Genomic DNA, 1,153,433 nt, shown 5'->3' with positions numbered 1-1,153,433 from the left:
CACTGATGATGTCATTCTTCCCAATTTGTCTTCACTTTTTTGCTTGTCTCATGCATATAGGGCTGCTTTGCTTTAGAACAAAACTGTATGAATGGAAATCTTTTGTTAAGGGTGAGAGAAAATCCCCTTTCGTGGAATCCAAGTTCTTAAGCCATCATTTACACATTCAATTACCCACCAAAGAAGCCGTGGAGGCTGTGGGTTCCTAAGTAGACGTCTGTGTTTTTGCCTGATAGGCTCTTGCCTTTCCATTTTATTCATGTATTCTTTGCCCTAAAGAAATCAAATACCTGAAAATTAGCCATGAATGCAGTGCATACCAGGGTCTTGTAAGAGATGTTTGTATGATGAATGGAAGAATTTACAAAACATCAGGAGAAAAAAGATGAAGGTTGGCTGAGGTCACTCAGGAAAGCAAATATGATTTGCCTGTTGGCTTTTTCTTAAAGGTTATTTGGCAGAAGTTGTAGGAATATGTGCATAATTGGTAGTTACAACAAGCTTAAGACACAGTGATTTTTAATAACACATCTATACAACTAAAACTATTTTCTATAACAAACGAACGCAAGTCATAATTGCTCTTGCTGAAATTTGTCATACAATTTTATAAAGTACGTTAGTAACCTTCGCAACAGCCTGGGAGGTGATAATTATTCTAACCATTTTTACAGTGAGGAAATGAGTTTTCGAGAGTCGTATGACTTACTTTAAGTTACCCAGCTAGGTAGTTGCAGAATCAAGCTTGTTTTGCCTATCTTAAGACTTTTCCTGTCATATGCATCACTTTTCTAGAAAGAAAACCACTAAAAATAGTAGAGAAGTTCTTTATTTTTATCAAGTTATAGTGGTTTAAACAATTGGCTTGGGAAAACTTTAAATGCAGTAATATATAATTTTTTTTTTACCATGTATCATTGATTTTTATCTTGAGATCTACTGACTAATTTTGAGAAAACCCAATGAGAATCCAGGTCAGAAGAAAGGTCTATACTTTTAAAAATATTAATTCACTGAGATATCCACTTAATTGAGGGAAAACACATAATGAAGTATGCCCAATCTTTTTCATTCCCATAATAAGCTATTATGATTTCTTAAAATAGAAGATAAATGTCTCCTAAATTGACTGTGTGGATAATGGTGTGTGTAATCGGGTGCCATCAGGGACCCAGGACAAGAATAAACGGTTTGATTTCCCAAGAAGAGAAGCGTTATTGTCTATGTCTAGTTCTGTCCATTTTTTCATGCTATAAACTTACTCGGCTGGTTAAGAGAGGCATTTCCAAGTTAACAGTCTTAAATCCTACATTAAGATTCCATATGGTAGCCACTTTGTCCACGCTGAGGATGAGCAGTGAGTCTTCGCAAGGATGAGCCCCATGGTGGGTACGACACCGAGGCCAAACACACAGGCTCCCTCTCCAAGTACTGGCTGCTTCCTGCATGTGTGGCTGAAGCCTGCTCTCTGTAAGTACAACACTTTTCAAATGAGGAAGTCCCTTGTTTTTCCTCCCAAGCTCACTTGTGTTTTGTTTTATGCTTCACCCATGGCACAGAAACCTGTGGGGCCTGGTTGCACCAGGCCTTCTTCATCCTTTGGCCCCCAGATACCAGCATGGTGCTCGGCATGAGGTTGGTACTCAAGCAATGTCCAACACCTGCTCATAAGTGAGCACATGTCTGCCACCTTCTTTCTCTCATCCTTCAAGTCCCATGTGTCCTCTCACAGACTTGTGGGGCTGCCAGTTCACCCCCCCAACTTTAGATCCTGTGCCACTTGGCCCCTCCCTTCCTCCTGACTTCAGGCTGTATTCCCTCTCACTTGAAGTCATCCATTCCATCGCATCTTTGAGCACCTACTGTTTACCAGGAAGCTTCTAGACACTAAAGATGTTCGAACAAATATGACTCACGGAGCTCACAATCTAGAGGGTTTCCTTTTTTCTTTTTTGCTTTTACAGATTTGAAATTTGTGAAAACAAAAGTGAAAGTGATGCATGCTCATTGTTCTGGAAATCTCATTCTAAAAGTATAGAAGATAAAATGTGATAGACTTCTATATTCTTCTAGACATTTTTCTAAGTATATGTGTGTATATGTAAACACACTGTATACATTATTTTGACATTTAACACCTTGCCCTTTAAATCTTAGATGTCTTTTCAGGTTGGTATATATAGATCCATCTATTTGAGTCTTTCTTTTACTGTGCAACATTTCAGTGCACTAGTGACTTAAAAATTAATATGTGCACAAAATAATTCATTAAAATGCATTATTTATTCATTCAACACATATTTATCAAATACTGTCACCATGCCAGGCATAGTTCTTGGTGCTGGAGATAAAGAAGTGAACAAGACAAAGTCCTTGTCTTTGTGGAGCTGACATTCTAGAAGAGACAGACAAACAATCAACAAACTGCTAACTACATAGTTTGTCAGATGGAGAAGAATTAATATAGGGAAAATGGAAAGGGAAGCCTGTGTGGTTACGATTTTTATAGTGTAGTCAGAGAGGACCCCTCTAGAGTTGGCACATTTGAGCAGAGACATAAAAGAAGTGAAGAAGTAAGTATACTAATCAGGGAAGGTTTGTCTAGACAATGAAGTGATGTGCTGGCAAATGACTAACAACCAGCTCTCTGGAAAAAAAAAAAAAAAGGCCTTGTCTGAAACATTTGTTGATTTCCATGATATAAACATTGCCTCCAAGGCTGATTTCTAGCCACCAACATAAGGTCACTGAATGTGCAGTAGGAAAGAGATGCTTATAATCTCTGTGAGTCAGATGGAGCAGGTGCAAGCTGGCTTGCACACACTGAGGCAGAGGGTATACTTAGTGTGGTACAGGGACAACCAGAAGGACCATATGGCCAGAGTGGACTGAGCAAGGGGGAGAGAAGTACAGGAATTAAAAAGGCAGCCCCAGGGTAAGTGAAAGACGCCAGTCACAAAAGGATAAACACTGTATGATTCCGCTTATGTGAGGTACCTAGAGAAGTTAGATTTGTAAAGCCGAAAGTAGAATGGTGGTTGTCAGGGGTTGCGGGAGGATGAGAAAGGAAGCTATTTAATGGGTCCAGAGTTTCATATTTGCAAGATGAAAAGTTCTGGAGATATTTTTCACAACAGCGTGAACATATGTAACACTACTGAACTGTGCATTTAAGAGTGATTAAGATGGTAAGTTTTGTGTTACGTGTTTTTTATCACAATTTTTTAAAAAGTCAGCCTGGGGCCAGGTCACAGAGGGCTCTGTAGGCCAGTGTTAAAACTTTTTATTTTCTCTCTCTCTGTAAAATGCAAAGACTTGGTAAGGTCTTGGGCAAAGAATGACTTGATCTGACTTGCATTTTTGAATTGTTGAGAAGAGACTGCAGGGGTCAAGGGCAGATGCCAGGGAACCAGCAGGAGGCTCTTGCAATAACCCAGGGACCTGGTGTGGGCAGCATGGCTCCCGTGTTACTGTGGAAAGGGCCAGCAGGGATGGGATTGTGGGTTAATTTTGGAGGAAGATGTGGGTGATCTGCTGGTGGATGGCACATGAGGTGGGAGAGAAAGAGAAGAGACAGGATGACTCCAAGGCTTTTGACCCCAGCAATAGGAAGGATAGTGATATCCTTTAATGGGGCTGTGAACGTTGCAGGAAGAACAGATTTACGGGGGAAAATCAGGAGTTTGGTTTTGGATGTTTTGAGTTCAAGACGCCCATTTTCCACGCAAATGGAGAGGATGAATGGCAATTGGAAATGCAAATCTGAAGTTCGGGGATGTCTGGGCTAGAGTTACAAACGTGGGAGTCATTGGCACACGAGGGACCTTCTCACCTAGGGAGTGAATACAGATAGAGGGGAGATGTCTGAAGACTGAGTGCTCCAAAGCTTGGAGGTCGAAAATGAAAGAGGAACCAGCAGAGGAGCCTGGGAAGGAGCAGTAGAGAGGAGGAGGAGAATGGAGAGGGGCCAGTTGAGCAGCAGGCAGGAGGAGAAAGCGGCTTCTGGAGGAGGAAGGATCAGCAGACAAGAATGCTGCTGATGACTCAAGTAGGATGAGGGTTGAGACGAGATCACGGAGCTTAGCAGCTGGAAGGTCACTGGTGACCTTGAGGAGAGCCTGAAGTGAAAATCCAATGGGAATGAATGCCAGAGGAAATGGGAGGTGGGGAATTGGACCTTACCATTGAGATATCTCTGGCTATGAATTTTGTTGTAAAGCAAAAACAGAGGATCAATGGTTGCAGGAGCTGACAGGTTGAGGAGTTTGATGACTTACATTCTCTTATTATAATTGCACTATATATATACAAACATGGAACAGGGTAGAAAATTCTCATGATGATAGCTCGTATCCAGCTCTAAAAATGAATCAAATGATTAATTAGGTGCAAACAAAATGACGGTACCAATAAAACTCACATCACAACAGTATTAGGAAAGATGATGTTGTTTGCCTGACACTGAATCATTGATGTTAGGTTTCCCAGTAGAAAGGCGCATTTTCATGTTTTTCATTTGCTTGTTGTCTAATTGATCTTTTAAATTTTTTTCCTCTGAGGCCAATGGGCCTTCCCCTCCCCCTTGCATACTGGAAATTACAGCATGTTTGAAGGCTGCTGGGAATGGTCCTGCAGACAGAGGAGCAACGGATCATTATTTATTTAGCCAACCCCATTCTAATCATGCATCAGCAAGCATCCCCATGAGACTCCACCTGATCTCCTGCTTCTCAATTTTTCCTTTCTCAGCTGCTGTCCATATTACCCTACCAGATTTCCCTTCCTAGAGCCTGGCTCTGTTATGTCACTGCTCTTTCTGCTTAAAGGGAATCAGCAGCCTCCCTTCTGACCAAGGCAAGTCTCATGTCTCAGTCGGCATTCACGGTACTGACCTCTCTGCTCCAAATCTATCCTTCCATGGAACGGGGCAGCATTTGTGAATGTGTCCCCAACTATCTTTTCATGTTTCAAAAACATGTATTTCTTTCTCCAAATCCCTGCCCTACTTACACTCGAGGGGCTGTCAGCTCCCCTGAATGTATGAAGGAACTGTACAAAGGGTACCTGATTGGGAAGAGAAGAGTGTTTTATGGAGATCATCACTCCTCCTAGGAAACAACGCAAAAGGCGTGCCTTCCAACAGGAGAAGCAGCTCCCTGGCACATTTTCCCTGCTGCGGAGTAAGGGCTCTGCTAAAATGGGATGAAGAGGTGACAGGGTTAGGTTCTAAGGTGCTAATAGCTCATTTTACAAATATGCATCCTTGCACACTTGCACAAATCACCAAGTGTTAGCTCCAACTCAGGCATTTCATAGAATAGGAAGCTATTCAGAAGTCACTTTTTTGTCTCTTGGATTGAGCATCTTAATTCCGAAAGAATCAATCGCCTAAAAATGAACTTTTAGAAATACTTCTTTTGGAAAGTCGATGTTATTTGGCGCGGTGGGGGAGCTTCCTGAATCTTACCTGGGGATAAATAAAGACAATCTACAGCTCTTTTAGTGTTTCATCTTTTCAGACTACAAGTTATCAAACACTTAAATATTGAAAGCCTCAAATTAACTTCAAGATAATACCAAAATGCACCCATGTCCTTTACCCTGATAAGAAGTGCAATGAATGATTTTAAATTAATGCCAACCCTACATGCTCTGAGTATGTTAAGGGAGCCCTGCAATTTGTATGCCTGGCTGAGCCTTTGCTTGTTCTTTCTGCAATTGAGGAGGATTGGTGCTCCTTAGACAATGCCAGTGACAACGTAGCGTTGTGATTTCCAAATGCCCAAACTCTGAGCAGGCGGCTGTGCTCTGGGCTGCCCAGCCCATCTGTGAAGCTGCCAGCTGCCTTTGAAGTCTCTTGTTGAGTAATCCCTAACATTTGTACTTCGTGTTGTACATTTCACAGTACAGACACAGATTCGGTCTGACTCGGTTCTCACAACCACCCTGGGATGTAGGCGGGGGATGGATTACTAATCATCTTTTCACAAGTCAGGAAACTGAGGCACAGAAAGGTGAAGCGGCTTACCAGAGCTGTGTGCTGTTTTGCCGAGTGGTTACTTTGGGGCTTGGGAACTTTTTGGAGGTCAGTTTGATGTTGTCTTTGAAAGTTAAAATAGGTGCAACCTTTTTGACCATGCAATTGTGATTCTTAGTTTTCACGCTATATATAATGACCGGGGAAGGTCTTCTGGAGTATTGTCAAGATGAAAAAAAGGCAAGTTGCAAATAAATAGATGTAGTATTTGCATAATAAAGAACCCTATGCATTCATAGGTGTAGCGATCTATGTTTGTAAATGTTTAATGAAAAGGTACACAGCAATAGTTAGCAGTGATTACATCTGGGGAGGAAAATAGAAGAAGCTGTTTCAGGGGAATATTTTTATTTTAATCGTTTCTACTAGCAGTAGATGTAGTAGCAGTGGCAGTAGCAGCACAGTGGGAATTTTTGGTTCCTTCATAGAGTAGATGTTGCAACATGAGATACATGGAGTGTAGAATAGCTGTGCTTTTTGCTACTCTAACATTCACTCGTGTTTCAAAAATGACCTTAAAGAAAGTCGGTACCTGGGTTCGGACATCCCCAAAGCATTTCATAAAGCTTTTAAAAACAAGCCCAGCAGAATGTCATACAGTATTGAGGCAGCCCTGACTTCTGTCTCAAGCACTTTCAGAGAGAAACATTCTCTTTGGACCTCATCACACTCTCGGCTCTGTTGCCACATATGCATGACATGTTTCTGCTGCTGAGACTTGTGGATTAAAGGGTGGCCGGGTGACGTCATTCTCGGCTACCCTGAAGATTTGTCAGAAGCATGTAAAAGATTTTCATAAAGAGTGTGTTATAGTGCCAAGAAACCAGCATTCCTTATCCCTTTCTTTAACTCTGGAGAAGGCTTTGACTGCATTACCCAACGAAAAGAGGTCCTCAACTTCCAAAGTGAGAAATAAATGTGTAAATGTTTCCCAGATGTGAGCTGGCTCACCAGGTGCAGGAGCTGCTAAGCATTTTAGAGCTCAGGTGAGTTTATTGGGCCATATTCTGTTACCTGTTGAGCTCATCTAGATTACAGGTTACTTCTTAATATTTCCTCGGAAAGAAGAACTGGACTCCAGCAGAATTGGCTTGACAACTGTGGAAATCATAATCCCTTGCCAGAGGGTCAGGTGAATGGCTGGGGCAGGGTTCTTTCTTTCATCTAGCAAGCCGGGCATGTGCTTGGAGCTGGTGTTATAGGATGTGAAGGGTAGGCTCCTGCTCGCTGGAGTCACTGTGTTTTTTTAACAGTTTTAACCTGAGACCCATAGATCTCGTGATTGGGACTTCAAAGGTCTGTGAAACTGCTAAAGCTTCTGACAGTAGTTTGTGTGTGTCTATGAGGGTGTGCAGAATTGCTTCAATCCCACTTACTCACCTGGTCACTAGTACTTATTAAGTACCTGTTATATGTCAAGAATTCTAGTCTGGCCAGGCATGGTGGCTCATGCCTATAAGCCCAGAACTTTGGAAGGCTGAGGCGGGCGGATTGTTGAGGCCAGGGGTTTGAGACCAGCCTGACCAACATGGCGAAGCCCCGTCTCTACTAAAAATACAAAAATTAGCTGGGCGTGGTGGCGCATGCTTCTAATCACAGCTACTTGGGAGGCGGAAGCATGAAAATCGCTTGAACCCAGGAGGCAGAGGTTGCAGTGAGCTGAGATCGTGCCACTGCAGTCCAGCCTGGGCAACAGAGGGAGACTCTATCTCAATGAAATAAAAATAAAATAGTTCTAGTCTGGAAATCATTGATAATAATTTGATAACTTTCCATTTTTTATGCTTCTTTCAGCATCTTTGTAGTTTGGCTGAATCTACTGACATACTTACGTAACAATGCAAGTGTTTAGCTTTTGTCCCCGTCACTCAAGCTGCTGTTGCAGTTTACACACGTATTTCTCATTTGTGAAGTTGAGGACCTCTGTTTTTTGGATAATGCAGTCAAAGCCTTCTCCAGGGTTAAAGAAAAAGAAAGGAAAGCTGGTTTCTTGGCACCACAACATGCTCTATATAAAAACTCTTCTATGTGCTTCTGACAATTGCCGAGTTGAATGAGCATCTGGACTGAAGACCCTCATGGAATCTGTTTCCCTGGCAGGAATTCTGCCTCCCTTTTAGAGCATGTTGAGAATCTCAGAATCTTAAAAGCAAAGCCACAATAACGTATCAGATTATTCATTAGGATCACCTGGAAAAGCCTTTCAACGACAACATAGATGTCTCGTTCAGTCCCTCAGAGACTTGGATTTAAGTCATCCCAGAAGTCTAGGCATCAATGTGTTCTAACAAGTTCCCCACGTGATTCTAAAGTGGAGATAGGAGGGAGAACTGTGAGCTGCGAAAGGCTGTAGCACCTCATGCAGGCGCTGAGCTGCTGAGTCATTCTGAGGTGGGAGCAGCATCAGGCTCATCCGCCCTATGGGATGCGAGTGGGGAGGGTCTCAGAGAGGACCTGGGAGGAGACCCTGTAGGGGGATGAACGCTGGGGACAGGAGAAAGTGTTGAACTTCCAATTGTAAGGGAAGGAAGTCTGTCCAGGTTGTGAAGAGCAGCGGCAGATCCCACAGGTAACAATGGGTGTTGCCTCCAGGTGTGTCCAAAGAGCCTGTCTTCCTGCTTCCTGGAGGTCCAAGTGAAACAGCTGCCTTGCTGGAGAGGAGAACTGGGTTTGCCATGCAGCTGGGAAGTGAGGACTGTGGCATGGATGGGTCAGTACAAGTCTGGAAATTGTGGGTGATGGCAAGAGATTGGAGACTTCCAGCAGCCATGCCAACCCAGGAACCTGTCATTAGTCTCCAGCTTGGTCATAATAAAAATAAAAAATAATTATGGTGAACAACTATCATAGCACATTAAGTGCTTGTATGGCAGCCACTATGTGAAATGATTTTCTTGCCTTATTTTATTTAAATATCAGTAAATAGTGTGGCTCTTTTTGACTTTACTTCAAAATCCTCACCCAATCTGTCAGCATCTCCCATCAGCTCTGCAGGTAGAATGCATTGCCCTTTGGACTATGCTGCCTTCCCTCCCTCATTGTTACTTTTGTCTTTTATTGAGACTTCTGCAGTGACCTCCTCACTGCTTTCCTCACTTCCACGCTCTTCCCCTTTCTCATGTTCCTATCTGTTCATTGCACAGCAGCCAAAGCCCATTTTGAAAATATATAATCCAATTGCATCATTCCTTGTTCAACTCCTGCACCCCAGAAGCTTCCCAACACACTCAGATTTACATGCAAACTTCTTACTTTGCATAGGAAGACCCACAGGATGCTGGCTTGCCCACCTCTGAGAACTCTCCTGCATGTTGCTTATGTGGCCTAGCCGTATTTGTCTACCTTCTCTTCCTGCCACAGGACCTTCGTGTTTGTCACTTCTGTTGCCTGAAATGCAGATCCTCATTCTTCCCTTTACCCATAGTCTCTCTTTGTTTCAGTACCTGTCTCATGTAAACATAAATATGTTTCACAGAGACTTTCCTGAACATGCAGCCAACCGCCTTCTTCACTCCATGATTCACTATCTCTTTACCGTGCCTTTTCATTCATCACTACCTAACATGAAGGTATGTATTTGCTCACTATCTGTCTTCCTCACTAGAATGTAAGCTCCAGGAAGACAGAGACTTTGTTATAACCCACACAGACTCTTTTCCCAGTCCCTAGTAAGTGTCTGATATAAAACATGGAAGAATCCATCCAGTAACCCTAAATGGGATAAACCATTGTCCCCATTTTATGGCTGGTTAGAGTAGCAGTTGTCTTGTGATTTGCAGTTGGCCAAATGTCATCATGTAATTTATCCCTCGCAGCTTCTCTGTGACGGAGGCAGGGCAGCTATTATGATTATTCTCTCAGCTTTACTGATAACAATGCTAAGCCCAGGGCTATTTCCAAGACTACACACATTTGTGGTATATGACGGAACCAGGACTGAAAGTACTATGCTCTTTTTCACACCATGCTGCTGACAGTTATTGGTTTGTTTTGGTTTGCTCGAGTTTCTTAGTAAAAGAGATCTTTGGAAAATTCATACTTATGAGAGGTTTACAAAGAAGATTTTGCTGACCCTTAGTGAGAAGCAGTTGGAATGGCCCCTGAGGGCTGTCACTGGCCTGGTGTCAACCAAGCACATCTTCTAATTGGAAAAGCAGCTGGAAGAGATACTGGGAGGTGAGAGGTAAATTTTTGGAGGCAGATGAGTGTTTAGGGGGTAGACAGTAGTGGCCCCTGGGTTCCTCATAACAACCCCCCTATTATTGATGTTACAGGCAGCAACTGTGGCCAGAGATGTATCTGTGATATCAGTGCTTTTTCACCAACTAATTGAGGAGTGAATAGGAGAGTATCAAGTTCACACATAATCAATAAAACCAACCAAGCAGTCATTCATATTAGTTCTTTAAGGGGAAAAATAATACCACTATCCCATTGTCTGCTTAAATCCTCAGCCCCTAGAATAAAGACCAACATCCTTTCTATAATCTAGAAGACACAGCATGTTCAGTTTCTGCATTTATGGCTCTGTTTGCATCTCCAGCCTTTAGGGAGACCAACTGCCCCTGTTTGCTGGAAATTGAGAGGTTTCCTGGGTCATGGGACTTTCTCTGCTAAAACTGGGACACTCCTGGGCAAACTGGGATGGTTGGTCACTCCAGTGTTCACTTTTCTGTCCTTTCTATTCATGTGGACCTTTCCTGATGTCTTGAATAGAATGAGAACTATTCTACGTCAGGGCTCTTGTACAGGATGCTCTTGTACAGGGCTCCGTGTGGAATGTTCCATTCTCTCCTTCACCTAACAAGCTCATGTTTAACCTTTAGGATTTATTGTAAATTTCACTTCTTTCTTGCCCTCTTTCCACTGTCTATGTTCTGAAATACTTCTTTGCAGGACTTTCAACTCCTGTGTGCCAGGATACTAAGTGAATGAATAAGTAAATGAATGGGTAAATAAATAAGCAGATTGATAGGGTTTTAGAGGTTTTTTTATAAAACAAGTATAACATACAGAAAAGTACGTCAGTACATACAGTGTACAGATCTGTGTATTTTCATAAGATGAACACACAGACTAAGAAGTAGCAAATTACCAGAACCCTGTCAACCCCATTAGGCCCTGTTTTAGTTATCGATTGCTGCATAACAAACCACCTCAAAACTCTGTGGCTTAAAACAAACACGGTTTATTTATTGTAATTCTTCTGTGGGTCAAGAATGTGGGCAGGTCTCAGTTGATCAGTTCTTCTGCCGTATCTAGTGTTGTTCGGGTAAATCAACCAGCTGCATTCAGTTAGCGGCTAATCTCCACTGCTATATACACCCAAGAAGGCTTTGTGCAGATGTCTGGTGCCTCAACCCTTCTCCATGTGGCCTTCCTTTCTCCTTGCAGGTCCTCATTATTCAGTGCACTAGCCTGAGCTTCATAACAGTATGCCAGCTATCTTCTCCATAGAGTGAGAAAGTGGAAGCTTCCAGGCTTCTGGCAGGCTCAGGATTGGCACAGTGTCCTCTCTGATGCATTCTATAGTCAGAGCAAGTCACAAAGTCAGCCCAGGGAAGAAGGTACCGTGTGTGTACAGGAAATGGGGGAGTGATGATGGCCGTCTTTGGAGCTGGCTTTTCACATGTCCCCATCCCATTACTGCATATTCACAATTATAACCATTGTCCTCATTTCAAGTGCCGTTGATTTGGTTTTCCTGTTTCAGAAATTTACAGATGCAATAATGTCGTATGTATCATATTAGTTATCTGTTGCTGTTTGACAAATTACTCCCTCAAACCTAGTAGTTTAATACAACATTTATTATCTCACAGTTTTTGAGGGTCAGGAATTCAGGAGCAGCTTAGCTGGACAGTTCTGGCTTGGGATCTTCCATAAGATTGCAGTCAAGATGTCCACCAGCACTGGAGTCATCTGAAGGCTTACCTGGGACTGGAAGAAATACTCTGAAAAGCTTAGCTCATATGGCTATTGGCTGGAGGCCTCAGTTCCTAGTTATGTGCACATCTCCCTAAGATTGCCGATAACATGGCAGCTGGCTGAGCTCAGCATGAACCAATTTGAGAGTGAGGAGAGGGATTTTCAGTGTCTTTTATGATCCAGTCTCCAATGTCTTGAATTGTCACTTGCACTTTCCTTCTATTTGCTAGTCCAGCCCACACTTAAGGGGAGAGGCTTAGGTACTACTTTTTGAAGGGTATGCCAAACAATTATGTGGACCTGAAACGACCACAGTATTTGTCTTGGTCCATTTTGTGCTACTGTATCAGAATACCTGAGACTGGATAATTTATACAGAACATAAATGTATTCTTTCATGGTTCTACTGTATGGGAAGTCCAAGATCAATGTGCCAGTAGGTTCAGCCTCTGGTTCCAAGATGGAACTTCATTGATGCATCCTCTAGGGAAGCTGTTCTCATATGGCAGAAGAGAGAGAGAGAGAGAGAGAGAGAGAGAGAGAGAATGTCAGCCCACTTCCACAAGCCCCTTTTATGGCAGCATCAATCCATTCACAAGGGTGGAGCCTCCATGACCTAAACAACTCCCATTAGGTCCCACCTCTCAATACTATTGCTTTGGGAATTAACTTTCTAACACATGAATTTTGGGGGACAAATTCAGACCACAGTAGTATTCTTGATTTTTCCTTCACTCAACATTACTTTTGCAAGATTCATGCATGTTGTTTTATTTAACTGTAGATTATTCACTTTTAATGTGGCAATGGATTACATTGTATGTATGTATCATAATTTACCTGTTATATTGTAGGTGGACATTTGGATTGTTAAACATTTGGGGCCATTGTGAAAAGTGCTGCTATGAATAATCTCATACTTATCTTTAGTAAAAATATATAGTCATCTCTTTTGAATATTTAATTTGGAATGAAGTTGGCAATCATACAATATAACAATTGCATATGTTCAGGTTTAAAAGATAGAGTCAAACACTTTTTCAAATTGATGGTAATGGTTTATGTTCCCATGAGCAGTGTATGAGTGTTCCAGTTGATCTATATTCATGATGTTGTTTGTCTTTTTTACTTTAGCCATTTCACTGGATGTGTATTCGTATACTATTGTGGTGTTAATTTGCCTTTCTCAATTAACAAGTGAAATGGACCACATTTCACATGCTTCTTAGCCATTTGGATATCTTTTGTGTGAAGTGCTTGTTCAAGGTGTTTGCCCATTTTTCAATTGGTTTTTTTTTCTTATTGATTTGTAGCCATTCTTTGCATATTCTGGAAATGAGTCTTTGCACAGATATGTGTATTGCATATACCTTCTCCCACTCTGTAGCTTGCATTCTCATTCTTTTAATAGTGTCTATTGATTTAACAGAAGTTTTACATTTTAATGCAGCCCAAATGAATCAGTCTTCTCATTGATTTTTAGAACTTTGTGTATAATTTTAAAATATATTTTTCTACCTCCAAATGTAAAAATATTATATGTTTTGTTCTGGAAGCTTTATCTTTAAAATCGATATATACAATCCATTGGAAAAAAAATTGTTTTTAAAGGCGGGAGACAAGGGTACACTCAATATTCTTCTTCTTTTTTGGCATATACATATCCAGCTGACCTCACACCATTTACTGAAAAGCTCTTTCTTTTCTCATTTCATAATAGCATCACAAATTAGGCCTCTCTATATATGTGGATCTGGTTCTGAACTATGTTCTTTTCCATAGGTCTATTTGCCTATCTTTGTGACAATACAATACTGTCTTAATTAATATAATTTTATAATATGATTAGTATCAGGGAACATAAGTCCCCCAACAGAGTTCTTCCCCTTTAGAATTTACTTTGGTTATTCTTGGCCATTTGCATTTCCATATATATTTTAGATTCAGCTTCTCTGTGTTCACAAAAGGTGTATTGGAATTTTGAGACTATCTTAAATATATGTCAATTTGGGACAGTTGACATATTTTCAATATTGAGATTTCCAGCTTATAAAGTTGATATATCTCTCCATATTTTTAGTTCTTATTTAATGTATATAAGTATGATTTTAAAATTTTAGTGTAGATATTTTTCGTAGTTTTCAAATACTCTTGGCATTCAAAGTCTTGTGATGTCCTTACAAATGGTAATTTTAAAAATCCCATTTTCTTTTTTTTTTTTTTTTTTTTGAGATGGAGTCTCGCTGTGTCACCCAGGCTGGAGTGCAGTGGCGCGATCTCTGCTCACCGCAAGCTCCGCCTCCCGGGTTTACGCCATTCTCCTGCCTCAGCCTCCGAGTAGCTGGGACTACAGGCGCCCGCCACCACGCCCGGCTAGTTTTTTGTATTTTTAGTAGAGACGGGGTTTCACCATGTTAGCCAGGATGGTCTCGATCTCCTGACTTCGTGATCCACCCGCCTCGGCCTCCCAAAGTACTGGGATTACAGGCTTGAGCCACCGCGCCCGGCCAAATCCCATTTTCTATTACTTTTTTCTCATACATGGAAATACAATTGATTTTTGTATATATACTTTATATCTAACTATATTGTGAAGTCCATTTTAATAGTTGGTATTGATTCATTTGTATATTCCCAATATGTGTATTTCTTCATTTCTAACTCTCATGCAGTTTTGTTTTTCTTGACTTATTTTACTAACCAGAAATTCTGGTATAAAGTTAATGAAATAACAATAGTGGGCACCTTTATCTTGTTTCTAAGCTCAAGGAAGAAATTTTAATAATTCATTATTAAATATGATGGTTTTTTTAGGGAATCTTTATAAGACTAAGAGTACCTCATATTACTAGTTTACTAATAATATTTTTCATAAATGAGTGTTGAATTTTCAAAACCTCTTAAAAACAGCTTGAGATATAATTTACATACCATACAACCATATGATTTATCTATTAAAAATTTTAAAAGTTAAAACATTATCATCAGTAAAATTCACTTTTTCTTTTGGTATACAGTCTTATGAATTTCAGCACATTTACAGATTAATGTAAAAACTACTATTGCAAATGGCAACAAAAGCCAAAACAGACAAATGGGATCTAATGAAACAAAGAGCTTCTGCACGGCAAAAGAAACTACCATCAGAGTGAACAGGCAACCTACGGAATGGGAGAAAGTTTTTGCAATCTACCCATCTGACAAACGGCTAATATCCGGAATCTACAAAGAACTTAAACAAATTTACAAGAAAAAAATAAACAAACCCATCAAAAAATGGGCAAAGGAGATGAACAGACACTTCTCAAAATAAGACATTTATTCAACCAACAGACTACATGAAAAAATGCTCATCATCACTGATCATCAGAGAAATGCAAATCAAAACCACAATTAGATACCATCTCATGCCAGTTAGAATGGTGATCATTAAAAAGTCAGGAAAGAACAGATGCTGGAGAGGTTGTGGAGAAATAGGAATGCTTTTACACCGTTGGTAGGAGTGTAAATTAGTTCAACTATTGTGGAAGACAGTGTGGCAATTCCTCAAGGATCTAGAACTAGAAATACCATTTGACCCAACAATCCCATTACTGGGTGTATACCCAAAGGATTATAAATCATGCTGCTGTAAAGACACATGCACATGTATGTTTATTACACACTATTCACAATAGCAAAGGCTTGGAACCAACCCAAATGTCCATCAATGATAGACTGGATTAAGAAAATATGGCACATATGCACCACAGAATACTATGCAGCCATAAAAAGGGATGAGTTAATGTCCTTTGCAGGGACATGGATGCAGCTGGAAACCATCATTCTCAGCAAACTATCACAAGGACAGAAAACCAAACACCACATGTTCTCACTCATAGGTGGGAATTGAACAATGAGAATACTTGGACACAGTGTAGGGAACATCACACACCGGGACCTGTCAGTGGGTGGGGGGCTAGGGGAGGGATAGCTTTAGGAGAAATACCTAATGTAAATGACGAGTTAATGGGTGCAGCAAACCACCACGGCACATGTATACCTACGTAATAAACCTGCATGTTGTGCACATGTACCCTAGAACTTATATATTTAAAAAAAAAAAAAAAAACTACTATTGCAATAAACATACAAAACAGTGCTAACACCTCAAAGACTCCTTTGTGTTATGTTTTTACAGTCACACATTTGCCCCAACTCCTAAACTCTGGGAACTGCTGGTCTGTTCTCCATAACCCTAGTTTTGTCTTTTAGAGAATGTTATATAATGGAATCATATGGTATATATATGTATCAAATTTTATCAGACACTTTTCTCTGCCTCTTTTTGGATATCATGTGATTTTTCTCCTTTATTCTGTAGTGACTACATTGTTATTTAATGTTAATTCAACCTAGCATCCTTGAATAAACTTTATGTAGTCCTATGACATATTATCATTTTTACATGTTTGAGATACACTTTGCTAATTTTTTAAGGTTTTTGAATCTAAATTTATGAAAGAGATTAGTGCTAAAATGTTCCTTTCCTGTAATATCTGTGTCAGATTTTGGTACAAAGGTAATGCTGGCCTCAATGAAATTTGGAAAGTTTTACCTCTTTTTCTATTCTTTGGAAGATTTTGTGAAAGATGTGTGTTTGTTACTCCTTGAATATTTGAAAACGTTCAGCAGTGAAGCCATCTGGGCCTGGGGTTTCTTTTTGGCGGAAAATGTTAATGGATTCAATTTCTTTACTACACAAAGAGGTATTCAGATTTATTATTTCTTCTTGTGACATATTAGGTAAGTTGTGTATTTCACGGAGTTTTCCAACTTTATCTAAATAATCAAATTTATTCATATAGCATGTTCATTATATTTTATCTTTTTATAACATTTTAATCTTCAATATTTATAGTTTGAGTTTTCTCTCCTTTTTGATATGTCATTTCAAGGAAACAATTATTGGCTATATTGACTTTTTAAAACATAAGTACATTGATATTTGTTCTTTTGCATTTTTTTTTTTCTAACTTTCTTTGTGTTTGACTTGCTGGGTTTACTTTTCTAGATTCTTTAGTTGAAATCTTATTTATTTTTAATAATTTGTCTTTCTCATACATGAAGTTAAGGCTAAAAATTTCCCTGTAACTATTGTTTTAGCTTCATCCCACAAGATTTTATCTGTTTTATCTGTATCATCATTTAGTTAAAAATATTTCATTTTATTTAGAGTTTCTCTTATGACTCATGGATTCTTTATTCTGAATGATTTCAATTTTTTGAGATGTGACAAGGCTTACTTTATAACCTAGAATATGGTCCATTTTGTTAAACATTTCTTCTATGTTTGAAAAAAATACCATCTGTATCTGAAGTTGTTGAGGACGGTGTTTCATATATGTCAATTCAGCCAAATTGGTTAATTTTGTTAGTCACATTTTATGAATTTATAGTATATTTTTTGGTCTTTTTTTCCCTCTGTAAACTATTGAGAGAATTGTGTTAAAATCTCCCACTATAATTTTGTATTTATCTACTTCTCTTTTAGTTTTGTATATATTTTTGCTTTATATGTTTTGAAGGTATGTTATTAGGTGTATATATATTTAGTACTGTGATAGTTATATCATTATGAAATGTCGCTCTTTATCTGCAGACTTCATGCCTTAAAATCTACTTTGATATTGTAGTATAACTACATTATCTGTCTTAGTTCATGCTATGCATAATACCTTAGACTGAGTAATCAATAGAAATTAATAGCTTACAGTTCAGAATTCTGGGAAATCCAAGACCAAGGCCCCAGCATATTTGGTGTCTGGTGATGCTTACTCTCTGTTTCAAAGATGGCATCTTTTTTTTCTGTCTCCTCACATGGCAGAGGGGGCAAACAATCTCACTCAGGCTTTGTCATAAGATTACTAATCCCATTCATGAAGGTGGAGCCCTCATAACCTGATTACTGCCCGAAGGCCCTATTCTTAATCCCATCATTTTGGAATTAGATTTCAACATGATTTCTGGAGGACACAAACATTCAGTCCATAGCACTATCTTTCTTCTGGTTATTATTTGCATCAATCTTTTTTCTTTTCTTTTTCTTTTTCTTTCAATCTCCTATGTGCTTAGATTTTGCATGTGACTCATGTAAGCAGCATAAAGTTATTTTAAAAAATTCAATTAGGCAATTTTGGTCTTTTGATTGACATACTTCATTTACATTGAATTTAATTATGGATATATTTGGGTTTCTATAATTTTATGTTTTAGAATAACATAAATATAACCCACCTATTTTATATTTCTTTTTCTCACATTTTTGGCTTCTTTTAGATCAACAAGTTACTTTTTATAATTTTATTTTTATTCTCTTCACTTGTTAATTGCACATTATTTTATTATTGTTTTAGTAGATAACCTAGAGATTACAACATGAATATTGTCTTATTCCAGCCTAAAATTAATTTTTACTTTCATCATTTCTCTAATAGTACTAGAACCTTAGAACATTTTAATTCCTCTTACTCCCTGCATCTTTTGCATTAGTGGGTCATGCAAAACTACAAATATATTTATTGTATACATATTAGAAAACCACAGGACATTAATTGTTTTGTACAAATCCATTTTCTCTTTCGCTCTCTTTTTTTTTTTTTTTTTTTTGAGACAGAGTGTCACTCACTCCATTACCCAGGCTGGAATGCAGTGGTGCAATCTTGGCTCACCTCAACCTCTGCCATCCTGGTTTAAGCAGTTGTTGTACCTCAGCCTCCTGACTAGCTGGAATTACAGGCGTACATCTATCACACCTGTCTAATTTTTGTATTTTCAGTAGTGATGGGGTTTCACCATGTTGGCCAGGCTGGTTTTGAACTCCTGGCCTCAAGTGATTCACCTGCCTCAGCCTCCCAAAGCCCTGGGATTACAGAGTCAATTGATTTTCAACTAATATTCTTTTATTGAATGTTAATTCAATAATTATATTATGAATTACAAATATAAATATAATTTGTATTGACATTTTCCACTAGACCTTACTTTTCATTGCAATTCCATGTTTCTTTCTGGGATAATTTTCCTTTGACCTGAAGAAATCTTTTAAGTATTTAAGTGAACTTTGCAGCTAATTTTCCCAGGTTTTATTGATATGAAAAAGTCTTTATTTCACTTTTATCTCTGAAGAATGTTTTCTCCTTGAGTTTAAAATTCTAGGTTAGCAGTATTTTCCTGAAGAACACTAAAGTTTTTTTTTCTATTGGCTCTAGTATTCATGTTTTCTGTGGACAAGTCAATTGTTAATTATTCTGTTGGTCTTTTGAAGGCAAATTGGTTTTCCTCCTCAACTGATTGTAAGATTTTCTCTATAGCTTTAATTTTCATTAATGTTACTGTGATACTTTGTTATGTTTTTCTTTATATTTCTGTAGAACATCTTGTATATGTCTGCTGACATCTTTTATCAGTTTTAGAAAATTCTCTGCCATTATTTGTTGAAATATTGCTTCTGTCCATTTTTTTTTCCCTCTCCTTTCAGACCACCAATTTCCATTCTTTTTTCCTTTCCATACTTCCGTTTGGATATTTTCTATTGATTTATCTTTCAGTGCAGGTCAACAGTCCTGTATTCTGCCATATTAAATCTGTGGTTAAATCCAACTAATGAGTTCCAAATTTTAAACATTATCTTATTATTTAAAGAACATGGCTGGCACTTTGGGAGACTGAGGTGAGGCTGGCAGTCAGGAGATTGAGACCATCCCTGCTAACACAGTAAAACCCTGTCTCTACTAAAAATACAAAAAAAAAAATTAGCTGGACGTGATGGCACGTGCCAGTAGTCCCAGTTAGTCAGGAGGCTGATGCAGGAGAATTGCTTGAACCTGGGGGGCAGAGGTTGCAGTGAACCAAGATTGCACCACTGCACTCCAGCCTGGGTGACAGAGCAAGACTCTGTCTCAAAAAAAAAAAAAAAAAAATCATTGATTTTTATTTTTTAGATTGTGGTTCTATGTTAAAATTGTTTATCTCATATCTGTTCATTTTTATTATAAAATTAATGTTATTAATTAACTATAATGTTAATCATAATTATTTTATACCATTTGCCAACTAATTTTAATATCTGGATCCTGTGGGTATGTTTGTATTGTTGAGGGCTTTTTCTCTTGGTTTTTAGTCATTTGGTTATTTCTTTTGGTATACCTAGTAATTACTGAATGTAGATACCCCAAATGGTTTTGTCCTCCTCTAGACAGGATTTAACTCTTCTCTGATGGGAATATAGAGCCATATCTGATTACTCCAATGCAATCAGTGAGTTGATGGTGGTTTGTAGTCCTAGTAGGCTGTGGTAAGGCTCAGTCTACTTTGATTAATCTCTGACTCTTCAAGATTTTTTTTTTAATTTCCTCTGAGATCCAATTAAATTTTGTAAGTCCCCTTTTCTTGGAAGGCCCAGAATGCAAACTTTTGTCTCATGAGACTGCATTTTTCAAGTTCCCACCTATACTTTTTAGCTTACATTTTGTGTAGCCCCAGAATTCAGCCATTGTTGAGAGGAAACAGGTCCATTTTCTTGAGTACTCCCAAATGTCCAACAGAACGCTGGGCTGGATTTTATATCCCTCTGTAGTGGCCTTTCATCTAGTTTTTCACTGAACTTTACGTAAGATTATTAGCCTCCTTTCTATACCCAGAACTGGAAGAGCTGCCAGAGTAACAGCAGCCAGTGGCAGCCAGCTTATTTCTCTAAAGTTCTTTCTTTCCTGGAATCTTAGCCCTCTAATTCCTTAGAAGCTCCCTACTGCTTCCAAATAGGTGATGTGATGGGCATGAGAATGAACCTCACAAACATCCAATTACTGGGAGCATAATTGATCAAGATTGCCAGTCGCCGGGTTCTGAAATCTATCACTGCCTTTGTGCCGAGGCCATACCTTCAATGGGTTTCTCTTAGTCAGTGACTGACGGTCCCAGGTCTATAAGGTCAACCCAGTTCTGGGAGACACAGGACTTCTCTACCAGCTGACTTAGATTTGGGGCCTCCCTGATGGTTTTGCCTGGACTTCCTTAGGCTGCACCATAGCCTAGGACATCTCCTCCTTTCCTATTCTCCTTCACTTGCCATTAGACTCTTGGATCATGCTCCAATGACTCTTCCTTTTACCAGCTGCCTTTGTCAGGCTGCCTCTGTTTTCTTTCACAAGGCATTTTCCCCAATAAAATCACTGAAGTACCATCGTATCTTGATGTCTGCTTCTTGGAGGATTTGCTTTAACATAGGCTACTTATGTGTTTTGTCAGCCATTGTAGCTGTTCTACATAGAAACCGCCAGCTACCTCAGCCCATTTGGATGCGAATGTCTCAATAAACTTTTGAATTATTAATCTATTCTTTTATTCCCAGTATTTTTTGACTCCCCTGTTAGTTTAGCCAAAATGCAAAGAAAATGGGGAGTCAATTTTCATCTTTTATTTCAAAAGTTGAGGTAAATATATAAGATAAATAGGATGCATGAAGAGGACCAAAAGGGCCAATTTTCTTGTTCTGGACAAGAAAAAGTCTTTCACTGGGCACTAGCTGGGGAGAATCAGAGGGAGAAACACAGAGTTTGATACTAGTGTGGAACGGTGAAGTGGGGCGTGTTCCTTGTCTTCCCTCCCCACCCTGAGCAGCTCGTAAGTACCACTGGAGTGAGAGGGGAGTGGGGATGATGCAGCCACCAGAGAAGCCTGAGTCGCACTGCTTTGCTGGGCCCAGGGAAGCAGCAAAGCCCTAGTCCCCCATCTATGAATGGTGCAGGGGCCGGAGGGTAGATGGGGTGCAGTGGCTGGAGGGTAGATGGGGTACAGTGTGAGTCTAGGCAGAGTAGATCTGAGAATGCCCCACAGGGATTCATTTGTGAAGCCCCAGAGCACTGGAAAAAAATCCCCCAAACCTCTGGAGTCCCTGAAAGATTAAGTTGCCAGATAAAACCCAGGGTGTCCTGTATTCTTTTTTGTTAAGTCTGGCAAACCTGCTGAGAGAGGGATGGAGATGGAGATGGAGATGGCTACTGATTGAAGAGTCCTGGAGGCTGGGGTGAGAAGGCATCACGTTGACCGTGTTGAATCTTACTGGCAGCCCAGATGCCCCTGAGGATGTCTCATCAATGCCAGCAGAAATCAATGCCAATGATCGGTGACTAGAGGCAATGAGGACACCATAAAAGTTGTCAGTAGGACAAATGACATCAAGGACCCCTCCCCTCCCTCCTTCTTTGCTTGACCCAATATAAACCCTCCTCCCTGAATTTAGATGGTACTCTGAGGAGAAAGGGCAGGGAGGGGTCCTTGAATCAACTGGGCTTAACCTGAACTCTCTAAAGTTACATTCATGCCACTGGTGGATGGAGCTTAAGATAGAAATTAAGTTCAAGTAAGAAAGAATAAGTTATGTTTTCACATGCCTGCACTTCTGTTTTGAGAAATTGGCATCTGGAGTCTTGGGGATTATTTAATTTTTCATGAGAAGGATTATGGATTCTTCAGTAGATGATAATCTCTGTTAGGGTAAGGTCATCGTTATTGCCTCTCTACCTCCAGTTTGTAGCTCAGTGTCTGCACATGTGGGTGCTTTGTCTCTCCAAAATTTCTTCTATATTTATTTTGCTGCCTGTCTGTACCTGCTCCCTACTGAATGTGAGCTCCCCGAGGGCAGGAACCTGCTCTGCCTCCTGCTTAGCTAGACCTGTAGAACTTTGCCGATCTTTCTTTACCTACCAAGTCTGATCATTCCACATAGAGCATTAGAGCCAAAGCTTTGAACTGGAGTCACACATTTGGGCTCCATGTTTGCTCTGTAACCATCTTATCGTTGGAAAATCTTGTCCCCTCTTCAGAAGCCCTGGCTTTGTTCACCTCAGCAATTGTGGGTGGGGTGTTTCCTGTGTGCCAGGCAGTGCCTGGGTATGGGGAAAACAAAGAGGAGTCCATCTTTATCTCAAAAGGGCTTCCTCTCACCAGAAACCTGACAGGTCGGTGCCGACAAGACAGCACAGTAAACACTGTAACAGGATGTGTTCGTGCTACAGGAGGGAGCTGCCCGTTGTGCCAGGGAAAGCGAGGCAAGCTTCCTGGAGGAAAGCTATGTGACCTGGGCCTCGGTATTTGAGTAGAATTCCCCAGCTGCACTGGGGGGTGATGGGTGGGGGGGGGGGATGGAGAACCAGAGGAGGGAACAGCATGTGCCAGGCCACAGAAGCATGCTTGTTTTGGGAGCGGCGAGCAATTCAGAGCGACTGGAGCCTCTGGCTCAAGGATGGAGATCTAAGTTACCTAATATCCAGGGTGAATTTCTCATTTGTGTTTTGAAGTCTTAGATAAAGGTTCTTATCTTTCATTTCTTTCCCTAATTAAATAATTACAGCATTATTGCTGCTTTCTTTATTTTAACTCGATTGAAGCCTCTGTAGATTCATAATAATCTCAAAGTTTCTAAAGATAATTTATCTACCCTGTGCAGAGAGCATCCGTGTTGGGAAGCACTAGAGGTCAGGACCTGCCCTAGACAGGAAAGGCAGAAGTTGCCTGTGACCTTCGGAAGCTCTGTTAATGCTTTGAGGCCATGCGGATCCCAATGCACTGGAACAGTCGCTCATAATGGCGTCTCAGAGCTCCTGAGAGCAGCAAATGCTTCTGAGGGCAGCAGGAAGTCTCCAGGACGCTGGGAAATTCCTGTCTGATCTTAGAAGCAAGGCCCTTCACTCTGGCTCTCCATAACCCCTAGGTGAGGAGACAGGTTCGCCAGGACACACAAGGGGCTGGGGCCTAGCAGAGAGCTTGGAGAAGGGAAGCCCCATAGAGGACACAGCAGCTTCTAGGGCCAGGTCCTGCAGGACAGTGGAACGTTGGCCTTTCAGGGAAGCCTGCAGGTGATGGAGGGGAAGGCAAAGCCTTCATGGAGACCAGGGTTGCCTTCTGTGGGGGTGGGGTCAAGGGAGAGTGCCCACTTCATCCTCCTTTTCTCTTGCCCCCATCCCCTGCTTGCCCTGTGTACTGGGCACATGGGGCTGAACTCAGGCTGTCTGGGGTTGAGTCCCTGCTCTGCCACTCATGACCCACATAACTCTGAGAAAATCTTTGAACAGCCCTGAGCCTCAGTTTCCCTACCTGTAGAGTACAGATTGTATCTGAATGAGTCAGCAGCACTCCATCAGGATTTGAGTCCCTGTGCCATTTGTTCCTTTGAGAGGTTGCCCCTCTTCCTGTTTCTACCCTCTGTGCTCTAAAACAAGGGCACGGTGGGAAAATAAGAGCAGAGGTGCTGAGAAGATGAGAATGTTCTTCTGCCTTCTGCACATGCTTCTCAGACAGTTCTCCTCTGTTCGAAGACTGGCTGAGACTGGACAGCCAGTGAGAATGGACAGACCTCTTGTCCAGAAGATGTTTGCGCTCAGAGCTGTGCTCTGCTTGGTCCGAGCACACCAGGGACCCTGTTCCTTGACACTCCCCATCTGGCACTCTGTAGCCTCCAAATCTCCTGGAAGATGTTGAGGCTCTCGGGCCCCTGGGCCTCTACACCTGCCAAAGTCTCCCCACCTAATCCCCCCACAGCCTTTTCCACACCTCCTACCTGCATTTCCATGTCCCAGTCTGGTTAACTCCAATATTTCCTTTCCGTTTTTGATACCATTGCCTCCAGGAAGTCTTCTTGGCTGACACTTCCTCCCATATTCAAGTTATGAATCCCTTTTCTGTTGGCATGGGGGTATCTGGTCTTCCCTGCTGATGCTTTTAACACAGAGATCATCAGAATTGGCTCCTTTTTTGTTTCTCTCTTTAAATTGTAAGCTCTGGCCAGGAGAGTTTTTTTTTTTTCTTTTTTCTGTTTGTTTGTTTGTTTTGTTTTGTTTTGTTTTTTTGAGACGGAGTCTTACTCTTTTGCCCAGGGTGGAGTGCAGTGGCACCATCTCAGCTCACTGCAATTTCCACCTCACAGGTTCAAGCAATTCTCCTGCCTCAGCTTCCCGAGTAGGTGGGATTACAGGCATGCACCACCATGCTCAGCCAACTTTTGTATCTTTAGCAGAGACAGGGTTTCACCATGTTGACCAGGCTGGTCTTGAACTCCTGGCCTCAAGTGGTCCACCTCCTTGGCTTCCCAAAGTGCTGGGATTACAGGCGTGAGCAACCACGCCCAGCCATTTTTTCTTATTGTGGTAAAATACACATAACATAAATGTTACCACTTTAGTCATTTAAAAGTATACAGTTCAGCAGCACTGAGCACGTTCACAGTATTGTCCAACCATCACCTCTATATAGTTGCAGAACGTTCTCAGCACCCAAAACATAACCCTGTACTTCTTAGCAGTCACCCTCTCCCAACCCCCATAGTCTTCTCCCCAACCTCTGGCAATACCAATCTACTTTCTGTTTCAATGGATTTACCTGCTCTGAATATTATGTATACATGGAATCAGACAATATGAGGTCTTTGGTATCTGGCTTCTTTCACTTGGCTTGTTATGAAGCTTCATCCATGGTGCAGCCTGTGTCAGGACTTCATTCTTTTCTATGGCCAAAGAATATCCCATGATATGGCTGTGCCACCTTTGATTTATCTATTCTGTTGATGGGCATCTAGGCTGACTGTTGTGAATAATACAGCTATCAACATTCATGTACACGTTTTTATTTGCATACCTATTTTCAATTTTTTTGAGTATATACCTAGAAATTGAACTGCTGGGTCCCATGGTAATTCTTCCTATGTTTAACTTGCCAAGGAACCACCAAAATGTTTTCCGTGGCAGCTGCACCATTTTCCATTCCTACCAGCAATGTGTGCAGGTTCTGCTTTCTTCATATCCTTGTCAACACTTGTTATTTTCTTTTCTAACAAAAACAAAACGATAACCATCCTAATTGGCAGATGGGACTCATTTTTGTCTTCCCAGTTTTATTCCCAGGTTCCAGGACAGCATCTGGTGGGAAGTAGGAGCTCAGGAAGAACCTGCTTACAGGATGAATTCCCCCCACCTGGTCCAAGAGAGGTCACCTCCTGTTCCATCAGTTTCTGTGGGTGACACTGAGGAGGGTGGACTCCTTCTCTCCTTATCCCCACAGAGTTCCAAAAGCCCACTCTGGTTCCCATGGGCAGGGACTGTTCCTACCGTGTTCTACCTCCTGGGCGTCTTCTTCCCGTGTCACCTCCTGCTGTTGCCAAATGGCAGCGACCACATGGAATCTAAACCCGGGAAATGTTATTGGGTTTCCAACCTGCCTGCAGCCTTGGTAAGCTCTGACTCAAGGCACAACAAGAATTACAATCTGCTTTTAATTTTTTTCCACAATTCTCTTATTGCCACCCGTTGTCACTCTGGCTCTCTGGGTGCTTTTTATCCTCTTAAAATGCTGCTCACAAGAGGCAAGTCATTGCCTTCGAGGGCTGCTCTTTCATGTTAAATCATCCAAAAGCAGCTTGAATATTGATAGCCATTGTTGTAGAAGCCTAGAACAGGACACAGTTGGGTTTTTTTTTCATGCTTGTTTTGGAGACAGCCCTCCCTGGGAAGCCCTTACTTGGCAAACACGTGTCAGGCTCCTGCCCATGGTGCCTCCTCTTGGGATCAGGTCACAGACCCTGCATTGCACTGGTTCAGGTGTTTGCAAGCAACAGAAACTGACATCAGCTGGCGTGAAATAAAGGAATTTGCTAGGAGTGGGTGGGGCAGCACATGTAGGGATGGAAAGCTGAAAACCTTGAGCTCAGAGGGGGTGCTCTGCCCAGCTGGGAGCAGGAGTGAATGGTGGCCTCTGCAGGGCACCAGCCTGGGAGAAAGCAATGCCAGCTGGCTGAGTAGAAAGGCCGGGGGCTTTGGCTGGTGATCCCACCACCACTACACCCTGTGTTGGAGGGCTAAGTGCCAAAGGCCAAGTGTGGCTGCTGTTTCAGAAGAAGGGTAGCAGAGGCAGGCAAATAGGTAGGTGCACATGCTGTCTTCTGTGAATTTCAGGAGGGAGTCAGGATTCCTTGGCATTTAGGTCTCCGGAATGAATTCTGTTAAGATCCAGCAAGAAAGGATTTAAGGATCATGGTTCAGTGTTTCTCTAAATGTGCTCCATGGATGCACGTTGCATTGGAATCTCATGGGAAGCTTGTGGAAAATGCAGATTCCTGGGCCTCACCCCATTCCTTAGAATCAGAATCTCTGGGATGTTGGCGGAGGAGCTCAGAATCTGTATTTTAGCATATTTCCTCGGTGATCTGTCTGTGAAATGAGTTGTGGCCCCAGTTTGCCCTTCAAGCCTCTTAATTTCAAAGCAATGTGTTGGCTGCTCTCTGCTTCCATGAACTTCACATGCCAGGACTCTCCAAGTGTGTAGCAAACTACATCCAGTGATGAGGAGTGTTGAAGCCTGGAAGATGTATTGGGAAAGGAGAGGGTCTAAAAAGGGAAGAGGCACTTCTGCAAGCAATTGGGCAGGTCTTTATGGTGGCAAAAGCATTTCTCTCCATTGGTGGCAAAAGCTGGAATGTTTCATTTTTGGACTTTGGTAAAAATGGAGACTTGTTTAGTAGGCAATAAATAATAATGCATATCATTTATTGAGTGCTCAATCCTGGCATTTTATTCTGGCAACTCTGAAACATAGATGCTTCCTCCTGCCACCCCTGGGTTTATAGGGCAGGAAGCAAAGGCACAGGGACATCCAGGAACTTGCCCACAGCTGGCAGTGGCAGAGCTGGAGGGAGTCCAGGTGATCTGGTGTCAGGCCCACCTCCTGACGCCGTGCTGCCTCCAATTTGTTGACACAATTTTTACAGATGGTGAAAGATCTGCCAATGTGGGTACTGTGGGTGTGTTCTTGTGTTTTCGTTCAATTCCATTCCGTCCTATTAGGCCAGCATGCATCAGGAGTCTAGAAAGAGCCACGCATTGGGGAATACAAAGGGGATCAAGACACTGTCCTTGCCTTCAAAGAGTTGGTTCTGTGGAGAGCTACAGAAAAACCCATAATGCTGATAGAACAGTATAACACTTGGGTGCTCTCAGCCAGGGGCTCTTTCTGCATAGCCTGGAGTGGTGGGTGAAACAGGAAAGGAATCAAGGAGGGCTCCAAGGTGGAGGTAACCATCAACCTGGACCTTAATTGATGAATAGGTGATTAGCAGCTAGACAGATTAGAATAAGAGTGGGAAGGAAAAACTAGACATGGCAGGCCTAGTGGCCCAGTGGGCATTGAATGGGACAAGATGGAGAACAGTGGGGTAGCAAGGGAATCAGATATGGGGGAATGGCTGGAGATGAAGTGGGAAAGTTAGGCAAGTTACAAAAAGTCCTGGGTGCATTCCTACTCTTTGTTCATTATCTCGTGTATTATTTTCTATGACTGCTGTAACCGATTACCACAATTTAGTGGCTTAAGCAATACAATTTTATGATCTACCATTCTGGCTGTCAGAAGTCTGAGATGGGTTTCCTGGGGTGGAGATCAAGGTGTTGGCAGGGCGGAGTTCCTTCTGGAGGCTTGAGGGGAGAATCTCTTTTCCTGCATTAACCGGCTTCTAGAGGCTGCTGACTTCCTCGGCAGGGGGCCCCCTCTATCCTCTTCAATGCCACAACTTTGAGTTCCTTTTGGGTTGAGTCCTTTTCACATTGCCTCTCTCTGATTCTCTCTTCTACTTCTAAGGACCCTTAAGAGTACATTGGGCCACCGAAATAATGCAGGATAGTTTCCCTATTTTAAGTTCAGCTGATTAGTAACATTAATTCATCTGCAACTTCAGTTCCCCTTTGCCATGTCACATAGGATATCCACAGGTTCTGGGGATTAGGACATGAGCATCTTTGGGGGCCATCATTCTGCCCCTGCATCCTCTAATCACTGAAGGCTTTTAAAATATGGAGCAACAGAGTCAGATCAGAGTTTCTGAAAGATGATCTTGGGAGCAGGTTTACCAACAGAACCACAGAATTCCTTTTTCTGCCCCTCGTGGTAGACAAGACATCATTCATTTTTCTATATTCTTATTTTAATGTCACTTTATGACATTTATAGAGAAATGTGGAATGGCAAATTTAGAGGTTCACATTTTGATGTTTATTCAACTGTGTTTTCTCTACATTTTATTTATATCTTGCCTCAGCCCACAGAGAGTTTGATGTAACTTCCAAAAATGCAAGAAATGCATGATGCAGGAACAGTAGTTGAGGAAAACAAGAAAAGGGAAATTTTAAGTAGGAAAAAAAAATGAAGTTATAGAGGGCTAGTTCACTGCTAATGGAAGTGAGATTCATTAATGTGGTTCCAAACTTCCTAGCTCACAAAGCAAAGAGGGAAAAAGATAGTACGATAAATACAGGTGTACAGGTGAGTTGTTTAGGAGATGCCTAGCCTTTTCTATGGCTGACACCTGAGAGGAATTTCTGCTTCGGATGCTCACAAAGCAACAGTGTTGGCTGTTGCATACTTTGTCCTTGAAAGCAGCTCTACTGGAGACAGTAATGACCTTGTAAAAAGCCAGTCTCTCACAGTGTCCTTCAATGCTAGCAGATGACCCAATACCAAAGCACATTTCACTGAAAGATCCTACAAAGCGGGTGGGTGGAGTTGGGGGGTAGTGGAAATTTTGGTTATTTATTGCCCCAAACTTAGTGGCCTAGTACAACTAGCCCAATTTATGATCTCTCCCAATTCTGTGGGTTGGACTGGGCTCAGCCAGGCAGTGGCGAGGTGGTGTCATCCATGGGCTCAACTGGATGTGGAGCATGCAGCATGGCTCCCTCCCACGCTGCTATCAGCTGTGGGCTGGGGTTCCATGCCTCGATTCTCATCACACAGCAGCAGGGTTCCAAGAGGACCATCCTAAGGGTGACGGGACAGGCATAGCCTCTGAGGCTCAGCCTCAGAAATTATACATCACTTCCACTACATTCCATTGGTAGGAACACATTGTGGGGTTAGTCCAGATTCAAGAGAATGGTGAAATGGCATTGTTGTCTGGGGTAAATACCCCAGATTCATTGCCTCACGCCATGGAAAAGTAGGACGTGGACACACAAAGAGGGAGGCTCGGAGTGGAAGTTTAATAGGCAAAGAAGAGAAGAGCAGAGCTCTCTGTGGAAGAAAGGGGTCCCGGAAAAATGGGTTGCTGCTTCCATGGTGAAATACAGCGAGTTTTATAGATGAGCTTGAGGAAGAGGTGTCTGATTTACATAGGGCACGTAAGATTGGTTGGACCAGGTGTGCCATTTGCATAAGGCGCAAAAAATTGGTTAGAACTAGGTGTGTCATTTGCATAGTGTGCGAAAATCTGGCTACCCCACCCTAATCTTTTATTGTGCACTTGGATTCTCTACCTGCTGGTGCTATGTGGCCTGTTCCTTTACACTTGGTTACAAAGAAAAGGGAAGATGGAGCCTCCATGTTGAACACACCTGGCCCTCAGGTAGCCCTTTTCTATTGGCACGGCTGCCAGCATTCACCTGTGCGAGCTTCCAGCTTGCTTGTCTGTGTCTGCAGCTTGATTTTTCAGGCCGCTCTTCATTAGAAAAGAAATGATTTTGGGGACTGCTTTTCGTTAAAAAGGAAATTCCACCAAGGACTCTGTTGCCCTTAGTATCTGCCTAAATAATTACTTTATAGCTCCCGTATCAATGGGAAATTGACTCCACCTCTTGACAGGAGAAATAGAAAAAAATAGGTGGCTGCTGTTAATCCATCACAGGAGGCAGGACAATGGCCAGGTGTGCAGCTCCCTGACAAGCTGGCATGATCCAGGGGTGAAATTGGGAAAAGCTTGAGAACTGGATAGGAAGCCTTGGCGTATCTTTTCAGCAATCCCCATAAGCATCAGCCACGGCAAATGGTCCTCTTGATAGAGATCAGTGAGTGGAGAGGGCAAGGTTTGTTTCCCACCCAGGATATGGAGGATATTATTTTATATTGCAAATTAAGGGAAGAGTTGTATATTTCAAGAGCCAAGCTGAAGAAGAGTTTCCTTCTATCCTGTATTTTTGTTTTCTTCAGTAACGAATTTCAGTTTAGTGGGCAATAGGATGTTCCCAATCTAACAAAACTGGCTCTGGTTAATCATGGACTTGCCAAGCGATATCTGTGGTGGTTCTGCATGGGGTTAACTTGGCTAAATTGAAGTTATGCTTTTTAGACTCTTCCTTCTTGTATGGCCCCGAATGAAAGTTGGTGAAGAGATATCTGTGTGAGATCTGAAGGTTATAATGAGAAGTCTATCTCCCTGTTTTGATGTTTGACTGCTGACAGCTCTAAGCCTCGTTCCTCCCTCTTCTTTTTGATCCCCGGCTCCCCATAGCTGGACAAGCTGATGGAAAAGCCCACTTCTCTTTTCCTTTAGTGCTGGCAGGAGATTCAAACCATACAAGCCTTTGCCTGTACTAAGGAACCCTCTGCTGGTCCCACCCCCTAACCACATATAACCCCTGATCAGGAAAAGCGTTCCCCGATCTCTGAAGCCATGTCAGGCCTGCTGGGGAGGCGGGCCTGCTCCCCCCCAGAGAGCTCAATTATGTGAGTAATAAATTTTTTCATACCAGCTTGTTGTATGTGCATCATCAGTGTCCACAATGGAACCAAGCTTTGAGTGGGGGGGTCTGTCTGTCTGGGCAGGGAGCTGTGGCAGAGATGGAAATGAAGCTGCCAGTAGGACTCTGTGAAGACTGTTCTGGTTAGAGGCTGTGAGGTTCCAGCAGAGTTCAGCTGACTTCTGCCCTTCTCCGCTCTATATCAAGCTCTTGACCGGTGGCCCTACTGATGGACGCAAACTCAGTGCAAAGGCTGCAGCTTTCCGTGACCTTCTCTGCACACTCTGGAGTTTGTCTTAGAAGCTGGGGAATGACTCTTCTCTGATCTACTAACTTCCCCTCGGAACTTTACTTCTTCAGCTTTTCTCACAATTGTGTAAAGCCTCATCCTATAAATCCCTTAATCCAAAATACTCAAAGTTTTCTGCTCCTTTGATTAAACCTTGACTGATAAAATAACTCTTCAGGCATTACTTTTTTTTTTTTTTTTTTTTTTTTTTGAGACAGAGTCTCGCTCTGTCACCCAGGCTGGAGTGCAGCGGCACAATCTCGGCTCACTGCAACCTCCTCCTCCTGGGTTCAAGCAATTCTCCTGCCTCAACCTCCCAAGTAGCTGGGACTACAGGTGCCTGCCACCATGCCAGGCTGATTTTTGTATTTTTAGTAGAGATGGGGTTTCACCGTGTTGGAGAGACTGGTCTTGAATTCCTGACCTCAAATAATCCACTTGTCTTGGCCTCCCAAAGTGCTAGGATTACAGATGTGAGCCACCACACCCAGCCTCAGACACTACTTTTAAGATCGGCTACAGACGGCATCAGTGTGTGCTTGATGGAACTGAATTGGAGTCCAGAGAGGTAAAGTAAGAAGTCCTGGACCACATGGAGAACATTGGCCAGTAAACTCTAGGTCTCCTGACTCAGCTTTCTTCCACACAACACTGGGTGTCTTGTGGATGCCTCGTGTGTGCTGGGTGCTGTGGGAGGATTTATGTAGGATTCCAAAGGGAAGACACATTCTCTGATTTCAAAAAGCTCACCCCTCTGTTGCATTGTTGCCTGTGGTTAGTAGATTAAAATGACAACTATAACTGCACACATGCATGCACACCCACGTGCACACATAGACACCACTTCTCAGTTTACTAACATTTGTCACACCGAGTATCTCAGTATGTCACAGGCTAAGTGACCAGAGAATGGATAATTGTTATTATGGCAGACCAGGAAGTGGTACATTCTTATTCAGTGGGTTAATGTGCAGGGGTTTGGAAGGGAATGTTAGTGTGTGACCTGCCTTTAATTATTCACCTGGGCTTATGCACTGGGTGTATCATAACCAGTTAGTATTCTGTTCCCTAGATCACCCTGAGCAACCAGTCATGTGCGGGGTACCGTGTTTCACGGGTGGAAGTGAGCTTAGAGCAATGATCCCCAACCTTTTTGGTGCCAGGGACTGGTTTCATGGAAGACAGTTTTTCCATGGACTCGGGTCAGGTGGATGGTTTGGGGATGATTCAAATGCATTACATTTATTGTGTACTTTATTTCTATCATTATTACATTGTAATATATAACGAAATAATTCTACAACTCATCATAATCTAGAATCAGTGGAAACCCTGAGCTTGTTTTCCTGCAACTAGATGGTACCACCTCAAGGTGATGGGAGACAGTGACAGATCATCAGGCCTTAGATTCTCATAAGGAGAAGGCAGTCTAGATCCCCTGCCTGCTCAGTTCACAGTAGGGTTTGTGCTTCTATGAGAATCTAATGCCACTGCTGGTTTGACAGGAAGCAGAGTTCAGGTGGTAATGTGAGCCATGTGGAGTGACTGTAAATACAGATGAAGCTTTGTTCGCTTGCCCACCACTCACCTTCTGCTGTGCGGCCTGGTTCCTAATGGGCCACAGACTGGTAATGGTCCGTGGCCGGGGGGTTAGGGACTCGTGGCTTAGAGGATGAGACTGGCAGGCTGAATCATGTTTTCGAGGGAAGCTCTTGTTCCTTCCAGCGATGACAAGTTCTCTTGTAACTCTTTAGTTTGAATAATTTCAGACTTTAAAGTAGCAGAAAACAATACAAAAATTATCCAATATCTCCTTATCCAGATTCACCAATTGTTTACATTTTATTCTCATTTGATTTATCGTTACCTATCTATTGACAATATTTTTCTGAGCCATATGAAAGTAAGTTGGAGACATCACTCCCTTTTACCCCTAAATTCTTCAGTGTGTATTTTCTAAGAGCAAGACATTCTCTTACATCATTACAGTACTATTAACAAATTCAGGACATTTGCCATTGATAAAATACTACTATCTAAACCCTAGTCCATATTTATCACTCCTACAATGTCCTTTATAGTTTTTTTTCCCCAAGGCCTGGACCCAATTCTGGACCACTCTTGCATTCAGTTTTCATGTCTCTTTAGTCTCCCTTAATCTGAAGCTGTCTCTTGTCCTTTTTATCATTTCCTTGACCTTGGACATTTTAAAGTTATTTTTTGGACTTTCTCAGTGGAGGTTTGTTTGATGTTTTCCCACGTTCAGATTCAGATTCAGCAGTTTTAGCAGAAATACACAAGAAACAGTACTCTGTCTTTCACAGCACATAATATCAGAAGGCACGTGATATTTGTTTGTCTCAATACGTGCGACGTTAAGTTTGATCACTTGGCAAAGGTAGAATCTGCCAACTTTCTCTATGTAAACTTACCATTTTCCTTTGGAATTAACAGGCAATGTAAAGGGATGTGCCTTGAGATTATGTAAATATCATGTACCACCTCCAACTTTTATCCACTAGTTTTAGCACTCATTGATGATTTTCTAACTCTCCTAAGGCCTTTATATTTATTAGTTGGCATTTGGCAGAAGGGAAAACTTTTCTTTTTTTCCTTGCTTACTGTATGTATTCATCTACTTGTTTATGGACTCATGTATTCTTACTTTATTTGATTAGTTACTAACCATTACTAATATTATTTTTAGTGCTCAAATTGTCACAGACTTAGTCATTGAAAGCTTTGTGTGGCTCCTATGTTCTCTTGATATGTCCCTATCATTCTTTGAGCAATTTCTTGCTTTCTGGCACAATATGATGCCACAGTCTTATTTTATATTTTACTTGTCCCATCCGTGAGATCAGTCTAGGATTCTTTGTTCTTTTTAGTGGAGAATGGTATTTAGAAGCCAAAATCTAAACAGCAGATATGCTCACTGCTACTGGTGTGTCACTGATTCTAGATCTTCTCAGTGGACAAAGCTAAGAAATGCATGCATGCGTATACATAAACACACAAGTACATATACTTCAAGCACATATGTATGCCAATATGTTTATTTTTATAGTTATTCTGTGTATGTGTATACATGTATTTGTGTATAGACAAACACACATGTGTGCACACATACACAAAAACATGAAAATACATGCATATATGCATGAGTGCATAATGACTACTCCAATTCCAATCTAGCACCATGGGGTACATTCTGATTTTGTCCCTTTCCCTGTCTGTAACCTTTTTTCCAATGGTTAGATGCCTGGCACTGTGTGACCTCTGCCATCTTGTTCATCTCCTGGCTCTTTGCTAAATTTCGCAGCCTTATTATGTGTATGTTGAGTCCAGCTGTTGCTAAAGAACCAGAGGTGAGCTCCCACTTCCTCTCTCCTTGCATGTTCCCCACAATTTCCAATTGTCTTGGCAACCCCAAACTTCTTAGCCCTGCAGGATCATCAGTCTGGGTTTGGACTTCACTTCCCATACTGAACTCTGGAAATTGCTCCTAGAAAATGTGCAGCTTACCTGGTATGTTTCTTGTCTCTCATGGGTTACTCTCCTGCATTGCCTCTTGTCTACTGTCTCAAAACAGTTGCCACATACATATTGCTCAGTTTCATGGCTAGCTGTTATCTTAGTCTATAGCAAAACTGCTTATAAAATACTGTAAATGGCATGGCTTAAACAATATAAATTTATTTCTTGCAGCTCTGGAAGCTAGAAAGTCTAAGATCAAGATATTAGCAAGATAGGTTTTGTTTTTCAGCCTCTTTTCTTGACTTGTAGGTGGTGACCTCTTGTTTGTGTATGTGTGTGGAAGGGAGCAAGCCCTGTGGTATCTGTTCTTCTAAGGGCACTTATCCTATCCATCAGGGCCCCACCCTCATGAACTCATCTAATGCTAATCGTCTCCCAAAGGTCTCATCTCCAAATACCATCACATTGGCGATTAGGGCTTCAACCTATGAGTTTTGAGGTTGGGACACAAATGTTTAGTCCATAACAGCTATTTATAGCAAGGAGGTACATCTAACACCAGTTACTCTGTCATGGCTAGACTTGGTAGTCTCTGCTTAGTTTTTATTTTACTCCAAAACACTGTATTTAAATTGTAGTGTTGGCTGGGTGCGGTGGCTCACGACTGTAATCCCAGCACTTTGGGAGGCCAAGGTGGGTGGATCACAAGGTCAGGAGATCAAGGCCATCCTGGCTAACACGGTGAAACCCCGTCTCTACTAAACATACAAAAAAATTAGCTGGGCATGGTGGCAGGTGCCTGTAGTCCCAGCTACTTGGGAGGCTGAGGCAGGAGAATGGCATGAACTCAGGAGGCGGAGCTTGCAGTGAGCTAAGATTGCGCCAATACACTCCAGCCTGGGCAACAGAGTGAGACTGTGTCTCAAAAAAAAAAACCAAAAACAATAACAAAAAAAAACAGAGAAAAGTTGTGTTGGGTCCTTTGAGTTTCAGTCACATCTACAGCCTAGTAAAAGTGCTGGTGGGAAAGATATAACACAGCATAATTTGAGACTTCAAGGTAAGAGAAAAACCAATTTTGTATTCCAGAAAATAGAATAAACTCATTTCTTTTAGCATCTTGTTGAGCCTTCAGGCATTGATATTTATACATTTTATCAATTCGTGATATCGCTTGGAGAAGAACTTCATTAGCAATCCCAAATCATCTGTGGCCTTCTCATATGATGTGTTTGCGTGTATCTTGGACACTTAGATTTCTGTATTTGTATGTGTGTTTGCTATAGTTCATTTTTTTCTGATTTATAAAAATACTACATATCACTTTTTGCAAAATTTGCAAAATTTTATGAAAGACTAAAGAAGAAACTTAAATCATTGGTAATATCATTTAAAGCTAACTACTGATAGCCCTTTGAATTTCCTTATGTGTTTAAAACAAGCATGGCTTGCTTTCAAAAAAGTCGATTATTTTAACATCTCAATATACACATGTATTGTCGAAGATGAGAGTGGAAAGAACCTTGAAAGAGATCTCAGCCGGCAATTTTGTAGCTGGGTAAACTGAGGTTCAGCAAGCACACCTGGTCAGGAATGCCTAGATCTCTGCTTTATATCTGTATTTCACACATTGTGCCACTTCTGGAACACCTCTTCAATATTATTAGAGTCATAGATCACTAGTCCTTTTTCCTAATAAACGAGCATCTTACCACTAAAATTCAAACATTTGCCCTTGTGCTGCCCCCAGTGCTATTGCTATCAGTCACCTCACCTTGTGCGTGATGTTACTTTGTAACAATAGTAAGTACATTGCCCAATATACAGAGCAAGGCAATACACCAAGACACCGGGTTGCAGTAGAGAAAAAGGTTCAATCTGTGAACCCCGAATATCTGAGACCGTGTCAGTTAATTTGGAAAGTTTATGTTGCCAAGGTTGAGGACACACGCCCATGACACAGCCTCGGGAGGGCCTGACGACATGTGCCCAAGGTGGTCAGAACATAGTTTTGTTTATACATTTTAGGGAGACATGAGACATCCATCATCACATGTAAGATGAACATTGGTTCAGTCTGGAAAGGCGGGATAACTGGAAGTGGGGAAGGGGCTTCCAGGTCATAGGTAGCTAAGAGAGGCAGGGCTGCATTCTTTTGAGTTTCTGATTAGCCTCCCCAAAGGAGACAATCAGAAATACATTTATTTCAGTGTGAGAGGGGTGACTTTGAATAGAATAGGAGGCAGGTCTGCCCTAAGCAGTTCTCAGCTTGACTTTTCCCTTTAGCTTAGTGATTTTGGGACCATAAGATGTATTTTTCCCCCCCACAAATCATAGGACCACCAAACAAGGAGAGAGGAGGAAACCTCAAATCTGTCTCCTTGAGGAGGCATGTAAACCAGAGCGACTCCATCTTAAATAGGAGCTGGGTAAGATGAAGCCGAGGCGTGCTAGCCTGCATTCCCAGATGGTGAAGGCATTCTAAGTCACAGGATGAGACAGGAGGTCTGCACAAGATACAGGTCATAAAGACCTCGCTGATAAAACAGGTTGCAGCAAAGAAGCCTGCTAAAACCCACCAAAACCAAGATGGCGATGAGAGTGACCTCTGGTCATCCTCTGCTACCCTCCCCACCAAATGCCAAACATCAGGAAGTTACCCCATATCATCTAAAAGAGGAGGCATGAATTATCCACTCCTGGTTTAACATATCATCAAGAAATAATCATAAAAATGGACAACCAACAGCCCTCGGGGCTGCTTTCTCTATGGAGTAGCTATTCTTTTATTCCTTTACTTTCCTAATAAACTTGCTTTTACTTTACTCTGTGGACTCGCCCTGAATTCTTTCTTGCGAGAGATCCAAGAGCTCTCTCTTGGGGTCTGGATCAGGACCCCTTTCCTGTAATACCTGGATCTCTCCCTGAGAGCAGTGGGTCTCAAAGTGAGGTTCCTGGACCAGCAGCACGAGAGGCATCAGAGAACTTTCAGAAATGCAACTTATGGCTGGGCGCGGTGGCTCACGCCTATAATCCCAGCACTTCGGGAGGCCCAGGTGGGTGGATCACCTGAGGTCGGGAGTTTGAGACTAGTCTGGCCAACACAGTGAAACCCTGTCTTTACTAAAAATACAAAAATTAGCCGAGCGTGGTGGTACATGCCTATAGTCCCAGCTACTCAGGAGGCTGAGGCAGGAGAATCGCTTGAATCCGGGAGGCAGAAGTTGCCGTGAGCCGAGATTGCACCACTGCACTCCAGCCTGAGTGACAGAGCAAGACTCTGTCTCAAAAAAAAAAAAAAAAGAAAAAAAGAGAAATGCAACTTATTAGGCTCCACCCTCACCTACAGAGTGGAAAACCTGGGGTGGACCAGCAGGCTGAGCTGTGGCCAGCCGGTCAGGGATTCTGATGCAAGCTATTGAGAACCAGGTCTTTGTTTTAGAGGTCCTGTTAGAATTGTTCAGGGGTGTGGCCTGAGCTTTGGTAGTTGCTGCTAAAGCTTTTCAGGTGATTCTAATGTGTAGCCCAGCCTGAGAATTATTGCTCTCGAGCCACCTGCAGCTTGCAGGGCTTGCATCTCCAGCAAACTGGCCTCCTGCAGGCTGCTCTTCATCTGAATAATGGCTTTTTCTATTGTTTATGGCAGATTTCTCTTCATCTTTCTAATCTGTATTATAAAAGAGTAGAAATGTAATTTCCCTGGTTAGCTTATATTTTACATGAAAAATGGCTAGTTTGAATCAGACAAAAGGGAAGATATCTTTCAAAGGGTAATGACCCCTGTTCAGTCAAGTTGCAGCTTTCTTTTTTTCATTGCAAGGAGAGTGAACAATTCATTTCTCCTAAATTGGTTTTCTTCAGGGTATCTCCCCCAACAAAGGAGCATGTGTATGAAAACAGCCTGGTGGGTGACATAGAAGCAGTCAGCCAGGTCTCGAGACCCTCCAGATCACTTTTTTCTCAGTATGATTGAGAATCAGGGCATTTGTACAGCTTTACGGGAGATTCAGAATTCAAAGAAGAAATTCTAGGGAGGCAGAGACTTCCAGCAATGTACCCACCATGTGTGAGGTGCAGCACCATTTTGCATCTGAAACATTTCACGACCTACTGGTTGGTCTAAGGCAGGCTTCCTCAGTGTCAGCACTATTGATGTGTGGGACTGGATATTATTTGTGGCGGGGGGCCATCCTGGGCATCGTAAGATATGAGCTGCATCCTGGCCTGTAGCCACCAGAGGCTACATTTGTGCCTCCCAGTTGTGACAACCATACATCCCTCCAGACATTGTCAAATGGGGGGCGGGGAAAAGGGGTGGCAAAATTGTCTCCAGTTGTAAACTGCTGGCCTCAGGTGACAGAGGTTGTGGCTGCACCAACTTGCTCTCACTGTCCCTGGATCAGTGGGCATCTGGACTGGATGTGGGCCTCCATGCTCCTCAGACACTGGGCATCTGGACTGGCTGTGGGCCTCCGTGCTGGGTGTGGAGTCAGGTGTCTTTAAGAACAGAAGCAGTGGGTCTGGGGATAGGGTGGGGTGGAGCATGCCTCTGGGAAGATCCTACCATAACTAAATACCACCCCAGCAGGTACAGTGGCCTGGCTGGCAAGTTTCTTGGCTTCTCTGGCCTCCTGCCTGCTGGGCCTGCTGGCTCTGCCCTCACAGCGGTCCCTAGGTTCTGGTTTCTAAACTCAATCTTGCTCCAACTCTGCATCCCTGCCTGTTTGACCTTGTATCTGGTCACAGCAGCTCCCCACTTTTGGCATCAGGGCTGGCAGCTCCTGGGCACTCTGCCCTGCTAAACCACTGGAACCAGGTGACCTCAGACTGTGAAGGACAGCCAGATCATCTCAACACACTGAGTGGACTTGGATCCTCAGGCTCCAGACGCTGCCTCTTGAGACAGCACTCTGGCGTTGCTAGTTGGAAAGTGTACTGGCAGCCCAGGGTTTGTTCCTGATCCTCGGATTTGTTCCTGTTTGTGTAGTACTAAAGTCATTGAAACTAGCTGACTGTAGTACAGTGATTTTTTAAATGTCTCCTTATCACATTTTTACATGTGTTTATTGCTTAGTTCCTGAGGGATGTATTTTTTCCCCTTTCATATAAATACTCTTTTTGAAGGGAGTTTCCTTTTATTAGACTCAGCAGTTTAATGGAATCAACTCTTCAGTGCTCGAAACTATTTCAAAAAGCATAAGCCTCTTTTGCCCCCATCTTTACCTTCCAGGCGACTCTGATTCTATTAGACCAAGAGCTGCCAGCTTCCAACAGTAAGTTCAGTGCACAGAGCATCCTTTCAATGGATCACATAGGTTATTTCATGGATGTCTGTTAGAGGAGGATCACATAGACTCTTTTGGATATTTTACATCTAGAAGAAAAAGCATTTCCCAGTAGGAATTTGTACCCATTATATGGTCTGGGGCTTCCCCACATCCTTCATCCTTACAGAAGTGAGGTGGCATCGGGTACAGCTGAAGCTCTGCTTTGAAAACCCCTGGTGGTTTTACCCTGGAGGATAAACAAGAGCCCCCACCATTCACATCCAAAATCTTTGGGGGAACCATAGCTCTATAGGATCAGATGTCTGTGAAGGTGGAATTCTGGCAAGGGTTTCCCAAAAGGTAACCATACCGACCTGTTGGAGAAGCTGGCTGGCACCTCCTCTTTCACCTTCTGGAGAGAGCAGCTCCTCGTGTCCTGCAGGAATAAAGTGAGCAAGGGGGAAGTGGGGTAGGTGGCCCTTCAAGATTTGTCTGTATGCTCTCTTTTCAGAAAGATTAGGACATTTGGATTAGAGCATTTGCAAGCTCTGTTTGCTTTTGGTAAGAGTGTTGTGGAAAGTCAGGGACCCTGAACAGAGGGACCGGCTGGAGCCGAGGCAGAAGAACATAAATTGTGAAGATTTCATGGACATTTATCAGTTCCCAAATTAATACTTTTATAATTTCTTATGCCTGTCTTTACTGCAATCTCTGAACATAAATTGTGAAGATTTCATGGACGTTTGTCACTTCCCTAATAATACTCTTATAATTTCTTATGCCTGTCTTTATACTCTCTTAATCCTGTTATCTTTGTAAGCTGAGAATGTACATCACCCCAGGACCACTGTTGTACAAATTGATTGTAGAACACGTGTGTTTGAACAATATGAAATCTGATTGTAAAATGTGTGGTGGTACAATTTGAAATCAGTGTACAGAACAGAATAACAGCAATTTTCAGGGAACAAGGGAAGATAACCACATGGTCTGACTGCCTGCAGGGTCAGGCAGAATAGACCCATATTTTTCTTCTTGCAGAAATCCTATAAACAGACATGCAAGTAGAAGGAATATCGCTGAATTATTTTCCCAGCAAGGAATAACCCTGGGGAAGGAATGCATTCCTGGGGGTAGGTCTATAGATGGCTGCTCTGGGAGTGTCTGTCTTATGCGGTTGAGATAAGGACTGAAATATGCCCTGGTCTCCTGCAGTGCCCTCAGGTTTACTAGGATTGAGAAATTCCAGCCTGGTAAATTCTAGTCAGACTGATTCTCTGCTCTCGAACCCTGTTTCCTGTTAAGATGTTTATCAAAACAATACGTGCACAGTGGGATATAGACCCTCATCAGTAATTCTAATTTTGCCTTTGCCTTGTGATCTTTATGGCTCTTTGAAGCATGTGATCCTTGTGACCTATTCCCTGTTCGTACACCCCCTCCCCTTTTAAAATCCCTAATAAAAACTTGCTGGTTTTGTGGCTTAGGGTTGTCATCACGGTCCTACCAACATGTGATGTCACCCCCAGAGACCCAGCTGTAAAATTTCTCTCTTTGTACTCTTCCTCTTTATTTCTCAGACCAGCTCACACTTAGTGAAAATAGAAAAGACCTACATTAAAATATTGGGGGCTGGTTTCTCCGATATAAGAGGATTTGACTTTTATTATTATTATTATTATTTGAATGCAGGTGAGAACCTAGGGCAAAGGCAGGCAAATAAATAGTATTGAGACCATTTCCTGTGGCCCCAAGGGGAAAAAAAAAAATAAAGTAAGAGGTTTTCCCTGCCTCCTTGTGTAGACTCAGGATGGCAACAGATTGAGTGATTTCCATGCCAGTTCTGGCTCACTGGCTGTTTATGCCTGGAAAAGTGATTGAGGATTCTGAGGCTGCATCCAGAGCCAGTAGAACCTAAGTCTTGACTGACTCAGAAGGGCTCCATGGGTCCTGAAAGGGAAGTGGTGGAGTACGGTGGGTGAGGTCAACACAGAAATAACCTCAGGACAAAACAAACAAAATGTGCTCAGAAGAAGACTAGCAGCATATCAGATGCTTGGGTGAGAAAGTTTTCTTTGAGTTTGGGGAATAAGGAAGAGCTTCATTTAGGATAAAACTTTATCTTTTACTTCCAATTTTTGTGTGAGTGGTTTGTGTTATGGCGTTAATGCATCTATAATCTTTAGTAATTTTGAATTTCCCAAACATACAATAATAGGCAGTTCTGTTTCTACCAGGCATCCATGTTTGAGAAGTCTAAAGGAAGATGTCATACAGTAAAGAAAGCACATGGCTTATTGGGCAGATCTGTGTCCAATGTGCCAGTTGGAAGAATGGCCAAGGGCTCAGTTAGTTCACACCTGTGTGGTCTACGTGTTGTTGTATTGGACTGATGACTCCATTGGCTCACTTGCAGAGCCTAGTACCTACCCCTGACCAGTGACTGCCTTTGCTCAGATTTAGTTTGCTTCTCTGGGTTCTGGGTTCTGGATCTTTTAAATTCATCTGCTGCTGTATTTCTGGGCACATTTCAAAGCTTCCTGGATGAATAAAAGTGCATTAAATGCAGCATTGCAGTGTTGCATCTGGTGCAAGTGATCTGTTTTCTTAGTGACATTCTCAAATCTATGAAATAATTTAAAATCATCTCCTAAATTCCTGGCAGGTATTAAACAGCTGTCTTTAAAACGAGTAGAAAGACATTGACACAGGATGGGAAAGTTCTTCTCTGAATTATTCCTCCTTTTGTTCTTCCTCAGGCTGGAAGTACAGGATTGATTAGCACAGCTCTATGTGGGCTGAACCCTGAGCCACCTCCCCAGCTGTGAAGTGGTACCCATCCCAAGGGTCTTGCCGGTGACTGGCTGGGCTCATCATGCAGATGCCTGGATAAGACCAGCTTCCCAGTGGTCCCTGACTACCTGGCTGTTAGCTGTGATGATGGCTAAATGCAGTTAATCAGATGGTCATAACATTATCAGCTTGTGAAATCCTTCCTTTCTCAGAGCTTCCAGTGTTTGCATCTTGTGTGTTTGGTTTTATTACACTTGGAATACCAACTGTATTTTAGCCAGCTATTAAACACAAATTATTTCTAAATAATCCTCGTAGCAAATAACTGTAAGATATATGTAGCAAAGTTATATGAATTGTTCTTTACAGTTTCCTAGCATGCATGTTAGAGTGAGTGTCTCAATTGATTCCTGTGGCTTGACGAAGACTCTCTCCTTGGCTAAACTTTGGTCAGGCTCTCTGATCCCTCCTTCTGATCAGGCCTTGAGTTTAGCCCCTGTCCTCTCCTTTACCTGCCCAGCTCAGCCTTAGCAAGGCTCTCACTACCCTTGATATCTGATCGAGTTTCTCATTCCCCAACTTTGAGATCTAAGTCCTTGGCCTGCCTTTAACAAGAATCCTGCTAGGTGAGTTTAGCAGGAACCCCCTGATCCTTGATATTCTTCTGAGCAATTTTCCATCCACTGAACCCTCTGCTCCCCCACCCTTTACCCTGCTCCTTGTCTGTCAAGCCCTTTTGTCCTTATATTTGAAGTTGAGCCCACTCTCTTCCCTATTCCATAGAGCTGACTTCTGTTGCAGTGGTCTTGAATAAAGTCTTCATTATCTTTTTGTCAAGTGTCAGAATAAATTTATCTTAAACAGGCTACTCTCTAAGGTAAATAAGGCAAACATTGCTCCTATTTTACTGAAAAAGAAACTGAGGCTTTCATTGTTCAGTTCCATAGAACAGATGACAGTGCTCAGACCTGATTTCAGTTCCATAGAACAGATGACAGTGCTCAGACCTGATTTCTGGTTGGTGGAGTCACTTTTAGCTTTGCAGACAACACAGTCTTCCCTTATTCCTTCAAGCCAGAAATCTGCATTTCCTTGCTTGAATTTACTCCACATGGCCAGGAAACTTGACTAGAGATGTGCAGGGGAAAGGGGCCAATCACAACAAGGGTGGTGAGGGCAGAGAAGGGGAGGAGAAGTATATATCTTTGACCTCTGGTCCCCCCAGTGACCAGGTTTTTCTGAGCTGCAGGTGAAGCCACGGCTCCTCAACCCACTTCTGCTTCTCCTCCTGGAAGTTATCCCTAGAATAGGATCCTTTACACCCAGACAGCTTCCACTTAGAATGAATAGAAAGGGTATCTCTCATTGCCTATGTGTCTTTGAGTAGTCTGCTTAACTCTTTTATATTTTGGTTTTCTCTTGTATTCAATATAGGAGGCAGCTAGCTCTAAGACTAATTCCAATTATAAAATTAGTGAGTCCAATATTGAAGACCACTTATTTTGGAAAAGGGAATAAAAGGTATAAGGAGGGGAGAGAAGCCAGTCACGAACAGAATTGAAATCAGGAGCCCAGCTCCCGGTGTCCTTGTTCTTTCCTCTCTACCCATCTGGATCAGCATCCTGTGGGCTAACCACAGATCTGACTCAGTACCACTGAGCTGCAGTTGGCCCTTCTAGAGCGTGAAGTCAGGAACGAAGAGTCTAAACATCAGCAAGAAGGTTGGCTCTCATGCTTGTGCTCTGCATAGCATTATGCATGTATATCCCATAGCCTAAAATGTACTTACCAATGAACAAAGCTAAGATCAAAAGGATGCTAACCGGATTACAGGTGAGGATGGGAGGTGGAGCAAGGAAGAATGCACCCCTGGATTCCATGTTTAGCTGAATCTCTTCCCTGTGTTCTGTTTACAGACGCTCGGGGTACTGTCTTCAATTCAACAAGAGAATCTTTGTTGCTGGCTTGCAACAGAATCTAATAGGCTTCTTTTCTTATTGTCTGGACCTCTTGGGCACTCTCCTGGGTCTTCTGTGGAAAACGTGTAAATCTTACAGCTGCCATCATCACAATCATTGTCATATTGCCTTGACTGTCTGTGCCATATGTACCCCGACAGAATGTGTGTCACTTGAAAGAGGGACATTGACAAAGCTCTGTCTTTGGATCCCTGGTGATCAGCCCCTGGGGCAGTGCTTTATGAAGAGCTGTTGAATGTGCTATTGAATTTCCTGAACAAAAGCCCTGGTCCTGGGTGGGAAGAGCACAGTTGGAATCCCAGCTCTCCTGCTGATGAGGTTTGTGGCCACAGTGTAGAAAGAGGAGGGCTGCATGGGTGCAGTGCCCCTACCAGCTGTGTGAGTGTGGTCTAGGAGCCTGACTTCTTTAAGACATAGCTTCTGTACCTGCCCCAGGACTCTCATGAGAATTGAAAGTGATTTTTTGCAATCGTTTTAATGTAACATCTCTTGTGAACCGATGGACTTTGATGGAGTGAGTTGCCCCAGTAGAGGTTTAGAGGGTGTGTTCTCCCAGGTCAGATGGACTTGAGTCCACGTCCTGGCTGTGCCTCTGCCCAGGTGGGTGACCTTGAGCACATCACTCCCTTTTCTGTGCCTCACTTTATCCTTTTATAGCATAGAGGGGAGTCATAGCATCAACCTGTGGGGTTGTCGTGAAGATGAAATGTGCTGGTCCTCTAGAACACTAAGCCCTCTACACTGTGCCTGGCCACTGGAACACCCAGTAAGTGTTAGACTGTTGTGCCTTTAAATTTATGTTCTGGGTACTTTTTTTGAAACTTCAGTCTGATTTTCTGTGTACCTCTCTTAGCAATGACAAGTCATTTTAAAACATTTTCCTAAAGTAGTTTTTCATTTTGTTTTGTTTTGTTTAGCAACTTAAAATAGCAAACATTTATTATCTTATAATTTCTTTGGGTCAAGAATCAGGGCACAGCTTAGTTTAGTCTAGTTTAGTTTAGTTTAGTTTTGTTTTTGAGACAGTCTCACTCTGTCACCTAGGCTGGAGTGCAGTGGCGTGATCTCAGCTCACTGTAAGCTCTGCCTCCTGGGTTCAAGCAATTCTCCTGTCTGCCTCCTGAGTAGCTGGAATTACAGGCATGCACCACCACACCTGGCTAATTTTTGTATTTTTAGTAGAGACAGGGTTTCATGATATCTCTGTTTTGGTACCAGTACCATGCTGTTTTTGTTACTGTAGCCTTGTAGTATAGTTTGAAGTCAGCTAGCATGATGCCTCCAGCTTTGGTTTTTTGGCTTAGAATTGTCTTGGCAATTCGGGCTCTCTTTTGGTTCCATATGAACTTTAAAGTAGTTTTTTCCAATTCTGTGAAGAAAGTCATTGGTAGCTTAATGGGGATGGCATTGAATCTATAAATTACCTTGGGAAGTATGGTCATTTTCACGATATTGATGTTTAGTAGAGACGGGTATGTAATCCTTCGGGTATATACTCATGGAGTTTGAGACCTCCTAACCTCAGGTGATTCACCTGCCTCCGTCTCCCAAAGTGCTGGGATTATAGGCGTGACCCACCACACCCAACCCTTAGTTGGGTTTTCTCTGGCTCAAATTATCCTTGAAGTTTTATTTATTTATTTATTTATTTCTTTATTTACTGGCATTTGAACTGCTGGTGATACTTATTACTTATTATTTTTATTTGTTTATTTTTCATTATACTTTAAGTTCTAGGTCATTATACTTTAAGTTCTAGGGTACATGTGCCCAACATGCAGGTTTGTTACATATGTATACATGTGCCATATTGGTGTGCTGCACCCATTAACTCGTCATTTACATTAGGTATATCTCCTGATGCTATCCCTCCCCCCTCCCCCAACCCCATGACAGGCCCCAGTGTGTGATGTTCCCCACCCTGTGTCCAAGTGTTCTCATTGTTCAATTCCCACCTTTGAGTGAGAACATACGGTGTTTGGTTTTCTGTTCTTGCGATAGTTTGCTGAGAATGATGGTTTCCAGCTGCATCCATGTCCCACACGAACTCATCCTTTTTTATGGCTGCATAGTATTCCATGGTGTATATGTGCCACATTTTCTTAATCCAGTCTGTCATTGATGGACATTTGGGTTGGTTCCAAGTCTTTGCTATTGTGAATAGTGCCACAATAAACATATGTGTGCATGTGTCTTTATAGTAGCATGATTTATAATACTTTGGGTATACACCCAGTAATGGGATGGCTGGGTCAAATGGTATTTCTAGTTCTAGATCCTTGAGGAATCACCACACTGTCTTCCACAATGGTTGAACTAGTTTACAATCCCACCAACAGTGTAAAAGTGTTCCTATTTCTCCACATCCTCTCCAGCACCTGTTGTTTCCTGACTTTTTAATGATCGCCATTCTCACTGGTGTGAGACGGTATCTTGTTGTGGTTTTGATTTGCATTTCTCTGATGACCAGTGATGATGAGCATTTTTTCATGTGTCTGTTGGCTGAATAAATGTCTTCTTTTGAGAAGTGTCTGTTCATATCCTTTGCCCACTTTTTAATGGGTTTGTTTGTTTTTTTCCTGTAAATTTGTTTGAGTTCTTTGTAGGTTCTGGATATTAGCCCTTTGTCAGATGAGTAGATTGCAAAAATTTTCTCCCATTCTGTAGGTTGTCTGTTCACTCTGATGGTAGTTTCTTTTGCTGTGCAGAAGCTCTTTAGTTTAATTAGATCCCATTAGTCAATTTTGGCTTTTGTTGTCATTGCTTTTGGTGTTTTAGACATGAAGTCCTTGCCCATGCCTATGTCCTGAATGGTATTGCCTAGGTTTTCTTCTAGGGTTTTTATGGTTTTAGGTGTAACATTTAAGTCTCTAATCCATCTTGAATTAAGTTTCATGTAAGGTGTAAGGAAGGGATCCAGTTTCAGCTTGCTACATCTGGCTAGCCAGTTTTCCCAGCACCATTTATAAAGTAGGGAATCTTTTCCCCATTTCTTGTTTTTGTCAGGTTTGTCAAAGATCAGATGGTTGTAGATGTGTGGTATTATTTCTGAGGGCTCTGTTCTGTTCCATCGGTGTATATCTCTGTTTTGGTACCAGTACCATGCTGTTTTGGTTACTGTAGCCTTGTAGTATAGTTTGAAGTCAGGTAGCGTGATGCCTCCAGCTTTGTTCTTTCAGCTTATGATTGTCTTGGCAATGCGGGCTCTTTTTTGGTTCCATATGAACTTTAAAGTAGTTTTTTCCAATTCTGTGAAGAAAGTCATTGGTAGCTTAATGGGGATGGCATTGAATCTATAAATTACCTTGGGCAGTATGGCCATTTTCATGATATTGATTCTTCCTATCCATGAGTGTGGAATATTCTTCCACTTATTTGTATCCTGTTTTATTTTGTTCAGCAGTGGTTTATAGTTCTCCTTGAAGAGGTCCTTCACATCCCTTGTAAGTTGGATTCCTAGGTATTTTATTCTCTTTGAAGCAGTTGTGAATGGGAGTTCACTCATGATTTGGCTCTCTGTTTGTCTGTTACTGTGTATAAGAATGCTTGTGATTTTTGCACATTGATTTTGTATCCTGAGACTTTGCTGAAGTTGCTTATCAGCTTAAGGAGATTTTGGGCTGACACGATGGGGTTTTCTAAATATACAATCATGTCATCTAAAAACAGGGACAATTTGACTTCCTCTTTTCCTAATTGAATACCCTTTATTTCTTTCTCCTGCCTGATTGCCCTGGCCAGAACTTCCAACACTGTGTTGAATAGGAGTGGTGAGAGAGGGCATCCCTGTCTTGTGCCAGTTTTCAAAGGGAATGCTTCCAGTTTTTGCCCATTCAGTATAATATTGGCTGTGGGTTTATCCTAAATAGCTCTTATTATTTTGAGATATGTTCCATCAATACCAAACTTATTGAGAGTTTTTAGCATGAAAGGCTGTTGAATTTTGTGAAAGGCCTTTTCTGCATCTATTGAGATAATCATGTGGTTTTTGTCTTTGTTTTCGTTTATGTGATGGATTACTTTACTGATTTGCATATGTTGAACCAGCCTTGCATCCCAGGGATGAAGCCCACTTGATCATGGTGGATAAGCTTTTTGATGTATTGCTGGATTCAGTTTGCCAGTATTTTTTTGAGGATTTTTGCATCGATGTTCATCAGGGATGTTAGTCTAAAATTCTCTTTTTTTATTGCGTCTCTGCTAAGCTTTGGTATCAGGATGATGTTGGCCTCATAAAATGAGTTAGGGAGGATTCCCTCTTTCTCTATTGATTGGAATAGTTTCAGAAGGAATGGTACCAGCTCTTCCTTGTACCTCTGATAGAATTTGACTGTGAATCCATCTGGTACTGGACTTTTTTTGGTTGGTAGGCTATTAATTATTGCCTCAATTTCAGAGCCTGTCATTGGTCTATTCAGGGATTTGTCATCTTCCTGGTTTAGTCTTGGAAGAGTGTATGTGTCCAGGAATTTATTCATTTCTTCTAGGTTTTCTAGTTTATTTGTATAGAGGTGTTTATAGTATTCTCTGATGGTAGTTTGTATTTCTGTGGGGTCGGTGGTGATATCACCAGGTGATACCTTTACCATTTTTTATTGCATCTATTTGATTCTTCTCTCTTTTCTTCTTTATTAGTCTTGCTAGCAGTCTATCAATTTTGTTGATCTTTTAAAAAAACTAGCTCCTGGATTCATTGATTTTTTTGAAGGGTTTTTTGTGTCTCTATCTCCTTCAGTTTTGCTCTGATCTTAGTTATTTCTTGCCTTCTGCTCACTTTTGAATGTGTTTGCTCTTGCTTCTCTAGTTCTTTTAATTGTGATGTTAGGGTGTCAATTTTAGATCTTTCCTGCTTTCTCTTGTGGGCATTTAGTGCTATAAATTTCTTCTACACACTGCTTTAAATGTGTCCCAGAGATTCTGGTATGTTGTATCTTTGTTCTCATTGGTTTCAAAGAACATCTTTATTTCTGCCTTCATTTTGTTATGTACCCAGTAGTCATTCAGGAGCAAGTTGTTCAGTTTCCATGTAGTTGAGTAGTTTTGAGTGAGTTTCTTAATCCTGAGTTCTAGTGTGATTGCACTGTGGTCTGAGAGACAGTTTGTTATAATTTCTGTTCTTTTACATTTGCTGAGAAGTGCTTTACTTCCAACTATGTGGTCAATTTTGGAATAAGCGCGATGTGGTGCTAAGAAGAGTGTATATTCTGTTGACTTGGGGTGGAGAGTTCTGTAGATGTCTATTAGGTCCACTTGGTGCAGAGCTGAGTTCAATTCCTGGATATGCTTGTTAACTTTCTGTCTCGTTGATCTGTCTAATATTGACAGTAGGGTGTTAAAATCTCCCATTATTATTATGTGGGAGTCTAAGTCTCTTTGTAAGTCTCTAAGGACTTGCTTTATGAATCTGGGTGCTCCTGTATTTGGTGCATATGTATTTAGGATAGTTAGCTCTTCTTGTTGAATTAATCCCTTTACCATTATGTAATGGCCTTCTTTGTCTTTTTTGACCTTTGTTGGTTTAAAGTCTGTTTTATCAGAGACTAGGATTGCAACCCCTATCTTTTTTTGTTTTCCATTTGCTTGGTAGATCTTCCTCCATTCCTTTATTTTGAGCCTATGTGTGTCTCTGCACGTGAGATGGGTCTCCTGAATACAGCACACTGATGGGTCTTGACTCTTTATCCAATTTGCCAATCTGTGTCTTTTAATTGGGTGATTTAGCCCATTTACATTTAAGGTTAATATTGTTATGTATGAATTTGATCCTGTCATTATGATGTTAGCTGGTTATTTTCTCCATTAGTTGATACAGTTTCTTCCTAGCCTCGACGGTCTTTACATTTTGGCATGTTTTTGCAGTGGCTGGTACCGGTTGTTCCTTTCCATGGTTAGTGCTTCCTTCAGGAGCTCTTGTAGGGCAGGCCTGGTGGTGACAAAATCTCTCAGCATTTGCTTGTCTGTAAAGGATTTTATTTCTCCTTCACTTATGAAACTTAGTTTGGCTGGATATGAAATTCTGGATTGAAAATTCTTTTCTTTAAGAATGTTGAATATTGGCCTCCACTCTCTTCTGGCTGGTAGAGTTTCTGCTGAGAGATCTGCTGTTAGTGTGATGGGCTTCCCTTTGTGGGTAACCCGACCTTTCTCTCTGGCTACCCTTAATATTTTTTCCTTCATTTCAACTTTGGTGAATCTGACAATTATGTGTCTTGGAGTTGCTTTTTTCAAAGAGTATCTTTGTGGTGTTCTCTGTATTTCCTGAATTTGAATGTTGGCCTGCCTTGCTAGGTTGGGGAAGTTCTCCTGGATAATATCCTGCAGAGTGTTTTCCAACTTGATTCCATTCTCCCCGTCACTTTCGGGTACCCCAATCAGACGTAGATTTGGTCTTTTCATATAGTCCCATATTTCTTGGAGGTTTTGTTCATTTCTTTTTACTTTTTTCTCTAAACTTCTCTTCTTGCTTCATTTCATTGATTTGATCTTCAATCACCCAACACCCTTTCTTCCAGTTGATCGAATCAGTTACTGAAGCTTGTGCATTTGTCACTTAGTTCTCGTGCCATGGTTTTCAGCTCCACCAGGTCATTTAAGGACTTCTCTGCATTGGCTATTCTAGTTAGCCATTCATCTAGTCTTTTTTCAAGGTTTTTAACTTCTTTGCGATGAGTTCGAGCTTCCTCCTTTAGCTCGCAGAAGTTTGATCAACTGAAGCCTTCTTCTCTCAACTCGTCAAAGTCATTCTCCATCCAGCTTTGTTCCATTGCTGGTGAGGAGCTGTGTTCCTTTGGGATGGTTCTTTATTGTTGTTGTTGTTGAGACAGAGTTTCCCTCTTGTCACCTAGACTGGAGTGCAATGGTGCAATCTTGGCTCACTGCAACCTCTGCCTCCCAGGTTCAAGTGATTCTCCTGCCTCAGCCTCCTAAGGACCTAGGGTTACAGGCATCTACCACTATACCCAGCTAATTTTTTGTATTTTTATAGAGATGGGGTTTCACCATGTTGGCCAGGCTGGTCTCAAACTCCTGACCTCAGGTGATCCATCTGCCTTGACCTCCCAAAGGGGTAGGATTACAGGCCTGAGCCACTGTGCCCAGCCGATGAAGTTCTTTTGTGGTGATTTATGAGATTTTGGTGCACCCATCACCCGAGCAGTATACCCTGTACCCTATTTGTAGTCTTTTTTCCCTTTCCCCCTCCCACTCTTCCCCCTAGGTCCTCAAAGTCCATTGTATCATTCTTATACCTTTGTGTCCTCATAGCTTAGCTCTCACATATCAGTAAGAACATATGGTGTTTGGTTTTCCATTCTTGAGTTACTTCACTAAGATTAATAGACTCCAGTCTCACCCAGGTTGCTGCAAATGCCGTTAATTCATTCCTTTTTATGGCTAAGTAGTATTCCATTGTATATATATATCACAGTTCCTTTATCTACTCATTAATTGATGGACATTTGGGTTGGTTCTATGATTTTGCAATTGCAAACTATGCTGCTATAAACATACGTGTGCAAGTTCCTTTTCTGTGTGACTTCTTTTCCTCAGGGTAGATACCCAGTGGTGGGATTTCTGGATCAAATAGTAGTTCTACTTTTAGTTCTTTAAGGAATCTCCACACTGTTTTCCATAGTGGCTGTACTGGTTTACATTCCCACCAGCAATGTAGAAATGTTCCCTGACCACTGCATTTACACCAATGTCTATTGTTTTTTGATATTTTTGATTATGGCCATTCTTGCAGGAGAAAGGTGGTATTGTATTGTGGTTTTGATTTGCATTTCCCTGATCACTAGTGATGTTGAGCATTTTTTCATATGTTTATTGGCCATTTGTATATCTTCTTTTGAGAACTGTCTATTCCTAAAATCATTTTTTAATGAAGAGTAATGCATATTCATTACAGAAAAGAAATGAAGAACAAGTTGCCTATAGTGCCACCCTAAGAACAGACCATTGTTATTATTTTAGCATATTCCATGTAAACAGCTTTCTCTGTGCGTACAAGTTTATATTTCATAATTTTCTATTTTCATTTAGACATTTCAGTTGTTTAAAAATATTCTAATTAGCACCTTTGACAGTTTAAAAAATGTATTTTCCTCATTTCACATTATTTCCTTCAGATCTTTCTTTATCAGGTTACTGGTGAATCCTTAGCTATGGATGATGAAGGCAGTTTTGTTCTGGGCCCTTTTGCATCCACGTTCATCTTCATGAGTTTTTCTACTGCTAATGTACTAATCAGGATCAGTCCATGCTGCTTGATTTCAGAATGCTTGCTTATTTTTTATATGCTAATTCCAGAGAGTTCTCAGTCTCTCCAAGTGGTTCCAAATTCATTCTTGAATCTATAAACATTTTCTAACTCAGATCTATAGGCATTATAAATGTATTCCTATTTTTCTAGCTCTACATATTCCATTTTAATACTTTAGCTATTGTGCAACTGTTGAAAATTTAGGAAGTGTGGTTTCCTTTTTGATAACACTTTCTTCAAGATAATTTCCTGCAACTTTCCTGGGAGGGGGAGAAATTGAATGTACCTCTTTGGTTTTTGAAGAAAGAATATCTCTGTTGGACTGGAAAATTCCTGGAAGATTCTCCCTAATTACTCAAAAGTTCCTTTATCTGTTTTCCCCCTTTTCTTCAGTTTTCCATTTTCCATTTCATCCTATGTAAAGTATATGTGGTAACAAATTCTTTGTTTTTGGGATTTGCTGCATTTGGGTGCTCAGTGTTTTATAAGTACTGTGGAACCTATAAGAGAAAATAGGGACATTTATTGAGCTCCTTCCTTGCATGCTTCTCAGCACTTCCCCGAGGTGTTTAAAATGCAATCTTTACCCTAGACTTCTAAGGTAGACATTATCCTTCCATTTTATTAATAAATAAACCTCACTGGTGTATGCAGAGGAAGAGTCTGGGTGGAGAACCCAGTTGGTTCTGATTCCTTGATGAGTTCTTGCTTTTTTGTCCGATTGACTCTTTAAACTATCCTTGGATTCCTTGAGCCAATGGGTTCCTCTCTTTGTCCAGCCTGGTTTAGGTGGGTTTCTGTCACTTGTAACCTGAGGAATTCTGATTAACATGTACTTGTTTAATCTTCCACTAGACTGTAAGCTTTTTGAGATTAGCTACTGGGTCCACACTTATTCTTTGATCCCTAGGAGAAGGAAGGGGAACATTTTTTTATTTAGACAGGGTCTCACTCTTTCACCCTGACTAGAGTGCAGTGGTGCAATCATGGCTCACTGCAGCTTCAACCTCCTGGGCTAAAGTGATCCTCTTTGTATTAGTCCATTTTCATGCTGAAGATAAAGACATATCCAAGACTGAGCAATTTACAAAAGAAAGAGATTTAATTGGACTTACAGTTTCACGTGGCTGGGAAGCCTCACAGTCATGGTGGAAGACAAGGAGGAGCAAGTCACATCATACTTGAGGGCAGCAGGCAAAAAATGAGAGATAACTTGTGCAGAGGAACTCCTTTTTTTAAACCATCAGATCTCGTGAGACTTATTTACTGTCATGAAAACAGCACAGGAAAGACTTGCCCCCATGATTCAGTTACCTCCCACTGGGTCCCTCCCACAACACGTAGGAATTCAAGATGAGATTTGGGTGGGGATACAGCCAAACCATATCACTCTTGCCTCAGCCTCCCGAGTAGTAGGGACCACAGGTGTACACCACCACATCTGAAATTTTTAAAATTTTTTTGTACAGATTGGGTCTTGCCATGTTGCTCAGGCTAGTCCTGAACTCCTGGGCTCAAACAATCCTCCTGCCTTGGCCTCCCAAAGTGCTAGGATTACAGGTGTGAACCACCATGGCTGGCCTGAAGGGAAACATTTTTCTGAAACAAAAATGAGAATAGATTAATTGCAAATTAAACAGAATATTTGATGTGAGGATTACCTTGTAAATATGGGCCATATGGTCCTTTCATATAAAGTTCCTTTGAACTTTAAAATTCTGTTAATTAGAACTAAGGCATGAGTGCACTAAGATTTGGAAATTCCCATCATGAGGACTTGGGCTTCTTCATAGAAGATAAATTGGCAGTGTGTCACTAAAGGCTTCTCCAGAGGCCATTCATGAACAGCTGGTAAATTAGAAAGAAAGAAAAAAAGAAGGCAGAGTGAGTAAAGCTGACTGCCTGGGAGAAGTTTCTAGTGTCAAGAAAGATGAGTGGATAAGAGGCCACTGGACGTTTGTGCTTCATTGTCTAAAGCGTCATCCAATGCATCACTGAATGCACACTAGCCAGTGTGACTGCCCAAGTAATGCAGGATTTATGAATAGAATAAAAGTGTATTTTTTGAATTCTAAATATAGTAAATGCAGGTGAGCTTGGGTAAGGTGCTCTGGCATCTTCCTCTGCCCTTTCATTGTTGCTGCCAAACCGCTTTTTTCTGCTCTCTCTGCTGCCCAGACTCAGATCACACCCATGCACATGGTTCTGTCTTGGTTGGCTCAAAATGACAAACTTCAGTCTGTATTTCCTTCCTGACTGGTCTCTCAGGGCTAATTGACTGAGTCTCCCTGTGTTTGAGAGACAAAGCTATTTTGATTACTAAGCCACTTTGAGAGAATTTGATTGGCTAAGCTTGAATTGAACTTTCACCCCTATCCAATTATCTCATAAAAAAGATCATGTGATTTAAGGGCCACTCCTGTGGAGAGGCAAATCGTCAGTTAGCTAGAACCTGCTTAAGAAAATATTGCCACAATTTAAACTTGGAGCTACCTTTACAAGTTAAAGAGATATATATATATATATGTGCATATATATATACACACACACACACTTTTTGAGACAAAGTCTCAGTTTGTCGCCCAGGCTGGAGTGCAGTGTCGCGATCTCAGCTTACTGCAACCTCTGCCTCCTGGGTTCAAGCAATTCTCTGCCTCAGCCTCCTGAGTAGCTGGGATTACAGGCACCAGCTGCTGCACCTGGCTAATTTTTGTATTTTTAGTAGAGATGGAGTTTCACCATGTTGGCCAGGCCGGTCTTGAACTCCTTACCTCATGATCCACCAGCCTCGACCTCCCAAAGTGCTGGGAATAGCCACCATGCCCGGCCACAAGTAATTAATATTTCTATAAGCATTATTAATTGTAGAAAATAACTTACTACCAGTTTGTTGAGGAAAGAAAAACATCCTTTTGTGCATTTCAGGCATGACCCAAACTGTAGTATTTTTGACTTACAGTGAGTTTTGCAGGAGACATCTGCTGTGCATGACCAGACAGCCTTCAGCTTCATGTTTAAGTCCTGTCTTGTCTGTAATGGCTTACAAGGCTGTCAGGTGGCAGTATTTTATGCAAATGATAACTCCCTGATACAAGGTTGTATATATTTTTAATTTAACACATGTGAATGTTCACATAATTCTTGAAAGAAATGAGGTGAAAGAGCAACAGCAAGATAAATGATACCAGGATATATGCACTGGAGAAGAATAAGCTGCGGTTAGTTCAGTGACTTTCTACATAGTAACTTGATTGATAGAACAAAAGTAGGACAAGACAAGAGAAAATAAAAATGGGGCTTAAGCCTATTAATTGGATTAAAGATCACAATGTTGGAAGCATCCTGTGAACACAATTGGCTGAGATATAAGAAAACATTAAAATGTTCCTTGTATCTACTAATAGAGAGACTGGTGAGATATAAAATGAGGCAACTATGGGAAATTGAATGAGAATAATAGAGATGCTTGAAATCATGGTGTTTGGTTCTTTCCTTTGCCCCAAGTAAATACACAGAGTTTCATTTCTCCCTCCCATTATTTGTCTCTTGTGATTGGGCTTGGGTTCATGTGTAGACAGAAGTGGTGTTGAAATCAGAAGGATGAATAATGACCAGAGTATAAAGGGTGGTTTATGTAAGCCTCATGGCAACCACAAAGCAAAAGCCTATAGTAGATACAAAAAAAGAGAAATGGTAAGGAATCAAAGGATACCACTGTAGAAAATTATTTAATCACAAAGGAAGACAGAAAGAGAGGAAGACAGAAACAAAGGATCTACAAAAAAACAGAAAAATATAAATAAAAAGGCAATAGTCTTTACCAATAATTATCTCAAATATAAGTGAATTAAATTTTCCAGTCAAAAGATATAGAGTGGCTGAATGGATAGGTTAAAAGAAAGACCCGATTATATGCTGCCTACAAGAGACTCACTTTCACTTCATTTTTAAGGATACTCATAGATTGGAAGTGAAGGGATGGAAAAAGATAACTCCGTTCAAATAGAAACCAAGAAAGATCAGGAGTAGCTATATTTATATTAGATAAAATAGACTTTAAGCAAAACATCATAAAAACAGACAAAGAAGGTCACTATACAGTAATAATGTCACTAATTCATCAAGAAGATATAACAATTGTATGTGTGTGTGTTTGTATGTGTTTGTATGTATGTACCTAATGGGAATGTATGTGTGTGTGTGTGTGTATATATATATATGCTCAAGAGCACCTAAATATATAAATCATATATTAATAGATCAGAAGGGACAGATAGACTATGATAATAATAGTACAGGACTTTAATACCCTATTTTCAAGAATGGACAGATCATTCAGAGAGAAAAATCAATAAGGAAACATTGGACTTTAATTACATTTTAAGCCAAATGGACCTAACAGACATATGCAGCATTATACCTAGCAGCATCAGAATACACATTCTTCTCAAGTACACACACAACACTTTTCAGGATAGATTATATGTTAGCCCAAGAAACAAGTCTTACCAAATTTAAGAAGATTGAAATCATATCAAATATCTTTTCTGACAACAATAGTATGAAATTAGAAATTAATAATGGGAGGAATTTTGGAAAATTTACAAATATATGGAAATTAAACAACATACTCCTGAACAACCAATGGATTAAAATAGAAATTAAAAATGAAATTTAAATATATCTTCAGACAAACAGAAAAGGAAACACAGCATACCAAAACTTATGAGATGCAGCAAAAGCAATTCTAACCAGGAAGGTTGTAGCAATGAAAACCTACATCAAAAAAGAAAGATCTCTAATAAACCAACCTAATGTTATACCTCAAGGAAGTAGGAAAAAAAATAAGCCCAAAGTGAGTAGAAGAAAGAAAGTAATAAAGATTAGAGCACAAATAAATAAAGAGACTAGACAAACAATAGAAAAGATCAATAAAACTAAGAATTAATGTTTTGAAAAGATAAATACAACACACAAAACTTGAGCTAGGCAAAGAAAAAAAGAGAGAAGACTCAAATAAAACCAGAAATGAAAGAGGAGACATTACAACTGATACCACAGAAACACAAAGAATCATAAGGTATTACTATAAACAGTTACATGCCAACAAATTGAATCACCTAAAATAAATGGATAAATTCCAAGAAACATACAACTTACCACGATGAATCACGAAGAAATAGAAAATCGGAGCAGAACAATAACAGGAAAAGGGATTGAATTAGTACTAAAAAGTCTCCCATCAAAGAAAATCCCATCAAAAGGACCTGATGGCTTTACTGCTGAATTCTACAAAACATTTAAGGAAAAACTGATGCCAGTCCTTCTGAAACTCTTCCAAAAAATTGAAGAAGAGAGAGTACTTACAAACTCATTTTGTGAGGTTAGCGTTACCCTGATGTCAAAGCCAGACAAGGATGCTACGAGAAAAAAATTTACAGGCCAATATCCCTGATGTACATGGCTGCAAAATTCCTAAACAAAATATTAGCAAACTGAATTCAATAGCACATTATAAGTATCATTCACCATGGTCAAGTGGGATTTATCCCTGAGATGTAAGTGAAACCACCTTTGCAAAAATTATAAACAAGGAAATTATGACAGTGAAAGAGATTAGAGCTAATAGACTCCATCTTGCTTCTAACCTTTAAGCTGTCCTTGTTCATTCCTGGGCATAGACAAAACTAACTTTGGGAAGAAATTCAGTTTATGGTTTGACTCTGAAACAAAATTGATAATAGCCCTTTTCTGAAAAGACTCCCTTCTTGCCTGGGGACCAGTCTGCCTTTGCAGCACTAATACATTAGCTACAAGATTAGAAATTATGGTTTATCAGAAAGCTAACACCCACTTAGTAAAATGGACACATGAAGCAGAAGTGGCTTTCCAGGCCCTAAAGAGGGCCCTAGCCCAAGCCCCAGTGTCAAGCTTGCCAACAAGGCAAGACTTTTCTTTATATGTCACAGAAAAAACAGGAATAGCTCTAGGAGTCCTTACACAGGTCCGAGGGACGAGCCTGCAACCCATGGCATACCTGAGTAAGGAAATTGATGTAGTGGCAAAGGGTTGGCCTCATTGTTTACGTGTAGTGGCAGCAGTAGCAGTCTTAGTATCTGAAGCAGTTAAAATAACACAGGGAAGAGATCTTACTGTGTGGACATCTCATGACGTGAACGGCATACTCACTGCTAAAGGAGACCTGTGGCTGTCAGACAACCGTTTACTTAAATATCAGGCTCTATTACTTGAAGGGCCAGTGCTGTGACTGCACACTTGTGCAACTCTTAACCCAGCCACATTGCTTCCAGACAATGGAGAAAAGATAAAACGTAACTGTCAACAGGTAATTGCTCAAACTTATGCCACTCAAGGGGAACTTTTAGAGGTTCCCTTGACTGATCCCAACCTCAACTTGTATACTGATGGAAGTTCCTTTGTAGGAAAAGGACTTCGAAAAGTGGGGTATGCAGTGGTCGGCGATAATGGAATACTTGAAAGTAATCCCCTCACTCCAGGAACTAGTGCTCAGTTGGCAAAACTAATAGACCTCACTCGGGCACTAGAATTAGGAGAGAAGGAAAAAGGGTAAATATATATACAGACTCTAAATATGCTTACCTAGTCCTCCACACCCCTGCAGCAATATGGAGAGAAAGGGAATTCCTAACTTCGGAGGGAACACCTATCAAACGTAAGGAAGCCACTGGGAGATTATTATTGGCTGTACAGAAACCTGAAGAGGTGGCAGTCTTACACTGCCAGAGTCACCAGAAAGGAAAGGAAAAGGAAATAGAAAGGAACCGCCAAGAGGATATTGAAGCCAAAAGAGCCGCAAGGCAGGACCCAACATTAAAATGCTTATAGAAGGACTCCTAGTATGTGGTATTCCCCTCCAGGACACCAAGCCCCAGTACTCAGAAGAAGAAATAGAAAGGGGAACCTCATGAAGACATAGTTTCCTTCCCTCAGGATGGCTAGCCACCGAAGAAGGAAAAATACTTTTGCCTACAGCTAACCGATGGAAATTACTTAAAACCCTTCACCGAACCTTTCACTTAGGCATTGACAGCACCCATCAAATGGCCAAATTATTATTTACTGGACCAGGCCTTTTCAAAACTATCAAGCAAATAGTCAGGGCCTGTGAAGTGTGCCAAAGAAATAATCCCCTGCACTGCAGGCCATGCATTTCAATCCCTGTATCTTTAACCTCCTTGTTAAGTTTGTCTCTTCCAGAATTGAAGCTGTAAAACTATAAATCGTTCTTCAAATGGAGCCCCAGATGCAGTCCATGACTAAGATCCACTGCGGATCCCCGGACCAGCCTGCTAGCCCATGCTCCGATGTTAATGACATCGAAGGCACCCCTCACAAGGAAATCTCAACTGCACGACCCCTGCTATGCCCCAATTCAGCAGGAAGCAGTTAGAGCAGGCGTCGGCCAACCTCCCCAACAGCACTTGGGTTTTCCTGTTGAGGGGGGAACTGAGAGACAGGACCAGCTGAATTTCCTAGGCTGACTAAGAATCCCTAAGCCTAGCTCGGAAGGTGACCGCTTCCATCTTTAAACACGGGTCTTGCAACTTAGCTCACACCCAACCAAAAAGATAGTAAGGAGAGCTCACTAAAATGCTAATTAGGCAACAACAGGAGGTAAAGAAATAGCCAATCATCTGTTGCCTGAGAGCACAGAGGGAGGGACAGTGATCAGGATATAAACACAGGTATTCGAGCCGAGCTGGAACGGCAACCCCCTTTGGGTCCCCTCCCTTTGTATGGGAGCTCTGTTTTCACTGTACTTCACTCTATTAAATATTGCAATTGCAAAAAAAAAAAAAAAGAAAGAAAGAAAGAAATTACAGTTTAGAGGTCATGCAGCCTCTGGCTCCTAAGATCAGTGCTTGAGATATTTTGCAGACCCTGCACTGGATAGATCAGTGGACACCACCCAGACCAGTAATCTGGCCCAACCAGTTCTGCCATCCCACCCAGGAACAGAAGAGAGTAAGAAAACCTCACTTTGACCCCCTATGATTCCATCTCCAACCTGACCAATCGGCCCTTCTTACTTCCCAAGCCCCTACCCACCAAATTATCTTTAAAAACTCTGATCCCCAAATGCTCAGGGAGACTGATTTGAGTAATAATAAAACTCCTGTCTCCTGCACAGCCGGCTCTGTGTTAATTACTCTTTCTTCATTGCAATTCCCCTGTCTTGATAAATCAGCTCTGTCTAGGCAGCAGGCAAGGTGAACCCATCGGGCATCTACATAAATACAGTTTAACATAGGGAAATCAATAAATGTGATACATCACATTAACAAAACAAAGGACAAAAACCAAACAATCATCTGAATAGATGCATAAAAAACACTTGATGAAATTTAACATCTTTTCATGATAAGAACTCTCAACAAATTAGGTATAAAAAGAAAGTGCCTCCACAAAATAAAGATAATATATGATAAACCCACAGCTAATGATATGGACAGGAGGCAGAGAAATACTAGGCAGAGAAGGGGAGGTCCCTGGTGAAGCCCCACCCTCAAGCCTGGACCTGCAGACCAAAGTGAGAAATAATGTTCCTGTTTTTCTGCCCAAATGTTGCCTTTTCCAAAACTACCCTGCCCCACCCTGCCCAGCCCCACATTCCTGTACCCATAAAATCCCCAGGCTCCACTGGGCAGTGGGCAGAGAGAAGCAGCTTGACTTCAGAGGGACAGCTTGATAGTGGGACTTCAGAGAAGAGTTCAGCTGGGGACGACTGAACTCCAGGAGACTACCTTCCCGCTCCATCCCCTTTCCAGCTCCCATCCCACTGAGAGCCACTTCCACTGCTCAATAAAATTCTCCACATTCACCACCCTTCAATTCATCTGTGTGACCTGATTTTTGCTGGATGCTGGACAAGAACTTGGATACCAAGAGGGTGAGTGCAAAAGGCTGTCACCTTGACCCTCCACTGAGCTGTTAAACACGTAAGCCATACAGTGTGCCAAAGCTAAAAAAGCACACTGTAACACACACCCTCTGGGGCTTTGAAGGTTGCAGTTATCCCCCAGATGCTGCCACAGGGACGCAAAGAGTTCTACTCCTGCTGGCACCCAGAAGCACTCATCCTGGCCCCTGCAGCTGCTCACCTGGATACTCCCCCTCTCGTGAGGGGTTGAGAGCTGTGGGCTGAGTAAATGAGCCAACCCCTTCGTGAGTCCCACAAAGGGGTCAAGGGAACTACATCGTTTCACTAACGTCATCCTAAATGGTGAAAATTTTTTTCACCATTGGAGAAAACCTTTTTCTCTAAGGTCAGGAACAAGACAAGGATGCCCGTTTTCACCACTTCTATTCAACATAGTACTGAAGTCCTAGCCAGAGCACTCAGGCATGAGAAAGAAACAAAAGGCATCCAAATAAGAAAGGAAGAAGTTAAATTGTTTCTGTTTGCAGATGAAATGATCTTAAATATAGAAAATCCTAAAGACTCTACCAAAACTGTTAGATTAATACGTTCTGTAAACTTGCAGGACACAAAAATCAACATACAAAAGTCAGTATTGTTTCTCTACACTACCAATGAACTGACCAAAAAAAAAAAATCAAGAAAATAATTTCATCTACAATAATTAACAAAAATACCCTCAAATCTCTAAGCTAAAAGGCAAAGTCAAGCTGGGAACTGCTTAGGGCAAACCTTCCTCTCATTCCATTCAAAGTCATCCCTCTGAGGCTCACCTGAGACAAATGCATATCTGATTGCTCCCTCTCCCCTACTGTTTATGTAAAAATGCAGATTCACTGAGCCAGACTAAATTGTGTATTCAGTGGAAGGCTGGCCAAGGACTCAGAAGAATGCAACCTTTTGTCTCTTATCTTCTTCTAACCTGGAAGCCCCCACTTCAAGTTGCTCTGCCTTACTGGACCGAACCAATGTACATCTTACACGTACTGATTGATGCCTCATGTCTCCCTAAAATGCATAGAAGCAAACTACACCCCCAACCACCTTGGGCTTCCTGAGGCTGTGTCACAGACGTATCCTCAGCCTTGGCAAAATAAACTTTCTAAATTGACTGAGACCTGTCTCAGACATTTTGTGTTCACAGAACTCACTGGCTTCTGAGAGAAAATGGAGAGCACAAGCAAACACATCACTCCATGCTCTGCTGAAAATAATTCCAGCCTGAGAGAAGTCCTTGGAGAGTTCCCTGGTCTATCAAAGCTAGCAAGAAAAAAAAAAACGGGACCCAAATCAAATAGCCAGTGCATAATTAGGATGCTTTTGGTGCAAATAATAAATTCAAACTGAATTCTAAAAGAGTTTGGGATTCATTTGCATGTGGAACTGGAATCCAGTTGTAAGGCAGACCTCAGGGATGCTTTGATTTGGCTGTTCCAAAATCAAGAACCTGATTGCCTTTTGTGTATTCACTCTGGCTTCCCTGCTGTCAGCTGTGTTCTCAGGAGAGGATGGCTGTGGAAGTTCTGGACTTCACAGATACTGAGCAAAGTATCTCCCAGATCAAGGAAGAGCATCTTCCTTGGAAGCCTCAGCAAATTCCCCTCCCTCCAAGGTGGGGCTGGACCTCATCCAAGGTAAAGGCTTGTCAGTGGCTGATGTGGGTCCCTGCTGAAGGACAGTGGAAAGGATGGTTGACAGCTACACTCGGCACTGTCCTGGAAAAGCGTGACCCAAGTTCCTTCTGAGTGGGGCTGTAGGAAGGTCCACCACAGTGAGGTGTCTAATGGCAGACTCTAATCCTGGTAGGGAAAGAGCCCATGCAGGCAAGACTGGCCCCAGGTAGTGGTGTTAGCCACAGTGGCTGTGCCAGGCTCAGCTGCCCGCAGTTCAGCAGGGTGACAAGCAGTCCCAGGAACAATGGCAAAAGGCTCCAAAAGAAGCCATGATCTTTTTTGAAGAAAGGGAAGGGGAGCTGGGAGCCAGTGCTGATGTGAAGTCCTGCGGTGGGCTGTTTCTAGACCCCTGCTTGGCCTTCCCAGTGCAGGGTTGGTGGCCTGGTGGACGACCGTCCCCAACTTCATTGCATATTTGTGGTCATTAGCACATCTTGGATGATGACACTCCCCAACCCGCCACCACCCTCCCCACGGTAAGGAGGAGCCGATTCCAATTCTGGGGGTATACCCTGGCCCTCCACGAAGCCCTATCCACCAGGACGGGGGCTCCACATTCCTTTCTATCACTCATCCCCACCAGAAAGGAACTGTTAGGGCACTCCTGATGATGGCCCATTTAGTTGTCTATAAAGTATGACTACCAGCCATTGTACTCATAAGTTCTATACAGATATTGTAAAAGATGAGATACAAGTAAGTATAAATAAAACTTGTAATATTTTCTTTCATCACTCCTGGGGACAACAGTGGTTGTGCAAGTGTCCAGACGAGCCTTGGGGACAACGGCCCAGAGCCACAAGACCTGGAGAGCCTTGAGATCAGGGACTGTGGTTTTTATTTACATATTCATTGTAAATTATTTGTATTGTGATAATATGCACATAACATACAATTTACTATTTTAACCATTTTTTTTATACTTTAAGTTCTAGGGTACATGTGCACAATGTGCAGGTTTGTTACATAGGTATACATGTGCCATGTTGGTGTGCTGCACCCATTAACTCGTCATTTACATTAGGTATATCTCCTAACGCTATCCCTCCCCCCTCCCCCCACCCCACAACAGGCCCCGGTGTGTGATGTTCCCCACCCTGTGTCCAAGTGTTCTCATTGTTCAATTCCCACCTATGAGTGAGAACATGCGGTGTTTGTATTTTAACCATTTTTAAGTGTACAGTTAGTGGCATTAAGTACATTCACGTTGTGGTGCAAACATCATCTCCAGGATTTTCCATCTTCCCAAATTGAGACCCTGTACCCATTAAACAATGACTCTCCATTTCCCCCTAGCCCCAGCTCTGGCAGCCCCCATTCTACTTTCTGTCTGTGTGCATTTGACTACTCTAGATACCTCATGTAAGTGGAATCCTACAGTATTTGTCCTTTTGTGTCTGGCTTATTTCACTAATGTCTTCAAGGTTTATCCATGTTGCAGCATGGGTCAGAATTTCCTTTCTTGTGAAGGCTAAATCCTGTTTCATTGTGTGTGTATGCCACATACACATTTATTTTGTTTATCCATTCAGCTATCAACAGACACTTCGGTCGCTTCCACCTTTCGGCTATTGTGGACAATACTGTGAACATGGTGTACAAATGTCGGTTCAAGTTCTTGCTTTCAGTTTTGGGGGACATATATGAGAAATGGAATTGCTGGATTATTTGGCAATTTCTTTTCTTTTTTTTTTGAGACAGTGTCTTGCTCTTTCACCAGGCTGGAGTGCAGTGGCGTGATCTTGGCTCACTGCAACTTCCGTCTCCCGGGTTCAAGCCATTCTCCTGCCTCAACCTCCCGAGTAGCTGGGATTACAGGCGCCCGCCACCATGCCCGGCTAATTTTTGTATTTTTAGGAGAGACAGGGTTTCACCATGTTGGGCAGGATGTTCTCGATCTCCTGACCTCATGATCCGCCTGCCCCGGCCTCCCAAACTGCTGGGATTACAGGTGTGAGCCACCGCGCCCGGCAGCAATTTCTATTTGTAAGTGACTGAGGAACTGCCGTGCTGTCTTCCACAGCAGAGGAAGCATTTTACCTTCCCAGCAGCAGTGCACAATCCGGGGTCATGTTGAAGTTCACCTTGCACATCTGGTGGCTAGAACTGTGCCTGGCATCTGGAGGGTGCTCAGAAAATGGCGCTGAAGTGAATACATGAGTGAGGAGGGGAGCTTCAGAAGGCTCTCTGAAGTTCCGATGGGGCCAGGGAGTGAACCATGCTGGTCTCTGCAGGGATAATGCAATGGCGTGGGCCGGAGAGTTAGGACGCGGATCAGCAGGAAGCTCCACTGAGCGCTTCCCTGGGGGCAGGGTGGGGGGTGTTGGGCACTAGACCTGGAATAATTTGTTTTCCAGCTAAGGTGCCAAAAGGGCTGCCCCCTTCTTCGGAGGACCCCAGCTATACCTTTTATAAAACTAGTTTAGCCCTTGCGAGTGGCCGACAGTATAGATTCTTCTTATCAAAAAAAAGAACAAACAAACCCTCAGACTTTCTCTTTTCATCCTTTTAAAAAGGGCACTTGGCTGGTCCGGCCCTGTATTCCTCATCTCATTTCAGTTCTCCTGCAGAAGGCTGTTTTCTTTGCTTAAAAAGAGGGCTGTCATCCTATTTGAATGCTCACTGCAGGGTGAGGAGCACAGAGAAGCCCTCAGCCAATGCAGACGGAGGATCTGGGAAAGAGAAGCTGGGACAAGAAAATGCCCTGGAAACCCGAGCAGGGCATGCTTTGTGATCAGCCCGGCAGGGAGGAGAAATGAATCTGAGGCCCAATTTCCCTGCATGATGGGCTGGCTTGGAACACAGGTCAGGCAGTGCAGCTGAGAATGAAGAGCTAGAACCCCGGGGGACACACGAGAGGGGAGGGAGCAGAGTCCTACAGTAAGGTGGCCTCACCACAAGCCCAGGGTGTCCAGGCACAGAAAGTGGGGAATGGGGATAGTGTGCACTCCTCACAGACACAGGACAGTCTTGTCCGGCAGGCCTCACACTCCTGGTCTGTTTGCAATGCTGCTGCAGTTTCTTTGTCCGCCTCAGTAAGTGGAGACCTCCCAGACAGCTGCCAGAGGGGCTGGGGAGGCCGGTCCACCAGGCAATCAAGAGCGGATCACTCACTTCAGCATCCTTCCTGGTTTCCGAGCAGGTCGTGAGATGAACTCAAATGCCGCACAGAAACAGAATCCTGCTCTGAGAGATGGGCACTTTGCTGAATTATATCCAAAGGGTTAAATAGAAGCCTATTGAACCAATGCAGGGAGAATCCAGTAAAGTTGGAGCGGTGATCAATTCAACCAACATTTCCTGCATCCTGCCTCCTGGCAGGATGGGGCTGGGGCAAAGGCTCAACATACTGGTACTTGTGAGCTATAGAGAAGGAGCAGGAGGGGGAGCTCACTGTGAAGGAGTCAGCTCCTTTGGCTTCTGCCTGCCTGCTAGAGCAAATGCAGCTTTGCCCTGCATTTAGCTGCCCGCTTTCCCTGTGTTTGAACACAATAGGAGATAGCCTTGTGCTCTTTTGGCATGTGTTAAAAAACCCCTCAGTGTTATTTCTGGCCTATATCCCCTTTGATGGTAGCTTGGAAGCAGAGGGGAGCCTATGGCATTGCATTCTCTATGACCTGCCTCCATGCCCCAGTGCCTGAGTGTTGGCCTTACTGGGGAAGGAGCTGACCCTCAGGACAGAAAGCAGGTGGACCATGCAGAGTTCCTGGGCCACTGAGTCACACCAGGTCCTCTAAATGCTACTTAACTCAGTGTTCCGTGATAAGGCTCATTCACGGACTCAGGCAGGATCCTTATACACAGGAACTGTTATTTATTCAGAAATGTGGATGGATTCATTTCTGTGAAACCACACTTAACAAATGTTTATTGAGATTCTATTATGAGCAAGGCATTCTATTATGAGGCAGCCACTTAGAAGGACCTGTGAAGATCCTGTTAGTCATTCCAAGAAAAGAGGAGGGCACCACCAAAGCCCCTGGGGAACTCAAATTCAAGGTCAGGGGTGGGACAGGCCACTCAATAGGGGTGACATGGTGGGAGACATCATGGGTGAGTTGAAATTGGGCTCAGCCCGACTTCCCCTTACAGCAGAGCCTGAGAAAAGCCTTGCAGCCGTAGTTGACTGGGAAATGTGTCCAGGAGGAGGAGTGAGTGAGGAACCAGGAGCATGAAGCTGGGAAACTGGAAAGACCAAAGCGAGGAGTGCTGAACCCCTGGGGTGACCAGTCCTCCCTCCAAGGGCCCCTCAGATGAGCCGTAGGAAGAACATCTCAGGTGTGTCCTCTGGGGATCCATCACACCCCCATCCCCCAGTGGCCAAAGTGGCCCCGCGGGCAGTGCTGCACAAAGCTGGCCAAAGCCTGAACAGAATGAGCCAGAGATGGGGAGGAGGAGATTGGATGGGGCCACAAGAGAAGTCCCATTCTGCATTGAAGGGCTAACCCAAACCCACTCATTTCCAAATATTGCTAAGGACATCTAATCCCTGCAGGCCCTTCTTTTGGGGCCATACCCACCCTGCTTCAGTACCCATATTCTTAATACCCTGGTAGAACCCTGTTGTTCATTCATGTTTTAGGTGGTGAAATGTGGGAAGGAAAGGAGAGATAGAGGGAGGGAGCAAGAGAAGGAGGGAGGCAGGAGCAAATATGGAACACCACAACCATCACACATGAAACCATGTCCTGCTCTCTGAAAGTTTTCATCCTGGGGTAAGAGGGAGACCAGAGAAAACCAGAATCAATCCATATGTCAGGGTAAGAAGTAACATGAAACCAGACTGAGCAGTGTAGGGGACTCACGGGGGGAACTTGGCCAGGAAAGGTCTTTGGGAAGATGACATCTGAGTTGGGAGCTGAGTGAAGGAGAGAGCCAAGCAGAGGTTCAGGGAAGGGAGACCAGGTAGGAGTGTGATTGGCAAGACCCAAGGGCAAGCTCAACACTCAATGTTTCTGGAATTATCTGGGTAAGCCCCTGCCCTCCAACTCTTCTGGAATGTTCCATGAGGACAGCATCATGCTGCCTCCTTCCTGCATAGTCCTATCTTATCCTGGTGCCTAGAATTTTGTAGTGCTTATTGAATGGGTGAATATGTGAACTTGCTCATCCTTGTGCCAGGCACAGTTCCTTGAATAGGTGTCCTGCTCTCCTGGGCATACCAAACCCAAAATGTGTGCATTTGCTGATTACATGCTAATGAGCTGGCTCTGTCTTTGAGGCTTTCTTTCCTGTTTTATTTGGGACTTTATAGGGTTGTGGATCTCAGAGGTCATGGGGAGGGGTCAGGGGGTTAATGGAAGAGGTTCTGCCCTTCAGTCTGAGCCCTGGCTCTATATTGACCAGCAGGCACACCACAGGAGCCTCACCTCCTCATCTGCAAAATGAGAATAATAATTGCATCTTCACACTAAACCAGGAAATGCACAGGAAAGATCTAGGAAAAGGGTGGAAAGTGAAGGAGAGGTGAGATGTGGCTATCAGAACTCCTGGGAGCCAACTAGTGCCTCTTAAACCCGCCTGCTCCACCCACTCATCTGGAGATTCTGATTCAGGGCCAGTGGGCCCTGGGAGTACAGCTTTTCAGAAGCATCTGGTGATTCTGTTGCATAGGTAGGTTTGGTAAACCTTGGTAAACCAGGTTTGACTACTCTGCTGAAGTCAAAGCTGATGGTCACCGTAGAGCCGACTCACCACCTCATCAGCTGGTCTCATTTCAGGGGGTGACTAATTCTTTCTGTCAAGGGCTAAATAGTAAATATTTCAGGCTTTGGAGGCCATACAGTCTGTGTTGTGACTATTCAACTCTGCCATCCTATGAAAGTGAGGGCACCATTGACATGTACACAAATGGCTATGGTCACGTGCCAATAAAACTTTATTGACAAAAATGGTCAGTGGGCCACATTCGGTCTGCAGGCCCCTGGTCTCATTCATTGCTAGACAGCTGGGGTTGGTAGAAAGTTCTTACTTATATTTATATGAAATGTTCCAAAAGGTAAATTATACTGGGCCTATTTCATTTTCAGAAAGCACATGGATTATTGGATATCTTTATGTATAGATTTGTTTGTATGTATATGTCTGTGTGTATGTGTATGTATATGTATATACACACGCGTGCATATATAAATATAAATATGTGTGTGTATGTGTGTGTACATATATATATATTTTAAACTTATGTTTAATTTTATTTCCCTTTGTCTTCCTTCTCACCTTCTATAACAGGGACTGTTAAGGACATAATCACTTAGGAGGAAGTGGTTTTATTTTATTTTATTTTTATTTATTTTACTTTATTTTATTTTATTTATTTATTTTTTGAGACGGAGTCTCGCTCTGCCGCCCAGGCTGGAGTGCAGTGGCGCGATCTCAGCTCACTGCAAGCTCCGCCTCCTGGGTTCACACCATTCTCCTGCCTCAGCCTCCCGAGTAGCTGGGACTACAGGCACCCGCCACCTCGCCCGGCTAGTTTTTTGTATTTTTTAGTAGAGACGGGGTTTCACTGTGTTAGCCAGGATGGTCTCGATCTCCTGACCTCATGATCCGCCCGTCTCGGCGTCCCAAAGTGCTGGGATTACAGGCTTGAGCCACTGCGCCCGGCCGGAAGTGGTTTTATAATAATACTTGGGGGCTGGGTGCGGTGGCTCATGCCTGTAATTCTAGCACTTTGGGAGGCTGAGATGGGCGGATCACGAGGTCAGAAGATTGAGACCACCCTGGCTAACTCGGTGAAACCCCGTCTCTACTAAAAATACAAAAAAAAAAAAAAAAAATAGCCGGGCGTGGTGGCGGGCACCTGTAGTCCCAGCTACACATGAGATTGAGGCAGGAGAATGGCGTGAACCCGGGGGGTGGAGCTTGCAGTGAGCCGAGATGGTACCACTGCACTCCAGCCTGGGCAACGGAGCAAGACTCCGTCTCAAAAAATAAATAAATAATAATAATAATAATAATAATACTTGGGAAATCAGGGCTCTGCTGACACCTGTTGTTGGTCTTGGTGTGTAGGGATGATCCAAGTAGCCACATGTGTCCCCCTGCCCCACCCCTCCCCACCACTAATGCTGAAGATAGTCTCAGGCTATCACCTTGGTATTAAGTAAGTGGAAAGCCCTGCCCTGACCAAGACAGTACTGCCTGGCATGGGCCATGCAGGGTCAGGTGGACGGGTGGGGCTATGCAGGCCGTTTTCTTTCATTCAGCACCAGGGAAGGAATCAGAGTGGCCTGGCCTCTGGGGCTTCCTCATGCAGGTGCCCACCTCACCACGCTGTGGGTGAGGGTCTGGTTGCTACTGAAGCAGTTGGTCCCCACCTACTGTCCCCGTGGGAGGGAGGGATCAGGTTTGGGTGAGTCCAGGAGGCGGGTGGTGGCTGCATTGTCTGCTGCTGTTAGGCCTGCTGTTTCCCTTGGGGCTTGGGTATTTTGCTGATAAATATTGTATTTCAGAAATTTGCTCAGCACAACTCATTGAAAAATTAATTCATCCAAGCAAAAAATACCTGGCTGAGAGTGACAGTGAATATGTTCGTGCCAAGCGAAGTGGAAAAAGTGGCATGTCCACCCTCAGGCCACAGCGATAGGCCCCCGTCCTTTGCTCCCACAGCTTGGCCTGCAGAAAGGAGTTGCCCTTTGTGCATTGACAGGAGAACACGTGGCTGTCTTTCAGGGAGGGCAGGGGCAGGTGCCAGGCACTCTAGGTTTTCCTTTTGGGTAAAATTGCCACAGGACACAAATAGCAAATTGCATTTGATGTTTTCTTAAAACTTCACCCATATCTTTGCCTCCACCTCCTGCTTGCAAACGTATATGGTTTAAAAGCAAACATCATTTCTAACGAAGTCATTGGTTTTCTTTATTCGAAGTCTGTTGAGACATTGGAAGGAAAATATGACAATACTATCTGTTATTTTCAAATAGCTTACTCTTCCCAATGAGTTTAAAGGAGGGATATGTGATTTATCCCTAACTGCAGTTGCTTTGGTTTTCAGTGGTGTTAGAAATGGCTTTGAATATTTAATTGAAGTAGTTGGCACAGAGCTGAACACCCTGGGGGTGCTCAATAAATGATTATTGATTGCTTGCAAAAGCGGGAAGAAAATGAATATTGTGGATAAATGTGACAATATTGGTTGTGCTTCTGTTCCAGTTTTCTCCGTGTTTTGCCCTTCCCTTTGGGTAGTTGGGAGGGAATATGAAATTGTCACCTGGTCCAAACATTGTATAAAGAAGAAGAAAAAAGTTTTCCATTTACAGAAAAGAAAAACAAATGCATATAGGATAATTGACACCTTTTATTTGCCATCCACCCACTGAACAACTATTTATGGGGCCCCTGTAACTTGGCCACGGAAAGGATTACTCCCCTTCCATCCTATCAATTTGTAGCTGGAAAATTTAACAAGGGAATGGAATTCATCAAGCAAACTTGCATCCTCTTCCTAATTTGATTAAAAGGTCCAGGATTCCTTAGTTGGCCATATTATTCTCAGTTCTTTTGTTTTATTCTAGCACCCTGGCGGGTGGGGACTAACAAGAGGAAAAATATATTGCATTGGTCCTGTGTTAGACAGCCCTGTAAATTTCACACATCTGTTTTAGAAGGATGATTGTCTGGATGCACTCGCAGCAAGCGTTGTGCCTTGGAGAAAGGAGAAAAACTTCAGCACCCACCTGATGAGTAAAGAGCCCATAAATAAAAATGTCATTTCTCCCGTAAGGGAAACTAAATTATGAATTCAGAAATTCATAGTCATCTGTTTTTATTGTTGCCTAATGCTTTTTAGATCTGCACAGGCCCTGCAGAAAATCAACTCTGAAAATTCTGCATAATTAGGATATCTTTCATAGTCCTAAATGCTAATCCCATTGGAGAACAGATTAAGAATTCACAGGCATGATTTTTGGCATCAGGTACCTGCAGTTTCTTTTCTTTTTGAATAATTCATTGTTTAAATACTTCAGTGCATATTATATACAGCCCTGCATATTGTCTCAGGGGCAAGGGAGAGGTAAGAGATTAATTTCCCATATATTTCAACACTAAACACATTCAAGACTCATTTATGTTGATTTGGTATCATCGGATTGCAATTGCTAACAATGTTACAGTTTTAGTTAGTCACCCCAGGGACCAATTTAGGGAAATTAAATAGGATATTCTGCAGGACATTAATAAGGTCAGAGATGTAACTTTTATAGTAGTTGACTGAGTTATTTGCTTTAAGAAAAAAACAGCAAAAGATTCAGGAAGTGATTTTCCATAAACAGTGCTGATTATTTGCAGTAAATATGGCTTCAGTTAGTGCTTTTCCATTCTCGACTGTGAATGCTTTATGACAAAATGTGTGAACAGAAAGTAGAAGGTGATGTCTTACAGCTGACTTTTGTCCATGCAATGCTAACCATGGGGGTTCAGCAGTAAAGCAGTCATCATTCAAGACTTAATGCCATACCCCTTCTCCCATGAAAGTTTCTTAGTGTCCTCACCACGTTGGTGCAGATGCCCTCATAGGAAACATTCCCTGTGCTTTGAGGAACTGCTAGTCAAGGCATCCGTCCCATTGCTGGACAGTGAACTCCCTTTCATCTCTATCACTGGTGCCTTGCACAGTGCCTGGCTCAGAAGCACTTCATCTCTGTTTGTTTAATAAATGAATGAATTTTCAAAGATTAACATAAACTCTGTGTTGGTTGCAAGTAACAGGACCTAAGTCAAACGACTTAAGCCTAAAGGGGAGAGTATTGTCAGGATACTATAGTCTCGTTGGTTCCACATGCAGAATGTGGGTCAGGTAGAACCCAGGGTTCCAGAACTATCCGCATGCTCCCATTTCTGGCCTCTGCCTCTCTCTGTGACAGCTGCTTGCCAGAAGTGCTTGTGGTGTTCCAGCCCACAGCCTCAGCTACCCACTCTTGCTCAGTTCCAGGTTGCGGGTTCTCCAGAACAGACTCTTTCTGACTGGCCTCCTGTGAGCCAGGTATTTCTCCAGGAGTCTTAGTCAGCTCAGGCTGCCATGACAAAATACCATAGACTGGGAGGCTTAAACAGCAGACATGTATTCTTTTGCAGTTTTGCAAGCTGGAAATCTGAGATCAAGGTGTCAGCAGGACTAGGTCCCCATGAGGCCTCTCCTTCTGACTTGCAATCAGCTACCTTCTCACTGTGTCCCCACATGGCCTCTCCTCTATGCTCAGGAGGAGGGGTGGAGGAGAGAGAGAGATCTCTGCTCCTCTTCTCATAAGGCCACTAGTCTTATCATGAGGGTCTACCCTCATGACCTAATTACTTTCCTAAGGCCCCATCATCAAACACCATCACATTAGGAGTTAGGGCTTCTTCATATGAATTTGAGGATACCCAAATATTTAGATCATAACAAATGGCTCTGATTGGCCCTATTTGGGCCAGGTACCCACATCTGGGTCAGTCAATGGCCAGTCAATGAGGTCAGAGGCATGGCCAGCTTCTATGGGCACCATATGGGAGGCTTTGGGGCGGATGTGGGGGAAGAGTTCCCAGAAGAGCGGGACTCTTGGCAAACCAAAAAGCCTTCAGTGTCCTTGGCAATATGCGTGAATGTGGTGGCATGGTGGTGCCTGATGCCACCATTCTTTCGTGACTGTAAATGTGACTGACTTTCTGTCCTTTGGGTGAGAACTAGCTCAGTTTGTGCTTATGTCTGGCACTTCTTCCTTCAGTTGTTTTTGCTGGCATCTAGCATTAAAAATCTACACATGTATAGTTTTAAAAATATATAGTTTATAAAACAGTTTCACATGCACCGACCACCTAATGCAATGTTCACAGCCGTCTGCTCCGGGGATGCTAACTCTATTCCCCATGTGAGGAGATCAAGGCTGGCCACCTGCCCCAGTTCTGCACAGCATTACATGGCAGAGGGAGTCTTGGAGATAGGGTCTTAGGATGGCCAGTTGAGTTCCAGCTTCTCCTTAACAATCTTCCTTCTTTAGTATTAACATGATGTGTCTGGCAATTTAGAGTCTTTGTCCTTTGAGAGTGATGACAGCTGGTGTCTGTCGAGCAGGTGCCCGGTGCCAGGCTCTGTCCCAAGCCCTTTACTAGTGCCAGCTGCTTCAGTCTCCACAGCAGCCCATCAAAGAAGGCACTATTGTTATCCTCTTAAATGGATGGGGAAGCTGAGGCAAGGGTAGTGTGCAGTTCGCCCAAGGTTGCAAGGCAAGCACTGTGAACATCAGCAGGAGCCACGTCTTCTTACTTGGAGGCTGTGCTTCAAGAGAGCACAGTGGCTGAACTGTGGAGGTTGTGGCCCTGCTGGATGTGAGGAGCAACAGTTCCGAGGGCAGATGGAAGGATATCAGCTCATTCTTCTGCACCCACCCCCACCTCAGTGACCCAGACAGGAAGGCCTGTCCAGGGAGGGTAGAGCTGCTCTCTGCTGAGCTGTGTCTGCACATGGTCAAAACTGACATACTCTAGAACCCAGGGGTGTCAGAGAAGCTAGGGGGCTTGTGGTTAAAGGGAACTTAAGCCAGAAGGGAGGAGGCTTGTCCACAATCACCTGCTAGTTTGTCTTAGGGTCTAGGTGCAAACCCATCTCCAATTGTCCATCCTGTGCTCTTTCCAGCCCTCTGACCTCTCAGTCAAGGTTCTCTCCCTCTGGGCCTCCATTTTCTCCTCCATATAATGAGGAATTGAATCTGACAATCCCAAGGCTTCTGTCCAGCCCTATTGACCAAGAATCCTGGAGAGCTGCCTAAGGCCACAGTGCTCCTTCCTCTTGTTGGCCATACTGGCCAGTTAAGATCCAGCCAGCAGCTGTGGTCAAAGGAGAGAGAAAAATTCACCCATAGCCTTAATGATCTTTGGAATCTCCATAATCACCACAGGCTGGCTCTGCTTGTGACAAGTGCTCGCACTAGCAGTCAGCCAATCGTCAGCAAACCTCTCCATGCTGGTCTCGGAGCAGCTGATGGCCAGTCCTGCTGGTCTCAGCATTGTCCGAGGCCCTTTAGTGTGTGTAGTGGTGGAAGAAAAGACTATTATTTGTTACCTGCCTCGCAGGGTCTGCTGGACAGGAGCAGATAGACACCAGTGGGAGCTGGTTTAAATGGTGCCTTTGGGGGCACAGGAATGACCTTCATAGCTGCCAAACATGCAAGCAGATCCCCTCTTTCCTTGATGTCCCTGTTCAATTTTAATGTTTTTATTGCTCAAATGTCTCCCGTGGCTTTCTTTATCACATTGCTTCCAAATCCAAGATGGTGCTCCATGGTGTAGCTCCCTGGGAGTTTCCAGCATGACTCTCAGGTTTGAGTCAGCCATGGATGTCTTCAGTTGGGTGCTGACATTCTCATTGACATCCTCGGGAGATCCCCAGGCAGACCTGGGCTGTGTTCTGTTTAAGAAACCGTGAACTCCACTTCACTGTGTGATCTCGAGCCAGCATTTAATCTCTGTAGGTCTTCTACTTTAACACTCAAATGAAAATGTTGGCCGAAATGATCTCTAAAGTCTTTTCTGTCTCCTCCTTCATTTCCGTTCCCATCTTCAATAGTTCCATTACCTCTGAAGGTGGAAGTTTAGCATTTTAGCCCCCAGGTCCTAGCCCCGCTGAGTGTGACATGCAAAGCTTCGATCTACTGCAGGAAGGCTCATGGCTCTGGGCTAGGACTGCAGCTCTGTTTTCAGGAAAGTTATCTGGGGGCCCTTCTTCCTTTAGCCTCCCCCATGGCTTTCAATGTGGGGCAGGTGAGTTAATTATTCAAGGAGGTGTCTCTGCCAAGAGAAAGTCACCTGTGGAGAAGAGTTCTGTGTCTGGACTTGGAGCACAGCCATGATGCTCTCACCCGCTTCCTCTTGGCGCACACCCTTGATCCAAGGCTTGCCATTTTCACTTCTAAATTACTAGGTTAATAGAAATGGCATCAAAACAAGAAATAAAATGAGGCATATACCATGGATCTGCAATTCTAATTGATTTGAAATTTAGAATCCGACAATTATTAGCACCACGTTAATCTCCACTATCATATGTGTAGCGAACACTGTGCAAAATAATTTGGGTAGAGAACGTGCAACTGTACTTTCAAAATGATGCCTAATGTGACTCTATTCCGTGCTGTTGTTGTCTCACTGTTTTGCTCACCAGAGTCTAACAATAACCCTGTGAGTGACAGACGGGGTATTTTCATTCCAGTTTTCCTCCTGGTAAACTGAGGCTCAGGGTGGTGAGGGAACTTCCCATGGTTGACCCAGGACCAGAGCCCCCTTCTAGGCGAGTGGACTCCACCCCCAAGCCCCCACGTGACACGCTGTTTTTCTGATGGCCTCTTACAGCCGTTGCTGCTTCTGTGCTGGGAGTTCTCTTTTTCGCTTGAATGTGTTTCTTCTTCAGGGCTGAGGACGCTCTTTGTATTGGTAGGCAGCCTGCACTTGTTCCTTTCAGTCCTGGCAAGTAAAAGCAGGAATTCTGAAAAGCAACGATGATTCCTCTTGGTTCCTTTGTATAGAGCCCTGTAAATAATTTATTTGGATTTGAGAGGATAGAGACTAGCAAACATATTGAATCTCTCAGTAACTGGGTGAATTCTGTGTTCAAAGTTTCAAGGCAGTGGAAAGAAAAATACTTCTTTGAAATCAGAGAAGACTTTGAGTGACCCGAGAGCTCAGGCGTGAGGCTGGAAACAGACCACAACAAGAAGTTTTTTTCTCTTTTGGCATGTAAAGGTCACCCTTGAGGTTCCCACATCCACATCCTTCACAAATGTAGCTGGGATATTGAGACGACTAGCTCTGGAGTTGGAAAACCCTGGGACAGGTCCGAGCTGGGGCACTGCCCAAGTCCCTCCTGTTGCACTCAATACCTGGGTTAAACAAAGAAAATTGTGTTTGCCAGTCTCGCTAGCTAAAGTCACAAGATTCCGAGTATCATGCGGCACTCTGGAATTCCTACAAAAACTCATCAGCAGGGGTATGCTGCCTGCTATGCAGAAACGGCCGTGCATCGGACTTTCCAGATAAAAACATTTAGTACAGAGTTGAAAAACCATGTGATGGTCATGGATTTTGTGAAGAGTAACTGGTTTCCCTCCCAGAGAAGAGCCAAAGTTTGTATCATCCATATGTGTCAAGGCTTGAAGATGGCTGAGCAGACAGCCAGCAGATATGAGGTACGGCTGAGCCTGGGTGGGTGAGTGGGTACACACTTGACTCCGAGAGAGATGGACTTGTTGCTCCTCAGACAGTTCAGGTGTTTTATCTGGTCTAACAAATTAATCATATGTGTTTGTAGACTTCCCTAAGGGATTTGGAAAAACCTTCTTCATTTCTGAATTTATTTTAGTTTTTGAAATATGGGGGAAGGAGAAAGCATATTGGATGAAGGTAATTTACGATGACACATGTCTGCATTTACAAACGTTTAATGGTGCTCCGAAGACTACTGAGTTGGGTAATTTGTATCCATGTTTAGAAACTACAGCATGTTTCTCTGAGTTAAATATTCTTAGCTCTGTATGTTTGCAATCACCTGTGTTTAAAAGCAAATTCCTGTTTGTTTCCTGTTGTGTTTTGCAGGAGAATATGTATGACATGTTTTCATTGAGTTAAAATAGGATGATTCAAGTTAGGCCAGTAAGAATGGTCTTTTATTTTTGAGAGCAAGCTCTAATTTTCAAGCAGAGACAACTTTGTAAAAAAAAAAAAAAAAAAAAAAAAAAAAAAAGAGAGAGAGAGAGAGAACTTTAGAGATTTAAAATGTCAAAGTGAGATAAACACCTTACTCTGAAACATATTTGTATTCTGCAACTAGTATCAGCCGCAAGCAGTAGTTATCTTTTCAGGAAGTAAACACGCATGAAATCTGATCGGCTCTTTATTGTACATGGAATAAATTATGAACGACATTGTAATTGACTCCCATATAGCTCATTTACCCATCTCTTTTGATAGATGTAACATGCAAATTGCTAATGCCTTATGAAAAGGTAACCTTTCTGAATATTGATGCTGTTATTAGGAAAGCCTTCCCATGAATACTGGCAAATACGCCAGGTCTTTTGTTCCCCAGACTGGGCAGAAGGAAGCCAGCACAGTGTGGAAGGAACAGGTTTTGCAAGGTTCAAGGCTAGCTTCTTCCAATTCCAGCCCTGGGAGTGTGAATTTCCTCGTTCACAACAGAGATGTAAAGGCCACAGAAATAATGGTGCTAATTAAATTCAGTAATAGTTGTTCATTACTCCATTGCCCAATCAACCAGAGCAAAAGGTGTGCAATTAGAATATAATTGAAAGAAATCAGAGATGTCATTATTCACAAGTAATTAATCAGATGGGGACAGAATTTTATCATTGCATAATTTTCATTGAGGTTATTTTCCAGTCCTCCAGAGAGAGAAAAACTTGTTGAATTACATTATCATGCGTCTTACAAAAGTGTTCATGGCTTCATTTTAAACCCTGTGCAGTGAACAGTAGATCTGGGATTCTCATTTTCTTCATATGTAAAACTTCACTTATTCCTAGAGCCACACTAAATAAAACAATGTGAAAAAAGTACATCTTTTTAGGAGGTTACAAAAAACTTCAAATATGTGACAGTCACAGCTACATTTTTTTCAGGGCCCAATGCCCTGCTACTATTGACAGCTAACAACTGAGCCACCAATGTTCAAATGAATGCCAGATCCAAGCCTCCACCCACAATCAGTCTGATGGGCTGGATGGGCCTCACTGTGTCCGACTCCAGAAGTTGTCCAGGAAGGGCCTGCCTCCTTGGCTCAAGGGCAGGCCAAGTTTGAAAACCATCAGATGGGATTTGCACCCCCTGTCCCTCTGAACTTCAGGCTCTGCTCTTGATTTTTGGTAGCAAACATTTCCGATTTTAAAATATTCCACATCCATTAAACTATTCTTCATGTTGTTCCCACCAGGACACCTCAGCATTATTTAGATTAGGAAATTTAGGAAGAAGGAAACTTCCTTACTCAATTTCCCAAGCTGTACTGATGAGAGACCCCAATTAGCAACTACTGGATTCTGCCTTTGGACTTGGCCCCATGACTCTTTCTCTTCTATCAGCTCCAAGGCCATCGACTAACCTGCCCCGGGTTTTGACCATAAAGTACTCAATGGGCTGACAAATGAGCAAGGTCTCTGGGATGAACTCTCAATGCACAAAGGTGCTAGGTTAAAGAAACTGACTGGTTATCTGGCAAAAGTGAGTTTTGGAGATTTTATTTCTGTAAAAACCTTATGGATTTCAAGTTCTTCCCATGAGGTCCTGCAAATCTGCTTGATTTTAGTGTAAAACCTACAGACTCAAATTTTTCCAAAACCATGGGCTTAGTCCTGAGCTGTCTTAATGATTGGAGAACCCACCTCTCACCTGCTGAACTCCAGCCCAGGGATGATCCAGCCACACGCATACCCTTACATAGACTTCCTTCTAATAGCAAGAAGGAGCAGAGCCTGCTGTGCTGAAAGTAACCAGGATTGGAAGCAGGTGATGGTGAGGGGTGCTGAAGGTCCCTGGGTTCATATTTTCAAAGCCTTGATGTCTGCACACTCAAAAAATGCCCCAAACTCTGAGAAATACAGTGTGTTAAGGGCATGTCTCCCCCTGCATATGTTTTTGATGAATTTCAGACATCAATGTAGCCATAACTGGAGGATGGGATGAGCCCATATTGAAGCTCTACCTTCTGTCGACATGGCAAGCAGGGACACTTTCTGAGACTCTATGCAGCAGAGCTTGAATGGTTTTGCCAACCTGGGAAGGGAGACCTCATAGAATTCAGTGATGTGCTCATATCTCCTAAGGTGTGAATGTAGTGGGCATCTCCTAATTGATTGTGGAGACCTTTCTGATGGTAGGTGTAGGCTGAGATGCATCAGCCAAGGCTCACCCATCTGTCCTCTGATAGGCGACAGTTTCTAATGCCTTTAATCGTTAGATGAACCAAAGAAAGATTATGTATTTGGAAATCACTATTTGGCCATGCCTCCCAATATTTTTCAAAATCTCCATCATCATTTCCATCTCCCTTTTCTATTCATTCTTTTAAAATTTTGGGTTTAGCCAGCTGGGCACAGTGGCTCACACCTGTAATCCCAGCACTTTGGGAGGCCAAGGTGGGCAGATCACGAGGTCAGGAGATCAAGATCATCCTGGCTAACACGGTGAAACCCCGTCTCTACTACAAATACAAAAAATTAGCCGGGCGTGGAGGTGGATGCCTGTAGTCCCAGCTACTCAGGAGGCTGGGGCAGGAGAATGGCATGAACCTGGGAGGCAGAGCTTGAAATGAGCTGAGATCGTGCCACTGCACTCCAACCAGGGCGACAGAGCAATACGCCATCTCAAAAACAAAACAAAACAAAACAAATTGTGTTTAGCCAGTAGTGCTCAATTCATAGTGAATTTTTTTTTTTTTTTTTTTTTGAGACTGAGTCTCACACTGTTGCCTGGGGTTGGAGTGCAGTGGCACGATCTTGGCTCACTGCAACCTCTGCCTCCCGGGTTCAAATGATTGTCCTGACTCAGCCTCCCAAGTACCTGGGATTACAGGCGCACGCCACCATGCCTGGCTAATTTTGTTGCATTTTTAGTAGAGACGGGGTTTCACCTTGTTGGTCAGGCTGGTCTTGAACTCCTGACCTCATGATCCACCTGCCTTGGCCTCCCAAAGTGCTGGGATTACAGGTGTGAGCCACCGTGCCCGGCCTCATAGTGAACTCTTTAAAGAACTGCATACGCCTCTGGCAAAGTCATGGCTGTTGTGACTCAGTGGGCCCAGGGCAGCGTGAAGGTATTGGCAATGACAAACAAGGAAGAACACTTACCAGGCGACTCCTTTCATCTCCCATGTCCCTCCTCATGTCTGCACTTTCCTCTACCTTCTCGAGCTGTTCTAAGGTCCTTGTCTGCTCATTTGATCAGCATCTGTTATTTCTGCATCATTTCTAGTGATTGATTTTCCTTCTGATTACAGGTCATGCTTCTTTGCACACTAGGTAATTTTTTTTTTTATTATACTTTATGTTCTAGGGTACATGTGCACAATGTGCAGGTTTGTTACATATGTATACATGTGCCATGTTGGTGTGCTGCACCCATTAACTCATCATTTACATTGGGTATATCTCTTAATGCTATCCCTCACCCCTTCCCCCGCCCCACAACAGGCCCCGGTGTGTGATTTCAGCTTCCTGTGTCCAGGTGTTTTCACTGTTCAGTTCCCACCTATAAGTGAGAACATGTGGTGTTTGGTTTTCTGTTCTTGCGATAGATTGCTGAGAATGATGGTTTCCAGCTGCATCCATGTCCCTACAAAGGACACGAACTCATCCTTTTTTATGGCTGCATAGTATTCCATGGTGTATATGTGCCACATTTTCTTAATCCAGTCTGTCATTGATGGACATTTGGGTTGGTTCCAAGTCTTTGCTATTGTGAATAGTGCCGTAGTAAACATATGTGTGCATGTGTCTCACTAGGTAATTTTAAAATTGAATTTTGGACACTGAATTTTACATTGTTTGGTGTTTGATTTTGTTACATTTAAGTTATTTGAAAACAGCTTGACCCTTTTGAGGCTTACTTTTTGGATTTGTTTGGGCTTGTTGAAATGTCCGTGGGGATATTTGGTAATGTCTGGAGACAGTTTGGTTGTGACAACCTTGGGGAAAGTGCTACTGGTGTCTAATGGGTAGAGGCCAGAGATGCTGCTAATATTCTACAATGCACAGGACAGTGCCACCTTCCACCCTGTAACAAAGAATTACCTGGCTGAAAATGTCCATGGTGTTGAGGCCGAGAAACCCTGATGTGGGCTAATTTAGTCCCAGTGTTACAACGTGACCCTCCTGAGGACTCTACCTGATGTCTCGTGTGTGACAAGGTGTTTGTACCTTGGCTGGCGGGAACCTAAATTGCTTCCAAGTAGGTCCTGAATGATGTGACCTACCACTTTCTGGAAGTTATTTTCTTGGTTTCAGGTATTTTTCTCTTGGGCAGGTGCAGATCAGTATTCAGGCAAAGACCTGGGAGGTCCCTTGCAGGCTGCTGGAACTCTCCTTTGCAGTTCTCCTCTTCCCAAATTCCAGCTACATCGGCCTCTCTAATTTCCTTCTCTACCTCCTCCACTCAGCAAAGACCCCAGGCTCAGCTGAGTTTCCCCTCCCAAGCTGCAACCTGGACATGGCCTCCAGGTGGGGACAATTGTAGGACTCACCTCTCAGGGGTCATAGTGCTACACTGCTTATTGTGCAATGTCTGGAAGTCATTGTTTCCTAGCTGTTGTCTGGTTACTCTGTCATGGCTGGAAGAAGAAGTCTCCCAGAGCGGTTTCAATATCCCACTATAGTTTGGAAACTTAGCTCTGGGCTTTGCTGAATGTTTTCAAGTGGTTGGAGTACACCGTTTGGTCTTGTAAAATAAAAGCACTCAAGTTTTAAGTATTTGGGCTTCAAGAGAATTTGATTCAGGAAAAAAAGAGGTCACTGAGACCAAACAGGAGGTAAAGCGAACATTTCCTTTCTTCTCACAGTTATCAAAAGGTGCAAAACAATTTTCCCTGTTTCCAGACCAAGTTGAAGAGCTTAGCCAGATCAAAGCCTTTGGAGTCTCACCTTTCCCCCTGAAGTCCTGGCCTCCAAGCATTATTTTTGCTGGGATGTGCTCATGGCTCTGACTGCAGTGAAGACTCTACCTCCAGCCTGAGGAGGGCTGAGAAAAGGCTGTTTAACAAAGGGCAATAAAGATTTTCATGAGCTCCGCCACTCCGCCAACAGGCTGGGAGCCCCTGCCTCATTCCTGTGCCTTGCCTGCTGTCTGGTGGGTGCTTGGGCTCCTCCTTGAAGCCTCAGCTCAGCCTCCACTGACAATGGCTGATGGCCTCCATTCAAACGCAGACATGAGAAGCCCAAGAACTGAGAGGGAAATGAAATGGCTGTGCTTGGGTCTCAATGCTGCCCTCTCACCATATTCTTCCAGCCCTCCCTGCACCTGGCAACTGGAGCTGCCTGTCACAGGGCAAGGTCCTAAAGAGGTGTGAGGAGTCAGAAGTCTGAAGTCGGTTTTGTTGCATCAGGAGGCAGATCTGGTGAGTGAGGTCTCCAATCTTGCTACAATGGACAGTATTTAACGAGAGGTCAAGTGTGAGTTGACCCATGGCATTGGAAGCTAAAGCTTGTAAGATCTATCTGACATCATTTTAGTCAATTTCCACCAGGGAATTGGGAACTTGTGGGGAGACCACATCCACATTTCAGCCAAACCGAGGGAGAGAAGAGACAGCAGATGAAAGGTGGTAGTGTGGTTAGGAGAAAGAGCACTGGGTTGAGACTGTCTGGGCTCTTGCCAGCTGAGTGATCTTGGCAATTTTCTTGTTCTCTTTGAGCCTAGTTTTCTCATCTGTGTTCATATGAACAATGATAATATCTGCCTTATAGGGTTGCTGGGGGCATTAAAAGAGATAACCTATATAAAGGGTTAAGTCTTGGGGCTAGCATGGAGGCTGTACCACATGAAAGTGACACAGAGCCGTGGCACCAAGACGTGGCCCCTGGGTGCAGGCCAATTGTAACCAGTGCTTTATGGGTGCTGCTGCTTTGTAAGCCGTCTTGTTTAAGTTGGGGCAAAACACTTCCCTTCCCTCCTTCCCCACACTCAAAATGTCAGGTCACAGGGACTTATGACCTTCTATATTCTTGGCTCAGGGTAACCCCATCCCCCAAGCAATTTAGAAATTAGTCATCAAATTGGCCAGGAGCTAAAATGCACAGTTTTCATTCAGAGCACGCCCACTCCTGGGACCAGCTGCAAATTCCATCACCAACAAGAGACTCTTGAGAGTGTGAGTTCATCCACACCTGACTCCCTCACGATAAAGCTAGGGTTAAGGCAGAAAGCATTAATGAGGCATTTTTGACATAAAATGGACCTCCCTAGGAACAAGGATCTAAATGAGGTTTTGCCATCTTATGGAAGATTGCATGGCCCCTGCACCTTAGTGTATTTTAGAATCCTTAGAACATTCTAAGAATTCAGACCCCTGGGTTCTGGGAGGGGTGGCTTCCAGAAATCTATGTTTTTAAATAGAGAACTTGGTGGTTCTGTTGCATTTCTGAAACCATGATCTGCAAGTTCTAGACCATTATTTTCCAACTGCATGAACCCCAAAGAAAGTCACAAAAAGGCCAGTGGAATTGTCCTTGTTAAGAAAACTAGTGTGTGGAAGGGCAGGGAGTGGGGGCAGATGTGAGTCAGAGAGGAGAGTGTGGAAGCCAGGACCACTGTGTGCAAGGAGAGCTGAGAGATGGAGATAGAACAAAAGAGGCCGGTGTCAGCTGATTCCTGAATTGCCTCATTGAAGCTCACAACAGCTGTGTGAGACACATGAGGCCTATTTTTCCAAAGAGAAAATTCTGTGAGGCCAGAGACATGGTGCAGGCTGCACAGTGACACAGTTAAGAGCGGCGGAAGGAGGATTCCATCTAGGTTACGTCTTCTTCTACAGATTGTACTTCTCACGTGGTGCTGGGGGAGGCAGCACATCTCCTGAGAACGACAGCTGGAACCCAGGGAGGTTCAGAGCTAACTACAGAGAAAGTCAACTACACCAGAATGAAGTGGTTAGGGGCAGTCATCGTGCCCCTCTAAACTGGGGGCCCTTTCTCTTTCCTTCTGATTGAGACATTTGTCCACCCACAGCTTTCTCACTGAGAACCTCCTTACAGCTCTGAGGACCACACGTGTTCTTACCACCCTCTGTAGTTGCCACCCTGGGTCCTCTTCCTCCTCTACTGGAGCAGATGGATTAAAGAGGAGACACTTGAGCTTGCTCTTGTAACAAATACATATTAAGGACCTACCTACCCTGTGACAGGAACTGTGGTAGGTGCTGGGGACATAGAGGTCAAAAAGGCTTATCATCTGATTGAGGAGGCACCCATCCCAGTGATGCCAGGCCAGGGTGTCTACACAGAGTTGTGGATCCAGAGAACTCAGCGAGACTGCACGGAGGAGACCTTTGGGCACATTCTTTACGGAAGAGTGGGCGGTTTCCAGGCGTGGCGGGACAGAGAGAGTATAGGCAATTGGGGAAGGGGAGGACATTTCAGGCAGAAGGAATGGCAATTTCTGGAAGGGGGCACGGGAAGGGAAAACCTAAGCAGAACCCAGTAGTCTCTCTCAGCTGAAGAGACACAGGGTGTGACTGTAATTTGCAAGGCACACTTCTTGAGAGGAAGGAGGTAGGCAAAAAAAAAAAAAAAAAAAAAAAAAAAAAAAAAGAATTCCAGAAGTTTGCATCGGGCCCTCTTGAGTCTGGCTGAAAATTAATCTGTGCTGTGTAGGGAGAAAGTCTCTATGACCAGACAGAAAACCGGCAAGGAAAGAACATCTTACTGGGGAGCTGTGAGATGAGCACTTCTCAGCACTACCTCAGAGCCATGTATCATTCAGGTCCCTCACCACCTGGAATGTAGAGACCACACTGAATACAGGAAAATCACATAGAGCCCCGAGGAGGGTCATGTCTTAGTAGTGTGGCTAAACTAGCCTCAGTAAAGGCTACCCTAGATCCATCCATAGTAATTTTAAAACCAGTTGTTGAAATAATCAAGCCATTCCTCAAGTGGTTTAGTTGGCAAACAAAGTTAAAACTTTTTTTTTTTTTTTTTTTTTTTTAACAAGACTGCAACACAATCCAGCAAGCAATAATATAAAATTTACAATGTCTGGCATCCAATCAAAATTACTAAACTTTCAAAGAATCCAGAGCATATGACTCATAACCAAGATAATGCTAGTTAGTAAAAACAGATTCATTAATGATGCAAATGAGAGAATTCACAAGCAATGATCTATTAAAAGGCTATTACAGATATTATAATTATATTGTTTTCCCTTTAAATTCAAGAATTTAAGAAAAGATATCACCGTAATGGGGCAAGAAATGGATTATTTTTTAAAAAAGAACTTGCTAAGAAAAAAATGACACTATCTAAAATGGAAATTTTACTGGATAGGATTAACAGCAGATTAGATGCTGCAGAAGAAAAGATCAATGAACTTTCCAAAATGAAGACAAGAGAGAAAAATTTAAAAAAAGAAGAGAGAGCCAGAGTGAGATTTGGAGAGGGAGACACGGCAAAAGAGAGAGCACAGTAAGATCTATCTGACATCATTTTGGTCAGTTTCCACCAGGGAACTGGGAACTTGTGGGGAAACCATATCCACATTTCAGTCAAACCAAACCAAGGGAGAGAAGAGATGGCAGATGAAAGGTGGTGGTGTGGTTAAGAGAACAAGCACTGGATTGAGACTGTCTGGGCTCTTGCTAGCTGAGTGACCTTGACAGTTTTCTTGTTCTCTTTGAGCCTAGTTTTCTCATCTGTGTTCATATGAACTATGATAATATCTGCCTTATAGGGTTGCTGGGGGCATTAAAAGAGATAACCTATATAGAGGATTGAGCCGTGGAATTGGCAAGGAGGTTGTTCCCCATGACAATGAGTTGTTGTTGTTGTCCAAGTTTCAACATACGTTTTCCCGCTGTCTCCACCTCTATCACAGAGCCATGGCAAAAAGATGTGGCCCTTGGGTGCAGGCAAATTGTAACTAGCACTTTATGGATGCTGCTCCTGTGACCTGGAGGATGATATCAAGAAGCCCAACACACATGTGATTAGATACACAGAAAGAATGGGCGGGGAGGAGTGAGGAGAAAAAAGATTTGAAGAAATAATGGCTAAAAGTTTTCCAAGTTAATGACATTTGTATCAAGCATATAATAGCAGAAGCCAGATTCTCAAGGTTGTCCCATGCCACATTAAGTGTTTCCAAAATGATGGTCCACAGGGTTGTCAGTAGGGGTTCTCCAGTCCAAGGGAAATGACCACCATGTACAAATTAACTGAAGCAGCTAGCTGCTGTACTTATGACTGAGATGATACCAATTTAGGGTAGGATCACATATTGTGTCTGTTATGATTGGCTATTAGTAAAACGAAAAAAATCTGGCAGACACAATCTGTATTTATTTTTTATTGTTGCCTAACTAATTATTACATATATAGCAGCTTAAAACAATGCCATTGATTATTTGTAGATCAGAAGTTCTGGTGTAGGTTAGATGGCTTCTCTGATTAGGATCTCTTCAGGTTGAATCACGGTGTCACTGAGACTGTGATCTCTGAGGCTCGGGGGTCCTCTTCTACGATCACTGGTTCTTGGCAGAATTCAGTTCCTTGTGGCTACAGGACTGAAGTCCCCATTTTCTTACAGGCTGTTAGCCAGAGATCATTCTCAGCTTTTAGAGGACTGCCTCAGGTCACTGTCTGAGGCTCTAGCTGTGGGCAGCTCACAATATGTTGTTTGTTTCTTCAAGGCCAGAAGGAGAATCTCTGCTACATTGACTCTCTCTGACTTCTATAAAAGGCTCATCTGATTAGGTCAGGTCCATCTTATATAATCTCCCTTTTGATTGACTCAATGTCAACTGATTAGTAACCTTAATTACATCTGTAAAACCCAACCCTTTTGCCGTATAATGTAACTTAATCATGGACGTGATTGCCCATCATATTCATAGGATCTTTTCACCATCAAAGAGAGGGGAACATATAGGGCATGTACACCAAGAGGAATCTTAAAAACCATCTGAGTATTTAGCCTGCCACATTCTATTTTAAATTTTTGCATCTGTGGAGTAAAGGAAATAGAAGGAGCCCTTGGGATTGAAAGCACATAGGTTGGAGTCTCTGGGAGCTCCATGAGGCAAAGTGCACATAATCTGCTCTAGCTCACCATGTGCCCCTGGCACAGGTCAGTTCTCAGTAGATATTTGTGGGATGAATTATGAATGAAGAAATGAATAACCAGAAGTGCATGCAGTATGTTTTAGATGAGCACCTGAGGCCAGAGTGAATGATGGTTGACTACTTAGTGCATGTAAGAGATCTTCCTTGATTCAATACTTACATTAGTCTCTATTACAGATTCACTCATTTTTCAGTGATCACAGACGGACAGACAGATGGACAAACAGGTAACAGCTCTAGTTTGTCCAAATGAAGCTAAAAATGAAGGTCACTTGTTTGAGCAATGTTTTCATTAATCCAATTCCAAAAAGTGAAATTATTTAACTTCCTCTCTGTGAGTCTAATTTATATCTCTTCTCCATCTAGAAAGGACTTTGAGACAGCCCTAAAAATGAGTATCTTGGAAAATATCCCAAATTTAGGAATAATAACATATTAGAAAAACAAACAGGGCTGAAGACAAATGGGAGAAATATTTTCTCAAAGTAAACAACGCATTGCTTGCTATTTTATGCAGGAAACCACCTCCCAGCAGAGTGGCCAGCAGCCAGGAGCAAGTACATTGGCAACCCAGGGCCTGTGTCAGGGCCCAGATGCCTCTGATTCAGTCCTCAATTTACAGAAAGTTCACAGATCCCCTTATTTTAGCTGCAGATGCACTCAACTTTTCACTGATGCTGTCTAGACACTGCCGGCTTCTCAGTGCGTGGCTCTAGGTTGGCTGCCTCATATTGCACTAGTTTTCAAGGCAACCTGTTTGGTGATGATGTTCTGGGTGAGCTGTGTGAAAGGGACTTGGCTACTGGATATGCAGAGAGGCTCAGAAGTGAATGGGAGATGCCGTGTGCTTACCTCCTCACCGCTGATTGGAAGTAGGAAAGCTCTGTAGTTCCCAGCGCATGCAGCCACTGTGCTAGCTGTCAGATATACAGGAAAAGCAACCGTGAAGACTCTGTGGAGCAGCTCCACAACCTGAACTCAGGTTCAGCCTCTGCAATCTGGAGGAAGCTTGCAAAATGAAAATCTGATCCCCTTGTTTTAAAACTAGGGAAAGGGCTAGGAGCAATGGCTCCCGCTTGTGATCCCAGCATTTTGGGAGGCTGAGGTGGGAGGATCATTTGAGCCCATTCAAGACCAGCCTGGGCAACAGAGTGAGACCCATTGCAATCAATCAATCAATCAATCAATCAATCCATGAAAACCAAGGAAAATTGTCAGCAATGGTACTAAAATATAAATCATTCTCAACCTATTCTGTAGTCTTTCTCTTGACTTTTTTACAGTGTTTTAAATTCGCTATTTATGTTGGTCTAAGTACAAATTAACATGTTATTATCACAAATTTTACTTTTCAGCTTTACATTGTGCAATGACAGTTTTAACACAAATTCAAAACCATGTAGCTCACAGGTAGACTCACCAAAATGACACAGTTCATGTTTTTTGTAGCTCATAGGTGCATATATGTATTTCATTCAAACCAGAATGATGGAAGTGCTGCAAACATCAACTCAACTGTTTGTAATTTCATTGCTTCATATAATTTTACCAGTACTCTCTGCCCTTTGGCCTGCTGATGACTGAAGAAAGACTATAAGGAAAGGAACTAGGGTTGCCCTGTCTTTCTCTTCCTTCTGTGTCATCATTTCAGCATATAAGTGGCTGGCTATACAGGGAAGTAGCATGAGTAAGAGAGATTTTGATAGGGCTACTGGTCACTCGTGTTTTTCAGAACATCATTGCCTTCTTTCTGCCTTTGAAGTCAATCTGGTTCCAATGGGAAGTGGGACCTCATGGCTGTTGGCATTTCAACGTCCTTGTTCTGGGACAGAATGCACTCACCTTGTATTCACTGTGTATCTTCCTGAACTCCCACACCCAGACTTTGTAGGTTCACCCAAAGTTTGTGAATGAGGATCACCTTATGTCAATGGGGTGGTGAGGGAGTGCACGTGCCTCCTCTGCCCCCAGCATGCCCCATGGTCCTGTTGGCTGTCACTTACAAAACACAAGTTCAAAGACAAAGTATTGGCAGCTGGGTGCAGGAGCTCACGCCTATAATCCTAGCACACTGGGAGGCCGAGGCAGGCAGATCACCTGAGGTCAGGAGTTCCTGATCAACATGGAGAAACCCTGTCTCTACTAAAAATACAAAAATTAGTTGGGCATGGTGGCACACACCTGTAATCCCAGCTACTCAGGAGGCTGAGGCAGGAGAATCATTTGAACCCAGGAGGCGGAGGTTGCGATGAACCGAGATGGGGCCATTGCACTCTAGCCTGGGCAACAAGAGCGAAACTCTGTCTCAAAAAAAAAAAAAAAAAAAAAAAGACAAAGTATTAAAATATTCAAGTTGGTGATACCAAAAGCACAGGTCCACAAAAGAAAAAAAATTGATCAATTGGACTTCATCCAAATTGAATATTGAGTGCATTAAAGGACACTCAATGGAGTGAAAAGGCAGCCCACCTTTGGATGAACTGTGAGGATGTGGTGCCAAATGAAATAACGCAACACACAGGGACAAACATTGTTGTACTCTGCTTTTGTGAAGAACCCGGAATTGTCAAATTCACAAAAACAAAATGTGAAATAGAGCTCCCAGGGGCTGGGAGGAGGAGGAATGGGGAATTATCATTTAATAGGTACAGAGATTCTGTTCAGGAGGATAAAAAAGTTCTGGAGATGGTTTGTGGTGATGGTAGTACAACATCGTGAAAGTGCTTAGTTGTGAACTTGAAAATGATTTAAATGGTTAATTTTATGTTGTGTATATTTTACCACAATTAAAAAAAAATTCGAAATAGTGACATTAAACTGAGCACGTGGCAATTCAGTGTACTGGCCCCTATGCAGATTCACAGGTCTCACACCCATGAAGCTGGCCCTGCACTTACCTGTGTTTACAGAACACGAAGTATGAATGCCTAGGACGGTTGTTAGTTGCAGGTTCTTTCGTTAGACAGTGAGATCCCTGAGGTCAGGGTGCATGTCCTATTTCCCGTACTAGTTATATGTTTGTTGAATTGAAATTCTAAGCTAAATGGAAGCTTATTCACAATATATTTGTTAAAAATCAGCCTTATTAAAACATAATTTACATACATGATTACTCATACGTTTTTGAAGCATACAGTTCATTTTGTTGTGACAAATGGATACAGTTGAACACCAGCACCAAATTGTGACATAGGCCATTTCCACAAGCCAAAAAGTCTCCTGTGCCCTTTGTACTCAATGCCTTTCCCAGCCCAGTCCCTGGCAGTCGCCCGTCTGCTCTCTATAGCTATAGTGTTGCCTGTTCTGAAATGTCTTGTAGCTGAAATCCTAAAGTACGTAGTATTGTATGGCCGTGATAAATTTCGGTTACAACTTCTAGCATCTTAATTAAAGAAATGATGTTCTACTGAGGTAGCAGAGGAGCAAGGGCTTGGCCTTGATCAGGTGAACTTGGATATGAATCCCGACTCTTCCATTCATTAACTCTTCAATTTTTCATGGACTCTCAGTTGCCTCAGTGTCAGTCGCCTCATATGTAAAATGGAGTTACCAAGAGTACCTTCCTCTTGTGCTGCTTTGAGGCTTGTAAGTTGTGTATGACAAGCACTTAGGGAAACCCTTGGCTCATAATAAGAGCCCAAAAAGTCATTGATCACATCATTATTGATGTTATTATTAATAACATTTCTTTGCCTTTAGAATGGGATTACAGTAGTGCCTTCCTTTGGGAGTTGCCATGGAGATTACATAATGCCTGTGAAGCATTTAGAATGGTGCCTGGCCCTTGGTAAGCACTCCATGGTGTGGCTGCTATGATTTTTCTGTTATAAAGCCATTAAGGACCAAATTTTGCTAGCGTTCAATAAGCAGAAGTTATCACTTCCCCTAATTCTGAGAAGGTGTGAAAGTCAGCCACAAAAAGCACTCCTTTTACATTACTTTCTGTCAGTCTGGGTGAAAAAAATCACAGAAATCAATCACCAGTGTAAAATATACCAAATCTGAAGGCCTTTCCCCCCCGCAGGCCCAGGACAGGCATGTCATCAAACAGGTGAGCCAGGGAGCTGGAAATGCCTTTGTTCTTCTTGCTTTTTGTTTTGTTTTGTTTTGTCTCTGTTGCTTTGAAAGAAGAAAGACAATTGAGTTAAAAGTTAAAGGGTCAAGTGGGCTATTGAATTCTCAGAATTTTCTGAGGTGTTCCAAAGTCAGAGTAACTTCAGTGTATTTGATTTCAAAGTATTTCCAACTGTTCAGGACTCTAATTGGTGGAAAGCAGGAAGTGGTGGTAAACAATTCCTGGAGAAAGACGTTTCCACATGGAATGAGAAATGGACTCAGTTCTAGAATCATCAGCTCACATTGTCAAGTACAGCTCATTCTATTGCGCTTTCCTTTATTGTAATTTGCAGATATCACGTACTTTACAAGTTGAAGGTTTGTGGCAGTTGTATTGGGCAAGTCTAGCTGTGCTGTTTTTCCAAAAGCACGTGCTCACTGGATGTCTCTGTGCCACATTGAAATTCTCTCAATATTTCAAACTTTTTCATTATTATATCTGTTATGGTCATCTGTGATCAATGATCTTTCATATTTTTTTTTTTTTGAGACAGTCTTGCTCTGTCGCCAGGCTGGAGTGCAGTGGCACGATCTCAGCCCACTGCAACCTCCGCCTCCCGGGTTCAAGCGATTCCCCTACCTCAGCCTCCCCAGTAGCTGGGACTACAGGCACGTGCCACCGTGCCCAGCTAATTTTTTGTATTTTAGTAGAGACGGGGTTTCACTGTGTTGGCCAGGATGGTCTCGATCTCCTGACCTCATGATCCACCCACCTCAGCCTCCCAAAGTGCTGGGATTACAGGCGTGAGCCACCGCGCCTGGGCTCATATTACTATTGTAATTGTCTTGAGGTGCCACAAATTGCGCACCCAGAAAAGATGCCAAACTTAATCAAGAAACTTCTCCAACAGCAATTTTTTCCCTCACCTCTCAAGTGCTACCTATTTCCTGAGCTACAAAAGTATGAAAATTAGGCTAATTAAGCCTACAATGGCCTCTGAGTGTAAAAGTGAAAGGAAGCGTTCACGTCTCTTGCTTTAAATCAAAAGCTAGAAATGATTATGCCTAGAAATGATTAGTGTAGAAATGATTAAGCTTAGTGAGGAAGACATGTCAACAGCCCAGTCAGGCTGAAAGCCGGGCCTCTTGCACCAAACAGTTAGTCAAGTTGTGGATGCAAAGGAAAAAAATTCTTGAAGGAAATTAAAAGTGCTACTCCAGTGAACACACAAATGATAAGAAAGTAAAACAGCTTTATTGCTGATATGGAGAAAGTTTGAGTGGTCTGGATAGAAGATCAATCCAGCCACAACATTCCCTTAAGCCAAAGCCTAATCCAGCCATAATTCTATGAAGGCTGAGAGAGGTGAGGAAGATACAGAAAAGAAGTGTGAAGCTAGCAGAGGTTGGTTTATGAGGTTTAAAGAAATAAGCTGTCTCTGTAATGTCAAAGTGCACAGTGAAGCAGCAAACGCTGATGTAGAAGCTGCTGCAAGTTATCCAAAAAATAACTGATGAAGTTGGATAAACAACAGATTTTCAATGGAGACTAAACAGCCTTCTACTGGAAGACGATGCCTTCTAGGACTTTCATAGTTAGGGAGGTAAAGTTAATGCCTGGCTTCACAGGACAGGCTGACTCTCTTATTAGGGATAATGAAGTTGGTGACTTAAGTTGAAGCCAATGCTCATTTCCCATTGTGAACATCCGAGGACCGTTAAGAATAATGCTGAACCTACTCTGTCTGTGCTCTATAAATGGAAGAACAAAGCCTGCATAACAGCAAAGCTATTTACAGCATAGTTTATTGACTGTTTTAAGCCCACTGTTAAGACCTGCTGCTTAGAAAAAAAAAAAAAAAAAGATTCCTTTCAAAATATTACTGTTCATTGACAATGTACCTGGTCACCCAAGAGCTCTAATGGAAATGTACAAGAAGATTAATGTTGTTTTCATGTTTAACACAGCATCCATTTTGCAGCCCATAGATCAAGAAGTAATTTCAACATTCAAGCCTTATTATTTCAGAAATACATTTCCTAAGGCTATAGCTGCCATAGAGAGTGATTCTGCTGATGAATCTGAGCAAAGCAAATTGATAACCTTCTGGAAAAGATTCACCATTCTAGATGCCATTAGGCACATTCATGATCCATGAAAGGAGGTCAAAATAGCACATTAGCAGGAGTTTGGAAGAAGTTGATTCCAACCCTCATGGATGACTTTGAGGGTTTCGAGACTTCAGTGGAGGAAGTAACTGAAGATGTTGTAGAAATAGCAAGACAGCTTGAATTAAAAGTGGAGCCTGAAGATGTGACTGAATTGCCGTAATCTCATGATAAAACTTTAATGGATGAGAAGTCACTTCTTATGAAGCAACAAAGAAAATTGTTTCTTGAGATGGAACTATTCCTGGTGAAGATTCTATGGACATTGTTGAAATGACAACAAAGGACTTAGAATATTCTATAAACTTGTTGATAGAGCAGTGGCGAGGTTTGAGGGGATTACCTCCAAAGTTGAAAGAAGTTCTACTGCAGGTGAAATGCCTCCAAACAACGTCACATGCTACAGAGAACTGTTTCGTGACAGGAAGAGTCAATTGATGCAGCAGACTTCATTGTTGTCTTATTTTAAGGAATTGCGACCGCCACTCCAGCCTTTAGCAACCACCACCCTGATCAGCTGGCAGCTGTCAACACCAAGGCAAGACCCTCTACCAGCAAAAAGATTGCAACTTGTTGAAGGCTCAGATGATTAGAATTTTTGTATTAGCAATAAGTATTTTAAAATTAAGGTATGTACATGTTTTTGACATAATACACCTTTAATAGAGTACAATATAGTGTAAACAACATTTCTATGTCCTGGGAAGCCAAAAAATTCATGTGGTTTGCTTTATTGTGATATCTGCTTTATTGTGGTGGTCTGCAACCGAACCCCCAATATCTCTGAGGTATGCCTATAAGGAGAAAATGTTACAAATGATAAGAAACATAATAGAACATGCTGAAAGGAATACTTAACGAATCCAGGGAAATCTACCTCTTTCATATACAAAATAGTTCAGCTAAATCTGACTTGGTAACTGGGTAATTAACATGCCTATATTTTAGCGTGGTTCTCTCTTCATGGCTGATGTTTGCATAGAAATCTCCAGCCAAGTGCTTCGTCCTTGCTGCTCTCACTTATACCTGCAAACACACAGGGAGCTGAAGTCACCTGGTGGGAAAATGAAGAGTGAACGCTCTGCAGACCACATCTCGTTAGACAGCCAGGGGAGGCTGTCTTCCTCCATGTGCCTCCAAGAGCAGAAATAGTAGGAATAATATATCCACTTTACATCCTGATTCATCTCATTTTCAAATCAGAACCCCACCAGCCACCACCTTGAAAACAAAAGTGAAGGAGAAACAAGGAGAGACAGATAGATTGAACTGCGGCATCCTCATTCAGATCCTATGCGGCATCCTCATTCAGATCCTAACAAGGGAACAATCCTACCATTTGCAATCAGATAAGGGATATTATCTCGGTAATAAAAGGCAATTGAGAATCTAAATGAAAAATCTAATGCTTTTCATGCTGATTTATTTTAGATTAGAAAAAGTTAAACCAGATGTAAACATGAAGAGATGAAGCATGAACAGGGAATCATGGTAGAGCGATATATCTCAGTTTTGTTATTATAGGTGCAGGGTTGCATTAACCAGAAAATACACTGTTGATCCATAAACTGATCTGACATTAATTATTGTTGCAGAAGAGTTCAGAAGATTGAATAAAAACATGCAACACTGGCAAAGATCAATCTTGCATCTAGATTAGCGGTAGAGAGTATATATCATACCATCCCCACTAGAGTCTGTGCTCACCAACAAATCAGCAGTCCAACCTGGAACCATCCATCACACGTGCTGTCTGCCCTCTAGTGGAACCTCCTACATCCCTTGGAGGAGACATTCAGATGCTGAAAAGAGATAGTCCTCTTTTCTTTGGACTCCAATAATGTCTATCTTTATCTTAAAGGGAAGATGCAGCCAAAAATCCACCTTTGGTCTTTGTCTCCTTGGGATCCAAGTAGACTTGGGATGTCTCCTCTGTTTTCTCTGCAAACCACGCACATGTCCAGAGAGGCAAAGTTAGTGGGGGAGGGTACTGGCAGCAGGGTTCTGTGTAGACCCTGGGAAGTCCTCAGCTGTTTTCTCCCCTCTCTTCTTTCCTGCTGTGTATAATGTTTCTGTCCCTGTTCTGCTTGCTTAATGCTGTACAAAGCTCAGAAGCCATCTCTACCTACCCCAACCACCCCTACATACACACACACACATGCACACACACACATGCACACACACACGTGCACGCACACACGTGCACGCACACACGTGCACGCACACACGTGCACACACACACATGCACACACACGTGCACGCACATACATTGCATTCTAGTTGGAGAAGGGAAGGCCTAAGCACTTGGTGTAGGAGTTAAAAATGCTGCTGAATCGTGGCTCTGGCATTTAGTACCTCTGTGACCAAGAGCAAATTACCTAATCTCTCCATACCTCAGTGTCCCTGTCTATTAAATGCAGGAGAATGTCTGCCGAATGGAGGTTGAGATAAATTAGGACTGGATGAGGGGGTATATGGAAAACCCTCACCCAGAAGCCGGTGATGAATATTCATCAAATGTCCACAGTACTGACTGACAATCCTCCATCCCAAACTTTTGGGATCAGATGTGATTCAACAATAAATTTTTTTTTGGATTTTAAAAAGATAATATTGTGCAACAACTCCATCAGGATCTGAGGGAGAACTCTGTAATTAAGCTTAATTAATAACATGTATGAATATTCACACTCAATGGAATAAATTAATATCATAAATAGCCTTAGGTTAGTTCAGGTAAGGTTTTGCTCTCAGAATAGTTTGCTACAAACCGAGGGAGAAAAACTCTCAGACTACAGAGCTTTATGCATGTTAGCATTGCAGATTAGGGTCTATGGATCCATGGTGAGTACTTGGATATCTCGAAGGGAGAGTCAGGAAACAACAAAAACAGTAAAATATTCACTCATTTGAGCCCAGCTATGATGGCAGGATTTGGGAGAACAAGTGAGAGAATGTAGGAGTTGCTTTGTAAAGCATTTAGTCTTACATATACGGAAGGTTCTACTATTATGGCACCTACAATGTTTAGTCAGAGCTCTTGGGAGCACTGCTTCTGGCTACGGATGGAATTCATGGATCAATGTGATGTTGATGTTACTATTGTCTTAGCAGATACCAGGCTTGACCACAGAATTTCTGCAGGGCAGGTCTGGCAGGGTTGTACCTGTGAAGTGGCCGGTGGTGTGGGGGGGTGGTGGAAGGAAGGCTGGACCAGGGTCAGGAGGGCTGGTGTAGGTGACAGAGCCACCATTTTCTTGTTCTTGGACACTTAGGTTTCTTATCCTTTCTGGGCCTGAGTTTTGTTATATATATATTTAAAAATCTCTGTGTCCTAGCCACCACCTTTCAGGGACTTCAGAGAGTTAAAATGAAGTCATGTGAGTATCAGAGCTTTGCAAGCTGGGGCATTCCACTCTATCAAGGAAAGTCATGATTTTCTTACGGTACTTGATCCTAATCTTACTTTTCTATTCCCTAGGACTGATTCTAATAGCATGGGTTCCAATTTGGGGTCCTTTACTCAATTACTAGGGGGGTGTGACTTTGGGCAAGTTACTTACCCTCTTTGTGCCTCACTTTCCGTAAAGTGGAAATAATAGTGATCATGCCTCTGTCACAGAGTTGTTAGAACGATCCTGTGAGGATTAATTGCCCTCATACAATGATAGCTCCTCACGTGATCCCAGGCTTAAATCAGGCCCATGAGTCACTGGGAACAGAGGTGAGAAATGGATCTTAAATCTTTCTCCCATTGTGTGGCTTTGGTAAACTGTTTCCATTCACTAAATAACACCCTAATGGCTTCAGAGACTTAAGGGAGACAGTCTTGAAAGGACTGAGTTAGGAGTCACTTAATGATCACTCATGAAATAGTGAAGGCTGATCAGGCTCCCCCTCAGAGTCGTAAACAGTAAAAATTGGAGTCAACCTTTGGTTTATTGGGGAAAATATTTCCACGTGTAGAAAGAGTGCCACATAAATCCCAGGCATTGCAGGCCAGAGGCCGGTGTCTCCTGTTAACTCCTAACCTTGATCAGGAACTCCGCCCTTTCCCTCCCTCTCCCCTCCCCTCCCCTGTTTTCCTCTTCCCCTGTGTCCCCACTCTCTCCCAAGCTCCCTCTCTACCTTTTCCCTTACTACTTCCTTCCTTCCATCTTTTCTCCTCTTCTTTCTTCTGCAAACATCCACTGCGTTTCTCATTAACACCCACCATGGTGCTGGACACCAGAGATATACAGGTAGGTCCTGCTCCCAGCAACCTCTAGGTCTCAAGGTGAGGCAGACCTGGTTGGGCGAGGAGGAATCCATTAGCAAGCGAGGCCAACAACTTTCTTCTCACTGGGGTTATGGTTGAGGGAAGATGCAGATGTCAGTTGTAGATTCACATGCATCAATGTGTATTTACAAACCGAGGCAAGTGCTCTGAAGGAAAAGGAATGCTTCTGCAGGAGCTTGTACATCAGAAACCTGACTTTGGTTTGAAGGTAATGTCAGGAGAGACAATCCTGTGGGCAGCTCATGTGAGCCGAGCTTCAGAAGGACCAGGGAGACGTGTTATGCAAATAGGACAACGCGTGCTAGGGCCCTGTGGTGGGTGAGCGTTTAACCAATCGAGGGGATGAGGGGAGCTCATAGAGTGTGTGGCAGGAGAGAGGTGCCCAGTGAGTGACGTCACAGAGATGAGCAGGGGCACCATCAGGGCCCTCGTCATACTTTACCCTAATGGCAATGGAAAGTGTTGCTCTTCTGCGTGAAAGGATTACAGTGAGAAACCAGCAGAAAGTAGAGACCATGGCAGGTCTTTCCAGGATGTTGTGATGGGGCTGAGACCCGGGGTCCAGCTGATGAAAGAAGTTCCTGAATCACCCCATTGTTGAAAATTCTTGAATCAATAGTGCCCACAGCCTGTGGAACATGGTTCTAGGCTTTGGAGAAACCAGGCATTTGCAGAAGGCTGTGAGTCTTAGTCAATTTGCCATCCATTGTGAATTGCTGAGTCGAGAGAGAGAGACAGAGAGAGAGAGAGAGAGAGAGATCATCTGTGATCCAAACTGAAGCACTTCAGTGTTTGTTACTTAATGGCAAGGCTGGGACTCTTGACTAACAATTGCATGGTGCATCAGGAGATTTTCAAGTGAAAATTAATTCTGTGTTGTCACATTCCAGGTTAATTAACTTGCTAGACTTGATAGAGTTACATTAAAAATATGCATAACAATCGTTCTTAAAAGAACCACACAAGACCACAACCCAGGAGAGAAGAAGCTTAAAATTTCCTCTATGCCAGTTTCTCTCTGCATCCCTCCACCTCCAAAACAGCCTCCAGATCTACCTGACTGGTGTGAAGCACTGGAGAGATAACTTGCTGCTTCTGACAGACTTAAGATTTAAATTATTTTCCAGCCGCATATACAATGTTGCAGCACTTTTATTTCCTTCCCTGAAAATTTTTATGCATTATCCAGTATTTCCTATGATGCATCTATGCTAAGTCTGAGAAAAGGATATATAGAAGTATAATGGCTATATAAGTATTGCCAGATATAGTCAAATAGCCAAATAATGATACTTAGTGTCTTAGTCTTCTTTGTGCTGCTATAACAGACCATCTGAGATTGTGTAATTTATAAAGAGCAGAAATTTGCTTCTCACAGTTCTGGAGGCTGGGCAGTCCAAGATCAAGGTACTTGCATCTGGTAAGAGCCTTCTTGCTTCTTCCTCCCTCCTTCCCTTCCTGTGCATTTTGAAATCCTCAAACACCTTCCTTTTATTCACTGGTAGAGGTAACCCAGGAGAAAATGGAAGTACATCCTCATTACGATCTGTAGTTGTTTCTTGGGAGAACGAAGAAATTCCAGGATGTTCCTGATTAAAAAAAAAAAAAAAAAAAAAAAAACCACCATGGCAGAAGAGCAGAAGAGAGCAAGCCCACTCCTCTAAGTCATTTTAAAAACAGCAGCATTGATTCATTCATGAGGCAGAGCCCTCATGACTTAAATACCTCCTGCTAGGCCCCACCCTCAACACTGTTGCATTGGGGATGAAGTTGCCAACACATGAATTTTGGGGGACACATTTAGACCACAACACTTAGTAACAACAACCACATTTGGAACACACGGGCTAAAAGCTAGCGTGTTGGGTCTAACTGGCCAGATCTGATTTCCTGGCTCCATCACATCCAGCTGGGTGACCTTGGCCTGTTACTAAACTGAAGCCTTAGCTTTCTGAGCTTTCACGGTGGAGCTAAAAGAAGCATACCTTTCTGAGAGTTGGGAGAATTCAATGAGAGGATATATGTAAAGCACTGAGCATACATAACCAGTATATGTGAAGTCTCAATAATTTTCAGCACTTATTACAATTAATAATCACATGACTGATAGGTGGTGGCTGAGTTGGGCCACAAGGAGGGGCAGAGATGGTAGCAAATAACTGTGAATCTCAGCTCAGGCTAGGTCCCTGTCCCACCCCATTCTTTCTCTTTCACTACGAGGTCGGGGGGAAGCCAGACTTCTCCTTGGGATGGAAGAATTGCTTGACTACAGATTCTCCACTGCAATCCCAGAAATGGTTGCCCAGATGCAGGGGGTAAGAAGGGGCCGATAATGGGAACTGAACACCAAAAAGTTTAACTCAGCTTCTGGACTGGGGCATGAACTGAGGCCCATGATGACAGCCCAGCTCGTGCTCTAGGAACGTGTTGCCCCTTCAAGTCATGCCAAGATGATGACAGGACCATCAGCACAGTTGCTCTCCAGCTTTGGGGCGAGGACACAGGATATTCCAAAGGACGATGGGGATAGGGCAAACCCAGTATGGAATGAGATAATCTGGAGTATCATTAAAGTTAGAAATCAGAGCCAAAAATCTCACCCACAGCAAACTGCTTTGAGAATAATATTACAAAAGAAATCTTTATCTTTTGGCAGAAAAAGTCAGCAAACAGTCATACCTGCAGACAACGGAATAGTTTCCTACACATTCTGCTTATTTTCACTGGGTCCTAAAGGCCTGAAATCGGATGGCTCATAGCTAATCAATTTACCAATATTTATTGAATGTCCAGCTTCAGCCCAGCACCCATTCAGCACTGTGATGGGCTAGAAGAGAAATATTAGATGTGGTTCCTTGATCTGCTAACAAAATCCACGGCAAAATCAACGTTGGCTGAATTTTTCTAGTTTCCCTTCCTCCCTCCCTCCCTTCCTGTGCATTTTGAAATCCTCAGAAACCTTTTTATTCATTGGTTTTATTCATTGATGGAGGTAACCCAGGAGAAAATGGAAGTACATCCTCATTACAATCTATAGCTGTTTCTTGGGAGAATTGAGAAATTCCAAGATGTTCCTGATTTTTTAAAATGTACATTATTAAAGATTATATATCTGGCAAATCAAAACATGAAATTGGGAAATGTTTCTGTTTGTTTTCTAGATCCACAGTCGACTCTTCTCATCCCCCAAAGATCATTCTGCCTGGGAAAGAAATGAAAGTCTTTCGAATGCAGGTAAACGACTGGGGTCTGCCCAGGCAGGGTTCCCTTTCAAGCCTTTATTCACTCTCTCTCTCTCTTTTATTTTTATTAATAATGGAATGTACTTTTAAGCCTAGTTTTCCCCCAAATGTGAGATGATAGCTCAGTGGCTCTGACAAGATTTGAAGCTGGTTTGAATGTCTAAACAGCCAGGCCTTGAGACTAAAGGATGTCACAGGGGCAGCAGTGGCTTCAGGGGCGCCTGTGGAACCTGAGCTCCTTGCAGAGTGCAGAGCATGTGGGTCAGGCCAGCATGCAGCAGGGCTCCCCCAGGGATGAGTAATGGGACAAATACGAATATTCTCAGAACAAAGTGGATGCAATTTAAATATAGGCAGGATATGTGCATTCATAAATCATTTTTATAAAGCTTCCATTCTCAGCCACTAAACTGTAAAAACACTAGGTGAGATGGTTACAGTTCATCACTTTTATTAAGTTTGTTAACATAAATGATGTGAAAACCAGCTCCCCTGCCCCACCCTTTGTGAGCGAAATCCTACGGATTTAGTCCAATGTTCTGATGGAACTATAATAAGACTACTGGGTTAATAGACTATTTCCATTCAGAGACTAGCAAAATTCAATTCTAAAAGAATGCTTTAATGTCACAATTTTATTTTTTAATCCTCATTTTAATTTTAATTTATAAATATGGCAGATGAGCCACTACAGATGAAAAGTGCATGTGATTATGTGTGTGTGTGTATGTGTGTGGATGTGGATATATATGCATGTATGTATACATGTACACACACAGAGATACATTTATGTCTTCTCTTCACCACCTGCCTATAGCAAAGATATCAGGAACCTGAATTCCTTTCCATAACTGACACAGTCAACCCAAGACAAAAACACTACTTGAAACAAGCTTTCATATTTAATCCTTTCTGGAAGTCCCGAAGCAGCATGGTTTACAGCTTGTTCTTTTTTTTTTTTTTTTTTTTGAAACAGGGTCTCATTCTGTCACCCAGGCTGGAGTGCAGTGGTGCTATCATGACTCACTACAGCTTTGAACTCCTGGGCTCAAGCGATCCTCCCACTTCAGCCTCCCAAGTAGCTGGGACTATGGGCACGCACCACCATGCCCAGCTATTTTTTTTTTTTTTTTTTTTTTGGTAGAGAGGGGATCTTGCCATGTTGCCTCACCTGGTCTCAAACTCCTGGGTTCAAGCGATCTGCTCACCTCAGCCTCCCAAAGTGTTGGGATTACTGGCATGAGCCACTGCACCCAACCTCCAGCTTTTTAGTAGTGACAGATACTTAGTTTGAACTTTTTGAAAACTGAGCCCAGAAATTGCCTGTAGTGAGAACACGAATCCATCTGCAGACACTTACTGTGGTCTGAACAGCAAAGGCAGGCTCCCAAAACATGTCTGGCTACTTGCATCCCACAGGGAGTTTGGGGACACTGAGAAGAGTGCCACGTTTTCCTCAGAGCACTCAGAGGTGGCTGTGACATCAATGAGACCTGGTGACTTAAATGTGGATGCCTTGGTCCTTTTTAGCTTAGGACTGGGCACTTCCACAGTGGATGCCTACTGGAGAGGGCCTGAGCACTTTAATGGCTTAGGAACCAATTCCATGCTGGCCCGAGGCTAGAGGTTAATGGTGCAGGCAGCAGGGAAATTGCTCAAGCAACCCTGGGTTGGGAGGGAGACAGAACTCTTGGCTTTGTATCCTTTTTTTAGTCTGCCAATATTGTCAAAGTGCGGATTACAGAAGGACACTTAAAGGCAGTCCTAAACCTTGAGTATATTCTAGTAGAAGGCAAGGAGTCAGACCTAAATGGGTTTCACGCTTCCCGGCAGGGCTGATTCTCCAAGGCACTCTCTCATGTTCTCTGTGTCTTCCCGCAAGGTTGTTTCCATCTGTTTAAGAGAAATTGCACTGGGCACTTGTTTAAAATGGTAAGACAGATTTTACTGGAGTTCTGCAGTGGAGGAGAGAGCCTTCAGCGCAGGACTAAGCTCAGCTCTGAGTACAGCAAGGGCAGCTGGAGGTTTACGGCCAAAAGGCAGAGCGAGGAACTCAGCTGATGGAAAATTACAAAGAGGAACTTAGTATCCAAGGTGGGGGAAGACGGACATGATTAGCCATCAAGGGTGGGGGGCATTCTGCCTAAAATGGCTTTGCAGAAACTCACTAATCCTGGGCTCAGAGCGATTCTCACTAACCCTAAAATTGGGCTTAACAGGCCAAGGGTGAGGCCTAGTCAAGAAGAGGGCCCAGAGGAGCCTGGCTGAGGTTTGGTCAAGGAGGGAGTCCAGTTGTACCTCTTCTACAAAAGGAGGGCTAAGCAGCCACCCGTGCCCTCTGGGCTCTCCATGGCTGGCCTTTCTCCCTCAGGAAAGCATAGGGAGTTTAGCTTAGGACTAAAGCCCTTGTTTCCATGCTCAACAGAAGGGCCTGGGACAAGGATGACGTCTTTCTTAGCCCTCTCAGTGGCTTTGGGAAACCCAGAGAGCAGAGTTTTAGGTCAAACTCTGGGTTTGGAGACCAGAAACCCACTATTGTAGACAAAGGGAAACTGTTGCAAGGAAACCAGTGAACTTCATGGGAGGATGAGGCACTGGGTTGCAGAAAGACAGGAACCAAGGTTGCTACTTGGGCCTTGGCAGCAAGAGCGTGCGGCCCCTTACCTGGAACTGCTGGGTCAGGCGCACCCTGACCCGATCATCAGTCAGGAGGCAAGGTCAGATATTAGATGCACAACTTCCAGAGACCCAGTCCTGGGGGTGATGGGCTAGTGGGGCAATGTTCTAGAAGGAATCCATGGGCCATGCATATGTCTCAAAAGGCATAAGTAGGCACATAGGATCTTCAGCTAGGGAGGGGCCACAGAGGTCCTTCTGTCCAGCTTCCTTGAGATGTCTGATGTTTTAAACCCCTCTTCATCATCCCCATGCAAGAATGTGGAAGCCCCTGTGGAGTGGCCTGGCCACACAGTAAACTCCAGGGACAGGGGACTCACTCTGTTTTAAGGTAGCCCGTGGCATGCTCACACAGCGGGGATTGTTAGAAAGATTTCAATGGCATCAAGCCAAAATAAATCAGCCTTCTTACCTATTTTTAATCTGTATTTATTAGGTAGGCAAAGAGGAACAATGAAATATTTTGAAGTTGCTGAAATACACTATCTGATCCAAGTGCTAGGAAGACAACTCTGTCGTGATATTCCAGGTGGCAGGTAATGTGGGTTTAGCTGGGGCAGTGGCTATGGTCGCTAGAACTTTTGGAGCCCTAGAAATTAGTCAAATTATTTGCATGCTGTTGGGATAAGGGGAAAGTTAAAGATGTTCCTGGACAGACAGTGCTGTCATTCATAGGGTAGGGAACTCAGGATCCAGGAGGTTTATGGGGTTAGCGGGGTGCTAGTGGGAGGATCCTGACTTTGTGGTGTTTGGAAACTCTATGTGTGAGAGGTCAGTATGGCCTCATCTGCTCCAGATGCCCAGGAAGCAGCTGGCAGTGTGGCGTAGAGATCAGGAGCCAGGTCAGGGTTGTGGGTCAGCGTTGTAGATCTTGATATCATCATGGTGTACACGAGGGTGGTATGACAAACCATGAGAATGGCTGAGATTACAGCGGGAGAGAAGATATGAGTTGGGAAGAGGATGGGACTGCAAAACCAGGAGGAACCACATGTGTGGGGTGGGAAGAGGAGCACTGTCCTGAAAACCACAGAGCAGACATCAGGGTTTTGTCTTTTCAATTGGGATATGTAGTGCCCACGTTGACCTTGCCATCAGTTAGCATTTTGTCTTTGGAACAGTTCTTCCACTTCCTCATTTCTTGGTTTGCTCTTAGACAAGGGTGCTTTTGGATGCTGTGATCTTTATGAAGCTGCTCTAAACTTCAGTGATGCGGGTGGTAGCCTCCAGCAGCAGCTCCATCAGTGGGCTATTTGTTCCAAACAGGCTGTATAGAGCCCAAGCAGGAAATCGGAACTGAATGTCGTCTCTGAATTTTCATTTTTGCATCCTTCATTTTCACAATGAAGCTATTCACTTTCTCAGTCACTGGAAATTCCAGGACTGGGAAGAGTGGGGAGTTGATTTCTTATAGTTAAACTGTCCTCCTGGCAGGGCCTTTAAAATCAGTTGGCTTGTGTAAAAGGCTAGTTTACTATGATTAATAGGATCTGAACACGAAAGGAGAAAACAAATGTAGGAAGGGTGACTGTTCTGTCCAAACTCACATCTGTTTTTAAAATCAGAGAGAGGTGGAAAGTCCCTTTCAAATTTCCATTCTGTGTGTTACAAAAATATTTTGTCACATTTCCCCATCACCATGCTACCTGTCTGCCGATGAGACTGCTTGGTCTATGGATTGACAATGATTGGAAGTCAGGTGTCTGGTTCAGCCATTTCTGGGGAAATCATTTAGGGGAAATGTAAATAGAGGGGGAAATGATGAAGGTCGTTTAGAACTTTTAATTACCAATTCACTTGGTTTAGGGAAAAAGGCAGGGCCAGAGGGCATGGAATTTTCTTCCTCCTGATCAATTTGACCTGACCTTTACAACTGGCGGTTTTTAAACTTTGATTGATGAGTCAGATAAAATAATTATATTTCACTTAAAACTTGAGGATGATTGTTCTTTTATTCCAGATTTTACAAAAGCAGTGATTTGATTCCTTCATAACAATAGTTTCTATTTCATTAGTACTGAATTAAACCATTAGTTGCCCCCCAATAAACCCCATACCCTTCGTCATGATTCAAGGAAGGTTTGTTCTAGGATCCCTTACAAACGCCCCAGAACCTGGTGTGAGTTACATGCATTTTCTTTTCCAGAAGAAGCCACTTGTAAATGATGTTTCTCTGGGAACGAGGTATAGGAGGGACACCACATTTATCTGTTTGCTTTCCCTGAAACACCTGGTTTTTAGGAAGCCTCTAATTGTTGGAATTTCAGTGTGTGGATTATCTTTTGATACAGAAACTATTTGATTGTACCTCACTCCATCTGCCTCCTTCTCATAGATTCCTCCCTGCCCATGGGAGAATCCATGTATTCAACAATTTATAAGAGTGTCTCCAATCAATGCAACTTCTCTGGTCAAAAATCACATCAGTCCCCAGAGGACAAAATGTAAACTCCTTGGCATAGCATTCAGTGCCTTTCCCCTTCAGAGTCTGATTTATCCTTCTGGGTTTTTCTCCAGGTCCATGGCCTTGCAAGCACCCTGCACCCAGCTCTTGACTGTCTCTCTCCTTGTCCAGAGACTCTTCTGTCTGAAAACCCTTCTATATGTTTCTGTTGATAAAACCCTTTCTTTTGACTGAAACTTGATTCAACCTGCCCCACCCCACCCCCGGTCTCTCAAGGGCCTTTTGTCCATTGCACAACCACAACCACAATCCTTTCACGTGACCTTGCTGACTCATCCTTTTTCCCTCCAGAACCGCGAGCTCTGAGTGTAGGGACCTTGTTTTACTCATCTCTGTGTTTCCAAGCTCAGGGATCAGCAGGGAGAAGTGGTTCAATAGATTGAATGGCATAATTTGTCTGAAGAAGCTATTGGAGCCATTTCTCCTTCAGAGGCTCTCACTTCACCCTCCCAGGCAAGCCAGAGCAGGGGGGGAATCAGCGTGTGAGTGACCGAGAACCCCACGGGGAAAACATCTGCCTTTCTGCTCTTCAAGATTTTTTCAAGTGCTTTGAGCAACAGGCTCCTGACCTGCTCCTCAGCTTCCCTTGTCGAGAGGGACAGAGGCTCCCCTAGAAGTGGCTTGGATGGGGTCTGCTTGGTGTTTTCTCCAGCTAGCATCCACCCTGCTGTGCACAGCGGCAGTGGAAAAAGGCAGCGCTGCTTTTCGGATCACTGGAGAATAAAACGCATTTACTCCTGCTTCCTGTGGAGGACATAAGGAGATGCATTTGAGTCTGTTGTGCCTGCTTGGGTAGGATGTTATTAGAGAGAAAGCAGACCAACCGGCCCTTGCCACTGGGGCTGCATGACACCTGGGTGCCCTCTTATGAAGAGCCGCTGTGCTCCTGTGCCATCCTCGACTCTGCTTCATGGCTCCCTGGGCCTTGACCCCCAATTTTGCTGCAATCACCCATAAATAGTGCAATAAGCAACTCTTTCCCCCGTATGTGTTTCTGCCTCTAATTTTGCCTTTGCCTATCACCTGGTAACATAATCTAATTTAAAAAATAATTGGTAAAATGCTGTACTATGAAAAGAGCTCAACTGCAGATTTTGCAGTCTATATAGCTTTGTGTCAGACAGAAATGCATCAGCCAGATTTTACAGCTTCCTTTCAAAGGCATGAATGCTCAGTTCCTGCCTCTTGTGTACCAAGGCAGTTGGCAAGAAGACTTCATCCAGATGTGAGGAAATCAGACATTGGGGTAGACATGTGGGGCACAGTCCAGGACGCCCCATGTCTCATTCTCAGAAGAGCGGAATGAGGAAACCTACCCATGATTTCATTGAATTCCCGTCTGAAGTGTTTGAACCCTTCCACCTCGCCATGCACGTCAGGGTGGGCACCTTTGGGCGTCGGTATCCTGATCTGAATAAAGACCTGAATCAGGTCTGAGAGACAGGCATCTGGCACTGGTTTTTCTTTTTGCTTGGAAGGAGCACCTCCTGGAGAAATATCGTTAAGAGACCTGAGTATGATGGCTGAGCAGCAACCCCGCACCATGCGCCACAGAGACGAGATTTTCCTGCAACCACAGAGCAGGATAAATGGCTTTGAGTTGGCAGCAGTTCCCAACTGGAGGGGTGCATCTGAATCTCCGATCAAGCCTAGAGCAGAAATAGGTCTCCAGGCCTCACCCAGGCCTGTAGCATCAGAGCCTACAGGTGTGGAGCCCAAGAAGTTATCATGAGCAGCCCTGTGAAAACCACCACTCAGGGTCTTTGGCGTTTGCTGGGTTTTTAAGAAATAAAGGTGTAATATTTGTCCATCCAAGTGATTGTCATTCCCGCATGTCTAAGAGTTACTCAGCGTAAAGTTATCCCATAGAAGGCTGTTTTAATGGCCTCCTCTTCACCCTGGTGGTGAGGGAGGGATTGCTGCTCTAGTGTGATGGAAATGCCCACACATGATACCCAGCACTGGGCAGTTGAGGTCAACAGCTGTTTATTGGTCCCATATGCTCATAGCTCCAGGGAGGAGGGCTCCGTGTGTCCTGCAGGGCTACATGAGGACTGCACTGAGGAACTGTGTGAACACATCGGGTCTGTGGGAGGCAGGCTTTGTAGTAAAAAGAGGGCGGGGTGACCTTGGGTTCCTATGATCCCGTGATAAGGAGGGCTGTTTGGCTGTGGGAGCTTATCTGAGGGAGCAGCATGGGAGAGGAATTATGACGGGCCATCCGAGGACCTCATCATTTTCCCCAGATGTCAAGGCACACGTCATACTGGACCTCAATGTTAGGCCTTTCACCAGGAGGGCCTGGCAGGGGGAGAGAGAAGATGTAGAGGAGTGGGCAGAATGAGACCTGCTGGGGCAGGAAGACAGGAAATTGAGACTTGGCTCCTAGTGGCTTGGTGAGAGGCACATGTGGACACCAGTCAGGCAGTGTCAGGGCTGCAGCAAGAGGACACAGAGTCCTCAGAGGAGGCACAGGTGGGTGACTGGGAATGTAGGATGGAGTGCAGTGGAAAGAGGTGGTGTCCAGGTCCCACACACATCCCTGGCTCATGACCAGCCCCATCCAGAGCTCCTGAGGTCCCAGGATCAAGCAGAGGAATCAGATCCAAGTCATGAACTCACTTCCCAGAGCAATGCAGAAATCTGAGCTCTAGACTAGGTCCAGGGAGGCCGGGAGGCCCAGTGAACCCTGACCTAGAGCCGGCCATTGCTCTGAACTCAGGAATGCTGCTCCATGTCAGCAACGGCACTGTCATTGTCAGCCACGCCGGAAACCTGGTCTTTCTGCCTTCCCTCACTCCAGTGTCCAGCCATGACCAAGGCCCTCTGATTTGCCGCCTCATCATCTTTGGGGCAAGCCTCTTCTCTCCGTCGCTGCCATACTGGCCTGGACTCCTCCATAGCCCAGCTGTGCCTCCCTCATTCTCATCTCCACCTACAGCCAGAACGACTTGCTTAGGCCACAATACCCCTGCTTAAGACCCTTCCATGCCTTCCAGTTGTTCTTGGAATAAGGAGCATTTTTATTGTGGTGCAAAAGGCCCCGAGGCCCTGGGCCCTGCACCCCGCACTCTGTCTCCTTCCCTTTCTGTCCCACCCTCTGCTGCCACGTGCCTCCTGCTTCGGGATCCCTGCCCGTGCTGGTGGATTCCATCCTGCTAAGTGGCCATGACCCTCACTGACCTGAGCTGTAGCCCCTTACCTGCATGTCCTCTGGAAGCCAGCCCGATGTCATGACCAATCGCTGGTGTCCACTGTTCTCTCCCCTACTGTGCCCGTTGCAGTCATGCTTTCAGGTTGATTTGGATTTGATGAATACTTGCTCCTCCATCCAAACTACAAGCTCCACAAGAGCAGAGGCCTGTCTGATTTTGCTTGCCAGTCTCAGTGCCGTGCCTAAGCACTCAATAACCCCCTGGTGGGAGAATGCGCTGGCTAATGGGAGGTAGGAGCTAAGTCTAGGATGAAGTCTGGGTGGGGCATGGAGACAGGGAATCAGGCCCATCTCCAAGGCAGACATCAATAGGACTTTGAGATGACACAGAGTACGTGTCCCCTCGTGTCTGCTTTCTACTCACCACTCTGAATCGATCTTCCCTCCTCCTGGCATCAGCATCCTCATCTTCCAGTGACTCCATCAGCCTCTCTCCTCCTGGTGTTGCCTGACTCCACAGCAAGAACCCTAACCTCTGCAGAAGTCCGCGTTGGGCTTATGCGTTATTTTTGGTGTGATTTTAGGCTCCTTTAAAGAAGGAGGTTTATTTGTTTTGACTTCCTTATTAATTGCTAGTTGTATATCAAGAGCACCCCCCAAGAGAAAAATAATACTTACAAATAATCACTGGAAGGCACACACTCCTTCCGAGGGCTGTGTACTATTGGGAAAACACTGAACAGAGAAGGCATGTTCCCAAACTTTGTGGTCCCCGCTGTGCGGAATGCTGCTTGTTTTGGTGAAATATTGTTAATAAGGCGTGGAGAGAATAGAGTTGGTTATGAGCTAAAGTGTTATTTATTTATTTTTTTTAGTGGCTTTTGCTCAGTTGACTATCTAGGAAAAGGATTTCTAAAAAAAAAAAAAAGCATATAAACAAATGCAACGTAAATTGAAAGCGACACAAGGATTTAAATGTATTTTTGAAGCTTGTTGTGTTATTTAATATAATGGTCATGTTAATATCCAGCTTCCCAGCAGAAAAGGAATATTTATCTGGCAGCTGAAATGTGGCAGAGCCGGAGGAGACAAGGACAGGCGGAGTGAAGCAACTGCCAAACAAAACACAATTATTTGTCCTCTCATTATACACCTATGACTTTTCATGGTTTATTTTATATCTCGGTAAAAATGTCAGAGTGTTGGCCATGAAATCATTATCATACAGCATCTTTTTCTGGAACGAATTACCTCCTAACCTGCTTGCTTCTCTCTTCTTTTTCAACAGTGGGTCTCTCTCTTTCTCTCTGTGTGTGATTGACTGCTGATAACTTGCCCTTAACTCCCCTTGGTGAAATGCGGTAGGCAGGAAGGCCCACGCCTGGCTGAGAAGAAACAGCTTGTAACACGTGTGAGAGGTCATTGTTATCAAAAACAGAAAATTAGAGCCAGTGACCCCTTTCCAGCTTCCAAGGGGTACAAGGATGTCACGTGTCCTGCTGCAAATTGTATTCCTGTGTTTGAGCAGAAGACAGGTAAGGTCTGGCTTCCTGTTCAAAGGTGTTATTGTTCTTAAAAGAACCCCGGCTTCATGTCACATGCCTACCTTGGGTACATGAGGAGACCTTATGATTATAAAACCTCCCAGAACCTTCTCCCTTTGGGCTGGTATTTGACAATGCCACCGTTTGACCTCTGTGCTGAGGGGAGAGCTCCTGAATAATGCTGTAAGAGATTCAGCTGTGAAGTGTCTGTGTCTCTCAAACTCCCTTGACCGTTTGGAGTGAGTACAGATCACAGAGGGCTAAGTTTCCCTAAAGCAGTTTATATTTTTAAATGGAAATCTTTCTGAAGAGAAAATCTTGTGGGAGGCCACGTTATAAACCAGATTAAAGCAGAGAAGCTGTGGCTGAAGGAGGGCGGTGAGCACCCCTGCCAGGTGCACAGTCTCCCCTGAGCAGTTAGAGACATCCCTTAGTGTGTCAAGCAGGATTTGAAAACGGCTGTCTGCAGGTCTGGGAGGGGAGTGCAGACCATTTGAGTGACATTGACCGATTTCTCATTGAATATTGAGATTGCACCTCGTTAATCTGGAGCCCCGTGGAAGGAGCAAGTTATCACTGTGGTGGTCCTTTTTAACCCAGAGACAGGCCCCGCTTCTTTATTGATCTGCACTCCAGTTCCTAAATCCTGAGCCCACTCTATTTTATAGCTCTTACAAATGTGATTATCTTGGTGCCCTTAAGCCACAGCTGATATTTTGGGCTCTTCGAGGCTGTAATGGTTCCGGGCCCCTCTCCTCCCCGCCCCCCATGCCTTGAATGGAGAAGTGGTGGTAGATGTGTGCCCTGGATTTTAACTGGAAGATGGGAAGAAGCAATAATCTGTAATAGGACAGTGCTTTACAATTTTCTTCCTTTTCCGGTATTAAATAGCTTTGCTTTAATGACGCTCAGCTTATAGCTTCTTTTAGATCCTCCATACCAGTGCTGGCAGGAGTCCAGCTACCAACTCATCTCTGAATGTGGCGTTCACTAATGCCTTGTGTGTGCTTAAACTTGATTTGTTCTTTTTATGAGACTTAGGAAACAATCTATGAGGGTGATTAAACATTGAGACAGGCAGCCTAGTGGGGGGGTTGGCCAAACCCTGTTCTTGGACAGCTTTGAAAACAGGCAACACTGGGGGTCAGGGACTTCCCTTCCAGAAAGCTGTACTGTGTGATGAAGTTTGGGAATGTGGATTCTTAGCTTGGGGTGCCCAGAGCATGGATTAAAATTTGTATCAAAGGATACTGCTCTTTCCTTAGGAGACAAGATTGAGAGTCAGTGTCTGGGTGAAAAATAGGAGGCTTTGGAGAACCCCAGCTCTTCCACAGTTCATGCTGTGACCATGAACAACTTAATTAATTTCTAAGACTCAGTTTTACAATTTGTAAGTGAAAATGGTAGTACCTACCTTGCATTGTTTTTTTGAGGAATAGTTGTAATAGACATAAGACAGTCATCATAATCTCTTTTTTATTATTGTGGTAAGAATACTTAACACGAGATCTACCCTCTTAGTAGATTTTTTTATGGTACAATGCACTATCGTTGACTCTAGGTGCAATGCTGTACAGCGGATCTCTAGAGCTGATTCATCTTACTGGACTGAAACTTTATGCTCATTGATTATTAAGTCCTTATGTTTCCCTGCCTCCCAGCTCTGGCGACCACCATTTGTTGATTCTATGAATTCTGCTCTTTTAGATACCTCATATCAGTGGAATAATATAGTATTGGTCCTTTTGTGTCTGGCTTTTTCACTTAGCATAATGTCTTCAAGGTTCATTCATGTTGTAATGGGATTTCCTTCTTTTTAAAAATTGAATAGTATTGTATTGAGCCTATACACCTCATTTTCTTTATCTATTCACCTATCGATGGACACTCAGGTTGATTCCATATCTTGGATACTGTGAATCATGCTACAATATACATGGGAGTGCTGATATTTGTTTGAGAATCTGATTTTAATCCTTTCGGATGTATGTCTAGAAGTGGGATTGCTGGATCACATGGTAGTTTTATTTTTAACTTTTAAAGGAAACTCCACATTGTTTTCCATAGTGGCTGCAACATTCTACATTCCCACCAACAGTGTGCAAAGGTTCCAATTCCTCTGCTTCTTTGCCAAAACTTATCTTTTGTTCTTTTTTGATAACAGTCATTCTGACAGGTGTGAAGTGATATCTCATTGTAGTTTTGATTAGAATTTCCCTGATGAGTAGTGACTAATTCTAATCATTAATTTTTAAATTAGCAGTGCGTGATATCAACCTCCCCACCTGCCAAAACATACAGATGCTTACAGGTGTGTCCGTGTAATTATTTTCTGTTCTGAAGCATTATGTTTCCTGCATGTTGGGGGAAGCAGAGAGGTTGGGAAGAGGGAAATACAGTGAGCACTGGGGTGGGTCTCACTCTGAGCCTGCCATCCCAGGAAGTCAGGCATCTCCCCACTTGCTAGTGACATGCACAGTTGGCCTCCATGCTCAGCCTGTCCCTGCACCTGGCTTCTTTATTCCCACAGCCTCATCCCACAGGAGGGGCTGCTCTTCTTCCAGCTTGCCACAGAGCCTCCTGCCCCAAATCTTTCTGGGCCAGGAGCCCTGCAATGGCCAGCTTTGTCCTTGGCCTTGGCTGTGTCCATCAGGCTGCCCCATTGGGTGGTCAGGCCTGTCTCCTGGCCTGTACTTCACAGCTGGTCAGCAGGGGTTGGTGACCTCACAGCTCCTGTGTGCTGCTCCACCTCAGACAGAAACTGCCAGGTGTTCTCCAAGACACCATGTGGCCCTGGAATGTCCTAGGCCTCCCCTTCCGCATCATTTCTTGCCCATCAGCAAAATTCCTGCCTCATGGGTCTTTGGGCAGTTGATGGAGGGAGGATGAAAAATGCCTGCAGAACCTGGACATCACCCCCTTCCAGGTAGTTTTATCACATGGTTGCCAGGGGTAGGGGGCATGTCTGGATTGTGGCAGCAGGTGCCATGTAGATCCAGAAGTGCCATTGTGTCAGAGGACCTGGCATGGGCTTGGTTAAGAACAGCCATGGAATTCAGGTATCTGTTGCCACAATGCCAATAAACAAAGTGTCTTCCAACTCAGTAGCTTATGCAACAACAACAAGCATTTCTTTAGGTCTCAGGGCTGCAGGTTGGCAGTTTTGGCGTTCTGCTCTCACTGGGCCCACTTGTGTATGGGGTCAGTGAGCTGTCAGTTGGGGTGATGGCTCTGCTCACTCAGGCTTATTTAAAAATGTTCACAAGGTGAAGGCCAGGGCCAAGCACAGAAAAGGAAATGCATAAGTTCACGTTCAAAGCAAAGCAAATATAATGGCACAACTCCGAATCTAGAGGTGGAAATATAGACCTTACCTCTTGATCAAAAGATCTAAAAGTTCATTGAAAAGAGCAGGGGCCCTGGGGAGGGGCCATAGAGAATTGGAGCCCTTATTGCCATGCTTCTACAAGGCAGCAGCAGGTGCATATTGTCTGGGACCAACTCCACACCCACCAATTCACTGGGCATTGAAAAGGATTTGTGCTATTTTCACAACCACTACATGAGAATGGGATAAATAAATATTCCCATTTGATAGATGAGAATACTGAGAGCTAGAAAAGTCCAGTAGCTTATGGGGTTTCTGAATTGCTCATGCCTAAGATGGAGGTCCTATTAGGCATGAGCCTAATAGGAGGTCCTATTTCTCCCCCCAGGACTGCAGTGGGGTTCAATGCTCTGGGGTGTGTTGAGTACCCAGAGAGGCAGTGCTGGATGCCTGCTGGCTTGGGAGCCTGAGGCCCAGCAAATGCCGGTGTCACACTCCTCGCTGCAGCCCCAGCACCCAACACAGCATTAGAACCCAATACACAGATGGGGACTGGATGTGTGGCAACATTAGAGGGTGGGGAACAGATTCTGGAACAGATTCTGAAACGTATCGTCACTTATGAACTATGAGACTTCTGGTTTCTGGGCAACATGGTGTCTCTTCGAGGTCATTCTTGGAAATTTCCTCATCTCTCCCATGATGAGTTTTGCCAGTTTCTTTGTGTTGGGATTCTAGGGCTGCTCCCCAAGGTCACTGTGTTCCAGCTCTACTGGGGCATCTGCAGCTACACACGTGAGGACAGCATCTGGTCCCCTGTATCAGTGTCTGACGCCTGCCCCGTCTGCTCTTACCACTCCTACCACGTAGTCCTTGGGCTGCAGAGGAAGGTCCACGTTGCGGTTCTTTCGTGACTGTCTCATTCTTTCTGTGCTGCTGCCTTTGCATCTGCTTGCTGGGTCTTGGTGTTTATGCTGCCTGTCCTCAATTTCATTTGCTGACTGTTCAAGTCCCTGCCCTGGGGGTTGGTGTCGGTGGTGTTCTGCAATCTCAGAGGCCAGGGAGCTACAGGGTGGGTAAATCAGAGGGGTGGTTCCCCTCTTACTGAATACTTCCTATGCACCAGGAGCTGTGCTGGCACTGAGCATGCAATGCTGAGCAAGATGTCAAGGGAACTTGCCCTCCTGAAATCTATGTTCTGGTGTTTCGGGAAAGACAAACATCAAGTGGACAAACAAGTAAAATCATTGCAACAAAGAGAGAGCAAAAACCAAGGGGTGCTCTGCTTCAGGTGGAGAGGATTGAATAGGAGTTTGCCATGCAAGCAACGGGGCAAGGGGCAGCTGTCTCCAGGAGAGGAAGCAGGATCTGCAAAGGTTTTGAGGAAGGAACGGGTCGAGTGTGTTCAAGGAGCCAAGAGAAAGCTCACTGTGGCTTGATCCTACCAAGAAATGGGGTGAGTAGTAGGAAAACAAGTTGGAGAGCTGGAAGGGAGGGCTGAGGTAACAGAGGCGAATTATCTGTTTGCTGCAGAAGCTGCTAACGGGTTCAAAAGGAGGGAGTTACAAGATTTGTTTTGCTTTGTGAGAAGACTGTTGTGCATGCTGGAACAGATTCTGTTCTAATACCTAGATAATCTGGTCAATCCTGTTTAAGAAATGTAAGACAAAATGACAAGTACAAAACTGCTGTGGCCCCTTGTAGAGGCTTGGAAGGGTGTACGTGCGAGTGAGTGTCCTCTGCTCCAAGCGGAATCTCCCTTGACGGTGTGAATGAAGGAGGGAAGGAGTGAATGCTGGAAACACACCAGAGGCCTGCAGCAGCTGTTCCAGTTAAAGAGGGTGATTCCTAGGGTGTTGGCCTCTGGGGTGTTGGAAATAGAGCCCCAGGCTTGGCTCAAGCATTGGATGTGGATGGTAAGGGAATGGAGGGTGGAAGATGATGTCACATTTCACTTCATCCTCTAAATAGATCCAAGAGCTACTGATTATTATTTTTAATAATAATAAATAACTGATTAATAAGTAACCTCTCCAAACCTGGCCTGCTGCTGGAGTACTTACTTGTTAGCCGTTGTCACCATGGTGCTTGTGGGGGCCTCGGAGCCACAGACAACCCTGGGTGATCACTCATGGTAATTGTTGACTTTAGACCAGACACACGGAGTGTCCATCAGACGGACTTGGCTTGAGTGAAGGTTCTGTCCTTTCAACCTTCCTCTTCATTGTCCCCACTCTGCGCTCTTCTCCCCATTCCCAACCCCACCATTACCAAGCCCAGGGCCCCTCTATGCTTCTCAGAACCCTGCCTGGGCCATCACATCAGCACAGTCACCTCTCCCTCCTCCTTCACCTATCTGAACCCCGACAAGCTCATCCACAGGGTGACTACACTGGGGCCATGCTGGGCCCTCTTCATCCAGCATCTGCAGGACTCAGCACAGAGTGGGGGTCCAGACAGGATTTGCTGAATGAAGGCCTTCAACATAAAGGCAGAGCAGCGTGTTGGTGAAGTATGAGGGCATCAGGGATTTAAGCTCTCCAGCTCCATTTTCTTGTTATTAAAGTGGGACAGTTATAGTCCCTGCATCACAGGGACATCAAGAAGATGAAATATGGTCCTGCCGGCACCATGCCTTGCATGCAGTGCACACACAGGCAGCTGCTATTTTTATTATCTATATTTTAAGAGGAAAGAAATATGAACAATGTCATATAGTTAATGCAGGATAAAACTCAGAGATATTTGCAAGCTAAAAGAGAAGTTGGTGAATGTAAAAGAAAAGCTTGTCTAGCAGTGAGGTTTACAGACGATCATTGGGGTCTGGAGACCCCTCCCTCCCACCACGCTCACCTTTCCTTGCAGCTGATATACAGCAAATCCTGCTCTGCCGGGTCCGTCTCTGGACAGTGCTTTGCAGGGCTAGTGGCTCCTGTCTTCACTGAATACCAAGTATGTGGGTTTAGTAATGGAAAGGGATGTTGTATCCACCTGGAATACAAAACATTCATGACCGTATTATTTATAAGCCTATTTTCTACAAATGGCTAGTCATCCCTGTGAGCGTCAGTTTTCCTGATTAGTTTAACTAAAATTTAAAATATATGGAATTTAAAGCTACTTTGAAAACTTTCCCCCTTTCAAGTCATTGCATAAAGAATAGATCCCTTCAGATGTCTGCATCTGTCGGGCAGCTGGTAGCTCCGTCTCCTGCTCTTGCTTTTAACACCTGCCATTTGTCTCTACACAGACCTTTCTTGGTAATTGAGATGTGTTGTGCATCAGGCAGGAGGCTTATCTGAGGGTGCCGAAGAGATGGTCTCTGGCCAGATGTTTCCCCTTCATTAGAATGTGTCCATCAGACATTGCTCACGAGAACTCTTTGCTAAGGAGTGTCTGCCTCTTTCATCCTATTAGCTAGGATAAGCTGGGCTTCTAGTTCTCTCACCAAAAAGATGGAATTAGCATTTAAGAAGCCGTCGACATAAAAGTTTGTACCCTTCACAATTAATGCAGGAAGAGGTCAATGATGGTAAATGAATGCTGTAGAAATCAGCCTTCATCGTTCGCGAACAGTTAGGGCCCTAACTGCCACATTTGAAGGCTGCTTCTGTCTTCCAATCCTGATGGGGACGTAATTGTATGGAACGCTGGCTTGTGTTTGGAATCCTAATTTGTGCATTGGCAGTGTCACAAGGAGTTCTATGAAGAGCCCTGATTCTTACAGAAGCACCATGCAGAGACCTCTTTAAAGGCCAGGGTGTGCCGCGGGGTACACCAAGTGTCTCCCGACACAGTGGTGGGCACCCACAAGAGCAGTGTGTTTGGAAGGTGCAAGCTGTCCCAGCCCAGCCGCTGCCCCTCTGTAATGGCTGGGATCTCCAGTTGCACTCCTGCCAGTGAGGAACATAGAGAGTGAGTAGTGGGCAGGCAACCCTGGCTTCCGCAGAAGCTGCAGGGACTAGATACAGGAGAGGCAGGCAAGCGAGTGGCTGGGGAGACGCCCAGGTCAGGACTGCTTACTGCCAAGTGTTCAGAACTGTCCACTCTGCAAAACCATCCCCAAATTACTTATTGAACTGTTCTCACTGCTGAGAGGCAGAGCCAGTAGAACTCGCCTTGCATCAGGGAGCCTGACCTCTGGCAAGATCAGCACACCTCCCCCTGGGCTCCACTCAGTGTTCCCAGTGACGGCCAGACCCCAAGCAGAGGGCTCATGGCGAGTCCTGGAGTTCTCCACAAATAAAGAAGCTGTGATACAGCGACAAACACAGCATCCAATCACCCAACTCCATCCTATTTTTTTCATCTTTTTGTCCATCCATCCATCCATCCATCCATCCATCCATCCACCCACCCACCCACCCGTTTACCCTTCCACCACTTCATAGACTCTTTGAGAATGGCCTTGACAATATATGAATAAGACATAGGCCTTGGCATTTTAAATTCACTCTAGCAAATGGACATTTGGAGATCCCAAGAATGTCAAAGCCAGAACTCTTGAGAGGCTGCCTTGTCTCATTTGTCCAATAAGAAGACTGAGCCACAGAACAGAGAAGTGGGCTGGAATCCAGGCCTCTTCCCTGCCAGTTGAAGGTGTTTTCACACGTTACATGGAGGAAACTAATTTCATAATAAAGACAAATGTATACTTTATAGATTGGGTATAATTCCATGCATTTTTTCAAGAGATACTTGCTCTTTCGAGATTAAAAGAACAAGCAAGTTTTCTCATATTCAGAGAAAGCTGGCACAGCATTTTGAGAAATCAAAAAGCACTATTCATCTTAACATGAAAACAAGTTCTGCTTTATAGCTAGGCACATAGGCGCACACCGATAGTCCCACCTACACACGAGGTCGAGTTGGGAGGATTGCTGGAACCCAGGATTTCAAGACCAACCTGGATACCATAGCAAGACTCTGCCTAAAAAAGACAAGGGAGGAGGATTCTGCTGAGTACCTGGGAGCTGGATTTTCTTTTTGCTGAGGGGACAAGAGAAAGGAAATTACAGTGCATAACTTTAGCCTATTAACTTCCTCCTTTTTACCTTTAACTGCCCCAAGGTAGAAATGAACTAACAGTGAGTATTCTAACCGCGAATCTCCCTTTTGCCCATGCTTCACCTCTTTTTTTTCTTTTTTCCTTTTAACCTTGGAGTTGTCAAACTTCTGGAATTCCGGCCATGATTTCCAGGCTAGAGGCAGGAACCCCATAGAGACAAGCAAGACTGTGTGCTCCTTTGCAGAGTTTCCCTGTAGGCCTCACTCCCGGTAAATTCAATTCCATACACCCATATGAACCACAGTGAAGATTATCCTCATCACTCATGAGACATGTTACAGTGGAACCGTTTCTTAGAAATGAAAATAACCAGTTATACTCACAGTTTAAGAAAAAGAGGCTGGGTGCGGTGGTTCGTGCCTGTAATACCAGCACTTTGAGAGGCCGAGGTGGGTGGATCACTTGAGGTCAAGAGTCTAGACCAGCCTGGCCAACATGGAGAAACCCCCTCTCTACTAAAAATACAAAAAATTAGCAGGGCGTGGTGGCACATGCCTGTAATCCCAGCTACTCTGGAGGCTGAGGTGGGAGAAGGGCTCCAACTCAGAAGGCGGAGGTTGCAGTGAGCCAAGATTGCACCACCACTGCGCTCCAGCCTGGGTGGAAGAGTGAGACTACGTCTCAAAAAAAAAAAAAAAAAAAAAAAGAGAGAGAGAGAAAGAAAGAAAGGAAAGGAAAAATTGAAACCAACGCTCCTATCTGGTCAACCTGGTTTCACTGAGCCTTCTTTGAATTTAGCAACATGGCCTTTGTCATGGCAGCCGAGGCAACTGCTGGATGGAATTGTCCTTGCAGACAGAGAAGAGTTGAGAAGTTTTGACAGCCCCAAGGACAGTCACACTTTCACTGAAAAACCAAGGTGAATGCTCCTGGCGAAGCAGTTGCAGCGTCAACTCTGTTTTCTTCATTGCCAGCACCGGCCTATCAGGAAACCTGCAGCCATGGCACCGACATAGCTCAGTGTATTGATCCCTGTGATTCAGTTTCTGCTCCAGGCACATTTTAGCACTTTTAACACATCAGCACAATAGTTCAAAGATCAATCATTATTTCTCCTTACTGATCCGTTTTAATTGTGATATCAAAGATGCAGTAATTCTTCCTTAAGTTGGAAGAACATATCTCAAGCCAGGGTACGGTTTTATTGTCATAGTAATGAGCCCTTCACACACGAGGCAAGGCACGTGGCTTTTCAGTTCTTGCACTGACCCCAAGCGTCCGGCACCTCTGAGCTTAACAGAAGTTTCTGTACTCAGCATTCACCAGCCAGGTGACCTCTTTCCCTCCCTCCTCATCCGGACAACTGTGGGTTCTGCGATGCAAATGGTCCCCACAGGACAATACAGATGCAAGTCACAATGAAGGAAGGACCCCTCCCTCTCTGTTCCAGGATGCTTCTGTCCTGAGGGTGTGGACAGGGCAGTGGGGGCAATGGCCAGCCTTCCCTGGGGCCTTCCATGATACCTGCCTTCTGTTCAGAAGAGAGGGGCTTATTTCCCAGGAAATTGACGGTGCCTGGAGCCTTCTCACTTTTTTTTTCTTTTTTTTTTGAGATGGAGTCTTGCTCTGTTGCCCAGGGTTGAGTGTAGCGGCACGATCTCAGCTACTGCAACCTCCGCCTCCTGGGTTCAAGCAATTCTCCTGCCTCAGCTTCCCAAGTAGCTGGGATTACAGGCATCTGCCGCCAAACCTGGCTATTTTTTTTTTTTTTTTTGTATTTTTGGTAGAGATGGGGTTTCACCATGTTGGCCAGGCTGGTTTCTAACTCCTGACTTCAAGTGATCAGCCCACCTTGGCCTCCTAAAGTGCTGGGATTACAGGCGTGAGCCACTGCGCCCAGCCCGCCTTCCCACATTTGTGAAGGAATTCTGCATTTTATGGAAGGTCTCCATCCACAGAATTGAAGATTGCAATAAAAATTCCAATGAATGATGTAAAGGAATAAGGTTGGATTTCAGCCCTCAAGCTAATTTCCATGTTCCCACCTATTCACTTCATTTTGAGGCCTTGATACCTTTAGAAAAATGAAAGAGTCATCCAAACATCATTAGCAAACTCAAAAAGAGCCTGCACTGCCTCCCCCAAAGCTCTACACTCAGAGTTTCTCCCGTCAGGATGCACTGGAGCCAACCAGACAGGAAAAGGGGGGCAGGAGTGCACCCTAAAAGAACCCTCAACTCTGGATGGAGTTTCCCAAAGGATGTTCCGCAGAATACAGTTAAGCAGGATGCTAAACACCTGCTATATTTTATAAAAGTGTCCTGTGGTCAAATCAGTTTGGAAAGGAACACTGTGGTGAGCTGTATTCTCTACTGAGGGGCCTCCTAGGGTCCTCACTATGCTAATGGACGTATTTCTGCAAGTTCTGCAATCCTGCTTGGCCTCTGTGTGATGAGTGTCTTGCAGGACAAGTGTCAAGTGGATAATGCTGAGGAAGTGCTGCTGAGGCTCAGGGGCTCCCAGGACATTTGTTGAAGGGGGTCCAGCGTGGGCCCTGAGGCTAGCAGGGGAAATGGCACATGAGTGTCTGCTTACGTACAATCGCTCTACTTCCAAGAAGGAAGACTGTGGGGGAGATGCTGGGGTCCCATCAGGCACTCTCTTCAGCGCCTCCAGCTCCCTGCATCAGCATGGCTGGAGGCCCCAGGCCTGATGCCTCCTATAACTGTGATTTAACAGGAGGTGATTTCACAATAGAGTTTAACATTGTAATAGACTGCCCGCTCTCTGAGGGCAAGGGCCAAGTGGGTATTTGTCCATCTTTGACTGCTGGGTTCATTTCCATTTTCTCCTAGCTTGCCACATTCTTTGTAGGCCTTAACCTGCTGCAGGCAACCTTGTGGGGAATAAATATGGATGCCTGTCTCCCACTGTGGGGACGAATGGGGCCCTTAGGCAGATTTTCTGCCAGACCTTTCCTTTCCCTGCTCTGTACACTCGGCAAAAATTCAAAAGATGATGCCTGTGGGTGCTCTTTCCTGGGACCTTGACCCTGGGATAAGTAACATAAGCAGGAAATAAAACAATCTCAGGTTATTTGACTCAAGGTTCTTATCCTGACTGTCCAGCTATGGAACCATTCCTAACTCTCTACTGTTTCGTTCCCAGGAGCCTACTTAGTTCCTGCTAAGTTCCAAGTCTGGTTCTTAGCCTTTTTAGCAATTTTGTGAGCTCCCCAAATCCCACTGGCTTAGGTTAGCTAGAGGCAGTTTCTGCTGAGAACTTCAAATGCAAAGCGACACACAAAAAGGGCCATGTTATACTATCTCGTCATCATCCTCTAATGCCAGCATTCACAAAACCTCAGTAGGATTCTCTCTCTCTTCTTTTTTTTTTTCCAGATGGAGTCTCATTCTGTTGCCCAAGCTGGAGTGCAGTGGCATAATCTCAGGTCACTGCAACCTCCACCTCCTGGGTTTCCCCATTAGCTGGGTCTATAGACGCCTGCCACCATGCCCAGCTAATTTTTGCATTTTTGGTAGAGACAGGGTTTCACCATATTGGCCAGGCTGGTCTCAAACTCCTGACCTCATGATCTGCCCGCCTCAGCCTCCCAAAGTGCTGGGATTACAGGCGTGAGCCACCGCGCCCAGCCCCAATTGGATTCTAATACCTGCTTGCTGAGTTGACCAGCAAAGTTCCTCATCTCTTTGTGTTATCAGGGTGGACCCCAAAACGCGATGGTGGAGTCATTCATTCCACAAATATTTATTAAATATTCACTCTGTTCTAGAAGCTAAGGGCTTCTAAGGGCTGGGACCATAGCCTTGAGCAAAGACCCTGTCATATGAAGTGCTCATTCTTTTTTTTTTTGAGATGGAGTCTCTGTCACCCAGGCTGGAGTGCAGTGGCGTGATCTCTGCTCCCTGCAACCTCTTCCTACTGGGTTCAAGCAATTCTCCTCCCTCAGCCTCCAGAGTAGCTGAGATTACAGGCGACCACCACCACGCCTGGCTAAATTTTGTATTTTTAGTAGAGACGGGATTTCACCATGTTGACCAGGCTGGTCTCAAATTCCTAACCTCAAATGATCCTCCCACTTTGGCCTCCCAAAGTGCTGGGATTACAGGCATGAGCCACTATGCCCAACCTCATGAAGCTCTCATTCTACTTGGGGAGACAGACAGATCAAGATAGAAATTGTCAGGTGTTGGTGAGCTCCGCAAAGGAAAATGAAATGATGTGAGTGACTACAAAGAAACAGGGTGTACTACCTTATTGAAGGTGGCCTCTCAGATAAAGTAGTGTTGAGAGACCTGAGGAATGGGAGGAAGTGAGATACACCGAAATTTGGAGAAGACAAAACCCTGAGGCCTGGACATGCATGGAGGGTTTGAGAACAGCTCGGAGCCCAGCCTGGAGCCAATGAACAAAAGGGATAGGGCCTCATGGGGGGGGTCCTGTAGCCTTTTAGCTTATGCTCAAGGTGAAGTCAGAAGCCCAAGAAAGGTTTTGAGCAGGGAAAGTCTTGCTCTGACTTGGGTTTTTAAAACACTCCTCGGAAGTCTGCAACGCCATGCAGCTGTGAGCTCATTCGACACTTCTTAGAGCTGCTGGCCAGGCAGGGTCGGGCCTGAGGTCTTGCCGGTGCCATTGTCTCTAACTTTTACATCTCCTGTGGAGGATGATTGCATCGAGACTTTTGAAATCAGATGTTATTCTTAATATTTCATGTGAGGCCTTCCAATATTGCTACTTAATTTGTAGCAATGAGGAGTCTGTGTGAAAATGTGTGCTTGCACATGTAAATTAAATAATTTTATGTCAAGTAGGTATCTGAAGGGTTGTTGAGGTTCTTTGCATAATAGGAGTGTGTGTGCCTTTCTGACTACAGCGTGGTTGATGCTGTCAGAGCCAGGGACTGCGGCTGCATAAAAAGGCATACTGGCTACGCCTGGTGAAAAATCTCCCTGTCATTCAGGCTTCAGGGGAATGGAGACTGCTAAGTAGTGGGCAGAGAGGGTGAGAAGCTAGAGTCATTGGGAAGGGTTTCATAGAGGAGGGGTCCTCAACCTCAGCACTATTGACATTTAAGGCCACAAACTTCTTTGTGATGGTAGGGATCCTGAGCACTGTAGGATATTAGCTGCACTGTGGCCTCTACCCATTAGCAGTAGTACCTCCTCCCTCTGGGGATAAAACCCAGAAATGTCTCTAGACATTGGCAATGAAACCCTGGAGGTTGTACATCACCTCTAGTTGAGAACCAGTGTCATCGAGTACCTAGGCTTGGAACCTGAGGCTTTTTTCTGGGTCACAGGGGAGAGAGACTTGAGTTCACCAGTGGGCAGGGGTGGTGAAGATTGGATAGTTGGGTCTGAGTCTCCTTTCTAAGTCTGACAATATTATTCATCAGCGGAGCTAGAGAAGGTTGGCGAAGGTGGAGTTTACTTCACTCATTTCAATTCACTCCACCATAAATCTTTGATTGCTACTATGTCCCAGGGACTGCGATAGATTCAGGAGTGAAGGGTGGGAGTCAGCATAAGAATGAACCAGACATGATCCCTGCAGACAGTTCTCACACTGTGTAGAAGCTGCTATGAAAAGGAACACATTCCGGGTTCTAGGAGAAAATAGTGTAGGACCCAACCAGTCCACGGGAGGGATAGGCCAGGATAATGCTTGCTAACCTGGGAATCTGAAGGTACTGGGGATAAGCCAGTTAGGGGGTGGTGTAGGGCAGGGGTGGTAGAAATGGTGGGGATTAGCATGTTCAAAGACCATGAAACAAGAGAGAGTGCAGTGTATTCAGTATTGCTGAAATGTAAAATAATCGTCAAGCATGAATAGCTGCGTGTTAATGAGTTAAAGCAAAGTCAGGGGAATTCTCTTTAAAGTTCCATATTTATACTACGTTCATCATATAGAGGAATTTTTATTAATATCAAGAATGAGTGGAACGGCCTCAGAAAAAACAATCCGTAAGATTGTCAGACTGAAATAACCAAATTGGGGATTCTTATTCATGGCAGATGCCACTAAAAATAAATATACCATATGTCATCATTATCATAATAAACAATCAACATTTATTAATTCTTTCCATGCACAAAGCACAGATGGTGGGAATATATGGGGAAGAATACTTGAAACAAACACAACTCCATCCACTCAGCAAAAATTGATTGAGCACACACTGCATGCCAATGACTTGCCAGCCACCAATGATCTGAAGAGAAATTCCACATTGTTCCTGACACGAAGGGTCACAAGGTCGAATAAAAAGCAAATAACGACTGTTTTTGTCAGTAAGTGTCATACAAATTGGTTAGAAAAATGTTAAGACCTTGTTGTATCAACGTACAAAGAATGAAAAAGGAGATGTAACTAGGAAACACTTTGAGAAATATCCATCCCCACTAAAGTGTAAAGTAATTCACAATTTATATGTAAAATCTACGTTTATCTGTTGAAGCTGAATGTTTCCAGTGGTTATGTAAAGTAGTAAAATCCACTGGGAAAACAGAATTCAACAGAGTCAAGACAACTGTACACTTGAAGATGTTCATAGCAGTGTTATCTATTCTAAGAAAAATCAAAAGCAGCCTAAAAGTTTAATAGCAGGGAAAAGATTATCTACATTTTGGTAATATGCTTCATAAAATATTACATTCATTTAAAACAGAAGTTTTAAAGAGGTTGCAATAATATAAAACATGCTATAATTCTTATGTCAAATTTAAAAGCAGTGGCAAACTATACATATGAAATAAAGACCAGCAGAAATACATAAAAATCCGTAATTGTTGAGCTAGTTGGAACTATAGATCATCCTCCCTTCCGTTTACTGAAATTTGTGAAGTTTTTTTATGGCTTCTGTAAATTTAAAACCAAACAAAATGAAAACAAATGAATAACAGTGCATCTTTCTAGCTTTTTTTTTTTCTAGCCCCCACTGACCAATAAGAATGATTCTGGATTTGCTGACATTTTTGTCCTCTCTCCCACCCTCCAAAGAGGGTCTTCTATTTTTTTCTGGCTTCTAAGATGGAAAATAAGAGAGTTGGGTAAAGGAGAAGGTGCCAAGAAATAATGTTCAAGAAATGCAAATAAAAGTTTCAAATTATTTTGAAATTCCTTTAGCATTAATGAATGATATTCTTTTAAACAAGACTGTGTCCTAAGGATGAATCACATGAGTGACAATTGACAATGTGAATTTTAATATTTGTAAAAATTGATTAATGCCGAAAAAGCCAGAGTAATCAAGACAGTGAGGAATTAGTTTAAGGACAGACTTGGGAGCCCAGCCACAGACTCGCAGGTGTAGTCATCCGGTGTGTGGCACAGGGGCCACAGCAATGACGCAGGGGGAAAAATGTTCCTGACTCAGTTGGAAATTTGTATAAAAGTTTGCTTCTAGATGGATTACTGACTTAAACGTAAAAGCTAAAACAATAAGGTTTTAGAAGATGGCATGTAAAAATATTTTCATGATTGTGGAATGGGAAAAACATAAGACACTATAAAGGAAAAGGTTGCTGAGTTGAACTGTTGTAAAATTTAATTAAAATTGAGGACTCTTGCTCATAAAAGACACCATGTAAAAAAATAAAAATGTGAGCCACAGAGTGTCAGAAGATAATTTATATCTGTGATATATGTTAGATAATAGATCATTGATTTATATAAAACAAAGGATTTGTATCTGACATCCAGAATATATCAGGAATTTCTAAAAATCAAAAAGAAAAAATGACCAGGTACAGTGGTTCACGCCTGTAATCTTAGCACTTTGGGATGCTGAGGTGGGTGGATCCCAGGAGTATGAGCCCAGCCTGGGCAACATGGCAAAACCCCATCTCTACAGAAAAAATATAAAGATTAGCAAGGCATGGTGATGTGTACCTGCAGTTCTAGCTGCTTAGAATGTTGAGCTGGGAGGGTCACTTGAGCCCAGGAGGTTGAGGCTGTAGTGAGCCACGATTGCACCACTGTGCTCCAACCTGGGTGACAGAGCAAGACTCTATCTCAAAAACAAAACATAAAAAGAAAAAAACAACCCAGTTTTTAAAAGTTCCCAACACTTGAACAGATTCTTAATTAAGGAGGATATCTGATGACTAACAAATTTATGAAAAGGTTCTCAAGATCATTAATCATGAAGGAAATGCAGATTAAAACTATGATGAGTTATCACCCAGCAGAAGGTAAGATGAAGTAGACATTGTCAAGAGTTGATAAAGATTTGAAGTTGACATGCTTATGCATTGCTTGAAGGAGGAAGAACTGGCACACCTACTTTGGAAAACTGTTGAGCAGTCAGTGCTAATGCTGAACTGATGCTCTATGCCAAGTGATTCAACCCCTGTATATATTCCCAACAGGAATGCGTGCCTATGTGTCCTGGAGGGCATGCATAAGACTATCCATGACAGTTATTCTGAATAGGCATTAATAGGAAACAACCCAAATGTCCATGGAAAGTGAAATGAATAAATGTATTGTTACAGTGAAAAGGAACAAAGCACTGCCACACACAGCAAGATAGTGTGCATGGTGTTATGTAAAGAAAATCAGCACGAAGAAGTGTAAGGATTATGGATAATGGCCATCGTACTTGCTAAGGATAATGCCTTCCAGTTCCATCCATGTCCCTGCAAAGGACATGATCTCATTTTTTTATGGCTGCATAGTATTCCATGGTGTATATGTACCACATTTTATTTATCCAGTCTACCATTTATGGGCATTTAGGTTGATTCCATGTCTTTGCTACTGTGAATAGTGGCTCCATGCTCTATGCTTTTGAAACTGTATGCTTTCCTTTATATACAGTTTGAAACAGGGAAAATGCAGCTCTGGTTTTGATTGAAGTCAGAATGATTAATTTGAGGATGGGAAAGAGGAGTGGAAGACACAAGAGAGTCTCATACTTTTTAAAAGTCAGCATGGTGATTTCCCAATGTGCTCACTTTGTACAAATTCCACGCTATCCCTTTGTGATTCGTTGTTTTTCTATGTATGAATCATACTTCAATAAAAGGAACTGAGGTTGTTTGACTTACAGGAGAAAAGACTGGAGTGCTTGCTTACTTTCTTTAAGCAAGTACAGAATTTTATTTAAAATAAGGGGGGAGAGGTTTAGCTTATTTCCAGGTAAGTGGGAGATCAAACAAGCATAAATTAAAGTAATAGAGAATTTGGCCAGGCAGAAAGAAGGACTTCTTGAGAATAAGGATGCTTCAAATAGAACAGTATGTGAGGAGGTGGGGGGCCCCTGTCTTAGAGTGTTCAGTAAGGACACAGTGTCCCACACCAATGGTTGAGTTTCCATGTCAATGTCAGGGGCAAAGCCAGAAAAAAATAGCATAGTTTTTTGACTCTAAGATGCACATTTTGTCACATTTGAACATCTCTGAAATCAAGATGCATCATGCGGGCCATAGCACTTGACAATTGATGGTAGTGTCTCTCTTTCTTAGGTCCAAAAAATAATGTGCATCAATATAAGATTGTAAGATCAAAAGGCACCTTCAATTTGATGAAATATGGTAATAAAATTCCTTTCAGCTTGCAGATTCTCTTCTGAGCCTCATGGTGAGGGAGGCTTATTCCCTTAGGAAGGCATTTTCTATCCCTCCTGAGGGTTTGTTCCACAAGAGGGTCAGAAGGGGCCTCGTCCATTATGGGCACTCAATAAATATTAAGCATCAGCCATGGCCCACAGCCAGCTCCGGATAAAATTTGGCATACGTTAACATTTATTGCTCATGGATCTTGTGACTGATGATCTCTCCCCCTCTCTCTCTCTCTGACTGTAAAATCTATTCTCATAATGGTAAACACGAGGTAGGACAGAGGGAGAGCCCATGGGAGATGCTTTTTTACTGTAGAGATAAACAGTGGGATGAGGTAGCAGATCAGCCTGGCAAATCTGATCTGAGAGAGGAGACCAGGACACAGACAAGGACGTGGGCTTTGGTTTCAGAGCTCCTTGCCCTAGCAAAGACCTTGGAAATTATTCCAGCAAATGAGACACAGTGGTGGAGAATGCTTCTCTTGCAGAGAATGGATTAAGGGGCACCTTGTGTCTGTGTGTGTCCACACCCAAAGACTGAACGTTCACCTGTGTTATGTACACCTGCTAAGAGGATTGGCTCTGTGTGGGAGAAGCTGAGGATCCCAAGCCATAATAGCTCAACCTAGTGGTTTGGAAGAATCCAAGCCAGTCATTATGAGCAGGAAGGCACAATATCCCTGTGCAGGTATTTAGGTCAGTGGTGTCATCTCGCTGTGGGACACATGACACGCTGTGGTGGTCATTCTTGCCAAAACTGCAAGCAGAACATTCTTTCCATTGGCCCCCTGGGGAAAAAACTGGAGATCAAGCACTGCTCTTATCACACTCTGGGTAGAGACCAAATTGGACCAAACTCCTGAAATGTTCTCCGTTGGGGTGGGATGTGGGTGGGTAGAGTAGTTTGGGAACGCTAAAGAAAAAGCAAAGAAAGTTCACCCTGCTACACAGAGAAATGTGTATAATTATTCCCGATGTGATTTTGCTCTATTTCTCTTTGGGTTATGAGAACCAGAAAGAATTTTGTCTAAGTAGGAATTAAGTCAGTTTCATTTCCTGACCACAAATGATGTCCAAGAGATTTAGCAGAAACACAGTCCGGGAATTTTCGTCTCCCATTGTCTTTCAGCTTAGAAGACATAGCCCTGGTTAGAAGGGGAGGTGTGGGAAGCAGGAAGGCAGGTCACACATCAATGTTGCAGACCTACTTTGCCAGGGCACTGAAGATCCAGAAAAGACTTACTGTTATTTTCCTTCCTGCCTGAGATTCAGTTAGGAGGAGACAAGCAAAGAGCAAAGATTAAAAGGTTGTGCTCTTCAAGTGGCATGAATTGCCACAAGTTTGGCTTTAATGGTGAACGGTCATTAATTAAGGAGATGGATTGTACAGACCGGAAAGATGAGGCTCAAATATCCAAAAGCCCTGCCTTGACCTCCAGTTAAGTTAGTGGACAAAGAGCCACCATGTTGCTGACCAAGCTGCTCATGTCACAAGGCTTTCCTCTGTGTCTGTGTCAGCATCTATTAGGCGTCTCTGACTCTCGAAATCTTCCCAAGGCCCAGCTCACATTCCACATCCTACTGAAACAAACAAGTGTCACCTGGAGCTATTTGGTAGCAAGGGTCTATGGTAGATTCAATGGGGTAGGGACAATCGTATTTTGAATGATTAATTGCTGTACTTCTTTCTTACCTTCTACCTTTATGCTCATCAAATCCTCCGGTGAGCCCTGAAAATCTTTCTCCTAGGACAGCTAGACGTGGCTCACCCGCTGCTTGTTGGAAGAGGGCCACTGCAGAGAGGGAAGCATAGGTGGTGGTACAGGCTTGATTATTATGTTCGATAAATACAAGGCAGATGGATGTGGAGGCACATTTGCAGAACTAGTTTATTCCACACCTAGAACAGATGAAAGACTCACACCCTCAGAATTAGGAAAGCCTACTCTGACAAGCAGTGTTGGGGTCTTGGGTGGTGGGGGGCCTGTGTATCTCTGGTCAATGGTCCAGCAGAAATGATGCTCATTTGTGCCTCAAGGCAGTTCTCAGCTCCACCTCTAGCCATTGCAGGGGACACATAGTTAATAGTACAAGCTGCTCACAAATCCCTTAGACCTTGGATACCAGTGAAGGTGGTGGTGGCCTGATGGGAAGGCTCCAATAAGTGGCCACATTGGAAACAGATGGAAACTGTTTGGGGAGTCCATGAAGCTACAACAGTGAGGGATCATAGGATACATACATAGCCTGATCTTGAGCCTGTTTGGACTTTCCTGTGTCTCTCTACTCCCATAATGCCTTTCCCCCTCTCTTATGGTGAGTGTGACCATGATCTGAGCATAGGCATTCTCTCTCCTAGTTGGGTAAAGATGGCATCTCTTACTCATTTTTGGTCCCTACAATGCCTTACACATCGTAGCTACTGAACAAAAGATGTTTGCTGAATAACAGAAAGAAAGCTTAAGGGGGTAAAACATAACCGTTTGATTAGAGAATAAAATATTAGAAAATTGAAAGTATGAGCTGAATGTGATCATTGTGTTAAGATTTTCTATTTTTATAGCCTTGCTTCAAAGGCATCTTTTTTCATAGACAATGGCTACAGAAGTCATATTATGAAATATTACTAACAAGTAAAATAACTTGGCCTAAGGTACCTATTCAGTGTTCTCTACATCCCATTCAACAGAAGAGATGTACTTTGTTGGTTTAGGGCATCCAAGACCTCACATCTGGGATAACTTGGGACAGATCTTTGTAGATGTGACCTCTGATGAATTGTGCCTCCCTATAGCCACACCCTTGGGTAGTTCCTCCCACCTGACCCTGGAGTGGGTCATGTGACTTGCTTTAGGCAAAAGGATCCTAACAAATATGAGGCAGGCAGAGGCTTGACAGGTTTGGTGAGATAGCGCACATCCTCTCTCATTTCTGGAAACCTTTGAGCCTCCATCTGAATAACCTCAGCCCAGCCTCTGTGGAGGATGAGAAAACACTGAGAGAGCTCCAGCATCCCAGCCGAGGACCCAGACATGGCAGCAAGGCCACCTGGAACCATCTAGCCTCAGTCAAGCCAGCCAGAACAGAAGCAGCAGCCAGCTAATGTACACAATCATGAGAAAAAATAAATATATGTCATTTCAGGGCACAGCGTCTTAAAGAAATTTGTTATGCTGTAAGTCCTAATTGATATACAACTGAACCCAACAGTGGCATAGAGGAAAGGGTATTTCTACTGCTATATTTCACGGATAATCTCCTATGTTATCCAGATATGTAAATTTATTGAACAGAAGCTAATACTCTGGGTCATGCCTTCTCAAGGGATGATGTCCTTTGGAGTCATCGAGCAACACCCCTCTCTATTCACTGCTATTCCTCGAGTTTGATGAACCTTCCCTGGTGGTGAAAGGCTGAGCTAAGCACAGCAGAAATACATGGAGGAGGATTTTCCCTGGATTGGGAACCACCTAAGCATGGTAGAACTGGTCTCCTCAACTAGATCCCCAGTGGCCCACGTCCACCCCCACATGGCACCTCAATCCACAGGCATGGGAAGGGCAGAGACCATCTGTGTAGCTTCAGGATTGAGCAGAAGGTGATACATGTTTCCATGGGCTTTTTAAAATACTTTTCTCTAACCCTGAATCCACTGAAGACTGTTCTTGACCTTGGAATAATCTAGAGTATTTATCACATTTTTCCCTTTGAATGTTTTTATTCTCTTAATGGTGACTGGACATCTTGATTCCTTTCTAACCCCGATGACCTTGAGTGAGTCATTTGATTTCCATGGTTTTCTCTGTAAAGTGAGGATAAGACTTTACTTCCTTGGGAAAGTGGGCAGGGGGAGTCCCAGGGGCTCAGTGCAATGACCTCTAAGGTTTCACTCAGCTCTCTCTGTCCCTGAAAGACCTCAGATTGTTCTCACCCTTGAACCTGCTTGGCAATATCATTAACTTTTCCTGATATCCTGTTGCTGTTTTGGGGACCTGCAACACAAGGAGATGAGATGTGTGATGAGGACATGTAACCCACCCATATTATCCATGATGAATGTAACAGACCTTTAAGGAAGGGGAATGGCGTCAGATTCATGGAACCTCAGTTTTCTGGCTTCCTTTGGAAGAGGGCTGGGTGGTCTATCCCCATTTCCTAAGCATGGGGTGAGGGTCAGGCCATCACAACCAGCCACTTCTTCCAGATTATCACATTTTCTGTTCAGATGTGAAACATTGAAAGCTTTGGCTCATGCGTAAGCCAGAGGATCAAATCCAGAGGGAAGGGTTTCCCTCGCCCTTCAATCTTTACTTGAAGGTCACATGCTTGTGAATTTCATTTATCCTAATTGAGAAGTTACTGGTTGCATCTTTAAAACAAGACCTGGCAAGCTCTTGTTTGTCTGCACTGATTGAAGGGGGATAAAGGCTCTTGGGAGGACTTGGCTTTTCAGTTTCTTCATATAGGTTTTCAGATTTGAATTGGTAATTGCACAGTTTTGCGTCAGTGGATTAAAATAGTCATCTCAGGCTGGGTGTGGTGGCTCGTGTCTGTAATCCCAGCACTTTGGGAGGCCCAGGCGGGAGGATTGCTTGAGGCCAGGAGTTTGAGACAAGCCTGGACAATATAGTGAGACCTTGTCTCTGCAGAAAAACAAACAAACAAACAAAAAGATTAGCTGGGTGTGGTGGCACATGTCTGTAGTCCCCACTGCTCAGGAGACTGAGGTGGGAGGATTGCTTGACTCCAGGAGGTCAAGCCTCCAGTGGGCCAAGATCACGCCACCGCACTCCAACCTAGGTGGAGAGAAGAGACGGAGGAGACCCTGTCTCAAAAAAACCAAAAACAACATAAAAATAAAAGAAAATGGTCACCTGTAGCTTTGGTCTTTGAATACCATTTAACTTGTGGCAAAATACAGTATTGTAATTTTAGAGATAAGTCTGGAGCCCTTTAATATGATATACAAATAGTAAGAGGTATTTGTATCCCTTTCAAGGTATAAATGAATATACTGCTTGAATATTAATAATAATTATATTCAAAGGTATGTAAAATCCAACATTTGGTATTCCTCACGAGACACCAGCCCCCAGAATTCAAGGCCAACTCTGCTTTAGTATGTAACACACTGTTGGAGCTGCGAGGGTGAGCACTTTTCCTGTAAATGACTTGCATAACATTTCTAACATGCTGGAAGCTGAAAAATATTAATTGACTGCTAATTATTAGTAGCACATACACAGCAACTTATTTTTTTAGAAACACGTAAATGCTGGCAATCCTTCACAGAAGAGTTTTCAGAAACAGACCATTTTAGCTATTTAATATTTCTCATCTGAGACACCAAGGTTTGGGTAGTTGGACCCCGAGGAGTGAAAATAATAGCTTAAATGTTCTTGAACTGATTGGAAAACACGATAGTCCACTTGAGAGAGCTTGAGGTCTAACTTTGTGCTTTTCTACATGAAAAAGATACCCTTTTATCTGACATCCCTAAGAATTCTCAACCTCTTCAGATGGCTGGCAAAATGGGCCATGGGTGATGGGGTACCTCAGTGGAGGGGGTCTGGAGACAAAGCCACTCTGAATAGCACGTCTGACAGGGTGGTGGCATGTAGGGCCTTTTCTCTTTCCCTGTTTCATGCCATCCAGTAGAACTTTCTACAATGACGGAAATATGTTAGATCTTCACTGTCCAATATGGTAGCCACTAGCTGCATGTGACTTTTGAGCACTTGATTTTTTTTTTTTTTCTTCTTTAAAACACAGTCTCACTCTGTCACCCAGGCTGGAGTGTGGTGGTGCGATCTCGGCTCACTGCAACCTCCACCTCCCAGGTTCAAGCAATTCTCCTGCCTCAGCCACCCAAGTAGCTGGGATTACAGGCGCGTCCCACCATGCGCAGCTAATTTTTGTGTTTTTAGTAGAGACGGGGTTTCACCATGTTGGCCAGGCTGGTCTTGAACTCCTGACCTCAAGTGATCCACCTGCCTCAGCCTTCCAAGGGGTTGGGATTACAGGCGTGAGCCACAGTGCCCGGCCGACCCTTGAGCCCTTGAAATGTGATTAATGTGATTGAACCACTGAATGTTGAATTTCATTTTAATTAATTTAAAATTTAAAATAAATTTGAAATTGAATAGTCACACATGGTTAGTGGTTACCATATTGGACAGGATAGGTCTAGAGCATGTAGGATTTGTGTCCTTGTGAATTTGTTTGTACTCTCTATGCAACACTTGGGACCTAACTACTGTGTACCCCTGGAGCCCAGAGAGAACCCCAGAAATGGTGAGAGGCTGAGGAAGCAGTTCGAGAGCCCCTTAAATCTGTGGCCACTGCAGTAAGGAGTTTAGATCACTGACTGAAGCCACCTGCAACAAAAATCCCCTCTTCTGGGAAATTGAAGAATGAGTGTGGAACCAAAATTTAAAAATAATCATAATAATATTTGATGACAAGAGTTTGAAGAAGTTAAAATCCTCATACACTGCTGGTGGAAACGTAAAATAGTGCAGCTGCTTTGGAAAATAATCTGGCAGCTCCTCCAAAGGTTAAATGTAGAATTACCATATGACCTGGCAATTCCATCCAAGAGAAACGAAAACATATGTTCACATAAAACTTGTACACAAATGTTCATAGCAGCATTATTCCTAATAGCCAAAAAGTGGAAACAGCTCAAATGTCCATCAACTGATAAACAGATCAATAAAATGTGGTCCATCTTTACAACAGAATATTATCCGGCATTAGAAAGGAATGAAGTACTGGCACATATCACTACACGGATGAACCTTCAATACGTTATGCTAAGGGAAGGAAAGAAGTCAGACACTAGGGACAATACGTTTTGTAACCCATTTATACGAAACAACCAGAATAGGGAAACCCATGGAGCCAGAAAGTAGATGAGTGGTGGCTTAGGGGAAGGTGGCTGAGGGGGATAGGGAGGGAGTGGCTGCCAGTGGGTACAGGATTTCTTTCTGGAGTGATGAAAATGTTCTAAAACTAGGTAGTAGTGATGGTTTAACAACTCCGTGAATATACTTAAAAACCATTGATTTATACACTTCAAATGGGTGAATTGTGTTGCATAACAAGTACATCTCAATCAAGTTATTATGTCAAAAAACATAAATAAAATTAAAGGACAAATAGAAAAAAAGAAAGGAAAATAGAATATAGAGACTTCCACCTCACCTCCAGTTGCAAGGAGTTGTGTCTGGGGAGTGTGGCGTGCAGGTGAGATTTTCAGACGGGGCTTCATTTGAGCTCTCCTCTCTGCTAACTTGTTATGTGTCTGGTTTTCAATTATTAACTCTGAGTGGGTGAAGGTTTGATGATAGCTATAGATAAAAATAATGACTAAGGGAGGCAATTAATTCCCATTCTAAAGTGTTTTGAAGCATTTGATTTAATATGTGGAGAGAATGATAGTGAATATTCATTTATCATTTATTCATCCAATGAATATTTAATAAATGCCTACTGTGTGCCCAGAATCCTTCCCAATCCTGGAGAATGGCAGAGTGCAGGAGAGAGGTGGTGTCTACCTTCCCAGAGGGTCATCTACATCTGAGGCGTTGGATCTATGGGAGTCCATTAGTTGGAGGACTGGAAGGAGACAGAGAACACACTCCCATTGGGTAATTTTAGGAGAGTTTGCAAACGGAACCATTTATGAGATGTGGGCAGGGAATAGTGCAGAGCCCTGGGGCTCCTGTCTGAGCCCGTTGCAGTCCTGCTGGAGGCGGAGAGGGGAGTCTAGGTTACAGAGGGTAGAGGGTCAGGAGGAGTTGTCTGTAGGAACTGGACTGAGCCAGCCCATAAAGGGCCCACCAGGCAGAGCCAGGGGATTTAAACACCCCAGCTGCCCTTCCTTCTATATCCTACTGTGGTCCCCTTGGGTGAACCCACCCAGAAGCCAGAGGCCAGGGAGCCCTGTGGACATGGTCCATGCAGGTCAGCCTGTGAAGGATGGAGTGGATCTGGAGAGGTGGAGAGGGGTCCACCAGAGAACAGGGGTCCAAGGGGAAAAGGATACACGGCTAACCCAGACCCTCATGATCCTGAGGGCCCCTGGAGGAGCTGACAAAGGGGTGATGTATTCTGCCTGGAGGCTCCTGGGAAGGCTCCAGGTACAGGTCCAAAGTGAGCGGCCCTAACAGGTCTGCCCAGGCAAGAAGAACAATTCTGGGGAGGTGCACATCCTCCTGATCCCATTACACTGGGAGTCAGATCACATCACACCCTTGCTCAGCATCTCCCATGCCTCACAGCTGTCTCAGAACAAACCCACAGTCCCCCTGCCCTCGCAGAGCCACATGGGCCATCACTGGCATCCCGTGCAGCATCTGGCTGGCTCCCTTGGCTCCTATTGTGTCACTCACAGGCTCCTTCTCCCTGCTCTAAGTCACTGCTCCTAAGGCCCTCCTCTCCCTCTTCTCCCACAATGCTCAGCCCCATCATGCACACTCGCCAGCTTACTTCATGTGCTTCACTGTGTGCTGCCCTTGGCGGAACCTGAGCACCGCAATTTGTCTGTTTTGCTTTGTTTCCCCAGTACCTATTGATAGCTAAGCACTGGCAATTAAATGCTTAACAAACAGGGACTGAGAAGCAGTGACAGCCAACATCATTGAGGACTTACTAGGGACCAGGTGCTGCATGAAATGATTCACATACTTTTTTTTTTTTTTTTTTTTTTGAGATGGAGTTTCACTCTTTCTCCCAGGCTGGAGTGCAGTGGCACCATCTCGGCTCACTGCAACCTCTGCCTCCTAGGTTCAAGCGATTCTCTTGCCTCAGTGTCCTGAGTAGCTGGGATTACAGACGCCCACCACCATGCCTGACTAATTTTTGTATTTTTAATAGAGACAGGGTTTCATCATGTTGGCCAGGCTGGTCTTAAACTCCTGACCTCAGGTGATCCACCCGCTTTGGCCTCCCAAAGTGCTGGGATTACAGGTGTAAGCCACCACGCCTGGCCTGATTCACATACCTTATTTCATATTACCTCTTTTTACAACTGGAGAAACTGAGGCAGGAAAGGATGAAATCTCTTGCCCAAGGCTATAAAGCTTGTAAGGGGCAGGGACAGAATATTTAAGCCAGTGGTTTTTTAAGTTTTAAAATTATTGGGGTCCCCAAAGAGCTTTTGTTTATGTAGGCTACTTCTACCTATATTTGCTGAACAACAAATTAAAACTGGGAAAAAATTAAAGTATTCGTTTGTTGACTCATTTAAAATAACAATAATAAATCCATTAAAGGTTTACATAAGATTATTTTTATTAAAAAATAACTGTAATTTTCAAACAAAAGAAGTATGAGAAGCCTGGCATCATTTTACATTTCTACACATCTCTGTGATGTCTGGATTAATGAAAACAGCTGGATTTCTTATCTGCTTCTGCATATAATCCATTGTGATATGCTGTCTGGATTGAAATATATGAAGAAAATCAGACATCACTCAGGTATATAGCTGGAAAAGGAGAAATAGTTGAATAGCTTTTTCAGATAATTGTGAATATTGTTCCTTGATACTACACCAAAACTTGATGAGTGGAATTTTCTTTTTTCAATTTTATTTTGTGGTTAAGGGCACATATGATAAAATGTAACATGTTAACCATTTTTAAGTGAACAGTTCAGTGATATTAAATGCATTCAGGCTAGTTGTGGTGGCTTAAGCCTGTAATTCCAGCACTTTGGGAGGCCAAGGCAGGAAGATCGTTTGAGTTCAGGAGTTTGAGACCAGCCTGAGCAGCATAGTGAAACCTCTTCTCTACAAAAAATGAACAAAATTACCCAGGCATGGTAGTAAGTGCCTGTAGTCCTAGCTATTTGGGAGGCTGAGATTGGAGGATCACTTGAGCCCAGGAGGTTGAGGCTGCAGTGAACCCTGATGGCACCACTGCACGCCAGCTTGGGCAACAGAGCAAGACCTTGTGTCCAAAAAAAAAAAAAAAGTAAAGAAATACATAAATAAGTTCATAATGTTGTGCAAACTTGATCACCATCCATCCCCAGAACTGAACTCGTTTCGTCTTGGAAAACTAAAACTCTACGTCCGTGAAAAAACAGTTCCCCATACCCTCTTTCCCCTGACCCCCGGCAACCACCATTCTACTTTCTATCTCTGTGATTTTCACTATTCTAAATACTTCATTTAAGTGGAATCATACAGTATTTGTCCTTTTGGGACTGGCTTATCTCATGTAACATAATAGACATGTCAAACTTTCTTAAAAGTTGTAAGATCAATATGAAACAGTCTGAGTAAACTCTTACTTTGTTACCTTAAAATTCATTGATTGATCTGACACATTGGATGGATCTTTTATCCATATATGATTTTGTAACCTCCTGCACTGGTTATTTGGAAAATATTGATTCTTTGAGTTATACAGATCTTCTCAATGTTGGCACATTTTATTTTACAATATGAAAAGAATTCATTGATAGTACCACTGAACTCGTCAGAAAAGTCTGTAATTATTGAGAATCTGTAAGGATAAAGGAGGCATGCAGAAGTTCTCAAAATTCTAATTTGACTTGAAAGTTCAAATTTGATCATTGATAACCCATATTATCACTTGTTTTCCTTAAAGTGACAGGCTCACTGTGTTCATCATGAAACAATGTCTGCCAAATACTCATGTCTGAGAACCCATAGTTTGTTAGTAATTCTTTCAATTAAAGTGGTGTTTCATGAAAACACCAGCTAGTTAGATTTGCAACTACAATGAGTAACAATTGCACAAATGATTTTCAACACAGCCAATGTATCACAGCTAGTGTGAGTTTCCCATTGTGTCACATAGGATATTAAAATGAAAAGTACTCAATGGTAGCTGTATAATAAAACACTTTGCCTGGCTGCATCAGGAACATTGTTGTCTCAGTGTACAAGTAATGCGGCGTTAAAGAGTGTGATGACTGATAGCAGAGTTGGGCACCCCTGCCTTCATTCATGTTACGGAGCCAGCTGCTTCACCCATCATGACTTCCACACCCATCTGTGCAAACGGTTAACTCCATGGAAAAGCCAAATCACAACTTGATAATATTACGGAAATAATTTTAGTGCTTAAGGATCATGGAAATCCCTATCTTTTGAGAATGACAGTTTTAAGAGACGCCTACTTCTAACAGTTTTCTCTTTAAGCCTTATGGGTCATTGCCATGACTCTTCTGATGGCTATTGTCTGATGTCATGAGGATCATCCGTTACATCTAATGACTGGTCTCTGGTTATGTTCCTGGTCTCCTGTAACTGAATGTGAAGTTTGGAAAATAAAATCCAGGAGTTACAGTGCTTCCCTCAGGTCCGGCAATGCAGAAATAATCCACAGCATTTGTACAAATAGTCCAAAATACCCCCAACAAAAGCAGCTACATTATGGAAATGATTGAACTTCATCCAATCAAGAGCCAAACCAGTCGTAGTTCTACTTTCATCCAGGGCCCCACTCCCCAATTCTAAAAGGATTCTGATGCTGCAAATCCTAATCCTAACAGAAAATCATCAGAGCTGCTCAAAGTTCCTCGGAGGTGGAACTCCAGGAGGTGGAATGCCTGGACCTTTTCTGTTTGTCCACAGTGAGCTCACAGTTTTGACTTTCCATGAAAGTCAACATTGGAGAGCCCACACCGGAATAACCTTGAGAAATGGCATAAATGATTTGTAGTGTCTTCTTTCTTACTCAAAGGGAAAGATAAATCAGGTGTTCACAGGTCATAGCCAACATGCAGTAGCCCAACAGCCCCTAGTAAGAACCAGAACTGACCAACAGCCGATGATGTCAGGGCAATGAGCCATAGTTGTTTTCTCCGCCATGTGTTTTGAAACCCAAATCGTTTATCATACTGATTATAACCTATAAGGGTGACATTATTCATCTCTTTAATATCATTTCACATCTCCAAGGACATAATCATTCTTTTAATTAATGCATCAATACTATTCCTGAGGGTATTCTGTCTTGGAAGTTGCTTCATGGACGGTGGGCAGAGCTCTTGAGAATGCCTGGGTTCCCAGGGTGCAGTGGGACAGTCTTCTCATGCTGTAGCATGAAACTACATTGCCTCTGAATTGCTGCTCTGTGGTTTAGCTATTTCTTCTATTTAATTTCAAGGCTACTAATTTGAATCTCAAAAGCGGTCTCCTTCAATTCACAGATGAAATTGTTAAATTTAAGGATCACATTTCAGTGAGACAGTCTTTTCTTTTTTTAGTGCTGCAATCAAATGTATGTATGTATGAATGTATGCATTTATTTATTTATTTATTATTTATTTATTTATTTATTTAGGATTTCCTTTGTATCTTCTAGCAGTTCCGTGTCGTGACACACCTTTTCCGGGTCTGGTTGTTCCTCCACTCTTGGGCTGTTGAGTTCCCTAATCTTATGCTCTAGTCATTGCTAGAGTCCGGATGGGTTCTGGAGGCAGCAATGCCACACCTGGCAGGCAGCCCGGCAGGCTCCATCTCTAAGAGTAGTTATCTTCACGGCACCAGCAGGACACATTGGAACCTCCTTTTCTCCTTGGCTACAAAGGCTGGATCCACATTCTCTGCAGGGCTAGGGACTGGGAGCTGTGGGGTTCAACCCATCTTTTCTCCTCTCCTGACGTCTTGCCAGGACCGCTTCCACAGGCTCTTCCCACACAGGGGCGCAGGGGTCTCCAAAGAGCAGGTATCCTGCAGGAGTAGTGGGACCTCTCCAGGGTCCTCCACAACAAGCCCCAGAGGGAAAAAAGTCTCCTTTTGCACCTGGCAGGGCTTTGGTCCCTGCCTGTTCCCCACAGGCCTACAGCTGTGCATCTCAGAGGAGAGTCCTGTGCTTGCACTGGGGTCGGGAGAGGGGAGCGCTGGAGTCGGAGAAATCCCTTTCTGCTTCCATCTTTCCTTTGGTTTGTGCACCAAAGCACACACTCCTCCGAGGGCATTTACGGTCATTCATATTCATGACTTGCTGGCCCAAATTCTGGCTCTACTTAGAATAAATATGAAGCCATTTTTCAGAATAAAGTTTTTATTTCTTAGTTGTAAGGTTAAAATGACCATTAAGTGATGAGTGTGACTGAAGACATGAAGCAATATTCATCTGAAAATCGAGTTCTTTGAATGTGTGCAATCCGTTTCATTATCATGTATCTTCTGCGGCTAGTTTTGGCTTTTTTTCCTGAGCTTTCCTGGGGTGGCACCGGATCAAAAGAGCACCGTGGAATGAAATGTCTACATTTTATGCAAGGACTACGTGACCAAATCCCAAGATCCATTAATGGAAAAATATGCATACCTCTCGTGCCCTATTATGAAAACGGGCCTTATCTTACCTGATTAAACTGTCAGCTTTTATTAAAATGGATCCATGTAGCTAAAGAAATTCAAGCTTGGTGGAACTTGCAGAGAAGTGTAGCTACATTGTTACCTCCGTGAAATCTGCGTCTCTTATCAGAATCTCAGCCTTTCTGACCCTTTGGATGTGGAGAGATGTGGTTCACTCTATGGCTCCTGAGGGGGAAAGAATCCCCAAATTAACTTTGCCGGGGGTCTGGCGAGAGGAGAAGACACCACGCCCACATCTGCATTTCTGTGTTTTAGAGATTATCTTTCCTGCCTTGAATAGCAGAGCTGAGCTTCTCCCTGAAGGCTGAGGACTTTTTGTTCAAGCAATTTCTCTCTACCTTTTCAAAAAGTGCATATATATGAGTGTATATTTTTTTTCTTTCAACTAAGGATCAAGTGTGAAAAAGAAAATGAGGAATCAAGATAGCCAAACAATTCAGGCAAAATAAATGACCTGCAGGCATTTTTTGGTGGTGGTTGTTGCTTTGTGAGGGCTCCTGGGTGATGCCCAGGTGGCGCCGATTTCCCCCAGGCTCGGTTTTACTCAGGGACTGAGAATGAGTCAGGCAGAATACCAGGCCAGACTGCCACCTGAGGACGGCCAAGAGGTCAGATGACTTCTCCAAATCTATGTTTCTGGATGGAGCCGGCCTTGCTGCAGGAGTCGACCCGTCAAGGTGTCAAGGTGGTTGGAAGGGAAGCCTCCAGGAAGGAACTGCACGCAGGAAAAGCCGTGATTTGGGTTCAGTGAACACAAGCATCCCTTCCACTCAAGCTTGTCCTACCGAATTTCAACTCCAGGCTTCGAGCTCAGCCACCTTTGACGAGCTTGAGTACCTCTTTGCAACCTTTGAGTTGAAGGGGAGGGCCTCCCAATTTGCAGTGAAGCAATCTTCAGTGTCAAGCCGGCCTCGATGGGCTCCTCCCTCTGCGTGTGGCTCCTCTCGTCACCCAGCAAATGCTTCCCCCATTCTAATGTTTGTGTTGATTCAACCACACCACGGTGAGGCCTCTTCCGCCTGGGAGGTACATACGCACCCGTTCGTAGACAGAGGTTCCGTACCACCTGAGGAGAACTGAGGGTGGCATGGAAGCCAGGAGCTGCTTTCAGCATCTTATGTGAATTATCACACTTCGCCTTCACACCCTGGGAGGCCAGCACGACTCTTAGGGCAACTATTGCAGATGAGGCAACTGAGGCGCAGACGGCTTCAGCCGCTCACCTAGGGTTACACGGCGAGCAATCGAGGCAGCCGGGGGTGAAACGCAGGTATATTGTTTTATCCATGACGTCGGATGACATGGATGATGATATGGTTTGTCTGTGTCCCCACCAAATCTCATCTCGAATTGTAGTTCCCAGAATCCCCATATGTCGTGGGAGTGACCGGATGGGAGGTCACTGAATCATGGGGGAGGTTACCCCCATGCTGCTCTTCTTGTGATAGTGAGTTCTCACAAGATCTGATGGTTTTATAAGGGGCTTTTCCCGCTTTTGCTCAGCACTTCTCCTTGATGCCGCCATGTGAAGAAGGACATGTTTGCTTGGACTTCTGCCTGATTGTAAGTTTCCTGAGGCCTCCCCAGCCCTAAGGGACTGTTAGTCAATTAAACCTCTTACTATAAAGTACCTAGTCTCAGGTATGTCTTTATTAGCAGCGTGAGAAGGGACTAATACAGATGACCTCCAGCTCCACCTGCAGACTGGAACTCTCCTCTGATGTCCAAATGCGACTCATGCAGGGCATCATCCCCTCCCACACCCCGCCTGTTCACTCCCTCTCTCCTCCCTCCTTCTCGCTGCTTCCCTCTGTCTCTCTGTCTCTCTCTCTGTTCTCCCCAACTCTGTCCCTCCCTCTGAGTTGCCAATCTGCAGGTGCTGCATTACCCATATTCTGATTTTTCAAAAACCGCGCTTTGGAATGTATTTCAACAAGAGGACGAATAGACGTGACCACGTTTCATCAAATCCAAGACCCACTGATTGTAAGGTTCTCCATTATTTTATGCAGAGCTCAGAAAGACAAAACAAAACAAAAACCCTGCCAATGACACTATGACACAACATCCCTTGTAAGACCCATCTTGCTTTTTGAGTGGTTAAATTGTCTCTACTATCAGGGCAAATGAGCTTACAGATCATATTCAAAGCACTCGGGTGGATATGGGCTCTGTCCAAGCCAGGAAAATGGCCCTGCTCTGAGTGTAAACAGGTGCTACTCCCACCTTCAAAGGGCTGTGAGCCCACAAGTGAATATTTAGGGGCAGAAGTTCCACAGCGGGACCACCCTGTTGAGATGGAGGCCAAGTCCTTTCACACCTAGGTCATCTGGCAGGGGTTCTTACCCTTGCTATATATAAGCAAGTACCTACCTCCCTGCGTGGGCATGAGATATGATATTCCAAGTAAGCTAGAGGCCCAGGTCAGAGCAACTACTGGCTAAACAGTAGCTTTCATTACTGTTATCATGATTTTACTCATAGCTGCTTATTTGTCAAGATGGGTGTTCAGTGCATCCAGCAACCCTATTGTAGCTCAAAGCCTAGGAAGACGTGATTAGGATTACAGTATAATACCTCTGCTTAGAGATGTGATTCATCAGAAGGGCTTGTCCTGAAATACCAGCAATTGAGAGGACAATTTTCCTGGAGCTGGATGGGTGGGCCTCATTGGGAGGGGCAGACTATGCTCTTAGGTCAGAGGGGCCAACTTTGAAGGGAACATTTACCTAGCAACGTGAAAGATGGCTGTTGGACTATCCCCTGCTTTTCCTAACGTAGGGTACTTGCACGCTGTTTGTTCATCTTTAGGATAGTTGCAGCATTTAGATCTGAGACTAGCTATAAATGAGAATGCGGTTAGGGTATAAGAACATCTTAGGGGGTTTTCCTACTCCCTGGCCGCAAGTGGACAAGCGCAGGCAGGCCACGTTCCCGGGCAATGACAGGCATGCTTCCCCCTCCACCAGCATCTAGGCCTCAGTGGCCTTGGTGGTATCCCCGCCATTCCTTAAGAGGGCCACTTGCTGGTTATTCTGGGTCCAGGAAAGAGAGTCTGTGTGGTAGGATCCTTGTCGCATGAAACATTAGCCAGCCTCTGCATTCTAGGGTATAACTAGAAAAATCACGTTATACTATTTAAATGTTTAAAAAGCTGTATCAATCAAATGAGATAATTGGTGTATATAAATGCACCAAAAGGACAAGAAACTAGAAATATTGCTTGTTTGAGGTCAAGTTCATATGAGATGCTTTGGGGAAAGTGAGGGTAAGTGAAACACAGTCCCTGTGTCACCTTGTAAAAAAAATAAATTTTACTGTGCATATTTGAGGTTTATAACATAATGTCGTGGGAGACACATAGATACTAAAATGGCTAGTATAGTTAAGTAAATTAACATATTTACCATATACCTGGTTACCTTTTTTGGGCAAGAGCAGTTACAATCTACTTATTTAATAACAATTTCAAATACATTTGCTTACCTGGAGTCCTCATGTTGTACATTTGATCTCTGGCCTTGTGCATCCCACACATCTGCTAGTTTGTATCCTTTAACCTACCTCTCCCCACCCCCAGCCCCTGCCCCTGGTGACCTGGGGGCTTTCTGCTCTATCTCTGTACATTTGACCTTTAAAAAGCTTGCACATCTAAGTGAGATAAGCAGTATTTTTCTTTCTGTGTGGGCTTTATTTCATCTAGCATGATGTCCTCCAAATCCGTCTGTGTTGTAGCAAATGACACAATATCCTTCTTTTTAAAGGCTGAATAATATTCCATTGTATACACAGTACAGATGCCATATTTTCTTGATCCATTCATCTGTCAATGGACACTTAGGCTGTTTCCATATCTTGGAATAGCTGTAAATAGCGCTGCCGGGGACGTGAGCGTGTGGATGTCTTTACAAGGTGGTGGTTTCATCTCCTTTTGGGTAAAATCCAGAAGAGGGATTCCTGGGTCCTCAATCTCCCTCAATTAAGGTAAGAAACTGCATTTAAACAGATGCCTGAGGAAACACACACACATACACATGCACACACACCCCCCTAAGAAACACACACACATACACACACATTCAGTCTTTTATGTGTAGCTGGGCCTGTAATACATCATATAAATTTTCTGGTTTGAGAACAGAGGGGGACTTAGGTATCTTCTGTTTACTTTTAAATTCAGAGCATTAATGAGACGGATTTTCCCAAGATGGGGTGAGGGGGTTTCTCATCCCTGCTCCGTGCCTCCTGACTCTCTGTAGGCGGTTGGCTTTTGCTCATTTGCATTTGATTGGCTTTGGTTGCCATGTGTGTGCCCGTGAGGTCCTCACCACATCCAGCTGTTGTTTCTCGTATCTCCTCCCTGTACATGGCAGGCACAGGTTTCTGCATACAACAGGGCTCAGTGACTGTTTTCATCCAATGGCCACAAGAGAAGATAATAACATTGCCTGGAGATTTTCCGTAGCATCTCCCAGGGACAGCCAAACCTGCACATCTTGGACAGTCTGCACTCCACATGTCAATGCTGGTGAGCTGGCCTCCTGCTGGCCCTCTGGACCATAAGGAAAGTCACCTGCCTGCACACAAATGCATGCACACATACATGCATGCACACACACGTGTACACACACACATGCACACACATGCATGCACACATGCACACACACATGTATGCACACACACACTGTGGAAACCTGCTTCTCATTAACTGAGCCCTCTCTGCTTTAATTGAAATAATTGGACTACAGTGGCCAATAAGAAAATCGTTGGGGGAAAAGATAGACATTTACATCTTAAAATTTAAGCACTTTCTGACTGATTAATTGGTGGAAAGCAAAAGATATTCTCTTGCTTCCTTTTTGTGTTTCACATCTATTACAGTTTATACTCTAGGAGTGAAAACACGCAGCGCTTTCCTGGATGGAAAAAGTAATCCAGTTATTACCCTACCAAACTATATTCTCTCTTTCCTCTTTTTAATGAAGTAGTTAGTGTTTGTTACATAATGAGAGAAAAAAGCACTTTAATTAATATTAACAATTGGAAGAGGATTAGTGCCCAAATCCCCTATTACCAGTTTTCTAATCCACCTTTAATTGTGTAGGCAGCTATCAGTGAAGCACCTAAAACTCTACAAAGCTTAGGGGCAGCCAGAGGGTGGGGGTCCACCCTCATATCTCTGAGGATACATAGGGCCCATCAGCCTCTGTCTTCTAATCCTTCCCAGTGGTCTGCCCTTCCATCAGTTGAATGGCTCTACGAGCTTGTCTTTAAGAGTGGAACCCAATGAGGCCTGGCATTCTTATCTCTGTAGTGCAGAGAGAGGTCCACTTTGTGTGCAGGGGAGACCTTGCCTGAAAAAGCCAAGATTGGGGAAATGTCAGACGGGCTGATGTTGAGGCCTGGTGTCTCCAACAGAAATATCCTCAGGTTTCTCTGTTATTGTCAACAAAATAGCTGTGAGAAGTTTGCCAACATGTATATGTGAAGATTTGTTTTGAATATAGAGCAAAGCTGAATTATAGATCATCAAGAATCATCTAAGCCTTCATTATTTAATTGGAAGGTAGGAAAGAAGGATGAAAAAAGAAAAGAAAAAAGCACAGTTGGCCTGACTCCCTAGTTTTCATCCATTCCTTTCCCCTCCTTACCCCAATGCCAAAGATGGGAATATTCCCTACTAAACTCATTAATTTCCTTCAGTTTTGACAGCCTGCTTAAATCAGCTTAGAAATGCCACCACTGAATAAGCTAACCCCTGAGTTGATGATTGCTTCCTTCCTAAAGAGCAGCTCACACAACAACTGCAAGTGAAACGGTGTACTCCAAGAGTAGCTTAATTACAGATCTGAGAGAGGAAGACACCAAAAATGTGTAAGAGCTGAAGAGACCACAGGCAAGGGGCGTGAAACCATATTGGTGCAATGGATGCTTAAATCATAACCTGTGGGATGGCATAGCTGGAAGGCAAGGCAGATTTTTTTCCAGACATCTATCTCCCGTGGATTTGGCATTCAAAGATATTAATTCTCATATGGGCATCATATAGGATGTTTAAAAAAAAGATACCAAGAGGATATTTGCTGTTTCTTTTTCTCTTCCACGAGAAGCATGCCAGACATGTAGGCAGCTATCAGTGAAGCACCTAAAACTCTATAAAGCTTACGGGCAGCCAGAGGGTGGCGGTCTGCCCTCACATCTCTGAGGATCACCTGAGTTCGTAACACATTGCATAGAAGGGCCAAAGGCTAGCTCTGCTAGACCTGTTACCCAGTCCTGCAGCTGATGGAGAAGGGCCAGGAGTGGATGGTGTGCAGCATCCTGTGTATGGGACCGGCTTTGCCACTGGTGGGCAGCAATGAGCAAGGACCACAAGCGAGGCTGTGGAGATCCCTAGGACAGTTTACAGAAGGGTGGGTCATGTTAGCCTTCTTCCTTTTCTGATATGCTTACCAGAGCAGCAGTTCAGAGGAATGCCATGGAAATAGGGTATCTGGATGCCCACGAGGCATTTGGCCAGGTCTTATGATATCCTTGTGGGGAGACTGGAAAAACATGGGCTAGGTATATTCACAGCTGGTAGAGTGAAAAGCACTGGTCCAAATCAACTTGGAAACGTGTAGGGGAGTCTCTTGTCCCTTAATGCACCTTATCTTGTTTCAACATTTGTAGCAATGGCTCAGATGACACACATAGACACTGATCACATTTGTGAGGAATTGCTTACGGCCTGAGTGACAGAATCTAAAATGAAGGGTGGAAACTAACAAAATAAAATTTAATAGGGGTGAGTAGAATAATTTCTCCAAATCTAGTCATTCATCAAATTCTTTTGTTGCGATCTCTTAAAGCTCTCCCACATGCACCCACTTCTATGCGTCGTCACCATCCTGACCCCAGCCATGATCAACCCTTGTTGGTCTCCCAGTTGGTCTCTCAGCTTCTACTTTTGTCCTTTTACAGTGTATTCTATTGCCGGCATCCAGTGTCTTTTTAAAATGCAAAGGTGATCGAGTTCATCTGCTGCATCAGTTTTTCTTGTCCTTGGAACAAATCCAGGCTCATTAGCATGATTCACAGGGCTGTGTGGCATTTGGTTCCAGCCTCCTCTCCACTTGCCCTGCCCCAACGACGCAGCTCCTCAAGCACACCATGTGCTATCTCGCCTCTAGACTGATGAACACATGTCCCCTCTGCCTGGAATAGCCGTTCATTCCTTTCTATTGCTGAGTACTACTCTCCATTACGTGGGGGTACCACCAATGTGATTCATGCAGTTATGAACATTCTCATACAAGTCTCTCTCTCTTTTTTTTTTTTTGAGATGCAATCTTGCTCTGTCACCCAGGCTGGAGTACAGTGGTGTGACCTTGGCTCCCTCCAAGCTCTGCCTCCCAGGTTCACGCCATTGTCCTGCCTCAGCTCCCCAAGTAGCTGGGACTACAGGCGCTCGCCACCACGCCCGTCTAATTTTTTGTATTTTTAGTAGAGTCGGGGTTTCACCATGTTAGCCAGGGTGGTCTCGATCTCCTGACCTTGTAATCCGCCTGCCTCGGCCTCCCAAAGTGCTGGGATTATAGGCGTCAGCCACCACACCCAGCCTCATACAAGTCTTTTTGTGGATATATGCTTTCATTTCTTTTTGGGTAGAAATCTGTAGGAGTGGGATTGCTGGGTTGTGTGTAAACATATGTTTGACCTTATAAGAAATTGCCAAACTGTGTTCCAAAGTGAACTGTATTACTTCACAGTCCCAACAGCAATGTACAAAAGTTGAGATTTTTCCATATTCTCAGCAACACTTGATATTGTCTGCATTTTTAGTATAAGCCATTGTAATAGGTGACTAATGATATCTCATTGTGGTTTTAATTTGCATTTCCTAGATGACTAAAGATGTTGAACATCTCTTTGTGTGCCTATTTGTCATTTGTATGTCTTTCTTTATGAAGTGTCTATTTAAATCTTTACCTCATTTCTCAAAATTGAGTTGTTTGTCATATTGAGTTATAAGAGGTATTTATATACAGACAGTCCCCAACTTATGATGGTTCAACTTGTGATTTTTCAACTTTATGATGGTTTGAAAGTGATACACATTCAATAGAAACTATACTTCAGGTACCCATACAACCATTCTGTTTCTCACTTTTACTACAGTTTTCAATAAATTATATGAGATATTCACCACTTTACTATAAAATAGGCTTTGTGTCAGATGATTCTTCACATCTGTAGGCTAATGTAAGAGTTCTGAGTACATTGAAAGTAGGCTAGGCTAAGCTTTGATGTTTGCTAGGTTGGGTGTATTAAATGCATTTTTGATTTAGAATATTTTCAACTTACAATAGGTTTGTCAGGATGTAACCCCATTGTAAGTGAAGAAGTGTATGTAACAGGTACAAGTCTATTGCTAGACATATTTAATGCAAGTATTTGCTTCTGGTCTGTAGCTTTTTTTTTTTTTTTAATGATGTCTTTCAAGGAGCAGAAGATTTTAATTTTGGCAGCGTCCAATTAGTTTTTCTTTTACTTTTTTTTGAGACAATGATTTGCTCTGTCACCCAGGCTGGAGTGCAGTGGAGCAATCACAGCTCACTGTAGCCTTGACCTCCAGGGCTCAAGAGCTCCTCCAACCTCAGCCTCCTGAGTAGCTGAGACTACAGGTGTGTACTACCATGCCTGGCTTTTTTTTTTTTTTTTTTTTTTTTTTTTTTTAAATAAGAGATAGGGTCTCTCTATGTCGCCCAGGCTGATTTTCTTTTTTCTTTCATAGTTAGTATTTTTGGCATTCTGACAGAGGAATTAGTGCCTACCCCAAGGTACAAAGATTTTCTCCTATGTTTTATTCTATAAGCTTTATAGTTGTAACTTGAACATTCAAGTCTATGACCCATTTCAAATTAATTTTCGTGTGTGGTGTGAGGTACAGGCTGAGGTTTATTCTTTTTCTAAATGTCACAGTCTCCTGAACTTGAGGACTCACAGGCACCCAAGATGAGGCACCTGGCTGGGATATGTATTGGGGTGTAGGGTACTGAGCTAGAGATGCGGACCCCAGCTCCTCCTCAACCCGTCAGGGGTCCTACACTGCTATATTTGCCTTTGTTGGTCTTTGGATAAAGTTTCCTCTGAATACAGGGTTTCACATCTAGCAATGTTAGAATCCAGTCTAGTCTCCGAGTCATAAGATGGGGGAGTTGAGTCCAGGGAAGGTTGTAGTTTTGCAGGTGAGTCCTTGCCAGAACTAGACCTGCAAGCCAGCTCTCCTCCTAGAGTACCACACCTTCCTCGGCCCCACCTCCACACAGCCTCTGGTGGACAGCTGCTGGAGATTCCACAAAATCCCTTATTTGCAATTTGCCTTTTCAGCATTTTAAACATTGAAAATGAGTAACACTTAAAACTAAATAATTTAGATCCTCTTTTTCTGATGCTGTCACTTGCAGAGGAGATGAAAGATGAGTTTGTCAGGAGGGGTGGCAGTCGTCCAAAGGCTCTGCAAGCACATTCTGCATCTCAGTGGAAAAGCCCAACCTATCAATCAATGTAGAGCAGAGGTCAGCTTCATGGGTATCAATTAGAATTTCTTTTCCCCACTTTCTGAAATGTGGTCTGACATCCTAATGATCTGCTTGGGTTTCCAAAGACTCTAGATTCTTGCAGACTAGCTAATAACTGTTAACTGCAAGCAGTTGCACAATGAGAGTTGGAATCCAGAGTTTGAGAACAAGGCCAAAGAGTTCTGGGAATCCTTAGGATGGGCTCTGAGATGGGAGAGTGCTATGGTGCCACTGTTTCCTGAACAATATTTCGCTTCTTTGAAAAACTTAAACTCTGTTTTAAAACCTTTTAAAGTACACAAATAGAACATGAATACATTCTCTTCTCAACCTGCTCTGATCCAGGTTCATCTCCCTTTCACCACTGAAACCATGCAGGTCAAGGTCATCAGTGCTGGCCAAGTGGTCATATCTCCACCTCACTAGGAACCATCATCTGAGACAGGGGATCATTTTCTTCTTCCTGAACCACTTTCTGCTCCAACCTTCAAGATCACCCAGTTACCCACTGTATTTTTTCCTCCTTTGTCTTTCTTGATGACCTCTCTTTCCCCAGGTTCTAAATGTTGATGTGGCCTAAGCTCCATCCTCTTATCTGCCTGCTTATTACTTTAGGTGACACCATCTTGCCCCTTAGTGTTAAGCTCCACATTCTCCACTTTCTTCATAGTTTCAGTCTGAACATTCTGCAATGTTCCACACCTGTCTATATAACTGCCCACCTGTGTCTCCTCTTGAATGGCAACTCAGAGTGATACCATTGTTGATTTTCCCTCCAAATCTTGCCCAAATTCTCTACCCCTCTTCAGTCTGACCAGTTTCAACAATAAAACCATCTTTCAAAAAGTTGCTCAGGATGTCACCCAAGGGTTATAATTGATCCTTCTCTTCTGCCACATCCCGCATTGAATTCATCTGTACATCCTGCCAAATCTTCCTTCAAAAGTGGATCCTGATAATGACCACTTTATAACATTTCTATGACTACTTCCCTTGTCAAACCGCATCACCCCTGCCTGGGCTGCTGGAATCCCCCTCACAGGTCTCCCTGCCTCTGCAGCAGTCAGAGTGGTCTCTCCTCCTCCACCTTCAAACTCTCCAGGGCCTTCCCATTTCACTGAGGACACAGTCCAGACGCATGAGCATGCCAATAAGTCTCGCACCTGCCTCTTGGTGCCCTTCTTTTTTCACCTCCTCTCTGTTCACTGCCTGCTGGCCGTATCCCTTGTCTTTCTCTTTTGAGCACAGCAAGCCCTTCCTGTCTCAGGGCCTCTGCCCTGGCTGATCCCTTTGCCTGGAATGCTCTTGCTTTGAATCTGCTGTAGTTCCATCCTCACTATCATCAGCTACTCAGAGAGGACCTCACCAGCTCCATGCACCATTCCTAATCATGTTACTCTCTAGTTCTATACATAGCATTGATTCATACCTGAAATACTTATTTTTATATTTATTTATTCAATCTTTCCATCTGAATACAGTCACCAGGAGTATGCTGCCTCACGGGCTGGTTCACCCTGGATGTAGCATCTAGAACAGAGGTTGGTGTAGGTGAATGTTCAGAAATAGTTACTGGCTGCTTCAGGTGAGCCACATAACTCAGGAGGATGTCCCCTGTCCACGCTCATCTTCCCAATCGAAACTCCCTCCCCAGAGATGATTATTGCTAACATTTTCATGTATTTCCTTCTAGTCCTTTCTCTGAGTATTTACATATATATCACACAATCACGTATGAGTGCACACACACATACACACACACACATGCTTTGTCTCCATTTTTGCTCCTTTTTTGTTTTCTTGGCAGATGAGATCTTTCTAGCCACACTGTCCTGCAGCTTACTCTTATCACTTAGGAACGTGCCTTGAGGGAATTTTTCAGTTCACTTCAGCACATAGAGATTGACTTCATTTTAGATAAAAAAAAAAAAAAAAAAAAAAAAAAAAAAAAGCATGGTCCTCTACAATTAGGTACCTATGTGATTATCAGGGGATACATGGGCTGTTTTCACTCCTGTGGGTCTAGAACTTCATGAGCAGTTCCCTCCCAGGGCTGATCCTGCTTCTAAGTGTTCATTTTCTCTTTCCCTTTTGGAGGCTCCTTTACACCATCTGCAGTCTTTCCTGCCCCTCCATGCAGGATTACGTCAGACGATATCCTGCCCGGAAGACCTAGGATACTGTTTGTGGAGCATAAATATGATACACCCTCACCCCCAGACTCCTCACCAAGCACAATGTTTGGAAACAACAACAACAAAACTTTTTAAAACTACAAGATAGCAGAGAACACAATGTATGGTAGGAAATAAACAATTTTCTTTTTTTTTTTTTTCTCATTGTTTTCCTTCAATTTTATTTTAAGTTCTGGGGCACATGTGCAGGTTTGTTACATAGGTAAACATGTGCCATGGTGGTTTGCTGCACAGATCAACCCATCTCCTAGGTATTAAGCCCAGCATCCATTAGCTATTCTTCCTGATGTTCTCCCTCCCCCATGCCTCTTTGACAGTCCCCAATGTGTGCTGTTCCCCATTCCATGTGTCCACGTGTCCATGTGTCCTCATCATTCAGCTCCCACTGAATAAGTGAGAACATGAGGTATTTGGCTTTCTGTTCCTGTGTTAGTTTGCTGAGGATAACGGCTTCCAGCTCCTTCCATGTCCCTGCAAAGGACATGATCTTGTTCCTTTTTATGGCTGCATATACACCATTCCATGGTGTATATGCACCACATTTTCTTTATGTAGTCTATCACTGATGGGCATTTGGGTTGATCCCATGTCTTGCTATTGTGGATAGTGCTGCCGTGTACATACGCATGCATGTATCTTTATAATAGAATGATTCATACTCCTTTGGGTATATACAAAGGAATGAGATTGCTGGGCCAAATGGTATTTCTACTTCCGGATCTTTGAGAAATCACCACATTGTTTTCCACAATGGTTGCATTGATTAACTTTGTCACCAACAGTGTAAAAGTGTTCCTCTTTCTCTGCAAACTTGCCAGCATCTGTTGTTTCCTGACTTCTTATTAAGAAGTGGCAATTATTAATCACCATTCTGACTGGCGTGACATGGTATCTCATTGTGGTTTTGATGTGCATTTCTCTAATGATCAGTGAAGTTGAGCTTTTTTTCATGTGTTTGTTGGCTGCATGAATGTCTTCTTTTGAGAAGTGTCTGTTCACATCCTTTGCCTACTTTTAATGGGGCTGTTTGTTTTTCTTTTTTTGTAAATACAAGTTCCTTGTAGACTCTGGATATTAGACCATTGTCAGATGGACAGATTGCAAAAATTTTCTCCCATTCTGTGCATTGTCTGTTTACTCTGTTGATAGTTTCTTTTGCTGTGCAGAAGTTCTTTAGTTTATTTAGATCCCATTTGTCAATGTTTGCTTTCATTGCAATTGCTGCCGGTGTTTTCACCATGAAATCTTTGCCGTTGTTTATGTCCTGAATGGTACAGCCTAGGTTTTCTTCTAGGGATTTTGTAATTTAGGGTTTTACATTTAAGTCTTTAATTTATCTTGGGTTAATTTTTGCATGAGTTGTAAGGAAGGGGTCCAGTTTCAATTTTCTGCATATGGCTAGCCAGTTCTCCCAGCACCATTTATTAAATAGGGAATCCTTTACCCATTGCTTGTTTTTGTCAGGGTTTTCAAAGATCAGATGGTTGTAGGTGTGTGATCTTATTCCTGAGTTTTCTATCCTGTTCCATTGGTCTATGTCTCTGTTTTTTTACCAGTACCATGGCGTTTGGGTTACTGTAGCCTTGTAGTATAGTTTGAAGTTGGGTAGTGTGATGCCTCCAGCTTTGTTGTTTTTGCTTAGGATTGTCTTGGCTATTCAGGCTCTTTTTTGGTTTCATATGAATTTTTAAATAGTTGTTTCTAATTCTGTGAAGAATGTCAATGGTAGTTTAATGAGCATAGCATTGAATCTATAAATTACTTTGGGCAGTATGGCTAATTTTTTTTTTTTTTTTCTTTTTTTGAGATGAAGTCTCACTCTGTCACCCAGGCTGGAGTGCAGTGGCATGATCTCAGCTCACTGCAAGCTCCACCTCCCAGGTTCATGCCATTCTCCTGCCTCAGCCTCCCGAGTAGCTGGGACTACAGGTGCCTGCCACCACGCCCTGCTAATTTCTTTTTGTATTTATGGTAGAGACAGTGCTTCACCGTGTTAGCCAGGATGGTCTCGATCTCCTGACCTCGCGATCCACCCACCTCGGCCTCCCAAAGTGCTGGGATTACAGGTGTGAGCCACTGTGCCCAGCAGCTATTTTCATGAGATTGACTCTCCCTATTCATGAGCATGGAATGTTTTTCCATTTGCTTGTGCCTTCTCTGATTTCCTTGAGCAGGGGTTTGTAGTTCTCCTTGAGGAGGTCCTTTATTCCCTTGTTAGTTGTATTCCTAGGTGTTTTATTCTCTTTTGGCAATTGTGAATGGGAGTTCATTCATGATTTGGCTCTCTGCTTGCCTGTTTTTGGTGTACAGGAATGCTAGCGATTTTTGCACATTGATTTTGTATCCTGAGACTTTGCTGAGGTTGCTTATCAGCTTAAAAAGCTTTTCTAGATGAGATCATATCATCTGCAAACAACGATAATTTGATTTCCTGTCTTCCTATGTAAATACTCTTTTTTTTTTCTCTTGCCTGATTTCACTGGTCAGAACTTCCAACACTATGTTGAATATGAGTGGTGAGAGAGGGCATCCTTGTCTTATGCTGGTTTTCAAGGGGAATGCTTCCAGCTTTTGCCCATTCAATGTGATATTGGCTGTGAGTTTGTCATATATGGCTCTTATTATTTTGAGGTATGTTCCTTCAATACTTAGTCTATTGAGAGTTTTTAACCTGAAGGGATGTTGAATTTTATTGAGGGCCTTTTTCTTGTCTATTGAGATAGTCATGTGATTTTTATCTTTAGATCCATTTATGTGATGAATTCCATTTATTGATTTCCATATGTTGAACCAACCTTTCATCCCAGAGATGACGTCAACTTGATCATGGTGGATAAGCTTTTTGATGTGCTACTGGATTTGGTTTGCCAGTATTTTATTTTATTGAGGATTTTCACAATGATGTTCCTCAGGGATATTGGCCCGAAGTTTTCTTTTTTTTGTTATATCTCTGCCAGGTTTTGGTATCAGGACGATGCTGGCTTCATAATATGACTTAGTAAGGGGTCCCTTCTTTTTAATTGGTTGGAATAGTTTCAGTAGAAATGGTACCGGCTCTTCTTTGTACCTCTGGTAGAATTTAGTGGTAAATCCATCTGGTCCTGGGCTGTTTTTTTGGTTGGTAGCCTATTGATTACAGCCTCAATTTCAGAAATAATTATTGGTCTATTCAGGTATTCAGTCTTTTCCTGGTTCAATCTTGGGAGGGTGTATGTGTCCAGGAATGTATCAATTTCTTCTAGATTTTCTGGTTTATGTGCATATAGATACTTACAGTATTCTCTGATGGTTATTTGTATTTCTATGGGGTCAGTGGTGATATTCCCCTTATCATTTCTGATTGTGACTATTTGATTCTTCTCTATTTTCTTTTTTATTATGGGGTTTGTTTACTTTTGGTTCTCTAGTTCTTTAAGTTGTAATATTAGGTTGTTGATTTGAGATCTTTCTATCTTTTTGGTGTAAGCATTTAGTGCTATAAATTTCCCTCTTAACACTGCTTTGCTGTGTCCGAGATTCTGATATGTTGTCTCTTTGTTCTCATTAGTTTCAAAGAATTTCTTGATTTCTGCCTTAATTTTAATATTTACCCAGGAGTCATTCAGGAGCACGCTGTTGAATTTCCACGTAGTTGTGTGGTTTTGAGTGAGATTCTTAATATTTAGTTCTAATTTTATTGTTCTGTGCTCTGAGAGACTGTTTATGATTTCAGTTCTTTTGCATTTGCTAAAAAGTGTTTTACTTCCAATTAAGTGATCAGTTTCAGAGTAAATGCCATGCAGCGATGAGAAGAATGTATATTCTGTTGTTTTGTTAATTCTGTAAATATCTATTAGGTCTGCTTGATCCAGAGCTGAGTTCAGGTCCTGAATATTTTTGCTAATTTTCTGTCTCGATGATCTGTCTAATATTGTCTGTGGGGTGTTAAAGTCTCCCTCTATTATTGTGTGGGAGTCTAAGTCTCTTTGTAGGTCTCTAAGAACTTGCTTTATGAATCTGGGTCCTCCTGTATTGGGTGCATATATATTTAGGATAGTTAGCTCTTCTTGTTGAACACTTTACCATTATGTAATGCCCTTCTTTGTCTTTTTTGATCTTTGTTGATCAAAAATGGATTGTAACCCCTGCTTTTTTCTGTTTTCCATTTGCTTGGTAAATTTTCCTCCATCCCTTTATTTTGAGCTTACGTGTGTTTTTGCAAGTGAGATAGGTTTTTTGAAGACAGCATAATGATGGGTTATGACTCTTTATCAGTCTTGTCATTCTATGTCTTTTAATTGGAGCATTTCACCCATTTACACTTAAGGTTAATATTGTTTTATGTGAATTTGATACTGTCAGCATGATGCTAGCTGGTTATTTTGCAGACTTGTTTATGTGGTTGCTTTATGTCACTGGTCTGTATACTTCAGTGTGCTTTTGTAGTGGCTGGTAATGGTTTTTCCTTTCCATATTTAGTGCTTCCTTCAGGAGCTCTTACAAGGCAGGCCTGATAATGATGAATTTCCTCAGCATTTGCTTGTCTGAAAAGTATCTTGTTTTTCCTTTGCTTATGAATCTCAGTTTGGCTGGATATGAAATTCTGGCTTGGAAATTCTTTACTTTAAGAATGTTGAATATTGACCCCCAATCTCTTCTGGCTTGTAGGGTTTCTGTTTACGGGTCCGCTGTTAGTCTAATGGGCTTTCCTTTGCAGGTGACCTGGCCTTTCTGTTGGGCTGCCTTTAACATTATTTCTTTCATTTGGACCTTGGAGAATCTGATGATTGTGTATCTTGGAGTTGATCTTCTCATGGAGTATCTTACCAGGATTGTCTGGATTTCCTGAATTAGAATGTTGGCCTGTCTTGCTGGCTTGGGGAATTTCTCCTGGATGATATCCTGAAGTATGTTTTCCAACTTGGTTCTGTTCTCCCCAGCTCTTTCAGGTACCCCAATCAGTCATAGGTTTGGTCTGTTTACACAATCCCATATTTCTCAGAGGTTTCGTTCATTCTTTTTCATTGTTTTTTCTCTATTCTTGTCTGCTTGTCTTATTTCCCAAAGATAGTCTTCCAGCTCTGAGAGTCTTTCCTCCACTTGGTCTATTCTGCTATTAATACTTGTGATTACATTGTGAATTTATTGTGTTGTGTTTTTCAGCTCCATCAGGTCAGTTACACTCCTCTCTAAACTGGCTGTTCTGGTTATCAGCTCCTGTATTGTTTTATCATGATTCTTAGCCTCTTTGCATTTGGGTTAGAACATGCTCCTTTAGCTCACTGAAATTCATCATTACTCACCTTCTGAAGCCTACTTCTGTCAATTCAGCCATCTCAGCTTCAGCCCAATTCCATGCCCTTGCTGGAGAGATGCTGCAGTCATTTGAAGGAGAAGAGGCACTGTGGCTTTTTGAATTTTCAGTGTTGTTGCACTGACTCTTTCTCATCTTTGTGGGCTTACATACCTTCCATCTTTGAGGCTGCTGACCTTAGAATGGAGTTTTTGTGGAGTCCTTTTTGTTAATGTTGTTGTTGTTGCTTTCTGGTTTTTTTTCTTTCTTTCTTTCTTTTAATAGTCAGACCACTCTTCTGTAGGGCTGCTGTGGTTTGTTGGGGGTACATTTCAGACCTTAGTTGCCTCTGTCCCTCCCACACCCAGAGGTATCACCAGTGAAGGTGGAGAAACAGCACAAATGGCAGCCTGCTCTTTCTTCTGGGAGCTCCTTCCTGGGGGCCACCGATCTGATGCCAGCCAGAACACTCCTGTAGGAGATTTCTGGAGACCTCTGTTGGGAGGTCTCACCCAGTCAGGAGGAATGGGATCAGGGACCTGCTTAAAGAGGCAGTCTGGCTGCCCCTTGGCAGTGTGGGTGCACCATGCTGGGGGAACCCTCCTCATCCAGACTGCCAGCAGTCTGGAAATACTGTCGTCTGAACCACAGAGACTGCAGTCACCCCTCTCCCTGCGGGCTCTGTCCCAGGGAGAGATCAGAGTTCTCTTCTGACTGCCTGGACTCCCAGAGCTGGTAGGCTAGAACAGCCAACTGCAACCACAGATATGGCAGCCACCCCTCCCCCTGGGAACTTGGTCCATCTCAGGCAGTCTCTAGCCTGCTGCTGCTGGCCCACTGGAATTCCAAGCCAGTGGGTTTTCACTTGTAGGGTGCCATAGGACTGGGGCCCGCAGAACAAGGCCACTTGCCTCTCTGGATTCAGCCCCCTTCCTAAGGGGATGCATGGATGGATCTCCTGCCTCGCCAGAATTCCTGGGGCTGCATAGCTCACAATTGTAATTCAACAAGGGCCTGGTTTTATTGGGTTCTGGAGGCACAGTGCCTGCCTACTTTTCAAAGATCTGCAAAATGGTTGAATACTTAAAAAGTCGTTTTGCTGGCTTCATAATGTGGAAATAAAAAGTGCAAATTAATATTACTAAATGTTTAATAAGTGTCTACAAAATATTACATTATGTCAACTAATCAACCACATCTCACCTCTAAGTCTCTAGCAGAGAATTGCTATGGGCTGAATGGTGCCACCTCAAATACATATATGGAGGGCGTAACCCTCAATGTGATGGCATTGGGAGATGGGGTCTTTGGGAGGTAACTAGGTTCAGATGAGATCACAAGGGTGAGGCCCTCAGGATGAGATTAGTATCCTTATGAAAACAGACACCAGAGAGTTTACTGGCCTCGCCTCTGCCATGTAAGGATCCAGTGAGAAGGCAGCCATTGGCAAGTCAGGAAGAAGGCCCTCACCAGAAACCAAGCATGTGGGCACCCTGACCTCAGACTTCCAGCCTCCAGAACTGTGAGAAATAAATTTCTCTTGTTAAAGGCAGCCAGTTTGTGGTATTTTGTTATGGCAGCCCAAGCTGACTGATACAGGAATTTTAATACATTTCATAGGATGTGGCAAGGTCAAAGATCTTTAAATGCCCCAGATCCCATGCATGCTTTAAAATATAAGTTATCCAGTAAAATAGAAGAATACCTGGGAATAGTGAAGCCTCTGGATGTCCCTGTTGTGATGTCATGGGGCTATGACTTCACCGATGGTCATAGATTAGTGGATTCCAGCATACACAAGTATGAAACCTCATAGCTAGCCCCTCTTTGGCTATTACAGTGGTGTGACTAAAAATGGATGATCACATCACTTATAGATGGTTTATTCCGACGCTATTCTATATTGGTCACCTCCTTTCCTGATAGAGAGAAGACCCTTGAGGGCCCTTTGCATTCCTGGCCTCTGAGAGCCCCATCATCTTGGACTATTTTCATCCACCGAGTCAGATCCCGAGGCTGGGAGTGCGGGGAGCAGTGGAGAGTCACAGAGGAGCAGCACCTGTGCTGGATGAGATTGAAGAGACTCCTCATTAAACCAAAGCTTTGATCTCCCTCTGGCTATTCCCCACTCCCGCTTTCACGCAGGAACTTAGGAAGTCTCCAGAGCCCCTCGCCCACCAAGTCCGACACTTCTTTCTCTTAACTTTTGGGGATTCAGGGACCTAATTAAGAAAATGTTCTCTAGGCATATTCTGAGCAGCTGTATGAAAGTTAAGACCGTCCAGAAAGAAAAGGATGTAAATGGCCATTTCGAAGGTGCCAGGCCAGCAATTACTGACCCGGTTTCCAATCTGTTATTTTGAGAACAGCCACATGAACCTTGAATGGACTCACGAAAGGGTGCCCCGTTTACTCAGAACGCGTGCCGGTTTTCCTTTGCCTGACCTCTGTGTCAGTGGCTGGGGGCCACCTCCGTCTTGGCGTTGCAAATGCTCTTTTGCTTAATTAAAGCCATGGGTTTCCAGGCCACAGCTGCTGGGGAGCCCCAGTGTGAGGCACGCTCAAGGCTCCGGTTACAAGACGGCATCCTCATATCTCTTTCTCCTTGAACAGATTTCCTGTGGCTCTTACTGGTTCACCTGATACTGGTCTGTGACGATTGCTTCTACACTGTAAACGTTCTAGTAGCACAACTGTTCCTGAATAATTAAGGCTGGCTATTAGGAAATACACTAAAGCCAAAGGCATAAAATTAGGACATGAAACAACTTAAAGTTTGTATTTACCATTTATCTTTTGAGAGGCTGGAAAGCAAATGAGTTGCCTTGGTTTTTATAGTAGAGTTAAGTCGCTTCTCTGTTCAGTAATCTTCAGTGATTCCCTGTTGCTTACAGTAGCAGGTCTTAAACTTGAGCACGTATCTGAATTCCCTGAAAGGTTTCTTATTCTGTGGGGCAGGGGCCAGGGTCGCTTGAGAATTTGCATTTCTGTGTAGTTCCCGGGTAATGATGCTGAAGTTGATGCTGTGGTCTGGGAACTCCACTTGGAGAATCAGTGATTTATAGCATAAGGCTCAAACACATTAACCTGGGACTGAAAGTGCTGTTTTCCGGCCCTAATTGGCCTTTCCAATTTGGTCTTCAATTCATAAATCCTTTGCTTTTGTCCAGTGGACTGCTGTCTATTCTTTACTCTTGCCTCATACATGCTGAATCTGACCTACCCTTCCTCACTCCCTACTCTGTTTCTTCCATTCATCCTTCTTTCCTTTATTTTTCCTTCCTTCCTCTCTTTCTCCTGCTCTCCCACCCTTCCTCTCTCTTTTTCTCTCTTTCTTTTCTGTCTGCTCTGTTTTCTTTCTTTTCCTCCTTTTCTTCTTCCTCCCACCCTTCCTTTCCTTCCTTCCTCCCTCCTTTCCTTCTTTCCATTTTCCCTCCTTCCATCCCTCTTTCCCTCCATTTCTTCCTTCTTTCCTTTCTTCTTTTCTTCCTTCCTTTCTTTTTTCCCTCTCTCTCCCTCCTGTCTCCCTCTCTCCCTTTCTTTCTCCCCTTTCCCCTCTTTCTTTCTCTCCTTTCTTTCTTTCTTCCTTTCTTTCTTCCTTCCTTCCTTTCTTTCTTTCTTTTCTTTCTTTCTTCTCCTTCTTTCCTTCCTTTTCCTCCTTTCCTCCCTCTCTTTCTGCCTTCTTTCCTAACTTCCTTCCATTTTTTTCCCACTTTCCTTCTAATTTTCTTCCAATGCCCAAATCCTACCTTTAAGGATTCAGACATTACCTTTATTCTTACTTTCGTTATCTTTGCCATGCACAGTTGAATTTCCCAGCAGGAATTCCTGTCTCCAGCATGGACCTCTCTATCCAACCTCTGTACTGCTGGGGAGGTGTCTCCCAGATCGAAATCTGGTATCATGGTAGCTCTCCTGCTTAGATTCGGCAGGGGCTGTGCATCGGCCACAGCTAACATTTGCCAACCTAGTGGGGGTAGTGCATGTGTGTGTGCCTGTGTGTACTTTTAGGGATGAGAAGGGAAAGAGAGGACTTGTCAAACACACCCAGGGAGCTCTACCAACACACACACGTCATATAGTGTCACTCAGAGGTCGAGGTGAATAGGTATCAGAATTGTGAGAAATTCTTAATAACTAATATTATAAAATTTTAAAGAGAGATAATATCTCAACCCACACCTCCAAGTTCCAGAAATCAGCTGCTCTCAGTGGGATTCTGAGAGGGGTTTGGGTCCCTTGGTCTCTTGTGCTGTTAGCACAGGGACATGGGCACACACAGGCAAAGGCCGTCTCCCCTGAATGGGAAGGCCAGGCTGGCTTCATTCGGTATTTCCCACATGCCAGGGCCTGCGTGTGCTCTGTTCACGCTCCCAGTCCCCACAGTACAGATGCAGATGCTTGCAGGGCCTGTTGAACAGCTCTATTAACTGGATAGATGGACAGGTAGACGGATGGATGGACAGATGGAAGGTGGACAGGTGGACAGACAGGCAGGTGGGCAGGTAGACGGATGGCTGGATGGACAGATGGAAGGTGGACAGACAGACAGGTAGACAGATGGACAAGTGGACAGGCAGATGGATGGGCAGGTGGAAAGGCAGATGGATGGATAGGCAGACAGGTAGACAGATGGAAAGGTAGACAGGTGAACAAGTAGACAGATGGACAGGTGGACCGATGGACAGGCAGACATGTCAATGCATCAGCTGTTGTTGCGGCTGCTGAGGGTTTCCCCTTCAGGTCAGAGCCCTCATATTTCTTCTGAGATAGAGTCTCACTCTGTCACCCAGGCTAGAGGGCGGTGGCACCATCACAGCTCCCTGCAGCCCTGATTTCCTGGGCTCAGGTGATTTTCTTACCTCAGCCTCCCTGGTAGTTCGGACTACAGGCATGTGTCACCATGCCCTGCTAATTTTTTTGTATTTTTTTAAGTAGAGATGAGGCCTCTCTACATCGCCAAGGCTGGTCTCAGGCTCCTGGGCTCAAGCAACCCGCCTGCTGTGGCCTCCCCAAGTGCTGGGATTACAGGCGTGAGCCACCGCGCCCAGCAAGAGCACTGAATTTTTATCCAGTTTTGTTCATCATTTCAGCTAGACCGTTTGGCACTGGGAATGTGAGCAGCTGGACAGCCTTCTGGGAAAGCATTACTAGAGGCCCCTGGACCTTGGAAGAGATGGAGAGCTAAGCAGAGAGACTTCGGACAGCTGTGGCAAGGTGGGGGGGCGGGGCAGAGCCAGCTTTGGCTGGCAGGTGCCACAATCCCAGACTCCTTCCAAATGATAAGAGAAGCCACTCACCATGCCAGGCTGAAGTCTGAGCAGAAAAATGCCAATAAATGATTATTTAAAAGAAAAAAATTGATAGTGTTCACTCTCATAAATATGAAACAGAATGAAAATTTAAGAATATAAATTCAGAGCTTTTATTTATTTTTATTTTTATTTTTATTTTTGAGACGGAGTCTCGCTCTGTCACCCGGGATGGAGTGCAGTGGCCGGATCTCAGCTCACTGCAAGCTCCGCCTCCCGGGTTTACGCCATTCTCCTGCCTCAGCCTCCCGAGTAGCTGGGACTACAGGTGCTCGCCACCTCGCCCGGCTAGTTTTTTGTATTTTTTTAGTAGAGACGGGGTTTCACCATGTTAGCCAGGATGGTCTCGATCTCCTGACCTTGTGATCCGCCCGCCTCGGCCTCCCAAAGTGCTGGGATTACAGGCTTGAGCCACCGCGCCCGGCAAATTCAGAGCTTTTAAACCTGAAATATAAAGTTGAATAAGGTATCTGTCAGACAAACTAGGATCTGTATTCAATATAAAATCCCCAACAGAGGAGGATGACTTTTGAGAATGAGAGATTTTTAGTTCTTCATATGAGAATTTGTAACCATTTTTTTTCTCCAAATGTTTCAGATAAAAAATTGTTACATTGAGATTTAATGAACAACTTTTGAGTTTTTCTTAAGCTACAGTAAATATGTGCACATACACACCAAAGTGTTTCCTGCAGTTTGTTTTGGCAAAGTGGCCTGTTGTTTCTATCTTTAAAGCAGTGTTTATTGACTGGAGGTGGTTTTGTCCCCCAGGCACATGTGACAAAAATATCTGGAGACATCTTTGGTTATCACAACTATGGAGTGAAGTTTACTGGTGTCTAGCGAGTAGAGGTTAGGAATGCTGCAAAACATCCTAAAATGCACAGCAGAGCCACCCCCCAACAACTAAGAATTATCCAGAACCAAATATCAATAGTACCAACCAAGTTTGAGAAACCCTCCTGCAGAACGACTTTGAACAATTTGCAGGAACAGTGTCTTGGTCTGTCATTGTGTGGCACCACCCATTTCTTCCTAAGAGCAGTGAAAAGTATATATTTTCAAGTTGTAAGTGGTTCAACACAACTTGTATTTCAAGGCTTTTGTCTGAGTCCTTGAGATTATTGGGGATAACATGGGATATTGCTTGCATGTCTGGATTGCATCATTTTTATGATGTTTGGAAAACTGAAAAAACATATCATCAGGAGAGGAAAATAAAGAGACCCAGATGGAAAGATGCATATCTCCTCATCCATTTTCGTATTTACATTGTTATATTTTTGTCTCCATCTCTCTCATACAAATCAAGGATCTTTGTCTCCCTTTTAACCACAGACGTTACAATGGGATCTGGAAACACCAACTCCTTCTCACTGTTCCCCAAGATCACAGCTGACATTTTTGCAGTGAAAGCTGGTGTCTCAGCAGGTTGCACATATGCACATCTACCCTCCTTGTTTTACACACTTCCATGCGGGCTTCCTAAGTGTCCTGAGGTTTCAATTGCGGAAAAGGATAAAAGAAACCATAGAGATCCATCAGGGAAGCAGAGTAAGAAGGCAACTGCACACTTCGAATCCAAAGCGGAGAAGATGTTGAGAAGGAGTTGGGGCAGGGGAGATGCATGCAATCCTATTCTTGAAAGGTGCCCTTAGCACACTCTCAGCACAGGTGTGTTGTACTCCCCATGGCTCTTTGTTACATACCACAAAGTCCCCTGCTGCTAGTTTGGGGGACTCATTAAGGACAACATTGGAGGGGCCATGGCAGCAGACTATAGGCTAACCCCAGGAACACGTCCCACAGCAGCTGCAGGGTGACCTAGGAGAGGAGCTGCTGTGGATGCCAGGAATATGCTGTTCCTGTCATGGTCAGGAAACCGCTCTGTCCCCTTGCTCCCTCCCAGGTGGGAGCCCACTACCCCTGCTAGCATCAGAAATTGTCACCGCAGCTGCCAAATGCTGAATCACATTGTCCTTCTGCAACTGAGATGCTGCCACCGTGCAGCAGTAAGGCGGCCCCAGGTCTCCTTCCATAGCTCCTGTCCTAATCAGTCCACGGGCGCCTGTCTGACTGGTGGCATCTGAGTCACATGTCTGCATTCTGGCAGCAAAGTCTGCTGGGAAGCATAGTTTTTTTTCTGTTCTTAGAGTGTAGGAATCACAACGTGGGGAATTTTCTAAATAGAGAGGTGTTCAGTATATTTTACAAGGCCACCTATGATACCTGTGTCTATGTTTAACACTGGCAAATGTGAAGTACGTTCAACTTGGCCCTGGATATCAGTTTCATGCCCGTAAGGAAGATGACCAACCTGCGGAAAGATGAAAGGCAAAGGTCTGTGCCCTAAGAAAGGAGAAGAGAGGAAACATGACTGACCTGAGGATGGAGGACTTGCGGAGTGCCCGGGACCATCTTCAGGGATGCAGATTGCGGCGTCCCTGAAGAAGGCATGATGATAGGACCAGCCAGCATGCAGTCCACGTCACCGGGCAGTTCTGGAACCCCTCTCTCCTGGCTATTCCAGATCAGTGATGTGTTCCTAGGAAAATGGCCATAGAGTCAGTCTGTCTGCTCTCCCCCAGTTCAACACTGCTGATCAAATACATTCTGGGGTTAAAATTCCCACTGTAATATGCCTTTTTCCTTCCAATTCCTTTGAGCTTTTTGGAACAAAATCACCTGCATGAATATCTCTGTTGGTCCCATTTTGCCTAGAGGCTACATAAGACAGAGGAATGAGAAAGCTGATCTAGCTAAGGTCCAAGCTAAGCAAACAGCAGGAGACACAGTGTGTGTTCCGGGATTTCCATTCTGCACGGCGGCTAGTCTAAGCGAGGTGTTGCTCAGACAAGCTGTGAGTGCCTTCTCTGGTTGCACACTTGTAGTTTTGCCTGATAAAGGTAAATCTATGCCTCCTGCAACAACTGTAAATGTCAGTCATGACTGTTGGAAAAACAGGGCCAAGAACACAGGGGAGAACTGACAATGCGGCTAGCTACTTATGGGTAGAGGGAGGGAGGATGGAAATGTGTCCAGAAAACACACATGCACAGACACACACTCAACACATGAACATACACACACATATATACACTCTTGCACACACACCAACACATACACACACACACACACACATGTTCACACACCACATATGCATGCACTCACACAAACAATACATACACACACACTTCTTGTTTGCGCAGTGGAGAAGCACAGGAAAGCATCTTGTCTTAATGTCTTTTTTTTTTTTTTTTTGAGTTGGAGTCTTGCTCTGTCACCCAGGCAGGAGTGCAGTGGCATGATCTCGGCTCACTGCAAGCCCCGCCTCCCAGGTTCACACCATTCTCCTGGCTTAGCCTCCCAAGTAGCTGGGATTACAGGTGCCCGTCACCACACCCTGCTAATTTTTTGTATTTTTAGTAGAGACAGGTTTTCACCATGTTAGCCAGGATGGTCTCGATCTCCCAACCTCATGATCCACCTGCCTCAGCCTCCCAAAGTGCTGGGATTACAGGCGTGAGCCACCGCACCCAGCCTCTTAATGTCTTTTAAAACTTTTCTGTGGTGAGAGAAACCAACTCAAATTAGCCATTGGGAAAATGGATTTGTTCGAAAAGATCAAGATCTCCTAAGATCCAAGAAGAGTTGACTATCCAAGTCTCAGAAGAGAGAGAGCCACGGCATGGCGTGAGCACAGCGGTGGGCATCCACATGCCCTCCTTCCCTCAGGTATTTTCCTTTACCAGACCCCATGCGCCTCTCACTAGGCAGTGTTTAGATCAGCTCTGGTCCCTGAGCAGAGAGTGGAGCAATTCCCAATGATCAGGGGTCTGCCCTTAGGAAATGCACCATGGCCCAGGAGAGGCGAGTTCTCATAGCACCAAGACCCACAGCTCACTGTGTGGGTGAAAATCAATCCCAGGTAGAATTCTGAGCACTGGAACCAGGCAGCCTTGTGTCCCATCAGCTTCATATAAAAGATGGTGATTTGGAACAAACACTATCCCACTCAGCGTCCTCATCTATGAAATGGGAATAATAACAATCCTTGCACCGTGGGGTTGTCCTGAGAATGAATATGGGTTAATGCATGAAAAGTACCTGCATCAAAGCCCGGCATTTAGTGCTCAGTAAGAATCAGCTCTTTTTTTTTTTTTTTTTCATTACTTTACAAACATATGTGAGATATTTTGCAGTAAAATTCAAGAAAGTGATGGTAGATTTCAGTAAGAGATCACCCCTGAAAAACTTCTGTTGTTTTTTTTCTTTTCTCTAGCCATGAATAATATACATGTTAAACTTTTCACAAGTTTCAAATGGTCTGTGAACAGAGTTCAACAAAATTTGTTCAGTGTAAACTGCACCAAGAAATACAGATTTGGCTGGGTGCAGTGGCTCATGCCTGTAAGCCCAGCACTTTGGGAGGCCAAGGTGGGTGGATCACTTGAGTTCAGGAGTTTGGGACCAGCATGGTCAACATGATGAAACCCCATCTCTACTAAAAATACAAAAATTAGCTGGGCATGGTGGTCGGTGCCTGTAATCCCAGCTGCTCGGGAGGTTGAGGCACAAGAATCACTTGAGCCTGAGAGGCAGAGGTTGCCGTGAGTCGAGTGAGACTCTGTCTCAAAAAAAAAAAAAAAAAAAAAAAAAAAAGAAGAAGAGGAAGAAGAAAGAAAGAGATATAGATTCATAAAATGCAAATCTTGCTGAAACACCTGTATATGAATGATTGATAAGGTTGACCTGGTGGCCCCTGCTTCTGTACAGGAAAGCACATGGAGTGTGCTGTTGCTACCCTGGCAAGTGACACTAAATGCCTACCCATAAGAGCAGAGTTGATAGGTGTTTTTTTTTTCTTTACTTTTAATTGGAGTACACTATCTATACAGAAAATGTACATTTTATAAGTGTACAGTCTCATGAATTTTCACAAAATAACTTCACCTATGTAATTGGGAACCAGACCAAGAAACAGAACATGAATTTCTCCCATGTCTTATTTTAGCCACTCCCTTCTGGGACTGGCATACTGGCCAGATTGTTGGCCTATTTTTGCATTTTGTGTCAATGGAAGCATGCAATATATGTTTTTTTGTGTTTGACCTCTTTCACACAACATTATATTCATGCAATTGTTGTGTTGTTATGTTCATTTATTCTCATTGTTGAGATAAATTTCTTTGTGCAAACATACAATTTAGTTACCCATTCTGGGCATTTGAATAATTTCTTCTTTGGGGCTATAATGAACACAACTGCAATGTATATTCTTATACATGTCTTTGGGTAAACATATGTAAGCATTTCTGTTGTATACATACCCAGGAGTGATCTGCTGGATCATAGGACATGCCAAATAATTTTACAGCATATTTCACTAATATTCACCACCAGCAGCACTACTTGAGAATTCTTGTTGCTCTATATCCTTGCTAACACTTGGCATTTTCCAACTGTTTCATTTTAGCCATTGTGATGGGTGTGTCGTGGTTTCTCATAGTTGTTTTATTTAGCTTTGCCCTAATGATGAACGTGGTTGGGCACATTTCCCTTTGCTTATAAGCTGTTAGAATATTTCCTTTTGTGAAAAGTCTAAGTTATTTTCTCACTTAAAATTGGGTTGTCTTTTTGTTACTAATTCACAAGAGTTCTTTATGTATTCTGGATACAAATTCTTTGTTAGATATATGTACTATAAATATCTTTCCCTTTGTATGAATTATATTTTCACTCTCGATGTCTTTTCATGAATAGTTCTTAATTTAATAAGGCCCAATTTATTAATGTTTTATGCATTATGAATAAAGCAATTATTTTCTGTTTATGATATTTTGGCCTACTAGAAAGTTGTGATGATGTTGCTGTTTAATTTTTCTTCTGAAAGCTTTATTTACTGATTGTTACCTTTTATACGGAGATACTATTAATCTGGAATTGTTTCTTGTGTATGATGAAAATAGGGGCCCAGATACATTTTTCTCTCATATGGATGTCTGTTCTACTCAATCCCTTTTGTTGAAAGACCATTCTTTCCTCATTACATTACAGTATTGCATTTGTCATAAATCAGGAGAGGCTCTGTTTCTGGACGCTCTTGATTTCTACTGGTTAGTTTGCCCGTTCTTTCATTAGTATTACGCTGTCTTAATTTTTGTAACTTTAGTATGAGTTGATACCTGGTAACGTAAGTCCTCCAGTTTTGTTCTTCAAGATTACGTGGAATTTCCAGGTGAATTTTAAAACCAGTTTGTCAATTTTGACAAAATATCCTGCTTGAATTTTTCTGGAATACTGCTGAATTTATGAATCAATTTGGGAAAGAATGAACATCTTTACAAAGTCAGGTCTTCTAATCCCTGAACACAGTATATTCCTCCATTTATTTGTGTTTTTCTATTTCAATAATTTTTAAAAAATTAGTCCAGAGGTCTTGCACAACTTTTGTAAGGTTTATTCCTAGGTTTTTGATTTCTAAATGTTATAAAAATAAGATTTATTTTGTTTTCTATTCATTTTTTGCTAGCAAATAGAAATACAATTAGATTTTGTGTCCTGGTCTTTTATATCAAGAAATCTTGCTAGTTTGACTTATCATTTTAAAATTTTTTCTTGTTAATTTTATCTTTTAATTGACCAATAATAATTGTACATATTCATGGGGTACATAGTAATGTTTTGATATATACAATGTGTAGGAATCAGAACAGGGTAATTAGCATATCCATCATCTCAAACATTTATCATTTCTTTGTATTGGGAACATTCAATATCCTCTCAGCTATTTAAAATGATATAACATATTACTGTTAACTATAGTCATCCTATCATGCTATAGAACACTAGGATTTATTCTTCCTATCTAGCTGTAATTTTGTATCCTTTAGCAAATATCTCCTTCTCTTTCCCCTACCTTTCTCAGCCTCTAGTCTCTGTTCTACTTTTTACTCATATGAAATCAACTTTTTTTTTTTAGCCTCCACACATGAATGAGAACATATGGTATTTAACTTTCTGTTCCTGGCTTATTTCACTTAACATAGTGTCCTTCAGTCCCATCTATGTTGCCACAAATGACAAAATTTTATTCTTTTTATGGCTGAATAGTATTCCATTGAAAACATATATACATATATATTCCATTTTCTTTATCCATTCATTCATTGTTGAATGCCCAGGTTGATTCCATATCTTGACTATGGTGAATAGTGCTGCAACAAACATGTGGGTGCAGATGTCTTTTCAATATACTTTTTTCCTTTCCTTTGGACAAATGCCCAGTAGTGGGATTGCTGAATCATAGAGTAGTTCTATTTGTAGTTTTCTGAGGAACCTCCATACCAGCAGTGCATGAAGAGCTTCCTTTTCTCTATATCCTCACCAGCATTTTTTATTATTTGTCTTTTTGATAGTAGCCATTTTAACTAAAGTGAGATGATGCCTCCTTCTGGTTTTGATTTGCATTTCCCTGATGATTAGTGATGTCAAAGTTTTTAAAATATCTTTCTTGGCCATTTTTTATGTCTCCTTTTGAGAGATGTTGGCTCAGATCATTTGCCCATTTTTAAATCAAATAGGTTTTTTTGCTGTTGGATTGTTTGAGTTCCTTGTGTATTCTGGTTATTAATCTCTTGTTGGATGAATAGTTTGCAAGTATTTTCTCCCATTCTGTAGGTTATCTTTTCACTCTGTTGGTTGTTTCCTTTGCTGTGCAAAAGCTTTTCAGTTTGCTATATAACCCCATTTATTTATTTTTGCTTTTGTTGCCTGTACCTTTGAAGTCTTATTCATTAAATCTTTTCCCATACCAACGTCCTGAAGCATTTTCTCTCTGTTTCTTTCTAGTTGTTTTATTGTTTGGGTTCTTACATTTAGGTATTTCATCTATTTTGAATTGAATTTTTTACAGGGTGAGAGGTTGGAACTTAGTTTCATTCTTCTGCATATAGTGACCCAGTTTTTCCAGCACTGTATATTGAAGAGATTATCCAATGAGTGTTCTTGGCACCTTTGTCAAAAATCAGTTGGCTAAAGATATGTAGATTAATTTCTGGGTTCTCTATTCTGTTTCATGGGTCTATGTATCAGTTTTTATGCCAGTACCATGCTGTTTGGGTTACTATAACTTTGTAGTATATTTTGAGGTATGATGGTCTGATACCTCCAGCCTTGTTCTTTTTGATCAGGATTGCTTTGGCTGGCTATTCAGAATCCTTTGTGGTTCTATACAAATTTTAGGATTTTTTTTTCAATTTCTGTGAAAAATGTCATTGGTATTTTGATAGGAATGTTATTGACTCTGTGAATAGCTGTGGGTAGTATTGTCATTTTAACAATATTAATTCTTCTGATCCGTGAGCATGGGGTGTCTTTCCATTTGTTTGTATCCTCTTCAGTTTATTTCATCAGTGTTTTGTAGTTTTCCTTGCAGAGGTCTTTCACTTCCTTGGTTAAATTTATTCCTAGGTATTTTATTTTATTTTTGGTAGCTATTACAAATGGGATTACCTTCTAGATTTCTTTTTTAGCTCAGTTCTAAGAGTTCTTAGGTAGAGTATTTAGGTTTTTCTGTATATAAGATCATACTGTGTTCAAACAGGGACAATTTGACTTCTTCTTTTCCAAGTTAAAGGCCCTTTATTTATTTTTCTTGCCTAATTGCCCTGGCTAGGACTTACTTCACCTATTCTAATAGTTTTTAGGTTCCCTTAGGTTTTCTACATGCATAATCATGTTATCTCTAAATAACAAAAATTTCATTTTTTCCTTTCTAATGCTTCTGTTTTTTTATTTCTTTTTCTTGTCTTACTAGGCCAGGCCATGCCTTGAGTAGCATGTTGAATAAAAGTGGTCGTAAGAGGCATTTTATCTTATCCCTGAAGCTCAGAGGGAAAGCTTTCAATATTTTACCATGAGAAATGAAATTTGTTGTTGATTATTTTCCCTCTCCCAAATACTAACCAGGCCTGATCGTGCTTAGTTTCTAAGATTAGGCACATGCAAAGTGATATGGCCATAGATTGCTGTGGATTTCCTTATACCCCTATCACATTAAGGAAGTTCCCTCCTGTTTTTAGTTTACTAAGACTTTATTTATTTATTTATTTATTTATTTACTTATTTATTTATTTATTTTGAGACGGAGTCTCGCTCTGCTGCCCAGGTTGGAGTGCAGTGGCTGGATCTCAGCTCACTGCAAGCTCCGTCTCCCAGGTTCACGCCATTCTCCTGCCTCAGTCTCCCGAGTAGCTGGGACTACAGGCGCCCACCACCTCGCCCGGCTAGTTTTTTGTATTTTTTAGTAGAGATGGGGTTTCACCGTGTTAGCCAGGATGGTCTCGATCTCCTGACCTCGTGATCCACCCGTCTCGGCCTCCCGAAGTGCTGGGATTACAGGCTTGAGCCACCGCGCCCGGCCGACTTTATTTTTAAAAAGTTCGTAAATGGGTACTGGAGATTATTAATTAATATTATTAGTTTTATATCTTTTAAGACATTTGTGTTATTAATGTTGTACAATGTGTATTAATGTTGTATATTGCATTGATTGATCTATTGTTAAGCCATCCTTGCATCCCTGCAATAAATCCCACTTGATTTTAATATATATTACTATTTTTACATATTACTTGCTTTGATTTGTTGATATTTAGTTTAATTTTTTTGCATTATGTTTGGAGACTGATCTCTAATTTTTCTGTCTTGTAAAATTATTTTCAGATTGCAATACTTTGTATTTTCTTCTTTATAGTGAGGTTAAACATATTTTCATGTTTAAGAAAATTCTAAATTTTTTTCTTCTGTGAACTTTCCATTTGTGTCCTTTGCCCATTTTTCCTTTGTTTTTCCTTCTTATCTATTTTAGAAACTCTTTACATATTAAGAAAATTTCTTTTGTCTCATGTATGAGTGCTCAATATATTTCTGCCAATTTCAAATTTATCTTTTGATTTGGTTTATGGAAAATATTTTTGTGACTATGCACAACGTTCAAATTTTTTATGTAGTCAATGATTTCAGTTTTTCATGACTTCTGTGTTTGAAGTCTTACATTGAAGGGTATCCTCACTCATAAAATTATTCCCCCTTTTACACTTCTATGGCTTTATTTCTTAATGTTTAAATATTTGACTACTAGAATTTGTTTTGGAGCAAAGAACATAGTACATTTTTGTTAGATGAAGTGAACTACCACAAACTTCTATTTGTGAAACTAAAAAGTAAGTCCCTCAGAGCAGGACTGGGCCTATTTTCAGTCTCTGATCCTCACCCCACCCTGCACGAGGTAGAATTTGAACAAAATAGTAGCCGCTGTTTATGCAGGGTTAAAAAAAGCAAAGTTAGAGCTCTTCCTCCACTTTTGAAATCCTTTCTGAGTTTCCTTATGCCAGACCTTGTGTTGGGTACTGAGGAGCAGTCAGGGAAACCGCAGAGCCCACTTGGCTGAACCTCAGGTTCTGTGAAGGTTGGGGACGCTCTCCATGGAGACATGCCATAAGTGAGGAGGTGTACGCAGCATTCAAGGCAGGGGCAAAGCACAGAAGTGTGGGGGCTGTGGAAGGCCCTGGGGATTTTGGGGGACCCCTCTGTGAATGTGTTACTGGATAGGGGTCCTAATCCAGACCCCGAGGAAGGGTTCATGGATCTTGTGCAAGAAAGAATTCATGGCGAGTCTGTAAAGTTAAGGGAGGAGACCACCCCTCATATTGTCTTATGCCCAATTTCTGCCTCCAAAGAAAAAAAGAAGTAAAAACTAAAAGGCAGAAATGAAACCCACAGGCTAACAGCCCGGCGCCACACCCTGGGCCTAGTAGTTAAAGATTGACCCTGACCTAATCGGTTATGTTATCTATAGATTACAGACATTGTATGGAAAAGCACTGTGAAAATCCCTGTCCTGTTCTGTTCCGTTCTAATTACCTGTGCAGGTGCATGCAGCCCCCAGTCATGTACTGGCTGCTTGCTCAATCGATCACCCCCTTAGAGTTGTAAGCCCTTTAAAGGGACAGGAACTGCTCACTCGGGGAGCTTGGTTTTTGGAGATATGAGTCTGCTGATGCTCTCAGCTGAATAAACCCCTTTCCTTCTACAATTTTGTGTCTGAGGGGTTCTTGTCTGTGGCTCATACTGCTACAAAGTGAAAGCAAGTTTATTAGAAAAGTAAAGGAAGGAAGAATGGCTACTCCATAGACAGAGTTGACTGTTTTTATGGTTATTTCTTGATGATGTGCTGAACAAGGGGTGGATTATTCATGCCTCCTTTTTTAAGACCATATAGGGCAACTTCCTGACATTGCCATGGCATTTGTAAACTGCCATGGCGCTGGTGGGAGTGTCAGAGGCATGTGAACCAGAGCAACACCATCTTGAATAGGAGCTGGGTAAAATGAGGCTGAAACCTACAGTGCTGCATTCCCAGATAGTTAAGGCGTTCTAAGTCACAGGATGAGATAGGAGGTCGGGACAAAATACAGGTCATGAAGACCTTGCTGATAAAACAGGTTGCAGTAAAGGAGCTGGCCAAAACCCACCAAAACCAAAATGGTGAGGAGAGTGACCTCTGGTTGTCCTCACGGCTACACTCCCACCAGCGTCATGACAGTTTACAAACGCCATGGCAATGTCAGGAAGTTACTCTATATGGTCTAAAAAGGGGAGGCATGAATAATCCACACTTCGTTTAGCATATCACCAAGAAATAACCATAAAAATGGGCAAATAGCAGCCCTGGGGCTGCTCTATCTATGGAGTAGCCATTCTTTTATTCTTTTACTTTCTTAATTAACTTGCTTTCACTTTGCACTATGGACTCACTCTGGATTCTTACTTGGGTGAGATGCAAAAACCCTCTCTTGGGGTCTGGATACAGGAAGGGTAGCAGCGAGGATGATCAGAGGTTACTCTCATCGCCATCTTGGTTTTGGTGGGTTTGGCAGGCTTCTTTACTGCAGACTGTTTTATCAGCGAGGTCTGTGTGACCTGTATCTTCTGTCGACCTCCTATCTCATCCTGTGACTAAGAATGCCTTCACCTCCTGGGAATGCAGCACAGCAGGTCGTAGCCTTGTTTTACCCAGCTTCTGTCCGAGATGGACTTGCTGTGGTTCAAATGCCTCTGACATATGTACTAAGCATAGATGCTGGACCAGGGCATCAGAAGGTCTTTTGAGGTTTTCGTTTTGCCACCACCTCTAGCAGGGACTTCCTCTGAGAGGACAGGGATTCCAGGTGCTGGGTGTCCTGCCAGGAAGTGTACAGGCCTGACTACCTGCACTGTGGGGTGTGATTGGTGCCCTTGAGGTTTGGTAGCCAGTGGCCTGAGGTCTTGGGTTTATTTATGCTTGGAGTCCCAGGTTCTGTTCCCTGACAATGTTATTTCCAGTCCTGGTGGTGAACTGTCACCTTGCTGAAGGGTGAGTGGGAAGGTCAACCCCAACGGGTGATCTACCCTCCCCCTCAACCTACCCAGTGTCCCAGGTCTCACTTGCTTATTCCCGGAGACACTTCTCCTTTCAAGCCAGGAGGAGAAATGAATGCCTCATTTGCGTCCTTTGAATGGAATGCTAATGATGGGCGGGGAGAGTGTATTCATTATTCACGTGCCGCCTCCTCCCTCTGCCTCCTTCCAGGGTGCAGGGATGCCTGGAGGCTTCCAGGTGGCAGAGCAACAGGTAATCAGCCTGTCCCCGTCTGCCCCGGCTGCTAGGAGTCTCTGCTGCAGGAGCAGCTCTGCTGCCCCAGGTTCCCGACTGCACTGCTCCTGGGTGACTTGGGCCACCGGGCTGAGGGCCAGTCCTCCTGAGACAAATCGTTGCCCTGGTGAGTCTCACCTGCCCCTTGGCCTGGACGAGGTTGTGGGAGCCCCCTGCCGGGTCAAGAATGAGTGATTCCTGTCTTTGAAAAGTGACTGCATTACCCTCACTTCTAAAAGAAGTCTCGGTGTTCCCAGAAGGACCTCGCGGGTCAGGAGCTGGGTGCATTGCTCTCACTGGCTGCATCTTCTCATTGCCTTCACGTTTCCAATTGCAGCTTCTTTAAAAGGAACTGGTGCCAAACCTAACATTTATTTCCATGGCAATTTCCTGCCGGCAAGCACATCTATTTAATGGAAGTAGATAAAGCTGTGGGCTGAGCACAGGTTTGTGAAAGGGATGGGATGGAAATGGCATTGGAGACTGCTGTCTGTGGAGACGCTGCAGCAGGGAGCATTGAGAAAATATGTTTCTGGGATCTTGATACGGGTTCTATTATGACTCAAATAGTTTCATTTTTCTTTCTTTTAAATGAGATCATATTATTTTGAAAGACTGGATTGGAAGTGTGAGAAATAACATATCTGTGGCCTAGTATCATAAAACGTAAGGGATACGTAGGGACCTCCGCAAAGAATGCAGAAACGGACTGGTAAGATGGGATTTGCTTCTCATAGAAGTGGTGGCATTCTTGTTTGGTTTCTCATTTATTTTCAGCAAAATACTTTCAGTGAGGCTAAGAAATAGTTGCCTTGAGAATGATTTCACAATGGCTCAAAAAACCCTTTCTGAGATTCCCACGAGATAACTCTCAGGAATTTCAGTGCATTATTCCAAAGTTTTCAAAAACTCCTGATGAACCCTGTAGGGTTTAAATTTTCCTAATTCAGTTTTAAAGTCACTCCTTTTATTGCTTAAAAATCATTGAGCATTACATTACGGTACCGTGAAGTAAAACTGTGCTAACTGGGTAATAATATATTAACTTCTTGGGGTTCGTGTAAATGCATTTCACTCCTGAAACACAGAGAAACACACTGGCTTGGTGGGAAGTGAAAGGAAGAAAGTGAGGCAGTGCATGAAGTCCACTGTGTGGCAGCGCTGTGGAAAATGCACATAACTCTTTACTGATTGACACAAACCTTAATGAAGTCCCTGCCCCAAGGAGTTTCTGAGTCGCAGGCATGAAGTATACTGTGCAGGGGAATCAAAGGAAGAGAGAGAGGGCAGCATAAACCAGGGGCTGCAATAACGTGGGAGAATATGATTAGCGCAGAGCTGGGCATGCAGTGTAACACCAGCACCCGCAGAGAATTTTTGCTTTATTTAATTTTTAAAGAGACATTTCTTTTAGATGCATGCTGTTGCCTCTGGTTCACAAGGATTACAATGAATCATTTAGTACAGCCACCATGGAATGCACTGGGTCACCAGTTAAAAAGAAACATTGTTTTGCTTTTCTTTTTTTTTTTTTTTTGAAGCCTGAAAGTGACACATGACCTGCTTTCTCCATAATTCAGAAACACTTTAGGAGATTTGGGGTCCCTTGTAAACTTGGTTACCCTGTGCCTTGGGTTGATTTTACTAGGGACAATCAGAAGAGCTATTTTCCAGGTTTTGGTTGGCTATTCTTTCATAACACTGAGAGCCATTAGCATAGATTGGCCATAGACACCCAACAGGTTATGCTAAGAGATAAGACTCCACACTTCCAGTAAATCCCGTCTTGTTCTTCCCCCAAGACACACCCTCTTTCTGCTCACCCTGGCTTCTGCTTCTAATTTTGTATTTTCACATCTCTTTACAAAAATGTATTGCCAAGATACTTACTTGGTTTACACCCTAACTGTGGCCTGCCTGGGTTTGATGTATGTGAGGATTATTTGTGGGTTCATATCAGACTGGAGAACCCTCAAAGGCAGATCTGGTCTCTCTTGGTCCCTCTCTGCTTAGCATGAAGTGTTGGGGTGAGTTGGGCCTTACAGGTTATAAGGAAGAGAGACTCACTCAAGCTCCTCCCCTAAAGACAGTTTATTGTAAGGATCTGTGCTGCAATAAAGGAGGCAGGAATCTCTTGGGGCCCCAGAAAGAGCTGCTTTTTTTTTTTTTGGTATCAAATGTGGGACTAAGAAGAGGTTCTCTTGGGACTCCAGAGCCCTCAGGAATCATAGACCAGTTCCTTCTCAAAGTGGCTACCCTGTGGCTACCCTCCCCTGGCAGCCATGCTTGGAATTAGAGGAGGTGTCCTTGGTTCCCTGAAACCCTGCACTACTGCTCCCAGACTCTGTTTCCCTCCCTTCTTGAAGAGCCCGACTTGCGTGCCCTCCTGCCAGCTGACGTCGCCCTGCACCCTGTCCTTGGGTTGCTGCCCCTGCTCTGGCCCCAGCCCTGCCCTCCAACCCAGCAGGGCTCTGGCGCCCATCTTCCTCTCCAGCCCTCCTCCTGCCAGCTCGGCCTCTTCCCCTGGCTGAGAAGGTGCCCTAACCTCCTTGTCTTCATTCCTCAACACTCCTGGAGATCCTCCTGCCTTCTCCTCAGGTGAACTTCTCTCCCGTTGCACCGGGAAATAGCACCATGAGCTGCGAGCCCCTTTGCTTTCCCACTCGGAGCCTCCTAAAACACCTCTGCCTGGCTGTCTTTTGCCTCTCTCTGGTGTAGGGAGAATGCTAAGATTCTGAACCCCTGGTGCAAGCCCTGCACAATCCCCATGCCTTAAGTGTGGGTAGAACCCGTGACTATGTGATAGAATATCAATTCCATGATTAGGTTACTTGTTATTTGAGGTTGAGTTGATGGAAAGAGATTATCAGGGTGTATCTGACTTCAGTGAGCCCATGAAAAGGTCCTGCCCTTCATGAGGTCAGGGATGTTCAGGGTGAGGAATTCTGTGCTGGCTTTGAAGACGGAGGGGCCATATGGTGAGGACCTGAGGGAGACCCCTAGGAGCAGACAGAGTTCTCTGGCCAGCAATGGCCAGTAAGGAAATGAGGACATTGGTCCTACAACCACAAGGAATTGAATTCTGCCAGCAACAGAAAGAACCGGGAGGAGGAGCCCAAGCTTCGGATGACAGCCAGCCCTGGCTAACGGCCTGATTCCAGCCTGGTGTGACTCTGGACACAGAGCCCGGTTGGGTCCGGCCTGACTTCTGAGCTAGGGACCTGTGAGATATAAACATGTGCTGTTCTGAGGGCTCCATTTGTGGGTTTTTTTTTTTTTTGTTAGATAGCGGCAGAAAACTACTGCCTTCTCCCTCTGGCTGTGGAGATTTGCCCACCTTCTAGGTGGCTTAAGCTTAGGAAGTGGCCTAAGCTTCCACTTTGCTTCTATCCCATGCCCTCTCCTTTTCCAGAAGTTTCCTCCTTCTCTTTTCCCCTGTTTCTTGTACAATAAACAATACCACTCGTTTCTACTCCTGGATTTTTCCATCAGTGCACAAACCTGCCCCATCTTACAAATATCTTTCCCCAGTCACTCATCCCTCTCAAGGTGCCACTCCAGGCCTCTGCTTCCCCCTTGGGAATACTTCTCAGAGGTGAGCACCATCCCCTATCCCTTGTCCCCCCTCTTCCACATGCTCCAGTCTGGCGTTCACTCTAGCAAGGTCCACAGTGACAACACCTCTCTCTCCCCACCCCGCTTGGTTTCCTAGCAGCACAGAATGCAGTCGCGTCTCGATCTTCTTCTGGCTCGAGGACACCCCTTTCTGTGGTTTCCTCCAGGTCACCTACCAGGGCTTCCGACTCTGCTTTGCTGATCTGCCTCCTTCAGCCAACCCAGCTGTGGGTTTGCTCCTCTCTGAGCAAATCTCCCGGGGGTGGGGGAAGAGGGTCTCATGCCTCCTGATACGGTTTGGATCTGTGTCCCTGCTCAAATCTCATGTCAAATTGTCATTGCCAGTGTTGGAGGAGGGGCCTGTTGGGAGGTGATTGGATCGTGGGGGTGGATTTCCCCTTTGCTGTTCTCATGATACTGAGTGAGTTCTCACGAGGTCTGCTTGTTTGAAACTGTGTAGCCCCCTTCCTCTTCATCCTTTTCCTCCTGCTCTGGCCAAGTGAAGACATGCCTGCTTCCCTTTCACCTTTCACTGTGATGGAAAGTTTCCTGAGGCTTTCCCAGCTATGCTACCCCAGCCTGCAGAACCATGAGCCAGTTAAACCTCTTTTCTTTACAATTTACCCAGTCTTATGTATTTCTTTATAGCAGTGCGAGAACAGACTAATACAATCCCCATGGCTGTAACTACTTCTTTATGACCAGGGCACCCAGGTGTGGCTCCCCCCAGGGTCCCCTCTGAGCTCCATGTTCACAGCCAATGGCCCACCCCAGTGCCACCTTTGGTGGGTAATATGCATCTCAGTCTGGGTGTATCTAAATGGAAATTTTCACTTCCTCCCATCTTGCACCCAAATGTTCTCCCTGGGCTTCTTGCCTCAGTAGGAAATCTAGAGGTCATTTTAAAGTCCCTCCCCAGCCTGTCTTCCCCACGTGTGCTCCATTGTTAAGTCCTGTGCGTCCTGCCTCCCAGGTGTATCCTCTTAACTGGTCTCTCTGCCTCCGCTCTTGCCCCTTCCTGGCCCATCCTCCACTCAGCAGCAAAAGTGCTTTTCCTAAAAGGTCAGCACCTGCAGTCCTCCATGCCACTGCCCCACAGGCACCAGCTCCAGTCTCACTGTTCTCTTTCTGGTTCTCAACCTCACCAACGTCCTTCCTGCTTCGAGGTGCCCGCCCAGGCTATTGCTCTGGCTTGGAATGCTGTTTGCCTTCTCTTTGCCGGTGGCTTCCTTCCTTCTCGCCTTTTGGGTGGCTCTTCAGGGAGCCTGGTCCCGTGCACTCCAGCAGCTCTGCCCCAGCATCCCTCATTGCAGCCCTGGTGTTTCCATTGTGGAACTCACTGAAACTGAAAGGTAATCCTTTATGTTTTTCTTTCTTGTTCCCTGAAGGCCTGTACTCTTCTTCTGGGTAAAGATTCAGTCCACTTTCTTCACTGTTTTATCTCCAGGACTCAGCACAGTGCCTGACACATAGTGGACCCTTGATGAATATTCACTTACTTTGAAAAATAATAAACAACATCAGGTGTTGGCTTGCTGTCTTTCAAGCATAGCTACTTCGGTTTGGTCCATTCTATAACCCCATCTGTAAGTATCATGATCATGAATGTTGAGAAGGGGAGGAGACCAAATTGGAATCAGGTGAAATAATTTACCCAAGGTTATCGTTGCATCAATGCCAGGCTTTCTGGCTGCAGAGCCTGCCTGTCAGTCCTACACCTGACTGGGCAATGAGCCTACTCACAGGACTATTGGGGAAAATTCGTAACTAATGACAATAGGGTAGCCTGAAAATACCCAGAGCTGCATACAGGGAAATGGTCTTCTTTGTGAATACGGAAATGATAAGGGGATGTGGAGGAGCGCTATTTGGGTTAACTGTCATGTCTTCAGTGGCCGGTAATATGCTGTTAGGTGCATTTGTTTGCATGTGCAGCGCAGCATCTGAGAGCTGGTTTCCTTGGCCTCAAAGCAGCAGGTGGAGGACGCTGCGACCAGCATCTGGAGCTTTGAGAGAGAAATGTGGCCACTGGGCCACATCAAAGGCTGATGAGACTCTGCTCCCCTCCTGGATGGAGAGGATGGCCAGGGGATGGCCTCTTTTCATCCCTTTGTTTTCTGTTTCCAATTTGTTCAAACAACAAGGAGCTTTGAAGTTCCTTAAGCTACCACAAGTGCAGAGCCTGGACCGCTGAGTGCGGAGAAGTTTCTCTTTTCACTGGAAACATGCCAGTTTTCCAGATGTTAATGGTGAAGGGCGTTTTTATTTGTTTTTGGTTTTTTTTTTTTTTTTTTTTTGAGACGGAGTCTCGCTCTGTCGCCCAGGCTGGAGTGCAGTGGCTGGATCTCAGCTCACTACAAGCTCCGCCTCCCGGGTTCACGCCATTCTCCTGCCTCAGTCTCCCAAGTAGCTGGGACTACAGGCGCCCGCCACCTCGCCCGGCTAGTTTTTTGTATTTTATAGTAGAGACGGAGTTTCACTGGGTTAGCCAGGATGGTCTCGATCTCATGACCTTGTGATCCACCCATATCGGCCTCCCAAAGTGCTGGGATTACAGGCTTGAGGCACCGCGCCCGGCCTGTGAAGGGTGTTTTTAAAAAGCAGAGCTTGGTGTTCCTACAAGTGCCTTGTTTGTAGGGAGGGTGACAGCAAATTGATGCACAAGTTTGTGTGTGTGTGTGTGTGTGTATATATATGTGTATATATGTGTGTGTATATGTATGTATGTGTATGTATATATGTATATATGTTTGTGTGTGTGTGTGTGTGTATATATATATATATATAGAGAGAGAGAGAGAGAGAGAGAGTCATATTCCTAAACTTGTAGTTGAGTCATGCAAAGAGGTCTTCATTTCTGTGTTTAATTGGATGCCTTTGGGAGGGTGGGGATGAGTGAAGGACACTCAGTACTCAGGCCCCACACATGTAGGAGGCAGAGCGAAGGAAGCCTGAAGCCAGTCGTGTGCCTGAGTGACTGTGGAGTAAGGCTGGCCACTTCCACGTGAGAGGGAGGAGGTTGCTACGGTTTCAATCTGGGAACTTCTCCAGGCTGCAAAAGGCAGGCCCATTCTTTGCTGTTGAAGGCAGGGTTCACACTGGGTGGGCGCCAGGACACAAACTCCATGGGACTCGGGCTACACGCTGCTTGGGTGAGACTCTGGCCTTCTCTGAGAGCCAGGCTGTTCGTTCCTTGAAAGTGTGCAGGCTTGGCTGTTGGTTTGTGTTTGCGATGGCAGGAGGATGGCACCCACAGTGGGACTTTGCTGGTGCTGCCTTTGGGAGCCAGGTTAGAGTCACCACTTCTAGCCCTCTTCTGTGCTCACCACAACCTGGTGGGCTGGGTCTCCATTCTTGATGTTCATCTGGATGGTTACGAAGCCCACAGAGACTCAAATGCTCAGCGTGGAGAGGAAAGTTGCTGCTGACGCTTTGGCGTAGGCTTTCCGGATTTCTTCCGACCCTCCAGATCTCCAGGGCCTGTGGTCTAGAGCCCTGTTCCTGGTCCGTGTCTCCCCAAGCACACAGATAGCAAGTGAGAGCCATTTGCAATGTCTGGAGACATTTGTGGTTTTCACAACTGGGGTGGGATGGGGACTACTGGCATCCAGTGGGTAGAGACCAGGGATGCTACTAACTTCCCACAAGGCACAGGACAGCCCTCATGCAGAGACTGCTCTGGCCCCAGGGGTCAGCAGTGCTGAGGTTGAGAATGTCTGTTCTCAGCTTCTGTGGTCATGGCCTTTACTCGTCTGGCCCTGCACAGGTCTGTGAGCCACTTGAAGGCAGCACCGCTGCGGCTGATCCTCGGTGGGTGTCGGTTAATGAGTGCAGGATGTCCGTCAGCTGCTGCCGCTGATTCCTCTGGCCTCAGGACCGAATAGTTTCACAGGGAGCAAATGAGCAAACTCTGGAGGCAGGATGCCACGGGCTGTGTTCCTATGTTTAGTGCTCACAGATTCCTCCGCTGAGCAGGCAGACAGGATATTTGCTCATCACCGTCACCTCTATCACAGCCATCAGTGTGGACTGGGCTCACGGCCACCAGCTGGTCCACACATTTTCACACAAATAGTCCCATTGAATCCTCACACCAACCCTCTAAGGATGTGACTGTGACTGTCCTTTTACTATAGATAGAAAAACAGGCTCCAGAGGTCACAGCCCTTCTTTCCCATGCTGCACCCCCAGTGAGCATGTGGCCATTTACAGCTCTGGTTAAACCCCGATCAAGCTAAGGCAGGTCTTGGCCTGGGCTGCCCAGGATCTATTTCACTGCACCTTGGGGGTAAAAGCTGGGGTCTCAAGGCCCATTCTGTCACAGGCCAGACGCAGTGTGAGGGTGGGGGTGGCAGGCGTGCGTCGGACGAGTGGCCCCTCTTTGGCCTCACGCTACTGCATTGCCAATGAACTCCCCTCCCGCGGCCCACGGCGGTTCAGTGGACATGCCCAGCATGTGCTGGTCAGTTTTGACAACAACCAGCTGGGCTGGGGGTGGGGAATTTTGCCCTGAGTTGTAGCATTTGCCGCTTTCTGTGGTATAAACACTCCCCCTGTGGCTGATTTCAAGTTGTCAATGTGACATCACGGGCGTGTGTGACGTCACTGCACAGCCGTGGAAAGCATTGTACGTGGCTGCCTCCTCCCAGCCCATGAGAGCGGGTGGCAGCACGCCACTGCCGGTGGCCGGGAGAAGTGAGTTCGGACTCCCTGCCCCTGAGAATCTTGGTCTCTGCACTGTGTGCGAGTGCAGCCTCCAGTTGGCAGATGCGGTTATGTGCATTTGGTACATTGTGAAAGAAGGGGCACGCCTGATGGTTTTACTGTCCTGGTTGGGGAGCTCTGGCAGGCTGTGCTCCCTGGATATTGCTGACTGTCAGGTGGGTTATAGGCCTCTTAGCAGCAGGCTATAGAAGAAGTGTCTGTAACCACACAATTGGTGCCCATTAAAAATGATTGTGCCTTCAGAATCCAGAATAGTCCTATCCCGGGGAAGGGGGAGGAGCCGCTCATTGAGCATCTGCAGATTGCCTTGTGCCTGTTGGACAGGTGGGACAATCTGCATATCAGCAAGGTCGCTTGGGCCACCCAGGGTGCCACAGGTAGCAATTAACGGATCCCGGATTTCCATCTGGCTTGTCTGGGACGGTTCTGTCTCATGCTATCTGCAGGAACGAGGGATTCTGTTAAGAGGAATGTCTCATGGCCTGTGTGGTTAGCAGGCCCCGTTGCTTCGGTGTTGGTGGGGGAACAATGCAGAGCATTGCTTGTGGATGTCCACTCTAGGCAGAGGCCCAGCCTTTGGACTCGGCTTCCGTGCAGTCTAAGGGAGCGCAGGGGGTGGCTAGGCAAATCCGATTGGATGTGGGAAGTTGGCAGATGTTAGCAGGGGTATGCAGCAATGAGATGAGGGCCGCCTTCTCCCTCCATCAGGGACCCTCTGGGCCATGCTCATAGAGGTTCTGGATAAACTAACGCCGGCAGGAAGCTGCTGGGCCTGCAGTGTCCTCTGGGCAGCCTGTCCCCGCTGGGGCAGAGGGGAGAGAAGGCAGTCAGCACTTCAGTGGCAGGGCGGCACCCAGGTGAGGTGCGGAAGCCGGAATGAACGCTTCATGTCCGGCCCAAGATCTTTCCTCAGTTTTCTAATTAGGAAGACCTTCCTGGTCACAGCTTTTATGTCTCTAATTCATCTCTCAGTGGGAGTTCTTTCTCACTTAACTTCCAAACTTAAACCTCTCCTCTCTCCCTGCGCTCCTATCTGGAGGTGTTGACGGGTGCTCAGCAGGCCGCCCCGGGCCCAGGGAGAGGGGCCTGCTCCCTCTGTGTCAGGCACGCATCTGCCCACTGTTTGCCTGTCCTCTCTGTTCCCTGATTCTCTCTGCTTGGAATGCAGTCATTGTTTCTGTGAGAGAGTCCCCTTGTTTAATTTGCAGCTGCAGTTCCGGGAGATGACATTTCTCAGTCACATCCAAGTCTCATTGCACTGCGGATATTCTGTGGCTCCTGTAGCAGGGAGAGTGAAAATCTGCTTTCATTTTTGTCATTGGGACCACCGAAATTCCACAGTCCTTCAACCCGATTCTGGGAGCAAATTTTAATGAATTCAGCAGAAACTTGTGTAGCAGTGATAAAATGTAATTGCCTACAATTTCACACCCACACTCTCCTCCGTGAGCTGCAGAATTTCAGCCAGCTTGCCGCTTTGCAATTTCATCTCCATGGAATCACTCTCTTCTAAGGTATTCAAGCCTCACGTGTGCTTGAATGAAATGTGTGGTGAATTTTCATCATGATACCAAGAGCAGAAGCAGTCAGCAGTGCCATTAAGATTAATTAGAGGTTGAGGGCCCACACTTCGGAAACAGCGGCAGGCTATGAATTATATTCTTGGTGTACTTTTTAAATATTCTTTCTTCCAGACTCTGATTTTTTTTCCAGCTGTTGTGGTGCCTCTGACTACACATGGGGACTTAATTGTTTGTCCACTCTGACCTCCTCTTCCAGAGCAGGTGGTAAAAACCAGTGACGGGAAGTGGAAGGATGCATGGTGCTTGTGTCTTAAATTACCTGCGAGAGTTTGGTTTCATCCAAACAGCTAGAGGGATGCACTCCCAACACAGGCTTTGTAGGGTGATAGATACTATCCGAGAAGATCAGGTTACCCGTTTCTGTAAGACCTCTGAGCTAAGAATGTTTTCTACATTTTAAAATGGATTAAAAGAAGCATAATCTTTTATGACATGCAAAAACTATACAAAATCCACATTTCAATGTCCAGAAATGAAATTCTATTGGAATGCATCCACGCCCATTGGTTGACATATTGTCCAGGGAAGGTCTCATGCCATGGCGCAGAGTTGAGTAGCAACAACAGAGATGGCATGGCCTGCAAAACCTGTGATATTGACTCTCTGGCCCTTTCAGAAGACGTTTGCTGACCTGTAGCACAGAGGAGCAGGTATCTCCATGGGGATGGCTTTGGTTCCTCTGCCATCACTAAAGAAGCACTGTGCTGGGGGTCTCTTAGTAGAGTTACGTTTTCGATGATGCCCATGGGGTCACTCTGGTTTGAGACCTATGCCCTTCAATGGCCCTGAAGCCCATTGTGAGTCAGGACTGGACACAGTGACGAGGCTTCCTGGCAGCAGGACGGGACTGCCCATTAAGATGAAGACTCAGGGCCTCCAACCATTGACTGTGTGCATCAGCAGCTTATTATTCACCATTTATCACCATGCCTCAAACCTTCAGCAAAGTGAGAAATAGTTTGCCAATGAAGTAAAGTGGAAAATTAATTTGGTTTTCTCCTATTGCAAGTGAATGCTGAAATTAAAAATTAAGCCTCCGATCACTGGTGTGTTTTCCTCTTAGGCTGAGTCTTACCCACTTACAAATCATTGAGGTTGCGGAGATTATTTCCTTCTGAAAGTAATTCTTGCTGGCCAATGGGAACTGTCTAGCGAGATTTGTTGGGGGGAACAATGGAGCGGTTGTATAGAAATATGATATTTATTGTTAAGAGCAGATATTATAAACTGAAAATGTACAACCTTCAGGCAGCCTAACTCCACATAAGCTGGCTCTTATGAGAAGAAAGGAAAAAGGCCTAGAACTTGAAACGGCCAAATATGCAGTTCTCCGCAGTGTCTAATTTCACATTATTTATCATTTATAATGTAATGCTGTATTTTCTCTGAAACTCTTGAGGGTCTAATTTCAGTAGAATTTCCAGCAAGTATTTTGAGCATGACTAGGAGCTGTTAGTAAACACTAGGAAAAAATATTCCTGACTTGCTTGCTGAAGGAGACCCTCTGAATTAAGCTGTTATATAAAATATCCTGACTTGGCCGGTTCTTATCGTGTAAGAACAAGGTGAGGTTTCTTGGTTGGCTGGTTTCTTGCTTGTTTTTTTAAATGATTAGGCTTCCGCTTAGAGATGGCAGAGATAATCCAACTTCTCTGGTACCCATCTTCAGATCAATTCCACCAGCACTGACCTGGAGCAACCAGGCGGAGGCAGAAGGTAGAAGGAGAGGAGGGAGGGTCAGGGGTTGGTGGGGATGCGTGGATCTGTAGCCTCCCTGAGGCAGGTGGCTTTTCCTGGCTGCCTTCAGTCCTGCTCTTAGTGACAATTCTGAATATCACTGCAAGAGATATTCACTGCTGCAAACACAGGACTTGCCCTTGTCAACTGAGAAATGACAGATGAGAGCAAATGTTATTGACAGAAGGGATATCAGGTGTCCATATAAAAGCAGAGCCATATGGGGCCCGTTGATGTAAGGAGAAACCCTTGTCTGGATTTTACTGCGTTAAGAATGGGTGCTCCTTATAACAGAGCATGCATGGAAACATGGAAATGTTGGAAACATTTTTATTGATTTAAAAATTTAAGGAAACAAAGAATAAGGAGTGACATTGAAAATGTTTAACAACTACAGGGCATAGTCATTGGCCGATGAGGATAAACGTGGTTGTAAACAACACATCCAGGTATATAGGAGAATATTGGCCAAATATCAGCTGGCATAGAATGGTTTTAGAAAATGTTCTCTATAAATTACTACATACAAGTATTTTTGGCACAAAGAGATGAACCTCAGTGATGTGGGAAAAGCCACATTCAGGATACCGGCTTCTCAATCATTCCAGTAATGAGATCATTGCCCTTTAGCATTTCTAATGGCGTGTGGCCCTCAGATTCCCCCAGGCAGCCTGATTCAGTCCATCTAGTATTTACCCAGCACTGCCAAGAGTGGGCACTGAGCTGGGCCCTGGGGATCCAAAGTACAAGGCATGGCCCTTGCTCTCTGGGAGCCCAACTCTGGGTGGGGAAGAAAAGAGACGCATTTCTAGTGGGTTAATTTGTGACCTTGGATTCTTAATCCATAGCAGTAGCATAGAAGTGTTCCAACAGTGTGAGTTTGACATGGAGCCACAAACGCAAGGGATGCTGAGGGCCACAGAGCAGGGAGCCCCACTCAGATGGGTAGAGGCTCAAGAAAGGCCTCCCAAGGCTGCTCAGCTCAGCTCAGCTGTGTCTTGAAGGACCCGTGGCTAACATTGTCCAGGCAAGGAAAGGCAGAGCGAGCACACGCAGAGGAAACCATGTGCAAGGTGAGGGAGTGCACAGCCAGCCTGTAGAATTTCAGCAGCTTGTTAGTGCTGAGGTCTTAGGAGATGAAGCTGGCCAGGTGGGGTCAGATCACAAGGAGAGTCTTGTATGTCATGCTTTGGGGTTTGGATTTCATCCTGAAGACAATGAGAAGTCACTGAAGGATTTCTAAAGTGGAGGGGAGGGGATTTGATCAGGTACAAGTTTCTGTTTTAAGAAAATCCTCTGGCAATGAGGCTGGAGGCTGATCTAGTTTCACTAGTAATGAAGCTGGCAAAGTCATAGACGTATGAGATAATGGTAACCTGGCCTGGGATATTAGTAGTTGGGATGAATGAAGGTGAGCTTGGACTAAGGCAAGACCAAAAGAAGGCTGGGCAAGTACAGCACCACAATATAGGCAAGAAAGGTGTTCCCCTGCTGTGAGGCCTGGAGAGTGAAGAGGATATTGCAGAGTCTGCGGGGCATTAGGAGGGGCTGCCAGCAGGACTGCATCATTGGCTGGGAGAGGAGTGGGGACTGGCGAATGCTTCCAGGTTCCTGACTCAACACCGTCACTCCCCAAGAATGAGAATGTAGGAGGAGTAGGGAGAAGGCATGTGGAAGATGTTTCTCCCTCGCCCCACTCACCTGATGGTCAAAGTAACACCAGCTCCATGGAGGCAATTTGGAAAGTGGAAAACAAAAAGGAGCAGAAAGAAGAGGACTACTCACATTACACAGGAGTGCAAAGGAACTTATTAGAGCTACAAGTGTTAACCTGGGTGAATCTCATTTAAAATATTGAGCAGAAGGAGAGAATTCCAGCAGGGTATGAACAGTACAGTATTATTTGTAAATGTTTCGCAACATGAAAACCATGTCACAGATTGCTAAAGAAATTGTGTATGTGTATCAAAGCACACCGAGGAAAGGACAGACCTCAAATCCCGGCAGTGTTTACCTGAGGAGGGGATGTTATGGGGGAAAGGTATAGGGGACTTTTGGTAACTTTTTTTTTTTTTTGAGATGGAGTCTCGCTCTGTTGCCCAGGCTGGAGCGCAGTGGCGCTATCTCGGCTCACTGCAAGCTCCGCCTCCCAGGTTCATGCCGTTCTCCTACCTCAGCCTCCTGAGTAGCTGGGACTACAGGTGCCCGCCACCACACGCAAATAATTTTTTGTATTTTTAGTAGAAACGGGGTTTCATCATGTTAGCCAGGATGGTCTAGATCTCCTGACCTCGTGATACACCGGCCTTGGCCTCCCAAAGTGCTGGGATTACAGGCGTGAGCCACCGTGCCTGGCCACATTTATTTCTTAATCTGAATGGTGAGTATGGACAATCTGTTATTTATTATACATCCATATGTCTTGACTATTTCATGACCTTAAAAAAGTCATCAGAGACTCATCACCTGAGACCGTCATTCTAACATATTTCCTATGAGGTTGGTGCAAAAGAAATCGTGGTTTTTGCCATTTTAAAAAAATTGATTAATTGCAAAAACCACGATTACTTTTGCACCAACCTAATAGAAACAACTTTCTTCTCCCCTCTTATCCAGAGCCTTCAGGGAGAAACCCCACAGCACTGCCTGCCCCTCAGGCTCCGGGTTTCTGCCTTCCCCACAGGTCACAGCTTGGAGTACACACCTCTGTTCACGGTGTTTGACCTTCCTGATGTCTACAGGAACTCTTTCCTGCCTCTTCTTTTCAGACACCACAAAACACATCAGAGAAATAGGGTGTCTGGGTGGCTGCTATGGATTAAGAATCCAAGGTCATGAATTAACCCTCAAGAAATGAACTTGAAGATCACCTTGTCCCTTAAAGGGTGGTTTGTTCTCCCGCGGGGACCTGGTCCCACAGCCAACAATACGCTGCTGGTGTATTGCACTCTGCTGGAATTCCACAGGCTGGTTCATAAATTGAATTTCATTTTCAGAACCAGGAGGAAATGAAGAAATAATTTCACATACCATACATTTATTGAAATTATATCAAAATAAGCAATGAAGGAAAATTTCTCTTGGTAATATAATTTCAAGGATCATTTCATGAGTTTGCAGCTAGAACAGCATCTGAAAATATCTGGGTTTGATAAGCACAGGGAGAAACCGACTGTGTTCTATTTAAACATGAAGGGAGAAGGGAGCGCCCTTTGCAGAGTCCCCACTCAGTTCTCCCATCCTCGCTTCTTGCATCCTTGTCCCTCTGTAGTACTCGCTGTTGACATTTTGCGATTGTGCATATCCCGATTTAGACACCATTTCTTTGTCTTGATAGAGGGCCTGAAATTATCGTTACAGGACCCAGCACTCAACCCCGGCCATTTTGGTCTCCACATTGGCGTAACTTGACCACATGCCAGACCACCAGCTAGTTTTGATACTATCAGAAAGTGGAGACTCATTTGTGATCTGATGCAGGCTAGGCTAGACGTTTTTCACCAATTTTGGTTAATGTGAGGTCAACTCATGTCACAAATTCACAGGTGTTCACCAAAATTGTATCATTTTATTTTAGGAGATTTATGGCAGGTTAAAGTGTGAAATGGACTCTGGCGTCATTTCTATTTCTATGAAGAAGCAACTTCTGACTAACCATTCATGTGGAGAGAGGGACTTCCATCTGCCAACTTCTATCAGCATTTCTATCTGATGCTGACTCCACTTGCATTGACCCAGGTGTAAATTTGGAGGATTCGAATAGCTTTTTTATTTATTTAATTTTTGTTTGTTTGTTTATTTATTTATTTATTTACTGAGATAGAGTCTCCCTCTGTTGCCCAGGCTAGAGTGCAGTGGTGTGATCTCGGCTCACTGCAACCTCCACCTCCCGGGTTCAAGTGATTCTCCTGCCTCAGCCTCCTGAGTAGCTGGGATTACAGGCACATGCCACCATTCCCAGCTAATTTTTGTATTTTTTTTGGTAGACACAGGGTTTCACCATGTTGGCCAGGCTAGTCTCAAACTCCTGACCTCAAGAGATTGCACCTGCCTTGGCCTCCCAAAGTGTTGGGAATACAGGCATGAATCACCTTGCTCGGCCTGATTGGCTTAAACAGTGTATGATGAGACATATAAATTAATATATCAATCTCTTTCCATTTCTTTTGTATCCAGGAGCTAGTACTTGGATACTGCTCTATTTTTTTTTTTTTCATTTCCTACTCCTCACCCCTCTGCCACCAAAGCCCCATCCATTTGACCCATACATTCAAGGTTATCCCAAAGTCAAGTTGTGAATTAGTAAGGAATAAAATGCTGGTAAGTCAGGTGGGGCCAACCATATCACCACCCCACCTTCCTTATTGAACTTGCTGATTGTAAGGGGGGTCCTGCTGATCAGGTGCAGACGCCACATCTCTGGAGAAGTTACTCCTTTTGTGTGGACCGCAATCACATTGTCTTCCCTGAATACAAGGGAAATTCAGGGGATATTTTCCAGGATTTTAAAAGACTCCTGAGGAAGGTGAGTGCCGTGAGATTAAAGCGAGCAGCAAGTGCTTCTGCAGTGCCCAGGTTGCTCGACGCACCTGATGATCAGCTGTCTTCTCTGCGTTTCTTTCCTTCTCTGTTTTGATGCTGGCTTGATTGTGCTGTACACTTTGCTATCTTGCCCAAGAATAATCAGCAGGAGTAGTCATTTTGAATAAAAGCATCTTTGACTTTCATACACATTTTCTGAGACCAAAGAAAAAAAGCAGAAGTCATTTTTAGCTTTAAAAATATTGTACTGCCTCTGCAGTGTTTCCAGAGAAAGTTGGTAGCAGGGAACGGAGTTGAAGAGGAATCTATCACTGTGATAGTAAAATTAACAAAAACAGTAGAGTGCTAACTTTTTGAGTGATTGCTACGCACTCTGCACCATGCTTAGTGGATTTTCGTTATGTTTAATGAGATAGCACATATGTGTGGCGAAATACACAAATGTGGCTTATAGCTTGATACATTTTACAAATGTGTATACTTCTATAATTACCACCCAAATCAAAATAGAATATATCCAGTAATTCAGAAGGCTCCTACCTTCTGAATTCCGAAGGCTTTCCTCATCCATAACTACTACCTCCAGCTGCCTCACCAAGGTAAGCACTATTCTGACTTCTACTGCAATTGATTACTTTTGCCCCTTGAACTTGATGGAAATGGTCATGTAATACATGGTCCGGGATCTGGCTTCTTTTGCTTGACATTATGTCTCAGATTCATCCATGTTCTAGTGTGTTTCTATGCCAAGTATTCTTTTTCATAGCTGCATAATATTCCATTGCATTAATATGTCACTATCTGTTCCACATTTGGGTTATATGTATTGTAAATATCCTTTCTCCATCTATGGCTTGATTTTTCATTCTCTTAATGGTTTCTTTTGATGAATATAAGTTCTTGATTTTTCTTAAGTATGATTTATCATTTTTTCTTTTAAAATCAGAACTTTTCTGTATCCTTTTAAAGAAATCTTTGTCCCAAGATCATGAAGATATTCTCCTATGTTTTCTTTTAGAAGCATTTTGGTTTGACCTTTCTTAGTTAGATTGTGTTTATGATGGGAAGCAGGGGTTGAGATTCATTATTTTCCCCCAGCAGATGTCTAATAGACCCAGAACGATTTGTTGAAAATATTTTCTTCCTCCAAGTGTATTGCAGTGGCATTCTGAGTGTTTTCCATGTTTTCCATTCATTAATTCTCATAACCCTAAGATATAGATATTGGTTTTATTCCCAATATACATGTGAGAAAACTGAGGCTCAGAGAGATGATGTAATTTATCCTGCCATGCAGAAAGAGCTCAAGGTCTTGCTACTTCATCCTCCGCCTTTGCGCATATGCGCGCAGGTCCTGCTGCAGCATTTCCTTTCTGCTGGGTAAATTATATGGCAAAGTGGGAAAGGAATGCCCACTGAGCCACACTGCAGGTGTGCAGGGCTGCAGGTGGTGGGATGGCATAGCATCTCGGGTGAGTGTCCTTTATAAGACAGCATCTCCTGGCAGGGCTCAGTCTGGTCTTTGCAGCAAGAACGCCTGGATGATGGACAACCTGTCCACTTCTTCTCTGTTTGGCAGGAGGCCTCTCTTGAATGCCCATTTCCATTGCAGCTGTGTTTCCTCAGGTCTTGTGGAGGGAGGTTCTCGACCAGTGTGGGGACTTCTGTTCTGCGACTGGATTTAACTAAGACAAATGCAAATTTGTGCTACAGTTTACTGCTACAATTAGTGCTACAATCAGTACCCTGAAGCACTTAAAGATAACAAAGGCAAACTGTTCTGTTCATTCCTTCAACAAATATTTATTGAGTGTATACTATGTGGTTCCATGTACGGGAAAAATGGCAGTGAACTAAACAGATGAGGACCCCTGCCCTCAAGAAACTGACATTCAAAGAAGAATCTTTTGTAGAGGCTTTTTCACACTGATGACCCTGGAGCTCTATCAATTAAAGATTACCTGAACTTCTTTGGGAGGCCGAGACGGGCGGATCACGAGGTCAGGAGATCGAGACCATCCTGGCTAACACAGTGAAACCCCGTCTCTACTAAAAAATACAAAAAACTAGCCGGGCGAGGTGGCGGCGCCTGTAGTCCCAGCTACTGGGGAGGCTGAGGCAGGAGAATGGCGTGAACCCGGGAGGCGGAGCTTGCAGTGAGCTGAGATCCGGCCACTGCACTCCAGCCTGGGCGACAGAGCGAGACTCCGTCTCAAAAAGAAATAAATTAAAAAAAAAAAAAAAAAAAAAGATTACCTGAACTTTACCAATCACTTCTTATCCCAAGCTTCTCCACCCCTACTGGCACTTTGACAACCTGGTTCTTCTAGGTACTAACCCTAGACAGTATCCTAGTTTCTTAACCATTCTACAGTAATTCCTGCTTTATCTCCAAAAACTGGAAAATGGGAGGAGTAACTTGAAATGCCCTGGAAAGGCAGCGGGTCCTATCTTGTTCTAGCAGATGAATTCAGTTGTAGGCTATGCTTTTCGTGGTTTTACCAAGAAACTGGCACGTAGCTGCTACTTCATTATTCTGCAGGCCTTTTGGAGATTATGTTCAGCAAGTGTACATGGCCCTTATCAATAAGGAAACTGATTTTTGATTTAATCCTGCAAACCACTGGTTTCTCTTCTGTGCCTTTCTCTTTGAGGCAATCTATAAAATGTGCTCAGATGCAGCCCGTGGTCTGAAACATAAGTATGGAGTAATTGCACCTGGCATAGGAATCTTACGCTACTTGGATCTGCTGAGATTCAGTAGGTTGCATTTGACAGAGTTGTTTTCATTCTTTTTATTAATCTTCAGTTTTTCTGCCTCAAATTTTTTCCCCCACCCATATAATGTTTAACCATTCAGGAATTCAATCCGACATGTGTTTCTGAGATATCTACTGCATGAAAGACTGTAAAGTATACTTGGGGAAAAGCAAATTAATAGGACCCAGTACATTGCTCAAGGACTTTCCAGTCTAGTGGGGGAGGAGCTCATATTCCATCGATTATTGCACCAGGCAGAGTGGACCAAGTCCACACAGAGGTGTTGGTAGTGGTAGAAACAGTTACCAGTTACTAAGCATTTATTATTTGCCAGTGCATTATTGCAAATGTTCTCTCTAATCTCAAGACAATCCTTCAAAGTAGATTGAATTATCCCTTGCTTAGAAAACTGAGGCTTAGAGGGGATGAATGTCCTCTTGAAGGTTTTACAGCTTGGATGTGAAAGTCAAGGACTTAAATCCAGGACCAACAGCTCTAAGGCTGGCTCTGCCTTGGAGTATTTGTGTATTTAGAACATTTACATTTAATGTAATGATTGATATGTTTGGGCTTAAGTCAACCATTGTATTTATTGTTTTCTCTTCCCTCTCCTTTCTTTCCTCACCCTGTTAACCTCAGAGGGAGAAAATACAGAGGAGAGGCAGATTAATCCTAGTTTAGAGAAAGGCAGTGGCATCGTAATTATTTTTAAACTTTTTAAATATGGTGACAATTATAGGTTCATGTGCAGTTTTAAGAAATAATACAGAAAGAAGTCAGGCGCAGTAGCTCATACCTGTAATCCCAGAATTTTGGGAGGCTGGAGCAGGCGAATCACCTGAGGTCAAGAGTTCAAGAACAGCCTGACCAACACAGTGAAACCCCCATTTCTACTAAAAATACAAAAATTAGCTGGGCATGGTGGCGCATGCTGGTAATCCCAGCTACTAGGGAGGCTGAGAAGGGAGGATTGCTTGAACCCATGAGGCGGAGGTTGCAGTGAGTTGAGATCATGTCACTGCACTCCAACCTGGGCAACAGAGTGAGACCCTGTCTCCAAAAAATTAGAAAGAATACAGAAATATTTCATATGCCCTTCATTCTATTTCCTCCTAATGGCAACATCTTAAAAACTACACAAAGGATACTGCCATTGATACACTCAAGACGGAATATTTCCATGATTACACGGTTCCCTCCTGTTGACTTTCTATAGTCACACTCACTTTCCTTCTGCACCTCCCTCTTCCTAACCTCTGGCAACCACTTGTCTATCCTCCTTTTCTATAATTTTGTCCTGTCAAGAATGCTGTCTAGGGGCCGGGTGCGGTGACTGACGCCTGTAATCCAGCACTTTCAGAGGCCGAGGCAGGCAGATCACCTGAGGTCAGGAGTTCGAGACCAGCCTGGTCAACATGGCAAAACCCTGTCTCTCTACTAAAAAATACAAAAATTAGCCAGGCATGGTGGCAGGTGCCCATAATCCCAGCTACTTGGGAGGCTGAGGCAGGAGAATTGCTTGAACCTGGGAGGCGGAGGTTACAGAGGCCGAGACTGCGCCACTGCACTCCAGCCTGGGCAACAGAGAGAGACTGTCTCAAAAAAAAGAATGCTTTATAGAATTATACAGCATGTATCCTTCTGGGATTGTCTTTTTGCACTCAGCGTTATTCTTTGGAGGTTCATTCAGGTTGCTGCATCTATAACTAGTCTATTTTTGTGGAGTGTCCCATGATATGGGTGCACCAGTTTGCTTAGCCATTCGTCCACTGAAGGACATCTGGGTTGTTCCTAATTTTTTTTTTTTTTTTTGGCTATTATGAATAAAGATGTAATAAACATTCAGATGCACGTTTTTTTGTGAGCACAACTCTTCATTTCTCTGGGAGAAGTATCTGTGAGTGAAATTGTTGAATCATAGAATAGTTACGTATTCAGTTCTTTAAGAAATTGCCAAATTATTTTCCAGAGCAGCTGTACCATTTTACATTCTCACCAGCAGTGTAAGAGTAATCCTGTTTTTCTGTGTCCTTGCCAGAATGTGGTGGTGTCACTGTTTTTTAATGCTAGCCATGCTGGTAGGTATGTGGTGGTGGTATCTCATTGTGGTATTAATTTGCATTTCCCTAATGGCTAATGAGGCTGGACATCTTTTCATATGCTTATTTGCCATCTGTGTTTCCTCTTCAGTGAAATGTATCTTTATGTCTTTTGTCCATTTTCCAATGCGGCTGTTTGTTTTTCTTACCGTTGAATTTTGAGAACTCTTCATATATTCTAGATAGCAGTCCTTTGTCAGCTATGTGGCTTGCAAATATTTTCTCTCACTCTGTGACTTGTCTTTTCGTCTTCTGAACAAGGTCTTTCACAGAGCAAAAGTTTTACACTTCGATTAAGTACAATTTGTCAACTTCTCCTTTTGTGGATCATTCTATTTGTGTTATGTCTAAGAATTCTTTGCCTCGCCTTAGATTCCGAAGATTTCCCTTAATCTTTCTTCTCTAAAATATTTATTATAGTTTTACATTCAAGTTTATCATCCCATTCGAGTTATTTTTATATAAGATGTGAGATTTAGGTCAAGGATTATTGTTTGGCCTTTGAGTGTCTACTTCTTTCCATTTGCTGAAAAGGCTAGCTTTCCTCCATTGAATTGCTTTTACACCTTTGTCAAAAATCACTTGATCCTATTTATGTGGATCTATTTCTGGATTTTCTGTTCTATTCTATTAATATTTGGGTCTGTCCCTCTGCCGGCGCCACAGTCTTAATTACGGAAGCTATATAATAAATTTTTCAATCAGGTAGAATGTTTTCTTCCACTTTGTTTATTATTTATTTATTTATTAGTAAAGATGGGGTCTTATGGCCGGGCGCAGTGGCTCATGCCTGTAATCCCAGCACTTTGGGAGGCTGAGGCGGGTGGATCATGAGGTCAGGAGATTGAGACCATCCTGGCCAACTTGGTGAAACCCCGTCTCTACTAAAAATACAAAAATTAGCTGGGTGTGGTGGTATGTGCCTGTAATCCCAGCTACTGGGGCTGTAGAGGCAGGAGAATCGCTTGAACCTGGGAGTTGGAGATTGCAGTGAGCCAAGATTGTGCCACTGCACTCCGGCCTGGTGACAGAGTGAGAGACTTTGTCAAAAAAAAAAAAAAAAAAAAATGGAGTCTTGCTATGTTTCCCAGGCTGGTCTCAATCTCCTGGCCCTTATTCTTCTGCCTCAGCATTCCAAAGTTCTGGGATTACAGGCATGAGTCACTGTGCCCGGCCCCACTTGTTTTCTTATGAAATTATTTTTGTTATTCTAGTTACGTTGAATTTCAATAGAAATTTTTAAAGCGTCTTGTCTGTATCTACAAAAAATCTTGAGATTTTGATAGGAATTGTGTTAAACCTACATATAGGTTTGCCTTTGGCTTTCAGGAGTTTAATTGTGATGTGTCTTGGTGTGGATTTTTTTTCTTCTGTTTATCATATTTGGTGTTCACTAAGCTTTTTAAATTTGTAGGTTTTGGTCTCTTCAAATTTCAAAAGTTTTTAGCCATTATTTCCTCAAGTACTTTTTCAGTGTAACCCTTCCCTCTTCTCCTCTGGGACTCCACTGACATACAGTTAGATCTTTTAGTCTCACAGGTTCTTAACGAGGCTCTGTTCAATTTTTTTTTTTTCCAGGCTATTTTCTCTCTGTTGTTCAGTTTGGGTGATTTCAATTGTTCGTCTTCTAACTCACTGATTCTTTCCTAAGTACCTTCCATTCTTCTGCTGAGCTTCTTTACTGAACTTTTTGTTTCATTAGTTTTAAAAATTCTAATATTTTCATTTGACCCTCTCACAGTTTCCATTTCTTTGGTGAGATTTTCTGTTTTATTTGATGAGGCTTTTTTATTTCATTTGTTTCAAGTGAGCTTATAATTGCTTGTTGAAGCATTTTTATCATGGCTGCTTTAATATCTCTCTCAGATAACTCCAATATGTCCTCTCAGTATCAGCATCTATTGTCTTTTTTTTTCACTCAGTTAAAGATGTTTCTGGTTCTTATTGTGATGAACGAATGATTTTCTTTTTGTTATTTTTGCTTTTTTTGTTGGTTGGAGATGGAGTCTCACTCTGTTGCACAGGCTGGAGTGCAGAGGCACGATCTCGGCTCACTGCAACCTCCACCTCCTGTGCCTCAGCCTCCTGAGTAGCTGGGATTACAGGTATGCACAACCATGCCTGGCTAATTTTTTGTAGTATTAGTAGAGATGGAGTTTTGCCATGTTGGGCAGGCTGGTTTGGAACTCCTGACATTAAGTGATCCACCCGCCTTGGCCTCCCAAAGTGCTGGGATTACAAGCGTGAGCCACCGCACCTGGCAGTGATGAATGATTTTTCAGTCAAAACCTGGACACTCTTGTTATAAAACTCTGGATCTTATTAAATCTTCTATTTCAATTGACTTTTTCTGACACTGCTATGCCTGGGAGTGCCACACTGTTACTGCCAGGTGGAGGTAAAAGTCCCGTTTCTCACTAGGCTTCAGTTGACGCCCAAGAGGGGAGAAATCCTCATTGCTGCTGGGCAGTGAGAAGAGCTCTGCTCCCCACTCAGCCTCCACCGACATCTCCCTGGGTAGGAGGGGGGGTTAAGAGTGCCTCCTTACTGCTTCCCACGTGGCTTCCCCTGAACTATGGTGGAGGTGGTCTTGTTATCACCGGTGGGTGGTAAGAGTCCAAAATCTCCACAAGGCCTCCTCTGGTACCATCCCGGTGAGGAGGGGAGGAGATACCTCCTTACTGCTGGGTGGGGGTGGCAGTCTAGGTTCCCCAAGTGATCTGAGCTGAGCCTGGGGGCGGGCAGGGGTGAGAATTCTGGCTCCCGCTCAGCCTGGCTTTCTCTGACTCCACCCTGCTAGTTAGGTTAGGGTGCTTCTTTATAGCCTCACAGATGTGGAGGCATGCTGGCCTTTGCTGGCGTGTGGGCGTGAGGGTACAGTTTTATTCTGTGGGGTTTGGCTGGAGTAGAGTGGTTTTTTCTAAAAGTTTTCTGTCTAGCTATGTCGTGTCTGTCTTGGTTTTTGTTTTAGCCTAGAGAGCAGGCTTTGCTTGGGGTTTTTTTGTCTTTGCGCCTTGATGTTTTCAGGTTGCTGGTTCCTGCAGCTTCAAGTCTGAGATGCACGAGACAAAAGAAAATCCGGGGAATTCATCACCACGTCATTTTTGGGTCTCGAGGTCCATAGCTAGTCTTCCTCCTCTCCACCTTTAAGAGTCTTGTTATGTTTGTTTTATACACAATAGATAGCTCTTATATATATTTTATATATAGCATCCAGAACAACATTAGTTGTATTTAGTGGAAGAAATAAGTCACTGCCCTCCCCAAGAAGAGCCACCGCCCCGACTTCCAACATCTAAACTGGGTTGTTAAAAGTTAAGAACCGATTAACTGGGAGAGAAGACGGGCAGGGGCATTCCATGCTGATGGTGTGAAAACAAGAGTTATATGCTCAGAAAAGTGCTGTACAGTGAGGATACCTCATTCTCATACTTGCCTTCAGGAATTCCAGTAAATGGGTTTGCCAAAGAGAAAAGGAGAGAGTTCCATTTAAACATGACAGGCTCCTACCTCTAGATTCTGCAACAACCTTGGAATGGTAGGCAATGGATAGAGTAAGCCTGAAATAGCCAACACATGTTGGTAAGAATAAGTGAATACTTCTAAAGGTTTTTTTTTTTTTTAATTAGTGACTAAAAAAACTAAAGGATTTATATCATTTACTGGGCCAGGCAGTGCAGGTCAGGATGCCTTCCTTAACATTATAAAACGGGAAGAACAAGGAATTAATTAAGGCTACAGGGACACATTGACCAAGAAGGGTTAGGATATTGGAAAACTAGTCGTGGCTTATACATTTTGTAGACTGAACTGTAGTTTATGGGAGATTTTTACTACACTCAATTTCACCTCCTTTCGCATGGGTCCCCAGGGTCAGAGACCTGGCTCCAGAGGATGAGGGAGATCAGAGGAGGGCTGGGTGTGATTAGGAAACAGATCGAACAAGGGTGTTAGGAGGGCATGGGATGAGGGGGGTGCCTTACGCATGACCTGCATGACTTTGGCTGAGCTGTAAGATGCTTATTTTCAGGCACAGGCTAACATTGCACCACATCTTTTAAATAATAGGTCAGCATTTATCTCTTCTGAAAGCAACAGTGGTGTTCAAAAATCATTTTGTCCACACCAAGGATGGGAAAATCTAGCCTAGGAATTGGCTTTAACATTTGTCACCCTACTGGTGTCAATCAATACGAAGGGGCATAATACTGAAAATCACCAGGCAATCAAAGTCCCCCCCACCCGTTTTGGTGGTACAAATGGGCAGGATCGACAGGGCAAGGCAGGGGCATTACACCATCAGGGAAGAACCGACTTCAGAGGACCTCTCCCAGGCCATGAATTATGCACTTATTCACTCACCTCACTTAAGAAAAATCAATTCTGCAGCATTGCCTGGTGGCTTCGTAGTTTCTTTCCTCTAAATCTATCTTCCTCTTTGTATTCATTTAACATAATCTTTCTAAAATCTCCACCAACACAGCAGAGATGCCGAATGTCACAAATTCTGTTAACTTTCCGTGGAAAGGAAAAAAAACTCTCATATGTGCTTTCTTGCTTGAGAATGTGTCTTACGGTTTATTTTTCTGGAGTGAGTTTTGTGGATAGCACTGTACAGTTACAGGTGTTATTTCACATGATGGCCCCCAGCAGGGGTAGTGGCCCATGAGCGCCTTGTGGAGGGGAGGATGGGCCAAGTCCTAGAGGTGGATGATTGACAGGCTGGGGATGGGAAACTACCTCCCATGGAATGCTGGGCTTGGTAGGACCTAAAGAGTGCAGCAGATTGTTCTCCTGTGATATTTACAGTCGTGGTCTATGAGCATGCAGTTTCACATCTGTAAGGACAAACGTATGTCAAAGAAGTCACCAACTGGGGCCCCAGGGCCAGGTCCATCTCAAAAAGTCTTTGGCCCCAAGGAGTTTCTGTCGTTTACTTTGAGTTACTTGACAATATTAAAGAATTGTAAGATTTCACATAAAAATTCAAGCATAGAGTTTCTCTTTAAAAACGAGAAGATCTGGCAACACCAGACCTGTGCTTTTGTCAGCTGAATTGAGAGGCACCCACCCCTGGAGCACGGAGCTCGCCAGCTTGCCCCAGTCCCACCCAGCCTCCTTCCACTTCTGCTGAAATGTCACCGTGACCCTGATATGTGGCTTAGGTGTGGTGATAGCTTTGAGGCTGGAGTCAGTAGCTCACCGAGGCCTTCGGGGGAGGTCACATTGATACCAGCCTTCTGAGTGTCCTTTACTGTTTTTGAGAAAGCATTTTCTTGAAAGTAATGGCACTGCTAATGAAAATTGATCTTTCTTTCCAATTTCCAGAGAAAATTGATCTTGATTTTCCAGAGAACAAACACAGGAAACTCTTAAGCATATGTGCTAATGGTAGAAAGCACAGGCATGGGGAAATGGAATGTGACCATCAGAGGCAAAAGCATATTAGCTGTTTGTCTCCACCATGAGCCGTTGGCCTGGTCTCAGGGAATGGGGTCACCTGCAACTTCCATGGTACCGAGTGGTGATGGGAAGTTCTGATACTCCATGTTAGCCTGTGCGTATGCTGCTGTAGTCTTCATCACCTGAATTATAGAAAAATTGTCCTGAATTACCTAACCCTCCTTTCCAAATGTCAACCCCTTGAGTGCCTAATATATCCCACACTTACTGTGTGCTTAAGATGTGCCAGACATAATGCTAAGCACTTTATCTGAATTAACTTCGTTGCATCCTCTCAATAACCTTTTGAGGCAGGAATGTTTCTCATCCCCATTTTTCAAATGAAAGAACAGAGGTGCACAGACAGTTAATGATTGACGGGCACGCAGAGCTGGCAGGCTTGAATATTTACAAATTTGTTGAACTGTATCTAAGCAGCATGGCACTTGAGTGATTTCATTTTATTACAGCCACTTTATGAAACTATATATATACTATACTATAAAGTAATATATTTATGCATTTGTATTGCTATATGGAATTCACACAAAACACATATATGTAATTCATGGGTGATTTAAGGAAATTTCAAGGGAAATTAGAGACCAATTGGTTGTTCACTTTCTCTGAGACTCTTAACAAAACCAACAACACACATTTGACAATTTTTAAAATTTCAAAATGTGTTTCATTTGTAACTAAACAAAACACCAGTGAACAGAATATATACATATATACACATATCTTGAGGCACATGTGGCATTGAATCCTATAAGTGAAATAGATGGGTCACAAGGTATGTACATTGTACATTTCAGTCGATACTGCCAAGTTTTCCTCTCCTAAATGTTCTACCAGTCTACATTTCAGCCAATAGTTTGGGAAGAACCCACCTTCCCACAACCTGATGCTGGATTTTTATAGGGGCGCGTGTGTGTATTTGACACACTAAGGAAAAGACAGAGCATCTCCTTGTTCCTTTTTTAATTGGGGTAAAATTCATATAATGCAAAATTAACTATTTTAAAGTGAACAGTTAAGTGGTATTTAGTGCATTCGCAATGCTATGCAACAAACACTTGTATCTAGTTCCCAAACCTTTTCTTAAAAACATTATTTCATTATTTATTTATTTTTTTTTGAGACAGAGTCTCGCTCTGTCACCCAGGCTGGAGTGCAGTGGCACGATCTTGGCTCACTGCAACTTCCACCTCCCATGTTTAAGCAATTCTCCTGCCTCAGCATCCCAAGTAACTGGGATTACAGGCGCCTGCTACTACACCCAGCTAATTTTTGTATTTTTAGTAGAGATGGGGTTTCACCATGTTGGCCAGGCTGGACTCGAACTCTTAACCTCAAGTGATGCACCTGCCTCGGCCTCCCAAAGTGCTGGGATTACAGATGTGAGCCACTGCACCCGGCCTAGTTCCCAAACCTCATACTCATTAAGCAGTCATTCCCTATTCCCCAGTCCCTATTTCCCCCAGTACTTACAAACTGCTAATTTGCTTTCCATCTCTGTAAATTTACCTACTCTGGACATTTCATATAAAGCAAATCGTACATGATATGCTCTTCCGTGTCTGGTTTCTTTCATGTGGCATAATGTTTTCAAGGTTCACCCATGTGTCATGGCTTCATGCCTTTTGTTGGAATAATGTTCCATTGAATGTATGTACAACAATTTATCCATTTATTTGTTGATGGACATTTGGGTTGATTCCACTTTTTGGCTATTGTAAGCAGTGCTGATATGAACATTTTGTGAAAGTATGTACCCCTGTTTTCAATTATTTGGGGTTTGTATGCACGATCATATGGTCATATGGTAATTCTTTGTTTCCTTGTTAGGGAACTGCCACAGCAGCTGCAGCATTTTACATTCCCACTGGCAGTAGATGAGACTTTCCATTGCTCTACATCCTCACCAACACTTGTTATTTTCTGTTTTGTTTTAATTATAGCCATTTTAGTGGGTTTGAAGTGGTATCTCATTACAGTTTTGATTTGTATTCTCTAATGACTAATAATGTGAAGCATGTCTACATGTGCTTGTTGGCCATTCATATATCTGTTTTGGGGAATGTCTGTTCTTTGCCCATATTTAAATTGGATTGCTTGTCTTTTGTTGTTGAGTTGTAAGAATTCTTTTTTTTTTTTTTTGAGACGGAGTCTCGCTCTGTCGCCCAGGCTGGAGTGCAGTGGCCGGATCTCAGCTCACTGCAAGCTCCGCCTCCCGGGTTCACGCCATTCTCCTGCCTCAGCCTCCCGAATAGCTGGGACTACAGGTGCTCGCCACCTCGCCCGGCTAGTTTTTTGTATTTTTTAGTAGAGACGGGGTTTCACCGTGTTCGCCAGGATGGTCTCGATCTCCTGACCTCATGATCAGCCCGTCTCGGCCTCCCAAAGTGCTGGGATTACAGGCGTGAGCCACCGCGCCCGGCCGAGTTGTAAGAATTCTTGATGTGTTCTGGATATCAAACCTTTATTTGATATATGATTTGCAAATATTTTCTCCCATTCTGTTGATTGTCTTTTCACTTTCTTGATCATGCCCTTTGATGTACATTGCTATTTTAACTTACTTTCTTTAAATATCATTTTAAATTTTATTTACCCAATTGTTAAAGAGCTCTAGCATCTTTTTAGTATATATTATCCCATTGTATTTATTTTCCAGTAACATCCATGTTCAAATCATTTACTCACTTTTCTAAAGTGTTTTCTTCTAATACAATCACAGGAGTTACTTTTATAGCCAGAATATTACTGTTTTCTTCCAGTCTGTTAGGCATCTTATAATTTTTTGTGTAATAACATTGTCATATAAAAATTACTTGTTATAGTCCAGCTCTTCATCTTTCATGGCTTCCAGATATTTTGTCTTCTTTAATAAGACTTCCAATAGTATCAAAATATCTTTCTATTATTTTTGAAAATTTCACTTTTTTATGCTTATACCTTAAAGGCATTTTAAATTTAGTTTGGTGTATGGCTTTAAATATGGACCATAACAGATTACGAATATTATACACAAATATTCCTTTTGATTTAAAATATTCCTTTCATAAACTAAATTCCCAAATATGCATGGATGTCTTACTCTGTTTTCTTCCATGGATCTATCCATCTCTTCCTGTGCTGAGACCACACTGTTTTACTTAATACTGCCATAGTGTAGGTTTTGATATGCAATATGTAAGTATTCCTCTCTCATTGTATGTTCTCACTAATTATCTTGGTTGTTCTTCTTTCTTCTTTCTTCTTTCTTCTTCTTCTTTTTCTTCTTCTTCTTCTTCTTCTTCTTCTTCTTCTTCTTCTTCTTCTTCTTCTTCTTCTTCTTCTTCTTCTTCTTCCTCTTCCTCTTCCTCTTCCTCTTCTTCTTCTTCTCTTCCTCCTCCTCCTCCTCCTCCTCCTCCTCCTTCTTCTTCTTCTTCTTCTTCTTCTTCTTCTTCTTCTTCTTCTTCTTCTTCTTCTTCTTCTTCTTCTTCTTCTTCCTCTTCCTCTTCTTCTTCTTCTTCCTCTTCTTCTTCTTCTTCTTCTCCTCCTCCTTCTCCTCCTCCTCCTCCTCCTTCTCCTCCTCCTTCTCCTCCTCCTTCTCCTCCTCCTCCTCCTCCTCCTCCTCCTTCTTCTTCTTCTTCTTCTTCTTCTTCTTCTTCTTCTTCTTCTTCTTCTTCTTCTTCTTCTTCTTCTTCTTCTTCTTCTTCTTCTTCTTCTTCTTCTCCTCCTCCTCCTCCTCCTCCTCCTCCTCCTCCTCCTTCTTCTTCTTTTTTTTTTTTTTTCTTCTTCTTCTTCTTCTTCTTCTTCTTCTTCTTCTTCTTCTTCTTTCTTCTTTCTTCTTTCTTCTTTCTTCTTTCTTCTTTCTTCTTTCTTCTTTCTTCTTAGACAAGGTCTCACTCTGTCACCCTGTCTCCCAGGTTGGAGTGCAGTGGCATGATCTCAGCCTCCCAGCCTCAAGTGATTCTTCCACCTTAGCTTCCCGAGTAGCTGGGACTGTAGACACGTGGCACTATGCTTAACTGACTTTTTAACTTTTTGTAGAAATGGGATCTCACTATGTTGCCCAGGCTGGTCTCAAACTCCTGGGCTCAAGTGATCCTTCTGTCTTGGCCTCCCAAAGTGCTGGGATTACAGGCACGAGCCACTGCACCACTAGCCTTTGGTTATTCTTATGAATTATCTCTTCCACTTCAATTTATAAATCAAATTATCAAGTTTTTGATTAAATATGGAATTTTATGAATTAACTTGGGCAGGTATGACTTTACAGTTTTTACTTTTTCATCTAGAAACATATTAAGCCTTCTCATTCATTAAGTTCTCCTTTTATTTCCTCCAGTATAATTTTATGATACTTTCGATATAGGTCTTGCAGATTTCATGTTCGATGTCTTCCTGCAGGCCTTATAATTTTGTTGCCGTTGTTAATTGTTTCTCCTGATATTTTCTAATTGATTATTGCTGCTCTTTATGGAAGTTATTTATTCTTGGAGGCTGCTTTGACTCTGGCTAAACTATTCAACACTCCTAGTAGTTGTAATTGCTTTTCAGTTTAAACCCTTGGATTTACAGGTAGATAATTGCATCGCCTGAAATAGTGATCTTCCATTCCAGCTTCCTGCCTCTTTCTTTGCAATCTTTCTGTGTTAGCAGCACCCGCAGTGAGCCTGGGAATGCTTGTCTGTTCCTAGCATCTGAAGTTTTATTATTTAGCATTTCATGGTTCATTACAATAAATTTCATTGTTTACATGAAATTAAAAAAATCACAAGTCATGCAACGTATTTGATAACTATTTGCCGGAAAAAGTTAATTTACAAACTTTTCCAAATATGTTAGTCTTAGAAGTTTGCCCATTTTATAGAAACCACAAAATAGGTATTATATTTCTTTTGCTTTATTAAAGTTTTTTCCCCCAGGTTTTAGAACTTGATCATCTCATTTATATCATATTTATGGAATGAATTTATTGCTATAGTAGTTTGGCGGAAGGTCTGTGTGAATAGAAGAATCACTAAAATGCATTTATTCATATGGCCTCATTTTAACTAGCATGGTATGTGGCAGTAGCTTCTTTGATATGAAAGCTTCACTCCTGCGGTGAAACACTACTGCAGAGACTCCCATTAACAATCAAGAATCCTTTCACACACATCCTCCCCCCATGTGTTTAGTTTTATAAACACAGTGACCTTGTTTGCAGTATAAATTCACCTTCACCTGTCTGTAATAATTTTAGACTCTCTCTGCTGTGGAACAGAACCCTAGCATGGATTCCACTCACAGCTGATTTGCTTTCCCTGCTAAATGGGCTAATTCAAATGGGTTCCTGTGCATTCCAAAAGTGAAAAATTCCTTCTGAAGTGCCCTGGTCTGCCACTGGGGTGGAAAGGTCCCTGCCTGCTGTCTTGCTCTGAGCTGGGACTGCGGGGACTGCGGGGGCTGCCTCCAGGCTCTTTCTCCCCATGGCCCTGCAGCTGGGGATGTTTAATCAACTTCAAAGCTAATTTTGTTCCAAGCCCAGCTTTCTGCAGCAGAAATCTCTTGCCCATCAGCCAAGGACCAGTTCCTGGCTCCAGCTCAGCTGGCATGCCTCACTTCAACATATTAAATATTTCATCGTGCCTTGGCGTTGGGGTTTCCCTGGCCTGGTTAGCAATTAGCTGTGCTTTTAGCTACTTTTGGAGGAAACCCCTCAGGATCAGGTGATGGGAGCTATATTTAGAATAAGCAGAAGTAGAATGGCATAGGGTTAAGCATGGGATTCCAAGGCATCCAACTTGGGTTTGAATTCTAGCTCCTTCACGTTGGAGCTGCAGGATGTCGCACAAGTTACTCACTCCTCTGAGCCACATATTCCCTCTGTGTTAAATATGGTTAATCAAACATGGATTTGCTGGAGGAGTTATAGGAGAAGGGGAAAGGATACACCTATTAACAATGCATGGCAAGTGGTAAACCTTTGTGTTAGTTTCATAGGACTGCCATAGCAAAGTACCATGCACTTGGTAGCTTAAGCAACAGGCATTTATTGATGCACAGTTCTGGAGGATAGGAGTCTGAGATCAAGATGTTCGTCCCTTCTGAGGGCCATGCAGAAGAATCTGTTCCATGTCTCTCTCCTAGTTTCTTGTGGTTTGCTGACAATCCTTGGTGACTGGTAAAAGCATCATTGATCTGGTTTGGCTGTGTCCCCACCCAAATCTCATCTTGAATTGTAGCTCCCATGATCCCTACATGTAGTGGGAGGTAATTGAATCATGAGGCGGGTCTTTCCCATGCTGTTCTCATGATAGTTAGTAAGTCTCATGAGATCTGATGGTTTTGTGAAAGGGAGTTCCCCTGAACACACTCTCTTGCCTGCCACCATTGGATGTGCCTTTCTCCTTTTTTGCCTTCCACCATGATTGTGAGGCCTCCTCAGCCATGTGGAACTGTGAGTCCATTAAACCTCTTTCCTTTGTAAATTACCCAGTCTTGGATATGCCTTTATGAGCAGTGTGAGAACTAATGCAATCACCCCAATCCCTGCCTTTGTTTTTACGTGGCTTTCTTCCAGTGTATGTCTGTTTCTAAATGTTTCCTTTTCTGTACAATAGTCAGATTGGGTTAGGGCCCACTCTAACGACCTCATTTTAACTTGATTATCCCTGTAACAATCGTCTTTCAAACAAGATCACATTCTGAGGTACTGGGGGTTAGGATTTCAACAGAGGAATTTTGAGGGGACACAATTCAACCCATAACAGCATTCAATAAATATTATCAATTAAAAATTTCCAGTAGTAAGTTGAAACCTGGGAATTACCTTCAGATGAAACAGCAGTATCTCTCCTGGGCTGTAGCATTTTTTGGGATCCAGAGAACTCTTTAGACAGGAAAGAGTATATTTCTGTCAAGCTGAGCTATAAGAGAACTCAAAAAAGTGGTGAGAAATCCAAGGATCCTAATCTTGGAGGAAAACAACCTTCGAAGCTCAGACCCGAGGCTTTTGCACTGGTCAAAGACCCAAGCGGGAAAGAGAGGCCTCCCCGGGTGGCTCTTTACTTTGGTAGCTGCAGGCAGTAGCTGTCTATTAAAGATGTTCCGTTTTCAGAAGATTCAGGTAACCAGCAGGAGTTTTGGGGGGCTAGGTTGCTAGGCAATAGCTTTCTCATTTTCTAGGAAGGCCATAAACTGTCTCATTCCACCTGTTCAAACATCTCTTTTTAGGTAAAGGCTACATTTAGAGAACTGAGGATAATTTAAAGCTTCTTTTTGCAGGAGGAAGGGGAATTTATATGTGTCATCAGTCACATAAACCCTCCTGTTGGAAATGACATGGTAGCCATTTCCTTTGTTGCTTCTGGGCTATTTTTCTTATTGAATCGTGTAAGGGCATCAGGGTGATTTGACTGCTGGGCCTTAGCAGGAGAAGGGGGAAGTTAAGGATCTGTGGACTGCAAAGTTTATGTGTGATATCAAGCCTGGCTCCTTTTTTACTTTCAAATTTCAAGTGCTAGTGATAAAAAAGCAATTACCTGTTATCTTTTGTTGGAAAAGAAGATAAGCACCAAACCCACTCACGGTCCTCTTTATTTTTACTTTCCCGTGTTTGTTTAATCTCAGGTGTTCCTACTGCAGGTTCCGCAGAGTTGGCAGGGTGGTGGTTGACTTACCCAATCCAGCCCTCGGAAGCTTCATGTTTTAGGGGAAGCACAAAGTCCACATGTTCAAGCAGCCGCGAGCCTCCTTGTCTGGCCAGGTCTCCCTCTGTGAGGTTTTCAGAGCTGCCTTTGAATGGGAGACATTTTTATCAGACTCGGGAGGGCCCCAAATGAATTCAAGAACAATTTTGTCTGTAGAAAGACAAATGCAGCTTTCCTCACTGGCTCGTGGAGGACAGTCTTGGTGTGGAGAGCACCAAAGCTAAAGCCTTCCCTTTCCTTGATGCCAGTGAAGCTTGGTGGGACAGCTTGGGTCTGGAGTCAGGCAGTCTGGGTCGAATTCCCCGTCTCTCAGCTGGTTGCTTAGCTGCTCTGACTCTGTGCTTCTCTTTCTTTAAAATGGGGATCTTTCCACCAAGGAACTAGGCAATCGTGAGGCCTGGGATGATCCATCTGAGGTCTTTACACAGATGGTAGGCAGTCAGGAAAGAAAAGTAGTCTTGCCGTTTCCTGAAATCGTGGACAGCGCCAAGCCCCAGCTAATTGCTGAGGAGGCAGTGTGGGGAGAGTCATTTGTGTTTTACTATGACGGGGAGATGTCTCCTTACCCTCCTCTGTGACCCACTGCCACCATCCTGATGGGCTCTTCCCCAAGTTCAAAGTAGTATCGAAAGCCCATATCCACGGGGGGCGCCTTGCATCCAACGGCAGAGCTGATTGTCCCAGTCTGAGGAGGCCCACTGTTCCCATGCAGTGCACCGTAGCCACAGAGGACCCCTGGGAGACCCCGTTTCTTCCACACCGGTGGAATAAAACTTTGGTGCACATCTAGATTCTGCTCCATCTGCCCCGTAATGATGGACTCTCTGCACTGATGTCAGACAGTTCTTGGAGAAGAGAAACCCTGAGCGGGGATTCCAGTGTTCACTCCTAGCGTGGCCTGAGCTGTAAGTGCAAGGGCAGCTCTGCTTCACAGGGGGTTTTATGGCTCATTGTTATCCATGCTGTGCTCTCTAATGAGAGTGTTCAGAAAGGAAAAACCCAGCTGGCTAAGGTGGAGGAGAGAGCTTTGCTGTCACCTGTGGAAGAAATGGCCATTTTTCTCCACATTTATTTCCACTGGGGAGATCTAAGAAATTTTTAGAAAATGAAAAAAATTACAATTTTGTGTGAATCTCTCTCTCTCTCTAAATGTACACGCACACACATGTATATATATATGTATGTGTGTGTATGTATGTGTATATATATGTATATATATGTATTTATCAGAATGCGTGCTACCAGGAGTTTACACTGTGAATACTTCTCTCACATCTCACAATATATTCAATGATCTGTTTTAAAATGTCCTGGGGTGATAATATGTGGCTCTTTCACGAGTGTGGTCTCAGATGCTCTGAGCAAACCACCTTGGTCTCAGCTCCTGAAGGGGTGAGGTGGGAAGTGGCCCACTGCTGCCAGGAGGAGGGCGCTAATGGAGTGAGTGTGACCTCCATGGAGGCCACCACCAGACACAAATGCAGGTGCCGAGCTCGCAGGTCCATTGAAAGGCAGCGCCATCTTCCCACTCTGCGGAAGCAAGAGATTCCAAAGCCACCACTTGTTCCCCATTTCTTCAGTTTGCTGAGGCTGTAGGGAAAGCAGAAGAAACAGGCAAACCCAGAGTCCATTTCCAGAATTCTGACATACTGCGTAGAGAAATGAAGGTGGCACAGACCCAGTGGTGATATCATCTTCACTTCCTTTGGAAATGGAAGAAGGATGTGGCAGAGCTTTTTCTGTAGACATCGTGGAAGTGGTGGATGTGCTTCTTGGATCTTGCTCAATGACACCAATGATACTCCCATGAAAGGAGAGACCAGGTCACCCAAACACTGCAGAAGCCTCTTTTGGGAAAAAAATCTTTCAGACAGATCCTAAGGACTAAGAGAATTGGAGAGAAAGATGTCCACTTACAACTCTAAGAGCAGAGGCACCATGAAAAATGGCAGGCATTGACACCAGAGAAACTGAAACGGCAGGGAAGAGATGACCAGAAATTCTTAAGTGGCAAATCCAGAGAAGTCGCTTGGACACAGAGCATAGGAGTTCTGAGGCCCACATTGGAAGCACAGAGTACGAGCAGCCAAGGAACCTGGGTTTGGCACAAGCAGGTACGCTCTGCATCCTCACTGTTGGAGGTGGGTTCTGCACCCTGGCTGTGTAATGCAGAGGGTTCTCAAGGGAAGCTGAACTCGTCAGGGCAAGATGAAATCCTCAGCCTGAGGGCACATGCAGGGCTGGCAGTTCCAAGGGAGGACAAAAGGACAGGGAAGAGCAGATTCCTCCCTCTCATAATGGATCTTCACATCTCCTCCTCGCTCTTCTCTATGTGTACAGCAGTACAGCAGTTTTGGAGGCTTTGTTCTAATGTGGCCCCATATCACACAGGGTTCCTGGTCTCAATGGCAAGGTGCCACCCGAACACTCTGGATTGGGTCCACTCCTGAAGATCCAGCATTTGTCATTCAGCCCAGTTCAGCAAACATTTAATTAGCTCTCATACCTACTGGCAGCTGCCACTTCTTAGCTTCTGCAATGTGCCAGGCACTTGTGCTAAGAGCTTTTCATGCATTAAACAATTCCCTAAAGTGAGTGTGACATGTATTCTCATTTCACAGACAGGGCACAGGCTCTGAGGGGTTAACTTGACTGAAATCAAACCTGGCCTCGGGTCCTTTTACCGTCTGAGCTCACATATCCTTGTTATTTCCCCATGTCCAGAATTAGGCAATGAGGACTCAAAGGTGGGGGCTCCTGTCCCCAAGAGGGCTACAGCCCATCCAGGGGAATGACCATGCAATCATCCAATTGCTACAATACAATGTGCCCTGAAAACAGGACTGGTTTGTTTTGTCCAGGGACAAAAAGTTCTGAAACAATTTGAGCTGGTTTTTGAATAAGACAGATTTCCTTGAGTTTAAATGGACTGGACTGACTTCTGTATTCAAGGAACTTAGGAATGCTCTCACCTTGATCTTAAGTTTTCAGGGCTAAAATATGTATGATATGGCTGGGAAGAGATTCAAGCACAAGCATATTATCTATGAAGCCAAGAGAGAAGCCCACACGTATACTATTGAAAGTCCCACTGGGTTGATGTGAGGCTTAATAATGCAGTAGCAAGCTTTTATTTTATTTTAGATTTTTGAAAACACTTGTTTTGTGCTCGCTCTTTATATGAGTCCAAACCTTACTTATCAGGGGTTCATTTGAGAGTGATGCCACTTTGATCAAGCTCCGTAAAACCCACTGGCCAAAGCTCAGAGACCATGAGGGAGCTGCCTTTCTGAGGTTTCTGGGGCCAAGAAACAGGGTAGGGAATGGGAGAAAGATGCAGTTGTGATGCCAGCCACTGGAATCAGGGCCTCAGACCCCAGCCTCTGTGGCCTCTTAGAGGGTCACATTTACAATGAGGAGACAGTTTACACTCTGAACATTTGAGAACACCCAAGAGGATCATCATAAAGTTACTCATTATCCACAGATAGAGCCATAGGTCAAGTTAGGGACATGGCAGGCTGAGATGCAATGAGATGGAAGAAAACCAGACAGCCCTGGCAGGCTGGAGGCATATCTGTAAAAGGCGGAGGTCCATCCTAACTCCAGAGCTAAGTTGTATATGACTGGGGAGTTCATTGCCCTGGATGTGGGGGGCAACTGCCTGAGTTTATACGTTATACACAGCTATCCAGAAACTAGCCAAATGTGTATGATTTCCAACCCAGTGAGGGTAGTTAAATATTCGGTAACTCCATTTTATATTGGGTTGGTTGTCTTTTTATTATTAAATTGTAGGGGTTCATTATATATTCTGGATATCTGTCCTTTGTCAGAAATATGGTTTGCAAATATTTTATCCCAGTCTGTGGCTTCCCTTTTTATTTTCTTAACAGTTTCTCCTTATGAGTAGAAGTTTTAAACTCTAATGCAGTCTAATTTACCTTCTTTTTCTTTTATAGTTGTTACTTTCTGGGTGCAAGAAAACTTTGCCTCCTCCTAGTTTACAAAGATATCCTGCTCTATTTTCTTCTAAAAGCCTTATAGTTTTAATGTTAGAGCTAGGTCTGTGATTTGTTCAAGTTAATTTTTGTGAATCATTTGAGGTAAGAGTTGAGGTATATTATTTTTCAGTGGAATATCCAGTTGTTCCAGCACCGTTCCTGGGATAAACTCTACTTGGTCAGGATAAATATACCTTGTTTATACATTGTTGAATTTTATTTCTGATCTTTTGTTAAGGCTTTTTGTGTCTTTGTCAGGGTTTCTCATCCTCAGAAATGTTGACACTTTGGGCCTGGCAATCCTTTGTCATGGGGCTGTCCCATGCATCCCCTGGGGTTTTGCAGCACCCCTGATTCCTTTAACATCTACCAACCAATGCCAGCTGCACTCTCCCACCAAGGATGACAACCATAAATGTCTCCAGACATAGCCAAATGTACCCTGGGCAGCAAAATCAACCCCAGCTGAGAGCTGTTGGTCTATGTTCATGAGACATATTTGATCTGTAATTTTCTTTTTTCTTTTCTTTTTTTATTTATTATTACTATTATTATTATTATTATTATTATTATTATTATTATTATTATTATTTTGAGATGGAGTCTCACTCTTTTGCCCAGGCTGGAGTGCAGTGATGTGATCTCAGCTTGGATCCTGCCTCCCGGGTTCAAGATATTCTCCTACCTCAGCCTCCTGAGTAGCTGGGATTACAGGCGCCCGCCACCACGCCCAACTAATTTTTGTATTTTTAGTAGAGACGGGGTTTCACCATGTTGGCCAGGCTGGTCTTGAACTCCTGGCCTCAAATGATCCACCTGTGTCAGCCTCCCAAAGTGCTGAGATTACAGGCGTGAGCCACTGTGCCCGGCCTAATCAGTAATTTTCATTCTTCCTTCCTCCCTCTCTCTGTTTTGCTTTTTTGGTTTTGTTTTTTGGTAATCTCTTTATCAGGTTTTGCAGTTTGGCTTTTGCTAGCCTCCTTTATTTTCTTATGTTTTATAGGGTTGGAATGTCTTCTTCCTGAAATGTTTGATAGAGTTCATTTTTCCCACATGTGCCTGCAGGCTGCCTTGGCTAGGTTTGGTTTCTTCCTTCTCATTCTATCCCTTTCATTTTCTTGTCTCCAGTGAAGCTACCTGGACCTGGCATATTCTTTATGGGAAGATTTTTGATAATGGGTCAATTCTTTAATAGATATAGGGGTCTTCATACTTTCTGTTTCATATTGTATCATTTTGGTAAGGTATTTTTTTCAAGCAATTTGTTTATTTTTTTCTAAGTTGAATTTATTCACATGAAAGTTATTCATAATATTCTCTTATTATCCTTTTCATGTCTATAGTCTCTGCAGTAATAACGTCTCTCTTATTCCTGACAATAGAAATTTCTGTGTGTTTTAAATTTTTTTCTAGACTGATTTGTGTTTTTTTTTTAGGAACTGCCTTTTAACTTTAAGTTTTTCTATCATTTCTGTTTTATTGATTATTTTCTGTTTCCACTCTTATTTTGGTTTGCTTTTTCTCATCCATGTTAATGTGCACACCTATACTTTATTCATTTTCACTGCTAGATAGTTGAATATTTCACTGTTTATAAATTCTCTTGTCAAAGACCATTTTTTGTTGTTTACAGGAGCTTTTTTTGACACCATTAAAAATCGATGCAATAAACAGTCTTATATATCCCAGTGCAAATGTACAAGAGGTTTTAAAATGTACATACTATATTTCATTTAGTTTAAGATGCATTTTTTTACATTTTAATATCTCTGAGACCAGAATATGTATTAAAATTAATGACATCTTAGAGTATAATTAGCAGCTTTTTATTCCTTGATGATACATTTTTAAATGGCACATCTTATAATCAATGAAGTGTTAGATTTTGATGAAATATTGTGAATAAGAGCAGAATTGCTAGGTGTTAGGTATTTGCATCTTTCTGTTGATGAGGTTGCTCTTCATAGTGATCATATTAGTTGTGCTCACTGATCATACGTGGGAGCCTCTATTGTCTGACATCCTCACCAGTATTTAATACCACTGATTTTTTGCCAATCTGGGTAGATGCGAAATGGTCTCTTATTGTCATTTTATTTTGCCTTTCTCTCTTTACTAATGAGGTGGAATATCTCTTCAGTTGCTTGGGGAAAATGTGATTCTACTGAGAAATGGCTATTTTGTCTTTGTCTATTTTTCCATTGGGCTGCTGGTCTTTCTCAAATTAATTTACGGGGGTTTTAAAATTAGTTTTAAATCACCATAATAACCCTTTATCTGTTATATGGGTTACAAATATCTTCTTCTAAATTGTGGCTCACCTCCTCTCTTTATGGAATCTTTTGATGATCAGCAATTATTACATTAAAAATAATTGAAATTATCAAACTTTTATTTAATAGTGTTTGTCTTTGGGAATATTCTAAAGATATCCTTTCCTATTCAGGATCATGAAAATATTAACTATTTTATCTTTAAAGAATGTTTTAAAGTTTTACCTTTTACATTTCAGTTTTTGGATTATCTGGAGTTGATTTGTAGGTATGGTAAGGAAAAGATGTCTAATTTTGGTTTTTAAAATAATGGTAGCTAATTGTCCCAGCATCATTTATTGTAGTTTGTAAAATGTTGTGTTTATTGTGTATATCCACTGACGGATAGTCTCACCTCATAATTTTTCACATCCATATATGTGAGCGTCTCTTTTTGGGTTCCTTATTCTTTCTTTTCCACTAGCCCATTTTTGTTTATTTCTGTAGCAATGACCTACCTTTCTTCTCGCCTTCATAATAAGTTTTGATATCTGATACGGCAGATCCCTGGCTACATCTACCTTTATAGATCTACTTTTCTCCAAATGGCAGTCATTGATACTGCTGTCTACTCAGATTTGACATATCCTTTCCCCTTTACACACAAAAAGAGGCTGCTGTTGTCTGGCTCACAGAGAACCCTGCAGTGAGCTGAGAATCAGCATTGCAGGCTGTGGGAATGTCCTCTAAGAAGGACCTGAGAGTCCAGCCTCAGGTCCAGATGGGATCAGGGTTGTTGAGCCCATTTTGCAGATGAGGAAACCAAGAGGAGGTAAGTGACTCGCTTGGCTCCCACTGCTGGGCTGTGATGGAGCTGGCCTTGAGCACGGTTCGGCTGAGCGTTGCCACTGCAGACTTGCTGACCTCTAAGTAGAACAGTGTTTCTCATGATCTCAGGACCTCATTTACTCAAATGAGTTTCACCACCACGCTTCAGAAGCGTTCTTTAGCCTAGGCTAGCAGTTTTCCTGTTAATCAGTCTCATGTTCAGCCCCACCCAGCCCTGTTGGACCAGTTTTTCAAGCATCAAGAGGTTCATTCCTTGCTCTTTCTTGCCACACACTCTTCTCATTTATTTCTTTTACACTTAAAAAATTATTTTTATGCTTGCAAAACTCCCCAAGATTAGTAAGTATATTTATTGGTACGTATGACCTCTCTCTTTGTCTAGATATCTGGAAATGCTAAATCTGGTGTTTGCTCCTTTTTTTCCGTTCCTGAGACCTGGTGGACCCGCAGTCTATGGCTTCTCAGGCACCTCTCCTTCCCCATCTCTCTCTACAAGCAGAAAGGAAGGAAAGGCCACACTTGGGGCCTGGCAGGAGAGCTGTAATTACTGAAGCTAATGCTTTGTCTCTCTGTAAAGTTCAAGTTCATTAGTGAAACTTCCTTTATCTTGTCTTCCTAGTTTCTGGTTTCTGATGAGCTGGTACTTATTTTGCAATCAACAGTAACAATGTTAAATTGTAATAGTAACTAGCATCATTAACGTTTTAAAGAAAGTTAACTACACGTAAGCTCCGTGAGGGCAGAGCCTTTTCTGGCTGTTTTGCTCATTGCTGTGACTTTGATGCCTAGACCAATGCCTGGCCCGTGGTCAATGCTGTATAAATATTTGCTGGATAAATAAAAACTAAATTGTATTACGTGCTTCCTACATGCCAGGCAGTGTGCTAAAGGCTTTCTATGTGTCTTCTTTCTTAGCTCTCATAATCTGATGAAATAGACATCACAATCCCTGCTTTGCAGATGGGGAAGCTGAGGTCTAGAGAAGTCAGGTGACTTCTAAGTCACAGATTTTATAAGTGACCAAGCTAGATTCAAACCCATGTCTGTGGGACTCCAAAGAACATTCTCTTAGCCCCCATGTCAGAAACGACAGAAATGTCTCTGACATTAAAGGTACATAGATACGAGATGCTGCCTTACGGAGTCTGAGAATCATCACTGCTTCTTTCACTCATTGGCAGGGGTAGGGAGGCATCACTAAGCATCTTTTCCCCAGAAATCCTAAGAAAAGACAAACAACCCAGTTATAAAATGAGCAAAGGATCTGGAAAGACATTTTTCCAAAGAAGAAATGTAAATGGCCAATAAGCACGTGAAACGATGCTCCATTATCATTAGCCATTAGGGAAATGGAAATCAAAACCATAATGAGATACCACTTCACACCCACTAGATTGGCCATAATCCAAAAGACGGACAATAACAACAGTGAGGAAGGCTGGGGAAAAGTGAAAGCCTCATACATCGCTAGTGGGAATGTAAAATGGTACACTTTGGGAAACAGTTTGGCAGTTCCTCAAATTTAAACGTGGTGTGATCGTACGACCCAGCAATTCCACTCCTAGGTATATATGAGAATAGAACACATATATCCACTCAAAAGCTTGTGCATGAATTTTCGCAGTAGTAGTATTATGACCCCAAAGTGGGAACAACTCAAATGTCCATCAGCTGTTGAAGAGATGCAACATATGTGGTCCACCTATGCCCTGGAATATTATTCAGCCTTAAGAAGCAAGGATGTCTTGATACGTGTTACAGCATAGATGAACCTTGAAAGCATTAAGATAAGCAGAAGAAGCCAGAAATAAAAGGCCACATATTATATGATGCAATTTATAGGATATGTCCAGAATGGATAAATCCAGAGAGAGACAGTAGATGGGTGGTTGCCAGGTGCTGGGGTGAAGGGATCATGATGAGTGCTACTAACAGGTATGGGACTTCTTTTGGGGATGATGAAAATGTTCTGGAATTTGGTGATGGTTGCACAACTTGGTGAATATACAAAAACCACTGAATTGTGCACTTTAAAAGGGTAAACTGTATGGTATGTAAATTATATCTCAATAAAGCTGTTATTAAAAAAATTAGTCTGCTGAGCGCAGTGACTCACACCTGTAATCCCAGCACTTTGGGAGGCCGAGGCGGGCAGACCACGAGGTCAGGAGATCGAGACCATCCTGGCTAACACGGTGAAACCCCTTCTCTACTAAAAATACAAAAAATTAGCCGGGCGTGGTGGTGGGTGCCTGTAGTCCCAGCTACTTGGGAAACTGAGGCAGGAGAATGGCGTGAACCTGGGAGGCGGAGCTTGCAGTGAGCCGAGATTGTGCCATTCCTGCCTGGGCAACAGAGCAAGATTCCGTCTCAAAAAAAAAAAAAGAAAAGTCAATTGCAGAGAGAGGAGAGATCATCTTAGCCCAGAAGGAAGGGCTGTGGTTAGGAGAGAATGGGACTAAAAGTCAGAGACCTGGGGCCTCTCTTAGACTTGACTGAGGGAGCCTGACTCTGCAACTTCTTAGCTGGGGCCTCTCTGGAGAGCCCTGCCCCTCTCTGGAGAGCCCTGGAGAGCAGAGCCCTGCCTCTGCTGCTTCTATATATATATATATATGTATATGTATATTTATATTTATATATTTGTATTTATTTATTTATTTTTGGTTGTGGCAGGTGTGGACAAGCTATTTAGGCAGCTTTGGATTCTTAGGTGCCTACCCATTTAAGAGGACAGTTTCCCTGTTCTTGCCTGAATTGAAGGTCTGCTACACAGCAGGGAATAACACGGGGAGTGCAGGGCTCCTCGCTCCATTAAACAGCAACAGCAAAAACAAAGAGCCAAAGAACTCGAAACAAAACCCACCCCAGGGAGAAGAACAACCTTGTTCTAATTGTCTGGCGTTGCTGATAAGCCATTGGAGAGTTCTGTAGCGAGGCCACTTTGGTTTTCTAAGTGGGGACACAGGATAATGGCAGTGGTGTGAGCATCTTGAGCCTGGGCTTTTCCTTTGATGCTGGGCTCTCGGACCGGGTCCAGTGACAGTGGCTCTCCAGACCCCCGGTGTGCAGTGTGTGGCTAATGGCTCTTATAATGAGAGATTTATGACTTGGGCTTTCAGATGCTGCCCCAACCTCATTTGTCCAGCTCACAGTGGAGCCTGTAATCATTTCTGCGGGTTCCAGCTCCGGGCTCCAGACATTCTGCTCCGGCCAATTCAGCCGAACAGATGAGAAACAAGAAGCCCCACAGTCCCACAAACAAGAGTCACGTTGCTGCTGGGGAAGGAGAGGAAACCCATCCCGACATCTTAGGAAAATGTTTTTGTGTCTTGTTTACGTAATGAATCTGTCTGTTAACGAAAGAACCTGAGCTGACAAATTCTTTGGTCTCACTGAAGTGTGTGGCTTTGCAGTGGGCTGAAGGCACCTCCAGGTCCTCTTTTGCAGGAAGTTTCAAAGACGTCCCATTTTTCTTCCTGGTGGGTTGCTTGTTCACCAGTCCTGAACTAAAAGCAAATAATTCATCCTTGCTCATCCTACAGAAAGTCGCCTGGCTAATGAGTCTGGTAATTGGGACCCTGTTGTAGCATGGATCTCTCTTAGGGGGAAGCTGGGGTGGCGGTTGGGGTGGCGGTTGGGGATGGTGTCTCTTTCTGGCCACTGTTGTCCACAGAAGCATCCCAATTTTCTGCCACCCACCTGCAAGGGCAGAAACAGTCTCCTCTGAAATCAAACCACACCGTGACTTTCAATACTATGTAATAACGATTCTTGTTCAGTGAGCTTGACAAAGGAGGGAGTACGTCGTGATGAAAATGATGGCGTTTTCCACTTAATGAGAGAAGCAAGCTAATGGAGACTGCCTCCCTCTCACATGCACTGTCTCTCAATGGCCCCCAGCTCTTGTAGGAGAAGCCCTCGTGGCAGAGCTAGACGGCACCCTAGGGGTCATACAGGTCCGTGCACTCCTTGCCTTGCAGATGAGGAAGCTGAGTCCAGAGGAGGGGCTGACATGGCTGAGTGGCCAGGTGGGATCTGGAGCCTAGTGTCCTTGCTGTCTGGACTCTTCTCAGCATATCATGCTGTGTCCTACTAAGGCTCCCCAAATGGGGACTAACTTGTCATCTTTCAACTTCTCCCAGTGCACCTTCTTGCTGCCTAAGCCCTGACTCTCTGCTTAGGTGAGGCTGTGCATTTCCTGGTCTTCCCAACAGAATTCCTGTCCCTGCTACCCAGGTCTCAGTTCTCCCTGATCTGGGCTGCCTCCCAGCTCTGGAATCTTTCTGAGAGGAGAGTGCCTCCTCTTCCTGTCACATTGATGTCCACATTGAAGATGTTTGAGTTACACAACAGAGACCACCTGTGTCTAACTGCTTATGTCCATCGAGGTCTGAAAACAAGACCCTCATTCTTATATCCTGCTCCCTCTGCTCATGTGGTCATGAAGGGAGGAAGGAATGTTTTTAAGGATGGTTTTAAGATTACTACCAAATTTATCTATCCATAGATCTATCTCCTTGCCACCCCCACCTACCGCTCAAAACAAGAACTAGTTTGTGCTAAGAAAATATTATAGAATAAGATCAAGAACTATAGAATGAAAGGCAAAATACAATTCTTAAGAAGGAATTGAAATCAGGGACTTGGATACACATTTGTACAACCATGTTCATTGCAGCATTATTTGCAATAGCTAAGTGGCGACTAGTGTCCACTGACAGATGTAGGGATATGGACATTGTAGGCTATACATTCAATAGCATATCATTTATCCTTAAAAAGGAAGGAAATTCTGACACATGCTATAACACGGATGAACCTTGAAGACATGCTAAGTGAAATAAGCCACACAAAGGCAAATACTGTATGATTGCATTTGTATAAGGTTCCTAGAGTAGGCAAATTTGTAGGAATAGACAGTAGAACAGTGGTTGTTAAGGGCTGAGGGAAGGTGGGAAGGGGGAGTTAGTGTTTAATGGGGAGAGAGTTTCCATTTTGCAGGTTAAAGAGTTCTGGAGATGGATGATGGTAACTCTTGCATGTTAGGAAAGTACTTAATACCACTGCACACTTAGAAATAATGAACATGGTACATTTTATGTGTATTTTACCACGAGTATCAAAACACGAGACAACTCATGAGAGAAAAGAAAATGGTCAGATCCACATTGCATGGAAAAATATCTCTTTATGTGTGTCATCTCCCCATTAGACTGTGAGTTCTTCCAAGGCAGGGATTCCTGTGTTCTCTGCATCGTTGCTATCTCAGCACCCAACTCAGGCCCTCAAACATGCTATTTTGTCCGTAAATGTTTGCGGCTCTGAGATACTGGCTTGATCACATCGATGTGGTACCCATGAGCGGGGTGCTTTCACGTGCATTATTGTATTTGGTTGTCATCATCTTCCTTGAGGCTGGTGCTCCTGCTCTGTCACTAGGAGATACCCACACTCCAGCCACAGGGAAAACGAAGCTGGAACATCCCACCCTGGCTGCCACGGGCCGGAGGACCGTGCTTCACACTCCACGGGTCTCAGATTCAGCTAGAGCCCAAGTGACTACAAAATTCAGCAGAATAGGATTTTACAACGTCTTCATTATAACCCATAATTTTCTGAGAGAGATGAAAATTATGTGTAAAACTGTGGCTAATAACACATTGTTTTTTGAGGGCCCGTTCTGTGACAGCACTGTGCTGAGCCCATGAAAACCTTTATTTGCCTCATTTAATGATTCCCAGCCCAACAAAGCCTATGCCAGCCTCTCTCTTACAGAGGAACAAACAGAGGCAAGGAGGTTACGTGGCTCATCCAAGGTTAGACAGCGTTAAAATGTGGTGGCACCAAGCGTCAACCTGGACCAGGCGTCAAAACTCAAGCAGCTCTACTTTTGCCTTCTCCTAATCATGTACAGTGATTATTCATATTGCAAACTCACAGCTTTAGTCTTACGGGAGGGGTGACACCTAGTAAGAGACATAAATGGAGCTCAACTTCCTCATCTGTAAAATGAGTAGTCATAGTGCCCTCCCCACAAGGTCATTTCTTCCATTAAAGGAGATAACACCTGACCAGTGTTTAGCAGGTGTGTGGCTCACGATTAATGTGCAATGCGTTTTAGCCATTATGATGTGACGGAGACCCTGACCAGACGCAAGGGGCTTGGGATTATCCAGTGAAATTTCCATTTGTCTTGTGTTTGTGAAACGACTTACAAAGCCACTGTGCATTTATATAATGACCCAGGCTTTATCCCAGAAAATAAAAACTGCTCGCCTTATAAAATGGTGTATTTCATTGGAAAGGCAGTAAGTTATGCAATTTCTCACATTTCCCCTTTACTTCGGCAGTGGGGAACTCACCCTGTCGTTGTGATTCGTCTGTGCCAGTGCTGTCTCTCTTTTTCTTTTTGTTTGTTTTTGAAATGGAGTTTTGTTCTTGTTGCCCAGGCCGGAGTGCAATGGCACGATCTTGGCTCACCGCAACCTCCGCCTCCCGGGTTCAAGCAATTCTCCTGTCTCAGCCTCCCAAGTAGCTGGGATTACAGGCATGCATCACCATGACTGACTAATTTTGTACTTTTAGTAGAAATGGGGTTTCTCCATGTTGGTCAGGCTGGTCTCGAACTTCTGGCCTTAGGTGATCTGCCCACCTCGGCCTCCACAAAGTGCTGGGATTACAGGCGTGAGCCACCGCACCCAGCTGCCAGTGCCAACTTTAGCCCAGGTTTTTGAGTTTGATTCAGTGACTTCTCCAGCTCATTATGTGCTTTTTTTTTTTTTTTTTTTTTAAATCAGTTTGTTTTACTGTTTTTAAACTGCATTATTAACTATAAGCTACCTCAAATTTGGTTGGGTATAAATTATAAAACAATGCTCATTATAATTTAGTGTCAGATATTTCATTAGATTGAAAACCAATCATTCTTATAAGAGCTTGCATGGTAAATTTTTATATTGCTCAATTTTCTATATAAACCGTTTGTAAAAAAAATTGGTAACAAGTAGACTAATCACCAGTGTGATGTTATCTGGATATATTTTAATACTAAGAAAACTTTTAAATAACTCTCATGCAAACTTGTTTTACTCGTCAAAGAAGCCTCAGATGTAAACATCAAAGAGATGATTGCTGCTAACAAGAAATGTCACAAGGTGGGCTTGTATGCCCCCTCCCATGGTTGCCCTGTAAACATTCCGGTGACTTCATCACACATAGAGCTTTGAGGTTCTTTGGCCGAGGCCGGAAGGTGGAAGCCTGACTCATTCGGAGCCTAGTTACAGAGGTAAACTGTGGCCATTTTTTTCTTTCATTTAGCCAAATGCGTCCTTGTCATTAAAAGACCTTTGAAACTGAGTAAAATGGCTTTGAAACCTCAGTAGAATATGCTCAAACTGTCTGGAGAAGGTACGTTCTAATTCTTTCCCACAGATATAACCGTTATTAAAATATAAAGTAATCTGTTCATTCTGTCCACACTGAGTGTCTTCTGGGCCCAGTACTGTGTGAGGCCCCAGGGGAAAGGAGATGAACCAGGTATCTCTAAAGACCTGGGCTAACTTGGGGAGATACTCAGGAACAGATCATTACACAACAGCATGAAAAGGATGCACGGTAGCGCCTGTCGGGGGTGCTGGTGTGGGCTGGCTGAATAGTGTTCTGAAAAGGATATGTTCCAGGTCTAACCCCTGATACCTGTGAATGTGACCTTATTGGGATAAGGGCCATTTGGATAAGGACCTTGGCAGACGTCATGGAGTTAAGATGAGGTCACGCTGGAGTAGGGTGGGCCTTACATCCAATGACTGGTGTCTTTATAAAGGAGAGAGTTTTGGACACACATCCAGGGAAGATGGCCATGTACAGGTGGAGGCAGAGATTAGAGAGGGGCTGTCCCAACCCAAGGGACACAGAGGATGCCAGCGACCATGGGACACTGGGAAGGGCAAGGAAGGGTCCTCCCCTAGGGCCTTCAGAGGGAACATGGTCCTGACACCTGGATTTCTGGCCTCCAGAACTGGGAGTCAGTAAATCCCTGTTGTATCCAGCTGTTCCCTTTGTGGTCACTTTTCACGGAAGTCCTGGGGACGAATGCAGGCTCCAGTCCAGCTTGGGGGCCATGTGGGGTAGCGGCGGATCGGGACGTCCTTCTAAGAGAAGCGATCTTGAGCCATGTCACCGGTGAGGAGTTAGGAGTTAGCCCAGTGGGGGAAAAGGGGAAGGCAGCACTCACAGTCATCAAGCCAGCCACCTGTGGGAAGCAGACTGGGTTTAAGGATTTCTAACCTGAGCTCCTTGAACTCCCAGGGTCCCTCTACATGTGTGCTTCGATTTTGTACCTTTTCTTGGGGAGAAACACGTCCCTTGCATTTGAGTTTTCGAAGGACCATGTGGCCTTCACAGTCACACACTGGCAATGTCAAGAAGGTTTGGCAGGACCGGCTGGGAGATAAGGCTGGTGGGGTCACCAGCTTGATTGTGACCTTGCTGACACCAGCAGGGCAGGGAGGTGAACTGATGCAATGGAGCAGAGCCTTTCTTTCAGGAGCAAACGGCCTTGGCCTTGGCTTTCAGTTGGATGTTGGAGGTGAGGAGGAGGGTGCGGAGTGGGCGCCTCTGTTTCCAGTGAGGGCAGCGGGAGGGTGAGGAGGATGTTGCCTCAGATGAAGTCAGGCCTTTGGTTTTTGCTCGGCCACTGGCCAAGGCGATGACATAGGAGGAAGAAGGGACGGAGAACCATGAAGGGGTCTGGTTGGTTTCCTTTTGCAAAAGCTGTTTGAGGCGACTTGGAGGCAGCTGGCTCTGAGGCGGTGCTCACGGAGGGGATCTGGCCTCTCCTTGGCTGGATTGGTCCCTCAGGTTTGCGAAGAGGGCACAAAGGCAGGACAGAGGAATGTCAAGGAGAGAACCCCCAAAAGAAAGTAAGATACAGTAGCCAAGAGGAAAAAGACGAGACGAGAAGTCGAAGACAGGAAGAATTCCCGGAGAAACTGGGTAGTCAATAGCATCGAATCACACCGAGATGATTAGCTGCATTTAAAGCTGAAAAGTGGTTCTCTCAGAGAAACATCTGTTTTAAAATATTAACAAGGAGTATTGTTAAAAGGATGGTGAAAATTCAGAATAAACCTTGACTTCCATAAGACTAGAAATAAGAGAAGGCATGTAAAAATCCAAGAAGTAAGAATTTGAGTGTCCCTTCCCTGCCTCTGACGCTAATGATGTAGGTAGGAGAGTAAGTGTAATTATTAAACAAACTGAAGGCCTCTGGGCATTTTCCATTTGCACATTTCTTGGGTGGATCAGTTCACGAGGCAATATGTGATGGTGCTTGTCTGCTACTTTTGCAGAGACAAGCCAAGCAGTATTGGGCAACAGATTGGAATTGGACATAACTTTTAACCATATTCTATGATTCAACCAATATTCTACTTGCTATTCTCCAAATAAGCTAGATTTTTCTGCTTTTATACTTTATCTTAAGCCATTCCTGCCTTTCTGTTTGACTGTGGCTTGGGCTGTGCCACGATCCCTCTCCACTCCGTTCACCTGTGTCTAAACCCAACCCTATCTGACAAGGCCATGTCAAGTGTCTCCTCCCTCCCACCAACTTTTCCTGGTTCCCTCTGCTGGAAGGGCTCTGTCTGTGGCTTATTAAGGCCAGGGATAGCAAAGCCGTGACTTTCTCTTACAGTTGCTGGAAAAAGAGAGCATACCTTTATCTCTCAGCTCAGGGCCCCACACGCCCTGAGCACTGCCTAAATTCCTGCTCAGTGGAATTCCGTTGCTGAAACACACACCACCCTCCAGGCAGGAAACCAGGATTCTCAAAGTGCTTGACTCAGGACCTCGTGGTATGTTCATTCATGGTGGTTGTAGCCTCTGGGAAGGTGCTCAAAGTGAGGAATGGTTTGGGATGTGTGGTTCAGGCTGATGGAGATAGCAGCAGATGCAATCCTTCCAATCATCTTAGGAGAGAAGAGCTCTTGGCACCTACTAGTGAACACACACATTCCCTGGGTACAGAGGGTCCGCGTCCTGGGTAGCAAACACAAGTGAGTCATAAACCAGCAATAACTTTGGGGGGCTAATTGGGCTGGTTTTTAATTACTTTCAAAATAAAAGCATGCTGGCTCTCATGACTTTTTTTTTTTTTTTTCTATGACAGTTTTGTTTGAAGTGAAACCATTGATGAAAAGCCTCATTGAGATTCCCATGCCCACAGACTAGGTGTGATTTTTCTAAAAGTCATGCAGTGGTTTTCGAATCAAGGCATTATGATTCTCTTCTGGGGCTTCAGACTCACCATCTGTAAAAGATGTCTTAAGTTGTCTTAGATCAACAAGCACTCCTGGATGTGGGCTGTGCCAAATGTCCGGGAATGCTTGCTAAAGCATAGGGCTGAACCTCCTCAAAGCTCCTCATTTGCTAGGTCTGCGGTCAGTAGGTGAGACACAAGAATGTGAGTTTCTAACAAGTGCCCCCATCGTATGGATGCTGCTGGTCTGGGGACCACATTTTGGGAGCCCTCGCTGTTGAGCAGCAATACAGGGAGGACCCTGTCTCGGGTAAGGTTTCTGAGGGGCAGAGCCTGAGGGCAGTGGGGTTGGGCTGTTCTTCAGGATAAGAACCACAGAAGAGTGAGGGAAACCTGATAAGGAAGGGGGAAGAGCCAAACAAGGATGTCAGGTGAAGTCAGGCCTTTGGTTTTTGCTCTGGAGCATAAAAGGCAGAGCTGTCCTGACCTTTGTACTCCTTTTTTTTTTTTTTTTTTTTGAGAGGGAGTGTCACTCTGTTGCCAGGCTGGAGTGCAATGACATGATCTCAGCTCACTGCAACCTCCACCTCGTGGGTTCAAGCAATTCTCCTGCTTCAGCCTCCCGAGTTGCTGGGACTACTGGTGTGCACCATCACGCCCAGCTAATTTTTGTGGTAGAGATGGGATTTCACCATGTTGGCCAGGAGGGTCTCCATCTCTTGACCTTATGATCCACCTGCCTCAGCCTCCCAAAGTGCTGGGATTACAGGAGTGAGCCATCTGCGCCTGGCCCCAACCTTTGTATTCCTAAGAGTCATCCTGGGCTGTGCTTCAACGTGGAGGGTCATTCTCAGAGCGAAGCTATGAGCCATTGTCAGTCACTCTCCCAACAGCTGAGGTATGTGGCAGTTCCCCAGCAAAGGGCAGGACTCAGACAGTCTCCACCACATATTCTAATTTCACAAATGGGGCATGGGAATCAATGAAGTTTAGTTAGAGACAAAGCCCTGTTTGGAGTGTATGCTGCTGTGTTCAGGGCCTGTACACCCTCTGCCCGTTTCTTTAACCAGGGCACTTTCTTGATGCGGTTACAACTTTACTATTTTTTCAGATGTCTACACACACTTTTTAAATGTTGCAGTCATGTGGTTCATAGGCTTTTTCCTTCTTTTGATAAACATAGCATTGTAAGCACTTTCTCATGTTGCTATATAGACTTTATATTCATTATTTTAAAGGCCCTACATTACATCCAATACATGTGCCTCCATCTCCTCAACTAGTCTGTAGTGGGCAGAATAATGTCCCCCCTCCCACAAAGATGTTCATGTCTTAATCCCTGAAACTTATAAATATGTTACCTTGGCCAAAGGGACTTGGCAAATGAGATTTAGTTAATAACCTGGAGACGGGGAGGGTAGCCTGGAATTTCCAGGTGGGCTCAATCTAATCCAAGGGTCCTTACAAGAGGGAGGAAGAAGGGTCAGAGTCAGATAAGGAGATGTGATATTGGAGGCAGAAGTTTGAGCGATGCAGGGCTGTGAGCCAAGGAATGCAGGTAGCCTCTACAAGCTGAAAAAGGCAAGGAAAAGAATCCTGCCCCAGAGCTTTCAGAAAGGAACCTAGCCCTGCCACCACCTTGATTTTAGCCCAGTGAGGCCAGGTTGGACTTCTGACCTCTAGAACTGGAGAATACCACATTGGTGTTGTGTAGGCCCTGAATTTGTGGTCAATTGTCATAGCAACCGCAGGCAGCTCATGCCCAGCCTTTGTGTATCTGATCATGGCAGTTCCTCCGCCTCCCTGCTGGAGACAAGGCATCTCCCCAAAGCTAGTGTTTGCTGCATGTTGTTATGTGCTGAACGTTGCACTAAGGGTAGTTATGTCATTTAATTGCTTATAGTAACCCTCTGAAGCAGATACCCTTATTGTCTTCATCTCATGGTGAGGAACCAAAGGATGCTGAGTAACTTGCTCAAAGCCACACTAGTAACCAGATCTGGGATTCAGGTGCTGGGACTCTGTGCTGTGATTCCAGCGACTTCCTGACCACTGATGCCACAGTGATAGCGACCAGTTGGGTCTTGGGGAGGGCTGCCTTGATCCTGCTCATTGCCAATCATAACTGGTGTCATTTATAAAACATTAATTCCACACTCCACCCTGCCCAAATGCTTTCCATTCAGTATCCTCAGTGCACTGATGGCAAGGCAGCATTTTTGCAGGAGGTGTTATTGCATGCATTTTATGAAAGAAGAAATTCAGAGAGGGTATACAGCCCATCTACTGTAGGTCGGCCTGGGGCCAAACCTGCAGGCCCAGACCTGTCTAGCCTCAGCCTGTGCTGACTCCAAAGTTCTTAACCACATGTGATGCCACATGACCAGAGTAGGATTTCTGTCTTCATCAGCTTTATTGTCAGTTCATCATGATGCATCAGCTCTGCACAGGAATCCAAAAGACCTTTCAGCTCTTATATTTGTGCTTCACAAAAAGTAATCTGTGCACATCATCTTGGATAACTGTCTCTGTCACTCAATAGCAGTCATAGATGGAGGCACAGCCCCACATCTGAATTAGAGCTGATGGCGCTCACTGTTACCCAAGGACAAGGTGAGACACAGCCAGGCTCTGGACAGGTCAATGGTGGCCCTTGAAATTCCCTCGAGCCATGTCCTGACCCTTCTGCAAATCTGCCAAACTTGAAAATATTAGTGCACATTATTTTCCTCATAAAACTCTTTAAGTTACAGCCATGCAGTGCTTCAGGATGGGGATATGTTCTGAGAAATGTGGTTGGGGGATTTTGTTGGTGTGCGAACCTTGTAGAATGTACAAACCTAGATGGTATAGCCTCCTACACACTTAGACCGTATGGTATGGCCTATTGTTCCCAGGCTAGAAACGTGTATAGTGTCCGACTGTGCTAAATACTGTAGGCAATTGTAACACAGTGGTAAGCGTTTGTATATCCAAACATATTTGAACATAAACAGGATACAGTAAAAATACAGGCTAAAAGGTAGAAAATGGGCTACCTGTGTAGGACAACTCCCGTGAATGGAGCTTGCAGGACTGGAAGTTGGTCTGGATGAGTGAGTGAGTGCGTGAGTGCGTGAGTGGTGAGTGAATGGGGAGGCCTAGGACAGTATTGTCTACTACTGTAGACTACGAGCATTGCACACTTAGGCTACACTACTTTTATTTAAACAAACAATTATACTACAACGTTCTGATGGCTACAGTGTCAGTAGGTGATAAGAATTTTTCAGCTCCATTATAATCTTATTGGACCACTGTCATATATGCAGTCCTTCACTGACTGAAAGGTTGTTGTGCAGTGCGTGACTGTATATCTAAAATGTTCATAAACCTTTTTGATGAGTTGATAAAGGCAGGACTCTAGTTTAGGGAGCTGCTTTCATAAATCTCTTCTTTCTCATCACCTGCACTAGCAGCTGGGGAGCCATTTATTACAGCCCCGTAGTGTAAGGCCGTGTAAGCCCTGGGTAGACTTTGTAGTACTGCTGGCTTGCATCTGAGGGAAAGCTTCTGCCCAGGACTCCGTGAGGCACTCAGGGCAGGTTTGGTGGATGAGGAATTCAGGCAGAGTAGCTCCATAGATATGTCCACTGTTATTAAGCTAGTGCTTGGGGGATCCAGGACTAGAATCCCGCTCCTCCAGTTCTCGGTCTGCTGCTCCGTCCAGCTGGACCTGACAATATTCTTAGCTATCTTTGTGGCAGACACTCACAGAGAGGCACAGGTGGGGGATTTTACGTAGAGTGTCTCATGATATGATCACTAAATTATCCTCAGAGGGTCTAAAACAGTGTTCATATCAGTTTCTGAGTCATCCATGACCCCTCCAATAATGGTTGCATGAAGAGGCTGAATGAAGGTCAGTTTTGTATTTCACTCATTCTTAGCTCTAGTGATGTTGGGAAATCTATAGATGTGAATCTCTCTTCTGCTGAGTATAAACTTGGGACGCTGGTGAATATGATAGGCCTAAAATTGTGTAATTGTGACTGAGTCTAAAGAACACAAACGATCGTATGGAAGAAATCTCGCAGCTGAATAAACTAATAATGAACCCAGAGAGGTTAAATGGATGGGATGGAATAAGAGAAATGTACAAGGTTTTGTCATGGTTAGACTATCCTGGATTTACTATTGGCTGATAGAATATGTGAGTAGGTGACATTAAATTTTACAGTAGAGTTATATATTCCATTTTATCCTTTTATCTACTAAAAAGTAGCAATATTATCTCCTTTTGCCTAGGATTACGGGACAACTACCACAGTACAAGCGATCAAATTGCCCTTAAAAATCTCCAGTCTGATGTCACAGAGGCGAAATCTGACTTCACCAAGGTAACATACATTTCTAACTTCTAGAATAGTCAGCAAAATGCACCCATCTATAAAACATAATCACTGGCCTACTTGTGATGTGATTGCGTTTTATTTTATTTAGTCAAAAATTGAATTAATGCGGCAAACAATCTAACCACGCTATAGATGTAATTATTCTTTTATCATCTTCAGCAACAATTTGTAAGCTTGCAGCATCTTAGAATACGGCAATTGCTCTCAATTTTAAACTAAAATTTATCTGCTGGAGAGAGAGATAGAAACAGAGGGAGAATGATGCCATACAGCATTTTGAAGATGCGAAAGAGATACTCTGAAATCTAACAAGCTGGTATAGGTTGTTAGAACTGCAAAAAGTGTCAGTGGTCTGAACAAGGAAGAAAATCAGAGGTCATATTTATGAGATGAAATATTTCAGATTGTAGGGAACAAAAGAGCTTGGTGCACAGTGGTTAATATTGTCAATGTATCATATACCAGGCTCTGACTAATCGACTGATTCAGTTAATCCTTCCCATAGCCCCATGAGACAGGTACTGCTCTTATATTAATACCTAAAAATGAGAAAACTACAGCTTCAGTAGGTGACTTGCCCCAAATCTCACAGCTCGTATAATCTGCCTGGCTCTGGAGCTTTTGTTCTGAGCTTGGTCTAAAGGACTGTCGTGGTGGAAGTCTCTTTTGAGTTAACAAGATTTACAGTATGGACTTTCTCACCTTAAAAAACTGTCCAAGATGTTACAGTTTACAAGGCTTCTGCTATCTGTCACAAATGGAGATTCTGCCACCAATTTTTGTAGTTCTAAGAGAGAGTGAAATTATAAGAATCACTCTCTCATAACAGATTAAAGTAACAAAGATGCCTGTTAAATTTTTTTTTACCCAAAATGCTTGTGTTAGGTGTTACTTTGATTTAGCTCTGTATTTAATAAAGCTCAATATTTCCTTCAGAGACTCGGGACTTGAAATCCCACAAGATGGAGAAAGGAAGTTATTTGGGGTCCTGAGATTTACTCATCAATATTTAAAGCCCTTTCTATGTGAAAGCACCAAGCTCACTGTCTCCAGATGTAAAGATGCATGGCTGTAATTAATTTGCTCCCTCAGAGCAGGAGTCAGAGCCCTGGGTTTGGGGAGGAAAATGGGTGGAAAGAGCAGTGGATCACTGAGAGCCGTCCTTAGGTGGAGATGCCAGTTAGGAGGAGAGAGATCGAGTCAGGGAAGGGCGTGGGGGCAATCCCGCTGAGCTCCACCGCTACTCTTTTTTAAGACAGATATCAACTGAGGATCTTTGTCACCTGTTTTTCACATTGAGCTGGCAAATTTCAGCATTTTCCTATTGATGTCATAAATTAATCAGAGTTTAGACACTAATGTTGATGCCCATGTTTGTGGCTATGTGGCTGCATCCCTGTAACACACACACACACACACACACACACACACACAGACAGACTTCTCTCTCTCTCTTTCCCCTTTCGCTCTCATGCTTGGTCATTATCTATGACTGAGTTCAATAACTCTGGAAATTATACCTTCTGACCACCTGCTCTGGCATCATCTGGATCATCTAATTTGGTCAGTAGGTGACTCAAATTTTCCTCCTAACTTGGAATGTTTAGAGCTCGCCCCTGGGCGTGCACTAGAAGGCTGCCATAAGATGATGAAACACGCCAGGGACTGCCCTGCTGCCCTGCGACTGTGGCTGCCGTAAGTCTCCGCCTCTCCTCCAGGGCCCCCACAAGATTGATCATTTTTCCTTCCAAAATGCATTCAAGCTGTAGCAATGATAGGAAGTCACCTTTTCTGCCAAATGATTATTTAAAAGGAGTAAATATAGAACAGAGTTCTCTTCTTTAAAAAATTTTTTTTAAATTTTCCTCTTAATAAAAGTAAAAGCAACCCCATGCAGAAATAGGAAAATACGGAAACAAATAAGAAAATATTTATCTGTACATTTTCCTCTATTTTCCCCATGCATTTTAACATAAGACTGTGATGTAATTTAACTTTTGTAGCTCTCTTGTATTATTCTCTTGTAATATCCCATCATAAGCAATTCCTCATGTCATTTAAATTATTTGTAATTTGTATTTTTAATTTCTGCAGAATATAAGATGCAGTTGTGCAGTCAGAATTTACTTACCCACTCCCCTTTAAAAAAAAAAAAAAGCAGTGATTCTTGGTGGTTGTGAGGGAATGGAGAAAAGGGACTGGGAAGTGAGTGTTTACTGGGTATAGAGTTTCAGTTTTACAAGACGAAAAGAGCTCTTGAAATGGATAGTGGTGATGGTTGTACAACATTATGAATGCATTTAATACCACTAAGTTGTACACTTAAAAATGGCTGAGATAGTAAATGTTATGTGTGTCTCACCACAATTTAAAAATTGGGGAAGAAATAGATTCTTTCTGGCTTTTCAATGCTCTATGTCACACTGCATTGAGTTCTTTGTTTTTAGTAACTGCCTGGAAAGGCAAAAGTTTCACGATGCAGAATGAGAAAAGATCAGATTTTTCCATTTGTCTTTAAACTGTCTTCCCCTGTTGCTACATAATTGAGCAAGCTCATACATTGGAAAATGCGCTTCCATTCAGGATGAAATGCCCCTAGGCTGACAGTGACCGTGGCTCCAGATCAACTCAAAGGAGGAAGGCAGGTTTGCAGCAAATGCGGAGAGGACTGCAGAGTCTTCTGTGGGAAGCTGCAGCCAAAGAATCTTCGGGCAAGTCCAGCACAGGTTGCAGAGCAGCAATGGGGAAAAATTCAGGTTTCAAGGTAGAGATGGGAGGAGAGGCTTACTCTTTGGAGAAATAAATTGCTACAGGAATGGAGGTATCGTCACTCCAGTGGCTTAAGAGCCGATTCCTCTGATCATCTGCTACTTGACTCTTTCTGGCTTCAATTTATGAAATTACGCCCTTCTTAGAAATACCTCAAGGCATAAATATAAAGTTAAAAACAGTCCGTAAAAGCATGAAACTGTGAAAACAGTTACCAGCACTACAAAATCATCTTTGAAACATTTAAGAGAAATCAATGTCTTAAAGCAGCATCTCTGGGAAAGAAAATGTGAAAAATGCGTTGTGTGGTGCTGGTCAGGAAATGGATGGTTCACCAAACCGAGACAAAACCCAGCCACGCATCTGACCTCTCTCCAACACGAACGTTCTACCGTAAATATGAGATGATTTTCATCCTCCTTTTAAATCAAATCTGATGTCAGTGAATTTTATTTTAGATGAAAGGAATCTCTTTGTAAAGACATGTTTAGTTAACCCAGTAGAAAGGAGGATGGAATGTCACCCGAAATAGCTTAATTTGAGAAGATATTTGGCATAAAGGAGGTAATTACTCTCTAGAGAAAATTTGCCCAGTTTTAAAAGTAGTTGGCTGATTTAGGAACATTAAATAACCCCCCATCTCATCCCCTTCTTGGTTTCCGAGACCCAGAAGAGGAATGCAACACAAAATGATGTGTTAGGGGCTGAATCGTGTCCCCCCAACCCCCACTAAATTTATATGTTGAAGTCCTATCCTCTGCTTTCTCAGAATGTGACTGCGTTGGGAGGTAGCATCTTTCAAAGAAGTGATTAAGGTTAAGTGAGGTCATTAGAGTGGGTCCTAATCCAATCTGACTGGTGTCCTTATAAGAAGAAAAGATTAGGACCCACACATGGGGGCAGAGGACAGAGGGAAGACCATGTGAAGATGCCGGAACAAGATGGCCGTCTACAAGCCAAGGAGCGGCCTCAGAAGAAACCAGCCCTGTGACACCTTGATCTCAGACTCCCAGCTCCTAGAACTGAGAAAAGCAGTTCAGTTGTTTAAGTCACGCAGTGTGTGGTACTTTGGTGCTATGGTAGCCCTGGCAAACTCACATAGATTTTTAAGAGGTTGGACCTTATCTTCAATCATTTAATGGGTCTCACTGAGAGCAGGGTTTAATACACAGAACTTCCCAAACAAGAGTGTCCTGTGTATTAAAGAGCAAAGAGTCATCCAGTGTTTCCTTTTCAATATCTCCCAGTTTGTTGTTTGGGGACTTTTGTCAAAGCTGAGACTACACACTGGGAAAATGCAGCACTTGGCACATAGTAGGTGCACAAATAAATACATGGAATGCACAGTTAAAGAGTTTGACCATGACTGTATGTTATGAATAATAGAATTGCACCTAAAAAATTACATGACTTCTACATTTCTATCAGCAAAATTTCAATGTATTGGATATACAATGAGTCATTTGTTTATGTAATTCAGGTAAACTCAAATGCATTCCATTGTAAAGTCCACTGAAATATGGTATCGCTTTGATGTGAACACCCCTCACTCCTCTGTAGGTTGGATTATGTCGGATATCCACTTGTTTCTGCTGGGTCATGGGAAGAGTACCGGAGAATTACATCACACATTGGTATCTTGAGAGGGCAAATCGATTTTTCTTTGGAACTGGGCATTCATCAGTATTTGTCCCTCAGGAGCAGTGTCACCTTGACATCCTGAGTGACTCCAGAGCTTCAGAAATAAGTTCAAGTTCATGCCGTTCATGATTGCTCTTCCCGCATCCATTCACATCTCATAGAGTCAAAACATCACGGTCACACTTGCCAGGCCCCACTTAATGAAACGGTGGCTAATTCCTTATCCCGTCCTCTGGGCTGCTAGGATCTTCTGGAGGGACGTACAGGCCTGCAGCCCCTCAGCACAGCCTGGGGGCATCCCTCAGTATGCACGGCCCTGGGCTCTGACTGTGGCTTCAGGGCTCAGTCCAGACGTGTAGCCAGCGTCAGGTATTTCCCATTCCTGTCGTTCCAGGGTGAGATGACATTCACTCATTCCCAGCAACACACCCCTTGTTGATGCCAAGCTCATGGGTGTCATGGTGTCCTGAGCCTGAAGAATAGGTACTGTCTTGATAGTGGAGACCACAGTACGGGGAAGCCTGGAGGACTCCCCCCAAGAATCACCCCTGTTTTCTCCTTGCTTAGCAGCTGTGACCGCCAAAGGCCCTGTCCAAGGTCCTGTAGCCAGTATGGGAGTCCCGGCTCACGCTAGACCCCAGCTGGCCTGAGTCCTAGGCTGGCATCCTTCCCACCATATCCATGCAGAAGAATCACCTGGGAGCTGGTGAAAGACACAAATTCTAGGCTTTATCCCATAGATCCTGAGCAACCTAGGTCCAAGGAGAGAGAGGTCTAGAAATCTACATTTTTAACATGTCCTCCCCATCAGCACACACACACACACATACATACACACACACACACACCATCTCTCTCTCTCTCTCTGTCTCTCACTCACTCACTCACTCTAGGTGGTTTCTATGCAGGCAGTCCCTGGCACAAACTTTGGGAAACATTGCCCTATAAAATAAGACCTACACTGCAGTTTCCAAAGTGGGTCTTTTTTTTTTTTTCTTCAAAGAGCAGTGTCAAAGGAGTTCCTACAGGGTATGATTGCACTCCTCGTAGGGTACACAAGAACAATTATGATCAGAACTAAATTTAACTAAAATGGAAGGGACTGTGTACCAAGTGAAATAGGCACCAGGTGCATTTCAGTTTTCTTGTATGTAAACTACATCCATAAAAAGTGGTACAAGTGGAAAGGATTCAGGGTGCCACAGAAGTGTTGGGGCTGCAGGCTGGAATCTCACTGGAAGCTCTAAGAACACTGATGCCTGGGCCTGCCTGCCCAGGAATTCCAATGTAATTGTCTGGGAATGAGGCCTGGGCATTAGGGTTTGGACAAGTTCCCAGGTGACTGATGAACCCTGGGCTGACAACTACTAGAGAGGAAGCCCCACTTGACAGGAGTTCCAGCAGAGCTAGCCTCAGGGAAGCAACGCATGATATGATCTGGAAGTGTGAAGCAGCCGTTGGGCTAAAAGAGAGGGCTGAATGTCCCCTTTCATGACTCGGTGCTACTGCATTGACCGTTTTTTGTTTTTTTTTTTTTTGGAAAAAAAGTAGCCAGGGATATTTTGATTTATTTTTAAATGAAGTAAATTTTAAAATGACTCTCCTGCCTATTTCTTCTTTGTTGCTCATCTCTGGGTATCTTTTGAATGTACAACTTCCTATGTATCTTTTTTTAAAAAAACCACATATAATGTGACGGAGATTGTCATGCAAAACAAGCCAACCGTCTTCTCATGCCTGACTCTGAGGATACAGAGCCCCTCAGGCAGCTACGATCACACACTGGCCCTCCTGCAGCCATGTGGACTTGCCATGCCAAATGTCCAGCTAGTGGGAAACATGCAGTTATTTGAGTCAGCAAACATTAGTCCTGCCCTGAAGAAAATAAAAATGCTACTGTGCTTGCTGTCACCTCTTGGAAGGAGCAAAGACCCTGCTTCCAACATACACAGGCCCTTCCTCTCCAAAATGTGTTGTCTTGAGAAGACCAGCAGCCTCACAACTTGTCTGTGTTTCTCAAAGTATGCGACCCAGATCACCTACATCAGAATCACTGGGATATCAGTTGAAATGCAAATGCCTGGGTGCCACCCACAACCTACAGAATCAGTCTCGGGGCCTGGGGAACCTGTACTTGTAACATCCCAGGCCATTCTCTGCATGTTGGGATTTGGGAGCTGCTGTGGCAATTGTTGGGCATCCAGTTATGTCCTCAGGCCCCCAAAGCAAAGATTATCTGCAAGCAGTGGGAGTTTAGTGGATACATACATCATTCCAGATCCTGTGCAGTTCTATGCAAGGATTCATTGTAAGCATGTACTGTAATGAATGTCTAAACGGAGGCCAGGACCCTGTTAGCCTTCACTAAGTGCTGGGGTGTAGTCCATTTTCCATGTTGTATTTTGTAGTGCTTCATACATAACCATAATAGAAACAAATGAGTACAGACCTGGTTAGATGCTTTGTTAAAAATCATAGCACACTCTTTTGGAATTTACATGAGCAATTTACCATTAGGACAATCTGCTGATTAGGAAAAATGAAACACCTTGGTCATTTAAAAATATTGGACAAAAACTCATGCAACCGATCATTGAAATGCAGCAAAGCTACCTGTGCCTTGGTCCAGTGTCCCCATCCCCCAATTCTGATAGGTGAAATCAACTGATTGCCATAGTGTTGGTCTGGGCAAACGTGGGCATTTGATTTTTTTTTTTTTTTTAAATGTGTGTGTGTGTGTGAGACAGAGTTTCGCTCTTGTTGCCCAGGCTGGAGTGCAGTGACGCAATCTCATCTCATCGCAACTTCCGCCTCCCGGGTTCAAGCGATTCTCCTGCCTCAGCCTCCTGAATAGCTGGGATTACAGGCATGTGCCACCACGCCCGGCTAAATTTGTATTTTAGTAGAGTTGGGGTTCTTCCATGTTGGTCAGGCTGGTCTCAAACTCCCAGCCTTAGGTGATCTGCCCGCCTCGGCCTCCCAAAGTGCTGGGATTACAGGCGTGAGCCACCATGCCTGTCTGGGCATTTGATTTCTATTGTTTTGCTCTCTGGACCTTGACTTCCATGATGCCAAGCAGCAGGGAGCAACTGAATTAGAGTCTAAACCGGCAAATGTGGAGGACTGCGGCAAATGTGGAGGACTGCGAAGGACCAAGGTAGGGAGAGGCCTCCTGGTAACCACCATTGCTGTTTCTTTTCAGGAGTGCTGACTTACCTCCCACATGAACCTGCGGCCCCAAATTCCAGCCCACCTCCAGAATTCTGTCTTTCCTCTCCATTGAGGATGCGAGCCTGTATTTGGGGGCTCCTGGGCTTGGTGGAGGTGGTTATCAGAATTAGATGATTCCCGTTGAGACATCATTAGATAAATTAAGAATAGATGCCCAGCAGAGAAAACCAATTCATGACTCAGGCCAATGTTTCCAGAACATGTAACTTGTCATAAACATCTAGTTTTCCTGCCTTTCCTGACATCTCTGAGCATCAGGTGTACAGTAAAAAGCCTTGGACAAGACATCTGAGTGTTATGAACCAAGTGCTCCAGCATCCTGGTGGCCCTTGAAAGAGAGTTTACTGTCTGTGTTTCAACAGACTGCTTGAATAATTGGAATCTTTTTCTACTTGCAGGAGACCCTGGCATCACAAAACACAAAAATGATTTCATCCTTAGTCATCTCCCAGATGATTGATGAGAATAAGCTGAGAGAAAACAGGGCCTCCTTGCCCCTGCCTTGTACGATTGGTCAGGCTCGTGCGCATCACACCAAGCAATCTCTGGCTAATCGCAGCGGAGTCAACATTCACAGGGCATTTGCGTTACTTCCGGGCAGATTAGGAATCCCAGCACCGTCAGATGAGCGAGGACCTGAGACAGAGCTGCCACCCAAAGAGAGCCACTGTGGGGGTCCCCGCAGAGGGTTTGCATCTATCACCATCACGGCCAGACGCGTGGGCCCCCCAGCCAGCGCCCTGCTGTGGGGGACTGTTGGGGACTCTCTGTGCCCCAAGTGCAGGGCTGAGGACACACTGTTCCAGGCGCCCCCAGCTCTGGCCAATGGCGCCCATCCAGCTCGGCATCAGAGATCTTTTGCCTGCACAGAGTTCTCCGGAAACAGCTCCGTGGTGCGGCTGAAGGTTCCCGAGGCCCACACAGGGTTGTGTGAGAGACGCAAGTACTGGGTCACCCATGTGGATGACAAAGGGACCAGTTTTTCTCCAGACACCCCACTGTCAGGAAAGAGCCCGCTGGTGTTCAGTTCCTGTGTCCACCTCAGGGTGTCTCAGCAGTGTCCAAATTCAATCTATTATGTAGACAAGTCTCTCTCCGTCCCCATTGAGCCACCTCAAGTTGCCGGCCCCAAAATGCACAGATCCGTCCTGTCGCTCAACCTCAGTTGTAGTTCCCACAGATTGACAGCAGATGGAGTAGATGGCCTAGTGAACAGGGAGCCAATAAGCGGAGCCCTGAAGCAGGAGCTCGTGGAGGGAGACCAGGACCTCGTAGGCCAGCGCTGGAACCCAGGTTTACAAGAAAGTCACTTGAAGGAAACCCCATCGTTGGGGCGGGTGCATTTGGGGACCGGCGCATGTCCTTGGAGTGGTTCTTTTCCATTGGAAAACACAGAATTGGCAAATGTGGGAGCTAACCAGGTCACTGTAAGAAAAGGGGAAAAGCATCATGCAACTCATTGTCATGCCAGCGGTCATGCCAACCAACTGTCCATTCACATTCCTGGCTGGAGTTACAGGGCAGGTGAGTGGTGCGTGCATCTGCAGGAGGGTGACCTGTGTAAATGTCCTAGCAAGGTGCTGTTGAGTGAGTTTCTTATACAAAACTTACTCTAAGAGCCATTTCTCAGTAGACTTGCAGTGATCTGCTCTGCACATAGTTGACAACTGATAGCTCAGCATCGATGTCTGATTGGATAGATTTTTTTAGTTGACACTTTTGTAGATTGTAAGAGGCCTTCTGTCTAATTCTTGTTCCCAATAGTTCCAGACCATATGTAATGAGAAGGAAATGATAGCCTCCAAAGGAAGTTAATTTACAACATGCCCAAACTGCTTTCCAAAAGAGGGTGAGAAGAATGAAATGCCATTCGCCCCCAGATGTTTCATCTCTCTCGCCAAACATCTGCGTATTTGGAAGTGTCCAGATTTCTGTACTTTTTGCTTTTCAAGTTAGCCTCATTGATATAAAAGCTAGACTGCAAAGCTTCATAATGGAGTGTGTATGTGTGAATGTGTGCATGTGAATGTGTATGTGTGTGCGTGTATAGTAATTATAGGACATTTTCTAAATTAGGCAAGTCAGGGATTCTCTGTGCCAAATAGTAGCAGCAGCAGCAATTTTCTGTCCCCCTGGTTGTGTCTTCTGGGGCATCTCGGCCAGGATTTGTTGCTGTTTCTGCCATTTCCAGGGTCGGGCAGAATTCCCAAGGTGGGCTGCCCTGAGGACTCTTTACCTTTCTTGGGAAATCAAAAGAGGAAAGCAGGCATTTTTTGGAGGAAAGAGGCCAGATTTCTTTCTTTCTGTGTGTAAACTTCTGATTTTCAACTTTTTACTTTCTACAAGAGGCTCTGGTTTATGAATTACTGAATTTCTATTTGGAAAAAGGTATTTAAAGATATTAGTATACAATTGAAAATGCAGAATGTGCATAATAATTTTACAGTACAACTTTGGTTCATTAAAGCTTTGTTAATAAAAATGACTAAAACATTTAAAGTTATAATGTGTATAGAAATGTTAAATGATGTAATTAATGTTAACAAGTATATATATATTTAATGCACAGAGATTTTTAAGGCAATTTTGATATGGCTTTCAGATTGATTAAACCATTGAAACGCATGTCTTACAGACTTATTACAAGAAGGACAACATAAGCAGCTACCAGTGTTCCAAAGATAAATCCCACTTTAGTATTTAAAGAGATTGCTCAAGCTAAGCACTTCATCTTCCTTATTGATGATTATTCCAGAAATATACCACTGCATTGTTGTGTGTTACCCCAGTTAAAGCACATTCTCATTTTTTAAACCACGTTTCATGGTGTGAAATAATAATTTGGATTTATAGTACTTTTCACCAGAGGCTCTCCACAAATAATAAGAGCCAGATCTCAAACACTCATCTCAGAGGAGGGCAACAAGAGTGTGGAAACTTCCCCCAACTTACTTTTTGGCTTTGGTGGTGCAGAGAAGATTTTTTATTGTGATTTTGTGAAATGACTACTCCTGTAAGGGATTATCTTAGGCAAGTAGTGTAAATTCATTCTACATCCTATGGGCCAACATTCCCCAGAAAAAGCACATATCCCAGAGATTCACGAGTGGCTTTAAGCCATGAGGCTTCATTCTACCATTTGAGGAAAGAGATAGTCACAGAGACTAGGGGAGACTTGAATACCTTTTTAATAATTTCAGTAGCTTTGGGGGTACAAGTGGTTTTTGGTTACATGGATGAATTATACAGTGGTGAATTCTGAGATTTTAGTGCACCCGTCACCCAAGTAGTGTATATTGCACCTGATGTGTTTTTTTTAAATCCCTAGGCCCACCTCTCACCCTCTCTTTTCTGAGTTTCTAAACCCATCATATCACTCTGTATGCCTTTGCATACTCATAGCTTAGCTGCCGCTTATAAGAACATACAGTTTTTGGCTTTCCATTCCTATGTTACTTCACTGAGAATAATAGCCTCCAGCTTTAACCAAGTTGCTGCATAAGACATGATTTCATTCCTTCTCATGGCTGAGTAGTAGTCCATGGTGTATATATACCACATTTGGAACACCTTTTTGTAGAGTTGCTGATCTGTTATTTCTAGCTCAGTGTATGTGGAGGAGTGACACTCTCTGAACTCCTCATCTGGGTAACTAGAGCAGCGGTTAGATTGGATGTTTTTCGAGATCCTATCAAGCTTCAAAAAATTTCAGCTCTATTTGCCTAAAGTGGACTCTGCAAAGAAAAGAGGCTCCATGTGATTCTGAGCCCTTCAGCCGCAAAGTCCAAAGCCACCGAGCCCTGGGGTGCACAGTGGGGCACTTGCCTCGGATGCCTACAAATGCACACCCTCACCTACACGTGTACCCCTGGCTGTGTGCTCCCTCACTCAGAAACTAATTTCCAGTGGACTCTATTTCTTCTCAGGTGACAAGAAAGCACATCTGTCCATGCTGTAGAATTCTGGCCTGAAATTTACCAGCACAGCTTATTGACTTTAATGACCACAGGCTGTCCTCACACAATGTGCACGATGTTTGGAGGGTGAGCTTGCTGATCTTCAGTTTCAACAATACCTTTTAGCCATAATGCAAGAGATTTCAGACTGCAGCAGTGCTCATTAAAACTCAGAGGAACTGTTTATATTTTCCTGTCTGGAACTGGAATCCTATCTGAGACATTCTTGACAGCCTCCTGTGGTTACACATGCTATTAGCAGTCTTCATACTTCATAGTTATTGAATCTGATTCTTTTTATCTGAAGGATTCCAAAATACCTCATGAGCAGGATCTTCTGTTGGCTGGCTTACTGACATTCAGCTGCTTGGTGGGTGCAGCCTGGGAGATTCTACAAACAGAGGCAAAGCAATTTTAGTTCTAGTCATTATGTCATTGGACAGAAAGTTCTACAAATTGTATTCATGATTGAGCCTCCAGGATATGCACCCAAAAGATAAGATTAGGAAAAATGAGACACAAGCACGTCATGCAATGCAAATAGCTGTGTCTACTGAGACATAGCATTCCAATAGACGTGTGGGCACCTGCTCTCGTCTCGGGCTGAAGGTTAAGGAATTGGTTCTCTCTTTGCTCATCTCCTCGGTCCCTGTATATTTTGTCTTTACATCTCTACTATTGGTAAGCATTCGGATAGCACCATGTAGGTGGGCATTGGACAAATCTTCGCATCTATCATAAAAAAATTTAATCCCCATTCTTGTCATCATCACCATCATCATCTTCATCATCATCATCTTACTCATAACCACAACATACGTTGTAGAAGTCCTAGGCGCCAGGCCCTGGGCTGCATCCATTATTTTGAGTCATTCAACCATCTGTAAAGAGTATCATTATCCTTATTTTTCAGACAACACAAATGAGGCTTGAAGAATAAATGATTTGCCCAAGTCCACGTGGCCAGTTGGTGCTAGAGCTGTGTACTAGTCTCCTGCTGTTCCCTTCTCAGTGACAGCCCCAGGCAGGGCAATTAAGACGGTGGTGACTCAGTGGCAGGCCCCACCTCCACTGCCACTATCAAAGGTGGTATCTGAAGGCTGCTGCTTGTGAACGTCTGGAGTAATACTAGTATTTGGTTGCCAGTTACCGCGGTAGACTATTAGGAGAGTGAACTGCAAGTTAATTTATGAAAAAATGTAATAAGCCATATTATTTGATACAGTTAAAATGTATTGGCTCAGAAATCCTCCTCAGCCTGAAATCCAGTTCTTTGTGGTGGTCTGTGAAATATACCATGTTAACCCAAATGGTTCCCAACTCACTGGATGTGCATGCCTGACTCACTATTGACTTAGACACATTTCTTCCTGCCAATTTTATTGTGCATCTGTGGCTTAAATCTGAAGCTTTTCTCCATTTCTGAGATATCCAAGTAGAGGGAGCAAAATCTTCCAATGACGGTAGATGCTACTGAAGAAAAGATTAGTGAATACACTGTCCACACCTCTTTGCGTTCACGTTCTATGGTGGACCCATGTTGCAACTCCTTCAGTCAGTGCACAGGCTTTGGTGGCATTGGTCTGAGATGTCCTCAGTGGAGTTTAGCATCACTAGTGAATAAAGATGTGGATGACTAGAAGGCAGAAATCCCTGCCAGGTCTCCAAATGAGCTCTGTGCCTACTCGCACTTAGATGGTATGGTACTGCCACATTGATAGCGGGAGAGGTTTATCTCACTTACACCACTCAAGGGAAGATAACAAACCATGCACACATAAACCAAGCCTACTTGGAGGAGAGAAGCCTGCATTAGACTCCCACTCTCATCCCATGAAGACTTTTTACTAGAGGAACCAGAAGATATTTTACAAATGTGATTTTTTTTTTCTTTAATGATCTATAATTGGGATCAGCAACCTTTTCTTTTTCCCTTTTTTTGTGAAGGGCCAGATTGGGAGAATGTGTGTTTGGCTTCACGGGCCGTATGGTTTCTGTAGCAACTACTCAACTAACAACTCAGTCTTCAGATACCACCTTTGATAGTGGCAGTGGAGATGAGGCCTGCCATTGAGTCACCACCACCTTAACTGCTACTCTGCCTGGGGCTGTCACTGAGAAGGGCACAGCAGGAGACAACTTGCTGTTGTAGTGCAAAATCAGCCATCAACAATGCATAAATACATAAGTGTGGCTGTTGCCAATAAAACTTTATTTACACTAACAAGAAGTGGGCCAGATTTGACCTGCAGTCTATAATTTACTGACTTCTGGTCTAGTATTCAACTAAATCCATCCCCTAAGGTAAACTTTACTCTGTTTCCCAGTATTGCATATTAGATTCTCTAGAAATCAGACTCTGAGGTGGAGATGAATGGTCAGGGTATTTACTGGGGAGTGTTCTGGGATACAACATCCAGGAAGTGAAGCAGGACTGGGCAGAGGGAGAAGGTGTTCTGTGGTGCAGTCATAAGCAAGGCCTCTGCCAGCCACTTAGGGAACTCTGAATCTAGGATAGGCCTTCAAGGTTATTCTGAGTTTCTGTAAGGGGACTGGGCCCTTATATTTCCCAGGAAGGTATGTGACCTTGGGTGAGGGAGCTCTCTTCAGTCAGCCAATTCCTATAGGGTGGATCGCCGAGGGCACTCTTCCTATAGGACTTCCAGCAGCTGGGGGAAGAAGCTCTTCTTTCCTGAAGGGAGATCTGAGCAGTATAATGCAGTGTCCATCACAGCTGGCCATTCTGCCATTCAGTCTGTGTTTTCCACTCTGTCATTCCATAATGCTCTAAAATAAGTCAAGGATCTTGCTAGGCTAGACCCGGGGCAGGGGATTGGTGGTGAGCGCTATAGGCCTTAGCACCTGTATGAGGAGGCTAGTGCATAATTCTACTCTCTCGCTCTTGATGTTTGTTCATTCAGCAAATATATATTGGACAATTGTCCAGGAGTGGGAGCAGTGACTTGGACAGGGTAGCAGTAGTGAAGGTATTGAAAAGTGGTCAGATTCTGGGGCTATGTGTTCAAGGTAAATCAATAAGGTTTGCCAATGGATTAGATGATGTGGCAGTCCCACGCTGACTCCAAGTGACTGCAGGTGTGCCTAACGCCCTCCTGGTTTTCTGGGGCTGCCTCTACCCTGCAGAGCTTCCCCACTTTTCTGCTGCTGGCTGGCGGACATTCACATCACAACTACACAGTTCCTCCTAATGAAGTGGGTACAGGGTTGAGAAGCAGGTAAACAATCTTACAATAGTCTTTTCTTACCTTTAGGGAAACCAGAAGAATTGAGCAGAATGAGTTTTTGTGTTTTGTTTCATTGTTAACAGCAAGATAAGCCAGAGAGTCTTAGAATCAGCTGATGAATAGACAAGAACTCAGCCCCCGGTATTTAGCAGCAGCTCTACGGCAGGCATGAGCAAACCACCGGGACTCCAAGTTCAGCCTGGTGCCTGTTTTTGTAAATAGTTGTATTGAGACAGAGCCATGCCAATTTATTTATGCATTGTTCTGTGGCTGCTTTCACACTGCAACAACAAAGTTGAATAGTTGGGACAGAGACCTTATGGCCCACAAAGCCTAACATTTTTACTGTCTGGGCCTTTTCTGAAGAAGTGTGTGACCCCCCTGCTCCAGGGCAGGCCCTCTGGGTGACTTTGGGCAGGTCCCTTGCCTGCAAGGTCTCTGTTTTTTTCATCTGTGGAATAAGAGAGGTGGACAAGATCATCTTGTGTTTTCTTCTTTCCTTGTTTGTTAATTTATACATTTTTTGGGCCTGTGGTTTTCTGCCACAGGAGCTGTCAGACAAGCCTGCTTCTCAGGTCGATTCTTAGAACATGGTGAAGGAGCAACGCTCAGAGTCAAAGGGAAGAGTTGTCGGCCTCCTTGTACTGTTTACTCTTTACCTTTTCTAACCAATACCATCCCGTCTCACTCTGACTCTCTTCCTGTCCCGTAAGAGCAGGTGCCCACTGCAGTTCGACCTTGGCCTCCAGCTTGCCTGCCACTTTTCCCATCAGCAGCAAGAACAGGTGCTCCTGTGCCACTCATTGTGACTCAGTGGGCATGGCCCTGGCACCTCCTGCCAGCACCCAGACAACCTCCTCTTGCTCACCTGACATTGATCGTGTCCGCTGTGGTACCAGACGCTGGGCTCTTCTCTGGTTCTGCGATGCTGACACATAACTCAGACCTGGTCTCCTTGCTAGGCAGGTAGCGGTCTTTTAATGTGATGCATTTGCTGTTTCGTAGAGGTCGTTGTTATACCTGCACACTGCACAGTCCTGGAGGGCAGGATTCAACTCTGAGTCTCTGGCATTGACCTCATCTTACCCGGTAGAGAGCCTGGGAGCAAAGCCTCATAGAGAACCATGGAGCAATGGCCTGCAGAGTGGGTGCCCTGGACCTGTGGGCTGGGTGGAGGATGGGTTTTGTTGATGACCCAAAAAGCCCAATCTTATGTCAGGGCCCCTTAAGTGCTTGATGTGTTTACTTCTTCAAACTACCTTTCCCCATCCCCATATTCAAAACCTCTCTGGCAAGGAAAGGGTGAGGAGCGATGAACGATTCACCGCCAAGAGGTAGGTTGTGAAAAAGAAAGTGAAACGAGAATCCCCACTTGGTTTGAAGTTGAAGTGGAGGGTGGCAGGGGAAATGTCTCAAAATATTGTTTCCCTTTAGGAACTCAGTAAGAATAATCAAGTATCGTCAAGGAACAACTTTATGATCCTTCATGTGGTCACATTTAATGTTAAAGAGGTGAAAATATGTAAGCAGTGTTGCAAAAATATTTTGAAGGTTTCTGAGAATGTTTTATTTATCTCTTGGTAAGTCTTGATGAGATTGTGTCATTTTCCTCATCATCGTAAACACCGTTTCCAGATCATTCCCAAGAGTCCATATGGTATCTAAAGGTTGGTCATGTCAGCCATCCCAGCTAGCTTCGTGGAGAGAATGGCTTTGTTTTTTCTTTTTTTCTGAGTAATTCTTCCATTTATATGAATAGGAGGTGTCCCTACAGTGTTTAGGAGAGAGTCATTATTAATGGGCCATTTACTCAAGTTTGCCAGGAATAGATTAAGAGAAATGGATTCAAAGCCTGAAGCAGGCTGACCAGGTAATGGGCTGATCTTTTAAATTAGGACACTGCAGAGCAGCCATTTACACATGAGTAACAGTGAGTAACAGGGTAACCTGGCAGAAGCACCACGGGCTTGGGAATGAGGCTCATCTGGGGCTCCATTTATACTCCGCCAGTTGCTTGCTTGTCCTTTACAAGATAATTTACGTAAAGAGTGCTGAGCACTTGGGCTCGTGGTGGGGACTCAAACCATTTTGTAATTATCATTAGTCTTCAGTATCATCCAAGCTGTTCACAGGAAGTCAATTTAGAAGGGATCTTGGAAAAAGGTAGGGGTAGTAGCATGATGAGTTCTGAAAGAAAAAGTATTCTAGATACAGATGACCCTGCAAAATAGAACAAAAAAAGTGAGAAATCGATGATGTGTTTAATTCCTTTGACTTGGTGAGTTTTTGCTCTTTTCTTATAATCTTAAAGCAAAGCTTTAAGATTTTCTGTAAAATGTGATTTTCTTTTCATCAATAATGGCTAACTTTGGCGAACAAGAAATAAATAAAGATGGTAGAGCCAGCCCATTAATTCTTCTTAAACTATGTTGTCAAAGTAGTTTGTTGTTAAATGCAGAAATATTTTTCATATTGCTATCAGATGTTCTTTTATTTCCCCTGCTAGGTCATAGCCCCATGAGGGCATTACTGCAAATAAAGTACTGCAGTCTATATTTGGAGCATTCTATTGACCTTAGGTGGTACAGGGGTTTTATCAGAGAGTATGAAAAAGATATTCTTAACCAGAGAGGTGCATCAGACATGGGTGGGTACTTTTCAAAACACACTCACTCCTGGCTTCAAGTGATCCACTCGTCTCGGCCTCCCAAAGTGCTGGGATTACAGGCGTGAGGCACTGCGCCCAACCAAAACACACTCATCCAATGCTGCAATGAACATGTCTCAGTCAGTACCTCCCTGGTTAAGAGCTCTGTTTGGGGGATAAATTAGGATTAAATTGGGACACTGCAGAGCAACCGTCTCTACATGAGTGACAGTGAGTGTCAGGGTAACCAAGCAGAAGCACCACGGGCTTGGGCATGAGGCCCATCTGAGAACATCTGATAGCATTATGAAAAATATCCCTGTATTTTACAACAAACTACTTTGACAACATAGTTTAAGCAGGTCCATTCTATAGTGTATCTTGATTCTCAGCTATTCATGGGTAATGGGGAGATTCTTCAAGGTTAAGGTCCCTGTGAGAGCCTGAGGGGCAGGTGCACAGGGCAGGTGTCCTCTATGCAGGGAACACAACCTTTGTCACTTAGGATTAGAAGCTGTTCCTCAAATGCCTACTCTTGCCTAATCTAATTCTTGAAATAAATGCCCTTGTAGGAACAGTGAAAGTCACAGACAGATGAGGAGTATATAAACCGGTCCATTAGATGGCTGTTGTCTATAGAATCAGAAGTTAAAGACAGAAGCTACAGAAATTCAGTTTTCCTTAATCATTTCCTCAGTTGAGTGAAACATTTGCATGCAAGGACCACATCATGGCAGTCAGTCCCTGGCAGAACTGCACTGGTTTTCTTTGGTGTGCTTTGTGCTTTGGTGTGGTGCCAGAGCCTGCGCTGAGCCTGTGTCTCATTCATGTTATTAAACAATGCTATTTATGTGTGCCCCACAGGAAAAAAAAAAAACTCAATTCTTTCTTTTTTCCAGAGTTGTGCATCCTCTGAACAACTCTAGGTTTTCTTTCTCAGAGCATTTGACCCATGGGGTAACAAACTGTGTGCTTCGTTGTGTGTTAAAATTCAGTGTCAACTTTGAGGCCCATCTCTTGCAAATATGTGAGCTCTCACGGTGATATTTGGTGTGCAGACCTCACTCCTGGCTTTGTCCTACTTTCCCCATTTATAAATATATAAGTTTGCTGAAATAAAGGGAAACTTATGTAGTTTTACTTAAAATCTACTCACTCTTCCAGTGTCTTTGGTGTATATTCAGCAGATGAACGACCCTGGTGTTTTAAGGAAATAGAGGCTTATCCGTTTTTGTATATGGATGGGTCATATTTAGGCATTTTTGATCAGATGGCCTCTGTAGATAGTGAACAAATGACTTTGAGTTTCTTTGACAACTTCTGCATCTTCATAAATATCCTTGGGCATGTAAGAGCACGTGGACCACTGCAGTTCAGAAATTACAGCCAAAAAAACTGTAAACAGTGGAGCATTAGACCTCAGGCAGCGGAGCTGGGGAGGGATGGTCCATTGAATGTCACAGTGTTGTGCATTTGGAAGATACAGCATGCTAGACGTCAGGGAGAATTTACGCTGATGTAATTCACTGTCAAAACCCTCATGAACTTCGTGGCCTCAAAGCCTACCGTGGCTATTGGCGCGGCTGGTAACTGGTTTCTTTCCAGGTCTAATATCATTCACTGAAATGTTGCTTAGAAAGGAATTTAAATGGAATCAGTTTCTTCTTCAATTCATTTGCTTTTCTAATGCTTCATTTTCTCTTATTGAAAAAACAACACTCGGCTGGGCATGGTTGCTCACTCCTGTAATCCCAGCACTTTGTGAGGCCGAGCTGGGTGGATCACCTGAGGTCAGAAGTTCGAGACCAGCCTGGACAACATGGCAAAACTCCATCTCTATTAAAAATACAAAAATTAGGTGTGGTGGTGGGCACCTGTAATCCCAGCTACTTGGGAGGCTTAGGCAGATGAATCGCACGAACCTGGGAGGCAGAGGTTGCAATGATGCCATTGCACTCTAGCCTAGGTGACACAGCGAGACTCTGTCTCAAAAAAAAAAAAAAAAGTAAAACATGTTTGTTATAATACTTAAAATATAAATAAGCAAAAAGAGGAAAGTAGAAAACCATAATCCTACTGCCCAGAGAGAACATCACGGTTAACATTTCAGTAAATCGTCCCAGACAGATTACTTGGAATCTCTCATAAATGCAACAAACTTCTTTTTCTTTGTTTTGTTTCATTTCCTTTTTTTTTTTTAAACAAAAAGGGGGATTATGTAAAATATATACTGTTTTCGAAGGCTTATTTTTCTCAACAATGGATTTTGAAGTTCCAATACCTGTTAAACAAACTTCCTATTAATCGTTTAATGGCTACCTGGGCTTCCATTGTATAGCTTTATTTAAACTGCTTTTTAAAAACCTTATTAAATAGGTTGTTTCCATTTTACATTTTTGTAGCAATGTGTTGATAAATTTCTTTAGAGAAAAATGTGAGCATTTTATGTGATTTTCTGAAGCCAGATTTCTAGAACTTCTGGTCAAAGAATAGACACAAATTTAAGACTTTTTAATCTAGATTTCCAAATAACACTCCAAGTGGCACTATCTGTACGTACATACCAGCTTCCTTAAACATGCACAGGTATTGGATATTGCCATTACAAAAAACTCCATGCCATTTTGATGTGTGAAAAATGATACTTATGATTTATTAATTTGCATCTTTTCAGAAAGATGTTGAAGATTCTCTCATGTGTTTGTTGTATATCTGTATTTCGTCTTTTGTAGGTCGCCTTTGTTTTCTTCAGAGTTCTCATATTTTGCATTTGTACTTCTGCTGAAAATGACCTTTTGTATTTTACTTTTTAATGTTGTCTATGGTAATTTTTAAAACTTTGAATTTTGAAATAATTTTGGATTAACAAGAGTTACAGAGATAGTAGAAAGCACTTCCATACATACATCCTTCACTGAGCTTCCCCTTACATTTACATCTTACAAAACCACAGTACATCTATCTGAGACAGAGTTTCTTGACCTGGGTGCTATCCACATTGTGGGCTGGATAAGTCTTCATCGTGGGCGGCAGTCCTTTGCACTGAAGGATGCTTGGCAACATCCCTGGCCTCTACCATTAGATGCTGGTAGTACCTCCCCTTCTCCCCCTAGTACACAACCAAAAGTGTCTCCTGGCACTGGCAAATGTTCCCCAGGAAGCAAAATTGGTCCCAGATGAGAACAACTGACATAAACTAAGGAATTAATATTGGTACACTACCATTATCTAAACTACAGACTTTATTCAGATTCTATCTGTTTTTCTACTGATGTCCTTTTTCTGTTCCAGGATCCGATCCAGGATGCCACCTTGCATGTAGGCATCATATCTGTTTCTGGTAATTTTTCACATTCAGATTTCTTCTTCGTCTTTTCCCCTTTGTCTTTTCACAGACAGGTTTAGAAAGGACTTCTGTAACCCGCATGCCTCTCTTGTACTTTTATTTAAGTCTGTAGTCCTTCTGGATATATTTCCTGTACAGTGTAAGTTTGGAATCTGCTTTTCCTAAATGGTTTGCCAGTTGTCCACAGACCACTGATGAGATAATTTGTTATTTTTCTGCTGGTTGGAAATTCCAATCACACATTTAATTCTGGTTTGTATCTTGTTTATACAAGGATTTCCCTGACTTATACAATTGTTTCCTTCCAGAAATTCTCACGCAACTTGAATATTGTGTGAATCACAAAAGCTCCTCTGTTTCCGTCTGTGGATTTGAAAGATGAGGAATCTTTCAGATGCTCCTAAGTGTAAATGGTTAGCATTTCATGTACCTCATTACTGCAGGGGTTTGGAAGTGAGAGAATCTGGCTGCCATCATACTTTCTCCAAATTTTAATTTTATATTTTAAAAAAGACCTGGTTCTGTACACTGTTGTTTGTTTTTTTTTTCCTTTTACATTGGCTATTTGGAGACATAATATACTTATGTTAAAGTGTACACATTTTATTTATATGCTTATGTAACTAACCACAATTAGATATAGATGATTTCTGTCACCTTAAAAAGGTTTAATCTTTTTGCGTTCAATCTTCCTTCACCCCCAGTCCTGGGAAACCACTGATCTTTCTGTCACTATTCTACGATCTATATAAATTGAAGCAAATTGAGCATACTCTTTTGTGTATGATTTCTTTCACTCAGGCTAATGCTTTTGAAATTCTTCCATGACATTGAATGAATCTTTAATTTCTATCAGCAGAGTTTTGTAGTTTTCATTATAGAGATCATTTATATATTTTGTAAAATTTATCCTTACCTATTTTATATTCTGAATGCTAGTATAAATGACTGATACAGATTTTTTAAAATTTCATTTCCAATATTTTTACTTATGGAGATACTTCTGTATAGGAACTGAATCCTGTGACTTTTGCTAGGTGCACTTAGTAGTGTTTTTATAGATTCCTTAGGATTTTCTACATAATATTTTTATACAGGAACAATTTTTTACATACTTTTTCCCATTTTGATGACTTCTATTTTATTCTTGCCTTATTGCTCTAGGTAAGGCTTTTCGTACAGTGTTGAGTAGAAATCATGGGAGAGAACATCCTCGCCTTTATCCTTTGTTAGCTGTGGGGATTTTCAAAAATAGAGATATATAGATTCTCTCTATATCTATTTAGAGAAAATTTACCAGGTTGAGGAAGTTTCCTTTTATGCCTAGTTTTTTCTTCTCTTTTTAAATTTTGATAAAATACACATAATATAAAATTTGTCATTTTAACAATATTTAAGTGTACAGCTCTGTGGCATTAAGCACATTCATATTGTTTTGCAACCATCATCACCATCCATCTCCAGAACTCGTTTCATCTTGTGAACTCCATACACCCATTAAACGCTATATACCCATTCCCTGGAAGCCACCACCCATATACCCATTAAACACTAACTCCCCATTCCCTGGAAGTCACGACCACTCTACTTACTGTCTGTGAATTTGACTGCTCTAGTGTCACATAAGTGAAATCATACAATATCTGTTCTTTTGTGACTAGCTTATTTTACTTAATGTCCTTAGGGTTCATTTATGCCTTTGCATGCGTTAGAATTTCCTTCCTGTTAAGGTTGATATTCTAATTGTATTTTAACTGTATGTGTATATTCTAGTTATGTGTGTGTATATATATATTTGTTATTAATGCGATGCACAAGGGATATGAATGTGCTTAATGCCACAGAACTGTACACTTAAATATTGTTAAAATGGTAAATTTTATATTATGTGTATTTTATCAAAATTTGAAAAGTGAAGAAAAAACGAGGCATAAGAGGAAACTTCCTCAACCTGGTAAATTCTCTCTAAATAGATATAGAGAGAATCTATATTTCTCTCTCACTCTATATAGACACACACACACACACACACACATATAAATATGTGGCATATATTCCCCTGTTTAGCCTCCAATTGTATGTAAGTGTCTGTATTAAGGGTCTAATATTCTATGTATGTATATACCACATTTTATTTACCCATTCATCTGTTGTTGGGCACTTGGGTTGCTACCACCTTTTGACTAGTATGAATAATGTTATTAATACGATGCACAAGGGATATGTAGGTACATCTTTAAGTCCCTGCTTTTGATTCTTTTGGGTATATGCTCCAATGTGGAATTACTGGATCATACGACAATTCTATTTTTGATATTTTGAAGAACTGTCATTCTGTTTGCCATAGTGGCTGCTCCATTTTGCATCCCCACCAGCAATGCACAAGGGTTCTAATTTCTCCACATCTTCACCAACACTTGTCGTGCTCTGTTTTTTCAATAATGTCCATCCTGATAGGTGGGAAGTGCTATCTCATTATGGTTTTGATTTGCAGTTTCCTAGTGACTTCCTAGTAATAACTGAACATCTTTCCATGTTTCTGTTGGCCATTTGTATATTTTCTTTGAAGCAACAATTATTCAAGTCCTTTGTCCATTTTTTATTCAGGTTGTTTGGGGTGTTTTTAATTGTTGTTTCTATTCCTACTCTGAGAGCTTTTTTATGCATTGGTGTTGAATACTGACAAGTGCTTTTTATGCACCTGTAGAATAATAATAGGATTTTTTTCTTCATTTTATAAATATGGGGAATTACATTGATTTTTTCATATGTTACATTAACTATTTCCAGGGTAACTATTTGGTCATGATCCATTATACTTTTAAAAAATAAATATATTGCTGGATTCTATTTGCTAATATTCTGGGGGATATTTTTATTTATGTTTGTGAGGAATATTGATATGTTGTTTTCTTTTTAAAAATGTTTTTGATTTTGGTGTCAGGAAAAAGGTTTATAAAATGAACTGGGAAGTGTTCTTTCCTTCTCTGTTTCTGAAGGAGATTTTAGAGGGTTGGTACTATTTCTTCCAAAAGTGTTTGGTAGAAACCACCCATGAAGTCCTCTTGGCCTGATGTTTTCTCTGTGGGAAAGGTTTTCATTATGAATTCAATTTCTTTATTTGCTGTATGACCAGTCAGGGTTTCTACTTCTTAAGTATTTTGGCAATTTGTGTCTTTCAAGGAATTTGCCATCTCATAAAAGTCTGGTTCTGCAGTCTTCTGTGTCTTTCAAGGGGTTTGACATTTTATCAAAGTCATTTAAATTATTGGCATAAAGTTGTGCATAGTGTTTTTCTGTTATCCTAAGATCTTCAGTGATGGCCTCTAATCTATTCCTGATAGTGGTAGTTTTGTCTTTTCTTTTGCCCTCATTAGTCCAGCTACAGGTTTGTCCATTTTATTGATTTTTTTCCCCAAATATCCAGGTTTTATTTTGATTTTCTCTATTGTTTGTCAATTTTCTTTTATATTTATTTCTGCTTTTAGCTTTCTTATTTCTATTTGTCTATTTATTTTGTCCTGCATTTGTTCCTCTTATTTTTTTTAGCTTCTTAAAAAGCTTAGATCAAATTCCTATATCAAATGTTCTCATATACTAATTTGAGCTATAATTTCCTTCTAATTTTGGTAGGTATTGTTTTCATTTTTGTTCATCTCAAAATATTTTCTGTATATACTCATAAATATTCCCTTTGTTTTAATTATGTCTTCATCATGAACTTTAATACATTAGGGTAAGATGCTGATTACTACATTTTTGCAAAACTTTGCTAGTTATTATATATTTGTAGAAAATTTAGAACATTTACGTTTATTTTGATAAGTAATATGTGTTGATTTATTTGTATCCTATTATTTAGGTTTTCTATTTGTCTTACCTCTTTTTCTTTTTATCTTTCCTCATATTGAATTATTTTTTTCTGATTCCACTTTTTGTCTGTGATAGTTGGGAGTTACACTGTTTATTTCTATTATTTTAGTGACCAGCTAAAAATTGTAACATGTGAACTCTTCAAGTCCAAAATTAAATCAATATTTTTACTTATCTCTGGAGCAATTTAGAATCTTAGAATACTTTACTTCTAATTATCCCCTCGAGCAGAGATACTACTGCTATTATATGTTTTAGTTGTATCTTGTTTTGTTTTTGATTCTTACAAATAGGATTTTCCTTTTATATTATACAATATTTAGATTTACCTTGTGTTTATCATTGCCTTTGCTTCTCTTTCCCTTATGCACGTAGATATTATCAATTTTTACCTTCCTAAAGTACTTATTTTACATGTTCCTTTCGGTGGCACATCAAAGTGGAGAGACTTTTGGTGGTAAATTGTTTCCGATGGCTTGGGAGAAAGTGGAAATCCTAAAAACATCTTTGTTTTACTGTATTCTTAAAAGAGAACTTTACAGGGTGTTAGTCTATGTTGACAATTATTTTCTATCAGTCCTTTGAAAATATCCTAGTGTCTTTCGCTTCCACTATTGCTATGGAGAAGGCAGCTATATGTCTAATTACTATACCTTCATACCTCTTTTGGCTGTTTTGGAGATCTTCCCTTTGTGCTTGGTGTTATACTTCATTATAATGTATTTAAATGTGGATTTCTTTTTGGTTCTTTTAATGATTTGTTATCCTTCATGAATCTGATGGTTTTTGTCTTTATTCTGGAAATTTCGCAGCCTTTTATTTCCTCTATTATCTTCTTCAGAATTCTGATTAGGTGTGTTTTATACTATCTCGTTCTTTTATTTTCTTTCTTTTTTGACAGATTTTCACTCTTGTTGCCCAAGCTGGAGCATAATGGCACATCTTGGCTCACTGCAACCTCTACCTCCCCAGTTCGAGTGATCCTCCTCCTCAGCCTCCCAAGTAGCTGGGATTACAGGCACCTGCCACCATGCCCAGCTACTTTTTTTGTATTTTTAGTAGAGATGGGGTTTCACCATGTTGGCCAGGCTGGTCCTGAACTCCTGACCTCAGGTGATCCATCCCCCTTGGCCTCCCAAAGTCCTGGGATTACAGCCATGAGCCACTGCAGCTGGCCTCGTTCTATTTTTCTTTCTCCTAACCTGTCTTTCCTATTTTTGATTTCTTGACTCTCTATGATGCTTTCATTAAATTTTTTAGATTAATATTCTACTTCACTAATTCTGGTTTCACTTGTATCTAAAGTCATCTGAGTTTTAACTTCAATTAGTGAATTTTTAATTTATAAAAGTGCTTTCTAGCTCTTTTGAAATCACTCTGGTAATCTTTATAGTCTCGTGCTCCTCATTCATAAATTAATTATTTTATACCTTTAAACATATTAGTTTATATCCTGTATTTTTAATTTCTAAGATGAAAATACAGGACATAAGCTAATATTTTTAATTTTTTTTTATCTGAGGCATACGTGTGTCTGATTCTGAAGTTTGGTGTCTCTACTGACTTTTGCTTAAGTTGTTTCTTATATTATTATGATTTCTGCTCCATATATGTTGTTACTATGATCCTGAGCTCATGTTTATTGGGACTTTATCTGTGAAAATTTTCTGGTGTTGAGAATAAGTTCCTTCAGATGGGGTCTCCATGCTTCTCTCAGCTGGGCTTACTTCTTGCTAAATTTCCAGCTTGTGGTTGTCCACAGTAAGCAGGTTGTGTGAACTTTTGGTCCCAAGTCTGAAAGGGGACTAGCTTATGATTATAAATTGAGCCTTTATACAGGGATTTCCAGTCTGACTTCCCACATTCTCATTTATTCTCAGGTCTCAGGTTTTGTCCCCTGTGTGACATGGCCACAGGGGATGTCACCATGGCCTGGCCAACATGGTGAAACCCCATCTCTACTAAAAATACAAAAAAAGTAGCTGGGCGTGGTGGCAGGTGCCTGTAATCCCAGCTACTTGGGAGGCTGAGAAGGAGGATCACTTGAACCTGGGAGGTAGAGGTTGCAGTGAGCAACCTCAAATGACAAATTAAATTCAAATTTAATTTGACATTAAATTTGACATTAAATTCAAAACTATAAAGGACCAAAAATCAGCAGTGGCCCCCAAGGCAGATGGGTTTGTTCTCCAGTTTTCTTCTTGGTCTCTGAAGTGTTTCCTTACATTCTTGCAAGCGGAACCATATATTTTAAAAATATGTCTTTATACTTATTTCCAAGTTTGTTTTTTTGTTTTTTTGGTTTTTTTTTTTTGAGATGGAGTCTCGCTCTGTCGCCCAGGCTGGAGTGCAGTGGTGGGATCTCAGCTCACTTCAAGCTCCGCCTCCCGGGTTCACGCCATTCTCCTGCCTCAGCCTCCCAAGTAACTGGGACTACAGGCACCCGCCACCACGCCCGGCTAATTTTCTGTTTTTTTTTTTTTTTTTTTTTTTTTTTTCAGTAGAGACAGGGTTTCACCGTGTTAGCCAGGATGGTCTCGATCTCCTGATCTCGTGATCCGCCTGCCTCAGTCTCCCAGAGTGCAGGGATTACAGGCGTGAGCCACCATGCCGAGCCATTTCCAAGTTTTTATTTGCTTCATAGCATAAGAATTTTTGTGATATCTAGTCCACCAAATGACAAAAAAAAAAAATTCCTAAATCTATTTTTCCCACTAGAATGTTAAGTTGGCCATCCATAAAAAAGTTAGGACATTTTTGCTCTTTTAAAAAAATTAAATTCAAAGTTTAATTGTCATCATTGCATTCTTAGTTTTTCTGTATAGTGATGGTATGCCTCTTCATTTAATAATGGACTTCATGAGTCCATTTATACAAGTGGACTTAAATGGGATGTCTTAGTCTGTTAATGCTGCTATAACAGTGCCATAGACATGGTGGCTTATAAACAACAGAAACTTATTACTCACAGTTCTGGAGGCTGGAAGTCTGAGATCCGAGTGCCAGCATGGTTGGGTTCTGGTAAGGGCCCTCTTCCTATTGCAGACTGTTAAGATTTTGTTGTGTCCTCATGTTGTGGAAGGTGAGCTAGCTAGCTCACTGGCTGCTTCTTATAAAGTCACTAAACCAATTTACGAGGGCTCCACCATATGACCTAATTACCTCCCAGAACCCTACCTCCTAATAATATCACACTGGGATAACAGCTTCACCGTATGAATTTGGTAGAAACAGGAACTTCAGTCCATTGTACGGTGTCTACTCTTGAAGATTGTTTTTTGCTCACATTGGTAGGCTTTTTCTAATATTGTCACAGTTTTTATCAAGCCATGAATTAGTGACCTGTTTTCCTTGCTATTAAAAGTTATTTTCAAACATATGAAATAGCTAATATTCAGATCATATAATGATATGAACTTTTCAACTGTATTTCTAATGTTGGGCATTTAGCTTGGTTCCTAGTTTTTCACCATTATAAATCTTCATATCTGTATGTGTAAAACTTTGACTATACCTCTGTTTATGTTCTCAAGCTATATTCCTGGAAGAGGAATTGTTAGGTAAATGACTTGAACATTTTTAAGGCTTTTGATTCTATATTACTAATTGCCTTAAAAAGTGTCATGGTAATATGCGCTGCCATTGGCAATGTAGGAGAGTTTCTGCCTCCCTTTAGTCTCTCCGGAATTAAGTAGATATATCTCTATACTTTACTAATTGGATAGGTGAAAAATATGTTATTTTAGTCTAATATCAACTCACAAATAAAGCAGGACTTTTTCATATATTGGCCATATATATTTCCTACTTAAGAAATGGTCTTAGTGTTAGGGTTTTTTTGGAGTCACTAGTGTAACTCTTTCACATCACTAGGGACCACAGTGGTTAACCTGTACGATTTGAGTCAGTGTACAGGGACCCCTAAATCCTTTTGAACTTGTGCTTTACATTTTTATTTTTCTAACTTTTTTTTTTGTTTTTAGAGAATTGGGGTAGTTGTGACAACTCAAAATAATGATGAATCTAAAGGGAATTGGCATATACATGAAGAGAACTGGGATGCAAAAATAACACAATTTAAAGTTTTATTAAGTATAGAAGGCATATTATAATACAGTGAAGAGAAGGATAACTTGCCCCAAGACACACACAGACAGGAGAGAGAAAGAGAAGAGAGAAGGTCTACCAGCAATGACATTTGCAAAATGAGTCAATGTCAGGTCTGTGTAATATCCAAAGCCTATGCTGGCCTACAGAGCAAGGTAGGGTCAGGGGCTTGCTTTTCAATGAGTGGGATGGGTAAGGACATCCCAGGATGGAAGCAACCCACAGTAGACACAGAAATGCACAGAGTCTTGGAGAATGACAAACAGAACCTGTTCTTGGATCACTGTGAACTTGATGGTTTGCAAATAGAATATGGTATTGGAAGTTTAGGACCCAGCATGTGAGGCTAAGATTTCAGGCCTCACTCTGGGGTCTCCGAAGGGTTGCTAAGCGAAATGACAATACCTGCATCTGGTTGGTATGAAATCTATGCTTATAGAGCTAATGCTGAAGTCTTATTCTGAAGATGCAGTCCTCCTTTTTAAGGATTACCTTATAAGAATACATCTTATCTCAAATCACAAACAAAAGGAATGCACGTATTTTCAGACAATGTTGACGAGGCTAAAATATCACCAGTCATTTCAAGCTCAGCTTGGTGCTTGCAAATGAGCTTTCTGCTTTTCTCCTGAGCATAGATCAAGTCAGCACACAAGGCATGGAGTCTAGGATTAGTAGAGAAAGGAGTGAGAAAGGATTTTTCACATGATGTAATTGGATGCGAATCTTTAATTACATTATAAAACTTAAAGCACAAAACTCAGAGTCTCTGCAGCTGAGTTGAATTAGTTTCTCAACCAAAAGAAATTAGCGTACAAGTCAAAAGACTATCTAAGACCAGAATACCAAGTGTGGAACAGTGTATTTCACTTAGGCTCTCCCTGCAAAGAAAGAAATGCTCTTGGTTTGCGTTTGGCGACTCCTTTTCTGTTCTTGCCTGGTTCAGAATCTGCCTTCCACAGGCTATCAACCCGGTGAGCTGTCTTGCTTTTGTACATATGATATAGCTAATACTCAGATCATATGACGACATGAACTTTTAGACTATATTCCTAATGTTGGGCATTTAGCTTGATTCCTGTTTTTTCATGGAGATGTAATTCACACTCTATAACTATCATGCACTGTGTTATTTTAGCCAGCAATATCTTCTAGAAGGCAATTTTATTCAGAAATGCATTGAAAATCTGAGTGTTGCATATTATTCAGCAAGAGTACCTAATGTCACAAATGCAGAGAACTTAAAGGTAAGGGGCCCCCAAGCCTCACTTGTTCCTTAACTCCTTTTCCAGCAGAGAAAATTTCCTGAAAGTTGGATTCTTTTTTCCTGCAAGGAAATGCACACCCCTCTTCTAACCTCAGAGACAGCCTGATCACCTTGTTTTCACTAATGACACACCAGAGCTTGGTATCTGGTCTGCATGGCCTGGGAATCTGATCCGCTGCTTCCTTCCTGAAAATTGTCCTCACGTGGCTGAGCTGGTGGTCATGTCAGAAATGGAAAATGTGTAATTTTAATCCAGGAAAAAGTCATAGGGGCTACTACTAGCTAGTTAGGGAGTAAATGATCTCAATGACAGTGCAATTGAGCTCTCAGCTTCTCCATTCCCACTCTCCTGCATACCTGGCTTTTGTCTAATTTCCTGCCCACCTGTGCTTCTGTGAAGGCAAGGTGCAGAGAGAGAAGGTGAAGTTGGAATTAGTCAAGTTTGCCACTTAGTTTATACAGGTTTCAGAGTGGAAAAGGACAGGCCTTGAGGGTCATGTGAAATGGTTCTGATGGAATCTGTACATTTGCATTGTTGCTTATGGCAATTGCTCACTAGGCTGTGCTGCACTCAACCCTGCATCCTGCCACCTGTCCCATTCAGCCAAGTAGATTCATAATATATGGGCAGAAAAGGAGTGATCCCTTTCCTCTCCCCTTATAAGAGTCAGGACTGATACCCCTATAACAAAAGACAGGTTATCAAGACAAAAGCATAGCATGTTTATTTCATCCTATTTTTACATGACACAGGAGTCTTGAAGATGAAGACTCAAAGCTTCATGGAAGTCATCTGATTTTATGCTTAGGATCAGCAAAGTAGAGACAAATGTAGAAATGTGATTGGACAAAAAAAAGTATGAGCCAAAGGTAATAGACTAGGGAAACCTAGCAAGGACTGTCTGTTCAGACCCTTCTTGGCTTCTCTTTTGTAGCATTTCTTCCTCCTAGGTATGGGGTAAGAACCCCTCTGGAATGAGGGTCTTCATTTCTTTTTGGTCAGCTGTTACACAGAAAAGTGGGAAGAAGATGAGAGTAATCGTTTTAGGCTCTATGGCTGGTCTTTGGGACAAGACGTTTTGGTTTGTGTGGCCCAACTTGGGGAGGAGGGATTCTAGTTTCTGTGACCTGCCCTGGGGGAGGCAGGGAGAGACAGGAGGGAAGAAGAAAGTCAGAAACTTGGCTTCTGAGGTCTTCATTTTAGGGTGGTGTTTTTTGAGCCCCAGCACTGGTACCTGCCAATATGGTGGCCCAGCTAGGGGAAGCCAGGCTTCCAACACCCTCCTGACATGGAGGGAATGGGGCACAAAAAACGAAGGGCCAGAGAATGCAGAAATGCCTGTGCCGTTGGGGATGGGGATTCTGTCTCAAAACAATTTTTCTTTCGGCTGAATGAAACCCATGAGGAGTCATCAGTTAAATGATGTGAGTCACTTGACATGAGCCATTGGTTAAATGATGATATAAGTCACTTGACAAATGTTTATTGAGTGCCATGTGTCATCTAGGTGTTGGGCACTGCAGTGAGCAAAGCAAGGTCCTTGCAGTCATGGAGCTTGCTATTCCATAGATGCAAATGGACAACAGATAGACGCTTCCAAGTGAGATATCTCAATGGTGATAAGAGTTTGTGTAGAGCACTAAAATCAGATGATGTGATTGGGTTGGCTACTCATTGGCTTCTTTAGATGAGTGGCCAGGGAAGGCTTCTCTGAGTGACATTTCAGTCAAGATCTGCAGATGATGGGAGGAGCCTGTCCTGTGACACTAGAGAGGACAAAGGAACAGCTGGCAAAAAGCCCCTGACATGGCACAAGAATGAAGCTGGCACATTCAAGGGACGAGACCAAGACCAGTGGGACTGCAGAGCAGAGGGGCAGAGAGGGGACACCTGGGCACATGGAGGTGAGCAAAGGCTAGATCACACCAGGAAGAGTTTGTGATTTATTTTAGGTGGGAGGAAAAGCCATCAGAGAGATCTAAGCTGATCTTTACCATAACCTGACCTACATTTTCTCAAGATCTCAGGTGAAGCAGGAAAGTCAACAAAGCAAGGGAGTCCACCAGGCGAGTGGTACAGGTGGGGATGGAGAGAGTATGGTTGGAGGGATGTTTCAGTTATGCAGAATTAGTGCTTGCAGATGGATTCCATGCAGAACATAGGGAAGCAGGGGTTGACGTAATGCCTAGATTTGGAGGTAAAGAAGTCATTGAACTAAGGGATGTGATGGTTAAGGTTAGCACAGGTCCTAATCGTTAACTGATCATTTTCAAATGCATGTGACAGTGGGCAGGCCACTGTATGTTCATCAGTCCCTGGGGACAACCTTCATCTCCAGGCAGAGACTGATGTGCCTGAAAGCTCCCAAGCACTGGGTCAAATGGTACATGGAGGTATGGCTGTGTTTAAAGATGCCTATAAATTCAAGCAATGGGAAAAGTGCCCCAAACCATGAAATGGTCCTACGTGGAAAGTTAGAATGTTAAAGCCAATAGAAGACTGAGCAAATTTTGCCAAATTAGAAATTGCTATACTTACATGAGACAAAGCAGAACAGAGCTTTATTTTCAGTCGCTTTTCAGTGACATTTTGAGTTTGGCCTACAGTGTTACTTGTATTTTGAGTGGTATTAACATTTTATCATGCTTTTCTCTTTACATGTAACTGTAAAAGTATGTTTATGTTTTTAAGTGTGATTTTATTATATCCAAGAGGCACCTTTTTATCTTAGCCATACATAATCACAAGTGAATAATAAAAGTCATTAGGAAAATAAAATTATCTTTTTAAAAATGTCCTTCCCAGTAAACTTTTCTGGAATACAGATCTTTTGAACCATAATGCAGTACTCCTCTAGCCAATAAAAACCTTTCAGTATCCTGGTCATCAAAGAAAAGATGGGATGTATTTTTCAAGGGATAAAAAGAACATTACTGTGTTCATGTAAGAAATCGAGCAGGATGTCACATTATCCCACATTGAAACCAATTTAATGACAAGTAACCAGTCTGCTATTATAATCGAGAAGGAACTGGATGTCTTGGGCAGTGAATCTCTCTGGTTCCACTTTGTTTATGTTCTTAAAATCCCAAATAGAAACAATACATATGTTTTCCTTCTCTGCATTTTATTTTTAGAAAATCTGGAAAATGAAATGCCTTCAGTTCAGCCACATGACTTCCATTAGTCTTAATGGGAGAAAGGCATCTTCATGGAGGAAAAGAATAACTCCCACGTGTATAAATAACAGCAGGCCTGCAACCATGGAGGGGGTGGGCCCTGCCCAAGTCAGACTCCCATTCAGGATGAGTTGGGATTGAACAATCAGGGTCTCCCAGGAGCTCAGCGCCCAGGGGCACCTTCTCTGGCCCACCTCTTCGCCCTCCGGATCTGGGCTGGGCAGGCTCTGCATGACTCACCAGAAATCCCATGCCATTTGGATTGAGCCCCGTTCTTACTGGATTCTCTTCCCCAACTCCAAAGTATACACCAGTGTGACCCTAAAGCTTGTCCCATTGACTGGTCTTTTCTGATAAATTTTTGCAATTGTAATTCATTTCAATTCAACCAGCATGAACCTGAGCCCCAGCTCCATGGGAAGCCATCAGGAGGACTGCCCACGTTGGAATGACGCACAGCCCTTTCCCTCAGTGCTTGCAGCCTTGTCGTGGAAGAGTCCAGACATTCTTATTCACTGGTTGGCCTCGGACAATTATGTTCTTTTACTCCTCACACCCTGGGGTAGAGCAGGAGTTCAGCACAAATCTCACTCTATGCTTCTCAGCCCCATTCCCCACCCTAGTGCAAATTTCAGTGTCCAGATGAATCTGACCAAGGTGTTTAAGGGCATCTTTGAAGGTGAGAAGAGTTAGAGTATGCTTGTTCCGGCAGGGAAGGGCACAGAGGGGCAAAGGCTGATGTCGCCCCACTTCATTCCTGTTTCTCATTTAAAGTTCACTGAGCGTCTCAGATCTCCTCCAGCTCCTGCAGGCAGCTCCATATCCTTCTCCCCTGCTCCCCAGGGGACACAACACATGAAGGGAGTTGGCACATTGAAAGGACAAGACCAAGGCCAGGGTGTTGGACAGGAGAACCTCCTCCCACAGTGCGCCTTGGTTTGTTCTAGCCAAAGGACAGCCCTTAGCTCACCCTACAAGATGGTCACACCCCTAACTCGCATTGATCTTCATCCGGCCTTCATCCAGTAACTGTGACAAAAAGGGCAGGAAACAGCCATCTTTGAGCACGGGGGTGAGACACGGGTCAAAGATTTAGCAAACTGGCTTCCTGCCTTTCTGTGTCATCTTGTGTGTATACATTTTTTCTTAAATTTAAAATAAAGAACAAAGTCTATGTCACTTACAGATCTTCTCTCTAAAGTTGTGCCTTAGCTATGGGCCATCCTAGGGTTGAGTCAATTATCACAAAGGCTCACGTCTGTGCACTGCATTGTTCTTGTTGTGTTTTCCGGTGGTCCTATTTCCCCCTCCTGGAGCAGGATGACAATCGGCCTGTGATGTAGATGAGGAACTTGAGACCAGATGGATGGAGTGACCTGTGCATCGTCACCCAGTTGATGGGTGGCAGAACCAGGTGGGAATAGGTCCCAGTTATTTATTCCAAGGATTCCAAGTTATTCCAAGGCCTTGTATTCCGAGTTACTTCCAATGCCTTCCGTCTTTCTCAAATGATGCCATGTCACAAACAAACCATCCTGAGAGATTTTATTCATGGTCTCGCTGGGGGACTCTGCCAGGGGCATGAGTCAACAGAGCTGGGCTTGGTGGGATTCTGAGCAGCTGATGACCCAACTCTCCAACAGATAGATGGGAACTTCACCATGATCAGATGCACCTGGGTGCTTTAAGAAATATAGCACGGGATGGGCATGCACGGTGGCTCACACCAGTAATCCCAGCACTTTGGGAGGCCGAGGCGGGAGGATCACAAGGTCAGGAGATGGAGACCATCCTGGCTAACACGGTGAGACCCCATCTCTACTAAAAATAGAAAAATTAGCCGGGAGTGGTGGCAGGCGCCTGTAGTCTTAGCTACTCAGGAGGCTGAGGCAGGAGGATGGCGTGAACCCAGGAGGCAGAGCTTGCAGTGAGCTGAGATCGCGCCACTGTACTCCAGCCTGGGTGACAGAGCCAGACTCTGTCTCAAAAATATATATATATATATATATATATATATATATATATATATATATGGCACAGGATTTACAGATATGTTTATGCCATTTCTGGTGAATCAACAGATGCAGAGATTGTATGTATGGCAGAGCTGCTGAGAAGTGACTCAACTGTATAAAAAACTGCTACTCCATGAGGAACTTTTTAAATCTATCACAAATAACCACTTTTAGAAACATTGCACATTTAGGCTTATGGAAATGGAGCAAAAATAGTACGAAGAGCTTCCTTGTACCCCGGCCCTGCTTCCCTAATGCTAACATGTAAGATGTTAACAATGACCATTCTTTTGTTTTTTTCTTAAACAAAGAAACAAGCACCAATGCAACCTAAAGACCAGCTGCCTGAAAACTCACTTTTTAAGGGGATCTGTACTTGCTCTAAAAAAGATTTCTCTAAAAGGTGTCAAGGCAAAACACAAAGGAGTGGGGCAGGTACTGGGCAGACCCAGAGGGTGTGAACCGTGGCAGGCTTGTCTTCCTAAGAGAAGCTTTGGGAAAATTTGACTGGGGTGTTCTGAGGCTTAAAAGCCCAATGAAAAGCAATCAAGTATCTTTTTTTTTTTTTTTTAAATGTTCTTTAAAAATGTTGAATATTCTGACCCAAAAAAGGGGAGAAGGTCTGGCGGAAAAATACATACATCCTACAATCATTCCGCATAATTCACTGCCAGTGGTGTGAGTTCATATAAAACAACACTCGGCCGTATTCACTGAGCTTAAAAATGTCAGAATTCTGCCTTCTCCACATTGCTCCAAAATGAGAATTTTTTTTTAAAAAAAAGTAAAATGGTGATACATTTATTTTCCAAAAGAAATCCCTCCCTTCTTAGGGTGTAAGGGAAATGCTTTTCCTAGGTACAAATATTCATGGTAGCTTTCAAGAAGTAGTTAAGCATATTTCTATTTTCTATACCTAAGTGGTCTCATGGGGCAAAGCCATAAACCAAATACATTTTGTTTCTTATGAATTACTCTCAGCGAAGAGAAATAAATAACTCAGGAAGTCCGCGTTAAATGGGAGTGATTAGAAAGTGGAGAATTTGTCTGGTGCCACACCACCTGTTTATTGCATTGAGAAAAGGTCGTCATTTGGGGAGGGACTCCGCAACAAAAGGACATTAAATGTCTAAGCTTCGCAGTCACAGAGACGGAGGCAGAGAAAACCAGCTGGGGTCAGTGTCGCCTTCCTTGCATCCTGCCTGCAGCCCGGCTTGCACTGACGCAGGCTCCTTTGGTCTCTTGATTTATTCTTAGTGACTATTTTCATGTGGCATGTGCTTCTCTTCAGAGGCCCTAGGGACTGTCTCCAATTCTGATTGTCAAAAATAGTTCTTCAAAGGGCACAGTGTTCTTAGAAGGCAATGCACACAGGGCCACGTGTTTCCAGCTGAGTTTGGGTTGACATGACTGAGGTTTGCAAAAAGTGTCTGAGAAAACCAGAGAGATGATGTCAGTGAGGCTAGGAAGCGCTTCCAGCGGCCCCAGGAGTGCTGAGAAGTGGAACTCGGGGCCTTTTCCACGGGAATCCTGCAGCCTTGGAATTCACTTCCTTTCCTGACATGGAATCCTCTAAGATATTTATATCTTCCCAAAATGGGGTTTCCAGATCTTGTAATGGAAATGAGGGTTTGAGGGGGCTGGAGGGAGGAACAGGACTGACCGGGAGAGGCAGGAAGTGGAGGTATTTTGGGCCAGGCAAGCCTGTCTCCGTCCTGTCCCCAGCCCACAAAGCACCAAAACCGTGGATCCCTTACGGTTGGTGTCCTGAGAACATGTTTGGACGTTGAATACATATCCCAAAAAAAAACACATATTAGAAAGGAGATTCTGTGATCAGAGCTCTCAACAGTAATATAAAACCTCTGATTTTATAACTTATCCGTAGGCCTAGTGTTTGGTCATATGTATTTCACATTTCAAATCGACTCTTCAATTTTGTTCATTTCCTTCACAACTCAGCATGAAATCAACCCATTTCTGGCTTCAGTCCCATGTCCATGAATTAAGGTTAAAGATTTGCTTCTTCCAGCACCTAATGATCTCCATCTTCAACTTAATTATAGTTATTACGTTTTGCCAACCATACTTATATGCCCATTTGCTACTCATTTTTATAAAGAGGGGAAAATGTAGTATATGTTCAAATTATTGCCAGGAAACAGCTGTCCAAACAAGAATGACGGCCATGCTAATGATGAAGGCGGCGTCCTGAGCAGGAGGCTGTGGTGAGTCGATGCGCCAGTGTTCAAAATCAATGCGTGGAAGTTGCTGTAGGCGGATGTCCTAAAATGTAGGAAAGTCAAGATTAGGAACATCAAGATCTGCTTGTGTGTGTGGACTATCCCGGGGCTTAAGCCTAAGCATGAAGATAATTGAGGGATGATTAAGGCCTTAATTTAGTCTCCATGAGCCCTCACTCACTGATCTAGCTGGGGTCCTCCCTAGACTGCCTGCAAGTTTTAGTCTCATTCAAGATGCTTTGTGGCTTGCTGCCTTTCGGCCTTCAAAATGGTTCTTTCCACCTCTCTTTGACCAGGCTCATTAGCTCAAAGACTCTCCAGGGCTCTGTCAGCCAGCTCCCACATGTTGGATATATTTGTTCAGTGATTTGAACTGCTCAGCACAGGTGACATTCACTGCTCAGTGATGGAGTCGGAATTGATTATCTGAAGGAGCCTGCCTGGTCTGCCCAAATGCAAATCAAAATGATGTCCATTCGTTCTATGGAAGGGCCATTATTCCCCACTGGCCTCACCCCTCATCCTTAGATCTCTAAGGCTTGCCCTTGGCTTACTTGCTGACAGAGGACAAAGCAAAGGAGCTGATGATGCTGGGGGAGGCCTGCAGGCCATTTCGTAAGCCCCATCAGAGTGGAATCCTCGTAGGGGAATTGCTGAATTGCAAGATATGTTCAGATGTGGCTTTGTCAGGCATTGCCAAAGTTCCCTTGTTTTACAAGCCACATTGAAAGTCTTTTTCTTTTAAAAGATAAGTTAAGTCCATTCACATTTATTGATATAGGCTGGGCGTGGTGGCTCACGCCTGTAATCCCAGCACTTTGGGAGGCCAAGACGGGCAGATCACAAGATCAGAAGATCTAGACCATCATGGCCAACACAGTGAAACCCCGTCTCTACTAAAAAAAAAAAAAATACAGAAAAAACCACAACACATTTATTGATATGACTGATGTTTGGTGTCAACACTATCATAATTTAATAATTATTTTTATTTTTTCATACTTGCTATATTTCTTTCCAAGATATGTATTCTTTGCTACATGTGAAATTACTATTTTCATATGTAATTTGAAATTACATATTTCGTTTATTTTGTTTTGGTATTTAAGAAGGTTTGTGTTTTGTTCTAGCAGATACATTTGTACTTATACTATTTTAAATTTCTGTAGTCCTTTTTCTGAGACTAATTGAAGGACAGGAAAGAAGAAAGCCAGGCTGACTGTAGGAGTCCTTAAATTGTTCGTTCTCATTCTTGTTCTCTTTCTGGGAACCTGATGGGATTGCATACCCGCCACCCTGACATTAATGGTTGATGTAGTCCTGAGTGATGTGACTCACCTGGAGTGAAGCCTTGATGGGCCAGTGCAATGATCCATTCCATCCACTCCTGTCAGCGCCCATAGTCAAGGAGGCAGATGGAGCCTCCTTGACGTTCCTGAATGACCGCGATAGACAGAGCCCCCCAGGCTTGCACGGGCCATATAACAGGTCTTGCTCCTCAGACGTGGACATGCATGTGAACCACTTGGGAACTGGTTACAATGCAGATTCGGATTCAGTGGTTCTGAGGTGAGGTCTCGGATCCCGTGTGTCTAGCAAGTTCCTGGGCATGGTCAATGCTACTGGTTTGTGTACCACCTTTTTAGTAGCAAGGCACTGCACCACCAAAATCTGCTTGCTTCTGTTCTTTGTTTCTTTGCTGCAATGAAACCTAACCATGTGGGTCTCAAAGTATGGTTCAAAGCAGTAGCATCAGCATCACTTGGGAGCTCAGAAATGAACATTTCTGGGGCTCACTTCTGATATACTAAACTGGAAACCCCAGAGTGGGCCCAGCAGTCTGAGTTTTAACAAATATGCCATGTGATTGTGCTCTATGCTACCATGAATCTATCTACTCTTATGCCTTGATAGATCAATTAGGACTTGTGTTTAACTCTGAGTAACTAGATACTCAAAAAGCAGTGGCTTAAAAATGTAAGAGTGTATCTATTGTAAAAAAAAAAAAAAAAAAAGATCCAGAGGTAGGTAGCTTGGGGAAGGGTATGGCTCTGACCCCTTCCTTTCTATTCCATTTTCCTTTAGGTGTGGCTCTCATTATTATGCTCATAAAGTAGTTGCCAGGACTCAAGCCATCACATCCACATCCATACTAAATACTGTGTGGACCATCTTCTCTCAAGACCTGCTCAGTTCTCCCAAAGGACTTTTTCCACTTATATTTCACTGACCAGAGCAGTGGCCTATGATGCCAAAATGTTTTTAACTAGGACCATTGCCATCTTGAACAAAATGGGGGGTTTTCTGAGTTAAAACAAAAAAAAGCAAAAATGGATATTAGTTAGGCAACCAGCTGTGCCTGGCAGCAGAGGTGCTGGGGACTTGAGGGCTCAGTGATTCTGAGTAAAAGGCATGAACAGAGTAGTATTCTGTGTTCTGGAAGAGTTAGTGGATGTAGTCAGTGAGTAAGAGGCTTTAATCTACAAGCTCAGAGGTGAAGCAGCTGTGGTTGTAGGAATGTGGGGCTGGCGTGGAAATGATGGCCATTGGATATAGGAGGCATGAGGGTGGGAATTTTGTTCTTTTCACTGTTGCATCCCAAGTGCCCTGTAACATTTCCTGGCACATAGTAGGTACTCAATAAATAGTTAAATTGAAGATAAAGAAGTCACAAAATTTATTTGAGGGAGCAGGAGAAACCCACGGAAAAACTTTGTTTCTTCCCTCCCTGGAATACTAAAAGCTCAGTACCCTCAGATGAGGGTAGTAGGTTAAAAATCTGACATGGAAGCCACCTCCTTTCTTCACTCATGCACACGCGCACACACGTGTGCGTGCGTACACTCATGCACATGCGCACACACAGACACACACACACGCATGCATGTGTGCACGTATGTGTCTGGTAGTTCTGGGATGACCATCTGGTCCTGAGCAGACATTTCACTCTGTGGCGACCTTGGTCAACATTCCTCTGTGCTGTTCCCTTCAACGCCTGGAAGATTACCTTGATTTTTTTTTCTTCCAATTTTTAACATGCAGCATTGTCTGCTTGGTAATTGTCAGAGTACCCAGGAAAGCAAGAGTGGGAGGAGACATGAAAGCTTGCTGAAGTTGCCAGGCACCACGAAAGGAGAACCATCCATAGCAAGGAGCCCAGCACCCCAGCTCCGCTCCCAAACAGGCATGTCTCAGTGAACCTGTGCTTTTAGATGTCAGTGGATATGAGTATGAGAGAGGGTGACCCAGGTGAGTGACAAGCTGTATCCAAAGTGGAAATGAAAGAAATGAAGGAAAAAACTCATATATTAATATACTAGAAATATGTCATAGCTCCCAGAGACAAATACTGTGAGCATTTTGGGAGTGTCAGATTGTCAGTATTTTAATTTTTAATACTTTTCTGTAGGTCAGATTTTCTTTACAGTGATCATTTATTGCTTTTATACTTTAGAAAAAGATGTTTTAAATGGAAATGTCTTAATGAAAGTAATGAAAGTAATTATTGAAATGTATGAAATAATTATTACTTCGAAGGGTCACTTTTGGAAACTTTAGCAATGAGTTTTAAGAAAAGCTTAAAGTTATTTTCCTGTGTGCTTCTGGAATCTGAGCCATGCTTTGGGGATAAAGGACTGTAGGGTAACTGATCTTCTGGGACTGTACTTCCTGAAAGGAAGGTAGAAAGATGTGATCTAATATTTAATTGGAACTTGTTTCTATTGATCATGATTCGCAATGTAGTCGAAGTAATCTTGTTATTAGGAAGCAGACAGGCATGAGTGTGTGCACGTGTGTGTGTGTATGTGTGTTTTATTTCTGCCTTCCAAATAGTTTTGTTATGTTTTAAGACTTCTGTTCATCAACCTGAAGATCTCTAGGTGTATGACATTATTGGAATAATCATAACTATCTAACAACAGAATAATAATGGATAACTAGAACTGGCTAGTTATCCAGTCCTTTCTAGAGATTCTTCGTGTGGATTGATACATATATTCCTGCTTTGCAACAACTGCATGTGAGTCTTTACTGCAAATGAGAGTTGCCTGCACAGTTGCCCACATGGTACCTTGAAACTTGACACTAGAACAATAACATTGAATATACTGGGTTTTTTTTCCTTTTTCTCTGAATACACAGAGTGCTTCTGATCACTGAATTTGCATAATAGTATCCTAACACCGTATTGACATCTTAACTATGGTTCTCCCTTCCTGACCATCTGCCCAAGCTCCCAGAAGAAGGAAGCCTCTTCTCATATATCACTACCTCTGTTTACAAGTCAGTCTGATTTCTTGGTCATCAGCCTCTCTGCCCCTGAGGTCTGCTGCTTGAGGGAGAAAAGGTTCTAATGGTTGACGTTTGTGGCAGAAGAAATCTGTTTACTGTCTAGAAAGGTATTTGTAGGAAGTCTGGTTTTCTGGCGAGGAAAGGCCCCCTCCATGTCTGCTTCGTCTAGCCCCACTGGTGTCCCTTCATCCCTGCGGGTAGATTTTCAGGTTGGCTGTCCTCCTTGGCATTCCCATTCCTGCTCTCTCCTTCTTCTTCCCAGTGGCGCCAGCTCCAGCTCTGCTTTTGCTGTGGATCATGTTTGTGGGTAACGCAGCTCACTGCTTCCGTCCTCTCTGCTGGGAGCTGTTTATCCCATTTGCTGTCTGCCTCCTCCTACCTTTTCTGACTCCCTTCCTGGGCTGCAATGCCACCACATAGAAATTGAACAGAAATGTGCTGAAACAATTATCGGTTGATTTTAGACAGAAGTCTGGACGCGGTGAAATACAGCGATACCAAATGGAGACCCGATCCCATAAGAGGAAATAAAGTTTTAACCTGCAGCCAAAAGTTGAAGCCTTAACCAAAAAAAAAAACAAAAAAACAAACAAAAAAAAAAAAAAAGGGAGAAAAAATATCTACCAGCCTTGTCCATGTAAAACGCTTGTTCTGTTCTGTTTTCTTTTCTTTTCTTTTTTTCTCTCTCTTTCTTTTCTTTTTCTTCTTCCTTTCTTTGCTTTTTTCCTTTCTGTATTTTTTTTTTTTTTTCGAGACAGAGTCTTGTTCTGTCACTCAGGCTGGAGTGAAGTGGTGCCATCACGACTCACTGCAGCCTCGAACTGCTGGGCTCAAGTGGTCCTCCCATCTCAGCCTCTAGAGTAGCTCGGACCACAGGCACATACCACCATGCTTGGCTAGTTGTTTTTTCTTTTTCTTTTTCTTTTTTTTTTTTTTTTAGTAGAGTTAGAGTCTTACTATGTTGCCCAGGCTGGGCTTGAACTCCTGTGCTCAAGCAGTCCTCCTGCCTCAGCCTCCCAATGTGCTGGGATTACATGTTTGAGCCACCACACTCAACCTCTTGTTTCTTAAAAGGCTACAAATTAACTTGACTTTATTTTATTTCATCTTCCATGTATTGTAATTGGAGGTGGTTTTAGGTTTTCTCTCTCCTTTAAAAGTAAAAGAATAAAGCAAACAACACTTGCTTGAAAAGCTGTGCGATTAGAGTACTCATTGTTACTGCCTCTTCCTTCCTCTTTCGTGGCCTCCATGTCCACGGAGGAGCATGCATCATGCAAAAGAATGCCTTGCCTGCTCCTCTGCAGCACGCAACATGCAGAAAAATGCCTTCTCCCTCCACTGCAGGACACCGCATGCAGAAGAATGCCTTCCCTCCTTCTCTGCAGCATGCAACCTGCAGAAGAATGCCTTTCCCGCCACTGCAGTATGCAACGTGCAAAAGAATGCCTCCCCCTGCAGTATGCAACATGGAGAATAACACCTTCCCCACCTCTGCAGCATGCAACGTGCAGAAGAATACCTCCCCCCCGCAGCACACAACATGCAACAGAATGCCTGCCTTCCCCTCTGCGGCAGCCTCTCACTTGCCAAAAGGACACAGCAAAAGAGTTCTCAACTCACCTGCAGGTGCCTATGCAGAGTGGGTGTTCGACAGACACCCAAGCCTGCCAACCTCTCTTAACTGGTTTCCAGTTAGATGCTGTAGTTTTGGGGCTGGCTGGAGGAGAACCCAGGTGAGAGGAAGAGGTGAGACGCTACGTATAAAATGCAGACCTGAGAGCTTTGCAAAGGTGTTGAGGGCAGAAGGCAGTCTGGGGCTGCTTGTGTTCATGGCAAAGAGCATTAGGGCTCGTAGGAGATGCTGAGGGCCACCCTGCAGTTGAGTTGAGAAATTGATGTTTATGTTGATGGCCCAGAGACAATGACACAAGCTTGGGTTACTGGAGCTCTTAAGACACAGTTGGTTGTAAGATGGCCCAGATTCTGCAGGGAGAAAACGTCACCGCCCGGAACATCAGCATATGGAGGAAATGTGTGGTTTACACTCAGGGAGGCCTGCTTTGTTCAGAAAGGTCTTTTTGGTTGAGTGGTTGGTTGAAGTCTGTTTTAAGAGGGCAGGAGGCTGCACAGAGCTGACTCAAAACCTCAGAGACAATCTTTCTCTTCCTGAATGAATGAATGTTCTAAAGAGCTAAGTTTCATCTTCAATACGAGAATACCTTTAACACAATTTAAACTAATCTGGATATAAAGGATTCTAATGCGAGTTCTGTATGTTATTTACCTGCCTTCGGCTATTAAAGTTCCCGGGGCAGCTGTACCCTCCTGGCTCGCGTGTCTGCTTTTCATAGTTTCTTGCTCTTCCTCTGAGATGTGACTGACAGTCTTGCTGTCATACTGGTTTCTCTCCTTAGCAACCACTCATGCTTTCTGGTTTTCTACTGTGAGCAAAATTGCCATGGTTATGAGAACTGTGTGCGTGTGGGGAGCCACTGGCTCAACAGGGGCTCGTATAAGAACATCAAAGATTTGTACAATATTTGGAGAGACACAATAAAGTATCTTTTTCTATCAGATTGGCTAATGGCAGCATTTTCTGGCCAATGGAGGTAAAATGTCCTGAAAAAGACCCACCTTTTTCTCATGTTGTCCTAAGGACCTGCATGGGCTGGCGGTGTCCCCACCTAGCCCAGATGCATGCCTCTTCTCGGCTGTTCTTGATGATGTGTCATTGAGGTCCTTGAAATTCCACCACCCCCAGTCCCTGCCCTGCATGGGTTTCCATAGGGCTCACATTTCACTGCAGGTGAACTTATCCCTAAGGCCTACAGTTGAACATGGTGAGGTCGGAAACAGAAAATCCAGACCAGCCTGCTCCCCTGATGCTACTCCTGCCTGCCAGCATGCCCGGACACATGCCAGCCCTGCCTGATGCCAACCGTGATCATCCCCTGGTGTCCAGGACTCATTCATCCCTTGCTACTTTCTTCCCCAGCATCATATCCTATAAACTCACATGAAAGCTATGGCCCAGCCAACCTGCTGAAGCCTCCTCTGGAAGCTTTTATCTAACAGATACAATGATGTCCTTACCTTAAAACAGCTAGCTTTTGCTGGACGTGGTGGCTCATGCCTGTAATTCCAGCACTTTAGGAGGCTGAGGTGGGGAGATCATGAGGTCAAGAGATCAAGACCATCCTGGCCAACATATTAAAACCCGTCTCCACTGAAAATACAAGAATTAGCTGGGCATGGCGGCGGGCACCTATAATCCCAGCTACTCAGGAGGCTGAGGCAGGAGAATTGCTTGAACCCAGAAGGCGGAAGTTGCAGTGAGCCGAGACTGTGCCACTTCAAGCTGGTGACAGAACGAGACTCTGTCTAAAAAAAAAAAAAAAAAAAAAAGCTAGCTTTGTGCTTGCTAGTCAGAATTTTGGTACAAAAACATATTGGTTAAGGGTAGCTATATAGGTGGGAAAATTAGAGACAAAAGGAATGTGGAGTAACCCACAGTTGAGGTGAGTGGTCCTGTCTCGTAGAATGTGGGTGGGTGCCATCCAAGAGCAGCTCAGATGTCTGAAGCCCCGGAAAAATTCCACTTCTTAATCTAGGAGGTAACTTTGTGGGTGCTCTGTTTAATATTTCTACATGGTAAACATAATGTATTTCGCAGTAAAAGTGAACTTGAGGAAGGCATAAATGGGTACCGCGTCATGACCCAAGGGGCTCTTCTATGAGTCAAGGATATGAGTTCAATAGAAGGAATTTACAACTGTTGGGCAGAATCCTTTGGTTGCTTTTTGTTCACTTCCTGCTGCATAGCTCAGTTCTGGGATAATCAAGTTTGTGAGATTGTTGCGCTGTGGCATGAGAAAAGGGGATATGGGGAATGTTTCTATTTAAAGGACAGTCATGATGGCCTAGCCCTCTCCATATGGCAGACTCAGGAGCGGGGCTTTGAACGCCCGTCCAGTGGATGGAAATGCCTGGGATAGGTGACTTCGTTGGCAGGCTGCTCTTGAGGTGGCCAAAGCCTGCGGTGGCCGTGGGTCCTCGCTGGGGTTATGCAGTTTGGAATGTTGGGCATGAACAGAGAACTCTCAGTCCCACCCACACGTGGAGTGCATGAGAGGAGAAGAGCACACGTGCCGCCTTGTCCTGCAAGGGTCCACCTGAGGGTGACTGCACAGTCGACGATTGTACATTTCAGAATGCACAAAATGAGACCTGATCAATCAGTTGTCAGAAAAGTCCTCTTTGGCTGCATATTTCTTTTCTGCAGTGCACTAACTACCTTCTACTTTCTCTGAGTTGGTTTAATTCTTTCAAGTCACAGCCTGAACATCTGACTTACATAAGCTCATTCACATAAAAAGTTACAGTAAACCAGAGATAGATGAATAGATAGATGATAGATAGATAGATTAAAATATTGATCGGTTGATCTTATAAATCTATAAATAAATAGTTAATTTAAAAAAATCTAACTCCAGGATGGATCCCTGTCACCTGGCAGATTGAGACTGCATCACTGATAACTAATTTGGTTTTTGATTCTGTCAGAGAGCTCCAACAAAAGAAGGTGGTGTATGACTATTTTTGGGCTTTTTCTGTCTGCAATCTTTTGTACTTAAACGGAACCAATGTTTTGAAATAAGAGTCTGGAAACGTTTTTCTGTACAGTTTAGCAAAGTCAACTTTACAATAGGTAGACAAACATCTCCAGATGACAAAGGCTGATAACAATTTCTTTCTTTTTGGTACTTTCTGTGTATCCAACACTGGGGCCTGCAGGCACTTTTGACCTACATTCTGTTTATTTGCATGTAAGAACATGGAAAGCTGGGTTTCCCCTCTTGGTGAATAAGAAAATTGATGGCTCTCAGGTGGCCTCACCTGTGCTGGATCCCACGGCCAGGAAGGTGCTTTGGGGGCCCTCTAGCCCTAGAGTCTTCGCTCTTCCCTCTGTACTACACAGCCTGGCCTTGCCCCACACAGCCTGCTTCCACTGGCTGGAGCAGTGGGGACTCCAGGACAGAGGGGGTGGAACAAATGACAGACTTCTGAGAAATTGATGAGAGAGGTTGGTAGTCATGAGCTCAATTCCTTTTTATATATAAGACGTTTGAGAAAACATAGCAAGAATATTCTTATAACTTTTATTATTCCAGGGATTCCCAATATGTTTTTTTCTGTCCCAACACACAGGAAGGCTAGGACGCATTCCCACTGGCAGCAATGGTGGGGCCATTTCTCTTGGGTGGCATCAGCATGGGGGGCTGACAACTTGGTGCAGTCCCTCCCTTATTTAAAAAGAATAACTCTTTAAAAAATGTATAGGGCATTCCAAAATAAAAGAGGTTTAAAAAAATCAGAGTACAAAATGGGTGGTGGAAAGAAAGCCTGTTTTCCACTCCCAATTCCTAGTGTTACATTGCCCTCTCCTGAGACAACAGTCTCCTGTCTGTTCTGTGTCCTTTGAGAGAGATCTGAGTCTAAAAGCATTTACTGGGGAAACACACTGTCCTGCATTTTGCTTTGTTCACTAGATAATGTATCTTACAGATTAACCCACATCCACACAAGAGCATCTGCCTCATTCTTTTTAACCGTTGCAGAGCATGGATGTACCATCATTTATTTAATTAGTCCCCATCAATGGACATAGGGTGGTTCCCAGGCTTTTGATAGTACAATGTGGGAACAAGTGACATGTTGTACACGTCTTTAAACCCACCACTTTATTAGAGCTATGCACATTGACTCGATAAATTGTTTCCTACCTCTGTATTTTCCATAGTACGTAACTCGGCACCAATGCTTCTGCAATAGTAATCATAACGAACATTTGTTCAAAGCTGATTGGGCATCAGGAACTGTGCTAAACACTCTATATAAATTACTATTTCATTATAACATTACCTCAATTTTCATGTTTGAGATTTATATAATATAGATATGTTGTTATATATAATATAATCATATAAATTATATAAAAGATATAATTTGTTATAGAAATAAACTTATTACAGAAACCTAAATAATATAATAATAAATAATTTAATATTAGTCCATTATATTATTGCCTCACCTCAATTTTATAGGTGAGGCTGGAAAGTTTAAATGTAGCAGAGGTGGGATTTGAACTCAGGTACTCTGGCCCCAGAATCAAGGTGCTAACTCACTCTATTGCTCACTGAAGATAATGTAATATGAGTTCCTAAGGACACCACCGAGCACAGTCTCTTTCAAGCCCAATCCAGGACAGCCCTGTATAGAGATGGAGCTCCTAACTGAACTTGCAGTACTGTACTCCCCCTCAAGTTTGTCCCAAGAAAAGCACCATGTGCGGTAGATGTCAGTACTTTAGATTGGATTCACAAGAGATTTTGAGCACAATTCTCATTTTATTTTTAGTACACACAAAAGTATTTTCTGGAAGCAGCAAGAGGCAGCAAGGAGAAGTATGCATGACTCTGTCTGCTCCTCCAGTGGAACAGCAGCCCACTAGACATTTCCTTCCCATTGGGGATAGCTCTCCAAGCGATGACTGTCTGTCTAGAGACCTTTCTGAACCCACAGAGGGACGACATCAAAGCTTTCTGAAACCCAGAATCCCTTTTCCTGGGTTTCTTTGCCCCTTACAAGATGTATGTGCATCTCAACAGGAAGACAGTGGTGTTCAGATAGAAAGCAAGTTCCCCAAAGGTAAGGAGCGAGGGTGGTGGGTGACATCATTCTGTCTTGACAGTCGATAAAAAGTTGTTGATTACCTACTTGGACCTTGTGCATACCGTCACTGTTCACCTGAGGAAGCCTCCCCTTCTCCAACTGGGAGAGCAGAGAGGGGACAAATTGTTGCCACGTAAGAACCTCCCAAGCACCCAGGAGGCAGCCCTATGTGGGTCAGGGATTTTCCAAGCCCACTGTGTGCAAGGCCAGTACCCACTGTGGCTGAGAGAAGACCACACCCAGGTGCACAGCAGACTCCCAGGCTCAGCTAAGGAAAGTTGGAGATGCAGGTGTGTGTGGCTGCTCTGAAGGCAGCAGGTCCGCTGGGTTGACTGTGCCCCGTGACTAACGAGCAGGGATAATGACTAAGGGGCGAGGCTCCCACAGGTGCCCAGCACTTAACAAGCATGAGACACTGGAACTCACGTGCCCAAAAGGTAGGTCCCAAACTCAGCCTCCCACAGAAGAAGAAACCAAGAATTAGGACACAGTCATCATTTCTCTGGGCGTCAAGTTGCTGACCACTACTGAATGGTGCAACAATGACATAGAAAGGACATAAGAGCACATTGGAAAAACGTCCTGTGGCACCTGGTTATGTCAGCAGGAAAATTTATATTTCCTGTCCCTCTAAAGATGTTCTCTAAGAACTACGGAAAAGGACAGAAAGATGTCAGCTTGGGTTGTAAAATTTAAATTGGTTATGGCAATTGATAAAAGTAATTTCACTTGGAACCCAAGTTAATCCCTAGCTTCTCATTCATTAATCGTTTAGAGAAGCATTTATTAAGCATCTACTGCATGCCAGACACTGTGCTTTATATCCCCTGCCCTCTAGGCTCTCAGTTGGTGCAGGAAACAGCAGCATAGTTCTGTCTGTGTGATGGGCCATGGGGAAGCCGAGGACAGCCCCTGACACTCCAAGGAGGGTCTGTGCAGAGGCACCTTTGCCAAGGAAGTGATTTGAGCAGGAACTTGAAAGTATATTTGACGTTTTCAAATCAGACCTGAGGGCAGAGGGAAAGGTACACACGAGACAAGGAGCTGGGACAGGAAGAACGTGGTTGATGTGGGGACCTGCAGAGGGTCGGGCCAGGACCCAAGGGTTGTGGGGGTAGCAGTGGCTGGCGTGAGTCTGCAGGGGTCACGTGCATCAGGTTGGAAGGCCTTTCTAAACTCACTTAGGAAGTCTGGATTGAAGGCAGAGCCAAGCCTTTGAAAAGGAAGAGACATAATTAGATTTGCTTGAGAGGAAACTACTGCCTCGTGTGCAATGTGGAGGACAGATGGGAGAGGAGCGCGGCTGGGGCCTGAGGCCCAGCCGACGAGGAGAGCGTGGAGTCACTGTGCAGGAGGGGCCGCGGCTGCAGAGATGCTCGGGATCCAGGGATGGGTCTTTGAGCAGTGAAAAGGTGGGAATGTTAGGGTTGGCCCTGGGGTTTCTGGTTCTGGTGCTGGGGAGAATGATGGAGAAGGAGGCGGAGAAATTGTGGCTTCCTCCCCTGTGTACAGGGTGAACTAGAAAACGTGCTCACAAGAAGACATGGAAGCAGTGTGGCAGAAGGCAAGCTTAACTCCACAGGAGGGGGTTGGGGCTAGTGTTAGGCCTGAAGGGGCAGCAGGAGACAGGCGGTGGGTGGGGCAGAGTGGTCACAGGGAAATTTTCCAGAAGGAACCAGAGCAAATGCTCAGAAAAATGAAAGAGCATGACTGGAAACCTAAGTGGTGTGCTGTTGTTAGAGACTCCAAAGCGACCGCTGCTGGTGGGATGCCCACCATGAACGGCCATGAAAAGTCCACTTGGCTTGGGCTTGTAGGTAACAGGAACTGTGGGTAGGTCTTGAGCAGAGGTTGGACAGCTGACCCAGGCAAGGGATGACCCAGGCATAAATGGTGAGTTGTAGTCGTTGTAATTGTGGAGATGCATCCTATGGACAGGTGAGCCTCCAGAAGGCCACCTCCACACTCGCCACAGAATGAGCTCCTTTTGGGCACCTAGCCTGGTGCTGTGGAGAGAAGGAGGGTGGATATGATATGGTCCAGCCCTCGAGGGAGTCCTCGCTGATGGGGTGAAAACATCATCTTCCAAACCCTCCCCTGGTTATAGATGCTGCTGAGTGAGCGACGTGTGTTCCCTGGGGTGACGTAGCAGAGGCAGGGATGGGTCCTGCCTTGGGAAGGGGAGAGAGGCTTTTGGAAGGTTTGGACTCAGCCTGGAGGTGGGAGTCCACTGGGCAGAGGAATCAAAGGGGCTTTGTGAAGATAGGCGAGCCTGTGGGTGAGGAGTGAGGGACAGGCTGCCATGCGTTTCAGAACCGGGGTGGTTTCAGGGCGCTGTGTTGAGGGGAAGATGCAGTGAGGCAAGCAGTGGGGCTCATATGGGAGGGGTGGACTAAGGACACAGTGAAGGATGTTGTGTTGCAGGCTGAGGCCCGTAAGTGCCCAGTGAATACTCATTAATCCCCAATCCATCAGAAACGGTCCTGCCTGAGATGCTGTTGGATCCATTCATGTTCGGACTTTTTCCACAAGGGAAAGTCAAAATGGCCCCAGGAAGAGCCCAAAACCAGCCTTGAGCGAGAAGTCATCCCAATTACTTATGCAAAGCCAGTGGTCGTCTCCAGCAAGTGCAGGGGAGGACTCTCTAATTGAATACCAGCGCTCTGTCCTTATATCATCAGTGTAGCAAGCACTGGGTAGATTAATACACTGTCCCAAAACAACCCAACTGTGATAATTGGACAGGACACACTTAATATGAAGCACTGAATAGAAAAGTTTCTTTTCATTTTGAGCAAAGCCATCCTAACCATCAGAAGCCTAGGGAATACCTCCCTGGCATAATTAGCCGGTCCTGAAGTCTGGCTGAATGCAAATGCTCTTCCTTGTGACCAGGGCGGCCGGGGGCTCTATGATGAGGCATGATCTTGTCAGCTTAACGAGGCCCATTAATAATCCACTGGCGTTTCTATTTTCAAAATTGTCTTCTGTGTCTAATGGTATTGAGGAGTCAGGCGAAAATCACTTGGTGCCCTCTAAATGGGATTCTAAATCTTCTCTCCTAGGAGATTACACGTGCTGTGACTTGGTTGTAAAAATAAAGGAATGTAAGAAGAGTGAGGACCCCACCACGCCTGAGCCCGCCACAGCAGCACCCTCGCCAGCACCCCCTGAGACAGCAGGGAGCCCTGGCCTGTCTGAAGACTGTTCTGAGCCTCAGCAAATGCCTACAAGATCCTTGACCTTGCAAGTAAGGCCTTCTGTGTGTCGTGGCTTGATTCCTGCCAAAGGGAGAGGTTTCCTAGGGAGTCCGTGAGCACACACTCCCTCACTTCCACCTCTGAGGCTGGAAACCTGATTTCACTTCATAGCAGCTATGTGACTGGGCAGGTCCCCTAAGCTTTCTGGGCTACTCTGTCACTGTTTGAATAATGGAGACAATGACACTGACTCCTCCAGGTTAGAATGAAGATCAAATACTATCAGTAGTGACAGTGACAGCGGCAGTGATGGATGCTCCAGCCTTCCACAGGTCACTTCCTAGGCATCAGTGCCTCCAATCCATGCAAGACTCCCAGGAGGTAGGAGCCTGTAGGAGCTCCAGATCTCAGTGTCTTCAGATGAGGACACTGAGCCTTTGAGAGGTGAAGTTGCCCAAGGTCACATGGTCGTGAATGGAAGGATAGGAAAGTTTTACTTTGGCATCTTTTCCCAATTGCTTTATAAAATGTAGTATGCACACATTTTATAAAGTTTAAAAATACAGAGAAATAAAATTAGGAGGGCAAACAACCTCAGAGAAAGTCTCTGCTAACTGTATTGCACAGCTAGCCACACCTTCTTGGAAGGCACTTAATAAGTTTGCAAACCTCCCTGCAGTTGCAGGTGTGGAGATGGCTCCACTGGCTGGCTCCTGTACCCAGGGGGCCTTGGTGGGACCTGGGTGAGGCATTCATGCTGCCCTCAAAGTCCCCAAGGACATTCTTGGTGGGGTGGGCAGCCGAGGCAGAAGCTACACGTAAGCCACCAGTCTGTTCCTAAGGGTTATCTCTTTAGGCATGGAACTCTCTTGAAGCTTCAGCACATCCAGTGACTTATACCTTGTGGTTCTCTGCTCCTGGTGGCTGGCATCATGTGGGGAGCTGGCTGAGAAGACTTCTTCCCTAGCATAGCTGCCAGGGACACATATGTGACACAGACTGAGCCCACACTTCTTCCCCCTGGGCACGCTGAACTCCCAGAGGAAGAGGAAGGGGGCAGCGGAACATTTTGGTCGTGGCAGCACGCCCAGCGAGCCTTTGCTGAGCGTATACATGCAGGACTCCTACTATGTGAGTGATGCATTGTTAATGAGACATGGCGCATGACTTCCTGGAGCTCACAGCCTAGCACCGAGGTAAATGTGTGACTCACTGTTGCTCAGGCCCATCGGAGAAGCACCATGCTCTGACTCAACAGGACATTTCAACAGGGATTCCTGGGGTAGATGGAACTTGAACCAATGGCTATGGGTGGTACTTCAGGCCGGGGACAACTTGAGCAGAGACACTCAGGAATAGTAAGTTAAGACCATAAAAAGCAGTGCAGGAAAAGAATGGGGTTCCCACAGATGGGTTGTTACCATGTGATCTACCAAACTACCATAAGCCTCAGTTTTTGCATCTGTCAAATGGAAAGAAATATGCCTGCCTTCGTGAACAGCTGTGGGACTCCACGAGGTGATGAATACACGTTGAGCACCTAGCCCAGTGTCTGGGACACAGCGGAATGGCAGTTAGTCTTGTTCAGGAGACCTGTGTGGGTGGCTTGGTGCATGGAGGTGGGAGTGGAGACACAGGGACCTCTGACATGGTTTGTGGAGCTCACAGAAACTTCTGCATAGGCAAAGGGTTCCTCCCAACTCTTTCTACCCAGGAGGAGGAGCTGTTTCCTTTTGCCGCAGTTGTGGTGCCTCCTGAAAGGGCGTGTTTTTCACACTGAGTGAATGATCTGTGTCTGTGCTTCTTGGGGCTTCCAAGTGCAACAGAAGCAAGTGACTCAGCACCTCCGTTCCCTCCACACCCATGTCTCTTTGGAATACAGAATGTAGGGCTCTTGGATTGTCTTTTGGGAACAAATGACTCAGCAGGGTAGAAAGAGGAACGGGCAGACGTTGCCTCTGCACTCCCGGCTTTGATGCCAGTTGCCGGTCAATCCTGCTGCAGCAGGGGTCTCAGCGCTGGCCAGGCCTGACCCCCAGGACCTGTGTTGTCAACATGCCTGTTACCCTCTTTACACAAGGATGTAGAAGAAAATTGTGACGTACTTTTGCACCGTGGCTTTTGGTCTCGAAATGTCATGCTTGCCATCAGCTTCTTGGCCACATCAGACAGATGTGTTGCCTTTGTGTGTCACTGCTCTTAAAAATGACATATTTTCTTTTCCTTGCATAGGAAGCACTGGAAGTTCGTAAGCCTCAGTTCATTTCTCGCTCACAAGAACGGCTGAAAAAGCTCGAACACATGGTCCAGCAGAGGAAAGCTCAGCGGAAGGAGGACCTGAGGCAGAAGCAGAGCGTCCTTCCCATCCGCACCAGCAAGAAGCAGTTCACGGTTCCCCATCCTCTGAGTGGTAAGCTGCAGGTGGCTTGTGGAGACTGGAAAAGACTGGAGCGGGGGGTTCCTGGAGCTGGAGGCTTCACTCAGGAGTGATGGTTCCAAGTGATGCCACTGACATATGCAGAACCTATTATGGCTCCAAGTGGCTGACCCTCAGCATCATAAAGCCTGTTCTTGGAGCCAGCCCATTTTGAGAGATCACATATGGGCATTGAGCTCAGCAGAAACAACTTGGGACACCAATTTACCATTACAGCTGGGACAGAAGCCACACCACTATAGCAGCCAGGGTAGCAAGTTCAAATTCTTGGCTCCTAATAGATATTTGCAAGAGATCCCCTTTGCCCTTTATAGATTGCAAAACAGATCTCGGGGTGAGAGGTTGACTCCAGCTTGTCTACATCAACATTCGTCATCTTGAAACCCCTTTCCTGCTGTGAGCTCAGAGGATGCATGGCCAGCTTCCCAGCACTGTGAGGCCAGTGTCACACTGACCCTGTGAGGGAGGGCACTTCCTTACTCACTGGAGAGGGAGTTATCAGGAACCTTCTTTGGGTGCCATGCTGGGAGCAAGACTGACCTCAGTCCCTACTTCATGGAGCTTATAAACAGACTATTAAACTAGCAAGCATAACAAAAAGAAATGAGGGTAAGGATGGGGGACATCAGAGCACATACTTAGTGACTGCCAACCCAAATCTTAAAATCTGGAGGCCTGGAGAAACCCCAGTTTTATTCCTTTGGATAGAGGAATGAGATCTTTCTTCCTAGGAAAATGTTTTGGCCCCTAGGAGGTGAAATCATGAGTATAACTCAGAATAAAAGTCTTTTGGGGAAATAACCGTATTCAATAAAGTGCAGCTTAGCAAACATTACCAAGATCTCATTCCGGGTGCCTGGGGGACTGAGGAAAAGGGTGTTGTAATAGAATTCCTGTGAACCTCCCCAGTCTATGGGCAGACTAAGTCTCCTTCCCTCCACCAGAACTCTGCTGGTGGAGCTGTCTAAAGACCTCGGGGAGGAATGAATTTGAATGCATCCTTCCCTGTGGCTAAATATTTGCCAAGACACCTGCTGCTCCCTCCGCATGACAATTTCTAGTATACTAACAAAAGGGGGTATGCAAAGAGCTCCCCATGGGAAAATGTGTCTCTAACCAGTGCTGTAAGTCTGTTGGCAGATATAGGTTCAATGGGGATACAGTTTCCAGGAGGCTGTTTCGTCTCTGGCCCAATAAAGAGAAAACTGGGTTCAGGCACAGACTTCTCAAGTTGCTGTGAGAATCAAAGCCAGCACCAGGAGACCTCTGGGGCCTTCAGTGCCTACACTGGCCCTGGGCAATGTTGGGTGTTGGTGCCCAGGCTGTGTGGGCCACTCAGCCTCGATAGTTCTGAAGATGCTACTTGAGAGCATGGTTAGGCTACCAAATTTGTGGTTAGCAAATATAGAATGACGCCACTTTAGAGCTCAAGACTCACGTACACACACAGAATGGCGCTGAGGGCTTCCTTTTCAGTCAGGTCCCTTCACTTTGTGTGGGAAGAAACAGAGACCCAGAGACCTTAGGCTACCTGTTTAGTGTGGTGCTGTGCTGGGCTTCTCTTCTCCTGGGCCAGCACCTCCCGGCTGTGCCATTCTACCGGCCACAAGTGGTCTGGGACACCACCATCCCAAGTGCCAGAGGCAATGTGGCCTTGGCCATCTGTACTGGTTTCCTAGGGCTGCTGTGAGAAATCACCAAACACAGGGCTTAAAAGAACAGGACCTGGCAGGGCCCAGTGGCTCAAGCCTGTAATCCCAGCAGTTTGGGAGGCCGAGGTGGGTGGATCCCTTGAGCCCAGGAGTTCAAGACCAGCCTGGCAACATGGAGAAACCCTGTCTCTACAAAACGTACAAAAATTGGCCAGGCATGAAGGTGCATGCCTGTAGTCCCAGCTACTTGGGAGGCTGAGGTGCGAGGATCACCTGAGCCTGGCTAGGTCATGGCTGCAGTGAGCCGTGATCGTACCACTTCACTCCAGCCTGGGCAACAGAGCACAAGACCCTGTCTCAGAAAAAGCAAAATACAAAAACAAACAAACAAACAAAAAACAAGCCCAGAAACATTTTCTTGCAATTCTGGAGGCCAGAAGTCAAAATCGAGGTTTCCACAGGGTTGGTTACTTTCTAGAGGCTCAGTGGGCAATGCTGTGTCCAGCCTCCCTCTCTGCTCCTGGCGGCTTCCTGCAGTCCTCAGTGTTCCTTGGTTTGTAGATACAGCACTACGGTCTCTGCCTCTGTCTCTACATGGCCGTCTTCCCTGCATCTGGGTCTCTATGTTCAAATTTCCTTTCCTCATAAAGATGACAGCCATTGGATTAGGGCTACCCTCATCCAGTCAGACCTCCTTTTAACTTGATTACCTCTGCAAAGACCCTATTTCTAAAGAAGTCACATTCAGAGTTATGGGGGATTAGGACTTAAACATATCTTTTTGTTGGGGAGACACCATTGTACTCATTATATCATCCAACTGGTGTTTGCCCAAAACAAATATCCTTACAAGTTCACATTCCTTTAAATGAAAATCTTAAAATTGTATATAATAAAAGGTAACCAGGCTCAGTTCAGAATGTTAACTAACTGAATACCTTTTACTCCCCAAATTCCAAGACAGTCCTGGCAACCAGCATGCTCTCAAAGTGGGACTTGGCCAACATGGGTTTTATGGCCACCCTGACCATCCCTGTGGTATTTATGTGTTGATGAGAGCTTTACTTTTGGGTTTGTTTGTGTTAGGTCAGTGAAATCAGACAACCTCTGAAACCAGAGCCTCATACAAGCTTGGGCAAGTGAGAAGAAATGTTTAAGGCCCTATTAAACAAGTCTGCAGTACACATCTTGTCTTCAGCCTGTCTGCTGGCAAGATGATAAAAGTAAAATGCAGATGTTTTTCTTACATGCTAAATTAGTTAATAAATCATATGCGTGAACGAGCTCTGGCTACAGCGTCAAGGCATCTGCTAAAAAGAAGACTCCTATTTGCTTTTGGTGCTGGGGTAGCTGCCTCTGATCGGGGCTTGTCAAGCAGTCTTGGCTCAGGAGCAGAACCTGAAAGGTTCAGGTGGGAGGAGCCTCGGCAGCTGACAATGCCAGAGAAGCCAGTCCCTGGACTTGCAGGGGATGACTATGGTGAGAACCAGGGAACCAGCTGAACTTTATGGTAGCTAGTGAATTCTGAGCACCTTTGAGGCCAGGGGAAGAGTGCTGCATGTGGGTGAGTGTTAATTAGGGTTAGGGCTCCTTGTTTGGAGGCAGGAAAATTTTCATGAACAACTGAGGACTCTAGAGGGACCAGGAAGTAGCACTGTCAAGGTCCTAGCTACAGTCCGTAGCCTGTCTTGACTATCTTGTCACCTGTAGTTTGAACTCTCGAAGCCAATAAATACGATGCATAAGTCTCTCTCCTCACCTGGGAGCTACCTGGGCCACCTTCCCATGGCTCTAGCAGTGACAGAAGGAACTTCTTTGTCCATCTCTTCAGCATACCTTGTTTGAGAACCCACACAGTGCTAGGCACAGTCCCTAGTCTGCCCACCTTGTGGGGAAGCAGGCGGGTGAAGAGGCAATGCTCATAGGATTCTCACAGTGCCATGAAAGGGGTTTTCTGAGGTTGTTGTGGAATCTCATAGATGGTAGCCTTGCTCCCACCCTGGGGAGGAAGGTTCCCGACGTGGGGGAGAACCATGCCAATGGGGCAGGGTGGGTGAAGAGGGGAATACACAGTGAAGAAAGGAGGCTGGGGATATGCAGTTTAGCTATGATTGGATGGTAAAATGGGGATGGGCGGGGAGGTGAAGGGGCCAAAGAGGAGCCCAAGGAAAGATGAACTGTAGATGTGGCTAAGTGTAACCTTATTCTGAGGTCAAAAGCAGGGCTGGGAACTAGTAGTGTAGCTTCAGGTATGACATGATGAGGGTGGGGCTTGGGCAGGGCAGTGGGATGAGGAAGGTGGTGGATGCCAGGGGTTCTCAGGTAGAGGGATCAGTGGAAGGTGGTGATTGTGAGATGTGGAGGACGGAGGCTGACACCCACGGACGCCAAGGGAAGGTGGCAGGAGAGCTGGCCTTTGCTTTCAAGTCTCTGACATTAGGAACACTCCAACCCAAGGGCCTCTCTCCTCCCCAAGTCAGGGCTCTACCTGTGCAATTCACCAGAGTTGCCTGGGAGCGATAAGCAAGGCTTCCCCATCATCACCACACAGCTCCTGGGGTCCCAAGTGGATTGGGTCGTGTTCAAAGGCTGGCCACAACCTGGGAATTAGTGTGTTCCAGAACTTGTCATTGCTCCGCCTTACAGGTGAATCCAGAGCAGGATAGGCTAAAAATAAGTGTGAAGCATCAGGCACAGCCCCTGCAGGTTATAGTGGGGACAGTGCCTGCAAGTATTAGGGGGTATAGTCCCCACAGGTGGGAGGAGTACAGCCCCTGCAGGTAGGGGACACAGCCTCTGCAGGCAGTAGGGGGCACAGGCCCTGCAGGCAGTAGTGAGTATAGCATCTGCAGGTCATAGGGCGCACAGCCCCTGCAGGCAGTAGGGGTACGGCTCCTATAGACAGTAGGGGTAAACCATAGCTTACAGGCAGTATGGGGTCAGCCTGTGCATAGGGGCACAGCCTTTGCAGATTGTAGAAGGTACAGCGCTTGTAGGTAGTCAAGGTACAACCTCTGCAGGTCACAGAACAGTCCCTGCAAGTTGTAGAGGGTATAGCCCCTGCAGGCAATAGGGGGTTCAGCATTTGTAGGGGGTACAGGCCCTGAAGGCAGTAGGGGTACAACTCCTACAGGTCATAGGGGTACAGTCTTTGCAAGTCATAGGGCTACATCTCCTGCAAGTCATATGGGTACAGCCCCTGCGGGTCATAGGGGTATATCCCCTGCAGGTAGTAGGGGGCAGAGCCACTGCAGGCAGTAAGGATACAGTCCCTGTGTTCATAGGGGGTACCATATCTGCAGATTGCAGGTGCTCAGTCACTGGCAGTCTTCACTATGCCCTGTTGACACAATTGTGCCTGTATCCTGTGCCCACTGGAGCTCATCAAACTGGCCCTGGCTATCTCCTTCCAGGCTTGGGGCCCAGCTTCAGAGCCTCCCTGGATTCCATCCCTCACCCCAAAACCCAGACCCCTCTCAGCCTGACTCTGCCCACTCTCACCCTTGCCAGTTGGTCTCACTTCTTGTCCTTCCTTCACTCCCAAAACATTCATGATCAGGGTTCCCAAACCACCGGAGAGAAGCCTCTGTCGCTCCTCCTCTCTGTGCTATAAAATCCCGCCTAACCTTGCAAGCGCCTCTCAAGTCCAGCCTTTTTATTCAACCCTTGCCCCCAGACCCTTTCCTGTGCTTCCTGTAATACCTGAGCTGGGCTCTGGCGGCTTTCATCTCTCAGCTGAGTGCTTTGCTATGAATTACTGTTGCTGCCTGTACTCACCGCAGTTAACTCAGCCTGAGAGTGCTCAAACTCAGCCCATATTGCCCCCTTCTATTCTCAGCTCATTTCCTCCTCTGAGGACACCTGTCAGGGTCCTCCTCCATGGCTCTCTCAGTTTGTCCCCTTAACTTTCGAATGTGTAGAAAACCCTTCAGGAACATCCCCTTCTTCCACAAAGCCTCCTGACTCCCATCCTGTCTTTCTGCCCTTCACTCCCTCTCCTCTCCTCTCACTCCCATTTGAACACTCTTGGCATCCTGGTATTCTTGCATCCCTCCAGATCACCTGCCTTCTTCCCTTCTTCACTTTGGCTTAAGGTTGTGTGGTTGCGTTGGAAAACCTTCTAGATTGTAAGAGCTGGTGGGCACACTCCACGCCAAATCGCTGCAAGAGGCCCTGCTGCATCTAACACAACAGACAGAATTCATCCGAATTGCATTATCCACACTTCCCAAGGTGAGCCAAGTCAGAGCCATTCAAATCATGCACCAGTAGAGGAATGGAATTCTCTGGAAGGCACGGCAGAATTCCTTCTCCAACAAATCTTCTTTCCCTGATGATTCTTGGTTGGAGCAAGTATTAAAATTAATTTGGACTCCTAGAGCATCTAGCCGAAGATACGACCCAGCAGATAGGAGACAGTGGTGGAAGGTATCTCAGTAATAAAGATTTGCTCGCTGAGCACAGGCCACACCATCCTTCCTGTTGCCTGGTTTGATCTCAAGGCTCTCATTCTCCATAAGGCCTTTAAATAAATATTTGGGGCTAGTTCTTCCGATATTACTCACAAGAGAATTTTTAAATGGGCTTATCAGATAAAAATAAATTTTTACTTTATCAGTTTACAAAGAAAACAGGAAGCATGAATTACTGAAAAGACTGTTTCCCCAATTCAAAGACATTCACTTGTACACTTTTATTATCGTCCTTCACAGACACTGTGAGGTTGTATGTTTTTATTAAGATGCTTGGGAAGAAAAGATCAATTTATGTCTATTGATTGGAAGTGGATTTAAAGGACAATTGTACTTATGGAAGTGGATTTAAAGGACAATTGTACTTACAATTAAAATAATGTAAGGTAAAAACACTGAGTTTCCGAATGATAAGGAAAATGACTTTATGAGGAGTTATATTTCCCAATTGCCTTGATTTTATTTTACAAGTGATTTCCCTTTATATTCCACAAAGCAGCTAAGTAATAAACCTTGCAGTGACACCATAGATATAAATCTACTTGGCAACTAGCATAAAGTTTATTAATAATCTACAAATCACCATATTTTATGGTTCTCTAAAAAATGCTGGGAAACCCTGGAATTGGAGCAAACGGTGAAGTTACACTATCAGACTTGTACTGGATGTAGCTGTTTTATGGTGAGGTTGTGATTCGAATCATTGTTAAAATTCCTTTAAATGAGCAGTTTAAACTTGTCATTAAAAAAACCACACGCCCACATTTTGTTTCAACTTTAAGATTTAATTGACAAGTAAAAGTTGTATGTATTTATGGTGAATGACACGACGTTTTGATATATATACATATTGTGAAATGATTAAATGAAGGTAACATATCCATCACCTTGCATACTTTTGGTGAGAACATTTAAGATCTATTAATACTACTCCCAGTAATTTTCACATATAAAAAAGCTTTATTATTAACTGTAGTCATCATGCTCTACAATAGGTATCCAGAATTTACTCCTGTTTAGTTGAAACTTTGTACCCTTTGACCAACATCTCCCAGATTCTCCCCTGCTAACGCCTAGTAACCAACATTCTGCTTCTATGAATTTGATATTTTTAGATTTCACATATAAGTAAGATCATACAGTATTTGTCTTTCTGTTCCTGGTTTATTTCACTTAGCATAATGTCCCCCAGGCTCATCTCTGGTGTTGCAGATGACAGGATTTCCCTCTTCTTTAATGCTGTATAGTATTCCATTGTGTGTGTGTGTATATCAATAGACTATGAGAAATTGTGTACATATACACACATATACGTATATATATGTATATGTATATATTGTGTACATATATATGTATATATTGTGTACATATACACACATATGTATATATACATATATGTATATGTATATATACACATACATGTATATATACACATACATATATATGTGATATATATGTACACACATATGGAGAGATATATATCTCTCTCTCTCTCAAAAGATCAATCAATAGGCATAAATTGATATTTTCTTCCCAAGCATCTTAAAAAAAAACAACACCTCACAGTGTCTGTGAAGGACAATAATTCACACACACACACATACACATACACTACATTTTCTTTATCCAAGAAAATGTTTCTTTGTTGACTTTCTGTCTTGATGACCTGTCTAATGCTGTCAGTGGAATATTGAAGTTCCCTACTATTATTGTGTTGCTGTCTATCTCATTTCTTAGGTCTATTAGTAATTGTTTTGTAAATTTGGGAGTTCCAGTGTTAGATGTATATATGTTTAGGATTGTGATATTTTCCTAAAATTGGATAAGGCCTTTTATCATCATGTAATATCCCTCTTTGTCTTTTTTAACTGCTGTTGCTTTAAAGTTTGTTTTGTCTGATGTAAGAATAGCTACTCCTGCTTGCTTTTGGTGTCCATTTGCATGAAATGCCTCTTTCTACCTCTTTACTTGAAGTTTATGTGAGTCTTATGTGTTAGGAGAGTTTCTTTAAGGCAGCAGATGGTTGGCTGGTGAATTCTTATCCATTCTATAGTTCCGTATATTTTAAGTGCAGCATTTAGGCCATTTACATTTAATATTAGTATTGAGATGGGAGGTACCATTTTATTCATCATGCTGTTTTTTGCCTATGTACCTTGCTTTTTGTTTTTTTTTGTTTTTGCTTTTTAAATTGTATTTTTGTTTTATAGATCCTGTGAGATTTATGCTTTAAAGAGGTTCTGTTTTGATGTGTTTCCAGGATTTGTTTCATGATTTAGAGCTCCTTTTAGAGTTCTTGTAGTGGTGGCTTGGTAGTGGCAAATTCATATGTAATGCTTAGTTTCACTGGATACAAAATTCTTGGCTGATAATTGTTTTATTTGAGGAGGCTAAAGAGAGGGCCCCAATCCCTTCTAGGCTGTAGGGTTTCTGCTGAGAAATCTGCTATTAATCTGATAAATTTCCCTTTATAGGTTACCTGGTGCCTTTGTCTTAGAGCTCTTAAGATTCTTTCCTTCATCTTAACTTCAGATAACCTGATGACAATGTGCCTAGGCTATGATCTTTTTGAGATGAATTTCCCAGGAGTTCTTTGTGCTTCTTGCACTTGGATGTCTAGGCCTCTAGCAAGGCCAGGGAAGTTTTCCTCGATTATTCCCCCAATATGTTTTCCAAACTTTTAGATTTCTCTTCTTCCTCAGGAATGCTGATTATTCTTAGTTTTAGTCGTTTAACATAATCCCAGACTTCTTGGAGGCTTTGTTTATATTTTTTTATTCTTATTTTTTTGTCTTTGTTGGGTTGGGTTAATTCAATGACCTTGTCTCCAAGCTCTGAATTTCTTTTTTCTACTTGTTCAATTCTATTGCTGAGACTTTCAGAGCATTTTGCATTTCTATAAGTGCGTTCACTGTTTCCTGGAGTGTTGATTGTTTTTCTTTATGCTGTGTATTTCCTTGAATATTTCTCCCTTCACTTCTTGTATCATTTTTTGGGTTTCCTTACATTGGGCTCCACCTTTCTCTGGTGCCTCCCTGATTAACCTAATAACTAACCTCCTGAATTCTTTTTCGGATAAATCAGGTATTTCTTCTTGTTTGGATCCATTGCTGGTGAGCTAGTGTGATTTTTGGGGGGTGTTAAAGAGCCTCATATGTTTTGTCATATTACCAGAGTTCCTTCTCATTTGGGTAGGCTCTGTCAGAGGGAAGGTCTAGGGCTGAAGTCTGTTGTTCAGATTTTTCTGTCCCACAGGGTGTTCCCTTGATGTAGCACTCTTCCCTTTTCCTATGGATGTGGCTTCCTGAGAACTGAGCTGCAGTGATTGTCTTCTCTCTTCTGGGTCCAACCACCCAGCCGGTCTACCAGGCTCTGGGCTGGTACTGGGGGTTGTCTGCACAGAGTCCTGTGATGTTAACCATATATGGATCTCTCAGCCATGGATACCAGCACCTGTTTCAGTGAAGGTGGCAGGGGAATGAAATGGACTCTGTGAGGGTTCTTAACTTTGGTGGTTTAATGCTCTATTTTTGTGCTGTTTGGCCTCCTGCTGGGAGGTGGCACTTTCTGGAGAGCATCAGCTGTGGTAGTATGGAGAGGAACCGGCAGTGGGCAGGGCCCTAGAACTCCCAAGAGTATGTGCCCTTTGTGTTCGACACCAGCGTGGGTAGGGAAGGACCATCAGTTTGGGGCAGAGCTAGATGTGTCTGAGCTCTGGCTCTTCTTTGGCAGGTCTTGCTGTGGCTGCTGTGGGGGATAGGGGGTGAGGTTCCCAGGTCAATGGAGTTACTTACCTAGGAGGATTATGGCTCCCTCTGCTGAGTCATGCAGGTTGTCAGGGAAGTGGGGGAAAGCCGGCAGTCACAGGTCTCCCCCAGCTCCCACGCAACCCAAACGGCTGGTTGCACTCCATAATAGCACCAAGTCTGTTTCCAGGCAGTAGGCAACCAGGGCTAAGAATGTGCCCCAAGCTACCTTTCTCCCAGCTGTGAAAGAAAAAGGCTTTAGTTCTTCCCCTACCTGTGGAGTCTGCATGCAAGATTCATACCCTCCCCTGAGTTCCGGCCAAGAGGCTTCTTGACTGGTTCAAATTGTTACAGAGTTCAGCTGGAGGTTTCCTTTGTCTTGTGGCATTTTCCCTGAACCTCTGGCTGCCCTCCCAAAGGATTCCTGTGATGCCTGGCAGGAATGGCCTGCTTGGGGACTCAGAGAGCTCCGAGGGCCTTTCCTGCTGCTTCCTCTACCCCTGTATTTTGCTCGGCCCTTCTTAAACTTCTGTAATGCAAAAGTGAGCTCTTTTGATGCTGTTCTATAAATCCATAAGCTTTCTTCATTCATTTTCGTTCTCTTTTCTTTGACCAGATATTTTTGAATAACCTATCTTTGAATTCACAGGCTCTTTCTTCTGCTTAATTTGTCTGTTAATGCCTTTTATTGCCTTTTTAAATTTCATTCATTATATCCTTCAGTTTCAGAATTTCTATCTGGTTCTTTTTAATTATTGCAATCTCTCTGTTAAACTTCTCATTTTATTCATGTATTGTTTTCCTGATGTCATTTTTTTTTTTCTGTGTTCTCTTATAGTTGGATGAGATTCCTTAAAACAGTTATTTTGAATTCTTTGTCAGATGATGCATAGAATTCCATTTCTTTGGGGTCAGTTACTGGACAATTATCACATTATTTTGTTGGCATTATGCTTGCTTGTTGTTGTTTTTCTGTTTCTTTTTGCCTTGCAATGATGTCTGCACATTTGATGGAGCAGTCACCTCTTCTAGGTTTTAAGTACTGGTTTCATTGGGGGGAAAAAAGTCATCCTTTTCAGGTGAGTGCAAGAACACTGGGTGGAGTGTGGCAGTTCTAGCTCTAGTGAGGGTGCAGTGGCATAGCTGTCAGCTGAGGTTAACAATTGCCAATATTGCAGATGTCTTCAGTGGCCAAGGCTGTGGTTGTCTACAGCAGCAGCAAGGGTTCTTAGGGCCTTCAATGGCAAAGGCTGCTGGGATCCTCCTGATAGCTTTTTCTACCACCAGGAATGTCATGGCCAAGGGGATTTCTCTTGAACTGGGTCTGGCTGTTAGGTGCACTCATGGTGATGTTGACACTGGTGTATGATGTATGGTACCAATGGAGTGGCCATGAAACCAGGGTCTGGGGCATGGGTACATATGGAGGGAACACAACTCCAGGGTCTGGGGCAGCAGTTGTATAGGTTCTCAGGCACTGGCACCCCCAATGCCATGTTGGTAATGGCACACACACATACTTTTAAGAGATGCCATGTGGCCTGATTGTGTATACCAGATATACACACACATACATCATACATATACACATGTATACATATACACACAGAGATTAAATTCTATGTAACAGGTACAAATAATTTTGAAAACTGAGAACTAGTTATAGCTGTTATATCCTATAGTTGATCTCATTTTTCTTCTTGGTTTCCTCTAGCCAAATACTAACCACAATGCATTCCAAAGGAGAAAAGGATCCTTCAGATTCCTTTGAAAAATATGTTATTTGTTGTATACTGTATTATTTTAGAAGTGTGTAGTGCTCAGTGTATGTTAAAAGCATTGATAAATCCTACAGAAAAAAAAGTGTTTTTTATGCTTAAATTTGTTTAATCCTATTTTTCCTAAATTATTTTTTGGACCTTGAAATGTTTTTATCTAATTCTCGATAGTCTGCTTTGGAAACATTACTTTAGGAATCTACAATGCTTTGCCAATGAAACTCCCACTGGAGTTTCAATTTGCCATTTTCCATAGAAATCTGGCACTGTGAGAAAGTGGTCTTATCCTCATTACCTGCATCCTTTATGTCGAGCAATTCCAGGAAGTGACGGCTGAGGGTCCTGGGGTTCCTCTGGGCAGTAGGGTTTGGTGCAGGTTTCCATCTGTGGCTAGCTTTGCCTCACTGGAAGCTCGCCTAACAATGCACCCTGCCTGGAGCTGTCTCTGTGTGTGTACCCCAGCATCTGTAACAATGCCACCATGCTGGTGCCCAGCACAAAGTCCTCTGGAAAAAGTGGAGTCAGTCACATTCCCATTAGAAAGTCTTCACAGATGTCACAATGTGAAATAACCACAGAAAACAAGATCAAGGGGGAAGTCTCATCCATACCAATTATATGAGAGAATAGCTGCAAGAAGCAATAAACTGCCAGAGAACTAACTGCATAACAAGGGCACAGGCTGGCCTTCCATAGCATTGCCTTCACATGCAGCTACTTCAGACTATGGCTTCAGGGACCCTGCAGCTGGGGCCCTGTTTGTTGCCATGGTATGGAGAGGTTCTGTAAACATTCAGAGTAGGGTTCCCAGATTTATCTAACGAAAATACAGGATGCCCAGTTAAAATTGCATTTCACATAAATAATGAAGCTTTTTTAGTATAAGTGTGTCCCAAATATTGTATGTCCCGTATTTATGCTAAAACATATTTGTTGTGGATCTGAAATGCAAATTTAACTGAGCAGTCTTTATTTTATCTGGCAATACTTCCTCAAAGCCTCCAAACCCATGTAGGGACTTGGCTTTTTTCCTTCTCACTCTTACTACATTCTACCAAGGTAACAGTGGTCCTCAAACCTAGGCAGGCTTCAGAATCACCCAGAAAACTGCTAAAGCCACAGACCACCGGCCTAGCCACGGAATTTCTGATTTCGATGGCCTGATATAGGGACCGAGTATTTGCATTTGTAACAAAGCTCCAGGTGATGTTGATGCAGCTGGTTCAGGGACTGGAAGGTAACTGGAAGCCACCCAGATGTTGACATTTATGTGAAAATACAATCCCTCCTTTGAGAATTTCAACCTTATATCTTTTGTGGAGAATAAAAATCCCACGGATTCCATCAGTACTAAACTCTCAGGTCTCTTGTCTACTTACTTTGAGAATAGAGGTACTTTACCTACCCACAAAACCCCTGTAAAGAGGAGAGAAGACTAGCTTGAGTGGGTTGCTATAACGATGAATCAAAACATGAATTTGGGGGATAGGTGCCCAGTAGAGAAAGGAACGCCGGGGGAATGGTGGTCGTTGGCATTGCCATTAGCTTCTTCATGGTTAATAGAGTACCTTCATATGGACCACTCCCAGCACAGTGGCTCATACCTATAATTACCAGCATTTTGGAAGGCTGAAGTGGGAGGACAGCTGAGGCCAGGAATTTAAGACCATCCTGGGCAACAAAGTGAGACCTCATGTCTACAAAATACAAAACAAAAATAACAACAACAACAACAATAACAAAAACCCTGTTATTTAGGGGAGGCTGAAGTGGGAGGATCGCTTGAGCCTGGGAGGTCGAGGCTGCAGTAAGCCATGATTGTGCCACTGCACTCCACCCTGGGCAACAGAGTGAGACCCTGGCTCAAAAAAGAAAAGTTTTTAAAAAATGATTGTGCTCCCACAATGGGTGCAGAGGAACCAAATCTTAGCATAAGTAGCTTGTCCCAAAGTACATAGCAAAGCAAAGGCCTAAGGTGACCCCAAGTTTTTAGACTTATACATGAGAAAGCTTTATCAGTTTATGGAGGCCCAGGCAAGCCAAAGATATCATCACATATATGTCATAAAAGTATGATGTTTAATTTTCTAATGCTCATTTTTTTTTTTTTTTTTTTTTTTTTTTGTAAAAAGAAACTGAATTTCCTGTTGTGTTTAGTGAGGTCATTAAGAATTTGAATCACTGAATCCTAGAGACTGGGTGTAGTTGCCCATCTTTCAGCTGATTTCCTTTCAACTTCAACAGTGTGCTCATTGCAGAAAATAGTCTGTATCACTTTGTTAGCCACTGCTGAGCTCCCCTGGGAGGAAATGCATGTGTTGGGCAACTGACAGGAGTGCTCCACTGGGATTCATGTTGTAAGTTTCTGGTCTTGGGTAAGAATCTGGTTAGTTTGAGAGTCTCTGATCCTGTCAACATTGGGGCAAACTGAATTTGCACAGGTAGAGCTTGTTGTTCTGTGGGTCTTTGGCACCACGGGCAACCTGAATTAGGAGGTGATATGTACCAGCCTTCCTTAGCAGTTCCTGTAGCTTTTATGGGGAACCCTTTGTCTATTACTGGATCTCTTGTGGAGTAACCAGTCCATTAAAAAAATGTTAAGCACTGGATATCTTTTGGCCATAGGAATGGAGTGCGAATGGGAAAAAGCAAGGATATTAGGGGCTGAGAAGAGACTTCCCTGTCCTCTAGGAGTTCATGTGCCACTTGCGGAGAGAGTTGGCCAGGCAGACAGCTGCAAACCACGTCTAGAATCATATAGGAGAAGACCCCTAGGGAGCCAGGAAGAGAAGGGGACTGAGGACAGTGCTCTTGGGTCCAAGAGGTAGAGCAACATGGCCTCAGGGAGTGCATCAAGATTCCATTTCTCTCCCAAAATGTTTTTAATAGACATGGTCGACTTGGGGGTCTGGGATCCTCCAGCTGGGGAAGCAAAGCTCTGGTCCTGGGCCTCATCTGCCATATTGCCTCAGGGGTCTCTCCTTGGAAGATCTGGGGAGGCTTGGGGCTGCCAGTGTTCATGGGAAGACATTCTCTTCACCACCTCCCCACCAAGGGTGCAGACCCTTTATCAAATCCATCCAGTAGCTCCACAGCACCCTATCTTTCCATGGAAGCTCCAAGATGGGACCCCATTCTGAGCTCAAACTCAAGGGTAAGTCTCTGTGTGCAAGAGAATGATCTACCCTTCCTTTACCAGGAAGCCCTGTACACCTTGCTTCTCAAACTGAGTATGCAGAAGGGAATCAATTTTTTTGGAGACTCTCTGGCTTATTTTTTATTTAATTTTATGTTCCTTCACCAGAAAGTTCTCAGAACCTATTGTCTTTCCAAATTGTTACATCAGCAGCTCTCTCACGTGTCTGGACAGTAATTGGCACATGGCATCACTTTCATACCATTACCAACCTCTGTGTGGCTTCCACTCACCTGACAGGGTTCGGAAACAAGCTGCCTGCCATGTGCACCTGTCGTTCAGCAGCAGGATTCCACAGAAGATTAGAAGTGATTTTAGAAACAGGATAATGTTTAGAAAATGAGAATCCAGCATAAGATTTTATCATGAGAGCACTTCAGAGCCAAACCACCTATGAGTCGTTAACTCACCTTCATATGGTGTCACCTGTGCTGTTTAATTTCTGGAGGGCTAATTTGGTCCAAGATAGACCACTCTCCTATTGCCTACATCAAGAAAATTAGAGGGTCCACCATGGTGAGTCGAACAGAAATTATGTACAAATTTAAACCCTGAGAACCTTGTATTTAAACCCTGAGAACCATGATGGAATTACTCTAACGGCCAGCGGCAGAGACCCAGTGGCTTTGAAATTGCATGATGCACAGCCTTGTGATCTTAGAATTTACAGTTGTTAGGGGTTCCCTTAAACACACCTATTTCCATTCTTTTGTGAAGGTCCAATCTTTAATACGAGATTCAGGGAGGTAGAGACTTGACATCTATACTCCAGGCTGGCTTGTGGACTCCCTGCTGATTTCTCTCCAACAGCTTTCTCCTGGTTTTGGTGTTTCTAAGATAGGGGAAGCAAATGTCTAAAACATCCTTCAAAGTGCTCGGGCTGACTTCAGAAAACAGGCTTCTGGAGGGCATTGTCCTAATAAATCGTGTGAACTTGATTATCATTTAGATTACCTCTTCAGTAGGGAAAATGAAGTTTGCAACCAGAGCTGTAGATAAGGGCTCTGCAGGCAGGAAAAACAGCCCAGCCCCACAAACAACCAATCATGCTGGTGGCAGGGTGATCTTTGCTGCCTTCTGGTGATACCGTCAACTGTCTGAATACTGAGGCCACTTGTCCTTGTGTATGTGTGTGTGCCTGTGTGTGCACACAGGTGATATGAGGATTACAATAAACACCCACATGTGTTTATAGAGATTAATGGGATGTCTGGGCTTTGACCTTACCAGAGTAGTTCTCAGAAGCACCCAAATCTTGGTACCTGGTTGTGTGCTGACTTTGACACAGGCAAGGGCTTGAGGAAGTCTGGCCTTACCAAATTAAATTAGCAACAGACACTGTAGTTTGGATCCAATAATGAGGCAGATGCAAGACTTTTTGGGGAAAAAAGTATTTTCCAGAAATATAGAAATGGGCAATTTACCTTAGTAATTTTATCGAGGGGAAAAGCCCTCCTCTATTTGAATAATTCGAGGTAAACACAACTGCAGTCTCTTCCCTCCATATCAGTGAATTAGAACACATGAAACTTCAAGGAAAATCTGTAAGAGACCCATAAGCAGGCTGAAAATGGTTCTCACCTGCCACTGTAATTTTATACAGGCAGAATTTCCATTAAGAGTAATTTCATAGATAAGATTTCTCTGTTTTTTTTTGTTTTTTTCAAACGAAGCTCATGCAGGATGGGTTTCCATTCCATGAAGTGAAATCCCTGTGGGTCATGCTGTACATGTCCTGAAGGCAATTGCGCCAGGCCGGGGAAGATGGCAGTGTGCAGGTAGCCATGGGAGTCTTCTGCCCTGCACAGGAAGAAACTGAGTTGTGGGACGAGGAGAGATGAATCAAGGATGACTTATCTCTTGCTGCAAGCAGGTCCATGTGGCCCTGGGCCATCATTTTACCCACCCGCACCCACCACAGGCTATTGGGGAACATCCCTCTCTACTTCATGACCTAGCTCAGCTGTCTCCTGTTATGGAGTCTTCCCAGATGCCCCTCTTCCCTGGTGGACCTGACCACTCCCATCTGAGGTCTCCCCTCACCCTGTGCAGACTTTGCTCTTGGCATCTAAAGGCCTTATTTACCTCATTCGCATCCTGGGCTCGGAGCTCTTAGTTTTATTTATCTTTGTGTCCCTATCGCTTAGCACCCAGGAGATAAAAACTTAACAATGGTCAAATGAATGGGTTGCTTAAACCCAAAGCCTAGGAGTCACCCTTGATTCATCTCTCCTGGCCCCTACAACTCAGTTTCTAACTGTATAGGGTAGAAGAGTCCCATGGCTACCTGCACGCTGCCATCTTTCCCCACCTGGCTGCAATTGCCTGACCTGTCTCACTGCTGCCATTTTTGCATCTCTGCGGTCATCTTTTAGCAATAAAAATCAGATCTCATGTTTAAAACTCCACACAGCTCTGCATCTCTCTTACTCTGGAGGCAAACTCCTTAACAGGCTTGCAAAGCTCCTTAAATAGGTTTGCAAAGCCCAGCATGGGTGGTTTTCAATTCTAGGGCATATTGGAGTCATCTGGAGATTTGGTTGAGATTCCAATGCCAACACACATGAATCTTTGCCAAATCCCCAGGAAGTTGTAAGGCATCACCTGGGTGGAGAACCAAAGTAATCTTAGCTCTCGCCTCTGCACACTCCCTCCCTGCACAGTCACAATGACCCACTTTCAGTTCCTGCTGCAGAAGCTCACTGTGCCCTTCTCCCAGGTCCTCCCACAGTTGACTCTTGTGGTCATTCAGGTCTTGGTTTAAAGATCTCCTCCCCTGTAGGGACTTCTTGCCTCTCCAGTGCCCCTTTGATAAATGGTGGCATTTCATTTTCACCAGAGCATTTGCCGGATACTTTAGTTGGTTTGTGACTTGTCCAGCTTCTCCTGAAACAAATGAAATCCCATGAAGGGAGGATCTTATCTGTTATTTTTGTTTCTGAGCATCCCCTACCAACATAACTGCTCGTTAAATGTAGAAGGAAGGAGAAAGGCATATCTAAGAAATGAATTTTGGATTGGTCTTGGGAAATGGAGGAGCGCTTGGTCAGGGCTCCCGAAACACAGTTTCTGCAACCACAAGCCACTTCCTCTCTCAACGTGCCCAAAGCTTCTCCAGTGAGTTGTGTTCCTTTGACTCAAGTGAGATTGGGAGCTGTTTGCAATGCGCTTGCCCTATTTCAAACCACTTCCTCACGCCTCTTTCCTCTAGGCTAGGAAAGACCCTGCTATTTATCAGATGAGCTTGGGAACCATTAGGAAAACTCCAAGTCAGCAGCAATCAACTTGCAAATACTTTCTGGGGGTGTGGGTTGAGGTCACCAGCAGGGGAAGCCCCCTTGGACACAGTCCTGCTTATTTTGCACCTAACATAGGCTGCTGGGCCCAGAATCAAAAGTTCTGCATGGCACAGCAGGCTGAGCTAAGTTGAGGAAACACAACACTGGAGGTGTCAGAGAGCTCACATTTGCTTTTGTTTCCTCTTGGGAATCAAACCAAAGCTTAATTGTGGTATCAGGTGTTCTAAAGAAACAAACTGAAAAAAAAAAAAAAAATCTCGCTTTCCAGAGTAGACCACATACAGTTGAACCAAGATGATCAAAATCTTACAAATGGTATTTGTAATGTTTTTAATCTCCTCAGGACACGGTCTGTCTACCCTGGCCTCACCCTACTCTTGAGTAGCCCATGAGGATTGCTAAGCTGGACTTGAATCTAATTCTTTGTACAAGGTTTCTTTTCCCTAAGTAGAATAAGTGACTGTCAAGAGTCACATATTTGCTTGCCCAAGGGCCTGACTGACTGAAGCTGACATTTCCTTTTTTCTTGGAAATGCCATTGGGATGTTTCTGCGACCCTTGGCTCCGACCTGGTGCTGCCTGGAGCAGGGACCACTGGGTACTGGGCGGTATCTTGGCCCATTGCAGTCTCCATGGTGATGTTATTTTCTCACTGCTTCTTCTTGCAAATTGCTCTAGGGAAAGCTGGGAGATTTCCTTGTCCTTAGAGGCCTCATACCTAGTGTAGGGATTTTTCTATGGGTGGGGTGACCTTGCACCCTGGCACTTCTCTCCAGAAGACCATGATTCTGTTGCTAAAAAGAAGCATTCAAAGTCATTGTTCTCCATAAAGTAAGTTAGGTGTTAACACTGTACTTCACACCCTTATTTAATTTGTCAAGATCAACTCTGTTTTTGGTCAGTTGTCAATACAGCCACTTAGTTGGAAATATTCTGATTTCTTTTTCTTGTTTCTCCTTTGAGTCTTGTCTTTGAAGTTAAGTGATGGTGCCATATTCTTTTTCATGTTTGAATAACCAGATGGGACAAGCTCAGCCACTGTGTTGTTTTCCATATTGTAAGTCAGTAGCCGTGTTGTGTTTCTCCAGAGAGGAAGAAATTTCTTAGGCTCCTTGGCTCTATCCCACCTTCTTAGATATTCCTAGAAAATTCTGTCTATTCTCAAGCCTGAGAAATATTTGGTTGCTCCACTGGATTGATGAGCAAAGGGACAGGCCCGGGTTGGAGGAGATGAATAGAAATAGACCCAGGACTTCACTGGGGATCACAGGAGGCCCACTCCAACTCTGATGCTTGGCAAGGGGCCAAGTTGCCTGTCTGCTTCTGCTGAATGAGCAGGTTGCTGCCCAGGTGTTTTAGGAAGCATGGCAGTTGCTCAAACACACCTCCATGCAACAAGCGCCCCAGGAGCATTTACATATGCGAGACCCTTTGTTAATCTACATGGCTGAGTGTCTCATGGAAATTTGAGTTATTGGAACAGGACTTTTTTTTTTTTTTTAACACACACCACTTTTAAGTGTGCCATCTATGAACATCATTATGATTAGTAATATGTACTTAGAATGAAAAAATCCCAGTCTCATAGTGATTTTTAGCTACTGTGTACTTTCTTAAAGGATACCGAGCATACATGATTATTATGTTGTGGTTCGTTACCTTTCCCCTCATTAGGAAGAGGACAAGGTGGTCTTCATCTTGCAGAGGCTGAGCAACCCTGAGACAGGGCTAAAGACAAGAGTGACACCTCCTTCTTGCAAAATGCCCTAGGGGTAGGTGGGGTATTTCCTTGTCCTTAGAGGCCTCACAGACCTAGTGTAGGGATTTTTCTATGGGTGGAATGACCTTGCACTCTGGCACTTTTCTCAGAAAACCATGACTCTGTTGCTAAAGGAAGTATTGGGGGAACCCGCCCCCAATATTTCAATGTAGGTTCTTTTATTTTCCATAAGTGTTGGCCAGCTGAGAAATTATAAAGAGAGGCATTTTACAGCTGGGCCTCCAGGGGTGACATCACATATCGGTAGGATTGTGATGCCCGCCGGAGTCTCAGACCAGCAAGTTTTCATTAAGGGTTTTAAAAGGGGAGGGGGTGTAAGAACAGGGAATAGGTACAAAGATCACATGCTTCAAAGGGCAAAAAGCAGAACTACTAATAAGGGTCTAACAAAGATCACATGCTCCTGAGGGAACAGGATAAAGGGTAAAAACAGAACCACTGATAAGGGTCTATGTTTAGTGGTGCACGTATTGTCTTGATAAACAGCTTAAACAACAGAAAACAGGGTTTGAGAGCAGAGAACCAATCTGACCACAAATTTACCAGGGCGGAGTTTTTCTCCACCCTAGTAAGCCTGAGGGTACTGCAGGAGACCAGGGCATATCTCAGTCCTTATCTCAACCACATAAGACAGACATTCCCAGAGCAGCCATTTATGGACCTCCCCCCAGGAATGCATTCCTTCCCCAGGGTATTAATATTAATATTCCTTGCTAGGAAAAGAATTTAGCGATATCTTCCCTACTTGGACGTCTGTTTATAGGCTCTCTGCAAGAAGAAAAATATGGCTATTTTTGCCCGACCCTGCAGGCCATCAGACCTTATGGTTGGCTTCCCTTGTTCCCTAAAAATCGCTGTTATTCTGTTCTTTTTCAAGGTGACCAGATTTCATATTGTTCAAACACACATATTTTACAATCATTTTGTACAGTTAACACAGTTATCACAGTGGTCCTGAGGTGACGTACATCCTCAGCTTACGAAGATAACAGGATTAAGAGATTAAAGACAGGCATAAGAAATTATAAAAGTATTATTTGGGAACTGATACATGTCCATGAAATCTTCACAATTTATGTTCCTCTGCCGTGGCTCTAGCCAGTCCCTCCGTTCGGGGTCCCTGACTTCCTGCAACAAGGAAGCATTCAAAGGTGTTGCTCTCCATAAAGTAGGTTAGATGCTAACATTGTACTTCATGTCCTTATTTAACTATTGTCAAGACCAACCCTGTTGTTGGCCATTGTCAATACAACCACTTATGGTGTATCAGTCTCTACTGAGTTCTGCTTAGACTCAGGATATGGATTAGAATAAGGATCAATTAACAGATTATGAACTAACCATAATGTTTCTCTAGAAATGTGCAAGATTCTACACCTTCTGACTTAATTCTCTTTCTATTTTTTCCAGATAACTTGTTCAAACCCAAAGAACGGTGCATTTCAGAGAAGGAGATGCATATGCGATCTAAGAGGTACCTAGCTATTGTATAGTGTTCAAAGAAGTTGGTGGGGCAAGTGGGGTGGTTTGAAGGCTTCAGGTGCTCTCCAATGGGACCACTGCTTGTAGGCCCATGTTTAAGGTCTGAGGTCTTTTTGGCTGCAGACCTGAAAAAACGGCTAAAATAAGTATGGTAGTTGAAGTGTGCTTTTGAATGTTAATGCTGCTCTTGGAAAAACCTTAGGAAAGTGATAGGTCTTGGATTCTGAACCAATCCAGTAATTGGTCTCTAAGAGATTCCCAGACTCTGAGCTGGAACTCCTGCACATTCGTATTGTCGCTCTGGGCAGGAGCTATTTGTCACTGCACCTTTGAAGGTAATTTTATGAGGGGGAGAGAAGCTATTTCTCCTAAGGGTCTGGACTGTAGCAGGGACTGAAGGAAAGGATCCAACCTTGGAGGCAGATGGCACATGGGAGCCAGTAGAGCCTCAGAGGGGCCACGAGCTAGGTTTCCTGGTGCTGTCTCCAGCAGACCTGGTGGCCACGCTGCAGGCACATCCTCCTCGTTCTGCTTGCCTGGTGCCTGTTCAAGACTCCCACTAATTCTCACCAATCTGGTGCACACAAAGGCTGCCATTCTTTCTGAGATCTGGCCTCTTAACCAAAATATAATAGGTCGGCAGCGTTGGCCAAGTTCATGCAAGTAAAATGTCATTAGTTTATAATAAAGTACCTAGTACAGGGAGGAATTATAATAATTAAATCAAATTGATAGCACACTTAAAGAAACCATTGAAATAGGAAGAATACTTTTCTCCCCACTTCAGGCATACAATTTCTGCTTTTACCATGATTATATTGTTTCCATGGTGATTAGGTAACTTTGATCATTTATTGGAAGGCTCTTTGTAAATAAGGAAGTGAAAACGAGGAAAAGGGAGACTGTCCCATTAAATACTTGATTCGTAGCATTCTAATTGGGGTTTTTAAAGGGCCACTGGGCTTTAAGACTTGCTATTTCAGAAGTGCAAAGTTGCATATGCCTCAGGCCAGAACCATTCCCTTTTCAATTTACAGAAAAATTTCAGCCAAATCCTCCCCTCCCAGTCCCCAAACCCTAAGCCACCATTATGGAGCCTTGCAAACTAAGCAATTAAAATAATAGATCTCAAAGTAGCATGAGTAGTCAGAGAGTATTGCCCTATCATTTTACTGAAGAGGAAACTGAGGCTCAAAGAGGACAACTGAGCTAGGTGACGTTTCACGTCGAGTTACTGGCTTCCCCCAGCTGGTCTCCTCTGGTGGACTTAGTAGCTGGCTTTACACTCTGCTCTGTGGATTATACTTTGGGTGGGCTCTGACTCTGGCTCACCCACAGAATCACCTGGAGCTTTCTTTTCTTTGTATTGTTTGCTATTAATTATATTGTTAAATTACATTTTTATTTTAAAAAATGCAAACAATGCAGATAAAGCTAAAGTCCCCTCATGACCAGCGGTTCCCCTCCCTGTTGCCAGCCCACTTTCCCTGTCCCAGTGTCAGCTCCTCAGACACCCACAGTGATAGCTCCTGTGTATCCTGTCAGGCCTTTCTCTTTGCCTTAAAGTAGACTTTTACTTGTGCATATATAGTCATGTGATTTTTAACCATGAAAGACTTTTACTTGTGCACATACAGTCATGTGATTTTTAACCATGAAAGACTTTTACTTGTGCACATACAGTCATGTGATTTTTAACCATGAAAGACTTTTACTTGTGCACATACAGTCATGTGATTTTTAACCATGAAAGACTTTTACTTGTGCACATACAGTCATGTGATTTTTAACCATGAAAGACTTTTACTTGTGCACATACAGTCATGTGATTTTTAACCATGAAAGACTTTTACTTGTGCACATACAGTCATGTGATTTTTAACCATGAAAGACTTTTACTTGTGCACATACAGTCATGTGATTTTTAACCATGAAAGACTTTTACTTGTGCACATACAGTCATGTGATTTTTAACCATGAAAGACTTTTACTTGTGCACATACAGTCATGTGATTTTTAACCATGAAAGACTTTTACTTGTGCATATATAGTCATGTGATTTTTAACCATGAATGGTATCCTACTACACACTGTCTCTTGGTAGCTTGTTTTTTCACTTTATGTCTGTGAACCCCTTCTGTGACGAATAGATTATTTTCCTTGTCGGTTTTGACTGTCTGCAGAGTCGTCCATTGCATAGATGGACCATGATTTATTTGGGAAGTTCTTTTAAGAAAATACTGAATCAGAAGTAACAGAGGTGGGACCTAGGAGCCTTTATTTTACACTTCCCAGATATATTAGTCAGGGATCCCCAGCGGGATAGAACTAATAGGATGTATGTATATAAAAGGGAGTTTAATAGGGAGAATTGACTCACACAGTCACAAGGCAAAGTCCCACAATATGCACGCTGGGGAAGAGAGAAGCCAGTAGTGGCTCAGTCCAAGTCCACAAGCCTCAAAACCAGAGAAACCAAAAGTGCAGGCTTCAGTCTGTGGCTGAAGGCCCAAGAGCCCCCTGGTGCAAGCCCAAGAGTCCAAAGACTGAAGAATCTGGAGTCTGATGTCCAAGGGTAGGAGGGGCCAGAGGAGGAGCATCTAGCATGGAAAAAGAAGGAAGCCAGAAGGCCCAGCAAGCAAGGTGATCCTGCCTTCTTCCTCCTGCTTTGTGCCAGCCACGCTGGCAGCTGATTAGATGGTGCCCACCCACACTGAATCTGGGTCTTCCTCTTCCAGTGCACCAACTCAAATGCCAATCTCCTCTGGCAACACCCTCACAGACACACCCAGAAAAAAGACTTTATCAACCATCCAGGCATCCTTCAATCCAATCAAGTTGACACCTAATATTAACCACTCTGCCAGGTGATTGAGATGGTCAGTATCAGAAAGATCAGTCTATATGGATCTGAGGAAATTCCCACTGCAGAGTTTTGAGACATCTTTACTTTCTAACTGACTCCTTAACAGTTTTCTCTCCTAGTCCTTCCTAGAATCACTCCTGAATGTGGCAATTATGTGTTCATTTTTTCATTCATTCATTCAACCCATGTTGATGCCTACAGAGTGCTAGGCATAAGCATTTCCAGGATCTCACGAGTAGCTTCATGCCATATTATGGTTGGGTGACAGGGTTGTGTAGAAAGAGTCAAACAGACCAAGGTTCGAATCCCAGCCCACCACAAGCCAGCCAAGGGACTGATACAAACCTCCTGATCTTACTGGGGCTTGGGTTTCTCATTTATATAACAGTGGGACACTATATGCCTCTTCCAACTGTAGTGAATATGACATGAAATAATTCATGTCAAGCAATTCAAGCCTAGTGTCCAATACCTAGGATGTCTTCTGCAAAGACAGTTGTCATCACTTCTCTACATTGTCCTTATTATTTTAATGGTGGAATATCTTCCCTATATCGTATCTGGCTTCCAAACACGAGAGAAAGATGTTTTAGCCGAGTGCCACATGTACAGCAATCCAAATGCTCAGGCTACAGGGACTCCACTGTGTCTGTGGATTATAATGAAATATTAATTGGCATCAGTCCATGAAGTTTCTGTTAGAAAGTAGGAAAGAAGTGTCCAGAGGAAGATCCCTTGGGCCCATAATTCAAAGTGCAATAGGTTGAGAGGTAAAAACACACACACTTATATGTTTTATTACAGTATTATAATTCCTGCTACTTCTATTTATTTGCTGTTCTTTCTCTAAGTCACAGGAAGGCAAATGTTGAGTGGTAAGAAGGTATTTGGAAACAAGTTTACAATCAGAATACTAAAGGAGTAGGTTTAGAATCCTTCATTTTATGATTAATTTGTTAATTATCATAGAGAATGGAGGGACAAAAACAATGACTCTAAATAAGCAACTGGCCCCTCCAGCTTTGCTACTGGTGGGACTCTGCCTGTTTCATTGACCCAGGTAGCACTGGACAAGGTGCCATCCCCTGCCATGCAGCGGGTTCTGGGTATGGTCAGGAAAGCCCTTCGTCCTGGCATCCTACAGTTGTGAGCTAGTCCATAAGCAGCAATCTTCTCTTTGAAATGTAAGAGCCTGCCGTCAGGGCAGGATGCAGCCCCACGGCGGGAGCGCGCTGTCAAGCTACCATTCCAAATGTGTTCTGAATCTGTTTCAGAATCTATAATAACTTGCCGGAAGTTAAAAAGAAAAAAGAAGAACAAAGGAAAAGGGTGATCTTACAAAGTAACAGACTCCGTGCCGAAGTCTTCAAAAAGGTAATGGCCTCGTCACCAGCAGGTGTGATGTGTGTGGCGCACAGATGCTGAATCTGAACTTGACATCTTTGTTTCCCTTTTCCTCTAGCAATTACTGGACCAGCTCCTTCAAAGGAATGCGGTCTAACCGCAGGCTGCCCTGCTGACCACACTACCTGGACCTGGGAGGACTTCAAATGCTGGATAAGCCATTAAACTTAGCAATATCTTCATGATGGGAAAACACTTATTTTACCTTTGATTTTTTTTTTTCCATAAAGGAAAACATCACTTCCTGAATTACTGACCCAAGCCAAACAGAAACAATAACACTTGAGGAAATAGGTCAACAATCTGTTGTGGGGAAACCACCTCCATGTAACCCACTAGATACAGTCCCCTTCACGTTTTTGCTTCTGAGTTGTACCTTTTGCTTCTGATTTCTTCTCCCCTGCTGTTTCCTGCCCATCAGAGAGGCCTTATACAAGCAAGTTTGCTTACATCCCTGGGGAATATTTTACATCAAACTTTTGGGATCCAAATCCGTCTCCTTTTAAATTTTAATACCAACACCTGCCAGTTATGCAAATGCCAAAATGTGGGTCATCATATAGTATATTTTTAAACTTTCTGAACACGTATGCCACCAATGCTAGAGGCTGACTTGGAAACCAGTGGGTGCAATGCCCGAGGCTGTGGAACAACCAGCCCATCTCTTTGTGACCTGAAGTAGTCAGAGTGGCCCTCAGTCACCCCGCCCCCAGCACCGTTCCTCACCAGGGGGAAAAGAATCCATTGCTATGGAAGCTCTGGTGTAACTTCAGTGTTTTCTGCAACACTCCTCCTGCCCCACCCCGTAAAAAAAGTCGTTTTGTTAAGAAATAGCCTAATGGTCCAGCTTTGCTGTCTGTTCTTCCAAATGTTTATAATACACATTATTTATAAATATGTGTGTTTGGGAAGCTAAGAACAAGCTAGTTTTTACAACACAAATGGAAATAAATGCAGTTATTATAAAAATTCAAGTATTTCTCTGTTATATATTCTGTTATGAAGTAGGTGGCCAGGATAGATAACATAAGGTATAAAATGCTGCCCAAGACCCAGCAGGCACTACTGACCTGCTCCACATCCTCTTCTGCCTCTGACCACCATGGAAGTCCTTGTGATTCTAGATGCTCCAGTGGATAATGTTGCCTCCTAGACAACTGGTAAGAGAAAAGCTGGTCAAACCATCGAGAGCAAGATTTAGGATCCTTCAGACTCTAAATCTTACTAGGATTCTCCCTGGGAATGAAACAAAAGGTTTGGGGATGAAGCAGGAGCTTGGTGATACCTCTGTCCCTTCCCTGAAGTTGTCACCCTTCCTTCCTCCCTCCTGCTGCTGTACATACTGTCCCCTCTTTCTGAAATGCCTTTCTTTTACACATCTGCTGCAAACTGTTGAAAACTCCACCCTGGGGTTCTCTCCTGACATGTGTCCTCTCTGCCTTGCCCTCCAGTATGAATCAGAGACCTCACATCAGCACACACTGAATCAGACTTGTGCTCTCCTGCCCACGCAAGGGTCTGACAACACTGTCAAGCACGGAAGCTGCCTGATTTCCAATCTTGGCGGCTGCTCCCTGGTCTGTGGCCTCTGGCAAGGGTGTCAGTCTGGGTCCAACTAGGAGAGAGAAACCACACAGTCATTTGAATGGAAAAGTTTAATATGTTTAATCATTAACCTTAATAGCAGATTAGAGTAGCAAAAGGTTGGCTAGTAAGTTGTAAAGATAGCCCTCAAGAATATAGTGGGTACAGCAAATACAAGGAGTCCTAGGAAGAGTGTTCCTCCTAGTCCTGGGCTGAGAGGGAACCACAGGGGCTCAGCAGGTGGTGGAGAAGTTTCTGTGGTGGTGTGCCAGTGGAACTTGGTGAAAATATACAAATCTCTCTGGAACTTGCCAGAGATCTGCCCTCTAGGATCCACAGGGAACCATCTCCTTGGAGACACTGCTACAGTACCACCTCAGGGAGGGGACTGGGGAAGCAGCTGGCCATGAGTGCTGCTGTCCACATGCCACCTGCAGGGCCTGGCGCTGGAGCTGGCTGGGCAAATACACTGCCTCTGGGAAGCAGCACCCTTTTCTCCTGCAGTTTCTCTCTAGCTCTCTCTACTGACAAAGCCTAACATAGTGTCAGCTGGCAAAGGGAAAATACTGAAAGGGCCCGGATCCATTTTAACAGAGCAGGCAAAAAGGGTGAATATGGAGTGAGAGAGAATATAATCAATATCTGGCACAGTGAGTTATTTAACCTTGCCTTTGTTTCCTTAACCACAAAATGCGGATAGTTATAGTGCTCCCTTCATAAGGTTGCTATGGGAATTGAATAAGCCAGTGAGTGTTGAATGCTTAGAAGTATGACTAGCCTAAAGCGAACACACCATGAGTGTTTCCTATTCTAAGTAGAGGTGGAAGTTAGGACTGTCTTGGGAAACCTAAGAGTACAGGGGCTGTGAGTTGGTCCTCCTGGAATCCCTCAGCTCTGTAGTGAGTGCTACACAAGACCATTGAACTCATGGGTGCTGGTACAGCCAAAACCTGCCAATATAAATAGGGTGCTTCATAAACTTCTTCCTTTTATGTTCTTCTCACACTCAGAAACCATTTCAGCAGGTGACAAGCTTGCCTTCAGGTTAATTTCTGTTTTCTTGAACTCATTAGACCTCTTCCAGGATGTTACACTGAATTTCTATTTATACTTTAAGTGATTTTTTAGAAAACATTTAAATCAAATCTATGATATTAGTTAAGGACAGTCTTTCCCAGATAAAGATCCTGCACATGGCTAGGTATGGTGGTTCATGCCTATAATCTCAGCACTTTGGGAGGCCAAGATGGAAAGATCTCTTGAGCCCAGGAGTTCAAGACCAGCCTGGCAACACGGTGAAACCCTGTCTCTACAAAAAATGCAAAAACTCATCAAGCTAATGTTTTAATTTTCTATAATCAGTCATTGAAACTCAGGGCCCAACCACTTCTAGACGGTTCTATGACGCTTTTTAGATTTGTGTTGGCTAACATTTAAAGAGAGAATGCTTAGATGGAGCCAACCTTCAAAAATGCCCACAAAGAGTCTCATCCCCTTTGCAAATCCAATGCCCAGCCTTAAAATCTAAAGGATAAACAAACATCAGCTTGAAAGGAAATGCCTCTGAGTCATGTATTTCTGAGAACAGGTCTTAACTAAGGTGGCTAGGATGGAGAATTAAGGTAGGAATACGTGATAGCTGGTGTGAGCTGGTCTTTCCTCTGGGCAGCAGGCTCAGGACAAGGCTGGAAACTAAGATTTGGGTTTCTGTTGAACTAATTTTTTTTTTTTTTTTTTGGCCTGTTGTTGTAACTGTCCTTCAATGCTGAGAAAGGAATTCAGAGAGCCAGTATTTCTTTTCTGTTATGAAAGATGTTAGCAGGAATATAATGTAATCATGTTATAATTCCTATGAAAGTAAAGCCCTGAAGAATCGTAACTGCTGTCCTTTATATTTCTCTCAGGAATTGGTTACCCATTTTTTGAATTCTGTTATTAAAATCAGACTTCAGGGAATACTTTGAGGTTTTGGAAAATTCTAAATAGAATTTACCATTGTAACTTCAATCATTAAATTCTGTTCTGGAATAGATTTATTTACGTCTGAGTGTGTTTCAGTTCTGGCCTAAAACAATTCTTCAGTGATACAGCTGGCAGCAAGGGGTAAAGATTGTTAGAGGACATTCATGAGCTTAGACCAAGCAACATCTGAAATAACTTGAGGTATCCAGGTGGTGACAGCACTGGACCATCTCACTGCGGTCTCCATGACTTCATGTCGAAGGAGCAATTCCTGTTTCGGCTGTTTTCTCTGCCAGCTGGTAGTGAAATAATGGAAAAACAATGGCCTTGGTTTTGTTAGTGTCTATTGCCAACCAAACTTCCTGGAAGTTTGCGGGCTCCCCGAGTGAGTCAGCAAATGCTTGCTTGGATGTAACAGGGCTCTTTGAAGAAACTGTTTCTGAAACAGCCAATTGTGGGAGAGCAGTTGAGACTTTGATGCCTGAGGTTCTCCCATTTCAACATTTGGTATAAAAATTGCAGGCAAGGGGCCTGGTCTCTGACTGCATCAAATGACCAACGGTCTGAGTATGAGGCACATCAGGGGCAGAATAAGCGAAGAGAAAGTGGGATGATGTGGCTGCCCAACAGGAGGTATCTGGCAGTTGGTGTGTGAGAGCTCTGGGTTCAGGAAATAACACAAGAAAAACGAACCCCTGTGGGTCTGTGTGAGTGTGTCCGCATGAGCATTAAAAGCGAAGGAAATAATCTGTTTGGTAATGAAAATGAGCCCATTAGCAGAGGGTTTTATGTTATAGAGTTCATTGTAGTTGTGCTTTTATCAATACTTGATAATTACCCATGAATGTCTAGCTCTAACAGAAACCTTTTGGAAGTGGCTGTCACTGGCTGAAGCAGCCCGCACCGGGACTGAATGGCTTTAGAAATCTCCCCAGCCTTCTCCTGAGTGTCCCACGCTGAGGGAACGTTTCCCCACTTAGGCAGGAGAGCAGGCTGCCTGGGAGACCCTTGAAATTCCATCAGATCCGCCCTTTCTGCCCACAGTCGCTGCTTGTTTGGGAGTGGGGGACTCCTTTACTCACACAGATGTTTCAGCCACATGGAATGGAGCCACGACTTTGGCATATCACTTCCAAAATTCAGGGATTTTTTTCAAGTCAGGTCAATTGCCTCAGGCACAGTTTTGATCCTGAGACCCCAAGAAACAGTCTGAGGTAATGGCCTGGAGTGTGTGTTGGGCAGGGGGGTTGAAATCTTCCATTTTTTATCCTTCTCTGAGAAAGTTTCCGCATACACATTCTGGATGCTGCCGTGACCTGCCAGGGTGCAGCCAGAAACAGGATGTCAACCTGTGGCTCTTCTCTCACATCTTTGCGCATCAGGAACTCGAAGAGCAGGGAGGGGAGGAAGAGACTGGACTTGCCTCTAGAATCTTAAAAAATGCCGGGTTATTCTTATCAAAGCTTAAAAGGAAAGAAAAAGCAGCTTATGATCTGAATTGCTGCTGAGAAAAAAAAATGAATTTCTTTAAATCATTTTTATTAAATAGCACCAAGAGTGAATGGCATAGGAAAAAGTGTCCTTTTGATGACTTTCAGAGCATTCTTCCTCTGTTTAAACATCTCTACTTTCCCGACATGCCTGAAACGGTACAACAGCTGTAACTGACATCAGGGAAAAGATATTACAACCGTCACCCGTGTTAACTCCATACGCCGGGTAATATCCTTTCATCAAAGCCAACGGGGCTGCCTGCTTTACCTGCCCAGTGATGTCAGTGAGAGGGAAATTATAAATCTTTTCACAGCTGCCAATTGATAAAGAAATAAAGCACACTTTTGTGTTATATCCACTATGGTTCCTCTTGGCTGATGTTATCACATGGGTACCAAAGAAATTAGTGATGACAGCACACTTAACGGGTACACGTTGCCAAATATGTGCTTAACATTAAAAGCTACTGAGTGCATAGACAGAGGTTTTGTGTTTGTTTTTGTTTAAAAATATACCCGAAGGCGAGTAAGGCCAGATTTAATTATTATATGCTGACATAATTAAAATGCCCGGTCTTGCTCTCTCAGCTGAAATGTTTATTAAATCAAAATGACAGAATAATTCAAAATATTTTCTGTTATTGGTTTTTGTTTTTTGTTTTTTTTCCAGTAGCATGTGACATTGTATTAACAAGGCTGAGCCTGGCTCTTTACAATGGAAAACAAATGTTTGTTCATGGATTAAACTGAGGTGTGTGGACACCAATATTTCTCAATAGCGGTTTTGATTCAGATGGATGATGCATATGTTTCCATTGAAGCATTTCTTCCTGATTAGGGTGTTTCAACCCTAAATCTCAATTAGCAGTTGATTAATATTCCCCCTCCTCCCATCCCCTCAACACAGGAGGTGTTTTCTGATTGGTTGGTGAACAACCTCTAAACAGGGACAAGAGCCTGAGCGGAAAACTCCTGAACCCGGAGAGTGCATTCTGAACATTTCTCAAAAGAATAGCTTACATTTGTTTCTTCTGAGTGCCAACCAAGCGACATTCACTTGTCATCTACTTTCTGTGTTCCCGCTGGGCCACAGCAGCTTTAACTCATGCAAATCAATTGTTGCCTCTGTATATCCCATTCCCGCCCTGGCCCTTTTAGGAGCTTCCACCCTACTGCTAAGTGGGGACACCAAGTTAGTATCTTGTCTCTTCTGTTCCTTTTGGAAGTGCTGTCACTGGCTAAAGCAGCCCGCATGTGGGACTGAATCACTTTGGAAACCCTCCCAGCCTTCTCTTGAAACAAAAAGAGTTCCATTTCATGTACAGGTCCCATCAGTTTGAAATGAAGCCCTGCCTAGGCTCACACTTGGCCTTTCCGAGTTCTGCCACCACCAGCTCCTTCCCAAGCTTGTGGCTAGCTTCATGATGGGGCTTCCTGGGGAGGGGATGAGCAGGACAGTCTCAGCTCTGTGTCCAGGGTCCTTGGGTAGCAATGGAACTGCTATGGACTGAATGTTTGTGTTTATATGTTGAAGCTCTAATCCCCAATGTAACTGTCTATATTTGGAGATGGAGCCTCTAATAAAGTAATTAAGTTAAATGAAGTCCTAGGGTGGGGCCCTGATCTGATGGAATTAGTGTCCTTATAAGAAAAGACTCCAGAGCCTTCTCTGTCTCTGCCTCTGCCTCTCCCTGAGAGCACACAAGGAAGAGGCCCTGTGAGCACACAGTGAGATGATAGCAGCCTACAAGTCAAGAGAAGAGACCTCAGAATGAAACCTACTCTTCCAGAACCTTGATCCTGGACATCTCAACCTCCAGAACTGTGAGAAATCCATTTCTGTTGTTTGAGCCACCCAGTTCGGGGTATTTTGTTATGGTACCCCAAGTTGACTAACAGGGGACCCTTGCTGTCCTCAGTGGTGACAGGGTCCCTTGCCCATTCTACTGGCATCTGCTACTCAAGTCTATAGCAGGGGAACTCTCAACTTGCTGACTGTGCTCCACCTTTGCACTCACAGGGACTATCTGTCCCCCTGAGGCTGGCCGTGGCTCCCATAGACCCAAGGCTCTGTGGTCTACTTTGCAGCCCTGGGCTGCAGGAGGGCTCTATTGATGCTGGCACAATTCTGGACAAGTTAGGCAACCAGTACCATCAGCTACCTTCCCCATTTGCCCCTGTGGTTTACAGGAGCTTCCTGACACCTTCCTGCATGCACCATGGAAGGGCATGGAAACCTGCTGAAGAACCAAGCTGGTGGAGGTGGATTTCTCCCCAGGTTATATCCTGAATTCTCTCTGCCCTGGGCAATATATTGGGCCTCTGGGACCTAGGCCCATAAGCATAGCTCTTGAAATGCTCATGGAACTCCAGAAAATTACTCCCCACTCCCCTACAAGGCCTGGTTTTTCAAGACAACTGTGTCATGAAAGATGTTAAGAGACTAGGTTTTAGGGCTCGATGGCCCCTTTTTTATTTTGTGAGATTTCTCCATTACTTTCTTTTCTAAGGGAAAAAGTCTCTGGCTAATGAACAGATGTTCCCTATGCATTTAAAACTCATACCCAATCCACACTGACTATTCTCAGGAGGGCCCTGGGAGCTAGGCAGCAGGCAGGCTCTGGACTGCCTTTTTTTTTATAGGGGCCAGAGGTGCGTGGGGGTTAGTAATCATTTTTAAAGTCAGATGCAATAAGAATATGATGATATCAGAATCACTATTTAAAGTCCCTTAAGTGTCATCTTGATGACAGACTAACATATCTCTTTACAGGTCAGCTCACCCAGACAGCTTCCTTCAGCTCTGAAACAGATCGATTGAGCACCAGATGAAGTTGGCATGGATGGGAGATGTGATGTACAAGAGGTATTTCCTTTAAAATATTAGACTCTTATTCAGCATGAGGAGAAGGCCACGCTTTGAGAAGCAAGGGAACCACACATAGATTTACATCTCCCATCTGGTTCTGCCTCCAGGGCAGAGGCTGTATTGGATTGTTGAGCAGTCATTCAACTGCTGGTGAAATTGTCCTCTCTATTCCTCCCCGAGCTCATCTCTGAATTAAGAGAAGCATGCACATGTGAAGCACTGCCCTTGAATAGTCCCCATTGTACGTGAGGAGCTGGAGTAAGCCAGAGAACACGTGTAACTCGCTCGGAGTATTTCATGTTGGTGGGTTGGGACTGAGCTTTGAACCACGTCTGTTTCCCTCCTGAACTCTGAGCTCTTATACTGACATCATGCTGCAGATGGTGTACATGTGTCTAAGAATGAAAGATACAGATTTTTCAGGTTTCACTAAAATGTTAAGTAATTTTACTGGCCCCAAAGAGCCTTAAATTTTAGAATAGGATCCCTCAAAGCTTTAGGAAAATAAAATTAGAAAATATTTGCCTTGGAAAATTGCATCCTTAACAAAATAAGGAAAAATTACATAGGGTTATCATGGTGTAGGTTTATTGTGATGTGGGAATCATGGAGGATGTGATGTTTCCACCAGACTGAAAGCACCCTGGGGGCAGGGGCTATACCATGCTTCTCTTCCCTAGAAACTGGTATCTCTGGTGTCAGGACATTCTCCTCACTCCAGTGTCACCAGCCATCGAGGCTTAGTTTTTCCCTTACATTGCCAGCTGTTTCTCACATTCTTCCCTCTGTGTCTCACTCCATCTAGAAAAGCAAACATTGCTTGCGTTCTCTCCCCAAAGTCAAAAGTAATGGGACAGGCAGACCCTCCTGAAATTCTAAGCAGAAATTACTCTACATTTGAATCAGATTCTAAGAGGTGAGAAAGGCTTCTTTATTTTCCCAACTTGTATTTTAAGTTCGGGGGTACACGCGCAGGGTGTGGAGGTTTGTTACATAGGTAAATGTGTGCCATGGTGGTTTGCTGCACAGATCATCCCATCATCTAGGTATTTTTGTCCGGCATCCATTAGCTATTCTTCCTGATGCTCTTCCTCCTCCCACCCCCAGGATGTGTTGTTCCCCCCATGTGTCCATGTGTTCTCATCATTCAGCTCCCACTTATAAGTGAGAATATGTGGTATTTGGTTTTCTGTCTCTGTGTTAGTGTGCTGAGGATAATGGCTTCCAGCTCCATCCACATCCCTGCAAAGGACACGATCTCATTCCTTTTTATGGCTGCATAGTATTCCATGGTGTATATGTACCAAATTTTCTTTATCCAGTCTATCAGTGATGGGCAGTTGGGTTGATTCCATGTCTTTGCTACTGTGAATAGTGCTATAATGAACATATGTGTGCACGTATCTTTATAATAGAATGATTTCTATTCCTTTGGGTGTATGCTCAGTAATGGGATTGCTGGGTCAAATGACATTTCTGCCTCCAGGTCTTTGAGGAATCACCACACCGTCTTCCACAATGGTTGAACTAATTTACACTCCCACCAACAGCGTAAAAGCGTTCCTTCTTCTCCACAATCTCGCCGGCATCTGTGGTTTAGTGACTTTTTAGTAATAGCCATTCTGACTGGTGTGAGATGGTATCTCATTGTGGTTTTGATGTGCATTTCTCTAATGATCAGTGATGTTGAGCACTTTTTCATGTTTGTTGACTGCATGTATGTCTTCTTTTGAGAAGTGTCTGTTCACATCTTTTGCCCACTTTTTAATGGGGTTGTTTTTATCTTGTAAAATTGTTTAAGTACCTTATAGATCCTGGATGTTAGACCTTTTTCAGATGGATAGGTGGCAAAAATCAGAAAGACTTCTTATATACACCTGTGGATCAGTGCTGGTCACATGCCCCAGGCCATGATTCTTCATCAGTGCTAAGGCGTTCTTCTAGTGGACATCTCAGCATTGACGTGTTCAGAGTTGTGAGGGACTTGGATGGTGATTAAGCAAAAGAGGATGTCCTGGCAGCAACAACCTGGGCCAGAAAGTGGAAACAGCCTCCTGAATTCTGAACTTCCCAGGTTACATTAATGGAGGTGCTTTACTCTTGATACGAAAAAAAAAAAAAAAAAGAAAAGAAACTGGACCAGGCAAGGTTTCAGCAAATACATGTCACAACTGCACTATGATACAAAGAAGCAAGTTTATTCCAACTTTATAACTTTCTCATCCTTCTATAGAACACATGCATTTCCCTAAACATATATATTATTAATAGCCCATAAAATATTAACTCCATCTAAAAATGCATTATTAACAACATAATGAGTGCAATACACACATCGGTTTTCTCTAGACACTTTATTTAGAAACCCCAAGCTCTTTTGTTTTTGATGTCAGTGAAAAGAGACAATTCTAGAAATGTTTATCTAGAAATTCTAGAAATGTTTATTTGTAATGATCAAGAAAGTTCATGATCTTGTAGTCAAGGAGTCAACACAGAATCAATAGTTTGGTTCAAAAAGTAAGATTTCAAATCAAAGATTGTTCCCCAAAGTTGAGAAAACACAGAGGTACTGTGAAGCGGCACATCTTTATAGATGCACTATGTGGTATTTTGTTTGGTTTTGTTTGTGGGCGCTTTTTCTAAAATGGGATTTAAAGTCCAGAGACCATAATTAGGCCCACCGCAAATGATATTATTGTTGTCTTTAATGTATGGCCTTCAAGACATCATAAGAAGGTTCACAGTGACAGTTTACTCATTCTGTGAGCTTGTGGACATGAGTTTCTGCTTTAAAACAATGCTCTGACTTTGCTCTTTGAAGACAAGCCCTGAAAAATCAGCTCTATGTATTTTCATAGATCATCAATATTAGAAGGTGCACATTGTAATTCAAGTCTCTGAAGAGGAAGAAGGAAGATGTTGACTTCAGTCTTCATTTAGTCCTGTTATGGGACTTCCAGACACTGGAAAAAGCTCATCCCTGCAGTCGGTTGGAGGATATTGTCCTGGAAGGGGCAGCTTTCACATATGGTTTGAATTCAATTAGCCAGCTCCTCTGAGAGCCACTAGAGTACCATTTAGGACATTGCTTCTTGAATTCTCATTTGCAGTCTTGCAAATAATTTTCAAAGGTCATTAGACCATAAGGAGTTTTCATTACCCTTCATTCATGTCAACAGCAAACACTTACTGATTGAGCGTCCACTTGGTGCCCTCTGCTAGGTGCTTCCAGGTACATCAAAAAAGGGATGCAGTACAAAACTAAAATGACTAGAAGCAGCAGCATATGGAAGGTAAAATCTTTTCAATAAGAGCAATTGAAGAAACGTTTCTACAAATGTTAAGCTGTAAGTCAAATGTTTTTAAAAAGAAAGAAAAGATTTGATTAGACAAAAATGAGAAATTGCTTGCTGTGGTCTGAATGTGTCCCCCCAAATTCATATGTTGAACCTTAATTGCCAATGTGAGAGTATTAGGAGGTAGGGCCTTTAGGAGGTGGTTAAGTCTCTGCCTTCATGAATGGGATTAGTGCCTTTATAAAAAATGTGCAAGGAAGCTGCTCATCCATTCCACCACATGAAGATGCATCCAAAGGTGCCATCTGTGAAGCAGAGAATGCCCTTCAAACTAGACATCAAACCTAAATTGGCCTTGATCTTGGGCTTTTTACCCTCCAGAACTGTGAGCAATAAATTTCTGTTTTTTATAAATTATCCCATCTAAGGTATGTTGTTACAGCAGCCCAAACATACTGAGGCACCCTTGAATGTCAAAACACACTGTAAACAAAATTTAAAAGGCAAATGGCAAAATGGGGTAAATATTTAAAACCATAAAGGGTAAGATCCTTTATGAAAGCATCATGTAGCTCAATAAAGGGAAAACAGTCCAACAGAAACATGGTTCTAGAACATAAGCCCTTCACAGAAGAAATGCAAATCACTGACGAACATACAAAATGCCAAGAATAACTAACATTCAAAGAAATACAATAAAAATAATGAAACATTTAAGCCTGTCAAATTTTCCTCTTCTTTTTCGTTCTTTTTTTTTCTTTTTCTTTTTTCTTTTTTAAGATTCAACGCCATTAGTGAAAGCACAGGAAACACTGTGGAGTTGGAGGTGTGGGTCATTGTCTGCCTGTTCATGCCCTGTTCTAGGTATTCTGTCCTCTTCCCAGGCTACCCTACCCACCCATTACTTCTCTGACCTACACTCACCATGGAGAGCAGCTCATCAGCAGGGGCCCGGAGTGTGGGGCCATACACTCTAGCAAAGCAAAGGCTCCCAGGAGCCAAGTGAAAGAACTCAGAGCCTTGCAGAGAAGCTACTCTCCCACTAACCGGAAGCTGGAGCAGAGGAGATGGCAGCAGAGACAACACACACAGACATAGCACCTGGCTCTGTAGGTGGGAAAGCCCAGACTGTGTTTCATCCAGTTGGAGGCACTGAGATCCCCCAACAAGCCTACAACGGACCCTGCATCTCACCTGAGCTGCTGTGAGCTGGGCTCTGTTTTTAGCCACTGACAGAGCCGTGCTCCTGCATTGCTAGGGGTACAGCGCATTGGTGGAACTTTTCCAGGGCACGTGGCAATTTGTATTAGGAGCTTTCAGTTGGGAGTTGTTTTTCAACCCAGCAATTCCCAGTAAGGGAATTTATCAAAGATATGACTAAAGATTCGTGTCCAGGGACAGTTACTGAAATGTTATTTTTTATTAGTGAAAAATTGGAAACAATTTAAAAGCCCCACAGGAAGGAAATTGTTTCTGTCCGTAAGATGGTATACAAAGGTCATGGTAACATATCCATGGTGTGGCCTTGCAAAGTCTGCTGCTGAAAAAGTGAAATAATATGAACCCTCAATTGGCAGAAAATGATGCTTTTATGCATAAAAAACACTGAGAGTGTATCATCTAAAATCTATTAATCTTTTATTTTGAAATAATATCACTTGTATAGGTAAGTTGCAAAAACAGTACAAGAAGTGCTCATGTGTCTTCACCTCAGCTCAACAATTGCTGACACTTCACAACATTTGATTTATTGTTCTCTCTCCATACATACATATTCACTCACATATAATTCTTATTACATGACTATCACAATTTTATACAATATATACATATACAATATGTATGTGAATTATATAACTTACATAGTTTTATATAATTTTATATATATTTGTGTGAACATGTATGTTATTCAAAATGTAACTATGCATGTTATTTAAAATCATATACATTATTTTTCTGAACCATTTGATGGTAAGTTGCAGAAATCATATGCTTTCACCCCTCAATAGTGACCTTCAAATGTTATTTATATTTTTTGCCTCTTTTGTTATTCTGTATTTCCCAAGTTTTCTATCTTTGTAATTAGATAAAAATAACAACATACGTTATCTCAAGAAGTAAATCACAACTGTTTACTTCTGAAATTCTTTAAGTAATTTAAAAATTACATCTAGACAATAAGTTGATATATTCGTTTGAAATAAACTTAGAAAAACATACGTTAAGCTTTAAAGAGGTACATTTCTTTTGAACAAATAATCCTTCTGGGACTCCATTCTAAGAAATTATTCTAAAATTGCAAAATGGCAAGATGAACAAAATGTGTTTATAGTATTCATTTAAGAGAAAAAAATGTCTAACAACAGAGAAATGGTTATGAAAACTAGCACATCCTTCTAAAGAAAAAGTGTTCATCCATTAAAATGGCACCTGTGGCCAGGTGCAGTGGCTCGTGCCTGTAATCCCAGCACTTCGGGAGGCCAAGGCAGGCGGATCGCTTGAGCCCAGGAGTTCAGGACCAGCCTGGCCAACATGGCAAAAACCCATCTCTACTAAAAATATAAAAATTAACCGAGCATGGTGGCAGACACCTGTAATCCCAGCTACTTGAGAGGCTGAGGCATGAGAATCACTTGAACCCAGGAGGCAGAGATTGCAGTGAACGGAGATGGTGCCACTGCACTCCAGTCTGGGTGACAGAGTGAGTGAGACTCTGTCTCAAAACAAACAAACAACAACAACAACAACAAAAAAAACAAACAGACAAACAGCACTTGTGAAGAACTCATTGCCACCAGGAAATACACACCTACACTATGGACACAGGCAGCCCTCACTGAGGGTTTGGGTGGGAGGGTGTGTGCACCACAGCGATCCTAAAAGCCTCAAGTAGATCCCTTGAGAAAGCCTCCCTGATCGTGAAGCCATCTGCTCTGTGGCCAGACTCATCTTTCCTGTCATGAACATCTGAGTCCACAGAGAGCTCTGGGGTCCCAAGCATCACCTGCTAGGGCCCCCCTCTAACAGGGGCAGTGAGCACAGAGGGACTCCTCAGGGGCCAAGCAAAGATCTTGCTTCTCCCCATTCCATGTCCAAGGCAGACCTCATGACCAATGGCAGTCTTCCTGACTACAATGCCCAGGTAAAGCCTCAGAATCATTCTGGACACAGCATTCCTGGAGGGAAGGAACCCATGAGATACATGTATGTGCTGCCTGGTCCAAGCCTGCAGGTAGAAGCGGAAGCTGGGGAAGTGGGGTCTCAGTAGAGGGCCTGCTGGCAGTGACTGAGAGCCATTAGCACCCTGATCATGGAGCCTCACCTCCAAAAAGGCCAATTTTCAGGAACAATGGTTACCGACCTGGAAAAAGCATTTATTTTTAAAATGTGCCATTGGTCATGGTTTCATTTTCATTTCACTGGAGACTTATGTAGCCTCATTGATTGCCCCAGGTTTCTTCTCAAGGCTGCTTTCATGACCTGAAAGATGCAGCACCCTTTGGGCGTGGGGCAGTAACTGTCTCCCAGAGTCCTGAGGAAAGGCAGGCCTCACCTCTGTGGAGTGCAAGTTCAGATATTTGTTAACATGTCCTGACACAGCCGTGACTTTGAAAGGTAGGGTGCTGTTTTTTACCAAGATCAGGACAGATGCTGGGATATAGGCTGAGGTCCAGGACAGATGCTGGGACGCAGGCTCTAACTCCTGATCAGGCCAAAGGGACCAAGCTGATTGCTCCCACAGAGCAGAAGCGGACTTGGTGACATGGCTCTGGTGGAGGCTGATCCAGGACATGATGGAATTGGGCAAATCTAATATGATGCATCCTATCTTACCAAAAAAAAAAAAAAATCATTTCTAAGGTGAATGCAACCATAATTGCTGCTTGAAGATACAATTATTTAAAATAGCAATATTCTCTATGCTGAATGCACAATTGCAGCATTACAATCCTCGGGGGTGTCTCTGTGAGTTCAGATAGGAAAGATTTAGAAACCACAAGCCTCTCCAGGATTTGCAGGACGGCCCTTTATGTCAGGCTGCTACATCCAAGGGGTGAGCTGGCAGAAGGCGAAAAGAGACACGATCCCCAGGAATAAACCTCCAAGTGCAAGTTTTAACTTAAAATCCTATTTCATTTATACCAAATGAGATCTGCAAGGAAGTGACATTTTAAAGGTTCCAGTCGTGCAGGAATAACAAAGACAACCATTATGTTGGAAAGAGCAGCTGCTCTTTGATGTTTTAAAGGGCAGAGACAGAGTGCCCAGGTGGAATTAGAGTTGGATTAAGAGGCGAGTTTAGGGAAGAGGCTGAAAGAAAGGGCTGTACAGTTTCAGACACAGATCTGCAGACAGCTTGGCCTGTAGAAATAGACAACCCACTCAGGCCCCAGAGAAAGGCAGGGCCACAGTCCGCTTCCCTGCTTAGGAAGATGCAACTGGGGTTGGGGGAGAGAAGGAGATGGATAAAGCGGGATTTGTTCAACCTGACTGATCCCCTCTAGTTTGCAGACAAGAGTAGAAATTACTGAATTGTTCCAGGAGATAATGTCTTTGAAATATTGTGAACAAAGAGAGACCCTGTTGATCTATCTTCTACTGGGGAAAGAGCAAAAAAAAAGTGACTCAGGTTAACTTTCTTGGCAAAGCTGGGACCTCTAAGAGAGCACTTGCAGAAGATCATTTGCCTGTCTTATCTGTGTCCCAGTAGACATAAATGAGCACCCCACCCAACCCCATCCGCTGCCCATTTAAGCAACTCCTTGGAGTTCAAGTTTTTAAAAGAAAATTCAGCTCAGAAAACACCCTGTGGGTCATGGTTTCAGAATGTGTAAGGTTGGCACATTGCACCTGACAGTATCTGTCCGTATGCCACGACTTCCTTATAAGTTGGTAACAATTGAAAGTTCTTATTCTGTGTCAGTAAGTTCCAGTTCTACAGGCAAAGATTAGAAGGATTTCCATTTTTCCAAAAGGCTCCCAGGTAATGACTATTTTGATGTTATTGTCATTGGAATGTGATGTTTCTTGTGTTGAAGCCTTGTTCTAGGAAAATCTGCTTTGTGCGTTTCTTTTCTGGAGTAGAGATTGCAGCTCTCTTTCAGAGGGAAGTTGTAAGTCATTTGTCAGAAAGGAATCCCCTGAAGGAAACAGTGACCAAACCCAGATAAGAGGATGGTCTTTAGGAGGGGGCTTACCAATCACGTTGGTGTGGAGGTAGTGAAGGTCGTCTGTGGTCTGACCCAGCTGCAGGCTTCTCCTCCTCCTCCTGGGCTCCTGCTCTTACCTAGGGTTGTGAACTGCTGCTGCGGGGACTGTGCTCTGGGCTTGTTCCTCTGTGTCTTGGTCCATACTATTCCTTCTACTGGGAAAGCCCTTCTAAGTGTCTTCGCCTGCTGAACAAGACCTCCTCTCCTCCAGGAAGGGATTCCTGACCCCATCACCAAGTTTCCACACCCATGTGACTTCTACAGAAACATTTCCAAGATCCGATTAAAAATACAATTTTAGAGACAGAAAAGGCAATATCTTGACCTGGGAAACTGCCAATATCTGTTCAGTACAAATTCAAAAAAATCAGCTATCAAAAGTATATACAGTGTGATTTCAACTGAGCTAAGGTAGCTAAATAGATAAAAATATATCTGAACTAAAATGTGATCATCCAGGGATAATAGAAGTATGGATGGCTTTTGCTTTGTTCTTTGTGCTTTTACATAGTTTCTGACAATTTTGTAATGAAGGCCAGGTGCAGTGGCTCATGCCTGTAATCTCAGCACTTGGGGATGCTGAGGAGGGCAGATTGCTTGAGCTCATAAGCTCAAGACCAGCCCGTGGAACATGGCAAATCCATGTCTCTACAAAAAGTACAAAAATTAGCCAGGTGTGCTGGTGTGCGCCTATAGCCCCAGCTACTCAGGAGGTTGAGGTGGGAGGACGGCTTGAGCCCGGGAGGTGGAAGTTGCAGTGAGCTGAGATTGCACCACTGCACTCCAGTCTAGGCGACAAAGCCCCAGATCTTGTCCCCCATCCCCACCAAAAATTTATAATGAACATTGCATTATATTTTTATTGTTGCTATCACAAACAAAACAACAGGCATTTGTAATTTTATACTTCTGCAGGTCAGAAGTCTGATGCAAGTGTCACTGGAAAAAATGCTGGTGTCACCAGGGCAGGGCTATGCTCCTTTTTGAGGGCTCTGGGAATGCACCTGCTCTTGAGCTCATGCGAGTGGTTGGCAGAATTCAGTTCTTGCGTCGTACATTCCCTTGAGGTTGCTGTTTCCTTGCTGGCTGTCAGTGGAGGGCCATTCACAGCTTCTAGATGCCACTCAGATACCTGGTCTTATGCCCCCTTTCTCCCTTGCCAAAGCCAGCAACAGTGAGTCAAGTGCCTCTGAAACCTCAAATCTCTCCTGCCTCATTGTCCCTCGAATCTCTCTGATGGAGTCTTTTGCCATCCTATTCTACTGGGTCATTGAGCCTGCTGGATAATCCCAGGCAATCCGTCTATTTTAAGGTCAGTTGATATTAGCAACCCTAATTCTCTTTTGCCTTGTAACTGACATATTCGCAGGCACACCATAAGATCTTAAGGTCAAAACCCTACCTACCACAAACATTCATTTTTAAATAATAATTTAAAAAGTCATTGAAAAAGAAGCCAATTTAAATAAAGGGAGGGGAGTGTCCGCCATATTTTGGCCTTTAACAAAATAAACAGTAGTCCTCTACAAATGGCTCACCACTTCTGTGAATGTCTTAATTTTCTAAGAAGCGTCTGGCTTCTTGGAACTCTCAAACACAATTCCAAATCCCTTGACAAAATTTTCTTCTATTTTTATTCTTTACAAATGAACTTCATTTTTCTGATTTCAAATGGCATGTTTGTTTGCCTGCATGGTCACAATTTCCCCATCCCTGTGTACACAGGCCTTTCGCACAGTGGCTTTGGGGTGTTTCCATTAAGAGGCAGAGTCTCGCCTCCACCCTCTCAAGCCTGGCATGGCACACAGATCATTTTGGCCAATGGACAGGAGCCTACATGATGCAGGCAGAGGTGTGAAAAGAGCATTCACCTTAGGACTTGCCCCTTCCTCCTCCTCTTTGGACCCCCAAGACCACCATAAAAGAGGCTTGGGCTGGCCCCTGGGAGAATGAGAGATGACATATCATAGAGATGCCAGTCCCAGCTCAGGTCCTTGGACCAACCAACCTGCCAAAGCTAGAAACGTGAGTGCTGCCACAACACGAGGGCATCTTGAGTTGGCCCAGCTGTCAGCTGACCTCAAGACCCACCACCTGGCCTAGACCCAAGGATCAGACCCAAGGATCCTTAGAATTGTGAGAAATAGCAAATGTTTTTTGTTTTAAGCCATTAAATTTTAGAGTAATCTGTTATACAGCCAAGGGTAGCAAACATATTTTAAGAAACACTCAAAAAAATTTTAATAAGAAAACAAAAGTCAGCCACAATTCCATCAACCCAAAATAACCAGTGTGAATATTCTGGTGTATTTTCTATGAATTTTTGTATTTAGTTACATAGCTAGAGAGAACGAGAGACACAATGATCAATAGAAGATGATGGAAACATAGAATTTCTATGACATTTTGTTGAATTCTTGCCTTTCCCCCCTCTAATAAGTTTGATTGTATGTCATTAATTATTTCTAGAAGTATGGCTTTCATTGACTTGGTAACATCTTTCAAACACTGTGATTTCCCTAATGGTTACTTTATTAAATAATGTCACCTGTATTAGCTCCTTTATGAATGTCTGTACGTATGAACTGAAGCCCTAAAAATATTCAGTCTAATTGACTTTAAATGAAACAAATTAATAAATCTTTACTGGCCATCTTATGTTGTTCAAATTTTTCTGAACAACTGACTAGAGCTTGGGTTTGGTTGGTCCAATTTGGCCCTGGACGCAGGAATGAGTTCTTGCTACCCTGGGCTTTCTGTGAAATGCATGCTTTCCTTGGTTCCAGGACCCGGCCAGAGTGAACAGGAACAGCAGCTGATCACCACCTCCGCTGCATGGAGCCCCATCTTGGGCAGTGGTTCTTTCTCTGTGTACCTGTATCCGCTTAGCCCCCAGTCTTGCTCACCATGGGCCCCAGACCTAGGTGGGCAGACAGGTGGGGCCGCCTCTTGCAGTGACCTCATCCTAGGCTGATGTCTAATTGGAAAGCCTGGGCTATCTGGAGAGAACAGGCCATTTCAACTGTAGCAGGCTACCTCATGTTTAGGTTTGTTCACATCTGAGTCCCAGGAGGAGCAGGGACTGCGAGTGTGACCTGTCACGCCACCGCTCATGTCAATTCCAAACAGCATGGTTCAAAAGCCACACACAAATCCACAGGGAGTCCAGCCCATTCTTTCAAGGCTCTAAATTGTAACACTCAGGAACTTGCACCCCGTTTTTTGGAGTCCTCCATTTCTAATTCTCTCCACCCCAATGTCCTCTGACCCCAAATAAAGCACCTGTTAACTCACCCCATTCCCCAGCACCCCAGCTCCCTCCCCACTGCCAACTTTGGCTGAAGTAACTGCAACCTATCGTCATGGGCTTCCAGCTTCACCTCTCTTGCTGGCCTTTCTCCCATCCTCCTCTGCCCATCCCTCCTCTCACAGCACAAAACCAGGAATGTTCCTGGCAGAAAAAAACTCTCCCCAGCAGGTTGGAGATACAAGGGCTCTCCATACAAGTATTTTTTTTTCCCTTGGGGGAGGGAGGGATGTAAGTATGAGAATGCTAACAACGCTTCCACAATAACTTTTTTCAGCCCAAGCTGACAACTGCTATCTTCACAAAAATTCCAAGGAGACATGTGGAAACAAGGCAGTCTGATTGGTGTCACGTATCACAGTTTGACGTCAGAGTGCAGCCCTGGCCATCTGGCCCTTCCAGGGTTTCCTGTGCACAGCTTTAGGAAGATGGGGCTGAGGTCTCTGTGAGCTGGGGGTGGGGGAAGGGGGAGGTTAAGGGCAGTTGTGCAAAAGCACACGTGAGACTGTCCTAGAGGCAACCGGGAAGTAATTGACTGAGTTTTTTGCCTTCATGTGGGCACAGGACCAGTATAGAAAATGCGGGAAAGGGGTCGGGTGTCATGGCTCACGCCTATAATCCCAGCACTTTGGGAGGCTGAGGTGAGTGGATCACTTGAGGCCAGGAGTTTGAGACCAGGCTGGCCAACATAGCGAAACCCCATCTTTACTAAAAATACAAAAATTAGCCAGGCGTGGTGGTGACCGCCTGTAATCCCAGCTACTCAGGAGGCTGAGGCACAAGAGTTGCTTGATCCTGTGAGGTGGAGGTTGCAGTAAGCCGAGATCTTAACACTGCACTCCAGCCTGGGTGACAGAGCGAGACTGTCTCTCCAAAAAAAAAAAAAAAAAAAAAAAGGAAAGAGTCAGATAAAGGCAGCAAAATACAGTAAGGAATGAAGTCTCATTCTCACCCCCAGGCTGCTGGTGTGACTTGAAGAAACTTGAAACTAGACTTACATTTGTCCCAGTTTCTTTCATCCTTTTCTCATAGCTCCACTTTGATAACACTCAATCTCTTATTCTTTCTTTTCATCCTGCAGCACCCTCTGCATATAGAAAAGCTCACAAGTTGCTCACAACCAGAGTTGCAGATGTCAGTCCGCTGGTTGAAATCATTTTGCGGAAGTTCAGTGAAAGCCAAATATTTGTCTGAAAGACACGCTTTTCAGTTTAATTGCTGGTGGTTACAATTATCTCCGCAGGCACTCAGGTTATTTTAACCTACCGGTGAATTCTCAATCCACCATTACACAAATGTCAACCCTTTCTGTGGACGTGTCTATTAGAGAAATTTAAAATAGCATCTCTGTGATCGTGCTTCATCTCTGTGGTCCGTGCTTCACTTGGACCATGAGGTCAGTGCTAAGAGTTCCTGGAGGCAGAGCCAGGGCCAGGGCCAGGGCCAGGCAGGCCCATTTGCATCCCATCAAGCCTCCACATGGAGAAGATTGCTGGTCTTGGCAAGTATTAAAAACGCAGAGTTTGTAAACGCTGTTTTCTGTGATCACGGCAATATGGTGGCTGAGGGGGAGAGGTGGACTTTTCAAAGCAGATTGGTGCGGTCTAAGCTAAGTGCCTATCACAGCGGCTTCCTCCTGGCTGCTGAGTCCTGCTCCTTTGCACCTCCAGGCCCCGTGCGAGTGAAGCCTTGGAGATGTAAAATATTTCCCAGTCCCAGAGAGTTCTCTGAATTTCAGGCAAAATAAATTATCCCTATGTGTTACAACTATGGAAATAGGTTCACATGATCCAAAGAATTTAAGTGTTTAGTAATAAATACCAGGTCCTACCCGGTAAGTAAGTAGGTTTTAAGCTCTTAAGAATATTGATTGATTAATTAATTGATCCAGTCATTAAAATATTGCTTAAGCCAGGCCCTGTGAATAAACACTGGAATCTTAAGAAGAACAAGACACTGCGTCTGGCCTGGGGGAATTCAGATCCTAATGAAGAGACACAAGCAGGAAACAAATGATTCTGCTCGGGGTGATAAGAGCTGTAGCAGAGACATGGAGAAACTGCTTTGAGAGCCACAGGAGGATTAATTCTGCAGGACCCAGGACATCTCTAAGGAGGTTTCCAAGACAGGGCGACCCCAGAATGGCTGAAACAGTGGCAATCCCGGCATCCCTGTGAACGTGAAGAAGCTAGGGCTTTCCCACGGTTCCAGTGGGAGTGACAATTGGTGTAACTGTGTCGGAGATTCTTTGTTGGAGACTGTGTTGGAGACTCAGTCACTCACTGAAAGTAAATATGTGCTGATCTCATGACCCAGCAATCCCACTCCTGGGTTTATACCCAAGATAAGGGTGTGCATATGTCTATAGAAGACCTTTATCAGAATGTTCATTGCAGGTTTCTTCATAACAGTTAAAAATCAGAAGCAACCCAAATCTCTATCAAATAGTAGGATAAATAAATAAATTCAGGTGTATTCATACAATGGAATATGCAGCAATGAAAAAGAATAAACTACCGCCACATGCAATAACATGCATGAATCTCACAGACGTAAAGATGAGTGAAGGAGGCCAGACACAAGGAACCACCCACTATGAGGTCAGCTGTGTCTGTGATGTTGGAAATTAGTGTAGTTGATAGCTATGGGGAGACGGTTTTGACAAGGGACACAAGGAGTGGAGATGCTGGAGTGTTCTATATCTTGATCAGTGTTGCAGTACAAGCATTGCAAACATGAGCAAAACTCATGAAGCCATATACTTAATATGCACGTACCTTACTGTACGTATGTGATAATACAATTTTTAAAAGTCAAAAAGCAGCTAACAAATACACAAACAGAATGCCATTACTTAATACTCTAGGACACCTAAAGGATCTCCAGCTTTGCAGGAATTATGAATAATCTGCTAGATAAAAAGGTTTTATTCTTCAATGTCTAGTGGGGAGGGGTAGAAAGAACACAAACCTGGACAGAGACTGACATGGGATTGACCCCACTCGTGGCACTGTGACCCTGGGAAATGCCTCTGAGACTTCACTTCCTGACTGTTTTAATTGGTGATAATAAAGCTTAAGCTATAAACACCTGGAATCGTCGAATATATCATCTCTGCACATAAAAATTGGATCAGTAACGGTCAAAGCAAATATATCCGTGTTTTCTATAGTGATATTCACATTTTAGGCACGAGAACCTATTTCAAACTTTTTTCCAATGAACTTTAAAAAATTTGTAATTATGAACATAATTTTTAAGGATATAGAAAAGCAGGGAGAACATTGAATAATGACTCTAATAAACCATCAATCCAATTGAACAGTTGTTAACATTTTGTTATAATTGATATACTATTTCTCTGAATTAGTCTTTTTTAAAAAATGATCTTATGGAAAGATTGAAACATTAAAGAGAGAGAGTAGTATGGTGAACTCTCATGTACCCAGCACCCAATCTCAATAATTATGAAGACCTATTTCCCCATCTCCTACCCTAGAATTATTTAGAAACAAATCTCAAATATGACATCATTACATGTACAAATATTTAAGTACATATGGTTAGGTCTCTTTTAAAACATAACCACAAGGCAACTATCATATCTTTAAAAAATTAACAATAGCTTAATAGTAAATACAAAGTCAATGTTCATATTTCTCCATTTCTCTCATAAAACATGTTTACAGGTTGCTCAAATCAGGAGCCCAATAAGGTTCAAATACTGCATGTTGCTGCTATTTTTCAAAATTCTTTTTGAACCTATAGGTCCCGCTTCTGAGTTTTCTTGCAGTTCATTGTTAAGGAACCCAGGTTGCTTGTCCTGTATATCAATGCTTCTCACATTTTAGCATGGAAAAGAACCCCCTGGTAAGTGTGTTAAAATGCAGATTCCTGGGGTCCAATCCCAGAGAGTCTGATTCAGTAGGTCTGGGCCAGGGCCTGAGAATTTGCATTTTTAACAAGCTCCCAAATGATGCTGATGCTGGTCTATAGATTCCTGTTGAATAGTGCCACTCATTTCCCACAGTGCAGATTTAGCTAGTTACACTCCTGAGGTGTCTTTGAATGTGCTTTTCTGCTCCTCGCATATTTTTAAGTCACCTTGGCTAGATTCATATGTAGGGTTGTGTACTTTCATCAGGAGGCTTCACCTCTGGCCAGTAAGTAGCCATCAATGATCATCCCTAGATCTTTTATTTCAGCAGAGGTTACAAAATGGTAATTCCTAAATCTATCGTTCCTTCTTCACATATTACCTGGCTTAATTCAACAAAAAGAGACTTTCTCTCAACAACTATTTGAATAAGGTAGAGTTTATACAGAAAATTCAGGATAAATGTTTGAATCTCTCTTTTTATTAACCCATTTTCAAAATAGTGACTTGGTTCCCTAGCCTCCTGAGCAATCAAAGACACATTTTGTTTGTTTGCCTGTTTTTTTTTTCTAATCCTGATGAATTCATGAATACAAACATATTTGGCGTGTTTCAATACATTAAGTTATTGTTTCTGTTCAAATTGTCCCATCTTTGACTAATGGGAACTTAGTAGCTCCTGGGTCCTTTTGATATGACTCTAGTGATCTTTGACAGCTTCCTTTCTTTGGACATGACAAGATATTATAGCTCACCTTATATATTTCCTGACTCAGACCCGGAGTCAGTCATATCTCCAAGGACCCCTGGTTGCATTTAAGGGGAAGTGGCAGACAGATCACAATCTAGGCACTAAAAGCATCATTATTAATGGATTGGTCATTGTTTCCAGACCATTTCAGTGCACAAAGCTAGAAAATAGGTTTTATTTTTCCAAAACAAAATATGTCATGAGTTTATACGAACACTTTCAATTAGAGTTTAAGGGGTATTTTACTTGATCCCATCAATCTTAAAACCCAGAAGAACGACTCTAACCCTATAGCTCACGAGTTTATACGAACACTTTCAATTAGAGTTTAAGGGATATTTTACTTGATCTCATCAATCTTAAAACCCAGAAGAACGACTCTAACCCTATAGCCAATAATAGGATTGTTAAAAACCACTAAAGTTGTTTTTTCTTTTTTATGTTCTTTTTGTTTTTAGGGTATGTCTCACTAAGGATGTACAATGAAATTAATGTTTTTAAGTCACATGAGATTGTCTCTTTCTTTGTGGACATGCCACAAATCAATATACAATTATGTTTATTCCATTTTGGTTTTGATGTTTAAGAACTAATTTTTTTAATATTTCAATTTGTTTCATAATTATGTAAAAATATTTATGCGGTTTCAAAATCAAATCTACAAACCGAAGCATATTTTGAGATATTTGACCTGTTCCTTTTCTCTCTGTCATATCTCTTCATCCCCTTACATAATTTAAATAAAATTTATGGTTTATATTTTCATTGAAAATCAATATATTAACAGTACATGTATAATGTTATACCCACACACATATATTTATATCACAACTTCCAGGATAAATGTTGTATTATATATACTTTCATTATATTACATACTATATTATATACACTTTTGCCCACTTAGCTTTTGAGACCATTTTATATTGTCAGTCATTTTTATACTGAATATATATATCCCATTCCATTCTTGGCGTTCATTAAGGAAATATATAAGGACAGTGCATTTGGTCGCACTTTTAAATAACTTTGTTAGTCCTAACTTTGTGTAATTGGAAAATGCTACTCCACGTGTCTATTCTGCCTACAATAAATAGTCCTTGGTGCAAATCTTGATTTGAATTGCCTGGATAATCAGGAACCACAAGATAACTACTATTTCTTCCCCCTTTTAAGTTTTGGAATAATTCTGGATTTACATAAAAGTTGCAAAGTCAGTACAGAGAGGTCTCCCATATCCCTTCATCCAGCCTCCTCTATTGTCAACATCTAAAATAACATAGTACATTTGTCAAAACTAAGAAACCAACATTAGTATATTGCTATTAACTAAACTCCAGACTTTATTCAGATTTCACTGTTTTTTTCACTAATGTTCTTTTCTGTTCCAGGAGTCAGTACGGGATACCACATCATATTCAGTATCTTTCCATTTTTAATTGACCTAAAATTTGATCAATGCTAAAGAGAACTCCCATTCTGTGGGCAGTAAATGACAGAAACCAAGTGGTTTACTAGTGGTAGGATAATCACAGGATTTAAGTACACTTTTGGGTAGAATTGACTTTTACAAGAGGCATTGTGGTTTATAGAAAAAAATGTAAACTCTAGAATTAGGCAGTCCTGTGTTTGAGTCCTAGTTTGGGACTTACTAGTTTTAAGGTTTTGATTATTTACTATCACTGAGCCTTCATTTTTCATCTGTGAAACTGAAATATACCTCACAGGGCAATAGAGAATTTAAAAAATAACGTATGTGAAGTGTTTGACTGTAATATGTGCTACTTCAATGATAATTGCCATTATCATAGCATTTTATCAGGCAGGCTTATAACCCGAGCTTGGGAGCTGGATGTCGGGTCATTTGCTAACCAGAACCCAACTCTCTCATAAAACAGATATGCAATTTTTATTCCTCCAGTTTACTATGGGGTTACAGCTCAGATATGCAACCTCTGATTAAAGTGACACTAAGCAGGAGGAGACTTTTCGAGAGCCATTTGCATCTAAATCTACCATGACTCATATAAAAATTGCCTGGTTTCTGTTTATAAAATGAGGCTTTCCACCAACATGTACTGACATTACCTTGCAGGTATTTTTACCAGAAAATAAGATCTAATATATTATACATATTAGTTTTGAACATATATATATTTATATTTAGTCTTGAAGTACTGTTGACACTTTTTAAAGTACTTTCTGATGAGTTAATTTTTTTTTTTTTTTTTTGGTGACAGAAAACAAATGCTCCTTTCTAGAAAATTACTCCAGCCTTGATTTCTGCATGTGTAAGTGTTCATGGGTGCCTAGGTATGTGTTTTAGTCTCTTCTTCTTTTGTAGGGATACAAAAGGCTTTTGTGTCACTTTCCGAAATAGAACTTGAAAGTAGGTCAGTAAGAGAGCTGTAAAATAGGTCAACTGCCATAAATCTAGGCAAATGAAGGAAATAGTGTTCAGCTCTAGAAAGATTTCATGTTTAGACCTCTGGTGCCGGTTCTGCTAAGGCCTAGAGGACCATTTGGGACACAGGGGTGACACCAGACACTCTACAGTACCATTGCTGCCTGCATTTTCTTTCTCCAGGGCAGAGATCACGGCTGCTGGTCATCAGGACCAAGTGGCAGATTTAAGCCTGATGTCATTAGGAAGCCCAGCATGAGGTTGAGGGCAACATTCTGCTTGGGGATGAATAAGCAGGATGCTTTCTCCCCTCCCTGGGTAGGTGAATAAGCACTGGTGTTGAATAATGTGATGTGAAACCACATTATTGGGTCATGCTTCTGGTATTTCAGTGCAGTGGAATTGGACATGGAATCCTATTCCACAACACCCCCCACCCAGAGTGATGCTGCAGTTCCCGCTCTGCTGCTGGAAAAGTGCCTAAAAGACTCAGGCTGCAGGAATGGCTTTTACCTGATTTAACAGTCTCCCCTTTAATGACAGTGTTGTGTCCTCATCACTGGGGGCCACTTTTCCATGCACGAGACTGTCTACATCTTACCCCCAACAGAGACAGCATTTTCCTGATGGTGCAGGATTTTGAGTTCCCACAACTTGATTTTGTAAGAATTCTTGGCACTCTACCAGATGTAAGGGGCTCTCTACTATATGAGATTGTAATTTTTGAAAAACCATCAAATCTGGTGTTGTGACCGAGGCTCTTCCATGTGACTTTCTGAGTTATTACCAACACACATTTCTGGTTTCAAGTTATTCTGACTCATGCTCATATTTATTTTTTCCATTGTTGGCAATATCTCCAACTAACCACAATCCTTATGTATTGTCTGATTACCAGAACAAAACACAGTTTGAGGTTATTTAGAGCCTTAAGAGTTTTATTTTGTTTCTATTAAATTTTAAAATAGTACCAGAAGTAATAGACTTAGTTTAAAATCAAAGATTTTCAAAAATAAAACATGTCCCAGTACAAAATGCTAACTCTGTGAAAATCAGTTCAAACTTGATTTGCAATGGTAATGAGCCTTAACTGGAATAATTAGGGAGGTTATTGGAAAAATAGTTTGCGAGAGAAATGAAATATTGTCCACTTATTGTCTTGAACCTCAGCAATAAATACACTTACATGGAATCCCTGTTCTTAAGCCTGGTTTGGGAAACTATATATAGAGAAAAATTCCTAAAGACCCAGATGGCAACATGGTCACACACTGGTTCATTTATCCACTTCACCAGAAATTCCTGTGCCTTCTCTGTCCCAGGCACTGGGCTAGCCATGGACAATAAGCGTGAGTAAGACAGGGTTACCTCCAAGGGGATTCCTGTCTCACAAGGCAGACAGGCTTGCACAGCAATAATTGCACCATCAAGCGTTAAGCCTCATGCTATCAGCAGATACACAGAACTGTGGAAGCACAAAACAAAATGTTCACTTTGCCTGAAGAGGTAGAGAAGGCATCACAGAGGAAATGGTGCCACTCTGGACCTTGAAGGATAGATCTGCTATGGAGTGGAGGAGGAGGGCATTGAGATAGTGGGAGAAGCACATGGAAAACCACGACGTGGTCAACATTTTGCAACAGTCAAGTGGTGCCATGTGACTAGAGGATGGTGCTGTGTCAGGTGGCAGGAAAGAGAGGAGGCTGGGAGTGTTGATTGTGGTCTGTATTAGTCCGTGCTCACGCTGCTAATAAAGACATACCCGAGACTGGGTAATTTATAAAGGAAAGAGGTTTAATAGACTCACAGTTCCACATGGCTGGGGAGACTTCACAGTCATGGTGGAAGTTGAACGAGGAACAAAGGCATGTCTTACATGGTGGCAGGCAAGAGAGTGTGTGCAGGGGAACTGCCTTTTATAAAACCATCAGATCTCATGGGACTTATTCTCTATCATGAGAACAGCAAGGGAAAAACCCACCCCCATGATTCAATTACCTCCCACTGCGTCCCTCCTACAACATGTGGGGATTATGGGAGCTACAATTCAATATGAGATTTGGGTGGGGACACAGCCAAACCATATCACAGCCAACCCCAGATTGCTCTATATGTCTCGTGAAGTAGATTTAATGTATTTCTGAAGGCAATCAGGACCCATGAAAGTTTTGTCAGATTTCCATTGTAAAAGTGCCTTTGCAGGAGCAGTGGCTAGAATGACAGCAAAACAAGCCTCAGGACCCTACACCTGTCTGAGGGGAGGCACCTGGGTTCTCTACCCTGGGGGATTGTGTGGAGAGGGCAGAGCCAGGGGGATATTTCCAAGGTGGCATGCACAGGACTTGATGCCCAGTCTGAAGGGCGTGGTTCAGGGAGAGAGAAAGGAAGGGGCCAAAGATGACTCGAGTTTTGGGCCAGCACTGGCAGGGAGAAGATGAAATGGAAGATCTTTGGAGTCAGACAGACCCAGCCTCCAATCCCAGTTGGACCACTTTTGAGTTTTGTGTTCATGGGCAAGCCACTTCTCAAAGACACCATTTCCTCTCAAAAGAGGAGGAGTAGTTAACTGTCTCAGTGAGGGCTGATGAGATCTTGCAGGCCTTGGACAGAGGGGCTGCAGGACAGGCCCTGTCATTATTATTTTAGGTAGGCTCAAAGCCATTCTCTGTATCACAAGACCAGGAGGTCTTTGAAGGCAAGATTTGTGTCTGTGTCCTTAATCTGTGGGGATGCTTCCTCAACTATTGGTTCTTTACTTTTCAGCCCAGCCTAGGACAAAGAAAGCTGGAACATTGTGAGTATGGCTTAGGGATATTAGGGGAAAGGAATGCTGGAGTTTCTATCCAGGAAGGCAGTGGGATAATTCCTTCACTCAGGAGTGTTGGGGGACTTGCAGCAGTGGGGTGCTGCTGGCTCAGGATCTGATGGAGATGAAAATTTTAAATGCTTGCTAACTGCTAAAAAATTAAAGCTGCATTAGAGGCCAGACCAGAACTTAGTGTAAGAGGAACAACAATTGATCCCAGGCCCTGGCACTTCTGACCGTTGTCTCGTCTGCCTGAGCTCATCGAGGAGTTAATTCCAGGGAGAACGGAGCCTTGGATAAAAGTGCTCACCAGGATGCAGAACTGAGAGAAACTGAAGCAGCAGGGAAAACTGAGATCTGAGAAGAGGACTGAAATAACTATGGTGAAGGAGGGGAACTGCACGTATCACAATCAGGGCTTGGGAGCGGATGGGTGCAGGGTCAGTCACCCTGCTCTCAGAGCAGCTGGCCTCCCCAGACCCAGAATCGCTTCTTCATCCTCAGAGTAGAAAGTAGGTCAGGCCTCCTAAAAGGAGTTAAAAGTCTCAGCTGCAGAGAGACCCCACTAGGCGCAATCAGCCAGCGCTCTGCCGCCCTTGGCTTCATGCAGACCCTTCTTGGAACTCTGTAGCCACATTTGGCCTCCACAGTTTAAGAGAAATCAAGAAACTGGAGAGGTGCCAAACGAGAGCAACAAACATGATTAGAAAGAGTGAGAATAGGACCCAAGGGGTACATTAAAGAAATTGGGGTTTATTTGCTTGAAACAGTAAAGAAAAAATGGGAACTATTTTCAAGTACATGAAGTAGGATCAGTGTCCAGTTATTTGCCAATTTTAAGGGCACAGAATAAGAGGCAAAGGGCCTAATTAGCCACAGGAGAGATCAGGTAAAGACGGAGTTTCAATAAGGCATGTAGGTCTTGGGATGGCTTTTCCTGTGTTATTTTAAAGTAGGTCTGGCCTCTCTGTCTCGGAAGAAACCTGCTGGAGATTAGATAGGAAGGCCAAGACTTGTCCCCAGAGTACCATAGAGTCCTCCCCCAGCCTTCATCAAGCCCAGCCCTCCTGGCTTCTGGGAGTCCATGCATCCTTGCAGGAACAGAAACCTGACACTCGAGTGGCCAGCCTGGGTGGTGGGGCAGCTTTGCTTCCTCTGGTGATTCTAAGAGCAGGAACAAGCATGACCTTTCATCACATCTTCTCTTTGATGCATTGAAGATACAGCCACCAGCAGAGCCCCAGGTTCTTTGGCAGCCAGTGAAAAATGTCTTACAACTTCTGGAAATGGTAGTCCAGATCAGATCCCTGTGTGACTGGCTAGCCGCGCAGTGCGGATACTCAGACAACCTTGTGAGTCTTCATGGCCTCAGCCAGTTTTGCTTTGGGTGCTGTGGCTTTGTATCTATCACCGCGAGTTCACTCACTCTGTTAACCATCCTTCACGGAAGGAATCAAGTCAAGATGTACAACCAAGCATGTGTGCCTGCCCATCCCTCCTGCCCTGAAGACATGGCACAAAAGACACATTTATCTACAGACAGGATAACTGTGCACTTTGTTTACAAATCAGGACTCTAGTGAGAGAGAAAAGGGCTGCTGTTGATAAGTACAATAGGACAAGTTTGAGATCCACGGCCACCCTATCAATACCCTGTTTTCAAAGCTGATAAACAAGAAGGGTGCCCTGCATATTGAAATTATCAAGATGTTCCAAAAACTAGAAAAATATATAGAAATGGAATGTTCACTTTATTAAATGCATAACAATTACTGCTGTGTAAAAAATTATTCCCCAAAGGGTCAAAACAACAAATATTCATTATCTCAGGGGGTTTCTGTGTGTCAGGAATTTGGGAGCAGCTTAGCTGAATGGTTCTGCCCTGGGGTCTCTCAAAAGGCTGCTGTCATTTGAAAATGACAGGCTGAATGATCCACTTCCAACACAGCTAACTCACATGGCAGGAAACCTCATTCCTCACCTCAGCTCTACTCCACTGGGCTGCTTGAGGCTCCTCACGACATGGCAGCTGGTTGCCTCCAGAGTGAGCAGCCTGAGTCAAGGAGCAAGCTGAAGTGCCTTTCACAATTTAGCCTCACAACTTACACACTGCTCACTTAGGTGGCGTTTTGTTAGAATGAGTCACACTGCTCACTTAGGCGGCGTTTTGTTAGAATGTGTCACTAGTTCATAATTGCAAAGATATGGAACCAATCCAAGTGCCCATTAACCAATGAGCGCATAAAGAAAATGTGGTGTATAGGCACTATGGAATACTACTCAGCCACAAAAAAGAATAAAATCATGTATTTTGCAGCAACTTGGATGGAGCTGGAGGCCATTATTCTAAGTAACTCAAGAATGGAAAACCATATGCCATATGTTCTTACTTATCAGTAGGAGCTAAGCTATAAGTGTGCAAAGGCATATCAAGTGGTATAATGAACTATGGAGACTCAGAAGGGGAAGGATGGAGGGACATCAGGGATAACATATACTACTCGGGTCCCAGGTGCACTAAAATCTCAGAATTCACCACCATATAATTCATCCATGTAACCAAAAACCACTTGTACCCCAAAAGTTATTGAAATAAAAAAAAAATGAGTCACTAAGCCCAACCCACATGAAAAGGGAAGAGGATTAAGCCCTATTTCTTAAATGAAGTATCCTCAAATGCTTGGTCATTCTTGTCATTCATGTTTGTTTTTGAGATTCCCGTTTGCCTTTCTCTGAGTGCTGCCTTTGCACTCAGCCTTGCCCGCGCTGATGGCGGGAGAGATAAACACCTGGGCCAGGAGGCTGTCTCAGCAGCTGCTGCTCCAGGAGGTTGTCTGTTTCTCTTAGTACTGTCAGTCACTTGGGGTACATAAAATGGAATCTGGGGGTGTGTAGGGAGGGGCATAATAAGTTCCCCATCACAATACAGTCACGAGTCACTGAATGACGTTATGGTCAATCACATAGTACGCACTTGAGCACTTGTAAGGATGCTCCCACAAAATTATAATGGCGCTTCCCTATCCAGGTGTACCATTTTAAAAAATCTTTTCCACTGTATTTTTACTGTACCTTTCTGCCTTTTTACTGTACCATTCCCTACAGTATTCAGTGGAGTCATGTGCCATACAGGTTTGTAGCCTGAGAGTAAGAGGTTATACCATAAAACCTAGATGTACAGTAGGCTGTGCCATCTAGATTTGTGAGTACACTCTGTAATGTTCACACAGTGACAAAACCGCCTCACGATGCCTTTCCTAGAATGTGTCTTTGTTAAGTATGACTGTCACTTGGTTGGAGAAGTTGAATGGTCAATGTGCAGGTGACATCGATGAATACAGATGGGGTGACCTTTCCTGTCTCTTGTGACACAGCGCATCCCTGAGTTCCCTGCCCCACGAGCATTCTTTCTTTGGCATTTAGACAGGCTACTCAAGTGCTGATTCTGTGCAATTATGAAAGCATCAGAGACAAGAGGGTTTAATCTGCCCAGAAGAGGTTCATTGGGGGCAGGTTTCTGAGGAGGTGAAGGCATGGATTCTTGAAGTGAGAGATCTAGGAAAAGAAAAATGGACTACATGTTATTAAAATAGACTCAGAGGAGCAGTTTTCATCTCCAAGAGATAGAATTAAAATTTCCAAGAATCTTAATCTTGGGGCAATCACATTTGTTTACGTTTGGAGTAAGCCTTGGGAACTGTGCTTGGAGAGATAAAAGCTGTTCTACAAGCCTCTGTCTGAAGTTCTGTCAATAGGTCACTCTGCAAGGAGGCTGGCTCTTCACTTACTGCAGAAATTAGGAGTGGCTGCCTGTAAATTCCTGGCTTAGGAAAGTTTGCCTCCATTTTTTATCTGCTTGTACTCAGAGCAGATTGAGCTTACATGAGCTTGGGTAAGAAATAAGTGCCCTGTTCATTGTGAATGCCCAGGCTGTTAAACAAAAATAGCACACAGGAAACAGTATTGCAAAGGTCAATTCTTCTAGAAAGGAAGGGACAACAAGCCATCTATCTGAAATTTTCATGTGCAGATCCTGGCCTCTGACCCCACACCATTACCTAACAATCCAGTATTGAATGAGATGTCGGCTTCCATTTCCTGTGAATGAGGAGGCAGAATTTCCATCCAAAGGCAGACCATCTGCCGGACGCAGGATTTGCTCTTTGCCTTAGCTGGCTGTTATTGATGTGTATGAAGGCTTTATGGAGACAGTGTCAACCCAGGCCCCTTGCTTCACAGAGATGGTGAATTACAGGGTTGAAATCCAGGGCTTGCAGCTAGGATTTTATTTCTCTTTACTTTTCCTCTGCAATGGCTGTTTTGTTTCATTCAGTCAAAAACAAATCAAGGACAGTCTTGGGGCACATTTAGTTCTTCAGAGGAAGCTTTGCAACTTCCAGGATTAAAAGAAATTGGACTTTTACAGCCAACAGTAACAATTGAATACTAAAGAGTGAAAATAAATTGATCATTAACAGAAGATGTATACAAGGCCCCCAGCCCAGCACACAGCACATATTAGGTCCATTGTGAATAAACCACTTAACCAGTCAGAAGGATCCAAGAGGCCAGTGACTGGGCTCATCTGCAAGCAAATCTGGCTCTTTGAGCTGGAAGAAAACAATTTTTAATTCTCCTACATCGAGGTGTCTGAAGTTCTATGGGTCACAAGTATCAGGATCACCTCAGCACTTGCTAAAAAACTGTCCTTCCCAGACCGTTCTAATGAGAATCTCCAGTGCAAACGCCAGAGGAATTGAATTCTTAACAGACATCCCAGGGATCAGGTAGGTTGGGAGACATTGCATTAGTTCACCTGGTGCTCACAACTACCTAGGAGGTTTGTATTTTACCTTCAATTAACAGCTGCTAAAACTGAAGTTTGGAACTCCGGCTTAAAGAAACAGGCTGTATCTTTAACAGGTCTGAGGATGGGCTCTGACCTACTTTGCTGTGTGGTGGTGGGAAAGCTACATCTCTATGCTGCAGTTTCCTCATCTGTATATTCAGGATTTTAAAAATGAAATAATGGAAGCGAAAGACTTTAGCACAATACTCCAATTATATGAGGTATGTAAGGAATTATGAAGCAGTAAATAGTCTGTTTTTGCGCTGCTGATACGGACATACACAAGACTGGGTAATTATACAGGAAAAACGTTTAATGGACTTACATTTCCACACAGCTAGGGCAGAATAAATGGAGGGGCAAGTCATGTCTTACATGGATGGCAGCAGGCAGAAAGTGTGAGAGAGCTTGCACAGGGGAGGTCCTCTTTTTAAAACCCTCAGATCTCGTGAGACGTGTTCACTACCATGAGAACAGCATGGGAAAGACCCCATGATTCAATTACCTCCCGCCAGGTCCCTCCCACAACACATGGGAATTCAAGATGAGATTTGGGTAGGGACACAGCCAAACCATATCAGTAAACAAGCCTAATTATTATTAAATAGGTTAAGTAACTAGCTCACACTGTCCAATAATGGTGATTTATCAGTTTGACCGATCAGAAAGAAAAGTCTTTGAAGGCAAGAGGCTTTCTCATTAGTTTCCCAAGTCCCTAACATAGTGTTGACCATGTTGATTGACTGAATGAACATAAGAAGTACACTGCAACGCTGGTTGGTAGTACGGTTAGATATGACACGGCTTGAACCAGGCCTGGTTTCCAGATCGGGTGCTGAGATATGGCGGCATTGGGAAGGGGGCTGGAGAGCCTGTGCCTCCCACTAAGGTTTTTTAAAAAGAAAGTCCTGCACCTTGTTGGAGGATCAACCTGGTGTTTGGGAACACTGCAAAACCTGCGGTGGGAGAGAACTCCCGAGAAAAGCTCCTCTGTAGTGGGAAGAGATGGTATGGAAGGCAGTTTCCTCAAATGCTGGATAATCGCCTCCTAGGAGTGGGTGCTCAGTTAGGAATCAGTGCGGAGTGGCAGGACCAGGATGGAATTTCTGCAGGTGGTCCTAGGTCTGAGCAGCACAGGAGAATCACCTGAGGCTTTGAAAACTATTGAGCTCCACGCATTGTGGGAAATTCTGAGTTAACTGGTCTCTGGGGGTGGCAATGTCTTTAACTCTTACTATTCTAATAAGTCCCCAAGGCTGGGAATCACCGTAACCCGCAGGGTAGGCATCAGTCATCCAAAAATGGCTCTCAAGGATGAGAAGGCACGGGCACCATTCTTTCATTGGTGTTTCTCCAAACACCCTGGGCTCCCCTGGCCCCACAGTCTGAAGAGTCTCATTCTGAAAGCGTAGGAGGCGCCCGGGAATCTTTTTAACAAGCCAACCCAGGTGCTTCTTACAATCAGGAAAGTTTGGGGAACGTTACTGTACACCCTTTTCTGGGTCCAGGTCATGGAAAAGAAACGTGAGCCAATCTATCTAACATAAAACCTAACACTGTTGATTAAAAGTAACGCCCAGGTGTCCTGTGCCTGAGAATCCAAGCTTGTTTCTCGGGCGCGAGATGCCTCTTTGGCGCTTAGGGCCAGGCGGGGTCGCGCGCCGGGCTGTGGGCCGCGGTGGAGACCTGACCCGCACTCCGAGGGTTCCCGGAGAGCCGGGGAGCAAGCAGCCGAGTCATCGTTTCCAGCTGCAGCCTGGAAAGCTGGACCGTGCCGCCGCGTGTGCTCTTGGCAGCCGGGCGCCCGGGGCCCTGCGGCCACATCATCCTGGGGCGGGGACGTGTGCGCTCCGGGCGCCCGGCCGCCACCGAGCCACGTCTATGCTGCCGGCGCTCGCGGCCAGGGAGGCGCCCTGCCCCGAGCCGCCCACCCCCGGGGATGAGCTAGCCGCGGCTCGGGGCGGGACCCTGGCGGGGGGACCCGAGCGGTCTCTAGGACCCGCGGGACGCCGCCGACGGGCGGGGGTGCGGGGGAGACAATAATTTGTTCGGCGGTAATGAGAACGGTGACTGCTGGCCGTGGATCCATTTCACAGGCCTGCCTTCTCTCACTAACGCTCTTCCTCGTCCCCGGGCCAACTCGGACAGTTTGCTCATTTATTGCAACGGTCAAGGCTGGCTTGTGCCAGAACGGCGCGCGCGCGCGCACGCACACACACGGGGGAAACTTTTTTAAAAATGAAAGGCTAGACGAGCTCAGCGGCGGCTCGGGCGCTGCGCGAGGGCTCCGGAGCTGACTCGCCGCGGCAGGAAATCCCTCCGGTCGCGACGCCCGGCCCCGGCTCGGCGCCCGCGTGGGATGGTGCAGCGCTCGCCGCCGGGCCCGAGAGCTGCTGCACGGAAGGCCGGCGACGATGGCAGCGCGCCCGCCGCCCGTGCCCCCCGCCCGCGCCCTCCTGCTCGCCCTGGCCGGGGCTCTGCTCGCGCCCCACGAGGCCCGAGGTAAGTCGCCGAACCCGGGCGGCTGGCTGCCCGCCCTGCTGGGGGCACCTCACGCTGCGCCCGGGCGCGCCGAGGTCCAGGGCTGCCCCGAGGGGCGACGCGCCCGGAGCCCCGGGGCTCGCGCTTCCAGCGCGGCGAGACCGACCCCCTCCCAGGTGTCAGTTCCCTGGGGAAGGGGGACACTTGGCCCGCAGCCCCGCAGGAGCCAGTACCTGCCCCGGAGGGCACAGCCTCCGGACCGTTCCTCCGTCCTCATCCTCTTGGGTGACATTTGTAGATGTCTCTGTATCTTGACATTTACACGTGTCGCTCGGGACGATGCGTGTCGGGTCCTCTTGCTGGCCCTATCCCGCAGTGAATACCCCCACCCCAGGCTCCGGGCCAGCCCCCCACCAGGTTTCCTTTCCAGCCCCCGCCTCCCCTGCTTACACACTTAGGGGGGCGCGCAGCGGTCCCGCAGGTGAGGCAGCCCCCTCCTCCGCAGGTGTGCCTGCTGCGCTAAACATTGGGCTCTGTTTTCATTAACTGACTCTCTTACCTACTTCTTTAGTTTCCTCCCTGCCCCTTTTCCTGGCTTCCAGGTCACTTCCTAGCTGTCAGTCGCGGGCAAACTTTAGCCGAATTCTCCTTCCTCCCTTCGCTCAGTTTCTCCGCCGTAAATAATCACCTACATCAACTTGGTGTACAAAGAGAACTTACTTAGTTTAACGTGCGCATCTCATGGTTGTTTTACAGACTTAGATTTTCCCGAGTTGTATCCCCTTAAAATCGGGCACCTGTGGATCCCGTTTGCACAGTGAGGACTCACTCAGCAGGTGCCTTTTTAAAAATCCGGGAGCTTCCCCGGGTCTCCGCCGCCGCCGCCTTCTTTCTGCCGCCTGGGGCGCTGTCGGTCCACCGATGAACGACTTGCCTTGGCCGCAAGCTCTAAATTTCTATGATTCTATATAACAGGCATTTATTTTTCAACAACTGGCCTCAATCACGAACCGTTACCACTTTATGATACGTTTTATTTTGCGATTGCCACTGCTGCCCTCCGCCCCCACCGCATCTACTGTAATGTGGTTAAAACCCAGTTCTTGTTAAAATCCACACTGCGAAGATCAATTTGGAGATTAACGATTAAATACAAAGATTGCACAAAGCAATGAGAAAGCCAAGAAAGAATACTGCTGAGGGTTTAAATAACTCTATGACCTGTAGTGAATTGTGCTTTGAAAGACTTTTAAACAAATTAGTCCTTTTGAATGTTTATTGAGAAAGAGCTTTTTAAAAAACGGAAAGTGTCTCAAAGTGTGCCTGACATGGTCTTTAACTTGGCACGTGCTTTGTACACAGAAGTCTACTGAGCAGGGGCAAAATTTTTTTTAGAAGAAAATGTTTATTAAATCCAGCTAATCATGGGAAATTATTTCTTGGGCATGTGTTTATTAAATCAATTAAAAATGTTTATTAAATCCAGCTAATCATGGGAAATTATTTCTTGGGCGTGTGTTTATTAAATCAGTTAAAAATGTTTATTAAATCCAGCTGATCATGGGAAATTGTTTCTTGGGTGTGTGTGTGGGACTTTTACTATTTTATGACTTCAACTTTGGTGGAGAGACTTTCCTTAAGAGAGATACGACCCAAAATAGAAAACCAGGGGGGCCTAAGCACTGTGAGTGGGTTACCTTTTGTGATATATTCCAGGATTCACTGCTTGTTTACCCTTAGATTCTCAGTATCAAGTGTTCAATCAATCAGTGCCTTAGATTATCAGTATCAAGTCTTCAATCAATCAGTGCCTTAGATTCTCAGTATCAAGTCTTCAATCAATCAGTGCCCCAAATCATACCACGGAGGCTGTTTAAAACTCCAAACATATAATGAAACATTGCTTTGCATTGGCAAGAGAAAAGGAGGAATTACTACCTGTTGAGACTGAGCATATTCTGAGTTTCTTCCTAGCCTTGTCTGTACCCTGAGCCCTGGCACAGTTGCCTACTTGGTACTTTCTGGGAGCAACTCAGCCTAACAAGTCCAAAACAGAGCCCTAGATCCCAGACTCTAGTTGCAAATCATTCCTTCCCCAGTCTTCCTGAACCCAGTAACAACCTCCTCTGCCTTCTCCAGATGCCTTGTGCTGACATGTAGGAAGGTCATCCCTGTGTCTCCCTTTTTACTCCGTAAGCCACCAACCTCCTAAGTATATTCCCATCTACCCACTTCCTTATGTCCCGAAGTGTGCCTTTCCCAGTCCAGGTCACCTTATAGGAAAAAATCTCTTCTGCAGAAGCCTCTTATTCCTCTTATCTAACAGGCCTACTGGCTTTTCACCTTATCCCTGCATGGTATATTCTCCTCCACAATACAGCCAAAGTTATTATTTTCAAACATGAGTTACAGCATTCAAGTTTCCTGTCTGAAACTCCCCAGTGGCTCTGTAGCACCCTTAGGAAAGAAAATCCAAACCTCAGCATGACCTAATTCCTGTTTTCCTTTCTGATCTCCTTTCTTACCATTCTCCCTTTGCTCACTCTACTCCAGACACACTGCCTTCTCTTCTTTTCAACTACCCAATATAGTAGTGCCATCTTTAAAAAGAATTCAATGTTTGCACTAAGAAGACTTTGCAAATACTTTTCACTGTTTTGCCATGCAGTGTTTTATGGCATTTCATCCCTCTTGTAACTTTTTGCTTTTCCTAGAGTTAATGATTGCCTTGTTTTGATTTTTGTTTGCCTTATTTTCTGTGCACCAAGCTGTGATATTGTGATATAATAAGAAATGTATATTTGGTCTCTGCCCCTGGTTCCTGGCACAGAACTCCTAAAATCCTTGGACTCTCTGGGGTATTAAGAGTGTCTTTTGTATGCTAATCAGCTTATTAAGGCATGATTAGAGTTGGGACTTTCAGTGCCACCCTTCTTGCAACCTCCAGGGACGGGGAGAGGGATTGAAGGTTGACTTGATCGCCAGTGGTACAATTAATCATGCCTATGTAATTAGGCCTCCATAAACCCCCAAAAGGACAAGGTTTGTAGAATTTCCAGATTGATGAGCAAATCAAAGTTCCTGAAGGGTGGTGCATCTAGAGAGGGCATAGAAGCTCTGCATCCCTTTCCACATTCTCTGTCCTTTGCATCTCTTCCAACTGCTGTTCATCTGTGTCCTTAATTACATCCTTCATTATATAATAAACTGGTGAATATAAGCAAGCATTTTCTGGGATTCTGTGAGCTCACCTAGCAAATTAACTGAACCTGAGAAGGGGGTTGTGGACCCCCAATTTATAGCTAGTTGGTCAGAATTATAGGTGTGACAACCTACTACTTGTGATTGGCATCTGACATGGGGGGGATGTTTTGTGGGACTGAGCCCTTAACCTGTGTGATCTGATGCTTTCTCCAGGTAGATAGAGTCAGAATAGAGTTCAATTGTAGGACTCCCAGTTGATCTCTACTGAAGAACTGGTGGTTGGTGGGGAGAGATTTCCACACATTTGGGTGACCAGAGGTGAAACATTTGGTACTGAGTGTGAGAGTAGGGAGAATACTTGGTTTTTGGTTTTTCTCATTCCTTACACAACCTCTATTTTACCTCCACACTTTCTAGGAGAACTATCAACCTCCTTTCAATATGATCCAACACCTCAGGTAGTCTAGCCATGATTGTTTTTTCTTGATGTCATCTTTCCTGGAGCCCTTCATCCTCCTTTTCCAATGTGACTGGGTTACTTTGTAGGCACACATTACAGCTGTCATCTCAGGACTGTCCTTATTACCAAGACACTAAGAATTCCTCTTGTATCCTTCCTGTGTTGAATCATCTATATTCTGAGCACTATACATTTTTCTTAGAGTTCATTCCTCATTTCTGTGGAGCACATTTTCCAGTAACTTCCTGAGGAAGGGTGTTGGGGAGATACAATTTTTTGTTTTGATAACTTGTGAATATGTCAGGGATGCTTTCAGCTGCAAACAACAACAAAAAAGTGACAGCAGCAATTTTTACAGGCTTGTGTTCTTTATAAGCAGTTACAAAATAAGTAGTTTGGTGGCTGGTGTAACTAGTGTGGCAGGTCAGTGATGTGATCCGTCACCCAAGCACTTTCTTTTATTTCTATCTGTGATACTTAGATGTTGACTTTTGCCTTTATGCTTACTTCCTCGTGGTCTTATGATAGCTGCTGTACCTCTTGGCATCCTATCTGCATTCCAGGCAGTAATGCAGCAGAAAGGACAAAAGGCAGAACCAGTCAAATCTATTTTCATCAGGAAAATAGTATTTCCATAAGCCTTTGTAGTAGATTTTGTCTTAGATATCATTGGCTAGACTGTGACACAGGGCCACTGCTAGCTTGTACAGAATACTAGAAAAGTAAATACTTTTAACTATATACATTGTGGCTTCAAACAAAACAGTTCTGTGAGTAAAAAAGAAGGTTGGAATGTGTCTCTGGCATACCTCGTATAAAATATATTGATAAACACACATTCATTCATTCCACCCTTGATTGCTAGTTTGTTTAGGTATAAAATTCCAAGAAAGAAATCATATTTTCTCAGTATTTTATAAGGCATTTCTTCATTGTCTCTGTGGCCATTACTGCTTGAGAAGTTGATGGTATTCTGCTTGTCAAACCTTTGAATGTAGTCTTTTTTCTTTTTGGAAGTGATTATCTTTTTTCTTTGTGACTAGTATTTTTGTGTTTTATGATTATGTGCTTTAGCAATGCTCTTATCAGTAATTGTTGGGAACTCAGTGGGCTCCTTCAGTTTGAATATTCATTTTGTCAAGTTTTAATATACTTTCTTATATTCGTTCTTCAATTATTTCTTCCTCACTGTTTTTACCACAGTTTTTCTGAAACTGCTATTAGCTGAATGTCCCAGCCTCCTGAAAACATCCTTTAATTTTCTTATCTATTTTTCATCCCTTTGCATTTGTTCTACTTTCTGGGACAGTTGTTTAATTTCATTTTCCAACCCTTCTATTTAAATTTTTTGGCCAGGCACAGTAGCTCATGTCTGTAATCCCTGCACTTTGAGAGGCTGAAGCAGGAGGATTGCTTGAGCCCAAGAGTTCAAGACCAGTCTGGGTAACATAGTGAGACTCCCCACCCCTGCCCGCATCTCAACAATAAATTTTTTAAAAATTAACTGGGCATGGTGTCATACACCTTTAGTTCCAGCTACTCAGGAGGCTGAGGTGGGAGGATCACTTGGGTCCAGGAGGTCAAAGCTGCAGTGAGCCGTGATCATGCTGTACTACTCCAGCCTCGGTAACAGAATGAGACCCTGTATCAAAATAAATAAATAATTTTAAATTTTATCCTACCACATTTAATTTCCAAGAGGTTTCTTGTGCTATGAATGTTCTTTTATTCTTATTGTAGTGTCCTCTTCTTTTTTGTAATGGATATAAGATTGCTATTAACTCTAAATGTGTTAGTCGTTACTTGTTAAACATTTTTTGTTCACCTAATTCTCACTGTTAGCTTTGAGATTCTTTCCCCCCTATTTGTTTAACATCTATCTGACTTTCTTCAAAGGTCTGATTTTTGGCTGTCTGTTGATATTTAATAATGGGACATTAAAGAGGTGATTAGAAATTCTGTGTACTTCCACAGATGGATTTACTGACTGGTGAACATTCATTTTGCTGAGAGACATCCACATATCACAGACTCTGTTTTTCTTAGGCTGGTCAATTTCCCCAAGGAAGAATCCTTCAGCTTCTTGCCAAGGCGATTTCAGTCTGGCAATTGAAGCCTGGCTCTAGGGCCTGTGAGCTTAACAGGGGAAAAAAAGATAGTGTTCCCATTAAGTATGCTTATATTGTTTAAACTTAATCCTTTTGTTTTCAGTTTAGCACTTTGCTACGCCCCCACCCCCCCCTTCACGATTCCTGGGAGTCCTTATGTTCAGAACTTCTCTACTTCAGTGTCTTCAGAAATACACCTCCTGTGTTGGTCAGAGTAGGGCAGGCAACACCTAACTGTGTTGGCTTTGCAAGGGATCTAGGGCTCTAGCTTCTCCTTATACAGCCTTTCAGCCTCAGCCTGTATTGGCCTTGGCCCATACAGTGCCCCCTGTTCCAGTGCCCAGTGCCCAGTGCCCCCCGTTCCCAAACCTTTCCAGGGTTCTGCTTATCCATCCCACCTTCTGATGGCTGCCCTCCTCTTCAGGTCATAAGTTCCCGTTCTCTCTTCCCTGCTAAATAGGTAACAACTTGTCCATCCCCTTTCCATCTTCCAAAGCTTTGCTGCTTTGTTTTTAAATTATTATTATTGTTATTTTTTTTTAGACAGGATCTTGCGTTGTCACACAGGCTGATGTGCAGTGGTGCAATTGGAGCTCACTGCAGCCTCAACCTTTTAGGTTCAAGTGATCCTCCTACCTCAGCCTCCCTAGTAGCTGGGACTCCAGGCACACACTACCATTCCCGACTAATTTGTTCTTAATTTTTAAATTTTTGGTCAAGCATGGTGGCTCACACCTGTAATCCCAGCACTTTGGGAGGCCGAGGCAGATGGATCAATTGAGGTCAGGAGTTCGAGTCCAGCCTGGTTAATGTGTTGAAATCCTATCTGTACTAAAGAAAAAAAATACAAAAATAAGCCAGGGGTGGTGGCAGGCACCTGTAATCCCAGCTACTCCAGAGGCTGAGGCAGGAGAATCACTTGAACCTGGGAGCCAGAGCCTACAGTGAGCTGAGATCATGCCACTGTACTCCAGCCTGGGTGACAGAGTGAGACTCTGTCTCAAAAATTTTTTAAAAAAAATATGTAATTTTAAAATTTTTATACAGATAGAATCTCACTCTATTGCCTCAGGCTGGTCTTGAACCCCTGGGCTCAAGCATCCTCCTGTCACAGCCTCCCCAAGTGTTGGAATTACAGGCATTGAACCATGGTACACAGCCTATTATTGCTATTATAATTATTCCCTTATTGTAGGGTTTTGGGCAGGGCACATAGATAAACACCTGTGACTCTGCCATGTACATTTAGAATTTAGCCAAGGCTTTGATTACCATGCTCTACATATAGATGTATTTTCTTTCTCTCACTTGTCATTTGGCACTTTCTACTCCTTCCTTGTGGAAACAAAAATTAAACTCATTTTTAAATGTTTCAAAACTTTCTTTTCAAAATCTATAAAAACTCGAAGTCAACATATACCTAATTAGATAAATGTTGCAGCTGTGGAAACTGTAACAAAATTTTTCTTAAGGAATGCAGCTACATCATTTAAAGAAGCTAAGCACATTCCTTCCTGGTGTAGATGATGCTGTAATGAACTCATTAGAGTTGCAGAAAAAAAAATTTGTATCAGAGTGTGTTTCAGAGGCCTCCTTAAGCTAAATTGTTTCTGCAGCGTCCATGATTTACAAAGACAGGTGTAGAATTTTCAGATGTTTCTTCTGTACCGAATGGCTAGCCCTACAGCCCTTTGGCTGTGTGCCCACAGGGAGCTATAGGAAGCAGCTCTGGAGTATGTCCATGCTCTTTAATTGTCAGGTCTCTGGGATGGAGAAGTGAAATTGATATAATCTAGACAATGTTTATGAAGGCAGTTGCTGTGAATTTTTCATAATTGTTTCTTTATATGTTTGGATTTTATTAAACCTAAAAGTGTCATACCATCACATTGTGACTTAAAAAGGAGTTTGTTGAGTGCGTCAGTGCCAGGAGCAGTACTCTGGTCTTTGCATGCACTATCTCATACAATTCTGGTGAAAGAATCTTGTTGGTCCTGTTAGTACTCTCATTCTACAGAAGAAGAAATGATAGCCTCAGATAGTGAGATCAGCGCTGTCAGGAGCAAGGCAGTCTAGTCTACCTCATGCTGGAGACTGGATCTTAACCTAGCTGTGGCAAACATTTCATAACCTATCTTTGCCATAACTATAGCAGTGAGATTGTAATTAGCTTGAATTTCAGCAGAATGGTAATGCAGTTCAAATAAACGTTATTTGCCAATTGAAATGTGCACATTAAATACTACACTTTCTTACAGGCTGCCATTTCAATCTTCATGCTTTCTCCAGCCCATTTTTCATCCTGTTTCTTTTGTGCTTTATTTAATGCTCAATATACCTTGCCTCCAGTTGATAGATGGGATGGAGAAGCCGAATAATTCAGCATCATGTTGTTATTTTTTATCCTTTAAGCTTTTATGTCATTCCAAGGCTACACTAAGAGCTCAGCTTCTTGGCAACTGTTTAAAAAATTGGACAGTTTCATTGGATTACATTTTCTGTCTGTTTACCTCCTCCAGGAAGCCTTGAACTGCTTAATCAGTTTAGATGATCCATTCTTAGAAATGGTGAAACACCTTGACATGTCTTCCCCTAGCAGGCGTGGTGAGCACTGGTCTGCAATTTGACCAAAAGATTCCTTGTATTATGTGTTGCCATGTTTGTAATTGAAGCCATGATAGGATGGAAGCATTTCTTGTGAGAGATAAGCTCATTTGAATCTGAACGGGATCTGAGAACTTAGTCTTACTTAAAAAAAAAAAATGGAAACATTGGCAGTATGTGAAGGATTGCCTAGATATATGACCAACTTTTTAAAATATACTTTTAAGTTTTGGGGTACATGGGCAGAGCGTTCAGTTTTGTTATGTAGGTATACAGGTGGCATGGTAGTTTGCTGCACCCATCAACCCGTCATCTACATTAGGTATTTCTCCTAATATTATCCCTCCCCTAGCCCTCCATCCCCCTGACAGGCCCCAGTGTGTGATGTTCCCCTCCCTATGTGCATGTGTTCTCATTGTTCAGCTCCCACTTATGGGTGAGAACATGCAGTGTTTGGTTTTCTGTTCTTGTGATAGTTTGCTGAGAATGATGGTTTCCAGCTTCATCCATGTCCCTGCAAAGGACGTGAACTCTTCCTTTTTTATGGCTGCATAGTATTCTGTGGTGTATAAGTGTCACATTTTCTTTATCCTGTCTGTTATTGATAGACATTTGGGTTGGTTCCAAGTCTTTGCTATTGTGAATAATGCCGGAATAAACATATGTGTACATGTGTCTTTATAGTAGAATGATTTATAATCCTTTGGGTATATACCCAGTAATGGGATGGCTGGGTCAAATGGTATTTCTAGGTCTAGATCCTTGAGAAATCGCCACACTGTCTTCCACAATGGTTGAACTAATTTACACTCCCACCAACAGTGTAAAAGCGCTCCTATTTTGGTTTTGTTTCCATCCTGGTTTTTTTATTGTTGTTGGTAGTGTTCTTCAGAGCCTGCATTAGGATTTAGAGTCTGCATTATACCTTAAAATGCAGCTGTTGTCTGCCTATGGAAAGGTACATTCCTAAAATTAAGCATACTAAGTAAAACTTTTAAACTAAAATCATTATTTCAGCCAATTTCAGTATGATTTGAGAAGATCATGTAAAAGATGATTGAAAAAGAAATCTGGCACCATCATTCATTTATTTCTAAAATATGACCATTTTAAATTGAAAAATGGACATAGAATAAGTTATACATGCATATATTTGCCAGCCAGATTCTACTATATATGCTTCAGAACTTTCAACATTTAAAGATGTAAAATGTTAAAGATATATTTATAGCCATCCTTTTTCTCCCCACCCATTCAGACTATTTTATCTCAGTTTTCCTTTTGCAGAGGCTGTACTCCTGTGAAGTTGGTAGGTCTGTGTGTATGTGTGTGTATACCTGATCAATACCTGATATTCTTTATGTATTTAACTATTAAATAAATGGTACCCTACTATATATGACAACCTTCTGCAACTTAAAAAAAAATATATATATATTTTAGACTTATTCATATATGTGCTTGGTTCATTCCTTTTAATTGAATGGCTGAATCATAATTTGTGTACTCCTCTGCCGATAATAAATCTGTTTTCCCCAACTTTTTGATATTGCGATGGTGCAAGGATCCTTGCTATCTTAGGTATGGGTGTAAGCTCTAGGGAACCTGTTACAAATGAATTACTGAGCTGTAGAGTACACGAATTTTTTACTGTAACATATTTTGTTAAGTTGCTTTCCAGATTGGTTGTACCAATTTATGTGCCTACTTACTGGAGAGCTCTGGTTACCTATGTGGTTGTCAATACTTGGTATTTTCAGGCTTTTTAAATGTTGCCAAGCTGGATGTTAAATATTTCATTGTTTTAACTGGCATTTTTCTCATTACTAAAGACTCTAAGATTCTTATGTGTTTATATGTTCTTTGTATTTCTTCTTTGAATTATTTGTATTTGTTTACTCATGTTTCTTTTTAAGTTTAGTTTAAGCAATCCTCCTCTCCTGAGCTCCGAAATAAATTTTGATACTTTCTTCTCAATTTAAAATTTTTTTGCTGTTCCCTTTTAGAATAACTGGAATTTAATTTTTATTTATTGTATGAGATCTATGTCTGTTTCCCCCCATCTGGAAAACCAATTGCTCTAGTAACATGTGTTGAATCCTTTCCACTTCTGATAACCAGCAAGCACACACAGATATGCTTCCGGGTTCTTTGTCCTACTGTTCTGTTTACCTCAGTTCCAGCCTCATACTGTTCTCAGCATCCTTTACTTCATGATAAGCCTTCAGTGTTTAGATTGGTTGGCGTGATGGTTAAGCTTGATTGGATTGAAGGATGCAAAGTATTGATCCTGGGTGTATCTGTGAGGGTGTTGTCAAAGGAGATTAACATTTGAGTCAGTGGACTGGGAAAGGCAGATCCACCCTTTGTCTGGATGGGCTCCATCTAATCAGCTGGCAGCATGGCCAGAATATAAATCAGGCAGAAAAATGTGAAAAGACTAGACTGACTTAGCCTCCCAGCCTACATTTTTCTCCCGTGCTGGATGCTTCTTTCCCTTGAACATCGGACTCCAAGCTCTTCAGCTTTGGGACTCAGACTGGCTTCCTTGCTCCTCAGCTTGTAGACAGCCTATTGTAGGACTTTGTGATCATGTGAGTTAATACTCCTTAATAAACTTCCCTTTATATCATCTCTATGAGTTCTGTCCCTCTAGAGAACCCTGACTAATACAGTTGGTATGTAGTGGTGCAGAAGGCAGACCCTGAAGCCAGCTTGCTGGAGTTTGCAGATCAGCTCTGCCACCTGGCTCCTGACATGTGATCTTGAGAAAGTAACAAACCAACCTGTGTGCCCAGACTTTCCTAGGTTTAGCACTGAAGATGACACATCACAGGAAACCTCTCAGTGCCAGGCAAATTGGGATCGTTGCTCACCTCAAACCTTGAACAAACTACATAATCTTTTTCTTTCCCCATTTCTTCTTGATGAAATGGTGATAATAATCGTATCTACCTCCACAGGGCCGTAGTGCAGGTGAAATGAAATAATACATATACAGTGCTTTGAGAAGTGCTCAGACCATGCTAAGCATTCAATAAAGTTTAACATCTCCTTTCCTTCTCCCCTCCTCTCCTTTAAAGTTATCTTGGCTATTCCTGAAACTTTAGTGTTTCATATGAACTTTAGAATCTTCTTGCTAAGTTTTGCAAAATACTGTATGGGGACTTGTAGGCTAATTTAGGGGAGAATTGACATCCTCATGACATCAAGGCTTCCCATCATGAATGTGGTGATTTCTCTATGTATTTGTTCCCTTTAATGCTATTCAATATGTTTTCAATAATATTCTCTTCAAGGTTCTTGCGCATCTTTGTAAGATATATTTCTAGATATCGTAAGTACCTAATAGATTTATTGTCACTTTAGATGGTATCACTATTTTTAAAAATATTTTAACTTTTTAATATGAAAAATTTTAAACATACACAGAAGTAGACAGACTGCAATCAATACCCATGTTTCTATCACTCAGTTTCAACAAGTGCCAGTTCACGGCTATTCTTGTTTTATCTGCGGAGTCATTTCCTTATTGAAAGTTCTAATTGATGTTTTCTTTTCAGTGTATATGAATGTTACTTATTTTTGTAGGTTGACTTTGAATTCAGAAATCTTGCTTAATTGTTTTTAATCCTGATGATTCAAATCATAGCTGGGTGCTTGCTCAATTTTTACTCTAATAGTTTGTCTGTAGATTGACTTCATAGAAATTCTAAGAGAGTAATCACCTGAAAGGGTAAGTTTTTTTTTTGCCTTTACAGTCCTTATGCATTCTACTGCTTTTATTTTTCTTCTTTCATTCGGTAGCATCTCCATTACAATGATGAACAAAAGGATTAGCCAGGCCCAGTGATTCATACCTGTAATCTCAGAACTTTGGGAGGCCGGGGGCGGGAGGGGAGGGGGAATTACTTGAGCCCAGAAATTTGAGACCAGCCTGAGCAACATAAGGATACCCCATTTCTACAAAAAAAAAAAAAAAAAAAAAAAATCGTATGTGTGGCACATGTAGTCCCAGCTACACGGGGAGGCTGAGGTGGGAGGATTGCTTGAGCCCAGGAGGTCGAGGTTGCAGGGAGCTTTTATCTTGCACTGCACTCCAGCCTGGGAGACACAGTGAGACCCTGTCTCAAAAAACAAGGAAAGAAAAACAACAAAAAAAAGTGATTGCTAGTCTCCTTGTTTTTTTTTTTTTTTTTTTTAACTTTAACAAAAATAACTAACTTTTGCTATCTTTATACATCTTTCTTTTCTTTCTTCTATTGCTGTAGGATTATTTACTCCTACTTTTTCCCAGTTCTATTAATTTAGAGATTACATATTCTCTTTCCACAGTTTCAGTAGTACCATTAAATTTTTAATATTTGCACTTCAGCAATGGAGTCTAAAGGTAGTCAATAACTTTGGCCTCCTCCCAAACAATTACAGGCTAACCATGCTTTAGTGCCCTTCACTGTGCCTCCTGTTTTTTTTTATTATTGTCTAGAATTTTAGTTCTGCCATTTTGAAACACATCTCTCAACAAAAAATGTAGTGGGGAAATACTAGGCTTTGTTCTATGCTGAGCAGTCCAGGCTTATGCTGATTTATCCAATGCAACCAGTTTTTTTTCTTTTTCTTTTCTTTCTTTTTTTTTTTTCCATGGTTTTTTGCAAACCACTTCCACTTCTGGATCCAGTTGCTTCTTATTGAAGTAGTCTTCCATCGAAGGTCTCTGAGTAGCAAATTCCCTATATTTGTTTGCCTGGAAAATGTTTTTTTTTTTTTTTTTCATGAATGTTTAGCTATGTATAGATAACCAAACCAAGGTTGGCAGTTGTTTTCTTTTATCAGATATTACCTGTTGTATCCTGGCCTCTCCTGTTGTTGTTAAGGAGTCTTTCATTTAAGGACTATGCCTTTGCACTAAACCTGCCTTTTTCTCTGGTTACTTTTAAGGTAGTTCTTTGGTGGTGGTGGAGTATGTGTGTATGTGTAGTTCTGTATTTTATTCATGTGTTTTTATATGGTTTCATATTAAATTTGTGTATTTCTGGCCTTGCTGTGCTTCTTGAATCTAATCAATTATTTTAAAAAAATTTAGTAAGCATCTCTTTAATTACTGCCTTGCCCTTTTTGCTTCATCACTTCCTTTGGAACTTTTGTTGTATGTAGTTGGGCCTTATAATTCAGTCATCCTGTTTTTAGCTTGTCTTCATCTCTTTATCACTCTTTGCTTTATATTCTGGGTGATGTCTACAAGTCTAAATTTCAGTTTACCAATTCTCTCTTGAGCTGTGTCTAAATGCTGTTTAAACTGTCTATTGACTTAACGTTTTTCAATATCTTTAATTTTTCACTCATGGAAGCTTTGTTTTGCTCTTTTTCAAACTTGCCAGATCTTTTTAAAATGTAATATTTTAAAATTATCTTTTGTTTTCTTTGTATTCCTACATGTCTTTAATAATTTGGGATTTATTTATTGTTATCCATTTCAGGTTATTTCAAGTTCTTAGGATGCTGATTCTGTATTACCGTGGATTATCTCTTCCAATGCCTTACAATTTTAAACTGTGAGTTCATTTTCAGCTTTTTTTCCCTCCACTGCTACCCACTTCATGTGAGCCCTATGTACCCTGGATTAGGAGAGTTCCTGTGGAGCAGAATCTGTTTACTCGTGACAGATGCCACAGGGATTTCCCTTGTCTAAGCCCAGTTATTGTGGGAATTTTACACCACATGGCTATTCTAATTTTGGTCTCCATACCCATGTGGCAAAGGCTTGAAGTTTCTGTTTCTCTTGCAAAACTCCCTAACCCTCACCAGATCTCTGGGGAGACATGTCACTTTGAAGTTTCCCTGTGGCATTTGGTAGAGGTTTTCTAGCCCTGATGACTTGGGAAGGGCGGCCTGTCTGGGCTTGGTTTTACTCAAGGATCTTAGCTAGAATTCTCTGACTCATGGTGTTCAAGATCATGCCTCCTGTTACTAAACTCATGGTTTCCAGGCTGAAGGCTTGTATCTGCCAGGCCTCTGGGATTCCATGACTTTGGCAGTGGGTGGATGCTCTGGCTAGGAATTCCTTCATTCCCTGATAATTTCCTTTCTCTTCTTTCTAGTTCAGTTATACAGGTTGTCACATTTTATTTAACATGTTTCTGTGTTTGTAGTAGAAAGGTTTTCTAGCTGTGTCAGCTCAGTCCACTGTGTTTTCAGAACTGGACATCTCCAATATTGATTCTTTGGTTCTTTTAGTCAACACATTTGTTTGCTGCCTATTGTAATCCCAGATTTATGCCAGGAACTGGGGATACAGTGTTAAGAAGAACAGACACCCTCATTTCATGGCCTCTAGAGTGAGTGGATCGTAAAAACGTACAGAAAATGAGTTGAACCCGCTTGGCAGCTTGATTCTCAACTTCCAGTACTCCAAACACTCAGTCAGAAAAGTCAGTCAGCTGCTTTCCTGCTGGCATGTTAGTCTTTGCCTTGGCAGCTGCCGGGGTGAGATGTGCTAATGATGGGGCCAAGCTGAGCTTTGGGGGTGAAGCCATCAGCTGTTCCCATCTCCCTCTGGCGGAGGCAAAATGAGAACAGCTGGGAAGCAAGGCCAACATACACTCCCAGAAGCCGCTGCTCTGCCAGCAGAGGTGTCAACAGAATTCCAGTCATGTGAGCCTTCCAGGAGTGTATAGTGAATTCATCCCATACTTAAACATTCTAGTATACAGAGAAGATTGTACAATGGAGTAAGCTGACAATGGAAATACTCATTTGTATATTTTTGTAACCTTCAGAATGAATGCTACAATTCCATATAGATTGGTTTCTCCACTGATTTATCTAGAAGAAAATCAGATGCCTGATTTGCCACTAGAATTTGGACATGTCAGATTTAGTCTATTCAATTCACTAAGCTTTACTTCCAGTTTCTTAGTAGGGAGAGTCTGCTCCTTGGAGCATAATTTATTCAGCTGCAATAGATGGTTCTCTTGAAACTTTTTTCTCACATATTTTAGTCTCTTTTCTCTGTTTTTCGTCTCTGCTCTCCTTTAAAAAGGTGCTTGTCATCCTTCTTTCTCTCTCAGCACTGCTGAAGACTAAGCCATTGGTTACAGAGGCTCAGTGAGGAAGCAATTTCAAAAGAGGGAGGCAGAAAGGGCTGTGATAGGATATGGTTTGAAAAGCTAAATCAAGACAACTGTTTTCAAGCACAAAAGCTCCTAGTAGAAGCGTCTGCTTCTCTTATGAACTTCAGTGACATAAAATAATGAGATTTCTTCAGCTTATCTCTCCTGATGTTACTTCCTTATGGATTTAGTGGGTCAAGAGTGCTGTGTATTCTGGCATTGTAGTTATAAAATTGACAGGTGGCTTGGATCATGGCCAGAATTCTGGACTTGGAGTGAGAAGTGGCTCTGAGTTCCGGCTTGGCCTCTTTATAGCTGTGTGACCTTGAGGAACCCACTAAATCTTTCTGAACTTAGTTTCTTTGTCAACAATGAACAAGGATGCAGCCTACCTCCCTGGATTGTGGTGAATATCAAATGAGGGAGATGTTGGGGGATGTGTTTTGTAATTTAAGGTCTTCTCTTTCGATGGTACAGGGGGACACATGGTACCACTGTTCATTTGTTCATTCAGTGGCTGAGGTTTGCCCTCATGCCTTGGACGGCACAAGTTCTCAGCATCCATGAGCCACCGTCCCCTCCTGCTCGTGGTAGATGAGTGTCCAAGTTAATCCCAAAGTTTGGCAGAGGGGGTGGCAGAGATTTGGGAGAGGAGGGCAGTTTCTATTCCTTTTTCTCCTACCTTAAATCTCATGTTTCCATCTTTGTTATTTATCAGTCTACCATCAGGGGCATCTCTGTTAACCAGGACTATTTGAGATTGCATTAATAATGTGAACTCTTTCAAATATCATTTACTTATAGCACACAAAATGGTCGTTAGTTTCCTTCTTCTCTGCTGTATGGGACACACTGTGCACTGGGCATAAAGGCTGCAGAGAATGAATGGTGGCAGATGCCCAGGCCAGGGGCATGAGTTTTCCTGGCCTTCAACTTCCACTGACTTCTTGAGAAAGAGGTGTGGGAGGGAGGATAAACGTAGAATGGCAAGGCAAATAAAATTTAACATGCCTCTCAGGGTATTGGGTTGGCATGAATAAGAATTGCTGTAGAAATAGGAACCTCACATTTGTGGATGAAGCAGACATATAAATTCTTGACTTATGTGTTAATTACCAGTTAGAGCATGTGATTGCAGCAGTGAAGCCCATTAAGCACTCTGCATCCTTGTGGCTCCAAACAATACAAATTTAGAACATCCAGAATCTGACAGAAATGTTCCACTCTAAGACCAAATATTGGTGGTGTTTTCCCAATTGACAGCAAAACATAAGTGACTGGAAATATCTCCCCCACACTACTAAGATTGTTCGTCTGAATCTTTCTGAAACTGTGGATTGCAGCTACCATATCTTCTGACTTGCACAGCAGCAAATGAATTTTCTAAAATGTTTACTCAGTCTTAGTTCAGCACATGATCAGACAACACCCAAGGGCTCCTGGTTGCAGGTTTATCTGTGTACCTGGAGAACAATCACATTTCTGAGTGGTAATTGCTCTTTCTTTATAGGATAGAATTGAGGAATTCCATAAGGGATTTTGCCTGTGTGGTTTCTGTGCTAGCACTGGTCCAAGGGCTTCTCATACATTCTCACCATGTCCTGGGAGGCAGGCACTATGACCACTCTTTCTTCCAAATAGGAAAGCCAAGGCTAGGACATTCAGCTTGTGCAGTTATGCAGCTACAAGGTAGCACAGCTGAGATTATGCACGTGAATTACTGCACAAATAGGGAATGTACTAGACATGGGACTTACACGAATAACAGTAATAGTGATGACACCGGCAGTTAACAAAGCATTCAGCAGACTCTGGACTAATCCCTTTACATGAATTATGTGGTTAAGATATCCTTATAGCCCTTAGAGGTATGAGCCATTATTATTTCCATTTTACAGATGAAGAAACTAAGGCATAGAGAACTCGTGATCTGCCTTAGCCTCTGCATCTTATAAGAGGCTGAGCCAGGATTGAAACAGGCAGTTGATTTCAGGGCCCACATACTAAACCACTGGACTGCCAAGCGAAGACCTATGATGTCCAGGAACTCTTCTGTACTCCAAACCATTTGCAGCTATCTCAGCTTGTGTTTATCTTGGGACATTGGGATTTGAGGAGAGAACCTTAGGAACACACTGAGATAGAACAATACTTGAATTTTTAGCTGTGTGAATCCAAGGAACTTGTCCTGTGGGCTCTGACCTGCAAGGACTGGCAGGAAAAACGGGACTGGAGACCCATTTGCAGGGCCTGGTATTTCTGACCTTTCATTTTCGCATCAAAGGAGCATGTGGGCTTACCAGCTAAAATGTATTCTTTTTGAAGGAGAAACTTACTGTTTAACAATTAAGTACACTATCTTCTGTTTTCTCTCCCAAATAAAATGCAGGACTGAACCTAATAACTTCTACCTATGATGGCTATAGAAAATACTTGTAAACATGATAAACACACATGCATGAGTGCATTCGTTATTTATTGCTGTATGACAAATTGCCACAACTTAGTGGCTTACAATCACACCCGTGTACAATCTCACAGCTTTTGTGGTTTATGAGTCTAGGCACAACTTATCTGGGTCCTCTAATTCAGCTTCTCTCACTGGTTTCAGTCGAGGTGTTAGCCAGGACTGGGTCTCACTCGAAGGCTCAACTGGGAAGGATCTGTTTTCAAGCTCACAGAACCATGGCAGAATTCAGTCCCTTGAGTTGCTGAACTGAAGGTCTCAGTTCCTAGCTGGCTCCCATTTTCCTAATCAGTATTCTCTCCAGTATAGAAGCTTGCTTCATCAAGGTCTGCAGACTGAGAAGGCAATAGAATCTGCAAACAATACAAAATCACAAGTTGTATAATCTAATCATGGTCCGTGAATATTGCTATAGTCTATTGGTTAAAAGCAAGTCACTAGGTTAAGAAACCTAGTGACTTGCTTTATTTTAACCCTACCAGGGTTACACATGGAAGTGAATACCAGAAGGCGGGGGCACTGGGAACCATCTCAACAGTCTACCACAGTGAGTTAATTAGATAGTCAGCATTGTAAATATCAGGAATGGCTTTGACAGGTGGAAGCTTCTGTTTTCAGAGGTGTCCACTCACTATGTACAGGTCTTGGAGCTGGCAGCAGCATCTGATTGGTAAGGTGGCTCGGTTTCTGCATTTTTGTTCCCTAGCTGTTTCATGTCCTTTTACTACAGCATCTTCATTACCTTTGCCTGACAGTTCTTTTCCCATTCTCACTCCAACACTTGGCTGAACTCCTCCTTGGCTTAGACTTCACTTCCTCACAGGCAGCTGGTTCTTGGACCTTCCCACCCAACCCCAGTCAAGGAAAGGTCCCCCTGCTAAATGTTCTCAAAATGCTATGTCTCCATCAGAGCACTTATCACATTCTAATCAACAGTTTGTCTTCTTGTTTAGAATTTAAGCTCTGTGGTGACAGACCACATCCATCTTATTCTCTGTTGGGTCCCCCATGCCTAGCACATCACAGCTGCTCAATAATTATTGGCATGATGAGTAAATAGTCCCACTTGATGTGCTGCTTTTTCATTTCAACAAATTTGATTCACTAAAGCTCTACTCTTAAATTTTTTGTGTTTGTACAACCTTTCATGTAAATGAATTTGCATATTTGGAAAGTCTTTTTGAAAAAAAGACCATGTGTCCAAATATTTGATATGGAAAAGGTAGTTAGTAAATATTAGTGATACAAAAGGAACATCTTTTGGAAATACTGTGATGCTGTTATGGATGCTGATTTTTATATTGGGTAGAAAATGTGAGGTGATAGTTTAATAAAAATCACAAGAGGTCTCTATTAATTTTAGCTTGTTCTTCTGATCTGCCTGAGAAATGTACAGATGTGAGGATGGGCATGAAGAACTCTATGCGTTTGCTTGGGTTTGGATATTCTATAGCTAGCATTTAGTGACCTGGTGATGATAAACTTAACTATATATTTACTTTTTTTCCTTTTTATTTTCTCTACCCTCATTTAAAACTTTTGAAGTGATTTTAACCTAAATGAGTCAAAATTCAATTGGGGAATGAAATGACTCCTTCTAAAACAGAGCTCACCTTCTGCAACTACAAAGGCAAATAAACCAACAAAAAACTTACATCAGGCTAATTTGCAAATCACAAGTTTTACTTTGTTTTATGCTGCTTTCTTACATTGAACTTGGTTATTTTATTTACATCCACAGTGGATAGTTTCAGTGGTTTGATGAAAATCATTTTTATATGCAAAAATTGGAAGACTTAACATGAAAAGTTGTTATTGATACTCATAGTAATTTTAAAAGTACATTTCTTAAAGTTGTACCGTATTTATTGTTACAATACAGTTTTCTTTTGGTGGTTTGCCTTCAGTCCTTTGTAAAAAAAAAAAAAAAAAAAAAAGAAGAAGAAAAAAAAGCACAAAATCTAACCTGGGATCATAAAACAGTGAATTAAGTTATCAAAGGAATAATGAAATTTATGTTTCTGAGGAGTTTTAATATAAATAACAACTGGATAGCCTGATTAGTTATAGTCCTGGGAATATGGACTACAAGACCTACTTAGGTTTTCACAAATTAGCATGCCCATTCATTTGTTGTTTATCCTATATTATATATACACATACACACACACATATACATATATGCACACGTTTATACACACACACATACACATGCACACATATACATTTATGTACATATAGAGAGGGATCTGGGTTTATTACCTAATATTTTAAGGATTTTATGTCTGTTTTTATAAGAGATAGTGCTATTTCTCTTGTTATATTATTGTCTGGTTTTGGTGTCAGGGTTATACTGGCCTCATAAGTTAAGGTTTTCTAACTTTCTGTATTTTGTGAAAAAGTTAATGTAAGATTGTTATTATTTCTCTCTTAAATGTCTAATAGAATTATTCAGTGTGGCCATCTGGGCCTGGAGGTTCAAAAAATATGTGCATGTCGTCTGAGTTAACAAACGTATTGGCATAACATTTTTCATAATATTTTATTATCACTTAATGCCTGTATTATCTGTAATGATGTACCCCTCTTTAATTCCTAAAATTGGTAAATTATGATTTTTTTCTCATTTTTTTTCATCCTGCTAGGAATTTAACAATTCTATCAGTGTTTGCAAACAACCAGCTTTGGTTTCAAAGATTTTCTCTTTTGCTATTTATTTTTTTAATTTTTGCTACTTATTATTGCTTTCCTTCTAGTTTGTCTTTGATTTTCTCTTTAGCTGCTTTTAGTTGATCCTTACTTTGAATATTAACATAACATTCTCAATTTCTAGTACAGCCATTTGGAAATATAAATATCCCTGGTACAGTACTCCTTTAGCTGAGTATTATAAATTTGTGTAGGTTATTTTTTCATTATCATTAGTTTAAAATATTTTAAAAATTTCTTTTGTAATTTTTTTCTGTGACTTGTAGCTTATTTAGAAATGTTTTTAAATTTCTGAATATTTGAGATGTTAAGATTTTTGTTATTAATTTCTAATGTTATTTTCTTATAATCAGATTGTTTTCTTTATTACTTTTATCTTTACATTTGTTAGAGACTTGTTTTATACTCTAGCTCATAGTCTTTATTGATGGATATTCCATGAATGGTTGAAAGGAATGTAAATTCTGCTGTTATTGTATAGGGTAATGTCCTGTAAATAGCATAGTTGATGGTGTTTACTTACTAATATTTTTTGTTTATTATTTCTATCAATTATTGGGAGAGGAGTAAAACCTTTAACTGAAGTGCCAATTTATCTATTTGTGCTTTCAGTTCTATCAGTTTTTTTGATGTATTTTGAAACTCTTTTTAGGTTTATATGCATCTAGGATTGTTATGTCTTCTTGATGAATTGACTTCTTTATCCTGATGAAATTTCCTCTTTATCTCTGGTAGTAATTTTTGTCCCACACTTTGACTGACTTTGACTAACATTGATATGGCCTTTGACTAACATTGATATGGCCACCTCAGCTTTCCTATGCTTAGTGTTTGTGTATATATGCACAGAGCATCTTTTTTCATTTAAAAAAATTTCAGTGTATCTATATTTATGCTCAAAGTGCATTCTTTTAAACAGTGTATATTCGCTTTGCATTTCAATGTTTTCTGAGAGTCACTACCTTTTAATTGAAATATTTAATCCAATTACATTTAATTATTCTTATGGAGAATTACGTTCATTTTCTTGCTATCTTTTACTATTTGCCCAGTATGGTTTTGGTTTTTTTTCCCTTCTTTTCCCGTTTTCTTTTGTACTGAGTAGTTTTAACATTTCCCTTTTTTAGCTGTAGTTCTTCATGTTGTTATTATATTTTAGTGCTTGCCATAGGGATTAGAATATGTATCTTTAACTTAGAGAGCTATAGAAAGGATCATGCATCCTGCTGTGACATCCAAAAAGGCTGCATAAAATTAATATGGAAGCAGTGTTTTCATACAGTAGTTCTATAGTTTTAGTTTTTGTATTTAAATTATTCATTCATCTATCATTTTTACATAAAAAGTGAAGATAGGAATCCATTCTCTTTTCAGATGACTACCCAGTTATAACCACTGCCTATTTTACTTCCATTGATTTGAAATACTACCTTGTTTGGTAGAGTTTTATACATATTTGTGTCAATTTTTCTCACTTTCATTCACTTATATTGATCTGTCTACTCTTGGACTCTATGCTTAATTATTGCTATTTGATAACTCTAACACCTGGTAGATCTAATATTCTTTTCAGAATATTCTTTCAGAATTTTTGTACCTTCTTGATTACTTTCCATATAAATAAACTTTAGAATCTAAAAGAAATCACAATAAATGTGAGCAGGATTGCACTTAAAAAGCAAGTGATATCAGAGAGGAGTAAGCACCTTTAACATTTGTGCTATGTGTTGTAATTGGTTTTCCAATGGCTATGCTGCTCCATATGGTTTGGCTGTGTCCCCACCCAAAACTCATCTTGAATTGTAGTTCCTATAACCCCCATGTGTTGTGGGAGGGACCTGGTGAGAGGTAATTGAATCATGGGGGCAGTTACCCCGATGCTATTCTTGTGATAGTGAATGAGTTCTCATGAGATCCGATGGTTTTATAAGGCGGCTTTTCCCCCTTGGCTCAGCACTTCTCCTTCCTGCCTCCCTGTGAAGAAGGTGCCTTTCTTCCCATTTGCCTTTTGCCATAATCGCAAGTTTCCTGAGGCCTTCCCAGCCACGTGAAACTGTGAGTCAAACCTCTTTTCTTTATAAATTACCCAGTCTTGGGCATTTCTTCATAGCAGCATGAGAACAGACTAATACACCCCTTTATGTTCTTCCTGGCCTGTGTCTCTGAAGCTTTTTAATTCCTAGCTAGTGGAATTATTGTTACCAATTATTATCATATTTTCTTTGCCAATTTTCTAGGTTAAAATATTCTAACTTGCATTTTAAATTTATTGTTGGGGTCTTAGTTGTCTATTAAACAACACCTTCCTTCCTCTGTTAGGTTCAGAAGTAAACGATGGCATAGGAAGCAGAATGTTAGAGAACAAACTATCTGTTATTAATAAACAGCTGATAGTAGAATTTGGCTTTAGGTCTTTGGCTGAGTAGGCTTATTACTGCTTTACTTCCAAATTTGAGAGTCACCAATTATACTGGATAATATTAAAATGTAGCATCTTGCCCAGTAGGGTCATATCCCTTAACATATGGCAGAGGGCAGACCAGAGTGAGTGTGCTGTAGACAGATCCAAGGTGACAGGGAGATCCCAGAAGAAATGAGCCACAAAATTCAGTTCCTTCTTTGAAACTCTTATATACATCACTATTCTTTACCTGGGGGAGTTAGGGCAAGGGAGAGAGGCCAGGAATATTAATCTAATGGAAATTCATGTACACTAAAACAAGGACAAAGGTAGCATGGTGATGGAGGAGTTGAGGGAAGGAGATTCTCTTTAAATTCTTCATAATGCAGTTTAATTCCCCCCCCCCCTTATTTTATCAACAATTTGTGATTCTTTTTTTAATTGTTAGTTCATATCCTTTGGTCACTTTGTTATTGAGGATTTGTCTTCCTTTAACTGATTTGCTAAGTGCTGTTTATATATGACAGCATTACCCTTTTGTGAGCCATAATTTGGAATGAACAGCATATCACTCATTTCTTACAAAGTATTTTTTAGGTGTTATTTTTCTGGTTGTTTTTCTTTTCTTGTCATTATAAATGGAGTCCAATTTTCAATTTTATTTTAGTAATGATATTTCTTGTATTGGTTTATGGTTTATATACACTCATTCTGGGACTAGCCTGTTTATTAAAATATCTTGCTGGTTTTAGTAGATGTTCAGTTGACTTTCTTGGGTTTCCTAGGTAACTAATCATATCACTTATAAATAATTTTTCTTTTCTAACATTTATTTCCCTGAATTGTTACTGCTTTATTGCAGTGTCTCAAACATAAAGAATTGCTATAAAAATGTATACAAATAGCAATAATTCCTCTTTTGTTTTGGTTTTTTAATGGAAGGCTCCTGATATTTCATCATTGATTTTAGTATTGACTGTTGATTTAAGATGTGAGTTTATGATTTTAAGAAAGAACCTATTTCTAGTTTTCAAATAGTTTTTTAAAAAAAAAAAAAAAACAGTGTCGGATATTGAATTTTATTAACTTTTTAAAGACATTTACAGAGGTACCATATTGTGTTTCTCTTTTTAAATCCTGTGACCTGATAAAAATATTAATTGACTTATTGATATAAATATTCATTCATGGATTTCCCCATATCAAAATATTCTTATATTTTTGGGATACATCCTGCTGTGTCAAGGCATATCATATTTTTAATATGCTGCTGAATTTAATCCCTTAGTGTTCTAAGATTGTTTGCATCTATATTAAGAAGGAAAGTGGTCTTAGTTCTCTATTTACACAAACTCAGTGGCCTTAAAACAGTAAAACACATCTTTAGCTCATGTGTCTGTGAGTCTGGGATTTAGGCTGGGCAGTTCTGGTCTCCGTTAGGCTTGCTGCCGTGTTTATGGGCTTGCTGAGTATAATGGAGTGACCAGGCTCTTCTCCATGTCTCTCCCATCTCCCTAGAAGGCTAGCCCAGCATGTTCTCATAGGGAAGGCAGAGGCATAAGAACAGACATGTCCTTAGACACAGCCCATTTCAAGCATCTGCTTTGGACCCACCTGCTAACATTCCATTGACCTGTCAGGGAGGCAAACTGGGGAGGTAGGTTCTACCTCTTCAGAAGAGGAGTGGAAAAGCCATATCCCACTCCCAGCCAAGGGATTCCTTGGGGCTCAGATAGAGGGATGGTAAAGTATTAGGGCAATTTTAGCAATCAGCTATAATCCTAAAGTTTCTTTTGTCCAGTCTTTTACTGTGTGTTTTTGGGACAGTAAAAATTATATGAAAATAATCTGTCATATATGGGGCTTTTAAAAACTCTCTCTTAAAATTATTTGGCCCCAACATCTTCATGGAACATAAATCTCGTACAGATTTTTGAACTTTTTACAGACATACTGGTTTTGCTATTTCTTGTTGAGCCAATTGCGATAACATCTTTTCCTAGAAAATTATTTATTGTCGCCATGTTTTCAGATTTATTAGTATAAAGAACATGTAATACTTGACTACAATTTAATTTTTGTAGCTATAATTATACTCATTTCTTTTTTTAAAACTTATTTTTATTATGAGTTGACAAATTATATGGGGCCTAAAGTGATATTATGATTTATGAATACAACATGGAATAATTAAATCAAGTGAATTAACATATCCATCACCTCAAATATGTAGCTTTTTTTGTGATGGGAGCATTTGCAGTTTATTTCCTTCACGAATTTGAAATGTACAACACCTGTTATTAGCTATATTCATGTCACTGTGCAATAGATCTCAAACAAACAAACAACCTTATTCCTCCTGTCTAACAGAAAGTTTGTACCCTTTAACCGTCATCTCCTCACTTCCCCCATCCCCAAACTTTTGGCAACCACCATTCTACTCTCTGTGTGAGTTCAATTGTTTTAGTTTCCACATGTAAATGAAAACACACAGTATTTGTCTGTCTGTGTCTGGCTTATTTCACTTAGTATGATCTCCAATTCCAAACATGTTGCAAATTACAGAGGTTTTTTCTTTTTAAAGACTGAATAGTATTCCATTTGTATATATACTACATTTTCTTTATTCATCTGTTGACAGACACTTGGGTTAATTCTATAACTTGACTATCATGAATATTGCTGCAATGAACATGGGAGTTAAGACATCTCTTTGACATACTGATTTCAAATCTTTTGGGTAAATACTGAAGAGTGGAATTGCTGGGTCATATAGTAATATTGCAGGGTCATATGGTAATATTATTTTGAGGAACCTCCACAGAGTTTTTCATAATCATACTAATTTACATTTCCACCAATAGTGTACAAATGTTTCCTTTTCTTCACATCCTCACCAACATTTGTTATCTTTTGCCTTTTTGATAATGGCCATTCTGACAGGTGTGAGATAGTATCTCATTGTGGTTTTATTGGCATTTCCATAATGATTATTTATGTTGGACTTTTTTCATATATCTATTGGTCATTTGGAGTATGTCTTATTTTGAGAAATGTCTAGTCTGGTACCTTGCCCATTTTAAAATCAGGCTAATAGTTTTCTTTCTACAGAATTGTTTGAATTCCTTATATATTTTGGATATTAACCCCTATTAGATGAATGGCTTGCAAATATTTTCTCCCAATGCATACATTGTCTTTTCATTCTGTTAATTTTTTTTCATTGTGCAAAAGCTTTTTAGTTTGATGTAATTCTATTTGTTTATTTTTGCTTTTATTGCCTCTGCTTTTGGGACAAATCTAAAAAAATCATTGCCTATAGACCAACATCATGTAGATTTTTTTTGTTTCCTTCTAGCAATCTAGTTTCAGATTTTATATTTAAATCTTTCTTCCAGTTTTAGTTGGCTTTTTTGTATATAGTGTGAGATAAGTGTCCAATTTCATTCATCTGCCTATGATTATCCAGTTTTTCCAACACCATTTATTGAAGAGACTGCACTTTTTCTATCATGTATCCTTGGCACCTTTGTCAAAAATCAATTGACTGTATATTTTTGGGTTCATTTCTGGGCTCTCTGTTCTATTCCATTGGTTGATGTGTCTATTTTTAGGCTTAGTACCATGCTGTTTTAGTTACTATCACTTTGTAGTATAGTTTGAAATTAGGTACTGTGTTGTGTTCAGCTTTGTTCTTTTTGCTGAGTACTGCTTTGGCGAGTCAGGGTTTTTTTGTGATTCCATATAAATTTTAGGATTGTTTTTTCTATTTCTACAAAAAATCACATTGGACTTTTGATAGAGATTGCATTGAATCTGTGGATTGCTTTGGGTAGGATGGCCATGTTAACAATACTAATTCTTTCAATCTGTGAACATGGACTATCTTTCCATTTATTTATGTTTTCTTCAGTTTATTTAACATTTTATAATTTTCAATATACAAGTTATTTAATTCCTTGCTTAAATTTATTTCTAATATTTTATTTAATTTTTATAGCTATTTTAAATGGGATTTGATAAGGTTTGGCTGTGTCCCCACCCAAATCTCATCTTGAATTCCCACCTGTTATGGGAGATAATTGAATCATGGGGGCAGGTCTTTCCCATGCTGTTCTGGTGATAGTGAACAAGTCTCATGAGATCTGATGCTTTTAAAAATGGGAGTTTCCCTGCACAACCTCTCTCTTTGCTTGCTGCCATCCATGTAAGACATGACTTGCTCCTCCTTGCCTTCTGCTGTGATTGTGAGACTTCCCTAGCCATGTGGAACTGTAAGTCCAAATTAAACCTCTTTCTTTTGTAAATTGTCTAGTCTTAGGTATGTCTTTATCAGCAGCATGAAAACAAACTGAGTAAATTGGTACCACTGGAGCGGCACTGCTGAAAAGATACCTGAAAATGTGGAAGCCACTTTGGAACTGGGCAACAGGCAGAGGTTGAAACAGTTCGGAGGGCTCAGAAGAAGAGAGGAAAATGTGGGAAAGTTTGAAATTTCCTAGAGACTTGTTGAATGGCTTTGACCAAAATGCTGATAGTGATATGGACAATGAAATCCAGACTGAGGTGGTCTCAGATGGAGATGAGGAACTTTTTGGGAACTGGAGTAAAGGTGACTTTTGTTACATTTTAGCAAAGAGACTGGTGGCATTTTGCCCCTGCCCTAGAGATTTGTGGAACTTTGAACTTGAGAGAGATGATTTAGGGTATCTGGAGGAAGAAATTTTTAAGCAGCATAGCATTCAAGAGGTGACTTGGGTGCTGTTAAAAGTATTCAGTTTTAAAAAGGAAGTAGAGCATAAAAGTTTGGAAAATTTGCAGACTGACAATGCAATAGATAAGAAAATCCCATTTTCTGAGGAGAAATTCAAGGCAGCTGCAGAAATTTGCATAAGTAATGAGGAGCCAAATGTTAATCCCAATACAATGGGGGAAAATGTCTGCAGGGCATGTCAAAGATCTACATGGCAGCCCTTCCCATCACAGGCCTGGAGACCTAGGAGGAAAAAAAATGGTTCCATTGGTCAGGCCCAGGGTCCCTGTGCTGTGTGCAGCCTAGGGACTTGGTACCCTGCATTCCAGCTGCTCTAGCCATGGCTAAAAGGTGCCAAGGTGTAGCTTGGGCTGTTGTTTCAGAGGGTGAAGCCGCAAGCCTTGGCAGCTTCCATGTGGTGTTGAGCCTATGGGTACATTGAAGTCAAGAATTGAGGTTTGGAAACCTCCAGTTAGATTTCAGAGGATGTATGGAAATGCCTGGATGCCCAGGCAGAAGTTTGCTGCAGGGGCGAGGCCTTCATGGAGAATCTCTGCTAGGGCAGCACAAAAGGGAAATGTGGGGTCACAGCCCCCATACAGAGTCCTTACTGGGGTACCACCTAGTGGAGCTGTGAGAAGAGGGCCACCCCGTCCTCCAGACCCTAGAATGGTAGATTCACTGACAACTTCAACTGTGTGCCTGAAAAAGCTGCAGACACTCAACACCAGCCTGTGAAAGCAGCCAGGAGGGAGCCTGTACCCTGCAAAATCACAGGAGTGGAGCTGCTCAAGACCATGGGAACCCACTTCTTGCATCAGAGTGAACTGGATGTGAGACATGGAGTCAGAGGAGATCATTTTGGAGCTTTAAGATTTGACTGCCTTGCTGGATTTTGAACTTGCAGGGGTCCTGTAGCCCCTTTGTTTTGGCCAATTTCTCCCATTTGGAATGGCTGTATTTACCCAATGCCTGTACCCCTATTGTATCTAGGAAGTAACTAACTTGCTTTTAATTTTACAGGCTCATAGTAACTAACTTGCTTTTGATTTTACTGGAAAAGACTTGCCTTGTCTCAGATGAGACTTTGGACTGTTGCCTTTTGAATTAATGCTGTAATGAGTTAAGACTTTGGGGGACTGTTGGGAAGGCATGATTGGTTTTGAAATGTGAGGACATGAGATTTGGGAGGAGCCAGGGGCAGAATAATAGGGTTTGGCTGTGTCCCCACCCAAATCTCGTCTTGAATTCCCATGTGTTGTGGAAGGAATCTGGTGGGAGGTAATTGAATCATGGGTGCAGGTCATTCCCGTGCTCTTCTGGTGGTAGTGAGTATGTCTCATGGGATATGATGGTTTTAAAAACAGGAGTTTCCCTGCACAGGCTATCTCTTTGCTTGCTGCCATCCATTTAAAACGTGACTTGCTCCTCCTTGCCTGCCACCATAATTGTGAGACTTCCTCAGCCATGTGGAACTGTAAGTACAATTAAACCTCCTTCCTTTGTAAATTGCCCAGTCTTGGGTGTCTTTATCAGCAGTGTGAAAATGGACTAATACAGGATTCTTCTCTCGATTTCTTTTTTGAAGAGTCTCTTTTTAGTGTGTAGAAATACTACTGATTTTTTGTGTGTGTTTATTCTGTATCCTGCGATTTTACTGAATTCGTTTATTCTAAATTCAAAAAGTTGTTTTAGAGACTCTTTAGAATTTTTTACATAAAGAAACATGTCATCAACAAACAGCAACAATTTTACTTCTTCCTTTCCTATCCTATTTGGGTGTCTTTTATCTCTTTCTCTTGCAAAATTGCTCTGGCACTATGTTGAATGGAAGTGGTGAGTGTGGGCATTCTTGTCTTGTTCCAGATCTTAGAGGAAAGGCTTTCAATTTTTTACCATTGAGTATGATGTTAGCTGTGGGCTTCATTGTGTTGAGGTACATTTCTTCTATGCCTAATTTGTTGAGAGTTTATCATAAAAGGATGTTGAATTCTGTCAAATGCTTTCTCTTCATCTAATGAGATGATCATATGGTTTTTGTCCTATGTTCTCTTAATGTGATGTATCACATTTATTGATTTGTCTGTGTTGAAACATCCTTACATCTCAGGGGTAAATCCCACTTGATCATGATAAATGATGCTGTTAATGTGTTTTTGAATTTGGTGTGTTAGGTTTTTGATAAGGATTTTTGCATGTATGTTTAACAAGGATATTGGTCCATGATTTTCTTTACTTTTGATGTGTTTGTCTGCCTTTGGCATCAGGGTAACGCTGGCATTTGGAAGTATTCTTTCCTCTTCAATTTTTTGGAAAAGTTTGGATTCATATTTGTTCTTCTTTAAATGTTTGTAGAATTCAGCAGTGAAGCTAATATGGTTTGGCTGTGTCCCTACCCAAATCTCATCTTGAAATGTAGTTCCCGTAATCCCCATGTGTCATGGGAGGGACCTGGTGGGAGGTAATTGAATCATGCAGGCAATTACTCCCATGCTACTATTCTTGTGATAGTGAGTGAGTTCTCACGCGATCTGATGGGTCTTTTTATAAGGTGCTTTTCCCCGTTTTGCTCAGTACTTCTCCTTGCTTCCCCTTCTGCCATGATCAGGGGCCTCCCCTGCCATACTGAACTGTGAGTCAGTTAAACTTCTTTGTTTTATAAGTTACCCATTGTTGGGTATGTTTTTATTAGCAGCGTGAGTATGGACTAATACAGAAACCATTAGGTTCTGGGCTTTTCTTTGATGGGAGACTTTTTGTTAAGCATTCAATCTCTGCTTAGCTTTTGTTTGTCTAGGAAGGTTTTCATTTCTCCCTTATTTCTGAAATACAGCATTGCTGGGTAAGGTATTCTCGGTAGACAGGGTATTTTTTTTCCCCCTCCCTCAGCACTTTGAATATATCATCCCACTCTCTCCTGGCCAGCAGGTTTTCTGCTGAATAATGCACTGATAGTCATATTGAGACTTCTTTGTATATAATGTATTTTTTATCTTTTGCTGCCCTCAGAATTTTTTGTTGGTGTTTAAGTTTTGATGGTTTGATTAATATGTGTTAGGTGGACTCCTCCTTGGGCTGAATTTGATTGGAAACCTCTATGCTTTCAGGACCTGGATGTTGGCATCTTTCCCCAGGTTAGGGAAGTTTTCAGCAGTTATATCTTTAAATATATTTTGTGGTCCCTTTTCTCTTTCTTCTTCTGAAATTTCTATTATGCAAAGGTTAGGTCATTTGATGGTATTCCATAATTCCCATTGGCTTCCTTCATTTTTTTTTTTCTTTCTGCTCCTCTGATTGGATAATTTTAAATTATCTACTTCAAACTCACCGATTCTTTTGCATCTTGCTCAAGCCTACTGTTGAAGCTTTCTAGAGCATTTTTAAAGTTTAGCCATTGTATTCTTTATCTCTAGTGTTTCTATTTGTTTTTTGATTGTTTCTGTTTCTTCGTCAAACTTTTATTCATGTATTGTTTCCAAATTTTATTTAATTTTTAATGTGTAATATTGTATAGTTTACAGAATTTCTTTAAGAGGATTATTCTGAATTCTTTGTCACTTTATAGATATCCATTTCTGTAGGGTTCATTTTTGCAGCTTTGCTAGTTTCTTTTGGTGTTGTCATGATTTCTGGATCTTTGTGATGCTATGTTCTTGCACTGGTTTTTGTGCATTTGGTGAGACAGTCACCTCTTTCGGATGTTACAGGTGCTCTTTGGCAGAAATACACTTTTACTATTTAGTTTAGCCTGTGATTCTGGATAGGCCAACTGGTAATGACCCCAGGCAGGCAGAGCTTGCTTTCTGTTATCTAGATGGCTGGAATGCTGCCTTTGCTTTGAGTTTGGGTAGAGCTAAGCTAGCTGGGCTCAGGTGTCAAGTGAGATCACTAACTGAACTTTGTAATTAGGCAGAACTACTGGCTGGTCATTGCAATTTACTCTGATTGGGCTGGGCTGCAGGGTGTATTCTTTGGCCAGGTGGTACTGTTACTTGAATTCTTCAGTTGTACAGGGTTGCAGGAGGTTCACTGGGGTCAGGTAGAGTCATTGCTCAGGAAGGTTGGGATGAGCTGGTGTTTTCAGTAGAAATGTATGCTTGAGGTTTGCTTCTTTGCCAAACCATGGCCTTAGGGTAGGCTTTGAGGTTAAGCTGAGTGCTGTTTGAAGTTTTGGGTGTTGCAGAACTAGCTTTTGCTCTTTACCAAAATGTGCAGTGGTGGGGAGCTCTCTCCCCAGGTGAAGCCTTCAAGTAGAGCCTAAGGCTGGGCCTGGAAGATGGCTGTTGGGATTCAAGCCAGGCAGAACTTTTCACCACTTGCGAGTGACCATCTTGGCTTTGCAGGTGTGCTGTGCTGTTTGCTGGTACCTCTCACTGGGGGCTGCCACTGGCAGATAGACAGAGATATCAGCAGTATCTGCTGTGGGCCCTCTCTGCTTGTTTTGTTTCTAACTGACTCCAGCTGGTCTCACCATGCTACCACCGCGAGCATTCTTTATGAAGTGAGACTGGGGTGATCTTCCTGGAAAGCATCTCAGAATGCTAGAGAAGCTAGATGTCTGCTTCTGGTTCTCCCTGCCCACTGCAGAAGCCATGGGCACTGAGGCATCCTTTCTGTGCGGCACCATGCTGAATGAAAGGATGAGGGGAGAAGCAGTGTGGTCAAAGTGAGACCATTTCTCTTACCCTTCCAATGCAGACTTCATTCGTTTCTGTAGTCTAGGCAGGCCTCTCAGGCTTATTCCCAAGTTTTGGGGTTTTGACCCACATGTTCTTGTCTGTAGATAATTGCTAGTTGAAATTTCAGTGGGTGATAGTAAAGCCTGGGGCCACCTGTTCCATTATGTTTGCCCACTTCTCTTTATTTACAATTTATCTTTGCACTTGTTTAGACTTGTCAGAGATTTAGGTATGTGTTTGGCCTGTCAGAAGAATTCAATCTTGGATTTATTAATCAACACTATTCCTTTCATTCATAGCTTTTAATTGAGTCATTTCTGGTTTTATTTCTTAACTCCTTTGTCTTAATTTTTATTGTTTTGACTTTTTGGCTGAATGCTTAGTTCATCTATGTTCATATTTCTTGATAACAAAAGCAGTTAAAGCTATACATTTTTTGTTAGTGGAGTTTTGGTTTCATTCCATATATTTTGATGTATAAATTCGTTCAACACAATTACAAAAATTTTTTACCTTTTAACTTTTTTTTTTTTGCTGTGGGGAATTGCTATTTGACAGTTGACATAAGAACTCTTGTGGGTCAGGTTTTCTGTGAACTACTATGAATTCCAAGATCACTGCAAGTTTTAATATAAATAGGTGAAAAGCTCCCATCTCCCTATTTTGCCTCCCCTCCAACATAAAATGAGTACAGATTTAGAATTTCATTGATTAAATACATCTTCTGAGTGTTCATTTTTCAAAAAAAACTTTAGCAGTGGTTACTCAAAGTCTTGCTGTAGTCAATTCTGCAGTATTCACTAGAAGACTTAGATTTTTATCAAAATTTATTTCCCCCTAAAGTCTATGTGGTAGAGCTTTCTTTTTCAATCACTAACCAGTTTATTCTTGGCATTAAACATTATCTTTTTCCATTAAAGCTCTAATTTTTTTTAAAAAGCTAATGATGAAAATTTTAGTTATAATTTAAATGTAATTTGCATGTACAGTTGTCAGTAAGGACTATGAAACATAAACAGTTGAGTAATTTTTGAGATGCAGCAGATCCTAGAAACTCACCCAATCCTGTGGTTGCCAACCTTTCTACGTCTCCCGCAGATGTTCATTGAGCGCCTACTGCATGCCAGATACCATGTGCAGTAACTTCTGAATCCTCTCATCCCCCTACTTCCAGAACATAGGACTATGAGTTACTTGCGAGCTGGAGCCAACTGCATTAAATTAAAATCATTGCAAAATATATTCTAGGGCTTTTACTCTAATAAAAATGACTCCTGGAACTGCAGTACCATATTCTTGGAACCCCAAGAAGCCAGGTGACAACCCATAAATTTATCATAATTTTTCAAATGAGGAAGGCAAGTCTGGAAGGCCAAGTGACTTGTCCAAAGATAGACACCAAACCAGTAAAGGAGCAGGATTTGATGGAGGGAGGATGAAGTATCAATGAAAAAATAAGTGTAAGTAAAGAAATGCAAATATCTTTTTCTTTAAAAAAAAAAAAAAGCTTGTTATCATTATAAAAAACATTTCAAATATGGCATCTCAAGTTTGAATTGGTTAACTTCCTTTAGGGATATGGAATTTTCTGTCAACATGATTCCCCTGGCCAGGATTAAGACGTGGTCTTATAGACTTGTGAAAGGGCATTATCCCTGGAAAATATGCTTTTCAAAATAAGGGCAGCTGGAAGCCTACAGTTGACTGTTTGTGCCAGAGCAGTCAATTGATTACAGCAGGGAGCTTTCCCTTCTTTTTAAGGACTGTGGAGAGTTCATTATGAAATCTTTTGAAAGATATATGAGGAGGAACAGGCTAGACCTGGATTCCATTAGCTTTGTCTATTCACAAATAGTGGTTAGTATTAGAAGAGTCATAAATCTCTTTTTTATTTTGCTATCAGAGATCTTCATATAACTCAACTCTTTAATAAACAGGTTGAGATACTCAGCAAACTGAATGGCAAAAATGAGAAACTCATGTAAACACAGCGTTTGCCTTGTTTATCATCGAGTGCCTATCTGTGCTTGTTGCTTTCTGAACCTTAAATGCTGTTACTGCAGACCCTAGCTTTGTGCCTAGTAGCCCGTGTCCCTTGGGAAACCTCCTTCACCACTGTCCTCTCGCTTCAGCTCTGGTTCCTTACTCCAGATACTGGAAGCCATTCTCCCTGGGAGCTCCACCATCTTGGTATGACACTGTTGCTTTCCCCACTTATACCGTAACATCGTTCAGATCTAGGCATGTGACCTTTGATTCTAACCTCAAGGAACTGGCCTAGCACATAGCTGGTGCTAAATAAAAGCTAGCTGGTTACATAATGATCTCATGAGGTTGTGAGCTCATTGATATCAGAGTTCAGGTCTCCACTCATAGGGTGTTACAGCCATTTAAGTATAGGGAGTGAGTGGCAATTCCCTTTGACTCTGTGGGCTGCATTTGGTATGCAGGAGATGCTCTGATGTTCCATGAATGGGAGGAAGGATGTTCTGGGGCAGTGGAGAGAAGCCTGCTTTGATCACAGTGAGGCTGCCCCCACAGCAAGAGCAGCCTTTGTGCTTTGACTTTAGGTGGTGGTCAGAGATGGTTGGTTCAAAGGCTGGGGTCTGTGAGACTGCTGGTCTACCAAATGGTCTGCATTGAAACCATTCCCTGGGAGCTCGTTTTGAATGTACGTTCTTATACCCCACCTTGAATCTGGATCACATCGCTGCCACAGTGGTGACACCCTATTGTTTATTCCTGTTGTTTATGGCAAGGTCCCCAGCCTCCAAGGCTTACTTCCCACCCACCCCTTCCCCTGCTCAGCAGAACGGGGTGAAGAAAACCTACTGCGACGTCTTTGTGCACTGGCGTGAGGTGACAGATGCAGGAAACACTTTGTAAACTGTCAAGTGCCTGGCAACTGAAAGACATCCGACATAAGACGGCCATTAGGTAATTACATGCATAGCAACGCTGACCAGCTGTGGTCCAAGCAGTTCATATAGTACCAAGTTTCCTAACTTGGTGTTATTTGAGAACTTACTTTTATGACTTTTTAATAAATGTATATCACCTGTGCTGTACACAGCTTTGCTTTTCTTAATATTTCTTAAACTTTAAGTCAGTATACACATTTTGCTTAAATTTGTTTAAGAAGGAAGTTGTACTTCAATATTATAAATAGGCCGGTATCACTTGGCATAAATACTATAAAGACAAATTGAAGGAAAACAAAACAATGTTATTAAAATGCAGCCAGACAATAGTGTCTGTTGGTGTCCCTGAGCCCCAAGACTTGTTCTCTTTGTGAACAGGGGCAGAGAGCCAGTGGCTGGGAGGTTTTAGGCATGGTATACCAAATGGACTTTTTCCTAATTAGAGGGCTTTGACAGGAAACTGAAAAGGGAATAATTTGTTCCCCGCTTGACCTTATGTTAAGTGTCAGCACCACCAAGGACACCTCCACCAAGCCCGCTAGGTGTGTCTGGTCCTTGGAGGGGTGCTGATGAGTGCTGGGTTCTGAGGCTCAAGGCCGGAGGTCTTCAGTGAAGGCCCTGAACAACTCAGTGAGTCTTTGTCTAAAGCAGAGGGGATGAGGCCAGAGTCCTATAGTGCCTCGAGAGTACTTTCTCAGTCCACTCCTCCTGTGTGTGTCCAAAGGCCGGGTGAGGGCTGAGTGCTGGAGTTGGGGGCTTTGGGGGCTCAGGGCCTCTCACTGGGGGTGGGGGTACAGGGAGAGCAATGCACAGTTGAAGGCATTGCCTTGTTGATGAGGAGGTTTGAGATTTGTTCCTGGATCCTGGATCCAAACCCATCAACCAGGGAGCATTTTCATGCAGGTCACTGGAGGGCTTCCGGACCTCCCGCTTCTCTATCACATCTATTCAACATGTTGATTTAGCTTGTGGGAGGTCCAAGGTGTGATGCTGAGGAATCCAAGGAGAAGAAGCAGCAGCCTCTCTCGCAAGGAGTCAGCTCCGCTCCTGTGTGGCCACGTAGTAAGCACAGGACATGCATGGGCTCTGTGTCAGGTGGGGAAATCCAGCAGCAGAGGACCAGAGCAGGAGGGACCGTTTCTTGCAGAAGGCTTCAGACAGGGATCCATTGTAGCTCAAGCATACAGGGTGGTGACCACCAGTGAGGCCAAGAACCGGCCTATCCAGTGGGAACCCTCTTGATTTGGATGGCACTGGCAGAAGACAGAGCTGCCAGAAGCCGGTCACAACTGGGCCACATCTGGTGAGGTCCGGACAGCTGCAGGAAAGCCACGACTGAAGGGGGACGTCGGGACAGAAGGGAAGGGTGGGATGGGGCACAGGTTGTCTGGTGCCAGCTTTGGGCTGAACAGGTGGGGTCTGGGCCTCCGGGCTGAGGGCACTGCCCATGGGCACCTCTGCCACAGCCTAGCTTTGCTTGAAATCCTGGCCATGGCCTGCTTTCCACACCCTGCTTCATTTCACTATGTAACCGATATGGGTACACTGCAGTGGGGAAACATGGCCCAGACTGATGGAAGACCGGCGTGAGCAAAGGTGCCGTGCAGGAGAGCCTGGACGGGGGAACAGGCAGGGCTCTGGAGGTCGGCAGCAGTTCAGGTCACAGGATACTCTGGATCTGAGGTGCCCATGGCAAGGCAGAGCGCCGGATGTGAGCCTGAGCTCAGCCCACTGCCAGAGGCATGCATTCTGGCCAGGTGCCCGGCCTCCAAGGCTCACTTCCCACCCACCCTATCTCCTGCTCAATAGAATGGGATGAATCAAACCTACTGTGGCGTTCTTGTGCACCGACGTGAGGTGACACATGTGGGAAGCACTTTGTAAACTGTCAAGTGCCTGGCAGCTGGAAGCCATCCAACACAAGACCGCCATTTACAGCAGACACAACTGCTCACACACGCAGGTCACTGCAGAAAATGCTCCAAGAGACAGATGGAGTCAGGCTGTGGAGCAGGAACCTCCTAGAATGATGGAGTTGACAGGGTCAAGTGAGTCTGGTTGTGGTGGCCATGCCCAGGCAACTGTCTCTGTCCCTGGGGCTGAAGTCCTCTCCCCTCTTCCTCCCTTTCTCAAAGTCAGCCTTGTAGAGAACTTGCTTTACTCGGGCTTGGCTGACTCTGTGTGTGGATGTGTATTTTCAAGAGGAGAGTTTCTCTCCATGTGGCTCTGATTTATGCTGATACTGTCAAGTTGAAAAATACAAATTGCTTGATTCCACAGAAAATCAATTTGACAATTTCTTTGCTCCCCACCCGGCCCTTGACATGCAAAGTAATCTTTAGGACACGCTGGAGAAGTCGGTGTGTGGACGCTGCTTTGTTTTAGTTGTTTCAATTTTTTTCCAGCTTCTTCTTGGGGACGGGGAGAGCATTGAAATATTTTTGAGAATATCATTGGCCGGCCAGTGACAAGTACCCTCAACTCTCTCTTCGATGGAAGCTGTGTCCATGTGCAATCACAGAGTTGGAGGAAAGACGAAAAGGAAACAAAGTCTACTATGTGGCTTCTTGGCTCTAAAGACAAATATCTGGATTTCAATCATATTCATTTTCCATCTAGAAATTTGTCGTATGGAGAAAACCCGTGCCTGAAGAGCAAGCCAGCATACCTGTGTGTTTCTGCACACGGAGAATTCCATTATGTGATCTTTTTCTGCTTAGCAGAGATAAATGTAATAGTATCTTCATTGTTGTAGATCTCATAGATCTGGTGTCCAAACGGTTTACCTAGATGGAGGAGATACGCAGATAGTTGAGCCTGTAAGGGACGTTGAAAGTTTATTAAAATAGGAGTTACTTCCCTTGATAATTTCATTCTCAATTGGACATTTAGAGGGAAATTTCCTCTTCATATAAGGAATTATGCAAATGTTTGGTTTATAGTAGATACATTTGGATTCCTATCTCTTATTTTATAACAATTGCATACTAAAACAGGCATCTCCGGCACCAGCCCCCTCATAAACTTAGCTTTCTTTAACATATTTTAAAAGCAAATAATTTTGGTATTGTGGTCTGCTACAGACATCATTTGTAGTTGAGCCAGGATATTATTTGAGAACTGCAAAGCTCTCTAGGTATTACCTCCTATATAAACCATGTGTTAGAAAGATATAAATTCAGTTTTGAAATATTTGTTAGACTGCTTTTGGCTTTCAGTTCGTGCCAAACATGTGCTTTGGTGACAGATGGAGTCATGTGGGCCCCTGAATGAAACACTTTATTGTGTATAGACTTTGTCTTCCAGCAGTTGGGTTGGAGAAGCTGGGAGATAAAGAGGATCCAATTGCTATGAGGTGTGTTCTCCAGTGAGCATAGGACCCTTTTCCCCCTCAAATATGTCACTAGGTTATTTGGTCTCAAATTCTGTGCCACAGAAAATAGTGCTGTACACTCTGAAGTTATCTAGAATAATTACATGTAAAGCATTCTCATGTTAACTTCAAATTTTGAAACTAGAACGTTTTTCCTAAGAATTTATTGAAACATATTGGCTTTGTGGGACTGTGAACCATTCAAGGAAGCCTGGACCTAGGGTTGCCAGATAAAACAGGACTCCCAGTTGAATCTGAATTTCAGATAAACAATGAATTTTTTCTTAGTGTAATTATATCCTCAGTATTGATTGCATGGGACGTATTTATCCTAAAGGATTATTCATTGTCTATCTGAAATTAGATTTAACTGGAAGTTCTATATTTTTATTTGCTAAATTTGATCATTCTACTTGGATCCCAATTTGTGGTTCACTCTCATAAACAGTGACTGTCAAAGAACATTCCTCAGTGATGAAGGCTCTGTGAGTTTGCAAGTCCACGTGGCACAGAGACGGAGGAAATCTCAGTCCAGTCCTTCTGCAGAATAAAAAGAGTGTTCTGTTAGAACAAAGCGGACATAGACCGCATCTACTGCACTTCGGACTGTGCTCGTTGAATACTTTTTTTCTCCCCATATGCCTTTGTTCTCTCTCATCTCCCCCTTTTGCATTTGTCCAATGTTGTATAGGCAGAACAGGGAGGTGAAGGGGTAACTCGGAAAGGCATTCTTGGACCCCTTCTCTTTTCCATACAAGAAACTTCCTCTCCCTTCCCCATCCTCCCACGTGAATGCCCAGATCCTACCCATTCAAAGCCTGATATCATCGGCATCCATGTTGTGAAGACGTCCTGCCTCAACTGCAATCAGGTTTCTAGCCCAACTCCGATTGCTCTTACAGGCACTATCCCTTTCTTTACCAGACTCTATGCTCCCTGTAGGCAGGATCTAGTCTAATTTAAGAAAACACCCAGGGAGGAGCCTCCAGGCTACTGACATTCAGAAGAGGTTTCTCTTTTTCTCTTCTCTCTGTAGGTAGCATGGTAGCTTCTAATTGAGCACTCAATGTACAGGTGCTAAGACAAAGGCTTTCCACAAATCCTCTCCTTTCTCAATTGCCTCAGGGGTTAAGCACCCTGTACTATGAAGGTCCCACCTTTGGTGAAAGGCAGAGCTCACTGGAAGTTGTTATTCTAGACTCCTATGGAAACCTGAAATGCTGTTGACTTTCAGCCTGTACATCCGTACCCCATTTCTGAGCAGCAGTAGAGAATTCGTCACTGGATGTGTGACTCCCAGCCTCCACTCTCAGGGCAGGATTCAGGGTGACCCAGAAGTGTGTTTTAGAAATAAACCTGTTTAATATTCTTAACACATAAAGTTTCAAATAAGAGAAAAATAGACTAATTAAAAATTGGCAATAAATATGAGCAAACAATCCCCAAATTAAGAAACAAAAATAACTGATGAAAATATGAGAAGGCTCAATTTCAGTGATAAGTAAATGCACATTAAAACAACAAAGAAATTTGTTTTCTTTATAAGTGGCCAAACAGTATTTGTAGGGCTTTCTCTTTATAATGATTGGCTATTGAGTTGTCAACTTGCCAGTGCCTGGTCATTGCTGAATGAAGGGAAACTAGTCACATTTCAGGTCCAGCGGAGAGGAGGAGGGAGCCCTGCCCATGCCCCAGCCCTCCACCCTCCCTCCAGCCCTCATCAGTGGATTTACCTTGTTGATTTATGGTGCTGCACTGTGCGATCAGACACCGAAAGGAGAAAAACTGGGCGCTTGACATATTAAGTGTTCATCTTGCAGAGAAATGAAAATCCATTTAGAACAATTAATGCATCATTAGCGTGGATTTTAAACCAAGGCAGTGTTCTCAGCCCACAAATGTTCTTGTTCTGATAAGAGACCTGCCAGCCAATACTGGATTGGGCCAGTTCTCTTGTCTGTGGGAATAGATCAGAGTCAAGGTGGGTATTCTTGAGAGGAAATTATTTAGAAGTTCCTAAAACGAACAGTTTTCTTTACTCTTCTCTATGTAAGATGAGGCAAGGATTTAAACAGTTAAGTACACTGCTTAGTTTCAAACACTGAGAACAACAACAACAAAATTCTAATTAGAATTATTTAAAATGTTCCTGGGTCAATCTATATGCCTAATAAATATCTGTCAAATTGAATAGAATTAAAAGTTCTTCAGGATGCTAATTCTAAATTGTAATAGTTTTGTTTATCCTGTTTGACTATTTAAATTAGGATTGCCCATTTGGGTCCTCCAAATTCAATGGCCAAAGTCAATGGCTAGAAAATCAAAGGTTGTAAAAATCATGTCAGCACCTACCTCTAGATAGCCACATTTTCTCCTTGGCTATTGGAACTTAGGCAGGTGTCCCCTAACTTTGTGATTCCAATCATCACAGCACTTGAAGTCCCACCTTATTCCCCATCTCACCCTGTTCCCCACCTGTATCCTGCCCAAGCCACAGAAGTCCCTGCATTTGGGTGTCTAGCAGGTGGGGAAAAGGGGAAATGAACATTCCTGCTGTCGGGCATGGGACACAGGATATGCCGCTTCTTGTTGTCTTTTGGAATTCAGGTTCTATTTTCCCATAAAAACGCATGAGGTTTCAGATATAGAAACTGTTACCCACATTGGAAGTCAAAGTGCATTTTTCTCATAAAGAAAATGAAATGTTCTAAATGGTGATATGAAAGTCAACTATATGAGTTAAAAGGCATTTAAGAGCTAGCCTTCAAAAACTAACCGAGTCTATAGAAAATACATTTCAAATTCAAATCATCAACTTGTGTCCACTGCCTTCTGGTGTGTAGCCACGTACGTGCTGGGGTTTAGCTTCCCCTCGGCTAATGTAGCAGGCATGGATCCTTAAACAGGAGGAAATATCAGGCTACCATGATGACAATTGCTATTATGGTCCCTTAGTTCTCTGTTCTTCTCTTAATTTGGCTTCTCAAGGAAGCTTTCCTGCTGGGTAGATAATGAACAAAATGTTTTAGACAAGGACTCTGGTTGACTTGGCAGTTCTTTCTCATTAAAAATAAGCAAATTGGAATTCTGGCTTATAAATAAGGCTCATGTGGATTTGGTTGTGTGCATCCACCTGCGAGGAACCAGACATTGCTGGGTGAGCTCAAAGTCAATCACCCATCAGAGTGTTCATGAGAACAAAGCCCTGGACCCCATCCCTGTCTCATCATGATCACAATGAGGCCATGGAAATTTTAATTTGTTTGATGATAATTCATTGCACAAATATTTGTCTGCACATGAAGATACAGCAATAAATTTGATAGACAAGGCCCCTATTTCTTGTTATTCCTATTTTTGATGGAGGGGTGGTAGAGACAGACAGAGGTAAATAAATAAAACACGATTTGATACTGATAGTTGCTGTAGGCAGCATAAAGGATGATGGGCCGGGAAGCAACTTGGGTTGAGAGGAAAAGTATTTACATAGGGAAGACTCTCTGAGGGGTAACATTTGAGCAGAGACTTGAATAACAAGGTTTGGGGGCGTGTGAAGGTTTGACAGTAGAGTATTCTATGCAGAGGGCACAACAAATGCAAAGGCCATGGCTGGGCGCAGTGGCTCACGCCTGTATTCTCAGCACTTTGAGAGGCCGAGGCAGGTGGAACATGAGGTCAGGAGTTCAAGACCAGCCTGGCCAAGATGGTGAAACTCTGTCTCTACTAAAAATACAAAAAAAAAATGAGCTGGGTATAGTGGGGGCACCTATAAACCCAGCTAGTTGGGACGCTGAGGCAGAGAATTGCTTGAACCCAGGAGGTGGAGCTTTCAGTGAGCTGAGATCGCACCACTGCACTCCAGCCTGGGCAACAGAGCGAGACTCCATCTCAAAAAATAAAAAAGACCATGAGGTAGGACATAGCTGGGCATTATTAAGGGGTCAGGAGGGTGGTCAGTATGGTGGCAGTAGAGAGAGCAAGATGGTGCTATCAGGACATGAGGTTTTCCAGAACTTAGGAAAGCATGTGAATTATACTTCAAGTGTTTCCTAACCAGCATGATTGTTTGTTTATCACACAGTAGGATTATGAGCACAGCATTCTGTAATGTGGCTGTGTGGGTCAGCCACCTGGCTTCATGATTTGTGTGATCCTGGGAAAGTTGCTTAACTTCTGTGCCTCAGTTCCATCATCTATGACATGGAGATAAATATCATAGGGTTGTTGTCAGGCTTAAACAAGGTAAGCTTATAAAAGATTAGAATGGGGCTTGCTTGCATAGCAGTTGTTCATTTAGCATTCATTATAATCAATAACTATTTCTTGATTATGTAATCTATGCTCAACACTCCGTGTTTGCCTTATGAATAGTTCTCATTCATCCATTCTTCAGGCTTTATACAATCCATTCTTAGGCAGAGTACGTGTCCATTATGGGTCACAGTTAGCCTGTTTAAAAGCCCTAGACTGGGGCTGGGCGCGGTGGTTCACACCTGTAATCCCAGCACTTTGGGAGGCCGAGGCGGGTGGATCACGAGGTCAAGAGATCGAGACCATCCTGGCCAACATGGTGAAACCCTGTCTCTACTAAAAATACAAAAATTCACTGGGTGTGGTGGCATGCACCTGTAGTCCCAGCTACTCAGGAGGCTGAAGCAGGAGAATCACTTGAACACAGGAGGCAGAGGTTGCAGTGAACTGAGATCGTGCTACTGCACTCCAGCCTGGGTGACAGAGCAAGACTCCATCTCAAAAGAAAAAAAAAAAAAAGCCCTAGAATGACTTCCCACTTCACTCAAATAAAATCTAATTTTCCTGCCTTGAAAGGCTTGCCACAGTCTGGGCCTTGCCTACCACCTCGACTTCTGCTCCTCCCTCTCTGCATCCCCTCTCTCACTCCATCTTAGCCATACTGACTGCCTGGCTGTTCCTGGAACCTACAAAGCACTCTACTGCCTTGGGGTTTTCACATTCATGTTCTCTTGATGAGACACCTGTTATAGATGTTTGCTCTTGTTAAATGTCCCTCCCCGTTAAGATTGGAAGGGGAGAACTTGCAGATGATGAGGCTATCTAGAAGTATTCAGTTAAGAACTGGGAGCATCTTTTAGAAGACAAAAGAACAAAAGCAAAGCACAAAACGCCCAACTGGAGTTTTACAGGAAGAGGACTCTGTCAAAGAAGTCAGTCATCCAGACACATGGCTTAATAAAGGGTGATGAATGTGGATGGGGTATTGACAAGACATGTATGATTGAAAATGTGTTGGTTTTTCGCTGGGGGGTGAAGATTAAAAACCTTTGATTTTTAAACACATTGAATGTGAGGTGGTGATGGTGATGAGACATTGAAATTAACATGTCCTGTAGATAAAATATAGACTGTGCTTGGGTGAAGTGGCCAGATGGGAAGAAAATATTGATTTGGGTAACATCAGCTTAAAAATTAATGAGTTCTCTGGGGAACAGTAAGGGTAGAGAGGGAAGATGGCCAAGAACTGAGACTTGGGGAATGTTCAAGTGGAGGAGGCAAGACCCGGGCAGAGGAGGGGAAGAAATCCAGAATCACAGAGTGCTGCCCAAGTTGGTGTGTATTTTGGCAGAAGGTGGTCACAGATACCCAGCGAAGCAGGAGGGATGTGAGAGAATGCCGTTACATGGAGCTGGGGCTTTAGTGTAGATGCAGAATGACTTGTTTTTCATTGTTGTTTAATTCCATTTAATAAGTTTGCAAGACTTAATGAAATATACAAGATTCCATTCTTCTTTTGCTGTCAAGATCCAAAAATTATTCCTAGGTTTTAATCATTAGTTTCATTTTCCCCTTACATCATTTCTTGCAAGGTAAACATTGAAGAATTCTGACCCTCTGCAAAAATGTTACAAAGTGATTGTATGTATTTGACATTGCAGAGGGCTTAGGTTTTGCCATTAATTCCACCATTTATATTATTGGGCAACTTTGAGAAAAACCTATACAGCTCTATAGTTTAGTCTCACAGTGTGTCAAACGGGATTAGTATCCCACTGACCAGTAACAGGGGTATAAAAATGTAAGTTACTGTTGTAAGCGACTTTGCTCCCCACAGCTGGGAGGCACCATAGGCATGAACAGTTATGTTTATGTGTAGTAGAGACAGCTCGTGCTTGGTGTATGAATCTATTTAGACATTTATGAGAAGCCGTAACTAGCTTTCTTTGAATTTCAGAATGACATATAAAACATCTTTTCCAAATTGTAATTGTTCCATAGCACTTGATTGCTTTTATTTCCAAATGGCTCTGTCCTCTAACACGCCCGAGGCTGTGTATCTGTGGTGCCAGGAGAACTGTTGTTTTGTCATCATGAGTCCAAATGATTTTTTTAAGTTTATTTTTTCATCATAAAAGTAATATGTGCCAATTATAGAAAAGCCAGAAATACATACAAGCATAAAGAAGAAAAATATAATGAATTCATAGCCCCAGCACTGAAAGAAAGCCAGCAAGAGCATTTTGGTGTGTTTCTTTCCAATGACGGATTAGGAAAAAACAAAAATAACAACCTAAACTAAACGATATCCATCTATGATGGTTAATATTAGGTGTCAGCTTGATTGGATGGAGGGTTGCCTACATGGTTGATAAAGTATTGTTTCTGGGTGTGTCTGTGAGGGTGTTGCCAGAGGAGACTGGCATTTGAGTTGGTGGCCTGGGAGAGGTAGACCCTTCCTTTCCCAGGATGGCTGGGCAGCCTCCCATCTGCTGCCAGCGCGGCTGGAACAAAGCAGGTGGAGGAAGGTAAGATGATCTGGCTTGCTGAGGCTTCTGATTTCCTTCTTTTTCTGTACCGGATGCTTCCTCCCACTCCTCCTGCCCTTGGACGTCAGACTCCAGGTTCTTTGGCCTTTGGACTCTGGGACTTGCACCAGTGACTTCAAAACAGGCAGAGGAAGGTGGGATAAGCTTGCTTGCTGAGCCTTCTGGCTCTCTTTCTTCTTCCTATTCCTCCTGCCCTGGGACATCAGACTTCAGGGACTGAAGACCTCAGACTCTGGGACTTATACCAGTGGCTTCCCAACCTTTGGCTGCACACTGAAGGCTGCACTGTCGGCTTCCCTGGTTTTGAGGCTTTCGGGCTTTGACAGAGCCACTACCAGCTTCTGTCTTTCCCAGCTTGCAGATGGCCTGTCCTGGGACTTCGCCTTGTAATTGTGTGAGCCAGTTCTTCCTAATAAACTCCCTGTTTTATATACACGTATTCTATTGGTTCTGGAAAACCTGACTAATACACCATGTACACGTTTGCATCCATGATCTCATTTGATCCTCTTGCCGGCCCTCTGTGGCAGATGGTGTTCCATAGTTCAGCTCCACTCATCAAGGATCTGAATCGCAAGGAATGTGAGTAACTTGCCCAGGATCATTGAGAGTGTGTGGTGGGTGCAGGACGTGTCTTCTGACTCAAAATACTATGCTGCTTCTCCTACATCTGCCTACATCTTCATAATTCAGCCTGCCAGCATGGTAGCTACAATCTTAGACTCTGAGAGAAGCTGTGTTCTGTCTTGACACGGTTTTATCAATGTGTTTATGCATGTGTCACTTGGTGTCACCTTCCCAAACCAAGTGTCAGTTTCTCCCTTTCACTTTTCTGCCATCCTGGACCCTTGTAGCCAATGATGCAAAAAATTTTAAGTTTTTATTTCAACTTGCTGTTTCTGTGTTTTCTAGAATATGCTGGAGTACTCAGAAGGCCCTTTCAGCTGCTTGAGAATCAATTATTTTCACATGCCTCCCTTTTCCTACTCCAGGAAACCCTGTCAGTGACAAGGTTTTAGCTTGCCTGCAGGTACTGCATCTTCTGTCTAAGCAAATAGCAATGTCGGAAGAGCAGTGAATGGTAAACATGCCAACTTTCTGGTATTCAGAGCCCCCAGTGATAACCAGTCATCCCTGAGCCTTTTGATATGTACTGAACTGCTCCAGAATGACATGATTATTCTTGCAAAATTCCGATTACATTTTAAAAGTTATTCTTAGTAGACTTCATTTTTAGAACGATTTTAGAGTGACAGAAAAATTGCAAAGCTAGAACAGATGGTTTCCAGACACTCCACATCCCATTTCCCCTATTCTTAACATCTTACCTTAGTATTGTACATTTGTTACAGTTAGTAAACCAATATTAGCATAGTTTAAATTAGGTTTATACTTTATTCATTGGTTCTTACTGAGTGCATTTTTTCTGTTGCTCAGTCCCATCCAGGATACCACATTACATTTAGTTGTCATGTCTCCTTAGGTTCATCTTATCTGTGACAGTACCTCAGACTGTCCTTTTTGTGATGATGTTGACAGTTTTGAAGATTACTGGTTGGTATATTTTAGAGTGTACCTCTTTGGGAATTTATCTCATGGTTAGACGGGGGCTGTGGATTTTGAAGGAGAAGATCACAGATGGAAGCGTCACTATCATCACATCACGTCAAGGGCCGTACCATCCACAGGACTTATCACTGTTGATGTTGACCTTGACCGTCTGGCTAAAGCAGGGTTTGTCAGGTTTCTCCATTATAAAGCAACTCTTTTCAGCTTAACTTTTGCCACTGGTTCTTTTGCGGATCCTTCACTTATGTTATTTTAAAATTGCATCACTAATTTACATGTAGGGAGCATGCAGCTAAAATGAAAGAACTACATCATTATTTGGTTAAGATGGAAAATGTGAATCTGAACCAAGGAAATCTTGCTGTTGTTTATCGGAGCATCACCAACATATTGCCCTGAGACAAGGAGTTGCTTAGTTCTGTAAGATTTTCTTTAGGTCTCGGATATTCAGGGGCTAAAAAAATTTGCTTAATCAGTTTCCGAAACCTTGTCCCTGGCTTCTTTGCAAATGGCCGCCTCAACTTTTTGCTTTCACTTAGATTTTTCAAAATAATGTTTATCTTAATTCTACTTTTTGCATCTCAGATTGATTCTCCATTTTAAAGTTCACGTAGGTGTTGATAATGGTTTCCCTTTCAAACCAGAACTCCAGGTGTGATATTTAAGTTTCTCTTGACTAATGATCTCATCAGAGTTTGTTTCCTCAATGGCCCACTGGGTGGCTTAGGACGATTCCCACTGGCACCCACTTACACACTGGCATTTTCAAACAATCAGTATGGAGTTGTGATTTTCACACCAATAGTGTGGTTTGGTTAAACGGACACGGCCTCAAAGTCTAGAAACTTGGATTCTGATATCTGAGACTGATTTCATGCATTAAGCTTTTCAAATCCCTTTACTATGTTGACGCATTTGAGCTTCCTTAACCTAATGAGAATCTTAGAGGAGAGAGTACAGTTTTCATTTTGTGGAGGGTAGAGCCTCAGATGTCAGACTTTGACAAATGGAAATAAATCAAGGAGTCAGGACCAGGGTTGGGTCTTGTGGCTCCAAGACATCTCCTCTTCACTGTATGTGTCTTCGAGCTACTGCATCAGTCTCCACCTCTTGTGAAATGAAGCTTGCGGGTGTGGGCATCAGGGTGGTGTGGACTTGGTTAGCCTTTCCTGTTTCCCTTCATAAGCTACCAAAGGAAGGTTGGCTAGAGCAAGGATGGGGCAGGACTCATGCAGGCAGCCAGCCTCTGGGTGACGTGAGGGGAAGATCTGGAGTCACTTTGAGAGGTTTCTTCTTTGCCTGGTTTCCCATAACCTTAAAAACTTTCATTGCAATCTTGACCAGCCTGAATCAGATCTGAAAATGACAAACTCAGACGAGGAGACAAGCAAAGCAGGCACACACTTCCCATGGGAAAGCACAGCTGATGATCACAGCAGATAACCATCAGAGACGAACAATCTAATATGTGTTTTTCCACTCTGAGGCTGAAGCAAACTGGCCATTTTATCAAAACTGCAAGCAGTGTGTCAGGTTACCCAGTGGCAAAAAACCTGGAACTTCCTGCCCAGTATAATCTGTCCACATTTCTTATTTAGGTAACTATGAGTTCTATTGATGCCCAAATATATATTATGAAAAATAAAATATATGCAAACTGTGTATTTTATAGGGTCATATTTTTTCCCCGGGTTTCTCGGGCTTGAATGTATCCATCATTCAGCTCCCGCGTTTATAATTTATCAATAAGATCACTCTATAAAATATATTCTGATGCCTCACAGCTGTGTATAATTTATTCTGTCTATCCGTGCAGTAGAAATAAAATTTTTATTTGCATCATCTAAAGGAAATACTAATGTATAAATACATAAGAAAAGCTCATAAGAAACGGTCTTCTGACTACAGATACTGCTGAGGGGATGTTGTGCAGCCAATTAAAAAGCTGAGAGATGGCTTCATTATCCATGTACATAGATAATAAATACTGTACTCAGCAAATAGTGCAGTTACTCAATTTCTCAAAAAGGTTGCACCACATTCTACAAGGCTGCCACAGCCTGCTTCTAAATTCTCCTTCGAATGTTTGGAAATAAAGCCTCTTCAAGGAAAACATATTTGCCAAAAAGGGCTCCTTTTGGATTAAGATACTGGAGTATGTAGGTGAAACAGGAAATGTTTCAGTGGTTGGAATATTTTGCCTTCAGGAAACTAAATAACTGTGTCTTTCTCAGCCACTAAGAGCCTTGGAAGAAACAGTCCAGAGGATGGAAGATGTTCTTTACAGTTGGTTTCTGTAGCCTCGCCCTGATTATCCAACAGGAGGCCCCACCAACACCTCCTGAACTTCCCCAAAGTCAAGATGTGGAGTTGCTGCCTCTCCTACAGCTCTCCCTGCAGGAGCACCTGCAAACGGTTCGACTAGAAGACCCGGATTTCACGCATTATCTCCTTCCTCCTCACACATGCAGCTTCTCAAGGAAAGTCTATTAAGTGCAAAGATGTTTCCTGCAGGCATCTGAGGCCTGGGAGAAAACTTTCCAGGTCTTTTGGAAGTGTGGCTGGAATACCCATGGAAACCATCCCATCCTCCCCATTGCTGAGGTTGGGTTGGGGGTGATACAGGATTCTAGTTTTAGAACTCTTTCTCTGCCCAATTTAACAGACCCTTGGCAATAGGATTGATTCGTGGTTACTCAATTTCACAATTCACTTGTGTTGGAAACTCAGCACTGCCAGGAGTACCTTATAATTAAATTGGTTTGTTTATGTGGAGGATATTTTAAAATGCTCGCGATCACTTTTTTGACAGTTTTAGCTGACTTTCCAAAGACTACACCGATGCCCATGGTAACTCACCGCGTGGTGTGGTTTTCGGCAGGTGAAGGGAAAGTTCAGATGGATCTCCCGTTTTCACTCCATAATTGCTAGCATTTTAAAGCTGCCTTAATCCAATTCCAATAACATGACAGCTGTCTTATAAGTTCAGTTAATTGCACTCTGTAGTCGGCCTCTGCAGGAGCTGTATAGCTGGATCAGAACTCACTTTGTTTCTTTGCATTCCAATGTGTGAATCCCGTGAGGTCCTGAGCAAGAGACCCAGGTCTTGGCAAAGCTTCGAGAAAGGTGCCGTTGAAACCGGTCCATGTGCCCCTCACACATCAGGTGATTTCCCTCGGGCTCACCACGCTCTGCCTCATTTTATGGAAAGGAAAGTCTTGCGCTCCCTCTGCTGCTGTCTGTCCTCGTGGCTATATGTGGAGCTGGAGGCTTCTCATTGTCAGTTCTCAGCTTATAAGCTCCCCATTCCTAACAAGAAAGGGGGACTTTCCTGACCTGTCCTTCAGAAGTACCATCCCCAGCCATTCTGCTGTCTCCCTGGTTTTCTTCTTAATTTTTCAAGTTTGAAATAATGTTTGATTTACAGGAAGGTTACGGTTTTAACAGAGTTGCTGTGGTCCTGCTGTTTCACACACTTGTTGCTCTCTGAACTGGTCTTGTTTTCATCGTTTCTCTCCCAGTACAAGAATGCAAGTCCTGAGGGTAGCTTTCTCTGCGTGCCCCTCTGAAATGCACAGGATGGAGAGAGAGGCAAGCCTTCTGGGATGAAGCTGTGCTCAGGAGATGAGGGTGTCAGTAGTATAGACAGAGGGAGCTGGCTCACTTTGGGGCTGCTGGCATGAAGAAGAAAGAATGGGCTTTTTTAACAGAAGGCATCAGGTCTAGAGTCACTGACAAGAGTGCCTGTCCCCAGGTAGAGAGTTGAATACTTGGTGAATGGTGAGTAAACGTGAGATGCAACTGGACCGCGGCCCGGCAGCTGATGTGCGGTAGAGCTGGTGCTGCTGCGGGGTGCGACTTCCTCCAAAGCCTGCGCTATTCTGCCTTTGAGCACATGGAAGGCATGGGCTTAAGTGACAGGAGGAGGGAGACACACTTACTCAAGATCTCCATGGTGCCAGTGGTTGCACCCCTGCAGCCAGGAGAAGGACTTCTGATGCCTCCCATTCAGAGAGTCGACTCTTCACCTCCAGGCAGCCCTCCACAGATGTCACAGATATTGCCATCAGAGCCAGCACCTCTGCTTGCTCCACCAGAACCCTTCTTGCTTGAATGCAAGTTCATCCCTGAAGACTCAGCCCATCCCCACACTGAAGATGACACGTCCTGGGCCCATAGTCCCCTCCCTCCTTCCTTCCCCATGCGGCCGAGGGGCGCAGCTCAGCCCTCTCCCATTGGCTGTGTTTCGGACTTTCAGTTCATTCCTGTTCCTTGTCCCCTTGGTCCTCAGCACCTGAGAGTTTTAAATGTTCTGTGACCAGCTTGAGAATTTCTCAGAGGCTGTTTCAGACAGTGACTACGCGAGTAGTAATCCTTTGGTAACCTGAATATAACTGCAGACTTCCACATTGAGCATGATAAAATGGTGTGGATTTAAAAGTATTTGGGGAACTGTAAAATGTCTAGGATTAAAATTTCAATACCATTTGTGCCCAATAAATGTGAACTCTTTAGTAACTTAAAACTGTGCTATTATGACTCAGGTCTGAAAATTATGAGTCCTGCTTGAAGAAATGGGAATAACATGTGAGGGAATCTGGTCCCATCCTTCACCTTGAGGGATATACTGTGGTCAAACCAAATAGCAGGAACATGACCTCATAGGAGAGCAAGCCCAGAGAAATTAGCGTATTTGTTGAGAAAGTGATACACCCTCCAGAAGAGAAAAATGTTATACTTTCCATTAGGATTGTTTATGGAAATGGGGCTAAATTGAACCTGTGTCGGTATATTAACTGGTTCAACAGACAGGACCCCAAGAAACAAGATCGTATAATAGTTTATTGAATGACTTGATTTTTTTTAAAACATAAACCGGTCTAGTCAGTCTGAACTGGAAAATTAATTTTGTCTATAGAATCACTTACTAAAGCATATAAAATTAGACTCCGTAAGTGCAGAGAGGAGAATTGGCATTATGTTTAACAGATTCGCTGGGACTTAAAAATAAATGGATTTAGTCTTAATACAGCTAAAGCCTTGTGACTTTTAATACAGAGCAGATCTTAAATAAGTATCAATTCATCATTTCAAAAAAGTCACTTTTGCATTTTTGTTGCTTGTCTAAGGACTGAATTATATATCTTGTCTATGATAATACCCCAGCACATGTTATAGGTCTTGAAGGAACAAATTAATTAACTTTTGTTTTCTTTAAGTTACAAAATTTTCATGGTTAGATTGACAGAGAATTCAGCAGTTTTAACACTTATCATGACTTAATGGGTTCTAGTGTTTCCCTGGGCTTATTTAACTTCCAAATATTTTCACTGTGTCATTTATGTAATAGGCTTCTGATGCCAAACTTTTCCTGACTAGGGTGAAATATGGGACTGTTTTCCTTTTGATTCAGGGGTGAGCTTATGGGACCAAGGAGGAGCTGATGAAGTTGTCAGTGTCTCTGTTTGGAGTGGAGGCCTCTGGATCCCAGAGAAGAGCTTTGACTCCAAGGTGAGTTCCTTTCCTTCTTCTCTCCGCTCTGAGACTGCCGAAGCTTTTAAATCACATTAGCTGCTTTGGTGTTCTTTCATTCAAGGGTTGCCTCTACTCACTTTAATGCTAACTCTGTCCTTATAGAATGGAAGCTTTATTCTTAAGAAGATGAAATGCAAACCAATTTTGATGTGACAGTGCTGATGAGGGATCCAACATTATTTGCATCTACTGAAAATTAGTTTTTGAACAAAAACCAGGGGTTACAATCCCAGATACACAACTTCCATGTTCAGTTTAACTGAATGAATGATGGGCATTTTTCTATATTTATGTCTATTTAATTAACATTGATTTCCTTGAATTGATTATTGCTAGAAATATATTTATGCAACTTAAAAACCCACTTGTCATGAGTTTTAATGCAGTCTAAACTTTGTTTACTTTGACATGTTTGATTTGAGCCTTTTATGATGTAAAAGAATAATATAAAATGATTGAAATAATAGTGATTAAATTTAATATCTTGGTGCATTTTATCTGCTAAACTGACATGACTTCCTTAAATTTCAGTGCTTGTAGAAACAGTTGGAAAGTGATAAAAATCTGTGGAAATATGAGCTCTTTGAAGAGATCATACAGATGGCTTGGTCCTTGTATTATATAGAACTATTTTTAGATCATTTTTCATAATAGAAAGCAGATTTTTTGAAGAGCAGTTGAGATTGTGAACATCCTCTGTCACTTTCTGGAATGGTTGCAGTGGGCCGCCTTTATGTGAGTAATGATAAGGTGATTTCCATCTAGGGAACTTACCTTGGAAACTGAGCTTTTAGAAAGATTGGTGGTTTGATTAAAAGACCCAAATGCCAAATGTGCACGTATTTCTAACATTGTTGTTTCATGGACATTGTTGCAAATTGAATATACAAGGTACAAGTCAAGTATAGTGGTGTTGATATTTTCTGGAAGGAAAACTTAAGATATTAAAGAAAATTCCATCATGCTATTGGTCAGCAAAATTAAAAACAACGTAATAGATACAGTAAAAGAGGAGTGGGCTTTCATTATTTAAAAAGTTGATTTAAAATATTTAGAGACATGAATAATAGAAAAACATGGAATATTCTAAAGGTTCTTGGATTATGGGAGCCATTATATAGACTTTCCTTGGGGGTAGAGTTGCCAGATTTAGCAAGTTAGAAGTACAGAATGCCTGATTAAATTTGGATTTCAAATAAACAATGTATTTAATTTTAGTGTAAATATGTCTCATGCAATATTTGGGACATACTTTCATTTTTAACCTATGTGTTGCTTATCTGAAATGCAAATTTAACTGGATGTGTCCTGTCTTGTGTCTGGCAACCTTCCTGGAGGGGATCAGAGGGACAAGCTCCTGAGGGCTATGGGCCTGCCCCTGGGGTGGACCAGTTCAGGTCTTCTCTGGTTTGTGACCCCCAGCTTCCTCCTTCCTACCCACCAGCCACCTGGGAGACATCACAAGGTGTGTTGGAGGAGGAACTGGCACATCTGCTGCTGGCCAAGCATACCACCTGATAATTGTGGATCACAAGCATCATCTTTTAGAAAACTAGGAAAAACCATGATTATTAGGTAGCTGTCCCAACTCTTCTGGGTTTCTGCCTCCAGAATGAGAGCCCTGTGGGTGACGGGCATGTGCCCACTGCACTAAAAGAATTCCAGGTGAGTGACATTATGTAGGGGCATGACGACCTAGGTGAGTTGGAGACAGCATTTTGTTGTAACACCAGTGGGCTCATCTCAACATATAGTTTATGGCATCAGTGTATGGCCGTAAAATTACACTATGTACTCATATTTGGTGGGTAACCCCGAAAGCTTGTGTGAGAAGTGGTGCATGTCAATGTCTGTTACGTGTGTGTACCTGTTTGCAGGAGTTCCCCATGGGGAGGACGTGTATACATGCCATGGGAATAGGCATTCTGGCCAAAGGTGTGTATGTGTGTGTCTGTCCTCATTATCAGTAAGTCAAGATTTTCATTTTGAACTGAATCATGCCGTGTATCTTCAGTATGCAAAGCATACTCACGTTAAGAATATTTTTTGCAGAACAACGGTGCCTGCTGTGCCTCAGAATATAGACTTTTAGATTGGCTTCTCGCTCCCTGCCTCTTTCTGTTTGGCCAGTTTTTAACCGAGCACCTATTATGTGCCAGGTGCTAGGCATGCAGCCAATGCAGAAGGCAGGCACACTTTCTGCCACCTGCAGCTTACATTACAGTAAGGGAAACATAATTAAATAAATTCACATTGTGATAAGTGTTAAGAAAAAAACAACAAAGTATTCTAGGGGCCAGGAGAGGAGGTGGATTGTGATAGGTTGGCCAGGAAAACCCTTTCTAAGAAGGAAAGGTAATTGTTTCAATAAGTTCTAAAGAACCAGCCATGAGACGAGCCAGTGTGTAAGAAGCTGGAGGTGCAGGGAGGAGGCAGGTGTGTCTAGAGCACGGAAAATAAGACAGACCTGGAGTGATGCGGGAGCAGCAGGGGCCAAGCCTCCCCACAGGGCTCCTCCCACGTGTGACCTCACTGTGGAAGGTAGTAGCCTGTAGGAAACAGACATTCCTCCTGAGATGATGACATGAACTGTGGCCTTCTTTCTCTGATAAATATTCTGTTTTTTTATGACTTACCAAATCGTAACATTAATTCTTTTGTGATTCTTTTTCCCCAGAGGTGACATGCAGTGTTCACAACCGTATAGCACGTTCCTTATTTATATAGAAATGCCTAGCTTTTAAATTTCTTCTTCTTATTTATTTATTTATTTTGGTAGAGATGAGGGAATCAGGGGGTAGAGGACAGGCCTCTTTTGTCACCTAAGCTGGTCTCAAACTCCTGGGCTCAAGCATCCTCCTGTCTCAATCTCCCAAAGTGCTGGGATTATAGGCGTGAAGCACTGTGCCCTGCCAGAAATCTCTAGCTCTTAAACATTTTATCAGATGGCCGTGACACGTCCAGTAAGCCAGAACTGGAAGTTTAGCCCGCAATTTCTGGCTGGGAATGCCATGGGAACCTAAAGACAGGGGGCCTCAAATTCCAAGTCACATCCTTTCTGGCTTTCTTCCAGACAGATTTCCACAATTGTTTTCCTAAAATGAAGATCTAACTCATCACGATTTTCCTTGAAAACCTCTGAGGTATTCCTCGCATCCACATCCTAGAGTGTGAAGACAAACTCTAGGCTTGGCATGAAAAGCACATTACTCTATGACCCAGAGGCACTCACCACGGCCCCACCCCATGGCCGGGGGCTCTGACTGTCCCTCCGCTCTCTCCTCATGTGCATTCTTCTTCATCCCATGGTGCCATAGCATGGGGCCACCCCTGTGACCTCAGGCAGCCTGGTCACCTGCCCCGCTGTGCTTTGTCCCAAAGCACTTTGGGCTAAAAAGCGGTAACAAGTTCCTGGGGGTTCAGTCACTCATGCCCAAATCTGGATTATGTGCCTGCCGTGCACCCGGTGCTGGAGCTGCGTCCCTGCCCCGAGGGTGGTCAGGAAAGGCCTCTCTGTGGAGGTGACATCTGAGGGTGACCTAAATGACATGACGGGTGAGCCTGCCATGTGGAGTTCTGGGGAAGAGCATCCAGGCCAAGGAAACCACGACAGAGGGAGCCAAAGAGGGAGCGCGGAGAGAGATGAGCAGGGCCCTGAGAAGGTAGAACAGCTATGGGAAGGTTCCTGGGGGCTTGGGGCAGGGCGTGCAAGTGAGTTTTAACAATGATCTGTGACAGCTGTGCACAGACTACAGCGTAGGGCCCTGAATGGAAACGAGGAGAGCCATGGGGAATCCAGTGCAACTGTCCAGGAAGGAGAGGGAGGCGTCCACACTGACCATGGAGAGCACGAGAAGCGACTGGACTGGAGACGTATTTTGAAGAGAAAGTTTGTTGGACTCGCCAGTGGATTCAAGGTGTTAAGGACAACTCCTGTGTTTTGGCCCTGGCTATGTAGGTGGCAGGAGCTTCCATCATATACACCCCCAGAGAGAAAGGACCCCCTGTCTAATTTGGTGTTCACCACGTCATTGACTTACTATGTATACTGGTTCTCAGCCTAGCTGCATTTTAGAATCACCCAGAAACTTTTACAAGTAACAGTGTTCAACCTCCAGTTGTTGAGATGGCTTAAATGGTCTTGGGGCGGGCCCACGCAGATTTCTTTCTTTCTTCTTCTTTTTTTTTTTTTTTTTTTTTTTTAAAAATACTCCCCGGTGATTTTAGTGAGCACCCAAGGCTTAGATCCACTTGGGGAAATTAATGTTGCATCCAATGCCAGAGTGCTAGTCAAGTCGATTGAGCTGATTTAGGTAAAATTACTGTCAAGTTTTCCCTCTCTTTCTCTCTGAATGGGATGTTAGAATGTCCTTTCCAAATCAAGAATCGAGCCATCACTGCCACTGAGAATTTAGTGGAAGGAGTAGAGGGACAGGAAAGGATGCCACCTCGTGTGTGTTGGAGAGCTTGCACTTTTGTTCGTTGGTTGTTGTCTATAATGTAGGGATAGGCTTATCTGCATTCCCTCCCTCTAAGGGTCATTGTGAGAATGAGATGAAACAGTGGCTGTAAAATACACTAGAAACTTAACACTACTACAGACATGTAAGGTGACGCTAAAAGTTTAAAGTGTCTTTAGGAACCAAACTCCAATTTCATGTCTTGAAAAAATTAACCGCGGAACCAGCGAAGACGTGTCAAAATGTGATTGATCGTGAGATGACCTCACTTGAGCTCAGCCTTTGAATACTCCAGGAAATGTCCAATTTCCAGCTTTCTTGAGTGAGAATGAAGTTATAGAAAGAGTATGCGAAATGGAAAATAGAAGGCAAACCCATTAGAACATGAAACTAAAGCTTCCCTTAGCATATGGCAGTTCTCAAATATCAAATAGCAACTAATTAAAATGACAGAGGCACATTCTACTCTATACATTTCCATGTGCCTTTTTTTTTACAGCTGAGAAAATGGAGCCCTGCTCTCCCCTCCAACAGCCATCCCCATTCTTTCCTTCACAACCAGACTTCCCAGAAAGGTGGTCCGCATTCACTGGTTTACCGCCCTGCAGTTCCCTCCCAACCCATGGTAGCAGCTCCCATTCCCAACATGTCATTGGAACGGCCTTTGCCAAGGTCAGAGATGGCTTCCTAGTTTCCAAAGCCAGCACACACCTTTCACTCTCTGTCTTACGTATCTTGACACCCATTCCCTCTCCTCCTCTGAAATCCTCTCTTCTTTGGGCTCCTGAGACCCCATTCTCTTGTTTCTTCTCGTATGTTTTTGTTCTTGCTTTTCATTCATTTTACTGGCTCTGTCCCTCACTCTTGGTCTCCTCTGAGTTTCTTTGTGGCCCCACTTCTGAAGAAGGGTCCCGCTGGTGATGTCCCTTTCAACTGTGACCTCATGGCCTACTTGTACCTGGGGGCTCGCATGAGTGGCAGTGGCAGTGAGAGCCACCACATGTGGAGTTCCCATTGTGTGAAACGCTGTGTCAGGTGTTACGAACGATAACTTCGGCTTTTGTCATCTAGCATGTGTTGACTTAAAATCCACACCTCTCATTCTGCTTTGACCCCTGAGATCTAATCCTCTGCTTCCAATCAATTATAGGTACCCCCAGCTGAAAGTTCCCAATTATGCAAATGTATTGTCCCCCACGGTAGACTCTGCCTCCCACTTAATTGTCCCTAGAAGATAGGGTTGTCATCTTCCTTCTCCCCTGAAATAGTAAGGTTTGAAACACTTCTTAACTCTCCTGGCCCAGTATCCTGACATGAGCTTTTTCTTTCTGCTCTCTACCCCTGCCTGCATTAGTCTTCCTCCATTCTATAAAAGGAGGCGGGGTGCTCTGTCTAAGGCACAGATAGAGCTTGTTCCCTTCCTGCTTTCCAGTCCTTTGGAAGTCCCAGATGACACCTGAATTCAAAGCCAGGCTTCTTAGCATGATGCCCATGGGACTGGGTAGCCTGGGCCATCTGGACTCTAGAGTCCCCACTCCTACATCTTAGCCATGAAGCTTGTCAGGGCAGCTAGTTGCCGAAATAGGCCATGTTCTTTACCACCATGCTTGCACTATGTTCTATCCCCATGTCCCCCTGACTCCCTCAGCCCTACTCATTCTTGAAGCACCACTTAAGCACTCATTCTTAAATGGCACCTTATCTTGTGAAACCCGTCCTGCACCCCTGGCCTCCTGGCCAAATTCTTCCTTCCCATACCTTTGTCTTTATAAGTTGTACACATCTCTGTGATATGCAATCACATCATGCACACATTTAATTCATGCAAATTCAGCCTTGCACATGGCAGAAACAGATGCTGCAAGATGCAACTTAAGTGACATAGGTGATCACATCCCCTTGGATCCCCAAGGAGCATGTGGGCATCTGCTGTTTTCTTGGTTCCTTCTGCCTCTCATGAGGCAAGCTTCTTACTTCCTAAGAGCAGTTCTAGTTCTTTCTGTTGGATATCATGAAATAGCACAACCCCTAAAATAAGCCACCTCAACTGTGCTCAACCCAATAAACAACGCCCCAGTGCTCTGTGGAGAAGAAATGCTGAACCTGTATAAAAGCATGAAAGCTGTGAGGCTTTCGAAGATTAATTTTGACTGTGCCTCAGGTACTACCTCTACCTTCTATATTGGCCTTCGACCCCAACCGTGCATGACTTGGGACTCAGCTCTCTGGCATGATCACACAGTACCATCATTATTGGTTTTTATCTCTGCGTCTGCCAACCAGCCTGTGCCCTCCCTCAGGGCAGCAGCCACAGCTCTGTGCCCTTCCACCTCGGTGCAGTACTTGGCACAGTGTGGAGTGATTGCAGGATGCTTGTTGACTGACTCTGAAACTTTATCTGTGCCTGGATCCTGAGCCTTGCCCATTTCTGTGAAGAGTTTGCAAACCACTCTGACTACCACAACTTTTTAGATGTTTCCTATCTCCTTTTGGCGACTCTGGGTCCTTTAAAATCATCTGGAGTCTGCGTCTAGCTGATAGAATGCTACCTTCTTCACTTTAGTGCTATGTGGTGTCTTACCTGGAACACCTCCCCCAGTGTGGCTCTGTGCCAGGAGCAGTGCTGTTACTCTACATGGGTGGGTTGACATAGCCAGACCTACAGAGAATGATTTTCCTCTTTATCTAAGGGATTATTCGGGTAATTGCAGGAGTTGCTCAGGCTAGACGATAGCACCTCCAGCTTGGCTGAGCAGGCTCAATAGTTAGCCTTCCGGACTTAGGAAGCATCTATTTTACATTAGCTTCCAAGCCAGCCAATGGTGTTTTCTCTTAAGAATGGAATGACTAAAATACCTACTGTGGAGTAGATCTCCTCATGGGACGTGCATAGTGGCTCATGGTTGGAACACTGTTTCCAGACTCTCTGGGTTCCTGGGTATGGTCTATCCCATCCAGCTTCTTACCTTCTGTGGGAACCCCAACCCCACCCTTGGCCTGACAATCCTCATGAAGCTGTATCTGCCACACGGGAGGCTGCTGGAGGCCCCAACTCCTGCACCAGGCCTCATATAACCCACCATTATGGGGAGAGGATTTGGAGAAGTAAAAGCTGGCACCCTTGTATCTTGGCTGGGAGCTCACCTGTTTCAAGAATCATTGCCATCCATGGTAGGAGAAGAACAGTGGATGTTGGGGCCTGCAGAAATGGATTTGGACTCCCTCTGCCTTGCTATGTGGCATTGGGCCTGTCGTTAGCCCTTGCTCAGCCTTTGTTTCCTTAGCTGTAAAGGAGATGGTGATGGTGACCTTGTGACCTGATGTTACGCCCTACACATGCTGGCTACTCAGCAAATGCCAGCCTCTCTCCTGTCCCTCACTGGGTCCTCCTATCACTACCCCAGGGCTGGATAAGCCTTTGCTGTGTGTGGGGGAGAGCACTGGCCTGGGAGTTCCTGGATATGTAGCAGCATCCCTGCCTCTACCCGACTGATGCCAGTGCCACCTTCTTCCACTCACAGATGTCTCCAGGCATTGCCACGTGGCCCCTAGGGTACAAAATTGCCACTGGTTGAGAACCACTGCACAGTGAGAAAAGATGAGGAAGGAAAGGAAGCTGGCAGTTACTGGGATCCCCCTCTTGGCCTTGGATGGAGCCAGACTGGGGTTCTGCAGATTTTTCTGGGAAAATCTGAACAGTAAATATGTTCAGCAACACAGGTCATAATGGTACTTGCTGCAGCGACTCAACTGGGTTGTTGTGTAAAAGCAGCCGTACATAATACGTAAATGAATGAGCATGGGTGTGTTCCAATAAAACTTACTGGACGTTGAAATTTGAATTTAGTATCATTTTCATGTGTCATGAAAAAATATTTTTAAACAATTTTAGAACATGAAACCAGTCTTAGCTTGCAGACTGAACCAAAACAGGCAGTGCATTGGCTTTGCCCAAGGGCCACAGTTTACAACCTCTGGGCTACATGTTCCGTAGATATCAGCTCACTGGATGCCCCCAGCAGCCCTGCAAGGTGGATGCTGTTGTGCACACTTGCAGATGAGGATGCTGAAGCTCCCCACTCCCCCAGCCCACCCTGAGGTAGACCGTTAAGCGAGAAGACTAGCATCTGGGCCAAGGCCTGTCAGATTTGAAATCCAGTATTCTTTGCATAGTGCTCTGCTACCTTTCAGAAAAATCTTTAACTTTCTTTCCCCTGGGCATCATATCAGGACTGCTTCATAAATCTTGACTCCAGACAGCTGAGGTCACGGTTCAGGGGGGCAGACGTGGTGAGCACTTGCCAGAGCTCCCTCCCTGCCCATCTTGCCTCCGAGGGAGATCTGGCTTTCTTCAACAAGATGTGATTGTTGCATCCCAGCTCCCTGCCAGGGTCTTTCCTGCTCACTCCTCCTTTTTGGCCAACACACAAAGAGGAGAAAGCAGGCCAAGGTATTGTACTTGTTTCAACTGTGTGCCTGGCCTAGGGAGCTCTCCTTCAACCAAGGAGGGGCTCTGCGTTTCCAACAACACTCACCACCCACCCGCTTTTTTCTTATGACCTCTTAGCAAGGCCTTAATATCAAACTTTTAAATTGTTTTTATTGAATCGAGTTGTCTTAGATTCTGTACCTTTTCCTTCCCCTACAAGCTTCTGTCATCATCATTAAACTGGGTCCTTTTGAAAAAAAAAATGATATTTTAAAATAACAAATTTGGATAATGCAGGAGATACCATGATTTACCTTCTTTAGACAGAAATTGTAAAATATATTTTTATAATCCTGAGTAATGCTTTTTGTTTGACCAACACGTAGGGCTTATAGTTGCTTGATATTAGGAGAGAAGGAGTTTGATGAATTCTGTTTTCAGTTGTACATTTGCCCAAGGACGTATAAATGCTGTCTCTGAGACCCGAGGTCAAGTTCCCAGGAAACAAGGATGAATGGGACCCAATCCTGCCCTTGAGAAGCTCACAGACTGTAAGAGATTTAAATAAGTACTTAGTCAGACATGTGGGATTTAAAAAAATAAACAACTTATTTTAAAACAGTTTTGGATTTATTGAAAAATTGCAAGGACACTACAGATAATTTTTATATACTGCATACCTTGGTTCCCCATTTCTCACAATTACCTCTGTGTAGTTCATTTGTGACAATTAATATTTTTTTCTTTTTAAGCCTGAAATTTTTTTAATAAGAGAGAGAACATTCTGGGTATTGAGGTCATTTGGAAGAACATATAACTTCCAGAAGGGATTAGGATTCTAAAATCTTACTTTAAACTGAAGAGCCTATCTTCCCGAGAGATTTAATGTGTATTAATGTTGCATTTTATAATTTCATGTCACAGGAAACCTGAGGAAGCCTTCTTCTATGTGTTTACTGTGGAATTTCTCTGAAGTTGCAACATATAATCAGTGAGGACTGTTCCTTAATAATTACTCAATAAGTAGTTGTGATGGCAATGAAGATGTTTTTGTTCAACCAAAATGTAAAGTTAAGATTTTTTAAAAATCCTCCTATTCTTTCCTTAAAAAGTGAGAAACATTTTTGTACCTATCCTGATAGTGCCTGCAACCACATATATAAAATCATATTAACACTTGACTACAGCACCCTTGTAGAATGTAACATATAGCTGCATAGAGAGCCCCTGTGGGAAGAATTTCCTTTTGGATGTATTTAACACACTCTTCATGCTCTTGTGTCTTGCATGTGTCCCTGAGAATGTGAGGAAGACATGCATTGTTCGTGGTGTACACTGCTGCTTTCACAGCATTTTTTATTACTACCTCCTAAAGAGAAAAATTAAATGAATTTAAATTTAATTTCTCCCTAACAAGAGAACTCAAACACTAAGGACTAAGATTTTATTGGGTTATGCTAAGCTCAGCTTTGGAGGGTAACAACCTTTGTAACATCTAAGAATTTTCATCACCTTCCTGGTACCAATTTTGCTCATCCCCATTGAGAATGCATGGTGGGCACCACACGTAAAAGGTCAAAAGGAAACACGTGTCTCCCGAGACTGCATGTGTTTAGACAAATCTGCCCACTGGAGATTTGGGGCAAGGAAGAATAAAAGTTGATTCCCACCCTTCCATCCTCCCAAGATTACTCTCGCTAGATCTTTAAAAATAAGCTTTTTATATAAGAACAATTTTTAATTTATAAAAAAAAATTGCAAAGATAGTGTGGTTCTCATGTACCTCACACCAAGTCTCCCCTGTTATTATATTTGTCACAATTAACAAGCCCATATCAATGGACTATTATGTGCTAATGTCCGTACCTTATTCCGATTTTCTTAGCTTTGACTCTGTGTTCTTTTTCTGACGGTTCATCTAGGACCCCACATCATGTTCAGTGTCGTGTCTCTGAAGGCTCCTCTGGGTTGTGGCTGTTTCTTGGGCCTTCCTTGTTCTTGATGACCTAGACGGTTTTGAGGAGTAGTGAGCAGGAGTGGCATAGACTTTCCCTCAGCTGGGATTTTCCAGCGTTTTTCTCATGATGGGACTGGACTTGTCTGTTGTGGGCAGCAGATCACAAAGGCAAATTCCCTGTCTTGTTACACCATGTCAAGGGGACATACTGTCCATATGTCTTATCTGTGGATGCTTCAGCACCTGGCTGAGGTTGTGTTTGTTAGGTTTCTCCACTTGTAAAGCTCCTTTTTCCCCTTCCCATGCTCTGTTGCCTGGAGGGAGGTCACTGTGCACATCCCACACTTGAGGAGTGGGTAGTTACGCTGCACCCCTGGAGGGGGAGGTAGCTGCATCCATTATTTGGAATTCTCATGCATGTGAGATTTGTCTGTGCTCCCTATTTATGTTTTTAATCATTTAACGACATTAATGTGGTCTCATGGTTATTGATATGGTTTGGCGGTGTCCCCACCCAAATCTCATTTTGAATTGTAATTCCCACAATCCCCCACATGTTGTGGGAGGGACCTGGTGGGAAGTAATTTAATTACAGAGGCGGGTCTTTCCCATGCTGTTCTCATGATAGTGAATAAGTCTCATGAGATCTGATGGTTTTTTAAAGGGGAGTTCCCCTGACCATGCTTTCTTGCCTGCCACCATGTAAGATGTGTCTTGCTTCCCTTTCGCCTTCTGCCATGATTGTGAAGCCTCCCCAGCCGTATGAACTGTGAGTCCATTAAATCTCTTTCCTTTAAAAATTACCCAGTATTGGGTCATCTTTATTAGCAACATGAGAATAGACTAATACAGATATTTATTTTATACTTTAGAATGTAATCCAATACTCTTATTTATTTTATTGCTCAAATTGTTCCTACTTTGGCCATTGAGAGTTCTTTTCATTGGTTCCTGTGTCTCTTTGACATACACCCATGTGTGCATGTGTGAAGGTGTGTGAGAGAGTGTGGGTGTATGAGTGTGTGAGTGTGAATGTTAGTGAGTTTGAATGTGTGTGAAAGTGTGTTAGAATGAGTGTGTGTGACAGAGTGTGACACTGAGAATGTGTGAGTGTGAATGTCACTGCATGAGTTTGAATGTATGTGAAAGTGTATCTGTGTGTTAGAATGTGTGTGTATTTGTGTATGACAGAGTGACTCTGGGAGTGTGTGGGTGTATGTGAGTGAGTGTGAATGTATGTGAGTTTGTGTGTGAAAGTATATGTGAGTGTGTGGGTGTATGTTAGTGTGTGAGTTTGAGTGTGTGAAAGTGTATGTGAATGTGTAAGAACGTGTCAGAGTGTGTGTGAGAGAGATGGTGTAACTGTGAGAGGTGTGTGTGTGTGTGTGTGTGTGTGTGTGTGTGTGTGTGTGTTCTAGCACTTCCTTCTTTTCTGGCACTGCAATCTGCACTGGGTTCACCTGGTATATTTCCTGTTCCTGTCCTAAAGTCAGCCATTTCTCCACAAGCCCTGATTCCTTGGAGAATGGTATTAGAGACTAGGTACTAGATAGGCTCACTGCTACTGGGCAGTCATTGCTTCTAGGCCCTCTCAGCTGACAGAGTGTGGGAAATACATGTGTATGTTTGCTGTGGGTAGATTATAAAGAAACAGATCTCAAATGCTAGATCATGGCTGAGACACACCCTACCTTTTCACATAATTAATTTAAAATGGAATAAAATTGGGAGGCTGAGGCAGGAGAATTGCTTGAACTCGGGAGGTGGAAGTTGCTGTGACCCAACATCATGCCACTGCACTCCAGTATAGGTGACAGAGCAAAACTCCATCTTGAAAAATAATAAAATAAAATAAAATGGTATAAAAGAAAATATGCCAGGAATTTGGCTCTTTATGGATGTACCTATAGACATAAATAAAATAGCTACGTTCAGTACGTTAAATCAGTTACTGAGAATCAAACCTAATCATTAGGCTCTTTTCCCTGGGGAAAAAAAAAGTTTCTTTAAAAAAATTAATTCCCAACTCTTCAGTATTTGACCTAGCTCTGGCATTTCACATTCCTTGCATTGATCCATGCCTCAAGGCTGCCTTTCTGCTAATTACTTGAAATTAAATTGACCTTTTTCTAAAGTTGGCACACAAAAAGGTTTCATTTGGGGGCATAACAATTGTCATATGCACTTTTTACTCAGCAAAGGTACTAAGGTCTTCTTTTTGCTTAAACCTACTAGTTTTCCAAGCATATTGTTTAAAGATTTGTCAAAATCCCAAACAGAGTTGGTGAGAGCACAGAGCTACTGAGATCCAGGGTTGTGGATTGGGTCTCTGTTAAGATGTCCTGTTTCCATGGGAGCCATTAGCTTGGCTGTGTTCCTCAGCATCACCTGGCAGGTCCCACCCCAAAGGTGTCTCAGGAAGGACTCCTCAGAAGGGCCATGGTGGATTCACCAATTGCAGAAACATCACAGGTACAGAACAGCACTTCCCATCATTGACAGACTCACAGCGATGTTTCTGTATATGTAGGCAACGTAGTTTGCATCCATGTTTCCCAAACTTCAGTCACCCAGGTCCCACCAGTGTGAATTTAATCTAATTATAAAAGCAATCACATCATTAATATTATAGCTTATCATATTAATAGCTTATACATGCTTGAAGTACTTACGGATTTTTTTTCTCAAACACATAAAACTGATTAAAATAAAGTGTGCTGTATACCTCTTAAAATGTATTTGTCTATCATGGGAGAACACATTATACCACTTGCAAAATGCTATTTTAGCTGTTGTGGACTTTTAACAATTTCTTTTTTTTTTTTTATTTTTTGAGATAGGGTCTCACTCTGTCACCAATGCTGGAGTACGGTGGCACAATCAGTGCACCATCACACCCGGCTAATTTTAAAAATTATTTTTTGTAGAGATAGGGTTTTGCCATGTTGCTGAGGCTGGTCTCAAACTCCTGAGCTCAAGCTATCCACCTGCCTCAGCCTCCCAAAGTGCTGAGATAACAATCATGAACCACTGTGCCCAACCAGTTTCTTTAATTTTTCCACCTTGAATACCTCACCAGGTGTATTTTTTCATCAATTTATATGTATAGCCATGTAAACTGAGCCCTGCACAACTTGGGGCTTAGAGTTGAGTGGCTCTAAACCTGCTCAGCTGCTGAGGGTGGAGGCCCTGTGTAGGATACTGTTGGGTGGAATTATCTCCATGAGTTTTGACTTAACACTTTTGAGAGGGAAGAAGTTACTGATTAGATATTACCCTGCTTTTCTGTTGAGTCCTTTCTGTATATTCATTTAATCAACACATATTTATCGAGAATCCTTCATGTGCCAGGCCCTGTGCTAAGTGATAAAGATACTTTGCCCTTTTAAAAATTGCATTAAAACTGGCCATTTCATTTCAGAGCTACTTTGCAACTTGCTCAAACAGAACTCTTGAAATGTTAACTCCTCCTGCAGTACAAACATAAAGAAGAGTTAAAAACCCACCAGGGGTAGAAAATTCTATCATATCTCCTTTGAAATCTATCTCCTTCTTTTATAGTTCAAAACAAGACCACGGGGGCATATAATCTCTGGTCGTGCCTATTCAGCTAATAGGAATGTGTTTGCATTGCCAAAAGTTATTGCTGGTTTTAGTGTTCCTTGACACAGGCAAATCTCCTAAGTGGACTTCGTGGGAATGCATCAGATCTCTGGGAGCTGTAGGACAGCCAGACACTAGCTGCCCATGTCTCTGTCTTTGCTTACAAGGAGCATTGGGAGTGGGCATTTGCTGTCCTGCGATTTCCATGTCTGGATCTGCTGTGGAAAAGTGAAGAGTCACAGATCTGCAGACACCCTTGCCTTGCAGTTTTAAGTAAAAAGAGAAGGGAGCTTTTTGAGGTTGATCTCCAGAATGGTCTCGGTGGAACTCCAGAGACTGAGTTTTCCAGCCTGCTGTTTCATTGGCAGGTACTGAGCCTCGTCTGGTTCAGTCTGGAAGTGTTTCTGGGAATGCAGCTGCCATGGGAAACGCCTGTGATGGGCAAAACACAAACTGGTCATCCTCCCAGCTCCAAGGATTAAACTAATATTCTGATTTTTGTGCCACATACTTCAGTTGCCCAGACAGGGTTAGAAGGAGCCTTCAGCTGGAAAGGACAGAAACAGTGTCCTTAAATCAAATACAAAAGATTGGATGCATTTTTGTTGGTTATAACAGACAGGAACACAGAGACGTTCTTTTGGCTCCAGCAGGCATTACGAGGAAAGAGCTGGCGAGCAGAGTTGGCAGGTGGGGAAATGAGTTGGAGAAGCTTTAAAGATCTTTTCCTATAAAATAAATGTCCAGAAGCTGTGGAAACGTACGTCTTTAGTTAAGTAAATACCCTCAAAGACAACACACGTACATTTTTCAGTGAAAGCTGACCAGCTACAACTGCCATGTTTTCAGATTCCAAGAATTTCAGCACACATAGAATTGGCCTCTCATGCTCATTAACCTCAGAGCAACTCCTTTCAAGAAGTTCCTGCAGCCATGACGGCAAATGAGTTTAACTGTTTCATTTTAAGTGCAATGACTTGGAGAGGCATGCTTACTGTTTCCTTGCCCTGCGTCTCAGGCTCAAATGAGAGGGAACGTTAATTACCTTACCAGTCCTAGCTTCTGTGCAAACTGGTGCTGAAACCCCCACTTCTCCCTTTCCTTCCATAGAAAGCCTCATAGCAGGGGTTTTGGATGAGGCTCTGTGTTGACTGTACTCTGAAAGGCAAATTGCAGTCCTCTGTTTATGTTTGCGAGTGACTATTAAGTACCTATTCCAGCTAGATTTGGGGTTGGGGTGAGGAGTTTTCAGATTAAATGAGGCCCTGAATGTCATGCTAGGGGCTTGACTTCAATTCTGAAGGCAATGGGGAGCCATTGAAGGTTTCTGAGTAGTCAAGCGACATTTTGGGGGTGTAATTTTAGAAGAGGTTTGAAAATAGAGTATTATTGAAAACTTTATATAAACAATGGACTCTCAGGCAAATCTTTTTTTCCTGAAAATGTCCGTGTTGTATCTCTTGATTGATTTGAGTGTGTCTCATTTATGAGTGGAGAGTGCTCCCAAAATTTGTCCCAAATTCAAAGCAGAACTTGTTAACGTGTGGCCCCATTGAGGTGATGTTCCAAAGGGCAGCCAGACCTTGGCCTGCAGCCCTAACCCTCCCTATGCCCTACTCTGTCTGCATTGAAACTCCCTTTGGAGCACCTCCCTCACACCATGTCCTCACCCCACAGCATCCCCAGCTGGTTTCCGCTCCACCCCACCTGGGACATCAGGTGTCCTCTCTAGCAATCAAGCTGGCTATTTTTCCCATGGCTGTGGGACTTGCATCCATGTCCTTCTCTCCAAGCTTGCTTCCTGCCCCACCCTCAGCTCCTCCAGCAGTACTCAGGCCACGCCGCTCCTGCCAACCAGCGCAGGTCAATGGTGATAGCCTCATCTTCCACACCTGGCTTCTCATCTTGTTCCTGACTTAGTTCCTCCTCTGGCTTTTGTCCAGGAGAGCCCTGGGAACCTCCTTGGGAATGCCTGTTCCTGACCTCCGTCCATGAGTGCCTACAGCACCCCATCTAGTTGCATGGTGGATGAGTCCCTTCTCATCTCTGCCTTAAAACCCCTTCCTTAGGGAAGGCTTCCTTCCTTCATTATTTCATTTAAACAGATGCCTACTCAGTTGGTTGCTATAATTATTCTTTGTGTCTTCCATGCTCTGCCTCACCATTTTCTTTATCTGTTTATATCCTCATTTAATGTCTGCCTTTCAGCCTTAACTCTCCATCCCATAAGGAGAGAGACTTATCTTTTTTATTCACCACTTTTTCCTAGAGTTCACCACAGAAGCTTCTGTGATGAATACCAGTGATATGTGTGTAGGTGGATAGATGGGTGGGTGGGAAGACAGACGGACAGATGGATGGATGGATGGATGGATGGATGGATGGATGGATGGACAGATGGATGGATGGGGCTCACACCTTGAAATAGATGGTGTTGATGAGGTGTATGTATTCTCTTGCACCCTTTTACGTGGTCACCTTATATGTCTGGCTATTCCTTTTAAGATCTTAAAATGTTCTTCTGTTTCCCAGGTGGGAGACTTTGACCCCATACTTTGCATTTTCAAAGTTGAATTCAAGGGCTTTGTGATAGCCAGCTTCCAAGGTGATCCTTGCCCTTCCAAGGCCCTCTCCTTTGTGAGGCAGGGTTGGTTTGGGTCACCAATAGAAGAAGGCAGAAGTGTGTGACCTTGAGGTTAAGTCATAAGAGACATGATACTTTTCACCTGGGTTTCCTGGCCCTCTCAACTGGTGGGAGAAGCCAGCTGCTGAGCCGCGAATATACTTAAACAACCCGGTGGAGATGCCGTGTGGAGAGCCGACAGCCAGTGCTGACTTGCCAGGCATGCTAGGGTGCCATCTTGCAGTGGGTCCTTTGATCCCAGCCAAGCTGCAGGCTCAGGTGGCGACTGCACCCCGAGAGACCCTCAGACTGGAGTCTTCCAGCCAAGCTGCTCTGCATTTCTGCTCCAAAGAAACTGTAAGGAAAGTAGCAACGTGTGCTGTTGTCTCTTCATCTGAACCACCATGGCTAATTTATGCAAGTAAGTAATAATGTCTTACTGAAAAGTAAAAGAAGAAACCTTAAAATCTGAAGACTTGGCCATAAATACCTGTTAGCTTTGGCGGTGTGGCTCACATATGTTCACGTGCGTACGTGGCTGCAATGAGAGGGCATCATTCCTGATTTGTCAGTGCCTAAGATGTGCTGGTGTCCACGGGTTTGATGGCACCATTGTCTAACAAGAGAAGAGAAGGCAGTTGCTTGTTGCTGAAGAAGGGCAAAGTCTACAACATAAGGAGTATTTAATAAAGCCAGCCACAATGTTGATGTCGTGTTTGGCTTAGTGTTTAGGTTTAATTACAACAAATTCAGATTTAGAACCTAAGAAGAGACTTCCGCCTATTTATGTTCTCCTCCTCCTTGAAGGCTCCCCACAGGCCTGCCTCCTCCCTGAAGCTTTCCCTGACCACCCAGACTCCGCTGACCACAGGGTGTCCACATCCCATTAACCACATAGTCAGGACCGTCCAGCCACACACAGCGTTTCTCCTTTTGTGTTTGGTTTGTTGAAGGGAGACAACTATCTAAATTAAGTCACATTCATCCAGAGGCACAGCTGGGTTCTCACTTCAGGACTTGCCATTCTGGAGCTCGCGGAGGACAGAACGCAGGTGTTGGAGAGAGGAGGAGCAGGTGTGCCTGGAAGGCCCTGCTCTTTGGTTCCCTCTGCACCTGTCTTGTGGCCCCCACTGGTGCTCTGCCATGGGTTTCTCACAGCCTCTCTCACATCGTCTCATTGCAGCTGTTGACAGAAAATGCAAACCTTGGCCTTGACGCTTACACTTCACTTCTGGTCACCAGATGTGGGGTTTTTTTTTGTTTTTTTGTTTTTTGTTTTTTTTTTCACACCAACCCATTCTCCAACTTTGGACACCAGTTGAGTGCCCTACATTTCAATTATGATGCTGACTACCTGGAGTTAGCACAGACCCCACAGGCAAAGGGTTCCATCCCACAAGATGCCCCACTTCAGATGCCAGTTGCAATCCCCAGGTGACCCACACTTCACTCGCACTTGGCTACAAGTGAAGGAGTCCCATGACCCCCTTGTCAGGCTTAATAATGTGCTGTAATGACTCTGGACTCATTTATTTACTTAGTCTTGCTACTTTATTATAAAATATATGGTAAAGGACACTGATGAGCAGGCAAATGAAGAGGTGCGTATAGAGCACGGTCTGGAGGATCCTGAGTGCGGGAGCTCCTGTCCCCGTGGAGTTGTGGTGCACCAGCCTCCTGGCACGTGGGTGTGTTCACCACTCCAAAAACTGAATCTCCTCTTTTCAGGATGTTTGTGGAGGCTTCATCACTTTGGCATTATCAATTTTTAACTCCAGCTCCAGCTTCTCTCCCCTCCCAAGAGGATGGGGGTGGGCTGGAAGTTCCCAGCTTCTAATTATGGCTCAGTCTTTCTGGTGACCAGCCCCCATCCAGGAGCTCACCAAGAGTCACCTTATTAGAACAAAAGACATTCTTGTCACCCAAGAAATTACAGGAGTTTTAGAAGTTCTGTTCCGGGAACAGGGGGCAGAGACCAGATACATGTTCCTTATGTCACAGAGGTCTCAACGGCTCTGCCAGTGCTGTGCCCTAAGCACTGTGCTACTTTTTTATAACTGTTTTTAGAGATTAGGTTTAGAGGGAATTATTTTCCTGTCCCAGGTTTCTCCTCCCACTCCAGCCCCAGTTATACTTCTGTATTTATTCAGCAAATATGGGTGGAAAGTGGCATTGCCAAATAAAATACAGGATGCCCGGTTAAATTTAAATTTCAGAAACACAATGAGGAGTCTTTGAGTATATCTCATGCAGCTTGTGTCCATGCAGGTGTGTGTGTGTGCGTTTGTGTGTATGTATAATGAGGAAGACCCATAACCCACTGAAAAGGTGGGTGGGAGATTTAGTATTAGCTCAGCTCAGAGGAGGCATCTTAGAGATTTTCTCTGCAACCACCCTTAATGAAGACTGGCATTCTCTAAAGGCAGGAACTTCTTTCCTACCCCTTAGGGTCCACCATGTCCCCTTGCACAATAAATGCTTAGCAAAAATGTATCATCCCTCTCATAGAGCACAATTTCATATTTTGGTCCTATTCTCATGGAACAGCTATGAGACTATGTTAATAATTTCCCTGTGCCTGTGCTACTCTGCATTACAACCTTCTTTTATTTACTGAGAAAGTTCTTTTGTACCTTCCCATTGATAACGAGACACATCCCACACAGTGATCTATACTTAAAAACAATATAATGGTATTTACATAATTTTGAGGGTTAGCACTCCAATTTCCATACTGTTACCTCTGCACCCGCCTGCCTTTCTGCCTCTGCCTCAGCCACCAGGCATCTCGGAGGTAGCTGACTGCTTTTCGTGGCTGCTTTGTACCATGGGTTTTGCCGTGTAACTATTGCAGCCTGGTTCTACCCTACCACTTGCTTGGAACATCTTTTGGCAAGCTCAGTAATGCTTTGGTAAATACCTTGCTTCTTTTACATTCTCTAGGGTCTTTAATTATTGGTATTTGTCGTTGGTGATTTCTTTCTCTTGCTCTCAACTGCTGCCCCTGGATTTCTTGGTCCCAGGTTTTGCCTTGTTCTCCTCCAACCCCTTTGACCACTCTACTAGCTTCTTTTCCACTCCTGTTCTCCACCTGCCTTCTAAATGTATGCAACTCCCAAGGTTCTGTCTTCTGTCTGCTTGTTTTTTACTGCATTGCCTCTCTGGACCCTTTCAGAATACTCCAAGATATCATCTATCACTTTTTTTTTTAAATACTTTTGAGACAGTCTTGCTCTGTCACCCAGGCTGGAGTGCAGTGGTGCAATCTTGTCTCAGCACATCCTCCACCTCCTGGGTTCAAGCGATTCTCCTGCCTCAGCCTCCTGAGCAGCTGGGATTACAGGCGCACGCCACTATGCCTGGCTAATTTTTGTATTTTCAGTAGAGATGGGGTTTCACCATGTTGACCCGGCTGGTCTTGAACTTCTGACCTCAAGTGATCTGCCCACCTCAACCTCCCAAAGTGCTGGGATTGCATGCATGAGCCACTGCATCCGGCCCATTTCATCTATCGCTTCTGTTAACATGACACAAAAACTTCACCTCCAGTTCTAATATTTTGCAAGGCTCAAGTCCATATTTACAACTGTCTTAAATCATCTCAATCTGGTTATTAAACTACTCTCTCTATCTGCTAGCCCACCCCCTAAAACTGCATTTCTCTGCTTCTCCAAAGCTTAGTGGCTTATTGATGTCCATATTTGCATTGTGACAGAGCCAACTCCCAAGAATGGATTTTCACTCAGTGTAATGCAATAGGAGCACTTTAATTTTATCTGCATTTTCTGGACCCGATGCACCATTCTAGCCCTTTTCTCTTGGAATGAAGTCTGGCTGAGAATGATGATCCATTAGTAAGAATTACCTAATAAATCAACTCTTGGTTATGAGTGGCAGAAAACTAAAGCCAGCTTATGTTAAATTAGAATTTGTTTTCTGTTTACAATACGCAGAAGTCCAGGGGTGTTTTCTCGCTTTAGATATGACAGACTCCAGGGACTCAACCAGTGTTCCCGAGACTGGAATTTATTCTTTCTGTTGTCTCTGCCCTCAGAGAGAGAGAGATGGCTGCTAACAGCTACAGTCTTGTCTCCCCTTCTCAGCAACCCCAGCTGCAAACATTGTCTTCCTCAATGATGTAAATAAAAGTCCTCAAATAGAGTCTCTGAGATCCCATTTAGGTCATGTGCCCCCATTTGAAATGATCAATGTAGTCAAAAAGTATAGAATACAGTGACCGGCCAAGCCTGGGCCATGTATCCACTCTTGGCACTGGGAGAAGGAAATAGTCCACCAAAATCACAAGGACTGGGTGGGAGAACCGTGGTTCCCCAAAATAACCCTGGGTTCTGGGATGGTATAAGAGAAGAATAGAAGGCAAGCAGGCAAAAATGGCAGATGTCTACTCAGTTGTATAAATTCGTCTCTCCACTCGTCCCAGAAGAGGCTTCATGACAGCTGACACATACATCATTCTTGGACTGGTAAGGGATAAGATCTGACCTTCAACAATGGATATGAATTAAAGGATCTCCAACACATCACAGCTGTTACTTGCAGTTGCTAACTATGAGATGATAATGCCTCTTATCTGAGATGAGATGTTCAGTTGTCTTCTACCACAAAGCACACCAGGCATCAACCAACTTGCAATGAATATTTTTAAACTTCTAAGATATAGTTTGAGGGCATTTCCTCAAATAGAAAATCAAAATTTGAAAAAATAGTCAAAACATCACTTACTCAAGATTTGAGTTAATTTTAAACAGTGGCTGTGTAAAAGTTTACTTTTAGACTGTTAACAATATTAAGTAAGTCTATAGTAAAAGCAATCTGCCTATGGTGATGTTTAAAGTGTTAATAGTGGGGAAAAAAAAAAGACGTGTTGAAAGTTTGCTTGACAAAGTAGTATAAATGTACATATAATTTCTGGCATTGTTTAGGAGGCTGAGGCACTGGGTGAGAAAGGCTGAGTGAGATCTTCCACAATCTGCTGGTAACTTGGGAGACAAGGTTCAGCTAGAGGAATGGGGCTTGCAACAAACACATAACTGGTCTCCCATGTCATGTTTCTTGCCCAAGTTGCATGGGCAAGAAAACTGAACAGTATGCTTCTAGTTTCCAAAAGATAGAACTTAACTTCTTCTGTAGTCTTTTGTAGTGTTTTGGGGCCAAAAAGACAGAGACTCCAGACCCTAAATTAAAAGCCTAGGATGGTCACCCTCAAGGAGGCATCCTTGAGGATGAGCCTTACTAAGGCTTGGACTGAGCCTTACTGAAAATGCAACCCAGTTCTGACCCAGCTCAATTCCTGGCAAGTGAGAGACTGATCACATCAGTCCAATTTTCCTACAGATGAAAGGCTGTACTCTCTCTGGTGGGAAAATCATCTGGATCCTTTATGGCACTGCCATACAGTGTCTAGCATAAAATACAAAGTAGCTAGACATGTTTTCAAAAGCAGGCATGAGGGCCAGGCATGCTGGCTCATGCAAGTAATTCCAGCATTTTAGGAGGCTGAGGCAGGCAGATCACTTGAGGTCAGAAGTTTGAGACCAACCTGGCTAACATGGTGAAACCCTGTATCTACAAAAATACAGAAATTCACTGGCCATCAGAGAAATGCAAATCAAAACCACAATGAGGTACCATCTCACACCAGTTAGAATGGCAATCATTAAGTCAGGAAACAACAGGTGCTGGAGAGGATGTGGAGAAATAGGAACACTTTTACACTGTTGGTGGGATTGTAAACTGGTTCAACCATTGTGGAAAACAGTATGGCGATTCCTCAAGGATCTAGAACTAGAAATACCATATGCCCCAGCCATCCTATTACTGGGTATATACCCAAAAGATTATAAATCAGGCTGCTGTAAAGACACATGCTCCTGTATGTTTATTGCGGCACTATTCACAATAGCAAAGACTTGGAATCAACTCAAATGTCTATCAGTGACAGACTGGATTAAGAAAATGTGGCATATATACACTATGGAATACTATGCAGCCATAAAAAAGGATGAGTTCGTGTGCTTTGTAGGTATATGGATGCAGCTGGAAACCATCATTCTCAGCAAACTATAGCAAGAACAGAAAACCAAACACTGTATGTTCTCACCCATAGGTGAGAATTGAACAATGAGATCACTTGGACTCTGGAAGGGGAACATCACACACCAGGGCCTATTATGGGGAAGGGGGAGGGGGAGGGATGGCATTGGGAGTAATACCTGATGTAAATGACGAGTTGATGGGTGCTGACGAGATGGGTGCAGCACACCAACATGGCACAAGTATACATATGTAACAAACCTGCACGTTGTGCACGTGTACCCTAGAACTTGAAGTATAATAAAAAAAAAAGAAGAAAGAAAGAAATTCCCCAGCCTGGCCAACATAGTGAAACCCCGTCTCTACTAAAATACAAAAATTAGCTGAGCATGGTGGCATGCACCTATAGTCCCAGCTACTCAGGAGGCTGAGGCAGGAGAATTGCTTGAACCTGGGAGGCGGGGTTGTGGTGAGCCAAGATCGCACCACTGCACTCCAGCCTGGGCAACAGAACAGAGTGAGACTCTGTCTCAAAAAACAAAAGAGAAAAGAAAAAAAATACAAAAATTAGCTGGATATGGTCATGAATGTCTGGAATCTCAGCTACTTGGGAGGCTGAGGCATGAGAATTGCTTGAACCCCAGAGGCAGAGGTTGCAATGAGTGGAGATTGTGCCATTGCACTCCAGCCTGGGTGACAGAGCGAGACTCCTTCTCAAAAAAACTAAAAAGGCAGGCAGTAAACTGTGACTGACAATCAAGAGAAAAAAAAAAACAGAGCCACCAATGATGTAAGTATTGAAATTAGCTGAGAAGGACTTGAAGCTAATTATGATTGGTATGGTAAAAAAAGCAAAAACAAGAAAACAATCTCTGAAATGGAGAAAAACATGCAGAATTTCAATAGTGACCTGGATTCTACAAATATGAATCAAATAGACATTCTATAACTGAATAATATAATCAATATCTAAAATTAAGTACTCACTGGGATGGAAACAGAAGTTGTTAGGAATAGTGAACTTGAAGAAAGATCAATAGACATGAAACACAATAGACATGAGTGGAAGCAACAGAACAGAGCACAGAAGCCACATGGAACACTGAAAAATGTAATTACACATAACTGGAATCCTATAAGGAAAGGAGTGAGAGAGACTGGGAAAGAAGCAATGTCTAAGGAGATAATGGCTGAGAATTTTTCAAAAGTTATGACTAATAGTTAATTCATAATTTCAAACTCATTTAGCCTCAATTAGAATAAATGCAAAGAAAACTTCATCTGAGCCCGTGGTAATCAAACTGTTGAAAGTCAAAGTCCAAGGGAAAATCTTTTAAACATTCAGAGGAAAGAAAGACTTTCAAAGGAGCAAAGTGAAGACTGGTGGTTGACATTTCAATAGAAACAGCCAGAAGAAAATGGAAAGATATCTTGGAAGGGCAAGATGTAAGAAAAACTGCTAATGCAGAATTCAAACTCAGAGAAAATACTCTTTCAAATGGAGGAAAAATAAAGATATTTAAAGACCAAAAGCAGGTGATAAAATTCATCTCTAACAGAATCAAACTGTAAGAATTATGAAAGGATGTCCTTCAGGTTGAAGGAAAATGATGCCAGATAGAAGTATAGAACTGCAGAAAGAGCATGAGAATATCATCAGGTTGGTAAATATAGCAGCATTAACTCTTTAAAAGAATAATGCAAGATATTTAGGGCTTTACAACATACGGATAAGTAAAATATGAGTAGCACAAAGGGAGGAACAAATAGAGCTCAACTATTATAATATTTTTGCTTGCTCTGAAAACAGTAAAGATACTAAGTTAATAATAAGTCTACAATCCTCATTTTGATCTCCCAAGTAGACACTGAAAGGATAACAATAAGATACAAGAAGCTGTTATGGAGAAGGATGGAATAATAAAAATATAAAATGTATTTAATATAAAATGCCATCAAATTTCTCAGAGCTAAAGGAGGAATTACGTACCCAGCGTAAAGAAACTAAAAATCTTGAAAAAAAAGTGGAAGAATTGATGGCTAGAGTAATTAATGCAGAGAAGGTCATAAACGAAATGAAAGAGATGAAAACCATGACACGAGAAATATGTGACAAATGCACAAGCTTCAGTAACCGACTCGATCAACTGGAAGAAAGAGTATCAGCGATTGAGGATCAAATGAATGAAATGAAGCGAGAAGAGAAACCAAAAGAAAAAAGAAGAAAAAGAAATGAACAAAGCCTGCAAGAAGTATGGGATTATGTAAAAAGACCAAATCTACGTCTGATTGGGGTGCCTGAAAGTGAGGGGGAAAATGGAACCAAGTTGAAAAACACTCTTCAGGATATCATCCAGGAGAACTTCCCCAACCTAGTAGGGCAGGCCAACATTCAAATCCAGGAAATACAGAGAACGCCACAAAGATACTCCTCGAGAAGAGCAACTCCAAGACACATAATTGCCAGATTCACCAAAGTTGAAATGAAGGAAAAAATCTTAAGGGCAGCCAGAGAGAAAGGTCGGGTTACCCACAAAGGGAAGCCCATCAGACTAACAGCAGATCTCTCGGCAGAAACTCTCCAAGCCAGAAGAGAGTGGGGGCCAATATTCAACATTCTTAAAGAAAAGAATTTTAAACCCAGAATTTCATATGCAGCCAAACTAAGTTTCATAAGTGAAGGAGAAATAAAATCCTTTACAGATAAGCAAATGCTTAGAGATTTTGTCACCACTAGGCCTGCCTTACAAGAGACCCTGAAGGAAGCACTAAACATGGAAAGGAACAACCGGTACCAGCCATTGCAAAAACATGCCAAAATGTAAAGACCATCGAGGCTAGGAAGAAACTGCATCAACTAACGAGCAAAATAACCACTTAATATCATAATGGCAGGATCAAGTTCACACATAACAATATTAACCTTAAATGTAAATGGACTAAATGCTCCAATTAAAAGACACAGACTGGCAAACTGGATAAAGAGTCAAGACCCATCAGTCTGCTGTATTCAGGAGACCCATCTCACACGCAGAGACATACATAGGCTCAAAATAAAGGGATGGAGGAAGATTTACCAAGCAAATGGAGAACAGAAAAAAGCGGGGGTTGCAATACTAGTCTCTGATAAAACAGACTTTAAACCATCAAAGATCAAAAGAGACAAAGAAGGCCATTACATAATGGTAAAGGGATCAATTCAACAGGAAGAGCTAACTATCCTAAATATATATGCACCCAATACAGGAGCACCCAGATTCATAAAGCAAGTCCTTAGAGACTTACAAAGAGACTTAGACTCCCATACAATAATAATGGGAGACTGCAACACTCCACTGTCAACATTAGACAGATCAACGAGACAGAAAGTTAACAAGGATATCCAGGAATTGAACTCATCTCTGCAGCAAGCAGACCTAATAGACATCTATAGAACTCTCCACCCCAAATCAACAGAATATACATTCTTCTCAGCACCACATCGTACTTACTCCAAAATTGACCACGTAATTGGAAGTAAATCACTCCTCAGCAAATGTACAAGAACAGAAATTATAACAAACTGTCTCTCAGACCACAGTGCAATCAAACTAGAACTCAGGACTAAGAAACTCAATCAAAACCGCTCAACTACATGGAAACTGAACAACCTGCTCCTGAATGACTACTGGGTACATAACGAAATGAAGGCAGAAATAAAGATGTTCTTTGAAACCAATGAGAACAAAGATACAACATACCAGAATCTCTGGGACACATTTAAAGCAGTGTGTAGAGGGAAATTTATAGCACTAAATGCCCACAAGAGAAAGCAGGAAAGATCTAAAATTGACACTCTAACATCGCAATTAAAAGAACTAGAGAAGCAAGAGCAAACACATTCGAAAGCTAGCAGAAGGCAAGAAATAACTAAGATCAGAGCAGAACTGAAGGAGATAGAGACACAAAAAACCCTCCAAAAAATCAATGAATCCAGGAGTTGGTTTTTTGAAAAGATCAACAAAATTGACAGACCACTAGCAAGACTAATAAAGAAGAAAAGAGAGAAGAATCAAATCGACGCAATTAAAAATGATAAAGGGGATATCACCACCGACCCCACAGAAATACAAACTACCATCAGAGAATACTATAAACACCTCTACGCAAATAAACTGGAAAATCTAGAAGAAATGGATAATTTCCTGGACACTTACACTCTTCCAAGACTAAATCAGGAAGAAGTTGAATCCCTGAATAGACCAATAGCAGGCTCTGAAATTGAGGCAATAATTAATAGCCTACCAACCAAAAAAAGTCCAGGACCAGATGGATTCACAGCTGAATTCTACCAGAGGTACAAGGAGGAGTTGGTACCATTCCTTCTGAAACTATTCCAATCAATAGAAAAAGAGGGAATCCTCCCTAACTCATTTTATGAGGCCAACATCATCCTGATACCAAAGCCTGGCAGAGACACAACTAAAAAAGAGAATTTTAGACCAATATCCCTGATGAACATCGATGCAAAAATCCTCAATAAAATACTGGCAAACCGGATTCAGCAACACCTCAAAAAGCTTATCCAACATGATCAAGTGGGCTTCATCCCTGGGATGCAAGGCTGGTTCAACATTCGCAAATCAATAAACATAATCCAGCATATAAACAGAACCAAAGACAAGAACCACATGATTATCTCAATAGATGCAGAAAAGGCTTTTGACAAAATTCAACAGCCCTTCATGCTAAAAATGCTCAATAAATTCGGTATTGATGGAACGTACCTCAAAATAATAAGAGCTATTTATGACAAACCCACAGCCAATATCATACTGAATGGGCAAAAACTGGAAAAATTCCCTTTGAAAACTGGCACAAGACAGGGATGCCCTCTCTCACCACTCCTATTCAACATAGTGTTGGAAGTTCTGGCTAGGGCAGTTAGGCAAGAGAAAGAAATCAAGGGTATTCAGTTAGGAAAAGAAGAAGTCAAATTGTCCCTGTTTGCAGATGACATGGTTGTATATTTAGAAAACCCCATTGTCTCAGCCCAAAATCTCCTTAAGCTGATAAGCAACTTCAGCAAAGTCTCAGGATACAAAATTAATGTGCAAAAATCACAAGCATTCTTATACACCAGTAACAGACAAACAGAGAGCCAAATCAGGAATGAACTTCCGTTCACAATTGCTTCAAAGAAAATAAAATACCTAGGAATCCAACTTACAAGGGATGTAAAGGACCTCTTCAATGAGAACTACAAACCACTGCTCAGTGAAATAAAAGAGGACACAAACAAATGGAAGAACATACCATGCTCATGGATAGGAAGAATCAATATCGTGAAAATGGCCATACTGCCCAAGGTAATTTATAGATTCAATGCCATCCCCATCAAGCTACCAATGAGTTTCTTCACAGAATTGGAAAAAACTGCTTTAAAGTTCATATGGAACCAAAAAAGAGCCCGCATCTCCAAGACAATCCTAAGTCAAAAGAACAAAGCTGGAGGCATCACGCTACCTGACTTCAAACTATACTACAAGGCTACAGTAACCAAAACAGCATGGTACTGGTACCAAAACAGAGATATAGACCAATGGAACAGAACAGAGTCCTCAGAAATAATACCACACATCTACAGCCATCTGATCTTTGACAAACCTGAGAGAAACAAGAAATGGGGAAAGGATTCCCTATTTAATAAATGGTGCTGGGAAAATTGGCTAGCCATAAGTAGAAAGCTGAAACTGGATCCTTTCCTTACTCCTTATACGAAAATTAATTCAAGATGGATTAGAGACTTAAATGTTAGACCTAATACCATAAAAATCCTAGAGGAAAACCTAGGTAGTACCATTCAGGACATAGGCATGGGCAAAGACTTCATGTCTAAAACACCAAAAGCAACAGCAGCAAAAGCCAAAATTGACAGATGGGATCTAATTAAACTAAAGAGCTTCTGCACAGCAAAAGAAACTACCATCAGAGTGAACAGGCAACCTACAGAATGGGAGAAAATTTTTGCAATCTACTCATCTGACAGAGGGCTAATATCCAGAACCTACAAAGAACTCAAACAAATTTACAAGAAAAAAACAAACAACCCCATCAAAAAGTGGGCAAAGGATATGAACAGACATTTCTCAAAAGAAGACATTCATACAGCCAACAGACACATGAAAAAATGCTCATCATCACTGGCCATCAGAGAAATGCAAATCAAAACCACAATGAGATACCATCTCACACCAGTTAGAATGGCGATCATTAAAAAGTCAGGAAACAACAGGTGCTGGAGAGGATGTGGAGAAATAGGAACACTTTTACACTGTTGGTGGGATTGTAAACTAGTTCAACCATTATGGAAAACAGTATGGCGATTCCTCAAGGATCTAGAACTAGATGTACCATATGCCCCAGCCATCCCATTACTGGGGATATACCCAAAGGATTATAAATTATGCTGCTATAAAGACACATGCACACGTATGTTTATTGCGGCACTATTCACAATAGCAAAGACTTGGAATCAACCCAAATGTCCATCAGTGACAGATTGGATTAAGAAAATGTGGCACATATACACCATGGAATACTATGCAGCCATAAAAAAGGATGAGTTTGTGTCCTTTGTAGGGACATGGATGCAGCTGGAAACCATCATTCTTAGCAAACTATCACAAGAACAGAAAACCAAACACCGCATGTTCTCACTCATAGGTGGGAACTGAACAATGAGATCACTTGGACTCAGGAAGGGGAACATCACACACCGGGGCCTATCATGGGGAGGGGGGAGGGGGGAGGGATTGCATTGGGAGTTATACCTGATGTAAATGACGAGTTGATGGGTGCAGCACACCAACATGGCACAAGTATACATATGTAACAAACCTGCACGTTATGCACATGTACCCTACAACTTAAAGTATAATAATAATAAATAAATTTAAAAAAAAGAACATAAAAAAATATATATATATATATAAAATGTATTTTTAAAAACAGAAAGGAAAAAGAAATAAAGTACTAACACTCAAGAAAATAAGTAGAAGGATGCCAGACTTGCAACTCAACACCGCAGGAATTATAGTAAAATTAAATGGAAAAATAAAAAAACAAGGATTATCAGATGGGGTTAAGAAACCAAACTCCCTGTATATGATTTACAAGAGACACTTTAAATGTGAATACATACAGAAATGAAGTGTGTATAAATATAGAACTTCTGACAGAAATCAAGTAAAAGGACAGAAAAATATATATGCCATGCAAACACACCAAAATAAAGCTCACCAGCTGTAACAATATTAAATATAGTCGATTTAAGACAGGAAGTTTGATGAGAAATAGATAGGCATATCTCATAATAAAAAAATCAGTCTAGTAACCTGGTCATAATTCTACTCAGTATCATTTTCCTTCAATCTGAAACACTTCCTTTAAGATTTTTTCAAAATATGTACCATAAAAATTTGTAGAACTAAAAAGAGAGAAAACCATATCACAGTGCAGAGTTTTTGTAAAAATAAACTTTGAAGTAAAACAATAAAAAGATAAAATACACATAAGTGGACAGTTTAATGAATTTTGACAACTATATACACCCACATAACCATCACCCAAATCAAGACATTAAATATTTCCCTCATCCCAAAAATATTTCTTTATAGTCAGTTCCTTTGTAGTGTTCCTTTTCAATCAGTCTCTCTTATCAACTCTGGCTTCAAGTAACCACAAATCTGTTTTATATCACTAAAGATTAGATTTCTCTCTTCTAGAACTCATATAAATGAAGTCACATGATTGTACTCTTTTGTGTCTGGCTCCTTTTAACATAATGCTTTTGCTTTTAACAATTTCATCTGTGTTGTTGGTATCAGTGGTCCATTTCTTGTTATTGCTTGAGTAGTAGCTCATTGTTGGATATCCCACAGTTTGCTCATACATTCCCCTGTTGATGGATATTTGGGTTGATTCAAGTTTTGAGCTATTAAGAATAAAGCTGTTATAATTAACTCTGTGTAAGTCACTGTGTAGAAATATATTTTTATTTCATTTGGGAACATACCCAGGAGTAGAATTCCTGTTTCAAGTGTTTAGCTTTCTAAGAAATTGTCAAATTGTCTCCCAAAGTCGACCATTTTACTTTCCCACCAGAAATATATATGTGTTCTATTGTTTCCGTCCTCACCAAGGTATACATTATACGTCAGTGGTGATTTATAATTTACACTTCGTATATTCAGTCTTCTTAACCTCAACCATTGTAATGGATGGGTATTGGTATCTCATTGTGGTTTTAGTTCACATTTCCCTGATATTTCATGAAGTCAACCATGTTTACATGGAACTTATAGGCCATTCAAATATATTTTTTGTTTTTGTAAATGTTCAGATTTTTTTGCCCATTTTTAAGTGGGTTATTTAAATTCTTGGGTGGTTAACAGTTCTTTATATATTCTGGGTAAGAGTCGATTTTGCAGCAAATATTTTCTTCAACACTGTGGCTTAACTTTGTATTTTCTTGATGGTGTGTTTTGATCAGCAGAATTTAAAAATTTTGAAGTCTAATTTATCAAATAGTATTTCATCTTCTATAATATATCATTTACTGCTCTTTCAGTTTTAATCTATATGCATTGTTATACTTACAGTGGGTTTCTTGCTCACAGCATGTAGTTAAGTCTTCCTTTTTCACTGCCTGTGACCATCTCTGCCTTTTATTTTGGAGTATTTAGATCATTTATCTTTAATGTAATTATTGATATCATTGGCTTTTTGGAAGTCATTGTTTTTTATTTTCTACTTTTCCATGTGGGTTTTTGTTTGTTTTTTCCCCCTCCCTCCCTCCCTCTCTTCCTTCTTTCCTTCCCTCCCTTCCTTCCTTCCTTCAGTTCCTTTTTGTTACCTGGTTTTGGAATTTTAAAAAATCAGTATTCTAGTTTTCTATATGTTTGTTTCTTAGCTCTTTGTCTCTATTGTATTAACTATTTATTTGTTAACTAATTTATTACTTTTGGGTGTTTGTGTGAGGCATAGCCTCTCTTAGAGTGTTTCATCCTAATCACAGAAGACAGAGAAATGATTGAGCATCTTTCTCAATTCTCCCAAGGATGATACATAAGTAATACCATTCTAAATGCATAGGAGAGACATTAATTCATCATATATAATGAATGTGTTAAGGTATTGCAGCTTAATCTCTGGAGGAGGTCTGATCGAGAAAGGCTGTGAAATTTATAGTATGGTTCTATAATGTATTCATAGTCTACTGTCAAATAATAGTATACCACAGTGGGAGAATTTAAAAATATCTTCAGTCTAGGATCTTTGCCCTTCTGTGAACCAGCCAATTTGGTGTATAATATGATGGTGTTCTCACAATTAGGAGAAACAAGGTGAGGTATCACCTTACAATGGATTTCAAACCCACCACAGGTAAAGTGGTTTTGCTATGCAGGGTTAATTTGTCTCAAAGCTGCTCTGTGACTAGGACAGCATTCAAGCATATTGCTTGTTTCCCTGTGCTCGGACCCTCTAAAGGTTGTGCAAAAATTATTTTCCTTTACCACATTCCCTGGTTTTGCACAAAGCATATCTCACTTCAAAAATGCCCAAGAGCCAGAAATAGGGTGATTTTCTTAATTGCCCTGAATGCTCTGTGTGAATCTTCTCCTCTTGGAAAGTAATTTAATGACCTGTCTTGGGAAATGGACTGGGATCCCTATACAGGCTATTACATTACTCTTTCTAATAGGATTTCTACAGCGATTTAACTATTCCCACTAATCACAAACAACCAATTTAATAAAAGGGAAAATGACAGTTTTGCTTAGAAAGCTGTACAAACATGTTTGCACTTTTCCAGCACAATGACAGCAGCAACAAAAACAGGTGTTGTTACATTGGTGATATACATAGGATAGTATGAACAACTGGAAATACCAAAAGGATTGAAAGCTCACAGTAATGAATGGGGATTTTATGCATGTAAAAAGGAATATCGATGCTTCCCAAAACAGCAATGGATCACATTGTACTTAAACAAACACTACTTTCAAATTGGTAAAAATGTTTAACACATCAAATATCAAAAATGATCAAATAAGCCCTCTCTCCCTTATTTTCCTCTGGGTGTCAGTGTCCTCCCAGGCACCCAGCTCCCCACTTTGCTCCATTCTTGACTTCTTTTTTGTGCTTAATGCCCAGCCTATTCCAAAACCATGCCACCTCTTCCTTTGTTCCCTTCTTATAAAAGTCACTTCTTTTCTGGTGTCACTGCCATTGTGCTCAACTAGTAGAAATTGGAAGTAGTAAAGTCTATACTGCATTATGCCTCAAAAATACACACAGTTAAGGCATTTATCATTCTGAAATGACACAATTTTTGTAATGGTATGTGTAGCCTATATCAAAAATCTTTTCCTTTCTTTCTAAATGTTATTTTTCAGGAGTGATTTATAATTTAGCATAATGAAACATCCTTACCACTGGTGGTTTCCTTTTTAAAAACAACTGAGTACAAACTGACTCTAGACGGGAGACAACTGTGCTTTTGTTTTAAACTTGTAAGATCACTTCAAGCTCTTCAGACGTCCTCCCCTTCCACCTTCCGGTAGCTTAGACCCCCACTCATTATCCTAAATGCCCTCATGAAAGGGATTAAATCTTCCCATCTATCTGTGTTCTTTCTTTTTCTTTCTTCTCGTCATCATTTCTGTTTTTACCGAAACACATTGATCACATTCAAAGTATCATATAATAAAAGACCAATTACTTTCTAAAAAGTGCTGACTTTCCATTTTTAGTCCAAGTGCCTTGAGATCACACACAAAAGGAACACAGATTAGAAGCACATCTGGGATCACAACAGGAACAAGTTAGTGAGGATTTAATCTGAACCTCCATCTCGTAGAAGGATAGTCCAAAGGCCGAAGGCTTAACTTGCAGAATTTGGCACAGAAACAGACTTAGTGAAGTAGAATGAACAGTTTGGATGGACAAAACCCTGGGGGTGGGGTTGGTGAGGTTTGAGGAACAAAGAGAGAAAGCCAAGAGATTATTTGATTTAAGCATCAGAATTGGATGACCCTGAGAATCCCTCTGGAGAACACACTAAAGACTGTTTCTCCAGAGAATGTCGAAATTTTAGATAAGACCAGGATGTTTTTGTATACGATTTGGACTTGAAATTTTTATTAAGTGGCTCAAGCTGTCCCACGGTCATGATACATGCTACCCATATATGTTCCATGAATTTGAAAAAGATTAAGTAATTAGGCCCCAGGCTCAGAGTATAAATTATGATTTAAGGAGGCAGAGTATTAACTACGCCTGGAAGTTAGGGAGGATGTAAGAGTATGTATAAAGGGCGAGGTCTGCAATCTGGATGGGAAGAGAGTAGACCAATGTGTTTTTGTCTTCTGAGTATTTCTCAGTGGACTCATAATGGTTGCTGCCTTTTTATTGCTTGGGATTAAATATAACCTTTGATGATCGTCCTCAAAGCTTCTTACCAGCTGGTCACATCCTGCAAGTCTTGACCTCCTATAAATACAACCTCCTTCTCCAAAAGTCCACTGATTCAGCTATGTCAGCCACCCCACCCCTTACCCCCATGTTCCTCATTTAGCCTAGAAATGTGGAGGTTCTTCTTTCCTTACTCTTCCTCCAAACAAGAACTGAAGACCTAACTCTCAGGAAATCTCCCAGGTTAAATGCACAGCCACCTATTTTCCAATGTGTCATCATTTGGGGACTGAATCAAACTATACTCACCCTGACATAGATTGAATGTGATTACATTTTGGCAAGTTTTCTTCCATTCAAAGGTGGTCTTAAAAAGAACATAACACATCTGTTTGCATATATAAATAAAATAACAAGGGTGGGAGCTATGTAAGCCAGTGTGTTGTTAGCACTTATAAGGTTATAGACCATCTGGTTAAATACAGCTATTCAAGAAGAAAAATTTAAACCAGGGTTTCTTAACAATGACACTGTTAATATTTGGACTGGGTTACTCTTTGCTGGGAGGGTACTGTCCTGTGCATTGTGTGATGTTTAGCAGCATCCCTGGACTCTACCCACTGCATGCCGGTAGCATCTTTCACCCTGTTGAGACAACCAAAAATGTCCCTAGACATTGCCACATGTTCGCTGGGGGGCAAAATTGCCCCACGTTGAAACCACAGATTTCGACCAACCTGTTTAAAGAGTTGCTTGTTTTGAATACTTGTTTTACATTAAGCAAATCAAACTGAAAAGACCTGAGGACAGAAAGCTCTGAGCTGCCTTAGAAGTTGGTCTTTTTCATCATAAAGTACTAGTGGGATCTTGTGGAATACTTGAGCAATGTTAATCTGTGGACACGGGAAGAGTTACGCACTCAACCTATGTAGACTCTTACATCAGGGTTTTACAGCTGACATTAATTTTTCTGTGCAGAATTGTATTCTCCAGTAAGGTCAGGTGTTTGTGTTTCCTATTAATTAAAAAAAGAAAAGTGAGGTCCTATGGTAATAAGTTCTGTGGTAAATAAAATTGGGCTATTATGTTAATAGCAGAGATAATGAAACAGTACTTTCATTTAAAAAAAGTCTTTTTAAAATGTGTTTTGGCCGTAAATTATCTACACACCCGTGATTGATTATTGCTGTATAGATACAATTTATCCTGCAAGTTGTTAAACAGTAATGCAGATATATGCAGAAGTTATTGCCAGGATTTAGGAGGATAACTCTTAGCTTGGAGGTACTGAATTTGGTAAGGGGAAGAAGGAAGGAGAGTGGTCTGGCTGCAGAGCCCCATGGATAGTATCAAAATTGGCCTCTTCCCCCCTGTTTATCACTGGGGGACCAGTGCCCAGGTCCTGTCAGGTGGGATGGGGTAAGGCAGGTGGAGCAAAGCAGTAGCCTCTTTCCTTCTTTCCTGGGCCACATTAGAGCTTTAGCTTTGACCCTGACCCCAGTTCTTGGCCAGGGCAAGAAGACAGTAGCTGTGTATGATTTGGGTAGCATCATTAAATGGTTGAAAGTTCCAATAGGATTCTTCTAACTGCGGAACCTTGCATGTTTGCATCTTAAGAAATAGAAGGTCACACGATCCATTTATTAACTCAAGATATTTTTATTCTACAAAGGTAAAAATAATAGGAAAGAAAGTGAAAAGGACTACTTTGAAGATGGTGAAGAGATTGACAGTGATATGAGGATGTCAGAGAAAAAAGCTGAGTGGGACCGGGCGAGGTGGCTCACGCCTATAATCCCAGCACTTTGGGAGGCCGAGGCAGGCAGATCAACTGAGGTCAGGAGTTCGAGACCAGCCTGCCCAACATGGCGAAACCCCGCCTCTGCTAAAAATACAAAAATTAGCTGAGCGTGGTGGTGGGCGCCTGTAATCCCAGGTACTCGGAAGGCTGAGGCAGGAGAATCGCTTCAACCCAGGAGACGAAGGTTGTAGTGAGCCAAGATTGCGCCACTGTATTCCAGCCTGGGCAACAGAGTGAGACAGTTGCAAGAAAAGAAAAGAAAAGAAAAGAAAAGGGAAGGGAAAGGGAAAGGGAGGAAAGGGAGGAAAGAAAAAAGCTGAATGGTAATAGCAATAAAATACTAGAGAGTAATATGGGTAGATTCAACATGAGCATTCATGTATGTGATTTTTTTAGGGAGGGGAGTCAAGATTGCTTAGTAAAAATTTCATGGCGAGGAAATTGATCCAGGGTTTGGCTCTGCCACGTAGGAGCCAGGTAACCTTGGGCAAGTTGCTGAACTTCTCTGAGTTTTCCTTCTTCGCCTGTAAAATGAGTGTCTTCATCTCTGTGGTCCCAGAACTCTGTACGGTGCCTTGCCCATAATAGATGCTCAACAGATTTGTTGAAAAAACGACTGAAAAGGATAAAATGAACATAGCCAGAAGAAATCTGGGCTATATCCCTAGTGACTGAAGTTCCAGGCAGGCATGCCGAGGCCTGGGGTCATGGAATCTTCTTCCATTTAAAAAATACGTTCCTGGAAATGAAGGCATTGAAAGTGGATATGTGCTGTGTTTAAACTGTTGTAAACTTATTCACTGGGTTCTGTTTACCTCCTCTCTTTCCCATTGTTGTACCATGCATTTAATATTCATTTAGAGGTTCCCACATGTTAACCTTTCCGCTTCATTCCTTCCTACAATCTCCAAGCAGCTGTCAAAAGTAATATTCCTCTCGCCTGAAGAAAAGCCCTTAGTATTTCTTTAATGCAATCTGCTGCTGCTGAATTCTCTCGATTTTTGCTTGTCTGAAAATATCTTTATTTCAGCTTTAATGTTAAGGATATTTCATTTTTTAAAGGATATTTCATTTTCAATTTTAATGACACAGAACTTTAGGTGACAGTTGTTTTCTTTAAACGATATAGTATATTCTTTTGTCTTCCGTGATGTCATTTGTCAATTATTATTGCTCTTTTTAACATACTGCATCTTTCTTTTCTTTGTCTCTGTTTTTCAGAAACTTTGCTATGATTCATCTAGGTGTGGCTTTTCTTTTTCATTTATAATACTTAGGATTCATGTTTTTAAAATAAAAGTAAGTGACTTGATATCTCTTCCTAATTTTGAAAAATTCTTATTTGCTCTTCAAATATTGCTTCTGCTGTTTTCTCTTACCTCCTTTGCTGGGTCTCTCATTACATATACCTTTCACCATGTCCCATATATCTCTGAAGCTTTTTTCTGAATTTTCCCACCTTTTATCTCTATGCTTTTGTCCTGCATATTTTCTTCAGACCGATTTTTCACTGTACAATTTCTTCCTTCAGCTGTGTTTAAAATGCCATTGAACCTACTCATTGAGTTGTATTTTCTAGTTTTTAGAATTTCCATGTGGCTCTAGTTCTCTGCTGAAATTTCTATTTTTCAATTTCTTGAACATTTGAAGCGTGGCATTTTAAATGTTAAATTCTGCTTCTGAGTTCCTTTAACTGCATCTCCTATAGGTCAGTTTTTATTGCCTATGGTTTTTTTCTTATATTTCAGTCTCATCTTCTCAGTGTTCACTTATGCCTGGTTATTTTTGGAGTGTCAGACATTGTATATGGGCAGCTTAAAGACAAATAGAGCCACTAGATGATGTCATCTGGTTGGTGCCTAAGCTAGGGGCACTTGTGATCAGCGACTGAACTGGTCTCAGTCTTTGTGAAGACTGATCTACTTCTCATTCACCCTCTCTCCTTGGGTATAGCATTTTGAGATCCCAACCCAAACCCTGGAATCAGGAGTTATCAATACTGCCTCTTCGCAGGCCCTTATCTCTTGGTTTTGTCTTCCTTGCCCTGTGAGTCTGTGGGAAGTTCTGGTGAGGTTTTTTGGCCTCTCAGCTGCCTCTCCTAATGGCTGTAGATTCCTTGAGTGGGACAGTTACCTCCCCATTCTGGGATCATACCTTCTGTTTTCTTCTCCATCTGGGTCATGGTCCCACAATACTTTATTACTTTGGAAATGCTACATTGCTTTCAAATATCATTTTTGTATATTTTCCCCAGCTTTTCTAGTTGTTTTTGGTGGGAAGTTAGGTCTAAATGACTCAAACTGTCATTACCAGAAGCAAAACCCCTCCATTTGTGTACCATCAGCTTAATGACTGCGGAATATCACATCATGAGGTTCCCATGTTGTTTTGTTGTTTTTCATTCCTGAGACAGGGCCTCGCTCCCTCACCCAGGCTGGAGTGCAGTGGCACATTTCTAGCTCACTGCAGCCTTAAACTCTTGAGCTCAAGTGATCCTCCTGACTTCAACCCCCTGAGTAGCCGAGACTATAGACACATGCCACCATGCCTGGCTAATATATATTTTTAAATTTCTTGTGGAGATGGGTTTTCACTATGTTGCCCAGCCTGGTCTCGAACTGCTGTCCTCAGGTGATCCTCCTGCCTTGGCCTCCCAACGTGCTGGGTCTCTAATTACATATACCTTTCACCATGTCCCATATATCTCTGAAGCTTTTTTCTGAATTTTCCAGCCTTTTATCTCTTTATGCTTTTGTCCTGAATATTTTCTTCAGACTGATTTTTCACTGTACAATTTCTTCCTTTAGCTGTGTTTAAAATGCTATTGAACCTACTCATTGAGTTGTATTTTCCAGTTTTTAGAATTTCCATGGGGCTCTAGTTCTCTGCTGAAATTTCTATTTTTCAATTTCTTGAACATTTGAAGCGTGGCATTTTAAATTTTATGGGTTTTTTTGTTTGTTTTTTGTTTTTTTTTTTTAACCATTCCCCTGATGTGGACATAGAAGAGGTGTTTTCCGACTTCACTGTGAATTATGCTAAATGTCTTTCTGCTTATATCTGTGCATACTTTTCTAGTTAGTTCCTTTAGATGATTTCTTAGAAGTGGAATTGTTGAATCAAAGCTATGCACATTTTAAAGGAGTAGGAAACCTGTTTCCAGACTGCCTTACGGAAAGTGGCACCAATTTACACTTTTACCAGCTGTGCATGGGAGCGCCCATTTCTTGACATCTCACCAACACCAGCATCTCATGCTTTAATAAGCCTAGCACAGCCCCGGGCGGCTACCAGCTTGGCTGAAGGACTCCCAGCTTTAAAAGTCCTCAATAGGTTGGAACTGTGTGTCAAAATTCATAGGATAAGTTGTTAGGTGAAATGAAAAGGGCTGCAGTTAAAACAAACAACCAACAAAAAACTAGCTAAGCAGATTCAGGATAGGGAAACCTGGTATAATAGCAGTTCATATTAAAAAGAATGAGGGGTCATTTTAGATGACAAGCAAACGCACTCCTGGACTGGATTTGTAGACCTTGAAGGTACAGATATGGAAACATGGGGTCTCAGTGAACGCTAAATTAGGTGGCTCATATCTGAAATACTCCAACCATGGTTACATTTTAAGAAGTCTGTGGCATGCTTCCAGAGCAGAATATAGAAAGAGGCTGGTCTGTAACCATGTGGCAGGGAAAGCAGCTGAGGGAACAGCGGTGTGTGTCCCTCACAAAAGATGTGTTTGGGGGAAGAAATGAATTTGCATGACTTTGAAAAGGTAGTTCTTCTCGACTACGTTTAAAAATATTTAAAAGCTGGGCATGGTGGCTCACACCTGTAATCCTAGTGCTTTGGGAGGCTGAACGGGGAGGATCGCTTGAAGCCAGAAGTTCAAGACCAGCCTGGGCAACATAGCAAGACCTTGTCTCTACTAAAAAATTAGTCAGGCATGGTGGCATGTCCCTGTAGTCCCAGCTACTCAGGAAACTGAGGTGGGAGGATTGCTTGAGCCCAGATGTTCAAGGTGGCAGTAAGCCATGATTGTACCACTATACTCCAGGCCTGGGCAATAGAACATCTCAAAATAAAAATAAGGAACAGGCAGTTACCTACCAAATATTTCATTTTAAAAATGTTTTGGTGCACATTTCCTGTTGGTCCCCACGCACAGGGATGGACATGAGCTGCTCTTCTCTCCATTTACTGCCCTTCATAGACTGTTCCTGCCAGAACTTGGAATTGGTTGTAGCAGAGGGCAGATGCCTGATTCCCTGATTTACCCATGGGGCTGTGTGTGTGTGTGTGTGTGTGTGTGTGTGTGTGTTTCTGTTGTTCAATACTTTATGACAGTGGTTCATTTTTAGCTTTGATCATCAGAGGAAGAAAGATGGGCTCGCCTTCTGTCTACTTTACATTTCATAATTTTGTTTTATTTTGTTTTTCTTTATTAACAGCTAGCAATAGGACCCCAAAAAGTCCAGGCATATTGGGGGCAAAAGAGTATGCATGGTTTTCATGGTGAAGGATAGAGTGCCTCAGAGTTATTGAGAAGGGATTTATTAACTTTTCTTATTCAGGTAACTATGATTGTCAGTTTGGATGAAATTCTCATGAGTGATTCTTTTTCTCACTTCCAATGGGAGAACAGAGATAAATGTGTGTGTGTGTGTGTGTGTGGTGGGGGGGGGGGTAAGATATTATGGTTTGCAACAAAATGAAAATTCAATTGTAAGAACAGTAGTGTTTTCCTGGATTGCAGGGCAAAAATATATTCTTAGACAAAAGGAGCAGAGGTATGACCAGTACAAATGGCAGTGTGATGTGATCCTTACTGTCAGTCACATGAAGTGCTTCTTATGTGCCATTCCTGTCCAAGTCATGATAGAAACTACGTCATTTAGTCCTCCCACCTGGCATATTACACTGTACTTACACTGGACTCAGAAAGGCTAACAATGACCAAAGCATCACACAGCTAGTAAGTGATGGAGCTAAGATTTGACCCCAGATCTATGTGATTCTAATTTTTGGGGGGAGAGGGAGAGGAGGTTATATTTTTTTTAAAAAAGAATTTTAGTTTCCTGTGAAGCTCTGATGGGTTTAATTGACCACTTCCTTTTATTTTCCACTGAGGCTGGATTTTCCATTTGTAAAGAATTAGAAAGGAAACCTTTCATTTATGCTTGATGATCATGTAACAGTTTTTGGACTTCCTTATTCCAGTGCAATTTTAGGTAAGAACCTGCCATATACTTGAGGAGAAGACACACAGACACACATACACGCGCACACACACAGGCACATCTACACACAATTTTGTGTATACAAAATATCTCCTAGCTAGTAATGCATCAGAAATATTTTCTGAACTATTTTTCTGAAATCATTACAAATAAAATATTTTTCTGTAGGAGTTCAGGAATCTCTGTGTGATATGATATCTCTAGAAAATAGTGGAATTTTGGTTCTTACTGGTTGTAAATAATGTTGGTCAGTTGTAAGTTATTCACACCCACGTGCTACGTCTGTTAGCTGTCTTGACTCTTCCTCTGTTTTCCTTTTTTTCAAGTCAACATTAGTTTTATAGTCCAAGTAAGTTGATTACCCAGTTTTTTATCATTTAAGTCAGGTCATTCTTAGGAATGGAGCAACCCTTTCCTCTTCCTAGCAGAACAGGGAGGAAACCTGAATAGCCGAGACTGTCGCGGGAGAAATCCTGCAGTTTCCACAGTGACCTCTTAAATGCTGTGACATTTTCACTCCTGTGGTTTGGTTTCGGATGGGACAATCCAGGAAGGCTGAAAATACGCTAAGGTTTTGCTGATCACACACTTGTGATCACTCTAGCCTCATCCTCAGCAAGGACTACATTTTCTATTTTGGTCTGAAATTCGTCTGTGTTAAGGGTGAATTTAAGTACTTTGCCAAAGAATCAACAGCCAAAATTCTATTATATTCATTTATTCCGTGTAATGATGACTTTGACTTTGTAGCAAAAATCGAGATTGACATCAGAGTGGACAGCCTGTAGTTAGCACAATGTCAGATTCTGCCCTGTAAGCATTTGATGAAGGCATGAGCACATTTTATGAGGCATTGATACAGTTAATTCAAAAAGGCATTGATTTCATACTTTCTATATACAAAGAAGTAATGCCTGAGGTACATTGATGGGTTTTCAAAGTTGGCTGAGGCCTCAAGAAACTTGAAGCCTAGTGACTGGGCAGTGTTTGTGAGTAAACAGAAATAACCACATTTCAGGTAAAATGTGGCAGTATAGTTAGAAGAACAGAGACTGGAGAGAAGAGCTCTTCCTGAGCCTTCGTGGAGAGTTTTAAAGGCCAGGGCATCTGAAGGGGACTTATGGAAGATGGGGAGTACTTTAGGAAATAGAAGGAAAGGCAAAAGAAGAAATGGGAGGCCGAGGTGGGCAGGTCACCTGAGGTCAGGAGTTCAAAACCATTTTGGCCAACATGGTGCAACCCTGTCTCTACTAAAAAACAACAAAAGTTGGCCGGGCGTGGTGACACACACCTGTAATCCCAGCTACTCTGGAGGCTGAGGCAGGAGAATCACTTGAACTTGGGAGGCGGAGGTTGCAGTGAGCCAAGATCGCACCACTGCACTCCAGTCTGAGTAAAGAGCGAGACTCCATCTCAAAAATAAATAAATAAATAAAAATAAATGGGGTGCTCATTCACTTGTTTCATGTGTATCCCACATCATCATCCTTTTGACTTGAGGCCAGGGATTGTGAACTCAATACCTGTAGGGGCCAGGCCAGGGATACAAACCAGTGTAGCTAGCCAGACATAAGATGACAGGTAAGGTTTGCCCCTTGGGCTCTGTATGTGCATCCCATAGGGCAGGTGCAGCTGGGAGAATTGGTGGCTTCTAGTTAGTTTTGGCCAACTGTTACCATGGAAGTAGAAACCCAGGGTTGCCATTTTTTTCCTGATATGTCTCCCCTCCCAGAATCTGCACATCCAGATTTGTCTGAGAATTCTCCTGACACTTAGATGTTAGCAACTTAATCAAATCGACAGCACTGGATGGCGCATACTTTGGGGCCATGCCAGTGACAGCTACAGGCTGAAGGAGCCTTGTGGGTTGCTGGCCTGTGAAATTTGGTCAGGCACATGATTCTGCAATGTGGTCCCCAGACCAGCAGCATCAGCATCACCTGGGAACTTGCTAGAAATGCAAATGCTTGGGCCCCACCCAGATCATCTGAATCGGAAGCTTGAGGTGGGCATGATGAGCTCTGTTGTAATAAGCACTCCGCGTGATTTTGATGCTTGCCCATGTTTGATATTTTTTATTTTTATTTTTTTTTTACTTTTCTAAATGGCTGGAGAAGAAAATCAAAAGAAGAATATTTCATAACACATAAAATGATGTGAAATTCAAATTTTGGTGTACATAAGTAAAGTTTGATTGGAACACAGCCACATTCATTCATGTGGTCTATGACTGCTTTTGCACTGCAGTGGTGGAGTTAAGTGGTCACGACAGGGACTGCATGGCTAACAAAGCTTAATGTATTTATTATCTGTTCCATTACAGAAAATGTGCATCAACCCTGCTCTAGAGCACTGGATGTGATGGAAGGGGAGGAGGCAGGTCAGGGAGTCTGGGATGCTCAGGAACCTTGGCTTTATACCCAACCTTGGCTTTATATATGAAGGGCAGAAGTATTATTTGAGCCCTGCATTAATAAAACAGCTCGGGGAACAAAGTGTAGGACTGGCTGATGAAAGAGTAGCCAGGGGAGAGCTGGAATGAGGGCCATGTGGCAGGAGTAGAGGGAATTGTGGAGATACTCCAGAGAAGGAATTGCAAAACTCAGTCACTAATTCAACATTGGAACCGAGAGGAAAAAGAGAGTCAGAAGAGGGTACCAGTGTGGGCCAAAAGGATGATGATGACAATAGGAAAAGGAAGGGGTCACAAGATGAGGAATGCACTTGGGGGAGATGGGAGAAATATGAAATGAGCTGGTGAGTTTTCAACACCATAGCCTTTGAGTTGCCAGGGAGAGATCTGCTGATTGTGGCTTGAGGGGCATTTGCAACGCTTGTGCTGGGCTCAAGAGAGCAGTCAGAGCTGGAGATTTGGAATCGAGCATCTTCTACATAGAGGACCAAGTTTTTCATAAGTATGCCTGGGCTTCATGACTGGCTGATTTTTCTAATGTTTTAACAGGAAAAAAAAAGCTGAACCCCAATTTTCATCAGCTAAGTATACAGATTGAGGATCTCTCTGTCCCAGAACCAGACTGGGTTGAGATGGAAAGTCATACCCGTAAAGGTTGCAAAGTCCTGCAAGCCTGGTGAAGTGATGGTCTGGTTCACCCGGTGGCTCCAAGGAGCCAAACAGCCAGATGACCCAGAGTCCTTCTCAAGTCCTTCATCTGCTTTTGCCTTGAGTCCTCAGTCCCAGAGCTGCATCCATCACCCCCGAGCCCTGGGATTTCTGGCTCCATCTCCCAACTCCAGTGGAGCTTCTCCTCCAGCCTCAGCGTCCACCTCTGTCCCATTCCTCCCATGCCATCTCCCTCCTGATGCTGAGGCTCTCGTGAATACCCCAAGATACAGCCAGGCAGGTAAGCAAAGGGAAGAGCAGGTGACAGTCTTACTTCAATTTTTGTATGCAGCCACGAAGTGAGAATTCTCTTTGCAGGATCTTTGTGAGGCTTACAGCGTGCGTTTTCATGGTGCAATTTGAATGTGTTTTATAAAAAGTTAGCAATTAGCTGTAATTCTGTTTGTAATAGAAAAACTTGTTTGCATTCGGCCTCACTTAGTACGTAGTGACTCGCGGTGCCTCTGTGATCGATAGCAGGATTACTCTTTAAAGGGCTTAGTATATTCTGCTGATGTTTATTTGAAAGACATTACAGTGATGCTTTATAAATGGCTTTTACTCAACATATGAATGGGGTATTTTTCTAGAAGACAGCTTGCATGCAAACAAACTAGCAACTTAAGCTAACTTCCCCTGACTGAAAGTTTTGAAATGGTGTTGTAGGAAAATGGTACATGAATGTTTCCAGATATCAAATTAGTTAGATAAATGAACTTTGAATGGGAAGCAAGCTTTCTGGTTAATAAACACAGTGCATGTTGTTCTACCACTGGCTGTGTCTTAGAAGGCACATAGGCCACTCCAAAACCAATGTTCTGTGCTTTTATAATATTTTAATATCCCTGGTTATATCAGTAAACGTATCTTAGAAAGTATTACCTTAAAACATTCTACACCAAAATGAGGTACATTCACATATTTTGTGCTGCATCTCACAGGTCTTCTAGTACCTTCTATCCCCTTCTATGATTGGTCATACACATATTACATAAGAGCCTCTTCCCATATAGAAGAAGGGTGAAAGCTAACCTGCTTTCAGCTATCAACCCAGGACTGGACCAGTGCCTGGCTCATAAATAGGCCCTCAGTTAATAAATGTATAATATTCCTTTTTGAAAATTTTTTAAAATGTTATTTATTATGCCCATTTTGATCTAACTATAAAAAGCATAAAAAGGGTGCAATTTGGGAAAATAGCAATCAATAATAAGTGAAATGGTATCTTGTCACTGTCATGCTGTGCAGTAGCAGTTTGATTTGTGATTGGATTTCTGTAATAAGCATGCATTTTCATTTTGTCATGCATGATGGTTTCCAAACAGCCTTTTTACCATTTGAATCTCATAGCGATCATCCTAATTATGTCAGTTGTCTAGTGCTGCTATAACAAATCACACCAGTTTAAGTGGCTTAAAATGACACCCATTTATTATCTCACAGTCACAATCTCAAGGTCAGAAACCCAGTGGGCATGGCTGGATTCTCTGCTTCAAATCTCACCAGGTTAAAATCAAAGTGTCCACAGGACTTCCTTCTTGGTAGAGGCTCTGGGGGAGAACCCATTTCCTGCTCCTTGATGCACTGGCGGAATTCACTTCTCTGTGGTTTTAGGAACATGCTTCCTATTTTCTTGCTGGTGGTTGAGGGCGGTTCCCAGCTTCTGGAGACACCAGGTTCCTTGGCTCATGGCTCGCTTACGTCACCTTCAGAGTAAGCATGGTGGGTCATGCCCTCTTGTCGCATCTTTCTGACCCCAGTCATGAAAGATTCTCTGCCTTCAGGAACCCTTGTGATTACATTGGGCCCATCTGAATAATCCATGGTGAAGTCCCTGTCCTTAACCTTAACTGCGTCTTCACAGTCCCCTTCACTGAGTAAGGTAACATATGTATACATTCCAAGGCTTAGCACATCTTAGGGGGCTGTCAATTCAATGACCACAATGATAGACAGGAAAAGTGTTGTTATCCCATTTTCCTAGTAAGAAAACTGAGGCCCAGCAGAGTTAAAAGACTGGCCCGCAGTCCATGGCCCACAGCTGCCATCTGACCATAGCCTTCTAGCCTGAGGCCCCTCCTACTGTAGCCTCTTAAATGGAAAAATGCTACATTTCCAAAATGAAATAGTTCTTTGTTGCTTAAAATCATTGTTCCTTTGCAGTCAAAAGAGGAGGAATTTCTGCATCTCCATAAACTTTCAACTAAAGATGCTCCTAGAAATTGATCAGGGTGCTCCAAGACCTCCTTCTGGGCGGTCTGAGGATGCTGAAATGAACTGGGTCTTGGAACCCAGCCTAGGCCTTCTTCCCATGACAAGCACACCTCCTCATCAGGCCTGCTTTCCAGTGCAGCTGGCATTGACACTGAATGTTGCAAGGGGCTGGTACCCATGGATGTGGATGCCAGGCACTTGGCACTGGGGCTGCCAGTGGTCCTTATGAGCCCAGGAGGTATGTGGCTGACAGGAAAGACTCATCCTGGCCTTGGCCTTCTGCCTCCCCGCCTTGGCATCTGATGGTCCTCAGCAGGCAGCCAGGTGCTGGCAGAGATGCCTGGAAGCAGGAGAGGGCACAGGGCAGCAGAGGTCCGAGGAGGTGGTCCCACAGCCTGGCGGGGGTTAGTGTCAGCTGGGGCCTGGTCAGAGGCTGACTTCAGCAACATGATGTCAACACACAGTCCAGCCCCTGGGCACCAAGTCACCACATGGTCCTGTCCCCAAGCCATTGTATCACCACATGGTCCTGTCCCCGGGCCACCGAGTCACCACATGGTCCTTTTCTCTAGCCATGATGTCACCACACAATCTTATTCCTGGGTCACCATGTCACTATATGTCACTATACCACACAATCTTATTCCTTGGGTCCCATCCCCAAGCCATCGTGTGACCATGTGGTCCTATCCTCAGGGCTACCATGTCATCATGCGGTCCTGTGTCCAGGCCATCGTGTCACCCTGTGGTCATGTCCTTAGGGGTAACTATATTACCCCATGATCCTTTCCCCTGGGCCACTATGTCACCACTTTCCTGTCCCAGGGCCACCATGTCACCATGTGGTCAGGTCCTTAGAGTCACTGTATCAGCACATAGTCCTGTCCCTGGGCCACTATGTCACCACACGGTCCTGTCCCTAAGGCCACCACGTCACTGCATGATCCTGTCCTAGGGGCCACCATGTCACCACATGCTCCTGTCCCTAGGGCCACCACGTCACCACACTGTTCTGTCCCTGAGGCCACCACATCACCACATGGTCCTATCTCCAGACCATCATGTCACCACACCCACCTCCACTCTTTACCTTGTATTTTGTATTGATTCAGATTTTATCAAAAGTCCTGCTGCTGCTGCTCCTCCTGCTGCTGCCGCCCCACCCTGTCTGTCCTATTTTGGATTTTTTTTATCACGGAGATCCAAAGAGACTGAGCAGGAGGATGTGGAATCCTCTCCGGGGAGCTGAGGGTGCTGGAGCCCAGCCTGGGAACATGGAGCCCAGCCCGGGAACATGGGGCCCAGCCCGGGAACATGGAGCCCAGCCTGGGAACATGCCTTCGTTGGTCGTTTGTATAGTCCCAAGTACAAATGTAAAAAATTCAGCTCACAGGCCAAGCCCTGCCTACTCTCCTCAGAAGAACAGAATGCAAGTCCATTTTCAAAGACCAGGGTTTCTCTGCTCCTTGTACAGGGATCCTTGTACAGCCACTTGTGTCCCACAGGCGACGTTGGCCTCCTAGGGTGAGACAAGCAGGCAGCCCACAGGTCAGAGGGCCCTCTGCTTGTGACAGTGTGTGACAGGCAAGGAGGGTCTGGAGGTCCCTGTTATACCTCCTTAGGGGACCTTTGTAGCTTTGGGGTCTCCTCTCCACCCTCCAGTTAGTGTTCCTCCTGCATCCCCGGCTCCTCCTGCCTGTACCCTTCATCCTACAGAGGCATCTCGGTGGCCCTGCTCCAGGTGTGGGGACTGTAACGTGGAGCACGCTGACAAATTCTTTGTCCTTGGGAAGTTTCTATTGTACCAAGGGAGATAGACTGTAAACAAGTAAAAGAAAACCAACAAATCATCACAAATGAGGAACTTTGCTAGGAAGAGACAGAACGGGGTGTGTGAGAACCAAGAGCCCCCTTAGGAGGCCACCAGGGCTTCTCTGAGGCGGTGATGTCCAGGCCAGCGCCTGGAGGTGAAGCCACACAGAGGGCCCAGGGAAGATGCTTTGGCAGAGAGTCAGCAGCCACAGGGACCCAGAAGCTTCGGGAGCAAGCGAGTGATGACCTCCAAGTGAGCTGCCAGGTGAGCAGATGCCAGAGCCTTTGCAGGCTGCAGTTTTGTTCTAAGTACATCAGGTCACCATTGAAGGGTTTTAAGAAAGGGCATCGCTAAGCTCGGGAATTCTGGAGGAAAGCTAGAGTGGATTTTCTCCAACCTCCCCTCTGTCGTGGATCAGGGTGACGGAGGGAGATGCTCAAATAAAAGCTGAATTTTAGCTGTGTTAAGTTTGAGAAATCCATGTCATCGTGTTTTCCAGGTTGCTTTCTGATAAGTCATGTTGTCACTTCCCTCTTCCAACCCAACCGTAAGCTCCAGAAAGAAACAGAGTAATGTCGTCTGCTTCAGAATTGGCCATTGTCCTCAGACAGATGCACGCGCCTGGTGGACTGTGTCATTCTATAGTGTTCAGATGCACAGAAGCAGACCAGAAGTATTTCAGTGAATAAATAAGGCTTTAAGATGCTCTGGCTATAGCTAAAGTAATCTAAAATGAAAATCTAAAATGTTTGCTACAAACTTGAGGATTAGCAATCATACCAGTAGCAATGGGACAAAGAACTTGAGCTAAGAGCATCACAAGGACCAAAGGTGATGTGATTGTGCCTTTTCCTGCAGGGAGGGAGAAGCGAACTGAAAAACTGAGACTCTATTATGCGACAGAAACACAGTGAGAAGATCCTGTGCTAAAAATAATCCAACATTCTAACACACAAACAACTTCCAACTGCATTATAACCTAAGGATAATACGTGCCATCCGCTACATTTTAACAGGTTGTTTGCTAAGGTTAATTATCCATCAGAATAATTGTCAATAACTCATGAATAAACATTATCATTATTTTTGTAATAACAAACAGGCCCCAATCCAGGGACACCCCATTATAATGCTGCAGTGCCTTAATTCCTGACTGTGTTATACTGCAGTTAATTCAATTTTGTCCTCCCTAAATTCCACAGTGCGCATATCTTCCAGGCTGTGGAACTAGCACACTAATATTAAAGTGGTAATCAAGATTGCCTCTAAATATTCATAGCAATAAATGACTCCCTCGTGCCCCATGAATGCCAGGGCTGCAGCCTGAAGCATTTATTTAGTGCCGGAGAGGGATCTAGTTATTTTAGAGTTCCCTTGAATGCAATATTTTAATTTTGTTGTTCTGCTTGAAAAATTAGATCCCTCTGAGCTTCCAGTATTGATGGTTGAGATGAATGACTTTGGCTCTGGCTGACCGTGGTCTTTGGAAGGATAACCTCAGAGTTGTGATGGGAGTGGACTTGGCCATTGACCCCGAATCTTACTTTTTGGATGGTAATTCCCACCTGCCCCCGCCAGACCTGCTGCCGTTCCACTGCCACATTAATTCACCCTCAGAATCAGGGCAGATTTTTCTAAGCTGTTGAAAATTTCTTATTCTCTAAAGAGAGAAAAATACCAAGGAGCTGATGCTGTACGACATCCCGTCATTCAGGGAAAATAATGAGCACCCTATAACCATGCAAAGCTACATTTATGGACTCCAGGTATTTTGTGTTCATCATGGGCAAAATGATTTAAAGTCAAGTTTGGATCAGCCTCCAATGGCACACATTAAAGAAGGGTAGCACAACATGGATAGCACCAAAAAAAAAGAAAAGGGATATCAATCTAATCAGCCAATCAATCAATCATCACTTTTTGCACATCTGTTTGTACGACCAGTTCACTGGGGTGCCCTGGCCAAGTGCATTGTGGGAAACTTCTGAGAGAACACAGGCACCTGAGGGCCCTAGAGGTGGGCCGCTGGGTCCTGACTGCACCCGTCTTTGCAGATTTGCCTGGGCTCGCCGTCTCAGGGGGAGTCTGCCAAAAAAGCCTTTCTGTGAGGAAGGCACATGCCTCCTGCGAGTGCATGTGCACTGAGGGTAGAGTGTCTGATAAGTTTTTCCCAATGACAAGGCTTCTCTCCTAGGAGGAAAGAGGGATTTGGGGTATATGCAGTATCAGTCTTGGGGTTTATCTCCCAGCCTTCATGCCCTAATGAGGGAACTTAGATCTCACTCCTGGATGGAATTAGGAGTGAAGTGTAAGTACAAATAGCAAGAGCTATTTCATGAAAAAATTCTATAATAAACTGGGACATCAGCCCAGGTCCTATAATACAGTTACACACAAAAGCACGTGTTCATGCACTTGCATGCATGCATACAGGTAAGTAGGGATATCAGTAAATGTCAGTGCCTTATGGTCTAAGAGGCAGTGCAGTAGATAAAAATAAATCGATTCACTTGAACTTTCAAACTCAAAAAGATATTTTCTTATGACTTTGGAGGAAACAGGAAGCTGTTGAACAATGCCATGACTTTTTTTGTCACCTTTGTTGAGGAGAACTTACCTCCAAATTGTAATGCTTCCCTTGCTGCAGAACCCTTTCCTTCTGTCCTGCCCAGCATCCCATAGGAAGTAGTCCCTTTCTCTCCGGAATGTCCATCCAGAGACCTGTGTCCAGTCTCTCAGTCTGTAACCCTTTCTTGGCCAACACCTACCAGCTCCTCTTACCTGCTGGCTCCCTCCCCTCCAGCCTGTATTCTCCCCTGGCCTTCGGCCACTCTCGGCCTGCACAGTCTCCAGTCTTGGGTCACACCCTTAGCCCTACCTACTTTTTCCAGTCTGCCATTGAGCCCCGAATGCTGCAGAAGACAGACAAGTGTGTATGGGTGAATAAGAAATAAAAAAAACCCCAATGAAGAGAGTAAGAGAGCATCCTTTCTCCAAGGAGGACAAATGAAAATGAACAAATAAAATTCACACCCAGAGATACAATGGTCACACTGCCAAACATGGAAGAGAAAAGGTCACAAAAGCAGCTGGAGAGAAGAGATGGGTCACCTGTCCAAGGAGGCTGAGGACTGACTTCTCAGCAACAAGAATGGAAACCAAGTCATCCGTGATGGTTCGAGCCTGTAGTCCCAGCTACTTGAGAGGCTGAGGCAGGAGGATTTCTTGAGGATAGGAGTTTGAGACCAGCCTGGGTAACATAGTGAGGCCTCATTTTTATTAAAAAGAGATAGAAACAGAAGACAGTGGAGCAATCCTAGGGTGCTGAGATAGTGGAGGTGAGAAGACTCACCTTGCCAAACATCAGGACTCAGAGTAAAGCTGTAGTAATTAACCCAGGGTGGCATTGGTGCATGGACAGACAATGAGACACATGGCATTAGCTCAGAAGTGGCTCTCTACATGCTGCTACAGATACAGGGGAAGGATAGGTTTTTTTTGTTTGTTTGTTGGTTGGTTGGTTGGTTGGCTTGAGATGGAGTCTTGCTCTATCACCCACGCTGGAATGCAGTGATGCGATCTCAGCTCACTGCAATCTCCGCCTCCCAGATTCAATTGATTCTCCTGCCTCAGCCTCCCGAGTAGCTGGGATTGCAGGAGCACACCACCATACCCAGCTAATTTTTGTATTTTTAGTGGAGACAGGGTTTCACCATATTGGCCAGTCTGGTCTCGAAGGCCGGACCTCAGGTGATCCCCCCAACATCGGCCTCCCAAAGTGCTGGGATTACAGGAATGAGCCACCGTGCCCAGTCAGGAAGGACTTTTAACAAATGGTGCTGGAACAGTTGGTTAATCACATTTTCTCTAAAGTAGAGTTGGACTCCTACTGTGTACTAGACACAAGAATCAAGTCTGGATGGGACTTAAATGTGAAAGGCAAAATTATGAAACATTTAGAAGATAACGCAGTCTGCTCTTTGATCTTGGAGTAGGGAAGGATTTCTCAAATGAGGCACAAAGACTTTAAACCATGAAGGATTTTATTAAAATTAAGGCATTCTGTTCATGAGAACACATTCAAGAGGATGAAAAGACAAAACTCAAACTGGGAGAAGGTATTTGTCACTCATTGAACAGAGAAAAGCGTCTACAGATTCCAAATGACAAGAGAAAGGGAGGAGGAAGAAAGCAGGAAATAAAATGGTCAGAAAACATGAGCAAGTATTTCACCGGAGAAGAAAATCAAATGTTCTGTAAACATAAGCAAAGGTGCTCTGTCTCGCTACTGAGGAGGGAGGGAGGCATAAAGGAAAACCCCGGTGAGCTGCAGTTGCACAGTCAGCAGCCTGGGGCTGCCTGCCTTTTTAAATTTTTGCCAGATATTCATGAGGCTATGGAATGAGGGAAACATTTATAACCCATTTGTACTTTGGAAAACAATTTAAAGATCCCTGGTAAAGTCAAACATGTGCAAACTACACCACCCAGAGTTTCCATCCCAGATTAGCCAGGGAAACTCATATCTGTCCAGCAAGGCAGGGGTCTTCAACCCCTGTAGCCTAGGAACCCAGCCACACAGCAGGAGGTGAGGTGAGCTGCAGGCGGAGAAGCTACATATGTATTTACAGCCGCTCCCCACCGCTCGCATCACTGCCTGAGCTCCGCCTCCCGTCAGATTAGCAGAGGCACTGGGTTCTCATAGGAACACAAACCCTATTGTGAACTGTGTATGTGAGGGATCTAGGTTGAGGGTTCCTTATGAGAATCTAATGCCTGATGATCTGTCACTGTCTTCCATCTCCCCCAAATGGAACCATCTCGTTGCAGAAAAATAATCTCAGGGCTCTCACTGATGCTACATTATAGTGAGTTGTGTTTCATTATATATTACAATGTAATGGCAATAGAAATAAAGTACACAGTAAGTAATAATAATGTGTTTGAATCATCCCGAAACCATCCCCCACCCCCAGCCCCAGTTCCCTGGAAAAATTGTCTTCCACAAAATTGGCCCCTGGTGCCAAAAATGTTGGCGACTGCTGTAGTAGGGGACATGTACACAAGAACATGCATAACAGCGTTGTAAGAGCAAAAAGAGGGGTGGACAGAAAGAACGCCAAAGTCCACCTGTAGGAGAAAGGACTTACACATTGTTTTTACAATAGAATACTATACAGCAATGAAAATATATGAACTACAGCTATAAACAACCATATGTATAAATCTAACAGATATGAGATTAAGTAAAAGAAACCAGTCCAGTCATAGAAAAATGGACAAAGTATGAGGCCATTTTTATAAGGTTCAAAACTGGGTAAAACTAAACAGTGTATTGCTTAGGAATATGTACATTAGAAATAAAACTGTAGAAGAAATCAAGATAATGATTAATAGAAACCTCAGCATAATGGTTACCTCTGATTGCGAATAAGGGAAATGTAATAATGAATTTAGCATGAGGAGGTGTATGAGATGAATTGCCTCTCCCTTCCCCCCAGCAAATTCCTATATTGATATCCTAATCCCAGCACCTTAGAATGTGACTGTATTTGGAGAAAGACCCTTTAAAAAGGCAATTAAAGTAAAATGAGGTCATATGTGTGGCCCCTAATCTGATATGGCTGGTGTCCTTATAAGAAGAGATCAGGACACAGACATACAAAAGGCCATCTGTGGACACAGTAAGAAGGCAACTGTCTCAAAGCTAAGGAAAGAGGCCTCAGAAGAAACCAAACCTGCCAATGCCTTCATCTTGGACATCTAGGTCCAAAGCTATAAGAAGATAAACTTCTGTTGTTTAAGCCACACGGTCTCTGGTACGACAGCCCCACCAAACTAGTACAGGAGGCTTCTGAGATTATAGAAATAGTCTCTTTTTCAGTTGGGTAGTAGGTGCCCTGGTGTTTATTTTACTGTTGTTTTCCAAATTGTACTTATACATTTTATATACTCTTGGATGTACTTTCCCACTTAAAAAAAAATAGAACAACAATTACTGCCAAAACATTTCTGGCCCGTTGATTAGCATTTAATTGATTTATTCAGCAAGTGCATTTCTTTAAGCATTCAATAAAAGACACAGTTCCATTAGAGTAATCAATATATCATTTTTAAGAAAAGGAATGCCATATGTTACCAGTACTACTCCATCATCTCCAATAGGTAACAATCAAAAGAAAATGGAATGAATACATGCTTTTAAGAAGTCTAAGGCAATTAGTGGTCTTAAATTAAAATAGCTGTCTGTTCTTCCTCTCTATTGATTTCTCCTTTACTAGTCATACCTCAACTAATGTACATAAAGATCTTCCCTGAAGGAAAATATATTCTTCTGCAAGATGTTGACACTGGACTCTCATAACACTTCTAGTACTTTATGTGGAATTACTACAAATGTTAATGCTTAAACTACCTCAATTCTTTGGGGGAAAAGGGATGTTGCAAATAATATATTTTTATTCACATATAAAATTGTCTGGATTTCCATTTAAGGTATGTGATCTGTGCATTGATATCTTAGGCAAAGACAATTTGTAACTACAGTAACTAAGTTATGTATATATACATACATATGAAACATGTAGTTATACACACACATGTATACATACGTATGGTGTTTGGGCACATTTTGACAGAATATTGAGAACGTATTTTGCTCTAATATTTTGTAAATATAATTAATAATCTTGTTTTTCACACATATAATTAATGAGTACATGTTGCAAACCCTGGAGAGAACATTATAGAAGCATTCATGGTTCAGCCCGGGTGTCAGCAAGTATAGGTAAATATGCAAGAGTCCCTGTGATGGACTCGAAAGCAAATACCTGTAAGGGCATAAGAACACTTTGACGGCCTACACTACAAAGAAATGGTGTATGTTTCTTGGCATGTAGGATCAAATAGTAAGATTAATTTCCAAATTTGAGTAAACACTCAGAAATGCATACAGTTCTTATAAACACCAGACAGTATCAAAATATATAAATTCGGTGTGTTTTTGTAGTCTTTTGCTAGAGTAAATCCATCAAAAACAAGGCCTGTGTAAACCCAGAAAACATACGTGAGAATTTCACATATCTGGAAATTCACCAATTTAACTCTTAAGTTTAAGTAACTACATAAAATAACGTCATCCTTCAATGAAAATTGAGAAAGAACCTCCTTGAAGCTCATAAGAAAAAACCCTTGGGTTTGTACCTATTTTTATCTCCTGAAGGCCCTGAAATTTAAAATAATCTATTCCTCAGGCAAGCAATTGGATGATGTAAGTTTTAGGTCTTTGTCACCGACTCAGAGCTGTCCAATAGAACATTCCATGATGATAGAAATGCTTTTATATCTGTGCTGTCCCACAGTGGTGGCCACCTGCCACACTGAGTTATTGATTCTTGAAATGTACCCAGTATGACTGTGAACTAATTTTTAAATTTCATTTCATTTTAATTAACTTAAATAGCCATACACAGCTAATGGCTACCATGGGAGACACAGAAAGACTACAAGAAGATGTGCAAAGGGCTGCCCTAAAAATAAAGCAAACGATGTTTCAGCCTTTCTGATTCTAACCCAGTTATATGGCCTTAGTTAAGGCATGTTTCGCCTTTTTTCCCAGAACTCACGTGACCTTCAGTTGTTGTGGGTTTTCTTTAAATTCTGTTTCATTTTAACTAACTATTTTCATGTTGGATATTTGGAACCCACAGACCATTTCATCTTAAAGTGTAGTGGCATGTGGTTAATTAAGTCATGGTATAGCTGAAACATTATACATACTGTGAAAAGATCTTTTGAGCTCTGGAGTTATAAGACCGACTTTCAAATATGAAATATTAGAAAACTATGTCTAAACTTCTCATTCTCTTAGCTTTTATACAAGCATAGTACTGAAATAACTGACAAAGCAAAGGCAGACAAAGTCAACATAACTGAAGGAAGCACTAATTGAATGTGGCGGTGATCATGTCTCAGCAAGACTGAGTCTCCACGTTCTGCACTCATGTGGTGCTGACCAGGAAAAATGAGGTCTCGTTGAGTTTGTGGTGCCTGTCTCCCTCCACTCTTGTCTTCTTTTTCTTTCTTTCTTTTTTTTTTTTTTTTTTTTTTTTTTTGAGACGAAGTTTCGCTCTTGTTGCCCAGGCTGGAGTGCGGTGGTGCGATCTTGGCTCACTACAACCTCCGCCTCCCAGGTTCAAGCGATTCTCCTGCTTCAACCTCCTGAGTAGCTGGGATTACAGGGGTGTGACACCGCATCAGGCTAATTTTTTGTATTTTTAGTAGAAATGGGGTTTCACCATATTGGCCATGCTGGTCTTGAACTTCTGACCTCAGGTGATCCACCCCCCCCCCCCATCGGCCTCCCAAAGGGCTGGGATTACAGGCTTGTTTTCTTTTTTTGAGACAGGGTCTCACTCTGTCACCCAGGCTGGAGTGCAGTAGCGTGACCATAGCTCACTGCAGCCCGAACTCCTGGGGTCAAGTGATCCTCTCGCCTCAGTCACCCAAGTAGCTAGGACCTCAGGCACAAACTACCACATCTGGCTAATATTCTGATTTTTTAAAATTTTTATTTTTTTGTAGAGACAGGGTCTCACTATGTTGCCCACCTAAGCTGGTCTCAAACTCCTGGACTCAAGCAATCCTCCAGTGTCTGGCCTTCACTGCTCTTTTTAAGCTGCAAGAAACCTTAGTTTATACGCTGTGTTGTGATGGCATTTGGCTCTTTCTTAGGTTGACCGCATCATTTATTCCCTCAATTGACTACTCCTGTGGGTCTTATTCAGATATTTGCAAGTCAAAGCCAAGTGTTTTTCAACTGACTTTTCTTGTTTATATTTCAGAATCATCCAGAAGTGCTGAATATTCAAATACAACTGGAAAGCAAAGAACTGATCATAAATCTGGAAAGAAATGAGTAAGTTAATTCTTGTTTATTGCTTGATATGAGAAAGTTAAGGCACCATGGACAGAAAAGTGCTCTGTGATTTATGCTGGGGTTTAGAAAACAAGAACGAGATGCATGGATTTGTAATCCGAATTTGGATTTGAGGCGAGAATTAACTTTAAAAAATTATCTAATGGAAAAATAATTTTATCACTCTGTAAAGGAACTTTATAACTCAACACTATTTTTTCATAGTTCTGATGTTGTATTTTTTTCAGAGCCTGATTGTTCAAAGATTTAACTTAAGCATCCCTGTACTGTTCAAATAACAGAGTTTCATAATTAATTGACTTCTGACAACTCCTGGATTGTATTAGGGGAAACAGCTTCAAACTGATAGAAATTATCTTCTCCCTGAGAAATACCAAGAGTTTATTTTATCTTTCAAAGCTTATCTCCAGTGGTTTGGACTATTTCTTTCATCTTCTTATTTTTTAAAATTGGTCCTTTTATGGAAAAATTATATAAATTTCCAGAAAGTGGCATTATGGCTTCTTCTGGGCCACTTGGATACGATTATATATTTTGTGTGCCTTGCTAGCAGAAAACTTTGTCTGCCTCCAACCATAAGTAAAACAACTCATTTTCTTATTCTTTATACCCTGGCTATCCCCACAGATTCCTCAGATTTAAAGGACTCCTTAATATTCTATTTCATTTGTACCATAAAAGAAGAACTTATTAGTTCTTCTAATAAGACAGAAGTCAATTTTCCAAGTTCTGCTTGGTCAAAATAGCAGTTTCTCTCTTCCAAAAGTACTGGTTCCTGTTCCTCACCCATCAGCAGGATGCTGATTTTTTCTGAAACAAGAGTAAATGAGTTCTGTCAGGGACGTGGAGTCCCAGAACCTGACTCAATATCGTCCTCTAAACAAGTCAGATCATTTACTTGTGTTGGTGCTTTGAGTTGAGCGTTTTAAGCAAGTCAGATGAAAGACACAGTCAATCAACAGCCAGCCCGAATGTTCAGTATCTAATGCCAAAATACATAAAAATGTATATAAAATCACACTACCTGCTCCCTGGGATCCGCAACCTGCCTCTTTGTATTTTTTTCTTATATGCTTACTGCTCACCATTAAATGGATCAGAAGCTTTGGAAACAAGAAATGAGGTGTTTTTAGCTTTTCTTGTGACTTGATCTTAAAATAGAGGTTCAGGCACATATATTATATAATCAGGAATCTGAAGAGAAAACTGTATATTGCTTTTGATCCATCTCCCTTAGCAAAGTACATATTTTCATACTCTATTTCTTTATATAAGAATATCGAGGGGCACACATTTTTGTACATTTTTAGGTATGGTTTTGAAAATATCTCAGTGGAAGAAGCTAGGCATTCCCTGAAAGATCAAAAGAATATAAGCCTTCTGGTGGTGATGCATTTTCTCCATAGGGTTCTGTGGTGGGCAGCTAGATTTAGGAGTGTTCTTTATTGCACCTGCTCCCATTGTTAGACTGTTGGAAGAAACGTGGTGCACAGTATGAGGGGAGGCTAATCCTGAATGTTTTATGGAGCATTACGACTGCAGGTAGAGAAGCAAAAATCGACCTCATAAAAACCATAAGTTGTTTTTACTATGAAAATAATATACATACCCAGTGAAGAAAACTGAACATTATAGGTGGGAAAGGAACAAATAACCCTAAATTTTTTTTAAAAAGTACTTTTACCACCAAACACAATCCTGTTTAAGATTCTGGTGAATTATATAGATGGGTTTTTTTTTCTTATAGATAAGCCTTTGCTGCTTTTCTTTCTTAGTTGATATCATAGTCTATATGCAATTTGATATCCTACTACTTCATTTAGCTTCATAATGGACATACATTTCCATAGAGAAATAATTTCTTAGAGCCCATCTGGTTCTCTGAGTTTGTAAAGTGACTTAATAGCCTTATCCACAGTTCCCTCTGAAAATGATTTACCTTCCATTACCGCAGATACTATAATACATGTTCACTGCTAGATAGTAGCTAATTTGTATAAGTATCATTTTAAAAGGTGACTTAATTTGCTGCCTTTCAATTCTGAGTCTTTCACGAGATAATCTCAAAATTATAAAAGTTGAAAACATAAAACTATCTCTTTTTAATTTATTCCTCTCTTTGCAACCTCACTGTCAGACTGCATTTTCAAAAATATATAGAAAATGTTTCATATGTTCCTGTGATATTCTATAATTTTAATTGTATTACTTGTACCAATTTTAGAAATTCCATTATATTAAAAGTAACATTTTCATAATAAGAGGGTGCCAATATTACTATTTTACCGATGCATTACCAAAAATACTTCAGTGTAACAATTTTTTTGCAAAAGGTTACATATCTATTCCGAATTTACTATACCTTGGATGCAATGAATACTAAAAACAAAAAAAAATCAAGCAGGCTGAAATGGTTGTGCACTACCAGCATGTAAGGCTGTTAGACGCCAAAGGCAATCAATCATTTAGTATATAATAGAATTTTTAATTTACTTAGCCATTGGCCCAATAGATTCAAGTCAGAGAGTTTTTACAAATGAAACTATAAGAAACCAGAGATAAAAACATAAGCAGAGGCCATTTACATGTTTAACAATGAGTACAATAAAGGCCCTGACCAATCAGGATGAACAGCCGACCAATCTGACCAATCAGAAGGCAGACTGGTCAGTACACCGCTCCAACACCTTCAGCCCTGGAGTCAGCCCTGTGCTTAAAGATGTTTTACCTAAAAGTACGTCAATAGGAGACTGATTCAATTATCAGCTATGAAACAGGATACCATACAACAGTTTTAAATGATGAGACTTTTATTATAAAAAAATTTATGGTATAATCAATGTAACTAGCATGTTCGAAAATAGTTGTTTCTGCTAGTGTTTATTTTTTAAAAATTAAAATAGTTTACATAGTATCCAATTTTTATTTTAAAATTATACACATGACATGTATCTCTGAGTAGGAAGATTATAGAAGATATTTACTTTCTTTATTGTATTAATGTTTCACAAAATAAAATATTTTAAAATTAGGAAAAAACATTTTTCTTTTGAAGGAAAAAAAAACCTATCTTAAAAACTTGATAATGGTTGAAAAGAAGAATGCTAACATATCTATTATTCCTAAAAAGAAAATGATAAAGGTTATTCTGAAAGGCTTCTGGAAGGCCTCTGGTGACTTTTAAAGAGCAAAAAAATACCTACTCATTGAATATTGGGTCTTTAAATATCCAGAAGTTTGCTGTAATTGGAAAACCTGCTTAGAAACCACAATCTAAATTAAAGCGGTCCTATTCCCTTAAATCTGTAGCTAATGCTGAGAGTCATCCAATTAACCCTACTCAAAATGCTTCTGTGGTAAACCGATTCTTCATGGCACAGGGCTGAATTTTTATTAAATAGTTTTTCAGGGAATCTCTTTTATTTGCCTTCTAACATCCCTAATTTATGAAAAGACCGGATGCTGTTCACTTAAAATCTGTATTTGTATAGCTGTAATTGAATGTTTAAAGAAACACAAAGCTTCCCCTGAGAAGCATTTTTCACAATATTGCTGTCTGCCTATGGACCTGCAGAAACTAGGTTGATAACTTTTCTAACTCTGCTAGATCCCCGTGGACTCTCAGGCCATCCCTTACACAGGTATTCGGTGAAACTATATCTTTGATCAAAATGTTTTATTGGACAGGCTGGCCAGCTTCAACATCAGTTTTTCCATTTTAGGATAATGAAGAGTGATGGTGGTAGATCACGTTCCCTGCATCTCTCAATCCCAGCATGCCTTCAAACTCTGTTCCCATCACTGATTGAAGGCAGTTGCCAGGGGAAGTCCATAGCCCTCTGAATTTAGGTTTGGGGTGTCTCTGGGATAGAATAACTTCAGCACTGACTTATTTTGTCTAAAACGATTCCAGACATCTCTTACGGGGCAACTTTAATTAGCATTCACTCTAAAACAATAACAGAAAGGGCATTTTAAAATGGCCAAACATGGGTATAAATATTTGGAAAGGCATTTATCTTAGATCATCTCTCAGAATATCATGATACAGAATGGAGAAATGTAACCAGTGTGGAGATGGCATTAGATGGTTTAGTTGGCTGAATCACCATCCAGAGGACATTAGGCCATTGTTCCCATTGACCCAACCCATGTTGAAGAGGGGGACTGAGGTTGCTGCCGATGGCCTTAGGGCTGTGCGCATGGCCTTGTCCTGGCCCACAGTTTCCTGGGCCATCGCGATGAAGACATAAAAGGTGCTCTGATCACATTTCCTGGCAGTGCAGAGCTGGGGGACATAACTGTGCTTGGCATGGCAAAATCTGGATTATGAGGATTTCAGCAGTTTGGATCAATGGGCCAAAACTAACAAGATGAGATTTAATGGGGATAAATGTAAAATCCTACACTTGGGTTAATAAAAAAATAAACGTTGCAAGTTCAGAAGGAAATTTGTTAGTAGTTCTCGTGAATGAGACCTGCATACTCAAAAGAAGCCCCTGGGGCAACGTGGCTGCTAAAAAGGTGACTGCTGCCTGAGCGTGTGGGGGTATACATGGTGGGTCCTAGACAGGGGAGGTCATCCCTCTGCTACACAGGGCGGGGCACAGTCAAAACCCTGCATCCTTCACTGTTCCAAGCCTGACATCAGAGAGCCACCTGCTGCTTTATTCTCATTTCCACCATTGGGTGTTCCTTTCCTTTCCTCCTCCACCAACCATGACATCCTTACAGTGAGGGGTAGGGTCTTAATATCCTCCCTGACCACCTCCCACACAGTGTGGCTCATCATAGGCACTCGATAAGCACTCCTCAAATGAGTGGAGAGCCTGGACAACCTGGACCAAGCCGGAAGTGAGTTCCCAGGAGGTCGAAGGTCACCTGGGTGGGGTGAGGAACAATTCAAGGAGAAAAGCTTCCAGAAAGGAACACATGATTTGGAGTTAGGAGCCCAGGCTTTGAAAGCAGCATTGCTCCCAACAGCAAGCTGCTGATGTTCTCTCCACTTCCTTCATGGCCTCAAGCGATCTTCCCACCTTGGTCTCCTTATCTGCAAAATGGAATAAGCATCTGTGTCCAGTCAGCACGGGAAGTTTAGAGCTCATGTTAATTTTGATGATCAGGTTTGAATGACTCAATAACATTTCTCTGTGGATCCAGCAATCTTAATTATTTTACCTAATTATATTATGTTTTGTTTCAGAGTTTCTAAATTAATGGAAATCAGGTTATGCCTACTCTTTACCTCTAAGTCTTGGTGATGGCCAAACATCTCAACGCTCACAAGACCTGGAACAGATGCGCCGCCCTGGTCCTTTGGGATCCAGCTGCTGTAGGGTTCTTACCTTTACAATCTTGACATGCCCAGGGATTGGACTTTTAAAATCTTTGAGTGTAGAGTGCAATTCCTTCTTTTTTCCTTCTCTTGTGGAAGAAGCCTAGACTGTTTCCCCCTTCCCTGCCCACCACCTTTTTTTTTTTTTTTTTTAAAAAAAAGAGAAGTTAAACTTATTTTCACTGTCCAAACATCAGTCAATATACTGGGCAGACCAGCGGAAGCCCTTGCCACAGCCTTGTTGTTGTACACACTGAACGTGAACAATTCCTTGGAGAAGGCATTTGGCTCCTTCAGGGTCACAGTTCCCTTTCCTGTGGTCTGTTCATAAAGACCAAATGGCGGACAGAGTTTTTCTTCACTGATTGTGCCTGTTCTGTCCAGTTTCTGTTAAGATAAGGACTGGCACATTAGATATTCTTTCATCAGTCATTAAAGCATTGAGCTCCACTTTAGATTCCAGGATCTGAGGACAATCTGCACAGTCCCCGAGAAAGTCAATCCCATTTATTGCTAGGAGATCGCTGTTCCAAACCCAGTGTGCCTGCTCACACCCCAGAAGATGAAAAGTTATAAAAGTCATGCCAGCAGTTGTCAGCTCTGCTGATGTCAGAGGTCGCGTTGGAGCCCCTTGGCCCAGTCCACCATCTCTGAGCATGTGAGGAAGAATAGTTTCATCCACATTGTCCCAACCCAAGAGAATATGTTTTCTGGATTTCTTATAGAGTCCTAGGAAGTGGAGCACACTGTGGAAGCCGTTGTAGATCCACTCACAGATGAAAGACATTATTAATGCTGACCATGGCCTGAGGGGTTCCTTTGGAGGCAGCATGTGGCCTGGACCCTCCCTCAGAGAACACAGACCAACAGCACCCGGACCAGCAGTGACTTGCTGGGTGGACATCACACCCCTTCCCTGCAGCCTGTCCTTAGGAATGGGGAGTTCTAAACTGCCTGGTGGTTCTAATTAGTGATTAAACAAATGTCAATGGAACCGTATCTCAGAAATTGTAGTTTCATGTTTCCAGCTCTCAGCTTCCCTTCTACTCTTCACAGATCTTTATTGGAATCTTTATTGCTATCTTATAATTATCCTTACTAAACATTAATAATTAATAAAGCTAATTAAGACAATGTACTTGCTCATGTCCCCCAAGATCAAAAGTTGTAAAAGTCATATCAACAGTTGTCAGCTCTTCTGATGTCAGAGGTCATGTTGGAAAGTGTTGGCCTAATCTGCCATCTTTAATGATTATCATCTGCCATCTTAATTATCTTTAATAATTAATCTTTGTTGATGTGTTAAATCACTTACTCTTTCACTTCTTCACCTGGTCATTTATTCACAAATATGTGTTTAATACCAGACAGTGTAATTGACCCTGGAGGGAGAGTAGTGAATAAGATAAACTTCTTGCCTTCTTAGAATTTAGTCAAGGAGCCCAACACTAAGCAGATCATTACAAAAACAGTAACTGGGTGACTGCAGTGCTCAGTGCTCAGGAGGGAAAGGTATGGGGCCAGCACCTGATCTGGGGAGGGAAGATATAGAATGAAGCAGCTTTTAAGCTGTGCACACACAGGGAAGAGCCCAGTCAAGGAGGGCAGGAGATAGAGAAAGAGCAGAAGTAAACGTCCAGCTTCTCAGATTCTAGAAGATCTTTGTACTGATGACCAAGAACGAGAGAGACAGAGGAAGCCAGGCCATACAGGGGTTTGTGTGCCCTGATAAGGATCTTGACTTTATTCCTAAATACAGTGGCACACCATGGAAGAAAAGGCCTGTAGGCAGAACAACGACATGATAAGATTCTGCTTTTCATTTGTTTGAGATAGGGTCTCACTCTGTCACCTAGGCTGGAGTGCAGTGGTGCAATCACGGCTCACTGCAGACTCAACTGCTCTGGTCTCAGGTGATCCTCCCACCTCAGCCTCCGTAGTAGTTGGGACTACAGGAATGCACTGCGATATCCAGCTAATTTTCCTATTTTTTGTAGAGACTGGGTTTCACCATGTTGCCAAGACCAGTCTTGAGCTCCTGGCCTCAAGCAGTATGCCCACCTCAGCCTCCCAAAGGCATGAGCTACTGCTCCCCACCAAAAATTCAGTCTTTTAAAGACCATCTGGCTGCCTGTGAACACTAGCTGGGAGGGTAGAGTGGGCGTGGTTAAGAGCTGCATATTGCTGCTGTCCAGGGAGAGCTGATGATGGCTTGAGCCAAGAGAGTATCGGTGGGAAGGAGTAAGTAGTTAAGAAATGTTAAGTAGGCAGAATGGACAGAATCTGATGAATGATGGAATATGTGGGATCATGGAAAGGAAGGCATACAATTCTTACCTGAGATGCTAGGAGAACAATGATGCCTTTGATCAGATAGAGAACCCTGGAAAAGGACCAAGAACTTGCCCTTTGAGCAGCGGCCAGAGACACAAAGATGTGGGTCATAGTAGGCATGGTCCTGAGAGTCTGGGAGGGGCTGAATATTGGGTTTCACAGAATTCAGTCTGGAGGTGCCCTGTGGAGGGCCCTTGTAGAACTGGGCGTGGCATTTTTGAAGGGGGGTGTTCATGGATGTTTGCAGCTGACCGGTGGCTGGCAGCTATGAGCTGGAGATCAGGAGCTGGCAGTGGGTGGAACATGGAGAGGCATCAGCTGTGGCCTTGACAGTATCCGAATAGCTGTCACAACCCAAGGCAATGTCAGTGCTCCACTGAATTCTAAGCTGGAGCCTAGTGGGTGAGCCTCTGGCCTCTAGGCTCACTCCCAGGCCGTATTCCATATCCTTCCTATAGTCTGTCTCCATGCAGTGGGTGTTCCTCACACATGGACTCCTGCCCTCCTTGAAGTCTAGAGCATTGCTTCAAGACTGCCAGCATGAGGACCACCTGGAGAGCTTGTTAAAAAGGGCAGTGCCTGGCCCCACTGCTATTGAACCAGAATCCCCAGCTATAGGGCCTGAGGGTCTCTATTTTTAACACATTCTGCTAGGAGTTATATTCACGCTTTACGTGGACAGCCACTAGCCACATGTGGCTATTTAAATTAAGCTTAATTTAAATAAAATTAAAATTTTAGTTCCTTGGTCAAACTAACCACAGTTCAAGTATTCAATAGCCACGTGTGGCTAGACGGACGTTTCCATCATCACAGAAAGTTCTGTTGGACAGCATCGGGGCCAGCAGGGAAATTCCAGTTCATTGGATCCTTCTGTGAGACTTTGGGGTATCTGTCATAGCTGATGCATCGCCCACAGGAATGTTCTTTCCTACAGGGAGTGACCACACCTCTTCAGCTTGCCTAATGCCTGCCGCGTAAAAAGGCCCATCTCGTGCCTTGGAGAATCAGGTGCTACCAGAGGGGTCATCTCTGCCCACTTTGATGAAAGGGTGATGGTGCAGTCGGAAATTCTCTAAGCATGACTATAGACTCAGGGAATTGACTCAAGCTTCATGCACTTCAGCAGTCTAACTAGACCAGACTCCTTCAGATTTAAGTTAAAATCTCTCAGCCTTAACATTTAAGTTCTTTTTAATTGAGCTAAATTTTCTTTCCTGAATAAGAGCTAAGTTCCCTTGAGCTTCTCCCCTCATGTTATTCTTTGAAATTGTACAGACGCTGAAAAAGGTCAGAACACCATTTTTAGAGCTTTTTGTTCCTCAACCCGAGTTAACTTGAAAGTGCCTAAACTGGTTAAGATCAACCTTTTTAAAACAGGCCTCTCTGGGTTGCGATTGGAGAGCGTGGTGTCCTTGAGTGAACTCTTTGAAGTTGGTAGAATGAGAAAGGGCATTTGAGATGGAGGTGGAGTTCCGCATTTCATTACATCCCCCGTGCTCCTTCCCTTCTGACTGCAGACTCAGGGTTTTCTGATGAAAATCCTGCTGTGGCCTTAAGCTCCTTTCCCCAACTCTGCATCCCAAAAGGACAATAATGGCTGTCCTGGCTCTTCCCAGGAGGTCTCTGGCATTGGAGAGGCCGATGCCATCTTAGTGGCTGTCGTTGCATCTTCCCTCTCCTGGTGCGTCCAGGATGGTTACGTGCAGACACTGTGCAGGCTGTGGTCGTTATGGCCCATCTCTTCTGGACTTTTTCTAGTTGTTGTGTCCTCAAAAGAAAGACCACGATGCTTTCATTGATTGCTTACGACAACGAAACTAACTCTCTGGAAAGCTTGAAAGTTTTGTTAGAGGCGTTTGAACCAGAGCAACTCCATCTTGAATAGGAGCTGGGTAAAATGAGGCTGAAACCTACTGGACTGCCTTCCTAGACAGTTAAGGCATTCTAAGTCACAGGATGAGATAGGATGTTGGCACAAAATACGGGTCATAAAGACCTTGCTGATAAAACAGCTTGCAGTAAAGAAGCCGGCTAAAACCCACCAAAACTAAAATGGTCACGAGAGTGACCCCTAGTCATCCTCACTGCTACACTCCCACCAGCGCCATGACAGTTTACAAATACCATGGCAACGTCAGGAAGTTACCCTATATGGTCTAAAAAGGGGAGGCATGAATACACCCCTTGTTTATCCTATCATCAACAAATAACCATAAAAATGGACAACCAGCGGTTCTCAGGGATGCTGTGTCTATGGGGTAGCCATTCTCTTTTTCATTTACTTTCTTAATAAATTTGCTTTTGCTTTGCACTGTGGACTCACCCTGAATTCTTTCTTGCACAAGATCCAAGAACCCCCTCTTGGGGTTTGGATCGGGAACTCTTTCCTGTAACTCTTTGACTTAATTTTGCTGAGTTCATAAATACAGATTCTGCTACATTCTTAGAGTATCATGCCCCAGGAAGCCAAAATCCTAGATTACTGTTTTCAGATGTGTTTACTTCAAACTCGTTATCTTGAGTGGAGTTGAGCCCTGTCTGTGATTGGCCATGTTTCATAACGTGCATGGGAAAACTTCAATTGATAGTAACAGCTCTGTTTTCTTGAGGCCTTCTTACTGGTTTCTCATACTGTTTTCAGAGTTTATTAGTGATGATAAAGAGCTGCAATATAACTCTATTTACCAATAGCTCATTTGTTGCATGCTGACAGTATGTGGCATGCCTTTATTCCTCATCACAGGTAATGTCATCATGAAAAAGCTGGACTTCGTCGGGGGCTTACAGAGATTTGTACACCCACCTTCATAGCAGCAACATTCACGATGGCCAAAAGGTGGGAACAGCCCTAGTGTTTGTCAACAGATGAGTCAGTACACAAAATGTGGCATACATAAAATGAAATTTTATTCAGCCCTGAAAAGGAATGACATTCTGACACATGCCATCACATGAACTTTGAAGACATTATGCTAAGTGAAATAAGTCAGACACAAAAGGACAAATATCATACGATTCTATTTACATGGGGTATACTTCAAATAGGCAAAATTCGAATAGGCAAAATCATAGAAACAGGAAGTAGAATGGTGGTTACCAGGGACTGGAGGGTTAGGGAGTGAGGAGTTTGGTGGGCAAAGATTCTGTTTGGGATTCTGAAAGAATTGTGGAGATGGATGGCAGTGATGGTTGCACAAAATCGTGAATGTGCTTAACGCCATTGAATTATGCAATTACCAATGGTTAAAATTATAAATTTTATATTATGTATATTTTGTCCCAGTTAAAAAACAAAGTTGGGCTCCTGGTATGTTTTTATCATCTAACAAAAGGTCTCCCTCCCTGTCCTCCTCCATGAAGGTACATAGTGTAGAGGAAGACGGTGGTAGTTTCTTCTAAATCCCCGCCCTACCGCCGCTCTTTTTGGTACCTCTAGGAGAATCACAATCCTCCAGCTCCATTTAGGCTAGGGGTCCCCAACACCCTCTCTGACGTGCTCTTCCCAACCCTTAGGAACTGGGCCACACAGCAGGGGAAGAGCATCTGATGAGTGAGTGAGGTTTCATCTGTATTTACGGCCGTTCCCCATCACTCAAATTACCGCCTGAGCTCTGCCTCCTGTCAGATCAGTGGCAGCGTTAGATTCTCATAGAAGCAAACCCTCTTGGGAACTGCACATGCGAGAGATCTAGGCTGCACGCTCCTTATGAGAATCTAATGCCTGATGATCTGTCACTGTCTCCCGTCATCCCCAGATGGGACTGTCTAGTTGCAGAAAAAGCAACTCAGGGCTCCCACTGATTCTACATGATGGTGAGTTGTATAATTATTTAATTATATATTACAATGTAATAATAATAGAAATAAAGTGCACAATAAATACAATGTGCTTGAATCATCCTGAAACTATCCCCACCCCCACCCCTAGTCCATGGAAACATTGTCTTCCATGAAACCGATCTCAGGTGCCAAAAAGTTTGGGGACCACTGATTGAGGTGACTGTTCTGAGCTAATGAATAAGGGTGTAACTGTGATTCCACTCACAAAACCCAATCTGACTTTCCTGGACTCTTTCTAGAGCTGCTTCCATATCCCTATCAGAGGAGATGATAGACAGTGTTAGGATCTAGATTTGGGTATCAGGCTGCTTGGAGACAAGCCACCTCAGCTCCTCTATTCTAAAATGGAGAGTAAGGCCTTCCTCCCAGGCTGATAGGAGAGCACAGTGATATGGTTTGGATCTGTGTCCCTCCAAATCTCCTGTTCAGTTGTAATCCCCAGTGTTGGAGGTGGAGCCTGGTGGGAAGCGATTGGATCTTGGAAGCGGTTTCTCATGTGTGGTTTAGCACCATCCCCCAGCACTGTTCTCGTGCTAGACCTCTCATGAGATCCGGTTGTTTAGAAGCATGTGGCACCTCCCACCTCTCTCTCTTCCTCTTGCTCTGGCCATGTGAGATGCTTGCTCCCACTTTGCCATCCACCATGATTGAAAGCTCCTTGAGGCCTCCCCAGAAGCCAAGCAGAAGCTGTCACGCTTCTTCTACAGTTTGCAGAACCGTGAGCCAATTAAACTTCTTATCTTCATAAATTACCCAGGCTCAGGCATTTCTTTGTAACACTGTGAGAACAGACTAATACATAAGGGATGTGGTATTCAGTGTGCTTGATACTGCACTGCCATTCACAGTGTGTGTGCTGCTCTGCTGCCATTGCTCTCCCATTATCTCCCTCCTCATCCTGGCCGCCTCTGTCTGTAGGAACAGGAATCACATGCTCAGGTCTCATCATCTCCCCTCCTGCAACCAGCTTCCCGTGACTGCCCCTATTCCGCTCTCCTCACCCATCTTTCTCTTCTTCCTTCACTGTGATAGTCAGACAGGTCAATCCCAGTACCCTGCCTCGTCTTACCCTGCACCTGCTGCTCTTGTCACCTGAGGGTTTGGATACCCCCATTTCCACTCGCCCTGGCATCAGCAATGGGAGAGCCCCCAAGTCACCTGTGTGCTATGGATGGAGGTGGGCCAGGAGGTGCAGTGCAATTCTGTAGGCCTGTGGAGCCCAGGGGCCACCTGTTTGGCTGGCCTGGCTACAGATTAGGTGAAGTGCATGCAACAGTTAATTGCTATGTACCCGTAGCCTGTGTGCAACAATTACCATGCAATTGTCGGACTCCCCTACCTCCAGGCATCACATCATTTCACCTGCAAATTCTGACATATGTATTGCTAAAAAAAAAAAAAAAAAAAGAATTATTTTTATCACACCTAAAAGATAATGATTTCTTAATACTATCAAATGCCCAGCCAGTATTCATGTTTCCCAGATTTTATATATGTCTCTTAATTTTTTTTCTTGGCAGTTGGATTGCTTGAACCAGGATATAAACACAGTCCCCACATTGTATTTGTCTGCTATATTTTTAATGTCTCTTTTAATATATAGGTTTCCTATCCTTCCTTTTAATTCTTGCAATTAAAATCTTGCAGTCCTGAAAAATGAAACCAGATTTTTACTCAGTAGAATTTTCCACACTCTCAATTTGCTGATTTCATCCTCTTGGTGCTGTCTAGCCTGTTCCTCTGGGCCCTGTGTTTTCTGTTTACTGGTAATTCAGTGTATGGGCTTGTACAGATTGAGGTACTGGTTTTAGGCAGGATGACATTGCAGGTGGTCCTTGTTCTTCTCTTGTGCCATGTCAGTAGTTCTGTGACCTCTGATTGTCTTGTGATGGCAGGTTGATCACTGAGTCTGGGGTCACTCTGGAGCTTCCATTAGAAAGCTCTGCCTGAGCCTTCAGCCACCGGGTTCAGTGGCCATTAACAATCAGTGCCTGCATCTGTTCTTTCTTTAGGTCTTGCAAAATTGCAGTATTCTATCATTCCTTCTTCTTTTATTAGCTGAAATGCTCCTATAGAGAAGAACTTTCCCTCATCAATTATTGGTTTCCCTGAGATATGAGATAAAAGGCAAGATAAATTTTTTTTAGAGACCACCTCTACTTATCACTCTGCCTTTGCCAATGGGTAGCCACTGTGTTCCCCAAATTTAGCATCTCACACTTGGTGGTATGCTGCATAGCTCCCTGTTGAGGGTCCACATTTGTAACAGGTTCTGTAGGGGTACCAACGTGCACCACAGCCTGTCCTGGAGTAGCTTCTTATATGCTGTAAACACTTCTTGATCCAAAAGCCTTGTATTTTCACATTGAACCATAAATTACCCATATAGATATAACACAAATCTTTTTATTTACAGTGCTGGATAAAAGGCTGACTTTGAAACTGCTCTACAGAGACCTAATTTTCTTGTTGTTTTTAAAGACAAAGGCATCCTCACATCTGGCATGGAGGCAGATGCTGGGGCGAGAACAGGAAAGCAGGAACTGGTTCTAGTGTTGCTAGTAGGAAAAGCAGGGGTGTGGATTGGAGTCTAGACATGGCCTGTCCCTTGGAGGGCTGTTTCCATTCCAATGGCATTGGCAAGTTTAAAAAATATTCATTTCATTCACAAGCAGGCTTAATCCCACTGAAGGAAAATTGCTGTAATTGGTAAAGACCAAAGCCAGAGAAGACACAGAGGCTAACCCTACTTGTTCAGGAACCCGTGAGAAAAACAGAATGGTGTGTTTATCTAAAAATGTTATAAAATACTCACTTCTTTCTTCTCAGTATGCTGGTGGATTTCACTGTGGGATGAGGTAGATTCAACATAAGGGGAGAACAAGGCTTTCTTTATTTTCTTTTATGATTTTCTTCCTTATGAAAAACATGTGGTCAGATAGAAGATGATACAAAACCAAGCCCCCAGCAGGAGGGTTATCTGGGGAGACGATTTATTTAGAGAAAGTTATTTTCACAGCCCTTCTAAGGCCACCTCTTCAGTTTCAACTGGCCTAGAGGATTTCGTTGGTCAGTTTCATGGTTTTCTTTGAAAATCTGACAGGCTCCAGTGGAGAAGCCGCCCGTGCTGTGTCCACAGCCGGCCAGCACCCATTAAGCAAATATCAGTGTCATAGAAGTCCCTTCAGAGTTGTGGGAAATGGTTTTTACATGTGGTTTTCATAAAACGAAAACAATTATTCATTAATATGCTCAGTAAAGTTTTGATAGTATTGTACATTCATATCAACAAAATATATAGAATGTGAGGCTGGTTAAATGAAAAACTGTAAAATGACATTAAAAACTTACTGAAAATACTAGCCCCTCAATTTAATAAATATATTTGAAATTCATTTAAATTTTGGAGCAAATTCATGATCTTACGAAATAGGGTAATGATTATGACTTGATAACATCACTTCTTATATTCTGTAAGTACTTCCTGATCCAAAAACCTTGTATTTTTATATTGGACCATAAATTACCTGTATAGATATTACATAAATCTCTTTTCATCTAGAAAATTATTTAAGACAATTGCTTTTTCCAAAGTAATTTTACATGTAGGAACTGAAATCATTGATGTAGAAGGAAATATGTTATTCAATCAGTTAATTAATTGGTTTTTACCCTATCATAGAAAAGATTCAAGGTTACTTACTGAAGGACACATAAATTAATTAATAAACTTTTCCAGATGTGTAAAATACCCCCTGCCCACCAACAAACTAACATGTCTGCATTTTACTGTCTTCGGAGCAGCAGTTCTAGTTCATATTGAATAGAAGTGATGAAGACCATTTGAGGCAGTATGATGCATGCCTGTTACTGCTTTACTTAAACAAACAAACAAAAAAACAGCAAAGAGGATTTAGTATGATATAGGGGAGAAGCATTGAGCCAAGGGAAAGGAAATATGAAATCTCTGGTATCTGTAAGCTCTGTGACTTTAGGCAAATTAATTAACCTCTCTGGTCCTGAGTTCTCTCATCTATAATCTGAAGTTAAGCCTTCTCAGCTTGGAGACTGGATCAGATGGTTTTCAGGGGCTCCATTTCCACTCTAAGATCTTCGGCCTCAGTAATTTTCTACATTCAAGTATGTCCTCGCTTTACCCAGAGGAATGCTTAAACTGATCCTACTGGCAGAAATCATACTTACAACACTAGATGAGGAATCATGTAGGGCATGTGGTATTCAAGCATCAAAACAAATTAAACAATTCCTACGAGAGCCAAGGTTTCTTATCTCATTGTATTTCAGTGAACCAGGAAACCCTGAGTGAGTGGCTCCTTCCACGTGATACTGAGTGCTGTTCCTTGGAAACCTGAGAATCCAGGCTGCATCTCAGTGCCCAGAGCAGTCTATTTTGTTGGGAGATTGAAATGTCTGAGATTCCTCATCTGGGGGAAGTGTGTGCTCAAGGGACACTCCTGGCCAACATGATGAAGCCAGCAGTACCCCACCTGTGGGATGGAGGCAGGGTGGGAAGTACCCTTGGCCTGAGGAGTGGGTGGCATTTGGTAAAAGCTAGATGGCCTTCATGATACACTTATACATAATGGCAACCCTGACCTCCTTAAAGGCTTTTAAAACAATTTGTAAAGCAGTTATGATAGAAGAAAGGCACTGGGAAGCCTCTGGGATTCTAGTTATGTCCTATTTTTTAAGCCAAGTGATGAGGGCATGGGTGTTGATTTTAGTGTTCGTTTTTCCATGTTCTTTTATGTGTTCGGTGTAGGTCACAAAAATAAAACATTATTTTTTGGTAGCAAAACCTGACAGATATTCTTGTCCAAAAAGGGTAATCGTACTGCTCTTTTTGAACACATTTGTTTTCTTCTTCCCCTCTGACCTCCTTGGCTAGGAATCCTGACTGATTTGCAGATTTACAGAGGACATTGTCATTGGAATGAGTTTAAGGAAAGTGGCCACTGTTTGTTGCCAAAGACAAAACTTGGCTAAATATTTTGATGAATCAGCATCTTTTTTTCCTATAATCATTGGCATTAATTCCTATAAGTGGAAATAGTGAAAACCAACACAAATACTATATAAAGAGTAGGATTTCTCAGAATGTCTTTGTAATTAAATTTGAATACTGATATGAATATATATAAATATATGTACATATTCTACATGTACTATATGTTATATGATATTACAAAATACAGGTCATTATGTTTAGAATGCAATGATTCATTTTATTAGGTTGAGCCAATAACAAATATGTTATGTTTAGAAAAATATGTTAGTTCAACCTATACTATTGATGACTCTTCAAAAATTCTACTGCAGTACAAATGTGGCTGATGCCCTAAAAATAATCTATAGGTTTTGATTTAGAAATAGAATTCCTTCCACCATTTAAATGTTGGGTATTAAAAATACTATCCTGGGAGGCTGAGGCAGGAGAATGACGTGAACCTGGGAGGCGGAGCTTGCAGTGAGCAGAGATCGTGCCACTGCACTCCAGCCTTGGTGACAGAGCGAGACTCCATATCAAAACAAAACCAAAAAACAAAAAAAAAACCTGTCCATCCTTGCTTATTAAGAGAGAAAAAGCCTTTTAATCTGGGGTGTGTTTTTGCCATTTTCATTTTTTACATTTGGATGTTGAAGTGCTTGATGCCATACTGCACATTCTGTACATCTATTCACATTGGTTCATTTGCTTATTCATTTGACAAACTGTGTTCCAGATATTGTATTGGGGTTTGGGACACAGAGATGAATAACACACAGCTCCTGCCCTTCCCAAGGCCTAAATCCACCACTGTTTTATACAGTAGCAAAGGATAGGCTTGTCTGAATTGATTTATAACAAATACTCACTATAGGGCATCACTGAACTAGATTGCCAATTAATAGGAAAATTAGATAGATAATATACTGCTCTTCCTCTCCCAATCTTTGCCATGTCTTTCCTCCCAAATAATTCAATAATTTTTGCTTTTTTAAAAGTATACTCTTAATTGCTAAGTGTATTCTCAATTTTTCGAAACAAGAACCAGATGAAATGCAGCCCGTTCATTGTTTCAATCTCCTGTCCTCAGATGAAGCTTTCTTGGTTCCCATATAGAATTTTTAAACATACCAGCATGTGTGTGTGTGTGCGTGTGTGCGCGCGTGCACAGTCATCCCTTGGTATCTGGAGGAGATTAGCTCCAGGACCCCCCACGGGTACCAAAATTCAAGGATGCTCACATGCCTAATATAAAATGGCATAGTATTTGCATATAACCTATGGACCTCCTCCTGTATACTTTAAATCATCTGTAGATTACTTATAATACCTAATACAATGTAAATGCTATGTAAATAGCTGTTATCCTGTATATTTTTAAATTTCTATCATTTTTATTGTTACATTATAATTTTTTGTTTTCTCCCCCAATTATTCTCAATCTGCAATTGGTTGAAACTGAGAGTAGGGAATCCCAGGATGCGGAGGGCCAATTGTATGGACATAAATATAAAGCTCAATATGTATGTCACATCATACAAGTATATTTTTTGGTGTAATCTATGGGTGGTCTGTTTCTGTCACAGTGCTTTGGGGTGGACATGATAGAGACGCATGTCATTAGGGTGGCACTGCCACGGCACACCCCTTCTGTCCTAAGATGGATGGTCTCTGGTTTTCAGTGGCAGCACTTCTCTGAAGTGCCATAGCTGTCATCACTCACCCTCTGTCCACTTTTCATGTTCCCTTCTTCACAGCCTGACAAGTTATCTGAACAATTAACTGGCCTTAAGGAAAGTTTCAACCTCTATATGTTCAGAATGAGGGATCTGCTTGCCTGTAAACATTTATTTTGCTTCCTATTTTTGTTTTTACCTTTTCCCCAGTCATCCAATTTTTCTAAATAAGAAGCAGATGAAAAGCAGCCCATTGGTTCCTCCAATCTCCTGTCCTCAGATGAAGGTTTCTGGGTTCCCATACAGAATTTTTAAGTGTTTGGGGCTGGCTCAACAGCTTTCCCTTTGGACCCTGTTGTAAACACTGACCACTTTTGATTTATGAGAATCCCAGCCAGGAACAGAGGGCAGCTTTTAAATTGCTAATTTGTATCCATGTTTGCCTGTGAGTATGCATAGTCTAGCAGGCAGCTTGGAGCACTGGCTCCTGGTCATTTGTCCTGTTGTCCCAGGACAGATCTGAAGATCTGAAGAACCAAGTGAAGACTACCTGGCACCAGCCATGGGTAGGTAGGTAATGTGTATGGTAATGTGTGTGGAAGAAATGCTGGGGCTCTTGTAGGCAGGTGGGACCCAGGTGTCACTTGAGGTGGTGGCTGACCTTGCAGGCAGTACTGTCACCTCTGGGAGATCATCCCAGCTTTGCACATCCACAAATCATTCTCCACGGAACTCAAGAGGTCTGACTCACAATGACCAAACTCACATGTGACAGACACCTAAACCAGACTCATCACTGTCATATATGCATCATTTCCCTATCACCATCCATGAGCTGACTTGATTTCCCTCAGTTTTCTTTAAAGAAAGAATTTCAGTGTTAGATGTTTGACCCAGCAAACCATACTGTGAGCTCTGGAACTTTTTTTAGGAGTGATCATCAGTTGGGTTGATTGCCCTGGTTTAGTTCTCAGAGGGTGACTTTATTCTCTCATGGGTGGAGAAGAGGTACTTTCTCTCTAACCCATGTGTGGATGATGAATGATAGCTCAAAGCCTTTGTAATAGAGAACAAAGGAAATCAGGACATCAAATTCCCATCTAAGTATCAAGTATTAGAATTGCATTTTCCCATTGTAAAATATTTTGCTATCTCAGACCAGATCAGGTGCCTGAGACCTTCTCAGTGAACAAAGAAATGAGTGGCCTTTATTTTTGTTAGTAAGAAAACATGTGATTATTCTTTTCAGTAAACAAACTTTGCAAAAATCTTGAAAAGAGACTTTTTTAAGCCACAAGGGCTAAAGCTCATACTGTAAGCTTATTATAACTTTACAGAGCTTGACTTTCCTCTCAAAGCTCCTTGAAGCTTTTTTAAGAAGGTTTTTTCTTCTGTATCACATTTACTTGGATATCTAAGGTTATTTATTTCACTAGATAAATTGAGAGCACTGGGCTGGGAATCTGATAATTCCAGGTGAAAGCTGCACTCTGCTGTGTGAATTTAGGAACTGAGCTGTCCAAGCCTCAGTTTGACATCTATTAGATGCAGACCACCAAGATCCTACTGTTGTTTTAGGAATTAAATGCAATAATCCATAAAACCATTTACTACAGAGTCTAAGGCATAGCAAATATCCCACAAAGGTTAGCTGGTGCTGCTGTTATAAATTCAACCATTATTTTTGAACTCCTGCTATATAACAAGCATGGAACAACACACTGGGGACACAGTAGGGAACAGGGGGAAACAGCCCTTGACCTCAAAGAGCTTGCAGACTAGTGGGACTGTGAGATGTCAAAGAGATGATCTTACAAATAATGGATTATGCTGTTATGTGCACTGGAAGTGCTTACGGGTGTGGGCAATGAGGGGAAGAGAGGTGTCTTGATGTGGCAGCCAGGGAAGGCCCCCAGGCTAGAAGCACCATCACCTGCGGGAGTCAGCCAGGTGCAGAGAGGAGGAAGAGTTTCCAGCCAAGCAAGTAGTATATGCAAAGGCCCAGGTGGATGAGGAGCTTGTGGCATGGAGGCTCTGGCCGAATGCCAGGGCATGGGTTGAAAGAGTAACCCAAAAGGGAGACCAAGGGGCTGCCGAAGACCAGACCAGATCTGGCCAGGTTTCAGACGCCACCCTGCACCAGGGGAAGCCCCTGAAAGTTGGTAAGTAGGGTATGGATGGAATGAAATTGGTGTTTTAAGAATGGCTTCCTGAATGAAACATAAAGTATCAAGAGCAGATGTTGGAGGCCACTGGGAGACCGTGACACCGGTGGGGCATGTGGGGCACGGAGGCAGTGGGGGTGAGTGAGGTGGAGGAATTTAAGAAATAATTAGGGAATAATCCTGAATCCTGAAACATTTAGATGCAGTTGAAAGTGATAGCCCAGAAAACTGTGAGATGACTCAGACTCTAATGAGGACAAAGACAGATTGTAAATAAAAATGTTTTTATAAGATGTGAGAGTGCAGAAAGCAATATCAATAAACTTATGCTTACATTATTTTAAATGGGTGCCTGAATTGGCCAATTAAATATTGTCAGTAGACAGTGGATTGTTCCCCACTGTGTCCCCAGCATATTGTTCAATGCTTGATATATAGCGGGAGGTAAAAATTGAATATAAATATAGGGACACAGATATAAGATGGCCAAAAAGTCCTTTTGGTATCTTCTCATTGTGAAAATTAAGAGGCCACTTCTATTTGAGGTTGCCAGATATAGTAGGTGCCTATCTTACTAGCTATTTTCAGACATGGGGCCTGTAAGGATACCACCCTTGTCCAGAAATCCATGACCTCTGGTGAGGAACTCACCTGCTTGTAAGTGCCTGGAGTCATTTGCGCTGCTGAGCCTTTCCTGAGCCCTTGGCAAGGCTGACTCTTTTTATAATTCTAACCTCTGCATTAATATACTCTTATCTTTATCTTTGTTCTTACCTCTATAAAATGAGGATGGTTATATTTCCTTGCCTATCTCCACAGTTGATGGATGAAAGTTATTTCATGAAGCGACTGCAGTATTTTATCTGCGATGTAAATTTTTATGTGATTGTGTGACAGGTCATATTTCCCCATTTTCCTTTATTGTTGTGGACAGAGTTTTATTTAAAGAGTCAAGACAATGTTTTTCTTTTAAATACAGCATAGAAATGCATGACCACTTTTGTGCACCTGAGAAAGTTAGTGAAAAGAATAGATTATCACATGCTTGAGAAGTTCCACTTTGTTCTAAGTTGTATTGAGTCAGAAAGAGTTACTTTGCTAAACTCAGTGAAACTCCTGCATTCTCTCAGCAGTGAAGAGGCCATCTCAATACAAACGGAACGTTTTGATCACAGAACAGAAGACAATGTGCACGTTTACTTACTTAGGTGTTTTGGTGAGGATTGAGCATACCTGGTGTCTGGGCTTTAGGACATCGTTGCCTGATATCGTTCCTTCCTGGTGCTGTCTTTGGAGAGTAACTATGTGTGTTGTTGTGTTTTGCAGAGCACATTTAGGGTTAGGAGGTTGCTGCCAAGTGAAAGAGAATCCAGGCTGGCAGTACACATACAGGTGGTATCAATGTTCAGGGAGGAAGGGGCTGAGAGTGGGCACTGCAGGCCTTGCACAGGATACAGAAGTGGGCTGGGGAGCCCCTAGGTGGCCAGTGGGTCACCTAAGAGTGGATGGCAAATGCTCTGCAAAACATGAAAAGCTGCAAAACCACAGAAATCCCGTCTTCGTCGTCATCATCATCATCATTATTATTATTATTATTATTCCTACCTCAAAGCTGCAGGAACAGTATTTCTTCAGAATAAATACACGAAATGGTACTTAAAGAACCAGACTTTGCAATGTTGGTGTTGATATAGAAGAGATTTCTGGATAAACCCACTATCTCGCCATCCTCTAGGGCTCCTACCTCATCTGTCTCTGTTGTTTTGAAGCCCTCCAGAGTGATTCAGGGAAATTTTTCTCCAGTTCCTCTGCTTTTTAGTTGGTATAATCTCTGCTTCTCTGCACTGGGCTATTGTCCAGATACATGAAGTGGATTCCTAAGTGGAAGTAGACGGAAGTGAGGATGTCTGCTGGAATGTAAGCTCCTGAAGGCCCCGGGGCTGAATCTCCAGCGCCCAGACCAGAGCCTGGCACACAGTGAGGGCTCAGGGTGGTAGAGCCTCTAACAGTGCAGAGAGAACAAAGGGACCTCAGAAATCACCATGTCCACGTCACCCATTTTACAGATGGAGACTGGAAGAGCAGGGAGGTTTAGATACTTGCCCAAGATCCTGTAGTTTCTGGTGGAGTCGAAAACTAAACCAAGGGGTCCAGGTCATAAACCAGAGTTGTTGTTTCCTAATACATTGGCCTTCTACTGTTACAAAGCCATAGGAGTCTGCCTTCATGCTTACCCATTCATTCACAAACTAATCATTCATTCATGCAATGTGATTGGTAGACCTTAGACCAACGGCTTTCGTTCTGCTTGGACATTAGAATCACCTGGAGCACAACCCAAAGTTGCCAGGTAGGACGGTGATTTGATTTACTTTTACCTGGACATCAGTATTTTTCTTAAGTGTCCCGGGTGAGCTGCAGAAGCAACAGGGTTGAGCACCACCTTGGCAGACTTGGCTGGTCCTAAGTACCAGCCGTGGTGGGCGAGTGAAGATATTCCCTTGGCTGGGTGGTAAGTGCCCTGACGAGATGCCCATGGGCACCCACCTTGTCCCCTGCACCGTTCCTGATGCAGAAGGCCCTTGGACAGCCTGCACTAGCTGGATCTGGGTCCAGTAGAGGTGAGGGAAGGGTAACACCGTAATGATCAGACGTATGCCTTGGCTGTCCGCTGCCTCTGTGCAGACATCTCTGAGACTAGCTGCAATGGGGCCAGTTAGCTTTGCCATCCCCCCTTCAGAGTGTCATTCTGTTGTCCTGGAGACAACCCTCATGGAGCCAGGTGCTTTGCTGGGGATTCAAAGAAAGGGAAGATGAAGCCTCATTGGGAGGGACCCTCCATGCACAGGAGGAAGTGTTTTGATATTAGTATAAAGTGAGGTTGTACTGACTACTTTGTTTAATGCTGGGATTAAAAAATCAGTTTTCCTGGAACCTTGCTGTTTGCTTTTTTAAAAAATTAATAGTATGGCCATGATTACATCATCAATGTTTAAAGTGCCTTATTGGACCCTCCTAGTCCCCCTGCCGTGAAGGGGCTGCATTCTAAGAGTGAGTGTGTGAGGTGGAGCCGCAGGGAGGAAGCTGGGACTGAATGCGAATGAGAGCTGGACTCGGGACACTGTCTGAGATCGCCACACACCTGAAGCTTCTTTTTGACATAAAAAGGAGCAATGTTTTACTTCCCAATGTAAGTCAAAACCTGAGTCTGTTCAGTTCTCAGGCCTCACAAACTTTCATTGAGTGTAGCACAAGGAAGACAGGAAGAAACCTGTATCCATCACCACCTGACATCGGTCTGAGTGCCACCTGGCCGGCGACACCACTGGGAGCTGGGACTTCTAGTGTGGAACCCACAGAGGATAGCATTGCGGGACAAGCCAGCAGATGGGCTCACGACAGGAACGCCCCAAAGCTGTCTGAGCTGACCCCACTTCTGGTGCAGGAAAGCTATACTCAGAGGGTGGCCCCTGTCCAAATGCCGCTGGGGGTTGGTGACTGGGGCAAGCTATGACCAAAATGTGAGACTTCTGTGCTTTGTAAAGGGGGACTGATGTCAGGGAAGAGAGATGGTGCCCTAATGGTTTTAATTACGGTTTACGTCAAGAGAGATGACATTTTAATGGTTCTAATGACAGTTTCAGGCTGTCAGTACACTCGCAAGTCCTATTATCTTGAAGCAATTTCTGAACATGTGAAGAAACCCCTACAAAACAGAGGGGCCTCCCCAGGGATGGCGACTGTTGCACAGTTCAGAAGAGGCCTGGGAGCATGTGAGCGGAACGGTCAGTGGCCTTCGTCCCCACCACGGTGGTGGCTCCATGGATGCTCTGTAGCATCCCAGAGAAGGAAGCAAAGAGGAACAGCAGTTCAGGAGGGCCAAGGAAAGGGCCTCCCACCTGGGCCAGGTGTGGAATTGACACTGAGTAACACACCTGTACAGGTGGACTCTGAGCAAAGGCGAGAGGAGAGGGCGGGATGAGGAGAGCATCTCCAGGGGAAGAGGCCAAGACCGCATCCTGAGAAGGAAGTTTTGTCAGTTGCTCTTGCTGGGGTGAAGCTGACCAGACCGCAGGTGCTCCCTGGAGCTAGTGACAATGCCGACAGCTGACATGGAGGGAGCACATGACTCATGCTTGGCATTTGCATCTGCATTATCTTGTTTATTCCTCACATCAGCCCTATAAGGTATGTGCCATTACTGTCCTTGTCTTCCAACCGAGGAAACTGAGGCACAGCCCTATCAAATGACTCCTGCCAGGTCACACAGCTGATAGGTGACGGTGCTGGCTGTGGACCCAGACAGGCTGCCTGCAGACCCCGAGCTTCAAACCTATTCTGATGGCAGAGAGCTGAACACACCTGTGGGGCCTCCCAAGGGAAGGGAAGGGATGAGCTGGGAAAATGAACAGTGCTGCCCAGGAGGGACCTGGGGAGGGGTAGCAGAGGGGCCATAGGGCCTTGGAGGAGGGCCACTGAATGGCTCTGACTGAACACAGCACTGGGCTGGGTGAGCCAGCTGAGACATCGCGCCCTGAAAGTGTGGCCCTCAGCATCCTGCTCTGTAATTGCTTAACTCCAGGTACGGGATGGGGCATGGCAGGCCTGCTGGTGAATAGAAACAGGGAGGGCTCTGGGCTCACCTCACTCATCCTTGAGGCTTCTCTCCTGGAGCCTGTGCCAGCTTAGGCCAGGCAAGAACCGCATCTCGTTCCCTGCTTATCCCAGGCTCTGCCCTGGTCCCTACAAGCCCTCCAGGAGGAAGAGTGGGACGGTATGAGGAGAAGAGCAGAAGCCCTCCCCCCGCCCCACTCACAAAGGTCTGCTCATGCAAAGCGAGTCCAGGAGCTGTCAGAGGAGCAGGGTTTTCTCGGGGGGGTGGATATTCCCCCTCTTAGCCCAAGCACTGCCATACAAGAAGCAGATGTCTTGTTCTAATCTTCAAGTGGGATGATTCGTGGACACTGCCATTAGCTAGTTTTCTTAACATGAAGAGACGGCTGCTTAGTGGCTATTTCTATGTGGGCTGAGCTCATTCAGTAGAGCAGCTTTCCCCCCTGGAGAACAAGAAAATGATAAGCGAGCATAAATCATGCTAAAAGGAACGACTCCTCATCATGAGTCATTAGGACACATGCCACATTGGCGAGCAGATGAAAAACCTTTGATGAAGACCAGTTGTAAAAGCACAAGCTAATGCTGGAGAAATGCATCATGGTGACTTGAAAGTGTAATGTATGCATGCTCTCGCTCTCGGTCTTAAAAAAAAATTGCAGTGCATGTCAAGAGTGGTCCAAAAGCATTTCCTGTGCTCGACCCTGCAGGGAGAGGTTCAGGGGAGGGTGGGTCTGGAAGGATACTTCAAATCAGTGAGTGCTAAGCGTAGTTTGGCACAGTCCTTCTGGAATGGCATCAGGAATGTGAACCACAGTCCTCAACAGGTATGTCCTGCTATGTGACAGTAGCTATAATAGAGCATCATTTCAGGGTTTCAAGAGCACACATCAGAGCATGGATGAACAATCATCCAGTGAAGTTCCAAAGACCATGAAGTCGCAAGTGCCACCTTCGTCCCTTCCTACAAGCAGTAGGAGGCAGTATGCCAGGGCTAAGGCACCAGCTCTGCATGCAGGCAACCTGCTCAGTGTCCCTGTTCTACCACTTCGTAGCTGTGTGACTGTGGTGGTGAATTTAGGTGTCAACTTGACTGGTTAAGGGACACCAAGAAAGCGGGTAAAGCATTATGTATGGAAGTATCCATGAGGAGGGTGTTTCTGGAAGAGATCAGCATTTGAATTGGTGAACTGAGTAAGAAAGATCCCCCCTCACACAATGTAGGCGGGCACCATCCAGTCAGTTGAGGCCCTGGATAGAACAAAACTACAGGAAAAGCGAATTCACTCACTTTCTCTTCTGGAACTGGGACACTCATCTCCTGCCCTTGGTTGGACATCAGAACTCCAGGTCTCCAGTCTTTAGACTCTGGCCTCCCAGGTCCTCAGACCTTTGACCTTAGACAGAGTTATATCATCAGCCCCCATGGTGTTCAGGCCTTTGGACTTGGACTGAGCTACGCCACCAACTTCCCTAGTTTTCCAGCTTTCAGACAGCATATCATAAGCCTTCTTATTCTTCATAACTGCATGAGCCAGTTCCCATAATAAATCTTCTCCCATCCATCCATCCATCCATCCCCTCCATCCCATCCATCCCATCCATCCCATCCATCGATCTAATCCATTCATCTAATCCATCCCATCCATCAATCCAATCCATCCATCTCATCCATCCCATCCATCCAGTCCATCCATCATCCATCCATCCCATTCATCCACCCATCCATCCTGTCCATCCATCCATCCCATCCATCCATCCATCCAATCTATCCATCCCACACAATCTATCCATCCATTTTTCCAGCCGTCCATCCATCCCATCCATCATCCATCCATCCCATCCATCCATCCATCCATCCATCCATATATCCATCCCATTCATCCATCCATCCATCCATCCCTTCTATCCATCCATCCCATCATCCCACCCATCCATCCTATCCATCCATCCCATCCATCCCATCTATCCTATCCATCCCATCCATTCATCCATCCATCCCATCTATCCATCCATCATCCCGTTCATCCATTCCATCCATCCTATCCATCCCATTCATCCATCCATCCTATCCATCCCATCCATCCATCCCATCCATTCATCTATCCATCTGTCCATCCATCCATTCTATCCATCCCATCATTCCATCCGTCCATCCATCTTATCCATCCCATCCATCCATCTCATCCCATCCATCCATCATCCCATCCATTCATCCATCTATCCTATCCATCCCATCCATTCATCCATCCATCCCATCTGTCTATCCTATCCATCCCATCCATCTATCCCATCCATTCATCCATCCATCCATCCATCCATCCATCCATCCATCCATCCAACCATCCATCCTATCCATCCCATCCATTCATCCCATCCATCCATCCATCTATCCTATTGGTTCTGTTTCTCTGGAGAATTTTGACCAAGACAGTGACCTTGGGCAAGTTCTTTAACTTCTTTAAGCCTGCTTCCTCATCTAAATAAAGAATAATATTCACACCACCCACTCTCTGGACAGGGTTCTCTGATTGCAGGCAAGACAAATGCACACTGCTGACTTCAGCAGAGACGAAATGTTTAGGTAGGAACTGGAGGAAAGCACAATGAACCAGGTCTCAGAAAGGTCGGGGACCAGGCCACTTGGGGATCTTGGAAAAAGAACCGATGGACATGCTCAGCGGGGTCTGCCAAGGACTGTCTTTGTGTCATCTGGTCATGTCCCTACCCCTTGGCCAGAGGAGACCAAGCCACTTTGATGTTAGCCAGTGAGAGAGGCAGAGTTTCTATTCCCGGAAGAAGGAAGCAAGAATGTTAGGGGGATTGATTAACATCATGTGTGTCAAGCTAGTACATCATAAAAGCTGAAAAATCAGCAGTTGTATATTAACAATTATAAATTGGAGTGACTTATAGCAGATCAATAATGTAAACTATTCCAAATAAAAAGCTAATGATGCATTCACATAAATGAGTGCAACTAAAATTAGAAATATGAATCAGATTGTTGGATTGTATCAGTGTCAATATCCTGGTTGTGAAATTACACTAGAAGCTTGCAAAATCTTTCCACTGGAGGAAACTGGGCAAGGTGAACAGAGATTTTCCCTGTATTATTTCTTAATAAACGTATATGAATCTACAATGGTCTCAACAAAAATTTCAGTTAGCAATGTAAAGCTAACAATGGCTTCAGAATCCCAAGAAGTGTTTTGTCTCCATTGCGGCTCATTGTTTTAATTCCCAAGCCACACACATAAAAAAAAAAAAAAACAGAAAAATGTTGTTTACATGTTAAGAGTCTTGATGAATAAAAAATTATTTTTAAATGCTTGAGAGAAACGTAAGATACAATAAAAGAGCAGGGCCAGATCAGAATATTCCCTTCTTAAAAATGCTCATTATTAGGCATATGGTAAGCTTGACTACACACACACACACACTCACTCACTCACACACTCCTGCCCTCCCAATAAACATGTGAACAAAATGTCAGCCTGGTTTGTCCCCAGTGGTTTATCTTAGAGAGCACTGTTTGTTCTCAAATCTTATCTTTAAATGTTAGTTTATTGAAGTAAAGGTGGGCCCCAGTGAGTGTCAGCGCTGGAGGGATATTTGTTGGGTTTATTGAGTCCTTGAGTCCCTGTTTATATATTCTGGGATTATGCTGGGGGAAGAAACCTCATGCAAGGACTTTGAAGGGCCTTGTGGTCAGTATGCCCTGGCTTGCAGCTTTCTGTGGTGGTCCCGGATGGGCTGGAGTATTGCTTTGGTGGAAGGGGAATCTAGCCATGCACCGGATTTTTGCTTACTCCTTTTTTTTTCCCCCTTTCTTTTTCTTCTAGCCAGTGTTTATCAGTGGCCTACTTACTGTGTATGAGTCCCTGTGCTGAGTAGTGAGGATCCTAAGACCCAGTTCTCCCTTTAAGAAATTTGCAGTTTGATAGAGGACCATGGTGTGTGCTCCAATAGTGAGCAGTCAGGGAAGTGGGTCTGTATGTCTTATGCATGTAACAAAGTGCAAGATGAACTCAAGAAAAGAAGAAAAGCAAATTCAGCCATGAATTCTAAATCAGAGTTCCTGCAATTTAAATTACATTGCTGGCAAGGGCTGCATGCTGGTGTAGGTTTTCTGAGGACTTTGGCTAACTCATAAGGCCTCTGCTTCCCCTCACAGACATAAATGCACTCCCCATCACCACCAACCCCCACCTAGACTGCCCTCTTTGTGGTCTAGAGGTAGTGGAGAGTAGAGTGTTTGCATTGGATTCTATTGGCCATTAGCTGTGTGGCTAGATTTTAGGAAGGGAAATTGATTACAGAATAAAAAATATCTTCCAGAGTTAATTAGAAAGAAAGGATGGGAACATTTTAGCCTAGAGGAGGCAAGACTTAGGAGAAACATAAGCTGTGTGGCCTCAGGCAGAGTACTTAATTTCTCTGTGCCTCAGTTTCCTCCAACTGTAAAGTAAGGATCATAATCTTACTCTATAGTTGGTTCTGGAAATGAAATAAGTAAATAATTGCAAAAGTCAGACACAGTGGCTCACGCCTGTGATCCCAGCACTTCAGGAGGCCGAGCTGGGCGGATCACTTGAGGTCAGGAGTTTGAGACCAGCCTGACCAACATCGTGAAACCCCATCTCTACTAAAAATTAGCTGGGTATGATGGCGCCTGTCTGTAGTCCCAGCTACTCGGGAGACTGAGGCAGGAAAATCACTTGAACCCAGGAGGTGGAGGTTGCAGTGAGCCAAGATCGCACCACTGCACTCCAGCCTGGGCGACAGAGACTCTGTCTCAAAAAATAAATAAATACCTGTGAGGCTCCTAAAACAATACCTAGCTCATGGTATGCATTCGATAATTGTCAAGAATACTGATACGTGTTTGCTTGTTGATGAACCTGTCAGATGGCAGAAACGTCTATTTGGCCACCAAGGATGAGAATAGACCAGTGAGAAGCCAAAGCAGCGCAATCGGCTCTAAAACAAAAGTCACGTTGCCTCGAGGGGTGGCAAGGCCTGTGTTTGGGAGGGCCCAGCCATGACTTAGTGGCAGTTGTGTGTCCTGGTCGAGAGTCAGAAGCCTAAGGAGAGACAAATATGGTTGTTCATTATGTGCCAGGCGCTGTGCTAAGTGCTCGCATGTCGGGGTCAGGGGCCTTGCAAGTTTTGTTCATTTCCGAGTTCATTTGTTTATTCTGAGTACCTAGACAAATTCCTGACATGTGAAGTCGGCATCACCCTGGAAAGAACATGTGAATTATGGCCTTTAATTCTTCCCACTACCCAGTGATGCATAGAGGGTATGACTGCCACACTCAATCGGCAGATGAGGACACTGAAGCCTAGGGAAGGAAGTTATATCACCCGAATAATTTCAGCGATGAGCTTTGCCACCAGCAGGTGCAGAGCCAGAGACTTGAACCCACATCTGATACCTTCTCCAGCAATCTTCCACCAGCACTGCTGCCTTTACTGCCCACAGACACCATTCTGATTCTCCAGTCTTTGGTTTGAAGAAATTACGAAGTTCAAAGAGCATCTCACTCGGTCACTGGATCGTGGAGCCACAGGATCCCAGGAGGCAGGCTTTATTTTTATTTCTTGGAGTTTTAGTGAGTGGCTTGACAGAGGAGGAGGTGAAGTTATGGCCACTGCGTGCTGACTGCATTATCTGTTTGTTGCCACCATGCTGATTTGAGAGGTATTTTTAGAGTCACACGTTCATTATTCATGGCTGACATTTTTACTATTACCAGAAACTAGATAACAGCGAAGAATTCCTGGTTGGTGACTTAGTCTCAAGATTGGCGCCAAGCCCTGTTTTAAATGATTCACTCTTTTCTTTGGCTGTGGAATGCCATTGGGTCCTTATGACTCAGGGCCAAAAAGCACATGAGTTTCTCAGGACTGAGCCGGGCGCTGGGATTGCCCATACGTCACAGATGGCAGGCTCTCTCCTAAACATCTAACAATAATTGTTGAGTGGACAAGGGTTTCCAAGTTCCTGCTACTACTGTGATACATGAGTGAAATTTGGTTAGTGGCTCTGTTGCCGGGAAGTTTTTCTTGTTGCTAGTTTTGTTGACATTGCACTTGAATGGAATCGAAACTATTTTGTCTAGGAAGAGGGTGAGAAGAGTTAATATTATACACAAACATTTTATATAGTGATATTTTCAAACTCTCTCCAAAGGCAGTAATGTTTAAATAAAGGAGGCATTTGATTCTCCTTAAATTTTTTAGCAATGGCCTTCATGTATTAGCAAAGTTGAATTGAGATAGATACACTAAGGTCAACACGGAAAGGATTTTCTTAGAAACCACTCTCAGATACTTTACAGGATAATTGGAATTATTTTCCAACAAGAAGTAATTTTATACAATTTTGAAACCTTTTTCATTTAAATAACAAGTGACATTTCTTCTTTGCTGTAGAGAAAGAAAAGTTTAAGGAGCTTTTGGGCTGAAACTATGGGTTTTGCTAGATGTAGATATAGAATCATGTTGTCTGCTAACAGGGATAGTTTGACTTCCGCTCTTCGTATTTGGATGCCCTTTATTACTTTCTCTAGCCTGACTGCCCTGCCCAGAACTTCCAACACTATGCTGAATAGGAATGGTGAGAGAGGGCATACTTGTCTTGTGCCAGTTTTCAAGGGGAATGCTTCCAGCTTTTGCCCATTCAGTATGATGCTGGCTGTGGGTTTGTCATAGATGGCCCTTCTTATTTTGAGGTATGTTCCTTCAATACCTAGTTTATTGAGAGTTTTTAACATGAGGGGATGTTGAATTTTATAAAAAGCCTTTTCTGCATCTTTTGAAATGATCATGTGGTTTTTGTCCTTAGTTCTGTTTATGTGATGGATCACATTTATTGTTTTGTGTGTGTTGAACCAACCTTACATCCCGGGGATGAAGCCTACTTGATCGTGGTAGGTTAGCTTTTTGATGTGCTGCTGGATTCTGTTTGCCAATATTTTCTTGAGGATTTTTGCATTGATGTTCATCAAGGATATTGGCCTGAAGTTTTCTTTTTTTGTTGTGTCTCTGCCGGGTTTTGGTATGTACTTCATGGATAGCTGGATATTCGCATTTACCTTGAGTTGTCTATGGCTATTTTCCTGGGGATAAAACTATAAAATCCAGGGCATTTTACAACAGATTCAAAATAAATTGGAGAGTCAAGTAATTACTCATAACTTTACATCCATATATCAATATCTCTATCTTTTCATCCTTCTCCCAGTTTCTGAGAAAGAGGGTTATCTTTTTATCCCCAAAGCCATTTGTTCACCTATATCTTAGGCCCTACTTATTCCTGGCTTTCTCCTCTAGAATGCAAGCATTTTGTGTCCCTCATTATTTTCTTTGTCTTTACCATTTTTCATAGGCCTTCCCTGTGTACTCCTTCCTTTCCACCTCTCAATATGCTTTCTGTCTCCACCATTTAAAAAAAAGTCCATCCAACTATTTTCTCTGTCTGTCTGTCTAGCTATCTGTCCATCCATCCATTCCCACCCAGTCAAATTTTTCCTTCATCTTGTAGCCAAACGGTACACACCTGTAGGGTGCTACCCTCTCACTTCTTCATCCATTCTGCTCTCCTGTCACCCCCCCTCTCCATGACCTTTTCTTTCAGAAAACCCAAAGACAGGGCCACTTTCTTGCCAAATCCAATGCTTTCTTCTCAATCTTCTTCCTCCTTGTCGTCTGACGCTGATGTTCATGATCCCCCTTGTGAAGCCCCCTGCCCTGACTCCCATGATAACTTTTTCCTGGTGCTCCCAACCTCTCCAATAGCAAATCCCCTTTACTGCCTTTCTTTCCTGCTTCTAAGTGTGGGTGGATGCCAGGGTGCCTGATCCTTGGCCCTAGGGCCTGGATTCTTTAGGCTTCCTCTGGGACCTATCTCCCACTCCCATCGATTCCAAAGGCAGTGCCTCTAGCCCTGACCTTCTGCCCACTGCCCAGTCCTTCAGGATGGTCCCCCTATCTTCTAAAGCCATCCTCTCCAAATGGGAGCTCCTGGTCTCCCCAGCGCCTCCGTAGTGGGCTGCAGTTCCCAATTGTGCGCATTCCCTTCTCGAGCTGGCAGGACTCTCTCCTTTCACGATCTAGGTTTAGTCTAAGTTCCATGTTCTTCAGCGTCTCTGGGGGATGTGTCCTTTCTCTTCCCTGCCTTGCTGCACATTTGCTTCAGGTCCCACCTGGATTATTTGTCTCCTCAATGACCTTTCAGAAACATCCTGCCACCAGTTTGTCTTACAGAGACAAGTGCCCTTTCCAAAGCACAGACTGGAACATGCCACTGTGATACTCACTCTCCCTTGAGGGTTCCCCGAGGCTGATGAAGGGGATGTCCTAGTGCTTTCAGGTGACACCTACATCTCTGTATCATGCCCCCGCCTTGCTGTTTGCATTTACTTCTGCTTACCATCTTCCTTCTCCTTGGTGCAAACCCCTCCCCTGATCATGTACCCTACTCCCCATCTTCAAACATGGCCAGATGTTGACATCTCCGTGTCTCTGTTCATCCTGTTCTCTTGTCTGGAATGTCACTGTCTCCTTTGCTTGGTGAATATCTACTCATTTGCTAATGTATAACTCCAATATCATCTTCTCTTAAAGCTTTTGCTGTTCAATTTCTAGTCCCCCCATTCCTGTCCCCACTCAAGTAGCATTTTCCTTCCTCTTTCATTCTGTACAACTTTACATCTCTCTTTATCATAGCATGTGCACTTTATTAGATCTATTAATAGGTCTGCTTATGCTAATGGAGCATGAGCTCCCTGATATATGAAATTTAGTGTCCTCTCTCTGTGTCCCCAGCACCACACCTGTGAATTAATAGCTGTCAGTATATACTGATTGAATTAAATTTTAAGTGACACTTTCCTGCTGAAGGAAGAGGATACAATCTTGTTAATTGGCATCTCTAGTCTAAACTTTCCACCATGTCTACCATGATCCCCCAACGGTCGGTCAGTCAGAGTTTTCTGGAAATGCCTAAGCCCATTCTCACATTTCTCATTCCTGAGCCCTCCCTTCTCTGCTGCTTCGGAGTCTGTCTCCCCTTTCTCACCATCTGTACCTTCTCCTCTCTTCAATGCAGGCTGTGGTTGCCTTCAAATACAGGCAGTGCACTGTGTGGTCATGGACCCAAGCATGAACCCTCAGCTGATTTTCCGTGTTTGTCTGATCTCTCAGGATTTTGTATGAGCCAGATGAAGGCAGAGGCTGGCTGTTCGTTTCCCTTGAGTACAACTCATGTTGGATTCATGCTTTGCCCATAGTTGTACATCAGAAACTTGATGAGTTGTTTAGATATCTTAGATTTCATTGCCAAGTATTCAAGACCATCAAACCCACAGTTTTATGGCTAAATCCATGTGCTCTAATCATCGAGTTGCCAAAACATGAGTAGGCAGTCTGGAAATGACTAGAATTTGAGAAACAGAAACCTTTTGCCCCCAGTCTGATCCAGTCGGTGCGATGTTGTCCCCCAGATTTGGATACAGATGCAAAGCTTTTCCAAACTGATTTACTCTAGAATTGTTAAAAGCGTATAGAGGACAGTCACTGAGGTTAAGCCTCACATTCCCCATTGTGCCATTCCATGACAATCAGAAGCCCTCCTACCTTTGAAAAATAGCTGTGGTCTAGTTCCATTGTGAAAGACATCAGAAGCTGCTTCCATTTGGCTGGTTCTCTAAAATGACTAGATACCTGCATACAAGCACCTACAAAGCAGGGTGTGCTGTCTCATTAGTATTCTACTCAGAAAGCAGCTATCTGCAAGAATACCACTTTTATCCCACCAAAAGAAGTCAATAAAAATGTTTTCACCCTGAAAGTGGAAAACACATCCCGTAAGTGTTTTAACATGGCCTGAATGACCTACATACACACACACACATACACACACACACACACACACACACACAGTTGCTCCCCACTGGTCTACACAGAAGATAATGTTAGTCCCTGCCTCCTGGGGAACTGGGAGAATTAAGTAAGACGCATGAGAAGGCCTGAGAACAGAGTAAGAGATCAGTAAAGGTTTGCTCTGGTTATAATTACACACTCAAAATTGATATCCATAGTTATTATCAATTGCACTTTTATGCTGCCTCAACATCCAAGAGTCAGACACAAGACATCTGGCAAGGGCTGCCTGTTGGCATCAGCAACTTGGGGCAGGAACCTCAGGCTAAGGGTCCCCTGCTGCCGGGGCGGCCTCTGTGCTGCCTGCTCAGCAGCTGCACGCCCAGGAACATGGTAACGCTGGCCTGCTCCCAGCAACATGATGCAGCCATCACAGCTGCTCTGCGCACACCGACAGGGTGAATGTGTCTACAGGGAAAAAGAAAAAGGATGAAGTCATTGCTGGTTCCGTACGGGTGGATGGGTGGCCACCCCTTGGGCTTGTATTCACATGTCTCTTGTGTCACAGCCTTGGCTAGATCATATCCTTTTCAGGGGACAGTTTTAATATGGAGAATGGAAGAAGGTTCTCTTATACGAGATCATAAAAGTCCACAGCCCTTGGTGATGTCAAAACCAGGCACTGGAAAGAGCCAGCATGAGCTCTTTCTCACGAAGTGAACCCAGAGCTGGGAGGCAGACCTGTGTCCACTTCCTTCTCTCCACATGTGGACATCTTGAAATCCTGAGGAGCCTGGGACCCTGGCCATGGCTTTGTTTGTTATTTGTGTCAGAAACTCAGAGAGAACACTTCTGTACCTATTCCAACTCAAATAAAGCACAATTGGGCTTCATTAAGAGGGTTTGCTTGGCCTGTGTCAGGGACGTTGTGGAGGACCCACTGTGGATGGGGCTGGAGGCGCCCACGCTCCGGGAAGCGCTGCCTTCGCACAATCTCGTGGAAGGGAAGTAACCCTCAGACACCACCTCCCTACTCCTGTCTTGGGCCAGAATTGCTTACATGTGCTTAATTTTCCATCATTTTGCCTTGATTTTGAAAGTCTTTGGGGAATTTCAGTGGAAAGTGAGCAAGCCTGTTTAGTGTTTACTGCTGAACCATAAATACGACTCTCTTCCCTGCTGGTAGAAAAGCCTTAGGAATAAACGACTGGTTTTACAAAATAGTAAGTTAGGGGTTCCTTAGAATGTCAAGGGGGTTTTAAAGTATGTTTTTACAACTTTACAGAGTCTGGGGAGAAAAGAGGCTGAAAACTAAAGTGTTAGGATCTGCTGCCAACTGGAAATCCATCACAAATGAAGATAAATCAGCCCTGAGCCTATAATATGGAACAATGGGAAAATATGATGAGAATTGTAAAAATTTGATTTGCATGCAACTTTTCAGAAACATGGCTTTGCAAGCATAAATTGAAACAAGCAGACTGACTCATATAACGGGGGGAAATCAGTCTAAGATTCCAAACATGTATGTCAGGGGATGATTATTAGATGGGTTTAAAAAAAAAAAAAAAACTCCGTTTCACAAAGTATACCCCACTAACTCTTTCTTTGCCATGGAGAATTCCAAATAACATTTATAAAATGGACTAACTACAAAGGTACTAATCTATAAAATATACTATCAAGACCCTGTAAAGTATCAATAGCACTATTAATAACACCTTATTTATTTATTTATTTATTTTGAGACGGAGTCGTGCTTTATCACCCAGGCTGGAGTGCAGTGGCACAAATCTCGGCTCACTGCAAGCTCTGCCTCCCGCCATTCTCCTGCTGCAGTGTCCTGAGTAACTGGGACCACACCCGGCTAATTTGTTTGTATTTTTAGTAGAGACAGGGTTTCACTGTGTTAGCCAGAATGGTCTCGATCTCCTGATCTCATGATCTGCCCGTCTTGGCCTCCCAAAGTGCTGGGATTACAGGCGTGAACCACTGCGCCCAGCCCAATAACACCATTTAAGTATCTGCTGCTTATATTTATCCCATGCACATGTCATTTCTAATACTTACAGTGATGTTCTTGTAAAAGTCTTGTCCCCATTTTTACATGAGGACACTGTGCAGAGCATTCACGTAGCTTGCCAGAGGCCACAAAGCTATTAAGTGGCAAATCAGGGTTCAGGCTCAGTTTCAGGCTCAGTTTGCCTTGGCCTTAAACACACCTGCTTTGTCATGGCCTTAACGTGTCTTATAAACAGAAAATTGAACATTGGCCCAATAGAGGCATAATGCTTGTTGGAAGGAAGAGACCTCGACCAGAGAGAAATTCTGCCCGTTTGAGCACAAGTCATGATTTCTGAGACTGAAGGAAACAATTTACTAGATGACATATTTTTTTAGAAGTCAGTTTTATCTTTCTGGTTACGATTCTTCTAATTGAGATGTAATTCATGTAACATAAAATTCACCATTTGAAAGGGTACAGTTTCAGTGGGTTCTGGTATATTCACGATGTTGTACAGCTGTCACCACTATCTAGTTTCAGAACGTTTCCATCCTCTCCAAAAACAACCCCCAAACCTGTTAAAGTCACTTCCTATTCTCCGTTTGCCCATCTCTCTGAATCTTCTGGCAAATGCTCACCTTTATGTCTCTATGGATTGGCCTCTTTTAGACATCTCATGTCAATGCAGTTATATAGTACATGTCCTCTTGTGTCAGCTCCTTTCACTTACAAGGTTTCCAGGTTCATCCATGTTGTTTGTAGCATGTACCAGAACTTCATGGCTTTTAATGGCTGGAAGACCATTCCATTAAGACAGTATGGACATGCCCCATTTTGTTTATCAGTTCATCTGTTACTGAATGACATTTCAATGACACTTTAGATTTTATTTCAAGGAGTTTGGTTTACACCATAGCAAGTTACAGAAGAAAGGTCTTTCGCTGTAGGATAGATACCTGATGGTGATACAACAAAAAGTGGAGCTCCCTGGGGGCTCTGCGTTGTCCTTGGCATGACCTGGCATCTCCTGACCATGACCTTCTAGGCTGGCGTGCCCTGCTATCGGCCTGCATCTCTGACCGTGGTCAGATCACTCATTCACTGAGTTCCAGCTGCTATTTCTTCAGTTCTCAAGCATGTCATCTCTTCTACTGCAGGATCACTTGTGTCCTGTTCTCTGCCTGGAAGTCTCTGCCTCCAGCTCCGGCCTGCCTGGTAGCTCCTTCTCGGCCTTCAGGTCTCAGCCCAGATACTGAGAGCACAACTGACCGCCTGTGTGAAACAGGCCTGCCTAACCCTCAGTCTTTCCTAGCATTTTCTTTCTTTCCCTTTAAACTGCATCTCCTCATTTATGATTCTGCACTTGTTGTGTGTTTACTCATTTTATGTAGGTCTCCCCCACTACCCTTAATGCCATTGACAGGAACCAGTTCTGCTCCTGTTACTTTGTCTCCAAGGCCCAGCCGAAGCACAGATTAGCACAGGTGCAACTTCTGTCACACTCTTAGGGGCTGATGCCCCCCAGAGCATTGCCTGTGCCGCAGTTGCCAGAGCTTAATGAGTGCTGTGGAATGAATACTTTAAAGGGTGTGCCTGTCTTGGTTGTATGGCTCCCCTTCAGCTGGTGAAGAGTCCTCAGCTATGCACACACTGAGTGGGAGGCAAGAACAGTGCTCAGCCAGGTCTCTGCCCTCGGGCTGGTCATCGCACAATGGACAGAGCACTTCATTGCTGAGCACTGCGTGCACCGATGGGCAGTATAGACGCATGCTACAGCAAGCCAGGAGGGAGCTGAGTCGACTCGGGGCAGAGCAGGGCAGATGTGCTGCCTGAGCTTGGCACAGAAGGATGGAGGAAGAGGGCAGGGGGCATGGCAGTAGACACCCAGTGATTGGGTGTAAGACCCCAGTTTGGAAGCCCCACCAACCAGAGCTCACCTAGGACCTACTATATGGATTCCACCTGCCCATCATGGGGCGAGATGCTGGCCTTCCTTTAGAAAGGGGCCAAATTTTGTTTTCCATCAGAAAATAATGAATACATGATCAGATAGTTCTGAATGAAGTGAATTGTTCTCTTTCAACCTTACAAGGTTTTGAGAGTCTAATATTAGGATTTGTGATCAAAAAGTTGCAAACGTGCATTATGTCATAACTCCTTAGATCCGACAGTGAAGGATTCTGTTGTAATTCTCCATCTTAAGTGACTTTTTTTTTCTCTCAGATGAAATAACGACCTAAATAAATATCGTGTGCTTTAATTTCTGAAAGGAAAATGTTACCCCATACCCATCTATTTTAGAATCGGATTTGTTCCCCTGTGAACAAAAGTTCTGAGCTGCACATTGGTGTAGACACCCCCAAGTACTCCAGAAAGTTGAGGGTTAAAAATCGAAGAATAGATTTTATAAATGTAGGACTGATGAAATTTTCAACAAAAAATCCACCATAATGTCCTATCTTATAGGCAAGGCTTTATCCACACGTGACTTCTTGATATTCTATGCTGTGGTTTCATCCAGTAGTACATTGGTTCTTATAGATACGTGAACACAATGAGGTTCTTTCTCCTATGTGATTTTTATTTCTGTAGTTTACATATCCCACCTGTTATCTAGAAAACACTGTTCAATTATATGTACATGTGGTGTTACTTGAATTAGTTCAGCATCAAAAGCTAATCTTTAACACTGGCATTATTGCTGGAAGTGGTTCTCCTTTACTGCCTGCTAAAAAACTTGTTGACATCATTTTTACTTCTTAATTTTGGTTTATTTCAGCTCCCAAGATGCCTACTTAGTCAATGTGATCAAACTCCTAGAACCTGAGGCCTAACTATTTTAGTCCCTGAAACCTTCTCTCTTTTATCTCTTTCTCTATGAATAATTCATTTGTCTGCATAGCCTCTGAAGCAAATCTTCTTTATAAAAAAGAAAGACAGGGAAAAATGTAGCAGAGCAGAATAAGTGCCCATGAAATCTCAGGTTTGCCCTCAGAAACAGGCTAAGATTTTGAGGGAGTTTCTGTTTCGTGTGACTTCTTAGCTGGCAGAGAACTATGGATTTATTTTATGAGCTGTTGCCTGAAGTAATGACATCGATATTTAGGCATAATACTGCACATGTTCTTGGTCTGGGTATTACATTCCATGTTCTTGTGTTAATTTCTAGAATAGTCTATATGTTCTTTGATGTATGACTTTTAAAAATAAATTTTATTGTGTATATTTGAAGTACACAACATGCAGTTTGGGGATGCATATAGATAGTAAAATGGTTACTACATGGGTTTAGAACTTAAACTCTCAGGATTTAATTAATTAATTAAATTTTGTTTGCCTGTTTGTTTGTTTGAGATGGAGTTTTGCTTTTGTCTGCCAGGCTGAGGCATGATCTCAGCTCACTGCAAGCTCCACCTCCTGGGTTCAAGCAATTCTCCTGCCTCAGTCTCTCAGTAGCTAGGATAACAGGTGTGCGTCACCACGCCTGGCTAATTTTTGCATTTTTAGTAGAGATGGGGTTTCACCATGTTGGCCAGGCTGGTCTTGAACTCCTCACCTCAGGTGATCCACCCACCTTGGCCTTACAACATGGTGGGATTACAGGCATGAACCACCATGGCGGGCCAGGATTTAATTTAAAATACGATTGTAGGAAGAGTTTTGAAGGACCTTATTTTACACAATGTATGTATTCCTAAAACGGCATGAACGTTGCACTTTTACAAATAAAACCATTTTGATGATCTTTGTTTAAAGGAATGCTTTAGATAATTATTTTGCATAGCTAACAAATGTTGTCCTTGCTTTGTTTTCTTCTGTACTATCGCAGGGCCAACAATTTCACCCATTCTCTTATCATTCATCCCTAAATTCAATAAACAGTGTGTCACTCCTGAGTTCAGTGCACTGTGCTGGGCACTGTTGAGAGTACAGAATGACACGCCTTGATCTTTATATCATCCTAGCTTGTCCCAAGCTCTTTACACCCCATCACTCTAAGGCTGGAGAGAGGATTTACATTAGAGTTCTTTCCAATGGGGGCCTCTGAAGCTGTGCAGTGCTTAACCTGGGCCATCACATGCATGGGTTGATTGTCAGCGTGTGATTAGGAATATTTTGCTACATACGTATGATTTTTATTTAGGTTCTACCTATGACCAAATATTATTTGAAGTGGCACATCCAAAATAATAAGGATCACAGCCCAGTATAAAGATGAAAACCAAGTAGAAAGAAAAAGGGAAGGAGGAGGACAAAAATATATTAAGATATTGTAGATAAGAAATGGTTCTAAAGCAAAACTTTTGCTGACGTGTTTCCAGTGAAGATATCTGGGATTTGCTTCAAAATAATTCAGTGAGAGGAAGGGAGAGAGGGTGCTGCCATAGATGAAATGAGGTTGGCCCCGAGTTAACGATAGTTGAATTGGGGTGATGGGTATAGGGGAGTCCCCTCTATTTTTCTGAGAATAATAGAATAGAATAATAGAAGTCCTCTCTATTTCCCTATTATTTGAAAATTTTCAAATTTATTTTAAATTGCCAGGCCAGCAAACACACAAAAGATTCCTGTAGAGTTCTCACAGCCAAGGCAAAGAATAAAATAAGGAGTTATGTATCTCATAGTCCAGAAAAGGGAACACAGCAGTTTTAAAGAAAATATCTGAATTAGATGTGTCATGAGGGTATTTATTTGAAGAGTGCTAGAAAACGTGTTAATTAACGCAGAAGCGTCTGGGGAAATGGGGCGAGGGGTTGTGGGCGAGGCTGGCCCAGGCAGGGAGGAGTGCTTTCTCACTGATGTTGTTTAGAATGGGCAATGCACGGTGATAATAAAATCCAGGCGGCTTCTGCTCAGCTCTGTATTGTTTTAGATTCTCTGCAGGCAATGCCATGCTGCCTGCCCATGCCCAGGGTGGACGGCTCCTGTCACCCCTTCCTCCTGGAGGCAGCCCTGCCTCTTGGCTTTGGGGGTGCTGCCCCCAGGAGTTTCTCCATCCTCAGAGATCTGTTGGTTCCTTCATGGGCTCCTTCCTGTGAGTGCTCCTTCCTGTGGGTGCTTCTTCCTGTGATGCTCCTTCCTGTGGGTGCTCCTTCCTGTGAGTGCTCCTTCCTGTGAGTGCTCCTTCCTATGGGTGTTCCTTCCTGTGAGTGCTCCTTCCTGCAGGTGCTCCTTCCTGTGAGTGCTCCTTCCTGTGAATGCTCCTTCAGGTCCCCCTGCGGTTCCCTACTCTCTTTCCTTTCCACACACTCCCATGCAGTATCCACATCTGTGGTCCAGGCTGTGATTTATCTGGAGTTCCATATCAGTCTGACAATTTCCAGAAACCACGCTGTCCATACTCAGCTGTCCCACACCCATCTGAGACTCAGCAAATCCCAGCCTGAGCTCACAGGTTTGCTCTCCTGCTCCCCACTTATCCTGGGGGCTTCCCCATCATAGGCCCTAGCATCTCCATCTGACCAGTGGCCCCAGCAGCCAGACACCCGAGAGTTGCAGGGTCTGCCCCAGCCTTTTCCCAGGGCACTAGGCCTGTTGATGCCACCTGGGCACAGCTCTGGATAACCTTGCATAACCTGCCTTTTCTTGTCTCTATGGCCACTCGCTGGGTTGAGCTCCAGCATCCCCTGACTTCTTTGCTCCAGAGTGAGGGCATTCCCTTCTAACTCACAAATGTGTTCTTCCTCCTTCCACACTGGCGGCCTGTCCTTTTCAGGTTGAAACCCAAAGCCCTGGCAGAGCCTCAGCACCTGCCTGAGATACCCTCTCTAGCCCAGTGCTGCCTCCCTGTCTGCCAGGCCCTGGACTGCCCTCACCTCTGCTCCCCTGGCCCCTTGGTCTGGCCAGGTCCTGCACAGCCCATGGTACAGCCACCCCCTCCTACGTGTGTTACCACAGAGACCCAGATCCCTGTGTCCCCCACACCCTGCTTCTTGCTTACCCAGCCAGTTGCCAGGGCCTACGATTTGACCCTTTTGTTCCTAACGCTGCCACTCTCCTTGAACTCGAACACTATTTTTCTTTGGAAACCAATGGTTTGTAAGCAGATTTGTAAACAATGGAACCCTTTCTTCCCTTGACATCTGGAGCAGAAAGTGGGAGGAGAGCAGAAAGGGACCAGGAGGCTAGAGAAGGAGACACGCATCCTGGCAGCATCTGCTGAGTGTGGCTGGGCTGGACGGTGTGCCACTGCTGCCTTTCCAACAGCCCCATGAGATAACTCAAGCCCGCCTCACAGATGCAGACACGCTCCTGCGGCAAGTTCAAGTCCCTCGAGGAAGGCCAGAAGGCCAGTGAGGGCAGAGCCAGGACTCACACCCAGGGGCCCGACTCAGAGCCCAGCGGTCCATGCTCCTCGGCTCTCATCACTCCCAGAGCCTCTTCCTGTCGTCCTCCAGCTGTGTCCTCTCTTGCTCTGGAGTGGCCACGTTTGTGTTTTTGTTGTGTTGCTGCCTCAAGGCAATGGAGCCTCCTGTGACACACCCAGGCCTGAGGTTCATCCTGTGACTAAGCCCACTCCCTCAAGGCCGTGGTCACCGGTCAGTCAGGCCAGGTCCATCCCTGGGGGGGTGGCTTCCTGAGGGTCACCTGAGGCGGATGCCACAGAGCAGCAGGTGCCTGGGCTCCCAGGGTGTCCCCAACCTGCAGTGGCCTGGCCTGGACTCAACGACCTGTGGGGAGGCTGGCCTTATATGCAATGTGGAGACGACCCTTTCCACCCCTTTGCCAGCTCCCCCGACTCTTCCACCTCCTCCTGTGTTCATCCAGTCCTAGTCCCTCGAGTGCCCCTTCGACCCTGAGATGGGGAACTGCTTGGCATCTCAGCCATCACTGGTAGCAGTTGGGCTTTCCTTGGTTATTGCCTGGTGTGAGTGTTGGCCTTATCCATCCTCCCTCCATTTGGAGTTATTCCTGTTTTCCAGATCACTGGCCCAGCACCATTCTTGCCTCTCCACCTCCTCACACAGATGGAAGGAAATACAAATCTGCACTTTCAAGGCTGAGCATCCACATAGGCGGACACCGTCAGGATGCCTGTGTGTTTCTGTTTCTCACCAGGCAAGTTCTGAGTTGGATACTACACCACGTCTCTCTTCATATCCTCCTCCATACCCAGCTCATTATTGGGCAGAGTAGGCACATGGGAATTAATAAAGGAGTCATCTTGTTGAACTATAAATGTTGTAACTGATCTGTTTTCTAAGCCTGTGTTTGGATATTAGATGCAGCGTTAATCTGCATTTGTATATTTGAGATTTGGCAACAGGAATCTAACTGGCTTTCAAACAAACAGTACTGAACTGCTTTATGCCTGCTTAAAGAATACTTATGAGTTTTTATTAACATATGCAATTTTAATTGTAACTGTTATTGCTTTTCTTATTATAAATGCAGCCCGTGGTAATTACATAAAAAATAAGCACAAGTAAGACGAGAAAAAAGATGACACAGAATCTCATTCCATTTTGGTACCCTTCCTTCTCATCTTTTTTCTTTGACATGCTTGAACTTCTGCCTGGTGGTTTTCTTTGTACAGGAGTGGTGTGCCTGCCCATGAGCTTGGGAATTTCTGTACTCCGCCTACTGTGTATTATCAGCCTCTTCATTACTTTCCTTGGGAGGTACAGCTACAGCCAGCTTATGCTATCTTTACTGTAAAATAGGTGCCTGGTTATTTTCCCATCATACACACGCAAAGATAACAATGATATATTGCCCCTTCTTTAATCTCTTCTCTTTTCCTTTATAGAACCTTAGGGGATACAAAATTATGTATACGAAGGATCATAAAATACCAAGTGCAATGTAAACACAGTTGCCACTTACTTCTTTATCTGTTATCGTAAATCAAAGACCGCTTCTACAGTAAGAGAAACGCATTTCCAATTCAGGTGGGACTCACCTTACAATATGTGAGCGGAGGGAGTCCCCTTGTTAGAAACATTTGGTTTACCCGTGTCCAATAATTGCAGAGCACTCCCATGAGTGCAGAAAGCTCCCACAAGATGGTTGAGGCTTCTGGAGAGCCAGACTCGATCCTTCTATCTCCTGCAAAATGTGTCTGTCTCCAGCCTCTCCCTCCTTCCCAGCTCCTGTGCAGCCCACGACATATACCAGTCTTAAAACTATGCCTCCTTTCCCCAGCCGCCTACCCAAACCACGTGGGCCCTGTGGTGCCTCTCTACGTTTCTCTCTCTTTCTCCACTCCTGGTCCCCGCTGGTTCTTATCCCCATCACTGCTACTTGTACAACCTCCTCCCCCAGCAGGACCTTGTCTGGAACTGACTTGATGTGGACTCCACTGTATCTGGCACAGTCCCTCAGGTTCTACTTCTTTAACACTCTCCTCACCTGGTTCTGTGACGAGGCTCTTCTAGCATCCTGTCTGTCACTCCTCAGGGGTCCTCTCCCACCTCTTCCGGACTGTTCCTCCTCCACTCAGGTCTGAAATGCTGGTGCCCTCTGGGTTCTGCCCTTGGCTGTTCTTCTCCTGCACATCCTGTGTCGTGAGGACCCATCCTTGAACTCCCACCTCTTCACTGATGAAGCCCAAGTGTACATCTTCCGCATACATCTGTCCCCAAAGCCCTGCCCCAGGCCCTTGAATTGACTGTGGTAGGGGATGCTCTTCTGCCTGGACGTCTTCCACGTGCACCCCAAATGCAGCAGAAACATACCGAGATGCCACATCTTTCCCCACCGACTCCCTACTGCCCCCTGTCCTTCCTTCCTCTGCCTCCATCAGTGACCTCACCTACCCACTCACTCCTCTTTGTCCTCATCCTGTGGAATTTATGTCCTAAATATTTTTAATATTCCTTATCTTCCTCCCTAGTCCTATCACTATTTGTCTAGTTCCAACACTCATCATTTTCACCTGGGCTACAGTCATAGCTGCCTGACTATATAATAGGCCATCTTCACAAGTCACTCGTTTTGCTGCACATGTGCCAGCTGAGGATGTGTTTATTGGATGTCTAAGAGAAAAAGACTGATGAAAGGTTGGTATCTGAGATGCTGGCCTGAGAAGATGAGGGGACAGTGCAGGAGTCAGTTGAGAAGGAGGAGAACAAAGAGAGAGCAGGTTGCCTGGCTCCATGTGAGGTTTTCTGGTGGTGCTGGTGAACATGTCACTTTCGTATTTTGCTGCTCTAAAAAAAAATCACTACAAACTTCATGGCTTCAAACAACATCGACTTGTTGCCATACCATTCTGGAGGTCAGAAGTCCAAAATCAGTCTCACCAGGATACAACCAAGGTGTGGATGGGGCTCTGTTCCTCTTGGAGGCTCTGGGGAAAATCCCATTTCTTTGACTTTTTTAGCTTCTAGAAGCTGCCTGCATACCCTGGTTCTTGACCTTGTCCTCCTTTTTCAAAGCCAGCAGTGTGGCATCTTCTAATTTCTCTCTCTGACTCTGACCCTCCTGGCTGCCTCTTATAAGGACCTTTGTGGTTACATTGCGCCTGCCCAGATCATCTCCTTCATCTCCAGCTCCTTCATGTAATGACATCAGCAAAGTCCTTTTGCTAAACGAAGTGATAGATTCACAGGTTCCAGGAATTAGGATGTGTATGTCTTTGGGGAGGCCAATATTCAGCCCATTACAGGAAACAATGGGATGAGGAACACTCATGTCCAGAGTTCCTTTCAGTCATATGAAGTTCGCAGTGTCTGCTGGACATTCAAGTAGAAATGTCAGAAAGGCCATTGATTATGTCTGGAATTCAGGGCTGAGAAAGAACAGTTGGGGATCAAAAGAATCTACACTGAGGCTAGACTGAGTCACCTAAAGAGGGAAGACATAGAAGACCAGTGGGTCAAGGACCAATCTCGTTCATCCCTTTGAATCTCCTCCACAGCCCAACACGCTGAGGCTGGGAAGAGGAGGAGGTGCCAGCAGAGAGCAGCCGCCCTGAGGCAGGAGGGAGTTCATGACCTAAGGCATTGCCAGGAGGAGAGAGTGGTGGGCTGACCTTGTGCTAATGTAGGGAGAATAAGATCAGGAAAATAACTGGTCCTTCCATGTGATCAGAGTGGGTAATGGGTGGCCTTGGTGACATCCCTGTTAGAGACAGGAGTCCTGTGCCAGGGCAAGGAGAGGATGAAAGGTAAGAAATGCAGCACATCACAACCACTCATGGGAGGGCAGTTGCTATGGATGGCGCAGTAGCTAGAATTAGGGACAGTGGCAGTTTTGCTTAAAAGATAGATATTATTAAGACATTTGTATGGTGTAAAGGACCCAGTAGTTTGGTTTGTGTTTTTTTCCCCTACTAATCTTCTATTTCGGTTGCCTTATTTCCTCCCTCCTAAGATTTCAAAGTTCCTAAGAAGACATCATTATTATAAAAACCCTGGAAAAAGGAAGCCAAATGTTCCAACACAAAGAAGAAAAAATATAGTAAATAAGTCTCTCACAAACTTTAAATAATCTTAGTGGACTATACTATTCTGGCAAACCTCGGCCTCTAGTAGATTGAAGAAACCATTTTTTAAACTAGAGCTATTAAAGTGCACGAATATATAGATTTACAGTGTATGGCAGGCAAAAGTCAACAGGGGACTCAGAAGATGCTTCCATTTACAGGAAAATGCAATGAAGAAGTCCCTTTAAGTTGATGTCTTACGTTCTTAATAAAATGTTTTTGGTTGCTAAAATTGAACTTATAACCTTCTAAAGTGCAAGCTTTTATAATTTACATAGGACACAATCCCCTTAGATTTAAGGCATGTCCTTGCTTAACATAAAAGTAAAGGGAAAAAACTAAGGGATAAGACTGCAATAGTTTATCTGTAAGTTAAAAATGTTTATTTTTAAAATATCCAAATCAAGGACAAAGAGCACATGATACAATGGAAAAAATATTGGCAGCATAAATACAGTGAATATATAACGAGCTTTTACAAATCAGGAAGCAAAAGACGTTCACACTGAATTTACAAAGGGCTTAAGACAGTCACAAAGAAAGTACAAATGACTAATGAATATGTGGGAAAACATTCCAATTGATTTATACTTAAATGAAAATTCAAATGAGGTCATATTTTTCATCTATCAGATTGGCAAAGCTTTTAAAAACTACAATTCAGTGTTGATGGGGTTTCAGGAAAGTGGGTGGATTCTTATACAGTTTGGAAGAGTGGAAATGGATACACCCTTTGGTAGAGCAGTTGAGAAATACATATTAAGAATATTAAACATACAGCATTCGACTCAGCAGTTTCACATCAGGGATTTATCCTCAGGAAAGTATGGTGTATCCCAAGGCATATGCAAAAGTATATTCATTGCAGTGTGGTCATGATAGGCATTCAAGATGTTATATTGAACATCAGCTAAGTGCCAGGAACAGTGTTAGGTGCAGGCAATATAAGGTGTGAGGGGTGGGTAGAAACAGATCCAGTCCCTGACCCCTTTACGAGTGTACCCTGCATCTGAGGTACAGATAAGTAATTTGGCCATAAGAGCCCAATGCCATGAGTGCTTTGGGGGCTGGAAGATCACACAGAAAAGGAACGTGCCCTGGGCTTGGTAAGACAGGAAAGGAGAGTACCACGAGAAGGCTTCCTGGAGGAAGTGGCAGCTCAGCTGAAATGGAGGGATCAGTAAGCATTAGCCACATATAAAGGGCAGGCAGGAATTGGCCAAGCCAAGGATGTGGACTGACACATTAAGGGCAAAACAGTGCTGGAGAAGCACAACCCGTTGGGCACCTGCATGTGGGATAATGGAGTGCGGCAGCAGCCAGGTCACGAGGGCCTTGAGAGTCTTCAATAGAAAGCACAGAAGCATGACATCAATAAGAGATTAACAATCATGCCTTTACTGGAATACGGAGCGTTTACTGGAATACGGGGCAAAGCTCCACCTGAACCCCAGGCATGAACAGAGCAAGAGGGGGCTCCCAAAGGAAAAGTGAGGTTTGCAACTGGAGGAAGGAGAAAGGGTGAGTGGAAGGTAGGGAAGGAAGCGGGAGAGATAAGGACAATAGGACGGGAGGGAGAGAGTGGGGGGAAAGAGGAAGAGAGGGGGAGAGGGAGAGGGGAAGGAAGAGAAAGAGGGAGAGAATGCACATGCATAGGGAAAGAATGGAAGGAAATAGATACATTCAATGCTAATTAATATTTTCTAGGGTGTTTTACTGGAGACTTGAAATTTCTTCTTTATAATGTTCTCAAGTTAATATATATAACTTTTTAAATTCTAAAAACAATTTTAAAAGACTCTTACAATTATGCAGCCATTAAAATGAATGAAAGTTTTCAAATGCATCAAACATAATTTATCCTCCGAACTGCCATGCCCAGACAAACCCAGAATTGGAATCGAACAGGACTGGAATTTGGTTCCTACAGGCTTTTTCTCAAAAGGCAAATTAAGAGCCTTCAGGCCAATTAATATATTTCTCCTCCTGGATTCCTCTCCCTCCACCGGAAGCCCCTGCCCGCCTCCTGGGAAGGGGAGGCGCTGAGGGCATCTGCACGTGTGATCACTTGAGTAAGGAAATCCCCTGGCTCCCTGAAAAAGTGTTTCCATTAGCGTGGTCATCTCAGGTTTTTCTGTTTTGTTTTGTTTTGTTCTTTTCCTGGCAAACGGGGGAACCACAAAAAGGTATTGGATTTTCTTTCTTTCCATACCAGTTGATTTTATATTGTCTGACAACCCTTGTACGCACTGCCAATAAGATTTTTTTTTTTCCTTAAAAGTAATCTATAATCCAGTAAATCACTGGATTTACATTTGGTTTGTTTTATACTTGCAAAGAAAACAGCCACTTTTATTTCAAGAAAAGAGGATTGAACATAGCAGAAGCTTCAGCTATGTGGGTGGGAGCCCTGGCCTATGTCTACTGCAGATCACGGTTTGGGGGCAGAAAGATGAATTTAAAGTCCACCCCTTCCTCCTGATAATCAGAACTTCAAAGCTCCAGGAGGAAGGACAAATATTTGCAACCATGTGTTTCATTTAGTAAGAAATTGTCTTATATTTCCAGAGTGTAAAAATACCCTACTAGAAACATGATTTCTAATTATCTGGTTTCATTCTAGTATGAAATAGACTTATGAGTAGGATGTTTCTTATTTAAGTATTTCAAAAAAACATATGTTTAAAAATACAACTAAACCTTCTTAGGGTTTTCTAAAAATTAAATCCTGAGCCCAACATTGTACATTTGAAGTTACTTTTTGAAAATCTGTTTCACTTCTGTTCTTTCCGCACCCAGTTCTTGGTCTCGTATGAAATGATCTCTTAGAATCATGCATTTAATAGAAGTTGAATGGCGAAAAAATATCTTAAAATGCACTTGATGGATCAAAAACTCTTACATGCCAAGTGTTAAGCCTCTGTTAATACCAATTATTTGTTGGCATATTGGGGGTCATGCTTATGACTTTGCCAACTTTCAGAAAATGTTGATTTGTTTTTGTCAGTGGGACTTGATTTTCATTCCAGAACCTAGGCAGTGTTGAGGGGTGCAGGCTTCCCTGTCAGGTGTCCTCTCTGCTTTCAAGTGAGGACTGGCAGTGTCTGAGGCCGTCCTTGGCTGCTTCTCCTTCTCCTGGCTTCTGGAAGCTTGTTTCCACCCAGACATACCCTGATTCAGGGGAATCATCACAGGAAGGTTCCCACTGTCTCCTCCCTAGGGACTCCAGGCTATGAATGGTATGAAGGGCATGGCTCTTGGTGAGGAGCTGCCAGCCCACCATCTCTGATGACTCAGCTCCCTCCTCACTGTCCTCTCCACTCCCAGCTGTCTCTCCACCTCACAAAAATAGGGCCATTTTTTTCTGCCTCTTTGTTTTCTTGGCCTAGTGAGGTTGTCAGAAGGATTGTTCAGTGGGGTCCCTGGGAAGGAAAAGGAGGGGAAAGAGAAAGGTGCTGGAGTACTCTCTCCAAAGCAGTCACTTTTTGCTGAGACACGGCGCCATCCTGAACGCCATCTTCTTTTCTGAGTCAGGGCTTCTCAAACATGAGCATGCCTGCAGAGCACTGGGGATAATACTGACATGCCGATTCTGAATCGGTGGGTCTCGTGGGGCCTGAGAATTTGTGTTTCTGACAAGCTCCTGGGTGACGTACCTGCTTCGGGCCCATGCTGTCATGAAAAGGCTGCTACTTGAATGCCAATGAGGTAGTCTATGTAGTAGGGGGCTTAACAAAGGGCCTGGCAGATAGTAAGCGCTTCCTAATGTGCGTGAAGATGATGATGAAGAGATAATGGTGATGGTGGCATAGTGAAGATGATGATGATAACAGCGGTGATGTGGTTATGATCACAGTGCTGATGGCAATGATGATGGTGATAACAGTGATGATGGTGATGACGATGATGGTAATGATGGTGATGGTGATGATGTAGTCATGGTGATAGTGGTGGGCATGATGGTGATGGTGCTGGTGTTAGTGATGATGGTGATGATGATAATGGTGATATGGTGATTATGATAATAGTGACAGTAGTGACAATGGTGATAATGATGGTGATGGTGGTAATGGTGGTGGTGATGTTGGTGGTAATGGTAATGGTGGTGGTGATGATGGTGATAACAATAGTGATGGTGGTGATGGGTCAAGTATTGATGGTAGTGATGGTGGCAATGCTGGTGGTAGCAGGAAACACTTATATTCATAGAAACGTTATTGTTGAATCTGCTGTAGGATAAGCAGTTATTTTCAGAGAACAAGCATCAAGGAGAACAGGGAGAAAAACAGGAATTGGTTCACTTGACCAGTATATGATATGTTCATATTTCCACCCAGAAATTTAGTGCAGTTTGCAAACCTGCCTTAGTTCTTCAGGCCATAAGCTCTGAGGCCGTAACTGAGTCAGTCATCATTATTCTGTGTCCTGGCACCTGGTAAAGAGCCTGGCACATAGTAATCCCTCAATAAATGTTGGCTTCTGTCCTCAATTACTGAACATTTACTACAAGCCAAGCTCTCTACATGCATTTTTCTCATTTAGCCTTCACAACAAACTTGAATGGGAGGTATAATTATTAACCTTAATTTGCAGGTATGAAAAACTAAGTCTTGCCTAAGGCCCCTCAGCTGGCTGGAGGCAGAGCCAGAATTCAGGCTCAGGCCCATCAGAGTTGACAGCCCAATCCCAGTCCTCTTGTAATGACATGTGGTTCTGGAGCAGCGCCACCACTGCATGCATGTCAGCCATGCCCATGTTTCCTTCACACCACTTGCCAACGCAGGGCTGCACATGCATCCCCTCCACACAGAAGCTCCTCACCAGGTGAGGCATGTGCCCACCAGCCACGCCCATGCCCACCCAGCTTCTCCTCTTATTCCTGCTGCTGAACTCATGCATTCTTTCCACATGGTTCTGATTCTCTCCTGGAGAGATTTGCTCAAGCTGACATCCACTGGCTGAAAGAACAGCACTCCCATCCTTCCTCACCTCCCCCTGCCTCCCCACCGCCCGCCACCACCCCCTTTCCCCAGGGATGATGCAGGGCGCCTGCTGGGCCATCACCTTTAACCCATGTGCCCAGAGCACCATCCTGGCATGCACAAGCGGTCTGTGCCAGGCATCTTAGGTCTGCAGCTGTTCCCCCGTAAGATGCCTGTCCCTGCTGCCCTTTGAGGGTACTCAAGTTGAACCCCAGATGCCCATTTCATGTTTGATAAACTTTGCTCCACACTCCCATTTCTGTTAAAGCTACGAAAGGCTTCGACTTTGTTCCATTTGGAAGGGAGGCTGGAGTTACCACTCTCCGGGCTCTTACATCCTGTTGTAACATCGTTGTAAGGGTTGTGTTGTGACTCCAGGAATTCCCAGTTGCAGTTCCAGGAAGGTCAGAGAGGAGCAATGTTCCCAGCCACAGTTCTGTGAGCTGTGGTTCAGACTAAAGTCTTTTGCTTATTTTGGTGATAAAAGCTGAACATGGTTTGTGCTGAAGTTCCAGCTGGTAATCGGAGTGCTTTCATGGCTTTGTGAAAGAGAATCCAGGCCCCTCTTGCCCTCATTTTGCAGCCTGAACACATGCTCCCTTTCCAGTCCCACGTGTGAAACATGAGCACATGCACACCTCCGCCCACTTATGCAGTTGGGCTCGTGGCTCAAAGAGACCGATTTTCCAAATGATCGGGCGGGATCACACTTGGATGATGGAAGTTCTGGTTCTGCCTCTACACTAATTGCTGTGCGATTCTGCACAGGTTTCTTTACTTCTCTGGGCGTGTTTCCTCACCTGCAAAATGGGAACACTTCACGAGGAAACTTTGCAGAGAGCATTCAGCTTTCAAACTCTGACTCCCCAAGTGTGTGGCATATTTTAAAATAACTCCTTTCTCATTATTTCCCTTTTACCTCCTCGCTTTGAATCTTGAGACACAACAGAAAACATACACATGGTGCTTTAGCAAAGGCAACCAGCTCCTGGCCACCCTTGCCAGGGATCAGGCAGAGGTGTATGTGGTACAAATGGTCAGGAATGTTTTTCATCCCTGAAAAAGCCTTCTCGCCCCTCTGCCACCAGGACAGCCTCCTCTGAAAGCAGTCGAAACAGTGGGCTCAGAGGACCCCACCCTATTCTGGGGGTGCCCCCTTTCTAAACAGCTGCTTCTCACTCCCAAACCTGACTCAGAGGTGACAGGAGCGGTGTCTGTGACTGACAACAAAAGCTGTTCATGTAGAGGGGGCGGGTGGCGGGACTGGCTTGGCCCTGATGCTTCCCTGATACCCGCCTTTCCCAAGTAATTGCTTCCTCGTCTCCTGCTGCCGCACTTGCGTGGGATCCTCCATGAAACAGCTGGCTAGGGCTGCAGAGTGCCTCCAGATATGCCCTTCTCCTGTGTCCCTTCCTGCTCACTTCTGGGTGGCAACAGACGTTTGACCTGACATTGTGACAATGGCTGGCTCTGTGGCAATCCAGGGCCAAGGTGAGCCAGGGAAGGCAGGAAGCAGAGGGCCTCTGGAGCTGGTATGTTGTGATCCAGGTGAAGTCACAGGCTAAAGACTGCAGTATTATGGGAAGATGCCCGTGGACCCTCCCTTCATGACAAGGGCCATGCACCGCCCCCACCACCACCCAGGCACCTCCCCAGCCCCCTCCCCCAGAGTCCATCCCCTAGAGCCTTCCAAGAGCCAGAAGAGCCACCGTCCATCCTTCCTGTGCTTGTTCCTCCCTCTCCTGCCGGGGAACCCACTTCTCCAGAAAGAGCCACCGTCCATCCTTCCTGTGCTTGTTCCTCCCTCTCCTGCTGGGGAACCCACTTCTCCAGAAAGGCCCAGGAGAAGAATCCAACAGCTGCAAGCTCCCACCTCCAGGAAGGCAAGACAGGGCCCTGGTGGAAGGAGATGCCCAGAGCTGGAGGTGTGTCCAGCTGGAGCTCTTCTTTCTCCTGGGACTCCCCTTGCCAGCATGGCCCCAGCCTGGAGCCTGTAGGACCTGTCTAAGAATGGAGGAGCTGAACATGGGGGTGGTTCTAACCCCGGAGACAGGGAAGGACAGGAGGAGGGGGCCTAAGTCAGGCCCTCTCTGGGCTCCCCTGAGGGCAGTCAGCTCCGTATCACACCAGAGACCTACCTGGAAGCTACCTTTCCCACATCTCTCCCCAGGCCCCCTCCCCAGGAGTCCAGGTGTCTGGGGCCCCACAGCCTTAGCTGGTGGGGGTCATGAGTTCCACTCTGAGAGGACAGGGCCGGGTTCAAATCCAAGAACCACCTTGTATGGGCTGTACTACCCTGGTCAGTCATCCAGCATCTCTTAGATAGCAGTTTCCTCATCTATAAGTCTAGGCACCAACCCCCAGGGATGCTGGGATGGCTCTAGCTGGTGTAGTACCAGGGTAGGAATATCAGCATTGGCCTCACATAAAGCACAGGTCCAGGCACCAAAGCAGTCATGCCCAACGCACAGCTTTCCCTTCCCTCCGGCAACTGGAGTGTTGCTGCTCAGGCTCAGCAATTGTGACCAAAGACCATGGAGAATTTTCTTTCATGCCACGGTGCTTCTGTCCGGCATGTGTCTGTCCCTGGGCCTGGCATCAGCCCGCCTCCTGCACCATGAAGTGGTGAGGAAGGGCCACGCGGGCTGCTTTTCTCGTAGTGTAGCGAGAAAAGTGCTGGGAGGTGCTGCTGAGGACATTCTCCCAGCATTGCTTGCTTATAATTCCTTCTCAAATTTGAGTTGTGGCCTTTTAAAAATTGTATATAGAACCCTATTAGGCTCTCAGCTCAAGCATTCAAGGGCATTTAAAATAGAAGGTTGTTCTTCATTTTCTTGTGTGTGTTATGTATGTCAAAGGCAGACAACAGAATAATTTCCTTGGAGAAATGGCACCCATCCGCAATCAGTGTTCATCTTCTTGGTGCTCAGAACCTCAGCTGATTTGAGAGAGCAGAAGAATGTGACAGGCAGAAGCTGAAATATGAGAAATACTTCTTTGAAATCAAATTTGAATCTATGTCAGAGCATTATACTTTAGACTTATTAAGGAAGCAAAAACAACTAGATTAAATTACACAAGTTTTTTTAGAATTAGGCTTATTATAAGCAAAATCTTCCCCAAATTGTATCCTAAGTAGAAGGACTTGTGAAAACTTATAGATTATAAGTTGATAGGAAAAATGACAGGCAAAATGAAGACTATTTTTTATGTTTGAATAAAGCATTTTCAGTAGATTTGGCAGAGCTGTGCTTTCTAAACCTCCAAGGAACGCGGGAACAATTAGTAAGTATCATGAATCCGCTGACATAGGCTGTTTTCCCTTGGCCCTGTGTGAAACGATGGAAAATTTTCTATTGCAAGTCTCATTTCCCAAGAAGTTGGAGTATGCATTGGATAAAGGCTGAGGTCTCTAAGGAGAGTCAGAAAGCAGCTTGGGATGAGAGAGTATATGGAGACACGAAGACTAGATGCTTTTTATCTACTGACTCTGAATCTATGAAAGTGTGAAATTGCAGATTCTCAGCAGCCTCTGCCATCACCAACCATTCCTGAAAATTGAAGTCACTACCATGATGCCTGTCTTCTTTACAGTTAGAAAACAACCCAGAAACGCAGGATGAGAGCCCCAAATGGAAGCTTTAGGCAACTTTCCGGATCAGCATGCTGATCGGAGCCAATAAAGGACCCCCAGTGAGTCTGTCGTAGACCAGCTGGCGTGCTCAGTTCTGGGGCCACCAGGAAGCCAGGGATGCCACTTTGCAAGAAGAAATGAAATCTGGTATGCCGAGCACTCACTGGGAGTCAGACACTGTGCCGGGCTCTTCCTCCAGCCACCCAGTGAGATAAGCACGAGCCTTGTCCCTGTTTTTCAGATGAGGAAACTGGCCCACAGAGAGGCTAACAGATTTTCCCAAAGAAACACAGTGAGGAATGGGGCCATGTTTTATGAACCTGCCAGTTCAATTTCATGTGAGACCTCAAAGGCGAATTGCCCTGAATGAGGTGCTTTTTTTAACAGAAGTAATGCCATGCTGCAGAGATGTTCAAACCCAGCGTCTTCTCTGCAAACAAAAGCTTTATGTGGAAACCCAGAATATGCCATGAGTAATCCTAGAGGTTAGCCACCTATGAGCAGTCCCTGTGACTGAGTACCTTCCAGAGAGGGACGGTGCCCACGGTTCCGTGTGATGCCTATGTTCGCATGTGACGTGTAGGCAGCAGCATAGTTCAAAGTGGGTCGAACTCAGCTGCTGAGGACCTCAGGAGACAGCCATCTGGAGAGGGGGACTTCTGATGGACAGCCAGTGAGTGGCCCAGAACGAGATGACCTCTTGTGACCTAACCTGGCACTCTGGTTCCGAGGGTCTATGACAGTTCGGTGGTTTAGAGGGAAGCATTGGGCACGTTTAATGAGTGACAGCTTTGGTTACTCTTTTAACATAGTAGAGTTTCATAGCGCCTGGTTCAGCCCTGTCGCTCTTTGGGGAGAATGAGAAGGTCTAGTCTCCTGAGAGAAGGAGGATTCCAGCTCCTTTGAATTTTAGACCTGCTTCTTGCCCCCTGTGACAGATTTCACACCTCTGTCTCCTCGGTGTTGGATGCGAACAATGAATGAGTAGCAACTTGCCAAATTCCTTTTCCTTAAGTAAGAGAGAAGACAGATGGCGAAGAGATTTTTAAGCATTTTAACCTTATCCACATGTTATAATATTATTTAAATAGTAGAAACTGGCACATATTAAAATCACCCACAAGTCAATAACCTGAGAATAATAATTGTTATTTTATCTTTTGTGTGCATGTTACATCCAAATGTCAACAGGACTTTTCCTCTTTTTCTTTTTTTTTTTTGTTTTTTGTTTTTTGTTTTTGTTTTTTTTTGAGACAGAGTCTTGCTCTGTCACCCAGGCTGGAGTGCAGTGGCGCAATCTCAGCTCACGGTAACCTCCACCTCCACCTCTTAGGTTCAAGTGATTCTGCTGCCTCAGCCTGCCGAGTAGCTGGGATTACAGGCATGTGCCACCATACCTGACTAATTTTTGTATTTTTAGTAGAGATGGGGTTTCAGCATATTGGCCAGGCTGGTCTCGAACTCCTGACCTCAAGTGACCTGCCTGCCTCAGCTTCCCAAAATGCTAGGATTACAAGTGTGAGCCACTGCACCCAGCCTCCTTCTCTTCTAAATCTGCCTCATACATTTCCTGTATTGCTCCATCATCTTCAAAACTGGAGTCTTCCATGCCTGAGAACCACCTGTCAAGCCCTCAGTGATGTGGAGAAGCTTTGTTTCATCCCCTAATGGGGTGGGATCAGAATGTGTTCTGGAAGCCTCTGGGCCTCCATGTGGCCTGCTGGAGATGCATGATTCCCTGCCCCAAGGCACTGATCCTAGGAACCCACAGGTGCCCCAGAGAAAGGGCCTGAAGTTGCTAAGAGGGACGCGGATGCTGCCAGATTTGCATCTGGGAGGAGCAGCTCCTAATATGTGACAATTATTCCTAGACTTTCCAACTGCTCGTGTTGGGTGAGATTTTCAAAGCCAATTATTTTATAAGCAAGGCATTCATAACTTTGGAATCCATCATTAGCATCGCAGAGAAGGGAGGACACTAAGGATTGCCGTATCTAGCAAATGCAAATACGGGATGCCCTTTGAAACTTGAGTTTCAGATTTAACAAAATCATTTTTATAAGTGTGTCCCAAATGGTATACAAGACATACTTAACAACAACAAAAAATCATTTTTGAATGAATTGATTTTGGGGTGAATTTTGATTTGTATTTCCTCATTTGAAATTCAAATTTAACTAGGCATCCTGTGTTTTATCCAGCTCTCCTCTCCAGGCAACACAAACATGACACAGTGTCCTCATTAAGGGTGAGGGCTGAGAAGCCCTGGGCCAGTTCCTTGCATTCCCTGACCTCTGTTTCCCAGCTATACACAGGACTGTAGTATTTGCACCTACCTCAGAAAGTGCTGTGTGGTGCTTGGCACCTCGTAAGTACTCAACAAATATTTACTGTCACTATTGTTTTCATGAATCAAGGACCCAGCTCTTCAGAGTTAACTAAGCCCTTGTCACATTTCACATTGCCATGCACAGACGCACACACGTGTCTCTGAAGAGTGGAGGCTCCCGAACGACTGACTGGCCCTGTGGGCATGCGTCATCCCTGAAGGAGACCTCTCAGCCTCCTCCTACACGGACTGAGTCTCTGCTGAGATTCAGAGTCATCCTAGTTGGTATGGCAAGGAGCTGCTTTATGACCACTGCAAATTCCAGAATTTTCCAGCTCCTGTCTCCCCGTTGGTTCCATCTCATTTCCAATTCCCAGTGGCCTTGTTTGGACAACTATGATTCAGGTAGATTCCCACTGATTGTCTAGTTCAATGAAGAAAACCCATTTCCTATTTTGCCTGCAAACTGACAATGTTTTTTACTTGCCCGGAATTGTCTGATAATAAGAGGAAAGTCTATCCAAAAAACAAATGTTTCTTTAAATAGGTGGCATTAATTAATGTATGCGTTAAATGGATGGTTTAACTAACAGCATCTAAATTTACTCATTGTCTCACAGAACCTAAACTTTGTGAGAAAAGTTGACTTCTAGACAATTGCAACATATCTATGTCAATGATAAACTATTATATTCAACTAAGGTTGTTCAACTATAAGGGTTTTCAACAGAAACCTTTGAGTTGTTAAAATAGTAACACTTACAATTGGATTTATGGACATTCCTTTTCTCTATAAAATGTGGACGTTTTATAGCTCTGTCAATCTTAAAGAAAAGAAAAAGGCCATTGGTATCTGTGTTGCAGATAGGTAAAGAGATTAATGCATGGCCTGATTAGCAAAGGTTCCCTGCTGGCCCACAGGGAGAAAAGGCATGGGGGCGGGCTGAGGTGATGTGTCTGCCACACCAGTGGTTCAATCTGAGCAGAGCCTCCTGAAGCAGGTCACCAGGACCTCTGTTGGAGGAGTTAAGGACGACTGCAACAGGCCCTCATCTCAGAGGTCACACGTCGTCAGGCATGACATCTGGGGTAATAAATCCTTTGGAGGTTGTAGCAATGGATTTTTGTTTTTGTTATTTTTCATTCCAAGAGCAAACCCCAAATAGCCTCAGCCACGTGAGCTGCACAGTTACAGAGAAAAGCACGGGACCTGTGAGGTTCTCCACGCCGGGCACCACATTCTGGCCCTGTTACCTACTACCTGCAATCTGTGTCTCATTTGCTTCACCTGTAAATTGAGGGGAACGTTACCTTGCAGGCCTGAGAGGCTTCAATGTGATGTCTGTAAAGCATCAGGCACGAGGCCAGGCATGATGCAGCTGTGCAGTTGATGGGAGGGAGGTGTTGGCATCAATATTTATCACAAATATCTAAATGACTCGCTTTTATCATAACCCTGGACATCTCTACAGATCCTAATTTGGCAGCTGCGATTCTTATCCTAATGCCACATGAGAACTGGGATGGAACAGTACATTCTGCCTCCGGAGGGTTTGTTTCTGGGGTTCACATTTGCGTCCAAACATTGGATGTCCTTTGAACCCGGATAATGCAAATATGAAGCCAGTGCTGTGGGATGAACGCGTGAGGCCCCGGCAAGGCAGCCCCATTGCCCGGCACCTTCGTGCTCCGCTTCCCGCGGCACCTATTCCAAGGCCCTTTCACAGAGAATGAAGGTTTTGCTGTCTGTTCTGCCTCGGGTACCTCACAGACCCAAGCACCTGCAGGGAGGAAGTACCAAGATGCCCTCAGCATGTCTGTTGTTGGCTGAGAGTCTGCCCAGAAAAGTCAGTGCATTGCAGTCAGTTCCAAGTCCAACTCTTCTATTCACCAGCTGTGTGACCTTGAACAAGCCTTGGTTTCCCCCTCTGTAAAATGGGCATAAGAATATCTAGCTTGGTGAGTTGATGTGGAGTTAGGTGAACAACATAGTTAGAAGGAATACATGTCCATGTTTACCTGTGATGGCCCAAGTTATGCCTATTGTCAGGGCATGTGTATTCATAGTGTCCCTTCTCACTCCAAATGTATCTCAGTGTGGATGATGGTTACCACACACACATTCAACAACTGTATTTTGCTTTTGTTGCTGATAATGATTAATGATTATAATCGTAATCATGTCACTGTTATTCCTAGCAGCTCAGTGTGACTGAAGTACATAGTACCAAAAAATCCTTATTTACATTATACTTTGATGTAATTTAAAGCTTCTTATATTTCCAACTAGAAAATATTGTAATTTTTTTTTTGAGAGATGGAGTCTTGCTCTGTCACCCAGGCTGGAGTGCAGTGACGCGATCTTGGCTCAGTACAACCTCTGTCTCCTGGGTTCAAGCAATTCTCCTGCCTCAACTTCCCAAGTAGCTGGGACTACAGGCATGTGCCACCACGCTCGGCTAATTTTCATATTTTTTAGTAGAGATGAGGTTTCACTATATGTTGACCAGGCTGGTCTCAAACTTCTGACCTCAGGTGATCCACCCGCCTTGGCCTCTCAAAGTGTTGGGATTACAGGCATGAACCACCGTGCCCGGCCAAAATATTATAATTTACATGGAGCAAAACTGTGTGGTGGCTCACGCCTGTAACCCCAGCACTTTGGGAGGACAAGGCAGGTGGATTACCTGAGGTCAGGGGTTCGAGACCAGCCTGACCAACATGGAGAAACCCTGTCTCTACTAAAAATACAGAATTAGCTGGGCATGGTGGTGCATTCCTGTAATCCCAGCTACTAAGGAGGCTGAAGCAGGAGAATCACTTGAACCCCAGAGGCGGAAGTTGCGGTGAGCCAAGATCGCGCCACTGTACTCCAGCCTGGTCAACAAGAGCAAAACTCTGTCTCAAAAAAAAAAAAAAAAAAGGTCCAAATGCACAGGCTTTTCCTGTTTTCCTGTGATAACTTCATAAATTTGAGGTATTTATTTTTCTTCCTTGTAGAAAGCTATGGGACTGATTATTTTTTCTCAGTAACCTTTGTTCTCTTCTGGGTAAACTTTAGTTCATCTTCTCAAAGATTGCAGTGTATTTAGGACATTCATTAGGTAATTAATGGTTAGCCTTTTATAGTTATTATTATAAAAGTGCATTCATCTTAATCAGTTTTCTTCATTGTAAAAAATATTCTTACTTTCATGGTTTTACTAATTAAACATTAATTAAACATTGTTTTATTAATGTACCAGGATTTGTTTGCTGACATCCCTGATTCTTGAGCTCAGAGTTGGAAAGATGAACACCAAGAAAACAGGAGAAACAGAAAAATATTCTCCTTAATTGTCACGTGGGATTTCAGGCAAAACCGCAGTGCATGGGAAGTTATAGGCAAAAGGCCTCAAGAACTGAAGATTCAGGGTGTGCATGTGGATGAGAAGCCCTTTGGGGGTACCTCATGGATCATCTTTCAAAATCTGGAATTTTCTGTTTGGCCCCAAGGTAATGTCCTCTGGCCTTCTGCCGGGGTCACCCTGGTGGCCTGGCTAAGTTCCAGGCAGGGAGGGAGGCCACCTCCCTGACCTGTGAAAACCCCTGGGCTTTTGATATACATTCAGCATTCCAAATGGTCAAAACCAGAGGCATCATTAATAAAGGATGTGTCGGAAGGAACATTTGAAGCAGTGTGATGCATTTCACATGACGGTCAGGAGAGAAGATTTATGATCCTGGAGGATAAGCCCTTTTCCTGGAGTTACTCAGACCTAACAGTTTCTTGAGACTGAAACAACAGATCTATCACAAGCTGTGATTTATGTAAAGGCTCTGATGGAATACATCTTGGCAGGGGCGAAATTGAGAGCTTTCGAGCTCTGTAACAGTTGGGAAACAAATGGCTAAGCCTCAGCAGGCTGACTTGTGCCTGCCTGGAGTTTGCTTTTTAATCTTTATGGGAATTCTTTGAACTTCGGAGTGGGCTTTGCTGTTGTAGGAAAGGCTGTAGCTCATCCTCATTGGCTGGGGCCAAGCTTTATCTTCCCAATTTCATTACAGTGTTTTGCACAAAGTAGTCACTTAAATACCGCTGGGATGGAGTGAGGATTAGGGCCCTTAGCAGGAAGACCTAAAACATGTCTACAGAAGGCACATCCGTGTGTGATTTAGGGAGTTTCACAATCTTCTCTGTGACCTCTCAGACTGTTTTAAAAGAAGCAAGCTGTGAGCAAAAGCTTTTTAACACCAAATGGCAAAGCAAGCCCTCGAAAGGGGAAAACAAAAGGCCACAATCAGATGACTTGGGCAAAAGGGGATCTTGCTGCCTCCCTGGGGTGGGTTCATGGCTATGACAATAATACAGATGTCTTCAAGGAATGCAAGCATAAAGCCTTTAGCCAGAAACCAAGGGCAACTCATGAGCTCTCACTAGTCAAAATATTGATGCATTCGCGAGTACCATGACCCTTGGCTAACACCCCTGATTTTTTGTGCTGTTTACACAAGTCCTTAAAGCTGTTGTGGTGCCGGGGGTGACAAATACACAATTTACTGTCACTGGTACATACTCTGCTTTTGAAAAATGGCTTAGTTTTCATCCCAGGCTTGAGGGTTGCATTTGAACTGAGTCTCTGTCTTCCTCATTGAGTTCTGCCCTCCCACCTTCCAATGGCCGTGCCTGCTCTCTTCTCCTGCACTTTTCCAATTTCTTCCTGGCCTCAGTTTACCTATCATGTATCGCTTTTTATATAAAGGTTTTCTAATGGCCTAGTCCTTGGTTAGCACACCTCCCTCACAGATTCCCACACAGAACCTAAGCCCTTGATTATTATGAGCTGTGATTTCAGGGGGCTCTGAGCTGAACTCCAAACTCCTCGAGGCGAAGGCCCTGTCCTGTGGCCTCCCCCAGATATTTAACATGGATTGAAACCCTGAGTTATGGAAGGGCAGCCAGAGCCAGGGAGAGGCCAGAGGAAAGAGGAACGCACCATGGGATTGTCCCTGCGCCGAGGACGTACCTCCGTCCCCCGCCACCCCCGTCGGTACTGCGAGTGAGGAGCGCTATCCTTCCTGTGCCAGAAAGGGAAAGGCCAACCAGGCCGTACAGCTAATACCTTCAGGAGCAGAACTGGTTTGGAGCCAGGTAACCCAGAACCACAGCTAAGTGCCCCTCACAGAAGTCACACATGTGAGCGGGAAGTGTGGGTATGGGGAGGCTGAACTGGACAGACGGGTGTGGTCACACAAGCTAGAGGACCTCCAAAGCCAGCCCCAGGGGCTTGGACCAGGTGCCGTGGGAAAATCGGTGTCAGAGAAGGCTTTGGGACAGGAAAATGGCCCAGCGAGGGACTGACTCTCCCAGGTGGATGGGAGCCGCCAAGGTGAGGGTAAGGGATGAGGCGTGGAGGCCTGGGAGGCGAGCAGCTGAGTGGCATTCTAATCCAGTCAGCAGGCATGAGAGGTGGGCTGGGCCGAGGGTCCCATTCCAGAAAGCTGCTATTCTAGAGTCAAAAATGGTCTGTGCATGGCCACCTGTGATTAACTAGGACTCCAAGCTGAGTCATAATGAACATCATAGATACTCTTCTCAAAAACATTGCTCTCATCAATGGCCCAATTTATTCATTTTCTAAAAATTTAGTGCTTTTTGCTATGTAACAAATGCAAACAGAAAATCACTGCAAAAGGGTATTGTCAATCAGTGAATCTTCCTCTGATCACCTACTCCCAGACCCTCCAGAATCTTTTAGAGGCAACCACTGCTTCCAGTCTCTCATATACATTTACAGAGACAGCCCATGCATGTTTTAACACAGCTGTGTTCTGCTATTGCTAATAATGATGGTGATGAGAATAGTAGCAAATATTTATATAATAGGTACTACTATATCAGGCACCATTCTAAGTGCTTTATAAATGTTATCTCAGAGGAGCACTTTGTAGCAACCCTACAAGGTAGAAACTCTTACCCTCCCCCACTTTACAGATAGAGAAACAGAGGGAGGGGAGGGACTTGGCTAACTCACGTGGCTAATGAAGGGTGGAGCCAGGATGTGACCACATAATCCTTGTCATTCTGCATCTGGTGTTCTGCGCATACGACCACGGACAATCATTCCTTAGTAACTGTATGCTTCTTCCTTCTTGTTTTAATGCCCACACAGAATGCCACGTATTCAACGAACCCTCATTCATCTAACCAGCTTCTTATTGATGCTTCTTATTGCATTTAGTGGTTTTTGAAGTGATTTATTGGGTCATGTTATAAAATTGTACTTTTGTAATCAGTATGTTGTTTTCTAAAGGGTGGTAGCAAAACTTTTGCTAAGCCTGGAATTCACCTCAGTTTGGAAAGCTGATTTCTAATAGAAGGAACTTGCTTTAATTTGCTTTCGCTATGTCTATGGAAGGACAAGGCAGCAGATGGTCCCTGCTTGAAGGGGTAAACCAAGCAAGAGTTCATTCTAGCATTTTGGCAGGGAAATTTTCAAGAACATTGTTAAGACACCTGCTTGGTGCTTCAGTCTGAATGCTTTTGGCATCTCTGGGAGCTTTTCAAAATATGTATTTTCACTCACAACAGTAATTAGTTTTAGTCATATGAAAATTTAAGGATAAGAATATTCAGTTTTGTGTTAGTGGGTAATTTAGCCTGTGCATATTTTTATACCCCAAAATTGTTCTGCAACCCTCATAGAGAAAGTGGTTTTGGGTGTATTCAGTGGGTGGCCTATTTATTTCAACAAGTTGGCAAATTCTAGCCTATCATTTCAAAGAGTTCCATTTGAAACAAATGTTTGATCAATTATTAGCTTCTTGTTTTCCTGCTTGTCTTGCTAAAACACTCAATTAAAAATTGTTCAACAGATTCCTTCTGGCACATAATCTGGGGATCATCTCTGAAATTTCTTAGGCTGAAATTAGATAAAACGAGTGTGTTCTACCTAAAGAACGAAGCGTATGCACATCACCTCATGGATGATCTAAATTTATGTTGTCAAGTGAAAACAGATAACCTATAGCATTTTATTGTTTATAAAATTCTGGTTTATGATGTTTTGCCAGAACACAAATGAGGTTACTATATTTAGTAGATCCTGCAGCTAAGCCCTCTCCTAAAATAATGGGTACATGCCTTCTACAAGTATTTATTGAGCACCTATTATCTGCTCAACACTGTGCTAGATACAACAGGAAAAAAATTGTGAACCCAGTGTGAATCTTGTAGAGCTCTTAGAAGGCTTTGAAGGGTGGGGGTGCACTTACTAAAGATCCCTCCCACAATTCTGTGAATGCAGTAAAAACCACCAAATTATATGCGTTCAAAGGCTGTGTTTTATGGTGTGTGAAGCATATCTCAATAATGCTGTATTAAAAAAAAAAAAAGTTACTCTGACTGCGTGAGAGAGAATGCACAAAAGGCAGGTGGTAGGACCAAGCTCAGGAGTCCAAACACATTCTTAAGCATTTAATCATAACAAGGAAGAAAAAGTCTTAGCTTACCATGATAGCAAATTTGAAGATAATCCATCTCTCCATAATCAAACTGCTCTTTTAATTAAATTCAGAAGAATTCAAATGCTCATGCTTAAGAGATACCTGTGTCAGTGGCTAAAGAGGATAAAATTAGATTACCAAGGCAAGACTTGAGAAACCAAGATAGCCCAGTTTTCTTCATATATGTAAGAATAGAATGGATTGACCCAAATAAAATAAAATATAAAATAAAGAGGAATGAAGAACTGCTGCTTAACTCTCCATCAAGTTTTATTTGCTTTTCAAGATAGTTACCAAAAGATAAACCAATGTTTAATCAAGATCAGTACATCTTAGTTTTTTCACAAAGCTGAGGGGCAGGATGCATTTAGAATATACGTTTTATTCCTTGGTTCAAGATAAAATCAGTAGAATTTAGTCACTTGGAAAATGACAGCATCATGATCATTATTAGAACAAATCATTCTTGTTTCAAAATTCTAATTAACCCCAGCTGTGTTGATTCAATATGGGCACCTTACTCAGGTTGAATTTTCACATCTATATATGAAACTTTTTTTGGAGTTTGTGAATGAGTATGCATAAAAGAGGAGAAAATCCTCATTTGGAAAGTGGGAGTCTGCCCGTGAATCTTAATCGCCAGTGCAGTACCTGGCATGGCAATGCACAGCCAGGCTGTTGAGCTGCACAGCACTCATGCCTGGGAGTGAACAAGACCCAAACTCACAACCTTTCCAGGCAATGATGAAACTCCAGGTAAGTCCTTATTCCCTCCCCATCACCCACATTCTTCCTCCTACTCTGGACTTCACAACTGCTCCAGTCTAAGCACATTATTTGGACAGATTTGTTTCACGTAACAGAAAACCCAACTCAAAATAAGCACAGAGGGTGTTTATCAGCTCATGTGGTCTCCCTCATTCTACTGTACTTTCCTCTGCATAGTTTTCATTATCTGTCTGGATCTGTCCACAGGAAGCAGAGATAACTATTGGCAGGTCCAGCATCACGTGGTCCAGGAGGCAGAGATGACTATTGATGGGTTCAGGATCACATGGTCCAGACGGCAGAGATGACTATTGGCAGGTCCAGGATCACATGGTTCAGGAAGCAGAGATGGCTGTTAGTGGGTTCAGAATCACATGATACTGGCGGGTCCAGGATCACATGATCCAGAAGGCAGAGATGGCTACTGACGGTCCAAGATCATATGGTTGAGGAGGCAGAGATGGCTACTGGCAGGTCCAGGATCACATGGTCCAGGAGGCAGAGATGACTACTGGCAGGTCCAGGATCCCATGGTTTTTATGTTCTTTCTCCTTTGAGAATATGTGAACTCTCTTTCCCAGTGTCCTTGGCAACCACTGAAAGAAGAACTTAAGTGAAGCACCCAGCTTTTGAGGACCAATTGCAGAGCCCGGGAGGGTGGGGCATGCCGCCTGGCTAGCTCCATTTGGCAAAGGAACAAACACACTTCAGGCAGGTTTTGATGCAGCCATTTGATATCTCAGTGATGGGTTCTGTACACCTGGACAGGGAGTGCCCTGAAGGGAAGCTCCACCTTCATTCTTTCTATGGCGTCACCTCCAGCCACCCGTGTGCACACCCTGTGGCTGTAAATGGCGACAGCGGCTGCTGTCCCTCACACTGTAATACCACAGCCCCAAACAGAGGAAGAGAGAGGAAGCTCCTTACACCACAGTGGCCCGAGTGGCACCAAGACCCCACCCTTGATGGAGTCAACTCCACCAAAGGACAAAGATTGAAAAAGGAAAAAGGCAATTATTCAAAGGAAAATATGGAGGATATTGGCAGAAAACAGGGACCAAAGTGCCATCTACCTGGAAACCACCCATAAATGCCCCTCATAACCTTTCTATGATTTCCCAGTCTGCCAGACTTCTCACAGCCTTGCCCCTGCCCTGTCAGCCTCCCTTAATGTCCAGAAAAGCCCCACCTCTGGGTCAACCCAGCCCTCTGCTCTCCTGCTCTGTCTCCTCCAGTGCAGGTTTCACTGGTGGAAGGAACCTTTCCCTAGACATATGGCTGAACCTCATCCAGGCCTCTCTGGAGACCTTCCTCGTGGGCCAGTTATCATCGTCCACATCCACGTTCATCTCCTCCACCACCTTCTTCACTGGACTTCTTTTATTCAACAGTCAGGAGGACTCACTCACATCCTGTCAGCCAGGAAGCCTTCCACGACATTCTCTCTGTGCCCCTTCCCCCACCCTACTTGTTCCTCCTTACTCTTTCCCATATAGCATCTGGCATGCTGTGTGATCACTGTCTCCTCCTGGACTGAACCTGCCAGAGCCAGGTGCTAGGTGACTCACACGGGGCTGATGTCCAGAGCAGGGAGGAAGAAATTGCTATAGGGGCTGTCTCTCTCAGGTTGAGATCTTGGGGAGGAGTAAATAAAATAACATTTATAAAATGACCAGCACAGCGCCTGGCACAGAGCAAAGCATTGGTCAGCAGGAGCTGCTGCTAGTCCAGTTTTGTCACGTGCTATTTCTGGAAGAATGAAATGGAGTTCATCAGTCAGAGATGAAGGGAAGGATCTTCCCCATAGAGGGTCAGCCCAGGAGGAGGGGAGCAGGCATGAATGTACCTGGCAGATGGGGAAAGATGGGAGATTCAGTCATCGAGTTGAATGTTGCATCCACAAAGTCCAAAAACCAAGCCTGAGAGTTAACGTAGTACCCGGAGGATCCCAAGATGTAATTATGTGAGTCTGCATTAATACAGTGATCAAGGAGAATAATTTACGCATGAGGAGTGATCGGTAGCAGACTATTCCCAGTGAAGTTGTGTGCTAGCTAGGATAATCAGCTATCTTTTGAGCTTTTCATGGGTCCAGACCTCTAAATCTATTGCGTCGTGTTCTGCTGTTGAACTTAGTGTTCATAGGCTTGGGAGTTATGGTAAAGGAAAAGTAAAGAACTTCTTGTTTTACAAAAGATTTTTCTTGGATCATCTATGGCTTAAAACCTGCATTCAGGATAACAATATAGGCCTTGTTTTGTCACCCTCTTTCTGAAAACTTTTTATATCTAAAAATAGCTGTTGACAGAATGCAGCTGAAATATTTGGATTATTTCGACCATCATGTGATCATTGCCTTAAACTCAACAGAGTTTGTAAAATCTGACTCCTGTGTTTATCACCATCAAACTATGACAAATCATGTTATGGTTATTAGGACAAATTCTAACAAATTCTGTGTGACAACAGGACACCCCAGTGATTTATTTTTCTCACCATCAATTATCCTTATAAATTCGAAAGAGTAATCTCTGCTTAAGACAGTTTTATCTTTCCTACCAAGACAAGAAAGGAACAGCACTATGGATCAGGTAATCGTTAGGCATTTTTATCAGTTTGAAACAATTTACATATCCAACAGAATTTTATAGAGGTGTCTAAAAAACTTATACCCAGGAATGCTACAATAATAAAGTTTTCAGAAGCTGCATTAGCTTTTTCCCCCTTTTCATCAAGGTGTGAACAGTCTACATTTTCTGGAAGTAGCCATAAGAAGCAAGTAGAAGATGAAAATATCCCTCCTACGTTGATAGGACTTTGGCTTGCTGCCAAAATTCCCAACAGTGGATTGACAACGTTCTTCTTTCCTTGAGATTTCTGATTTTCATTGCTCTCTTGCCGGTCTCAATTTTGACAGCAGAATAATGAGTAATAGAAAAGTTTCATTAATTCTGGAAAGAAATGTCCTGTCATTTGACAATTCTCAGAGAACATTCTTACGACAAGAAGTTGGCACATAACTGAGGAAGAAGCTCAATTTGTATAGGCTAGGGGATGTGATCACCAGAAAGATGTGGGCGGTAACAGGAAAAAAAAAAAACACTTTCTTTTTTTTCCTTTCTATCCTGCAGTGTAAGAGTTTCTGATGGGTGTGATTTAAAGAAGTGTACTCACTCCATTGGGCTTCATAGCATTTCCCTACAAGTATCAAATGATCATTTTAATCAGGTTACCTGATGGTTCTGTTTCTGCTCAGTCTTCCTGTGCTGTGAGTTTCCATTCTCTTCTACCTGAATTTTGGAGTGTAGATTCTATCCCCCGATGAGCATGTCATAGAATTCCTGATGGCCAGTCAGCTGCCACTGAAAAGTAAAGATAAATCCTACTTTTATTTTTCTTTACCTTTACTTCATTAAGAAATATATGTGTGGTGTGCCTATCCTGTGCCTCCCACATTTATTTGTGCTTGTGCACAATTGCATATGAATTTTCAAGAGCTCTGAAAGCCATCTGACCAACCAAGAACCAGTGTCTGATGAAGCTGGAACAGATTTCTTACCCTCAGCCCTATTGACTCTTGCAGAGGAGGGGATAACTCTTTGTTGTTGGGGGTTGCACTGGGCATTGCAGGATGTTTAGCAGCATCCCTGCCCTCTGCCTGCAGTCTGCTCCCCTGATTGTGACAACCAAAAGTATCTGCAGACGTTGCCAACGTCCCCTGGGTGGGGTGGGGCACAAAATCACCCCATGCCCCATTAGGAACCACTGATTTAAACTAAGGACCTTTTATGGTGGCTTCTTTAAATCTCCCAGGGAATTCTTTCTCAGCTGATAGAAGGATTTCCTTTATCAGAGCAGCATAAATCCCACATCAAGAAACACAGAGTTTGAAAACTGATATAATCCCCTACATAAAATCTAATTCTGTGAATAATAACTTTCTTTATTTAAAATGTAAATTATCAGAAAAAAATTACAGAAATCATTGAAATATGTTCCTTGCAAGGCTGGCTGCCTACTATTTTTTCCTTTTAGTGTTTTTCATATTGAAACATGTAAGAGTTTCTGTGTATTTTTGTAATCTTATCAACAATATATTCTGGAATTTAATCTCTAATTCCTGAGAGATGATGACAAGGAGATGAGTGGAACAAGAATCTGGAAGAATATTGGTGTTTGAGCAACCATTTAAATAAACAGCAGCTGTAATCTTCTTAGTATCAGTAAGTAATCTTGAATAATATAAACTTTGAAAGTTCTACAAAAATATTAGCCACAAAAGCAATTATATTTTAGTAACCAATTGCTATATGAGTCAGTATAATTGGAGCAGAAGCAATCATATTTTATATTGAGCTTATTAGTAACAGACAAGGTCCTGGGCAGAGTCCTCAATACCAATAGCATTTCGAAACTGAGAAAGTAACATTGGAATTGCACAGATGTATGTTGAGCACTCTTTGAGAATGTTCTCTTAAATGATCATTTTAGTGTGGTTTCACATAAAATATCAGACCTGAATTATAATAGCTTGTATAATTTGCACTATAGCATAGCTAAGATTATAAGAAAAGATCCCAATGCATGATCATTTCTTAGTGATGAAATCAGAAGTATGGCAACTCTACTAATATGTTGGGAGCCATTGCATTCTGCCAATGAGGCACAATAAACCTCTTTCCCTTTTCTGTGTCCTGTCTCCCCATTCCATTGTTTCCCCAAGCTTTCTCATCTAAGATCTCAGGGTGTTCATCTGAAGTGACTTCTAGTTTATGTTCTTTACCCTTGCTTTCTGTATTAGTCCGTTTTCACGCTGCTGATGAAGACATACCCAAGACTGGACAATTTACAAAAGAAATTTAATAGACTCACAGTTACACATGACTGGGGAGGCCACACAATCATGGCAGACGGTGAAAGGCACCGTCACATGGCAGCAGACAAGAGAAGAGAGAGCTTGTGCAGGGAAACTCCCCTTTAGAAAACCAGCAGATCTTGTGAGACTTATTCACTATCGGGAGAACAGCAAGGGAAAGACCTGTCCTCATGGTTCAGTTACCTCCCACTGACTTCCTGCCACAACACATGGGAATTCAGGGAGCTACAACTCAAGATGACATTTGGGTAGGGACACAGCCAAACCGTATCACTTTCCTTCCTCATTGCTTGCAGAGAATTGCAAAGCCGTCAGGAGAAAGAAGCCCCTCCTACTGCAACATACTTAGAACTCAGAGCATGATTCTTGCATGTTTCTTTCTGGAAATGTTAGTACTTGCCAGCCAGGTAATCTTATAATTGCCTAGTGTGGTCTTAGCAGATACAGATAAACATCCTGTAATAGAAAAAGATGTACTTTTTGAGTCAGCTGTGGTATGTTTGTCAATGTTTGATGTGAATACACATGTTCTAGAGGCAGCAGACTAGGGGTTTCTCTTTACTCATGGGATGTTATGATTAACTTAATTCCTTGCTTGAGTGCTAAGGAGTCACCTCTTTTATTTTGATGCTTGTGTTTGAAAATGTTTTCAAAATTGATTCATGTGTCTCCCTAGACTAAGCAGAATAGTGTCCCACCTGAGTATATTTTAATCGTCTATTGTTTTGGGATTTAGGATCTTGAAGCCTCTCAGAGTCAGAATTTCTGGTGTGTAGAGCAAGTACTTTTAGAAAGGGTCAGAAAGATGCATGTCCATATGCTAGTTCTTTGGACTAGTGATTTTGCCTTGCAGTTGTTTTCTTACAATGTGTTTCCCCTCAATAAAGAAGGTTTAACCACAACACAGCATCAGAGGGTTTGGAGGTCTAGTTATTTGGGTTCAGGTTAGACCCAGCTTTGCTATACACAAGATAATTTGTTTAGGTGCTAGAAAAAAATTAGACATTTTTCCAGACACATGAAGTCTAGCTAAGAAAGCCAGACAACAGCCTTCCCACCAAGATTTTTAGACTATGATGTGTTATTTTTTTATGTGGTTGGGTGTATGTACTAGTGTGCATTATTAGAATTTATTCAGATACCAGTGATGTTTTGTCTATAAAATAAATCATGTGACCAGACTATCTCAAATTTAAAAAGATATCAACTGAAAAACAATAAAAAGAAATATCTCCGGGATATACTGATCAGTCTTTCACAGACAGTAACATGTTATACATCGTCTGGAACTAAAGAGTCATGAAGTAATGGAAGGGCAGAGATACAAGAAGTCTGCAAAATTTGAGACAAGATTCTATATCTTAGCTTGGGTTTTGTCTTTACTTTTGGAAACTGCAATGAGTGTATATTTCAGACACCTGATGCTAAGCATTCCCTTGTCCTGTGGAAGCCTATCCCTTTCAGAAGGATGCTCTGCGTGACAGACAGATCAGGTTTAAGAAACATACAGATCCTGAGCTGGCGTGGGCTGAGCTGAGCTTCAAGAAATGGTAATAAGCCAGTGGATTTGGGAGATTTTTCATTTTAGGTTTTACAACTCTTGCTGACATTAAATTAAGACTTTTGCCATCTTATATAAAGTGTATTCCAGTGAGTCAGCTCTTCTAACTTAGGAGGAGTGAAGTTGTTTTTTTTTTTTAAAAAAAAAAGAAAGAAAGAAAGAAAAGGAAAACATACAGTCAAAATTATTTTGGTTGCAAGTGATAGAAAACCAACTCAGACTGCTAAAAGAAAAGGTAATGGGTTTTGCACCATATAACTGGGAAGCAAGCTACAACCTGCTTCAGGTGTGGCCTGATCCAGGGGCTCAGAATGTCATCATGGCTCTGGCTCTCTGGTTGTCTCTTGGTCAGATTCTCCTGCTATGCTGGATGACAAAAGCCATTGGCATCCACAGATCACACACTATTAGCTATAGAACTCCAGGGGAAAGGTACCATCTTTCCCAGGTACTTGCTGGAAAGATTTGAGGTGGTGTCCAGATGGCCTGGCTTCCTTCAGGTGCCTGTCCCCGAGCCAATCCACCTTGACCAAGAACCTGGGGTTACTCTTGGCAAATGTGGTTCTCATGCCCATTCTTGTGACTGTGGCTGGGTTCTAACCTACCTAAATCTACTTAGAATAGCACAGAATTGGGTAGTTGTGACAAAGACTGTGTGGCCTGGAAAGCCTATAATATTTGTGATCTGGCCTTTTACAGAAAAAATGTGCTACCCATTTGGTAGGTAAGATAAGCCCGTATATAGAGCCAACTTCATGAGTGTGCAATCTGAGTGGTCACACAAGACCCCATCCCTAGAAGGGCCCCATGGTTGGTTTAATGCTCTGCTATCACCGTCTTTACATTCTTAATAATTTATGAACAAAGGGCGCCACGTTTTCATTTGCATTCCCTTGAGTTGCTCATAGCCTAAGCCTTGAGGGATGAGAGGGATCTCCCAGAGGAAAAACGCCTTGAAGACAGGGTGTGAAGCGAGAATCTGCTTTCTGTTCGATGTAACAGAATACCCAACCCAGAGTGACTCGGCAATGAGAAGCTTACTGTCTCACGGACGCGGTCTCCCAGAGGTGGCACTGCTAGGTGAGGCTAATTCAGCAGCTGACAGCACCTGAATCCTGGGCCAGCCTTTCTGCAATTCTCTGAGCTTTCTCCTAGTCACAGGTGATGGAAAGCTGCAGTTCCAAGCATCACACCTTCACCCAACAATGTCTAATGGGGGGGAAGGGAAGCCATGTTTCCTGCCTTGCACTGCCCTTTTTGTTAGGGAAGAAAATGTTTCCAGAAAGTTTCCCAGCAGATCCATTGACTAGAGCTGGCTCCCAGGGTGGGGAGATTTCCATTTCTAGCCTCTGAAGTAGGAGGTGGCTTCTCCATGAGGAACCAGGGGCTGGAGATAGGAGCTGGGGGTCAGCAGCCAAGGCATTCGCAACTGGCAGCCTTGCATCGGCAGCTCCTACTGTGAATAATTTGTTGCAGAATTCCTTCAACTCCTGAGCGAACTCCTGGGGACATTGAAAAGATGACTTAGTTTGGTTCATACACACACACACACACACACACACACACAAAATCTGATTTGCTTGATTTCTCCAAGAATACATCTACTGCAGAGAGTGAAGTCCATCACCGACAGCTACACTCTCAACATAGAACTGGGCCATAGTGCAGTCTTTGTGGGTCACACCCTCGCATTGCCCAAAGTTATGAAAGTTACTTTTTTAAATAGTTCTGCTAAGCAGTTTCTGAAGAATTTGTGGGAGTAGGAAGGAAAATTGTACCTCAAAAGATATTTGATCAGATCCTGTCACATAAGCAGAGGGTATTTAGGGTATGTTTGTGAAACATGATTTCTTATCTAAAAATTGAACAGCTCTTCAGTAAAATGGTATTTGATGGTTTGGTAGAGTTTATGCCCAAATCATTTTTCTTCCTGACTTCTGTATTTCTGCGTATTTATGCTTCTATATTTATTCAAAAAGAACGTCTGAAATGTGTAAAACATAATTTTTCTTGGCTGAAGCACCTCCATTCCACACAGGAATTTCACTATACTTGCTTTTTATAAAATAAAACGTCTGTTGCAATATTTACCTTAAACATGATTTTAGTTACATCTGAACCAAGCTATTTCTTCTCCTTCAGACTGTAATTCTTTCTAATAGATGTTAGTAGGAAGGCATATGACATATTAATATGCATGTCAAATGAAGAATACTTTCTGGTTTCTTATAGGAAATTACTACTACAATCCCTATAGATTAAATACAATTTATGCTCTGATTAGTTATTAAGGTAAAAAAACTTTCAGTTTAGAAATAAAGGTTTTTCATGGTTTTTACCAAATTAAAAGCCTGACCATCGCTGTCTCCATACTTTGCTCTTCCTTCCTTACTCCTTCCCTGATGACAACTAGTTGAGCACCTGAACTTTCACAAAAGATGTCTAGTTAAAAGAGACTAGTATGAAAGTTTGTACACAATTTCCCCTGTATTCTACCATCGGCAATGATGTGAAAATTTTTAATTTTAATTTTTAATTGCAATGTGAAATAAAAAGTCTTGAATGGAGACATTTTTTCTTCCAGTGGTTTAAAGATCGAGTCTCACTTTGACCGTTGGAAAAATGTTAGAGCCGTTTCAGAGACACGTACATCTGTGAACCTGCAGTGATCTGGGGACTTTATACAACTTGAAGTCACTTGAGTTCTGTAGACACTCAGAGATGATGAGAATTCTGTTGACGCAAAACTTTTTTGCCTCTTGGCCCCGGCAAAATTGCACGTTGTGAGTAGTTTGTATTTTTAGTTGAAGGTTTTGCTTTGGAGTTCAACTGCAATTTTACTTTCGTTGTCGTCTTACATCTGTAATTTTGAGAGAAAGTTTTTAAAAATATCTTCAATCCGCTGCAGCAATTACTCTGACTGCAGAGTGACCTTTATTTTCTTCTGGTTGAAGAGAGAGAGAGAGAGAAGCAGTAGAGCATTTGGGGTTTTTCAAACCATCAGATTATAGGGTAGGACACCTCAAGATAAAAAAGCAAGATTTTCAGACTTCGTAATGTCATTGGATAGTCATTAAATTTATACAAAATTACAGTTCAGTGAACTTAAGGATAGGCTGAAAAAGGTAAAAGTGGTAATAATCAGAAAGGCTGAAATCTGGAATCAATTAACTGAAAACAAATTAACCAACAATTATGGTATGCCCTGTTTATTTTTCTAAAGATCTTGAAATAAAGCAAAAGTTTTCCACAGGTACTAATAGCTATAAACCCATGGGAATAAGTTTTGGAGTCGAATTTCCCCACATGGGGTGGATCTCCAGCCACAGTGGAAGAAGAGTCGACTGAGATGTTTGGAAGTTTTAATTGCCAAGGCATGAAGACAAGAGTGGATGGAAGTGGACAAGGAGGCCTGTTGCTGGTGCTGTACATTCTGTGCATTGCAGCTCCAGAGCCTTTCCACTGGACGAGCTCTGACCTTGCAAGGAGAAGGGCCGCCCACTCTTTCCCTGGATGTTCTTTATGTGAACAACAGCGTTGTTGAACTAGCCTGCTGCCTCCCTCTGGGGTAGGCCTCTCTGCTCAAGGTGGAAGGTCTTGCTCAGAGCCAGCACCTCTCTGCTTTTGTTTCTGTCTGGTCTTTGTTTCTATCAATGGGAGAACCTTGGCCCTCTGGGTTCTTACCACTTCCCTTTTTCTTTCTTCATTTCACCGTTGTATCTCCAGGTCTTCGATCCACTCTAAGAACGGCTTCTCAGCTCTGTTCCTTGTCACCACCACTCTCTCATCTGGTAACTACATCACGTCTTCCCTGTACATCGCCAGTTCCCCATCTCCCAGGGCTGCCGTAATGAAGCACCACAAACTGAGTGGCTTCAAACAACAGAAACTTGGTGTCTCACAGCTCTGGAAGGCAGAAATCCTAAATCCAGGACTTGTGACTGCTGGCAGGGCCACATTCCCTCCCAAGGCTCTGGGAGCTTGCCTCTTCCACCTTCTGGTGCTTGCCTGGAGTTCCCCAGTGTTTTTGGCTCGTAACAACATCACTCCAGTCTTTGCCTCCCTTGTCATTTGGCCTTTTTCCCTGTGTCTCTTCTTTATCTCTGTTTCATCTCATGGCCGCCTCCTCTCTGCGTGTCTGTGTTCAAATTTCCGTCGCCTTGTAAGGCCCACACTACTCCACTGTGACCTCAGCTTAGCTTGGTTATGTCTGCAAAGAACCTATTTTTAAATAAAGTCACCATCACAGGTGCCAGGAAGTAGGAGTTAAACCTATCTTTTTGGAAGACACACATCATGTTATCCTTTCTCACATGCTCCTGTTTTCTCACTCCATTGTTCAATAACCATTTTGCCTGTGGAAGAAATTCTGACTACTTTAGCCTGATGCTCATACTCTTTTCCAGCCTGGACAACCGCACCTTTCTAGGGTCACTGCCTATTACCTCCCATATGAGAACCTTATGCCCTGCCCAGACTGGTCTACTGTTTCTAGAACATTCCATCTGCATTTACAATATCTGTGTCTTTGCTTACAGCTTCTCTGTTGCTTTGATTTAACCACCACCACCCTGTCCCCATCACATACACAAAATCTAAGTCCTAGCAACTCTTCAAGGTCCATCTCAAACCACATCCTGGGCTCTTTCTCTAGAGTCTTGGAGACTCCAACCTATTGAGAATCCTCTCTCCATTGAACATTCTGAACCATTTAGAGCTTCTCATCTGGTGCTTTGTTGCTGCTGATGTAGCTCTTGCCATAAATAGCTAACGTTCCTGGAGAGTTCACTCGGCGCTGTAACTGAGCTCTTGGTACACATTATCTTATTGGCATCCCATGGCAGCTCCACAGTGTAGAAACCATTATATCGTGGTGTTGTGGATTAAGATGCTGAGGCTGAGGGAGGCAAATCCCTTGCCCAAGATCTCACCAAGTAGTGGGAGATGGAGCCAGGAGTCTTGCTGATTTTTCTGACTCCAAAATTCTGGTTCTTAACCTCCAAATGCTCCTGCTTTTGTTGGTGTTGGTTGCTATTCAATGTCATTTTCATATAGGATAAACTTCCTGAGCCTTGAGACCATACTTGAAGGCATCTGATCCTGTTTGGGGATCAATGTCATGGTTACTAACCTGTTGCTCCATTTTCAAAGACAAAATCCGTTGAGTTAACTGAAGACCTAGGAAGTCTGGAGTCCCTCCTGCTCCCTCCTGGTGCCCTCAGCCCATCCGGTCCCTGTGTGAGCTGCACTTCTTGCCAACCTTAACAGCTTGCATCTGTTCCACCTGGTTATGTGAAATACCAATTCATAGAATATTCTGATTAGTAGAACAGTGAATATTAAAGAGCGTCTCGTAGATGGTAATGGTCTGGTAACTAGTATCTAAGTCAGTGTCCTTCCTACTGTTGATGGACTATATACATAGATCATGGTGTGTGTAGAAGAGCCCATCGAGTGGCTGTATTTTGTGCCAGTGGGCATTTTGTTTTTATTAGTCAATCATTTGACCAGAAAGCATTGCTTTGATCAGATGCACACTGTCTGTTTGTTAATAGAACAAACCTTAATGCCTATCTCGTGGTCATGCACAATCTCAATTAGCTAGAGAGAGAGGGATGGGATGGCTTATTTTAAAAGAATGCATCCTTATTGTTTCATTATCAGGGAATATTACTGACATGTAGAAAAACTTTATATGCATTTCATTTGTAATTCTAAATGTTTATTTTTCTCTGATTTAGTAAAAAAAAAAAAAAAAAAAAAAAAAGTAACTCACTGAAGCCTAAAAATGAAATCTTGGTTTTGTTTAGATGTGTAAGATGGTCTGAGACACACTGTGGGAAGCAGCAGCAGCTTCCCACGGACAGGGTCACATGATGCCTGGGGCTGATGACACTTGATGAGCAGAGGTTTCTGGGAGCGTTTCTGCAGTAGAATCCCAACACATTAGCTGGAGGCCAGAAGGGGCTGTGAACCTGACCATACGGCTGAGTCATGGGTAGTCGTTGAAATTGTGCCTAAAATGACTCATGCACTGCAAGCAGATATGATTGTTGGTGTAACTTGAAATGAACACTGGCCATTTCAGTGGGCTTATCTCGATGGTGATTATCTCGATGGTGATTAGGTGGGTAATTTTTCAGCAGGGCTGTGTTGCCTCACCCTTCTGTCATTGTCCCAGTCTTTGAAATCACTTCGTCTTACACTTTACTGAATCATCTAGATAATTGTCCCAAACAAAACCTTCAGGTGGTTAGTCTAAACTTACTGGGGTCTTCAACCTGGCAAGGAGGTAGTTTTAAAGTGAGACTGAGGACTTGACTACATAACTTAAATTCCTTATTCCTAGGGCCGCAAAAGCACAAAGCTCACCATAAAAAGATACAGACTCCCTGAAAGAAATCTCTGGAATCTACAGACCTTCCGCTCAAGCCTACCTTCCTTACTCTTTGATATCAGATAGTGGTAATATAGTGGTAATAAAATGGGACATATTTTTGATATATTGGGAAAAGTCATTTCTTCCCCTCTTGAAAAATGTTCTCCTCTTTTCTCATCACAGCTGGGAGTTTTGAATATGAATAAAGTGCCAAGAATTTGGCAGTAACAGTATATTCATAAATACACATGAAATTTGGTGGGGTTTAAAGAAAAATAAAATGGAAAGAGCATATTGTCAGGTTTAAGCACAGACGTACCTTGAGATGAAAACTGAGTCTGTTTGCAATGGGTTGTTCATTTGCTTTGCGAGGCTGTGTGCCAAGCACTCGACCTCATACGGAGGTGCAGGCAGAGATCCCCGGCACCCACAGTTTAGTAGGAGTGGCAGGGGAGGTGCTGGATCTCTGTCTTCAGGCCCAGAAACAGAAGCGGCAGGATTCACGCGAGCTAGAGGTTACGCTTGCCCTGGTTGCACATTTTGCATCCACAAACCAGATAGCAAATATTGCACTGCAAAAGCTGGTGAAATGCAGAACATATGGCCCCTCCCAATGGCTCCAGGAGCTGCAGACAAATCCGGCATGTGGGTGATGAGACTTGCCGGGCCCTTCTGTTCTCTCTCCTGGTTGTGTAAATTCTGTCGTCTTACACTTCATTAGACCATAAAAAGGTGCACACCTTCCTGATAGTGCGACCTCCCCTCTGCCATGGCAGGGTTAAGATTCAGTCTTTGAAATGTGTCTGCTGATGCTGGAGAGCATGGGCATCTGCACCAGTGGCTCGCCCCTCTCCTGTCCTGCATCTGCGTCTCCCACGGGGGCTTGCCAGGGAGGGGCATGGACTCGAGGGAGGAGAGCAGGGCCCATTGTGGCTTTCCATCTTGACTGAACGACCCCCAACCCATGAGGAAATACCTGGTTTGCATCTTCATGCTTCTTAGGAAACAGTGATGTTAATTTGGAACATGTACCTTTGTGGAAATGAAGAACTGTACCTGCACATTGAAGCTCCAGTCCCTTCCCTACCCGATTCCTGCAGTTCATGGAGGTGATGTCACCCCACGCGTGGTGGAGACTTAGGCCTTCCATGTGCCACCCCCTGTCTGGGGCTTTCAGGCCCATGAAGAGTTTTCTTGCTTCTTCTCCACTCATAACCTCCCTCCCTTCCCAAAGATGTCCCTACCAGCATCGCTTCCCTCTGTCACTTGGCCACCTAATGTGTCTTCACTTTAGCCTCCAAATTCATTGACTATTTGTTGAGCACCATTGATATATAAATGCCAAATGCAGCTAGGCAGGCTTCTGCATACCAAACCCAGGGCTGTTTCTCAGGCTTACCTCTGTGTCCTCGGATGCTCAACCACGCAGCCTTCCTTAAATCAGAGTCATTTAGTTCCCAGCACTGAGAAATTCCCTGAGTCCCATTCTATGTTTGTGCTGCTCCTCTTCGGACTCCTGGCTTGGTTGTGCTTCCTCTGCAACCCCAGGAGGGAAGCACTCGACTGTCCTCTCCCGCAGGGTCACTCACAGTCTCGCTGTGGACCTCCTGTGCTGCATCGACAAAACCCTCAACTTGCCTCCCTTCTGCTCAAGCCTGGGGCATGTATCCTGAGCACGTTCTATGTTCTGGGCACCAAGCTCAGCCTCAGGGATTCAAAGACAGATCAGATGCGCTGGCTTCTTCCAGAGTTCACCACTGGACTTTGTCCAGAAGATGCCTTGTCACTCCCTGTAGGGCCCCTAGTCAGTGCCCTTTTCAACCAGCTCATCTTTGCTTCATCATCTCTAAGTCTTTACAAATAGCTCCTCAACTACCTGTGTCTTCCTCACCACCCCTGCCTCCACCTGGGTCCGTGTCTTCATCTCAGGTCTGGATTGCACAGCAGATTTCTACCTCTTTCTCTTCTTCCCATCTTAAAGCCACAGCAGCTCCCTCTTACCCAAGATGATGGGTCAAATTTGTCAGCCCAGCTTCCAAGGCCTCTACAGCCTTGCTCCCCTGCCCTATCTGGATTTTTCCTTTGTCCCCTAATCTCCCACTGAAGCCAAACGACATTCCCTGATTTTACCTGATTGACATTTTTGAAAAGTTAAAATCAAATTCCCCACTTTTTTTTATTTTACAAGAAGCAACAGATGCTCCTTACAGAAAATTACAGGAAGGGAGGAAATCTTTAAGTATTCATTATCTCACCTAACAGCAACTAACTGTAACTAATCAGGCAGTTACAATTAACTGTGACTTTTACTACACAAATTTATTTCTGAGTACATGTATTGATGTATTGTAGTTATTTGAGTGGATGAGTTATTTTCTATCAACTCCAGTTCTTATCCACTCTTGGATCCCACCTAGCATCCAACATAATTCTACAATATAGAAGGGGCCCAGTAGGTCATTGAGCCAATCAGAGTTGCTCAGTAAATATGTCTTCAATCAAATGTAGACAAATAAGTTATGTCAAAGCACAAACTTCAGAAAGTTAAAACCATGGCTGTCACATAAATCTATAGTGAGCATCTGCCAAACGTTTATGCAGGTGATTGATGAGGGAACCAGCAGGATGCCGAAGCAGGCTCAGGGAGAACAAGGAAGGTTGAGAGAAGCCTGCTAGCTCACATCCAGAACCGGCTCATGTCCTTCCGGGCGATGAAACCATCGCTTTAGCGGTTTGTCTTTTCTACTTGACAGATATCACTTACCATTTCTCAGTCTTCTGCAAGTTAACATCTAACTTTACAGAATCAGGTCGCTAATCAATAGCAAATAGTAAATCAACCCAAATAGCATCCCCTAGAGTAAGGGTCTACAAACGTTTTCTGTGAAGGGCCAGTTATTAAACATCTCAGACTGCAGACCGTGCAGTCTCTGTCACAGTTACCCCACTCTGTTGCCACAACGCAAGAGCTGCCATAAACAACATGGTAAGTGGCTGCATTCCTATAAAACTTTATGAGAAACAGGCCCCTGGATGTAGTCCACTACCCCGTCCCACTAAGAAACATTCTAGGCCAGCTTGTGAGACGGTGATCGGGTTTGACTTTGAAAGCAGACACAGTGATCTTTTCACCTTATTTCCAAGTTTTAGGTAACTTATCTTAACAGTTTCATGGACCCCTGTCTTTTAGATATCAGTTCCCAAGTTTATCATATAAATTGTATCATATAAATAGAGTAGTCAAAATTAAAAATAGTGTCTAAGAATTCAACAATATTTAAGATTGATACATAATGCAGATTTTTAAAATTGTATTTATTTTTATTGAAAAATTGAAAAATTATATGTATTATATAAATATTGTTTTGAAATGTGCATATATTGTTGAAGGGCTAAACTGGGTTAATTAACATATGTTGATGTTTTTGTTTTTTGGGTGGGGGATGGAGTTTTGCTCTTGTTGCCTAGGCTGGAGTGCAATGGTACGATCTCGGCTCACTGCAACCTCTGCCTCCCGAGTTCAAGCGATTCTCCTGTCTCAGCCTCCCGAGTAGCTGGGATTGCAAGCACATACCACCACGCCTGGCTAATTTTTGTATTTTTAGTAGAGATGGGGTTTCGCCATGTTGGCCAGGCTGATCTCGAACCCCTGATCTCAGGTGATCCACCCACCTCAGCCTCCCAAAGTGCTGGGATTACACGCATGAGCTACCGCACATGACCGACATAGGTATTATTTCACACATTTTTTGTGTGTGTGGTGAGAACGCTTCAAATCTGTTCTTTTAGCAGTTTTCCAGAATATGATACACTGGTCTTAACTGTAGTTATTATAATGCACAGTAGATCTTGAACTTATTCCTCCTAACCGAAAGTTTGTGTCCTTTGACCCACATCTCTCCACCCCCCGAGCCCCCCACCCCTGGTAAGCTCTGCTTTGGAGAGTTCAACTTTTTAAGATTCTACATATAAAGGAGAACAATATTTAAGGCTGATACATAATTAGTGCAGATGTTTTAATACTACAGTCATGCTACCTTAGCTTAAACTAACAAGGCTATCAAATTCTGCCTCACTGCCAGAGGCATTCAAGCGTTACCTGCCAGCAGAATTTGGGGGGCCACATGAGGTCTGATTATCCTGTTGAAACAAAGTTGTGAGGATGTTCCTAGCATTCTGTGTTACATAAGTATGTCAGCAGACATTATACACAAGGGTAGGATTGCAGGCAAATACAGAAACATTCACTGCAGACCCAGAACCAGGGTTGCACCTTTCTACTCTGAAACTCTGAGTGAGCAATTTTGCTTCAACAAAACCACATTATCCATTAGGCTGAATTAATATCCTTCAACTGAGTGGTCTTGGGTTGGTAATTTACTTTGTTTTTCATTTGTGAATTTGTTTTGATTGGCGTGTTATACACATACATTTATATTTCATTTCATTCTTGCATGCATTTAAATACTATTGGAATAAAAATATTGTAAGTCAACACCAGAGATCTCTGAGAGTTGGAGACTTTCTCTATGCCTGAGAAATGCTACATTAAATCACTTTTTATCTGTCACTGGCTCAGCCAGATTACCCAAGTCTGCTTCCCGATAAATGGTGAGGTGTACACTTCCCTTTGATTCCTTCCCTTTTATTTGTCTCAGAAAGCTTAAAGGATTCCTCTCTCGTCTTCACACAGATGGGCTGACAGTGTCCAGAAGCCTTTTTTTTTTTTTTTTTTTTTTCTGAGCATATGAACTTCTTATGTGGTGTCTGTGACTGCTGGCAAGGGACAGAAGCACCAACGATATTTAGTTGTTGGAAACTGAGCCACTCCAAAGTTTGATTTAACATTTACTTACATAACACGCTGTATTTAAAGTCTTACGTATATGTTTCATGATCTTCTTCTAATAAGCACCTAGAGTGTTTCTTGAATGGTCTTCTCTTCATCTCACAAATGTCACTTTTCCGGGGAGAGCATCACTGCTTCGAACGCATTTCAGGCTGTACAACAGCAATCCCTGTTTCCAAATCAATCCCTCAACTTTGCTTTCTCATGGCAGGCCTCTCTCACATGTTTATTTTATTTTATTTTGTGAGACGGAGTCTCACTTGGTTGCCCAGGCTGGAGTGCAATGGCACAATCTTAGCTCACTACAACCTCCGCCTCCCGAGTTCAAGAGATTCTCCTGCCTCGGCCTCCCGAGTAGCTGGGACTACAGGCGCCCGCCACCACATGCAGTTCAATTTTGTATTTTTAGTAGAGGTGGGATTTTGCCATGTTGGCCAGGCTGGTCTCGAACTCCTGACCTCAGGTGATCCACTTTTTTCAGCTTCCCAAAGTTCTGGGATTATAGGCGTGAGCCACCACACCCGGCCCTCTCTCATATGTTTAAAAGGTGTGATAATGCCATTGTTGTTGCTTTATCTTTTGAAAGAAAGAATCTACCCCTTCCCTGGGTTTCATAGCTGAGTTTTCTTTAAAGTGACCCGCTTAAACCACATGATAAATTAATCCAGTCAGCACATTTCTCTAATGCATTTGACCAGTGGCAGGAATCAAATAGATTTTTGTCCATCGTGGCCATCAGATTACAGTGACTTTGCAAATTAAGCAAAACCTTAACCGTCATATTGGTTACCTGAGTTCATTGTCTCCTAGAAATATTTATTTAGTCTTGCCTATTGTATATGGTTTGTCTTTTTTTTTTTTTTTTCCTTGAGATGGAGTCTCTGTCGCCTAGGCTGGAGTACAGTGGCACAATCTCGGCTCACTGCAACCTCTGCCTCCCAAGTTCAAGTGATCCTCCTGCCTCAGCCTCCTGAGTAGCTGGGACCACAGGCACATGACACCACACCCGGCTAATTTTTTGTATTTTTAGTAGAGACAGGGTTTCACTGTGTTAGCCAGGATGGTCTCAATCTCCTGACCTCATGATCCACCCGCCTTGGCCTCCCAAAGTGCTGGGATTACAGGCGTGAGCCACTGTGCCTGGCAGTTTGTATTTTAAAAAAAATTTTTTTTAAAGTCCGTTACAATGTCCCTTTGGCAAAGGCTGGCGACTGTCTCCCATTGGGGTAGGCCGAATGTTTCTGTCTCTTACAGAATTACGTGGTAGAAACCCACAGCTATAGACCAGTCAAGTTAAGGCCTTTTGAGGAGGACCAGATAGTCACATGCTGAAATGGGTCTTTGTCATATCTTTCAAAATTTCACTGGCCTCCATGCTTAAATTTGATCTTTTCAAATATTCTTTAACCACTTCAGAAGTTTTGTAATCAACTGGTGGTGAAGGACGTTTTCAAAATATTCCCAAAGGGGATCCCATCTACTGAAGTACAAATAGAGATTTAGAATTGTAAGTTAAGTATGTGCGATGGATGAACATAGACATCTTTGTGGTTGATTCCCATGTCACATTTCTCTTGGACTCCTGTTATTCTTCTTTCTCTGTAATAATGTGGCCATTGGCTGAAACAAGGAGTAACTAAAGCTGTATTTTATGAACAAGTCTGTGTTTGTCACTCCCATAGAACATAAGCCTCTGGGAGGTAAAGCTGATGTCCCTATGTCCCTTTGCACCCAGGACAGAGGTGCCTCCAGCAGACAGGGTGCTGAGTGTGTTTGTTGTTAGTAATAACTATAACTAAGGTGGTGGCTGTTGTTTACTATGTACCAGGCACTATTCTAAACACTTTTTATATGTATATTAACTCATGCAGTTCTCATAAGGACGACAAAAAGATTGTCCTCACTTTTAAAATGAAGAAAAGCAAGTCACAGAGAAGTTAAGCAACTTTCCCAAAGGCACACAGCTAGTGATATGGTTTGGATCTGTGTCTCCACCCAAATCTCATGTCAAATTGTAATCCCCAACTTGGAGGTGGAGCCTAGTGGGAGGTGATTGGATGGGGGGGCAGACTTCCCCCTGCTCTTGTGATAGTGAATAAGTGCTCATGAGATCTGGTTTAAAAGTGTGTAGTACCTCCCCCTTCTCTGTCTTCCTCCTTCTCCAGCCATGTGGGACATGCCTGCTTCCCCCTCACCTTCTGCCAGGGTTTTAAGTTTCCTGAAGCCTCCCAGCCATGCTTCCTGTACAGCCTGTAGAACCATGAGCCAATTAAACCTATTTTCTTTATAAATTACCCAGTCTCAGGTGTTTCTTTATAACAGTGTGAGAATGGACTAATAGAGCTAGTTATTAGTAGAGCCAAGATTTAAATTCGAGCTTGCTGGCTCCAGAGTTCCACCTTCTCAGACCCTGTGCTAAGCTGTTGTTCACAGCATTCAACATTGTTGAATTTTCTTTGTCAACTAACCCTGGAAGTCTTAAATTTTGTCCTAATCCTGTCCCCTATTCCCCCCACCTTAGTCTTCTCCATCACTCAAACAGAACATTAGGAATCCTTTGTGATGCCCCTCTTTCCTCACCCACCCCCTCTGATCCATCTCCTTCTATACACATCAATCTTGAATCTACCCAGCTCCTCCTTCCCAGTGACCCTGCACTGAACCAGTCCAAACCATCGCCTTTCATCTGGACTCGTGCGGTCACCTGCTAACTTCCTCCAGGCTTCCCCTCCTGCTGTTCACCCCCATCTATCCTCCACTCAGTGGCTGGAAGGATTAACACATAAGCTAAACAATGGTAATCCCAGTTTATAACCCCGTAAAGGTTCCTCAGAGGCTGGGCCCGGTGACTCATGCCTGTAATCCCAGAACTTTGAGAGACTGAGGCAGGCAGATCACTTGAGGGTAGTTCAATACCAGCCTGACTAACATGGCAAAACTCCATCTCTACTAAAAATACAAGAATTAGCTGGGCATGGTGGCAAGTGCCTGTAATCCCAGCTACTCAGAAGGCTGAGGCATGAGAATCGCTTGAACCCGGGAGGCGGAGGTTGCAGTGAGCCGAGATTGTGCTACTGCACTCCAGCCTGGGTGACAGAGCAAGATTCTGTCTGGAAAAAAAAAAAAAAAAGACAAAACTCCTCATGGTAGCCCAAACAAAACCCAAACTCTCCCAGACTCTTCACCCTGGCATTTGCCTGACCTGCCAACCTCTCCAGTGTTATCTTGTGCCTCCCACCTGCTGTGTGCTCTAACCCCACTATCTTATTTCTATTCCTGGGCTGCTCTGCTCTTTCCTGCCTCTGCCCTGTGTGGGAGCGTTCCTTCCCAAACCTGTCCACAAGGCCAGCACCTGCCAGCTTTGCTCTCAGCCTCCATAGCATCGCTTCAAAGAGGTCTGTTCCTCACCACCTTCTCATTTTCAATCTCCCATTAGTGTTTGTCTCTTTCATAGACAAAACAGCACAGGCTGTAATATACACTTTTCACATTGCGTCTGCTTCCCACCAGACTTTGAACTCCCAAAGGGCAGAAGCATACATGTGAATTTTGATGAAATCCCCAGCCTCCAGCACAGCTGGCTGGAGGCTTGACCGGCTTTTGCTAAATGAATGAATTGGGACCAGGTGTGGTGTCTCATGCCTGTAATCCCGGTACTTTGGGAAGCAGAGGCATGTGGACCATTTGAGGTCAGGAGTTTGAGACCAGCCTGGCCAACATAGTGAAACCCCGTCTCTACCCAAAACACAAAAGTTAGCTGGGCGTGGTGGCACATGCCTGTAATCGCAACTACAGAGCCTGGAGCCTGAGGCAGGAGAATTGCTTGAACCTGGAAGTGGAGGTTGCAGTGAGCTGAGATCGTGCCACTGCACTCCAGGCTGGGTGACAGAATGAGAGCCTGTCAAAAAATAAAAGAAAGTCAATTAGGCAGATGCAGAAGCAGGCACGCCACATGCCAGTCCCCTCTGCCCCAACCTGAGGAGGCTGGATACACGATGGGATGTCTCAGCAGGTGGGGAAGGCTGGCCCCGGTCCTTAGTGACTGCCTGGCATCAAGCCTGCACTAAGCACAGCCATTTGGAAGAGTGAGCTCAGGATCCCATTCACAGTGCTGGGTCTTCAGTGACCATCTCATGAAAAGAGACAAACGCCTGCAGGATTACGAAGTGAGTGGGGATGTGTGCCTGAGAGTGAAAGTAAGTGCGCCTGAGTGAAATAAGTGAAATAAGCTGCTGCACACACGGCCTAGGGAGCCCGAGGGTTGGGCATTACCGCAATGCCTTCTTCAGGAAGGTTCTGCAGGAGGCTCAACCTTGCAGAGCAGAGGCTGGACATATGAAAGGTCAAGCAGAGAGAAGGGAACCACTGAGGCAAGGGACAGCTTGCAGGACTTAAAGCATGGGCTCCACAGCAAGCCTGCCTGCAGGTAGATTCCAGTGCCTCTGAGTACCAGCTCTGTAGCCCAAGACAGGGAGCCCAACCTGTCCTCACTTTGTTGTCTATAAAGTGGGAATCACAACGGTATCTACCCATAGCTTATTTTGAGTCATAAACATGGCAATGAATGTTTAGCACATGCCTGGCATGTAGTCAGCACTCAAAAAACAGTCCTAAGAGTTGGTGGTATCCGTGGAGTAGAGCAGCTGTACTTGTGGCTACTGTTGTCATGATGATAAATGAGGATAGAACAAGGGACAAGGAACATGAGGAGTTGGAAGCTGACTCTGGCGTTTGAAGCCCTTCACATTCTGGCCCCAACTGGTCCTTCTGCCTCAGTCCTTCCCATACTTCCCACTGTATACCCCATGCTTCATCCCCACCGAACTCCCCATTCCTGGAATGCTCCATGCTCTTTCCTGCTTTGGTTTCTTTCCACGTGCTGTTCCCACTGTCTAAACACCTTGCTCAGTTTTCTATGCCTGGTGAGCCCTTCTCCTTCATCATGATCCTTCTCTATGCCACCTGGACCTTCCTTCATTCCTTAGGTCCAGGGCTCCTTCCTAAGTGCTCCCAAAGCTCTCATTGTATCTGTATTTGTCTCGCTACTCTAGGATGTGGGCTTCTTGAGAAAAGGGACCTTTGTGCAAGAGGGCTTACACTGCACCTGATGCTTAGAACATGTTCATGGATGGATGGGTGGTGAATGGATAGATGGATGGTGAATAGATGGATGATGAATGGATGGATGGATGGACGAGTGATGGACAGAGAGATGAATGAAAGGATGATGGATAGGCAACAAATGGATGAATGGATTATGGATGGATGAATGGATGGATGATTGATGGTTGGATGATGAATGGGTTGATGGGGGATGGATGGATTAAAGGATGATGGATAGATGGATTAAAGGATGATGGATAGATGGATGGATAAATGGATGAATAATGGATGATTGTAATAGTTAAAATGCAATTGAAAAAAATAGTTCCCAAAGGTAAGATGAGGGGATTAAAGGGCATACAAAGATATGTCATGGGATCAAATAAAAGAGAAATGATTCCACTCACAGAAGATGCCTGTGACTGATTAAGGTCCCTGAAATTAGGAAATAAGAATGTTATTTAACACTGAGCTGTAAGTTCACACACAAGCAAGGCCTTTGTTCATTTTCTTCCTTGTGCCCACCAAATGCATGAGGCATAGTAGGTTTAAAGTAACCCTGAAGGAAAAAATCAGATGGATAATTCTGCAGGTGCCCCATTCAGTGAGTTTGGAAGAGAAGGAATTTCGATGCACATTTTATGTGTGGGCAACAGAATTGGACCACACTTAATCTTAAAGTCTTTTTCAACAGTGATGTGGCCAAGAGAAGGAATTTCGATGGCACATCAACAGTGATGTGCCAAGGGCACACCCAGTGGTACACATGGAGTCTAGCAAAGGTCCACAGAAACTCAGGGGCTTTGCTTTGAGCTGTAAACTTGGATTCCACTTTGAGGCTTTGGACTCTGCTCTCAACATATTTTTGCCCTTATGAGCCAGACTTGTCAGAGGAAAGAAACTGACATGGGAACCTGAGTTGGAAGGAAGAGGACAGCAAACAGTGAGAACAAGCTACAGTGTCCAGAAGCTCTTTGCCACATAGGGCGGACTGGGTTGTCATTGCCCCTTCACAGCCTGGCTTTCCAGTGACCTCTCCCAGGAACCTGCACTTCCTCTTTGCAGATCCCTTAGCTGCCTGATTAGCCAGCACTCTGACCTAAATCAGACATGTGCTTCTTCCTTGGATGCTCATCTCACACTCCCAGTCATCTGCAGGAATGTCAGACTCAGGGGACAGCGTCATCTGGTACTCAGAGTAGGATGTGATGCTACGTGCACATTTACCCTGGACCTGGCGGAACATAAGGACGTCTTCAAAACTCCTTTCACTTTAGCTCATCAAATAATTCCAGCAAGATGTTAAAACCTCTGCACTGTGTCCAGCGTGCTGCGCCCTGTGTCCAGCGTGCTGTGCCTTGCATATTCCCACCTGGTGCCCTCTCTGTGCCCGCCCTGCAGCTCCGCCTCTTCCTTTAGACAGCCTCTGTGAAGTCACTTTGAAGTAGCCTAGGGTTGGATTGCCTTAACACCATCCTCTAGGGGCAGGAGCAATGTAGCCCCAGGGGTGGAGTATGTAGCCCCAGGGGTGGAGTTTGCAGCCAGGGCATCCCACAACACCGACCTGGGCTCCCACCTCATGATGACTCCAGACCTGAGCCTTCTGCCCACAGACATCAAACACAGCCACTTGCTGAGCACCCCGGCGCCTGTGTGTCAGCATTTTGATTTCCTTGGCTTTAAGAAGAAGCTAGAAGGAAGGTTGAAATTATTTACTGAAATGCCCCCAGCAGCAAAAAGCTGCTTAGTATTTTATTTGCAACATTAAATTTGTTTTTTGTTGTTGTTGTTGTTCCATTTGCTTCACAGCTGGGGAGAACTTAAAAAACAGAGGTAATAAGAACAATAAAAATCATGCAGAGATGACCAGAGTGGACAAGTCCTCAGAGGATGCCTGTCCTGTATTGTATCTGTATTTTAAGAAGTGTGAAAGTTTTCCTGATGTTGTAATTCCCACAATGCAGAGATTTTTATATATAAACAGCACCTAAACACTGGAGTGAACAAAGAAATTAGTTACTATGTCATTCATGTAATTAGCTTAAAACTGGGGCAGAGAGGAGCTGCAAGACAGTGAAAGGCACAGGGGAAGACCATGCAATTTGAATCCAAAGTTGGAGATTGATCTAGCTAGTGACTGTGTGTCCTCAGGAAAGCATATTTGCTCATGATGACTCAGTTTCCCCATCTATAAAACAAAGATGGTAGTGTCTGCTTCCCAGAGCTGTTTGAGAGATCACAGAAAAATAATATGGATGAAAGTGTTGATTGCTGTCCATCCTGCGGAAATGTCCATTTCACAAGAAACTTAAAAGTCATCTTCTGTCCATCCGCGATGCATTCTGCTCCTTCTGGCCCCAGCCACCTCTGTCGTTGGTCTTCTCTGCTCTTGATGACCTGCTTCTTGCCCCCTCCCTAAGGCTCCAGCCCCTTCCTGTTGTCTGCTGGTCCAGACACTGTGTTATTCCTGCCCCCATCTATGGCCCACTGACCCCACACTCAGCCAAATGCCACACAGAATGGCCTTTTCCATCTTCCCATTCATCTCCATATCCCTAGAACTACAAAATTGAGTGCAGAAATAAATGACTTTTGTTCAAGTGAATACAGTATGTTGGGCTGAACTTTTCTCTGGGACTCAGATGTTGCTCTGCTGTTTGAGGAGTTGGAGCGATAGCTCCAAGGGAAGCCAAAGCTCTTCCATTCAGATTACCGCCCAGCCAGACAGACCCAGACAGAAATTTTCCTTCAAGCAAGCACCACATTGCTCCACATTGCCATTCTCCAGCAATTGACTCTTCCTTCGTGGCTAAATGGTCCCCTCAAAGGTCACAGTCGCTAAGTATATTGATTGATAGGATTTTTCTGCCCCATGGGGATTGCAACATGGCGAGCCTAGTGACTGAACACTGTACACTGTCCAGTTAGAATAGCAGTCAGGGACTACACAGAGATGGGTTTCCTGAGGCATCCCCACCGGTGCCTACTAACGGGCACTCTTGCCACAGCCCTTGGGGACACAGGACAGGCACAGTGCCCCCTCTTACTGCTTTAACTCTCATTGGCCTGAGCGGTTGTCTTTCCAGGTAGACGTCAGTGACTTCTAGCAACAGCACAAGTCTAGACAGAACATTTAAACCAAATGTCATCAAACTTTGTAATTACAAGTGACGTTTTTGGTCATCTAGTTTGTTTCCCTGGCTAATCTTCAAATATTTTTGAAAACATTCCCTCAGGAGTTGATTCATACCTGGGGCCAGGGAAATGTGCTCTCATTTGAGACGGTCTGTTTCCTGAGACAGTCATGATGATGGTAAAATTATTGCTTGCACTGGGCTGCCCAGGCCGGTGTAGCTCCAGCCACTGTGCGTTGGTCTGCTCTTTCTCACTCAAATCATCTCTGTTTCTCTAATTGTTCCCCATGGGATGGTGTGTCTTATTTTCTGGCCATCCTAGATGTTGTCCCCCAAATGCACTGTTGCTTGTCAAACTCCATCTTTTGGGAAGCTTTTTTTGCTATAGTTTCCCCTTGTAATCTCACACATTAAGCATATAATAGACCACAATTGGCCCCATTATGTACTTTCTAAAAATTACTTTCCCTCTATCCAAAAAAAACAGATGTTAACCGAAATCAAGATATTCCAGCAACCCTTGACTCTTGCAAAGTGGGAGCATTGTATTCAGAAAGGGATGCTATCATTTGCCCCTCTAAGACTATCAGAGTCATTTCACTAAGACCATGGGGCATAGCCCTGCCTAGCAAAAAGAAATTCCACAAAAGAAAACTGAAGAGTAAGCTCAGACCCTTTTTATTTTACACCATTGTTAAAAAATGAAAATATATTTGAAAAATGCAATGCAATAGCAACATCTTTCTTTCTTCGTGGACATCAAAACGAAAGAATTTTGTGACTTAGAAGACAGATGAAGCAACAACCCCACAGCTTTTGTTACCCATAGAGGTAAGCCAGGACCCAGCCTTATACTACAAAATCTGGACCATGTGCAAGACGGTCCTGAAAGGATATATGGCCCCGAAAGAGAGAAAAAATAGACTCCAACCCATGCTTTCATGAGATGGGTAGATTTAATCCAATGAGATCGTGGTCAGGGTGCCATGTTGGCTTGGTCTCTAAATCCATCAGGATGTGCCCTTTCCACCCCAGTTTTCCCCATACAGGATGGTGATGGTCACTGAAGTCTTGATTCCAGTCCTCATGGAGCCCCGAAGAAATAAGGCAGGGCTCATGGTGTCCTCATACCCTTGTTGTACACTTGCAGAGGGAAGGGCAGGATTTGAACTCTGGTCCTCTCAGGTGGATCTTGTGTATGTTCTGCTCTTGTGTGCTGGGTTCATTTTTCCTGCAACATGTTTGTCAACAGACCGAGCACAAACACAAGAGACAGAACTGAAGCGTGGCAGCTGACGGAAAGGTCTTCAGGTTGTGAAGATGCCCAAATACTAAATTTTTGACAAAACCGTAAAAAATTGAACTTTAGCACTGAATCCCTTAATTCTAGTCTAGAAAATGTCATCTGCAATCTGCGAAATATGGTACAGCTTTTGCCACTTCATCATAAAAACTGGAGTACTTAAGTCTAAATAAATTGTATTTGGAAGACTAATGTACTAATGAAGGTTTAAGCATGAAATCCAAGCAGGATTAACAAGCTTTGCGCCATATTAAAAATTTGAGATCACTTTTATGTAACACTCAAGAGCTGGAGGCTTTCTGTCGAGCATTCTTTTGTTATGAAAAACAATAAAACCTGTGAGAGGTTAATTTGTTCATATTATCTAAAAGTTGCTGATATCACAAAACCAAATGTAATGGCACTGAAATATCACTTTGCATTTCACTTCTATCTGGTAGTTCAATTCTGCTACGCTCTGGATTGACACTGGGAAGACCCAGGGTACTGGAGGAGAAGAAGGCGTTGAATGCTTCTTGGAAGGGGCTGAAATATTTCTGCTTTCAATGCGACACAGTCTTGGTTCTGGTACACATTTGGTAGGACTAGGTCCAGATTCCTTGGCTCAGAATTATGATGTTAATAGATATTTCACACTCTTTTGAAGAAAATCAAGTAAAATATAAGGATCATAATAATGTAAGAAAAGAATATTAGATATTTCATTGTGTTACATAAGCATTTATTAAGTGTGGATTTGGGAAACGTGCCAAGTTTTTAGTGTTCATCACAGAATTCAGTAATAGATTCTTCTGCAGTTACACATAAATCGCCATTGACATCTCCGTGTTTGGATTTCAAAACCTTCTATAATTTACTCACATTTCCATCCATTCATGACACTGTCAGTGGGCGCCCACTGTGTGGCTCTAAGAGAAAAGATGTCATGGGTTCCTGTGGTTGTACTTTGGGGAAAATGAAGCCATGACTCTGAATTTGTCACTGTCGTTCTCAAAGCACTTAGGATAATGTGTGGGAACAGAGAAGACATCCAAAAAACATTTATGTGAATTAAGACATTTTTTTTAGAAGTATGGATGACATGTTCACTTATCAGCTGTGCCTTCAAAAAGCCTGCGCTTCACCACTTGCCCCACATGGCTGTTTCACCTGTTCTGCTTTTCCAGGATGGTGTGTAAATGGCATGGCAGGAGGTGAAGCTCACCTGTCTGCAGTAGCCATCCTGGGACTGGGCGAGGTGTTTTACAACGTGACACCCTGCTCACACACTGGTGGTGTTCTAGTGCAGCGGTCCCCAACCTTTCTGGCACCAGGGACCTGTTTTGTGGAAGACACTTTTTCCATGGAATGAGGTTGAGGGGGTGGTTTGGGGATGATTCAAGCTCGTTACGTTTATTGTGCACTTTATTTCTATTATTATTACATTGTAATACATAATGAAATAATTATACAACTCATAATATGTAGAATCAGTGGGAGCCCTGAGCTTGTTTTCCTGCAACTAGACAGTCCCATCTGGGGGTGATAGGAGGCAGTGACAGATCACCAGTCCTTAGATTCTTGTAAGGAACACGCAACCTAGATCCCTCTCAGGCACAGTTCACAGTTGGGTTTGAGCTCCTGTGAGAATCTCATGCTTCTGCTGATCTGACAGGAGGTGGAGCTCCAGCAGTAATGTAAGCAATGAGGAGTGGCTGTAAATACAGATGAAGCTTCACTCATCTCCTGCTGTGTGGCCCAGTTCCTAACAGGCCACGGACAGGTATCAGTCTGTGGCCCAGGGGTTGGGGACCCCTGTTCTAGTGGATTACACACTTGCATGCCAGGAGGCGGAAAGATTAACTCTTCTTATGTTAATGCAAATCCCCGTTTTCCTGAGAATTAGACTGGGGGTCATCCAGATAGAAGAGATGCTAGGGAAGCAAAACCCTCTGGTACACTCCTCAAACCCACCTCCACTGACCTCACGGATGCTTATTTCTGCCCCAGCATGGTCAATATTTGCTTTGAATCCCCTCAGCAACTTGCATGAAATCTGGGCTCTTCACATCCTGGCGCGGGCTCACTTGCTGTCACGCTCTCTCTCTCTCTCTCTCTCTCTCTCTCTCCCCCATGTGCCTGATAAGTCCTATACCTCCAGTGACATTTTAAACTTCCCCAAGGCAGAATCTGATATTTTCATGCTTTTACGTCTTTTGTCTACAAAGGATACTTTGAAAAGATCAAGAATTTAATAAACTTTCATTAAATAAGTGAACACATCCAGAAGAAAAATTTATAGTGGGTGTTTTTTGTTTTGTTTTGCTGGACAAATCTGGGTCCCTGGTTAAGGAAATTCCATTTGTACCAGACTATAAATGTGTTTTAAGTCCCTTAATGTTTTTTATTAGATGTCTTTAGGTCTTAGACGCTGCAAGTAAGTATGCTGTGCTGTGATAGAAATCTGACCATCAATATCAGACTTCTGATTGTACCACATACTCCCTCTACATGTTTGTGTTTTTGAAATATAATTCTGACAAGGCATGTCAAAGGAAACTTGCCAGCCACCAGGCAGAGGGGCACCTGGCAGCAGGGCTGCTGTTTTCTGGTATGCCACCCATCATTGGCTACTTCCTGGGATGCGCTGCCTTGCCAGTGCTGTGTGAGGGTGAAATGCTCTCTTTATTTGTTTCCCTAATCATGTGCTTTACATGTCTTCTGAAGGATTATATGTCCTCTGCTACCATCCAAGAGACAAAGACATTGTGTAGGCAGTGGACTGATGGTCACTGACCGGGCTATGCGATTAAAGACCACAGAAATCATGTAATCTCCCAGTGGATCTCAGCTCCTTCCACACCAGGAGGGGCTCTACAGCTATTCATCAGTCCAGAAGGACTGCCCCTGAAGGCCTGATCTTCTGACCGTCACCAGCTGGCTTGCTTCCAGAAGAGGTGGTATAATGCCAGTGAAGGCAAACACAAAGCTGCAATTTTAACCAACTGAGAACTGGAGGTGGAATCCCACAGCATGCCTGTCTTCTGCCTCTCTGAGACCTTCCTCTGAAGGTTGTTCTTTCATTCACTTGCCCCATTTGTCTTTCACTGCCCAACATGGCACCTGACACTTAGCAGGCTCATAATTAATGCTTCTTGAGTGGTTGGATGACTGAATGTGTGGATGGCTAGGTGGGTGGACAGATACATACACAGATACTATATTTACGAAATAGTAGTAATCACGAATTGAGTAGGACATGGTATCATGTAATATATATCAGTATAACTATAAAACTATCAAAATAATTATTGTAATTATTTTGAGGCATTCATAAAGCTATGATCAAAATCCCTGTGTAGGCTTGGCATGGTGACTCACGCCTGTAATCCCAGCACTTTGGGAAACGTAGGGGGTAGATCACTTGAGGTCAGGAATTCGAGATCAGCCTGGCCAACATGGTAAAACCCCATGAAAATACAAAAATTAGCTTAGCATGATGGTACGTGCCTGTAATCCCAGCTACTCAGGAGGCTGAGGCAGGAGAATCACTTGAACCCAGGAGACGGAGGTTGCAGTGAGCCAAGTTCATGCCACTGCACTCCAGCCTGGGCAACAGAGGAGACTGTGTCTCAAAAAAAAAAAAAAAAAAAAATCCGTATGTAGCACAAGCTGCTTTTATATCTGCTAGATTCTTTATTAGTATTTATGTTAATCAGCTAGTATAACATTGTCCATGAAATAGCATTGACTGTTGAAATTATCAGGCTAAAAGCAATATCTGAACTTTCCTCATTCAGACTTGTACTTCTTCCTCTTCTAGAATGTGTGTGGCTGATTGTTAAATAATGAAAGTGTATTAGTGTAATTGCGGTAACGATGGCCCTCTCTCCAGAAGCACAGTGCCACGGTGGGAAATGAAAATCAACAACATAACACATTTGCTCTTCATTAACTTCCTTTCTAAGAAGCTTCTTTGTACGTGATAAGGTTTTGTAACTGAAGAGGGAAAAGGATCGATAACTTCCAATGCAAAAGCAAATTAAAACTTCATAAATATTTATATGAGGAAAAGGAGGCACTTCTGCTGCTTGGTTAAATCCTTTTGGAACAGGTGCTAGACAGACAGACACTGGGGCTTCTCTCTTTTTTTAGAAAAAATAAAAGATGCATACTGTTGGAATTATCAAGCTTACCTTTTACGTTCAGGTTTCTCCTACTCTCTTCGTTTAACATTTCAGTGCTTTTTCATGAGCATAGCAATAAACGTTACATGCCACCCATGTACAGAGATCACACGAACACATGAGAGTGCCGAGTCAACCTCATGGCTCCTGAGGTCGGTTGCTGGAGGGCCCCTCCAGAATCACAGAGCCTGGCTCTCGAGCTCTTGAATGCGGAATACTTGGGAAGGTTTTCCTTAGCTGTTGCTTGGAACTTGACCTCTGTAGTCAGAAAGCTCAGATTCAAACCTTAATTCAGCTGGTTACTAAGTGGATGACCTTCAGGACGTTCTTGATCTGCATTCATCTTCATGTGTCAGTTTGGATATTAGTAGCACCTGGGGTTGTTGGAAGATTAAAAACTGCTTCATACAGTACCTGGGACATGGCCATCATCCCAAATAATTGCTGTTATTTCTGATGATATTGTCTGTATTGTATCAGTATTATATGGATGGGTATCATATGGATATTGTAGCCTAATAATAGTTTTCTTTGAAGAATAAGTTGGGTTTTTTTGCATTGGTTTATTGTAAAAATTGAGAAATACCTTCTTTGAAGGCAAACAAGAAGACTTAGGAGAAGCATCGGTGTGCGGTCATCACATCCAGGAAGCTTTCCTTAGCTCTCACTCCCGTCTCTATTCTGCCTGCCTAGTGGCAGCAGACTACTTCCTCTTTCAACCTTGCATGCCATGCATGCACTGCTATCCCAGCATCGATAACTATTTATTTATACTTATTTACCACTTGGTGACCGCCACGAGACCAGAAGGACCCTTGAGTACGTGAACCATGGTCTAACCCATGTTTGTTTCCCCAGTACTCCGCCTGGCATTTATAGGCACTCAGTGTTTATTGAATTAATTAACAAATTAATCCAAGATCACCTATATAATGTTGAACATAGTCAAAAGACAGGCAGGTAGTACCTGTGACTCAGTAACATTTTTTAGCATCCAAAAGGTATGACCCATTTTTCTTCACAAGGTCAAAACAGTTCTAAATTGCATGAACTTTCTCTCTAGAATTGACTTTGTTTTGTCGGAGTGGCCGTTACCACTCTTGGTGGAAGAAATAGAAATTTGGTTCTGACCAATCAGACCATCTCATTTTGAGCCCAATGTGTAAAGAAAGTGGTGCCGATTGATTGTATCCTGTGGGATGACTTGATTGCAAACACAAGAAGCCAGAATTGAAACAGACTGAAAGCACAGTTACCTGCAGTGGCTCTAATGCTAACTACAGAGGTGCCAGAGCAAACAGCAGAGGGGGAGAAGGAGCGGCTAACCTGCTTCACTTAACCAATATTTACGAAAACTTTGGGCACAGCTGATGGGGGATTCCCACACACTCCACTTTTGTTCATGAAATAAACTACACAGTCACATTGATAGGGACTGCTTGAGTGCATTTTTTCTTTTTCTTCTTCTTCTTCTTCTTTTTTTTTCTTTTTAGTTAAGAGTCTCTCTCTGTCGCCCAAGCTGGAGTGCAGTGGCATAATCTTGGCTCACTGCAACCTCCGCCTCCTGGGTTCAAGCAATTCTCCTGCCTCAGCCTCCCAAGTAGCTGGGATTACAGGCGTGCGCCACCACACCTGGCTAATTTTTGTATTTTTAATAGAGATGGGGTTTCACCACGTTGGCCAGGCTGGTCTTGAACCCCTGACCTCAGGTGAACCACCTGCCTTGGCCTCTCAAAGTGCTGGGATTACAGGCGTGAGCCACTGCGCCTGGCCTGCTTGGGTGGATTTTGACAGCTGTGTGTCATGTTTTTCAGTTCACATGCAATGGAGACATTTGCTCGTTTCCTTTTCTACAAAGTACCTTTTCTACAAAATGCTCTTGGAAGAAGCGTTTTGGTTTCATCTTTTTGTCTCCTTTGATTTTTTTTTCTCTCTGAAGCCTGTTTCTGTTGTGTTCTAGTACTTTCAGTCTCATAAAAGGGTAAGAAATAAACAATTATTTTTACAAGCATACAAAGAAATATATTGCTCTTTTATATGAAAGAGAGTTTGACAATTTGTATAACGTTTCAATTGCTACTTAGAAAACTATCTGAAAGATGTTTATCCAAAAAAAGGAAAAAGGTGTCCTCCAATGAGGACTAAGGTAAGCCAAAAAGGAAATATAAGTATTTCCCAATTTTCCTACATGTTTTATTGATTTGAGTTTAATGTGCAAAATTCTCTTTATAAAAAAATGTGACTTGATAGCAGAACACATGTGTAACAAACCAAATTCCTCTGGTAAGAAGCTTTGTAACTACGATGTGGGATTTTTTTTTTTTTTTTGACTGTTTGAGACCATGTTTATTCTCTACATAAGAGAATAGATCCCATTTCTGTAGAAAGGAGTTTTTAAATGACTGTGATGATTGACTTTGTCTAATGTAGATGCTAAGATCTTAACAGACTGCCATTTTCACATCAATGATCGCATAAATAAGACACAAAAACTTTCCCGGTTATTGTTTTAAAAAATTCCAAAAAATTAGGTTAGAGACTAACATTTGATTCAGAATTGAGGTTAATGAGCTAAGTTAAATGAGTGCTTGGAGATTGCTCGCTAATGAAGCGGAACAAAGATGCCAGAGGCTTGAGGGACACATTGCTTGCTCCAGCTACCTCCCTTCAAATGCAAAACCTCCCTTTCCTTTTGGCCAGAAGCCTGATAATGAAGAAGGACTTCAACTGCAGTTAATTCCCATTCTCGTTTGCAATGTAAGAAAGCAGGGGCAACTCTTGATTGTATTATTTAACTTTATCTTGAATTCACTGCATTGGATTCATTTGGGTTTTTTTGTTCATTTGCTGATTTGTATCTGCATTCTTCCCACATTCTTAAACCAAAATGTTGTTTACTTTTGTCTTTTAAATAACCAAAACCAAGCAAAACAAAATCGATTCCTATCATCATCACAAATCTTCAGTAGGAAACCTTGAAACAGATTCTGGAGTCAGACTGATTGAGGTCCCAGTCCGGGATCTCTGATGTATTAGCTGTGTGGTCTTAAGCCACGTAATCTCTTTGTGTCTCAGTTGTCTGTTCTGCAAAATGGTCAGATTCGTGAGACCTTCTAGGTCTTTTTACGTACTAAGTGAGAGAGTTGCTTATTAAATATTAGCATGACACATAGCAGGGGTTCAGTAAATGGTGGCCATCGTCGTTATTCTGTAATTATCAGTGTTCCACATCTCACTGGCATCAAATCTCCTGTTTCTCATCTCATTACTTTTTTTTTTTCCATTTACAATCCAATGTTATCTTCTGTTTTCCTCCTAGGTAAAGTAATTCTCCATTTTTCTTAGTCTTTTCTTGACAGCCTGGCCCCTCCTTTCATAAAAGGCTCTAATAGACATTTCCCATAGCACACCTGCAGCCATGTACAGCCATAAATGAACAATACCGAGTACGTTATGACCAGGAAACCTTTGTGTGTGTGTGTGTGTGTGTGTGCGCGTGCCGCGCGCGCACACAAACACATACTTTGGCACACTCCTGCTTAAAAAAATGACACAATGACAGATTCACTATGGCTGTATTCAAACAGGGCAGCTCTGTTTCAAATGAAGGGAGCCCTTTTCTGAAAGTTCAGAAGTCACAGTTGCCAATTTCTCTCTATGCTTTTTTTCTCTCTCAGGCTTTGGCAGTAAACCCTTAGAGGGAAGCTCCTGCAGTCCCCAGACATCACATGAAGAGTCACCTGCCATTTAACCACACATGTCTCCACGCTTTAGGAGACAATGAGAGATTCTGTTCAGAGCCGTTAGGAATTAAGTTTTTATTTGAATTTATTTTTATAAGGTCATTATTTTTAGGCTAAAAGATTATCATATTTTAGTTACACTGTTGCTTCCTGTGCCATTGAAACAAAACAATCGTATTACTCTATGACACACAAATAATATGGGATGTACTTGATTTCACTATTTACTTATTCCGAGCACAAGATAGGCTCTGCCCTAGATGAGAGATTCAGAGTTCTTGCAATGGCAGTGTCTTGCCATGTCTGGTTTTGTATTTCCTCTCCTCATCATGTGTCTTAAATTTCACCTAGTGTCTTTATTTAAAATGACAGTAAACTGTATTTCATATCACCTGTAAATGAATGCCCTCGGAGGCCTCATGATAATTAATCCCACCCTGAAGGATTCCAAAGCCAGGATTTGGAATCATGGCCTTGGCCAAGAGCAACGTGTACCCTCTTGGTGAGTTGTGAGTTCCTTGAAGGAAAGGCTGCAGGGCCAGAGAAGGCCTTGAACGCATGTTAATTCATGGTATGTTTTCCATCAGAGTCCCTGAGAATATTCTTTCCTTGGGATCATTCTGAAGTTGTTATGTGTGCTCAGTAACTTCCCAGAACTCAGTGCCTGGTCCGTTTTGTTTTATTAGCTGCCTGGTTCTCTGACCCCCTGAGGACCGCGGTGACCTGACTCTCTTGGAACAGTTCTTTCTCTGTGGTGTGCAGGGTGAGGGCGAGGCAGCCTTTCTTTATGCTGAGCTAGCACACCCAGAATGTTGATTTCTATCACACAGCTTCAGGGAGAGACCTTACGAGACCCATATTTCCAAAGAGGGGAACGGCAGATCCCACCTGCCTCTGGGGCTTAGATGCTGACTGGGCTGTCTTGCATGAGGCTTGAACCCCCAGGGAAGTCCAGAGTGGTAAGGGAGAGCCTTTCCCCTCCTTCCAAGAGCAGCTGGCAGGGCGGCCACTGGCTGGGCTTCTTTTGCAGTGTGCGGTGGGAGCCCCTGCCCTTCTGTGCAGTCCGATGGAACGAGCAAACTCTTTCCCAGCTCTCCGCAGCTCTTATGTGGCACCCGCATCGTATCACGTCCCTCTCTCGCCACTCGAATGAAACAACTAGGTTATGCTTCAGAACTCCTCGTACTGTTCCTCGATTGTTTTTGATGAGAGAAAAAAATGTAGGGCATGTATAGGCAGTTTCCAAAGCAAGTCATGTACACAGAAAAAGGAAAATCGACTCGATGCTGGTTTTTTTTGGCACTCACCACTGACTGTTTTAGAAACATATGTTTAGAATAAAACCTGTAGAAATCTCTTCTTGGTGTGCCAATGGTTTGCCTGTTTTGATTTTTATTTTCCGAGCAATTGTGATTGTTACGAGTAAATAATAATAATATTTTGTAAGGTTGCCCCCCCAGCAGGCAGGCCATCATGGAGGTGAGTTGCAACTCCTGGCACCTGGCTGTGTGGCCCAGTGGCCTCCGCATACACTGGTCTCCTGGTGCTGTGTGTGTCTCTCGGCGGCGTTCTTCGCTTATTTGTAAATGCTCCACCTCGTGTGTGCCGTGCCGTTCAGCTTGGCTGCAGGTCCCTGTGAAGCCATTGTTTCTGGCTATTCTCGCAGGATTGTGGCTCTGAAGGTGGTCCCAAGGAAATAGCAGACAAACTCAAAATTGTTTTAATAAAAAGGGGTGAGGACTGTGGTCTTCAAATATGTCATTATCATAGGAGATAAAAGCAGTGGAAATGTCTCATTCCAAGAGACTAGGGGTAGTGAGTATAAAGTAAAGGGCATGGGGAGATGGAATGCCTAAAACCATCTTGTGGTAGATGGTGGCACCACCCTGAACAGGGTAAAAAACATGCAACTGTATACCTTCAGTGGGCAAGTTGTCTGGTGCGGGAACCGTGTCTTAAAGTTGTTAATAAAAAGATAGGGGAAAATGGACATGACACCGTAATGCACGCCCTGGCCCTGGACTGAACTCAGCCCAGGAGGAGGAAAGACAGGCTGCAAAGCTCACAGCTGGGTCAGGGAGAGCCTTGGGTGTGGCTGAGAAGTGAGGGACTGCCTGGATGTGACATTTGCTGACTTGGATAGCCGGGCCATGATGCGTAGGAGAATATGTGCTTATGGGAAATATGCAGTGAAGTATTTGGTGGTTAAGGGCCATGTTGTATATCACTTATCCTCAGATGGTTTAGGAAAAACACTGTGTGTGTTTGTAAAGATTGGTGGGCGGGCAGTGGGGGGAATTGTAAAGATTGGTGGGCGGGCAGTGGGGGGAATTGTAAAGATTGGTGGGCGGGCAGTGGGGGGAATTGTAAAGATTGGTGGGCGGGCAGTGGGGGGAATTGTAAAGATTGGTGGGCGGGCAGTGGGGGGAATTGTAAAGATTGGTGGGTGGGCAGTGGTGGGAAAGGGTAGGAGGGGAACAACGCATAAAGCAAATGGAATAAAATATCGTCCCAGCTACACAGGAGGCCGAGGCAGGAGAATTGCTTGAACCCAGGAGGCAGAGGTTGCAGTGAGCCAAGATCGTGCCACTGTACTCCAGCCTGGTGACAGGGTGAGACTCCATGTCAAAGGAAAAAAAAAAAAAAAAAAAGATGAACAACAGATGAATCTGGATAAAAGATGTATAAGTGTATATATATGTTGTTTGTATGATTTTTATTTTTGCAATTTTTCTGCAAGTTTGAAATTATTTTCAAATATTAATGCTCTTTTTGTTTTGTTTTGTTTTTTAATGCACATTCCTGGTCCCCAGGCCCCTGCGATGCTGACTCCCTGGGCCTGAGGTGGTTCCCAACACCAAGGTCTCAGACCAGCCTGAGAAATTCTCTGGAGATGGGGCCCCTGGTCTCGGAGCCCCAGGCAGACTCTGCTATACTCCTCAGGAAGATTTTCCAAACCACAAAAGAGACTGAATTAGCATTGGGATTTTTCACACTTTTGTTCCTCCATTGACTTTAAAACTTGTACTCTGAAACTTAAAAAAAAAAAAAAAATCTATATTCAAAAGAAGAGAAAATAGTATATTAATCCCTCCGACATACCAGCAGTTCTCAACTGAGGGCGATTTTGCCCCACAGGGGACAGTTGGCCATGTCTGGGGACAGTTTTGGTTGGGAGAAGGTTACTGGCATCTCGGGGGTGGAGGCCAGGGATGCTGCTAAACACCCTCATTACACAGGACATCCCCCCAGCACAGAATCATCTGCACCGAATGTCAGCTGAGCTGAGGTTGACAGACCCAGATTCAGCCGGTGTTAAGATTTGCCGCATTTGCTGTTTCTGTGGTTCTCTCTTTTCTGACGTCACCTCTAACAGACTTCATGCCATTGTTCCTCTTAACCCTTCAATTTGTGTTTTTATTGTTATTATACTTTAGGTTCTGGGGTAAATGTGCAGAACGTGCAGGTTTGTTACATTGGTATACATGTGCCGTGGTGGTTTGCTGCACCCATCAACCCGTCATCTACATTAGGTATTCCTCCTAATGGTATCCCTCTCGTAGCTTCCCACCCCGCGAGAGACCCTGGTGTGTGATGTTCGCCTCCCTATGTCCATGTTTTCTCATTGTTCAACTCCCACTTATGAGTGAGAACGTGTGGTGTGGGTTTTCTCTTCTTGTGTTAGTTTGCTAAGAATGATGGTTTCTAGCTTCATCCATGTCCCTGCAAAGGACACGAACTCATCCTTTTTTATAACTGTGTAATATTCCATGGTGTATATGTGCCACATTTTCTTTACCCAGTCTATCATTGATGGGCATTTGGGTTGATTCCAAGTCTTTGCTATTGTGAACAGTGCTGCAGTAAACATACATGTGCACGTGTCTTTATAGTAGAATGATTTATAAGACTTTGGGTATATACCCAATAATGGGATTGCTGGGTCAAATAGCATTTCTGGTTCTAGATCCTTGAGGAATCACCACACTTTTCTTCTACAGTGGTGGAACTAATTTACACTCCCACCAATAGTGTAAAAGCATTTCTGTTTCTCCACATCCTCTCCATCATCTGTTGTTTCCTGACTTTTTAATGATCGCTGTTCTAACTGGCATGAGGTGGTATCTCATTGTGGTTTTGATTTGCATTTCTCTAATGACCAGTGATGATGAGCTTTTTTTGTATGTTTCTTGGCCACATACATGCCTTCTTTTGAGAAACGTCTATTCATATCCTTTGCCCACTTTTTGATGGGGTTGTTTTTTCTCGTGAATTTCAAAATAACACACAGTTCCATTGTTACACCCAACAAAATTAGTGATGACTCCCCAGGACCCTCTAATAACCAGAGTCTGAATTCAGTTCCAGGTCAAACAATGCTCTGACCCATCGAGAACTGAAATGCAATTGTTTAATTTTGGAAATCTCTGCCTTTATGGGAAAGATAAAGGCAGTAACTCCACATTTTATCTACTTTCTGGTTGGATCCATTGCCTCAGTCTTTGAGTGTACAGGAGTGCACTTAATACATAATTGTTTTCTGACCCCAAGAAGTGTTGATTAATTCAGTAAGTTTGGAGATCATAATAGTATTTTTTAAAATGAAACTCTTAGAAGGGATTACTGAGGCTGATCATTATAAATTACATTTTTTAGTCATTAAACTGGGCCTCCCTCCTCCTCAACATATTAGCTATTTTTTTCCCCAGACACATGGAAAGCTTTCAGCTTCTAATGAAGAACTCCTTTCTGGAGCATGTTTCTAGAATATGAGTTTAGCAGCACACATGATGTCATCCTAATTCCCAACTTTGCGTGCAAGATTGTTGTGTGAAAATGAAACCATAAATCCCATCTGAATTCTACTTGCTGGGTCCTTTATAGGAAGTATTCTTCTGTTTTCCTTTTCTAAAGAAACCACAACAGTGTCATCTGAGTAACAGATCAATGGCTGGGGAGCCAGAAATACTGGAAGCATGTTTGTCTTTTTTCTGGCCAAAGTCCATCCAGAGAAGTGAAGTAATGTTTTGGGCTGGGTGCATTGAGTAGGTATCTGGTTTTGTCCCATACACAAGACACCTTGGAGACTTAGCAGTGAACAAGCCACAAGGAAAAGGTTCTAACTCTTAGCCTAGTGCTGTAAGATTGCTTGTTGCCTAATGCCAGCAGCTTTTTAAAAATGCAGTCCAAGTAAGTAATACATTAGAATGCCTGGACAGCAAATGAACTCTAAAGATTTCATAAATGTAATGAATTACTGCTTCAATCAAATATGAACCAACTAACCACCCCTGCCACGGTTTTTAACTAATTTTACAATTTGAGACCATGATGCTTATTAAAGATCTCTATTTTTCATGACCCAGGGTAATATTTTGTCGTGTATTGCATTACTTAACTAAATCAACAAGGTAATTCGTAAGAATTACCCTGCCTAGCCTAAGAATAATGAAAGCAACATAAAACATTCCCAACCATTATTCTGACTAAACTATTTAAGTGCTTATGGAAAATTAGCTGTTAGAATTAGCCGAACTCTTTTGTAACCTTAGAGGCTGGAATTGAATAAGAAATTAAGGCACGGGGGAAAATGTCCATTTACCCTTGGAGAGTCCACATGGAGGAAGCAAATAGTTCAAAGGCCCAGCTGTAAGAATATTGATTGGTATGGTCTTTATCCTGGAGAGAGATCCATCGATGAATGGCCCACTGTCACTGGCATCTGTCCTTTGGTTCTTCTCTAGGGTTTTCGACAGCATTAGATCTTGATGCAAAACCCTCCCAGTTTTGTTTTGTTTAAGCCCAGTTGCTGATCAGATAGTAAATCAACTAAGCACCTGGAGAATCATTATTGGGAAACAGAAATATTCAGCATGGGTATTATAAGTACTTCTTGTTGTGGTTTCTTTAAAACAAAGAAAACAGAAGACTACTTCATATAAAGAACCCAGCAGCTAGAATTCAGATGGGATTAATGGTTTTATTTTACAATTTCATATTTTACAACCCTTCCTTGTCCCAGACGCGGTACTTTTCTAACAGCTCTGTGGCAGGCAGTGGTGTCTGCTTGGGGCTGGCACAACCCATGGCTTTTTTTGGATCCTCCTGACTCAGCCGGGGGGATCGGAGCAGACATACTCAGTGGGGCCTTCACAGGAAAGAGGGTGTGCTTTACCTGATTAGGCCTCTGTACGCCTGGGTTCACATACAGGGACCGCCCCACCCCCCGCCCTTTTGTTTTGTTTTGTTTTAAAGGTAAAGACGTCCATTTCAAAATCCAGGCACATTTCATGGTAGCCTCAGCAAGAGGACCTGACCCGCCCCATGGGCCAGTTTAGAACTTCAGAAAGTGAAGGTCCTTTTCCCCGCCCAAGATCCCTCCTGGTGTCTATCTTCTGGCAGCAATGGTATGGAAATTTGCAGAGCATGACCCTGTTTGAGCAAGCAGAGAGGAACAAATTTGATCTAACACACATTCTGTGAGTTTGGTTCAATGTAGGTCAATTTTTAGGAGAGTCCAGCTGGCCAGTCTGCAAGTCTGCCAGGGAGCTGGCTGGCTGGCTGGCTTCCGCCACGGCCAAGAAAATCCCCTTCTGCCCCAAAGCACCAGTTAATACAAGTTCTTCACCGAGCTGGGTGGGTGAAGGAAGCAGGGCTGAAATGCATCCGGCTTTCAGTGAAACCACTTACCAGGTCATCAGCCCTGAAATCTTGCAGGACCCCCTGCTTTGGGCCGGGTGGAAGACGCCCGTCTGCACCAGAAGACTCTTGGATACCGGCTGGTGTGAGGAGAGAACATGCACACCAGGTCGTTTTATTTTTAAAGTGTAAAGCTGTGTGTCCAAGGAGTCAAAGGTATTGGTTTAATGGTTCCAAATAAGTTGGCTAAACTTTTTTTTTAATTCCGGAAGTTAAGCAAATGCCATTTGAAGATGTATTTTGTAAAGTATATTTTCTATTCTACCTGATGAACTAAAAACCAGATATATTTTAGGTGGTAGAACTTCTAAGGATCAATGTGTCTCTTACCAGTCAGTGTTTTGTGGGTTTTGGTGATGTTGGTGGTTTTATTGATTTATTTATTTTTCGAGTGGAAAGAACTCCTCGTATCCTAAAATAGCAGCAAGTCAATAATGATTCTATTATGTATGAGTGCTTTTGCCATATTTTTCTCATTCTCAGTTATTGCATTCATTCTACAAGTGTTTATTGAGCATCTGCTAAGTTACAGACATTAGTGTAAGGGCTGGGGAGGGACCCAGATAGACTCTGCCCTAATGGGGGAAACATACCTCAAATGACAGAGCAAATAAATGAGAAATGGCACCATGCGCTCAAGGAACGGGGCAGGACGTTGCAAGAGCAGCTAACAAGGAGAACCCCAGTTAGGAAGGGGCAGGCAGGGAAGATTGCTGCAGATGCTGTCATTTTGGATGAGGGTTACTAAGAGTTGGCCAGGCAGAGAAAGTGGGAAGAATGTTCCAGACCAAGATAAGAAGGGTGGTAGACTTGGGAAACCAAAGCGAGGCAACAGAGCCTAAGTGGATGAATTGGGCAGGTAGAGGGGGTGGGCCTGGTCCACACTAAGGAATTTGTGTTTTGCTTTTTGGTTTTTGTTTTGTTTTGTTTTGTTTCCGAGACGGGGGTCTCACTCTGTGGCCAGGCTGAAGTGCAGTGGCATGATCTCGGCTCACTGCAACCTCTGCCTCTCGGGTTCAAGCAAATCTCCTCCCTTCACCTCCCGAGTAGCTGGGACTACAGGCACATGCCACCACGCCTGGCTAATTTTTGTATTTTTAGTAGAGATGGGGTTTCACCACGTTGGCCAGGCTGGTCTTGAACTCCTGACCTCAAGTGATCTGCCCACCTCAGCCTCCCACAGTGCTGGGATTACAGGCGTGAGCCACCACATCCAGCCCTGCACTAAGGAATTGGAATTCTACTCTGGGTTCTGTAAGAAGAGTGCACTGTTTTAAGCAGAGAAGTGACATGATCCGTTTTTGTTTTAAAAACTTCACGCTGACTGGTGTGTGAAAACGGACCTAAATGTTTCAAGAGTGAAAATAGGAGTCTGGCTGATCTATTATGGAAGGTTAGGGGAGGGGAAGTGGTGGCTGGGACTGGAGAAATGGTAGATGAGAAGAATAGAAGCCAGAGGGCTTATTAATAATAATAATTGCTTCCATTTACTGAGTACATAATGTGGGTTCAGTCTGTTTATCATCTATAGCATAGATTAACTTCCCGTATAGTGTCCCTGTGAGGTAGGAGCTATCATTCCCATTTTAGGTGAGGAAACGCCAGCGTGAGATCAGATTTCATGTTCAACGTCATAAAAGAAGAAAATGACAGAATGAGATTTGTTCTTAACCACTGTTGCTATACTGCTGCTAGAGATATATTTTCAAGGTAGATTGGTCTTCTTGTCCACATTTTATTACTGGGAAATGTATCAGCCAAACATTCTGCAGATACTGACTGAAAGCCTTTCGGAGCCAGGAACTGGCCTCGGAAGTGAGTAAGGAGGACCCCACCAGTTAGCCCAGCTGAAAAAGCGCCTCTCTCCACTTGAATCTTTTTGTACATGAGGTTCAGTTAATCAGTTAGGTAAATACATTCCTTAAAATAATCAACCAAGAATTTTCTGGGACTGGAGGAGAGAAAGGTATGCTTTTCTATCCAACATGCATATGACCAAAGGCTGGGTGTAAGATATGTTCGCATGTAACGACCCAAGCCCGTTGCCGCTGTAAGAGTGTGTGACCTTGAACACATTTCTTAACACTTCTGAGCCTCAATCCCTGTATCTATAAAATGGCCACATACCAACTCATAGTGTCATTATAAAGATGTAAAGAATCACCCATTATCACATGTCCTCCCACATCATAGACCATGTGGATGCTTAAGGAGCAGTGGCTAATAAATACCACTTGCAGTCCAGGACAAGAAGGGCAATTAGAAAATGAATTTGAGGTTCACTTTGCTTCTGGTCTGTAGATTATTTGCAGACAGTTGTGGCACTAATGAGTAAATATAAATGGGTTTGATTGTTCACTTGCATTATTGAATATTTCACACACCTTTACGCATGGAATAGTGTCAACTGATACACATAAAATGACTAAGGTGATTATTCTCCAGACTAGAGGCAAACAGAACGCCGATTTATACAGTTCCTCATTGTTACTTTTAGTTTTGATCCATGGCAATAAGTGGGAAATAGATTCACCCAACTCACTCCAAATTCTTTATCATCGCTTTGAAAGACAGAGATTGCTACATTCAGTATAGTTGTCCCTTGAAAGGAATATGGGCAGAAAAGGCAAAAGTCAGAGTAAGGAGAAACAGAAGTCATATAAGCATAGCAATAAGAGCTCTGAAGTCGAAACGCCTACACAGTGCTAGCTGTGTGACCCCGGCCAAGTCGCCTAACCTCTCTTTGCCTGCAGTGTCTCATGTACAAGTAAGTACCTGCCTGCCAAGATTGTTGTAAAAGTTAAATTTAAAAATACACATAAAGTGCCTTTGCTTAGGAGGAGCTCAAATGAACGTTAGTGACTGATGCTGCTTAGTGACTGATGCTATTGCTACTGTTAAAGCCAACTCTTGTTTTCTTAAAGGAAGAAGGAAAATTCTGAAGTTTAAGAGAAATGACTGTTTTACCTATGTTGGTAGAAACGTTTGAAGAATGCAACGTAAGCTGACCTACTATATCTACGCTTGCAATTGATTCTGAAAGAAGTGGGTGCAGGGCTTTACTGTCAGTGGAAGTAATTGTTTATTGGGTTTACAACTTTTCCCCTGTATCTGAAGCCCTATTTTATTTTATTTTTTTCTTAAAATTGTGTTACTGAAACTTGATAGCTCTCATACTAGGAAGGCAGTCATGACACATTAAAAACAGCCTGAGGCCAGGTACGGTGACTCATGCCTGTAAACCCAGCACTTTGGGAGGCGGAGGCAAGCGGATCACAAGGTCAAGAGATCAAGACCATCCTGGCCAACATGGTGAAACCCCATCTCTACTAAAAATACAAAAATTATCTGGGTGTGGTGGCACATGCCTGTAGTCTCAGCTACTCAGAAGGCTGAGGCAGGAGAATCATTTGAACCGGGCGGCAGAGGTTGCAGTGAGCTGAGATCTCATGCCACTGCACTCCAGCCTGGTGACAGAACAAGACTCCATCTCAAAAAAAAAAAAAAAAAAAAAAAGCCTGAAACGGTATGTAAGTCCTCATCCAGGACTTGAAAACTGTATCTGGTTATTAAAAAGGGGAGAAAACAGCCCAAAGCCTTAAGACTGAGTCTCATGCCAGCTGGAGAGCTGCGAAGGCAGGAGCCCATCAGTTTCCACCTGCTCGTACATTTCAGCCAGTTGACAAGTCAGTCCTCCTGTTCTTATAGAGGCCTCCACTGAGTCTGCAACAGTCCAAAGGGGTGAGCTCTTCGTTCATGAACAGATAGGCTCATCTGAACAGTCCCAAAAGACAATCATAACATCATGTCTCAGTGTGTCACATGATTTGACCCAAAACCCTGTGTATTTGTGAGTTATAATGGAAGCGGTATATATTAAGAAGTTATTTTGCAGGAAACTTTGTTGTCCCCTACAGCTTCCAAAATGCTGTATCAACAGTTTTATTTATTATAGTTTGTGAAACTAAATGAGAAAGAGCTGGGCAAGGAAGCTCTTTTTATTCCAGGGGAAAACAAAAGTTGTTTTGATCATTTTGAAAATTTTAGTAAAGGGAGAATAACAGAAGAAAAATGGAATGTGCGTGCTCCATTGTTCTTACAGATGTACAGTTTAAATAGTTAGGATCCCAAAATACTGAAATTATATCCAAAAATAAATCTGGATTTTGTAACAAAATTGAATTGTGTGTGAAGAGAAATAGCATGGCACCATTTTCAAGTGTCTCTTTCAACATGGAGGAAAAATTATTTCAGAAAAACACGGAATTTGATTTTTGCTGCTTTTTTTTCAGACCGTCAGAACCATACACTGATGCTGCTTCCTGGGAAGGCAGTGTTGACCAGTGGTTAGGAGCAGGTGGGCTTTGGAGCCAAATAAGAGTTGGGTTTAGTCTCCAGGGCTCAGCTGTGTGGCTTTGAACAAGTCACTTAACCTCTCTGAGTGCTTCCTCTTCCTTATCAGACAGGCAGTTACGGTCCTTACCCTGCAGAGTCTCTTTCAAGATAAAGTAAGGCAGTGCATATTAGAAGTGAATGCCCCCGGCTGGGCACGGTGGCTCACCCTTCTAATCCCAGCACTTAGGGAGGCTGAGACAGGTGTCAGGAGTTCAAGACCAGCCTGGCCAACACAGCGAAGCCCCATCTGTACTAAAACTACAGAAAATTAGCCAGGCATAGTGGTGTGTGCCTGTAATCCCAGGTACTCAGGAGACTGAGGCAGGAGAATTGCTTGAGCTTGGGAGGCGGATGTCGCAGTGAGCTGTGAGCCAGAATCGTACCACTCCACTCCAGCCTGGGTGACAGAGAGAGACTCAGTCTCAAAAAAAAACCCAAAACTTTTAAAAAAGTGAATGCCGCAAGGCCTACAACGTGCAGGCAAACAATGAACAGGGGCAGGAGGAAGGTGGCAAGATGATGAGGGCAAGGCATTGAGGGTGGTGACGGCGATGCTTGGCTTTAGTTCTCCAAGCCGAGAACCCAGACCATGAGTTATTTACCAGGCTGTGATACGTTTTACCATAAAAAAGAAGCATAAATATTTGCAAAGGCAAAGTTGAGATGTGAGAAATACCAGATGTCTTCGATTCTTCTTTTTCATTTTTCTCCTCTTATTTTATACCTCAGTATACTGGTTTCTGATCTTTTCATAAAATAGTCCAGAAAAGCCAATGATAGCAGCATAAAGACCCAGCCAGTCTAGAGTTTCTGCTGAAAACTAGAGTGAGTGTTTTCAGAGGATGCAGGGTCCGGTCTGGGTGCATACCGTTTGCCCTCCGGATCTTTTCTCTATATTTATTTAGCTCTGATTGAGGAATAGACAGTTTTCATTAAAGAACGTCATTTTAGTAACTTGGAGAATCCTGATCATGATTTTTAATTATGATCTTTATTGGATGCTATGTTTTGTTAAAGCTCTGGCCCTTAGTCTCACATATGAAAGTATTTGTAGCTGTATTTCCACATTCTAAAAAAAGAAATCCATTACCCAAATTTATGTATGGATGATTTTGTAATTTGCGGAATGATGACATGATAAAGTAAGTCTTCGGCAGAAAACTCAGTTGGATACTTTGTTTTAATACCAAATGGATCTACCAGGAGGAAGAAATCTCTGAAGCCTACATTGCCTGGCATGATTTAATTGCAAAGAGTATCTATACTGCCTGCTGGTGTTAACTGACAAACAAGAACTATCTTGTGATACTTTGGCATGGCATGAATATGCTGTACGGAATAATTAAACCCTCAAACAATATGTATGGTCTTCAAAGAAATAATAGGAAAAAGTTGACATGTCATCAATAAGTGTTTTCATATTCTAAGTAATTGATGCCAGTCTCTTACTTTTCGTTCCCGGTTGCCCTCATTTAAGCAGTTCTGAAATTGATAACGTGTTGTCAGCGTTGATCTGGAAGACCAGAGAACATTCAGAATTCTTGAAATAATGAAGGAATGAATGAGATTGTCCCCACCCCATATCCCCTGTGTGATCAGTGTAAGCAATTTGAAGCATATTTCTTTTATTTTTAATTGATCCAATTAGTTTTGACACATTCTATCCAGATCGGTTGCTTTTCTATGATAATATTCAGTTTCTCATTCATTTATTTACGAAGCCCTTCTTCTATGCTAGGCATTGTGCTGGGTTTAGAGGTGTTGTTTCTGCCTCTTAGCTCAACCCAATGTGGGAGGAAGACAAGTAAACAAGAAATAAGGCCGAATAGGGAAAGTCTTGTTTCAGAATCCTGGCAGAACACAAGAGAAAGGCTGATTCACTCCTGGAGTTGGGGAGTCTCTTTCAGCTCTCCCATGCTTTAGAGTGTACCATAGCATATGTCATCTTAATGAAATCCATCTCATTCAAACTGTGTGACTAAATTAGATAAGGGTAAAGTTAAAGTCAGGTAATTTCAATATTGATCTGAAAGCAATTTGGAGGTCATGCATGTTTTGATTCAATACTCAAATCATCTCAGAAATGCAAGAAATTTTATCAGGAAGAACTTTACCTGCATAGTAATATTTTCATGCAAATGCTAAATAACCATTTTCAGCCAGTATATCCGAAGATTTTGAAATCAGAAAATACAGTATTCAGCCAAAAAGGATGGGAGTCTACTTGTCCTCTCTAAATGAGGGTGGACACCGTATATCTCCAAACTGTAGATGCATGGGGTCATCTGCTCCCATAACATGTCCAAGGAAGAGAACAGCTCTCAGCACTGAGCATGGCCGGATTAGGACATTCTTGCACTGCTATGAAGAAATACCTGAGACTTGGTAATTTATAAAGAGAAAAGGTTTCATTGGCTCATGGTTCTGCAGGCTTTTCAGGAAGCATAGCATCGTTATCTGCTTAGCTTCTGCGGAAGCCTCAGGAAGCTTGCAATCATGGTGAAAGGTACAGTGGAAGCATGTACCTCAACTGAGGAAAGCAGGAGAAACTGAGAGGAAGGGGTGGGAGGAAGAGGTGCCACATGCTTTTAAATGACCCAATCTTGCAAGAACTCATTCTCACAAAGATAGCACCAAGCCATAAAGGATCCGCCCCCACAATCCAAACACCTCCTACCAGACCCCACCTCTAGCACTGGGGATTACAGTTCAGTGTGAGATTTGAGCGGGGACAAGTATCCAAACTATATCCATGGCTAAGACTGAACTCATGTCTCTTGTCTCATTTATGAGTCACCCATCTCTGTTGACATCACCGAAGAGTCCTCAGTCTGTCACGCAGTTCCTGATTCTGGGCCCCTCTGAATTTCCCATCCTGTCGTGTCCTGGCCTGGTGCTCTGTATGGACGCTCACACCAGCCTCTTTGCTAACCTTCCTGCAGCCTGTTTTTTTCTCTTTCCCCTCCAAGTCTCATCCGTGTGGCTGTCACTGCCTGTGGCTCTGAAGCTCATGTCTGCTGAAGTCCCTTCCGTGTTTGGTGGCTCCGCATGGCACAGGATAAAGTCAGCAGCATTGGGCAGCATGTAGGTTCTGTCCCCAGCCTGCCTGTCTCAGCAGCAGCGGGTCTCCCTGCCTCAGGCCCTGCACCCTGACCACGTGGCATCCACGTCATTTCGCCTCCCCTCTGCGCGTTGCCCGCTAGCATGCTGTTTCTGCACCCCCGTGCCTTTGAGGATGCAGTCCCCTCTCGCTGGAATGCTCTCCTCCCCATTTCCCATTCCTCTCTTCACCTTCCCCCGACCAGCCCAGCTCACTCTTCCCCATCTTTCCTGGCTCCTTTGGGCACCCCCTCCACAGGCTGACTTCTGGGTTGGAAGTCTTTCCTGGGGCTCCTGTGGTGCTTTGGGTATGTCTGTGTCATGGAGCCCTGACTACTCTGGGTCTGTGTCCTTCACCAGTGGGGCCTCCCGGAGCATCTTATTCCCATTGTGCAGCATGCTAGATATTGTTTAAATGAGAGAATATTTAGGTGTCACATGTCATCCCACAACAAATGGCAAATAGCAAAATCAACTCCTGGCACAGTTAAAATGCATTTTATTTCCTGGTATTGCGAGAAACAGAGTACCTTGTTAGATCAGCTAATCTAATAAGCAGAAAAAAAGAATGTTCTCATGAAATTCTGCATTCACCTTCTGTTTTCATTTGCTGACATAAGAGAGTCCATCTAATTGGATTTTCTCTTTGGGGAAATCTGCAGGCTCCAAGGCCATTGCTGTCACATTTCCAATACTGCCATTGTCCATCCACCCCCGCTTAGTTCTCTCCAGGGGCCTTTGACTCCTGGCCCCTTTTAAATTAGACACACATCTTAGAAAACCTCCATCCAGCGCCTTCTCGGTTTGATTCACACTCCCTGGCAAGTCATGGTGCTGGAGAAAGATGTGGGACGTGTATCACCCAGGAAGGAGCGGAGAGCCTGAAGCAAAAGGGGCAGTGCCTGCCTCATGCTTCTCAAATTCACTTATTCATTCATGTATTCATCTGCTCAACACATATGTATTCAGCACTTAGCACAGCATCTGCAACAAACACTCCGTCAATATTGCTTGACTAACCTGTAAGGTCTGCTAGTGCCACACAGCAGTTAAGAGCACAAGTTCTAAAGCAAAACCACCTGGACACTGTCGTGGATGGCATGACCTTGGGCAGGTCACTTGACCCTGCTGTGTCTTGGTTTCCTCTTTTAAATAGGGATAAAAAAATAGTATCCATGGGCCAGATAATATATGGATTAAATGAGATATCAGGGGCTCAGCACAGCACCTGGCCCAGTGTGAGTGTTTAGCAGCTATTAATGCTTCCAGCCAGGAGGAGGTGCACGCTCTCTGCAGGGCTGGAAGTGAGGGACACAGTGATGACCAAGGAGGCCTCCTGTGGCTCACATTCTTGAAGGCAGAGATAAACAAGTAAGGAGATGCGTAAACAAAATAGGAATACCAGACAGAAAACCAAAGGAGGACTGCGATGGGGGCTAATAGTGGTGATGGGGCCACTTTAGATAAGAGATCAGGAAAGGACCCTCTGGGGAGACAACACTGAAACCAAGAGCAGAAGGGTAAAAGGAGCTGGCTACATGAAAAGCCATGTAAAGAATGTTCCAGACACAGGGCACAGCAGGTGCCATGGCCCTCAGAGGGAGAGGGTCTGGAATATTCTAGAACCAACCAGAGACCAGTGTTGGCTAGAGTCGCATGAGCTAGAGGGAAAAAATTGAGTGTGGTGGGAGGGTAGGCTGCATGAGGTTGCACCTCAGAGGCCATGGGGAGGTGTTGGGATTTCATCCCAGGGCCAGCGGGAAGACACTACAGAGCTTTAGCAGGGAGGGCAGCATGATCTCCAAGCAGGACCTGAGGAAGTCAGAGCAGGCAGCAGGGGCACACAAAGCCCTGCAGGGTGGGTTCATTCCCAAGGGTGTGGAGCGCATGACACGTGGAGTCCTGGCTGCGGAAGCAGATTCCTGGAAGGGACAGCTGGGAAGGCGTTCGGATATCAGGTCACATTGCTTCCCTCCATCTCTCATTCAAACCCTGCATAGGAAACCAAGGAAGCTGCCTGCTTTTCCCAGCTCATAGCGCTGGGGCTGCTCCACAGAAAGCCCATCATCAGTTTGGGGCTTGTTTTTGGAGGGGGGTAGTTGGTGTTTATTTAGGTATTTAGCTATTTAAATGGACGCATCATTGCATGTTGTTGTTAGGCACACCGTGTTGTTTTGAAGGGGATGGTTGAATCTAGCTAATAAACTAATGTATTACCTCCCAGTTACCATTTGTGTGGTGAGTGCACGTAACATCCACTGTCTACATTTTGCGAGACTCTGTTGTACACTGAGCATGAACTCTTGCCGGCTTTCCTCCTGTTCCTGTCTTTCCCTTCCCCTTCCCCTTTCTTGCCTTCGAAATATCTTGAGAAGATATAATATACACAAGTGGTATGACTGCATCTTATCCATAAATCAAGATTTCTTTTCCAGACTGTATAAGAAAAACTCGAAAAGAAGCATATCATTTAGTGCCTCAGCAGCAGTGGGACATGGTCAGGGCTGTGAGCAGAAGCCCCTGTTCCACTCTCTTTCGACAAGAGAAAACATAACACAGGGCTTAAGAACTCTCCAGAGCTCCAAGCATGACGGTGGTGGTATTTCTGCTTAGCTCCGATGATACTTGGATGACGATGAGGAGCAGTGGGTAGTTTTAGGGCTTTGTATTGCTATTTTGAGTCACATTTCAAAACCTTCTAATTAATTTTACTGCTGTTTAACCCTAAAATTACTCTGTCCTCCAGTTGCTGAGAGTTGTCTATCGAAAGCTCGTTTTCTCTAATTCCCAGCTTTCCTGATGGATTTTCCATCTTCCTCATATGTAAAATGACTGTTCTCCTTGGCCATCTGTCCAAACCAGCTTTCAGTTAAGCCTGGTCAGAAGCCTTCGAATGATGTATCTTTGTTCTACAAATGTCTGCACCCGTCACTCCCCTTACTATTAGGTATTTATATACCTTGTTCATTCAAATAAGATTTCAACATTGTTAAGACCTGAATTGCTAAAATATTAATAAAATATGTGATAAATAGAAGTAAAAATACATAGTAAATAATATAAGCAATAATTAATATAACTTAATCTACATTAAATTCTTCCTTTCCTTTCTCTGTAATCTTGAAGCTGGTCAAGTGTGCACCTTTTTTAAGACTATAGACTATTGAGGCCACTCTGGGTTCTTGCTCAACAGAGAATAGGCTATGTGCATCCTTAGCTGCATCCTCCGTGCTCTGTGCATCCCCCCTGTGTATACCCCCTCCATGCTCTGTGCCTCCCCCCATGCTCTGTGCCTCCCCCCATGCTCTGTGCCTCCCCCCATGCTCTGTGCATCCCCCCAATGCTCTGTGCATCCCCCCAATGCTCTGTGCATCCCCCCATGCTCTGTGCCTCCCCCTGTGCTCTGTGCATCCCCCCTCCATGCTCTGTACATCCTCCCATGCTCTGTGCGTCCCCCCTCCATGCTCTGTACCTCCCCCCATGATCTGTGCATCCCCACATGCTCTGTGCCTCCCCCGATGCGCCGTGCATCCCCCCTCCATGCTGTGTGCATCCTCCAGTGCTCTGTGCCTCCTCCGTGCTCTGTGCATCCCCCCTCCATGCTCTGTGTCTCCCCCCATGCTCTGTGCATCCCCCCTCCATGCTCTGTGCCTCCCCCCATGCTCTGTGCATCCCTCCTCCATGCTCTGTGCCTCCCCCCGTGCTGCATGCATCCTCCCGTGCTGTGTGTATTTCCCCGTGCTCTGCACATTGTCCCATGTTGTGTGTATCCCTCTGTGCTCTGCATCCTTCTGCCTGTTCCTCTGCAGCTTCGCCCATGTCCCCTCTCCGCCCCATCCCTCCAGTTATTCCCCTCAAGTCCCATCTCTGGATTTCACGTCCTGCCTCTCTGCTTCCCTTTGGAACTGTGCTGTGGAAGATTGGTTCACCTTGCCTGTCCCCTTGACCTGGGCTCACCTGCTGCAGCTCCATTGTCAAGGTCGCCAGACTCCTCCACCCTCCTGGAGCTCTCTACCTGTGACCAAGGACCACCCCTTCTTCACACTCCTCTCTTCAGGGCTCTGTCACCTTCCCACTGCCTTGCCTGCTCTCCCTCCCCTCTTCCTCTCCTTTGCTCCTGACCGTGTGGCAGGGCTGGGGTGCCCTGTGAATAAGCCTGCCCAGGCAGCCCCTCTGGCAGCTCAGAGGAGGTGAGCTTAGAAGACAGGGGTTTGAGAGCCCAACGCTGCCAAGTAAAGCAACTTTCTCTGGCATGACATGTGCACTGCTGAGGGGAGTGAGGGGCAGCACTCGGGAGGCCCACGTGCCTTTGCCAGTGAGTGTGAGGGCCCGTCTGTGTTTTATGTTTTCCGCATACTCTCTCAAACACTCGCTGTTAAGTAGACTGCAGCAGAGACCTGCCATCAGGGTCTAACTGATTTAAGCCAGGCGTATCCTCAATATATTGCAATCCATGTAAAACAAGGAGCTGCCTCTCAGTTTTGAACTTGACTGGGAGGGGGTCTAAGGAACTCTGACTGTGTAACGAAAGTGCTTCTCATCTCTGACATTTGCATCATTCCCACTTCTTTTCCTTCCCTGCCATACTGATCAGGACTCTGGTTGCAAAACGCAGCTCCAGCCAGCGGAGGCAGAAGAGAGGGACTTAGGAGGAGGAGGAGAGGAGGAGCAGGCCCCGGGGCAGCAGATCCATCTCCCTCTCCCTGCCTTTTGTCCCTGCCTGAGGGTGACAGCTTTGTTCTCTCTGACCAGCATTCTCTTGAAGTAAGGGACCAGGGTGGAGGTGGTGGCCACATCCTCAGAGCCTTGAGAACAAAGAAAGACCTCCTCCCCGGACATGCCAGCTCAACGTGCTGTAGGGAAGCTTTGTGATGGGCTTAGCTTGGGTCACGTGTTCATCTCCAGAACAGGTGTGGAGGAACCACCCCCACAACCCCCACACAGAACCAAATGGTGTGAAGAGTGTTCTCTGAAGACAGGAGAGGGCAGGCAGCACCTTCACCATCCCCAAAGTTCAGTATTTAAAGCAACTCTTGACTCCCTGTTGTCCAGACACAGAAAACCCAGATTCTGTTTAGAGCCTTTCTGTGTCTTCCACCAGCGCAGCTCCCCAGACTCCAGGCCTTTCAGATCCTGACCTTGACATTATCTGCCTGGAGTTCCCCTCTCCTTCCACCCACTCCTGGGCCCGGCCGACTCCTGCTCCATCGTTAGGGCGGGGTAGTTGTTGGCTCCCTCTGCAAAGCCTTCCCCTGCAGGAGGCTCCACCCACAGCTCATCCATGCACCCGGAAGTGTTACTGCTGGAAGATGTCCAAGTTCTTGGTGTTTTGAACAAAGAATTGGACAAAATGCACAAACAAAACAAGGAAAGAATGAAGCAAACAAAAGCAGAGATTTATTGAAAATGAAATTACGCTCCACAGGGTGTGAGGGGGCCCAAGCATAGGTGCTCAAGAGCCCCGTTACAGAATTTTCTGGGGTTTAAATACCCTCTAGAGGTTTCCATTGGTTACTTGGTGTACACCCTATGTAAATGAAGGGGATGAGGTAAAGTTACAAAGTCATTTGATTGCTGTACTCCCTATGTAAATGGAGAGGATATTTCCTGTCATAGCTGAAGTGTTTCCATTTGACTTAGTTCTAGAAAGTCAGCATGAATCGACCTCATGTTCCCTGTCTCCAGACCCTGTTCTCCTGCCTCAGAAGGACTCTGTTTCTGTTCTGTGATCTCTCCCTTCACACTGGATTCTGTGTCACCCATCACCCTACCAGCTCGTGGTGTCATCAAGAGTGGGGCTGTTCCTACTTGTCTTTGTAGCCCAGCAGCTAGCACCTGGTAGCGGTTACACAAGAAATACTTCCTGTGGTTGCGTTGAGTGGGATAAAATAGTGCGTGTTATGTAAGACACTGGAAAATAATTTAAAACCTAAGTAACCCATGCTCTGCAATCTTTAATGAAGTTCTGGTAGACTGCATACAGTTTTATTAATAGTTAGAATAAACAGGCGGTTTCCTCCTCCTTTCAATTTATCTTAGAAATTCAATATTTCAGGGTGTGCAGAATCATTTTTCCTCACCTCATACATACATCGCTGCTTTTAACATTTCATTGCTGTTCTAATCTCTTCTGTGACATTTCAATATTGTCAGCCGGTTCTCTCACCTGCGGGGGAGCCAGCAGGGGCACTGCAGTGGATCAGAATGATTTTCCCAGTGGGAGGCTCAACCATTGATTCCAGTTGACGGAGCCTGTGACTTCCAGGCGGGAGGTTTTCCCAAATTAGATATCTGCCTGTACTATTTATGGAAGAGTATATGTGTGTACACACATGTGTGCATTTGCAAGTGTGTGCACCCAGGTGTGTGCATGAAGGAATGAAGTGGGAGGAAGGGAGAGAGGGAGGGTTGCACATTGAGTGTGTGGGCTATTGTTCCAAGGACGCATTATCTGACTCTGTTGTCTGAGTCTCCTCTGAATTCTCCCTGGAGAACCTAAACTGGGAAGGCCCTAATGGGAGCCTCCTTGGATTATCTGTTTAAAAAAAAAAAAAAAAAATGGAGGTCAAAATCTTGCTACCCTGTAGCCAAGACATTCACAGCAATGTATCAATGCGATTGTGCGCTCATCTTTCTGTGGTGTTTTTATTTTTCCACAGAGGTCTCATTGCCAGCAGTTTCACGGAAACCCACTATCTGCAAGATGGTACTGATGTCTCCCTCGCTCGAAATTACACGGTAATTCTGGCACGTTGGGATCACCATAATCTTACACCATTGGATCTGTGCTTAAACTTTGTAGCCATTTTGTTCGGAGCAAACTCACATGCCCAGATTCTTAGCTTAGGCCCCAAGAAGTGCTGGTGTGTCCCTTAGTGGTAGGCATTCCATTGTAACTCCAAAACACCAGCCTTGGCCAGGTATGTGCACAGACAGCCCTTGAGGGAATGGTTTTATGGCGGGGCTGACCTTGAAACCACCTTCCAAGGACTATGGATGCTCATTTGAGCAAATCCTTTTTAGAAAACCTAGCCAGTTAGAGATGGCTTGGAAGGCAGCCATGCCTGGACTGAACTTGGCTACATTAAATTCTGAGGCACCTTAAAGAACTTTAAAAGAAAACTGATTCTGCTTAACCTATTCTGAATGTATCCACAATGTGGATACGATTTTATACTGTGGGTGTTACTGTAACATGACATTTATCACCTCTCAGGCAGTGTTCCTGGTATTTGAACTTTTAGCTGTGTCCTGGACAAAATGCTCACTTTATTTGTTGCTTTAACAGATGTTTACTGTGTACTCGCTGTGATCTGTCCCACATGTGAATATGGGGTTTCAGAGAGAATAGGGCAGAGTCACTGCCCTCTGGGAAGGAGGAAAGTTACTTGTTTTAAAGAGCTGTGGGTATTTATTTGAAAAAGGATGAGCTAGAGGCAGGCTTTACCCTTATCCCTTATCATTGAAGCTTGTCAAATAGCCATTACTGTCTGCAGTGATTCCTCCCTTCTCTGCGTGACGCCAACACTTTTCTTTATCACTTGTTTGACACTTGGCACTTACAAGCTGATACCTGCAGCCTTCCAGGAACTTGGTGGAATGAGCTGCTATAGCTCTCCCAGCCCAAAGAAAACACGTGGAAACCCTGGATAAAATATAAACATTTAAGAATTTTTGCTAATGCCTGGTCAAGCTCAAAAGAAAGTCAGCAAATCCCCAAGAGGCAGAAACAAAGAGGGGATGTTGTTCCTGAGCCCTGGCTGGTGAGTTGGGGCTCACCGAAGGGCTATTCAAAGACCCAAAGGGCTATTCAAGACCCAGCAAGAGGGCCTGGTGCTTGGGTTTGGGAAAAGAGAAGTAACCGCCTACAACTGAGAGTCCCACAAAAGCCAGATCCCCAGGAGAGCTGCTTTCCTCTGTGAAAAAGAGACAAAAAGAACTCTTCCAATCCAGGGATGGGGGCTGGGAGGAAGAATTGTTTGCCAGGTGTCTTGGATTGAAAAAAGATTTCATAAAAAATGAAGACATTGAAACCCCAGTTAGTCTCATGTGTGGATGTTGGGAATAGTCTGGGCCTGTGTCCAAATTTTTAATACCAGCGTAGGAATGGAATTCCCAGTCAAGATATTGACCTCAAAACTGGTCCCACATCAGTGAAACTCCCATGGGCCCAGGCCTAAGCCAACCCAAAATAGTTCTGTAGGAATATTTCTATAACCCAGATAACATGAGATACCCTCATGGAAGAAAAAGTAATAAAAATATTAAAGATGAGCTCCAAATCAAAATTATAAGCCACACAATGCAAAAAGACATTGTACGCAAGCATCAGTAGACAAGAGAAACAAGAATTAGGACCTCTGAGAACATAAGAGATAATAGAAAAATCAAAGAAGAAAAATTAAAAGAATAGAATGGGTCTAATAGAAATTCCACAATGAAAACACATAGGCCGGGCGCGGTGGCTCAAGCCTGTAATCCCAGCACTTTGGGAGGCCGAGACGGGCGGATCACGAGGTCAGGAGATCGAGACCATGCTGGTTAACACGGTGAAACCCCGTCTCTACTAAAAAATACAAAAAATTAGCCGGGTGAGGTGGCGGGCGCCTGTAGTCCCAGCTACTCGGGAGGCTGAGGCAGGAGAATGGCATGAACCCGGGAGGCGGAGCTTGCAGTGAGCTGAGATCCGGCCACTGCACTCCAGCCTGGGTGACAGCGCGAGACTCCGTCTCAAAAAAAAAAAAAAAAAAAAAAAAAAAAACACATAAAATTTTAAAACACACACAGGAAGCAAGCCGTGTTTAATCAGAATGTGATGAGCCTGTCCCTGAATTGAGGAAAGACATGAGTCTTGAGAAAAATCCACCAAGTCAAGCAGGAGGAATAACTAAACTAAACACACTCCAAGACAGCTTATGATGAATATGCGGAACACCAAAGATGAACTCTTGAAACCACTTGAGGCAAAAGAGAGATTTGTACAAAATAATGACAACTAAACCAACAACAAACTTTTCATTAGTAACTATGCAATTAAAACTTGAGAATTAAGGGAAAATTATTGTCAGTCTCAATCCTATATTCATTAATTATTTTATAAGAATAAAAATGAAATAGACATGTTCATACAAAGATGAGAGAATTTACTACCCTCAGATTCCAATGAAGGTATCTACCAAAGGATAACTAACAAAGAATAGCTCAGTAGGAAGGAAATTGATCAGCAGCAGCAAGGACAGAAAGTCAGAGGCACTACTAAGCAAAATAATGCATGTGAATAAATTTAAATAAGCTTCTTAAAATGACTGTTACAACAGTGACCAAATTTGGGTGGTTTAAAACCAGATGAGCTAATAGATTTAAAATGGTTTAAGAATTTGTATTGTGCTAGAGAATAATAGACATGCTGATTAACTTTAGATTTTGATAAGAGCGTGTCCTGCAATTTTAAGTATAACTATTTAAAGAATAGAAAATCATGAAATAGTAAGATAAAAATGAGTCAACATATTAATCTCATTATATGTAAATAGATGGAATCTCTTTGTGAAAATGAAAACAGATAATCTGCATAGAATTTAAAATAAAATCCAGCTGCATCGTTTTTACAAGATTCACACCCAAAATATAAAATGGCTGTGAAAACAAAGAAAAGGAATGGAAAAAGATATTGTAGACAAATCTTAATCCAAAAAAAAAAAAAAAAAAAAAAGCTGCTGTAGTGGTAACATCAGAGAAGCTAGACCTTAAGGCAAAAATGACATGAATAGGGATAATAGGGTAATTCTGTAATGATAAAAGGAGCAATTTAGAAGGGTAGTAAAAGAATTTTGAAACTGTATATGCTAGCAAAATTGTCTCAAAATATATAAAACAATAAATGACAGAATCCAGGTATAACATTTAATCTAATTATATAGATTCATCTAGAACTAAGCTTTAGCCCAGCTCCTAATGAAAGGATTTCTTAAAATCTGAAACAAAACAAAAAACCATTAAAGATTAGACATTATTGACTAAAGCTTTTTTGGTTCCTAGAAGGTTACCAAAAAAACTTTCAATACAGACAACATGTTGCAATTTTTCCTCAAAAGAAAAGTCTCTAGATGTAAAGTTGATAAGCTTAATTTATAAAGCAAGTCACTGAAAATGTCTGGACACATTCACAGAGTGGGAGATTTAAATATACCTCTCTCAGAAATGAAGATTTTTTAAATGAGCAGAAATTAATGAAAAGAAAGACCCCCCCAAAAAAAAAACTCAAGAGAGAAGATAAATTAAACCAAAAGCTGGTGCTTTGAAAATATTCATAAAATGGACAAAACATTTACCAAATTAATCAAGAAAGAAAGAATTCCTAAGTAAATGATATTAAGAATGCAAAGAGGGATATAAGTATTGTTATTCAGAGATTTTTTAAATCACAAGAATGTTGTGAACAATACTAACCATTTTCTTAAAAATGTAAAATTGTTAACACTGGTTCAAGGCAAAAGAAGAAAATTTAAATATAACTATATGAAGAAATTAAATTTTTAATAGTATTTTTAATATTTACTTACAAAAATAAGATCAGACTCAAATGATTTAACCAGTGAGTTTTAGCTAACATATAAGAGACAAATAGTTCCTGAGAAAAAAAGAATAATTTCTTTAAAGGAGGGGGTGGAAGGAGCTACTAAAACAACAAAGAGGGCATGCACAGAATGAATCCTACAGACTAGTTTCAATTATGGACATAGTTGCAAAAATCCTAAGTAAACTTTACAAACCCTATCCAGTACATATTTTTAAAATACTTTCTGACCAAATTATACTTAACTGAAGAATGCAAGGATAGTTCAATATTAGTATATCTACTAAGGTAATTCAATCCATTAATATCTTCAGATTAAAAGTATTATAACTGATAGTATTTCTTCTATGATAACCTATACTGTTTCTTATAGAGACTATAATAGCTTTTGTGAGTGGGGAATGCTATCTATCCCTTTCCTACCCCCATAGAGCCTCACATAGCATCTTGCATATACTAGATTTTTAATAAAATTATCCATCTAGCATTGCATTGTCTTAGGTGATGCCATGTAAAATTGATTTCTTCATCTATTCACTCAGCAAACATTTATTCAGCACCTCCTGTTTGCAGACACTGTTAGGCTGTGGGGAGATAGGCTGACTAAAATATATTCCTCAGCATATAAATTCTACTGGAGAGGCACAGAGCATTTTAAAGACATTTAAAAAACATGTTTTAATATAATTACTATAATAGGAGAAGAGTACAAAATACCATTGTGGTATTTTAACTGTGGCTGATTTTAATTCTTTGGAGGCCATTTCACTAAGGAAGTAACATTAATCTGGGTCTTTAAAAGTGGGCAAAGAAGAACAGCATGATGGGGATGAAACCTTTCAATACTAAAGAGTTTCAACTTTACCTATTGAGAATTGGGAGCCATAGGAAGTTCTCATGCAGCAGAATGGCCTGTTCAGTTCAGAAAGGGTCTCTGACAACAGAATGGAAGAAAGATGGGTAGGAATATTGGTAGACAGAAGATGGGAAGATTTCTTATGGGTCCATTGTAGTTAGTGAAAATTTTGCCTACAGAAGTGGGCCTTGGAATGGTCAGCAACTGGCCAGAGTCAAGAGTGCTTGGGAAGTCAAAGGAGACAGGATCAAGGGATAGGGGGTAGCGGAGGTATCATCAGTGGGACTTTCCCTTCCACTTAAGCCGTTGGATGGGCAATTTGTTTCTCACTGGTACCATTAAGGAGCAATTGTTGGTTGGAAGGCAGAGGAGATGAGTCTTGGTTTGTCAGTGTTGTGTTTGTCATAGGACAGCCAAGTAAAGGTGTTCTGTAGGCAGATGGATATATAAGAACCTAGAGTACAGAGAAAGATGGAGTCCTAAAGTAAAGATCTGTGGATCAACCTCATAGGCAGGGTCATGAGTTCATATTTGACATTTTTGTTCTCTTTTACCCCACTAAGATCTCACTTAAAATATGTTTTCAGACTCAGCACTAAGGCTGTCTCCACAGTGTAAATTGTTATTTCAGAAAGAAACAGAAAAGAGAGATCTCAGAAATACCACAATAGGCTCCAGTTTTCCAAACGGCCACAATCTATGACGGTGAACAGTGCTTGTCTAATACGGACATCTCTAGAACGTGTAAAATATGCTTCCAAAGTTATTTGAATACTTTTGTACATTCTGTTTCAATCTCCCATACTACTTCTCTTTTTCTTAGGCATTTGTATTAGTCGGGGTTCTCTAGAGGGATAGAACTAATAGGATAGATGTATATATGAAGGGGAGTTTATTAAGGAGTACTGACTCACACGATCACAAGACAAGGCCTCACAATCGGCCATCTGCAGGCTGAGGAGTAAGGACGCCAGTCCAAATCCCAAAACCTCAAAAGTATGAAAGCCTATGGTGCAGCCTTCAGTCTGTGGCTGAAGGCCCAAGAGCCCCTGGCAAACCACTGGTGTAGGTCCAAGGGTCCAAAAGCTGAAGAACTTGAAGTCCGATGTTCAAGGGCAGGAAACATTCAGCACAGGAGAAAGGTGAAGGCCAGAAGACTCAGCCACTCTAGTCCTTCCACATTCCTCTGCCTGCTTTAGCCATGCTGGCAGCTGATTAGATGGTGCCCACCCATTGAGGATGGGTAGGCCTCTCCCCGTCCACTGACTCAAATGTTGATCTCCTTTGGCAACACCCTCACAGACACACCCAGGAATAATACTTTGCATCCTTCAATCCAATCAAGTTGATACTCAATGTTCACTATCACAGTACTTTTCCCCCTTTTTCTCACTTGGGAGGAAAAATGCAGTAAGTGAGAAGGTGAAGAAATAGAGGACTAGAGAAACAGAGGTTCAGCAGCTGCCAGATCTGTTTGGGATTTGGATTGCAAAAGCTGAAGGCTACATATCCAGGCATCTTAGTAAACAGCCCTGATGGAAGGGCTCCAGGATATTGATAGTGGTTGTCTCCATGTGGTGCGGGACTCTGTGCTTTTCTGGGCTCTCTGATTCACGTGTGCACAGGAGCAGGGGCTCACATTTTTCCTCTCCTCCTTTTCCATGTGGTGACTGTGTGAAAGGGTGAATGTCTGCTCCACTCCCCTCCTCTTCCCCTAGTCCTCCCCGTGGAACTGTCTCTTTACAGGGAAGAGGGTGGGAGGAGACAGGCCCTGAAAATCCCTGGTCCCTGCTAACTGGGGAGTGGCTGCAGCCCCTGTGTTGGGCAGCCCTTGAAGTCAGTAGTGGGTGAGACTTGCCGCTCCCTCCCTCCATGGAGTCCTCTAGGCAGCAGCGTTCCTCATCTCCACCTTCCCCAAGATGGGTCCTGAGGCTTTGGCTGGGAAGAAGGGGAAAGAGGTTGGGGTGTGGGGAGGACGGAAATTGGAAATTGCAGGAAGCCTCTCTACTGTCTAGGCCTAAACTAGTATCCTCTCCAGAATATACCAGAAGCCTCTTTTTTTGGTAGTCATTAAGCTGATGCTGTATTTTGATCTTCATCTGACTCTGTGGATCATCTCCACTAGGGGAAGCAACTGAAAGATAGATTAATTGGCACCCCCAAATCTCCAGAAGCATCAAGCCCATGTTGCTTTTATAATTAGAAAAATGGTGACTTTTCTTTTAACCCAGTCGTTCCCTTTCCTCATTCCTCTGAATGCCTTTCCAAGCAGTCAGCCTTGTTACAGTAAAGATGGGGAGTGAACAATGTTGTTCACTAAGTAAAACCCACAGCCCAGAGCAGCTGGTCCTTCCAGCAGGAGGCCCTTAAGGAGGGTCCGAGGCCTTGTATTGTTTTTCGTGGTGAGGACCCAGATGCAGATTTTAGGGTTTTGTTTTTATTGAATCAGGCTGGAAAACAAAAAGAAATTTGCTGACTCATCTCCTTATCTGCTAAAGTCAGCACACAGTGAATTTTCCTAAATTTAAAATTACATATAAAATAAGAACCACTTTTTGGTGGCTATAGCGTATAGTGCTTTTTTTTTTTTTTTTTTAAATATCTCAACAATTGGTATAAGCTGGTTGACTCAGAAGAGTGGCTGATTTTAATTTTGGAGTTAATCACATCTTTTTTCTCAACTGTCCTGACAGGATAAAATATTTGTGGCTTTATCCTTTGCTGACCACATCTAAGGGGAGATTGTGTTTTATACTGTTACTTTTAATAAGGCCTGTGGGAGACTATCCGCGTGACATTTCTGCTGTTTACGTGCCAAAAGACAGCTCTGGCAAAGGCTGGCAGAGGCCCCCAGAAAGGCTAGATGCTGTCAGTGCTTTGGAGGGAATACATTCGTCTGTTACATGCATGTTGTCAACCAAGCACCATGACCTGTTCACATGCCCCCTTATACTGAGAACACAGCAGGGATTGAAACAGACAAGGGAACCCATGGGTGGGGGGAGGCTAGAGGAAGAAGACTGCCCTTATCCTGGTAATCACAAACATAATTAACATCTGGGCTAAGTGCACCAAAGGAAAGGCCACGGGGCCCTAGTCTGGTCTGAGGGATCATGGAAGGCTTTACAGGGAAAGGAACATGTGAACCAACAGCTGGAGGCTGAGAAGGCATGAACTGGGGGACAGGAGGAGAAACATTCTGGGCTGCTGCTGAGTTTTACCTGGGGTGGCAGGTGAGGGGAAGGAAGTGTTTAAAAGCTAATGAAAGTCAGAGCGTATAGGACCTGAAGACCATGGTGACAGCCTTGGTTGTGATAAACATTAGGAGACCACTAAAAGGCCTTCCCCAAGGCATGTCATGACTATGTTTGGGCTTTGAAAAGCACCCCGTGGCTCCAGCATGAAATTGTAGTCAGAGCGAACAGGAGGGGAGGGGGAGGGTCCCCTGCCCTGTCAGGGTCAGGCAGGGCCCTCTTGTGGAAGAGCCTGAAGCCCAGGTGAGAGGAGATGGCAGCAGAGGCCAGGTGCATGGAATGAAAGGAAGAAAAAAATGTCTCACCCCTGGACGTGATCAGGACCCAAAAAAGTTTCATTCGTGGTATATGTTTCTCACTGGAAAAAATATAGAGCATTTGCTTTGATAGTGTCAAAGGAGACCAGCTGAGATGAGCCTGGACCATCAGGTGAGGATAGAATCTAATATTTTGGCCAAAAGTGTTGTTTGGGTGACATCCCATTCATTTCCATGGCAACTACTGATTGTCAGAAAGGGATAGTATCTTCTACAACTGGCTTGGACTAAACACATCAGGGCGATGAATGTCAGGAGTTAACCACAGTTTATTACAGTTAGAGAGCATCTAACAGAGATGAAAAGATAATTCTGGAGGGAAGGGGAAAGTCAGAGATCATGCACATCTCATAAGTGTATCAAGTGTAAGTGCTGTTGCGGGTGGGCAGTGGCTATCTGGGCCAGCAGCATGGGAGTAAGAAGAATTTACCAAGACAGTTGTAGGTAAAGAAAGGGAGATTTATTAGAGATCGTAGGAAAATACATTGCAAAGGAGCAATGGGCAGGCCAGCAAGAGAGGAGCTGACTGCAAGGAGACAAAGGTTTGCTGGAGATTTTATAGGATGGTGCTTGTGCGGTGTGCTGAAGAGAGTTTTGTGCAATGTTGATAACACGAAGGTTGCATTGAACTAACTTGCAATTTTCTATCAGCTGGGGGTCTGGTGATACCTGAGCGCAGGAAGATTGTGAGTTATGTGCACAGGAGGGATATGTGTATTGGACCATGAAGAAAGACAGACTTATAGTTTATCTGCTTCTTCATTTTGCTTTCCCCCAATCCTGTTAGTCTGACTCCCCCTACCTAACTAGGACTCCACAAGCCAGGCCCATCATCGTATTCTTAAAACATCATTGAGAATGGATTGAATTTCCCTGCTGTTGTTGTATTCCACACATACCTAACTCACCAGTTCTCCCTGCCTGCCTCTCCCTCACAGGCTGCTCTGCTGTCCCACTGGCCGAGGCACTCAACACCAGTGCCTTCTCTCCCTTGGGTCTTCACCCAGGTCCTGTGGTGACTCCTACCTCCATAGCACATTCCACACCCTTTCCTGTCCACCGTCACATGGCTGCACCAGCTCAGGCCCTCCCTTCCTCACAGCTGCAAGATGTTTTAGCCGCCTGACTTTTTCTCCCCACTCCCAATCTCACCTAGCTTTAATCCAGACCCCACTCCTGCCTGAATGATCCTTCTAAAACATCTTTCTATTTATGTCACAAGATTGCATTTACATTTTGATCCTCCCAAATCATCAGCAGCTTCCCCCAGTGCCTCCTCAATCAAACTCAAATTTCTTAGGCCAGTATCATCTTCCACAATGGTGACAGCCCCTACCTTTTCACGCATGTGTGTGTTTATTCAGTCATTCATTCATCCACTTATTCAACAAATGTTTACTGAGTGTCCAATGCGGTAGCCAACATTGACTAAATATCGACAATAGGCAAGACACTGTGCACAGAACTTTTTATATATTCTGTTGTTTGATCTTCACCAAAGATTAATTTTTTCTATCTTTATACCCAGATGAGAATACTGAGACCTCGAGGGGTTAAATAACTAGGCCACACCTGCAGTTAATAAGGATTCAAACCCAAATAGTCTGACTCTAGAATCTGAGCTCCTAGTCTGAGGCCATCCTACCCAGAATGAGCCTGATCTTATCTGATCTTGGAAGCTAAGCAGGGTCTGGCCTGGGTATCTCTTGGATGGGAGAGTCTCAGCTCCTATATGCTGTGCTACACGCCTCCAGTTCACTTGGAACAAAACACTGAGTCTCGGTTATACGTTTCTGGCTATGGTGTTTGTTGTAATGGAATTAGTCTATAAAACTGCAATGGGGTGGATTGGGGAAGGCGGTGGCATTCATTTACAATGAGAGACACCTAGAGAATGCTCTTGGGGGAGAGCAGAGTATGTTCAGCTGAACCAAAGTCCTGGAATATGAGGAGAGGAGAGGCCAGAACAGGCCTCTGGAGATTCACTAAGTGCATCACTCCAAGGCCCAACTGAACTCAGACCAGTAAACATCCTTACTCTGTGGCAAGTCTGCGGAAGGGAGGATGTCCTCAGGGAACATACACTCTAACAACATATGACATGGTGTGCCCATAACAGAGATGCTTTGGGAGTCAAACAATGCAAGGGGCAAACCCATGTTTCCAGAGGAACTCACTGTTTTAGTGACTTTTCTTCCATAAATTTGTCAGGAAAGGGCAGGCTCTAAGATAGACCTTCTGTCTAGAGACAGTATACGCCACAGTTGGGATCACAAGCCAGAGTCCGACTACCCAGGTTCAAATCCCAGCTCAAGCACTTAATCAGCTGTGGGATGTGACAATGAAACAGACACCGAGCCTGGCACGCAGTCAGGGCTTTAGAGAAGTGAGCCAGCCATGGCCACTGCTATGCCAGTGATCATTTCATAGCACTTCTTCCCCATGCTGCACCATGTGTTCCTTCTGAAATCCCTTGTAGATTCTGAGAACAGATGAGAAGCTGGGATGCAGCTGAGAGTAAGGCAGATGAACATGCTGATAACTGAGTTGTTCAGGCTTGTGTGTCTCCATCAAATTGCAAATGGCCCCATAGGTCTTCTGACCCCTGCCCCTGCTAACCCCTTCGTGTGCATTTTCACACAATATCCAAGAAGATTTGCAGTTGGGAGTTAGAGCCAAGTGACAGGGTATAAGCAAATAACCCTCCCTTCTCTCTAATGGGTCAGTTTCTCTCATGCACATCCATTCATTCATTCATTCATTCATTCATTCAACAAAAATACACTGAGCAATGGTCAGTGTAGAGGAAAATAGCAGGTGGAAAATAGAGCTTACAGCAGAGTGGGTTTAAAATATTTATGTTCATATTCCAGATTTGTAATAATGCCTTACATTTTGTGAATTGCATCCCCATGTCATGTTCATTTGATCCACAAAGCTCTGGACAACTAAGTGCCTGTCCCATTACACAGATTAAAAACTGAGACTCCAAGACTCAACCTCAAGATTTCCAATTCTGGATGGATCTAGTGGTCTCACTATTGCAGACGTGCTGTTCCCAGGCCCAGTTTGCCTGGAGATCTCAAAGACTGTGAACGTGATTTTGTAAGCGTTTGTTCTGTCTGCAGAATTGTAGCACAGCAAAATGATTTCAGGGGCCCCTGAGGTTAGTTCTTGATAGTCTTTTAACCAGACATGGTTCTTGTTATGGACATGGGAGCAGAGATCCTTGGAGGATGGGTGTGGTGACTTATTGCTTCATGATCCTGCCCTGCACACTCTCAGGACTAAGTGTAATGTAGCCCAGTTATAGAAACACACAGAGCTGCAAAGTCACTTTTTCTTTGCTCAGATGCATTGTCACCTTGTTTTATTCTCAAGCAAACATATAGTATGTTGGGGCTTGCGTGCAAGGGAATAAGGACCTGACTGCAGTCATGCTGAAATGCAGGCTGGCAACAGACATGCATGTACATATACACACCCAGAAACACACATACACACAAACCCATATACACACAATGCATATACACATACATACCCACACGCACACATATACACACATGCACACCCATATATGCACATACATATACACATATGCACACCATATACACACATACATACACACACACCCACTCCCATATACATATGCACATACACACAAATATACACATGTGTCCACATATACACACATGCACACCCATATACACACATACATATACACACATGCACACCCATATCCACACATATACACACATGCACACCATATTCACACACATATACACACACACCATATTCACATACATATACACACATGCACCCTACACACATACACACATGCACACCATACACTGCGTATACACACATACACACCATATACACACATGCATATTCACACATGCACACCATATACACACATACACACATGCACACCATATACACATGCACACCCATATGCACACATGCATATATATACGTGCACACCCACACAACCCATATACATACACATCCATGCACATGCACACACACAAATATACATACATGCCCACATATATACACATACACACCTGTAGACACACATACACCCATACACATGTACGCTTACCCACCCTTGACCCCTCCTATTTATGGGCTTTTCTCTGAGTTTGGAAATGACTTCACTTTCCTATGATGCCGTGAGTGACACTGTAATGAGGCTCCGCAGTACTCAGGAAAAGCATTCCACCCATGTATGGATTTTAGGTGACAACTTTTTGTTGGGAACAGACCCCCCCAAAATCTGGCCATATCCTGGCCCCAAAACTGACCATAAAGAAAATGTCTCCTGCACTATGACATGTTTGTGATGGCCAAGACACCCATGCTGGAAGGTTGTGGGTTTACCGGAATGAGGGCAAGGAACCCAGGGCGGGTAAACCACTTAAAGGCGTTCTTAAACCACAAACAATAGCATGAGGGGTCTGTGCCTTAAGGACATGCTCCTGCTGCAGATAACTAGTCCAACCCATCCCTTTATTTCAACGCATCCCTTTGTTTCCCATAAGGAATACTTTTAGCTAATCTATAATCTGTAGAAACAATGCTTATCACGGGCTTGCTGTCAGTAAATACATGGGTAAATCTCTGTTCAGGGCTCTCAGCTCTGAAGGCTGTGAGACTCCTGATTTCCCACTCCACACCTCTATATTTCTGTGTGTGTGTCTTTAATTCCTCTAGTGCCACTGGGTTAGGGTCTCCCCGACTGAGCTGGTCCCGGCCGCTTTTCTTTTCTAAAAGAGAGAGAAACTCATGTTTCTGACTGCCAGGTATGGAGGGAAGCATCTGGCCTGGAGTTGAGAGGCCTGGATTTTAGTTCTTGCCCTACCATTAACCAGCTCTGTGACCTTTGATGGTTATTTAGGCCTTGGTTTCCCATCTATTCAGGGAAGGGACTGGCTAAAAGAGAAAGGTTGGCCTTAGATGACCCAAAGCTTCCTTCTGGCTAGAACATTGTGTGATTCAAGCACTAAATCAAGATAGTTTGGCACATTCCATATGGCAAGGAGTCTGGGAAGACCCTACAAAGTTCCCCTAAAGAAAGCATTCAGAATAATTTTCATTTGGCGTACTCCCTAACAGACTTTGTCTGGTAGCATTCCTTTCTAATCGCAAGGTCAAGCCATCTTTGTTACCACTTAAGCATATAAAATGCCTTTCCTTCTAGTCCACTGAGAGTTGGGTAACAGACTTTTGATTTTACTTCCCACATGGCGTAGAGTTGAGGGCTACCAATTTTCAAGTTCAAGAGTTCTTATTGCATCTTCCTCTTACCCACCATTATATTTGATTGATAGTGTTAAACAGAAGGAAAAGTTGTTCTACTGGAGTGGGAAAATGCATTAGGTTAAGTAATAAGTATATAAAATACATGGTTAGAGGTTTTTTGAAAAGGAAAAGATGTAATTTTGTGGTTATGCATGTTTGGGGCTCTTTTTCTGTGTTGTGTTTCGTTGGTAGAAATACAATGTCTTGGATCAGCAGAACTAGGCAAAGACGGCCTGGCCTAGTGGGACCATGTCTTGTTCGGCAGTGTCTTTAGAGACATAAGACAATGTCTTTAGAGACAAAGAGCTATACAGTTTGGCGCCCTTGAGGCAATCAGAGAGAGGAAAAGGGATGCAGTGTCGGAAGGTCTGCAGAGGACTGTGGCCACAGCTGGCTGGTAAGGGCCGTGTGGTGATCAACAGGTCAGGGGACCCTGGGCGTAAGACCCTCTTAGGCATGATGGCTCCCTGCTGGGTCTCTTTCTGGTGTGCATATTCAGACCCAGCAAACCCAGTGTTGTGAACCCACAAGGCCTGGTTGGTGCCCGCCTTTTAGCATTTAGCCCTTGGGCAGGGCACACACTCACCTGGAGATTGTCTCGAGCGGCCACTGCTGGCCACTAGTGGTGATGTAGCCTGTACTCTCTCTCTGCGTTTGTCACTAAGAGGGTCACCCCCAACCCCCAGGGGTTGAAGACTGCATCTCCTCCACTCCCCATAATCAAATTTCCCAACCAACCACGTGATGCATGGTGTAACAACCATGTTTTGCTGAGTTGTGAGATTATCTGTGTGTTGACTTATGTTATAAAAACTAAATCACATTTGTTTAAACATTTAATGAGACATATTGAAAAAAATTAAATTTCATGAAATTGTGATTGCCTTGGAAAATCTAGAATTTGGAGTTCTAATAATTATGATCAGTAATCTAAGAAGTTAATCACTGTCAGGAATGAACAATGGACTTGTTAGTCAACTGTCTGAAGGTGATACAAAAGTGATGTTAAAGCTGGAAATCAGTTGTTAACTCTACTAATGACTGATATTGTTTACCTTAAGCAACAGTTTATGAGAGCTAAAATCTACCCCCCTCCTCCTTCATAAGCAATACTTCAGCTGAGTTGTTGAACTGGAAATTAATTTGATACTAATTTGTTCTAAGCTCATGCTTTAACGAGCTTATATATCTGTGTATTTAATTTGAAAGTACATTTAATAAATAATCTATTAAAATAAATTGAGATTGAGTGTAAATGAGCTTGAAATTTCAGAGGTCAGTAATTAAAATCATTGTCACCATTTGGTTTTCAATTTTTTAACCAGTGTTTAGCTACTTAGAGCAGCATTTCACGTTCCTCTAAAATGGAGGAAATTCTGTAATGTATGTGACCCCAAAGATCTGTGACAGTCAAAACCCAGTGATTCTGGTTACCTTGAGCAGCCGAAATCCTAACAGCAGCTGCCAACCTTTCACTTTCTGCATCGTCTTCCGCTTTGATGCCTGCCATGTGCCCAGGGCTAAAATCTCTACCAGTGAAGCCCAGCCTGGGAGGTTACTAGGATCCCCCTGATGCCCCAGAGCATTATGATCCAATTATATAACCCCCTCATAGTAAGAGAATTATCATGCTTCCCCTACAACCCAACTAAGAGTTATCTAGAGTGACAGGACCCTGGAGCCATTCAAAATATATGTCACACAGAAGCTAAGGAGGTGAACTGGTAGCAAGGTTTTTGCCTTCCCCGATGGCCTGGGTGGAAGCCTGATGTATCCTTTCCTAAGCCACATGCTTATTGAAGATGGCAGGTTCTCTGGGGGAGGAACAGGACACCGTGAGAGCTACGCTCCTGCACCTGAATCTTCCAGCCCAGCAGAACTAACCCCACCCTGAATGCCACTCCCCACCCCCAGCGCCCACTATCTTTGCACATGCTTTCCCTCTGTAGGCAAGTCCTCTCCTGCCATGGCCCCTGCACGCCTAGCCTTTTCACTCTTCAGTGTTGCATGAAGGATCCATAAAGAAGCCCACGGTACTTTCATTGTTTGCAATTTATATAATCAGCAACATAGAAAAAAGATACACTACAAACTGACAAACTGATAGGATGGTGTGGCAAAAGTGCCCAATATAAGACCAACTCACAAAATCAAAAGCTTTCCTTCACATGAAAAATAATTATATGTAAGACAAAATAGGAAAAAAAGATCCTATTTATGATAGCAGCAAATCTGTACAATATCTATGCCTAAGCTTAACGAAAGTTTTCCAATAGCCACATGGAAAAAAAAATCTAAAACTAGACTAAAGGACTAAAAATGACCTTGTTAAAAGGAGAGGCCTGCTTACCATGTACAGAATAGAAAAACTGCTTATTGTGAAAATATAAGTTCTTCCCAAACTGACCTATACTTCAGTGTAATACAAACTGAGATCTCAATGGATTATTGTGTAGCTTAAAATTGGATTCTTTAATTCATCTGAAGAGAAAATGGGCAATGATAACCAAGAAACTTTTGAGAAAAGAATGGTACCAAAAGAAAACAATTTGGAGAAAGTCACTAAGACAATTCAATAGAAAAAAGAGTAGGTGTTTCAACAAATGGTTCTGGAACAACTAGCTGTCCACATGCCGAAGAATGAAGTTGGACTTGTACTTCAAGCTACATACAAAAATTAATTCAAGATGGTTAAAGATCTAAATATAATAGCTAAACCCATACAACTCTTTAAAAAAAGTATACGTGTAGATCTTTATGACCTTAGGTTAAGTAATGGTTTCTTAGATACGGCACCAGAAGCATAAGCAGCCAAAGAAAAAAATAGATAAGATCTCATCAAATAAAAAACTTTGAGCTTCAAAAGATACAATCAAGAAAGTAAAAGGGGCCAGTCCTGATGGCTCACGCCTGTAATCCCAGCACTTTGGGAGGCTGAAGCAGGCAGATCACTTGATGTTGGTAGTTCAAGACCAGCCTGGCCAGTATGGTGAAACTCCATCGCTACAAAAAAATACAAAAAGTAGCTGGGTGTGATGGCATGTGCCTGTAATCCCAGCTATTCCAGTGGCTGAGGTAAGAGAATCACTTGAACCTGGGAAGCAGAGGTTGCAATGAGCCGAGATCACACCACTGTACTCCAGCCTAGGTGACAGAGCAAGGCTCTGTCTCAAAAAAAATAAAATTAAAATTAAAAAAAGAAAGTAAAATGACAACTCACAAAATGGGAGAAAGTATCTGTAAATCTTATATCTAATAAGGGTCTAGTGCTGAAAATATATGAAGAATTCTTCTAACTCAACAATAAAAACACCAAAATCCAATTTACAAATAAGCAAAGGATTTGAGTAGACATTTCTTCAAAGAAGGTATAAAAATGGACAACAAGCACATGAAAAGATGCCCAACATCGTTAGTGATTAAGAAAATTAAAACAAAAACCACATTGAAATACCACTTTATATCCACTAGAATGGCTATAATGGAAAAGATAAACAACAACAAGTGTTGGTGAGTATGTGGGGAAATTAGAGCCCTCATCTAATGCTCACAGGAATGTAAAAGGGTTCAGCTGCTTAACAGAATAGTTTGGCAGTACTTTAAACAGTTAAACATTGAGTTTCCATATAACCAGCAACTTTACTTTTAGACCCATATGTCTACTCATAGCACATATCCAAGAGAACTGAAAACACATCCTTACAAAAATGTGTACACATGTGTTCATAGTAACATTACTCATAATAGTCAAAAAGTAGAAACAACTCATGTGCTCATCAATTGGATGAGCAAAATATGTTTTCATCCACACGGTAGAAGGTGATTCAGCCATAGAAAAGGAATGACATTCTAATGCATGCCTCAGTATGAATGAACTTGAAAACACCATGCTTAAGTGAAAGAAGCCAGTCACAAAAGGCACTTATTGTATGATTCCATTTCTATAAAATAACAGAACAGGCAAGTCCATAGAGATAGAAAGCAGGTTAATGGTTGCCAGAGATGGAGGAGCAGGGAATGGGAAGTGACTGCTAATGAATATGAGGTTTCTTTCTGAGGTGACAGAAAGGTTTTAGAATCAATTAGTGGTGATGAGTATATAATATTGTGAATATACAACAAAACTCACTGATTATATATGCTTTTAAAAGGTGAGTTTTATGGCATGTGAATTTCATCTTAATTTTAAAGGACAATGTACTCTATCTGATATCAAAATAGAGTATAGAGCAATAGTCATTGGAACAGTGTGGAATTGGCACAGAAACAGACAAATGGATGTCTGTTTCAGTGGGCTAGCACAAAGAGTACAAAAGTGGTGCCACAAACATATTGTGGGCCTTTGATATATGCCAAGGTAGCATGTCACATCACGGAGAAAAGGAAAAATGGCAGCAAAGCACAGCTGCCTCTCATTTGTAGGGGAAAGTTAGCATTGAACCTCACACTCCCACAAAAATTAATTCCAGATGGATTAAAGAGCTAATTATAAGACTATAAAGATAGAAGAAAATAAAGAAGGACGTATTTGTGATCCTGAAAACAGCCACCTTGAGCTATACAAAAAAATGCATGAAGAGAGAGACAAATGCATTTAAATGGATATACATCGGAAACTCTGAACAAAAAGTATCATAAGCAAAGTTAAAAGACATTTCCCATGTAATAACAGGCAGAGTGTTAATATCCTGAGTATATAAAGAACTTCTAAAATTAATATGAAAAAGCTCAACAGAATAATAAATGTCCCTGCAACCCCTTAACCCCATCACCCTCCTTTCATCGCCTTTTAGGTGATCTGAGAATTTTGTCATCTACGTTGAGACCAAGAGATCATCTTAGCCCCTTTCCCATGGTGGTGTCTGGTTTTCTTCATTGCTCAATTGCATCTGGTGCTTTTTCTTAGCAAAGTCAAGGTGGGTTTTGTTGGGCAGAACAAATGGACACCAAGCTCTGCCCCGGAGAAAGTGCATGACTATTGTCATGTGTGAAGGAGCCGTGCACAAAGGAGGGTACAGTGGAGACAGACTAACACCTGAGCTGTTTGAAAGAGGAGCTTCTCAGGGGAAACCCTGAGAAGATACATGTACCTTTCTCTGCAGAGATCTGCACCCAGCTGGCATCCAGAGGACCTGGGTGAGGAGTACTGAGTATACTCAGCCACTTCTTGCCAGTCTGCCACTTAACTGGAGCTGCAGCGTACCTTTTGCTCAGTGATAAAATTAACCTTGATTCCGGACTGATATCTGTCTTCACTAAGGAAGTGTCTGTGCTGTGGCTTCTTTTTGTAAGCTGTGACATTATCAAAGGATAGAATATTACAGGCATGACACACGGGAACTTTTGTCTTAGACTTAGAAGACCTTCCTATTTTTCTTTCCTGCTGAGATAGACTTTTAGCTCTCAACTGGGTAATTCAGTGAGGTCCCCTCCTTCCTTCTTCACCCCCACTTCCTCTCATCTGCTTTCCTGTTTTCATAAGCCACAGATTTAGGCCTTGTTTTATTACATTTCACAGTGTGCTTAGATACCCCCTACAGTTCTTCATCTCATTACAAAAGACAATTTACATGAGGGTAAAATGGTGATGTCAATGTGATTTGTTCTGCTGCTGGATTTTGTAAAACATTCTGTATCAGGGCTTTCCTGTAGGGTGTCAGAGAGACAAGAGTGAAACTAGGGTTCATTTAAAAACCCCTATTGGTAACCTCTAAGTAAATCAGATATTCCCGACCCTGTCTGGGTCACGTTGGGCTTTGCGTTAAATATTAAAGCTGCATAATAATATTTTATGCAAAAGAAAATTCTATAGCTAAAAACAAGTGGAGAGGATTAGAGGCAGTTGATTTATTATAAGTGGGCAAAAATATGTTATAACTGAAATGGGATTCTCCCCTCCTCCCCTGTAGGGTCACTGTTACTACCATGGACATGTACGGGGATATTCTGATTCAGCCGTCAGTCTCAGCACCTGTTCTGGTCTCAGGTAAGTGGCCATGACCGTGGTGGCTCTAGTCTTCAGCCGTCTACTGCAGACAACCTCTGTCTTTTCCTGCTCATGCTAAAGCACTGAGAGTCAGTGATGGGGCCTCCCAGCTCAGCTGCACCTTCACCTGGGCAAGAGAACACGGAGGCCCTCGCTGCATTGCTTACAAGAGCATGGCCACCCAGGATCTTAGCCTCATGTTCATGCCCCCTCTTTCAGTGCTGTCCTCAGGCCTGGTAGGGTGAGAGTGACTGAACTGGTTGAATTTCAACATCCAAGCATTTTGTGAATTTGCTTCCATTTATGTGGCTCTGATGCTTTATAATTCCCAGTGCTAAAGGACAGAACATTACGTACTAATGTTGAAGCTGCTGGCTTAATGTAAATCTTAAAGGGCCTCCCCTCATAAGGAAACAAAGTAAGGAAACTAATTTAACAACGCCCAAGGTGAGTTGAATATAGGCATGGATCGGTAGGGAGTTTGCTACTATGCTATGGGTATGATGCAGGAAGCGATTACCTTCCCATGCTAGACAAGTCAACCTCAGGTGTTACTCGCAGCCCCCTTCCTTCCACATCACAGTTATTAGCCATCGGGTGGCCCTTATGTGCTCCCCAGGAAAATCATTTTGTTTGATAAATTTCCAGCTGTTTCAGCCTTTTTACTGGATTTACTTGTTGAGTTTGTGAACTAAATGTTTGTATCCTCAGAGTCCTGGGTAACTTTGGCCCAAGGCACCAAGTCATGGTCCCATAGAAGGGAAGAAAGAAGGCCGTGGAAGGATGTATCCGCTTGAGTTAAAAAGCAGAATCACATTCTGCATATCAGCAGTTCCTGTGACGTCTTTGAGGGTTCTGTGTGGGATCATGGAGGATGAGAATGTGCATGTGACACACCTAACAATGACACACCTACCAGTTTGTTCTTTGCTGCCCTCACTTCTGCTCCAGTCAGCAGAGAATGAGAGTTCTGTCTGCTCACATCTTCCCCATTGCTCAATACATCTGATTTATCTCTAAGTATTTACCAACATTGGTCCTTTCATGTACCTAAAAATATGTACACAAAGCTGTTCCTCTTCCTCCTTTATCCCGTTCCAGTCCCACTCAGATAAAAATGCAAACTGGGAATTCCCCTCCCAGCTTTCTGATCCCTTGTGCATGTAAACACCTAGTCAGAGATTGGGGTGCATATTCATTTATTTTTACAAACATAGAATCATGTCATATACATCATTCTACAGCTTTCTTTTATCACCCGACCCCATCTGTCTCTCCAAGTCAGCAGATACAGAACCAAATCATTGAGCGAACACACACACTCACATGCACACACTCATTTCTGCATACCTGCATTTTTTAAAAGCATTTTTATATCCTATTTATGCAACACAATTGAACTTTAAGATATCTGCTACTCTGAAAAGTGAAGGAGGTGCCTTGTGGTTTGAATTTGCTTCTCTCCAGTTATTCATTCATTCAGAAGACATTACTTGAGTGCTTCCTCATTGCCAGTTCTGTTCCAGGTTCTGGGGACATATGACTGAACAAAACGTGTTCTTCCTGGAGCATTTCTTAGTGGAAGGAACAGACAATGGACATAGAGTAAGATACATGATGTCAAGGATCATGGAGAAAGACAAAGCTGAGATGGAGGACAGGAAAGGCAACAGGTAGTCAGGAAGGTTTGGGAGGAGGTGAGCCCTTTAGATGATGTAGGTGGCATATCAGACAGAAGAGCATGTGCAAAGCTCCTGAAGCGGAAAGATGCCTGGGATATTCCCAGAGCAGCAAGGTGGTCAGCATAACTGGAGAGGACAGGGACAGGGAGGCAGTAGAAAGAAATGAGGTCAGAAGGGAAGTGGAAAGGTAAGATCACCAGGGGTCACAAAGGTGGTCAGATATCCTTTGGCCTCCCCCCAATGATGGGTGCCAGGGGAGCTTGGAGCTGAAGTGATGTGATCTGAGTTAACATTTTTACAGGGGCACTCCAGCTGCCAGGCTGGAAATAAGACTGTATAAGAAGCGCAGACTTGGGTAGGTGCCTTCACAGTAACTCCGGTAAGAGGTGGTGGGACAGGCCTAGTCAAAGGTGGCAACTTTTGTGAGACTCAAGAGACTTTTCCAAGGGTATTAGAGAGGCTGGTGACTCTAAATTTTTTTAGTGATCTGAGTCTTAGACTCACTTTCCTGAGGAAGTGTGGGGTGTGAGTACTTGAAAGGACCTACTGAAGATGCAACAAAATCCACCACCTGGCAGGGACTCCAATATACGTGCACGCCCAGCATGCGGGGTGGGCGCTCAGGAGAAGGTGAAGGAGGAGAGTTTGGAAGTGACAATTTAGAGCAAAGATGACAACTGTTCACCACCAAGGAGCTGAGGTACATAAGGGAGAAATTTTAAGTAACGAAGTATCATCCTGAGAGGCTGCAGGGGAGGTGATATCAGTGGAATCAGCCAGGATTCAGCTAGGGGAAGGAGGTAAGAGGAATATGCTGGAAGAGATTTGGATCAGGAGAGGATTTGAGGATGGACCATGAGCCCCAAGAGCACAGCGGGAAGGGTTAGGGAAAAGGGAGTGGGGATAGGGTCAGTAGATGATTCAAAAGTTGTGAGGGATAAGGGGCCGGTTTTCATGGAAAACCAGTGCTTGAATTCCTGGAGGGGACAGAGATGAGCAGGGCTGGGGGTGAAATGGGGTCAGAGCTGGTGGCATCTGAGGTGAAGGTGAGTGACCAATTCAAAATGGGTACTCTGGGACCCCAGGTAGATGTTCTCAGCCTAGAACATGATAGGGTGGTGAATTAACTGTGTGACAATGGACAGGTCACTGGGCCCCTCTGAGCCCCAGTTTTCATGGTGGGAAGTTTGCATGTTCAAACAAAGTTTGAGTTTGTTTCTCCCCTGTGATGGGTGCCAGGGGAGAAACCGTAAACAATTGCAGTGACCTCTAGGAAAGCCAAGCCCTGTGCTGGCCTCTAGTGAGCATCATGAGACCGTCTTTGTTCTTTGATTCTGGAACTGGACTAGTTGGGGAGGTGTGTTCATGCAGCACTCCTGGGATCATTCCTTGCAAAGCTTTGCTGCTCCTGTAGAGACCAGGGCAGAGACACACAAGGCCATGGTAGTAAGGACCACACACACTTGGAAAGGGAAATCCACACTTTACTATTGTGCCTCTCTAGGGCCTGAAAGGTGGACCTCTTTCTTCAAAGGTCATGTGTTGAAGGCTGGATATTTTCAGCCTGCAATTTGGCATTAAGGTCAATGTGTGTAAAGAAGAGAAAAGCTGCCCAGGGGCATGGTGGCTCACGCCTGTAATCCCAGCACTTTGGGAGACCGAGGCAGGCAGATCACAAGGTCAGGAGTTCGATACCAGCCTGGTCAACATGGCGAAACCCCATCTCTACTAAAAATACAAAAAGTAGCTGGGTGTGGTGGCATGCTCCTATAGTCCCAGCTACTTGGGAGGCTGAGGCAGAGAATTGCTTGAACCTGGGAGGCGAGGGTTGCAGTGAGCTGAGATTGTGCTCGCTCCAGCCTGGTGACAGAGTGAGACTCCATCTAAAAAAAATAAAAAATAAAAACTCAAACTGACTTAAAGAAAAACAAAATAATGTGGAGATAGGCTTATGCTACTCAAAAGTCCAGGCATGGCTGGATCCAGCATCCTAGCTAGTATTGTCATGGTCTGTTTTCTATCTCAAGCCTCTACCACCTTCTGTGTTACTTTCATTCTCAGGCACTATCTTAGCATGGGCTGCCGTAGCAAGATACCATAGACTAGTTGGCTCAAACCATAGAAATCTATTTCTCACAGTTCTTGAGCCTGGAAAGTCCAAGATCAATGAGCTGACAAGGTCAATTTTTCCTCCTGAGGCCTCTTCTCTTGGCTTCCAGGCAGGCGTTAGCTTGCTGTGTGCTCACATGACCTCTCTTGGTGCGTGTACAGAGGGAGGAAGCTCTGGTGTCCCTTATAAGGTCACGAATCCCATCATGGGGCTTCCCTCATGATCTCATCTAAGCCTAATCAGCTCCCAAAGGCCCCATCTCCTGATACCATCACACGGGGGTCACGGCTCTAACATATGAATTTGCAGGGTATATAAACACTCAGTCCATAATAGGCAGTTTTTGTTTTGTTTTGTTGGCAGCATGAGGCTTCCATGTTCAAAAAGCAAGTAGAAGAATAAGGGCCTCTCTCCCAAGCTCAGTGGAGGTCATCTAAACACATCCCAGTGGCTCTGACTAGGCCACTGGCTCATCTGTGAAACAATCAGAGTGGCCAGTGTGGAGCTCAGTGGTCTGGTCAAACAGGTTATGGGCCTATATCCTGGACCAGGTTGAAGGAAAACTACACCCAGGGCCCCTGAGGCAGGGAGCAGGGAAGGGGTGAATGTACCAAAGAAATGCAATGAGCTTTTGCCAAAAAAAAAAAAAAAAAAAGGATAGCTGAGAGCCAGGGACACTCAGAAACAAATAGGCCTCTTCCAGCAACAATTATGAAGAAATTCTTGATCATCAAAACTTAGATCAGCCATCAGTGGAAACATCTAGCATTGGCCGGATAATTTTCAGGCTATCTTTATAGAGCTATCAGATTCTTGATGGGCAAAGAGAAAAGGATTAACTACAAGGAGTTCCTAATAGCTCCTATTTACCTGAATAACACAACTTATAAACCAGTGACCTTAACTCATTAGAGTGACAACTGGGGAAGGTATTCCTAGAGTAATATCCAAGCAAGACAAATCCTCCCATAGGGCTTGGCCTTGCCACTCGGTCACGACCCTCCATCCCTCTTCCCAGGCCGGCCCTGCAGTCACTCTGTTCCGGGCACACTGCCTTAGCTCTTTCAGCCTCCTAGAAAGGTGCAGGGCAACTGTCAGGGTTGCCAGTTCCTTTCACATGGTGGTAATGACCTTGCTGGCCAGACTCTGCAGTGTCTGAGTCTCCACGTCCACCCCCCATCTCCAGGAGCAGGCACAGACCCATAATTTGGCAGAAAAGAATATTGTGAAATCCTTGCAGCTGGGGTGTCAGGAAAAGTCCGAAGAGTAAGTGCTGCATTGTCTTGTGTCAACCACCAAGAGGGAATGGGAATGGTGATGAGGAACGCTGTGTGGGTCTAATGAACTCCTCGCTGTGGGTGCTCCTGAGAATTTTGACTTTCCAGATCTTTGTGCTATTGTTACAAAAGCAGCAGACTGTGCATCAACAGAGAAATTCCACAGCTGTACAGTCAACTTTATGATCTTTCAAGTCAAGAATCAGACCAGGGCGAAGGGAAGCTATATCCGATCAACTGCTCACTGACAGAAGAATCGATTGAGACTGGAAATAAAGGGGAAAAAAAATGCAACTAGAGTAGCACCAGCCTGCTAGCTGTTAAGAAAGAAAACAGGGATTAAAAATTGTGTTAAACGTGGTGTGCTCCAAAAACACATTAAAATCTAGGAACGTGGAGGGAAGCTGGGGTGTCCTAGAAGACACATTAATTACAGCCCAACAGATACCAGTTTTGCAGAGAAAGAACATCCCACATTGCTTCAAAAACACAGGATCACAAATGAGCAGGAAGAAAAAAACTCTGTCCTGGAACACAGAAGAAGGAGGGAACCCAAAGTTCTTCATCATTTGAAGCTTGAAGCAGAAAACACAAAGATAGAAAAACAGCACAATCTCAGTAGAAAGGGACATTAAAGAGGAGACGGCTCTTGAATGGAGGGAATGAAGTGCAACATGGAAAATGGGTCATAAAACGGAGTTCAGCCATGGAGTTTGTTCTTACTTTGAAATGACTCCAAGTCGAATGTGAAGTTGAGGCCATACATTAATTTTGTCCCGTATCATATGTCTCCCATTGATGCGCAACTCCCAGTTAATACAGTTTCGGTGCAGTGCTTGTGATTCTCCTCCCCCATTTACATTCTGGTCCCCCATTTGCTCTGGTGGCTTGGTGCTCTCATTCCTGCCAGCCAGCGAGCCTGGAGGTACTGCTATGAGCTTCGGATAATCCACAACTCTGCAGGACACAGACATCAAACTGTCGCTGAGATGGGAAGAGAATCCAGCTCTTGGCCCAGAGGAACTGACCTACTGTACTTTGTAATGGGACAGACGTCCAGCCCTGTCATGCTCCTGCTGGGGCATCAAAACAGCCATGCACCCATCTTCTGAGTTTGTTCCTAAATGCCACCTTCCCACTGCTTCAGCTCCTGGAGGGAAAAGGTTCTTTCCCTTATTTTTCTGGTTCTCTTGCTCCACCCTCTCAGCTCCAACTCGGGTACCTGGCAGGAGGAGTCTCGTGGGCTCTTGCTGTTGGAATGAGTCCCAAGTCTTCGTCACCTGCAGGCACAGAGGTTCGACTGAAGCTGAATTTCTTAAGGGCCCACCTGTGCTTTAAAAGACCCAAGCCACGCTCACTTGCTAGATGAGGAAGTGGTATCTGGATCAGATCGTACACTGGAGACTGGTTGTAATCATAGTTATTTCCTTTTTAAATTGGGTTGGTGACACCTGAGCACCAGATGTCCACACACTCACATGCACAGGTGCCCACCTGCACACATTCCCACACGTACACCGCACACTCATAGGCGTGCCCACTCTGTCGGGTGGTGATGATAATTGCGGTAGCTTGTACTTTATTTTTCATCATTGTTATGATTCGTATTTTCATGAGGATGGGACAGGTATTATTGTCACCTGAGCAGCCAACAAAGGCATGGCATCCTCAGGGGCCTGGAGTTCGTTCCCCAACCCCCAACATTGCTGTCATGCAGTTTGTACCTTGAAATCGCCATCCTCCCAAAGCCCTTTGCCTCGTCGCCATATCACCAGCTGCTGACCCAGCTCACTCCGCTTCCTCATCCCAGCTGCAGATGGAGGCCCTCTTCTCCACTGGCACCGCGCCTTTCCTTGTTCTCATGGGAAGCTCACAGAAGCCACGAACAGGTCTCATGCTCCTTGGTTTACAGGTAAAAAGCAGAGACCACGAAAGTGACTTCCTCACAGCCTCTCAGTGATAGTGGTCAAAACTCGATCTCAAACCAAGTCTGGCTGACCCCCTGTTCCATATTTGTTCTGCTAAACCTCTTGCACAATTTGGATCCAACCTTCTTTTACAGTCCCACTATCCCGCTCCTGAGGAAACCACCCTATTCCCGCCACGCTGTTTTTTTGGTTGTTTCCAGAGTGTGCCCCCACATGCATGGTGCTGCCCCTCTGCCTGGGACAAACCACTCCCCGCTCTCCCTTTTGGCTCTGGAAGATCCGCTCTTCCCTCAAGGCCCAAGTCAAACACTGCTTCCTCCTCCAAGAAGCCTCCCCTGGTGTCGCCACCTCCTTGCCATCTGGCTCAGCCACGTGCTGTCATGCATTTTCTCACACATTACAGTTCCGGTAGCATAGCAGGTACTTTGTAAGTATGTTTTTAAGGCCCCTCTCCTTCCTTGCCCTGTGCCTTGGTAACTGCCATACCTCATTCTATGAGGTGCCTGCAATGTATAGGTCTAACACTCAGAAGGTCAGGTGCATGGAGGTGGCCTTGCCTTTGCCTTCCTTTTGCTAGACTGGGAGTTCCAGGAAGGCAGGGACTGGGTGCCCCAACACAGCTGTGTCCCAGACCCTGGCATGTTACAAGTACTCAGTAAGTAGTGCAGGAATAGATGTGCCCTCCCAAAGGTCAGGCGGTTCATAAACCTTAATTCTGGCCAATCCACTTTTTAAAAACTATTTAAAGTGCAGTAGATCATATGAAGGAGGAAATTGGCATGGAATGGCGTTAAAGCCACTTTGACCTTCACTTTTGCACTTATGGCACTCACTCCGTTAGCATCTGTCTGACTAGCCCACCTGGCTCTCCTCCAACCTCTGGCCAGCTGTCTCTAGCCAGGTTTCCACACTGCTTCCCTTCTCCCTTCTGCTTCCTCCCATGGAGATCTTTGGACATCCGGGTAAACTTCTGTGAGAGCCATCCCTGGGAGCCCACCTCAGCTGTTTGCAGAAATATTGTTGGACGAGTGCACGAGTCAGCGAGAGGCTTTGACGCACAGGCCACAGGGAGCCATGGTGGTTTTGCCAGGTGGCATCTACTCTGAAGGACACCCAAGGTCAAGTCTCTCAGCTCTCCCCAGGCCCCACTGTCACTCAAAACTCAGGATGTCTCAATCTAAACTCCTCTGGGTAGGTCCCAGACTCGCTTTCCACCTGACCTCTTCTCCAGAAGGTCCACACCATCTCAAGTCTATAAGCCTGACCCCAGGGAGATTTCTATAACCTACCTTATCCACCCAGGCCTTGCACACTCTCCCCTGTAGCGTCTCCTTCATCCCTCTCTTCTGTCACCATCCTCGTTCAACCCCCTTCCTTGATTTGAAAGTTGCCTCCCCCACTGTGCTTCTGTCTCCACCCCTCCTTTCATCACCATGTTGCACATTCTAGAAGGTCATATTTTAAAAACACTACTAGATCATATCTTAAATCCTGCCAACCCGTTGCACTCCAGCCCACCATGGCTCTCCGTGGCCTACATGTCAAAGCCTCTAGTTCAGTCTTATGCTTGTTCAATAGTCCTGCAAATATTTAGTGATCACTTACTCACCTACTGGTCAAGTGCAAGTTGCAAAGCCGGTTCTAAGAAAAACAACAGAAATAAGGAAACTATTCCCTGGGTGTGTAAAGGGAGCCCAGGTATCAGTTTAATAAAATGTTGTTAGTGAGGGGAAGCAGGTTGCACAAAACCACATGAGGAATTCTGCAGAAGGGCCCTGGATGCTGGGGATCCTGAAGGAAGGGTTGGCTAACCTGGACCTCGAAGGTCATGCATCAGCCTTGAAGGTCATCCCCGGCATTAGTGCTGTGCGTGACCCTGCAGAGGAGGCTGGCCATCCAGTATGATGAGGGCAAGTGACCAGGCCCAGGAGCCGGGTCCCAACTGGGACATCTTGGCTCTGCTGCTGATCAACTGTATGGCTGTGTCTGTTTCATAGGGCTACCTTCACAAACTGCCACAAACTAGGTGGCTTCAGACAACAGAAATGTAGTCTCTCACTGCTCTTCAGGCCAGAAGTCTGAAATCAAGGGGTCAGCAGGGTTGGTTTCTTCTGCAGCATCTACAGAACAATCCCTCCCACATCGCCCTCCTCGCTTTGGGTGGCTTCTGGCCATCCCTGGTGTGTCTTGACTTGTAGATGTCACTCCCGTTTCTGCTTGCATCTTCGCTTGGCCTTCTTCCCTGTATCTGTGTGTCTCCTCTTCGGACTCTTCTAAAGACATGTGTCATTAGATTTATGGCCCACCCTAGTCCAGGACAATCTCATCTTGAGATCCTTAATTTAATTACATTTGCAAAGTCCCTTTTCCCAGTAAGGTCACATTCACAGGTCCAGAGATTAGGACTTAAACATATCTTTTCTGGGGGCTGGGGGGACACTACAGAACCTCCTACAGTGACCTGGGGGCTCTCATCTTTATTTTCCTCATTAGTAAAATGGGCTCATGTTATCTGCTTTACAGGACTGCTGTAAATATTAAGGAAAATAATATATTCCTGGCCGGGCGTGGTGGCTCACACCTGTAATCCCAGCACTTTGGAGGCTGAGGCGGGCGGATCACGAGGTCAGGAAATTGAGACCCTCCTGGCCAACATGGTGAAACCCCATCTCTACTAAAAATACAAAAATTAACTGGCTATGGTGGCACATGCCTGTAATCTCAGCTACTCAGGAGGCTGAGGCAGGAGAATCCCTTGAACCAGGGAGTCAGAGGTTACAGTGAGCCGAGATCATGCCACTGCACTGCAGCCTGGAGACACAGCGAGACTCCGTCTCAAAAAAAAAAAAAAAAAAAGGAAAAGAAAATAATACATTCGAGATTCTGGCTCATGGGGGCCATGGAGGGTCAAGAGTGACTACTGATAGGTCTAGAGTTTTGCAGGGAGTGATGAAAATATTCTGCAATTAGATAGTGGTGATGTTTGCATGACTCAGTGAATATGCTAAAAACCATTGGATTGTATGCTTTCAAGGGGTGAACTTAATGCTCTGTGAATTATTTTTCCATAACACTGCAATTTAAAAAAGGAGCCTGACTCAGGGCATCTTTTCATACATCATAGCTGCTATTATTATTATTGGTGTGCTGGTAATGCTGGTAATAACACTTTTTGTTTTTGAGACAGTATCTGACTCACTCTGTCACCCAGGCTGAAGTACAGTGGTGCAATTTCGGCTCACTGCAACCTCCGCCTCCCAGGTTCAAGTGATTCTCCTGCCTCAGCCTCCCAAGTAGCTGGGATTACAGGCACGCACCATTACGCACGGCTAATTTTTGTATTTTTAGGAAAAATGGGGTTTCACGATGTTGCCCAGGCTGGACTGGAACTTCTGACCTCAAGTGATATGCCAGTCTCAGCCTCCCAAAGTGCCGGGATTACAGGCATGAGCCACTATGCCCAGTCCTTGGTAATAACTATTCATAATGTGTTTTATCACAGTTTAAACTCTTACCTCTTCAGTCGTGCTCCCACACCCTGGTCGTGAGTTATATTTGAAATGGGAACCACAGGCAACGGGTCTTTGCATGTCTCACCTAGTGCGTTGCACGTAGTAAAGGGATAAAGAATATTTGTTTCGATTGTACCTGAGTAGTTCACATGGAAATTGCTGAAGCCTTGTGGTGCTTATGTGTTAAGTAATACTGCTGCCACGACTGTTTATCAAACATGTATGGGGTGAGATATTACTTTCACCCATGAGTTCCTCCAAAAAAAAAAAAAAAAGCCGAAATTAAATTTCAAGCCATCTGCTTTTCCACCATATGATTGACAGCACCACACTGAGACCAGAAGTCTTTTTCTAGGAAATTCAGTTAGCAGTTGGACACTGAGCTAGCCAGGATAATTCATGTTTTCTAATCATCATCTTATTACAGGCAGTCAAAATCCATGTGCCACTGTCCTGCTCGCCGGGTACAGTCAGAAAAATCAGGATCAGCCATTAAGCGGCCCTGGTGCCTGCTGCATCATGGCTTTGGAGATTAAAAACTGAATTTTCAGAAGGACAAAAACTTATCTTGAGGAAATATGGGTCTCCTGAGTGTTCATTTTGAAAGCTAAAATAATCAACTAATAAAATTTTAATAGATTCCTCTTTGTTTCCAGTCAAGGAAAAACAACAGGATTTTACGTTTGAAAGGAAGGCTGCTGGTTCTCAAAGCAGGGACTCCATTTTCTCTCATTCTAATTCTAGTCCTTTTCTTTTTTAATTCTGCTTTTTTTTCATGCTCCTGCTGGTTCTGGGCCCTTCTCTCAAAACTGCACAAAGGGAAGCAGGCGAGTGTGAGGATGAGAGGTCCAAGCCTGGGACACACAGGTCCCGACTGGGTTCCCAGCTCTGCCACCTGCGCACCTTGGACAGTGGGGTCATGGCGGGAGCTGCAGCCATGATCAACAGAGTGCTCAATCTATGGAGCACGGCCCAGAACCTGGGTCCTAGAAGAGTGCCACGGGGGGTGACCCTCACCACCCTGAGAACCCCTTTCTCTCTGCCCCAGAATGTGGCCTCAGCCTGAGGTGATGGCTGGCCCAGCCTCCTCCCGTCACTCTAGAGAAGGGACCCGTGGTCTTCATCTTTCCCAAACATTGGAGACTTTCTTCTCATCTTTTCCTCCTACTCTACCAAGGGAGAAAGAACCCCACATGCAAAGTCCACTGGATTTAAATTCCATGCCCTGACAGTCTTCCAACTTCAAGTTTACAACTCAGCATCTATGACATTCAACTTAAAACAAATTACATTCACTTATCTAACTCAGGGCCAGTAAGGGCTGTGAGAACATCAAAATGTTGTATCTCAGAAACCCTGAATGCTTGCATTTTGTGTCCACTGTTGTTTCCAGCAGTTCTTTAGAGCTAAATAATTAATTACACCCAAGACAGTCCAAAGCAATTATTTAATTAAGCTTATTATAGGCTGCCAATTGTTTGCAGTAAAGGGAAGGCCTTCATCTTGATTTCTCAACATCTGGCCTTTGGATGACTTAAAAGATAAAAGAAGATAAGGAAATATTTTTACGACTAAGTAACAATTGCTAGAAGTATTCCACTAAGTAGAAAAACTTTTTCAGTAATTTGCTTCTCATGATTAGAACGTGGTGACATGTTTTACGTTTTGTTCAGCTTATTTAGATCCAATGTAAAATCGAAAATGTTGCATTACAAAATGAAATGTTACTGCCATTTTCTTTTTAGGGCAGAATTGATGGTATTCATTTCCACTTTCCCCTTGCTTTTGTTTTTTTGTTTTTGAGAGGGAATCTCATTCTGTCACCCAGGCTGGAGTACAGTGGCACATCTTGGCTCACTGTAACCTCCGCCTCCTGGGTTCGACAATTCTCCCACCTCAGCCTCCCGAGTAGCTGGGACTACAGGTGCGTGCCACCACACCCAGCTACTTCTTGTATTTTTAATAGAGATGGAGTTTCGCCATCTTGTCCAGGCTGGTCTTGAACTCTTGACCACAGGTGATCCACCCACCTCAGTCTCCCAAAATGCTAGAATTACAGGAGTGAGCCACTGCAGCCGGCCTCCCTTTGCCTATTTTTTTAAAGTTCGCATCCTTAATTTAGGCTTTTAAAACTCAACTTTAATAAACAAAAATCCTCTCCTACCTATTCCAAAGTTAGAAGTCTACATTTTATTTCATAAAGAACATCTTAGAGAAAGAGACACAAGCCACTCCACAGAGTTGTTGACCAAAGTAATTCCTGAGTGATCTGTTTGGTGATACACATGGACACCAGTGTGGGGGGAGACAACACTTCATAGAATGACTTTTAGTCAATCTGGCCTTTGGATGACTTAAAAGGAGACATGAGAACATTTTCATGACTAAGTAACAATTTCTACAAATTTGGGATTTGAAAATATCAAAAAATGTTTTAGTTGCTCCAAACCACATTGGACTCCCTCTTCTCTGAAGCATTAAGTTTTATGGGTCTTTCAATGCACATCTTAGCTCTCATGTGATTTCTAATTGTCCCAGGTATCTCAATGCTTCCTTGTCTATTAGGATGCAAGCATCCTGAGCATGATAGATCTGTTTCTCCCATTGCCCATAACAACTCATAAAACAGGATTGGTAGAGTAGGCCAGCTAAATAATAGTGAGTTGATTAGTCTGTATTTGCTTACCGGTTGTGTTCAGAATAGATACTTGACTAACTCAAACCTCTTCCTTCCGTATCATTTGAGCGTTGAGATACTGTCAATCAATTTTTTTTTTTTTTTTTTTTTTTGAGACAGAGTCTCCCTCTGTCACCAGGCTGGAGTACAGTGGTGCGATCTTGGCTCACTGCAAGATCCGCCTCCCGGGTTCACACCATTCTCCTGCCTCAGCCTCCAGAGAAGCTGGGACTACAGGTGCCCGCCACCACACCCGGCTAACTTTTTTGTATTTTTTTTAGTAGAGTTGGGGTTTCACCGTGTTAGCCAGGATGGTCTCGATCTCCTGACCTCATAATCCACCCGTCTCAGCCTCCCAAAGTGCTGGGATTACAGGTGTGAACCACCACACCTGGCCTGTCAATCTTAAAATTTAAGAGTTGTTAAATACTACCTACAAATGGGCCATCAATGAGCATAGGATGATAAATGACTGAACAAATAGGTAAGCAGTAATGAATGACATAGGAACACCTTATACAATCTAAGCTTTCTTGGAAAGAAGCTTAGATTAAGGAAAACTCATGGAGTTTGCAACTTGACCAGCTATTCCTCGAGGACTGATGTATACCTAGATCCTTGGGTTGCTGTAATATAAATTATATATTAGAACGAATTACGTATTATACATATTATTATATATTGTATATAATTATATATTAGAACTAATGCCCTGAACATCATTTCCATCTCCGTAGACCTCATCCTCAGTCCTGAATTTGCTAAAATAATCTGCAAAACTTTGTGGTTATGTATGTTGGGGCTCAGAAACTGATACTCCAAAATACGACTCTTTGACATACTGAACTGTAGAAAAACCCTCAAGGTCTCTCTGGCCCCTGGCACCCACGTTCACCCCATCTCCGTCTCTCCCAAAGCGCAGAATGAAGTTGTTCTCTGAAGTTCCTTTATCTCCCTAAACTAGACACCCTCCAAAAAAGAAATCAATGACCTTGGTCCCTCTCTGAGTTTTCATTAACTCATGTCACAGGAAGAAAGACTGAAGCCTGTGGACACATCCAGACAGACTTTTGTCATAAACAATCGTCCGCTCTGCGGGCCCAACAGACTTTGTCCCAGGCCACTGTGTGTTCTTCAAGCCCAGTGAATTCCCCTAAAAGTCACTTATTCACCCCCTAAAATTATCCATACTTCCCTCCCTTTCTCCTAAGAAGAAGGGTATATAACCATTTGTACCCCCATTGAGTAATCATTCTTCTACAATTCACCTGTGCTATGCATGTTAAAATAAACTTGTATGCTTTTCTCACATAATATATCTGCCTTTTGTCAGTTGATTTGTAGTGAACTTTCAGAGGGCAAAAGGGGACATTTTTCCTTAGCCCCTACAGGTATGGATGTGAATTATTCTAGGGAGAGTCTGAGGAGGTTCATGTCTCACAAAGGTTAGTAGTCACTGTATTAGAAGGGTCCATTTTCAGTCAGATGAATTTTGCATGAAAATGTTGTGTCTTTCCAAAGTGGAGAGATAGTGGTCACCTTGCTAAATAACATAAGGTACTAGACACGTGGGAATTCAGAGCTGCCAGTTTGCTGTTACCCTAATTGTCATTTCTCTGAAGAAAACCTTTCTCTCAACATCAGGAAGCACCTTTTAAATTAAAGCACTTCACTGCCCCACCATAGGAAAGAGAGAAATGAAAACCAAGCTGCAGGCTAAGGTTCCCATCGTTTGAAAGAACCCGACAGCCCAAGGCTAGCATTACTCATTTCCAGGAAGTGGGACGTGGCCTTAGCCGTGAGCTCCAGAAGGTCAGACATGTGTCATGGTCCATGGCTAAATGTCACCTTCTGTCTCTGCAAGTTAGAGTCTTCAGCAAATTTGTCCATTTTTACAAAGAATCTATGCTTTTATTCCCAGACCTAAAGTTGGCTCAAAAGGTTCTTTCTTAGTTATTGTCATTCCCAGAAATGTATTTATATTATTAATGCTATATTTTGTATCGCAGAGCCATGAGTGACCAGTATTCCTATGAGCAGATGGGTTAACAAAATACAGAACTTTCCTGAAATTCTCAGTCTCCCGATTAACATGTTAACAGATGCCTAATCCATGGATCTGCCCTTATTAATAGTAAAGAGAGCTACCACCTCCCAAGCACTGACTTGGGGCCTGCCCTGGGCTCACTGTTTTGACTCAATGACATAGCAACCCTGAGAAGTAGGCACCATTATCCTCATTTTACAGGTGAAGAAACCAGGGCTGAAAGAGACTAAGAAAGTTAAGGTTACCAAACTAGTAAGTAACAAAATGGAACTCAAACCCAGAGCGCTTCCAGACTCCAGAGGCCACCCTCGCAACATTGAGACTGACATTTCTCCCTGTAGTGTTCCTCGATTCCAGAAAAAGCCGAACACAGGATCCAGAGGCCAGACCTGAGCCTCCAAGAAGCAGTGCTAATGCTCTGTGTACTTAAGTGGGTTCTTTTATGCACACATCTCCCACAAATTAAATAAGTAAATAAAAAATATCAATTTGTACTCATGCTTATAATTCCATCAAATATTTAGGGAATAGGGCTGATCAGGATAAATAATTAGATGTAGGAATTGTCATTTCATAAAAAGATTTCCTAATGACTTTTGGAGCAACTTGGATGGAACTAGGGCCGTTATTCTAAGTGAAGTAACTCAGGAATTGAAAACCAAATATGGCATTTTCCGGCTTCTAAGTGGGAAGTAAGCTCTGGGTACACAAAGGCATCCAGAGTAATATAATGGACATTGGAGACTCAGAAGAGGGAGGCCAAGAGGTGGGGGAGGGATGAAAGACTACCTGCGGGGTACAGTGTACACTACTCGGATGACAGGTACACTAAAATCCTAGACTTCACCATTACACAATTTATCCACATAACCAAAAGCTACTGTACCCCTGAGGTTACTGAAATTTTTTTAAAAGTTAAACATTTCCCTTTTGCCATGTGGCTGCTAATTCAGATACAGTTACTTCTAAGCAGTTGAAACATCTTTTTCCTCATTCTTCTTCCCGGCAATATATCTTTGAGACATAAAAAGTGATAAAAACATACAAAAGCAAAAGGCACTGTATTCTTTACCATAAAATATTTCAAACAAAAGACAATTCCTAGGTTAACTTTCCAAAAGATTTGCAAAATGAATCAGTGCAGACATATGTCACAGAAATGTCCTTTCCGATTAAAATCTGAGAATATAAATAAATTGGTGTTTCTTTTTTCATTCTCTCTCTTGTTAAGAGCTGTGTCTTAGCCATAAACAAGAAGCTGCCCTTAAAATTATACTTTTTCTTATTTCTGTTTCAACAGGGGACTTATTATGTTTGAAAATGAAACCTATGTCTTAGAACCAATGAAAAATGCAACCAACAGATACAAACTCTTCCCAGCAAAGAACCTGAAAAGCATCTGGGGATCATGTGGATCACATCACAACACATCAAGCCTCACTGCAGATAATGTGTTCCCACCGCCCTCTCAGACATGGGCAAGAAGGGTAAGAGGGATACCCGATTTTGTGTTTCTGGGAAGCTAGGAGCTCAAGCTATGGATACCCAATATTATGATATCTGGAGAAATGTTGCCATCTAGATGATGTGGCATCTGGGGGATAGAAGTACCCAGTTTATCTGGAGGTGGTAGACATTATACAGTGGAGTGTAACCATAACCCAAATCCCCATCACTGTATTGGAGATGTCAGCCTCAGACTCATTAAAATATGCTGGGTGAAGTCACATAGTTGGGATCAGAGGATGACAAAATCACCATTCATGAAAACTCCCAAGAGACCCTATTATGGTCCTAGGCCCAGGGTTGGGCCCCACCATGGCAAGCAAGAGAAGATTGGACCCTGACCTACTCTCTAGCAGCTCTCCATCTCCTGGAGGCGAAAGACCACATAGAGCCTTCTTTATGAGCAAGTTTGGGTTCTTACTATAATTTGCAGAGAATTCTCACTCTTTGCCCACACACTTATGCAGAGGTGAATGGGGCCTTCCTCCACGTGGTGTGCCTCAGGAATCTTACTTACCCACAGTCCCAGCTGCAAATGCTTGTCCTAGCAGTCTGTGTTTTCTGGCCACCAGCCCCTGGATCTGCTCATAAAATGTCTTCCTTTTTGCAGCAGCACCGGAAAGAGTAGTTGCCTAAGGGAGTCTGCGCTGCAGACAGTCTTCCCTTCCTGACACGTGTAGTGTCCCACCATGAAACCTCCACCCCTAAGGGCGGCCTGCCCTTTTTCTGTCTGGTATTATGTGGGCACCAGAGGCCACAGTAGAGCTCTGTTAACAAGGATTAAAGGTGATCATTCCCAACATTTGGCTGGAGGCTCTGAATTTAAATGAGCAGAAACAGATAGGAAATTATCAACAATTTCCTGATTTTTCATTTCTGGATTTCCTGTTCCTCTGTTGACAAGAAATCAAGAAAATTTATAGATAGGATGTCACTTGTGCTTATATTTGAGTGTCCAGGAACATTTCTTCCAGGTTCCTTCTAACACATTGTTGTCTCCTAACTTTAATTTCAGTAGACCACTGCTTAGCACTCAGCATTTAATGAATATTATTCTTGGTTCATTCTAAATCATTTTTCTATTTGGAAACAGTAGAGGTTATCACAAATGATATCTTCTCATTCTTTTTTTTTTTTTTTTTTTTTTGAGACGGAGTCTCACTGTGTCTCCTCCCAGGCTGGAGTGCAGTGGCGCAATCTCGGCTCACTGCAAGCTCTGCCTCCCAGGTTCACGCCATTCTCCTGCCTCAGCCTCCCCAGTAGCTGGAGCACCTGCCACCACGCCCGGCTAATTTTTTTGTATTTTTAGTAGAGACGGGTTTTCACCGTGTTAGACAGGACGGTCTGGATCTCCTGACCTCATGATCTACCCGCCTCGGCCTCCCAAAGTGCTGGGATTACAGGCGTGAGCCACCGCGCCTGGCCGATTCCTTCTCATTCTTAGAATTCCCCTCATACCTGTGGATAGATGTCTGTTCCCCTAAAACTGCTCTTACCTGAACCAGTTCAGGACTTTTAACTCTAATTTTACATTCGTTCTTTCAGTCCAGGTATTCTGCTTGTGTAACCCTCACATCTTCTGTTTGCTAGTGTGTTTCTAAGAGTTTCTATGGCAGGTGCTCACAACCTCTTTTTCGTTTCCTGCCCCGTCACAGGACGGAGAGGAACTCTCCCATCTGGTACTGTGGCTCACCTTGACATTGCTGCTTGGTGGCAGAACATTGTATCCTAATCCCCAGGAACAGAGCTTGAAAATTACCGCCCCCCAACCTCCACCCCCACAAGCTCAGGAGACTTTTCATCCTGTGCTTCTCCCCGCTACCTGTCTTAGTGATGGACTTAAAGACTAGCCTCTGGGGTCCCACGGCGTGTTTATTTTACTCTTCAGATGCTTTTGCCTTTGATTCCAAACCTTGAAGGAGATGTGATTAAGCTGTGGCTTTACCGGTCATAAACAAGTAGGACATTTGCATTTTGTTTTCCAGGCTCTTTGCTTTGAGTACCTTGTTGAATGCATGTTGCCCACGTTATGAGATTTATAACTTGATGGTTTAAATGACACTCAAATATGTTTGTCGTTTCATTTAGCAGTACAAACTTGATCTGTACTTGCCAGCCATATTTTAATTCTTTTAGCTTACAGCTCTCTAGAAGCATGATTGTAATTTCCAGTCATTTTGACTTGTGGAGAAATGGGGAGAATGGGAATAATAACGGTGCTTTGTGAATAATGCGTGCTGAAGTGCAAATGAGCCTTTAAATTGAAAAGGGAAGGCACTGATGCCGGTCAACTCAGTTCTCAATATTTCTCTCTAGAAAGCGCTGTGATGGTTTTTATGGAAGAGAAAGCATCCTGGACTTAAAATGCATGTATATAATGAAAATGGTGTGAAAAATAATTTCAAATATGTGGAATCCTTGTGAATTGGAATTATATAGTAGATTATTTTGGTTAGCACCTATGGTAAATATGAAAGGGATATTTCCTGCCCTGCTTACACTGCCTTTGTTTCACTCTTAAAAAAAAAAAAAACAAAATCAATGGAAAGGCTGCTAACTAATCTTGTTTATGCAATGCAGCAACTGCATTTGCTTTTTCCCTATATTTTTCTGCCCCCACTAAATGTTAACTATTGCAAAGACTGGTTTGCAGACTCTGGTTTTTCTGCAGGTGTCTGCGTTTTTCTTCACAGAGCATCAGGAATAAATCTGCACTCAGGGTATACACTGGCTGTGATATAAACCTGAGCTATTGTTTGTCTTTTTCTCAAGGCTCTACATTAGATTTTAGTGAGAACCCAAGTTGCCCCTCGAAGGGCACAGAGAATCAGGGGCGTCACAGTCAGCTCGTTCTCTCTGTGGATTTTTGAGTCCAGCCTGAAGCCTCCTTACTGTTCAGCTCCCCCACGGCAAACTCCTTCCCTCTCCATCGGCTACTCATTCAAGAATGCAAACCAATTTTAACATTATCCTAAGCAAGCTCTGAGCAAGGCAAAGACGGTACATCTACTGGGAAAAATCACATAAGACATCCCAAAGGCAAATGCAAATTAGTTTTGAATTGCCTTTTCTTTAGGGATTATCTGTGCCATTGTTCCCCTCCATTAGTATGGATAATTATGAGTCAAATAGAAAAGTTGCTGCCTTCTCTGAAAAGAAATGTTTGCTTGGGCCGCCGTGTACATATAGGACAGCGAGTTGGGGAGGTGCTGTTTTGCTTCCTCGAAGGTGGCCATTCTGAAATGAACTGGTGCTATTGCTTTTGTGTTTCTAGACAGCCTGTTGTATTTGTTTAAAGAAGGCACAGTAGTGGTGGGGTATTTGTAGCCACAGTAGTATATAACACATTATATGTAGAGCCTAATGAGAGTTGAATATCAGGAACCAGCCAGAACTGTTTAAAAACTCCTTAATTATGACAGGCATACTGAATTCCTCTCTAACAACCATCCTTGCTTCCATGCCTCTTCTAAGAGACTATCATGTTCTCTTATTACCTTAGTTGTTCTTTTTTTTTTTTTTTTTTTTTTTTTGAGACGGAGTCTCACGCTGTCGCCCAGGCTGGAGTGCAGTGGCGCGATCTCGGCTCACTGCAAGCTCCGCCTCCCGGGTTCACGCCATTCTCCTGCCTCAGCCTCCTGAGTAGCTGGGACTACAGGCGCCCGCCACCGCGCCCGGCTCATTTTTTGTATTTTTAGTAGAGACGGGGTTTCACCGTGGTCTCGATCTCCTGACCTTGTGATCTGCCCACCTCGGCCTCCCAAAGTGCTGGGATTACAGGCGTGAGCCACCGCACCCGGCCACCTTAGTTGTTCTTAAAGCTTGGCAGTGGGGGCCGGATACAAGGCTCACACCTGTAATCCCAGCACTTTGGGAGACTGAAGCAGGCGGATCACCTGAGGTCAGGAGTTCAAGACCAACCTGGCCAACATGGTGAAACCCTATCTCTACTAAAAATACAAAAATTAGCAGGGTTTGGTGGAAGGCATCTGTAATCCCAGCTACTTGGGAGGCTGAGGCAGGAGAATCGCTTGAAACCGGGAGGCAGAGGTTGCAGTGAACTGAGATCGTGCCACTGCACTCTAGCCTGGGCGACAAGAGTGAAACTCTGTCTCAAAAACAAAACAAGACCAAACAAACAAACAAACAAAAACGCTTGGCGGTGGGGAACAGGGCAGCACCACTTCCTTGGCCCTGGGCTTTGAGTATCTGTTTGTGTGAGTGGAGGCTCCAGTTTTCCAGGTGTGAATTCCTAGTGAGTTTCAAATCCACTGAAGCTCTGGATAAATAAATAATAGACCTCACTTGTGTCATTCGTTTTTAAGGCTTAATTTCAATACTTCACACTTGTCCCTATAAACATTCAGTTTGCCAGATTCAGCCTATTCTCCTGGCAGTTTGTCTCATTTGTTTACTTCTGCCTACCTACATGTCGGCCAGGTGTCAGAGGCTGTATCCTGTGTGGACATGATCATTGTGTGCTGTCCCCATGCCAGTCACAGTCAAGGATGGTGGAGACAACCTTTCCTAACCGAAATCGGAGCTCAACCTACAAACGTGCAGAAAGTGATCTTAGAGTCAAGGCGTGGAGCCTTGCTTGAGCTAATACTGATTTTTTCTTGCCTAGAGGAAGAGAAACCAAACTTTTGATTGATTTCATTTGCTGATCTTGCTGGCAATGGAAACATTGGCTCTGGTCTCATTGTGATTGTTTTTCTCTGGCTATCGGGTGATAGCACAGCCGGCTTGCATGTGGCTGCCCATGTCCACCATGACTGCCACCTCTCACCAGGACAACTGCATGGCCTCCTCGCTGCACTCTCAGCTTCTAATATCATCCAGTATCATCCCCCTAGAATCCATTCTCCTTCCAGTAGCCAGAGCACTATATATAATATATACTAGTATATTATAATATAATATATACTGTATTATATATTATAGTATATATACTGTATTATATAATATATACTATATTGTGTATTATTATATACTATATACTCTGTATTATATAGTATATTATATACTATATTATATATCATAGTATATATACTATATACACTATATTATATAGTATATATTAATATATACTATAGTATATATTAATTTTATATAATAATATATAATATATTAATTATATATTAATTTTATATAATATATAATATATTAATTATATATTAATTTTATAATACATAATATATTAATTATATATTAATTTTATAATACATAATATATTAATTATACATGTTATATATATTAATTATAAATATATATATTTTGAGATGGAGTCTCACTCTTTTGCCCAGGCTGGAGTCAGTGGTGCTGCCCAGGCTGGAGTCAGTGGTGCCATCTCAGCTCACTGCAACCTCCACCTCCCAGGTTCAAGTAATTCTTGTGCCTCAGCCTCCCGAGTAGCTGGGACTACAAGCGTGTACCACCATGCCCGGCTAGTTTATGTGTTTTTAGTAGGGGCAGGGTTTTACCATGTTGATCAGGCTGGTCTCGAACTTCTGACCTCAAGGGATTTGCCCACCTTGGCCTCCCAAAGTGCTGGGATTACAGGCGTAAGCCACTGCTCCCAGTTGCAATACTTTTAAAATCTCACATTCAAGGCCCCCATGCTGTTAGATTATTAGGCTATCACTCAACCTCCTTGCCATGGCCCCAGTGTCCTGTCCCCATCTTCCACCTCCTCTCATCCATTCTTGTCCCCCATTTGCCAGACTCCAGCCATACGGCCTGTTGCCAACACCCACAAGCTCTCCACAGCCTCAGGACATCTGCTGTTGCCTTTCCATCTGCCTGGAACACTGTTCCTGCAATCTTTCCACACATGCCTGTTTCTCATCCTTCAGGCCTCAGCTACCTTAGGCCTGCCCACTGCCCACCTTCATCCTACCTGCAGAACCCTGTGGATTTCCTTTGCTGTACTTTTCACAGACTCTCTCTTACTTTTGTTAATTCTGTATGGGCTCACCTTCTCCAAGCCCCCACCAGAATATGAGTTTCAGGAGGACACTGGGTTTCAGGAACGTGGGTTTCCTGTCCACACTGTATCCCCAGCACCCTCCACAGTGCCTAGCACAAACAGCATCCCTGGTAGATAGCGTGGGATGAGTAAGTGTTATACAAATGATATGACCCATATGAAGAAAGATTTGCAATAAGGATTTATTGCAGCCCCAGTCTCAACTTGCTTTTCTAACTTGAGTTAAGTTCCCACTGCCAGAGTCCTCATTGCAGGCTGCTTGGGGGATATTTATCCTTGGAAACTTGGCTGTGATGACTTTGAGAGGCCCAGGAACTGGTTCTCTCTTGAGCAAGATTCAAAGAAGGCCTCTGCCTCCACCTGGGAATGGAGACTTTTGGGCCAATCTCAGAGGCTGCTGTTCTCATTTGAGGAAGGGCTTTTGTTCATGACCCCCAAAATGAAAATTCAATCGAGCAACCAGTTTCTTTTTTTTTAATTTTTTAAAATTATTATTTTAATTTCTTCTTTAAAAAAAAAAAAACAGGATACACGTGCAGAATGTGCAGGTTTGTTACATAGGCATACATGTGCCGTGGTGATTTGCTGCACCTACTGACCCATCCTCTAAGTTCCCTCCCCTCATCCCCCACCCCTCAACAGGCCCTGGTGTGTGATGTTCCCCTCCCTGTGTCCACGTGTTTTTATTGTTCAACTCCCACTTGGTTCTCTGTTCCTGTGTTAGTGTGCTGAGGATAATGGCCTCCAGCTTCATCCATGTTCCTGCAAAGGACATGATCTCATTCCTTTTTATGGCAGCATAGTATTCCATGGTGTATATGGACCACATTTTCTTTATCCAGTCTATCAGTGACGGGCATTTGGGTTGGTTCCATGTCTTCAGCAACCAGTTTCAAATGTTGCTCTCCATATCACAAATTTAAAAACATGATTCTTTGTTGTTGTTGTTGCTGTTTCTAACTGGACAACCAGATAGGTGGAAATCACGTGGGGATAATGTGAGCCTCTCTCTGTGTGTGCGGCTAGCAGTAGAATAAGCCTCTGCCCTGAGCCGAAGACTCCCCCAGTGCTTTTCTTTATTATGTGGTTAAGCTTCCCTCTGAGCTTGCAGTTCTCTGAATTCGTGAGAAAATGTAGACTTCTCTGAAAATTGCAGAGACAGGAAAATTGTGTTCACATGTTTGTTTTTATTATCTGGAATTGTGTATTTTCTGAATGGCGATCCTAAGCCAGTTGGAAAGATCCCATGGTCGTTTATGTCACCCCTCTGCAGGCTGAAAAGTGTAAACGTCTAAACAACCAGATTCCTTTCCATGAGTTTTTCAACAAGAGATGAGGTTTCCATTGCTGGAGCTTTCTTTTCTTCCGCATAATTAGCCAAATTTGTCAATGGTTAATCAGGGAATTGTGGACAACAGAGAGGGTTCTGCCTCTTTCACGCCTCAGTGAGGAAAAAGGGCAAGGTCTTCACACTTTCAGAAGGTGACTCATTTTGTGTGCACCCGTGGGTACCATGGGGACAAAGGCTTTTTCTTTTATAAGTAACGCACAGTTATCCCCATAAAGCATGCCTACAGGTACGCTTACAACGCCTGACAACTTCTTCTCATAACGTTTAAACGTATGAGAAATTGTACCTTTCCTGGTGCTTTGTTTTTCCTTTTCTGTAAGGTTTCCAGATATCTTTAGGAACACCTAAATTCGTGAATTAGCACAGCTGGGCAGCAAGAAGGAACACTGCTATAATACAAACATTTTTCTTGTAAAAATCTGTTTGGAAGATCCCGGACTGATGAGGATTTGTTTTATAAAAGATGTTTCCCTCAGGATTATGTGACTGGAAACCTGGCTCAAAGCATACCTTCATGATTTTCTTTTGCTTTTGTCTGAAAGAGTGGTTATAACATGCAAGTTTTTACCTTGAAGCAGTGTGCGTAGTTAACTCATAAACCAGCAATATCAGTCATCAGGACCAAAGACCAACTCAACCCCCACTTCCTCCAACTGCATTTTATGGCAGAAACAGAGGCTTTGTTTTTTGTTTTTAATGTTTGCTTTTCGAGACCACCCTCCATGAACTGCTTTATTTCTCTTAAAAATGCGTTTGGAATTCTCCCAGTAATTCGCAGAAGAGTGTGAATGCTTTTTGAGGAAGTTTGATTAAAACGTGACCCACTTCAGGAGCCGCCTTTGTGGGGGACCGGGTTCCTATTTCTGCTGCCTGAATCATCTCCATTCATCCACTTCCATATCCACTTTCCATGTTCTCTCAACTGTTTCACTCTTATGAAATCCCTGTTCTCCAGGGGCATATTGCAGTCTTATTTTTTCTTAACTCTATTTCTTTCTCTTTCTTTTTGCTCCTTTTTCCTCCTCATACCTTTCTCACTTCTCTGTTCATTAGTCTGACCGTTCCCTTTTCTCCAGACCGCCCCAGTCTTCCATTGCTTCTAATTAGATTTTTATATGATCATTTAAAAAATGATTTTATGGTTCCTGTTCAAAATGTATTCTCCTCCACTTTTCTCAAGTCTCAAAACAGGTACACTTAGACCATAAAGACAAAGGGAACAGCCACAATGCGTTGAACTCCATCATCTTCTCTAATGAGCTTCCAATGTGCTACACGTGGTCTGAAATACATGACCTTTGACTGGCTGCTGTTCTAGGGAGTGCATTGATTCTGTTTGTTTATGTGCTCATTTTGTTTAACAGTCTTGATTTTTTTCTGCTCCAATAATCCATGATTCAGCAGAAAGGTTAAACTCCTTTTTAAGGGTTTTCCAAGTGGAAATGGAAGCTGGTCACTCATGTTGAGAAGGTTTTACAAACAGATGGTTGCAGCTGGGGTAAACTTCTAGATGGAATGGAGGTGTGGGGGGCCTGGTGGGGATGGGGGTATAGAGTCTCAACCTAAAGTGTTTGGACTGAGAGACACTGGCGGTGTTCCAGAAGCCCCAGAGAGGCATTAAGAGAGACTAAGTGCATGTTCACTCTTGGCAGCATAAAAGGGAGACCCTCAAGGCGACTAAGTATGTGGAGCTGGTGATCGTGGCGGACAACCGAGAGGTAAGAACCTTTTGAAATTTCTCAGTATGGTTGTTGAGAGAAAAAAGAAAAAGGACATGTTCTGCAAGTTATTACTTGCTTTAATGAACCTCATTTCCTATGTGCTCTTAAAAGCAGTGGAAACAACCCATTGAAACAATGGTTTTCTGATTTTATAAAGTAGACAATATTAAAAATTTATTTGATCTATAAAGTAATGGCAAAGCCTGCGGGAAAAAAAAAACAGAGTTGCCCTATAGCTAAGCGCTCCAAACGAGGAGAATTAACTGAGGGGAATGACAGAAGGCTTTAGATTATATTCTAAGACATTTTGGGGAAAAGTTTAGTCTTTAAAATGGCACATTTAAAATAATCGCATATGTCATTAATCAAAATGAATGAATGAATGAATGAAGGCTATAGAGACACAGCAGAAAAATCCTCCCCTCTGAGCTATGGCTTGATACTACCTCCGTTTTTTATTTTAATTAATTTTGAATTAGTTTTTCTAAAGATTATCTTCTCTGTATTTACTTACTGCCTCATTGGCATACATGAATTGGGTGATTGGGTAATATTTTCTCATAGACTCTTTCAACACATATGAATGAAACACAGGCTTGATTATTTTTCAGAAAACGATTCCCGTTCTGGAAGGTCAGATTAGAGAGGGGAATGGGAAATTTGTTGATTTTTTTTTTTTTGTCTGTTCTCCTCTGGATTGTTTGACAAGTTGCCATGAGCTTCTATTACTTTTACTTTTTAATTTTTAAAAACAAATACAAAGAAAATTTCTCAGGAAGTTAAAATCAAGTCGATGATATGAAAAATGGCTTTGGACTGACTTCTAGTTGTCTGTTTCCTCTTTGCCAAAACATGTCACTGCCTCCATCATTTATGAGGCTGGAAAATTGCAGAAGTTGCTGTCTTGAGAGCACTTGGCTTAGGCAAATTTCAGGGAATTTCAGGGAGTCCCCAGCCGGGAAAGATATTCAGCAGGATGCAAGCTCATTTCACCATGAACTGTGGAGGGTCCCCAGTGGTTTGTAAAATCCCAAGACTTCACATTTCCAGGAGCCAGGAAGATGAGACATGATTGATATTCTTGCTGGTATTAATGCTGACATTTAAAATTGTTAAGTTTCAGAGGCAAGGAAAAGATCTGGAAAAAGTTAAGCAGCGATTAATAGAGATTGCTAATCACGTTGACAAGGTAAGTTCTTTTTCGGTAGTTAAATCATTCAGATCATGTAAATGTTTGGAAATGAGATTGGGGGACCTCATCTGACTTAGCACGAAGACGAGATTCTGCCTCTGGGCCTTGGGTTGGAACTGTTTCCTGTCCTCTGAGTGTATAATTCCTGGGTCCTGGGGCAGCTTCAGGACATGCCAGACCACAGCTGTCTGGACTTTGGTGGTCTTGGGGACATGTCTTCCTCCAGGCTGTCTTCTGGTCAGGTGGAATACCAGTGTGAGGGTGTTTTGGACTTCCCAGTTAGCTCCAGAACCCCTACAGAGTTCATTGATCCTTTGGATTGCTCCTGAGCCAGCCTCTCCCAGGTCTCCCGATGACAGATCCCACAGGCCCCTGCAATCTGTCCCCATCATTGCAGGCCTGTACCAATGTAACCCTAAGGGTGGGCTTGCATTTCTAAGGGATCCATAGGCTTCACTGTCCTGGAACACAGGAGTTGACTTTCAGCTCAATCAGCTATTGGAAAATCCCTTGCTAAGAACAAATAGGTCAGAAACTCACCTTTCACAAAGATAATTTCCTTGCTGGAGGAGCCCCTGGAAACTGGGTCCTATTCCTGGGGTACTTGTTCACTAACTGCTCCTCACACTGTGGGCCGGCAAAGAAAATGGCAGCGTTCTCTGTGTAAACCACCTGTCCTTCCTCAATGCATCCTGCTGGACAGGATGTTGGCTGTTTGATGCTGATGACCCTCAGCCTAAAATAGGCTTCTTACAAGTCCCGCATATTGGAGTTGCCCTGGGAGCTTCTGAAAGCATTGCTGCTTTCAAGGGGCAGGGCAGGGGAGGAAGTTAGACCTCAGAATTTTCAGAAGCTCCCCAGCAATTCTCATGTGCAATGTGGATGGCAACCGCTGTCCTAAAGCAGCCATAGTCTCTCAGGAATACTGAGTCTCTTGCGTGCGAGGACAGTGTGAGAAGGCATCTGGTCATGGCCGAGCCTTTCACAGCCATGGTCCTCTGAAACAGCAGATTTTACACACAGTGGTTGGTGAGGGTGCCTCACTCTAGCCTTGTTTACAAGCCATCTTATTCGATTTGAATTGCATTTTCTAAGTTTTCAGAAAAATGAAGGCAAAGGCCCTTCCAGAAATTCGGCTCCATGTTGCAAGGCCTTATGCCCTCTGCATCAATAATTCAGAATGAATCAGGTGTGGTTCTTCCACTTGAGAACGTCAAGGCTGGTAGGGAAGCAGGCATGCAACCCACATAGCATGTCCAAGGCGTTAGGAACGATCCATGCTATGAATGGAGGTTTATGGGGATGCAGAAGAGGATCACTTACTTCTTCCCGGGGCCAGGGAGTCTTTGCAGGGAGAGGATCCTGAAAGGTAAGTTCAGTTTCACCATGAGCATAGCAGAAGAGGGAGTATGTGTGATGTGGACATGCATGTGTTTCGTGTGCATGTACATGCATGTGTGTTCCTATATGTGTTCATGTGTGTGTTCATACATGTGTGTGCCCTGCATGCATGTATGTGTGTTTGTGTACATGCATGCTCATATTGTATGCAAATGCATGCATGCAGAGCTAGGGCAGGAGGAGATGAAGCTGCAAAGATTCACAGTGCTCAGGGCCCCGGTTGTTCTACAAAGCCATCTTGATGTTATTCTGCAGTGAATAGAGAGCTAGGTGAATGTTTTTAAGCAGGGGAGAGACACATGGGATGATAGAAAGATATCCCTGCAGTTAGTGTGAAGGGTGGAGTAACCAAAGACAAACAGGGCTGAGAGGAGCCTATTGCATAGAAATGATAAAGGCCTGACCGGGAGCCGTGGCTCACGCCTGTAATCCTAGCACTTTGGGAGGCCGAGGCGGGCAGATCACGAGGTCAAGAGATTGATACCATCCTAGCCAACATGGTGAAACCCCGTCTCTACTAAAAATACAAAAATTAGCTGGGCGTGGTGGTGGGCATCTGTAGTCCCAGCTACTCGGGAGGCTGAGGCAGGAGAATTGCTTGAACCTGGGGAGCCGAGGTTGCAGTGAGCTGAGATCGCGCCATTGCACTCCAGCCTGGTGACAGAGCGAGGTTCCATCTCAAAAAAAGAAGAAGAAGAAAAAGAAGTGATAAAGGCCTGACATGACCCGGGGCAGGGGAAGTGGGGATGTGAGAAGGACGAGGACTGAGAGATGCTTGAAGGGATGTGTTTCCTGATTACTATTTTTACCAGTTACTGTGTGTCAGGCTCTAAGTGCTTTGCATATGCTCTCAGGTACGTGCTATTGTTCCTATTTTTAAAGCAGAGGAAGCTGAGATGGGCAGAGGTTAGTCATTTGCAGGACGAGGGATGAGTGCTAGTCTTGCTGAACCCCAGCGGCAAGGACTCTTGGCTTTGACTCTACTCCACCTGCTGTGAGTCAGGACCTCATGATGACCAAGCAGAGGCTGAGGGCGAGTGGGAGGCCATGTGACCCCAGTTTCGTTGGAATGGAGAGGCAGGTAGACGATGCTTCATACCCAAGGAAAGCAGGAGCGGGAAGAGGAGTTCTGAAGGGCACTCTGAGCAGTCAGAGATGTGGGCTTGCCACTCAGAGAGAGGCTATGGCTGCATGGAACTTTCTGGAAGTCAGAAAAACCCACATGGCCATTGATATCCTGGGATGGTATTGCCCTTGTCCACCTTTGAAGTAGGTCAAACTCCCTGGCAACCCCTGCCCGTTGATGTGTTTTCAGTAGTTACTCTTTGCAGATTCAACTTTATCCCAAAGCCCAGGTGCGGGAGAATCCTGGTGAAAGGCAAGTCCTGGCAAGGGGATGAAGGGTGGATCTTAGAGGAGACATCGAAGATAGCGAGGCAGTTAGAACTGGACCTCGGTCTAGGCTGGACATTAGAACGCCTGGAGGGGAGTTTGTTTGTCTATTTGTTTATATGTTTACTTTTAGAAATACTGATTCCCACACCTTGGCCCAGGGATTCTGATTTGATTGACCTGGCGCAGGGCCTGGGTACAGATATTCTCCAGGGTCCTCCAGTTATCCTAACATGAAGCAGGACTGAGCCACGGTGGCCTGGAGGGTGGAAGGCTTAGGTGCCTGAGCTGGGAGCGCAGGTGCCATTCTGAGGCAAGAGAGTTGGATTGTTGCCCGGGAGGCCTCGGGCTATCCTCAGACTGTCCAATGAGGAGAGAACACGAGTTCTTCTTAGACCTCGGGAGCAAAAGGAAATGATAAACTATATTAAACCCAAACTGGAAATTGCTGAAGCCCCATTTTTAAAAAGGGATGTGTTTGGGTCCTCTGTGTTTGTATTTCTTTACATTTATTCTAGGTTATATCTTGCTTCAGTTTGCAAAACCAAAAATGAGCAATTGGGGGTTTGTTAATAACTCATACTGGTAATTAGAAAACACCGTGCCTTGGAAAAGTCCTAACGGACTCCTGGAGTTTGCCAGCCTGGCTGTCCTTGTGTTTCTGGCAGGGAGAGAGCCGATTTGCTGAGCACACAGCTACCCCTGGCCCTGGCATCCCTGTGCATCCCCAGCAGATACCAAAGACCTTGGAGGAGATACCCAGACTCCCTGGGAGACTTGGTGCTTCCAAGTCTATTAACAGATGACTCCCAGCTCTGTTACACAATTCTCAATTTCAGTTTTTCAACTCTACAAACGAAAGTGTCTTATCCCAGAAAACAATGACTGTGCCAGTGGCAACTTCCTCATTTGCTGAAGTCTTGGCTCTCCTGGACCATTCTAAATTAATAACAGCTGGCTGTATGGAGAAAGAGGACATCCCAGACTAGAAGACAGAGGAGTGGTTTAGTGACGAAGGTGACATTCTGGAATGTTCAGGAAAGTCCCCCGTAAGCAAAACACAGAAGGCATGTTTGACACTCATGCTTCCAGGCCAGATGCTGAGAATTTTCCCTGGGTCCTCATTACATCCCCACAGGAGCCCGGGGAATGCACCTGCCAATGGAGCTATCGTGGGGTTTGCATCTTCCACACTTCGCCTCCAGTCTGTCCTCCTTATTCATTAGGAAGCTAGTGTCAGCTGCAAATTCAGGGAACTGCTTCTGAAAGGACTCATTGCCTATGTATTTAATTTCTTTTTTTTCTTTCTTTCTTTTTTTTTTTTTTTTTTTTTTGACAGAGTCTTGCTCTATCCCCAAGGCTGGAGTGCAGTGGCGCCATCTTGGCTCACTGCAACCTCCACCTCCCAGGTTCAAGCGATTCTCCTGCCTCAGCTTCCCGAGTAGCTAGGATTACAGGCATCCACCACCAGGCTTGACTAATTTTTGTATTTTTAGTAGGGATGAGGTTTCACCATGTTGGACAGGCTGGCCTCAAACTCCTCACCTCAAGTGATCTGCCTGCCTCAGCCTCCCAAAGTGCTGGGATTACAGGCATGAGCCACCATGCCCAGCCTCTGTATATTTAATTTCTTAGGGTATTTTCCCTCATGTGACAGTTTTCTTTCCCTCCTGTCCCAAACCAGTTGCCTGAAAGATGCAGTTTCCCTCATTAGACCCCAGGGGATTCTGCCTCACTGTTTCTTCCTGAAAGTCTCCAGTGCAGTGTCCCTGGACTTCGTATATGCACCACTGCTTGGCAGTTCACTCTATTGGAGTTAACTGAACTGACAGCTCAGTGTGCTATGCCTTAAGCTCCTGGTGACCTCTGAGCATTTGGGTAGCAGGGGCGAGGGCATCCAAATCTTTGCTCTCTCTGCCACTGCCGGCCCAGCCCACAGCAAGAGGCAAGCAAATATTTGTTACTGTTGTGTAAACAGGTGAATTGCTTCAGCTGGGTCTCTGACTGTGTCCACATATGTTCTGGGCTTTGTAAGTCAGGCAGGCAGCTGCCAAGCTCCATGTGTACCGCAGAGGGCCGTGAGCTTCTCTCTGGGCCTGGGGTCACAGTGGGCCATCTTGGGAGGGAGTCTTAGCGCTCACAGAAGACGGCAGTGTTACCTAGTGGTTTCAAACATGAGCATCAGGGTTAGCTGGCCTGTGTTCCAACCCCAGCCATGGAGTCACAATCTTAAGTCACCTGACTTCTCCAAGCCTCCTTGTCTTTGACTATAAAATAGAAATAATAATAATTCTAAACTCATAGAGTTATTTTCAGGATTAAGCCACAGCACAGAAACCGCCGTGGCATCATGCCTGTGATGTAGTAATGCTCACTACACATTAGCTGTGGTGGTGGTTATTAGGAAGAATCAAAAGGAACCCGTCAGCAGCCCTGGAAAGAACTTTCACAGCAGGCACTAAAGGCATCATGTATGATGACTTGATGTGAGTTTAGCGTATATAACAGTCAAACAATGGCACTAATTTTGGAGAGGGGAGATTGTTATATTACTACTAAGTATGAAATCTGTTCTAAGGATGTGGTTTGAGAGGCCTAGTAGGTGGAAATGCAAAACCCATCATTATCATGAAAAGCTCCTGATTAGGAAACAGCAAACCTAGCCCTGAGGAATGATGACAATTAGTCCTTTGCAGACCTTCGTTACTGCCTCCATGCAACACTCCTGGGAGGCAAACCTAGTGTCTTCTTCCCAGATGACAACCCTGAGCCCACGCAAGGTGTCTGACTCCGAGGACGTCTCTTAGCAAGCTGGTGTACGCGTCAGCATTGGATCACCTCCGTTTCTGCTTTCTGATCACTGTTACCTTTGTATATAATAGAACTGAAAATGTAATCTCTCAGTGAACAGCAGCCAAACATGTGCACTGAGAGTTCCAGAGCCAGCCAGGAACTTATTTTTGCCCCGGAAGCCTGGGCTGGGAGTTTGCAAGTAGATGGCGTGGGCCATGCAATTCTTGATTGAAAACAAACTATTGGACTGTGTTGTAGTCATGTAATTGTCTCGTTAACTCATTAATGTAATGTCTGTAATTGTGATCTGTTTGAAACCAAGTTGGACCAATGCAATCCGCATATATTCTGCAATGCAGTTTGTACCCCGGTCATATTCTCCTGCTAACCCAATGCTCACCAGATGACTGTGGGGACCAGCAAGGGAAAAGCTGAGCTTGCCTTATGTGGGTTAGAATCTAGGGTCAGATGTTCAACTTTGAGGATTTTCTTGTACTTTAGTTCACCATGTTGGAATAGTGCCTAACTAGCAAATGCAGAACTTCTATAAGTTTTGTTATTGGCCAGATGCTTCTAGCAACTGAGAATAGGACCTGCTTTTATCTGGTGCTTGGCTTTGGTTGCTATCACTAGCCACCCTTTTCTCCTTGGCTACCTGGGATCTCAGAAGATGAGGGCTTTCTCCCTGTGTGCTGCCTCATACACCAGGGGCATTGAAAGATTTGACAGCCAACCAGGTGACACCATGTCCTCGCCCCCTCAGCCATGAGTACAAAACCATCTCCTTGTCTATGTAATGCCTATGAGGACAGTGGGTAGGTCATACCTTTACCCTGACCACTCATGCTGGCCCTCTGAACTCCTATGAGACAAAGCCATCCCTTAGTCCCTGGAGGAGTTGCTTTTCTCTGCTCTGACCCAGGACGACCTGCCTGTAGGTGTAGTCAGGTATGGGCTGTAGGCTGAGGTCAAGAACACCCAAAGATGGTGGGGGCAGGCAGGGGAGTGAGAAGTCTTGCTTTCAGTGCTGTGCCAGCGGCTTTGTTTCACAGGCCCTTAAAAGAGGAACTTCATTTAACAGATCTTTCCATGACAGTGCTGGTGAGCTAACTTCTGGCTGTTGGGAGGATAGTCATTAGTGTTCCTGAAGAAGGACTCTGTTTATGCCTTCGTCATTCTGAAAGACACTGACTTCTTCATGTCATTAAAACCTTCTACGTTGATTATAGGTGACAGAATATGATAGTGTTGGCCAAGGCTGAGACTTTGCTGAAAAATTAATACAGATTCATTTTCAGTAACTCACAAGCAGAACATTTTGCTCAAAATGAACAAGTTATTGTCCTTGGCAGAAGCGTCTGAAAGATCCTAATTCACTTATTGTTTCACTCACAGTGGATATTCACTGGCCATCTTTAGCTACAATATACATCTGTATGCACATTTTAAATCACCAATGAATCATTTGAAATGAGTGCTTCCATACAAATGAAAGCAGACAGTACAAGGCTAATCACTTCAGCATCTAATTGGTCAACCTTCGAGAACCTAGTCAACGCATCACTTTGCATTAGGCACTGCAAATATTTCTTAAATTCCAACACCACAGGAACCAAAGAGCACAGAGATATTTTTCTCACCTGTGTCAGTAAACCTCAAATAACGCAAATCTGTTCTAATTTTCATTTCGAGTTTTCATTAACGTGATCCCAACTCCAGTGCCAGTTTTGCCTGTTTCGCCCAGTTTTACAGACCACTGAACATTCGGGTCGTGTTGGTAGGCGTGGAAGTGTGGAATGACATCGACAAATGCTCTATAAGTCAGGACCCGTTCACCAGCCTCCATGAATTTCTGGACTGGAGGAAAATGAAGCTTCTACCTCGCAAATCCCATGACAACGCGCAGCTTGTCAGGTAGGGAGTTCCGTCTTCTGTCTGCTTAGAAACAAGAGTGCCCTCGGCGAAGCCCTTAGTTTCACCTGTACAGCCCCGGGAGCTGCCACCTTTCTGCAGAGCACACTGCCTTGTATAAGGGGGCTTCTCAGCTCACACCAGGGGGCAGATGCCACCCTCACCTGAAACTGAAGGTCTGTTAGGAAAGTCTCCCTCTGAACACCCTGGGAAACCTGTCCCTCTACAGAATTTTCATTTCCTTCTTCCAGAACCTGGACATTTTATTCTGTACCAATTTTTCTGATTTTAGCTGTGATGTAAAGTTGTTCTGAGTAGCCTATTTTTTTGTTTTGTTTTTTGTTTGTTTGTTTTTGAGATGGAGTCTGTCTCTGTCGCCAGGCTGGAGTGCAGTGGCGTGATCTCAGCTCACTGCAACCTCCGACTCCCTGGTTTAAGCGATTCTCCTGCCTCAGCCTCCCGAGTAGCTGGGATTACAGGCAAGTGCCACTACGCCCAGCTAATTTTTGTATTTTTTTTTTTTTTTGGTAGAGACAGGGTTTCACCATGTTGGCCAGGATGGTCTCGATCTCCTGACCTCGTGATCCACCCGCCTTGGCCTCCCAAAGTGCTGGGATTACAGGCATGAGCCACCACGCCTGACCAAGTAGCCTGTTTTTAAAGATTCATCATTATTAGTGGAAAATGTGTGTTTATACAAGATCTAAGGACAGTACTTTGGGTGAATATTGTCAGATTCCTGGAGGGAAAAAAGACTTCACTCCTCCTCCTGTTGTGGCTGTGACTCTTTGGTTTTCTAGATGAGAGACTATCAGGAAGTATAGCACATTTACCTTGTGTTCCCTCTTTCAACCAATATGCATCGAGTACCTGTTAGGAACCAAATAGTGTTTCGGGGGCTTTGAACATCGTGGTGATCAACACTGTAAATCTCCCTGCTCTCAGAAGTCTCCACTCTACTGAGAGACAACAAGAAAGAGGACAGTTTCAGTGTAATCAACTGGAAGATGATAAACTAAGGGAAAGCATAGCTCTATTATAATTATAGCACAAAAATTGGTGGGATGTTGCAGATGCCTTTATACTTAAAAGGAACAATCTTACAACAATCTAAATAGGTATGAAGTAGATGTTTCTAGAAGCGACAATTATTTTTTATTATACTTTAAGTTCTAGGGTACACGTGCACAACGTGCAGATTTGTTACATATGTATACATGTGCCATGTTGGTGTGCTGCACCCATTAACTCGTCATTTACATCAGGTATATCTCCTAATGCTATCCCTTCCCCCTCCCCCCAACCCATGACGGGCCTCGGTGTGTGATGTTCCCCACCCTGTGTCCAAGTGTTCTCATTGTTCAATTCCCACCTATGAGTGAGAACATGCGGTTTTTGGTTTTCTGTCCTTGCGACAGTTTGCTCAGAATGATGGTTTCCAGAGAAGCGATAAATTTTTATTTAAATCTTTAAATACTTTGTGCCACTATTCTTTTGTCGTCATGTGGCTTATAGCAGAGAAAAGGACACCTTCTGGGACAGAGACTCTTTCCCTTGACAAACCCAAGGTAGCTATTGAACATTTGTGGAAAGTTAAAAAACCGGTCCTACCCCATTGTCACTTTCGAAAATGCCTACGTCTGAACTGAGGCTGTTGGCATTCCTTGATAATTTACTTTGGCCGTTTTCACAGGGTTCCCCCCTGCCCCCACCCTTGGATATTTGTGGTTGCCTCACATTTTATGCATTGATTAGTCTTGAACTACTAAAAGTACATTTTGTGTATTTCGAGTCAGAGTGTTTTGATATTTTTCCCAAATGGAGTCTGTCCAACTTGAACATCTGGAAATAAATTATTATTTTATGTAACCTTATTATTTACATACGTGTATAATTGTATCTGTTCATGTAGTCTATATAGATGTAAATAAAGGCAGAAATTTCTACTACTGTAAATATAAGTATAGTAGGATAGGTGGATAGAGAGGCAGGGAGGGAGGGAGGAAGAAAGGAAGGGAGGGAGGGAGAAGGTTCTATATATACTTACCACTTTCTGTTCAATTGACCATAACTAAAATATCTAACTTTTCAAACAATATATCTGTATACATACATGGCCAAGAGTATTGGTAAGTCATTTGACTCCTTTAAAGGAAATTCAACAAATACAACATTTTCTTTTTCACGCATGAGGTTGGAATTAACAGCACTTGTGTTCAACAGGCCCTTGGTGTCATTAGAGTCATAATCAGGTTAAGATTCCAGATAGAAGGACAACTGCATTGAAGCCATAAAGTCCCCTTCCAGAAGCTTCCTGCCTAGGTGCCAAGGTTTTGCGGGTGCTCACTTGTTCTACACTGGCTCCAGGGTTGATCATTTTTCTGCCAATTTCAATTTTGCAAGCTATCTCAGCAGGACATTTTGAAGGAGTTTTGGTGTCTGGCGGAACTGTAGTAAGTTATCCAGGAAAGCAGTTAAGCTACAGGGAAAATCTAGTAAACCATCTAATGCATTTCTTTTAGTTAACAGTGATTCTCTGTGACTATTTTCAGCCTTTCCATCAGCAGACATTGTTTAAATGGAGCAGCTTCCTACAGTCCATTAGGAAATAGGCAGATTACAACTCACAAGTACAAAAGTAATAACTGGTTGTCGTCTGAGTCTTGAAAACAAAACTCTAAAAGATGATGGAAACATGATGCAACTGCAGAAATAAAATTTTCAGGGAAAAAAGATAAAATCACATGTGAATATACCCTCATACAGCTGTTTTTATTTTTGCATATTTTATTGCAGGAATATCCAACAGAATTTTTAAATATTAGAGAATGCCCCCATTCTAATTTGATTAAAGAAAGTCCTCTCTTTTATTTCCTAGTGGGGTTTATTTCCAAGGGACCATCATCGGCATGGCCCCAATCATGAGCATGTGCACGGCGGAACAGTCTGGGGGAATTGTCATGGTAAGCCAAGGGCATCGGGAGCTGGTTCCCCTTGTTAACGATTCCCCAGGAAGTCACTACTTTTATCAGACTTTGTGAAGATAGATCCTTTCCTTTAATGCTTTTTAGATTTAACTCTGGTTTTACTCTAGCTGTATTTATAATTTTATATATCCCGAAGTATTTTAGGAACTGTTTAAAAGCAAATTGCACACAGGAAAAGTGGGCGTGTAAAGTATCTCAGCAGAGGCAAGCCTACCTCTTTTATGGAGAAACGTTTTCAACCGGGACTTTCCAAACCAGGAATTCCTCCCAGCACTGGGGTGAGCCAGGGCATTGGGGTTGCCCTCATCATGCAGCTGTTGGGACGCCCTGTGGTCTCACCAGACATTCCCATTTGAATTTTTTTCTGATGGTTCTGTCTCCAAGCCCAATGGCCCAAAGTCTGAGGTTTTTAGCTCTTTACCACTGCAAATGCTTTACATACCTTCTGGCCGGTATACACTTTGTCTTTAAAATAACCTTATTCTTGGAAGTCAGAAACCCAGGTTTATTGCTTTACAAGGATCATTTTGTCATGTATAAGCTATATATGTTTGGGGAAGGAAATACAATGGGAAGACTATTTGGGACTCGTTATGAATGTAGGAGGGAGGTAGCTTTGACAGGCTTGCCCAGCAGGGGGCGTGTGCTCCACTTCATCAGATAATTAAAGGAGAGGTTTTCACCCTATGTTGTCCCCACTCTGAAAATTTAGTGTCTCCTCCGCACCAGACCTCAGACAGGGAGTATCCTCAGAGACCATTCCTCCATCTCCATTAAACAAACAGAACCCTGCCCTCCCAAGAAACTGTGAGTTCCTCCATGTTTTTTGAACAGAACATGTGTGAATGTTCGGTTGTATTACATGGTGGAAGGAGTTATGTTCTGCTGATGATTACTTTCTGTCCACATACTGCCTAACCAGATCTTCATGAATATACGGAACCAACATTTCCCTCCTCTCTGGGCTCAGAGAGTGGTCATTCATGTAAGCCTGCACTAAGGGTCAAACCTGCGTGGAGGGATTGCCCCCGCTTACTGGTTTCTGGCTTGAGTGGTGACTGCCTTGTTTTCTGTGGACCTGGAGGCCCTGCATGCGATCTCCACCATGGCAGTCCTTGGCGCGTTTGGTTTTTGTTGATGCCAGGTTCATTTCAAGTCAGATCCCGACTCTATTTTTACAGAGCAGACTGCACATTTTTAAGAGGCAATAATTTTCTGTTTCATGGTTCCATGGTCCGTTGCTACTGACTTTGCCACTTAAAGTTGGCATCATATTTTTTTTAGAGCTGAAACTCAGTTCTTCATAAGCATGGTAAGTTCTGCTGCTGTGCAATGCTGAAATGGGCCTATAACCCATGTCACCATAGTAAGTGGCTTTCTTCAGGGCATGTCCCTTATTCTATTTCCATACAAGCATTCGATCAAAATTCCTTCTTTAGAAGGATACAGGGAAGCCTATTTTTTAAAAGATATATGAAAATGAATGTGGGAAATATAAGGAAATTTTGTGTAATGCAATAAGAATCAAGTGAAGATCAAAGTTAATTATCAGGAAATATGTTTTAGCAATTTGACAGCAGCTAGCATCATCCTTAGACAGACTGCTTACACGTACCACATATAACAGAAACATCAAATAGGATAAAAATGCCTCAGCACCTTTGATTTCTACAAAAGTCATGAAATCAGCAAGATCAACATCTTGACCGGACCTAACACTTCTAGACTCACTTTCTTTTCCTGTGTCTCTAAAGTTACATTCACGGGCATCCCGTGTGACTATGCTTCATTCGAGAACTCACAAATCTAAGAGGAAGGAAGCAATGTAGCAAGGAAGCAGAGATCCTCATAAAATTGAAAATAGGATTGTAGTGCCATTTCTGTATTTTTCAAAATATAGCAAATCATTAATTTCAGTAACTGAAAGTCATTCCTTTATAGCTAACTGGCCTAAAACAGCCTTGGTTTGGAAATAATATTAATAGCATGAATAAAAAGATTTTTTTTTCTTACTACAAATGTAAACTGTTTATCAAGGTCTCTTAAGAGACATTCTGTTTATAATCATGGATGCGTGAAAGAATGTAAAACAATCTGGCAACTAAAAACCAAGATATTCAATGACACAAAAGAATCAGAAGAATATTTTTTAATGATAAATTTCTTGAATTTTGTGCCAGAGCGTGCTAACTTCAGCCCCCATGTTCTTAGACTGACTACATTCTCTTCACCTTTGTGTTATTTTTGAGAACCGATTTCCTGAAACATATTTGTAAAGATTCCTACAACAGGAAACTCTAAAATCTAAACAAAGTAATTTATTAGGAATTTCATCTTGGTTCCTTGACATGCCATTGTTTTCTTAGACCGAAGGCTTGTTGTAAACACTGTCAACACACCTGTAAGATCTTGCATGAGCACACTTTTATCCAGTAGCCTCACACAGACTGTCTGTATCGGTGTGCTCTCTGAAATGCAGTATCATTTGTTTTAGCCCATTTTCTGTTGATTCTAACAGAATACTTGAAACTGGGTAATTTATAAAGAAAGGGAATTTATTTCTTACAGTTACAGAGGCCGAGAAGTTCAAGGTAGAGGGGCACACCTGATAGGGCTTCTTGTGGGTGAGGACTCTCTGAAGAGTCCCAAGGCAGTGCGGGGCATCACATGGCAAGGGAGCTGAACAAACTAGCTCAGGTTCCTCTTCTTGTTATGAAGCCACTGGTCCCACTTTCATGATAACCCATGAATGCATTAACCCATTAGTCCATTAATCCATGAATGGATTAATACATTATGAGGGCAGAGTCCTCATGACCCAAACCCCTTTTTTTTTTTTTTTTTTTTTTTTGAGACAGAGTCTCACTCTGTTGCCCAGGCTGGAGTGCAGTGGCACGATCTCAGCTCACTGCAAGCTCCACCTCCCGGGTTCACGCCATTCTCTTGCCTCAGCTTTCCGAGTAGCTGAATCTACAGGCGCCCACCACCACGCCTGGCTAATTTTTTGTATTTTTAGTAGAGACGGGGTTTCACCGTGTTAGCTAGGATGGTCTTGATCTCCTGACCTCGTGATCCCCCCGCCTCGGCCTCCCAAAGTGCTGGGATTACAGGCGTGAGCCACTGGGCCTGGCCTGACTCAATCACTTCTTAAAGGCCCCACGTCCAATACTGCCATACTGGGATTAAGCTTCAGCATGCGTTTTGGAGGGAACAAACATTCAAACCATAGCAGCACTGTTTCTTGGAAAACATCTTATCTCTTTCCTAAGTAGCACAAAGCAAGATTCAGACAAGGTACTTTCCTTACTCTGTGGTATACAGGCCTTTTCAGAAATGTTGTATATAGGCACTGTTTCTGTAGATCATATACACTAATTAATTTCAGTTTGTAAAAGTTAAGTAACTATGTTTTTTAGTTAATTTCTAGTATCTGTTTGAGCCAAGCCATCCAGGCACTCCACTAAGTTAGGGGTGGCCAAGTAGTGCTTGCTGAATGGAGAAACCACCTTCCACATCCAAGCAAAAGGTTAATGAACCGCCAGTCACAAGAGTCAGAGAATCGAGACATCTCCCATTTCCAAAGTCTGCCTAGCAACACAAAGGGCCAGCAAGAATAAGATATAACTGGATTATAATCTTAAATGAATGGCTCTTCAAACAGATGACTCAGTGTGTTCAGATTTATTATGAAATATTGTGAAATTTTCCAACTATCCTTCCCGACTAAGCACACAGGAAGAGGCAGGCTCAATGACAAGCTCTTAGAGCTCATTTAAAATGTCACAAAGCGTGCTTGCACCTGTCACCTTTATATCAGCATCATCTCAATCAAGGGTAAAATGATACTTCTGTTGTCCATGAAGGAATGAGCTTTTCCTGTGATGCAGGATGACTTTTTGCTTCATTCAGTGGAAGAGTTTTATGGGGCAATTGTAGGAAGCAGAATGGAGACCCTGCCTTGAAGATGTCATATAAAAACATGAAGAATCACACATGTATACGTGTGGCATACAGACATTCCTCAGCAGAAAGGACCCCAAACTGGCTTAATTGAAATGTCAAATTATATCTTTTTTAAGTTTAAACTAAATGATAGCATTTTACCTTGGTCCCTTATAAGGAATTACATTAAGTCAAATGTTAATGAAAGGTATATTTCTGTGGGGAGGGAGGCCTGGGAAATAAGGCCAAGGAGACATGAATTATACACCTGTGCTTTTGTGTTTTCTTTGAGGACCATTCAGACAGTCCCCTTGGTGCAGCCGTGACCCTTGCACATGAGCTGGGCCACAATTTCGGGATGAATCATGATACACTGGAGAGGGGCTGTAGCTGTCAAATGGCGGCTGAGAAAGGAGGCTGCATCATGAACCCTTCCACCGGGCAAGTACCCATCGCTTCCATCTGCTTTGAGAGTGTGCATAGCTTGAAGTGTGTCTTGGGAACCAGATGAGTCCCTGGTTTTCTGGTCAGAGCACCCAGGGAAGCTTCCAAAAAGTAATTCCTTCCCAAGTAGCAAGAGTGGCCTGTGCTACTCCAGAGAGCCATGGGCAGCCAGATGGCAATGCTACATGGTGCAAGGGCTGACCTCTTCCTTGAGGAATGGTGGGGATGGATGCTGTCTGTGTTTAGAAATCGTTAATTATCTTCCTGTCCCAGCAAGTGTTTTTTATTTGAGCCTACGGCTCCAGCTGCCAGGCAGTCCCAGGAGCCAGCCATCTGAAAGCCTGGGCAGAGTGGAGATGGGCCGTATGTCTTTAGAGGGTGCTGGGTAGAAGGTGTTTCTTTCCCCGGGGTTGGCCCTAGGGTGTCTCTGAAGTCAGTAGCTTGGGAGTTTGTGGTGTCTCTGCCTCTGACATCATATCACCTTACCAGATCTTAGAGGTGTAAATGAAATGATTTATCTGCTTTGGTAAATTATGATGCTCTTCCTTATTTAATGCTTTCCTGACTCTCCAGACTTGGCTCAACCAGAAAAGAGCGAGACGGTTCTGTTATTTGGAGTGATCAAATGAAGTGGAAACAGATGCACCTTGGATTAGAGATTAGATGATTAGATTGATTAGAGATTCAGATGTGTTCTTATATCTCTAAAGAGCCTATCCCAAACTAGAACTCTGTGCTAATTTAAGAAGATTCTCATTAGTAAGGGGAAGCATGTGCTGGATACAATGCTATCTTCTTTCTTATACCTTGAAACCTTATAAACACTGACTTTCATGGAACGTTCCAACCCAAGCTTGCTCTCTGGGTTTCCTGAAAGGAGACACTGGGATGAGAGATAAGTGCTGTGAGCAGCCCTATGACTCATCTCTGTGAAGACTTGCCGGCCAGGGGACAAGCATGGTGTGAGGGGATACCTGCTAATGCAGTTTAAAAGACCCAGTAGAGGGAGGAATTTTTAAAGAATGTGTCTGTGCTTTTTCAAGCAATAGCCTTGTGGGCCTCCTGGGAAATTGTTTGTAGGGCATTGAGTTGCCCTTGAAACAAGGACTGGATAGAACCACACAGCTCATCCGGGTATTGTCATTTCATGCGAGCTATCAGGAGGCATCTTCTCACAGCAAGTGACTGATTCTTCATGCTCATCGCCCCCATTTGCACAGAGCCTTCAGGGGCATCTTTCTGCTTGTGGTTCCCTCTTAAGCATAATTCAAGGGAGTCACCAAGTCTTTGTGGAGGAAGTGGCTCTGTGAGTGTGTAATGACAGAAACCAAGGATCTGTACACAAAGTGAAAGTACCAACCAATAGGAACTGAAATATTGCAAAACTCAAGATACTAACAAATGTGTCTCTCCAAAAGGGAGGCCACCCTAAAAAGTAATATGTTCCTAAGTCACTAAAGGTGTCTGAGCAGAGGCACAATAATTGTTTGCTGGACATTTGGGGCAAGGATTTCCTTTTTAGGGTATATAAGGTTGGGCCAAGGACCTGTAGATGCCTTCTGTTTCCAACCATTCACAAGCCCTGATCGCGATGCTGGGCCACACACTGGGTGACTTTCAGAGAGTGAGTTTGGCAGGAGACTGACATGCAATTGAGTGGCCTTCGTGTTTTCTCGCTCTTGATGAACTCATAGCCGTAGAAAATGTACTCTGTGTCTAATTTCCCGATCATCAAATGGGCACAAATACATTAGCCTATGGGCCTCCAGAAATGGTTTCCCATGACTAAGAAGATCATATTGTTAATACTGTTAATGTTTTTTAATTATTGATAAACCAATGGAAGACAGGAAAATCTAGATCAAGAACACTGGACTTGAAGAGATCTGGTTGTCCCAATTCTCACACCATTTAAAAAAATAATGTAGGCAGATTAGTAACCCCCTGGCTCTTACATTCCTCAGCAGTAAGATGAGTGAGTTGGTCTTCATCCATCCGACCATCCATCCATCCACCCATCCACCCTTCCTTCCTCCTTTCTTTCCATCTGTCTCTCCACCCACTTGTTCACATATTAAACAAATATTTTTGACCCCTGTGCTTGTGGGGAGGAATGCATAGATGAGGAAGACTCTACAGCTCTAAAAATTATGTAATTCTGAAGGCACAATAGCGAGGTATATTTTCTGGCACTCTATATGGTTTTATCTAAATCCTTTCCAATTGGGAAGTCTTCATGGCAGTGCTGAAGAATGCAAGTCAGATTGCCCCGGAGATATTCGAACACTATAGGTAGAAATGGTATTGTTAAGAGCTCAGCAAATCATTTAAAAGCCTTTTTTTCCCCCTTACCAGGGGTTTGCTAATAGCCTTTATTTGATTTATACCATATTAGCAATTTCTGAGTTTTCTCTTTTGCTGAGCTTGTGCTTTTGTGTAAATCTTTTCTATTTGCTTCTCATTTATGATCCTACATTCCTGTCCAGAGAGTGGTGTTTTTAATTTTCTCAGATGGAAAGCAACTTCCTAAGCAAGTAGGTGAATTAATCACAAAAGCCCACAGTGAGGGGGAGGTCGAGCGGCCCAGTCAACCCTCAGTCATCCATCACCCGTGGTGGAGATTTCCCGGCTGCTCCGGTATTATCTCAAAGTGGTGGTTCTCTTACTTCATAGTGTCTCCGAGAGAGTGGGAGAATGGACTCAATGAGATCACATGTCTGTAAATTGTAAATCATTCCACAAAGGTGGTATATTATTACTTAGCTTACATGGATGTTGGAATTATCAAAAAGTTAAAGGCTTTTTTCAGAATTCCTACTCATCATTGCTGGAAAGACTCCCAGTGCCCTTAGCAGTCACTCAGCAGCATGTCCACAGTTTCTGTGTGATGGCTCATTTTAAACTGGCCCACATCCAAACACCAGCCTGCCTCTGTCTTCCTCCTCCCACCACTGATGGAGGCTTGGGGATGTCAGTTAAATTCAGTCTCAGCTCCAAAGGTGATTCAGAGACGAATCAGTAACTGCTTTAATGATATTAACATCTCAGAATCAAAAAGAACCAAGTATTGTAGATGGCTTAAAGGCGAAAAGTATATCCCCTCATATACCTTGTTTATTCTTTATCAAAACATTCCAAAATCCTAACTCTGACAACATTAACCAACTGCTATCACTGACAAATGGGACTTGAGGCCTGTAAATACGAGGATAGAGTCCTATTTCAACTTGAGTCTTATGTGACTTCAGTTGCACATTGCAGGGATGGTTGGAGGGGGTTCCTTATGGATTGTATCATTAATTACTGCAAGGCTTTAAGTGTGTGTAAGAGTGTGTGTTTTATGTCTCTGAACATTTAAGACCTGTCTTGGAAGTGACTCTTTGGCAAAAGCAGTATCTGGGGATTCATGTGGGAGTTTAACTCAGTTGAGTTTATCCATTAATGAGCTCGGAGTCCTTGGTCTTAGGGAGGTGAGGGTTACGTATGCTGTATTTATAGAAGTAAGAAAATTGTGAATGATTTGAACACTCATAGCAAAGAATATTTACCATAATAGTAAATGTCACTTCCTAGAGTAGGAAAAAAGGCAATATTAACATTCAAAAAATTACTCTTACAGATTCCTTTTTTTTTTTTCTGCAGAAAGTTTTCTGTTAAATGAGAGTTGGAAGAATAGGGCCATCTCATCAGGTGGGGCAGGTGAATCTGCAAGTCATATTCACTGAGTACCTGCCACTGTTCCACACTGACAGGTGTTAGGGACACAGCTGTGAACAGGACAAGCATGTTTCTTGCCCTCATGTAACTGGTGTTCTAGTGGTGAAAACAGTTGAAAAATAGAAAATTTAAAACTTGCAGTTTGGGCCAGGTGCGGTGGTTCACACCTGTAATCTCAGCACTTTGGGAGGCCGAGGCAGGAGGATTGCTTGAGGCCAGGAGTTCAAGGCCGGCCTGGGCAACATAGCAAGACCCTGTCTCTATTTTAAAAATTGAAAAATAAAAGTAATAAATTGCAGGTTGGAAGGAGTACTGTGAAGAAAGCAAAGGAAGAGGACAAAGAGAGGAAACATGGGCTGGGGGAGCCCACTTTAAGTGGGGGTTTGGGGGAGGCCAAAAGGAAGACAGGGATGGAGAGCCTGCAAAGCATGGAAGGAAGGGAGTTCAGGTGCAGGGTACCATGGGCCCGTGGGCACTGTGGGGACACCTGGCTGCCAGGAGCCTTGGGGCTGTGGGGGGCTGGAGGGAAGTGATGCTGGGTAGAAATGGAGGAACCAGAGCCAGCAAAGCCCAGTTGGCCAGAGCAGGAACGTGGATTCTTATCTGCAGAGCAGCAGGACACCATTGAAGCTTTTCAGGCAAGACAGGAATATGATCTGATTTATCTTTTAAAGTTTCTTCATTTTTAAGGAGACCATGCAGCCTCTGAGATATTGTAGTTTGCCAAGTTAAGGGGTTTTCTGTCTGTACAAAGAAGAGGGAGGCTTCCTGTGGAAGAACAAAGTAATACTAGTATATGAATTCTAGTTTAATTTCGGGTAATTCATAGGCATTTGGAAACGATGAAAAGGAAGGGTCCTTCACTAGCACACTAGGTCCTCATCACGCCACGCTCCACACTCCCCTCTCCAGCCCTGTACACTTGATGTAAAATCTTTCTTTTGGTTTGAGATTTCTTTTTCCTTTTCCTATAGTGAGCATCCTTTAAGGATTCTATGTCAGAGAGCCACCAAAGAGCACATTCACATTTTCTTTGTGTGTATCTGAAAAGAGTTGTTGCCACAGTTGCCACACGGATGCTGAGATCAACAGTTTGGGCCTGTCTGGGTTTTGCTAGGTCTATACTGGTAAATGGCTTCAACTGACGAGCGTGTCCCCAGCTGCCAGCTAGGAGTAGGGGGAGGGGAGCAGCGTGTTTGTGTGGTGCATTTAGGATAATGTAGGATGAGAAAATAAGCAAGTGAGGGTTACCCCTGCTTTCCTGGGGTGCAAATCATTCACATTAAGCTGAGGTCAGACCTTCTGCAGTCTACACCCAAATCAAATAACCACATTGAAGGAGAATGCGTTGCCATCCTACTTCCCCACAAGCATGTATAATTGGCCCATTCGATTCTGTTTAATTCCATTCAGGACACATTCGTGGCACACCTGCCTGGACATGGAACACAAACAGATGTGGCCCCAGGTCTAGGTGGCCTCTACCCAGGTCAGCTTTCTCTTTTATTTCTTTTTTCTTTTTCTTTTCTTTTTTTTTTCTTTTTTTTTTCTTTTCTTTTTTTTTTTTTTTTTTTGAGATGGAGTCTTTCCCTGTCACCCAGGCTGGAGTGTGCAGTGACACAATCTCAGCTTACTGCAACCTCTGCCTCCCAGGTTCAAGCAATCCTCCCACCTCAGCCTCCTGAGTAGCTGGGATTACAGGCACACACCACCATGCCCAGCTAATTTTATTTTTGTTTGTATTTTTAATAGAGATGGTGTTTCATCATGTTGGCCAGGCTGCTCTTGAACTCCTGACCTCAAGTGATCCGCCTGCCTCGGCCTCCCATAGTGCTAGGAATACAGGTGTGAGCGACCATGCCCAGCCTCAGCTTTCTCTAATGACAGCAGAGAAGACAGCAGCCCCTGACTCAGGACAAGCTTGCTACAGGAAATGAGGTCAACAGACAAGCAGCTGGCCACCAGTCAGAGCAAAGCCACTCATTTACTCAACTAGTATTTACTGTGCACCCTCTATAAGCCAGATCCTGGGGAGCAGATTCGGAGGGGGCACAGAAACACGAGCAGGATCCTTGACTTCAGGGACCTCGCAGGGCACCTCATCAGATCTGCTTACACAATCCTGGGTATCAAGCATCTTCTAGAAGTTAGTTCAGTGTGGGCCTCTAAAAGACAAAGAGAAAAATCTATAACCATAATACCATTTCACATCTTTTAAAAAGCGACCAATAATTTATTGCAAAGAGGGAGCAAAGGTTGGAAGAGGCAATGGGCAGAGAAGATATTCTGGAATAGAGTCCAGTCTAAACCGATCTCAGAAGAATTAAATGCAGGCTGGGCAGACCACTCCCTGAAAATTCCTACCTCATACTGTGGGAAAACTGGATTTCTCTTGGAAGAGATTTCTGCCTGAAAAGGTGTTTTAAGAGGGTAAAATGAACTGCAGTTTTCGGTGAAAAAAAAATCCTCTAAGGGCTTTGGAAGTGGTAGGAATTGATAGAAATTCAATGTAGCGGGAAAGTCCACACTCTTTGTAGAACTTGCTTTCCTGAAAATCAGTGTACAATGCATATCATTAGAATTCTCCCTCAAACTTTAGGTGCTGTTGGAGATTATGAAATACATTTGTCATGCTGGAATTTTACCAAGATGGAATTATTTTCCCATCTCAACTCTTCATTTGAGAGTGATAATTTTTTTTTCTTGATGAAAACTTTAAGAAAATCTTCATTTCCTTCCTCAAAGTGTTAGGTGAAAAAATGGAAATCTTTATCCAGAGAGAAAAAAAGAGGAACAGCTACAGAATGAGGAACTCTGGTAAGATGAAAACACTACTCGGTAGAATCAATTTAATTACTCGGCCGGAGTAATGGAGCCAGCTGTACCCCAACATTATGACCGGGAAAAATGAACTGGCAGGAGGGATTCTTGAAAACAGTTCAAGAAGGACGCAACAATATAGACCCTGTTCTTGTTTCTTCTCCATGTAAATAGATATTGCTCACTGGAAAATGAACGAATTTGTCTGCAATTAATGCCGTTAGAATATGAAAAGCTGCATCCCCAGGTAGAATTGTCCTCCCTGTTAAGCTGTACACAAAATAGAGGTCAAGCTTGGGAGGTTGATTCTGCGTGGCCACTGATCCTCAAATATCCAATTTAGGGAAATGAATGCAGACAAACTGACGTTGACCCTGGAGGATTGCATTCTTGATGTCCTCTTTCATCGATGAACTTTTTAAACTTAATTTTATTGTTTTGAGACTGAGTCTCGCTCTGTCACCTAGGCTGGAATACAGTGGCACGATCTTGGCTCACTGCAACTTCCGCCTCCCCAGTTCAAGCAATTCTCCTGCCTCAGCCTCCCGAGTAGCTGGGACTACAGATTAACACTACCACACCCAGCTAATTTTTGTAATTTAGTAGAGACAGGGTTTCACCATGTTGGCCAGGCTGGTCTGGAACTCCTGACCTCAAGTGATCTGTGAGCCTTGGCCTCCCAAATTGCTGGGATACAGGCGTGAGCCACGCACCTGGCCCATGGATGAACTTAGTGAGATGGGCATGACTATACCTATTTTATTTTATTTTATTTTATATATATATCTAAAATATGTATATATATGTGTATGTGTGTGTGTGTGTGTGTGTGTGTGTATATATATATATATATATATTTTTTTTTTTTTTTTTTTGAGACAGAGTCTCACCCTGGCTGGAGTGCACTGGGGCCATCTCGGCTCACTGCAACCTCTGCCTCCCGGGTTCAAATGATTCTTGTTCCTCAGCCTCCTGATTCTTTGTATTTTTAGTGGAGATGGGGTTTTACCATGTTGGCCAGGCTGGTCTCAAACTCCTGGCCTCAAGTGATCCACCTGCCTCAGCCTCCCAAAGTGCTGGGATTAGAGGCGTGAGCCACCGCACCTGGCCAACTATGCCCATATTACTGGAGCTCAGGATATTAAATGAACTGCTTGCATTTTTCCAGACCGACCTAAGTAGAAGCCCCAGGACATAAAGTCAAGCAGCCTCCTAGTGTGTTTGACACATGGAAGTGGCCGTGAACACATTTGGGCTTTATGTGAGAACTAAAGCTGCCTCAGTACAGAGCAATGTCCCTGTGCAACCTCTGGGAGGTGGGAGGTAGCCCCATTTTTAAGCCATTTAATTCTGCAAGCCTCCTTCAATTTATGTTCCAACAGCAGAGAATGCTTTCCTGTCACTGGCTCGTTAACCCAGCATTTTATTTGTTGTAGAGCATGTGTGAAAACATTTCAGCTGAAATCCTGCCAATCCTGCAATCCCCCTCCCACACACTTATCCCCATGGCTTCCTCCTCTCCCCAGGCACAGAGGCCACAGTGTGGGGTAAACGGTAATTTCTGGACTTCTCTACAACAGACAATATCCAAAAGGACTCATTTTCAGCTCCACAAGGTCAGGAATTTGTGTTTTGTTTATTGCTGAACTCCCAGCACCTAGAACAGTGCCTGACACATAGTAGAACTCAATAAATACTACTTGACTGAAAGGATCCATGAGTGGGTGGGTGGGTGGGTGGGTGGATGATAGATGGATGGTTGAGAGGAAGGAAGGAAGGAAGGATAGATAAATAGATGATAGGTAATTGGGTCAGTAAATGAATGGATAATGGGTGGGTGGAATGATGGATGGATGGATGGACAGACGGATGGACAGAAGGATGGATGGAAAGAAGGAAGGATGGGTAGATGCATAAATCAATGATAGGTAGATGGATAGGTGGATGAATGGATAATGGGTAGGTGGAAATGGATGGATAATGGAGAGAGAGATGGTACAATGGACAGATGGATAGACGTTGGCTGGGTGGATGGATGGAGAGAGAGAGGGTGAGTACAGCACAATTAGATAAGTGCAGAGTGAGGTTTTCTCTTCTCCATCTGTGTAATGGCAAAATCTCTGGGGAGAACGCACTGAGGCCGCTGTCTTTTGTACTAAATCTAGAAATTGCAGCAGCAGCATTTTCATTTTTTGTTTATTCCACATCATTCTACAATGAATTTACAATAGTTTGCAATAATACACACAATAAATAGAAGAAAATAAAAACAAAATAGAGCAGAGAAAACCCAGATAAATAGGAGGCGGAGTCCACTGCTTTTCTGTACATAATCCGTGGAGACCTGGGTGAGGGGAACAATTTCAAACAGTAGAGTCTTTCCAGCAGGGACTTCCCCTGAAAGCCTTTGCTTACTTTAGCTAAAGTGGGAGGAGAGAGATCAAAAATGTCAAATCTAAAAGCAGTTGTGAGCATAAGACTTCGTAGAACCACTCTCCGGTTTACAAAGATCTTTGGCATCTCCTTTCATTGTCACAGCCCTAAAAATAAAGAACAAATACAATCATCTCCGTTTTACAGGTGAGCAAACTGAGGCTCAGGAAGGCCAGAGGGCCCACATGTGGTCAGGGTCATTCTGGATCTCAGCTTGCAGCCTCAGGCTCCTGATCCATTCTTTGGCCTTTCACTGGGTACCTGTGAGCCTTTGGCTCTCAGGCATAGGGATGGGGAGGGTTGAGAGGGACAGCTCTTTCTCATTCTTGAGTTCCACATTGCTCTGGTGGTAACTATGGTGTCAGTTGCTCAGTGGGGCAAGAACTGGGCACATGTAGACTTCAGCCCTGGTGGCAGGCTTGGAGATATCTACCATGACTGCTTTTTCTATCATATTTGATTAGAAGCCTCCCTGTTACAGACTTGCTAAGTCAGCAGAAAGAACTAGCGTATATTCTGTGCAGGTCTGTCTACTGGGGTAGGAAGAAAGGGTGGCATCATTTCAGACATGCCCACTGTCCCTTATTCAGACACTGCATCTGTCATGTCTACGAGAGTCTGGTCCCCCAACAACCCCCACACAAAGTCAGCAGTCATTTCTTGCAGCAGTGAAGCTGAGTAGCTCATCTGATACATGGCCCCTGATGGGCTGAGGTCCTTTTAATGTAGACACTGTGTCCCCTGCCCCTGGGTTCTTGGCCTTTCAGGACTTGGTTCAGGAAGAAATAGCCATCATAGCTCAGAAGTGGAAAGTCCACTTTCTGGTAACATCCAGAAGCTTCCTGTACATGTCTCAACTGACCAGAGCTCAGCTGGTGTCTTTATTAAAAATTCTGGGATATTCTATTTGCACTTTAATTGGTTTCAGGGAGGAGGAGCAGAGGTCAAAGTTCTCAAGTTAAGACCATGAATTATAATGTGCTGCAGATGGCTGTATTTTGGGGCCCACGTGTTTGCTATTAACGATGGAAATAGCCTACTAAGGATATTTCTGATCATTTGCTCCTGGCCTGGTGGTTTTCTTAGCTTTCTGTGGTCCATCTGGTTGGCCCACTGGGTCAGCGTCCAGTTATAAGGCAGTCACTTTCTGTTTCTGGAGTGGACGTGAGGATGGATTGCCCCATTAGCTTCAACCTCAGTTCTGTTCTATCGTTTGAGCCTGTGTGCTCAGTGCTGTGTCCCTGTGCACCGCTGGGCAGGCAGAGTGGGCTGACTCAGGCCCAGTTCCCTCTCCCATCACACCACGAGGAGTCACGAGGCTTTTGAGGCGGAGCACCTATTTCCCCTGCCTGCAGCTCATTAGGGTCTGAACGGGCTCGCAGCCCTCCTCAGGTGTGCACAATCTGGCCCAGGTATCACCTCAGGTGAGCTGGATAAATCCCAAGCCCTGGCCTTTGTCTTCTGTTACGCCAAAGACCTTTAGGGAAGTGCTCTAAGGTGCACCTGGAAGGAAGTGTAGGCCCTTGGGGTTCCTTCTGTTTACATCTGGCTCCAGGGAGCCCCGAGATATCAGGGCAGCTGCCTCTCCCAGCCCATGGATACTACTGCTGCCGGCATAGCCATTTGTGCTGGGTTATGCCTGAGGCTGCCCAGAGGCCCTGCCCTGGGGAAGCTCCTGGAAGCTGCTCTTGGAGGCCTCCTGATAGCCCTCCGGACGGTGTGGTTGAGTGGGAAGAACACAGGCCTTCCAGTCAGAGATCTGTGCTTTCAGTCTCCACGCAGGAACTGCGGGGTCCCGGCAAAGAACCCAAGCTGCCTACACTCAGTTTCCTCATCCCTAAAATAGGAGTCATAATTGGCTCCCAGAGGTGTCAGTGAGAGAGTGTCTGCCAGGCTCCTCGTCCCCAGCAGGGGTTCACTAAACAAATGGTGGCTCCTATCCAGCCCTGCTCCAGGCAGGATGGAGTAAAAAGCCCCTAAAATGAGATGACCTCGCATCCATGGCAGGCCTGCCACGGCACTGAACATGAGGCTGGTCACCTGTGAGTACAAACCCCACTGCCCTGGCCTACCAGGCATGCTACTTGATTGCACATAAATTCTGTGTGTGGTGATTGAAAGTTTTTATTCCTGGGCATAACTGGGGAAAGACCTGAAGATTTTCCTGAAAATGGCCCTAGAATTTTTGGTTTGCAGCTTGTTCAAGCAACGTCCATTCCCCATGCTGCGGTTCCCTGCCCCCTCATACTGTAAGAGGAACTCGCTCTCATCTGGGAAGAGAAGAGGGAATTCATGTTGGGCTTATGCTCCTCAAGGGACTAGGAATAAGTAGAACTGGCTGTGAACTACTAAGAATTACTAAGTTGTTTTTGGAAAAGCTCAGCAAGCTAGTCATGGAATGAATGATAAAAGATGTGGCCGGCGTGGTGGCTCATGCTTGTAATCCCAGCACTTTGGGAGGCTGAGGTGGGTCATCACCTGAGGTCAGGAGTTTGAGACCAGCTTGGCCAACATGGTTTAACCCCATCTCTACTAAAAATACGAAAAAATTAGCTGCGCACCTGTAATTCCAGCTACTTAGGAAGCTGAGGCAGGAGAATCGCTTGAACCTGGGAGGCGGAAGTTACAGTGGGCCGAGATTGCGCCACTGCCCTCCAGCCTGGGCTACAGAGCGAAACTCCGTATCAAAAAAAAGAAAAAAGTCACTAGATTGTCTTCTCCGGAGAATGAATCCCATAATTTGTGGCCACGTCTCACTCTGAGCTCAGTGCCTGGCCTTGGCTGTGGCCAAAAAATGGACAGAAGATGTGGGGTGAGCTCATGTGAAATGAGCTTTAGGAAAAGGGCCAGAAAAAGCTTTCAGGAACTGGAAACAAGCAGAGCCGCAGAGCAGGTAACAGCCATCTAAAGGGCGTTTTTGTTTTGTTTGTGGGTTGCTCAGTTGTGCTCCTAACTACATGCTCTTGTCGAGCTAAAGAAAACCTGGCTCTTCCAGAACGGGACAGGCTCTTTTGCTTCTTTGACACCATCTATGTATTAAACGGAGGGAATGATCTTTAACTGTTTGCTCATCCCTTCGCCTCCTGAATCATTTTGCTCTCAAATTTACTTGTATTTGCGGTTTTACAGTGTAAAGCGTGCTATATTTTGGCTACAAGTAATACATTCTACATCATATGGGAAATGTTCTTAAGCACTGTCATACATGGGGGGATTCGCAGTCAGGGCCACTCTCAATGGGAGAAAGACAGACACCTCTTTTGCCAGTCAGTACTGGGAGCTAGCATTTCACAGTGCTTGGAAGTTAACCAGACTTTCCTCTTTTTGTTTGAAGCTCGTTTATCCTCCACTTCAGTGCAATGAGGTAGTTGTTATCCCTATTTTATAGATGTGAAAACGGAGGCTCAGTGAAGTACGGATAGACGGGGTGCCCAGACATAGGTTTCCGACTTGACTTCTCTCCACACGCCCAGGTAAAGGGCCTCCTGGGTCTGCTGAATTTGTGGCGTCTGCTGTCAGGAAAAAAAACCCAAAACTCCCATTTCGGTCTGCAGAAAGAAACCAGTGGGAAGCAGAATGTCGGCAACATATTTTCCGAAACCAGTTAGCCCTTCACCGTCTAATCATTTATCAGCTGCGGACGATATGAGGTGGTTTTTTTGTTTTGTTTTGTTTTTTCCCCCAATCAGTTTAAACTGAAAAATCTGGATGTATTCCTGTCCCCGGTTCCCTGAAACTTTGGCTTTTCCTGTCACACAGTTGTGTCAGCTCCAAGCTGCTCTCAGCCGCTGCCTGGCTGTTCCATCCTTCTTCCTCGGTCACTTCCACTCCTTTCCTGCCGTCAGCACTCAGACAGATGTCAGCCCCTGAGCTTGGCGCTGGGGAACCTAGACTCAGTGCGTGTTTATTAATGAGGCCACAGAGTCACAGGAAGCAGCGGGACCATGACCTGCAGCCCCCCCTGAATCCAGCCTGATTAGAGCTGCTTTCTCTAGATGCCTAATTTCCAGCAAGAAAAGCAGTTGTCTCTGAATCATACCCAGAGAGCTTTTGCAAGGCAGATAACTCCCGACTTCGACTGTCAAGGTTGATAAATTGGCCTAGTGTGATTCACCCCCAAGAATACAGCCGTGAGACGCACAATAGGCTTCGACAAGAAAAGAACCTTCTGACTGCAGATTTTTCAAAGTAAAAGTAACCCCTAATCATGTTTTACTTGGCAGCTTTGTGATGGCTAAAATATGAAGCCGTGTCTGCCTTTATGGCGGGGAGCTGTAAGTGGCATTCCTCTTTTTAAAAGTGGTGTTTTTTCCCCAAATCACCGAGCTGTCTGTTTCTTCCTCTTTTTATTTCTAACCTTGCATTCAACATGGTCAACTTGCCCCAAGTGTCCCTGGTAGTTAAATATTAGAGAAAAAGGAAAGCAAGGCTAACAAAAGAGGTCACATCCTAGCAGGGGCCACAGTCACCCTGCCATGGCTTTGGAGATAAATTCTCTGCCTCTGAGCCGAAAGCAGCACTTTTCTTCCTGGGCCCCAGGTATGACCATTTTAACGCATTCTCATGCCAAGGGAGAGTATCGTGCTAAAGGGCTTCTTTCCTGAGTAATTCTCTGGTTTTATTGCTTTGCACCAGTCTCTCTCTGCTATATGTCACTTCAATGAGCTGCTGTCCTGGCACATTTGGGCTAATGTATTAGATGTGTTAAAAGGTATGCTGTGATGAGCTTGCCAAAGGCTATGGAAGAAACTGAGGCTTGTCTTTTTAACCACAGGCGAGGGGCTGTATGAGTTCTTTGATGTCATGAGCAACTACCTGACCCAAGTCAATGTTCTTTCCATGGATGCTCCAGGGAATAAAGCTATTAAATAAGAAAAATACAAGCACAAAGGAGGCACAATTACCATACTTTGGATTTGGAAGCAAGTGGAAGGGAAACATCACTCTGTTCACAACTAGAACCTTTCCTATACCTTAATTACTGTGCAGTATGAGGATTAGTCAATTTAACATAACACGTCCAGATACCTGAAAATTCATTTCTGTTCTGATACAAATTTTGTCTATGAGACAGATACTCTTGGGATTTTTAGCACATGCCTAAAATCAGATCAGGTTTTCAAAATGCTATACATTGGGCTTTTCTTAGAAGGTGGGACAAGAAAGCAAAACATAATTATTTTTTAGGATATGACAGGTGGCCCATGGTGAGTCTAGATTGCATTTTTTATTGTTATGACACAAATAGGTACAACAACATTTGAATTTAAAATCTAGGTAAGTTGTTTCCAGACTCTAATGGGCATCAAAATCACCTGGGCCATTAACGGATGGGCAGATAGCAACCTGTGGTGTGGTCTCACTTACAATGGAATATCATCCAGCCATAAAAAGGAATGAAGTTCTGATGTGTGCTACCTTGTGGATGAACCTTGAGAACGCTATTCTAAGGGAAAGGAGCCAAACACAAAAGGCCACATGGTGTAGGATTCCGCTTACATGAAATGAACACAACAGGCGAATCTGTAGAGACAGAAAGCAGATTCGTGGTTGGCAGGGGCTGCGGGGGGAAAGGGAGAATGAAGAGTGACGGCTTCATGGATGTGGGGTTTGTTTGAGGGGTGGGGGAAAGTTCTGCAGTTAGATAGTAGTGATGGTTACACAACATTGTGAATGTGCAGGAAAAAAAAACATTGGATTATATACTTTGAAGTGACTTAAAGGATGAATTTTGTGTTGTGTAAATTCGATATCAATTTAGCAAATCGTCTGCAGAGCTTATTAAAATACAGGTTTCTAGGCCCCTACCCTGAGTTATTCTGACTTAGTAGGTCTGAGTGGGGCCTGAGAATGTGCCTTTCTAGAAAGTTCCTAGTGCTGCTTGTCCTGGGAGCACACTTTGAGAACCACTGGTCCAGGCATATGTGGGATCACAGCAGGATTTGTCCCCTGTGTTTAAATCGGTACATTGAGGGTTAGTCAATCACCTTCTGTGTTTCAGCATTCACTGCTGGTCATCCAGTGCTGAACTTGCATTGGTAATAAAGAAAATGGTTTTTAGTACCTGAACATGGAATCATAAGAATTGATCAAATCTAGTACTGCCATCCCCTAACTGTGAACTCTCAAATCCCTTCACCTCATTTGCAAATGGAGATAATCATAACTATTTCATTGGATTGTTTCAAAATTTTAAATTCAAAAAAAAGTATAAAAGAAGAAAAATATTGCCATGAGAAAGCACCACCATATCACATAGCTTCAAGCAGGTACTCCATAAACAGTGATGCCAAAAAAAGTATATATTTTAACCCAGTTACTAGTCTTGGGAATTTATAATGTGGCCAGAATGTGGTGACACAGGAAGGGAACGAGAACTTACAGCCTTGGACTGTAGTTCCACTCAGACTCCATTTATGTGGCATAAAAGATATGTTTCTGGGGGTTTGGGACTTCAAAGACCATTTCTGGAGGAGTGGAATTATATGGGCCTTGGAGAGTGGCTGGAGAGGAAATGAGATGAGAGGGTGGGCACCTCCCTTAAGAAAGGAGCTTGGCAAGGTGGGGAGCATGGGGCCAGGTTCAAGTCGTATTGGAATTGGGATCCTCTTCAGTGCTTTGAATGTAATAGACACTTGAAAACTGTTGCTCCATAAGTGAGTGAATAAATGAGAGAGTTGTGAATTTGCCACTCAGAGTTGGATTCTGCCATCATCAGAAGTGTGTAGGCAGAGTCGGCACCTGGGGAGTCAGTGATACACCTGGCCTTGCTGAGCATCTTGCCAGCATCCTCTCTCTGGCATGGCTAAGTGTGCAATAGCAGTCTCATCACCGATTGCACTGACAGATCCTGGCGATGATTCCTGAGACCTTGGGGAGTGGATTCCTTGCCTCGCTTGTTGTCCATTGGCACGTCTTTCACGCAGACCAACTCACTGCTCTTTGACTCCTTGAGCCGTTAGACATTGGCACCTGCTTTGCTCTAGCCACTAGGTAACTAGTGGCTACTTAGGATATAGAAAGTATTCTAATATGTGTGGATTAGGATAGTGTTACCATTAGAGGAATCTAATATTCACTACTGGCAAATCTCCCTTATCTCTTAAGATTTGAAGTAATTTTCGTTTATTAAATTTTTTGTATGGGGGAGGTCATTGGGTTTGCTGTAAGTTTTCCATACTTAGTTCTGTGTTTTGATCGAATGAGACTATCTTAGAGCAGAAAAAGGGAGATGAGGAGCAGACCTTTGCCTGCTTAAAAAAAAAAAAAAAGGAAAAAAAAATTTGCTTTAAAAATATAAAAAGGTGGGGGAATAAGGGTTTGGAGTTCTTAAAAACACCTTTAAATCTTTAATCCATCTTGAGTTAATTTTTGTAAATGGTGAGAGGTAGGGGTTCAGTTTCAACTTTCTGCATATGGTTAGCCATTTATCCCAGCAGCATTTATTATTGAATAGGGAGTCCTTTCCCCATTGTTTATTTTTGTTCATTTTTGTCAAAGATGCAATGGTTATAGGTGTTTGGGTTTATTTCTAGGGTCTCTATTCTGTTCCATTGGTCTATGTATCTGTTTTTGTACCACTACCATGCTGTTTTGGTTACTGTAGCCTTATAATATAGTTTAAAGTCAGATAATATGATACCTCTGGCTTTGTTCTTTTTGCCTAAGATAGCTTTGGTTATTTGGGCTCCTTGTTGGTTCCATATGAATTTTAGGATAGTTTTTTTGAATTCTGTGAAAAATTACATTGGTATTTTGATAAGGATAGCACTGAATCTGCAAATTGCTTTAGGTAGTATGGACACCTTAACAATGTTGATTCTTCCAATCCGTGAGCATGGAATAGTTTTTCATTTATTTGGGTCATCTCTGATTTCTTTCAGCAGTGTTTTGTAGTTCTCCTTGTAGGGAACTTTCCTCTCCTTGGCTAGTTAGATTCCTACATATTTCCTTTTTCGTGTGACTATTGTAAATGGGATTGTGTTCTTGATTTTGTTCTCAGATAGAACATTATTGGTGTAGAGAAATGCTACTGATTTTTGTACATTTATTTTGTATCCTGAAACTTTACTGAATTCATTTATCAGTTCCAGGAGCCTTTTGGCAGAATTTTTAGCATTTTCTATGTATAGAATTATATTGTCAGCAAAGAGAGAAAGTTTGACTTCTTCTTTTCCTATTTGGATGCCTTTTATTTTGACTTTGGCAAATAATTTATGGCTGAGTCCCCAAAAGCAATTGCAACATAAACAAAAATTGACAAGTGGGACCTAATTAAAGAGCTTCTGCACAGCCAAAGAAATTACCAACAGACAGCCTACAGAATGGGAGAAAATATTCACAAACTATGCATCTGACAAAGATCTAATATCTAGAATCTACAAGGAACTTAACAAGCAAAAAACAAATAGTTCAATTTAAAAATGGGCAAAGGACCTCTCAAAAGGAGATATACAAGTGACCATGTGAAAAAATGTTCAACATCACTAATCATCAGAGAAATGCAAATCAAAAACACACTGAGATACCATCTCACACCAGTCAGAATAGCGATTATTAAAAAGTCAAGAATAACAGATGCTGGCAATGCTATGGAGAAAAGCGAATGCTTATACACTGTTGGTGGGAATGCAAACTAGTTCAGCCACCATGGAAAGCAGTTTGGCAATTTCTTGAAGAACTTAAAACAGAACTCCCATTTGACCCAGCACCCCCACTACTGTGTATATATCCAAAAGAAAATAATTCATTCTGTCAAAAAGACATATGCCCTCATACTTTCATTATAGTGCTATTCACAATAGCAAAGACATGGAATCAACCTAGGTGCCCTTCAACAGTGGATTGGACAAAGAAAATGTGGTATGGAATACTACATAGCCATCAAAAGAATGAAATTATGTCCTTTGCAGCAACATGGATAGAGCCGGAGGCCATTATCCTAATCAAATTAATGCAAGAATAGCAATCAAATACCATGCATTCTCACTTACAAGTGGGCACTAAACATTGAATAGACATAGATGTAAAGATGAGAACAACAGACACTGGGGACTATTAGATGGGGGAGGATGAGAGGAGAGCAAGGGCTGAAAAACCACCTATTGAGTACTATGCTCACTACCTGGGTGACAGGACCCCAGACCCCAGCATCATGAAATATACCCATGTAACAAATTTGTACATGTACTCCGTCATCGCTAATAAAAGTTGAAATTATTTAAATAAAAATACCTTCAGTCATTCCCAGTGCCTGGCCCATACAGAGGCACAGCTCCCTGTATATTGACACTCTATGGGATCTTCTCACCATCAGCATGACCTTGACCTATACAGGAATGATGCCAAGTAGAAAAGAGGTTGCCTCTCTGGGTGTATGTCTGCAAGAAGAGCCTGTTTCCCGATGTTGAGTAAGTTCCTCCAGGCCAGTCCTGTCCGTCTGCGCACACTTGCACTAGCTCTTTCCCCAGGTGCAGTCACACCTTCTTCCCTGTGGGTGAGGGGCTCAAATGACCCTCTTCCTGGTGAAGTTTCCTGGTGAGGTCCACTGTCCCTAAAAGTTCAATACACACCCTCTTCCCTTGCTCTTTTATTTTTTCTCCTTAATTCTACTCTTAACTCATTCTGTTCCCTTAGCTTGCCTATTATCTGTTGGCCCCACTGAATGCAAGCTCCATGAGGGCTGAGATTTTTTTGTTTTCTTCATTCCCATATCCCCAAAGCCTAGAACAATGCCTGGCACCTGGTCCGTGTTGAATAAATACTTGGGGAATAATGGAACGATGTGTGATATGTTGTTCTGATTTTCTTCCTCTAAAGCCTGACTTCCTCTAAATGGCCAAATAGGGTTCATAACTATTGTATTAGAGTGAATAGTCACCTGCCTCCTTGCTGAGAAATCATGAAAGGATGGGATGAGGAATGACATCCTACAGGTAGAAAATGCTCCTTGGCCTCATCACCATTTGTCATCAAAAGTAAGTTCTTGAACAATAAATAAGCCTTTTTTTTCTTTATTACATAGAGGACATGGTAGCGATATTGGCTGACCCAGTCCGAGGAAATGGCAGGAATGTTTGTGGAAGGGCTGCTGGACTCCCCATTCACCTTGCTGGGTCCCCTGAGCAAGTCAGAAAAACCCCAGGTTGGTGTGAAGAGAAGCCACTCACACCTACTCGTGACTGGAGCTGTCAGCCATGGTCAGGAGTTGCTGGAAGTTGAATTTGTCCTGACCTGGAAGGCAGGCGGCATGCTGCTGAGCTCAGGCCACATCCCATGGTCAGGAGTTGCTGGAAGTTTGGATTGTCCTGACCTGGAAGGCAGGCGGCATGCTGCTGAGCTCAGGCCACATCCCATGGTCAGGAGTTGCTGGAAGTTTGGATTGTCCTGACCTGGAAGGCAGGCGGCATGCTGCTGAGCTCAGGCCATGTGGAAAGGAGCCCTGAGAAAGGATCTGTTCAGTGTCGGTGAATTCATCAAGACCTCATTTCACATCTGAGGAAGACATCGCTACTTTCCTGTTAAAACAGAGGCACTCCTGAGGAAGTAATGCCAGGATGCTGTTCCTCAGAGCAAGGATGAACACCTGTGAATTGGATAAGGACTATTTATATATGCATGATTCTGAATGAGAAAGAATTTTGTTAACATTTGGGGGGTGTCCTTCAGCAGAATAAGGACAAGCTAAGGGAAGTAGAAATATATTATTACACAGATCACTCTACACAGACAACACCCAATGCGGACACAAAAAGACAATGATGATCTTTGCCAATGATGATCTGGTCTGTTCTCCTCTCCCACACATTCTGAGATTTAAATCCTGGACTTAAACTGTTCTCATTCATCCTATTTGGATGGCAAACCCACCCAAAACTCAATGTTTGTGTGTTTGTTGCTTTGAAAGGAATGAGATGGGGAAGGCATGTCTGAGCTTAGTGAATGGAGCTGGTCTCGGCTCTCCAATCTCTGGGGTCTATGGACATTCTCTGCTCCTTTGGGAAACAGGGCAATTCAGACCACTCTTTTCCAAGCTTCTCTTAATTGCTGTGATTCTTGCTATAAACCGTTCCTGAGACTTACCATTTATCCTAGGGTCTTTCCTAATTAACTCTAATACTTTCTAGAAATCACTTCCCTTCTAGAATGAACTGATAATGGTTTGTCACAGAACTAAGTTGCACATCATTGACTGAGAATGATGTTTCATCTCCTCGATCAGGCCTGGAGACATATACATCCTAGGAAAACTCTCAAATATAGAAGAAGTTTTCATCTGTACCTGCATGAAATGTATGTATTTATTTTTTTGCAAAGAGAAGAACTGCTCTTAAGTCCCTGTGTAATGTACCAGTGACTTCAACATAATACCCTTCTAAATTGCAGACACATTATCATTTTTCTTGTGGATCATTGTTTGAACCTAGTCAGTATCATTTTGATACCAGGGATAACCAGTCTGTCTGCCAGGGGAAGTCACAAAGATTTCAAGATTGTTACAGCACTATGAGTAAGTCCTGGTATGTTGCCTTTGCATTCACAGAGGAGCACTTTCATTTATTAATTTATTTATATTAGGATTATTAATATACTCCAGAGTTAATAGCCCAAGGTTGATAGAAACCACTTGGAGGGAAAACTAATGCAGCAACAGAAAACCAAATACTACATGTTCTCATTTATAAGTGAGAGCTAAACACTGAGTACATATGGACACAAAGAAGGGAATAACAGACAACGGGGAAGGAGAATAACAGAAAACTCCCTGTGGAGAACTATGCTTATTGCCTGGGTGATGAAATAATCTGTACACCAAACCCCGTTAACATGCAGTCTACCTACATAACAAACCTGCCCATGTACCCCTGAACCTACAATTAAAGTTTAAAAGTGAAGGGCCAGGCGTGGTGGCTCATGCCTGTAATCCCAGCACTTTGGGAGGCCGAGGCAGGTGGATCACCTGAGCTCAGGAGTTTGAGGCCAGCCTGGCCAACATGAACCCAATCTCTACTAAAAATACAAAAAATTAGCCAGGCGTGGTGGTGGGCGCCTGTAATCCCAGCTACTTGAGAGGCTGAGGCAGGCAAATTACTTGCACCCAGGAGGTGGAGGTTGCAGTGAGCCACTGCGCTCCAGCATGGGTAACAGAGTGACAGTCAGTCTCAGAAAATAAAGAAAAAATAAATACCTGGTCATTAAAACTCTGGCTAATAGCATGCCTTATATACTCGGGGAAGAAAAGGGAAACCACTCGGAGAGGATGGTGCAGTGTTATCAGTTCGGTCCTGGAAATCATGATCTCAGAATTTGCCAAGCTCTGTCATTAAGTGGCCGCTGGTCTACCATCATTAGGGAAGCGTAGCAGCTTGCGTTGGTTCGGCCAATTGATTGAGATCCAGTTCTAATGTCATCCTTATAAATGTCTCCGTCGGGAGAGGGTGCTTGGGTTTGCTGGACAGCAGTCCCTGCTCCCTCTCTAAGTAATAAAACTTTCTGGGTTTCTGGCATGCTTATACCTTAATAATCCTTGCTGCCTCAAGACATGGGAAAATGCATTTGTAAAAAGTGAGACACTCTGTGTATGTTGGATAACACTGGCTGCTTTGGGAATCAAACCCCAAATGCTCAGTGGGTTGCCATATTAGCGTGTTTTCCGTCTGGATGAGGCCCTGAGGCTGTAGGCTGCAGGTGGCTTCCCTCCATACAATGAGTTAGGACCAGATGCCATGCCTGACTCCTCCATCTCCTAAAACCATGGGATACCCTAATCTCAGCTGGCAGATGGGGAAAGAAAGGATATGAAGAAGTAATACTCGCTTAAATACCATCAGCCAAAAGTGACCTATATCACTTTTGCTCATGTTCCAGTGCCAAGAATTAGTCATGCAGCCCACCCAGGTACATGGGGGCTGGGCAGCCCTTCTAGAGCACAGAAGGGGAGCATAACTTTGCTGGGGAGTTGGCTGACCCTGCCACACCCGGTTGTAGCCCTGGAATTTAGAGGCAAGGGTAAGATCTGCGTTTCTGGATCACCTCCATTCTCTTACAGCTGTGCTGGGGGAAGACAGTGATTTGACCTTTGTAGACCCGAATGCCAATATCAGCAGGCCCTGCCCTACAGTGGACCCATGTGTCCTTGGAAGCGTGGAATTAATAAACACCATCATTCATACTCTTTCCTTCTTTGCACTTTCCAACAAGGACATTGTTATATGTTTGTATTACAAGCTACAACCCCTAAGAATTCTCTCTTCATTGCGTCATTTCACCCAGAACTATTAATAATGTCTTTCATGAGACTCTGCCTGAACTTGTTGATTTGAAAACCATCAAATGATCATTTCTTTTTTGATAAAGCCCTTCTTCATCAGTCACGCTGGCACTGTACAGGAATGGATGTCGGGATAGAACTGAATGTGCCTCGCTTTACACTGCATATCTGAGTTTGTTGATATGCATTGTTCACTGAGACCACCAGTGAACACCTGGGTGGATGTGGCCAGTGGGTGCCTTCTTGTGGGCACAAGAAGGGCAGGCAAAGCCGTTCCGTGCCCTGCAACTTACTGTTCTGGGCTCTCCTTTCTCAGGTACCCATTTCCCATGGTGTTCAGCAGTTGCAGCAGGAAGGACTTGGAGACCAGCCTGGAGAAAGGAATGGGGATGTGCCTCTTTAACCTGCCGGAAGTCAGGGAGTCTTTCGGGGGCCAGAAGTGTGGGAACGGATTTGTGGAAGAAGGAGAGCAGTGTGACTGCGGGGAGCCGGAGGTAAGAACCATCCCCAGAACAAGGACACAAGAAGCCTTGTATCCTCAGCTAGGCAAAGATGACAGGACTTGGAGGAACTGCACAGCCAGATGAAAGTACTAGAACTCAGGAAGGAAGAGTCCTGTCTGGCCACCCTGAACAAGGCCCATGAGCTAAGGTGGCTTTCTTGAATTTTAACCATTGCATGGAATAAGTGATCACTTGATTTAAAAAGATAAATAATCCTATCGAAGGGTGCGACATTCTCAGCAAGATGAGGGCAAAAACAATACAAAAGCGTTTAGCTTTGAGTTTGGCAGAGAAGAAAGCCCTGGAATTCTAGCTTCAAATAGCTAATAAGCACCATTTCTCTCTCTTTGTAAGGTGTGCTACCAGAGGGGAATCTGAATAAGCAGCATTCATTTTTAACCAAGAGCTTCCTCTCCGGTTGAAATTCTGCCTTGCTGCTGCACATGCCTCTGTATATACAACTTGAGGCTTCTGTCTCTCATGCTTGTAGCTTTCAGAAGCAATAAGTGAAGGCAGGGAACATTTTTATCTAGCACAGAGCTTATTTAACCCTGTTTTCCAGCCAATATCAGGAAACGTCCTTGTTTTAATAGGGCCCAAGATAATCAATATAAAAATTATAAAAGCCACTTTTTCATCTCTGAATAATCTCAAGAAGGAAAGACAGAAGACACCATGAGGCCTCCTGGTAAAACAGGTGCCCTTTCGAAGTCTGGAGGGGGTTGTGTTTAGAATAAATCAAAGCAAGCCGTTGTATAGCACGCAGTCTCCGTGTGGGATTCCCTCCCTGAGAGTTTATGCAAGCTGAAATAGTAGACAAGTTCAAGGCAGACTTAGCTAAATTCACAGATGGACTTAATGAGAGCTTAGGAAGGGCATCTCCAAGGGCTGCTCTGAAAGAGGGAGTTTAGGGTGGAGAAGAAATCGTGCTGAGACTCTGGAGTATCCGATATATTCCTGTGTTCATCAAATAAACAACTGGCAAACAGAATGTTCATCGTATCCCCATCTTCAAGTCTCTGAGGTTTTCCATACCAGGAGGAATGAGCTTGGTCTGACAGTTTCTGCAAGAATGTTGGAAGTGTGTAAGTATTGGGTGGGAGTAAGGGGGGATGTGATGTAGAAGTGGATTCTTCAAATGTTTTTATGCCCTTGCCAAACTCAGAACTTAACCATGATAATGACATTGTCTGGAGGGGTGTTTAATTTTGCTCACAATGAGCAGGGAATGGTTGCTGTGTAGGAGCAAGTCCTAATTATAGTGTTACAGAAACTCTTCTCAAGATTAACAGAGGAAAACTTAAAACCATCACGGGTTGGGGTATGCAAAGGGGAAATTCCTTGTAGGCCTTGTTAATTTCTTAAAGGAAAAAATGAATTAGTTTAAATTACTCGTATTTCTCAGGAGAGACCATGTTGGCTTAAAATGGTTTGTCTTTGATTTGAACTTCTTATGATTGTTTGTTCATCTAAATAAATTTGACAGCTCTTCATGAAGCTATGAACTCTTGGGTTTGGAATGATTTTGTTAGCAGTCATTTTACTCCATATGCCACCAGCAGCAGCCACACCACTGCCACAATCACGACCACTATTGCTAACATTACCATCTCCACAATCACCCCCACCACCTCCTCCACCCAACAGCATCACCATTTCTCTCATGACCATCATCACCATATCACTGCCAGTACTGCCACCATCATCACTACTGCCCTCACCATCACCCCACTATTATAACCACTGCCATCTCCACAGCTACGGCCACCACCACGGCCACACCAGATCCACATCACTACCAGCATCACTGCTACCATCCCCACCCCTATCGTTATCCCCACCACCACCATCACATCAGCAAATGCTTGAGTGCCTAAAATGTGCCAGCCACTCATATTCTCATCCTCTCTCTTTTCTCCATGAAGGAGTCATGCGGCTCGACAGGGTGCTGTCCCTCCAGGTGGCATGTTGCATTGTAGGGTAGCTTTGATTATTACGAACTCCCTCCTTAGGGAGCCAAGCTCCACTTGCATGCAGTTACCAACTTTGTATTTCTGTGGCTAAGGTCCTTATTTTATAGGATAAATTCTTGATATTTGAAGATAGCCCTCATTCCCCTCATCCAAAGTTCTCTCTTTGAAAGTTACAGGTGAGCCTTTTGCCTCACTTTTTAGATTTGCTTTTTATTATTATTATTATTATTTTGCTTTTCAAAAAATAGTTTCAAGTAGTTATTATTTGAAAATAATAGTTTCAAGGTTCAAACTCAAATTGTGTTTGGCAGTGTGACAACCCATTTACAGTTTCCAAACTGCTTTGCCTAAGAATTTTAGGCAAAAAGACTTGTTAACCTAGGTTCTTTATCCCACTACCCAGTGCTCAGGCCCTGGAGTTATTCTGCATGCCCTTGCATCAGATTGACCTGGCCATTCCCTGGCCCATAGAGGGACCCAGTGTGTTACCACATCAAGGAAGGAGTGGATGGGATCCAAAAAACCTCTGCCATCACCCAACGGAAACCAGCTTCTCCCTTGCTCCCAGAAATAATCTCCATTATTTACAAGAAGATGGCTTCTAGTCTTCTCCCAGTTCATTGTGATTAAGAATCTGTCTGCTACCTACAACCTGAGAATGACAAATAGGGCTTTGCAGAGAATTCTCTAATGCTTTCATTATTCTGTCTTCTTTGGAGACTTGGTATTCATTGGCTCTGTTGGACTTCTCTATTGAGGACTAAAATAATAAATGTAGCAGCAGATGAAGAATGTGTCTCTTCTGAGAAATATGGTAATGCAGAAGAAACAGATCCTGGGTGGTTTAAAGACAGGTTGATTGCTGAAGCCTTCCAGGACGGGGCATTGGATTTATATCAACATAAGGAAATCCTGACAACTCACTCATCCTTCCAGCTAACAGGATTGGGAAAGCAGCCTTATCTCCTTGTTTAAAGTCAATAGGATGCCAGTAGCTTGTGAATATCTTTTAAACTTAGTTATCTTTCTCACATTATCATCCCCTTTGAAGTCAGAGCCATTTGGCTTGGCTGCATTTCCATGTGAGCTGCTGCTTATATTATTGGGTGATTTGAGAGAGGGGGGAAGATATTTCTTAAAGAATTTTAGGACCCAGATTTAGGATGGCTGATTTAACATGGAATTTCAAGAAAACTTGTAATTTGGTAAATGTGTCATTTGTAGAGCCATTTAGACCATAAGGCCCAGGATAGCATTGGTGTGCACTCTGATTTAAAAATGCAATTAATGGATTACTTTTTTAAAAAAAGTTCCTAAACTCTTTCAGAATTATAAGTCCACAGGTTCGAAACCCTTACTGTCATAAAAGTTACAGCTATGACTTCTGGTTGACAGTTTTATCTTATTGTATATTTTATACATTCTGGATGTTTATAAAGTCCTCAAGCAAATTTAACATTTAATAACTTTGTAAGTCTGTATAATAGAAGCAAATGGAACATCAAATGAGAGCATAATTCATGGAGTTTTACGTGGGATATAGTTTCAGTATCTAGGTTTGCCATAAATCTTCTGGATTATTGACAAAATTGTATTAATTGCATTTATAAAACTCATGATAAATCCATTCAAGAAAGATGGTTTTCAGGAGTAAAGTATTATACTATTAAACTAGTATGTGATTAGCTTCACCCCAGCCATTAGTATAGAAATTTTTCAGAGCATATCATATATTGGATAAAATAAAAGAACAGTGATAAATTACTCAGTATTAAAGATCTATGAACTGTTCCATCTTATGATAATTACATTTCTTCTAAAATGTGTAAACTCTAGGTTACTTGAATGTTCTCAAGTATAAGGACTTCACTTGATAAATGTGTGCAGGCCTTTTGTTGAGAGCTAAGCAAAAAATGTCAATCTCTTGTTTTTGTTAGGAAAAAAATGGAAACAATGGGTACTTGTGGAGCACAGCATTATAAAGGAGTTAGTTTCTTTTCTCACTTTTGTTTCAGAGAGGACAATGCATCTAATGCTTGATCTATCCATTTAAATCGCTTGCAAATCAATGGGCATGGCCCGTAGTCCTCCTTCCGGCCAGTGGGTTGTTATAATGTCCTAATGTCCGTTTCTGACCTTCCGAGTGATGGAATCCTCAGGCCAGACAACTTACCTGGGCTGCTCAAGGGTCTCCTCCACGACCCTGGTGGGATTGCAGGGAATTGTGGTTGAAACCACTGGTTAGACTTCATTTCCTGCCAGTACTCTCTAGATCAAAAAGGGTTCATTTTTGAAGAATACAGATTGTACGCATCTATGTATATTTTTGATTAGGTAATTTCAAAGTCCTCGAGGGATCCTGATGCAGTTCATTGCAATGAGATCCGCCTGGACAACCCTCTACAGAGCCCCAGTGTGCTACTGCTGACTAGAGTGATGTCCCCGGCCGGCCAGCTTATGTCACAACTGCTTTACCTTTCATGAGGGCACTTGTGTGCTACTGGCTTTTTCCAGGGACTTGTAGACCCAGTTGGTTCATAAATAGCAGAAGCTTTGCTTTCCTAACAGACAGAAACAGGTGGGTGTGCAGTTCAGGAGCTGGGCCCTCTGAGTCTTTCTTGCTTTTCACAGCCATTTGAGGTGTAATGTTTGCATTCAGTGAGTGCATACTCCCTAAGACCCTGTCAAACAAATCCCATTTCCCTCTCCAGGAATGTATGAATCGCTGCTGCAATGCCACCACCTGTACCCTGAAGCCAGATGCTGTGTGCGCACACGGGCTGTGCTGTGAAGACTGCCAGGTGAGTCACTGGAGCTGCAACTTGACCCCCAGGTCGCCAGCAGGTTCAGGTGGTTCAGATGTGACGCAGGGCAAGCAGTGCGGCTGGAAGGTTTCCCAGCACTCACCACAGCACGCACCATCCTGCCTTCTCACGCCAGTTGGTGTTACCCACCTCTTATTGTGTATCTTCCAATCTTGGGGTGAAATGCACGCTTTAATTGCCACTCACTTGTGTTTATTTATTTAGTGGCTGACAATTCATCAGACCGGTAAACCCTAGTTCAACTTTAAATGTTCCATTTGTGCCGTCAGAGGCACATGCGGTCCTACTGTGCTGACAAGAGCAAGGCGAAAACAAGTCCCCACCACTGTCGCTCAGGTTCCCCCAGGTCCACCTTCTCCTCCATCCCGCGAACACCTGCCTGCTGGGTTGTCCCAGAAGTTTTGTATAAACAACTCAATCTTAACATCCTCCCAAAAGAAGGTGCCACCGACCCTGCCCAGCCAAGAATGGCAGTTTTATGCTCTCGCCATTGCTGCTAGCTAGGACTGCGTTTCTTTTGGCAGTTCCATTGTCTCATTATTCAAAGCTGATATCTGACAGAGTAGAAGCCTGAACTTTTGATTCAGCAGTTCCAAGGGTAGAGTTTTATTTTGTTTTAATTAAGCAATCGACCCCGACATTCCGCTTACAGGAAACTCCCTCTTAGCTGCTCCACGTGAGCGCGGTGATTTAGAAGTGCATTGTAACATTTAATGTTCGGCTTTAAAATAGCCTTCATCCTCTTCCTAATGCTGATTAATTTCTGAGGGATGTTATAAGCAGCTGTCTCTCCCTGGCCCCCAGTAACTGGTGGAGGAAGGTGCCTGGAAGGGAGTTGGGGGAAGGGGGGAAGCAAGTCTGAGCCTGTGCCCAGAGCATGCCCAAGTTAGGAGGGAGGACCACAAGGCCATGCCTGATTGTGGTTCACTTTTAGGTTATGGCTTTTTAACAATTGCTTTCAACTTCCAGATCTTCTAGAAGTTTGCAGGGGCCTTATCCCTTTGCGTTTGAGGAGTATGCAGGGAACTAAGCCCAGGACTTGCAGCAGTCCCTAGCCGTGTAGTCTCAGACAGGCTACTCTGAGCCTTAATTTCTTCAACCACAAAAAGCTGAGTCATTGGTCAGATGGCTTCTTTTTTTTCTTTTCTTTTTTTTCTTTGAGACGGACTCTCACTCTGTTGCCCAGGCTGGAGTGCAGTGGTGTGATCTCGGCTCATTGCAAGCTCCGCCTCCGAGGTTCACGCCATTCTCCTGCCTTAGCCTCCTGTGTTGCTGGGACTACAGGTGCCCACCACCACGCCCGGCTAATTTTTTGTATCTTTAGCAGAGATGGGGTTTCACCATGTTAGCCAGGATGGTCTCGATCTCCTGACCTCGTGATCTGCCTGCCTCGGCCTCCCAAAGTGCTGGGATTACAGGCATGAGCCACCGTGGTCAGATGGCTTCTAACATCCTTTACCTCTCCCTTGTTCTTCTCCTGTTCTTCCCATAAAGCAGTAAAGAGAGAGTTCCAGTTGTATGATTTGATGACAAAGTAAAATTGCTATTGTGATTCTGCCCTTAAAGTCATTTTTATTAACTTGCCTACAAATGCTAACACTATAAATGCAAATGTCCCCTTGAAATGTGTGATGATGTTGACACCCAGAGACCTTTTCCTTAAGAATCAACCAGCCCAGCAGCCAACGCTCCCCTCCTTCTTCCTCCTCTGAGGTGCCAAGTGCCGGCAGCCAGCTTGCGTGTTCCTCGGAGAGCCCTGATGTTGCATGACATTAAAGAGAGGCTGCTCTTGGTTGTCCCACCCACTTTATAGTGGAACAGTGAACCCCAGAGTGAGAATCTGATGATTTAATGAGCTCTCTCTACATTAGAAGCGACTTCCTTTGAAATCCTCACCCCTTTATGTGGGACTTTAAGATGCCCTTGTCTGCTCCAGCCCAGGAGTGCTGCTGAGAGCTGCCCCTCCCTTTCCCCGGGTGCATGTGCCATCAATGGCCCTCTCCTTCCAGCTGAAGCCTGCAGGGACGGCATGCAGGGACTCCAGCAACTCCTGTGACCTCCCGGAGTTCTGCACAGGGGCCAGCCCTCACTGCCCAGCCAATGTGTACCTGCACGACGGGCACCCATGTCAGGGTGTGGACGGCTACTGCTACAATGGCATCTGCCAGACTCATGAGCAGCAGTGTGTCACGCTCTGGGGACCAGGTACGTGGCCGCCACAAGCTTGGCCTCAGGAGAGGCGCTGGCAGACCTGGGATTGGGGGCGTGTGCTCTGTTCTGGCAAGCCTCCACTCCAGGCGGGCGCTGTCCACACAGCATCCGGTGTGTTCAGTCGGGAGTGATTGACTCCCAGGGAGGGGCTGGGGCCACACTGGGCATGGGGTGCGCAGAAATGAGCGCTGTCTGGACCCTGGCCTTCAGAAGCTCAATGCAGTCCGACAGGGGATGCAGGATCAGCTACTGTGTGCCCCAGGGGATGGCAGGGATGAATCCGTCATGACTCCTGCCCTCGGATAGCATAGCACGTAGTTGGACAGACAGACAGAACTTTCCCACCACCACTGAGATTTTAGTAATGCCCCTTTGTACTCAAAAGAGGACCCCAACCAAGTCAGGGGCCCAGAGCTCCACTTGAAGCATGAGTGTGTCGGTAATTGGAAGGCCTGGGAACAGCAATGAGTGGCTCTCGAATGGGAAAGTGGGTGGTTGAGTCAAACAAGAGGCTATCGGTTCACCATGTCACCAGTTCAGGCTGGGCACTTGGCACAGTTTGTCTCTTCTGACCCTCCAACAAGCCCCTGAGGTGGGGACTATGAAGTTTTACAGAAGATGATGCTCAAACTCTGAGACCAAATGTCAGTTTCCCCAGGTCTCCAGGCTAGGATTTGAACCTGGGTCACTGTGACCCAATGCCCATGTGATACTCCCACAATGCACAGTCACCCCGAAGAGGGAGGTCTTGCTCTAAAGCTCTACCAAAGCTCCAAAATGAAGCAGAAGCTCAGATGCAAAAGGGGGAAGAATTCATCCCCGGCGTCTCTCTCCTCCATGCCCCACCTTCTGGGGTCAGATCCAAGGTCTCATTGGGCAGCCCTGGACTCCAAGGCCCTGTCACCCCAGAACCATTTGAGATTCAATGCCTGTGTCCAGCTCCCAGGAGTCCAACCATGAAATCCACAAATACAGGCCCCACCCTGTCCTGCAGTTCTCTTTCCCTTATTGTAACGTGGCTGAGTCCTTTATCACTCCCTCCTCCCGCTGGCTGCAGAAATGACCTCAGCCATGGCCAGAGACCCCAGCTCTGGCAAGGCCGCTGTGGTCGGCCAGGCCCAGGCTGAAAGCCAAGCAGAATCAGGCACGATCTCTAGGGAGAGGGAAACCTGATAGGACCTTTGTCAGACTTTTGTTGTGAGGCTTTGGTGTTAGGAGTGATGAGGGAAGTAAAGTGGAACAGAAAATGACAACTAAACCTTGAAGCTTGGGTTTTCAATGGAATGTGAAAGCCACGACCAGGCATGGAAAACAATATGGATGTCCCTTGGAGCTGGGTCCTGCTGGGAGGCCCATGTCCCCTGCCAACCAGCAATGCCCTCTGTACTTGGAGCTTTCTAAGGCAGAAGAAAGGGCAGCCTGGTAGCAAGGATGGATGAGCAGAAGCCTCTGTAGCTTGGCCTCTGAGGAGTTGTTCCGACGCTCCTCAGCACTCAAGGATGCCTGCGGGCAGGTGGGATGGGGGGGCCTGCAGTTCCTGGACCCTTAGCGCTTCATCCTTGGACCCTGAGCAGCCCTCAGTCCTGGCATCATTGCCTGCTGGGCCTTGGGGCCCCCTAGGCAAAGCAGGGGGCAGGAGCAGTGGGAGACACCCTGTTGCAATGACAAGAACTAAGTCAGGACTCGCTATACACATTGAATGGTGTTTCAGCTTGACATGGTTTAGTGACTTCAGGCACCATTTAGCCAAGTGAGGTCACTTTGGGACTGCAGCTACTGCTGCAGGCCAGATCTTCATGGCTTCATGCATCCTTAGTGCCATCCCCTTCCCAGCCTTTCTCCAGAATCAGCAGTCTCCTTTTCATGAGTTACAAGGGCCGTGATGACGTTCCTTTCCAAAAAGCATTTTGTGGCCAGAGCACACACAGCACTTGGAGCTTTGGGAGTGAAATATGTTCCTTAATGCCCTGCCATTTTCGAACAGCTGGCCCCGTTTCCAGAGTGAGGTCAGATGGAACTCGACAGTGCTGTCTGAGACACCCCCAGTGTGTGACTCAGCTGGCTGTGTGCCTCTGATTCATGGTGACCGAGGCTGGTATTTATTATCTCATCAAACTAGTCCTTCTGCAGCTGCCTGACCAGAGAGAGAACCAGACAGGCAGACAGACTGACAACCTGACCCACAGACTGAGCTTTTCAAAAGCAAGAGCAATAGGAAGTCACCTGCGTGGGCTCTCATCATCCCTACGATGGAGCGGGAGGCTGGAGGTCTGAGTACCCGGGTAGCCACATCCTCTTCCTAAGGAGGGGGCTTCCCTGGGAGCTCCTGGCTTAGCTCTGCTCTCTCCCATCCACCCTCCCTGGTAACTAGGAGGCCTTTGCTGGGGTGGTGGTGGGTGTGGCCACTGCACACAGCATGGAACATCCATGGCGTCAGGACTATTGGTAACAAACGTGTTTTGGTGAAGAGGCTTTACCTTTGAGGAGATGGCTCAGTGTTCCTGGAAGCCATAACACTGAGACCAGGCTTGGGGAGCCACCTTGGACTTGTGACTTTCTGGGTTTTGGTCAGTCCTGCCCACCGCTTCTCAGTTCTTCAGATCATTATACAGACTTCATCAGGAGAGCAGAGAGCAGGGAAAGCCCTTGATGCCAGGGAGCTCTTAGAATGGGCCTTTGACCACCTCCTTCAGGAGTGCAGTGTGCTCCTTCCTCCCTTTGTCAGTGTTTCCACCTGGTTTCCAGTTTACAGGCCCTGTGTGAGTTTCCCATGGCTGCTCTAACAAATTAGCACAAACTTAATGGCTTATAAATGCTTCATCTTACAGTTCTAGAGGTCAGAAATCCTGAAATTAAGATAACTGTCAAGGCAGCATTACTTTGGGAGGCTCTGGGGAGCATCCGTTTCCTTGCCTTTCCCAACTTTTAGAGGCCACTTGCATTTCTTGGCTCATGGCCCCTTCCTCCATCTTCAAGGCCAACAGCACAGCATCTGCAAATCTCTGTCTCTCTCTGACTTCTGCTTCTATAGTCATATCCCTTTCTCTGACACTGACTCTCCTGCCTTCCTCTCATGAGGGCCCCTGTGATTCTATCAGGCTTACTCAGATTGTCCAGGGTGATCTTCCCACCTCAAGATCCTAAAAGTAATCACATCTTCGAAGTCCCTTTTGCCATGTCAGATAACATGTGCATAGGTTTTAGATAAGGATGTGGGCGTTTTGGGGGAGCCACAAGCATTGAATAGACCACTTACTAGCAAGGGACCTTCTGCAAATTGCTCAACCTTGTTGTGCCTCATCTGTAAAATGAGGATAGTGATCTACCTACCCCAAGGGTCTGTTGTCCTCTAACATAGCCTATGATCTATTCCATATAATATATGTGGTTCTATGCTAGATGCAGAGCTCCTAGTAAATCTAAACTCTATAAATAAGACGAAGCTGCACTCCCAGGAAGCTTAGACTAGTGAGCAAGATACTCAAATCCTTGGGGTCTGTAAAACGGGCTATAAGAGGGTCATAGGCCAGATATGTTGGGGTGGAGGAAAGCAGCCAGCTCAGAGGCTTTGAAGGCAAGGTTGCCGTGGAATCGTGGTTTGCCAGGGGTGGAAGAAGAGGGATATTTCCGGTATACAGAACAGCACAGCTCAGGGCACACAGGGACAGTGGGGCCAACCAGGGCAAGTTCCAGTAGTTCTGTATGTGTAGAGCTTGAGCTGTGACTTGGAGAGCAGAGATCCTCATCTGCCACACCATTCTCTCATTTGTCAAGTATTTGTTGACGTCCTGCTCTGTGTAAGATGCTGACTCAAGAGCCCTGACTCTGCCAGAGTGACACACTTCCCACAGTCCCTGCGCACTCCTGCCTGGATCTGGAGGGGAGCGCGGATGTGAAGCCATCACAATATCCTCCCGGGAGGCATGGATCCCGGACAAACGCAGTCCTGGGAGCGGAGGTGACTTCCTCAGCCAGGCCCCTGGCCAGCCAGATATACCATTGAGAACATTTCAATGCTTTGTTACAGTGGTTGGTTTGAATTAGCTTTTCGTGATTCAGAAAGGAAAACTTATTGTCAAGTTTGCATTTGCAGTATTTCCCCACCCAGGAGCAAATGCTTCAGGATCTGGATCACGTATGCACTGGGGTCATCGTAGGCCTCCTGGGAAACGCAGTAACTCAGAGCTCCAGGAGCCCTTGAGTCCTTGAATCCTTGCCCCACCGGCCCTTGACATTTGCACCCTAGTGACCTGGCTGAATTGCTGAGTTGTCCAGAATTCTCCAGTTATATTCAGGATGTCCGTTACTCACCGTCCAGATCTGGCGACCCAAACACTAACTGGATGAAGCCCTTCCTTCCAAATAACGATTCCCTTTTGAAATGGGCTTTTCTCAATCTGGCATTCTATTTCAATAAAATAATCCTGCTTCCAAATCTTTCTACAAATAAAGCAATAGAAAATTCAAAACACATGCCTGCAACTTCTAACTGGCAAAGGAATACACTTTGAGAATGCCTTTTGGGTTTTTTGTTCATTTATCTGTTGTTCTCATTGTTTTTGTTGTTGATAATGTACGTTCTCGTTGGCTAGGAGTATAATTTTTTTCTCACTGATTTTTGTCCCACAAATCTTGTATCTCAAGACTTCCTATGTTGATTTCAAACACACAAATGTTACTCACAGTTCAAACTGTGTGGTTGGCGTTTAGCTCTCTTTGCCCGGTTTAGTCTTAGTATCTACAAAGATTTTCTGTCAATATGACATGACCTTTACTCCTTCTGAAATATAGCTGGATATGTTTATTTAGGTAGCAAATTTACTTTTACCAATGTTGTTTGTCAGAACCACTAGCATAGTTACTGAAAATATTCCTTGGCAATTAATCTTAGAGATAACTACACATCTGTAGTCACAAACAATTGGCATCAGAGAATTCCTGAAATGTGTTAGCTTTTTCTATTTTATCACTCACCAGAATCTAATGTCGTTTGATTTCTGCAGTGTGAGCTGGCCAGAGCATTTTGTTTATCTGCAAAGCTGGTTTACATGAGCTTGGTTTATTGTGACCCACTTGGGGCAGTGCATTTATGAATCACCTACAACTCCTGTGGCCACAGATGGGAAAAAAAGATTTTTTTTTGCCAGAAGTCGTATTGTTTAGAAGTCAGGAAAGTCTCCCTTTTGTCCTATCAAGCGAGAAAGAAATGATAAAATTTGTTCATTTGGACTTCATTTTCTGAAGAATACAAAGGTCCGTCTGAAGAAGAGAGATGGGAAGAACAATACAGTCTCCAGTTGTTTGTAAAAATGCCTTTGTCTGTGGATGTTAGTGGCAGGGGTCAGGGAAATCAGTGACAGAGGGAAGGAGGAGCTGATTTGACTGAACTGGAGAAGTATATTTGCATAATAGAGTCATTTTAAGTAAGATTAGATTGAGTAAATTGTGGGCTTAATTCAAGATGCCATCATTTCTCTTTCAAAAAAAAAAAAAAAACATAATGACATTGGGAACTTCCAAACTACAATTACAAATATAAGTTATAGCACTCTGAAGATAAAACTGGTAATTAAAATCCATCACTTTCTACATAATTATAAAATACAGTATGGTGTCAAAATTCCCTCTGAAAGCCTAAATTTTATCTTTTGATAATGGCAAAATTTCTAAGTGTTCCATTATTCAGGACTCAAAGGCTCTAACTGATGTAATATGGTAGTGATAAGAACACCATTGTCATTCTTTCTAAGAAATGTGAAATCTCTTGTCTTCACGAAGACAGACATTTTTTAAGGCAGCAACTTCGAACCGAATCTGTACCTTTATAACATCTTACAAGTGGATAGAAGTCATTTGCACTTTTTTGAATTACTGACCATTCTGTCTCTAAGACAAACGCCAGATGGCAGCTAACACACAGAAGCCACGGGAAGCACTCTGTGGGCCCCTCCTCCGCCGTCCTGACTGGGATCAGCAGGTTCTGGACAGGCAGGGTGTGCAGAGAGTTGTCTGCGGGCTCCGTGCCTTTGAGCCTCTTGCCTTTAATGACGTTTTCTTTTAGTGCTGGAGCTGCATCTGCTCCCAAGGTCGGCACTCAGCCCCCCCTTCGGTTTCCCTGCTTGTACGTTTTCTTCCTGAACTTTGAAGGAATAACAGTTTACCTTTCCAGGAAGTAAAACGTCTGTCTTTTTATGACCTTACATAAGATCCCACAGTAATACTTCATTTGATGTCAATGAATAAGTGGAAATCCAGAGTCAGAGAAAAGATAACCAGCAGACAGTGTTCATTTGCCCAGGCTGCTGTGTTTGCAGAACCACCGTTGACTTCCTCCGGGAAGGGCACTGGAGACATGATGTGCTTTCCCCAAATGGCTTTTTACTCACTTGTTCTTGGAACACATCTGTTCTGCGCTGGCCCGAGGCACCATCCCTGCCCACAGGCAGGAGCCCTGGGCCTCCCAGGAGGCAAAAGCAGTGTGGTAAATAAAAGAGGAGGACAACCTTCGGAGGAGGGAAAGGAGGGCCAATCCTAGCCTCCATGGCAAAGCTGGGGGCAGAGGAGAGCCCTGAAGGACACAGGAGCCCTGGACCCTCATCCAGCTGACTCAGGCATCAAGTTCCAAGGAAGATGCTGACTCCTCTGGTTTTGGTCATGTGCCCAGCATTGACCTGATCATATAACCTGTGGGATGGACCGCTCAGATTCAAGCTTATGTGCATACCTCTGCCACTGGATAGGAAAGTTAGCTCCAATAAACCATGTAAAATGGATTTCCCATAAGGAAAATGTTCTTGTTCCTAGAAGAAGGGATATGGGAGAGGTGTTGAACAAAATAATAAACAACCCTGCGTCTCCTACCCCCACAATCCATGTTCACAAAGTGCTGTTGCTGCTCCAAGCTCCCAAAACAACCTCTTACCACACAGGTAGATTCCACCCTGGAGGGGTGTGGCCAGTATGTGGTTCTGGAAGGAGTTGTGCTGAATCACTCTGGCGACCACTAACTGGCAGCTCCCTGGCCCTAGGAAGTGGCCCAGAGCCCACGGTGCTACCATCCTACAACCTAACATCGGAATTCAGGGCAGCAGGGGCGTGTTGCAAACAGGACCAAGTTTTGGCCACTGTGTCCTTAGAAGTTTGGTTCATTTTAAATCCCTCGGCCTTTAAACATCCGTGTTCCTCATGGGAGATTTCTCATTACAGCCTGGAGACTCCAGGGCAAGGCACCCTAGCCAACTGGGTAAGAGTAAGCATTGTAAACAGGGCTCTGCTCCATCTTCCTCCCACCTTCCTGCAACCCTCACCGCCACTACCAAATTAAAGCAGCAGCAGTTTCAGAGGGCTGATAGAAGGACGCAAAAGATCACATCTGTTGGGGCTTCCCGTGAGTTATCATAGCCACTTTTCTTCATCCTCCAGAGAAGAGAATGAACAAAGTAGATGACAGGGGTTGGAGTATGCATTCAGACCTTTGATTCCATAGAGAAATGCATCTGTCCTATCATGTTTACATGGCTGATGAAATCATGGCCTGCCTCTCCTGCAAATGTGCGTTTTGTTTGCCATGTGGCAGTGAGCCGTATCATTGCTGTGCCCTGGGGACATCATGTCCTGGCCATATTTCAGCAGTAAAGCGTGACATGGCATCCCTCACTCCCTCATGTTTTGGGTGAAAGCTGAAATGAATGAAACTCTTAGAAGGTGACCGTTACTGCCTTCCTGGAGGTAGAGACAGAAGGTTAACCTTTAGAACCTCGCATCGTTCGAGCCACTGGATGAATTAATAGCAGAGTGGAGTCCGTTTTACTGGCCAAACTTCACTGAGATTTATTTCTTGAGGAACTACTTCCTCAGAGGTTTCCAAGTCATTCTACTCCAAATTTTTCATTTCTTTCCCTGAATCAGTATAGATGCAACAAAAAGCATACAAATATCTGCTGCCTGCCTCCATCGTCCCAGTTTTAAAGGGAAATCTCACTGCGCATGCTCGGGTGCCAGGGGTAGGCTGTGACCCAGGTCAGTTCAGCACCTGAGACATGAGCATGAGGTGGCTGGTGTCCTCACCTGTCAGGAGATGTTTTGGAAAAAGATTTGGTGGAGATGGAGTTGACACCACGAACAGGTGGATTACAGGAGAATATGTTGGTGGTTCTGAAGAGGTAAAGGATGGCAGGGACAGGAGTCTGTGGCCAAGTAGGGGGTTTCTAAGAGGAAGGCTGTACAGGATCAAGGCTGGATCATGAGTTTTGCCTTTAAACCCATGAGCCAAACCCAACTTTGCCGTTTACATTGTGATCTTCGGCAACTTGCTAAAATGCTGAGGCTAAGTGAAAAATCTCTGAAATGGGGAGAATGTAGACCTTACGGGGTGGTTATAAGGATCGAAGATGATACTGCGTGCTGTGTCCAGCACCGTACTTTAATTACAAGTGGCCCACTGATGATCTAAAAGGTGTCGTTCAGTTAAAGTGTGTGTGTGTGTTAAGAGCAAAGAGGAATGACAGGAAAATGATCTTTGTTCCTAGGGTTGAGTGGCATAAAGAGAAGTCAGACTCAAGGCTTTTGCCCGGGGTTGCCTGCTGCCTCTTTCAACATGGCACTGGGTGCTGACTCAGGAGGAGTCTGGAGGCCCAGCCCAGGGCAGGCCAGGAGGGTTCCCAGAACCAGCTGGGATTTGGGGGCCGCAGGGAACCGCACACATTGAAAGGAGTAAAGGGATGGGTGCAGGGAAGTTGAAATCCTTGTGCTCGATGATCGTTCTGATTTATATGCAAAAGATGTGCAAAAACTATTAGGGTTTCAGATGAGATTCCCTTTCCTTCTCATTTCCTGAGGCATCTGGTTAGCCCACAGTCTCTACTAGGTCCCCTTAATGTGTAAGGGCCTGGGGACCATAAAGTGTGAGGGAGATGGATATAAAGCCCCTACTGACGTGATCATGAATCATTACAGGTGTGGTAAGTGATGCGAGCAGGGGCTGGTACAAGGAGTTCTCTTCTCCCCCACACACACCCCCAGCCCTAAAGTCCAGAAGCTACGCCTTCCCCACAGCCCAAGGTGGTCCTCATTATCATTTGGGTTTCCTAGGGGCCTGCCACATGCCAGGAGCTCTACACACTGACTCAACTCTACAGCACCTTTGAGTCAGGTCCTTGTCCCCATTTTACAGATGAGGGGACAGAGCCTCGAGAGCTTGTACAACAAGGCCTTTTGGACATTGAATGCCAGATCAGCCCGAGTTCCAAGCCTTTGTTCTTCCCACTCTGAAGCGTGGTCACTGAGTTTATCAATCAGACAGGAGGGGGCATTCTAAAAAGCCTGAAGACTGAGAGGCATTCTACATTTTTCTTAGATCCCATACATGCCCAGCTATAAAACAAGGCTTCCTCCTGAAAGTACCCAGCAAAAAGAATCACTGATCACTGACCTGTCACTCTCTCAGCCACACCTTTTGGATATCACAGAGCAGGTGGGAAGGAGCTTTGGCACTCATCATCCTGCATCCATGCAGGTTCATCAAGGCTGCCTGACAAAATCAGGTTTAAAAAAAGCATCTATCCCATGCTTAAATATTATTCTTCGGCTGTGACTTCATCCCATTTTGATTATTCTGGTAAGAAGCTTTTAAGGGTTCACTTTGATAAGCAATAGAGTGGGTGGTTTAGTTGTGGAAGTCATGAATATACACCCACTGGGCTAACAGAGAAAGTGCTCACTGTTGGAAGAATGGGTACTCGAACCTAGAAACAAGACTTCCAGTGATAACAGAAGAAAAAATGTCAGCATCCTGAGAAAGCCAGAAGTGCAGGGAATGTGCCATGGAAAACAAGAAGACTGAGATCAGGCCGGGCATGGTGGCTCACGACTGTAATCCCAGCACTTTGGGAGGCTGAGGCGGGCGGATCATGAGGTTAGGAGATTGAGACCATCCTGGCTAACACGGTGAAACGCTGTTTCCACTAAAATTACAAAAAATTAGCCAGGTGTGTTGGCATGCGCCTGTAGTCCCAGCTACTTGGGAGGCTGAGGCAGGAGTTTGAGACCACCTTGGCCAACATGGTGAAACCCCATCTCTACTAAAAATACAAAATATTAGTCAGGTGTGGTGGCGGGCACCTGTAATTCCAGCTAAATGAGAGGCTGAGGCAGGAGAATTGCTTGAACCCGGGAGGCAGAGGTTGCAGTGAGCCGAGATCGCACCATTGCACTCCATCCTGGGCAACAAGAGCGAAACTCTGTCTCTAAATAAATAAATAAAAATAAAAAGACTGAGACCAAAGGAAACGTAATCTCAGTAAAATTGTTCCACAATGTAGGGGAGTTTTTATAAGACAATCTAAATTAAAATGTGATTCTTTGTTTCTCATTATTAAGTTAATTGACAGCATATTAGAAGATGATGTTTGACTGTGTCGTCTGTGTTTGTAAAATTCACATATTCAAATTGGCCATAAGCCTTTCTGAGGGTTTGTCTTTGGGAGAATGGCGGCGCTCCTGAAATGCCAGGTGGCTCTCTGCTGGGGCGTGTACCATGCTTCTGCGTTACTGGTAAACAAGGCATTGCATCTTACACACACCTGGTTTTCTGAGCTGTGCCGCTCCACCAGCATTTGCGGCATTAAAATCATAAGCACACCCTGTATTAGTCTGTTCTCACACTGCTATAAATAAATAAATACCTGAGACTGTGTAATTTATAAAGAAAAGAGGTTTAATTGGTTCTTGGTTCTGCAGGCTTTATAGGAAGCAGAGTGGCTTCTGCTTCTGGGGAGGCCTCAGAAAGCTTACAATCGTGGCAGAAGGTGAAGGGGAAGCAGGCACACCACACGCCAGAGTGGGAGCAAGAGAGAGAAGGAAGAGGGAGGTGCCACACACTTTTAAACGACCAGATCTCAATGACTCACTCACTATCCCAAGAACAGCACCAAGGGGATGGCGCTAAACCATTCAGGAGAAACTGCTCCCATGATCCAGTCACCTCCTACCAGGCCCTACCTCCAACACTGAGAATTATAATTCTCCATGAGACTTGGTGGGGACACAGATCTAAACCACATCACACTCTGACCCAGAAGGCTCAGTGTGTTTCGGCTTTGGATTCCCAAGTAGAGATCCAGTGTTTTCACTTCCAGAATGCTTTTATACTTGATTACACACTGTTTCCATGCCTTTGCTTGACTTCCTATCTTAACGATAGCCCTTTATCTGGTATTCGTGTATGAAGCTTCCCCTTTGCTTCGCCGGTACATTTGCAGTGTCTTCAGTCCCTGTTGATGTTGATCTCGCTCATCCTTTCTCTCTCCCCCTTCCTCTCTCCCCCTTCCTCTCTCTGTGTTTATCCTTCTGTACTCCTCAGTCCAACCTCATCTAACTCTCCTCCCAGGCTGCCGTTGAGCTGTTTGTGAGCTCACGTGTCTAAAACTGCTCAAAGTCTCTTTAGAGCTCCCTATAAGGAAAACAAATTTATCAACTGGCACATTTGAATTGCACCATGGTATATGTATTCTTTAAGTGGTCACAATTCCCAGGAAAGAAATTACTTTATAATAAAGGTAGCAGAAACTAGGACATCCGAATAGCATTGTGTGCAATGGCACAGTGATGTCAACTCCACCCACCCATTTCCTAGGAGCTAAGCAATCACTAGGAGCTGCTTGTATTTCCGAGTCCTGGTCTTATGAAGTAGGGAAAGAAGCAACAGAGCCATTTCCTGCCCCATTTTATTAGCGCTTCCATGAGCAGCTGCAGCACACCCCACAGCCACTGAACCTGCTGTTGCTTGGGCTGCAGGGCCAGGTCTTAATCTGCTCTCTACGCCTGAGACCCAGTGCAGGGTCCAGCACCTGTGAGGATGGAGCACAGGAGGGAACAGCACAGAAGCCTGGCTTCACCCTTAGATGATTCTGCCTTCAATACCTATGTGAATCTAAGCAATATATTTAACCTCTGATGTCCTCATTTTCTTGTCCATAAAATGGAATAATGAGACCTACCTTGTAGGATTAAATGGTAGGATTCGGCTCCTGATGTCTTCTCTAAGAGGACTTCTCTGACCAGCCTGCCTTTAAGAGCAACAGTCCCCCGAACCCTCCTACTCTGTTTCTACCTTCATAGCATTCCCTAACACTGGACTTTAGAGGAACATAAGCATTTGTTTTCTTTCTGTTTCTCCTTGCAATTTTCAAGTAAGCAGGAGGTTTGTCCAGTTTGGTCCCTGTTATACTAGCAATGTCTGGAAGATAGTAGGTGCTGAATAAATATGTGTGTCTGATTGAAGCCTGCAACATGATGGCTGGCTGGCTGGCTGGACGGGTGGATGGATGGATGGATAAATGGATAGATGGGTAGATAAATGGATGATGGAAGGAAGTAGGAAGGGAAGGAAGGAGGAAAGAAGACGGAAAGAAGGATGGATGGGAAGGAGATAGAGTTAGGCAAGTAACAAATACATAGGGTGTGTGCAAAAACACACAAACAACTGTTGCATTGTTACTATTCTAGATGCCAGTTTTTCCAAACTACTTTGATCAATCAGATCCAAGTACTTTGATCAAAAGTGCCACCAAACAGGATGAAATTAAGTACAAAGTGCAGGTTCCACACTGAGGCTCGCCTTCCCCATCCTTCCCTGCTCAGACAGAGAGATGAAAGAGAAAAAGAAGGCAGAATGCGGACAAATCAGGTCCCTACTAGACAGGAGCTGAGTGTGTCGGTGGTGTCGTCCTACTGTGAGCTGAGTGTGTCAGTGGTGTCATCCTACCGTGAGCTGAGTATGTCGGTGGTGTCATCCTGCTGTGGGCTGTGTCAGGGGTGTCATCCTGCTGTGGGCTGAGTGTGTCGGTGGTGTCGTCCTACTGTGAGCTGAGTGTGTCGGTGGTGTCATTCTACTGTGAGCTGAGTGTGTCGGTGGTGTCATCCTACTGTGAGCTGAGTGTGTCGGTGGTGTCATTCTACTGTGAGCTGAGTGTGTCGGTGGTGTCGTCCTACTGTAAGCTGAGTGTGTCGGTGGTGTCGTCCTACTGTGAGCTGAGTGTGTCGGTGGTGTCATCCTACTGTGAGCTGAGTGTGTCGGTGGTGTCCTACTGTGAGCTGAGTGTGTCGGTGGTGTCGTCCTACTGTGAGCTGAGTGTGTCGGTGGTGTCGTCCTACTGTGAGCTGAGTGTGTCGGTGGTGTCGTCCTACTGTGAGCTGAGTGTGTCGGTGGTGTCGTCCTACTGTGAGCTGAGTATGTCGGTGGTGTCGTCCTACTGTGAGCTGAGTGTGTCGGTGGTGTCCTACTGTGAGCTGAGTGTGTTGGTGGTGTCGTCCTACTGTGAGCTGAGTGTGTCGGTGGTGTCATCCTACTGTGAGCTGAGTGTGTCGGTGGTGTCGTCCTACTGTGAGCTGAGTGTGTCGGTGGTGTCGTCCTACTGTGAGCTGAGTATGTCGGTGGTGTCATCCTACTGTGAGCTGAGTGTGTCGGTGGTGTCCTACTGTGAGCTGAGTGTGTCGGTGGTGTCGTCCTACTGTGAGCTGAGTGTGTCGGTGGTGTCGTCCTACTGTGAGCTGAGTGTGTCGGTGGTGTCATCCTACTGTGAGCTGAGTGTGTCGGTGGTGTCGTCCTACTGTGAGCTGAGTGTGTCGGTGGTGTCGTCCTACTGTGAGCTGAGTATGTCGGTGGTGTCGTCCTGCTGTGGGCTGTGTCAGGGGTGTCATCCTACTGTGAGCTGAGTGTGTCGGTGGTGTCGTCCTACTGTGAGCTGAGTGTGTCGGTGGTGTCGTCCTACTGTGAGCTGAGTGTGTCGGTGGTGTCGTCCTACTGTGAGCTGAGTGTGTCGGTGGTGTCCTACTGTGAGCTGAGTGTGTCGGTGGTGTCGTCCTACTGTGAGCTGAGTGTGTCGGTGGTGTCGTCCTACTGTGAGCTGAGTGTGTCGGTGGTGTCGTCCTACTGTGAGCTGAGTGTGTCGGTGGTGTCCTACTGTGAGCTGAGTGTGTCGGTGGTGTCGTCCTACTGTGAGCTGAGTGTGTCGGTGGTGTCGTCCTACTGTGAGCTGAGTGTGTCGGTGGTGTCGTCCTACTGTGAGCTGAGTGTGTCGGTGGTGTCGTCCTACTGTGAGCTGAGTGTGTCGGTGGTGTCGTCCTACTGTGAGCTGAGTGTGTCGGTGGTGTCGTCCTACTGTGAGCTGAGTGTGTCGGTGGTGTCGTCCTACTGTGAGCTGAGTGTGTCGGTGGTGTCGTCCTGCTGTGAGCTGAGTGTGTCGGTGGTGTCGTCCTACTGTGAGCTGAGTATGTCGGTGGTGTCGTCCTACTGTGAGCTGAGTATGTCGGTGGTGTCATCCTACTGTGAGCTGAGTATGTTGGTGGTGTCGTCCTACTGTGAGCTGAGTATGTCGGTGGTGTCATCCTGCTGTGGGCTGTGTCAGGGGTGTCATCCTGCTGTGGGCTGAGTGTGTCGGTGGTGTCATCCTGCTGTGGGCTGAGTGTGTCAGTGGTGTCATCCTGCTGTGAGCTGAGTGTGTCGGTGGTGTCATCCTGCTGTGGGCTGAGTGTGTCGGTGGTGTCATCCTGCTGTGGGCTGAGTATGTCGGTGGTGTCATCCTGCTGTGGGCTGAGTGTGTCGGTGGTGTCGTCCTACTGTGGGCAAGGCAGATGTGGATCAGGTGGAAGGAAAGGGAATGCGATGGGAGGAGCTAGGAACCTCATCTTTTTCCATGATAGAGAACTGTGTCCAGTCTGGGGTAGTGCCCCTGAAAAAGGAGGTTGCGGAAGTTTCTCTAACGTGACTTATAAAAGAATGGGAAAAGGAGAGGTGTAAGGCTGGCTCATTGCAGAGGCTGAGCGCTGAGCACACTGCTCACTTCAAATGGTGCCAAGGTGGTGTGGCGTGTGTGTGTTTAATGAGATGATCATGTCTGCTAGTAGCTGATGAGGTATCAGGTGCAGGCTAAAGAAGGGGGATGTTTTCAGTAATAAGAACATCTTCTGTTCCCTGGGAGGAGGTATCTTAAATCCATTGTCACCTTGGAAGGCAAATAAAGTCTCCGCGCAGTAGGGAGCAGAGAAGGGCAGGAGGCAGAGTGGGGCTCTGCAGTGTCAGCGTCCTGGCCATCAGAAGCAACGTGAGATAAAGTGCCCAAACAGGACACCAACGAGGGAGAGAAAAAGGACCGCACCGCAGGGCATGGTTTGTTCTGAAGAATGTGACATGTTTTCTTGACTTGCTCAATAGTCTTCAACAGACATCACTATGCCCAGGAGTCCTCCAGAGCTTTGGCTACAAACCCTGATTATATGTGCTCTCTTTCCATGGCTGGAAGATGTGCTAAAAATGGCCATTTCTGAGCTCTCTGGTTGCCATGACCCTCTCTGCTGGGACCCGTCATGCTGTACCTAGGGATTACCAGGGTTTGTGACTCCATGGCCTCTGAGAGAAATCTCTGCCTTGCAAATAAAATAGAAGGTATTAATAGAAGGTAGGACTTGCTCTTACAGGGAGCTTTGTGGGACTAAAATTATTGCAGAAGGGTATCTTCATTGCTCCTTTGGAGCCTGCCCTGGCTTGCATCTTCTCACCGGAATTGTGTGGGATGTTGTTAAAGAGGGCAAGCTTCCCCTTCCCTGCAGCCAGCCAGCCAGCCACCTCCTTTTTGCCCTGGATCGGATCTCATCCCACAGCCAGGCCTCATTTCCTGAGAGGCCACACATGCCATGAGCCCAGAGAGCAGACCTAAGGAAGAGTAAGCATTGAAACATATGCTTTGCCATGTGCTGAGTCAAGAGAGGATGTGAGCTGTTGACACCCTTGGCTTCCCCTGGCCAGCTCCCACCATGAGTCAGGGCAGACGCTGGGTGTGATTGCTTCGAACATGTCTCCCCTTAACCATTTGAGAGGCCTAGAGCCATGCAAAACAACAAAACAAAACAAACAAACAAAAACATTAAAAACACCTGCAGGAGATGAAAATGCAGTTCTGCTTCTGTTTCAGGTGCTAAACCTGCCCCTGGGATCTGCTTTGAGAGAGTCAATTCTGCAGGTGATCCTTATGGCAACTGTGGCAAAGTCTCAAAGAGTTCCTTTGCCAAATGCGAGATGAGGTATGGAATCCAGACATCCTGGCAAAGTCTTTGCTCTGACCTTCCCACATTGCATAGGGTTGGTTCCAAACGGTTTCTCTTTGGGAATTGTTTGTTCTTACCCTTCCAGAGATGCTAAATGTGGAAAAATCCAGTGTCAAGGAGGTGCCAGCCGGCCAGTCATTGGTACCAATGCTGTTTCCATAGAAACAAACATCCCCCTGCAGGAAGGAGGCCGGATTCTGTGCCGGGGGACCCACGTGTACTTGGGCGATGACATGCCGGACCCTGGGCTTGTGCTTGCAGGCACAAAGTGTGCAGATGGAAAAGTAAGGCCCAAATGTTTGCTTGGATCATAAATGTAAGTCTGGAACAGGGCCCACTGAAAAACGGCCTGTGCAAGAACTGGGTTACAGCGTTTGTTTGTTTTCTTAAATCTACTTCTTCTCAGATGCACCTAGAAGAAAAAGTCAATAAATCCTAGATCCTGGTCTGACTATTAAAATGCAGAATGGGGAAAATGAAGCCTGTCTTCTTAGGCCTGGAGTGTTAATAAGTCATTTCTACACTCCAGGTGGCATGAGGACTTCTAGCCAGAAAATTACTTTGGAAAGAAATACAATCGCATATTCTATTGGTTTTGGATATGTGGCTTGGTTTTTAGCACAGAGTTCTTGGGGGCTTGTCCTCACCTGGACAGAAAGGGAAATCAGATGTATTTTCACAGACCCTGTAGAGAGAAGAATAGGAGAGGGAAAGCAGTGGCAAAAACTCAAAACCAGAAGGGAGTCCTTTCAGAGAACAGGGAGAAAGATACATGGAGATATTTTGAGGTTTAGAAATAAAGTGAAGCTTTTTTTTTTTTTTTTTTTTGAAAAAAGAATTTGAAATTTTCACGCTCTGCCATACTGATTTTTTTTTCACCAAACTTTCTCATCAGACTAAATGACAGCAAGCTGATACAATGTTTTAGGAAAAGGATGAAACAACCCCCACATGCTTTTTAGACTCCATATTCAACAGGATCTTGAAATCACTCACTAACATGAGGTCACACAGGGAAGAAAAGGCAGAGGCAGACAGAATCCTGAGGACAAGTGTTGTCTCCACTCTCCTGTCTTTGCCCCCACACACCCTGAGCCACAAATGCTTTTTCCTTGAGAAATAGGATAGCGTGTGAATCTTCTCATACATTCTGAATGTCTCCTTACCTACATTTGTTCGTATTCCAGCCCTGACAGTAAAATGACATCTGATTTTTTTAGGCTCAAATCATATTGTGTCTTTTAACTTTTAGATTTAGGGGTACATGTGCAGGTTTGTTATACAGGTAAACTTGTGTCATGGGGGCTTGTGGTACAGATTATTTCATCACCAGATACTAAGCCTAGTAACCATTAGTTATTTTTCCTGATCCTCTCCCTCATTCACCCTCGACTCTCTGATAGGCCCAGTGTGTGTTGTTCCCCTCTATGTGTCTGTGTGTTCTCATCATTTAGCTCCTACTTATAAGTGAGAACATGTGGTAGTTGGTTTTCTGTTCCTGAATTAATTTGCTTAGGAGGATAGCCTCCAGCTCCATCCATGTTCCTGCAAAGGACATGATTTCGTTCTTTTTTATGGCTGCATCGTATTCCATGGAGTATATGTACCATATTTTCTTTATCCATTCTATCATTGATGGACATTTAAGTTGAGTCCAAGTCTTTTCTATTGTGAATAGTGCTCCAATGAACGTATGAGTGCATGTGTCTTTATGACAGAATGATTTATATTTCTTTGGGTATTACCCAGTAATGGGTTGGCTGGGTCAAATGGTAATTTCTGCTTTTAGATCTCTGAGGAATCACTACACTGTTTTCCACAATGGTTGAACTAATTTACACTCCGCCAGCAGTATATAAGTGTTCCTTTTTCTCCACAGCCTTGCCAGCATATGTTGTTTTTGACTTTTTAATAACAGCCATTCTGACTGACACCTTTTTTTTAAAACTGTAGCCTGAACAGCCAGGGCCGGGTGCATCTGGACATTCCAATTCCAAGGGCTCAATTTATCATCAAATTTGTTTTCCATGTTCAAGATGAAATGTGCTTTGATCTCAGAACCTTGGTTCTCTGATGGCTCAGGGATCAGCAGTGATTCTCATGAGGGTCCTGCTGTGTTCACTGTAATCCGGGACAGGTTCTTTTATCAGCTGGAATGTGACCATTCCCTTGGCCAGAATTCGTACCCACAGAGTGGGAATCCCCTCAGTGCTGCTTGGGCCAGCACTTCTCCCAAAGGGTATGCCTCTTGCCTTATATGACCTGTTGGGGTCAGATGGTGACCTCCTCCATAGGAAGGTTCTACTTGATTAAAAATTATTCTGCCATTTGAACATTAGATTCTTCTTCATTTGACTCCACTGATTTGTAAAATCTTATAGGAGATAAAGGGCTGGAGTATATTATGCACCTTTGAAATGAGGCTGAACTCTTTCAGCTGGCACAGTATCATTTAGCAAATGCTTGCCACTACAACAGCTTGATAAATTCAAGGAGCAGTCTGTTTTCCACTTTCCACTGCTGAGCCTCATTACTGATGGTTTCTGTCATTGATGATGTTACTTGTCAGTCGGTATCTGGAAAAAGTTCCCATATTTCAATCTCTCCCTTAAAAGACTCTTCAACCCTGGATTTTTGGAGTCTCTGTCTATGTGTATCCAGGCCCTAGGATAAGGAGTAATTTGTCTCGCCCTCTCCTACATTTTTTTTTTTTCTTTTGGAGATGGAATTTCTCTCTGTCACCAGACTGGAGTGCAGTAGCACAATCTTGGCTCACTGCAAACTCCAGCTCCCCGGTTCAAGCGATTCTCCTGCCTCAGCCTCCTGAGAAGCTGGAATTACAGGCACATGCCACCACGCCCAGCTAATTTTTGTATTTTCAGTAGAGACGGTGTTTCACCATGTTTTGCAGGAGAGTCTCGATCTCCTGACCTCGTGATCTGCCTGCCTCGGCCTCCCAAAGTGCTGGGATTATAGGCATGAGCCACCGTGCCCAGCCTCGCCCTCTCCTGTATCTTTTAATGGAAGAAAAAAATGCTGCAATACATAGATTTCATTACAAGCTCCAAACAAAACTCATAAGAAAATCAGTTATAATTGTAGGATCAACTGAAAGTTATATTAAAAACCATAAAGTGCAAAATAATTTCATAGTGTTCACATTGAACTTAGTCTCAAAATGTGCTGAGTTTGGAGGAGTCAGCAATAAGATCCATGCCTGAGTCCAGTGTAAAATGTATTGTTTTGCTACATCCGTATTAACTGAGACAAGGTTGGGTCTTCTCCAAGCTTTCTTTTGCTTGCTTTTTGTTTGAATACACGTATGTGTGTATGCTGGGGGCGGGGGGAGAGGGGTTGGAGAAATACTAAGATATTTGCTGTGTTTTCCTCCTCCTTACAGATCTGCCTGAATCGTCGATGTCAAAACATTAGTGTCTTTGGGGTTCATGAGTGTACAGTGCAGTGCCACGGCAGGGGGGTGAGTAGCCAGCCCATAACAAGTTAAGTAATAAATAATTCCTTTGTAAAAGGTTTCACAATCCATAGCATTTTTTAAACAGAGCAGTTAGTGTCTTTGCAATATTTTTTTTCTAAAGACATTCATTTCCTTTGACCTTTTCATTGTGACTTTTATTTAACAAAGAAAATCAGATTGAGCCATAATTATCTTTTGAATTAACATTCTATGATTTAAAAAAAGATTTTTGTTGTTCAAAGTAATTTGAAAACCAGCCTTCCTTCATGAAGAGTTTCACATTAACATTTCAAACTGCGCTGTTCCTCTTCTACCAACATTCAGAACCAGTGTCTGAACTGAAATACTTCCAAAAGGAATTAAAACAAGGACAACAGATCATATTAAACACATGTTCTTGAAATCACACACAATGGATTTCAACTAAAGGAGGCTGTTATTTTAGCTCAGAGAGCCTTTAGGGTAGAAGAGAACTCTAATTGCTTAAAACATAATTTATTTTTCTTGATGGGCTTAATTCTTTCCAATGGAATCATATTAGTCTTGATTAACCACACCAGAGGTTCATTTGTTTTCCTGAAACATTTTCTACAGAAATCAGGCTCCAAATTCTTTATTTTAAAACTTGTAGACACTTGCCAATGATTCTTACACAGAATTACGGGGTGCAGGGGGGAGGGGGTTGTAAATTACCATTGTGCCGGAACCATAAAGACCACAGTGTCACCTCAGATGGATGTGTTGACAGTAAGGTTAGCTAACTCCCAATATAGAATGGAATCTTCTTATGTCTTCATTGCATCATAGATTATTTTCTGATGGCTGTTAAGAGATGATCAAGTCCAGTCCTATTATTTTACTGAAGAAGCCAAGCCCTGAGCTGGGGGGATGGTGTGCCCAAGGTAATATGGCCGGCAAGCCGCAAACTGGTTGAGGACCCTGGACCACTCCCTTTCCAATACCCCTGGGCCTCATCCACACATGGGAGAGGAGAGGTCCACATTTCCTGGGTAGGTGGAGCAGCTGGCCATGCCTTGCTGAAGAGTAGCTTGGCCACAGTCCCACCCTAACAAGAGCAGGCTCCCGGCAGCACCTTCATGTGGGTTTTAAAACAAGGCGCATGGCCATGAGTTGCTGAGAGAAGCCATGAGGGGCAGGCATGAATCTCGGGCTAGTACGTCCGCAGCAGCATCTTTGAGAGAACAGGCAAGACACTTATATTTGGCATAGGCTCTGCCACATGCCAACTAATTCTCCTCAATTTCTGCTTTATAGCAGTCTACTTTCTAACTTATTAAAGCCCATCCTGACAGTCGGCCTTCTTATCTGAAGCAATGGGGGTAGGTGGTTGATTCATCAAAACAAGTCGGTTGAGGCAGGGAAGCATTACATGGGAGATGTATACTCCACACATTTTATTTTGCCTTGAAATAAATATCTGGCAGCCATATTTTGACAGAGAGCTGAGGCCTTTAGGATTGATTTACTGAATGTCATTGTGCATTGACTTCCTGATATAAACCACCCAAAAATGCATCATCAACAACTTCTAGTTCGTTTCTTTAAGTGGAGGGGGACCTTAGACACTCAACAGTATCCAAGAACAGCCACCTGCTTGTCCCCTGCTGCTCTTCCCAACCATTGTGCAGTTGTCTCACTCATTCCTAATTTTTCAGAAATTCTTTTAGTGATTTGTCTTTTTTAATCCAGTGTTCCCTAAGGATTCAACCTAATATTTTTTTTAACTTTTTTTTTTCTTTATAAAGACAGGATTTCACCATGTTGGCGAGGCTGGTCTCGAACTCCTGGCCTCAAGTGATCTACCCACCTCAGCCTCCCACTTGCTGGGATTACAGGCATGAGTCACCGTGACTGGACTTGACAACCTAATTTTCATAGAAAAATATTAAATATATATCATCTTCATGGTAATATTCCATTGGATCATGTACTTTCAGTTAGTTACATCTGGCACAATAACGAGTCCAACCAGCATGGACAGGCTTGGGAGTGGCCACCATTGGTAGCCCTTGGTAACCAGGTGGGCAGGGGCTCCTGGCCCCTCCATGGAATGCTCTGGTCTATGAGCTGGGCCCACCAAGGGCTAAGCACAGCCTCCTCGGGCTTTCTTGGTCTCCCTTTCTTGCCATGCCAGAACCATTCTCTTATTTCACAAGGAAAAGAATCCACTGTTGGATTCACACCCTGGTGTATGGCTGGGAGTCAGGAAATAGCCACTGGGAAACTCCGTAAGAAGGAGGCGGGCATTGCAGGGGACAGGCTTCAGGAAGTATTAGTGGAAATCCCATGCACCCTGCTAGGCTCAGGAAATGGGGGGCCTGCCTCGGACCCCTGCCTGATGTGGGACCCAGCAGTCACCAGCCTCTCTGAGCCTTCTGTCTGAGGGAGACAGGGATGTGCCAAGCATCTGTCAGGTCCCGTGGTGCGCCAGGGCTTTGGGTCTGTAGCCGCAAAGCATGGTCCCTCCTCACTGCTGAGGGGGCTTCTCCTTGTGGTCAGACAGTGAGTTTTCTGGATTCAAAAAGGAAGATGGGGAGATAGAGAAGGAAGTGAGATGGGTGGGGGAAGCAAGCTGATGAACCCAGATAATCTTCGTCACTCTCTTAACAGCCACTAATAGGCAGATGATGAGTCTTTGCAGCCTCAGGTCTGGTCACACCTGTGTAGTGTGTAGTGCCAGGTTTGGGCTCATTTGCACCATGGCATGTGCTGAGTCTGGCTGTGTCACTGTTTGGGGGGCTCTGACCATGGCCCCCATGCTCCTGTGGTGATGCACAGAGCGGCATATGCCCTAACCCCACGTCCCTCCCCTCTGCCCTGTAAGGTGTGCAACAACAGGAAGAACTGCCACTGCGAGGCCCACTGGGCACCTCCCTTCTGTGACAAGTTTGGCTTTGGAGGAAGCACAGACAGCGGCCCCATCCGGCAAGCAGGTCAGTGAGGCCCCTGCATCCTGGCGGGAGGAGGCTGAGCACCTGGGGGCAAGTGGGCTCGCCAGCTGTCAGCGTGGGTACAGGTAGAGCCAACAAGAAACCCGGTGGGTACCCCACGTGGGTCTGCACAGCCTAGGGTCTCCCACAGTTTCCAGATGCCCCTCTCATCCCTGCCCAATCTCCAAGGCTCCTTGCTCTCTGCTTTGACTGAGTGGCTGAGTTTGCCAGTTCCTTAGCCTGTGACACTTTTCTTAGCTAAGGTCATTTCTATAGTGAACTGCTGAATGGGTATGAATTTCATCACTGTATCAAAGGACTTTGTAAAAGCCAGCATCTGTGTGGTAGGGTGAAAAGGTGTGAAGTTTACTGCCTTTTAAAAATCTTACTGGAAAGACACCCACCTCTTAGTAAAGGTGACAGTCACAGCAGCAGAGGGAGTCACTGCAACAGCTTCTGCACATGGAACGGTGTGTGCAGGTGCTATGTGGTACATTTTATGCGCATGATGTCATCCGCTCCTTATACAACTCTGAAGAAGGTGGTATGATTCTTTGTTCACATACATAGGATCTGAGGCTCAGGGAAGTTAAGTATTTTGCCTAATGTGATCTCGCTAAGATTTAGACACAGGTCTGCCTGTCCCCCAAGCAGCTCTTAGTAGCAGCTGTGCTTGAACTCACGGCCATTTCTCCTCAGATGACCTTTAGAAGTGGTGTCCTGGTGTGGTGCTGTTTTCTCTGAGTTCTTATTGGGCAATTCAGGGGCAAGTCTGAATGATGCCCCTTTTGGAGGGAAAGAAGCAAGGCAGGAAGCTGCAGAGCTCCAACAGGGAGCATGGCCAGGGCCAGGTGCCCGCGGGATCGCAGGAGCATGCATCTTCTGCCTCACTGACACTCATCTGAGCCCTCCCATGACATGGGAGACTGTGACTAGTGCTGCTGCAGAGGAGGTCACGCATCCCCAAGGCCTCCGGTGACTGACAGCATTGACTTTGTGGCTTTGCCATCGTTTCCATGACAACAGACACAACACAGTTCTCAGGGCTCAGGAGGGGAAGTCCAGCCTACCAGAGGCACGTCTGCAGAAACAGCGCGAGGAAGGGCAGCGAGTTCCTGGTTGAGCTTCTGCTAAAACGTGGACGTGCTTCAATGCTACTCCTGAGAGAGCACCAGGTTACCACTCTAGCAGGCCCCAGCTCTGCAGCAAGTAGGAAAAGGACTCAAAAGTCTGGCCTTTCACTGAGCCTCCACAGCAGTGGGGGAGAAGCAAGGGTTGGGCCCAGTGTCCCCTTTCCCCAATGACATCTCAGCCTTGACAGCCCTGATGACTGGTCTCTGGCTGAAACTTAATGCTCTGATATGGCTTTTCGCATTTATTATATGAAAATAGCAGGGTTTTAGTTTTTAATTTATCAGAGACCCTGCCACCCATTCCGTCTCCATCTAAGCAAACTGAATGGCACTGAAACAAACTGGAGAAGAAAGCAGGAGAAAGGGTGGCAAGCTCTGTGGCTCTTTGGCACAGACATGTGTGACCAGCAGTACTCAGGTTTGAGGGTTTGCAAAAAGCCAGGGAACTCACAGAGTCACCAATCCTTCATTTAAAAAATAAGAATGTTAAAAAGTGAAAACAACAGAAGAGCCTAACTCCATCCCCTGTGGCCATTATTGCATAAAAGAGAGTGCGTTTGAAATATCCCTGCCTCCACCCCGTGCATACATATACAGAACCAAGGCAGGCCATGAGCAAGCATGGCTCGCTGCTCCTTGGCCTGGCCATGGCTCAGAGGCTCATTAAACAAGTACTCATTTGTCTGCCACATGCCAGCCATTCTCCTGGGTTCTGGAGAGACTTTAAGCAAGTATGACATGGCATGATAAGTGGGGGGTACGACTGTGGGGAGAGAGGGCATCATGGGAGGGGAGCAACCCTCACGGAGCAGCAGGGTATTGTCAGGAGGGCTCCTGGGGACCCTCATCTGTTGAGGTCTGAAGGGGGCGAGGGAAATGTGCCTTCTGAAGCAGAGATAGCTGACTGCGTGAACATCTAGAGTGTGGACTGGGCTGGGCTCAGATCTAGAGTGTGGACTGGGCTGGGCTCAGACCTAGAGTGTGGACTGGGCCAACAGGAGGAGACACAGGACACGGTGTTCATGCTGGTCATGGGGAAGAGGGAGATGGAGTCACTCACTGCCCGAGCCTCTGGCTTGAGCAACCCTGGGGGATGCAGCAGGTTCAGGGTGTGGGCCCTGTAAATGTTCGGTTTCATAGAGTGATGTATTGAAGACTTATGGATTCACTTTATGGAACTAGAAATTATAGTTCAAGAATTTTGCTGCTCACTTTTTAAATTAGCTTTGTTATGAGACACCAGAACTCTAGCCAGAGCCCCTGTGATCACTGCTAAGGCTCTGAAAAGAGGGACATTTTGGCCAGGAAACCAGAAGCAATACTTTTCCAGTAACACTAACAAGTGAGTCAAGACTGTCATCTGTTGGCTGTCTTGCTTAGGCTAAGACACATCCCTGATAGGCCTTGTTAGTGGGGGATGAGGTCCAGAAACCGAAAGGGTGTGAAAGACATTCTTCCCCTGGAGTGGAGCTGCTGCTGCAGTGGTCCACAGCCAGCTGAGGGTCCAGGTAGGAGGCAGGGCTGAGGAGAGCCCAGGTAACTGCAGTCACCTTCGCGGCGATCACCAACAGCCTGAAAGGACTGTTGCGCACTTACCTAATGTAATGTGAAGTACACCCTGATCCTTGCTGGTGGGAAGACAAATGAATCAAGATCCCTGTCCTCTGAAAATTCACAGCCCGGTTGAAATCACAAGTAAACCTCCTCTAAGTCTGAGCATTTAGAGTCCTTCCCAGCCTCTGCCCATAGCTGCTGTAAGAAACCAATCTGATGGTTTGATTTTTTCCTTCCTTTCCCTACCCTTGAGGAGGCTCTTAACTGTAATAAACAAAATGGCAGCAGGTCAGAGAAAACAGCTTCCTCCCAGAAAAAGGGTTTCCCCCACAAAGGCTGTGTTTGTAAGTCCCCAACATAACAAAGCAAAACCCACGGGTGCTTCATTTAAATGAGTTTTCTTTTTTCACTATCTACTTTGAGATGTCTAGCAAGAAAGCATCTCATTCTTTAAAAATATGAAAAAAGATAAAGCAGAACCCAAAACTACAGAATGAGTAAAGAAAGGCACTTTGAGGTGGCAAATCTGTGCTGAGGGCTGGAAACATTTGAGCCTGGGGATGGCTCCCTGCTACCTTCTGTGGCTACCATGGTCCACTGTGCCATTGTCACACCTCAGGGAGCCTGGGTGGTCCAGGCCATCGCCCCAACTACCCAACTATATATTCCTGTTTGGCAAGTTCTAGAGTTGTCAGAAATGAATGATGGCAACATAGATTGAACCTCAAACATGATCTTTGAAGTAAGAGAGTTTATTAGTACATCATTCAAGGGTTTACTCTCTTCATTTCTATTGTTTCAGAGTTCACTTTGCCATAAATGTCAACTTGATACCTCCCATATTTCATTGTAACTGCTTCCTTCCGTGAGCCCAGTGTGTTTTGTTTCAGATAACCAAGGTTTAACCGTAGGAATTCTGGTGACCATCCTATGTCTTCTTGCTGCTGGATTTGTGGTTTATCTCAAAAGGAAGACCTTGATACGACTGTTGTTTACAAATAAGAAGACCACCATTGAAAAACTAAGGTACCCTGGGTTTAGGTTGTTCAAGAAACGGTGGCTCAGAAAATGTACAGCAAACTGCTTCTCACTTCATTTTTTTTAAACAAAGGTCAGATTTTCTGGATCATAAACCTGGGACTTGGTTCTTTTTGGGGGGGGGGTTTCTTGTTTTAAATTTCTGCCAGATCAGCTGCCTCCTTTACTTCCCTTCAAACAACAATATGCTGCTTATTACATAAGCTAGCAGGGTGTCAGGGAATTCCACTGATGTGTTTTCTCCCACCCTTATGTTAGTAGTTTTTATACAACATGGAGACATTGAAATATTTTCATCAGATGGGGTACCTTTTGATCCAAATATATTCAAAGACATTATCGCTGAAATGCCAGCTTCATACAAATCATCTTCCAGGTGTCACTACACTGCATTTCCATGGAGTGCAAGAACTAATTTGACAAAATAGAGGTTTTGAGGAAAAAATCAGTATTTATTTTTTAATCTCCTAAGAGTGTTAGGTAATTTTTCCTTTGCATGTTTAGCACACTAAGTAAACTATCTTTTGAGTGCCACTATGAGCAAAGTGTAAAAATTCAAGTCAGTGAGAAGGGGAAACATACTTGGTCAGCAGGTGTGGGATTCTGTTGCAGGTGTGTGCGCCCTTCCCGGCCACCCCGTGGCTCCCAACCCTGTCAGGCTCACCTCGGCCACCTCGGAAAAGGCCTGATGAGGAAGCCTCCAGATTCCTACCCACCGAAGGTGAGTCTTGAATAGATGTGAGTGCTCAGGGCACACATGCAGACATGAGATTTTCAATACAAGATTGAATAAGAATGGGATCCTAGAGGAACTGCCTGTGAAGTGCTGAGTCTGCATTGCCAGATCAACAGGCTCTGAGGGAGGGTCTCTGAGATGATCTGGGGAGGTCCCATGGTGCCCCCATGGAAGCCCACCTAGATCCTGTTGGCACAGTGTCCCCTGCATGATATGGTGCAGCATATTGTGAGTTGTGATCCCTCCAGTCACCCAGAGCAGCCACATTTCTGGGGCCCTACTGGGTCTGCAGCCCAAACTGGCTCCTGATACCGGTCCCCAACGCCATCCCCACCATGGTTTCCAAATGCCACCACCTGGCTTTAGGTGAGCTGCTTTAGCCCCCTGTTACTCTTAAAAATATTTTTAAAAGTAGTTACACGGAGCTCTCAGAATTGACCATTTTGCTCCAGCCTCTGAGCTGAGGAAGCCCTGTCCACCCTGTGGTTTCAGAGAACTGGATCCTTAACCCAGAGTACCTCATGGCTCCCTGCTGTCTCTTAACCCTCTTGCTACCCTGGTGAATTACAGCTAGAGTTCATTGTAATAGTTTTTCCCCACCAAGTTTTTCTGATGTACCCACAAGAATTCTTGCATATTGAACTTATTCAACAAGAGTCCAAATTATAACAGTGAACAAGATTGGTGTCAAAAAAATTAGAAGTGATTGAAAAATCACTGCTGCATATTCAGTAGACAAGAAACTGTTTTAACTCCCTTGAGCCAAAAAGCATAGAGGGTGGGCCACCAAGGAGGAGGCTGCCGTTCCCAATAAGCTTTACCCCTGCTCGTCCCCAAAGGTGGAACCGCAAGTGAGAATGGCTTTGTGTGGTAGCCAAAAGCACATCTTTATTTTTAAAGAAAAAGAAAAACGCAGCTCTATTTAAAAAAAATAAAAAAAATAAAAAAACAAAGCACAGCCTTATTTTTGAGAGCCCCAAACTAGAAACGACCCAAATATCCATCAACCAGTAAAAGGATAAACAAACAATGGTATGTTTGCACAAAGGAATGAACCACTGATGTATACAACATTGTGGATGAATCTCTAGATAATTATTCTGAGTAAAAGAAGAACAGCCAGAGTACATACTCCGTGATCCCACTTATATGCAATTCTGACAAATGCAAACTGATAGTGACAGAAAGCAGACTGATGATTGGAGGGAGAGTGAAGGGAGAAGGATGACAAGGAAACTCTTTGGGGTGATGGACACATTCATTTGTCCACTTGTTTGTTGTGAGGGTTTCATGGGTGTAAACATGTCAAAAATGACCAAGTTGTATACACTGTCAATTATACCTCAATTAAGCTGTTTTTAGAAAGAGAGGAAGGAAGGGGTGGAAGCCTGAAGTCTAAGAGCCCCTACAGCACCTGTTCTAAGAACAAGGGTTACCATGTGGGAGAACGTCTCCAACTCCAAGCCCCAGCTTCAGCCATGGCCTCCTGAAGCCACAACTCTCCTTTCCTCAGTGGCTTTCTCAGTTCTCATTGAGCCTTGTACACATTAAGCTGTGTCTTATTTTCATATCTCTTTTGTAACTTCCCTAAGATCTCGGTCCGTGTCTTTATACTTGGTACTTATTCAAGTGCTTTACACCTATCTGTTAACCCATTTTTTAAAATCTAAACAAAAATCGATCCTTCTATTCCAGATTTGGCGGGATGGAGGCAGGTGATGCTTCTGTTTGAATGTTGAAGTTTAAATAAATAATAGTTTCCCTCTTGTGTACATCCTTGATTTCTTTCCTTTACTCCACCTTGGCCTTCAGCTATAACGGATGAGTTGGCACTGCATTTTCCTTAAGAAATTACTGATATTTTTGAAACCCTGTCTAGCATGGCTTTTTACTTTGACTGTGCAGGACAATCCCAGGAGATTGCCACAGTGTCCGAATGTTGACATCAGCAGACCCCTCAACGGCCTGAGTGTCCCTCAGCCCCAGTCAACTCAGCGAGTGCTTCCTCCCCTCCACCGGGCTCCGCGTGCACCCAGCGTCCCTGCCAGACCCCTGCCAGTCAACCCTGCACTTAGGCAGGCCCAGGTATGCTTTGAGTACTAACATGATAGGATGTAGTTCAAATCCAGATTCTGCTACTTGTTAATGTGTGAGCTTAGACAAGCTGCTTAACTTCTTGGTGCCTCTATAATATGGAGATAATTCAGCTACTCAGATGGTTAAATGAGATAATCCACATAAAGCAGTTAGTTTGGTGCCTGGAGTATAATAAGGGTGTCATATATTTTAATTACTAGTTGTAATGTGTTAAGTATTTGAATAGTTAGACCACCCATGCAACTAAACTATGACACTTTTGAGAATTGCAGGGGGACTAGTAATAATTAGGCCCGGACAGTAAAATAGAAACAGGCAATCTAAGACAGATGGTCACCCTAAGAACCATCAGTTATACTTTCTCATCATTTTATTTCAAATTTACAAGAATTATACCACCTACTGAGTGTCTCTGTATCAAACTTAGCACTGTATTGTTTACTTTATGTATATGATCTCATTTGTATGCTATTTTTGGAAGTGACCGTTTGTTTGCTGCAGTAACGAATGATATTTCACAATAGAAAACTTGAAGGGAGGAGAAAACAAGCAAATAAACAGGAGATAATCACTGGTAATTTTTCACTGCTAATTTTTGTTTATAATTGTGTATTTTAACATAATTTATTTGTACAAAGTTTTATATACGGCTTTGTTTTGCCTTAAAAATCAGTCCCATTTACAATGGCATTAAAAATCCTTAAAAATGTTATTTAACAATAACACTATGCTTGAATATAAATGTTTAAGTGCTTGCCAATTATTGGGCATGTTTTGATGTCTCTAACTTTTGCTGTTATAAACAGCTCTGTTATAAAGTTCTAGACAGGTAAACCTTGGACCTCTTTATTCCCCTAGGAGAGATTCTTAGAAGTAAAATATTGGGTTGAAAGCCTCATAATATAAAAATATTTTTTCAGAACTCTTACATATGTTTGCATTTCCCACATTATTGTTTTTCTCACCATGACTTTGCTAACACTAAATTTTAACTTTTACCAGTTTGATAAATAAAACAAAATACGTTATTTTTTTTTTTTTGCTGTCTAGTAGTTCTATCAGTTACTGGGAGGAGATGTTGAACTTGCCAACTATAATTGTGTCTCCTTTGTATTCATCAGTTTTTGCTTCATGTATTTTGAAGCTCTGTTGTTTGTGATACACACAATTAGAATTGTTGTGTCATCTTCATAAAGTGACCCTTTTATCATTATGTTATGTCTCTGTTTAGCTCTGGTAATCTTTGTTCTAAAATCTACTTCATCTGATATTAGTATATCCACTCCAGTTTTATTCTGATTAGTATTAGTGTTGTCCTTTTGCAATCATGAATGGTATTTCACAATAGGAAACATCATTCATGATTGCAGCAAACAGAAATGGTTACTTCCAAAAACAGCATAAAAAGCAGAGTATGAATTTTTCCATCCTTTTAACATACCTATGGAATTACATTTGAAAAGAGGTTCTTGTAGACAGCATATAGTTATATTATATTTTTTCATCCATTTAGCCAGTCACTATCTTTTAATAGGTGTGTTTAGAACATTAATATTTAATGCAATTGTTGATATGTTTGGATTTAAGTCTACCATGTTAATATTCTGTTTGTTCTCTCTGGTTTTTGTTTCATTGTGCTTTTTCTGTGTTCCTGTAGTTTAGTTGAACACTTATTAGTATTACATATTGATTTATCTGCATTTGAGTATATATCTTTGTATTTTTTTGTATGATTACACTAGGGCAGTTTCTCATCCTCAGCGTTTTGACATATTGTACTGAATACTCTTTGTTATGTGGGGTTTTCCTGTGCATTGTAGAATGTTTAGCAGCATCCATGGCCTCTATCAACTAGATGGAAGTAACATGTGTAATCATGTCTCCAAACATTGCCAAAATGTCCTCTGAAAGGCAAAACCTCCCTTGATTGAAAACCACTGCTCTAAAGATTACAGTATATGTACTTACTTTATCACAGTTTATTAGTGTCAATATTTCATCACTTCAAGTAGAATACAGAAACTATCACCTTTTAGGTCTCTTTTCCTCCTCCTTTTATAACACAGATGTCTTAAATATTACCTTTATGTGTACTGAGAGTCACTTCAGATGTTGTAATTTTGCTTTCAGCCAAACATAATCTTTAAAAGTTAAGAGTCTACTATATTTACTCATATATTTACTTTTTCTGTTCTTTCTTAACTCCTAATGTTTCAACTTATTTTCTGTCTGAAAAACTTTCTTTAGCCATTTTTTAAAAGCAAATCTGTAGGTGACAAATTCTCTTCATTTTCCTTTATCTGTGAATGTATTTATTCCTGGAGGATAGTTTGGCTGGATATAGAATTCTGTGTTGACTGTTTTCTCCATTCAGTACTTAAAAAATGTTGTTCCGCTTCCTTCTGGATTCCATGGTGATGAGAAATCCCCTAAAAGTTCTACCCATAGTCTCTGTTCCAGGGAAGGGATGTGGCATGTTATTGCAAGAAGTGATGGAAAGTACAGATCTGCCAGTCTCTAGGACATGATGCCTGATGAGAAGTGGGAGGGAGGCATAGCTTTTTTCAAGTGTTGAGCTGGAATAAGGTCACGTATGGTCAAAATAGTTCTGTATTTCTGGACTGCTCTTTCTCCAGTCTTTTGTCTCAAGATAGCAGGCTTTTCCAGTTGTGGGCCTATCCTAAGCCCAGGCCAAGATACATAAAAGAACACACACACACAAACACACCATTGGGTAATTCCTTGAGTTCTGAGATCCCTAACCAGCATACTTTATGTCCAGACATTTTTGTTGCACTTAGCAGGAGAAATAGGGTGAAATGTGCTTATTCCACCTTGTCCAGACCTCATTTCTTCTTGTATTTTTTTGATTACTGGTACACTTGAACTACTGGTAGTAGTTTGGTATCCTAATGGTATGCTGGCAAACTGGCCTTTTATTTAAAAATCCTGATTTATAGCTGATTTCTCTAGTATAAAACCTCCCACCATGGCCAGTTTCAAGCTACGAATGTGATATTACTGAATGAGGAGTAGGGAATTGGCAGTTATGAGCCAGTACCAGCCAGCTCAAGCATACCACTGCTGTTCACTGTATTTGTTCTGTGAATTGTCTTTTCCTATCCTTTGCCTATTTATTTCTGTTTGAGAGGCAGTTTTTCTTCTTGGTTTATAAGAGTTTCTTTTAAAAATATTTTAGTAATGTATTATAACTTTAGTTATGATTTTTTGGCATAAGAATAATTCTGGTTTTAAATATTGAATTTTTATTTTGTGAATTTTCCCATTCCTTTCATGCTTGCAAAGTCCACTCCCATTTCATTATTAGTGAAAGTCCACATATAATTTCTTCTGTTTATTGACAGTTCTTTTACATTTGTTTTTCTAATTTGTTTTAGAGTTGCAGTCATGGAAGGTGGTGAGCACGCCCTAAACTTTTCTCATCCATCAATATTTTGTGTGTGCATTTCAGGCAGCCAAAGAGCAGGGAAGCTCCTTTCCCATGTACCCCTCATCCTGAAGCTTTTTATTTCTTTTAAGCAACTCACCTGTGTACCATGTCAAACTGGGGCCAACAGACCATGTTATCAGAGGAAGGTATTCCTACTGCTGGTGTTTTTTTCTCCACCAGCAGGGACTCTTCCAAGATTTCCTTTAAAGCAGGCCCGAAAAAGTCCTTCATTCTGTTTTATGAAACTAAGGAAACGTTACCCTTTAAACATCAATCACTGAAAACTCCACATTTCTCACTCCAGGCTGGTGTCTGTCTGGAACTTTTCCGAGACATATGATATAGATTAAGTGTTTGATTTCTCTCCCATCACATATAGGGAACAGGAATTAATTCCATGCAGGTGTGGAGAATATTTAGAGGTGACTCTTGTTTGGCAGCACAAATCGAATCCACTGACATTTTGTACTTTGGAGTTCCTTATGCCCTGCCCAGGACAATGTGACAAACACATAGCTACACAACTAATCCTGCCTCATTTGTCCAAATGTACCATCTAAGCATTCCAGAAGAAAACACTTATCACAAACACCATCTTGGTCCACCTCACATTTAAATTGTAAGCTAGGTCTTTATAGAAACTATTTCATCTCCTATAAATGTTCTGCTTGACTTTTTAAAATGAAGGACAGCTGAATGAATGTACTCTCTTGTCCACAAACATACCTTTGCAATGTACCACTTTCTCCATGGTAAAAGGACCCTTGGAATTCAAGCTTCTCATCCTAACTCCCCAGTCTTGATCAAGGAAACAAACTTATTTTCTTTTCATCCCATCAGCTGTATTAGAGGAAAAATAATTCAGTGTATTCATCTAGCTGTTCACTGCATCTTAAAGAAGGCTCTATGCATTTTCTGCAGAGATGGAGATCTTCAGTTCAGTGTTGCTGTCAAGACACAACATTTCTCCTAATCAACAACTTATCTGTCTGTATTATATGCAACATATAATATTTTATAACACAAGACTCACCAGTCTGGCACAGTCTCTTCTAAGAAAAGGCTACTTTGCTTGAGTTGCCATGGGAAGAGGGTGGCAGCTATTTCAAGGGGGTCCAAATTCCTCATCCTCCTCAAACCCATATAAAAGGTGGTGAATGATGAGCTGGGGCTGTTACTGGTAAACAGCAGCTACTCCTTCACAAATACTTGGTCAGGGTGCAGATGTGAGCAAAGCCAATTAATTTAAACCATGATTGTAGATCAATCAGTTGCTGGGCAGTTCACTCAGAGGTTGAGTCCAAACCTTCAAACTGTTCAACAAAATGAATTTGGCTCCAAATGGATAAGGGCATGTGCCCTTCTGACCTGTGTGGGTGTCTGATATTGAAACCTGCACTTGCAGAGTCTAGAAATCTGGGGATTAGGTCCTTGCTCATCAGAAATGCCAATTTATAATGAGAAAAGAAGACCCATACGTCAATACGTTCTCCTAAAGAAGTAAGATGAAATACAAGAAAACTGAGTTTTATGAGAGCTTCTGTTGCTACACACAAAGCACAGGCTAATAACTGAGAATGGTGCTGGTGAGTGTCCTTCCATGCCCTTTCCCTGTGTTCCAGATCTCACCCTCCCCTAAGACCTCTCCACAGTCCTCCCTCCAGGACCCCGATCACCTGCTGCCATAGCCTGGAGTTACCAGTATGCCAGCTCTGCCCTACTTCTGCAGACACAGACTGATCTCAGGCACACCTAAGTCCAGCCTCTTGAACACAATAGATATGTAGGCAATATGCTGAATTGATGTGGACTTAAAATAGTAAAAAGTCAGTTCTCACAGTGTCATTCTCTGTAGAGCCATCACATTCAGTTAGTTTTGGATTAATGAAAATGAGTCCATTCCCCGTGTAAATCTAAAACACAGCTACCAAGGTCTTGGACTCTCCCTGCCACCTACCCAATACTTTGAGAAACTTTAACTGAACTTTCTTTGGCATCATATATTAATTATTCATCAGACACAACCATCAAATATCTTTAAGGGTATCAGTTATCCACGGAAGCACGATCTCTCTCTGAAGAGAAAGAACTTCTCAGAACACATTTTCAAGGGAAGTTGTTCACGTGATTACAGTATTCAAAGGGGTATTTGTTTCTCACTTATTTCTGTTACTATAAACATGAAAATTACATAAAAAGCAGATGCCTGATATTTTAGCCTTTACATGTGTTAATAGGTAATATAGGCCTATAATTTAAAAATCTCAACAGTACAAGGGTCATTTAGAAAACAGTCTCCCTCACACCTGTCACCAGTCTCCCTTCCCAGAAGCAATCATCACTGTTACTAGGCTTTTATAAAATGCATTTAGGATACAATGAAAAGTCTCAGTCCTGCCCCCCACCCACCTCTCTGCAGGGAGAGATTATGGAAATTTTCAAACACTCAAAATTGGAGAGAAGAGTACAGTGAAACCCTATCTACCCATCACTCAACTTCAGCAACCGTCAACTTGCTATCACTCATCTTACATCCTTGTTTTGAATTCAAATGACAACACATTATATACTTCTACTTTGGTTAATCCTTATTAGTTTTATACATCTGCCTCATTCTTTTCACTGGCTGCATCGTATTTGTGAACCTATACCATGACTTCTTTCACCTGTCCCTTACAGATTCCTAGATGGGTTGTTTTCAGTCATTTGGTATGTCACACAGGCATAATCTTGCACAAGATGGATAAATTCCCAAAAGCACAATTGCTGTGCAAAGGCCATATGCATTTAGAAATTTGATAGATTGGGTGAAGCTGCCTCTAAAGGAGTTGTTCCAGCTATTCTATTCTCCAGCTTCTCACCAACACGGTATGTTCAGAGGTTTTCCATCTCTTTGCCAATCGATAGGTTAAAAACAATGGTCTCCATGTTTTTCTTCATAGGGAATACTTCATAGTGAGATGAAATACCTTTTCACATGTTTGTTTTCTTTTTCAAGAACTGCCTTTTCATCTTTGCCATTTTTAAAATTTAAGATTGGGGGGTACTGTTGTGGGAAGTCAGGGACCCCGAACGGAGGGACCTGCTGAAGCTGTGACAGAACAACATAGATTGTGAAGATTTCATGGACATTCGTTAGTTCTCCAAATTAATACTTTTATATAATTTCTTATGCCTGTCTTTACTGCAGTCTCTGACATAAATTGTGACGATTTCATGGACATTTATCACTTCCCCAATCAATACTCTTATTTCCTATGCCTGTCTTTAATCTCTTAATCCCATCATCATAAGCTGAGGATGTATGTCGCCTCAGGACCCTGTGATGATTGCATTAAGTGCACAAATTGTAAAGCATGTGTGTTTGAACAATATGAAACCTGGGCACCTTGAAAAAAGAACAGGATAACAGCAATGTTTAGGGAACAAGGCAGATAACCATTAGGTCTGACTGCCTGGGAGCCAGGTAGGACACAGCCACATTTCTCTTATTGCCAAAAACGGGTAAGAGAAATACCACTGAATTCTTTCCTTAGTAATATTAATAATTAACAGCCCTGGGAAAATAATGCATTCCAGGGGTGTCAGGGGGCTCTAAAATGGCTGCTCTGGGGGTGTCTGCCTTATACAGTTGCAGATAAGGGATGAAACATGCCCTGGCCTCCTGCAGTGCCCCCAGGCTTGCTAGGATTAGAAAATTCCAGGCTGGCAAATTCTAGTCAGACCAGTTCTCTGCTCTTGAACCCTGATAAGATGTTTATCGATGGCAATGTGTGCACAGCAGGACATGGAACTTCATTAGTAATTCTAGTTTCACCCTGACCTCATGATCTCACCCTGACCTTCTGCCTTGTGATCTTTTATTGCACTATGAAGCATGTGATCTCTGTGACCCACATCCTATTCATACACTCCCTCCCCTTTTAAAATTGCTAACAAAAGCTTGCTGGTTCTGTGGCTCAGGGGGCATCATGGAACCTGCCAACATGTGATGTCTCCCCTGGCCACCCAGCTTTAAAATTTCTCTTTTATACTCTTTCCCTTTCTCAGACCAGCCAACACTTAGGGAAAATAGAAAAGCACCTACATTGAAATATTGGGGGCTGGTTCCCCCAACAGGGTATATGTGCAGGATGTGCAGGGTTGTTACATAGGTAAACATGTGCCATGGTGGTTTGCTGCACAGATCATCTCATCCCCTAGGTATTAAGCTGGGCATCCATTAGCTATTCTTCCTGATGCACTTCTCCTCCCCCTACCCGATTGTGTCCATGTGTTATCATTTAGCTCCCACTTATAAGTGAGAACATGGGGTTTTTGGTTTTCTGTTCCTGCATTAGTTTGCTGAGGATAATGGCCTCCAGCACCATCCATGTCCCTGCAAAGGACATGATCCCATTCCTTTTTGTGGCTGCATAGTATTCCATGGTGTATATATACCACATTCTCTTACCCAGTGTATCACTGATGGGCATTTAGGTTGATTCCATGTCTTTGCTATTGTGAATAGTGCTGCAATGAACATATGCATGCATGTATAATAGAATGATTTCTATTCCTTTGGGTATATACCCAATAATGGGATTCCTGGGTCAAATGGTATCTCTGCTGCTAGGTCTTTGAGGAATCATTACACTGTCTTCCACAGTGGTTGAACTAATTTACACTCCCACCAACAGTGTAAAAGCATTCCTTTTGCTCTGCAACCTTGCCAGCATCTTTCTGACTGGCATGAGATGGTAGCTCATTGTGGTTTTGATTTGCATTTCTCTATTCAGTGATGTTGAGCTTTTTTTCATGTTTGTTGGCTCCATGAATGTCTTCTTTTGAGAAGTGTCTGTTCATGTCTTTTGCCCACTTTTTACTGGGCTTTTCTTGTAAATTCAAATTCCTTATGGATGTTAGTTATTACTTTTGTCAGATGGATTGAAAAATTTTCTCCCATTCTGTAGGTTGTTCAGTCTGATGTTTCTTTTGCTGTGCAGATGCTCTTTAATTAGATCCCATTTGTCAATTTTTGCTCTTGACGTCATGATGAAATCTTTTTGCATGCCTATGTCCTGAGTGGTATTGCCTAGATTTTCTCCTGGGGTTTTTATAGTTTTGGGTTTTATATGTAAGTCTTTAATCAATCTTGATTTGATTTTTGTATACAGTGTAAGGAAGGGGTCCAGCTTCAATTTTCTGTATATGGCTAGCCAGTTCTTCCAGCACTATTTATTAAATAGGGAATCCTTTCCCTATTGCTTTTTGTCAGGTTTGTTGGAGATCAGATGGTTGTAGGTGTGCGGTCTTATTTCTGGGTTCTCTATTTTGTTCCACTGGTCTATGTGTCTGTATCAGTACCATGCCATTTTGGTTACCATAGCTTTGTAGTATAGTTTGAAGTCAGGTAGCATGATGCCTCCAGCTTTGTTTTTTGCTTAGGATTGTCTTGGCTATTTGGGCTGTTTTGGGATTCCATATGAATTTTTAGTTTTTTCTAATTTGGTGAAGAATGTCAGTAGTAGTTTGATGGGAATACCATTGAATCTATTTGGGCAGTATGGCCATTTTCATATTGCTTCTTTCTATTCATAAGCATAGAATGTTTTTCCATTCATTTATGTCCTCTGATTTCTTTAAGCAGTAGTGTAGTTTTCCTTGAAGAGGTCCTTCACTTCCCTTGTTAGCTGCATTCCTAGGCATTTTACTATTTTTGTGGCAATTCTGAATGGGAGTTCATTCATGATTTGACTGTTGGCTTGTCTGTTGGTGTATAGGAATGCTAGCAATTTTTGCATTGATTTTATATACTGAGACTTTGCTGAAGTTGCTTAAGAAGCTTTTGGGCTGAGACAATGGGGTTTTCAGGATATAGGATCATGTCATCTGCAAACAAAGATAGTTTGACTTCCTCTCTTCCTATTTGAATATGCTTTCTTTCTCTTGCCTGATTGCCTATCCCAGAACTTCCAATAATATGTTGGCTAGGAGTGGTGAGAGAGGGCATCTTGTCTTACGCCGGTTTTCAAGGGGGAAAGCTTCCAGTTTTTACTCATTCAGTATGATATTGGCTGTGGGTTTCATAGATGGCTCTTATCTTGAGGTATGTTCCATCAATAACTAGTTTATTGGGAGTTTTTTTTTTTACATTATGGGGTGAATTTTATTGAAGGCCTTTTGTACATCTATTGAGATAATCATATGGTTTTTGTCTCTAGTTCTGTTTATGTGATGAATCACATTTATTGATTGGCATATACTGAACCAACCTTGTATCCCAGGATGAAGCCTACTTGATCATGGTGGATAAGCTTTTGGATGTGCTGTCAGATTGTTTGCCAGTATTTTGTTAAGGATTTTTGCATCAATGTTCAAGGATATTGGCCTGAGGTTTTCTTTTGTTGCATCTCTGCCAGATGTTGGTATCAGGATGCTGCTGGCCTCATAGAATTAGAGAGTAGTCCCTTCTTTCCAATTTTTTGGAATAGTTTCAGCAGAAATGGTACCAGCTCTATTCTGTATATCTTGTTGAGTTCAGCTGTGAACCTGTCTGGTCCTGGGTTTTGTTTGGTTGGTAGGCTATTTATTACGGCCTCAATTTCAGAACTCATTGCTGGCTGTTCGGGGATTTGGTTTCTTCCTGGTTCTGTTTCAGAGGGTGTATTTGCTCTAGATTTTCTAGTTTATGTGCATAGAGGTGTTTATAGTATTATCTGATAGTTTGTATTTCTGTGGGATCAATGGTGATATCCCCCTTAACATTTCTGATTGTGTCTATTTGATTATTAGTCTAGCTGATGGTCTATTTTAATTTTTTTTCAAAACACTAGTTCCTGGATTCATTGATTTCTTGAAGGGTTTTTCATGTCTCTATCTCCTTCAGTTCCACTCTGATCTTGGTTATTTCTTGTCTTCTGCTAGCTTTGGGGTTTGCTCGCTCGTTTCCCTAGTTGATTGTGATGTTAGGTTGTTAACTTGATCTTTCTACATTTTTGATGTGGGCATTTAGTGCTATAGCTTTCCCTCTTAACACTGCTTTAGCTGCATCCCAGAGATTCTGGTTTGTAGCCTCTTTGTTCTCATTAGTTTCAAAGAACTTTTTGATTTCTGCCTTAATTTCATTATTTACCCAAGAGTCATTCAGGAGCAGGTTGTTGAGGTTCCATGGAGTTGTGTGGTTTTAGTAAATTTCTTAATCTTAAGCTCTAATTTGATTACACTGTTGCCAGTTATGATTTCAGTTCTTTCGCATTAGCTGAGGAGCGTTTTAGTTCTGATTGTGTGATCAATTTTAGAGTAAGTGCTGTGTAGTAATGAGAAGAATGTAGATTGTTGGTTTTGGGTGGACAGTTCTATAGACGTGTAACAGATCCACTTGTTCCAGAGCTGAGTTCAAGTCCTGAATGTCTTTGTTGATTTGCTGTCTAATATTGTCAGGGGGGTGTTAAACTCATTGTGTGAGAGTCTAAGTCTCTGCAGGTCTCTAAGAATTTGCTCTGTGAATCTGAGTGGTATTAGATGCACATATGTTTAGGATAGTTAGCTCTTATTGGACTCTTTACCATTATGCAATGCCTTTTTTTTTTTTTTTTTGATCTTTGTTAGTTTCTGATGAAACAGACTTTAAACCAAGATTGCAACCCCTGCTTTTTTCTGTTTGCCATTTGCCTGGTAAATTTTCCTCCATCCCTTTATTTTGAGCCTATGTGTATCTTGGCACATGAGATGGGTTTCTTGAAGACAGCACACCAATGGGTCTTTCATTATCCAGATGATATTGGGCCAGATATGAAATTCTGGGTTGGAAAATCTTGAAGAATGTTGAATATTGGTCCCTAATCTCTTCTAGCTTGTAGGGTTTCCACTGGGAGGTCTGCTCTTAGTCTGATAGGCTTTCCTTTATAGGGGACCTGGGTTTTTTTCTCTGGCTGCCCTTAACATTTTTTATTTTGACCTTGGAAAATCTGATTATGTGTCTTGGGGTTAGTGTTCTCTGGATTTCCTGAATTTGAATGTTAGCCTGTCTTGCCAGGTAGGGGAAGTTCTCCTGGATTATATCCTGAAGTATGTTTTCCATCTTTGTGGGCTTATCTACCTTTGATCTTCGAGGTTGCTGACCTTTGGATTTTTGTGGGTGGTTTTCTGTTTAACAATCTGGCCACTCTTCCATAAGGCTGCTGCAATTTGCTGGGGCGGGGGGGGGGAGGTCTCTGTTCTGCCTGTCTCTTCGGGTACTCCAATCACTTGTAGATTTGGTCTCTTTACATAATACTATATTTCTCAGACCTTCTGTTCATTCCTTTTCATTTTCTCTTTTATTGTCTGCCCATCTTATTTCAGAGTCTTCAAGCTCTGAGATTCTTTCCTCTGCTTTGTTACTTGTGATTGTGAAGTTCGTGTAGTATGTTTTTTAGCTTTAACAGGCCAGTTATGTTCCTCTCTAAACTGGCTATTTTGGCTCTCAGCTCCTGTATTATCATGATTCCTAGCCTCTTTGAATTGGGTTACCACATGCTCCTTCAGCTCAGCAAAGTTCTTTATTACCCACCTTCTCAAGCCTACTCTGTCATTTCAGCCATCTCAGCCCCAGCCTAGTTCTGAGCGCTTGCTGGAGAGGTTGTTGCCATGATTTGGAGAAAAAGTGGCACTCTGGCTTTTTGAGTTTTGTTTTTGTGTTGATTCTTTCTCATCTTTGTGGGCTTAGCTACCTTTGATCTTTGATGTTGCTGACCTTTGGATGAGGTAGTTGTTTTCTGTTTAACAGTCTGGCCACTCTTCTGTAAGGCTGCTGCAATTTGCTGGGGGTCTGCTCCAGACCCCAGTAGCCTCAGTTTTCCTTGTAGCAGGGGTTCCCTTGGCTGCGTGTCACTCCCAGGTGGGCCATTGCCTCACCCTGTGTTTTTTTCTCCATGTGTCTATTTGTTTCACTAATCAATCCCACTTAGTGTATAATCAAATTTTTTTTTCTAGATGACTACCTAGTAATCCTTAATACCATTTATTTTGTCCTTGACTGGCCTATGTTTTATTAGATTTGTCTGGTTTCTTGTTCTCCTCTACCTTCAACCAGCTCAAGGTCTTATATGATCATCTTCTTGCTACTATTAGATCTTGGAAACATGACTTTAATCTCCCCTCTACAAATGTGAAATAGTAGTACTTGCCTTTTGGGACTTTGTGATAGTTACCTGAAAATATTAGGAACTTTCCTTTAAACATTGCCTTATCTTGCTCACTGGTTCCAAGTTGTAGTGTATTTTATATTTTTTAAATAGTCTACATGTTCTCTTCTGTTTTCCTCCTTGGCCCAAAGATTGAACTTGTTTTTAAAATATTTAAAAATATAGAAAAGTAAAAAACTAAAATTTACTCACATTTATTCTACATATATTCTACATAGAAATAACCATTGTTTCACATCTTTCTAGATGTATATGCCTATTTAAATTTCAGAAATATGCATACTCTCACTTTTTTAAAAAAGTAAAACATTAAAGTCACTACATTAGCCTCCCTCCAGATACAATCACTGTTGTAAGTTTGCTGATTTAATAGAATATTTTGAATATTTTTGTATAAATATGTATCCGTGAGTATAGTGTTTTGTGTTTTAAACTTTACATAATGGTATCAAACTGTACTTACCTTCATGCAATTTGCACTCATCTATGTTGTACTTTTTTTGCTTCTAGAAGTTCTCTTTGGTTCTAATTCAACTATGCTAGTCTTGCATTTCTTGAAACAAAGAAAACTTTTTCCAGTAATCCCAAAACATGAAGTCTTTGGATGTTACTGCTGAAGTTTCTATCACTTCTGACTCCTGGTGCCTTGTTTCCTTGTATGCCTTTTTTCCCATGAGTTCATTTTTTAAATTATAGTTCTTCCATAAAGGGTTATTTTGCCTCTGCCAGGTGCCTGGGGGCAGTGCCAGTTTGAGACCACTTCAAATGGCTTGGAGCTTACTGAACTACTCAGGTGATGTGATTTCAGCTTCAAGTCCTCAAGGAAAATTTGTGGGACAGGTTTATTTTCCTCCCTTGGTCTGTCAAGCACCAGAAGAATGCTCCTTATAGTAACCTGGGGATAGATTATAGTATGCATTTACTTCTAGAAGATTCTTAACCTGAGGTCTCGTCTGTAGAGCCCAACTTGAATGGAGAGGAGTCGGGAAGAGAATTATCTCTCATTAAACTTGGACATTTGGTTTCTGCCCACATCTTGACCTCGGTTGGATTTCTGTATTCCTCACTGTGAAAGAGTATCAAAACCCACATTTAGGTTTCCCTAACTTGCCAGATGCCTCCATCTTCAGTTACTATTCCAAGCTGCTGCTTTCACTTAAACATTTACTGCCTTGTAACTCTTGGTTATCAGAGAAGGGGTACAGCACAACAACAGAGCCTGCCATGTTACTGGAAATGGAAGGCCTGTCAACTTTGGCAAATTCCATGATACCTACATTAGGGTTTGCAACATTTATATTCTGATCTATAGCCATAATTCCCACAACTGTTTTTAGCTAGAGGTAGACCGAATTTGCACAGTGAAACATGTTGATGCCGCCCCAGCCCTGCATGAGCTCACCAGGGATCTCTGGGGCATCTCTGGCATTTTCCGGTGATGAATTCCAGTCTTCCTGCAGAGATTTCTCTGGATAAGCAGGGCATGTTTACTCTCGTTTACCATGTGAAGTTGATAACAGCTGAGACTTCTTCATGATGCTGGTCAAGGCAAAGTGGTTATATTTGGATTTAAAATTGTTTTGAAACTTCTAAAAAATTTGAAATATGTGGCTATTACCAGAACATGAGCAGAAAATAGAAGAATGGAACAGCCCTATTTAATAGCATACCTGGATTTTTCTTCAGTATCTGGAAGAAGTTAAGAGGGCATAAGAATGAGGTTTGAATTCTTCATTTCCTTGTTTAAAATGAAAATAGATTTAAAGAAATGTTTATCATGTGTGAGTGATCTGCCTAGAGTCATTTCTCAGCTCCCTTCAGATGATGCTTGGTGATCACACTGAACTTCTCTGGGACAGGTTCAGGTTTAGGTTTTACAAAGGCAGAATGAAAAGCAATACCTAAAAGAGCATGGCAATTTCACCCCTTCCTCCAAGGTCAAAATGTACAGCTGGTGCTTCTTGCATCATAGGTTCCACACCTCCATGCCTAATGTCTAAGACGTGAAGGCACATCTTCTTGGACTAACCCCACTGTTCCATGGTCATTCTGTCCCAGTTAAGCCCTGGCAGGAAGCCAGCATCTTACCTAGGCAACATCTTTGCTTGCAACCTGTCTCATGCTTCCATCCAAACCATGTCCTGGCCATGGCTAGAGGAAGCAGATGGTGCCTGCACTGATCCCCAGGTTGGAGGTCAGACCCTTCAATCAGCATCTCAGCCATTTGGGTTTTCTTCACTATGGTGACCATATATCTTCTAACGTAGGAGACGTGCCTGAGTGTGATTATTAAACAGGACGATAAACAAATTGTGAATGTCCCAGGCAAACTAGAATGAACGGCTAACCTAATTACCTCCTATGTTTCCATGATAAATTCAAATATATTGTGATACATACCTCACTTTTTCCTTCAGCATTGCAATAAAAACCTGACGTTATCTTTATTGTCAAGACAGCTTAGTCATACTTAGCAGCAAAACTAGTATTGCTTAATTATTTCAATTTGACGAGTGCATACATCCATTTTTACATGACACACTAATGTCTTGCTCATGGTTTGCTGTTAGCTATAGGAAAGGGAGCTTGATTTGTTACCTTAATTATCCAAAGTTTGTTAGTAGGGTTACAGTGCTTTTTGGTGGTAAATTCACTCCATTAATAACTGTAATCCAGCAGCAGCTAACATTCATGGGTTACTGCATGCCAGGCCCTGTGCTAGGAGCCTCAATATCTCATTTAACCTTCACATCCACCTGGGAGGAAGGGACTATGACCATCCCCTCTCTACCAGTGAGGACGCTGTGTGTGTATGTGGAGCTAGTTGAATATATAAACAAACCATGCTGTTGGGCACATTATACGGCCTTTATTCCTAGCTGGGGGATTTTTTCTATTTGATGTTTCCTTTAATGAAAACTAATGTAGAAATGTCACTTCTAAGTCTGTCCCTTGTTCAGGGACTTTTTCCTAGCCCAGTGTGTCCATTGTTCCAACTCAGCTTATCTTCCACACACCTGTGGTCTACAGACTTCTGTGGTAGCTTCCTTTGCTTTACAAAGATACGTTAAATGGTGATTATATTGTTGCATTCTTTCAGCTGAGCCCCAACTGCTGAATGTCATTTCATGTGATTGGCACTGTGAGAGAAATTCAACTCAAGTGTTTGAAATCATTGTTGAGTGTTGCTAGATATAAGGCATACTGGGTCCTATGATGGTGAATTGGAGCATTTCATTATTAGGGGTGTTCTGTCTCCTGGAGGTTCTAGCACCATTTCTGACAGACGTTCTATGCATTCATGAAGATGAATTTCCAGGCTTCAAGGACAAGACATGGCAGCCACATTCACCTGGGGCCCAGAGCAGAGATGTGTCCAACACTGACTTCTGGACACAGCTCCAATGAACCCCTCTCTCATGTGTATCCACAGGAGGGGCCCCACAAAAAAAGCGGCATGTGTTCTTACACTTTTTTTTTTTTGAGACAGTCTTGCTCTATCACCCAGGCTGGAGTGCAGTGGCACGATCTCAGCTTACTGCAACCTCCGCCTCCTGGGTTCAAGTGATTCTCCTGCCTCAGCCTCCCAAGTAGCTGGGATTACAGGCACGTGCCACCATGCCAGGCTAATTTTTTGGTATTTTTAGTGGAGATGCGGTTTCACCATGTTGGCCAGCCTGGTCTCGAACTCCTGACCTCAGGTGATCCGCCCACCTCGGCCTCCCAAAGTGCTGGAATTACAGGCATGAGCCACCTCGCCCTGCCGTTTTTCTATTAAACATTTTTAGATTGTGGCATGAAGGAATGCTGATATTAATAACTATTAAGTGTGTGCTGGGAACTGTCTATGCATTATTTTCTTTAATCCTCATAACAATGCTGATATAGGTCTTTTTCCCCACATTTTCCAGAGAAAGAGGTCAAGTGACTTGCACAAGTCCCAAAGCATCATTTTTGGCTAAAACCCAGTGTGGAATAACCCCACCTTCCCTGGCCAACTCCCTCAACTGGCTTCTGGTCAACACAGCCCTGCCCCTTAGTGTGTTTACAAAACTTGACTTGTCCCTCACACCACTGCATCAATTCTTTGAGCTTATGAGAAAGTATTTAGTGGAGGAACTTCGGTGCATTTCACGGAGCCATCTGGAGCAACATGTGGAACAGCGCCTACACGTGGCCAACTGAGCACGACCATCCTCACCATCTAATCCACCCACAGATGAATGAGTCCTGCTACGTGATGTTGGCAAAACTGAAGAAATGTGATGTTGAAAAGATTTTCACCAACTTCTCATTTTAGGGTGAATAGAAAGCACAGGAAAGTGTGTGTTCTCAGGGTGACATTGGCAGAGAAACCCCAACATCAACTCTACCCCAGGGCCCAGGGCCAGCCCAGAAGCCCCACAGTCGAGTGTTTATAACTGTGATCCATGGATAAGTCTTAAGTGTTAGAGAAAATTTTGGCAAGAAGGTTAACAGAGCTCAGCCTCCACCCACCTTGTACGGTGAGAGGATGATATTCAGGAATCAGGGCCTGTGCCAAGTGGCAGGCCCTGCTTCTCAGGGGCTTCTGCTGGCTCCTGGAAAGTTAACGCTATGTTTGTTGCAGGGGACCTGTAAGCCAAACCCCCCTCAGAAGCCTCTGCCTGCAGATCCTCTAGCCAGAACAACTCGGCTCACCCATGCCTTGGCCAGGACCCCAGGACAGCGGGAGACCGGGCTCCGCCTGGCACCCCTCAGGTTTGTGTGACACGCTATGTCTCTCTCTCAAACTCTTGTAGGACCGACCACGGCTAATCCAAGCCAGGACAGGGGTGCAGTTGTCTAGGCCATGCTTCCTGCTCCCCCTACAACTGGGAATACCATAAAATAGACATGACAATTACCGGGAAGGAAGCAGTCCACGAGCTTATAATCACATGCATCACCACACAGTGCCTATCAACAGCCACAGTGGACCTAAGAGAGCAAATCAAGATGCCATAAAACTACAGTACCTGAGAAAGCCAGGCCTGTAAGACACAAAGAAAAAGAAGAGCTACCAAGTAGCATGACAGTATGAATACTGGACACCTGTGTTAGTCTGTTCTCACATTGCTATAAATACCTAAGACTGGGTAATTCATAAAAGTTTCAATTGGCTCACAGTTCCATAGGTTGTACACGAAGCATGGCAGCATATGCTTCTGGGGAGGCCTCAGCAAACTTACAATCATGGCAGAAGGGGAAGCCAGCACTTCACATGGCTGGAGCAGGAGAAAGAGAAAAGGGGGAGGTGCTAAACCATTCAGGAAGGATCTGCCTCCATGATCTAGTCACCTCCCACCATGCCCCACCTTCAACTTTGGGGATTACAATTTGCCATGAGACTGAGGCAGGAACACAGATTCAAACCATCTCAACGCCCACCTCCACAACTCTCAGCAGACTCTGCCCAGTTCCTGAGGCCCTGAGACATTAGTTGGGTTGGAGGCACACAGCAGGAGCAAGGGACATGTGGGGAGTAAGGCAAAGCAGCTGCCCAGCAGCAGGACGCTGGGAAAACAGGGACAATGGGCAAAAGGAATCACCTTTCACAACTTCTGCTTGGTCCACTAGAAAGGCAGAGACCTCAATCCCAACCTCATGGTGTGGGGGAGCCAGCTCACCCTGGTTGGTGAGAGCTAACAAATTTCCAGGAATTTAAACCTAGCCAATAGTAAGGATTCAGTTATACAAATTTATAAGTTATATTAGAAACAAAGGTAATAGGTGCTCAAAACTCACTTCATGTTTTAATCTCCATTTTGCTGTAATTATCTGTGCTCTTGAGATTGCACTTGACCATTATTTCTGTAAGGCAGAAAACCTAGGTCATGGTAGCTGCCTGCATCTCTTCCATGTTTAGTGACATCAGGTGGTAGCTTGAAATCAGCCACAGGGGGAGTATTTACACCATGGAAATCGGCAAACACTGCAAATCAGGCTTTCCTGCCCCCAACCCCATGGGCTGTTAAACATTTACCAGCACACAGCTGAGTTAAACCCAAGCCAAAGCACTCTTCTGACACACATGCCCTCTTGGCAGGAAGCCTGCTTTATGAGCTCAAAAGAACCAAAGGTACTGTGTTGGCCAGGCCCTGGGTTCAGTATCTCTGAAGGAGAAGACACACTGGAGTGATTTCATTGCAGCTCTTGGGAAGAATGTTTGGCCTGTGAAAGAAAGAGCTGCCTAATAAATCTCAGAGATAAAGGCAGTCAAAGGGTCAGGACAATTGCTTAATTCCCGACTGCATAAATAGAGAAAAATTGCGCAGCATCCTAATTATTTCATTGTGGTTTGCATGTTGAAGTTATTGTTCTTGTTCTATTTGAGGAAGAAACACTACATGAACACAATGAGGGGAAGCCCTTTTTCGGAAATGCCCTCAAGCCGTGGCCGATCTTACCTCTGTCAGTTGCTGATTTTGGTCCTGTCCCACACATTTCATTTTTGAGGGATACTGGGTACCCACCTTTGCTCCCTGTTCTCTGGAGCTGTGCTGCAGGATACAGGGACTGCTAGGCATGTTGTGCCTGGTAAAAGTCTTACTGTATTTTGAAGACTTAGTACCCTAAAATGTCAACTATCATTTTTTTTCTATTGATGACCTGTTGAACTAGTCCTCTAGGTGTACTGAGTTAAATGTATTACTGAAGTTAATTTCACCTCTCTCTTTACTTTTTTCATGTAGCTACTAGAAAATTTCTTGTGTAGCTCACATTTTTTCTGTGGGACAGTGCTGTTCTAGAGCCGACTTGTGGGTGGGAAGTGCAGCTTTGGAGAGAGGTCTCCCACCACCGTTATGAGGGGCAGTGCTATCTGACACAGAAAACCCTTCAGCCTGTCAGAATACATCTCCAACCCCAGACCTCTCTATCCTCAGAATCACTTCTCAAGGGCTCTTATCATTTCTTTTCCTCCTCTCTTCATTCAGACCTGCTCCACAATATCCACACCAAGTGCCCAGATCCACCCACACCGCCTACATTAAGTGAGAAGCTGACACCTTTTTTCAACAGTGAAGACAGAAGTTTGCACTATCTTTCAGCTCCAGTTGGAGTTTTTTTGTACCAACTTCTAGGATTTTTTTTAATGTTTAAAACATCATTACTATAAGAACTTTGAGCTACTGCCGTCAGTGCTGTGCTGTGCTATGGTGCTCTGTCTACTTGCTCAGGTACTTGTAAATTATTAATTTATGCAGAATGTTGATTACAGTGCAGTGCGCTGTGGTAGGCATTTTTACCATCACTGAGTTTTCCATGGCGGAAGGCTTGTTGTGCTTTTAGTATTTTAGTGAACTTGAAATATCCTGCTTGATGGGATTCTGGACAGGATGTGTTTGCTTTCTGATCAAGGCCTTATTGGAAAGCAGTCCCCCACCTACCCCCAGCTGTGCTTATGGTACCAGATGCAGCTCAAGAGACCCCAAGTGGAACTTCAGTTGATTTTCTAGATTCCCTATCTCAGGCCAGAGCCAAGGGGCTTCAGGTCCAGGCTGTGTCTGGTTTCAGGGAGGCCCTGTGCCCATTGACAACTGGCAGGCAAGCTCCCAGGGACAGCTCTGGGACAGCAGGTAGAAATCTGGCTTCTGGCCAGGAAGTTTTGGAGAGAACCTGGGTTGCAGACAGGAATTTTAAGGTGTAGCCACACGAGGATAGAGACTGGAACACTAGACAGGCTGGAACTTGACCCTGAGTTGACCAGCCGTGAGCATGTTTGGCTCAAGGTTGTGCTTGATAGAAATGCCAAGCACTTCTTTTTCTGGCTGTCCTTTCTAGAGCACTACCACCAGTAGGTTATTTAGACTGGGAAAGGTGGTGTTTCTACAAGAAACCTACTGCCCAGGCACTGCAAACCACCACCTCCCTGTACTGCTTGGAGCCAAGCAAATCACCACAAACTGTAACACAACGATCATATATTCAGACAGATGAGGCTTTCTATGGGACCACAACTATTTTCAGATGTGAACCATTAACCAGATCTAGTCAATCAAGTCTGTCAATTTAAAAATCTCCTTTTACTGCAAAGTTCAACTTATTGAAAATTAGGCAGACTCTTTATGCTTGCAAAAACTGCAACCAAATGGAATGTGATATTCATGGGTATAGCTCACGTCTGCTATCATTATTCGTAGATATTGGACAAAGAGCCTTCTCTATGGGGCATCCTCTTTTTCCAACTTGGCTGCAGGAATCTTTAAAAGATGCTTTTAACAGAGTCTGAACCTATTTCTTAAACAAACACTTGTAACCTACCTGTTGAGCATCACAGAACATGATAAAGAAATGAACCTGCTTATCAACTTCCTAAATATGTGTGAGATGCTGGCTTGGGCAGCATCCCCTTGAACTTTTCACTCTTCAAATGCCTGACTAGGGAGCCATGTTTCACAAGGTCTTTAAGATGACTAATGGCGTGAGAAATACAAAAATACTCAGATAAAGTAAAATGTCATGATGCCTCTCACTTCTGGAGTGAGAAGTGTCTTCTGGAGGGGTCATGTGACTGGTTTTCACATTAGAAGACAATTGACAACAGTTATGTAATTCACTCTGAGTGTATTATGAGAAGGGCTTCTTTTGGGGGTCAACAGTTTTCCTATGCCTTGAAACAGAAAGAAAAATATGTACCAAGAATCTTGGTTTGCCTTCCAGAAAACAAAACTGCGTCTCACTTTCCCGGTGTTCCCCACTGTATCTAGGCAACATAGTATTCATGACTATGGGATAAACTAAGTAAACATGTGACACAAACACACACAAAAGGGAACCTAGCTCTAATACATTCCAACTCTTATAGCATGCATCTGTTTATTCTATAGTTAAGTTCTTAAAAATGTAAAGCCATGCTGGAAAATAATACTGCTGAGATACATAATTACTGTAACTGATATTACACTTGGTAATTGTACTAAGGCCAAACATATATATATATATATACTATTAAAAAGGTTTACAGAATTTTATGGTGCATTATGGGGGCATTGTCTTTTTAGATGCCCAAATCCTTAGATCTGGCATGTTAGCCCTTCCTCCTATTATAAGAGGATATGAATTGAGTTTTTCTTTTGTTGTTTGTTCTTAGCTGTAATTCCTATGCTTCTATTTCAGAGAGCCAGGAAGAGTTTGATATTAAAGGAGGTTAAAACTGTGATCTTATGCCATGTCATCAATGGCCACTTAGGGGCCGTGGCTGATGACACATTCGTATCTCTACAGTACTAATTTGTTTTTATAGAGCCATGCATTTTATTTCTGAATAAGAACATATTTAAACTAATATTCCCTTACAATACAGACAGTATTAATCCTTCCAAGATGCAATATTTATCAAGTGAAGCATATTTAACAGCAAATTCGTAACTTAGGAAACGAACCAATAACCAGGGTGTTTTGTGGTGGGGGGAGGCAGGGAGTGGAGTACTCCTTTTTATATCCTCAAAACAACAACAAAAAATTAATACTTATATATTTCAATGGCAATCTAGTGTTTTTTAAAAGATTGTATAGGCATGAATAATAGAGGCGGTTTGAGTTTTGTAAGGCCATCACCTGGAAAGTCAATGCGACTAGACACAAAGTAGCCCAGAGGCCACTTTTCTTCCTACATCATCTTACAGTTGTAGGTTCTATGACCTCACTTCACAGGTTCCAGGCAATTCCACTGAAAGGTTTGTCTCCTGAAATTTTTTAAGTTTGTTTTCCTGACACATGTAATCAGATGTGTAGCAACCGAGGGAAACGAAGCCTAACATCCTCCATTGTGGAAATACACACAGGAGGTTACACTACCCAGGGTGGATTTTTCCAGCTTACACATGTGGGATGACGTCACAAAAACCACAAAAGCAGCAAATTAAACTGTAGGAGAGTAAATACTCCTGACGAGTCTCGGGGGGGGACATTTTTATGCCTTCTTAACTTTATGAGAATTCTCAGGCTGAACTATAGGCCATTGTTCCCTGGCAAATCAATACATCAATGCATCCTCAAAAAAAAAAAACCCTGCTAACACTGTGTCAGAATGTTCTTAGGAGCCTATGGTCTCCACGGTGCTAAAAAGAGCCTGGTGCTGGGCCGACTGGCAGGGCTGAGCGTCCTCCTGCCCCTTTGCCACTGATGTTTACTAAGCACTCTGAGCCAATGAGACCCCCAGCAGCAGAAAGGGTACAAGGCAGTGACAGGGCAGCAGGGCCAGATCTTTCTCATGCACCCTGACCTCTTGCAGACTTTCCTCGTGAGGCGTACTCATTTCGAAACTGCTATATGCAGGGCTCCCCTACGTATCACTCAGGCTGAGAGATCCTTCCTCACTGCGCTCAAGATGGCCCCAGCCAGACACCAGTTACCCAGCTGAAAGTCATAAACCCTCCCAGAAGTCTCCCAACACTAGTGCTGACCAGAGGTGGGGCTCTCAGGCTAGGAGTTTCACACACTATGACCGGCTGCTGGGGGACACTGCAGGACCCCTTTTCCTCCTCCTCTCCCATGCTAGAAGCCAGCCCTAGGCAGCTGCAGTTACTCCCTGTGACTCAGCAGCAGGCTGATTCAACACAGCTGCCCACAGGAAGCCAGTGGCCAATACATCTGTTTACCTTTCCCTATCACCCAGACACAAGCCCCTTTCCCAGGTCAAACCCCAGGCCAATGCATCTCCAGTTTGTGACAGTCAAATTGCTATTTCCGTTGCCACTTTAGATCAGCCAAAGTGGTGACTGCTGCAGTGTGTGGCTGTCCCTACAAGGCCCACCCAAGGGATGCCCAAAGCCCAGCCTTCTCCAGGGCCACAGCCCAGAGCAACCCCACCAGCCTGAGTCCAGCAGAGGACCTCCCACCCAATGTCTTGTTCTAATTAGAAGGGGAAGTTAGCCATAGAAAATCAACTTATAATTACAAAATTCTCTTAACTCGCCTTAAAGTTCCTATTGACATCTATTGCTTTTAAACCTATTTCAAAACTCTGATACTAAAATGAATGGCACTCTAAGAAAGTTTGGGAGCCTCATGCTGAGAACCATTTCTGTGCAGTGAAGATGTTTCCAGAAGCTACTTACCTACATGTGAATGTGCCATTTTCTTTCCTTGTGTAGAGAAAATCCCCTTCACTTTTTGGAACAGTAATGACAGCTTCTAGTACAGCCATTTACAGTTTCATATGAGAAAAATTGAAAAGAATAACTATAAAATTGTTAAAATATCCAACAATGGATAATGATGGCCAGAAGATTTAACACATAAAGTAATTCTCAATGTAAAGCTATTCAGCTCTTCCAGGTTGAATGCCCTGGAACCCATCCTGACCTTCCACATCATCTTCAAAAAGCAGTTTCTCTGTTCCCCGTGATTCTCCTATAAGGTAACTCTCTAGTCCTCCATTTAGCACATATTAAATCCTCCAAAGATTAAGTACCATATGATTATTTTAGTTTTACAAAAAAAGTTGAATGGCATTTTATTTTCATGGCCTATAAGCAGGTACATTAGTAGGGCAGTGATAGGAAAAACAAATTAGACCAAAAAAAAAAAAAAATCCTCTACAAATCCAAGGCAGGAAAAGTGGTGGCAGAGTGACTCATTCTCCTGTCCCTCCCATCAAGTCAAATCGGGAGGCTGTAGTGAATGCTTGTTCTTTGAATGTGTGGCAGTTGTTCCTGGAACTCTTTAAAACGTGGCTATAGGCTATTTAGCACAGTATAGATTAAAGATACAGTTACGTAAACCAGCACAGTCATTTTATAGTGCTTCATCCATTTATCATGCTTTGGTTTGCTAATTTTTTCACGTACCTTTTTATATCAGTCTGTTGCTTTTGTACACATCTCTCATATTGGGGTTTGACAGGTAAACACAACCTGCTATTTCAGTAGAAAAAATTGTTACAAATATTAAACCCAATAAATAGTATAAAGGTAAATCAACGTGTATCTCATTTGTTACTGAGAATGTTACAAAAATTGGGGGAAGGCCTTCATGTAGAAAAATGTATTCTCATTCATTTATAGATGCTTGAGAAAATTTTGGAACAGTACAAAAAGAAACTACGAAGAATGGTTGGCAGGGTGGGGGTGCGTAAGGGGTGTGTGCTACCAGCCACATGAACGTGTGAGACTGTGGCACAGGAAGGAAGATGCTCACACACAGCATGGGGGGTGAGGCTTGATATGGTTTTTGAACAATGTGAATGTATAACCTAACTTTTTAAAACTCATCTATTTACATAAGAAATCCAAAAAGCAAGCAAGCAGTGGTACAGACATTAATATCGGAGTTATTTGGTATGAAAAATTTAAGTGTATGAAAAATGTAAGTGTAAACAGGTGCCTATTTACAAGGTTAAGAAATGCAGCATCGCCGGGTGCAGTGGCTCAAAAGCCTGTAATCCCAGCACTTTGGGAGGCCGAGACAGGTGGATCAGGAAGTCAGGAGATTGAGACCATCCTGGCTAACACGGTGAAACCCCGTTTCTACTAAAAAATACAAAAAAAACTAGCCGGGCGAGGTGGCGGGCGCCTGTAGTCCCAGCTACTCGGGAGGCTGAGGCAAGAGAATGGTGTAAACCCGGGAAGCGGAGCTTGCATCCGGCCACTGCACTCCAGCCTGGGCAACAGAGCAAGACTCCGTCTCAAAAAAAAAAAAAAAAAAAAGAAAAGAAATGCAGCATCCAACTTAATAAAACTACAGAAAATACAAAGAAAAATACATATACAAAATGCTAATAAGAATAAAGGAATTTTTTTTTTTTTTTTTTTTTTAAAGACAGAGTCTCACTCTGTCACCCAGGCTGGAGTGCAACGGTGTGATATCAGCTCACTGCAACCTGTGCCTCCTGGGTTCAAGTGATACTCCTGCCTCAGCCTCCTGAGTAGCTGGGATTACAGGCATGGGCCACCACGCCTGGCTAATTTTTGTATTTATAGTAGAGACAGGGTTTCACCATGTTGGCCAGGCTGGTCTCAAACTCCTAACCTCATGATCCGCCCACCTTGGCCTCCCAAAATGCTGGGATTACAGGTGTGAGCCACCACACCCAGCCAAAGGAGTCTTTATTCTTACCATTCTCCACCTATGATCACACAAGCTGGCAAAAATTAGTACATATAAAACTTCAACCATAATTGATATATATATATATATAACAGGATACTCCAAATATACAGAATATATCATCCTTCCAAGTGCCTTGGAGGAAAATAAATTCTCAAAAAATAATTCCATATGCTAGAAATGTAATGATTCATTAGTTTTCAAAGATGAATTGCAGATTAGAAAACAGCAAGTGAAAACATTTGTAATAGCACACGTGATGGTAGGGATCCTCAAACTCTTGGAATTAGAAGAACTCACTTGTGATGCTTGTTCAAACCCATTAAAATCCATTGCTCATGCCCTTTCCTTGGAGATTCCAATTCAAAGAGCTGAGATGGGGCTATGAAATGTGTACTTAGCAAGTTCTCCCAGTTGTATTTTTCATCAAAAGTTTAGAAAACTTCTATAATGTAACTAAAGCACTGCTGGGGGGAAATTCATAGCCCTAAATCTATATATTAATTTGTAAAGGATGAAAAAGGGAATTTAATATCTACTATAAGTTATAAAAGGAACAATAAAATAAACCCAGGGGAAAAAATAGAAGAAATGAATTTGTAGACCTAAGGATAAGTTCATTAGAAAAAAGTAGAGCTAATAAAACTATGAGTTGCTCATTGGGAAAATTCAAACAGTGTATATAGACCACCTTCTAATCTCATTAAGCAAAAAAGAAAAAGAGCAAACATACATAGCATATGAGCATGAAGAATCCTGCAGTCCACCATAACCCAGGGAGATGATCTCAAGAATATAAGGATGGTTCGATATTGATCAGGAGGGTGGACAGTTTTGCCAAGCTTGATGTCAACCAGAAGGGACGCACACTTCTTCCATAGAGCAGGCTAGTGAATATAGTCTACAAGAGACCAAAAAATGAAACTAAGGTGAACGTCAACATTGACCACCAACCAAAGGAGGAACCTGTGGAGAGTTGTAAATGTGCTCCAATTTTTAAAGAGGTTTTAAAAATCTAATCTGGCAAATCTAAAGGAATATGCATTTGTACAAAAGGTAAAACACTCATGAAATAGTTAAGGAATGGACTATATATGGTCCACAAATCCAATTCCTAAATTGAATATACTGTGAGCTCTTTGGAATAAAGCTGATTGCTAACGTCAATAAAACTGTGTGCTTTTTCTCTATGCCCCTCAGCACAAGCTTTGGAGCTTTAATTACCTTTTATTAGTCTTTCCCTACAGAAAAAAAAAAAAAAAAAAAAATCCACTCCTCTACAGACCTTTGTAGCTGGTTTTCCCATGGGGCCAAGTTAACCAGTGTGTCTCTGGAGACATAAAATTCATGTGGTCTGTGTGCTCACTTTTTTGCTGATTTTGAAGTATGTTTGCTGAGTTGAAGCTCTACCACATTTGTGTCTTTAAGCTCCCAACCAGCAGACATGGTTGCGGTTAATTCCTACTTGTCTAGGAACTGCATAATCAGCATCAGAAAACCTTCTGCTCTGAAGACAAAATTTAATACACTACCCTTTGGCTATGTCGTCAACCCATGAGCAGGCTAAGTCTTTCATTGTCAGGGCCCGAGTATATGCAAACACATTAGACCTGTCTGTGGTCTAAGAAGGCTGACCCTCAAGCAGACACCTCTAATAGAACAGAACTGGAGTCTTGAAATATGTATTTTGAGCTTTGATGTGAGGCCAACAGCTGAAGAGAAAACGCCTGGGCTTTTCGAAGGAGCACCGCTCCAGGAGGGAGCAGTGGCCTGACAACCAGCCTGGAAGCCCTAAGTTGGGAGGGCAGGATTTAATTGAAAACACATGAGGGAAAGAATTCCAGCAAGGCCTAGCGTGGTCGGAGGACAGCTTGCGGGGCAGAAGCCGGGAGTGGGAGACCCATGTGTGTTTGTGTAGCTCCGGTGCATCAATATTTTGTTTCATGTCTAACTCCAAAAGGCACAAGTGCAAGAAAACATCCCCATTCTACAGACGCCCAGTGATGGCAACACATATGCGCGTGCTTAGGTAAAAAGATGTATTTCAAAGTGGGATCAGTGAATCTTCAATAAATAAATAAATGTACAGCCCTCCAAGATGCAGAATTTCCCATCCCTAGTTTAACAGTCACTGTTCACTTTGTTTTACGTGCATTTCGCAGATGAGTGGTGCTCTCATCAGCAGACACAAGACTTCTTTGGCCTCTGCTTTTTTTTCCTTTCTTCTAATAAGGAGATTACACTCTGGATAAACAAAACAGACAGGAGAATGTAATGCAGGGTTTTGGTGGTTTGAGTCTAGAAGGACTACAAAATTAGCCTTGATAGGCAGAAAGAGCATCCCAACCTGTCTGTCAAAAACTCTGGCCATTTCTAGGACACCTTTGCCGAACTGAAACAGGAAACAACAAAAATTTTACATGCTTATAAATGTTCTTTCTCCCCCTCCGAGGAAAATCTTTACATAAAGATGGACTCATTTACCTCATTTTTTACACTTGCATCTGCCCCTTTGTCAAGAAGTAACTGAACTAACTCTTCATGATTATTTAACACAGCCACCTAGAAAACAAAACCCAGGGTGGTGTGCATGAGCATCTCCCTCCAGGGCACACACAGCAGGGAGCACGAGCCTGGCGCGTGCAGGGTCCCAGCAGCCCCCCTGCAACCCACAAAGGGCCACTGTGGCTTTGCGTGGCCTGCAGGCACAGCACTTCCTCTACAGCTGCAGTGGTAGCAACTCCAGGGAAAATGAAAACGGACCCTCCCTCTCTCCACACGAAAACCAGGACAGAAAGCAGTTTGTTCTTTGTTTCACCAGATCTGTTTTGATCCCACAGCGGTCCTGGGGACAGGGGCTCTTTACTCCTTCAATAGTCATAAAAAGGCAACGAAGTATTCTAGTGATAGCCTCATGCCCTTATGAACAAGCCAACAGGGAACACACACACAGTCAAACCCAAGGGCTGGTGCAGGGCTGAACTCACAAGAATTGTCTAATTACAGAAAAAGCTCTGACCTTAATTCCATGCAGAAAACCGCCTATTTTCGGGAGGAGGACCTACCATAAGGGGCGTCTTTCCATTTCTGTCCTTCACATTCACATTGGCTCCAGCATCAATTAGAAGAGAGGCCACCCTCTGATTTCCCGACACCGCAGAGACTCTCATGAGTGGGGTCCATCCTGAACCAGTGTCCACGACGTCTACCTGTTGCGCCAGAGAAACAGCTGTGTTAAGCCCAATTTCTTTTTCTTAAACTGATTCAAACTTATAAAAGGAATATTTGCTTGCCCCAATGCCCGGACTTAGATAGCAGTCTTTCTATATTTGGTTCACTGCACTGTTCTAATTTAAGTCACATTTCTGTGCTGCAAAGACATGTGTTAGAATCGCATTAGAGGGTGCTGAGAGGCCCCAGGGTCTCCCCGTCAGCTTCTTCACCTACATCCTTTAAAGTGGAAAAAAGGTGGGCTAGAAAAATTAACTGAACTACTTTCCCCTTGGCTCCTGGTGAGTTCTTATTTTCTCTTGCCTAACTTTCCTCACCTAGCATTCATTTTTCTTTCTTTTATGTATCGTTGTAAGCAGCTTTACATCCTTTCTGGAATGAGACAGTAATAATATATACACACACACTTTTATGCTTACCAATACTTATCAATTTTAGGCAGGAGACCTACAGGTAAAATACAGAACAACCAGATTCATTACACAAACTCTGTCTGAAAAGTCTGACTAATGGCTTCTCCAAAACAGTGTGCCCAGTAATCAGATGGCTATTTCCTGATCATCTTCTCTACACTGAAATCTCTCAATTTAGTGTTTTAAAATAAATATTTCAGATTAAGAAAATGTAAATGTTGTCTCTTCCAATTCCAGTGAAGACCTCACCAATCCACGAAGAGTGGTGCTGAAGTAAAGACAGATACATGTGTGTGCTCAGATACACACGTGCACGTGTACATGCACACATGCATACCATGTGCACACATGCATGTAAGCACACATGAGCACATGCACGCACACACACACAATCTGTTACAGAAAAATTACTCAAAGATGAAGCACAGCTTTAGTAAAACTTCAGAATGGAACAACAAACAAGGAATTTCCAGGAGATCTTGGGGGCACTTCAGGGTATTTCTACGTATAAGATTATCCACTGTAACACGATTTGGATTTGCAGCTCTTCTTCACGCAAAGAACTAACCTGTGGGCAACACACTCCGTTATATTTAAAGAATAATAAAATAAGCACCTCATATTACATGATGCTTTATACAAGCTTTCAACCCTCTTTACACACACTTTCTCTTTTGGTCCTAAAGGTTAATCAGAGGTAGGTATTTTTATTCTTGGTTTACAAACGATCAAACTAAATCTCAGAGAAGTGCCTTTCCTGAGATCACATGGATCATTAAATGCAGAAATGAATACATAAGTCGCCAATAAGTCACTCTTAGTATATGATCATTACATTTGGGAAGAAGGTGGTGATTGGGTCCCAAGTCCTTCCTATGGGCTTCAGAAGCATCAGGTTAGCCATCTGCCAGAACATGGAGAGACTCATGTTGACATCATCCATCCGCCACCAGGCCAGTCATGTGGAAATCTATAGTGAACACATCCATGCTTACTGTTCTGTCCTCTGCAAAGTAGTTCCAGTGCTTCAAAGATGGAATTTCTCCCAAATAAGTATATTGATATCTGAAGCCCTGAGAGCCAACATTTCCAAAACTCCAGTATTTAAATGTTGATAGAGATTTGCCCTATTGTGAATGCTTCATTCATTCATTCATTCATTCGAGATGGAGTCTCACTCTGTCGCCCAGGCTAGAGTGCAGTGGCACGATCTTGGCTCACTGCAACCTCCACCTCCTGGGTTCAAGCAATTCTCCTGCCTCAGCCTGCCTAATAAACTGGGATTACAGACGCCTACCACCACACATGGCTAATTTTTGCATTTTCAGTAGAGACAGCATTTCACCATGTTCACCAAGTTGGTCTCGAACTCCTGACCTCAAGTGATCCACCCGCCTTGGCCTCCCAAAGTGCTGGGATTACAGGCATAAGCCACTGCGCCCGGCCTGGATGCCTGACTTCTTACAGCAAAGTACAACCTTCTTTTTCAACCACAGACTTTCACTAGGTGCAAAACCTGCCCAGAATTCATCATAAACCAATCAAGGAGTGTGTGGCTGTCACTACCACACATGGCACGTGGGCCCAGCTCTACTATGGAAGCCCATAGGCTCAGCCTCCTGCCTCTGTGCCTGTCTCTAAAACATAAGGAAAATAAGAAATGTAATAAATTTTTAATGACTGAAATTTTTCCTATAAGTGGGCACTTTTCTTAATTCTCCAAAAGCAGCAGCAGGAACAGGTATATCCCATAACTGAAGTCTCACTTTCCCTCAATTACCCTTCAGAAACAAACTAGAACAAATCTACTGACATCTTCCAGGAGACATGACTTTTCTCAATTTGAGTTGATTTTCCAGGTCATCGACTTAATTTCTCAGCACTACACACCATCTGGCAGTCACAGATAGCACAGAACTTTGTCCATCATTCTTTAGTTCTATGCTTTGAAATTTTTAGCTGATTCCTTCAAAGTCTTGAACTAAAGTTTTCAAAGTTATCAGCAATTTCCATAATTGATCTAATTCTAATTACCCATCTTCAAATATCTATAGATGTCCAAACAACACTGCTTCTATTTGCTAAATCAAATTTGCAGTTTCTGATAACATGAAATCAAAAGTAGACCAACTTGCCTGTTTCCAGGTAAAGACACAACTGAAATGTTCTATTCTTGATAGGGTCAGTTTGCTCTTTGGAAATTTTTTGTAATGACTAATCTTTAAAACAAACCAAGAATAAAAATTACCTAATTTTAGAAGCAACAAGAAGCACAATGGCTATAAGAGCTCTTAATATCTTTGTATCACCACCATTTGAGATAATATCTGGTACATGCTTAGTAAAGCTTTAGTGACAGACTGAATGAAGAAAGAAATCAGCAAATGAACAAAAGAACAAAGTAGAAACATCAGGCCGGGTGCAGTGTCTCACACTTGTAATCCCAGCACTTTGAGAGGCCAAGGCAGGTGGATCACTTGAGGTCAGGAGTTCAAGACCAGCCTGGCCAACATCGTGAAACCCCATCTCTACTAAAAATACAAAAATTAGCTGGGGGTGGTGGCATGTGCCTGTAATCCCAGCTACTAAGGAAACTGAGGCAGGAGAATCACTCGAACCTGGGAGGCAGAGGTCTCAATGAACCGAGATTGCACTACTGCACTCCAGCGTGGGCGACAGCGTGAGACTCCATCTCGAAAGAAAAAGAAAAATAGAAAAAGAAGAAAAAGAAAAAGAAAGTAGAAGCATTAGGTCCAGCTCTGGATTCAGACATGTTTCTTTTCCCTACACAAGACAAACCCCCACGACAATCGGAAAGCTCACTCTCATGTCCATTCTAAGGTTTCAGGGGCTTTCTTGCTAAGTCAGAAAACTTTCTCCAGCATTTTGTAGGTTGACTAATCAAAGGCCCTGCTTCTGCCAGACCCCGTGGAGCAGCATTTCAGATTCTTGACGATATGTGCATGGTTAACAAGGCAGGTCTCGTACCTCACAGCCATCCTTTATCATCCACTCAATCACACTGCAGTGGCCTCCATCTGCAGCCCAGTGCAGAGCCGTACAGCCGCCCAGGTCTCTAGCCTGCCAAGAAGCGCCGTGTCTTCGGAGATATTTCACAACATCTAGGTGTCCCGCATAGCACGCCAGCATTAGACTGCAACATACGGAAGAAGCAGCATTTGACGATAAGCACAGTCACCGAACTCAGCTCCGCTTTTTACCCTACCTGGCTTAAACCAAGAAATCCTAACTTGAGTGGAAAAGCCATGGGAATTGTTCATATAAAATGTACACATATCCATCAACTGATGTACAAAACGTGGTATATATCCATACAATGGAATATTAGGAATGAAGTGCTACAAACATGAAAGAACCTTGAAACACTGCGCTGAAAGATGCCAGACATGAAAGGCCACATATTGTCTGATTCCATTTATATGCAATGTCCAGAATAGGCAACCTACAAAACAGGAATAGCAGGTGAGTGGCCGCCTGAAGCTGAAGGGAAGGAGTAATGGGGAATGATTGCTAAAGAGTACAGGACTAATATTTCAGGGGGGCAGGGGATGAATGTTCTGGAAGTAGATAGCAGTGATGGTTCCACAACTTTGCAAATACATTTTTAAATGTTGATTTGTATGTTTTAAAAGGTGAATTTTATGGTATGTAAATTATATCTCAATAAAAAACAAATAGTGACTGTAACTGAGGATAAAATATTAGATTTTAAAACATCTGAAGTCCATGATATTCAAAAAAGAGAAAAGGAAAAAATACTCATTTGACACTATTAGAGATAACTATCAAACCAATTTCCTACTCTAAAAGTTGGTATTTAAGAAAAAATTAAATATTTTCTTTTTTTTTTTTAGGGTAAAATGTAGTCTATGCCCAGTTGGTGGGGGGAAGAAGCTGTTTTTCACAGAAGACTGCCAACTAGTAAATATAAAAGAAACCATAGAGTTAGAAAAGCCCTTATTTGCAATTCCCTATTAAATAATTGATTCAGGCAATAAAATTATTGGCACTGAAATTATTGGGTAAAAGTTAATGGGGAGGCCAGGCGCAGTGGTTCACCCCTGTAATCCTTTCTCTTTTGGAGGCTGATGTGGGTGGATTGCCTGAGCTCAGGAGCTTGAGACCAGCCTGAGCAACATAGCGAAACTTCATCTCTACTAAAAACACAAAGATTAGCCAGGCATGGTGGCAGCTGCCTGTAATCCCAGCTGCTCGGGAGGCTGAGGCAGGAGAATCGCTTGAACCCGGGGAGGCGGAGGTTGCAGTGAGCCGAGATCATGCCACTGCTCGCCAGCCTGGGAGAGAGAGCAAGACTCTGTCTCAAAAAAAACAAAAAACAAACAAACAAACAAAAATTAATAGCGAATGAAATATTCACACAGCAATGAATTATTACCCCCAAAATTATTTTCTAAGTGCAATGGGAAAAGTCTATCTTTACAAAGAAGAGAATTTGCTGTCATCACTCTAAAAAAATAATGAAACCTAGAATCACTACCTGTGAGACAACCTGCATCACATGCCTCCTGATGGATGTAACATGAAGTCACAACACTAGCTCTGAAGTATTCTTGCTAAAGTGTTAACCTGAGTCTAATTAAGCCTTTAATTTTTTTAATTCTTAAAAAATTTCACCTTGTTGCGCCCAGGTTGGTTTCAAACTCATGGCCTCAGGTGATCTTCCTGCCTCAGCCTCCCAAAGTGCTGGGATTACAGGCAGGAGCCACAGCACCCAACCTAATCAAGCCCTTAAGCCTGTCTTTAACTTTATTGTTAATAAAGGGATAGATGAACAAGTGAAATGCCTGCCCCACAACTGGGAGACAAGCAAATCCAGAACATAGGACATTCTAGAAGATAACCGGTCCGCTCTCCTCAAAGAGTCACTGCTATGAGAAAAAAAAAAAAAAAGTTTTAAAGAGAGAGGACTGGTCTAGAATAAGAGACTATAGAGAGAAAGGCCAGATGAAATGTGGGAACCCTGAATGGATCATGGTCTTGCCCCACACCACCCTCCCAAACCCCACACGCCACCTCCCAAACCCCCACACACCACCTCCCGAACCCCACACACCACCTCCCGAACCCCACACACCACCTCCCAAATAAAGCTGTGGAAGACCTTTGGGGAACAGGTTGGGAGACCTGCACGGGTGGTTGTGTATCAATGATATTAAGGAATTAGTTGAAGTGTCTTAGAAGTGATATGATTACTATGCAGGTTAATGACCGTGTTTTTCGGAAACATTTTCTGATGTATTGAGGGGTGAAGGATTATGCTATCTACTAATTTCAAAATAGTTCAGCAAGAGTGGAAAAAAAGGAGAGACAAATACGGCCAAATATCAACTGCCAAGCCTAGGTGGGAGGTATACAGGTGTTTGTTGTACTATTCTTTCACTTTTTCTAAATGTGTAAATGTTTCAAGATAGAGTTAGAAAATAAAACAGAAGATCTTCCCAATAGGGAAACGTGCAAAGCCTCTGAGTGGTAACTGGAATATCCAGCCCCCAAGGCAAGGCCCAGCTGAGCTGAGATGGGGCCAGACCTCTGCAGCCCCACATCCTCACACAGTCCTTCATTTCTTGGAGACCCCCAGAAGACAGTCAGCGTGGTGCAGTACCTGCCTGCCGGGTTTAGGGTGCTCATACTCCTTTCCCAAGCACTCGAGGGTCTTTAGAATGACTTTTGCTAAGGGAAGAAAACTTCACTTTTTAAATTATATTCTCAAATAGAACCTTAATTATCTGCATGACTTTTCTTTTTTGAGACAGAGTCTCACTCTATCACCCAGGCTGGAGTACAATGGCACAATCTTGGCTCACTGCAACCTCTGCCTCCTGGGTTCTAGTGATTCTCCTGACTCAGCCTCTCAAGTAGCTGGGATTACAGGCGCGCACCACTGTGTCCGGCTAATTTTTTGTATTTTTAGTAGAGACAGGGTTTCACCAGCCAGGCCAGGCTGGTCTCAAACTCCTGACCTCGAGATCCGCCTGCCTCGGCCTCCCAAAGTGCTGGAATTACAGGCGTGAGCCACCACGCCCGGCCTATCTGCATGATTTTAAAATAATGCTTCTTTTCTGATTATAAAGTAAGGCATGGTACCTAGAAAAAAAAATCCCATATTAGAGTCACCCATAACCTCACCTCACAGAGAACAAACTCTTAAGATTCTGTTGAATTTGCTCTAGAAGGTAAGGAGGATTGCTTAAAAACCAGCCCCGGAGGCTCTGGGTTGCCCAGCAATGAGCTCATTGAGACGAGGCGCTCTTCTTTCCCAGGGATAGGCACAGCCCTGAACTTACCACCTCCCGCTGGCAGAAAGCCACCAAGGCCCTCCAAGTGCCAAGCCGCTGGAGTCAGCCACCACCCCAACTGCCACCTGAACTCAAACTGCCTGGCACCCGCGGGGTCTGTTATCTGCTGCTTTATAAGAATGCCCCTCTCTGGTTCACAGGGTAGGAGAAAGGAAGAGCGGCCAGGACATAGCATGCTCCTGAGCACAGCCCTGCAGGGCATCCCACTGTGCCCCAGGGCAAGCCCACCAGGAATGGAGGACCCGCTCCACTCGCCTGCTGCTGAGTTCCCTGCTCAGAGTCACACTCCCAGCTCTACACAAAATCCCATCCTTTCTCGCTTTGTATGATTTTCTCTTCTCACTGCCTTTTAAAAAGTATTATTTCAGTTTCTTATTATTTCATATACTTCCCTGTTTACATAAGCACTGAAAACAGTGTTCACATACTAAACATTCCATCATATGAACATATCGTAATTTCAATCAATCCACTATTGTCGGACATTTAAGTTGTTTCACATTTTTCACAATTTTGAATAAGGCAACAACAAACATCCTTACTAATCATATTTGCATTTCTGATTGTTTCCTAAAACGGGATCACTGTGTTCATGGATGTGGTTTACTTTGGAAGCACATTTCCGAATTGCTTTCCAGAAAGATTATACCAATTTACATTTCTATCAACTATATTTGAAAGTACAGGTTATTTCACTGCATCTTTACCAACATGATTTTTTAATAACCAATTTGATAAGTAGAAAACTTTTTATTACTAGTAATGCTAAACATTTTTATATGAATTGCTTATATTGATTCTGCTATAAATTGTCTTGTGTAAACTGCTTTTTTCTACTGTGTGTGGAGGCTTTTTTGGAGTACATGTACGGGTGTGTGTGTGTTCTACACATTAAAGATGCCAGTAATTTGTCTATAATACATTTGTAAATATTTCCCTGGATTGTCCTTAACATTGTAATTAAGTTTTTAAAAATGTATAATACACTCTTAATCTTTTCCTTAATGATTCCTTTCAATGCACTTGTTCCTTTCACATTACAAGATAAAACAATTATGCATCTGTGTTTTCTGGTCATTTTTTATGGGTCTTTTACATTTAATTCTCAATTCATCTGGAATTTTGATACATGCTATAAGACCAGGATCTAACTTGGCTTTTTCCTTCAAACATCCTGTTTTTCCAGTACATTCCTCATTGGTTTATGTTACTTCCATCATCATATACTAGGTTCTTATGTAGATAGGGATCTACTTGAGGATTTCTATTCCATTCTACTTTTTTTCTGATTTGTTCCAATATCATATTACTTTAATTACTATAACGTTATGAGGCATTTTAATAACTGTCAAGGCAAGTCCTTCCACATTCTTCCTTGACAAAGTTTTAGTAGATATTATCTATTTGTTCTTCGATAAATTACAATCATTTTGACAGGTTCCGAAGAATAATTCCATTTGAGGCTGCACTGAACCTCAATGCAGTATTTGAGAAGAATTAAAAATTGTATAATATTCAATCTTGCCATTCTGGCATATGACATGTCTTTATTTCTTAAATTTTTATATCTCTCAGTAAGGTTTTTAGGTTTATTTTTTCATTCAGATTTCCTATCTTTGTTTTCATTCTATTTTATTTCCCCATTATATTTATTAACCAGTAATTGCAGGGATTTAAGAAAGTCTTTTCTTTGCCTTGTTTGTCCACTTTACTGAGCCTCCTTATTAAGTCCAAGTTTTTCAAGTTGATTCTGTTGGGTTCTACAGGAAATCAATCACACCTCTTATCTCAGTTCATATCTTCCTAAGTGGATCAGCCTTCAAAATACTGTCTAATCATGAAATAACAAAATATATCTGTATTTACCATATGCCAGGAACTGTTTTATGCATTTTTCATATTAGCTCATTAAATGCCTACAACCTATAAGCACTTCCATTATTCCAATTTTACAGACACGAAACTGAGATACGGAGAGGTTAGGTAGCCTGTCCAAGGCCACACCACATCCTCAGAGGGATGCAGATTTCACATCAAGCTCTCCACCACTCTCCTGGGCTTCACTACTAATTTTGAAAAGGAATTTGCCAATACTAAGAATGACACTGGCTGATTGAGATGATTTAAAAAATAAAAGAAACCTTTGTATGCTGCAATCAAAGGAATCCTTCATTTAACAGACACTTCCTGCCTCCCATGTGCCAGACACTGTTCAAAGGCTGAAAGTATCCTTCACTTTAAAAAATAAGATACTTTTTTCAAGACCATCCTGGCTAACAGGGTGAAACCTCATCTCTACTAAAAATACAAAAAACTAGCCGGGCGAGGTGGCGGGCGCTTGTAGTCCCAGCTACTCGGGAGGCTGAGGCAGGAGAATGGCGTGAACCCGGGAGGCGGAGCTTGCAGTGGGCTGAGATTGCGCCACTGCACCCCCAGCCTGGGTGACACAGCGAGACTCCGTCTCAAAAAATAATAAAAATTTTAAAAATTTAAAAAATACTTTTTAAACTTTTTAATATACATGCCAAGTTACACCCAATTTTTGTTTTGCGTCTACACAAATAACGGTTTTCACCTTTAATCTACTGCTGGGAAGTGTTATGTTAAAAAATTTCCTAATACCCTCCGGAATGGCCCTCCTAGGTGGGATGGAAGAGATCTATAAATATCTACACACAAACACACACACAAATAGCTTTTTTTCTATCAGATTTTAGCAATAAGGTTATCCTCTGGAGCATTCCAGTTTGCTCTCTGATCTGGAAAAGCCCAAGGTTATTATCAGTGCCTAGAAAATCTGAACAGGTTTACTAGGTAGAATAGTCAAGCCACGGAGCCTACATTGGAGGTAATTTTTAAATGAATTTTCTAGTTTCTTGCATGGACATTGGTTATTTCGAATTTTCTACTTCTTGGGTTGACATGGTGGTTTAAATTTTCTCAGAACAAAGTATCCATTTCGATGACATTATCTATTATAGACACAAACTTCTTTTCATGTTTACATTTTCTCTATAACCATCGTTATTGTCCCTCTTTCAAACTTCTATTTTTCTTCTTTCTTAGATTTACAAAAGATCGGTGTATCTTACTAGATAGTTGCCTCTTAAACAGAAAGCTCTTACATTTCTCAATAATCTTTCTACTTTTTAATCAATGTCTACTTTTAATTTTCATTTTTCCTACTCTCATTATACTTTTTTTCTTTTCCCTTTTCAGATTGCTATTATTCTTTTCAAACCTGGAGTTGACAGCTTAGTCTCAACCTATGAGTTATTTGGAAAAATACTTTTTAAATTTATAAGTGATATTTAAGATATTGTTATTTAAAATCTATTGCTGCATTGTGTTCAGAGAATGTAAATGTAGAAGATAGTCCTTCTGATTTGAGGAGTTAGTTGAGGTTTTCTTTACGGCCTCCCCCAGAAGGTCAGTGTTTGGCAGCTGTCCGTCGATGCAGTCTGCAGCGCCCAAGCCCTGGTTCCATGTGTGTCGTGACCGCAGCCCCTGAAGCCAGGGCCTGGCATTTTGCTCAGTGTTTCACCCATGCACCAAGCACAGCGCCTGGCAAGTAGTAATCAGTCAATAAACACGGGTTAGCTGGAATTAATTGATTAACTCTAATGACTAGATGAGAGCGTGTGTTTAGGTCTTTCAGGAACACTCATCTGCCCTGAGCTTTTCCTGTAGCGTTCTCAGCCCTCCAAGGGAACATGTGCCTCTCACCTCAGAAAGTGCTCCGGGCGTCTCTCTGGTGGTGATTTCTGTCTGCTTCTTTAGAAACAACGAAGATTTCTTAGCAAAGAGTGAGGCTGAAATGCAGCGGGGGACTGAGAGAGGCACAGGGTGCCGGGGGCAGGCGCTTGTACCCACGGGCCGCACAGCTGGCCAGAGCTGCTCTGTAGCTGCCGTTTCCCGTGCACTGTGTGTCCACTGGGCACAGCCACCACGCCAGAGAAGTCACCATACGTTACAACAGATGCCCGCCCCCCACAAGCACCCTGGTGAGTGAAAGCACAAGACCATGTGAGCAAGCCAGCTTTTGTGATCACCATCTTTCCTCGGGGACCCACTCACCTCTCAGTACTTGTCAAAAGGAACGAGAAAATGTTTGGGTGAAATCACAGTGCCTCTGGGCACAAGCCCAGCAACACGATTCTGAGAACATCAGCACATTTTCAGTCATATCCCACCTCCTACCTGTCCTTGCCACTTCCATTCTTCAGATTCACGTCTGTGCCATTAGAAACTAGGATTTTCACAAGCCTAAAGGAAACAAACTGAACTGTAGCTAGGTAAGTCACTTCGATCACTCAGCACCCACAATAGTCCAGTCAAAAAAGAATAACACAGCATCCAAGATGACTCTTTGCAACAGTTTCTTCTGCACCTTCAGAAGCCAGCTGGTTTTAAAACCAGGCACCATTAAACCAGAAAACCACCTCTTCAATCCAAAAACACAGGCTTTTACCTTTGACACAAGTTATTGACTAAAATCAAACAAAAGCACATGAAACAAATTGGGCTACCAAAATAATTCACTGTCCTTTGAATGGCCATTTTTTAATATATTCTTAAATGGTAGCATTTAATGAAAAAACATTTATGTTTTTTTCAAATGGCATTTAATTAAGGTATAAATGAAAATAAGGTATTTCTATTAATACTTATCTCTGTGTGGAATAGATAATGAGAGTATATCTGTGAAAATTATATCTTAGCAACCTAGCAGAAAGTTTTCCAGAATATCCCTCTATTTTTTAAAAAGAAAAATTCAAATTCCAATAACCAGTTTTCCAAGAACATAAAAATATATTGCATGTAATTAAATGGCTACCCCTCTTCCTCAACATATGATTTACATTCTCTCCTGCATATTGTATAACTTTATGATTACAACAGCGGGATTTTTAAGCCATCGCATGGTACGGACGGTTTGGGAGACAGAAAAGAAACTGGGTTCATCCATGGCCCTTTTTCCTCCCATCCTTATCCTGACCAGAGCCTCTGAATAAAACAAAAAGTTAAATCCCCAAGAGAGATTTAAAAAAAAAAAGAAGAAGAAGAGCCATACCTGGTGTATCCTTTCTGGGCAGCAACCATCAGAGCAGTAAAGCCAAACTTATTGGGAACATCAACCTTAACATGGCTTGGGAAAGACAGAGAAAAGAGATGAGCATGCTCAGTACAGCTACTGCAGAGTCAAAGCCAGTGGTTCTCGTGGGGCTCAGGTGGCTAAAATGACTCATTTTACTGAAGATTCCAATTTCTTTGGGGCCATTAAATCTTTTCTTGTCTTAGGACTGCTAAGAATCTTCTAAACTATATGCCTAATATTCTACAAGATTCAAATGCATAATAAAAGAGAAAACTACTGTAATTTCACTTAAAATATGCACACTTTAGCTCAAAGCCATCGTGCCATCAGATGTAGCACTCTTAGATGAACACAGCTCTTTAAGATAGCGGAGGACAGTATTTCACTGCTGACTCTCAGCTCCACTGAACATGAGTTTGTATTGGTGGAGACTCGAGCTTTCTCCTTGCCTCCCATCTCACCTACTGGGTAGAGAACAGTCCTGTTCAGGGAAGAAAGCGGAGGTCTTCACGCACATTCTCCAGCACAGCAGCTTTGGCTTTTTGTGGGAACCTTCTCTGAAGAGCTCCAAATTACAGAGCCATAATTCACAAATGACTTGTCTGCTAGGGCACTCAAAACTATTGATTCAAAAAGAACCTAGGTAACATCATCTACTTTTCATGTAGGAGGCAGCTTCAAACGTCTCATCTGCAGTAGCAATATTCACCATTTTCCCTCTAGTGTTATATCAACCTTTTAAATTAGAAAGCAGTTGATTTGGCGATTCCCTCGTTTCATCAGAAATTAGACATGGGCATCTGGGGGTGAAATTTGTCTAAATGCTGTGGCTTATAAGCAAGATACAGAAATCATTTCTGGGAAGAAAATATGATACCCAGCCTTGTAATTTCCTTTTACAATTTCTATTACATGATTACAAAATATAACATTTACATGGGGCTTCACGAGCATCTTTATTAACTATGGTTTAATTAACTCACACCAGTCACCTGAGATCCATTTTGGAGGCAGTTTCAAAGGCATGGGAATTTTTAGGAAAACAAAATGAAGCTACTGCATGTATTTCTATGCACTTTATAGGCATGGGGAAAAAAAAAAAAAGACTGACAGAGTTCTCTCACCCTCCTTGAAGTATTCGGACAAGCAAATCTTCATCATTCACATTAACAGCCCGATGCAAGTGCTCGCTACTTATGGGCTCTCCTGGAGAAACGAGATGGAAGGCAATCATCCAGAACGTCAAGAAAGGAGATTCCTTCCCACCATCTTCCTCCTGTGGCCTTCGGGGATCATCTCCAGGAAGGCGCTTGGCTATTTCTGTAAGTATATCTTACATTTCCTACTCAACTGCTTCTTTTACCGAAAAAGGCCTTGTTTTTACATGTTAACACAGCATCCAAGATGGCTCTTTGCAACCGTTTCTTCTGCACCTTCAGAAGCCAGCTGGTTTTCACATATTAAGAGAACATTTTGACCTAAAGGCTTGGGACATTTTCAAGTTATAAAGTATTGCTTTGTGAATGTTATTTTGATATTTAGAAATAATCCTGTCAGATTTCATAAGACTTAATAAATGTCTCCTACAAGCAAGGAAAACCTCAGCAACTGCCACAACACGCTAGTTTCATTGGCCAAAGAGATGTTAAACTATTTTGGGGAAAAAAAAAAAGGACAAAGTGCTTTAACATTCGAAATTAAAATTTTCAGTTCTTCCCAGGAATGTGACACACACGTTGGCCTTCTTTTCTCTGAGCGTGTGGGGTCAGGGGGCTTCTACCCACAGGGAGGTGGGGAGCACCAGGAGAAAACTCAATTAGGGGAGAGAGCTTGCCAAGCGGAGCAGACCCAGGAGTCCAGAAGCCTAAAAGAACAATGGGCCGCAGTCGGGGAGGGCATCCTCTGTGCAGGGGACATCAGCTCCACAGCAAAGCCAACAGGCAGGCGGGCAGCACAAATAGAGGGAGAGTAAAGGGCTAGGAGAAGCCGCCCATCTTTCTAGGAGTTTCTGGTTTCATTTGTTCCTTATTCTACACCTTCTAATTTTAAAAAGGATCATGATTAGGCTTAAATGAAATAATACCAGTGAAGCACTTGGAATAGCACCTGGCACATCGTAAGTACCCAGCACACGCCTGTTGTTGGGGTGACAGTAGCAGCAGCTGCCATCATGAGTGGATACAGCCCCACCGCCTCTTAAATTCTCCAAATGTACGCCCAGCCCCTCACCCACGCGTGGCAAGCGTTTGAGTTTATAATCCCTGGTCTAAATAACCTCAAAGGTCTCATTCATTCATTCAACAAACCTAAGTAATGTACATACCAAGTCCTGTGCTAGGCTCTGGAGGGTTAGCATGAAAAGAGCTAACCATTAGCTCCCATGCTCCCTTCCACTGTAGTGCCCGCTTTCAGCCCGTTATTATTCTAAACCTGAAAGAAAATATCCACTCCTGCCCCATTCTCCCCCACTGTACCCTACACTGCCTCCTGGGGCTCACCCACCCTCCCTCCTCTTATAACCCATCCTCCCCCACTGTACCCTACACTGCCTCCTGGGGCTCACCCACCCTCCCCTCTTATAGTCTGGCCCAGAGAGATCAGCTTGCCTCCCTCTTCCTGCTCCTTATGGTAGAAAATCTCTCTGGGATGCCAGTTCCTGGGCCTAGGAGACACTTTTTCTTTGTGTTTCCTTGGAGGGTTTCAGTGGTGCAAAGTGAGTTGGGCAATGTACAAACTGGGAAAACAGTGAGACAGGAGAATAAAGGGATTTCTCCCAGAATGATCTTTAGCCGATACCTTTTCCTTTCTTTCGTAAAAATAAATTTATGCCAAGTTTAAATTATTTTGAAATAGCAATTTTGTCTGCTAGAGCTTGCCAATCTCTTACAGATTTTTTTTTAGCTACATTATACTTCCTTTTCATCATTACATACAATTTTTAGATCAAAAGTGTCAAATAAAAGTCGCACGATAACCTGTCAAAGGCCAAGGCTCACAGCTGTCCCTGGCCTTCTAAGGCAGGTCATGCTGTGCCCAGTGGTTTCACTAGTAGGGCTTAGGAAGGAGGCAGGGTTTTATACCCCAGAGGACATCTGGCAATGTCTGGTGACATCTTTGGGTGCCACAACTAAGGAGATGGTGCACTGGCATCTAGAGGATAGAGGCCAAGGAAGCTGCGAAGCATCCCTGGTGTGCAGGACAGCCCCCCACAACAAGGAACCATCCAGTCCCCAAAGGTCAGTAGTACCAAAGTTGAGAACCCTGGGCTAGATTAATAAGGACTTAAAATCATCATGTGTTTCATCTACACTTTAGATGGATGAACTAAACCCATAGACTGTTTCCCTTTCTGTTGCTAACCAGAAGAGAGTGGTATGTTTATAAAAGTCTTTGTTATCCCATTAATAGGCCCCATGTTCTCCTAATCTCAAACTTCAGCTGCCACTAAAAACATAAAAACAAGTCATTTGGATAAATCACTTATAACAACATATAAAGCTCATTCTATTTCTACTAAGTTGTACAATGTGTAGTATCCTAAATCAAATCCTATGTAGGCTTTTTACACAGTGCTTTTAAAATTCTCCTCCAAACCATAAGACTGGGAGTCAGAAAGGCTAAGTTTTAAAATTCTCCTCCAAACCATAAGACTGGGAGTCAGAAAGGCTAAGTTGTCCAAGGTTGCCCAGTTAGGAGAGGGCAGCATCAGAGCCAAGGCCAAGTCTTCCATGAGGCTCACTCGTTCCCTTTAGTATTTAGTAAATGCTGTAGTACAGACCAATTCACTATATGCTTCCACTCTTACTAAATTCTGCAGACAGATGAACATCTTAAGTAAATGTGATCCTCCCCCAGTGTTAAAAGGAAGGGGATGCCTAAAAATCTTCCAAAAAGTGCTAACTGCTTGAGATGTTAGGGAAAGTTCTAAGGGTGCACCCCCGACCACCTCTCTCCACCGACCCCATCTACTCCACAGCCTCCATCTTACCGAACAGCAAGGCTCTCCCGGGGGGGGCACTTCCCAGCGCATCCTAACCAGGAAGCTCTGCAGCATGCAAAGGTTGGAAAATGAAACAAGTTCACTGCATGCTTATAAGCTACAGGACCACCTGTAGCAAAGACCAGGGCTTTCAGTATCAGGATATAATAAATGTAATGCCAATTCCAGCTTCCACAGGAGGTAATGAGCACTTCGCAGCTTACTCTGAGAACAAAGGGACACCTCACAGGAGAGAGGGGAATCGACATAATTGTTGCTCAGTCCTTGCTTGCTGAGCAGTGACCACCGTTGCAGGGTGTGAGAGCTCTTTCTCAGCGTTAACTCCTCAGCTGTCCTCACGCTACTACCAAGAGTGAAAGGAGGGACTGAGGATTACACTGGAACCTGTGTGAAGCAACAGAGGCACAAAAACGTCTCCATTTACATGAATTTGACAAAGAAACAGAAAAAGACCCTTGTTTGCAGTGCACAGCAATTCTTCCTACTCCCACTATAGGCAGGAGTCCTGAGGAACAGAGAGGAAATTCCAGGGTGAACAGAATGTTCCATTCCTCCCACCCCTGAATCCTTCAAGACTTTGTGGGCCTGGCCCAAGGGAATGCCATCAATAAGTGCAACTGAATATTTTTAAAAGGCTGGCTGTTGCTCTGCAGGTTTGTTTTTCTAGTGTTTACCCTGAGTGTTGCAATTGCAAATATCAAACTGATCCTGCCTACAGTGAGGATGTAAGCCCATGCGTTCATCTGAGCAGGATGGAACTCACCAGTCAGGCCCAGGTGAGCGGGGACACTGATGAGAAGGGCAGAGCAGGGCAGAGTGGTCTTGAGGAAGCCATCGTTCATATTCTTTAAGAGGGTTATTTAGCTGCAGATGTACCTGCAGATATTATAATATGGTGATAACACCTTTCTTGGTGGAATTTTAAGTCTATTAAAAGCAGTGAATAAATCACGAGCTCATTGGAGAAGATATTTGCCAATTAACAAGTAGCAGCTGTTTTTCTTTCTTTATAAGGGCCCAACTGATTAAAATTGTATGCCTCATTTAAGCAAGAATCTCGTGTACTTTACCTGGGGGGAAAAAAAAAGGCTGTGCATTCTTTATTCAAACAAAGTGCATGCCTCTGTGATTCATTAAAACACTCTCAAACTGAATGCAAATTATCACCACACAGAAGCATTTGCACTTGCTCTGTATCATGTGCACATTTTCAGTTCTTTGTTTAGCATGATCTGCCTCCTTAGGAGAATCTGCTTTGGATATTATAAATACATAACAATAGCATAAGGGAACTGCAGCCAGCCCGCAGAGCCAAGAGCCTTCCCCAGCTAGGAGGAGGAGGACACCTGATCCTCACCAACCAGTCCAGCCCCCTGGAGCTGAGAAGGCTTCCTGGCTGCAGGCAGTGATGCTATTATCTGGCAGTGAAATGGCCAGGATCACTCCCCCAACACACACACACACCCCTGGTCACCACCACACACTCGTCCTTGCAGGAGGCCTCATCTAATTAGTCATGGAAACCATGGGGCTGTAAGGACAGACGCCTTGCACCAGCTCTCCATGGCTGCCTCTGGAGCCAGCTCAGTGGGAAGAAGGCACATCTGGCCCACAGGCACAGCCTGATATGGTTTGGCTGTGTCCCCACCCAAATCTCATCTTGAATTGTAGCTCCCGTAATTCCCATGTGTCATGAGAGGGACCTGGTGGGACGTAATTGAATCATGGGGGCGGGTCTTTCCCATGCGGTTCTCATGATAGTGAATTAAGTCTCATAAGATCTGATGGTATTATAAAGGGAAATTCCCCTGCACATGCTCTCTCTTGCCTGCCACCATGAAGACATGCCTTTCCTTCTTCTTTACCTTCCACCATGGTTATGAGGTCTTCCCAGCCATGTGGAACTGTGAGTCCATTAAACCTCTTCCTTTATAAATTACCCAGCCTCAAGTATGTCTTTATTAGTAGCTTAAGAACACACTAATAAACAGCCCTTCCTAAAAGAGCTCCAAATGGTATGCCAACCCCATGTAAACTCAGGCCAGGAGGGCCAAAAGCCCCTGCCCCGGCTTTGATGTGCTATTAAGAGGATGCTAGAGACCACCTGAAGCCCACCATGGAAGGCTGCAGAACCAACCATATTCACCCTCACGTGGAAGGTTCGGGTGAACTCTCACTGGCCAGTGGAAAACTAATACATCTCCCAACAAACGTAAATGAAACCTGAGAAAATCAGTGTTTCTTTTCATACTCTTAATTCTGCCACTGGTCCTTAATTTTCACCCATCCATCCATCAAGGATCTTCTTTTTTTAGAGAAAGGGTCCTGCTCTATTGTCCAGGCTGGAGAGTTCAGTGGTGCCACCATAGCTCACTGCAGCCTTGAACTCCTGGGCTCAAGCGATCCTCCTGCCCAGGCCACAGGCACACACGCTGACTTATTTATTAAGGATCTCCCACAAGCTAAAGATGGCCAACCCACCACCCACCCTTTTGGAGCCCGCAATGTAGGTGGGAGACCAAAAGGTAGACAAACACTTAAGAGAAGATGCAAGAAGTGTTCACAGAGGTGGGGAATACTGCTCTGTACCTGGGGAGGAGGGCGAGCATGTGACAGAGGAGGGGAAAGCTACACGACGCATCGCCCCCACGTGCTTGCCCATGGAGCAGACTCAGTGAGCACAGCAATGAAGTGAGTGCTCCAGGGAGGAGGGCAGAGGTGGGGGTCTGCGGAGTGGCAGAAGGCCTGTGGGCGGTGGGGACAGCAAGAGGATGGGAGGGAACAGAAAGGTAGCCTGGGACGGCATCCTGGCTGGGGTTGCCCGGAGAGTCTCTGTTCATACGCCTGGCTCCCTTTGCCACCTCTTCCTCCTACCCCTTCTCCTGCACGCCCTCTGCCTTCCTTCAGCACACAGAGCTCACGTTCTGCCGTCTTTGCTTTCTTGTAAGAACCCGAGAGGTAAGTACGTTCCATATGACAGCAAATGTTCTCAGCACTGCCGGATGAAGGAACAAGCCCTCTTTCTTAACCTGAATCCCCAGAGTTGACCATTTCACATCAGAAGTCTCCTCTGAAATTGTGTTTTTCACAGTTAAACTCCCAGTTTGCTAAACTCAGATCCTGTCCCCTAATGCCAGGTCTGCAACTGAAGGTACCACAGCTCACAAGCTGAGTTAACTTCAGTCTACACAAAAATTGTCATGAAGAAATGCCTAAAGGACACAGCTGAAAGCCACAGAAAGCACATACCTCCAAGCCAAATGCTACCTGGACTAAAACGGAAAACAGCTTTACTCGCAAAGGCAGGCTTCCTTCGTGCAGCTGAAAAATTACTCACCTGTGTTTTCAGTGGGTGGGCCGTGGAGAACACTTGTGACCATCCTAATTTTTACAATGTTCTTGCTCAGAGATGGTCCTGGACACAGCATCTTTAAAATGCTTTAAAATACCAACCTCAGAAACAACCTTAAAACTCAGCTGGCTGAAGGGCTCAGAGGTCTCCATGTGGGGCTCTCCCTTGCGGGGTTCTCCATGGATGCAGCAGCACTGTTCGTTCTCCCTCACTCACCATGACCCCAGGAATCGGGTTTGTGTATCGAGTTAAGACGCACACCCTGGGGTTGTCTAAAATGGACAAGACGCTGGATGGAGCTGCTTGCCCGAGGACGCTCAGGCAGGCGGCCTGCTTTGCTGCATGGGGACGCTTAGGCTTACCCAGCCCCCATCCCTGTGGCCCGTTTCCTAAGAAAGGTGACTCTACCCTTTTGTGCTGAATGGCTACTGACAGGACCGTTTTGGCACAAAAATAGATCTCCCAGTTTGTGAAAGCAGAATTAGACTTCCCTGACATTACAAGTATGGCAAAGGCCCAACTAGTAAATACTGTTGCAGTGTTTAAAAATGGTATCATTCCTGCTTCTGGTAAGGCCGAACAAGAGGCAGAATATTTTCATCTCTAAATTGCTTGTCATTTCCATTGATCTAGAGACAGGTGAGCATGGAGAGGCTGAATACTCACTGGTCGTAGACACTGAGACGAGTGGGCTGTACTCACACTCCCCAGAGGGGCTGGTGACCTTCAGGCGAAATCTGTACAGCGTCCTTGGTTCCAGACCTTCAACAACATGCTTCGTTGCATATCCCCTAGACAGGAGGAGACAAACATGCTGACAACACCAGGTAGCTTAATCTGCACTCTCTGATAAGACACGAGAAGAGCAGGTGGAAGTGATGTTCCTTCTATTTCCAGGACACAGCTGATGGATCCTGCTTTGCTGAACTCCTAGAGAATGAAGGACAAGTCCCACATGGCACCTCTATCCCTACCCAGCAGGTGCCCTCTGTCCCATAGGGCCTAGTCTGGGGCCTGACACATAGCCAGCATGCCGTTTTGTACTTTGGAGAAATAATCACGTTAACTGTGACATTTGTCCTCAAGTGACAAAGTTTTATGTTTGAAAGATAAGACAGGCAGTCAAATTGTATATATGTAATTTTGAAGTGGGGGCCATCTAGTGGTGGGGGCTGTGAGGCTAATACATGGCTGCATAACTATTGCCGGCAAAATACCACTGCAGGGAAAGGACTGAAGAAGTCACATGCAAGATTGCTCGCAGCCCGTGAGCAACTTCCAGTAGAGCTGGGAGCTCAGGCAGCACACAGAAGACAATGCTAACATCACGCCCCATGGTCAAGTTCATCTTAAGAATGTTTGTGGGAAATGGATGCTGAGCACTTCTGGGATAGAAATCTGATGAGAGACTCACGATGGAAATCCACACACCTCCAGAGGGAAGCAGGACTGAATCTAAACATTTGCAGCCTGCAAAATGAGCACCAAGAAATGCAGGTAGGTAGTTTGCCTGGCTGCTCAGAAGATGCTGGGACCCAGCGCAAGTGCTAAGATAGGACCCCACCCTCTGCTTGTGAGGCAGGTCCCAGGAGCCTGGCTTTGAGTGGCATGCATTCTACAATATCAGGTCTCCAAAAGTTGACAGAGCTGTACATATTTCCCAATATTACCCAAAACCTCTATGTTACCCATTTCTCCATTCTGCCAACATTCTTCTTATCTGACTAAACTCCATGTATCCCTTTTCAAATCCTATCTCAAAATTTTTCTTTTCTTCTACTCAAAGGCTTGGTTTTCGAGAGGGGTATGTGTGTCATTTCCAGCTCTTACTTCTTTCCTGCTTCAACACTTAATCCAGTTCTTCTTCTCCTCCCTTGGACCATTCTCCATAGCTCCTTAGATGCCAAGGTTACCACTGTTTCCCTCCAGATTTTTTTTCCTGTCTCTAGTTTTTACTTTTATTCTCAATAGATCCTCCAAAGATACCACAACCATTCTTTGGGATTCACAACTAATTTTTCAAGGATGTTTATGTGCAACTAAATATTTATACATCGATTCCATTCCACACAACTCAACAAGTGTATCTAGTGTATCTAGCGCCCATTAGTTGCAAGGTGTTGGAACAGGCTGGGATGCAGCCCTGCACCAGCTCAGGGCCAAAATGAACCTGTCAACACTAAGTTGAACCCAACTTCCTACTGATGGGGTGGCAAGAAGAGGGGCAATCAAGGACCGTGAAGAAGGGACAGCTGAGCAAGGGTGAAATGACAGTGCTAGAGTTAGTATCACTAATAAACACCTGAAAACCTGCCTTCAGATCTGGGTCACGTGGGTGAGCTAACACCTCACCTAATCATCAAACAGCCTTGCCCACTCACTCCCAGCCCCCACCGGATTCTTTCCCCCGAAGGATGAGGCACGGCACTAAGTGTGTGGCTAAAGAACAGACCCAACACTTGCCCTAGAGGGAGGAGTATTCCCAAAGGAGAACTCAGAAGGTCTTCTCAGTTCCTTCCGCCAAACTCATCCATCAAACAAGTAATTCCCCCACTGAGGAACAGGCATGGGGCAGGAACAGGTACTTGAGAAACAGGTACAGGGCAGAGGGAGTGAGGTGCCAGGAGAGTGTCCTCTGGTAGAGGTATCTCTGATGTCAAGTGAGAAATGGCATAAAGGACTTCCATGACAGACAGGCAGATGTCTTCCAGGCGGTCTGAGAAAGGACTTCCCAGGAGGGTTGAAAGAACACACAACGCCTCGGAAAGTCAGATTCTAGGTGCTCTCACTGTGGTGAGAGTCAGGGTGCAGAAGAGTCTGGCACGTCCAGGAAAGAGGTGCCTCCGTGAAATCTGGAGACAACTCTAATATCATAACTCTAACTCTAACATCTAACAGAATCTTTTTTTGAAAACTGAAAAACATTTACAAAGACCTTCTTCACTTGATGTTTCTGTCCTTTGTTAAAATGTGAAATTTCAAGGTAAAATCAAATACTGAACATTCATTGATCCTGTTTTTGCATCACAAAGTTACTTCAGGCACCAAATCTAAATGACTTCTTGGGTGTAGCACCAGCAGAACCAAGAAAAAGACTAAGCACATTAAAGCACCTCTGACCACGTACGTGTCTCTGCCTCCCTGCTCTGTGCGCTGGTGGATTCAGCCTCCTAACCAACATCATCTTTGCTAGAAACACATTTCTATTCACCTAAAAGAAGCCAAATGAGCTGGAAGTCAAGCTGGCCTCCACAGTCGCTACCATCCCTGCAGGAACATGCTCCTCTCCCCACAGAGTTAAGGTCGAGTTCCTCTCCCCTTGAACAGGACGGAAAGTGGTGGAAGTGAATCAGTACAGCTCTGGCTCTGGGTCTTAACATTCCCGGAAGTTTCTGCTTCTCCTTGCTTGGAAGCTGGACACCATGTAAAGAAGTTCAACTTTCCTGTTGGAGAAAGAGGCCACCTAGTAAGACAGAGTCAGTGGAAGATCCAGACCACAAAGGAGATGAAGAAGCCCAGCCAGCCTCCTATTGTCCTGGCTGTCCCAGCTGATGCATCTCACATGGGTGAAGCCATTTGGTTCTTCCAGCCCCAAGAGAGCTGCAACCGTCAAGACCACATGGCGCAGAAACAAGTCATCAACACTCTAGCCAAATTACAGATCATCAGCAAACACAGGACTGTTTCTGCTGCAAGCCGCTCAGTCTGGGGCTGGTTCGTTATGCAGCAGGTAACTGAGATAGTATGTATCAACAAAAAAGAAACTGTAGAAAGACAATGAAGAAACAAAGCCAACGGCATTACAAAAACTTTTCCATCAAGAAACCAAGAAGTAGATAAGTGTTAAAAATCGATATAAATACACTTACCATAAAAGTAAAAGCTCTAAAACCAAGAAAAATATTCAGAAAAACCGCCAGAGCTAAAAAGTAATAATTTTTTAAAAACTGAAATGTATCAGCCTGGCACAAAGGAGTCTTATGAGTAGGTAGATTTTGATGTTAAATGAAAATACGTCCATGAATACTTAGATATTTGGGTCACAGAAACTGAGCCAACAATGTGTGGCATCTGAAAAGACCTTTGCCTGCAATCCCAGCACTTTGGGAGGCCGAGGCAGGTGGATCACGAGGTCAGGAGATTGAGACCATCCTGGCTAATATGATGAAACCCAGTCTCTACTAAAAATACAAAAAAACTAGCCGGGCGAGGTGGCGGCACCTGTAGTCCCAGCTACTTGGAAGGCTGAGGCAGGAGAATGGCGTGAACCCGGGAGGCGGAGCTTGCAGTGAGCCGAGATAGCGCCACTGCACTCCAGCCTGGGCGACACAGCGAGACTCCGTCTCAAGAAAAAAAACAAAAAAAAAAAAAAAAAAAAGAAGTTCAATGAGAATCTAATGGCCAAGCCTCACCGGAATTCAGTGCAAGGTGTCAGAGACTTAGCATAGTATTAGACCAAAACAAAACCAGAAGTGGTCCCAATAAAATCCAATATTGCTAAATATCATAAGGTCACCCTGAAGCAAACAGTACCTCCATAACCCCTGGAAAGGGAAATAACACAACTGTGTTAGAAACCAGATGTTACCGAGCACACTTGTGAAAGGCTGAAGACTCTTGCATCACTAGAGATGGCTCCAAAGAGGACAAAAGACACAGCAGGGACCCAGGACACAACTGCCCCCCAGGGTACTCTACAGTGATGACAATGCAGGCACAGGGAGGACTCACAAGGGCAGTTCATTGAATCCATGGAGAAGCGCAACTTTACCTAGACATGACAGCTGAAAAAATAAATGAATCTTAGAACTATTTCCACAGTAGAGGAAAGTCTACAAAAATGTGAAGCATAGCCTTGTTTTTGTTATCAGTCAACAAGCAAATGTTTGATGCAAGAGCTGAGCAAATATGAAACGTAAGAAGCTAAATATTGAAAAGCCCAAAGACTCAGTTACCAGACTTCCCTTTCTTCTCTCCACTCCCTCCCTTCAGAACTCCAATCCAGCCTCATGCTGATGACTCTGGAGTCTGTCTCTCCAACCCAGATCCCTTTCCCTGGCCCTTGACATCCCCAACTGCCTCCTTGACATCTTGGCTTGGATGTCTGATAGTTTCAAACTGATCTACTCCACCCACAGTCTTCCCTGTCTCTGTTATTATAGTTGCTCAGGCCAAACCCTGGGTGCCTCCTGTGAAAGGCTGGATTGTTGTTTAGAGACACGAGGTGCCCTCCCCCAGGGATCCTACCTCCTCGCCCTACTGAACTCAGACATGGCTGCATGTCTTGCTTTCAGCAATGAAGTAGACGCAGAAGTGAAGTATGTCATTCTGGGTGGAAGCTTCAAGAAACAGCGTGCCATGCTCTCTCCCCTGCTACAGTGACTGACAATGTTCAGGCAGAGGCTGCTGCATTGGCCTGGGCTGCAGGAGGAGGACAATGCAGGATGGAGCCCTGGCCCAGCCACGGTGGGCATGGTGTGTGGGAGGGAATTGCTGCTGCCATAAGCCACTGAGACTGTGACACTTATGCTTCAGGCAGCATCACTTGGCCTGTGCTGGCTGTCACATATCCCTTGACCATCCTCTCTCTCACATCCCACATCCAGTCCACCAGCAAGTTCTTAAATCCATCTTTAAAGCATATCCTGCATCGTCCCACTTTCCACCGTTGTGCTGTCTCCCACCTAAACTGTTTCAAAAGCTTCCCCATCAGTCCTCCCTGCTGCTTGCTGCCTGGCCGCCCTACGGCCTGTTCCCAACTCAGCAGCCAGAGGGATCCTTGTAAAACACAAGCCAGATCACGCCTCTTCTCAGCTTCACAATCTCCAGTGGCTTTCCCCGCCTCTCTCAGAGTAAGCCAGAGTTCTCCCAATAACCTTCAAGGCCCAGGCAGTGACCTCTCATGACCCAGCTGCCCTCACCCCCATTACTTTCCTCCTTGTTCCCTCTGCTCCTCAACGCTCCTGGGACCCGCCGAGTATACTTGCACCACCAGGCTTTCTCACCTGCCCTTTGCTCTGTCTGTGAGTTTCTTCCCCCCTATAGTGGCAAGGCTCCAGGTATCCTTGCTTCAGACCTACTCAGAAGTTACCTTCTTAGTGAAGACTTCCCCACCTCTACCCCAGGCCCTCAATTTTTCCTGTGCTGCTGCCCCTTAGTACATATTGCCTGCTGACTACCTATTTTTACTTATGTATCTTATTGTTTGCCTTCCTCATCACGAGGGAGGAATTTTTTCCCCAGTGCCATATCCCCAGCATCCGGAGCAGTGTATGACACATGGCAGACAATAATACATGCTGATGGAATAAATTTAATGCATGGCATGGGCAGCAATGACACAGGAATTTGGGGCAGACAGTATCGGGTAGTAAGGAGAACTTCTCAAGTGGAGGTAAAATCTGACCAGGGCAGAAGAAAGAATAGGGTGAGAGGGGAAAATCTGTCCAAACAGGGAAAAAAAAATGAACACACATGCAGAAAACATCACGGCATATTCAAAGGACAGTAGGAAATCTGATTGGAGGGTTTGTGCTGAGAAATAAGAGGCAGCAAGAAAGGCAGGTGTGGGGAAGCTGTGAAAGGCATTAAATGTTAGTCTAAGGAATTTGGCCTTTATCCTTCAAGCAATGGAGACCCACCAAAGACAATTTGACAAAAGAAAGATTAAAATGGAAATTAGCCCGGCAAGGTAGAACGATGAGGAGGAAAAAAAAAAGGAATAAAGTCAACTCCTTCCATGAGAAAATACACTGGGCAGGTGTAGGAGCTGCGGATCCACAAATGAGCTACAGGGAAATGGAGCTTACATCCTGCAGGGGAAACCCCCAGCTAATGAGGGAAAGCACAGACGCAATTCTACAAATGGAGAACTCAGTAACTGACTGGCTGTGAGAAGCCATGGAGGAAAGCCCAAGTCAAAGACAATGTCATTGATTCCAGATAGACTGATGACTGATGGGAACAGAAATTGACAAATCAAGAGGAGGTTCTTAAATCCACAATCCAAATATCAGGTATTCCAGATAATCACTTTTTACAAGAAAAGCATTTGCTAGTTTTAAGGCCATGCAGAGAAACAAATAAGGAAGCAAAAGAGGTCAAGATTAATACAGCCTAATTCTGCCACCTAGCGTCAAGATTTGTACTGTATAATTCTGCGAGAAATGCAGGCATTTCCCCATTGTCCTTAGAGCGGGGACCACAGATGTCACTGCCAGACCCACAATGCCAGGTTGTCTTTGGAGTGTGAGTGCGTTCTCCAGCCTGACAGCAACCAGGTCTCTGGGAAGAATGCAGACAACACAGACACACACCTCAGGCTGGAAGCCAGCACACGCAGCTATGGTTTCTCTAGCTGAGGCTGCCTACCTGGCCACCCAGGAAAGGAACAGCCAATGAAGAAAGAACGATTCAGGATGGCCCCACTCGCCTGCCCAAGCAGAGCTTGTGGTGCTAAGGTGATGGGGGAAAGAAAGATGTCTTTTTCTTTCTCCAGAGAAATGCTTCTTACAATTCATGCTTTTAGATAGAAGCATACTTTCAATGAGTAAAACGACATGATTAAAACAATATTCGACTAGTTAGAACAGAACTATTTTTACATGGTTAACTACATTTCTTATTTTTTTTAAGGTACAGAGAAATTTCTCAAATATCAGATACATTATCACTGAGGTAACAGTTGAAGTTGGAGCCTTCATATACAGATTACATATTTCTATATATTTTATATACACATACACACAAACATATCGATCTCTTCATGTCAGCGTTTTGATCACAATGCAAACTTGAGAAAAGGCCAGGAAAGTGACGGGCCTGGTCTGCATCTTGGCGGCATCAATGCCAGTATCCTGACTGTGATGCTGCACCATCGCATTCAAAGATGTTACCATAGGGAAATGGGAAAAGGTACAGTCACCCTGTATTATTTCTTACAGCTGGGTATGAATCTATAATTATTTCAAAATTAAAAGTTTACCTAAAAACCGTATTTGTATCTCATTTTTGATATTCCTGAATCACAAAATAGTCATTTTGCATTTTTCAAGTGGTAAATCAAGGGGGAGAAATAAGTCAGAGATGATATGAAGACTGAGAAGAAAAACTTTTTTTTTTTTTTTTTTTTTTTGAGACAGAGTCTCACTCTGTCACCCAGGCTGGAGTGCAGTGGCACAATCATGGCTCACTGCAGCCTCCACCTCCCAGGCTCAAGTGATCCTCCCACCTTAGCCTCCCAGACAGGCACAAGCCACCACACCTGGCTAACTTTTGGATTTTTTGTAGAGATGGGATTTTGCTATGGTGCCTAGGCTAGTCTTGAACATCCAGGTTCAAGGGATCTGCCCACTTCAGCCTCCCACAGTGCTGAGATTACAGGCATGAGCCACCATGCCTGGCCAAAAATGACTTCTTGGTTACTCCTGGTGGTATTTGTTCATGCAAGAAGCATGTGGAGGGCCTGCTATATAACAGCCAGCACTGTCAAGGAACCGGCTGGAGCGCTAAGCAGGCAGGAGTCTTATTTGTCTCTCGCCGAGTTTAATACTGGGTGGGGAGGCAGGAAATGAACAAATAAAAGAAGTAAACAAGGAACAAGGTAAACAAACTCAGCAAACAAGTAAACAAGTAAAACAAACCCAACAGAGCTAAACGCTATGTGGCATACAAAACAAGGTTCTGAGCTACAGGAGGCCTGCATGGAAGGATGGCTACTTCAAATGGCCTTCTGGGGGCGTGGGGTTGTTTCATCTGAGACTGGCACGGTGTGAAGGAACCAGCTGTATGAAAACAGAAGGAAATGCATTCAAGACAACAGCAACAAGCAAGACCCTGTAATGGGAACCGGCTTGGCCTGTCAAGGCTGAGAGGCAGCCAGCGTGGTATAAGAGAATTGACAAGGTGACAATGGTATGACATGAGATCAGAGAAGCTGGCCAGGGCAGACCATGCGGGGCCATCCTACGTCAGGGAACACACAGCCTGATGGGAAGCTCACCTAATTTCATCAAGCTATCGTTTGAGTGTGTCTCTGCATTCTGGATTTTAAATACATATCATTAAAATATTTCAGAAGTCAAAGAAGCTCTCAAAAGGTACAGAGGTTTAATTTCAAAGTTACTGCTAATGCCTATTTTCCAAAAATTGTAATTCATAAAAGAGCATGAATACAAATGATGCTGACTCATTCTTTAATTTGAAATAAGAAGTGGCTTTTTAAAGACAACAGAAATCATTCCAGCTAATCAGGAAGTCAAGGCAAAGTGGCAAGCAATTCAACACTGCACCTACGTATAAATGATACCGTAAGAGTGCATTTTGGGGTCTTCTTCTTCAATCGAGAACCTGAACCACTGCTCCTGAGGTCCTTGGCGTTTGGCTTTCTTTTCCAGATCCCAGTATAATTCAATGCTGTGATGAGTCACTTTGCCCACGACAGGTGGATGAGGCTTTGAGGGTGGCGTGATTTCTAAAAAAAGAATGATACCAAATTTCAGGACCCAGTTTCCATAAGGAAGAGAGACCAGTCGAGTGGACTACAGCTGCTTGGTGATCGAGCTATTTTTCTGAGCATAAGGCACACATATGAGCATACCTCCCTGTTGCTTAAAGAACCCCTGAAAAGCTCGAGATACAAAATTCAGCCCATGTGTGAGCTACCACAGTCTTCAACAAGCATGTATTGTACCATGCCCATCAGTATCATGCCACCCACTGACCCTTCCAAAGGGATGCTTAACTTATCAAACTAATGAGGTTGTACTTGACCTGCTGGAACACAGTTTGCTTCTATTAATCCTTCACTGACTGGCTAACAAAGCCAAGAGATGAATGCTCTATCTGATTCAAATATCTGGAACATAGATGACAAAGGGTTGACATCTATGCTGTATAAACAGTCCTCAGAAACTAACCAAGAATAAGGGCCCAAAGTTAGTAACAAACCTAGCAAAAGATGAGCAGCACACAAAAGAGCAAAAACAAATTGCCAAGGTGATATCTGGAAAGATGCTCATATCCCCTAGTGCTCACAGAAATTGGTAACAATGGGGTATAACTTGATATCCAGTCAGAAACTGAAACATTTCATAACTTTCAGAAGTCACAAGATAGGGAGAGGATATTCTCATGTGCTGGTTGTAGGGAAATATGAATTGCGGCCTTTTTAGAGGGCAATACAGAAGCATCTATTAAAATTAAAAATACACATGTCCCCCTGTCCCACCATCCACCCTTCTGCAGAAATCAGAGCATAAATACACACGAGAGTGAGTGGCCAAGATGGCTGACTAGAAGCAGCTGGTGTACCTGGCTCTCATGGAGAGAAACAGAAGGAGCAAGTGAATACAACACCTTCAACTGAAACAGCCAGGTACTCGCACTGGGACTAATCAAGGAAACAACTTGACCCACAGAGAACAAAGCAAAGCAAGACAGGACGATGGCCCACCAGGGGGCAACACGGAGCCAGGGGATCCTCCCCTGCCCAGGGAAGCAGTGACTGAATGGGCGACCCAGAAACCACACTTCTCCCATGGATCTCTGCAAACCTCAGGTTAGGAGATCTCCATGCAAACCTCTCTCTACCAGGGCCTTCCGTCTTCAGTCTGACAGAGCTGCGGGGAGTCTTGGCAGAGCAGCCGCTCAGGCATGCATGGAGACCCTGGAGCCTTAGCTACTCAGGCTTTGGAGCAAAAGTAGCCGTAGCTCTGGCAAAGTGAGAGGTGAGACTCCCGTACATACCCTTAGGAAAGATGATGAATCCAGGGGGCTGCGCAGCAACAGCCCGCAGGTCCCACTTCCAATGCACCTCACGAGATGAGACCCCACTGGCTTAGAATTTCAGCCAGCTTCCAGTAGTGGCATTGCACCTCCCTCAGAAGGAGCTCCCAGGGAGAGGGACACGCCACCAGCTTTGCTGTTTGGGCACCTTAGCCATTCCAGCCTTCAGGCTTTGGAGAGTCTGAGCCAACACAGGGCAGAAGGGATCCCCCCATACAGCATAGCTGCTCTACTGAAACGTGGCCAGACGGCTGCTTTAAGCAGGTACCTATCCCGTTCCCTCAATGGGCAGAACCTTCCAACTGGGGCCTCCAGCCACCCCTGCCCAAGCTGTCCATCTGACAGATGGACGTTGAATTTCCCCTGGGATGGCACTCCCAGAGGGAGAGGTGGGCCACCATCTTTGCTGTTCAGGTGCCTTAGTCGTTCCAGCCTTTGGGCCTCATAGTATCCGAGGCGATCAGGGGCTGAAGCGGACCCCTAGCACAGCACAACTGCTCTACCGAAACGTGGCCAGACTGCTTTAAGTGGGTCCCAATCCCGTTCCTCCTCACCAGCTGGGACCTCCCAACCAGGGTCTCCAGCCACTTCCTACAGGTACCTTTGGCCCAACACCAGGTCCATACCTCCCTGGGACGAAGCTCCCAGAGGGAGGGACAGGCTGCCATCTTTGCTTTTTCTCAGCCTTCGCTGGTGACACCTCCAGGTTCTGGAAAATCTGAGGTGACTAGGGACTGGAGCAGGCCCCAAGCATACCACAGCAGCCCTATGGAAAAGTGGCCGGACTGTTCCATGGGGGCCTGTTCCCATATCTCCTCACTGGACAGGTCCTCCAGGCCTGGGCCTCCAGCCACCACTGCCAGAGCTATGGAGCCAGTACCAACTCAGCAACTCCCTGAACAGAGCCTCCAGGGGCAACTGAGAGCCTCTCTCCCACTACCTCAGCAGTGGAACTGCCCTTGCCACCCTCAAACTAACAAAGGAGCAAAGACTCTAAGAGTGTCTTATCTACACCTCCAATAAGCTACAGTCGACCCCAGGAGAGGCAGCCAGTCCGTCTCCCACAGGTTCCGCACCCCCGCTCCCCCGCATGGCTCATCAGCAGACAGGGAACCCCTGGCTTGGGCACACAGCACAAACCCTCCATCTTGGGCTGACTGCACTGAGTGATTGCTGACCCACGTCTCTCTGAGGTGGAGCCCCCAGGAGTCAAGCAAATGACCCCTGGCCACAACCCCTGCTAAGATCTCTTCCTGTGCTGCCTCTAAGCTGGGGAAGGAACATAAACACTGAGATCACCCCAGAACTGCAGTGGGCATTCCAGGAGTGCCAAGGAGAGCCAGCACTCAAGTGGGAGAGGAACGCACAGTTTCAGAGCACTAGAAAGGGAACACGGCGGAAACTGAGGAAACAGGAGAGTCACACAACCAAGCAAGAGTCTAGCAACTGACCAGTACACCTAAGTGCCACCTAGTGGATCACACCCCAAAGCTTCAACACCAAAAATGCCTCATTAACATACCCCCCTCTGAAACCAGAGACAACAAGTAAGCTTCAAATAAAGACCCTACACAAAGCGTCAGCCCAGTGAAAACATCCAGAAAAGAAGTCTGCTGACTGTGCTCAATCTACATTAAAGGAACGCCCACACACAGAGATGAGAAAGAACCAGCAAGAACTCTGGTAACACTCAGATGACCAGAGTGTCATATGTCCTCCAAATGGCCACACCAGTTCTCCAACAAGAGTTCTTACCCAGGCAGAACTGGCTGGAATAAAGGAAACAGAATTCAGAACATGGATAGGAACAAAGATCACTGAGATTCAGGAGGATGGTGAAACCCAATCTAAGGAAAAGAAGAATCACAAGAAAATGATACAGGAGCTGAAGGATAGAATAGTCAGCATAAAAAAGAAACTAATGGGTCTGACAGAGTCGAATAATATAAAAATTTTACGATCGGTTGCGGTAGCTCACTCCTGTAATCCCAGCACTTTGGGAGGCTGAGGCAGGTGGATTGCCTGAGGTCAGGAGCTCGAGGCCAGCCTGGTCAACATGGTGAAACCCCATCTCTACTAAAAATACAAAAATTAGCCGGGTATGGTGGCAGGCACCTGTAGTCCCAGCTACTCGGGAGGCTGAGGCAGGAGAATTGCTTGAACCTGGGAGGCGGAGGTTGCAGTGAGCCAAGATTACGCCACTGCACTCCAGCCTGGGTGACAGAGTGAGAGACTGTCTCAAAAACAAAAACAAAAAAGAATTTTACAATGCAATCACAAGTATTAACAGCAGAATAAACCTGAGGAAAGAATCTCAGAACTTGAAGACTGGTTCTCTGAAATAGGTCAGGCAAAAATGAAAAAAAAAATTAAAAAAAGGAATGAATAAAACCTCTGAGAAGAATGGGATTATATAAAGAAGCCAAATCTACAAATCACTGGCATCCCTGAAAGGGAGAAGAAGAAAGCAAACAACTTGGAAAATTCCAAGATACCATCCATGAAAACTTCCCTAACCTTGTTAGGGGGGCCAACAGTCAAATTCAGGAAATACGGGGAACTCCTGCAAGATTCTACACAAGAAGATCATCTCCAAGACAGATAATTGTCAGGTTTTCCAAGGTTGAAATGAAAGAATGTGAAAGGCAGCTAGAGAGAAAGGGCAGGTTACCTACAAAGGGATCCTCATTAGGCTAATAGTGGACCTCTCAGCTGAAACCCTATAAGCCAGAAGAGATTAGAGGCCTATTTTCAACATTATTTTTTTTTAAAAATCTTCAACGAATAATTTCATATCCTGTTAAACTAAGCTTCCTAAGTAAAGAAGAAACAAGATCCTTCTCAGATAAGCAAATGCTGAGGAACTTCATCACTAGACCTGCCTTATAAGAGATCTTGGAAGGAACAGTAAATATAGAAAGACTGCCACCAGCTAATACAAAAATCCACTTAAACACACAGACCAGTGTCACTGTAAAGCAACCACACAAACAAGCCAACATAATAACCAGCTAGTGACAGGATCAATGACAGCAGCAGCTAATGACAGGATCAATGACAGGATCAAACAGCACAATGGCAGGATCAAATCCACACATATCAATACTAATCTTGAATGTCAACAGGCTAAATGCCCCACTTAAAAGGCATGGAATGGGAGAAAATGTGTGCAAACTATGTATCTGACAAAGGTCGAATATCCAGCATCTATAAAGAACTTAAACACATTTACAAGAGAAAAATAACCCCATTAAAAATTGAGCAAAGGACATAAACAGACACTTCTCTAAAGACGACATACATGTGGCCAACAAGCACATGAAAAAAAAAGATCAATATCACTGATCATTTCAGAAATGTGAATCAAAACCACAAAGAGATGCCATCTCACACCAGTCAGAATGGCTATCATTAAAAAGTCAAAAAATAACAGATGCTGGCAAGGTCACAAAGGGAACCCTTATACACTGTTGGTGGGATAAATTTGTTCAACCATTGTGGAAAGCAGTATGGCAATGCCACAAAGAGCTAAAAGCAGAACTACCATTTGACCCCGCAATCCCATTACTGGGTATATACCCAGAGGAATATAAAGCATTCTACCATAAACACACATGCACATGAATGTTCACTGCAGGACTATTCACAATAGCAAAGACATGGAATCAACCTAAATGCCCATTGATGACAGACTGGATTAAAAAAATGCAGTACATATACACCATGAAATATTATGCAGCCATAAAAAAGAATGAGATCATGTCTTGTGCATGAACATGGATGGTTCTGGAGGCTATCATCTTTAGCAAACTAATGCAGGAACAGAAAATCAAATACCGCATGTTCTCTAAGAGGAGGCTAAATGAGAAGAACTTATGAACACAAAGAAGGAAACAACAGACACTGGGGTCTCCTTGAAGGGGGAGGGTGAGAGGAGCAGAAAAGGAAACTATTGGGTATTGAGCTTAATACCTGGGGTGATGTAATACTATGTACAACAAACTCCTGTGATGCATGTTTATCTGTGCGACAAACCTTCACACATACCCCCCATAACTAAAATAAAAATTAAAAAAATTAAAATGGATACAGAGACACATACATAAGGACATTACTACAGTTTTCAGCAGTTTACAGCAAAACAAAAAAAGATGACCCATTTATAAGGGAATGGACAAATAAGTTATTCTATGTCCATAAAGTGGAACATTATACACCCTGTGAAAAATGAATTTGTTCTATACTAGGTGCTTTGAAAGGACCTCCACTAAGTATTGTTGGGTAAGAAATCAAGGTGCAAAGAAAAACACAGAATATCCCATTTTTGTCAAAGGTAACAAGGGGTAGAGTGTATACCAAGCTGGTTAGCATGCAATTTTTCTATGTTCGTTTTGTCTCCCCTGCTACACTTTACTCAATGCTTCTTGAGTCTCAAATATATCACAGAGCTACTGCATTGTTCATTTAAAAAGAAAGGATCTTGTATTTCGCTTGAGCCAATGTCCCAAGTAGCTGACCGGCCACCCTCTGAAGACCCAGGGGTCCTCCTGTGGTGCAGTCCCACTGAGAAAGACCGGGCTGCCCTGGTCTTGCCCACCCCAGGCCAGTGGGGCACACAGCCAACAATTTCACTTACACGAAGATCCCAGAGATATGCTAGGAGGCAGCCTGCAAGCTCATTTTCCCAACTTTATTTTCCAAATGTTTATAGAGAGCTTGATGAAATCGGATAAACCCAGGTTTGAATATGTTCTCTGAAACTGAGTTAAAAAGACCACAAAGTGTTTCGTGATAATTAAGTTAAAAAGTATCTAAATAAATGATGGCATATTTCCTACAGTAAAATCCTAACAACTAAAAGAAATTAGCTGTATGAGTTTTTTATACGCCTGCATCAACATAGATCAATTCAAAATGAATGGGTGGAAAACATGGGTTGCAAAAGGACACACTACATGATTACAACACACACAAAACACTACATGTTGTTTATGAATGCACAGATATGTAGTAAAATTAAAAAGCTGATGGGAAGAACACACGCCACCTCAACAACATGAGGGAAGGGATGGGGGCATGATGGGCAGGAGGAGGGTCTTGCCAGTATATTTGTAAGGTTTTATTTCTTCTTGAAAAGACTTTAGGACACATATGGCAAAATGTTAACATCTTAAACCAAATGGTACATTGAGTACGTTACCATTTGAAATAATTTTGATATGTTTAAAATATTAGTTTTTGAAAACTATAAAAATCAACGATATATATTACCGTTTCGGGCCTCTTGGTTTTCTCAGAGAAACCAATTTCAGGGTTCTAGATACTGAGGGATACATGTAGAAGAAGGAACTACTGAGCCAGACACTGACCTCTTACTGTGAGTCATCTCACTGAATCCCAGCAATTCTGGCTGATGGATGTCACGATGACTCACATCTTCACGTCCTTGTATCATGACATCAGTGTTGAACAACTCATGTTTTTCCCAGCCCACTAAAACCAAACACCAGGAATGATAGACTGTTACGGATTACCCCCAAAATAACCAGAAGCCAACAAGCATTTCAATTCCAAAGACATCTAGCCTAGAATCCTACTAGAGATCAGAAAAGGCAAGCATATCTAAATTAATGTCAAATTTCAATGCAGGGCCGGGCGCGGTGGCTCAAGCCTGTAATCCCAGCACTTTGGGAGGCCGAGGCGGGCGGATCACAAGGTCAGGAGATCGAGACCACAGTGAAACCCCGTCTCTACTAAAAATACAAAAAATTAGCCGGGCGCGGTGGCGGGCGCCTGTAGTCCCAGCTACTCAGGAGGCTGAGGCAGGAGAATGGCGTGAACCCAGGAGGTGGAGCTTGCAGTGAGCCGAGATCGCGCCACTGCACTCCAGCCTGGGCAACAGCGTGAGACTCCGTCTCAAAAAAAAAAAAAAAAAAAAAAAATTTCAATGCAGTTCACCATGAAGTTGTATGAGGAGTAAAAAGATAACAGTCCCAGAGACCCAAGAGTTTCTTATGGCTTGCTCTTTACTGATCACTGATCTAGGTATATAATGAGAGATCTCCATTAGTGAGCATGCCACCAGCCACAGGTGGCCCACTGCCACCAGAGCTGGCCACGGGCCCACTTCCAGCTGCTACTAATGATGGAGCCAAAACCCTCACTGCTAGCCATCACCCCCCTCCAGATCTGGTACAGAGCCCAGAAAAGGTGGGTGTGGTGCTTGGAAAGTTGGTTCATGTTTGTGTGTGTGTTGGGGGCAGGTAGTGATCCAAATGTAATGGCAGCATGGTCTCTCCAAGGAAGCCTTAGGTGTGAGTGACGCCTCAGTGAACACATACACGTCAGCAATGGACCAGCTGCTGCCAAGTCACACAACTATGCAACACGTTGCTCACACAGAAATGCCAATGGTTAGTGTAGAGCCCATTGATAATGTTCCTGCATCTTCTTTACTTTCATACAAAACTCATCAAGATGCAACTCTCCACTTAGGCAAGAGTTGCTTTTTGCAAAAAGTTATTATTGCCAGATAGGAACTGGATGGTCAGGTCATGAATGAATGACCTCATCAGGTAAGAGCTAGTTATTTTTAGGATGCCAAAAAATAGTGGATGGGACCCAATTTGTTTTGCTTTGTTTCTTAGCCAACCTACAGTAATTTGACAGGTGTACTCTAATCCTTACAATATTATACCCATATACTTTCTATTTTCTCTTTGATAAAAATTCTGGTGTTTTTGTCATCATCTGCTAATATACGTGTTTTTAGGATCCTAAAATATGTACATTTACAGGTCACCAGCAGAGTGCAAACATTACTATGACAATGGACCAGAGGCCCAGGGCGGCACTGAGCCTTGGTAAGAGCCGACGGAAGTGGCAGGTCACAAGCCCAGTTGCTGAGAGGAGAACTGCAATGCAGCAACACTTATATGACACTTAATTTGGGTCATGCACTAGTGTGGATGCTTTATTTATTCATTTAACTTTCACCACATTTAACTTCACCAACTCCATATGCTGTAAGGATTTTTATTATCTCCCTTATAAACAATCTGAGGCACAGAGAGGTTACATAACCTGCCCAAGGTCACACAGAAATAAGTGGTAGAACCAGGATCAAAATGAAGATAATCTGGCTCAGGAGTCCCTTACTTTTAGCCCTCTAGCATACTGCCTCTTAAGAGTAGAGATATAAAATGTAGACCAGGGGTGAAAAATCGACTATTAGTTCGTTCTCCAGATTTCCTTATTCATTTTAAATCAGGTCTAGCTCATGAACTGGCTTGAACCCCAAGGAAATTTCTAAATGATCAAGAAAACTCGGTAAGAAAAAGTGAGACAATGCAAATCAGGTAATTGTTTGAATAAAGTATAGAGATGCTGTGTGCAAGCGGAAGAAGATACGGCAGCTTATCCTAGCACCGAGGTCAGGGAGGCTGCTGACCTTCAGGAGCCCAGTCCATGAAAGGAAAGACGGTGTAAAAAGCCCACAGCAACCAGTCGTGGAAACCAAAAAGGCAGAGAGTTTGGCTGACGTTTACTTGCAGACACTATGGGCATAGGTAGGAAGCCAGTCCAACGCTGCATTAGGCTCAGCATGAAATCTGGGAGAACAGTTGCATCAACAGGAGGGAAAGGCTATAGAATGTGGGCAAAACAATTAGCAAGATAGCTCATAGATAAATCTGAAAAGATTGTATACACTTAGGGCAGAAAGCACACATCACGGTTGAAAACTACTCTGAATTTACTAATACAAGGACAAGTCTCTCTATTTGTAAATGTTATCATCCCCAAGTTTTATAATATAGCTAAAGTTGCAAGGAGTGGTAAATATATCTATGATTATAGTCCTGACTCACTTGACACTAGGACTTAAAGTGCTGGATGTATAACAAGTAACACATCTTTCCTAAGGTGATGAAAATCAACATTTTGAGAAATTCAAAAGCTGATCCTTTTTGCTATTTATTTAACCATGATGTTTATATCCCTATCTGTATTTATCTGTTACCAGTGGAAACACTCTTGAGAACTGTTTTTATAGACTCTATTCAAGTTTTATAGAACAGATATAACACATCCATAGAAACACATTCATAAACACTACTTACATGCTATACTTTTTATACAAAAGTTTTAGAACTCTATTTTTTCCTGTCATAAGTAAGTCTCAGATCTTTCAAAAGGTACTTTTTTTTTTTTTTAAGTCTGATAACCAGCATCCAAATTTAACCAACCACATAATTTCATCACAAAGTCAGGCTTTAATTTTATTTTAACTTTTCTAAAGATTTCTAAAGATTTTGTTTTCTAAAAAACGAAAAGAAAAAGGAGACCTTATGTTCAATTTTGGATGGTTCTTTTAAATAATTAGTAGGATCTTTCCATCATGACAAATATTTCTTATCTTAAAAGTTTCCCAACTAATGAAAAAGGAAGAAGAAGAACAGTAAAACTATAAGTACCTCAAAAGGACGATTATGAGAATTTATGAATGTGTTACGTACCACAAAAGGCTTTTGTAAAAAAGTTCTTATGCAAATCTGACAAATAAAACAATTTTATGCCTCTGGTGCCATTTGTTAAGCAATAAATAGGAATATAGAACAATAAATGGTTTCATACACTGTCGCCACTCAGTCCCTATGGTTACTCAGAAGATGGCATAAAACATGGCTCAAGTACATCAGAAATCATAATAAAAAGCTATCACTCACAAATTATAGGTTTGAATGTAGAAAACTATAAAGTTTATGTAAACCACTCTACAATATTAGGCCTTAGCATCCTACATTTTTTTAAAAGGATTGTAATAGTAAAAGAAATGCACCAGAAATGTGCCAAGAGGAGACTCAAAAAACAAATTAGTAAAACAAAAAAATATCAGATTATTCAGCATCCATCCTTATGATAAATAGTTGACCATATCTCAAAAGCTACAGAGAGAAGCGGTGATCATACACTGTATTGGAATGAGCAATTGTGATCAGTATCATGAAAAGTGGGAAATGATAAAGAAAAAAAGCAAATATAAATAGATTCGTTATATAAAAAGAGAACACCTTAAAGCAGAATTGTAGTTTCCCTGCTCTTCCAAACTTATGTGAAAATTTACTGAAGTCAAATTTCACTAGCAAGGGGCATCTGTGGTCTAGCCTCCGGTGGCACATGGTCCGCAATGAAGATGACTGCACACTGAAGGGGATGCTATATGAGAACAGTAGTGGCTGTAACCTCAAAGCAGTTTATCATGGTTTGATCAGATATTTACAGCAACCATTAATCACAAATACATTCTAGGTCGGGTGCAGTGGCCGACCAATACCTGTAATCCCAACACTTTTGGAGGCCAAGGTGGGAGGATCACTTGAGGCCAGGAGTTAGAGACCAACCTAGGCAACATAGAGAGACCCCATAATCACGCCACTGCACTCCAGCCTGAGCGAAAGAGCAAGACCCTGTCTCAGAAAGAAAAAAAAGGAGAAATTAAAATAACTATAAGGTACCATTTTACCTGTAAAATTAGACAAAAAACATGTAATGGTAATAATATTCAGTGTTGTTCAACACTGTGATAAAATGGTTTGAGATTGAGGATTACACTGTATATTACACAATTCTTTAAAAAAACAATTTGGCTGTATTCAAAAATGATGGTAAGATCTCCTACTTGGTGGTCTCGCTTCTAGAAACACATCCAAAAAATAAATTCAGAAATCAAAAAATAAATGTAAAAGCTAAAATGTTTTTGTATTGTATGTGCTTTTATTTTTATTATGAAAAAAAGTTTCTGTCTGCGCATGGTGGCACATGCCTGTAGTCCCAGCTACTTGGGAAGCTGAAGCGGGAGGATCAGTTGAGCCTAGGAGGTCGAGGCTGCAGTGAGCCATGATTGTACCGCTGCATCCCAGGCTGGGCTATAGAATGAGACCCTGTCTCAAAAAAAATAAAAATCTCACCATGAAAAGTAGAAATGAATAGTATAGCAAATCCGCTTGTATCTGTTACCCAGCTTCAATTAGCAACACAATTATGGCCAATCCTATTTTACCGAGGAGTCCATCCCACCATCCCTGCCCAAACCTGGGTTATTTAATAGCTAAGTTTTGATAAGACTTTACTTTGAGTGTTCTAAAATTCTTTACATATATTATTTAATCTTCACAACAACCTTATAAAGTGCTAGAACTTTCCTCTTATCTTTTACCTGTAAGGCTGGAGACACGCAGAGATCCCATCATTTGCTAGGGAGGTCATGCAATAAGCAGCAGAGTCAGGATTTGAACCCAGGGAACCCGACTCCAGTGGCATGTCCTTAACTTTCTATGTGCTATCTACTACTGCCCTATGTTTAACTACAGACACACATACATAAATCACAACATAAAATAAAAACCAGAAACACTTTAATACCATTCACAGCAATAAAAACTAATCTAAATGTCCAAGAACATGGAATTTGTTAGATACACTTTGGTACATTATTTAGATAGAAGAATATTTACTGATTAAAAGCATGGAAGATGATATACTAAGGAAAAGACATGAACTTACACATATGTTATTATAATGGCGTAAAATGTACAGATGCACACAGACAGAAGAACTGAAAGAATTTAGAAAAACGAAAGACAAAAATAGCATTATGGCTGATTTTTTGGTATTATTTTAAGCTGGTATAGTACTGAATAAAGGGGGAAAAAATAAAATGTAACTGAGCATTTTTATTCTTAATGGAAAAAAGATTCAGCTAAGATGAGCTAACTAGCCTAGACTCTTCCTTGCTGAGCTTATACATATATGATAGCAACAAGTCTGATAAAAATAAACCAAGAATAAGTCAATGTGGATGCTTCAAAGCATGAGACATTTCAATTACACTCTGGCTCAATTTATTGACCATTTTGGTGTCAAGCAGATATCCTGCTTGACATTTATTTCCAAGGAAAATGTTTACTTATACCCAGTCATTCAGCACACTTGTGGGACACCTCCCCTGTGTCCTGAGGGCACAGGTGTAACCAAGATGACCAAGAGGGAAGGGCAAAGTGAGGAGCAGGGAACATTCAACACCAAACAAATACAAACCAGATGCATGGGGGAGGCAGCTGCGGAGGGAGCCTACAGGAAGACATGTTCAAAATGCATACAGTTTACATACATTCTAATCCAGGAATGAGGTGCCTTAAGTGAGGTCTCAGGATAAAGAGGCAAGTCTGGCAGAGCCTGCAGGCAAAGAATACATCATCTCATGAAGACATTTCAATATACTTAAATTGTCTTATGTTTTTATCCCCAAACATTCCTTATCCTTTAAAAGTAAGTAATGTAAGTGCAAACTGCCCAAAAGTTGCTTTCCTCTACTTTGCTAATAAGTTCTTCTAGGGCAAAAATCAGTTCAAACAGCAAAAACAACAAAAGCCAAAACTCCCTAGGGTAGTAATCGGGAAACACTGCTTCCTCTCCTGGCTCTACCATGGATATTCCTCATCAGGAAAACTGGGGGATAAATAAGGATACCTGTCCTGCCTCCCTCTCAGATTTACTGCAAAGAAAAAATAATGTGACAAAATATTGAAGTGATTTGAAATGTATAAAGGACTTCACAGACATAAGGTAATGGTAATGTCTTTGAAAGTCACAATGCTCACACCTATTTCACACTTCTAACTACATGGAAACCCTGCTTGGAGTTCCATACAGGTAACAGGTAGTAGGCAAAGAAGGAAACGTACTTCCAAGATATTTCTTTTTTTTTTTTTTTTTTTTTGAGACAGAGTCTTGCTCTGTTGCCCAGGCTGGGGTGCAGTGGCCGGATCTCAGCTCACTGCAAGCTCCGCCTCCCGGGTTTAGACCATTCTCCTGCCTCAGCCTCCCGAGTAGCTGGGACTACAGGCGCCCACCACCTCGCCCGGCTAGTTTTTTGTATTTTTTAGTAGAGACGGGGTTTCACCGTGTTAGCCAGGATGGTCTCGATCTCCTGACCTCGTGATCCGCCCGTCTCGGCCTCCCAAAGTGCTGGGATTACAGGCTTGAGCCACCGCGCCCGGCCCAAGATATTTCTTTTACTTAATTACAACAACTTCAATTTACTGCAAGCTTGCTCTAAGCAAAATATCATACAGGACACTTGATCAACAATGGATTCAACTTCACGATGATGGGGTGTTCTCAATTTACAGATAAGGACAGAGAGGAGGAGACCAAAGCTCAAAGAGGTACAGTAGCTTGTTCAAAGCAACAGAATTGATAAGTGGAAAGCAAGGATTTCAACCCAGATCTCTAACTCCAAAATCTGTGCTCTTTCCCCTACAGGCTGTGCCTGGTATGGAGCTTCTGAGATTTTCTATGGAAATGCACAATGAGTCTGTAAAATGACAAAGTCTTTTACAAACAGATAAGAAAAGCCAAATTGCTATATATATTCTTTAGACACAGTATGTCACTGAAGTCTAAAATATATTCATAGTGATAAATGGTAGGATACTTTAACAATAGCAAAGTATTCAAATGCATACGATCAGCTTATATTCACTCTTAAGAAAAACGTACTAACGAAGGATATGACTAAGCAATTCAGGAGAAGAGGAGTGCCAGTGAAACCTACTCAACCTCACTGATAAACAAAACGATGCAATTACAATGACATTTTGCATTCATCAAGTTTGTTTGTTTGTTTGTTTATTTTTTGAGACAGAGTTTCGCTCTTTGTTGCCCAGGCTGGAGTGCAATGGCACAATCTTGGCTCACCACAACCTCTGCCTCCCGGGTTCAAGCAATTCTCCTGCCTCAGCCTCCCGAGTAGCTGGGATTACAGGCATGCACCACCACACCCAGCTAATTTTGAATTTTTAATAGAGATGGGGTTTCTGCATGTTGGTCAAGGCTGGTCTCGAACTCCGACCACAGGTGATCTGCCTGCCTCGGTCTCTCAAAATGCTGGTCATCAAGTTTATTAAATCTAAAATCTGCCAGTAGCAGTGAAGAGGAAGAGTGGAACACTCTCAAACTGCCAGTAGAGTATAAATTGGGAAATCTCTTTGGAAAACAAGTTGGCAAGGCTAAGTTCAGGTCGTGCATTCTCTATCATCCAGCAATTCCACTCCTAGGTATGGTTCCTTACATGTGTAAGAATGTTCATGGCAACTTTACGTTTAAGAGAAATGGAAAACTACTGTAATGGCCAGCATGAAAAGATTGGGCAAATTATGAATAATCAAACATTAGCATACTACATAGCAGTTAAGACTAAAGTTAAAATGAATTGGGGCTAAATATACCCACGTGAATAAATCGAGGGGAAGGTTGAATCACAAAAGAAAGCTGTAAAACTTTATGTAGAGAATGATACAATATAGGTCAAGTACAGTGGTTCATGCCTTGATTCCAGCACTTTGGAAGGCCTAGACAGACAGATCACTTGAGGTCAGGAGTTTGAGACCAGCCTGGCCAACATACTGAAACCCCATCTGTACTAAAAATACAAAAATTAGGTAGGCCATGGTGGCTCATACCTGTGGTCTGAGCTACTTAGGAGGCTGAGGCAGGAGAATCACTTGAGCCCAGGAGGTGGAGGTTGCAGTGAGCAGAGATTGCACCACTGAACTCCAGCCTGGGTGACAGAGCAAGACTCCATCTCAAAAAAAAAAAAAAAAGAGAATGATACAATCTACATAATATTTGATCAAAACTATATCACAAACAGAGGAAGATAAACATAGGATGAAAGAAAAATAATTTTGTCAGCAATATTTTGTTTCTTAAGCTAGGTGGTGGCATGTATTGTTTTACATATTTTATGTCTGAATTATTTAATAAAAGAACAAAGTACTGCATACATGGATATATTTCTATCCTTATTTTTGTCTTACCCTTCTCCCAACTAAATAGGTATCCAAGTAAGCTACACTGCAAAATTATCTTAAAATGTTATATAAAGGTGGTTCAGCTTCAAATTCAGGAATCCTGAGACCTATGCATCTTTAATATTTTCTATATTCCAATATAGTTTCAATGCAACTATAGTTGCCCCTCGGGATTGGTTCCAGGACCCCCAAGGACACTAAAATTCAAGGATGCTCAGGTTCCTTATATAAAATGACACAGTATTTGCATATAACCTACATGCATCTTCCCATATACCTTATATCATCTCTAGATTACTTTTATAATACACAATACAATGTAAATGCTATATAAGTAGTTGAAGTAGTTGTTATACTGTATTTTTGTGTTTTCTTTGTTGTTGTATTGTTATTTTTGAGGGTTTTTCCCGCAAATATTTTTAACCCTTGGTTAAATGTGTAGAGCAGACCCACAGATACAGAGGCCGATTGCAGAGCCGAAGCTCTTGGAGGAGAGTGAGCTGAGGTTCATTCACTCTCTACCCTAGTGCTATCAATAATTATTTGATCTGAGCTGATCTGGTATTATTCAAATATCCGTAAGATTCTGTTTTATCATTCCTTAAAATATGTTGCAATTAATTTAACCATGACAGATAAGCAGTGACTTAACACATAATATGTAGCACATTTTATTCTATGGCCTTTGGTGCTTACCCACATTTACACTGCCTATTATTTACCAGTAGGTGTAAAAATTAGATAGCAACTAACTTCAAATATGCAAACAGGTTTCCAATATTTCTGTCATGTGAGTTCCCATCATTACATGAACCCATCTCCTAGTTCACGTGTGTCACCCATAGGATGTGACGCTGTCTTTCAACTCAGGTTTGTCAGGCTGCTGAGTCTGATAAAAGTCCTCAACCCAGCTAGTTACAGAAATCAATTATATTCTCATGAGCCTCTCTTATTCACACAACTAAAACGGAGTGACACATACTGACACAAAAATCTTTTAAACTCTACTGTTTTTCTTAGCACATAATGTGATATTAAAGGGTAAATATGACTATATCAGGGATCATTCCCAAATTGCCCTCTACTGCTGTTTTCCTTCTCCATCCCCTGGCCTGCCAGTATCCTTTTTTATTCATTCTCTGTTCCTTTGCTCACAATAATTTTTTGAATGTTACTATGTGGTAGACCTATTAGGAACGGGGAGCACAAGACACTTTCTGCCCTCACTGAGTCTTGCAGGAGAAACAGACATTAAACAAAGACACTACCTGCCTCCCTAAAAAAAGTTATCATAATTGTGATGATTGCTCTAAAGAAAATAACTGCGATGCTGAGGGACATCCGAGGTCATATCTCAAGGAAGCAGCCCAGAGAGGACAATGAAGAACATAATGGCAAGAAAAAGGATTCTTTCTTCCACGTAAGTCACCAGTGACATGCTCTGCAAACTTGCCCCATGCAAATCCAAACCTGAAAATGAATCCAATCATCTTAATAGAGTCCAACTAATATTAAGCCCTCTGGAGAAAAATCTAATCCTCATGACCGACATACCTGATAAGCTAGACAACCCCCTAAGTGTTGTGATTTTTAAGGAAAATGTAATTTTCTGTTTATACATCAATTCATAGTATCTGCCACATATTGTTGCTCTTTAAAATGGGGTTTCTTTATAATCTACAACTGCATTAGCCCATTCTCATGCGCTGCTATAAGGATAAACCCAAGACTGGGTAATTTATAAAGGAAAGAGGTTTAATTGACTCACAGTTCCACATGGCTGGGGAGGCCTCAGGAAACTTACAATCATGGCAGAGGGGAAGCAAACAAGGCAGCAGGAAGGAGAAGTGCCGAGTGAAGTGGGGAAAAGCCCCTTATAAAACCTTCAGATCACATGAGAACTCACTCACTATCACAAGAACAGCATGGGGGAACTGTCCCCACAATTCAATTACCTCCTACTGGGTCCTTCCCATGACACATGGGGATTATGGGATTACAATTCAAGATGAGATTTGGGTGGGGACACAGAGCCAAACCATATCAACTACCATGTCCCTGTTTCTCTAACAGCTTTCTACAATGGTTTACAATAAAAATAAATAGAAGGGTTGGATGAACTTACCTTACAAAGACAAATTTTGTGCTCTAAATCTTCCTAAACATACTCATTCTAAATAGGCTACCAGGGTATACACAGAAACATAAATTGTATTTTTGCAGCCAGTATGAAAATAACCAGGGTCATAAATCAGATATTAATTATAAATAATGGTCATTCTTCTTTGCATTTATCAGAATAACATCCTACATAACAAATCCCCTGTTTCTACTACAGGACTGTTTCCACATTCATCTGTTTCTTGGCTCCAAGCATGTCTTAATGGCCAAGATTCCCTATTCTGCAAATAAAATGCAAAGGCAGCTACTATAACATAGTTGTCCTTCCAAAAATTCTCCTCCTATAGAAAAAAAGTTTGAAAATAAATTTACTTCCTTTTCTTTGTGCTAGCTACAATGGTACACTTTTAATCTCAGCTTGAATACAAATAAATCTCTTTAATCTTCTGAGCAGGTATTGCTTCTCCCTTCTTCCCTTTCTAACCTCCTTCCTCAAGCTCCCACTTTCTTCACACTTAACACCCCCTTCAACTCTTTCATTAATTTCCTAAAACTGTTTAGGGGACTTGCACTTGAAATTACCTTTAAACTACCAACTTTTGTTCTGCTTCACCCTGTCTTACTACAGTATGTAAATATGTATCCCTCTCAAAATTCAAATTACAAAATAACCTTACAAATAAAAACCGGCACGTGTGAGGCATTTAGGCGTAACCTTGACGAACAAGGAATGTAAAAAATGCCATGCAGTCAGATGGGTTCAAGAATGCATGCTCTGTTGTCTCAAAACAGAAGCCAAAATATATATGCAGATATTGGCCATTTTTTTTTTTTTGAGACACATTTCGTTTTGTTGACCAGATTGGAGTGCAGTGGCATGATCTTGGCTCACTGCAACCTCCACCTCCCAGGTTCAAGCGATTCTCGTGCCTCCGCCTCCAGAGTAGCTGGGATTACAGGCGCGCACCACCACACCCAGCTAATTTTTGTATTTCTAGTAGAGATGGGGTTTCACCATGTTGGCCAGGCTGGTCTCGAACTCTTGACCTCAAGGGATCCACCTGCCTCGGCCTCCCCAAAGTGCTCAGATTACAGGCATGAGCCACTGCATCCAGCCTGGAAACTTTTAAAAATATATACTTAAAAAAAAAAATAGGCCAGGTGCAGTGGCTCACGCCTATAAATCCCAGCACTTTGGGAGGCCGAGGCAGGTGGATCACAAGGTCAAGAGTTCAAGACTAGCCTGGCCAAGATGGTGAAACTCCATCTCTACTAAAAAAAAAAAAAAAAATTAGCCAGGTATGGTGGCGGGCGCCTGTAATCCCAGCTACTAGAGAGGTTGAGGCAGAGAATCGCTTGAACCCGGGAGGTAGAGGTTGCAGTGAGCCGAGATCGCGCCATTGCACTCCAACCTAGGTGACAGAGCAAGACTCAGCCTCAAAAAAAAAAAAAAAAAATATATATATATATATATATATATGTATATATATACACACACATATATATATACAACCTCTCTGGTCTCTCTCACCCAGGGAGGACCACCAGCGGAAATTCTTTCAAAGATTTATTTAGCATGGATACATAAAATTTTACAAAGAGCCCTCATATTCAACGTGCTGTTTTGCAGTGTGTGTGTGTGTGACAAGGTACTTTGCAGTGTGTGTGTGTGTGACAAGGTACTTTGCAGTGTGTGTGTGTGAGACAAGGTACTTTGCAGTGTGTGTGTGTGTGACAAGGTACTTTGCAGTGTGTGTGTGTGTGACAAGGTACTTTGCAGTGTGTGTGTGTGTGACAAGGTACTTTGCAGTGTGTGTGTGTGTGACAAGGTACTTTGCAGTGTGTGTGTGTGTGACAAGGTACTTTGCAGTGTGTGTGTGTGTGACAAGGTACTTTGCAGTGTGTGTGTGTGTGAGAGAGAGAGAGAGAGAGAGAGACACAGAGCAAGACTCTGTCTCCCAGACTGAAGTACAGTGACACAATCATGGCTTATGGCTCACTGCAACATCTGCCTCCCAGATTCAAGTAATTCTCATGCCTCAGCCTCCAGAGTAGCTGCGATTACGGCACATGGCACTGAGTTAATTTTTGTATTTTTAGTAGAAACAGGGTTTCACCATGTTGGCCAGGCTGGTCTCAAACTCCTGATCTCAAGAGATCTGTTCCGCCCACCTTGGCCTCCCAAAGTGCTGGGATTACAGACACAAGCCACTGAATCCAGCCCAAGCTTGCCTTTTTAAATTAACAAGTTACTAGTAGATATTTTTGCATGTTAGTACATGGGATTTTAACTCAATTTTTAAAAACAAGGGTACTTTCTGTATAAAATAATTTTTACAGACAACACTTCAATAAAAACTGTGCACTTAACTTTACATAGTGATGAAAATATTTTTAGATGTTATGGCAAATTCCTAGAAGAATTGAGTTTTTGGATGTGTATAGGTTTCATTTTGATACATATTGCCAAAATGCCCTTTAAAAGGAGCATATGTCAATGTACCAACTGTATGTAATTTCAAGCGGAAGTCCCCTGAAGATTATCCACCTCCTGCTACCAGATATAAGGTCTAAAGACACATTAACACATGTATACAAGAAGACCTAGCCAAGAATGATCATGGTAGCATCAGTACTGTAGTGACAAAAAATTGGAACTAACCTTTTCAGCAGAAGAGTAGATAAATAAATTGAGGTATGTTTACATCACAAGACACTATCCATTTTCTTATCATCTGTTAGATAAGTTATAGTATCTGTTATTTAGAGTCTACCTGGAATCACTCTGCTTTACTTCAGCTCATATTCAGTATGTTAGCTTATAAAATATGTATAATAATCCATTGTTTATAAATATATACATATGTAGGATAAGTATAAAAACAAATGTATTCATTCAGCAAATATTTACTGAGAGCAAAATACATAGAATGTTAGAAAAAATGTTTACAATCATGGGTAAGATAAAGATATCTTATATAGGACACAAAAAACATTAACTACAAAAGAAAATGATTTGATAAATTGAGTTTCAATACATTAAAAACCTCTACTCTTTGAAAATCACCATTAAGAAAATTAAAAGGCAATTCACAGAGTAGGAAAAAAATATTGATGATACATAAGTCTAACAAAAGGCTTACATGCAGAATATATTTAAAATGCTTACAACTAATAAGAAGATATACAACCCAATTTTTTTTTTTTTTTTTTTTTTTTTTTTTTTTTTTTTTTGGTGGGGGACAGAGTTTCGCTCTTATTGCCCAGGCTGGAGTGCAATGGCATGATCTCGGCTCACCGCAACCTCCGCCTCCCAGGTTCAAGCAATTCTCCTGCCTCACCCTCCCGAGTAGCTAGAATTACAGGCATGTGCCACTACACCCAGCTAATTTTGTATTTTTAGTAGAGACGAGATTTCTCTATGTTGGTCAAGCTGGTCTCGAACTCCTGACCTCAGGTGATCCGCCCACTGGGGCCTCCCAAAGTGCTGGGATTACAGGCGTGAGCCACCATGCCTGGCCACGACCCAATTTTTAAATGAGTAGAAAATTTGAAATCTTTTACAAAAAACTGACAAATGGTCAATAAGGATACAGTAAGACGACTAGTCATTGTGGAAATGCTAGTAAAAAATGACAATGAAATGCTGAGAATGCCTAAAATGTAAAAAGACTGAAAATACCAAATGTTGGTGAAGATGTGGAACAACTGGAACTCTCACACACTGTGGGTGGAAACCTGGAATTGTATAACCATTTTAGACAGTTGGCAGTTTCTAACAAAGTTAAATACAGACCTGCCCAATGAACCAGCAATTCCATTCCTAGGTATTTACTCAAAATGAATGAAGCATGTCCACACAAAGGCTTGTACATGAATGTTCAGAGTAGCTTTAATCATAATCGCCAAAACCTAAAAACATGCCAAATGCCAATCAGCAGATAAATGGATAGTGTTCTACCCACACAATGAAATACTAACCTGCAATAAAAATGAACTATTGGTACATGCAATAGCGTAGATAAATCTCAAAAAGAAATTATGGAAAGCAAGTGAAAGATTCTGAGCCAAGGAGCAACATGATCAGATTTAGGTTTTAACAGGATCCCTCCGGTTACCATATTGAAAACAGACCAAAGTGAGGTGAAGGCAGGAGCGGGAAATCAGACAGGAGGCAACTCAGTAATCCAGGTGCAAATATGATGAAGGAAGGACCAGGCAGGTAGCTTGACAGGTCATGAAAAGTGATCAGATTCAGTCATCAAAAACTATCAGACTCTGAAGGACTCTCCACTCTATAACAATTAGACTTGGGCTGGGACACATCCTTTGAAGCATTTCTCATAAAATGTAGAAGAACCATCCAGGGACATCCCCACCCTTTCGCCCTACACCCTCTCGCCACCAAATTAAAAATTTAAAATATGAGTAGACCTCAGATCAGTCAGAAACCAGAAAGAACAAACCAGTGTCTCCATGTTCCAAAGCCACTGCAACAGCACCCAGAAGACAGGAGCCAAGGAATCTAGAGAGGGAGAGGACTCAGACCAGAGAAGCAGGCAGCGAGAGCAGTGGAGAAGCGGAGCTGACCTGATCTGCACATACATGGAGGAGTAAGATTACCATGAGGCCAGGTTAATATAGCAGCCATGATGTGGGGATACTGAACTTGGAAAGCAGCAAGAAATAGAAGCTGAACCTGAGACTCCTGCTCTGAACAAAAGTCTCCAGTGGATCCAATATGATCATGGTTTGGATAAGCCTCTTGACTACCGCCAGAGGCAGATGCAAATGCTCTCTAAAGGAAGGACTCACCAAGTTAGCTACCCAGTTTAAGATCAAAGATTAAACACAAGGGGAGGCAAGCAAGCTGCAGTCAGAGATATACACCCTCCAAGAACCAAAGAGGCTGGAGTGTCAGACTCAGAATATCCAAGAGCTATGTACAAAACTTTAAAGAAACAGAAGATTCTATTACAAATTGAGTATTAAAGAGCTAGGAATTAGCAGAAATAGTTGAGGAAAAAGGCAAATGGAAATTCCTAAAATAAAAAATTGTTGAAATAAAGTAAGTAGGTCAAATGCAAATAAGGCAAAGATAAAAAGATAATTACATATCTGAAGAATTGACTCAATTTACCCAAAATAAAACGAAGATGGAAAACACAAATAGAGGTTAAAAAAACAAAATGAGAAGATCGTGCATATATTTAATCAGAGAGCCAGAAAGGAGTAATAAAAGGAACAGAAGAGAGGAAATATTTAAAGGAAAGTGTGTCATAACTAATTAAAGATATGAATTCAAAATTCCAGGATCCCAATTAAGATAAAAAGAAAAACATGCCTAGACACAAATATGAAACAGCAGAACATCAAAGGCAATAATATGATCCCAAAAACTAGAGAGCACACACACATCATCTACAAAAAATGTCAGAATGACAGAATTCTCAAAGATGACAATGCAGACTAGACAGTAATACAGTAAGATCTGCAGACAGAAGAGAAAAGAAGCTGTTCAGAGAACTATATGCTCAGCCAAAATTCCCTTCGGGAACAAGAATGAAATAAATGCATTTACCAATTTTAAAAGGAAGACATTCTGCAAGTATTTGCAAAACATACCTGATAAAAGACTAGTATCCAAAATATACAAAGAATTCTTAAAACCCAACAAGAAAAAAAGCCCCATTAAGAAATTAAGATCTGAATAAAAACTTTACCAAAGATGTACCAATGGCAAATAAGCATACTAAAAGATTCTCATCATCAAATGTCATTAGGGAATTGCAAATTAAAACATGATGCCAGTATACACACATTAGAATGGCTATAATTCAAAAGCCTAATGATACCAAAGTCCAGCAAAGATGCAGAGCAACAGGAACTCTCATTCATTGCTGTTGGGACTGCTAAATGGTACAGCCACTTCAGAAGTTTCTTACCAAGTTAAACACAGTCTTATCATGGGATTCGGCAATCATGCACCGAGGTAACTGCCCAGTTTATTTTAAAACTTGTACGTGAATGTTTACAACACCTTTATTTATAAGGCCAAACACTAGAAGCAACAGGTCCTTCGATAAGGGAATGGACAAACTGGTATTTTTACAATGGAATATTTGTTATTCAGTGATAGAAAGTGAGCTGTCAAGCCATGAAAAGTCATGGAGGAAACTTAAATACATATTTCTAAGCGAAAGAAGCTAGTCTGTAAAGGTACATCTGTATTATCCCAACTATATACCACTCTGGAATAGGTAAAACTATGGAAACAGTAAAAAGAACAGTGGTTATCAGGAGCTTAAGAAGAGGGAAGAAGGGTTGAATAGGTGACAGATGGAGGATTTTATTCAGGGAGTAAAACTTTTTTTTTTTTTTGAGACAGAGCCTTGCTCTGTCACCCAGGCTAGAGTGCAGTGACACGATCTCAGCTCACTGCAACCTCTGCCTCCAGGGTTCAAGTGATTCTCCTGCCTCAGCCTCCCGAGCAGCTGGGATTACAGGTGCCCACCACCATGCCCGGCTAATTTTTTTATTTTTAGTAGAGTCAGGATTTCACCATGTTGGCCAGGCTGGTCTCAAACTCCTGACCTCATGCTCCACCTGCCTCAGCCTCCCAAAGTGCTGGGATTACAGGCGTGAGCCACTGTGCCTGGCCACTATTCTTGATGGTACTAGAATGGTGGCTATATGACACTGCATTTGTGAAAGTCTGTAGAACTTCCCAGTACAAATAATGAAGTTTAGTGTTGCAAAGTTTAAAGAAGCATTTAGGAAGCTGGGGAATCCCAAGTTAGAATGCAGACTATGACAACATGTTGATGATACAAGAAATATCAAGATATAGATGGCTAACAAAATTGTATATAATTTAGCTATGTTACAAATGGATGAAACAACTTTACTGAAGGAGTAAGGGGAAAGGGTTTTGCCCTAAATAACTCTGGCAATGAGTGCAGTTTCTGAGACTAAAAGCAAAGGAAACTGGACATAAGCACTGTACTCTAGTTGATAACACATTTCCCACAGAGATACAGCTTAACAATTCTGAAATTGCTGTGCATGTATATGGGAAATGAACAACTAGGTAAATTAATGGCAGATGATGAAAGCTAGATTTCTGTTGGAGTAGGAGTTAACATATAAGCAAGGGAAGGAGGCTAGAATGATCCATGTGGTAATGAATTACAGTTGGAGATATCAGTTGGACTCACTTTTAGTTTAACTCACATAAACAAATATTTGCAGGTATATTTGTACAAACAGGTAAGTAGACACTGATACATTTCTCAGAACTCCTTTGAGAAATAGCTGATTCAAGACTGAGGGCAGGAAATTATACAAAATGAGTCTAGAGTATCTTATTGTGCCAAAATGTAAGTTCATTTTTTTTGTTTTTGTTTTAAAAAAGCCCATCCCACTATAGAAAAGGGATGCCAACAGGACACAGGAGAAACAAGAAACTGAAAAAACTTCCAATGACCAAAACTGGAACATTTGAATAACAAATTAAACAGCACTGGATTATAACTGAAAGTATAAAAATATTCCTCAGTCCATACTGATATAAATGAGTGAACAAACAAACACAGGAGAAGAGGCAAAACTCCTATGCAAATAACTCATTAGATAATCTCCCCTCAAGGAGCTGCAGCATAACTCCTCAATCCTGAAGTGTGGTTGCATATAGAGACTTCCAAAAAGTACATGGAAAGGAAGGGGGAAAGCGTCACTTTGCAATGGAGAAACCTGACGAACACTACCTCAGCCAGATGATTAAACAATCAACAGTACGGTTGGGCGCCGTGGTTCATGTCTGTAATCCCAGCACTTTGGGAGGCCAAGGTGGTTGGATCACAAGGTCAGGAGTTAAAGACCAGCCTGGCCAATATGGTGAAACCCCATCTCTACTAAAAATACAAAAATCAGCCAGGCATGGTCACAGGCACGTGTAGTCCCAGCTACCTGGGAGGCTGAGGCAGGAGAATTGTTTGAACCTGGGAGGTGGAAGTTGCAGTGAGCTGAGATTTTGCCACTGCATTCCAGCTTAGGTGACAGAGACTCTGTCTCTAAATAAATAAATAAATAAATAAAAGCGGTTAAGTCACGTGGATAGTATGTATTCTTAATTTGAGGTAACGAAAATCACATTTTTACCTCTGTGATTTTCCTCCCAAAAAAAATCTATAAAATCCATCTATGAGAAAAAAAAAAAAACAGAAAAATTCCAATTGAGAGACATTTGCAAAATACCTGAGCAGTACTTCTCAAAATTGTAAAGGTTATCAAAAACAAGAAGAGTCTGAGAAACTGACAGCCAAGTGGAACTTCAGGAGAAATGACAACTAAATATAATGTGGTATTCTGGATGGGATAAAAGAGGAAAGAGACATTGGGTAAAAACTAAGGAGATCTGAATAAAGTATGGACTTTGGTCAATAATAATGTATCAGCCTGGCATGGTGGCTCACACACCTGTAATCCCAGCACTTTGGGAGACCGAGGTGGGTGGATCATCTGAGGGAGTTAGGAGTTCGAGACCAGCCTGTCCAACATGGTGAAACCTCGTCTCCACTAAAAATACAAAAATTAGCCAGGCGTGGTGGTGGGCACCTGTAATCCCAGCTACTCAGGAGGCTGAGGCAGGAGAATCGCCTGAACCCAGGAGACGGAGATTGCAGTGAGCAGAGATCACGCCACTGCACTCCAGCCTGGGTGACAGAGTGGGACTCCATCTCAAAATAATAATAATAATAATAATAATAATGTATCAACATTGGTTCATCATTTGTAACAAATGTACCATATTCATATAAAATGTTAATAATGGGGTAAATGAGTGCAGGTTATGTGAGAACTCTAAGAAATAGATTTGTATTTTATAAATCTAAAATTATAAAACTAAACTTTTTTAAAAAATCACCAATATGCAAGGAAACAAAATATGACCAACAGGAAGAAAAAAAATCAAGAGAAACTCAAATGACATCTATGATAGAATTAGTAAACAAATGTTATCCTGTAAGTATTGTCTTCAAGATAAAAACATGAGCATAAGAAAATATTTTTAAAATACTTAGAACTGTTAGAAATAAAAAAATACAATACAAAATTGAAAAATAGAATTAACAGGTTATACTTGGCAGAAAACTGTATCAATAAATGAAAAGAAATAGCTATTTTAAAAATTGACAAAACAAAGGAGACAGAAAAAATGATTGAGAATAAATTAAGAGCACCAGTGACCTAAAGGACAGTATCAAGCAGTCCAACACATGTGTAATTGTAATCCAAGGGAGAGAAGAGAAACAAGAAACAAAATGATTTGAAATAATGGTCAATTTCCTAAATTTGATGAAAAGCATAAACCCACAAATCCAAGAACCTCAACAACCCCAAGCAGAATAAACGTAAGAAAACTACGCCAAGCAACATTCTAATCTAATTGCTAAGGTTCAGTGGAAAATCGTAGAAGCAGCCATGGTGGGTGCAAGGGGATCTACAGAAAAACAAAGACAGCAGACCTCTCTTCAGAAGCACGTAAGCTAATAGCAGAGTAGATACGCCTTTAAAGTATTCAGATTGTTTTTTGCTGTTGAGATGTGTGAGCTCTGTGTATATTCTGGATATTAATCCCATCAGATGAATAGCTTGCAAATGTATTCTTCCATTCTGTAGGTTGCCTTTTCACTCCGTTGTTTCCTTTGCTGTGCAGAAGCTTCTTCATTTGATGTAATCTCATTTGTTTATTTTTGCTTTTGTTGCCTGTGCTTTAAGAGACAAGCTTTTGCTCTGTCACCCAGGCTAGAGTGCAGTAGTTTGACAGTAGCTCACTGCAGCCTTGGATTGCTGGATTCAAGTTAACCACCTGCCTGAGCTTCCTGAGTAGCTAGGACTACAGGTACATACATCACATCTGGCTAACTTTTAATTTTTTGAAGAGACAGGGTCTCACTATGTTGCCTAGGCTGGTCTTAAACTCCTGGGCTCAAGTGATTGTTGACTGCTTTTGAGGTCTTATTCATAAAATATTTTCCCAGACCAATGTCCTGAAGGGTTTCCCCTATGTTTTCTTGTAGTAGTTTTATGGTTTCAGATCTTACATTTAGGTCTTTGATCCATTTTATTTTCATATAGGGTGAGAGGTGAGGGTCTATTTTCACTCTTCTGCATATGGATATCTAGTTTTCCCAGCATCGTTTATTGAAGAGATTATCCTTTCCCCAATGAGTATTCTTGTTGCCTTTGTCAAAAATTAGTTGGTAGCCAGGCGTGGTGGTTCATGCCTATAATCCCAGCACTTTGGGAGGCTAAGGCAGGAGAACCATTTGAGTCCAGGGTTTCAAGACTAGCCTATGCAATACAGTGAGACTCTGTCTCCACAGAAAATTTTTAAAAGTTAGCTGGGTACAGTTGCACATACCTGTAGTCCCTGCTACTCAGGAGGCTGAAGTAGGATGATTTCTTAAGCCCAGGAGGTCAAGGCTACAGTAAGCTATGATCATGACATTGCACTCTAGCCTGGAGATGGAGTGAGACACTGTCTCAAAAAATAAAAAATTTTTAAAAAGCAGTTGGCTGTAAATCAATAGGTTACCTTCTGGGTTCGTGATTCTGTTCCATCAGTGTGTCTGTTTTTATAACAGTACCATGCTGCTCTGGTTACTATAGCTTCGTAGTATATTTTGCAGTCTGACAGTGTATACCCCCAGGTTTCTTTTTGCTCAGGACTGTTTTGGCTATTGGGGGCCTTTTGTGGTTCAATATAAATTTTAAGATTTTATTTCTATGAAGAATGTCATTGGTATTTTGATAAAGATTACATTGAGGCCAGGGCATGGTGGCTCACGCCTGTAATGCCAGCACTTTGGGAGGCCGAGGTGGGCAGGTCATGAGGTCAGGAGATCGAGACCATCCTGGCCTAACACAGTGAAACCCCGTCTCTTAAAAATACAAAAAAAATTAGCTGGGTGTGGTGGTGGGCACCTGTAGTTCCAGCTACTCAGGAGGCTGAAGCAGGAGAATGGCATGAACCCAGGAGGCAGAGCTTGCAGTGAGCTGAGATCGCGCCACAGCACTCCAGCCTAGGTGACAGAGCAAGACTCCTGCACGAGGCGCGGGGGGAAGGATTGCATTGAATCTGTAGATTGCTTTGGATAGTATGGTCCTTTCAACAATATTGGTAGTGCCCACACTCAGGGCCTGGCAGGGCTGACCTGCCTACCTTGGCTCAACGGCCCTTGGAGCACACTGCTGCTACCATGTCTTCCAGGGCCAGCGAGAGTGCCCTGCAGCACCTGGTGGAGCAGCTCAAGCTGCAGGTCGGAGTGGGAGAGGATCACGGTCTCTCAGGCAGCTGCAGAGCTGCAACAGTACTGCATGCAGAATGCCTGAAAGGATGCCCTGCTGGTCAGTGTTCCAGCAGGAAGTAACCCCCTCCCGGAGTCGAGATCCTGTGCTTTACCCTGAAGACTCTAGGAAAGAAGTCTGCAGAGGAAAGCCTTCAAGCACAAAGTGATAAATCACTGCCTCCAAGCCTCAAGAGAGGCTTTTCACTGGTCAAGTGACAGTTATTTCAGACTTCCTATGGCCTCGTACTATAACCAAAATTCTACAGAAACTGGTGAGTTTCTGCTCAATTAAGGAAACTGGGAGAAGGAATCTAGCTCTAAAGAGTAAGTCTGGGTTTTTGTTTGTCTTACATATAAAGCACTTCACCAAAAAAAAACAAACAAACCTTACCACCAGATATGCCAAAATGTACCTCTTTCATAAGTGAATTACTGATGTTTCTATACCTGGAATATCATGTATGTTTTATTTACTGGATGTTCACATTTAGGAAGGAAAAAATTTTATTTAAAAAATTGAATATTTGTTATTTGGTATAAAAATATTTGTCAGGAACAACAAATACTACAAAATTTGTTCTGCTCATGAATTTACAATTTCTAAACTAAGGTAAGAAAGTACAAACTGCTGGGGAAAACAGTAGTCTTTACTAATTGACTGATGCCTTGATTTTTCCAAATGAGAAGGTTGTTTCATTTTTAAACACTTAACATGGGAGCTGTTCCTTAGCAAACTTGTCTGGAAAGATTAATGTTATGTGAGGCATTTGGTTGCCCCATCGTGTATATAGATGAAGCAGATTCGGTTTTTGTAGTTGTGGTTGTACCTAATTACTTCTTTTTTTTTTTTTTTTTTTTTTTTGAGACGGAGTCTCGCTCTGTCACCCAGGCTGGAGTGCAGTGGCATGATCTCAGTTCATTGTAACCTCAGCCACTCTGGTTCAAACAATTTCCCTGCCTCAGCCTCCCAAGTAACTGTCATATGTGATTACAGGTGCATGCCACAACGCCCAGCTAATTTGTGTATGTGTGTGTGTGTGGATTTTTAGTAGAGGTAGGGTTTTACTATGTTGGCCCAGCCTGGTCTTGAACTCCTGACCTCAAGCAATCCACACACCTTGGCCTCCCAAAGTGCTGGGGTTACAGGCATGAGCCACCATACTCGACCTATTTCATATCTTAAGAAATGTTTAAATATGACTCGAAGAACACTGTAAACAGTTAAAAACAAAGTAATGTAAAATACTACAACCTAAAATAATTCTTAATGTCACAAGTGTTTTATTTATTTTGATGCTATGCCTTTGATTTGATTTGGGACACTTTTAGAAGGCAACTTTGTGTTTGCAATAATCTTTGAAGAGTTTGGAAATAAAATTTCTGCTTAATTCAAAAAAAAATTAATTTTTCTGATCCATGAGCATGGGATGTCTTTCCATTTGTTTGTATTCTCAAACTATCCAGTTTAAATATAGGCCAATAATCTACATAGACACTTGTCAAAAGACGACAAACAAATGGCCAAGAAATACATTTTTTAAATGCTCAACATTACTAATTATAAGGGAAATGGAACTCAAAATCACAGTGAGGTATCATCTCACTGTAGGATAGCTATTATCAAAAGACTAACAAATGCTAGTGAGGATGTAGAGAAAAGGGAACTCTTAAATACTCTTGGTGGGAATGTAAAGTAGTACAGCCACTATGGAAAACAGTATGGATGTTCCTCAAAAAACTATAAACAGGCTGGGCATGGTGGCTCATGCCTGTAATCCCAGCACCTTGGGAGGCCAAGGCTGGCTGATCACTTGAGGCCAGGAGTTCGAGACCCAGCCTGGCCAACATGGTGAAACCCCCTAAGACATGCCTGCTTCCTCTCTCACCATAATTGTAAGTTTCCTGAGGCCTCTTCAGCCATGCAGAACTGTGAGTCAATTAAGCGTCTTTTTAAATTACCCAGTCTTGGGCAGTTTTTTTATAGCAATGTGAAAACAGACTAATACAGAAGCTAAAAAAAAAAAAAAAAAATTGTTGATCACACAGAAGTAAAAAGGAGAACAGAGGATACTAGAGGCTGGGAAGGGTAAAGGAAGCAGAGAGATAGGAAGAGGTTCATTAAAGGATATAAAATTACAGCTAGATAGGAGGAATTAGTTCTAGAGTTCTACAGTACTGTAGAATGATTATAGTTAACAGTAATACATAGTTTCAAATAGCTACAAAGAGGATATTTAATGTTCACCCTCCCAAACTAAAGAATGTTCAAGATGATACGCTAATTACCCTGATCTGATCACTATACATTTTATGCACCAAAACATCACTCTATACCCCATAAACATGCACCAAAAAAGTCAATTACAAATTTAAAAGAAACCAATTTTTAAAAAAATTTTTTAAGCACTCAAAAGGAAAGTGTGTCAAACGAGAACTCTTTACCTAGTGACATTATCTTTAAAAAATAAAGGCAAGGCCGGGAATGGTGGCTCATGCCTATAATCCCAGCACTTTGGGAGGCTGAGGTGGGCGGATCACCTGAGGTCATGAGTTCAAGACCAGCCTGGACAACATGGTGAAATCCCATCTCTACTAAAAGTACAAAAATTAGCCGGGTGTGGTGGCGGGTGCCTGTAGTCCCAGCTTCTTGGGAGGCTGAGGCAGGAGAATTGCTTGAATCTGGGAGGCGGAGGTTGCAATGAGTGGAGATCACGCCAGTGCACTCCAGCCTGGGCAACAGAGTGAGACTCCGTCACAAAAAAATAAATAAAAATAAAGGCAAAATAAAAGGTTAACATAAACCAAGCTGAGAGAGCTCATCGCTAATACACCTGAACCATACAAAATGTTAAAGGAAGTTCCTCAGGCAGAAGACAAGCCATACAAGATACAAATCTGGATCTACACAAAGTAACAAAGAACCCTAATAAAGGCAAGTATGTGGGTAAATATAAAATATGTTGTCTGCCTAAAACAAAAATAACAACAATGTTTTGTGAGGTTAATAGGGTATGCAAAAGCAACATAGAGGATAACAACAGCACCAAGTCTGGGGCCTGGAAGAATACTGTCATAAGGTTCTTGTGCATAAGGTCAAGCAGCAGGGTATTGCTTGAAGGAGATTGTGATAAGTTAAAGACATCAACAGTAAGCCAGGCGCGGTGGCTCACGCCTGTAATCCCAGCACTTTGGGAGGCCAAGGCAGGCAGATCACAAGGTCAGGAGATCGTGACCATTCTGGCTAACACAGTGAAACCCCATCTCTACTAAAAATACAAAAAATTAGCTGGGCATGGTGGCATGCACCTGTAGTCCTAGCTACTCAGGAGGCTGAGGCAGGAGAATCACTTGAACTCGGGAGGGTGAGGTTGCAGTGAGCTGAGATCACGCCACTGCACTCCTGCCTGGACGACAGAGCAAGACTGTCACTGTACGTTAGAAGCCTATACGACTCTGGACTCACCCTTATTACACAAATCTATAATGAGCTTATGTTTTTCCTTGTTATTAAAACCATCTTCCTTCTGGTTTGTCAGATATTCTGCTAAATGGCCTGAGCAAGTCCCTTCATGGTCACCATAATTGCTAAATAAACACACTCACAGGTTACCACACAATTATCTAACTCTTATGACCACTAAACTATAATTTTAAATTTATTTTAAACTGCCTAACTTTAAAATTAGTTTCTACTATTAAAAGCATATACAATAAATATATTACATTTCATGTACCTGTGCTATATTTTCTGTAAAACCAAAGAATCTTTGGTGAAAAGTTAAAAAATTCCAACTTGATCTGAAGTGGGAAAGCAATAAAGATAAAAATTATTCATGGTCATACATAATAAATCTGCCCGCTCCTTCCCATTTTCTATATCAATATAACTTGCATTATATTTGGAGGCTTAATATTAGAGCTTGGAGGCAAGGGATATCTCCAATAAATCATATTTTCTGTACAATCTAAGACAGCCTTTGATTTTTTGCTTTTCCAAAGTGAAGTGCTCAATAAACATCACTTTGAATCTCCTTTCAAATATATTCAATCCTCATTCTGGCTGTTTCCTCCCTTTACCACCCCCCACCCAAAAAAAAAGTATCACCGAAGTACTGGTTTAAGCTTCAAGAGTAGATAGGGTGTAAATCACTTGCATTCTTGCTAGGTAGAATGCCTTTTAGCCAAACTGTGATATAGCAAAATTCTTTACCTCGATCCCCATCTTCCTCCTGATTCTAACTTTAAAATGGGAGTAAGTGGGAATGTGGGCTTAAATGCCCCCCACCTCCCATCACATCCAGGATATATTAGTCATAGTTCCTTTGACTAGAAGTGTTTCAAAACGTTAAGTTCTTTTCATTTTCCTTGAACACAATATATTCTCCCCAACCCCGCTTCCTTCCACTGCCTTAGAACATAGATTCTTTTGTACTTGGAAGGAAGTTGATTTGTTTTGGAGCCAATCACTTGAGATGAAGCACATAACTGACATCTTATTAAAACTTCATTTAAAAATAAGATGGGGCCAGGCACAGTGGCTAACACCTATAATGCCAGCACTTTGGGAGGGCAAGGCATGAGAATTGCTTGAGCCTTGGAGTTTGAGACCAGACCGAGAAACGTGGTGAAAATCTGCTTCTACAAAAATTAGCTGGGTGTGTGGTGGTGCACACCTGTAGTCCCAGCTTCTTGGGAGGTTGAGGTGGGAGGATCTCGAGCCTTGGAGGTCGAGGCTGCAGGGAGTCATGATCGCACCACTGCACTCCAGCCCGGGTGACACAGCAAGACACTGTCTGAAAAGATCACAATAATAAGATGCATCAAATTTGATGTTGCAACTATGCAGCCATAAAAAGGAATGAGATCATATCCTTTTGCAGGGACACAGATGGAGCTGGAAGCCATTATCCTCAGCAAACTAATGCAGGAACAGAAAACCAAACACCACATGTTCTCATTTATAAGTGGGAGCTGAATGATGAGAACACATGGTCACATGTGGGGGACCCACACACTGGGGTCTGCTGGGGAGGTGGGTAGGAAGGGAGAGCATCAGGAAGAATAGCTAACGGATGCTAGGCTTAATTCTAGGTGATGGGTTAATCTGTATGGCAAACCACTATGACACCTACGTAGCATACCTACATCCTGCACATGTACCCCTGAACTTAAAAGTTGAAGACTAAAAAAGAAACTTTGAGCATTACCAGTGTTTCACAGAAATTCTTGGTGGAGCAAAGCAATCAACATAAAAAGGTGAAGTGATTTCTGCTAATGTTATGATTGTAGGCAGTTTTTCTTTTAAAACTGCCTTTTAGTTAAGTAAATGCTCCTTTAATTCATTTTCCTTTTTTTTTTTTTTTTTGAGACAGAGTCTCACTATGTTGCCCAGGCTGGATCGCAGTGCCACAATCTTGGCTCACTGCAATCTCTGCCTCCTGGGCTCAAGGGATTCTCCCACTTCAGCCTCCCAAGTAGCTGAGACTACAGGCGTGCACCACTGGGTCTGGCTAATTTTTATATTTTTAGTAGAGGCAGGGTTTCTCCATGTTGGCCAGGCTGGTCTTGAACTCCTGACCTCAAGTGATCTGCCCACCTCGGCCTCCCAAAGTGCTGGGATTACAAGTGTGAGCCACTGCGCCTGACCCCTCTATTTTGTTTTTAATTAAAAATCAATTTTGCCCAGTACAGGAAAAAATCCATTAACTATTGAAATTTTTCAGAGATTTCAAGCAGGTCTTCATATTTATTTCATTTAAAAATTACTGATCCTTTAAGAATAACGTTCTAATTTTCACTACAAGAACAAAACCATCATGGCAATGCTAATATTTAACTGAGCACGCTGATGATGGGTCAGATACCGTGCCAAGTGTTTGGGATCTACAACCTGTTAGACACAAAAGAAGTTCCCATTCAAAGGTTTAGCATCCTTGCTCTTTGTTCCCTACTTCCAAGGCCAAACTAACTTCCTTATCCTTTATGCCTCCCTGTCTTGGTTTCAGTAAACAACTTTCCCGCTGGTCCTTATCTACAGAGCCCACATCTGCTACCCACTCTGTAAATGACCCCTCCCGTCGCAATGGCTCTTCCCACCGAAACTGCCCCTTCCGCCAGTGTAACCACATTCCTACACCATTCAAGTTAGCCAACTGGGTTCAGCTTAGACTGTACAGTCTGACTCCACAGTGGAGATAGGACACAGTAGCTGGGACAAACTGCCATTAGGGATAAAAACCCCTTCCCTCCTTTGTTTGGTGTGCTCTCATGGTGACCAAACTTGAGAGCAGCACCTTTCTGCAGAAGTAAATTTTGCCTTGCTGAGAAATCCTTTGTTTAAGTGCTCATTTTCTTTGTGACTGTGAGCTTTACTTCCTACAGATCTCATCCAAGACTCACAGCAGCCCACGGGGAAGGCAGAGAATCATGGCCCATGTTACGGACACAGACGCAAAGACCTCCCAGAAGCAGCAGGGTGCCCAGCTAGGAGGGGCAGGTCCAGGACATGAACCCAAGTCTGTCTGACTTCAGAGTCTGAACCACAAAGCTATGCTGAATTTGGAGTTGTAGCTCTCCAAGAAATGAAAAAATACAACTTAGCAACCAAGAGGCATTCTGGCCCTCTGGCATTCTGGGACCTGGAGCTCAGAGGAAACCTCAGGGCTTTCATAAGCTGCTCACTTTGCAGGGCCCAGAATCCAGGTTGTTACCATAAAAATGTGGGGTTTTTCCCCTGCATAGGAACTCATTCTCCAAAGAAGTTCACCTATAGGATCCTAGTGCCTAAGACATAAAAACAGAGCTGATCTGGTGAGAAGGTGAGGTCTGAAGCATCACCCACACCACCTCCCTGGATCAGTCACCCTAGGTGACTCCATTCTACTTAGGAGGGTTAGAGAGCAAAGTCTGAAAATCCCTAGACAGTCATTCAGACTAAACTAGTACCATGCGTCTGGGGGGGCCTCTTGAAGATTCCAACTTCAGCCACAGAGCCCGATGCAAACCACCAAGCTGCACAAACAGAGGGGCCTTCACAAGCCGTCTCCCAAGACAAGTGAGCCTTGGCAGGGGGACCAAGTGGTTCTCGAAGCAGGGTTCCTGGCTTATCACTGGGAACTTGCTAGAAATGGAAATTATCAGTTCTGACACCAGTCCTACTGACCCAAACTCGGAGGCTGGGGCCAAGCATTTCTCATGTTAACAGACTTTCAGGTCATTCCAATGCGCACTCAAGTCTAAAAAACCACTACAAAGAAATAGAGGCTGACCAGTGCCCTGAAGTCAGCAGCTGTGAGGAAGAGAACACAGCATTTTCTACACCGAGCTTTCTCTCTGTGGAGATAAAGCTGCCCATTAACTCCCCGAGAGCTGCCACCACAGCCTTTAATGAGTCCACCGTATCAGGCATGTAAGAAGTGTGTGAGAGTGTGTGTGTGTGTGTGTTTCCTGCTGGGCACCATAGCAGCAAAGGTCTTAAGGGAGATAGAGGGAGATAAACAACTCACAGAAAAACAAGGTACCAATCTGCAGGAGAGATGCAAGCAGAGGTATACAAACCAGGAGGGTGGTCCACTCTGTCTCAGACATCGAGGAACATTTTCATCAAGATGACACCTGAGCTGCTGGAAAATGCAAATAGGAATTTTCCAGGAACAGAGGACTGCTTTGGTGTCCAGATCCCCCCAATCCCAGCACCTGATACACACACGGATGATCCTGGTTTGGGCCAGAGCTCAGGAAAGAACATCTTCTCTGAACTTTTTTTAAAACAGCTTTATTGAGATGAAATCCACACACTATAAATTCACTGACTTAAATCATACAGTTCAGTGGTTTTCAGGGCAAGAAACTGGCAGGATTGGCATCTAAACCCTGACCTGACATTCTGGGCAAACACCCAAACAGCCAAGTTTTACAGTTTGAAGCAGAGAATTTGGTTCTTGCTGATACCTAGTTAAAATAAGTTTTCACCTGTCAAGAAAGATACTCAAAAAATAATGTACATAATTATAAACACACCATGCTTTTTTTTTTTTAAAGCAAATCACATGAAATAAAATTCCTGGGTTTGTAGGACACAAACACCAAATATTCCTACAAAGAGTAAGTATAATTGGGGATGAGGCTGCCTGATTTATGCGCACCTGAACTTATCCGACACATCTTGTCACCACAAAGTCTGACAGTTCCAGATAAAGCAGCATGCAAAATTGCCACCAATATAAGCAAAATGGCCTGAAGAAGCAAATGTTCCAATGAAAAACTCCCACATGCATCCCATCAATAATTCAATATTTATAGTATGAGAATAATCTGGTTACACAATTATAGGGCTCAACTGAACACAGTGGATTTTTAAATGCATTTGAATTATTTTTGTGGATGTCTCAATTTCAGATGAATTATTTTTTTCTACAATTATTGATCATTCCAAAATGTAAACTCAATGGAAAGTATCTTAGTGGAAGCCAAAAAAGGAAATTGAAAGAATGAAGATAGGCAGGAGCCTCGAAATGTCAAGAACTCTCCTATAAAACAATGGAGACTAAAAACTCTAATGGTTGAAATGGTACGCAGAACTGTTTCATTAAGAATCATAATCGCCAAGAAAATGTTGGTAATAACAGAAGAGAAATAAGACTGAGAATCAGAATACTCCCAGCAGAAAACAAAACCTTCCAAACAGAAAACAATTTCTACAGTCAGCACAGCCTCGTTTTAATGAACGTGTTGACTTCCATAAGTACCTTGAACTTTCATCCCTGCATGTCACAATGAGCAATTCACAGCAACACTGTGAGGTTGCAAATTTTTCTGCCTCCAAAATCATGATTCCTATTTACAGAGAATCAAGCAGAACATAAAGGATTTGTTTAAATGTTTCCTAAACAGGTATTATAAAAATATGAGCAAATAGTTATAAGATCTTGGGCAGTCTATTCTAAAAAATATATAATTGGTTATTAAATTTTTTTTAACAAGACACACGTGACTTACACCAGGCAAACCGTCAGACTAGATTAAATGTACTGAGCTCTTAATCAGAAGACACACACAACACAATAAGTCTACATTTCCTTGGATTACACATAAATGAATTATAATGCATTTTACCATCGTCCTGCAGGACAAAGAAGGAACATACAGTATGATGCTGAAGTATTAAGAAGAATAGTGGAAGGTATTGAATTGTTAAGTGAAAAAGGTTTATTCATCAGAGATCACAATGAAAAGGTTGTGCTCTTCAAGTAACAGAAACTTCTAGGAATCATCCAATTAATTTCTAGATTTGATCAATTTTTATGTAAGTGTCTGGAAAACTGTAAAGGTAGAAGGACAAATATGACATTTATTTATCCAAAATAGCTCATGGAGAATCAAAAAAGGGAAAATATGTACAAAATAAGGGAAAATAAAGTGGGAACTCAAATAAGTAAATAAACCAAACACCAAATAATATTGCTACAAATTCTCCAGTAGCAAATTGTTTTGTGTATGTCATTATCATGTGCTACTCTATAAAAATAGAAAAATCATTTTATATACAGCAAAGCAACTTTTAACTGTCAAAATTCATCTGAAATTAAAGTATACACAAGAATAATTCAAACGCAGTTTTGTCTTTTCAACAGAATGAAATAAGTTCTGAGCAACTTTATGTTGCATTTGCAGTCATGTAAAAATGTGACTTTCAGAAGACATGAAGGTTCCAGAACTCTTTAAAAACATTAGTAAGTACTTAAAAGACATTCTGGACAACAGTTCAGTTTATCACTTAGTTATCCCTAGGAAGGCTTCCTTCCCAGTCCCTGAAGTTGCTGACTACTTCAGATTTTGCAAGTTACACATTCTTCTTGAATTTATCCTTTACATGTAGTATTTTCATCACCCATGCCAACTTAGTATTCAGGAGTCAAAGGATAGTGAGATGGTTTGCCCATTAAAAAGCACTGAGATCTTGTAGCACAAAGTACACAACATCTTAAAGACTCTAAAATATATTTTCTGACTCAGAAGGAAAACCTGAGCATGGATAGAAAGAATTCATTCAAAATTTAATAAAGTTTGCACAAACGGTCACATATTGTATAATTCTATGTATATGAAATGTCCAGAAGAGGTAAATCAGACAAAGTAGATTAGTGGTTGCAAAGTGCTGGAAGAACAGGAAAAGGGAGAATGGCTTCTACTGGTTATGAGATTTATCCTGGGGGTGATGAAAATGTTGTGAAGATACATAATGGTGATTATTGTACAACTTTGTGAACATAATAAAAAGCCACCGAATCACACATTTTCAAAGGGTGAGTTTTGTAGTATGTTAATTATATGTCAATATTTTAAAAGTTAACAAAGTTCGAATATGCCATTTTAACTGTAATTTAGAAAAACAATTTTAGGCTAGTTTAGAAAAAAAATGGAAACTGTCTGATTCCTGATTTAGACATACAAAGGGTTTAATAGAAAATACAGAAAATTACTGGACTATGAAACAAGGGCGATTAAAGATGAACAATGAAATTAATAGAAATTATTCTGACATCAAGCAGCAAATTATAGTCTGGGCACAGTGGCTCATGCCTGTAATCCCATCACTTTGGGAGGCTGCGGTGAGATCACGAGGTCAGGAGTTCGAGACCAGCCTGGCCAACATGGTGAAACCCTGTCTCTATTAAAAATACAAAAATTAGCCTGGTGTGGTGGTGCACGCATGTAATCCCAGCTACTCAGGAGGCTGAGGCAGGTGAATTGCTGGAACCCAGGAGGCAGAGGTTGCAGTGAGCTGAGATCATGCCATTGCACTCTAGCCTGGGTGACAGAACACCACCTCAGGAAAAAAAAAGCAAATTATAAAAAAAATTTGGATCTAATGAAAAGCAGTAATTAAATGAAAGACACAAACTTCGAATAGAAGGAGCAAATAAGCTCTTAGATTATTCGATAATTCAGTTAATGAAAGGAAGTGAAAAATGTAACAAGTGTATCAGTCGATTAATAGTTTTTCTGAATTTAAGTTGGTAATGTTTTATATTTGTCAGCTTTTAAGTATTTGTAATTTTCTTGTTTTTAATGTTAGCTTTTCTACCTAATTTTGTTTTCTTAATTTTGTCTTCTTTTCCTTAAAAAATGTCCCCCTCCTCAAATTGTTTAAGATTTGGTGAGAGTTCTCAGCTTGTCCAGATTGGGGAAAAAAATCTAAAATTTTAATAAAATGTTAAGCCTATGAAGTCAGGGAGAATTGACATCTTTATAAGAATAAATTTTTGTTTAATTTTAATTTCTGGGATATACGTGCAGGACATGCAGGTTTGTTACCTAGGTAAACATGTGCCGTGTGGTTTGCTGTACCTACCAACCCATCGAGAATAAATTTTTCTAGGAACAAATTGTGACTTTTTGTTCAAGTTTCTTCTGTGGCTCTCGGCAGACTCTCGATGGCTTCACAATGCTCTTGTACACTGCCCATGAAATTTACTCCTAGCATTTTATCTAGGAAGTTCCCTTCCTATATTAACTCTGATTACTCTTTATATACAGAGGCTATTTCTTATTTTCCTTCATCATTATCATGACATTTCACATCAGAAGGGTGTGTGAACTCCATACCTAATAAAATGTTAAAGGCACATGCTGGGAACCAGCCCCCATCTGAAGGCCAGAACACTACTAATACCAGTGGCTCCACTTGTGTGCTGGCCCCATCCTATTACCCTGAATAACCCCCAAAGATACCACCACCAGTTTTGCGTACATTATCCCTATGATTTATAAAAGTGACATTGTACATACGAATCCTTCTGCATTGTTTGGTTTTGCTGCTACAATGCTAATGCCATTATAACAATGGTATAAAATGGTATGATTTTCTGAGACTTGTTTTATTAAATGTCATGTTACTGGGATATATCAAGTTGTGAGTAGCTGTGGTTCACACTTTTCCATTGTTGTGTTATATTTCATCATGTGAATATACCATAATGTATAGTTCCTCAAGTCAGGTTCCTCACAATGGGCATGTGGTCATTTCTAGGTTTTTGCTACTGTAAACAGTGCAGCTATAAACATTCTTGGTTTCTTGGTATCCACACACAAGTTTCTTTGGGGCCTAGACCTAGCAGTGAAATCTATTGGTCAATAGCTACATAAATATTCAAACTTATGTGATAATGCCAAATTGTTTCTCAAAGTGATTATACTAATTTCCACTTTCCCCAGAAGTATGAGTTTCCACTGACCCATAATCCATTATTAGACTTAATTATTGCCAGTTCTGTAGATGCAAAATCGTATCTTACGATGGTCTTCATTTTTATTTCCGTTTTCCAGACAGCTTTAATGCCTTCCCATGATTGTATTTGCCAAATTGCTTCCTCTGCAAAATGTCCATTGTCCATACATTGCTTATTTTTCCATTGGATTTATTGTAATTGACTTGTAGAATTTATGTAGTCTGAAATCTAATCCTGTCAGTTATGTTGCAAATATGGAATTTCTGCAGGATTGTGTCTTATTATTTCACTTTACCATTTACCTTTGTGAAAATGTTATTTCCCATCCCAAGTTTAGAAATGTGTTAGGGAAAAGAGAGATCAGATTGTAATTGTGTCTATGTAGAAAAGGAAGACATAAGAAACTCCATTTTGATCTGTACCCTGAACCATTGTTTTGCCTTGAGATGCTGTTAATCTGTAACTTTAGCCCCAATCTTGTGCTCACAGAAACATGTGTGGTATGGAATCAAGGTTTAAGGGATCTAGAGCTGCGCAGGATGTGCCTTGTTAACAATATGTTTACAGGCAGTGTGCTTGGTAAAAGTCATCATCATTCTCCATTCTTGATTAACCAGGGGCACAGTGTACTGCAGAAAGTCACAGGGACCTCTGCCCAAGAAAACCTGGGTACTGTCCAAGGTTTCTCCCCACTGAGACAGCTTGAGATATGGCCTCTTGGGAAGGGAAAGACCTGACTATCCCCCAGCCCAACACCTGTAAAGGGTCTGTGCTGAGGAGGGTTAGTAAAAGAGGAAGGCCTCTTGCGGTTAAGAGGAAGGCCTCTGTCTCCTGCATGCCCCTGGGAATAGAATGTCTCAGTATAAAACCCATCGTACATTTGTTCTATTCTGAGATAGGAGAAAACCGTCGTGTGGCTGGAGGCAAGATATGCTGGCGGCAATGCTGCTCTGTTACTCTTTACTACGCTGAGATGTTTGGGTGAATAAAAGCACAAATCTGCCCTAAGTGCACATTCAGGCATAGTACCCTCCCCTTGAACTTATTTGTGACACAGAGTTCCTTTGCTCACATGTTTTCTTGCTGACCTTCTCCCTACTATCACCCTGTTCTCCTGCCACATTCCCCTTGCTGAGATAGTGAAAATAGTAATCAATAAATACTGAGGAAACTCAGAGACCAGCGCTGGTGCAGGTCCTCCGTATGCTGAACACCGGTCTCCTGGGCCCACTGTTCTTTCTCTATACTTTGTCTCTCTCTTATTTTCTCAGTCTCTTGTGCCACCTCATGAGAAATACCCACAGGTGTGGAGGGGCAGGTCACCCCTTCACCTGGCGCCCAACGTGGGCCATAATGACGATTAGGAGAGATGTGTGTATACAGTCGTCACTGTACAATGCAGGTAAAGGAAAATTAAACCACAAAAAATAGAAACAAGAAAAGACACATTAAAATCATTAAAAGACTTTCAAAAATTGCTAGGAAATATTAATTGGATTTGACCAACTCTAGGCATCCCTACTTATGCCATATCAAATTTCTTCTCTATTTTGAGAGGGGATCCATAATGACAGGCCATGACGACAATGGTGGTTTTGTCAAAAAGAAAAGGGGGATATGTAGGAAAAAGATCGGACTGTTACTGTGCCTGTGTAGAAAAGGAAGACATAAGAAACTCCATTTTGATCTGTACCCCAAACAATTGTTTTGCCTTGAGATGCTGTTAATCTATAACTTTAGCCCCAACCTTGTGCTCAAAGAAACATGTGTGGTATAGAATCAAGGTTTAAGGGATCTAGGGCTGTGCAGGATGTGCCTTGTTAACAATATGTTTACAGGCAGTATGCTTGGTAAAAGTCATTGCCATTCTCCATTATAGATTAACCAGGGGCACAATGCACTGCAGAAAGCCACAGGGACCTCTGCCCAAGAAAGCCTGGGTACTGTCCAAGGTTCCTCCCCACTGAGACAGCCTGAGATATGGCCTCTTGGGAAAGGAAAGACCTGACCATTCCCCAGCCCGACATCTGTAAAGGGTCTGTGCTGAAGAGGATTAGTAAAAGAGGAAGGCCTCTTGCGGATGAGATAAGAGGAAGGCTTCTGTCTCCTACATGCCCCTGGGAATAGAATATCTCGGTATAAAACCTGATCGTACATTCGTTCTGAGATAGGAGAAAACCGCCCTATGGGTGGAGGTAAGATATGCTGACAGAAATGCTGCTGTTACTTTTTACTACACTGAGATGTTTGGGTGAATAAAAGCACAAATCTGTCCTAAGTGCACATTCAGGCATAGTACCTTCCCTTGAATTTATTTGTGACACAGAGTTCCTTTGCTCACATGTTTTCTTGCTGACCTTCTCCCCACTATCACCCTGTTCTCCTGCCACATTCCCCTTGCTGAGATAGCAAAAATAGTAACCAATAAATACTGAGGAAATTCAGAGACTGGTGCCGGTACAGGTCCTCTGTACACTGAGCGCCGGTCTCCTGGGCCCACTGATCTTTCTCTATACTTTGTATCTTATTTCTTTTCTCAGTCTTTCGTCTCACCTGATGAGAAATACCCGCAGGTGTGGAGGGGCAGGCCACCCCTTCACTGACACATCCTTCCAAAAAGTTTTAAATTTTGCCTTTCACATTTAAATGGATTAAGATTAAGAGGTGGAGGTTGCAGTGAGCCGAGATCGTGACACTTCACCCCAGCCTGGGCAACAGAGAAGACTCTGTCTCAAAAAAATAAATAAATAAATAATGACAGTAGAAATTATTTTCTTGACCCTGTCTTTAATGAGAATGCTTCTAGGTATTGCTCCCTTAAAGCATGATGCTAGCATTTAGAATATATATAATTTTATTATGTAAGGCAATCATCTGTATTTTCCTACTTTAAAAGTATTTTTAAACTAGAAAGGATTTAAATTTATCAATGCCTTTTCATCATTCTTTTGATTTATTAATACCATGAGTTATATTAACAGGTTTCCTATTACGGAACCACAGATGACAAAATGGTAAATTAGTATCCTTAAAGAGATATGGGGATTAGTCACTGCACAAAAATGTTTGAAATGCCCTGAAATCAATATTCTAACTTATTTCAAAAATTCTATACCTACAGAAAGATAAAATAGTGCAATGAATTAAAATGTTGCCACATTTGCTTTATTCTGATATACCATATATCACATTTTTCATTGAACCATTTAAGTTACAAATATCATGCTTCTCTAAGTACTTTAGTATGCATATCCTAAGACAGTCTCCTATATAACCGAATACCATTACACTGAAAAGCTTGACTTAATATTATCGAATATGTAGTCCATATTCAAATTTCTCCCAATTATCCTTTTTATTTTTAGCTAGGTTTTTTCTGCAATCCATCAGATTCAATGAAGAATCATAAACTGCATTTAGCTGGTGTGTCTGTCTCCTCTATTCTAGAACAGACACCCATCTTTCATTGTCTTTCACATTCACATTTAAGAGTCCAGGCCAGTTGTTTTCTGGAATGTGCTACAATTTGTCTGATTGTATGTGCATAATTATATTCAGATTAGACACTTTTAGCAAAAAGAATACATAGATGATACTGTATATTTTCCACTGCATGACATCAGGTGGCATGTGATGTTGGCATGTTTCATTATTAGTGATTCTAAGTTTGATGACTTGGTTACAGCGGAGTTTGCCAGATCTCTCCATTGCGAAGGTATTAACATTATCCTTTTTGATGCTCAAATGGTTCCAAATCTGGCTAGTGGGAGACCCTTCAAGCTGGTTCTGTATACTTTACCACTCCCTAGAGCTTTGGCAGGGGGTTGTTTTTTTGAGTCTCCCAGGATGGTGTGCAATGGTGCAATCTCGGCTCACTGCAACCTCTGCCTCCAAGGTTCAAGCGAGTCTCCTGCCTCAGCCTCCCAAGTAGCTGGGACTACAGGCACCTGCCACCATGTCCGGCTAATTTTTGTATTTTTAGTAGGGACAAGGTTTCACCATGTTGGCCAGGCTGCTCTTGAACTCCTGACCTCAAATGATCCACTCACCTCGGCCTCCCAAAGTGCTGGGATTACAGGTATAAACCACTGTGCCCAGCCACTCCTCAGAAATGTTTAAAGCACCTCTTTACTTTCCTGGTGCATTGGATATCCTAGGCTCACCTTGTAGTTTTCATGCCCCAATACCAGAATCATCCAATTTGCTAAGCCATTTCCCCTACTTCCCGTTAATGAGAAATATATTTAGCAACTGAGGTCTTGCACTAAGTGTGTTCGTTCCTACTGGGCAGTCATTGTTTCTAGACTTTTCAGTTGACAGGTTTTTTGTGGTTTTTTTTTTTTTTTTTTTTTTTTTTTTTTTTTGAGATGGAGTCTCACTCTGTCTCCCAGGCTGGAGTGCAGTGGCCCGATCTCAGCTCACTACAACCTCCGCCTCCCGGGTTCAAGCAATTCTCCTGCCTCAGCCTCCCGAGTAGCTGTGACTACAGGCGTCCGCCACCACTCTCGGCTAATTTTTTTGTATTTTTAGTAGAGTCGAGGTTTCACCATATTGGCCAGGCTGGTCCCGAACTCCTGACCTTGCGATTCGCCCACCTCAGCCTCCCAAAGTGCTGGGATTACAGGCGTGAGCCACCAGGCCAGTCGACAGTACTTTTTTTTAATCCTGAATTCACAGTACTTATTCCAGTTCAAATCCAACATGACTATATTATTTTAATCCTTCCATATTTACATATTCTTTCTTCCACAGTGAGAATTCTGTTTTCAAAAGCATCAATATAGCTTCTCAATTGTTCAATCCCAGAATACGCACAAAATAGTATGAAAACTACCAAGAGACTAAGGAATGCTCAGTAGGCCTTTACGGTCTGTGTCTTTAGAATATATATACCCATAAATGTATGGAGTCTGAAAAATGTGTTTACAAGTTCGATGAATAGCTGTGTGCTTTGCTAATAAACTAGGTCTACTTACTTTTGTTTGTATTATATTTCAGTTTTTTCCATCTTTGTAAACTTTAAGTTTTGAATCTGTAAAACATTAACATAGTTTACCAGCTAGCTACCTGTTAAACTTGTTAAAGTTACCTTTATAGGTAGCTTTAAGCCTCACTCCCTTACCTATCCCTTCCACCTTATTCCCACTTACCTCCTGTTGTGGGTATTTCAATTTCATTCATGTTTGATTTATTCTTTTGCTTATTTTTTGCAAAACATATATACTATAAATATACATATGCACAAAAGGTATATACATCATTCTAGCTATACCTTTTGCAGTTTTCATTTTATATATCATAGAAAATCACTCCCTATCAGTTCACTGAGATTGTTCTCCTTTTTTAATGTAGTTGCGTGGTACTCCATTGTCCATACCATAGTTTATTCAGACTCCTACGTATGGGAAATACCCTGAAATCTTAAAGCTTATACATGAAAAAAGTTGACAGAGGTCTTTCCAAATATGACAATTCTAAACACTTAATACCAAAAACAAGTTGTGAAGCAGAATCTTTTCAAAAATGTCTGTACTAAACTACAATCCAAATTAAAACCACAATGAGAAACTGCTTTCACAGGTACTACAAAGTCTACAATTAAAAGGATAGAAAATACCAAGTGTTAGCAAAGAGATGGAAGAGTGAGAACTCTCATACAATCATGCAATATATTAAAAAAAGAGCTTCCTTACACTGTGGGTGAGATTATAAGTCACGACTTTGAACAACTGTTTGGCAATATCTAGCCAAAGTCAGTCACACACATACCATATAACCTAACAATTCTACTCTTAGGGATATAGTCCACAGAAATACACACAGATGTTTACCAACAGACATGTACTAGAATGCTCACAGGGGTACTTTTTTTTTTTTTTTTGAGGCGGAGTTTTGCTCGTTGTTGCCCAGGTTGGAGTGCGGTGGCGCGATCTTGGCTCACTGCAACCTCCGCCTCCCGGATTCAAGTGATTCCCCTGCCTCAGCCTCCGGAGTAGCTGGGATTACAGGCATGGACCACCACACTTGGATAATTTTGTATTTAGTAGAGATGGGGTTTCTCCATGTTTGTCAGCCTGGTCTCGAACTGCGGACCTCAGGTGATCCGCCCACCTCAGCCTCCCAAACTGCTGGGATTACAGACGTAAGCCACCACACCCGGCCTAGAGGTACTATTCATAATAGCCAAAACCAAGAAACTATACAAATGTTTATCAATACTGGGAATAAATACATGGTGCTATATTAATGGAATAGCAATGAGAAAGAAGGATCTTCAACTATCTACAACAATATGGATGAATCTTACGAACATAATGTTAGGGAAAATAAGTCAGATCCAAAGAAGTACATACTATATACTTCTATTTACACAGAGTTCAAAAGCTGGCAAAACTAACCCATGCTGTTAGAAGTCAGGGCTGTGGTTGCCTTGGCAAGCATAGAGATTGAATCTGGAAAGGAAGAAGAGGAGGTAGTTCTGTGGTTGTGGCAATTTTCTGTTTCTTTTTTTTAATTTATATTTTTGTTTTGAGATGGAGTCTCGCTCCAGTGGGTTAACTTTGTGAAAATTCAGCAAGCCATACACTTATGATATGTGCATTTTTCTGCATATCCTTTTTATTTCTATAAAAAGCTATGTTTTAAATTTCAGTTAAGGAATGAAAAAAAGGACAAAAATAAATCACTAAATTTACCTAAATACCTACAAACAAATGGAAAGACTATGATGGAAATCAGGATTACTGTCTTAGATTCAAACGTGTCAAGCTATTAGCTCAAAATTATAGCCTTACGAAGTCTGGTGTTTGAGCTTTAAATTATATGTTGTGCACAGTTCTCTCTGATATTTCCTTCTGTCTTAATTAAGAACGTTCCTACATATATACTAACAAGTAAAACTGATGCTCCAGGAATATGCACCATGCTTTTCCTGTAGTTGAAAATCTACCATCAAACGGCCGGGCACAGTGGCTCACGCCTGTAATCCCAGAACTTTGGGAGGCCGAGACAGGGGGATCACGAGGTCAGGAGATCGAGACCATCCCGGCTAACACGGTGAAACCCCATCCCTACTAAAAATACAAAAAATTAGCTGGGAATGGTGGCGGGCGCCTATAGTCCCAGCTAGTCGGGTGGCTGAGGCAGGAGAATGGCATGAACCCGGGAGGCAGAGCTTGCAGTGAGCCGAGATCGCGCCACTGCACTCCAGCCAGGGCGACGAGCGAGACTCCGTCTAAAAAGAAAAAAAGAAAATCTACCATCAAACGTGCTACTACCTACATAATGATGAATTCAGAGAAGGGAAAGAAAGTATGTAAACCTTTCCCCCACTAGTGGCCCTTATTAGCTTACAAATATAATCTACATATAATACAGCAAGAAATTTATGCAAGTCTAACATCTTTAGACTAAAGAAAAAAGTTTAATTACTATATCAATAGAAAGACTAAATTGTCTATTCTAGCCACTGAAGTTATTATAACAATTCTTACACAAAGGTAATATAACATGTAGCCAAAATATATAGGAGAAGATATTATAGAAATATTAGGCAATTAGTTAATAAATGTTATTTTCCAAATGTTATAGCATTTGTGACATTGGTCAGTTTTTTATATCTTTAATTATACTTTTTGGCATTCTAAAAGACAAATTTGTAACAAATTTTGTGTTTATAATCAGCATTCTTTTTCTTAAAGACAACTCCCCAAACTGCTTCAGAATCACAAAATCTTGATTTGCCCCAAATGAGACTGAAGTTCCCAAAAAGCCTTTAGTTTCTTACCACATCAAATATATATTAGATCATAACCCTGCTGTCTTATACCACCTGGCAACTAGGAAGTAAGAGACAAAATTAGTTTAAGGAAGTCATTCATGTATTCATTCATCGTATGTAAGGCTTCTGGATGTCAGGTGCCATGTAAAGCTACGAGGATACAACAGCGAGCTCAAGACGTGGCCCCTGCCTTCAGGAAGCCTATAGTTCCACAGGGCAGAGAGATAACAATCAGATAGTCCCCAGTTACAAACTGCTGTCAATGGGACAAAGAAATATTACAAAGATGACCACAAAGTAAAACAGAAAAATAGGCTGACTTTCCATGAAGGAATGAATGGGCGGATGCCCCAAGGCAGGGTGTCTCTATCAGAATAGGAGGAGACGTCTGGAGAAACAAGCAGAGGGATGAAGGCCAGCAGCTCTGCCCACACCCCCAGGCAGAAGAGATTGGGGCAGGGACAGCACAGCCTCCACCCTGCTGAACCGCAGCACCAAGCAGACCTGGGGAAGAAACAGCATGGTGCTGGGAACCACAGCTCAGCCAGGCCCATGGCGCCATCCTGTAGGGCAGGCACTTGAGCAGCAGCAACTGGCAATTCCAGCAAGACACTGTTGTCACCTGATGATTCAGAGTTGTGAGGACAGCCAGACTGGGATAGAATCCTGGTTCTGCCACATTCCAGCTGTCTTTCTCTTTGTGATTTGCAAACAAAAAAAAAAAGGTGGGGGGTGCAGGTGGTGGGAACTGAGTTGCTGCATGCTAGGCTGTTAGGTGCCCTGCACAGAGCTCAGTACGCAATGCTAAATAAATGGCAGCAGCTCTCATCATGGACCTCCCCTCCTCCTCCCTCCAGTCTGTTCTCTCTCTTCCACTTGGTTTGGGGACCAGCCTTAATGCAGGACTGGAATTCTGCCCACAGCTCAGTCCCCACGGCTAGCCAGACATGCTGGAGCCTTCATTTGCCTGCCCAACATTGCCACCTACCGCCCAAGGATGGATTCCCTCAGAGCCACGCTCGGCTCAGCCCTCAGCCAGCGCTATAAGGTAGACGCTGCCCCAAAACAGGCAGAATTATAACAACACATGTTTAGGGATATATTCATGAACAGTAAACTATAAAGAAAAGCCAAGTAATAAAATGCAAACTATCTTTCAATTATGAAAACAGTCTTCCTGCTGCATTAGAAGGGTCACTTTAGTAAAGAAATTAACATTTCAATTATGAAACTTTAAATACAGCACAATTTTAATATGTTTTTCTTCCACACCACATTATATTGAAATTAGCTATTTAACTGATTGTATGCACTTTAAGAGCAGGACTGTGTTTTATTATACTTATTTCCAAAACCAAAATATAGACAAATCGACAAATCGACCAATGAAACTTGCAGATGCCAATAAAATGAGCCTCAATAAATTTAAGATAATTGAAATTATATCAAGCACTCCCTCAGATGACAGTGGAATAAAACTGAAAACTCCAAAAGGAACCTTCAAAACAAAGCAAATACAAGGAAGTTAAATAACCTGTTCCTGAATGAACATCAGGTCAAAAACGAAAACAAGATGGAAATTTTAAAATTCTTCAAACTGAATGACAATAATGACACAACCTATCAAAACCTCTCGGATACAGCAAAGGTGGTGCTAAGAGGAAAGTTCACAGCCCTGAACGCCTACATCAAAAAGATTGAAAAAGTACAAACTGACATTCTAAGGTCACACCTCAAGGAACTAGAGAACCAAGAACAATCCAAACCCAAACCCAGCAGAAGAAAGGAAATTACCAAGATCAGAGCAGAACTAAATGAAATTGAAACACACAAAAAAGACAAAACATAAATGAAACAAAAAGCTGATTCTTTGAAAAGATAAACAAAAGACCATTAGCAAGATTAACCAAGAAAAGAAGAGAGAATATCCAGATAACCTCATTAAGAAATGAAACAGGAGATATTACAACTGACAACAATGAAATACAAAAGTTCATTCAAGGCTACTGTGAACACCTTTACACACAAGTAGAAAACCTAGAAAAGACGGATAAATTCCTGGAAAAATACAACGCTCCTAGCTTAAATCAGGAAGAATTAGATACCCTGAACAGACCAATAACAAGCAGCAAGACTGAAATGGTAATTTAAAAATTAACAACAACAACAAAAAAGTCTAGGACCAGACAGATTCACAGCAGAATTCTACCAGACATTCAAAGAAGAATTGGTACCAACATCACCCTAATATCAAAACCAGGAAAGGGCATAACTGGAAAAGAAAACTACAGACCGATATCCTTGATGAACATAGATGCTAAAATCCTTAACAAAATACTAGCTAACCAAATCCAACAACATATCAAAAAGATAATCCACCATGATCAAGTGGATTTCATACCAGAGATGCAGGGATGGTTTAACATATGCAACTCAATAAATGTGATACACCACATAAAATTAAAAACAAAAATGACATGATCTCAATAGATGCAGAAAAGGCATTCAACAAAATCCAGCGTCACTTTATGATTAAAACTCTCAACAAAAATGGTACACAGGGACATACCTCATGTAATAAAAGCCATCAATGACAAACCCACAGCCAATATAATACTGAATGGGGAAAAGGTGAAAGTACTCCCTCTGAGAACTAGAACAAGACAAGGATGCCCACTCTCACCACTCCTCAACACAGTACTGGAAGTCCTAGCCAGAGCTGCCAGACAAAAGAAAGAAAGGGAATCCAAATTGGTAAAAAGAAGTCAAACTGTCATTGTTTGCTGACAATATGGTTGTTTTCCTTGAAAACCCTAAAGGCTCCTCCACAAAGCTCCTAAGAACTGATAAAAGAATTCAGCAAGCTTTTCAGATACAAGATTAATGTACACAAATCAATGTACACAAATCAGTAGCTCTTCTATACACCAACAGTGACCAAGGGGAGAATCAAATCAAGAACTCAACCCCTTTTACAACAGCTGCAAAAAAACAAATACTTAGGAATATACCTAACCAAGGGGGCAAAATACCTCTAACAAGGAAAACTACAAAACACTGCTGAAATAAATCATAGATGACACAAATGGAAACACATCCCATGCTCATGGATGGGTACAATCAATATTGTGAAAATGATACTGCCAAAAGCAATCTACAAATTCAACACAATCCCCGTCAAAATAGCACCATTATTCTTCACAGAATTAGAAAAAACAAATTCTAAAACTCAAAAGGAACCAAAAAAGAGCCCGCATAGCCAAAGCAAGACTAAGCAAAAAGAACAAATCTGGAGGCATCACACTACCTGATTTCAAACTATAAGGCCATAGTCACCAAAACAGCATGGTACTGGTATAAAAATAGGTACATAGAAACAATGAAACAGAATAGAGAAACCAAAAATAAGCCCAAATACTTACAGCCAACTGATCTTCGACAAACCAAACAAAAACAAAGTGGGGAAAGGACACCCTTTTCAACAAATGGTGCTGGGATAATTGGTTATCCACATGTAGGAGAATGAAGCTGGATCCTTACCTCTTACCTTATACAAAAATCAACTCAAGATGGATTAAGGACTTAAACCTAAGATCTGAAACTAAAAATTCTAGAAGATAACATTGGAAAACCCTATTCTAGACATTGGCTTAGCAAGGATTTCATGACCAAAAACCCAAAAGCAAATGCAATAAAAACAAAGAAATAGTTGGGACTTAACTAAACTAATGAGCTTTTGCATGGCAAAAGGAACAGTCAGCAAAGTAAACAGACAACACACAGAGTGGGAGAAAATCTTCACAATCTATACATCTGACAAAGGACTAATATCCAGAATCTATAACAAACTCAAATCAGTGAGAAAAAAACAATCCCATCAAAAAGTGGGCTAAGGATATGAATAGACAATTCTCAAAAGAAGATATACAAATGGTCAACACATATATGAAAAAATGCCCAACATCACTAACGATCAGAGAAATACAAATCAAAACCACAATGTAATATCACCCTACTCCTGCAAGAATGGCCATAATCAAAAAATCAAAAAACAGTAGATGCTGGTGTGGATGTGGTGAACAAGAAACACTTCTGCACTGCTGGCGGGAATGTACACTAGTACAACCACTATGGAAAACAGTGTGGAGATTCCTTAAACAACTAAAAGTAGAACTACCATTTGATCCAGCAATCCCACTACTGGGTATCTACCCAGAGGAAACGAAGTCATTATTCGAAAAAGATACTTGCACATGCATGTTTATAGCAGCACAGTTCACAATTTCAAAATTGTGGAACCAATCCAAATGCCCATCAATCAACAAGTAGACAAATAAACTGTGGTATATTTATACCGTGGAATATTACTCAGTCATAAAAAGGAATGGATTAACAGCATTTGCAGTTACCTGGTGAGACTGGAGACTATTATTCTAAGTGAAGTAACTCAGGAATGGAAAACTAAACATTGTATGTTCTCACTGATATGTGGAGCTAAGCTATGAAGATGCAAAGGGATAAGAATGATACAATGGACTTTGGGGACTTGGGGGTAAGGGTGTGGAGGGGGCAAGGAATAAAAGACTACAGATAGGGTGCAGAGTATACTGTTCGGGTGATGAGTGCACCAAAATCTCACAAATCACCACTAAAGAACTTACTCATTTAACCAAATGCCACCTGTACCCCAATAACTTGTGGAAACATTTAAAAAAGGAACTTACAGAGGCCAAAAGCATGCCCATGTATATAGTACTTGATTTATAATAAAGGCAACACTGAAGAACAATGAAGATGGGCCAGATGTGGTGGCTCCTACTTGCAATCCCAGAACTTCTGGAGGTCAAAGCAGGAGGATTGCTTGAGCCCAGGAAATCAAGATCAGCCTGGGAAACATGGCAAGACTTCATGTCTGCTTAAAAAAAAAGCTGAGTGTGGCATGTGTGGCTGCTGTCCCAGCTGCTCAGGAGGCTGAGGTGGGAGGATTGCTTGAGCCAGGGAGGTTGAGGCTGCAGTGAGCCATGAGCCATGATCATGCCACTGCACTCCAGCTGGGATGACAGGACAAGACTCTGCTCAAAAGAAAAAAATGGTCATTTTAGGTCAAGCGCGGTGGCTCACACCTGTAATCTCAGCACTTTGAGAGGCCTAGGCAGGCAGATCACCTGAGGTCAGGAGTTCAAGGCCAACATGGTGAAACCCCATCTCTACTAAAAATACAACAATTAGCCGGGCGCATGTAATCCCAGCTATTCGGGAGGCTGAGGCAGGAGAATCCCTTGAACCCAGGAGGCGGAGGTTGCCAGTGAGCCGAGATCATGCCACTGCGCCGAGATCATGCCACTGCACTCCAGCCTGGGTGAGCCAGCAAGACCTCATCTCAAAAAAAAAAAAGAAGAAAAGATGGTCATTTTAATAAACAGTGCCAAAGTCAACTGCATATCCCTGTGAAAAAGTTTCTACTTGGTACTGAGGCAGGAAAATAGGGTCTGGAGGCAGGCAACATCAGGCCAATTCACACTTCCACTATAACAGAAAATATCCTCTCCATAGGGCATATGCTGTAAATTACTTTGTAACTTTACTTCACCCTCTTCATTTACATAGAGTGTACCCGAAGTAGAGGGTAAACTCATAAAAACTCTAACAGGAACTTCAAGCCCCTATGCTCAGGGCTGCTCCCATACTGTGGAGTGTAGTTTCATTTTCTACAAATTCCTTCCTTCCTTGTGTGTTTTGTCCAATTCTCTGTTCAAGATGCCAAGAACCTGGACACCCTCCACTGTTAACAATACCATACATAAAAATCCCTTCCAGATAGATGATAGGCTACATATGAAAAGGCTTCTAGAAGATAACATAGAATTAGGTAAAAATTTTTATAAAGATGTTAGGGCTCAAAAAGATACCCCAAAATATGCAGCTGTAGACTTCAAACTGAGAGCACCTGGGAAGCAGCAAATACAGGAAGTGCTTTCTCCAAAGTTTCACGTATTTAAGAGAAGTTCCCCCAGGAGGAATGCTGCTGTCTGTCATAAACCCTGCCTTCCTTCCCGGGATCTACTTTAACCAGACTCCCACGGAAAGAGAGGAAACTAAAAGGTGTCCACAGTCAGGGTACCACACCCAGACAGACTTTTCACCTATTCTGAAGGCTGCGACCTGAGGGACCTTTTTCTGCATAAGATAGCCTTTGTTCCCAGTACAGTTCCTCCCCTCGCCCTCCCATAGCTTGTTGCCATTACCATCCAGGGGCCTTTAAGCTCCTGTTTCCTTCTGTAGCACAAATTGCCAGCTAAGCTTCAACCACCTGGCTCTTCCGTAAGTCTCGTATTCCGTGGACTCCTGTGCATAAGCACATAATCTGTATGCCATTGCTCCTGCTAATCTGGCTACTGTCAAGTTTATTACAGAGACTCAAATTATTGAACCTTCAGGGAAAAGACAAAGTTTAAAACTCCCCTGCAACCAAAAACATTATCCATAAAGGAAAATACTGATAAACTGGACTATAGCAAAATTAATCATTTCTATTCAAATAAAGAAATCATTCAGAGAATACTGGGTAGAATATGACCAAATAACTTTGATCCAGAATATATTTAAGAATTCCTACAAATCAGTAATTTAAAAAAAGAAGGCAGGTAACCCAACAAAGCTAGGCAAAAGACCTGAGCAGGCCCTTTCCCAAAGAGAATAATTAAATGACCAATATTAAAACATGAGAAGATGCCCTTCCCTAGTTAGGCATTATGGAAATTCACGTGACAAACACCACGAGATACCACTACACATCTACCAGAAAGACTAGAAGTTTTTAAAAGCTGACACAATAGTAAGTATGTGGAAGTGTCAGAGGGGTTTGAAAAAGAGCAACTCCATCTTGAATAGGAGCTGGGAAAAACGAGGCTGAGACCTACTGGGCTGCATTCCCAGACAGTTACAGGCATTCTTAGTTACAGGATGAAACAGGAGGTCAGCACAAGGTACAGGTCATAAAGACCTTGATGATAAAACAGTTTGCAGCAAGGAAGCTGCCTAAAACCTACTAAAACCAAGATGGTGACAAGAGTGACCTCTGGTCATCCTCCCACTGCTGCACTCCCACCAGCACCATGACAGTTTACAAATGCCATGGCAATGTCAGAAAGTTACCGTACATGGTCTAAAAAAAAAAAAAAGGAGGCATGAATAATCCACCCCTTGTTTAGCATATCATCTAGAAATAACCATAAGAATGGGTAACCATTCTTTTATTCTTCTATAGAGTAGCCATTCTTTTATTCTTCTACTTTCTTAATAAACTTGCTATCACTTTACTCTACGGACTCGCCCTAAATTCTTTCTTGTGCCAGATCCAATAACCCTCTCTTGGAATCAGGATAAGGACCCCTTTCCTATAACAGAAGGATGGGAAACAACTGGAACATTCATCCACAGCTGGCAGAGTGTAAACTGATATAGCCACTGAAAAGTTTTTAGCAATATCTCCTAAAACTGTACATATACTCTATAAAGCACTTGCACTCCCAGATATAGATCAAATTAAAGTACACACACGTTCACCAAAAGGTAAGTACAAGAAAGTTTAGGGCCGAGCGCAATGGCTCACGCCTGTAATCCCAGCACTTTGGGAGGCCGAGGCAGGCGGATCACCTGAGGTCAGGGGTTCAAAACCAGTCTGCCCAACATGGCAAAACCCCATCTCTCCCAGAACTTTGGGAGGCCGAGGCAGGTGGAACACAAGGTTAGGAGATCGAGACCATCCTTGCTAACACGGTGAAACCCCATCTCTACTAAAAATACAAAAAATTAGCTGGGCATGGTGGCAGGTGCCTGTAGTCCCAGCTACTCGGGAGGCTGAGGCAGGAGAATGGCGTGAACCCGGGAGGCGGAGCTTGCAGTGAGCGGAGATCGTGCCACTGCACTCCAGCCTGGGCGACAGAGCGAGACTATCTCAAAAAAAAAAAAAAAAAAACAACCATCTCTACTAAACATAATTAGCCAGGCGTAGTGGTGGGCACCTGTAATCCCAGCTACTTGGGAGGCCGAGGCAGGGAGAATTGCTTGAACTCGAGAGGTGGAGGTTGCAGTGAGCCAAGATGGCACCATTGCACTCCAGCCTGGGTAACAAGAGCGAGACTCCATCTCAAGAAAAAAAAAAAGTTTATAACGGCATTATTCATAATGGACCCAAGCTTGGAAGAACCCAAATGTCAGCCACCAGCAGAACAGATAAACATTTTGTGCAACATTAGTAAAACTGAACGCACACAACAATAAACGAACCACTGCAACACCATGGATATAGCTCACAAGACTAAAGCTGAGAAAAGCAGCCAAAAGATCCCATTTAGAAAGTAAATAATACGAAAACTAATCTATAGTGTAAAAGGTCAGAATAGGAGATACTTTTTGATATCTCAAATAGGTCAAAGCAGCAGGATTGCTTGAGCCCAGTAGATTGAGCTGGATGTGGCGTGTGTGCCTCCTGTCCCAGCTACTCAGGAGGCTGAGGTGGGAGGATCACTTGAGCCAGGGAGACTGAGACTACAGTGAGCCATGATCATGCCACTGCACTCCAGCTGGGGTGACAGAGCAAGACTCTGTCTCAAAAGAAAAGATGGTCATTTTAGGCCAGGCACAGTGGCTCATGCCTGTAATCCCAGCACTTTGGGAGGCCAAGGCAGGCAGATCACCCTGCCTCGAGAGGAGTAAGAGTAGCAACTAGAAGGAAACAGAAGAGAGGCTTCTGGGTTGCTGGTCATATCCATTTCTTATGCGTTAACTACGTGAAAATTCATTGAGTTGTACGTTCATGATCTCCTTACCTGTATGCCTCTTATACCACAATAAAAAAAAAAATTTTAAGTATGAAACTAACACAACAGAGCTCAAAATGTGCAGAAATTGAGGGAGCTAGCCCAAGGAAACCATTACTAAACAGATAGGAAAAGATTTCGGGCAGAAAGAAAATGATCCCAAGTGGAAGATCTGGGATACAAGAAGAAATGAAGAGCAGGAAAAAGAAGACAGGTGAATATATGGATAAAACTAAACAAATATGAAACGTATAAAACAACAGAAGTAACGTCCCATGAAATATAAAAAGAAAAATGAGGCTGGGCGCGGTGGCTCACGCCTGTAATCCCAGCACTTTGGGAGGCCGAGACGGGCGGATCACGAGGTCAGGAGATCGAGACCATCCTGGCTAGCACAGTGAAACCCCGTCTCTACTAAAAAATACAAAAAAATTAGCCGGGCGAGGTGGCGGGCGCCTGTAGTCCCAGCTACTCGGGAGGCTGAGGCAGGAGAATGGCGTGAACCTGGGAGGCGGAGCTTGCAGTGAGCTGAGATCCGGCCACTGTACTCCAGCCTGGGCGACAGAGCGAGACTCCGTCTCAAAAAAAAAAAAAAAGAAAGAAAAAAAAAGAAAAATGATCAACTATATCAAAACAACTTTGATGGATCACAAGATAATTATGCTGAAAAACTCAATCTCAAAATATTAGACAGTGTATGGTTTCATTTACATGTGTTCTTGAAAAAAAAGTTATAGAGATGAAGAACAGATTAGTGGTTTCCGGGGTTAGGGGGCAAGGAACGGGTTTGTGACTATAAAATGAGTAGCACAAGGGATCCATCCTTCTGATGGAACTGTTCTGTATCTTGACGATGGTGATGGTGGTTAGGTATCTAATCTGTGTATACAATAACATTTCATAGAACTAAATACACAGAAAAAACTAAAAGTGCACAGAAAACTGGTGAAATCTGAGTAAGGTAGTTATGCAGGATGTTACCATTGGGAGAAACTGAGTGAAGATTATATGGGATTTCTTTATATTATTTCTTAAAACCGCCTGTGAATCTACAATTATGTCAAAATAAAAACCTGAAAATATACTGTAGTAGCATAACTCAAGAGGAGTTTAATGCAATGAAAGTATTAAGTTATCCTATCACCCAGGAGGAGAATGAATTTTAGACTTTCATAACTTAAATATGCACATTTAAATTAGCATGACAGTTACTAAAATAATATAAACAAAGACTAACTTAAAATGACTAGAGAAGAGAAAATATCCCATCAAATGAAAAGAAGGCAAGAAAGGAAAAAAAGAAACATAAGTAGGACAAATGGAAAGTTACAATAAAATGACACAAATACATATGCATGTACACACACACACCACTCACCATCTATACAGAATCCAAGTACGTCAGAATACAAATACATGCAAATGGACTAAGTAATCCAGTTAAAGATGGATAAATTGTTACTCATTCCATGCTATTTATAAGTCATATTTAAAAGACAAAGATATAGAATGATTTTAAAAGGTATTAAAATACATATCAGAGGAGCCGGCTTGGCGGCACATGCTTGTAATCCCAGTGACTTAGGAAGCAGAAGTGGGAGGATCACTTGAGACCAAGAGCTCAAGACCAGCATGGGCAATATAGCCAAACTGTATCTCTAAAGAAATAAAAACAATTACTTGGCTGTGGTGGCACACACTACTCGCAAGATTGAGGTAGAAGGATCATTTCAGCCCAGGAGTTCAAGGCGGCAGGGAGCCACAGTTACGCCTGTGAACAGCCCCTGCACTACAGCCTGGGCAGCATAGTGGGAAAAAATACACATACACACACACACACACACGTGTGAAAGATACACAGTGCAAAGTCTAACCAAACTTACTATGCTATATCATAATGTTGAAAGTATACATAAATGAAGGAAAACATTTCATTTTGATAAAAGTTCAAATTTTAAAAAATATATATATATATTTTTTGAATCACACTCACCCACATACAGCCTCAAAAACCACAAGTTGACAGATGAGGAGACAGACAAATCCATACTTCTAGTGGGATATTTATTTCTCAGTAAATAAAGTATAAAAATAATTAGGGAGGATGAAGATTTAAAATTATGAAAAAAATAGATTCAATGCACATATACAGAACATGAGATTTAACTGCAGAAATAGAGTTCCCTTCAAGAAAATGTGGACAAGTTCAAAAATTAACCATATAGTCCAGTGTTAAAAACAAGTAACAAATTTCAAAGAAAGTGGAACAATACAGATCACAATTTCTGGTAACAACATAATTAAGATAAAGTAGAAAATAAAAGGCTAACTAGAAAAGCCACAATTTTAGAAACTTTCTAAAAGTATACTTTTAAATAGCCCATAGCTCAAAGATAAAATAAGGCAAATTCATCATCAGTTCTACATATTAAAAACGGTAGGATATAGTTAAATCCATTCATACAGGGAAATTTATAGTTTTGTTTTTGTTTTTGTTTGAGATGGGGTCTCATTCTGTCACCCAGGGTGGAGTGCAGTGGCATGATCTTGGCTTACTACCCTCCACCTCCTGGGCTCAAGTGAGCCTCCCAAGTAGCTGGGACCACAGGCTCGCACCACCACGCCTGGCTAATTTTTGTGTGTTTGGTAGAGATAAAGTTTCACCATGTTGTCCAGGCTGGGGAAATTTATAGTCTTAAATGAGACCATTAGAAAAGGAACTTGGAAAAAACATGAACAGACTGGACACAGTGGCTCACGCCTGTAATCCCAGAACTTTGGGAGACAGAGGTGGGTGGATCACGAGGTCAAGAGATTGAGACCATCCTGCCCAAGATGGTAAAACTCCATCTCTACTAAAAATACAAAAACTAGCTGGGCATGGTGGCACACACCTGTAGTCCCAGCTACTCAGGAGGCTGAGGCAGAATTGCTTGAACCCGGGAGCCAGGTTGCAGTGAGCCGAGATTGTGCCACTGCACTCCAGCCTGGTGAAAGAGCGAGACTATGTCTCAAAAAAAAAAAAAAAATCAACAAATGAAGCATCAGTCAATAATCAGAAAAAGAACAAGTTAAATTAAAAGAAAAAGGAAAAACATAACAGAAACAAAATACAAAAGAAACACCCAATAGACTCAGCCAAGCTAAAACTTGCGGGTTTTTTGGTTTTGAGATAGGGTCTCATTCTGTTCCCTGAGCTGGAGTGTAGTGGCTCAGTCACAGCTCACTACAGCCTCCCCCTTCCAGGCTCAAGTGATCCTCCTGCCTTCACCTCCCAAAGTGCTGGATTACAGGTATGAGCCACCATGCCCTGCTAAAACCTGGTTCTTTAAAATTACATTATAAAATTCACAGACCTTTAGCAAGATTTGTCAAGAAAAAGCAGAGTCAAAAAACAATCTTGCACAGGAGGACTGTACCACACATAGAAAGACCTTGAAAGGAAGCCATAACTGGCAGGCCAAGAACGATGGCTCGTACCTGTAATCCCAGCACTTTGGGAGACCGGAGTGGGAGGAAAGCTCAAGTTCAGGAGTTTGAGACCAGCCTGGGCAACATGGCAAAACCCCATCTCTACCAAAAATACAAAAATTAGCTACTTGGGAGGCTGAAGCAAGAGGGTGGCTTGAGCCTGGGAGGTGGAGGCTGCAGTGAGCTGTGATTGCACCACTGCACTCCACCCTGGGCAACAGAGTGAGGCCCTGTCTCAAATTCATAATATACAATTATGAATAACTTTCTGCCAACAGACTTTAAAGCATAGATGAAAAACCTTCTTTTTGAGACAAGGTCTCACTCCGTCACCCAGGATGGAGTGCAGTGGCACAATCATAGCTCACTGCAGCCTCGACCTCCCAGGCTCAAATGATCCTCCCACCTCAGCCTCCCAAGTAGCTCACACTACAGGCACCCACCACCATACCAAGCTAATTTTTTTTGTAGAGATAGAGTCTCACTATATTGCCCAGGCTGGTCTTGAACTCCTGGAGTCAAGTGGTCCCACCACCTCAGCCTCCCAAAGTGCTGGGATTACAGGCATGAGCCACCATACCTGGTGAGATGAATTTCTAGGGAAAAAAAAAAAACATCAAAATTGACTCAAAAAGTAGAAAAAAATCTTATATACATTAAATATATTGAATCAGTACTGAAAAAACTTCCCATAAAGAAATTTCCAGGCCCAAATGCCTTCACCAAAAAGTTCCATGAAACATACAAAAAAAAGAAAAAACAAAAAAACTCTGCCACTAACACAAACAGAATAAAAAATGAAGCCTCCCCAGTTCATTTTACAAGGTTAAGATAAAAATAACCTTGATATCAAAACCCAACAAGGCAAGTGCAAGAAAAAATATTTATAGGCCATCATTATTCAACATGGATGAGAAATTATTTTTAAGATGTATCGGCCAGGTGCGGTGGTCATGCGTATAATCCTAGCACTTTGGGAGGCCCAAGTGAGAGGATGACCTGAGTTCAGGAGTTTGAGACCAGCCTGGGCAACAAGGCAAAACCCCGTCTTTACAAAAAATACAAAAATTAGCTGGACATGGCAGCACACCTATAGACCCAGCTATTCGGGAGGCTGAGGTGGGAGGATTGCTTGAGCCTAGCAGGCCGAGGCTGCAGTGATCCCTGATCACGCCACTGTGCTCCAGCCTGGGCAACAGAGTGAGACCCTGTCTCAAAACAACTAAAACAACAACAAGATGTATTGACAACCTGTGATGCTGGCCAAGATGGCGTATGCATGCTATGGTCTGTTGTTTCTACTGATCACAATTTGAAATTCTGGACAAAATATAAATAGCAATGACCCAAGTACTCTGAAAAGTAACCAGTAGACAGGTTGAGAAACGTCAAAACCTGAAGAATTATCGGTATGGTGGTGGTGAGAGATCATATTCTGGGTCATAAAACAAACCCTAGAATTAAATAATTAAAATTCAGTGAATTATGTTCTCTGATGACAGAATTAAACTAGGAATCTAGAACATTTCTAGAACATCCCCAAATATGAGAAGTTAAATGGCGTACTTCTAAATGGCCCACAGTTCAAAGAGAGTATCTTAAGAAAAATTGGAAAACAGTTCGAACTGAATAAATATGACATCAACTTATCAAAATATGTGCTTAGAGGGCAATTTATAGCACTAAATTATATGAGAAATGAAGTATCAAATCAATAATGTAAGCATCTACTTTAAGTAAAAAAAAGAACCAAATAAACTCAAATCAAGCATAAGACAAACTATATAAAACTAAATCAGTAATATTTAAACAAAAACAAAGGAAAAAAATTCAATGAAATCCAAAGTTGGTTCTTTGCAGGGGGTGGTGGAAAGTAGAAATCAAATGAGTAAGCCTCTAGCAGAATGACAAAGGAAGAGAAAACACATATTACCAATACCAGAAATCAAAGGAATATTATTACAAACCCTGTAGACACTAGAAGGCTAATAATGGATACTACAGAAACAAAACACAAACACAACTATATGCTTCTAAATTCTACAAATTATGTGAAATAGATCAATTCCTTGAAAGACAAACTACGAAAACTCAAGAAGAAACAGACAGCTTGAATATCCCTACATTTATTAAAGAAACTGAAGTGGGGCAGCACTTAGGAAGACAATTTGGCAGGTTCTGATAAAGTCAAACACGTGGACCACGAGACTCGGCAATCCTACTCCTAGGTGTTTGCACAAGTGAAATGAAAATCTATGCTCAGACAAAAAGCACTTTGTGAATTCCAATCCACTTATAACTTACCAAAAAGTGAAAATAGTCTGTGTTCCCCCAAAGACAAACCAATAAGCAAACCATGTAGTATTTATACAATGGATTACTATTTGGCGATAAAAAGGAATAACTGTTGATACTGTACACGAAAGTAGCCAGACTCAAAAAGACTCAAAAGGCTACATCCTGAACGATTCCATTTATATAAAATTCTGAAAAAAAGCAATGCTAGAGGAACACAGATCAGTGATTGCCAGAAGTTTACAATGGAAGGTTTTACTATAAAGGGCAAGGTAATTTTTGGAGTGATCATATAATTTTGTCATCTACCAAAAACATAATATATGGGCAGATAAGTAAAGTTCACAGACGGGAAAGTTCAATATTGTAAAGGTCTCCCAGAAAAGACCTATCAATTTAATCCCAATGGAAACTCCAGTTTTGTGAAGGCCGCTAAGTCAACTCTAAAATGGCCAAGAATAGACAAGATCAAGGGAGAGGAAGCACGGAGGTGGACACAAATATTTTCTGATTGATGAGTGAAATCATTAGAAGTCCAGCAAAAATACAAGTTGGCCAGAATTTCTAAAGCACCACAAAAGAACACTAGTTAGTAGTGCATATAAGTATCTCCCAAATTTGTTGTAAACATAGGCCTTTAAAAAATATTAGAAACTGATATTTAAAGAGAGAGAAACTCATATGAAACCTTTTAAAAAACAAATTCTAATCAAGGGCCTCACCTAATTTCATAAAAGGTTGTGTAGAATCAACCATTGCAGCAAACGATGCGCTGCCCTGGGATGTGAGGATCCCAGTGGTCTCTCTGGGTCAACAGCAGCTACAGCGGCTGAGCCCAAACTGTGATACATTATCTATCTATGATCATTGTATTTATATCAATGCTACCCATAAATCACAGAGAAGCAGAAATGTTTATGTGGCCTCTTGCCAAAAACAATCACTTGCACTTGTTTCTAGGACTACTCCAGAAGACAGTATTAGAAGTTTTTCAATTTAGAAAAACATTTTCAGCAAAGAAAAAAATCTCTGTAAATTTCCTGCTTAACCAATCTAGTGAATTGTGATGAACTATATAAATTCATTTAGCCACCTTATGAAAGACTAAGTCCAAAGTCACATCTAACTTCTCTAGAAGAGCTAATGTATTATAATCACAGTTGGGAAAGACTCAAAGGCCAGAAATGTCAAGGTTTGGTCTATATCCTAAGTCCAGGGAAAGAAAGAAAAAAAAAAAAAAAAGCAACATGTACAGGCCAAATGATTGCCAATTTCTTCTGCCTGTGTCATCTTTCTTCACTATAGCCTGAAATTACATTTCATGTTTGACAATTCTCAGCAAGGAGACAAAACAAGCTTATGAGTAAATTAACAGAAAGCAGAGCCACAGAGAGCACGAGAGGCAGGGGTTATCTCCCAAGTCCAAGTTCGACCTCTGTATTAGACAGGGCCTCAGTGTCCTTGAACCGCAAGGAATTAATATTGATTGTAGCATTAGGAAAACCTATCTTCCACTCATCATGAAAAGTCACAGTCGTTTTATTTAAAGACTCCAGAATTATTATAGGCAGAAACAAATAAGGTTACCCACCTGTTTGGTGAAACCAGGAATCAGGAATGAGTATGCCCAAGACAATTAATCCAAAAGTAAAATCACCTAGAGATTTGCAGCTGCTTAAAAAGCCCAGAAAGCAGCGCCAAATGAGAAAATAATCAAATTCGGTGGAAAAACTCACTTGAAGGTATCACGGTCAGCTGGGGTTCCACCCGTGTGATGCACTTCAAATCCTGTGTATCCCACAAAGACTTGCTCCTTTCTAAAGGTTATGGTTCACGGTCAACAGAATAGCAGCAACCACCACGAGCCTGAGGGCTGGCTAGTCTTTAGTTTTCTACCCCATTCAAAGAAATGATCCTTTCCCTCATTCCTAAAGATCTCCCGGGTCCATTAGAAAAAAAGGAGCAGCCAGATACAGTGGCTCATAGCCTGTAATCCCAGCACTTTGAGAGGCCAAGGTGGGAGGATCACCTGAGGTCTAGAGTTCAAGACCAGCCTGGCCAACATGGTGAAATCCCGTCTCTACTAAAAATACAAAAATCAGCCGGGTGTGGTGGTGTGTGCCTGTAGTCCCAGCTACTAGGGAGGCTGAGGCAGGAGAATTGCTTGAACCCGGGAGTGGAGGTTGCAGTGAGCCAAGATCATGCCACTGCACTCCAGCCTGTGGGACACAGCAAGATCCCGAGGGGTTGCGGGGGAAGCATTCTGACCTCCAGGAAGTGTTTTACTAGTGTTGGTTTCTATTTTACATTAAACACTTCCCCAGGCCAATGCACTAGCAGTTAGCTCCTTACTGAATATTATCTGTAGCAAACAGTAGCTGACTCCTAGCTCTCTTCAGTGAACTTGAATGTATAGAATTCTCATGACTTCTATTTCATCTTGAAACCCAGAGACTCCTTCCCTTTCCTAGTGATTTACTTTTCAATTATGTGTAGACTGAACCAGTCCCAGCCGTCTTTAGTTGGTCTCTATTCAAACATTGTACTTTTGTTTCTTGATTACATCTTCGATTATTTTAGTTATTTCTGAGATTCTTCCCTGTAATTTCTCCCAACTATCTAGGGTATAAAGAGTGCATGAATAACATTATAAAGGCTGTAAGACTTCAAATAAATAACTAATCTTTCTGAACCTCAGTTTCTTATCTGTGAACCAGGAATATTTACTGAACAAAGTTGTTCTAAGGATTGGTGAAATGTATGTAAAGCACTTAGCATTTAATAGGTGATCAAACGGTAAATGGTGCTTATAAAATGTTTTCATCATGGTAAAGTATATATAACTTAAGTTTTTTTTTTTTCTTGGGATAGAGGCTCGCTCTGTCACCAGGCTGGAGTGCAGTAGTGGCACAATCTCAGCTCACTGCAACTTCCACCTCCCAGGTTCAAGGATTCTCCTGCCTCAGCCTCCCAAGTAACTGGGATTACAGGCGCCCACCACCACGCCCAGCTAATTTTTGTATTTTTAGTAGAGATGGGGTTTCACCATGTTGGCCAGGATGGTCTTGATCTTTTGACTTCGTGATCCATCTGCCTCAGCCTCCCAAAGTGCTGGGATTACAGGCATGAGCCACCAATGCCCAGCCTGATTTTAACCATTTTAAGTGTATTGGCATTAAGTACATTCACATGGTTGTACAACCATCCCCACCATCCATCTCCAGAACATTTTCATCATCCCCAAGTAAAACTCTGTACCAAGTAGTAAGTCCTCATTCCTCTCTACCCCAGCCTCTGGCAACCACCAAACTACTTTTTTTTCTGACAGGGTCTTACTCTATCCACCAGGCTGGAGTACAGTGGCATGATCATAGCCCACTGAAAGCTTGAACTCCTAGATTTGAGTGATCCAACCCGCCTCAGCCTCCCCAGTAGTTGGAACTACAGGTATGCGTCACCACACCTGACTTTTTTTTTTTTTAAGCAGAGATGAGGTCTCACTATGTTGTCTAGCCTGGTCTTGAACTCTTGGGCTGAAGTGATCCTCCCTCCTTAACCTTCCAAGATGTTGGGATTACAGGAATGAGCCACTGAGCCTGACCACCATTCTACTTTGTTTCTATGAATTTTACTGGAATCATATGTAAAGGAAGAAAAATATTTTTCCTCCACCCTTCTTAATTTCTTGGCTGGGGCTCTTGTACCAAAAGACAGATTAACAAGAGAAAAGCATCCACATTTACTTAATATAAGTTTTACATAACACAGGAAAAATTGACTTTTTTTCTGGAAGTAACTTGATGTAACTAGGAGCCTTTGTAAGGAAATAAAGACCTGAAGAAACAGTTAAACGTATGTCTTTGTATATTAGGTTTGTCAAAAGACTAAATTACAACAAATTAGGTTTCATATTATCAGAAGACTACAACAAATTTAAAGATTTAATTGGCTTTTATTCATGATTCATGAATCTGGGTGCCTTCCACTCTACAAAAGAGAATGAGAGCTCCCACTGGGCAATAACAGAACCACAGGTTTTATAAGGTGGGAACAAGGTAACAGAATAGAAAAACCTGATTGGTTAACATCAAGTTACTTTGGTTATTTCTTTTGTAATGGTTAAAGCAGAGGGGACTTCCTTCTTCTGCTGATTCTAGTAGACTGGAATCTCATGTTTTCAGGAAAAACTGGTCTGTTTGGGGATCTGCTTCCTTAAAGTTTCAGTTTGATGACACAGCATTTAGCATAAGTAACTCCATTTTGGTTTGGTGTGATCTGTTGAGGGCTAGTGCAGGAGCTCAGCCCAAAAGAAGGGCCTCCCAGAATTTTTAAGTTTGATGAAAAGTGGAGAGAAGCAGAAAATGCAAGAGGACAAGAAGAGGTAGGAGCTAAGTGTAGGAAACTGGGAGGAACAGCAGGACCTCTCATTCAGATTCCTCTCTGCATTGTCTTCCGAGAGAAGGAGGCTCCTTCCTCCAGGGACAGGGAGGGCACCTCTCACCCGAGGGCCTTGTGACCTGCGTCAGAGAGGAGGGTGGGAAGGCTAGACTGTCCTTCCTGCCATTTCTGAGATTCCTTCAAACATTCACTATGTCAAGGTGGCTATTTTGGAGATTATCAAGAAGCTGATTCAAAAAAAAAAAAAAAAAAAAAAAAAAGCTGATCACATAAAATACTTGTTCTCTGGTGACTGGCTTATTTCACATGGCATAATGTCTTCCAGGTCCATCCATGGTGTAGCATGTGTCAGAATTTCCCTTCTTTTTAAGGCTGAATAGTATTCTACTGCATATAGTATATATACACCATATTTTGTTTACTCATCTGTAGACACTTGGCTTGCTTCCACTTTTTGGCTATTATGGATAATGCAAATGGTATGTTTTAACTACAGATTTTTTATACCAAATAGACAAACAATCCAAAGAATTTATCCTAGGCCCACAGAGAAAGCAGACAGGGTCCCTGATCGATGACAGGTGTTCCCTTTTTAAAATGCCTTCTTCATAAACCTATGTGAGGGGAATACTGACAGTACCTACTTTTTATAGATGGAAATTCTACTTAAGAGCTCTCATGTCTGGGTGTGGTGGCTCATGCCTGTAATCCCAGCACTTTAGGAGGCCGAGGCGGGCAGATCATGAGGTCAAGAGATTGAGACTATCCTGGCCAACATGGTGAAACCCCCTATCTACTAAAAATACAAAAATTAGCTGGGTGTGGTGGCATGCACCTGTAGTCCCAGCTACTTGGGAGGTTGAGGCAGGAGAATCGCTTGAACCCGGGAGGCAGAGGTTGCAGTGAGCCAAGATCATGCCACTGCACTCCAGCCTGTGGGACACAGCAAGATCCCGGGGGGTTGGGGGAAAAGCATTCTTACCTCCAGGAAGTATTTTACTAGTGTTGGTTTCTATTTGACATTAAACACTACTGTACTCTAGCCTGGTAACAGAGCAAGACTCCGTCTAAAAAAAAAAAAAAACTCATTACTTTCTCGTATTACACAGAGGAGCTAAATATGACAATTAACTGAAGAGACAAACTGCTCATTTCAAGCAGTTATTACAAACTGTCAAGTTAATATAGACAGCAATCTACAATTTGAAAATGCCAGTCACTACGAATCACAGGGAAAACATCTGTGCTTCAGCGGAAACACTATGTATTGTTTAGATCACACTCCTTCAGACTTTCGCTGAGATAGGATCTCCCTCTGTCACCCAGACTGGAATGCAAGGGCATGATCTTGGCTCACAGCAACCTCCACTTCCCTGGCTCAAGGGATTCTCCCACCTCAGCCTCCCGAGTAGCTGCAACTCCAGGCTCATGCCATTATGCCCAGCTAATTTTTGTAACCTTTTTTGTAGAGACAGGGTCTACATTGCTTAGGCTGGTCTCGGACTCCTGGGCTCAAGTCATCTGTCTACTTCGACCTCCCAAAGTGCTGGGATAACAGGCATGAGCCATCGCACCAAGCCCCTTTAAGGTTTTCTAGTCTAGCCTTTCACCTGTTTTACGGTATATAAAGTTGAAAGGAACTGATAATGTAAATGATTCTTGTTTATAAACATGCAAATCAACCTGCCTTGGAAGGCCAATCCTTCTCCACGTGGCAAAGCCACTTATGTATCAATTTCAAGTTTATTTCAATATTCTGAGTAATAGATGTGTTTATCATTTGGGTTCTCTTTTGAACTGGTTGTAACATCTCACTGCTTACTTCATTAATAGTTAACATTTGTATCTATGAGTGATAGTTTTTCCTGTTTATGAAAAGTTACCCGTTAACAAATATAATATGTACAGGTGAGATAACACCATGCTTCTCAAAGTGTGGTCTGTGGAAACAGCAGCCTGGCGGTCCCCTGGAATGTTTTTGTCGGAAATGCAGAACACTGGGGCCCACCTCAGGAGTGCAGTCGCAGCAAGACCCCTGTCACTGACACATTAAAATCAGAGCTACCCGCGGTTAATACACATCACTGACCTGCCTCAAGGAATAGGAGTGCTGGGTCTACCAGTCTCTCCTGACCATTCCCTGGGCTTTGCCAAGTGCTTTCTGCCTGCCGAGCTCTCTCGGATCAGATGTGGGCTGCCTGCCGGCAGTTCTACCTCATCCCCTCGGCACCTGTCAACCTCGGAGTTCAGAGACCTCAGTTCTGATCTCCACCACCCCTCCCCCCCCTTCTACAGTAACTCAAACCTTCAGGCAGTGAAAATAAGCTCACAAACTAGGATACTATAGCTTCAGACCACACATTTTCCACTGAGCCAATATGTGAGCAAAAACTAGTGTTCTGGAGTTAGGGGGATGAGAAAGATTTGATATTAAAAGGGTCCTTGGTGACCTTTCAAAGTTCATCATCATCTAACAAAAATTTTATTCCTTTAGTTTTTCATTTCTGTTAGGGAATGTTTAGTTTTTCCTCTTTGATAATGAAAATACGTTAAGAAACACTGCCTTGGACCAATCTTCCTTTTCCCAAATCACTGGGGTGTGTCTACCCGCAAGTTATCAGTCCAGCCTACATTTTCCTGTCTCCATTTACCTATTCAACCAATACCTGAGCACCTGTCATGTTCCGCCCTGCAAACACGCTGGTGACACAGTGTGAGCAGGCAGGGCTGGTTCCTGTCCTCATGAAGCTTACACTACCTGAGGCTGGGGTGTAGAAATCGACACATAAGACCGAGACTTTTTTAAATATATGTATCTATAAGGCATACAAAGATGCTGAGCTGGAGCTTTGGAAAATGAAGAAAAATACAAATTTAGAATGTGACATCGAGGAATGAAGACCATCACTTAACATATCCTATGTTTAAAAAGTCTAATGTCCATAGGAAGTTGTCTGGGAGGCGGGCAGGGTTTCATAGTGTAATGAGTCTTTAGGAAGTTTGGAAGAGTTCTAATGGCTCTTAGGTAAAGAATTATAATGAGAGGTGGATTCAGGTAGAGAGATTCCCACGATATTCACTGCTGGGTGGAGGAGATCCATCCCCCTCCACTCACAAACATCCTCTCTGTGGTTTTTATTAGACAGTCCTTCATTTAGCTGATACATCTGTATTTATATTTGTTCTCTTCCAGATCTTGTTTCATAGTCAATATCAAGTGTTTTTGTGTAAACTGCCTGGTCTTGACAGGCCAGGCACGACGGTAGGCACCATTCACACAGTACTGCATTTCATCTTCACAAGACCCCTGCAAGGTAGGTCTCACCCGCCCCTGATATAGGTGAAGCAGGAGGCTCAGGGCTACAACAACTTGTCCCCAGTCCCAGAGCTGGTACACAGCAACCCAGGATTGACAGATTCCAATACCCATCCATGCTGCCTCGCCTAACCATGTTGTTGGTGCCACAATTTTGTAAATTAAAGTAGGTTTATCTAAAATTAACTCAAAGTTAACATATGTTATTTGGAAGTAGTGGTGGCAATGACTTATCAGAGAACTTTTAAGAGAAACAGCTGTGGCAAACGAGCCTGACTCACACTGAAGTTATCTGTAATCAAGTTACCAACCGGCACCTGATTAGTGAATGAAGCTCACGGAGCCCCAGGCCTCACGACAGCTGTTTCTCCTTCCTCTCCTCCACGCCCTCCTTCCTCCTTTTGGCAGACTACTAAAGGGTTTAGGTGTCACGCAGAGTTTAGGTGTCAGGCAGAATGAGTTCAGGTGTCATGCAGAATGAGCAACAAGCAAAATCTAGGTGCAATCAGATAAGGATGGAGAATTACCAGTATCTTTAGAATCACCTGTTGGGCGTTTCTGTCGATAATCACCAATTCAGAACAGCAAGGACTGAGAAGCCACAAGATTCCCTTAAAAATCCTCATCCATTTGCATACTTTTGTTTTCACGAAACAAAAATTATGTTATGTGGGCTCAGTCAATAGATTTTTGTTCTGATTTGTATTTCCACGATACATAATTAAGTTTTGTGGTTTCTTTGAAGTTTAAAGAATTCTGAATGTGTATGCTAACACTGATTCACGTTAAAGCTAAGCAGTAGGCTGGACGCAATGGGTTACGCCTATAATCCTAACACTTTGGGAGGTCGAGACGGGCAGATCACTTGAGGTCAGGAGTTTGAGACCTGCCTGGCCAACATGGTGAAAGCCCATCTCCACTAAAAACACAGCAATTAGCTGGGCATGGTGGTGGGCGCCTATAATCCCAGCTACCCGGGAGGCTGAGGTATAATTGCTTGAACCTGGGAGGTGGAGGTTGCAGTGAGCCAAGATTGGGCCACTGCACTCCAGCCTGGACAATACAGCGAGCAAGACCCTGTCTCAAAAAATAAATAGAAACAAAGCTAAGCACTATATATTAAGTAGATGATTGAACATTTTAACCAAGGGTGTAAGTTATTAACCAGGATATTTAAAAAGCAATGAATTGAAGTTGCTGACATTTTTAAGAGGTGACAGCTGTTTCCCTAAAGTTTTAATATCTAAAACACACACACACACACACACACACAGTGGCAGTGCCAACAACAACAAAAAAAGGAAACAAACAAAACGAAGAAATGGAGGTAATGATGATCCCCAAGCTAAGGGAAGAGGAGGAGGGGGGCAGATATATGTTCTTTTCGTTCTTTCCTATTTGTTTCACTCTTCACTGGAAAAGCACTTCAGTTAGTTTGCACTTCTGTTAGTCCTTCAATATGGTAAAACAAACAGGTTTATCTCATGTGCAAATAATCAATGAGGAGTGGCTGCCTCCAGGAACCTGGGTAATGTTGACCTTAGTGGGAAGGATCTGAATCAGCTGCCAGGGCCACACATGTGCTGTGTGTTTGTTGATCCCGCCTTATGTCAACCAGCCAACATCAAAAATGATCAGGGCATTGCTAGGCAACCACTTCTTCAGTCTTCACTAGTCAATTATGGTGATTAGGATATTTTAGTTCGAACATTTTGTTTTCCTAAATGGAATTTGATAGATGGATAGAATGGATTCTACATTGCATTTCTTTCCCTCCATCACGCACAGACGCTGTTGAGTGTATCATCATCTTCTGTGCAGAGAGCCCGCCCTGTGTAAGGTAACAGGAAGGATACAATGGTATGCAGCGTAGAAAAAGAAATAAGGGCCAGGTGTGGTGCCTCACGCCTGTAATCCCAGCACGTTGGGAGGCCGAGGTAGGCAGAGCACGAGGTCAGGAGATGGAGCCCACCCTGGCTAACACGGTGAAACCCCGTCTCTACTTTTAAAAAAAAAAAAAAAAAAAAAAAAGAAAGAAAAATAGAAAATATTAGCCGGGCCTGCTGGCAGGCACCTGCAGTTCCAGCTACTGGGAGGCAGAGCTTGCAGTGAGCTGAGATACGCCACTGCATTCCAGCCTGGGCGACAGAGTGCGACTCTATCTCAAAAAAAAAAAAAAAAAAAAAAAAGAAACAAATAGAAATAAGGACCCAGGCGTAACCCAGAAGGAGCTTCTAACCATGTTGTGCAGATGAGGAAGACTCAATAATTAGCAGGTTATTCAAAGAAATTAGGGTTTTTTACTAGCAGAACAGTAAAAATTCGAAAAGTCGGATAACACACAGAGTTGAGGAGGCTATGGGAAAGAGGTATTCACCCACATTGCTACTAGAAGTATACACTGGTATAACCTGTCTAGAGGACAGTGATTTAACAATTATCAAAACTAGCTACCTAGTCAACATCTAGACATTTATTCTGCAGATATACCTGCCCAAGTGCAAAATGTCAGATAAGCATTGTTTCTTGCAGCTTTGCTTATAATTGTAAAAACAGCTCTTCTAGTTTCCTATCGCTGCTATCATCAGTTACCACAAATGTAGCAGCTTAAAACAACACAAACTTATCTTATTACGAGCCCGGAGGTCAGAAGTCCGAAATGCGTCTTGCGGAGCTACAGTCAAAGGCTGGTTTTCTGGAGGCTCTAGGGGAGAGTCCATTTCCATGCCTCTTCCTACTGCTGACGGTTTTCCACACATGCCTTGGCTCTTGATCCTGTGTTACTGCAACCACCACTTCCATCTTCACATCGCCTCTCTGATTCTGCGCTTATGCTTCCCACTTAAAAGGACGCTTGTGATTGATTCCATTGTGCCCACCTGGATGATACACGCTCCTCTGCCTATCTCACAATCCTTACTCCCAAGGCCCGTTTGGCTACGTAAAGTAATATATTCCTAGATTCAGGAATTTGAATGTGGACATCTTTTTTTTTTTTTTTTTTGAAAGACGGAGTCTCGCTCTGTCGCCCAGGCTGGAGTGCAGTGGCACAATCTCAGCTTACTGCAACCTCTGCCTCCTGGGTTCAAGCAATTCTCCTGCCTCAGCCTCCCAAGTAGCTGGGACTACAGGTGCATGCCACCACACCTGGCTAATTTTTTGTGATTTTAGTGGAAACAGGGTTTCACCGTGTTAGCCAGGATGGTCTCAGTCTCCTAACCTCATGATCCGCCCGCCTCAGCCTCCCAAAGTGGTGAGATTACAGGCGTGAGCCACCGTGCCCGGCCCGTGGACATCTTTTATTCAGCCTATCACAATAGCAAACGACTGGAAACAAACTGGATGTCCATTAACAGTGGACTGATTCAATAAATTACAATAAATTCATACAACAGAATACAGTTATTTAAAATACAAGAAAATTTATTATGTACTCAACAGAAAACTCACCAAAATATAATGTTAGGTGAAAAAAGCAAAGTACAGAACAGAGACAGGAATGCAGTATACATAATTTGCTCGTATATATAATGTTTAAACTATTTCTGGAATGATATACCAGAAACTAATCATGGTGGTTACCTGTAGGACAGGAAGAGGGTGGTGGCATTGCAAGAATGAGACTTTTCACTAACACTCTTTCATAATTTTTTATCTCTGAAACTTGTAACTATATTACTTATCCAAAAAGTAAAATAATAAAGTCTAGAAAGAGTAAAAAGAAAACAAAGTGTAAAAAAGTTATAGATGGGAGATAAGTAACCATTGTAGGACTCTTTATGCTAGAGCTGTACAAGTTTTAAAAATAAAAAGTATGTGTATGTACACATATATATGTTACCAGGAATGTTAGGATATATGATCAAGTGACTGAAAACTATGAGCAAAAAAACAGAAAAGAGAAACCCACAAGTTCTTCAGGTATTAGAATTATCAGACATGAACTTTAAAGTAATTGGAAATGTTATCAAACCTAGGTTTAAATAACTAGTAGTAGCTTTTTTTATCTTGGTGCTAGTTACAGAGGTTTACGTTGTGATAATTCATCCACCTGTACGTTTAAGATGGCACACTTTCTCAGGTATATTATACTTCAATACAATTTTACAAAAGCAGAAAACTTGTGGGATGTGACTAAATCTGGGATTGGGGGAAATCTATAATCGTAAACGCATGCATTGGAAAACAAAACCAAAAAAGTACTGAAAAACAATGATATGCTAGGTGTGGGGGCTCATATGTATAATCCCAACACTTTGGAAGGCCAAGGCAGGAGGTTTGCTTGAGGCCAGAACTTCAATACCAGCCTGGGTGACATAGTGAAACCTGTTACAGAAAAAAAAAAAAAAAATTAATTGGGCGTGGTGACGCACACCTGTAGTCCCAGCTACTTGGAAGGCTGAGGAGGGAGGATTGGATCACTTGAGCTCAGTAATTTAGGGCTGCTATGAGCTATGATTCACCACTGCACTATGGCCTGAGTGACAGAGTGTGACCCTGTCTCAAAAAAAAATAAAAGAAAAAACCCCAATGATCTAAGCATCCATCTCAAAAATCCCAGCAAATTAAGCCCAGTGAAATTAAAATGATGGAAATAATAAGGATAAAAGCCTAAATTAAAGGAAAAAAACAAAAACAAAAACATCATAGAGAAACTATAAGAAGCCAAAACAGTTTCTTTGACAACCATATTCCAATTGCTAATCTCTGTGGCAGCCAGCCTCCAAGATGGCTCCCAGTGGTTTTCACCTCCGCTATCCATGCCTTGTGCAGTTCTCTCTCATATTAAATACAGCTGACCTGTGTTATCAAAAAGATAGTTCAAATTTCCTAGGCTACATTATAAAATACACAGCAGCTTCCACCTTGCTCACCCTGGGTGAAAGCAGCTACCATATTGCAAGGACATTCAAGCAACCCTACAGAGGTTAATGCATCACATTACAGAGGTCTCCTACTAACAGACGGCACTGATTTGCTAGCCATGCTGAGTAAGCCATCTTGAAACTGGACGCCGTAGCCTCAGTCAAACCTTCAGATGACTGCAGGCCTAATCAACATATTAACCAAGACAGAACTACCCAGCTAAAGCATTTCTCAAATCAGGACCCACAGAAGCTATATATTAGTTTGGTATTGTTGCATAACAAATAGAACATCTCAGGAAATATACATACACTGTCTAGTATATTTTCTCTTATACAGTTTCTGTGAGTCAGGATTTCATTTAAGAAAATACACGGTTATTCTTTTTTAAGTGGGTTTTTTTTTTACTTCCTTTTTTTAAAATTTATTTTTTATTTCAATAGGTTTTTGGGGAACAGATGGTGTTTGGTTACATGAATAAGTTCTTTAGTGGTGATTTCTGAGATTTTGGTGCACCCATCACCCAAACAGGGTACACTGTACCCAATGTGTAGTGTTTTCTCCCTCATCCCCTTCCCACCCTTTCCCCTGGGTTCCCAGAGTCAATTGTATCATTCTTATGCCTGTGCATCCTCATAGCTTTGCTCCCGCCTGTGAGTGAGAACATATAATGTTTGGTTTTCCATTCCTGAGTTACTTCATGTAGAACAAGTCTCCAATTCCATCCAGATTGCTGCAAATGCCATTATTTTGTTCCTTTTTATGGCTGAGTAGTATTCCATGGTACATATATACCACATTTTCTTTATCCATTCATTGACTGATGGGCATATGGACTGATTCCATACTTTTTCAGTTGCAAATTGTGCTGCTATAAACATATGAGAAAAGGCCAGGCACAGTGGCTCACACCTGTAATCCCCAGCCCTTCAGGAGGCCGAGGACAGATCACCTGAGGTCAGGAGTTCGAGACCAGCCTTACCAACATGCAGAAACCTTGTCTCTACTAAAAATACAAAATTAACTGGGTGTGGTGGCGCATGCCTGTAATCCCAGCTACCCGGGAGGCTGAGGCAGGGGAATCACTTGAACCTGGGAGGCTGAGGCTGTGGTGAGCCAAGATCGTACCATTGCACTCCAGCCTGGGCAACAAGAGTGAAACTCTGTCTCAAAAAAAAAAAAAAAAAAAGAAAAGAAAATGTGAGAAAAAACATATTTATCCTCTCGTATTTTCTGTGGGTCAGGAATCTGGCCACAACTTAACTGGGTTCACAGCGTAGGGTCTCACAAGGTTGCAGGCAAGGCGTCAGCTGAGCTAGGTTCAAGTTCATTCAGGTTGTTGACAAAATTCATTTCCTTATGTCGGTATGATTTTTATTGGTTATTGGCTGGAGGCCACCCTCAGGTCCTAGACACCACCTGCTGTTGGGCTTCCTCAATATGGTCACACACTTCCTCAAATCAGCAAGGAGAATCTTGGGTGCATGCTAGCAATATGTCTATCTCATATCCTAATGCATGTCTCTCTCCTCCTCCTCCTCCTCCTCTCTTCTTCCCTCTCCTTTCTTCTGTCTCTCCATATGTGCGTGTGTGTGCACACGCACACACACATACACATCCCAGGAGTAACAACCCATCACATTTGCAATATTCTGTCGGTTATAAACAAGTCACAGATCCTACTCATACTCACTCAATTTCATCCAAAGGGTTGAGAAGTGATCCCATCCACATTAAAAAGGAAGAGATTATACAGAGTATAACACCAGGACATAGAGATCATGGGAAACATCTTAGAAGTCTGCCTATCACAGATAATCAATATTTGTTGTTGTTTGAAGACATTAAGTTTCAGGTAATTTCTTATGCAGCAATAGATAACTAATTAGTAAGAGTTGTGCCTAACTAATTAGGTACAAGTTAAAATATAAGGAGTTAAGAGTTATTACTGTAGATCCTACAGATACTAAAAAGAGTTGGTTTTTTTTATAAACAAGCCTATCACAATAAGATAATTCAGCTTAAAAGGCTGGTAAGTTTTATGCTTTGTATATTTTACCACGATAAAAACACTTTATAAGCATCACTTACCACTATTAAATGCTAAAGGCTTTACACACATTTCACTAATCCTTAGCACAACCTTGGTTCAGTAAAAATTATTTCTGGTTTACAGGGAGAAAACTGAGGCTCAGAGAGGCTACTCATTTATTTGAAGTCTCACAGCCTTCATAATGTTATTCATGCATTCTTTGTACCTTGCCACACTCTTCTCTAGATAACTGGAGAAACTGCAGGGAAGAATCTCAGAAATAACTAAAATAATTGAAGATGTAATCAAGAAACGAAACTACAATGTTTGAATGAGACCAATTAAACACAGCTGGGACTGGTTCAGTCTACATATAATTGAAAGGTAAATCAGTAGGAAAAGCAAGAAATCTCTAGGTTTCAAGATGAAATAGAAGTCATGAGAATTCTATAAATTTAAATTCAAGTTCACTGAAGAGAGCTAGGAGTCAGCTACTGTTTGCTACAGATAATATTCAGTAAGGAGCTAACTGCTAGTGCACTGGCCTGGGGAAGTGTTTAATGCCAAATAGAAACCAACACCAGTAAAACACTTCCTGGAGGTCAGAATGCTTTTTTTTGTTTGTTTTTTTCCCCAGAGTCTTGCTCTGTCCCCCAGGCTGGAGTGCAGTAGGGTGATCTTGGCTCACTGCAACCTCCACTTCCCAGGTTCAAGCAATTCTCCTGCCTCAGCCTCCCTAGTAGCTGGGATTATAGGCACACACCACTAAGCCCAGCTGATTTTTGCAGTTTTAATAGAGATAGGGTTTCACCATGTTGGCCAAGCTGGTCTCAAACTCCTGACCTCAGGTGATCTGCCTGCCTTGGCCTCTCAAAGAGCTGGGATTATAGGCCATGAGCCACTGCGCCTGTTTGCTCCTTTTTTTGTAATGGACCTGGGAGATCTTTACGAATGAGGGAATGACTCATTTCTTCGAATGGGGCAGAATATTAAAGACTAGCCAGCCCTCAGGCTCGTGGTGGTTGCTGCTATTCTGTTGATTGTGAACCACAGAAAGGAGCAAGTCTTTGTGGGATACACAGGATTTGAAGTGCATCAAAGGGATGAAAACCCAGCTGACCATGATACCCTCAAGTGAGTTTTTCCACTGAATTTGATTATTTTTTCATTTGGCACTTCTTTCTGGGCTTTTTAAGCTGCCCCAAAGCTCTAGGTGATTTTACTTTTGTATTAATTATCTTGGGAATGCTCATTCCTGATTGTTTCACTAAACAGCCTTGAACTCCTGGCCTCAAGGGATCCTCCCACCTCAGCCTCCTGAGTAGCTGGGACTACAGGCTGCAGAAACTTTTAAGAGAAAATAGAGGCAACAGAGCCAAGCTCATTGTTTGAGATTAAGATACACTTGATATAGAAACTAGACTTGTCACAGAGAGTGCAAGAGGCGGGAGTTAGCTCCCAAATCCAAGTTCTGCCTCTGGATTATTAGACAGGGCCTCACTGTCCTTGATCTGCAAGGAATTAATACTGATCATAGCATTAGTAAAACCTATGTTCTACTCATCATGAAAAGTCATTTTTTAAAGATTCCAGAATTATTAGAGGCAGAAACAAATTGAAAGGTTGTACACCTGCTGTTTGAAAACACAACTTACCAAAGCCAAACAGAATGTAAACTCCTATGTCTGTTAATAAGTAGAATCTGTAATTTAAAACTTTCCCACAAAAACAAAGTTCCTGGGGCTGGGCGCAGTGGCTCAAGCCTGTAATCCCAGCACTTTGGGAGGCCGAGACGGGCGGATCACGAGGTCAGGAGATCGAGACCATCCTGGCTAACACGGTGAAACCCCGTCTCTACTAAAAAAAAAAAAAAAAAAAACACAAAAACAAACAAACAAAAAAAACTAGCCGGGCGAGGTGGCGGGCGCCTGTAGTCCCAGCTACTTGGGAGGCTGAGGCAGGAGAATGGCGTAAACCCGGGAGGCGGAGCTTGCAGTGAGCTGAGATCCGGCCACTGCACTCCAGCCTGGGTGACAGAGCGAGACTGTGTCTCAAAAAAAAAAAAAAAAACCAAAAAAAAAACAAAACAAAGTTCCTGATGGCTTCACTGGTGAATTCTTCAATGAAACGGAAAAGTAACACCAACACTACACAATTTCTTCTTTAATTTGAGGGACAGAGTCTCACTACGTTGCCCAGGCTGGATGGAGTGCAGTGGTTATTGACAGTCACATTCCAGTGATCCTCCCACCTCAGCCTCCTGAGTAGCTGGGACTACAGGCTACAGAAACTTTTAAGAGAACAGAAATAAAGGGAACAGAGCCATGCTCATTTTTTGAGATTACGATAAACTTGATACCAAAAGTAGTCTAAAAAATTACAGTAAAACTACAGGCTCATCAGTCACATGAACACAAACCCAAAAGTCATTTTTAAAAACAGCACATTAAGCTGGGCGCAGTGGCTCATGCCTGTAATCCCAGCACTTTGGGAGGCTGAGGCAGGCGGGTAACAAGGTCAGGAGATCGAGATCATCCTGGCCAACATGGTGAAACCCCGTCTCTACTAAAAAAACACAAAAAACTAGCCGGGCGAGGTGGCAGGTGCCTGTAGTGCCAGCTACTCGGGAGGCTGAGGCAGGAGAACGGCGTGAACCCGGGAGGCGGAGCTTGCAGTGAGCCGAGATCGCGCCACTGCACTCCAGCCTGGGCGACAGAGCGAGACTCCATCGCCCCCCCCCCCCAAAAAAAAGCTGGGCGCAGTGGTTCATGCCTATAATCCCAGCACTTTGGGAGGCCAAGGTAGGAGAATTGCTTGAGCTCAGGAATTCCCTTTATTTTCGTTCTCTTAAAAGTTTGCAGCCTGTAGTCCCAGCTACTCAAGAGGCTGAGGTGGGAGGATCACTGGAGTGTGACTGTGAATAGCCACTGCTCTCCAGCATGTGGGCAACACAGTGAGACCCTGTCCCTAAGATTAAAAAAAAAAAAAAAAAACCTGTAATGTTGGTGTTATGTTTTCCCTTTCATTTAAGAATTCACCAGTGACGCCATCAGGAACTGGGGATTGTTTTTGTGAGAAAGTTTTAAATTATGGATTCTATTTTTTAAATTATTTTTATTTATTTAATTTTTTATTTTTCTTTTTGTTTTTCTAGAGAGGGAGTCTCACTCTGTCGCCCAGGCTGGAGTGCAGTGACGCCATCTTGGCTCACTGCAACCTACGTCCCCCAGGTTCAAGCAATTCTCCTGTCTCAGCTTCCCGAGTAGCTGGGATTACAGGTGCCTGCCACCGCACCCGGCTAATTTTTTGTATTTTTTTAGTAGAGACGGGATTTCACCATCTTGGCCAGACTGGTCTTGAACTCCTGGCCTCGTGATCCACTCGCCTTGGCCTCCCAAAGTGTTGGGATTACAGATGTGAGCCACCATGCCCAGCCGGATTCTATTTATTTAATAAATATAGAGGTATACAAACTTATTATGTTTGGTTTTGGTAAGCTGTGTTTTTCAAACAGTAGGTACAACCTTTTAATTTGTTTCTGCTTGTAATTCTGGAATCTTTTTTTAAAAAAATGACTGACTTTTCATGAGTGGAAGATAGGTTTTCCTAATACTACACTCAATGTTAACTTCTTGCAGGTCAAGGACACTGAAGCCCTGTCTAATAATACAGAGAAAAACTAGGCTAGCGGCAAGACTAGCCTGGGGAACAAAGTGAGACTCCAGCTCAAAAAAATAAAACATTAGCCAGGTGTGGTCACACACATTCTGTGGTGCAAGCTACTCGGGAGGCTGAGGCAGAAGAATCACTCGAACCCAGGAGGCGGAGGTTGCAGTGACCCTAGATTGCGCCATTGCACTCCAGCCTGGGCGACAAGAATGAAACTGTCTCCAAAAAAGAAAAAAAATACACACACACACACACATATATATATACGTATATATATATACACATATATATACACACATATATATATATACAGAGAGAGAGAGAGAGAGAGAGAATGCCTAGAGACGAGTAATACACTAAACTAGCAATGCTAGTTTCAATTTAGGGTGAATTACTTCAGCAGAACGGGCACTAGCCTGAATATGTTAATTTAAATTAAAAAAATAAAAACTTAAAAAAAAATTAGAGATGGGGTCTCAACATGTTGCCCAGGCTGGATCCAAACTCCTAGGCTCAAGCAGTCCTCCCGCCTCAGCTTCCCAAGTAGCTGAATAAGCTAATTAACTTGTTTCATTTCTCTCAGGCTGACTAGGCCTGTAAGGTCATTTTAAAAACTGAAAGTCTGTGTCTGATCGTCCCATTCCTTCATTTACTCACACCAACATGAATAAAAGGATTCACAAGAGTCTAGAAAGAAGATTTTATCCCTGTCTCAAGAAAACTTCTCAAGGGAGAGTGGAACATATAAATATATATTGACTACATGTTGGACTGACAAAAGTATTAATACAATGCAGACACAGTACCGAGGAGGAAGAAATTAACTCTGATTTGGGGTGGCGGAGGGTAAATATACATGCAAAGTTTCTAAGAGATTGTGCTGTCCAAGAGAGGTTTGTTTTGTTTTGTGACAGTCTCATTAACTCTGTTACCCAGGCAGGAGAGCAATGGCGCCATCTGGGCTCAGTGCAACCTCTGCCTCCTGGGTTCAAGTGATTCTCCAGCCTCTACCTCCATAGTAGCTGGGATTACAGGCATTTGCCACCACGCCCCTAAGGTTTGTATTTTAGTAGACACAGGGGTTTCACCCTGTTGGCCAGGCTGGCCTTGAACTCCTGACCTCAAGTGATCCACCCACCTTGGCCTCCGAAAGTGCTGGGATTACAGGCATGAGCCACCTCGCCCAGCCAAGAGAGGTTTTAAAGGACAAATAGGTGGACGGGCAGGGAGTGCACAACAGGTAGAGGGAGGAGGCAGGAGTGTGGGGATGAAAACAGCTTCCCAAGAAAAGGCCTGGAAGAGTTTCTAACAACCTGGGAGGGCCTGGGGCACAGCAAAAGGAACTGGCCCCTGCCTCTAGGAGAAAGGAATGTCTCCTCCCTTCTTCCAGCCTCCCTTAAGAAAAATACCCAAGAATGCTCCCAGCCCTGTGAGCACAGAGCACTGGTGTGAGTTGTTTACTTGTTAATGAGTTTGCACCACCGTCTGTATGCAATGAGTCATTCAGGTCATTCTGGGATGATGTTGGTATGTACAAACCCCTCCTTTAATCTGGTTGGCTAGTTCAGAACGGACAAGTTTTAACACTGCTTCCTTCTCCTGTCAAGAAGTAAAGCTCAGGTTCTGAGGAACAGACTCCATCTGGACACCATGTTTGGTGAACCGGAGCTTCGGGAAAGACCCAGCTTCAAGCCTCAAGTCGTTTTGCCCCTTCCTGTGGCTGACAGCATCAGAGGTCAGGATCACGATGAATTTTAGCATTTTGATGGGATTTTAAAACAGGACTGTTTAAAAGATGCTGCTTTGAAAATGTTTTTTTTTAAAGTTTTAATCTTGATTTACATAAGCATTTATTTCTTGATAAGATTTGAATTATAACCTAATTGATAGAATATTCTTTGGGTTTAAGACTACATGAGAAAAAAAATGTTATACAGATTTCTTAAATGATTCCTGGGCTTAAAGAAGAAATTACTTTTAAATCCTTGCCAGTCTCCCAGATAATTAATGAGCAGGTACTGCCCGGGAGTGTAAAAGATTTTTAGGTCTTATGTCCTCGTGGAAACTTGGTCCAAAAAATAAGATTACTTGCCTCTTTCCTTAATCTTACTGGATAGAATGAGACTCTTAAAACATCTCGTTTAGGTTAGAAAAGAAATTGGGACACCATATTTGTAATCGACCTAACATTTATAAGTACCTGATTTAAATGAACTTTACCCAGAGCACACTCCACAAGAGGCACTTCACATTTCACTGGAGCACAGCCCTTTGTGTTGTAGAACAATGTAGAATAAAATGGCTTTCTTTTTTTAAGTACACCACAACACTCTCAAGCAAATGCAAGCAGGTAAGGCATCCATCTGTGAACAGCAGTGCTGTCCGTTCCATGAATGTTCAGGGTTTACTCCATGTTAGGCACTAGGGACAGGATGGCAAACAGGGCAGACAGGGCCCCTGACCTCTTCCACCACCCTACAGTCAAGTGAAGAAAGTAGATTTTTTTTTTTTTTTTTTTTTGAGACGGAGTTTTGCTCTTGTCTCCCAGGCTGGAGTACAGTGGCGCTATCTTGGCTCACCGCAACCTCTGCCTCCCGGGTTCAAGCAATTCTCCTGCCTCAGCCATGTGAGTAGCTAGGATTACAGGTGTGCAATACCACGCCTGGCTAATTTTGTATTTTTAGTAGAGCGTGGTTTCACCAGTTGGCCAGACTGGTCTCGAACTCCTGACCTCAGGTGATCCGCCCGCCTTGGCTTCCCAAAATGCTGGCATTACAGGCGTGAGCCACCATGTCCAGCGAAGTTTTAAATATTAACAAAATATTACAAGTTCTGATAATTGCCATTAAGAGAAAAGTACAGAGATAGAATAACATCAGAGAGGGGGCACCACCACTTTAGGAAACCAGGGAGGGGCTGGAGCCGGTGAAATTTAAACAAAAATTGAAGGACATTAGGAGTCAGACTTGACATAGCAGGAGGGAGTAGCATTCCTGGCAGAGAGAAAAGTTTGTTCAGAGCCACAGATCTGAAAGAAGCTTGTTTGAGTGACTACAAAAAGACCAATGTGCTTGAAGGATAATATGTCTAAGATCAGATGTGTGATGAGTTTGAAGAGGCAGCTAGATCACCGTAAGAACTTTGGAGGGCTTTTGGCAGGAGAGTGACATGATCTGATCTGATGTATGTTTTGCAAGGTCACTCTGGCTTCCAGTTAGCGGTGGGAGAAGACATGCAAAAATCACTAGCGCTCACGATCATAATTTGCACGGCATTGTGGCGTGGAGTACCAATGATTAGAGTAGGGAGGAAGAGGAAGCACATTTGAGGTATATTTTGGAAGTGGAATAAACAGACCTGCTGGTAGATGGGGTAGGGTGGGGTGAGGGTTGGTAAGTAAAAATGAGGAGCCAAGGATGACTCCTATTTCAGGCTGGAGTAACTGGGAAGGCTGGGAAGACTAGTGGAGAAACAGGTTTGGAGAGAGAAGTCTCAGTCCCTTAGTCATTCACCTCAGTTCCTTAGCCATTGGAATGTCTTAGATCTCTATCTACCATTTCTTTAAAAACATACGTGAGCCCAGCAGGCAGTCCTGGCTACTTGGGAGGCCGAAGAGGGAGGATCCCTTGAACCCAGGAGTTTGAGGCATACCTGGGCAACACAGCAAGACCCTGTCTCTCTAAAATCAACAACAACCAAAAAAAAAAAAAAAAAATGCAGAAAAAGGCTGGGCACAGTGGCAGACGCCTGTAATCCCAGCATTTTGGGAGGCTGAGGTGGGTGGATCACATGAGATCAGGAGTTCGAGACCCGCCTGACCAACATGGTGAAACCTCGCCTCTACTAAAAATACACAATTAGCCAGGCATGATGGCACACACCTGTAATCCCAGCTACTTGGGAGGCTGAGACAGGAGAATCGCTTGAATCTGGGAAGCGGAGGTTGCAGTGAGCCGAGCTAGTGCCACTACACTCCAGCCTGGGTAACAGAGTAAGACTCTGTCTCAAAAAACAAAAAACCAGAAAAAAAGATGTGTAGCAGAAAACTGCTGTCTGCTGGGCCTAAACTAACCCCAGATTTTTAAAATATATATATAGCAAGAGCTTACAGAACAGGCAGCACCAAGTGGGAGCTGGAGGGCTTCTCTTGATGCATTTGATAAATAAACAGTTTTTACTCAGATTATATGTTTGCTTAGATTTGGGCTAAAGATACCCAAAGCCGCCCCTCGGTATTCACACTCATTAAGAAATTAGGGAAGAGATAGTACTATTGAACTATTTTCCAAAAAGAGAAAAAAAAAGGACAAAAACCCAAAACAAATGGGATGTGATGTACATTTTCCATGTTATTTTATACATGAGCTATCTTTTCAACACTGAAGTTGGTTCAGCAACAAAATAACTAAAGATGTAAATATGCAAGTCAAGAGCCAAAACCATTCTCAACAGCCCAAGGTTGTGAACGTATTTAATTTGCCCCTTCCTGGGGAGTCATTTCTTGGATCATTGACTTACTATTATTCTGTAAAACAGTGGTAGCCCCTGCCTTCCTCTGCTTGCTGCCAGAGTATGATCCAGCTGTGGGGTCTGAAAAGTTTATGTTTATTGGATTTTAATGACTTAGTTAACAAAGGTCATTCCTAAAAGTAATAGAAAACTAAGTGTGTGGAAATAGAATGGAAAAGACTGACTCGAGGGTTATTTCTAGTAGTTCCTTGGTGGTGTCCTTAGATTCATGTTTAATCCTTAAAAGCGGCCGGGCGCGGTGGCTCAAGCCTGTAATCCCAGTACTTTGGGAGGCCGAGACAGGCGGATCACAAGGTCAGGAGATCGAGACCATCCTGGCTAACACAGTGAAACCCCGTCTCTACTAAAAAATGCAAAAAAACTAGCCGGGCGGGTTGGCGGGCGCCTGTAGTCCCAGCTACTGGGGAGGCTGAGGTAGGAGAATGGCGTAAACCCGGGAGGCGGAGCTTGCAGTGAGCTGAGATCCAGCCACTGCACTCCAGCCTGGGCGACAGAGCGAGACTCCGTCTCCAAAAAAAAAAAAAAAAAAAAAAAAAAAATCCTTAAAAGCAATTATGAAGGATTCTTCCTCATAATCAATTTACTGATGCTATATTCAACTATACTTGTAAAATGTAATTTTAGACCTCTCAGTAACAAAAGGAACAGGGCTTAAAATATGTTCGATAATAGCGGCATGAACAATGTATCGTTAACATATTGCTGACAGTATAATTGTAATTATGTATAACTGTTAACACTTGATGTCACATCTGTAGTGCTTCCATTATCGTTGACAGTAGTAAATAACTTCAGCCTCAGGTGAAATCTGGTTGGATACAAATCTCCAAGTTAAAAGAAACCTCAAATATCATTTAATCTTGTCCTTTTAAATATTTAGTAACTGTGAATGGTAGTAAATATTTATCCAAATGATGTTTATTAGACTGTAAAAGAATTTCCAGGCTGGGTGTGCTGGCTCACGCGTGTAATCTTAGCACTTTGGGAGGACAAGGCAGGAGGATCACTTGAGGCCAGGGGTTCGAGAACAAATTGGGCAACACAACCAGACTTTATCTCTATTCAAAGTAAATTAAAAAAAAAAAAAATTTTAGGGGCCAGGCGCAGTGTCTCATGCCTGTAATCCCAGCACTTTGGGACGCCGAGGCAGGAGGATCACCTCAGGTCAGGCGTTCAAGACTAGCCTGACCAACATGGAGAAACCCCATCTCTACTAAAAATACAAAATTAGCCAGGCGTGGTGGTGCATGCCTGTAAACCCCGCTACTCGGGAGGCTGAAGGAGAATCACTTGAACTCGGGAGGCGGAGGTTGCGCTGAACCAGGATCATGCCATTGCACTCCAGCTTGGGCAACAGGAGCAAAACTCTGTCTTCAAATAAATAAATAAATAAATTAGCTGGGTATGGTGACACACACCTGTAGTCACATCTTCTCAGGAGGCTCAGGAGAGAGCACTGCTTGAGCCCAACAGTTCGAGGGTGCAGTGAGCTATGATTGCACCACTATACTCCAGCCTGGGTGACAGAGCAAGACCCTGTCTCAAAACAAAACACAACAAAACAAAACAAACAAAACAAAACAAACTTGAGCTAAATGGTGATTGAATTATTTAAAATTAAATTGATGAAATCATTTAAGAATACGTGGAAAGAAATAAATTTAGTCATTCCCCAGGTATAAATTTTTTCCACCTCAAAATCCAATGACATGAGATATAAATGTATAGTTCACATATGTAACACATTTCTCACATGGTTACAGGACCTTTCTGATGTGGCTCTGGTTGACTTTTCCAGCCTTATCTCATTTCTCCTCCCTCCTTCCAACCCTGTTTTTTCCTCCTCCTCTCCTTAGCTACAGCTTTACTAGTCCTCCTACTGCCAGCCTCAAACCCATGCTGCTCTCAGGTCTCAGGGCCTATGTACAAGTAATTCCCACTGCCTGGAATCCCTTGCCCTCATTCTTTGCTGGGTCATTCTGCAGATCCAGTACTGCTTCCTCTTGGGAGTCTTCTGTCCATCTCCTCTTCCCCCAATCTCTGAACCCCACCAAGACCTCAGTAGTTCTTGAGCAAAAGCCTCTGCTTAGTTTTCCTGGGATGACCAAAACGAACACCCTCCTATCCATTGTTCAATCCCCAATCCCTAGACCAGAGCTGCAACATAATAGGTACTATAAATGAATGAATGGATAAAGACAGCGACCACTGAAGAACTTGAAATTATAGTTTACACATGTAAACAATAACATAAATCTGAAGAAATAAAGTTTTTTTTTTTTTTTTTTTGAGATGGAGTCTCGCTCTGTCGCCAGGCTGGAGTGCAGTGGTGTGATCTGGCCTCACTGCAACCTCCGCCTCCCGGGTTCAAGTGAGTCCCCTACCCCAAGTAGCTGGAACTACAGGCGCGCGCCACCGTGCCTGACTCGCTTTTTTTTTTTCTATTTTAGTAGCGATGGGGTTTCACCACGTTGGCCAAGATGGTCTCGATCTCCTGACCTCATGATCCGCCCGCCTCAGCCTCCCAAAAGTGCTGGGGTTACAGGCGTGAGCCACTGGGCCTGGCCAAGTTGTTTTTTTTTAAAAGTTAATATACTCACTTCTTCTCTAAGGCGGGAATATACACAGCCTGGCATCAGTTTGACATAAAACAAAAATTTTAGCATTGTTGTATGCTAAATTTCTTTCACTAGGTTAAAAAAATGTAGAATCCAAAGAGCTGTAAATGCAAACGACAAATACTGTACAAAAATCTATGAAGCATATATAAGTCACAACTTGGAAGCTTTCTCCTCAGCAAATGAGTTAAAAGAAAAGTATTTGAAACCTTCTTGGTGGAAAACGAATGACCTTTAAAAATGCCAACATTTTCTCCAGAGAATAGATTTGGTCTGAGTTCTTCATTTCTGAAATTGTACAAGATAAGACGACTTGGTTTTGGGAGTCAAACTGCATCCTTCTATAAAGATTTCAGATCTTTTAAGTCTCCATACAAAACACTGCCCTTATTTTGAGAACAAAAGGAACAATAAGACAACTTAGGCGGGGCACAGCAAGAAGGGCCTTGAAACAAAGTCCCTACTTAGGCGGGGCAGAGCAAGAAGGGCCTTGAAACAAAGTCCCTGGAAAGGTAAAAAGAACAACAAAAATAGTAAGTTTAGAGCTCGTGTTAGATCTGATAACTCAAAACTGCACAACTTTTGCCATACATCGAAAGCAACATGGGAAAACAGAAAAAGAAATCATAAACATTTTTTGAGTGTCCTAACTTGTAGAACCCCTAATAATGAATCCAATACACTTGGACAAAGCTCTCTTTTTTTCCTCTCTCTCCTTCAAATCGCAGACTGGGGTGTGGGGTGGGGGGCGGGGAGCAAGACGCGGTCTCTAATAAATACAAGACCCAGCCTCGTGGCGTGTTTAATTGCTGCCATTTTAGAAGAAAAAAGGGGTATTTACAATTAATGAACCAAACTACCAAACTAAAATCATGACAGTAGGAGGAGTAAATGGAACTGTCTGGGCCAAGTTTCAGGGAGGCCCATGCTGGGGGCGCTACGCCCTCCCCCCACCCATACCTCGGGGCTCTCCCGTCGCTCCCAGCCCCCAGCGCGGACCCTCAGGCGCCGGTGGCCTAACCTTACAGACTTGGCAGGATGTAGCCCCCTTCTCCCTTCTCAAAGAGAGAAAAGCGCGAGGAAGAGACGCAAACCGTATTTCCGTGTCCAAGCGTTGACACCTGCGGAGCCGCGCGCGGGGCGCCCACACTCGTTCCCGGGAAGCCCCAGCCCGGCCGCCCGCCCCGGCCCCAGCTCCAACCCGGGCCTCCCTTACTCTGGGGCTCCATGGTCGGCTGCTCCCCGGCCTCCGCGGGCGAGCCCCCAGGCTCCTAACGCCTCTCAGCCAGGGCAGGCGTCGCTACGGTTACCCTGACAACCCGGAGGCGGAGTGGGCGGAACCAGTGGGACGGCGAGCGGGAGGGACCAAAAGCCGCAGGAAGTGAGGGCGCGCGTTAGGACCCGCGCGTCGCCTGGGGCACTCAGCGAGGGTAGCGGCCAGGTCACCGGCTGAGGACACTGCCCCTGAGGCCCGGCCAGGCGGTTGCGCCCTCCCTGGCGGGCCCCACAGGACCTGTGCCCCGACGTCTGGGGTAGCGGCCTGCGGCCCCTGCCGTCGCCGACCCGCGGCGTCCGTCGGGCGAGTGGGCCTGCCCACGGGGAAGGCGCCGACCCTGGGCCTCCCTCTCCGGACTCGGGAGCCGCCGCTGCAGGTAACAGCGGGGCCCCGGCGGCGGAAGGGGTCGGGGGTCGGCGCAGGAGCAGGGGCGCCTGGAGCCGAGTGGGCGGCCCCGACGCACCTGTTGCGGCCGCCTGGGGGCCCCCTGCCCGCCGTTGGCCATGGATGTTCCCCGCCCCAACCCCGAAACGCCGAGGGCGACCTCCGCGCCTGCTGTTCCGGGAGCCGCGCCTCAGCGGGAGGGTCCTCGCACCAGGGGGTCCCTCCGAGCCCAGGCAAAGGCAGGGCCTGGGGCGGTCCCTCGAGCCCCCCTGACGGGAAGCGTGGAGCAGTGGAAGTCGCCGCCGTCGTCGCTGTCGCCCCCAGTGAGCCGGGCGCGTCTCCTGAATCGCGAGAGCCAGGAGCACGGCTTTGCCCGGCTTTGCCCCGTCATCCCCGTGTCCCATTTCAGGCAGGGGGCCCGGGTTGGATCTTTCCCGCTGGCTTCGTTTTTTGTGTGTGGATTTGTTTCAGTCCTTCGCGTTTCCGGTTGAGTTACGGAATCAGCCCACACGTTTTGTAGCCAAACTTTGTAGGACTGTGAAACAATGTAACATTATCCTGCAGAATAGCCTTTCACCCTGGTTTTAAAACACAGTGATTCAGGGTTTGCTTTAAGAAAACTTTGAGGATCACAAGGGATTGTTATCTGGTAGGTTGTAAAAATTCAAACAACCGGGAGAGTATCATAGGTTCCGGAACGCTGGAAGGAGGAAAGAAAAATGGAGAGGAGAGAAAAAGGATAAGCAAGAAAGTGCAGGGGGCTTAAGGGTGTGGGGGGCTGCAGGATTGATTTAGTACTCAGGTCTGGAGATTGTGGCCCCTCTATTAATTCCAACCGCTGCTCCAGACGGTACTTGAGGGAAATGGAAGGAAGAGCCGTTTTGGGGGGTTATGCAAGTGATTACTAATCTTGCCACTAGAAAGATTTCCACTCCATGGATGACAAGGACACTAAGGAGAATTACTTTCCTCTTAGAAAGGGAATCGTTCAGAGGTTAATTGAACTTGAGAAGCATATATTCTGTGATGGAAGCGACATTTATTATATTCTGCCAAGTTAGGCTTTCCCCCTCTCAGACTATATGGGGACTTTTTCAGATTAATTGTCAAAACAAGAAGTTTTATGTGTGGATATTGACAAGCAGCGTGAGATATACAGAACACATAATTCTTAAGCTAAAGTATTAAGGTAATAAATTAGGGGTGGAAAGTAAACGCTTCATGGAACCTTAACTCCCTGTTCCTGAAATTTAGAAACAGGGGCCTCATTTCTAGACAGAAAGTATCTAAAGATCAGCAGTACTTCTGTATCCAGTTGTTCTCAAGTTCTAGTTTACATATCATTAGCAAAATCACAAAGTGGTCTTTTCATTCAAGATACAAAATAGAGTGATCAGTGTATCATAATCAAAAGTGACAAGATAGCGATTTTAAAAACACCTGGGTTTTATTGACAAAAGAAAAGGATTAAGTCTGCTCAAACAGTAAAGGATTAGCCTTAGTATTTTTTTAAAAAGAAGAAACAACACTGCAGGTCTCTATGCTAAAGTGATAAGGCCTGAGGAAGTTTTAAGGTTGGAAAAAATGGGGATATGTATTGGTGAAATACTTTGCAATCGTATAGAGTGATTATTTTATCAGCAGCTGTGAAGTTGACTTTGAGGAAATTTAGAATTGAAATACTTTAGGTGACAGGTAAAGGCAACTGTGAAAAGCAACATCTGATTTTAGGGGACAGGGTACCTATGGAAGAAGACTGGTTAGGGGTGGAAGTGAGGCAGGAACAATACTCAGTTTCTATTCCTCTAGCACCTAGTGCCATGTACTTGTTAAATGTTTGTTGAATACGAGTGAGAAGGGCTTTAGAGAAATTGCTTTGGATATAGGGATACACTTGACTCTTGGAGAAAATACCCGCGATCATAAAGTTGCTAATGAGATAGGTGTGGGAGATGAATGGTAAGGACATTGATTGTAACTTTTTGGAGTTTTCTACCATTGTGTTTTATTTCTTTTCACTGGCATGTTCAGTGTGTTATTAGTGGTCAAACGAAAAGGAATAAAGTTCTAGATACACATTTTTTTTAAGTTTCCAAGCTCATTCCTACACAGAACAGTTACATTATTGTTTACTTTGCTGATGTTTAACTAAATGTAGCAAACTGAAGCATTATGGATAGAGAATAACAAAGTAACAATGAAGAGACAGATGTAGTCTTTTTCTTATTTAAATCTCTTGACTACCTCGGAATTCAAAGTAAAAACAACTTAAGTGGGAGGTTAACATTATTTAATGCAAATAGGTTGATAAAAAATGTAGCAGATGACCTTGTTAATAATAGTTCTGTCTCCTAGCCTCACTGTGGTAAATTGAAGAAAGTTTCCATTTTTGTTTTTGTTGGTTTTAGGGTTTTTGTTGGTTTTTGTTTTCTTTACCAGAGTGAGGGTACTTTTTTCTCTGATACTTTCTGAAACTCTTAAGGAGTTCGGTCGAAGGTGGAAATCAATCAAATTTCAATTTTTGGTGTTTTACCTTTTTGTTCTCCAAACTTGTTATGGTCTATGTTCAGTTTGTTGCACTCACGTGGAACGTCTCTCAGCCCTTTCCTTGTCTATGGTATAAAGGAGACTGCAGGACTATGCTGCCCCGGTTTCTGGAAAGTCTTTCCGGATGAGGCTAATGCCTACTCAATGCACTTCTCTCTCCTACTGGCGGTGCTACACGGTTTAGCATTTAGCCCTATAGTATGCTTTCTTACAGAATTTTATCTCATGTGTATGGATCTTGTACCTCTGACTAGATTAAATATTTTTGGAGCTAAGTGCATGACTTACGCTTCTTCTGTGATGTTTTTAGCACACAGTGGGCTTCATTGTGTACCTGATAATTTAAGTAGGATAATAATAGGTCAAATCTTTAGTTAGGGGTCATTGCATTAATTTCTAGCATTGCCCCTTTGGGAAAACCAAAAGCTATTACTTTGATAGCATTGATAACTTGGGATAATAAAACCTGCAATGGTTATCTGATAGTCTGGTTGTGAGAATCAAGATAAATGTGATTATAGATATCTTGCATATCGTAATGAACTTTTTAAATGTAAAGGACTGTTAATCTTGTATATGGTAATGAACTTTTTTAATGTAAAGGGCTGTTATTGACTTAGGCATAGAGCAGACATTGATTCCACATTCACAATGTGTTAGGTACTTCCTGGGCTCTGGAATTGCATGTCATAAAGGGTGAACAGGAAATGACCAGGTGCTTCCAAAGCAGAAGAACAGCCTGGGCTGAGGCGAACAACTAAATCGTGGTTTGTTGTGGCTGAACCAGAGAATACTTTATGTGTATTAGAAGAAAATGGGAGGAAGTAAGGCCAGAAAGGCAAATGTGGGCTAAATCAGAAGGAACCTAAGGACTGTGGGTTTATTTTCCTTAAAGGTAATAAGGAGGATTTGGGTCAGTGACTGGATCAGTTTTGCATTTGAAAAGGATCACTGGCAACACTCACATGACAGATTGGTAGAGAGCCTAAATGAGAGACAAAAAAATTGGAGATGTCGCTGAAGCTCAGTGAAGAAATGAAGAGGTAACTAGGAGAGCGATGGTGGGAATAAGAAGGAGGGGGCCACTAAAAGAGGTAGAATTGGCAGATCTTGGTGGTACAGGAGATGAAGAAAGAGAAGCCAGGGATGACAGTGGGGTGATAGAGTGGATTGTTCTGCTATTCATTGAACTCTAAAGAAGAAAAAAGTTTTTGTTGAGGAGTTAAAGAAGTGGGGTAGATGATGCGTCCAGTTTGAGATGCCTGTCATATGCATTGAAAGATCCCGTGAGTAGTAGTAGTTGGACATGTGGGTCTGGAACTAAAGGAAAAAGTCTGAGATGAAGATAGAAATTTGGATTAAGCATTTAATAATTGAAGTTAAAATGTGATTATTTTCTCCAGGGATATTATGTGGAATAAGAGGGTAAAGGAGGATGCACATTTTACGTTGTGGGGAGGGGCTGATAGTGGAAGAACCCGAGGAGACTAAAGACCAGTGCTCAGAAAAGGGAGCTGAAAATCTGGGAGGATTAATGGAAGAGTTCTTACTCCTGAGGAGTTCATGCATTGATTGACTGAAATGATTATATTTTCCTCTATCTACGATACAACGCACAACACAGTTCATCTATTATTGTTTTATTAAAGTTAATGTGAAATGACTACCCATTACTTTGTTAACTACAGCAGAAATCTTGATATTTATGTTTAAAAATGTTTTTAAAACATTTTTTAGATACAGAGTGTTACTATGTTGCCTAAGCTAGTCTGGAACTCCTGGGCTCCTCCCACCTCAGCCTTCCAAAGTGCTGGGATTACAGGCATGAGCCACCATGCCTGTGGCTATTTATGGGTTTTCTGTCTCCATTTGGGACAACAAATCAAGTAAAATGTAACTTTAGAAGTTGATTATGATTATGGCTCAAGCAAATACTTTTAAAAAAAGAGACAGATGGATAAAAAGTTCATTTCATGTGTGTCTCAGGTAAAATATGTTAACTTGGGGAGACCAGCAGTAGCCTGTTCTTTAAATCTCAGCTTTTTGAATCTCACACAAAATTTTTCTCAGATATCTAACTAGACTACTTAAATAAGCCAGATTAGTATTTTAGCATACTTTATTAACTCTGCTACTACTCAGAGTAAATTACTTTTTGGAATGTAATGCAGTCAAAAAACCATCAAAATAATATCACGAAGCACTGAGTGGTCCAGTCATTTGAACTTCTGACAATACCTTTGACTTACAGACTTATTTGTGGGGAGTGGTATGTTAGTACTATACATAAACATTGATTGAGTTCGGGGGAACTTTCTGTATATACATTTAAAAATATATATTTTTAATAGAGACAGGGTCTCACTGTGTTGCCCAGGCTAGTCTCAAACTCCTGGGCTCAAATTAACCTCCCCACTTGGCCTCCCAAAAGGATGGGATTACAGGCATGAGCCACTTCCCCAAGCCTAAAATTTTTGTAAGTACCATTAGAATGTAAGAATTCTTTTTAAAAAATTTGATAGTGCAGGGTTGGTTATTCAACCAATATGCACTACAATATTCAATACTGTATATTCATCACTTCTCAGCCTTATGGCGAAGATCAAGTGTAGTATCTGTTGTTATTAGCATAATATTGTATATGCAACCAATAGTCAATACAAGGTTGGTTGTATCTGATATGAACCAACATTGAGTTAAAAATGGACTTTGAGTATTTTTAAAAAGCTAATTAACTAGATTTGCTTACTTAACATCAAAGAAATTAACACATTACAAGTCTAGAAATAAAGATTTTAAAATAAATTTTGAATTTTGACCTTATCTTTTCTGAGAAAGCCTTTAAATTGATACTGGAAACCAAATAGGATATATTTTTGGGAGATTTGAGCCTATTGAAACAAAGACAAACAAAGAAGTAACCATCTAAAAGTCCCAGTAATGATTAGGTCCATTGTTTCAATTAAAGCATACCATGCTTGAGAGATAAAGTGTATTAAATATTTGACTGTAACTTTGTGTTAGAAATATGTTTTTCAAATCTATAAAAAAGATTTACAAATCTGTCTATACCATGTTTTTCAGTTTTATGGTACTTCTTCCAGACCTCTCTTCCTGACATCTCCATTAGTGTCAAGTATTTCTTCAACCCCCAGTGGTGCAACGTGAGCCTATTTTTAAAAATGTAATCTGGAAGCAATATGTAACATAGTCAGGAAGCAGTATGGATATATGGTTAAGCATATACACTATACATTTAACTGGGGTTAAGCAGAGATCCGACTGCGTGACTTTAAGCACCTGCTCTACCACAGATGATCTTCTAGAAGCTGTATAAATTAAACCTCTGAAAGTTTACGTTTCCTCATTTGAAAAATGGAAATAATAAAGTAAACCCTCGTGGGGTCCTTAAGAGTTTAAATGAAATAATCCATATAAAGTGCTTAAGTGCCGAACATAGCATCTGGTGTGCAATAATCACTCTATAAATGCTAATTGGTAAAATTATCATCATTGTTATTATTAGTCCAATGGTGGTAGTAGCATGGAACCAGGCCTCTCAAAGTATGGCCTGCAGATCAGGGCCAGTGCAGACTTCCTGGTTTGCAGTGAGATCCGGAGCTTGTGCCAGAATGTAAATAGGCGATGTCACTAAACATACTGATTAGTGTTCAGCTGACTTTTTTAAAATAGCAAGACCTCTTCAGTGTAGGAAGCAGTGAGTTGATTTGCATTCTGGTGCAAGCTCTTCACCTTGCCACAAACCAGCACCGGAGTTGATGTGGAGTATTCGACCAATGATCCTGCTCTCCAAAAAATAATAGCCCTTTATTCTGAAGACATTGTTATTCACTCATAATATCTCATTAACTTTCTTTTTTCTAAATATTGTAATAATAGATTATAAGTATATTGTTTATGAGTTCAGCAGTTATTTATTGATCACATAGTTTGTGCACAGCCCTATACCTTATTTTGCAGGAGTTGCAAAGATGGCGCAGAAATTAATCTTGCCTTTAGGAAGTCTGGCATAAACCCACAAGAGGAAATAAGTGGAATTCTAAATAAATGCATTGAATATATGCAATGAGCGTTTGCAATGTCGTTATAGCTTGGTTCCAAAGATTTCAGTACAGACAGATGTTTCCTTTTGCTGAGCCGCTACCACAAGAGGACAGAATTAATTAATTAATTAATTATTTTTCTGGAAAGGGAGTCTTACTCTGACGCCCAGGTTGGAGTGCAGTGGCACACTTCAGCTAACTGCAACCTCCGCCTCCCAGATTCAAGCAATTCTCCCACCTCAACCTCCTGAGTAGATGAGATTACAGGCACCCACCACCACACCCAGCTAATTTTTGTATTTTTTGTAGAGACGGGGTTTCACTATGTTGGCCAGGGAGATCTCAAACTCCTGACCTCGAGTGATCCACCCGCCTTGGCCTCCCAAAGTTCTGGGATTACAGGCGTGAGTCACCACGCCCAGCCAGGACAGAATTAATACCTTTTACTTTTTCAGCATTATGCTATCACACACAATAAAGTTCAGAGTTTGCTTTATTAAGATAGTGTTTGAATCTTGTAGGAGATTCAGAAACCTGCAGTACTAGGGAAATCTGAGTTTTAGATATAATAACTAAATTATAGCTTTTAAAGATTAGTATTGTAGAAGATTCATCCGTGTTTTTTAAATTACTAATTTTCTATTTCATCCTTCGTGCAAACATATGAATTCTAAATGATTGTTCCATAGAATATGAAGAGACATTAAATAAATATTAAAATATTTCTAAAGTTTTGATTAAAATGAGCACAAATTATTCTAAAAAAAAATTCATTGCCAGCGTGGGCAACATAGGGAGACACTGTCTCTACAAAAATAACAAAATAAAAATTAGCCAGGCATGGTGGTGTGTTCCTGTAGTCCCACTACTCGAGAGACTGAGGCAAGATGATCAATTGAGTGTGGAGGCTGCATTGAGCTATGATCGTGCCACTGCACTCCAACCTGGGCAACGGAGTAAGACCCTGTCTTTAAAAAAAAAAAAAAAAAAAAAATGCATTGCTCAAACAGATAATGTTGAAACAAATTTTGGAGTAATAGAAACATAATAATTTTTAAAAAACAAGGCATGTATATTTTATGTATAAATATATAGTATAGGGTTTACAAACTATGAATTAGATCACGAGACAGATTTTTGCATACTAATTTACTGGTGAGTGGGCTTAGGGAAAAAAGGAAAATAATGCAAAATGTTCAAGTCATGAAATGTTATTTCATTTTTAATATTTCTTAGAATGTTTTGTATGGAAGTGGATTTATTGGTTTCTCTTATTACCATGCTTGGTGCACCTGCTCATAATCACTTTTGTTGTGCCTTTTGCCATAAACTTTTATCAGCTCTCTTAAAACCTAATCTCACTAATGACTTTAAGAAAATTGAAGGTGGGTTTTAGAAAGATTATAGGTAATATTGAAGAATATAAGGCAGGCATGGTGGTGTGTACCTGTAGTTCCAGCTACTCGGAAGGCTGAGGCAGGAGGATCACTTGAGCCTAGGAGTTGAATACAGCCTGGGCAACATAGACTCTGTCCCTATTTCTAAAATTAAAAAAAAATACACACACAAACACATATAATGTAAAATAAAGAGAGTAACCTGAAATTTAAGAGGAGAATTGTAAGGAAAAACAAAGAGTAAAAAATGAAATTTGGATCAAGAAATGACTAGGTAAGTTAGACCCATGGCGCTTGAATCACAACCTTTTTACCATAGCAGATCAGGTATTTTGCGATCTGGTCCCATCTCATCTTTGAACTCATCTTGTACCAGAGTCTGTCTTTCTCTCCAGTTAGGTACCAGCCATACTTGTCTTCTTTTAGGTAATTGTCTGTAAGGTTGAGTCTACATACCATAGACAAAGAATTTCTATTTCCACACCCCACCCTCAGCCCCACCTAACCAGACCTGCCTGTTCAAACTGTGTCCCTACCGTGTTCACATTGCAGACACATGGTAGGCACTCAAGTATTAGTTGAATGGGTAAATGGAAAACCCAAAAATGGAGGCATTGAGGATGAGAAAACTTGAGGACACAGAAGATCTATTAGATTATGAATGATACCGATGATAAAATACAATCAGATGTTGGTCTTAAAATCATATGCTCCCTAAAGGATAGAAAATGACTCATTCATTATTTACTCAGCTGTAATTATTAATTAGGCACCCACTATATTTGGATTTAGGAGTGGAAATTACCAGTGAAGAAGGTATAGCTCCAGTAACAGTGTAAGTAAAGAAACATAAAGACATGGGGAAAAGATAATCACTAGTACAAATGGTTCAAGAGTCCCCTCGTACTTGATGTTGCCTCCTCAGCATCTGCAGTTTACAAGCGGTCCCACAAAGATGAGTGATCTGCTAGAGCCAGCATGATACATGCCATTGTCTGAATCTCAGTGCAGCTCTGTACTTTTCAACACGGTAACTCTTCTGAACTGATCAAGAAGAAAGCAGCTTGAATAAATGTTGACAAGGAGTTAATTTGGGGTTTGGGTGTATGATTCAAGGGAAGACCAGGAGCCTCTACAAATATTCCAGTTTTTGGGTTTGTGAGTCTTAAAGAATTCTACGAATAGCAAAAGTCTATCATATATCATAAACAGAAGGGAACAAAAAAGTCACATAAATCCAGAAACGTGGTGAATTCCTGATAGAAGTGTTTAAACTCTATGCAGCAATAGTAAGCTACCTTGAACTTAGCTAAGAGTGAAATAATGAAGGATGTAACTATGCAAGATAGACTGCAGTGGAGACACTAAGCCCCTGCTTCATGGAGCTCACATTCCAGTGGAGGGCACCAACAGAAAACAAAGAGGGAAAATATATACATTATGTTAGGTGGTGGTCTTAAGGAGAAAAAACGAAGCAGTTAAAGAGGTTAGGGAGTGGTTTTCGGGAGTGTGGGAGAGCGGTAAAAGTTTAGATAGGGTGGCCAGGGAAGCCTTTACTGAGCTGCCGTTTGGTAAAGATCTGTATGCAGTGAGGAAGCTAGCCATTTGGATATCTGAGGGAGGAACATTTCAGACATACAGAAGGGTGAGCACCAAGTCCCAGAGGCAGGCATCTGCCACGGTGTTTGAGGAATAGCAGGGCGCCGTCTGGCTGGGGAAGACTGAAGTAGGAGCTGTTGCACATGAGGGCGGAGAGGCAATGGGTCCAGGTCATACAGTGATTGTTGGTTCTCTTAAGGATTTTGGTTTTTCCCCAGAGTGAGATGAGAGGGAAAGTATTGGAGACTATTGAGCAGAGGAGACATGAGCTGGCTTTAATAGGATGACTCTGACTGCAGGCTTGAGACCTGACTGTAAGGGGCTAAGGGTAGAAGAAGGCTGATTAGGAGGCTATTGCAGTAATCCAGGTGAGAGGGGATAGTGGCTCAGACCGTGTTCACAGTAGAGGTTATGGGGCACTTGATATTTTTTGAAGGCAGAACTGACATGATTGAATATATTAGTTTTCTATTGCTCCTATAGAATTACCACAAATTGAGTGGTAATTTATTGTCTTACAGCTTCGTAGATCAGAAGTGGGTTGTCAGTCTCACTAGACTACAATCAAGGTGCCAGCAGGACTGTGTTCCTTTCTGGAAATTATAGGAGAGAATCTGTTTCCTTGCCTTTTCTAGCTCCTAGAGGTCACTCACATCATTCTTTGGCCATGGCCCCTTCCTCCACCTTCAGAGCCCACAACATTGCATCTCGCCAACCTTCTTCCATAGTCATATTTTCCTCTGGCTGTGGCTAAGAGGGTCTTCTGATCTTAAGACTCATGTAATTAGATTGGGCTCACCAGGATAGTCCAGGATAATCTTCCAATCTCAAGGTTATTAATTTAATCACATCTGCAGAGTCCCTTTTGCCATGCGAAGTACATGTTCATAGGTTCCAGGGATTCCTACATGCGCATCTTTGGAGGCCATTCTACATACTGCATCAAAGGACCAGATGTGGGATTTAAGATAGAGAAAAATCAAGGGTAACTTCAAATATTTTGATCTGAGCAGCTGGAAGGAAATAATTAACTGAGATTGGGGGGACCAGATTTGTGGCTTTGCGGTAAATGTTGGGAGCTCAGTTGCAGGCGTGTAAAGTCTGAGTTTCCTATTAAATATCCAAGTGGAAGATGATGCATAGGTAGTTGAATACATGACAATAAAGTTTAGATCAATGGATCCTAAGGACAGATACACCCATACATCCATGTGTGGATGGCACTAAAGCCATAAGATGAGATGAGACCACTCAGGCCCTATTAAAGAGAGAAAGGGGAAGAGAGGTCCAGGTACTAAGCATTGGGAAACTTCCAGATATCTACCGAGTGCTAAAATTATTTATTTGGGAATTTGATAGGTGAAAAGCATGCAGTAATATTGGCTTGAATACAGAAAAAAAAGCACAAAAGAGGAGCACTGAATGATGAAACATAAGAAGTTACTCAGGACGAATTAATGCTTTTGCTTCACTTAATGCCTTACAAACTTTGTCTTTCCATTTCTGTGAACTGTATTTCTAGAATTACTGGACCAGAGCCAAACACATAAATGACTAAGACATAGCTTCATCTTACATCGACTTCTAATTCTACTTTGTGAAGGTTGTCTGTTAATTAGATATGTATTATTTTCATGGATGCATGTTTAAGAGCTGTAATAGATTCTTTTCAAATGGCTGTCCTTGACAAAGTATGCTGTCTACAATATACATGTATGATAGCTTTGAAAGGAGTGAACGTCAGTGTTTCAGATTTAAATTTCTTGTAGTGGAATGTAGTTTATACCGATAACAGAACAGTTATTAAACTTTATTTTGAGTGACATCTAACCTACCATATTATTTGTTTCTCTTTCTTTAGACTGGTACTGTTAAATTTGCCAATGGCCAAGACAGATCTTTTGTACATATTTAATTACCTCTCGGAAAAAATATTTACACAGCTTACACCAGTTGCAAGATGAATAAGGAGAGGTGTATGAATGTTATTGGAGTCAATGGGCCCAAAACTCAGCCTCTAGCTGGGTCTCAGCCATTCCACCCTCCAAATTTGGAATCCAAACCATAGAGCAGCAAAAAGTCCCTCTGAGTAGTCAAAATCAAAGTCTGTAAATGTCATAGCTTTGTGCCTCAGACTCATTGGATTCAATGGTAGAGTCCTTTGTGGACTCAAGCTTTACAAATGTGTCTGTCAAACAAGCTTGTCTGGCTTCTAATGCACTGGTTAGGAGAGCAGGTTAGAAAGGCAGAGAAGAGCCTCACAAGGTAAGGGGCCACACACCACACTGCGGCATTGGTTCTGAGTCCCCAGAGAAGAGCAGGGCTCCAGGAGAGCAGTCTGGTCTTTGGCCTCTGTAGATTTCAGAGACATCTGAGGACATCATTCTGTTTTGGTAACTGATGTAATGGTGACCTTGAGTCACGAAGAAAAAGTTAAATTTTGAGTATAGTTTATATAAGAAGGCAGAAGTTTGGTTATCTGTTTCTGCAATTCAAACTACCCTGGAACGTAGTAGCTTACAAAAACAGTGACCATTTGTTATCTCATGATACTCTGGGTTGTATGGGCTACTGTGGGTGCTGCTTCTGTTCAGTTGGCTGGGGTTGCAGTCATCTGGAGGCTTGACTGGGCTGGAGCATCTTAGGCAGCTTATTCACATGGTTGGGGGTTTGTGCTGCTGTGGACTGGAAGTTCAGCTTTGGTCTCTTCCCCGTGGCTTGGGCTTGGGTACCTCACAGAATGACAGCTGGTTCCAAAGAGGAGTGTTTCAAGCATGAGAATATCTTGGAAGTGATTCAGTATCACTTACCTGCATTCTTTTGGTCATAGTGAGTCACAGGGCCAGCTCAGATTCAAGCCAAGAGGAAATAGACTGTACCTCTCCATTTGGAACAGTGGCAAATAATCTGTGGCCATCTTTAATTCCACCATAACAGAGAAGTGGTTAAGGCTAATGTGTGTGGATACGTTGCATAATGTGTGATGAAGGGGCCAGGTAAGTCTCAGGTCTTTAGAAAGAAGACTATTCAGAAAACTTGATTATTTCCTCAGGGTTCAAAGTGGTCAATGCTTTATAAGTAAGATTTTACTGTAATTATAAGATTATTACATACTTAGGGAGTATTATAAATTAAGAGAAACATTTCTATTTGGTAAAAATAATAGCTGTTCTTTTTTTTTTTTAAGGTAAAACAGTTAAGAAATACTACCTAAGGCAATCAGTGGTTATAATATTTAATAGCAATTTAATTTACATGTAGGCTGAGAACCCTTGGAAGGGATTCTAATCAGAACAAAAGAAAAATAGAATATAAAATTAAATTTTAACTTCTCTTAAGCAGTAGAATTTTCTGATTCTTGGATACCTTCCCAGAGTTAGCTTGTGCTATGATCTGAAGCTACTGTGCTTCCTGGAGCTATTCTGTGGGTCTACTCTCACCTTATAGAGGCAGTGAAGAGTTCTGAAGTGAATCCATATTACAACATTTCTGTTATGCCTTTGTAATTCCATTTTAATTTTCAAACACTGGCTTTCAGATGAATTTTTAAGAACTCTACTTGGGAAGAGCTGTAAAGTTCTTCTCCCCCTCTGATTATTTATCTCTAAACTAGCTTATTCGTCTGTGAGTTTTAAAACTTTCTATCCTGCTCTTGCTGCCATCTTCAAAATATCCTTTATATGTATATCTAGTGCCTAGTTTACTCATCTAATAAGCCCTTAGAAGACACTCAGCAAATGTTTTTTGAGTGACTGATTGTTGCCCTGGAGCCTGTCTTGACCAATGGAGAGAGAGCTTCTCTTACCACTTACTAATTAGGAACTAGCCATTGGGCACACTGGCTCTAACAATCTAAAGGAATAACTAAGGTAAATCAGGTGATCTGAAAAGAGCAATAACTTACAAAATATCATGAACTGTATTTTACTATTCTTTTTAACTTGAGTTTTCTTTTTCATTTGTACCTGGTTAGTATGAAAAGGGGCTTATTTCCAGCAACACTAATAGAATTTTTCTTTTTAATCACTAGTAATTGGAAGAGGAAAGACCCTTCACCTGACATGTGGAGACTTAAGTTATTGCTATAAATCTTGCTCTTTCTTGGGTGATTTCTCTTCATTTAAATTAAAAGTTGTCCTTAATGGCTTCTTGGACCTGACATGTTGGGCTCAAGACCCAAGAATCTCAAGAAATATGCTAGAGATTTCTGGTTTAATTAAACAAAAGACCTTATTAATAAAAGCCAGCCAGCTGGGCACGGTGGCTCACATTTGAAATCCCAGCACTTTGGGAGACCGAGGAGGACAGATCACTTGAGCCCAGGAGTTTGAGCCTAGCCTGGGCAACAAGGCAAAACTCCATCTCTACAAAAAAGTACAGAAATTAGCTGGACATAGTGGTGTACACCTGTAGTCCCAGCTACTCAGGAGGCTGAGGCAAGGGGATAACTTGAGCCTGGGAGGTTGAGGCTGCAGTGAGCCATGATCGTGCGCCACTGCATCCAGCCTGGGTGACAGAGTGAGACCCTGTCTCTAAATATATACACACACACACACACACACACATATATATAAGCCAACCATAACCACATACGGAAGGAAGTAATAAATTCATTCCCCTCTCTTGAAAAGTTTTAAAAATGTTTTTTTATTAAAGGATTTCTTAATAATAGACTTTCCTGTAGCCTGTGTTAGAGGAACACTCACCAGGCCTTCACAGTTCTTTCCTTTTATAGTGTCCAGCTCCTCTTTTGACATGGGATTAGGTGACCACGTGATTGATTAGCCTCACAATCACAATCCTGTCCCTCCTGTTGCTTTCCATTCACAGTTGATCAAGACGCAGAGCCTGTGATAGAGGTCAGGCAGAGAGCACGAGGCCCAGTGCAGTCATTTTCTGAACCAGCCAGGAAATACAGGAACCGACCAAACTTTAAACACCAGCCTAAATTATTCCTGTTCTTTTAAGCAGGCAGCAGAAATGACAGAAACCCGTTAACAGAAAAAAATAATGCTTTTCATTTGAATGCCTATGCATTTTCTTTTTAACTTGTATGTGTTCCTAATTTTCCTTACTCTTTTTGTTTGTTTGTTTCTTAGTTTGGTTTATTGACAATCATTTACAATGCCGAAGAGTGCTGTAGTGAGGAGCCAGCACAGTGGATAACACAGCAACGAAGAACAGATGCAGGTTTGAGGAATTTAACTTGCTAAAACCTTGAACTGAAGTCTTAGAGATTGGGACATATGGGTTTGTATAAATAGGCTTTTAAGCCCTCTTTGCAATGGGTTACTGATAGGAGAAACTTGTTTGCGGAATGTCAGCTGCGTGAGCTCACTGTTGGACAAGATGGAAGAAGAAGGGCTGGAGTGTCCAAACTCTTCCCCTGAAAAACGCTATTTTCCTGAATCCCTGGATTCCAGCAATGGGGATGAGGAAGAGGTTTTGGCCTGTGAGGATTTGGAACTTAACCCCTTTGATGGATTGCCATATTCATCACGTTATTATAAACTTCTGAAAGAAAGGGAAGATCTTCCTATATGGAAAGAAAAATACTCCTTTATGGAGAAACTGCTTCAAAATCAAATCGTGATTGTTTCAGGAGATGCTAAATGTGGTAAGAGCTCTCAGGTGAGTAACCACTACAAAAAATAATTTGCTGTATGTGTTCATTTTGCAATTATTATTTAATGACATGTCACAGCCTGGTGTTCTAATAATAATGTCTAAAACATAAAACAAAACATTATTCAGATAAAATAATTAAATCACTTACCTAATTTTATTAATTTTACTAATGCTCGCTGAAAAGTTAATATCTATGTAGAAATTAATTGTGTTTAGGGTACCACTGAATTGTCTATAAAGTAGTATTAAAATTACTCAAATGATCTCATTGTGTGTATTATATTTTAAAAGATGTGATGCGTGTTATTTCCTCACCCTGGGTATGGGGATTAACTGCTCTGTTTCAGTGCCCAGTGGTCTGAGAATCCAGATATGTGGATATGCTTGTTAGTGAAGCTTCCTGAGCTACTGAAATCAAACGCACAAGGAAATTCTGATTTTCCTGACTATGAGAAATAACTGAGCAACCAAATATGATCCAGGCCTGGGGCCACACACTTTGGGGTCCAAGATGGGGGAAAGAATTAGGATCATTAAGAGATAAACCTAGGGATATTAAAATACTAAAGAGTTAGAGAAGGCACAGTGGCTTACATCTGTAATCCCGCTACTTTGGGAGACCAAGGTGGGCAGATCACTTGAGCCCAGGAGTTCGAGACCAGCCTGGGCAACATGGCAAAACGCCATCTCTACAAAGAATGAGTATGGTGCCACATGCCTGTCGTCCCAGCTACTTGGGAAGCTGAGGTGAGATAATCACCTGAACCTGGGAAGTTGAGGCTGTAGTGAGCCGTGATCCTGCCACTGCACTCCAGCCTGGGCAATGTGAGACCCTGTCTCAAAAAAAAAAAAAAAAAAAAAAAGAAAGTTTATTTGAGCAAAGAATGACTCATGAATTAGGCAACACTCGAACCACTGGAGGTTAGTGAGCCTCACTGCAGCAGCAAGGGCAGTGAGCTTTTATAGGCTGAACATGAAAGTAAGACAAAAGACATTTAAATTGGTTAGAGTGGAAAGTTCTTAGTTAGGGAATAGTCGGCAGTTTCTGATTGGTAAAGTCTAGTATGGTTTTATGTTTACATTGGACTTTGGTTTGCTTATGTGGGACCTTAGAGCTCTGGCATTGCCTCAGCCTAATGGCCTCCCAATTAAAGTTTGTTTCTTTGCTTTTTTAACGGGATAGTGGGCCAGGTGCAGTGGTTCACACCTATAATTCCATCACTTTGGGAGGCTGAGGCAGGAGGATTGCTTGAGTCCAGCAGTTTGAGACCAGCCTGGGCAATATGGCAAGATCCCATCTTTACAAAAAATTTAAAAAATTAGCTGGGCATGGTGATGTGTGCCTGTGCTCCCAGCTACCCAAGAGGCTGAGGCAGAAGGATCACTTGAGCCCATGAGGTCAAGCCTGCAGTGAGCCATGTTCATGCCACTGTACTTCTGCCTGGGCAACAGAGCAAGACCCCATTCCCCCCCCCCAAAAAAAACAAAAAACAAGAAAAAGATGGGCACAGTGGCTCACGCCTGTAATCTCAGCACTTTGGGAGGCTGAGACGGGCAGATCACAAGGTCAGGAGTTCAAGACCAGCCTGTCTGATATGGTGAAACCCCGACTCTACTAAAAAAATACAAAAATTAGCTGGGCATGGTGGCGCACACCTGTAGTCCTAGCTACTTGGGAGGCTGAGGCAGGAGAACTGCTTGAATCCGGGAGGTGGAGGTTGCAGCGGGCTGAGATCATGCCACTGCACTCCAGCTTGGGTGACAGAGTGAGACGCCATCAAAAACAAACAAACAAACAAAAAAAACACCAAAAAAAACAGGATAGTGCAGACGCGGAAAAAATATAATAATTTTCTCTGTCCTTTATAACTCTTATCTGAGGCTCCCTGTAACAAAAGACAAATTAACAGAAGAAAAACAAGCAGAAGTGTATTAATATGTATGCCTCATGTGTACATGGGAAAAACCCCAGAGAAATGAGTAAGTCTCTAGAGTAGATCTCAAAGAAAGCATTTAAATTTTGGGCTTAAATACCATCATTCTCTAAAACAAAGTAAAAAAGGTTGTGGGGAACAAGCCTTTAAGATGAGATGGCCAGGAAAAGCACCTTAAATGAAAGTGAAGTTTGTTATGAAGCTGTAAGTCAATGTGTTCTCTACTTAGTCATCTCCTCCTGGTGCACAGAGGGAGATATCCTTATAAGTAGAGATTTCTTGTATAGGCACAAATTTATCTTTAAAAAGGCAACTTTTCAGAGCTATTCCTATGTCTGCACTTTCTCAAAATGTGCAAAAGCAGCATATTTTGAGGTCACATATTCTGGTCTCCTTCAGTCATATTCAGGTATGTTCTGAGCCCCAACATTAGATAGTTAATAAATACTTATTATTCAGTTTGTTGTTGTATTTGAACTTCAAGTTTTGGTTCAAGTGAGATCCATATTTTACTCTTAAGTTTTAAAGCAAGCAACCGGTATTTTTATCATGAAATTCATTTCTAGATTCTGGTGATGGAAGAATTAGAATAGACAATGTAGTGTGAATAATGAGAAGTCCTGTTTCTCTTAGAGAAGTTATGAATAGATCTAGTAGAATAGGCTATGGTCTAATATAATAGAATTAGAATCTGATGGAACCCCTTCATTTTTTTAGATGAATAAACTGTGGCCCGGAAGGATTTGATAATTTTTCTATCTAATGTCAGTAGCTTTCTGAATTGGAGTTAAAAGAATATTTTCCACTATAAATTGTTGCTTCCAAGTTGTTTATTATCTCTAGAGTTTACCTATTTTATTATCATTGTTATTTTTTGAGACAGAGTCTTGCTGTCAGCCAGGCTGGAATGCAGTGGAGCAATCTTGGCTCACTGCAACCTCCACCTCCCAGGTTCAAGCAATTCTTGTGCCTCAGCCTCTTGAGTAGCTGGGATTACAGGCATGTGCCATCATGCTCGGCTAATTTTTGTATTTTTGGTAGAGTCAGGGTTTCACCATGTTGGCCAGGCTGGTCTCGAACTCCAGGGCTCAAGCGATCCTCCCACCTTGGCCTCCCAAAGTGCTGGGATTACAGACATGAGCCACTGTACCTGGCCTAAAGTTAAATTACTTTAGAGGTAATTTGAAAAGAGAAGGGCTGGACAACAGATTTTTTAAATCTAATTTACAGCTGCCAGTATCAAGGGTTTATTATGATTTGTTCTTTGCTATGCTGTTATTGTTATAACAAACAATTTCAGTTCATTGCGAGAAGCTAACGATGAGAACTGAATGAGTATAATTTTCCTAGTTTCTGTGGACAAATAACATGTTGAAAAAATGTGTTTTTATTTTACAATAATTTCAAACTTACAAAAAGTTGCAAAACCAGTACAAAGATTTTCCATATGTTGTTCACCCCGATTCCCCAAATGTAAGATTTTACCGTATAAACTGTATCTTTACCTCCCTGCCCCCTCCATACATTCATACACATTTTTATTCTGAACCATTTAGGAGTAAATTGAGGACATGATGCCCTTTGCCTCCAAATACTTAACACAGTATTTACTGAAAAATAGTGTATAGCCATAATATAATTATCAAAATCTGGAATTTAATGTTGATATCTAATTATTATCTGAATTCTAGACATTCACATTTAATCAGTTTCCCACTGATAGCCTTTATAATCACAGAAAAAAAAATTGTTTTTCTGGTCTAAAATCCAATCTAAAATTATATTGCATTTTATTGTCATTTTTTAAAGTCTCCTTTAATCTGAAACAACTCCCCACTCTCTCCTTGTCCTTTATGACCTTGATATTTTTGAAGAGCACAGGTTATATATTCTGCAGAACGTCCCTCAGTTTGAACATGTCTGATGTTTCCTTAGGGTTAGGTTCAGGCTCTACATTTGTGGCAAGAAGATCACAGAAGTTTTGTGTATCCTTCTCAGTGCCTCATATCAGAAGGTACAAGATGTCAGTTTTGCCCATGCTGGTGATGTTAAATCTGATCTTGGTAAGGTGGTGTCTGCCTGGTTCTTTATTGAAAAGTTAATAATTTCCCTCTAATCATTTAATAGATACATATTTTGAGAGTATATAAATATGTTTCTCATTATACATTTGTAAGCACCCAATGGGTTCATCTTGTTTGTTGTCCAGATAGAGCCAATTTATCAAGACAAGGGAATTGAAATAGAGAATGAATTTAATACACATAAAGCTGGCTAAACAGAAGACAGGAGTTTTACTATTACTCACATCAGCCTCTTTGTCAATTTGGATGCTGGAGTTTTTCAAGGATAGTTTGGTGGGTAGGGGGCTAGGGAATGGGTACTGCTGATTGGCTGAGGATGCAGTCACAGAGGTGTGGAAAACAGCCCTCATGTGCTGAGTCCACTTCTGGGTAGGGACAACAGAGGAGTTACTGGTCTGTCCAGTTACAGGCCCATCCAGTTGTCAAAAATGCAAAAACCTGAAAAGACATCTCAGAAGGCCAATCTTAGTTTCTATCATAGTGATGTTATTTACAGGGAGGTTACAAATCTTGTGACCTCTGGAATAATGACTGGTAATCATTTAACTACACTTACATCTTGGCAGAATTCAGGCCCCTCTCATCCTCCTAACCTGGTGTCCTTTCATTAGTTTTACAAAGGCGGTTTCATTTTTCTATTATCATTTAAACTGTAAACTAAATGTCTCCAAAAGTTAGCTTGGCCCACTGCAGGAATGGTTAAGGGCAGTTTGGGAGTGAAAGGCAAGATGGAGTTGGTCAGGTCAGATCTCCTTCACCATCATAATTTTCTCACTGTTACAATTTCTGCAAAGGCAGTTTCACATTCATCCACTAGTGTTAGCATTTTTGGTGATTCTTACCTTTGAATTATTACATTAGTAGTAACCAAAGATGATTGTTCTAATTCTGACATGCCTTCTACACATTATTTAGAATTTTTCTGTAAGGCTGAGCTTTCTCTCCTTCATCATTTATTTGTATCAGTGTGGACTCAAATTCTTATTTTATTCTATGGGTTATAATGTATTACTAAGCCAACTTTATTGTTCAAATTGCCCCTGATGTGACTTCTCTGTCCTTTTGACATTTCCCCATTATTTCTGAGCACGTCTTTGCTTTCTGGCTCAGTAAGATGTTCCAGGTTCATCTAGTACATTCCCCATGCCAGTGTAGGGAAACCAATTTTTTTTTTCTCCAGGAGTCCTGGTTCCTTTTAGTGGTGAACTGTGTTTTGAAACCAACATCTGGACACTAAGTACCCATTACCATTGGTTTATCATTGCTTTTTTTTTTTTTTTTTTTTTTTTTGAGACAGGGTTTCATTCTGTCACCCAGGCTGGAGTGCAGTGGCATGATGACAGCTCACTGCAACCTTGACATCCTGGGCTCAAGTGATCCTCCCACCTCAGCCTTTAGAGTAGTTGGGACTACAGGTGTATGCCACTACACTCAACTAATTTTTGTATTTTTTGTAGAGACAGGGTTGTGTCATGTTGCCCAGGTTGGTCTTGGACTCCTGGACGCAAGTAATCTGCCTGCCTTGGCCTCCCAAAGTGCTGGAATTGTAGGCATGAGCCACTTCACCCAGCCTATCATTGCTTTTAGGCCATCTCAGTGGACACAACAAGGAAATAAATGTATGTGAATGCAATACACACATATCTCATTCTGTCTGTCCACCTATCTATGGCTCTGTTTCTCTCTCTAGCTCTATTTCTGTCTTTCTCTATTTCTATGTATTTCTATGTTCTTACCTCTCATATTTTTTATCTATCTTTCTATGTCTTAAAAACCATGAGTTTGTGCTGATGCCTCTGATTCCAGTTTAGCACTAGAGGATTTATTCTAGCCTTCCCAGTTTTCATATCCATCACTTCTCTATGAGAAACAGGACTTCACATTATTCACACTATCTTTACCTGTTCTCAGATTGAACAAGTAAAGATACTTGAAAGAACAATTCTTACTGTAGTTTCAGAATTGCTCATCCACACTGCAGTTTAAAAAAATTTTTAATATACTTCTTGAGTTTTCTTTTAGAATTTATCATCTTCAAGAGCAAGAATTGTTATATATTATATGTTATATTAATACCTAGCAATGGCTTATCTTGTCATTTTTAATCTCTCAATTATTTCAATAAATTATGCTTATTTTCTGTTAATTGGGACGACATGTATCTTCAAGGTGAGAAAAATCAAAATAGTACTCAAATAAGAAAATGGATCTATTCTAAACTAATTTAGATAGTGGGAGCGTTGGTTGTTTTCTGAAAACAACTTGGTTTTTGTTGTTGTTGTTTTAACAGTTTGCAAGAATATTTTCTTGTTCCTCAGAGTTTTAAACCTTTCAAGAGAAAAGTCTTTCTTTAGAGCCAAGCTTGGTCCTAAAGATTTCATCTGTCTTCAGTGCAGAAGTGTGAAGTCTATTTTATGACTGCCCCAGAGAAACAGAGGACAATTTCCCATGTGTTTATAGAATCTTTTCCTATGACATTTTTTGCAGACAAGTTATGAAAGATCCTGAAAGAGAAACATCTCTAGAAGTGTCTATTTTGCTTGTTTCTCCTTCTCTAGCTTTTGTCCTGAAATTTCCCATGAATGGATGGGTCGGTGAGGTGAATAAGCATGATATAACAAAGAATTAACTTAGATACTAAGAAGCTGTATAGCTTAGAACATCTGTACTTTTATTGACTGGGTAAACTTGTTCACCATTTTCTACTGGTAGATTCTACCTGTATTCACTCAAAACCAAGATATATGTGAATTGTGTTACCCAGGGATGTGTGACATTTGATTTAGAAGGGGCCTCGCTCCTCAGTAATGGATTCTGATATATTGGCTCACTTTGGGTGGGATGGCTGCCTTAGGGGCATACTCAGGCATAGGCATTTTATACAAGAATGTTGTTGAAACCATTAAAACTTACAAACTTAAAAACCATGAGTTTGTGTGAATTTGGGTGAATTGGTGGTCTTTTAGATTCCTTTCAACTTGTGGATTCTGTTTTTCTGGTACTGAAATTAAAGGGAGTGATTGGGACCTTGGCATTAGCTGCAGGATTGGTGGTCCTAGAGACATTAAGAGAAGAAAGCAGAAGAGGACTCAGGCCCTGATGGACAAACTGATAATCAAAAGTAAGGGATTAGAGGCTTTTGGGACTAGTATGTGTCTAACAGAACAGTAGTTTGTGTCTCATGGAGGTCCTTTTTTTTCTCACTTCATTTATTCTCATTTAACTATATTAAATTATAGTTAACTGTATTATCCATTAGATGAGGTGAAACAATCACTGGCAGTAGATGGAAAGGACAAAGTTCTACGCTAGCATAGCTCATGCAGAGGTCCTCTTGCCACAATGGCAGTGATGAGACCATACATGGATACGTGATGCTGCTGCTGCTCCCTTGATTCTGATCTGGATCTGGTTGCAGATTCTTATAGGAGATCTCCCTACAGCCCACCCCAAAGACCCCGGGCCCCAGCTCTCCCAGAACCCAGCGGCCCAACCTCTGTGTGCTGCCCGGAGTCGGGAATGGAGCATCTTTGCTTCACTGTCTGAATTTGCAAGTTGTAGAACTGCAGTTGCTAACTTAGGCTGATAAAGCCTTATTTAGATTAGATTTTGATTACCCAGAGGACTCCTCTTACCTACTGTCATAGCAGCAGATTGGCCAGAGTGTTGGTGATTTCCTTTCAGGCAGGCAATAAGAGGCCAGGGATGCACATTCTCATGCCTCGATTGCTTACCCTGCATGCCCCGGAGTTGGTTCCAACTGGGCTTTGGGACAGAGCATAGGGCAGGCCCCACTGCTCTGGCTTTATGCAAATGGCACATCAGAAGTACAGAAAACTGCATTTAGAAAATGGATTGAGAAGCGCGAAAAAAAGTATTCGGTGAGTTCAGAATAAAAAGATGTGAAGTATTGATTCTAGTTAGGGAGCATTTCCAGACCAAATGTATAAATCAGAGGGTTGCATATCACCAAACTCCCAGATAAATTACTGTGAAAATAGGCTTTTTTTATGTGTTAGAGGAGCAGTTTTCTGTTTCTTCACCATACTGTGCAACTTCTGCTAAGTACTCAGTCACAAAGTGACACAGAATTCAGTGTTTCTCTGAAAAAAGTTAAAGCCAAATGATTCATAGAAAGGTACAACTATTTAAGCTTTTCTAGTTCCCATAGTGCCAACTTGGCAGTTAGTCCATCCAGAATAATGTTTTTTAATACTAGGGGGGAATATCTTCCAAAGAGGAACCATGGGGCAGAAACAAAACCTCTAACAGGCATGTAATTCATTAGTGAGAAGACAAAGATGCAACCGGGACAATGAAGAAGTCGCTAAGTAGTACCCGGAAGAGAAGCAGAATTGGGACAAGAAAGGTCAATACCAACAACAGATACAACATTTACTATAAATGCAGAGAAGGCGAGAGTTCTTTGTAAAGGTGCCATCTCAGTATCCCTTGAAATGTGAAATATTCAGATTACCGACACTGGCCAAATCGTAACAGTTTTCAGTCAGTAATTCAAGTTTGTTAAGGAATCAACCCTCAGTATGTTGCTTAGCTTGCCCAGAGTGATTCAGAAGGCATGTAAAACTGTATAACTGTAACAAATAAGGCAGATCGTTTCATGTTTCTCTCTTTTCTGGCTAGAGATAACCTTTTCAGTTTGTGTTTGCATTGCTTACCGTTAACTGTCTCCCAGTAGCTGTTACTGGAAGGGGAGCTGCATCCTATGTGGTCAGAGCCATAATTGAGTAGGTGCACTATAATTTGTTGTGACTTCTGCTCAACTGTTAACTTGGCCACGTAGGCAAACATTCCTACATTAAGCACAATATGGATCTGTTCAGTCTTCTCCTGGTTATTTTAACTGATATTTAGAAGGCCTTTTCCCATTTCTGAATTAATGTCTTTGCCTCATAGGTGAAATAGTTTGCTCTAATGTAGAGGAAGGCAGAAAAGGAAAATGAAGACTGTTGGATTGGTATATTTGTTGTGCTTCCAGGAATGTATAATGTTTATACCATTATCAACATACTGTAATAAACTAATCTTGCAGAATGTGTTTACATGAGTAAAGAGAAATAAATTAAATGCAGTTTTTAAAAAGGGCCCAAATCAGAAGCTTGAGAACATGGCTCATGATCATTGGAATCCTGTGGAATTTTAGAGTTTGAAAGCAGCTGTCCTGGACCTTGTGTAATAACCAGGCTGAACATGTCCAAATGTTTTAATAAAACTGGATAGTATTATTTCAGCAACAATTCTAGCTATGTAAAGCAGTGCCCACTGTCATCATAGTACTGTCCCCCGGATACTACCATTAGGCTAGAAAGAGTAATTTATTTATTTATTTTTATTTATTTTTATTTTTTATTTTTTGAGATGGAGTCTCGCTGTGTTGCCCAGGCTGGAGTGCAGTGGTGCAATCTCAGCTCACTGCAACCTCTGCCTCCCAGGTTCAAGTGATTTTCCTGCCTCAGCCTCCTTAGTAGGTGAGATTACAGGCACCTACCACCTAGCTAATTTTTATATTTTTAATAGAGATGAGGTTTCATCACGTTGGCCAGGTTGGTCTCAAACTCCTGACCTCTCAAGTGATCCACCTGCCTCGGCCTCCCAAAGTGCTGGGATTACAGATGTGAGCCACCGCACCCGGCCTAGAAAGAGTAATTTAAAATGCTGATTGCCTGAGAATCTCATGGCTTCAGTTGCCACCTTTGTATAAAGATGCTTAGAAGCAACTGTGATGTAGTGGAAATTATACTCGCCAAGAAACTAGAAGATATGGATTGGTTCTGGTCATGCTGTTTACTGGCAGTGTGACCTTGGACAAGTCACACCTCTAAGTTTCTTTCCTCATGTGTAACATGAGGGTGTTGGCCTTCATGTCTGAGGCGATTCTCCTGCCTCAGCCTCCCGAGTAGCTGGGACTACAGCCATACACCACCATACCCAGCTAATTTTTATATTTTTGGTAGAGACAGGGCTTCCTCATGTTGACCAGGCTGGTTTTGAACTTCTGACCTCAGGTGATCCACCTGCCTTGGCCTCACAAATTGCTGGGATTACAGGTATGAGCCACCACGCGGGGCCTAAAGAAAATTTTTTAAAAACAAGTGGTTTTAATACAGCGTTTCACATGAATGATGTTTGAGGTCTTGGCTAGGGACGCTAGATAGTGGACCCTGACATGAAGGCAGTTAGTTTAAAAGTAAGGAGTTGGCAAGAATAAAAAATTACTTGCTAAGGAATAAAGGAGGTAAAGTTTTATGTAAATTCTTTGACTATGTAGAATCTTAGACTATGTAGAATCACAGAATTTTAAATTATTTCTAGAAAGTGTAAGAAATTATTCATTCAACAAATATTTACTGAGTACTAGGATAATCTGGTGACCAACACAGATAGGTCTCTGCTTTTAGAGCTCATTTGAGGGGATGTTAGGTAGTGGGGAACTAGGAACAAACAGGTAACCTCAGGAGGGTGATGGCTGCCACAGTGGGAAGCACACTGTGGATCTAGATACCTAGGGGATCGCAGCAAGCCTTGTGGAGAAAACGACACAGGAGTTCAGACTTGAAGGATAATTCTCATTCATTCAGTCCATTCATTTTACAGGTAAGAAAACTAAAGCTTAGAAAAGTTGGGGTTTACATGGAACAAATTAATGGCCAGCCAGTCCCTTAGGTGCCTGGTTACTCCTGGGTCTTGCCTTGATTCCATGTTTCCTGAGCGCAGGATCTTAAACTTTCATCTTTGATAGAACAAAGTAAGCGTCGAGTAAATAATTACTGATAACTTTCAACCTGTTGACAAGGCTGACACCTATCTTAAAATGCAGGAAGTGCATTTGCCTTTCAGTCCTTAAGAATTTGCAGTCTCCAGCAGTCATTCATTTTGGAGTTACTTGTATTTCTGGTGAGTTATGTTTATTTTTCAAATTACAGTGAGGATTCAGATCTAAGAATTTCATAATGAATCTTGTAAATAGCAGACCTCAAGATAATTAGAAATTTTACAACGTTTAAATACCTTAGATCAATTAAAAACACTCTTGGAATAATTTATTTTTAAAATGCATATGTAACAATGCATAATTTACTGACAATGCCTTAAGATTGTAGCATACAGATGAATTCAGTACATTCTACTGTAATAATTCTTGTACAGATGAATGTGATAAACATCAGTTGGTCCATAATATATTTTAGAAAGAAAAGGATTTTTAAAATAAAATGGCTGTAGAGTAGCTTTGCTTGGAATTGACTCTTTCCAAATCTAGATGGGTTGGTTGACTATCTCACTGGGTTTATGGGTTTATTTATTTAATTATATTTAGATGGTAAATTACCAGGATATTTTAGCTTTTATTATCAGAGAAATGTTAAGTAGGCTTATCTGGATATTTGTTATGATCATTTGGATTTAAATGTAAATGCTTTAATTTTGAGCCATTATTTTTTATCTAAATGCCATCTATAATTTACATTGCTTAAAACACAATAGCTGATAACAGAAGCCATATTTTCAGAAGCCTTTCTTCTAACCAAAAAGAAAATAATAATCTCTAAATACATTAGTCTTTTCAGAAACACAGTTGAGGTTGAAAGTATTTTTTTTTTCATTTTGCCCTTGATTTTTATCTGCCTTTTTTTGTCTGGGAGTCAAACTTTCACAGTCCCTGGTAAGTGCTGTTTATTCTTAACTTTATTTCCTAGCAGTAACTCTGTGCATAATCCATATTGTTCAGAGTTTCACTAAATAAGATGTAATACAGCCCACTGCTGATTTACTGATGAAAGAAAATCTCTTATAAGATGAACCCTGCTATAAGACAGAGCTGTCTCATTTTTTATTTTCAGCAGAAGCTGATCCTGTCTCATTTTTGCCTGTTACAGGTTCCTCAGTGGTGTGCTGAATATTGTCTTTCCATCCACTACCAGCACGGGGGCGTGATATGCACACAGGTCCACAAGCAGGCTGTGGTCCAACTCGCCCTGCGGGTGGCAGATGAAATGGATGTTAACATTGGTCATGAAGTTGGCTACGTGATCCCTTTCGAGAACTGCTGTACCAATGAAACAATCCTGAGGTTGGTTTGCAGGGTTCAGTCTGCTCCCTGCTGGTGATTGTTGGCTTAGGTTCTACAATTCTGAAACAGCATTATTCTAGCATTCTACCTGTTAAGCATCTATGCTGTGCAGTAGCAACTGGTCTCTCTTGTCATCAGCCAGCAAGCAACAGTTGCTTTCCCACACTGGCATCATCAGGGATTCCTTGTCTAAACGTATCCCATGACTCCCATTATCCCCAGGAAAAAGTTAGCAACTTGCTTGGCCCCTCAGAACCTTCAAGCATGTGCTTCTGGAGCTATGCCTCATGCAGGGGCCACATCATTGCCTGTGTGCAAGCCACATGGACACCTGGAGCATGCTGTGTGGCCTGTGCTTCCACACCCTGTGCCTGTACACCTGCCCCTCCCTGTGCCCAGCATGCCCGGGCCTCTTCTGAGCCTGGCTACTTCCTCCTAGTCACTCAGTCTCCAGTGTAGCGGTCACCTACTCGAGGAAGGCTTCCCTGCCCCTCCAGTAAGGTACGTTAGAAAACCCTCTGTGGGGCTTCTGGAAAACTTGGTGTCAGCCTCCGTCATGACTTCGATCCGTGTTTCTCTAACTGTACTTTTCAGAGGCTTCTGCGTTCCAAGGAGCCTTCTTTGTGGCTACTGCAAGTTGTGGTATCTGTTTTGTGCTTAGCTTCACTATGAGATTTCCTTTGAATAAGGATTTCCAAGGGCTTGAAAGACGAAGGAAAAAAAAGGAGAAAGAAATTGGAAAATCACTGCTCTGGGCTAGTGCTTCTCGAGCACTTTTATATTACAGCCCTCATAGAAAGTGATAGTATCCATACAGTACTTCAAGGAAATGGTCACAGCTGCCTGCAGCCAGAGATGACCATCCCACGGGCTTCAGCTGCCCCGGGCATTGCCTGACCACTCCAAGAGCCAAGTAGATAAGTATCTCGGAGTCATTATTTGTGCACCTCTGTAACCCCTTTGTGTGGCATACCAGTGTGCCATGGCACACCATTTGGGAAGCTCTGCTTTAGTGTAACAGGGCAGGGATGGTTTTTCACATACTCATATCCCTGAAGTCTCATGTGCTCATCCCCAGGAAGATGTTCAGTAAATTGGATAGTGGAAGGGATTTTGCCCTATCCCAGCTAGCGCTGCACTCTGGTGTGGTTCTGTTCTCCATTCAGAAAGCCCATGGGGCTGGGCACGGTGGCTAATGCCCATAATCTCAGCACTTTGGAAGGCCAAGGCATGAGGATTGCTTGAGCCCTGGAGTTTGAGACCGGACTGGGCAACACAGTGAGCTCTCATCTCTACAAAAAATACAAAAACTAATGAGCGTGATGGTGCATGCCTATAGTCCCAGCTACTCAGGAGACTGAAGCGGGAAGATCACTTGAATCCAGGAAATCAAGGCTGCCATGAGCTGTGATCGCGCCACTGCACTGCAGCCTGTGTGACAGAGTGAGACCCTGTCCCAGAAAAAAAAGGAAAGCCCATGGGGCTCATTTGGTTTGTACTAAGCTACTTTCCCTCAAATGTTTATCTTCAAAAATAGAAGACAGTCTTCAGGCTAGTGTCAAATCATAGGGGAAAGTCTTTAGACCATCAGCACTCTGACTTGAACTTCTTGAAGATATATTACCTTCTGCTAGTATAACAATTATGTCCCTGAGTCATTAAATTACTATGTATTTATAAATTGCTTATTGTGTAAATGGTACATGAGTGGTACAAAAGAAACATAAAAACCTCTCTGGTTCTTAGGAGCTCACAAACTAGTTAAAGAGCTGGACAGGACAAGATATAGGACCCTGAAAGGGTTAAGGATCCCTAAGCAGATTCGTGGTTGGTTGGTTTGTTTGACATTTTAAAGTAGCCCTTTGAATTATTTTTTTAATTAAATGATGGCTCTGACTAGGTTCTAAAGTTAATATTGTATCTTTAATACCATCTAGACTTTGAAAACCCTTTAAAAGGTCTCTTTAATGTAGTCATTTTTAAAATGAAATATTATAACAGCCTTATCATAATATGGAATCAGAATTTTTTTTTTTTTTTTTTTTTTTTTTTGAGACAGAGTCCCACTCTGTCGCCCAGGCTAGAGTGAAGTGGTGCGATCTCAGCTCACTTCAACCTCCATCTTCTGAGTTCAAGTGATTCTTTTGCCTCAGCCTCCTGAGTAGCTGGGACTACAGACACGCACCACCACACTTGGCTAACTTTTTGTATTTTCAGTAGAAATGGGGTTTCGCCATGTTGTCCAGGCTGGTCTCGAACTCCTGAGCTCAGGCAATTTGCCGGCCTCGGCCTCCCGAAGTGCTGGGATTACAGGCATGAGCCACCGCGCCCAGCCTCAGATATTTCTTAATATGGAAAGCCACAAAGATAAATAATGGTGGGGAAATCTAATAACGCTGTGAGACACGCCTCACCTTTTAAACATCTATCACATGTTGGACTTAGGATTGTTTTATGGTGAAAAACCCAAGCATTCAATTCTGACACCCAAAGGAAATACTATATATTAAAGTATGTATTAGTTTCAGTCTGTGTATAGCATTCCTTTCTTAACAGGCACAGCTGCTTCAGGTCGGGTGGGTTGAAGTACAAAGGCACCCATGGAGACAGGTAGAGAGTAGCTGCCTGCTTTGACAGGTTTTGCACGTTCTGTTTCTTTCTGCCATTGCTGGGCTGCCTTATTCTTCATTGCTTTTATATCTTCACTTTACAGTTACTCTTGTTTCTGAACATTGCACTTTCTTTTCCACTGTGACATGCCCCCAGAACCAGTGCAGAGTCAGAAGACACTCTGATGCATTGTTGTAAACAGGGTTTGAGTCACAGGAAAGAGGCCAGAGCTATACCCCTATGATAAAATAAAGCAATACCAGTTTTCTTTCTGGTATTCTGTGCTCTGGAGAGGAGGCAACATGGCTGTAAAATTAGTGTCTCCACCACTTACTCACTTGTAACCTTATACAAGTCACCTAACCTCTTTGAGCTTTAAGTCGCCTCATCTGAAAAATGTGGATGATTAATATACTTGCTCTGAGGGTTGTTGTGAGGACTATTTCATTTATGTAACTGATGCATGGTGTATGTATGTGGTAGCTATGTCTATAATTATAATTATACTTATATTTTTATAATTATGATTAGAACAAGATTGATTTTCCTGAAGAGGTATGCTAGCCATAATTTTGAATAAGCTCAGATTGAATAGCTATTTAAATCAGAAGATTTAACATTGATCATTGATTTTAGAAGGCAGTAGTCTATATTTGATACTGTGTTTTTCATTTTTTTGGTAACCCCTTAGTATCTATGAAACACATCATAGGCAATTTATAAACTATCTTTAAGCCTACTACTATTTTTTGGATGCTATATGTAACAACTTTGTTCTTCTTTAAGCTTTTCTCTGGCCTTTTTTGAAACAGTGAATAACTGAATATTATATACCTAAAATAGTCTTTAGGAACTACGTATCAAGATATCTCATAGAAGTGACTCATAGTGTCAAATGGTGATATTTTCTGTTTTTGGAACTGGAAAGTTCTCAAATTTTCATTAAGGTTAAACTCAAATAATTTTATAAAACATAAATATTAATAAAACTTTTAACTATTTTATTATAGTCTGAGCTTTTAGAAATTTAGCCTTAAAGATATAAACTGCATTTCCTGAAATCTTGGTAGTATATCTATTTTTTTTTACATACTTATTAGTTAACAGCACTTTTTAAAGCATCGTATACACAATATCTCATAACTATCAAGTTCAGAAATATATCTTTGTGTCATATAGAAAAAAAGTATTTTTGTTTTGTTTTGTTTTGAGTTGGAGTCTTGCTCACATCACGCAGACTGGGATGCAGTTGTGGGATCATAGCTCACTGTAATGTGGGACTCCTCCTGGGCTCAAGTGATCTCCCACCTCAGCCTCCTAAGTAGGTGGGACTGCAGAAAAATGTAGGTTTATATAGTAAGTTTTAGGAATGAGCCTTCACAATTCCCTTATATAATCATCTGGAAGGCTAGGCCCTGCTGGATGAGTCTGCTGGAGTTTTTAATAAGTTACCACCTTCTCTTTTTTTTAATTAAGCCTAGATGTATTTATATAACACATATACCTCGTCAATCTTATGGGGCAGCATTACTTCCTATAAGATCAGTGCTTAGGTCAGTTTTGCTGAAAAGGAAACAGAGATTTAATTTCTAACGTTAATGAAGTACCATAAATTAAAATAATTTGTTTTGACATGAGAAGCAGTAGTAACTTGGTATTAATATACTAATTAACCTCAGCAAAAGATGACCTGAAAACTAGATTTCAATGCATCTGTTGGCATCTTGCACAAAGTATAATACTGTAGTATTCAAGATGCTTTCTTTTTTGAGGAAAGGAATCAATTTATCACTGCTCATTTGATAAGACACAGGATGAGAATGTGTATGAAAAGAAAGGCAGAGAGCATGCACTTTGATCTCATAAAGATACAGAGACAAAGAACATGGACTTTATCACCAAAACTACAAGGCCAAGGAAGCAATCTTTATAATTTGACAGTGACATCAGATAGAACAAATATCCAGGTTTAAATCTTGACCGTATCCCTGGCTTTGTGACCTTGGATAGGATACTGAATTTTTCTGAACTTCAATTTTCTTATTTATAAATGAGTCATAGTAATGGGATAGCAATATCTACTTTGAAGGTTTATTCTGAAGATTAAATAAGAAATGTATGCACCAGCTTAATGCCTGGCTCGCACTAGTTTAATAGATGTTTGTTTCCTTCCTTTTTTTTTTTTTTTCCCCTCGAAAGAGGTTAATTGAGGACTGTGTCAAGATCCCCAAGACTACCCCCAGGTTCAGTGATTTGCTGGAAAGATGCATGGGATTCAGCATATCATTTACTTATAACTAAGGTTTCTTGCAGTGAAAAGATACAAAGCAACATCAGCAAAGGGAAATGGTGGATGGGACGAAGGTTACAGGAACCCAGGCACAAGCTCCTGAGCTCTCGCCCAGTGGAGTCACAAACAGTGCACTTCATTCACAGCTTATGAAATGGTGCCCTACCAGGGAAACTCAGGCTCAGTGCCCAGGGTTTTTATTGAGGGCTGGCCGTAGAGGCACCCTCTGCCTACTATGTTTCAAAATTCCAGACTCCCAGAAGGAAAGCACATGTGCAGCATAAACCATATTGCCTGTACAAATGGTTCAGCACAGCAGACTACTCTTTATCGTTCTAGGAATGGTGAGAACCCTCCCTAAATCAAAGTTCCCAAATGCTAGCCAAGGGCTAACCTTGCAGGCAGGCCTGTCTACGGATAGCAATCTCAGAATTGCCATGTCCAAGAATAAATAAAAGTAAATACCTTAAATGGGTAAAAAACATACGGGATTGGTTTCTTCAAGCAATAATACAGGTAAATATGTAAATAGTATCAGAAAGTTATTTTCATTAAGCTTAGTGACTAATAGGTGGTTTAGTTTTAAAAAATCATCCCAAGAACTATGGGAAAAGTCCATTAAAATCACTAATGACCCCTCCCCACTCCAGGAATTTTAGCCAATTTTCATGCTGCCCTTAAATAGGTGGTTACTTTTTAGATCCTTCTGTTTGCTTATTATTTGGATGACACCTTAATGATATCATCTCCCACAATGAACCACCAATAATAGTGTCTGTCCAAACAGTGGGCTAGCTGGACCATGAGCCTGAGCCAGGATGGTTATTCTTGTATCCTTTCCTTGAAAAGTCTATAATTTTACTCAAAATTCTTTCATTGATGAATGAGAGAGGAAAAATTGACCGGAGTGTTCTATGATACTACTTTTTATGTATAAAGCTCAGAACAAAAGTTAGATGCAGGCTTTTATTAATATTTGTAATAAACATTTAGTCAGAGGCCTTTAACCTAGGGTTCCGAATGGTCTTTGTGTAGGGGGCGGTCCAGGAACATACACAAACTGGGTATAAATTTTGTTTGTATTTTTGTGTGTGATAATTCTGTAGATTGTATCAACTTCTACAGCCCAGTAAAAATTTAGAATTACTGATTTAGAGAAATGAATATAGGAAAGGCATTTTTTCTTGTTAGGAAGTTTTTTGCATGACTTAGCATAAGAATATTCTAACTTTAATGTTTCTTCTTTATAGGTATTGTACTGATGATATGTTGCAAAGAGAAATGATGTCCAATCCTTTTTTGGGTAGCTATGGGGTCATCATCTTAGATGATATTCATGAAAGAAGCATTGCAACTGATGTGTTACTTGGACTTCTTAAAGATGTTTTACTAGCAAGACCGGAACTGAAGCTCATAATTAACTCCTCACCTCACCTGATCAGCAAACTCAATTCTTATTATGGAAACTTGCCTCTCATAGAAGTGAAAAATAAACACCCTGTGGAGGTTGTGTACCTTAGTGAGGCTCAAAAGGATTCCTTTGAGTCTATTTTACGCCTTATCTTTGAAATTCACCGCTCGGGTGAGAAAGGTGACATTGTAGTCTTTCTGGCCTGTGAACAAGTAAGTAAGTGATATTCTAACCTTACAGAGTAATAAGGTATTTCACCTGGGAAGCGTTTAATAACCTACAGGTTTCAGTTTGCTAATTAACTGTTTAAATATTTGGTTTCATCACACCTAATTAAATAAAACCTGTGCTGAAAGGAGAACAGGAAGTGTTTCTAAAATCACATGCAGTTCTGAAAACAAAATACGGGTGAAGAGTCTCTAGACATGATCTCCAGAGCCAACTTCCCTCTAGCAGGCTCAGGCCAGAGAGTGGGCTGCCCCAAAGGCAAAACTGACTCTTACATATGCTTGCTGTGAGTTGTCGTCTCTTGGTACAGTAGGTGCCTGCTGACTCCCCTGACATTCCCCGCTGCCTCCCTATGAGCAGGTGTGTTTGTTGGAGATCAGGAATATCACCTAAGCATTCACCATAGAGTTAAGTAATACATTTCCCACAAGCAGTCCTGTGACAGTCAGTGGAGTATGGGCAGAAAATATCATTTATAGCCCACCCGAGAAGGTCATCTCCCTAGACTGGGGCTCCATTCTTAAAAGGTAAGAAAAAACTTTAACTCGAGTTTCTTTAAAACATCTCTTTAAAAGAATGACTGGAAATGTGCAATCAAGCATCATTTCCATTCTGTTACTGCTTTTATACAGCCAAGGTACCATTTAGTGTTGCATTTTTTTTTTTAATTGCAGCTACACTGGCCCTATTTCTTTCCCCAGTACTCTGTTGGCTGAATCTAAAAGCCTCCAGGATCTCCAGAATTAGACCTCTCTTCATGGAGACTAATTGCCTGGCCTTTTCTCCCTATCTTCTCCCACAGAGAGAAGCAGCACGAGTTTTTAGACCATGGCCCAAATATGTAGTGGTTCTACTCATTAAACAGAAACCAAAAAGGAAATTATTTGATGTAGGCTGAGCCACAGCTGAACAGATAAGTGGCTCAGCTGTCTGTCAGAGCCTTTTCTTGAACATCCACATGCTTTCAGAAACACTTTCAGAAGTATTTATTCTATTTTATACTCAAAGCATAAAGGATGACAGCTCCTTCTGGCTTTGGGAACTTTAGTTTTCTTAAATTTTATCTGTTTCTAGAACCTCAATGTAACTGCATATTTATCATTTTTTTTGCATGTAGATGATATGCATTCTCTTGAATAGCAAATCTGCCTATTACAGTGATTTATTCTGTTATCATCTCCTCATCCTGCATGATTCAAGATATTCAAGAAAGTCCTGAGAAAAATAATAAAATACGGAGACATAGGATTTATGAGAACAATTAGAGCTTCTCAGTATAACCAGATAAAGCCTAAGGAAGGGAAGAATAGCAAATCTAATATATTTGAGAGTCAGAATTGCCAGGTGAAAAACAGGACGTAGGCCGGGCACTGTGGTTCATGCCTGTAATCCCAGCACTTTGGGAGGCTGAGGTGGGAGGATCATGTGAGGCCAGGAGGTTGAGACCAGCCTTGACAACATAGCAGGGCCCTATCTCAACAAAAAAATTTAAAAATTTAAAAATTACAGGCTCAGGCCTGTAGTCCCAGCTACTCAGGAAGCTGAGACAGGAGGATTGCTTGAACTAAGGAGTTTGCGGCTGCAGTGAGCTATGATTGCATCACTGTACTCCAGCCTGTGTGACAGAGCAAGACCGTGCCTCTAAAAAAAAAAAAATGAAAAATTAAAAAAAAAAAAAAAAACAGGACATACATTTCTGCAAGAAAAAAAAAGTGCAATTAAGACTGATAGGATGGGTGTAATCCTTCAAGTCAGGGTAAGCAAAAATTCCAAAATGGATTTGGAAATGGATTTTGGATCTTGGAAAATAAAGCTCATAACAGAACTAAGGTGCAGATGGTCTTAGGGTACATGATTCTTACAAGTTTAATATAAACTATAATTAATAGTACAGTGACTTTTGAACTGTCAACTTTAGAAGATGCATCATTATCCAGGCTGGTAGTAGAAACTGTAAATGCCACAGGACTTGGAAAGACACGTAATCTCCCCTGAAGGCAGGCTGGAAAGGCATTCCTATTAAGAAACCATCAGTTTTGCAGTGTTAAAGTGAGAGTGCCATGAAATACCAGAGGATTTTGTAATTCTGAGCCTCTGTGACCAAGGCAGAGCACTGGACCCTCTAAAGGTGAGCTCCTCATTGTCCAGGGGCTCAGCAACTGACCTTCCCTGTGGGTGGGGCAGCAAGCCAGCCACTGACATTGTGCTGGCTTCAGCAGACTTTACCTGGGCACCAGGTTTTTTTCTCCTGCTTCAGCCTTGGATTCCACAGGTGTTACCTGGTTTTCCTTACCCCATCTGCCTGACAAGCAGAACACCATTCAGTATCCTGATGGACTTTTCTTTTTCATTACTTTTGTCAGGATCCATCATTAAGATATTCATCTCTTATGGGCTGGGATTTGTCTCTTGGAAAGATTTGTCTTGCTCTGAAATCGGTGCTAACAAGCTATTGATCATTCCCCCCCATGCTATTTGATGCTTTCTTGATTTCTATATAAAGCTTTAAAACCTACCATCACACTTAAATATCATATGAAAACAAACTCAACCAGTCTAATACAAATGTACTAATTGTCATTTAAAATTTGTATTTATTTATTTAGAGACAGGACCTCACTGTGTTGCCTAGGCTGGAGTGCAGTGGTGTGATCTTGGCTCAGTGTAACCTCAAACTCCTGGGCTCAAGCCATCTATCTCCTCAGCCTCCCAAGTAGCTGGGATTACAGGTGTGTGCCGGTATGCCCAGCTAGTTTTTGTTGGGTTTTTTTTTTTTTTTTTTTTTGGTAGAGACAGGGGGGTCTCACTATGTTGCCCAGGCTGGTCTTGAACTCCTGGCCTCAAGCACTTCTCCTGTCTTGGCCTCCCAGTCTTGGGATTATAGGCATGAGCCACTGCACCCAGCCCTATCATTTTTTATATTAAGAAATATATTTTAAATTACAGAAATATTCTCATTTTGGTGAAACAGCAATGCATTTACATTAGGTGTGTCACATTTTCTCCAACCACTTGCTTAGCACCACACCTGCTGTGAATTAATCTCTGTAATTCACAGGCTGCCCTGTGTCTTGGTACTTAATTGAGACTTAGAGCCCTGAATGTTTAGCGTGTTGTTTCCTATCACCTAGCTGTCTTTTAACCGGAAAACAAAATATGAAATAGAAAACGTACATTGAGATTTACGATAATATGCAGCCAGATTATTGTGCAGTAATAAACTATCACAAAGGTGTTTTTAGGTTGGAGGTTTTCCTGGAAAATGTTCTCTGCAGTTGCGGATCTTCTTTCATTTTTGGCGAGCTAGATGTCTGCTAGGTATCATCCTTCAGTGGGTGTTGCTGTTCCCCATAACTGTGCAGGTAGTTATAGGAAAGTTATGCATAGGTAAATAAACCACATACATTGAGTAAGAATCAAGAAAATGAATAAACAAAATGTCTGAAGTACCAGGTGCATATTTTTTAAAGCTTTTCTGTCCCAAATTCTGCAGATTATGGCCTTAAAGCCCTGTATCAGCTGTGCTTGAGGAGCCTAAACTATATATCTATTTCTATTTTGCTCTGCTTTTTCCCTTCTGAAAATTTTAAAAATTCTTTTTTATTGCCATTTGAAATAAAATTCAACATTAGAACCCACTTTCAAGGCAGCCGAAATAGCTCAGTGAGAGAGCATTAGAAGCAGCATTACTCGAAGAATTCACCTACGACTAAAAAGTTTTAGCAACCAGAACCAAATAAAGAATTAGTGGCCATAATTATTTTTTCACATATTCTAAGAGAATAAAAGTAAATATTTCAATGCAATAAAAAGTTTATCTTGGGCCAGGCACGGTGACTCACACCTGTAATCCCAGGACTTTGGGAGGCCGAGGTAGGCAGATCACGAAGTCAGGAGATCGAGACCATCTGGCTAACATGGTGAAATCCCGTCTCTACTAAAAATACAAAAAAGATTAGCCGGGCATGGTGGCAGGCGCCTGTAGTCCCAGCTACTAGGGAGGCTGAGGCAGGAGAATGGCATGAACCTGGGAGGCAGAGCTTGCAGTGAGCCGAGATCACGCCTCTACACACCAGCCTGGGCAACAGAGCGAGACTCTATCTCAAAAAAAGAAAAGTTTATTTTGATGGGAAATTGCTCATGAATGGGCTACTGGAATCAAATCTCCTTTTCCAAATCCAAGTTAGCTGTTAAGTTGCACCAATGAGAAGCTTGCTTGATGGACTCATCTGGGAGGAATGAATGCATGTCCTCCTAAGGCCAACCAGCAGCCAGGTTCAGGGGATGCAGCTCAGCTCAAGTACTCTTCCTTTTAATTTCTTTTTTGATTTATTTATTTATTTTTGAGACAGAGTCTCGTTCTGTCGCCAGGCTGGAGTGCAATGGCACGATCTCGGCATGATGCAGCATCCGTCTCCCGGGTTCAAGTGATTCTCCTGCCTCAGCCTCCCGAGTAGCTGGGACTACAGGCGCATGCCACCACATCCAGCTAATTTTTGTAGTTTTAGTAGAGACGGGGTTTCACCATCTTGGCCAGGATGGTCTTGATGTCTTGACTTAATGATCCGCCCAACTCAGCCTCCCAAAGTGCTGGGATTACAGGCATGAGCCACCACACCTGGCCTTCCTTTTAGTTTCTAAACAATCCTTCCTTAATATGAGGGGTAAAGTGAAGTAATCAGAATTATAAGAATGGAGAAATCATTTTGTTCTCATTATTCCAATTGGCAAGTTTTCACTCGTTAGGATCAACAGCCATGCTGTTTGCTTGGTAAAAAAAAATCTGCCCCAAGTAAATATGTGGAAAAGGGAAGTGCAAGCAAGGGACTGTACCTATGTACCAGCTGATGTGGGACCCCATGGAGTGGCCTCTGCCCAGCTTCCTGGGAGCCGCTTAGCAGATCAGGAAACAAGCACAGCTCACCTAGTTCTCAGCGACCTGTGATACCTTGCTATTCTTCTAGATGGCTCTGTCTTCCTACAAAACCCTTGAGTGAGTTCAATCCCATTCTACAAAGGGTATGGAAAGGAAAGAGACATAAGCTAGAGACCTGGAGAACGGAATTGGAAAAACTATGGCAGTTGTGGGAAGTCATCTTTTTTACTTAGATTTCTAGTGAAATCTAACGAAATTAAATGGGAAAACAATATAAATTCTATTTAACTTCCCAAAAGATGTTTTCTCATTTAGGTGCATCTTTCCTTATTTAAAGATACATGTAGGCAGCAACACAGGCATTTCTTTCTCTGTATCTGTTATGTAGTATTGCCTAAAATTTTATGTAATTCAGACATTTTTTTCATAGTGAAGTTGTTTGCATTGTATTTTATTTTCATGGGTTTTGTTTTTTTTTTTTTCCTTTAGGATATTGAGAAAGTCTATGAAATTGTCTATCAAGGATCTAACCTAAACCCAGATCTTGGAGAACTGGTGGTGGTTCCTTTGTATCCAAAAGAGAAATGTTCATTGTTCAAGCCACTCGATGAAACAGAAAAAAAATGCCAAGTTTATCAGAGAAGAGTGGTGTTAACTACTAGCTCTGGAGAGTCTTTGATCTGGAGTAACTCAGTCAAATTTGTTATCGATGTAGGTGTGGAAAGAAGAAAGGTAATTATTATTGAGTAGGTTAAACAGACTGCTAATAATTGTCAAGCACCAGTTTCTCAGTTTCCTACCATTTTACTGATCAGGAAGTGAGGATGAACTATGTGACCTGGGGATTCTTTGAATTTGGTCATGAGTGCAAAGAAGAATTATTGCAGCCAGTAACAAAAGTCTTGATCACGTATTACTGTCTTTCATTAGCATGTTGGAAGTTTGGAAATGAATTAAATTGATTGAGCTGCCAAAGGAGAAACTTTTGAGGAAAGACTCAACTACTAGAGCATAAAGGTGATAGTTATCTTTAATGGTATTTTTTCTTTAGCTAAGGTACTAGCAAAGCAAATTGTTTGACTCTTAAACTAATCTTTTCTTATGAACATTTTACTGGATATTTTGATGATCCCTTTATCAAAGTAATTAGTATCTTACCCCAGAGAACTTACTAGAAATTGTTTCAAGTAGACTGACTTTATTTTAGCAATTTTTGGCTTATAATTGACATGATAAAATTTTCATCCTAATTACAAAATATTCTCTATTACTTTTAAATAAAAATTAGAAAAAAAAGGAAAACAAGGTATTTCAAACTCTGACACTAAGACCTCAGAAAATCATAGCATTTGATATCTGAAAGGAAACTAAAAAATATTGACTAATTTACCATTACTAGGTGCTGAGATGTTTTATCCCTCCAGGAGACTATGAGCCTTCTAAATATCCCTGCCTTATTATGACAGAGCAATTCCAACAGTCATGAAGGTTCCCTGGAAATCACTTAGAGTTGATCTTGATTGAATTAGTCCAGCCTTCAGAGAAACCAGGGCTGTCACTTGCCCCCGTGAACCACCTGTAAGGAAAATCATTGTTAGTGCCATATGCAGTTTCTGTATTAGCTGTTATGACCGGAACTCTCAGTATGTATTGTAAAGGTGAGACCACCAAGATCCTGGTTGATTTGAACAAAACTATAAAGAAACATGGCACTATCAAGTAAGAACCCTTTCTCTGTGTGGCATATGAAGATATGTTATCATTCACCAGTACAGTGCTTTGAGAAGTGACAGTGCTAGTATTTTGGCAGTGACACAGAGGTCCCATAGTTATTGAAGCCACAATGAAAGCAGACGACCTTTAAATCCATTTATCAAAGCACTTGCAGTTTCCATCTCAAGGCAAGTGAAACAATAATAAATATTGTACCAAGAAAATGAGTCTGTAGCAGTGCATTTCATGGAGTAAAGTTCTGCAAACAGCATATTCTCTTCAGGATCAGTGAGCCTACTAAATCATGACTTATCTGACGCTAATGATGCTGTCTTTCCATTTAAAGGTGTACAACCCGAGAATAAGAGCAAACTCGCTTGTCATGCAGCCCATCAGCCAAAGCCAGGCAGAGATACGCAAGCAGATTCTTGGCTCATCTTCTTCAGGTAGTGCTGTGGACACAAATACTAAATGTTGTCAATTCTTGTATGCAGGCAACCCACAAATATTAAAGCCATTTTTCTTCGTGTCTTTTAGGAAAATTTTTCTGCCTGTACACTGAAGAATTTGCCTCCAAAGACATGACGCCACTTAAGCCAGCAGAAATGCAGGAAGCCAACCTAACAAGCATGGTGCTTTTTATGAAGAGGATAGACATTGCGGGCCTAGGCCACTGTGACTTCATGAACAGACCAGGTAGCCTTATGCTCCCGTGTCAGCCAGGCATGTGGGCTGAGATTCACCTTCTCTCCTCCTGCCCATTCCCTGTCCTAAGTTCACATGATGCTCAGCAGTACACACAAGTATGGAGGGGGCGTTGGTTTGGACTGAAGCATTTTCCCGCTAGAGGTAAACATTCTCTGAAGATAATTTTTAAAACCCCACAAAACTCTAGGAAATATCTGTTCTGACACTAGAAATGTGTCTGCTGTTGGACACTGGAGCACAGGGGTACTGGGCTTAAGGAGTGGGGGAATGTGGAGTATGGAAGCGTTAAGTATCAGCAGAAAGAAGAATTCTCAGCAGCTTGGATTTTCCTTTTTTCTTTTTTTTTTTTTTTTTTTTTTGAGACAGGGTCTTGCTCTGTCACAGACTGGAGTACAGTGGCATGATCATAGCTCACTGCAACCTCCACCTCCCAGGCTCAAGTGATCCTCCCACCACAGCTTCCCAAATAGCTGGGACCATAGGTGCAAGCCACCACACTTAGACTAATGTAGATTTCCTTTGTAGATGTAGATTTCTTTTACTAAGTGACAACTTTTCAGAGCTACTCCTATGTCTGCAGTTTCTCAGAATAACCAGCTCAAAATATGCCAGAGAAGTATATTTTGGGGTGGCATATTCTAGTCTCCTTCAGTCATATTTTGAGGTGGTGTGTCCTAAGCCCCAACAAGATAGGTTTCATTTTTGAAAATTGCTCTTCCAGTCCCACTGTTCGTCTCATATGCCCAGGAATCACCACCTGTTGATTTCTAGGCATCTTCTTGCTCAGGTTAGTAGATGTTTGGTGAACTAGAAATGCAGGGAGAAGAAAAGGCAGGCTTGGTGATGTCAAGGAATTTTAAAAGCAGACTATATCACTGTGTTCTCTCCATGATCACCCTTGGTGCTGCTCATTCCATGAGGCTTAAAGCTGATAACTGGGGGACAAAAGGGTTAGGGTAACAATTTATTTTTGTCTCCCGACAATACACACATAACTTTTCTGCTGTGCTTGGGGAAAATATAACTGTGGATTAACTCTGATTCATTGTTTTGGAAGCAAAAAAAGAAAAAGATGCTTGCAGCTGCTGCATTTAATTCAACTTATAATTGAAATACGCAAATCCAGCAAACTTGTTACCCTTTTCAGGATGCATGAACCATGTGAAAATGAATTTGGCATAACTAGGCTACAGGCTGTTAATTGAATTCCCCTGATCTGGACCTCTTTTTTAAAAATCAGTTTTCTTTTTCTTCCTTGGCTGCCTAACAATTGACCTCCATCCTGAATGACACACTCACTGTCTATTGGGGTGGGAGGCCTCAGGACCAGGTGACCACTTCAGTGGAAACAGATGGCCTGAGACTGCTGTTACCCTGGGAAGGCAGTGGTACCTAGATAGGAATTTGGAGAAAAACTAGCCCAAAGGGACCAGACTACAGCAGATGTCATCTTTGCATTCGGAGGCAGAACTCATTGTAGTAGTGGCCACATGACTGGTATGATCTGTGATTCTTTGGATTATGAAAAGAAAAGTGAACCCAAACACAAACAGGCATGGCGTGTTCGATAAAGCAATGCCTCATGAAAACAGGGGAAAATGTAGGAAGAAAATAAAGCTGCTGGGCGCAGTGGCTCACGCCTCGAATCCCAGCATTTTGGGAGGCCAAGGGTAGGTGGATCACCTGAGGTCAGGAGTTCAAGACCAGCCTGACCAACATGGTGAAAATTCGTCCCTACTAAAAACAAAATTAGCCAGGCATGGTGGCGCATGCCTGTAATCCCAGCTACTTGGGAGGCTGAGGCAGGAGAATCACTTGAACTCAGGAGGTGGAGGTTGCGGTGAGCTGAGATTGTGCCACTGCACTCCAGCCTGGCCAACAAAAGCAAAACTTTATCTCAAAAAAAAGAAAAGAAAAGGAAAGAAAAGAAAGTCAAAGCTGCAGAGGCCAGGGATGGTGCTGGCGAAAAGAGGAATTAAAGATTCTGCGGGGCTGGGCATGGTGGCTCACACCTGTAATCCTGACACTTTGGGAGGCTGAGGTGGGAGGACTGCTTGAGGGCCAGGAACTCAAGACCAACCTGGGCAATATAATGAGACCCCATCTCTACAAAAAAAAAATTTTTTTTTAATGAGCCAGGTGTGGTGACATACACCTGTAGTCCTAGCTACTTGGGAAGCTGAGTCAGGAGGATCACCTGAGTCCAGGGTTCAAGGTTGCAGTGAGCTATGATCGTGCTGCTGTACTTCAGATGGCAACAGAGCAAGACCCTGGTTCAAAAGAAAAAAAAAGATTCTACAATGGTGTCATCTGTGATGGTGCAGGTCTTTCACCAGAGGATTCCTAAACCAATTCATCAAGACCTTCTGGAATAGGATTTACCACACTAAAAGCCCAGTTTGTAAGAATACTAGAGAAGTATATGCGCTTGTTTGTAAATCACTTGGAAACTCAAGATTTGGCTTTGGAACTTACAAAATGATCTTTAAATGTTATAGTAACATTTACTATACTATATATAACATTTACATGTACTCATAACATTTACATGTACTAAGAGGAGAATGGGAGGAAGCAGGCTGCCGATGGCCCTCACATATGGCCCTACCCATAGCTCTGCCGCAGCGCCTGACACCTGCAGGCAGGACTGGCACTGCCCAAACAGCCCAGAGAGTCGAGCAAATATTCTAGCACTGACTGCCAGGAGGCCACAGCCTACCTAGGTTTTTAAGTTAATGAAGGTTAGACTAGTATCTGTTTAAAGGCTACACAAAAGTTACTACTATACTCAGATGAGGGAAAGAAAGACAAATGTGAAAAAGAAAGACAAACATGCCAAAACAACTTTCCAGGGCCAGTGTGTGAGGATCCTGGAAACAATAAAGTAAATAATGTTACAGAAAATGAAAGCAAAATCTGGGAGAGGTTTTAAAGGGCCCAGAATGGAAGTACTTTTGGCTCCTGAAGCCCTTTAGGCTCTTGTGGGCCTGGTAACTATATGGCTTATCATTTAAGCTGATATGTTTTTGAGTGCAACAGTCCAGGCAGAAAGATGGCTGTGGCTTAGGAGTGACCCCTCCCTACTAACAAAACAAAACAAAACAAAACAAAACAGCAGTTTAACTTAAGGGAACCTGTTTATTTTGTGATGAATTCCGACAAACGGACCATCTCCCTGTGAACCTCACAGGACAGGGGCATGAATGCTGTTAATGATTAAAGGTGGAAACAGATACCACCCTGGGCAAACTGGGGTAGATGGTCCCCATATTGAGGGGACTATACCAAAAGGTGCAGGCTCTTGGACCAGGCTGCCAGGGCTCCAAGCCTGGCCCCATCAGTCACTAGTGGGGTATTATTCAGCAAATTAGGACTCTCATTGCTTCACTTCATTTATCTGAATATGAGGATAAAGCAATTGGTTCACAGAGTTATTAAGATAAATTAGTTAACACATGCATGCCCCTTAGAAAAGTGACTGGTATATAGTAAACACTATAACATAATGATTACCGTGTGAGTGACTCCTACCTGAGTCTGCACCACATGGGCCCTGAGCTGCAAGAGCGTCCTAGAAAGAACAGTTTTAATGGGTGTAAGAAGCAGATAATGACCCTCAGGTATTAGGAAACATCACCAGATTGCCTCTGAGATGGCCGCAGCCAGGAAGGGCCATGGTAGATAACAGCAGGAGCACTGGACTTGGGAGTCCAGAGTCAGCTGTGCTGGCAAAGCATGCCACGTACCAGTTTCAACACTGCAGGCGGAAGGCCCGAGTTCAAAGCCTCACTTATTACATATGACAAAACAGCTGGGTGGCCATGTGGCTTTGGCAAGTCACTTGTCTTTTTCTCATCTGTAAATTTAGGGTAGAGTGTCTGCCCTCTTATATCCTGGGGTTATTTAGAGGTACAAAATTGCCATGTACAGTGTAAAGGAGTAGGAGTTAGGCAAATGCCAGGTTTTGTGAACACATCCCTGTGAAATTAAGTGAAGCAGAAGCCTTTCCTCCTCGTCTTCTTCAGAACCAACTCTTAATGCTATTCCCCAGAGGCCCTAGACATCGTAGAGTCTTAGGGTCTACACCATCTCTTCATTCTTCAGTTTCTCCCCCTGTGGACTCTTTTACACAATGCCCAAGTCCCAGCTCTAAGATAAATCAGAAACAGAAACTTCATTTGCTCCTTCAGCCCTCCTAAGTGATAACCGCATTTCTCTCTATCTGTCCATTTATGTAAATGTGTATATACATTAATGCAGGGGTCCCCAACCCCCCGGCCATAATGGGTACCAGTTCATGGCCCGTTAGGAACTGGGCAGAGTCTTAGCTGCTCTCTGCCCTAAGCTTTATGATTTACTATGTCAGCTCCTGGAAACTCCCTTGGTCTAAAGCCGAAAACTCCCAAGAAAGGGAGCCATTGATTCCATTTGAGAAGCAGTCCCCTGTGACTGGGGTTAGTGGTGATAATGTGGTGTCACGTGGCACAAAATCCTGCTCCTAGAAGTATGGAAGTGAAGGTATAGTTCCCATAAAAGGGGACAATTTGGAGGTAAAAGTGTACTTCCAGTAGAGCAGGATTCTTGATTTACATGTGCATCTCCACATATAAATGAGACCGTCCACACCAGAAGGGCCAAGAGTGAGGCTGTCCCAGATGTGTGCCTGCCCCAGAGCCTTGCCAGTGCCAATAGCACAAGATACTCAAAATAGACTGAGAGCAAATAATAATTTGAGCCTCACCCTTATAAGGAAATCATGAACCAACACCAAACATAAAGTCCTTTAACTGCTCATATGGAAAACACCCATTGTATGGTCATTTTAAAACCCATGCATTTTTTTCCTGGTTTTTTCTAGGTTGTTCTGGGACTGCCAGTTCCATACCATCTAACTACAATGCCAACTCTTGTTTAAAGATAGTTCTCTCTAATGGTATGAGGGTGGGGAGAGTCTTCAGCTAGTCACCACTACAAAAACCTGGGGCCAGCTTCCTGGCTGTAAGAACAGTTACTGGGAGTGGGGACCATTGGTAATTTGTGAAGTGGCAGGACTTTCCCAATGCCCTTATGCTTGAGGAACACTGACTAGGCGGGTGCCCTCTAGAAGGCCTGTAGTCTTCCCAAGAACATGAGCAAAGGCAGTCACGTGTGGGAGACAAACTCGGCTTCCTTCTTCCCCACTTAGTCCTTTCTGAGGCCTGGGCAGTAGGAGGAATGTGACATGCAGGGAGAGTCGAGAGGATCGGGAGGAGCCTGTGACTGTCAAAGGTCTGCATGTGTTTCCTTCCATGTCACGGGCAGGAGCAGAGCTGGCGTATGAGAGGTCTTTGGGCACAGCAAAGCTCAGAGGAGCTGGCCTCCACCTGCCTCACGGTGTGGGTGGCACGGGGAGGGCAGTGGGGACACTGCCATTACCTGAGAGCCCTGCCCAGGGCAAGGCTGGACACAAGGATCTTGGCTCCCAACCATGGGCAGGGAGTTGAAAATGCTTTTCTTCAGTTTACCATGGAGGCTGCTCTATCTCTAATATCCGTTCCAACTCTAATGACTCAAATCCAGCCTTACTTCTCTGCCCTTATTGGGAAGAAAGGGGGTTAAGGAGTGTGGTGAAAGGAGAGGGAATGGCCCTGGCTTTGGGGACTGGTTACCAGGAGACCCCCTGCCCTATTCTCATGGAAATACATGTCCACTTTAGACAAGAGAAGGCATGATGCTGTCTCTCCTAGGCATATTCCCAGGAATAATTGCCAACTAAAACTTTTACCTGTGGAAAGTACATATAAATATGTTGGCATACATTTGCATAATGCCAGCTACCTTGAGAGGAAATTCAGTGTTTCTGAGCCATTTTTGCCAGGTTAGGCAGAAAGTAGGCCAAAGATTGTTATAACAAAGGAGAGCTGGCTGGAGGAAGCCTCCTGAGCACCTGAGTAGACAGACTTCCTGTGAGGGTTTGGGAGCCAACCGAGGCTTCCTACCATCTGACGTCTCCAAAGTTGGCGTACATTATAAGAACACAGCAAACATGCTGTGTGGGGCTGTCAGCTCTGGAACTGCCATGGCCTTGGACTCCACTTGGCCTGTGCTGGGCTCGGAGTTAGTGCTGCATCGGCTCCTCCTCTGCTGGTTGCAGTTTAATGACCTTTCTTTGTAACTAGGTTTTCTACTGATGCCAAGGAAGGAAAATGCAGGCACATACTGGAGCTTGGCGTTTGGGGTTCCACGGAAAACAGACACACAGAACAGTGAAGAAATACTGTAATGATAGCCCTTCACATTATTTTGAGTGATGGTAGTGGAGGAGGAGTGTGACCTTGCAGTGAGCTATTCTACAGGGAGTGCAGCTGCTGTTGGCAAGCGAGCTTAATAAAAATGATGTTTGGTTCATCTCGAAATTGCCTTCAGAATAAAGCAGTCTGATTTTGCACTGCCAAAACGAAGAGGCCTGACACGAAAACACTTCTATTCCATTTGTTAGCGTTACTTACTATGGATTATACTTAAGCAGCACTGCCCTGAAAACCCCATCTAAACTCCTCTGCTTTTTAGCTAAAACAAGTTTGTGGGCCACACTGGGGAGATATCTTAAAATGCAGAACATAATATTAGCAAATCCTATTTAGTTATTTATTAATGTTCCTTCACCTCTGTCATCTGCATTCATTAACTCATTCTTTCTAATATAATAAAACCCCAAGAACATCCTCTCCTTTTCTGTCGTTAGGACCAGAAGCAGAATCATGAAGTCATTTCTTTTACTAACTCTGTGTGTGGCCAACTCAACTCCAGGGTGTAAAAGTACATAGTAGGTGCCCTTTGGGGACAGAGCCTGGCTGTCAAGCCAGATGCTTAAACGGACAATTGCCAAAGATCCTGTAACTTAAAATGCAGCAGCTTTGCTGATTTATAGAAACTGGTTTCTGAAAGGCTTTCAGTAATTAAGTTTGTACTCCAGCCCCTTCCTGCTCGTTTAAGATGCTTATTTCTGATGCTGCCTCTTGTACTTTCTCCAGCAGATCGGCTGTTACTTTTCATGTCATGCCTCACTGATAGAACTCTTGAACTTTTTTTCTGAATAGCCCATCTGTTTATTTCCCATGATTGTGACTTCTCAAGGTCATGGTTAGTCCAGAGGTCCCCAAGAATGAACAAGTAAGACAGTAGTGCTGTATGTCAGGATCCAGGCAGGACAGGAATATCTCTGGGAAGTCATAAGCTTCTGCTCAGTTTTAAATCTTGATGGGAAAACATTCAGAAATAATAGGAAAATTCAACATATTTGTCCCAAGGTGAGGATGAAAGCCTTGCTGCAGTCGTCCAGCGGATGTCTGGGTTCCCTGCAGATTTCCCTTGAATGGTCTGGCACTGCCCCTCACTCCCAGTAGCAGATCTTTTGCCTGCGGTGGGTGTGTCAGGCTGAAGTTATACTGGTGCTTGCTCAGCTGTCCTCCCACAGGACTGGAAGTGTGGTGGGCTGCATCGCAGCTTCTCTGAGTCATTTCCCAGACCACAGTAGTAGCTTCTAATACCTTCCAGTTGTCCTGAGAGGAATGGAGGAATTTTATCAAATCGAAGTTTGTGAGTAGGTTTTTTTTGGTTTTGTTTTGTTTTGTTTTTGAGACGGAGTCTCGCTCTGTTGCCCAGGCTGGAGTGCAGTGGCGCAATCTCAGCTCACTGGGTTCACACCATTCTCCTGCCTCAGCCTCCCGAGTAGCTGGGACCACAGACGCCCGCCACCACGCCCAGCTAATGTTTTGTATTTTTTTAGTTGAGACGCGGTTTCACGGTGTTAGCCAGGATGGTTTCGATCTCCTGACCTCATGATCCACCCGCCTCGGCCTCCCAAAGTGAGGTTTTTGAGCTACTCAGTTTGCCTGAAATTTAGACATATAGCTTAATGATCAAAGTTTAGACAGCATGTAAGTTTTTACTATTTGTTACTTTGAACTCCCAGGAGCAGACAGGTTCGAGCGCCTCTTAGGTCCCCAGAGTCTTCAGCTCCAGCCCACTTTGCACTTACTGGAACTAAGAGAAAAACAACCTAGTGGCTCATAAATCCTGCAGTTTGGGGGTGCAGCTTTCTATTATGGAATTTGCTTCATTGTGTGACCTTTATTGCTATACCAGGAACCAGAAGGGTGGAAAAAACACATGTATTTATTTAATAAATATTAGGTTGGTGCAAAAGTAATCGCGGTTTTTGCCATTGAAAGTAATATTTCAATGGCAAAAACCGCGATTACTTTTGCACCAACCGATATATAGCCTTATTCCACAAAGAGAATATATTTCTTTAAATAAATGGATTTTTAAAAACTTTGGTAGAGATTGAGCATATATAAAACCACATCATTATCGATGTTACATAAACTTAAAAGAGAAATAAAGAGATGGAGAGAATCAGCTTGCTATCTTTATTTCTTTATTTGCACTGGGAAATAACATCTTTGTCTACTATTTCTAGCATCTGAGTTCCAGGTCAGTTGTGATTAATTTTTCTCTGTATTATGCAATGTATTTTCCTGCTTTTCATGCTTCTCTACTGGATGCTAAACCTTGTACATTTTACCTTCTTGGGCACTGAGTATTTTTTGGAGTCCCAGAAGTATTTTTGAGCTTTGTCCTGGGATGCAGTAAATCCTTTCAGGTCCTGCTGTATAGATGTGTCAGGTGGCAGTGCCCATCTAGGATTTCTCCCTTGTGTTTTCTACCCAGTGCCTCACAAATCATGAGGTTTTCCAGCTTGGCTGGTGGGAACAGGCCCTACCCTAGGTCCTGTGTCAGCACCCCTGTTCCCTCTAATCCTCTCACATGGCTTTCTCTGGCCTGAGGTGGTTCCTTACACACATGCGCTGATCAGTGGGGCTCTGCTGCCTAGTTGAGGGAGCTCTCTCTGGCCCATGACTTATTTGTATGTCTCTCTCTGGTACTGTGACCGCGAGTTCCGGCCATGTTAGTCTCCCTGGATCCCTGGCATTGTTTTCCTACTGCAGGGAGGCTGGCAAGCTCCACCTGGGTGCCCCCCCGCCGCATGCACACTGCAGCTGGGACCCTCTTCGGAGCATGAGCTGGACAATCACAGGGCTCCCCTCCTGAGTTTGCCGTCTCAGGAATCACTATCCTTCACTGCCTGGTATTTGGTGTCTTGCAAACCATTGTTTCACATATTTTGTCCATTATTTGCTTGTTTCATGCAGGAGGGAAAATCCAGTACCTGTTTCTCCATCTTGGCCATATGAGACTCTTAAATTATTATTTTTTCCTTTCCTAGCACCAGAAAGTTTGATGCAGGCATTGGAAGACTTAGATTATCTGGCAGCACTGGATAATGATGGAAATCTTTCTGAATTTGGAATCATCATGTCAGAGTTTCCTCTTGATCCACAACTCTCAAAGTCTATCTTAGCATCCTGTGAATTTGACTGTGTAGATGAAGTGCTAACAATTGCTGCCATGGTAACAGGTACTCCTTAATCACTATTCCTTTTCTTTTTTTGCAAATCTGCACTAGGTATAGATTTAAATGGGATCCATTTGAAATTATATTTTGAGGATAAAATAGCAGAGATGGTGATCAATTCATTTAACCTTTTGAAATGATAGTGAAGTATTTTAATCAGTTAGAAAAAGAAATTTTTCTTAATATGAAAAATTATCTTAATATAAGAAAACTAACTCAAAGTTCAGCAAATTTATACATCAGATGTATGAAAACATACTAGGTTTCTTTTACTGAAGTAATCAGTGCAGATGAAGGAAATTTGTCACTAGAGGTGTTTTTCCCCAAATAATGATGTGTGCTTGTTTTTTTATTTCCTATTGGCTTCATTCATCCTGGCTTGTATGTTTTAATTTATTCTAATACTGGGGGAACAGACCAACCATTGTGCTGTATCGGAACGGGTTCCAATCCTCTTCTTGTGTCTGGACCTCCGAGCACCTCAGGTTTTCCCTGCTCCTGCTGGAATAAAGCAGGGTATTAACCATATTCAATTGACCTTAGAAAAGCACACACACACACACAAAAGGAGAGGGAGAATTAGGATGACTCACTCTAAATTTCTCGGATTTCTAAGTAAACAAGAATAACATATTTATTCAGAGAACCAAGACAGGAGCCATGCCACTAACAGTTGTGACCCCTCCCCTCTGCAAGTTAGGCTAAGATAAAATGTCTTCATTATTGCTAACCATGTGACCTTTTTCATTTAAAGCTCCAAATTGCTTTTCACATGTGCCACATGGAGCTGAAGAGGCTGCCTTGACTTGTTGGAAGACATTTTTACATCCCGAAGGAGATCACTTTACCCTCATCAGCATCTACAAGGCCTACCAAGACACAACTCTGAATTCTACCAGTGAGTGTAAGTGAATGCTCAGAAATTACCTATTAATTCCACCTTCCTTTCCCCAGATAAGTCTGAGTCCTTACTAGTTATTCATCAAACATTCTTCTTCTTTAGCCCTGTTGGCCCCTTGAATGCAATGGCACTTATGACCCTAAACGCACCCACAGGCGTCTGCAGAGTGGGAGATGCTCACTCCCCCTGCTCCCGCGGAGCTCTGGTGTGCCACCACGGTGGGTCTGTACTGCCAGAGCTCCAGCACTCCACTCAGCCAGCCTTCAGAGCAAGCTTGCTTGGGGCATGGTGACGGGGACACAGACTCATACATGGGTCTGCGGAGGAAGACAAGGAACAGCCACCTCTACATGCCCACTGGGTCAGAGTTGTGCTGTGCACCTTCCATATCCTGGCACATTGACCACATGCATGCAGAGAGGTTGCAGAGCTCCAGATACTGGTGCAGAATAGGCTGGGGTGCTGAGGGAAGGCTGCAGAGTTGCTGATGGAGCTTGGCAGAGGACAGCAGAGGGTGTCCAGAGAACAAAATGGCACGTGTCAAAGCACAGCCACAAAGTCCTGTGTATGCCTGAAGGGCAGTGGGTAGATTACCTATCACAAGAAGGTACTCAGAAGTCAACTGGAAGCTGCTATTCTGAGACAAGAGGACAAACAGGGCAAAGCAGCGTGGCAGAGGCTGGAGTCACCCATGAAGGGCAGCCAGTGAAGTCCCTCCCTGAAATTTTCCATGATATATCTTTTACTTCCTTTGCTCTGAAAGATGGTGTGAAAATATGTGTAGTGTGAAAAATATGACAGCAATTTGAAAGACAGTAGAATTGTATAAAGAACAGGGAGTTACTGTTTCAAAGCTGAACAGAAAAAGTTGTCAGTGGAGCCAGAAGGTACACGGGAATTTGGTGGCATCTTTTGAGGGCATGCTGAATGGGTGACACTAAGTACGTGCTCTCATTGCTCCGAGTGGCACGAGTGGACAGGATGGGGTAAATGAGGGTCTTCTGCCTGCGGTGCCATGGCCATGTACATTCCCAGGTCCATCTTAAGTAATTACAGCTGGCCAGAAAGACTAACTTCAGACTCACCCACATGCCTGAATTTTAATATAAAAGTTACAGCTAGGGTAGATGAGCTTAACTGTAACATAATTCCCAAATCAACCTGGTAGTAATCCTTTTCTTATCATTAAATAAAATATGAGATATTTCCATAGATCAGAGGAATTTATACTGTGGGCTTTTTTCTGCCTAGTTTGATTAAATGGGGCCACATACATCCTTGCTGTATGCATAGAGACAAAATACAGATCTTACAAAATCCTCTCTGGCCTTTATGAGCCACAGATTAGTGAAATACATCTTCAGTCACCACTAGGAAGTTTCCAGTTGGCTGGGATCACAGAACCCCAGCAGGTGGCATAGGTGCTGTCAGTGGCACCGTCTCCCTTCCTGGTAGTGCCCTGACAGCCGACCTCGCAGCCACCAGAAATCCTTGTCCTTGCTGCCTTCCTGCCACTCACCTGTGTGGCCTCCTTTGTAGGAGAGGAGAGCACAGGGCTTAAAGATGGCAACTGCCTGGCCTGGGCTCTTTAGAGCTTCTGACAAATCATTTCTAAATAGCCTTGTGTTCTTTCCCTCCTAGACTGTGTTGAAAAGTGGTGTCATGATTACTTCCTCAACTGTTCAGCACTCAGAATGGCAGATGTTATCCGAGCTGAACTCTTAGAAATTATCAAGCGAATTGAGCTTCCCTATGCAGAACCTGCTTTTGGCTCCAAGGAAAACTGTCTAAACATAAAGAAAGCTCTTCTGTCTGGTTACTTTATGCAGGTGAGAGGGAGTGGGGTTGCCTCGGCATAGGCTCCCCTGAATTGCACATACCCAGGACATGCTGCCAACAATCGCTCACTTAGGATGATGATTTCGACATTAAGTAAAACAAAAATCCATGTTATTATTAAAGATTTGATACTTAAATATCCTTCCCCTCAAGGGAATAAAGGGCCAAGGCAGAATATGTAGTCTTAATGGAGAAAAATGACATTTCAGTATGGATTTCCTCATCTGTAAAGTAAGGTTCCTACATCACAGGGTCATTGTGTGCTAAACACCAAGTGTAAAGCACTTGGCATTGGAGTGTATGTCGCCCATAGTATGGCGGGTAGTATGCTACGTTTCATCTCATGGCCAAAACATTAACCTCACAGCTGCACCATTTTAGCACAGTGCCCTGCTGTTGCTCAAGTTAGTTAACATCACTGTCTCAAAGTTTTAGGCAAAACATGCTTATGGCTTATTTTCTACATGTGAAAATAGGAAACATGAGTGGCAAATTTTAGTTTTAACTATCCCGTATGAAATACTTTGGTATTTTCTTCAACAAACATTTTTGTATAATGATCTCCGTATTAATACAAAATCTTTTTTCTTTAAAACTCTGCCTTTCAGATTGCTCGGGATGTTGATGGATCAGGTAACTACTTAATGCTGACACATAAGCAGGTTGCTCAGCTGCATCCCCTATCTGGTTACTCAATCACCAAGAAGATGCCAGAGTGGGTCCTCTTCCATCAATTCAGCATTTCTGAGAACAACTACATCAGGATTACCTCAGAAATCTCTCCTGAACTGTACGTTTAATGGGGAAGAAAGGGTTGTATTTTTTTTTTTATTTCATACCTGTAGGAGTAAATGACAAATCTGGCTTTTATTCTTAGTTCTAAAGTTTATACTGATGCAATCTTAATTTATGTTGAGAGTACCTACTAAGGGCAGGCCCCTGTGGATACCTAAGAAATGTCCTTGCCTTTTAGGAGATTACAGCAGAGAAAAGAGTGTAGAAATAAAAACAAAGACCATGTGTCTTTAAGAGGAACAGAATGCTAGAGAAATGCACTGTTTGCAGGTGCATTGACCTTGAGAGGAATGAGCTCAGCCATCTTTCAAGAGCCACTGCAGTTGGAGTTGTTGGGGAAGAGGAAGGAGGGGAGGCTGAAGAGAGAGACAGGCACCACCAGAAAGTGTAAGGCTTTGTGAGCCACATAGTTTACATTTTATCCAAGTGCAGTACACAGCAATTGGAGCATTTTAAGCAAGAGTAGCATCTTCTCAATATAGTTTTAAGGATCACTGTAGCTGGCCAGGCACCTTGGGAGGCCAAGGCAGGAGGATGGCGGGAGGCCAAGGCAGGAGGATGGCTTGAGCCCAAGAGTTCAAGACCAGCCCTGGCAACATAGCAAGACCCCATCTCTACAAAAGAAAAAAATTAGCTGGGCATGGTGGCATGCGCCTGTAGTGCCAGCTACTTGAGAGTCTGTGGCAGAGGATCGCTTGAGCCCAGGTCAAGGCTGCAGTGAGCTATTGTCACACCACTGCACACCAGCCTGGGAGACAGACCAAGACTCTGTCTAAAAAGAAAAAAGAACTGTGGCTGCCACATGAATGGAAAGGAGAGGCAGTGGCGAGAGTGTGACTACTCTGCTAGTCTTTGAGAAGCCACTAGAGTCTGGATCCATTTAGAAGTTTCCACTACTATTCCGGCAAGTAGTGTTCAAGGCAGCAACCAAGAGTGACTCATAGGTGTCTGGCTTACGCAGCTGGATGTGGAGTGGTACTAGTTAAAATGAGAAAGCAGCAAAGATGCCCCTGGCCAAAGCTCTCCTAAGCATACATGATCGGTGCCTCTCATATGGTGTTGGGTCTTAGAGGAAATACTCGTTTCCACTAAAGGTTAGTGGTAGACAGCACTTCCACTGTGTGGCGTAACACTAGAGAGGCCAACTTATTCTAGAAATACAACAGCATTGGCTGCATGAAAACCAGAAAGTATTTATTTTACAAAGTCGGACTGAGATACTGAGGAGTTCAAATTAAACACCGGTTCTGCAGGTAGATGCTCCAGGGATGGGAAGTGCCCAGACATAATGTTTGGTGTCTCTCACCACCTTCCCCACTCAAAATCTAATCTTTTTGTTTTAAACAAACAGATTTATGCAACTGGTACCACAATACTATTTCAGTAATCTGCCTCCTAGTGAAAGTAAGGATATTCTACAGCAAGTAATGGATCACCTGTCCCCTATGTCAACAATGAATAAGGAACAGAAAATGTGTGAGACGTGCCCTGAAACTGCTGAACAGAGATGCACTCTACAGTGACTCCCCAGCAAACGCAAGGTGCAGTAGGGTCCCAAAGTTAGCTGGGTGGCTGAGCTGCTGGGGATGGCAGGCATGTGACGCGAAGATGGATCTCACACCCACGGGACAGTCTTGAAGAAAATAACACTGTGTATATTATTTTAAAATAAAAAATAGAAGTTTTTATTGAGTTCTTTAAATTACTACTCCATGTTTTTCTTCTTCCTGGAAAAGTTTTTAAATCAACCACTCATAATCTGACCAAAATTTTAAAAACTGATATTTTGTAAATGTGTCACAGACACATGGGACAGAACCCTACTTTTTGTGGAGGACCTTAATCTGAATAAAGTCATGAGTTTTTCAGTAAATCTCCACTGAGTTTTCTGGTAATGTTACAAAAACAGGCCCATCACTGTCCACTGGAAATGAGTTAAATAGATAGATATTCTTTCAGTTTATCCATGATTTCGTTCATCTTGTCGCCTGGAATTAACATCACAGTTCGCAAGGGCGTCATTGGTACGTCATCAAAAGACCATTTGCCTCCCAGACAAGTGTCGCTCTCCTCCTGCACTGAGTAGTTGAACTTCAGAATTGCCTTCTAAACCAAATAAGTAACCATGAATTAAAAATCGGGACAACCCAAAGACAAAACCCATTTAATCTACGGCAAAGAATAGTATGTTTGGCATATGCTTAAATAAGAATGAGAGCTAAAAAAAGCAAAACTCAGAATTTTAAAAGTTCAAATGGACATTCAGGCAGAAGTTATAAAACACAAACCAAGTAGATTTTAAACCCACATGAGGAACAGGGATAGAGGCGTGCAACTTCTAAGAGATGAGCAAGCAGCTAAGTGATATTTTCATTTAATTGTCAAAATAATCTTGTGATACGTAAGTGAAATTAAGACTCATAAAATTTGATAATTAACTAGAACTGGTCTTCAAATACTCTTTTCTCACTTTCTCAGCTGCTTCCTTAGCATCAGGCTTTTGTGTGAAGACAGAGTAAATCTGCATACCCCGCCATCTTAAAACACCCACACATACTCCCCACAAATGGTCGACCTGAGGTGCTAAAGCATGTTTTTTAAAAATTACGTTCACGATTTACTTCCTGGAAAAGAAGGGCACAGCTAAATTTGTAGTGCTTTAGTCTTCTGTAGAGGTCTTAAAAGTGATGTGATATCATCCAATTCAGGAAAATAGTTCCCCTCAGAGACACACTTCAAGTTTTTTTTTTTTTTTGACAGAGTTTCGCTCTTGTTGCTCAGGCTGGAGTGCAGTGACGCGATCTCAGCTCACTGCAGCCTCTGCCTCCCAGGTTCAAGCAATTCTCCTGCCTTAGCCTCCCGAGTAGCTGGGATTACAGGCATCTGCCACCATGCCCGGCTGATTTTTTTGTAGTAGAGATGGGGTTTCTCCATGTTGGCCAGGCTGGTCTTGAATTCCTGGCCTCAGGTGATCTGCCCGCCTTAGCTTCCCAAGGTGCTGGGATTACAGGTGTGCGCCACCATGCCTGGCCCACTTCAAGATTTTTCAGAGGAAGAGAGGGTGAGAAAGAATATTCTCTGGTATATGGCTGTCCATCACAGTACAAGCTACCTTTATAGGAAAAAAATGCTGGAGAAATCCCACCAGCGGGATGACATCCACGACTAAGGACACAGAGTAGCAGGGATGCCCCAGCTTCCACACTGACCAGCTGTGTGATCTCAGGTAATTTCCCTCATCTCCCTATAACTTAAAGTCCACAACCATAAACCCCAGGCTAATGTCTACCTCTCCGCATGGTTTTAGAAGGAAAGATTTCACAGGAAGCGTATTATAAATGCCTAATCATTCTTAGCAGGTTAATCGCTTTTCTCCTCCTCCTCCTCACGCTCATAACCACAGTGCAGGCAAGGAGGCTAGTGCCTAGCCTCTTGAGTACCTACTACGCACCTGGCACTATGTTAGCTGCTAGGTCCTATGGGGAAACAGAAAAACAGTGGCCACACTTGAAAGACTTGGACATAAAGTGGGAGAACAATAGATCTTGATAAATCATTTAAGAAAATCCTTATTTACATCTAAACAAATAGATAAGCAGGATAGTCTTACCTCATAGAAAAATTCTTCCTCTGCATTTGCAAACATTAACGCAGCTTTCTTTTTGTTGCTAAGTTTCTTTTTGGAATTGTTTTTTCCTGCTTCCACAAATGTCTTACTAATCAGAAGGTAAAAGTAGCACTTCCCACATGGCTTATTGGTTCTGTGTGCCTCCGCCAGTTCTTTCCTACAAGGCACACACAGCATTTGTTTACCTGCTGGGTCAAGTGAAATACATCAACAAACCAGAGCACAAAGAAAACCAGGTGAGGCATCTTCGGTGGGTTCTGCTGTGACGTAGGCATTCAATCTGAACACTTAAGTCTACAGCAATGATTTTTATTTACATAATCAGTTGCATTTCAGATTGATTATGTACTACTTTTTATAATAGTATATCTCTCAGATTATGCTGATTTGTGGATATATAGCAACTAACAGATCAGATGAGTCTCAAATTCACTCAATGTATCACTGCTCTGCCTGTGCAGAAGTTAAAAATATATGCGAATCTGAATTTTTGAATTTTTTAAATCTATGAACATTTAACTGAAACACACAAAGGTATACAGCCACAACCAATGTCACTACAGCCTGTGACTACTACTACAGTCAACTGCTAGAGTCTGGAACTAATTTCTGACATACTGCAGAAACTGCATAAACACATACCCGAAATTCTAGCAATGAAATGGCCACAAAGCCTTAATGCTGCTTCTTTCTGAAAATTAAGCATAGCCCTGTGCATCGGGATGCCCTTGAACAAGGGAAGAAACTCAGAACAACCCTCCTCTTCAGCTTTTTTTTTTTTTCCTTTGGAGACAAAATCTCACTCTGTTGCCCAGGCTGTAGAGTACAATGGCGCAGTCTCGGCTCACTGCAACCTCCACCTCCCAGGTTCACATGATTTTCGTGCCTAAGCCTCCCAAGTAGCTGGGATTACAGGCCTGCACCACCATACCCGACTAATTTTTTTGTGTGTGTATTTTTAGTAGAATTGGGGTTTCGCCATGTTGGCCAGGCTGGTCTCAAACTCCTAGCCTCAAGTGATCTGCCAGGCTTAGCCTCCCAAAGTGTTGGGATTACAGGCATGAGCCACCATACCTGGCCTTTTTTTTTTTTTTTTTTTTTTTTTAAAGATACAGGGTCTTGCAATTTTGCCCAGGCTGGAGTGCAGTGGCTATTCATAGGCACAATCATAGTCTACTGAGGCTTGGAACTCCTGGCCTCAAGCATTCCTCCTGCCTCAGCCTCCTGAGTAGCTAGGACTACAGGCGTGCACCACTGCGCTTGGCTCATTTCAGCTTTAACAGGACTAGGAGAAAGCAAATCACCCTCCTATAAAACCAAATAAATGTGAGCTCCAGCTGATCAAAAAAAAAAAGAAAAACCACTTAAAGCACCAGAAGCACAATCTGAACTGCAGCTGAGAGAGCAGGGAGCAGGAGATAAGCACCGAATCCCTAGGGAAAAACAACAAACCTAGAGGTTTCCAGAGTAGAGTTGCATTCCTACAGCTATTTAAAGGAAAACCACAACGCAAGTGCTATGACCTCTGTCTAGGCCAAGCACTGTGACTGACACCTGTAATCCCAATACTGGAAGGCCAAGGCGGGAAGATCGCTTTAGCCTAGGAGTTCAAGACCAGCCTGGGCAATGTAGCAAGACCCTGTCTCTGCAGAAAAAAAAAAAAATTTTTTAATAGATAGAAATAAGAGAGTGTGCCTATATTTTGTCCTCTATTGCAAAGCACAGGCAATACAATTCTTAGTGCACTCAGTTTGCTAGACTTCACAGCTACATTTGAAATATTTTTGTAAACTTAAAACTCCTGGATTAAAAAATAGAACAAAAACTCTGAAAAGCTAGCCATAGTATCAGGACTATGATTTCATTAGTTATGAAACATACCCACAGACTTTGGAAACTTTACCAGTTTTGTTATTATTGTAATTGTTCATTATTTTATTCGTGTTGCAGAGAGCTATCTGTGAAGGTGAAAACTTCAATCAAATGGAGATGAAAAGTCTATTATGAAATTATCTACTTATATACCACTTAAATCTTAAGTTTAAATTTCAAGATTATTGTCACAAACTCTTCAAAAAGCCAGTTGTTAATAATGTATGCACTTCACAGGATGTTTCTTCCACTCCCCTCACACTAAACCCGCTTAAACCAAGGAAAGAACTCTTTCTATACCTGCATATTCTACTTAAATGACATTCATGAATCTACCTGAAAAAAAATTACTGTTCAAAGACATTTTCCCAAGTCTCTTACTGAAGCTGCTGGTACATGGGCAGAGCGATCTGTGGAGGGATATTAATGAATCTTTCACTTAGGAGAAGGCCCACAGGCTTGGTGGTGTCATTTAAAAACTTGTCCAGCTGTTCAACCATGCTCTTTTCACAATTCTTCTCACAGAAGCTGAGAATCAACTCTTGAATTTGTTCAGCACACTGGGTACCCTAGAAAGCAAAGAGAAAGCTTGTTTCCTATTACAAGCCATCACATACAGGAGAAAACCTGAAAGTGAGAGCTATCACTTTTCATCTTACAGCTAACGGCAGTCTCCTGCCATAGCCTTAACATCTTGTATGTCTTCAGTGTAGACTGCTTAAGCATTTCTCAAAAGCAAATACACTGGTTATTTACCATCCCATGATCAGTGGTAAGAGAGTCATCAATTAACATGCAGACACACTGGAATGGCAATTCTAGTCCATCTCATAAAGATAGATGGAAGTAACTGGAAAGTTTATTTCAAAATTAAAGATTAAGTGTAGCCTGCATCTTATTCTAAGGAAGGTAAGCAGCTGGTTTACTTTTTATTACAACTCATCAGAGAGTCAATAAAAAGAGATGAATCAAAACAAAATAAAATGTTAGTAAGTGCCCTCAACATGGAGGCAGCAAAGCCTGAAAATATCCCCACTACACAAGTAGCAAAGATACCAGCTGCAGACACACAGCACAAACAGCTCCCGCATCAGTACTAACATCAGGACTGCAAAGCCAGATGATTCCCTAAAGCACAGGGAGCAAACACCTTTAACTGGGTACAGACCCAACACCACCACCTTCATATCAAAAAAGGATTACAGTAAGATTTCACAAGAGCACTTATCCCTATAGTTAGTAGCACTGTCTGACATAAGACATTTTAACCATGCATTAAATAAAAGTGGTTTTGGCCTAAGAAATAACCATTCAGATGCCACCCAGTGAAACCAACCTTTCTTTCAGTTAAATTTAAAAGGCTGATGAAACCAAAAACCTCATCTTCATCCACATCATCATCGCTGTCTTCTGAAACATCCGTTTGCTATTTTAAAAGAAAAAATATTTAAATGTTATATTTAGTATAATACCAAGAGTATAATACCAAGTCTTGGGATGTAGGAATTATTTATCTTTTCACTTTTCAAAAGCAACACTTTGTTTTACCACTGCACCTTAGAAAGCATTATATCTTAAATACTGTCACAGTTTTACCACCATCATCTTGGAAAGCATTGTATCTTAAATACTGTGTGACCTTATTCATTTCACTTTACCTCCCTTGACTCATTTCAATCTGTCCCAGATTCTGGACAGATTGAAATTTCTTTGTACTAGATTCTTAAGTTATTTTATCAGATTCTCAATATAATACAAAACCAGAAGAGATAAAACCTCATGAAATAAAGCATTTTAATTTGTTTTCTACACAATTTGACTGGAGCCAAGCCTTGCTTCTCTGCTGGCCCACAGCATTGTTTCATCTAAAACTCATGAGTTTCCAGAACACTTGTCAATCTTGACCATAAGTGAAGCTGGGCAGTGCCTGAGGGCCACTTATACCTACCACATGGGCAAGAGAGAAGGGATAAAAGAGAACCCCCCTGCCCTTTGTTCTATGATCCTAGGGACTGGCTCCACTGAATGCTGTGGGTAGTCCCTTTACTAAGAACAAGAAGTCTCTATCCTCAGGACACCTCAGGTGTCTCTGGAGAAGCCAAAGAAGCCAGTTATAACTGCAGAGCTATCGATGTAATTATCCATTTAAAGGGTGAATCCTGCCATTAGATAACCTCTTTCAAGGATAAAAATAACTGCTGCTTCTCCATATCCATTAGGTCTTCTAAGTGTCTTCTAAGACACGAATCAGCTAGAAATCACATTTATTTGATGAAAGGGCAGGTGGTCTGCTTTTTCCCATTGCCCTAATAAAAGGAAGCCCCTGTAGGTTTAATTTCTCATTTTCTTTACATTGAGTGCCATAAGGTTACTAATATTGTCAGAAGCCTTGAAAAGTGGACACTGCATTTAGTAACAAGTATGTTGGTGACCCTATCATTCAGTGTCAGAATTTTAGTTGTGTAAAAGTCAGATAAGAATGTCTGAAGAATGAATAGGAGGACAGGAAGTAGAAACCATGACTTAAGATTACTTTTCAAGAATTTTGGCTCTGAAGGTGATGTACTTTGAGTGGAACATTAGACTGAATGGAACTTTTGTTGTCTTTTTCACAACAGGCTAGGGAACAGGTGCTGGGAACAGGAAAAAGACATCAACAGTGACAGCTACACATATGTAGCACTTGTCAGTTGCCAGGCACTGTTCTAAGCAATCAGCAACTCATTTTGTTTACCCATGCACTCTACAAGATAGGTGCTAGTATCATCCTCATTTTCAGAGCTAGAAATGGAAATAGATTAAGGTACTGTGGCAGATTGTATCTTTCGCAGATGGCCCCAGTGGATCTCTTCTTGGACATGCTCTTCTGACAAAGTGACCTAGATACTTTTCTCATGGAGTGGTGGAATCAATGTGGCCTCCCCCTGGGTAGAAATTTGTATCTGTACTGACTAAGCAAATGGTGGAAATGGCACTATATCACCACTTCTGCCTGCTTCTTTTGGGCTGCTTGCTCTTGGAAGCAACCCAATATGTGGCAAGGCCCACATGGACAAGAACTAAGGCCCCTGGTCCAGAGTCCCAGCTAAGCTCACAACAGACAGCTAGGGCTAACTTGCCAGTCATGTGAGTGAGCCATCTTGAAAGGGAATCCTCCAGCCCCTAGTCGAGCCTCCCCAGTTAACATGATGGAGCAGGAGCAGAGATGACTTGTGCCCACTGAGCTCTGTCCAAACTGTAGATCCATGAGCCAAATACATGAGTGTTGCTATTTTACAACACTAAGCTATGAAGTGGTTTGTTATACAAACAACAGACAACCCAAAGAACCACCAGATGATAAGCAGCAGAGCCAGGGTCCAAACCAGTCCTATTTTGTTGAGCTCTCTACAACATCTATCTGATAAGGATGACCATCCCCTCCTCCTTCAAATGTTGTCTTTCTTGCCATGTATGACATCACTGCACTGTTGTTTCTTGTACTTCTCCTGTCATCCCTTTTAATCTCCTTTGCTGGCTCTGCCACTTACAATACTCGGATATCCAAGTATTCTTGGTATTACTAAGGTGTCTGTCCCTTCCCTCCCTGCGCAATCTCAATCACTTCTATGACTTCAATAACATTTACGACAAACTCCCAAGTCTCCAGGGCTCCACCCGCTACCCGGTATCTCACAGGTAACTCAAACGCAAAATGTACAAACCCAAACTCACATTCCCCCTCCTAACCTGGCCTTCTTCCATGTTTGTTATCCTGTTTGCTCAAGCTAGAAACCTGGAAGTCATCCTTGACTCCTTTTCCTCTCACTTTCAGACCCAATCAGGGACTAAACCCCATCATATTTCATCTCCCAAATATATTCTAAATGAGCCCACTTCTCTCCCTCTCCATTGCCACCACCTGGCCTACTGCATTTAATAAGCTTGGATTTCTGCAATGACTTCTGATCAGTCTCCCTTCCTCCAGTAGTCCTGCTTCCAATTTGAGCTAAACAGAATAAGAACTCTTCCCCCACCCACCCCAGATATAGGGTCTTGCTGTGTTGCCAGGCTAGAGTGCAGTGGCACAATCAAAGCTCATCACAGCCTTCAACTCCTTGGCTGAAGAGATCCTCCTACCTCAGCCACCTGGGTAAAAAGACTATAGGCAGGTGCCACTATGCCCGGCTAATTTTTTGTTATTTTTTGTAGAGACAGAGTATTGCTATGTTGCCCAGGATGGTCTTGAACTCCTGGCCTCAAGCAATTCTCCCACCTTTGCTTCCCAAAGTGCTAGGATTACAAGCATGGTGATGCCCAGCATGAACAGAATAAAGAACTAATTTAATCAGAATAAACACAATTGTCCTGCTTACCTTAATCACACTCCCAATATGGTTCTGTTGAATTAAGAGATCTGTTAGTTCTGCAGTGTTCACAGGAGCCTTTAGAAAAAGCTAAAAGGAGGAAAAAATTTTAAATTAAGATCAAAGCATGATTTCTAATAACTTCAAATCCTATATTCAAATACAAATAACGAAATTTCTGTGACTTAAGAAGATGACCTAGAAAAGCAATCCCAAGAGGGAAAGAAAAGCCCAGGAGAGTCAAAGAAGCTAAAGATTATGAAATTTCAGAAAAGCAGTCAGTGGTAATACAGAAGTAATGGGGGAGGGGGAGGAAAAAAGGGAGAAGAGAGGATAAACATAAGGCCAAAGAATTTGGTGAAAAGGACAGTAGAGGCTATAAAGGTTAAAGAACCAGAGTCATATTATATGAGTAAAAGAATAAGGAGAAGCAGCAAGCATCAATTTTATAGCACCAAACAGCACAGTTATATGACTGTTACATAAGAATTGTGAATTTAAAAAAAAAAAAAATAGCTCAACTAATTAGCAGATGAAAGGAAATAATTCTATCTTCCAAGCAAGGTAGAGAGGACAGAAATGGAAATTCTACAAATTTGAATTTGAGAAAGCCTGTATTGAATGACCTGAATCTTTTTTTTTTTAAGAGACAGAGGCTTGCTCTGTTGCCCAGACTGGAGCTCAGTGGTGCATTCATAGCTCACTGCAGCCTTGAGCTCCTAGACTCAAGTAATCCTCTGGCCTCAGCCTCCTTAGGAGTTAGGACTAAAGGTGTGTGCTACCTCAGTTGGCTAATTTTTTATTTTTTTGTAGAGACAGGTTCTCATTATGTTGTCCAGGCTGGTCTCAAACTCCTGGGCTCAAGTGATCCTCTCACCTTGGCCTTCCAAAATGCTGAGATTATAGGCATGAACCACTGCACCCAGCCCGATTTTTCTTAGAAGAGAAAATTTATGCATAATAAATAAAAGACAATACCTGCTGCAGTAATTTCTTAATTCCGTCATAATCATTATCTGATAGGGAATAAGCTTCAAATTCAATATTCACTTCCTGCAAATAACACACAAAATAGTTGTTACCAGAAAAACTACAAACATCTAGACTTTAAAATAGGCAAACATTGACAAGATTGCCATCTGTAGAGAATACAAAGCACCTTCACACTCTTTCTTCATGTGACACAAAAGCCTGAGAAAACAAAACACTCAGAATAACCTAGTTTAAATGTTGAGAAAATCCGGTTCAAATAAACCAGACACAGCAGCCACAAAGGAGAAATTATTTTCCTGATTGCAAAAAGGGTGCGCAAAAATCAAAATCACTTCAAAAGTCCCTGGAATTGTCTAGAGCTTGACTTAGCCCATGGATTTGAGGTTACACGTCATTTGCTTAGCAAATACTTATTAAGTACCAATCCAGGTACCAAGCACTGTGCCAGGCACTCAAGATGAAAAGGTTAGTAAGGCAGACACAAATGATCCTGCTCTCGTGCAGCTTACGATTTAGGGAGGAATACAGACATTAAGGAAATATTTATAGAAATAAATGTAAGTGCTATAAAACAAAGGTACACAGTGCTGTAACAACTTAAAAAATAAGAAGTCAGTCAGGAAAGGCTTCCTTAAAGAAGTGACACTTGAGCAAGGAACCAAAAAACGGCAAAGAGAGTTCCTGGTACAGGGAACGGAACAAACTAAGGCCCTAAGGCAGAAGGAGACACGATGAGTACAAGGGACTAGAAGAATGAATGTGTAGCTGGGCTCCCAGATCTCTATCTGCAAGACAACAGAATCTAGAAGATGGCACTAAAATGCCAAAAACAAAACCTCCTTCCTTTTAAACACTAACAAGATCAGTCCTTGAGGACCCTAAATCATACCTTGATAAGTGACACAATGAACTTGGGGCTCTGATGAAATAATATATTTTGAGGCACTTCAGGTTTTAATGGTTTGGGAATTTAGATCTTAGCTGAAGGACATCATAGAGGAAATCAGACCCCCTTTTACCTTGCCACCCTAACTACATATATATCTAAGGCTTCCTTAATTGTTAAATGTGCAAGGCCCTGGAATTTTGAAGCAATTCCAGCTCCAATTTGAACTCTTTTAAGTCCAGCTTTGCAGACTTCAAATGCTAACTCAGCCAGATTATGTGAGCAGCAAAACAAGGGGTCAGGTGGGAGTGTTTCAAACAGGATCAAACTAAACCAAATAACAAATTGTCATTATTCAGGACTTAAACTTATTCCTTAGACATAAATACATTCTGTAAATGATGCTCATCTAGTGTTTTTTTGTTTTTTTGCTTTTTTTTGCCTAGATAGATGTTTTCGACCTCTGTCCCAGACTATGATGGCACCACCAGGGAAATGGGCAGCAAATGGAGTATATGTCCAGCACCCTTTTCCTGGGTATGGGCTCATCTCCACATGGTTTCAGCAGGAACAGTCATGTTTGTAGAAAAGAGCCCTGTCCCTCATTCCCAAGTGATTTAGAATTAAGACTGTGGTGGTCTGATAGATTTCCCATGTTAACACAAGAAGCACTGATTTCTATAACCCAAAAGTAATAAAATAGCTAGTTAAAGTTCTAAGTGAAAAATGGTGAGATGGCATTCAAGGCACAGAGCCAAAGTAAAGATCTGTAAGGAAAGACTGATCACCTGCACACGTCATGGTGTCAACTCTAATCCTGCATCCATGCTTCTCTGTATCCTCCCCTCCATGCTCTTCATGACTGACTCATGGTTACCGCTGATTTTATTTCCTATCACTCTCTCTTCCTTATTCTGATCCAGCCATCCAGGCTGCCTTTCTGTCCCTCAAACGTAAGGATTCTGGATTTTCTTATAAATGAACTAGAAAGCCAATGGAGCACTCTGAGCAGAGGCGTGAGATCAGACCCACAAGATCTCTCTGACTGTAGATGGAGTATAGACTGATTGTAGGGAAACAAGAATGGAGAAAAGCACGCCGGTTAAAAGCTGTTATATTAAATAGTAGTCCAGGCAAGAGATAATGGAGGTGTGGACTACGATGGTCTCATAATCAGTGCTGAGAAATGTCTGGATAACAGGATTTACTGATGGACTGAATATAGGATGAGGAAAGGGAGGAATTAAAGTTAAGGAATTAAAGTTTTGGGTTAGAGCAGCTGGTGATTTTAGGGGCCATTTACAGAAACGGTGACGGTTAAGAGAGGGGCATGAATTATTATACAAATCTGCTTTGGACAAGTTAAGGTTGAGGTATCTATTTACACATTCAGTGGTCTGAAGGACCATTCAGTCCTAATTATTTATTAAACAAATAATAAGTACCTATATTTCCAGGCACTATAGGACCTATTCTGAAGAAAAGAACCCAGTTCTATAAGACTATGAAGCCAAAGATTTACCTACGATTTGGGTCAGCTGCCCCAGGAGCCAGAAAATACAGCCTAGCTGAGATCTGAAGAAGGGAAAACTCTGCAGGATGAAGAAGAGCGTCTGAAAAAGCTGCTACGGTAGAACCCGGCAGGAGCCTTCAAGAAACCGAGGGCCCACGTGAGTGCCGCCCGCAGAATGAAGAGGTCAGCTGCTGCCCTGCGGGGAGAGGGCCCCTTCTGCGGGCCCGCGGTGGCCGATTCAGGATTTGAGGCTTCAGCCTGAGAACTAAAGAGGGCGAGAACACACCTGTTGCGGCGGGCTTTTTCGGGGGGCCGCGGGTTGCGAGGTTAACCGGACCGGAGTCGGCCTTTCAAAAATAACCACTGTGGCTGCAGTGTGTGAAAGACCGAGGAGAAACCTGAGAAAGAACTTATCTCCAGCTTTTCCTCACAGACCCTCAGGGTTAGGGAAGTCACTACGCTATTTTTACACAGCCTGGGCTTGCCAGAAAGTTTTTCTCAGGTATAAACCAACTAGGGAAGCGTGTCCTTCCCACCTCGTCAATGACGTCGTCCTCTTCATCCTCTTCCTCGTCACTGTCGTCATCGTCTTCGTCCTCATCCTCGACTTCATCTTCCTCTTCTTCGTCGCGCTGGACTAGGGGGTCCGGCGGCTGCGGAACCCCACTTTCCACGGCCCGCCGCTTAGGCCTGGACGCCATGTTACCGCTCACACTGCGCCTGCGCAGCTTCCCCCTGCCTGACCTTCCGGATCAGTCCATAGTAGCCACGGGGGTGAGGGACTACGAAGAAGCTCGGAGCTGAGTGCACAACAACTCCAATGCCCCTGCTGGATTCCGCAGTCATGATCCCTTCCAGTTACGTCCAGCTTGCGGTCCTATCTTGCTTTTTTCTTCCTCTTTCCACCCTCCCTCACTCCTCCCAAAGCTTCCCCTCCCCTTCCCGTAATGGTTCAACCCATCTAACCTCTGTCCTCGATCCGTGGCCTGGATGTCGGTGCGCATGCGCGAGCGCCTAGCTGTGCGCGCGGCCGCCCCCGCATCCCGGGGCTGAGGTGCGGGGTCCGGCCCGCCGCGGCCCCTTAGGCTGCGCGGGCAGGGGGTGGCACCCCCTGTTGTCATTGCTCCTGCAGCCTCAGCAGCCTCTTCGCTGGGACTGCGCGACACCGCCCCCAGACTGGGTGCCCGCTGTGTGCCAGGCCCGGTGCTGGGCACGGTCCCGTCTCTTAGCCCATTCGAGCCTCCCCAGCCCCGCGAGGTAGGTGTCGCCGCCCGCGGTACCGGGTACAGACGCCGAGGCCCGCGGGCATGCAGGGGCCCAGCCCCGGGCAGTGTATTACACAGCGGGGCCAGGGCGCCGAGGCCTCTGCGGACACCTCCTGCCCAGGCGGGGAGGTCCGCGGCCCTTACGGCTGCGCAGGTGACGGAAGGCGCCTGGCCAACGTACCCTCGCCGCGCTTCTGGAGCGCGTTTCTTGACCTAAAAGTTTTTTTAAAGCCGGCACCGCAATTAAAAATGCTTCGGGGAGGGCGGGCGCGGTGGCTCATGCTTGTAATCCCAGCACTTAGGGAGGTCGAGGCAGGTGGATCACCAGAGGTCAGGAGTTCGAGACCAGCCTGGCCAACAGGGTGAAACTTCAACTCTACTAAAAATACGAAAATTAGCCGGGCGTGGTGGCAGACACCTGTAATCCCAGCACTTTGGGAGACCAAGAGGGGTGGATCACTTGAGATCAGGAGTTCGAGACCAGCCTGCCCAACATGGCGAAACCCCGTCTCCACTAAAAATACAAAAACCAACCAGGTGTGGTGGCGCGCGCCTGTAGTCCCAGCTACTCAAGAGGCTGAGGCAGGAGAATCGCATGAACCCAGGAGACGGACATGAACCCAGGAGACGGAGGTTGCAGTGAGCCCAGATCGCGCCACTGCACTCCACACCCCAGCGTGGGCGACAGAGGGAGACTCCATCTCAAAGATAAAAGAAGAGCTTCGGGGCCAGTGGGGGTAGTCTAGGTTAAAGACCCGAGCCTATTTTGAGAGAAGAGTGGAGGGGACTGTGGCCAACTGCAGAGCGCGCGCGCCTCTGCTGCCAACCCCTGTGGCAGGTGGGGATGTGGCCCAGGGCAGCCAGGTCTTTCCATTGCAAGAGAAACGGGGCTCATCAGCTTTCTAGGAATAAGATCTACCGTTCTCCACTGATTTTTCTCTGTAAAATAAGGGGAGTGGGTTGGGTATGTTTGATTCTAGGAATGGAGTGAGCTGCCCTAATAGGCTGCTTCTGTTTAAGCAGGGTAACATCTGATAAATCAGTGATCCTTCGTCAGTAGGAGATGGGAGGCCCTGAAGGTCCCCAGGAGCCCAGATTCCCCATAATCGTGTTCTGTGAGTTCTGTCTTTCCTGGGAGTCTTGTCTACCCGGCCATGTCATGGGTATTAAAGTAATACTTACACATCAGCGCTCCACATCCGATGGGGCAGCTTGAAATGGCCCATTTGGGTCGCACAACTGCAAAAACATGTTCCTGTAATGGAGAAGAGAGGAAGCTGTCAAAAAAGACCTATCAAAAGGCTACGATTAGAAAAAAGACTCAGAAAGACCATGTGAACATATCAATAGAGTTGCACTGAAATATCATGGCCATTTTTTTTTCCTGTTTATTTATCCTTTTTTAATGGTGGTAAAAGAGACATAACATACATTTTACCATCCTATTTTTAGATATTCAGTTCAGTGGCATTAAGTGCATTCACATTGTGTAACCATCACCACCACCATCCATTGACAGAACTCTTCATCTTGCAAAATTGAAACTCTGTACCGATTAAACAACTCCCTTCTTCTCCCTCCATGACATTTCTACTTTCCATCTTTATTAATTTGACTATTCTAGAAGCCTCATGTAAGTGGGGTAATACAGTATTCTTCCTTTTGTGACTATTTCATGTAGCATGATGTCTTCAAAGTTAATCCCATGCTGTAGCATGCATTAGGATTTCCTTCCTTGTTAAGGCTGAATAATCTTCCATTGCATGTAGAGACCACATTTTGTTTATCCACTTATCTGCCAGTAAACACTTTGGTTACTTCTACATTTTAGCTATTGTAAACAATGTTGCTATAAACATGAGTATCAGATACCTGTCGGAGTCCCTGCTTTCAGTTCTTTGGGGTGTATATGTAGGAGTGGAATTGCTAGATCATATGGTAATTCTGTGTTTAATTGTTTGAGGAACTATACTTTTCTGTAGTTTGCAAATCTTTCACAGTAAACATGGATCACTTTTGTAAGACAAGTAGGGGAAAAAACCTTACTTTATGCCCTCAGATTAGTTCCCAAAGTTGAGCTCATGGTCAGAGTGTGACTTAAGAATAGTGAATGTGAAAGTAAATACAGTACTGAGACTCCGGGGAGCTGAACTCAGCAGGTACTAGATTGCTTACCACTCGTTCAGTGTTCATCTTTAGCTCAGAATTTATCTTAATGAGGCAGAGGGATGATAGCAAGTGGTTAGGAGACTGAGCATGGGCTTCAGACCAGGATCCAAATTCCCTCTCTGCCACTTACTGTGCTGTGTGACCTGGGACAAGTTACTCAGACCTCTCAGGGACTTGGTTTCACCTCCTGCAAAGAAGGCTAATATCACCTACATTGCAGGTTTAAGTGAGGATTGCAATCTTGCATATAAAATGCTTAGCCCAGTGTGATAGTTACTTTTATGTGTCATCTTGCCTGGATCATGGATGCCCAGATATCTGGTTAAACATTATTTCTTGGTGTGTCTGTGAAGATGTTGTAAGAAGAGGAGCATTTGAATGGATAGACTGAGTAAAGTGCATTGCCCTCCCCAAAGTGGGTGGGCAGCATCCGGTCTGTTGAGGGCCTAAATAGAACAAAAAGTCAGGAAAGGAAGAATGCATCCTGTCTCCGCTTGACTGCTTAATCTGGGATATCTTCTGCCCTTGGTGCTGCTGGTGCTGAGGCCTTCAGACTCAGGCTGGAACCTACACCCTTGGCTCTCAGGCCTTCAGGCTACACCACCAGCCTTCCTGCTTACAAGTCTCCAGCTTGCAGACAGCAGATCGTGGGACTTCTCAGCCTCCATAACTGCATGAGCTGACACCTTATAAAAAATACCTTTCTAGATATAAATATATGCCATTGGTTCTGTTTCTCTGAAGGACTCTGATTAATACACCCAGTAATTAACATGAGTAAATGCTCAATGAAAGGGTGGCTGTTGTTATTGCTGATACTCAGAACACCATAACATAGTATGGGTTTGAGATTTGGTTCTTTCTTACCAGTAAAGTGCCCTTATTCCAGTCAGTTTTTTTTTTTTTTCTTTTTCATCCGTGATTGATGAACATAAATATGAGGGTAAAATGGCAGAGCAAGCATTAGACTGTAAATCTAGAGTTAGGTCGAGCCCTCTTTTTACCAGTCCCAAGGTGAATCTCATCTTGGAAGCTTCAGGAGCAGCTTCAGTCCTGCCGGGGCTTCTCCCGCCTTTTTCCCCCTCAATGGGAAATAAGAGGTTTTGTTATTTTCATTGGAAAAAAGGCAGAGGAAACCCCAGACATTCCACGGTTTTTAGGCCCTAGCCTCACCAGTCTCACAAGCCTCCTATGAAGGAGGGCCATATAGTGCCTCTGATCTGCTTGATACAGACCCTAAGGTCCTTCCCACTCCCATGAGCCACCCACCAGAGTGAGCTAAGAAATCAGCTGGCAGAGAGCACAGTCAAGAATGGCCAAGAGGAATTGTTCTGGGGGTTGGTTAGCAAGCAGGAGAGAGGGAGGAGAAGAAAAACTGCACAGGGATCAGATGCCTCCAGCAGAAGAAAGCGAGGCATAGAGATCTCTTACCATCTGAGTCATGTGGCACCAAATATGTTACCAGTAGCAAATCTGTAGGCATGTGCAGCAACCTCAGTTCTTGTCTCCTCAGAAGAAAATTCAACTGGGGGGCATAAGGCTAAAAAAGTGACTGAGGCAAACTTCAGAGCAGGAGTGGAAGTTTATTTTTAAAAACTTTAGGCTGGATGCAGTGGCTCACGCCTGTAATCCCAGTACTTTGGGAAGCCGAGGCAGGCGGATCACGAGGTCAAGAGATGGAGACCATCCTGGCCAACATGCTGAAACCCCATCTCTACTAAAATTACAAAAATTAGCTGGGCATGGTGGCACATGCCTGTAGTCCCAGCTACTCAGGAGGCTGAGGCAAGAGAATTGCTTGAACCCAGGAGGCAGAGGTTTCAGTGAGCCGAGATCACACCACTGCACTCCAGCCTGGGTGACAGAGCAAGACTCCATCTCAAAAAAACACAGAAACACTAGAACAGGAAAGAAAGTAGAGTACACTTGGGAGAGACCTAAGCAGCAACTTGAGGGACAAGTGTCCCGTTTTTCTTTAATGAAAAGTAATCATTCTCCCTGTTTCAAAGATGCTGGATAAATTTGAAATTGTTGTTTTCCCACAGGGTGAACAAATACTTACTGAGCATCTGCTACAGGAAAGAAAGTCCCTCAAAAAAGCCAACAATGGAGAGGCTCACAGCCCCTTTCAGACATACAGAAATCTGAAACTGAGACTGAAGCAAGAGTGACCTAGACCGGAACCCAGGCCCTGGCCCCCTTCTGTAAACACTTTCTACGCCACCAAGCCTCTTCCTAAAGCCCAAAGTGGCGATGTGTTAACCTGTCTGTGCATGCTTCTCAATTGATTTCTTTCCCAATCAGCCTGATAATATGTGACTCTAGCACAGCAAAGAATAATCAACAACAGTTCCTTTTAATTTTGCATTATTATTATTTTAGAGACGGGATGTATCTCCGTCACCCAGGCTGGAGTGCAGTGGCATGATTATAGCTCACGGCAACCTTGAGCTTCTGGGCTCAAGTGATTCTCCCATCTCAGCCTCCTGAGTAGTTAGGACTACAGGGATGTGTCACTCTGCCTGGCTCCTTGTTAACAATTTTTAAAATTTTTTGTAGAGATGGGGGTCTCGCTATGTTGTCCAGGCTGGTCTTAGACTCCTGCTCTCAAGCGATCCTCCTGCCTTAGCCTGCCAAAGTGCTGAGATTACTTTCAAAGGCATGAACCACTGTGCCCGGCCTAATTTTACATTAGAAATGCTTTCATTGGGAATGATTGTATATAGGATTAAAAAAGAAGAGAAAGGATAAGGGTAGTAGTTGGATTTTTATTTGCAACACATCTTAGGAAACCTCTTTATTATCCAGAACCTAAACTTCATGCCAGCATTGATTTTATTACCTAAGAGAACCACAGATTAGAACCCAGGAGAAATATTTTCTCTGTTTACAATGGGTAGATGGATTTTGCTTTGGGGTGTTTGCATAACTAAACTAAGCACTTTGTACTACAGTGATCCTTTATATTTTTTACCTCTATTTTTCCCAAACATTTTCATATTCAAAGTGTATGTGAGGCATAATATAGCGTAGGGGGTTAAGAGCAGACTTTGGAGCCAAACTGATTGGGTGTGAATCCCAGCTTTGCCACCTAGCAGCTCTGAGACTTCAGATGAGTGTCATCCTCTGTACGCCTCAGCTTCCTTCTAAGCCTCGTAGACTTAATGCATGTGAAGCTCTTAGAATAGTGCCTGGGAGGCAGTAAGTGCTCAATAAATCTGTTCGCTGTTCTTACCTTCTTTGAGTCACTCAACCACCTTCAGGCTTGGTAGGGCAGAGGTTATTCCCATTTAATGTGGGAAAAAACAAGATCACACCATGGGTAAGTCATAAAGCTGGGACCAGAGGCCAGGTCCCTTGGCCCTTAGTCCTGTGCTTATTCTATGACACCATACTTCCTTCCTTACATTATCACCTTAGAGAAGGGAGAAGGTAAAAGGGCAAGCAGAAATGAGGAAAAGAGAGGAGAAATACATCTATAAGGTTGGGCATGGTGGCTCACGCCTGTAATCCCAGCATTTTGGGGTCCTGAGGCAGATAGATCGCCTGAGCTCAGGAATTCGAGACTAGCTTGGACAACATGGTAAAACCCTATCTCTAAAAAAAAAAAAAAAAAAAAAATCTGTGAACAAGAAGCTTCCTGTTGCTATTAAGATACAATCCACATTCCCTAATATGACCCAACAAGACCCAGCAGACTTGGCCCTGCCTGCCTTGCTGCCATCCCTCACCACTCTGCCCTGTGCTCTCCAGCCACTGGGACTTATCGTTTCTCAGGTGAAGCGACCTCAGCATGTGCAGTGCACCAGCCCCTGCTCGGGCTTCAGGTACACTTCCACAAGGAAGCCTCTTTCCTTTGTGTTAAGTAGATATAGATTCGGCCACTCCAGCAGAGATCCAAATGAACAATGGCTAAAACAGGATAGGACTTGGCTTTTCTCTGATGCAAAAGTCCTAGCTGGAGTGGTAACTCTCATACAAAGGGGTCTGTGCTCCTTCTGTCTTGTTCCATCATCCCTAGGTTGTCCTCTGCGAGTATGAAGGAGCTGGCCACCCCATCCACATTCCAGCCAGAAACGGGGAGGGGAGGGACCAGCATTTCTTCTAAGTGCAGGACTCACAAGTTTTGCACATCACTTCATCTTGCATCCTGTTGGCTAGAACCTAGTCACCTCTTGACATCTAACTACACATTGCTATTTTCAGCAACCATTGCCCGGTTAATGAGCGGTACCATTTCTATGAGGAGAAGGGAAGCGTAGATGTTTAGGGGCAACTGCCAATCTATACCACACCTCCCAGTCCCAATAAGATGTACCAGTTATGAATCTTGAATATTCTTTCATAAGACTTACTGCATTATTACTATGTTTTTACTGATTTATAAAGTATGTATTTGACCTTCCTATAAATATAATGATGTAGGGATCATATCACATGCCTAGTGCCTAGTACAGTTACTGTTCTAGAAAGATGTGATTTACTGATAGGATTAAACTGGACAAACCAAAAAAAGTTCAGGTAGGATTCAAAGAAGCAAGACACTTCTTTTCAGGCTGGTCCCAGCCATTTCAAACTAGGCTATAGACAGATAGTTTTGCCTAGAATTACATCGGCAAATCCTGATAACTCTGCAATATGAAGCCTTGATCCAGTCACCTCTTGACCTTGCCTTTGCTAAAGCCAGCACCCCTGCCACAACTCTGATTCAGTCACCGATGCCTTTCGACTAATTTACTATGACCCATGGGGTCCCTGTCCTTCCTTGCCCCAGAAGTCGGTGGTGTTTCTAAAGTGTAGATCCCATTACTGTCAATCCTGTCTTAAACCATTTCATGGGGTCCCTTTTCTCATGAAATCCAAAGCTTACCTTGTCCATTACACTTGAGCCACACCTACCCTTCTCTCCTGGGGATACCCAGGCCCCTTTCAGATACTTGAATATTTTCTCCGCACTGCTGCTGTCATTCAGATCATACATGCCAAAATGACTCAAATGTCAGCTCCCCAGAGGTCTCCCTGGACAGGTAACTAATTATCAGCACCCCAGTCACTCTACCAGATCACCTCATAGCACTTACTAGTTCTGAAATGAATACACACAGCCCCGGTAAATAATGCAGATCTAATTTTCCTGAGGGGGATTCCAGGCTTGGGATTTGGCGTCACTGCCTGAGAACTATTTAGAAACACTTGTGAGAGGCTGGCTTCTGGTATTTGAAAGCATTACAAGAACATTCTTTGAAAATGTGGGGATGATGTGGGATCTGTATCTCAGAGGCTAGATCCATCACGGAACAAGGTGTGGGGCTGAGGAGAGCCCTGTGGCCACAGGATTGCCTGCTTCCAAGCATTATGCATCTGCGTTTTAATCCCCACACTAATTGCTTGCTTTCTGTGCCACAAAAGGATTTATGCCTTAGACAAAAATGCCAAGTTTTACCTGCCATTCAGTGATGTACGGATTCCTGGAGCTGCCAAATTAGAAGGCGTATTAGAGTTCAATCAAAGAACAAGAACCAGTAAGAGATGTGTATGATTCCAAGGAACTGGCCTGTGCAACTGTGGGTGCTGGGAAGTCTGAATCCACAGTGCAAGCCAACAAGGAGGGCAGGCCTGCAGGAAGGGCGGTAGGGAGTCGCACAGGCTGGAATCTCTTCCTCAGGTCTGTTCTTAATGCCTTTGGACTGATTGAATCAGGCCTACCTGGGTTATCTAGGATAATCTCCCTTACTTAAAGCCAGTTGATGTATCTTATCTCCAAAATGCCTTCATAGCAACACCTAGAGTAGTGTTTGGAAAAACTGAGCACTAGAATCTTGTCAAGGTGACACAAAAGTGACCATTGCAGAAGGGTAGGCTCCTAATTTCTGTGTGAGACACATTTTAAGTAACTTCAGGAAGTGGCAGGAACCATACTGCCCATTCCTCCAAATCCCCTGTCTCTCTAGCTAACACCTTGATAACAGCAATATTAGAAGTTGATTTCATAATTATATTTGTTCACCAGGTTTGGTGCTTAGATACAAAGCAGTTAATTTTGAGCCAATTTTCCAAAAATGTTCCATAAATAATAAAATACTCCAGAAATATATTCAGTAGTAATTTATAAGTGATGGCACCCAGAATTGGCACATTTCTGCTTCAAGCAATGTAGTCTGTTGACTCTTAGCAACCACTGTGTCATATTTATTAAGTAACTGGTGGGTCTGATGCCATTTATGGAATGATAATCTACATCTCAAGCAGATTTATTCTGCAGTTTCTCAGCAGCATTTATTGGTTGGTTGGTTGGTTGGTCGGTTGGTTGGTTGGTTGGTTGGTTGGTTTAGAGACAGGCTTTCACTCTGTTGCCCAGGCTGGACTGCAGTGGTAGGATCACGGCTCACTGCAACTTCCTCCTCCTAGGCTCAAGTGATCCTCCCAAGGAGCTGGAACTGTAGGTACATGCCACCAGGCCCGGCTAATTTTTTAATTTTTGGCAGAGATAGGGTCTCACCATAGTGCCCAGGCTGGGCTCAAGCGATCTGCCCACCTCAGCGTCCCAAAGTGCTGGAATTACAGGCATAAGCCACCGTGCCTGGCCAGCCTTTGGGATGATTATAATGTGCTCCACCCTGACCCCAATACAAGAGGAATATAGTTTCCATAGTTAAAAAAAAATTGTATAATACTGGAAGAGGTAAAGAAGAAAATAATCATTTTAACCTACCACTCAGAAATAATATTTTGGTGCATATCCTTTCATGTATGTATGAAATCTATAAAATCATACTATTTATGTAATTCTGAATCTTGCTTTTTTCTTAACGTTGTTTTGTGATTAAATAATTCATGCAATTATTTGTGAATATTTTAATGATTTCATAGATCTGTAACATGATTCATTTAACCATTCTCATCATTGGATCTTTACATTCTTTCCAGTTATTTGTAATTCTAAAGAATTCTAGTGTGAGCATCTTTATGTTAATCATTGGACACATTTATGAGTATTGCTTTAGTATTCTTAGAAGTGAAATTACAGGAAGAAAGAGGATGAGGTATATAAGGCTTTTGATATCAACAAATCGTTTTCCAGGTTGTTAGACTCTTATGATACTTGACAACGTTTAGAAAACATCATTTAATAAGTAGAAGAGTCAATATAATTATTTCCTAAAGTGCTTTTGAGGTACTTAGCATATTTATCTTGAAATGGAAAAGCTGTTTATCTCCTTAAAATGTAAGATATCCATTTATCTGTTTGTCTTGATACAACCCTAAATTTGCATCAGTTCTCTTCCCCGAACCATAAATGTTTGGCATAGGACACTTGGCTTTCACTAATGGCTTTCATCTGTTTTTCCAAGTGATATCAACTGCTAACATGCTCTTTCTTGGCCTTATCAGTGACAGGGGTCTTCAGAAAGAACAAGCCCATTAGTGCTAAGTCATGGTGTAGGAGGGATGGATCTCTTCAACAAGCGTTTGATTGCCTTCTTCTTGTGTACCTTCCCATCAGAAATCGCTTAGGAAGAGTCTTTGAGATGTTAAGATGTTTCCTTGCTCTGTCACAGCACCCTACAAGGACTGCCAGGCAATAATGAAGGTTCTTTTACTGAAGGATGCTAAGGAAGACGACTGTGGCCAGGATCCGTATATCAGGGTAAGTGGCCTGAGACTCCTTATCCCACAGTGTCCTTTCTACTGAGTCAGGGGGCCTGGAGCGGGCAAGGGTGGGGTCTGCAGAACCTCAGAGGAACTGATGCAGAATAAATTGTTAATATTTCTTTATTTTAAAAACAGCCCTGGCCAATCCAGAACTATATTCTTTCATTTGCAGGAATTAGGATTATATGGACTTGAAGCCACTCTGATCCCTGTTTTATCATTTGAATTTTTGTCTCTTCCCAGTTTCTCTGAGAAGGTAAGTGCTGTTGTGACTAGGCACAATGTTAGTGTTTGATTTTTCCCTTGCCAGCTAAAGCCAGAGAGGGACTGTTTTACTGTCTCCTTATTTTTTTTTTTTTTTTTTTTTTGAGACGGAGTCTCACTGTCACCCAGGCTGGAGAACAGTGGTCCGATCTCGGCTCACTGCAAGCTCTGCCTCCCAGGTTCACGCCATTCTCCTGCCTCAGCCTCCCGAGTAGCTGGGACTACAAGCGCCTGCCACCTCGCCCGGCTAGTTTTTTGTATTTTTTAGTAGAGACGGGGTTTCACCATGTTAGCCAGGATAGTATCCATCTCCTGACCTCGTGATCCTCCCGTCTCGGCCTCCCAAAGTGCTGGGATTACAGGCTTGAGCCACCGCGCTGGGCCCTTACTATCTCCTTATTTTATTCCCAAACTTTAAAACAAGGCAGCATAACTTCACCTGGCTCCAGGAGGCTGCTGCTGTTGGGAGGCTGTGAGTGAGCCTCTGTCAGCCCCTCCAGAAAGCCACCCAGACTCAGAGGCTGGGGCCAGGAGAGCAGGTCATGGTGAGAGCAGCAAACCTGCATTGCCCTCAGCAGTCCTAGAACCCTTTCACTCATCCTCTCATTTAATCTACCTCTCACCCCCAGCTTCTGCACAGCAGGCCAGGGAGGTGTTATTCTCCCATTTTAGAGATTGGGGTCCCAAATTAGGCAACTCAGCTAAGACCTCTAGCAAGTAAGAGACAGGGCTGGGACTCAAACCCAGGATATCTGCCCACAACTTCAGTTCTGCTTGCAGTGAGGAGTGATAAAAATTTCAGGAGACAAGTCCAGTAAAGCCTTCCAAATGCTTCAGAGTGAAAGTTCAGTGCCCACAGCTTCAGTGAAGTCAGATGTACACAGCAGCCCAGTGCATGGCTCAGAGTAAACGTTCGTAGATGATATCACCATTATCCTCTTTGAAAATCAGGGCTTCAGCACTGATATCACCCCCTGAATATTCCCGTTTTTGTTACAGATTCGGGTCAAGTCTTCGCCCACTACCTGCACCCTACTCTAATCCCAGGCTGCGTCAGGCTTCCCTCTGTGCTGCAGTGCATTTATCATCCTGTGTTGCACTTGTCTCTGCCCTAGACTGGGAGCTTCCTGGGGGAAATACTGGGAATAAAAAATTCACCTGTGTATCCTAAAAGTCCTAGAGTAAATAGTTCCAGGCACATAGTAAGCACTCAGTAAGTGTTGGGGAGATTGGTGGAAGGAATTAGTTTACCTACTACTGTTGTGAAGCATTTGGAATTCTGAGTCATAGCTCCTTGGAAGATGTTGAACGTAGCCATTGTATAAAATGCCTTTATTGCTTTTTGGTGTGCAGCTTTCTCATCCTGAAGATTACGGGGGACTCATTTTTACCAGCCCCAGAGCAGTGGAAGCGGCACAGTTATGTTTGGAGAAAAACAATAAAACTGAAGGTGAGGGTGGGTCTGCTGTGGATTCCACTGGACATTTATTTACTCTTATTTCTCCTAGTGGGAGACTAAATTCCAGAAGCACCTGCACTTCTAAGAGAAATGAGTGCTTAGTGGTATCAGGTCACAGACTCTGCCTTGGGAAATAGGAGACAGGGCTGTCTCCTAAACTCCCAGACAGATGACCCTGAGGGGGACTTTCCCCTGCCTGTTCGTTGTTCACCTCCTAAGGACTGATATATCCCCTTAGAAGGTACCAGGCACCAGTTTCTTCCTCTGAAAATAGGATAAATACTACATTCCTGAAAGAGAGATGATGAAAAAAATGTAACTATGAGAAAATGGTCGGGGCCACCATGTCAGGCACTTAGTGACCCAGTCATCTCTTTGACTTGTCTTCCCACCTCCTTCTCTCACTATCAGAACAGTATGAAAATGGCAGTGCCCATTGGCAGAACCCTGGGTTTCAGCCTGAGCAAACACCTTGTTAATAAATGCAATTGAATAGCTTCCCAGCTAACATTTATGGAGTGCCTGTTGTATGTCAGACCCTGTATAATGAATACTTCATGTTCATTACCCCACTTAATCCTAGATAACAATCCAGAGGCACACATTGCTATGATCTTATGTCTTACGTTGCCATTGAGAAAACTGAGGCTGGGACAGTAAGCACAGAACAAGTCAGTGCACAGCCAGGCTTCACACTCGGGCCACCCACCTCCACAGTTACACTGATGGGTGGAGGCAGCGGGCAGAGTGGTTGTGCAAGGGCTTTGGAGTGAGTTAGGCCTGCGTTTATGCAGCCATTTGGACATTAATGAGTTCCTTGGCCTCTCACCATGGGATTATTACTAATAGTAATGGGATTATCTACTAGTAGTAGACTATTAGTTAGGTAGAACTTACTGAATGCTCACTCTGTGCGAGACGCTGTCCTGAATACTTCTTCCTGTGAGATAGATATGCTTAGTATTTTCACTTGTCAGATGAGGAGCCTGAAGAACAAAGGGTATGGGACTTTCCAGGCCCCCACAATGCATAAAGCACAAGTGCAGGATTCAAGCTGCAGAGTCTGAGTCCCGAAGGGAAGCATCCAGGACATTATCTGGAGCAGAGTGGGCATGGAGTAAGTGATGGTATGGAGTAAGTGACGGTGGTGAGTTCTGGTTATTCTGTCTCCACATTTAACTAGGCTTCGTTGTAGCCTAAACCTCCCACCTTCTTGGTGGTTTCATACACACGTTCACCTGCTGTTGAAAAGAAAGTCTGAGAACCTAAGAAACTCAGAGCCAGCCGGGCGCAGTGGCTTATCCTGTAATCCCAGCACTTTGGGAGGCCAAGGTGAGCAGATCACTTGAGGTCAGGAGTCCCAGACCAGCCTGGTCAACATGGCGAAACCCCATCTCTTCCAAAAAATACAAAAATTAGCTGGGTGTGGCGGCACATGCCTGTAGTCCCAGCTACTCAGGAGGCTGAGGCATAAGAACCACTTGAACTCAAAAGGCAGAGGCTGTGTGAGCCGAGATCGTCCTGTTATACTCTAGATTATACTGCAGATGGGGAAGCATGCGTACTCTTTCCCAGTGGTGCTCTGGTACTTTTTCTTGCAGTTGTATTTTTCCCTTTTGTATATGTTTTGAGGATGAAGATAATGAAAAAGAGGAAAACCCTAGAAAGGTCACTATAACTCTTTCTGGTGCTTTATAATGAAGTTTAAAATGCATTTTCCCATATATTTTCTTATTTTGATTCTCATAACAACCATATGGAATAAGCAGTAGGAGTATAATTAATCCCAGTCACCTTGATGAAGAAACAGACAAGGTGCGTTAACTGACACCCGAGACACACACGTGAAGGGACAGAGCCGGCTCCGTGGCAGGCTTTCCGACTCCACCCAGTGCTCACTCCAGTTGTTCTGCTCTGAGGCTTGGAAAGTGGTTTGTTTACATGCTATGGATAAGTTTTGAATAAGTACTATTGATATTTGTGGGGTAGGAAGCAAAGTGGAACTCAATCTTTGGTTACTATTTCAAAGGGAATTTCCCTTGATGTAAAGGGTAGAGGAATAATGCTCTTGAATTTAAGGGAAGGTTATGCTCATGACCAGAGTTTAGAAAGGAAGAACTATTATTTCTCTGTTTTCTAAAAATGTAATGAATGCCCAGTAGCTGTATGATATATTTATACAATCCATTTTCGCTTTGTATTTCTTTAATCTATATTTAAAGATTTTGTTTGATCATAAAATGATAATATTCTGTATCAAATTGTGTTTGTTAATTGATCTGAAATTTATTATTTTTACTTTGGTGTGATGGATAAATGAACCGTCTCCTCTGAGATTACAGTTTGCTGACTGCTTTCAGATTTATGTCCCAAATAAACCAATTGGATTTCTTTGTAAGACATTTAAGTTGCTTTTTTTAAATGACCAGTGTCTTTTTCTTTAAAGGTCTAGATTTAAATGTGTTTAATTTCACTATGCAAATTTAATTATTCAAGTTATGTTGATTTCCTGGTTCCCATTAAAATTCTTCTAGTACCAACTGTGGAAATAAGCTAATATTTCAAGCAAGGAATACTAAAACATTTATGAAAGCAATTTTTTAAAAATTGCCTATAAAACATGAACAAAGTGAAAATGAAATTTTAGTTTGAGATGCTCTTCTTCACATTTGGTTACTAATAGTTTGCTTTGCTCACAGTTTCTTAGGGTCAACAAGCAGCCTTGGGCAATAGTCCAAATGGCCACTTAGGTATTAACAATTCACATATAATTTCATGTTTTACAGTCTGGGAAAGGTCTCTGAAAGAAAAATGGAATGCCAAGTCAGTGTATGTGGTTGGAAATGCTACTGCTTCTTTAGGTAAGGAGTCAAGGTAAAAATAAAACAACAAAAAATGGCTTAGCCTTTTCAGTTTTAAAAAACACTTTAACTCAGTTTAAAAATATTATTTTTTGCTTATTAAATTTGCAAAAATTAATTAAATATATTTAATTGATAATTATATTGATAAGAATGCAATGAAACAAATATATTCAATCATTTCCAAATGGCATTAAAAATTGGTTTACATCTTTTGAGAACCACTTGGTCAGTATGTATCAAAAGCTTTATTAAAATGTTTGTACCCACTTTGGGAGGCCGAGGCGGGCAGATCATGAGGTCAGGAGATCGAGACCATCCTGGCTAACACGGTGAAACCCTGTCTCTACTAAAAAAAAATTCAAAAAAATTAGCCGGGCATGGTGGCGGATGCCTGTAGTCCCAGCTACTTGTTAGGCTGAGGCAGGACAATGGCGTGAACCCGGGAGGCGGAGCTTGTGGTGAGCTGAGATCACGCCACTGCACTCCAGCCTGGGCAACAGAGCCAGACTCCGTCTTGGAAAAAAAAAAATGTTTGTACCCATTGGCTGACTAATTCCATTGTGAATGTACATAATGCCACTGAATTATGCACTTAAGTGGTTAAAATGGCAAATTTTATGTTATATTTTTACTATAACTTTTTTAAAAGCCTAAATCTCCAGATAGTGATATTATCATTGGTTTTTATACTTTTCTTAATATTTTGTGCATTTTTCCAGTCTTGAGTTTATTCTTTTTAAAGCATAAAATGTAAATAGTAATCATTAAAAATTAACATTAAACATTTTATATACTTAAAACAATGCTTAGCAATTGTCATAAATTAGCCTGCAACTTTGTTTCAGAAAGTTCAATTTGTCCAGTGAATTTGAAAATATTAGAGAAGTGTGTAAATGAGTGAAAATTGTTTAACAGTTAAAAGCACATTTTCCAGAGAACAAAATGAAGTTGGGGAAGAAACCAGTTGGGAGTTGCTAAGCTAATTAAAAGATTATTCCTAGATCTTCTGAGCAGCATGACTTTTACTATAAGCTCAGCAGATCAGCCAGGGAAAGGGAATCAGTGGCTTGGTTGCCAAGGAAACCGTCTTCCCTCCCGCACATCTCCCCCCAAAAATAAGTTAAGAATTTGCTTGTTACTTTCTTTTATCATTTTTTCCTGAATGAGGAGAGGAAAGAAAATAGACAGTTTCTTTCATTCTCTATATTTGTTACCAAAAACTCAACTGTCAAATATACAGTATATTTGTACACTTTCCAAACTTTCACACATTCACGGATAAGCAAACATTTTGAGCATCACATGCCCTTCAGTTTGATTTCAGTAGCATCACTATGCATTTTGCTGTCACTGTCCTGTCATATGAGAAGAAAACAAGAAAAAAGACTATGAGATACAATGATGAGCATCTATGTCTTGAGACTTAGAGTGGCTGAGAGAGGACCATATCAAGTGCAACACAAACAGCAGGGCCTTGGTCTCAGGCACTCACTGGACTCAGTCTGGTCTCTGTTTATTCACTTGTGAAGGAAAAGGACATGTTGTAATTGCAGGGAACATATTATCAAAGGAGAGAGGAAATTAGAAATTTTGTAACTTTTAAAAATGTCTTTGAAAGGAAACCACATTTTTCCTTAACATGAAAGTCAATCACCCAACTTTGAACATTCTATTTTAGCTCACCTTTTCAGACATAATAATGTACAAAGGAGCTCTTTTGAGTAGGGTACAGGGAGGAGGCATTGCTTGAACTCTGAGGTTTCTGTTCAACTAGAATCTCAGCAGGAACCTGGAGAGTTATCAGAAGTTGAGCACCAATAGCTGGGAGGAGACCAGGCCCAATGTATTAGTCATCTTTGCTGTGTAACAAATTACCCCCAAATTACCCCCAAAACTTACTAGCTAGAAACAAGCATTTATCATCTCAATGTTTCTGTGGGCCAGAATCTGGGCATGATTTAGTGGGGTTCTCTGTAACCAGGCCATAGTCAAGCTGGTGATCAGGGCTACAGACAACTTGAGGCTTGACTTGGGAGGGGAGGGTCTGCTTCCAAAATCACTCACATAGCTGTAAGTGGGCCTCAGAAGATCTGCTTCCCAGCTCATTCACATGGGCGTCTCGAGAGGGCTACCTAAGACATGGCAGCTGGCTTCCCCTGTCACAAGGCAATCCAAGAGAGAGCGAAAGAGAGCACCTACCACTGAAGCCACAGTCTTTTTATAACCTAATCTTGGAAGTGGCATCCATCTCTTCTGCATTTCTTTTTTTTTTTTTTTTTTTTTTTTTTGAGACGGAGTCTTGCTCTGTGCCCCAGGCTGGAGTGCAGTGGCGCGATCTCGGCTCACTGCAAGCTCCGCCTCCCGGGTTCACGCCATTCTCCTGCCTCAGCCTCCCAAGTAGCTGGGACTACAGGCGCCCGCCACCTCGCCCGGCTAATTTTTTGTATTTTTTAGTAGAGACAGGGTTTAGCCAGGATGGTCTCGATCTCCTGACCTCGTGATCTGCCCGTCTCGGCCTCCCAAAGTGCTGGGATTACAGGCTTGAGCCACTGCGCCCGGCCTCTTCTGCATTTCTTTTTGCTTGAATCAAGTAAGTCCAGCCCACACTCAAGTGGAGGGATGACACAGGGGCATGGATCACAGGGGTCATTAGGAGCCACTTTACACTGCCCATAAGCCCTCTGGTCAAGAGCCACCCCTGGCTCCCTAGAGCCTGGGAATCAGGTTAAGGAAGTTGGACATTTGAAGCAAAGAGAAGATAAAGTAGACATTTTCTTGAAATAGAAATGAAAACAAGGTTCCAGTGAATAGCAAGGAGTTTTGCTGTGGAAATCCAGTGAGAGAAGATGCCAGTATTTTTTTATAAATGTTGCAACCTGACCTAATTTTACACGAATTAATGATTAATAATAGATGGCAAATAGTACATGCTGGCTGGGTGTGGTGGCTCACACCTGTAATCCTAACACTTTGGGAGGCTGAGGCGGGCAGATCACTTGAACTTAGGAGTTCAAGATCCGCCTGGGCAACATAGTGAAACCCTGTCTCTGTTTATTTAAAAGTAAATTTTTTTCAAAAGTACATGCTAGTAACGTTATACAGTAAGTCCTCACTTAACATTGTTGATAGATTCTTGGAAACTGCCACTTCAAGTGAAAGGAGGTATAATGAAACAAATTTTTTTCCTCACCAATGTTGTAATGAAAACATGTTGAATGAAATGATGTTATTCAAGGACCTGCTGTGTGTTGTTTCACTTACAGTGGCAATTTCCAAGGATGTATAGTTGACATTAAGTGAGGACTTATTGTACTTGATCTACATAAAATCTGAGAACACTATTTGGTTCGATAATATGTGCATATTTTAATAACATTTTAATTTGTATTGAAGAAGCAAAGATGTCTGGCTTGTGGGTTGATACCTTGCAACTCAGCCAGCCAGATCATAGGAAAGCCTTCCATTTGGCTGCCCAAAGGTCAGGTGCCCCAACTTTCCCTTCTGATTGCAAGGTTGGACCTGGGCGCCATTTAGTAGCCACTGTTGCTTGACCTTGTAAACCCAGACCAGTGATGTCACAGAAGATAGTTTAGCAATTAACAACTTGGAAAGACTCTTTGTACCAGCCTGGGCAACATGGTGAGATCTCTTCTCTACCAAAAGTAACAAAAATTAGCCAAACTTGGTAGTACATTCTTATAGTCCCTTTAACTGTGGCAGTCAGTGTCTTAATCTCTCAAATGTCAAAAATACTCTCAGGTTTATTTAACACAATTGGAAACAATTTGAAGTTTCACTGTCAGCTTTTACTTGGGCAGAGCCCTTAAGATGGGCTTGCCCAGCCAGAGTGTTGATTGAAATGTTGTACTGACTTGAAGCAGAGTCAGTCTTGCCACATGCAGGGACTGAGACCTTAAACCAAATATGCATTCCCCAAACATTTCTTGAGAGCCTTCTGTGGACTGTGGGGTGGACCAGGTTGCCCCAGTGTCTGCCCTCACAAATAGAGCTGGCCACTGCTTAATAGCTTCCTTCTCTCTCAACTACAGTAGTAATTGTTTTGCTCACAGGGTTGTGGTGTAAGGATCAAATGAGCAAGTGCTTACTTTGTGATTAGCAAAGCTATGTATGAGAGTTAATGTTCTGGTTATGGTTATTATTGTTTCATTACTTGGGAAAAATGCGTATTTATGTCAATATTGATTACCAGTGTCACTGCTAAGTTCTTATGTCTCAGTTCAGTTCCTGTGGGGTTTTTACAGATTTTTTTGTTTGCTTTTGTTTTTAATGCATTTAGCTCTTAACTCAGAGAGGAGGTCCAGCCTGGGTTGCCACTGTAGCATAAGCAAGGGCTTAGTTCCTGAACTGAGTTTATGGCTTTATTTTTCTTTGATTCAGCATGTTTTTAATGATCCATAAGTTAAAAGCTGCTGGTGTTTTTATTAAAGGTACCATTTGTTACTAACCAGCCTCTGTGTGACTCCTAAGTGGAAAGCCCACAGCACTTCCTTCCTCAGAGGCATTTGGCATTCCTGTGAGCAGGTAACAGTGTTGACTGAGCCAGCCCCTGGGGCCTCCCTTCATCAGCAGGCTTTGTGGAGTGGCCAAGTGTTTGCTGTCTGGAAAAGGGCAGGGGGAGCCTGCGTCTGTTAGCTTCTTGCTTGGTTCATGAATAGGGTCTCACAGAAGTGCTGGTATAGCCCCTCATCTTCAACGACTTGTGTTTGTAGTGCTGTGGGTCCCTGTTAGCAGATTATTATGAAACCTTTCCTCCCCCTCCTTCCATTTTAGTTTGGCCGTATCAAGCCATGACGCCTTTCTGGATGTGGTCTGGCCACATCCTCCCAACAAAACGAAGGCTCTGTAATGCCGATTCCTGCAAAAAGTACCAAATGCCCATCATCTCCTTCCTGACTGAAGAGAAAACAGCCTTTGTTGAGCTCCTCCTAGATGGCAAGCAGTTTGCTCTTATTATCTGACACAGTCCTTAAAACAGTTCCATATGGTTGGTGTTTCCCCCTCTTGTAGATGAGTTATGTGCGGCTCAGGGGAGGTAGTTAGGGCTGTCCTTTCCCTTACCTAACCTACACAACTGGGATGCAGGTACCAGGACCTGATGCTTTCTCATCTGAACAGACACTTGCCATCTTCCCTCAGTGGCTTTCAAGAAAAGACATCCTCTATGTGATTTGTAAACTGCATACCTGTGTATTTGCACGTTAAAAAATAACGCTGGAACAAAAGGACTTCAATAACCATGTTAAGAAATACATTTCTTTGTTGTTTTTCAGTGAGTAAAATTGGCCTGGATACAGAAGGAGAAACCTGTGGAAATGCAGAAAAGCTTGCAGAATATATTTGTTCCAGTAAGTAGAAAAAGATCACTCCAAATGAAGCCCATTTATTTTTTGTTGTCCTCACAGCCACTACCTAGGGAAAAGAATATTTTCTCAGTGCATACTTGGTGGTGAGATTGATCGGTGAGCAGCGTGTAACCCACTCTGGGACCATAGCCTATTTGTATTTGTGTATGTCTATACTTGTGTGAGGTTTAGCCCACTTCCTTCTACCTCCATACCAAAGAACTTGACTAGAACATAACACAAAATAAAACATCTGGGAGATAAAACCAGAGGAGAGGTCACCTGAGGGATTCCAAAGAGAGCAGAGGCAGGAGGTGTGAGTGGGTGCTCTCCCCTTCCAGAGGACTGTCCTTTCCCTTCTCAGGAGCTACTTCCATCTCTGAACTCCCTCCCCCAGCTTGCTCCCAGGTAAAGAGCTGACTCATCATTGGGCTGCCTTTGGACTTGGACTTCAAATGGCACTTGTTCTAGGGGTGTTTGCATTTAAATGGGGACTTAGTCTTAAAGTAATTATGGAGTTTTAGGCTTCAGAAGATAGGCAAAAATTCTCGGAGCAAGAGAGATGGGAAGGCTGAACATCTGCTTGTAGCGCAGCCCCACCTCTAAGGTGCATGTCTCTTCCCCTCTCTTCCCTGCATGTCCAGTACAACCACAAGCTCTTACCCCCTTGTCATTTGACTCCTCCCTGCTGTAGGTGTAAGATCACACACCCCCATGAGAGGACGAAGTAGAATCATCTTGTCTTAGATGGCTGAAGAGGAGGAAATCCCAGCTTTCCTAGAGATCATGAGCTGGCAGACTTCATTGGTTAAGGATATTTTAGGCTTTGCAGGCAAATGGTCTGTCAGAACTACTAATCCCTGCAAGAGAAGCATGAGAGCAGCCAGAGGAAATACACACACAGTGTGCTTGGCTTTGACCCCAGGCTGGAGTTTTCTGACACCTTTCTAAAACTCCTTGAGTGTCTGCTGAGCTGCGAGGCCAGGGTCAGATGAACTGCTGACAGCCGAGAGTTTGCTCTAAGGTTGGCCCTGGGGTGGTGATATCAGGATGAGTGGTGCCGGGAGAGAGTACACCTTAAATAGGTCTTTTTATGGCTTCTGAAACAGTGATAGATGGTGCTGTTTCCGGCAAAACAAAGTATTTGTGTTATTAAAAAAAAAATCCTAAAGGTGATGTTGGCCTTTCTTGACGTGCAAACTTGTACACTAATGTCTTATAAGGCATTACTTATAAGTCTTATGCATAAGTCATTGCTGTTGCCCGAAGGTTCTCTAGCTTATATTTTTCTATGTGTTACTGGGAGCTTGTTCTAGAGAAAGTCCTGCATCTTTTTCTACACTGTGGTCTGAGGATCCCTGGAGCTCAATTAGGCCCCTGACAGAGTCGTCTGGGTTGGGGGCGGAGTGAGCAGTCAGGGAACAGCAGAGATGCTGCCGGGCTCAGTGGATGCTTCCCAAGTTCTCCAATTCTTCTTTTTCCTCTTTTCCAATTTCTTTTAAAAATAACTTCATTGCACCTTTCTTGTGTCACTGTATGCTCTATGTTAACATTGAAGACTAGCATTTATTGAGTGCCCAGCGTGTCTCAGGTACGTAGACACGTGGCCTGCATGATGTCATTTAATCTTCACCATCACCCCATGGAGTCAGAATCATCTCCACTGCAAGCTGTACTGTCCAGTATGGGAGCCACTAGCCACAAATGGCTATTTAAATGTAAATGTAAATTAATTGAAATTAAATACAGTTGAAAATTTAGTTCTTCAGTCACACTGGGTACATTTCACAAGCTTAGTTGTCACTGTGGCCAATGGCACCAAATTGGACCACACAGAACGTTCCCATCCTCGACCAAATTTCTTTCTGACTGTGCTGCTATAGAGACTTTTGAGGGACCAAGGCACAGATCTTGTCCAAGGTCACAAGCTATGAAGTGGCAAGCTGGAATTCGCACTCAGCACAGCAAGGCCACTGCTCATCCCATGGCCCATCACATTCAGAGGCCTGACTGGCACCTGTTCCATGCCGACCTGCCCTCAAGGAGATGCTGGCCGAGCACCTCCATCCACTCTGATTTAGAGTGACTGGGGCTCCTGCAGGGGTGAAGACTTAAGTGTGCTTGACTCTGGTGGGCAGAGGCTTAAGGAGCCTCCAGTTTAGAGGAGCTACAGGCCTTTTCTGGCCACTCAGATGAATAAGCTCTAGTCTTAGTGTTTCAGCCACTTGGCAATCCTGAGCCTGTGCCCTCCTTAGTTCACTGGATGTGCATTCATCGGCTCAGACAGGGCTTTCAGGCATTGACGCATTGACTGACACCTCCCTTGCCCCACCCCCCATATTCCTTCCCACATCACAGGAGAACAAGTCAGTTCAATATGGTTCGGCAGATGTTTACCCAGGAGCACCTGTGTGCCAGGCCCTTTGCAGGGCATAGGGACTGAAGAGGAGTTTGACTCCATTCCTGTCTTCTGGAAGCTCCCAGCCTAGGTGGGGCTGGAGGTGGGGATAGGATGGGGAACATAGACATCAATAACCATTATAAGGCAGGATAGAGTAAGTGACCAGAAGAGGTATAAACAGTTTTTGTATGGTGGGCCTGCTATTAAGATATCTGTTTCTACCTATAAAACACTCAGGATACCAAATAGGTGGGGTTTTTTCTCATACCAATGACCAGTGCTACAGATACGAGCTGGGTGTCCTACAACTTTCTTTTTTTTTTTTTTTTTTTGAGACGGAGTCTCGCTCTGTCGCCCAGGCTGGAGTGCAGTGGCCGGATCTCAGCTCACTGCAAGCTCCGCCTCCCGGGTTCACGCCATTGTCCTGCCTCAGCCTCCCGAGTAGCTGGGACTACAGGCGCCCGCCACCTCGCCCGGCTAGTTTTTTGTATTTTTTTAGTAGAGACGGGGTTTCACCGTGTTAGCCAGGATGGTCTCGATCTCCCAACCTCGTGATCCGCCCGTCTCGGCCTCCCAAAGTGCTGGGATTACAGGCTTGAGCCACCGCGCCCGGCCGGTGTCCTACAACTTAATTTTGACATTGCCCAGAATTAACCCAGACCCCACAGTTTCAGGGCTCAGTCTTAGCAAACTGTCCCCCACTTTAGATACAAGTATTGGATGCTGAGGGACCTCTGTCCAAGTTGGCTACAAGTCAGGAGTTCCCACGACTCCCTACTCATGTTCAGTAATTTGCTAGAATGGCTCACAGAACTCAGGGAAACACTTATGTGTACTGATTTTTAGAAAGGAGGTAGTAAGGACACAGATAAACAGCCAGATGAAGAGGTCTGGAAGGGTCCTGAGCACACAGGAGCTTCTGCGCCGATGGAGTTGTGATGCACCACCCTCCTGGCACGCAGAGGTGTTCACCAACCCAGAAGCTCTCCAAACTCATAGTTGAGGGTGGAGATTCCATTATGTAGGTACCATTGTTTAAATCATTGACCCCTGGTGACTAACCCCATCTCTAACCCTTTGATCACATGGTTCCCTCTGGCCTTCAGCCCCCATCCTGAAGTTTTTAGGGGCCACCACCAGTCACCTCATTAGCACAAACTCCAGTATGGTTAAAAGAGGTTTATTATGAATGACAAAAGATGCTCCTCTCACCTCTTATCAGGAAGTCCTAGGGTTTTAGAAGCTCTGTGTCAGGAACAGAGGAAAACAAAATATTTCCTCTTGTATCAAACTAACATGGCAGGGTTTCCAAAAGAAGGCAGAGGTCTTCAGAAAGGTCTGTACAGAAGGCATGGCCTCCTCTCCACTGAGAAGGGTAGGCCCTCCCTTAGGCAGTCGCCATGGCCAAGCCTTCCCACTCGGAGGGAGCCACTGAGCAGAGACGTGGAAGGAGAGGGGTTTCCTGGAGAGTACGGCATGGCAGGGGCAGTGGGTGGCAAGCTGGGGAGCCCTGAGTAGCCTCTGAGAGTCGACCGGAGCCTGGAGGCACCGGGCCTTACGTTAGCCTCTGCGGGTCAGACTCAGGCTGGATTGGTCCTCCCTGGGCCAAGACAGGAACACAGCACTGCCTGCTCCCTCTTAGTGGGAGGGCATCCCAAGCTGCAGCCAGGAATGGGCCCAAAAGGCAGTCACTGGATTAGGACCCAGTTCTCTTGTTCCTGGGACATTTTAGGAATGTCTCTGAAATTTATCCCTTAAGTAAAAAAAGCATTTTTTTTTTTTTTTTTTTTTTTTTGAGACGGAGTTTCTCTCTGTCACCCAGGCTGGAGTGCAGTGGCACGATCTTGGCTCACCGCAAGCTCCGCCTCCCTGGTTCATGCCATTCTCCTGCCTCAGCCTCCCGAGTAGCTGGGACTACAGGCGCCTGCCACCACGCCCGGCTAATTTTTTTATATCTTTAGTAGAGACGGGGTTTCACCGTGTCAGCCAGGATGGTCTCGATCTCCTGACCTTGTGATCTGCCCGCCTTGGCCTCCCAAAGTGCTGGGATGACAGGCGTGAGCCACTGCGCCCAGCCAAAAGGGCATTTTTTAAAACCTACAGAGGCTTCGCAATCTAAGAGCAGGGCCTGGGGCTCTGTGGCAGGTCTTGCCTTGAAGGGAGCCGTCTTCCCACAGCTCCGTGTGCTACAGGGCTTGCTGGCAGGCAGCTTCCGCAGGGGTCCTGGAGGCTCTGGGGGCATAACAGAAATACTATAAGGGAGTCCGAGGGCCCGTTACGAGTCCGACATACATTGGCATTTTGTGCATGCGTCTAATTGTCTGACGTATTGTGGTACTGAGCTGTGACATGGGAATGATTACTAGACCTGCTTTTGCTCATGAAGAAACTGAGCTCAGAGAGGGAAAACTTGTCCAGAGGAACAGAGCTAATAGTGCTAGGCTGGGGCTCAAACCTAGGACTGGCTGACTCCAAAGCTCTTCCTGTTTCCTTCGCTCTGTGTGCTTCTAAAAGGTACTTAGTCCAAAATATGCTCAATTCTCTTCCGTCAGTGAAGAAGTCAAAGGAATCTTCTGAAGTGAAGAAAGTGGGTTCTAGGAGCTCATCCCACTAGTTTGTGGGTTTGATTGCCCTTGTGCTGATGAATCATTGGAGTAATATCTGTGGTTTAGCCACATCCTTGGTGGCAAGGCGGTGAGGAAAGCCCCTGAGGGTGAGGCCAGCCTGAGCCCCAAGGGAAAGGGGATGCTAGGACCCCCTGCCTCCGCTCATCTCTAGGAGCACACAGGGACTCACACAGATGCCTCAGTCTGCACTGCTGGGAGTTCGTGCCATCTCAGACCTACCCTCCCTACCCGGGCTATACATAAAGAGATACTGCTAGGCTTTCTCTAGAACATTTCATGAGCCAGCACTGTGAGACATTTTCAAGCTAAAAACATACAGTTCAAGAGACTGTAATCCATGGTAGAAAGTGTTCACCATTTGCTGCTAGTAAAGACGGTTGGCCCTGTCCTTCTCTGGCCACTTGTGCCACATGATGTTCCTGGGAGAGGCCTCTCCATGCACCAGTGTGGAGAAGCCCTCTGGAGGCCAATTCAAAGAGCACCTGAGGCCAAGCAGCTGAAAGGAAAAGGCCTGATGGCCAACGTGTTGCTTTCTGTGGAATGTTCCAGACTGTGGATTGCTGGCGGTCATTCTCTTTAACAGCAGCCTAGACAAGCAGTGACTCTCTTATGCAGCCAGGTGTTGAAATAGCTGCAGGAAAGCCACAGACAGTTGTTCCAGCTTTCCACATCAGAGAGCACTGGTTGGGCCCCGTGCCACATGGCCCCAGTACCATGGGATCGCTTCTCAGGTCATGGAGCCACACATCGGTGTGAAGGGTTCACTCCAGGGGCTCCTGGTACAGGATGCAGATGGGTCCTGTCTGACTCCAGGCTTTTTGTTTCTAATGTTGTTTCTAGACAGTCACCGTCACAGCATTAAATGGTATCAAAGCCCTTCTTCTAAAAATGTAGAAATAAATGTAAATGGTAGATCTTGACATTGCTTGTGGGATTAAGATCTGAAAAGAATAATAATTATTTCTGTGGGTGGGCTAACAATTAGCTCTTTGATAGAATAGGTGGCTCCTGCCTGTTTTCAGTGAAGAGATTGAGCTGTACCCACAGTTTGTTCTGGAAGGAGACAGAAGTGAACCTCTGAGTCATTGTTCATTAGAAGACCCAGAACCGTCAGGCTGGTGTTCCTGCTTTGCAAACACAAGGCAGAAGAGATCAATGTCACTTTTGAGTGATCACATTGGTGTTTCAATTAACTGACTCAAGGCTTGGTTGGGTAGACATTAACATATTCTGACCTTATCTGGGAGAATACTGGTCTGCATTCTTTGCAAAGCTTCTGCTATTTCCTCCAATTTATTACCAGCATATCTATGGGTCCTAATAAATCTTCCATTTGCAATTAGAATATCCAAATAAAAATCCATGTTGACTGCTAATAAGGACCTTCACCTTGGCTTTACCAAGGCATTAAAGATTTTTCTTTCTCAGTAAACTTTGAAGCCTGATTTTAAAAGCTAAAAATCTACCTCCAATGCTCGTAGTAAACAGGCCGATTCATAGCTATGCCTGTTTATTTTAGTTAACACTTACTACTTTATGGCAGGCACTATTGTAAGTGCTTAAAGCTATTAATCCATTTAATCTGATAACTTATTGTTCTGATAGATTCTCCTTCTTTTCCAGATATCTCCTCTAAGGGAAAGTAATTACACGCTAAATGGTAAAAGGTAGAATACAGTATAACTTTAGAAAAGAGAGAAACCATGTGGGCAGAAAGATTGCACTACAGTTTATTTGAAATGTCCTCCTGGACTGGGAAAGTTTCTGCAGCCTGGCAGACCCGCCGGGCATTCCTTCCATTCCTCCGATCAGCCTCCTCATCCTTACTGTCTGTGCTCAGGCGCCCACTGTCTGCTTGAACTGATTCTCATGGCAGTGCCCAAGAGGGGGAAGTCGTTGTAAACCTGGAAGTTGTTACTGTTTCACAGATGTGTGCATGTCCTTCAGTAAGATGACATTTTAAAAAGTCAGTCTAATTGATGCAGGACTTTTTGCTCCTTAATTCAGCTAAATCTGGGTTCTTGTCTCATGATCAGGAAAAATTAGGCATGTGGACATATTGAAGGGTGAGAAGGGCAGAATTTATTAAGTGAAAGGAAAGCTCTCGGCCGGGCGCAGTGACTCACGCCTGTAATCCCAGCACTTTGGGAGGCCGAGGCAGGTGGATCACCTGAGGTCAGGAGTTTGAGACCAGGTCAGGAGTTCTGGCCAACATGGCAAAACCCCATCTCTACTAAAAATACAAAAATTACGTGGGCTTGGTGGCCACGTCTGTCATCCCAGCTACGCAGGAGGCTGAGGCAGGAGAATTGCACGAGCCCAGGAGGCAGAGGTTGCAGTGAGCCGAGATCGCGCCACTGCACTCCAGCCTGGGTGAAAGAGTGAGACTTCATCTCAAAAAAAAAAAAAAAGAAAGCAAGCCTCTCAACAAAGAGAGGGATTCTCCAAGCAGGTTTCTTCCTCATTATGGAATACCAGGGGTACCACACATGAGCTGACGAGGCCAGGCTCCTGCCCTCCGTAAGGTGCGAATTCCTGGTGGTGCTGCCCCTTTCCCCCAGTGCGCACACGAGGATGCCCAGGCAAGCCATAGGTAGTGTTGGAAAAGGCAACATTTGATTGGTTAAAAAGCATTATTCAGAAATAATCAACTGGGAAAGGGCAGACACACGGGCAGACGTTCTGCCCCTGGGTCACTGGTTTCATCCGGGACCAGCAATCTGGTCTTTCAGCCTTCAGGCTATTTTAGGCTTGAAAGTGAGGTCTTACCGGGGACCCTTCCCTATCTACCTAGGCATTTGTCTGCCTCCTGCTTGTATAATCATTTTCTTAATTACCTGCAGTGACTTTATCAAGCCCCCTCCTGAGCTGCGTGATAATGATACTCTGTTAGGATTTTCAGGGTTGTTACTCATCATCAGCCCTGACGGCCCAGAATTCCAGGCCTCCTTCCTGGAATTCTGAACGGAGAGCAGAGCCTCTGAGCTCCACGATTCACTATTTTTGTGTCAGTCTTAACCATCCCATTGGCCTGTTGGGGCTGAAGATAAATCCACAGGCATTAAGCATATTCCAAAAGGGCATGACTCCTTTGTCTTTGGCTTTTTGAAGTGGGTTTTCAGGAAATGTAGTTGTAGCAGATCTCCCCTCACCAGCAAAGGAGGACTCAGCCAGGACATTTTCAAGTTTTTCTCCTTTCTGCTGACAGGGTGGTGCCTTTTCAGTGAAGTCAGCTGAGCCGGTTGGACATTTGTGGGCCCCGTGTGCCTGCAGAGCCAAGCTCCCTGCAAGGCACAGGTGGTGGAGAGATAGAGACAAGCAGCCGCCCTCAGGGAGCCCCGTACCCCTTCAGCCCAGCCTTGTGAGTCAGAGATAAGAATGAGCAGCCCAGGACTCCACTGGACCCTCACAAGAGGTGCTGCCAAGGGGAGATTCCTGTATCTTTCCAAGGTCCCTTGCACGCCTGTAGGGCTGGGCTTGCTGAAAAACTAGACTGTAGTTTTCTTACTGGATCCCCAGGAAGAGCTTTGGCCCCTAACATCTTCCACCCAGCACTCTCCAACACACACGTAGACACACAGACACAGGGAAGAAAATTGCACCTGAACGTGGCTTTGAAAATATGTCTCTAGGGATGACTGTACAGAGCATGAAAACATTTCCTCACATGGGAAGGGAGAAATCAGCAGGCATCCCTTAACTATATTTAACAATCTCCCAAGTTGGTACTGATATTTACAGAGCAGTTTAAATAAAGAAAACATTCACCACTATGTAGCCTTTATAACTTGAAATTAAGTGGCCTGCAGTTATTCCTGTTACTTGGCTGCTGCTTGCTGGAGATGGTACTGGATGGAAAGAGGTTGTTTTGCTCCTTCCTCTCATCGCAGTCACCAGAGAAGATGTGATCAGAGAGATCATAGGATGTGAGAAAATATGCAATGTGTATGAACAACGCCCATTAGAATTTCTTATATCTTACGGACGGATGTGGGGAGAAATGGCTCGTTCTACTAAAATGCATTGTTTTCACATTTGGGGAAGATTCTGGCATTTGACAACTCATCAGTTTTTTTGAACAGTATTGTTGCAAGTTGGCGTTGAAATCCTATGTTGTCCTCACTATTCTGCAAAGAGTTAAGGGCTGCAAATGCTCTAAGTCTTCCCAGAGTGGAGATGCTGGGAGCAGAGGTAGTGGTGAAAGGAGAGGCAGGCTGTTCTTAGCAGGCTTCTCTCTCTGAGGCCTGTGCATTTGCCTTTTGGCACTTGGCCTAGTGGCTGTTGGTGTGGCTAGAAGCCGAGTGGGCAGTCAGCTTGTCTTTGTTGGAGGTGACTGCAGAGCCACTCCTGGCTGCCGGTTACCTGCTGCCTCCTGAGCATGAGCCCTGGCTCATCCAGAGCCTCTTTAAAGGTAGAAAATGTTTGCCCCAGTGCCAGCCAGCACCGGGCCTGATCTTTACCTTCCTGACTTAGTTAAGGTGCAAAGCCTGCCTTCTAAATAGTGAGTGCAGGCTAGGGAGTCACTTCAGGATCAGAGGGAGTTAAAAAAATGTGGCTAACTTGTTTGCATGGATGTTCATTTTCTGAGCACCTCAGCACACATTACCTCTTAGGATCTCCATATAACAAACAGCCCTTCAAGTTCAGCAAGGTAGCAGGTGCTCTTCCTGTTACAGATGCTGAAACTGAGTCCTAGAAGCACAGCCAGGCCTGGAGCCTGGGGCTGCTTCCCCTCCCCAAAGCTGCCCCTCCCCATTCCCCAGTGCACAGGCACTGGCCCTGAGTTTTCACAAAGCCTGGTTATTTATTCACAGGGGAGTCCTCAGCACTGCCTCTTCTATTTCCCTGTGGAAACCTCAAAAGAGAAATCCTGCCGAAAGCGCTCAAGGACAAAGGCGAGTAGAATGCTCTGACCGCATCCCTCACCACTTTGGGATCCACCGGTAGCCTTTGCAGTGATAGAAGTGGTGGGTGGCCCTGCAGAGAGCACACAAGGGAGCCGGGCTGGGTTGGATAAGCCAGGCCAAGAGACACAGGGACCATCCTCATGGGAAGTGTGGACATGTAGTCTGCACTTCCCTTTCTTTGGATCCGCTCTTCTCAGCTTGTTTGGCTCAAGCTAGGAGCACACAGTGTGTCTCCAGTCCTTCACCAAGAGGACAGGAGATCGAGGTGTGGAGGTGGCCCCTGGGCAGATAACTGAGGTCACAAACCACAGAATTGGTTCCACATGTAGAAGAAAGTCTACAAATGTAGCCGATCTTGTAATAGCACACAGCACCCTCCAGCCAAGCCACACAAGCCCCACCTGCCCCTCCAGCTCCACCTGCTGTGGCTCCCAAGACTGTCAGCATCTAGAAACCAGTTCTTGCCTCTGAAGCATGCCACCATCCTTGACTCAGACATCTTGGCTGTCACCTGCGCACCTTTTGCCGTCACGTAGTTGGTCTGGGAGCAAGGTGTATCAGTGGTTTGGAGTATCAGCTTTAGGATGAGATAAAAACAGATTTGAATTCTCCCTCTTGCTGTTTATTAGCTATGTGAATGAAGGTAAGTGATGTAATTTCTCTGTGCATCATTATCCTTACTGTGAAATATGGTTATCTGTGCATAACCATAGTACCCACCTCACAGAGGTGTTCAGAGATCATGTAGCCTGACGCCTTGTTCTCCAAAGGCAAGCTCTTCATGGAACTATGACTGTTACTGTCTCTCCCAGGGTTTTGAAGCTCTAACGGTCCACATGAGCAGTGTAACCCAGGATGACCTTAGACCTTGTAACTTTCCCCCCATATTAAAATGGAGCTGGAGCTAGATCGTATCCCTTTTTTTTTTTTTTTTTTTTGAGACGGAGTCTTGCCCTGTTTCCCAGGCTGGAGTGCAGTGGTGCGATCTCGGCTCACTGCAAGCTCCGCCTCCTGGGTTCACGCCATTCTCCTGCCTCAGCCTCCCAAGTAGCTGGGACTACAGGCACCCGCCACCGTGCCTGGCTAATTTTTTGTATTTTTAGTAGAGACGGGGTTTCACCGTGTTGGCCAGGATGGTCTCGATCTCCTGACTTCGTGATCTGTCCGCCTCGGCCTTCCAAAGTGCTGGGATTACAGGCCTGAGCCACCGTACCTGGCCAGATCGTATCCCTTCTACCCATATCATCTGTCTTCTAAAGCTACCAGGTAATAAGATCAGCAAAATCATTAGCTTTTCGGGAACAGGAAAGTACCAATATAAAATAAGAGAAAGCTTGGTCTCAGTTACCCTTAAAGAAATAATATATAAATCAGAGTTTTGATACTTCAGTTTATTTCTTTAGTTTTCGGGGATATGAAATGGCGATAGGTTGCTGTTTTATGCTGAAATTATCATAATTTCTTCTGAGAGAGTTTTACATTTTGTTTTCAGAAGCCCGAGTTTTCACTACCTTTCACCTACCATCTGGCTGCCCCTCATAAGTCAGTATCTGATTGAAATTGCACAAGTCCCTTCAGTGCCTGGTGCCTCATAACCAGCCCTGAAAACCCCTGGGAATGTTCAGAGTCACTGAATGGCACAGGGAGGAATGTGGGAAAGTCCACCGCTTAATCAGTTCATGTCCAAGTGGACACACTGAGGCCCAGAGAGGGGGCGCGTGACCATGCAGAGGCACAGCTGGAGTACAGCCGGGAATCTGGACACCAGGCCTCTCCCAAGAGCTGCCCTTCCCCGACTTGGTGGTGTCATGCAACCTGTCTGCCTGAGATCCATGGAGTGACTAGGGACGGCCTTGTGTGGACAAACCTACATAAGCCTGGGAACAAAAGGCATCCTGGATACAAATGAAGGCTTTGGTTTCTGGGCCTTTGTTCTTTTTCTGCCGTCTCAGCCCCCTCTTCCACAGGACTACTCCACAGCATTCAGCAGGCTGCAGAGGGCTGTTCAAGGCCTCTCTGCTGAGTCTGGCCTCTCAGCTTCCAGGCAGCTGGTTCCAGGAGGGTGGTGCTATTTTGTGAGGTGGCGGAGGCCCCATTGTGTGCCCAGTGTGGTAAAGTGTTTCCTGCTTTTGACTGTGCCCAGGGATTGCCATGGAAAGCGTAACTGTGTATCAGACAATTCCACACCCAGGAATCCAAGGGAACCTGAACAGCTACTATTCCCAGCAGGTACGTGGCGTTTCGGGGGAGAGCTCTGGCAGGGTGGGTGCCCAGGTGGGGAAGCACAGGGTGAGGGGCATAAGCTCACAAATACTGGTTCTACATGTGCTTTCACTGTCTCCAGCTGTCACCTGCATGCCTTTTCCTGTCACATAGTTGGTCTGGGATTCTAGAATTAGGAATGGAAACAATTTTGTGGTTATTTCATGAAATGTCTATTGCAAGCTGGTTTGAAATCAGTGATTTCAATAAGAGGTGCTTGTGGTAGGTGGTCTATGAAACCTCCCTGATTGGAGAGGTTAATGTGGTGACTTTGAGGAAGTGGTAAGTTTTTATAGGGGTTAAAGGAGATAATTTACAAAAAGCTTTTTGTACAGCATCGAAGATACATGCAAGCCTGAGGTAAATAGTGGCCTTGATGTTATCATTGTTTTTCATCATATGGGAGCGCTGGTGGAGCTGGAGGGGCAGAGGCTGAAAAGGGAGGCTGGGCCCATAGTGGGAAGAGCTGACAGTGGCCACCAAGGAGTCTGGATTGAATTTGGGAGTCCACGGGGACTGTTGGAGGACTCAGGCAGGAGAATGGATAGCTCTTGCTTGAGTTCCTTGATGTCTTCAGCATTTATATGCAGTAAAACACCTCCCTTTCCTCTCCCAGGGCAGGCTTCTGAATGTCTTGCCCGGTATTGGGAGGGCCTGATAGAACAAACCGAACGCAGAAAGGCCAGGCAGGCTCATCTGCCTGCTCTACTTCCCGAGGGAGGGAGCATTGATGGAGCCAGCACTGCCTCACACCACTGCCTCGTGTGATCAGTGCCGTATGACCACAGGAGCTAGAGGCATTGTCTAGGCTGCTGGGCATATGAGCTCCATGATGCCCATGTCCTCTGGCCAGGCAGACACAGACCTGGGGGCCAGCAGAGCGACCAAGGAGCAGCACCACCTTTCTGATGGCAGCCTGCTCTTTCCAACAGTTCCCTACCAGAATCCTGCTCACTGGAGCAGAGATGCCAGCATCAACCAGGAACCACGCCTGTGCTAAAACTGCCTGGGCGGCCTCTGGCTTGAGGGTTCGATGCCGACGAAGCTGGAGGAATGTTGTCTCTCCTCAGTCTCATGGCAAGGACTGATCTTGTTTTCTCTTGCCCACAGGGGGTTCCAGCCAGCATCACATTTTTCAGTCCCTCTGGCCTCACATACAGTCTCAAGCATATTCAGGAGTTATCTGGTGACAATATCGATCAAATTAAGGTAAGTTATTCAATGGGCTTTTGGTCTTTTTCAGATTAGTTTTTTTGGTTTTTGTTTTTGTTTGTTTGTTTTTTTAATCTTTACGGATTATCCTAGGGCTCCAGTGTCAAATGAGACACCCCTGGCCTAGCAGGTGCCTTAGAATTGGAAGGGCAGCTCTACCTCCTGCTGGGCTGTTGCACAGACTGCTCACCTTCTCCCAGCCCATTTCCTCACCTGCAGCATGGGAATAATTGTCTCTCTGTGGCTTTCATAGACATATGTATGGTCTTCCCTGCTTAGGATGAGTCTCAGAATTACATGAGGGAATTTGAGTAAAGTCCTTAATTAGCTGAGGGCTTGGTACAGGTGTTAGCATCCTTTCCTTCCTTTCCCCCATCTTATGTTTGCCATTATTATCTATTCTAAAAGCAGTCACCGTTTTCATGTCTTTTAAAGGGTTTACATTCACACTTACTAGGGACTGTATTTATTATGAGTCTACAAATAACCACAACTCTTGTGTCTGTAATAGAAATACCCTTGAACTGGCTCCAGAGGGACTGAGGAGAGGGTGCAGGATGTGACCCAGAACCCAAGGGCAGAAACTGCCACTCACTGCAGTCAGGAAGAGCAAAAGGCTTCTCCTGCCTTCTCACAGGTGCATCTCATGTGGGGAGCACGCGCTGCTTTCCCAGTTTTCAGAGGCGCCAGATGGCCTGTCTGCAGGTCATGCTGCTGAGAAGGAAGAGCTGCAGTTTGAACCTGGGAAGACCGATTCCACATTGTCAGCCATGGTGATGCCTTGCCGTGGTCTCAGGAGCTGCTGAGCAGTTGATGGACTTCTGGGCAGTAACTGACGTAATTCCCACACCAGTCCAGTGGTGGGTATCCAGAAAAAGAGGTCAGTGGTCCTCATTACAGGTGAGGACACTGAGGCCCAGAGAGGTTAAACAACTTGCCAAAGTCGTGTGTTAAGTCACTGAAAGGCCCAGGACTCACACAGGCCACTGAGGAAGAAAAACAATATCTGAATCTTGTGGTTAGAAAGATTAGAGAGGCCAGGCGCGGTGGCTCCCACCTGGAATCCCAGCACTTTGGGAGGCCGAGGCAGGCGGTCACCTGAGGTCAGGAGTTCCAGACCAGCCTGACCAATATGATGAAAACCCTATCTCTACTAAAAATACAGAAATTAGCTAGGCGTGGTGGCGGCGCCTATAATCCCAGCTATTTGGGAGGCTGAGACAGGAGAACTGCTTGAACCCCGGAGACTGAAGTTGCAGTGAGCCGAGATCGCGCCACTGCACTCCAGCCTGGGCAACGAGAGTGAAACTCTATCTCTGCCCCCTCTTGCCCCCGCCGCCCAAAAAAAAAAAAGAAGGAAAGAAAAAGAAAGATTAAAGAGATAGGACCCATAAAGTGCTTAGCATGGCAGCTGGTCCACAGTGAGCGCTTACTTCATATTGCAGGTCAGGAAGGGTAAAACGGTGCTGGTCCTGCTCTGGTTCTTGTCCCTGTGTGTCATGCTGCCTCTATCCTGGACCTGTAGGAGTGCCCCCTGCCCCACCCACCCACCCCCGAGTCACACAATGCTGTGAGATGCCTGGTGGTATAAGCCTAACACAGTTTTCCCCAGGCTTCTTAGTGTTTGCCTAGAGGAAGAACACAAGATTTATACTCTATCTTCTTTCAAAGCAAGCATGTTTAAAAGCACAAATGGATACTCAGCATGTGAACTAAGAACTCAGGCCTTTCTGAATAGACTGCTGCCTGTATTGTCCACACCCATGGCAGCTGGGGGCTGAGTGCGTGTGCCTATCCTGCATCTGTCACACCCGTTTCTACAGCCCTCCAGACGCTCTGAGAGCTCTCAGTAGCCCCCTCGCCTCTTCCTACAGTGATTGATTACCCTGCCTGCCAGTAGTTAACTGCCATTAAATCTGCCATTGCTGAGGAGGAGAAAGTGACAGAGCTGGCCTTGCTCACAGTGACCCTGGACTGCTTGGGGGCCACGAAGGCACTGTGTGTGGGGTGTGAGTCGTCCCTCGTCACTGGGACTTGGCGCTGGATAGTGAGGTGCTTTCAAGGTTCACAGAGGACACAGTCCTAGCCCGTGAGTTGGTAGTTAGGCTTTTCTGTCTCAGCTCGGCCTCAGATTTGCTAGTAGCCTCCCTCCCCAGGAGTCCCTGTAGGACCCACTGTTTGTACAGCACTGCACAACATGCAGGTGCACCACAGAAGATCAAAGGGGGTGAGGGGGCGATCTCTGACCTGAACTTGCTACTTACCATTGACTTGGGAAGACGGTGCCCTTGTCTATAAATGCCACAGAGATGTCACTCCAAAGCAGTAGGTAAGCAGATTCATAATCACCACCACCACACTAATGGCAGCAACTGAATTTCCTGTGTACAGGAAAATGCCCTTGCAGCCTGTGAGGTGGGTATCTTCACACATAGTGGTCGCTAACCACAGTGGCAGAGCCAGGCTGTGAATGTGGCTGCTGCCCCCACAGCCAGGCTGGTGCATTCACGTTCAGTTTGTGCCAGGGATGGAGAAAGAACATTGATGCTGGGCCCCCTCGCCTAGCCTGGGGAAGACTGTACTGCTCTGTGGGGCACCGTCGTGTGAGCCTTCGCTGACACAGAGGAGTGAAAGGCTCCTGTGAAAAAGCTGCCGTTTCACCAAACTGTTGGTAACCCTGCTCTAGGACTACAGTCATGTTTGCCATTTGCTGTTTCCCAGTCCCAGGGAGTTTCTTTTTTTCAAATTTTTAAATAGCTTTATTGAGATGTAATTCACAAACCATAAAATTTACTTTTTATGATTTTAATATGTAAACTTAAAAATTTTTTTTAAATTTTTTTTTTAGAGATGGGGTCTCACGATGTTGCCCAGGCTGATCTCAAACTCCTGGCCTCAAGCAATCTTCCCACCTTGGCCTCCCAAAATATAGGGATTACAGGTGTGAGCTACCATGCCCAGCCCAATATGTAAACTTCAACATGATTTTTATGATAGTCACAAATTTGTGCATCCATCACCACTGTCTAGTTCCAGGACATATCATCACCCCAAAGAGAAACCCGGTACCCATTTGCAGCCACCCCTCATTCCCTCATTCCTCCCACTTCTTGGCAACCACTCAACTGCTTTTCATCTCCACGGATTCACCTATTCCGGACATCTCGTATTAATAGAATCATACACTATGTGTTCTTTTGTAACTGACTCTTTTTACTAGCATAGTGTTTTCAAGGTTCATCCATGTTGTAGCAGGTACCAGTACTTCATCCCTTTTTACTGCCAAATAATGGTACATGCTGAGGACCGTTTTATTTACCCATTCACTAGTTGATGGACGTTTGGATTGTTTTCCACTTTCAGGCTATTAAATAATGCTGAACATTCAAATACAATTTTCTGTGTGGACGTAAGTTTTCATTTCTCTTGGGTGTATATCCAGGAGTAGATTTACTAGATCTAAGGTAACTTTGTTTAACATTTGGTCGAATTACTGCTATTTTCCAAAGTGGTTGTGCCATTTTAAAGCATTGTCACTAGCAATGTATGAGGGTTCCAATTTCTCCATATCCTTCACGTCCTTATTTTTCTGTCTCTGATTATGGCGATCCTTGTGGGTCTGAAGCAGTTACTCAGCATGTATTTAATTTAGATTTCCCTAATGACTAATGATGTTGAGCATCTTTTTATGTGTTTGTTGGTCATTTTTATATCTTCTTTAAAGAAATATCTATTCAAATCCTTTGCCTACTTTTAACCCAGGTTATTTGTCTTTTTATTGTTGAATTGCCAGAATTCCTTATTCTGAATACAATTTTTTTTTTTTTTTTTTTTGCGAGACAGTGTCTCTCTCTGTTGCCCAGGCTGGAGTGCAGTGACACAGTCTCAGCTCACTGCAACCTCCGCCTCCGGGGTTCAAGCTATTCTCCTGCCTCAGCCTCTTGAGTAGCTGGGATTAGAGGTGCATGCCACCACGCCTGGCTAATTTTTGTATTTTTAGTAGAGATGGGGTTTCACCATGTTGGCCAGGCTGGTCTGGAACTCCTGACCTCAGGTGATCCGCCTGCCTTGGCCTGCCAAAGTGTTTGTATTACAGGTGTGAACCACTGCGTCTGGCCTCTGAATACAAATTTTTTATCGGACATATGATTTGTAAAAATGTTCTCCCATTCTGTGAGTTGTCTTTTTACTTTTTTTATTTTTATTTTTTTATTTTTTTATTTTTTTGAAGCACAGAAGGTTTTCAATTTTGATAAAGTTCAATTTATTGGTTTTTTTCTTTTGTTAGTTGTGCTTTGGGTGTTGTATCCAGGAAACCATTAATTTAGTGTTGCTTTAATTCAGTGTTTTGAAGGTTTATTCCTATGTTTCCTTTTAGGAGTTGTATAGTTTTAGCTCTGAACTTAGGTATTTGATCTGTTTTGAATTGATTTTTGTGTGTTGTGTGAGGTAGGGGTCCAACTTTATTTTTTCCTCAGGGAGTTTCCTAAGCAATGGGTGCTTAGCAGGGCAGTACTGTAGGCAGGGTGGGAGTGGGGCCTGTGCAGGACAGTGGCCTCCCTCCCCTCGTTCTGACTCAGCTGGAGGAAGGAGCCTCAGGCCTGCAGCATCCGAGTTATGCAGAGGTACAGGTGGCTTGTTAACTCCACTACCACCTGGCCTGCTGCTCACTTGCTGGGAGGGAGGATGAAGCGGAGTGCTGGGCAGGGGCTGCCACTGTTGGATGCTCCCCTGCTCCCAAACAGCTTCGGGGTCCACAGTCTCAATGCAGAGGAGAGTAGGGGATGAGGACCTTCTCTCATTTAACCACCACACTAGCCCTCTGAGGCCAGGGTGACTGTGCCCCTTTTATAGGTGAGGAACAGAGAGGCTAAGGGACTTGTACTAATAACAGCTAGCAGGGGCAGAGCTGGGACAGAAGCAGTGCCCCATCCCAGGCGAGGCTCTGCACAGAACCATCGAGCCTGTGGTGCTTGTTCAGAGAGAGGTGTCCTGTGGATGAGGCCAGTGCCCCGGATTGGCTGATTTGGAAGGATCATGACAACATAGGCAGCAGCCTATGATGGTCATCGAGCTTCTCTCTGGGCCAGGCCAAGTGGTTCACACCTGTCACCTCATTTAATCCCCACAGCAGCCCAGTGAAGAGTCCTGTTATCTTTTCTTTTTATGGATGAGGAGATGGAGGCCAGAGAGGACGGGCCATGGGCCAAGGTCATTGTCCTGTGGAGCTGGGATTTAAATCCCAACCCTGTGGCCACAGAGCCCTGACCTTGATAGTCTGCTTTCCTGGGGATTCAGTCACTGCCCCTGCCACACCCTCCTCCCCTTGATCAGATAGGGCCCCCGCCACTCGAAGCAGAACTGTCTGCAGCTAGAGCTTCTGAGGAAGGACTGCACCGATGCAGCCACGATGGTGAGCACCAGCCTGGGGCCTTCATGTCCCTGCCCCTCACCTGAGCCTGGGAACAGTGTGCTGTCGCTCAGGGTGGCAGAGAGACGGTGATGAGAGCGTGGATGCAGAGGTATTTTGCGCGCTCAGAAGCTGGGCTCGAATCAGGCAGTGTTGTCATTTATATAAATGCATCACATGAGCAGTAACGTCCAACCGAAGGGCTGGCTGACGGCCCCTGCCCACATCCAGCCGCCTGCTGCCCCAGCCCCTGCTAGTGTGCTGAAGCCCTGTTTTCTCTTCTGTCTTTATAGTTTGCAGCCATCGGCCCCACTACGGCTCGCGCGCTGGCCGCCCAGGGCCTGCCTGTAAGCTGCACTGCAGAGAGCCCCACGCCACAAGCCCTGGCCACTGGCATCAGGAAGGCACTCCAGCCCCATGGCTGCTGCTGAGTCAGCCACCTGTCGCTTGCCCCATGCCGCCTCCCTGGGCTGGGCTGGCTCTGGATGGAGCTGGGCATTGGCAAAGGGCTCTCAGGAGCTGCTGCCATCAGACTCCTGCTTCAAGCCTGAGTGGAAGCATCTGAGGACCGGGGATCAGGACCTGACCTGGGGCTGGCCTCAGGCCCACGTGCACGTGACCACCCTCTGTGGAAGCCAGCTTGATCTCTAGCCCTGTGAGAGCTTCCTGTGCCCAGCAGGAAGGAAATAAAATAAACCACACTGGCTGCCCATGCTTACTGAGTGGTTACTATGTGCCATTTTAAGTGCAAAGCTATGTTCAGGGAGGAGACAGGTATGCCTACCTGTGATAACCCACAAACCTGCTCTGAATCAGAAAATTTGCTCTGTATGAAGTAGGTTTATTCATTCTATAAAAAGGACCGTGAAGTTCCTGCTTGTGAGCTATGGACAACTGTAGTTTAAATATAGAGAGACTTGCTTTCCCTCAAAGTTGCAACTGCAGCATTAGACGATGACACCATCTGCTCTCCCAGGAATCTGAGGGCTGGAGAGGTCAGTATGTACTGAGAAGAGGTTCGTGTGCAAATGCAGTGCCCTGTAGAAAGGCTTTGGAAATCTGTTCCCAAATTTCCTTCCCACTTCATTCCCAAAGTTCCCAAACTTCATTCCCAACTTAGCCTGGAATTTAGGCTGAGTTGACTGAAACCCAGACTTGTCTCTTGGTAGCATGTGGACTGGTGGTGGGAAGGCTCTGCCCACACGCCTCTGTTTCCTTGAAAGATCCGACTGAAAGGCATTTGGGCTCCACGTCTCTGATCTCCATTCCTCATAACATCCCTGAGGAGTGGACATTCCTATCATTCCATTTTTCTGGTGAGGAAACAGACTCAAGAGGGGAAATGATTTCTCAGGCTCACATAGCTAGTGAGTGGCAGAACCAGAACAAAATTAAAAGGGATGGATGAGCCTAAGCACTTAGACCTAGACTAATGAAATTCATCAGCCACCTCATATGAGATTCACGCTAGTAGAGAGGTTAGAATTCAGTGATAATTGTTCTCCAAATCTTGATGTGATTATACAGAAATTCTTTGAGAACTGTTCTAAAACTGGATTGTGGTGATGGTTCCATGAAGTGACCACTTGTCTCAGAAGATTAAGGAAAATAATTGGGCAAGCACTGTTTCATACACATTTTTCACCTTAGTACCAAAGTGAAATAGATTAGCCCATGAACTAAGAACCTGACTGTACGTTAGAACCACGTGATGTGCTTCTAAAATGAAATTGCTCAGGCCCCACCCCCCAGAGATTCCCCTGAATTGGTTTCTAGAATAAAGCCCAAGCAGCAGGAGGTATGAGACACTCTCCAGCTGCCTCCAGTGTGCACCCGTGTTTGGAAACCGCTGGATTACAGGAATGGGGTCCCCCATAGCTGGAGTGCAATCAGGAATGCCCTCATGTGTGGTGAAGAGGCTGGAGAAGCAAGACAAGCCCGTAAGTGAGGAAAGAGAAGTCCAAGCTGTAGGCAGACAAGAGCGGGAGGGATGTGTGGGCTTTGGAAGCACATGTTGTTGGAGGAGGAACAACACCCTGTTGCAGGGCAGGGAAAATAGGATCCTTTTCACAGCCTTAGGGGGTGGGGGACAGAATCAGGGACAAAGGTTCACTAAATGTCTGCATGCTAGTAAACACCATACGTGTGTCCTTTCATCCCCACACAACCCGAAGCCACCTTTTGAAGAGGATGTGAGGCTATCAGCAGTTCTGGCGAAGCCTTGTTTCAGATGGAGTGGGCCAGGGTATGGTTAAAGATGGTTCTGTTTGGGATTAGGAAGGCAGGGAGCTCGTGCACCAGCGGGAGATGAGCAAAGCAGCAGGTGCAGTGTCCTCGACCATTGCGTGAGTTGGGAGCCTGGGCTTTCTTTGGCAGTTGGGCTGGAGATTCCTTAGAACATGAGGGCTGAGTAGGCAAAAACTAGTTTGAAAGGGACTGTGGAGAAACCCTGGTTCTGAAGATATTGGTGGGACAGAAGGTAAGGTCTGTAATTACCCAGCTCAAGAAAGTGAAGCCCAGGGATGTCACACGTCACTTCTGCTCACCCTCCCACAGAACTACAGTTTCTGTTAAGGACAATAATTATGTTAATCATTCTATGGCTCAATGGCTAGATGGGAGTGAACAGAAGCTGGCATAAGGCTTTCCTTCAAAGATACAACTGCAGCATTAAACAGACCGTCTGATCTCCCAGGAATCTGAGGGGCTGGGAAGTCAGTATTTACTTAGAAGAGGTTCATGTGGCCGGGCGCGGTGGCTCACACCTGTAATCCCAGCACTTTGGGAGGCCGAGGCGGGCGGATCAGGAGTTTAAGACCAGCCTGACCAACATGGTGAAACCCCATCTCTACTAAAAATATAAAATTAGCCGGATGTGGTGGAGGGTGCCTATAATCCCAGCTACTCAGGAGGCAGAGGTTGCAGTGAGCCGAGATCATGCCACTGCACTCCAGCCTGGGAAACAAGAGCAAAACTCTGTCTAAAAAAAAAAGAGGTTCATGTGCAAATGTAGAGCCCTATAGAAAGGCCTTGGAAATCTGTTCCCAAACTTCATTCCCACATTTTAACAGATCCAGCTGTTCCTGATGTGCTGAGGAAAGTTCAGCTTTGAGTTTGTAGATGTTCTAGGTGCCTTCCCAGAGTCAATGTGGGAAGCCGGGTCGAAGCCAGAGTCTCACACGATACCATGAGCGGCAAATAGGGCCACCCAGGACAGTGAGTGAGTCACACCCCCAGCCCTGCCAGCTCCAGACAGAGTAATGCCCCAGCAGGCTGGGTGGCCAGCTTCCTTGTGTCCCTCCTGGGGATCAGAAGGGACAGAAGGGTGGGGTGGGAGAACACACTCAACAGATGTGCTGCACAGGGTTTTGCCACAGTTGTGTGACCTGCATTCCCTGTTCGCATCTGCTCTCACGTGCCTTCCCCTCCAGCTCCTGGACTCAGGAGAGTTGCTGAAGAAGTTTGTGCAGGGAAGGAATAAAGGATCACACAGGAATTTGAGAGCCAAAGTAGAGTGCAGCTGGCCCCCCAGGCTCAGGTGGGCTAGTGGTAAGAACTGAAGATGTTCCCTCTGGACCTTCCAGCCACAGCTCATTGGTGGGACATGTTCTCAGACACTCTTCTAAGTTTTTTGTGCTTTAACTCTTGAGTTACATGTGGTCACTCTCTTAATGAGTTAAGCGTTAGTACAACTTCCCTGTGAATAGAACGTAACAAAATAAAAACATTGTGTTTTATACAAGTCTTCAGAAAATAAACTAGCAGGAATCATTTTACTAAAAATTCTAAGAAAGTAGATGACAGGGATAGAGTCTGAGGTAGTCTCAATATTCATTACTCTGGAACAAGAATCCTTGATGTTCAGCAAAGTATGTGGCCATTTGGAATAAGAACTACATTTCCCAGCTTCCTTCGCAGGCAGGCAGTGATTAAGCTGTAGCCAAGGGGATGTAGTGAGATGCACACCCTTCACATCATTCTTCCTTTTTCCTGGAATACAGATAGAAGAGCTGGAGCTCCAGTAGCCATCTTGAGCCCTGAGATGACGTTGGGGAAAGGAAGTTTTCTAGAACAAGATGACACTGTGGGCACACAAACTATCCCAACTCTAGACTTCTTGAGTGTAAAAGATATATCAACTTCTATCTTGTTTAAGCCACTATGACTATGAGATTTTTCTTTTACAGTCAAATCTAAATGGTAAAATAATCAAGTGAGTTGGTAGAGTAAACATCAAGATATACCGTTTCCGAGTTTGAATAAAATGCTCTTTAAAGAAAGTCTCAGCCAGGTGCAGTGGCGCATGCCTGTAATCCCAGCACTTTGAGAGGCCAAGGCGGGTGGATCACTTGAGCCCAGGAGTTCGAGACCAGCCTGGCTGACATGGCAAAACCCCATCTCTACTAAAAATGCAGAAAGTTAGCCAGGTATGGTGGTGCACGTATGTAATCCCAGCTATTCAGGAGGCTGAGACAGGAGAATTGCTTGAACCCGGGAGGCGGAGGTTGCAGTAGGCCGAGATGGCACCACTGCACTCCAGCCTGGGTGACAGAGCGAGACTCAGTCTCAAAAAAAAAAAAAAAAAAAGAAAAGAAAAAAGAAATATTTGGTTACCAGAAGTCCCTCATAAACTTACTGTTGAATCTTTTTATCAAGTTCAATTTTAAGCTGTATATTTGCATATTATTTATAGATTTATGCCTTGTGCAATTATATAAAGTGTTTGAAAAGCAACTGAAACAACAAAAAGACTTCAGCAGTAGAAGAGTTCTAATTTTGATGAAATATTGATAAAACCTACAAAAGCTGCAGGAATGCATTTGCTCAGACAGTTTTCTTTCATTCTTACTGGTAAGCACTCTACTGATTGGAAGGTGTGCACAGTCCTTACGGGAGAAATGTATGTCTTTTATCATATTTATCTCGTTAAAAGAAAACCTTAGACAAATTACATTTGAGAGAGTTTGATTGAGCAAAGAATGATTTGCGGATTGGGCAGCCCCTAAACCAGAAAGGCTGAGAGGCTGCGGCGCTGCCTCGTGGTTGAAGATTTGTGGACAGAAAAAGGAAAGTGACGTACAGAAAATGGAAGTCAGATGCAAAAACAGCTGGATTGGTTACAGCTTGGCATTTGCCTTCTTTTGAACAGCGTTTGAGCTGTTGGCCACCTTTGATTGGCTGAAATTCAGTGATTGGTACAAGAGTAGGTTACAGCCTGTTTACACACCTAGGACAGCGCCCAAGCTGTATCCTACGAACAAGCTGTAACCTACTCTTGTACCCATAGCTGTAACTATTTAGGTTACAGTTCACTGTATACGGAGAATTCTTTAGGCTGGTCTTAAAACATGTAAGGAGGCAGCTTCAGGCTCAACGCTCTGAATTAAGAGAGACTTAAACATTTCTCTTCAACATCTCATTTAATCCTCAAAATAGCCCTAGCAGGTGGGTCCTACTACCTCCATCCTAGAGATAAGAAAAACTGGACTTGGAGGAATTTAATGCCATACACAAGGTTAAGTGAGGTGGAGGCAGGTTCGAACTTTGCTGACCAAGGGCTGAAGGAGAGTTAGATGAGGGGGTGTTCCCACGGGAACACTGGACTCCACCTCACCTTGGCAGGGCTCCCCCCAGGGCTGCAGGATGGGGGTCGTGTTCCTCAGCATGGCCTCTAAGCCCCCTTCTCAGCCTGGCTTGACTGCCCACAGCCCACGTGTGTGCGCAGCTCCAAACCGTGGCCACTCCACTTCTCTGACATTCTGAGACCTTGTTCTTCTCAGGGCATTTGTGGGCCCCTGAGAGCTGGACCTGTGCTTGTCTCTGCCCCCTGAGCCCCTAGCAGAGGCCTAGGACTCATAGGTGTGGAGGATAATGATCAGAATCCCCCCTTTGCCGTCAGCAATGCTTTTCCCAGATAAACTTCTCATCTCAGCCCCAGCAGCAAATCATGAGCAATATTATTTATTTCTCAGAACATGTTACACATTGTTTGTTAATCACCGGCATTAGGCTATTGACTCTACCTCCAGCAGGCTGCAGCAGCACTTTCCTCAGTGGTGAACACATCTGGAGGCAGCAGCTCAAACTCTCTTAACGGATGGGAGACTGAGGCTCCGAGGACAGGGCAGAGACGCCTCAGCGTCAACCTGCTTTTGGCGGCAGGACAGGAATTGGGCCTGGGCCTGAGATGGTTCCTTCCTACACCCTTCTCCAGGGTACCATGTCCACCTCGAAGCCTCCGGACCCTCTGACATGTAAGCCGTGCCCCCTCCCCAACCCGCAAAGAGACCCAGGCACAATGCGCTTATGGAAGCAGCTGCTGCTTGTTCTCAGCCTGATGGGTGTCCCTCAGGGGTGGCGCATGTGTAGCAGCTTTTCAGGAGTATGGGGGGTGATGGGAGCCAGGGGCCACGTGGTGCAGATGGGAGAGAGGCCAGCAGATGGGTCCAGCAGCAGTGGGTTGAGCTTTGCCGTGTAACCTCGGCGACAGGGGCTGTATTCTGCGTGGAAAATTCTGCATGATTCATAGCCACGGGGCCTGTCACCAAGCTGAGTTACTGAGTTACTTTACTCAGTGTTCATCGTGTCACTCAATTTCTGGACCTGGGGAGTTGGTAACTTTTTCCTCACCTCTCACCCAAACACCCCCAAGTCCTGTAAAAATTGCATTTCCAGGGGCGGAAAGGAGTCCCACGTAACCAGCCAGATCCCATCTCTGAGCCAGGCCAGACCGCTTCCTCCTCCCTCTGAGTCTGGTCTGCTTCTGGGGTTCTCTCTCTCGGTGTTTTACGGTTCTCCAGAGAAACGGAACCAGTACGATAGATGGAGAGAGAGAGAGAGACAGAGAGACTGAGGGCACTTAGGGGAATTGGCTCACATAATTCTGGAGGCCGAGGAGGCCAGCATCTGTGGGCTGCAAGCTGGAGACCCAGGAAAGCCGGTGCTTGCAGTTCAGCCTGAGCCTGGAGGCTGAGAGCCAGGGAGCTGGTGGCATGATTCCCAGTCTGCGTCTGAAGAAGGCCTGGGGAGAAGGCACCGCTTCTGTAAGTCCCGGGGTCTGAGGGCCCGGGAACCTGGATGGACAGGATTCAAGGGGCAGAGAAGATGAATGTCCCAGCTCAGAAAGTAGGAGGATTTACCCTTGCTCGGCCTTTTCATTCTCCTCGAGCCCTCAGTGGACTGGATGACACCTGCCCGCTGGTGAGGGTGGCTCTTCCTTACTGATTTAAATGCTCATCTCTCGCGGAACACCCTCACAGACACACCCAGGAACAGTGTTTTACCAGGTCTGTGGCTGTCCCTTGGCCCAGTCACACTGACGTACAGAATTTACCATCGTGCTTGGGAAATTTCAGCTTCTCCGCTGGTGTCGTTGCTGTTGCCCTGGCAGCTGCCCTGAGGAGAGCTGGGTTTGACCAGCAGACTGAGGGCATCTCCTCATCAGAGGGCCCCACTCTCAGAGCAGAACCAGTTGGAAGCTTTCTGAGGGATATCACCAGCAACAAAGAGCATCATTCTCATCCGGAGGCCAGGAGGCCTGGGTGTGCCTTGGCAGAGAAGTGCAGGCGGGTAGTAAAGGGGGCCTCCCTCCTGCAACTGCTGAGCAGCCCCCACGTGCATCCTTTGTGGGGAGGAACAAGCCCCAAACGCAGACCCTCGTGTGTATAAAACACAAGGAGATCTCCCGAGGGAGGCCGAGGGTCCTACACAGCCCAGAGATGGGGAAAAGGGTTTATTTGTGGGTGAAAAGGGACCAAAACGCAGTCTGGACAGAAGGGAATCAGGACAGACACTGGGAAGAGTCTGTCCCTCTCACAGGTGCACTATGCAGCTGGAAACGACAACAGGCCTGCCCTGGTGCCGATGGCATCACTTCCCAGAACCTGGGCCCCCGAGCTCTGCTCACTTTCAGAGTCAGAACTGACCCCTTGCTGAACATAAGGCTCAAAGATCTCCTGTGGGAACGACTGTTTCCAAATATTATTGTCCAACTGTACTAAGAATATGCAAATCCAGGCTGGGTGCAGTGGCTCGTGCCTGTAATCCCAACACTTGGGGAGGCTGAGGTGGGCAGATTGCTTGAGTCCAGGAGTTCAAGACCAGCCTGGACAACGTGGCAAAACCATCTATCTACAAAAACATACAAACATTAGCTGGGCATGGTGGCTCACACCTGTAGTCCCAGCTACTTGCAGGAGGCTGAGGTGGGAAGATCACTTGAGCCAGAGAGGTCACAGCTGCAGTTGAGCTGTGGCTGTGCCACTGCACTTCAGCCTGGGTAACAAAAAAGAAAAAAAAGAAGCCATTTTATAAATGATGAATGTTTTAGAGGAAAAAAATTTCAATTATTCCACTGACCATTAGGTTATGCATCTCATGGCTTAAAAGAGATTCTAAAAGCTCCAAGCCAAACCCTTGCCCAGTCTCAGAAATGGGAAGTGGCCTGCACAGAGCAGGAACCAGTTTGTGCAGGAGCCCCTGTCCCTCATGTTGTCTTTCTTGTAGGTCACGTGTCTTCCTCTGACGTTTTCCCTCCTAAATCCAATTGATTTCCTTGAAATCCAGTTAACCTGGAATGAGCAATTTGTTTAATCAAACATTCTCAGCCTTGAGCAGCCAGTACATTCCAAAGCTTAGTAATAATGGGAGAGAAGAATCCTCCAAAAGAAGAGCAAACGTCCACATGGTGAACATACTTCCCCAAGTCAAGCACCCAAGCTGCATGAGGTCACCACACCATAAAGTTTCTTAAAGAATAATAACTTTAGGGAACAAGACCCTTCAGTAATGAAGCCCTCAAGCCTATGATCCCTGTCTTAGTCCATTTGTGATGCTATACCAAAATACCTGAGACTGGGTCATTTATAAATAATAAACAATTTTTTTCACAGTTCTGGAGGCTGGGAAGTCCAAGAGCAAGACTTGGTGTCTGACAAGGGCCCGGTTTCTGTTGCCAGATGGTGCCTTGAACACTGCGTCCTCATATGGCAGAAGGGCAAAGGGCTGAACGCACTCTGAAGCCTGGCTTCTAAGGGCAGGAGGGTAGAGCCTTATGATTCAATCACCTCCTCAAGGCCCCACCTCTTAATACAGTTGCACTGGGATTAAGTTTCAACATGAATTGTGGAGGGGACATGAACATTTAAGCCACAGTAATCCCTAAGGGGAATCATCTTACCCCCACTGGGGAGAGCTGTCATGCAAGTTTTCAGATTTGACTTTCAGAAGCACCGTCTTTGACCAGAGCTGGTGGAATGGACAGAACTGCCAGGCTTCAAGCAGAACAGGGATCGTGGTGGGTGCCCAAGCTCCTCCTGAGTACCCCTTTCCAGCATCCCAGGTCCCGCCTTTCCCCCTGCAGCGTTGGGTGTGGGCCCAATGAGGAATGGATCTCCGAGGTCACAGCTCAGGACTGTGCCTTCCCCGGGAAGCCCGGTGTCCTAGAGCCCAGGAAAGTGTCCTAGGGTGTGGCACAGTCAGAAAAACACAGAGGAGTTGACGATGGCCAGAGGGTTTCACCCCAGGAGACACAGCCTACACCAACCTCAGAACTGCACAGAGGTTCTTCAAAAAGTAGCCACTCCTGGCATTGTCCATTCAAAATGTTCCAGCTGAACTTACAGTGAACCCAGACTCCTCATTTGCCCTATGGGTCCTTTCGCATCTGACCTTCACCTGCTCCTCTCCATCCTCCCCTGCCAGCTCACTCCTCCCAGTCACCTCCAGCCAGGCTGTTCTTTCTTCCCTACTATTGTAGCTTTGCCCAGCCGGTCCCAGCCTCAGGGCCTGTGCACTTGTCCTTTCCTGGCCTAAAATGTATGCCACTCCCGAATCTCAAACCCCCAGTTACATGTGACTGAGTCCCTCTGATCTTTCTGCTGTTGCCCAGATTTCATCTGCACAAGAGGTCTTTCCTGCTCACCTGAATATTCACTCTTCCCCATAGACACTCACTTTCCCTAACTCTATTCCTAGCACCTGTCATTATTGGAATTTTTCATTTCTTTTTTGCTTATTGTCTGTCTTCCCTACTTAGAATCTACATTCCATGAGGGTAGGTGTGATGGTTAATACTGAGTGTCCACTTGATTGGATTGGAGGATCCAAAGTATTGATCCTGGGTGTGTCTGTGAGGGTGTTGCCAAAGGAGATTAACATTTGGGTCAGTGGGCTGGGACAGGCAGACCCACCCTTCATCTGGGTGGCACCATCTAATCAGCTCCAAAAATATAAAGCAGGCAGAAAATCGTGAAAAGACTAGACTGGCTTAGCCTCCCAGCCTCCATCTTTCTCCCATGATGGATGCTTCCTGCCCTTGAACATCAGACTCCAAGTTCTTCAGCTATGGGACTAAGACTGGCTTCCTTGCTCCTCAGCTTGCAGACGGCCTACTGTGGGACTTTGTGACTGTGTGAGTTAACACTACTTAATGTATCTACCCTATTCGTTCTGACCCTCTAGAGAACCCTGACTAATACAGTAGGGAATGAATCCATCATGTTCATTTCTGTATTCCCTGTCTGTAGGACAGTAATAAGTATTTGCTACATGATGACTGAATGAATAACTAACGGATAGCCCCACACAGGCCTGTGCACACCTGCTCTTCTTGGAGACCTTTGACATAAAATTCTAAGTTTTCATCTGCAAAATCACAGTGCCTAAAGAACTTTAATTCATTTCCTGCAAGCTCTCTGGATACTGGGGTAGAAATTCCTGCAGCAAACCTGAACCTCTACTTACTTTTGCCTCCCCATACTCTGCCTTTCCCCTGCCCTTCCCGTGCCCTTCCCCTGCCCCTGAGGGTCAGCCCCTGCAGGCATCTGTGTGACCCACCAAGAAGAGAGGAGGAACAGGAAATACTCAAGGAAGTGGGAGATGAGGAGGCTGCTGTGCAGCGCAGGAGCCCACGGAGAAGGGGCGTAGTCATGAGTTTAAAGGAAATAGATGAGCAAATGTGTGCTCAGCATGATGGAGGAGACAGAAAGCCAGATCCGCCCAGGGCACGGCCCCAGTGCAGGGGTGGTGGGAGGCTCTCAGGCAAGGGCTTGGTCGGCATCTTTGGGATCTGAGCTGGACAGAGTAAAAACCAAGGATCCAAGATAGGTGGGTGAGGCAGAAGGACCCTCAGGACCCTCGGTGCAGTTGGGACTCAGAGGACCATGTGGTAGGGACAAGAGGGTGAGAAGCTACAAGGAGAGCCAGCGGTGGGCTTCAAGGGCTGCCTATGCCTGTAGGATCAGAGGTGCAGCAGTCCAGGGGGTGCCAGGGCTGGGCCAGGCCAGGCCATGGGTGACTCGAGTGGAGTGGAGGTGAGAATCTTCAGATCACAGTCATGGGGGGGTAGGTCAAAGCAACGCACCAGTCATTCACAGGGATGCCAGGGTCACTCAGGACAACGGAAGGACCTGGAATATAGGAGAACTCTGCAAGAAAAGGGACGAAGGCATCTTGGGGAGAGAACAGCCACTAGGAAGGCTGGAGGTGACCCAGAAAACTGTCATGAGGCTCACAGGAGCAGGGCGCTTCCCTGAGTGGAGGCGGCCATCAGGGACGGAAACACCCATCCTGCTCCTTGACCTGTGCAGCCTTCACCAGAGAGAGAAGGGCAAGCCGTAGTCTCTACTGGAGACACGTCTTAGGGAACGAGGAACATGTTACGGGTCCTTCTGGGGACAGACTAAGCGTTTAGTGGCCTGTATTAGGGTTGTCTAACTGCTGCACCCACCAACCCCAAATCTTAGGCTCCAAGCAATAAAGTTGTTTCTTGCTCCTGTCACAGAGCAGTCAAGGGTTTGCGGGTGGCCTTCCACAAGGGGGTTCAGGGATCCAAGCCACTTCTGCGGGATGCTCTGCATCTGGTCAGGAGTTGAGGGAAGAAATCACAGAGAATACGAGGGTGGTCTTAGAGTTCAGGCCTGCAAGTGGCACACCTCACTCTATCCATTTTTCCCCCCTTTTGAAACAGGGTCTCATTCTGTCATCCAAGTTGTTGTGCAGTGGCGTGATCTCGACTCATTTCAGCCTCAGCCTCCTGGGCTCAAGTGATCCTCCAGCCTCAGCTCCCCCATGTAGCTGGAACTGTCGGCACGCACGCCACCACACCTGGCTAATTTTTGTATTTTTAGTAGAGATGGGGTTTCACCATGTTGCCCAGGCTGGTCTTGAACTCTTGCTGGTCTTGAACTCCTGGATTCAAGCAATCCACCCCCTTGGCTTCCTAAAGTGTTGGGATTATAGGTGTGAGCCACCACGTCCGGCCCATGCCGAGCTAATTTTTAAACATTTTTTGGTAGAAATGAGGTCTCACTGTGTTGCCCTGGCTGGTCTCAAACCCCTGGTCTCAGTCCTCCTGCCTCAGCCTCCCATAACGCTGGGATTGTGAGTCTGAGCCACTGCACCTGGCCTCTCCATATTTCTATGATTCTCCATATTCCCATGGACAGCTGTGGCCCAGTCAGTCTGTGCTCTCTGGAGGACGTCTGCTCAAATAAAAGCCCAGTTCAGGGAAGGTTCTGTCTTCAGGATCCCAGAGAAACTTGAGGCTTCTCCATGAGGGGAAAGTGAGCGGGCCGAGGTGATTGTAGTTTATCCTCATATACGGATCTCTACCCACAGAATGGGGCACTGTGCAGTCATTAACTAGAACGATAAACACTTACATTCAGAAACAGAAAAGTGCCTGTAACCTTGTGCTGACTTGAAAGGAATAGAGACTAGAGTTCATGTAAAATGAGAGACACACACAAATACTTTTCTAGGCACCTGCTCATATGTATCTGCAAGAATGTTCACTGAAATGTCACCACCATAATCACAGAATTTCTTCGTCATTCTCAGTACTTTTACAATTTATACTATCTACTGAGAAGATCTCCTTTATATAAAGTGAAACAAAAAGAAGAAAAGCTACACAAAAAAAGTCTGAGTAACAAACTAAAACTCTCCAAACCCCAGTTCGCCAAGAAAAAAAAAGCGACCCAAACTGTAAGCAAACTAACGGTCAGCGTTTTTAAACTCAGGCTCAGATCTGAGAGGCACGTTGTTAGGGGTGCAGTCTCGTGCCTCTGTTAATTCCACAGCTCATTTAGCGGCAAACTTGCCCACAGTACATCTCCATAGAAATGGGATCCACAGGCACTGGCAACTGTAGGATGTCATTACCCGGGGAGGTGGCAAACTCCGGAGGCTGAGAGGAGTTCTCACGCCAACAAGAAAGGTGAGCCTGGGGTCTTCAAAGGCAGCACGCCCATGGCCTGCCACGTGGCCTCCTAGTGGGCACACTTCAGGGCTGGGTGAGAAATGCTTGGAAACCTGGGTGCTCCCTCCTGGGCAGCTTATAAAAGCCACCCTAGGTTCTGCTCCTTAAGGAGAGGTGACGGGGACGGGGACGAAGCAGGCAGGGAGGGCAAGGGTTCAGACCAGGCCAATGCTCGCCGCCTCCATCTTCCGTCCGACACTGCTGCTCTGCTGGCTGGCTGCTCCCTGGTCCACCCAGCCTGAGAGCCTCTTCCACAGCCGGGACCGCTCGGACCTGGAGCCATCCCCACTGCGCCAGGCCAAGCCCATTGCCGACCTCCACGCTGCTCAGGTAGGAGGAAGCTGGAAGAATAGCAACACCCCCAGGCACACGCACGTGCACACAGGCACATGCACATGCTCTCACAGGCACAGGCACGTGCACACGCACGCACAGGCACAGGCCAGGATGGCGACTGTGCCGAGGCAGAGAAGGGCCACGCAGGCTGGGCTGGGAGGGAGGAGTGGCTCCTGTGGCTCCTATTGAACAACCATGAATCCAATGTTAACCTGATTCGACAACCCCACAGGTCAGCCCTAGTGAGAGAGAAATGTCCATGCACAGACAACAGACTGAAATGCCAAGTGCCTTTCCAAAGGCAAGCATGTGATACTGTAGTGGCCAAGGCACTGTCGGAAGGTTTTCTGTGGCTGCTCACCATGCCAGTCTCTGGATGTAGAGAAGGGGACAGCCCTGCAAGGTTCCCCAACACCGCAATAGTGAGGATCCTAAGAGAGCTGTCTGGGGTGGCATCCGTGGACCTCACCTGAGTCTGTGGTGAAACACCCAGAGGTCTGATGCAGCCGATCCCCTCCTCCAGAGAGTCGTGGTTGGGGACAGGGAGTGGACCCATGAGGTCCCTTGACCTGCCCTGGCACGTGGTCCTGTGGTCACCATAGGCCAGGAGCTGATGCTCAGGGTCAAGTCCAATCCCCAGCTCCCATGGTGCCCCAGAGGCCAGGGCAGAGAACAGGAGAGCCGCCCTGTAGCCAGGCCCTCAGCACCATGGGGGCCGCCGACCTCCCTCTCTCTGTGCGGCCATGAGGAAGCCCCCGGGTCCTCAAACCCAACCACTGCCAAGCCCCTCAGTTCGAACTCCCAGCTCTCAGGACATGCCTCACCCTGGCCTTCTCTGCGGTGTGGCCACGCCCGGCCTTCCTTGGCACCCCCACCTGCCCCCCACGACCCGCCCCGCATGGCCTCGGGGAGCCGTCTTCCTTCCTCACTGCGCCGACCTCTTACCTCCTCCCGGCACTCGCCCACCCCGCTGCCCAGGTCTCCTGCTCCTCGGGCCCTGGGGCGCCTCTGACTCAGCCTGGTGCCCATCCAGGGCCCGCACTCAGGACGGCGCCCAGGACTCGCTCCCTGTCTCCTGTCTCTGTCCCTCACTGCTGCTCTCTCTGTATCTCCCTCCCTCCCTATTTCTATTGCTATCTCCGTCTGTCTCTCCCTGGCTGCCTCTCTGCTTCTGTCTGTCTCTTTGTGTCTCTGTGTCTCTCCCCATGTCTCTGTCTCTCTAGACTCTGGGGCAGGGCAGCCCGGGAGGGCCCGGACCGAGGCGGCCCAGATGAGGGTGCCTTTCTCTCCCCCAGCGGTTCCTGTCCAGATACGGCTGGTCGGGGCTGCGGGCGGCCTGGGGGCCCAGTTCCGAGGGGCCGCCGGAGACCCCCGAGGGCGCCGCCCTGGCCGCGGCGGTGCGCAGGTTCCAGCGGGCGAACGCGCTGCCGGCCAGTGGGGAGCTGGACGCGGCCACCCTGGCAGCCATGAACCGGCCGCGCTGCGGGGTCCCCGACACGCGCCTACCGCCCCCCGTCGCCGCGTCTTCGCCCCCCGGCCCGCCCCCCAGAGCCCGCTCCAGGCGCTCCCCGCGGGCGCCGCTGTCCGTGTCCCGGCGGGGTTGGCAGCCCCGGGGCTCCCCCGACGGCGGGGCCGCCCGGGCCTTCTCCAAGAGGACGCTGAGCTGGAGGCTGCTGGGCGAGGCCCTGAGCAGCCAGCTGTCCGCGGCCGAGCAGCGGCGCATCGTGGCGCTGGCCTTCAGGATGTGGAGCGAGGTGACGCCGCTGGATTTCCGCGAGGACCTGGCCGCCCCCGGGGCCGCGGTCGACATCAAGCTGGGCTTTGGGAGAGGTAAGAGCGCCCCGGGCTCCTGGCCTTCCTGCCCCAGCCCCTTGGGGATCCTGGCGCACCTACCCCCGCCTCGGCCACCTGCAGAATAGGGGGATAAGCCCTCCCGGCCTGTCCCAGGCGCACCTGTCAGCAGGCAGAAGCCTCCGGTCAGCGTCCTCTTGTCAGAATCGTGGTCACCCCGCAGAGAACCCGGTGTGGCCTATGGGGACACTACGGCCGGCCCTGGGCGCAGGCTGCTGCCCGGGCTGCTCCTCAACGTCCCACTCGGCTCCCTGCCTGTGCCTCCAGCTTCCTAGGGAGCAGCAGCCGGGCCTCGGGACAGGCCGGGGTCAGGCACAGGTGCCACCACCTCCCCCGTACAAACGGACAAATGCGGGACAAAATACCTTGGACATCTAGCAACAGAAGTGTTAAGGGGCAGACCGAGCAGAAGAGGTGACCACTGCCACCTGGAATTGGGTGCTGGCGCCCCCAGGAATCAGGTCTTGGTCTAGACTCAAGGATGGCTGGGATCTGGGATGCCCAGAAAAAGGCGCCCAGAATGGAGAGTGGATGGGGCGTGGAAGTGGTCAGAGACAAGCAGCAAGCAGACAAGCCGCTTTTCAGCCCCATCGGTGACCCAGGGGTGCACAGGGCTGTCTTCTGGTCTCACTGGGTTAATGTCCCAGGGTGAGAAGTACAGGGACACGGTGGGCTGAAAAAGACAAATTTTAAGGGACCCGGCTTCCAGTATTTCATGACCTCCGCAGAGGCGAGGATCCGGCCCTGATCTTGTCCGGGTGAGGCCTTTTTGCCATCTTCCCAGGCCCCCTCTGCTCTGCTCCCAGGCATTTGGTGCCTGCTGGTCTCTGTCTCTGACAGTAAACACGGTTTATAAACAAACCGTCTCCCACCCTCCTCACATTGAGGACTTAATCCAGGAGCTGTCGCTCTGTCTGCCTCTGCTGCCGGTTCCTGGAGGCTGGGGACCCCCTAGGTGAGGAGTCTGTATGTGGGGCACTCATCCTGCACCTGGACCTTCTCCCCCTCGCCAGGCCGGCATCTGGGCTGTCCACGGGCCTTCGATGGGAGCGGGCAGGAGTTTGCACACGCCTGGCGCCTAGGTGACATTCACTTCGACGACGACGAGCACTTCACGCCTCCCACCAGTGACATGGGCATCAGCCTTCTCAAGGTCAGTGGTCCTGAGCCGCTCGTGTTGATAAGACACCAGCAGTGCTCATGGGCCGACGTCCAAAAAGTCCAAGCTTTTCCCATGTAGCGTCTGCATCCTCTGAGGAGGTAAATCTGTGTCTGACGACGGCTCCCCAGTTCCACTGGTGCTCCCCTCTTCACAAGCACCGCTCCTCTCGAAACACAGGCCTGCGTCTGTTACGCAGGGATCCATCGCCCAGGCTTCACCTAGCGCCCATGGTGTGTGTCCCCTTCTAGGTGGCCGTCCATGAAATTGGCCATGTCCTGGGCTTGCCTCACACCTACAGGACGGGATCCATAATGCAACCAAATTACATTCCCCAGGAACCTGCCTTCGAGTTGGACTGGTCGGACAGGAAAGCAATTCAAAAGCTGTATGGTAAGACTGCTGGGGAGGGCATCCCTGAGCTCGCGGAGGACCCCGCTCACTCCTCACCGGGAACCTGGGTCCAAGAGCACAACGTTGTACAACTCATGTCACCCAAGGGTAGCCGTCCTCTAGCTCCCTGATGCCATTCTCTCAGTTAAAAGTGGTTCTGCCCAGTTGACAGCCAGTCCCTCCTGTGTCCTGTCTTCCACATGCCACATGCATTTCCAGGGAGGACAGTGAACGCAGTGTTTTTCTCAACACAAGCAGGCCCCCCCACCCATGCTATGGCATCCCACCAGAGACGCACACACTGGAAGCCCTGGGAGTTTACTGCAATCCCAAAGAAACTGAGTTTAGCCTGGCCAGGATAAGCTCTAATCTCTATTTAAAATCGTTTAGGCCAAACGTTCTAGTGGTTGATTAAAGTGGTTAGTGGCCCAAGGGAATAAAGCTGTCCTCCTCTTTTCCATTCAGAGGTCCCTAGGCTGGGCACAGTGGTTCACGCCTGTAATCCCAGCACTTTGGGAGGCCGACGTGGGCGGATCCTTGATGTCAAAAGTTCGAGACCAGCCTGGCCAACATGTTGAAACCCTGTCTCTACCATAAATACAAAACTTAGCCGGACGCAGTGGCACACGCCTGTTATCCCAGCTACTTAGGAGGCTGAAGCAGGAGAATTGCTTTAACTCATGAGGTAGAGGTTGCAGTGAGCCAAGATTGCACCACTGCACTCCAGCCTAGGTGACAGAGGGAGACTCTGTCTTGAAAAAAAAAGGTCCCTAACAGAGACCAGCCCATTTCTGTTCTCACATCCCCCCGTTCTCAGCACTGTGTGTCTTTGGAGACAATAACAGGCAGGACACACGGACTTGCCCCAGTGGAAACCTTACTCTTACATGAGCCCAGAATCAAACTTCTTCCCGCTAATGAAGTCAAATTGCCGTTAAGGCGTCAAGGGAGGCATTCACTAGCTATATTTAGGGTGGTCAACCATACATAACTTTGCATCCAAATTGAGATGCTTCTCAGAGGGGCCTGGGACACTGTGAAGAATGAAGCCACAATGTGCCTGTGAACCAGGACTGTAGCAGGCAGCTTGGCACCTCCAGCTCCCTCTGCTCACCACCTCAACCTTTTTTTTTTTTTTTTCCCAAGATAGGGTCTCACTGTATTGCCCAGGCTGGAGTATAGTGGACTGATCTCAGCTCATTGCAGCCTCAACTTCTCAGGCTCAAGCAATCCTCCCACCTCAGCCTCCCAAGTAGCCTGTGCCAAGGGACCACAGGCACGTGCCACCATACCCAGCTAATTTTTTTGTGTGTGTATATATATATGTGTGTGTGTGTGTGTGTATATATATATATATATTTTTTTTTTTTTTTGGTAGACAGTGGGTTTCACCATGTTGCCCAGGCTGATCTTGAACTAACCAATCTTGCCTCGGTCTCCCAAGGTGCTGGGATTACAGGCATGTGCCACTGTACCTGGCCTCACTTCAGTCTTACATGGTGTCTTACTTTAAGGTGTTTTTATAGAAAGCCCCAGCTTTGCAACTGTCTTCATTCAAGTCACACATGAAAATATGTTTCTGTACCATGTGACAAGTGACTTTTTTTTAAGGCTCCTGTGAGGGATCATTCGATACTGCATTTGACTGGATTCGCAAAGAGAGAAACCAATATGGAGAGGTGATGGTGAGATTTAGCACATATTTCTTCCGCAACAGCTGGTACTGGCTTTATGAAAATCGAAATAATAGGACACGCTATGGGGACCCTATCGAAATCCTCACTGGCTGGCATGGAATCCCAACATACAACATAGATGCCTTTGTTCACATCTGGACATGGAAAAGAGATGAACGTTATTTTTTTCGAGGTACAGATTCTTCATGGATGGTTCAATTTCCCTTGTTAAATGAATGCACTCAGAAGGAATGTCTTGAGCCGCTACCAAGGAATCTGTTGTAATGCTCTCGTCATTACTTGCTTAATTTTTATCTGCTCCATCAGACTGGAAGCTCTGAGGGCACAAGGATTAGGTTCTATTCTGGTTTTTTGTTTGTTTGTTTCTGAGACAGAGTTTCACTGTTACCCAGGCTGGAGTGCACAATCATGGCTCACTACAGCCTCGACCTCCTGGGCTCAAGTGCTGTTCCCACCTCAGCCTCCTGAGTAGCTGGGACCACAGGCACACACTACTACACTTGGCTTAATTAAAATATATATATATATTTTTTGTAGAGATGGGAGTCTCACTGTGTTGCCCAGGCTAGTCTTGAACTCCTGGCTTCAAGCCATCTTTCCACCTTGGCCTCTCAAAGTGTTGGGATTACAGGGGTGAACCAGTGCACCCAGCCCCTGATCTTCTTAAGACGGCACTAAGTCACCGAATGAGTGAATGAACTCTACTAGGTACTAAGGTGGCTGCCAAAAAACTGTAAGAAAGGGCCCTGCCCTGCAGTTTTAATCTGGTTCTGGTGGGAAAAAAAAATACCTTGGACATCTAGCAACAGAAGTGTTTTTAAGGGGCAGACCGAGCAGAAGAGGTGGGACCACTGCCACCTGGAATTGGGTGCTGGCGCCCCAAGAATCAGGTCTTGGCCTAGACTCAAGGATGGGTGGGATCTGGGATGCCCAGAAAAAGGCACCCAGAATGAAGAGTGGATGAGGGCGTGGAAATGGTCAGAGACAAGCAGCAGAAGCAAAGCCGTGGGGCTGGGAGTGAAAAAGCCGCAGAGCTGTGAGAGTGGGGTCCATCAAAGCTGGCGACGGACTTACCCGGGATGAGGTCAGGCTAGAAAGGCAGGTTGGTCCAACCACAGAGGGCCTCAAATGCCAGGGCCAGGGCTGGACTTTGCTGAGCAGGCCATGAGCCATCAATGGCGATTGCTCAACAGGGAAGGTCAGTGTTTTGCTGGAAGACAGAAACTGATGTGGTGGAGCCTGGGGGGGTCATGGGGAACACAGAAAGAAAGGCAGGTCTGGGACTCTTACTACCGCTGCTCCTTACTCACCCCCGGTCTCATCCAGTACCCTGGGCCCGGTGCACGAAGCATGCTGCCTTTGCAAAACCAGACAGCACAGAGTCCGATCATAAACATGATTTTGTGGTCACTGCTTTTTCCTTCCCCTTTCCTACCCAGAGACAAGTTGTATAGCCCCTCTGCCTGAATCCTGGTAAATAACCATAGGGCTTTCAATTGCTCAAAAAGACTTAACAAGGCAAGAGCCAAACGGAATGAACTTTATATGCAAATTTTACCATAAGGATCCTGTATATAAATTTGGTCTCAGTTTTCCTTCATATCACACAAAGGAAGAATTAGTTCAGTACATAAAGAAATTGCCTTACAGCTGACTTTTTTTAGTTGAGGTCTTTCAGAGTTGGAAGCACATCTTTCAGGGTTTTAAGAAGTTCCAAACTAGAATTTATGTTGGCAACACTCAAAGAATCTTAATTACAGATTTAGGTCATCATAGGATAACTGCTACAATACAGCTGTATTTTATTCTTGGAGCTTTAAAGACATCTTAATTTGCTATGAATAATTTGGATTAAAAGAAATTCCTATTAGAGTGAACTGCATCTCTAACTGGACATACATCGCATTGTTCTCAATAGTGAACTTTTCCAAGTGTATTAAATATTTGGTTGCTAAGGAACGTACCGCTTGGGGAGTTCTGTGAGCTGTGAACACCAAATTATCTGAGTGGATTTAGTCTATTCCGTTGGCAAGATACCAAATATTCAGGATTAGGAACTAACAAGAAGAGGCTAAAATAAACTCCTACTGATTTAGAGCACGAAATGAGCGTTCGAACTCTGAAACAAAATGGAGCGAAGTTCCATTTCGTAGGACAGTGGGCAGCCTCTCCGGAGTGGAATTTGAGAGTCCTGACTTGCATTCCTGGCTCAGCCTAGGCGGTCTGAATGTGGACAAGTCACTTCAGCTCTCTACTCCAGTGTCCTTATTTGTAAGGTGGGTGTGGTGGGGGGACTAGAGGACTCTCAAACACTCAAGGTATAATCCAATCATAAGGATCATGATTTCTTCAGTAACAAGAGGGCTTATATTGATTAGGATAGGAAAGTGATTCCAAGCCTTGGGCCACTAACATTAAAAGGAACATCTTTAGACTGTAAAGGAATTAGAAAAAAACATTAAGATACTAAGGTAAAAAAGACAGGATTTTTGCTGTTTTGTTTTTGCTTTTGATGAGGGCTGGGAGGATGACGTTCATGGGGCGGGGTTTCCTTTTGCTGTGAAAGGCAACCAACATTCCAACTGCAGCAGTGACGGTCAAGAAAAATGCACTTCCTGGGTTAAATGTAGGACTAATTCAAGACCTCGGAAATCGCGGAGTGGAGGCTTCACTCAGACGCCGAAAGCCCTGCTTTCTCCTAGAATCATGGCAACACATTGTACAGGATTGGCTGAGACCTAGATTAAAGCTGTCCGCTTTGTCACATGATTTAATAGTAATAAACCATATGCACGTATTTTGTTTGGCTCTCAGGAAATCAATACTGGAGATATGACAGTGACAAGGATCAGGCCCTTACAGAAGATGAACAAGGAAAAAGCTATCCCAAATTGATTTCAGAAGGATTTCCTGGCATCCCAAGTCCCCTAGACACAGCCTTTTACGACCGAAGACAGAAGTTAATTTACTTCTTCAAGGAGTCCCTTGTAAGTAGAAGGCTCTTCAGCCGAGCAATGCTTCTGTCATCCCTAATAGAGACTGGCCAGATGGTCAAGTTTGTATTTAAAAGCTGTACTTGGCCTGCCACAGTGGCACATGCCTGTAATCCCAGCACTTTGGGAGGCCAAGGTGGGCAGATCGCTCAAGTCCAGGAGTTTGAGACCAGTCTGGACAACATGGTGAAACCCATGTTTCGGTCTCAACAAAAAATACAGAAATTATCCAGGTGTGGTGGCACATGCCTGTGCTCCCAGCTGCCTAGGAGGCTGAGACGAGAGGATCACTTGAGCCTGGGAGGTCGAGGCTGCAGTGAGCTGTGATTGCACCACTGCACTGCAGTCCATCTGGGCAAGAGTGAGACTGGGTACAGAAAAAACCCAAAAAACTTGTACTCACTTCAGATCTAAATAGCGATGGCAGAGCATGATAGAAAATTAAGAAGTTCAAGTCTAAAGAATTTGGTACAAAGTCTTGTCTCGTTGTTATAAATTAACCTAAAAATATTAATGATTTTCAGAAGAGCCAGTCTATCTTATTTGCTTTGCAGGTATTTGCATTTGATGCCAACAGAAATCGAGTACTTAATTCTTATCCAAAGAAGATTACTGAAGTTTTTCCAGCAGTAATACCACAAAACCATCCTTTCAGAAATATAGATTCCGCTTATTACTCCTACGCATACAACTCCATTTTCTTTTTCAAAGGCAATGCATACTGGAAGGTAGTTAATGACAAGGACAAACAACAGAATTCCTGGCTTCCTGCTAATGGCTTATTTCCTAAGAAGTTGATTTCAGAGAAGTGGTTTGATGTTTGTGATGTCCATATCTCCACACTGAACATGTAATAAGAAAAAGTGGGAAATGGAGTCATAGGACTTCGCTAAGAGAAAAATTCTGATATTGTTTACAAAGAAAACCAGATTTTCAGTAGCTAAAGCAAATATGGCACTGTAAGTTAAAACCCAATGGGAAAAGCCTTAGTTGAACTTTTAAAATACTTCATTTAAAAATCAGTTGCTCAGGGAAAACATAATTCATAACCTAGAAAGGCTAAAAAAACCAAAGAAACCCAAAAACTAAGCATCCAATGATCTTTGCCTGCTTCCTACTCTGTGGGGCTCCGCCCATCCCAACTGTTTGCCCACTTGATTAATGGGAGTTGGAAGGGTGGCCAGAGCCCTGGGTCAAGCTATGAAGGAAGGAGATGGCACGGAGATGATTTTACTGAGGGATGTAATGGGAAAGTCATGGGATTCAAATGGATTGCCCTCCATAGTCCCTGTCAGAATGACATTTCTCTAAAGGCAGTGTACAAAAGGTTTTCACGTTTATTTCTCTCTTGATCTTCACAGCTCTGTCAGCATGGCAGGATGGATGCTACTGTACACATTTCCAGTCACATTAGCCAAAGTTCATCTGTTGTATCCTGCCAAAAGTCAAACCCAATGGTAGCTCTGGGCCCTCATCTCCAACTCCCAGCCCAGGGCCCTCTGCACTTCCTCTGTGTCACTGTGGTGGTCTCGGGCTCTGAAATGAGTTGCACCCTCTTGTTTGAACACACAGGCCTGCAACCCAAATGGTCCTGAACAGAACAGCTTTGCTGGTTCACTATAATTCATTTAGTGTTCTCTCCTACCACTTTATATGACAGTTCACTTAGGTTCTAAAGACCAGACTACCAAAAGGAGACTCTTGAAGCTAGCTGGATAATTTTATTTTTCCAGTATCAGTTATATCTAGGATAGGCAGTATATCCCTTCAACTTTTACATACTATAGCTATTAACTCTTAACCCAAACGAAAACCCAATGTCATTTGTAATGATGTGAACAAAATCTGAAATTAACTGAAATGGGTTCAGGAGCCTCCATGATCAAGCCACAGATACCAAATTCTTCTTCCAAAGGAAAAGCGGAAACACGGGTACTTTAGGAAATTTTAAGTTAAAAACAGCAAATTACAAATATATTTTATAAGGATCTTTAGTCCCCCCGTAGGAACTTTCATGTTATTGCTCTGACAAAGGAAGATAACTAGAATTTATTCTTGCTTAAGAACAAATTCTCCTGTTGACTGAAAGCTTGTTTCAGCCAAGGAGGGGGCGGGAGAAAAGATCAGCACCTCAGGCCCCTGACCCCAGCTCAGTCCTGCCTGAGCGGGAACATGCTTTTGAATTCACTAACCCAAAAGATGGTATATCATCTTTGATCATAATCCACAGAAGTGTCTACGTTTATCTAGCAGGGCGAAGACAGCTTTATTACGTGTGTACACTTGCTACAAGGGGAAACAGAATGACACTGGTCTTGAAATGAAACATTGCTGAATTTGTACAACTGCTTTACAATTTAGAATTCAGGCAAAACTTTAAATGTTTCAGTGATTAATTTGTGCAAACTGATACATATCTGTTCCAAGAAAAATGCAAACTAGGTAAACAACAACTAAGTGGACAAATGGCAGGAGAGAATTCTGCTAAGCTATGATGGATGTTAATTCACTGTCAATGGGCTGGGTGTGATGGCTCACACCTGTAACCCCAGCATGGTGGGGAGGTGGATGGATCCGGGGCAGGTGGATCCCTTGAGCTCAGGAGTTCGAGACCAGCTTGGGCAATCATGGCAAAACGCTGTCTCTACTAAAACTACAAAAAATTAGCCAGGCATGGTGGGGCACACCTGTAGTCACAGCTACTTGGGAGGCTGAGGTGGGAGGATCCCTTAAGCCTGGGAGGCAGAGGTTGCAGTGAGCCGAGATTGTGCCACTGCACTCCAGCCTGGGTGACACTGAGACCCTGTCTCAAAACAAACAAAAAAATCTCAGCCAATGAAAACACCTGAAAATCTCTGTAAAAGAGAAAGAAGTCTCTTTTACATCACAGCTCTGTAAAAAGTTGGCTTAAAACCAGTTCTTCCAAACCATTTTCTAGTAGAGCTGGAACTCCTTCAGAGGGCTGGCTGGTGTGGGAGGGGCCTCTGGCCACCGTGGAGGGCCTGCAGGGAGCTGGCCGAATCTCCAGCGCGCCTGCCCCCAGGCCTAGGCAGCAGACCTACCCACAGTGGTGTCAGGCACAGGAGCCCAGACATTCACCTCACCTTGAAAGAGCCTGTTTCATCTGTTACACCGCCTTGAAATTGAAAGTATGAATGATGAACGAAAACAGCCTTGCGCACTACAGCCATTACAAATAACAGGGGTGTTTGTGTGTAACTGGACATGAGCCATGTAGCGGCAGCAATAAGTAAAATATTCTAGGGAGAATTTAGTGGACAGCAGAATTTTACTTTTAATGTTTTGAGCTTTGCTTTTTAAAGTTTATTAATTTTAGACTGAGTTCAACTCAAAACTCAATGTGAAGAATGAAAATTGGAAAAATACAAAGACATTTTAAATAAATAGTTTATTTATTCAAAATAGTTTTCTTACCTTATTCACAGTTTCAAGTTTAAAATGAAAACAAGGGGTAGTACCTGCTCTTGATCGACTGTCATATAAAGTCAAAAGTGAATCCTTTCAGAACATGCATTAAATACAGCAATTGCACAACAGCTAGTCTTTGAAAAATCCTGCACTGAAGCTTATGAAGAACACACCTTTTTCCTGGGCAATTTAAAAGGAAACACTGTAGATGCACAGGAAGTCTCCTTAACCCACTTGAACCTGTAATGTCATTTGGATAAAAGTTCTCTTGACCAAAGTAACATTTTATCCAAAATAACCATATCTTAGACCATGTAGCTTGACATACTTCAAAAATAGGAAAGTGTAGCTGCATCACAGCAAGTCTGTGAATACTGAGGTACTATGTGCTTCTTAAAGAAACAAATAGTGGAAGCTTTAAGTTTGATTCTGATGTTAGCACTTCAAGTGAAGAAGCCACAGAACTCAACCGTAATTTGTCTGTCACTTAAAATAACTCTGTGTTTCCACTGATATACCTGTTTTAAATGGATATTTCCCTATTATTTAATGAAACAAAGCACCGAATGAACAAACCGGCTCCGTGTTGAAGGCACTGACAGCGTGTCTGGGACACGGCTCTGTGCAGTCACTGAACGGTGCTGCTGCTCGCTGCACTGCCGGCGGCAAGCTGGCCCAGCAGGTGGACGACAACGTTGATTCTTTCCAGAAGAGTCGCAGTTTTATTTGCAGTTGCTCTCAAAAGCTGGGAGTAAATGTGCTTGTTGGTTTTGAGAACTGCATCATCTTCGATGTTATTGCTAGGGTTAAAAAAGACAAAGAGACAGGTAAGGGACCAGCAATGCCTACTGACAATTCAGAGGTCCAGAAAACCAGACAGTGACAGCCCACCAGTCACTCTTCGCAGAGCAGCAGCTGCTCCTCTCCTGCCGGGTGCAGACCTGCCTTCTCCTACCTATTGCTCACAGGCCTGTTTCTACACATTTATTTCAATACATCAATGAAATCCAGTACTCATTCCTCTTATAGACATTTGAATGCCTATTATGTACTAGGAATTACTCTTGACAGAGAACAAAACAGGCAAAAAGAAGCCCCTGACTGACGGAATTTGCATTCTATTGAGGTAGGAGTTTGGGGGAGGGGAGCGGAGGCACTGGGGGAAACACCAGTAAACAAGAGAGTGACAGACGGGACAGCCATGAAGAAAACGCAGTGGAGCTGGGCGAGGACACAGAAGGAGCTATGCGGTATTTCCTCTGTTCCTCAAGCTCCGCCTAAAGCGCCTTCCTGTGTCCAAACACACATCTAAAGCCACTGTTGGACTGCCATCTCTAGAGCTAGAACTACCTGGGGTTTAAACATGGATTCCTGAACTACAAGAACTGCTGCATCTCAGTTTACTCTAAAAATGTCAGTGCAATTCTGTGTGAAGACTGCCCCTCAGCTGAGGAGTACCAGACAGTACTCTACCTTAAAACTATTTCAGTTTACAGTTTGTCCTGAAAACATTTACCCCTTATGATGGATCGGTGAATTCTATTTTTGTTACTACTGGAAAAGACTAGTAATTCCGTGGCAGTTCATATCTAGCATTTTTTTTTTTTTTTTTTTTTTTTAATGAGTCCAGGTGCAGACCCGTGGCTCACATAACCAGGTAACAGATAACAATTCCACAACTCTTTACAGTGTCCATGACCACATCTGAGCCTTACAATAATCCCATCCCCTCAGATAGGCAAGGACTAGCATTTTTAATTTACAGATGTAAAACCTAAGGCCCAGAAGGGTTAATAGTTTGGATTAAGGTCAAAATGTCATGTTTTCCAATTTCAAATGCTATACTCTTTCACCTCTTCGGGGCACAAATTTTCTCCCTTCACCCAAGGGCTTGCCTCAGGCCTGCCAGCCAGCAGCCAGCAGTGCAGAGCTCCCTTCCCCAGGAATTCCCCTTTCTTTTATTCCTGGCTCCATTCCTCCTCCACAGGATCCCCATTGCTGCCTTTAGACATTTCTCCCCTCCAATTCCCACTTATTTTATCAGACAGATCTCCTCCTGCCTTCTCCCAACAACCACAGTACAGCAGAAGTGACTGTTGTAAATGCATCCCTGTCTGTAATCTGGGCCTAAGGTTGGCTGTATTTTAGTTATGCGGGGAGTTAACAGTCACGAAACCTTTGATAACCTTATAGAAAATTTAAATGACTCTGACAGTAATCAAGGCATTAGCACTTAACAATTAGAAATGGCATTTGAAAGATGAATTATTCTTTGTGGACAATGACATCACACTGTCATTTTATTAATAGTTGGGTGCCTAAAGATAACTGATGGCTGCAGGGATCATAACCTTAAAATCTTTGGATCTGTCCTAACCATAACTCTGAATTTTAAGTCTTCATCTTCCAATTTCTACAAATCATGCCTGCCTTAATGCATTCTTATCAGCAGTTTCACTGACCTATGACCCCTATTCAGAGGGCTCCATCATCTCACAGGTTTTTTTCTAAAGGGAACTAATTTACATTCTTTCATCTCCCTTTTTACTAATCTTAACCAAATATTAAATGTACACATCTAATGGGAACAACCCACGAATCTAAAGGATCTGTTCTTAGCACTGCAGCAGAGAGCTCCCTGAATCTTCAGAGATTACTTCTACTTTTTATGGTATTTCACTATATTAAACCCCAAAGCCACCAAAGTGTCAAGAGGCCTGGATCTGTGAAAGCAATGAATATTAAAATACAGTAGAAGAGTAAATTCTAAATTCCAAAAGAAAAAAGAAAAAACCTTTGGCTTAACAAACTGCTACTGCTAGAATTTCTAGCAGATCAATGCCAATGCAGTTGTCATATGATGATGAAATGCCTGCATAACCTGAAAATGAAAAAAAAATTTTTTTTAAACAAGTAAAATGCATCTTTCACTCTAATTCTATAGGAATCTAATAAGCTTAAGATTTTAGTTATTAAGCCTTGTTTATGTTTTTGCCAGCGGGCATGAAGTGGAAAAAGCAGTAGTCAAAAAATGAAACAAAAATTTATTTAACATGGCCTCTTATTATCTGTGGAGGATTGGTTCCAGGATCCTCCAGGAAACTCAAATCTGAGGAGGCTGGAGTACCTGATATAAGATGGTGTAGTATTTCCATTTTGGCTGTGTACATCTTCCTATATACTTTAAATCATCTCTAGATTAGTTATAATACCTAATACAATGTAAATGCCATATAAATAGTTGTTATATTGCTTTTAAATTTGTATTTTTTTTTTATTTATTTAATATTTTCAATCTGTGGTTGGCTGAATCTGTGGATGCAGAATCCCTGGATACAGAGGGCTGACTGCATTTTCTCTTTTAGGTCTCATTCTGATTTCCCTCTATACTGCAAAAGAGAATGTTCATGTATCACTGTGAAACAACTAAGCCTGTGGCAGAGGCTATTTTCCTCTTAACAATAAAATTATAGATGTTTTCATTTGCATATCAGTGAAAAATGAAATAGTCATTGACTTAGTAATTAATATTTTTGTTTTGAAACTGTCAAGGTGCTTATTTTATTAACACAGTATCACATTTAACCGTTTAATAAACCTTAAAATCAATATAAATTAGCTAAATAAGACTGAATACATCATGCATGAAAACTTTAAACTAAAATAGTTTTCAGCAGCATATTAATAACCTAAATAAACAGAAACTTAGAAAACCTTCCATTAAAACAAAAATTACTTAGGTCACACATATGACTGTTACAGTTATAAAAGATAAAACTGAAACTATTACCTATTAAATTACTCAAGTGATTGACTTGTGAAAAATCAATGAATCACTTCTTCTCACGTATCATATATTTATATTGCCCTTGTGGAAACCAATACAAATTTTAAAAATTTACACACTGCTGTTAGAAAAAGGCAGGAATTCTTTTCAAGCCTTGTTACTATATGCACTATCGGCTCTGCTTTACAGCTCTTCAGAAAGATGGATGTCTCCGCTAAATTACAGTGAGTGTATCAACACCCGCTGGCTGCTGTGTACCACAACCAGGATATGGTACAGACCCTGAGGACTAACCACCAAGTAAAAGCTCTCCTTAGACTATAAAGAATTATTCAAAAGCTTTTTTTTTTTTTTTTTTTTAAAGAGATGGGTTTTGCTCTGTCTCCCAGGCTGGAGTGCAGTGGTGCTGTCATAACTTGCTGTGGCCTTGAACTCCTGGGTTCATGTAATTCTCCTGCCTCAGTCTCCCAAATAGCTGGGATCACAGGTGTCAACCATGGCACTTAGTCCAAAGGCAATTACTGAAAGAAGTTTCTATTCATGGTGCAGAGCTGAAAAAAGTCTCTGGCTCAAGCAGGGCAAACTACAAGGTCATGGCTCTTCTTAAATCCATGAGAGAGGTGGGCCAGCCGGCCAGCCTGCAATCTAAGGAGAGACAGGCTGATGCAGGGAGAGAAAGGACAGTCCTTCCTTACCCGGGACAGAGGCAGCCAGATGCCAGTAAGCATTTAGCTAAAATAGTGAATGAGTTGGTGGGGGCCCAGTGAGGCTGGTGAGAAAGTGTAGGGCCTCTGTGGAGTCAGGGGCTTCACATCTTCTTACTGGCTTTTCTCCAAGGACCTCCTAAAGTTCTCACATAAAAGACCAGTGAGAATCCTGAAAGAATAACCCTCCTGGTGTAGACCGATGGCAGGGTAACAGCAGCTGCTGTAGGAGGGATCGGCAACCCCACCTGGACCCCTTCTCCTCTACGAAACAAAAGCCTCAGTGCAGGTGGGGGAAGACAATGACCACTGTCAACCTTAGGGCATGGGTTAAAGTCAATGAATAGAGGGGAAGGGAACAGAAAAAACACTCTGGGGCGTTAGGCAGGGGTGCAGGAGCAGTGGGAAGGCCACACTCCTGAGACTCAGGGACACGAATGTCTGCCTAGGCTGAGGCTTAAACAACTATGGAGTCCTTGCTAACTCCCTGCTCCCTCCCAAACAGGCGAAAAGGCACCAAAGGACCAGTGACAGTGGAATATGGCTGGAAGAGCTGTGAGAGTGTAAAGACAGATCCTCTCTAAGGTGCAAAACAAAAGAAAGACCTAGAGCTGAAGGTAGAGAAGACATTAAGAATCACCTTCTGCAGACCTGCTCCACCCTACACACGAGGACTGCTAGGAAAACTTGAAGCCCATGGCACATGGAAGGTAACCATCACAATAAAAAAATCTCAACCACAGCTCAACTCCAGGCTAGAAAAATGAATTCCACTTCCCACACTAAAGCCCTAGCAGGGGTAAGTACAAAAAATTCCAGGCAAAAAAAATTATTTCCCTTGGTCTCTACTATCATACATAAGGTATTCAGTTTTCAACAAACAAGAGATACATGGAAGGCAAGGAAAAAACAACATAGTCCCAAGAGACAAATAATCAACAGAACCAGCTAGTTATGACACAGATGTTCGAACTATTTCATAGGTAATTTAAAAGGACTATAATTAGTATGTTCAAGACACTAATGGACAAGGTGGATGCCATGCAAGGTCAGATTGGTGATTTGAGCAGAGAGCTGGAACTGTAAGAATGAACCCCAGGGAATTGCTAGAAACGAGGAACACTGTAACAGAGACAAAGAATGCCTTCAAAAAGTTCAACTGTAGATGACACAAAACCAAGTAAGGAATCACTGAACTTGAAGATAGTTCAATAGAAATTATCCAAACTAAATCACAAAAAGGAAAAAAGGGTGTCAAAAAAACCAGAACAGAATATCCAAGAGCTGTGGAACAACATCAAACAGTCTAATATAGTTATAATGGGCTACCAAGGAGGCGAGAGAATGAAACAGAAGAAAGAAAAATGCTGAAGCCAGGGGTAAAAGCTATCATGACACACCCAAGCCTAATCACAGTCAAACTGCTGGCGGGTGGGACGCCTACCGGCAAGGAAGATGCATTTCTAACAGATGAACAAAAGTAGGAAACACAGCTGGCTTCCAGTCAGAAAACAGGCAGGCCACAGACAATGGAGTGACATCTTTAAAGTATGGAATGAAAAGGACTGTTAACCCAGAATTCTATACTCTGCTCAAAGATCTTCCAAGACTGAAAAAGGAATAAAAATTCTCTCAATTGAAAAGATAGAATTCATTGCTAGCAGAACTAGCAATGCTAAATGCTAAAAGAAGTTTTTCAGGCAGAAGGAATATGATGCTAGACAGAAACCTATACAAAAAGGTTAAGAGTACTGAAATGGAATAAATGAAGGTAAATAAAATCTCCTGTTCTCTTTAATTGCTCTTAAAGATAACTGTATAAGGTAAAAACTAGTAGCAGTGTATTATGTGTTTATAACATACATAAAAGTAAAACGTATAATAACAGAACAAAAGACGGGAGGAAGGAATTGGGAGTCTACTGTTACAAGGTCTTTACAGTACATGTAGAGCAGCATCATATTACTTGAAGGTGGCCTCTCATGCAAGATTAACGATGTATACTGCAAAATCCTAGGTCAACAGCCAAAATAATGAAAAAGTGGCAGATAATAAATCAATAGTGAAATAAAATGGAATCACAGAAACTATTCAATTAACAGAAGGCAGAGAAAGAATCATATTAAATGTGAATGGTCTAGAGACCCCATTGTAAGACTGGACTTAAAAAGCAAGACCCTTGGGCCAGGTGCAGTGGCTCATGCTTGTAATCCCAGCACTTTGGGCGTCTGAGGAAGGTGGACTGCTTGACCCAGGAGTTTGAGACCAGCCTGGGCAACATGGCAAGACCCCATCTCTACAAAAAATGAAAAAATTAGCTGGGTGTGGTGGTGCACACCCGTGGTCCCAGCTTCTCTGAGAGGCTGAGGTGGGGGATTGCTTGAGCCCAGGAGGTTGAGGCTGCAGTGAGCTATGATCATGCCACTGCACTCCAGCCTGAGTGACAGAGTGAGACCCTGTCTCAAAAAAACTAAACATAAAAATAAGTAAATAAAAAATAAAAAGCAAGACCCAACTATTGCTACTTACAGGAAACCCAATTTTAATATGAAAGACATACATGGAAAAAAACATTAACCAAAAGACAGCTGAGTGGCTATATTATCAAAGAGGGATATCTGTAGTAATAAGGAGGTCAGTTCTCCCAGATATCACAATCCTACGTGTGTGTACCTAACACAGCTTCAAAAACATATGAAACAAAACTGACGGTGCTGAGAGGAGAAACAGATAAATCCACAAGTGTAGTTGGAGACTTCAACACTCCTCGCTTGGTATATTGATTGCAGAAGACAGAAAGTCAGTGAGAATATAGAAGACCGAACACGCTTAGCCTAACTGACATTTACACAACGCTCTCTACCCCAAACAGCAGGACACGCAGATTTTTCAAGTACACATGGAACATGTGCCAAGACAAATCATATTCTAGGCCATAAAACAAATCTAAGCAAATGTGAAAGAAGAGAACATACACAGTTATGGTCTCAGCACATTAACAGAATTCAACTAGCAAGCAATATTGAAAGATAGCTAACAAGCCCCAATATTTAGAAACCAAACAGCACACTTCAAATAACAAATGGGTCAAAGGAGAAGTCTCATTTAGAAACCAAACAGCACACTTCAAATAACAAATGGGTCAAAGGAGAAGTCTCAGGATATCAAATATTATTTTGAAACAAATGAAAGAGAAAACATACAAAAACATATAAGATGTAGCAAAAGCAGTGGTTTAGAAGAAAATTTTTGGCAGAAAATCTTTTATTAAAAAGGATAAATGTCTCAAATTAGTCATCTAGGCTTCCACCTTAAGAAACTAGAAAAAGAGAAAATTAAGTCCAAAACAAGTAGAAGGGCAGAAATTGATGACATTTAAGAGAGAAACAATGAGGGTAAGAAACAGTCAATTAAGCCAAAAGTTGGTTCTTTGAAAAGATTGAAAAGATTGAAAAAAAAAAAAATTGATAAACTTCTAGCTAGAATGACCAAGAAAAACAGAAAGAAGAAGGATTACCAATATCAGGACTAAAAGAAGGGCTCTCATCACAAACTCCCTTAGACATTAAAAGGATAATAAGGGAAACTGTGAACCTATACATTTGACAATTTAGATGATGGACCTTCGTTTATTCAAGAAAAAGACAGCCTGAGTAATACTGTATCCAAGAAAAGAAATTGAACTCACTGTTTAAAAACTTCCAACAAAGTAAACTCCAGGTTAAGATGGTTTTACTGGTAAATTCTACTACATGAAGACCTAGTACTAATTCTGTACAATCTCTTTCAGAAAATAGAAGAGGGAACATGACTCACAGACTTTATGAGGCCAGCACTGTTCTAATACTCAAACCAGACAAACCCATTATAAGAAAAGTGAGCTGTAGACCACTATCCCCTATGCACAAACACAAAAATTATCAACAAAATGTCAGCAAACTGAATCCAGTAATACATAAAAAGAATACTCCATCACAACAAACTGGGATTTATCCCAGGAATGCAAAGTTGGTTTAACATTTGAAGAATCAATGTAATCCATTATATTAACAGGCTAAACAAGGGAAACCATGTGGTCATCTCAACAGATGCAGTAAAAGCACTGGACACAAATTCAATATCCATTCATGATAAAAACACTCTTAACAAATTCAGAATAGAAGAAAACATCCTCAACTTGATAAAGGCCTCTACAAAGCCCCACAGCTGATACGAGGCTTAATGGTAAAAGACTGAAAACTTTCTCCCTGAGATCCTGAGGAACTGGGGGCAGGGGCAGGGTTGACTGCAAAGGACAGCAGGAAGAATTCTTGGAGCGATGGAACTGTTTTCTGTCATAACTGTGGTGGCAGGCACACATCGGTATGCATTTGTCAAGATTTTAAGAAGGATACACCACAAAGAGTCCATTTTACTGTATATAACAAAAAAAAAAAAAAAAGAAAAGACAAAAATGACCTGTACCCTACGATTATAAATTGGTAAAATATACATAAGATAACTGGTAACAATGGATGTATTAGGATAAATGGTTTTCATTTCCTTTTCTCTATTTTCCAAATTTTGTTGTATGGTCAGATTGCACTTACATTTAAAAACAAGGAAGGCATATCATTTATATTACTTTCCTGATCTAGTACTACTACTGAAATTTCAAATTAAATCAATAATGCCAAAATAACAACTTTGGCAAAAGAATGTAAGTGTAACAAGATAACCCAAGGCCACGAGAACATTTCTGCGGAGGTGTGTGCTCCTGCTTCCGTGTTCTGTCCTCTACTCTGCACTTGGCCCTGAGCATCAAAACTCCAGTCCAGGCTCTCCATTAATCACAACATTCAGAAGTGTCACTAGAAACACAGATCTTCATTCCAGGGTTACTCATCTCCCTCAGGGAAAACGTTAACAACAGAGTATTTGCCCTTAGGCAGCAAGATTTCTTTCTTTTTGTAATTTCAATACATAGAAGGCTTCATGGAGAGAGTTCTTACCTAGTTTAACAAGTCAAGAAGGAACACCACTTAAAATTCTGAACTATCCACATAGAAGACAAGACAGAATACTATCTGTTCTTTCCTTCTTTTTTTTTTTTTTTTTTTTGAGACAGAGTCTCACTCTGTTGCCTAGGCTGGAGTGCAGTGGTGTGATTTCAGCTCACTGCAACCTCTGCCTCCTGGGTTCAAGCAATTCTCGTGCCTCAGCCTTCCCAGTGGCTACGATTAACAGGCGCCCGCCACCACACCAGTTAGTTTTTGTATTTTTGGTAGAGATGGGAGTTTCACCATGTTGGCCAGGCTGGTCTCGAACTCCTCAACTCAAGTGATCTGCCTGCCTCGGCCTCCCAAAGTGCTGGGATTACAGCTGTGAGCCAATGTGTCTGGCCACTATTTTTCCTTTATGTTAGTAGAGAATATTTTTATAGGTAGGGTGCTGGGAAAGAAATTCCTACAAATATCCACTTAATTTACCTTGTTTTCTTTTTAGTTGAAGATAGCAGTTTAATGGACTGAAGGAGAAGAAATGACAACCGAGACTCAAATATACTGAGGAGTTTCATCACTTCTTCTCGATTGAGACTAGGAGAAGCATCAGCAGCTGGAGCAGCGTCACCACTCTTAGGCTAAAAACAACAACAAGTTATTTTCCTGGAGCTACCCAACAGCTGTAGTTTCATACCGTATCAAGTGATGCAACTGCAGTTTCATTAATCTAACAAATGTTTAACCCTAAACAAACAAACAGAAAGCACACCTATGATCATTCTGATAGACTAAAACACATAATTAAAATGTCTCAGCCCACATAGGCACTTTTGTAGAAGAAATTAATCCTGACTTTGCAACATTAGACACAACACGGAAATGTACGGTACCACACAGGATTTGACCAAGCAGGGCTAGAAGAGCAATAGGTGGCTGCACCATGGGGCCTTCAGGAAGCTCTTACAACAGTAGAAGGTAACACGAATGCTGGAATGCCCAGAAAACGAGAAATTCCTTCCTGAGGAGCCTGCTTAGGCCCAGTCACCATTCAACTGCTCCCAGGCATTTTAATGGAAATTACAAAGGAGGGCAGAGGTCTTTTCTTTTAAAACATAAAACAAAACAAATTCCCACCAACAGCAACAAAAAACTTGAGACTTTATAATTTGCTAACTATGGTCTTGTTGAGATATACTCTTAAAAATATTTTAAAATACTTGCAAATTAAAGAAAGGAGATGAATAATTCTACTAGGCAAATATAACAAATCACTGTTAAAATGTTTCAGCACACAGCATACATATGTACATGTGTGTATATATATACACACACACATAAAACATACACATACTCACACACATAATATGCCCACTATGTACATTCACCATATAGTTTAAGACAAACGAAATCCAAAGACAGTCATTTCCTCCATTTACCTGGCCAAATTCTTCTACAAGCTCCTTCTGGATCAGCTGGAATGCGTGCTCGGTTCTCACCATTATATCAAGAGCCCCAGATAGTGTTTTCAACTTTCCAACATTGCTATTCTGACCTAAAGTGTTAAATACAAAATGTTCATTTCTTTAATATAAATCTAGAAACCCATCTAATGTTAATGTATTAATGAAAATTCAGACTTTCAAAATGCTATAAAGGAAGCTAAAGAGAATCTTAATTCTTCTAAATCCAACTTCTGTTTAATAATATTCCCTTGAGAAAAATACTAAGTCTGAACAAAGCGATAAATAATCATTGCTTCCCTGCCTCACCATTTGGTTTTGTCAAGATAGGCCACTTTTTCAGAACAGGAGCCTTAGGAGAAGGGACCAGTGGAAAAGAGTCTGGGGCTCGAGGCCCACCTCACAATTTACCAGCTGTATGGTCAAGTCACATAAGCACTTACTATCAGCAGTCATACCTGTAAAATAGTTTCTTACATTTCTGTTCAAAGGCAGGAAGTCAGACCAGATGAACAAGGTTTTGTTTTATTCTAGAGCCTTCTGAATACAATTTTTCTACAGTTATCAGACACCACAACACACCTTCGCTCCTGTTCTCCTAGAACTCAATCATGTGTGCGGTGGTGTGCAGTAGAGGATTCATCTTGTACAAAGAGAGGTTTGGTCTTTGTCCTTGGCTCCTAGAAGGTAATCACTAAGTCCTTGAAATGTCCTGCCCAGTAAGAATGCCTCTGTTTACCTGGCAGGGGGCTTGGGTCACAATGGATAGCCTAACAATGGGATTTACTGTGGGGGCTTTGGGCCCCAGGGTAACAGCTCAACCTCTGGAGGCACTGGAGACAAAGATCAGCCACATGGCAGTCAACCATGTCTATGTGACCAAGTTCCAATGAAAACTCTGGACACCAAGGCTTGGATGAGCTTCCCCAGTTGTACATGCAGTGATTTATACACTTGGTGAGTACTGTCACGTGTCACTGCCGGGGTGAGTTAGCACTATCTGTAACTCCAGCGGCAGAGGAACTGGGAGCTCGGCACTTAGAACTCTCTACAACTCTGCCTTCCGAGCCTCTTCCTTTGGCTCATTTTAATGTACATCCTTTCAATGTGAGAAATTGTAGCTGTAAGCAGAACAGCTTTCAGTGAGTTCTGTGAGTCCTTCAGCAAATTCTCAAACCCGAGGGTGGTCCTGGAGACCGCTGACAAACCTCCAGTTAGTGTGAGAAGTGCAAGTGGTCTTGGGGACTCCCCAACTCTGCAGGTGGTGAGAGACAGTAACTGTTGCCTTCTTCCTTTAAAGCATAATCCCACACTTTCTAAACAACTTATTATCTTTAAAATCAATGGGTCAATGTGATTTCAGCATAGATTTGGCATCTGGAAGACAAGCTATTGATTATGTATGAAAGTGTCGTTGGGACAAGGACCAGACAATATAGACATTAGGAAGGGAGATCTGAATCCTATGTACTAGGAAAAAAAAAAAAAAACTGGGTAAAATAAGATAGAATAAAAGGTGTCACAACCTAGAGCATTTATTAACTTGGCTTACAAAACCCACAAACCTGGCTAACAAAACCCTCTAAAATATTTACATTACTTTCTAAAGTACTCATAGTAGTAAAACATTTAAAGGAGGGAATTAAACACGCTTATCATCTTAGCAAATTGTTCCAGTATCTTCCAGCACTTTGGGAGGCTGAGGCAGGAGTATCGCTTGAGCTCAGGAGTTTGAGACCAGCCTGGGCTTATAACATAGTGAGACCCTATCTCTACAAAAGATTTTTCAAAAATTAGCGCCTGTGGTCTCAGCTACTTGGGAGGCTGAGGATCACTAGAGCCCAGATGGTCAAGGTTGCAGTGAGCCATGACCATGCCACTGCATTCCAGCCTAGGTGACAGAGTTAAGACTCTGTCTCAAAAACAAAAAACCAAAAACAAAAAACCCCAACAACAAAAAAGATCTTGATCATTCTAAGGAATTCAAACAAGGCAGAATATTCAAAGGTGCAAGTGAAAACTGAAGATCACTCTCCCCAGACCTTCCCCACATCAAGAGCTACTGTTAATTCTGGTGACTGTCCCACACATCTAGCCATGCATTATATGCCAACAAAAAATTAATTTTAGTAAAAACCATTTTTAGAAACTGTTTTAGATAGGTAATACATTCCCCAAATTTACAAGGTCCAAATGGGTATGCAGTGAAATCCCTCCTCCTGGCCTTGCAGGTTTCCTCCCCAAAGGGAACACGTTACCAGTTTCTTATACACCCTTCCAGGGCTACTGTGTGCCTGTGTAAACTAAGTCATACAGATTTAAAGTGTTAATCTGACTTTACACAAGGCTGGAAAACTAAATGAACTGCTGCACTTCAAATAATTGTTTCTTGCTTCTTGACCACACAGGAGATATTTCTCAAAAGACTCCTCTGTGAGAGAGGAGAACAGGTGAGCAAGAGAGAGAGGGGGAGAACTTAGGAAAAAATCATTAAGTGGTTGAAGTATCTGCTTACTCCATGCCATGGAAAATAACATAAGAAAGCATTCTCACTTTCACCCTTCTCTATCTCCCGACTTACCTTTACCTTGGTCAGGCTCTACAGTAGTATCTGTTCTGGAACCACAATCCAAGGGTCAGTTCTATGTTTAAAGGGTTCGATATGGCCCACTACTCCTTTACTGTTGCCTCTCCATTCCCAAATTTTTCATGCCGATTTAAATCTTTGGTTTTTTTTTTTTCTTGTTTTTTTTTTTGACACACAGTCTCGCTCTGTCGCCCAGGCTGGAGTGTAGTGGCATGATCTTGGCTCACTGCAAGCTCCACCTCCTGGGTTCAAGTCATTCTCCCACCTCAACCTCCTCAGTAGCTGGGACTACAGGCCTGCACCACCACACACGGCCAATTTTTGTAATTTTAGTAGAGACGGGGTTTCACAATGTTGGCCAGGTTGGTCTTGAACTCCTGACCTCAGGTGATCTGCCCACCTCAGCCTCCCAAATTGCTTGGATTACAGGCGTGAGCCACCGTGCCTGGCTGATTGAAATCTTTAACTGTCTAAATTAATTTGTCAATTTTTTTTCCAAATAAGGGGTCATGGGACACATCTCAATATTTCTAGTCACTGAACATAATCTAATACATTTCTCTAAGTTTTAAAAAGTACTTCAAAAAGTGTAGAGATTTCTCCCCCTCCCTTCCCAAAGTCATTAACTATGGGGCAAATTAAAAAGAAAACAGTATGATTTAGATTCACAGGCCTGCCTTACTCTAAGACAATCCAGCACTAAGCCAGTGCATACATATCTGAGAAATGAGAAGTAAGACTTACTGGTCATCTGAAACTCAGCAAACGCTACTCTCTCCAGCTGTACTCTCAGCAGCTCGCAGGGAGCATCTTTGAGCAGCTGAAATAGCTTTGCGGCCTTGCTGTAATGAAGATCGGCCAGCACCCGGTGTTGTTTCCTGAGGTGTTCGTCACCAACCTAGAACCAAACCAAAACAAACAAATCCTTCACGGTAACTACTTCAGGCTTCATTAAGTGCTGCTTAGTTATTTTTCCCCCACTGTGGGTCTTACTAGGTCTTATTAGTTTTAGCTTTTATATTGAGGTCTTAATCCATTTCCTTTCTTTTTGTTTTTGAGACAGGGTCTCGCTCTGTCGCCCACGCTGGAGGTCCAGTGGTGCAATCTTGGCTCGCTGCAACCTCTCCGCCTCCTGAACTCAAGCAACTCTCCTGCCTCAGCCTACCGAGTTGCTGGGATTGCAGGCACCCGCCACTACTGCTTGGCTAATTTTTGTATTTTTTCGTAGAGATGGGGTTTTGCCATGTTGGCCGGGCTGGTCTCGAATTCCTGACCTCAAATGATCCGCCCGCCTTGGCCTCCCAAAGTGCTGGGATTACAGGTATGAACTGGAGAAGATTTCTTTCCACTTCGCCTTAGGAAGTCCTCAACCAAAATTCAGGTTTCCCCAGATGACCTAATATCCTGAGGGCAAAAGCAAGCTTAAGGGTGCCCAGACGATTCAGCAGAGGAATAGTCTTTCAGCAAATGGTGCTGGGACAACTAGATATCTATATGCAAAAGAGTGGGGAGGCCTGCGAGGCGGAGGTTGCAGTGAGCGAGGATCGTGCCACTGCACTCCAGTCTGGGCAACAGAGTGAGACCCTGTCTCCAAAAAAAAAAAAAAAAATCTTCTCCAGTTTAAGCTGTATCTCAAAAGATGATACTTTTCAGGATAAGGGCAACCCAGAAGTAAACTCATGTAAGGTAAGTAGTCTCACCTTGCAGGGGAGAAAGATCAACAAAACAAAAAAACACCACTGAGAAACTACAGGCCCGAGACGCGTAGCAGAAGCCAAGCAATCTCTCTGAAGGCAGGCGCCTTTATCCTAGGCCTCGGATAATTCTCAGAGACACAGGGATCTGGGCAGCAGGATTAATGTACAATACTGTTGGTATTCATTATTTCTAATAGCATCAAACTGGAATAATCCCAAAATTCAGTAATCATAGACTAGATAAACAAGCTACGATATAGTCATTTAATGACTACTGAGCTGAGAAAATGAATAGCTACCTGTGCCAACACAGATGTATCTCAAAAACATGATGTTAAGTGAAAGGCAGTAAGCCACAGAACACCAACAGCAGATTCGTTTTCCCATGCTCACCACAGAGCACAATGTAGACATACCATTTAAGTGGCACAGCACAAAAAAGGCACAGACACAGCAGAAATTTTCGGACAGCAGTTCACCTGGAGGTCCGGTGGTGCAATCTTGGCTCGCTGCAACCTCTCCGCCTCCTGAACTCAAGCAACTCTCCTGCCTCAGCCTACCGAGTTGCTGGGATTGCAGGCACCCACCACTACTGCTTGGCTAATTTTTGGACGGCAAGGAAGACACACCAGGGAGGGGCATACGGGGCACTCCAGAGGATTCCTCTATTCCTCAACCTCCAGACAAGGGACACAGGGGTTTCCTTTTATTCTGTAAACTGTACGTATGTTCCACATGTATTTTTTTTTCTTTCTTTTTTTTTTTTGAGATGGAGTTTTGCTCTTGTTGCCCGGGCTGGAGTGCAATGGTGTGATCTCGGCTCACCGCAACCTCTGCCTCCCAGGTTCAAGCGATTCTCCTGCCTCAGCCTCCTGAGTAGCGGGCATTACAGGCATGCGCCACCACACCTGGCTAATTTTGTATTTTTAGTAGAGATGGGGTTTCTCCACGTTGGTCAGGCTGGTCTCGAACTCCTGACCTCAGGTGATCCACCTGCCTCAGCCTCCTAAAGTGCTGGGATGACAGGTGTGAGCCACTGTGCCCTGCCTGTATTTTCATATATATGCTCTATTTTATAATAAAAGATGGGAGACTAGTACTGTAAAATTGGCACTGAACCATTACTATAAAGCCTACCTACATTTTAAAAAACCGAAGTAACACACCCAGGCAAATAGGTAAGTTCACAAACTAAGACCCAATCAAGTAGAGTAGAAAAAAATACACGGTATAGATTTTTGGTGAGAGGGAAAACCAGCTACACTACAAGTTTTTCTAAAGTAGCTAATTAACACAGATTGCATTTAAAATATATATGACTTGGCCGGGCGCGGTAGCCTGTAATCCCAGCTACCTGTAATTACAAGCCTGTAATCCCAGCACTTTGGGAGGCCGAGATGGGTGGATCATGAGGTCAGGAGATCGAGACCATTCTGGCTAACACGGTGAAACCCCCTCTCTACTAAAAAATACAAAAAAAAAAACTACCTGGGCGAGGTGGCGGGCGCCTGTAGTCCCAGCTACCTGGGAGGCTGAGGCAGGAGAATGGCGTAAACCCGGGAGGCGGAGCTTGCAGTGAGCTGAGATCCAGCCACTGCACTCCAGCCTGGGTGACAGAGCGAGACTCTGTCTCAAAAAAAAAAAAAAAAAAAAAAAAATATATATATATATATATATATATATATGACCATGGACCATGTTAAAAAAACAAAAACAAAAGAACCCAGAACACTTCTCAACTGATGTGGCACTGTACTTAACTTGGACTGACAATACCTGATTCCTCAGACAGCTGTGGTACATGGAGGCCAGCCTGTGATGGATGGTTGCAGCTCGATACTGACAAAGGGGCTGCCGAGCAGACATGGAATCCACATCGCAGTATTTCAGGGACTTCATCATGGCCTCACTGACTTCTTTTTCAATCTGTTTGTTTAGTTTTTTTAAGGGGGGAGAAAAAAACAAGCTCGTAATCTGACTGTAGGAGTTTTTAAAACGTTTAAATACTGCTTATTCTGGAAAAGACAAGAGATGCTAAATATTTGTTAAACAAGGGAATGAGACTGAGAACTTATTTTATAATCCAGCAAATATTATCACCTGCTCCTGAGCTTTTCTAGACAATGGAGCATAATCTTGCTGTAGAGTTGCCATAGTAAAGTAAGTAGTGGACAATTCCCAGTTCACTGAATCCCAAACAGCTGGGTGTATGTCTCGTGTTCCCAATGACCTCAGCGCTTTCAAATAGTAATCAATAGCCTGCAAAGGAGAAAGCAGTGTGCATTTCTGACTCAGCTTAAACATATACCAATACTGTATTAAAATAAAACGTACTTCATAACTACCCAGACGTTAATTTAATTTGGGGATGATTTATCAAGGGGCAATATTATGAGCAAAAATGAAAAAATAAGTCAGTGAAAATATTTCAATGAAGAAAGTTATTCTGAGTAGACTGAAGACCACTGTGTTCCCGTCTCAAGGCTATAAGAAGCCGATCCGTGGTGCTGCTTTCTGACTCAGGCTGAGCGTGAGGATGCACTTGTTTCCTTTTTTTTTTTCTTTCTAAATGAAAATTAGTTTCTATAACTAGTACATTAGATTTAAAACATGCCAAATTTTACTGTAAAAAGAAGTATCTCCTCCTACCTTGTTACCCCAATCCTCAAATACATGGCCATTATATTGAAACCAAAAACAAAACCACACTTAATATCCCAGCAATAATTTCTACATTTCTGGTGTTTATTTATTCACTCTTTTCTGTGTATATATAAATTTTAAAAAGAAAATCAAAAACGGTCATTCATTTAAAAATTTATTATGCCACCAACATTCTTCACTAATGTCATTTAAATGGCTTCAATCACTCCATTATATGAGTGCTCATATCCTTGGACCCTCTGCAACAGTGGGTGTGATCATTTGTCATAAAATTTGGCAATCTAATAAATAAAACTCAATGTTGAGGCCAGGAGTTTGAGACCAGCCTGGTCAACATGGCGAAACCTCATCTCCACTAAAAATATTATAATGCCAAAATGAGACAGCATTTTTAGATCTTTTTTATACATTTGTGCATTTTTAGAACTTTATTTTCACACATTTGAGTTTATTCAACTTTTACCCAGGATTTCTGCTTACTGTGCTATGCTGGGAAAGTCCTTCCATAACCTATCATATAAGCCTCTACCTATATTTTCTTCTAGTACTTTTACAGTTTCACTTTCTCCATGTCAATCTTTAATCCATTTGATATTCATGCTCGTTGTACAAACAATTTGCAGAATCATCTTTTCCCTCCCAATTCCACATGTCATCTTCAATACTCAATTCTTACTAGTCTTAGGCCAGGTTCCAAGTGTTTTCATGATCTGTCTAGTCTTGTGCCATTAGCAGAGTTTAATTATTTTTAGTTTTGTAATACTTTAGTGAAACAATGGAAAAATGTAAATAAATGACAGGTATGAATGGATGAGGCCCAACATGTAAGCGAATGTGTTACCTTATTATAATATAAGCCTTCTTCTGGTGAAAATTCACGTTTAAATTCATCACCTGCACCACAGTGCGCTTGTGCACAAATTCGCATGAGTCTTCCCGTGTTACATAATAAAAGGGCGGCATTTGTGGCATCCTCAATTGACTCAAAGTTGTGAATTCCCTTTTCAAAACAAGAAAAGCTTTTTTTCCACAACTGTTGCTCGGCAGCAGACACAGATTTGCTCACTTTACAGAGAAAGAAAGAAAACAACTGTGTAAGCAGACATCAGTGTAAACCCTAGCACTGTCTTAAGAGGAGGATGGCAGTGACAGGAGTGTGGTGGCGAGCCAGTCATCTGCAGTCAACCACGGCTCATTGCTCTCACCATGCCTGTTACATGAAGGTAAACGTGTCCCTCAGAGTTCATATGCTGAAGCCCTAACCCCTAGTTCCTTAGAATCTGACTACATTTAGGACAGGTCCTTTAAAGATGTAATTAAGGTTAAATGAGACTGTAAGAGTGGGATCCTAATCCGGTATGACTGGTGTCCTTTTAAAAAGAGGGAGGGACTCCAGGGGTATGCACAGAGAGAAAGCCCTGTGTGGACACAGTGACAAGGCAGTTATCTGCAAGCCAAGGGAGAAGCATGAGAGGAATCCAACCTTGCTGCCACCTTATGGATGGATATGAGACAGTAAATTTCTCATTGACGTCATCTAGTCTATGATATTTCATTACAGCGGCCCCAGCTGACTAATACAGCTTGATGAAGTCTCTCACCATCCTGCTCCGCCTCACCCAGGATGGGAACCATCCCTTTGTCCAGCACATTCATGCTGTATGCCTGGCCTGCCCATTAGTCACTTAGTAGCTGTCTGGGGTATCCGATCGACTGTTATGATATCGCTGTGCTTTTGTACAAGTAACCCTTATTTTGACTTAATAATGTCCCAAAGCACCAGAGTAATGATGCTGCCATACTGTTGTAAATGCTGTTAATCTTTTACTTGCCTAATTTGTAAATTAAACTTCATCACAGCATGTATGTACAGGAAAAAGCACAGAAGAACTCTCCAGTTTCAGGCATCCACTGGGGATCTTGGAATGCATCCTCCAAGGATAAGTGGGGTCTACTGTACAACACTTAAGCATAACCCTCTTCACTATTAACCAAATGATATTCAAATAAGCAAAGAAAAACATCTGAGCAAAGTGTCATTTTGTGAAGATCCAAAAGCGTGGTTCCCATGGAGTTTGAAGAGATTACAACCTGTGTTATATCCAATTTCCCTAGCTTCCTGACGACCACTTCCCAAATTCCCTCACTGACTGTCCCTCCAGATGCACCTTAAATGCACAGGTTCTCCCACTAGCAAGGAACTCTTTGAGGGCAACATCTGTATCCCTAAGTGCCAAGCATTATTCACAGATCAACAGGCACACAGGCTGGGTGCGGTGGCTCATGCCTGTAATCCCAGCACTTTGGGAAGTCAAAGCATGAGGACTGCCTGAGGCCAGGAGTCCGAGATCAGCTTGGGCAACATAGCAAGATTTCATCTCTAAAAAAATTTTTAAAAATTGCTTGGGAGGCTGAGGTGAGAGGATTGCTTGAGCCAAGGAGTTCGAGGCTGCGGCAAGCTATGATCATGCCATTGCAGTCTAGCCTGGGCGACCGAGTAAGACCCTGTCTCTTAAAAAACAAAAACAAAAACAAACAAACAAACAAAACCAAAAACCAAAACCAAAGGCCCACAGATGCTCAGCTAACCTGCTGACCTCAGTTCTACCTCAGCCCCTTTCTGTTCTCTCCCTGTGGCCAGCCTTTATGTTCCCGTCTATTCTCACAGCTCCAACTATTCCCTTTAAATGAACGGCCTCAGTCTATCTCGATAGCCCTACAGCTCTCAGCACACTTCAAACTGACTTTTCACATACACGTTCCATAGTGAACTCAAATTCAACATGGGCCCAAATGATTCGCCATCTCACATCTTACTCCCACATCCTACTTACACCATCCCACATCTTACTACGCCATCCCGCATCTTACTTACCCACTATCCCACATCTTCCTCACACAGGCCTCTTGCTCCCTCTAAACGTACACCTGCACCCTCTGAGATCCCTGGCTTCTTCCTAACGCCGCCTCTTCGGTCTGGAGCACCCTCCTTTCCTCACATTTGCCAGCTGACACTACACACCCCGCACCACCCTGCTCAATGACACTTTCCCAAAATCCCTCTAACTTAAGACCTTATGTCTTCTTTCCCCAGTCTCCCATTATACTTCATCTGTACTCATCCACAGTGTTCTTTGTGTTCCTATCCAGCTTCCCAACATGAAGAGAGGACCATATTTTAGCCAGTTCCGTATCCAACATACAGCCTGGCACATGATTGGATGTCCCATTTGCTTCTAAATTGATCAGATGGATTGAGTACAAAAGTGAGAATGAAGAACACTGAAATAATTAATTCCAAGGGAAAAATCATGTTTTCCTAATTCTATTTCTTAAGAATAATAAGAGGTTCTCTAACAAAGCACCTCTTTATGACATAAAATCAAGTGCCACAGTTCTTTGCTTAACTCATACAAAATTAGCATAATTTTCTAAGAGAACAGGCAATAAAGAGAGGAATCTAAAGAAATACTCACCTACTCTCTCACTCTGCAATGCTGCCGCCTGATTCATGTAAAACACTCCAATTTCATTTCTAATGTTACCCATTCTCTTCAATACTTGTACATAGTGTTCTGGATTTTGGCTTTTCAAGTCACTAAATTGCAAGATTTCATTAGCAGCCTCGTAACATTTACAACTAACAGAAAGTTGACTTTCTAAGTCTGTAGACAAATCAGTTGCCCATGCAAATCCTGAAAAGAAAAAAGGGATACATCAATGCGAGTCATGTGATTCCTTCTTCCTCAGTATCTACATGAACCTGAGATTCTAAATTTTAAGTAATAAAAAATGCAATACGGTATAAGTATACTAAGATTCAATCAATACAACAATATTTAAGTTTCATAATAAAGATCTATTTATTTATAAAATTACATTTCTTGGGATATTAATGTTGGATAAAAATATTTTCCTGACTATGAATATCACGCAATTCCTGTGATCCAGGTTTTCCCAGGTACGTTTGTTTATTAGGGCAGACCTAAAGTTGTCCACTAATACAAAGTTGTTATTTTTTAATTAATGGAAATAGTTCTTGAAATAATGTGTCAATATTAACTTTAAGTCACTGAAGAAGCTGCTACAGAAGCCCTCAGAAGATTAAAAATGCCATCAAAGTGGGAACTGGAGTAAAAAGAAGTATTTAACTGAAATTGCTATGATGGGAGTAGTAAAAATACACTGAGGACTTTCCTACTATATCTATAAAAAAATGATTATTTGAGAAAGACGGAGAGAGGGGAAGAAAGGGCAAAAACACTAGAAAATAAGACATTTTTCCCTCTCCCCCAGTACACTCCTCCAGCTGTGAGTTGTCTGAAACTCTGGAAGACAAACATCAAGTCATATTTAGTATAACAATTTAAGAGCATAATAAAACAACCCCATGAGACATTACAGAAGCACCTTCAGAAGACTCATCTTTTACTTCGTTCACTGTCTTAATGGCAGCGTGCTCACACAACTGTGCTGAGGTAAGAGGGAGCGATAGCGCTGCTGCGGATCAGATTACTCTATTTCCCAGTTTTAAAGCCTGATAATTCCAAACACAGTGACATATTCAGTAAGACGCTGGCTATGAGCCAATGTTAAAAACAATGATCACTTTATTTCAGCCCCGAGGAATCATCCAGAAGGTAATGAACCACCTTCATCAACTGTTATACCTTTCAAAAGGAAACCCATGGCTTTGTTAGCTGCCTACAAGTGTTACCTAGAAGAACCTCATGAAAAGAAGAGTGTAAAAAGCTGACACAAGGCCAGGCGCATTGGCTCATGCCTGTAATCCCAGTACTTTGGGAGGCCAAGGCGGGAGGATCGCTTGAGTTGAGGAGTTTGAGACCAGTCTGGGGCAACATGGTGAAACCCTGTCTCTAATAAAAATACAAAAATTAGCCAGGTGTGGTGGCACATGTACTAGTCCCAGCTATTTGGGAGACTGAGATGGGAGGATCACTTGAACCCAGTGGGTAGAGGTTGCAGTGAGCCAAGATCGCCCCACTGCACTCCAGCCTCCTGGGCAGCAGAGCAAGACTGTGTCTCAAAAAAAAAAAAAAAAAAGTTGACACACAACTGTCTTCATATCTTACTTTATAGTTAGTTCTAGTTATATAAACAGTAATTATAAAATACTTAAAAACCATTTTATACAAATACACAAGATTATGTTTAATTTTAAAATTAAGAAACGAATAAAACAGTAGGCCAGGCACAGTGGCTCAAACCTATAATCCCAGCACCTTGGGAGGCCAAGGTGGGCGATCACCTGAGGCCAGGAGTACGAGACCAGCCTGACCAAGACGAAGAAACCTTGTCTCTACTAAAAATACAAAATTAGCCAGGCATGGTGGCGCATGCCTGTAATTCCAGCTAGCTGGTAGGCTGAGGCAGGAGAATCGCTTGAACCCGGGAGGCAGAGGTTGCAGTGAGCCAAGAGTGCACCATTGCACTCCAGCTTAGGCAACAAGAGTGAAACTCCGTCTCAATAAATAAATAAATAAATACAAAGCAAATATCAAAACTCTAATATTTCTGTCCCTTTTCTGAATACTCAAGCATGAGCTAGACTGCATAGTCCCACCATGAACCACGTGGTCCAAGTCTGTGGCACACCTTGGCAACTGGACTCTCTGTGAAGGCTATGCAGGATCTCCTGGTCTTCTTTTGTTTGGTAATGAAACTCTTCAAGGTGTGCTGCTCTATTATTTGCATTCTGGGCCAGCATTAGTTGGATATCACCACAAAGTGTCAAATATTGAGAGAGAAACAGCAGCACTTCGGAAAGCATATTGGTGCAGAGGCAGCAGTAAGTGTCTGTTTAGAAAGGGCGGGAAGAAGAAAAAACACAAACGCAGAAACAGTTAATGACCACAGGAAATATGAAGAAACTGTGTTATCAGCAGAACACTTTGTACCACCGTAGCTATTGTTTATTTTATGTCCAATAATACATATTACGGCTTCATGTATTTCAAAGCAGAGACGTTCAACCATTGAGCAGAAACTAAAATAGAAGGTAACACACACAGGATTGGAAAGAGTCATTTTAAAATAAAGATACACAACAGAAACAGGAGTAAACTTCCACTGTGATTCAGATGTCTTCTCTGTTCTCCCTTCCCAGGGCCTATTAAACATATTCATGTACAGTGGCTTACCATGGCTTTGCAAAGCTAATTTAATGTATCGTAATGCTCTTCCATATTTCTGAAGACTCATGGCAGCATCAGACAAAACATAATAGGCCTTCGACGACTTGAGAATCAGCTGAAGTTTCATTTTATGTTGCCAAGAGCCAGGGATCATTCCAGATTGACTGGAATAATTGCCCTTCTGAAGGGAGCCCACTGTGACATGGAGAGAAAAAAAAAGACAGCACATTTGACTGTAAGTCTCACGCACAAAAAATATTTTCTGTTTCTTGATAGAAACACTCTAGACTTAGGTGCTATTGTGACAAGACTGGTAAATATTATGCTTTACTGCTTAAATACACTGGAGTAAAACGGCTGTGTTAAAAGACTCTCACTTGGGAGTTCCAAGGCCTTCTGCTTCCCTGACATCGGCAACTCTGTCATTCTCTTCCAGTGTCACTGACATAGCTAACCTCATGAGTGACACCTGTCTCCTTTCTCCAGTCTATGTGTCAACCTGTCAAAGTTTACCTTCCTAAAGCACAGCTTAGATCATTGTGAAAGCCTGTCCTCAAACATGAAAATGGTTTCTTCCCACTTAGCCTAAACTAGTTACATGTTTCTCAGTCTCACTTCCTACTTGTCCATCCTACTACCCGTCAGCCAATGTTAAGTTACTACTTGTCACCTATAAAGATGCCTGTTTTTCCTATCTCCCATCTTAGTTTACTGTTTCCTCTATCAGGAATACTCTATTTAAAGTCCAACCCATCACTACCTTCTTTATACTCAACAAATGATCATTTTTGTGGCAAGTACTGTGCCAGGCACTGGAAACTGTGACATGAAGTTATATGGCCTCTATGCTTGATAACATAAACCACAACAAACTATGTAAAGTGTAATTAACAGAGAAAGAACAAAATACTGTGGAACATTTTGCTCCACAAATAACAAAAACACACCCCGACTTCTCCCAGCTTGAAGGTTTCTCATTTTTTTAATCAGCTAGAACCCAAGTCTTTCAAGGCGATGAAAGACACTTAGTCTTCATTATGGTTTGATGTGTGTATGGATTTCTTTCCTCTGCTGATATAAGCATCATCTGTGAGTAAGAGGCATTGTGAGAAACTAAAGTTAAGTCAGATGAAGTTCTTGTTCACAGCTGTTTGTGTGTGCATGTGTGTGTAAAACCATTTAACGCAGGAACTCTGACATAAGGCAGGCTCACAGGACAAAGTGGTCAGAGAATCAAGTAATTCTGATGGAGAACAGAGGGAAGCATGGAGATTCTGAGCTTGAGCAGGATTTTCAACAGGGGAGACAGAGGAGGAGGAAGAGACAGAAAAGGCATTCCAGAAAAAAAGAATGGCAAAAGTCCTGGGGTGATCTCCTTACTGCCTGTAGATAAATCTATTCCTCTCCTATCTCCACCATGTTTGTTCAGGAAAAGAAGGGTCCAGAAAGCACTTCTTCCACTGTGATTCAAATGTATTTCAAACATACAGGCTTTCTACATTTCTTTCTTTCTTTTTTTTTTTTTTTAACAATTGAAACTGATTTAAAAGGGGGAAATAAATAAGGTTGGAAAAAGAAATACAACTTAGGTTAAAATAAAGAAGAAATTCACAGCTTCTGCTTCAAAGTCCATATGTTCTTCATGATGTTATATTCCTGAAGAACAAACTAGATAATTTAAAAGTGACATTTGTAGCTTATTCAAGTACTGTGCGGTAACAACAGCCTACGCTTCTATAGTGCTTATTATGTACACTGTTCTGAGCACTTTACATATATTAACCATTTAATCATTCTAACAACCCTTTAAAGAAGCCATTATTATCGTTTCTATTTTGAAAGAGATAAAAAGTGACTCAAAGAAGTGGAACAACTTGCCCTAGCAAAGCCAAGATATGAAGTTAGGCAGTTGGGCTCCTAAGTCTGTGGCACCTACACACTCCAGTGCTTTTACTGAAGCAGCAATTTCTGAGAACTCCACCGGGCTGAGGCATTAGTTCCTCACTGTGGGTAACGGGAAGATGCAGGCTCCTTATGTTCTTATTAGAAATGTCCATGAAACATCAAAAATATCCTTTTTATATTTCAAATGAAACAATACTACGCCTACTTCCAGTTCACATATCCTTTTCTCAATGCCTTGCAATGAATGTCTTAATTGACATAAGTCTGCTGTTGATAAAGAACCAGTATATTATTCTATTGAAGGCCTTATTTGCACATCAATTCAACTTACTTTTGTCCAAAAACAAGGCCATCTGCTTCTCTAGCCCCTCAGGACCCCCTCTTGTGGATTCGTCTTCATATTTTAACGGGATTGGAGTGCTGGGGTCAGCTGCTGGGAGGTCGCTTTCTTTTTTGATGCTGCTATCGACAGATTTTAAACCCTTCAATAAAAGGAAAAGCATTCACTATATACCTAACTTCAGGTCAACTGAAAACTAAATATAAGACAGTATCTGGACTACTGAATATGTTTAGTAATTTAATTTAGTAATTTAGAAATTTCCATCTCAGAAACAGACTTTTAAAAACTTGGTTTGATCTGAAATATTTCGGAAAAATGAATCTGATTATCAGTTTATGCTTAAGGAAAAAAAAAACTGCAGCAGAACACAATTTGGAGTAACATTTAGACACCAACAAACAAGTGTAATTTGCATATCAAGTACCAACTTTACTGAAAAAGTGAAGACTAAACTTAAACTTACCTCTAGAACATAGCTCAGCACAAGTCTACAGCGCTCTTCTGTGTCATGGCAAACTGGAAATGCACAACTGGGCTTGAGGAACAAACATGTAAAATTATGAATACACTACCAATGTATTAAGGTCAACATATTGTTTTTGTTGAAGATTAAATTACTGCAAGCATTATCAACAAAAATCTTGCTTAAAAAGATCTTACAACATATATGTTGCTTTAAGTACTTACAATTTTAAATATAATTCTATTATGACAAAAAAGCAAAAACTAGAGTAGTAATATTTTAGACAAATATAGACCTCATTTAGTAGGTCAGCTCCACTCATAATTAGCACCGATACTAGGCAAAACACAATTAACAATTAGCATCAATTTAGAAATAACAAGTTTCACCAATATTCTTGTTAATTTATTTGTTTAATTAAGGAGCAAAACCAGCTAGCAACCTCCAACTAAGAAGGATATTACGTGTGAAGCATTTCATTTTGCTGAATCCCGTGGGGTTGGAATGACTGTTCTCATTGCACAGAAGAGAAGCAAGCACAGACAGTTTAGCAATTTGTCTGAGGACACGGTGAGTGAGTGGGGAGCTGGGACTCTGGAGCTCATGCTGACTGTCCATACTGCAAAGTCATTCAATAAGGATAAGGAAAGGCCAACTAAAGACACGTTTATATGAATACTAAGACTGCATTTTTTGAGTGCTTCAGATACTGACAGAAAGGGCTATCTGTGAAAAACAGTGACACTCATTACATCTTTAATTATTATCTAATTGTTCCGTTAAGTCCATGGCCTAGTGTTACAATGCAGTATTCCATATACATGTAACTTTTGCAATCAGTGATTATAACCAGAACATTTTTTCACTCCACTGTGGAAGTTCAAGCTGAAAGTGAACTAAAATTTAGATGGACAGTTAATGACTTTTTCCTGCAGTCATTGAGTCAAATATTTACTGAGCACCCATAATGTGTTCTAGACATTGGAGACAGAGTGTCTGTACCTGCAGGGAACTTACATTCTAGTGAAGCAAGACAAACATAAAAATAAGAACTTCAGGAACAGATAGGCTCCTTGAAGGACAAAAAAGTAGAGCACGCTTTGGCCAGAGTGGTCAGGGAACATCTCCCTGAAGAGGCAACATTTCAGTCAACACTTAAGCCTTAAAAAAGGCAGCCATGAACAGACCTAGGGTAGGTGCATTCCAAACAGAAGCAACAGCAAATACAAAGGCCCTCCAATGAGCATGATCTTGATGCTTTTGAGAGAAAAAAAAGCCAACATGACCATGGTAAACCAAGAGGGCAAGTGAAGGTCAGAAAGATGGGCAACGTTTTAGGGTGACAGGATAGCCCCTCAAAAACTTGCTTAAAGTTTCCATGTGAAAGTTACACTCAGTGCTTAAATTAAGAGGTTATCTGTAAATACAACTGTATTTCAGTTCAGGGAACAGCCAGAACTCTTAAGGTTGGCCTGGATCTAATCATAGGGAGATGGTATGTTGAAAGGTATACACTGCCTGGAGATACACTGATGGTAGAAGGACAGTCAGGGAGGGCAACCCACACAGGGAGAAATCCGTCTGGTCCTCTCCAGGGCAGAGACGTGTCCAATACGGCAGACATGACTACCAGAGTCATGAAAAAAGTACTGTCTTATATAGCACAGGGATAATGTACCAGATCTCACCATACACAGCTCCAAGAGCCACCTCCTTCTCTACCCTAATTCTATGTTCACCAAGCAACCTATATATGTCATTTCCTAGCAACCCCAAAACTGGACAGAAGTGCCCTAGTAAGGAGACAAGACTATGACTACACACTGGTCACTGGAGAGGAAAATCCTTCACGTAAGAATAGACAGACACCTGGTTTACACATCTGTCCACTATAGGCTTGTACAATGTGGGTCAGTTATCGTGGAACAATACTATAAAGCCAAGTTTTAGAATTCAGAAAACTAATGATTATTAGATGCTGGACCATGAAAGATTTATTGAAGCAACGGTATCTTTTGAAGGGCTAACTATATTCGATTAACAATTATGTTTCCTTGATAACAATTTAATATAAATTCTAAAGGCTTACTCTGATTTGATGAATAGATTTGTATTTTTCTGGAACTGACAGTTCTCCAACGGACTTGATTATAGCTACTGCTTTGCTATCATCCGATGGATCAGAGCTGGTGCTATAGGATCCATTTTCATCACTGTCGGGCATCTCTTCCTCCTCTTCACTATAACTTTCATCAGAATTCTCGTTTAAAGGAGATTCTGAATTTTCTTCCTTTTTAGGTTCATCCAATTGAAAAAGTTCTGAAAGCATGTAATTGGCGGAAGCAATAATCTTATGAAAAAGAGAGAAATATGTGTAAATTACTGTCATAAAAAAATACGTGGATTTTAATACCATACTAACAAATTTTAGAAGGAGGTCGGCACACAGGCTGTTTCCACCATATAGACTGTAACACACACAGAAATGTTCCCAGTTCAAAGCTACCAATACTCTGAGTATGCTCCACAAAATCTTTATAGGTTGACGCATTTCCTATTTCCTGAAATTACTCCACCCTGAGCCTTCTCTCTTAAAAGGTGTCAACTGAATTTCACTGGAGACAAACAAAAGCTTTTGAGTATTGAGTGTCATATCTAAAATATTAACAAATATTAATACCACCCTATACCAAGTGAGAAACCAGAATTTTTCCTTACAAACTATAAATTAATTCAAGTTTCTCTATAATAGGCAACTAATATTTATTATACAATCTATGGTTCTAAAAAAAAAAATTACATTAACAAGGGAAAAGTCCATTCTGATATCTCTTAAAATTAGCAATTATATACAATCATTTATCCCATTCTATTATTTATCAGTTCTTAATCACAGACAATGGTCTTAACACCATTTTCTAACATCCACATAAACCACTCAAATTCCACTATACACTGCCACCTCAGTCAGCAATTAGATATTTCAGTCAGAAACAAAATGTTTTACTATTTTTCTTCAAAAAAATTTCTGAGTTTGGTCTCTAGCATAATCTTTATCTCTAAATCAAATGTGGCTACAATTAAAATTACTTTGGCTCTTCAAAGAAAAATTGCGTATCCTACATACCTTTACTGATTTGAACAGGATACAACCATTAGCCTTACAGTGAAAAATAAAGTTATGAAGCAAACAACGGAGGGTAAGGATGGTATAAAATTGTGGGGAGCATGACTGAGGGAATATTTTAAGAGATGTTTTTCCCCCCTCTCTTTAAAACAAATGTTACTAGCTTTTATTTAAGAGATGCTTTAATATCCTTAAGTGTGGAATGTGAACCCTATTTATATTAACAAAGTGTTATCAAGGTCTAATAGCAACAAAACAAAGAACTAAGAGCGCTACTGTTAGAATTCCATGAGTTCTAAATTTATTGAGCAGTGCTGTCTAAGAGAAATGTAACATGAGTCACATACGAAATTTTAAATTTTCTAGTAGCTACATTTAAAAAGTAGAATCTGTGGAGGCCTGGCGCAGTGGCTCATGCCTGTAATCCCAGCACTTTGGGAGGCTAAAGTGGGCGGATCACAAGGTCAGGAGATCGAGACCATCCTGGCTAACACAGTGAAACACCGTCTCTACTAAAAATACAAAAAATTAGCCAGGCGTGGTGGCAGGCACCTGTAGTCCCAGCTACTCGGGAGGCTGAGGCAGGAGAACGGCATGAACCCAGGAAGGGGAGCTTGCAGTAAGCAGAGATTGCGCCCCTGCACTCCAGCCCGGGTGATAGAGCGAGACTCTGTCTCAAAAAAAAAAAAAAAAAAAAAAAAAAAAAAAAAAAGAAGTAGTAGAATCTGAGAAATTAACTTAAATATTTTTAATCCAATATATATACCATTGCATTTCAACATGTAATATGTACAGATACCCAACCTTCAAAATTCAGGGTGTATTTTACACTGACAGCACATGTCAATTCAGACAAAGCACATTTTAAGTGATCAACAGCTACATGTCATGTGCTAATGACTACCACACTGAATAGGGCAGTTACAGAATATGACTCGGGAAGCTTTACTGTCTAGGTAACAATTCCCTGTTAGAATGCTAGAATTGTTTTAGAGAATACATAAATGTTAATCTTACTTGAGGATGCCTGCTTTTGTCCAATAATTTAAGACAATTAAGAAGCAACGTTCTAATAGTTCCATAGTGTTTCTTATTTTGATTCTTCTTCATCATCATGTTGCAAGCAACCCTAAAAAAAGAGTTTATATCAACTTTACTGCCCACCATTCATCACTGTCTGCAAGACTCAAGTCTAGGAGTGCTCTTGTTTCTTTCCAACAAAGAGCTGTAAGAAACAACAACATATTAAACTTTACACTTTACCCACCACCCCCAAAATGTTTACACTATTGTGTCATAAGAAAGCTGAGTAGTATTTGGTACAATGTGTATTTTATATCTTTCCCGCTACTATGAAAACCTAAAAGCATTTAAAAACCTTGGTTTGGATACTGTGGCTGTATGCTTTAAAACTTTATATAAGGCTACTTCTTCATCTAAAATTCTTAAAGCACTCACTTGTACAAGAGAATGGCCACTGGCATTGTGAATGGATTTTGGTATTTGTCTTCAGTTTCTTCACAAAGAGTAGTGAGGTCATAGAGCTTCACTATATCACTGCCACTTGCTGGAAAGAAAAACAAGCCTCATTTTACAACAGTTACTCAAATCAATTATTGTTCACTCAAGAAGTATTAATAGCTTACCTTTAAAGAGCCAATAGGTATGTCCTTCTTTGGTACAATTAGATTTCAAAAATGATAAAATATTCTGTGCAATGTCTTTTATGACTTTAGTAGAAAAATTAGAATTTTCCAAATTGGGAATTTCTTCTGTCTTTATCATTTCATATTTCTGTAAAACACAGACAGATGGAAAGCAGTTTAAGAGAAAACCCGAGGAAACAACACCTTTCTTTTAAAAAAGCAACCAAATGCAGAAGTCCTGCAAATAGAGACCTGTGTAGCATGAAAGCGTTTAAACCCGTGGTTTTTAATCTGTTTTCCGCTGCAGCCTCCCAAAGGAATCTCATCCACCCCATCAGCAAGGGCAGCTCACTAGTGGGTAATTTCAACGGAGAATCACTACCAGATTTAGAACCTTAGATTTAGGCACGATCTGATTTCTGTTCTAACATGGAACAAATCATACTGAATACTTTTCCTCCACTTTAATGGTTTTCAACTGGGAAGATGGTAAATGAAGGTAGGCTTTACCCAGCAAGATTTTAAAACACATGTATTTCTGGCCTTTTCTTTTGCTAGATACTAGAGTCGGTGGCTCAAGGAGAGAGAATCATTCAGGAAACTTTTCTGGCAGACACTTCTCTTGTCTATGGACTTCATTACTTCACAGGGATGGAGCAGGCGGGTATGGAGGTGGCAATATGAGTAAAGGCTTCATGGACATTACTACCACTATTTTAACAGTGCCTTTGCATTTTTCTTGTTTGTCTTCTGTGCACACTTTCCTAAACACCTCCTACCACATTTTCTGAAGTACTCTAAAACTAGAAACTTTAAATCAACTGGAATGTACGACCAAACACAATCGTCTGAGGTTGATTTTCACCCCACTTTGTTCACTGAAGTCCCCAATGTTGATTATTTCCTTCCTCAAAACACTCCTTTCCCATATTTTAATCTGCGCTATTCTTGTTCTCCTTCTCTCTCTCTAAATGCCCTTCTATTTTTACCCCTATGGGGAGAGGCTCCAATGCCTGATTTTAATAGATTCTCAGGTGACGAAATCTGACAGTATCTAGGTAGATGATGCTTCAATTTATTTCTCTAATGGCTGCAACTTCAAAATGCTCACTAGACATTTTTATACTTTCCTCAAACTGAACATGTGACAAAAACATACTACCTTCCCTGTCTAAACCAATTCAACATCCTTCTCTCACTAAATGACACCACCATTATTCTAGCCCCTAAACCCTGGAATCCCCTTTGACTCCTCTTCCCCTCCGCCTTGTTAACGCTTTATCTGCCTGTCTCTTTTCTCCTGCTCCCCACTCCCACCTCAGCCTCCCACTAAATGTTGCCATTTAGGGAGATGGTCTAACAGTGGTTTTCAATGAAGACTGCAAACCAGAATCATATACCAGACTTTCTGAAAAGACAAGAGGTGCACATCCTACTGATACTAGAACACTGGGGGCCCAAGCAAGAACATTTTTAAAGAGGCTACAAGTGATTCTGATGCACAACGAGGTTAAGAATCACTGGGTTGCAATATAATGGTTCAAAGCATGTCCTCAGCCAGAGAGAGGCACAAAGACTGGCACCGCCACTCACTACTAAGGTGACCCTGGGCAACTCACTTGAGCTCCTTGATCCTCAGTCTCTCTTTCCATCAAATAGGAATAACAGCATGTGAGGTAGCTAAGAAGATCAAATAAGGTAAAGCATTTAAAGCATTCAGCAAAGTGCTGGGATCAAATAAGCACTCAATAAATGCTATCTATTCTTACCATTGTTGATTCTTAACAGTTCCTCTCTAGTGGAAGTACATTATACTATTAGCAAAATGGTACAATGCCTCCGGTTTTCTTGTCTCTAAGTCCTCCTTGTCTATCCTATATGCTATCTCTAAATTAATATTCTAACACAACAAATTTCCCCTCCTAGATGCCTTCACTGATTCCAGATTACCAACTGAACCAAGTCCATACTCCTTAGCTCAACATTTAAGATCTCCATCACTTGATCATGACTTTTCCAACCTTATTTGCAGCTATTGTGCTACCTAAATCCTGTGTTCCCTAGCTGGATTTATTATCAATCCTTTCATGTATTTACACTAGACTTTTGAAATCCAGCTTTTATTTTTTGGGATACTACCTATTATCAGGACTCAGTGAAGATGGCCCTTCTTCCACCAAGTCTTTCTTCCAGTGTCAGTGCTCAGCCCCTCCTCTGATGATCTAGACTTGTGTGTGTGTATTACACTTCTCGTTCTTATCTGTCTCCGACTGTTTTCTCTGCATATTATTTCCCATTGGATTATCTCTTTCTGAGTAACAACCAAACTTATTCTTTGTTTTCCTTCAACCATTATTTATTGTTTAAATTCTAAATTTTTTATTTTTTTGAGACGGGGTCTTGCTCTGTCACTCATACTGGAGTGCAGTGGCACGATCATAACTCATTGCAGCCTCAAATTCCTGGGCTCCAGTGATCCTCCTGCTTCAAGCCCCCAAGTAGCTGGGACTACGGACATGCACCACCATGCCCAGCTAAGTGTGTGGGTTTTTTTCCTACAGTTAGGGTCTCACTACATTGCCCAGGTTGGTCTTAAACTCTCAGCTTCAAGTGATCCTCCTGCCTCAGTCTCCTGAGTAGCCTGGGATTACATGCATGAGCCAACATGCCTGGCTTCCCCCAACACTTATAATGGGGATACATGTCTTCTAAATAGAATATGCTGAATAAGAATTTGCTATATAAGCTATCTACCATACACAATTTTTACAAGATCCTTCCCTAAAACTTTGCGTGTACTGAGTAGATATTTGCATAATGAAGAAACGCCTCCATTGTATAGACACTTTCAGTTAATTATTAATGAGTGCTTGGCATTAAAATTAGACTTCTATGGCTACAAATGCAGGTTTTCATACATTTATGAACTTCCTCCAAATTACCTGTAAAATTACACTTCTAGAACATCTAGAATTCTGTTATCACCAACTTAAATGTACACTCAAATTCAGTTTATTCACAGCTATCTTCCCTGCCAAAAATGTACCTTAGTACTTTAAGGCCATAAAGACTTTGGTGAGGAACTCTCTGTACCAATTTGCGTTTGAGAGGTTACAAAAATCACACTGTATCTTACCTGCACAATTCCGTTTACATGAAAACACATCACAAGCTCTGGTACATTGCATATCAAGTTGTCCAACCAATAGTCAATTCCAGTTAGCACATTAATTGGTTTGTTGTTATCCCTAAAAATATACAGTTCTAGCGTTATTTGGTTTAATTAAGATGTTCCTTAATGAATCATCTGAAAGTTATTTTATCATTTAAGTATTTTAAGCTGTCCTCTCTTGATAGAAAATGCCATCTATGCTTTCTTTTCTGACAAGATATGCACATGCAGCTCAGTGGTTGTGCTATACTTAACAACTTTCCAAAAGCTTGCTTGTATTTCTAACTGACACTGGTTAAGTTTTCAGTAAGAATAGAAGACAATATGATAGGAAAGGACTGTCAGCCTACTGCCTGCTCCTCACACAACTTGAGAAAGACTGAATACCATACAAGACCATGCTTAAGTTAGAATTCACACTGGCTAATGTCAACAAATACATGTGGAGCATTAAGCAAAATGCTCACAAGTAGTTAGTAGGAAACTCTCTAACTAATTAAATAAACTGTCTTGAATATTCTCACAAGTCGTAGGTTCAGACCTAAGACTAGTTCAGTCCAACAAACCTCTGGCTCTATTCAATGAGGTCTAGAATGAAGACTCGGCTATAGGCCTGCCTTTCAGCATTTGTTGATAGTAGCTCCTTCCTTAATGTGGCCATTTCAACTGGCAAGGGAAGGAGGGAGGTGAAAAAACCTAGAGAAAGAGGAAGATGCCCAAACAGATGGAACACTGATTCTTTCTTTTTTTGAGACAAGAGTCTTGCTCTTTCGCCTAGGCTGGAGTGCAGTAGCATGATCTTGGCTCACTGCAACCTCAGCCTGATGGAACAGATTTTAAAGGAAGAATTTAAATACCATAAGCTTGAGAAGGGGTACGATGTTGGTTTACCTGAGACGTAAGCTGACTGCTGGGTATCTGCCTCCTCCAAATATGGGCATGTTGGAGCCAACCAACATATGGATATCTTCAAATGTCCAAAGAATATTCCGAACGAAATCATTTTTAAGACCCTGTGATTTAAAACAGGAAAGATTATAATAAACAGTCAATCTGTAATTTCCCCCTATGATCCATAAAAAGACTAGAAAAAGGAAGAGACAAAGAAGACAAAGTCAGGCCCCAGAGCTAAGATCACAAAGATGCTTAGAAAGCAATTTCAGGGTCAAGTGGAGTTTTTCCCTATCAATTTCGACTTAGACTAGTTTTGAAATGACGAAGTAGACTGGGGATTGGCTGTCACCGTGGACACCATGGAAAGCATACCTGACTGTGCTCCCCGTCATTGAATAAAGTAGTCAGGTTTTGTTCTTTGGGTGCTGAGGCCACATGCCCCACTATGTATGAGGGTTCAAGAGGCTCACTTCCCTGTGAAAAGTGCAAGGATAAGGAGTGATTCTGCTGTCAACATTTCTTAAAATTGACCCACTGTTGAAGAGTATCACCTAAATATTCAAAGTACACACTTCAAATCTACTATTGTGAATTAGGCCAATACAGATAATAACACTCCTCACTGGGTGGCCTGCTCTGGCTGGTGATCACAGCTACCACAAGAAGCGAATCACATTTAGATCTTACTCAAGTGAGACAGATTAAAGATTATTCTAAACGTCCAAAGTTTTTCATTTTTCTCCTTTTTTGAGCATCTGATTACCACTGCTCTTTCAGCCTACTCTATCTGTATTGAATTTAAAAATTCTAAGGAACTGGCTAGGCACGATGGCATGTGCTTATAGTCCAAGCTACTTGGGAGGTCAACATGGGAGGACTGCTTGAGCCCAGGAGTTCGAATCCAGCCTGGGCAACATAGTGAGACTCTGTCTCTTAAAAAAAAGAAATTCCTAAGAAATCTTACTCAGCCACAGTTTGAGATACTCATTATCTTAACAGTCTCCAGCTTAGCATTTCCTAATGTGTGTTTCACAGAACACTAGCTCCTGAAACTGAATGAAAATTTTCCAGAGTCAGGTTTGAAAGATGACATTTACCAAGTATTCACTTTCGTGGAGTAACAATATTTATTGCTATTAAAACAATAAAGATATAATAAGCAATCCTGCAATAGAAAAATCTACTTTGCCTTTGTAAAAACCAATGTTTCCCAAATTTATTTAATCTCAGAACACTTTTTGTTCTTAAGATATTCTCTGGAATACAGTTTTTTTTTTGAGAGAGAGTTGCCCAGGCCGAGTGCAGTGACGTGATCTCAGCTCACTGCAACCTCTGCCTCCCGTGTTCAAGCAATTCTCCTACCTCAGCCTCCAGAGTAGCTGGGATTACAGGCACATGCCACCATGCCCAGCTAATTTTTTTTTTTAGTAGAGATGGGGTTTTGCCGTGTTGGCCAGGCTGGTCTCAAACTCCTGGCCTCAAGTGACCCGCCCACCTTGGCCTCCCAAAGTGTTGGGATTACAGGCGTGAGCCACTGCGCCCGGTCTGGAATACATTTTAGAATACACTTAGGAAGTGGGCCCTTTGACACTGGGTAAACTCAGCCTACCACTCAATTTTCCAACCAGTAGGAAAGTAGTACAGCCATTAAGAAATACTACTTTAAGCTTTTAATGTCAGTGCCTCGACAGAGCCCAAGACAGGCATGTGTGTGCTGCTTATTCCACAAACATCTGTCTTACTTGTTATCTGTGTGTGCGGCTTGGCACCTGCCTGGGAAGCGTGTGTGACTACAAGCACAGGTGGCTCTCTAGCACTTCTACTGTGCCTTGTCTTCTCCCTCAGGAGTCCTAAGATAACTTTAAACTCTTTTTTATTTTATTATTTGTTTACACAGACAAGTTAAGAATTCATGAACTGATTCGTAAAACATAGTTTGCCAGGCAGTTGCTTTAGTCAGAGTATGGGCCCTAGGTTACAACGTTCTCGATAAATGTCTGGCTCTAAGGCCATCCCACAGTCACCTATTTAACCTCTGTAACTGCTCAACAAAGATCTCAAACCAGCGGTTTTAGTTTTTGGAACAAGAATTTGTGCAGCGATACCTTGCAAATATAAACAAACCTCTAAAGCTGAAATTTAGGCAGTATAATATAAGAAAAGTACTCTGTAAGAGACTCTTATGGCAGGCTAGCTCTGCCTAGGGATACACCACTGCTACGATGATCTGACTGCTAGTAGGGCCTTGCTAACCGTGTGTGGAGTACACAGACAGAGTGGGGTACTGCTGGAGGAAACAGGCCTCTGCAGGCAGAAAGATCATTTATGCCCTAGCCTGAGAGTTTCGCCAGCTGTATGACCATGTGAAACATCTTTTGATGAGCTTTAGTTTACTTATTTGTACAATATGCAGCTCCAAGAAGAAAAAAAAAAAACTTGTACAAACATACGTATCAAAGTACATGGCATAAGAGCTATTCAATAAACGCCAGTTTGCTTCCTCCACACATAAGTCTACAGATTCCCAAGTCTCCAAAAGTTTCCAAAGTAATTCCTAAACAAGGTAAAGAAAGAATAACACTGGGAGATGGGTGAGATGGGTAATAAGGAGGGTAGTATTTGTATTATGTAGTCTTTTCTCCCTTCTGAATCCTAGAATATCCCTACTTCTTGGTTGTTACCACTATGTGACTTGCATATTAATTACTTCCTTCCTTTTCCTTACATTTTTCTCACTTTTGAAAAAATTCGAATTCATTATGGAGTTTCATGGGATGCTTTCTCTATTTTAAACCTACTGAAACTAAAATCGAGGTAAATGTATTTGCTCCCTGTAATTTGTGAAGATTGAAACGATCTGGTTGAATAGTGCTCAATATGTGGGAACACACAGCAAGAGGGAAGACGTAATTTATCAAGTTACAGATCTCATTATCCATTTATCTATCTATTTTCCTGAAAATAGACATGCCACAATTACATCTATAGCCTTATTTTATTCTTTGATAGATACAATAAGCACAAAAATAAATAAGCAATAAGAAGAAACAAGGATGTAAGAGATAAAAAGGACAATCCAGTCCATTCTCTTTTCTAAAAGTTTTATAACATGAATATGGACTAAGTTTCAGGAATTTTATCGGGAAAATCTTAAAGGGATATTTTAGGCCTAACAATCTGACTAAAAGTTATGAAAAAGGTTAGAACTTAAATTACAAACAGGCCTCTGAATCTCTGTATTTTATAGGTATTTCCTACATATCTAAAGTTAAAAATATACTATATCTCTATATAACACTCACCACTTTAGGGAGATAATCAGTATTAATAAACATATCAGTAAACTATTATAAAATATTTTGATTTAATAAAAAAGTCTGATCTACCCACTTATAACAGCTCTTGTAAATTCTATTGTGAAAAACTAAAAAGTATTTCTCCCACTCCATAAACTGATAGAAGTCTTTTTTCCCTCATTATATAAGCTGACAGAATATTTCTTATTCCTGTTCTTTTTTTTTTAACAAGATGTTAAAAAAGGCTTTGTCTTTCTAAGGGAGTTTCTAGAATTAGCATTTAAGTACTAACCTGACTGGAAGCACTGGGATCTTCAGAAACTGAAGAAGGCATTTCGAAGGGAGCGGGCCATGAAGCCCCTTCCGAATCATTTGTCTGATCTGAACTGGACGATTCCTGCTGTTCTGCGGTAGATGAGACAGGCTGAGCGGCTCCATCACCATTGATACTGGCCAAACCAGAAATAAAAAAGGATCACTGTTACTAAAGTTAACTTTATGCAACAGTCTACCAGTTTATAAAAACTACAATCTGTAATTAAGCATACATCTCGTAAAAAAGAAATATGAAATAAATGTTAACAGTATCATAGGGGCCAAACTTAAATTATTATTTGTATAAGCTTCAAACTAAATTTTAGATCAGAATTCCCTTTTTCTCTTTAGAGAAATAAGTAGCCGAGTACCTGTAATATAAGAACTTGGAAAGAATTGCCTTTTGATACCAGTGCTCCTTGCTCTTTTTCTTCCTCTGCCACTTCTGGTCAATTAGTCTTTGATAAAACTCTTTCAACCATGTCCAGTCACCAGTCTGGATAACATGAGATACATATTATTAATACAACACACATAGTTGAAACAATGTTCCTTAGTACTATCTTACAGAAAAGTCTCCTTTTATTTTTTGAATATGGTTTCATAAACACAAATTCATTAAAATCTTATCTTTCTGGGTCAACGCAGACCACATTTCTTTTGTTTTTTGTTTCCTAAAGGAAACCCATCTTCCCCCTCTCCTAACAGTCTGGGAGAGGTAAGTCTTCTCTATAACATGTTCTTTAGCAGCTGGAGAAGGTCTCACTTTGCACACTATATTGAAATGATCTGTGTGTTTATAACCCCAAACAATGAACTGCTAAGGAGCAAGGCCTGTGATTTGTTCACTGTCACATCCCAGTGCCTAGGCTCATACTCACATGATGAACTAAACTGTGGTCTTTTCAAAGGAAAAAAACACTTATTTTAAATGTCATTTAAATCACCATAGCTTAATTTTCTTTATCAAAGCACTGTAGGAATATTCTTTAAAGATTGACTATGAACTATTTCTTGCCAGCCCAAGAAAAGTACAGATATGGAGGGTAATCCTTGAGAAACTGCAACAATGTTATGTTTTTCAAAAGTATCCATTCTCAACATGTGGGAAAAACAGTCCTTACCAACATACAATTTGAGAATCTAAGCTAAAGAGCATCAATTAATTCTAATAACTACAGCCATGTGTCATTTAACAATGGGGATATAGCCTACTCCGGCCTAGGTCATATGGTATAGCCTATTGTTCCCAGGCTACAAATCTGTACATGTGACTGTACTGAATATCACAGGCAATGGTAACACAGTGGTAAGTATTTGTGTATCTAAACATTGCAAATACAGTAAAAATACAGTATATTATAATCTTATGGGACCACCGGTATATGCAGTCCATCGCTGACTGAAACGTTATTATGGGTACATGACTGTATTTATTCAGAGGAACAGCTTCTAATATTTTTCACATTTTCCAGTAGCCATGTTTCATGAGAATCTGCTTAAGGGAGACATTAAAGGATTTTTAAAAATATTAAACTAGTCCCTTAAATTTCACAGATTTTTCACAACTTTCTTCATTGGCTTCATCTGTTTTCTTGTAAGAAAGAATCTGGCTATTGGAATCAATAAAATAATTTTCTTCACCATTCTCATTCTCTTCTTTTTTCTTCATTCAAGCTTTTCTATCTTCAGCAAAACTTTCAGTTTCTCGATTGTTGAAGTACTCAACTACATTTCCACTTTGGCCATTCTCTGAAACAAAATCATATTTCTAGTGCTCTTAAGCTGTTAATGTTTTGCTGGATTTTTTCACAAAAGCATTACCTGAGATGATCTCATAAAGAGTTCTTGAATATCTAGCTCATCTAGTAAGAGAGTCCTTCCTATGCGGTGTACTGCCATGCTCACGTGCGACTTGCTGTAGGGAATTTTCAGGAGTTTTTTTATGTTCTTAAAAAATTAAGAGAAAAAAATAGTTGAGAAAGACTGTTTTAGTGTGATTTGCAATCTTTTAAATTTTAGCTTCATTCATTTTAAAGCATAATAAATCTTATTTCCTTAAGGTTATACAAACAGAACTTTAAACCAAGAGCTACACGCAAACACACAGAGGATGGAGTGTTCAAACCAGAATCACGTAGACTTTATGAGTCACACTATGTCAGTGACAGTCGAACATTTATTTTTAAATTTTTTTTTTTGAGATGGAGTCTCGCTCTGTCGCACAGGCTGGAGTGCAGTGGCGCGATCTGGGCTCACGGCAAGCTCCGCCTCCTGGGTTTACGCCATTCTCCTGCCTCAGCCTCCCAAGTAGCTGGGACTACAGGCGCCCTGCCACCTCGCCCGACTAGTTATTTTGTATTTTTTAGTAGAGACGGGGTTTCACCGTGTTAGCCAGGATGGTCTCGATCTCCTGACCTCGTGATCCGCCTGTCTCGGCCTCCCAAAGTGCTGGGATTACAGGCTTGAGCCACTGTGCCCTGCCCAAACATTTATTTTTACATGATAGGATTTCTTAAAGTTAAGGGTGGATACGTCACACTGTTATGCTGACCCAGGCTTCTAGCATATCAGATCAAAGCCAATAACGATCAATAGATTTTACTAGAAATATCATTTGTAACTCAATTGGTAACATATACAGAATAATCCCAAACACTATAATCAGTTTCAATTACTATCATTAAAATATAACCATCAGTATTATTACCACTGCCAGTGTTTGGGGATTATTCCTTCCTCTTTAAATAAAAATGTGGTAAACAATGATACTTTAATAACAAAAAAGATATTCAATAATCAGATAAGTTTTGTCTTATTTCATCACTAATTTCTCAAGACTTGCAAATTTATATCATGCAAAACACAGCATGGTATAAAACACCTATCACAAAACACCCCCAAAATTACACTTACTTCAGAGTCAGAGACAACATCCACATCATTTCCCACTGAATCAATAAAGTCGTATGCCATGCCAAAGCTACCAAAGAGATAAAAGGACACCGGTTATAAGGTCATGCTCATAATCATGCAAGTAGAATTTAATAACAATACTTCATTGCTTCTAGGATACACATTTTCCACATTTTAACAACTCTGAAACCAGGATGCGTATCACCATCACAGCTGGCAAGTTTTTTCTTCTTAGTGGCACTAAAATCATGCTGTGTCTGAGAGTCAATGGCATCTTAGATTTGATAAGACATGGTAATAATCATTAGAAGCATCCAGTAGGAAATATTTCAAATAAAAACAATTATTTTATTTTTGTAATCACAAAACCCAAAGTCTCCAAGGGAAAATAGTTCAAAACTTTATTCTTTTTAGGTGGAGAGATAAGAAAAACAGAAACATGTACTAGGATTTTACTTTCTGAGATTGTGTTTCTAGTGATATACAATACCTCTTTTAAAAAATATACATGAAAAAAATGCACCTGACACCAATTCAGCCACAAAAGGAAATGGAAAAAAACTGTTAATTGAGCAGCCAACTGATGCCACGTACCACCTGAGGCACATCTATAGTCTATAAGCCTGAAAGGTACCCAACATCGCCATGTTCCAATTACTAAAAGGCAGAGTCAGGACACTTACCAAGGACTGCCTAATGGCAAAGCATGCTTTGTGATTTACTGTATGCTTGAGTCAAATTATTTCACCCTTCTCAGCTTCCGTTTTCTCAGATGCAAAATAATTAACAGTGCCTATCTCAAAGAGTTGTTGTGAGAATTAAATAAGCATATAAAATACTTGGCACGGCATTTGTATAGAGTTAATATAATTATTCAAATTTCCTCGCAACATTTAATTATGTTGACAAATCATAATTAAGCCATTCTTTTAAAAAATGATATCTGGGATATTCCCAACTTTTTGCTCCTATAAATGATGCTACACACAAACGTATTTTTGCAAATATAACTTTTATTTTCTGAGGCTTTAGGATAATTTCCAAACTACCAGCTCATAAAGTATTAGTGTATTTGTGCCCCTTGCTACAAGTTACATGGAAATATTTTAGATTGAGTGGCTGAGAAGGGGGAAGAAGAAAAGAGAACCCCACACATTAAATGGCCTACAATATGGACATTAGTACATTTTTCTCTATAGGACCTCAGGCTACTCTCTCAACTTTAAATACCATCAGCAGAATTTCTGGTGCCAAAGTTAAGGTGTAGGTCACCCAACATGCTGGGTTTTTAAATCTGGCTTTTCCAGATCAACCTGCCACCATTTAATGAAAAACTCCACAGGAAAGATGAAGTAATGTTCAAGGTCTTCCTCCTCATGCACCAAGCTGATCCTTTATATTCATATATTCAAAAGGTATGCAAATTGGCTAAAATAAAAGGGCTGATTGAACTTTGGCGGTCAAAACTCATCTTTGCTAATAACGTGATGCAGACTTGAAAGAAGCATATGCAATTGATATTGTATGTACATCTTCATATTGTAACATCATCTATTATCAGAATAAAAAGCCTTTGAAAATCAAATGTGATCTTTCTCTAAAGAGAAATCTCGACAAGTTAATGGGCATTACAAACTGAATTTAAAAGCAAATAAGAGTTTTAAGTGAGGGTGGAGGGGCAGGTAAAAATGCCACTGATTAATATTTACCTTGAAAATGGCTTGCTTTTCTTGCTGTTGCCAAGAATGGTAGTTCCTGCCGGCCCTAGTTTGGCACTCTCTCGTAACCAGTTGGCAGGTGGGAGTTTCAAGTCTGTTTTCTCTTCAAGGCGTGCAAATGCTGTTCGAGGAGGGGCAGAAGAGTATTTCACCACAGCTCGGCTCTTCACTTCATTGCCTCCAAGAAATAAAGCTGATCCCTAATTAACACATTGGGTGAAACTTTAATGAAAATTACTAGGAACGAAAAATCTCACCTTCATAAAAAAGAAAACAAGGACCTGTCACACCAGGCTTCACAAGGAACGGATGCCACATGTTACTAACAGCACTTAATAAATTTGAGCATAAACGCTAACATTTATTTAGTTCTTTTACACCAACTTCAAAGAAAAAAGATGAGTCAAGGAGTATGATGGTCATGGTTATCAGCTAGAAAATGGACCACCTACTCTACCTTTTAAAATTTATTCATATAATGTGGAGAAGCAGAAACCAAGGAGACTCAATGGTAACATGTTAACTAAATGCAAACTTCAATAAAGTCTATTTTCAGTATCGAAGATGTATTTTAATTCTTTTTTTTTTTTTTTAATTTTTGAGAAGTAGTCTCGCTTTGTTGCCCAGGCTGGAGTGCAGCGGAGCAATCATGGCTCACTGCAACCTGGGCAACCTGGGCTTAAGCCATTCTCCTGCCTCAGCGTCCCTAGTAGCTGGAATTACAAGCTTGCACTACCACGCCCGGCTAATTTTTGTATTTTTAGTAGAGACGGGGTTTTGCCATGTTGGCCAGGCTGGTCTCCAACTCCCCGACCTCAGGTGATCCACCCACCTCGGCCTTCCAAAGTGCTGAGATTACAGGCGTGAGCCACCGCGCCGGACCAAAGATGTATTTTAATTTTAATAACACATCATTCATAAAGTAGTGTGGTAGAATATTTGGGCCTTTTTTTGTTTTAATGCAAATATTTAGTAATTGATGCATCGGTTCATGCATGTATGCATGGTTCAAATAGTCTTGAGTCTCTAACTTCATAGCAAGGCATGGGGGGTTCGTTCCTCACAACCTGCACCTGCACACTCCCAAAGCAAGTTCAGTGTCTGGGTTCAATATTCTAACCTTTCACGCAGTCCCTTTTCTGCCTGGCAAACATTTTACACCTTTTGTGAATTAGTTCGGTCTCATTCTCGGCGAGTCACTGCCTGGCACCGTTTCTTCCCTCCTGCTTTGCACGACTGTGCCACGTTTTGGAACGACATATTTACAAGAACCCTCCTTGAGAGCAGAGATCGTATCTAACTCACCTGTCGGCTACCAGGACTGCTTTTAATACGAATACCTGCCGAAAGGAACACGGACTTCCACTCCCTGTTTTGGGGGTGTCAGGGAAACATGGAGAAGCCTCCAGAATCTGCCGGGAACCGTGGCATCCCTCCCCGGTGGAGCGGATCCTCGGCTCCCGCATCCCTGGCAGGTGCCACTCCTCGGAGGACTCACCTGTGCAGAAGGTTCCTCGGATTCTCCCTGGGACAGGAGGCTGAGTCCTCCTCGAGAGGCGGCCCCCGCCGGCGGACCCTCTGCTCCGGCCTCCTTGGGATCCCCCATCACTTCGATCCAAGTCAGGCGAGACGAAGGGGGAGCGGAGCAGCGGCAACAGCCACCCGGGCCCAAAACAGGGCAAGCGCCAGACACACTCCGCGGACCGCACTTCCGGTCTCTGCCAGGAAGAAGTAGCTGTGACTCCACATTAAATCTCGCGATCTTTGTCCCATAGGCCCGGCCCCGCCTCCCGCTGCGGGTCCCACCTTCGCGGCCAGGGCGGGAATTGTAGTGCGCCTGCGCTTGTCCGAACCTCTTCGGGAGACTGCTTCTCGCGGTATCTGACTCCTAGGTTCCGCCCCCTGCACGCCGCTCGCGGGATCTGACGCTCAGGCTCCGCCCCCTGCACGTCTTTGTTGGCAAACAGTTCTGGGGGTGGTGCGCGCTTGCAGGTAATCTGCGCGTGGGAGGGGACGTGCAGCCCACTGCGCTACCGTTGGCTCCGGTTACGTGAATTAGTGAGGGCTTCGCACTTCTTCCCCAGGCTTCAGTGTCACCTCTTTTCACACGGGCACCCCGAGGGCCCGGACTGGAAAAGCGAGCCTGCCATCTCAAGACTGGGCGCCCCTGCCCGCCTCTTAGTGCCCGTGTGGCTCCATCCTGGGTGTGGGAGCGGCGGGGCTTCCGGGGAGGACGCTGGGACGCGCGGACGAGGCTCCCGGTTTAGGGAATGGGTGGCTTTCGGAGGCTCCTGGGGGCCCGGCATGCCCGCTGCTTGCGGGGCGTCCCAGGCTGTGCAGGATCCCTGAGACGCTGCACCTGGGGCCTCATAACGCGTATGTTTTCATTCGGGCGCTCTGGGTGGGCCTGAGACTTGGCGTTTCTCACAGGTTACCAGGAGGTTCCTTGGAGTAGCCAGGAGGTGGAGAAATAGCCCGGGCCGTTTGCAAGCTTTGAAGGTCCAGGCTCTCTTACTTTCCCACTCTTCAATGTCATCTCAAACTGTCAAACGCAGCCACATCCATCATACATGTTTTGTAGTAAAAGTGTTTTGTTGTGCCGTAGGATGCAGAAAGTGTTTTTAAAAATTAACTTGGTTCCTGCAGTTTGGCTATCTCAATTTGTAATTCACATTTGGCTGTGATAACTCACTGTCCTGTCCGTTTTCAGGAATGCTCCTGATGAGCAAGCATTCAACTCACAAATTGCTTTCAAATGTAACAAAACAATTTTATGAATTAAATGTAACAAGCCAGGCGCGGTGACTCACGGCTGTAATCCCTGCACTTTGGGAGGCCGAGGTGGGCAGATCACCCGAGGTCAGATCGAGACCGCCTGACCAACAGGGTGAAAACCCATCTCTACTAAAAATACAAAAATTAGCCAGGTGTGGTGGTGGGCGCCTGTAATCCCAGCTACTAGGGAGGCTGAGGCAGGGAGGCTTGAACCCAGGAGGCGGAGCTTGCAGTGAGCTGAGATTGCACCACTGCACTCCAGCCTGGGCGACACAGCAAGACTCCGTCTCAAAAAAAAAGCCAATGTGCAATATGATCTTAATTTTAAAAAGTCTCCATTTCTGTGTCTGTGTCCACAAAAACAGATCTGAGTCGTGAAATGAAGTGATTTAAATTTATTCTTTAATATTTTCTTTTCCTATTTTTATTTGTGATTATTATAATATGTAATTTTGTTAAGCTTTTACACACATACATAATTCAGCTTGTGGTAATCTTTAAATTCTGTTGTTTTATTGTGTAATTCTATCTTTGTAAGAAAGAAATAGCAGTGATTCTTTTCTCAGGATTCAAATATTTTGCATGCTTCTTGAGAAGTGAGTGCCTAGACACGTGTTGATGATGCTTAGTGGGAAAACGTGCTGAAATAGCCCGTGAAAAGACAAAGTATGAAACAGAACCAGGAACTCAGCACAGAAAAAGAGGTTGGCAGCACACAGAGGATAATGGGAGCTCTAAGGGTGACCAGGGACCCTTGGGACTGACTGTGGAGGAAAACCTGAGTCAGGGCTGGGTCTCCAGCAGCCACACACAGGACCAGGATTACAGTACTGTAATTTAGTTCGTAAAGGAGCAAGATTGCTGGGGGCTGGAGCAATTGGGCACATCTGGGTTACATAAAATTTATATATGCCTCTTGCTCTAAGAGCTTATTAATTTTTTCTTTTTCCCTAGTCAAACACTTTTACATGCTGCTGGAGCTCATAGTGGTCAGGAAAATTTTTTAAAATAGGTGAGAAACCCACTTTTACATGGTGTAGTGTTTTTTAAAAAGTTATTGTCACTTTTTAATATAGGAGGTTGGAATATTTTGTGGGAAAACATGGAGGATAAGTCATTACTCTTAGAATTTCAAGTTTTCAGACACTAATTGATTTTCATTTTTATATTGTACCAGTGTCTGCCTGTTTCCTCCATCCCTGTCCTCCTGCCCCAGGGCCCCACTTGGGATGTACCCCGTCAACCGTGGCCTGCTCTGCCTTGTCTGTGTAGTTATCCTGGCTCTTGCAACTACCCATGGCTCTCACGTGTTTACCTGCCTCTTCAGTGCCTGATGCTCTAGCTACTAAGAGTGTCTGTTGAATGAATGAGCAGTGTGCTTGTTTGCTGCTCCAGCTACTTGTTCCATAGCTCCACGTTTGCTGGTGCTTTCCTCTGCCTAAAATACCTTTTCCTTCCTCACCTGGCTTCTCTCCTGACACCTCCACCTCCTTACCCCTCAGGGTTCCTTCCTTTGTTCCAGTCGCTTGTATTGCTTTATCCTGCACTTGTCACATTATAGAAAAATTACCTGTTTGTATCTGCCTCCCTTCCCGACTGTGAGCTCCTCAAAGGCTGGAGTCCCGTCTGATCACTGACACCAGGCACAGCACAAGCCGACAGAACTGTTTCAGCCCTTAGGCAACGGAGGGAAAATGACTGGGGCTGACAGGCTTTTAAAATGCTCATCAAAATGTTTGAGACATAAAAACAATATTGTTGGCTCCAAAATATTTTTTTTTAATCTGCAAAATCAAAGCTAAAAATGTTTAATGAAGTAGCTCTGAAATACTGCAATGTCAATGTCATTAATTATTAAAGGTCGTATTGACATACAGTTTGTTCCATTCTAAAACAGTTTGTAGATAGACTTTCTCAGTTAGCAAAAATCCTCCCAGCAGGCAATGATTTCTGAGAAAAATCCCAGTCATTTGTAAATTCAGGTAGTTATTTGTATAGTTTCCAAAACGTTATAGCAAGACAATTTTAAGTTAGGCAAATGTGGTTGGGGCTCCTGCCAGAAGAACAAGTGGCCAGGATGCTCACGGTTCTTATCTAGCCTCACGGGCAGAGCATGCCAAACTTGAAAACCTCTCAACTCAGGGACCATTTGGGGAATATGCTTTTCAGTTTGCCATGGGCACTTCCACAACCTAATGTCTTACCCGTCACCAGCCTCATTTGTTTACTTTCTGGATCTTAGAAAGTTTTGAATTTCTGGCTCCTGATCCTAGACTTTTAGAGCTGAAAGAGATTTGAGGTCATCTGAGCCAATCTCTTGCCTCTTTAGATGAGAGCAATGCAGTCCAGAAAGGAGAATAGGATCGACTTGTTGAACATCATACAAAGGTAGTTGCAAAGTTAGGACTAGTACCCAGGTCTCCTACCTTAGCTTTCTAAAAAGTCAAATAGTAGACATAGGCCAGTGGATTTGAAGTTGTCTCATAATCACCTGAGGAACTTGTTAAGCAAACAGATCCTCCAGCCACCTCCAGAATCTAGTATCTCTGGGGTAGTGCTGATTAGTGTACATTTTTACTGCAATTGTTAAGTTTCTGACAACCTTGCCCTGTAGATTATACCTTTGGATAGTGGTCTCCAAAGACAATCCCCTGGGGTGCAGGAAGACTGTTTTTTTTTTTTTTAATCTGACAAGTAAAGGCAAAATTAAGCTTTACTAATATGTAATTTATGGATTGACACAGGTGCCCTTCCTTGGGCCATGGTGAGCTGGTCACATAAGATTGGGTTATACTGACAAACCCAATGATCCCCAAGTGTCAGTGGCTTACAGCTGGGTTAGCCAGGTCAGTGGCTTACAGCTGGGTTAACCAGGTCAGTGGCTTACAGCTGGGTTAGCCAGGTCAGTGGCTTACAGCTGGGTTAGCCAGAGAAAGAACAGGATGCAAAGTTAAATTTGAATTTCAGATAAACAGTGAAAAAATTTTTAGGATGAGAATGTCCCAAATATTTAGCATAAGTATGTCCCATCTGATGAAGCAGCCTCAATCTGGAACATTGCCAGTTGCAGTAGCAGAGACAAAAAGAGATTGGTGCATTGCAGACTAGCTCCAAAAGCTTTTGGTCAGAAGTGGCAAACATCACTGCCATTCATTTTTTTTTTTTTTTTTTTTTGGCCAAATAAATCACATGGCCAAGCCAAGGATACATATGGCAGGGGAGACTGGACCCTAAGGAGGGATGTTGGTTATCCATGACCATTATGCAGTCTACCACAGGCATATATGGTGGCTTGGATAGGCTATTGGATGCCATTCACAAGGCCAAATTTGGTGAAAAAGCAAAGCCTTTTGCAGAATCTTTTCAGAGTTTTGTGATGAGGGGTGTCTTAGTCTGTTTTGTGTCATGATAACAGAATACCTAAGATTGGGTAATTTATTTTTAGAAAAGGTTGATTTAGTTCATGGTTCTGCAGGCTGGGAAGTTGAAGCACATGGCTCTGGCTTCTGGTGAGAGGTTTCAGGCTGTGTCATAATATGGCAGAGAAGATCAGTGGGTAAGTGGACATGTGTGAAGAGAGGCAAAACCAGGTGGGTGTTCTGACTTTGTAACAACCCACTCTTGCAGAACTAACCAATTCCTGAGAGAACTACCACACTGAGATGAAATTTCAACATGAGTTTGGTGGGGACATACATATATCCAGATCACAGCAAGGAGTGACCTTGAAAATCTTGTATCCCACAGAGATCACAGATCATCAGTAGTAAAGCATTCAAAAGAATTGTCAAGCTTGAAAATGAGTTACTATATTTTCTTTTTATTTATAAAGAGTGTTCTACATTTTCTCATCTTATCTGTGATGACATGTAGCTGTCATTAGGATGATACCCAAGCGAAAGTTTCACAAAAACAAACAGACTGAATCTGTTTCTTCAAAACAAAGGTGATGTTTTAACAATGAGTAGGCCAGGCGGGTGGCTCACGCCTGTAATCCCAGCACTTTGGGAGGCCGAGGCGGGCGGATCACAAGGTCAGGAGATTGAGACCATCCTGGCTAACACGGTGAAACCCCATCTCTACTAAAACATACAAAAAATTAGCTGGGCATGGTGGCAGGCACCTGTAGTCCCAGCTACTTGGGAGGCTGAGGCAGGAGAATGGCGTGAACCTGGGAGGCGGAGTTTGCAGTGAGCAGAGATCGCGCCACTGCACTCCGGCCTGGGCAACAGAGCGAGACTCCGTCTCAAAACAAACAAACAAACAAACAAAAAAACAATGAGTGGGAAAGTATTTGTTTTTGTTTTGTTTTTTTTGACAGAGTTTTGCTCTTGTTGCCCAGGCCAGAGTGCAGTGGCGCCATCTCCGCTCACTGCAACCTCTGCCTCCCGGGTTCAAGCAATTCTCCTGCCATCAGCCTCCCAAGTAGCTGGGATTACAGGTGCCCGCCACCATGCCCAGCTAAGTTTTTATATTTTTAGTAGAGACGGGGATTCACCATGTTGGCCAGGCTGCTCTCAAACTCCTGACCTCAGGTGGTCCACCCACCTCGGCCTCCCAAAGTGCTGGGATTACAGGCATGAGCCACCACACCCGGCCAGTATTTGGTTTTCAAAAGAATCTTATGGAGAGCATTTTTGAAAGTAGATGTTTAGAAATCTTTCCAACATTATGTGATTTTTGTCTCTAAAAATGATGTATATTGCTTATAAAAACTCATATCTGCACACTTAACTTAGAAACTGAAATTCCTAACCTCTTTTAGAAATCTTCCAAATGGAGAGGTTGAGTTTTAAATATATTGAGGAATTCTAAGGAGGACAGTGGCGTAGTTCTGGCTTACTTAAGGCATGCGAAGGGAAGAGAGCCAGCAGAGCCCGTCCAGAGGCAGCAAGCCTCATGTGCTCCTCAGCCACACCGTCAGGGGTTTGAAAAATCTGTCCACACTTAATTGTTTTCTTTGATACTAGTTGTCCTACCCAGAACATCCAGACTGATCTCTTTATCAGCTGCCAACTGATTTGTTTACCCCAAAAATATGCCTGCAAGATTCACGATTCCCAGGCTGCCAGCAGGCTTTTCTGCCTCCTATCTGTTATACATCCTGTTTTTAATTTTGTTCCATGACAACAGTCTATTGACCTTTCTTCTTGTACAAGTAAACAAATTGCATATAAAACAACTAACTAAAAATCTCTGAGTTATTCCTTGATACTGTTTAATTGGTTTGTTAAAGAAAGACTGATGGACTTCAAAGAAGATGGAAATTTAACTAATTACATTTCAGTTAAAACCTGTGCATGATTTGTGCATACAGTTGAAATGAGCAGTTGGATTTAGTAAACCCTGAGACCATGTAATTTTTTCAAGTAGGCTTGCTTATCTTTTGAGATATTTTAAGTGATGACAGCCATTAAAACCACATCTTAAAATAAACCTGACTTGGAAGGAGACCTCAAACTGTTATACCACAAAGTTTTCAACCAAGATTCTCAAAAATAAAGCCTATTCAGCAATTTTGCTCTTTTAAAAAATATTAGTGAAAATATAACTAATTTTCAGTCGGTAAATTAAAATGTTACGTTGTTTTCCACTTGTTTTATGTGCATGTATTAGTGACAGTATAGCATTTACAAATAAATATACATGATATTGGGGTCGCATGTTCAGAATTTTTTTTAATTTTAATATTTTTAGAGAGCACCCAGGCTGGACTTGAGCTCTTTCCTGGACTTAAGTGATCCTCCTGCCTCAGCCTCCTGAATAGGTAGGACTACAAGTGTGAGTCACTTTACTCAACCAAAAATGTGTTTAATAATGGCGAATGATAACAAATGTTTATAGATCATTGCTTCTGAAAAGACTTTACTGGACATACTGTGTACCCAAAACCAAATGCTAGCTACTTTTTAAGTCAAAAATAATTAGCCAGCTAATGACCTATATTTTGCTTTACAGTTTAACTTGACAAGAGTAGAAAAATGTCAAGGTACAAGACAATGCAAAACGTAAGGACAAGGGAGAAAAGCTTCCCCTTTCACCCTCTGAAGGTTTGGCTGAAAATGAGCTGAAAAAGGCAGAGCAACAGGAGAAAAGGCATGCGTTTATTTTAACGTGCATACCACGGGGAATTGCAGAAGAGTAATGACCTCATAACCCAGCAGGGTCCAGATGCCCGTATACCCTCTCTTCGTAGGTAAGTGGGGGATGAGGTGTGTAGGAGTAAATGACGAAAGTTCCTCTGAGCTCTGGGGGAGGTGTTGGGAAGATGGGTGAAATGTCACCTTGCACAAAGGTTGTCAGTACTGCCTTCAAGAGAACAGATGAGCAGTCTGGGTGTAGTGACAGCTTTGTCTCGTCTCTTCTTTCCTGGCCATTTGATGAGATTCCTAAAGAAGGGAGTTCTTACGACTATTGCCTTTTTGTCTTGTTTTTGGAAAGAAGCTTTGTTAGATAAGAAAATTCCAGAGAGTCAGTCCAGTCCCTCCAGGTGCTTCTAGAAAGAGGATCAGAGAAACAAGGAGGTAAGAAAAGTCAGAAAGAGAGCTTGGGTCTAAGGCTTATTTCTAAAACCTTTCGATTTTCAAAGTACTCGGCATGCCAAAGCACTATATTTTGGGGAATCATTTTCTGCACCCCAACAAAACCTTAATACACACTTTTTCAGTGTAATAGCAAGACACCCTTGGTTATAGCTATCTGACATTTAATCATTAACTGATAATTATTTCATTGCTGCTCTGTAGATTCATAACAAGCAGAGTATTTGAAGTTATTGAAACTATTTTGACTGCATTTGAAGGAGTTTATTTTCTGGACACCTGATGAACTCGAATTCTTTTCCAAGCTCTTAGCATTGACTTTCAGGATACAATGCAAGTGACTGCAAGGGTAGACTGTCTCTGCTAGGTATCACTTTTGCAACAGAATTGTTCTTAGAGTCTTTGTGAGTTTTCTTCTGAAGCTGATTAATATCCTAAATGAATCCCAGGAAGAGTTTCAAAGTCACTCATGTCTGGTCTTCAGGCATGTGGGTGGCTGGAGCCCAGGCAGTTATTCATGCTGCACATGCACCTTAAGCTAAGGATGAGAAGGAAAAAATTCTCAAATGAACCTTCCAATCAATCTGATAGAGACTGCTTGTGAGTTCCCCTCTGCCTTTCCAGTGAAGGGCCTGACCTTTGCAGACCCTATTGAGTCCCTTAGCTATTAAACATTTACAAGGAGGCTTCCAATGGAGAGAACAAAAGGACAGCGTTGCTTAGTGCAAAACCATCAAGTGTCAAAGCCACTGACTGGACCTTTTTACTAAATATTTCTATAGCATTTATCTTTCCCCGTGCATTGAAGATAAATATATTTTACTTTCTCAGTATCATGCAGTCACAAGGCACCCAGTAATAGAATCCATTGCTCGTGAATGTTGGACAGAATGGTAACTACTGGATGAACCAACGGTGTCATCCACATATGACAATTTTTTACATATTTATTTACATGTTTTTTTTCTCTCTAGGAAGTGGAGCCAGAATCCACAGATGTCATTATCCATCTGCACACTTTGTTTACTACCCAGAAGGCAAGAATATTGCATTTTAAAAGTATCCGGACTTTTGTTCTTTATCACAAATGACTTGGGAAGCTCTGACCACTCATGTTTACCCTGAGTGAAAGTCCCAGTCAAAGCCTTGCTTCCTGGAGAGCTTTGAGATTCTGGTACAAAGGCATTTTATAAGCACAAAGTGGAAAAGCATCATTCATATTCATTTGCTGCTGTGGCATTTCTCCCTGGAATCTTCCTCTTGTCCGTCAACATTAGGCAAAAGGACTACTCCTCATGTACTTTACAAATATTCTTGTCATGGTCTGGAGGTAGGAAAAGGACACCCAGCACAAGAGTAAAAAGGGAAACTCAAGCTCTTCTGTTGGAGAGTCTCAGGCTTCTTTATCCATAAAACTGATTGGACATAATTGGTGTGGGTTGATGATTTGTTTTGGAAAAGCCCGAGTATGAAATCAATACCGTGCTTTGTGCATCTTGGCTGCAATGAGTGTTTTTTATGTGATTGCAGGGACCGGTGGGAGAGGCGGCCATCCGGAGGGCTCTCTGAGGGGTCATTTAGAATGCAGCTGCTCTGGGCAGAGGATGGTCTGGGCTGGCCTCCGCTGCACTGAGAGGCTTGCAGAGTGGAGAAACGTCCACTAGCATGGCTTCTGTGAGGTGTGGGCAGCTCTTTTCTTGGCGTGGGGCTCTGTTTGGTGTGATATAAGAGATATCGCAGGGCTTTCCTGTCCCGGAAGATCTTGGTGGGTGACACCTGTGGGGGTTGCCAGCTGGATTAGGTGAGGCAGAGCACACAGCTCTACCTAACAAGTCCCATTCTCATCTGGGAATATTCCAGGACATAGGGCACTACCCAAGAGGCAGAGCCTGGAGTGCCGTTATACAGGTGAAAGATCTGAGTGCCAGGTCCATGTAAATGAGGTGGGTTGGGGTGGTCGAGGTGCTTAGAGAACAGGAGAACTGCCACAGGAAGGGATGGTACCCACAGGGAGGAAGACCCATGTCTCAGACCCCTTCCTTTATACCTCTTCCTGGGACCTCCTCGGAGTCTGCAGATCAGCTGCTGCTTCTCCGTCTTCCGTCGTCGTCTTCAAACCTTTTCATCACAAAAAATGCTGAGTGTAAACCTAAGTAGAGAGAACAGTAAAAGGAACTCCCATGAGCCGTCACCATCACCTACCATCAACAGCGATCAACACATGGGCCGTCTACGTCCGTCTTCCCTACTTGCATCCCCGCTCCAGATTATTATCACAAGTAGCTCATCCCTGGTTATATTGCATTTAATCCTCTCTGTTGCATTTTTTTCTGGCCACGTTCTTCTGTCTGTCAATCATTGTTTTAAGTCAGACAGTCTGCTGGGTTGGCTAGGAAAAGACATTTCTCAAGAAAGACTTCTAAGTAATTTTGAGGGAAATATTCAGATTGACCAAACAAGGTATGCTTGATTTAGTTCAATTCAGCAGTTACTTATTGAGTCTGAGGCTCAGTGCTGGATTCAACATATCAGTAAAAGATGGTTTCTGGCCTACAGGGTTCAGTGCTCGAGTTCTGGGTGTGGGACGAGGGCCATAGCAAGTATTCACTCCAGAAAGGCAGAATGTGGCCACTGAGAAAGGAAAGGTACAAGGTGTAGTGGAGGTTACAAGGCATGACAAACACACTGGGCTGGGAATGGTGACAGTGGAAAGGATCAGGAAGGGTCGTGAAGCCTTAGGCATTGGAGAGACACTTGGAAACCTGGGCAGACAGTGGGACGGTGACTGCAGAGCACTTAAATGTGCAGGTGGGAATGGCAGTGGGGGACAGGCGAGCCTGGCAGCGAGAACACATGGTGCAAGGGGCCCGGTCGGGGACGGACCTGGGGTGGGGGAGGTAGGCAACTGGGCTCTCAAAGAAACCCTTGGGCTTTTTCTAGCTTAATAACTAAACAATTATTATTTCTAAGGAAAAAGAAAACTGGATTTCTAGAAGCATGGCTATTTAAAAAAGAAAAGCAACTCCAGACCCCAATTAGGAAACTGAAAGGAAATCAAAGTGGGCTTAATGGAAATTAGGTAGTAGGGGTAATAAAAGAAAATGCAGGTAGCTGCCGAAAATCCAGTGGACTCCAGGTCCACCAGCCAGGCACCACATTATTTTAACCTATAAATGAAGTATGTCCATGACTCTCACTACATAAAATGGAAGTTAAGTCATAGTCCTTTTCCACTGTGCTCTGAAAATATACTGTTTTTGCCTCTGCCAGCAAAGCAAATATATAGACAGAAAATTCCTAGCACTGCTTTCACACGAGGGATAACAAAGGTGACAGACTCGGGCAAACTGTTCACATTCTACACATGAAATGGAATGGTAACTTGATTTTTCAAAAGGATAAGATTCTCATTACAAATGTAAGCATATTTATTAAATAAAACTCAAACTGTAGTAAAATGTAGAAAGGCAAGGAAATTCATGGTCCCACTACCCAAATAACATATTTTTTTTTCAGAATTTTGGTGTTTATAATCATTTTGGAACACGCTTTTCATACTGAACGGCTTCAATATTTTATCCCTACTCTCTTCCAGCCCCCTCATTCATTGTGATTATCAGTGAGTTTGGGGAACCGTACTGACTTTTTAAAGAGTCAATTCTCTTTTGAACTCCGATTTCAGAAGGGGTACAGGGAATCATCTCGATATAAGTGTTGATATAAAGTCTATTCTCAGATACTTGTGAAACCAAAAACTCTGTGCTAACATTTGCAGGGCTTTGGGAAAACTGCACATGGAGGTCTGAATAGCATATGTCCAAATAGTTGAAGTTTTTATAGATTAAGCTAACTCATTATTAAAGAAAAGCTGCTCTAACCTCCTTCCTTGATAAATACACCTTGATAACAGCTGCCCCTTGGAAGCTATTAAATATGTTATGTCCTCTTGACTTCATAACAACTGTCCCTTGGCCAGTTGGGGTGTATACACCAAGTACACACTGGTTTGGGGTGTGTACACCAAGTCCTCTTGGGGACAGGCCCTAAAAGTAGGCTTGGAGCCATTAGGGTCAGTTCCCTGGAGCTCCAGGTACACCTGTCTCCTCACCCTATGTGGGGAGTGGTGGTCAGAGGAGGGCCAGAGTGGAACCGCAGCCTCATGGGGCCCAGGACAGGCATGTCTCTGGCTCTGGTCTGAGTGAATCATTCCATATTTCCTATGTGCAGGTCATGTGCTGGGTGCTGGGAACACAAAGGTGAGTAAAAACCGTCTAGTGGGGGCACACAGACTTCCAAATAAGTGCCCCCTAAAATGTAAATTTGCAACTCTGAGTTGACTCAGGAAAGTTAGGAGGAGGTAACTTTGCAAAGAAGGAAAGAGAAGAGAATTTCAGGCAGAGAGAAAAGGGTCAGCAAAGTCCTAGTGGTGGTGGAGAGCACAGCCAGAGTGAGGCATGAAAAGCTAAGAGGACATGGGGCTCAGGTGTGAGTTGGGCTGGACAGGCAGTGGGCACCAGATCAGGAAGGGCCTCTGTGGCCTTACTAAGAAACTAGGTCCAGCCACAGTAAAAGGCTTTTAGACAGGCGTCACATGATCAGGGGCAATGAGGCTAGACCAGGCTACTAAATCAGTCCAGGCTAAACCTGTTCTTTTTCCTTTTTTTGTTTTTTTAAGAAAAGCAAAATATTAGACACTCAAAGAAATGTGAAATATGTAAATATTAAGTAGACATTTGATAATATTAAGGAATTAATGTTTTCTGATAATAGTTTTGTGTGTTTGTTTTTACTTTAATTTTAGGTTTGAGGGTATATGTAAAGATTTGTTACACAGGTAAATGCATGTCACTGGGTTTGTTGTACAGATTATTTCATCACCCAGGTATTAAGCCCAGTACCCAATAGTTACCTTTTCTGCTCCCCTCCCTTCTCCCACTCTCCCTCCTCAAGTAGACCCCTGTGTCTGTTGTTTCCTTCATTGTGTTCATAAGTTCTTATCATTTAGCTCTCACTTATAAGTGAGAGCATGCAATATTTGGTTTTCCGTTCCTCCATTAATTTGCTAAGAAGAATAATTTGCCTCCAGTTCCATCTATGTTCCCACAAAAGCCATGAGCTCATTCTTTTTTATGGCTGCATAGTATTCCATGGTGAATATGTACCAGATTTTTAAATCCAATCTGTCATTGGTGGGCATTTGGGTTGAGTCCATTAGACCTGATAATTCTTTGGAATAGTGGGGGAGAGGAGGAGATGGAGTGAGTCAGACAGGCTTCGGGGGGATATAGAAAATCAGATGGCCAGCGCTTTGTGTATGGATTGGGTTAGGAATGAAGAGGAAAGTAGGCACCAGGCATATCTGGTTGGATGAATCATGTATTAGTCCGTTTCATACTGCTATAAAGAACTATCTGAGGCTGGGTCTTTTATAAAGAAAAGAGTTTTAATTGACTCACAGTTCTGTATGGTGAGGGAGGCCTCAGGAAACTTACAGTCATGGCAGCAGGCAAAGGGGAAGCAAGGCATGTCTTACATGGCAGCAAGAGAGAGAGCGAGGGGGGTGCCACACTTTAAAAACCATCAGATTTCATGAGAACTCACTATCACGAGAACAGCATGAGGGAAACTGCCCTCATGATCCAATCACCTTCTGCCAGGTCCCTCCCTTGATAGGTAGGGATTACAGTTCTAGATGAGATTTGGGTGGGGACAGAGAGCCAAATCATATCAAATAGGATGGATGAGCTGGGGACACTGAGAGAGGATGAGGGTTGAAGACCGGTGAGGTCATGAGCTGGCTTTGGGACATGTGCACTTTGAGATGCCTTTGGGACATCTGAGAGGGTAGCAAGTAGACACGAGCATGTACTGCCAAGCTATGAAAAGATGTTGGGGCTGGGTGTGGTGGCTCACGCCTGTAATCCCAGCACCTTGGGAGGTCAAGGTGGGCAGATCTCTTGAGATCAGGAGTTCGAGAACAACCTGGCCAACATGGTGAAACCCCATGTCTACTAAAATACAAAAACTAGCTGGGTGTGGTAGTGGGCACCTGTAATCCCAGCTACTTGGGAGACTGAGGCAGAAGAATCGCTTGAACCTGGGAGGTAGAGGTTGCAGTGAGCTGAGATTGCACCACTGCACTCCAGCCTGGGCGACAGAGTGAGACTCACTCTCAAAAAAAAAAGAAAAAAGAAAAAAGAAATTGGGGCTGCAGATTTAAAATATGTAGGAGCCATCCCCATGGAATTGGTGAGGTAAGCCATGGAGGTGATACCTGAGGAAAGGTACCTGCCTGCTTACCTGGTAGAAATGAAACAATCCAAGCTTTCCAATGCAGATGAGAACTTTAGAAATGAAATCACACAAGCAATGAACTAAAATGAGAAAGGCAAACCTTCTAGCAACCTTGCATCTAACATTTGTCACTGTAAACAGGCTTGTCATACACAAATCACTTGCAACCACAAGGAGGACTGTGGATCAGTTGGTCACTCTGCCCAGGTCTTTTTGTGCCTGTGACTTTAAATCAGGTTCTTGTTACTTGCACACCATTTTGTGGTGTGTATTTGTAAATATATCTTGCCAGCATATTTTATGCTTCAGTTAATTTAGTTGACATCTAATTTAGTTGACATATAAAAATAAAATCAATTTTCAGACAAAATACCCATAAAATAAGTGAAATGCTATAATAGGTTTCAAGAAATTAAAATGTAATATATTTAGGCTTCTATTCTAAAGCAATTTCATCTAGAACAGCAGATACTGTGGATGTATTTTTTTCTATGCATTCTTGCCAATTATATAATAATAAGTGTTGCTACTATATATTGAGAAATTTATTGCTTGGGGTAGTTTGTCATAAAAAAATGAAAATTTTTGTTGGGGTTTCCTTTAAAATGCCAAAGAGCCTAAATATGAATACTTTGTGTATTGATGTTCAGGCTGTAATTAAGCCATGACAATGATTATTACTTTGGATGTAAACACTATCACATTTTCATTGGGTGAGTTCTTTTTAAATTAATGTTGAGTTATGTTCTGTTTATTATCGTGTTTGCTTATGTTTCCTGTCATTTTCCAGTTGTCTGCTTGAATTCTGTTTTTCAATAGTGATTTAGCAACTGATAATATATACTGGTTTCAGTTTTGCTTCTCATTTACATTTGTATCTGTTTGGTTGATGTATTTGGCTTAATCATTTTATTTTTATAAGCAGTTGTACAATTTGTTAATTTAGCTAGATGATTAAATTTGGCTTCTAAAGAGAGTTTGTTTTAGAAAATAGTCCCTGAAGTAAATTAGTGTTTGGCATTTCCAACATGTCAAAGGAGCTGGTTTCTTAACGATAACTAGAAATGTAACTCTGAATTCTCAAAAGTGGTTTTGTAATTTTAAACCTCTGACTATATGAAGCTGTATATTCCAGTAGGTGGTGCAAATCGACTCCATTTCAGATGGAAATGTAATTTAAACTTGTGATGTAACTGTTTTCACTGTAAAAATAATATTTCAACATGTTTCGCAACTGCAAAATTATTTTCCTCTCTTTCTAAAGGAAGCTTGATTTACCCTCTCAATGCTCATTTTTCTTATGGTTTATTCCTCAGGTATCATTCTGATCATTGTTGTTATAGGAGAGATGAGAGGAAATTAGAGGGGCTAGAGGAACCAGCAGACCTGTTAAAAATCATGAATACAAACAAAGGTCGTTTGCTTCTGTGCTTCAATTCCATAATAAAATGAGAATAATGTCAGTATCAGTGTTCTAATAGTTTTTATATCCACATGATTAATTGAATGCCATGTTTTTTCTGTTGTAAAAATTGAGGTTATTTCACTTCTAGGAGTCTGATATCCTCACACAAGCACATAAAATATGTATACAAGGATATTCACTGCAGCATATTTTTAACTTTTTTCATTCATCCCAGTCATATATGTGCACAAGAGGCAGCAAAGTAGGATGATTAGGAGCAGGGCCTCTGGGCAGCCTGCCTGAGATGGAGGCCTTACCACGTATCTCTGTTTCCTTTTCTGCAAAATGCAGATCCTCACAGGTACTGCTACCGCATCATGGCATTGATAGGAGGATTATGTGAGCATATATGTAAGTGTGCAAAGCATGCCTGGCACGTCGTAAGCACTGCATCAATGTTAACTGTACCTCTAAAGTAAAATAGCACTGAAAGGATTGCAGTGAAAGGCAGCATTCTCTTGCAGTCTTCCTCCAGCCTCTGAGTATCACTTCCTGGTGGTAAGTCTTCCTCCAGCCCCTGAGTGTCACTTCCTGGTGGTAAGTCTTCCTCCAGCCCCCAGTATCACTTCCTGGTGGTAAGTCTTCCTCCAGCCCCCGAGTGTCACTTCCTGGTGGTAAGTCTTCCTCCAGCCTCTGAGTATCACTTCCTGGTGGTAAGTCTTCCTCCAGCCCCCAAGTGTCACTTCCTGGTGGTAAGTCCTCCTCCAGCCCCCAAGTGTCACTTCCTGGTGGTAAGTCTTCCTCCAGCCCCCCCAGTATCACTTCCTGGTGGTAGGTCTTCCTCCAGCCCCAAGTGTCACTTCCTGGTGGTAAGTCTTCCTCCAGCCCCCAGTATCACTTCCTGGTGGTAAGTCTTCCTCCAGCCCCCAGTATCACTTCCTGGTGGTAAGTCTTCCTCCAGCCCCCAGTATCACTTCCTGGTGGTAAGTCTTCCTCCAGCCCCCGAGTGTCACTTCCTGGTGGTAAGTCTTCCTCCAGCCTCTGAGTATCACTTCCTGGTGGTAAGTCTTCCTCCAGCCCCCCCAGTATCACTTCCTGGTGGTAAGTCTTCCTCCAGCCCCCGAGTGTCACTTCCTGGTGGTAAGTCTTCCTCCAGCCCCCTCAGTATCACTTCCTGGTGGTAAGTCTTCCTCCAGCCCCCGAGTGTCACTTCCTGGTGGTAAGCACTCACGACTTCTCTCCACGGCTGCTCCTGACAGTCACCACCATAACTTTAAATACTATTCTTACACAGCTATTTTTTAAACCACTTTAACTATTTCAAGTATTCAATTCACTAACATTAAGTACATCTACAGTGTCATGCAATCATCACCACTATCCATTTCCAGAATGCTTTCATCTTCGTAAACAGAAACTCTGTCCCCATTAACTCCCTATTCCCTTTTCTCCCCAGTGCCTGGTAACCACTACTGTACTTTTTGTCGCTATAAATTTGCCTATTTTAGGTATCTCATGTAAGTGGAATCATACGATATTTGTCCTTTTGAGACTGGCTTATTTCAGTTAGCATAGTGTCCTCAAGTTTCATCCACATTGTACAGAATTTCATTCCTTTCTAGGGTTGAATAATATCCTATTGTTTTTATATGTAACATTTTATTTCTATTCATCTGTCGATGGACATTTAGTTTTCTTCTGCCTGTGGCTACTGTGAACAATACTGCTATGAACACAGGTGTACAAATATCTATTCAAGTCCTTGTTTTCAGTTCTGGGTCGCTATTTTTTGATGTATCTGTTCTTACATTATCTTTTTACTTCTAGGCATGGTAAATTAGATAGACAAGGACTTAACCGTAATCAACTCCCTACCTTTCTACATACACTCCCAGTCCCCACTCCCACATAGCTTTGGTTAAAGAACAATGTTTTCTCTATTGAATAAAAGTTCTCTTACCTTCCCTGGGATGGAAGAGACGAGGAAGGAGATGGTGTTCCTGGAACCCAGGGAGAACTGGAACCTGGGAAGAAGCAGAGGGAAGCGGAGATGATGAGTGAGACTGCACCAGATGCCAGAGCCGGAAGGAAGCAGGGAAGAAAGACGCTGGCCTTCCTCTCCTTTCTCTGCTCCATCTCCCATAGCTCAAACCGGCTTGAAAGCCAGAGGCCAAAGGAGCCCAGGCCATGCATCCGCAGGGCCCAGGAAGATGAGAATGGACCAAGGAAGGAGGCCAAATGGAGCCCATCTGCACCCTTTTCTTCCTGAACTGCCCTTTCCATTGCCGACTCCCTGCCAGTACCCACGGCCCCTGCTGCCAGCAGGACACCTTCCCTGAGAGCAGCCTCACTGTGCACATGGACCTGGCAGGGAGGCTCACACACACCCATACTCAGAACGAGCAGAGAAGCTTCTCCCAAGGCCAAATAGAAATGGCTTTTGGATTACCCACCATTTGGGCAGATTATCTGCACCACTGCTTCTGTCCATTACTGAGGAGAGCCAGGAGGTATCTGGACTGTCCTTGGTGTTCCGGGATGACCTTGTGGAGAGCTGATTACAGTCTGTGTGTGGAAAAAGAAGACGTCTGCCTGCCATTCTTTTCCTCACACTGGTTCAGCGACGTTTGATCTCTGACCTGTGGCTGGAACCCATATTAAAGAGCCTGTCATTGCTTGTGATTTTTCTTGGAACACCAGAATTCAGATTGGAGCAAAGCTTTCCATCAGAGCCGTAGAGAATCCATATTTGCCTTTGAGCCTTCCCGGCTTCAATTTAGTACTTGAGACTCCTTCTCCATAGCACCCCTCCTCACCCTCATCCCAACTACGTGCCCCCTGGCTGTGCTCCCCTACCCCCAAGCCATTAGAAGGACAGCTACCAACACAGCTGTAGGTGTCTGAGCAGAAAAGAAAATGAGAGCAAGAGGCAGCCTCCAAGGTCAGGACCTGCAAGAGTTGGTGGATACGCCAGTGATGGGAATTCAGGGTCTTCCTGGTGGGCTCCTTGGATTTGCACAGAGAACATGTGCCTCTGCCAGAGCCGCCTCTCATATCTCACAGCCCTGACTCCAGGACTCGCTTCCAGAGCCTCCAAGCTGTACCGCAGCCCTAGCTCTAGTCCTACCTATTTCTGATGTCCTAGGCCCTTTTCTCCTTCTTTCTTCAACCACCACTGCATTCCCGCATAGGCACTATTGTTTATAGATGAGAAGCTGATGCATGAAAAGGTTAAGTAACTTGCCCAGTATGGCATGTCTAATAAGCGGCAGTGCTAGGGTGCAAAACCAGGCTGGCTACTGCCAACGCTTGTGCTCTTACCTGAGGGTAAGTCTGCCTCCAGGGCCATTCCTCCATGGTTCCCAGGCCTTTGGCTGCTTACTTGCCTGTCTTCCTTCCTTCCTTCCTTCCTTCCTTCCTTCCTTCCTTCCTTCCTTCCTTCCTTCCTTCCTTCCTTCCTTCCTTCCTTCCTTTCTCTCTTTCTTTCTCTCTCTTTCTCTCTTTCTTCTCTTTCTCTTTCTCTCTTTCTTTTTCCCTTCATTCCCTCCCTCCCTCCCTCCTTTCCTTCCTTCCTTCCCTCCTTCTTTTTCTTTCCTTCTTTCCTTCCCTTCCTTCCCTCCTATTCCTTCCTTCCCCTTCCTCCCTTCCTCCCTCTCTTCCTCCCTTCCTCCCTTCCTCCTTTCTTTTCCGAGTCTCCTTCTGTTGCCCAGGCTGGAGTGCAGTGGCGTGATCTCGGCTCGCTGCACCTTCCACTTCCCAGGTTCAAATGATTCTTGTGCCTCAGCCTCCCAAGTAGCTGGGATTACAGACGTGCACCACTATGCCTGGCTAATTTTTGTATTTTTAGTAGAGACGGGGTTTCGCCATGTTGGCCAGGCTGGTCTTGAGCTCCTGGCCTCGTGTGATGTGCCCACCTCGGCGTCCCAAAGTGCTGAGATTACAGGTGTAAGTCACTGCACCTGGCCTGCTGTTTACTTTCTAAGTGTTGGGAGATTTTCCTGCTGTCTAAAGAAACAGTGAGGCATTAGCATTCAGGTGAGTTTTATTTTCAAGTATGACTTATTATTCAATAATAACAAATTATTCTGAATGTGCTTTTTAAAAATGGCTTTACTGCACTGGAGATTGGGTTAAAACAGAAGTTAGCAATTTTTTCAGACCAAAGAGTCCAAATACGCTGAAATCAGAAAACATGGTCGACAAATTTGCAAGATGAGAATGCTGATTTTTAACAGAAAAATAAACAATTGTATATGAATGATACTGATTTGGGGATGATTAAGGGAATATACTGAATATGGAACTTATCAATTTTATTCTACGAAATTGAATTGGTGGGGCCTTTGCTTTTTGCTTTTTCAAAGTTTTCATAACTTCCTTACCATGCCTGTCAGACACTAAAGGGAGAAACTGGGCCCTGTGGGTAACAGAGGAGCTGGTCTTGTCGACAAAAAGGAAACTACACTCAGGACAAGAAGGGGTCGCTTGGTCCTTGAGGTGTGCATCTGGTCTGTCTGTGCCAGGTGGAGGGAAAGCCGAAATTATAGGATGAGCGGTGGGGCTGTCGTGAAGGCCCCAGGATTTTCCAAAAGAAATCCTTTCCCAGGAGGAGCAGATGGTGCCTTGTGGGTGAGATCAAACCCAAAGTGGGTGGGCTGGGGTTGGAGGGTCCACAGGGACCAGGGAGTTGGAATTCCCCCTCTCCTCTCCCCACCCACAGTGGGGCTCAGCTTCCTACCTGCTCTCCTGGGGACAGTCAACAGCAGGAGACCCTGTCTTGCAGAGGCTAAGCGTGGTGGAGGACTGAGACGCGCGTGGTGGAGGACTGAGACGCGCGTGGTGGAGGACTGAGACGCGCGTGGTGGAGGACTGAGACGTGCTCAGCACTGGTGGACAGCAGGGGGTGGGTCAGAAACGTGGGTTGGGGAGAGGCATGTGATCCTGGCTTTGGAGGCTTTAGCCTGGACACTGGTAGGAGCCTCTGATCCTGGGAGAGCAGAGCCTGGTTTTTCCTTTCCCTCCACCCTCCAGTGGCCCCATCTCTCTCTTTCCCACGGGAAAGAAACTTGTCCAGTATGGCAAATCTCCATAGCATCCTCTCACACTCAGCCTGGGAGGCCACGTCTTCTTTCTTTCCTAGCTTCTCCCTCAATCTTCATTCCCTCTTAACAGCAAGAAGGAAACTCTATTGGTTCATGTGCAGAAAGGTTCAGGGGTACTGCCGGGTTCATGTGCAGGTTCAGCTTGAGTTGCCAGGACCCAAGACCCCTCAGCTCCTCCCACAGCCTCCTCCAAGAGTTGGCCTCATTCTCGAGATATGGGCGTGGGAAGGTGGCAGCAGAAATGCCAGCCCATGTGCTTTTAGATTCAAATCTGTCAGGAAAGATTGAGATTCTTTGCCCAAATAAGAGTCTAGAACGGAGTTTAATTTGCTCTGATTTGGGTCATGTACCCACTGCGGAAGCAAACATTACTGCCAGGGGAATGGGCTGCTCTGATTGGCTGGCATTGGAGCAAGGGCAGAATCAACTCCACCTAAGCCATGTGGAATGACAATGAGGGGAGATGGAGAGGGAGTTATTGCTGGAAAAAGAGGGATGCTGGATGCTGGCAAGGCAAGCCCCAAATGGCCCCAGTTCCTCCTGCCTCCAAGTCCCCCATGAGTGCCCTGTAAATTCAGATCTGGCCCCTGTGACCCAACCCTGGTCTGGATCACTTGGCCAGTGCCCTTGGGACCTGCCTTAACCCCTTAGGGAAGAATCTGTCAGGCTGTCTATTTACTGTAAAAATTAGCACTGGATACTAAAGAAATCATGACAAAAGCTTTCAGTAATGGAGAGGATTTATATGACACACAGACAGACAGACACACACACACACACACACACAAAATTTATTTCTTTTGAGTCTGATTCCTGAGGGTGGAAGCTTTGAAAATTTCATGACTATGTTTAGAGGAACCCATGAAGACACTTTAGCTGATCATGGTCTTCCTGCTTAAAGATCTTATCAGGAATTTTACTGGAACTTGGAGCTTTATTATTACTCATTGTTTGACTGTAAGGCTTCCATCTTAAGAGTCTGGGGTGAGGCCAAGCATCATGTCTCAGCAGTCTTTAAGCTCTCTCTGATTTCACATTCCATAATGCAAGGCTTATTAAAGTAGATTCCATAGGAGCTGACAGGAGAACTTCTCTGCCTGCCACAGGGTGGAATGACAGTGCTTCTGTGGAAATGTGGATGCATCCCTCGGTCAGGGCTTGAGCCCTTGAATAGGGATCACCTATTATGCACTGTGATATTTTAAGCACCTGATACAATTTGGAGGATTGCCGGTAGAACACTTTTCTGGGACACATGCACATTTATGATTTGACCGTAAGCCAGTCTGGTTGTCTGTATTCTTTGCAGACCATCACCAGTTCTCTGTTTTGTAGCTTAATTCATACATCCTTCTAATTGTCTGAGTCTTGAATTGCGGCAAGACATTGATCATACATTACTTGGTTTGCCATACCTTCTTTTTTAAAAAATCATTAAAGTTTGTTTCTGACCACAATACAAATATGTTCCTTATGGAAATTTGGAAACGCTCAATGAAGAAAAAAGAAACAAATAATTCTAAATATTTGTGTAACCTGCAGTTTTCCCATAATATGTGGATATATATTTACAAAAAAGGATTATTCTATTTATGTATTTACTTTTCTTTTTAATTCTGCAGTTTTAGTTACTCAAGGTCAATTGTGGTCCAAAAATGTTACAGTATTTTGGCAGAGGGACAGAGAAAACGCATTCGTGTAATTTTTACTATAGTATATTGTTATAGTTGCTCCATTTTATTATCAGTTGTTTTTAGTCTCTTACTCTGTCTAATTTGTAAGTTAAACTTTATCATATGTATGTATAGAAGGTATAGTATGTATGTGTAGAAGATAATATAAACAGATGTTCCTCAACTTACAATGGGGTTACATCTAGATAAACTTATTGTAAATTTAACATATCTTAGGTTGAACACCATCGTCAGTCCAGGAGCGTACTGTCTGGGTCTCACCTTTGCACCACTGTGAAGTTGAAAACTCACAAGTGGAATCATTCTATGTTGGGATCGTCTGTACCATCCGCAGTTTTAGGCATCCACTGGGGTCTTAGAGCACCTCTCCTTCAGATACCGGGAGGACTACTATCGATTGTTTCCATTTTTTTCCTTAACAAATGCTGCAATGAGCATACTTAGGGATAAATCTTTGTGCAAATACTTGGGTATTTTCTTGGGGTAAACTCTCAGGAGTAGAATTGCTGGATCATAAGATATGGATATTTGTAAGGCTTTTTTGGAGCCATTGCTACCCAATTACTTATCGCTGCCAATAGTAATTTCTTAATTCTTGGTCCTGATGCCAGGCCTGGCGGCTCCAGGGAACAGTACCTAAAGTGAGAGCCAACCTCTGTAGGTGAGACCTCCTGCTACAGCAGCGCTTTGTTCTTTACAGACGAACTGGTCTTTCAGGGTCTATTCCTTCCCACTGCTTCTCATTCAAATGTCTCTTTAAGTTGGGGTGAATGCAGTCTCCAATTTGAGACGGTGCTTATTCAAGAAGGCAGTGCGTCTGTCACTCAATTACTCAGCTTTCGATCTCGTGGGTTTTCTACTGGACAATCCCTGAAGGAGGGCCTGTAGGTAAGGACTTCCCTATGCGAGAGCAAGACCTTCTCTCCAAAGGCCAATGTTAGCAAGGGCCCTGCCATTCAGAACTACGTATTCCAACCGCACAGGTTAATTTGTCTAGACAATGGCTTGGTCTCTAGAAATGGCCATAACGATTTTCCTGGGAAGTGAGCTGAGGTGTTTCAGCAAAGCAGCTTTTTAAAACTGAGGGCCAATCATTTATTGTGGCCTTTTCAGATGCCAGCAACAATTGGCCAGAGTAGGAGATGCTTGCTGGAATGTCCCTGGGCCAGCCATGCAAAAGTCATAGCTATTCTGGCCAATGGGAGTGAGTGCTAATTCGCTCTCAGGGCCCTAATTGGCTGATGGTGCCATTACGTGCCTACTATTTTAAGGCTGCGTTTCTAGCCCCAGCCTGGCAGGCTTTCTTGAGACATCTGGCAACAATGATCAGAATGCCTCTTTTTTCAAGGAGGCTCACAATCGATTCATCTATGGACTCACAAGGACAGGCTCATTTAGTAAAGACAACATGTTTCGAAGAAAAGTATATTTTCATTAACTAGCCTCAAAGCAGTAATTATATGTTCAGAGAACACAGTAAAAAATTATTTCTAAATATTTGGCGGTGAAAGGTTGAAGGCACTGTGTGTGTGTGTGTGTGTGTGTGTGTGTCCAACATGTTGCATGTGTTTTAAATAAACCCAGCATCTTCCCCTCTAAAAGGAAGCAGGAAATACAATCGTAGACTTTGAAATTTAATTTTTAGCAACAGGATGTGTTTCTAAATACCACTAACATATCAAAAGGAGAATGTGTAGTTAAAAGCTTTAAAATTGTTATCAAAGCAATTGCAAAGCAAATGAGGTACCTTTCTTCTTCTTTTTTTTCCCCCTAAGGATGGTGGTGTCTGAACAGTGAAAACCAAATCTCCACTAAGGATCAAAAGCAATGGTGGTGTCTTTTTGTGTGAGATGCAGCTGAACTTGGATGCTCCCCCGATCTGATTCACAGTTTATAATCACAGTTATCACAGAACCATTAAAAGCCTATTAACTTGAATTCCCACAATTCCTTGAGGGCAAGGGCAAAGAGAGAGCAAAATAACTTTGAATATAAATGTAACACAACATTCGAAGGGAGAGAATCTCTTTTAATTATGCCAGCGAAGGAAGATGTCTTATGGATGCATCTCCCCTAGCAGATGGCTGATGAAAGAATACACATGAAGTCTTAGGACGCTCGGGATGTTATGAAAATGAATTCTCTGCAAAGAGACTGGGAAAGCGTAGGGAAGAGTGTGCAGACCTCTTCCTGGGAGGAGGAAGCGTGGAGGACTTGCTAAAATGTGTGACTGCCGGTTGGGTTGGCTGGATGGACACTGTACCGTGGCGAAACAAATCAGCCTGACGAGAAGCCTCAGCCACATTCGGTGGAAGCAATAGCCCAGTGAATATTTGGGCTATTGTCATGTGAGAAATTTGATTTCATGTTTTTCCACCCTTCAGTGACTTCGCTGACATTTCCCCTAACAATGCTATTATGTGCTGTACCAGTAAGACAGTGTGGTCAATAAGCTGTCTTGTGACTTCAGATAAAATGGAACGTTCTTATCTCACCACAGAACAATTAGATGCATCAAATTACTTAAAAAAAAATCATACAGTAGTGAGCTGTGTGCACACCAATGACAGACTCTATCCCCAAATCTCTGGGCCCGGCACGGTGGCATCCACACCTCCACATTGGGATGCTGGCACAAAATAGTCCCCACAGGTACTTGCACTCCTGGAGGCTGGACTTGACCTTGCCTTGCTGTTTGTAAAGGAATATTGGAATCACCTGGGGAGGGAATGCACCCGTACATGCGCACACACACTCTCTCGGTCTCTCTCTCTCTGCTGTCTGAAATAACTAATTCCAATCAATCCACCCTCACCTTAAATGCGTTCTTCCTGCATGAATTACCCACATTCACTGCCCAGCTTGATCTCGTTTCCGCAATGGATGAAGCAAATGACTCAGTCCAGAGGGAGTGGGTTATTGACTAAGTGCTTAATTAGGCGCACAGCCCTTATGTGGTCGTTCTTGTACAGTCAAAACGACTGGACCGTGGCGTGGCAAAACCATGAATCTGGTTTACTCTCATGTGCCTGAGCCACGGTTGAATCAATGGGGCAGCAATCTAAATTAAACATTAAGACAGCCACACTGCAACATGTTTATGTAACTGCAAAGAAACAGCATGTCTCAGGATCCTCCAGGGGAAAACATTATCCACGTCCCTCCTTGCATATCAGGTACACAGGAAGGTGGGTATGGTACAGTCTACAGAGGTTTTGAGCTCCTGAGGGAAAACCTAGGTAAACACGATGCAAACTCACTCTTTTGGCCCCTGACTTTGGCTTCTGAATCTTTAAAAGTTTAGCAGCACAGTAACTGCTGTCCAATTAGAGGTAGCAGGTTGAGACAAGGCTCCAGTGCTTATCTGCAGGCGCCAGGTCAAATGTGCCCAAGGGGCACCGGCAATGCGTCTTCTTCCTTAGAAGAACCAAGGTGGTATTGACGTAGACACAGCCCAGGTGCGTCTCCCGATTCCGTAAGGAGACGCTTCTCAAACTTTAATGAGCACATGAATCACCTGGAGCATCTTGTTAAAGCACAGATTGTGATTCAGTAGGTCTGGCTGGGGCCTGAGATCCTGCATTTCTAATAGATTCCCAGGTGATATTGATGCTGCTAGTCCCAGGTCCACAATTGGAGCAGGGAGGTCCTAGCAGGAGGGTTCCCCTACCTTACAGCCAAAGCAAACATGAGAGGGGTAGGAAGAAAAAAAAAAGACAGCTGATGTTTTGGTGACAAGATGCACTGAAGCCAGAGGGGAGGCTGATGGCCACAAAGAACCAGCCAGTCATCCCTGGAGTGAAGGGAAGTGTCTACACAGGTTTTGATGGCACCCCTACCGGCTCTCCATTAGGGTATCGTTTACTTAGCTGAGTGTGCAGAAGGCAACATGGTAAGGCTCAATGTGGTGCACATTTCCCGTTCGCCTTTCCAAGGCACACCCCATTGGCAAAAATGCCCTGGAATGTGAACAAAGAGCAACATCAAGAAAGGACACATTGTATTGGTGGCCATCCACACGATTAACTGAGTTGATGAACCCTAGATCCCTGTAGAGTTGGAGAAAGTGAAGCCTAAAGCCAGCACTCAGCCCAAGTCTGCCTTTTATGACTTTGTCTTCTTATTATCTTTGTAACAAGGCTCTTTTATGAGCTTGCGATTTCCTGCCAAGTTGATGAAATCTCCATTATGTTTTATAGTACAAAATAAGAGGATAAGAGAGGTTTTTAAAGGCCTGCAGATCTCTTCTTCGTTTAGGAACCCTGCCTGCCCTAATTCTGTCCCTGTGTGGGGTAGAGATCAACTTTCTGTCATGTTCTAAGACACTGTTCATTTTCTCTTCTGCTGAAAAATAGATATTTATTTTGCCATTTTGCTTGACAATTCTAGAGGCTGGCATTTTCCATTTTAGTGCTCTTCATTTTGAACCACACATGTAATTACTGCTGTCTTTTAGTCTGTGTTTTCGGAGGACTAGCCCGTTCAAACTGGGAGAGGACAAAAGCAGCTGTCTTTCCAGGGGGTGAAAACAATAGCATAAAGTCTTCATGTAAACCTCAACAAACACTGAAACACAGAAGTGGAAATAGGAATAAAACTCAAAACAAGTGGAGAAACAGAAATCCAACTACATATTCCCACCTTTGTCTGAATTTAGAGAAAGAACAAATACACTCAACACACCTGCTATAGTTTAGCACGAGTCTTATTTCTAAGGTGCTTTTTCTCAAAAGGCCAAAAGCTCCCAACTGATTTTGTTGTTGTTGTTGCTCACTCCCTGCATTTCTGCCTCCTACTGGCATGGTCAGTTGGTCCAGGTCACAGAGGGCAAGGTGCCTGTCCACATTTCTCGGGCTGCCTGAATGATCTCCCTCTCTGGTCCTTCCTCCAGTCTGGCTCTCACCCATCCCCTTCTTGATGGCATCAAAGCCCCCTCCAGCCTCCCTCTGCATTCTTTTTTTTTTTTTTTTTTTTTTTGAGACAGAGTCTCGCTCTGTCACCAGGCGGGAGTGCAGTGGTGTGATCTCGGCTCAGTGCGACCTCCACCTCCCGGGTTCAAGTGATTCTCCTGCCTCAGCCCCACAAGTAACTGGGATTACAGGTGCCCGCCACCAGGCCCAGCTAATTTTGGTATTTTTAGTAGAAACAGTATTTCACCATGTTGGCCAGGAGGGTCTTCATCTCCTGACCTCGTGATCCGCCCACCTTGCCTCCCAAAGTGCTGGGATTACAGGTGTGAGCCACCGTACCTGGCCTCCTCTTGGGTTCTTGAGTGAGCCAAGCTCCTTCCAACGTCAGGGCTGCAGCAGTCAGTCCATCTGCCTGGGACACTCTCCATCTTCCTTGGTTTGCTGATGTCATTCTTCATTTCTTCATCATCTTTCACATTCATTCACTGTCACAGGCTCCTGGAGCACCCTGGACCTCTCACAGTCATAACAATTATTTGTGTAATAATGTCTATCTCCCTTACCTCAGCTTCATGAGGTCAGTGACTGTATTTATTGTGCCTGTCACTGTATTCAGTACAATTTCCTAGGTCACAGCGCTTCTCTGGGTGACCAATTCTCCAAGTTATCAATTAACCAAAAGCTTTTCTAGAAATGATCTGGACAGTTTATAGCAATTCCTGTTTTGGCAAGGGTGTCAAAAATTCAGTCACTACAATGACAATGTCTTGTGAAATTTGAATCTGGGGTGTCATGAGCATCAGCAGAGTCAAGAAGTTTTGTAAATATTACAGTTAGTTTCTACCTTTCAATTTGATAAACTTTCTAACCGGGACTGGTGGCACATGCCTGTAATCCCAGCACTTAGGGAGGCCGAGGCGGGTGGATCACCTGAGGTCAGGGGTTCGAAACCAGCCTGACTAACATGGTGAAACCCCATCTCTACTAAATACAAAAAAAAAAAATAGCTGGGGGTGATGGCGCATGTCTGCAATCTGAGCGACTTGGGAGGCTGAGATAGGAGAATTGCTTGCACCTGGGAGGTGGAGGTTGCAGTGAGCTGAGATTGCACCATTGCACTCCAGCCTGGGCAACAAGAGTGAAACTCCATCTCAAAAAAAAAAAAAAAAAAGAAAGAAGGTTCTAGTGGGCCAACTTATCCTTCTTATCTTTCAGCTGGTTTTGTCTTTCTTGTCTTGATCCAGGAATTGTTCCCTTGTGTAGGAGACAGAGAGATACAATTAATTTTCCATATAGTTTGCAACATAGGGTAACAAAAAATGTGCTTTATGTTATAGATGCCTGAATACTTTTCAAGGTGGCAGCATACAAATGTGCTGTGTATTCATGACAATTTCTACTAGCACCGTATGAATCATGTATCATCATAAATAATTGCAGCTGAGTCACTTCAATTTGGTTGTTATTTGCAGAAAGAATCCAGATTCAGCCTTACAAGGTGAACCCAAAATGTGCTTTACAGTTAAGATACCTAAGTATTTCTCAGGTGGTCAATATTTTATATACAAATGGATTGGCCTTCCCCATATGCGTGTTTAATTGTGCAGGATTTGCGGACGTAAACATGAAAATGAATCTTTCATTTGGTAGACTGACAAACTGTCACATGCCTGCATATGTGGGAGCTGAGTGTGTGTGGGTGGACTTGTGGGTGTGTGTGGGTGGACTTGTGGGTAGGCGTGTGCAGACACACACGTGAGAACGTTCCTGCAAAGTCCGCCTAATTCTACCGCTTCCTCTCCCGCAAAAGACAGCAAATCGCTCATTAAAACGAGGAATGACATGCTGCCCTGGAAATGCGCGGAAGACATGGGCGCGTTTACCCTGCACTACCCTTATGAAAAAAGACTTAAAATTTAAAGTACACAAAAATTGTCATGTCGAAAAATACACTGGACACAACAATTTGCTGTAAGTGTTGTAGGTAGTCCAATGAAAACAATTTTTGGTTAATCAATAGTTTTGAGGTACTGGTCATTGAATGTATTGCTAAATTCATGATTTGCTATTTATAAAGAACTGATGTTTGGTGATTGCCCTAGTGCTGTCTAAAAACAGCGGTGACACATGGCACATGTGCAGTGATATTTGTTGAATAAATGATTGGCTCGGTGTTGTCTTTGCAGACAGTCCCTAGCTGGCGGTTTGGACCCCTACGTGCAAGCCTGTGGCAGGACCGAACTTGACCCTCGGGCGTTCTCGGCCCTGGTGGTCTGAGTACCCTTAGTGCTACAGGACTTGTTTTCAGAATGGTGGGTCACAAAGTACAGCTCAGTAATTTAAACCTCTGAAAATAATAACAGCCACCATGAGCATCCCTGCTCCAACCTGTGGCTAAGAAATCCTAGCTGAAGAGAAGTAGCATTTCATTTTCTTCCTGGCCAGTTGTCTTTGTTCAGTTTTGATTTTCTTGGACAAATTTGTTAGAATTTTAAACAATCATTCAAAAGAAGAAAACGGGAACATACCTTAACCAGCGGTCATACACCTTGTTTAACAGAGCATGGGACTAAGTACAGAGGAGAGGCGAAATATATTTGAAAATCAAGTTTCAGTTCTAAGAGATTTTCTGCTCCATCGGTGGAGACAAAGTGAATGCATGTGAAATACTGAGTTGGAAATGGCCACTGTTTTTAGGTTTTAAATGTCGTCATTGTCTTCCTCCCTCCTTTCTGACTTTAGCTTTCATCTTAGGGTGCAGGAGAACCAGAACTCTGCCCTGGCCCACCACCTTCATCTGTGCGGTGTTGGTGGCACATGATGTCTGTCATTTGGCCCCTGGCCTACAAGAGCTCACCTTGTTGAAGCGCTAGGCATTTCAGCAGGCCCTGTTTTGTGCAGGTTAAGGAAAGGGAATTAAAAGGAATCCTCTTATAAAAATCACTGCTCAATAATTTAACAGCGTCAAGCAAGTGCATTAAAACAAAACCTGTTTTATGCTGGCACTGAATTTGGCCTCTGTACATCTGGGTTGTGCTGTGGGCTCTGCCATATATTAGCTGTGTGACTGTGGGTGAGTCACCTCACTTCATGGAGGCTCAGTTTCCTCATCTGTAGGTAAGACAGTTACTAACACCTGCTTCAGTTTCAGTCTGCGTCCCTGCAGTGAAACCAGTGACACACTCCAAGACAGAAGAGACCTTAATGAAGGGTCTCCTCTCACAGATGTGGGCAGGGTTACAGGAACTGACAAGAAATGGTGCAGCTTCCGGGACCAGCAAGAGCAGGAAGCCTGTCTATCCCTGGGCCAAAGTGTCAGGGAGAGGGCACTGTGAACAGGGAGAACTGTGGCTGTGGGGAAAAGGCTGCCCGGCAGGAGCCATGGACATAAGCAGACAAACACGGTTCCTTCCAAATTCTGGCCTGGTAGGGATAGAGCCTGGGGGGCCAATACTTTGAACCTGTGATGTATCAGAATGTGTTATATACATCTCTTCCCAACTCCATGTTCAGTGATGTCAGTAGCCTGAAATCCACCATGGTGGAAGTATTTATGCACGGAAATTGGCCGATGCCACTACAAATCAGGCTGCTTTTCCTCTGGAGAGCTGGTTGTGAACCATTTATGAGCACACCACTGCCTATCTCCTCCTGCCCTTCTGATTCCCACTGCTATTTCCTATGGAATGAATCCAACCAGAGCCAAAGCATGGGCTGGATGCGGTGGCTCACGCCTGTAATCCCAGCACTTTGGGAGACCGAGGTGGGGGCAGATCAGCTGAGGTCAGGAGTTCGAGACCAGCCTGGCCAACATAGTGAAAACCTGTCTCTACTAAAAATACAAAAATTAGCCAGGTGTGGTTGGTTGGCACCTGTAATCCCAGCCACCTGGGAGACTGAGGCAGGAGAATCGCTTGAACCCAGGAGGCAGAGGTTGCAGTGAGCTGAGACCGTGTCACTGCACTCCAGCCTGGGCAACAAGAGTGAAACTCTGTCTCAAAAAATAATAATAATAAATTAAAAAGCAAAAGAACCAAAGCATAGGGGAATAGGGGATACAGCCTTTACAGCTTAGACTCCAGGCTGCAGAACAAGGAATGGATGGACAATGAATGGGAGAGGGGTACACACAAAAGAAAGATAGCCAGCACATGTCTTAGGGTTGTTGTGAAAGTTGTATAAAACAATGAATATAAAAGTACTTAGTAAACATTGAAGTGCCTTTCATGTGTTGTTCCTTAGTTTTGCAAAGCACATTAGAGTTTGCAGAGTATTTGTAAGGTGCTATGTGAGCACAGCGCCGGAAAGTAGACAGCACTATGCATCCTCTTCGGCACCCCTCCCCTGCCCCGGCCAGGCTAATTGGAATGAAGTTAGCCTTATTCTTGTTAGAATTTGGGGAATTAAATGTTCAAATTAAAGACAAGAGAACACCCACTGGGGTGGCAGTGCCTTCGGGCTGTACTTTGATTTTGCTTCTCTGTCTCTTCCATGGTGATTAAACTTTAGGCTGGGCAATCATCCCACCAGGACAAAGCCTACTATGCAACCCCCTTTACAGTGAGGCCTGACCATGTGGTTGAAGTCCTGGCCCACAAGAGGAAGTGTCGTATGGCAGCTGCCAGGAACCCTCCTTAGGAGGAAGCAGCTGAGTCAATTGGGGTTGGCCCAATATGATCCATGGGGACATGCCCTTTCCCCTCTACTTCTCTTCCTGCATTCTGCTACCTGGAATGCAGATGCCATCTGGGGCCACAAGATGACAGCTGTCCCCTAGGGCTGGTGAGCGGTGGTAGGTGGGAGGGAGCCTCATCTCTGAGAATCCTGAACAGCAGAGCCACCATAGCGAGCCTGGACTACTTCCCTCTGGACTTCTTTTACGCAGAGAGAATAAATGTCTATCGTGTTTAAGCCCCTGTTAGTTCGGGTTTCCTGTCCCAGTCAAATTTGATCGTAATCAATATAGTGTGTCTTGGCAAGGCTGTGAGATGACAGGACTCCCTTGTACTGCTGCTGCTGGGAGTATTTCTTTACACCTGGGCTTTGGAGAGCAGTGGGCAATGCCTGGTAAAGGTGAAATACACTGTGTCTGTTGCACCGGGCTTGTCAACAGGTAGCAGAAATCCCAGAAGGGTTTACTACGCACGTGACAGATCGCCTGGTGCAGCAGCTTTGCAACACCAAGAGAGGCGGCCCACCATCTTTTCCTCCTCTCCTTACCATGTGGCTTTTGGCGTCACAGTGCAAGAGGACCTATGCATCTCTGGCGTCACATCTAGGGGCCACCTCTGGTCCTTCAGTGCTGGCAGTGGATAAGGTCCTGTATCACTACTACGGCAACTCTCGTTGGAAAACCCAGGGAGGTAACTGGGGGAGGAAGGGATGGAGGACACAATTTCTGAGCGAGAGAGCAGCTGGACAGGTTGTCCTGTACATGTTTACTCTTGTATTCACATGGAATAGCCAAGAGAATTGGCAAGACAGAACATTTAAAAAAAGAAAAAGAAAGAAAAGCAGAAAACACCTTACTGAGTAGAAGGGAGGCAGGAAGTGTGTCCAGGCCCTGAGAGAAATGCCAGATCTCAGGAGCAGCCTTTGCAGCCCGGGGGAGGCCAGGTGGCCCTTGGCAAGTCTCTTGAGCTCTGGACTTGGCCCATGACCTTGCTGGGACTTGTGGCGTCCCATCCATTGCTCTATGACCCTTGTTTCCTATTTGTAAATGTTGAATGTTGTCATGGAGAAAAAATAAAAACAGGTGAATGTTTAGTTTAACACAGCACTTGACATATAATAACTATTCATGAGTGTTACTTCCTTGTGGCCTCAATGCTGTGCCAGGCAGGTAAGAGTGGCTGTGAGTGAGTCCTGAGGTTGGGTCTGAGCTGAGACACAGAGGCTGCCACAGAAGGAGATGGTAGGCAGCATGGGTTCTGGGTGCAGCAGTGCCACTGATGCAGACAAGGCCACCCCCAGCCTGGGACTCAACTTACTTCTCTGAAAACTAACAGGTTGGAGCATACAGTTGCCGTGGGGACATCCAACTCAAACATTATTCATTCAAAAATTGAGAGGGTACAAAATGTTTGCCATTACCCCCAAATAATCTTGTCCTCGCCTGTCTGAGCTGACCACAGGGCTTCCTCAGCTGGGACCTGGTGGCTCTTTGCCTCTTACCCTGGGGAGTCACAGCTGCAAGAAACCGGTGGCAGGAATCCTCAGAGGGCTTAGAAGACTCCTTCGCCCATTGTGATGGGTGAGTTCCCATTCCATGGCAACAATGGGCACCCGCACCTTCCCCTCCTGGTAGAGGCTGAGAAGTAAAGATCAGGAATGAGGAGGAGGAGCAACTTCCCAGACGTGTAGAACTTATGAAGTTTATGAAGCAGCTTCCCAGACGTGTAGAACTTATGAAGTTTATGAAGCAGCTTCCCAGACGTGTAGAGCGTATAGAGAGGTGAGGCAGCCAACCTCAGCCACATTCAGCTTCCTGAAGAGAATGACTAAAGGACGACGCTTCAACCCACCTTTAGACAAGGATGGGAGATGGGTAAGGAAGATGGTGGCCCCTGATGCCTTTCTCATGCCACATGGGTGTGGTCAACGGTCTGAGGAGTTCAGATCCTGCTTCTGCTATTTCTGAAGCATGACCTTTGACAAATCACTTCACTTTACTCAACCTCAGTTTCTTCATCTGTGAAATGGGAATCCCCTAACATTCTTGCGAAGATTGAATGAAATAATGCATGTAAACTGCTGAGCACGCTGGAACCTTGTGAATGTCTACTAAGCAGTAATTCCCACTCTACTTTTTCTTTCTTCCTTAACATCTATTTTCTAACGTACTACAGAACGTATTCTCTTATCTATGTTATTTTTCTCCCCTTGCTAGAATATAAGCTTCATGGAGGTGGGATTTTTGTCTATTTTAGTCACTGATGTATCCCCAGTGCCTAGAACAGGATCTGGAGCATAGGAGGCATTCAATAAATATTTGTTGAAGTAATTATATTGTACTAGAACCTCTATACACAAATTCTTGTTGGCTCCCAATCCGATTCCTTTAGCCCCTCCAGCCTATGAAATGAGAAGAGTCCGGGAATGCATCATTTACTCATCTTCATCTCTTGAAAACTTTCCCTTCCCAGCTTCACGCTCTCCCCCAGCCCTTGCTCTTCTGATGTCACTTACAGAGCCTGTGGGATTTGTCACTCTTCTACCATCTTCAAGAAACATTAGGGTCACTAGTGTGAGGTCTTAGCTTCACTAAGTGTGAGGTCTTAGCCTTGTCGGCCAAGCACTTCTCTCCTTTGCTCTTAAACATGTATATTTCATGGCTGACAAGCCTTTCCCATTTCTAATTTCTACAATTTATTGACAAAAAGAATGTTAAGGGGAAATCACAGATGTAGACTTGCAATGAGAGACATAATCAGAGAAAAACCTGATGCCAACTTCTTTTAGGGTAGCAATAGGTAAAAAATTGTTAAATTTTTAATTTGTTTCAAAGAATAACAGAAAACACTTCAGCAAATTTGGGTCTGAAGGCTTTAAAAACCTGATATACCCACTTGGATATAACCTTGGCTAAGCAGCTTAGTCTTTCTAAGTCTCAGTTTCTTTGTCTGTAAAATGGGAGCATAATGTACCAAGGATAGAAGACCATGGTGGGGGATTCATGATTCGTTAACAAGTGCTCAGTACAATGAGTGAGCACATAGAAACCACTTAACATATATACACTTTGTATATATGTGTACATATATGTGTATACACACAAATGTATACCTTGTTTCATTCCACAAAAATTTAAAGCATGGAAAATGTACACAATAAAATAATACAATATAAATCAAATAGAAAGTTATAACCAGTTTTATAAGTACTTTAGAAGGAGAAGAGGCTGAGTCTGAGAACACATATAACATAGACATAATATTGTGTATATTTCTAGGATTATATGGTAGATATTTGGGCACCACATTTGACTCTGAGTTCCCTGGCAGCCAAAGTAAAATGGGAACTAATGTCAACTCCATAAAGCTAAATTCCCATGAAGAGAAAAATGTAAGTCGCTCAGACTAAGTAGCTTTCCCTCTAGCTATTACCTATGTATCAGTTAGAATCATCAGACTGAATTTTATAAAAGGCTGAATAAAGTGACTATAGTGTCTTAACCAAATAGGGATTTATATTTAAGTAACAATGAAACCTAGCAGTTGGCCATCCCAGGCTGGAACAGCTCCTCAAGGGAGTCACCAGCAGCTGCCTTTTCAGTGTTCTGTTTTGCCATCCTTAGTGTGGGGTGACTCCAGCTCCAGACAGTGAGTCCACAACTCAGACAGGAAAATAAGAGGAAGGTCAAATGACAAAAAGATGGAAGGCAGCTGTCACCTAAGTCTGCCCCTTTTTGTCAGGAAAACAATACTTTCCTGCCTTCCCCAGAGCCTGCTCCCTAGACCTCTGCTTCCATCTCACTGTGTCACATGGCCAATTTAGCTGCAAGGGAGTCTGAGGAGGTTTTTTTTTTTAACCAAGCACATGGCTGCTCTGAATGAAGAACTTGAGTTCTGAAGTAAGGGGGAAAGTGAGAATCAACATTTCACAGGTAGAAATTTTATTTCATCCTTCTGTCAAGAGCCCAGAAACGTAGCCCAGTCCCTGGGTTTTAGGGAGAAGGGCACTGCTCCCCAAAGCTTGGCTTGAGCATTTGGCAAAAATCCTTTCTGCTGTCAGCACCTAAGAGCATAAAAAGAATAGTGCTGATCATGAAGTTTCCCAAAGTAACTTGTAGACGAGGAAGGAAAAATTAAAGAAACTGTTGGCTTTGAGTCAGCAGCAGCCCATTTGGGAGGACAGTAATTGCCACATTAGAGATGACAGTCATTTTGCAGTTGACCTTGCTGGTTGTAATCTGGCTATTGCCAGGTAGGAAAGACTTTTTCCACACACTTGCTCCTTCCTATTTAATATTTCAGTCATTGAGTGATTGAACGCAGCAAAAATTTCATCGCCAACTAGTTAAACAGCTATATTTCACGGTTACGATATCTAACAGAAGGGTTTATTTCACAGCTATCATGTTATAGCCATTAAATATATATTTTAAAAGAGTGAAATTAAAATGCTAGAGCCATTTTTTACAGTGATTTAGTCTACAGACTTGCTGAATACAAATGAACCCAAGTCAGTTGTCATTTAACTGGTGAGAGACATCATTCTTGATGTTAGAACAGCCTCCCAACCACCAGCCTGATTTTCCACAGCTTCCCAGAGCGAAGTGTTGACTCAGTCAGCCTATTGGAAGGGTGAAGGAAAAGGTTCGGAGCCCAAAGTCCCTTTGTATTATTTATATTCACCTCTAAAAATATTTCTTCAGAAAATATTTTAAAAATAGAAGATAGGATGAATGAGAAAGATATAGGTTGACTTTGAACACCTTTCTAGAATATATTGTTAAGAGAGGAAAGCAAGGTGCAAAGCAGTATGTATGATATAATCTGATTTTTGTAAAGCAGTGTAAGTCTTCTCACAGGTATAGGTGTTTGTATGTGATCATATGAATGCTTAGTTGTTAATATCGTTATCTGGGGTTGGGGGATGTGACAGGAAGCAGAGAAGAAAGCAACCAAAAGCTACTGTAAAATAATAAGGCAGGGGAGGGGTGTCAAGATGGCTGACTAGAAGCATTGCGTGCCCGCCTCCCCTACTTAGAAGAACCAAAATAGTGTACAGGCAGTCACACTTCAAATACGTTATCCAAGACAGAACGCTGGAATTCAACAGAGAAGTGACAGGAAACACTGTAAGTGGGGAAGGAGAAGGGAAAAAGGCAGTCTGCCTGGCCGGGATCGGCTGGGAGCCAGGAGTGACTTCCCAACATGTGGAAAGGGTAAGTGAGAGACTTCTGGCAGCCCACATGCCCACTGTGGAAATGTGTAATTCTGGCCACAGAGAACTTCTCGACCCTTCCATCCCTGAAACTAACATAGACAGTCTCCTAGAGACTGTGGGATGGAACTCCTCTAGGGAGGAAGGTCGTGCTGGGTTTCTCTCTGAGACCCAAACTGCTATAGCAAGGTGCCATTTTCAAACCTAGCTTTTGGCAGACTGCACACTGTCCTGGGGCCCAGCAGCATCTGGACTGAGGCATTAAGGAAACTTGGGCTGTTGCTATTGGGACTGAGGAGTGAGCTGAGAGCATTTCCACAGTTTAGGCTAAGAAGCAAGTGAGGCACAGGCTGCAGCTGCAGCTGCTGGTGCTGGGAAGTGAGCACTGCCAGGAGACTGGGATGTAAGCGAGGCACAGACTGACACTGGGACTAAGTTGTCAGCTTTCAGGGGTGCTCCTGTAGCCAGAGCCAAGGGGGCAAGCTAGGCATGGACTACTGCCGAGGTTAGAGGGCAAACCCTGGCAGGACTGGAGCATGAGAGGGATGTGTGTTCCCCATCCACCAGCCCAGGCTGTGGCCACCAAAGACAACCCCTCCCTCCAGTGACAGGGCCTCAGCACAGCTGCTGCCACCTCTCAGCTGAGCACTCCACCTGGGGCCCGCTACTGCTCATGATGGCTGGTGCCTGCTGTCATATTTCGGGGGACTGAGCGCAAGCCCACCCAGCCTGGCTTTGGCTCCTCTTCCATAACAGAACACATAGCCTCAGATCCTTGGGCTTGCCCAACCCATCCACCACCTTGAGTACACTCCTCCCAGGGAACTCAGATTGGGCCTAAACTCCTGGCCACTACCATCTCAACTGGTTCCTATACGCAAGCACCACCTGAGTCCTAGAGACTGGCCTGCCCAACCCATCACAACCACTGCCAACATCAATGCACACCACTCAGGACCCAAAAAATCATCCTGCCACTGCTACTGCCATCACCCATGCCACACCAGCTGCCTAGGGGCCTGAGAACCCACCCACCTGCCTGGTTCACTGCTGCCACTACTGGTATCCAAGCAAGCCACCTGGAGGCCCAAGAATTGGCCCACCAGGAACTGCCAAAACAGGCACCAGCTTATACTACTCTGAAGCACAAAGATAGACATGCTCAGCTAACTGCTGCCACCACTGGGGCCTGAAGACTGACCTACCTGGCGTCTCAGTCCCCAGCACAATTTCATCACAGCCTCTCTTGTTAACCACACTGTAACCCACTGAGGAAATCACAGGTACCACTCATTGTGGTTACAGACAAAGAAATCATATAGAGCCTACATGACTACATGCATGCAGAATCAAAGCCAAAGTACCCTATCTAACTGAAACCATAGAAACATCTTCAGGAAAATGTCCTCCCTTATGAAAGTAAATTTAAAATTAGGAAGAAGAGACTGTTATACCAGATGTGCAGATAGCAATGTAAGGACAGAATAAACATGAACAAGCAAGGAAATACACTTCCAAGAGACAAAAGAATTCACCAGCAATAGATCTTAATCAAAAAGAAATTTCCCAAATCCCAGATAAAGAATTGAAAATATTCATTTTAGGGGCTGGGTGCAGTGGCTTGTGCCTGTAATCCCAGCACTTTGGGAGGCCAAGGTGGGCAGCTTACTTGAGGTCAGGAGTTCAAGACCAGCCTGGCCAACATGGCAAAACCCCATCTCTACTAACAATACAAAAATTAGCTTGGCATGATGGCACATGTCTGTAATCCCAGCTATTTGGGAGGCTGAGGCAGGAAGATCAATTGAGTCTGGGTGGCAGAGGTTGCAGTGAGCCAAGATCGCACCACTGCACTTCAGCCTAGGCAATAGAGTGAGACTCTGTCTTAAAATAAAAAAAAAAGAGAGAGAAAATATTCATTTTAAAGAAGTTCAGTGAGATACAAGAGAATTCTGAAAAATAGTACAAAGATGTCAGAAAAATAACTCAGTATATGAATTATAAATTTGCCAAGGAGACAGAAAAAGAAGAGAACCAAATAGAAATTCTGAAATTGAAGAACTCATGGAAGGAAATACAAAATACATTTGAAAGTTTCAACAATAGATTTGATCAGGCAGAAGAATCTCAGAACTTGAAGACAGGTCTTTTGAAATAATCCAGTCAGACAAAAATAAATAAAAAATAATTGAAAAGTATAAGCAAGGTCTTTGTTACATTTTGGATAACATAAAGTGATCAAACATTTAAGTTATTAGTGTCCTCCAGAGAAAAGAGACAAAGAAAGGATTAGAAAACCTATTTAACACAATAATAGATAAAAACTTCCTAAGTCTAGAAAGAGATTTAAACATTCTAGTACAAGAAATTCAACAGTCCCCAGGCAGATACAATACAAAAAGGTCTTCTCCATGAAACATTATAGTCAGACTATCTAAAGTCAAAGATAAAGAGCAAATTTTTTAAAAAGCAAGGGAAAAGCATTAGTCATAAATAAAGGAAACTCCATCAGACTAACATTAAGTTTCTCAGCAGAAACCTTACAGGTCATAAGACAATGGGATTGTATATTCAAAATGCTGAAAGAAAAAACTGCCAGTCAAGAATGCTATTTCCAGCAAAATTCTCCTTCACAACTGAAGGAGAAATAGTCTTTCCCAGACAAGCAAATGCTGAGGGAGGGACTTTTTTACTCCTAGATTGACCTTTTGAGAAATGCTCAAGGATCCCTGGAAGTGAAATGACAATATTTACCATCATAAAAACATATAAAAGTATAAAACTCACTAGTAAAACAATCATACAAAGGAGGAAGAGAAAGGATTCAAATCGTGCCACTAAAGAAATCCACCAAATCACAATGACAATCAGTAAGATAAAAAGAAAGGAAGAAAGAAGATGTAAAGAACAAGAAAACCATTTAATAATATGATAGGAACAAAGCCTCACATATCAATAATAACTTTGAACAGAGACATTAAATTATCCATTTAAAAGATATAGAATGGCTGGCTGAATGGAATTTTTAAAAATGATCCAACTATATGCTGCTTACAAGAAACTCACTTTAGCAGTGAAGACATATAGACTGAAAATAAAGTCATGATAAAAACATATTCCATGCAAATGGAAAACAAAAGTGCACAGCAGTAGCTATACTTAGATAAAACAGTCTGTAAGTCAAGAACAATAAAAAAAGAAATACAAAGAAGGTAATTATAATGATAAATGGATCAATCCAGCAAGAGGATATAACAGTTCTAAATATATGGCTATCCCACACTAGAGCACCTAGATTCATAAGGTAAATATTATAAGATCCAAATAAATGGACTGCAATGCAATAATAGTGGAAGTCTTCGATTTGCTATTCCCAGCATTAGATAGATAATCTAGACAGAAAGTCAACAAAGAAACACTGGATTTAAACTGAACTTTAGGCCAAATGGACCCAACAGGCATTTACAGTTCTTTCTATCAAACAACTGGAGAATATACATTATTTTCATCAGCATATGAACATTCTCCAGGATAGACCATATGTCAGGTCACAAAACAAGTCTCAACAGTTTAAAAAAATTAAAATCATCACATATCTTCTCAGACCACAATAGAATAAAACTAGAAATCAATACCAGGATGAACTTTGGAAACTATGCAAATACATAGAAATTAAACAACATGCTCCTGAATGACCATTGGGTCAACGAGGAAATTTAGATAAAATTAGGTGGGAGGGGCCAAGATGGCCAACTAGAAACAGCTGCGGTTGGAGGTTCCCACTGAGAAGAATGAAAATGGTGAGTGAATCCTGCACCGGCAACTGAGGTATCCTGATTCTGTCATTGAGACTGACTAGGTGGTTGGCAGGACCCACAGAGAGTGAGGAAAAGTAGGGTGGTGTGTTGGCCCACCTGGGAGCCACATGGGGTGGAGTTCCCACCCCCAGCCAAGAAGGGTGGTGAGTGATCATCCTGCCCTGCCTGGGAAACCATGCTTTATCCATAGACCTGTGCAACCCATGGATCGGGAGATCCCCCTCATGAGCCCACGCCACCAGGGCCTTGGGTCCCAAGCACAGAGCTGTGCAGATTCTCAGCAGCCACTTGGTGGGGACTGCCTAAGACTACCGAGTTCCTGTGGAGAGAGGTGGCCATCATCATCATGGGTGCCTGCTGCCTAAGACGACTGAACTCCCCAGGAGACGGGCAGCTGTCATCACTGTGGCTGCCTGCTAAGACAACTGAGCTCCCATGGGGAGGGGTGGCCTCCATCACTGTAGCTCCAGTCTGCCGTTTTTACCCTGCTGGTGCTGGAGAGACTGGACCATTTGGACCCAGGAGGAATTTCCCATAGTACAGCATAGCAGGTGTGGCAGATCGTGGCCAGACTGCCTCTTTAAGCTGGACCCTGTCCCATCCCTCTTCACTGGATGAGGCCTCCCTGCATGAATTTCAGCAACTCCAGCCAGGGGTTTAGGGACAGAACTCTTATCTCCCTGGGACTGAGCCCCTGTGGGGAGGGGTGGCTATGGTCTCCCTAGATCAGCAGACTTAGTCTTCTCCCCTGCTGACTCCGAGGAACCTGGGCAATCTGGATGAGCAGAGATTCCCCCAACCCAATGCACCCCCTTTGCCAAGGGGCAGCCAGAGTGCTTTGTTAAGCAGGGCCCTGGTTCCCATGCCTCCTGAGTGGGTGGGACCCCTCAGTCAGGTTATACAGGAGTGTTCCTGCTGGTATCAGATCAGTGCCCCTCTGGGACAGAGATCCCAAAGAAAGGAGCAGGCTGCCACCTTTGCTGTTCTTCAGCCTCCACTGGTGATAATTCCAGGTGCTGGAGGGACCCAGGTAAATAGGGTCTGGAATGGGCTCCCAGCAAACTGCAGCAGTCCTATGGAAGATGGGCCTGACTGTTAAAGGAAAGACAAACAGAATGCAACAAGAACAATAGCCTCAACAAAAAGTCCCCATAAAAATTCCATCCAAAGGTCAGCAGTCTCAAAGATTGAAGCTAGAAAAACTCACAAAAATGAGAAAGAATTAATGAAAAAAATGCTGAAAACTCAAAAAGTCAGAGTGCCTTTTCTCCTCTAAATGATCGCAACACCTCTCCAGGAAGGGCACAGAACTGGGCAGAAGCTGAGATGGATGAATTCATAGAAGTAGGCTTCAGAAGGTGAGTAATAACAAACTTCACTGAGCTAAAGGATCATGTTCTAATCCAATGCAAAGAAACTAAGAACCATGATAAAACATTACAGGAGCTGTTGATCAGAATAATCAGTTTAGAGAGGAACATAAATGACCTGATGGAGCTGAAAAACTCAATATGAAAACTTCACAATGCAACCACAAGTATCAATAACCAAATAGACCAAGAAGAGGAAAGAAGTTCAGAGCTTGAAGACTGTCTTGGTGAAATAAGACAGGCAGACAAGAATAGAGAAAAACAATGAAAAGGAATGAGCAAAACTTCTGAGAAATGTGGGATTATGTAAAAAGACTGAACCTATGACTGATTGGGGTACCTGAAAGAGAAAGAGAGAACCAAGTTGGAAAACATACTTCAGGATATCATCCAGAACTTCCCCAACCTAAAAAGACAAGCCAAGATTCAAATTCAGGAAACCCAGAGAGCCCCAGTAAGATATTCCACAAGAAGATCAACCCCAACACATGTAATCATCAGATTCTCCAACATGGAAATGAAGGAAAAAATGTTAAGGGCAGCCAGAAAGAAAGGCCAGGTCACTTACAGATGGAAGCCCATCAGAAGACCTTTCAGCAGAAACCCTACAAGCCAGAAGAGACTGGGGGTCAATACTCAACTTTTTTTTTTTTTTTTTTTTTTTGAGACAGAGTCTCTCTCTTGTTGCCCAGGCTGGAGTGCAATAGTGTGATCTTGGCTCACTGCCACCTCCACTTCCTGGGTTCAATTGATGCTCCTACCTTCGCCTCCTGAGTAGCTGGGATTACAGGCACTTGACACCATGCCCAACTAATTTTGTATTTATATTAGACATGGGGTTTCACCATGTTGACCAGGCTGGTCTTGAACTCCCGACCTCAGGTGATCAGCCCACTTTGGCCTCCAAAAGTGCTGGAATTACAGGCATAAGCCACTGTGCGCAGCCTCAACATTCTTAAAGCAAAAAATTTCCAACTCAGACTTTCATATCTTGCTAAACTAAGTTTCATAAGTGAAGGAAAAATAAAATCCTTTTCAGACAGGCAAATGCTGAGAGAATTCGCCACCACCAGGCCTACCTTGCAAGAGCTCCTGAAGGAAGTACTGAATATGGAAAGGAAAAACCATTACCAGCCACTGAAGTACAAAGACTAATGACATTATGAAGCAACTACATCAACAAGTGTGCAAAAATAACCCGCTAGCATCATGATGACAGGATCATATTAATAGATAACATTAACCTTAAATGTAAATGGGCTAAATGCCTCAATTAAAAGACACAGAATGGAAAGCTGGATAAAGAATCAAGACCCACTGGTGTGCTGTATTCAAGAGACCCATCTCATGTGCAAAGGCACACATAGCCTCAAAATAAAGGGATGAGGAAAAATTTACCAAATGGAAATCAGAAAAAAACAGGAGATGTGATCCTAGTTTCTGGAGAAAACAGACTTTAAACCAACAAAGATCAGAAAAGACAAAGAAGGGCATTAAATAATGGTAAAGGGATCAATTCAACAAGAAGAGCTAACCTAAATATACATGCACCCAATACAGGAGCACTGAGATTCACAAAACAAGTTCTTAGAGATCTACAAAGAGACTTAGACTCCTACACAATAATGGTGGGAGGCCTTAACACCCTACTGTCAATATTAGATCACTGAGACAGAAAATTAATGAGAATATTGAAGACTCAAACTCAGCTCTGGATCAAGGGAACCTGATAGATATCTACAGAAGCCTCCACCCAAAAATAGCAGAATATACATTCTTCTTGGTACCACATGGCATTTACTCTAAAACTGATCACACAATGGAAAGTAAACACTCCTCGGCAAATGCAAAAGAATTGAAATAATAACAAACTGTCTTTCAGACCACAGTGCAGTCAAATTATAACTCAAGATTAAGAAACACACTCAAAACCACACAACTACATAGAATTTGAACAATCTGCTCTTGAATGACTCCTGGAAAAATAATGAAATTAAGGCAGAAATCAAGTAGTTCTTTGAAATCAATGAGAACAAAGAGACAGTGTACCAGAATCTCCGGGACACAGCTAAAGCAGTGTTAAGAAGGAAATTTATAGCACCAAATGCCCACATCAAAAAGCTAGAAAGATCTCAAATTGACACCCTAACATCACAACTAAAAGAACTGGAGAACTAAGAGCAAATGAACCCCAAAGCTAGCAGAAGACAAGAAATTACCAAGATCAGAGTGAAACTGAAGGAGATGGAGATACAAAAAATGTTTCAAAAAATCAGTGAATCCAGCAGGTGGCTTTTTTTGAAAAAATTAATAAAATAGACCACTAGCTAGACTAATAAAGAAGAAAAGAGAGAAGAATCAAATAGACACAATGAAAGATGATAAAGGGGATACGACCACTGACCCCACAGAAATATAACCAACCATCAGAGAATATTATAAACACCTCTATGCAAATAAACTAGAAAATCTAGAAGAAATGGATGAATTCCTGGACATGTACACTCTCCCAACATTAAATCAGGAAGAAGTCGAATCCCTGAATAGACCAATAACAGTTCTGAAATTGAAACAGTAATTAATAGCCTACCAACTATACAAAGCCCGGGACCAGATGGATTTACAGCTGAATTCTACCAGAGGTACAAAAAAGAGCTGATATCATTTCTCTCCTGAAACTATTCCAAACAATTGAAAAGAAGGTACTTCTTCCTAACTCATGAGGCCAACATCATCCTGATACCAAAACCTGGCAGAGATACCATAAAAAAAGAAAACTCAAAGCCAATATCCATGATGAACATTGATGCAAAAATGCTCAATAAAATACTGGCAAACTGAATCCAGCAGCACATCAAAAAGCTTTATCCACCATGATCAAGTCAGCTTCATCCCCAGGATGCAAGGCTGGTTCAATGTATGCAAATCAATAAATGTAATTCATCACATGAACAGAACTAAAGACAAAAACCACATGATTATCTCAATAGACACAGAAAAGACCTTTAATAAAATTCAACATCTCTTCATGTTAAAAACTCAATAAACTAGGTACTGGTGGAACATACATCAAAATTATAACAGCCATTTATGACAAACCCACAGTGAATGTCATACTGGATGGGCAAAAACTGGAAGCATTCCCCTTGAAAACCAGCACAAGGCAAGGATGTCCCCTCTCACCATTCCTATTCAACATAGTATTTGGAAGTTCTGGACAGGGCAATCAGGCAAGAGAAAGAAATAAAGTGTATTCAAATAGGAAGAGAGGAAGTCAAACTGTCTGTTTGCAGATGACATGATCCCATATCTAGAAAACCCCATCTCAGAACAAAACTGGAGGCATCATGCTACCTGACTTCAAACTATACTACAAGGCTAGAGTAACCAAAACAGCATGATACTAGTACAAAAACAGGCACATAGACCAATGTAACAAAAAAGATAACTTGGAAATAAGACTGCACATCTACAACCCACTGATCTTCAACAAACCTGAAAAAAACAAGCAATGGGAAAAGGATTCCCTATTTAATAAATGGTGCTGGGAGAACTGGCTAGTAATATGCAGAAAATTGAAACTGGACCCCTTCCTTATATAACAATTAACTCAAGATTAAAGACTGAAATGTAAAACCCAAAACTATAAAAACCCTTGAAGAAAATCTAGGCAATATCATTCAGGATATAGGAAAGGGCAAACAAATATTGCACGATTAAAATGTCAAAAGCAATTGCCTAACCACGCCTACCAAGCGGAGGTGTCCCCAGGCTGTCCCCAGTACTCCAGGCCCCGCCCCCTGCCACACTCTCTTGAAGAGGGGGCCTCCTCCTCGGGGGTTCCAGGTTGGCTTGCCTGTGCTCTTGCCTCCCTCGTGACAGTGGTGTGTGATGTCGTCTGTGAATGCTAACTTCATCACCCTTTCCAGCACACTGCCAATAAACAGCTATTTAAGGCCGGGGACGTGGTGCAGGGAGAAAACTACAGCCAATATCCCCGATGAACATAAATACAACATTTCTCAACAAAATACCAGCAAACTAAATGCAATAGCACATCAAAAAGACAATATACTGTGATCAAGTGGGATTTATACCAGGGACGCAAGGATGCTCCAACACACACAAATAAAAAAACATGACACATCACACCAACAAAATGAAGGACAAAAACCATATGATTATCTCAACAGACATAGAAAAAGCATCTGATAAAGTTCAACATCCCTTTACGATAAACACTCTCAACAAACTAGGCATAGAAGGAACATAAGTCAAAATAGTAAAGACCATACACAGCCAACCCACAGCTAACATCATACTGAATGAAGTAAAGTTGAAAGCCTTTGCTCTCAGAACTGGAACAAGACAAGGAGTCTCACTTTCACCATTCCTATTCAACATAGTACTAGAAGTCCTAGCCAGAACAATCAGTCAAGAGAAAGAAATAGAAAGCATCCAAATTTGAAAAGAAGAAGTGAAACTGTCTCTTTCTGCTGATGATATGATATTATATCTAGAAAAACCTAAAGACTCTACCAAAAAAAAACCCCACTTAAATTTGATAAATATATTCAGTAAAGTTGCAGGATACAAAATCAACATACAAAAAGCAGTAGCTTTTATATATATCAGCAATGATCTAACTAAGAAGGAAATCAAGAAGGCAATTTCATTTATAATAGCTACAAAAACATATAAGAATAAATTTAACCAGGGAGGTAAAATATCTTTATAAGAAAAACTATAAAACACTGATGAAAGAAATTAAAGATGACACAAACAAATGGAAAAATATCCCATGCTCCTGGGTTGGAAGACATATCATTAAAATGACCATATTGCTCAAAGCAATCTACAGGTTCAATGCAACCTCTATCAAAATACCAATGTCATTCTTCATAGAATTAGAAAAACAATCTTAAAATTCATATAGAATAAAAAAGAGCCAGAATTACCAAAGGAATCCTGAGCAAAATGAACAAAGCTGGAGGCATCACTTATTACAAGACTATAGTAACCAAAACAGCATGGCATTTTTATAAAATTAGACACACAAACCAATGGAACAGAATAGAGAACCCAGAAAACTGATCTTTGACACAGCCAGTATGAACTTATATCAGGGAAGCAGCACCCTGTTCAATAAATGGTACTGAAAGAATCGGATAGCCACACACAGAAGAATGAAACTGGACCCCTATCTCTCACCATATACAAAAATCAACTCAAAATGAATTGAAGACTTAAATATAAGACCTGAAGCTATTAGAACAAAACCTAGAGAAAACTCTTCTGAACTTTGCTTTTGGCAAAAAATTTATGACTAAGATCTCAAAAGCATAAACAACAAAAATGAAAACAGACAAATGGAACTACATTAAATCAAAAAGCTTCTGCACAGCAAAGGAAACAATCAAAAGAGTAAATAGAGAATCTGTTGAGTGGAAGAAAATATTTGCAAACCATTCATCTGACAGGTGACTAATATCCAGAATATACAGGGAACTCAAACAACTCAACAGTAAAAAACAAAAACAACAACCACCACCACCACAACCAAAAAACCAAGTAATTCCATTAAAAAGTGGGCAAAGGACATGAATAGACATTTCTGAAAAGAAGACATACAAATGGCAAACAGGTATATGAAAAGGTACTCAACATCATTGATCATCAGATAAATGTAAATCCAAGCCACAATGAGATATCACCTCACCCCAGTTAAAACAGCTTTTATCCTAAAGACAGGCAATCACAAATGCTGGTGAGGATATCAAGAAAAGAGAACACCTGTACACTGCTGGTGGAAATACAAATTAGTATAGCCACTGTATTAGTCTGTTTTCACACTTCTATAAAGAACTACCTGAGACTGGTAATTTATAAAGAAAAGAGATTTAATTGATTCACAGTTCTGCATGGCTGGGGAGGCCTCAGGAAACTTACAGTCATGGCAGAAGGTGAAAGGGAAGCAAGGCACATCTTAGATGGCGGCAGGAGAGACAGTGAGCAAAGGGAGATGTGCCACACTTTTAAACCATCAGATCTCATGAGAACTCACTTATTATCACAAAAACAGCAAGGAGGAAATCCACCCCCGTGATCCAATCACCTCCCACCAGGTCCGTCTTCTGACATTTGGGGATTCTAAGTCAAGATGAGATTTGTGTGGGTACACAGAACCAAACCATATTAGCCACTATGGAGAATAGTACAGAGGTCCCTCAAAAAACTAAAACTAAAACTACCATGTGATTCAGCAATCCCATTGCTAGGTATATACCCAAAAGAAAGGAAATCAGTATACTGAAGAGAGATCTGCACTCCCATGTTTATTGCAGCACTATTCACAATAGCCAAGATTTGGAAGCAACCTAAGTGTCTATCAATAGATGAATGGATAAAGAAATGTGATACGCATACAAAATGAAGTACTAGTCAGTCATAAAAATGAATGAGATTCTGTCATTTGCAACAATGTAAATGGAACCGGAGGACATGTTGTTAAGTAAAATAAGCCAGGCACAGAAAGACAAACTTTTCCCATGTTCTCACTCCTTTGTGGAAGCTGAACATTAAAACAGTTGAACTCATAGAGAGTGGAATGATGGTTATCAGAGGCTAGGAAAGGTAGTGGTGGGGGAAGTGGGGATGGAAAATGGGACAAAAATATAGTTAGAATGAATAAGATCTAGTATTTGATAGCACGACAGGGTGACTATAGTCAATAATAATCTATTGTACATTTTAAACTAAAAGTAGAATTGGATTGTTTGTAACACAAAGAAATGATAAATGCTGGAGGAGATGGATCCTCCATTTACCCTGATGTGATTATTACACACTGTATGCCTGTATCAAAGCATCTTATGTACCCCATAAATATATACAGCTACTATGTACACATACAAAATTTTAAATTTTAAAAAAGAAGACATACAAATGGGAAACAGGTATATGAAAACATGCTGAACTAATCAGCAGGGGAATGCAAATAAAAACCACAATGAGATATCGTCTTATCCCAGTCAGAATAGCTATTACTAAAAAGACAAAAAATAGCAGATGTTGGCGAGGATGGAGAGAAAAGGGAACTCGTACACACTTTGCTGGAAATGTAAACTAGTAGAGCCACTGTGGAAAATAGTATGGAGATTTCTCAAAACACTAAAAAGAGAAAGTACCATTTGATCCAGCAATGCTATTACTGAGTATCTACTAAGAAAAAAATCAATATATAAGAGGGATACCTATACTTGCGTGTTTATTGCAGCACTATTCACCATAGCAAAGACATAGAATCAACCTAAGTGTTCATCAGTGGATGAATGGATAATGAAAATGTGATTGCTATTTAGCCAAAAACATTTGCAAACTATTCACACTATTGGAGTGTATACATTTCCTCTTTGTATCAAATCTACCACATCAGGTAGGTATTATTACTCCCATTTTACAGATAGGGAAACTGAGGCTTGAGAAAGTTTAGTCTCTCTCATCAGGCTCACCTAGGAGACAGGAGAGAGAGCTGGGGCTGGACTCAGGACCTCTGAATGTCTGGCCTCTGACCCGACCACATTATGCTTCCTTCTCCCTTTATGGGAATTTTCATTGAATTGGGTCTTGTCTTTTTAATTTCCATTCCTTTCCTCCTAGAGAGTCCTGCTTCAGAGCTCACTTTGTTGGGGTGGCTTTTAAGAGGTGCCATTCAAATGAAATTGGGGTGAGTTTCTCTCGCCATCAAGAGCCAGCCACATCCCGCTTCAGGAGTGAAAGACTCATCCCTCCAGTTGCTGGGAGTGTGGCCCTCCCTGCCCACACCCAGAGATCTGCTGGCTGAAGAGAGCTGCCTCCCTAGGGTCACCCCCTCTTCTAGGGGTAGCCCAGGAATGAATCCAATGCCTCATTGCTGGGTGCACAGAGACTGGATCCCCTCTCCCCAACTCTGAGGGGCCACCCAAAGTCCAGAGCTCCCAGCCCAGTCAACAGAGGCCCTTGTTGGGACCAACCCCTTCTGCCCAGTCCTGTTTCCTTCCCAGTCTTTTGTTGATTGAGATTGCAAGGACACATTCTAGATAATCCTCATTGTCTTCATTTTTCTTGCTTCACAGCCTTCTATCCCCTCTTTTTCCCTCCTAGACGTTACCTCCCCTATACCATCCCACATTACCAGCAGAGAATCATTTGGGACTCTCTGTTCCTCCCCTTCCCATGGTCTTAGGGCCACCTCATACCTACGTTGCTGCAGGTTGGCTCATCTCCATAAACGCGGGTTGGCTCCTAGGTCCTCAGTACTGGGAGCTCCCTGACCACAGGAAGGACCTCAAATAACACATTTCTGTCTCCTCAGAATGTGTCTGCTCACTCTCTGAGGACCACACCCTCCTTACCAGGCTATGGAAACATTTCCAGGCTCCAGCACAGCAGGGGTGGCCTCTGTAACTTGAAACAACCGGCAGTGATGGCTCTGGGCCATTACAATGTTTTTTGTCTTGGAAAGAATACTTGAAAATTACAAAAATTATGCAATTTCCATTGCATGCCAAAAGCACCCAAATTGCATTTTAATCACTGTACAGAGGAAGCCCTGATACTTGGCTTGTAGATTCGAATGTGTCTGGTTTTAATCAAGGCGTGTGCTGTTCTTCCAGTTCCCTCACATCGGGCTAACGCAAAAGACATCAGAATCCAACACCAGGGCTATGTTAAAAGAGCCCCAGAGTCCACACTCACCTTGGCAAGTGGAGGGGAAGCTGCCGCCCATATACAAAGTCCGGGAGAAGGTGAGTCCTGAACACTGGCCATAGCCATGGGCTCCTGTGGACCTCCCAGGGGGCAGCAAGGCTGGCACGTTGGGCCAAGCAATTGTTCCTTGTAAGAAACTGCGGATTTACTATCCTTGGACCCTAAGGGTTGGTAGTGTCCCCACCCCGTACCCTGGTGCTCTCCAGCAGGAACTACCTCCTGCTACGGACAATCAAGTCAGGCTCCTCCATGAACAGGAAGCAACATCCTTCCAGCCCACAGCTCATTAACATGCACCTCCTGCCTCCCCGGCCAATTCCTGAGCAACTTCAAGGCCCTGCAGTGGCACGAAGGAGAAGCAAGGGTCCATTTCATACCTGCCAGGGTCCCCCCGAGTGAGGCCTTGGGCCAGGGCTCTCATCTCCTGGGACTCCTACTGGCCAGATGACGGAGTTGGTCTACATAGCCTCAAAAGTCCTTCCCAGCTTTTGGCTCTGTGAGCCTATACGCTTTTCCATCCTTGCCTCCAAATAAGGTGTTTTGAAAGAGAATTTTTATGACTTTCAGGAAGCTGGAAATAAGGTGGGGTTTCAAAGCCCCGGGGCTGATGAGCACGTGGATATCCTCCCTGTCCTGTATCTGCTCCATCTCGGGGGCCAGGTTTCATTGTCTTTCTTAGAGGTTACTTTGCCTCATCCATCTTCCTTCCACATCACCGGATCCTAGTTCTGAAAGCAAGCCGGGTTCTAATGTGTGCCCTTTCTCTTCCATCCCACTTTTCCAGCAAGCAGTGAATAACCAGTTCCCCTTCTCCATGCATGACAATCGGCACAGTTTGGAGAACTCTGGATGCTACCTTGACTCCGTGAGTATTTCTTTCCAAATTATTAATAAAACAGGGAACAACACAAGGGATCTTGATTTTCTGGGGTGTGTTGAAGATAGAGGACTGGCCTCAAAACTGGAACAAGGTCAAAACAAAGCGAGATCTTAAACAAGACTCATAACAGGTTAAAAAAAAATGTTGGAAGCTCTCAGAATTCCACGCCGCTTTCAAGATCTACACCAGTGTTCTGCCTAGGTGTGTGTGCACTTCATCCTTCTCCAAGTGCCTTCCCATAAATTGTCTCTTTTGCGAGCTTTCTTGTGAGGATCTGCCATGGGAAGGAGGGACTGCTATGCGTATCTCTGGATAGCAGAGCCAGGATCCACAAGGAAAGGTCAGAAGGAGGAGGAGCTTACATAATAGAAGGAAGGATTTCCTCGTGACTGGAGTTGCCTTTTCTCAGCAGGTGGTGAGTTCTCCTTCACTGAAGAACATGAAGTCTGACACAATGGTGGTTAACACAGCACTATGTGATAGCAATGTAATGCAAACTGTATGCATAATTTTAAGCGTTTTAGTGGTTACATTAAGTACAAAGAAACAGGTGAAACTTACTTTAATAACATATTTTATTGGCTGGGAGCAGTGGCTGACCCCTGAAATCCCAGCACTTTGGGAGGCTGAGGTGGGAGGATCATTTGAGGCCAGGAGCTTGAGACCAGCCTGAGCTACCTAGTAAGACTCCGTGTCTACAAAACATTAAAAAATTAGCCAGGTGTGGTGGTGCATGCCTGTTGTCCCAGCTACTCAGAAGATTGAAGCAGGAGGTTCACCTGAGCCCAGGAGTTCAAGGCTGCAGTGAGCTATGACCACGAACCCTGCACTCCAGCCTGGGTGTCAGAGTGAGATCCTATCTCAAGCAAACAAAAATAATTTATTTAGCCCAATAATTCTCCAAATTGTCCATTCAACATGTAATCAATATAAAAAATTAATGAGATATTTTACATTCCTCCTTCCAAACCGAGTCTTTAAAATCTAGGTGGTATTTTACGCTTACATAACATCTCAACTTAGACAACTCACATTTCAAGTGCTCAGTGGCTACATGTGGCTCGGGGCTACCAGACTGCACAGCACAGGGAAACCTATTAGGTAGAAAGCTGCATCAAGTGATATCTGCAAATCCTCATGGAAGCTGAAAGTCCAAGATGATGAAGATGTTATTAATGGCCCACCATTTAGAAAGCATCTGCCATATACCAACATCTCGTATTATTGTATTCAATCCTCACAACAATCCTACAGGCTCATTACACTTATCATCTCAATTTAGAGATGAGCAAATTGAGATCCAGTAAAGTTAAACAACTTGCCCCAAATCCCTCTTTCTTCTAGACTACAATGTCTTAACTAAATAGAAGTGCCTTAACCCGAAAAATCTGGTTTTCTTCTGGCAGAATGTTGAAAACAGAACCAGAATACCCACTTCGCCTGCTTCTGTAAATGGAGTGCTTAATATTGTTTTTCAAATAATCAAAGCAACGTATGTCCTTTAAAAACTGAAATAATACAGAATTGTATAAAATTAAAAATAAATTCACACCCTTATTTTCCCTCCTCACAATCTGACCTTGATGACTCACTGCTAGTAATGGTTTTGTGGGTAAAATTTGAGACTTTTTCAATTCACATGCAAATGTACACACATAAATGTATATTTGTTAATGGTATAAACAGGATTGTACCACTTGTATTTTGCTAAGGTTATGATGGTCTTCTAGAAAACCTTGGAAGCTTTCCAACTTTCTCTATGTTCTGGAATAGCTTATATAACATTTGGATTTTCAGTTTAATGAAGGTTAGACAGAATTTGCCTATGAAATAACTTGGGTTTGATATATTTTTTAGAGTAAGTTTTTTATTACTTTTTCTTTTGTTCTTGATTATTAATCTATTCAAACTTTCTACCTCTTCTTGGGTAGATTTTGCTGATATATATTTGCCTAAAATTTATCTAATTCATTTCAAATGTACTGGTATAACATCTCTCAAAATAGTCTTATTTTGTTGTTCCTTTAAAAATTTTTTTCAGTTGAATGTTTAGTTCACATACTTGCAATTGTTTTTGTTAATAATTTATTCAAACTATAAGTAGTCTTTAAGATTATTGGTTTGACTACATCCCAAAGGTTTTTCCAATTAAGGTCTCATTATTATTTGCTTTCAAATAGCCTATGCTTTAATTTTTAATTTCCCTTTTCCTAAAAAAATTGGAAGAATGTTTTGAATTATCTATATGGTTAAAAATTTTAGAAATAATCTATTCATTGCTAATATCTAGTTTTATGGGTTATGGTAAATTTCAAAGAGTATAATCTAAGATTTTCACTTTTTGAAATATGAGATCATCTTTGTTGTCTTGTATGTGATTAACTTTAACAAGTGTGTTGTGGCTGTTTACAAATAATATATATTCCCCCATGTTGGTTACAAAGTTCTTTATATTTATTAATTTAGGACTGCAAATTATTTAAACCTTTCTCATGCTTGTCTTAATTTTTGTATTGATCTGTCAATTTCTGTTTCTAAGATTATTCTTGAGATTCTAAAGTTTTTTTGCCTATGTAGTTTAATACCATATCTTTCTGCATCAAAAATTTTTGTTGTTTTATTTTCATGATGGCTTTTGCCATTTATCAATATAAAGTGTTTCTCTTTATATGCGTTAATGCTTTCACCCATGAATTCTATCTACGTTATGATACTAGCATTGTCACTATTACTCTCTTTTTGCTAATGTTTGTTCTTTATGTTGTGGCCCATTCCTTTGTCTCCATAATTTGTAGTCACTTTGCTTTGCGTTTGTCTTCTATGATAAGTAGAATGCAGCATAGTTTTTTTTAAAAAATCCAAGAATCTATTTCTTTATGTGAGAATTTAGCCCATTCACATTATTATGACATTTTATGCTTTTGGTTTTATTTCTGCCATCTCACTTTTATGTTTCCTATTTATTATGCTTATATTTTGTTTCTTTTTTTCTTCCTCTCATGACTTTGCTAGACTGATTTTTTTTGCTCACTCTGACTTCTATTGATGTTCTACGAGTACTTGCCCTCAAGTATAAATATTTAAAAATTATATTAACACTATATTACTCTATGTATAAAAATTAGTAACTATAGCTTTTCCCCAAGAATAAGGTAAGTCTTCCAGCATGCTGTATCTCACTTCCTGCTTCAGGGCTGCTGTATTGGTGGCCAGGTTGTATCCTCCAAGTTCTGTAGGTACCATTCCTGGACTTCAGCTGGGAGCTCAGAGACGTGGCCCTCATTTCCCTAATCAAGTTGAAATCCTGGAATTTTAGTTGTAAATTCTTTTCTGTCTGTCTTTCTGTTTCCCTCCCTCCTTTCCATTTTGTGAATTTGTACAATTCAATACATTTCATAGTCACATTATTAGCAAGCATTTAGATTTCATCCATAAATTTTACTTGCTACTTCCCTTGAAGCTCTTTCCCCTATTTTCATCATGCCTTTCTTTTACTTGTTTTTCAATTTGCTGGAGTATCCTCAAGTCATTCTTTAGAAGCTGACTTGGACTTTGTGCCCCGCGTCATACACTTGTTCCTCCAGTGCCACTCTCTTCCTCTTCTCCCCACTCTGGTTCCGGGGGGCTGATCTATGTGGAGTACATTCCTCCCCAGTCCCCTCAGTCCTGGAGCCATTGCACAACCCCTCGGGGTGTCCCTACACATACCCACACATATGTAGATAGTCCCTTTATAGACTGTCCTCAAATTACTCTAATTGAAATGTGCCTTGCATCTCCTGCTGCGAATCTGACATTGACCCTTCATCACAGAAACCTCACTTTACTGATGTGAAGTCTATGTAATGTAACGTCCGTTTCCTCTCAGTCGTTCATGTCAGTATAGTGTTTTTGTTCTTGGTTTTCACCTAGTTGTGATCAAACAGAATGTACAGTTTTGAGTACACAGTAATTATTAGGTTCACATGTAAGGTGCTGAGAGTGAATGAGGAAGCCGGTGGGCCAGTACCCAAAGGTGCTGGGTCCTTCAGGGGAGCCCTTAGGGATGGGAAAGAATTCGGCCTCCTCAGACTTTTCAGAGAAAGAGTCATCATTGGTCCCACTGAGTACTGGGGAGCAGGGAGGGTCGGCGATGTTGGGGCAAAGGGAACCTACCTGGGTCCCTAAGGTTGAGGCTGTCTAACAGTCTGTTTCTGGCTGAATTCTCTCTGGTTCTGCCTTCCATGTCTCTAAAAGCCCCGGCTCCTTGGTGGCACCAGAAGACTGTGAGGACAATAACAGAACCCCGCCAGGGTTTTGTGAGTGTCAGTTCATAACCTTCAACAGGTTGGTAAAGGAGACCTCGAGACAGTCATCATAGGGTGCATTTCAACATATACATGTCAAGTAACTGATTTTAAGAAACACCTCAGAACTAGGTGACTGAGGCTGGGCACGGTGGCTCACGCCTGTAATCCTAGCACTTTGGGAGGCTGACGTGGGCAGATTGCCTGAGCTTAGGAGTTCAAGACCAACCTGGGCAACATGGCAAAACCCTGTCTCTACTAAAAATACAAAAACTTAGCCAGGCGTGGTGACATCCACCTGTAGTTCCAGCTACTCAGCAGGCTAAGGCGTGAGAATTGCTTGAACCCGGGAGGCAGAGGTTGCAGTGAGCTGAGATCGTGCCACTTAACTCCAGCCTGGGCGACAGACAAAGACTGTTTCAAAACAAACAAACAAACAAAACAAACAGACAAACAAACAAAAAACTATGTGACCTTGAATATTTTCCTTCTAATCTTGTAATTCTTCTCCAGGGCCTGGGACGTAAGAAGATCGCTCCAGATAAGAGGCAACATGTTTCAAGAAATTTTAATCTCTGGGCATGTGACTATGTTCCATCTTGTCTTGATGGCTTTTCAAATAACCAAATATCATATGTGCATAAAGAAGCCGTGGTGGTCTCAAGTTTCAGACGCTTTCCACGATGCTATAAAGAGATATGGAACACTTTAACATTTCTTCCTGAGCGAAGATATACAGAGTTTTTGAAAAAGAAGCCCAAGGTAAGGTTCACTATTGACAAAAAGGTTATCTCTTCACTGGAGTCCTAATCCTCCCAGAAGATTTTTGATGAATTTTTAATATTGGTATTTCATCAGACATCCTAAAAGCATACGTTTTCTGATCCAGCACTACTATTTAATTTTTTAAGTGCTTTTATGATTTTTATAAGGTCAAAAAGCATTCAGATCTTTGTGAAATAAATATGTGATGACATACGCATGTGTAAATAAACTTTTCGGATGGCCACATTTACTTTTGGGGAATTTTAAAAAGTACATCCTTATATGGTCACATTTTCATTTTGAAATTTCAAACCATACAGAGGAAACGAAAGTCCTCCTGATTTCACCACATCTCCAATCCTGTACGTCCTCAGAAGTAAGTTAACTACTTGTTTTTAGTCTGCATTTACAAGCATATACATCTGCATTAACACATAAATTTTTAACATTACTATGTTACACAGTGCAAAATATTCTACTTTTTTCTTTTTTTTCTTTTTTTGAGACAGTCTCTGTCTCCCAAGCTGGAGTGCAGTGGCACGATCTCGACTCATTGCAACCTCTACCTCCTGGGTTCAAGTGATTCTCCTGCCTCAGCCTTCCCAGTAGCTGGGATTACAGGTGTGCATCACCACGCTGGACTAATTTTTCTATTTTTAGTAGAGATGAGGTCTCACCTTCTTGGCCAGGCTGGTCTTGAATTCCTGGCCCCAAGTGATCCTTCCACCTTGGCCTCCCAAAGTGCTGGGATTACAGGCATGAGCCACCGCACCTGACCTTCTACAGCTTTCTTTTGATACTTAATAATGTGTCTTGGAATTCTTGCAGTGTTATAAGAATAGACTGATTTTTTAAAAAATCACTATGTGACCAAATACAAATTCCCAAATACAAATTCACTCTGTTTTAAATAATTATCTTAATAGACATTTGAATAATTTCTAGTGTTTTTGCTGTTAGACACAATGGTACATGAACATGCTTGATCAGCCTCTGGATACATGTTTCCCTGAAACTCTGGAGTGGATAGACTCTGAAAAGTTACTTTGTTAATGCTTGGTTGACAGTAACGCACAAAGTGTTGAGAAATAATGCCATTGGTTTTGAAAAAGACTGGACCAGTTGAACTCCTACTAACAGTATCTGTGAATTTCTGTTTTTCCCCTTTCATATTATCATTTAAATATTTAAGGATATTTAAGGGGAAAAAAGGGACCTTGTTATTTTCTTATTTAGCATTTCTCTAATTATTAGTGAAGCTGAGTATCTTTTCCCATGCAGTGGCCTCCTCTATTTCCTTTCTATAGACTGAGCAGCGTCCCCATCATTCCTTACCAAAATTTTCTTGTTTATCTTGGATATTTTTTCTGTACATAAATTTTAGAATAAGCTTGCAAAGTAAACAAACAAACAACAACAAAAATAACATTGCCAATGTGATAGGCATCTCCCCAAATTTAGCTTTTAATTTATGGGAAAACGGACACCTTTATACTGCATCTTCCCCTTTGTTTGAATTTACTTTATATCCTTCAGTAAAGTTTATAATTTTCCTCACATGGGTCTGATGTGTTTCTTTTCCATGTTTATTCCTGTATATTTTGAAATTCTGTGGCTATTTTGAATGTTTTAGTTGCACTTTTAGATTGGTTTTGGCAGATGCATGAGAAAGCTATTGGTTTCTGTATGTGAATCTTCTACTTGGCAACCCGGCTAAACTTCTAATAATAAATAAATAAATCTTCTAATAAAATAAAAAGAAATTTCTAATAATATTTCAGTGGATTCTCTTCTGGATTTTTGTTATTTATTTATTTATTTATTTATTTATTTATTTATTTATTTTTTGAGACGGAGTCTCGCTCTGTCGCCCAGGCTGGAGTGCAGTGGCGCAATCTCGGCTCACTGCAAGCTCCGCCTCCGGGGTTCACGCCATTCTCCTGCCTCAGCCTCTCGAGTAGCTGGGCCTACAGGGGCCCGCCACCACGCCCGGCTGATTTTTTGTATTTTTAGTAGAGACGGGGTTTCCCCATGTTAGCCAGGATGGTCTCGATCTCCTGACCTCAGGTGATCCCCCGCCTCGGCCTCCCAAAGTGCTGGGATTACAGGCGTGAGCCACCGCGCCAGGCCTGGATTTTTCTCAATGGAAAATTATATCATTTGTAAAATAATAACTATTTTAAGTCATTTCCAACATTTATATTTTTCCCATCTTATTGCATTGGATAGGACCTCAGGTACAATTTGAATATTATTACAGAGAGTATATATCTTCATTTTCTTTTTTTTCTTTTTCTTTTCTTTTTAAGAGACAGGATCTAGCTCTGTTGCCCAGGCTGGAGTGCAGTGGTGCCATCATAGCTCACTGCAGCCTCAGACTCTCAGTCTCAAGTGATTCTCCTATGTAATGAGAACTACAGGAGCACGCCACCACACTCAGCTAATTTTTAATTTTTTTTTTTTATATATGGGATCTCACTATGTTACCCAGGCTGGTCTTGAACTCCTGGCCTCAAGTGTTCCTCCTCTGCTGGGATTAGAGGCATGAGCCACCGTGCCCGGTCCTGATTTCTTTATAGATTAAGATGTTAAGCCTTCATGTCAAATATATTTCAAGTATTTTATCTATTTTGTTGTTTTTTGTTCCTCTTTGCTTATAAACTTTATTTCTCAGAGCAGTTTTAGGTTTACAGAAAAATTGGAAAGTTCAGAGTTCCTGTATACCCACTCTCCCCGCTTATCTCCACAGTTTCCTCTACTATTAATATCTTGCTTTGGTGTGGTATACATCATATAAAAGCCCTGCATATTTTAACACAGTAAAATGAATGAAATTTTTATTTAATGGCTTCAGGATTTCATGTCGTGCTTAGGACTTCCTTTGCTTAAAATTATTAAATAATTCTGAGTTTGTGCTATGGTTGTACGTATGGAGGGACATTATAGCAAATAATGTTCTGGTGTTTATTGAGATAATCTTATGTTTTTCTCTATTAATCTGTTAATATAATAAGGTATATCAGTGGATTTTCTAAACTTCAGTCATTCTAGCATTCTTGGGACAAACTCTAGTTGTTATGAGGTATTATGCTTCCGATGCATTCAGAATTCGATATGCAATTATCTTACTTGCAGCCTTTTAGTTTTGAAACTTCTGCAATTATTATTTTAGCTTTCAGTTGAAGGCAGCTTTCTCTCCTTTTCTATCCTCTGACACTGCTTATATAAATTGCAAATACCTATAGAATTTGCCAGGAAAACTCCTGGACCTGAGGCTGTTTTCGGGTGCAAATCTTGGCATGTCTTTTCCCTTTATTTTTATGGAGATTGGTCTGTATGGTACTTCCATTTTTTTTTTCTTTTCTAATTTTGATCATTTTTATTTTTAGAGGAAACCATTTGTTTTACATGGCTTTGTAAAATGTTGGTGTTTTAATACAGTTCTCTTTTCTAAGGCTTTTAAAGTCACATCCTGTCCTTTGACATTTTGAATGTTTACATGCCTTTGCTCCGTTTACCAACTCTACATTTTTGTTGCTGTTGTTTGCTTTTGATCTCATTAATGTATGCTTTCATGTTTACTAATTCCTTTCCTGAGCTTATTTTGATTTTCTTTTTCTAGCTTCTCAAGGTGAAAACATAACTCAATTATTTCCAGTCTTTCCTGTTTTCTTGTAAATGTAGTCAAGGCTACTCCCTCAGAATGCCACTATACATAGACACATCATGGTGCTCTTGTTATTTCTTGTTACTGTTCTTTTTTTTTTTTTTGAGACGGAGTCTCGCTCTGTCGCCCAGGCTGGAGTGCAGTGGCCGGATCTCAGCTCACTGCAAGCTCTGCCTCCCAGGTTTACGCCATTCTCCTGCCTCAGCCTCCCGAGTAGCTTGCAGTTGTTTTCTTTCTTTTTATTCTTTGTTTTGTTTTGTTTTGTTGGTCTTGAGACAGGGTCTTGCTCTGTTGCCCAGGCTGGTGTGCAGTGGCATAATCATGTCTCACTGCACTGCAACCTTGACCTCTGGGGCTCAAGTGATCCTCCTCCCTCAGCCTCCCAAGTAGCTGGAACTACAGGTGCATGCCACCATGCCTGGCTATATTGTATCTTTTGTGGAGACAGAGTTTCACCATGTTGCCCAGATGGTCTCAAACTCCTGAGCTCAAGATCCTCCTATCCAGGCCTCCCCAAATACTGGGATTATCGGTGTGAGCCTCTGCTCCCAGTCTGTTTTCTTTCTTAATTCAATAATTATTAAGAAATGCATTTGATTTTTTTCTTTTGTTGTTATTTTTCATTGTCAATATTTTATTAATTAAATAATTTCTGCATTGTGGTCAGTGATTAAGATTTGTGTGATTTCTGCTTCCTGAAAATTTTAAAATGTTCTTGAGGCTTAACACATAGTCAATTTCTGTCACTGTTTTACATGTATTTGACAAGAATACACAATCTCCCTTTTACGCATTTCTTTTTTAGAAGGAATAATTATAGGGCCATAGAAAGTTGCAAAAAAATATTCTGCAGAAAGGTTCTGCCTATTTTTTACCCAGTTTTCTCCAATGTTAATATCTGGCATAACTCTGGTAAAATAGAATATTCATTTTCTATTGCTGTGCATATTAGTCCATTTTCTGTTGCTTAGAATAGGATATCTGGAAAGATAATTTAAAATTATAAATTACAACTGTAATTTATAAAAGAAACTTATTTATTACAGTTATGGAGGCTGAGAAGTCCAGAGCCAAGGGGCTGCATCTGGTGAGGACCTTCCTGCTGTGAGGACTCCCTGCAGAGTCCCCAGGGTGAACAGGATTTCCCATGGAGAGGGGGCTGGGCATGCCGACGTGCTCTCTCAGGTCTTTCTTTCTCATTATCAAGGCACCAGTCTCCCTTCCATGATAACCTATTAACCATGGATCCATGAATGGATGAATCCATTTGTAAGAACAGACCCCTTATAACCCAATCATCTCTTAAAGGTCCCGCCTCTCAATGCTGTCACATTGGAAATTAAGTGTTAACATGAATTTGGAGGGAAAATATTAAAATTATAGTACTGTGTCACAAGTGACTACAAATTTAGTGGCTTATAACAAAACTACTTAACACACAGCTCTGCAGGTCAGACATCTGGGTGCACGTGGTGATGTCTTCCGCTCAAGGTCTCACAGGCTAAAATCGAGGTGCACTCTCATCAGAGGCCGGGGGTTCTCTTTCATGTCTATGTGGTTGTGGCACAATTCAGTTCCTTGTGATTGGAGGACTGAGATTCCCTGCTTCCTCATTTGCTGTTAGCCAGGGACCTTCTCAACTCCTATGAGTTGCTGCATTCCTTGCTACATGGCCCCCTCCATCTCCAATGCCAGCAATGGAAAACCTCGAGTGGAATCCCTCACACATTTTGCAATCTCTTTCATGAGGAAGAGTTTGGTGCCCTTTTTAAGGGGATCACCTGATTGGGCTTGATCCAACCAGGATAACCTTCATATTTTAAGGTTGAGACCTTAATTCATCTGAAAAATCCCTTTTGCCATATAACATAACATAATCATGGAATTGATACGACATCATATTCACAGGTACTGCCACACTCAAGGGCAGGGGATTATACAAGAGTGAGGTTCATTAAAGGTCATCTTAGAATTCTGTGTGCCACAAATATCATAACCAGGAAATTGATGTTGGTGCAATTCACAGGCCTTATTCAGATTTTCTTCACAGTTTTACGTGTGTGTGTTTTGCTGGCTATAAAATTAGATTATATCTAGCTTCTTAATTAGCTAGTCATGTCTGACATTTATATAACATGCACACTTGGGAATTAGGTAGGGTATTTCACTTTCAGTATTGTCTTTTTATTTTCCATTTTCTTTTAGTTACAGAATTTTTTTTCAGTTATATCTCTGATTATTTTCTCTACTCTATTTTCTTCGAGAATGCTTCTTAGATGGTTACTTAAATACCTGGCTCTATCTTTCTCAGCTCTCAAGTATTCCTTTATATTTTTTGTCTACTTACCCATTTGCACTGGTTTCTGGGAGAATCCCCAAACTTCATCTTCCAGTTTACTAAGTGGCTCTTCAATGATCCATTCTGCTATTTAGCCAATCTATAGAGGTTTTCCTGTAACCAAACAACAGTTTAATTTCCAAAGTCTCTATTTGGTTTTTGTTTGTGGGTGTAATATTTGATTCTGCCTGATAATGATTTTACTTATTTCTGTAGCTTGTTATTTTTCTCCACCCACTTTGCTTCCTTGGGTATTGTTGTGTCTATTTGTCTTTATTGCATGGTGCGAACATTTTGTGACTTGATTTTATGCTCATGTTGGTTTTTTTGGTTTGTTTGTTTGTTTTGTTTTTTTAGGTGAAATCTCGCTCTGTTGCCCAGACTGGAGTGCAGCGGCAAGATCTGGGCTCACTGCAATCTCTGCCTCCTGGGTTCAGGCAATTCTCTAGCCTCAGCCTCCTGAGTATCTGGGATTACAGGTGTGTGCCACCATGCCCAGCTAATTTTTGTATTTTTGTCTTTGTTTTTCTGTTTCTTTTTTTTATTTTTGAGATGGGGTCTCACTCTGTTGCCCAGGCTGGAGTGCAGTGGTGCGATCTCTGCTCACTGCAAGCTCCACCTCTGGGGTTCACGCCACTGTCCTGCCTCAGCCTCCCGAGTAGCTGGGATTACAGGCACCCACCACCACGCCTGGCTGATTTTTTGTATTTTTAGCAGAGACGGGGTTTCACCATGCTCACCAGGCTGGTCTCAAACTCCTGACCTCAAATGATTGGCCCACCTCAGCCTCCCAATGTGCTGGCATTACAGTTGCTTTTTGAGGATCCTTGATAGCTCACCTGTGAGCAGTATATATGTTTTTCTCACACTGTCTGCATGAGGGTCGGGGAGAGGCAGAAAAGACTGCCCCAGATGTGGCCACTAGCTCCTCTTCTGGGGAGGGGCTCCCAGTCTGTTTACTGCCACCTTTCTGGGACACTGCCCTGCCCTCCTGACCCAAGTGATAACTGTCAATTCATCTACTTTGTCACTGACACAGATCTAGTTCATCACTTTGCACAGAGAATGTGCTGAGGACTGCCCTGGCAGAGAACCTCTGTGAATAGCCCTGTCAAATGCCCTGGACCATGCCTCTTCTCAAATTCACTGCCTCCATGCCAGCACCCCTGGAACAGAGAACATTTGTAGCCGAACTGACCTGTGCCCAATTTGATCCTGTCTATCTTCCATTACTTAGAAAACTGGGATCACTTGTCATAGATAGAAGCCAATCTAAAAGTAAATAAAATGGAAAAACCAACCAACCAACCCACCAAACAACCAAACCAACCAACCCACCCACCAACCAAACCAACCAACCAGGACGATTAAATTCCAGCTGGACTTTGTTGCCTCCTAAAGACCTCTTGCCTGAGGCCTGGTCTTGGTTTGTTGAAATAGGGAATTAGTAAGTATTAGACAGGTGTTGGACATATGTTCACCAAACCCAAGATTTTCTCCTTAGCCTAAACAGAAGGTTTGAAATAGAATAGAAAAAAAAGAAAAGAAAAGAAAAGAAAAGACCTTTCTTAACATGTAAGTCAATATTATTTAATGTTGCACCTGGCAGCTACCTAAACTCCCTCCCATACTTTAGGAAATACAGGCTAAGGGATTTTGTGGTCACTAAAATTAAATCTTAAAAAATGTCACAAATAAAGAGAATATCAAAAGACATTTCACGTATATTAAATCAGCAAGCATCGTAGTTTCCATTTTTCATTCCTTTTTCTGAGGGAATCTTGGTAGCTTCTCTCCTGTCCTCTGTTTCAAAGAGACCCTGTTTTTGTTGTGGTTTAACAGAATGCCATTTAACAGGCAGGTTTGTGACATCAGAGGCCTGCAATGTGCATAACTCTCAAGCTTATATCTGACGCGCAGGGTTACGTGACTTTATCTCTGTCTGTGGTAAGTTCTCTGCAAGGCCCTGTCTTTGCCTTCGATATGTAGGAGCTTTGTTCTCCACCAGGTGCATTTTCTTTTCTTCTCCCAGGGAGTCCTCACAAAATCCTTGCTTGTGGAGCCTTCTGCCTCTTCTCTCCTTTCTCTGCCTAAACACCAACAGTCCCTAACAGGAGTGACACAAAATTCAATTTATGGGAAGTGAAATTCAAAAAATTACCCAAAAGACATACAGAACCAAATCTGCAATTATGTGGAGGGACACAGAGATTGATGAGTGGGAAAGGTATATTTACCACCTATGGAAACACAAATTAGATAACCTCTCCTTAAAACCAGTCTTTCTTAGCAGCTTTCTACAAAAGAAATAACACTGTCCAACCATCTCACAATTCTCAATCCAGTGAGTCAAAAACAAAAGGATACTGCACAGGAATGGGGGGGTAGGTCCTGGGAACTCTAGCGTAGATGCCCCCAATACAACAGCCCACTTTACAAAACTAAAAGTCTTTGATAAATTGGCACAATGTCAGTGACTTGCTGTTGTTGGTTCCTTGTTTTAACGTGTTGTTCTGAACAGAGGAATAAACAGCCAGTTAAAGAAACCCCAACTTACTAATCAAATACATGAAGGTGTTTATAGATTTCTTCTGTTTTAATGCATTAGAGTTGGACTTGTGCCATCTGAGAGATGACTTAGACATTAAAATGACACCCGGGGGTAATAACGTTTCATAGCGAGGCTGTCTAGTACCCATTCTAGACCCATACTAGGAATCTTCAGTCACTGTTCGTGCATGTAGCAGGCATCTGCATATTGAGTATCTAATTTATATTTGCAAAAATCAGATGTAAAGGCCCTCAGACATGATGGTTAGAAGGGCAAAGTGATCATTTCCTATATGAAACCAACTTTTAAATGCTGCCTATTTTTAGAGAAGTGCATTCTCATTTGGTCTGCTTTAGCATTTAGGACCATGACTTAAAAGTTGCCTTGTGCCTTCTTTTTGTTAGAGTATCTTGTGGCTGCCTTTGGCCAAAGCCATTTCTGTTTGGGTGGCCAGGCACGGGAATCAGGTGTTGTGACATTTCTCCTGCCCTGGCTAATTCTACAGCCTTTCTAGGAACAATTTCTACGTTGCATTTTAGTGGCCAATTGCAACTTCAATCAAAGTTCGGGACCTATCACAGCTGGCCTACAGTTCAGGAGAAAAGGACATTTCATCCCAATTAATTTTTTTTTTTTCACCTACAGAAAAATTGGTCCCATATTGAAGATTCCCGGGGGAGGGGGGAGAGATGGGTGTGGGGGAGGAAGGGTTGAAATGATGAGCTAACTATAGGCTTCCCATATGTTCTGTTGAGTACAGGGAAGAATCCATGCTGTTATGGTAACACCCTAAGAACCACAAAACAAGCAAGAAGAATCAATTTTCTCCTTGGGGCTCTTTGCTGCCACCCACAGTCTTTGGTCCTAGCATGGCACTGGGACCCAGTGTTTTGGAAAGATCCCCTTCAGCTCAGCTCTGCCTTGGCAGTAGCCCTGTCTTCTAGTCCTGCCTTTCTCTGGGTTTAACAAACCTGGCTGTTCCCAAACACACAGGGCAGTCATTGCGCTAATCCTGGTGCCATGTTGAGGATGGGAAAATGCTAAGTGTGAAGTGCTGTATATTGCCTTTATAAGTACCCATCAAAACAAACCAAAACATCTCATTTAACACACGGTATTTAAGTAAACATGTTACGGCTATACCAAAATAATCCCCCCAAATATTAAACAACAAATCAACCCCCTGTCAGAGCCTGACTCACTGAATAAATGGAATGAATAAAATTGTAACTCACGCGCTTGACTACGGCTCTATGAAATTGTTGAATCTGTTAGGTGTAGCGTGTGATTTCCGCACAGAGTAACCGAAATAACCTCAAATGCTTTATTCTCTCTCCCAATCGAAATTAAACAGATCTGTAAGTTCCCAAATTGGGTAATACAGGCACAAGAACACAAATCCTATTTTCTTCCCTTCTTCCTCTCCTCCTGCCAAATAGGAGCTAGCATCAGAATATTCAGTCCAAGAACAATGATTTCTACTCCACTTGGGCACTGATCTGGCTGCAGCATCTGCAGGGGACAGTCCCAGTTCCGAACGGAAAGAACAACTTTGCTCCTTATCCACGTTCCATATAGCTACTGACAGGATAATAAGTGACCATAGCGGAATACTACGCCTCCTCTGCTGAGAACACATGGTTGTAATTCCTTTGGCCTGAAGGAGAATCACTGAAGCCATTTTAAACATTCTTTTGTTGTTTATAGCCTCTGTCTAAGATTCCATGACCGGTATCAGCTATGAGTGGCATATCCAATCCCTCTCCAACATCTGCCGTTATGGTTCCCAAAGAGGATTGAGAAGTCTCAACATAATCCCACAGGAGAAATCTTATTGTTCCTCCAAAGAATATTTTGTATTGAAAGCACTGCCTCATATTCATGACATTCTAGATGTTTAGAGAAAGGATTTGACTCTGCTGGATATCTTCAATCAACCAGGAGAGTCTGGGTTAAAGCAATCATGTTTGCCAACTGAATCTGGGCTGTTTTACAGCTCACTCCTCAATATGGCCACAGTCCCTCCCACCCTCAGCCTCATGACACACCCCTCCACTCTCTATTGCCCCATTCCCTTTGGGACAGGTGATGTAGCCACAGTATCATGTGTATTGGTATGAACACGATGTAAGGCATGCCCAAAGACCTTACGTATTTACTCATCATTTGGTGACAATTTTTTTATCACAGCCCTACCTCTGTGTTAAGTACCGTGCTGGCTTCTAGGGAAACGCATGAGTGGTAATAGACCCCAGTGCTGCCCGTGGTGCATCCAGCATAGACCGTCAGGCAGTGAGATGCAGCAGGCCCCTTGCAATAGCCGAGATTTGGAGCTAGGGATGCTGTGTAAATGTGGATCAGGCAATGAGACTTTGAAAGGTCATCATTATAATTTTATTAAGCTGTGACGAAAGGGAGAAGATCAATGTAGAAATGTGTTTAGTATTGCATACATATGATCTTACGGAACAATTATGAATTTGTGTTTCTTGTGTACATTAAAATTTGGATATATGTGTAAGAACAAAAGCTGAATCTAATTTTTTATCTGACAGATAAGGAATTGATTTGAATTCTTTCTCTGCTAATTAAAGGAAAATTAGAAAACGAGCTATTTACTAAAGCACTAAACACATTTTGATTACTTATGGATAAAGGCAGTTGTTTTGGCTTCACTTATTTATTTACTGAAAGCCTAATGATAGATAAAACGAAGAATTAATAGTGTAATAGAGAGGGATGATGGGTTTATTCAGCAGACGGAAGGAGGGTGATGCATTTCCACCTTAGAGTGGAGAACATGAAGTCTCAGTGATGCTGATGGGTGACGTTAGGCTTCATGCAGCCCCTGCTGGAGTGCACTGACCTGCACACGGACACGGCAGAGGGATCAGGTTGGGGTAGCAGGTGAGTGTGGCTGCAGACCAGCTGAGTTCGAGGTGCCAGGGGAGGCAGAGGGAAATCTCTAGCTGACAGCTGGGCACGGTGGCTTAGCTCAGGACTAGACTTGTAGAGAGGAGATACGGAGATAGCTTGATGGAGAAATAGAGTCAGCAAAATTTGTTTGTTTGTTTGTTTGTTTACAACAACATAAGTTTATTATCTGAGAATTCTGGGGTCAGAAGTCCACAGTGGGTCTCACTGGATAAAAACCAAGGTGTAGGGCTGGTTTTCCTTCTGGGGGTTCAGGGGGAATCTGTTTCTTTTCCCTCTCCAGCTTCAGCGTTGAACTGAGACTTTCTCTCACTCCCATCTCTCTGCTTCTGTCTTCTGAATCCCTCTCTCTTCTCTCTTTCTCTCTCTTTCTGTTTTAGGATTTTTTTTTTTTTTTAACATAGGAATGAGGGGTGTTTACAGACCAAGGCAAAGAAGGGAATGGGAATGCCCAGGCTGAGGCTGCCTGAGGATGGGGGAGGAGAGAAGGGGAGCAGGGGCAGCATGGGGAGGGGCCTGCACCTGGAAGGGAGACCCACTTCTGGCAGTGGGGGATGAGGGTGGGGGAAGGGGGTGTCACATGACTCAAGTGGATGGGAAGAGATGAAAGAAACTTGAGAGTGGGGAGGGAGGCAGTTGGGGATTTCTCTGGAGTGTCTGAGGGAGGCGGAGAGAGGTCTTCAGCTGAGAATGAGGCACCTGAGATGAAACCTGGAGGAAGATGGGCAGCCTGTGGCATCGTCATTTCAAGAGAACGCCATAACCGAGAGGAAGCTGGACGGAGCCCGGCAGCAGGGTGGGGGTCTGGATTTGTAGAGGTTTGTGGTCCAGCTGTGGGATTTTTCCAAGAGAACTCAGCAGCTCAGGAGTAGGGGCAGGAGAAAATGAACACTGAAGTGGAAATCGTTCTTGTGGGGAAAAGCAAGGAGACTGTGCCATGAGATGGATGGGAGCAAGGTTCTTGAGGCCACTGCCTGTCAAGTCTCCTGGGGAGCCCACCACAGGGGTCCCACTGGACCAGCTGAGTCAGGTTCCTGGGGGTGGGGCCAGCCTCAGCATTTTTGAAAAGCTCTCTAAGTGATTCTAGGGTCAGCCAGGGCTGACAACTGCTGGGAGGAGTGGGGGAAATGTATACCTAAAAGACGTGAAATCAGGATCTCAAAGGGATGTCTGCACTCCCATGTTCACCGCAGCACTGTTTGCAATGGCTCACATGTGAAACTGACCTGGACATCCAGTCAACAGGTGAACGGATAAAGAAAATGTGGTACATACATACGGTGGAATCTCATCTAGTCTTAAAAAGGATGGAAACCCTGCAGTCTGCGACATGAACAGACTTTGAAGATCTTATGTTAAGTGAAATGTCAGACACATAAGAACACACACTGCATAATTATACTTTTTTTTTTTTTGAGACAGGGTCTCACCCTGTCATTCAGGCTGGAGTGCAGTGGCGATATCATGGCTCATTGCAGCCTCGACTTCTCAGTCTCGGGTGATCCTCCCACCTCAGCCACCCAGGTAGTTGAGACCACAGGTGTCTACCACCACGCCAGACGAATTTTTATTTTTTAATTTTTTTGTAGAGACAGGGTCTTGCAATGTTGCCTCGACTGGTCTCAAACTCCTGGGCTCAAGCGATTTGCCCGCCTCTGCCTCCCAAAATGCTGGGATTACCAGCATGAGCCACTGCACCTGGCCTATAATTCCACTTATCTGAGATGTTTAAAATAGTCAAATTCATAAAATCAAAGACTGGAATGGAGGTGACCTGGGGCCTGGGGGAGGGGAAAATGGGGAGTTATCCATCAATGGGTATAAGGGTTCATTTAAGTACGACAAATAAGCTCTAGAAATCTCCTCTACCGCATTGCACCCCCAGTCAACAGTAACGTATTATACACTTAACATTGAAGAGGACACATCTCACGCTGAGTGTTCTTAGCTCACCCACACACAAGTACACCGGCAGGGAACTGAGGGTGAGAGAGACGTGACCACAGAAAGTGAGAACTGGCCTGAGTGGGGATGGGGGCGGGGGCTGAGCTGGTTGGGGGACTGGCCTGAGTGGGGAGGGGGGCGGGGCTGAGCTGGTTGGGGGACTGGCCTGAGTGGGGAGGGGGCGGGGCTGAGCTGGTTGGGGGACTGGCCTGAGTGGGGAGGGGGGCGGGGCTGAGCTGGTTGGGGGACTGGCCTGAGTGGGGATGGGGGCGGGGCTGAGCGGGTTGGGGGACTGCCACTGATACAATGGTGGGTCACAATGTGTGGGGTAGACTTACAGAACTGGAACATGGGTTTAGAAAGTTCATATTTGTGAACTCATTTGGAACTTTTACGAAGGTATCAAAATTGAATCTCATTTGGTTATTCATTTAGTGAGTCATCCATATAAAATAATTCAGCAAACACAGTGTGTAAACATTTGAAGGCCACGTGTGGTGACTCATTCATGCCTGTAATCCCAGCACTTTGGGAGGCCGAGACAGGGGTATCACTTGGGTCCAGGAGTTCTAGACCAGCCTGGGCAACATGGCGAGATCTCATCTCTATAATAAATTTTAAAAATTAGCCAGGCGTGGTAGTGTGCACCTGTAGTCCCAGCTACTCAGGAGGCGGAGGTGGGAGGACGGCTTGAGCCCAGGAAGTTGACACTGCAGTGAGCCGTGATTATGCCACTGCACTCCAGGCTGGGTGGCAGAGCTTGACCTTGTCTCAAAAAACAAAAAAATGAAGTGTCCTAGGAATTCAGGCTGCCCAATCACCAAGCAGACAGGTTGAAAGAGCCCTGGATGGCTGGGTTCCAGTCTGGGCTGGAAGTGGAACCCACCATCCCAGTTCATTTAAACCATTAACTGGGCACTGGCTGGAGTGAGTGGAGAACAGGAGAAACTGTGAGAAAGCAGGCAGAGCCCCAAGGACGTGAATGGACACAGTGATGTTGCTGAGTTCTCAGGCCAAGAGGATGGCAGTGCTGGGGGACAAGAGAAAGCTGGTGCACTTCCCCCATCCACTGTACCTTCGTACCCCAGCACGCGATGCCCTGCCTGGTATGCAGAGCACTGTTGCAGGGGAACTAGCAAACAGCATTCTGAAATGCCTTTGCCATGGACAGTTGTCAAGGCTGGTCTTGGCCTACTGATTGAGAGGAGAGCTTTGGTGCCCAGCTCAGTTACTTGATATCTTCGTGACCTTGGGCAAGCTACTTCTAAGTCTTAGTTTTCATATCCTTCTATTGGGGCTAATGATAGGACCTACCTTGTACAATTAAGGATTGCATGAGAAAATGAATGCACAGCGTTTTTCAAAGTGCTAGATGCAGGGTAAGAGTCTGGCTACCTAGAAGATTCCAATGGCTAGTCAGTGAGGCCTGCAGGATGACCTTTCTGGATCCCTTCTAAATGCAAGGAGCAACGTGGTGGTGCCCGCTTCTTGGCAAGACTCTTGGCTGTTAAATCTTTACAAAATCAAGTTCCTAGTTACACTTCTCATGCACTATCGGTAGATTCTGCTAGTTCCCAGGAAACCAAGGAATGTTAGGTTAGCAGTGGGTCTGGTGTGGCCTTAATCCCTTTCCCTGCCTTGCTTAAGGGAAGACCTTGTCATTCCATCCTGGCCCCAGCTGGAGGAAATGTTACCTTCTTCTCTGAACTCCCTCACAGCCCCGAGCACAGCCCACTTGTGTGTTAGGCGTCTTTGTACAGCTTCATCTTCCTCCCAAACTCCATGCCTTGGGGACAGGGGCTCACCATCCATCGTTTCACCTTTAGCTTGCCACAGTACTTCATTCTCTCTACCCTCAATGATGACATATTGCACTAATGGACTGGTGGATGTTTTCAACACAGCCAAACACTAAGCCATTGTTTGCAGATCTGGGCATTTTTTAACCTTCTGATTTTTAACAAAATGGGCGCTATCCATTCTAGCAGGCAGCAACTATCATTTTGTTCTACAAAGTTGCAGCACGCAAGCAAAGATGTGTCTGCAGAAATGATAACATTTTACCAAGGCAGAAAAGAACGCTTCCGTTTTTCTTCTGAGAAGATAGAGTCCCCTTTGTTATTTATTTAATAGCTGTGATCACAGGGAGAGAAGATAAGAAGTTTGCTCTGGACTAAGCAGATGAAGAGATGCATTTCACAAGGAAAAGTGCCCAAAGCAAAAACTGCTCCCCCGTCAGTACTTAAAAACTGCTCCCCCGTCAGTACTCGGATCAAGACTAACAACCCCAGTGGGCTCGCAGAGGAACTTGTCATAACAACATACCGTCTCCAGAATGACGTCAAATGTGTGGAGGTAAATGAGGTCAGATCACCTCCCCTCCTTGGCATCAAAGAGAGATGTTGCAGAGTTGGGACCTGGCTTCTGCTGGCTCTGCAGAAGGAATCACACTCTCTATATTTTAAGTCCCCAATCACTCAAGCGCTATGCAAGATTAATAAGGTTCAGACAACAGGATTTTTAAAAAATATCGTGTACGTAACAAGCATCCTTTATCCTCTTCCTTAAATGAATATACAAAGGTCAGCTCATTGTTTTTAAACATTTGGGCAAAAGCAAAACAAAGCCAGAAACAACCTCCCCGCTCCAAAAAAAATGTAAGTTTTTTTTTTTTAAGTCCAAGAAAGTAAAGGTATCCAATGCTGAGGAGTAGACTTGAACCCTAGAGGCAGCGGGGTGGGTACTAAGGGTCCCATAAAGAGCTCCCTGCCTCCCGCTTAATGCCTAATTACTCATCGGCATGCCTTTGTTCGCCAGGCGTCTGCTTTTACAATGCAGTCAAACAACGTAGAACTGTGTCCATTTATGGGAAAGTCAAAGACCAATAAATAAAAAGTTTAATTTCCTGATTCCCTGAAGTCGATGGGGCTTAGAAAGTACTCACCAATCCTTCCAACAATGGTCTTTTCCAAACATCATGTGAGCAGCACCTCGTATCAAATTTCATTGCTCATAAAAAAGAATCAGATAATGTTCAGTGGGAAAAAAGCAGGATACAAGGTACATGGTGTTTACAAGTAAAAAGCCAGCTGCTTATGGGGAGGGACTGGAAGTGAACCATCGCTATCAGAGCCTTTGTGTTGGGGGCAGGATTTGGGGAGGTCGCTTTCCTTCTGTTTTCTACATTTTCTCCTGCTATATTGGTTTTACCGCAGAATGTTTTTAAAAAATCGATTGGTAAAACAATTAGCTAATTATTTAGCAGATGTCATTACTTAGAACGAAGAGCATTACAGGAGGCAGCCAGTGTCAAGCAAATCAGCTGTAGCCCAATACATGCAACCAAATATCACCAGACTGGGTTTCTTGGCTTTCATCTGGAGAGATGTTGCCTCCTACGGATTTCCAAAGTTGCCACCATTAACAAAAAATCATCTCTCATCAGTCCTTTCCACCTATTGAATTATTTCAGGTAATTAACAGCCTTTAGGGAATTTTCCCTCTAGAGAGACAGAATGGAAAGATAAGGCAATGAAGTATGCATATAACTCTTTTTTTTTTTTTTTTTTGAGATAGGGTCTCATTCTGTCACCCAGATTGGAGTGCAGTGGCACAGTCTTGGCCCACCACAACCTCTACTCCCAGGCTGAAGCGATTCTCCTGCCTCCGCCTCCGGAGTAGCTGGGATTACAGGTGCACAACACTGCTGCCCAGCTAATTTTTGTATTTTCAGTAGAGACGGGGTTTCATGTGTTGGCCAGGCTGGTCTTGAATTCCTGACCTCAAATGATCCACCTGTCTTGTCCTCCCAAAGTGCTGGGATTACAGGGTTGAGCCACTACACCTGGCCATAATTACTTCTGATGTTTGGTAATAAAATCGCTCAAGAGACATGAGCTGGTTTATTCACCTGGCTGTCCACTGGGAGGGGATCCTACACAAAAGTGGACGGAACCATTTCTGTCCCACCCCAGCCCATACTGCCAGGTGGAACAGGGACTGTAGCTGAGCAGCTCGTGCCGCTGGTGACAGATACACCAGCTGGGCTCGTTCTCCTACTCTGTCTTCTTTCCCATCACTTTTACTGGCTTCTCTTCTAAGCATTCCTCAAAAGGTGGTCCTCAGAGTTACGCTCTTGGCCCTCTTCCCTCCCTACGCTTCCTCTTCCTGAATGCATTTTGTGGGCCAGTCCCTTATGTAGACAGCTGTTTATCCAGCTAAGTCTACTGAACCTTCCAAGGTGCCAGGCCCTGTACTAGGCACAGGAGATGTGGGACAAAGAAGGAGAGTCTCTTCCCTTAGGACTGTGCATCTCAGTGGATAAAAGACACACAGACAAGCCGAGAGGATTTCACCAGATAAATATCCCGAGGCATACCCAGGGTTGTTTTCTGCTGGACTTGCTCCCCAGATATCTCATGAGCACATCAACTCAGCCAGTCCAAATGTGAGCGCCAGCTCTCCCCTAGACCACTCTTCTCCTCCTCAGAGTCCACATTCTGTCTGGTTAAAGACCCTGCCCTCTACGTAGTCACCAAAGCCCCAAGCCTGGGAGTCCTCACAGATGCCCCTTGCCTACACCCTGCCATTCAGCCTGAGGACAGTCTCTTTCGTCATTTCCTTCTTTCCACGCCCACACACACTGCCCCAGATCCCCCTCACTTCCAGCTTTCTGCTGCCATCTTCTGTCCTATCCTCTGGCTCCTCCACATGCCACCACGCTGAGGGCTTCTCCTAAAACACCTGACTGCATGGTGTTCCTGCTTAAAAGACCATGCCAGGCTCCCTACCAGTGGATCAAGTGCATCCTCCCAGCATGACCCCTAACCACTCTGTACCAGCCTCCACAAGCAGCCTCACTTGCTTCCAAACACTCCCTTTCTGTGTCACCAACCAGGGCACCGGGCACCTGCCACTTCCCACACATAGAGCACTCACTGACATCGCTGGACCTTGGCCATGCTGTTCTCTGTACCTAGAATGCTTCTCCCACTACCCCACCAGAAGGGAGGTCCTAATCCTATTCACCTGTTATTCAAGACCCAGGTGCAATCCCTCTTCTCTGGATCCTCACACATCCCAGTGCTGTCCTGGTCACTCCGTTGTATTAAATTCCTCCAAACCCAAGGAGAATGAATTGTGTCCTCCTCTGGCTCCTATGGTTGATCATTCCTGCCTCTAAGAGAGCATACCCCAAAAATATGCTTTTCTCTCATTCCAGCGATGACACAGAATGTTCAAGATCAGGACAGAGCTCTCCTCTGTCATACAGCCGAGGCACACCCCGAGGGCATGGGGCTACACGGTGGGCTCCTGAAATAGCTCATGAGTAGTGATCAAAATGTTAGCAGTGGTGTTCCTAAATACCAGCTATTTTTTAGGAGTCAAAATACTCATTTAAAAAAACCTGAATGAAGGCTTGAGATGTACTCAGATAATTACAGGCAGCAGTCAATGTTCTGATCCAATGCAGTTGTAGTCATTGGAGAAAGCACTCTGACCATACCTTTCCTGCCTAATAAAATCCTTTCAGTTTGCCTGATTTGTTGCTTCAGTGTCTGTTTCCAGGGTTACTGGCGAGATTGAAGATGTTTCAAAACTGTTTATTAGTCATTCGTATTTCTCCCAGAAGTCCTTGATGGGACTTTTTTAAAAAGCAGGCAGAAGTGGGGATGGGGAAGGAACTCTGAGACAGGAGCAGAGGGAGAAGTGCCATTCCTGCCCTTCCCTGGAGCCTGACCCTCCCATCCATCTGTGCCACAGCCCCGCCTCTGGCCTCCCTTTTTAACTCCAGAGCTACCTCCTGGAAGACTGGGTCTCTTCCCTGGGGTGATTTCCTCTATTAGGACTTCTCCCCTTGATCGTCTTCCCGGAAACATTCCAGTGGAAGTGGGAAGGGAGGGGACGTCGACCCTCCACACTGGTCCACAGTTGGATGGAGAGTTCATTAGGACCGGGTGCCATCCCCATAACAGACACTAGTTTCCCACTGGCATGTGTGGCAGTCAGCCTTCCAGATGCCCGAATGACCCACACTTCCCCGTATTCTTGTCCTTAGGCAGTCCCCTCCCATACTAAATGACAACTGGCCCTTTGTGTCCAGTAGAATATGGCAGAAGTGACCATGTCTAATTCCTGAGGCTGGTCATAAAAACGAATAGAGCTTCTGCCTCACATTCTCTCTCTCCGGACATTCACCTTTGCAGCACAGCCACTGTGCTCTAAAGAAGCCCAAACTAGCCCACATGAAGAGCCCACATGCACTGAGAAAAACCGAGCTCCCCACCTTTAGTCAGTCTCATCCACCACTGGAGTAAACAAGCCTTCGAGTGTATCCAGTCCCCAGACTTTAAACCTTCTTCCTGAGACCCCAGATAATCCATCCCCTGTCTGAATTCCCGACTCATAGAATGGACATTGTACACCATGAAGTTCTGGGGTAATTTGTTATGCACCCCTAGTAGCTGAAACAAAATAAATAATAAAATGCCAATAAAAGAATTTCGTTTCAATATTGCCGTCATTAAATATGAGCACATTGAGATTTTCAATGTCTAGCAGAGGAGGCATCTAGAAAACACTTTTTTTGTAAAGAATCAGAACTATTTGAGCACTAGACCCTATGGCTTGGCTTATAGACAGCCACTTGGAATACTGTATTTCTTACGGTCTTAAAAATGCATGGTACATGATCATACAGACACATACCACAAGAGGGCAGGTGTACATACTGGAATAGGGCCTCACAGACCTAACCCTAGTCTCTCACAGTGACTTAAACAAATTTCATTGATGATTTTGTTTCATATTGATCACGGTGATGGATAGACTTCGGTTTTGAAGAAGTGAATCTACATTTCAAAACCCAGCCAGCTGGGAAGGCCTTCATCCCTAACAGTTAACTTAACAATGCCATATTTGTATTTATTATAAAATATATTTTTGTAATGAAAATACCTACAATTTCATTACTAAGAAAAATCGAGCTGCTGTTTTTAAATGTCAGTGGGATAAACATTTCCTGACTTTATATCACCGAGTGAATGCAGATATGCTATTTACTCAATCTCATTTATTTCATAATGGGATTAAATAATGCTTCATTATTTCATAATGAACAAAGTAATATGTGATTTTGAAAAAAGAAGCAATTACACTGATTTTTCTTTCGCCTTAGAATCTCCCCCCATGCACTCTGACATTAAAATGAACTAATTCATTGGGTAAATTTGAAGTCGCCTCAATTTCTTCAAGAAAGATGAGGAAACAGGCTTCTCAGAACCTGGGGTTTTTAAATTGTTTTTTCAAAATATCTTGTATGAACATCAGATCGTCTCCATCACGGGGTGTTCCTTGTACACCACACAGTCAGTCCTTTTTTTGTGAGTGACCAGTGCTGGTCTCTGCAGCCCAGCTTAATTGCAGTTATGATGTAGATCAGGCTGAAATATCAGACTCTGACTGATGGCTTACTTGCAATTTGCCCTGCACAAATTCCTAACTACAGAGAGGCCACGGAGCTTTGTGACTGAGAGACTGGGTGTAAGTCATGTGACTGGTCAATGAAATAGCTTTTCTTAACCTCGGCTTTCTCACCTGTCAAATGGAGCTCACACTTCTATTTTCCCCAAGAGGATGTTGTGAGGAATAGATAAGGTAGTGGATATAAAGCATGAAACTCCGTGCCTGGCACATGTGTCATCAGTGCTCAGGAACTCTTCTGTCCGCCCCCCACCGCAGTCACAAATCTCCGTGATCACGCATCACCTAGGATGTCTGTGACAATGTCTGGGTCGCAGCAGGCACTCCCTAGGCAGTTAACTACTATTATTTTTTACCCTCCAGCTTTTCACTCTATAACAATCTTTAGAAAGGATTTTGAAAACAGAGATGGCAGATGAACGCTGCCTCTTCGTTACCAGCTGCGTACTCATGCAAGATCTCGAAAAGCACTTCTAAAAGATTCCTTCAAAACGATGCTCCATTCCACACTTCCTTCCTGTGTCCAGAAACCTAATTATCATCATCGGGAGAAAAAAGTCAAGACAAATGAAGCCTTTCCTGGTCAGTGTTATTAGAGACTGATACGCTCATCCATTCCAAAAGAAAGCAACTTCTAAAAAGCAGCTTCTTTTCTTTCCGTTCTCCTCTCTGAAGGTTTGCTGCAATACGATTCCAGGAAGATTTTGCGCAGCAGCCGCAAGCCCACACCAGAGGCCACAATAACAAATAAGATATAGACAGTGGGACATTAACTGTGCTTCCATGTCCAGGGTGCTGAGGTGGAAATCATTTTCGACCGAACATGCGCGACTTTGCAGCCTGTTAGCATTAAGCAGGCACAGCTAATGCAGTGACTCCAAATAGAATCCTTTAAAGCTTTGCTCCCTTCCACGGCAGCACACAAAGCCAGATGTTTTTATAGTGGAGAATTCTACATCAGCACACTCGCATTTTTTCCCTTCAAGTGCCAAATGCTTCTTATCATTACATGGTCTCAAATACATTTTATTAATAGTTTTTTTTAAGGCACCAATAAATTGCATAACCTTTAACCCGTGAGTGTAAGCACGCTAAATTCAGACAGGCAGCAAACTGTGACTCCAGTCTTACAGTCACTTGGGTTAGCCTGGACAAGTCTCTTAATCTCTCATTTGGATAATCTTTGAAGAGTCTCCTGTGGCTTTGACATTCTCAGTGTTGCCACCTGGCACCTTTTCAAATCCACCGGTGAGACTGGCATCCTCCTCTGGGCTCTGCAGTGCCCTGTGCTGGCGTCTGCAGCTCCCAGAGCTCTGTTTTATCCCTTGGTGTCCCAAGGACTCATGCAGACCTGGATGTTTCTTGAGGACAAAACAGGAATGGTGTCCCCTGGAGTTGTGCAATGTGGTGGCATTGTTCATTTGTACATTTGTTGAACAAACGATAATACTTTATGACGTAGTTCTGATTCAAAATATTTGTTTCACTCTTTTTATTAAAATTAAGATAAAAAAGATCAGGGTTGTTTTAGAACGGTGTAAAATGCAATGCTTAAATAGAAAATGATGTTTTAAATTAAATACATGCTTTCAAGAACGTAAGTTAATAGATTTTTTTTTTTCTGAATGACTTAAACATGACTTAAATATTCTAACAAGCCAATGGTTTATTGATCAGAAAAACTTAGGTATTAAATTACTGGCTGAATACTGCCCTAGGAATCCCATTTGTCTTTAGATTATAGGGTGATTAATTTGATAAATAGCCAAGATATATTTTCATCTCTGTAACATCTAAAAGCATAACCTAATGTTCATTGTTCTTCTATCCAGATATGTTCTAAAGTAGTATGTCTGACAGCACAATTAAGGATTTAAATATTTTACAAGTGTCAATATGCCCCAAAATCAGATTAGTGAAAACATCTCACTTACATGTATTTAAAAAATCTTTTTCTCTCAAGGTTCTTCTCCTACTGGAGATACAAAATTTAGCAAATCCTGTTGACTCTGGAAAGTGGCAAAGAAGGATTTAAATTAATCCAGTGCTTGAGGTGGGACCTGGGGCTGCTTTCCAAGATCCTGTTATTCTTTCATTTGCGATCCCACCAGCCCACTCCGGAAACTCCCTCCTTCCCTTTTCAGTCTCCTCTCTTCTATTTCCCAGGCCCCAGTGGGAAGGAGCCTCCGGGAGGTCACGCCCGGAGGGAAGCGCGAGGCCATTAGACGTCTCTGACTTCCTGCCATCTCGGGTTAGACCAATAGAAACCTCTGAGTAGCTTGGTTTGTGTGCAGGTTTCTTGCACTGCTGGGACCGACTGTGGTGTTCGGTGTTGGATTTAGTGCTCCCCTGGATCCCATTGCTTCCAGCTGCTGGTTCCAAGTTCCCACCTCCCTGGGAAGCCCTCCCTGATTGCCCTCCTTCTCCCCACTTCATGGCCTCTGTGTCTGCTGCATCACAGCTTTAACGCCTGGGAGAATTCTCTGGTTTGACATCAGCCTTGTGCACTTGACTGTGAGCTCTCCAGGGGAAGGAAAGGTGTTTTTCTTCATTATATCTTCACTTCTGCATGGAGCAGGCACTCACTATGTCTGTTGAATGAGGAGTAAATGAATGAATGCACAGACAAAGAAAGGAGGTGAGATAATGTGCATGAAAGTGCTCTGTAAACAGCACAGCACCACAGCAGGCACCTGAACGTTAACGACTCTTCTGTCAACATTGGCCAGTCCTGACGCCAGGCCCAGGACATAGGGGGACTCAGCACTGTCTGTGGAAAGTGAAGGCAGGGAGGCTGAATGGGGAGCTGACTGTTGCAGAATGGGCCCCCAGGAAGCAGAGTCTGAGGTGGAGTTCAGTGTGCAGGGTGTTTACCAGGGAGGGCTGGTGGGACTGAACTTGTAGAAGGGAGGAGGAGGGAGTGGGACTGGGTAATGGTAGAAGTGTGGCTTCTTGGCTGACCCCAGGTGTGCTCTGAGCTGGAATGGCCCTTCAGAGTTGTCCTGAGTTGGGCTAAGATGGCCTGACCTTTATCCCCGGCACTGATCTGTGATATGGCTCAACCAGGAAGGGGTGCAACCTTGGATGAGGTGGCTCTCTGCAGCCGTGGTCCCCAAAGGTGTCTATGAGAGCAGGTAATGGGTAATGCCTCCTTCATGGCAGGGGGAGGTCTGGGTTGCACACCTCGGTGTCCACTATACCAACTCCGACAGAACCCATGACCGGAGGGAATGTGCTCAGAGCTGAGGAAATCCTTCACCCGTAGAAGAGGTGGCATCGGTTGGAGAAACATAGCCTGGTAGATACATAGAAAGTCTTTGCCACGAAAGTGGCTTTGCACTGGGTCAGGTGCCAAGACTGAAGAGTCCAGGGCTGGGCATCTGGGATGTTGGCAATGTTCTGTTCCTGGCCCTGCGTGTGAGGTTGCATCTAGTTGAACATGTATGACATATTTACACTTCTACATGTTATGTAAACTACATCTCAATAAAGTTGTTAAAATTCGTTTAAAAATTTATAACAACTGTGTTATGTTTCACCTTCCAGTCTGCCTCTTATTTCTCCTTTTGAAAGAGAACATGTCACTGGGGTTTTACTACACACAATTCTGCCAACCCCCAGATGGAAACAAACATTTTTAAACTAAACTATGAACTGATCCAGAACATCGAAATAACCTTTGGATCAAATCTCACTTTTACTTTCAATTTGGGCAACTCTCCATCCTCTACTCAAACCCTTTAATGGCCTCCTATGTCACACTGCACATCCACAAAGTAAAACATTTGGATTTGGTGGGGGAGCTAAACTATTTTCAGTTCCTGTCACCAAAGTTTAATTGAACACTTACTTTGTGCTAGGCCCGGCATCTGGCTCTGGGCTTAGACCCGGGGCTGAATAAGGTAGTCCTGCTCGGGAGGAGCTCATGTCTGCTGGGAGATTAGGATGCACACATATCGCCTGCGTGTCCTGAGAAAAGCTGAGCAATGGCTGAGCCAGGGGCCACCAAAAAAAACTGAGTAATGGCTGAGCCCGGGGCCACCAGGAGTTCTGGGGAGGTGCAGGGGTCAGCACGGACTTTCTGGAAGAGGTGTTGCCCTTGCCAGATCTAGAGAGATCGCTATCTAAATTGTCTGGCATGTCTCCTGGAAACTTTGTTTTGCTTGTGTTTGTTCTCCAGAGGGCAAGGTCACCCTGGCCTCCTCCGCAGTTATGGCTCCTGTGTTGACGGCTCTTGCCTTTGTACCTCTGTGCCTGCCTTTGTGCCCCGTCCTTATCTCTTTATGCAAAAAACTGGCTTGCTCTTAGATGGCTGTGCTTGCTTGCAGAAAGGACAGTCACTTTCTCCGGGATCTGCCCCCAAGTCTCCTCTCACAAAACCCTCTGTGCCATTTCCCCAAGTGCCCTGGACAACACTCCTTTAAAATTCATATCTTTTCTGTTTCTGCTGCTGCTTTCAGGCCTTTTTTTTTTTTTTTCTGCAGAACTATACATCTCATGAGTATTTAGTTAGCTTGAGGAAGGGTCATTCTCCACCTCCAATGAAGATGAGCTCACCAGAACAAGCTTAGCGGGGAGTGTATGGAGACCTCAGGGTTGAGGCTATGACCAGCCCCACCAGTCATGACCCATTGCAGCTCTTCCTCAGGCCCCTCTGACCTGTTTTGCAGGACAGAGTTGAGAATCAAATCCTTGGGTCTAGTTCAGAGCCCAAACAGGCTCAGGACTGGAGGACACAAGGATGCCTGCCCTGGGTTTCCCCACTTTGTTCTCTGGTCTCTGACTACCCCCAACACTCACCTATGTGGAGCCGCACCTGCCCCCAGCTCAGGGAAAGGAGAATCCTGCCAAAATTCACATGAGCATTGGTGCCTCACTGTCATTTGGGAAGTTCTTAGGGGGATAGTGAATGGCAGGGAGGGCTTGGGAGGAGATCAAGAGATTCCACAGCCAGAATGTGTTTTGCTTCCACAAACACTAGGATTAACCTGCCTTTCTGAGCCTGTAACAATTCACAACTGGGAGAAGGGACTCAGGACTACAGAGTTTGTCCAGCTTAGAATCAAAAAGTTACTGCAGATAAATCTGAAAGCAGAGACATGGAGAATTAGTGATATCAAGAGGGAAAAAAAATCAACATCTTAGAAAACCTTCCAACCTGTCCACACGAGTTAATCCCACCAACTCTCACACGTGTGTCCACTCTGAGGTGAGGATAAGATGATCCCCATTAATATGTTCCATGCCCTCTTTCCAGAGCCAAAGCAATGAGGCGACTGATTATTTATAGATTCAAACTGCATAGACAGCCATTCAAAATAATTTACATCCAATCCTTTCTTTAATGTGTTATTAAATCCCTGGGTACATATTTGCTGATACAACATTCACAGCGAGACTTTGAAGAGCCAGAATGAACATAAAGTGCCTTTCTCACACTTACAGAGTCTCTTCACACTTACCCATCAGTCCCGTACAGGGCCTTCCACCTTCCTGTCTTGGGGCTGTGCAGGGTTTGGGACTAACAGGAGACTTTTTTTTTTTTTTTTTCCATTTTGAAACCAGTCAATCCTGGGGATATTTCTGAGTCAGTTTCATGTTACAGATATTACTAAACAATCATGAGATAATTCAGAAAGACAAATCTCTCCCAGCATTGCTGTGCTAAATGTGATGGTTGTGTGATGGTTAATACGAGGTATCAATTGGACTGGATTGAAGGATGCCTAGATGGCTGGTAAACGATTGTTTCTGAGTATTGTCACCAACGAGGTGACAATACTTTGCAGGGCTGGGCAAAGTTCTCCAGAAGGCTGTGTATACCCTGAATCAGCCTCCAATATATGGTCCTGTTTCTCCCATAGCCTGGATTCACAGGTCTGGGAGGGTGTTGCCAGAGGAGATTAACATTTGAGTCGGTGGACTAGGAGAGGAAGACCTACCCTCAATGTGGGTGGGCAGTATCCCAGCAGCTACCAGAGCAGCGGTGGGCTCATGCTCATGGAATTCACTAGTCTTACCATGTTCTACATCATCCTGAAGCAGCTGGATTGATAGAACAGTGGAATGGCCTTTTGAAGTCACAATTACAATACCAACTAGGTGACAATACTTTGCAGGGCTGGGCAAAGTTCTCCAGAAGGCTGTGTATACCCTGAATCAGCCTCCAATATATGGTCCTGTTTCTCCCATAGCCTGGATTCACAGGTCCAGGAACCAAGGGGTGAAAGTGAAAATGGCACCACTCACCATCACCTCTAGTAATCCACTAGCAGAATTTTTGCTTCCTGTTACTGTGACATTATGTTCTGCAGGCCTAGAAGTCTTAGTTCCAGAGGGAGGAATGCTGCCACCAGGAGGTGCAACAATGATTCCATTGAACTGGAAGTTAAGACTGCCACCTGGCCGCTCTGTGCTCCTCCTGCCTCCAAGCCAACAGGTTAAGAAGGGAGTTATAGTGTTGGTTGGGGTGATTAACCTGGACTATCAAGATGAAATCAGACTACTACTCCTCAATGAAGGTAAGGAAGAGTATGTGTGGAACACATGAGATCTCTCGGGGCATCTCTTAGTATTACCAAGCCCTGTGATTAAGGTCAATGGCTCTATGGCCATACCATGCTGAATGCGCCCCATCTTGTCTGATCTTGGAAGCTAAGGCCAATGGGAAACTACAACCCAATCCAGGCAGGAACAAATGACCCAGACTTTCAGGAATGAAGGTTTGGGTCACTCTACCAGGTGAAGAATCATGATCAGCCAAGGTACTTGCTGAAGGCAAAGGGAATACAGAATGCATAGAAGAAGGTAGTCATCAATAACAGCTATGACCACGTGACCAGTTGTAGAAATGAGGACTGTGATTGTCATGAGTATTGTCATGAGTATTTCCTCCTTATTTTGTTAAAAATATGTTTGTGCATGTATACACCTGTACTAAGGAAATATCTTCATTTTATTTCCTTTCTTTTTCCTTTATCATGTAGCATAAAATTTATTGACATCATATCAGCATTTAGGCGTTGTTTGCTTTATGTAATAGCATTTAGGTTAAGGATTAGTGTGCTTCTCCTTGTACGAAGGATAGCTGTATTATGTTAGGCATAATTATGACCTTATTATTGTTTTTATGTGGGGATTAAGTATGATTTCAGGAGACGTGTATGAGTGACAGGTTGACAATGGGTGGACTTGTGATGGCTAATATAAGGTGTCAACTTGATTGGATTAAAGGTTGCCTACATGGCTGGTAAAGTACTGTTTCTTGGTGTGTTTGTGAGGGTGTTGCCAGAGGAGACTGGCATTTGAGTCAGTGGACTGGGAGAGGAAGACCTACCCTCAATGTGGATGGCAGCATTCCATCTGCTGCCAGCGTGGCTGGAACAAAGCAGGTGGAGAAAGGTGGGATGATCTGGCTTGCTGGGTCTTCTGACTTCCTTCTTTTTCCATGCTGGATGCTTCCTCCCACTCCTCCTGTCCTTGGACATCAGACTCCAGGCTCTTCGACCTTTGGACTCTGGGACTTGTACCAGTGGCTTCCGGGGGCTCTTGGGCCTTTGGCCACAGACAGAGGCTACATTGTCGGCTTCCCTGGGTTTGAGGCTTTCAGACTTGGACTGAGCTATTGCTGGCTTTTCTCTTTTCCAGTTTGCAGACGGCCTATCGTGGGACTTCGCTTTGTGATCATATGAGTCAATTCTCCCTAATACACTCAATTTTATGTACACATATGTCCTATTAGTTCTGTCCCTCTGGAGAGCCCTGACTAATATAAGTGGTAAAAGCAATGTCAAAAATGACATACTGGGAAGATATACACCACACCAGCACATGAAAACATGTCACCAATCATTAGGGACATGCACATCAAAAGCACAATAAGATATCACCTCTCATCTGTCAGGATGACTACTATTAAAAAACAACAACAACAGAAAACGCCAAGTGTTGGTGAGGACATGGAGAAACTGGAGCCCCTGTGCTCTACTGGAGGGAATGTAAAATAGTGCGACTGCTTACACACGGGGGCTCCTCAAAGAATGACAAATCGAATTACCACATGACTCAGCAATTCACGCCTGGGTATGTATCCAAAGTATTCTTTGGATATCTACTCTATATATTCTATATGCTCAGGAGTGTATATATCCCCAAAGAATATTTTGAACATATACACAGAAGATATTTGCAGGTGTTTGGGGATACTGTATCTGTATACCTATTTTCATAGCAGCACAATTCACAACAGCCAAAACATAGAAACAAGTGTCCACTGATGGATGAGTGAATACACAAAATGTGGTCTATCCATACAATGGAATATTATTTAGCTTTGAAAAAGGAAGGAAATTCTGACACATGCTACAACAGGGATAAATCTTGAGGATATTATATTAAATAAAATAAACCATCCACAAAAAGACACATGCTATATGATTCTACTTAATTGAGGTTCCCAGAGTAGTCAAACTCACAGAGATGGAAACTGGAATGGTGGTTGCCAGGTTCTGGGGGGAGAGGTTCTGAGGAGTTATGGTTTAATGGGTACAGATTTTCAGTTTTCCAAGATGAAAATGTTCTGGAGATGCGTTGCACAGCAATGTAAATTATCTTAACACTACTGAAGTATATATTTAAAAATAGTTAAGATGATACATTTTATTTTATGTGCATTTTACCACAACTAAAAACAAATTGACTTGTGATTGCCTCCTGGCAGCAACTGTCACTGGCTCCAGCTAGTGTTCTGGCCTGGGGTGTGTTGTGAGTCCTTGACTGTATCTTCCTGATCCCCGTCTGCCACGGTCTGACAAATCAGTGCTCAGCACATCTTCACTGAATGTCAGAGGAAAAGAGGGAGACAGAGAGGAAGGATAGAAGGAATGAACAGAAAACTCACAAAAGATAAATTACAAATGGACAGTAGCCAAAAGAGGAAATGTTCAGCTTCACTAGTAATCAAAGAAAAGGCCATTAAAGCGACAATGAGTTTCCATTTCTCTCAACAAAATGAGCAACGATTTTTATTATTATAATTTAAAAACCTAGTGCTGGCAAGGATTTGTTGAGATGGGTGACTTCAGACAGCGCTGGTTCATTTCTGTAAGGAATGTAGTAGTATATATCAGCAGCCCTATAAATGTTCATAGCTTTTGAACCAAGAAGGACAAATCCTAGGGGACTGACAAGATACTCAGACAAAGATTCAGGGGCAAAGATGCATGTTACAGAGTTACTTATAACAGCTCAAAGAGCAAAGCTAAATACCTAGCAAAAAAGAGAATGCTTAGGTATAAGATGCAATGTTTTGTAGCTACTGAGAAATCATATTTTACAAGAATATTTAATGATGTGAAAAATTTTTACAATGATACATGCAACTAGGTGATATATACATGTATATATAATACACACACATACACACACACACACACACACACACATATAGTAAAAAATGGTCGGGTGAGGTGGCTCACACCTGTAAGCCCAGCACTTTGGGAGGCCGAGGTGGGCGGATCATGATGTCAGGAATTCAAGACCAGCCTGGCCAACATGGTGAAACCCTGTGTCTACTGAAAATACAAAAATTAGCTGGGCATGGTGGTGTGCACCTGTAATCCCAGATACTCAGGAGGCTGAGGCAGGAGAATTGCTTGAACTTGGACCCAGGAGGCAGAGGTTGCAGTGAGCCAAGACCGCACCACTGCACTCCAGTGTGGGCTACAGAGCGAGACTCTGTCTCAAAAACAAACAAAAACAAATTACTTCACCATCTGAGCATCCAGAAAGTGCTTGGAGACACAAAATCATGAGGCATGGTCCGTGTTCTCAAGGAGCAGAAGGCATGGTGGTGGAGACCTCTACTATAAGGAGAGGGGAGTGTGGGTGGTGGCGCTGGGGCAGGTACCAGGGATGGAGCCCAGCAGAGGTTGTGCCTGCATGGCTTTGAAGGATTTGCACCCTTGTCTCTGCTTCCCCTGAACTTGGTGGTGGTGCCTCCTGTTGATTTTGTTCTTTCCCGCCATTGCTTGTTTTCGATGCTCTGTTTCTGTGATAGGTTTATGGTGCTTTAGGGTTTACTTTTCTCCATGATCTATCTTGGCTCAACTCAACCAATAACAGATATTCCCCAAGGCTTATCTCTTTAACACCGTCACTGCAGCAGGCTTGTGAGTCAGTGTTTAAGTATCACTCGACTTGCATCTATTCTGGCAGAGATAACCTTTCTTGGAGATCAAGGTCTGGAGGGTGGGCAGGACCTGCACTAGCTGAAGGCCATTGTATCAGGAGCCTAGGCTGGGGAGCTGGGAGGCAGGCACCTCCCTTAGGAAGTGGGGAAATGAGAGCTAGAGAAGGACAGTCTTGTCCAAAACAGGGTGCCAGCCCAGCGGCAGAGCTGGGACTGATTCTAGCTTTCCTGACAGCTGGGCGGGGCACCTCAACACGCCACTCTGCTACTGTTCTGCTCTCAGTCTCTCAGCTGGAGGGGGCAGGTCTTTTCTTCCAGCTGGAACACTGGACTCCTGCAGTGGTGCAAAGAGACCAGAGCAGGCTTTTGGTGGGGGTGGCTGGTGGCTGCCTTTAGTCTTGATATAAAAATGATGGAAATTATGTCTGTGTGCACATCAGGAGACCATCCAGATATCTTTTAAAATTTATGATTGAAAAAAATTTACAACCCAAATGAAATCTAGCCATTTTCTTCTATTTTGGTTTTATATAGTTTTCCTCCCCCCCACTCCCCTTTTGTAAAAAACGCTACATGTTCTGGAAGTTTTAGCAGATGCGATAAACAAATCAAAGGTGGGCCGTGTGCAGTGGCTCACGCCTGTAATCCCAGCACTTTGAGAGGCGGAGGTGGGCGGATCACAAGGTCAGGAGATTGAGACCATCCTGGCTAACACGGTGAATCCCCGTCTCTACGAAAACTACAAAAAATAAGCCGGGCGTGGTGGCGGGCGCCTGTAGTCCCAGCTACTCGGGAGGCTGAGACAGGAGAATGGCGTAAACCGGGAGGCGGAGGTTGCAGTGAGCGGAGATCGCACCACTGCACTCCAGCCTGGGCGACAGAGAGAGACTCCATCTCAAAAAAAAAAAAAAAAAAAAAAATCAAACATGCGCTTTGCAACTAGTAAAAGTAAGATAAACTCAATTACTTTTAGGTATGACGTTTGCCTGCTTATAAAGCCCAGAGGATTACTAAGGGAGCTACTGCAGGTAAGAAGAGGACAGTTGGCCAATGAGCCAAGGCAGACCTCTGGCTGCAAACTCGCAAAAAGGCTGGATAGGATATAAATGTGTAGCTATAAAGCTATATATATAGTAATGTGTGTATATATACATATGTAAATATATATAAATGTATATTAGCTGAGCTAAATAGAACAGGTGGGGCTGACAGAAAGAAACAGAAAGCCTCAGGTCCCCTGAGTGGTAACACAAGAGCAGATACAAGTGCTTGGCACTTTGATGGGTGCTGGGGTGCAGTGGCTCACGCCTGTAATCCCAGCACTTTGGGAGGCCAAGGCGGGTGGATCACCTGAGATCAGGAGTTCAAGACCAGCCTGACCAATATGGTGAAATTCTGTCTCTATTAAAAATACAAAAATTAGCTGAGCGTGGTGGCACACACCTGTAGTCCCAGCTACTCGGGAAGCTGAGGCAGGAGAATTGCTTGGACCTGGGAGGCAGAGGTTGCAGTGAGCCGAGATCGCCACTGCACTCCAGCCTGGGTGACAGAGGAAGACTCTGTCTCAAAACAAAAAAAAAGAAAAGAAAAAGGAGTGGAAAAGAGACAGTGCTGAACCCTTCATGAGGCTTGCATGCTATAGTAGAACACAAACATTAATCAAAGAATCACACAAGCAGAAAATACTGCCATTGTGCAAAGTGCTATGAGAGCAGGTACCTGGTGTTCAGGAGGCATTTTGCCTGGCTGGGGAAATCAGAAAAAACACAAGCAGAGACCGACCTGAGGGACAATTTCGTTTTAACAGTAAAACATGTAAAACAAAATCTAAAAGAACAGAAAGAAGACACAGAGGGATAATTTGGAGGTAGGGCTTATATTTTTCTTTTAGCATAATACTAAGGAAAAACATTGCAAAATTTGACCCTGTCAACATTTAAAACTTTTGCTCATTGAAAAAAACACCATATGCAAAAGTAAAAGGCAAAGTGCAAATTGCAAAAAAGGTTTGCAATAAGCCTAGGCAAGAGTTAAATTTTTCATATATAAAGAGCATTATCCATCAATAAGAAAAAGATACATGCACCTACAAAAAAAAAAAAAAAGAGAGAGAGAAAAACAGGCTTAGAACTGGACAGTCTCACACGCACATTAAAGCAAGTAAATACAGAAGGCCAATAAACATCTAAAAATATTTGCCTTCTGTTGTCATCAAAGACACATGGATTACAACAATAGCATGTCTTTTTATTTATTCAGCTTATGAAATTGGCAGGGATTTGAATGTTGAGGTATTAAAATGTTGAGGAAAGTGGCAGGAAACAGGTGGGAATATAAATCGGTACAATTTTTCTGGAGGGCAATTTGGCAGTATCTATCAAGCACTTTAAAAATATGCCTACTTGGTAATTTCACTCAAATAATTTATCTTAAGGAAATCAGTATGCACATGTGCAGAGATTGTGTGAAGGATATTAACCCCAGTGTTATTTACAATAGAGTAAAACTGAAAACAACACAACTGTCTAACAAAATAAAGTATGGCAGAATACTAGGCAGTCATTAAAATTTGCATTGTACAGGAACAGCTAATGTTGCTGAAAAATGTTGACAATATATGGTTAAATGAAAAAAAGGCAGATTACATAACTGAAAAATTCAAATAAGGAGGCCAGAACCACACATTCATGGAAACGTGAGATAGCATAGATAGCACCTATGACTGGAATGACACTACCAGTCGGGAGGGAATGGGTGGATAATCCAATGAATGACACTGGGATAATAGATTATCAATATGAAAAGACAAAATGAGAGCATTATAGCACACTAGAGACAAATGTAAATGCCAGATGGAAGAACAATCTGTGAAAAGAAAACCTAAAACCTTTTAGAAGAAAATATAACATCATATCTGTATGATCTCAGGAAGACAAGGATTTCTTAAGTGACAAAGAGGGCAAAAACCATAACATAAAATATTGGCAAACACTACAAGGTTAAAATTAACAAAAAAATCTGTACATGAAAAGATAGATCCTCAAGATGCAAAGGTTGCTACAGAGTGGCAGAAAATGAATTTGACACATATAAAAGAGGAAGAATTATCTCAGAACATTTGAGTACCAGCTTCTTCAACTTTAATACGCATGGGAATCACCAGGAGATCTTTTGAAACGCAGGTTCCAATTCAGGTGGAGGTTTGGGTGGGGCCTGAGAGTCTGCATTTCTAGCAAGATTTCAGGTGCAGTGTATACTCTGCTCCAAAGATCACACTTCGAAAACAGCAGGATATACAGGACTCCTACTGTGAACCCCCAAATTGGGGTTCAGCCTGGGAGGCCATCTGGGTTCTTGACTTCGCGCAGGAAGGAATTCAAGAGTGAGCCACCAGAGTAAAGTGAAAGCAAATTTATTAAGAAAGTGAAGGAATGAAAGAGTGACCACTCGATAGGCAGAGCAGCCCCAAGGACTGCTGGTTGGCTATTTTTATGGTTATTTCTTGATCGTATGCTAAATGAGGTGTAGATTATTCATGAGTTTTCCAGGAAGTGGCAGAGAATTCTGTGAGGGTTCCCCAATCTTTCAGACTATTTAGGATAATTTCCAGCTATTGCCATGGCATTTGTAAACTGTCGTGGCACTGGTGGGAGTGTCCTTTAGTATGCTCATGTATTATAATAAATGCATAATGAGCAGTAAGGCAACCAGAGGTTGCTTTCATCACCATCTTGGTTTTGGCAGGTTTTGTCCAGCCTCTTGACTGCTTCCTGTTTTATCAGCAGGGTCTTTGTGACCTGTATCTTGTGAAACCAGTCCTGCCAAACTCCTACCTCACTATAGACAAATAAAGGAATATAACCCCATACTAAATTTGGTGAAGGGTCTGAGCAGGTAATTCTCAGAAGAGAGGAACCAAACGACCAATAAACACGTGGTGTGAGTTAGGATGGGGTTGCTGTCGCAACGTGCGTCCCCACAACAGAAGTTTCTTTCTTGTTCATATAAACAGGGCAAATATTCCAGGCTGGTGAAGGGAGGGGCAAAGTTCTTCACAGCTCACAGGGTTTCTGGCTGTTGGAGGCTCTGCCATCTTCAATATGGTAGTTCCAAAGTTGCCGTAGGAATTAAGCAGCTGAAAAAAGAAAAGAGGGAGAAGGATCCCACATGGGAGGTTTTCCTGGGCTGGACCTGGAGATGGTAGCGGGTTGCTACTCACATTATGTTGGTTAGATCTCCATTCAAGGCCACAGCTGAATGCAGTTGAGCTTGGGAAATATTTAACCGTGCCCAAGAAAAAGAGGAACCATGCTGGGTGACCGGTTAGCAGTGTCTGCCACACATCTGAAGACACTGAGCTCAGGCAATTAAAATCATAATGTGATTCAATTCCACACCATTGAATTGGCAAAACAAAACATAGAGCCACCAACCAACCACACAACTCCACACAGAGAATGTTCCCTCTCCCACCTCTCCAACCCCTTCCACTGTGAAAAATTTTGCTTTTTTTTTTTTTTTTCTTTTTTTGAGATGGAGTCTCACTTTGTTGCTCATGCTGGAGTGCAGTGGTACCATCTCAGCTCACTGCAACCTCCGCCTCCCAGGTTCAAGCCTCCTGAGTAGATGGGATTACAGGTATGTGCTACCACATCCAGCTAATTTTTCTTTCTTTCTTTCTTTCTTTCTTTCTTTCTTTCTTTCTTTCTTTCTTTCTTTCTTTCTTTTTTTTTTTTTAGTAGAGGTGGGGTTTCACCGTGTTGGTCAGGCTGTTCTCAAACTCCTGACCTCAAGTGATCAGCCCACCTCAGCCTACCAAAGTGCTAGGATTACAGGTGTGAACCACCGCGCCCGATCCTCCTGTTTAAAATTTTTATTCCGTGCATGTATTAGCTCTAACATACCATTAATTTCCTTTCGTATAATGTTGTTTCCTGTCTGCCTTCCTTCTCTAGACTGTCAACTCCAACAGGGAAGGGGCTATTTGTCTATGACGTTAACTTCTGTATCCCTAGTGCTGGCACACAGTAGGTCCTCAAAAAGATGTGCTGAGTGGGGAGGCTGAAATAGGGGTGCTCCAGGGGGCATTCTAGTCTTCCAGTCACACCAGCCCACGGCCCAGACACCAGACATGTAGGGAGTTCCCAGTCCCTCCAGCCGTCAGCCACTTGGTCATTTCCAGCTTACGGGTTTTCCCAGCTGAGGTCCCAGGCTTCGTGGAGGAGAGACAAGTTTTTCCACGGTGTCATCTCAGATTCCCAACCCACAGTATCTGTGAGTATAACCAATGACTGTTGCTTTCATTCTTTAAAGTTTTTTGTTTAATTTTAAAAGTCAGTTTATTAAGGTACAATTTATATTTAGTAAAATGCATCCCTTTTCAGTATACCGTTCGATGGCTTTTCATGACAAATGTAGTCATGAAGCCATCATCACAACCAATCCATAGAACATTTCCACCACCTACACACTCCCCTCTAAGACCCGAGCTTCGGGATGGTTTCATATACAGCAAGACTCACAGGAACGACACCCTCCTTTCTCTTTATTGTGAACAGTGTCCTTATTTAGTGACTGTTTTTTTTCCCCCTCTGGAATCTCCTTTCCTGTGAGCTTGTGCTAGACCAGTTTCCTCATCAGCCTCCAAGCTCTTCGAGAGCCAGATCTGCATGACTCGTTTACCGTAGCTGCTCCTATGCCTGGCACAGCTCTGGGTTCACAGTAGGTACTCATTAAACCATCGTTTCACGCATGGAAGAAGGTGATGGCACCTGCTGGTTCTGGAGACTTGAATTCTCACTCTGGCTTCAATCTTCTATGCGAAAGTCATGTGACAGCCTCAGGCAGTTCAAATGCGAGACGGGGTTATAGCTCCCGATGAAAAGGCTTATGGCGTGGAGGCAGTTCAGCTCATTGCCTCAGTCATTTGTTTGTCCAGTAAATATTTATTGAGCACTGACTATGTGCTGGGCACTGTACTAGATGCTGGGGATGCGCAGGTGGACATGAGCGGATGGAGTTCTTATGCTTCCAGGGCCTACCAGCTAGTCGGGGAGTCACATGTAAACCCAAGGAGCACACATGTGTTCTGAGACACTATGGCAAATGAGTATGTGTTTCTGTCCTGAGCTCAGTGGTTCTACAGTATTCTTTGGCACCTGAATGAATCCCCATGTTCTCTTGCAATCATTGCTCAGGAGGCAGAATTGTTCATATTTGCTGTCAAGGTTAGAGATGTTCTGAGAATCACCATGTTTATACTAACAACGGCTTCTGAAATAAATATGGGGAGGGCAGAAATGGGCAAAACCACCAGGCAGTCTATTCTCTTTCATAATCTCTGACTTTAAAAATGACAAAATAGACCTTTCAGATAAACCAATCAGCCTCACAAATATTGTCCAGGATTCAATCTGGGGACACTTGCTTGACAGCACTGGAAATTACAAATGCCTTGCACTTATCCTGCAATGACTTTACGCTTTGGAAGGAAGTGTGCTGTCTTATAAATATTTCCCATTATGGAACTTTTTGGTAAGTTCCTAAAGTAATTTTAGATCTCAGCTAGGTTTGCTCTCCCTGCTGCCCAATACAATATCTTCCAGGGCTGCAGCACTGGAGCGATCTAGAGAAAAGAGAAATTAAGACAATTTTCTAGCTTTCTGTAAGCATTTGCATGTGAATGAAGGCATCCTGCTGTTTGATAAATATGATATGTAGGAAAACCATGAGAATCAAAGTTCACATCCAGTTGGGCCCTTTATGTGTACGTTGTGAAGGTTGCTACAAAAAATGTGATAATATCTTTGCAAGTATATGACTAATGAGAATACGTATAGCACATCTGAGACGGCTCAAATGTGTAATTATTGTGAGGATTTCACAGACACATAAATATAATGATCTTCAGCTAAGTAAATTGCTAGCTACCAATGAAATAAATAAGAGTCCCTTCAGAATTTGAAATAATTTGGAATGGTAGGTGGTAGGAAATGATTCACCTTAGCTGTTATCTCCGGAACAGTAATATAGAAATATATCTGCCAACTCTGGTGCATTTACATTGTTCTTCATATCCTGTAGAGTTTGTCAGAAGAGCTCTGGTCCCTGCCGACTTCCACCCCCTGATTTGATAAGCTACAGCACAGCACGGCTCAGCACTGGGTAGGAGCAGCTAATATTGTTTACCGTGGTAGGCATCCCAGCCATAATATTTTTCCAAGAAACACTGATGTGTTTAAAGGTCAGGTTGATACTGATTTGACGGAATAACATAAATTCAACTTTCTAGGAGTAAAATGGTGTACATGACTTGGTTTAAAGGTTAAACTGTTTTTTTGTGCACTGGATAGGTCAAAGATACAAGACTTTAATACACAAAGTATAATTACCTGTTTGGACAGACAGGAAGATGTGGTCTGGGGTTTGGATTTTCGGAGAGATGTTTGGAAACGTAGGAATCTATTGATGTCTTGTCGTTCTTGAATACGTTTCATTATAGGGAAAAAATAAATCCTACAAGGGTGCTTAATTAGAAGGACTGTCAGTTTCCCTTTTTCTACGTATATGACTGCTGGGATTCCAGGAATTGATTTTTTAGAACACGGCCCAACAGTCTAAGAATGTCTCCAGATACAAAGTTCCCTCTGGGCTGGTAAACTCCCGAACAAAAAACGTACAGAGTGGGTGCTAAATAAAAGCTCGGTAGATGAATGACTTAAATGCATCGTTGATTTTAGTCCACAAAGTTGGTTTTAATAAATAAGATGAAAGGTGAATAGATTCCCTGTAACTAGAATCTAAAAATAGATAAATCTGGCTGGACGTGGTGGCTCACGCCTATAATCCCAGCCCTTTGGGAGGCTGAGGAAGGCAGATCACCTGAGGTCAGGAGTTTAAGACTGGCTTGGCCAACATGGTGAAACCCAGTCTCTACTAAAAATATAAAAATTAGCCAGGTATAGTGGCAGGCGCCTGTAATCCCAGCTACTCAGGAGGCTGAGGCAGGAGAATCGCTTGAACCCAGAAGGTGGAGGTTGTAGTGAGCTGAGATAGCACCACTGCACTCCAGCCTGGGTGACAGAGCGAGACTCCATCTCAAAAATAAATAAATAAATAAATAAATAAATAAATAAATAAATAAATAAACATATTGGACCCAGAACGTTTTTTTCATTCATTCCTTCACTCTCTTTTGTTTTCACTAACAGATTTTAAAGCACTGACCACATTGCTGCACTATGTTGCATATGGAGACTAACTGGGAGGGCATGATCCTGACCTCATAGACTTTACAGGCTGTCTAGGAAGAAAAATAAGGTGAGTTGAGGACATAACAGGAGAAGAAGAGTGGTAAGGTGGGCCCAGCTACCTTGCGTGCTGTGCCTGGGCACAGGCCCCACTAGCATCCTTCTCCCCTGTCCCAGAGAGCAGCCATCCCCAACCTTTTGGGCACCAGGGACCAGTTTGGTGAAAGACAATTTTTCCACAGACCAAGGCTGGGGGGATGGTTTTGGGATGATTCAAGTGCATTCCATTTATTGTGCACTTTATTTCTCTTATGATTACAGTGTAATGTATAATGAAATAATTATACAACTCACCATCATGTAGAATCGGTGGGAGCCCTGAGGTTAGTTTCATGCGACTAGATGGTCCCTGCTGGGGGTAATAGGAGACAGTGACAGATCATTAGGCATTAGATTCTCTGTCTATTTCTTTCTTTGAGACAGAGTCTCGCTCTGTTACCAGGCTGGAATACAATGGCTTGATCTTGGCTCACTGCAACCTCCGCTTCCCTGGTTCAAGTGATTCTCCTGCCTCAGCTTCCTGAGTAGCTGGGCTTACAGGTACACACCATCACGCCTGGCTAATTTTTATATTTTTTGTAGAGATGGGGTTTCACCTTGTTGACCAAGATGGTCTCAATCTCTTGACTTCGTGATCTGCCAGCCTTGGCCTCCCAAAGTGCTGGGATTATAGGCGTGAGCTGCTGCCCCTGGCTCTCTTTTTTTCTTTATTTGTAGAGTCAGGGGTTTCACGATGTTGCCTAGGCTGGTCTTGAACTCCTAGACTCAAGTGATCCTCCCACTTCAGCCTCCCAAAGTGCTGGGATTACAAGCATGAGCCACTGTGCCCAGCCTAGATTCTCGTAAGGAGCGTCCAACTTAGATCCCTTGTATGCACCGTTCACAATAGGATTTGTGCCCCTATGAGAATCTAATGCCACTCCTGATCTGACGGGCGCAGGGAGCTCATGCGAGTGATGGGGAGGGGCTGTCAATACAGATGAAGCTTCACTTGCTCATCTGGGCTCCTGCTGTGTGGCCTGGTTCCTAACAGGCCACCACCTGGTACTGGTCAGGGAACCCTGCCATCGAGAGCTCTTTCTCCTGGCTCTGGTCACATTTTATGGGAAACATGCCTCTTTCCCTGAGGACCCCTCCCCGACTTATCAACTCTGACATACAGACCCTCATCCTAGCTCACTGCTCACTAGCAGGTACTTTCTGAGCTTCTCGGGTCCTGGGGGAGGCCTGGACTGAACCGGGATGGGCCCCTCATCCCCTAGCGCCCAGGTTCTTACAGTGCAGTATAAGAGCCAGACGTTTGGAGTTTGCCTGACCTGCCCACTGGGCCCAGCCAGTACCTCCTGTCACTCTTTGCTCGGTGACAGGGGGCACTTTGCACTCTAGAGGGTCCTGTGTTCAGGTGGAGGGGGTGGATCATCTCAGGCTGCAAGAGTTGGGTGGGGAGGGGAGGTTGTGGCTCTGATTTTCAGTATTAGGACTGTATAGGGGAACTGTGAATATGCTATCCTTCTGACGCCTGGCACTGTGGACATGAGGTTTGTGCAGGTGGCCGTATGTCCTGTCCCAGGAACCAGCCTCCAGGGCTGCCATGCTTCAGCAGCAGCTTAGCCTGTCCCCAGATATTGCCATCAATTGCATGCCACTGTTTTAGAGGTGAGAATGATTGCACAGCCTTATTCGTGTCCACTGTGCAGTATAAGATTCATCAACAAGTTCCCCTGGGGGCTGGGTTAGAGAAGCGAAGCACTGGGTGGCGGGGGCAAGGACTAGTGGGGGAAATGGGTTCAGGCGAGGGGCAGACAGATGGGGGACCACTAAGAGGTGCAGAGGGGAGACCAAGGGCTTTCCTGTGACTTCTGCCCTGCCCACCCCATCCCCGGACCCCCGCCAGGTTTCTGGTGCAGGGATGGGGGCACGGGTCTTTGGAAGTCGGAGAAATCAAAGTGGAAACCATCTGGTAAGGGAACCATCCCTTCCTGTAGTTTCTGGAGGGGGGGCCATGGGGAGGGGTGGTGCTTTTATTTAAGTAGTTTTATTGGGCAAATGGGACTCTTAGGATAGGAAGGCTGGTTGGCCTTGTCTGTAGATGGTCATCACTCCTGAAGAATGGTCCGAATCTCTTTCTGCCCAGTTCTGCCATGCTTGGCCTTGGAACCATGTTCACCTTTCCATGCATGGCACCAGGTGGGCCTGTGGGCAGGGTCCAGCTGGGTGGAGCCTTCCTGGGCCCTGGAGAGGATAGAACTGGACCCGCAAGCCACACAGGTCCCCGTGGAAATCTCCAGGTGTCATGTAGTCATCAGGCTGTCCTCGAAGTCTTCATTTGCACCGCATTCATTTGATGTATTCTTAACAAGCATTCCATGGAAAGGATACAAATGTTAATTCTTTAAAAAGAGAACAGAATTCTATGTGGCATAGAAATATAAACACATAGAATTTTTAAAAACCTGGAGGGCGAGAGTTTGGAAATGTGTCTGGACTTATTCTATAACTTCACCTTTGCCTTCTTCACTTTATCCATTTGTTCTCTGTCTCATCTTTGATTTGTGTCTTTAAGACACAGAACAGGCACTCACAGTGTGTTTGTTGAATGAATGAATCAATGAATGATGAAAGAATGAATGAATCAAGCACAAGTCAGAGTAATACAGCTGCCGGGGAGCATGAGAAGGAGAGATGAATCCCAGTGGAGGGAATCAGATGGGGCTTGCCTGACCCCTGAAGGATGGATAGAGGGGAACAGCACGAGACGGGGCGGAAGGTGTCCAGTGGGGCTTGGGGAGTGATGAAATTCTCCTTGGCTTGAATACACAGTGGTGGAGGGATGTGATGGGAGCTGAGAATTTTTTTAATTAATGAAAAGCGCTTTCCCACTTGTGTCTTTAAGCACAAGAATGACAATATTCACTTCACATTTCATGGTGAAAATGAAGGCCCTGGGTATCCCGAGATGTACCTGCCAGGAGATGGGAGCTGGCCCAGCCTCATATCCCACATAAACCAGGCAGTGTCTCTGCCTCACTAAGTCACAGTTAAGTCCCCTCCTTCTCCCCAAGACACTCTTGCCCCTTCTTTTTGACAGGCAAGGAAGCTGAGGCACAGAGTGGCGGTGGCCTGCTCAGCAGATAGAGGCAGAGCCCAGGCTGGCCTCCCCTTTCCCCCTGCAACACCTCCCTGGATTTTGCTATAAATCTGTTCACCTCCCTGCTGGGGGTATGAGGATGGTCCTTGGATGTGTGTCTGTGTCTTTGGCAGAGCAGCAAGAGCAGGGAACAAGGAAGACTCCCAGCATGCAGGTGCTGCCTCTGGACCTTGTCCAGGGCGAGGACCCCAGCGTGCAATGCATGGAGGCTTGCCAAGGCTACCACTGCCTCCAACTGGTTAGCAGGTCAGTGTTCCCAGGGGGTGTCTGAAGAGTTCATGGACTGTGATACATCAACAGCCCCCAAATTGTCCCAGGGTCACAACTCAGATGTAAAACTGAAGCAAGGGACTGCCTGCTAACAACTGAGGGTGGATGGGGCCCCTGGATCCCCAGTTGAGCCATCAGCAGTGGGAAGCAACTGGAAGCAGTGTGCACCATCTTTTCCCCAAATTTTCTAAACCAAGCTGGCAAGCTGGTGAGCACCGTTGTGCATAGGTAATAACTCAGCCAGAAACAAGTGTCATGATTCACATGCTACAGCTAATGTCTAGCTAATATCCCCCAGCAGGGATGAGCAATTACAGATTCCTGAATTATCTTCACTGTCTGTAACTCAAACAAACAAGCAATCATCTGTTTCCTTAGCTAACCCCCTTTGGGGCTATATGGCTAAAAGGTTGGGAGAGAGTGGGCCTCTGAGATGGGAACCTGGCGTTGCCACTTCCTGGTTATGCCTCTTGGGCAAGTTACATGGAGGTCCCCATCCATATAATAATTATTATAGTTTCTTTAATAATATACTTGTCTTATAGAGTTATTGTGAAGATTAAATGTGATTATTAATTAAAAGTTCCTCGAACACTGTAAACGTACCATAAATGTTAGCTGTTATGATTAACTGAAATTTAAACCAAAAATATTAGGATGTGGGCATTTATAGATAAAGTATGCTTAGATTTCACAAACATGTTTAATTTTCCTGAGTCTTCTATTTCAACCAGAGAGCCAAATTGAATCAACACTTATGCATGCCAACTCCTCTGGCCAAACGAGAAAGCTAAAACAAAATTGCTTTTGGACTCAGCAAATGTACTGTATTCTTTAGCAATTGCTCTTGCTTGCTAAGGTCATCAGTGAGGCTCTTGGGATTAGTGCAGTTCCAGGTAGGATCCAGATAGAAATGGGCTGCGGTATTCAGCGTCTCACGTTTGCAAAATCAAATCGTTGTGCTCTCTCATAGACAGGACTCCATGTACCCTTGAAACACTAATGAGATACCAAGAGACTTTCAGATCGTTCCATGGGGGTTATAATTAGAAACAGAATGATTTGTGTTTAGCTTAAAGATGGGACGGTTGTCCTGAGCTCTTCAACTCAAAGGCCATTGCATAGAGGGTTGTGATTGGGACCCTGGGGTATCGCTGGGGGTCCTGAGCAAGTGACTTGACTGCGGTGACTTGACTCACTTTCCACAAATGTAGCATGTAGGGCTAGATCCAAGGGCTTTCTTTTTTCTGATTTTAAGTAATTCAAATAGAAACAGAAACTCACCCACATTAGCTGAAGTAAAGGAAGGTCTACCAGAAGTACAACAGGCTCAGGAGTCCAGGATTCCAGCAGCATGGATCACACAGGTATGGTGGTAAAGGTTGGAGACCCACATGATCAATCCCAGGACATTTTTCCTACCTCTCTTTGCATCTGCCCACCCATATCTCTTCCTTCCTCAGGTCTCCAGTCTCTACTCCCTCCTCAGCCCACACATGCGCCAGCACAACCTCCCTGGGCCCCTCTACATCAACTTGTCCAACTTATCCCCACAACCAACTCTCCCAACATTTTAGTTTTCTCATGCAGACTTTCTGAGAAAGTAATTGGATTGACCCAGCTCATCTTACTAAGAAGATGACACAGGTTATAAGTTACCCACCAGCCTGTAAACTAGCTCCTCTGCTATGGGCAAGGACTCATTTGTGTTTGCTGCCTAAACAAATTGGATCCAGGCCCAGTTTCCTGAACTGGGCTGGAGATGTTAGGGCTGAATCAGACAGCCAATCCTGAAATGAGAGTCTGAAGCTTTCTAATTCCCACGTGTCTTAGGACAGCATGGATCCTGGAGTCTAGGGCAGGGCTGAGCCAGGGATTGGGGGTCTCACAGGCACAGCTTCCATTGAGGAGGGTTGGGGTGGCCTGGAAGCCAGGGAAGGTCCACCTGAGGGGCCTCACATTTACAGATGGGTAAACTGAGACTCGGAAAGGGATTTACACTTTTGAAGCCTCTGACCATTGCCCATTCAGAAATATTGGGCCACACATACTGCCCAAGGTAATTTATAGATTTAACGCCATCCCCATCAAGCTACCAATGACTTTCTTCACAGAATTGGAGCAAAACTACTTTAAAGTTCATATGGAACCAAAAAAGAGCCCACATTGGCAAGACAATCCTATTCCAAAAGAACAAAGCTGGAGGCATCATGCTACCTGACTTCAAACTATACTACAATGCTACAGTAACCAAAACAGCATGGTACTGGTACCAAAACAGAGATATAGACTGATGGAACAGAATAGAGCCCTCGGAAATAATACTACACATCTACAACCATCCGATCTTTGACAAACCTGACAAAAACAAGAAATGGGGAAAGGATTCCCTATTTAATAAATGGTGCCGGGAAAACTGGCTAGCCATATGTAGAAAGCTGAAACTGGATCCCTTCCTTACACCTTCCTTACACCTTATACAAAAATTAATTCAATATGGATTAAAGACTTAAATATTAGACCTAAAAGCATAAAAACCCTAGAAGAAAACCTAGGCAATACCATTCAGGACATAGGCATGGGCAAGGACTTCATGACTACAACACCAAAAGCAAAGGCAACAAAAGCCAAAATTGACAAATGGGATCTAATTAAACTAAAAAGCTTCTGCACAGTGAAAGAAACTACCATCAGAGTGAACAGGCAACCTACAGAATGGGAGAAAATTTTTGCAATTTACCGATCTGACAAGGGGCTAATATCCAGAACCTACAAAGAACTTAAACAAATTTACAAGAAAAAAATCAAACAACCCCATCAAAAAGTGGACAAAGGATGTGAACAGACACTTCCCAAAAGAAGATATTTATGCAGCCAACAGACACATGAAAAAATGCTCATCATCACTTGCCATCAGAGAAATGCAAATCAAAACCACAGTGAGATACCATCTCACACCAGTTAGAATGGTGATCATTAAAAAGTCAGGAAACAACAGATGCTGGAGAGGATGTGGAGAAATAGGAATGCTTTTACATTGTTGGTGGGACTGTAAACTAGTTCAACCATTGTGGAAGACAGTGTGGTGATTCCTCACAGATATAGAACTAGAAATACCATTTGACCCAGTCATCACATTACTGGGCATATAGCCAAAGGATTATAAATCATGCTACTATAAAGACATATGCACACGTACGTTTACTGTGGCACTATTCACAACAGCAAAGACTTGGAACCAACCTAAATGTCCATCAATGATAGACTGGATTAAGAAAATGTGGCACATATGCACCACGGAATACTATGCAGCCATAAAAAAGGATAAGTTCATGTCCTTTGCAGGGACATGGATGAAGCTAGAAACCATCATTCTGAGCAAACTATCACAAGGACAGAAAACCAAACACCACATGTTCTCATTCACAGGTGGGAATTGAACAATGAGAACACTTGGACACAGGGTGGGGAACATCACACACCGGGGCCTGTCATGGGGTGGGGGGAGGTGGGAGGGATAGCATTAGGAGATATAATTTACATCAGGTATATCTCCTATACCTAATGTATAGCACCAAGTTAACGGGTGCTGCAAACAAACATGGCACATGTATACATATGTAACAAACTTGCACGTTGTGCACATGTACCCTAGAACTTAAAGTATAATAATAAAAATTACATAAAATAAAAATAAAAAAGAAATATTGGGCCACAAAGTAGTATTTGCACAAATACAATACAAAGGGTATTATATTAAGGGAAAGATATCATCACAGATTTTTTAGCCAGTTGTTTGAGTCAGTGAAAATGTTACTAATTCCAGCGAGGTGTGTGGTTCTGGCATTGGGTAAACCTTGGTGCTCACATGTGCCATCTTTCCCTAAGCAGATGGGCAATTTCCATTTGCTATTTATCCAGGTCCTCCAGCATGCATGGAATCTAAGAACATGATACTGAAAGACACCTGTTACAAAGGAAGGAAATACAGAAAAACAAAACTGAAAGTGGAAAATGAAAGGAATGAACATCAATAAAGAGAGTGAAGTGAGGAGGAAACACACACACACATGTGCACACACAGAACAGGACGCTGCCCCCAGGGCAGGCGTGATGGCCTGACACTGGTGTCAGCTGGTCCTCAGCAGGTTCCGAGAGCCCAGGACATGCGTCTCCATAGTTACACACTGAGACAGATTTCAGTTTTAACATCCTAAGGGCCACAATGTGGACTTCTGCCATAAACCATTAGTGGTTGCAGTTTGCTAGGATTATAGGTGTTTTTTTTTTCCTCTTCCATTTTCCAAATCTTCTTTAATGCGGTTATATTTTATAATAAAAAATGTTTTTTCCTATTATTTTAAGAAGAAAAATCCAAGATGAGTACCTTTTCATCTTTCAGTGAGTGACTCTTCAGGTAGCAGAAGGCAGGGGGCACAGAGCGGGGCAGGCAAGGTCATGGTTAAGAAGGACGAGATTCCAGAGGAAATTTCCAGTTTACGGAAAAATAGGGTTGATATGGTCAGCTTCACATTTGGCTGATTTGTTAGTGGTTAATCAGCAGGACCAATTATAAATTTTTGGATTGGGGGTTCCAACAATGGTATGGAATTTTCAAGACAGCTCAATGTTTGGGATTTCTTTTCCAGAAAAGGTGCAATTTAACTCAGGTGAGTTAAACGACTAATTTAACTCACTCAAGTGAGTTACTGTTGACAGGATTTTGAGCCTTGCCAATGATTAAACAGGACTTGCCTGTTTGCTGAATGCATTTGATTTCCTATAGTGAATCTGCTGGGTCTCTTAAAAACCTCCAAGCAAAAATCAGTAAAATCTACTGACTAGCAAAATATAGAGTCAGAAGAGATGTTGAGAATGCTAGGAATGGACTTTCTGGATTCATTTTCTTCACATGAAAATTAGGCCGGCTCGGCAATGGATGATTGGCACTGGACTCTGTTGGTTTGGGGAGAGGTGGCCTTGTCAAGGTCCTAAAGGACTAGTTTTCCAAGGATCCTCTTCCTAGAGATTAGAGCGAGCTGGCTGCTGAGCTGCCTGGAGGCCTAGACAAGCTCAGGGGCAAAGGCAGGAGGAGTGCTGGCCTCAGCGTCACCCCGACGGGGTTACCATCACTGGCCAAAAAACTAACCCAGTTTTTGCAATCCTGTTTCCTCCACTATTGCTACCCTGAAGTGTTGTTGTGAGCTTACACATAACAGCTGGGCAGGGTCCAGCCTAGACTATGACCTCAGCAAATGTGCATTATATTGGCACAGTGTCTTCAAAGACAGGCCAGAGAACATGGCAAGCAACCACACACTGGAGACTTAGGAAACCTGTGTGTCCTGCTGACATGAGGCTAGAATCATGCTTGCAGGTGACCCACAGACTGAGGAGGTGGTGAGACCTAGCAGGGACCCCTCTTAGGGGTCTGCCATTCCCACCCTCCTCAACTCTGGCATGGAAATAAAGGACAAATTTTGAGTCCCTTCAAGGAAGATTCCGGGCACCTATAGCTAACTCTATAATCAGCAATTAAGAAAGTAAATAAATAACCCGCTAAACAAGAAGGAAATAATAACTTCAACAACAGCCACCCAAGTGAGCCAGAGTCACAAAGTGTTTGGGATCCCTACAGAAACTAAAAGATAACATCTTAGCATATGTCCTTGAGTTGTTTTTTGGAAACGTAGGCCCCCACCAAATGGAAAATGCCAACCGTTGTCATGTGGATCTCAGATAAGGGGGAACTAAGGCCTGAACGCTGACTGCCATTCTAAATTTCTTCCTGTGGGGCCTGGAGCGAGTCCTCCAGGCCAGAACTGAAGGCTCCTTTACTCTGACCCCCAGTTTTTAGACACAGCCTTGCTTCCTTGACCAATTGCAAATCAAATAGCTCTGAATCCACCTTTAAGTGCCCACTTAAAGATATCCTGCCTTTTTGGGCCAAACCAACATAAAACCTCCATGTATTGATTTATGGTTTTCACCGTAATTTCTGCTTTCCTGAAATGTACCCCTGCCATTAGAAACTCTTGCTTGTAAGCTATTAGGCAGTTTGGGTATTAAGCATTAGTTGCAAGGTTCTCTTTGCTCAGCACCCTGTAATAATGCCTCATTTTCTCTTGCTGCAAATCTCCATGTCAGTGTTTTTTTTCTGTGCACTGGGTGAGCAGACCCAAGTTCGGCTTCGTAACAGTGGTTGGGCTCTGGAGGAACCTCAATGGGTGGGACCAAGAATGGACTTCACATGGTGGATACAAGTAGAGTTTGATGTGAAGTCCAAGCCTCAGGTGCAAACATGCATCTGCAGTGGATAGAGAAGACAGATGGACTACAACATTGGGCAATGTAAGCACTTTGCAGTTCTAAGTGATTGTGAAGTCAACAGTCACTCCCCTAAAATTGCATGTGCTCACTGGCAGGGCTCAACCAAGTTTGGGTCACTCTTGTTGGGATAGGCAGTTCATAGGCGCCAGATGTTCTAGCAATGTTGCAAGGGGCATCTCATGTCATCCCATAATGGCTTTTTGAAGTAAGTAATATTTTTAACCCATTTTACGGATGAGGAAAGTTAACAAGAGAGATTACAAATTTATACAACTGCATTTTAAGTCCAGATTCCCAGCCAGGAATCTCTGAATCCAGAGTCCCAGGTTATCTGTTATATTGAGCTGTGCTCAAGCGTCATGCTAATGAGATGACTGGTGGCTGAGGCCCTTGGGCAGACCAGCATGGGGAATGGTTGCCAGAAGAATCAACTCTGTGATTGGAAGGTTGGAACTTTTAGCCCCGCCTCCCACCCTCAGTGGAGCATGGAGAGGATGAAGGTTGATTTCATCACCAGTGGTCAATGATGTAATCCATCACGCCTACATAATGAAACCTTCATAAAAACCCAAACAGGAAGGGTTCGGAGAGCTTCCAGGTTGCTGAACCCCTGGAGGTTCCTGGAGGGTGTTACCCCCGAGAGGTCATGGAAGCTCCACGCCCCTTCCTCCATACCTCCCCCTAGGCATCTCTTCCATCTAGCAGTTGTTCTGTATCCTTTGTAGCATCCTTTATAAGAAGTGGGTGAGCCTAAGTAAAGTGTTCCCTGAATTCTGTGAGCTGCTCTAACAAAGTAATCAATTGTGAGGAAGGGGGTTGTGGGATCCCTGACTTGTGGCCAGGTGGTGGGAAGTATGGGTCACAACCTGGGGCTTGGGACTGGCCTCTCACATGGGAGTGCTGTAGGACTGAGCCCTCGCCCTGAGGGATCTGATGCGATCTCTTGGTGGATAATGTCAGAACTGAATGAAATGATAGGATATTCAGTTGGTGTCTGTTAGAGAATTGCTGGATGTGCAGGGAGGAAACCCGGCACATCTGGTGTCAGAAGCATTGTGTTGCATGACTGTGTAAGAGAGTAGAGAAACACTGCTTTCTCCTCTATCTTCTACAGAAATCTAAACATAACATTCAAGTGGCTACATTCTATACAAGCAAAGAAAAAATTGTGTTGTATTTGTGAGCATGTAGTTAGAGAGGGGTCGTTACACGGAGGTCAGAACCCACTGGAAGCTCATCAAAGAGAGACTGTGGCTGGTGGCCCTGGTGGCCCTTGTGGCCTGACGCACGTCTGGCTTCACGGGGATGGTCTCCACTTGCCACCGCCAGCCTCGCTTTCCTCATGCCTGCTGTCTTTACCGAAGGTTTTCTCCCAGTAGGAGAGTTTAGGATGCACAAGATACGCTCTTCCAAAAAAGTTGGGCATTTCTCCAGGAGCCAGAAAAATAAACCAGTGCTCAAACAGACTGGAAGACAATTTTGTTTTTCCAAGCTCTGAAATAATCAAGATCTCACTATGTACATGTTTGCAAACAAGGAGGAACAATAAGCACATTCAACATGTAGAGTTTTATTTGCGGTTCTATTGTGCAGGACAATCGTTTGTTAGGACTCGATTATGACTGTCACTCTGTGAAAATATTGCTGAGCCTGGGCCCTACTCAGAAATGAACGCTCACAGACTTGTGAAACGGAAAGCCCTGTCTTTCCTGTTGGGAACTAATGATTCTCATACAAGCAGGGAAGGTCAGTTTCAACAAAGAAAAGTTGACAAGAGCAGAGTAAACAAGTTCGTCATGAACGCATCTGCTAATTGATTCTCTGAGTCTGAGGGATATTTCCCCTTAATGTGGCAGCTTCATGAACATGCTTGTGTATTATAGCTACACTTTCAAGGCTAAGACTAAGATTTGCTCTAATACAGGAACACTAATTTCCTATTGATTCAGGTAAATTCAGTGTAGAGAGAACCACGGCAGACACGAGGGTATCGATCAGTGCGGTTTCCCAGCGTGCGTACACACAGATAGTGAAGCTGAGACAGTTCTAGAGTCCTACAGGACACTCCAGGAGGATAGTGTGTGAATCCTAGCAGCCGTTGGCTTCCCACTGCAGGAAGATCTTCAAGACAAATCCACGCAGCCTGGCGGCCCTCACTTCTCGGTCTTGGTGGCTCCCAGTTACTAAGGGCAGAGCCAATGACAAGGGTTTTGGGGGATTTGGGGACTACATTGAATTTTAACTTTCACCATCCACCGACTGATCTCGCCTCCTGTTGATAGTTGAGAGGAGAGTGCAGTAATTAAAATAATATAGATGACATCAAACGCTCACTGAATGCTTCCAGATAGGCCAGGCACGATTTTAAATGTTTTACCTTTAGTAACTCACCTTTTCATTCTCAAATTCCAAATGAAATGGATTTCTGTCATTATCATTCTAAGACACAGAGAAAGATAATCACTTGCGCATGGCCTCACAGCTGGGTGGAAGGGAGGGCGCTCAGATCTGCCCTCATCACTGGGCCGTGTGCTGTCTCCAGGTGTAGTATGGTGCAGGCCAGGCCCGTTGTGAGATGATTCACCTTTGGGCCACATGTGGGGAAAGAAAATATATCCCATGAACATTACTCATGTGAACACAACCGAAGAAGAACATTTAAACTGTGCAACAGAACAACCTTTGGAGCCCGTTTGTAACTCCTGATTGCATCATATGTATGTATATCAATGTATCTATATCTATATATAGAATCTATCTATTGTGTCATGATGTTTGTGTAAACCATACCAGTCCACAAGATCAACACAAAGTAAATCATATTTCTTCATCAGACAATATTATTCTCATTATAGCTAACTTCTGTTTAGTGCTTTTTTCCAATGCGTTTTCATAAACATCATCTTATCTGAGCACTGAGCAGCACGCACTAAGTCAGTATGTTGTTGACGTGGACTTCCATTGGATGGGACTGGTTATCAGGAAACACTTTCAGCCTAGTGGTAATAGTAATAATAATATCTGCCACATTTGGAGCTCTTACCCTGTAATGCTGTGCTAAAAGCTTTTGTAAAATTTTATGAATCTTTACAAAATAGTGCCACCATGAAGACAGTACTATTAGTAGCTGCCCCCCACCTTTTTTTTTTTAAATAAAAGAGAAGGAGGGCCAGGCATGGTGGTTCACATCTATAATCCCAGCACTTTGGGAGGCCGAGGTGGGAGGATCACCTGGGCCAGGAATTTGAGATCAGCCTGGGCAACATAGTGAGACCTTGTCTCTACAAAAAAAATCTTTTAAAAGAATTAACTGGGTGTGGTGCCACGCACCTGTGGTCCTAGCTACGGGATAAAGTGGGAGAATTGCTTGAGCCCAGGAGGTGGAGACTGCAGTGATCCGAGATGGTGCCACTGCATTCCAGCCCGTACCACAGAGAGCAAGATCCTGTCTCAAATTAAAACAAAAAAAAAAGTGAGAGAGAGAATGAGGCTGAGAGACATTAACAGACTTGTCCAAGGTCGTATAATGCTAATAAGTGGATTCCTGCAGAAGCCTTGCAGACAGGTGATTGTAGTTGTGAAAAAGGAGACCTGCAACTTAATTATGCAGATTTGGAAAAGCAAAATGATGCTCAAAGATGAAGATTGCCCAAGAGCCATCTAACCGATTGTGATACCGAGACTTTACAAACCACATCACTTCAAAAGATGAGCGTGCAGTGAATCATATTTCATCAGACAACATTATTCTGATAATAGCTCAGCGTCATACAGTGAATTCTGACCAAATGAAAATTAGACTGTGACTTTTCGTATGACTATACATAAGACATGCAGAAATCCTAAATACAATACTAGATAATTGAGTCTTGCACCATCCCAGGAATGCGAAGATAGTTTAGGATTAGGAAATCTATTAATATAATTTATCATATTATAAGACAAAGAAATAATATATGGTTCTTTCAATCTATTCTGGAAATATTTTAATAAAACTCAATATCCAATACTGATCAAATTTACAAAACACTGATGGTATCTCAGTAAATTGGGAATAGAAAGACACTCCTTTAAAAGAGTAAAAAGTATCCATCTCAGTGTATCAACCAATATCACACTTGTTACTGAAACACTAGGAGCCTTCCCCTTAAAGTCAGGTGTAAGACAAGGGTGGCCACTATCACCCCTATTTTTCAATGCTTTTCTGGAAATTCTAAGTCGATGTAAAAATACACACACAGAGAAAAGATAAGAATGTTAGAAAGAAGATACAGGTGGTAATTATTTGCAGGTGTTTTAGCTGTTCATCTGAAAAATCCAAGAAGGTCAACTGACAAACTATTGGAATGAAAAGGAGAATCCAGTGAGTTTGCTGTTTTTAACAAATCTATACAATAAACAGTCTCATGAAAATAGGCAAAGAACATAAATGGTTAGTTCTCAGAAAAAAGAAATAGAGATAGTTTTATGGGAAGATGCTGAAAATCATTCTGCTAATGTTTGATGTTCTTCCTCTCCATATCTCATGTTGAAATGTACCCCCCAATGTTGGAGGTGGGGCCGAGGGGGAGATGTTTCAATCATGGGCGGACCCCTCATGAATGCCTTCATGCCAGCCCTTGGTGATGAGGGACCTCTTGTTGTGTGAGTTCACGTGAGATCTGATTGTTGGGTGCAGTGGTTCACGCCTGTAATCCCAGTACTTTGGGAAGCCGAGGCAGGTGGGTTACTTGAGGTCAGGAGTTCGAGACCATCCTGGCCAACATGGTGAAACCCCATCTCTACTAAAAATACCAAAAATTAGCTGGCCGTGGTGGCACGAGCCTGTAGTCCCAGCTACTTGGGAGGCTGAGGCAGGAGAATCGCGTGAACCCGGGAGGCGGAGGTTGCAGTGAGCCAAGATCGGGCCACTGCACTCCAGCCTGGGTGAGAGATCGAGATTCCATCTCAAAAACAACAACAACAACAACAACAACAACAACAACAACAACAAGAGCCTGGGTCCTCCCCTTCTCTCTCTCTCTCTCTCCTGCTTGCACCACATGCTGCATTGCTTCCCCTTTCACCTTTCACCATGAGTGGAAGCTTCCTTAGGTCTTCACTAGAAGCAGACGCTAGCACTCTGCTTCCTGTAGAGCCTGCAGAACTGTGAGCCAATTCAACCTGTTGACTTTATAAATTACCTAGCCTCAGCTATTTCTTTAAAGCAATGCAAAAATGGACTAACGCATATTCACAGTAAGTGAAATCAAATGACAGCTACACTGAGATACTACTTTTAACCAATCACGCTTGCAAAGATAGAGAAGGTCAATATCACACTGAGATGAGGGTGAGGGACTCTCTTGGATACAATCCCTTTGAAATGTAAATTGGTCCAACCTCTATGGAGAGCTCTATCCAAATTACAAATGTCTGTACCCTTTGACTCATTAATCCATCATCTAAGAGTTTATCCTAGAGATACACTCACGTGTGCATGAAGTGATATGTTTACAAAGTGACTGCTGTGTTTGCGAAATAGCAAAAGATTAGAAACATTCTAAATGCCAGTTGCCAGTGGAATGATTAAATAGATTATGGTATACATACTACGATGGAGAATCTAGTTAAAAAACAAACCAAAAAAGGAATCCTTAGGGGATAATATGGGATGCTCTCCAAGATACATTGCAAAATGAACAAATGCAAGGCACAGAAGAACTATTGCTTGTTATAGTTATAGCAAGAAGGATACATGTGTGTATATGTGTGTGTCTGCTTCATTTGTATAAAGTGTCTCTCTTTTTTTTTTTTTTTAAATTTTGAGACAGAGTTTCCCCCTTGTAGCCCAGGCTGGTGTGATCTTGGCTCACTGCAACCTCTACCTCCTGGTTCAAGCAATTCTCCTGCCTCAGCCTCCCAAGTAGCTGGGATTACAGGGGAATGCCAGCATGCCTGGCTAATTTTTGTATTTTTAGTAGAGATGGGATTTCACCACATTGGCCAGGCTTGTCTCGAACTCCTGACTTCAGGTGCTCTGCCTGCCTCAGCCTCCAAAGTGTTGGGATTACAGGCGTGAGCCACTGGGCCAGCCTGTATAAAGTGTCTCTAAGGTAAGAAACTGATAGCATTGATTGTTTCCAGAGGTGAGAATATTGGTGGGAGGCTTTTTACTCTATAACTTTTTTAAACTTTAAAAGTTTGAACCACGTAAATCTAATCACCTTTAAAAATTAAATTAAAACATGATAATACAAAATATAAAACCCTTTTTTTCCCAAATGGGGTCTCAGTAAGTTGCCCAGGCTGGCCCCAAACTACTGGACTTAAGCCACCCACCTGCCTGAGCCTCCGAGTAGCTGGGATGACAGGAGCACACCACCATACCCAGTGTATTTGTTCTTGCACTGCTGTAAAGAAATACCTGAAACTGGGTAATTTATAAAGAAAAGAGGTTTAATCGACTCACAGTTCTGTGAGCTGTTCAGGCTTCTGCTTCTGGGGAGGCCTCAGGAAACTTATAATCGTGGTGGAAGGCGAAGAGGAAGTAGACACGTCTATACGGCAGGCACAGGAGAATAGAGAGAGGAGGGAGACACTACACACTTTTAAACAAGCGGATCTTAAGAGGACTGTATCACAAAACGGCTCTAGGGGGATCCTGCTAGACCATTAGAAACCACCTTTCCAATCACCTCCCACCAGGCCCCACCTCCAACCCTTGGGATTACAATTCAACATGAGATTTGGGTGGCGACACAAATCCAAACCATATCACCTGGTACGTTTTTTTTTTTTAGACAGGGTCTCACTTTGGTACCCAGACTGGAGTGTAGTGGTGCAACCTCTGTCTCCTGGATTCAAGCAATCCTCCCACCTAAGTCTCCTGAGTAGCTGGGACTACAAGTGTGGGACACCACGCATGCCTAATTTTTTCTTTTTTTTTTTTGCATTTTTAGTAGAGACAGGGTTTCACAATGTTGTCCAGGCTGGTCTCGAACTCCCAGGCTCAAGCGATCTGCCCACCTCGACCTCTCACACTGCTGGAAGTACAGGCATGTGCCACCCTGGCAAATCTTTTTGATAGACTACTATACACACTAACCCATTAAGGAATATATTATTGGAATAAGATCTTATTCACAAGAGTCAAAAAGATAAAATAAAATACTAAGGTATAAATTTAACAAGAAATGTACAAGACCTGAAAACTACAAGATATATAATAGTATCCATCCGGGTTATTCACTACCTTTGACCCAGTGATTTTACTTCTAGGCACTTATGCTAAAGAAATAGCATAGAGGAGAATAAGGATTAACCTATAAAAATGTCTATCCCAACCTTATTTGTAAAGATAATACATTGGAAATCAACTAAGTGTACAATAATAGGACTGAAACAATTGACTGACTAAATTATGCTATCTACATGTGTATTGGACACAAACTTGTGTGCTTTGTCAGATGCTGCAGATGGCCTCTGTCTCACTGTCATTTGAGCTCTGTGTCCCACATGCACACAGTTGCACTCTATTACTGAACTTAGATAAAATACCACAAGCCAGGTCTTCTGTGCAAACCCAAAGGACTGCACCACACAACTCAGTCATATGGGACAGTCAGCTCCTGTAGGGGAGGGAAGTTTTCAAACCCTCCGAGGGTGCCGTGCTAGGTCTGAATGTAAAACTGACAAAGACAGCTTAACAGCAGAAACGAATCCAAATCATTAAATGAAAGTTTTGTATGACATGGGAGCCTTCACAAGGAAACGAAGTCCCAAAAGCCTGGGGAGAACTATGGATTTTGATGCGAAGTCTGATGAAAGAAGTGGATAGTTGGCTAGTTGTGGAGAAACATGACTGTACACAAAAGGGGCAAGAAACTGGATGAGTTGTGTGGGGGAACCCAGAAAGCTGTTTGTTCGGATTCTTTGCTCTGCCTCTGGAGGACGTTCCTTCCCTTCCACACATAGGGCAGGACACCTGTCCCATGAGGGCTTTCATGGGAAAGAGAGATCAGAGCGACGTTCCCACACTTGATGGCTAGCGGTGGGGCAGAGGAGTTCTAGTTTCTGTGATCCACCTTGGGGGAGAGGAGTTTTGTTTTCTGTGACAGGCCTTGAGGGAGAAAGGGGAGAAGGTTGAAGAGACCTTGTTTGTGAGGCCTCCCCAGGCTTCTTCGGTTCAAAGTCCTCAGCGCACCAACGTGCCATACTTTGGGGTATTGCCTTCTAAGCCCAAGACACTCCCTCTGGGGGTGACTTTTGACCTGCTGGAAGTGGGAGGCAGGAGGGAATTGGGCAGGTACAACCTCCCTGCTTTCTCCCTCTGGGAACTCGTCTATGGTGTAGTTCTTCCTCGCAGCCCCTCTGGGGACACACCTTAAGCCAGGGGATGACTGACCTGCTACGTCTTTGTGCAGTTTGTCAGGAGATCTCAGTCAACACAGTGACTCATCACACAGCATTTGTGTTTTTCCTGGTGTTTTTCTTTCGTTTCTTCCCAGTGCTTGCACCTCCCAAATAAAGTATCAGCAGGTTAATCTTTGCCTAAGGCTGCATTTTCTAATGGAACCATGTTGAGACATTCATCTGAGATATTGTTTAAAATGATGTTGAAGACTATCTATGACATGAAGAAACATTCGCATTGGGTCCATGAAACAGCAGATGTTCAAAATGTTAGTATGTGTGTATTAGTCCTCTCAGGCTGCTGTGACAAAATACTACAGGATGGATAAACTACGTGACAGAAATGTATTTTCTCACATTTCTGCCCTTTGGAAGTCATAGTTGGATTCTGGTGAGGTCTCTCCCCTTGGCTTTTAGACAGCTATCTTCCTGCTGCATTCTTACAGAGGCTTTCCTCTGCACATTCAAGGAGGAGAGAGAGAGAGAAATCTCTGGTGTCTCTGCCTCTTCTTACAAGTACACTACTCCCATTGGATTAGGGCCCCACACTTATGATGTCATTTAACCTTAATTAGCTCCCTAAAGGTTCTATCTCCAAATACAGTCACCTTGGGGGTAAGGTCTTCAACAGATGAACTGGAGGTAGGAGACGGATTTTAGATCAATGTTTTCACCTTGTAAAAAACATAAAAAGTTTGGAAGAAAAATACCAACATATTAATTGCTGTTAAAATTAGGGGTAGGGTTATGAGGATTATTTTTATACTCTTATTTCTGAGTTATCTACATGTATTAAAAACCCATTTGTATCAGCGATCTGTTGCTGCATTACAGGCCACCCCAAAACTTAGTGGGTTCAAACAACATCCATTTTATTTGTGGACAGTTTTGTGTGTCAGCAGCTTGGGCTGGGCTCTGCTGGGCAGTGCTTCTGCTGGTCTTGCCTGGAGTCTTTCAGGTGGCCCCTAGTCTGGTAGCTTTCCTGGGGCTGTTGGGTCCAAGACAGACTCACTAACATGGCAGGCATGCCTCTCCCTCGAGGTGGTCTTTCATGTCCACAGTGCCAGCTGGGACTTTTTTTGCATACTGGCAGGAGTTCGAAGAGGACAGGAGTGGAAGCTTTGAGATCTCTGAGGCCTGGGCTCTAAGCTCCCACAGTGTCACTCTCTCCACAACCTGTTGTTCAAAGCAAGTCACAGGCCTGCCAGATTTGGGGGATGGGTGGGGAGAGACATATTTTCTGCCTCTCTGGATGGGAGAAGCGGTAAAGTCACGGGATGAAAAGGCTGGAGTACAAGGATGGGAAGAATGATCAGACTCTTTGCAAATGATCTACTGTACCGTTTCAAAGAATTTTTTAAAGCTTCTTCCAGGCTATGTATCTATATTGAGGCAATAATAATGGCTAACACTTATATAATTATTTTGTGCCAGACTCAAGATTCTATTTGGACTTGAAGGAAAACATTTTAAAAGTATTACATAAGTCCTACAGCTGATATTTTTAACCAAAATAGATGGGCTCTTTGCTAGAGTCTGAATGTGTCCTCTACAATTCACAAGCTGAAATTCAATTGCCAGTATGATAGTATTGAGAAGTTCTGCCTTTAGGAGGTGATTAAGTCCTGAAGACTCTGCCCTCATGAATGAGATTAATGCCTTACAAAAGAGCATCTATGCAGCATTCAAAACAAAAAGAGCTTTTTGTTCTTCTACCCTTTCTGCTATGCAAAAACACAGCGTTCATTCCCTCTGGAGGAGGACACAGCAAGAGGCACCATCTTGAAAACACAGACCATGCCCTTACCAGACATTCAACCTGCAGGCACCTTAATCTTGGACTTCCAGCCTCCAGAACTGTGAGAAATAAATTTCTGTTGTTTTTAAGTTACCCAGTCTCAGGGATTTTGTTATGGCAGCACAACTGAACTAAGACACTCTTCCTCTCCACCCGTTCAAATTAGTGAAATTTACAACATATCTATCAGGGAAAGTAAACTTCAATTTAGTTCCTAGCTGCTGGACAGATTGTCAGATTTGTGCTAGTGATTAGAAGAATAAATTTCCCACAATTCTGCAATTAAAATCCTACCAGTTTTCCATTCCTGATTGTGTGGTAGGATAGGACCATCTCCCAGTTGCTTAATATTATTAGATTAGCAAGAAGATGTCTAACATGACTCAGTGTTGTTCTTGAGAAATAATTAGCTACCTAAGTGGAATAGATCTCCGTGGAATACAACTATATCTCTTTTATAACATTTAAATTTGGAGGCTTAATTATCTAGTGAAAAATTGTCACTTTAGCACTTTAGTCCATTTGGCTATATATTGACATTATTAAAATGCTTTCCTGGTCTTCATGCAAATTGCTTTTTTTAAAAAACCAATTTATCTCCTAGCAACCCAAAGTGAAATAAGCACTGAAAAATACCACTTCAAGAAGACTTTGGGCTCTTAATCCATGTAAATTCCTGAGGTTTATTTATTGATTGTCTGAATGAACAAATGACGAATTGCTGCCTATAGGTGTATGCCGCTGAATCACTCTCTAAACGAAACTTTAAAGCAGCTAATTAAGCAGTCAAGTTCACTCAAATAAATGATAAAATCCAGTGCACTTGGCCACCATTTTGGATCTGTAAGCACGCACGCAGCAGAATGGAAGAAACAAACTTAAAGTTAGGTATGTGCATTTGAAAGACATGACCATGCTCTTGAGACTGGGGAAGTTGCTGTCTCTTTTTAGGGATGAACCCTGGCCCTGTGGAGCTGGCAGCCACCTCACCTTCCAGAGCCTGAACTTCCTCCTCTGTGAAATGTGTAGAAAATTTGCGCTCTAGAATTTGAGGTTAAGAAGGTACAGTTAAATTATGGGAGTGAAAGTGCTTTACAGCTAGACATCACTGAGGTGAAAGTCAAGGTTTTTCTTAGGGATGATGCAGCAGTTAGGATACAGGCTGCCAGCCCTCCCTGAGGGCACCACTCCACCTCACCCCTGCGGGATGCTGCTGGCCATCTCTCTGAGCATGTCCCTTGGCTTCCTCACTCCCTTGGTCTTGCCATGGGAAGGCACTCAGATTCGCTTCCTCCAGCTGACTGCGTCGGGAAAACCACCCCACCCCTGAGGTCTGCTGAGAGCACCTACTTACCCCCGAAGACCATGCATCACTGTGGCCTTGTCTGAGTGGAACTCAGCCTCCTCCTCTCACTGCTGCCTCTGTGGCTGAAGACAAACTCTGCTCAGCTGCAGGCTCCTTTGGGTGGGAGGACAGACAGTTACCTACCCTCTACAGGGATATGCCCAGTTCATGGCGCCTGGGCCTCAATCATTTCCATGGGTTGGGAGGTGTGAGCTCAGATAAGGTTGAGAGACCACCACCCTACATTCCCCCATGACTACTTCTCTCAAAATCCCAGGGTTGAGTGGCTTACCCACCTTTTCTGCTTCATGATTCTTTGAGAATGACAGGATTTAATTCAATCACACAACCTTAGCGGGGAAAAGGCAGAGACGGAACTGGCTTTAGGGATGTTCCACAGACAGGCCATTCCTGATTAGTTTGGATTCCCCAAAAGCTGACTCCAAGACAAATAGGTGAGTGCAGGTAGTTTGCTTAAAAGGTGTTTCCGGAAAGTCCTTGTAAGGACATGGGGGAAAAGTGGGGCAGGAAATTGAGAATACCCAGGAGGATGTGCCGGAGTGGGGAGTTACTGAGGAGGATGTGCTCTCTCTGACAGCAAGTGGACTTTCTTCAGCATGCTCCATCTCAGGCCACTCTGGGCTGAGGTCCTTAAAGATTACAGAGGACTCTTCCCTTCCAGCTCCAGGCAGGAAAGTCCCAGGGAAGGACTCTGATGGGCTTGGTTGGGTCATGTGACCATCCCTAGGCCAATCATGGTAGTCAGGGTGATGGAAAATTATGAATGGGCCAGGATGGGTCGTTTCTCCACCCCTGGTCGGAGGGATGAGGCCTGTAACTGGAAGTGGGAGGCTGAGGCCAGTAGAAGCTTGCATCCTTTCTGGTCATTGGACTTTGACCAGGACCAGCCAGCCCACCTAGCGGGCTTCAGTAATGTGGGCCCTTGGTGACGAGGGTTTGGGGTCTGATCCCTTCCCTCTCAGAAGCTTCTGGGCTCTAAGTTTATGTTTTCTCTTTTCTTCCCTCCAGCTGTCTTCAAGCTCAAAGGTTTCTTTTCTCCGCTTTACCCCTCCAGGCACTGGAACAGGCAGGAAGCCACTTAAATCTCCTAGCCCTGTCTAGCTGGGTGTATTTTATGGTGTTCTGGGAAAACTCTCCTCTTCCATTTATCAGGCATGAATAAAATTGGAGAAAAGGTTTTGACAAAGGGTACTACCATAAAAGAGCAAATGGAAAGTTTTTAAATATTTTTCACACCTTAGGGCACTTGACATTTTAGTTAGATCCATGCTTTTGCTTTCCTGTACTAGAAGTAAGACTTTCACTTGCCTGACCTTAATGAATGTTAAAGGGATCCTTTCATGGCTTAAAGACAAGTCCAATGTGCAAGAAACTAGTGGTAAAAACCAAGCAGCCATTGGTTGGAGAGAAGCCGACACTCCAAAATATCTTCCTCTATGTCTAATAATACAGACCATGCCTTTTCAGAATTGGATGTTCATTCCTTCTTTTATTCAACTAATATTTATTAAGTACCCAACAGATACTTTCTAAATCATGTTGACTAAGTTCTAACAACATTCTTGTTTTCAAGAAGCTTACTTCAAATTGGGGAAACTGTATTAGTCCATTCTCACATTGTGCTAAAGTACTACCTGAGAATGAGTAATTTATAAAGAAAGGAGGTTTAATTTCCTCACAGTTCCACAGGCTGTACAGGAAGCATGGCTGGGGAGGCCTCAGGAAACTTACAATCATGGTGGAAGGTGAAGGGGAAGCAGACATGTCTTACATGGCCAGAGAAGAAGGAAGAGAACAAAAGGGAAGGTGCCACACACTTTTAAACAACCAGGTCTTAGGATAATTCACTCACTATCATGAGAACAGCAAGGAGGAAATCCATCCCCATGATCCAATCACCTCCCACCATGCCCCTCCTCGAACAATGGGAATTACAATTCAACATGAAATTTGGGCAGGGACACAAATCCAAACCATATCAGAGCAAGAAGATGGGCATGCAGGAATGAGAAAGCAAGTGACATGATTTGGCTGTGTCCCCACCTGAAATCTCATCTTGAATTGTGATCCAAATTGTAATCCCCACGTGTTGGGTGAGGGGCTTCGTGGGAGGTGATTAGACCAAGGGGGCAGTTCCCCCATGCTGTTCTCATGATAGTGAGTGAATTCTCATGAGACCTGATGGTTTTATAAGGGGCTTTGCCCCCCTTCCCACTGCACTTTTCCTTCCTGCTGCCTTGTGAAGAAGGACGTGTTTGCTTCCTCTTCCACCATGATTGTAAGTTTCCTGAGGCCTCCCCAGCCATAGAAACTGTGAGTCAAACCTCTTTTCTTTATAAATTACCCAGTCTTGGGCAGTTATTTATAGCAGCATGAGAACGGACTAATATGGCAAGCTTCTTTCCAAGAATGAGTGTGCCAGAAATGAAGTAAAGCAGAAGCTATTCAGGGAAGTCTCACAAAGGAAGGCATTTTTGAGTCAATATCTGAATAATCAGGAGTCCTTTGTGTAATGAGTTGGGGATGAGGCAGATAGAGACATGAGCATGTGCCAAGGCCCTGAGGCAGGAACAAGTTTGGGGGGTTCAGGAACTAGGAAGGAGGCATGGGCGACCAGGGCACAGCATGTGGGGAAAGGTAGAGGTGGGTCAGAAAGGGAGTCCATCAGCAGGGCTGCAAATGAGAGTTTTGGTCTCAGGGCAACAAGAACCCATGTGAGCAGGGGATTGCCACAGGTGGGTTTGGTTTTTGAAAGGTTGCTGTCACTCCTGTGTGGATAATGGCTGAAGGGACCACAGTAGTCTAGGCATGAGATGGGGTGGTCTGGCCATAGGTGTAGCAGAGGAGATTCTAGAAGTAGAGCCACAGAACATTTACGGACTGGACAGACAGGATGGAAAATGAGAGAAGGAGGGACGACAGGGTACCCCACCTTCCCTTGGCTCTGTTCTTCAGGGAGAGCAGAGCCCACTAAAAGCTGGGTAAGCCCGTAGCCAAATGTACTCTTTTCTGAGTCATTGGAAATACCTGGGTCCTGTCCATGTTATCTTGGGAAAAAAGAAAATTCAAGTCAAAGAATGACAGAAAATTCAGTTCTGTTAACTGACGACAATTTAATTCCAGTCGAAATGTCATTCCTGTGCCAGCAAACAAGCTCTACTCAATCACTATCCTTGTGTGACCCAGGGATTTATTTTCATCATCCATAGTAGTCAAGTTGAGCTAAACCAGAATTCCATTTTGATGTGAATTTCAATTAAGCAGCTCAAGCCTGTGGGTTTGGATCCACATATTATCAGCAGCTCTCAGAACAGCATCCTCTCCTCACCTGAAGCAGAAAGTGCTTTTAGAAAACCCTGTTATCACCCACAACCCACAGTAAATCCATAGATTCTCTGAGAAATTACTCCTTTCTCTGCAGTGGGCTGTGGCAGGAGAGCACCACCCTCTACTGGTGTTCAAGGCTGTCCAGTGGACTTAGTTATTTAAAATAAAAACAGGGAAAAATAAATTTAGTGATTAATGACTATAATGCTGATAAATATAGCCATTTCAAGGCATGCACATAGAATATGACATTTGTTTATTTCAGCAGCCCTGTGAGGGTCACCAAGACCTGCCCTTTTTAATCTTTCTTGCTCTTCTCTTTGCTCACATTCCCCCGGAAACCAAAAAAAGTCAGTACTCCTTCCAGTTATTTGTGCAGTCTACAAACTTTTTCTGCCAAAGATCTGAGTAGGAAAGGAAGTGGATTGTGCAGGGAACAGAGTCAAAGGAAATAACATGAGAAAATCCTTCTGTTATCATCTTAAGTAAAAAGAGCAGGATGCAAAATTGTCTATACAATATGGCAGGACTATATTAAACATGTACATGTGCCTGGAGAAAAAAGACTCGGAGGAAATACTCGATCGTGTTAATTACAGTTGTTTGGAGATGACAGGATTAGGGGTGATGTTTTCACTCCACATTTTAAATTATTTTTTATGATTTAAAATAATGAATACTTATATTCATCTTTTTTGTCTGTTCTTTTTTTGAGACAGAGTCTCACTCTGTACCCCAGGCTGGAGTGCACTGCTGCGATCTCAGCTCAATGCAACCTCTGCCTCCCAGGCTAAAGTGATGCTCCCACCTCAAGCCTTCTGAGCAGCTGGGATTACAGGCGTGCACCACCGTGCCTGGCTAATTCTTTGTATTTTCAGTAGAGACAGGGTTTCACCATGTTTCCCAGACTGGTCTCCAACTCCTGGGCTCAAGCAGTCCTCCTGCCTCAACCTCCCAAAGTGCTGGGATTACAGGCGTGAGCCACTGCACCCAGCCTGATATTTACTGTTTTGTCCATGCAGAAGAGAACCTGAGACCTTTTGGAAACCTTCCTGCCTGGATTCAACCCTGTGCTTCTGCTGAGGGCAGCCCCTCATTGTACCCTATCCCTCCAGTCGGAGGGACAGACACATGTATGACCCAACTGAGCCGGTAATGACATCCCATTCCCTCGCCCCAATTCAGGGATGGGCCTAGGGCTCAGGCTAAGCCTCACTAAATCCTTCTCTGGGGTGTTTTTAAAGCTTGGGCAGGGAGAATAAGGCCCCCTGTCCTCTCCGATTGCTGAACTACGAGGATTGAAGCACACAACTACTCATGGTAATACCTCCTCCCTCTTCCTCACAGGAAAGAATGACAGCAACGGTGCCACAGGGAGAACCAGGCAAGAGACAAGAGCTCTGTGAGCCGGTGAGGACCCAGTCTTTTCCTCGTCCAGGCCTGAGAACTAATGCACCCCTCCTTGTCGTGTGAGCTCTTTGGGAGCAAGTTTCTGTCACCCGTTCCCCAGTCCTGACTAATAGAATGCGTATTAGTTGGGAAGAAAAGGACCTTTTGTCTTAGCCTCGCTGGTTGGTAACCACAAGGATTTATTCGGTATTCTTGGAAAAATAAATTCCCAGCTGTGGAGAAATCCTCTTATTCTGCTTGCCTGTGTGGTCGCAAGTATCAATAGGCTGTCTCCCTGGCAGGAAGAATGATCTGTCTAATGGTCTTTTTTGTTTGCTCTCTTAAGCCAGTGAGACGATGTTTGTCCTGTTGTTTCACTCTCAGAGTAAATGTATAAACCCTAAAAGTCAGATAGGACCACTCTGCCCCTGACAGAGCATCTTTTGGAGTTGTTTGAGAGCATCTCAAAAGGTGTACCTTCATCAGAAATCCCAAAGGGTAACTGTCCCTGATGGAAGTGACGTTTACTCAATGTCGTGCAAACAGCA

The 1,153,433-nt window shown here is 43.1% G+C and overlaps 9 protein-coding genes, 4 long non-coding RNA genes, 1 other non-coding gene and 2 pseudogenes across 66 annotated transcripts; 11 read left to right on the top strand and 5 right to left on the bottom strand.

Moving 5' to 3' along the window:
• The first annotated feature begins 77,531 nt into the window (after positions 1 to 77,531).
• C9H10orf90 (chromosome 9 C10orf90 homolog) lies at positions 77,532 to 315,697 on the top strand. Of its 3 annotated transcripts, XM_028826995.2 has the most exons (9): positions 77,532 to 78,356; positions 102,678 to 102,750; positions 234,762 to 234,853; positions 242,908 to 244,033; positions 286,482 to 286,666; positions 288,849 to 289,026; positions 310,387 to 310,450; positions 314,599 to 314,698; positions 314,787 to 315,697. In XM_028826995.2, exons 1-9 carry the CDS (start codon positions 78,117 to 78,119, stop codon positions 314,823 to 314,825), a joined length of 2,097 nt encoding a protein of 698 aa, XP_028682828.2. In that variant the 5' UTR covers positions 77,532 to 78,116; the 3' UTR covers positions 314,826 to 315,697. The 3 variants fall into 3 exon arrangements, with proteins under 3 accessions (XP_028682828.2, XP_028682830.2, XP_077803993.1); XM_077947867.1 differs by lacking the exons at positions 77,532 to 78,356; positions 102,678 to 102,750 and adding an exon at positions 178,762 to 179,047; XM_028826997.2 differs by lacking the exons at positions 286,482 to 286,666; positions 288,849 to 289,026; positions 310,387 to 310,450; positions 314,599 to 314,698; positions 314,787 to 315,697 and adding an exon at positions 244,701 to 244,822.
• Positions 271,194 to 274,405, bottom strand: LOC144331368 (uncharacterized). The gene is made up of 2 exons (XR_013398453.1): positions 273,727 to 274,405; positions 271,194 to 272,431 (listed from the first exon to the last, which is right to left on the bottom strand). It is a non-coding gene; the product is annotated as an uncharacterized LOC144331368 (long non-coding RNA).
• A 35,255-nt stretch (positions 315,698 to 350,952) lies between the features above and the next one.
• On the top strand, positions 350,953 to 726,612 carry ADAM12 (ADAM metallopeptidase domain 12). The gene is made up of 23 exons (XM_001087980.5): positions 350,953 to 351,638; positions 404,188 to 404,285; positions 461,922 to 461,995; positions 584,481 to 584,559; positions 604,038 to 604,114; positions 620,648 to 620,834; positions 629,846 to 629,911; positions 631,032 to 631,103; positions 638,437 to 638,606; positions 641,482 to 641,566; positions 645,825 to 645,973; positions 668,533 to 668,710; positions 673,404 to 673,493; positions 675,527 to 675,722; positions 691,697 to 691,805; positions 691,915 to 692,113; positions 695,230 to 695,307; positions 698,150 to 698,258; positions 701,833 to 701,968; positions 702,593 to 702,701; positions 704,622 to 704,801; positions 722,041 to 722,171; positions 724,388 to 726,612. Exons 1-23 carry the CDS (start codon positions 351,551 to 351,553, stop codon positions 724,446 to 724,448), a joined length of 2,721 nt encoding a protein of 906 aa, XP_001087980.4. The 5' UTR covers positions 350,953 to 351,550; the 3' UTR covers positions 724,449 to 726,612.
• On the top strand, positions 351,899 to 351,954 carry MIR7202 (microRNA mir-7202). Its single transcript, NR_128391.1, has one exon. It is a non-coding gene; the product is annotated as a microRNA mir-7202 (primary transcript).
• A 4,540-nt stretch (positions 726,613 to 731,152) lies between the features above and the next one.
• On the bottom strand, positions 731,153 to 852,403 carry FANK1 (fibronectin type III and ankyrin repeat domains 1). 3 transcript variants are annotated; one of them, XM_001087611.5, is made up of 11 exons: positions 852,312 to 852,403; positions 762,229 to 762,406; positions 753,601 to 753,725; positions 746,707 to 746,788; positions 745,559 to 745,633; positions 744,685 to 744,750; positions 737,135 to 737,300; positions 733,568 to 733,711; positions 732,987 to 733,064; positions 732,850 to 732,894; positions 732,525 to 732,746 (listed from the first exon to the last, which is right to left on the bottom strand). In XM_001087611.5, exons 1-11 carry the CDS (start codon positions 852,322 to 852,324, stop codon positions 732,681 to 732,683), a joined length of 1,038 nt encoding a protein of 345 aa, XP_001087611.1. In that variant the 5' UTR covers positions 852,325 to 852,403; the 3' UTR covers positions 732,525 to 732,680. The 3 variants fall into 3 exon arrangements, with proteins under 3 accessions (XP_015003929.1, XP_001087611.1, XP_001087857.1); XM_015148443.3 differs by lacking the exons at positions 732,525 to 732,746; positions 732,850 to 732,894; positions 732,987 to 733,064 and adding an exon at positions 731,153 to 731,403; XM_001087857.5 differs by lacking the exons at positions 732,850 to 732,894; positions 732,987 to 733,064.
• LOC144331412 (uncharacterized) lies at positions 769,312 to 770,674 on the top strand. Its single transcript, XR_013398509.1, has 4 exons — positions 769,312 to 769,331; positions 769,765 to 769,929; positions 770,022 to 770,132; positions 770,517 to 770,674. It is a non-coding gene; the product is annotated as an uncharacterized LOC144331412 (long non-coding RNA).
• LOC114670091 (guanine nucleotide-binding protein G(I)/G(S)/G(O) subunit gamma-10 pseudogene) lies at positions 790,979 to 791,186 on the top strand (annotated as a pseudogene).
• A 68-nt stretch (positions 852,404 to 852,471) lies between the features above and the next one.
• DHX32 (DEAH-box helicase 32 (putative)) lies at positions 852,472 to 908,801 on the top strand. The gene is made up of 13 exons (XM_015148438.3): positions 852,472 to 852,747; positions 867,462 to 867,552; positions 867,662 to 867,993; positions 879,904 to 880,097; positions 886,248 to 886,620; positions 892,002 to 892,244; positions 893,572 to 893,671; positions 893,763 to 893,921; positions 903,205 to 903,396; positions 904,148 to 904,297; positions 905,936 to 906,123; positions 906,742 to 906,923; positions 908,280 to 908,801. Exons 3-13 carry the CDS (start codon positions 867,712 to 867,714, stop codon positions 908,449 to 908,451), a joined length of 2,235 nt encoding a protein of 744 aa, XP_015003924.2. The 5' UTR covers positions 852,472 to 852,747; positions 867,462 to 867,552; positions 867,662 to 867,711; the 3' UTR covers positions 908,452 to 908,801.
• On the top strand, positions 857,879 to 858,056 carry LOC114670258 (U2 spliceosomal RNA; annotated as a pseudogene).
• On the bottom strand, positions 892,694 to 920,879 carry BCCIP (BRCA2 and CDKN1A interacting protein). Of its 5 annotated transcripts, none has more exons than XM_015148434.3 (8): positions 920,703 to 920,879; positions 917,753 to 917,827; positions 916,784 to 916,864; positions 913,765 to 913,854; positions 912,810 to 912,997; positions 910,539 to 910,713; positions 903,816 to 903,894; positions 892,694 to 893,088 (listed from the first exon to the last, which is right to left on the bottom strand). In XM_015148434.3, the coding sequence occupies exons 1-8, from the start codon at positions 920,865 to 920,867 to the stop codon at positions 892,970 to 892,972; spliced, it is 972 nt and encodes a 323-aa protein (XP_015003920.3). In that variant the 5' UTR covers positions 920,868 to 920,879; the 3' UTR covers positions 892,694 to 892,969.
• Positions 920,880 to 921,164: 285 nt separating this feature from the next.
• On the top strand, positions 921,165 to 972,700 carry UROS (uroporphyrinogen III synthase). 43 transcript variants are annotated; one of them, XR_013397675.1, is made up of 12 exons: positions 921,165 to 921,423; positions 931,160 to 931,248; positions 931,426 to 931,509; positions 932,871 to 932,967; positions 935,763 to 935,837; positions 941,132 to 941,206; positions 951,046 to 951,126; positions 953,282 to 953,367; positions 954,511 to 954,609; positions 955,250 to 955,472; positions 966,055 to 966,276; positions 968,914 to 970,674. XR_013397675.1 is itself a non-coding variant. In XM_077944967.1 (11 exons), the coding sequence occupies exons 2-10, from the start codon at positions 931,186 to 931,188 to the stop codon at positions 966,271 to 966,273; spliced, it is 879 nt and encodes a 292-aa protein (XP_077801093.1). In that variant the 5' UTR covers positions 921,165 to 921,423; positions 931,160 to 931,185; the 3' UTR covers positions 966,274 to 966,276; positions 971,991 to 972,700.
• Positions 972,701 to 973,451: 751 nt separating this feature from the next.
• MMP21 (matrix metallopeptidase 21) lies at positions 973,452 to 982,771 on the top strand. The gene is given in 7 exon segments (NM_001193756.2): positions 973,452 to 973,613; positions 974,915 to 975,449; positions 976,484 to 976,623; positions 976,881 to 977,022; positions 978,634 to 978,891; positions 981,534 to 981,706; positions 982,267 to 982,771. Coding segments are annotated over 7 exon segments (1,710 nt in total). The 3' UTR covers positions 982,567 to 982,771.
• A 2,331-nt stretch (positions 982,772 to 985,102) lies between these two features.
• On the bottom strand, positions 985,103 to 1,030,685 carry EDRF1 (erythroid differentiation regulatory factor 1). 2 transcript variants are annotated; one of them, XM_015148436.3, is made up of 25 exons: positions 1,030,471 to 1,030,685; positions 1,028,964 to 1,029,172; positions 1,027,255 to 1,027,321; positions 1,026,163 to 1,026,288; positions 1,024,710 to 1,024,834; positions 1,024,316 to 1,024,472; positions 1,021,100 to 1,021,201; positions 1,020,725 to 1,020,846; positions 1,019,798 to 1,019,909; positions 1,016,662 to 1,016,809; positions 1,016,474 to 1,016,582; positions 1,016,033 to 1,016,144; positions 1,013,978 to 1,014,238; positions 1,011,889 to 1,011,960; positions 1,011,414 to 1,011,564; positions 1,009,184 to 1,009,372; positions 1,008,639 to 1,008,839; positions 1,006,499 to 1,006,717; positions 1,003,864 to 1,004,087; positions 1,002,459 to 1,002,617; positions 1,002,135 to 1,002,284; positions 999,406 to 999,559; positions 996,051 to 996,166; positions 995,101 to 995,252; positions 985,103 to 985,941 (listed from the first exon to the last, which is right to left on the bottom strand). In XM_015148436.3, the coding sequence occupies exons 1-25, from the start codon at positions 1,030,576 to 1,030,578 to the stop codon at positions 985,770 to 985,772; spliced, it is 3,717 nt and encodes a 1,238-aa protein (XP_015003922.2). In that variant the 5' UTR covers positions 1,030,579 to 1,030,685; the 3' UTR covers positions 985,103 to 985,769. The 2 variants fall into 2 exon arrangements, with proteins under 2 accessions (XP_015003922.2, XP_015003923.2); XM_015148437.3 differs by lacking the exon at positions 1,021,100 to 1,021,201.
• Positions 1,030,686 to 1,030,845: 160 nt separating this feature from the next.
• On the top strand, positions 1,030,846 to 1,037,928 carry LOC144331367 (uncharacterized). The gene is made up of 3 exons (XR_013398452.1): positions 1,030,846 to 1,030,964; positions 1,037,445 to 1,037,514; positions 1,037,798 to 1,037,928. It is a non-coding gene; the product is annotated as an uncharacterized LOC144331367 (long non-coding RNA).
• On the bottom strand, positions 1,037,838 to 1,048,602 carry LOC144331366 (uncharacterized). Its single transcript, XR_013398451.1, has 3 exons — positions 1,048,442 to 1,048,602; positions 1,047,949 to 1,048,012; positions 1,037,838 to 1,040,438 (listed from the first exon to the last, which is right to left on the bottom strand). It is a non-coding gene; the product is annotated as an uncharacterized LOC144331366 (long non-coding RNA).
• Positions 1,048,603 to 1,064,190: 15,588 nt separating this feature from the next.
• TEX36 (testis expressed 36) lies at positions 1,064,191 to 1,152,969 on the top strand. Of its 2 annotated transcripts, none has more exons than XM_077945052.1 (4): positions 1,064,191 to 1,064,241; positions 1,081,425 to 1,081,556; positions 1,082,303 to 1,082,383; positions 1,152,844 to 1,152,969. In XM_077945052.1, exons 1-4 carry the CDS (start codon positions 1,064,191 to 1,064,193, stop codon positions 1,152,967 to 1,152,969), a joined length of 390 nt encoding a protein of 129 aa, XP_077801178.1.
• The last annotated feature ends 464 nt before the right edge of the window (positions 1,152,970 to 1,153,433 follow it).

This window comes from Macaca mulatta, chromosome 9 (genome assembly GCF_049350105.2).
Source record: "Macaca mulatta isolate MMU2019108-1 chromosome 9, T2T-MMU8v2.0, whole genome shotgun sequence".
NCBI lineage: Eukaryota > Metazoa > Chordata > Mammalia > Primates > Cercopithecidae > Macaca > Macaca mulatta.
Note: the sequence above shows the minus strand (reverse complement) of the source record. Positions and strands in the feature narration are given on the sequence as shown.

Excerpts from the sequence above, each read along its gene's own strand:
- DHX32 (XM_015148438.3), top strand. The coding sequence starts at position 867,712 with ATGGAAGAAGAAGGGCTGGAGTGTCCAAACTCTTCCCCTGAAAAACGC. Across the intron at positions 893,672-893,762 it reads TCTTGGCTCATCTTCTTCAG|GAAAATTTTTCTGCCTGTAC; the intron begins GTAGTGCTGTGG and ends CGTGTCTTTTAG. Across the intron at positions 906,124-906,741 it reads TGTCTGGTTACTTTATGCAG|ATTGCTCGGGATGTTGATGG; the intron begins GTGAGAGGGAGT and ends TCTGCCTTTCAG.
- EDRF1 (XM_015148436.3), bottom strand. The coding sequence starts at position 1,030,578 with ATGGGGGATCCCAAGGAGGCCGGAGCAGAGGGTCCGCCGGCGGGGGCC. Across the intron at positions 1,014,239-1,016,032 it reads ACAAAAGCAGGCATCCTCAA|ATTATTGCTTCCGCCAATTA; the intron begins GTAAGATTAACA and ends CTTTTTCATAAG. Across the intron at positions 1,006,718-1,008,638 it reads CAGAGAGTCCAGTTGCCAAG|GATTTGCATGGGCAACTGAT; the intron begins GTGTGCCACAGA and ends TTTTCTTTTCAG.
- UROS (XM_077944953.1), top strand. The coding sequence starts at position 931,138 with ATGTTTCCTTGCTCTGTCACAGCACCCTACAAGGACTGCCAGGCAATA. Across the intron at positions 931,249-931,425 it reads GCCAGGATCCGTATATCAGG|GAATTAGGATTATATGGACT; the intron begins GTAAGTGGCCTG and ends TTTCATTTGCAG. Across the intron at positions 951,127-953,281 it reads GAAAGCGCTCAAGGACAAAG|GGATTGCCATGGAAAGCGTA; the intron begins GCGAGTAGAATG and ends GACTGTGCCCAG.
- ADAM12 (XM_001087980.5), top strand. The coding sequence starts at position 351,551 with ATGGCAGCGCGCCCGCCGCCCGTGCCCCCCGCCCGCGCCCTCCTGCTC. Across the intron at positions 584,560-604,037 it reads CCCTCGCTCGAAATTACACG|GGTCACTGTTACTACCATGG; the intron begins GTAATTCTGGCA and ends CCTCCCCTGTAG. Across the intron at positions 641,567-645,824 it reads AGTCTGGGGGAATTGTCATG|GACCATTCAGACAGTCCCCT; the intron begins GTAAGCCAAGGG and ends GTTTTCTTTGAG.
- BCCIP (XM_015148434.3), bottom strand. The coding sequence starts at position 920,867 with ATGGCGTCCAGGCCTAAGCGGCGGGCCGTGGAAAGTGGGGTTCCGCAG. Across the intron at positions 913,855-916,783 it reads ATATTGGGAGTGTGATTAAG|CAAACGGATGTTTCAGAAGA; the intron begins GTAAGCAGGACA and ends CTTTTAAAATAG. Across the intron at positions 910,714-912,809 it reads CCCATGTACCAGCAGCTTCA|GAAAGAACTGGCGGAGGCAC; the intron begins GTAAGAGACTTG and ends TGTGCCTTGTAG.
- TEX36 (XM_077945052.1), top strand. The coding sequence starts at position 1,064,191 with ATGACTAAAGGACGACGCTTCAACCCACCTTTAGACAAGGATGGGAGA. Across the intron at positions 1,081,557-1,082,302 it reads TATACAAAGTCCGGGAGAAG|CAAGCAGTGAATAACCAGTT; the intron begins GTGAGTCCTGAA and ends CCACTTTTCCAG. Across the intron at positions 1,082,384-1,152,843 it reads CTGGATGCTACCTTGACTCC|GAAAGAATGACAGCAACGGT; the intron begins GTGAGTATTTCT and ends TCTTCCTCACAG.
- FANK1 (XM_001087611.5), bottom strand. Across the intron at positions 753,726-762,228 it reads TCTTACGGTATCATTTATAC|GGGATATGCAACGAAGCATG; the intron begins GTAGGTGCAGTG and ends CCTCCTGTCTAG. Across the intron at positions 733,065-733,567 it reads ATGGAAAGACGCCCCTTATG|GTGGCTGTGTTAAATAATCA; the intron begins GTAGGTCCTCCT and ends TTTGTTTTCTAG.
- C9H10orf90 (XM_028826995.2), top strand. The coding sequence starts at position 78,117 with ATGCGGCACTCTGGAATTCCTACAAAAACTCATCAGCAGGGGTATGCT. Across the intron at positions 234,854-242,907 it reads CGAAATCTGACTTCACCAAG|GAGACCCTGGCATCACAAAA; the intron begins GTAACATACATT and ends TTCTACTTGCAG. Across the intron at positions 244,034-286,481 it reads TGGCTGGAGTTACAGGGCAG|GAGATTACACGTGCTGTGAC; the intron begins GTGAGTGGTGCG and ends CTTCTCTCCTAG.